The sequence below is a fragment of the Hypanus sabinus genome, chromosome 4 (assembly GCF_030144855.1).
Source record: "Hypanus sabinus isolate sHypSab1 chromosome 4, sHypSab1.hap1, whole genome shotgun sequence".
In the NCBI taxonomy this organism is placed as follows: Eukaryota; Metazoa; Chordata; class Chondrichthyes; order Myliobatiformes; family Dasyatidae; genus Hypanus; species Hypanus sabinus.
In genome coordinates, this window is record NC_082709.1 from 169,173,473 (window position 1) to 170,170,225 (window position 996,753).

General features: G+C 42.6%; 2 protein-coding genes across 3 annotated transcripts; one reads left to right on the forward strand and one right to left on the reverse strand.

Annotated features, from left to right (window-relative positions):
* Window positions 1-8,239: 8,239 nt before the first annotated feature.
* bace2 (beta-secretase 2) lies at window positions 8,240-77,238 on the reverse strand. 2 transcript variants are annotated; one of them, XM_059968759.1, is made up of 9 exons: window positions 76,729-77,238; window positions 68,906-68,994; window positions 37,687-37,903; window positions 37,358-37,495; window positions 33,962-34,096; window positions 24,258-24,359; window positions 18,835-18,984; window positions 15,495-15,663; window positions 8,240-10,643 (listed from the first exon to the last, which is right to left on the reverse strand). In XM_059968759.1, the coding sequence occupies exons 1-9, from the start codon at window positions 76,993-76,995 to the stop codon at window positions 10,402-10,404; spliced, it is 1,509 nt and encodes a 502-aa protein (XP_059824742.1). In that variant the 5' UTR covers window positions 76,996-77,238; the 3' UTR covers window positions 8,240-10,401. The 2 variants fall into 2 exon arrangements, with proteins under 2 accessions (XP_059824742.1, XP_059824743.1); XM_059968760.1 differs by lacking the exon at window positions 76,729-77,238 and adding an exon at window positions 76,471-76,579.
* Window positions 77,239-270,795: 193,557 nt separating this feature from the next.
* On the forward strand, window positions 270,796-973,329 carry LOC132393479 (cell adhesion molecule DSCAM-like). The gene is made up of 34 exons (XM_059968761.1): window positions 270,796-270,824; window positions 332,114-332,431; window positions 338,592-338,738; window positions 651,889-652,035; window positions 659,523-659,801; window positions 665,024-665,299; window positions 689,905-690,201; window positions 691,807-692,082; window positions 693,896-694,174; window positions 696,632-696,751; window positions 708,494-708,667; window positions 779,504-779,703; window positions 806,679-806,775; window positions 809,173-809,301; window positions 812,646-812,813; window positions 816,798-816,868; window positions 822,056-822,296; window positions 839,392-839,538; window positions 842,473-842,628; window positions 846,236-846,369; window positions 886,454-886,607; window positions 887,275-887,392; window positions 889,309-889,472; window positions 897,942-898,040; window positions 900,984-901,172; window positions 916,352-916,642; window positions 932,246-932,422; window positions 934,569-934,599; window positions 937,322-937,437; window positions 941,085-941,234; window positions 955,260-955,457; window positions 958,350-958,652; window positions 961,986-961,988; window positions 972,183-973,329. Exons 2-34 carry the CDS (start codon window positions 332,188-332,190, stop codon window positions 972,521-972,523), a joined length of 5,916 nt encoding a protein of 1,971 aa, XP_059824744.1. The 5' UTR covers window positions 270,796-270,824; window positions 332,114-332,187; the 3' UTR covers window positions 972,524-973,329.
* Window positions 973,330-996,753: the final 23,424 nt, after the last annotated feature.

Genomic DNA, 996,753 nt, shown 5'->3' on the forward strand with positions numbered 1-996,753 from the left:
GTAGAGTTCATTGGACATCACTTCCGGTGGCCTCAGGTGAAGGAGGATGTTGGGGCTTGCAGTATGTTCCACCCAGAAGACCCCCACACAATCTCCACCTGGCTTCCTGCACCCATGCCCATCCCCCAGCGTCCTTGGTCCCGAGTGTCTCTGGAGTTCATCACAGTCATCTTAGTTGTGGTTAACTGTTTTACCGAAGGTGTGCGACTCGAGACTGCAGGCTTGGTGATGACAGAGGTGGTGCGGCATCATGGGATTCTGGAGGACATGGTGTCACACTGTGACCCGCAGTTTACCCGCAAGTTTTGGAAGGCCTCTTGCTCACTGTTTAACACCTCTGTGAGTTTGTCCTCGGGTTCCAATCCTCAGTCCAGAGGGTCAGTCAGGAGCTGGAGTAGTACCTGTGCTGTTATGCCTTAGAGCTCGAAGCTGATATGGGCAGAAGTGGCCCACAATCAACTGGTCAACGCATCAAAGGGGATGTCAACCTTTGAAGCCCACTGTGCCTTTCTTCCTCCATTTTCTCTGAGACTGTAGCCAGGGCAGCCGTGGCAAGGTGAAGGAGGGCCTGGGGAAAAGCCCACGTAGCACTCACAAGTGCCTCAGTGGCAGGCTGACTGGAGACGCAGACCGGCTCCTTCCTTCCCACCTGGACAGCAGGTGTGGTTGTCTACGCGGCATTTGTCCCCCCCCCCCCCCCCACCACCACAGACTCCAGGAAGCTCTCGCCCTACTATGATAGACCTATCGAGATAGTAAGACGGGCTAACCCAGTCGCCTATCACCTGGCCCTGCCGGGGTCACTCCGGGTGAGCTGGTTTTCACATCTCCCTGTTTAAACCAGTTTTACCTCTCCTCCTGTTTCCTTGCCTCCGCCCTCCTATTTTCTTGCAGGCTGTCCAGTCAACACAGTTTGGCTGCTTAACTCATGCCAGGTGGACCAGGGAATCCAGTACCTAGTGGATTGGGCGGGCTACTGGCCTGAGTAGCATCTCCTCGCATTTTGGACTCGTCCTTCATTTGAGATTTCCATCAGAATCACTCAGACCTTCCTGGGCACGAAGAAGGTGCTCCTGAAAGGTCCTAGAGAAAACTCAGATGTCATCAAGGTGTACAAAGTCTGACTGTATATGTCACATATACATGTCACAAAGAACATCGTTCACAAAGGCCTGGTAAACAGCTGAGCAGTTGGACAACCCAAAGGGCATTGTTAGGTATCCATAGCGCCTGCTCGGAGTTTTCCATTCATCCCCTTCCCTTAGACAAACTAAGTGGTAGGCATTACAGATGTTTGGTGAGGACCAAGGCTCCTCTGAACAGGTCAATGCAGTTGATGTGAGCAGGAGGGGATACTTGTTCTTAATAGTGACCCTGTTTAGCTCCCTGTAATTGATACAGGGAGGTGTCCTTCTTGGTGTCTCAGCTTGGTGTCCTTCATAGAAACAAAAAAAACCTGCAGAGGCTGGTGAGGTTGAGGGGTGAATGAGATCATTGAGTAATGTCCTCCTCCATTGCCCTAATCTCAGGAATGGAGAGTGCACACAACTGACCTCTCCTGGCATGGCTCCAGGCAGCAAGTTAATGGAACAATTGTGTGAAGGCAGTGATGAGGCCTTAGCTTTGGATAAAACTTCTGCCAAATCCAGATATGGTTCTGGTACCTTGGTCTTTTCAGACTTCCCCAAGATCTGACCTGTGTGTGTCCAATCCAGTCGCTGAATCTTCCCCTTTTCTGGTGCTCCCAATAGTAGGGCCTGGAGGGATACAGCCTGAACCCATGAAAGCAGCCTTCCCTCTGACAAGGCAAACTGGACCATGAGCACGAAGACACGGTTAACCGAAAGCTCGGGAGTCTTTCGGAGTGTCTACTATGAGATCAGTTCAGAGTGATTTCCTATCAACATTTTCACAGGTCTGGTCTTGTGCTCGAGCGTTCCTGACCCCAGAGGGTGCCCACCCAAGGTTTGGACAGAGAGTGGTTGAGGGAGAGGGCTTATTTTAATGGGCAGGTTCTGATGACTTTCCTGACTGAGGTCTATTAGGGTCACCTCTGCACTTCACCCACCAGTGCTTGGAGCCTGATCCAGATCAGCACTGTACCCAACTGTAGACGTGCTGGGGATCTAGATGTTTTCACCGACCCGCTCGCCAGAGTCGCTCCCTGCTCCGGGAAGCCCTGGCCTTTCCCTGAAATTCTGGACACTGCTTGCAGAAGTGCCCAGTGCCATCACAAATACCCTCAAGTCTCCTTTATTCCTGTTCCTCTCAGGAAAGGTGGGACCGGCCCAGCTACATTGGTTCCTCTGCAGTTTGAACGGGCCGAGCTGGGGGCAAGATGGCCGGTTCCCCAGCCCGCGCTCTCTGCTTCTCAGGTATACCTTGGTGCAGGCAAATCCCCCCAGTCATGGATGCTCAGACAGTCCATTATAAAGAGCTGTGAGAGGGGCCTCACCATTCCAACAGCTCTCGGTTCCCAGAGTGCTAAATTAAATGGTGTAGGCTGCCACAGAATGGGACCCCATCTCAGATCTGTCAACCACCATGCTGCTTCTCGTTGAAGACCTGGCACAGCTCAAAAATAAGTCAAAAAGCCACGATAGGCCTCTCTGGAGCCGGTGACTGATGAGCTGGTTGCCTCAGCACGTCACTCATGGGGTCTGTTGGGGTTGGAAGTGTTGCAGTAGCTGGAGCTGGGGTATCGGAGGTGGTTGGGCTCTCAGATCTCTGACAGCCTCTGCCACCTGTACAAGGACTCCTGTGAGCTGCTGTATTTGCTCGTTGTGAGCCCAGGAGAGTCCCCCGGTTGTTGGCTGCCACTCAAAAGCTCTCATTGTCTGCTACAATCAGGTTGTGGTTCAGTCTTGCTGTAAGCGATGCTGGTGGATCTGAGCACAATGACAAACAGAAGTGACGACAGTGTTGGTCGAATGACTTCAAACTTTACTTCAATAGTCAGAGGCACTCAGTACAACGAATTGCTTGTTCAGATTCCAACTAAAATACATAGGCAAACTAAGAGTTCACAGGGAATATAACAAAAAGCTTCAGAAGATCCAAGATCTTCTCACAAGATCCAGGGCTTCAGGAGGAAATTGGGTAAGTCAGTCCACAAAATAAAAGGGTGTCTCCATAGGCGAGATCCCAGCACTGACACGGGTAAATAAATCCACAGGGAATCCGGCAATTTATTCTAACAAGTTAACAAGCAGAGTGTATCAAGACCGAGCAACTGATAGACACAGCCCTCAGCTTCAAACTCCTCTCAATCAATCTCAGGTGTGTCTCAATTCCAATAGAGACTCCTCCCAGTGACTGGGGTTGAAGACCGGTGGCATCATTGCTCTTCGGGGTGTTAGCGCCACCTGCTGGGCGCTCGATGTGTTACAAGCCCTCATAATTTTGTATATACCTTTATCAAATATCCCTTCACTCTCCTACACTCCAAGGAATAAAGTCCGAACCTATTCACCCTTCCTCTGTAACACAGATCCTCTAGTCCTGGCGACATCCTTGTAACTTTTCTCTGTACTTTTATTCTGCATTGTTTTACCATTTTGTAGTTGAATGATGTGTAATGATTTAATCTGTATGAACCATAAGCAAGGCAATTTCTTCTCACGTGTATTGTGGTACATGTGACACTAATAAACAAACACCAATCCCAACAGGAGCTCCTGAACTCAGGACTACCAATAAGGACAACGATAGCAAGTAGATGGGAAGAGCACTACTTCAGGACGCACCATTCTGACATGGGTATATCACAGTTCCATCATGATTGGAAAAGAGTACAGTCGACATTTTGAGCTGAGACCCTGCTGAAGGGTCTTGGCCTGAAATGTCGACTGTTTACTCTTTTCCATAGATGCTGCCTGGCCTGCTGAGTTCCCTCAGCATTTTGTGTGTGTTGCTCGGATTTCCAGCATCTGCAGATTTTCTCTTGTCTGTCATGGCTGCTGGGTTTAAACCCTGAAAACTGTCCACCCAGCACAAGGATCCCACTGGTTCAAGGCATTACCACCTTCTCAAGAGCACCGAGCGATGGGCAATAAATACTGCTGTTGCAATCAACCCCCAGATCCACATAATAATTTTTAAAAAGGAAATTTTAAAAGAAACTTGAACATTTAACTTTGACAGTATAACATTAGCTGTACATTAAGGGATAAAGGGAAAAAGTGCAATTGAAAAATATCGTGGATTGAAGAAATTCTCATGGGTAAGGTCCTGGGAAATACGTTTATTGTCCATTTCACTTTATTTATTTGCTGTGCTGACCAGCAATCCCCTGATTTAACACTAGCCTTATCATGGGACAATTTCAAATGATTAATTAACCTACCAACCAGTACACCTTTGGACTGTGGGAGGAAACACACGATCATGGGGAGAACATATAAACTCCTTACAGGCAGTCCTGATGAAGGGTCTCGGCCCGAAACGTCGACAATGCTTCTCCTTATAGATGCTGCCTGGCCTGCTGTGTTCCACCAGCATTTTGTGTGTGGTGTTGTTTGAATTTCCAGCATCCGCAGATTTCCTCGTTTTTGCTCCTTACAGGCAGTGTCGGGAATTGAACCTGGTTCACTGGTGCTGTAAAGTGTTGTGCTAACCACTACGCTACTGTGCTGCCCGAACATTCACCCTGACAGCAGAATAACCGGAGCGAAGATACATTCCGATCCAGGTTTCTTTCATAGATGCACATATTATGATCACTGGTGAACAGAGCATAGTGGGCCTCAATTTCGAAAGGAGAAAATGGTTATGTTATTGTGGTAAAAGCGATGATTGGCAGCTATGATATCTCAGCAATGCATTTAACCTTGAGCAGAATTGTGTGGTACTTTAGCAGATTGCAGGCTTATGTAACATTTAATTACAAATATCTTGTAATTAGACTGGGAGCTGAGGAGCGGATATTCCTGCTCATGGGTTCTTTTGACACAGGATAGTTACTGCTTGAGTTTGGCAGAATTGGGCATTGGCCAGTGGCAAGGGGGTCCAGATGGGCTAAATTTTACTTTTCCCTCTGTTTGCACAAATGTTAAGTTTATTTTGTCAAGTTATGCATAATTTATGTTAATTTTATGCCAATTTACACGTCTTTGTAATGCACTGTGCCTACTGCAAAGGAAGCTATGGAAGCCTATGAAAATAAGCTTGAACTGAAGATAGCTGAACACCAGGCCCTGCTGCATGAACACTGATGTATACAAGTAGATGGACACAGGCACGTCCCAATGGTACTCCCATGCAGAGGAATCGGCCCAGTTCAGATGTCTTTACTCCTGGCCTCCCTTCCTGGCGGTCACCCTTGGTCTCTAGAGACAATTTGTTCACCTCAGACAGGTTGACGGAGATGGATTCATCCTCGGCCTGGAGGGTCCAAATGGCTCCGGACTCACAGCGAGCGGAACTGTACGCTGGAATTTTTGTCCCCCCAGGGCTGCAGAATGAGGTAGAGAGTACGGGGAGCAGAGCAAGGTATCAAAATGAGAAAGTGGTTAGGACGCAACAGGGTTGGAGTGAGGGTGCCTGAGGGGACGTTAGATGATTGGTTGAAGGTGGGAAGGCCGTGATGAGGAGACTCGGGGGCATTAGAGCTGCTGGATGTGATCCAGGTTGGAATGCCACCTCAGCAGCACTGGAAGAACTCTGTTTTAGTGATCTGTGTTTGATCCCAGCCCCCAGGCTGTCTGTGTGGAGTTTGCCTGTAACAGGATGCTCTGGTTCCCTCACACTCCCCGCAGACGAGCAGGTTGATAATCTGACTAGACACTGGATTGCTCCTTGTGTGGAGGTGGACTGTCGAATCGACTAGGAAGAAGGTAGGTTTAGGGTCATTGGGACATTGATGGATTTGGAGTGCGGGGGCGGGGGGGGCTTGGTCTTGCACTGATATCATTAACGTACACATTTCATCTCCCGTTCTCTGGGAGACACTGGCAACATTCAGAAAACCTGGCCAAGACAACCTGTGCACGCACGGGTGACTGAGTCAGGGGTGTTTAAGACCAATTCGATAGAAGCCTCGGTGATGTCATGCTGATGACAACACATAAATACACAAAGCTGTAGGTCATGCATTGTTTTTCATTAATAGAAACAATTGTTGTCCAACATTTTTCCAGTGACTGTGCCTCATTATGTCTTGCAAGTGGTCTACTAACTCTGTAGAGGTTTCCCCGAGAGGAATGGTTTCATGACTCTGGTGTGCAGATGATGGCAATTAGACACTTAGTGTATCAGCTCAAATACAAAACTGGATGTCCAATGGCCACAGATTGCTCAGCTGTGGCTATCCTGCCTGCTGTCAGAGACGGGCTCCAGCACACAGAACTGTGCACTGATCAACAGTTTGAAAGGAGTTTGTATTAGAAGATTCTTAGTGTCCTTCCACATGGATCACTGACACTCAGGATGCAGCTCTGCCAAGGAATTTGGAAAGTAAATAATAGCATGCCCTCTATTGAATGTACATTTCACTGCATAGTCCACAAGGCAGAGGAGGCCATTCAGCCCATCAATGCTCTGCCATTCTATCATGGCTACATTATTCCTCTCAACCCCATTACCCACCTCCCGCTGTAACCTTTGACACCTTTACGAATCAAAGACTCCCATACAATATAGGACTCTGTATTTGGAAGTCTGGTCTTGCTGTCTATTATGAGACAAAAGGAATGAAGCGGAGGGTTGCCACATTGATTGCTGGGATTGTGGGTTTGTCATATGGGATGAGATTGGGCAGGCTGGCTCTATGCCCTTTTGAACAAAGACAGCTGATCACACGTACACACATTGCTATTATATGGTTTGAAAATAGTGAATTTGGAACTGCCAATTTCCCCTTCTGGGGAGATCATAGACTCAAAATAAAGGTTTAGCCATTCAGAGCCGAATGGAGAAAAAAATATCTTCACCCAGATGGTAGTGTGTATGAAGTGGAGGCTTGGGAACTGAAAATATTTAAGTCAATATTCAAAAATCTTTTGATTTTTAGTAAAATGAAGGGACAAGGTTTTAGCACTGAAAAACGAGGTAGAAAATAAATCTGCTCATGATGGAGTAGATGCAAGGGGCTGATTGGTCCTTTCTTGCCTCTTCAGACATGGACTTTATCATTGTCCTCTTCATCTGGAAGACTGAAGACCAATCCTCACTTCCATCTTCGAGCGAGAGAGACCTGCCAAACTCATTCAAAGGAACAGCAACAAACTTAGCATAGTGGTTGACACCCAATGCTTTACAGTACCAACGACTTGTGTTCAATTCCTGCCGGTCTCTGTAAGGCGTTTGTATGTTCTCCCTGTGACTGCATGGGTTTCCTCCAGGTGCTCCAGTTTCCTCCCACACAGTCCCATTTGTATTGGTTAGTAGATTAGTTGGCCATTGTAAGTTGTGTCATGATTAGGCTAGGGTTAAATCGGGGGTTGTTGGGTTGCGTGGCTCGAAGATCCAGGAGGGCTGATTCCACTCTGTATTTTCAAAGTGGCACCTTTCATGATCTTAGGACTTCATGTATATTTAACAGACCACCTGCCTCAGTTATCACTGTAAGATCCTTAGCAACAGTGCCAGTAGCAGTAGCTGTGTGCTTTAATTTAACAAGTATAAGCACAATCTCTGTTGTAATGTAGGAAATCTGCAGCCAGCTCCCACAATAGTGGCATAATAATGACTACATAATAGTGTTGTTGGTTCAGAGAAACACTTTGGATAATTCATCTGCTCATCTTCAAGTTTAAACTTGCTGGGACCAGGTATGTCCACCTTGAAAGGGAACAGAGACTCTCAAGTTAATGCCCCAGTAAAAGACCATACCTGTGACAGGAAACTAGATCGCATTTGATGCTAAAGCAACCCTGAACACATGACTGTCAGAGATAGAGCAAAGTCCAGGCCCTTCAGCCCACAATGTTGTGCCAACCTTTTAATCCACTCCAAGATCAATTTAAACCTACCCTCCCACATACCCCTCCATTTTTCTTTCATCCATGTGCCTATCTTAAATTTCCCTTATGTATCTGCTTCTACCACCACCTCTACACATTTACCACTCTGTGTAAACATTTGACATCCCGCCCTTATACTTTCCTCCATTCACCTTGAAGTTATACCCTCTGGTATTCGCCCTTCTGCTCGTCCATCATACTGTCCGGTTATTAACATATACTGCGAAAAGTAGTGGACCCAACCCCGGCCCCTGCAGAACATCATTGTTACCAGCAGCCAACCAAAAAATAGTCTGCTTTATTAATTCTCTTCGTCTTCTGCCAAGATGAATGCATATCCAGAGGCAGAAGTTACATGTCTTACAAAAAAACTCTAGTAAATTCCCACTCATGAATTGCTGAAACTACCAACGAATAGATAAAAAATAATTTTGCAAGAATGTAATTTCTAAATTTTGCCTCTTTAATCTTTATATGTTTTATAAATGCAAAGTAGTTTAAATTCTCCCACTTATGAAATCTACCCTAAATTTAATATGAACAAAAGAAATCACTGACAGCACTTTTTATTTAAGACTTAGAAAACCCTGGAGTTTTACTCGATTTAATTTCTATTATGTTAAAGTGACTGGTTTGCCCCTTACATAATCTCAAGATGGCTCTGCTGTAGTAGAATGATTATAGTATTTTATAAACCTTTTAATAATCTTTAGAAAATTGCAGAGCTGGACATCAGAATAAGAGGTTTCATGTTTAAAAATAAAGTTATCACAGTGTGCTGTGTAATACTGTGCAGATATATCCTTCAAAGATCAAAAACATTTTAAGGCGTCACATTTCCACAATTGTATTTCTCTTCCCAAAAATACTTTTAAAATTGTACTCATAAGGGGAACAAGAAGAAATGTGTTCTCAAGGTTGTTAATTTCACACTTAGTTAATGCTAGACTTGAATAAGAACTCATATCAACCTTGCTGGAAATCCCTAAATTGGACAAAAATTCAACTGATGATCAAGTCATTTACACTCAGTCATCCCGATCTCCCACCCAAAGTGACAAGGGTTAAGTGGATGCTGAAGAGGCATTCAGGGAACAGTTTTTACCCAAGGACTGAAAAACAGTGCAGTTCACATCACAAATCCCTCTCTCATATACCTGTAGGACTGGCCTGTCATCTTGGACAGGAAATGAAGAAATTCCCCCCATTCCATCCACCACCACCCACAACTATTCTGCTGTATCAGCCACATAGATGTTTAGAGTCTGTGGCATCCTGCAAACTGGTATCACCATTAGCATTGGTCCGACAGAAGCTTTCTGCAGTCATAGTCTGGGAGTTGAATGGGGTACCCTCTTAATCGCTGCAATTATGTAAAGTGTTTGATAATGTTAAATCCTGAAAAGATACTTTAGAACTAAGACCACGAAACTGACAATTGACAATGTTGATCTTGACCACAAAAGTATGATCAGGAAACCATTTGTACACACAAGAGAAACTGTATTTGGAACAGAAATAACTCGGGCAGTTTTCAAGGCTGCAGTTCTGCGTGTGGACACCAGATGGCACCGGAACCTTGTTGTAAAATGTTTTTTTCCTTACTACGTGACTGAATTGCAGCCTTGATCTGCTCGGGAAACAATGGGTTTACAAGTACATGGACTAACAAATAGTGGTAGAACAGTTAGAAACTACGAGGCAGTCCTGGGAACATCACAGACAATTATGGTCAGGTTGAAAAATGCACCAGGTGGAGGTGCCAAGTTAAACAGCCCACTCTACGGGTTGCTTTAAAATGTCAAGAGTTCAGCATTAAAATATTGGCTAGCCTTGGTGGTTGATGGTAAGAATCACCTTCAAGTAAAAAAAAAACAGATTTATTCCATTGAGTTTTCTTGAGATCCAGAAAATCGTAAATAGATGCATGCCTAACAATATCCTTCATCCACTCTTATTTCGTGTTGTGGATAAGAATTCTGGTGGCATTGGCACTTTGTGTAGCTCGGTCTTGCGATATCATAAGGCAGGGGACAATGATGTTGCACATTGAGGATTCACTCAGATCTCACGTCATGTAATTCCTCCTTCAATTCTCCCCTAAAAAAACCCCCTACCCATATCCTTTATAACGTGAGAGGGAAGGAAAACACCAAAATCTGCACAAAATGCCTGCGACTAGCATGAATCTCAATCAGTGGATCCAGTCAAAAGGCAGTTTGGACAACTGACTGGTGTAGAGTAAAGCTCAGTCTATTGTCATCTGCTTTATGGGGCAATACATGTCAATGTCAGCACATTGGTTTCTACCACAACACACATTAGTCACCCATGAACATTTTTAAACCGCCATCATTGTTTGTCGGACACCAGGCCACACATTAGTGCAAATCCCACACAGCACCTGCTTGGAAGTGCTCTGCATATGAAGTGTGCGGCATTACTTCCACCGATGCTGGATCAGCGAGGAGTCGTCGGTGAGGCCGTTGGCGCGGCGCTGGCTGCAGGGGAAAAGCAGCAGGATGATGGAAATGAGGAGAGTCAGGCCGCACAATGTGATGAGAGCGTAGGAGACAATCCAGAGAGTTGGCTCTGTCCTCTTCCTTTCCCTGAAGCAGTTGCTTGACACGTCGGTCGCTGAGAATGGGCCAGCAATTTCAGACACCAGGGAACCACCAACAACTGTGAGTAGGCAAGAAAGAAATCTACCTTTAGCGTTCAATGACTTAACTCAGTCACTCATCCTCAAGCCATTCTCTCCAAAAGTCACACAACACTCCAACACTTTGGCCTATCTAGTCTGTGCTGAATTATTATTCTGCCTCATCCCTTTGACCCACACCTGGACCATAGCCCTCTGTACCCACCCAGATCCAAATTTCTCTAAGTGTTACAAATTGGCCTGTATCCGTCACTACCACCGGCAGCTCATACTGAGTGAAGAAGTTCCTGATATGTCAATTTAGATTTTTTTTTCTGTTTCATGGATGTCTGTGAAGAGTAAGAATTTCAGGTCGTATTCTGTCTATATTCTCCGATATTGTTTATTCCACCTCCATAGCTGCTGCTGGACAGTAGTGGGGCTCATCACCAACAACAATGAAATGATCCACATAACAAAAGTTGAATCTGTGTATGCATAAAGGTCCATAATTCATTGAAAGTGGCATCACAGGTAGATAGGGTCGTAAAGAAAGCTTTTGTCACATTGGCCTTCATAAATCAATGGATTGAGTACAGGAGGTAGGATTTTGTGTTGAAGATGTATAAGACATTGAGGCCTGATTTGGAGTATCGTGTGCAGTCTTGGTCACTGACCCACAGGAAAGATGTAAAGAAGGTTGAAAGAGTACGGAGAATATTTACACGGATGTTGCCAGGTCTGGAGGACCTGAGTTATAAGGAAAGATTGAATAGGTTAGGACTTTATTCCTTGGAATGTAGAAGAGTGAGAGGGGATTTTAATAGGGGCATACAAAATTATGAGGGGTATAGATGGGGTAAATGCAAGCAGGCTTTATTCACTGAGGTTGAGTGGGACTACAACCAGAAGTCATGGGTTAAGGGTAAAAGGTGAAAAGTTTAAGGGGAACATGCGGGGAAACCTCTTCACCCCGAGGGTCGTGAGGGTGTGGAATGAGCTGTGGTGAATGTGGGTTCAGTAAGGTAAGTTTGGATGGGTACATAGATAGCAGGGCTATGCTTCTGGTGCAGGTTGATGGGAGTAGGCAGCTTAAATGGTTCAGAATGGACTAGATGGGCCAAAAGGCCTGTTCCTGTGCTGTACTTTTCTATGACTCTATGACTTCCTCAACTAATATCCATACATCAATTGCAATACATGTTTAATTTTTGTTTTAAAAGTGTAAGGAAGAAAGATGACACATGGATTTATTAAGAAGTTTTCAAAGCAGCTTCCAAACTTCTGGCTTGTCAGTTATATTAGTACTGACACTCATTTTTCTGCACACGCTTTCTGCAGGAAGTGGCTTGGCCTGATAGGGTGACGTTTATTCCACTCCATAGATGCTGCCTGACAGTGGTGGGCCTCATCACTGACAGCGGTGAGACAGCCTACTGAGAGGAGGTGGAAGAGCTCGAGGCAAGTAACCTCGTCCTTAATGTCAACAAGACAAAGGAGATGGCTATCGACTGCAGAAGAACGCGCGTTACTCACAGCCCTCTTTACAGCAGCGGAAACTGCGAGCAGTTTTAAACTCCCTGGGGTGCACATCTTGCACAACGTCTCATGGTCCCAGATCACATCCTACACAGTCAGGGAAGCTTATCAACACCTTTCCGTGGCTGAGGAGGCTGGAGAGAGCTGGACGTCGCTGACACCTACGCACATCATTCTGCAGGTGTGCTGCATCCTGACAAGCTGCGTCTCGGCTTGGTATGGAAACTGCACTGTGGTGGTCAGGAAAGCCTAAACTGCCCAGCCCCTCACCGGCCCGACACAACCTACCCACCATCAAGGACCGATATACAGCAAAGTGCCGAGAAAGGGCCAGTCACATCATGAAGGATCCCACCCACCTTGCTAAATGATCGGTTGTCCCACTCCTGTCAGGGAGGAGACTATGCAGCAACCACACCAGGACCACCAGACTCCCAAACAGCTCCATCTCCCTCTGGTGCTCCCCTCCCCCTTTCTGTCTCCCTAGGCCTCCCGTCCCATGATCCTTTCCCTTCTCCAGCTCTGTATCCCTTTTGCCAATCACCTTTCTGGTTCTCAGCTTCACCCCACCCCCTCCGGTCTTCTCCTATCATTTCAGATTTCTTCCCCCCACGTTCAAGTCTCTTACTATCTTTTCTTTCAGTTAGTCCTGACGAAGGGTCTCGGCCCAAAACAGCGACAGTACTTCTCCCTATAGATGCTGCCTGGCCTGCTGCGTTCCACCAACATTTTGTGTGTGTTGTTTGAATTTCCAGCATCTGCAGATTCCCTCGTGTTTACATACCTTGAGCAGTAAGGCTGATCAACACCTCCACCCACTAACTTCACTGGCATTTTATTACCTCCCATCAATCACTTTATGTACAGCCCAGTCTCACTTGATGGACATACAATTAATCTAAGCATACAAGCTGTCTTATGTGTTCATATTTATTACGTTTTTATTATTGTGTTCGTTATCTTTTGTGATTGCTTTGTGCTGCATCAGACCCTGAGTCACAATCTCCTTTACACCTGAGTACAGGAAATGACATGAAACAATCTTGGATCTGACCTGCTGAGTTCCTCCGGCATTTTGTGTGTGTTTCTCTGGGCTTCCAGCACCTGCACAATCTCTTGTGTGTAGGGTAGGACAAGTGTTGTAGAACAGAGGGGCCAGGCAGCGCGAGTGCACAGCTCGCTGACGGTGGCCACACAAGTAGACAGGGTGGGGTGGGTGAAGAAGGTGTCATCAGTCAGGGCATTAAAATTAAGAGGTGGGACATTATGTGGCAGTTTTATAAGGCATTAGTGAGACTGCACCTTGAGTACTGTTCAGTTTTGGTCACAGGAAAGACATTAGCAAGCTGGAGAAGCTACTGAAGAGATTTTCAGGGACGCTGTCTGAGCGCTCGAGGGACTGAGTTATAGGGAGACGCTGGATATCTGGATCTTTATTCCTTGGAATGAAGAAGAATGAGGGGTGACCTCACAGAAGTTTTTAAAACCATGAGGGCCATGGGTAAGGTGGATGGTCAGTCTTTTCCCCAGAATCGAGGAGCCCAAACTTGGGAGGGCTCAGGAACAAGACAGAGGAGAGACTTGAGGTAACTTCCTTTTACAGAGGTTATTGAGGAGCTGAGTGAATTGGTTCACAGGTACAATTGAGACATTAAATAGAAGTTTGGGCAGGTGTGTGGAGGGAAGGGCCTCTGAAGGTTATGGGCTGAACAGGGGCAAGCTGGGACTAGCAGGTAGGATCAGTCGGGCTGAATGGCTTCTTTATGTGCTGTATGACTCTATGGCTCCCTTCACCCCCCCCCCCCCCCCCACACCCACCCTCCCCACCCCCTTCCACCCTTCACTTCTCCCCTAATAATTCCCATTTTCACCTTCCTTACTTCTGGTTTGGATTCCCTTTCAGTTATTTCTACAGTGAAATGCACCGTTTGCAATAACAACCGACACAACCGAAGGGTGTGCAGCCCACAAGTGTCACCGTGCATTCCGTCACCAACACAACGTATCCACAGTGCTCGCAGAAGGCAACAACAACACAACAGCGACATAAGCCCCTTTTCTCTCCTACACTCACACACACAGGCAGCCCTCCCTACGAATCTAAGCAACCACATCTGAGCCTTCACCTCAATGGAGACCGCAGCTTGGCACCATCTTGAATGGTAATACTTGTCAGATTCCAGCACTGGTGACCTTTTGTATTCCTGTGTGACACCCTCTACCAGCTGCTTCCATCTTCCTGGTTTCATTCTTCACCATTTCTTATGCCTGCCTCCATCCAATTTCACTCCCAGCACCTCCCTCCCCATTCGACTCAATCTGTCTCATCATCCTTCCACAGCACTCAACCTCCACCCCAGTAGTCCACCAATTGCCTCTGTCCTCAGTCTCCCCTTTATCCTCTCCAATCCCAGTTCTGATGTGGGATTTCGATCTGAGACACTGGCAATTCCTCCTCCCCCAACAGAAGCTGCTCAACCTGCTGAGTTCCTCCAGCAGTTTGTGTGTGTTGCTCCAGATTCCAGCATCTGCAGCCTCTTGTCTCTCCTTCAATCTGAACCTCTCTCAACTCCCACTCGCTTATACCCACCTACGAAGCTTGAAGTTCCACACCTGGCTTTGAAGCTAGGAACATTTATTTAGAGCTTTGCCAACCAGCTGTAATGTCCCAGAAACAAGGGCAGTCTAGGCTGGGCTGAAGGAATCAAAGGCCTGTCCTTATACAAAAGCCCAAGTCTGAGAGATATTGTTAACATCTGGCAAGAAGCAGGAAGAATTCAACAGAGCTGGACAAGGTTGTGAGAGAACTCCTTGCTCTAAATCTTGGGATGCAAGAACACCAGGAGCGATCAAAGAAATCACTTTGATAATCCTTTCATCATTTGTAATCTGTGATACAAAATAATGACAAAAAGGTTTCATTGGATATTTGGTCCCTAGAAGTAATTATGTACAAATAGCATGATGTGCCATAGAATGCAAACACATCAGTTCCTTGAGAAATAGGCTCAGTTATGTCTCACAATGTTAATTGCTCCCCTGTTCCAACATCCTTTACACATAGCTAATAGCCACAGCTTTACATAGACAGGGCCCAATTAAACAGCACAACAGAAGGACTTTGTCGTAATGGAGCAAGGGTTGGAAATTTAAGCCAATTCTTCAAATAAATGCTTCCTTTGCAATATTAAAACAAGCATCATATTCATTAGATAAAGTCTCGGGTCAAGGCCCTTCCACCCTCTGCTTTGAGGACTGCACACTATTGTTATTTGAGCACCACAGCCACTGCGGTTTGATGCAAGGCACAGTGCAAGATCCTTAGCAAAGCAAAGTTCAGAACGCTGACCTACCTGCACACGTGCTGGCTGCAAATCCGACACGCCTCTGTGCTCGATCGAAGATGACGTAGAAACCTTCCATCACCGTGGCACCCAAAACCAAGCCATTAGACGATGAGGAGATGCCAAATCTGTAGCATTCCACTAGGGCTCCGATGTCTGCCATTGGCTGGATGTACAACTGCAAGGAAAGCTCAGCATGAACAGAATAGACCCAGGAGGAATATTGAACATTAATGTACAACACAGAACAGTACAGGCCCTTCGGCTGATGATGTTGTGCCAACCCTTTAATATAAGATCAGTCCGATCTTCCCTCCCACACATCTTAACTCTTCTTTCATCCAAAGTTCAAAGTAAATTTTGAACATAAATGTACATTCAACCCCCTTGCAAGTTTTCATATTTTATTGTCTTACAGCACTGAATTACAGTGGATTTAATTTGGCTTTTTTGAAACTGATCAACAGATAAAGACTCTTTCGTGTCAAAGTGAAAACAGATCTCTACGGTGATCTAAATTAATTCCAAATATAAACCGCAAAATAAAAATAATTGATTGCACAAGTATTCACCCCCTTTAGTATGACACACCAAATCAGCGCTGGTGCAGCCAATTGGTTTTAGAAGTCACATTGTTAGTTAAATGGAGATCACAGGTGCAGTCAAGGTGTTTCAATTGACTGTAGTACAAATACACCTGTATCTGGAAGGTCCAACTGCTGGTGAGTCAGTATCCTGACAAAAACTACACCAATGAAGACAAAAGAACACTCCAAGCAACTCCACAAAAAGGTTATTGAAAAGCATGTCAGCAGATAGATACCAGAAAATTTCCAAGTCACTGAGTATCCCTTAAAGTACAGTTAAGTCCATCAAGAGATGGAAAGAACATGGCACAGCTATAAATCTGCCTAGAGCAGGCCATCCTCAAAAACTGAGTGACCGTGCAAGAAGGAGACTAGTGAGGGAGGCCAGCAAGAGACCTGTGACAACTCTAGAGGAGTTACAAGCTTCAGTGGCTGAGATGGGAGAGACTGCGTGTATAACAATTGTTGTCCGCGTGCTTCACCTGTCACTGCTTTCATAGGAGAGCGGCAAAGGGAAAGCCACTGTTGGAAAAAACTCACATGAAATCTCAGCTGAAGTTTGCCCAGAAGTCACGTGGGAAGAAGGTTCAATGGTCTGATGAAACAAAAACTGAGTTTTTTGGCCATCAGACTAAACATTATGTTTAGCATAAGCCAAACATCGCACATCATCAAAAACACACCAACCCTGCCATGAAGCATAGTAGTGCAGGCATGCTTCAGAGCAGCAGGCCCTGGAAGGCTTGTGAAAGTAGAGGGTAAAAAGAATGCAGCAAAGTACAGGGAAATCCTGGAGGAAAACCTGATGCATCCTGCAAGAGAAATGCATCTTGGGAAGAAGATTTGTTTTTCAGCAAGACCATGACCCCAGGCATAAAGCCAAAGCTACAAAGGAATGGTTTAAAAAAAAACAAAGTTAATATCCTGAAATGGCCAGGTCAGAGTCCTGACCTCAATCTAAATGAGAATTTATGGCTGGTCTTGAAAAGGGCTGTTCACTCATGATCCCCATGTAATCTTATAGAGCTTGAGCAGTTTTGTAAAGAATGGGGGAAAATTGCAGTGTCCAGATGTGCAAAGCTGAGAGAGACTGACCCACACAGACTTAAGGCTAATGATTGACAAAGGTGCATCGACTAAATACTGACTTGAAGGGGGTGAATACTTATGCAATCTATTATTTTGAGTTTTATATTTGTAATTAATTTAGATCACTGTAGAGATCTGTTTTCACTTTGACACAAAGCAGTCTTTTTCTGTTGATCAGTGTCAAAAAGCCAAATTAAATCCTCTGTTATTCAATGTTGTAAAACAATAAAATATGAAAACTTCCGGAGGGGTTGTATACTTTTTATAGGCACTGTACATATATGTCACCATATACAACCCTGAGATTCACTTTCTTATGGGCATACTAAGCAGATCTATGGAATAGTAACTATAACAGGATCAATGAAAGGTCAAGTAGGGTACAGAAGAATAAATAAATAGCAATAATAGAAAGAACATGAAATAAGAAGATAGAAACGTCCTTAAAGTGAGATCACTGGTTGTGAGAACATCTCAGTGTTGGGCAAGTGAGTGTAGTTGTTCCCTTGGTTCAAGCGCCTGATGCTTAAGGGGTAGTAACTGTTCTTGAACCTGTTGGTGTGAGTCCTAAGGCTCGTGTAACGTCTACCTGATGGCAGCAATGAGAAAAGAGCTTGACCTGGGTGTTGAGGATCTTTGATTATGGATGCTGCAGTCGCTTTGTGTAGATGTGCTCAATGGTTGGGAGGGGTTTATTCATCATGTACTGGGTCAAATTCACTACCTTTTGTAGGATTCTTTGATCAAAGGCATCTTAAAGTCTCTTAAATGTCTCTAATATACCTGTACCACCACCCCTGTCATTGAGTTCCTTGCACCTACACTCTGTAAATAAAAATACCTGCTTCGGCACAACATTGTGGGCTGAAGGGCCTGTAATGTGCTGTACTGTTCTATGTTCAATGTTCTGACCTCCCCTCTCTACATTCTTCCCAACACCTTAATGTTATGCCCCGTTGTAATAGCCATTTTCACTCTGGGGAAGTAATCTTTGGCTGTCCATATGCAAGTAGCAATGAACCAAATAAATTGATATCCATCCATTTGGATGTCTAGTGGAGGTAAACAATTGAAATTACTCCACGTAAGCTGCTTCTTCTCACAAGTTAGACTTGCCCCATTTAAAAGTTTCTTTTTGTCTATGAATTCCCTCAATGTAATGGTAGAGAGTCCATCTTCATTGAACCAAAGGGGATATCTTCACTCAATTTCACTTACCTCATTATTGAAATGTTCCAACAACTGATGGACTTGTTTTCAAGGACCCTTCATCTCATTTTCTTGATATTTATTGCTTATCTATTTATTATTATCATTTCTTTTTATATTTGTATAATTTGTTGTCTTCTGCACTCTGGTTGAATGCCCTAGTTGAGTGGTCTTTCACTGAAACTGTTATGTTTATTAGCCTGGGTCATGCTGAAAGGTTTTGGCCTGAAATGTTGACTGTACTACTTACCATAGATACTGCCTGGCCTGCTGAGTTCCTCCAGCATTTTGTGTGTGTTGCTCGGATTTGCAGATTCTGCAGATTTTCTCTTGTTTATTCTACATTTATTGGGTATGCCCACAGGAAAATGAACCTCAGGGTTGCTTATGGATGTTGGCATGTATGTACTTTGACTTTGAAAATGTATGGCCGTCATGGACACTTAACTCATCTCCAGTCTTACCTGTGGCAAGATGGTGATGCTGAAAGACTGCGTAGCATTCTCCCCCCGAAGGTAGATGGAGATTTTGGGGAAGAAAGACCAAGGTTTGGTTCCTTGCGGCCAACATGCCAGTTGACTTCCTGACCAAAAGCCATCAGCAAACTCCTCAACCTGCCAAGAGAAACAAGTTGGATGAATTAATTACGAGTGAAATAAAGGCAGCATGGTGAATCTTTTGTTTCAACTAAAACACCTCAATTGTAGAACCTTTTATAATCTATAATTTTGAGTCACCATTGCCTTCCCCAAATTACAGTGTCAGTATCTTTGTAGCTTCAAAGATTAAAAAAGCAAAAGTTGGAGGCCAAATGGATGTGGGAAGCATTAGTTCCTCAAAGGAGGTGTGGTGTAGTGGACGACAGCAGAAAACCTCAGTGGATGTACCTCGATGGCTGAAGTCATTGCGGTGAGAAGGAAGAAATATACCGGAAGGTCCAGAGCTGGAATGGAGAGGATTACATCTGGGGTTTGCAATTTTAATTTTGAAGTGTTGGCAAATTTATGGTGATGAGTTAGCAGAACTTTATGTTTTCTAATTTTCAATATTCCAATTTCTAATAGCCTTCAATTTTCTTCCCCATTTCTCAACCCACCTTCTTTCAAAAACCTTTGTGAAATCGAGAAACAAAGCCATTCGCTGACTGCCATTTGCAGTTCTAAGGAATATTTCTGAATATTAAAGTTCTTGCAGGCACTATTGCAGGAAAATGTGCACTTTATGTTAATAAGAAAACTACTCCTGGAAAGTTGAAAGGTCACATTTGCATAATATGCTAATTATATACATTACAGTTGGCCCAGCACTCAGACAAAGGAGCAATTATGCTAATGAGAGAAATGTCTTGTAAGTAGGTGGCTTTCAGAAATTCAGTGCTTTAGGAATGACAGAAGCATTTCTATCATGATGCCGCTGAAGTGATTAGATAACCGATACAGTTACTCTGTAAACTGTAACTTCCAAGATACAAGCACGATCAACCAGCTTCTGTTCTGATCAAGATGAGGAATTCTTCTCATAAATGTAATAACATTAGCAGCATAATCACAGAGAACCTCAGTGACAGGATCTTCAGCAGTTAACCATATACCCGAGCTTCTGCCTAAGTCAGTCATGTGCCAATGTGCCGATCATGAACTAGTTAAACAATAATTTGGGAGGGGTGTCAGCAGGAAATTTTAATTGAGGCATGTTGAACATGCAAACATGTGACTTCAACAAACGTTATTTAGTGGGGGACGAGGGTGGAGATGGGTTGGTGGGTTATACCCCTGCTCCTTTTCCACATCCTTCCCATGTGCGAGCACTCCCAGGCAACACAGAACACATTGGAAATAAAAACAAGCTACCAATGATGGAAGTGTAGTAAAGTGTAGTGATGGAAGAGCCAGGCAGAAAGAGAGGGAGAGAGAGGAATTGTGTGAGAGCGAGAAGTGAGAGATAGAGGGGCGGGAGAGAGGTGAGAGACAAATAGAAGGAGGAGAGAGAAGAAGGAGGTGGCTGGGGAAAAGAGAGGAGAGAGATGGGTCAGTTCAGCCAACTCACAGACATTGAACTGGTTCTTTCCGAATCCTGAACAGTCTTGACTTCTCCCAATTCTGATCAAAGGAAAGCAATTCAAGAGGTTAGCTTTCCTATTCTGCATCGTTTGTTCGTTATGTTCCATGTCGTAAGACAAAGGCGATCGTGGTCTTTCCCTGACCATGACTGTTCTTGGCAATTTTTTCTACAGAAGTGGTTTACATTGCCTTCTTCTGGGCAGTGTCTTTACAAGATGGGTGACCCCAGCCGTTATCAATACTCTTCAGAGACTGTCTGCCTGGCCGCAGCGGTTATACAACCAGGACTTGTGATCTGCACCAGCCTCTCATACAACCATCCACCACCTACTCCCATGGCTTCATGTGACCCTGATCAAAGGGCTAAGCAGGTGCTACACCTTGCCCAGGGGTGACCTGCCATCTATTAATTGGTTAATTTTGATGAGAGAGTCACCAATCTATAATGACGTACAAAAAGGCTGGATGAACTCAGCAGGTTGGGCAGCATCCGTTGAAAGAAGCAGTCAACGTTTTGGGTTGAGACCCTTTGGCAGGACTAAAGAAGGAGGGGGCAGGGGCCCTATAAAGAAGGTGGGGGGAGGGTGGAAAACCAATCAGAGGAAAGATCAAGGGGAGGGGATAGGCAGGAGAGGTGAAGAAGGAATCTAAGGGGAAAGACATGATCAAAGAGTCAAAGAGAGGCGGAGATCACAGAGGGTGAGCAGTGCAAAAGGGTCTCACTGAACTTCTTCAGGGTAGGCATACCTCAAAGAGACTTCACAGTGGAGTAAAGAATAGGAAACACAAAGTACACTGCAGATGCTGTGGTCAAATCAAGACGTACAAAAAAGCAGGATGAACAAAGCAGGTCGGGCAGCATCTGTTCTTCACCTCACCTGACTATCCCCTCTCTGCTTCCCCTCCCCCACCCCTTGATCTTTCCTCTGATTGGTTTTCCACCCTCTCCCCACCTTCTTTATAGGGCCCCCGCCCCTTCCTTCTTCAGTCCTGACAAAGGGTCTTGACCCAAAACATTGACTGCTTCTTTCAACAAATGCTGCCCGACCTGCTGAGTTCATCCAGCTTTTTAGTACGTCTTGATTTGACCACAGCATCTGCAGTGTACATTGTGTTTACCAATCTATAAGGTTCGCTTTGCTCCTCTCTCTCCCCGACCCACTGAGTATATCTTGCATTCTTTTGAATTTCAGATTTCCAGCTACTGCAATGTGTTGCAACTCTAAACTCCAACAGTACTTTTGTCCACTCTCTCCTCTGTTCTTATTCATCTCCTATTTAACATTTAACATTTCCTCCAGTCAGATTAACTGGAATTATAAAAACCTTTACCCAACACCGTCACCCACACTTACGTCTCTCCTGGTCTCCAAGTAATCAAAGATAATTGCTTTGTTCTATCTACTTCTTCCCCTTCTCATTAACCTCGCTCCCCAAGTCCTGAGGAAGAATTACTGAACTGAAACACCACTCGATTTCTCGCTCCACAGATGCTGACTGACCTACTGAGTTTCCCTTGTTTGCATTTCTGATTTCCAGCATTTGCAGTTTTTATTTTCTCAGTTGTCATTAAATCTCTCCTAAACATATCTGCTGACTGGATTTGTTCTCTACTCATCTCAGATCCAATAGAAGATCTTTCAACAGAAACATTAGAGATGGTGAAGGGGGTGGTGTGGTGGTGGTGGTGAGAATCTAAAAATTAATGACAATTTTAAGTTTCAAAGTCTTGCTTGAAAGGTCCTAGGCCAAAGTCACTGGGGTGACGAGCTGGAAAACGAGAGGGGTTCCATTTGTACAGAAGTTATTGTTCTTGATGACACAGCAGCCAGCCCAAGGAGTCCACTCAGGACTTTAAATCCAACTTCAAGGACTAATTGTTAGTTCTGGTCTGCCTGCTCACCAGGTCAATCAAGAACAGCACACGGTGCGTACCACAGCTTGCGTCAGTGCAGAACGATAACTCTTTGCTCTTTGTTGTGGCCAGAGGAACATTTGGTCTCCGCGGGCTGTCAGGCATGCTGCCACTGAAGTGTGCCAACACAATTAGAGGGAAAACATGGGGCGCCAGGGGTAAGAGGAAGTAAGCTTCTTCAGAACAGGATTTAAATCTTACCCTCCCCTGCTATATGGCCAAAAAACAATGGAAGAAACTGAGAGGGAATGCAATATTCAGTTTGGTTGCAAAAATCTGTTTACAAGATAAATGCAGAATAGGCAGCATAGGTGTTGATGCAAGTGCTGGATGGCAAAAAAAAAGATTGTTTCCAAGACAATAAATCCACATAACTTTATGAGGTCATAGTAAAATTCAGACTTAGATTTATCTAACTAAATGTACTTATGTATTCTATGTTGCTTGTTTATCATGTTTATTATGGTAACTACTCACATGAGTGGGGGAGTGTTGTAAAAGTGAAGGGACTAAGTTACATATTTCTGCTTTTTTTTGTGGCAGTTTGTGGCCTGGGACCAGTGCAGGTCATATCTTTGCTGACCACTTAACATTGCTTCGAGATTATATACTTGCTAATTGCTATTAAAGGATTCAACTCTTTCGGACAATCATTTCATTGGAGCCAAGGGTGCGTCATGCAAGCGTAACAGCCCTGTGGGGGTCGAAGGCCAGCAGCAATTGTGTTGTTTTGATTTTCGATCAGTTTTGCTGTGGCAACATGTACTGTAAATTGAAATATATAGTGAAATGCATCATTTGCATCAACCACCAACACATCCAAAGATACCTTGGGGACAGACCACGTGTCATAACATTTTCAGGCAACAACGTAGCATGCACATAATGTTCAATGTAACACAGACCACAGAATACAAGCAGCAGCAACAACAACAACAGAAGAAAATGAGGTATCAACAGAATAAAAGATGACAAAAAAAGCAAAACAAGCCCCTTTACCACTCTCCCACTCCTTCTTGAATATACAGATGAACTGAGCCTCCACAGCCTTCTTGGGTAGAGAACTTTTATTCTTGTGAACAAATTTGGAGTCCACCTCATCTCACTTCACTCTACAGCAGGCTGCGTGGACCAAATCAGTTGACTTTTGGATCCATCTTCACCCACCATCCCCACCATAAATTAGTGACTTCTATCTTACAATCCTCCCGATATCTAGATGCAGACTTGGTCCTGGGCACAGTTCAATATTCAGTCTTTAATAAGTCATCTATAATAATTATTATAATGACAATTTTCTACTTAAGCATAATTGTTACCCTGACAATTGTCTATTTAAGCATAATTAAGAATGTAATCAGTGGAAAAGGGCAAAAATTACAGCTTCAGGTGCACTTTTCTGGCATTTGCAAACTCAATCAGCTATAATAGTACTGATCTCATTTAGCACCCCTATGAACTTTCAAAGATAAAAGTAAATGGACATTATGGTAGTGTAGCGGTTAGTGCAATGCTATTACAGCTTGGGGCAACAGAGTTCAGAGTTCAATTCTGAATCATCAGTAAGGAGTCTGCTCCCCACGGAATGTGAGGGTTTCCTCCAGGTGCTCTGGTTTACTCCCACAACTCAAAGATGTACTGGTTAGTGGGTTAATCGGGAGTTGTAAATTGTACCATGATTAGTCCAGGGTTAAATCGGGAGTTGCCAGGTGATGTGTTCCCAAGGGCCTGTTCCTCACTGTAGCTCAATAAAATAAAATACTAAAAAGATTATCAAAATACCTGCCCATTGAATGTTGTCTTTGAAGCAGAAGCCTACCAGCTGGGTGGTCACACATGCAATGTTGGAGGGTAAGATTTTTGGTCACAAGTGGCACGGTTTTAACCACCAGGACTTGGGCGAGTTTCTTACCTTTGAGCTTTCTTTGATGGCCATCACAACCGCAAAAAAGACGTTCTCTGGCAGGCGCAACAGGGTGGTTCCACTGTCCACAATGGCCTTATCAGTGTTGTACTGGGCAAGGGATAAAACAGGTAAACCAGTGTTAGTTCACACTCTATCCCTACAGCAATAGCAGTTTCTCCAAGATGCAATATTGGCATATAAATGGTTTAAAGATGAGAAGTAAAATGGCAGTCGCACATAAGCTGATATCGGCAAGATGCCAATACAACTCCTACATCGGAAATCCACACATTCTTTGCTTTTCATTCATACCAGTGAAGCCAAACCTCAAATCCAAGTGCAAAAGCTGGACTAATCTGACAACAAAATACTTACAAAGATTTTGCCCACCAAATATACCAATGCAAAAATAGGTCATCCCACTTAAAGAATTGCAAATAGGAAATGAACAGCTGGTATAATTGAGCGGTCAGCCTGGGCTCCACATTGACACACCCAGCCTTTTTGGGTTGCATCAGTGGGTTGTGGGTTCATACAGGAATCCCATGTTGGCTGATTGAATCTCCAGGCCAGAAGGCACTCAGCAGTTAACCAAACTGGTGGAGCTGAGCCATTTATGGATTCATACTGTACAGGAACATGAGGCCTTAGCAAAATCAGTCAGGAAGCACGCCCTCTGGTCAGCTATTAAGTACCCATTTAAAAAAAAACTCCACACATTCAATCTATTATTAATGTACATATATGTCACCATATGCAACCCTGGGAATAATTTTCTTTCTGACATTCACAGTAGAACAAAGAAATACAACAGAATCAATGGAAAACCACACAAAAACTGACCAACAACCAACGTATAAAAGACAATCTGTGAAAATGCAATAGTTAGGTAGATAGATAAATAATAATTAAAAAATTACATTCACAGTAATTTCCTGAGACTTTGGCAATTCTCTATGTAGCGTACCACAGTAGTTAAACTACTGGACTGGTAACCTCCCCTCCCACCTATCCCCAAGACCTAGGGTAACAATCCAGACACCTGAGTTCAAATCCCACTTTAGCAGCTATGGAATTTCAACTGTTAATATTCTGAATTTAGGATGACACAGTAATATAGTGGTTAACACAATGCTTTACAGTGCCAGCTGTAAGATAGTGATTCAATTCATGCCACTGTCTGTAAGACGTTTGTACGTTCTCCCCATGAACACTTGGGTTTCCTCTGGATGCTCCGGTCTCCTGCCACATTCCAAAGGTGGCTGGGTTAGGGTTGGTGAGTTGTGGGCATGCTATGTTGGCAATGGGAATGTGGCATCACACTTACGGGCGGCCCAGCACATTCCTCGCAAATGACACATTTGAACGCATGTTTTAATGTGCATGTGACAAATAAAGTTATTCTTTAATCTTTAAATCCTACCAACCTGAACGTTTCAGGCTTTTAGAGCGGGGCAGGCATTTGGAAGAGTGCAATGTTTTCACAGATAACTTACGTGAGTGAGCAGTCCTGCTGAAGGGTTTCGGGCCGAAACGCCGACTGCGCTCGTTTCCATAGATGCTGCCTGGCCTGCTGAGTTCCTCCAGCATTTTGTACGTGCTATGTGATTGAGGACCACTTGGTGGAGGGGTGATCTTTTAAGGACTGCTCCCCCTAGAAGTGTTGATGTGCTAGATGGGAACCCACATTGTCACAGGGAGAACATGTGCACTCCACACAAACAGCTCCAGGGGTTGGGACTGAACCGGGGGTTACCGGAACTTTGAGGAAGTGACTGCATCAGCCGCACCATGACGCCAACCCAACTTGCTGAGCTTTGGCAAGGGCCCTTCAACCAGATGTTAACTCTGTTTCTCCTTCCACAGATACTGCTGACTGGCTGAGTGTTTCCAGCGTTTTTATTTTTATTTCAGATTTCCAGAATCTGCAGCTATTGCTTTGATTTTCAGTGAACTGGGAGGGGGCGGGGTTTACAAGATAATTTATTATTTTCACAGCCCCCAATTATAATACCATCTTTTTATTTCCAGTCATATTTAATAGCTTGAATTTAAATAACGCAATTGCCAGTCTGAAATTTGAACCCAGATTGCCAGATTAGCATACCAGCTCTCTGGGTCTCCAATACAGCAATATAACTTCACAGTAAATAATACTGAGGGAATGCTGCTCTGTTTGAGATGCTGGCCGAGTATTGTATCAGTGCAGACAGAAATTATGCTAGTAATGGTATTAAGCAATTTTGCGCACATTTATTTTTGTCAGAGATATCATCATTTGCTACTGCAGAGTAATTCTGGGGTGAGATTTCCTTGTGTTCTGGCACTCAGATCCTCCAAGTGCAATTAAGCGCTGTGTTGCACACAAAACTCATTTTCAGACATTTTTATCTAACACATTGATAAATTATTTGTAGAAAAAAACTGCTTTTCAAAAATTATTTCAATGTTGTTAAGAATCATTCCGTCACATTCCCAGCTCAATATCAATACAAGTTTATCGACTTAAGGTGATCAAACAGTTAAAGAAAGCTCCAGTGTTGACATTATCAAAGGAAACTATACATGCAAATTCTTGTGGGTGTACATCTCAAATGAATCAATACTGAACTCCTCTGTCCAATTATTAACACTCTTCGGTTCATTCCAGCAATACCCCACATACATTCCAGCCCCCATCGAAAGGTTGCTCACACCAGGAAAATAGCTCCTATTTAAAATGTGACCAACCCCTCACAGATATTACAGGAAGAAAACCTGCTGGATTTAAGCAGGTAGCTGCATTACTAGAACGCCATATAATTCACTATCTCCAATCTGCATTCCTGTGGCCTGACAGTAGATTTGCAATACATTAGTCACCCGGAACTGCTCAATTTAAAATCAGATTGGCTGACTGAACTACTTGCCACAGAACATTCTAGCAAAATTCCTATAGTTGGTTGGTCACCTTACCTAGAGGTTGAAGAGATGTGGAGGGGAAATTGCTGTAAAGTTAATGGTGCTCTTATTCCCCCACCCGTTTTTCTAATGTATCAAACTCAATCTGGGATGTAGGATTGCCCACTGGGATGCCTGTTCTTCATAATTAAGTCTTCAACAAGTCTCTAGCTATTCAACTGTAGGGGCTCACAGTGAAACATCATCTTATGCTGATACACTGTAACTACATGCTGGTATTTATGTATACATTATTCCAAATCTGTATCTTAAACTCTTTAACTTTATTTTTATGTAATTCTTTATAACTGTTGAATGTTGGGTTTTTTTTTGTTGCATGTTGTGCCCTGACCAACACAGCACAGCAAATTCCTAATACAGCTTGAGCACCCTTTATCCTAAATGCTTGGGGCTGGCAATGTTTTGGATTTCAGATTTGTCCAGATTTTGGAATATATAACGAGATAGCTTGGGATCATTACCATTTCCAGCTCTGAATTTACGTGCTGCTAGTCAGCAGTCTTAGTCTTACACTTGTTCATCACACCTATATACTTAACAGTAAAAATCATTACATACCAGTAATATAATGTGTGCAGAGTAACAAAAGCATCAGGAAAATACCTGAATCAGCTGTTGGACAACAGCAACAGCAGGCTTCCAGTCTCCACCTACGACGCTATGCGTTAAAAGGTTACAGACACTGTACTTGTATTTTTTTTAGGTTTTATATAAGGCATAAAAACAATTAGCACCGTAGACTGGTTTTGGTGTTAGATTTTCATCAGTGTCGATCTTGGCAAACTCATCAATGCATTTCTCTGCTGCTTCATGATCAGGAGGCGCCCTATCTATAAAATGTTTCAAGTCTTTAAAAATTTAACGTCATTCCTTTTCTTAAATTTCTACAACCAGCCTGCAGAATATTCACAATTACTTTCAATTTTTACTTTGTCATGACCTTTGCTTGTTTTACGATCAGCGTATTGTTAAACAGAATATGTTCACTGAGACACTGACTAATCCACTCTTTCAGTACACGATCGAGATCTTCATTTTTTGCTTCATGCAGTTTTTTTCTATTTCTCATTAACTTTTGTTCATTACATACGTGAGGCCACTCAAAACTGTCTGTGGTGTGCAGAGACCGGTGCAATGCCTGGGAACTTTCCCAGTGCCTTGTGGAATTGTCCATTTGTGATATCATGTCAGCGCCCCAAAAATGCCAGGTTTCAGAGGCTTTTGGATTTTGGGATAAGGGGTGTTCGACCTGTGCATGTAAGCATCTATGGTGAATAAAGCCAATTCTTATTCACCGTCAGGCTGTCTACCCTTCCAGTCCCCTTCTCCACACAAGACTGCTTCTGGAGTGAGAAATAAACTCTTTGAGAAACTGAGTAGCTCAAACAGCATTTGTGAAGCCAAAGTGATGGCCGACATTTTGGATTGAGACCCTGTATCAAGACTGGTGCAGGGACTCGACCTGAAGTGCTGACTCTCTGCTTTCTCAAATACAGTCGGCCCTCCTACTCCGCGGGTTCCGCATGTGCGGATTCAACCAACCGCGGATCGGGAAAACCTGGAAGTTCTTTCTCCAGCACTCGTTGTTTGAGGGTGTACATACTTTCTCTCTTCTCATTATTCCCTAAACAATACAGTATAACAACTACTTACATAGCATTTACATTGTATTAGGTATTATAAATAATCTAGAAATGACTTAAAAGTACAGGCAGTCCTTGTACTTTTTGAATGAGTTACTTTTTGAATGGGTTATGAATGAGTTCCATTCCTGCATCCGTCTTTAAGTCAGGTTTGAGGTCGGAACAGGTACATCCGGTATTATTTAGCGTCAGTTAGTCAAACGTTTTTCCTAGCATATAGTACCTTTCTATGCATATATAGTACCTTTCTATGCATATAAAACACTTAAGAAACATATGTATTTCAATAATTAAGCTGTTGCGTTGCTTAGTAATAACTGCAGCTTTCATCAGGGCAGGGCCTTTCAAATGCTCCATTAAAATTGTTCTGATTGTTGACCGACTGTAGCCTAACGCTTTTCCAATGACTGATGACATTTCACCTTTTTCCAATCACTTTACTAGTTCCGCCTTATTTTCAACCGTGATTGTGATTATTTTCGTAAACAGAAACACCGCGGATTCAGAGCTGTGCCGGGTCCTAATGTCCACCGCACTGAACATGTTATATAAAGTCCGGGGTTCCGCTGGGTCCTAAAGACCACTGCACTGAGACAGGTTATATAAGGGACGTGAGCATCCGCGTTTTTTGGTATCCATGGGGGCGGGGGGGTCTCAGAACCAATCCCCCGTGGATAAGGAGGGCTGACTGTACTGCTTGACCTGCTCAGTAAATCCGGTAGCTGTATTATATAAGAAAAACACAGAACACTACAACTTAGCACGACCTCTTAAACAACTCAAAAATCAATCTAATCCTTACTTCCAAAAAAAGGCACCCCCCCCACCATTTTTCTATCACCTACATACATGCCTAAGAGTTTCTTAAATGCCCCCAATATACCTGCCTCAAGCAACACCTCTGGCAGCGCACTCCCCCTACTCACTACTCTCTGTGTAAAAATATACCTCTGACATCACCCTACACTTTCCTTCAATCAATGGTACTGCTCTGGGGAAAAAGTCTCTGGCTGTCCATTCGATCTATGCCTGTTATCATCTTATTATCACTTCTATCAAGTCACCTCTCATCCTCCTTCACTCCAAAGAGAAAAGCCCTAGCTCACCCAACCCATCTTCATAAGGTATGCTCTCTAATCCAGGCAGCATCCTGGTAAATATCCAGATTTGGTCCAGGTTTCAGCACCTGCGGTCGCTTATGTCTCCAGACTACACATAAGCAAGTACATTAACTTGGACTTCCCCTTCACAATGGTCAGTGGGTCAAAAGGTAGCATTTGAGAGACATGCAAGAATGGTTTAATTAACATGCAACTGCCCCCACTAAGCAGTAACCCATAACGTATACAGGAAAGAACATCTTCCAGTTATCTCGGGGAAGAACTATATACCGTAGATTCTGGACTACAGAGCGCACCTGATTAAAAGCCGCATGCTCTAATTTTAGAAAGAAAATCAATTTTGTACTTGTACAGGCCACACCGGATTTTAAGCCGCAGGTGTCCCACGTTGTAATATGAGATATTTACACAGAAAGATATTACACGTGAGGATTTTTTAACTTTTAATTAAATCTGTATGGTAACATAAACAAATACATATTGCAAATGCTTTTATTCGAACAGTGCCTGTAACACAGCTACTTTTAAATATACATACGTATCGGTAACACACAAATTACGTTGCATATACTTTTTTACTGAACAGTGCACGAACAACATTCCAATATCTCCTAACGACTGGTAAAAAAATATATATACTGCAGCCTACCAGGAAAAGTTATTGATTGCCTTTAACTTAAAAGCTGCATCACATGCTTTTCTTCGAGTGTTTTCCATGTTGATGAGCGTGAGTACAAATGACTGATCTACAATAATTTAATTGTGAAAGTGCGCTTGATTTATCGTACTATTTCATTGGACCTCTGTGAACTACTCATCAATTTTATTGGTCTTGCTATGATCCCAGCCCCCTCCTTTGTGAGAATCGCAAGAGCACCTGTCGATGGGGGGAGGGGGGGGGGTGGTCAGTAGACCCAGTCGGAGAGAGAGAGAGAAACGTGCCAAATTGCACGTCCCACCCGGGATACAGAATAAGACGACAGCGACTATTGTCTCATGGAGACCACGTGAAAAGCCCTCGGGCAAGGTGGGCTGGTTGAGAGAGAGATTGCATCATCCCAACCTGACTGACTCCTGCGACCCCGTGAGGAAGTATAAAGGAGAGTCTCAGGGGGACAGCCCCCTCAGACGCACCAAGAAGACACGAGAGAGTGATCCCGCAGCAGCGGGAAGCCATTCTGAAGGAAGCCACGTGCGTTAGATTCCGGGATTGGAATCTGTGGCTGGAATCACAGAAAACCGCTTTTAACTAACATCGGGGAGAGGAAACCAACGCTCCCCCGATTTCACGGAAGATTCATCAAGACTCGGCAAGTTCTTTCTCTTCTCCCCCAATCTCTCTCTCTCGGTCGCCCCACGTGAAACCCAGCGATTTCCAACGGGCTGAGGCCAGCAGACTTTCTGAGTGACTTTTATATTTCCAACGGACAATCTATTAACCCCTAGACAACAGCAGAGCTCACTTAATGATGTGTATTACTATACCCGCGCTTTAGATTGAGTGTTGACGATGTGCACTATCTGAATGTTTGTATTAACCTTACTTTTGTGTCCCTTTATAAATAAAACATTTGAAAATAGTGACATCAGACTTCAACAGACCTCTCTATCTTTGCTGGTAAGTTCTCCAGTTACGGGATTCATAACAGTCTACTGTTACGAGGCAAAATGTTTTTGGCGGCATTAAAAAAAAACATGCATTAGCTGCTCCGTAGTATAGCCCGCAGTGTTGCTGCAGTGTTCAAAGCGTGGGAAAAAAGTAGCGGCTTATAGTCCGGAATTTACGGTAAATGTAAACAGCATAAATATTGATAAGGAGTTATATCTTCAAAACTTAAAGAAAATTTAAGAAAAAAATAAATAAATGTAACCAGGTGACCATTGAATATACACATACGTATTCACCCTGATAATGCTAAAATAGCTGCCTGTACCTTTAAGAGAAAATGGTGATGTCATTATGCACGTGTGGAATAGAAAGAAGATTTGCAAGTTTCTAGAAAGAATGCCAAATGCCAGTTGAATGGTGAGGAAAGGTGAATAATATTTGATAACATCCATGTAAATTTGTTTGTACTAGTTTGAAAATCTAGAATATCAGTAATTTGTCATGTTTTATATTTTAGAGGACATGATTTGAGAGTTAGGGGGCAGAAGTTTAAGGGAAACACGAGGGGGTATTTCTTTACTCAAAGAGTGATAGCTGTGTGGAATGAGCTTCCTGTAGAAGTAGTAGAGGCCAGTTCAGTTGTGTCATTTAAGGTAAAATTGGATAGGTATATGGACAGGAAAGGAGTGGAGGGTTATGGGCTGAGTGCGGGTAGGTGGGACTAAGTGAGATTAAGGGTTCGGCACGGACTAGGAGGGCCGAGATGGCCTGTTTCCATGCTGTGATTGTTATATGGTTATATGGTTATATTTGAATGCTTCAGATTTTCACGAGTAAGGTATCAGCGCTGGATAGTGTGGTCGTGTGAAGTTCCTTGTTGGCCTAGTAGGCTAATCCTCTTTTGTAACCTAAACTCCAAGGCAATATATTGTAAAAGTTTATTTTTGTCTTTCTTTATTTTTCATGACCAAATGTGAATGTAACGGAGTAATGTGAATGTGTTAATCTCTGTTTACGTAGTGTGAACGACGAGAACTCGTTTCAGTGTCTGGTCTATATGTGTTTGGAAGTTAAGCACGTGTGTGCCAAATATATCTCTTAGCTAAGATGAGATGTATTTATTCATATTGTCAATGTTGTGTATAAGGTACAGGTTTGGTGGGATTCTAACGTTGTTCGTACTGTTTATTTTTAGAATTGCCACTACCCTATTGGTTTTGTATATGTTGTTTTATTTATTTTCATACTGCGTACGTAACAAGGGTGTGGACCAAAATTAAGCTGAGATTGTAACAGTAGGAACTGTTTTTTTAAATTAATTTTGTCGTCTTAATTTTGATAACCTCTTTCTGCATTATAACATCTAAAACAGATAAAGCAATTAAAGACCTGAAAAAGTGTTTGTTGTCCCACGTGTGTATTTTTCCCAGGCTACAAAATAAAAACATATTCTACAAAAACTACTGTAAAGAAGAGAAGCACAAGCAACTGCTGATGTTGGAATTATCTGCTGGAGGAACTCCATGGGTAGATCAGTATCTATCAGGTAAAGAAATTGAAACCTGCATCAAGACTATTGTACAGAAGTTCCTTTTTGTTCTCAATCTCTCAGAGGCACACACTCTGCTCAACTTTTCCTAAAGCTTTAGAGTATTTCTATGGACTCAGATACACCATCCTTAGAAAAAAAATTGGGTGTTCAAAGCTCAAAGTAAATTATCATCAAAGTACATAGATGTCACCACATATTGCCCTGAGATTAACTTTCTTGCAGGCATTCACAGTAGAACAAAGAATTACAATAGAATCAATGAAAAGCTACACAAAGACTGACAAAGAACCAATGTGCAAAACACGACAAACTGGACAAATAATAATAATAATAATAAATGAGTAAATAAATAACACTGAGAACATGAGTTCTTGAGAGTCCATAAGTAGTGGTCAGTGATCAGTTCGGTGTTGAGGTGAGGAGAGTTATCTATATCATTACCTTTCTACCTGTGATCTGGTTTCATCCACTGTCCGACTGAAAACAAAAAAACAGGATTGGCCAGTGGGCTGGAAATGTGCATTACAGTGAATAATGAAAGCAAGATGAAAATTTGAAAGATCTTTTGCATCATTTAAATGTCTCTCATGGATATTTGATCAGTGGAAAAATAAATATACAGTTCTATTTTAGGAGAGCATCATCAGTTAAAACCCTGCAAAATAATTAAGCCCTAATAACGAGGTTGTTGAACAATTACTAGCTGGATTCAAGTTTCTGTCACTAGTGGAAGCTATTTTCTCAGGTGGTACAGAATGATATTCCGCCATACCAGACGCCCCCGCAAGAGGAAATTTATATCACTGCATAAACACCACACTTACCTCTGTGCAGTCCAAGTTCAGATTTTGTCCTCCCACTTCCAGTTTAAGAATCTCAACTTGGTAGTACCATTCTTCTTTGATAGGGGTGTACCAAGTTTTCCCCTGAGAAAGACTTGGTTCAATTCCACCCATAATCTGAAAGGACAAAAGAAAACTGATTGTCTGGATTTGTTTTTAAACGTTCACAAAGAATGCATCTTTTTTTTATTGTGGTAGCCTCACAACCTCTGTTGCAAGGATAGAAGGTGGATGACAACAACCACCCTGAGAAATACGAGGTGATGCACTTTTGGTGGGTAAATCAAAGGGCACTAGAAAAGGTTAATAAACATAGAAACCTAGAGGTGAAAGTCCATACATCTCTGAAAGTAGCAACATAGATAAGCAGCTATATGGCATGCTTGCCTGCAACCTTCATCGATCAAGATATAAAAATCAGGATGTTATTTGCAAACTTACAGATCACCTTCAGTGCTATGCTTGGTTTTGGTGACCACACTATAGGGAGGATGTGGCGACAGTGGAAAGGAAGTTCACCACAACGTTGCTGGAACGGAAGACTTCAGCAAAGCGATGAGATTAGATACGGTGTGCTTGCAAAGGAACCCGATGGCAGTGGTCGACCGATAGAGGTAGATACATTCACAAGGAGCACAGATTGGGTGGATAGAAAAGATTTTCCCCACGCTGGGGGCATTTAGAATCAGAGGCCATAGGCTTAAGGTAAAAGGAAAAGCTCCAGTCCACAGTAGAGATACACCTCACCAATGTGCAAATGTTTGCTACAACCAGCTTCAGATTATCCAATACACAACGACATTGTCATTCCAATCAGCACCTACAATTTCTATTGCAAGCCCTGGAAACCCAAACAAGCTCCAAGTTACCCGATTTTCAATCCGAGTTTCGTACTTTACGTATTAGCTGTCAGGGTCAAAATTTACCATCCACCCATCATTGCCCTTTCATGGGCTTTTTAAACGTCAGCCACATTGGTGGCCTGGAGTCACAGTTACTGCTGCCGTCTCACAACAACAGGATTCAGGGTTTGATTCTGACCTCCGTGGCTGTCTGAGTGTTGTCACTGTCACCACGGGCAGTCTTACCAGGGTGTTCTGCTTCCCTCACACATCGTAAGGATGCGGTCGGTTAATTCATCACTGCAAACTATTCCTTAATGTTGATAATTATCAGAAGTATTAAAGGGAAATTGATGGCATTAGAGAGAGAAATGGCTCGGCTGCAGAGAAAACACCATGCTAACCAGAATTACAGGGAAAGGTTGACTAGATTATGACTTTATTCACTGGAGGGGATATCTTATACAGGTATACAAAATTATGAGGGGTATAGACAGGGTAAGTACAGTACAGGCAGGTTTTTCCTCTAAGGTTGGGTGAGACTATACTAGAGGTCACAGGCTTTGGGTGAAAGCTGAAACATCCTTACTCAGTGGGAAGAGGATCATGGAACAAACTGCCATCAGAAGAGGTGGATACAGGTTCAAAAGCAACATTTACAACAAGTTGGATACAGATACAAGGATAAGAGGGGTCCAGGTGCAGTAGATGGGATTAGGTGGAAAAGTCAATTAGTATAGACTAGATGGGCTGAAGGGTCTGTTTCAGTGGTGTTGTGTTAAATGACTCTAAAGAAGAGAAAGAATGGGACTTAAAGGTTTGCTCAGCTCAGAGTCAATAAAAAAACTGATGGGCTGAATGGCATCCTTCTGTGACACAATATGTAGTTCAGGGGTCACCAACCTTTTTCGCACCGTGGACCAGTTTAATGTCGACAATATTCTTGCGGACTGGCTGATGGGGGGGGGGTGTTAATCATGACTGGAATATAGCTGATGTCAGCTATAAGTCACTTATAAGTGGCTAATACACTCAATTTCTTTCTAAAAGGGTTTATCTAACAAATTTAATATTAAACACAGCGCATACTTTCCTTGCATGAATATAGTGATAAGTCAATTATAACTCACTTATAAGTCAATAGCATCATAACATTTTAAGCAACGTTTGGATATTAAACACACAGCGCACATTTTCCTCGTATGAACATATAAAATTATTGCAACGCAGCAGTGAGAGGACAAGGTCAGGGTTGGAGGTTGTGGCGGTCGCAGTCCGGAGAGAGTGACCGACCGAGCGAGGAGTGAGACAGACCCCCCCCCCCCCTTGTGGGTAGGTAGGATCTATCGGCCAACAAAAGTTTGGCTGGAGGGATGACTTTCAGTAGATCGCAGCGAGGTAGCTGCTCTGCTACTTACGGAACCCTGAGTCTGCGAATACTTTAGCACCGGGTTCCCCACGAACATTCCGTGTGCTAAGCAGGCTTAGAGACGGCGCCCATCCGTCCACGCTCCAGGCCGGTGGCAACGGCACTTCTTGCCGGCTGCGCGACGCGGCCGATTACCCGAGGCCAACCAGTGATCCCTGGCGCGAGGGTATCACTGCACTTAGGCCACTGATGATCTCGTGTGCGTTCAAGTTCAACAGTGGGCATGACAGGGAATGGGGAAAGGTGGAGCTGACTCACATCGTTTCATATCGCCAAATCATATCGTTTCCTCGCACATGCTTTGCGGCCCGGTGGTTGGGAACCACTGGTGTAGTTGGTCACAATGCGCTCAATAAGGATGCCACATCTCCTCTTCTGAAGGCCAGTGAAACAGGTAGTTTTGTGGGCTTTTTTTTCTTCCAAGTCTGTTTACTTGCACAAGTTTAAACTCTGCAGACATGGCAGTGGGATTTTAACTCTTGCCTATAGACCAGCAGTGGAAACGTGCATACCCGGTCAGTTTGCCCAGGTTTTTTCAAAGTTCCAAGAAGAGATGGAGAGGGAAGGCGCAGGAGAGAAGAGGGCGTTGGATTCAACCCAAGCGGGACTGCGATTCGATGAAGCCAGGGGTGAGATCGGTGACTATGGAAAAACTTTGAGCTCCAATGTGTGCACATTTGACTGTTTCATTAAAATGGGCCCTTTTCTTTACTAATCCTTTAGTCAAATGAACATTCATGAATATAATCTTTTAATCGCATGCAGTGTACTGTCTGTTATTTTGTGGCACGAATTTGTAACAGGGTAGCGAATGACACAGCATTCACACAAACAGGGAGAGCACCTCAATCTTATGAGGTTGTCTTCCCTAGACTTACGCAGCCAAGGATACCGGGGGTATCATACATTATACTGGCTTACAAGCCGCTCCTCACACTCTTGCCTCAATGGCTGATACACATTCAGACAAAACACTGAAGCCTATTGTTCTGGGCCCTCTGATCGACACAAGAGGGACAGCAATGCAACACATTAGCAACGTCCAAGGTTTGGAGCACATTTGCATTCTCAGAGAGCAACCGGAGCAAAGGGTTGCTCCATACTTACTAAACTCCCTTCCACTGGGCTGGATTGCCGTTCAGTTGTTAGTGACAAGCCTGCACCGCACATCTGGAGTGAAAACACATCAGGGATCCCCAGCTGTTTTACCAAGGAGTCGAAGAAAGGATCTATGGAACTGGACGGCTGCAAAAGAAGGAATGAGGTGGGTAATGAATGGAATCCAATAAGAAACTGCTTAGCAATTCTCTCGCTTTTTATTTTCCCATAATTACTTTCCACTCGAATAATAGTGAAATCAGAAATCTTCAGGAAAGACAAATGAAGACAAAAGGAATCTGACTTTTTAAAATGAATACAAAATAACTGGAACTTACTTTAGCCAACCCTTTGTAGGCCAGACCCAGGATCCCTTGCCAGTTAACTCCAGGCAAGAAAAAGTCCTCCGATTCAAGGATGGTGGCAATATTGACAGTAACGGTGCCATTGAGACCTTTTGTAATGGTAATGACATCCGTTCCAAGTTTACCCAGCCAACTTCCCTGGGTGTATCGGACAGACACATCCAAGTTAAGAGATCTGTAGGTGGTAGATCTAAGCAAGAAGAAAAAAAAGTGTTCACAACCCCATTAATACATCAGTGAAACTCCTAAACAGAACACATTCAACACATAAATGTAACAGCGTTGCAGCTGAGATTTCAAACTGTACAAAGGAAAAACCTGGTGAGCGGTATCTTAACCCCAATGACCAAGGAGCTGAATTTTGACTTCAAGACAAGGAAACCAGAGGTCCGTGAGCCAGTCCTCCTCAGAGGATCAGAGGTGGAGAGGGTCAGCAACTTTAAACTCCTCACTGTTATTACTTTTCACAAAAGGTCCTGGGTTCAGCATGTAAGTGCAATTATGAATAAAGTATGGCAGCACTCCTACTTCTTAAGGAGTTTGCGAAGATTCGGCATGACATCTAAAACTTTGACAAACTTCTATACTATAGATGTGTAGTGGAGACTGGCTGCATCACAGCCTGATACGGAAACACCAATGCCCTTGAATAGAAAATCCTCCAAAAAGCATACTGGATACGGCCCAGTCCATCATGGGTGAAGCCCTCCCAACCACTGAATACATCTACACGAAGTGTTGTTGCAGGAAAGAGCATCCATCATCATAGAACCACACCGCCCAGGATATACTCTCTTCTCACTGCTGACATCAAGGACAAGGTGCAGGAGCCTCAGGGCTCACACCACCAGGTTATTATCACTCAACCATCTGGCTCTTGAATCAAAGGGAATAACTTCATTCATCTTCACTTGCCCCATCAATGAAATGTTCCCACAACATATGGACTTCATTTCAAGGACTCTTCACCTCACATTCTCAATATTTATTGCTTGTTTGTTTGTTTATTAATTATTATTATTTATTTCTTTTTGCACTTGCACAGTTTGTTGTCTTTTACTCACTGGTTGGTGCAGTCTTTCATTGAAAATGAATCTCAGGGTTGTACATGGTGACGCATATGCACTTTGATAATAAGTTTACTTTGAACTTTGAACATATTAATTCAGCATGTCTCAGTGAGAACACAGAATCAGTTTTGTTTTCATAGCCCTTTCACAACTCAATTAAATTATCTGTTTTGGTGCAATACTTGGAAAATTCAGTGATTTCAGCTTTGTCCTGTAGTGAGCAAGAAATAGCCCTTAGTACTACCCCACAGATGCCTGGGGTCACCCCGAACAAAGAATATTCATGGTTTTAATAGGATTCTGCTGTAGGCAACTGGCTGGTCCTCCATGATCCTCTCTTCCAAATTTCTCTCCAAAATTCTCTTAAATGTTACAATTAAATCTGCATCTACCCAATCTGCTGGCTGCTTGTTCCAGTTGTACTACATTCTAAGTGAAGAAGTTCCCTCTCAGATTCCCTTCAAATATTTCACCTTTCATCCTAAGCCTATGATCTCTAGTTCTAGTCTCACCCAAGCTGAGGGGAAAGAAGCCTGCATACATTTCACCTCATCTATACCCCTCATAATTTTCTACACCTCCAGGAGATCAACCCTATTCTCCTGTGCTCCAGGGAATAAAGTTCAATATTTCCCAATGACACAGGTCCTGATAGCATCCATGTAGATTTTCTCTGCATTATTTCAAACATACTGATAACGTTCCTGTGGGGTAGGTGACCAGAACTGAACACAGCACTTCAAATTCAGCCTCCCAAACATCTTAAACAACTTTAGCACAACATCCCAATTTCCAGAATCCAGACTGTCCATCATTCATTAGAATTCTGCAGCCACTGATTGAGGGAAAAAAGTGCCCTGAAGCTCAAGGACATGGCCATGAACAGTAGGGAATTTAAGAATGAGAAATCGGGAGGGAAAATCATCTTGGATAGGAAGTGAAATACCTGTATAGCACAAGCCTAGAACTACAACAATAACTATCAGCTGGGAAAAAACAGAACATGGTATAGGAGCTGTAAAGCACAGCAAAGAGGAATATTTGAAAAGTGGTATAGCCTCTGCTGGTGATTCTACAGTCTTCTGGAGTCTCCTGCGGTAGTCATGCAGCACCAAAACAGGCCCAACTCATCCAAGCTGATCAAAATTCCCATCTAAGCTACTCCTATGTGCTCGTGGTTAGCCCATATCCCTCTAAACCTTTCCTGTCCAGGTACATTTTAATTTCTGTTAATATACCTGCTTCAAGCAGTTCTACTTATTCTGTACACTGACTACCCTCTTGGTGAAAACGTGGCCCCTCAGGTCCTGCTTAAATCTCTCACCCTGAACCTATGAGTCCCCAACCCTGGGGGGGGGGGGGGGAATAAGATTATACACATTTACCCTACCAATGCCTCTCAGGATTGTATACATCTTCACAGATGCTGCCTGACCTGCCAAGTTCCTCCAGCATTTTGTGTGTATTGCTTTGGATTTCCAGCATCTGCAGACTTCCTCATGTTTATCTCTACAATATCGCCCTCCATTCTCCTGCAGTGCGGTGAGTAAAGACTATAAGACCATAGATATACAGAAGGAGCAGAATTAGGCCATTTGGCCCATCAAATGTGCTCTGCCATTTCATCATGGCTGACCAATTTTCCTCTCAGCCCCTATCTCCTACCTTCTCCCTATATCCCTCCATGCCCTGACCAATCAAGAATCTATCAACTTCTGCCATAAATATACATAAAAAAGTGGTCTCCACAGCTGCCTGTGGCAAAGAATTGCGCAGATTCACAACTCTTAATTCCTCCTCCATTCCGTTCTAAAAGGATGCCCCCTATTCTGAGGCTGTGTCCTGTGGTCTTAGACTCTCCCACCACAGGAAACATCCTCTCCACATCCACTCTATCAAGACCTTTCAGCATTTGATAGGTTTTAATGACATCACCCTCATTCTTCTGAATTCTAGTGAATACAGACCCAGAACCATCACTCTTAATATGACAAGCCATTCAATCCTGGAAGAATTTTCATGATCCTCCTTTGAACCCTGTCCAGTTTCGGCGCATTCTTTCTAAGGTAAGGGGCCCCAACTTGCACACTATACTCCAAGTGAGGCCTTATCACTGCTTTAAAAAGTTTCAGCATTACATCATTGCTTTTATATTCTCGTCCTCTTGAAATGAATTGCATTGCATTTGCCTTCCTCACCACAGACTTAACCTGCAAATTAACCTTTTACATGTCAGGTTTTTGAATCTTCTTCCATTTCTTCTACCAAAGTGCATGACCATACAGTTCCCCACACGGTATTCCATCTGCCATTTCTTTGCTCATTCTCCTAACCTGTCGAAGTCCTTCTATAGCCTCTCTACTTCCACAAAACTACCTGCCTCTCCACCTATCTTCATATCATCTGCAAGCTTTGCAACAAAGCCATCAATTCCGTCATTCAAATCATTGACATATAATGCAAAAAGAATCGGTCCCAACATAGACCCCTGTGGAACACCACTAGTCACTGGCAGCTAGCCTGAAAAAGCTCCCTTTATTTCCACTCTTTGCCTCCTGCCAATTAGCCACTGCTTTATCCATGCTAGAATCTTTCCTGCAATACCATGGGCTCATAGCTTGTTAAGTAGCTTCATATGTGGAATCTTGTCAAAAGCCTTCTGAAAATCCAAGTGCACAACATCAATTGATGTTCCTTTGTCTATCCTACTTGTTATTTCTTCAAAGAATTCCAACAGGTTCGTCAGGCAAGATTTTCCCTTGAGGAAACCATGCTGACTTTGCCCTATTTTATCATGTGCCTCCAAGAAGCCTGAGACCTCACACTTAATAATGGATTCCAACATCTTCCCAACCACTAACTGGCATATAGTTTCCTTTCTTCTGCCTCTCTCCCTTCTTGAAGTGTGGAGTGACATTTGCAATTTTTAGCCTTCTAGCACCATTTCAGAATCTAGTGATTCTTGAAAGATAATTATTAGTGCCTCCATGATTTCTTCAACCATCTCTTTCAGAACTCTGGGGTGCACACTATCTGGCTCAGGTGACTTTATCTACCTTTCAGTTTCCCAAGAACCCTCTCTCTAGTCATGGTAACTTCATGCCCCCTGACATCTGGAACTTCCACCATACTGCTGATGTCTTCCACAGTGAAGACTGGTGCAAAATACTTATTCAGTACATCTGCCATTTCATTGTCCCCCCCATTACTACCTCTCCAGCATCATTTTTCAGCAGTCCAATATCTACTCTCGCCTCTCTTTTACACTTTATGTATCTAAAGAAACTTTTGGTATCCTCTTATTGGCTATTTTAATTTAATATTCCATTTTTACCTTCTTAATGACTTTTTTTGGTTACCTGTTGGTATTTGAAAGCTTCCCAATCCTCTAACTTCACACTAATTTTTGCCCTATCTTTGGCTTTTACGTTGGCTTTGACTTCTCTTGTTAGTCAAGCTTGTGCCATCTTTCCTTTAAAATATTTCCTCCTCTTTGGGATGTATATATCCTGTACCTTCTGAATTGCTTCCAGAAATTCCAGCCATTGCTGCTCCACCATCATCCCTGCAAGTGTTCTTTTCCAATCAATTCAGGCCAAGTCCTCTCTCGTGCGTCTGTATTCTCTTTACTCAACTGTAATATTGATACATCTGACTTTAGCTTCTACTGCTCATATATTAGGCTAAATTCATCATATTAGGATCATTAGCCCCAAAGTGTTCTTTTACCTTAAGCTCTCTAATCAATTTGGTTCATTGCACAACACCCAGTGCAGAGTAGCTTATCGTCTAGTGGGCTCATCCACGAGCTGCTATAAAAAGTCATGTTGAAGGCACTCTAGAAATTCACCCTCCTTTAATCTAGCACCAACATGATTTTCCCAATCTACCTGCATATTAATGTCCCCCATGACTATTGTAAGACTGCTCTTTTGGCATGCATTTACTATCTCCCATTGTAATGTGTAGGCCACATCCTTAATACTGTATGGGGATCTGTATACAACTCCCAACAGGGTTTTTTTTACCCTTGCAGTTCCTCAGCTCTATCCACAACACCTTCTGACCCTATGCCACCTCTTTCTAATGATTTGATTTCATTTTTTACCAACAGAGCCAAGCCACCCCCTCTGCCTTCCTGCCTATCCTTTCAGTACAATGTGTATCCTTGGACATTCAGCTCCCAGTTACAGTCTTTCAGCCATGATTCAGTGATGCCTACAACATCAAACCTGTCAACCTGTAACGGTGATGCGAGTTCATCTACCTTCCTCGGCTGTCCATTGATTTCGATGTTGACTGTGCTGACAGTTTAGTCTCTGCAGGCATGTTTATGGGCTACAAACCCAGCATTGCACACCATCCAGAATCTCTACTCCAACACGCCTTGCACAGTAATCAGATAGACAGTGTTGTGCCCCCACCATACAGTCTCTCTGGGCTGCCAAATTTGATGCTAAGTGGTACACAGGAGTGTAACAGACTTAGCGGATAAGGAAGCTGCCCCACAGTGAGAGTTAACTAGTCTGGTGATGCCGTCCATTGACCAGCATTCTGGTTCTTCCACAAGCCACCAAGGCGGCTGTACCATTGACCCTTTTGGATTCACCTGCCACAGACACCATCAGATGCCCTGCTGCCGGCATCCTTGTTGGGTGCAGCCTTTACCCGAAGAGGCATAGCCTGCAAAGTAGCAAAGGCATGCTCACCTCCCTGACTTAGCCAGCCACGATCCTACTACTAGATCTAGTCTAGTAGTATACCGATAGAACTCCACCAAAGTACAGTGGAGATTCTTTCTCTGGCAGGTCTAACCTAACATTGAAGATGATGTTACTGCATACTGCAATGTATACTGCAATGCTGCAGGCATTCAGATGCAACATCTTTCGTCCTGTATTCATCCTTTTTGATTTTGTCTGCCTTTTGCATTGCAACTCATCCTGCTGACTGCAATCTTGCCCTACCATCAGCCTCTCCTCACTACACATTGCCACCTCATTCTCAGAACTGTTATCCGCCTTTCCTACAATACACCTTGCACTGAAATATAGGAAGCTCAGGACACTGGTTGCACCACGCTCAACTTTTTGATTCCTCAATTTCTCTGATGCCTTGCCAACATCTGTTTCCATAACCTCTCCGCTAACCATTCTCACACTCTGGTTCCCATCCCCTTGCAACTCTAGTTTGTTAATACTGCAACCCCACCATGCAGCATTAACAAACCTTCCTGCTAGGATAGTAGTCCCCCTCCAGTGCAGGTGCAAACCTTCCCTGGAAGTGCGCCCAATGATCCAAAACCCTTATGCCCTCCCTTCTACACCTACTCACGTTTCCCATGGTGGGAGAGTCTAGGACAAGAGGGCACAGCCTCAGGATAGAGCGGCCTCTTTCAAAACAGAGATGCGAAGAAATTTCTTTAGCCAAAGAGTGGTGACTTTGTGGAATTTGTTGCCATGTGCAGTGGTGGAGGCCAGGTTGTTGGGTGTACGTAAGGCAGAAATTTATAGGTTCTTGACTGGACACGACATCAAAGGTTACGGAGAGAAGACCAGGAAATGGGGTTGAGGAGGAGAGAAAAAAAGGATCAGCCATGCTTGAATGGCAGAGCAGACTCGATGGGCCAGATGGCCTAATTCTGCTCCTATATTTTATGGTCTAACTCCTTAGCCATTTATTAAACCATATAACCTTCTTAGTTCTGGCTTCACTAGCACGTGGCATGGGAATCAATCCAGAGATCACAACCCTGCACCTAACTACCTGAACTTCCCATTCAGAACCTCGTCACTCCTCCTACCCATGTGATTGGTACTTATATGGACCACGACTTCTGACTGTTCACCCTCTCACTTAAGGATGCTGAGGACTCAATCTGAGATAGCCCAGACCCAGGCACCCAGGAGGCAATGTGCCATCTGGGAATCTCATTCTCGCCCACAGAACCTTCTGTTCATTCCCTAACTAATGAATCCTCTATCACCACAGCACGTGTCTTCTCCCCCCTTCCCTTCTGAGTCTCCAGAGTGCCAGAGACCTTTCCTCTTGACAGTATCCAAAGTGATATTCCTGTTGTTGAGGGGGATGGCCACGGGGGTACTCTGCACTGTCTCCTTAACCCTTTTCCCTTTCTGACTGACACCCAGTGTCCTGCACCTTGGGTGTAACTAGCTCTATATACGTCCTATCCATCACCCCCTCAGCTTCCCGAATGATCCGGAGTTCATCCGGTTCCAGCTCCTCAACGTGGATTGTTGGAAGTTTCAGCTGGATGCACTCCTCACAGTTGTAGTCGTCAGGGACGCTGGAGGTCTCCCTGCCTTTCCACATCCCGCAAGAGGAGCATTTCACTATCCTGCCTGTCATCCCTACTCTCCCTAGCTGAGCAGATATAAAGAGAACAAAAAACTTGAGCTTTTCATTCCTTTGCTTCCTCTGAGTGAAGCCTCTCTTCGCAGAAGCCTCAAAGAGCTGAAGCCTCAAGATCACCATTCTGACAATGGCCGTTGATATAGAGTCCCAGCCTGCTCCATAACTCTGTTCCTGTAGAGTCCGGGGAGCATTTTTGTAGATTTCTTCTGCACACTATACAGCATAAGGACTTGTTTTCTATACCAGATGAAGGCAATATTTGAAATGCAACTGCAACATCACATCCCAACTTCTGAGCTCAGTGCCGTCACTGATGAAGGCTGGCGTACCAAAAGCCTTCTTCACCACCCTGTCTACTTGTGATGCCACCTTCACGAAACCCTGAGCTTGTACTCCAAAGTTCCCCATTCTTCATCTCTCCACAGGGACACCATTCATTGTCCCCTCATTTCTCTTTCCCAAAATGCAATACCTCATACCCAAGTTCCTTCGAAAAGATCAGCCACTGAAGTTCAACTAACACCAACATCATGCCAGCAAGGGACATTCCGAGACAGGCTGGCTGCCGGAGATTAAGAGCGGGATTTGAGTGTAACTTCTGGCTAATATTGAACCAGGATATCTCTGGATCTTCCATGCTTCTCACCCGGAGAGACAGGATAATTCCGTTCGGCTATGCGTATTTTATTTCTCAACCTGGAAGTGTCTAGAATTGACACAGAGATACTGGCAAGTCACAGGCTCAGAGATCTGGGCCACTGCACCACAGGCCCCGAGAGAGACGTGTGCACTCAACATCACTGCAGCAATTTCACGCGAGCTGCAGTCCCAAACAAAAACCTGCAGAGGTTCCCAGGTGCCCATTAACCTTAGGCAGCAGGGGTCAACTTTACAAAGTGACCTTTCCGTTGGGTTACTGCACAATCAGCACTTTGCTCTGCAGATTCTCCGGACGAGGACAGATTCTCAGTATTTTACGCCCCAGCAGGCAATACTTTCTTTAAAGACTTGCTCAATAATTACCAGATATTAGACCGCCCAAGGAGTCTGGCAGGCAGCCAAGAGCCAAGGAAAGACAAAGCTGAAGTGTAAAGCATTAACAGGATTGCAGAGTGGAAATGATTAGAAGCATGCAAGAGTAATAAACACCTTAAAGACCAAACACGCTATTTTCATAATAAATAATTCACCAGGCACTGTGATGCATCCACTGTAGTTAGCCTTCACCATTCATCTAGTGAGTGTCATGGGACACAGAGACAAACGATCCAGCAGGAGGCCAGGTGGATGAAAAAAATCACTACAAAATAAACCACCGTAACAAGTTGTTTCTAATTAACTGGGCGAGAACTGAAACTTGCCACAGAGCTATAACTAACTCTGCCAGACATCTTCCAGGAAATGCCTTCAGAATTAAAAAAGATAAAGGCCAAGTTTTTAGCAGGCAGTGGAAACAATGAATCTGACGTCCTAAAAAAAATTAGGAAGGAGATGGATCATATTGTGTGGCCTTTGTTCAAGACCTAAATCTAGTTTGTAGCTTAGTGAGTTGGTTATGAGAGAAAGGTGAAAAGTTTAAGGGGACCATGAGGGGAAAGTAGAGCGTGGAACGAGCTGCCAGAGCAAGTGCTGCATACGAGCTCTATTTCAACATCTAATAGAAGTTAGACAAGTACAAGGATGGTAGGGGTATGGAGGGCTATGATTTGATGGGAGTAGGCAGGTTAAATGGCTCAGTGTGGACTAGAGGGGCCAAAGGGCCTGTTTCTGTGCTGTTCTTTTCTGTGACTCTGGGTTCAAGTCCCTCTCATAACATCATAAGAAGCAGGAGCAGGAGTAGGCCATCTGGCCCGTCAAGCCTACTCGCAATTCAATAAGATCATGGCTGATCTGGCCATGGACTCATCTCCACCTACCTGCCTTTTCCCAATAACCCTTAATTCCCCTACAGTGCAAAAATCTATCCAATCTTGTCCTAAATATATTTACTGATGAAGCCTCTGTTGCTTCACTGGGCAAAGAATTCCACAGATTCTCCACTCTCTGGGAAAAGCAGTTCCTCCTCATCTCTGTTCTAAATCTACTCCCCTGAATCTTGAATATGTCCCCTAGTTCTAGTCCAACCTACCAGTGGAAAGAACTTTCCTGCCTCCATCCCTTTCATAATTTTATATGATTCTCTAAGATCTCCTTGCATCCCAAGTGACTCGATCTCTCCTCATAGTCTAACCCCATCATCTCTGGAATCAACCTGATGAACCTCCTCTGCACCGCCTCCAAAGCCAGTATATCCTTCCTCAAGTAAGGAGACCAGAACTGCACACAGTACTCCAGATGCAGCCTCACCTGTACCCTGCACAATTGCAGCATAACCTCCCTGCTCTTAAGTTCAATCCCTCTAGCAATGAAGGCCAACATTCCACTTACCTTCTTGATAGCCTGCTGCACCTGAAAACCAACCTTTTGTGATTCACGCACAAGCACTCCCAAGTCCCTCTGCACAGCAGCTTGCTGCAATTTTTTACCATTTAAATAATAATCTGATCTTTCATTTTTCCTTCCAAAGTGGATAACTTCGCATTTACCAACATTGTGCTCCATCTGCCAGTCACTTGCCCACTTTGTCATCTTCTGCAGAATTTGCTTTTCCACTCAATTTAGCATCATCAGCACTGATACGCTACACTCGGTCTCCTATGAAGACTTGAACACATAATCTAGGCTGATATTTCACAGTCTGTTTGAGAGGACATTAAACTGAAAACTTGCCCGCTCGCTGTTGGATCCTAATGTGTTTACGATCCAAAGGTTCTTCAGAAGTCAAAAATGAGACATGAAACTCATTGCTTATGATCATTTCATTAAGTGTTATAAGAGCAGAAAATGAACAGACAAGCTGAGAGAACAAAGAAAAGACAATGGAAAAAGAAGTCATGGTCATCTCATACTCAGACTAGTAACAACATTCCAGTGATAACAATTAACCTATTAAATAGCCAGTTTCAAGTGGCATGACATCTGCAACTGGAGAGTACAGAAGCGACTATACCGTATCTACTGGAAAATTCACTGAACATGTACATATGTTGATGATATTGGTGAAATACAAGCATGGCAAAGTTAAGCTACAAGATAAATAACAATTCTACATACTAATCCAGCATCGCCAATGTAAAGAATCCCAAGGCCTATTTGTGAGGAGCCAGGAGGTTGTTGATGTCCTACCATGCCAAAATTATTTCTAGCAAACAATATCGCTAAACTAGAGGCGCAGGGTAATTCCACACTGGCCTTTTTTGCAGTTTAATATTATAGAGTGTCTTTCACCTCTCCATTACTGCAATAATTCATTAAGTTAAGATTTCCCCAAGTCTCCCCAACATAAAATGGGCTCCTGGCGTGGAGGCAGATGCTTTAGCCTAACTGACCCTTGCTGACCAAGGTGCACCTTTCAAGCTAGTCCCACTTCCGAGTGTTTGGCCCATAACATTCTCAACTTTTCCAAACCATGCACCTGTCCAGGTTCTTACTGTACCAGCCTCAACCACTTCCTCTGGCAGTTCAACCCACAGAGATGCTGCCCTTCATATGGAAAAATGTCCCAGGACATTTTCCCCTCTCATCTTAGGCCTTTTCTCTCTGCTCCATAAACAGAGGTGTTGAAACAATAACTTAAATGCCACAGAGACAGAAAAAGCATTGAACTCAACAAGGTCGACCAATTTCACCCCCTTTATCTTGGTCAATATTGCCACTAGTCTAATTAAATCTATTGCTAGTCCTTCACATCAGCAAAAAAAATACATAAGAATTGTGATGTTTGGTAACTCCAGAAACTTCTTAGAAAAAAAGCCAGGAGCTGGGAAACTTGCCTGATTAGTTTTTCTTTAGTGAGGTGACAATATATGACATGGAGGTGTAATGATGTACAGAATCTCTTTCACATACTTCTTATTGAATTATGTCAATAAACAACAAATGCTTAAACAAACAACACATTTACACTATTACTCAAATACTGCCGAAAAATGAAATGCACTACAGAAAACTCCCTGACCTGACAATAAATGTAACTGTCAGCTAAGAGAACCATACCAGTAATACAAAACTTAAAAGAGCACACACACATTATGGCTATTCTGGTCATTACAGTACAGAATTTACCAGGAAAAATTATACTCAAGCATTAAATACTTGGTGACGCATCAAAATAATTAGCTGAGTCCATGGCCGGATAAACCTGACAGACAGACAGACAGACTTTATTGGTCCAAAGGGAAACTGGGTTTCATTACAGTCGCACCAACCAAAAATAGTGTAGAAATATAGCAATATAAAACCACAAATAATTAAATAATAATAAGTAACTTAATGCCAAGTGGAAATAAGTCCAGGACCAGCCTATTGGCTCAGGGTGTCTGACACTCCAAGGGAGGAGCTGTAAAGTTTGATGGCCACAGGCAGGAATGACTTCCTATGACGCTCAGTGTTACATCTTGGTGGAATGAGTCTCCGGCTGAATGTACTCCTGTGCCTAACCAGTATATTATGGAGCAGATGGGAGTCATTGTCCAAGATGGCATGCAACTTGGACAGCATCCTCTTTTCAGACACCACCATCAGAGAACCATGATCTCATTGAATAGTGGAATAGGCTCAACAGGTAAGATTGGCGACTCAAGCTGCTCTTTCTCATGGCTTTACGACTGTGCAGCACTCTGCAGCATCCTGAGGTGGCGGCAGCTGTCGGAGAAGTAAGAGCCTCTCAAACACCAGAGAGGTAAAGCAGGGAACGGAGATTAGTGAAATGAGAATTGTAGGCTGGAGTCAAAGTAAAACAACTACCACAGGTATGGATATTTTTAAGCTGACTGATGCTTTTTTGTCTTAAAACAAAAATAACTAGATTAAATTTCCAAAATGTGACAATCATCAGAATAATCAGGGAGACAGAAACTCAGATTATTTTGAAACACTACAAAGGAAAATAAAAATAAGTTTATCCAAATAGCTGATGACTGGCAACAGTATGCTTTATATAACCCTTCAATGTGGCAGAGACAGCCCCAGGCACTTCACAGGTTTTCAACAGTGTGTGGGAGAGTCACACATAGGTTCATTAGGAAAATCAATGAATTTACAGATAGATAGGCACACCAGAGACTTAAAGCAGAGGTGTTTATAGAGAACAAGTTCCAGAACTGAAAGGGGAGGCCAAGGTATCTAGGCAGTTCCCAAGGACTGAGCAATGACATTGAGACATGCAGAGGACAGATCTTTAGTGCAGCTAGACCTGGAAGAGGTTATGGAGATGGGAAGAAACAAGAAGACAACATGGAGGTCATTCCCACCACTGTACACTTGCTCCATGAGTGTGGGTTTCTTCCGGGTGTTATGGTTTCCTCCCACATCTAAAGACATATTGGTTGATACAGTCAAAGAGAAGTACAAGGCGCAAACAAACCCTTCGGCCCATCTAGTCCATGATGAAACCATTTAAACTGCCTACTCCCATTGACCTACACCACCATAGCCCTCCATACACCTACCATCCATCTATCTGTCAAATTTCTCTTAAAATGTTCATTGGTCATTGTAAACTGTCCAGTGATAAGGTTAGGGTTAAATCGGGGGTTGCTGGGCTGCATAGCTCGAAGGGCAGGAAGGGCCTGTCCTATGCTGTATCTCAATAAATAAATAAATGCCTGAAAAAAAACTGACTAGAGACAGAGCGGCCCTAACAGATATATAAATGCAATTTTGTGAATGCGATGTTATACATTCATCATAATCATTCAACATCATAACATGCATCCACCCAGCTCACGGGTGATGTTTGTCCCTCTCCCAACATGGAGGAGGCTGCGTCGCATCCACGCCAGGACCACCAGACTCAAAAACAAACAAGAGAAAATCTGCAGATGCTGGAACTCCGAGCAACACTCACACAAAACGCTGGAGGAACTCAGCAGGTCAGGCAGCATCTACAGAAAAGAGTACAGTCAACCTTTCGGGCAGAGATTCAAAATCAGTTACTTTCTCCAAGAAGCAAGGCTGATCAACACCTCCACCTGCAAACCAAGCCCTCCATATCCCCAATCACTATTATGTTAACATTTCATGTCAGTCAACTTATGGATATACAAACACTCTGTGTATATAAGCAATCTTTTGTATTTATATTAATTGTGCTTCTTTAATTATTATCGTATTTTTTATCTCATTGTGTTTTTTTTTGGTGCTGCATTGGATTCGGAGCAAGTTATTTCGCTCTACTTTACACTTTGTACTGGAAATAACATTAAATAATCTTGAATTGTGACTATGATGATACCAAGCGGGAATCACAGGTAGAAATCGGCAGCCAAGTAAAAGCCACTTAAGTAATGTGAGAGTATTACTGGAAAAAGTGTCAAGGTCACGGTGAACTGTGGGAACAGTGTTCTTCTCAATCCTGTACTTTGTAAAGTACATTATAAGGAACGCTAAGCCCAACATTTCAGACAGGATGACACTTAGTGGCCACTTTATTAGGTACAGGAGAGGAACCCGGTGTGATCTGCTGCTGCTGTAGTGCATCCACATCAACGTTTGATGGGTTGTGCACTCAGAGATGCTGCTCTGCATACCACTTTTGTAATGCGTTGTTAGTTGTGTTACAGTCACCTTCCAGTTAGCTTGAACCAATCTGGCCATTCTCCTCTGACCTCTCTTACTAACAAGGCATTTTTGCCCACAGAACTGTCACTACTTCCAAATCTCTTACTATCTTTCCTTTCGGTTAGTCCTGACGAAGGTTCTCGGCCTGAAACGGCGACAGTGCTTCTCCCTATAGATGCTGCCTGGCCTGCTGCATTCCACCAGCATTTTGTGTGTGTTGTTTGAATTTCCAGCATCTGCAGATTTCCTCGGGTTTACTCTCTGGATGCTTTTTGTTTCTAGCACCATTCTCTGCAAACTCTAGAGACTGTTGTGTGTGAAAATCCCAGATCAGCAGATTCTGAGATACTCAGACCACCCCATCTATCACAATCACTCCACGGTCAAAGTGAAAGATCACATTTCTTCTCTGTTAGAATAGAACGGAACTTTATTGTCATTAATCAAGGCAACGAGGTTTCAGTGCTACTCTGGTCCGTTGTTATGGAGGATGAACATTTCTGATGGGCAGAAGGGTGCAGAGTTGCCCATATCCCCCCCCCCCCTGGGAGAATCACAAACCGTTACTGTTGCTATGCTGTTCATGAGAGAGAGAGATAGATGAAAAGAAAACATGCCAGAACATCTGCTACAGATAAGAGAGGGGAGAGAGTCTTGTTGATTTACTGTATTTTGACTTCTGTGAGTTATTTGTCTTATACCATCCTGTTCATTAACATTCCTCAGTGGACAGCCGGAGGGGGCTGGTTTGATGGACACAGCCATTCAAAATTGATTGATAGCTGAGACCCTGTGAGTAGGGATAAAAGTCAGGTCTGGAGAGACACCCTTCAGACACACCAGGAGACACACTAGTGGACACTGATGGAGTGTTGGAACCCACGGGATGGTGTGGGGCATCGGAGACCGGACCAGCAGACAGGTCAGCTAAACTCACAGTGTTATAGCAGGGCCGGTGGGGACTTGTATGTGTGTCCACTCATGCCAGAGTGACGAGTCCACCACAGAAGAACGGTCTAGCTGAAGGACAGAGGGGTCATAACTGAATGGCCACTTCGACATGACGGATCAAGAACGCAAAGGAAGGTTTGACTGCTGTAGCTGTTACTTCTCGCTCTCTCTCTCTCTCTCTCTCTCTGACGATTACAACACAACAACCATATCTACCTCAGCACGCATGAACTGAACTGAACTTTATATTCTATGACAATTCATTTACCCCTAGACATCAATAGAACTTGTTTATTATTGCTTATTATTATTCCTACACTTTTAGGTTTATTATTGCTAACGTGTGTTATCTATATATTTGCATTATTGGTATTGATTTGCTTATTTTACTGATAAACATTTTTGAATATAGTACCACCAGACTCCAACGGATTCTTCTTTCTCTGCTGGTTAAACACCCAGTTACAGGGTACGTAACACCGTGCAAAACAAATATTTACAATACACGCATTACTGCTTAACTTAAGGAAGAAAAATCCTGTATTTACACACAAGTGACTTTGACAGTCTATAACACTTAAAGGCGATTGAGCAGCATTATTGAGCTGCACAACAGCCCTTGGGAAGAAGCTGTTTTACAGTCTTACTGTCTTGGCCAAGATGTTTCTGTATCTCCTACCAGATGGCAAGATATTGGATGGACAGCATCTGGGATGGGATGGGTCTTTAATGATGTTACGACAGTGCCGTAGGCATCGAGAGATGTAGATTGTCTCCAAGTCTGGTACTTGAGTCCCAGTGATATGCTGAGCTGTCATAATCACCCATTGGAGTGTTTTGTGAACTGACTTGCTGCAGCTGGAATACCACACTGTCACTCCATATGTCAGCACGCTCTCTATCGCACATCGATAAAGGTTGGCCAACAACATCTGAGGCAGATTAGCTCTCCTTAAGCACCGCAGATCAAACATTCTGATGTTTGGTTTGAACAACAAATAAACTCTTGACCATGTCTGCTTGCTTTTATACATTGACTTGCTGCCACATGATTGATTAGTTACAGGTTTGCATTAACGATCAGGTGCACAGGTATACCTAATAAAGTGGCCACTGAGTATACTTTCCATGCCAAAGACATCACAACAAAGGAAATGTAAAGCACATAATACTCTCATTAGTGAATTATTCCACCACATACACTTTGCTTCTCTAAATGCGACTTCACAGATACAGGAAAACATGAAAGACTGAGATAAGTTTCCTCCATAATTCATCTCAGTCATTGCCTGTCTCTGGGTTGGCACATTGCCTCCTCAGTGCTAGGATTAAGGATGTTTGGCTCCAGGACATTCTGGAGAAAGAGAGTGAAAAGCCAGAGGCCATGGTACACGCAGGGAGTAGAAGGGATGAGATCCTGCAACAGGAGTTTAGGGAGCCAGGTCACTGTTTATACAAGATCCCAAAAGCCGTATTCTCTGAATTGCTCCGGATCCCTGAGCTAGTGAGTATGGTTAAAGAAGAATTGGTTACCTGCTATACGATGGAAAAGATGGTGCAGGAGAAAGGTCTTAAGTTCCTGGATCACTAGGACCATCCTTGGAGAAGGTGGGCCCTGTAAATTGCTGCACTTTGTTCTGAGTGAGACTAACATCCTTGCTGGGAGATTTGCTAGTTCTTTTGGGGAAGGTTTATATTGAGTTGGTGGTGAACAGGCTTCAGAGTAATTATTTACTTGGAGAGAGAGTCACTCTCTAGATAAGAGTGGATAACTTCACTCAGTCTAGCACTGAACTGATTCCAAAACCTATGGACTCACTTTTAAGGACTCTACAAGTCGTTCTCAGTATTATTTATTACTATTTTATTTTTCTTTTTATATTTGCACAATCTTTTGTTTTTTTGTACATTGTACATCTTTGTGTGTAGATTTTCCATTGATCCTACTGTGGCTCTTTGTATTTACTATGAATGCCCACAAGAAAATGAATCTCAGAGCAGCACATGGTGACACATACATACTTCGATAATAAATTTACTTTGAACTCACAACTTACAAATTGGTTATAATGTACAGTAGGCAGAACAAGCAAAATACATACAGTGCATCTTTAAGCCAAACTTACTGAAAACTGTGCGTCTTTGGGTCAAACTTTCTGTAAACTGAGACAGTCTTAAACTCAGACACCGCTTTACATTTCCAGAATAGATACTGTCTGTGGAATACAGTATGGAGTTCACGGTACAGCGTCCTCATTACAAGCTTGCACCATACCGTGAACGTCATGCGCCATTGTACTGGGTTAATGAATTCTCATCAATCTTTGGAGCACTGACAGCTCTGTGGAAATTCCTATCTCCTTGGACCTACTGGTTTAATTTATTTTTGGCTCATGTGCAGTTTAATTTTGAAACACTGCAGGACTGAAATGTACAATTAACGCATAATACAAAAAATAAAACATTTAAAGATTTTAGTCAGGTTTTAACCCTGCACATCTTAGAGGGTCGCAGGGTGAAGGCAGTAGAAAAGTAGAAAAGAGGGCATGGAAATGATTAAAGAGTGGGTAGTTTTTTTATTTCCATTGCATTCCTGGCTAGTTGCCAGGTGTCGCTACTGCTGATGGCTCTATGTGGTGGACAAGGCTATCCCCATGTGGCAGATGGCACGAGTCAGCGGCTCCAGTTTGCACCCCCGCAGAGGCACTATGGTAGCGTCGTGGCTAGTGAAACGCTATCATGGCTTGGAGCACTGGAGTTCAGAGTTCATTTCCGGCATCGTCTGCAAGGAGTGTCACTTGTTCCCCTCAGGATGCGTGGGTTTCCTCTCAGTGCTTCGGCTTCCTCCCACAGTCCAAAGATATCCCGGTTAGTAGGTTAGTTGGCCACTGTAAATTATCCCGTGGTCAGGCTAGGGTTAAATAGGTGGGTCGCCGGACCGCACGGCTCTTTGGGCCAGAAGGGCCTGTTCCGTGCTGTATCTCTAAAAAGAATAAATAAGATGCTCAGAGTGTGATAAACCTCACCTGTTCTTTGAGGGGGTTAGTTGCACGTTCCAGGAAGTTTCCCCCAACAATGATGAAGGCAGCCCCCACAACTATATTGCTGATTCTTCATTGCCCATCAATTCCCAAGCTGGGGTCCACAGACCCTTCAGTTCATGGTAAGGGGCTCTGGCTTGGGAAGAGTTTGGGAACCCCGGGTCTAACAGAATACTCAGGTCAAGGGGCAATTAAGGAAAAGACAACAAATTGTCATCCTGCCAGTATTATTTGCAACCCATGTTCAAATTCTGAAAAGGCTTCCAAGTTTGGATGCTTCATGATAGTGATCCCCCATGCCTACTGCTTGGCAGTGGAGATGAGAAGAGAAAGCGAGCTGGATTGTCAGTAGGTATCCTGTACGCAGGGTTCATGGTGCACTGTTTAATACATCCAGCTACTACTTGCTTTCATTGGATTTGAATACAGATCATCTGCCAAATGGGAACAAATCCAAGCCACAACCAGGGATTAAAAACAAAGCTTTCTGCTTTTGATTTACATAAAATTTCAGGTACCAAACTTATTAAAATCAAATGGTCATTGTGAGCATTTGTGCCCTGCAAAGTGTCTGTCAGCCAGGCCCTATTTCTTTTATGTCCTTATTAATCAGCCCTCCTTTACAAACATTTCCCTTGGTACAGGAATAATTTTCTCCTGGTATTCTCCTGACTCTTATTCTCTTAATCCAGTCCAGCAACACCAATTATTCCTCACTCACATTTACTTGAAACCTACAGTATTCCACTTCTCACCCCTCCACAGACTCCTGAACCAGTGTGGATAACTTCAACCACCTCAACTCTGCAACCTGTAGACTCACTTTCAAGGACTCTACAACTCACCTTCTCAATATTATTTATTAATTTCTTTTTGTATTTGCTTTTTTTTTTGTCTTTTGTACTTCGGTTATTTGTCCATCTTTCTGTGCAGTTTTACATTGTGGTTCCTTGCATCTACTATGAATGCCCACAAGAAAATGAATCTCAGGGTAGTATATGGTGATATTCAGTACACTGGGCATTTTGATAAGAAATTTACTTTGAACTTTGAACATTCCCTTTTCTCTTCCCTCCCTGCACCGAACCCTCAGACCTGGTCCTTTCCAGTCTTTCTAACTCTGTCTGACCTTTCCTCAGTCACCCGTCTTTTAGAGGAAGGAGCTTAGAGACTCGTATCACTGGTTAGCCAAGCCAGCTTTGGTGCTGTACAATGCCAATCTATTCAAATGAGCAGCAAGAAATATTTCCTTATACAACAGGATTGTTTTTATACACACCCTGGAACTCCAGGTCAAAACGTAACTCAAGCATAAAACAAGCCTTTGCAGGTTACACTGATCTCAAATTGTAAATCATTGATCAATGGCCTACATCTAAACTTGCTTTCTAACATTTAATTAGCACACTGAAGACAAGATCTACACATTTGCTAGTGATGTTAAAGTAATATTCCCTCACTCAATTTATAGCAATTTGTCTTCCATATCAACCTCTCCCAGATAACAAACAAAACGCGTTCTACCATACCCAAGTAATCTTTGAACTTCCTATTAATATAGTTGGAGAAATGTCAATCATGAATCATAATTGGTGGTGCAAAGAAACCTGCTTTCTGTCTGCGATGACAGCTCTTACCTAGAGGCAAATAGGATTGGTGTGCTTGGCACATCACCAGACATTTTCGTGTTTAGTCCTGCAAAAGACTTTTCTTCAGAATGGCAGTACCCTGCCTGAAGGCAATGTATAAAACCCATTCTAGGAACAACTGGCCGGTCAGCAGGATGAGAGGACTAAGTTTAAAAAAAAGTATCACCTTAATGTAATCATTCATTTCTTGCCAGTGGCTTGGTCATTCTTCACTAACTTTCAAGTCATCCATGGCTCAGTGGAGATGGAGAGTCCACTGCTGCAACTCTATTCCACAACTGTGAGGGTTGTCTAATAACCACCCTAACAGAGAAAGTCCCTGTGAGGTTGTGATCAAATAGAGGATTGTTGTGGGGAAGTATTGGCTGTCAAAGTTGCATTAGGTACGCAGTGGTTAAATGCTAAAGTGGAATTTGACACTAAGTGGAATCAAACCAAGGACCATGAAGAAAACGTAGATTAGCACCAGAAGGGATTAGAGAAAGGGTCAATGCACTGATAAATGAAGAAAGGAGAAAGAAGTACAAGTATCTATTTTAACTAGAGTTTATATAACACTGGACATCATTTTCATCCCCTCGGTGGAAGCTTGCAGATTTTACGGCAGCAAGATAATTATCTAGGCTATCCAGTCCACCTCCTCCAATCCTTCTCAAAGAAGAAAAGAACTGCGTCATATAATTGACTTTTATCATTCTTAAGGTTTCCATTTCATTGCTGAAATACAGTCTAATCAGTGAGATGATTACCAAGAATGGAGGTCATAAAAATCTAAAATAATTTTTTAAAATCAAAAAGCTGTAGATATCTGGAGTTATTTTCCTACACAGGCAATGAACACTAGGACAATTCAAGACTGAAATCCAAAGTGATAAAAGCAGGGTCTTGGGATATTTTTAGCACCAAGGTGCTGTTTATTGAAGTCATTAAAGCCTGTCCACATCGCAGGTGAACATAGAAGTGCTATGTCATCCCTGGGGGAAAGAGAGTAGCAGATAATTCTGCTGACTGTAGTCCAACTCCTGAAGAACATAATCGGTGCAGAAAGGTCATTTCCAACGCATGTTGGGTGCAAAACAGATTTTAAACCTTGATGTACATTAGGATTTGAAGGCTTACAGAAACAGCAAGCTGCTACGGCACCCAAAGGAAGTCTCTGAGCCAATCAGGCCCTGTTTGTGTTGTCAGCCCACAAACCAAGGGCAAAGGATTCGAACCGCCAACTTCCTGACCTCGAGTGTGGGAGTGCCACCCACTGATCCACAACTGACATTTAACAAATACGTTCTTCATATTCTTCATTCAACAGCCCACTACCTTAAGGAAAATGACTTGCAGGACACTGCAGTGTCAGAAATTGGCCTAAAATTTATTTTCCCTGAAATTGGAGATTCAAGATTGGTTAATATTATTTCTAAAACACAAGTGTAAAGGAGAATAATGCTCTGAATGCAAAATGCAGCACAATAAAACAAAAAAAAGACACAATTAATATAAATACATAATATAGGTAAGTACATAGACTGAATGTATGCACATGAAGCGTTGCTAGGTATGGAAGTGCCCGTATATAAGTTGACTCGAACAAGTATTGATAAATTAGTGGTGGTGGAGGTGCAGGGGTGGTAGGTTAGTGGGTGGTGGTGTTGATCAGCCTTATTTCTTGGGTAAAGTTTACTGTTTTTGAGTTTGTTTGCCCTGGCGTGGATGCTACATAGCCTCTTCCTCGATAGGAATGGGACAAAGAGTCCATGAGCAGGGTGTGTGGGTCCTTTATGATGTTGCTCACCTATTTCCGGCACCGTGGCAGGTAGGCTGGCGTCAGTGACAAGCTGGGCAGTTTCATCTGTCCATTGTAGAGCCTTTCTGCCCGCCACGGTGCAGTTTCTGTACAATGCAGCAATGCAGCTTTTCAGGATGTAGTGAGCGTTGGTGTGCATAGTCCACCTTCCTTCAGCCTCCTCACAAGGCAGAGGCATTGGTGAGTTTCTTGATTACGCAGGACGTGTTCTGGGACCATGAGAGGTTGTGCAAGATGTGCACTCCCAGGTGTTTGAAACTGCTCACAGTTTCCACCGCTGAATTTTGAACTGAATTTATTTAAGTCTTACATCCATCCCACAACGAGAGGGAGTAAAAATCTTTATGTTATGACTCCGTCACAATGTACAGGCAGTGAATTTACAAGTCTAATGGGTCGTAGAAAGAAGCTGTCCCATAGCCTGGTGGTCCTGGCTTTAATGCTGCAGTACTACTTGCCAGACGGATGCAGCTGAAACAGTTTACTGTTGGGGTGACTGGTGTCCCCGATGATCTTCCAGGACTTCTTTCTGCACCTGCTGCTGTTAATGTCCTCACATCCACAAATGTGCTGGGCTGTCTGTACCATCCTTTGTGGGCCCAGCGAGCAAGGTTGGTGCAGTTCCCGTTCCAGGCGGTGATACAGCCAGTCTGGATGCTCTCAATGGTGACCCTGTAGAAGGTCTTGAGGATCTGGGGGCTCATGCCGAACTTCTTCAGTCACCTGAGGTGGAAGAGACACTGTGCCACTGATGTAAAGAGTGATGTGAGTTCTCAAGTCAGTAACAACCTCCTTTGTCTCGTTGACATTTTGCAAGAGGTTATCTGCCTATCACCAGGCCTCCAGCTCTCCCACCTCCTCTCTGTAGGCCGTCTCATCATCGTTGGTGTTGAGCCCCACTGCCGTTGTGTCATCACTAAACTCGACACTGTGATTACTCATGCGCTTGGCCCAGCACTTGTGTGAGAGCAGGGTATACAGCAGCTGGCTCAGTACACAGCCCTGAGGGGAGCCCGTGTTGAGGATGATGAAGAGGGAGGAGTGATTGTGCATCCTGACTGTCTGAGGTCTGTTGCTTAGGAATCCCACAACCAGATGCTTCTTAGTGTATTTAGACCAAAGTGTAGAAGTTTGCTCATCAAAGTCTGTGGGACAATAGTATTGAACACTGAAGTGAAATCCAGAAGCAGCATTATGATACAAGTGCCCTTGTTTTCTCGGCATGCCTGGGCCAGGTTCATGAAAGCTGCTATGGCATCTGCTGTGGAGTGGTTCTGGTGAGCGTACAGTGTAGCAGGGATGGTGTCTTTTTGATGTATGCCGTTCAAATGATTTCGTTATGATTGGTGCCAGTGCCACTGGGCGGTAGTCATTCATTTCTGTGGGTGATGGCGGCATGTGGGGACAGCAGCCTGAATGAGTGATGTGTTGAAGGTGTTCATGAAGACATCAATAAGCTGGTATGCAGAGTCCTTCTCACACCTGTTGCTGTTATAGACAGTGGCTGCTCACCAGCAACGGGCTAGCTTCATTACTGGCATCTCGCAGTGTGCCTCGAAGGAGGCATAGAAGTTGTTTTGAGCACAAGTGAGTGGCTCTAGTACAGTCTACGCCAACATTCGTTATGTAGTCAGTAATGTTCTTGATGCCCAGGCACATACGTCGGGGATTATTATGGGACAGGTGTTCCAGATAGTTTTTTGTGCGTAGGCAGTCTTTGCCCTTTGGATGCCTGAGGTGAGATTTCTCCCGGCTGCTTTGAGAGTTGTTCTGTCTCCAGACTTCAAGTTTAGTTTTATGTTCACATTAGATGACAAATTTAATAACCGCAGGCCCAAGTCCTTATACATGCATGCTATATATAATACAAAAATACAACTGCAGATGCTGTGGATCAAAGAATACGTACACAACGCTGGAAGAACAGCAGGTCAGGCAGCATCCGTGAGAAAAGAGTAGCCAACGTTTCGGGCCGAGACCCTTCATCAGGAATTGGGGGGGAAGAGAGGGTCAAAGCCCAGTAATAGAGACAGGGGAGGGGGTAGGGCCCAGAGGCGCCAGGTGGAAAACCAATCAGAGGAAACATAAAGGGGGGAGGGGGAGGGTATAAGCATTAAAGAACTGTAGAGATAAAGAAAAGCAGAAAGTTGAAAGGGGAGAGAGGCAGAGAGGGACCTGGGATAGGGGAAGGGGGAAATTGGAGAATTCAATGTTCATACCACCAGGCTGGAGGCTATCCAGACGGTAGGTAAGGTGTTGCTCCTCCAACCTGAGTTTGGCCTCATCATGGCCACTTCAACTCTGCCTCTCATTCCCATCTAGATATGTCCATACATGGCCTCCTTTACTGCCATGATGAGGCCAAACTCAGGTTGGAGGAGCAACACCTCATCTATCGTCTGGATAGCCTCCAGCCTGATGGTATGAACATTGAATTCTCCAATTTCCCCCTTCCCCTATCCCAGGTCCCTCTCTGCCTCTCTCCCCTTTCAACTTTCTGCTTTTCTTTATCTCTACAGTTCTTTCATGCTTATCCCCTCCCCTCCCCCCTTTATCTTTCCTCTGATTGGTTTTCCACCTGGTGCCTCTGGGCCCTACCCTCTCCCCTGTCTCTATTACTGGGCTTTGGCCCTCTCTTCCCCCATTCCTGATGAAGGGTCTCGGCCCGTAAAGTTGGCTACTCTTTTCTCACGGATGCTGCCTGACCTGTTGAGTTCTTCCAGCATTGTGTACGTATGCTATATATAATAAATACTCAATTTTAAAATACTGCCTAATAGAAAATAGGGATGGAGAAAAAAATCCATATGCTTTCTCCTTGCCAATCCTACTAGTAACCCAAACCAGAAAAAAAGGTTTTGTCTTAGTGCAAAAACAATATAAATACATAACTCAAAAGTTGAAATAGAAGATAAAAGGAGAGATTCAGCAAAATATTCTTACAGAATACAAAAGCCATTTTGAAAAAAAAAGTCCAGAATTCTGTTATTTCTGTTCGGTGAGAGGAATTCTCCAGAGTACTAATTAATTTAACAATTCCTCTCACATAGGAGACACAGTGAGGTGGTAATGAAGACCTGGGACGGTTACTGAGTTATCAACATCGCTTCCTTTGATTAAAATGCAGACCTCTGTAGATCCCGAATACAATTATCTGGAGAAATTCTCACTCTTTCCCTGTGCAATGGTTCAATGTTTTTGACAAAATAATCTGCCTGAGATTGTTAGTTCAGGTACTAAACACTTTAAATAAACTAATGAATTGTCGAATAGTTGTTTGGGATTAAGGGTTTCACTCCACTGCCATCTGAACTTCATTGCTTCCATTTTAGCATTGTCTGCTTCCAAAATTCTCTGAAATATTTCAGTTAATCAAAACCACATGGCTGGCTGGAGGAATTATCTAACCATCCAGGAAAAAAAAGTACTGAATCAAATTGTCATAGCTCCCTTCCAATGAGCCAGAACATATTAAGTGGACACTCATCACTGAAATCCTTTAAATCCAACAAATGTACAGCAGTACTTCAAGTCATACAACTTAAAACAGAATCATTTATCATCCACTGGGACACAGATAATGAAGTGATACAAACACACAGCGTCACAAAAACTGGTAAATCGTGCATGTGTTCTTGTAGTTCCTATTTCATATTACCATAGAGTCCCAGAACAATACGCCACAGAAACAGGACCTTCAGTACATCTAGTCTGTGCTGAACCATTAATCTGCCTGTCCCATTGACCCGAACTATAGCCCTCCATACCTCTCCCATCCATGTACTCATCTAAGTTTCGCTTAAATGCTGAAATCAAACCCGCACGCAACATATCCATTGGCAGGTGATTGCACACTGTCACCATGCTCTGAATGAGGAAGTTCCGCCCCGTTTCCCTTCCACTTTTCACTTTTCACCCTTAACTCATGACCTCCAGTTCTAGTCTCACACAACCTCAGTGGAAAAAGCCTGCTTGCATTCACCCTATCTATACCCCTCAATTCTGAATAACTCTGTCAAATCTCCCCTCACTCTCCTGTGCTAGAGGAAGTAAAGTCCAAACCTATTCAACCTTTCCCGAGAACTCAGTCCCTCAAGTCTCAGTTACATCCTTGTAAATTTTCTCTGCACTCTTTAAAATCTTATTGGTAACTTTCCTGTAGGTGGGTGACTGGAACTACACACAATACTCTTAATTCGGCCTCATCAACATCCAATACATCTTCAACTTAACACCCTAACTAATTCAATACTTCAATTTCTGAAGGCTACTTTCCCATATTTAGAGGAAATTCGATAATTCAGGAGAACCAGCAATGTTATCATAGTACCAGTACTTTACAGTACCAGTGACCCGGGTTCAATTGCCGCCGCTGTAAGGAATTTTTACGATCTCTTTGTAAATTGTGTATGCTTCCTCCCACAATACAAATATCTACCAGTTGGTAGATTAATTGGTGATTGTAAATTGTCCTGTGATTAAACTTAGATTAAATCAGGGGTTGCTGGGCGGCACAGCTCACGCAGGCCAGAAGGACCTATCTCAATAAATAAGTGAACAGGACTCGCCAAATTATCACACTTCTGTGACCAGCAGGCATGGATTAAAACATGCAACTATGAGGCTGAAACCGTCCTGGAGTTATAACCCCCAAACGATACAAGAGTGGTGACAATTCAGTTAGACCCTAGAGGAATCAAGGATCTAACAAAAGTTGATTTTTCTATACAATCTTCTCAGATACATATAATCAGTGATCACTTTATTAGGTACAGGAGTGGAACCCGGCGTGGTCCCCCGCTGCTGTAACCCATCCACTTCAAGGTTCGATGTGTTGTGCATTCAGAGATCCTCTTCTGCCCACCACTGTTATGTGAGTTTCTGTCACCTTCCTGTTAGCTTGAACCAATCTGTCCGTTCTCCTCTGACCTCTCTCATTTACAGGGCTTACTTTTTTACCCACAATTTGTCTTTCACACCATTCCCTGTAAACCCTAGAGACTGTCATGCATAAATTTCCAGATCAACACTTTCAGAAGAAAGTCTGGTTAATAACTCATCTCCTTCTACCTTAGGCCATGAACTTACTACCTCTGATGAGTTATATTATTAACTTGAAACTTTCTGCATAATCACTCAAAGAGTTGAATTTCATGTGCGTGTAAAGAGAGCTGTATAACTCATCTCTTTCAATAGACAATAGACAATAGACAGTAGGTGCAGGAGTAGGCCATTTGGCCCTTCTAGCCAGCACCACCACTCACTGTGATCATGGCTGATCATACACAATCAGTACCCCGTTCCTGCCCTCTCCCCATATCACTTGACCCCGCTATCTATAAGAGCTCTATCTAACTCTCTCCTGAATGCATCCAGAGACCTGGCCTCCACTGCCTTCTGGGGCAGAGCATTCTACATATCCACCACTCTCTGGGTGAAAAAGTTTTTCCACTTCTCTGTTCCAAATGGCCTACCCCTTATTCTTAAACTATGGCATCTAGTTCTGGACTCACCCATCAGTGGGAACATGCTTCCTGCCTCCAGCATGTCCAATCCCTTAATAATCTTATAAGTTTCAATCAGATCCCCTCTCATCCTTCTAAATTCCAAAGTATACAAGCCCAGTCGCTCCAATCTTTCAACATATGACAGTCCTGCCATTTCGGGAATTAACCTTGTGAACCTACGCTGCACTCGCTCAATAGCAAGAATGTCCTTCCTTAAATTTGGAGACCAAAACTGCACACAGTACTCCAGGTGGGGTCTCACCAGGGCCCTGTACAGCTGCAGAAGGACCTCTTTACTCCTATACTCAATTTCTCTTGTTATAAAGGCCAGCATGCCATTAGCTTTCTTCACTGCCTGCTGTACCTGCATGCTTGCTTTCATTGTCTGATGTACAAGAACACCTAGATCTCATTGTACTTCCCCCTTTCCTAACTTGAATCCATTTAGATAGTAATCTGTCTTCCTGTCTTTGCCACCAAAGTGGATAACCTCATTAAACTGCATCTGCCATACATTTGCCCACTCACCCAACCTGTTCAAGTCACCCTGTATTCTCATAACATCCTCCTGACATTTCACACTGCCACCCAGCTTTGTGTCATCTTTCTACCTTAGGCCACGAACTTAGCAACCACTCGTGCTGTGGACACTTTCTGGAGGTCCAAGATCCGTATGCTCCACGACCGCTGGACTGTGTGTAAATGTAGGAGGGGACTATGTTGAAAAATAAATGTGGTAGGTTTTCTAAAATTGACTCCTTCTACCTCAGGCCACGAACTTATCAATCACCCGTCGTAAATCACATTTCTACACCATTCTGATGTTTGGTCTGAACAGCAACAAATGAAACCTTTGATCATGTCTGCATGTATTGCGTTGTAGCCACATGATTGGCTGATTAGGTATTTGCTTTAACAAGCAGGTGCACCTAACTCTGAGTGTATACACTCTCTTCGGTTCCATAGGCCCTTTTACACTTCAGTGACAACAGCCTTTTCTGAACCAGCCGATCCTTTGTCCAAAGCCTGCACCAGTGACATGAACTCATTATCTGGCCGTGTCCTTGAAAGGCAAGCTCTTCATAATGAAGGAACAAATGGGTGGAAGCAAACAATCAAGTCAAGTCATTTTTATTGTCATTTCGACCATAACTGCTGGTACAGTACATAGTAAAAATGACAAATACAAATACTTTACTGTCACCAAACAATTGATACTAGAGCGTACAATCATCACAGTGATATTTGTTTCTGTGCTTCGTGCTCCCTGAAGTACAAATCGAAGTAAATATAATAAAAATTTAAATTATAAATCATAATTAGAAAATAGAAAAGGGAAAGTATTCTAGTGCAAGTCAGGTCCAGATATTTGGAAGGTACGGCCCAGATCCAGGTCAGACAACATTTTTCAGGACCATGGTGTTACATGACACAGAACAAAAACTAGACTGAACTACATAAAAAAAAACAACACAGAGAAAGCTACACTAGACTACAGACCTACACAGGACTGCATAAAGTGCACAAAAACAGTGCAGGCATTACAATAAATAATAAACAGGACAATAGGGCAAGATGTCAGACCAGGCTTCAGGAATTGAGGAGTCTGATAGTTTGGGGGAAGAAACTGTTACATAGTCTGGTCGTGAGAGCCTGAATGCTTTGGAGCTTTTTCCCAGACAGCAGGAGGGAGAAGAGATTGTATGATGGGTGCATGGGGTCCTTCATAATGCTGTTTCCTTTGCGGATGCAGCGTGTAGTGTAAATGTCCATGATGGTGGGAAGAGAGACCCCGATGATCTTCTCAGCTGACCTCACTATCCGCTGCAGGGTCTTGCGATCCGAGATGGTGCAATTTCCGAACCAGGCAGTGATGCAGCTGCTCAGGATGCTCTCAATACAACCCCTGAAGAATATGATGAGGATGGGGGGTGGGAGGTGGAATTTCCTCAGCCTTCGCAGTAAGTAGAGACACTGCTGGGCTTTCTTTGCTACAGAGCTGGTGTTGAGGGACCAGGTGAGATTCTCTGTCAGGTGAACACCAAGAAATTTGGTGCTCTTTACGATCCCTACCGAGGAGCTGTCCATGTTCAGCGGGGAGTGGTCTCCTGAAGTCAACAACCATCTCTTTTGTTTTGTTCACATTAAGAGACAGGTTGTTGGCTCTGCACCAGTCCGTTAGCTGCTGCACCTCCTCTCTGTAAGCTGACTCGTCGTTCTTGCTGATGGGACCCACCACGGTCGTGACATCGGCGAACTTGATGATATGGTTCAAGCTGTGTGTTGCAGCACAGTCGTGGGTCAGCAGAGTGAACAGCAGTGGACTGAGCATGCAACCCTGGGGGGCCCCCGTGCTCAGTGTGATGGTGTTGGAGATGCTGCTCCCGATTCGGACTGACTGAGGTCTCCCAGTCAGGAAGTCTAGGATCCAGTTGCAGAGGGAGGTGTTCAGGCCCAATAGGCTCAGCTTTCCCATCAGTTTCTGAGGGATGATTGTGTTGAATGTTGAACTAAAGTCTATGAACAGCATCTGAACGTATGTGTCTTTTTTGTCCAGGTGGGTTAGGGCCAGGTGGAGGGTGGTGGCAATGGTGTCATCTGTTGAGCGGTTGGGACAATACGCAAACTGCAGGGGGTCCAGTGAGCGGGGCAGCAGGGTCTTGATATGCCTCATGACGAGCCTCTCGAAACACTTCATGATGATGATGCAACGAGACGGTAGTCATTTAGGCGGGACACTGAAGACTTCTTCGGCACGGAGACGATAGTGGCGGCCTTGAAGCACGTTGGAATGATGGCGCTGCTCAGGGAGATGTTGAAGATGTCAGTGAGAACATCTGCTAGCTGGTCTGCACATCCTCTGAGCACTCTACCAGGAATGTTGTCTGGTCCAGCAGCCTTCCGTGGGTTGACCCTGCACAGGGTTCTTCTCACATCAGCCACAGAGAGACACAGCACCTGGTCATTTGTAGGAGGGGTGGTCTTCCTCGCTGCCATGTCATTTTCCGTCTCAAACCGGGCGTAGAAGTTATTCAGCGCATCTGGGAGGGAGGCATCACCAGCACAGCAGGTGATGTTGTCCCGTAATTGGTGATGTCCTGATGCCCTTCCACATGCGCCGTGTGTCGCTGCTGTCCTGGAAGTGGCTGTGGATTCGCCGGGCGTGTGCACGTTTTGCCTCTCTGATGGCTCGGGACAGTTTAGCCCTCACTGTTGTTAGAGCTGCCTTGTCGCCTGTTCTGAAGGCGGAGTCGCGGGACCTCAGCAGCGTACGCACCTCTGCGGTCATCCACGGCTTCTGGTTAGCGCGTATAGTGATATGATGCCACCGCTCTGCGTACAGAACAGGAAGCAGAGGCACTGTTGTAGTTTAACAGCCTCAGGACAGCAGGCAAAGATGATGAAGCAATGTGGATGCTCCTAGTGTTCAACACAGGTTGTTTACACTCAAAGAAAAATCAGCAGCACCAATGAAATGATTGTTTGTTGTAAGGGTGCTCATCGGTAGCTATGTTCATCTACCTAATGGCTAATGCCATTTCAGAGTGGCTGGGACATTTGACTTGAAAGCTCCACATAACTGCAACTTGCTGCTTTCCTCTCTTTCACCATATCCCCTTTTGTCAGTCTTTACTACATCAAGCCCAACTGCATAGCTCTACATGAACAAGAGCTCTACAAAGTCACAAAGAGGTCATTACCTCAAGTTATGCAATCTCCTTACACAAGACTACTGGCTTCATAGCAAACCAACAATTTCCAAAACAGAATTTGCACGGACCCTTCCCTCACTCTGGACACCAGATTTGCTTCATTTGTCACATTGTACATCGAAATACACCATGAAATGCGTCAATTATGTCAATGACCACCACAGGCCAAGAACGTGCTGGGGGCAGTCATGTTTCCAGCACCAACATAGCACATCCAAAACTTACTAATCTGTATGTCTTTGGAATGGGGGAGGAAACCGGAACCATGAGGTCACAGGAAAACCACACAAATTAATGCCTTTCAGACAGTGTCGGGAACTAAAATCTGATCACTGGCACTGTGAAGTATTACGCAGACTGCCACGTTACATGCCATCCTCAATGGCTTACTGTACCACTCCCACCCTCCCCCTACACGCGCTCACCGTTGTGGGTTGAAGTAGGTTGCCACGTTGCTAGACGGTGCCCCAGCCACCGCAAAGTTACTGCTCCCTGTGTCAACCAGCACGTTCATCTGTAAGTGAAGGAGACAGGGCAAACATTACTGCAGGAGAAAAGAGGAAGTAAAGTCATCTTAGTACCTTAGTACAGTCTGCAACCTTCTGAAGAAGCAGTAACCAAAATTCCTCCTTCACTGCTGCCTTCAAATTGGTTACAGAAAAGATTATTCCCAGTGCTGAGAATTCCCAGTTCACCTACACCCTTCCATCAATCTGATGATCGCCAACTGCTAATGTATTGCTGACCATCTCAACGTCACTACTCGCTTAACCTACACTCTGCCCCTCTGAACTTGCAACACACTGAAGAACAGTCCCAGATTTCAACCTGCTGATGAGGCAGTGAAATGTTTCATTTGGCTGTGCATGGTTGAAAAACAATTAAACTTGACCTTGAACTACTCCACACAGGTTGAGCACTAGTTCTCTGGCATCACTCCCCCTGGGCCTGTATGCTACCTTTGAACATCAGATTATCATCTCTCAGTCCAGGATTGGATTTCTTTGGAAGATTGTCCAACTTTACGGCATCAATCAAGTACAGACAATTTCAAAATGACTCATTATGACCATGGATTCCTGCCCCACTACAACTTTGACCCATGCCCTAAAGAACTTTTGCAAAATGTTGGTAGGTAGAGTATGTGGAAATATGGGAGATTTCCACTTTGGAAGGAAGAATATAAAAATGAGTACATTTTAAATGGAGTAAGACTATGAAACACTGCAATAGAAAAGGGGGTTCTAGCACATGAAACAAAAACTTTGTACAAAGATACAATAAGGGATTAGGTGTAATATAATGTTGGCCAACATAGCACGGGGTTATCGGCTGCAGAGGTTTCCCAGCCAAATCAGCATGGTGGTTATTGTCAGCTCTGGTCCTGGACGAAAGGAACAAAAAACAAGCAGCTCGTAGGATGGGGGAAGAGGCAGAACGAGCCTCCCGTTGGTTTTGGAACAGGCGAGAGGAGTGAAGCTGGAAGCCAGGAACAGATGGGAAGTGATTTGGCCACCACTGCCGGCCCACCAGCTGGAGAGCGTTGTGGTTAAGGGTTGAAACACTCTGTGAAAGTTGGGAACCACCTGATGACATCTGCCCCTGGCTGAAGGCTACAGTTACCTCATAAGGTATCTGGGGAGGTGTATATAACAAGCGGGATATAAAAGAAGGCACATTTTGTCATCCCCATATTTTAACATTTCAGTTTTGGTCTTCATCTGTAAGGAAACACACACTTGCATTGCAGGCAATCATCATGCTGATTACTGGTAATGAATGAAGGAGAGTTGTGTAGGCTGAGTTTTTACTCATTGGAGTTTAGAAGAAATATTCAAATATATGAGATGATGAAGGGGTTTGAAGAAATCTCATCTCTCAGAGGGTTGTGAATCTTTGAACTTTATTGATTCAGGAAGATCAGAGACTAAGTCATTTAATCTATTTAAAATGGAGATTGGTAGACAATTAAACTGCAAGAGTCCAGGATATGGTGTTGACACCATATCAGCCATGTTCTTACTGCACAAAAGAATTGGTCAAGGGATTGACTGGCTAATTCCTGTTCCTGGTTACTTACACTTTAGCATTTAGCTGATTGTTTCCTGCACTTTCTGATTCTGATTCAGCATCTGCAGTTTCTTTTTGCTTTGCAGTCCCTAGCGAGTTTATCTAATGCTGACGAAAGAAAGAGAAGGTGCTGGAAAATCTCAGCAGGGCACTGAGGATCTGTGGAAAGAGGAATAGTCAACATTTCAGATCCGATGAAAGTTGGTAGACTTGAGTGCATAATCTGGGCTGACACCGCAAGGTACCAGCAAGGAGTTCTGCACTGTAGCTAAAGTCTGAGTCATTATTCTGAAGGAAACCCTCTAGAATGGGCATGAAGGATCACTTACTATGGTAGTGTGGCGGTTAGTGTGACACTATCACAGCTTCGGAGTTCAAAGTTTGGAGTTCAATTTGTCCGCCGTCTGTAGGGTGTGTGCATGTTCTCTCCATGACTAAGTGTGTTTCCTTCGTGTGCTCCAGTTTTCTCCCACTGTCCAAAGACATACTGGTTAGTAAGTTAATTGGTCATTTGTTTGGCGATTAGGCCAGTAGGTTGCTGGGCAGCACAGCTTGTCGGGCCAGAAAGGCCTGTTCTGCATTGCATCCCTAAATAAATTTAGGAATAGTATATCCCCCAGAGTCATCGAGTGTAGAACCATGCCCTTTGGCCCAACTAGTCAATGGTGACCAAGTTCGATTTGATAGTCAGACTCATAGAAAATCATAGCACGGAAACAGGCCTTTTGACCTATCTAGTCTGTGCTGAACCACTTAAACTGCCTACTTCCCTCAACCTGCACTAGGACCATGGCCCTCCATACCCCTACCATCCATGTCCCTATCCAAACTTCTCGTAAATGTTGAAATCGAGCTCACATGCACCACTTGCTCTGGTAGCTTGCTACACACTCTCACGGCCCTCTGAGTAAAGAAGTTTCCCCTCATTTTCCCTTTAAACTTTTCACCTTTCACCCTTAACCCATGACCTCCACTTGTCATCCTACCCAGCCTCTGTGGAAAAGCCTGCTTGCATTTACCCCATCAATACACCATATCATTTTGTATACCTCAATCTTCTATGTTCCAAGGAATTAAGTCCTAACCTGTTTAATCTTTCCTTATAACTCAGGTCCTTGTCAGTAGCCTCTTGTTGTAACGTGCTTCAAAACAACCTAAGGTCAAAAATAATACAAGGTCTTGTCTTTCTTCAGAGGATGCAAGAAAAATGGGACAAGGCATAGAGCCAGAGACTTCTTTAACTCAATTGAACAGCACCGCCATTTACCACTGGCTTCTGTGACAGCACACAAAATTCTGAGTTCATCAGTTGGACTTCTGGTACCAAGAAAATTAAGCACCTTATTTTCATCGAGGAACGATTGAGGAAATTTGCAGCTTATCTAATGTACAAAAGACCTGGAGATCAATCCTTGGGCAAACACGCTCCAGTTTCCTTTAAATATGGTGTTACTTTGACAGAACCACCAGCTTAAATATTTCATACAGAATGATTCTATTCGTAGGAGGCAAAGTTGGGAACGGGATCTGAGAAGTGCATTGTGAAAATCCCAGTCACATGAAAAACACCCACTTGACTCATGAGGAGCCATGTGAGGCAAACGTATTAAAAATGTGCTTTTTATTTGGTAAAGCTCTCATCTTAAACTCAGGGCCTGAAGGCTTGAATTTATAACGTCTGTAAATTGGACAGAAGCTCTGTACAATATAAAGAAAACAGAAATTCAGAGGACAGAGCTGACAATTGGAAATTTTAAACAGGCAATTCAGAGACTTATCTGAAAGGCTTGGTTGAATTACACAGATTGTACTACTACAGTATAATTGACTTCCCGTTGTGTCGTTCCCCATAAATTTGAGAACACGCTGCTGCAGACTTGTTTCCTGTGTCAATGTGTCCATAATTAAACATAAGAATCATTCAGCTTTAGTTAAAATATACATTTCAGTCAACTTGCACTCCTATTGTGTGTCTAATGTATTAGAACATACTGAGATACTTCACAGGAGAGCAATCAGACAGTCACACAGGAAAATGCCAGCATGCTAAATACCATCAGATCGCAGTATTATCAAAAATGAAATCTGATTAACATTACAGTGAGCACAAATGTGAGACGCAGCACACGTATACCAAAAAAAAAAGCATTAAAAAGAGAACAGAAAGGAACTGGTGCAAAAAGAAATGATTTACGACTAAATTACTAGGAATGGAGAGCTTGAGTTATAAGGGGAGACGGAAAAGGTAGGGCTTTTCTCTCGTAGAGCATATAAGAGGCTGAGTGGTGACCTTACGGAGTTTTATTAAACTTGTGAGCAGTATAGGTGAGGTGAATAGTCAGCAGACTTGTTTCCCAGATTTGGGGAGTTCACAACTGGAGTGCACAGGTTTAGAGTGACAGGGGCAAGATTTAAAGAAACCAGTGGTATAACTTTTTCCATCATAGAGGGCAGGGGGTATATGGAAGTTTTTGTGGCAAGTATAATTTAAAATATATTTGGTCAGGTACATGAAGAGGAAAGGTTTAGAGCAATCTGGACCAAACATAGGCAAATGGGACTAGCTCAGGGTGAGTACCTTGGTTGGCAAGGGCAAGTTTGATCAAACAGCCCAACTTCTATGCGGTATGACCCTCAGTAGCTTGGGGCACTTGTACAGCTAGTAGAGTTGTTGTTTCACCACTCCGTGCACTCTGTGTGGAGTTTTCACCTTCTCCCTGTGAATGCGTGTGGTTTGTCCAAGTGCTTTGGTTTCCTCCCACAACCCGAAGGTATATAAGATGATAGGTTAATTGGCTCAGGCTCAGCACGGTGTTTTAACGCTATTACAGTGCCAGCGACCCAAGTTCACTTCCTGCGGCTGCCTGTGGGGGTGGGGTTTGTACATTCTCCCACGCAGGACTCCTCCGGGTGCTCTGGTTTACTTGCCCCTTCCAAAGGCCTACAGAGCAGTAGGATAATTGCTCACAGGATGTAATTGGGCAGTGTGGGCCCACAGGGCCGAAAGGGCCTGTTACCATGCTGTATCTCTAAATAAAACAAAGTAGTAAATAAATAGTAAATTAACCCCAGTGTGTGGATGCCTGGCAGACACTGGTGGGAAACGATGGGACAGCGAAGAGAAATGAAACACAAAATGGGATTAGTGTAAATGGGAGTTTCGTGGTCGTCAGAGTCTCAGTGAACCACAGGGCTCAACTTCCAAGAGGTAAACTTCACAGGTGCAACACACACAATTCTGGAAAAACTCAACAGGTCAGGCAGCGTCTATGGAGAGAAATAAACAGCTGAGACCCTACATCAGGACGGAAAGGGAAAGGGTGGAAGCCGGAATAAAAATGTGGAGTGAGGGGAGGAAATATAAGCTGGCAGTGAATAGGTGAAGCCAGGTGAGGAGGGAAGGTGGGAGCAGTTGAAGTGAGAATTTCGGAGGTGCTAGATAGGCTAAAGATGGAGACGAGAGTGGGCTATGGGAGAAAGGAGAGGAGGAGGGGCACCAGAGAGAGGTGAGAAGAGGTTAAAAAGGCACCTTCTTCTTCAGGTGCCTTTGTAACATTGCTCCTACGTAAAAGTAGAATTGTTTCCAGAATCAGCCTAGAATATGGCTATTTATTCCCATGCTGCAGCACCTATGACAAAAACATCATTAAATACAGAGTTCTTAACAGTAGCTTGCAGCTTAGAATGTGTTTTAAAATGGCAATCTCAACTCTGATTAGAAACCTTAGCAGGTCTGCATTCCTCCTGGACTATTTCTTATCATTCAGTCAGGCAAGATCAGTTTCCTGGTAACACATTTTTTTTTAGGTGTGTTATATTTATTTACCTGGTCTCCATAAGTAAACATAACTTAATATGTAATGAGAGAAGATGTGGGCAGAGATGAATTGACGGTGTAGGTGGGGCAGGTAGAGATTAGGGTAAGACTTATATTTCTGAGATTAATGTCAAGCTGAACATTTAAAAAAAAGACTGAAAAGGCTTTTCAGGTTTGAAAAGCCAAAGTCCAATGATATGGCCATCATTGTTTATGGCTTGGTTTCTTCTGCCTGGATTTGCACGGTCAGCGATATTTGTAGAGTAGTATTTTTGGAACTGCTTGCTAAATTAGATCAGCTAGAGTTCCATCAATAAAATTTGCTGCATGTTTTTGGGTGGAAGAGCAACGGGAACCTTTCAATCTCAGTGGACTGCACCGATTAAGACAATGGTATTTAACAGACACTCAATGTTTTCAACAGGTGACTTCCATCTTTGGTTTTCCGAACCCTCATTTCCAGGTAAACTATTAGCCCAAAAAAGATATCTTTCCAAATACCATAGAAAACCAAACGGAATGAAGCAAGACACAAAAATGTGTCACATTCGGTTGGGCTGTGGCTTCTCATGTGTTTTTTGAAGTAGGTATTGGCACAGCAAGGATCACAGTAAATCTGTGACCTTGGTAAATCCCTTTTAATTCAAAATTAACCTTTATCCTTAATCTTTGAATTGGCTGTACTGAGCTTCAGTACATCTCTCAGCACGCACTCCCGGTGCGGGGATGCGCCAAGCCGCAGCATTCCCTTGCAGACATCTCACATGCTGGAAAACCAGCACATTTTTGGTGGATCAAGCAACTTTTTCAGTAGTACGGAAGCAGCAACTGTCTGCCGACCTGGAGAATCATGGAGGTGAGCTGAGGAAGCATTGAATAGGAAGCAAGATTTTGAATGGGTTTTATGGAACAGATGTGTACATTGATCACTAACGAAACTTTTATTGTCCATTCCTAATTTCGGCTTGGAGACCTAACAAGATTCAGTTCATTTCAAAGTCCACCATACTGGCTTAAATCATGTCATGCCCATTCCAGGTGAGGAAGGCTGAATTCATTTAAGGGAAGTCACAATGGAGTTTTACCACAATCATGGACGTCTATAACTCATTGGATTTAAATTTATTTGATTACCATCTACGATGGTGGAATGTCTCAAATTTTGATTTCCTTATGTCTGGATACTATTCAATGGAAAATCAGGCACAGGATGGAAGAGTGGTGTAAGTCTGAGTGGTGGGGGAGATGGGGAAAAATGTGTCAATAAATAAAAGTAAGAAGGGAAAAAAAATCAATGAAGTAGTTTGCAAATTGAAGGAGTAAATTAATACGTAATTATTTGCTTCTGGACAAGAAGGGTTTTTTAGTAAACAATTATCATACTAAAAGGGTCCTCCTGATGTTAGTAAATGGCAAATTTAATGGGCAGTTGACAGTCACTACAGCAATTTTACAGTTCTAGCTACAGGCCACATACACACACCAGTGAGGCCACAGCAGAACACAGAAAATAAACCATCTGAAGGTAATTTGTAAAGCCACTTTCTCTCACTACCAGCTGCTGATTTGGATATTAATCACCATATTTTTCTAAAGCAAGGTTTGTCTCGATTTTGGGTTGGGTTTAGAGGACTGGGATTCTAGGGATCAAGGATGATAAAATGGGCACACAAGTTAGAGTGCTAAGAACCGGGCCTTATTAAGATGGCATCATTTACAGCCATAGGTCACCCCAAATGCCAACAGAATCAATGAGGTAGTTCTAACATTAAGGAATAGACCCTTTAGTCTATCTCATCCTAAGGAGGCTATCTCAGCTACTCCCATTTTGTCCGCCTTCTCTGGCCGCGTATTTATTCAAATGGAATTAAATGTTTGTTTCATTTTTTTTTCATTTAGCGATACAGCACGGGGGCAATTGAGGCCAACCCGGATGAACGCTGACCTAATCACGGGAACCTACCCAGTACGTTACCGGAGCACCGGCGACGCTCAGGTTCGTTACACAGGACGTTGGGAATGAACTTGAAACTCTGGAAAGCCCGCCCTGTAACAACATCGACTAAACCAAAGCTGTGCTACCGTGACCCCTCATTCACGTACCGACTCAGCCCACATAGTTGGAGTAGGCTGTCTGGAGCAGGCACCGAACCCAGAACCGTTTGGCGCTTGTGGCTAATAAACTGCCAATGTTTTATCCCACCCAAACCATGCACAAATCTTTTCCTGCAGCCAATGAGAACCTTGCGCCCCCCCTCATAAGCAACACTCAAACTGCTGGAGGAACTAAACCTCTTCATAAGCTCTTTGCACCTTTAACACTTTTTCTCTTGTTTCCCAAATGCATAAAGTATGTCTCACCTTCTGGGCGGGCACTCCCATTAGGATTTCCAGGTAATAGCCTCTGCCCACGTCTCCTTTCAAGTTGTTGATCATACTTATGAAACTAACCGAGCCCTCTGGCTTAGAAGCGAGGGAGATCCCCTTAAGCAGCATATTCCGTCTTTCCATAAGCAGTTCTGCCGAGGAGTTGTAAGCGGGGGAGACTTTCAGAGGAAACTGTAGGACGCCGGCTCGGCAGCAGCTCAGCGCCGAGAGGAACGGCACTATCCCCGCGACGAACTTCATCTCCCGATCACTCTTCAAAGCCTGCGACGCAAGACAGGCAACTTTGCAATCTGAAATGTTATTTCATTCTGAAAACCCGGCTTGAAGTTGACTCATTTGCTGCGTTGCAATTTAACAGGAATATTGTTCTCCTACTTTTTAAAGACACTTCAAAGTGCTCTCTGACAGGATTGCCCGACTGGAAACAAACTTTTCTCAACAACCTCCCCTCAAGGACTTGCCCAAACTTCGCTTTAAGCGGATATGACGAGCGATCGGAATGAAGGACGCCCTGCGGAAAGCATATGATAAACTGCTGCCGATTTATGTGTGGAAGGGCTTAAGGGTATATACTGTACCATTTATTAGCTGAGCGGGGGCTTTGTGGTGGTCTTCAGACGGAGTGGTACTCGCTCAGTTTTGCCCTCGCCTGGAATGTTGGAGGAGACATTTAATGTTTACAACACCGAAGGAGCTGCTGGAGGGCTTAGAATTTGGAAGGGCTCCGAGGAAGACTTTTTAAGGACGTGGTTGAGGTCTGCCACTCACTGCCTGTGAAGGTGGTTGGGGCTGATAATTATACAACAGTGAGGCAACTTTGCAATAAGTTCGTGTCTTGCTTGATGGGACTAACAGAGGGTTTGGCATGGACTCGATGGGTCAAATGGCCTGTTCCTGTCTGGGCATCTCTTCAGCAGGAACTTAAACACACAACCAGCTGGCTGTGATCTCAGTCTGACCCCGTCCATCAGAAGGGTGAACCCTCTCAAGGCATCAGCCCTGGTAGTGCACTGTGACAGCTACTGAAAACCTGTGCTGACCAACTGGCTGGAGTGTTCAAGGACATCTCCAACCTCTCACTGCTGCCATGAAAGAGATCATTCTGGAGCCTGCGGAGAGCAGGATGATCCATCACCCATCACGCTCACATCTACTGTACTGAAATCTGCACTCACCTCATCTTCCCACCACCATAACAGTCAGAGTTCCACTTGCCATTACCTACCACCCTCTGTGGGCCTCTGCATCCAACATATTGTTCTCTGCAACTTTAACCATCTCCAAAGGGATCCTACCACCAAACAAAGCTTTACCTCTGCTCCCTCTCCCCTTTCCACAGGGATCACTCCCTCCATGATTCCCTTGTCCATTCATCCCTTCCCACTAATCTCCCTCCCAGCACTTATCCTGTAAGTGCCCAAAGGGCTACACCGCCCTATTCACCTCCCCCCTCACCTCCATTCAGGGTGCTAATCCTGGTGTCATGAATATTGATTTCTCTACATTGTTGAGACCTGCTGTAAATTGGGAGACTGCTCCAAACACCAAAAGTGGAACTTCCTGGTGGCTGACCATTTTAAGTCTGATTCCCATTCCTGTTCTGACATGTCGATTCGTGGCCTCCTCTTGTGCCACAATGAGACCCTCGGGGTGGAGGAGCAACATCTTATATTACATCTGGGTAGCCTCAATCCTGATGTCATGAATATTGATTTCTCAGTATAAAAAAAATTCCCACCCCCTCCCCTCTTCTTTTCCCACTCTGGCCTCTTACCACTCTCACTTCCCACTGTATCCCTTCTTCCTTCCCTTTATCCTATGGTCTACTCTCTTCTCCTATCCGATTCCTTCACCTCCAGCCTTTTGCATTTCCCAGCCACCTGGCTTCACCTATCACCATCCCCTCCCCCAACCTTTTTATTTTGTCACTGATGCACCATCAATAACTCTCAGAGACGGGAGGAGAACGATAGGCTTTTATTAGCAGCAAAAGGGAGCACGGCATCTCGGAGACTGAGTGGGGAGCAGTACCCCAATCGCCTTTATACAGGGGTCTGTGGGAGGAGCCACAGGAGCAGTCAGCAGAGGGGCGTGTCCAGACAGGTATACATAGTTTACCATGTGGGAGGAGCCACAGGAGCAGTCAGCAGAGGGGCATGACCAGGCAGGTATGCATAGTTTACCACAGTCACCTTCCTCCATTCTTTCCAGTCGTGAAGAAAGGTCTTGGCCCAAAACATCGACTGTTTATTCATTTCCAAAGATGCTGTCTGACTGGTTGAGTTCCTTCAGCATTTTGTGTGTGTTGTTTTAAGTTTTTAGAAAGGTTTTTTCCCCTGTTAATACACAACTAGTGCATTGAGAATGAGTTTGGAGGTAGTGGTAAAATGAGGGAACACTGGGAAACCTCCAGTCTCCCTGATAACTACATCTGCGTGGTTCACTGAGCTGCCATCCCTTAGAGTCCGTGTTAAGGAACTGGAGCTGCAGCTCGATGACCTTTGGCACATAGGGAAAAATGAGGAGGTTATAGATAGGAGCTACAGGGAGGAGTCGCCCCTAAGTTGCAGGAGGTAGGTCCCTAGATGACTGTCAGGAGAGGGAAAGGAAATAGGCAGCCAAAGCAGAGTACCCCTGTAGCTGTTCTCCTCAATAATAGGTAGACCGCTTTGGACACTGTTGGGTAGATGACCTACAGAGGGAAGCTGCAGGAACCAGGTATCTAGCACTGAGTTTGGCTCTGTGACTCAGAAGGGAAGGGGGAGCAGAGGAGTGCAGTAGTGATAGGGGATTCCATAATTGGAGGGGCAGAAAGCAGATCCTCTGGATGTGAAAGAAACACTCGGATACTGTGTTGACTCCCAGATGCCAGCATCAGGGATGTCTCAGGTCGGTCCCCCGCATTGTGAAGGGGGAGGATGAATAGCTGGAGGTCCTGGTACATAATGGTACCAATGAAATGGGTAGGAAAAGATTGGAGGTCCTGAAGGTCCTGTGAGTCTTGGCTGAAAGAAGATCAATGTCGGGAGCTTAACATCCAAGAATACAAAACATCAGGTGGATAGGCAGAGGGAGTGAGGTGGTTCAGTTGGTAAAAATGAAAAGAAATCAAATCCAGATGTAGAATCCTTGTGGGTAAAGTTAAGAAACTGCAAGGGTATAAAGACCCTGATGGGAGTTATACACAGGCCTCCAAACAGTAGCCAGGATGTGGAATACAAGTTACAATGGGAGATAGAAAAGGCATGTCAAAAAGCAATGTTACAATAATCATGGTGGATTTCAATATTCAGGTAAATAGGGAAAATCAGGTTGGTGCTGGATCCCTACAGATAGAACTTGTAGAATGCCAATGAGATGGCTTATAGAGCAGCTTGTGGTTGAGCCCACAAGGGAACAGTAGTTCTGGATTGGGTGTTGTGTACTGTACGGATTTGATTAGGAAGCTTAAGGTAACTGAACCCCGAAGAGGTAGTGATCAAATTTAATAGAATTCAGATTAAAGGAGGAGAGTTAAATCAAATGTATCAATATTACAATGGAGTATTACAGAGAATTACAGAGGCATGAGAGAAGAGCTGGCTGAAGTTGAATGGAAGTGGACACTAACAGGGATGACAGCAGAACAGCAATGGCTGATGTTTCTGGGGGAAAATCGGAAGGTGCAGGAAAGATACATCCCAAAGTTGAAGTGTCCTAAAGGGAGGACAGGGCAATTGTGCCTGACAAGGGAAGTCAAAGGAAGTATAAAAGCAAAAGAGAGGGCATACAACCTATCATAAATTAGTAGGAAAGTAGAGGATTGGGAAGCTTTTAAAAACCAACAGAAGGCAACTAAAAAGCCATAAAGAGGGAAAAGATGAAATATGAAGGAACACTAGCCTATAAAAGAGGACAATTTTTATCAGATGTGTATAAAGTAAAAGAGAGATGAGAGTGGATATCAGATGGCTGGAAAATAACACTGGAAAGGTAGTAATAGGGGACAAAGAAATGGCAGATGAACTTAAGTATTTTGCATCAGTTTTCACTATGGAAGATACTCACAGATTACCAGAACTGCGAGAGTGTCAGGGCAGAAGAGAGTGCCATTGCTATTACCAAGGAGAAGATGCCTGGGAAGCTGAAAAGTCTGAAGGTGAGTCAGTCACCTGGACCAGATGGACTACACCCTAGGGTTCTGAAAGAGGTGGCTGAAGAAACTGCAGAGGCATTGGTATTGATCTTTCAAGAATCACTAGATTCTGGAATGGTTCCAGAGGACTGAAAAATTGCAAATGTCAGTCTAGTCTTTTAGAAATGAGGGAGGCAGAAGAAAGGAAACTATAGGCCAGTTAGACAGACTTCAGAGGTTGGACAGATGTTATGAAGGATGAGGTTTCAGGGTATTAGGAGGCACATGATAAAATCAGCTAAAGCCAGCATGGTTTTCCCAAGGGGAAATCTTGCCGGACTAATGAATGCTAACATTGCATTTGCCTTCCTCACCACTGACTCAATCTGCAAGTTGTAAACACAAAATACTCTGCAGATGCTGGGGTCAAAGCAACATGCATAACACGCTGGAGGAACTCAGCAGGACAGGCAGCATCCGTGGAAATGAGCAGTCAACGATTTGGGCCGAGACCCTTTGTCAGGAAGGAAGCGGGAGGGGGCAGGGGCCCTATAAAGAAGATGGAGGGAGGGTGGGAAGGAGAAGGCTGGTAGGTGCCAGGTGAAAAACCAGTAAGGGGAAAGATCAAGGGGTGGGGGAGGGGATAGGCAGGAAAGGTGAAGAAGGAATGTAAGGGGAAAGCACTATGGGTAGTAGAAGAAAGCGGAACCATGAGGGAGGGGATAGGTAGCTGGAGGAGGAGGCAGAGTGAAACTGGGTTAGGGGAAGGGAGGGGGAGGGAATTACCAGAAGTTGGAGAATTTGATGTTCATACCAAGGGGCTGGAGACTACCCAGATGGTATATGAGGTGTTGCTCCTCCAACCTGAGTTTGGCCTCATCGTGACAGTAGAGGAGACCATGTATGGACATATCCAAATGGGAATGTGAAGCAGAGTTGAAGTGGGTGGCAACAGGGAGATAGATAGATAGATAGATACTTAATTCATCCCCAAGGGGAAATTAAACATTTTTCCAGTGTCCCATACACTTAGTGTAGCAAAACTAATTACATACAGTATTTAACTCAATATAAATATGATATGCATCTAAAATCACCCTCCCAAAAAGCATTAATAAATAGCTTTTAAAAAGTTCTTAAATAATTTACTAAAGTGCATTGAGTGGTAACTTAAGTTCAGTCCTAACCCCGGCACTTTAACATGTCTTGCCCCTGGTGGTTGAATTGTAGAGCCGAATGGCATTGGGGAGTAATGATCTCTTCATCCTGTCTGAGGAGCATTGCATTGACAGCAACCTGCTGCTGAAGCTGCTTCTCTGTCTCTGGATGGTGCTGTGCAGAGGATGTTCAGGGTTTTCCATGATTGACCGTAGCCTACTCAGCGCCCTCCGCTCTGCCACCGATGTCATACTCTCCAGTTCTGTGCCCACGACAGAGCCCGCCTTCCTTATCAGCTTATTAAGACGTGAGGCGTCCCTCTTCTTAATGCTGCCTCCCCAGCACGCCACCACAAAGAAGAGGGTGCTCTCCACAACTGACCGATAGAACATCTTCAGCATCTCACTACAAACATTGAATGACGCCAGCCTTCTGAGGAAGTACAGTCGACTCTGTGCTTTCCTGCACAGGGCATCTGTGTTGGCAGTCCAGTCTAGCTTCTCGTCTAACTGCACTCCCAGATACTTGTAGGTCTTAACCTGCTCCACACATTCTCCATTAATGATCACTGGCTCCATATGAGGCCTAGGTCTCCTAAAGTCCACCACCATCTCCTTGGTCTTGGTGATATTGAGACGCAGGTAGTTTGAGGTGCACCATATCACAAAGTCCTGTATCAGTTTCCTATACTCTTCCTCCTGACCATTCCTGACACACCCCACTATGGCCGTGTCATCAGCGATCCTGTCTGTTGTGGTGGACGGAGCGGAGGTGCTCGACGAAGTGGTCCCCCAATCTGCGTCGGGTCTCACTGATGTAGAGGGGGCTGCACCAGGAGCACCGGATGCAATAGATTACCCCAACAGACTCACAAGTGAAGTGCTGCCTCACATGGAACGACTGTTTGGGGCCCTGAATGGTGGTAAGAGAAGAGGTTCAGGGACAGGTGTAGCACTTACGCTTGCAGGGTTAAGTGCCAGGTGGGAGATCTATGGGGAGGGACGTGTTAGATAACCATTAAAGTGTTCTGCACAAAGATTCCCATGTCCCTTTGCATCTCAGATTTTTGGATTGTCTCTCTTATTAGAAAATAGCCTGAACATTTATTTCTACTACCAATGTGCATGGCCATGCATTTTCCAACATTGTATTTCATTTCCCACTTTCTTGCCCATTCTCCTAATCTATCAAAGACCTTCTGCAGCCCACCTGTTTCCTCAACAATACCTGCCCCTCCACCAATCTTTGTATCTAAACTTAGCAACAAAGCCATCTGTTTAATCATCTAAATCACTGATATACAACATAAAAATGCAGTCCCAACACCGACCCCTGTGGAACGTTACTAATCACTGGCAGCCAACTAGAAAAGGATCCTTTTATTCCCAGTCATTGCCTCCTACCAATCAGCCAATGCTCTAACCATGTTGGTAAATTTCCTGTAATACCACGGGCTTTTAAATTGGTAAGCAGCCTCATGTGAGGCACTTTGTCAAAGGCCTTCTGAAAGTCCAAATACACAACATCCACTGCATCCCCTTTATCTGTCATAGTTATAATCGCCTCAACGAATTCCAACAGGTTCTTCAGGCAAAATTTTCCCTTAAGGAAACCATGTTGACTTTTGTCCTGTCTTGCCCTGTATCACCAAGTAATCCATAACCTCATCCTTAACAATTGACACCAATATCTTCCCAATCACTGAAATCAGGCTAATTGGTCTATAATTTCCTTTTGCTGTCTTCACCCTTTCTTAAAGAATGGAGTGACATTTGCAAATTTCCAGTCTTCTGGCACCATGCCAGAGTCCAGTAATTTTTGAAAGATCAATACTAGTGCCTCCACAATCTCTACCTCTACCTCTTTCAGAACCCTAGGGTGCAGTTCATCTGGTCCAGGTGACTATTATGTACCTTTGGGTCTTTCAGCTTTTTGAGCATCTTCTCCCTTGTAATAGTAACTGCACTCAAATCTCTTCCCTCAAACCCTTCAACATCTGGCACACTGGTAGTGTCTTCTAAAGTGAAGACTGATGCAAAATACTCATTCAGTTCATCTGCCATCTCCTTGCCCCACCCCCACCATTGTTATTTCTCTGGCCTCATTTCCTAGCAGTCCTATATCCACTCTTATCTCTCTTTCATTTTATACATACTTGAAAAAACTTTTACTATCCACTTTGATATTGTTTGCTAGTTTGCTTTTATATTTCATCTTTTTCCTCCTAATGATTCTTTGTAGGATTTTAAAAGCTTCCCAATCCTTTATCTTTGTGCTAAATTTTTGCTTCATTGTATGCCCTGTCCTTTGCTTTTACATTGGCTCTGACTCCTGTTGTCAGCCATGGTTGTACTATTTTGCTATTTGAGTATATTTCTTTGTTTTTGGAATTCATCTATCCTGGGCCTTTCTCATTTTTCCCAGAATCTCACGCCATTGCCGATGTGCTCTGATCCCTGTCAGCATCTCCTTCCACTTTACTTTGGCCAACTTCTCTCTCAAACCACTGTAATTTCCTTTAGTGCACTGAGATACTGCTACATCTGGAACCATTAGCTCAATACATCAGACAAAATGAAGATATCAGGGGAATTACTATTGTTACGCCCGTGGCCCCCTCCTTTTTGAGAATCGCAGGATCGCTATTGATGCTGGTCAGGAGACCCAGGAAATGAGAGAGAGATACACAGATTCCTCAATGTTTGGAATGTGTCCTGGGCCTCCGAAAGACAAAGTCATGGATAAGGGCCATTATCGCTTGGAGACGGAATTGTGTATTGAGGACTGTACGATTCATCGAAGCCCCCAGGCAATGAACCGAGGGGGGGGGGGGGTTGGTGGAGGGATTGCATCATCCCAACCTGATTGACATCTGAGAGCCTGTGAGTCAGGATAAAAGAGGGTCTGGGGAACAGCCCCTTCAGATGCACCAGAAGAAACGCTAGAACTCCTGTAACAGCGTAACAGCGAAAGCCAGTGGAAAAGCCCATGTGCGTCCTTTTCCATTTGCCTCGGAATTGGTGGGGCCTTTACCATGGAAGCACGGCTTTAGCTAACAACAAAGGGGAAATCAGCCTCCAACGACTCTCGAAGGATTGACATCATAAAAGGACTGGGCAAGTTAAACCTCCGTCTTTCTCTCCAACCAAAAAGCTGCAGCTTGAATGAACTTGAGTGACTTTCATATTTCCATCGGACAATACATTATCCCCTAGACAACAATAGAGCTATTTCTTATTGGTTATTATTATACCCGCGCTTTTAGATTTAGTATTGACGACGTATATTATCTGTATGTTTGCATTGATATTATTTTTGTGTATTTTTATCAATAACTACTGTTAAAAATAGTACCATCAGACTTCAATGGACCTCTCTATCTTTGCTGGTAAGTGACCCAGTTACGGGGTACGTAACACTATTAAAGGGACAGAGCATAAATTGGCTTGTTATGCGGATGACATTTTGATCTATCTAGGGCAACCAACATACTCTTTACCTAAATTGATGCAATCCTTTGAACAGTATGGTCAAATATCAGGATACAAGATCAACAAAGATAAAACCCAATTATTTTCATATTACTATAGCCCACCAAGAGAAATTGAAAGTCGATACCCTTGGGCATGGCACACAGAGTCTTTCAAATATTTGGGCATCATGATACCAAAAGATTTGGCAAAATTATCAGAATGTAATTATCAGCCTTTATATAAAAAAATTAAGGAAGATGTGGCAAGATGGAACCTGATTCCTTTTTTCAGCCTCAGTTCGAGTCTATTAAAATGAATGTACTGCCCAGACTGTTATATCTCTTTCAGACCCTACCAATAGAGATTAATCAAAATCAATTCAATGAATGGAACAAGATGCTATCAAGGTATATTTGGCAGGGTAAAAGGCCTAGAGTTCATCTCAAAACTTTGCAATTAGCAAAGGAAAAGGGGGAATGGGGCTTGCCTTCTCTTAGAGATTATTATTTTGCAGCACAGTTGAGAGCTGTGATATGTTGGTACAACCCATCATATGACGCTCAATGGAAAAACATTGAAGAGCGGGTACTTCCCATCCCCATACAAGCAATTTTGGCTGATAACAACCTGCAAAGGTACATAAATACTATTGATAACCCATGGGTGAAATTGACTCTTAAAATATGGAAAACTACTATAATAGAATATAATCTAGAGGGAGATATTGCAATTCTTAAATGGTGTACATATGACTCGGATTTTACAACAAATAAATTGGATGCTAGATTTAAGGACTGGGCAGTTAAAGGAATAACAGTTCTTTGCAACATAATGAAAGAAGGAACACTGTTCAGTTTTGAAATCCCTAAAGAGAAACACTTATTAGACAAACAAGATTTTTATCGGTATTTACAGATGCAACAGTATGTTAATAAAATGCTTAAAAATGTCACCAAGGCAAATACATGCTTGATAGAGCTCTTTAGAAAAGCATATAATTCAGATAATAGTAGTAGAATGATTTCAAGCATGTAGAAGGGGTTGTCAAATCTTAAAAACACATTCGACTTCATACATTAAAACAAAATGGGAGAAGGAAGGAGGGATAATTATATCTAAGGAAGAATGGACAACAATATGATATCAATGGAAGTGTACCAGTTCACAGAAATGGAGGGAGTTTGGATGGAAAAACTTGATAAGATATTTTATTACACCCTCTCAGATATCCCATTATGATAGTAACCTCCCTGTTTGCTGGAGAAATTGTGGAAATCAAAATGCAAATCATTATATTTTTTGGGACTACTCTGTTATCAAAAACTATTGGAGGGGGATACACAATGCCCTACAAGACATCTTTAATGTGAAATACCCTTAGAGAGTAAGATCATATATTTTGGATATATACCTCAAGAATGGCTGAAAAGAGATAAATATCTAATGAATATACTCTTGGTGGCTGGTAAAAAGACTCTTACTAGGAAATGGTTATCACAGGAGAGCCCAACTTTAAATACATGGATGGAAATTACAATGGATATTTCCAAAATGGAGAAGATAACAGCATCTGTTAATCATAAGCTGGAACAATTTGATTCAAACTGGGAAAAATGGTTTAACTACATAATGCCTCATACGCTTGATTTAATTCTCACAAATCAATGAATCTGTTGTAAAAAAAAGATCACTCCCTACTTGTACATAGTTCTTTCCTTTTGCCTGTTTTTTCTTTCCACTCTTTTCTATAAGTGTATACCTCAGATAAATACTATGTGGAGATTTGTGACATATATGATTATATGATATATATGTACAATGTCTGAAATACATCTTATGGAAATGTTTGTTTGATGATGAACTTCAATAAAAAAAATAAATTACAAAAAAAAGATACTGATATTTTCCCCCTATCAAATTTCATGTTGAGCTCAATCATATTGTGATCATATTATCAATCATAAGTGTTCTTTTACCTTAAGCTCCCCAAGCACCTCTGGTTCATTACATAACACCCAATCCAGTATAGCTGATGTCCTAGTAGGCTCAACAATAAACTGCTCTAAAAAACCTTCTCACGGGCATTCAACAAACCCACTCTCTTGAGATCAAATATCAACCTAATGTTCCCAATCGACCTGCATGTTGAAATCTCCCATGACTATCATAACATTGCCCTCTTGCTATGCCTTTTCTCTTTCCCATTGTAAGCTGTGGTCCACATCCCAGCTACTGTTTGGAGGCCTGTATATAACTGCCATCGGGGTCATGTTACACTTGCATTTTCTTAACTCATACATAAGGATTCAACATCTTTGATCCCATGTCCTAAAGCACAAGTGAGGCCTGGCTTGGAGTATCGTGAGGCCTGGCTTGGAGTTTTGAGCCCTTTATCTCAGGAAGGATGTGCTGAAACTGGAGAGGGTTCAAAGAAGGTCCACAAAAACGATTTTAGGATTGAATGGCTTGTCATAGGAAGAGCATTTGATGGCTCTGGGCCTGTATTCACTTTAGTTCAGAAAAATGAGGGATTACCTCATTGAAATTTACTAAATGGTGAAAGACTTTGATAGAGTCGATGTGGAGAGGTTATTTCTTGCGGTGGAAGAATCTAAGACCAGCGGACACAGCTCAGAATAGAGGGATATTGTTTTAGAGCAGAGGTGAGGAGGAATTTCTTTAGCCAGAGAGTGGTGAATCTGTTGAATTCTTTGCCACAGTCAGCTGTGGATGCCAAGTCATTATGTATATTTAAGGCAGAGGTTGACAATTCTTGATTGGTCAGGATACAGGGAAAAGGCAGGAGATTGGGGCTGAGAGGAAAATTGGATTGGCCATGATGAAATGGTGGAGCAGACTCGATGGGCCAAATGGCCTAATTCTGCTCCTCCTATATATCTTATGGTCTTGTGATAGTGGATATGGAGAGGATGTTTCCCACAGTGGGAGCATCTACAACCAATGGGCCCAGCCTCAGAATTAAGGAACATCCATTTAGAACAGATGAGAAAAAGTTTCTTTAGTCAGAGGGTGGTGAATCTGTGGAGTTCATTGCCACAGACAACTGTGCAGGCCAGTTCATTGGATATTTTTAAGGCAGAATTTGATGGCTACTTGATTAATTATGGTGTCAAAGATTACAAGCAGAAGTCAGTAGAGGGATAATAAGTCAACCATGATGGAATGGCAGAGCAGACCCAATGGACCAAATGGCCTAATTCTGCTCCTATGTCTTATGGCCTTATGGTCTTACAGCTCAGCATTGAACATCATTATCCCCTGAGTATTAATCAACAAGTTTTCAAACCTGGGCCTCTCTCTCAGCAACTGGATCCTCATCTTTTGGGAGACCACAGTCAGTTTGAATAGGTAATATCATCTCCTGGTCACTGACTATCAACACATGCACACCTCAAGTGTGCAGGATTAGCCTCATGTCCTACTCTGTCTACACTTATGAATGCTGGCTAAGCCTACAGGATCACAAGAAGCTTATAGACTCAACCAGCTGTATCACCAGCTCCACCATCTAGGCTATCTTCAAGAAGACAGCATCTATTGGCAAAGACACTCACCATCTGGGACAAGATCTCTTCTCATTACTACAATGAGGGAGGAGGTACAGAAACCTGAAGGCCCATGCAATTTAGGAACAACTGCTCCCCTTCTGCCATCAGATTTCAGAACAGTCCATGAACACTACCTCATTCGTTATTGACACTATTTTTATAATTTATATTTGTAATTTTTATCCTGCACTGCACTGCTGACACAAAACAACAAATTTCAAGTCAAACATCAGTAATAATACACCTGAGCCTGATTGTAGTTAATCACCGAGTCAAGGCCAATACTTTTGCCTTGGCAGATCCCACAGACTGAGCATAATAACAGTTGGGGGATCCGAGGAGCTTTGTTTAATCCACAGGACCTTGTCAGTTGTTCGGTCATTTGCACACAACAAGCCCCCTAGTTTATTTATCTGGAGTGGCAGAGGCTGAAGAGTGACCTGGTAGAACTTTCTAAGACCATAATGGGTATAAGGCAGGGTAGATAGCTGGTATCTTTTCCCCCAGGGTTCAAATAGCTAGAATGTGAGGCCACGTATTTATGCTGAGGAGGGGTAAATTTGAAAAAGAAATGCAACGATGTTTCTTTTACCCAGAGAGTAATGATGCCTGGAGTGTACTATCATTTGGACAACAAATATTTTGTTTCCTGAATACATTTGGGTGTATCTTATGGATTTTGGGCTGCTGATCATGAAAGTCATCACAAAATTTCTCTATCACACACTATTTTTTTGAAATTGGCTATATTTGTTATTTCAATTCATAATTCAAGTCAGAATAATTGATGCCAAGATTAAAGAAGGCATTTTTTTAGGTCTACAAATCAGACAGGTCTTCAGTGACAGACAATTCAAAGAGCTTCTAGTGGGACCAGAGAAAAACACATGGAAGGCATTCAAGGATGTTGAAAATTTTCTTGGCAGCTGTGGGGTAGCAAGCTACATGAAGCTGGTTGACAACATGCTTCAAGCATACAAAACTATGAAGAGCAACATGTCACTAAAGATTCATTTTCCACATTCCCATTTAGACTTCTTCCCTGCAAATCTTGGTGCCGTCAGTGAGGAGCATGGTGAGAGGTTTCACCAGGACATGGCAGTGATGGAGAAACAGTATCAGGGCAACTGGAACCCGTCAATGCTGGCTGATTATTGTCAGATACTTAAGCCAGAAGCCTCAGGCACTGAGCAAAACAAGAGTCATCAGCAAAACATTTTTAGCTTAGTTGAATTATTGCAAAGCATCAGCACTGTTATGCAATTAAACGCATCATATTCAATAAAAGTTAATTTCTTGTTTCTCCAAATTGCTACATGATACAAGTGGTCTGAAATTATATTAGTGTTCAGCTTCAAGTGGTCTATCATAAGCCAAAAAAAAAATTCTGAGAAAGCAGCACTTTTGAAAAAAAATTGTTGTCCAGTCTAATGGAATAATATAGGAGACTTTAAGATAGGTCCATGAGTGCTCAGAGAATGAAATGGTATGTGGGCAGAGGGGAGTAGATCATAAGCCAGAGGAGCAGAATTAGGCTATTCAGCCTATCATTCTATAATGGCTGATTTATTATTCCTCTTAACCCCATTCTTCTGCCTTTTCCCCTCAACCTTGGAAATCCTAACGACTTGACCTTCACAGCCATTTGTGGCAATGAATTCCACAGATTCACCTCCCTCTGGCTAAAGAAATTCATCCTCATCACTGTTCTAAAGGGACATGCTTCTATTCTAATGCTGCGTTCTCTGGTACTAAACTCCCCAACGATAGGGAACGTCCTCTCCATATCTACTCTATCTAGCCCTTTCAATATTCAACAAGTTTCAATGAAAATCCCCTTCATTCTTCTCAGCCACAGTGGGCACAGGCCCAGAGCTATCAAACATTCCACAAATGTTAAGCCTTTCATTCCTAGGATTATTCACCTTCTCTGGACCCTCTCCAACACCAGCACATCCTTTCATAGACAAGGGGCCTAAAACTGCTCACAATGCTAGTTTAGTTAGGCATTTAATTATCAGTTTAGTTAGTCCAGCACAACATGGTGGACTAGTGTTGTACTATTCTCTGTTCTATGCCCAACAGTGAGCAACCTTGGGTTACTTGGTGGCATCTGGGATGCCCCTTTTACATCTATATACTTACAGAGTGCCGATAGGCCCTTCTCACCCTTTGAGCTGCGCTGCCCAGCAACCCCCTGGCCTAATCACCGAACAATTTATAATGACCAATTAACCTATCAATTGGTACGTCATTGGACTGTGGGAGGAAACTGGAGCACCCAAAGGAAACACATGCGGTCACAGGGAGAACATACAAACTCCTCGCGGGAATTCAACCCGGGTCGCTGATACCTTAAAGCATTGTGCTAACCACCACCCTACCTCTGGTAGGGCTTGAAGCTAAAACCTTTTTACTTATAAGGAACTTGATCACTCATCAGTAGAAAGCCAACGTGCTAGCCATTGCAACACAGAGCTCACATTTTGAGCGGTGAGAGGCCAAGAAGCTTATAAACTGGTAAGAACTTGAGAACATCTTTAGAGTATTTTTTCCCCTTCTGGAAGCTGCTCGCTGTGATGGAACTCAGAGGAGAGTGCACTTGGATTGGCAAGGCTGGTTGAGTGTGAGCACGTCATGTTATTGGCAGCCTTGACCGATGAGAAGACAATGAGATTGACTTCCATCAGGAGGACATTGCAGGGTCAACATTGATGGTGCTCCTTCTTGCTTCCCCCTGCCCTTTCTAGGTTGGTACTGTATAGCAGGGGTGAGTGAGAAGCCAAGGGAGTAACACATTAGAGACTGAGGGAGATTTGGAAAGGAAAAGTGTGAGAGGTGAAGAGACAAGGAGAATGGTGAATGAAGAAGAAGAGAGGGCATGGGGGTGAAGGATGGGAGGAGAGAGAGCAAAGAGAAGTAGGAGGAGAGAATGAGAAGAGGAAGAGGAGGAGAAGAAACGATGGGGGTAGAAATATGGGGAGGGAAATGATATGAATTGAAAGTGGGTTCAAAAGGGATAAAGGGAAAGGAGTTAATGAGGAGAATGGAGGAAAGATGCAGGGAAAATGTCTGAGAGGAAAGAAGAATGTAGATAACAAATGGAAAGTGGAGAAAATTGGACTGCAGAGAACAGCGAAAGAAGAAGAGAGAAAAAAGGTGAAGGGAGTAGAGGTGGAGTGCAGGGAATGTGGGATTAAAGACTAAGAGTAGGAAAATCAGTGATTGAGAAGGAAGGGTAGGTACTGAGCAATGGAGAGGTTCAGGAGGGAGGAATGGTTGGGAGGGGCAACAAAGGAAAAGTCTGTGAGTGTAAGTTTGAAAGTTTTGTAGTTTCAAACCATGGGCAGAGCCTGGAAGCAGACAAACCCCAAGTCCTTCCATAAGAGCCACAGGGCACAGGGTTCACTCAGCCCAGACCAGGTGGGAGCTTTTTTGCAATGTGATGAATATTCATGTCTTGGCCAGTAGTTCTCTTCCTCTTTCTTAGTTGTTTGCTAACCTTGCTTTCTAAATACAACATCAGTCACTTGTAAGGTCACAAACAGATGTAAGTACTCTTCCGACTAACAGTTGTTTGACTTCTGTTAGTAAAGAGAAATCAGTATTCAGTTCTTGAAATGTAAATGACAAGCATTAATCACTTTAAGATTTAAACAAGCTTTGCAAACACGCATTGTGGATTGTAGACGTTCTGCTGGGAGAAGTCTACAATCCCAGCCACTAGACCTGCTCAAGATGCAGTATAAGACAATGGGTTGTTCAGTATGGGTTGTATCAAACAGACAAGCTGACTCTTAAATTGTACGGTTCAAGGAAGCTTGAAGAGCAGATGTATAACATTTAGCATATCAATAACTATGATTTGCTTAGAGTTGTAAGGTTCTATGTGCTCAAGTATGTTAGCTTCACAGCTTTACAAAAATAAACTAGGGATTAGATTCTTGTCTCCAAAATACTTTAAGACTATGGTATATAATAAGAATTGTATCTGTGTTTTGGAAATCCTTTGAGTTTAAGGAATCTGTGTGTTTTAGAAACAAGTTGCAATTCGGAAATAACTGTTTAAGATAGAAATCCTCTGAGTTTTAAATGTGTTTTAAGAATGCGTGGATTTATTACAAAGCAAATCAACTTAGATTTATTGCATCTTTTTTTGATGAAGATAAACCGGCATGGATTAGAATAGTATTAGGTAAAATAGGAGAAAATATACCAGAAGAGTTTATATATAAATGGGAATCTAAATGGATACGGGAAAAGAAAGAATCTCCTATACTAAAACATTTGATTGATTTATGGAATAAGATAAATGTTGATGATGAGGTAAAGAAATCTTTATTAGCAAAGAGACCTTTAATTCAAAATAAACATCCCTTTTACAATGGATTATCAACTTTTATATAACTGGTTTCACAAAGGGATTAGATATATAGGAGACTGTTTTGAAGGAGGTATATTAATGTCATTTGACCAATTAAAGAATAAATATAAAATATCAAATAACACTCTTTTCTGTTACTTCCAATTAAGGGCTTATTTAAGAGATAAATTGGGTCAAACAATGTTATTGCCGAAACCTAATGAAATAAAAACTTTAATTCATAAAGGAAATATTTAAAAAATTATTTCTGGTATGTATAATTTGATTCAAAAACAGGCAATTAAACAAGGAATTCATAAGTCAAGACAAAAATGGGAAGCTGATTTGAATATTAAATTTGATGAAACAAGTTGGTCAAGATTATGTCTTGACAGTATGACAAATACAATAAATGTTCAACTAAGATTAGTACAATATAACTTTTTACATCAAATATATATCACACCACAAAAAATAAATAGATTAAACTCAAATTTAGCTGATCAATGTTTTCAATGTAATCAAGAAATTGGTACTTTTTTACACTCTACTTGGTCTTGTTCTGAAATTCAACCTTTTTGGACAAATTTAAGAGTTTTATTGGAACAAATTATTGGAATACAACTTCCACACAATTCAATATTATTTTTACTAGGCAATATTGAAGGGATAAAATCAAAATCCAAATTGAATAACTATCAGAAAGAATTCATAAAAATTGCATTGGCAGTAGCCAAAAAGGCTATTGCAGTTACTTGGAAATCGGATTCATACTTAAGTATAGAGCGTTGGAAGAGTGAAATTTTTAGCTGCACTCCACTTGAAAAAATTACTTATAATTTAAGAGATAAATAAGAAATATTGCTGAAAATTTGGCGCACTTATTTACAAAAAATAGGATTAAATATATAGGTGCTCTGAAGATAAAATTATTGGTTATCTGGGGAAAAAATAAATAGACATATTAAAGCTATTATGAACTCCATGGAGCATGTGGGGATCTTCTGAAATCCAGGCATTCTTTCTTTCTTTCTTTTTTCTTCTTCTTTTTTTTTCTATAGGGATATGTCAGGGGGGAGTGGTTAAGGGGAGGGGGGAAGGGTCGATAATTTTTTTTGCTTTCTGTAACCTATTTGAAACTTTAATAGAAAATTTTTTTTAAAAAGAATGCATGGATTCAAATTTGTATCACTGTACTGTAAATAAATGAAATGTGATTTAAACTACTTTGTTAGCGGAAATATATTGTCTTTGGTAGGGAAGAGGGACCCATCACTCAAAAAGTGGGCATTGGTGGCTGAAACTCATCAATAATCATAAGCAGAGATGTAAATTACTCTTTTGAAGATTGGGTAGCCACAGTATTATCTCCCTTAGTGAGAGTAATTGTGGCTATTTATACCTGATAGGGTTTAAGCTCTAGGGTTAGTGAGTTGTGAACATGTTGGTACCAGTAAAGTGGCAACACTTGTCAAAATCAAATTGATTTTAATGATCATTCAAGGCATATGTAGATGCAGCTGAAGGAGACAGCGTTCCTCTGGGACCAAGGTGCAAAACATTCAAAAAAGCAAGCAAACATTAAAAAGTAGTGAGTAACAAACATAATTCAAAATATTGAGCAAAGAAACCTATCCACTCAAAAATAAAACATATATCTAGTCCTAGACCCTGAGCGACAATGTGTGGCAATTGACAGTACAGTCCCTCAGCAGTGTGTAGACACAACAATCCAGCCTGTCATTCCACCACTCAAACATGAGAGGCAGCACTGAGCTTAGAAGCCATGCAGTAAACGTTCCCACATCCATCAGCTGGTCAGCCACAGCAGGCAAGCCCGAGGCTTGAGGTCTGGTCCTTGCTACAACTGAGGCTACACAGCTCCCATTTCTCTTGTCCCTCCAACAAGGGTGACAGGCCTGCAGCAGCTTACATAATCACAGCCCAACAGAGTCTTGTGATTGCAAGTGAAATGTCTGAGACAGTCTCCCATGGTTACACTGCACCAGCTTTGATGCTTCCGAGTAGCAGTCTGCAGCCAGGTCAGCTCCTTCAACATCCTGGCCTTGGCTGGCCCCCTGGACACCTCGGCTGGCTCTCACTCCAACACTGGGGCCGGCCCCTTCGACGTCTTAGCTGGCTCCACCATTGACACCAGTCCAGCTACTCTGATCAATGAGCAGCTCGCTGATGGAGTAGCCCTGCAGTACCCGATGTTCTTGGAGTAGAATTGTCTCTGGATCATAAAAAACAAATTTTACAAAGGAAAATGCACCTTTGGTTGGCCTCTGAGAGGCTGCAGCATTTTACTGGAAGTCTTATGGACTGCCAAGCATAATCCTTGCTGATTTGACTTGAAGGAAAGGCCACATTTTACTTTATTTTGATTCCTGTGGGAGCCCAGGTATCTCCGCACATTCCAAGGAAGTATGCATTAGGGTGAGGAAGTTGTGAGTGTGTTATATTAGTACCAGAAACATGGGGACACTTGCACAATCTGGTGTTATCTTTACTGATATGATTTTATGGAAATTATGCATTTCACTGTGTGTCTCAATATACATGTGACAAGTAAAGCTAGTCTTTCTTTCAGTTAGGCTTCCTGGCAACACCCTATCATTTTTTTCACAGAAACGAGGCTTCAGACAAATAGTTGGCATCGCTAATATCACAACAGGTACTGACAACCTGATTAAGGTTCTTGGCCCAAAACATCAACTATTTACTCTTTTCCATAGAAGCTACCTGGCCTGCTGAGTTTCTCCAGAACTTTGTGTGCCTTGCTTGGATTTCCAGCATCTACAGACTTTCTCTTCTTTGTGACTGACAACCACTGGTCTGATCACTGCCTAATCCAAGCTGTCAACTCCATTATCTTGAAGCGAGTGGCAAGAATGGCAAATGTACAGACACAGAAATATTAATGCCTAAACGACCTAAAGATCCTGCAGAGAAAGCTCTAGTTAGTCTGCTCTTCACTGACAATGTGATCAATCCCAAACAGTAGGAGGCACAGTGTCCACAGTGCCTTGAAGTCTACCATAACCAACATATGCAGAGAGATTTGGTGCTTCTCTGCTAGATGATACCAGCAATGATTTAATGGGAGCAATCAAGAAATAATAGAATGAATTAATCATAAAGAATATCTTAAATGTCTTAAGCGATGAAAAGACAATAGGTCCAAAGCCAACTTATGGCAACGTCCAATAGACTTGATTGTGGTTTACATGATTTTAATCATAAACAAATGGATGACTGAGAAGGCTTGAACATTACCACAAGGCCATAAAATATAGGAGGAGAATTAGGCCATTTGGCTCATTGAGTCTACTCCACCATGGCTGTTTAAAAATAAAACACTTCTCCTGCTGTTCTGTTTTGTAACTCTAAAGCATAAAACTAATTGAAAGAAAACACGGAGCCAGAAAATGCATATACTTGGTATCGTTTTACTTTGGATGAGGCGTTCACATATGGTGTGGTGCCATGGTGATGTATGCTATTCACACTCTTCTACATGTAACCCGCAATGAATTATTTAAACAAAAAATGCTTAATAAAACAATATATTTACAATATAACTCAAATACTACTGAAATAATAAAAACACAACACTCTTCCCTTCTTAGTTATAAACTCCAACTCAATGTAGAATGCAGCTCATCTCAAATATCATCTATAGATATATATACACACACATACAAACAGTATGCTATACAAGTGCTATATACATATCCACAGAATGTTAAATCATAAATTATCCCACTCAGACCTAAAGATTTAATCACAGTGGAGGAATTCTTACTCCTGTGGGACAATGTTTTTCCCGTCAAGCAGGGTCACTCTGCTTAACAGGTGAGACTTGTGGCTGTGTAACCATCTTAGCTTCTGGGTCCTCCTGCATGGTGGTTGCGGGAGTTGTCTCTGGAACTGCAGCAAATGGTTCTGACAGCTCTGGACACCATTCTTCTCTAACAATAGACTCTGCTCTCCTCAACTGATGGAGGTGTTGTCTCCAGATGACATCAGATGCAGTCTACTCCGTGTAGGAGAGTGATTCAGTTCTGTCCTTAAGTACCCACTTTCGATCACTTCTGTAGTCCCTTGCCAGGACTGCTTGTCCGGGAGTGAAACATCTAGCCTCCTTATTTGAGTGTGGTGAACTACATAACTACATATACCTGTCTGGACACCCCCCCCCCAACCCGCCCCCCCCCCCCCCCCCCCGCTGACTGCTCCTGTGGCTCCTCCCACAGACCCCGGTATAAAGTCGATTGGAGGCACGGCTCCTCCCTCAGACTCCAGGATGTCGTGTGGGGATCTCTTGCTGCTGGCTGCTCTCTTCCAGTGAATAAAAGCCTGTATTCTGCCTCACGTCTCCGAGAGTTATTGATGGTGCGTCATTGAGAAACACTCAATTTGTCTCGGTTATTTGTCCTGCATGTTCCTGAGACTGGCTTTGAGGAGATCCAAGCGTGAGTGCAAGGACAACGTAGGTGGTGAGTTGTTCACTGTGGAATGTGCTGCATTGTGATATGCAAAGAGGAAATTGGCAAGCTTTTGATTCAATAACAGAGTAATGTGTTCTGTTGACGTTGCTTGAAATGTGATCTTTAGAATCTGGACAAACTTTTCTGCCAAGCCATTTGTAACTGGGTGGTGTGGTGCTGATATAATATGTCTTATTCCATTCATTTTCAGGAATGACTGAAACTGCTCTGCAACAAATTGTGGCCCATTCTTTGAGAAGAGGCTTTTCAACACATCAACAGTGTGCAAGGTTGTAGTGGAAGCTATTGGGAACACTTCTGGCTGCTTTATAGCTTCATCTACTTCTACCAAGAAATCTGTGCCCACGAATGCTGTGGCAAAATCCTCATGAATCCTTTGCCAGGCCAGTTCAGGCTATTCCCAGAGACGCAGAGACATTGCTCCTGGCATCTCCTGAAGGTGTATGCATCTGGAACATGGTGCATGGTGAGCTGATCTGTTCCAGGCCACCAGACAAAACTCTGGCTCAGAGTTTTTATTTTGACCACACCAAGATGACCGACACGTAGCTCCTCCAACAATTTAGCTTTTAGCTTGGATGGTGCAACAAGTTAGCTCTCAATCTTCACATAAGGCATCCGCTGTCAAGGGTAAGTTTATCCTGACACTGCTAACAATCAGGGAACTGGAGCTTCCGCTGCACATTCTATCCATTGTGGGTTGTCACATTAATCTGAGACATTATGGGATCTTTTCTGGTTTCCCTTTTGATCATCTCTGCTGCAATAGGGACACTTCCAAATTGCATTAGGGAGAATATGTCTAGAGAAGTTTCCTCTTTTGTAAATGTTTCAGGGGTCTACTTTTCTAAGGATAAATAGGACAATCCATCAGCATTCCCATGATTAGTTGTCCTCTTGAATTTGATCTTGTAATGGTGCCTTCCAAGAAACAGAGCCCATCCCTGCATTCGTGCTGCTGCTGTTAGTGGAACTCTTTTCTGTGAATTGAAAACAGACACTGGTGGTTGATGTCCAATAATAGTAAACCACCCCATACAAGTACTGGTTGAAACATTTTACACCTCAAACCAGGTTCAACGCTTCTCTGTCAATCGGAGCATAATCTTTCTCTGCATGACTGCACCTACAACCATAAGGCAAGACATCACAAGCAAGCTTCACTGGACAATGTGGATCATAATGTGTGAGTACAGTTTCTTATGTCACCATTTCCTTTGTCTTTTAGATAGCAGCCTCACAGTGCTTTGTCCATTGCCATTTCCTCCCGATCAGTAGTAATGAGTTCAATGGATGGAGAACAGTAGCCAGGTTTGGCAGGAACCTGTCACAGTAGTTGACAAATCCTGAAAAGGCCTGCAACTGTGACATGTCCTTTTGGCCTTGGGGCATCCACCACTGCTTGAATTTTCTCAGCATGCGTGTGCAAACATTATATGTCATTTGTTGCATTGTGTGCTGAGCTCATAATCTTCTAACCTTTTTAACACTGCCTTGCAAATCTGGAGATGTTCCTTGTCATTCTTACTGTTAACGATGATATTATCCAGGTAATGCTAAGTGCCTGGGCAGCCTTGCGGCACCTGCTCCTTGGCTTTCTTCCAGAATGCGGATGCAAATGCTACTCCAAAAGTAAGTTTTTTATCTGATAAAGCCCTTTGTGAGTGTTTATGGTGAGAAACACACTGAACTTTTCTTCCATCTCCTTCTGTAAGTAAGCATCAGCTAACTGCACTTTGATGAAGTGTTTCCCCCTAGAAAGGTCTGCAAAGATATCCCCTATCCTGGAAAGATGTTATTGATCTACTTTCCATACTGGATTGACAGTGAAGTTCGAATCACCACAGATCCTGACAGAGCCATCCTTCTTGGCTACTGTGACCATTGGCATTGCACATGGGCTCCACTCAACCTTGGAAAGAATTCCTTCAGCTGCCATGTGACCTCGTTCACTGGCTACTTTATCACATATGGTAAAAGGAACTGGGTGGGCTTTGTATCACTTGGGTGTGGCATTTTCATGTTTGAGTTTTCAATGTTATCTTTAAACACTGTTGTGACATCATCCAGTACCTTTCTTAATTCGCTTTCATTGAGAATTACAGGGGATGTGGCATGCACATGGCAGATAGATCTCCAATCAGGATGTAGTTGTCTCAGCCAATCATGGCCCTACAGTGCTGGCCCTCCTGTTTTGACCACATACAAGCTCAATGTGGTTTTTTGGCAATTGTATTTCACTGTTACAAATGCCAGTCCCACAGGAGTTACCTTTTCTGCAGTATAAGCTCTTGCTTGGATATCTGTAGGCTTCAGCTGGTATCATGAAATACTGTTCAAACTCAGTTTGTGGAATGACTGAACAGCCGAGCTAATGTCCAATTCCATTTTAACTAATTTGCTGTTTCCTACTGGTGTAAGCCATATTGCTTGTCCTGGCTTAGTTCTCACATTGTAAATCTCAAGGCTACTCAGTCCTGTGTCGCTCTCATTATTATCAGATTTTTCATAACAGCATGCAGATTAGTGCTCTTTTTGAACCTGCAACTTGACTTTTTATATTTTACTCTTCCCTGTGCTGTCCATTTACTTTTGTCTGTCTGACATACTCTTTGTATGGTCCTACTTTGTTACATTTCTGTAAATTTCACCTTTAAAAATGCATTGGTCTGATGTATGTGAGCCCCTGCCACAACATAACACAATTAGTTCATCTGGACTAGTTATTGTTTAGTTGCTGGAATTTAGTTCACACTCACTTTCATTCTGACTGCAACTCACTTGTGTCTCTGACTGCTGTTTCCACCGATACAGTGATTTCAACTGCTGTGTTTCCGTTAGGAACTATTTTTGAATGCTGTATTGTAATATTTCACAAACCAAACAATTTCTCAGCGCAATATTAAGCCTGACACTGAATGGATAATGCTCTGATGATCTCTTTAATTCAGCCATGTACACGGAAATGGATTCCTCTTCCTTTTGATTCCACTTAAGAAGCCAAAAACATTCCACAATCAACAAAGTTGTTGGCTCTAAGTGTTCCTGCATGACTTTCATGACATCAGCATGAAACTTCTAAGCAAGTTTTATAATATTCTAAGTAAATTATGCTTTCCACCCAATGCACTCAGCAAAATTGGCACTTGCTTTTCATTGGCTATTTCACTTGCTTCAAAATACTGCTCAATTCGCTCAGATTACAATATCCAGTTATCTGTTGTGCAATCGAATGTGTCTATCTTTTTGATATAGACAGCCATTTCTTCTTTGGTAAATTTACTATTATGATTAGCCAGTGCTCATTGTTCATGAACCCGTAAATTTCATCCATTTTCTGCCTTTATTTTAACTCAATCATCTTTTCTTTTCCGATGAAACCATGTGCTGCATATTTTTAAAAACTTGAACGTCTTGCTATGCTTTTTCAAAACTTGAACATGTTTTTCCTATTGCAAAGAAATAAATGTGCTGCACATTAACAGGTAGGGAGACATTTTAGCTTTGTTTTAAATCTGAACTCCAATACATAAAACCATTTGAAATAAAACACGGAGCTGAGGGATGCACGTGCTTAGTTTTGTTTTACTTTCAGTGAGGTGCAGATATAACCTGGTGGCGTGAAGACTTATGCCAGTCATGTACTTTCATATAAACCACAATCAATTATTTAAACAAAATAAAGAATGCTTAATCAACCAATATATTTACAATATTACTCAAGTATTACTGAAATATTAAATACACAATACCTGCATTTTCTACCATAACCCTTAAGCCCCCCTTACCTATCAGGAATCTTTCAATCTCTGCCTTAAGTACACCCAGTGACATGGCCCTTCCATGGGAGTGGGGCTGATTTTCAGAAGTAATGGGAAGATGTACAGCCTCAGGCAATTACACTCGAGTCACGGTCAACCAAATTTCAGTATGTGGAATCCTGTGGAGGGGGTCCAGCTTACTGCATCTGAAACAGCACACACAAAATGCTGGAGGAACTCAGCAAGACATGCATTGTATCTAAAGGAAATTACATGATGAAATCTCGATAATTGTTGGATTTTTCAAAACTTAATTTTGTTGCTCTAAAGATGTTCCGTGCAAAAGCAAACATTCAGAAAGATATAAATTAACAGTCTGTAACTTCATGTCAGGGGACATCAAGGCAGATGATAAAGGAATTTTATGACAAACTTCATGATGTAAAAGAGAACAGGCTGCCCTGGGGCAGGGAATCAAAAACACCTCCAGAACATATTCATACTTCTGTGCCTGGAATTCAGAAGACTAGTCTTCTGAGTCAGAGATTGAAGTGTTATCAATCAAGCCAATGGACTAATTCGGTCAGCAAGTATTAGTTTATTTTTGAACCCTTAATTATTTAGTATTCTGAAATAAAAAGTAACTGGACAACTCTGCAAGTTAGGCAACATCTGTTGAAAGAGAAACAGAATCTACTTTATAGGTTGAAGAACGTTAAGTGACTTAACAAGTTACTGAAAAGTTGAGGGAGTAATGGAAACAAGGAATGTCTTTTATAGGGTGAAGTCACAGTTGTGGGAAATAAGTCCTTGATGAGGTGTTGTGTTTGTTGGATTGATGCGGGCAGTTAGAGAGAGAGAGAACGTCAAATATAGAACAATACAGCACTGACACAGGCCCTTCAGATGACTGTGCTGAGCTTAATGCCAAATGTTCTGCCTGAACGTGGTCCAGCTCCCACCGTTCCCTGCATGGAATACAGAACAGGTATGTTCCTGACAGACGGAAGGACATGAATGGCAAGGTAAGAGAATATTGGATGTTGAGAGAGGTGATGAATTTAATCAAGAAGAAAAAGGAAAAGTGTGTAACTTTCAGGAGGCTAGAATCACACAGAGCCCTTGCGGATTGTAAAGAAGCTGGAAAACAACTCAAGAAGGTAATTAGGAAAGTCAGTATGGGCCATGAAAAGGATAGAATTGCAATGAAGAGCAGTTTGGCTCTTCTCCAAAGGCCAGGAAACTTTGTATGAGAGTGTAGCCACATACCACAAAAGCCAATATATTTGAAAAGCATTTTTGCTTCTTCATTATTTTGAATTTCGATAATTTCTTCTTGTAGGCTCTGTTTCTGTTCTTCCACCTTGCAAAGAAATAATTTAATTACTCAGTCTGGAATTCCCAGATCATTTAAATCCTTGAATCAATTCTGAAAGTCCTTCTTCAGTGACTGTAGATATAAGCAGTACTGTTGTAGATCACCAGCTGTGAAAGAGTGCCATACTGCACATTCAGGGAAACTGTGAGAACATTCTTCTCCCAAAGTTTAGTTTATATATTTCCAATTTTCTGATAAATGTGAAATTTTTGCCTGAATTAAATTGAAATTCTCACCCTGCAGTTTGATATTCACTGTGTGCATATGTCTACTGATGCTTCTGGACACATCTTCAGTGATGTTCCTGGAATTATCGGGTGTTTCAGGTCTTTCAATATCATACACCCTTCTCCAGGTGACCCAGCCGGGGCTGATCAGACCCCAGCTTGGGTTCAGTTTCCTAGCTACTTATGACTCCATGGCTCCCCTCTTTTGAGCCACAGCCACCTTGAGGCCCTCTCTGCCGCATCGGTGGTACTGCGGATGGCCCTCCTCTTCCTCTCTCTCTCGATGCTCAAATTGCTGAAGGCTCTGGCTAAGGAACCGGCTGCAAATCCTCTACAACCAAACTCCACTGGGAGACAACTCGCTCTCCATCCAGCCTGCTGGCAGTTGCTGACGAGTCCTGCGTACTGGGAGAACTTCCTTTCAAAGGCCTCTTCCAAGCGATCTTCCCATGGGACTGTCAGCTCCAGCATCACCACCTGCTTCGTAGACTCAGACACAAGGACAATGTCTGGTCGCAGGGTGGTGGCTGCGACATGGTCGGGGAGCCTCAGCTGCCTTTCGAGGTCCACCAACAGCTGCCGGTCCCTTGCAGAGGTCAGGATGCCTGCAGATGTTCTTCCTCAAAGCAAGGGCAAGCTTGGCTCCAGAACCAAGCAGCACCATCCAGGCCCTTCCAGCCCTTTGAGCCGCGCTGCCCAGCAACCTGCTGACTTCACCTGAGCCTAGTCCAGGGACCATTTACAATAACCAATTATCCTACTAACCAGGTTGTCTTTGGACTTTTGGAGGAAAATGAAGCAGCTGGAGGAAATTCACACGCACACAGAAAGGAAAGTATAAATTTGATTACAGAGGATGCCAGAATTGAACTCCGAGGTGTAGTATATTTAATATTTCAGTACTATTTGAGTAGTGTTGTAAATATATTGTTTCATTAAGCATTTTTTGTTGTTTATATAATTCATTATGGGCTATACTTAAGAGGTAAGTGAAATACATACAGTATGTTATTATATGCCGCCACGTCATATGAGAGTGCCTCACTGAAAGAAAATGTAAGCAGACATGTTTTTCCTGGTTCTCATGTTTTTCTTTCACATTGTTTCTTGAGTTACAATACCTAACAGTGACAATGAGGAAGTTTTAAAATGAACTCGAGATGAAGCACAGCATTGTTTTTCTTCAGAAGCGGAGAGAGACTTATGAGTTAAAATAAAAAGTCAGAAAACAGACAAGATTAACAAGTATCAAGTATGGCCATGGGTTTATAAACAGTGAATACTGGTTGATAATAATTATTATAAAAAGCAGAAATAGCTGCCTACATCAGAAAGATTGATACATTCAATTGCACAACGGATAACTGAATGACGTACACTGAATGAATTGAGCAGTATTTTAAAGCAAATGGATTAACCAATAAAAACATTTATCAGAGTTGCTGAGTGCAATAGGAGGAGAAACTACAATTTGCTTAGCAATTAAATGTTCCAACCAAACCAGCTGAAATGAGCTTTGCTGATATTGTGAAAGTAATGTGGGAACATTTAGAAGCAGCAACATCGCTGATTGCAAATGCTTTAGGTTTCATAAGCAGAATTCAAAGGAAGGGGAGTTCATCTCAGCTTCTGCAGCTGAATTGAAGAAATTATCTGAGCATTGTGAATTCAGTGATGAGTTTAATGATACACTGAGAGATCGTTTAGTTTGTGGAAAGTTACAAGAGAGCATTCAAAAACAGCTCTTAATTGAAATACAACTCACATTTAAAAGAGCAGTTGAAATTGCTGTATCTATGGAAACAGCAGACAGTGACTCAAGCGAGTTGCAGAGTGACACAGGACTGGGAGACTTACACTGTGAAAACTAAAAATAGACAAGCAATGTGGCTTACAGCAGTGCTGTACAGTGAATTAATTCAAATTGAATTGGACACTGGCTTCAGCTGTTTGGTCATTCAGCAAATAGAGTTCAAACAGCATTTCAAAGACACTGTACTGAAGACAGCAGATTTCCAACTAAGAACTTAGACTGGAGAAAAGATAACTCCTGTGGGAATGACAATCATAACAATGAAGTGCAACAACCAACAAGCCACATTGGGCTTGTATGTGGTAAAAACAGCAGTGCCAGCATTGTGGGGCACAACTACAGTATGATTGGAGATCCAGCCACTATTTGCATGCCACATCCCAGGCAATGGAGTCAACTGAAAGTGAATTAAGAAGGGTACTAGTTGATGTCATAGCAGTGTTCAAGGATGGCATTGGAAAACCCTAACATATCAAGGATAAAATAGTATTAAATGAAAATGCCACACTCAAGTTTTACAAAGCCTGTCCAGTTCCTTACAGTATCAATGATAAAGTAGCTTGTAAGTTAGATTGCACGGAGGCTGAAGGAATTGTATCCAAGGTTGAATGGAACCCATGAGCAATGCCAGTGATCCCTGTAGCCAAGAAGGATGTGCCTGTCAGGATCTGTGCTGATTTTAAGGTCACCATCAACCCAATACTGAAAGTAGATCAATCCCCGCTGCTCAGATTAGAGGATATCTTTGCAAAACCTTTTGGAGGAAAACACTTTAGCAAAGTGGACTTAGCAGAGACTTTCCTACAGATGGCGATGGAAGAACAGTCCAAAGCATTCCTCACCATAAACACACACAAACGCCTTTATCACTACAATAAGCTTATGTTTTGGAGTAGCATCTGCACCAGCACTCTGGCAGAAAGCTTTGGACCAGTGAGGATGACAAGGAACATCTCCAAAGTCTCAAGATAGTGTTAAAAAGATTAGAAAATTACGGGCTCAGAGCATGATGCGACAAGCGTGAATTTTTTAAACTAATCTTCACTTCCTGTGGTTACACTATTGATGCACATGTTTGACATAGTGGGTGAAAAAAGTTTACCTGTGGTGGATGCCCCAAGGCCAAAGGACATGTCACAGTTGCAATCCTTTTTAGGATTTGACGATTACTCTGAACAGTTTCCTGCCGAACTTGGCTATTGTTCTTTACCCCTTGAGCTCATTACTACGTATCGGAAGAAGTGTGAGGTGGCTTTCCAAAAGGCAAAGGAAATGGTGACATCAGACACTGTTCTGACCTATTTTGATCCTGATTGTCCAGCGAATCTTGCCTGTGACTCCTCACTTATGGAAAGGAAAAGGTGCAAAGCAAGCTCAAAAGTCTTAAGGTGGATAAGTCACCTAGACCTGATGCTCTTCATCCTGGAGTCCTGAGAGGTGTTGCTGAAGAGATAACAGATGCATTTGCCATGATACTTCAAGAATCAGTTGATTCTGGCAAGGTCCTGGAGGACTGGGAGATTGCAAATGTCACTCCACTTTTTAAGTAGGGAGGAAACTAAAAGAAAGGAAATTATCAGTCAGTTAGCATATATCAGTCAGTTCCAACTCAGTGGTTGGAAAAGTGTTGGAGTCTATTATTAAGGTTGAGATTTCAAGATACTTGGAAAAATTATAAAGTAAGTCAAAGTCAGCATAATTTCTGTGAAGGGACATCTTGTTTGACAAATCTGTTAGGGTTTTTCGAGGAAGTAACAAATAATGTGGACATAGTAAAGGCAGAGGATGTAATTTACTTGGATTTTCGTAAGGCATTTGATAAGGTGCCACGATGAGGCTACTTAACAAGATAAAAGCCTATGGCGTTACTGGAAAGATACTGGCATGAACAGCAGAATGGCTGACAGCCAGGAGGCAGTGAATGGGAATAAAAGGGAGCTTTTCTGGTTGGCTGCTGGTGTTCCACAGAGGTCAGTATTCAGACCACTACTTTTCACATTGCTTGTCAATGATTTGGATAATGGAATTGATGACTTTGCGGCAAAATTTGCAGATGATACAAAGATAGGTGGAGGGGTAGGTAGTGCTGAGGAAGCAATGTGATTGCAGCAGGACTTGGACAAGTTGGAAAAATGGGCAAAAAAGTGGCAGATGGAATACAGTGTCGGTAAATGTATGACAATGCATTTTGGTAAAAGGAACAATAGTGTGGATTGTTATCTAAATGGGGAGAAGGTTCAAATGTCAGAGGTCAGAGAGACTTAGTTGTCTTTGTGTAAGACTCCCAGAAGGTTAATTTACAGATTGAGTCTGTGGTAAAGAAGGCAAGTGCAATGTTGGCATTTATTTCAAGGGGAATAGAATACAAGGAGATAATGCTGTGCCTTTATAAGACACTAATCGGACTGCTTGGAGTATTGTCAACAGTTTTGGGCCCCATATCTCAGAAAGGATGTGTTGTTATTGGAGAGAGGCCCGAGGGGGTTCACGAGGATGATTCTGGGAATAAAGTGGTTAACGCATGAGCAGCGTTTGGCAGCTTTGGGCTCACTGGAATTTAGAAGAATGTGGGGGGGGGGGGGGGAATCTCATTGAAACCTACCAAATGTTGAAAGGACTAGATAGGGTGGATGTGGAGAGGATGTTCCCTATGGTGAGGTTTTCCAGAACTGGTAGGCACAGCCTCAGAATTGAGGGGCGACAGTTAAGAACAGAGGTAAGGAGGAATTTTTTTAGCCGGGGAGTAGTAGATTTGTGGAATGCTCTGTTACAGACTGTGGTGGAGGCCAGGTCCATGGGTATATTTAAGGTGGAAGTTGATCATTTCCTGATCAGTCAGGGTATCAAAGGATATGGGGAGAAGGTAGGTGTATGGGGTTGAGTGTGTTCTGGGATCAGCCATGATGAACTGGTGGAGCAGACTCAATGGTCTGAATGGACTAATTCTGCTCCTATGTTTTGTGGTCCTATGGTATAAATGCGGTCATGTCACATTATGAATGATGGAAGTGAATGCCCCATAGCCTTTGCATTACGTTCCCTTACTGCTGAAGAAAAAAAGTTACGTCCAGGTTGACAGAGAGGCCTTGAGTCTGTTTTGGGGGGTAAAGTGTTTAGTTCCTTTATGTGCGAGAGATTACCCTTATTATTGATCATCAATCACTAGTGTCCAGTTTCAATCCACAGAAAGATGTTCCACTAACGGCAGCAGCATAAATGCAGTGATGGGCAATTATAAGATCAAATTTAAGAGGTGAACTAACCATGGAAATGCTGATGGATTATCCTGTTTACCCTTGGAAAAGACAATACCTGAAAAAATTGACATAGAGGACAGTCCTCTTGACATATTCTCCCTAATGCAAATCGAAAGTCTCCCTGTTATGGCAGAGATGATCCAAAGGAAAACCAGGAAAGAACCCACACTGTCTCAAGTCTGCATGGAAACCCAACATGGCCAGAATGTGAAACAAAAATTCCAGTTCCTTCATTTTTACCAGTGCTGGGGTGAACTTGCCCTTGATGGGGGTTGCCATATGTGGGGATTTGGAGTTGTTGCAACATCCAAGCTGAGGGCTAAAGTGTTGGAGGAGGTACAGCACATGTCACTCATCTTGGCATGGGCAAAATGAAAGCATTGACTCAAAGTTTTGGTGACCTGGGATAGATCAGCAAATCGAGCAGATTGTCATGCACTCTTCAGCATGCCAATATTTTCAGAAGACACCAAGAGCAGCCCCACCCCATTCCTGGAAATAGCCGGTATTTCCGTAGCAGAGTGACACCCCCCCACCACCTTCCCGTCATGAAAATCACTTGTAGTACCAGAGGAAGCAACACACTGCGCCACTGTTGCACCACCGTCAAGAGCGCTTACCGTGCTATCCCACGCCCACACTTTGGAAAGTCTGATCACCTGACTCTACTACTCTCTGAGTATAGGCAAGACTGAAGACTGCAGCATCAATAATGAGGACCAAGAAGATATAGACAAGGGGGAGCGCAAGAGCACTTAGTGGACTGTTTTGAATCGGTGGACCGGACCGTATTCAGGAGTGCATCTTTGAGTCTGAATGAGTATGCCACAGTTGTCACTGACTTCATTAAAACCTGTGTGGATGAGTGTGTGCCTACAAGAACTTACTGTACATTACCAAGTCAAAAGCCGTGGATGAACCAGGAGTTTCATAGTCTGCTGAAAGCTAGATCTGTGGCATTCTATTCTGGTGACCCAGCTCTGTAAAAGAAAATGAGGGGAGGGCTATTTCAACTTAGAAACATTTCCAAGCGAGGTTGGAGGTGACATCAGATGCACCTCAACTCTGGCAGAGTTTGCAGGCAATTACTTGCTACAAAGCGACACCCAACATCATGATAGGCAGTGATGTTTCACTCCCTGATGAGTTCAACGCCTTTTATGCTCACTTTGAAAGGGAGAATAAAACTACAGCTATGAAGATCCCTACAGCACACATTGGCCCTGAGATCTCTGTCACAGAGGCCAACTTCAAGCTGTCTTTCAGGAGGGTGAACCCTCGCAAGGCATCAGGCTCTGATGAGTACCTGTTAGCACTCTGAAAACCTGCACCAACCAACTAGTGGCGGTGTTCAAACACATTTTCAATCTCTCATTGCTACAGTCAAAAGTTTACATCTGCTTCAAAAGGGCAAGATTAGACCAGTGCCCAAGAAAAGCCGGGTAAGCTGTTTTAACAACTTCAACCAGTTGCTTCACATCTATGGTGATGAAGTACCTTGAGAGGTTGATTATGGCTAGAATCAGCTCCTGTCTCAACAAAAACCTGGATGCACTGTAATTTGCCTATTGCTACAAAAGGTCTATGGCAGACGCAATCTCATTGGTTCTTCACACGACCTTGGATCTCCTGGACAATGCAAATACCTATGCCAGGATGCTGTTTATTGACTATAGCTCAGTGTCCAACACAATCATTCAGACAGTTCTGATCACAAAGCTCCAGAACCTTGCCCTTTGTACCTCCCTCTGCAACTGGATACTCAACTTCCTAACTGGAAGACCACAACCTGTGCAGATCTGAAATAACATTTTCACCTCACTGACAATCAGTACTGATGCACTTAGGGAAGTGTGCTTAGCCCACTGTCCTAGTCTGTCTACATTCATAACTAAGTGGTTAGGCACAGCTCAAACACCATCTATGAATTTGCTGATGATACAACCATTGTTGGTTGAATTTCAGATGGTGATAAGAAGGCATACAGGAGCAAGATGTATGAGCTAGTTGAGTGTTGTCACAGCAGCAACTCAACATCAGTAAGACCAGCGGACTGATTGTGGACTGCAGAAAGGGTATGACAAAGGAACGAACACCAGTTGTCATGGAGGGATCAGAATGGAAAGAATGAGGAATTTCAGGTTTTTGGGAGTCAATATCTCTGAGGATCTAACCTGGACCCGTCATACAAGAGCTCTTCACTGAGAGAGAAAGTAAGTAGCAACGTTCTCCCGTGTTTTTCTTTTAATTAGTCTCTGGAGTTACAAAACATAACACAGACTATGAAGTCCTGAGCGGTAATGGTGACTTGCCGACCACTATGCTGGCATGGAGTCTCACCAAAAATTCCAACATTTATACCCAACCTTCCACAAACTTCCGATGTCCCATAATACATAAGCACAGGATTAGGCTATTCAGCCCATCGAGTCTGCTCCGCCATTTCAACATGGCTGATCCCAGATCCCATTCAACTCCATAGACCTGCCCTCTCACCATATCCCTTGATGCCCTGACCAATCAGGAAGCTATCAACTTCTGCTTTGAATATAACCACGGAATTGGACTCCTCCGCAGTGTGGGGCAGAGCATACCACAGATTCACCACTCTTTGACTAAAAGGAATTCCACCTTTCTGTTCTAAAAGGTCACCCCTCAAATTTGAGGCTGTGCCCTCTAGCTCTGGATACCCCCGCCATAGGAAACCTCCTCTTCACATTCACCTCATCTAATCTTTTCATCATTCAGCAGATTCCAGTGAGTGCAGGCCCAAAGCTGCCAAAAATTCCTCATGTGTCAAGCACTTCATTCCCAGAATCATCCTCGTGTATCTCCAATGACAATACATCCTTTCTGAGATATGGAACCCAAAACTGTTGATAATACTCCAAATGTGGCCTGACTAGTGTCTGAAAAGCTTCAGCATTATCTTCTTGTATTTATATTCTATTCCCCTTGAAATAAATGCCAACATTGCATTTGCCTTCTTTACCACAGGCTCAACCTGTGAATTAACCTTATAAGACCATAAGACAATAAGATATAGAAGCTGAAGTAGGCCATTCGGCCCATCGAATCTGCTCTGCCATTCAATCATGGGCTGATCCAGTTCTTCTAGTCATCTCCACTCCCCTGTTTTCACCCCATACTCTTTGATGCCCTGGCTAACCAAGGACCTAACTATCTCTGCCTTAAGTACACCCAATGACTTGACCTTCACAGCAAATTCCACAGATTTACCACCCTCTGACTAAAGTGATTTCTCTGCATCTCAGTTCTAAAAGGACATCCTTCAATCCTGAAGTCGTGCCCTCTTGTCCTAGACTCCCCCACCATTGTAAATAATTTTGCCATAACTAATCTGTTCAGGCCTTTTAACATTTGGAATGTTCCTATGAAATCCTCCCTTATTCTCCTGAACTCCGGGGAATACAGCACAAGAGCTGCCAGACATTCCTCATATGGTAATCCTTTCATTCCTGGAATCATTCTCGTGAATCTTCTCTGAACCCTCTCCAATGTCAGTATATCCTTTCTAATATAAGGAGCCCAAAACTGCACACAATACTCCAAGTGTGGTCTCGCGAGTGTCTTATAGAACTTCAACATTGCATCTCTGCTCTTATATTCTATACCTCCAGAAATGAATGCCAACATTGCATTCAACATCTTCACCACCGACTCAACCTGGAGGTTAACCTTTAAGGTATCTTGCACAAGGATTCCCAAGGCCCTTTGCATATCTGCATTTTGAATTTTCTCCCCGTTGAAATAATAGAATACCAATTTATTTCTTCCACCAAAGTGCATGACCATACACTTTCCAACATTGTATTTCATTTGCCATTTCTTTGCCCATTCCCCTGAACTATCTAAGTTTCTCTGTAGGCTCTCGGTTTCTTCAGCACTACCCACTCCTCCACCTATCTTTCTATCATCGGCAAATTTAGTCACAAATCCATTAATACATAGTCCAAATCACTGACACACATAATAAAAAGCCAACATCAACCCCTGTGGAACTCCACTGGTAACTGGCAACTAGCCAGAATAGGATCCATTTATTCCCACTCTCTGTTTTCTGCCGACCAGCCAATGCTCCACCCACACTAGTAACTTCCCTGTAACTCCACAGGCTCTTATCTTGCTAAGAGGCCTTATGTGTGGCACCTTGTCAAAGGCCTTCTGAAAATTCAAGTACACTACATCTACTGCATCTCCTTTGTCTACCCTGCTTGTAATTTCCTCAAAGAATTGCAGTAGGTTTGTCAGGCAGGATTTTCCTTTCAGGAAACCATGATGGCTTTCACCTGTTTTATAATCTGCCTCCAGGTACTCCGTAATCTCATCCCTAACAATCAATTCCAACAACTGCTGATGTCAGGCTAACAGTTCTATAGTTTCCTTTCTGCTGCCTTCCACCCTTCTTAAATAGTGGAGTAACATTTGCAATTTTCCAGTCATCTGGTACAATTCCAGAATCTATTGATCCTTGAACAATCATTGTTAATGCCTCAGCAATCTCTCTATCTACTTCCTTCTGAACCCAAGGGTACATTCCATCAGGTCCAGGAGACTTATTCACCCTCAGACCATTAAGCTTCCTGAGCACCTTCTCAGTCGTAATTTTCACTGCATATACTTCACTTCCCTGACACTCTTGAAATTCTGGTATACTGCAGATGTCTTCCACTGTGAAGAGTGATGCAAAATATGCATTCAGTTCCTCTTCCATCTCTGCATCTCTCATTACAATATCTCCAGCATTATTTTCTATTGGTCCTATATCTATCTTCAACTCTCTTTTACCCTTTTTATACTTAAAAAAGCTTTTTGTATCTTTTTTGATATTAGTCACCAGCTTCCTCTAATAATTCATCTTTTCCTATAGAATAAACTTCTTAGTTTCCTTCTGCAAGTTTTTAAAAGCTCCCCAATCCTCTATCTTCTCACTAGCTCTGGCTTCCTTGTAGTGTCCTTCTTCCCTTTGAAAATTTTCCTCTTAACTGGAATATATCTGTCTTGCATTTCCTTCATTTTTTGCAGAAACTCCAGCCATTGCTGCTCTGCTGTCTTTCCTGCAAATGTCCCTTTCCAGTCAACTTCGGCTAGTTCCTCTCTCATGCTATTGCAATTTCCTTTATTCCACCGAAATACCGACACATCGGGTTTTATTTTTCCCTCTCAAATTTCATGTGAACTTGATCACATTGTGATTGCTGTTCCCTAAGGGTTCCTTAACCTTTAGCTCTCTTATCACCTCCAGATCATTGCACAACATCCAATCCAGCACAGCCAATCCTCTAGTGGGCTCAACAACAAGCTGTTCTAAAAAGCCATCCCTTAGACATTCTATGAAGTCTCTTGGGGTCCAGTACTGACCTAGTTTTCCCAATCCACTTTCATGACACTGGGAGTCTTCTTGGACTGTTGCTCGAGGACTCCTAAGTCCCTTTGTACCTCTGATGTTTGAATTTCTCCCCATTTAGATCATTGTCTGCTCTATTGTTCCTTTTACCAAATTGCATTATCATACATTTCCCAACACTGTATTCCATCTGCCATTTTTATGCCCATTCTTCCAATTTGTCTAAGTCCTGCTGGAATCATATTGCTTCTTCATTACTACCTACCTCTCCACCTGTCTTCGTATCATCTGCAAACTTTGCCTCAAAGCCATCAATTCCACTATCTAAATCATTGGCAAACAATGTGAAAAGTAGCGGTCTCAATACAGACCCCTGAGGAGTCATCGGCAGCCAACCAGAAAAGGCCCCCTTTATTCCCACTCGCTGCCTCCTGCTTGTCAGCCATTCCACTATCCATGCCACTATCTTTCATGTAACACCATAGGATCTTATCCTGTTAAGCAGCCTCATGTGAAGCACCTTATCAAATGCCTTCTGGACATCTAAGTAAGTGACATCCACTGCTTCTCCTTGTTGCTCCCTCCAAGAATTCTAACAGATTTTTCAGACAAATTTCCCTTTACAGACAGAGACTATCTCACTTTGACTTACTTTATCATTTGGCTCCAAGTACGCCAAACCCTCGTCCTTAATAATGTCTCCAACACTTTCCCCACCACTGAGGTTAGCTAACTGGCCTAGAATTTCCGCTTTGTCTTCCTCCCTTCTTAAAGAGTGGAGTGACATTTACAAACTTTCAATCCTGTGGGATCATGCCAGAATCAAATGATTCTTGAAAGACCATAACCAACGCATCCGTTATCTCTTCATCAAACTCTCTCAGAACTCTGGGATGTAGTCCATCTGGCCCAGGTGACTTATCCACCTTAAGACCTTTTGGTTTGCCTAGCACTTTTTCCTTTGTAGCAGTAATGGCACCCACTCCTGTTCCCTGACACTCACAGACCTCTGGCATACAGCTAGTGTCCTCCACAGTAAAGAGTGAAGTAAAGTACTTAAGTTCATCTGCAATTTCTTTGTCTCCCATTACTACCTCACCAACATCATCTTCCAGTGGTCCAATATCAAATCTCACCTCCCTTTTATTCATTATATAATTGAAAAAACTTTTAGTATCCTGCTTTAATTTGCCCTCATATTCCATCCTTTCCCTTCTTATAGCCTTTATCATTGCCTTCTGTTGGATTTTAAAAGCTTTACAATCGTCCAACTTCCTACTCACTTTTGTTACCTTATATGCCCTTTCCTTGGCTTTGATTCAGTCCTTAGCTTTCTTTATCAGCCACGGTTGCCTACCCCTGCCATTTGAGAACTTCTTCTGTGTGACCTATCTACCCTGCGCCTTGTGAACTATTCCCAGAAACTTCAGCCATCTCTGTTCTGCCATCATCCTCCTCCAATCCACCTGAGCCACCTCCTCTCCCATGCCTCTGTTGTGTTACTGATACATGTGGCGTATGCTTCTCCCTCTCAAATTGCAGGTACGAATTCAATCATATTATGATTACTGCCTCCTAAGGGTTCCTCTATATTAAGCTGATTAATAAAATTGGGGTTATTACACAACACCCAATCTAAGATATCCTTTCCCCAAGTAGGCTCAAGCACAAGCTGCTCTAAAAAGTTTTCTCATAGGCATTCAACAAATTCCTTCTCTTTCAATCCAGCACCAAGCTGATTTTCCCAATCCCCTTGCATATTGAATTCCCCCATTACAATTGTGGCATTACCCTTATTACAAGCCTTTTCCCACTCCCTTTTCAATCCCAACCCCACATCTTGTCTCCAAGTCATTTGCAACACCAAAAGCTCTGCAGAGATTCAACAGGTCAGGCAGCATCTATAGAGGGAAATAGACAGTTAGTGCTTCAAGTTGAAACCATATGTCAGGACTGGAAATAAAGAATGGAGATAAAGAAGGGAGATACAAAAAGGTGGAGGGAAGGGTGGAGTAATAGCTGGGAGTTGATAGGTGGATCCAAGTGAGAGGGGAGTTTGTTCATTCTATTAGGTCAGAGAATGCCCAGCCAAATATTTGGTTTTGCTTCAGATTCCAGCAACTGCAGTCCCTTCTGTCCCCAAATCCTTTGCAGTTATTGATGAATTTTAGAACTGTAGTCACAATTTAATATAGGAAATGTGACAGCCAATTTGATCATGAACAAATAATGTACCTTATTGATGTTGATGAAAGACCAAATACAATAAAACTTCATTAATCTCGTATAAGATGGCACCTGAATTCAATGCTCCTTCAGTCAACGTTTTCTGGATAGATTATGAAACCATATATTCCACTTCTTTTATGTCTGTTACATTTGATCTTCATCTTGAATGTGATTCTGGAACTGTTGGAGCCAGTGATTTGCAGTTTGGAGATTGTTTTGGTGTTTCAGTACTGCAGTCTCTGAGGGGATTCTGGGAGGCAGAAGCAGTGAATGGGAACCGCCTGGCGAGAAGGCTGCAAGCTGATGTTCAGCTCCAATTCACCAATTAAAGATTCGATCGTTCATTGTTTTAAGCGACGAGGGAGACTGAAGTGCTAGCTTCTTGCCTTTTTATCACTGAAGAATCGGTCTGCTGCCAAAGAATGGAAGCTGCCTTTTTATCGCTGGTGAGATCTCTGCTATGGAGACAGGAAACTGCCTTTTTATCACTGGAGAATCGCTCTGATGCCAGAGAGGGGAGGTCACCTTTTTAATACTGGTGAGATCACTCTGCTGTGGAGAGGAGCGTGTTGCCCAGGTTTTCTGCGTTTTGGATGTAGACTTGGACTGTGGACTTTTTTTAGTCTTTTTTTTTGTATTCTGTGTATTTCACCTGATCTTTCTCATTTTTTTGTGTGGGGGAGACTGGAGACAGATTTGGGGGTTGATGTGCCTGTTCGATTTTTGGTTTTTTTTAGTCCAGGAAGGGCGGATTTGGAGGTTGATGATCGTGCTACCATTTTTTTCTTTCTTGGTTTCATGGTGAACTGGAGAAGAAACATTTCAGAGTTGTATACTTTGATAATAAATTAACCTTTGAACCTTTGAACATTTAAGACTTTGGTGGTGCTGGATTGGCAGACTTTCTGGACTATTGGATGAACAAACTAATCACCTCTTAAGATGTTACATTGTACCCCAATGACATTTCCATAGAAAGCAGTAGGTTTTTGGGGAGTGCAGAAACTGGGGTTACTGTGAATTTCAGGGGAGTGGAAAAGCCCGGACTCCAGTGAGCTCTGAGGTCACTACTGAAGATCAAACCTCAAAGCTGAGGAACAATGGCCGAAGTTCTAGGTCTGCGAGTTCACTGGTGAAGTGTCAGACTCAATGTCTGTGAGTTTGTAAGTCCATTTGAGGCTGGAGACTTGGAGGCAGCCTGTCATGTGATTATAGAACTGTTTGAGTGTGTGAGTGGGTGGCTGGCTGGATGGGAGGGAGGAGAGGGTCTTGTTTTGCTGATGTTGTGCTAAACATTGTAGGCACGCTACGTTGGCGATGGAATGTGTTGTGACAATTGTGGGCTGCCCCCAGCACAAGTTGCATTGGTTGTTAAAGCAAATGACCCATCTCACTATATGTTTTGACGTACATGTGATAAATGAAGAAATGAATTTGAAAGTAGAAAGAGATCACAGGAACCATTTAATATGCTTGTTCTTAATAAAGACAAACTTGGTGTGGGTTTATGTGAGAACATTTTATTACTGAGTTGCCTTCAACTCTGTGCACACATAACTGGGTCACTATCATAGCTTCTGGTTCCGGGTGAAACCCTCACATTGCCCACTGGGAACTGAAGTTCTTTATTCTGCACACCAGGCCCCTGATGAGTTTCAAGAGAGCCCAGGAAATGCCACCCGTAAACAAAGTGCTGAACCATTAGGATTTCTGAATAGATGATTGAAGCTTTATTTATGTGCAGGATACCAGGGAAAATTCCTTTGGTCATCTTCAAAATGATGCAATGGGATTTCATATATCAACCTGAGAGGACAGAGAGCTTCAGGTCCCTTTGAAGGATGGGCATACAGACTTACTTTTTTTAATTCTCTCATTCGCTTCTTTCTTTCTACCCTTTAGGAGGGCTATATTGTAACCGTGGGTTCTTCAATCCAACATGAGGTTGAGAAACTGCATCACAATTTCTCTCACAAACAAGAGAAAATCTGCAGATGCTGGAAATCCGAGCAACACACACAAAATGCTGGAGGAACTCAGCAGGCCAGGCAGCAACTAGGAAAAGAGTACAGTCGACATTACGGCCCTGCTGAGTTCCTCCAGCATTTTGTGTGTGTTGCTCATTATTTTTCTGCCCAACACCTCTAGAGGATCCTAATTACAAGGAACCTCTAGTACTGTCTACCTAAATCATGGGTTTCCACAGGCCCCTCAGTAAATGGCATGACTCAATGGAATAAAAATGAATGGGAACCCCTGTTCAAAACCCACATAAATTAATTGCTGGGTCCTTGCTCTTTGTCTTCTTTCATTTTGCCCATTTTCCCTGTTCACGTGAAGTTGTATACCAACCAATGTGTTTACATAACAACTCTGTGTAATCCAGAATTTCAATTGTATCATTAAGTTTTGGACGGAGTAGTTGACCTCCATTTACTGCATTAAATCAGAGCATCAGAGATATATTAAGCACATAATTCTTTTCTTAGACACTGAACATCTGCTCTCATTCGTGTTTGATATTGGATTCACAGTAATTACGTTGAAGGATAGATGGAAAATCCTGGATTAAAGCAATATTCCTTAATCCCTGGCCGCATGCTTCTAATTTTGAAGGTTTACAATCTTTCCACAATGAGGATAGCACCAGGAAGCTCTCAGGACTGCAGTGAAAATGAACCTGGTTCTGTTGATTTGTAAGGATGATAATCATTTTATAAATCTGACATAAATATACAGTACATTGAACAAATTAGGGTATTAGAAATAATACAGGTATTATATCTTTAAGCCCTTGATAGGCCTCGTTGAGACAAAATACAATGTAGTATGTTAAACCGTTGTAAGAGACTCTAAAGTACACTCATTGGCCACTTTGTTAGGTACACCTGTACATCTGCAAATTTCTAATCTGCCAATCGTGTAGCAGCAACTCAATGCATAAAAATCTGCAGATTTTGACAAGAGGTTCAGTTGTTGTTCATACCAAACATCAGAATGGAGGAGAAATGTGAGCTGAGGTTCTTTTACTGTGAAGTGATTGTTGGTGCCAGACATGGTGGTTTGAAGTTACTGATTTCACGTACAATAAAGAGAATTGAATGACAAACAAAAAATCATGCAGTGAGCTGCAGTTCTGTGAGTGAAAACGCTTTGCTGAAGGAAGAAGTCAGAGAAGAACGACCAGAGTGGTTCAAGCTGACAGGAAGGCACCAGTAACTCAAATAATGACGCGTCACAACAGTGGCGTGCAGAAGAATATCTCTGAATGCACAACACATCGAAACTTGAAGTGGATGGGCTGCAACGGGAGAAGATCATGAGCAGTCACTCAATGGCCGCTTTATTAGGTACAAGATACGCCTAATAAAGTGGTTACTGAATATAGTTTTAATCTAAAAGTTATATTAAGATGTACTAAAAACCTCCCTGGTAGGCCTTAAATTATGAGGGTGAAACAAAGGCCTTGGATTGAAGATAGTGCAAGTTAAATAAGGGACCATCAAGAACTTCTTACATAAACAGAAAAAATATTTGTAGGATGCAACCATTGCCAGCAAGGTTATTGCTTACTGTCGGTCCCTAAATGTCATTGAGAAGTTAATAGCCTGTCACCCTGCTGAACTATGGTAGTTTGAAGGGTAAAGACACTCTTAAAGTGTGGCTGGGTAGTGAGTAATTATGCTTTAATGTAATGGTTTCATACAACTGAATGGCTTGCTGAGAGCACGGCTACGAGACAGCTGTGAGAGTCCTAAAGACCAGATAAAGTCAGGATGGCAGATTTCCAGCTCTAATGGGCATTAATGAACCAGACAGGTTTGTATAATAATCAGGTAATCTAAGGTCACCATTATTAACACTCGCTTTTTGCACCTTTATTGCCGATTATTCAATTAACTAAATATAAATTCTGCTGTTGCTATGGTGAGATTTGAACTTGTCCCTCTTCATCGTAAGACCAGGTATTTGGCTTTGACAGCGAATAGACTTTCAGATTAGTGGAATAAAAACCCAGAATTGTCTGTTCCAGTGGATTCTGACCTAGGCTGGTTCAGCTCACATCTCTCTGATTAAATGGAAATTGCTTGAAGGTGCCTCATCTACATCTGCACCATGAGGTTGTGCTTGCAACAACACCCTGTTCCTTTTAAGTAAGTAAACTCTATTTATTTCCTTCCATTCCATCATAGCTGTTGCTGAGAAGATGGCAAACATCTCCCTGATAGATTTTTGAAACATCAAGCTCTCTGTGAGAAGGGTGGTTATCTCGCTGATCCCCTTTTCACTTGGGAAAGCATCTATCCCTTTGCTCAGTAGTAACCCAGCAGTGACTGGAGCACACTGTGCAGTGGGGCAATTCACGGCAGTTCACTGAATTTCCAAAGTATGTTATCCATTTGAGCTAACATAGTAAAACACACCCTCACCTGTATTTTCACTCTCTCAATGTGTTCGTCTTGTCTTGCTAAGCCTTCCTTGCATGCTTTCTGCAATCATGAGTCTAATTTGCCCTCTGTTACATGTGTTAAATCACATTTTATTCTACAAGTTCCATATTGAACTCTGAAGTTCAGTTTTATTGAATTTAACAGAACTGAATTTGGCAACCAGTGCACAATGTAAATGCAAATTTGTTGCAAACTTATAGATCATTGAAAAGTACAGCACTGTGGAGGCCATTTAGCCACGATGATTTGTAGACCTTTTAACTTACTCTAAGTTCAGGTTAATCCTTCCCTCCTACATAGTCCTCCATTTTTCTTCCATGCATGTGCCTTTCTAAGAGTCGCTTCAACATCCCCAATGTATCTGCCTCTATCACCATCCCTGGCTATGCATTACGTACACTTATCAACCTCTGTGTAAAAAAACCTACCTCTAGCATCCACTATCCACATTCCATCAATCAGCTTAAAAGTATGTCCTCTCCTATTACCATTGCTACCCTGGGAAGGAGGTGCTGGTACCCACTTACCTATGCCTCGTGTCATCTCCGCTGAACATCGATGGCTCCTCTGTTGAGATCGTTAAGAGCACCAAATTTCTTGGTGTTCACCTGGCGGAAAATCTCACCTGGTCCCTCAACACCAGCTCCATAGCAAAGAAAGCCCAGCAGTGTCTCTACTTTTTGCGAAGGCTGAGGAAAGTCCATCTCCCACCCCCTATCCTCATCACATTCTGTAGGGGTTGTATTGAGAGCATCCTGAGCAGCTGCATCACTGCCTGGTTCGGGAATTGCACCATCTCGGATCGCAAGACCCTGCAGCGGATAGTGAGGTCAGCTGAGAAAATCATCAGGTTCTCTCTCCCCACCATTACAGACATTTACACTACACGCTGCACCCGTAAAACTAACAGTATTGTGAAGGACCCCATGCACCCCTCACACAAACTCTTCTCCCTCCTGCCCTCTGGCAAAAGGTACTGAAGCATTCGGGCTCTCACGACCAGACTGTGCAACAGTTTCTTCCCCCAAACCATCAGAATCCTCAATACCCAGAGTCTAGACTGACATCTACATCATTTATTATTATATTGTAATTTGTCCTCTACTGTGCCTATTGTCTTGTTTATTAAATATTGTACTGCCCTGCACTGTTTTGTGCACTTTATGTAGTCTTCTGCAGGTCTGTAGTCTAGTGCAGCTTTTATGTTGTTTTACGCAGTCTAGTGTAGCTTTGTGCTGTCTCACATAGTCTAGTGTAGTTTTGTGTTGTTTCACGTAGCACCAAGGTCCTGGAGGAGCTTTGTTTCATTTTTACTGTGTACTGTACCAGCAGTTTATGGTCAAAATTACAATAAACTTGACTTGACTTGACTTGATCTTATACACTTCTATCAAGTTGCCTCTCATCCTCTTCACTCCAAAAGGAAAAGCCCTAGCTTGCTCAGCCTTTCTTCATAGGACATATTGTTTAATCTCCCCTGCACTCTCTCTAAATGTCCACGCTCTCTAAACGTATACAGCATAGTAACAGACCCTTCCACCCCGATGAGCCCACACTACCCAATTAACCTATCCACCCATACGTCTTTGGAATGTGGGTCGAAACCCACGTAGTCACAGGGAGAATGGACGTGGACTCTGGTTGCTGGTGCTAGGCATGGGTAGTGTAGTGGTTAGCATGCTTTACATTACAGACAGCCCAGGTTCAATTACTGCTGCTGCCTATAAGGACATAAGAAATAGGAGCAGGAGTAGGCCCATCAAACCTGCTCCACCATTCAATAAGATCATGGCTGATCTGACCATGGACTCATCTCCACAAACCTGCCTTTCCCCCATATTCTTTAATTTCCCTACTATGCAAAAATCTATCCGATCTTGTCCTAAGTATATTTACTAAGGTAGCCTGCACTGCTGCACTTGGCAGAGAATTCCACAGATTCACCACACTCTGAGAAAAGCAGTTCCTCTTCATCGCCGTCCTAAATCTACTCCCCCAAATCATGAGGCTATGTCCCCTAGTTCTGGTCTCACCTACCAGTGGAAACAACTTTCCTGCCTCTATTTTATCTATCCCTTTCATAATATTATATAATTCTGTAAGATCTCCTCTCATACTTCTGAATACCAGCGAGTACAGTCCCAGGCAACTCAATCTCTCCTTATAGTCTAACCCTCTCATCTCTGGAATCAACCTGGTGAAACAACTCCAATGCCACTATATCGTCCCTCAAGTAAGGAGACCAGAACTGAATGCAGTACTCCAGGTGCGGCCTCACCAGTACATTGTACAGTTGCAGCATAACATCCCTGCTCTTAAACTCAATCCCTCAAGCAATGGAGGCCAACATTCTATTTCCCTTCTTGATAGCCTGCTGCACCTGAAAACCAACCTTTTGTGATTCACTCACAAGCACTCCCAAGTCCCTCTGCACAGCAGCTTGCTGCAATTTTTTACTATTTAAATAATAATCTGCTCTTCCATTTTTCCTTCCAAAGTAGATGACCTTGCATTTATCAACACTGTACTTCATCTGCCAGACCCTTGCCCAGTCACTTAACCTATCTATATCTCTCTGCAGACTCTCCATGTTTTCTGCACAATTTGCTTTTCCACTCAATTTAGTATCATCGGCAGACTTAGATACACTACCCTTGGTCCCCTCTTCCATATTGTTAGTGTATATCATGAACAGTTATGGGCCCAGCAGTGACCCCTGTGACACACCGCTCACCACTGATTGCCAACCAGAGTAACACACATGTATCCCAACTTTCCGCTTTCTATTAGTTAACCATTTCTCTATCCATGCGAATACATCACCCCCAACTATATGCATCCTTATTTTATGGATAAGACTTTTCTGTGGCACCTTATCAAATGTCTTCTGGAAATCCAAGTAAGCAACGTTCCATCTGTACTCCTCTATCCACTGCGCTCAATATATCCTCAAAGAACTGGAGTGAGCTTGTCAAGCAGGACCTGCTTTTGCTGAATCCATGCTGCATCTGCCTAATGGATCCATTTCTTTCCAGATGTCTCACTATTTCGTATTTAATGATAGCTTCAGGCATTTTCCTAACTACAGATGTTAAACTAAATGGCCTATAGTTACCTGTCTTTTACCTACATCCTTTTTTGAGCAGTGGCATGACATTCACCCTCTTCCGATCGGCCAGGACCTGCCCAGAATCCCGAGAATTTTGATAAATTATCATCAAATCCTCGACTATAACTTCTGCCATTTCTTTCAGTACCCTGGGATGCATTCCATCAGGACCAGGGGACTAATCTAGCTTCAGGCCCACAAGTTTGCTCAGTTCTGTACGTTCTCCCTGTGACTGTGTGAGGCTCCTCCAGGTGCTCTGGTTTACTCCCATAATCCAAGGATGTACCGGTTGGTAGGTTAATTGGTCATTATAAAGTGTCCAATGATTAGGCTGGGATTAAATCGGGGGACTGCTGGGTGGCATGACTCGAAGGGCCAGATAGGCCTATTACATGCTGTATCTCAATAAATAAATAAATAATACTGTTACGTTTACCGCTACTGTGCTTATCAAATGAGGCTGTTACAATGAATAAAAAAAATCTTGCTCTTATACAATGCCGTTAACACAGTAAAGCACCTCAAGGTGTTTGAGGAGATGACCATCCTTCAATTGTCTGATGTTACCCAACCCATCCTTTGGTTATTTTTAATGATAGGTGCATCCAAAGGGTGTACATGGGCTGTTAAATGATTATCTGTCGGATTGATTGATTGCTTGGTGTGTAAATAGAATCTGTGAGTATTAACAGCCCTAGTTGATGAAATGCAAGGAATACTATTGATTTGTACTCTGCACCCCATGGTTCATGCTTGACAGTGCAGAGCTGTGTAGCACAAGGTTGTTTACTGAGACTCACAACTACAGTTGCATTACCAGGATATTATGGTGCAATATTGCACCCCGTCACACAGATGTGAAAGGCTTAACTAGAGACTTAGTCCATAAGACCATAAGATAATAAGAGATAAGAGCAGATAGGAACTATTCAGCCCTTCAAGTCTGCTGCACCATTCCATCCATTTATTATCCATCTCAACTCCATTCTCCAGCCATCTACACATAATCTTTGATATACTGTGAACCTAACAACTGCCACTTTAAGTACATCCAATAACTTGGATTCCACAGCCATAAGACCATAAGGCATAGGAGCAGAATTAGGCCATTCAGCCCATCAAGTCTGCTTGGCCATTCCATCACGACTGATCCCAGATCCCACTCAACCCCATATACACCTGCCCTCTCGCCATATGAATTCCACAGGTTCACCACCACCAACTGGATAGAGAAATTTCTCCTCATCTCTGTTCTAAAGGTTGTCCGTCTATTTTGAGGCTGTGCCCTCTACTCTGAGATTCCCCCACCATAAGAAACATCTTCTCCATGTCCTCTCCATCTAGGCCTTTCCATTCCTTCACATGACATGACCAAATAAGCCTCTGGCCACACTAGGCCACCAAATTAATAGCTCATTGATATCCCAAAAGGATAGAGAATTGACCCAAAGCCGCAGATGATTGGAGTCCAGCAAATAACATTTTAAGAGATAATAACAGGAGCCGTGGTAAAATCGTCGGCAGGCTGGGCATCACGTGTGGAACAAAAGCTATGGTAGCCAAAGTCAAAGATGCTGCCTGAGCCATTGAGTCCTAGTGTTGCATAACACAGAAGCTGGTCCTTGGTCCACCACACCTGTACAAGTGGTAAACATCTGAGTGGAGTATGGGATGTTCTTCTAAGGGGTTCTCTGTTGGTGGATCCTCAGGAGGCTGTAGAAGCCATTCTGGGATATAGTCCGTGGGTGAGAGTAAGTTGTTACTGTGGTTAGTGGTTGGGCCTTTTGGATGTTCAGTATCTCGCTTTGCGGCTGTCGCATGTTCTCTGCAGAAGCGGAGGCCATTCTCATGCAGTGCCGCTCCATTTTAAACAGATTTCCTCCAGGTGTGTCTATTGAGTGCAATGTCTTTCCAGCTTTTAGGTGTTCTTCAGGCTGATTTTGAAGTAATCTTTAAAGCATTTCCTTTGCCCATTAGGGGCTCGCTGATCTTTCTTCAACTGGGAGTAAAGGATCTGTTGGGGAGATGTGAGTTAGGCACCTGGACAACACAAATTAAATTGAATTGAATTGACTTTACATCCTTCATATACACGAGGAGTAAAAATGTTTACATTATGTCTCCGTCTAAATGTGCCATGTGCAATTTATAGGCATCTGTTTGTCTCGAGAGACCATGGATTAGCGCCTTGGAAAGTTTCCAGGGTGCAGGCCTGGACAGGGTTGTATAGGAGACTGGCAGTTGCCCAAGCTGCAGGCCTCCCCTTTCTACACCACCGATGTTGTCCAAGGAAAGGGCAAGGGCCAATACAGCTTGGCACCGGTGCAATTTCTAATAATTTAAAATAAATAGAATGTACAACAAGACAGCCAATATAACATAGAAATACAGTAGCATCATCTTGAATTAAGCAGTCTGATGGCCTGGTGGAAGAAGCTGTCTCAGAGCTTCTGGAGGATCCTCAAAATCTTTTGTAAACATCTTTGGTGGGATTGTCCAGGGCTTTTCGGTGTCTACTATAAGTGATCCATGATTCAATGCGATACAGTAATGTAGGAAGACCATGACCTTGGTCCATTGTGTTTATGCTGGCTACTGTGCCTTTCTATTCCAATCCTGCTTGTTGGCATTAATTCCATATCTCTTTATTCATTGCTTATTCAAATACCATTTGAAATGCTTCTTAAATACAGTTGCTTTTTACGGCGTCTCCCATCTCCTCTGGCTGCTCATTTCAGAAACTCCACCCACGTTTACTTAGGTGTTGAACTACAGAGCACTGCTGCTCAGAATTATTTGGAAGTGACATTGAACATCTGCTAACGTTAAACTCTTATGACACAGGAAGAAAGATCCAACACAAATATATTGCAGCAGAACTCTGTTCAAAATTACAAAATCACAGTTCCAGTCACTTTGAATGTAATACAAACACATGAGAAGAATTTAGTTTCAAGGATGGCAGACTGTGTTTGATAAAATAAGCTCTTTGTAGTTTGCATAATTGAAGTGAGATCCAGCAGTCATACAGTGCCTATTTAAATATAGATCTTAATGACACTAAACATATACAACCTCTTTGATCCAAGGACTGGTGAAGTATATATTTAAACGAGACGTGAGGTGGGAAAATTGCTGGGACTTTACTGGATGAATTAAACATGGAGGAAATGAGGTGACAAATGGTGGGTTTCTGCAGCAGGTGACTGAACCAGGGGTGGAGGTGCAGCCACCAAACAGTCTTTGAACCATGATTAAAATATGTTCTGGGGAAAAATATTGTGCAGCCCGAACACTATTCAGCACGATCCCACGTCTTGTTCTATTTCATCTGGAGGTTTACAATGAATCACTGCATTTTATTCTCCAGGGAATGGAGGGATATGGATTGTGTTCAGGCAGGAGAGACAATTCTTATTTGGTATTATGTTTGGTGCAGACATTATGGGCTGCAGAGTCTGATCCTGTGCTATACTATTCTCAGTTCTATCTTCTATCACATCTATTCCGACGTGATGGCCATATCTCAAGAAAAAGAGTGGTGTAATGTACTCCACATGGTGCTCCCCCTTTTGGCTACCTTGTGTGTGGCTACCTCAACCTGTGTACAGAGGATGAGTACGCAAATGCCACGGGTCACCATGTGCTGAATTTCTACCTGTTGCAAGGAATGGGTGTGGTCTCATTGTTGTGCAAAGCTCCATTCAGTTGTACTTTCCCTCACAATCTCTCCTTGACAGAAAAGATTCTGTGGGAAGCACCTTTGACCACAATGAGCAGTGGTCAGGATGGAAAGAACTGGAGGCCCTGCAGGAGAAGGAGATAGAGGATCCCGTGGGATGGTTCCCAAGCAACATTAAAATCACTTATGAAACAAGCATCATGACTTCATAACTATTTTTCATCTCTTCTGTCTTCCACATAAACGTAGGGCCTTCTTTCTGCCCTACCACCCTCCTTACCTGTCTGCATCCTAAACCTTCTTTATTTCTAAACTATCCCAATTTTGATGAAAGGTTTTTGACCTAAAATAATAACCTTATTTCTTTCTCCGTAGATGTTACCAAACCTGTTGAGCACAACAGTACATTTCTGAGTGAATCCTGCTGTCAAACAGTGCTGTGTCACAGCTAAACGATGGTCTTATTGTTGCCACAAAGCTGCACGTATCTCCAACAAACTTGTCATTGCATGGGAGCTAGCCCTTGGAACTAATGGGAAGCTTTTAAACCTACAGTGACTACACTCTGAATCTGAATCTGAATTGTCACTGGCATATGTCGTGAAATTTGATGTCTTATGTCAGCAGTACAGTGCAAGACATAAAAATTACTAGAAGTTACAAGTAAATAAATAAGAGGAAGAACGATGTAGTATTCATGGACCGTTCAGAAATAAGCTCTGCGGGAAAGCAGCATCCATTATCAAGGACCCCCAACATCTATGCCATGCTCTCTTCTCGCTGCTGCCATCAGGAAGGAGGTACAGGAGCCTCAGGACCCACACTTCCAGGTTCCGGAACAGTTATTACCCTTTTGCCATCAGGCTCTTGATGCAGAGGGGATAACTTCACTCACCCTATCACTGAACTGTTTCCACAAGTTATGGATTCACTTTCAAGGACTCTTCATCTCATGTTCATTGTATTTATTGCTGATTTATTATTATTATTATTATTATTTTCTCTTTCTTTTTGTATTTACACATTTTGTTGTTTTTTGCACATTGGTTGTCCGTCCTGTTGGGTGTGGTCTTTCATTGATTCTATTATATTTCTTGGATTTACTGTGAATCTTCCCATTGTTGACAGTATAAGAAGGGGGCATGTCCAGGTAGTGAGGGTCCTTAATGATAAATGCCTCCTTCTTGAGGCACCAGCTTTTAAATATGTCCCCAATGGTGGAGAGGGTTGTGCCCGTGATAGATCTGACTGTCCCTCTGCAGTCTCTTTTGATCCAACACTTTTGAGCACCCATGCCAAGCGGTAATACAATTAGTCAGAATGCTCTCCACTATACGAGGAGTGATTGATAAACTCATGGCCTAGGTAGAAGGAGTCAATTTTAGAAAACCTAGCACATTTATTTTCAACATAGTCCCCTCCTACATTTACACACTTAGTCCAGCGGTCGTGAAGCATCCGGATCTGGACCTCCAGAAAGTGTTCACAGCAGGGGTGATTGATAAGTTTGTGGCCTAAGTTAGAAGGAGATGAGTTATTAACTTCAAACTTACTGCATAATCACAGAAAGAGTTGATCTGCATGTCCATGTAATGAGAGCTGTATAGCTCATTGTCTTCTACTTTAGGCCACGAACTTATCAATCACCCCATACAGTGGACACATTCTGGAGGTCCAAGATCCGTATGCTCCACGACCGCTGGACTAAGTATGTAAATGTAGGAGGGCACTATGTTGAAAAATAAACATGCTAGGTTTTCTGAAATTGAGTCCTTCTACCCTAGGCCACAAACTTATCAGTCACCCCTCATACATTGGTATGTTACCAAAGAATCTAGCAAAAATTCTGCAGATGTTCCAGATTGAACTAAGGTCATTGAATCCCAGGAGTTGAGCTAAAAGTATGCAGGTGAGTTGGTTCAGAGGCTGCACTCCAGGACATTTATCAACACTTGATTAAGAGGAATAGACAGAGTGGACAGCCAGCGCCTCTTCACCAGGGCACCACTGCTCAATGCAAGAGGACATGGCTTTAGGGTAAAGGGTAGGAAGTTCAATGGGGGTATTAGAGGAAGGTTTTTTACTCAGAGAGCAGTTGGTGTGTGGAATGATCTGCCTGAGTCAGTGGTGGAGGCAGATACACTAGTGAAATTTAAGAGACTACTAGACAGGTATATGGAGGAATTTAAGGTGGGGGGTTATATGGGAGGCAGGGTTTGAGGGTCGGCACAACACTGTGGGCCAAAGGGCCTGTACTGTGCTGTGTTGTTCTATGTTCTAATATCTGCTAGATAATAGTGTTCTATCAATTGCACTTGCTCTACAACATTGTTCTGCGACAATAGGACCATTTTTGATATTCCAGCAGCCAGTTCTTGACAACGGCAGACATTGAGGAAGAAACTCACCATGGCTTTCCTTGAGGCAGCCCAGCCTTTGATTGAATGAGGAACAAAGTATTTGAAGATCAAATCCTTAGACTATCTGCAAAACCAATGGCCTGTCAGACAAAATGATTGTACCTTCCCATCAGATTTTGAAACCTGGACCACCTACAACAGGCATCTCAAGGTACTACAAAATCCTACAAGTTCACTGAATGGTCAAGCAAATGAAGGCCAATGTCCTCTCCCAGGCCAATATCTCTACTATTGACACCCTGTTAACCCCTGTAATCTTTATTGGGCAGACTACATCATTCACATGGCTTACACCAGACCCCCCCAAAACAGAGACTCTACTCTGAACTCAATCACAGGGAGAGATCATCAAGTAGACAGAGTATGGGCTCAAAACCTCCCTGAAGAATCGCTGAATGCCTACTGACTCCTGGGAACCTCTGGCCTCTGACTGCCCAAAATGCAGGAAGAACATATTGATATTGAGAACCTTGAGGCCACGTATCATGAATGTACAAGGATCTGGTGTAAGTGGGGAGAAGGAGTGGACCACCCCACAAACTACCCTTAGCCTCATCTTGCCATATTCTGGAGTTCAAAGTAAATAGATTATCAATGTACGTACATGTCACATATATTGTACTACCCTGTGATTCAGTTGCAGGCATTCAAAGTAAAGCAAAGAAATACAATGGAATCAATGAAAAACTACACACAAAGTCAGACAAACAATGTGCAAAAGAAGGCAAACTGCACAAATACAAAAATAATAAATAGATAGATAGATAAATTCCATCATTGATGTCATTAGGATCCTCAAAAACCACAAAAATGGAATGGAAATAAGTTGTTCTTGATTCCAAAACAGTCAATTTCCAGCATTTGTTTCTGATTTCCGATATCTGAACTAGATTGTTATTCTTCATCTTGCCTCTGTCCTTGAGGATGTAGTGAACTCCAAAATGATTTTGGAGCCTTTAATTTCTCCTTATGGTTACTTATTATAAACACAAACCAAATTCCCTTTAAAGGACTTCATTGCTTCATTATACTTCTGCTGGCAATCTCATTCTTCAGAGTACTTCAGATTGTTCCTCAATTAGTTGAAATTAGCCTCTTGTGCCATTGTTTAACTGAATCCATTCACTTAAGGCCACAACCGTATTTGCCTTGTTGTAGAAATCCTGAAGTTGATGAAGCATTATTTCTGATCAGTGAAGAAAATTTGCAGATTAAGTTCAAGTTTATCATCATGGGCATACATAGTCAGGGTTTAAATGGCACAAGGATTAATGGTTGTATGTGGACTTTATGCTTCAGGTCAGCTTTGAAATTACTACTTTTATTTCCCTTCCAATTAAACATTTTTAATATGTTAAGAACTGACAAGCTAATACATGGACACAACACTAGAGATTCTGCAGATACTGGAAATCCTGAGTAACACACACAAAATACTAGTGCAACTCAGTAAGTCAGGTCATTATCTATGAGAAGAATTCAACATTTCAGGCTGAAATCCTTTATCAGAGTCCTGAAGAAGGGTCTTAGCCTGAAACGTCAACTATTCATTTCCCTCCATAAATGCTGCCTGACTTGAAGAGCTCTTCCAGCATTTTATTTCTGTTACTCAATACATGGTAGCCATGTTTTATTTTATTGTAATTAAATAATTTCTGAATATATTTGCGGTGCTGTTTCATCAAGAGAAAATTCAAGGAGTAAATGTTTAACCTCCAATTCATACCTGTGCGATTTGATATAGTCTCCATTCCTATCATGGATGGTATTTTCTTCTGCAACAGAAGAATGGGAGCAATTATACCCATGGCAACAATGGTATGCATTGCTGAGCATTGTATTGACTTGACTGAAAGAGGTCTTACATTTTGCTTCCACCCTAACGCCTTCCTATATATTTAGTGCTTTTCTTTATTCATAACTTCTTTGTGCAGACATTCAATACTTGGTAATCAAAATTGATGCCCACAGAATGAGCTAATTAGTAGCAGTGTGGATATGAAATTGAGTTAAAATCTGAAAGCAGGGAGATGATCTTATTCAGATTGAAGTATGATAGAGGTGTTCCGCAGGGATTGGTGCTGGGACCAATACTTGGATTGGGGTGGGTTAGCGACAGAATCAGAATTAACTTTACTCTAACTGGAATACAGTATGTCATGAAATTTGTTGTTTTGTGGCAATACTTAAAAATACTGTAAGTTGCAATAAGAAATATAAAAAGAAAAATTAGTGCAAGAGAACAAATTCATGAGGTAATGTTCATAGGTTCATGGATCGTTCAGAAGTCTGATAGCAGAGGCAGAAGGGTAAAAGTTGTTACTAATATGTTGAGTGTGCATCTTCAGGCTCCTGTACCTCCTCCCTGGTGGTAGGGTGCAGAATTAAGTGCAACAGCTACAGAGAATGTGCAGATAGATAGTAAGGTGCAAGATAATAATGAGGTAGATTGTGAGGTCAAGAAATATTGAATTGTACAATGGAACCATTTAATAGTCTTAAAACAGTGGGGTTGTTGGTGTCCTTGCGCTTATTCCTTGACGGTAGTAATGAGAAGAGGGCATGCCCTGTGTAACAGGGCTCCCTAATTTCACCCTTTTGAGGCATCACCTTTTGAAGATCCCCTCAGTGATGAATTTGTTGGGCAAACCCTCCAAGTGTGGCTGACACAAAACTCAGAAGAGTGGTAACATAGTCATCCTGTGCAACAGGACAGATTGGCTGAATGAGCTGACAGAAAGGAAAGGCGATACAGATGGAACAAGATAGCCCTAAATTATGGGCAGGTGAGGGGGGCTTTGCTGTTTTCACAAAATAATTTTTATGGAGATCTGGTCATCCTTGGCAAAGTTTGTATTTATTGCTCATCTTTATTTCCCCATTTCCTCAGGTTGTCATAGCTGGGAGGTGGGGGGGGGGGTGGTGTTTATTGGACATAAGCTCCTGCTACTTATTTCATGTTCCCAATCGCGTGAGTCTCAAATAGCTCTGACAACCAAGTCCGGCTCCTGGACTTCATCTGTGGCTCAGCTCCTAAGCCTGGAGGAACCATCTCTCCTGCCAGGAGAAGGGGCAAAGGTAGGTTACTGACACCTTAAAACCAGTCGATTCAGGTAGGTGGGACTCATCAGCTGTGGGGTTGACAGCTCATCTAGGAGAAGAAAATCTGCATTCTCAAATTCCCACTGCCTTGCGGCTATACCCACTCATGGGGAAGGGTTCGGGAGCTGGAATCCTACATTGAGTTCAGTGTTGACTGGCAATTCCTGCTGGTGCCAAACTGTATCTGTCTCTGCTATTCCTTTGGATTCATCAACTGCATGGATAGGGGGAGCCTGCTGCATCGGCAACAGCTTGTCTCCATATTGTACTGCCCTGGCTTTCTCTCCATGTCGACTGATGCAAACAGCTAGGACACAACATCCATGGTTGATGCCAGCCACTGGAGGGTCTTATTCAGATTGCCTTTGAACAATGGCTTGCTAGTCTACTCACAAGGCACTTAGCAATCAGCCACACTGGTAGTTTAAAATCCCTGATTATTAACTAGTCATTAATTGTACAACTTCCATGAATTTTGGAAAGTCAGTCCAGCCTCTTAATTGCAGATCTGTTATCTCAAGCAGCGCACCTCCACTATGCCATGAACAAGTGCATAAATCCTTGAAAGTGAAATGAAATATGGAGAGAGAAGTTACCAAAATAGATGGGATACATCCTTTTGATACTGGAGGATCTTGTTCAACCCAATGAGTCCAAGCCAGCTCACAGAGCAAACCCACAATCGTCTAATTTTCCCTGTGAGCCATTCTCCTGATATTCCCAATAATTCCGTCACCAGAGACGATTTACAATAGCTAATTGCAGCAGCTTGTAGTACTTTACATGATATAATCTTCAGTAATTTTATATACTATGTCTTCTTGAAATATTTGTAGAATTTGCGTTTATATTTTATTTGTGCCATTCATAGAAGCATAGAAAATAGGTGCAGGAGTAGGCCATTTGGCCCTTCCAGACTGCCCCGCCATTCAGAATGATCATGGCTGATCATCCAACTCAGAACCCCATACCTGCTTTCTCTCCATATCCCCGATCCCTTTAGCCACAAGGGCCATATCTAACTTCCTCTTAAATATAGCCAATGAACCAGCCTCAACTATTTCCTGTGGCACAGAATTCCACAGATTCACCACTCTCTGTGTTTAGACGTTTCTCCTCATCTCGATCTTAAAAGGCTTCTCCTTTATCCTTAAACTGTGACCCCTTGTTCTGTACTTCCCCAACATCGGAAACAATCCTCCTACATCTAGCCTGTCCAATCCCTTTAGAATTTTATATGTTTCAATAAGATCTCTCCTCAATCTTCTAAATTCCAGTGAGTATAAGCCCAGACGATCCAGTCTTTCTTCATATGAAAGTCCTGCCATCCCAAGAATCAATCTGGTGAACCTTCTCTGTACTCCCTCTATGCCAAGAATGTCTTTCCTGATTAGAGGACCAAAACTGCACACAATATTCTAGGTGCGGTCTCACCAAGGCCTTGTAAAACTGCAGTAGAACCTCCCTGCTCCTGTACTCAAATCCTTTTGCTATGAATGCCAACATACCATTTGCCTTTTTCACCGCCTGCTGTACCTGCATGCTCACCTTCAATGACTGGTGTACAATGACACCCAGGTCTCGTTGCATCTCCCCTTTTCCTAATCAGCCACCGTTCAGATAATAATCTGTTTTCCTGGTCTTGCAACCAGTGGATAACCTCACATTTATCCACATTAAATTGCATTTGCCATGAGTTTGCCCACTCACCAAACCTATCCAAGTCACCCTACATCCTCTTAGCATCCTCCTCACAGCTAACACCGCCACCCAGCTTCGTGTCATCTGCAAACTTGGAGATGCTGCATTTAATTCCCTCATCAAAATCATTAATATATATTGTAAACAACCGGGGTCCCAGCACTGAGCCTTGGGGTACCCCACTAGTCACTGCCTGCCATTCTGAAAAGGTCCTGTTTACTCCCACTCTTTGCTTCCTGTCTGCCAACCAATTCTCTATCCACATCAATACCATACCCCCAATACCATGTGCTTTAAGTTTGCACACTAATCTCCTGTGTGGGACCTTGTCAAAAGCCTTTTGAAAATCTAAGTATTCCACATCCACTGGCTCTCCCCTATCCACTCTACTATTTACATCTTCAAAAAATTCTATAAGATTCGTCAGACATGATTTTCCTTTCACAAATCCATGCTGACTTTGTCCGATGATTTCATCTCTTTCTAAATGTGCTGTTATCACATCTTTGATAACCGACTCTAGCATTTTCCCCACCACCGATGTCAGACTAACCGGTCTATAATTCCCTGGTTTCTCTCTCCCTCCTTTTTTAAAAAAATGGGGTTACATTAGCCACCCTCCAATTCTCAGGAACTAATCCAGAATCTAAGGAGTTTTGAAAATTATCATTAATGCATCCACTATTTCTTGGGCTACTTCCTTAAACACTCTGGGATGTAGACCATCTAGCCCTGGGGATTTATCTGCCTTTAATCCCTTCAATTTACCGAACACCACTTCCCTGCTAACATGTATTTCCCTCAGTTCCTCCATCTCACTAGACCCTCGGACCCTTACTACTTCTGGAAGATTATTTATGTCCTCCTTAGTGAAGACAGAACCAAAGTAGTTATTCAATTGGTCTGCCATGTCTTTGTTCCCTATGATCAATTCACCTGTTTCTGACTGTAAAAGACCTACATTTGTCTTGACAAATCTTTTTCTTTTCCCGTATCTATAAAAGCTTTTACAGTCAGTTTTTATGTTCCCTGCCAGCTTTCTCTCATAATCTTTTTTCCCTTTCCTAATTAAGCCCTTTGTCCTCTTCTGCTGGTCTCTGAATTTCTCCCAGTCCTCAGGTGTGCCACTTTTTTTTTGCTAATTTATACGTTTCTTCTTTGGACTTGATACTATCCCTAATTTCCCTTGTCAGCCACGGGTGCACTACCTTCCCTGGTTTATTCTTTTGCCAAACTGGGATGAACAATTGTTGTAGTTCATCCATGCGATCTTTAAATGCTTGTCATTGCATATCCACCGTCAACCCTTTAAGTATCATTTGCCAGTCTATCTTAGGTAGTTCATGTCTCATACCTTCAAAGTTACCCTTCTTTAAGTTCAGAACCTTTGTTTCTGAATTAACTATGTCACTCTCCATCTTAATGAAGAATTCCACCATATTATGGTCTCTCTTACCCAAGGGGCCTCGCATGACAAGATTGCTAACTAACCCTTCCTCATTGCTCAATACCCAATCTAGAATGGCCTGCTCTCTAGTTGGTTCCTCGACATGTTGGTTCAGAAAACCATCCCGCATACATTCCAAGAAATCCTCTTCCTCAGCACCCTTATCAATTTGGTTCACCCAATCTATTTGTAGATTGAAGTCACCCATTATAACTACTGTTCCTTTATTGTACGCATTTCTAATTTCCTGTTTAATGCCATCTCCAACCTCACTACTACTGTTAGGTGGCCTGTTCACAACTCCCACCAGCGTTTTCTGCCCCTTAGTGTTATGCAGCTCTACCCATATCGATTCCACATCCTCCAGGCTAATGTCCTTCCTTTCTATTGCGTTAATCTCCTCTCTAACCAGCAATGCTACCCCACCTCCTTTTCTTTCCCGTCTATCCTTCCTGAATATTGAATATCCCTGGATGTTGAGCTCCCATCCTTGGTCACCTTGGAGCCATGTCTCTGTGATCCCAACTATATCATATTCATTAAAGACTATCTGCACATTCAATTCATCCACCCTGTTACGAATGCTCCTTGCATTGACACACAAAGCCTTCAGGCTTGTTTTTACAACACTCTTAGCCCTTATACAATTATGTTGAAAAATGGCCCTTTTTGCTTTTTGCACTGGATTTGCCTGCCTGCCACTTTTACTTTTCACCTTTCTACTTTTTGCTTCTACCCTCATTTTATACCCCTCTGTCTCTCTGCACTTGTTCCCATCCCCCTGCCACATTAGTTTAAAGCCTCCTGAACAGCAGTAGCAAACGCTCCCCCTCGGACATTGGTTCCAGTCCAGCCCAAAAGCAGACCATCCTGTTTATACTCGTCCCACCTCCCCCAGAACTGGTGCCAATGCCCCAGAAATTTGAATCCCTCCCCCTTGCACCATTTTTCAAGCCACGTATTCATCTGAAATATCCTCCTATTTCTACTCTGACTAGCACTGACTATTTCTAATCTAGGAATAATCCAGAGATTATTAGCTTTGTGGTCCTACTTTTTAGTTTATCTCCTAACTCCCTAAATTCACCTTGTAGGACCTCATCCCATTTTTTACCTATATCGTTGGTACCTATGTGCACCACGACCACTGGCTGTTCACCCTCCCGTTCCAGAATGCCCTGCAGCCGCTCAGAGACATCCTTGACCCTTGCACCAGGGAGGCAACATACCATCCTGGAGTCTTGTTTGCGGCCGCAGAAACACCTATCTATTCCCCTTACAATCGAATCCCCTATCACTATAGCTCTCCCACTCCTTTTCCTTCCCTCCTGTGCTGCAGAGCCACCCATGGTGCAATGAACTCGGCTGCTGCTGCCTTCCCCTGATGAGACATCTCCCCCAACAGTATCCAAAACAGTATATCTGTTTAGGAGGGAGATGACCTCAGGGGACTCCTGCACGACCTGCCTACTGCTACGCTGTCAAGTGGCCACCCCTTCCCTTTCTGCCTGTGTAGCCTTTACCTGCGGTGTGGCCAACTCACTGAACGTGCTATTCACGACTTTCTCAGCATCGCGGATGCTCCAGTATGAATTCAATCACAGCTCCAGACACTCAATGCAGTCTGGCAGAAGCTGCAGTTGGACACACTTCCTGCACACATAGTCGTCAGGGACACTGGAAGTATCCCTGATTTCCCACATGCTGCAGGTTGAACAAACCACGGGGCCAATCTCAGCTGCCATGACCTACCCAATACTTGCCTCAACTTTTGAAACTTTCTCCTTTGAAAGGAACTTAACCGGCCTTACCTCACTTGGAGTGAAGCTCGTTCTCAGCCTCTTCTCGTCAAAGCCTCTCGAGTCAAAGCCTCAAACCTCCACTCCTTCACTGGCCCACTCACTCACTGGCCGCTTTCAGTCAGTTTTCATCAACTTTTAATAAGAAGTTCTGGGTTTTGCTGCTCTTAGAGATTGACCTGTCTGTATGGTTTCAGGCTGAACTCAGGATAGGTGTGAGAAAAAATTAGGAAGTGAGCTGAATAGGCTCAGGAGTGAGAATAATTTTGATTCGATGGCCCATTTAATTATTTAATTTGCAAAGTGGCAAGGGGTTGGCAATGCTATGAACTGGCTGGATAGGAGCGAGAGTGTAAAGCAAGAGAAACAAATTAAGAGATTGAAATGATACATATGTATTTTAAAAGGATTTAGAACTTTAAGATTGAGATGCAATGTGTCACAGAGGCTGAACGATTCATCAATGTCTTTCACATTTTTGTGCCCAAGTGTGGATGGTTTTATGGATAATTTTCTCAGATCTCCTTGATAATGGAAAAAAGTAGAACAAAGGATATCTGAAATGAATTTAAGTTATAAGCACAAACAAGAGAAAATTACAGATGCTGGAGATTCAAAGCAACACGTACAGCATGCTGGAGGCTCTCAGCAGGCCAGACAGCATCTACGGAAATGAGTGAACAGTTGATGTTTCAAGCCGAGAGGGTGTCAGCTCAAAACTTCAACTGTTTACCCTTTTCCATGGATGCTACCTGGCTGAGTTCCTCCAGCATTTTGTGTGTGTTGCTTATGGTATAAGCAGATCTCCTATGGTCTGATTCACAAATAATTTACTGATGCTGACTAATGAGCTTGCAATATACCCAACCTACCAACCCTCTCCAATATGGGTACCATCTTTATGCCCATGGTTACATTGCAGGGGCTTCGGATAGGGATACATTGTCCTGAAATCTTGAACACCGTCTGCCAGTAGAGCTGGAGTCAATCTCTTGCCTGAATGCAAGTCCCTTATCATCTGAAGAAATGTTTTTCTGCTGATGGAAAAGCAAAAGTCATCGTAATGGAAGGTAGTGTTGAAGAAACAGGTAGGCCGCAGAAGGACTTAGATTAGGAGAATGGGCAAGAGAGTGCCAAATGAAATACAATATTGGAAAATGCATGGTCATGCACTTTGGTAGTACAAATAAATATGCAGACTATTTTCTAAACAGGGAGAAAATCCAAAAACCTGAGCTGCAAAGGGACTTGGGAGTCCTTGTGCAGAACACCCTGAAGGCAAATGCAATGTTAGCATCCATTTCAAGAGACCTTGAATACAAGAGAAGGGATGTGATGCTGTGGCTTTATAAGGTTCTGGTGAGGCCTCACCTTGAGTATTGTGAACAGTTTTGGGCTCCTCATCTAAGAAAAGATGTGCTAGCATTGGAGAGGTTCAGAGGAGATTCTCAGGGATGATTCCAGAAATGGAAGTATTATTATATGAGGAATGTTTGATAGCTCTGGGTAGGTACTGGCTGGAATTTAGAAGAATGAGGGGGTATCTCATTGAAACCTTTCAAATGTGAAAGAACTTGACAGAGTAGTGCGGAAAGGATGTTTCCCTGATGAGGGTTATTGTCTCACCCCTTCTCTTCTACCCCGCCTTGATGACCTGCCCATTACTCCCTTAGGTTCCCCACTTCCTTCCTTTTATTTCAAGGTCCACAGACCTCTACTATTAGATTCCTTCTTTTTCGGCCTTTAATCTCTTTCATCTGTCACCTTTCATCTCCTTAATTATTCCCCTCCCCTGGTCTTGTATATCACCTGCCAGCTTGTGCTCCTCATTCTCTCCCCACCTTCTCCCCCTCACTTATGACTCAAACATCAGGCTCTTGAACCAGAGTTAACTTCACTGAATTGTTCCCACAGCCTATGGACTCACTATCACAGACTGCTCATCTCACGTTCCTGCTATTTATTGCTTATTTATTATTATTTCCTTTAAGCCTTTTTGTTTTTGCACAGTTTGTTTTTTCCATATTCGTTGCTTGTCCATCTTGTTGGGTATGGACTTTCATTGATTCTGTTGTGCCTCTTGTATGTATTTGTTGTGAATGCCATAACATAAAGAATCTCAGGGTTTAATATGGAGACATATAAATTTAATTATAAATTTACCTTGAACCTCGCACCGACTTCTGCCCCTTCCTTCCCAGTTCTGGGGAAGGGTCTCGGTCTGAAACGTTGACTGTTTATTTCCATCGATAGATGCTGCCTGACTTCCTACACCATGTGTGTGTTACTAATGATTTCTAGGATCTGCAGAATCTACTGTGCCTACATAACTGCCTTTCTCCCATTTCTCTCCCTCACCTAAATCAAAACCTACCAGTGATATTCAGAATTTTCTATTCACTCCAGAATGACAGTAGAAGTTTTGACTATTTTCCTGTAAAATTCTGAGTGAACAATCATGAATTTTAAAGCAATGTTTCTTGTTCTGCACTCCCCCACAAAAGACTCATTTAAACATGGAATCTACGTTCAAAGCACATACCTTATGTAGTTTGGTAATTTCTACGATGAGATCACATACTGTTTTAATTCTACACTCTCACCAATATCAATCAACAACATGCAAACTCACAGCATAATGTACTCGTATTTTGTCAAAGGTCATGAGTTGAATTACTTTCTAGTATTTAATGTCACTAGAAATCCAAGTGTCATTTCATAAATCTATCTCTTCAATTCGATTCAGCGGTATTCTTTAACCATGCATACAGGCATTCAGCACCTTCCAACCGGGGTGGTTGTAATTTGAATTTGTTCTGAACAAGGTTAAGATCATGCAAAGTACTTTTCTACACTTATTTCCAACGCTCCATTACTGGTTTTTGGTTCCAATCCTCAGTGTTATTGGTGGGAGGTTGATTGTGAGGTTCAAGGTTGGGGAAAGTGGTGGAGAGATGCTCATGTTTTATCAGGAGTGATTGATAAGTTCGTGGCCTACAGTAGAAGGAGTCAATTTTAGAAAGCCTAGCACATTTATTTTTCACCATAGTCCCCTCCTACATTTACACACTTAGTCCAGCGATCGTGGAGCATACGGATCTTGGACCTCCAGAAAGTGTCCATAACATGGGTGATTGATAAGTTCGTGCCCTAAGGTAGGAGGAGATGAGTTGTACAGCTCTCATTACATGCACATGCAGTTCAACTCTTTGAATGATTATGCAGAAAGTTTCAAGTTAATAACATAGGGGGGGATTGATATGTTCGTGGCCTAAGGTAGAAGGAGATGAGTTATTAACGCAGGAGAACGGATTAGAATCAGGTTTACTATTACAGACATATGTCATGAGATGTGTTATTTGTGGCAGTAGTACAGTGCGAGACTTAAAATGATATAAATTACAAACATTCAATTAGTTGTGTAGTGAGAATAATAATTTAGAAACTTTCAAAACTAAAGTCGATAATTATTTCAACACACAATGTGAATTGGAATTTGTTGGACCGAATGGCCTGTTCTTGTGAATAACTTTCTAATGTTCGAATAATAAATAAACAGTCCAAAAGATGAATAGTGACGTAGTGTTGATGGGCTCATGGAGCATTCAGAAATCTGACTGGAGAGAGAAGAGAGAAGAAAAGGTCACTTTGTAGACCTTTTTTATGCTATAGACCACTAAGTAAGGGATCTGTGGACCCCTGTTTGTGAACCCCTGTTCTAGAGGCTCCACCTTTTGAAGATGTCCTCGATGGTGGGGTGGTTTATGCCCATGATAGAGCTGGCTGCATCTGCAATCCTCTGCAAGCATTTCTGACCCCGTGCATTGGAGCCTTCATACCAGCTGGTGATGCAACCATTCAGAAAGCTCTCCATGCTATATTGACAGAAATTTGCTAGAGTCTTTGGTGATATTGGAGAAGATGGCTGAAACCTTGACTGGTTGATGGTTCCAATCGGTTAATCAAAGGATGCTCCTATACTCTGTGTGTATCATCATGATTTGCATTATCAGATGATACACTTCCAAAATAGGTGAAGTCCTTGCTTGTATTCAGTTCACCAATAATGATCCATGTAATGTCCCTGGAACAAGCTGATATGTCAGTCTCTTTCAGACCAATAGTAAGCCTACAATAATAATAACTACAATCCATCAACTGCTGAAGGCCTGTCTAGAATGCATCATAGGCATAATATGATTAGGAATAGTCAGCATGGCTTTGCCAAAGGCAGGTCATGCCTTACAAGCCTGATTGAAGTTTTTGAGGAAGTGACTAAACACATTGATGAGTTAGAACAGTAGATCTAGTGTATATGGATTTCAGCAAGACATTTGATAAGGTACCCCATGTAAGGCTTATTGAGAAAGTAAACAGGCATGGGATACAAGGGGACATTGCTTTGTGGATCCAGAACCGGCTTGCCCACAGAAGGCAAAGTGTGGTTGTAGATGGGTCATATTCTGCATGGAGGCTGGTGTACCTCAGAGATCTGTTCTGGAACCCCTACTCTGTGATTTTTATAAATGACCTGGATGAGGAAGTGGAATGATGAATTAGTAAATTTGCTGATGACACAAAGGTTAGGGGTGTTGTAGATAGTGTGGAGGACTGTCAGAGGTTACAAAATAGGATAGGATGCAAAACTGGACTGAGAAGTAGCAGTTGGAGTTCAACCCAGATAAGTATGAGGATGTTCATTTTGGTGTGTCAAATATGATGGCAGAATATAGTATTAGTGGCAAGACTCTTGGCAGTGTGGAGGACCAGAGGAATCTTGGGGTCTGAGTCCATAGGACACTCAAAGTTGCTGTTCTGTGGTTAAGAAGGCGTACGGTGCACTGGCCTTCATCAACTGTGGGATTGAGCTTAAGAACCGAGAGGTAATGTTGCAGCTATATAGGGCGCTGGTCAGACCCCACTTGGAGTACTGTGCTCAATTCTGGTCCCCTCACTACAGGAAGGATATGGAAGCCATAGAAAGGGTGCAGAGGGGATTTACAAGGATGTTGCCTGGATTAGGGAGCATGTCTTATGAGAACAGGTTGAGTGAACTTGGCCTTTTCTCCTTGGAGCGACAGTGAATGAGAGGTGACCTGATAGAGGTGTATAAGATGATGAGAGGCATTGATCGTGTGGATAGTCAGAGGCTTTTTCCCAGGGGTGAAAGGGCTAACACAAGAGAGCACAGTTTTAAGCTGCTTGGAAGAAGTTGGTACAGAGGAGCTGTCAGGGGCCAATTGTTTTTTTATGTAGAGAGTGGCAAGTGCGCGGAATGGGCTGCTGGCGGCGGAGGAGGAGGCGGCAATAATAGGGCCTTTTAAGAAACTTCTGGATGAATACATGGAGCTTAGAAAAATAGTGGGCTGTGCGTAAGCCTAGGTAGTTCTAAGGTAAGGACATGTTCGGCACAGCTTTGTGGGCCAATGGGCCTGTATCATGCTGTATGTTTTCTATGTTTCTATGTTTCTATAAAGCTGCAGACATCAGTATACAAGAGCCCTTGTTTAATTTTAGAGACCAGCTGTTGCAGTTGATGCATCAAACCATCCCTGCACTGTACCGATTCTTATTCCATTTCTGGTATGAATATCCCTCATTACTCTCTGCAAGAAAGAAGAAGAATAGGAACAGGGTCATTTTCCCATCTTTCTTTCACATGTCACAGGATAACAACAATACTTCTTTAGGTGTATGCATGTTAAAAAAAAATTATTCCTGAAATATCTTCTTCCACTGCTCCCAGCTCACTGACAACTTAAGGGTCTGTTAACATTCTATCTTTTGAAGGAGGTGTACTCAGGAATCTTATATTATTGATTTAAATCCAGGACAGCCAGGTAATTTAAATTTAATTAATCAAATCTCAAGGAGAAAATTCACAACACTAATAGTAACCATGAAACTACTTGATTGTTATGGCTCACTAACTACTGAGTAAATATGCTTTAATTTAACAGCAAAATCCTATAATTTAAAGACAAAATCCTATAGATTCTGGAAATAGAAAAGTGGGAATTGCAGGAACTGCCCGATAAACCAGGCAGCATCCACGGAGAGACAGATCTTGGTTATGCAACTACTGATGTCAGGCAGATAATCTCTGACGGGGGTCACCTGTCTTGAAAAGACACTGGCCAGAAGAAGCAATGGCAATCTACTTCTGTAGAACAATTTGCCAAGAACAATCATGGTCATTATATGCAGTCCTTTTACCCTTTACCTTCAGAAGATTTCCAGGGCCTGCTGCAGTGAAGCATCCCCACAGCATGATGCAGCCACCACCATGCTTCACGGTAGGGATGGTGTGATTTTGATGATGTTTATGCCAAACGTAGCGCTAAATCTGATGGCCAAAAAGCTCAATTTTGGTTCCATCATACCATAGAACCTTCTTCTAGCTGACCTCTGAGTCTCCCACATTCCTCGCAGCAAACTCTAGCTGAGATTTCACTTGAGTTTTTTTTTCCAACAGTGACTTTCTCTTTGCCACTGTCCCATAAAGATGCAACTGGTGAAGCACCCAGGCAACAGATGTTGTATGCACAGTTGCTCCCATCTCAGCCACTGGAGCCTATAAGCCCTCCAGAGTTGTCATACGTCTCCTGGTGGCCTCCCTCACTAGTCCCTTTCTTGCATGAAATCTCAGTTTTTGAGGACGGCCTGCTCTCAGCAAATTTACAGCTGTGCCATATTCTTTCCAATTCTTGATGATTGACTTAACTGTACTCCAAGGGATATTCAGTGACTTGGAAATTTTCTTGTATCTGTCTCCTGACTTGTGTTTTTCAATAACCTTTTTGTAGAGTTACTTTGATGTGTTCTTTTTGCCTTCATGGCATAGTCTTAGCCAGGATACTGACTCACCAGCAGCTGTACATTCCAAATACAGGAACATTTTCACTACAATCAATTGGAACACCTTGCCAATACACAGGTGACCTCTATTTAACTAATAATGTGACTTCTAAAATCAATTGTTTGCACCAGTGATGATTTGGTGTGTCATAATAAAGGGGGTGAATACTTATGCAATCAATTATTTTGAGTTTTATATTTGTAATTAATTTAGGTCACCTTGTAGAGATCTGTTTTCAGTTAGACTCGAAAGAATCTTTTTATGTTGATCAGAGTGAAAAAAAATTAAATCCACTCTGATTCAATGTTGTAAAACAATAAAATATGAAAACTTCTAAGGAGGTGAATACTTTCTATAAGAACTGCATCTCCTCTGGTTCAGGAGCCTGATGGTTAAGGGGTGATAGCTGTTCCTGACTTGAAGCTCCTGTACCTTCTTCCGTTTATACCATACTGGGAATTTTATTCCAAGGATTTATGATTGAAAATTGAAAAAAAAAACCTGCACTGAAGCTCATATCCCTGGTATGGAAGTGTGTGTGTGTGTGTGTGTGTGTGTGTGTGTGTGTGTGTGTGTGTGTGTGTCTGTGTGTGTGTGTGTGTGTGTGTGTGTGTGTGTGCGTGCGTGTGTGCGTGTGCGTGTGTGTGTGTGTGTGTGTGTGTGTGTGTGTGTGTGTGTGTGTGCGCGCGTGTGTGCATGTGTGTGTGTGTGTGTGTGTGTGTGTGTGTGTGTGTGGGCGCGCGTGCGCATGGATGTGCTGATGATGTGAAGGTGTGAATAAAATGCAGACTTTTGTTTCTTTCATATCCGCCATTTCTTGGTGATCCACCAGGTGGAGCTCAGTGCCCCAGCGGGGTGTTCAGTCTTCAGAAGCAGAAGTTAGAAAGGCTCACAGTTCTAATGATATCCCATAAATTATAAAGAGAGAAACCTGAATGCGTCATTCTTAACTGTGCCTGCACCGGGACATGCTGCTGCAGACCTAATTAAATGGTAAAAAATATTACTAAATAAATCTGGGTAATATGAATGGAGTGTTTGTGACCTTGTGATGATACTTGGGATGATGTTGGTAGTGGTAGTGATTCAATGACACATTTTTCATTGGGGTGGTGGGGGCTAGTTGATAGCAGACTGTGTGTAACCAGAGAATCCATCGGCAGCAGTATAAAGCCAGAAGAGTCTGCAGATGCTGGGATCTAGAGCAAAGATTCGGATTTGGATCTATTCAGCACACGTACATTGAAACATGCCTAAAGATGTGCTGGAGGCAGCTCGCAAGTCACGCCACATGTTCCAGCACCTCCATCAAAAGTAGAATGCTGGAACACTGAGCAGGTCGAGCTGCGTCTCTGGTGGTTGATGTATTGCGTCGAGACCCGCGATCGGGTTGATGGGTTGACCCATCAGGTCCTGGAAAGCTGACATCAACTTTTTGAATCCAAGCCAGCCAACCCGATCACTGAAGGGGATATTCTCTGTCGAGTAGAAATAGAACACTGCCAGTCTGTCAAGAAGAGTTACAGCCCAGAAAGAGCCCTGTTGGTCCAACTCATCCCAACTGTCCCTGATGCCTATCAACACTAATCCCGCGTCAGCATTAAGCTGGTATCCGTCTCTTCTCATCACTGCCATCAGAAAGGAGGTACTAGAACCTTAGCTCCCACACCAGCAGGTTCACAAACAGTTATTACCCTTCAACCATCAGTCTCCTTAAGCAGTGTGGATAACTTCACTCACCTCAACATTGAACTGATCACTGAACACAACTCACTCTTAAGAACCCTTGTCCTCAGTATTATTTATTCATTTATTAGTTATTATAGTTATTTGTTTTCACAATTTGTCTTCTCTTGCGCATTGGTTGTTTGTCGGTCTTTGTGTGTAGGTTTTTATTGATTCTATTGTATTTCTTTGTTCTACTGTGAATGCCTGCAAGAAAAGGGTTGTAAATGGCAACATGTACACACTTCAATAATAAATTTGCTTTGAAATTTGAATTCTTGCTGTAGAAGAAAAACTTGCACTGGATGTCTAAGCAGAGAGCTTGTTCATTCTAGCAAGTTCAAGGGTATATGTCTCCAGTGAGATCATCTCCAGCTGAATTCAACTTCAGTGAAGGAGCTGATTTGGTATTGCTATTGATTTGTTACTGCCAAGTGGCAAGATACAATGAAGAGATGAATGTTCCACGATACATACCATTATTAATCAAATCTCTCATGCATGGCTGGGCACTGTTGAGAAAGAAATTCACCCAATCTTCCAATTTTTCACACCAGAACTACTTGAAGTGGTAAAATATGGACAGGTACGGCCCAGTCATTATGCCTTTCAGTATACACTCAGTGACCACTTTATTAGGTACACCTCTACCCCTAGAATGATTGTTGGTGCCAGGTGGGGTGGTTGGAGTAACTCAGAAACTGCCGATCTCCTGGTGTGCTAATTTTCAGACCCAACAGTCTCCAGAGTTTACAGAGAATAGTGCAAAAAACAAGCAAACAAGAATGTGCTTTGTTAATGTGAGAGGCCAGAGAAGAATGGCCAGACTAGTTCAAGCTGACAGGAAGGTGACAGTAACTCAAATAAGCATCTGTTATTAGAGTGGTGTGCAGAAGAGCATCTATGAATGCTCAACATACTGAACTTTGAAGTGGAAGGGTTACAGCAGCAGAAGATCATGAACATACACTCAGTGACCACATTATTATTTACAGGAGGTACCTAATAAAGTGGCCACTGATAGTACAATGTTTGGGACCAAGATCAGACACTAACTATTTACTCACACCGTAGCCATAAGTTAGAAAAAGTTTTGCATTAGACTTAAAAGTAAACTTTGTTCTATCTTTTCTTTTTCACCTGTTGGAGTGTAGGAGAGCCTCCATGTGCTTCCCTGTTGAAGTTGAACCTTGATTGTGTCCCTGGTCCTATTTTCTCAATGTCTTCTTCAAAGTTTTTTTACTGTCACCAGAGCCATATGCTTGAAAGTTAAGTGAACAACTACAGGAAAATTGGAGACGTGGACCCCGTCACTGACCCAGGCCTGAAGCAACATCTCCCCAATACTCCTGAGATGGTCTTCCGAAAACAACTGGTTGGAGCTGTGGGTCTTTGTTGGATGAACTGCTGCGTTGGAATTGTGTGGTCTCATGCACCTTTCCAGCTATCAGAGGTGACAGGAGTTATTATTCACTCAGCACCTCCTGCTTCCCTGATGCATTATGTACTATCTGCAGATAACAGGGGGCTAATTGTGTAAATGCCAATTCACACACTAAATATTGAAGGCTCTACTGGTTAAATTATTGGCATCCCTTTTTATCACCAGCAGAACAACACAGCAATTCAAATAAATGCATTCCCATTTTACAATGACCAAATGTAGCTGTGATAAGCCACATGCTCAGGTAATAATTCCAACAATTCAAGATGAAGGATAGAAACAGAACTTGCACAGGGATAACATTTGACCCATAATTCACTGCCTGAAGGTGTGGTGAATCCAGATTGTGGTTAAATATCTGGAGATAAAACGATTGTAGGACAAAGGGGATCAATCAATGGAATGTGGCACTTTAATGATTTCATGATTAAAGTTAATTTATTGTCATTAACAGTGAGGTAAGGGTATATTGAAAAAACTTGGAGTAACATCACAGGATTGGAAGTTCAGAACACAAAGAATATTGTTGCACAGAGCAACTGAGGAGAACGCAAGTGCAGGACACAGGCATGGAAGTTGAGTTGGGATGCTGGTGCAGATGTGAATGTTGAACAGCAAACAGGAGGAATCTTGACACAGAGCTCTGATATGGAGTCTTGACACGGAGATAGGGTTTTTATGGAATATCTTGAAACTGGAGCTGAACTTAGAACTAACGGTTCTAAGCAGCAGGAAACAAAGTTATCGCATGTGAATAGACCAACGAACTGGCAACCAGTGGTTGTGACACTAGGGTCTTATACTGCAGTTCTTGATAGAGACCAGGTGTGCTGTCATCAAGAGAATTAGTAGTATATAGGAAATTACTGATTGGAATTAAGGCATAATTGAAGGAGATTAGGGGCAAAATGGGGGATTAACAATCGGGGCCATGACAAGTATAAATTATGCATGAATTATACAACAAAATGAAAAGAAAAAGACTGAAAAACTCAAGTCTTTGGCTCGAGAGCCTTCAGCGAGGTGGCTGAGGGAGGAGAGTACGCCACAGTTGGAGAGAAAGAGAGGTGGTGAAGAGATGACAGGTGTGATGCTTGCCTGATGTGGGAGGTCAGGGACACCGATGGTGCCTCCGGCTGCTGCAACTGTGATAAGTGTGTCCAGGTTCATCTCCTGAAGGACCGTGATGGGGCACTGGAGGGGCAACTGGATGACCTCAGGTTCATCCGGGAAAATGAGAGTTTTCTGGACAGGACCTACAGTGAGATCGTTACACCGAAGATACCGGAGGAGAGAACGGGGGGGGGGGGGCGACAATGAGGAAGGGATGGATGCTTGAAGTACAGGAGACCCCGGGGGATGTGCCACTTGAAAACAGGTTCACCCTCTTGGAAGCTGTCGGGATAGAAGACACTGCCAGTCTTGGGAGGCGGACAGGTCTGCAAGTCAAAAATTGGCACTAAAGCAAAGCTGAAGAGACAGATGATAGGCAGAGCCATGGTAGTAGCGACTCCATAGTGAGAGGTACAGAAAGGGGTTTCTGCGGCAACAGGCGGGATTTAAGGATGGTGTGTTGCCTCCCTGGTACCAGGATCCAGGCCGTCACAGACCGATTGCAGGGCATCCTCAAGGTTGAAGGTGAACAGCCGGAAGTGATAGTGCATGTCGGAACAAATGACATCGGGAAGACGAGGAAAGAAATTCTGCAGCGTGACTTCAGAGAACTCAGAAGAAGGCTGAAAAGCAGGACCTCGAGGGTGGTTATCTCTGGTTTGCTTCCAGTTCCTTGTGCTGGTGAGGGCAGGAACAGGGAGATAGGGGATCTCAATGTGTGGCTGAGGAGCTGGTGCGGCAAGCAGGGTTTTAGATTCTTGGACCACTGGGATCTATTTTGGGGTAAGGATGAATTGTACAAAAGGGACGGGTTGCACCTTAACAGGCGGGGGACCAGCATTCTGGCAGGCAGGTTTGTCACTGCTACATGGGTGTGTTTAAACTAATAAGTTGGGGGGGGGGGAGACGAACTGGAAATATAAGGATGGAGTTGAAGGGAAAGAGAGAATAAGAAAAGTTAAGAAAGACAACAGAATTAAAGGGGCAGAAAGATCAGGAAGGGATCGGAGAGTATGGCCAAGTGCAATAGGGACTGATGTGAGAAGCAATAGATTAAAAGTATTATATATGAATGCACGAAGTATAAGAAATAAAGTGGATGAGGCTCAGTTGGAAATTGGTAAGTATGATGTTGTAGGAATAACAGAGACATGGCTGCAAGAGGACCAGGGCTGGAAAGTGAATATTCAAGGATATACATCCTATTGAAAGGACGGACAGGTGGGCAGAGGAGGGGGGGTTGGCTCTGCTCGTGAGGAATGAAAGTCCCTTGCAAGGGGTGACATAGAATTAGGAGATGTAGAGTCAGTATGGATAGAACTGAGAAATTGTAAGGGCAAAAAGACCCTAATGGGAGTTATCTACAGGCCCCCAAATAGAAGCCTGGATATAGGGTGCAAGTTGAATCAAGAGCTAAAATTAGCATGTTACAAAAGTAATACTACGGTTGTAATGGGGGATTTCAACATGCAGGTAGACTGGGAAAATCAGCTTGGTACTGGACCCCAAGAAAGGGAGTTTGTGGAGTGCCCTCGAGATGGATTCTTAGAGCAGCCTGTACTGGAGCCTACCAGGGAGAAGGCAATTCTGGATCTAGTGTTGTGTAATGAACCAGATTTGATAAGGGAACTCAAGGTAAAGGAGTTATTAGGGGCTAGTGACCATAATATGATAAGTTTTAATCTACAATTTGAGAAGGAGAAGGGAAAATCGGATGTGTCGGTATTACAGTTGAACAAAGGGGACAATGGAGCCATGAGGGAGGAGCTAGCCAAAGTTGAATGGAAGGATACCCTCCCAGGGATGACAGTGGAACAACAATGGCAGTTATTTCTGGGAATAATTCAGAAGGTGCAGGATCAGTTCATTCCAAAGAGGAAGAAGGATTCTAAGGGGAGTTGGGGGTGACTGTGGCTGACAAGGGAATTCAAGGACAGTATAAAAATAAAAGAGAAGAAGTATAGCATAACAAAGATGATCGGGAAGCCAGAGGATTGGGAAACTTTTTAAAGAGCAACAGAAAATTACTAAAAGGGCAATACAGGGAGAAAAGATGAGGTTCGAAGGTAAGCTAGCCAAGATTATAAAGGAGGATAGTAAAAGCTCCTTTTGGTATGTGAAGAGGAAAAAAAATTGGTTAAGACCAAAGTTGGGCCCTTGAAGGCAGAAATGGGTGAATTTATTATGAGGAACAAGGAAATGGCAGACAAGTTGAACAGGTACTTTGGATCTGTCTTCACTAGGGAGGACACAGACAACCTCCCAGATGTAATAGTGACCAGAGGACCTAGGGTAACGGAGGAACTGAAGGAAATTCACATTAGGCAGAAAATGGTGTTGGGTAGACTGAAGGGACTGAAGGCCAATAAATCCCCAGGGCCTGGTGGTCTGCATCCCAGGGTACTTAAGGAGGTGGCTCTAGAAATCGTGGAAGCATTGGTAATCATTTTCCAATGTTCTATAGATTCAGGATCAGTTCCTGGGGATTGGAGGATAGCTAATATTATCCCACTTTTTAAGAAAGGAGAGAGAGAGAAAACAGGGAATTATAGACCAGTTAGCCTGATATCAGTGGTGGGGAAGATGCTGGAGTCAATTATAAAAGATGAAATAATGGCACATTTGGATAGCAGTAACAGGATCGGTCTGAGTCAGCATGGATTTATGAAGCAGAAATCATGCTTGACTAATCTTCTGGAATTTTTGAGGATGTAACTATGAAAATGGACAAGGGAGAGCCAGTGGATGCAGTGTACCTGGACTTTCAGAAAGCCTTTGATAAGGTCCCACATAGTAGATTAGTGGGCAAAATTAAAGCACATGGTATTGGGGGTAGGGTACTCACATGAATAGAAAATTAGTTGGGCAACAGGAAACAAAGAGAAGGGATTAACTGGTCCTTTTCAGAATGGCAGCCAGTGACTAGTGGGGTACCGCAAGGCTCGGTGCTGGGACCTCAGCTATTTACAATATATACTAATGATTTAGATGAAGGGATTAAAAGTAACATTAGCAAATTTGCAGATGACACAAAGCTGGGTAGTAGTGTGAAATATGAGGAGGATGTTAGGAAAATGCAGGGTGAGTTGGACAGGTTGGGTGAGTGGGCAGATGCATGGCAGATGCAGTTTAATGTGGATAAATGTGATGTTATCCACTTTGGTGGCAAGAACAGGAAGGCAGATTACTATCTAAATGGTATCAAGTTAGGAAAAGGGGAAATACAACTAGATCTATGTGTCCTTGTTCATCAGTCACTGAAAGTAAACATACAGGTACAGCAGGCAGTGAAGAAAGCTAATGGCATGTTGACCTTCATAACAAGGGGAGTTGAGTATAGGAGCAAAGAGGTCCTTCTGCAGTTGTACAGGGCCCTGGTGAAAACACACCTGGAGTATTGCGTTCAGTTTTGGTCTCCAAATTTGAGGAAGGACATTCTTGCTATTGAGGTTCACGAGATTAATTCCTGGGATGGCGAGACTGTCATATGTTGAAAGATTGGAGCGACTGGGTTTGTATACACTGGAATTTAGAAGGATGAGATTGGATCTGATTGAAAAATGTAAGATTATTAAGGGATTGGACACGCTAGAGGCAGGAAACATGTTCCCGATGTTGGGGAGGAGGGGTCCAGAACCACAGGCCACAGTTTAAGAATAAGGGGTAGGCCATTTAGAACAGAGTTGAGGAAAAACCTTTTCACGCAGAGAGTGGTGGATCTGTGGAATGCTCTACCTCAGAAGGCAGGGGAGGCCAATTCTCTGGATGCTTTCAAGAAAGAGTTAGATAGAGCTCTTAAAGATAGCAGAGTCAATGGATATAGGGAGAAGGCAGGAACGGGGTACTGATTGTGGATGATCAGCCATGATCATATTGAATGGTGGTGCTGGCTCGAAGGGCTGAAGGGCCAACTTCTGTACCTATTGTCTAAAAATGAGATACCAGTAAAAAAAAACACAGTTGGAGTAAAGTTTGTGATAGTACAAAAGGTGGTCTGTACTGTTCTGTTCCTGAGGTTAGATTAGGGTTGTACTTGATGGTTGTAGGAAAGTAGCCGTTTCTGAATCTGCAGGTGTGAGTCCTTCGGTTTCAGAACCTCCTGCCTGATGGTAGCAGCAAGAAGAGAGCATTATGGGGTAATGGGGATCCTTGTTATAGATGCCACCATTGTGAAGTGGCACCTCGTGTAGGTGCTGTCAATGGTGGGGAGTGCTGTACCTGTGACAGACTGGGCTCTCCATTACTGTGTTCAGCCTTTTACATTCCTGTGAGCAGGTCAATATTAATGTCAAATCTGTAAGTGATTAGTCTCGGCCTGAGGCACAGTGATGTCTCCTGGGAGCTTATCTTGGTTCAGCATTGACACTGGCTCCGTGTCTGTGCTTCTACATCTCATCAGGAAAGTCCTGAAGAAAGGGCAACAAAGGGAGAAGAGAAAGGGTAAGAGCATTTGTTTCCAACTCAAATATATTGAATATGGGAAACTCTGAGTGTCAAAAGAGCCAAGTTCTGCTTGATCATATCCTGCTATCCTCACTGTTGCATGACACAATACTATTGGAATCCTTAGCTATTTATGGCAATGATGCTCCAGAAATGACACCTTCTTTTTCTGTGAATGAATCATTGGTAGTTTTTAGTCATTCTCTGTATGAATTCATATCTAATTTTGGTTTCATTTGATGAAAAAAGAGTCTAAGAAAAAGATAGTAACAATCTGTATGGTGCTGGGATGCACTGTTTTCCATTTCATTTTGTTCACACCTCCAGTTCTACTTTCAATGCATAGCCAAGTTTTGGTTTGCTATAAGTCAAAGTCAAGTTTATTGTTAAGTGCACAAGTACATGTGAAAGAAAGCTTCACCTGCAGCAGCGTCACTGGCACATAACATCGGGTAAGTATCATTCAAAAGAAAAAAAAAACAAAAATTAAACATAAGTTGTGGTTCTGAAGCTGGCCAGTGGTGCATCCGCACTGGATTTTGAGGCAAGCGGTCTCGGGTTTGAATCCAGCCAGCTCCTTGCTGGGTCAAGCTTCAAGCTAGGAACCCGGCCTCGTAAAAAGCAGACTAGATAACCATATAACAATTACAGCACGGAAACAGGCCATCTTGGCCCTTCTAGTCCATGCCGAATGCTTACTGTCACCTAGTCCCACTGACTTGCACTCAGCCCATAATCCTCCATTCCTTTCTTGTCCATATACCTATCCAATTTGTTTTTAAATGACAAAATCAAACCTGCCTCTACCACTTCTACTGGAAGCTTGTTCCACACAGCTACCACTCTCTGAGTAAAGAAATTCCCCCTAAACTTTTGCCCCTTAACTCTTAACTCATGTCCTCTTGTTTGAATCTCCCCTACTCTCAATGGAAAAAGCCTATCCACGTCAACTCTATCTCTCCCCCTCATAATTTTAAATACCTCTATCAAGTCCCCCCTCAACCTTCTACACTCCAAAGAATAAAGACCTAACTTGTTTAACCTTTCTCTGTAACTTAGGTGCTGAAACCAAGGTAACAGGTAAACCCAGATAACTGCTAAGGAAATGGCTAAGGCTGCTGCTGATGAGCCACAACAATATAATATTAAAGGGTGCAAAGAGAAGAAAATGTGCACCTTTATAATAAATTATTTTATTTTATTTAAAAATACAGCTACATACTCCTGCAGAGCAAAGAGCCTGCGCCACCCAATTATACCCACATAACAAATTAATCTACTAACCCATACATCTTTAGAATGTGGGAGGAAACCGGAACACCTGGAAGAAACCCACGTGGTCATGGGGAGAATGTACAAACTCCTTACAGACAGGGACGGGAATTGAACCCGGGTCGCTTGCTCTGTAATAGTGCTGTGCTAACCGTTATGCTACTGCGCTTCTCACGTTATCTATAATCTTTGCAACAAAATGCCTAATTTTGCTCCTATGTCTTATAATGAGGAAGCAGAAAAGGAAAATTGAAATGTTGAGGTTAGACAGTGGAATAGATTAAAGGAAGGGTGTTTGGGAATCTAGTGAATAGAACCCATTGCTCCCATGCAAGGAGAGAGAAGATAGTTGGGACGACAAGTGATCAGTCACCCAGGATGTGTCAAAAAATATTGCCTTAGATCCAAGAATGCCACACAGCATTGAGAAACAACTGACAGATGTTTGAGGAAAACTAGAATGATTATATCTGAGACCAATCAATAAACAGTCAGACTCCTACATCACACTGATCCTGCTTAAGCAGGGAATTGTTTAGATGACAGCTCTCTCATTGTTTGGATCTTGCATTTATGTTAAATCAGGCATGTTTTTCATTGCTTTCAAACCACATGGAATATTCAACCACGTTCATAAACACTATTATTAACATCGAGCTCCTGAAGGAAGTGTTATCACATCATAAGCATTGAGCGTGCTCAGTGTTAAGATAGATCGTGATAGATTCAATGATGAATGAGCTGATCTTAGTGCCTTGCCATGCAACAGTCCAACTTGGAAGAAGAGGGAGGTTATATAAAAAGCTGAATGAAAAGGACCCCAAGAAATAAGAGCACATCTTAGGAAATGTAACAAATAGAGCTTACATAATATTGTTGTGTACCCCCTTTATGAACCGGCCCTCTATTCTCATAATGTTGTCGGTACAACTGTTTCAGTGTAAGTGCTTCTTGAGACTCTCTGTCTGTCTTTGGAGAGAAGCTATCTGTCTCTGCAGACAAAGCCACAGTATGAAATGTGTCTCTGCACAATGTAGGTTCTTTTATCACTAAGATACTAACTTTGTCTCGTTAGTTTAAATTACTGGATTCCCTCCAGTATCTCAGAAGGAGAGAGAGGTGGGGGGGGGGGCAGGAGATGCTGAGCCAGGAAACAGGATAATAAAAAATAGAATATCTCAAAAGTTCATCTCATTAGACAGGACAGCTGCAGCAGAATGAATGAGACGAAAATACCATGAAGATGTTTAGAGCTTTTATTCAAAGACTGACTAACTGGCTTATTCTACAACCTTAAGTTAGAATGAAAGGGTCATTAACCCAAAAGATTAGCTCACCACTGATGCTCCTTGCTGGGGTTAATACACTCAGTGGTTACTTTATTAGGTACACCTGTACACCTGCTCGTTGATGCAAATATCAAATCAGCCAATAGCGTGGCAGCAACTCAAAAGCATAAAAGCATGTGGACATGGTCAGGAGATTTAGATATTGTTCAGACCAAACATTAGAATGGGGAAGAAATGTGGCTTAAGTGACTTTGACCATGGAATGATTGTTGGTACCAGAGAGGGTAGTTAAAGTATCTAGTACCTGGAATGAACTGCCAGAGGAAATGGTCAAGGCAGGTATAAATGCAACAGTTTAGAGGCATTTAGATAGTTATGTAAAGCAGAGGGTCTTGGGTGGTTATGGCTGACCATGGGCATCTGGGACAAGCAGGCAATATGCTGTAGTTGGCATGGACCAGATGAGCCAACATGTTGGATTCTGGGCTGTATCATTCCGAGACTTCATAACTATGAGAAGAGGACAAACAAGGAAGCAGAGACTTCCTTATTATTTGCAAAGTAAAAGTACACTGGTGCTGAAAGTTCAATCAGAAACACTGTGCCTCCAAACAAACATCACTAGTGATACCACACTCCTGCCATCCAGCTCCAGCTCCAGATCGCTTCTGAAGTGCAGGCTACAACAATAACCTGTTCATTAGGCTGAATCGCAAACATAAGACATTCTGCAGTTTCTGGAAATCCAGAGTAACACACACAAATGCTGGAGGAACTCAGCAGGATGGGCAGAATCTGTGGAGAGGAGCAGGTAGACAACGTTTTGGGCTGAGATCCTTCACCAGGACAGAATGGTCTCAGCCTGAAACAGGAGTGTAAACACTGTTTACACTCTAACTTAAACCTGACCAAATGCTTCCAGCAGATGACAGCAGTAAGAGAGGTTCTGCATTCAAGGTCTGTAATTATCTTTTGAATCTTCGGCCCAACCACATATTATCTGACTCTTGTTTTTTTTTGTTGCATTAATCAGCAGGGCATGAACTTTTTCTGCTGGGTATCCATTGCACTGTTGCCAGCTCCCAGGTTGCTACAGGCTACCTTTGGCTCTGCAACGTATCACATTGGCTCAGTGTTGCCATGGGGCCATTTTTCAAATTGCTTCTTAATCTATAAATTCAAGTAAGGCTAATAGTTTAGCTGACAGTTCCATTCCATAAGAAGTGTGGGGTAACATACAACTATTAATCATTGTAACAGCTGGAGTATTTAAATTTGATTAAATAAATACATTTGGAAAACAATTGTTCCCCCCAACTGCCCCCACCCCTTTGTGCTATTTACCAGGAGCGCTGTACATAAAGGGACTGAAGCCTTGTTGAGGATCCCTCGCACCACATCCTACAATCTCTTTGACCCACTACCATCATGAAAGAGGTCCAGGAGCATCATGATCAGAACTGGCAGACTGAGTATCTGCTTCTTCCCTTTGGCCGTGAGACTAACGAATGCCAGGGTCCTGCCATTAGGACAGTGAGCTGCTTACTGTTTACCTGTGCTGTGCACCTCATATGCATTTTGAATTATATTTTATTAACTTATTTGTATTGATATTTTGTTTTATGCTCTGTGCATTTATATGTATTATGGGTGCACCGTGGTCCGGGGAACATTGTTTCATTTGTTTGTATATACGTGCAGTCAGTTGACAATAAACTTGAACTTCATACAGTAGACATACTCTGATATAAATTTTACTTTGACTTTAACTCTAAACTGCCCTTTGCAATGAAAAGGCCCAGAAAACTGCTCATTTCAGGAGCCAGTTAGAGATGGCAATAAATGCTGGCGTTGTGAGGACCACATCCCATGAACGAACACAAAATTCAGCCAATTTCTTGCTCAAATCCATGGACTCTGTCTATATTTCTTACTGCTTCAGTAAAGCACCCATCAAAATCATCATAATCTTCCATTCAGCAGAAGATCCAAAACCTGAAACTACATATGACCAGGCTTATGGATAGCTTCTACCCTGCTGCTATAGAAATATTACAGAGTTGCCTAGTATAGGTTGGATTCTTGACCTCACAATCTACTTCATTATGAATTTCCACCTTATTCTTTGCCTACACTACACTTCCTGTTCTGCATTGTTATTGTTTTACCTTGTCCTACCTCACTGCACTGTGCAATGATCTGATCTGTGTGAATAGTGTGCAAGAAAAGCTTTTCACTATATCCTGGTACATGTGATGAGATATAAATCAATTCCAATACCAATACCAAGTCTCACTTTAGAAGTGTCTCCATTGAGCCTGTTCAAATGGGAATTCCTGTAAGGCTGCCTTATAGGAGTTCCCAAAGAACCACTTGCTTCAATGCTTAGGTGTTCATAATAACAAGAGTACAGGTACTTTGGGATTGCAGAAAGGCAAATGAATAAACACTACACAGTTGCTAACTATATTCAATAATTCTCATTTATCAGGATTTTGTCTGGATGTCACAATTAGAACTAACCTGCCTCCTAACTATCTTGACTTGTGTGTTTCTTTCTGTGGCTCATGTTAGTTAAAAAAAAGATCAGATGTACAATAAAGTTCACACTCTCTGTCCTGGTCAATATTGGTCAGCCAGCCAACAACACCAAAGGTAAACCATTTGATCATTAACAATGTAGTAACTGGCAGGACAGCAGCTTGCACAGCTGCCTCATCCCTGAATGTACTTAAAGCTTTCTGAGAGAGAGAAATCTACAGGTTCCCAACTCAGAGTAGAAAATTCCTCTTCAACGTCATATTAAATGAACAACCCTTCTCCCGAGATAGTTTCCACATTCACCCGCTGAGTGAAATATCTTTATCGCATTGTACCCATCTAGGACTCTCAAATGAGGTTACTTGCAGTCCTTATGTGCACCTGTGAAAGTCACGATGTGCGCTGGCAATGTCAGAACCCGAGTGTGGAGGAAAGACAGAATTGAATTAGAGATGGCGACTAGAGTTTATTCTGATAGAATATGGGCTCGGTCAAGTGAAACCACAAGATATAACATTTTTAAAACTAGGATCCAGCAATTAGCACTAATATGGCATCCACTGAAATACCACAGAATCCCTGAAGCCCGTCAAAGTATATTTATACAGAAAGCAACAGGGGACCACATTCATATAGTGATTTGCCGAGAAAAACACAAGGAACTCTATTCAATTAAACAACAATTAACCAGTTCAGGTGTTCTAAAAGCCTCAGAGCTCATTGCTTTCTGGCTCCCTGCACAGGCCCAAAGAGCTTATTGCAAGAGAATATGGGCACAAACTATAAATCTGATGAGATCCCTTTCATCCCAGAGGTCAATCTACTTTGTACTCCATCCAAGCCAAAATATTCCTCATGAACAATGATCTTTGCATTTTTCCTGGCCAAAGGTGTGGTACCAGAGGATTGCAGGATGGCAAATATTGTTCCATTGTTCAAGAATGGTAACAGGGATAATCCTAGGAAGTATAGACCAGAGTGTCTGACAGTAGTGATGGGAAAACTATTGGAGAGGAATCTTAGGGACTAAGTTAATGAGGATTTGGACAGGCATAGTCTTATGAGGAGTAGTCAGTATGTCTTTATGTAGGCAAGGTCATGCCTCATGAATCTGACTGACTTTTTCTCAAAGTGACAAACCAAACTGATGAAAATAGAGTGCTGGATCAAGTCAAGTCAAGTCACTTTTATTGTCATTTTGACCATAACTGCTATGTACAGTACATAGTAAAAATGAGACAACATTTTTCAGGACCATGACACAATACAAAAACTAGACTGAACTACGTAAAAAAAAACAGAGAAAGCTACACTAGACTACAGACCTACACAGGACTGCGTAAAGTGCACAAAAACAGGACAGGCATTACAATAAATAATAAACAGGACAATAGGGCAGTAAGGTGTCAGTCCAGGCTCTGGGTATTGAGGAGTCTGATAGCTTGGGGGAAGAAACTGTTACATAGTCTGGTCGTGAGAGCCCGAATGCTTTGGTGCCTTTTCCTAGATGGCAGGAGGGAGAATAGTTTGTATGAGGGGTGCGTGGGGTCCTTCATAATGCTGTTTGCTTTGTGCATGCAGCGCGTAGTATAAATATCCCTGATGGTAGGAAGAGAGACCCCGATGATTTTCTCAGTTGACCTCACTATCCGCTGCAGGGTCTTGTGATCCGAGATGGTGCAATTTCCGAACCAGGCAGTGATGCAGCTGCTCAGGATGCTCTCAATGCAACCCCTACAGAATGTGATGAGGATGGGGGGGCGGGGGGAGATGGACTTTCTTCAGCCTTTGCAAAAAATAGAGACACCGCTGGGCTTTCTTTGCTATGGAGCTGATGTTAAGGGACCAGGTGAGATTCTCCACCAGTGAATACCAAGAACTTAGGTGCTCTTAATGATCTCTACTGAGGAGCCATCGATGTTCAGCGGGGAGTGGTCGCTCCGTGCCCTCCTGAAGTCAACAACTATCTCTTTTGTTTTGTTTACATTCAGAGACAGGATGTTGGCTCTGCACCAGTCCGTTAGCCGCTGCACCTCCTCTCTGTAAACTGACTCGTCGTTCTTGCTGATGTGGTGTAAATGGATTTTAGTGGGGCACTTAACACGTTTCCCCATAGTAGGCTCATTGAGAAAGTCAGGAGGAATGAGACCCATGAAAACTTGGTTATGTGGATTCAGAATTGTTTTGTCCATAAAGGATAGACAGTGGCAGTAGATGGAGCATATTCTGCCTGGAGGCTGGTGACTAGTGGTGTAGGATTTGCTCTGGATTTTGTGAGTTTTATAATGACTTGAATGAGGAAGTGGAAGAGTGGGTTAGTGAGTTTGCAGATAACATGAGGTTGGAGGTGTTGTGGATAGTGTAGAAAGTTGTCATAGGTTAGAACGGGGTGTAGACAGGGAGCAGTGTTGGGCATAGAAATGGCAGATGGAATTCAATCCAGAAAAATGTGAAGTGATACACTTTGGAAGGCTGAACTTGAAGATGGAAGGCTAATGGCAGGATTCTTAGCAGTATGGAGAAACAGAAGGAACTTGGGATCCATGTTTATAGATCATGCAAAGCTATGTTGATGTTGTGCTGACCTTGAGTTCAAGAGCCGCAAGGTAATGTTGCAGCTCTATAAAACTCTGGTTAGATGACATGAAGAGAACTGGTCACTTCTTTATAGGAAAGATGTGGAAGCTTTTGAGAGGGTACAGTGAAGTTCTACCAGGATGCTGCCCGAATTGGAGAACACGTCTTGTGAGGAATGTTGAGTGAACTAGGGATTTCCTCTTTGGAATGAAATAGGATGAGAGGCAGCTTGATACAGGTCTATAAGATTATGAGAGGCAGAGATAGAGTGTAAAAGCCAGCACTTTGAATCCATGGTGACGATGGCCAATACCAGAAGTAATCTATTTAAGGTGAGTGGAGGAAAGTTTAGAGAGATGTCAGAGGTAGGTTTTTTACACAGTGAGCTTGGTCGCATGAGGAGCTGGTGCATGTCACACGTCCTGGTTATGTGGCCACTGATGCCAGGAAGACAATCTCTGAAGAGTAGTGATAAAGACTGGGGTCACCCATCTTGTAAAGAAACTGCCCAGGAGAAGGCAAATGGCAAACCCCTTCTGAAGCAAAATTTGCCAAGAACAATCGTGGTCATGAGAGCACGGTTCCCCACGACATATAATGATGATGATGGTGATGATGAGGAGGTAGACTATAAAAACCAGCGCTTTAATCCCAGGGCGGAAATGGCCAATACCTGAGGACATCCATTGAAAGTGAGTGGAGGAACATTTGGGGAAGATGTCAGTGGGAGGTTTTTCACACAGAGGATGGTGCGTGACTGGAACACACTGCCAGAGGTGGTGGTATGTGATACAACAGGGGAAAGGCACATTTTGCAGGAGGTGGAAAGGCAAGGAGACCTCCAGTGTCCCTGAAAACTACAACTGCGAGAAATGCATCCAATTGCAGCTTCTAACAATTGACATTAAGGAGATGGAGTTGGAACCGGATGAACTCCGGATCATTCAGGAGGCTGAAAGGGTGATAGATAGGATGTATAGAGAGGTAGTTACACCCAAGGAGTAGGACACAGGAAACTGGGTGACAGTCAGGAAGGAAAAAGGGGTTAAAGGGCCAATGCAGAGTACCCCTGTGGCCATCCCCCTCAACAACAAGTATATCACTTTGGGTACTGTCGTGGGGGTTGGGGGGGGAATGACCTAACAGAGGAAAGTCACAGTGGTCAGATCTCTTGCACTGAGTCTGCCACTGTGACTCAGAAGGGAAGAAGGGAGAAGAGGCACATGGTGGTGATAGGGGATTCGTTAGTTAGGGGAATGGACAGGAGACTCTGTGGGTGAGAACGAGATTCCTGGATGGAATGTTGCCTCCTGAGTCTTCGTGGCTAGGATATCTTGGATTGAGTCCTCTGCATTCTTTTGTGAGAGGGTGAACAGCCAGAAGTCGTGGTCCATGTAGGTACCAATGACCTGAGTAGGACGAGTGACAAGGTTCTACATAGGGAGTTCAGGGAGTTAGATGCTAAGTTAAAAAGCAGGACATCCAGGGTTCTGACCTCAGGATTGCTACCTGTGCCACATGCTAGTGAGGCCAGAAATTGGAACATTATACAGTTTAATATGTGGCTTAGGAGTTGGTGTAGGAGGGAGGGCATAAGGGTTTTGGATCATTGGGCTCTCTTCCAGGGAAAGTGGGACCTGTATAGAAGGGATGGTTTGCACCTGAACTGGAGGGGGACTAACTTCCTAGCGGGAATGTTTATTAATGCTGCATGGTGGGGTTTTATCTAGAGTTGCAAGGGGATGGGAACTAGAGTGCCTGAACAGATATTGGAGAGGTAGTGGAGGAATCTGTTGGTAAAACCTCAGAGAAAGTTAAGAATCAAAAGGTTGAGTATGGTGTGACTAGTGTCCTGAGCTCCCGATATAAGAAGTATCGTAGGAAAGGCAAATAATAGTGCTGAAGTTGAGGTAGCTGGTTTACAAACAGAGGCAATTGGTAATGAGGAGAGGCTGTTGACAGGACAAAATTGCAGTCAACAGAATGAGTTGCAATGTAAAAGGTGGCCAAAAGTGAAAAGGAATATAAGACTGAACGTGTTGTATCTAAATGCGTGCAGTATACGGAACAAAGTAGATGATCTTGCAGCACAGTTGAAGATTGGCAGGTATGATGTTGTAGGCATCATGGAATCATGACTGAAAGAAGATAGCTGGGAGTTTAATGTCAAAGGAAACACACTGTATAGAAAAGACAGGCAGGAAGGCAGAGGGGACGGTATTGCTCTGTTGGTAAAAAAATAAATAAAATCATCAGAAAGAGGTGACATGGGGTTGGAAGGTGTTGAATCATTGTGGATCGAGCTAAGGAATTGTAAGGGTAAAAAGACCCTAATGGGAGTTGTTTACAGACCACACAAAGAGTGGTAAGGATGTGGCCTACATCTTACAAAGAATGATAGAAAATGCATACCAAAAGGGCGATGTTACAATAGTCATGGGCATTTCAATATGTGGGTAGATTGCGAAATTCAGGCTGGCACTGGGTTCCAGGAGGGGGAATTTCTAGAGTGCCTGTGAATTGGCTGCTTAGAGCAGCTTGTGGTTGAGCCCACTACAGGATCAGCTATTCTAGGCTGGATGTTGTGCAATGAGCCAGAATTGATTAGAGCTTGAGGTAAAAGAACCCCTAGGAGAAAGTGATCATAATATGATCAAATTCACCTTGAAACTTGAGAAGGAGGAACTAAAGTCAGATGTATCAGCACTACAGTGGAGTAAAGGGAATTATGGAGGCATGATAGAGGAGATGGCCTGAACTGATTGGAAAAGAACACCTGCAGGGATGACAGCAGAGCATCAATGGCTGGAGTTTTTGGAAGCAATTCAATAAATACATCCCAAAGAGGAAAAGGTATTTTAAAGGAAAGGTGGCACAACCATGGCTCACAAGAGAAGTCAAAGCCAACATAAAAGCCAAAGAGGGGACATATAATAGAGCATAGGGGGAAATTAGAGGATGGGGGGGCTATTAAAAACTAACAGAAGATAACTAAAAAGTCATTAAGAAGGTACAGATGGAATACAAAAGTAAGCTGGACAATATTATTAAAGAGGATGTCAACAATTTCTTCAGATATATAAAATGAAAAAGAGGGGCAAGAGTGGATATCAGACCATTGGAAAACAAAGCTGCAGGTGTAGTAATGGCAGACAATAAAGTGGCATATGAACCGTATAAGTATTTTGTGGAAGTCTCTAGCAGTATGGTGTAAATTCCAGCTGTCAAGGGACATGAAGAGTGTGAAGTTACCATAACTAGAGAGATGGTTCTTGGGAAACTGAGAGGTCTGAAGTTTGGAAAGTCACCTGGACCAGATGGTATATAGCCCAGTGTTCTGAAAGAGGTGGCTGAAGAGATCGTGGAGGCATTAGTAATGATCTTTCAAGAATCACTAGATTCTGGAATGTTTCTGGAAAATTCAAATGTCACTCCAGTCTTCCAGAAAGGAGAGAGGTGAAGAAAGGAAACTATCAGCCAGTTAGTCTGACCTCAGTGATTGGGGAGATGTTAGAGTGAGGTCTCAGGGTACTTGGAGGTACATGATAAAATAAGCTGTAGTTAGCATGGTTTCCTCAAGGGAAAATCTTGCCCAACAAATGTGCTGGAATTCTTTGAAGAAATAACAAGAAGGATGAACAAAGGAGAATCACTTGATGTTATGTTCTTGGATTTTCAGAAGGCCTTTGATGAAGTACCACACAGAGGCTGTTTAACAAGCTTTGAGCCCATGGTATTACAGGAGAGATTCTAGCATAGAAAAAGCAGTGGCTGATTGGCAGGAGGCAAAGAATTGGAATAAAGGGAGTCTTTTTTGCCTGGCTGCCTGTGACTAGTGGTGTTCCACAGGGGTCTGTGTTGGGACCGAATCTTTTTACATCATATCTCACAGATTTGTACGATGGAATTGGTAGCTTTGTAACAAAGTCAGCAGACAATATGAAGATAGGTGAAGGGACAGATAGTTTTGAGGAAGTAGATGCTACAGAAGGACTTTGGAAGATTTGGAGAATGGGCAAAGAAATGGCAGATGGAATTCAATGTCGAGAAGTGTATGGTCATGCACTTTGGTAGAAGAAATGAAAGGGTTGATTATTTTCTAAAGGGAGATAAAAAAAAACAAAAAAAAACTGAGGTGAAAAGAGACTTGGGAGTCCTTGTGCAGGATTCCTTTAATGTTAATTTGCAGGATGAGTCCGTGGTGTGGAAGGCAAATGCAATGTTAGCATTCATTTCAAGAGGACCAAATACAAAAGCAAGGACATAATGTTGAGACTTTATAAAGCACTGGTGAGGCCTCACTTGGAGTATTGTGAGTAGATTTGGGCCCCTTATCCGAGAAAGGATGTGCAGAAACTGGAAAGGAAGCCTCTCCATTGAAGCAAAGAAGGTTCACGAAAATGATTCCAGGATTGACTGGCTTGTCATATGAAGAGCGTTTGATGCCTCTGGGCCTGTATTCACCAGAATTCAAAAGAATGAGGAGGTGATCTTTTTGAAACCTAATGAATAGTGAAAAGCCTTGATAGACTGGAAGTGAAAAGGGTATTTCCTGTGGTGGACTAGAGGACACAGCTTCAGAATAGTGGGTCATCCTTTCAGATTGGAGATGAGGAGGAATTTCCTTAGCCAGAGAGTGGTGAATCTGTGGAATTCTTTATGTATATTTAAGGCAGAGGTTGATAAATTCTTGATTGGAAACCCTACAGAGAGCAATTAAAAGAATCATCAGGAGGGAACAGATGAAATATGAAAGCAAACTAGCAAACAATATCAAAGTGGATAGTAAAAGCTTTTTTAAGTATGTAAAAAATAAAACAGAGATGAGAGTGGATATAGGACCACTAGAAAATGAGGCCAGAGAAATAATAATGGGGGCCAAGGAGTTGTCAGATGAACTAAATGAGTATTTTGCATCAGTCTTCACTGTGGAAGACACTAGCAGTATGCAAGATGTTGTAGTGTGTGAGGGAAGAGAAGTGAGTGTAGTTACTATTCCAAGAGAGAAGGTGCTCAAAAAGCTGAAAGACCCAAGGGTACATAAGTCAACCAGACCAGATGAACATCACCCTAGGGTTCTGGAAGAGGTAGCGGTAGAGATTGTGCGGGCATTAGTAATGATCTTTCAGAAATCATTGGACTCTGACATGGTGCCAGAAGACTGGAAAATTGCAAATGTTATATCACTCTTTAAGAAAGGAGGAAGGCAGCAGAAAAGAAATTATAGACTCGTTATCCTAACTTCAGTGGTTGGGAAGATGTTGGAGTCAATTGTTAAGGTTGAGGTTATAGAGTACTTGGTGACACAGAACAAGATAGGACAAAGTCAGTATGGTTTCCGTAAGGGAAAAATTTGCCTGATGAAGTTTTTGGAATTCTTTGAGGATAAATAAAGGGGATGTAGTGGATGTTGTATATTTGGACTTTCAGAAGACCTTTGACAAGGTGCCATACATGAGACTGCCTACCCAGTTAAGAGCCTATGGTATTACAGGAAAGTTACTGACATGGTTAGAGCATTGGCTGATTGGAACAAGGCAGTGAGTGGGAATAAAAGGATCCTTTTCTGGTTGGCTGCCAGTGACTAGTGGTGTTCCACAGGGGTTCGGTATTGGGACCACTTGATTTAGATGATGAAATAGCTGGCTTTCTTGCCAAGTTTGCAGATGATATGAAGATTGATGGAGGAGCAGGTAGTGCTGAGGAGATAGCTGGGCTGCAGAAGTACTTCAAAAGATTAGGAGAATGGGCAAGAGAGTGGTCTTAATAAGCTCAGCAGAGGATGGTGCTCGGAGAAGCTGTGCCGAAGGGGATGGTCGGAGGATTGGAGGTTCGACAGACTCGGAGTCTGCTGTGATCAGGTCACTTTCAGTGTGTGTTGTGTCTGCGAAGCTGGGTTCGACTGAACTTTCATTGTGTGCTGCGTCTGCGAGGCTGAGTCGGGCTGTGCCGTGGAAGTCCATAGCGGGGTATTCCCTTCTGCCACCTGTGTGGGATGATGAGTCTATCGGGGACCCTGAGGACTTATGGAAACTGTTGGTGGTATCTTTTGAACTTATAGTCTTTTAACATCTTTGGACTATTTTTACTGTGTCCATGGTCTGTTTTTTTTTATCAATTATGCTATTGTTTGCACTGTTGTAACTATGTGATTTTGTGCAGGTCTTGTAGCTTTAGTTTTTGGTCTTGTTTTGTCTGGTGGAATTGGAGCTCCTTTCCAGGGAACGCGCTAAGATGGTAGCACGATATTAATATGCAGCAGCCTCTCCGGACTCTGGATTGGGGATTGCCAAACGTTATGTGGATTTTCTGGTGTAGTCTGTTTTGCCATGTGCTTTTGTGATATCATGCTGGAGGAACATTGTCTTATTTTTTTAACTACATTGCATTTGTGGTTTCTAAATGACAATAAACTGAATCTGAATCTGAATCTGAAATTAAATGCAATGTTGGAAATGCATGGTCTTGCACTTTGGTAGTAGAAATAAATGTGCAGACTATATTCGAAATGGGGAGAAAATCCAAAAATATGAGATGCAGAGGGACTAGGGAGTCCTTTAGCAGAACACTTGAAGGCAAATGCAATGTTGGCATTCATTTCAAGAGGTCTAGAATACCAGAGCAAGGATGTGATACTGAGGTCTTATAAGGCACTGTGAACCATTTTGGGCTCCTCATCTTGGAAAAGACGTGCTGGCATTGGAGAGGGTTCAGAGGAGGTTCACAAGGATGATTCTGGGAATGAAAACATTATCATATGAGGAATGTTTGATGGCTCTGTGTCTGTACTTGCTGGAGTTTAGAAAGATGAGGGGGATCTCATTGAAACCTTTCAAGTGTTGAAAGGCCTAGACAGAGTAGATGTGGAAAGGATGTTTCCCATGGTGGGGGAGTCTAGGAGAAGAGGGCACAACCTCAGGATAGAGGGGCATCCATTTGAAACAGAGATCTGGAGAAATTTCTTTAGCCAGAGGGTGCTGAATTTGTGGGATTTTCTTACCATGGACAGCTGTGGAGGCCAGGTTGTTGGGTGTATTTAAGGCAGAGGTTGGTATGTTCTCGAATGGACATGGCATCAAAGGTTATGGGGAGAAGGCTGGGGAGTGGGGCTGAGGGGGGGAATAAAGGATCAGTCATGATTGAATGGCAGAGCAGGTTTGACAGGTCAAATGGCCAATTACTGCTCCTATGTCTTAAGGTCTTATATGGGGAGAAGGCAGGAGATTGGAGCTGAAAGGAAAATTGGATTAATCACAATGAAATGATGAAGTGACTGGATGGGCCAAATGGCCTAATTCTGCTCCAATATCTTATGGTCTTATGGTGTTCTTGCGATGCCCACAGTATTATACCTGCCAATACCTAACTGCACTACGAGATCATCTATTTTATTCCGTATACTGCGTGCATTCCAAAATAACACCTTCACATCTGTATTCATTACCCTGTTCAATTTTGCCCTCATGTTACACTGCTCCTCATCCCACTGAATGCCATTTTGCCCTATCATCTGCCTGTCGTTCTTCACAGTCTCATCAGACACTGCATCTGCTTGTAAACCAACTGCCCATCTTCAGCTCTGTCACTCCGATTCACATCCCCTGCCAAATTAGTTTAAACCCTCCCCAACAACTCTGGAAAACCTGCATGCAAGGATATTCATCTCCTTCAGGTTCAGGTATAACCTGTCCTTTTTGCATACGTCATACATTCTCCAGAAACGATCCCAATAATCCAGAAATCTGAAACCCTGCCCCTGGCAGTACTTCTTCAGCCATGCTTTCATCCGCCAAATCATCCTGTTGTTACCCTCACTGGCACATGGCACAGGCAGCAGTCTATAGATTATTACCCTGGAAGTCCTTTTTTTCAGCTTTCTACCTAACTCTCTATATCCTCTCTTCAGGACCACCTCCCATTTCCTACCTATGTCATTGGTGCCAATATGTACCCCAACTCTGGCTGCTCATCCTCCCCCTTTAGAATGCCGTGGACCCGATCAGAGATGCCCCTGCCCCTGTCACATGGCTAGCAAAATGCCATTTGGGTGTCTTTTTCATGTCCATAGAATCTCTGTTAGCCCCTCTAACTATGGAACCTACTATCACCACTGTGCTCATCTTCTCCCCAATTCTCATCGGAACCACAGAGCCAGATGCAGTGCCAGAGACCTGGTCACTGTGCCTTTGCCTGGTAGGTCATCCTCCCCAACAGTGTCCAACGTGGTCATTCTGTCTCATGTGGATCAAGTAGAACAAAAATATACCTTTAAGAAGAAATTGCATTGGTATAGCATCAATCACATCATTTTCCAGAATTCCCCAAAGTGCTTTAAAGCCAATGGAAACTTTGTGAAGTGTAGTCACAATTGTAATGTAAATCTGTGGTGGATAATTAGCACACAGGAGAAATCCATTTATTAGTCATAATATAAAGACCACTTTAAGTGAAATTCTTTAATGAGTTAGCTGTTGGCCACTGAGAATTCTCCTAGCTTTACTCATAATAGTGCCATGTGATCTTTCACATTCTCTTGGGAAAGCAGACAAGTTAAATTTTCAGGGATGGTTAGAGCCCTGAAGGTGACCTGAAAGGCTTCATTTATATGGGGAAAATTTTGATGTTATCCTACGACCAAGACTGGAGGAGGGAGTCAACAGACAGGACAACGGCACAGTGCTGTTGCTAACTCAGAGGCTTGACCGAATAAAGAGAGATTTAAAGATTAGCTTTATTTGTCACATGGACGTCAAATCATCAAAATATGCAGTGAAATGCATCATCTGAATCAAATGAAATTAGTGACACTTGTGCTGAGCAGCTTGAAGTGTTACAGCTTACTAAACCTAAACATCCATCTTTGAAATGTAGAAGGAAACCAGAGCACCTGGAAGAAACCCTAAAATATACTTTCTGGGTAGGAGAGTACAAACCCATACAGACAGCAGCAAGAATCGAACCCTGATCAGGGATTGCGGGTGCCGTTAAAGCATAATGCTTACCACTGTGCTTGTTGGGCTCAAATTCTCCACCTTAGTTGCTGTCTGATTTGAATTGCTGAGTTCCTTGTGTGTGTGTGTGTGTGTGTGTGTGTGTGTGTGTGTGTGTGTGTGTGTGTGTGTGTGTGTGTGTGTGTGTGTGTGTGTGTGTGTGTGTGTGTGTGTGTGTGTGTGTGTGTTGCTCAAGATTTGCGACATCTGCAGAATATCTTGTACTTATGATTTGCATTTATGTAACCAATTAACTTTGCAACCAATTAAATACTTTTAAAGTGAAATCACATTTGTAATGTAGACAACATGGCAACGGATCTACTCATAGCCTATAAATGGCACTTCAATAATGATTCAAAAAATTGTTTCGGTGAAGTTGATAAAAGGAAAAAAAGAACAATGGTTTGATCACAAAAAGTAATATCCCTGCTCTTGATAATATACAGTAGACTTCTGGACAATTTCTATAGTTACTCCGTGGAGAGCATTCTGACTGGTTGCATCACTATCTAGTATGAAGGCGCCAATGCACAGGATTAGAAAAAAATGCCTCAGACAGTTGTAAACTCAGGCAGCTGCATTATGGACGCTATCCTCCTCACCATCACGGACATGTTCAAAAGGCAACATCTCAGAATTGTAGCATCCATTATTAGGGACACTCACCACCTAGCCTATGTCCCCTTCTCATTGCTTCCATATGGGAGGAGGTACATAAGCCTGAAGACTCTAACTCATTGCTTTTGGAACTGCTTATTTCCCCTTGCCATCAAATTTCTGAATGCCACTATGCCACTGTTTTGCTCTCATTTTGCACAACTATTTAATTTTATATATTTCTTATTGCAATATGTAGTAGTATTTTATGTATTGCTCTGCAATGGTGCTTCAAAACAACAAATTTCACAGCATATGTCAGTGATAACAACCCTGACCCCAATTCTGAATCAGCTGCGTGTGCCCTCACTAACAGTCTCATGTGGAAGTCAGCACCTCAAACAGGGCTGTGCAATGGGAGCATCGAATGGATTACGCGCTTAAGTCACAAGCTGCATTTGAACCCACAGTCCTTAGACACAAGACAAGTTTACAATCCATTGAAATGTTGGCTTCAGCCTGAAGAATTCAGAATGATGAACTAGCTCAGGTTTAATGCTCATAAAATCTGGATTTAAATTAAATAGAATGAATATTACAAAAGGGATCAAACTAAATAACATTTATTCACTAGGAAGGATAGTGGTTTACATTGCTTTGCTCCAAATCTATTTTCTATCATTCATTTTAAGGAAGAACATGATTACGTCAGATTGAACTGATTCAAATTACAATTGAACCACTTTGCATTTATATAGTTTTGTTATCTTTTTCGTTCTTTTGCATGCTCACTTGAGATTTTTTTTTACAATTTTTAATTATATTCCTTGAAGAATCCTAATTCCTTCTGACATCCAGGGTTTCTTCAATGCTCCTGACATTTCAATTCTGTCTTGAATAATAAGCAAAAATATTTTGCATTAATTACTCCAGCCATCATAATTATCCTGTGCCTCCACCGCATCTTATACTAGTTTATAAATAGTGGCAGACTATCACATCAGATCTTGTTTCAGACTTTATTGAGCAAGCACATTTAGTTAAGAGAAAGAGAACCAGCAAATGTATGAAAGCGATAAGACAGCAGCTTGCTTTTTGCACTCTGAGAGGTGACCATTATTGGAGAGTAAATTGGACACTAGTTTCTATGACTACACATAAACAGTTGCCAGAAAAAGCAGGAAGTTGTTGCTGAACTTGGTTGCTCCATAGTAAACTCAACGTTCACCACACCTATTTGATTTTGAAGTGTGCGGAAAGGCATTAAATTACGGTACACAACACTCATTGGGAAATATACATTTTTAATTCTGTAATGTCATAATACTGGAAAACAACCTCTCAAGCATTGAAAACTAACTCTACATGTGTGGAAACTCAGTTTATATAATCATAATTACATTTAAATTAAACTAAACATTTCCATTGTGTCACCTTTATTTCATACTCCATCAGACCAACATGTTTAATTTTCTAAAAAAATCCAGCTCCTCAGAAAGGATATTGCACCTTTCTTACACACTCTTTATTTTGTATCTTATACATGAGTTGACATTGCATAGCAGTTAGTGTGATCTTGGGGCATCCTGGAATTTGGAGTTGAATTCCAGTGCCAGTCTGTAAGGAGCCTCTGTACGTCCACCCCGTGGAATACATGAGTTTTCTCCAGGTCCTCCAGTTTCCTCCAATAATCCAAAGACATACCTGGCGAGTTGATTGATCACTGATAAATTGTCGTGTGATTAGTTTAGGGTTAATAGGGTTTGTTGGGGGTTGCTGGGGTGCCATGACTCAAAGAGCCAGAGGAACCTACTCCATCCTGAATCATCAAATAATTAAATAATAAATGAAGTCTTGGCCCATTTGACTTAGCATTCCTCTGTCTGATTGGTCAAGGGAGTGCTGAGTTGCTTCATCTGTTCTCACAAGTCCAAGTTGCATGCTCTCTTAAGGTCCTCTGCTCCACAAGTTTCAGTGCTCAAGCCAAAGAAAGTTGACATGTCAGTGCAACAAGAAGTTGGACAGACTAGCATTCCAGTTTACTATAAAGTGAAACTATCCAACTCCTCAGTTGACAACATACCTGAAAGTTGAGAGTAATTGGTGATATTCTTTCCACTGATCCAGAAGTTGCATTTCAGATAGATGTAAACATTGTTGAATCATTTATTTTATTTATTGATATAGCACAGCAACCAGTCTTTCCAGCGCAGTGTGCCCGTGCTGCCATGTGACCAATTAACCAATACATCTTTGGAATTGTGGGAGAAAACTGGAGCACCTGGAGGAAACCCACGTGGTCACAGGGAGAACCTAAAACTCCTTATAGGCAAAAGCTGGCATACTGTAAGGTACAGATGAAGGGCTGTAATTTTTAGAAACATGGTCTCTTAGATAGGATGTCTAACCAAAGCACTGTCTGCACTCTCATGTGAATCATCCTGGGCCACTGTTGTGAAGAACAGTTATCCTTGGCTTCCTGGTTAATACTGATCTTTGAATCAGCAATGTGGCAGATCCTCTGGTGCTCTGAGATTGTATAGTGTTGTATTGGTTTATTACTATCACATGTACCAGATACATTCGTCTTTCTCGTCTTTGTATACTGCTTTTACACTTGTTAATTGTCTCTTGCATACAGTCCATACAGATCAAATCATTATGCAGTGAATTGAGTTCGAATAAGGTAAAACAGTAACAATGCAGAATAAAGAGTAAAAGCTTTTGAAAAAGTGCATTGCTGGTAAGCGATGAAGTGCAAGGTCATAATGAGGTAGATTGTGAGACCAAGAGTCCATCTCATTGAACAAGAGGTCTGTTCATGAGTCTGACAATGATGGGATAGAAGCCATCCTCGAGTCTGGTGGTGTGTGCTTCCAGCCTTTTGTACTTTCTGCCCAATGGGAGAGGGAGAAGAGAGATTGTCCGGTTGATTATGCAGGCTCCTTTACTGAGGCAATGAGAAGTTTAGACAGAGTCCATAGAGGGGAGATTAGTTCCTGTGATGTGCTGGGCTGTGCCCGCAACTCTCTTCAATTATACCAAGCCATTATGTATCCAGACAGAATGCTTTCTATGGTAAATCGATAAAAATTGGTAAGAGTCAACGAAGACATGCCAACATGCCCAATTACTGGCTGGCAGCATCTTAGACCATTTGTCTATCTCAGCATGAAGTCACAAGTGTAGAGGCCAGATCTTTGTTCACATTATCCATGCTGAGCAACAAGTACCTATCAATACTAATCCAATTTACCAGCACTTCTTCCATAGCCTTTGATGCCTTGGTGATTTAAGTGCTTTAAGTGTTGTGGGAGTCTGCCTCCACCACTTTCTCGGACAGTACGTTCTAGATTTCTCTTCGTGAAAGACTCCTTCACAGATCCCCTCTAAACCTCTTACCCTGTTATTTTTAGATATCTCTGCAATGAGATGAGATTTCCTATTATCTACCCTGTCTGTGTCGTGCAATGTAGTTATCTCCTAGCTCTCCTAGGCCAGTACCGGTCAGTGGGCAACTTTGACCCCTGGTGCGATACTCAGCCTGGCTCATCAACCGCAACTTTTCATTGTTATGATTTTTTTGTAACTGTCTCTCCATAAATGTTGGAAATCTTTCTGGAGCATTCAAAGTAAAATTATTAAAAACAATTAACAAAGCACATTCTTGAAGGCAATTAATAATTTTTACATTAACTTAATTAGACCAAATGAAAATTGATATACAGTGTGGAAGTCTAGGACCAAGGTCACAGCCTCAGAATAGAAGGACGTACCTTTACAAAAGAAATGAGAAGGAGTTTGTTTATCCATAGGGTGGTGAATCTGTGGTATTCATTGCCATAGATAGCTGTGGAGGCCGTCAATGAGTGTATTTAAAGCGGAGGTTGTTAAGTCTTGATTATTAAGGGCATCAAAGGTTATGGAAAGAAGGCAGTTTCTATAAAACTGGAGCAGAATTAGACCATTCAATACATCAAGTCTGCTCCTCCATTCCATTGTGGCTGATTTATTATCTGTCTCAAACCCATTCTCCTGTCTTTGACCTATAACCTTTGACTCCCTTACTGATCTAGAATCTATCAACCTCTGCTTGGCCTCCACAGCCATCTTTGGCAAGAATTCCTCTGGCTAAAGACGTTGCACTCACCCTATTTGCCATTGTTATTGCAGATATCCTTAACCTCATTGGTGAAGGCCTGCCACAAGGAATGCCAATCATGTATGGAGCAGACAGCAAGGCCAAGAACAAGGTCTGCACCATCACTGTCATGGAGCTTCAGTATGCAGGTGACAATGCCATCACAGTACCCTCTAAAGAATACCTCCAATGTATCCTGAATGCCTTTGCCAAGGTTTATAAGGTCCTGCATCTGTTTACAATTTAAAAAAAAGACACAGGTCATATTTCAGCCACAACCAACTAGCCATTTATCCAGCCCTCCTTAAAATTTGATGCTATTGCTCTTGAAAACGTAGATCACTTTCCCTAACAGGGCAAAGTTCGCACCTCAAAAGCAGACATCAATGTAGAGATCAAGCACTGCCTGTGTAGTGCTCGTGGAGCCTATGCAAGATTAAGGAAAAAAGTCTTTGAAGAGCACAACCTACACATCCAAATAAAACTTTTGGTCTATAAAGCAGTTGTCCTTCCTACATTACTGCATGGAACTGAATCATGGATTGCCTACCATAGGCAACTAAAAGCCCTGGAACAACTCCACCAAAGAACCCTACGAAAGATTTTGAGGATCATCTGAAAGGACAGATGGGACACCAACATACTGGAGGAGGCCAAATTGAACAGCACCTGCACCTTGATAAAGCAACACTAAGTATAATGGATAGGTCATTTTATCAGGATGTTTAATTCACATCTCCCCAGACAGATCCTTTATTTCCATTTGAAGAAATGTCAGTGAGCCCTGGTGGGTAAAGGAAATACTTCAAAGATAACATCAAAATCAGCCCGAAGAATTTCAACATTTCACCTAAGTGATGGGAAGACATTTCACTCAATAGATACACATGGAGGAAATCTGTTCAAGAGGAAGCTGTGGTACATGAGATTGACTTCTGTTGAGCCACAGAGAACAAACAGCAGCTGCGGAAGCAGAGACCGAACAACCACTAACCACAGCCACCACTTACTCACTCCCGCACTTCCCCAGAATATGTGGCTCCTGGATCAGTGTCTACAGCCACCAAATGACCCACCCCTTAGGAGAACATCACACTGGACTCAAGACATTGTACCTCCAGGAGGATCAGAGTGACAGACCGGCCCCAATAATGATGGGTGGTCATGATCACATTTGTAGGGGCTTTCTGTATGCAAAATAGTTGCCATGTTTTCTACTTTAAAATATTAAACAGGCAATTTGGTTCATTGTCATTTGTACTGCAGTACCAAGTGACAGACAGGGTGGAGATACATCTCTACCAAAGGTGATGGAAAGTGTTCCTTCCCTCCGCTAGCCAAAAGGTCACCCTTGGGCAAGGTGTAGCTCCTGCTTAGCCCCCCCATCAGGGTCACGTAAAGCCATGGGAGCAGGTGGTGGACATCATAAGTCCTGGTTATGCAACACAGTTAATCTCTGAAGAGTATTGATAATGGCTGGGGTCCCCCATCTTGTAAAGACACTGTCCAGAAGAAGGAATAGCAAACTATTTGTGTAGAAAATATTTCCAAAGAGCAATCATGATCATGGATAGAGAAAAGAAATAGAAAAACAACGTGAAGAGTGTCTTTCCCACAGGAAAAGACAGATAGAAGACAATGATCGCCCACACCATATGACAAGGCGCATAATGATGATGATGATGAAAAGCTTTGTTTAGCATGTGTACAGATCATTTCTTTACAACAGTGTTTTGAGGTAGTATAACAACAAAATACAAATTAAAGAGAAAGTACAGTGCAGGTAGACAAAAAAGTTTCAAGGCTACAAGTTAGGCTGTGAGGTCAAGAGTCCATTTTATCATTCCAAGGTACCATTCAATAGTCTTAAAGCAGTGAGATAGAAGCTGTCCTTGACCCAGGTGGAAAGTGCTTTCAAGCTTTTGTATCTTCTGCTGATGGGGATGGGGAAGAAGAGGGAATGTCCAGGATGTGTGGGATCTATAATCATGTTGGTTGCTTTTTCAGGGCAATGAGAAGTATAAACAGAGTCTGTGGAGAGCAGACTGAGTTCCATAATGTGCTGAGCTGTGTCCACTGCTTCTAATGGTCTCAGGCCTGGCAGTTGTCATGCCAACCAGTGATGTATCCCAATAAGATGCATTTCTATGGAATGGTGTGATATTTCTATGCTAATACTACTAAGGTAACACCCATTGAGATATTCCCAATACTTATTTCAAATTTCTTCCTTCACCTACAAGTCATTTGGTGTCATCTACTGTATCCAATGCTCACTGTGTGCTTTCCCTTACATTGGTGAGACACGACATAGATTAGGGTCTGTTTCAGCGAGCACCTTCATTCTGTCCAACAGAAAAGGTGGGATCTCCCATTGTCCACCTATTTTAATTCAACTTCCCATTCCCTTTCAAACATGTTAATCTGTTTCAAACATCTTACTGCCATGATGAGGCCACACTCAGGTTGGAGGAGCAACACCTACGTAGCCTCCAACTTCTCACTTTCATTCTCTATTCTGGTTTCCCTCTCATGCCTTCTCTTCTCCTCACCTTCCCATCACCTCCCTCTGGTGTTCCCTTTCCTTCCCTTTCTCCTATGGGTCATTCTCCTCTCCTATCAGATTCCCTCTTCTTCAGCCCTGTACCTCTTCCACCTACCACCTCACAGCTTCATCCCCCGCCCCCCTCCTCTCCCAGACATACACCTTCTCTCTCACATGGTTTTATCTATCACATGCCCCCCTTCCCCAATCTTGTTATTCTTCCTTCTGCCATCCTTTCTTTCCAGTCCTGGTGAAGGTCTCAGCCCGAAACTTCGATAGTTTATTCCCCTCCATGGATGCTGTCTGTCTTGCTGAGTTCCTCCAACATTTTGAGTGTGCTGCTCTTTGTCTTATGTCTTAAGTTTTATTTGTTAAGACACTAGTTTAAATGCACACCATCCTCCACCATGATTCAAAGCTGTTCATGTGAGGAATCATATGGGAACTTCAGGCTGCAGATGCAGATGATCTATGACATCTGGCAAGTGAATGGCTAGAAAACTTTCAAATCTGGGCATGAAACCATTACAGAACTTGTGACAAGTGTGTACAGAGTTTGTTCTGTTGACAAGTTGCAACTACTATGTGTGTGTATTTCTTTTTAAATCTGTTAGATCCTTTCCTAGTCTGACCTCAGTGGTTGGAAAGATGTTGGAATTGATTGTTAAGGATGTGGTTTCAGGGTGCTTGGAGGCACATGATAAAATAGGGTGTAGTCAGCATGGTTTCCTTCAGGAAAATCTTGCCTGACAAATCTGTTGGAATTCTTTGAAGAAATAACAAGTAGGAAAGATCAAAAGGAAATCAGTGGATGTTGTATACTTGGATTTTCAGAAGAACCTTTGACAAGATGCTACACTGGAGGCTGCTTAACAAGTTAAGAGCCCAGAGTATTACAGGAAAGATTCTAGCATGGATAAAGCATTAGCTGACTGGCAGTAGGCAAAGAGTGGGAATAAAGGGAGCTTTTTCTGGTTGGCTGCTGGTGACTAGAAATGCTGGGACCACTTCTTTTTACATTATACGTCATTGACTTGGATGATGGAATCGATGGCTTTGTTGCAAAGTTTGCAGATGATATGAAGATAGGTGGAGGGGCAGGTAGTTTTGAGGAAATAAACAGAGGCTACTGAAGGACTTCGACAGATTAGGAGAATGGGTAAAGAAGTGGCAGATGGAGTACATTGCCAGGAAGTGTATGGCCATGCACTTTGGTAGAAGAAATAAAAGGGTAGACTATTTTCTAAATAGGGAGAAAATTCAAAAATCTGAGGTGCAAAGGGACTTGATAGTCCTCATGCAGGATTGCCTAAAGGTCAACTTTCAGGCTGAGTAAGTGGTGAGGAAGGCATATGTGATGATAGCATTTATTTTGAGAGGATGTGAATATAAAAGCGAGGATGTAATGTCGAGGCTTTATAAAGCGCTGGGGAGGACTCACTTGGAGTATTGTGAGCAGGTTTGAGCCCCTTACCTAAGAAAGGATGTGCTGATATTGGACAGGGTTCAAAGGAGGTTCTCAAAAAAGATCATAAACAAGAGAACATCTGCAGATGCTGGAAATCCAAGCAACACACACAAAATGATTCTGGGATTGAAACATTTGTCATATGAGAAGCGTTTGATGGCTTTGGGCCTCTACTCAAGGGAATTCAGAAGAATGAGGGGTGACCTCATTGAAATCCATCGAATGGTGAAAGGCCTCAACTGAGTGGATGTGGAGAGCATGTTTGCTATGGTGGGGATTCTAAGCTCAGAGGCACAGCCTCCATCAGAGGGTTGGCCTTTTAGAACAGAGATTATGAGGAATTGCTTTAGCCAGAGAGTGACGAATCTGTGGAATTTGTTGCCACAGGCAGCTGAGGAGGCCAAGTCATTGGGTATATTTAAGACTGTGATTGATAGATTCTTGTTTAGTCAGGGCATGAATGGTTATAGGGAGAAGGCAGATCTCTGAGGCTAAGAGAGAAAATGGATCAGCCATGTTGAAATATTGGAGCAGACTTGATGGACCAAATGGCCTAATTCTGCTCCTATATCGTATGGTCTTATGGTCTTAAGCCACCTATAGTTTATCATGAAATGTCATAGAGTGATATATTGGAAGAACACCACAAAATCCATTTTTAGTATTTAAAGATGATTAAAACAAACTAAAAAGGAATGCATTAACTATTTTACATGTTTAATATCATTCTTACCAAACACATATAAATGCAAACGCAACCCTCCCCCCCACCTCTTAAACACATACATACTGTATACTGGAAATAATTTTCCACATATACCTGTTCCCATCCTTCTTCATCACAACCCACCAATGTACTCAATCCTTCCTCCCTCAATATTTATCAAGCTTCTACAGTAGTGAGTCTGGGATCAGGGTGAACCCCAATCCTGAGGAAGGGTCTTGTCCTGAAACAGAGACTGTTCATTTCCCTTGATAGATAGTGCCTGAGCCGCTGAGTTCCTCCAATACTTTGTGTGTATTGAAAGTCAGCAAAAACTGAGCCTCGATAAACTAATTATATGCAGTCCTGATAAATCTAAAAAGCTAAACTGCACTGATTTTAATTTAATCGAAATTTAATTTAAATTTCTTTCTCAACACAATACAGGTCCTTCAACCTACAATGTTGTGTCAATCTTTTCATCTACTCCAAAATCAATCAAACTCTTCCCTCCAACACAGCCCTCAATTTTCCATTCATCCATGTTCCTATCTCTTAAATGCCCCTAATGTACCTGCCTCTACTTCTACCCTGGCAACACATTCCAACCACAAACTGTTCCAGCTGGTACCATCCAGGAAACGATACCGCAGCATAAAAGCCAGGACCAACAGGCCCCATGACAGCTTCTTCCACCAGGCCATCAGACTGCTTAATTCATGCTGATGCTACTGTATTTCTATGTTATATTGACTACCCTGTTGTACATAATATTTATTATAAATTACTATAATTACACATTGCACATTTGAACGGAGATGTAACATAAAGATTTTTACTCCTCATGTATTTGAAGGATGTAAGTAATAAAGTCAATTCAATTCAGATTAGTTTCAGAATTCAGAATTCCATGCACCTAAAACTTTTTGTGTTAAAAAAATACCACCTCTGACATGCCCTCTATACTTCCTTCCAAAAACCCCTAAAGATTTTGCCCCCTCATACTTGCCATTTTCACACTGAGAGAAGTTTCAGACTGTCCACTCAATCTATGCTTCTTATCACTTTGTACAACTTACAGAAAGGGTACAGAGGAGATTTACAAGGATGTTGGCTGGATTGGGAAGCATGCCTTATGAGAACAAGTTGAGTGAACTGAGCCTTTTTTCCCTGGAGTGACGGAGGAGGAGAGGTGACCTGATAGAGGTGTATTAGATGACGAGAGGCATTGATCGTGTAGAAAGTTAGAGGCTTTTTCTCAGGGCTGAAATGTCTAACATGAGAGGGCACAGTTTTAAAGTGCTTAGAAGTAGGTACCGAGGAGATGTCAAGGGTAAGTTTTTTACGCAGAGAGTGGGGAGTGTGTGGAGTGGGCTGCTGGCGAAAGCAGTGAAGGTGGATACGATAGGGTCCTTTAAGAGACTCCTGGATAGGTACATGGAGCTTAGAAAAATAGAGGGCTATGGGTAAGCCTGGGTAACTTCTAAAGTTAGTACATGTTTGGCACAGCAGTGTGGGCCGAAGGGCCTGTATTGAGCTGTAGATTTTCTATGTTTCTATGTAACTCTGTAAAGTCCCCTGTCATCTTCCTTCTCTTCAAAGAGAAAAGCAGACTTGCTCAATCTTTCCTCATAAGAATGTGAAACCTCACTGCTTAGACTGTAAAGCTCTGTTATGACGCTCGGTGCTGACCGCAAGCATGGCCGTCATTACCGGGTGCTCTGGAGACAAATGAAAATGATTCCCATCCTCAAAGCCAGCTCAAACCTCATTAATTATTCACATGTGTTGGTGATTCATCGATAAAATTGCCACCCGAGGGCTGAAGGGCTTTAGAAGGTTATGGACCAAATTCAGGCAAATGGGACTAGCTTAGATGGGCATTTTAGTTGTTGTAGAGCAGTTGGGCTGATGTACCTTTTTCCACGCTGTATTATTCTACAATTGAGTTTGCAACACCAACTTGTTGCCAATCAGTCAGCATAACCAGTAACCAGGAGATCACTTGATCTGAAAGGGAACCTGATCATTCCTCTCCCAAAGATATTCACTGGAAAGTTGTTTGCCCGGTAGGTATGACCCCTCATCAATTAAGAGCACCTTGGCCAGCTCTGAGGCTTGACAGGGAAGTATTAAGTCAGGCAGTGCTGTAGTTATAGGGGACTTGATAGTTGGAGGGGCAGAAAGGAGACTCTGGGGTCACACAAGAGAGTTCAGGGTTGTGTGTTGCCTCCTGGGTTCTATGGTCCAGTTGCAAGATATTCTCAAGGGGAAGGGTATCAGCCAGAGGTTGTGGTGCATACTTGCACCAATGATTTAGGCAGAGAAGGGAAGAAGTCCCATGCAGTGAAAATATAGAGTTAGGAAAGAGCTTGAAGTGAATAACCTCCAAGGTTTCAGTCTCCAGATTACTCCTTGTTCTATGAGCTAGGGCAGATTGAAATGGGGTGACAGCACAGATGAATGAGTGGCTGAGGAGATGGTGCATAGATAGGGTTTTAAGTTTCAAGAGGGGGGGACCTACTGGATCTGATGTTGGCCAAGAGCCTGACCTTTCAGTGGGTGAAGTATCAGGGAACAGTGACCACAACTCCTTCATTTTCAGGATAGCTATAGATAAAGAATTGTACGGTCCTTGCGGGAGAGTTTTAAATTGGAGTAGGACAAATCACGAGAGCATTAATCGGGATCCAAGAAGAGTTAATTGGGCACACCTTTTCTCTGGCAAGTCCACATCAGACATATGGAGGGTGTTTAAAGATCAGTTGCGCAGAGTACAGGAAAGGTAGGTTCCTGTTTGATGGAAGGACGGGGACAAAAAGATAAGAGAACCTTGGATGTCCAGAGAGGGGATGAATTTAGTCAAAAAGACAAAGGAAAACTATGTAAAGCTTTGGAAGTTAGAATCAAATGAAGTACATGAGGAGTAAATGCCAGAAAAGAACTAAAGAAGGGAATAATGAAAGCCGGCGTGGGGGTGGGGGGCATGGAAAGTCTTTGGCAAGTAGGATTAAGGTGAATTCCAAGGCTTTCCATACATATCTCAAGAGCAAGAGGATAACTAGGGAGAGGGTGGGACCACTCAAGCATAATGTGGGGGGCGGACTTTTGTTTGGATGTACAGAATGTGAGTGAGGTCCTCAATGAGTACTTTGCTTCAGTATTTGCCAACGCAAAGGATATGGAGGACCAGGAGATCAGTGCTGAGTGTATAAATACGTTAGGGCATTTAGAGGTCAAGGAGGAGGAAGTTTTGGACCTCCTAATGAGTATTAAGGTGGATAAGACCCCAAAATCTGATGAGATTTACCCCAGGTTATTAAAGGAGACAAGAGACAAAATTTCTGGGCCCTTAATGAGTATCTTTGTGCCCTCTCTAGTCACAGGCGAGGTCCTGGAGCACTGGCAAGTGGCTAATGTTGTAACTCTATTTAAGTAGGGAACAAAGGAAAATCCAGGGAACGATAGTCTGGTGAGTCTCACATCAGTTGTAGGGAAATTGCCGGAGAAAAGTCTTAATAACAGGATATATGAGCATTTGGAAGCCCATGGCCTAATTAGGGAGAGCCAGCATGGCTTTGTGCAGGGCAGATCAGGCCTTACCAACTTGATTGAGTTTTTTTGATAAGGTGATGAGAGAGATTGATGAAGGTAGGACAGTGGATGTTGTCTCCATGGATTTTACTAAAGGCGTTTGACAAAGTCCCTCATGGGAGGCTAATCCAGAAGATTAAGATGCATGGGGTTTGCGGTGATTTAGCTGTTTGGCTTCAGAACGTAGAATCCAGAGGGTACTGGTTGAAGGGACATTCAAGCTGGAGGTCTGTAATCAATGGAGTTCTGCAGGGATCTGCGCTGAGACCGCTGCTGTTTGTGATGTGTATAAATGGCCTGGATGAAAATGTAGATGGGTGGGTTAGTAAATTTGCAGATGATACTAAGATTGGTAGAATTGTGGATAGTGTAGAAGTCTGGCAAAGAATACATTGCAGTATAGATCAGTTGCAGAAAAGTGGCAGACGAAATTTAACCCAGATAAAGGTGAGGTTGTAGCGGTGTGCTACACGCAGCGCTAAAATTACGACACGGAGTCGGTAACTGCAGTCGAAGGAAAAAACTCTATTCGAAAACTTCAGCCTCACTTTTAAGCCTCCCTCAACCGGCCCCCCCATGGCGCAGAGGCTCCAAAGCTCTGTGCTCGCAAACCCCCGTAGGCTATCTAATTGTGAGTCGGTTCGGATGCGCCAGGAAATGGGTCGCCACAAGGTATTGTACCTTGGTGTGGGAAATGCAAGGGTAAGATTCTTAACAGTGGGATCCAAGTTCGTAGCTCCTGAAAAGTGGCCACACAGGTTGTTACGGTGGTTAACGAGGCTTATGGAATGCTTGCTTTTATTAGTCGAGGCAATGAGTTGAGAAGTCAATGTTGGAACTTTATAAAACTCTGGACACACAACATCTTGAGTATCGCATACTGTTCTTGTCACCCCACTATAGGAAGGAGGTTGAGGCTCTGGAGGGGGTGCAGAAGAGATTTATCAGGACGCTGCCTGGCTTAGAGGGCATGTGCGATCATGAGAGGCTGGATAAACTTGGGTTGTTTTCTCAAGAGGGCAGATCTGACAGAGGTTTACAAGGATAAGAAAAGCATAGATGGAGTAGAAAGAGAGCATCTGTTTCTCCGGGTGGAAGCATCTCATACCAGAGGGCATGCATTGAAGATGAGAGGGGGTAGGTTCAAGGGGGAAGTGAGGGGTAAATTTTTACTCAGAGAGTGGTGGGTGCCTGGAATGCCCTCCCTGATATGGTGGTAGAAGCAAATAGATTAGAGGCTTTGAAGGGACACTTGGACAGGCATGTGGATGTAAGGAAGATGGAGAGATATGACTTTGTGTGGGTAGGAGGATGAGTGTTTGGGTGTTTTTGATTTGCTTTTTAGTTGGTTCGGCAGAACATAGTGGGCTGAATGGGCTGTTCCTTTGCAGTACCCTGCTATGTTCTGTACTCTAATGAGATTTGAACAGCACGATGAATCAGCATAAATATAACACACAGCATGGACACAGGACATATCTCAGAATGCAGCAAATTCTGTAACTGCAGCTGGAAAATTTGTGCCTGCCTTTTTGTGGACATCCAATGACATCTGATTTCTAAGTGATACCTCCCAGTTCACATCCCAAATCTGAGTTTCCTCAATTATAACATGGATATGTCCTCTGCATTGGAAAGGACCTTCAAAAGCTCATTTCAAACCCTCAAGCAGTCCGCGATTGATTAAATTTCATTGCATACAAGGACTTCTATAAAACTCCCTCAGTCCACTGCCAGAGCAGACTACATTTTCACTCCAAACCAGCCATCCTATAACCTCTTGAAGTAATTTCCAATTAATGTCAAAATAGAAAGAATGACGTGCTGTGGGCTGCTGTAACAGAATTAAAGACTGTAAAACTACTTTCACGTTGGATCCTTAGGGTCAGCAAACACAAGGGACTTTGATCCCATCTGTCTGAATTTGATTCAAACCTAGGCCTGGGGCCTAACATTTCAGCATCCAGATGCTGCCTGGACCTTTCATCTGTGGAAGCCCAGACAAGTGAAAAACAATCTAAGTGTCTTCGCTGTTGAAATCGATGCTGTTTCTTATTACTTCACAATAAATATTTTGATTTTAGGTTAGTTAACAGAATAAAGCAATTTGGCCAGTGATTATTGTCAGTTTGCCAGATAATCACAGTGCATGGGCCAGAAAATTGCATATAAGGGAATTAGCTTGATTGCACAGCAAGAACTGGCTTATAAATACAGCAATTCATAAAGATGCATTAATCATTAATATTGCAGAACCTTTAATTTTCAGCATGCCAATTCCTTTAAGTTCCATCAATCGATTTTAATGCAATTGATATAAGCTGCTGATGTGTATTATTGACAGCATGGGGAAGTGGAGATTGATACAAAGGGTATTGTCTTCAGGGAGCTTTTAATATTCTCTGCTGAAAACCACAATGCACTATTAATCTTTCGGTAATATTCTTTATTGTTTATTTTGCTCAGGCATTGTTTTAAGTCAGCAAAGCACGGTTTATGGAGAATAAATTTCATTTTCATTAAAGTGAGCCGTTATTGGACACATTTATCCATGTAATGAAATGTTAAAATTAGCTGTCTCCTTGCCAAAATAAGTCAATTTCAGTACACAAGATTTGCATTTGTGTAAAATGCAATGAACAGTACACTTTGGGATTAAAGCCAGTGGGATTAAATTGTAGCAAATGAGGTGAATCCACCTCAAGGGCAATAGTCTCACACTCACTTGGGTTTCATCTGGGCTAAAGGACACTGAAAATAAGGATAACCAATCATTCTTTCGTCAACCTTGGCCTTCTAACTACTGTTTGCAAAAGCACCACTGAGGAGGAACTCTTTTAGCCAGAGTGTTGTGAATCTATGGAAATCATTGCCACCATTGGCTGTGGAGACAAATCTTTGGGTATATTTAAAGCAGAGGTTGTTATGTACCTAATTAGTAGGGCATCAAAGGTTACAGGAAGAGGCAGGAGAATGGGGTGGAGAGGAAAAATAAATCAGCTATTAAAAACACCAATGCCCTTGAGTAGAAAATTCTACAGAAAGTTGTAGATACCCTCCAGTCTATCAAGGGTAAAGCCCTCCCTACTGTTGAGCCTTGCTGCAGGAAAGTAACATCCATCATCAGGGGCCCCTACCACCTAGGTCTTGCTCACTTCTCACTGCTGCCATTACGAAGAGGGTTCAGGAGGCTTTGGACTCACCGGAGTGTTCAGGAATAGTTATTACCCCTCAAGCATCGGACTCTTGAACCAGAGGGGATAACTCCACCCAGCTTCACTTGTCCCCATTATTGAACTGCCCTCACAACCTGTAGACTCACTTCCAAGGAATCTTCATCTCATGTTCTCAATATTTCTTGATTATTTATTTATTATCATTTTTGATCTCTTCTGTATTTGCAGCTTGTTGTCGTTTGCACATTGGTCATTTGTCTGCCCTTTTGGTTGTGGACTTTCATCGATTCTATTATATTTCTTGAATTTACTGAGCATGGCCACAAGAAAATGAATTTTAAGGCCCATATAATGTATTTACTTTGAACTTTGAACTAATGAAGAAGCTGGGATACCATGTTCTTCCCACGTAATGATAAGGGAGTCAGATCAAGGTGTGCCTCTGACATTGCCAAAACTCTGCTCTGGTCCTACCAGATTGATTGGCTTAGTTATTTTTTAAATAGATATTTACTAACTGCAATGCTGGAAATCTGAAACCAATGGTCTTTGGTCTCAAATGTTAACCCTCTTTCTTTTTCTGCAGATGCTAGCTGACCTGCTGAGTGTCTCCAACATTTTCTGAGCAACGGCCACAAAATGCTGGAGGATCTCAACGGGTCAGGCAGCATCCAAGGGAAAGAGTAAACAGTCGAGACCCTTAATCAGGACTGGGAAAAAAGGGGGAAGAAGCCAGAACACAAAGCTGAGGGGAGGGGAAGGTATAGAAGCTAGAAGCTGATAGGTGAGGCATATGAGTGGGAGAAGGGGGATGAAGTACAAAGCTAGGAGGTAAAAGGTGGAAAAGGTAAAAGGCTGAAGAAGGAGATATCTGAAAGGAGAGAAAAGTGGACCATGGGATAAAGGGAAGAAGGAGGGGCCCCAGGGGTAACTGATAGACAGGTGAGGAGAAGATAGATGTAAGAGGTGTTCAGAGTGGAGAAATTGACAAAGAGGGGATGGGTGAGAGGGAAAATTACTGGAGGTTGGAAACATCGATGTTCATGCCGTCCGGTTGGGATCTACCCAGAGGAGTATGAGGTGTTGCTCCTCCAGTGGTCTCATTGTGGCAGTCGAGGAAGCCACAGAGCAACATGTAAGAATGGGAGTGGGGATTGGAATTAAAGTGTTTGGCCAATGGTAAATTCCATTTTGTTTTCAGATGGAATGTACATGCTCAGCAAAGCAGTATCCTAATTTATGTCAGGTCTCATCAATGTAGAGGAGGCCACATCGGGAGGAGCACCAGATACAGGAGTGTTGCCTCACATGGAGGGACTACTTGAGGACCTGAATGGAGGCAAGCGAGAGGTACATGGGCAGTAGGAGTAGCATTTCTATTAACTGCAGGGATATGTACCAGGTGGGAGATTAGTGGAGGGGGATAAATGGACAAAAGAATCATTGAGAGAGCGATCCTTGCAGAAAGCAGAGTGTGGGTGGGGGGGGGGGGGGAAGTAAAGATGTGTTTGATGGTAGGGTTCATATTGAAGATGCCAGGTATTTTAGCAATATAGTCCTGTTGAAGATGGCTGAAGTTTGGTGGTAGGGTCCCATTGAAAGTCCAACATTTTCTGATCTTGTTTTGATGTATTTAACCAAACCAAGGGACTTGGGAGTGCTTGTCTATGAATCGCAAAAATTGGCTTGCAGGTACAACAGGTTATTAAGAAGGCAAATGGAATGTTGGCCTTCATTGCTAGTGGGATTGAATTCAAGGGCAAGGAGGTCATGCTGCACAGGGTACTGGTGAGGCCGCACCTGGAGTTCTGTGTGCAGTTCTGGTCTCCATACTTGAGGAAGGATATACTAGTTTTGGAGGCAGTGCAAAGGAGGTTTACCAGGTTGATTCCAGAGATGAGGGGGTTAACCAATGAGGGCAGATCGAGTTGCCTGGGACTCTACTCCCTGGAATTCAGAAGAATGAGAGGGGATCTTATAGAAACATACACAATTTTGAAAGGGATAGATAAGATAGAAGTAGGAAAGTTGTTTCCATTGGTAGGTGAGACTAGAACTAGGGGACATTGCCTCAATATTCAGGGGAGAATATTTAGGAAGGAGATGAGGAGAAATTCCCAGGGAGTGGTGAATTTGTGGGATTCTCTGCCCAAGGAAGCAGTTGAGGCTTCTTCAATAAATATATTTAAGATACAGTAAGATAGATTTTTACAGAGTAGGCGAATTAAGGGTTATGGGGAAAAGGCAGGTATATGGAGCTGAGTTTACGGACATATCAGCCGTGATCTTATTGAATGGTGGGGCAGGTTCGATGGGCCGAATGGCCTACTCCTGCTCCTATATCTTGTGTTTTTATGTAAGCCCCGGAAGTGGGAGAAACAGCACACTTCTGTGTAGGTGTAATAAGCTGGCAGTTGGCCAGGGAACATTGGAAAGTAAAGAGCTTATCTTTCTAAACTACATTGCTGGACAGAGGAAGTCTGGGGAATACATAATCAGTGGCCACTTTATTAGGTACCTCCTGAGTTGACAAGAGAGAAAAAAATCCCTGCCTACGTTGTCATGGTAGAGGCATATGCATTAGAGACATTTATGAGACTCTTAGATAGGTGGAGCACTATCTGGAAGGAAAGGGTTGGATTGATCTTACAGTAGGTTAAAAGCTCAGCACAACATCATGGGCCGAAGGGCCTGTATTCTGCTGTATTGTTCAAAGTTCTATTTTCTGTTCTCATCATGAAGCTACTGGGTTGATCTTCAAGAGATAGTGCCTCAAGAAGATGGCATACATCACAAAAGACACTCACTATCTAGAACATGCCCTCATCTCAAGACCACCATCAGGGAGGAGGTACAGCAGCCTGAAGACCCACACTGAATGATTTGGAAACAGCTTCTTCCCCTGCACTATCAGATTTTTGATTATCACTATTTCATCATTCCTTTAGTTGGTACCATTCATTTATTTTGTAATTTATAGTCATTTTAACGTCACTGCACTGCTGCTGCAAAATAACACATTTCACATCCGATAGGTTGCTGATCATAAACCTGATTTTGATTCTGATAGTTGAGACACGTAGCACATAAAAATTCTGATTGACATGGCAGCTTAATGTGTTCACCACTACTATCAAATTTTATTTGATTACTTTTACAACACTTCTCAAATCTGGTAACTTTGTCACAGGGAAGGTCAAGGGCAGTTAGTAAAGTGGAACACGTGTGCCTGTAAGTGCCCCTTCAAACTGTATATTATCATGTCCCAGAGTAATATCACCATTATTTCCTCATTGCTGGGTCTAAATCCCAAAACTCTCAATAGCACTGTGGGTACCTTCACTGTGGGTACTGTGAAGTACCACAGTACTTCAAGAGGCAGCTTACCCACCTTCTCAAAGCCAACTTGTAATGGGCAATACCAAGTTTAAAAGTGACACCCATATGCCATAATCTTTTAAATTTTTATTTAGAGGTACAGCATAGCAACAGGCAAAGAGCCCACACTGCCCAGTTACACCCAATTAACCTATTGATCCATATGCCTTTTGGGATGTGTGAAGCGATTGGAGAACCTGGAGGAAATGCATGTGGTCACAGGCAGAATGTACAAACTCCTTACAGACAGTGGCAGAATTGAACCCGGGTCATTGGCACTGCAATAACTTTGTACTAACTGCTGTGCTACCACTGCTGCTGCACAAAACATATGCCACCAAAAACATGAATTGTTTTCTTTTGGTTACGTGAAAGGGTGTAGATAATCAGAAACTTTTTAATGCCTGGTTGATGCAAGACTTCTACCTGAAACGTCAACAGTTCCTTTCCTTCAACGGATACTGCTCAGCCCATTGTGTTCGTCCAGCAGATGGTTGATGCTCCAGATTCCACATCTGCAGAGTCATGTGTCTCCACTTTAATGCAGTTCTGTTTTGCTAGCATCTGAACAACTAGTCAGAATTGGAAAGAAAAGTGTTAAAACAATTACCTCTTTCCAACATCATAAAATTGTCTGAAATCTCGTTACCCTGTGAATTATTTCTACGAAGCTTACAAAGTGCTCTTATGCAGTCTGGTGTGCCAGCCCTTCAACACCATCAGCACCCTATTATGGCTAAAGTTATGTTTTGATCTGGAGGCTGGAGCCTTTTTGAGTCTTCATGTCCCACACCCATCTATAAATCTTTTGCATTGCTAGACTGACGTATCCCCCATCTTGAGGAGTGCATGCTATAAGGAGTACTCCTACAATTTTAGAATTGTAACGGTATTAATTTTACTGTGGAACCCTAACACTGGTATCCCTCCTGATCCAGCTTATCCTACCTCTGTTCGTAGCAGATCCAATGACGCACACAATTGTAAACCAGTTTTATTCTGTTACTGACTCCCTACACTATTTAAGAAATAGGGTAGCTGCTTATCATCCATTGTTTATCTTGATTTGCAATAAAATTACTAGCATCATACATTTTAATAGATAGAAAGGAATTAAAACAAATTCCTTTTCCCAAGAGATAGCTGTTCACACAACTATTTTTAAACATACTGCCTTCAGAAACCGCTAAAGATATACCTTTAGTCTTTCATTTCAGTCTAATTACTTAATTTCTTCTTTGATATCTGTCCCTTCTCCTTGAAAAGGTCTATGGAATGGCCCACGTTTCATTTTGTCTTATGGCTACAAAAAACAAATTAAATCCAGGCCTTTCCTTTCCTTCATCCAGGCACCATCATTCCTTGTTTTAAATTGTTTCTCCATTTACCTCATCTCCTTTCCTCTTTTGAATCTTGACACATTTTTCATGTTGACTTGACCCAGTCCCATGGTTTCGTTAGAATATATGATAGATTGGTTGTCCATTGTATCTAGTGATGACAGTTAGATGTTAGTATGTCTTCTCAGGTGAACTGAACAGCACAAGAAAACTTCAGAAGGATTGAAGAAGTCCTGAAAAAGGGACTCGGCCCAAGGACTCGGCCCAAAATGTCGACTGTTTATTCTTTTCCATAGATGCTGGGTTTCAGCACCTAAATTACAGGGAAAGGTTGAACAAGTTAGGTCTTTACTCTTTGGAGTGTAGACGGTTGAGGGGGACTTAAAATTATGAGGGGGATAGATAGAGTGGATGTGGATAGGCTTTTTCCATTGAGAGTAGGGGAGATTCAAACAAGAGGACATGAGTTGAGAGTTAGGGGGCAAAAGTTTAAGCATAACATGAGGGGGGACTTCTTTACTCAGAGAGTGGTAGCTGTGTGGAATGAGCTTCCAGTAGAAGTGGTAGAAGCATGTTTAGTATTGTCATTTAAAGTAAAATTGGATAGGTATATGGACAGGATAGGAATGGAGGGCTATGGGCTGAGTGTGGGCCAGTGGGACTAGGTGAGAGTAAGCGTTCAGCACGGACTAGAAGGGCTGCGATGGCCTGTTTCCGTGCTGTAATTGTTATATGGTTATATGCTGCCTGACCTGCCAAGTTCCTCCACCGTATTGAGTGTGTTGCTTAAGAAACTGCCAAAGTGGAAATGCCACTGCTCCGGCTAGTTCCACTCCCTCAATCTCAGTAGTCAAGGTATATGAATGGTCATTACAACTGGGGTCCTTCTTGGTTGCAGTGGACTATCATGACATTTTTTTGTGCCTTGCCATGCCCTTTGCTCTCCACGAAGGTCTGTGGAACTGCCTTCCTGGCCGTGGGATCTCACTGTTGATGTCACCTGCCCAGCCAGCCAGGCCTGACTTCGCATGCGAGGGCAGGCAGATTTATGAGACTTGGCGCGACCCTCACCTGGTTTAGCCCACCTGTCAAAGGGGTATTGGAGTGTGACAAATGTAGGATGCCACGGAGCCACAGATGAGAACTGAGTGTCTGGTGAAGACCAAAGGTTAGTGAGCTGCCTCGGAGTGGACATGACAAATCCTTCACCAGAGGTGCTATCCCTCTATATATAGTCATGAAAATCAAAATCCTACTGTGGTGTTTCTGAAGTTCATGTAATCAGAGGAACAGATCTCCATCAATGGGCTTTGGGTTGCTACTTGGGTATGCAAAGAATTTGCTATCCAAGTGAAGACCCCACAAATTGCAAGAGAATACAGGGAGACGTCTGGATGCTTGCCAATGTCTCTTTCCTTCCTTCTCCCCCACCTCCAGCATATTCCTCCATTCCTAATGAGCAATATACTTTATTCTATGAAAGGAAACCACTAAAACATTGCTACGATTATTGAAAAGCCCAGATATCATTCTTCAGTTCAGATTTCTAGTGAAAACCACAAGTGTTCTTGTGTTAAGTAATTCACATTGAAGTTGCATGGTGGTTGCTGGATCACTGGAGTATTCAGACGTCTTGAGGCACAAGTGCAAACTCCCCATCTCACAGGCACATTTTCATCCTGCACTGGTCACTTTTTATCTTTTATTTCTGCTGTTTCACATATTTATATGACTGCTTGTTTTATTATGATAATGCCAGCAACATTATACTGCCTTACATCATCATACACCTCACACTTTGTCAACCTGTCAGTCTTCAGGACATGTCACTCCAGGACTTGTGCTGCTATCATTTTGCATCTACATGTGCTGTTTGTCACTATATGTATATGTATACGTGTTTTTACAACTTTGGTCCCAGAAGAGCAATATTTCATTTGGCTATGTACATGTGTATGGTTGAATGACAATAAACTCAGTCTTGAAATCCCTGTATGGGGTATGGCTAATTTATATTCAAGTTATTTTTCTTCTGATCATGCAGTCATCACCAATCTGAGGGCTCTTTACCCACCTTTAATTGACCCAATATTGAGGCGGTAGTTGCAGTATCAATTACAGTAGTGGCTTGGAATCAGGAAAGGCAAAGATGTGAGATTTCCATCCTTGAAGAACGTAGTGGAACAAATGTGCTTGTAATAATTTAGTAATTTCATGATTGCTATTACTGTGATCAGTGCTTATTTTATTTTTGCAGATTAATGCAACTACTTGAATTTAAACTCCCCAGTTGTCAGATTCAGAGTTTAATCAATGAATCAGACTCAGAATCAGATTTATTTTCGTGAAATTTGTTGTTTTGCAGCTGTAGTATAGTGCAAGATATAAACAATTCCTATAAATTACAAATAAATAAATAAATAGTGCAAAAGATAAATAATGAGATTGTGTTCATGAGGGCTTATGGACTGTGAACAAATCTCATGGTAGAGGGGAAGAATATGTTCTTGAAATATTGAGTGTGGGTATTGGCTGCCAGCAAGGACCACCAAACTACTGTAATTAAATAATACAAGGAATTAAAAAGCTAGTAAAATTAATGGTGATCTTGAAATGGCTGGATTACCATTAAAGTCAACTTGGTCATCTTTATCCTGAAAGAAAAAAAAACTCTTCCCTACCTATTCTGACCTATAGGTAACCTCACAATGTGGTTGCTATTTGACTGAAATGGCTCGGTGCGCCATAAGGGGACAATGAAAAATGATCAATAAATACTGCTTAACATTTCGTTCATCCATGGGACCTGCAGTAGCAGGCAACACTCATTTCCTTTAAGGTTATTGGGTAGGACACTGAAGGACATTCTTGAAGACTCCTGGTCAATTTTCAACATGGCTCTAACGGAGTGAACATCCAATGCCACAGTTTCTGTTACTTTGATCATCAGAGTCTTGTTTACCATGCAACGTCCCTGTGAGTCTCACACCTTCTCGAACATTTTCCTGCCATACAGCATCCCTTGGGACCGTGTGTGCATCATGTCACTGGCAGACATCAACAAAGCACATAGGAAAACATCCCGTCCAGTGCTGGAAGTGCACCTTTGCACATTTAAAAGCAGCTTTAGCAAACAATTTGCCTTGTGATTAAAATTAATGCCCTAATTGTGAAAGAAGTCAGTGCTTTTGGGAAGGAAAATGGCACCAATGAAATGGGCCTTCCAAAGAGTTTGGATTGTACTAATGGTCTGAAAGGTCAGTTGTGTTAAAGGTTACCTACAGTTTTACTGTGCACACTTGCTAAATTCATAAAACAATGCACTGCCTTTAAAGCTGGAATATTCTACTTTATTCAAAGGCTTGAATATGTGTGGAAAGATCCTTCTAACATTGCAGGTACCAGACTGTGCAGAAATCACAGGCAATCCTCTGGAATCAATTGATGCCTGCTAGTGTCTTCTAAATACCCATAAAAATTACTGACCCTTTATCCTATGTAGTTTATTAAGCAAAGATACACAGCTTTCACCGGACTAATTAAAAATCACAACTAAAAATCCCATTTAATAAACGGAATATAACATATCTGCTCTATTATAGTAAATGGATGTGACCGTATGTTTAGATGGGCTATCGTTAGAGAGAGAGAAAAATATTTGAACTCTATATATGGTACACTAGGTGTCCATGCGGTGTCTTTAAAGGTGCAAGATAACTTATCCGGCCTTTAAGCACAGTAATGGGTTAAGATGCAGCAATCCTTTATGCACGCCGTGTACGAATATTCCGACGATGCTCCACCGAGAGGAGAGACACGGTTCACCCCGGTAAAGTTGCACGGTGCACGCTGCACCCGGGGGAGTACCTCTGCCCCACTCAGTGTATGTAGGAAGGCGAGACTTGGCTTAGAGTTTAAACCCGGAGAGATGGTTTTATTTTGGCAAGTTTGGCAAGTAGAAATGTCAGGCATCACCAGGAGACGCCCTCAACACAACCCGAAGAGTGCTGTCAACGGCGGGCAATGAGAGAGTGACACCCAGTGACATTAACGGCACAAAGGCAGAGGTGGGGCTAAAAAATGACCAACAGTCTTGTGAAATCCAATTGAAAGCGCAAGTAACGAGGGCTTGAATAAATGGTGGGCGGAGAAGCAGGCAGTTTGGAATGCTGTTGCGTCTAGGATTGGAAGGGTTAATATTAATTGGTGTTTTATTCGCTCGAGTTCTCATAAACTGGAAAAGTAAGCTGAATATCCATCTATAAATACAATATTTAGATAAGAGTTAAATATGATTTAATATTTACACAGGCGCCGTCTACATTATAAATATTAGGCGAGGAAGAGTTGATATTTTTGTATAAATATTAAAAAAAGATACTTCATTTAAAATCACCTTTTAAGGAGTGAGTGTGCTAACGGTCTATACGTATCGGAGATGTTAAGAGCGGCGTGAAAGTGTTTCATTTATTTTAAATGTCCAACTCAATTACATCCACTCGAGCTTGGTTTCCGGGAAAAGATGGGTTGTCAGTGTTTGAGCTGCTGGCGAGTAAAGCGGCGGCTATTCGTTCCAGGTAGTTTAGCTCACCAATTCCATTAATGCTGACCGGATTTCTTGCAGTGAGCGAGGCGAAAGGGAGAGGAAAAAAAATTGGGCTCTGCTTCTTTAAGAATAAAACGCGTCCCACCCCAGGATAAATATATAGTTAAAGCAGTAACCAGAATATATTCGATATAGGATGAAGGCTTTCATGTTGTCCTTTCAGCCTGAGGGGGAGAGAGAGAGGGGAAATCTGCTGAAAGCCAGTCTACGGCGACGAAAGGGTTAAGCTGCTTGGAGACTGGGAGTGGGTTAATGGGTTGTGATCTAATAGTATCAGGCGTTGGTTTAGCGCCGGGATCAATGTGATTAAAGCTGTTGGAAGATGTGGATGTGCTGTATGGTGTTGAATTGGGAGGCTGATTACAGAGCTGACTGTGGTGGTGGAGCGCTTTACCTGTCGACCTGTTTCCGACCTGCTGCTGCCGCCAGTACTGGTGCTGCTGTTGTCAGTGCTTTCTGTGTCCCAGCACACCTGGCCGTCTCCAGGGGCTGCACACACCCTCTGAATCTCTGATCCGGCTATTTTTGTTTGCACTCAAGAGAAGGGAAGAGAGGAGATCAGGTTTTAAGGACACGGCCAGCAAAGACATATCTTACAGCCCCAGCATAAAGGGCTACCAAAGCAAGCTGGTTTGATCTCCAGTGCCTGTGGTAAACCAAGAGCTTTCTCTCTCTCCCTCCCTCTCCCTCTCTCTGTGTGGATGTTAACCTTCACATACAGTAACAAATTTTACATTACAGAAGACTGGGAAGTGCACAGGGATCACTGCAAGAAGGACAAAGCCTAGGGCATGTGGATCGTGGCAACCCTCTTACTCCACAGCATCCTGAATGGTGAGTTGGTTAATGAAATAGTTCCTTTGCACATTAAGGTTGTGGGATGACAGAGAATGTTTCTTTACGTTTCCTTCTACACAGTGATCAGCAGGAGTCAGAAAAATTGCAGGGTAATCATTTAAAGTAGCTTACCAGGCAGAGTTAGCCTGGTACTATCATACAACAAATGCAGGCATGTATTTTGCCTTTTTTTTTGCTGATATCTATATGCCTAGCAATATATGCTGCAATTAATCAACATTATAAACATTTCTGTTGATTTATATACACATCTCTGATGATTTTATATGAAATGTGATCTCAGACAAAAGAGACAAGTGAAAAGTGACCGTTTAGAATGGTATCTCTCTATATATGTACACATCCTTATATTTGTATGTATGGTATGTCCATACATGATTTTAATACATTATTATGGGTATAAAATGTGAGAACGATAATATAGAGAAACTAAGATTGTGTCAGAAAAGGCAAAATTGAAGCAGCTTGAGATTAGCAAGATGTATATTTCTAGTTGGCTCAGATTAAGAAAGGAAGATATTTAAAAGGAAAATTAAAGAAATGCAACTTTTGCAGGATTGGGGTCTGTGGATGCAAGGGGGGAAATCTTGGTCACATCCATATTTCAAAAGGCAGAGATGATAATAGACCGGCATTAACGGCCGAGGTCCACTTTGACTTCTTACTACATGGCACGTTTGCAAGTTAAATTCAATGCCGACGAGATGGATGAATGAGTGAAGGTAGCTGGCACGGAGGCTGTTTAGATAAATGACCCTCAATTTGCTTTGCAGCTGAAGTTTATTTTTGACTCCTGGAGCTTGTGAGCAAGATTTAAGTGTGAGACAGCTTTGCTATTTATAGAATCCTGTTCTTAAATGAATTGCATTTGAGCAAAGTCACCTCAATGCTAAATGCCAACCCTCCAGAGCTTTCCAGTAACAGAAGAGTACACATGCACACCCACAAACTAGAAGCTGCTCCTTTAAATGTCTAAATATTCTTCAAGGATTTGGTTTCCAAAACCTGAATCGAAAGGGTTAAATGTTATTTTAATTTATCATTCTCTCATAGCTGCATCCATGAAGGCAGAATGCAAACAATTTTTGACTGTTATATACCTATGAAGCAAAATGACCCTTGATGCCTGCTGTTCATAGAATTGGATCATTTCGCTAACAAATTATTTCTAGAAACTGCTGGTTGATTCTTCTCCAAGTCTGTATAGAAAGGCATGAGACTGTGATAACCAATCAGTTTATTTAATAAGAATTGCCGTCTCTGTTCCTGTGAACAGTCTTTTTAAAAAAATTTTGCTGCGTTTATTTCAAAATCTCTCTCTCGAGAAAGATGTTATGTAAAAGCAAAATTACTGCGTTTAAAAGCTGTCAGCTCTGATTGAAGTAGTTTGACTCTTCCTCACTCACTTGCTGAGGCTCCCAACAGTTCCCCTCAAGTGATTATGCTAATTGGTGTTTGATCAAATGATTAAATTATAATTCGATTAATCCTGCGAGCTAAATGCTTCAAAGACATTTCCATGCTCCTAGCAGGTTTTTCCATTTTGCCCCTTTGTTTCTTACTTGGGCATAATTTTTAAACCATTGCAAACTAAATACATTTCCACAAAATAAGCCTACAGTTGGAGTGGCATCAGATAAGGTTAAAATGAAAAACCGCAGAACAACATTTCATGGTGTTGCAGGTTCATAGTTAAAGGCTGTTGAAGACTGTAGTGAAAGATGTTAAATTGATTGTCAGGCTATGATATGATTCCATATGTTTTGAGCTTACTTTGAGCATTCATCACATCGTAATGACAGACAACCTAAATGACTTATGAAAAAGAATTCTAATTTTGGACTTATGAAAAATGGATTTTAAGCATTCTATTTGAAACAAATAGTGGAAAGGAGAGCATAAAGCTGAGGCTGGAAAATGAGCCGGTTAATGGGAAAACTGGCAGTTATTTGTCACACTGTACAATCTGTCCTTTCTGTTTTCTTTGGGTCTACACTGGTGATGTTAGGTTTTAGGATGTGGATGAGGAGAGGATTACAGGGCTACCATTTGTATATGCAAAGGTGAGAATGTGGTACAAGCTGTGGTAGGGAGGCAATGCACAGGAAGCCCGTCTTTCTCTTCTCCAATCACCTGGTGTACTCTTCTCCATGAGACGGGGGAGAGAAGATTGTGGGTAGGGTTCTCCCTCGCAGCTTAATCCTATCTCCTCGTGGCACTTTTCAGAACAGTATAGGCACAGACACGAAGCAGAAATGCCTGTCTATCCCCTATGTGGGTTTATTAAGGTGTGTAGACCCTTATACGATTGTGTGTTAAGTATGGGGTAAAGAGCAGTGGGGGGAGAAAATGCAAAGTGTGATAATAAAATTCTATTTATGAGGCTGTTTTACCTAGATAGCCACTTGTTCTTAATGTATTGTGTGGAGAATAAGATAGCTATTGATCCCATGAATATATTATGCTAATGTTATCTCAGTTCTTTGACAGCATATATTTCTAGTTAGATGTGGGAAACGGTTTCCTTGTATTATTAAATTGCCTGGTTCTGGCACTGGTGAACAATTTAAGATAGAAAGTCTTTTCTTTAAACAAATTGTATTTAATAGGTATCCAATTAAGTTTAAGTTAGCACCAAGCGGAGGCAAGGCTGTGTAAAATACATTTTTATATCTGGAAGGAGGAGGCTGTTTACTGCTCCTTTCTCTGCTTCACTCCTCCTACCTCTCGGGAGAGTGTCAGGTTATGAATCTACCCAGTGCCAAAGAGAAGAGCCTGTTGCTTGGGGATAAATGAGCTGAATGTTTAGGGTTACAGTGGTGACTCCTAGCGTGTTGTATTGTCAAGGCAATGCAGAAGGAGAGCTTGCAGAGTGTATAAACCTCCAGCAACCTGAATTTTTCACTGCCGTTTGTTTGGCATGTCCACAAAACAGTCTCACATAATCTCCGATTCACACTCCCTTCACTATCACCTCGTACCCCTTCCCAAAAAATTGATGCCAGCTCATGAGAGTTTATCTACCACATCCCCTAGCTATAAAAATTTGCAACAACAAGCAAAAACAAATCCCATTAACAGTATTTATATAACACCTTTTAGCACATTAAAAATTCCTAGGACTCTCATCCTTAAATATTACTAAGCAAAATTTGACCTTGATTGTCAGGCAGTTTGATTGAGGAATTAGAAGTAAAGACGCTTCTTTAAATGGGTGTGAGATGTAAAATTTAAGAATTGGAATTTTGTATGAGACCTTTCAATATACTCTATCAGATTATTTCTGGTTCTTGGTGGGCAATCACATTGGTCCTATTCCTTTGCTCTTTCCTCTTAGTTCTAAGTTATACTCAGTGGCTACCGTATTAGGTATGCCAGCTCATTAATGCAAATATCTAATCAACCAATCATGTGGAAACAACTCTATGTATAAAAGCATCCAGACATGCTCTAGAGGTTCAGTTATTGTTCAGATCAAGCATCAGAATATGGGAAGAAATGTGATCTAAGTGACTTTGGCTGTGAAGTGATTGTTGGTGCCAGATGGGGTGGTTTGAGTATCTCAGAAAGGGGGGATTTCCTGTGGTTTTCAGACACAAGTCTCTAGAGTTTACAGAAAATGGTGCAAAAACAAAAAAAAAATCCAGTGGGCAGAAGTTCTTGGGGGGTGGGGGAGAAACCTTTACTTATGACAGAGATCAGAGGCCAATGGCTGGATTGGTACAAGGAGATAGGAAGGCAATAGTAATTCAGACAACTATGTTACAACAATGATGTGCAGAAGAGCATCTCTGAATACATGTTGAACATTGAAGTGGATGGGAAACTGTGAACATAGGTTCAGTAGCCTCTTTACTATGTACAGAAACTACTTAATAAAGTGGTCACAGAGCGTATTTACTCAAGAGTATTCCCTATTCCCTTTGATTCTTTTTCGTCCATGCCTAGAGGCAATGAAGTTCAGTTTGCAACTGCCTACTAATCAATGAATTCTGCAAAGAAAGCTAGGATAAAGATTAGCTTTATTGGTTGTATGTTAATTGAAACATACAATGAAATGCATTGTTTGCATCAAGGATGTGCGGGGGCAGCCCACGAATGTTGACTTGCTTCCAGTGTCAAAGTAGTATGCCCACAATTTACTAACCCTAATTCACACATCTTTGGAATGTGGGTGGAAACTGTTGCATGTGGAGGAAACCGCAGGGCCATTGGGAGAAAGCACAAGCTCCTGAAAGGCAGCGGTGGGAACTGGAGCCCTGTCTTACAAAGTTCAAAGTAAAGTTATTATCAAAGTGCATGTAAGTCACCATGAGATTCATTTTCTTGCAGGCATACTCAATAATCCATGATAGAATAATAACCATAATGAAATCTATGAAAGACTGCGCCAGCTTGGGTGTTCAAGCTGTATACAACAGATTGTGCAAATATAGAAATATCAAGAACACGAGATGAAGGGTCCGTGAAAGTGAGTCCAAGGGTGGCGGGAGCATTTCATTGTTGGGGCTGTCTGATTCAAGAGCCTGATATTTGATGGGTAAAAGCTGATGGTGTGGGTACTGAGGCTCCTGTTCATTCTTCCTGAAGGTGCAGCTGGCCCTGTAAAGTGTTACATTGACAACTACGCTGCCGTACCCTCCTTTAGAAGGAAGCCTAATTTTCAGGATCCCCCCATCTGGCTCAACAGTCCTGCATATTTTCCCCCCTTTTAAGTTTATACCCAGTTCCCCTTTAATAGTTCATTTCAAATCACTTATCATCCCTTGAAGCAGTGCAATTGAAATCATAGCAGCTTTGGTGAATGAAATAATTTGGCCTCATCTCTGTTTGCAAGTTATCTAAAAGCTTTGTGCATTTCTTGGCAATTCATCTCCAAATTGAAGCCATTCTCTCCCCCCCCCCCCCCAATCACTATCAAGGGAGGGCAGTTCACATGCAAAATCAAGCAGATGAAGTGGGAATCTTGAGTTCAAAGGCTAAAATTAATTTAAATAAGCTTGAGATTTAATCCTTTGATGGCAGGCAGGGAGATGAGGTGAATTGTCTAGTCGACCTTAAGAGGCAAAATGTGGGATCATTTCCTTTGCTAGGGTGCAGTGCCCAGTCTCCCTTAAAATGATAAGGGTGTGTGACCCCTGCCCTTCTCCCATGATGGCTCAAATAACATGAGGAGAACTGGCTGAGTCACTTTTGATTGTATTGTTATGGATACTTATTTTTCAGTGTCATTTGACAGCTGTTGTTCCGAACCAATGCAAAGGTGATGTTAACATTGAGTTAACACAAATGTCACTCACTGAGAGCTCTCGCAGTCCTTTGCTCAAGTTTGTAAAAACTGAACCAGGCCGCAAAACCAGCTTCATCCCTGATTAAATTAATCAGCAAATTGAGGATTTTGCTCTTTGTATCTATTTACTAGGAAGCTCCAAAATTAAGCTGCTTCCCTTCAGCTCCAGGAGATTAACAGGCTCATTGAAATGAAAAATAAATAATTAAAGAGAAACAGAGCTACTTTCTAAGTTGTAATATTTCTAGCAAATAGTTTTGTGTTGTTTTTAAAAGTTATACAGCATTTTGCTTCTTCGCACCAGCTTATTAACAGGTGGTGAATAAGGGCCAAATTAAATGTTTTTTTGTACAAGCACCTAATTTTATTTGCATTGATAAAGATGCATGTCCCTGGCCTTCATAGGTAAAATGAGATTTGGACTTAAAAATTCTGCTGCGTTGGATTGATTCGTGGATGCTCTCCCCTGCCCTTTCCAATTACTGAAAATGAGTGAGCACCATCTTGAATGGGAAATTAGATTGCAAACAGAGGCAGATAGGGTTTAATTTTGTGGCTGGGTCACCAGTTGCATTCTGAATTGCCCCCTGCTTCCCTCAATCTTTGGCAGTTTCTACCTCTGATGATGCACCTTTTGCTTTGTGTATATGTAACCCTGGACAATTAGGGCTTTCAGACTCCATGAGATCAGTGCAGATATATGGAACAGGTGGCAGAGAAGGGGTACCAGCAGTGGACGGTGACCTGGGTGTAGACACACCCAGCCCTTACACACCAGGCAAGGTCATTTGATTGCAAACAATTGGTTTATTGATCATTACAAAACGTTTTTCTGGTGCTTCCTCCTGCCTCCCCTCTCCCTGCCCCCTTCCCACTTGCAGTCCACAATACAGACCCATATCAGAATCAGATTTATCATGTGTCATGAAATTTAATTTTTTGCTGCAGCAGTGCAATAAATAAAATTATGACAGGATTTGCAAAAGTCTTATGTTTCTAAGACTTTTGCACAGTAATTGTAAAACTTTAAAAAAATTTATAAAAGCAGTATATCTAACCATTCCTAAGTGTCTCAAATTACATTGTCAACTCTCCACTGATGGCCCTGACCTGTCGAGAAAATGCAGTCCCTTGCATCTCACCTATTAAATCATTTTAAAGTCAGATGAGAAGCCAACCTTGTGTGAAGTTTATCCAATTGCCTCATTCCATTAATAACAATTTAGTTGCATTCTCATTTCTGGAGATGTTGGCATTCTCCATGTGACCACCTGAACCATTACTTCAAGGAACACACACAAAACGCTGGAGGAACTCAGCAAATTGGGCAGCATCAATGGAGGGAAATAACAGTTATGTTTCGGGCTGAGATCCGTCATAAGGACTCCTGATGACCCTTTAGAAACATAGAGACATAGAAAATAGGTGCAGGAGTAGGCCAATCGGCCCTTCTAGCCTGCACCGCCATTCAGTATGATCATGGCTGATCATCCAACTCAGAACCCTGTACCTGCTTTCTCTCCATACCCCCTGATCCCTTTAGCCACAAGGGCCATATCTAACTTCCTCTTAAGTATAGCCAATGAACCGGCCTCAACTGTTTCCTGTGGCAGAGAATTCCACAGATTCACCACTCGCTGTGTGAAGAAGTTTCTCCTCATCTCAATCCTAAAAGGCTTCCCCTTTATCCTTAAACTGTGACCCCTCATTCTGGACTTCCCCAACATCGGAAACAATCTTCCTGCAGCTAGCCTGTCCAATCCCTTTAGAATTTTATACGTTTCAATAAGATCCCCCCTCAATCTTCTAAATCCCCATGAATTTAGTCAGACTTCATACATACTGATAAAGCTTTTTGGCCCAAAAGGTCAACAGTTAATTTCCCTCCAATGGTGCTGCCTAACTTGCTGTGTTCCTCCAACATTTTGTGTGTGTATCCCTCAAGATTTCCAGAAGTATCATTTGTGCTTATGATCTATTACTTCAGTGGCAACCTATAGAAGAGGGCATCAGACTAAATGGAGAATCTGTGCTTTTCTTGAAATTTCATTGACTTACAGAGATCCTTGAGCAATTTTCAGGCTCATAGATTTCAGAGAATTGACAAAATGGTTCTGGTGCTGAAGGAAGGAGACCACTCTGCCCATTACATTAATACTGGCTCCTCGTGTACATTCTCATCAGTCCACACTTTTTCTATAGCCTGCAAATCATTCTCTTTTTAAGTACCTATTCAAAGACATTACTTGATTCTATTTTTACTGCAGGCATTCGGAATTTTGAGAGATTTTCATTTATTATGCTGTTGGTTGGTGCTGCTCTTGGTCTGTGCCATGTCACTGGGCTGTAGTGTTGTCATGTGGAAGATGAAGTGGACGTGAGATTCTGCAGATGCTGGAGCTCCAGAGTAACACACACAAAAATGCTGGAGGAGCTCAGCAGGTCAGGCAGCATGAATGGAGATGAATAAAGGGTTGACATTTTGAGCCGAGTCCCTTCATCAAGGTTGGAAAGAAGCCAGAAAAGGAATGTGCGGTGAAGGGAAGGAGTACAAGCTAGAGGGTGATAGATGAAAGCAGGTGAGGGGAGAAGTGGGAGGGGGATAGCGTGATAAGCTGGGAGGTGAAAGGTGGAAAAGTTAAAGGACTGAAGAAGAAGAAGGAATCTGAGATGGAGCGGATGTAGCTGTCAAATAGCTTGCTCTGGGCTAGATGTCTGTCGCATTGTGAACCTGGTCTGGAGCATCTGATTTGTTTAATGTTAAAATTGTTTTCTGTCCTCTGTAATCGTAACAATGACTGCAGTTCTCAATGTTTAAACTCATTTGGGCAGGTACATGGACAAGAAAGGTTTAGGTGTCCGTGGGCCATACATTGACAAATGGAACTAGCTTGGTTAGGAATCTTGGTTAGCAAGGGTGAGTTGGGCTGAAGGGCCTGATAACTCTGCCTCTAAGCAACTGTCATACTTTTTCATTCCGAGGGATCTTTCATGTGCTCAGGAGAATGACTGAATTATTTTGCAATGAAGCGCTCTTGTAGTGTAGTTATAACGTAAGATGCATATTAGCCAATTTGTGCACAGCATATTTGCATAAGCAGTAATGCTATAATGAACAAATAATCTGATATTAGTTATTTTTGTTTGAGGAATAGACACGGAACATTCTGAGAGAAAAGGCCTGGCTTCTCCGTGAATGTGATAAGGAATTTATTATTCCAATTATAGAAATTACTAGTTTAGCCTTCAACTTCACAGCATGAACATTGACTCCTCTAGCCTCCAGTAATTTCTCCCTTCTACTTCTCTTTCTTCCCCCCCATTCTGGCTTCCCTCTTACATCTTCTCCTCTCCGCACCTGCCTTTCACCTCCCTCTTGTACCTCTCCTTCTTCCCTTTCTCCCTTGGTCCACTCTCCTGTCCTATCAGATTCTTCAATCAGCTTTTTACCTTTCCAACCTATCATATCCCAGTTTCTCATTTCATCTCCCCACCCTCTCACCTGGCTTCGCCAATCACCTTCTAGCACGTACTCCTTACCCCCCCCCACCCACCACCACCTTATTCTGGTTTCTTCCCCCTTCCTTTCCAGTCTTGAAACATCACCTGTCTATTTTTCTCCATAGATAATGTCTGACCTTCTGAATTCCTCCAGAATTCTATCTAGATTTCTAGCGTCTGCAGAAGCACTTGCATTTGCTGGTTTACCATTCAGTTTAATGCATCCTCTAGAAGATGGCCGACTGGACAGTGACCTGCAGTCTTACACGGGAAGGACTGAGGGTGCAAGCTTTGAGCTTGTTCGCTTCAATTGTTTGCACAATTTGTGGTTTTGTTTTCCTCTCTCTTGCGCATTGTGTGTTGGTCTTTTATTTTTATTTTTCTTTGTTTGGATTCTTTTGGGTTGCTTGCTTTGTGGCTACCTGTGAGCAAGCAAATCTCTAGGTTGTATAATTTGTGCATTCTTTGATAGTAAATGTACTTGAATCTTGTTTTGCCAACCCAAAGGGGAGTAATGATACTCGTCCTAATCCTCTATATAATGAAAAGATAAATAAGATGTCTGCCCTTGAATAACATCAAAGGTATGTTGGCATTTGATGCAGACAATTTCTTTCTCTTCCCTTTTCTTGGCTGGTAGTGAGAAGCAACGTCCAAAGGCACCACGGCCTTGTCGTAGGGTTTGGAGGCCTGCGTGCTTCAATGACCCAGAGAGCTATGTTGACTGGAGTCAGGGCTTTATGCTTTGGCTCTTGGTTGGGTCACCCATGCCGAACAGGTCAAAGGGCAGAGGGCAGACTAAGAGCAGTACACTGATTCTCCAGGTTCAGGGGTTCAGTTGAAGGCTAACAATCCTGACTGGTCAAGCAAAACTGTTACCAAAACAGCAATGGAGAATCCTCCCACATCTGAATGTGATAGTATTCCTGAGTCCCCACCTGGGACTTGCATGACGGACGGTAACCTAAGAGGAAGCTACTGACAAGATGAAGGAAGCCGTGAATGCCGCCAGAGATGGAGGGCCTTCATTTCTGCCCTAAGCACCGGCGGTGTAACGGCAAAAAAATAAAGCAGGAAGCATACTGAGTGACACACTATCAATTGCTCAGGCTGCAAGAGATGAGAGAAACAGGAAGCTAAGAACTATATCAACACAATGTTGGAGGAACTTAGCAGGCTTTGGTCGCGTGTAATGCAAGGAAGGCCATGCTGGGCAGTAAGGGAACTGAAGTGTCCATTGTTTGTTTAATCCTGAGTGGCAGACATTCAGTTTCACTGTGCAGGCTGTGTGACTGTGACAGAAGTTATTGGCTACTCCATGGGAATGTCTGATAGGTTTTGACATTGATTGTCAATTCAAGGGTTCATCTGAAGACGTGGAGGGGTGGGGATAAAAGTAGTCAATGAGGTTAATTATTAACGATGACTTGAAGCTGACAGCTGGTAGGCAAGCTAAACAGGGCACAAGCCAGTGGCCAATGAAGAGCGACTGAAGGGATGGCTCTAGTATTGCCTTGGAGACTTCACACCTCATTAATGTCGATCAAACTGGGACCCATTCTTCCTTTGCACTGAGAGCATGTGATTGGTGTGTTGTTTCCTTGGCAATGACCTTTGCTTCATACAATCAGAGGAAAAAATACACTCAGTGGCTACATTACTAGGTACGGGAGTGGGACCCAGTGTGGTCTGCTGATGCTGTAAGCTTTGACGTGTTGTGTATTCGGAGATGCTCTTCTGCACACTACTGTCGTAACGCATGGCTATTTGAGTTTTGGGAGGAGATGCATCAGCCTCCATCTGATGGCATGAATGTCAATTTCTCCTACCGGTTTAAAAAAAATTCCCTCCCCTCTTCTTCCATTCCCTACTCTGGCCTCTTACCTCTTCTCACTTTTCTATTACCTCACTATGGGTCTCCTCCTCTTTCCCTTTCTGCTTTAGTTCACTCTTCTCTCCCATCAGATTCCTTCTTCTCCAGCCCTTTACCTTTCCTACCCACTTGGCTTCACCTGTCATCTTCTAGCTGTCCTCCTTCCCCTTCCCCCACCTTTTTGTTCTGGCCTCTTTACCCCTTCATTTCCAGCCCTGAGGAAGGGACTCAGCCCGAAATGTTGACTGTTTATTCATTTCCATTGATGCTGCCTGACCCGCTGAGTTCCTCCAGCATTTTGTGTATGTTGCTGCAGAATATGAGATGTTGTTTCTCCAACATACTGAGACGTCTCTTCATGGACTCTTCAGGTTGGACGTTGATGTCTCTCAGTTAAACTGTTGACTGTTTATTCCCCTCCACAGATTGCTGCATGACTTGCTGAGTTCCTCCAGCATTTTACGTGTGTTGAATATGCACCTGTCATGATTGAATCCATCAGGCTGATGTTGAGAGGACAGAGTAGCGAGGAGGTGTTTGTTGATCAGAGCAATGTATACAAAACGCTGGAGAAACTCAGCAAGTCAGGCAGTACCTACAGAGAGGAATAAATTAACCAACCTTTCAGGCTGAGATCCTTCATCAGAACCAGAGTTTGCTTATCAGAGTAACTTCTATCTGTCTTGAAACTTAAGACTTGTACCAACTGGAAAATTTCAGGATTCCTGGTCATGTGGATATCAAAGTTCAAAGTACATATATATCACCATGTGCTACAAAGAGATTTATTTCCCTGGAGACATGCACAATAAATCCTTAATAAAATAATTATCGTATCAGAATCAATGAAAGACCGCACTAACTTGAGTGTTCAACTAATGTGCAAAAGACCATAAACTGTGCAAATACAAAAAGAAAGAAATAATAAATAAGCAATAAATATGAGAATATGAGATGAAGAGTCAATAGACAATAGACAGTAGGTGCAGGAGTAGGCTATTTGGCCCTTCTAGCCAGCACCGCCATTCACTGTGATCATGGCTGATCATACACAATCAGTACCCCGTTCCTGCCCTCTCCCCATATCCCTTGACCCCGCTATCTACAAGAGCTCTATCTAACTCTCTCTTGAATGCATTCAGAGACTTGGCCTCCACTGCCTTCTGGGGCAGAGCATTCCACATATCCACCACTCTCTGGGTGAAAAAGTTTTTCCGCAACTCTGTTCTAAATGGCCTACCCATTATTCTTAAACTGTGGCCTCCAGTTCTGGACTCACCCATCAGCGGAAATATGCTTCCTGCCTCCAGCATGTCCAATCCCTTAATAATCTTATAAGTTTCAATCAGATCCCCTCTCATCCTTCTAAATTCCAAAGTATACAAGCCTAGTCGCTCCAACCTTTCAACATATGACAGTCCCACCGTTCCGGGAATTAACCTTGTGAACCTACGCTGCACTCCCTCAATAGCAAGAATGTCCTTCCTCAAATTTGGAGACCAAAACTGCACACAATATTCCAAGTGTGGTGTCACCAAGGCCCTGTACAACTGCAGAAGGACCTCTTTACTCCTATACTCAATTCCTCTTGTTATAAAAGCCAGCATGCCATTAGCTTTCTTCACTGCCTGCTGTACCTGCATGCTTGCTTTCATTGACTGATGTACAAGAACACCGAGATCTTGTTGTACTTCCCCTTTTCCTAACTTGACTCCATTTAGATAGTAATCTGCCTTCCTGTTCTTGCCACCAAAGTGGATAACCTCACATTTATCCACATTAAACTGCATCTGCCATAAATTTGCCCACTCACCCAAACTGTCCAAGTCACCCTGCATTCTCATAACATCCTCCTGACATTTCACACTGCCACCCAGCTTTGTGTCATCAGCAAATTTTCTAATGTTGCTTTTAATCCCTTCATCAATATACATTAATGATTTAGTAAACATCTGCGGTCCCAGCACTGAACCTTGCGGTACCCCACTGGTCACAGCCTGCCATTCCGAAAGGGACCCGTTAATCACTACTCTTTGTTTCTTGTCAGCCAGCCAATTTTCAATCCATGTCAGTACTCTGCCCCCAATACCATGTGCCCTAATTTTGCCCACTAATCTCCTATGTGGGACTTTATCAAAAGCTTTCTGGAAGTCCAGGTACACTACATCCACTGGCTCTCCCTTGTCCATTTTCATAGTTACATCCTCAAAAAACTCCGGAAGATTAGTCAAGTGTGATTTTCCCTTCATAAATCGATGCTGAATCGGACTGATCCATCTACTGCTATCCAAATGTTTCGTAATTTCCTCTTTTATAATTGACTCCAGCATCTTTCCCACCACTGACGTCAGGCTAACCAGTCTATAATTCCCTGTTTTCTCCCTCTTTCCTTTCTTGAAAAGTGGGACAACATTAGCCACCCTCCAATCAGCAGGAACTATTCCTGAATCTATAGAACATTGGAAAATGATTACCAATACGTCCACAATTTCTAGAGCCACCTCTTTAAGTACCCTGGGATGCAGACCATCAGGTCCCGGGGACTTATCAGCCTTCAGACTCAACAGTCTATCCAACACCGTTTCTTGCCTAATATAAATTTCCTTCAGTTCATCCTTTACCCAAGTTCCTTTGGCCATTATTACATCTGGGAGATTGTGTCTTCCCTAGTGAAGACAGATCCAAAGTACCTGTTCAACTCATCTGCCATTTCCTTGTTCCCCATAATAAATTCACTCGTTTCTGTCTTCAATGGCCCAGTTTTGGTCTCAAGGGACTGAATATCATTCCTCACTAACAGAGCCGCCCCACCCCCTCTGCCAGTCAGACTGTCCTTTCGATAAGATGTATACCTTGAATATTCATTTCCCAGGCCCTGTCCGCTTGAAGCCATGTCTCAGTTATTCCCACAACATCGTACTTGCCAATTTCCAACTGAGCCTCAAGCTCATCTACTTTATTCCTTATACTTCGTGCATTCATATATTATACTTTTAATTCGGTACTCCCCTCTCCTTTCATATCAATTCCTACTTCACTTGACCATACTGTATGATCTCTTCTTGAGCTTTCTACTCCATTGATTCTGTTGTCCTTTTTAACTTTTCTTATTTTCACTTTCCCTTTAACTCCATTCTTATATTTCCAGTTCATCCCCCCCCCCCCCCCCCCAATACTTAGTTTAAACACATCCGTGTTGCAGTGGCAAACCTGTCTGCCAGAATGCTGGTCCCCCGCCTATTAAAGTGCAACCCGTCCCTTTTGTACAATTCATCCCTACCCCAAAACTGATCCCAGTGGTCCAAGAATGTAAATCCTTGCTTCCTGCACCAGTTCCTCAGCCACACATTCAGATCCATTATCTCCCTGTTCCTGCCCTCTCCAGCACGTGGAACTGGAAGCAAACCAGAGATAACCACCCTGGAAGTCCTGCTTTTCAGCCTTCTTCCAAGTTCTCTGAAGTCCCGCTGCAGAATGTCCTTCCTCTTCTTCCCGATGTCATTTGTGCCGACATGCACTACCACTTCCAGCTGTTCACCTTCACCCTTTAGGATTCCCTGCAATCGGTCCGTGATGTCCTGAATCCTAGCACCAGGGAGGCAACACACCATCTTTAAATCTCGGCTGTTGCCGCAGAAACCCGTTTCCGTACCTCTTACTATGGAGTCCCCTACTACCACGGCTCTTCCTGATGTCCAACTCCTCGGCTCTGCTTCTGCACCAATTTTTGGCTCGCAGATCTGTCTGCCTCTCAGACTGGCAGTATCTTCTGTCCTGACAACTTCCAAGAAGGTGAACCTGTTTACGAGAGGTACATCCCCTGGGGTCTCCTGTACTTTGAGCATCCTTTCCTTCCTCATTGTCGCCCCCCTTCTCTCTTCCGGTATCCTCGGTGTAACGACCTCACTGTAGGTCCTGTCCAGAAAACCCTCGTTTTTGCGGATAAACCTGAGGTCATCCAGTTCTTTCTTCAGTGCTGCAACATGCTCCTTCAGAAGCTGAATCTGGACACACTTTCCACAGCTGTAGCAGCCGGGGGCACCCTCAGTGTCCCTGACCTCCCACATCATGCACGTAGCACACTGAATCAGCTTAGCGGTCATGTCTTCACCCTCTCCAATTGTGCCTGGCGTAGTCTCCTCGCCGAAGACTCTCAAGCCAAAGATTAGCACTTTTCACACCAGGCACTTCCCTTGACCAGGCTGCTTCCCAACAGAGTCCTTGAAAGAGAGTCCATAGGTATTGGCATTGTGTTTGTGAAGTGAAGGACATAGATATTTCTGCATGACTTGTCCATCAACATCTGTTTTGTCTTAGCAGCTCCATTGCTGTGCTCATGGGTATCATGAAGACTGGGCCTGTTATTTGTATCAACTTGATTTTTAATCTCAAAGGAATTATAACACAACCAAAAAAAAAGCATGTCAACTTGATAATAGCTTGCACTCATCCTGTGCCTGAAAGGAAATGCCCAAAGGCTCCTGACAGAATGAAAATTACTGTGGTGCAGGCAGCAGGGTCAGGCAGTTTGGGCCAACGGGTTGGTGTGAAATTGTGTGTATTTGAGGGGAATAAATTGCAGGAGGGTCTGAGTATGATTCCAAACCAGGAATGACGTCTTCCCAGGATCAGGAATTCTGTGGCCTTTGTGTAAGCATAATGACATCAGCTAAAAACACTCTTGAGTTTGGAGAGGAACAATAAGGAATGAGTAGGATTGAAAATTGGTGGACCTGAGTTTTGTGGTGGATCTGAGAGGAACAATACTATAGATCCAAGAGATTCTGCAGATACTGGAAACCCAGAGTGACACATGCAAAATGCTGGAGGAACTCAGCAGGTCAGGCAGCATCTATGGGAATGAATGAACAGACATTTTGGGTTGAGACCCTTCATCAGGACTGGAAAGAAATAGTGAAGATGCCAGAATACGAACGTGGGGAAGGAGGACAAGCTAGAAGCTGATCAGTGAAGCCATGTGGATAGGAGATGGGGATGAAGTAAGAAGTTAGGAGGTTATAGGTGGAAATGGCAAAGGGCTGGAGAAGAAGGAAGGGCATCAGGGAGAAGGATAAGGGGTAAGAGGCCAGAGTGGAGAATTGAAGAAGGAGGAGAACATTACCAGAGGCTGGAGAAATCGATGTTCATGCCCTCAGATTGGAGGCTTCCTCAGCAGAATATGAGGTATTGCTCCTCCAACATAAGAGTGGCATCATCATGGTAGAAGGTGAGGCTGTGGACCAACGTGTTGGCGCAGGAACGGGGATAGCGAGTGAAAGAGTTGGCCTTTGGGAAATTCTTTTTGCAGCCGGAGCAGTCCCCCAATCTATGTTGGGTCTCACCAGTGCAGAGGAGGCCGCATCAGGAGCACTGCATACTGCAGACAATCCCAAACGGTTAAGTGTCATCTCACCCGGAAAGACTGCCTGGGGCCCTGAACTGAGGTGAGGAAGGAGGTGAACGTGCAGGTGTAGCACTTTGACTGCTTGCTAAGATAAGTGCCAGCAGGGATGTACAGTAATACCAGGTTTGACGATTGCCACATTTCCATAATTGGCAATCAGCTTCTGAATTAGGATTGGAACTTTGCAGAGGAGCAACATGAAACACATTGATTACAAGGCCGGGCTTGCATAGTGCTCAGAGCACAGCATTGGCCTTTATTTTAGTTTTTGGAAATGTTTCCTGTTTGGGTGGCAGAAGATTTATAGTCACCTCCATCCTGGTGGTCTTCAATATGTACTTCAGGGAGTGCGAAGCACAGAAACAAATATCACTGTGATGATTGTACGCTCTGGTATCAATTGTTTGGTGTCAATAAGGTATAATGGTAAATGGTAAAGATACTTTTTGACCTCTGAGGTACATTTGTGTTACCTTCACTGTTGTAATGCAGAGAAAGAAGCAGGTAGTTTGTGCACAGCAAGATCCTACTTCACAATGAGATGAAGAGCCTTCATTTCGAGGTGAACATTGATTATAACTTGGGGCAATGCTCGGGCTCTTTTATTTGTAACAGTATCATGACTATCCCTTTCCCTAACTTACTCCAAAAGTAACCTTATTGGCTAGAACCACCCCCTAACTTTATTAGCTAAGGGGTGGTCCTCAACAGCTTTGACGGACAACAAAGTTCCACAAAAAGTTTACCTGTGTGTTAAGAGTTTCAAGGCATTTGTTTGCCAAAGCCCTGAATGGTGACAGGGTACCAAATAATTTCCTTTTATGGATCGGCTTTTGCCAGACAACTAAGCCCTACCCCACCTTTGCTTCTGGACAAGCTTCTGAGTGTCCCATCATTCAGTAACTGTCACATATTCTTATATTAATTTATCATAATAATTTTATATTTTTTAATTGGTTTCCATTTGAGGCACTTGAATAATTAAATATATGAAATCAAATGTAGATAATTTTAAAACCCATGTAATTTGTCTTTTCCTTTGCAGTTGCAAAATTCTCATTCTGGGTAATGGACGCTAGCCTCCTATACAAGGTCTGATCTGGTGATCAGTCGAGTTTGGATTCCTCATTCTGAATGCCACGGAGTCTTGGCAAACTGTCAGCTCCTTACTGTGCATCAGACATCATTTGAGTGAATCTTTGAGCCACCCGATAAGGCGCCACAGTAGCCCAGTGTTCAGCACAATGCTTTGCAGAACAGGGGATCTGGGTTCATTTCCTGTCACTGTCTGTAGGGAGTTTGTGCATTCTCCCTTTGACCACCTGGGTTTCCTCCGGGTGCTCTTGTTTCCTCCCACAGTCCAAAAACATACCGGTTGGTAGGTTAATTGGTTATTGTAAACTGGCCCATTATTAGGCTAGGATTAAATTGGGGGATAGCTGGGTGGTGTGGCTCAAAGAGTCTATTCCATGATGTATCATAATAATATTTTGGTGAGGAGGACTATAATCAGAAAGATCATCAAAAACAGGCCAAGCCATGTTCTTTTTAAATATTTTACTTGGGGTATTTCTTTTGTTGAAACAAATGTAATTGGTTTGTTTAAATAAAATTGTCCTTCTGATAGGAAATGAGAAAATTATGAAAGCTGTTGAGGAAAATCTGAAGGCTATCTAATTTTTGAGAGAGGCCTAATTAACAGGCTCCAGCCTGCAGCTGGCATGAATTATTCAGCCTTTCTCTCCATTGTGAGACAGCTTCCACTGGGTTGTTTTGGAATATTTTTACTTTAATTGTCTGAGGAAGTTTTGACTTCCTCTTTTTTAAAAAAAACTCAGCAGTGATAGAGAAAGAAAAATGCATCTAAAATTTTGTAGTGGGGTGAAATAAATGTTGGCTTAGTCCTGTTTCCAGCTGTCAAAAAGTAAATAAAATGTGTTGATGGTGGTGAATTGAAATAAAAAAAAGAGCATAGCTGGCAATACTCAGCAGGTTAGGCAGCATCTGTGGAAGGAAAATGTGTCAGCATTTTTGCTGGTTTTCAGCTGCAATTTAAAAATAAAAAAATTGATGTGAGCTTCTGTCTCCACCAGAAAGGGGAAAAATGCTACAAAATATTCTTCACTTGTTAGTAGATTCCAATGATGTGTATTAGAACCGTTCCTTATGACATGTTTTGCTTTGAGAGCCTTATTGCTGTGCCTAATTGACGATGCTGCTCCAGGATGAAAGTTTTGTAGATGCCACGTTTGACAGTTGTGAGCAAGTTTTTGAAAGATGTGGCCTTTGTGGAACACCATCTCCTGACAGCTGAAGAGAATGCCCGAGATGTAAATCCAAGCACCTTCTGTTTTGCTTACTGCAGTGACATTTATTAGTCTGGCAAGCAATTCTTTCTGGAGCAAAACCAGCAACTTAAACTGTCAGGTGTTGGGGTTCAAAATTTCTTTTATTTGAGGCTAGGTGTCAATGAACTTCTGTAAGTGTATTTTAGTAAGTCTTCTCTGCAAATGCAATTGTCTTACCAATTTTGCCTGTTTCCCGAGAGAGTTTGCTGCATTCTGTGTCTCTGTTGGATATTCTACAGAAAAATCTTTTTGTTTTATTTAAGAAGTATTGGCAAATCTTTCACTGTTTGCTTTTACAAAAACATTACTCCCTGTAGTCAATTGCTTCAAAACACATCATTGGATAATTGTGATGGAAATACCTGGGCTCTTCCTGCTAAGCAAACACAAAAAGAGGCTTGCCAGCGCCTGCTTTCATGAAAACAATGTTCCTCTACAAATGAATGACAGCCCCTTTCCTCACCACCTGACACCTGAAAGAGTCTGACATTTCAAAAGGATAAGAATAAAGATTAAAAATGGGGAAGTATTTATTTTGCACTGAGGATGATATTTTCCTGTGAATACAGGCAGATCTATTCCATCAGTCTTTGCAAACAGAGGGTACAGTTAATGAGAGTGGTGAACAATTTTAGATTGCTCTCTTGTGTGTTAAACTCTAAAACTCAGGTGCTTCTCCTCTTTCCCTTTCTCCCATCTTCTCTCTTATCAGATTCCTCCTTCAGCCCTGTTCCTCTTGCACCTATTGCCTCCCAGCTTCTCACTTTATCTCCCTTCCCCCACCCACTTACTTTCCCTCTCACCTAGCTTCACTTTGCATTTCCATTGTGCATTCCTTCCACTACTCCCCACTTCTTATTCCAGATTCTTCCCTTTCCTTTCTGGTCCCAATCTGAAATGTCATCTATTTATTCCTCTCCACAGAAGCTGCCTGACCTGTTGAATTCCTCCAGCATTTTGTATGTGTTAATATTTAGGGTTCTGCTGGTCTTCTACAAATGTGAAAAGATCCCAATGTGGATTTTTTTTTAAAAAAGGAGAGCCGGTGACCCTGGCCAAACTATATTTCTCAACTAGCATAATTAAACAACAAGTTAATAATTTGCTTGACACTTGTGTGTGTGAATGAGCAAAGAAGCCTGAATAATACCAGAGACACATGAGGAAAGTCTGCAGATGCTGGAAATCCAGAGCAACACACACAAAATGCTGGAGCAACTCAGCAGGTCAGGCAGCATCTATGGAAATGAATAAACAGCTGACCTTTCGGGCCAAGACCCTTCATAGCCAACTGCATTATTAAATATATCGAGTCCTGGACTCGCCTTTTCAAACTATACTGTCTATAGAAATGAAATCTTTAAAAAATACACTTAGTTGCCACTTTATAGGTACACCTTCACACCTGCTCATTAACGCAATATCTAATCAGCCAACCATGTGTCAGCAACTTGCTCTATAAAAGCATGCTGGCATGGTCAAGAGGTTCAGCTGTTGATCAGACCAAACACCAGAAGGGGGGAAGAAATATGATCTAAGTAACTTTGACTGCGGAATGATTGTTGGTGCCAGACGGTGGTTTGAGTACCTCAGAAACAGTTGGTCTTCTGGGATTTTCATCATAGCAGTCTCCAGAGTTTACAGAGAAAGCTGTGAGAAACATCCAGTAAGTGGCAGTTCTGTGGGTGAAAAGGTCAGAGAATGGCCAGACTGGAAGGTGACAGTAACTCAGTTAACTATGTGTTACACCAATGTTCTGAAGCAAAGCATCTCTGAATGCACTTCATGTCGAACCTTGAAGTGGATGGACTGAAGCAGAAGACCATGAGTGTGCACTCTGCCTCCTCTTTGAGGTATAGGAGGTACCTCACAAAATGGCCTCTGAGAGTGTTTTATTTTCTCTCCGTCCATCACTCTGCCTGTTCTCCATCTCCCTCTGGTGGGCCCTTCCCCCTTTCTTTCTCCCTAGGCCTCCCATGATCCTCTCACTTCTCCAGCTCTGTATCCCTTTTGCCAATCACCTTTCTGGCTCTCAGCTTCACCCCCACCCCCTCTGATCTTCTCCTATCATTTCGGATTTCCCCCTCCCCCTCCTACTTTCAAATTTCTTACTATCTTTTCTTTCAGTTAGTCCTGACGAAGGGTCTCGGCCCGAAACGTCGACAGTGCTTCTCCCTATAGATGCTGCCTGGCCTGTTGCGTTCCACCAGCATTTTGTGTGTGTTGCTTGAATTCCCAGCATCTGCAGATTTCCTCGTGTCTGAGTGTATTTTCCTATGTTTTCTTGTGGTTGTCTATATCCAGATGATAGCCTAACTAGTTGCATGTCAAATTCCAATTCTGTTGCTCGTTCTGTTTCTCTCCTCTCGGTTTTATAGATTTCTCTTTTTCCAGCATCAGGCTTACCCGTTTCCTTGGGTTATGTAATAACATTGACAAGGAATGTAAACTGAATTCTAGCAGTGAGGATCTTTTTATTTCCTCTCACTGATTTCTTTTTGTATATAAAAGAGACATATAATCATATTGCACTTTTCCCTTCCTTTTCCTGTTCCAATGCAACTTGTAGCCAATGAAATGTTTTTGAAGTATCACTGTTTTATTTTACTGTAGAAATAAATTCACTAATTTGTGTTCAGTAAGGTCCTGAAAGTGCCAGATTGATGCTAATAAGCAGTTTAGAAAGGTTTGAATGGGGCATTTTCTGGTTTATCTTTGCTGCTCTCCTGAAAAATGAATGTCTTGTATTTTTATGAAAACACACTTCCTCTGGGGAAAGTTCCACCCAGCAGCTGAGCTCTGCACCAGTATTGAACATCAGCGTCATTGGTGTCCTTTTGGAATGGATCCTGGGGGGTGGGTTGAGAGCTTTGTGTGCTGGCCACAGAGCTGCACCTGGCATTGACCAAGTTCATGGAATCAGATGGCATAGAAAGAGGTCTTTTGGTGCTCGTCCTTACCGACTGTGATGTCTGTCTACACTAATTCCATTTGCCTGACTCTCTCTCTGCTTCCTATTGAAGAATGTGTCCAAATGCCTTTTAAACATTGTAATTGTACTAGCATCTACCACCACCTCTGGCACCTCGTTCCAGAGGACTACAACAGTCAGAAAGCAGCGTCCATCATCAAGGACTCCCACGGCCAGGTCACGCTCTTTTCTCGCTGCTGCCATCAGGAAGGAGGTTCAGGAGCCTCAGGTTTTGCACCGCTAGGTTCAGGAATGGTTATACTTGGTGAGGCGTTATACTTCCCTCCCATCTCCTTTCAGCTTAAATTCGAGCCCTCTAGTACTAGGCAGCTGCTCTGAGTCAATGCCTTTATCTATCCAGTGTATGGGCATCATTATTTTATAAAACTTTATGGGCTCATCCCTCAGTCTCCTACATCTCAGAGAGAGAATATCAAGCCTGTTTTGTCTCCCCTTCTAAATACACATCTCCATTCCAGGCAGCATCCTGGAAATATTGCACATTCTGTGTTGCCTCGGCCTGCCAAAGGCAAAATCTTGTTGCACTATAGAAAACGGTACAATGATATTGTATACAACAGTGCCTGTGGTGTTGGGAAATGAGACGTATCCTGTCGGTAACTTAATGCTATTAAGATCATAGACATTAATGCCTGGGATACCATTCAGTCCATCATGTCCATGCCTGCGAAGAGCTCTGCTCCACTCTGAATCTATACCCTGGAGATTAGAGTTCCTCAAGTCATTGTGTAGGCACATGTTAAATGCGATTAGGATTTCTTTTCCTTATTACTTCCATTTGGTGGGTTCCAAGCTCTCACAATTAAGTGCACCTATAAGGAGCAGTGCCTCGAGAAAGCAACATCCATCATCAAGGACACCCTCCATCCAGGCCATGCTCTCTTCTCACTGCTGTCATCAGGAAGGAGGTACAGGAGCCTTGGGTCCCATACCACCAGGTTCAGGAATGGTTATTACCCTTCAACAGACGCTCACCTCAATAGTGAACTAATTTCACAACCTATGGACTCGCATTTAAGGGCTTTACATTTTCTCAATATTATTTATTACTTATTTATCTATTATAGAACACAGAACAGTACAGGCCCCTTGGCCCACAATGTTGTGCCGACCCTTAAACGCTGCCTCCCATGTATCACCCCCAACCTTAAATTCCTCCATATACCTGTCTAGTAGTCTCAAATTATTATTATTATTTTTTTATTTGCACGGCTTGTCTTCTTTTGCACATTTATTTTTTCTCTGTCTTTGTGTGTAGCTTTTCATTGATTCTATTGTGTTTCTTTGTTCTATTGCAAATGCCCACAAGAAAATGTTGACATATACATACTTTGATAATAAATTTACTTTGAGCTCAACGTCAGCCTCCTACGTTCTATGGAGAGGAGATCCTGCTTGGTTTGAATCTCACTTCAGCTTCAATGTGTGAAGCTCTCATCAACGATTCTATCCACTTTAGTCAAATTCAGATGAAAAATCATTGACCTGAAATGTCAAGCCTGCTTCTCACACTAGCTCCTCAGACACTGTCTGACCTGCTGAGTGTTTCCTGCATTTTCTGTTTTTATTTCAGATTTCCAGCATCTGTGGTGTTCTTGCTTTTGGATTCAGTCCATGTACTCCAGCTACGGATTTGTTTGCTCTCTACCCACCCTATATGGAACTCAATTAAATCTCTTCTCAACTGCTTTGGTTGCAAAATAAACACCCCTTAGCTGAGCCAATCATAAACTGCTCTGGAAACGTTGGATCACAGCAGGCCTCTTTTTTTAAAAAAAAATAACCGTGACTCTCAAATGCAAGGAATTTGGCTGTAATTATTTATTCAGTGTAATGCTGTGAGTAAAGATTCTGGCTCAAATATTTCCTTTCCCCTGAAAAAGAAATGGTGCCGCTAATATCCTTAGGACATACACTTGTAACTCTCCTTGCATGTTTATCATGTCAATGATGGTGATTTTGCAAAACACACACATTTTTTGAGGTTGTTATGGACTGTCTAGTGTATTGTTTGCCAGAGGCCAATGCAGAATGCTGTACTCAGGAGAATATATAAACTGCAGATGCTTCTGAGAAGCTGTTCTTTAATTACAGAGCATTTTGACACACATTGTCGTTGCTGCATGCTGTTAAGGAGTTGCCTATCTGACTAGTGACAGGACAAGAATGGCCTCCCGCCTGTGAGGTGACAAAACTTGCAAGTGTTTCCTCTTTGACTCCTGAATACGGGAGTTACTTGGATGGGGACAGTGCATCCTGCAAAGCCAGTGCCGACTGCTTCAACTTGTCACTTGTGCAGTCTGTTTTAATAGGAACCGTGGATAAAAGGTTTGCTATGTTGTCTCACAGTGACACTTCATCTGAATGTAAGAAAAATGCTAAAAGCCAGAAGGCCTGAGATTTGAGTCCTGTCCCAGACACTCGAGGGCATAATCTGGTGCAGCACTGGAAATATGATGAAGCGTCTCAGCCTGAAACGTTGACTATCTATTCATTTCCATAGATGCCGTCTGACCTGAGTTTCTCAGCAATGTGTGTGTGTGTTGCTTTGAATTTCCAGCATCTGCAGACTTCCTTGTCTTTATGATATTGGAAGTGCGTGGCAGGGCGGTGCAAAGGCTGCGGTGACCAACGTTCAATCCTGCGCTTTGACTTCGGTACAGTCTGCATTCAGCCTGCACTTTCTCCCCATAGTTTCCACCGGGTACTCCGGTTTCTCACATCCTATTAGCATGTTTACTGGCCACTGTAAATTGCCTTTACTGCAGTTTGGTGACAGGAAACCGGAGGAGACTTGATGAGTGAGTGGGAGAGTATAGGGTAGAAGGAAATGAGTGTCAGAACAGATTGGAAGGGCTGACTATACCCCTCTGTCGTGGAAAGATAGAAATAAACTGAGGCTCTGCCAACCTCTCCAATGGATCCCAAAGATATCCCAGGCATTGTGATCAAGAGCGGAACAGTTTATCCTAATATCCAGGACAGGAACCAAACAACGACATTCTCTTGGTCTCTTATCCCCACTCCCTTTGAGTGTTTCCTGGGCAGAAAGTGATAACCTCGTTGCCTTTATAATAAAGTGACCACAACCTGAATGTAACTATCACAAGTGATGCTGGAAATCTTGAGCAACACGCCAAAATGCTGGAGGAACTCCACAGGCGAGGTAGTGTCTATGGAGGGAAATGTTGCAGGCTGAGACCCTTCATCAGGACAAAAGTGGTTTTATGGTTGTTAAGGCTCCATGAAAGGTGCCACTTAAATAGAGCCAGTCATAGTCACGAGAGACTGCAGTAACTGAAAATCCAGAGCAATACACGGTAGCATTGTGATTAGCACAACACTTGACATTATGGGCGACCTGGGTTCAGTTCCCGACACTGCCTGTAAGGAGTTTGTACTTTCTCGCCAAGACTACATGGGTTTCCTCTGGGTGCTCCGATTTCTGTTTGCAATCCAAAGATGTACTGGTTGGTAGGTTAATTGGTCATTGTAAATTATCCCATGATTAGGCTTGCAGGGCATTGTTGGGCAGAGTGGCTTGAAGGGCAGGAAGGGCCTATTCCATACTGCATCTCAGTCAATCAATAAATACAACAAGCTGCAGGAACTCTTCAGGTGAGGCAGCATCTATAGAAGGAAATGGACGGTCAATGTTTTGGGCTGAGATGTTCCGATGAAGGCTCTCGGACCAAAACATAGACTGTTTATTTCCCTCCATAGATGCTGCCTGACCTGCCGAGTTCCTCCAACAGTTTGTGTGTGTCTGTGCGGTGTGCGCGCGCAATGTTTAAAAAGTAGCCTTTTGTTCAATAATGATGCTGCAAAACTGGACAGCAGGTGCTCAAATGTACTTCCTGTTTAATAATTAACCAAGTCGAAAGCTTTCCGCATTCTCCTTTGATTGTTGTGCCGTTTTGAAATTGAAGTTGTGTGCTCTTCTGTTTCACTGCCAGACGCGTTGCATTTTGCCTTTTGCCTTGATCTGTCTTTGCAGGAGGTGGGGAGCTGATCCACCTTTTTCAGAGAGCACCTCATTACTTCCTTGCCTTACTGATTTCTCTTCCTCCTGCCAAAGGTCCCAATTCCCTGTTGGGCTTCAGTTCCACAGGCAAGCGAAGAGACACATTCTCATATCTCAGCCGTGCGGCTACTATTCATGCATGAGTTTCAATCATAAAGGGAATCGCAGTCAAACAGAATCCTGTCTTCATACAGTAACCACAGTAAATAATAGACAAGGGATTGGATGTTAACCTCCCTGGGGTGTGTTGCTTAGCTACACACAGTTTAAGCCTGCTAGGCCATTAGGGATATCTCCATTTCCAGATGCAATGAGTGCCTAGTCTGAGCTTAGTGGGTAAGGACGTGTCACCTCCGGTGACATGCACATGTTCATTTTGACCGTTGACGAACTGATGATCTTCATGCAAGATCTGTTCACGATGTGTTTTTGCAAAGAGTTTCATTTGACCTGGTTGAGAAGGTTTCCTGCTGTGATTCGTCATTGACATTGGCACACCTGACAAAATCTACCTGCTGTTTCTTTCTCTACAGCGATATTTTAAGGGGAACACATTAGCAATAAGCAATAGGGTAAGGTAATGTCATTAGCCAGTCTTGGGGGCTGTTGTAACTCCTTTGTTCTGAGTTTAGACCTACCAAGTTATGAGCTCCCACTTTAGGTTTCGTTTCTAAATGCCTTCTGACTGAGCATAAGGTGAAATAAGTGGCTCCTCCATGCCTTTCCACCCCTCCTACCTTGTTTCCTGCACCTAATTAGTCAGTTTGAGAATGGAATAATTTCCCACTTTCTCAGCTAACTGTTGAGAGATTTCAGACTTGCTGCTGATGTGGGGGGTAGTTGGTGGGAATAATGTATGAAATAGCCAAAACAACAAAGGGGAATATTTATGAACAAAATGTACAGAGAAATAATCTGGATATAATTTAGGAGGGATTGGCAATCTCACTCAGAGAGGCCGTTTGAACAGTGCACAAGGAGAGCCTTTGCTGGTGTTTATGTAGGGTGCGATCTCAGATTGGGTGGTTCGCATTTGCGTCAGGGTGGCTTTTGGCTATATGATTCTATTTGCCCTGGGAATGATTGGGGGTGGAGGTAGCTGCTCCAATTTGAACAGTGATCTCCTCCTTTGGTTGGGACTCCTCTTCCTTCTTGGACTGACCTGGAGTGTCTCCAGCTTAAGTCTTTTGACACTCCTGTCAATCCTGCCTGTCCACCAATCCACCAAGAAAAAGGACGCCTTTATCACAAATAATCCCCAACTCAAAGGATTCTGGGCATGTTGCATGTTTTACTGCTAAGATTGTGTTGCTTTTCCATTTAAAATGCAGGGAAAACTGGAATGTTACTGTTACTACCAAGAATAGGTATGATATCCAGATTATTTCAACCTCCCATTCCATCATTGTGTTCCTGAGTTCTCAATGCTCTGTCTTCTCCCTGTCACACCCAATATTTTGTCCACACTTATTCCTTATGTACAAACTCCCAATGACCCCAAAGCCAGTTTGGCATTATTTGTAGATGTATCTATCTATGCTCCAAACAAACATTGGAAATAATTAAAGCTTCTGGTTTATGATGGTGCTGGTGAATCTCAGAGACTTCTGGCTGGTGGTTGATGAAATAAGGAAAACAACTGATACACACAAAATGCTGGAGGAACTCAGCAGACCAGGCAGCATCAATGGAATACAGTACAGTTGATGTTTCGGGCTGAGACCCTTTGGCAGGACTGGAGAGAAAAAAGATGAGCACATTTAAAGGGTGGGGGGAGGAGAGAGTGAATCACAAGGTGATGGGTCAAACCGGGAGGGGGAGAGATGAAGCAAAGAAATGAGAAGTCAATTGGTAAAAGAGATACAGGCTTGGAGAAGGGGGAGTCTAATAGGAGAGGACAGAAGGCGGTGGAAGACAGAAAAGGGGGAAAGAGCACCAGAGAGAGGCAATGAGCGGCAATGAAATAAGGTGAGAGAGGGAAAAGGGGATGGAGAAAGATGAAGGTGGGGGTACATTTTGGAAAGTTTGAGAAATCGATGTTCATGCCGTCAGGTTGGAGGCTACCCAAACGGAATATAAGATGTTGTTCCTCCAACCTGAGTGTGGCCTCATCACGACAGTAGAGAGGGCCATGGATACACATATCGGAATGGGAAGTGGAATTAAAATGGGTGGCCACTGGGAGATCCCACTTGTTCTGCCGAATGGAGTGTAGATGCTTGGCGAAGTGGTCTTCCCAATCTATGTCGGGTTTCACTGATATACAGGAGGCCACACCGGGAGCACCGGACACAGTAAGTGACCCCAACTGACTCAGGGAAGTGTCGCCTCACCTGGAAGGACTAATTAGGGCCCTGAATGGTAATGAGGGAGGTGGTGTAGGGGCAGGTGTAGCACTTGTTCCGTTTGCAAGGGTAACTGCCAGGAGGCAGATCAATGGGGAGAGATGAATGGACAAGGGAGTTGCAAAAGGAGAGATCCCTGTGGGAGGGAGAGAAAGATGTGTTTGGTGGTGAGATCCCATTGGAGATGGTGGAAGTTCCAGAGAATTATGCGCTGGATGCTGAGACTGGTAGGGTGGTACGTGAGGACAGGAGGAACCCTATCTCTGGTAGGGTGCTGGGAAGATGGGGTAAGAGCATGAAATGGAAGAGGTAAGGTTAAGGGCAGAGTTAATGGTGAAGGAAGGGAAGCCCTTTTCTTTGCAAAAGGAGAACATTTCCTTCATTCTGGCATGAAAAGCCTTGTCCGTGGTGGAGAAGAAAGAATTGAGAGAAGGGGATGGCGATATTTTATTTTACAAGTAACCGGGTGGGATGAGGTATAGTTCAGGTAGCCGTGACAGTCCATGGATTTATAATAGACATCAGTAGATAAACTGTCTCCAGAGTTGGTGACAGTGAGATTGGGGTGGGGGGGAAGGTGTTGGAAATAGATCAGGTAAATTTGAGGGCAAGGTGGAAGTTGGAGGCAAAGTTGATTAAGTTGAATAGCTCTGCATGAGTGTAGAGCTTTAAACTTTTGTTTGAAGGAAGTGAGAGGAGCCAAAGGAGAAATTATTAGGAGTAAGGACAAGTTCTGCTAGACGGAAGAGAGTGGTAGTGGAGGGGAACTGGTTGGATCTGGTGTCTAAAAAGAAATGGAGAGCTTTGAGGCCTTCCTGGTGGGGGATGGAAGTGTATAGGGACTGGACGTCCAGAATGAAAATTAGATGATGGGGGTCAGGAAGCTTGAAATTATTGGAAGATCCAGAGTGTGTGAAGTGTCACGGATATAGGTAGGAAGGGACTGAACAGGGAATAATATGGAGTCGAGGCCAGGGCCTTGACCCAAAATGTTAACTGTACTTTTTTTTTCCCCGTATATGCTGCCTGGTCTGCTGAGTTCTTTCAGCATTTTAAGTGTGTTGCTTGGATTTCCAGCATCTGCAGATTTTCTCTTGTTTGTGAAGAAAAATGACTAAATACCTTGATAATCACTCTTCCTGTCAAACGGTCATTACAAGCAATAGTCGGTAACTTCCCCTTGGACTTGGAGGTAGTTCAATGTGGCAGAACTGAGACAAGGCACTAGGCCCGTCACTGAGAGCGAGAAAGACTCAAGGTTTGATTGATTTGGGCGTTGGGCTAAATCAGAAAGATCATAAGACCATAGGATATTGGAGCAAAGTCAGGCCATTTAGCGTATCAAGTTTGCTCCGCCACTTTATCGTGACTGATCCAATTTTCTTTTCAGTACCAATCTTCTGCAGCACCCCCCCCCCCCCCCCCACCGTATCCTTTCATGCCCTTACCAATCAAGAATCTATCAACCTTTGCCTTAAATATGCCCAATGACTTGGCCTCCACAGCTGCTTGTGGCAGTGAATTCCACAGGTACACCACTCTCTAGCTAAAGAAATTCCTCCTCATTTCTGTTTTAAATGCATGCCTCTACTTTGAGGGTGGGTAGGTGGGATACAGGCTGAATTGAGGCAATGGCGTCTAGGCCTCAGACCATATCTAAGTGCCAGGTCAGTGTGTCAGGCCTGAGGCAAGGACAGGCCGGTTCAGCTTGTCACTCCACAACGTTTACTCGGCTCTGCGCTGAACTATGGGTCTCAGACACTTTTGTGGGCTTCAGTCCAGACTGCTATTTGCTCGCAATTATTGTTTGGATTATTTGTTTTGTTTTTCTTTTCTCTGCACATTGGGATGTTTGACAATTTTTTTCAGCGTTCTTTTGAGTTTCTATGTTTTGTGGCTGCCTGCTAGGAGACAAATCTCAAGGTTGTATAATGTATAAGTACTATGATAATAAATGTACTTTGAACACAAATTTCTGTATCTAAAATAAACTGTTCAAAGTAACCTTATTATCAAATTATATATGACACCATATACAACCCTGAGATTCATTTTTTCATTCATGCAGCCACTCACAACATAACAAAGCAATACAATAGAATCAATGAAAAACTTTACACAGTAAAGTAACAGTGTACAAATTTTAAATCAATAAATAATAATAAATAAATAATACCAAAAACACAAGTTGTAAAGTACTTTAAAGAAGGTTAATATGTTTTGGAGTCGGTTCATTGTTGAGCTGAGTGAAGTTGGTCAGGATCCTGATGGAGGAAGAGTAATTACTGAACCTGGTGGTGTGGGACCTTAGACTACTGTGCCTCCTTCCTGATCGCAGCAGCGAGAAAGGAGCATGGTTTGGATGGTGGGGTCATTGATGATGGATGCTACTTCCTTGTGGCAGTGTCCATTTTTGATGGACTTCATGGTGGGGTGGGCTTTTCCTGTGATGGACTGGGCTGCTCCACCACCTTTCGTAAGTTTTTCTGTTCTTGGGCATTGGTGTTTCTATACCAGACCATGATGCATCCAGTCACGATGATCTTTACAGTGCAACTGTAGAAGTATGTCAAAGTTTTTGAAGTTTGTCCTGATACTAACTTGCTGCCCTGGCCATTTACCTAGGCTAAATCAGGACATGTTAAACCTTGCAATCCTCTGCTTCACAGCCAAATCCAGCATCTCTGTATCTTTCACCTCCTCTCTTCTCCAACTTCATCCTCACTGGGCAGAACCTACATCTGTGTATTTTCATACATTGTAAAATCCTTGGCCATCCTTTTCCTCCACTATCTAACTCCATTTTAATGTTAGCTGCCTTATTCTGCTCCATTATAATTCCTGTTTCATCCAAATTTAATATTTTCTGGCAAACCTCTATGTTCCCATTATATTTAAAATCCACCACCTTGGCTTGATAGTTTTTGTCCCTTTTTCTCCAAACTTTATTTCCACACATTTCAGCTCCTCTCTATATCTTTCCCTCTTGTCTCAAAATTGGATACCAGCCACCCTGTATCTCAAATAAATGGTGCAGGTCCCCATACAGGTTTCAGCCTGAAATGTTGACGGTTCTTTTCAGAGAAGCAACTCAAACCACTGAGTTCCTACATCAGATTTTTCGCGATTTGGTTCTGCCATCTGGAATGCTCTCTCAAAGCTATTCTTCCCTTTAAACTCCAGAGTGTCATAAGGGATTCACTTTCAGCATTGCTGACTTGCTTTTATCCTCTGCTTTAAAAATTCACCTCACTCGGTTTTCCTGCAACTAAATAGTAAATACACGCAGGATTTTATTGTTATACGGCAAGCTAGCCAAGGGTAGGTGGATGAAATAAAGCCACTTCATTAATTTCTATAGTAATTGAGAGGGGCAGAAATTCTCCTTTGTTTCATGTGCGTAATGTGCAGTACATTATTGAATGCATACTGTACTTTCAAAGTTTGACTTCCGAGACAATCAATTGAATTGAATGATCTTTATTGTCATTATACATAGGTACAATGAAACCTGTTTAGCTTCCTCTCAGGCAATTAAATAAAGTGGTAGATAAAAACAAGACAGTAATAGAAAAACAGTATTAAATTGATCAGTAGCAGAAAATAAGTTGCAGCAGAGCCAGAATATCACAGTAATGCACAAAGTGCTGTTAGTGCAAGTATTTGAGTCCTTGTGTGTGCTCACAGTTTCAGTCGTTGTTCTGTGGGAGTGGTGTATTAGAGGCCACAGCTCTGGGGTAGAAGCTGTTCCTCAGTCTACTTGTTCTAGTTTTTAGTGTCCTGAACCTTTTGCTGGACGGCAGCGGGTCAAGCAGGGAGTGGCTGGGGTGTGTGGTGTCTCTGGTTATGCTGAGCATCAACTCCATTGTGCTAAAGTCACTATATCAAATGTTTAGTGCGTGTGACCATAAATCAGGTTTGAGTTATTTTAATATTGTTTCACTCTTTGGCATGAAGGATATTTGAATTATTCAGTGATATTGACTGTACGAGTGAAGAGAGGTTTGAGAAGAGCATCAAGGTTACTGCAATAGGGCCTGAATAGGTAGTGGGAGGGGTCTAAAGCTAAAGGGCATATATTTCAGATGAGAGTGGAAAGCGGATCAGAGGGGCAAGTTTTTCTTAGAGGATTGTGGGTATATGAGCTGCCAGAGATGGTGCTGTTGACTCTGTTGAGGTCATGGCTAAAAATTGGTTGTTTTTTTAAGTTCTTGGGGATGGCTTTGGGGACAGAGGGGAGCTGGAGATCAGGTTAGGGTTTAGGGACAGGGATTTAGGAAGTTGGAGGCCGGGTCCAAGTCTAGGACACTGCTCTAAATTCAAAGGCTAGCATCATGGGCAGGTGACAATGGACATCCATGGTTGGTTGTCGAGCTGGCATATCAGCAAAGATGAGGGCTATTGGCCTCCCCAGATGAACAAATCATTGGCCAGTACATCAATCGATTTCAAGATTTTGAAAGCTCTATGCCAGTTGTTAAGGGGTGATAGGTGAAGGCACAATAGTCCAATTAACCCAACCACATAATTTTCCTTACTGCAACAAAACATTGTGGATCCAAGGTTTATGCTGGTGGCCAAGATGATATCCTGAGAGAAAGAGTGTAGCATTATTCCCAATTCTTCATATCAGCCAGTATGTTAGCATTAGGCCACAGCTATTTCTCCAGGTGCTGTTAAAGGAAGAGTAGAAATTGTGTCTGTATGTTCCTGGACTCGTCAGAATTGGGTTTACTATCGCTGCTGATGATGTGAAATTTGTTGTATTTGTAGCAGCAGTACAATGCAATACATACGAGGGGGAGAAAAGTAGTGAGGTAGTGTTCATAGGTTCATGTCCTTTCCAAAGTCTGATGGCAGAGGGGAAGAAGCTGTTCCTGAATCATTGAGTGTGTGCCTCAGGCTTCTGTATCTCCTCCCTGATGGTAGTAATGAGAAGAGAGAATGTTCTGGGTGATGGGGGTCCTTAATGATAGATGTCACCTTTTTAGGGCATTGCCTTTTGAAGTGAAGCTGTCCTGAATGCTGGAGAGGCTAGTACCAGAAATAAGAGTAGAATTAAGCCATTGAGTCAGCTCCAGAATTCAATCATGGCTGATCCTGAGTGAGTGTGTGTGTGTTTTTTTTTCCCCCTCTCCTCAGCCCCACTCCCCGGCTGCCTCATCGTAATCTTTGATGCCATGTCCAATCAAGATCCTATCAAGTTCTGTCTTAAATACACCTAATGACCTGGCCACCACAGCTGCTTGTGGTAATAAATTCCTCAAATTCACCCCCCACTGGTCAAGAAATTTCTCTACATCTCTCTTTTAAATGGACACCCCTCTATCTAGAGGCTGCATCCTCTTCCAAACTCCCCCACCATGAGAACCATCCTTTCCCCATCTACTCTGTCTAGGCCTTTAAGCATTTGAAAGGTTTCAATGAGATCACTGCTTATTCTTCTGAAGACCAGTGAGTACAGATCCAGAGCTATCAAATGTTCTTCATATGATAACCCTTTCAGTCTAATATCATCCTTGTGAGCCTCCTCTGAACCTCTCCAAAGACAATACATCTTTTCTTAGATGAGGAGCCCAAAATTGATCACAATATTCATGGTGAGATCTCACCAGTGCTGTATAAAGCTTCAGCATTACATCCCTGCTCTTGTATTCAAGACCTCTTGAAATGAATGCTAAAATTACATTTGCCTTCCTCACCCCTGACCCAATCTGCAAGTTACCCTTTAAGGTGTTCTGCACAAGGACTCCCAAGACCCTTTGCATCTCAGATTTTTGGATTTTTTCCCCCATTTAGAAAATAGTCTGCTCATTTATTTCTATTAGCAAAGTGCATGACCATCCATTTTCCAACATTACATTTCATTTGGCACTTTCTTGCCCATTCTCCTAATCTGTGTAATTCCTTCTGCATCCTACCTGTTTCCTTAATACTACCTGCCCCTCCACCAATCATTGTATCATCTGCAAACTTGGCAACAAAGTCATCTATTCTTTCTTCTATATCATTGATATACAGCATAAAAAGAAGTGGTCCCAACACTGACCCCTATGGAACACCACTAGGCACTGGCAGCCAACCAGAAAAGGATTCCTACTCACTTCCTCCTACCAATCAGTCAATGCTGTAACCATGTTAACAACTTTCCTATAATACCATGGGTTCTTAACTTGGTAAGCAGACTCGTGTGTGGCATCTTGTCAAAGGTTTTCTGAAAGTCCAAATATATAAAATCCACTGCATCCCCTTTATCTATTCTGCTTGTTATCTCCTCAAAGAATGCCAATAGGTTTGTCAGGCAAGATTATCCCTTAAGGAAACCATGCTGACTTCATCCTATCTTGTTCTGTGTCACCAAATACTCCATAACCTCATCCTTACCAATTGAATCCAACGTCTTCCCAATCACTGAGTTCAGGCGAATTGGTCTATAATATGCTTTCTGCTGCCTTCCTCCTTTCTTAAAGAGTGGAGTGACATTTTCAATTTTCTAGTTCTCTGTCACCTTGTTTTCCAACGTTTTCTGAAACATCGTTACTAATGCTGCCACAGTCTCTATTGCTACCTCTTTCAGAACCCTGGGGTGTAGTTCATCTGGTCTGGGTGACTTGTGTATCCTTCGGTCTTTCAGCTGTTTGAGCACCTACTCCCTTGTAAATAATGACTGCACTCACTTCTCTTCCCTCACACCCTTCAAAACCTGACACACTGTTAGTATCTTCCACAGTAAAGAATGATGCAAAATACCCATTTAATTCATTTGTCATCTCCCTGTCCTCTTGTTATATCTTCAGCCTCATTTTCTAGTGGTTCTATATCCACCCTCATCTCTTACATACTTGAAAAAGCTTTTACTATCGACTTTAATATTTGCTAGCTTGCTTTCAATTTTCATCTTTTCCCTCCTAATAACTTTTAGTTGCTCTCTGTAGGTTTCTAAGAGCTTTCCAATCCTCTATCTTCTTGCTACATTTTCCTTTGTTGTATGCCCTCTCTTTTGCTTTTGCATTAACTTTGACTAAGCCATGGTTGTATTATTTTGCCATTTCAGTATTACTTCGTTTTTGGAATACATCTGTTCTGTACCTTCCTCATTTCCCCCAGAAAATCACACCACTGATGCTCTGCTATCGTCCCTGCCACCATCTCCTTCCAATTTACTTTGGCCAACTCCTCTCTCATCCCGCTGTAATTTCCTTTACTCCACTGAAATACTGCTAAGTCAGACTTTACTTTCTCCTGATCTAATTTCAATTTGAACTCAATCATATTGTGATCATGATCTCCATAGGGTTCTTTTATCTTAAGCTCCCTAATCACCTCCAGTTCATTACGTAACACCAAATCCATCTCTAAAGTATTCAACAAGCTCACTTTCTTGAGATCCATTACCAACCTAATTTTCCCAATCGAAACCCATGTTGAAATCCCCCATGACGATCATAACATTGAGCTTTTTATACGCTTTTTCTATTTCCCATTGTAATCGGTGGTCCACATCCCAGCTACTTCTAGGAGTCCTGTATATAACTGCCATCAGGGTCTTTCTACTCTTGCAGTTTCTTAACTTAAGCCACTAGGATTCAACATCTTCCGATCCTATGTCACATCTTTCTATTGATTTGTTGCCATTCTTTACCAGCGGAGCCATGCCACCCTCTTTACCTACCTCCGATACAATGTGTAACATTGGACATTCTTCTCCCAATTACAACTATCCTTCAGCCACGATTTAGTGATGGATACAGCATCGTACCTGACAATCTGGAAGAGAGCAGCAAGATTATCCAGTTTATTTCTTGTATTCCGTGCATTGAGATATCACACAGAATACTATAGCAAATACACCTGTAATGCACTAATACTCACCCTGCTGTCTGCAATTATGTCCTATCATCTGCATGTCCTTCCTTACAGTCTGACTGCATGCTATCTTTGTTTTGTTTTTTTTAACCATCTGTCCTATCCTGAGCCCTTTCATTCTGATTCCCACACCCCTGCCAGATTGGTTTAAACCCACCCTAGCAGCTCTAACAAACCTGCCTGCAAGAATATTGGGTCCCCCTGGGGTTCAGGAGCAAATCACCACTTTTGAATAGGTCATACCTCCCCCAGAAGAGACACCAATGATCCAAGAACCTGAAGCCTTGCCCATTGCACCAGCTTCTCAGCCATGCATTAATCTGCCAGATCATCCTGTTTCAACCCACACTGCTGCACGGCACAGGCAGCAACCCAGAATTCCTACCCTGGATGTCCTGCTTCTCAGCTTTCTACCTAGCTCCCTAAATTCTCTTTTCAGGGTGAATTTGCTTTTCCTTCCCATGTCATTGTTACCAAGACAGCTGGCTATTCTCCCTCCCTCTTCAAAATGCTGTGGACACAATACAAGATGTCCCTGACCCTGGCACCAGTGGGGTAACATGCCATTTGGATGTCACATTCATGTCAACAGATCCCTCTTCTCCCTGTTTCCCTTCAGCACACAGACATATGCTCAGTTCCAGTACTTGGTATCCGTGGCATTTCCCTGGGAGGTCATCCCACGCAACAGTCTCCAAAAGACTATACTTACTGCCCATGATATAGCTGACTGAATTTACAAATTTCTGCAGCGTGAAGAGCCAATGAGGTTGGAAGATGGTTGTAGTTGTCAGACCAAGGATAACACTGCAGGACCTTCACGGGGCAATCACTTTGCTTAACCATCTTTGGCTGCCTCATTGATGCCTGTCTTCAGAAATGGAGATGTACAGTAAAGTTTTGTTCCATTTGCAGCTCCTTAAGAAATGAAGCAGCCCTTGCCTACCTGCAACAAGGTCAAACCTGGGCTGATAAGTGGCAATAAACAGAAGTCCCAGGCGATGACCATCTCCATCAAGAGATAACTTAATCACCAGTGCTCCACATTCAGTGGTTTTACTATCACTAAATCTTTAAAGGGAGATTAAAGATTAGCTTTATTTGTCACGTGTACATTGGAGCATACAGTGAAATGCGTCACTTGCATCGAAGCAAATCAAGGAGGATTGTGCAGCGGGCAGCGCCACAGGTGTTGCTACACTTTTGGCACCAATGTAGCACACCTACAACTCACTAATCCTAACCGTGTGTCTTTGGAGTGTGGGAGAAGCTGGAGCACCCAGAGGAAATCCACGTGGTCGCAGGGAGAGCGTGCAAACTCCTTACAGGCAGTAGTGGGAATTGAACCCCAATCACTGGTTTCTGGTGCTGCAAAGTGATGCGATAACTACTACGCTACCCTGCCACCACACATCCTGGAGGGGAATTGATCAGGAACTTAACGAAACCAGTTGCATTAATACCATGGTTTGTGAGTCCTTGCCATCAACAAGAGGCTTGCCTTCTGATGCTTCAAGGCCTGTCCACCATCTACACTGCACAAATTAAGAGTGTGATGAATGACTGTCCATTTGCCTTTATGTGCGAAACCTAACAACTCCCGAGGAGCTCAATACGGTTGTGAAGATATGATTGAGCACCTTCAACATTGGTTCCCTCTTCCAGATTGCAGAGGCTGCAGTGTAGCTCAGCTATCAGTTCATTTCTTGAGCTATGTTAGCAGCACTCCCCTCTCCACATCCGTGACATCTATTGCTCTGGAGTACAAGGGCAGGAGGTACATTGGAACACCTCCACCTGCAAGTTCCCTTGCACCATTCTGACGCGGGCTTGGGTCTAAATCCGGGGACTCTCTCTGCTCAGGTACTGCAGGAGTATCTCTGTCAGAAGAACCGCAAATATTTAAGGAGGCAGCTTGCCACCACTCACTGGCTTTAGTCTTTTGACTGAAATCAAGTGGCTAAAATTCAATGGGGCATAGGGCCAACATCACTTAGCCACTAGAACCAGAAAGGATAGGCACTTGGGCCAAAAGCTGTTCCTCCTTTACTATTGCAGACTAGGTGGTGGGATCAGCTCTATAGGTACACCAGTGGGACAGCCCCAGCTCCCTGCGTCCCAGCATCTTGATTTCTTACCTGTATTTATCTTACTATGTCTGTATCCTATCATTAGTATTTGCTATTAATAATACAAAACTTAAACTAAATTACTGGTAATTTACTTATATTTGTTAGTTTGTGTTTCTGAACAGCATTTTTTTTCTCCTTTTGGTGGGATTAGGTAGTAACAACGATTAAACAGTACTTGAAAATCCTATGAGGCTCCTTCTTCTTTGGCCCTTTGTCTTTTCCACATATCATCTTCTAGCTCTCTCTTCATTCCCTCTTCCCTCACCCATTTACCTTTCTCCTTTTATCCTTACACCTTCCAGCTTGTACTCCTTGCCCCTCTCTCCACCTTCATTTTGTGGCTTTTCCACCTTCCCTTCTTGTCCTGATATAGGGTCTTGGGCTGAGACCTCAGCAGATTATTCTCCGTAGCCTGACTTGCTGAGTTCCTCCAGCTTTGTGTTTGTATTGCTGTGGTTTCCCAGTATCTGCAGAACCTTGGGTTAATGAAGTACCTTTTGAAATGCATTTACTCTTGTAGTTTAGAAAGTACATCAGCTGAAGTGGTCACAGAACTGAAGTAATGAAGTGCGCGCACGTGTGTGTGTACGCGTGCGCGCCAAATAGCGCTCTTTGGGCAAAAGTATTGGTCAAGATTGTAGAGAGAATTACTGAAATGGGATTTGGTGAACGTCGTAAGTCTTTGGACTGGATTCCTACAGGGTTACTCCCTGGACCCCATCCAAGAGCCTCACCAGGGATACCTGGGCTAGCATGTCATCCAACATGGAAGCAGATCCTTCAGCCAATTGATTTTTGCTCCAAACATCGTGCTTGCATTTACACTAATCTTATTTTAATTCTCCCCACGTTTCCATCATAATCCTCCCATCTAGATCTACACTATAGGGGCAAACGCAGAGAGTTTTAGATGCAGCTTATTACATCACAGGAACCAGCCTCCTTTCATGGACTCTGTGTATGTTGACCACTGCCTCAGTATCAGGATAAACAAAGCTCCCATCCACCCTGTACTTTCTCTCTTCTCCCCTCTCCCACCGGGCAGAAGACGAGAAAGGCTGAAAGTGCATACCACCAGGCTCGAGGACTGCTTCTGTTATCAGACTCTTGCGTCAAAGATTCAAAGTATATGTAGTATCAAAGTTTGTCTGCAACCCTGAGATTCATCTTCCTGCAGCCATGAAACAAAGAAACACCGTGGAAACCCTGAAGAAAGAGCCCCTGAAAGTGTCTGCAGGCCACAGCTGCAGCGCCGTTTCTGCGCCGGAGCGCCTTGATCAAATTGTGCAAACAGTGAAAAAGATGAAACAAGAACACATGGAACATGAATTGCCGAGTCCCCAGAAGTAAGTCCACAGTTCGGCACTGAGGCTGTTAAACATCAAGCGGCAGAGACCCTTGTAGATGAGTCACGGTGGTGATTGACCCTTGCAGGGTGAGTCCTGGGACTCCTGCACTTTTTGCCAGCAGCAGAGAGGGGGAGAAAGTGATGGACACTTGCTCGTTCACCTCTCTTGCCCTCGTCAATTTTAATTTTGCCCCATGCTTTAATCGGTGTGGAGTAATGGAGCCAAGCCTGCAGTCATGTTCCGCTACTAGGAACTGCTGGTTGCCCCTGATGAGGGGAAACCGATGGTTCCACTCTTAACCTCGCCGAATCTCCCAGGAGATCGTAAGAGTGCCAGCTCATTTAGTCAGCTCAAAACCACGTCCTCGAAATGGAAATTACAGGCTTCAATCGACTGCAGTTCAGAGGAGGTAGAATATTTAAAAGTAGACTAGTAGTTTTGTGAGTTGTGAGCAGGATGTCACAGTCAGTTGCTGGTGCCGTTTTGCAAAGATGAGATCTTATGTACGATAACAAACGAGAAAATCTGCAGATGCTGGAACCCACACAAAGTGCTGGAGGAACTCAGCAGGCCAGGCAATACCTATGGAAAAAAGTATAGTCGACGTTTCAGGCAGAAACCTGTCGACTGAACTTTTTTCTCTAGGTGCTGCCTGGCCTGCTGAGTTCCTCCAGTTTTGCATGTGATGTTTTTGTACGATAAGATGGACTCTTGACCTCACAGTCTACCTTTATTATGAACTTTCACTTTGTTTACCTGCCCTGCACACTTCTGATAGCTGTTACATGTTATTCTGCATTGTTGTTCTAATTGTGTAATGATTTGTTCTGTAGGACCTGCATAAAAGATGAGATTTTCACTGGACCTTGGTACTTGTGACAATAATAAACCAATACCAAATTACAGGAGCCATAAACTGCCAGCTCACGTGTCTGTGGCATGTTGGAGGTAACCAGAGCATCTGGAGGAAATCAAAGTGGTAGTCTGAAGTCAAAGTCAAGTTTATCATGTGAGCAAGTGCACACATGCACAGGTGCGGTGGAAAAACTTGCAGCAGCATTGCATCTTACAAGCACATGGAGAAAATGCAAATCCAGAGGTCAAGATTGAATATTGATTGCTGGATCTGTGAGGCAATATCTCTGGTGGCTCTGCCACACTAATAACCACCTGCTCATAAGCAGTGTGAAGGGGAATGTCACTGAGCTCCCTGGGTAGGTCTCTCCCCTTGCTTTTTTGTATGTTCTTTCTGCTAAAATGCTTGTAACTGCACAGCGCAATGGCCACCAACAGAGGGAGTGTTCAGCATCAGGATTTATTCCATAGATAGAACAGTTCTAACAGAGTATGATCTTTATGACCATGTCATTGTGATTTTTGTTTCTATATTGTGTTAAAATGGGAAACTGCTTGGGGTCTAATCAAGTGGAGAGAGTGAGCAATTTCAAGTTCCTGAGTGTCTATATCTCTGAGGATCTAATCTGGTCCCAACGTATCGATGCAGCTATACAGAAGGCAAGACTATACTTCATTAGGAGTTTGAGATTTGGTTCGTCATCTAAGGTGCTCATACTTCTACAGATGTACCATGGAGAGCATTCCGACAGGTGTATCACTGTCTGGTACGGGTGGCAGGGGTGGGGGGTAAGATTGAAAGAAGCTATAAAAAGTTGTAAAATTAGTCAGCTCCATCTTGGGTACTAGCTTCCGTTGTATCCAAGATGTCTTCAAAGAGTACGGTCAGGAAAGGAGTACAGAAGCCGGAAGGCACACACTCAGCGATTCAGGAACAACTTTTTTCCTCTCTGTCATCCACAAAGGCACAACAGCACCTCCTTCATCTCAGACAGCTGAGGAAGTTTGGTATGGGCCCCCAAATCCTAAGAACTTTTTATAGGGGCACAGTTGAGAGCATCCTGACTGGCTGTATCACTGCCTGGTATGGGAACTGTACCTCCCTTAATCGCAGGATTCTGCAGAGAGTGGTCCGGACAGCCCAGCACATCTGTAGATGTGAACTTCCCATGATTCAGGACATTTTCAAAGGCAGGTGTGTAAAAAGGGACCGAAGGATTGTTGGAGACCCGAGTCCCCCAATCATAAACTGCTCCAGCTGTTACCATCTGGGAAATGGTACCACAGCATTAAAGCCTGGACCAACAGGTTCCGGGATAGTTTCTTCCACCAGGCCATCAGACAGATTAACTCACGCTGACTTGAGTGTACTCTATATTACATTGACTGTTCTATTTATTATATTATTATAAGTTACTATGATTGCACATTTAGATGGAGACGTAACGTAAAGATTTTTACTCAAGTATGTGAAGGATGTAAGAAATAAAGTCAATTCAATTCTAAATGGACACTGAACCCATGGGCACTAATTCTTATTGTTTCTGTCTTTGCATGATTTTTAATTTAACTATTTAATATACATTTACTGTAAATGATTTATTTATTTTCTCTATATTATCATGCACTGCATTGTACTGCTGCCACTAAGTTAACAAGTGATAGTAAATCTGATTCCGATTTGGATTGCTTCTGGAGCAGAAATGATGCTTGCCTGGGAAGCCACTACTGAGCATCCCTCCACACTCCAGAAGGGTGACCATGCAGAGGAAGCACTGGCAAGCAGCCATGCCCGTCTCGGGTTCAAGCAGTGAATTTTGATGGTGGTGTAGAGCTGCTAGAATATGTGCGATTGGCTTATTTGCCAACTAACTATATTCTGCGTGTGTTTGTATTAAAAACAAATTAATCATTCATTCCTCACTTATAGACATGATTCTATCTTCCCTTTTTTTCTGAAAGTATGATTTGTATGTAGTTTACAGAGTTAGTGTACTCACAGATTCTCTATCTCTTTGATCTTAAAGGAGTATTCATTGTTGGTACGGGAGGAGCGTTGTTTCGTTTTTACTGTGTACTGTACCAACAGTTATGGTTGAAATGACAATAAAAAGCAACTTGACTTGCCTTGACTTGATTTTGTCACTTTGACTCCTTTCAGCCCTGATGCATTCTCCACTGGGTTATCTGTTGGAATACACTCCTAAGTCACATCACGTCCATGTGCCCTTGTGTATTTCTTGTATTCAGTTCCGTTTAGCCTCCTCTGCTTCTTCATAAAACATGACCATTCTCACCTTCCTGCTGCTTTCCCCATTGTATATTTTAATGACTAAAAATCCATGAACCCATTTTATTTTAATAAATACTTCTGACTTCCTTGCCTAGTTTCCGAAGATCTACTTCTAGAACATAAACAAGTCCCTCGGCCCGTGGTGTTGTGCTCACCTCTTAACTACACCTTTTCCTCCCACATAGGCAAATGAATGGTGGACTATCTTCAGAATGTCTGCAACGTACCTGCCTTATCACCATACCTGGATGCACGTTCCATGCACCAACCACTCTGTGCATTAAAAACAAACGATCCTCCCATACTTCATCTCCTTTCACTCCAGCGTTCCATTTGCATATATTAGGTTAACTGGGTGGCAGTGTCTTTAGCGCACACATTACATCCTGTAGTCCAGTGGGATTATGTCACACCTTCTGATTCCTTAGTATTCCAACAGGACTGTTCCTTTCACAACTTCCTGGTTCTCCACCAACTGTCTCTTTCCCATTCTGGCACTTTTCCTCACCCCGCAGACTCTTTCACCTCCTTCCCTGCTCATCGTTCAGGGACCTAAGTACAGCAGCAATTCAACTTTTATTAGTTCCACCCTAGTGTTCTGCAGTTTGAGTTCAAGATATGGTTCCACTGCAGAAGACCTCCCTTCAATCTGCAGTGGTAATCCCGAGCTTCTGGTCACCTGTCACTTTAAATCTCTTTCTGTTTAGTATTTCTAGCATTTTTCTGTGTTTTGAGTCTTCTACAATTTAGTAAGTGAGCATTTGTGACAGAATAAGTTATTGGTCCTTGGAGAAAAGGCAAAGGGAAGCAGGGCTTATGAGAATATTCTGCTGGGAGCTGACATGGATTCAATGCATGGAATGGCTTCCTGCTGTGTTGTGGTAATATTAAGAAAGTAACTTGGCAGAAGTATCACTAATGTGCTGTTCTTCAGTTTAAAAAGTTTGCGTATTTATATCTCAAGCACGAGTGCACCAGTAATTTCTGTTTCTTCCATGCTTCTGGTGACAAAATCCACTGATCTCCCACTGCTCGGGATTAGATGACATGGGTCAATAAGTGTTTGATATTTTTCAGATTAATGGAATGGAGGAACCATCATTTGAGATCAGTTACTTTCATAAGTCTGGACATGAGAAAGTTGGATTTCAGTCCTTCATTATTGTGCTCCGTCAGGGCCTAAAATGTATCAGTTAGAGTATATGATGAATTGTCAGTGTGTTCTTTGGAAAAGCTGCTTTGGCAATTTCTATTTTGTAAAGATGACTACTGGTTTGGCTCTAACTTTGACAGTGGACTCATCCATTAGCTCTTGGAGATCTCCATTTAATATAAATCAATAAACAGAACTTTTGCCAATTAGCTTTGTGCTCCAGGTAGTGGAATGTTTTTAAAAATTTCTTCTCAATACCTGGTATAATATCCCTGTGACTTGTACAACAAGCAAGGTTCCATTGACAACTCGTATGGTTGATAATAGTGCCGTCTCGTACCTCAGCTGAGCATTTAAGGTCATCCATCCTTTTCCCATACTGATACAATATAAACTCAGTGACAAATTAAAGTTCAAGTTTATTGTCATCTGACTGTATATGCAACCAAACAAAACAACGTACCTCTGGGCCCACACATGAATCACACACAGCACAGACCCAAACTTATTATACTATAAATAAGTTAATAAAATGTAATTCAAAATGCAAGTAAGTGTCGTGCCCAACTTACCAAGTTTCTGCATTCAAGCCCGTTGCTTCTGACGGATGCGTCCCCGAGTAGCTCCAGGAGACGGTGGCGTGGAGCGAGTACCTGCTCCCCACGTTGGTCTGTAACTGTGCATCACCTACATTGTTCCATATCCAAGCCAGGTAAACTTGCAGATTTTAATGTTCAATGTTTTACAGTCATAGAAAAGACAAACAGGACAAGAAATTTCACTGTTGGTTGGAGCCAAAGTGGGTCCAGTGTCCATGCGCACCGCCATCTTTTATTAGATATAGATGTGGAGCCAGTTGTGGTCTTCCATTGTTGTAACCCATCCACTTCAAAGTTAGACACATTGCTCTTTTGCACAACACTGCTGTAACATGTGGTTATTTGTGTTACTGTCGCCTTTCTGTCAGCTTGAATCAGCCTGCCTATTCTCCTCCTCTCTCATTTAATTAAGTGTTTTTGCCCATAGAATGGCTGTTCATTAGTTGATTTTTTTTTTTTGCACCATTTTCTGCAAACTCTAGCTATTGTCCATGAAAATACCAGAAGATCGTCAGTTTCGGAGATGGTCAAACCATCCCATCTGGTACTAATAATCATTAGATGGTCAAAATCACTTGGACCACATTTCTTTCCCATTCTGATGTTTGTTCTGAGCAACTGAGCCTCTTGACCATGTCAGCATGCTTTAATGCATTGAGTTGCTGCCGCATGATTTATTGATTAGATATTTGCATTAACAAGCAGTGTACAGGTGTATCTAATAAAATGCCTACTGAGTGTACGTTGTAAATTCTTGGACACTTCCATTGCTGTAAGCAGAAAATCATTGTTTATGATTTTAAATGTGATGATCATATTCTCACACACCATCTGAATTATCAGATAGTAATCCCTGACAACTCACCTGCAACTGCACTTCGTTATATTTGAATGTGTAAATCGTATTGAGTTAAGGACATGGCCCATATTTTCATTTTTTTATTGGACTCATTCTTGGAATTGTCAATAAAGAATTGTTGCTAGGTTTAATGCAAGCAGGCTTTTTTCACTGAGGTTAGGGGAGGAAAAAAAAAACAGGACATGGGTTAAGGGTGAAGGGGGAAAAGTTTAAAGGGAACATTGGGTGGGGGAGGTTCTTCACACAGAGTGGTGGGAGTGTGGAATGAGCTGCCAGATGAAGTCGTAAATGAGGGCACACTTTTAACATTTAAGAAAAACTTGGACAGGTATGTGGATGAGAGGGGTATGGAGAGATTTGGTCCAGATGCAAGTCAGTGGGACTAGGCAGAAAAATGGTTCAGCACAGCCAAGAAGGGCCAAAAGGCCTGTTTCTGTGCTGTAATGTTCTATGGTTTAGAGGTTTTTCCCAGTGGGAGCTGTTGGGCACCACAGTAGCTTGGCAGTTAACGCAATGCTTTACCAAGTCAGTCTTAAAGTTGATCAGGATTCAATTTTGTAAGGAGTCTGGATGTTCTTCCCATGACTATGTGCATTTCCTTGGGATGCTCTGGTTTCCTCTTGCATTCCCAACATGGTCTAGGGTTGGTAAGTGTGGACTTGCTTTGTTGAGACTGGATATGTAGTGACACATACGATCTACCCGTAGTACATCCTTGGACGTGTTGATTGTTGACACAAATGAAGCATTTCACTGTATGTTTTAATGTACGTGGAACAAATAAAAAAAATCTTTATCTTGAAACCTTTTCACTCCATAGGTTATTCCGCAACCCCCTAGGTATCTCTCCTACTCTCCAGTTTATATGATGCAATCATAATTATTTTTTCTTTTTTGAACAGTTCTCCATTTTGCGACCAGTTCCCACTCTTGTTACATAGTTTGAAGCACAATACTCCAGTTTCTATGTAAATCCTTTACCATTGTGAACAAATAAACATTTGCTTCTCCGATTCTTATTGCGTCAGTCACATGATAGCGTGTACTGTCAAAGGCCTTTTCGCTGGTTTCAAGTGTCTCTGGTGATCATGGACATTTAGAAACATTGGAAAAAAATTACTTTAAAAAAACTCTTCAAAGCAGAGTTGATATACAGCACTGTACAAAAGTCTTGGCTGTATATATGTATGTAAATATATACAGTATAGATATAGATAGCTAAGACCATGCCTAAGACCTTTACATAATACTGTATATTATGTTTTTCCAGTTACCAAATAACACTTGATAACACTGAGCTAAAGCAAAGCTAAGTATTAAAAATCAAAGGGTCTGTTTCTGTGCTGTACTTTTCCTTTTTTTTCTACTCTTATTTCTGTTTCCCAACCACCTAACCAAAATACAGTACTGTGCAAAAGTCTTAGGCACCCTTAATATATACATATACATTTGGCCTATTGAGTCTGTTCTGCCATTCAATAGTGGCTGACTTATTTTGTCTCTCAACCCTATTCTCTTGCCTTCTCCCTGTAATCTCTGACACCCTTGTGAATCAAGAACCTAATAGCCTCCACTTTTAATATACCCAATGACTTGGCTTCCACAGCCAACTGTGGCAATTAATTCTACAGATTCACCACCCTTTGGCTAAAGAAATTCCTCCTCATCTCTGTTCCAAAGGGGCCTTTTATTCTGAGGCTATGTGCTCTCGTCTTAGAGTCCCCCATTATGGGAAACATCCTCTCCACGTCCATTCTAATATTCCATAGGTTTCAATGAGACTTCCCTCATTCTTGAAATCTCCAGCAAGTAAAGGCCTATAGCCTTCAAGTACTCCTTTCGTTCCCAGAATAGTTCTTGTGAAATCCAGTGAGAGAGTTGAGCTCATGTCCATGTTCCTGAGGTCCAGCCCATTACGTACTTCAGAGTACGGTGGTGAAAGTCTGGAAAGTGCTAATGGGCACACTGTAGTGCCTTTTTTACATCAAAATAAACTTTAGTCATTCTAAAAAAATAAGTACACAAATAAACAGTGGAAAATCTTTACGTTCATGGACAATTCATTCAGTAGTGGTAACTTGCATTTTTTTTAAAAAACTTGTAGCACTGCTGCTACTCATTTGGCCCCCTGGGTTGGTGCTCTACTAAAGTACTTAAGGGGTTTCTTCACCCAACCTGGCCCCTTCCTGTACAACAGCAGAAGCACACACAGTCTCTGGTCCTTCCCCACTGAACCCTTGTGGTTGAACTGTTCAGCACATACTCATCCGGGCTGAAATGTGCCAGTTGGCAGCATTCCCCTACAGACATCTTGCTGTGCTGCAAAACCAGTAAGTTTCAGACTGACCAAAGAGTGTCTTTCACCAAATTCATAATCTTCCATTAGCCACTGATGTCACTCTCTGTGTATCATTGGGAGGAACAGCCTGTAAAGCAGAGTCCTCTGTTATGCTGCTGCTCAGAATGAATGATGATGAGGAACCTTGCACTTTCCTCCTCGCCCTCTTCTCAAACCCAAAGCCTGTAAAGAGGTGAGTGATATTCTTTCCTCTGTGAGGGGGCAAGATGGATCAGGGGTTAGGTTCCAACCATGCAGGAAGGATTCTCTCTCACAGTCAGCCAGGTGAGGTCTTGGTGTTTGTTGGTGAGTTCTGGTGATGAGGCTTTCTGCCAGATGGTTTGGACAGTTGGCCAGGGAAACTCCTAGCCATCTGTCAGTGCTGTCCTTCTCATTATCAACTTGTAATCTCTACGTGGTCAGCTTCAGGGCACTCACAGTTGGTATAACCCAGTCACTCTGACGTGTCTTTACCAGAATGCCATATCTTTCAAAATTAACTCTTCCCAGTCTGTTTTTACAATGATAATTGGGCAAGTCAAAGCTTGAACTAGATTAGTTTTGCACCTGGAACACCTTGCCTATGATGAATAAAGATGTAATATTCACTGCCAGGGCTCCCTCCTCACTTCAGTTTCTTAAAGGACCTACTATTTTCCTGGTTACAATCTTGCTCTTGATAAACTTGGATGTCTTGGGATTCTCCATTATCATATGTGCCAAGAATATTTCATGGTCACTTTTAGCCTTCCGAATGTAGCTCCAACGCGTCCCACATTTCTCATGACTCCCCTTTGGCTTCATCTGCTTATACCTGGTTTATGTTTGATTTCCCCCCACCCCCCAAAACTTGCCATCTTTTCTTTTCATTCCTTAGTAACACTTACTAACAGAATCCTTACTTACACTTTTAAAGTCACCCAATTATCTGGTATGAATTTACCCTCGGGATTCTCACCCAGGATATATCTACCTGTTCTTCTCTTGTGCTTTTATATCAACCTTGCCCCAATATTCCCCACCCATCCCCAAGTTCAAAATCTTAACTTGGAAACCAATCTCATTTATCTCTTGTGACATGCACAACATTTTGGAAGAGCTCAGCAGGCCAGACAGCATGGAAATAAACTACAGTGGATGTTTCGGGACGAGACCTTTCGACAGGACTAGAGACAAAAAGCTGAGGCATTTTTAACAAAAAAAAACTCCATATTTTTCTTCTCCAGCCCTTCAGTACTGCCAAAGGGTCTTGGCCTAAAACGTCGACTGTACTCTTTTCCATAGATGCTGCCTGGCCTGCTGAGTTCCTCCATCATTGTGTGTGTGTGTGTGTGTGTGTGTGTGTGTGTGTGTGTTGCTTGGATTTCTAGCATCTGCAGCTTTTCTCTTGTTTGTTATTTATCTATTTTCTGAACTACTTTGAAGCTTGCAGAATTATGGTCACTGTTCCCAAAGCATTCACCCAACTGATACGTAAACCACGTGCCCTATCTTATTTCTTAAGACAAAGTTCTGACCAGTGTCTCGTAGGGCGATATACAATTTCCACTTCTGAGCCCATTGTGCTAAGGCAATCAGATTTGACATGAGGAAGGTTAATATGCCCCACCACTATAACCAACGGTATTTGCACCTTTCTGTGATTTACTTATTCTTTAGATTCCTACTGACTATTGGGAGACCTATGGTATAACTCCAGCAAAGTGATTGACTCTCTCTTATTCCTAAATTCTATCCCAATGACCTCATTTATCCCAGACATCCTCTGTAAGAACCATTGAAGTATTTCCCATAATGAGTTATACAGGTCCTCCTACTCTTTTTCATGCCTGTCTGTCACGCCACAAAGTTCAAACATCTGGAGCATTAAGCAGCCAGTCCTGCCCTTTTTTTCATTTTTCTGTAATTGCAATATTCTCTTAAAGAGTTCATCTAAATTATCAGAATGTGGTTGGATTTAAAGTCAACTAGACAAATGGGAGATTTTCTATCTTGCCTTGTCATGCATGGAAGACTGTTGGACAAAGAATGGCTATTCACCACAGGATGCCCATCTTCTGAGCTGCTTTGATGGACATTGTATGTGGTTGGTTCAGTTTGGACTTCTGATGCATGAAGCCTCACGTAGTGCCATTGAATGTCTAATTTTACTGCCCATTATCTTCCTTTACCCCTCTTTCAGACAGAGTTCCAGTTGTCCAAACGTCATTTAAGTGAAACTGATTTTCCTTGACTCCACTTGAATTTGCCTGCAACGACCATTAACACCTTCACTACTGTTCCAACCCTACAACCCCTCGCCCCTTCTGTGAGGTGGTTGTGCTTGTAGATCTTTCATTAACTTTAAAAGCAGGGTTTAGCCATTGGGGAGTTGTGTTGAGCATTAGGGACAGTGGTGTGCGTGCCTGTGTAGCAAACAAGATCTAAATGGATTTTTACTTTGCAGTTATCAGGTTGATTTCCCTGGTCCCATTGCCAAGCTGAGATCCCTCGGGAATGATGTATCTGTTGCCAGTAATTTTCCACTTAGCGGCTCCAACAGCTGTCTTAGCTGAACATAGGAGATGCCATCTTAAAGAGTGTAGCAGATATCCCTCATGACCCAGTCAATGTTTATCCCTCATCAACATTCCGTTAAAAAGCAAATGCAACAATCCTGTCATTATCACACTGTGAGAGCCTTTTATATTTAAATCGGCTGTTGTGTATCCCTCAATGCCACAATGACTATCACTCAAAAGTAATCATTAATTGCAGTATTTGGGGGACAATATGAGGTAGTGAAATATTTGGTGATATTTCCTTCACCATCTCTTTTGGCCACTTCCTTCCTCAGTGGTATATACCAGCGCTACTCTAGCCCAATAACCAGCTCCTGATTTCTAAACACAAGAGTTTCTGCAGTTGCTGGAAATCCAGAGGGACACATACAAAATGCTGGAGGATTTCTGCAGGTCAGGCAGATGAAGGGTCTTGGCCTGAAATGTTGACTGTTTATTCCTCTCCATAGGTGCTGCCTGACCTGTTGAGTTCCTCCAGAATTTTGTATGCGTTACTCCAGATTTCTAAGACTTTCATCAGCTCTGAGGAGGAAGTTCTGTTGACCAAGAGCATTTAAAAAAAAATCTCCTTGGACTGAGCATATGGCCTTCCTTAGAGATGCTGATCAGGACCACGGAAGCAGTGATTATGCACAGAAAATATGTACCATCCATTAATGTCTGTTGATAAAGCCATTGTTATACAATTAAACACAGAGAGGAAATTGGCTGTCTAGGAAAGCATAAAAAAGTGATTAATTATAGATGCTCTTCGCAAATAATTCATATGTATCAGTTATTTGTTTTTTATGGTTCAATTCATGAAAAATTATGTCAATTAGATTTTTTTTTGCAGTTACTGAGCATAAGGATGGTAGAATGTACTTTATTCTGAGGAAGGAAAAGGTTATGGATAATGAGTGAGGATGGGAGAAGATCATTCTATCCTCAGTGCAAGAGTTTGTCAAATGACCAACCTTTCACTGACCTAAACAATGTATTCTCTGTAAATTCTAGCCACTTCATTAGTTATACTCTGCGGGCTGGGAAACTAGTTACGCCAACGTGGTGCATAGTGGAGTTGAGGAAAACGGTCCGCACTGCCTTTTGTTGAGCGTCCACTTCTTCATATTAGTTGGAGTAAAATGGAGACAGCTGTTATTCATTGAACATGAAGACAGGCAGACTGAGTATCTCGTCGGCTGAGGAGGAGTTGGCCTGCTGGAGTTGGTGTTCCATAGTCAGGAATATGGAACATAGAACCGTACAGCACAGTGCAAGCCCTTCAGCCCATCATGTTGTGCTGACCTATTTAAACTGAGCTCACAATTAATCAATCCTTCCCTTCTCTATCACCCATAGCACTCCATTTTTGTACACTTACAAGGGTCTCTTAAAAGTCCATTTTGTATCTGCCTGTACCACTACCTGAGGCAAAGTGTTCCAGGCACACCAGAAAAAACCCACTTCTAACATCTTCCATAAACTCAGCATTAATGTATGTTCTCTGGCAATGACTATTGCCACCCTGGGTAATGGGTGCAAGCTGTCCACTTATACACCTTTATCAATTCGCCCCTTATTCTCTGGAATCCCAAAGAGAAATGCCCTGGCCCATTCACTCTTTCCTCATATGACATATTCAGGCAGCCTCCCGATGTATCTCTTTTACCCCCTCTCTAAAACATCTTCCTATAATGAGGTGACCAGAACTGAACACAATGATGTGGTCTAACCAAAGTTTTAGAGAGCTGCAACCTTTACCTCATGGCTCTTGAACTCAATGCCGCCACTAATGAAGGCCAGTACATTATTGCCTCCTTAGCCACCCAATCAACTTGTGGAACAGTGTTGAGGGATCTGTGGACTTGGACCCCAGGATCGCTTTGTTTCTCCACTCTGCTAATAATGCTGCTGCTGTCCTTGTACTCCAACTTCAAGTTCAGTCTTCCAAAGTGTATCACTTCACACTTTTCTGGATTGCATTCCATTTGCCACTTCTCCTCCCAACTCTGCATCCTGCCTATATCCCACTGTAACCTACGACAACCTTCTGCACTATCCACATCACCTCCACCCTTTGTATCATCTACAAATTTGCCTACCACCTCTTCATCCATCCATTTGTTTATAAGCATTACAAAGAGCAGAGGTCTCAGAACAGATCCCTGCAGATTATCACTAGTCACTGATCTCCAGACAGATTATGCTCCATATACTACTGTCCTCTGTGGGCAAGCCAATTCTGAAACGACAGAGCCATGTTTCCAATGCCAAAGGAGAAGATGAATTGGCATTTGCTTGAGAGGTACCTCGATCGTACCAACTCTATGAGAGATTGATTTGAGTAGGTTTTCACAGAAGGAGCTGGTAAATTTGAAAAATGCTTTGGTTTACAAAATTGAATAGCATTCAATCAATATTTGTAATTAGAGTAGAAATGGAAAAGGTCCTAGGGAGAGCAAAGCAAACCTCTTTGAAATACAGTAGAGCAAGGAAAGATGGTTGGAAATCTTTGCATTAATGTGCAGATTCTGTGGAGGAGTGGGAGCCATTGGTTAAGATTCTTAAGGGTTGCAGACACTGTTGCAAAGCCACCTTGATCATTCATCCCTGTCTGATCATGGAATGGTGAAGCTGGATCACTTTCTTCAGCATATGGCAGTCTGTCCATTCTAAGTACTTCCACATTTTGTATAGAATGTGATAAAGTCTCCTGGGCTTTTCTAAAAACAAAAACATGAGCTCCAGCAGTTATGAATTTAATTGGTGGAGGTGATATTATTAGATAGAAATGCTATCAGAAGACATGGCCCAGAAATGACATCATCTAAATGTTAGAATGTAATTCTAGTAATTCTCAATTATACATTATAGAGAAGCAGCCCTCTTGCATGTTATAATTGAAGCCTCAAATTAAATAATCATAAAATTTACTGTGACTAAGGCATAGAAGGCAAATATATGGCATTGAATCTTTACCATTTCCTCATGGAGCAACCTTGTATGTCTGCTCTTTTCCTGGCATCCCGCAGATTTATTCTCTGTCATGTCTCCTTTGAAGATTTTGCTTCTGCTACCCTTACAAGCAGTGAATTTCAGGTTAACAATATTTTATTCTCATAATGTTTCTTCTATGCCTCACTTAGCGGCAGACATAGCATGAAGAGCATTCTAACTGGTTGCATCACTTTATGGTATGAAGGGCCCAATGCACAGGATTGGAAAAAAGCCGCAGAGGGCTGTAAATTCAGCCAACTCCATCATGGGCATTAGCCTCCCCAGCATCGATGACCTTCTCCGAAGGAAATGCCTCCAAAAGATAGTGTCAATCATTAAGGACCCACACCAGCCAGGATATGCCCTCTTCTCATTACTACCATCAGGGAGGTGGTACAGGAGTCTGAAGACCTATGCTTAGCATTTTAGGAACAGTTTCTTCCCCACTGCCATCAGCTTCCTGAATGGACAATGGACCATGAACACTACCTCACTATTTTTGCTCTCTTCTTTGCACTGTTTGTATATATATTTATAATAATATACACAAATATGTACATTTGTATATAATATCTACATCATGATTGTAGTTTATAGTCTACTGTATGTGTTGCACTCTACTACTACCACAAAAATTTCTTCACTTATGTCCATGATAATAAAGCTGATTGTGAAGCTAAATTTATTTATCCTTGATCTTGAACCATCTGCTAGCAACAGGATCAGCTACCCTCTGTTTAGCTCATCTGAGCCAGCCACCATCTTCTACATCTTGAACAAATATCTTCTGAGAGCAACCTTAGCCTTTCCGCTCCAACCTTGTAGTTGAGATTGTTGATATCTCCTAACAGTATTGCCAGATGGCTTTGTGGGCTACTGTACTGAGTGGCATATGGGTCATACCAGCATGGCAAATTTTTAGCCTCTCTAAGGTTATCCTGCTGGAGGATGAAGCTTGGCTCATGGCTTAGCCCAGCCTATGAGCATTGGGTCTGTTGCCACTGGATGAACAGCATGGGGAAACCCTAATTTACCTTGAGCTCAAACCAACTCTACCTTTCTAGTCTTTGTGGCCAAAAGTATTTCTTATCTTTGACATGTCATCTATTGCCAGATGCCTATTGTGCACATGAGTGGAATTTGCATTCCTCAACCTGTAAAGCTAATCCATGTACTGTAATGCAATTGAAATGTATATTTTCAAATCATTTAGCAAAGAGTATACATTGAGGAACATTTTTAGAAACAGAATTGGATTGTTTTTAGATTTCTAGATCATGAAATTCCATGGTAATGTTTGTTAATGTGACTTCAGCAGGAATTGAATTCACAGCAGTGGCAGATGGGAGAATGGACACAAGGTATAAAAGAAAATGCTCCCTGTTATTTACTTTGCAGGAACCAATTTTCAGAATGCTTTGCATGCCAATTTAGCAAATGCTAAGTGCGTATCATGAAATGCGGAAAATTCTGGAAATGCACAGCAGGACATACAGTAGCTATGGACAGAGAAATGGATTGAACATTTTAGGTGATACCTATTCACTGGAATTTGGAATTGGACAATAGAGAACATTTTACGAGCAATGCAATTGGATGGATGTTGTTTCTTCCTCTTTGTTCAGGAAACCAGTCTTTGTTCCTCATGAAACAAATTGTACTTCTTTCAGTATCTATTTTGCTTTGTATTTTGAAGTCCATGCATGATCAGTGAATAGACTTGAAAGATGGTTATCAATTTTTACATGTGGTGAATCAGGAAAACTGGGGTTTAAATGGCAAAATAAGGTTGAGGTAAAGGATCAGTTGTAATTATATCAAGTGGCAGTTTGGACTGAGAGGCTGCATTGTTACCAGTTGCTTGTATTTCTAACTCATATACAGTATTCATTTCTCAGAATCAGATTTACATGACATGAAATATGCTTTGCAGCAGTACATGTCAAAGACAAAATAAATATAAATTACACAATGAATAGTGCAGAAGAAGGAATAATGTGATCATATTCATGGACTGTTCAGAAATCTGATGGCAGAGGGGGAAGGATCTGTTCCTTAGTCCCTGAGTGTGGGCGTTCAGGTTCCCTGATGGTAGTGATGATGATGCATTTGTTGAGTTAACACTGGTGCATTTAGAAGTTGAGGCAGGATGAGTGTACATACTTCGTGGAACATTTTCCATTTAGTCTGCAAGCAAAACCCCAAGGTCACCTGTGATCCCACTTTGACCTTATGATGGTACAGGATCTAAGGCTCCTTCAGTCCCACAGCACCAAGTTCAGGAACAGTTATTACCCTTCAATCATCACGTGTAAAGAACTTCACTCACCACAACACTGAACTGATCACAAAACACAGTCCATGGACTCACTTTCAAGGATTCTACAACTCAGTATGTTCTCAGCATTATTTATTTGTTTAGATTTTATTATTACTATTTATCTTTTTTATATCCTGCACATTTTGCCTTTTGCACATTGGCTGTTTGTCAGTCTTTGTTTTTATGTAGTTTTTCATTGATTCTATGATGTTCTTTGTTCTGTGAATGCCTGCAAGTAAATGATCTCAAGGTAGTATTTGGTTACATTTATGCATTGATAGAATATCTTTGAACTTTGACCTCATGCAGAAAAGCCCTTTGTAGTTTAATAAGCCTGTAACAGCCTACTGGCTCCACCACTGAGTATGACATTTTCAGATTGTCCCATTGTCATTTTGCTTTACCCTGTCATTAATATTGGACATCTCCTGTTCTGCAATTCATCCCTTTGTTTCCATATTCTCCTCATCTATCTCTTGCTTTAAACCTGCTTTATCTCTAACCTTTTCCAGTTCTGAAAGAAAGACCATCGATTTGAAGCATAGAACCAAAAGTTTTTTTATTATTTTCTCTGTGCATATGTGTGGGTGTATGTATGGATGGAGACTTGGCTTTTATTCATAGATTCAGTAACTTTGTCTTTGGATGACAAACTGCAGATGTCACTCCATTAGTGAGAAGAGAAATTTGAGCAATTAGAGACTTGACATAAGGTAAAGTGTCACACTGCTTAGGAGACTAAAATGTTTTTGTACCTGTGGTTTATGAAGCTCCTGACCATTGGGTGTTCATCATGTCAATCCAAGATTCATTACAGACTAATTAATAGAGAATGATTGCTGTGATTAGTCAGCAGCTTCACTGCTGTTGCATTTTGAGACTTCTGAGATCGCAGAACGTGAGTCAGGTGGAGTGTGGTCACTACATCGTCCGTCAATTTCAAGGCATCTGGTCAGTTTACGATCAGTTGCGAGCAGGTTTATGTTCAGAGTAGCTGGACGTGAAGCAGGTGATAAGAAATAACCAGCAGTGTTCCGGACAAATGGGTTAAGTTTGATTGAACATAGAACAAAGAACAATGCAGCAGAGTTCATGTCCTTCGGCCCACACGATGTTCTGCCAACCTTTTAACCAACTCTAAGATCAATCTAATAATTTCTACCTACATAGCCCTCCATTTCCCTATCTTCCATGTGCCTGTCTAAGAGTTTCTTAAATGTCCCTAATGTATCTGGCTGTAGCACCACTCCTGGCAGGGTGTTCCATGCACCCATCACTCTGTGTAAGGAACTTGCTTCTGCCATCCCCCCTATCCTTTCCTCCAATCACCTGAAATTTTGCCCCTGGTGACATTTTTGGACAAAGTGCAGGGATGTTATCTGTGTGGTCTCGTGGTACCTTTTAGTTCGGTTATGTGCAAGAAACGACAAATGAAGTTAAAGGCTCCTGGTGCTGAATAACTGTGATAGCTTAAAAATATAGTTTGGAGATAGGAGATGGAGGATAAGGGATCATTAGAGGATTTTCTAATTGGGACAATTAGAAACTGGCAAAGATCAGAACTGTAACTTCAGCTTTTTGGCATGTAAGTTAGGTGCAAGATTACAGATAGAATGGAATGGCGAAGCACAGCAGGCAACTTAAATTGGGCATACACAGAGTACACAATTTGACAAAACCATGAGGAGAAAGTTGTGAAGCATGAGGATTTCTTAAGTGTTTTGGATGTTAAAGGACATAGGATGTATACATGGAACGGCCCATCAAAGGAACAGGCCTTTTGGCCCACAATGTCTCTGCTGACCATGACACCAGTTTAAGTAGGAAATCAGCCTGCTCATGGTCTATTTCTATCCATTCCCTGTTTGGTTATGTACCTCTTAAACATTGTTTTTGTATCTGCTTCCACCATCTTCCCTGGCAGCATATTCCAGGCACCCACCACATTGTAAAAAGCAAAAATGCCCAGTAAATCTCCTTCAAACTATTCCTCTTTCACCTTGAAGTTATGCCCTCTAATATCAGGTGTAACCCCCCCACCCCAAGGAGAAAAAGACTATCTGTGGCTCTCTTAATGTTATAAGCTTCTATCGGGTTGTTTCAGCTTCTGACATTTCAGAGAAAAGAAACATAGCTTGTTTAATCTCTCCTTGTATGTAATGCACTCTAGCAATCAGAACTGTACCCAAAACTTCAAATGTGACCTAACCAATGTTTTATAGAGTTGCAACGTGACTTTCCAATTTTTAAACTCAGTGCCCTGACCAGTGAAAGAAAGCATGCCATGTGCTTCTCTTATCACATTATCTGCTTGTATAGCCACTTTTAGGGAGCTGTGCTCTTAAAGACACATCTAAACTCATAAGATTCCTGTCATTCACTCTATAGATTTCTCTTGTAGTTGACTCCCCAAATGTATCCAGATTAAACTCCATCTGTCATTGCTCTGCCCATGTGTCCAATGGGTCTATGTCCCACTGAATCATTTGACAATCTTCCTCACTATCACAACTCAGCTATGGAGGCCATCTATATTTTTGATCTAATCATTTAAATCTCTGTCGCAAACAACAAAATGCCAACACTTGACTCTTGCAGAACACTGCTATTCAAGACGCCACTTATCTCAAACCTCCTGTCAGTATAACACTTTCCCACCATTACCCTCTGTTTTCTTTGGCCAAGTCAATCTCTATGTGGTTTGCTGAATCAGAAGATTAGGGCACATGAAACCTTATTTAAATTTTTACTAATGTCCTTAAATGCAACACCCACTGTCCTACCCTTAGTAATCATCTTCACCTCCTCAAAAAGAACTCAATCATTTGTAAGACATGGCCTTTTCTGAACAAAACTATGCTGACTAGCTATTCTTTTCCAGATGCTAATATCCTTTCCACATTCTGTTTATTTTCCAATAACTTTCCTCTCATTGATGTAAGGAACACCAGCATATGCCCCAATTTATCCTATTTTGTTCCTATTGTCCACCTTAGGACACCAGTAGCTATTCTACAGTTTTCTGGGACCTTCCTTGTGGCTAAGAAGGATACAAAGATCTCTGTGAAGATCCCAGTAATCTCCTTTCTTGCCTCAATCACTAACCTGGGATAGACCCCATCAGACACTGAGGACTTATCCACAATAGTGTTCTTTATCAGCCCTAATATCTCCTCTGCTTTGATGTTTTGTCCCAGAATAATAAATAATAATAATAATAATAATAATAATAAATGATCTTGCTATCCTTCAAGTCTTTCTCTTTGGTGAATGTGAAGTATTTGATTAGTATCTTTCCACATCCACTAATTCCAGGCTGTTTAAGTTTTTCCCACTATCTGTATATTTCTCAAGGGATGCATCTGATTTCAGCTTTGCAAACTTTCCAGTCAAATAGAAGGAAAAAATCATAGCTTCTGTTGGACTGAACTTGCAACATCTCTGGTTACTCAAGGTTTGTGAAGCATGCTACCCTTATTATAGGAGCATGCTGGTGGTGAGTTCTGACCAATTACCATTTTCAAAAAAACTCCAACATGTTGGATGTGGACTTGCCCAATGACAGCTACTCTTAAAATACTCACCCCAGCTCCTTGCTAATGCTGTTGTAATTAACCTGTTCACAATTTAGTACTTTCACAAGACCCAGTCTTATCTTTATCCAAACCTATCTGGAAATCTATGGATTTATGATCACTGTTCCCAAAAAACTCTCCCATTGAGACTCTGACTGGCCAGGCTGATTTCCCAATTTAAAGGTCTAGTATGGCCCCTTCCCTGGTTGGACCATCTCCTATACACTGTTGGGTTCATACAGGAGGATGACTCAACAATTTTGGTTCCATCTAAGCTTTTAACACTACTTGAATTTGGGCACTATAACTGAGTTGTTGATTTTTCATCATTCCAAAATCTGCCTACATATTTGTTCCATCTTCTGCTGCCTATTGGGGGTCTGATGGATAAAGCCTTGATTGTGAATGCACCTTCCTTATTCCTGAACTCTACCCATATTGAGTTCTCCGTGATGTCCTTTTTTGTTTTGTTTTATTCTCCCTTATCAGTGATGCAACTTTCCTCTCTCTATTCTATTGCATCTGAATCCTGGAATGTTGGCCTGGCCTCCTCTCAACCTGGTCTCTGTAATGGCTACAACATCACCATGCTATGTACTAATCCAGGCTTTATGCTCATCTGCGTTTCCCATAACACTCCTTGTATTGAAGTAAACACACTTCAGCCCATCAGCTCCTCCATGTTGATTAACCTGGCCTTGCCTGTCAATCCTTTCAGACTTGCTTTAACCTCTGCCCTCCCCTTAACCATCCCTTAACCTTGCTAACTTTCTGCTCGCGTTTCCACCCTCCATCCCAATAGTTTAAATCTTCAAGATCAGTGCCAGCAAACCCCTCTGTGAGGATGTTGGTGAACTTCCATTTAGGGTGCAGTCAGTCATTGTACAGGTCCTACTTACCCTGGCAGATCCGTGTACTTGAAGACCTTCCCTCTGCACCAACTGCTTAGTCATGCACTCACCCATTCTTCCTAATTCTCACCTCACTATCATGTGGCACCAGGGACATTACAGACTGAGATTATAGATCAGGATTCCTGCATTTTAACTTTCTGCCAGACTCCCTTTGCAGGACCTAGTCTTGCTTTCTGCCTATGTCATTAATACCAATATGGACCATGACCTTTGGCTGTTCACCCTTCTCGTTTAGAATGCCCTGTGCCCACTTAGGGACTACTTGATCCTGGCACCAGGGATGCAACATGTCTATGCCTGTCTCAGTAGGCATTGACCTGGCCTGTTGTACAAAAGTGCTAATCATGGTATCACTGATCTGGCAGCTGCTGTCATGCTGATGGGCTCATAGGTACAACTCATAGACTGGCCTTTTTAAAGAGTGAAACAAACAGTCTGATGGAATATTGGGGACTAAAATCAGGAAGCAGTATTCCAGTTACAGTGGATCCTGGGGTACTTCATTCACTTCTGGATGTCAAGCCTCAGGAAAGGTACAATGGCGGCAGAGAGATACACTGTATGCCCATCTGTACTTGGATTTTAACAGGGCTTTAAATGTTAAATTGGTCTTTTTTTAAAAAAAGAAAATTTAGGAAATTCAATCTGTCATCTTTTTAAAGGGCCACATCTTGTGCCTTTTTAATGGGATGTACTCATGCACCTATTGCATCAAATTTCTTTTGAAATGGCTGCTGGTTTGGATTGGGGAAGGCTCCCACCCCTTGTGCTCCCAGTGATGTTGTAATCTCAACTTTGATCTAATCTGTGCCTTCAAAAAAAATGGTCAAAAGATATCAAGAAACTTTTCCTCCTGATGGAATCCAGAACAATTGTCACTTGCTCCACTTTGAATGCATTGAAATCGCTGACTTTGGACATATATAGAGACATAGAAAAGCACAGCACAAAAACAGGCCCTTTGGCCCAATTAGTCCAGGCCAAGCTATGTAAAAGCCTACTCCCTGCTGTATATTTGGGTATATATTAACTAAACTTGTTTCAGATATTTAGAGCCAGTAATTTGAGCTCTAATTACCCTTTTAATAATGTGATTATTTTTAATTTTCATGTACTGAAAATTAAGTGTGGATTCTCAGTCTTTAGGAACTGAATGTTTCAATAAGTTTTTAAAGTGTTAAATTTAATTCTGGGTGTGATTGAATTGTTAGCAGTATTTACTGTGATATATTGAACTGTATAAAAGGTAAACAGATATACAAACATTACATGCCAGAAATGATTAATAAAGATTGCTGGGAGATGGGATTAGTGTAGATGGGTGCCCACTGGTCAGTGTAGATGTAGTTGGCTGAATGGCCTGTCAGCATGATTTGTGACTCTCTGATCATTTTTCACATTGTAATGATGTTTCACAAGAACGTCATTGTAAAGAGATTTGAGACATCCATGAATGGATGTGATCAGTGTTATATAAATGCAAGCCGTGTTTCTTTCAGCTAGTGTTAGCTGGAACTGAAAGCTTTATGGTGAGCAAGCACAGTTCAGGGGGAATATGATGCAGAATTCAAGTCCGGCTCATGAGACACTGGTTTTGAAAGTTCAGAAGAACATTGCAGTCATTGTGATTTTTCAAATGGTTGGATGGCAGTCATTGTGGTTGGAATGCAACTAGGCAATAGGAAAGAGACCTAATATTTATAAACACAAGCTCCTCTGCAGATGATTGGAAATCTAGAGTAATTCACACAAATTGCTGGAGGAACTCAGCAGGTCAGATCTATGGAAAGGAATAAAGAGTTGACATCCTGGACTCATATGCATTCCTTTCTCCAGAATGTTATCTGTTTCTCCACTATCATCAACAGTAGTCATCCATCTGTATCTGGTTTTTAAAAAAAATCGTATTTTTAATTCTTTGATTTAAAAATAATAATTTTAAATTTAATTAAAGACTGGTTTCCACTGCAAATTCATATAGGAACTAGACCGAGACTATGATTAGCAGTTAAAGTGCTGATGCAATAATCCCTTTCTTTAGATCCTGCTGAAAAGAAGAAATGTAAAAAGGAATCAAATGAATCCCCAAATTTGGGACCCTTTCTGATCCTGGTGCATTGTGAACAGTTTGCTGGTCCACCACTAAATCTGGGAAACCTTTAGGATTGCTTACAGATGCTGGAAATCCAGTGGAACACATACAAAATGCTCCAGGAACTCAATATCTATGGAGGGGAATAAACAATTGAATTTTCGGGTCCAGACTCTTCCTAGTCCTGACGAGGTTTGAAGAGAGAGAATAATTATAGGTTCATGAAGGTTTTGATGAATTGGACAGCTCCAGCAAAGAGCAAGCTCAGCCATGAGTGAAGTGACCTTTTCTTGAGCAGTATGTTTCTGGGGAAGTCTTCTTGACCAATCCTAGCTCTGAAAATGTACAATTCCTCCACACTCAGCGATACTATCTATTAGCTTATCACTGATGCCAGAGTATTGACTTTTTTCCAGTGCTCTAATTTAGATAAATACTTCCTGAATTGCCTTTTTGCTATGTTAGTCTTTACCTTCTCCAGAGATGGTGAAAGACAACAAGATATCTTTGCTCTTGCTGTTCATTTTTAGGTATAATATTGAGGGAATTTGTTTTATTAATAGACAATAGACAGTAGGTGCAGGAGTAGGCCATTTGGCCCTTCTAGCCAGCACCGCCATTCACTGTGATCATGGCTGATCATCCACAATCAGTACTCCGTTCCTGCCCTCTCCCCATATCCCTTGACCCCGCTATCTAGAAGAGCTCTATCTAACTCTCTCTTGAATGCATCCAGAGACTTGGCCTCCACTGCCTTCTGGGGCAGAGCATTCCACATATCCACCACTCTCTGGGTGAAAAAGTTTTTCCGCATCTCTGTTCTAAATGGCCTACCCCTTATTCTTAAACTGTGGCCTCTAGTTCTGGACTCATCAGTGGGAACATCAGTGGGAACATGCTTCCTGCCTCCAGCGTGTCCAATCCCTTAATAATCTTATATGTTTCAATCAGATCCCCTCTCATCCTTCTAAATTCCAATGTATACAAGCCCAGTCACTCTTATTATGTCAAATTATGTCATTAATTTGCTTCTCCGGCAGAGTTGATGCAGCACAAATATGCCCATCTTGCCCTTTGAGCCATGCTGCCCAACAGCCCTCCAGTTTAATCCTACCCTAATCACAGGACAGTTTACAATGAGCAATTAACCTAGCAACCAGTACGAATTTGGACTGCGGGAGGAAACTGGAACACACGGTAGAAATCCAAGTAATTATGGGAAGAATGTACAAACTCCTTACAGGCAGCAGCGGGTGTCTAGGTGACCAAAGCACAATCACACACTAGCCTATTTATGATAAGCACCTATATAGTTCAAAAGAACTCCAAACATCAAATGCTGTAAAAATCAGACGTTTATCAATTCTGCATCATATCTAATTCCTTTGATATGTGTCTGACTATGTATAGGGAGGGGAATTTATTTATTTTTATTTAACTATACAGAGCAGAGTAGGACCTCCCCCTCCCACTTTGAGCGATGCCCAGCAAACCCTCACAAACCTGGCAAATGCTAACATAAACACAGCATAATTTACATTGACCAATTAACTTGCCCCGATGTGTCTTGGGACTGTGGGAAGAAACCCAAGCACCCGGAGGTAACCCACACATTCCAAGGGGAGGCCATACAAGGACTCCATACAGAATGGTGCCGGAATGGAACTCTGGTCTCCAGATTGCCCCAAAATGTAATAGCGTTGAGCCAACCATTATGCTACTGTGGCACCCATTAGGAAATCTTCTAATGTATGTTAGATATATATTCATCTGCCATTCGATGAGGGAAGTCTCTTTGTATCTTTTATTTAAACAAATTTGTTCTTGGCATATTACAAATGAAGGTTTTATTTTTCCTGCTTCATATTCTTATGGAGGACAATTGTTCGCTGTCTTTGTGGTGGTTCAGTGTCCCAGTAGTATAGAGCCATAAGAATGGAAGAGTAATGTAGATTTATCTGTTTTACCAATCTTGGCATGAAGGTTTCAGGACTATACTTGTTTTAGTCCTTCAATTCTAAATTCCACAAAGGAAAGCTATATCATCAATTTATTTCCACATCCCCAGGGAAGGATCTGTAGGGCTATTTGACTATTGTAGGGCTTGGTGACTATTTGAAGTACAGGAATGAAGGTGCGTGGTTTATAAAGGTTTCTAAATAACCCTGATGCTGAAATGAAGCCTAAATTACTTCATTGATTCGAGTTTGTGTGATGATAGACCTTTATCTCGGAATAATCCGCACAATAGTTTGACATGCACTGGTATATCCTAAAATCCCTCAATTTTTCCTTATGTACAGAAAGGATGTAAGAGGTAGGTAAGTTGTTTTAATGTATAACATACTAATAAGTGACCCATGCTCTGGCTTGTAGTACAATTGAGGGAATAGTCAGGTTCTGTAGGTGGGTGGGAAGTGGGAAGGATGATTGTGGATGTGCTGGAGGAGAAGATAGATGGAGTAGCTGTGGTGGGAATTGATTCTAATTTTTTTTTGTGTCTGAACTTGTATCACAATACCAGGAGGAAGCTTGTCGAGATTCTCCTCCCTGTTTTATAAGTGCAGGAGGTGCTAAGTAAAAACCAAGGCATTCTACTGTTAAGGTGGAGGTTTGTCCTTTCAAGGTCATGAGCTTCAATTACTGTAAGTGGGATGTTCTGAGTTCAGTAAAGAGATAATTCCCTGTTGCATATCCTGAGGCCAATTAAAAGATTTCAACTGGTTGACACCTAAGATTGACAGTCACATGACACATCCCACAGCCAAAATAAAATTCACTTGTAAACCACTAGTTTAACCCTGGAACCATATGTTTAAAAGAATAATATGCCAGATAATCTTCTGTATTTAGTATCACTTTTCTCAGCTGTCAGTGTCCATTGTGGTGAGGAGTTTAGCTAGGTATATAATATATTATTCTGTGACAAAATCTGATCATCTCACTGGACTTTCCTTACTGTGCAAACGCTTCAATATTTGAATATCTTTTGATTTAACTGGTGGTGGACAAAAGAGTGGACTTCGTGGGTTCAAAAGCAAAATACAGCTGGTCTGAAATCTGAAGCAAAAACAGAAGATGCTGGAAATACTTGGCAGGTCAGGTAGCCTCTGTGAAGAGAGAAAAGAAGTTGGTGTTCAGGCTGCTGACATTTCATCAGGTCATCTCTCCATCGCATTCAATGTTCATTATCTTACTCCAAGAAATATTGGTCTTATAACAATATCAGCAACCTGTTTTATAAAAGGAACCACTACATTTCGCCCGAATATGCTAGGCCTCTTTGGACAGTGATTCAGAGATGTACTGGTTGTTTCCATGACAGTGGGGGAAAAATACGTTGCATTGTCATGAAAGCTATTAAAAGCTTTTCTTAAAATCAGACTGGGGTGTGAATGGGTTTCCAGTGAAACATTGCCCATCTACACACTCAGTTGTTGTGAAAAATCTGATGGCACTTATGATGAAAGGTCAGCTTGAAATTTTATGTTAGAATGACATAAACTGTTCCATTTAAGTGTTATTACATAATAGTTGCTGTCAGAAATGAAGTCAGCAATTTGCACACTATCAGGTCAAGAAGCAATTATCTATCTGTAACAAAATGATCTGCATTTGGAGACATTGACTGAGGGATGGTTATTTGACAAGACAAATCCCCTGTTCATATTCAAAATAAATCCGTGAGATCAAACAAAAAATACTGGAAATTCTCTGCATGTAAAGCAGCATCTGTGAAGAGAGGAACTGTATTGACCTTTTAGCATAAGTGCCATGCAATCACCCACACCATCCGCATGGAAACATGGGCAATGTTTTATCGGATAGCTGGTTTTAGGGAGTATTCTGGAGTTGGGTTATATGGCAAAATATTAACTTCACCAACCAATCTTTAGACCTGAACATGGATTGTAGATTAAAATGCAGTCCTGGAGCTGTGGACAGCAGTCAATTGGAAAACCAGACGAAGCTGATTAACATTCATTATGGGTGTCTGGAGTGTGGGTGCAAAGAAGGAGTGAATTCAAAGGAAGCATTATAGACACATTGTATAAGTAGAATTGTCCTTTGATCTGCAGCACATAAAATGTCATGTAATATTGGATCAAACTGACCTCTTCCTCCAGAGAGTGTCTCATTTTGTCAAATAAAAGACTGCTATTGTATCTACTAGCTGTGTCTCTCCAGTGACTTTTTTCCCAGTACAACAGCTGGCATCTGCAACAGTACCACACTGGATTATTGGCCTCCATTTATGAGCTCAAGTATCTAAAGCGTTGCTTGAAGCAACAAACTTGGATTGAGAAACCATGTGTGCCATCTTTGAACCATAAAAGTAAGGGCAAAAAGAAACAAATACCCTTTTTTAAATGTTAATGTTTTTTACTCAAGTACTAGCAGGGTATCAGGAGAGATATTTAAAGCAGTATGCAGAAGTCTTAAAATTCCTCAGTGTCATCTGAGATGGCTGAAATTGTTTGAGTTAGCAGAGGGTAGTACTAGTTGTAGCTGCTCTGTAGCTCAGTAAAACATCGGGTAAATATGTCCTGGCTCATAGTCTTCGGATATGAGGAGAGTTGCCTCAAATTGAGATGCGGAGGAATTTTCTTTCAAAAGGGCATATAAATTTAGATGAGGATTCGGTATAGTAGATAGAATCTTGTTTCCCATTGGCCATTGTAATTTGTCCCGTGCTTAGGCTAAGATTAAATTGGAGGATCGGTGGGTGGTGTAGCTCGAAGGTTGGAAGTTCCTGTCCCATGCTGGATCTCAATAGATAAGTGGTAAGCCTATCAAAAGCAAGAAGGCTCTGGTTTATGGTGTAGAGTTTTCTTTAACAGATGATAGATATCTGGAATATGCTGAGAGGAAGTGGTGGAGTCAATCACTAAGTTAAAAAGACGTCTAGACAGGCATTTTAATAAGCAAGGCATGAGAAGGCAGAGACCCTGTGCGCACACATACAATTAGTCTAAATAAGCAAAGGTCACCGTATATGTGGTTAGCTGACAGGCCCATCTCTGTGCTGTAGGACTGTATGAATGTGTGAGGATTGTAAATTGCTGGCATTTTTTTTACCACTAAGACCTGTGGACAATGAATTGCTAGGTGTATTCGAGCTTGAGAAGTACAGGTTATTGACAGAGTGGGAATGAGGGTAATGGGGCTTAGATGGGATAATGGCGAGGAGGCTGACAGTCAGGTCACTGGTGATCCTGTTGAAGACGGAGCAGGCTCAGCTGATCTCGTGGCCTACCTCTGCTGCTGTAACTCGTGTTATAGAGGAATGTTTGTTCGCTCTGCTTCTTCATCAACTCTGTGTGTGTGTGTGTTGCAAACCTTGTGCTGAGAAATGATACCTCTGCCAGATACATTCATCTTGAAAAATGGTGAGCTACTCTATTCAATCGAATAGGTAAGTCCTGGGCTGTTAGCCTGGCTTGAGTCCAAGTAACCAGCTGTTAAGTTGTCTGGACTTAGCACCTAGGAAAAAAAATCACGGCAATAATATCAGAAATAGATTTACTTTTACAATGAAATATTTATCAGCTTCTCACATATTCATCATTTATTGTCTTAGCAAATAAAATATCTCAAGTGTTATTAATATTTGATGCTTTTAGACAGCAAAGGCTAAATAAAGGTTCCCCAGTCTGTCTGTCAAAAAGTTCCTCCTGAATGCATTAATACATCTCTTGCTGCTGTGAACAGTCTGAAGGTTTTCACGAAGACTTCACGAGAATGATGTGCATTAATGCACCTGCGAAGCATAGTTTAAGCAGAACACCCTCAAACCCCCACCCCTGAATATCTTCCACAATATTTCAAATATATCTTGTCTGAATATCTTGCTTCTGTCACATTTCCATAAGATATAGCAGCTGAATTAGACTATCTGGCCCATCGAGTCTGCTCCAACATTTCATCATGGCTGATCTATTTTCCCTCCAGCCTTCTCCCGTTATCCCTTCATGTCCTGACTAGTCAACAATCTATCAATCTCACCTTAAATATACAAAGACTTGGCCTCCACAACCACCTGTGCCAACGAATTCCCCAGATTCACCACTCTCTGACTAAAGAAATTCCTCCTCATCTCTGTTCTAAAAGGAGTCCCCTCTATTCTGAGGCTGTGGAACGATTAGTGCCCAATATCTTATTTTGTGGGCAATGGTTACAGATAAACAGCACAACAGCATAATGGTTAGTGTAGCACTATTTCAATGCTAGTGACCCAGTTTCAATTCCCACCGCAATAAGGAGTTTTTACATTCTCCCTGTGACCACATGGGTTTCCTCCCAGATTCCAAAGATGTATGAATTGGCTGATTAGTTGGGTGTAATTAGACAGTGCGCCCCATTGGGTTGGAGGGGCCTGTAACCATCCTGTATCTCTCACTGATAAAGAGAAGGTCTGACTGTACGTGATGAGTGCACAGAAGGTGCCCTCATAGATGTGTCAGTCTTCTGTTTGTTTCCAGGTATAAAGTGGACTGATTTCCCTTCTGCAATGTACTGAACAGCATAGCATTTCAGTATTTGCACTGTACATGTGATCAAAACTCACCCCAGGAAGTTAAAGCGAATCATTTTAAGAGCAATCACCCTCTTAACAGTGCACCAACTTTAATTACTGCCTGTCCACTACTCTGACACTGATAATTAAAGTATAGGCTTTCTTCTACATTTTACTGTTGAAAATTTAAATGAGATCTCTTTTACTGCACCTCTCCCTCTCACCCTCTCTCGTATCATCATTTCACTAGAGATTTCACCATTATAACTCGTGTGTCTTCCTCAGACCTTGCACTGTCAATTTTGCAATTCCTCAATGTGATTAGTTAAGTAGATGGACAGCTCTATGTCCTGTTTGCTCGGACCTATCCTGTGCAGCAGCTATTGCCGCCATTAAACAGCCAAGAGCAAGGCTAACCATAAGTGGGCATTGTGCAATATCTGACACAACTTTGGGGTGGTAAACAGAACTGGTATCAACTGGATTTTGTGGGATCGACTTGCACATTTCATCTGCTAAATGTAACAATTACACTTTTCTCTCCTGAATGATTCAGTTCTGATTTTTATCTACTGTCTCCTGAATTCCCACATCATTGAAATTAATACTTCTATCCATTCTGTCAATTCCTTATTTTCTGAAAAGTTCAATGAAACTGCCCCCAACCCCCCCAACTCTCTGAAGCTCCAGGAATAGGTCCTGTTTGTGGGATCTTACTGCCAGGTCAGAAGGCATTTAAGGGCCAAGCATGCTGATTCCACACTGCTGTCCCATTACCAGCCTCACCTGCCATAGCTTCACCTGCCATTAATGATGATCCAATAACTTGATCTAATTTTTTCTTCAACCCGATTATGAAATTTTTCAAATGAATTTAAATCCTCAAGTTACCATGGTGGGATTTAAATGCACATTCATATAACACAGGCCGCAGTTGTGCAGCCAAAATGCTACTGAACCACAAGACGTAGGACGAGAATTAGGTCTTTCGTCCCATCATGTCTGCTCTGCCATTCAAACAAGACTGATTTTATTATCCCTCTAACCCCATTCTCCTTTCTTCTCCCTGTAACATTTGACATCCTTATTAATCAACTACCTGTCAACCTCTGCTTTAAATATGCCCCAATGATTTGGCCTGCACAGCCATCTGTGGCAACAAATTCCACAAATTCATCACCCTCAGGCTAGAGAAATTCCTTCTCGCCTTTATTCTAGAAGGATGTTCCTCTGTTCTGAGGCTGTACCCTCTAGTCCTCGACTCCCCCACTTTAGGAACCATCCTCTCCATGTCCAGGCCTTTCAGTATTTAATATGTTTCAGTGAGATCCCCACTTGAGTTGATTGTTGAGAACAATGGAATACTTGCTGATCAGGTCTTGTGCCTGTTAATGGTTTAAGGTAAAATGAGATGAAAGCCATTTGGAGCAGCGATGCCGGTATGGAATTGCACATGTCAGGTCAGATCTTTCACTGGGAATTAAAGTTAAAATTGCCAAACTTATGTTTCCAGGGTTTTGACAGAAATCAAATTTAGACAGGGAGCATTGAATGGGGCATTTAACCGATTGGCTACTCGTTTGAGGGTTCGGGTCTGTACATTCTGTTTTTTTTTTGGATTTGGAACAGTATGATTGATATTTATCCGATATAATGATCGGAATGCACTCTCTTGGTTTCTCATTATAGATTTAATTAGCTTTTTTAATTTGATCGACTGCTGAGCCTGTGAAGAAAACCGGAGTGATTTGAAAACCTGTTAGAAATTTATGAAGTGCTAAAATGTTTTATTCCCAGTGGCTGCTTTAACAGCTGTCACTTTGAGAATCACAGAATGTTGTGAAAGCATGGCTATGAGTTACTGAAGCAATGGCAAATTTCTCCCCACACTGGTGGTCACCTAGCCTTCGAAGTATAATGGGGCAAATGCAGTACATAATGTACCTTCATCTTAATTGCACCAATCTATTTAGTTCCTGCATTATATGACTAGACTATTGCATCACTACCTTTTTGAGTTGCTGCTTTAAGAATTTGTAGGACTTGTCAATATTTTCTGACTTACAGAAGCAAGGCCTACGAATCTGATTTGCTCCAGGGAAAATATCATCCAGCTGTTGTCTGGCTTCCATATGAGGCCATTTCTTTCTCAACTCTCAGGTGAGCTGTTAAATTGAGGTCTCGTCTGGTCTGCGTATGCAAGTAAGTGATCCCATGGCATTATTTTGAACACAAGCAGAGGAGTTCTCCCCCCAAGGCCCTGGGTAATATTTATCCCCTCAATTAACTGGGGGCAGAGAGAGAAAAAGCTGATTTATGTTATTATCTCATTGCTGTTTTATGGGAGCATGCTGTGCTCAAATTGGCAATGTGATTTTACTAATCTGAATTTGTGGTTAGATCTATGCTTCAGAAGTTCTTGATGTAATTTTATTTTGGCTATTTTCCTCTTTTTTTTTGTAAATTGTATATACTTTCCCTGAGGGTTGCCTCATGGGTTACTGGATCAGCAGACAAGGTTCTGGAGGGTCAGTCCTGAGACATGAGGTTGAAGCACACCATGGTTTCTAAAAAGTTTAAATTTAAGCTATTAAGTAATTGTGGAATTATGAGAAGAGCATTTATCTTGATGATAGCCAGAATAAAACCTGGACTATAGCAAAATCATACTCAGTTCACTTCAGGGAAGGAAATCTCCCAACCTCAGCTCCTCTGACTTGGAGCTGGTGGACAATCTAATACGTTGGCCATTCAGAGCTGAGCAATAAATGCAGAAGTTGCTGGTGCTGTTCAGGACTTGTGAGCAAAGAAATTAAAAGTAGGACAAATAAATTAGTGAAAACCATTGCATCATATGGATGGCGGGGTGGAGGTGCATCCCTATCAAAGAAGGTGTAAGGCAGACTGTAGGTCACCCTAGGGCAAGATTTAGCACCTACTTAGCCCCTCGATCAGGATCACGTGAAACCACGGGAGCAGGTGGTGGATGGTCGCCTGAGCAGTTGCTGCATATCACAAGTCCTGGCAATGCAACCGCTGACGCCAGGCAGGTAATCTCTGACAAGTATTGATAATGGCTGGGGTCACCCGTCACGTAAAGACACTGTTCCAAAGAAGGCAATGGCAAAACACTTCTGTAGGAAAATTTGCCAAGAACAATCATGGCCATAGACCATGATCACTTAAGTCATAAAACGTGGCACATAATTGTGTCCGTAGCACAGTGGCAAACTATTACAGCACCAGTGACACCAGTTCAATTCTGCCACCGTTTGTAAGGAGTCTGTATGTTTCCCTGGTGACCTTGTGGTTTTCCTCCAGGTTCCAGTGCTCCAGTTTCCTCCCACATTCCAAAGATGTATGGGTTAGTACGTTAATTGGTCACAAGGGTGTAATTGGGTGATGTGGGTTGAAAGGACAGTTAGCTTTCTGCATCTCCTAATAAATAATATAATTAGCTACAGACCTATTCTAATGGCTTAGCGTGTGAAAATATCACTGAGCAAGATCAACAGATGCTGCTTTTAGATTTTCAGTGAAGTTTTGGACTTTAGCATGGGAGGTATTCCATAGCTTGAGATTCCAGTCGTACCATGAGACAATTTGAAAGCTAATTTGAAATTCCATTAGATTCAGACGTGAACAATTCAATGGGACCAGCATGGCAAGCAAAGTGTTTAATAGAAATGTTGTAAGGGATATGTGTTTCTGGCAAGTGTTCACCAGTATGGGCCCTGGCAGTATTTGGTCTTATGAGACCAAAAGACATGACTCATAGAAGCAGAATGAGGCCATTCAGCCCCTCTGCACTGCCATTCCATCATGGCTGATTTATTACCCCTCTCAACCCCATTCTCCTGCCTTCCCCCTATAACCCCTGATTAATCAAGAACCTATCGACCTCCGCCTTAAGGCTGATTTATACTTGTGTGTACGGGCTACGCCGCAGCCTACGCCATAGCCCTGATTTTCACTTCTGCATCACTGTATGCCATAGCAAGCATGCGTTGGTGTGTGCCAAATTGCTAATTGGCACTGTGTTGAGTTTCTTCATGAGAGACATGGATCAGGAATTTCAAACATTATCGCATGTCGGCAGGTAGATTTGACGATTTGGTTCATCTATTTCGCATCGGTGTACAGACATGGTGGAGAAGAAACAACCAGAAATGCATAGGAGGAAATGCGATGCTACCAAGTGGACCAATCACAGTTGTTGCGGTTTGCGTCGCCACGATGGGTAGTTAATTTTTTCGGGAGGTTCACGTCACTCTACGGTGTAGATGCGACGCACAAGTATAAATCAGCCTTTCAATGTACCAAATCACTTGGCCTGCACAGCTGTCTGTGACAATGAATTCCACAGATTCATCACCCACAGGCTGAAGAAATTTTTCCTCATATCCATTCTGAAGCCATGCCCTCTGACCCTAGATTCACCACTGTAGGAAACATCCTCTCCACATGCACTCTGTCTAGGCTGTTCAGTATTTGATAGATTTCATTGCGAATTCCTCCTCATTATTCTAAATTCCAGTGAGTACAGGCCCAGACCCCTCATATGTTAATCCTATAAAATAGTTCTGGGATTATTTTCATGATCCTTCTCTGACTATCTCCAATAGCAGTTCATCATATTTAGATAAGGGGCTCAAAACTGCTCACAATACTCTGTATGGTCTAACCAATGCCTTAGACAACAAGACATAGAAACAGAATCAGGCCATTCAGCCCATTGAGTGTACTCCGCCATTCCATCATGGCTGATCCTGAATCCCACTCAACCATGACTTATCTTACCTATAATACCATGGGTTCTTGCTTTGTTAATCAGCCTCATGGGTGGCACCTTGTTAAGGGCCTTCTGTAAGTTCAAATAAGCAACTTCCACTGACTCTCCTTTGTCTATCCTGCCTGTTATTATTCAAAGAATTCCAACAGATTTGTCAGGCAAGACTTCCCCTTAAGGAAGCCATGCTGACTTCGGCCTACTTTATCATGTGTCTCCAAGTTTCCGGAAACCTCATCCTTAACAATGGACTCCACTGTCTTTCCGACCACTAAAGTCAGGCTATCTGGCCTATAATTTCCTTTCTTCTGCCTCCCTCCCTTCTTAAAGAATGGAGTGATATTTGCAAATTTCCATTCTTCCAGAAACATTCAGAATCTAGTGATTCTTGAAAGAGCATGGCTAAATTCCCACAATATTTTCAGTTACCTCTTTCAGTACCCCGAGGTGTAGTCCATCTGATTCAGGTAACCTATCAATCTTCAAACTTTGCTGCTTGCTATAAATCTTAGAAATAAAGATGACACTCACTTCTGCCCCCTGACACTTGGATTTCTGGCATTTTGCTAATGTCTTCCACAGTGAAGACTGATGTAAGATACTTATAAAATCTATTTGCCATTTCTTTGCCCTCCATTACTACCTCTCCAATGTTATTTTCCAATGGTCAGCTATCCACTCTTGTCTCTCTTTTACTATTGTTACATCTGGAAAAAAAAAACCTTTTGTTCCTCTTTTATATTATTGGTTAACTTATCTTCATATTTCATCTTTTATCTCTTTATGGCTTGTCAGGTGCCTTCTGTTTGTTTTTAAAAGCTTCCCAAACCAATCACAGTTGGCTTATCCTCCTTTTAGAATACTACTTCATCTTTGGGATGTATCTTTCTTGTACCTTCCGAATTGCTCTCAGAAGCACCAGCCATTGCTGTTCTGCCATTATCCTTGCTAGTGTTCCCTTGCAATCAACTTTGGCTAGCTCCCCACTCATGCCTCTGTAATTCCCTTTACTCCACTGTAATACTGATACATCTTATTTTAGCTCCTCCTCCTTATAGCTGATTAGTACCCATGCACACTGTTAGGAATTTAGAATAGTTTAGTCAATATCAAAGAGGAAAGAGAATTAATATTGGGCACCTTCCTTCATCAAATTTGGTTACTGAGATCTAAAATTGATTGACTCTTTCTAACTTTGTGTTCAGAATTCTTGGGTGGTTGTGGCTAAATCCCATACATCTATGTTGCTGCTGCCAGGTTGACTTGTGTAGGTGAGTGGCCAACTAAATGAATTGAAAGCAGGGAATTGGGGTAAATGGTGAAGTATTAGACTGGCAATCAGTAACTAGTTGCTTGTAGCTGCACTTGGGGCTTAACAGCTTGTAAATGTGTTTTAGACTTAACTGCAGAGAACAAGTGTGCTTAAGCCAAGTTTGATTCTGGTACAAACATGTATGGGTTAGCGAACTGTGAAAAGAACACAAGGAACCTTCAAAAAGCTTAGGTAAGTGAAGTGAGTGGGTGAGTTGTTGTTAGATGGAGGACAACAATTTAGAAAGCTGTGACATTATCCAGTTTGGAAGGATGAATATAAAAGCAATTTGTTGTTTAAACGGAGTGCATCTACTACATGAAGCAAAACATTTGCACTTGGGTATAGCAAGTTCAATGTAAATTATATTATCAAAGGATCTATACCATATACCTGAGATTGATTTTGGCACCCACAGGAAACTAAAGAAATGCAATAGAATCTATGAAAAGCCACACACAGCAAAGACTGACAAATACCCAAAATGCAAAAGAGGACAAATCATGCAAATAATAAAAGAATTTAACAAATAATACTGGAAATGTGATCTGGAGAGTCCCTGAAAGTCAGTCCACAGGCTTCAGAGTCAGTTCAGTGCTGAGGTGAGTGAGGCCAGTCCAGGAGCCCAAGGCCTGCAGGGCAACAGCTGCTCCTGAACTTGATGGCTTGGAACAAAGGCTCCTGTGCTTCCCCTTGATGGTAGTGGCTAGGAGAAAGGGACACATGTCAAATGCAGACTGACGGATAGGCTCAGCTGAGGTACCTTGGGTGGCATGGAGTGGTGGGTTGGTGCCAATTCTTTTTCCATTCTTGGGAAGGTAAACAGAATATTGTAATGTAGACCTGTACAAAATTAGGCAACTTTTCAGGACACTGGTGAAACCACACCTGTAGTATTGGGTATACTTTTTGTCTCCATATTTTGGAAGATGCTGTATGTTATGTTGGAGGTGGTGCAGAGAGGGAGCACTAGATTGATTCCTTGTGTGAAGGTTTTGATGTTTGAAGAATAGTTCGGCCAAAATTAAATGCGGATTGGAAGAATGAGGAGTGAGTTTATTGAAGTATGCAAGATTCTGAGGAGGGTTGATATTGAGAGACTGCTTCTCCTTGTGGATCATCTAGAATTAGGGGCCGTAACTTCAGAATAAGAAGCACTTGATAAGGAGTCATTTAGTTTTTCAAAGGACTTCTAATCTTTGGAATGCTCTGTGGAGACATTGTTGAACCCACTGGAAGTGGAGACCGACAAATGAGGGAGCCAAGGGCTGTGGGAAAGTGGTGTAGAGGCCAAGATTGGCCCAGCAATGACCTTATGGAATGGGACATCTGTCTGCTTTGTAAGTAACATCAACACCATACTATCAAAATAATCCAAGCTTGCTGCAATCTCGTGTGAACCTATTTTTTCCATGAAGTACTGCCTGGGTGATGAACGATTCTGGCTGTGTGAACTAACTTGATGGAACTACGGTTAGATTCCCGATGATCAGCTTTGAATGTTTATATATATTACTACAGTTTCTCAACAATTCCCCAGGTGACAGGAATTAGTCGTGGGACCCAGAATTACTGCAGGGATAGAATATACACGATTATTATTGAGGATGGGGTAGCTTGCTTTCCCTTCCATCTCCTTATCTGCTGGAAATTAAATCTAATACCTTGACTACTTATCCTCTGTGGCCACTTCATTAGGTATAGGGTCTTGCGTTGTCTTCTACTGTTGTAGCCCATCCACTTCAAAGTTTGACATGTTGAGCATTCAGAGATGCTTTTCCATACACCATTGTTGTAATTAGTATTTTTTTGAGTTACGATCGCCTTGCTGTTAGTTTGAACCACTGTGGCCATTCTCCTCTGACCTCTCTCATTAACAAGGCATTTACTCCTACAGAACTGCCACTCACTGGATGTTCTATGTCTTATGCACTATTCTCTGTAAAGTCTAGAGATTGTTGTGTGTGAAAATCCCAGAAGATCAACAGCTTCTGAAGTACTCAAACCACTCCATCTGGCACCAGCAATCATCCCACGGTCAAAACGACTTGGATTACCTTTCTTTCCCATTCTAATGTTTAGCATGAGCAACAACTGAAGCTCTTGACCATATTTGCATGGTTTTATGCATTGAGTTGCTGCCACATGATTGGCTGATGATATATTTGCATTAAAGAGCAGGTGTACAGGTGTACCAAATAAAGTGACCACTGAGTGTATGTTTGCCTGCAATAATTTATAAATTTGTCACAGCTTTCTGCTTATCTGAGCCACTGAAGCCCCTCAACCCCTTGAACTAAAATCCCTGTGGCATGTCACGAAAGAGACTGAATTTGATCATAGAGTCTGCTCATGGCTCTCTATCTGAGTTTGTTTCTTATCAAGTCAAGTTGAAATTTAGGTAAAAATGACTTTGTGTTTGGAATTGTGGATTTTCAAGTGAGTTTGCTTTGTCCTAAGTTTGTAGTCATAGAGTCAATCAGCATTGAAGCAGACCCTGAGGCCTGACCAGTCCGTGCCGGTTAAGATGCCTACCTGAGGTGGTCCCATTTGCTTATGCTTGACCCATATCCCTCTAAGCCAGGAGTTCCCACCATTCTTGTTACATCATCAGCCCCCCACCATTAACCGAGGGGTCTGTGGACCCCAGTTTTGGAACCCTTGCTCTAAATCTTTCTTATCCATGTATCTGTGTTATGAAGGTCTTTTAAGTGTTAACGTATCTGCCTCAACTTTCTGGCAACTCGTTCTACATACTTGCAACCCTCACTGAGAACACTTCCCCTTAAGGTTACTATTTAAATTTATTCCCTCTTTCCTTAAACCTATGCCCTCTAGTTCTTGATTTCACCCCCCCCCCCCCCACTCCCACCTTGTCAGTATTGGGTATTTATACTGTTCACTCTCTGTGCGTTCTTTAAAATCTATGTGAGGTAGGAAAAGATCCAGATCCTCACTGAAGAAAGTGATAACTTGGCTGTTGGCCAATGCCTTGCCCTCCCCACCCCATGTGGCCTGGAATTCTAGGTTCACCGGAATACTATGATCCTGAAATCTTGATCTCTATCATCTAACAGCTGATAGCAATAATACACTGAAACTCCAGCCCGATTATTCCCTGGAGTGTTGAGGGATTGGGCCCTGTTCTATAACTCTTATCTTGCCATTCAGGCTTTGAGCCACAAAATAATTTTGAAAGTAGTGGAGGACCGTAATGCGTAAAGAATGGTAAATAACAGGAATATAAAATCCAATACAAGAGGATCTGGATCAACTAAGAAAATGGGCCATGGAGTGGCATATAGAATTAACCTGGATTGGTGCAAAGTGATGTGTTTCAGGAAGTTTATTCTGGGTGGCATGGAACCATCACATAATGCTATCACAATGCCATACTCACAGATTCAATTTCCACTGCAGTCTCTCATGAGTTTGCATGTTCCTCCCCATGAGTGCGTGGGTTTCCTCCCACATTCCAAAGACGTCTACCTTAGCAGGTTAATTAGTCATGTGGCTGTAACTGGGTGGTGTGGGCTTGTTGGATCTGAAGTTCTATTACTGTGCTGTGTCTCTAATTTAACAAAAAATTTAAACCAGGGTGGAACCAGTTCAGAGTAGGATGCTGTGGGACAGAGCAACTTAGGAATGCATGTACATAGTACCCTGAAAATGGTAACATAGCTAGACATGGTGATGAAGAAGACTGTTGACATGCTGTTCTTCATTGAGCAAGGTGTTGAGTATAAGAGCAGAGATGCTGTGTTACATTTGTATGAGATATTGGTGAAACTGCACTTGGAGTATTGTTTACAGTTCTGGCCGTTTAGTTCTTGGAAGAATGTCATTAAACTGGAAAAGATACAAAAGAAGATTCACAATGAGGTTACTTGGAAAGATTGGTCAGCTGAGGCTTTTTGCTCCCTCCTGGAGCATAGGAGAATGAAGGGTGACCTCGCAGAAGTTTATAAAATCATGAGGGGCATAGGAAAGGTTGAACGCTCATAGCCTTTTTCCCAAGTATGAAGAGTATAAAATTAGACAGCCCAGATTTACAATGAAAGGGGAATGTTTTAAGGAGACCCTCAGTACTTCCACACAGGGTGGTGGGTTTATACAATGAACTGCTAGAGAAAGTGGTAGAGATGGTGCAATTACAATGCTTAGAAGACATTTGGACACTTGCATAGAAAAGATGGGCTTGGAGAAATATGGGTCAAGCACAGGCAAATGAGACTAGCCTAGGTAGGCTGCTTGGTTGGCATGGATGAGTTGGGCTGAAAGGCCTTTTTCTTTATAACTCTGAATGTATGACTTTGTCCGTACATAGGGAAATGCAAAAATCAGCAACATGATAATGACCAGATCATTTGTTTCAATGTTTATACATTTTGTTTATTTGTGGATAAATACCAACAAGTTAAACTTCCCATATAAGAGCAACATGTGTAACTCCAGGTCAGAATGCGTAGTAGTATTATGATTGCTTTATGACCTGATTGAGAGTGAGATCTGACTATGAACTTGACCCTTATAAATTCCAATTTACACAAGTTATTATCACTGTTTGAAGATGGAAGGTTCCATAACTGTTCAGGCTATGGAAAATTTTAATGACATAAATGAATGGAAACCTACAAAAAATAGTACATACAGTCCAGTCCATCGTGGATAAAGCCCTCCACACTACTGAGCACATCTACACTGAGCACTTTCACAGTAAAATAGCATCCATCATCAGTGACCCCCCCACCCCCACCACTCAGGCCATGCTCTCTTCTTGCTCCTGCCATCAAGAAGGTGATACAAGGGCCTCAAGACTCTCACTACCAGGTTCAAGAGCAGTTATTATTCTGCAATCATCAGGCGCTTGAACCATAAGTGATAACTTCACTTGCCCTATCATTGAAATGTTCCTACAATCCATGGACTCACTTGTAGGGACTCTTCATCTCATGCTCTCTATTTATTGCTTATTTATTTGTTATTAGTTCTTGCTTTTTGTATTTGTGCAGTTTATTGTCTTTTGCACACTGGTTGAACAGCCAAGTTGGTGTGGTCTTTCATTAATTCTATTATGGTTATTATTCTATTGTAGATTTATTGAGTATGCCAGCCAGTGATAAATGTGTACTTTGATTATAAATTTACTTTGAACTTTGATCTGAAGCTTTCAAAGTTGATGGCTGTTAGATATCAACTAATTCTGGTTTAATAATCTCCTAAAATGAGTTGTTATTTGTGGAAAGGGCCTGGAGCAGGATGTCACACAACAATTACACATGTTTGAGTTCTTGAAAAAGAGCGAATACATGCACGACCATTGAACTGGACTGCGTCTCCCTTTCATACTGTGACCTACTAAGAATGGAGTATTCAGAGCTTGGCTTGTATATGAGCAGAGGGTTCAGGAGATAATGATTCTCCAAGGACTTCAAAAATATGCTCAGTGGTCACTTTATTAGGTAGACCTGTACACCTGCTCGATGATGCAAATATCTCATCAGCCAATCATGGGGCAAGTGCAACTCAATGCATAAAAGCATGCTGACATGGTCAAGAGGTTCAGACCAAACAGCAGAATGGGAAGAAATGTGAACGAAGTGACTTTGACCGTCGAATGATTGCTGGTGCCAGACAGGGTGGTTTGAGTTTCTCAGGAACTGCTGTTCTCCTGAGATTTGCACACTCAACGTTGATAGGGAATAGTGTGAATAACAACTCTAGTGTTGATAGGGAATGGTGTGAATAACAAAAAAGCATTCAGTGAGTGGGAATTCTGTTGGTGAAAAAACCTTGCTGAGGAGAGAGGAGAATAGCCAGATTGGCTCAAGCTGACAGGAATACAACAGCAACTCAGATAACCACGCAGTACAACAGTAGTGTGCATTTCTGAATGGGCTACAGCAGCAGAAGACCATACTGTCTTCTGCTACAAGAGACAACTCTTGTACCTCATAAGGTGGCTATTAATTGTACTTAAAGGTGTGAAGAGATGGAGATGGAGTTGAAATTGAGTGACTTATCATACAGATTTGTGAGAGAATTGGGAAGGGAATCTCCTATTCAAGATTCAGGATTTGAATGGATTTGGCTTTGTAAGGGAGGTAAGTGGTGTTGAGGGAAAAATAAATGTTTGGCAGGTACTTTTACAAGGAAACAAAAAGAAAATAACAGGGAGCAAAGATTTCCTTTGGGCATGATAATTTGTGAAACAGTAAAAACACGGCACTCAAATGAAAACCTCCCCATGGTCAGAAGTGATTGTGGTTTTGATTTGATGGGGAAGAACTTCTGAATTATTTGCCCTTGCCTACAGCCTTAATTATTTGTACAGTTGTTTTAACTTGTGGGATACAAGTTTGCATTCTGCTCCTGAGAATATATTTTTATGACTTTCCATCTGTCTGCTGAAAACCTCTCTTTACAATGCAGAGAACAGATGAGGCTGCATTTCCATTTTAAGATGCCCATTCAAAATAATTCCAGTGCCATTGCTCTCCCTTGGACGTTTGAGAATACGTTTTGCTCTAAGAGGTACTTAAAGGGCATTGACCAGATATTCCTGTCACAGGATGTCGAGTGCATTGCATGAATTGTCACTCTGCAGCATTGACCCTTGTTGCCGCTATGACTCATCAGTGCTTTCTGCAGTGACGATTATATCACAGGTGCCCTGGCAATCTCCACTGCAGTGGTTTTAGCTTAGTGACAATTCTTAAAAAGACAGCATCACTTAGTGAATTGTATTCTGTGTGGCGTGACCCCGTAGGCAATGACAGCCTTGTGCCTGTTCTTCTGGTAAGGCAGTAGATGTTTTCTTTGAGGAAAAAGGGAAGATTGTTACTGGGTCCATACACGAAGTTTATTTGGTGACTACACTGTCGCAATACTCAAGTCTACATAAAGCATGCTATTTCCAGTTTAAAATTAAAATAACATCATTACTATCTACAACACACTTGAGCCCCTGAGGAGCCCATTATTGTCTCCTTCACAACGTCACAAAAACTCAGAAATACAGAGCTCGAAGTTCCAGTTATTGTCAAAGTATGTGTATCACATACAACTTTGAGATTCTTCATCTTGCAGGCAGCCACAAAACAAAGAATCACAATTGAATCCATAAAAAAAATACCTGCACTATGAAGATTGTCAAACATCCAATGAGCGAAAAAAAAGAACAAATTGTGCAAACAGTAAAAAAGTAAACAAAAAAAATGCTCCACTGATTTGTAAACTTCACTTGCATCTGCCTCAAATGGTGGGAATGATGTTTTTGTCAGTAGAACTTGGGTTCAAATTGCCAATTTATAGGTTTAAACTTAATACAGAAGAAAAGCGATTCAGCCTATTCTGACTACTTTGGCTGGTTATCTGGATGGTGCCACTCCTTGACTTTTATCCATGAATATGTGTTTCCTTCCCCAGTATAGCTCCAAATACTCTTTCAAGCTCTGCATTGCATGCCTTTCTTCATAAATAGACAAAGGAGGCCATTTGGGCCATCAGACCAAAGGAGATGGCAGTCGTAGTCAGACATCAAGCCTCAGCATCACATCCCTACTCTTGTATTCTATACCTCTTGAAATGAATGCCAATATTGAATTTCCCTTCCTCACCACTGTCTCAACCTGCAAGTCAACCTTTATGGTGTTCTGAACAAGGGCTACCAAGTCCCTTTGCATCTCAGATTTTTGGATTTTCTCCACTTTCAGAAATAGTCTGCACGTTTACTTCTACAATCAAAGTGTATGAGAATGCATTTTCCAATATTATATTTCATTTGCCACTTTCTTGCCCGTTCTCCTAATCTGTCTAAGTCCTTCTGTAACCTACGTGTTTCCTCAACACTCCCTCCACCAATCTTCATATCATCTGCAAACTTGTCGACAATGCTATCAATTCCATCATCTAAATCATTGATATACAGCATAAGACGAAGCAGTCCAAAGCTGACCCCTGCAGATTTGTCTGATAGTCAACTAGAAAAGGATCCTTTTATTCCCACAAGCTGCCTCCTACCAATCAGCCAGTGCTCTCACCATGCCAATAACTTTCCTGTAATACCATGGGGCTCTTAACTTGGTAAGGAGTCTTATGTGTACAGCCTTGTCAAAGGCCTTCTGAAAGTCCAAATATACAAGATCCACTGCATCCAATTTATCTATGCTACTTGTAACCTCCTCAAAGAATTTCAACAGGTTCATCAGGCACAATTTTCCCTTAAGGATTTGGCTTTGTAAGGGAGGTAAGTGGTGTTGAGGGAAAAATAAATGTTTGGCGGGTACTTTTACAAGGAAACAAAAAGAAAATAGCAGGGAGCAAAGATTTCCTTTGGGCATGATAATTTGTGAAACAGTAAAAACACGGCACTCAAATGAAAACCTCCCCATGGTCAGAAGTGATTGTGGTTTTGATTTGAAAACCATGCTGACTTTGTCCTATCTTGGGTCCTGACAAAGGGTCTCAGCCTGAAACATTGACTGTTCGTTTCCATGGATGCTGCCCAACCGGCTGAGTTCCTCCAGCATGTTGTGTGTGTTGCTTTGACCCCAGCATCCGCAGAGTATTTTGTGTTTTTGTCCTATCTTGTCCTGTTTCACCAAGTACTCCATAAGCACATCATAAACAATTGACTCCAACATCTTCCCAATTACTGAGGTCAGGCCAATCAGTCACTGCTTTATCCATGTTAGAACCCTGTCTGTAATACCATGAGCTCGTAGCTTGTTAAGCAGCCTCTTGTATGGCACCTTGTCAAAGTCCTTCTGAAAATCCAAGTATACAACACCAACTAATTCTCCTTTGTCTCTCCTGCTTGTTGTTTCTTCAAAGAATTCCAACAGATATGTCAGGCAAGATTTTCCTTTGGGGAAGCCATGCTGACTATGTCCTATTTTATCATGTGCCTCCAAGCACTCCACAACCACAACTTTAACAATTGATTCCAACACCTTTACAACCATGAGGTCTATCATTTCTTTTCTTCCTCCTCTCCCTACTTCAAGTGTGGAATGACATTTGCAATTTTCCTTTCTTCCAGAACCATTTCAGAACCTAGAGACTCTTGAACGATCATTACTAATGCCTCCACGATCTCCTCAACCACCTCTTTCAGAACTCTGTGGTGTAGACCATCTGGTCCAGGTGGCTTATCTACCTTCAGACCTTTCAGTTTATCAAAAACCTTTCCTCCAGTAATGATAACGTCACACACTTCATGACCACTGACACCTGGAACTTCCAACAGTGAAGACTGATACTAAATACTTAGTCGGTTGCCTTGTTCCCATTACTAGTTCTCCGGCATTGTTCACCAGTGGTCCAATATCCACTCTTGCCTCTCTTTCCACTTAATGTATCTGAAGAAACATTTGATAAACTCTTTAATATTATTGGCTAGCTTACTTTCATATTCCATCTTTACCTTCTCAATAGCTTTTTTAGATGCCTCTGTTGGTTTTTAAAAGCTTCCCAATCCTCTAACTTCCCACTAATTTTTGCTCTATTGTATGCCTTCCCTTTGGCTTTTATGTTGGCTTTGCCTTCACTTGTTAGCCACGGTTGTGCCATCTTTCCATCAGAATACTTCTTCCTTTTTGGAATGTATATATCCTGTGCTTTCCAAATTGCTTCCAGAAATTCCAGCCATTGCTGCTCTGCCATCATCCCTGCCAGTGTTCTTTTCCAATCAATTCTGGCCAACTCCTGTCTTATGTCTCTGTAATTTCCTTTACTCCATTGTAATACTGAAACAGTTGACTTTAGGGTGAATTCAATCATGTTATGATCACTTTTCCCTCAGGGTTCTTTTACCTTAAGCTCTCTATGCAATTCTGGTTCGTTGCACAACGCCCAATCAGAATAGCTGATATGTGGACTCAACCACAAGCTGCAGTAAAAAGCCATCTCATAGTCATTCTAGAAATTCCACTTTTTGGAATCCAGCACCAACTTGATTTTCCTAATCTACCTGTATATAGAAATCCCCCATGATTATTGTAACATTGCCCTTTTGGCATACATTTTCTATCTCCCATTGTAAATTGTATCCTTACTACTGCTTGGGGTTCTTATTACCCTTGCAGTTCCTTAGCTCTATCAACAGCGGTTCAACACCTTCCAACCCTATATCATCTCTTTCTAGTGATTTAATTTTATTTTTTATCAACAGAGCCATGCCACCCCCTCTGCCTTCCTGCCTGTCCTTTCTATACAATGTTGATCCTATATTAAGCTCCCAGCTATAATCCTCTTTCAGCTGTGCCTAAAACATCATGCTTGTCAATCTGTAACTGTGTTACAAGTTCATTGACTTTATTCAGTATAATACATGCATTGAAATATAATATCTTTTAGTCTTGTATTAACTTTTTTCAATTTTGTCTACCTTTTGTGTTGTAACTCATCCTGTTGACTGTAATTTTGCCTTCTCATGAGTCTCTTCTTGTTAGGAGTCTCATTACACTTTGCCTCTGTTTGTAAACGAACTATCTCATCTTCCACACTATCACTCTGGTGCCATTCCCCCTGCCAAATTAGTTTAAACCCACCTGAACAACTCTAGTCAACCTGCCAACAAGGATATTGGACCCCCTTGAGTTCGGGTATAACCCATCCCTTTTGTACAAGTCATGACATCCCTAGAGGAGATTCCAATGATCCATAAACCTGAACCATTGCTCCCTGCACCAGTTCCTCAGCCATGCATTCACCTGCTTTATCATCCTATTATTGTCCTCACTAGCACATGGCTCAGGCTTCAATCCAGAGATTACTACCCTGGAGGACCTGTTTCTCAGCTTTCTAACTGGCACCCTAAAATCTCTCTTCAGGACCTCATCACCTTGTCTCCCTGTGTCATTGATGCCAGCATGTATCAAGACTCCTGGCTTCTCACTCTCGCCCTTGAATGTGCCTGGACATGATCCGAGACATCCCTGATCCTGGGATCAAGGGGGCAACATACCATCTAGGTGTCCATTGTACTCACAGAGCTTTGTCTCTGTTCCTCTGACTGAGGAATCTCCTATCAACACTATCAAGAAGAGGTGCAGTCCTCTTCACCTCTCTGCTCTTCTGAATCAGAGCACCAAACTCAGTGCCAGAGACCTGGTCACTGTGGCTCCACCCTCTAGGTTGTCCCCTTCAACAGTATCTAAAGTTATATATTGTATTTATTATTGAGAGGGACGGCCAATATGTACTCTGCAATGGCTGTGCATTTCTCCCTCTTCCTCCTGATAGTCACCTAGTTACCTGTCTCCTATAAGCTAGGGGTAGCTCCTGTCTATCACTTCCTCATTCTCCTGTATAAGTCAAAGGTCATTGAGTTACAGATCCATTTCCTTAATATGCTCTCTCAGAAGCTCCAGCTTGATGCAAGTGTATTTAACAGCCTTCACTGTGGAAGTCACTGCAGCAATGTGCCAGAAATTCGAGAGTGTCAGTGGGTAGAAGTGAGTGTAGTTGCTCATACTAAGGAGAGAAGGTGGTTGGGAAGCTGAAAAGTCTGGAGTTAGATAAGTCACCTGGATCCAAAGATGTATACCTCAGGGTTTTGAAAGAGGTGGCTGAAGAGATTGTGGATGCATTCGTAGTAATGATCTTTCAAGAATCACTAGATCCTGGAATGGTTCTGGAGGACTGGAAAATTTCAAGTGTCGCTCAACTCTATAAGAAGGGTGGGAGGCAGAAGAATGGAAGTTAGAGGCCAGTTAGCTTGCACTTAACGGTTGGGAAGTTGTTGGAGTCCATTATTAACGATGAGGTTCTCAGGTACTTGAAGATACATGATGAAGATGGCCAAAGTCAGCATGTTTCCTTAAGGGGAAATCTTGCCTGACAAATCTGTTGGATTTCCTTGAGGAACTAACAGGCAGGATAGACAAAGAAGAGTCGGTGGATGTTGGATTTTCAGTAGGCCTTCGACAGGGTACACACATAAGGCAGCTGAACAAGATAAGACCAACACACACAAAATGCTGTTGGTACTCAGCGAGTCGGGCCCATCTATGATAATAGGTAGGCAGTTGATATTTCAGGCTGAAACTTTACGTTAATACAGGAAAGTTACTGGCATGGATAGTAGATTGGCTGACTGGCAGAAAACAAAGTTTGGGAATAAAGGGGTCTAGTCTGGCTGGCTGTTGGTGACCAGTGGTGCTCTGCAGGGTTTGGTATTGGACCCACTTCTTTTCACATTGTATGCCAATGATTTGGCTGATGGAATTGATGGCTTTGTAGTCATGCTTGCAATCCTTATGAAGATAGGTGGAGGAGCAGTTAGTGTTAAGGCAGCAGGGAGACTGCAGAAGGATTTAGACAGATTGGGAGAATGGGCAAAGATGGAATATAGTGTAGGGAAATGTTTGCTCATGCATGTTGGCAGGTGGAATAATGGCATAGACTATGTTCTAAATGGGGAGAAAATTCAAAAATCAGATGTGCAAGGGGACTTGGAAATCCTTTTTGCAGGATTCCCTGAAGGTTAACTTCTGGATTGAGTTAGTGGAAAGGAAGGCAAGTGCAGTGTTAGCATTCATTTCGAGTAGCCTAGAATATAAAAGCAAGGATCTAATGCTGAGGCTTTACAAAACATTTGTCAGACCACACTTGGAATATTGTGAGCAGTTTTGGACCTCTTGTCTGAGAAAAGATGTGCTGGCATTGAAGAGACTCTAGAGAGTTGCGAATAAAAAGATTAACGTATGAGGAGTATTTGATAGCTGTATGTCTGTACTTAGTTGAGCTTAGGTTGGGGGGGGGGGTTGCGGAATCTCATTGAAACCTATTGAATATTGAAAGGTCTTAATGGAGTGGATGTGGAGAGGATGTTTCCTATAGGTTGAGTCTATAAGCAAAGGGCACAGCCTTAAAATAGAGGGACATTCATTTAGAACAGAGATGAGGAGGAATTTCTTTATCCAGACAGAGATGAATCTGTTGAATTCGTTACCAGAGATGGTTGTGGAGGCCAAGTCACTGCAAATTTTTAAAGTGGTGTTTGATAGGTTCTTGATTAGTTGGGGTGTCAAAGGTTATGGGGAGAAGGTAGAGGAATTGGGTCAAAAAAGAAAATAAATCAGGTATGATGGAATGGCAGAGCAGACTCAATGGGCTGAATGGTCTAATTCTGCTTCTATGTCTTATGGTCTTTTGGTGTTATTCTCTTTTATTTCTTCGTATCACTGCAGATCACTCACCTATCAACTCTTCTTTGATATTTTGGACATTTACCTACCCTTGGAGGTAATTTGCAGCATCAGTTTACCTGCTTTATTTGTTCCCTGCACATCAAAAAACATGGTGAAATTTATTGTTGCATCAATGGCTAACTCAGTTTGAATACGTGCTGGTGGCAGCACACAAGTGTCTTCATTCTTCACGTGCCAATATAGCATGCCAACAATGTACTATTTGGCATATACTATTGGAAGTATGTCTTTGAATGTGAGATGTAACCAGAGCCCTGGGAGAAATCTCATGTTATCATGGTGAGAACGTGCAAACTTACAGACAGTGGCTGGAATTGAAACCTGATCACTAATCGCTGGTACTGCAAAGCGTTATACTAACTGCTATGCTACAGTGCCTCCTTCTTTGGATATGGGAAGAAGCTGGAACATCTGATTGATACCTGCACAGTCTTTTGGAGAATCAGAGTGCTGGAGATCCTCTTTATGGGCAAACTCTTAAACCTAGTCCTCTTCTATTTTCTCAAATCCCATTACATAATCAAGAAATCAGACCATTCTCCTAAATATTGCACCAATATCTATCCTCAATCACTTGGTAAAAAATTGATGATCTACCTAGTTGTTACTGAGCTTATTGTGAGGCTCGGTAGGCATAAACCACTGGGTGTATTTCGTCATTAACAGTGCTTTAAATGTTATACTTTATTTGTGTTATTGAGATTATAAGTGATTCTATATAAATCGAAGTCGTTTCTCTTCATCCACTTGTTGCTAATGGTAATTGTATTGAGACATGAGTGACTAAAGATGCTGAGATTTCTGAAGCAAAAAGTGCTGGAGGAACTTGGTCAGGCCGCATCTGTAGAGGGAATGGACAGCTGACAAAATGAGTTTAGACTGTTCATCTAAATTAAATGAAAAGCTAATTTCTTGCATTGATGTTTAAAATGTTACAGTACTCTATCTCTTGGTGTATGTAATATTTAACTCTTGGTGGAATCTTATTATTTGGTACTATTTGGTTTCCTCTTTGGAAAAGTTAGTGGTCTAAGGAAATGGCTGACCCCTCATGGTGAAGGTTTAGATGCTCTGTTGTATTAAGCTGTATGGTTTCAGTTGGACAAGCTGTATCACTCTTCATGCTGTGGGGTACAGAAAAGGCCACTGGTCCCTGTGCTGTTCTGGTTGTTGACCATCTATAAGGAGTGCTGTCGCACCAAAGAAGCATCCATCGTCAAGGACTTCCATCATCTGGACCACATTCTCTTCTCACTGTTGTTATTAGGAAGGAGTTACAGAAGCCTCAGATCCCACACAACCAGGTTCAGGAACACCCTAACTCATCAGACCTTTGAACCAAAGAGGATAACTTCACTCACCCCATCACTGAATTGTTCCCACAATTTATGGCCTCACTTTCAAGGACTCTTCATCTCACATTCACAATATTTATTGCTTATTTATTTATTACTGTTTTATCCTTGGTATTTGCACAGTTTGTTGTCTTTTGAATATTGGTTGTCAGGTGTGGTCTTTCATTGATTCTATTGTGGTTCTTGGATTTACTGAGTCTGCCAGCAAGGAAACCAATCTCAGAGTCAAGTGTAATTTCATGATAAATTTACTTTGAACTTACGGAAAAAGCTGAGATACTGTGCTCTTCCCAGAGTAATGTAATGGGACAAAATGGAAGAAAGTGTCTCTAACATGTTCTTGCTTATTTCTGTGCACTGTCTGGGGTATTCTGCACATTGCTTGTTTGTCCCTCTCTGTCATGTGCGGTTTTTCATCGATTTTATTATGTTTCTTTGTCATTGCTGTGAATGCCCACAAGAAAATGAGTCTCGGGTTGACATAAATGGTGAAACGTGTGTACTTTGATAATAATTTACTTTGAACTTTAAGACACTACATCAGCATTCTAATTTTAGTAGCTCTAACAGATGGATGTCAATTTTGAATTAGAGAGCATTTTAATTTAGATAGTATATCCGACAACGTTAGGTGTGTTTCAATGTTTATTTGAACTGTAGTCACTCTAAGCCGGGGATTCCCAACCTAGGGTCCACGGACCCCTTGCTTAATGATACTGCACCATGGCATAAAAAGTTGGGAATCACTGCTCTAAGCAATTGTGTACATCAAGGTCCTTTGCATGTGGATAAAGAGAGACAGAGAGAGAGGGCAGATAATGTGGTTTGAAGGTATTGCTTGTGGGATGAAGCTTACCCACAGAGATTTGGATAACTCCCTGGCACACCTGCAGAATAATGCTGTGCATCTGGGAGAGCAGGCAGGGGCTTGAGTTTAATGTCATATCTGCAAGATGTCATTGCGTACAATCCCACAATCTTTTGGCCCTTCACTGAAGGGATTGCTTTCTTTGATGTGCAATCACTTCTACAGTGGGATTTGAACCCACAATCTCCTAACACCGAGGCGAGTGTGCTACCCATTGAGCCACAGCTGACAGAATGCACGAGGGAGAATAGAAGTTCCACTGTACATTGTCACTAATCAGGTGACCCACGTGAACCTCAAGTGCTTTACTCGAGCTCCTCCGTCCTATTCCACTTCCATCTTATTGCTTGGATGGTGCACAGCAGCTAATAAATCATTCTCCTCCTGACTCATATTTCTGCACCATCCCCACTTTACTTATCCCACCATGAATTGCCTGGAAGGGAATGGAGTGGACTTTGCATTAAATTTGATAAAGACCAAACAATCTAGTTCAAATCCGCCCGGGCTTGATGACATGAAGCCTATTAGTCCTCGATGGTCTCAGTCCAATGTGCTGCAGCCACAGGCTCGCTGAGCAAATTGACTCCAAAGTGGCAATCTCACTCAGAGGTCGCAAGTAAATGGGTGCGGGGAAGTGGAAACATGTAATGCTGATACAAAGTGGTGGGGGAGGGTGGGCTGGGAGGGAGAAACTCTTCAAACTGAATTCAAAGCTGCTACTGCCGCCTTTAAACAGCACAGAGCAACCATCAGACCCCGATCAGTAGATTATTTAGGCCGTCAGACGCTTTCACAGGGACTTTGTTCATTTTCGTCTTAAGCAATCAGATGGATGTACGTGTATTTTCATAACTTGCTTCCAGAGCGCTTCTGCTTCAGAGTTTAAGGTCCTGTAGGGAATACAGAGATTGGAGTGAAAGCTCTGGGGAGAGACACTGCTGGGATGGCATGGCAAAGGGTTGAAACTGTAAAACACGTGAGGAAAATCTTTTTTAATCATACTCCATTTTGACATTAATTAACATGGAACGCGACAGCACAGTGCTGGCTCATTGGTTCACAATATCATGTTGATCTTTTAACCTACTCTTAGATCAATCTAAACCTTCCCTCCTATATAGCCCCCAATTCTTCTATCATGTATATGTCTATATAAGAGTCTCTTAAATCTCTAATGTACCTGCCTATATCCCTGCCAGGGCATCCCATGCACTCACCACCCTCTTGTGTAAACAAATTAAATACTTAATTTAAATGCAACACTCCATGTATGTCTATTTGCTAAATACTGCAGCAAGCATGTAATATTGATGCTTTATAAAGCACCAGTGAGACCTCACTTGGAGTATTGTGAGCAGGTTTCTAGGAAAGGATGTGCTGACATTGGAGAGGGTTCAAAGGGGGTTCAGGAAAATGATTCCAGGATTGAAAGGCTTGTCATGTTGTGGTGAACTCACATATACCTGTCTGGACACGCCCCCTCCGCTGACTGCTCCTGTGTCTCCTCCCACAGACCCCGGTATAAAGGCGATTGGAGGCACTGCTCCTCTCTCAGTCTCCAGGATGTTGTGTGGTGGTCTCTTGCTGCTGACAGTGCTTTCTTCCAGCTAATAAAAGCCTATCTCTTGCCTCACTTCTCCGAGAGTTATTGATAGTGCATCACATGTGAAGGCTGTTTGATGGCTCTGGGCCTCTACTCACTGGAAATCAGTGAATGAGGGGTGACCTCACTGAAACCTATTGAATGTTGAAAGGCCTCTAGCGTGGATGTGGAGAGGATATTTCATAGAATAGAGAATAGAGAGGCATCCTTTTAGAATGGAGATGAGGAGGAATTTCTTCCGCCAAACAGTGATGAACCTGTGGAATTCTACGCCACAGGTGGCTGTGGAGGCCAAGTCATTGGGTATATTTAAGACAGGGATTCTTGATTATTCAGGACATGAAGGATTACGGAAAGAATTCAGGATGTGGGGACGGAGAGGGAAAATGGATCAGCCATAATGAAATGGCAGAGCAGACTCAGCGGGCTAAATGACCTAATTCTGCTCCTATATCTTATGGTCTTGTATCACATTCCCTCCTGAAGTTTCTTAGGTACACTATAGATGACTAGAAGACTAGTCACTTGCAACAGTTTGTTTAGTCATGAGTGGAATGGTCTAATTTGTAATTGGTGAATAGTTGCATGTGCACTTCTGCCAGAGAGTGCTGTAGAGGTAGGTACAATAACATCATTTAGTAGATTTTTAGATGGGTTTCATGCTAACTGGTTGGTATGAGCAAGTTGGGCTAAAGGCCCTTTTCCTGTGCTGTATTACTCTATGGAGCATGCAGTCCTACTGAGCATTTCCAGAATTTCCAGTTCTATTTCACAAAGGACTCTTGTACAAGAATGAAGGGGATGAGTCTGCCCTTCCCAATGAGATGGACCACCATGTGCTTTGAAATTATTGGGATCTCTTGTTAGGTTGGTCATAGAACCAGTCTAAATCTAGGTGGAATTACTTAGTGTGGAGATGGTGATGTTTGTGTGAGGAAGAAAGGAGATGACCTTCATGTCCTTTCTGCTGTTATATTCACAGCATGCTGGATTGTATATGATCCTGCCTGGACCTGTGCTTTTCCAGTAACCATACTTCTTAATGTCCTCTGAATCTACTTAAGCCAAAGATAATGTTGCTTTGACTACCCCATGAGATGGACCAAGTCATAATTTGTGACTCTGGGCCTCAGGCAGTGAGTTCTAAGGGTTTGCCCATCAGATCATCCTGACTGATGTTTGATAGCCAAAGGAATCTGAACAGCTGCGAAATGTTGGAAATATTTTGAAAAATGTGAAATGTCCATGGAAAATAGAAGAGCACAAGCCCTTGGGTCCACCTTGCCAACATTTTAATGTACTTTGTGATCAATCTAGTCCTTCCCTCCTATATAGCTCATATCTCTTCATTTTTCTTAGATCCATGTACCTATTTACAAGCCTCTTCAATGTCCTTAATGTATCAACCTCAACTACCACCACATTTTATACAAGGAGTAGGTTTATGAGTCTGATATCAGTGGGATAATGGTGATCTTTGAGCCTGGTGGTATGTGCTCTCAGGATTTTGTATTGATTGCTTGATGGGAGAGGGGAGGAGAGAGACTGTCCGGGGTGGGTGGGATCTTTGATTATGCTGCCTGCACTACTGAGGCAGTGAGAAGTATATACCAAGAGCCTCTATAGACTGTGAACGCAGATTTAAAAAGCGCGTGGGAATGGGGGGACAATTTTTTTGGTAATATCGGCCAAGGTTAGAATGGCCAGCTGACCACCCACTGTTTTGTCAAATGAAGAAGTGGTTCGGGTGTTCATCAAAGCTGAATGACAGAAAAATGTGGTTAAGTTTAACAACTTGGCTCCACTGTAGTAGGGTGCCCTAACAGAATGCTATATTGCCAAAACTGAACGAAGTTTCTTGGAATGCCTCTTGCCAGCCGAATTCCTTCCTGCTTCAAACACAATCCCAGTCTGTAGACATTGTTATTGCTGGAGTTAATACTGTGTAATTTGTACGGGCTGAAGCTAGTATGTTGTAATTAGTACAGGCTAGCTCAGGCAGTCTCGCTCTCCCTTCCCCCGTCTTGACCTAATTTTACGTGATTAAGTGTTGGTGAGCATGGTGCATAACATATGCAAAATGCTAATAGTCCTCGGGGTACAAGAAAAGTAAAAACTATCAGAAAGTAGCTTTAAAGGAGTTCAGCTCACAAGACTGAGTGGAGATATGGCTGTTCAGAGTGGGGGAGGGAGATGGAGAAAGCCATTCATCATTGTATCATGTCTTTGGGACACGCCATTAACAGCCCTTTGATTATCCTTTCTGTACTGCATAAGCAAACTGTCAGCCTATTCTGCACACGTCTTATGGATTTCTACTTATTACTTTTCAGTGCACTGTTTCATGGCCAGAAAGTCAATTGATTTCTCAAGGCTTTTAAGAATGAAATAGAAAGGAATGAAATGGCTCAGAAGGAGGCCGCTTGGGCTTCTAGACCACGTGCTGCCTTTAACAGGGTTATCAGACATGCTTTGCGTTCCCAATTTACCCTCTGTGCCGGGTGCTGTGTTCCTCAGTGTATTTCCAGTTTCCTCTTAAAAGTTGCTATTGAATCTGCTTTCTTCAGCCCACCAGGCTCTACTCCAAAATCGCTGCATTTTGTTTTCCTTTTGTATAATACTCTTCCAGAATGAAGGATACACATGGAGCATAATTTGACCTCTTTAATGTTGGAGGAGCTCCTGGCTGATTTGCACCCATGGATTACCGAAAAAATTGCAAGGGCTGGGCTTTGATAAATTCTGGTATGTGCTCCACTTATAAGGCCATAATATATAGGAGCAGAATTAGGCCATTTGGCCCATCAAGTCTGCTCCACCATTTCATCATGGCTGCTCCATTTTCCTTCTCGGCCTCAATCTCCTGCCCTCTTCCGTTCTCTTTTCATGCCCTGACTAATCAAGAATCTATCAACCTCAGCCTTAAATATACCCAATGATTAGCCTCCACAGCTGCCTGTAGCAACGGATTCCACAGATTCACCATTCTCTGGCTAAAGACCTTACTCCTCACATCTATTCCAAAAGGACACCCCTCTATTCTGAGGCTGTGTCCTCTGCTCTTAGACCTCCGCACCATAGGAAACATCCTCTCCACGTCCGCTCTATCGAAGCCTTTCACTATTTGATAGGTTTCAATGAGGTCACCCCTCATTCTTCTGGATTCCAGTGAGTTGAGCCCAGAGCCATTAAACGTTCCTCATATGACAAGCCATTCAATCCTGGAATCATTTGTGAACCTCCTTTGAATCCCCTCCAATGTCAGTACATCCTAACTTAGATAAGGGGTCCAAAACTGCTCACAATACTCTAAGTGAGGCCTCCCCAGTGCTCTATAAAGCCTCAACATTACATTTTTGGTTTTATATTCGAGTCTTCGTGAAATGAATGCTAACATTGCATTTGGCTCCCTCCACTACCGATTCAACCTGTAATTTAACCTTTAGGGAATCCCGCACAAGGACTACCCAAGTCCCTTGGGACTTCAGATTTTTGAATTTTCTCTCCACTTAGAAAATAATCTACCCTTTTCATTCTTTTACCAAATGGCATGACTATACACTTCCCATCACTGGAAACTGCCTAAGCAGACCTTGGCTCCCCACACCAAAGGCATTAAATAAATCGAGCATGGTGCAGTTCAGAAGAAAATAATCACATGGGTTGGGTGATAGGTTTCTACCAGGCTTAAAGATTACAACAATCGACGTGAGATGAAGTGACTGTCATTTGATAGAATAGTCTTGTCTGAAGAGACTGAGTGAAACTATAACTGAAGTTAGAAACATGCACAGTTCTACAGTAACACACAGAGGCATTTCCCTCCTGATTACACTGTCTTTCTCCTGAGATTCTGACTTTCATTCCTTCCCCCTCACCTCCCGAAAACACACACTGCCAATGCTTGCCAGTTTAACCCCAGCCTTAAAACAAGAAACATTAAGTATCAGATCCTCTGTGTGTGTTCTGCAATGCAAATGAAGGAAATGCTTTGGGTGCCATTGACAATGGAAACACTGAATAAAACGTCAGTATCTTAACTGTATTCTGTCTTAAAAATACACCTTTATAGGCTTTTTTCAATTTCTTGTATTGTATATATTTGTATATAATTGTAATTTGATCACTGGAAAAAGTATCTTGATGTGCTATTAAACTGGAAAATCCTGAAATAAGAGAATAAGTATCATCTTCAGTCAAACAAGACAGCAGGTAACCATTAAATATTAAATAATGAATGTAGCAGCATTATTTTAAAGTGGAAACTGGTAAGAGAATTGCACATGTGAAACTCCGTTACTTTACAAATTTCATTAGTTTTATTGGAATGGTTATATTGCTTTAATGTGCATGATTCTCCAGAATATAAAATGAATTGCTTTCTCCTCTATCCCCTTGGAAGAGGAAAGCATTAGTAAATATATGTGAAGTGATGCAGAAAATAGAAGCATCATCACTGAGGTGTCTCTTCTGTTTTGAGACGCCCCTGAATAGTCTGTTCAAGAGATACCAGTTTGCTGTAGTTTTATAAAAAAAAGCAATTTGATAACAGTTTGAAGCTTTTTGTCATGTGCTGGGTATATGACCTCCTAGTGTCTTCATGAAAAAGTAAATTTTCCAACACTTATTAATTGGAACTGGCTTAAAAGATAGGGCATTGACACCAGTCTCTCTGCCTGTAGATTTGAGAGCGACAGCAATGTTTGATTCAGCTAATAGCGATTCGCCAGCTGCCAAGATCTCTTTCTTTTAGCTGAATAGCTTCTCCTGTTTACCTGTCAGGAAGCAGTAATAGCTGCACTGGGGTTAAAAGAGTAAAAGAAACATTTCCACAAAAGTAGGGCAAACCAGTTGGAAAGACTGCAGCAATTTCCATGCATCACATGAAGCATCTCGTTACCATAAAGTCACAGCTACAGAGGTCCCACAGTCAACTCAATGGTGCACATCAGTCACACAAACATTTCCATTCAAAGTTCAAAAGTTCAAAGTAAATTTATTATCAAAGTACATATATGTCAGCATATACTGCCTCGAGGTTCATTTTCATAACATGTGGGAGTTCTGGAATGCTCAGAAGTAAACATGGTGTATTGGGTCGATGAATAAATTGTCCTCATTATGCAGCTGTGTGCATAGGATGAAGAACATGTGTTGACCTTTACAGGTATCACAGCTGCATTCCAAAGTCACACTTCATCTCCTTTGATTTCACTGGACATTTCAAAGATCACCACTGGGAGATTCTGCCCAATACATTGACAGATTTACAAAGCAAATCCTTAAAAGTGAACTGAATGAAGATTGGAGATATTATCATTTAAGTTTAAATTCAGATTTATTGTCATCTGTCTGTACGTAAGCACAACCAAGTGAAACAATTTTCTTCCAGACCATGGTTCACTCATAAAGTACATAACATAAAACAAAAGATTACCACAATTAAGTTAAAATATAATTCAAAATGTATGTAGTGCACAGTGTTAGTAAACAGTACAGTGAACAGTAAATAGCTCGCTGTCTTAGTGAAGAGACCTTGGTGATGACAGCGCATTCATTAGTTTCACAGCCTGAGGGACGAAACTGTTATCCAGCCTGGCAATCCTAGTCTTGATGGTCCTGTACCACCTTTCTAATAGTAGTTGGCCAAAGAGATTGTAGGATGGATGGTAGGGATTCTCAACGTTGCTTTGTCTCGTATAAGTCACAAATGGGGGAGGTGTGAGGAAGACCCCAGTGATCCTCTTGGGGGTTTTTACTGTCCCCTGTAGGGTCTTGCAATCCGATGCTTGCAGCTTCCATACCACACAGGACACTCTTGACGGGGCTTCTGCAGAAAGTTGTTAGAATTCAGGTAGGGAGCCCTGCGTGCCTCACCTTCCTCAGAAAGTGTAGATGCTCCTGTGTAGATCCATAGTGACAAACACAAAATGCTGGAGGACTCAGCTGATCAGGCAGCACCTATGGAGAGGAATAAACTGTTGCTGGTTCAGTCTGTGACACCCTTAATCCAGCATCGGTGGAGTATCTTGTGTTTACATTTCAGATTCATTCATGACTTCATTTGTGACTGCAGTTTGAATTTTTTTTTCTCTCAAGGCTGGGTTGATGTCAAAAAGGCAGAATTATATAATAAAAGATATAGGAACAGACTGAGGCCATTCAGCCCTGCAAGGCTGTTCTACGGTTCAATCATGGCTGATTTATTTTGCCCCTAAATCCATTCTCCTGCCTTCTCCTTTTACCTTTGACACTCTCATGAATCAGGAACCGATCATCTCCACTTTAAACATACCCAGTGATTTGGCCTCCACAGCCGTCTGTGGCAAAGAATTCCACAGATTCACCATCCTCTGTCTAAAGAAATTCCTCCTCATATCTGTTCTAAAGGGATGTCCTTCTATTCTGAGTCTGTGCCTTCTGATCCTAGACTCCATCGTCATTGGAAACGTCCCCTCCACGTCTACTCTTTCTAGGACTTCCAATGGTAATGGACATTTTCAAGACCAGAGCACGTGTCTAGTGCAATCTTACTGAATGAACCCAGTATTAGCCTAGCAAATACTGACTGAACCCAGTATTAGTTTAGCAAATACTAACTGGACCCACGGCTGGAGTACTAAGTAAATTAATACACTACAGCTCAGTCCTTGCATAGGTCCCAGGGTTCTGCAAGGATTTGGCACGTTCCCTCGCTCGGGGTGTCCAAGCGGCCCCTTTTGCTAACGAAGGAAGGTGAGATAAGGTCTCCATGTCACATGGCATCAATCTCCAAGACACTTGCTTGTTGCTTGCTGGATGTCCCTCCTGACCACTCTGTAACCCTCCTAAGTCATACAGCAACTGCAAACTTGCTACAGACTGGCCGTGCTCTAGCCTGCCAATAACTTGGGGTTCACTCACAGACATTTGTGGCAATGAACTGCACAGATTTACCACCCTCTGGCTGAAGAAAATTCCTTCTTATTTCTGTTCTAAATAGTCATCTTTCTATTCTAAAGTTGTGCCATCTAGTCCTAGATTTCCCCAGTATAAGCAGCATCCTCTCTACATCCACTCTATCTGCGCCTTTCAATATTTGATAGGGCCCAATGAAATCCTCCCTCATTTTTCTAAACTCGAGCGAGTACAAGCCCAGAGCCGTCAAACACTCCTCATACCCTCTTATTTGCAGACTCATTCTCTCGTACCTCCTCTCGTCACTCTCCAATGCCAGCACAATCTTTCTCAGGTAAGTGGCCCAAAACTGCTCACAGTACTTTAAGTGCCATCTGACCAGTGCCTCAAAAAGCCTCGGCATCAGACCCTTGATCTTACACTGAATTTTTTGAGGATGTAACTGAACACATTGAAGGTAAAGCCGTAGATGTAGTGTATATGGATTTCAGCAAGGCATTTGATAAGGTACCCCATGCAAGGATTATTGAGAAAGTAAGGAGGCATGGGATCCAAGGGGACATTGCTTTGTGGATCCAGAACTGGCTTGCCCACAGAAGACAAAGAGTGGTTGTAGATGGGTCATATTCTGCATGGAGGCCGGTGACCAGTGGTGTGCCTCAGAGATCTGTTCTGGGACCCCTACTCTTTGTGATTTATATAAATGACCTGGATGAGGAAGTGGAGGGATGGGTTAGTAAATTTGCTGATGACACAAATGTTGGGGGTGTTGCAGGGTGTGGAGGGCTGTCAGAGGTTACAGGAGGACATCAATAGGATGCAAAACTGGGCTGAGAAGTGACAGATGGATTTCAACCCAGATAAGTGTGAAGTGGTTCTAATATGTAGGTCTAATATGATGGCAGAATATAGTGTTAATGGCAAGACTCTTTGCAGTGTGGAGGATCTTGGAGTACCAGTCCATAGCACACTCAAAGCTGCTGCGCAGGTTGACTCTGTGGTTAAGAAAGCATATGGTGCATTGGCCTTCATCAATTGTGGGACTGAGTTCAAGAGCCAAGAGGTAATGTTGCAGCTATATAGGATGCTAGTCAGACCCCACTTGGAGTACTGTGCTCAACTTGGTCGCCTCACTACAGGAAGGAGGTGAAAACCATAGAAAGGATGCAGAGATTTACAAGGATGTTGCCTGGATTAGGGAGCATGCTTTATGAAAACAACTTGAGTGCACTCGGCCTTTTCTCCTTGGAGCGATGGAGGATGAGTGGTGACCTGATAGAGATGTACAAGCTGAAGTGAGGCATTGATCATGTGAATAGTCAGAGGCTTTTTCCCCAGGGCTGAAATGTCTAGCATTAGACGGCATATTTTTAAGGTGCTTGAAAGTAGGTACATAGGAGATGTCAGGGTAACTTTTTTCACTCAGAGAGTAGTGAGTGCACGGAATAGGCTGCCAGTGGTGGTAGTGAAGGTGGAAACAATAGGGTCTCTTAAGAGACTCCTGGATAGGTACATGGAGCTCAGAAAAATACAGGGCTATGGGTAAGCCTAGGTAGTTCTAAGGTAGGGACATGTTCGGCACAGCTTTGTGGGCCGAAGGATCTGTATTGTGCTGTAGGTTTTCTATGTTTCTATATTATAGTCCTCTCAAAGTGAATGCTAATATTACATTTACCTTCCTCACCACCAACTCAATGTGCAATTTAACCTTTAGGAAATCCTGCACTGTTTTATTTTGCACCTCTGATTTTTTAATTTTCTCCCAGTTTAGAAATTATTTTACTGCTTTGTTCCATCTACCACAGTGCATGACCATACATTTCCCACTATATTCCATCTGGCCACTTTGCCCATTCAACCCATCCATCCATGTCTCTCTGCTTTCTCAAAACTATCCGACCCTCGACCTACCTTTGTATCATCCACACTCTTGGCCACAAAGCTGTCAATTCCTTCATCAAAACCATTGATATATAATGTGAAAAGAAGTGTTTCTATTACCAGTCGCTGTGCAACATTACTAGTCACCTGCAGCCAAGCAGCATAGGCTCCTATATTCCAACACTTTGCCTCCTGCCAGTCACTCAATCTTATATTCTAAGCTAGTTGTATCTTTCTTGTAATACCGTGGGCTCTTATCATGTTAGCAGCCTCACATGTGACGTCTTGTCAAAGGCCATCTGAAAATCCAAGTACACAACATCCACTGACCCACCTTTGTCTATCCTGCCTGTTATTTCCTCAAAGAAATCCAATAGGTTTGTTAGGCAAGATTTCCCCTTAAGGAAACATACTGACTTTGACCAACTTCATCATGAGTCTCCAAGTATCCCAAAACATCATTCTTAATGATGGATTCCAAAATTTTCCCAACCACTGGTCAGGCTAACTGGCCTATAATTTCCTTACTTCTACCTCTCTCCTTTCTTGAAGAGTGGAGTGACATCTGCAACTTTCCAGTCCTCTGGAACTATTACAGAACCTAGTGATTTTTGAAAAATTATTACTGATGCCCCCACATTCTCTTCAGATGCATCTTTCAGAACTCAGGCATGCAGTTCATTTGGTCTGGGTGACTTATCCACCTTCAGAATTTTCAGCTTCCTAAGTATCTCCTCCTTTGTAACAGCAACTACGCTTACTTCGACCCCATGACACTGTTGAATTTCTGGCGTACTGCTTGTGTCTTCTGCAATGAAGACACTAGCTATTAAGTTCATCTCAAAAACCCCTTCTCCAATCCTGCCAAAGGGTTTTGGCCTGAAACAGTGACTGTACTTTTTTCCATAAATGCTGCCTGGCCTGCCGAGATCCTTTAGCATTTTGTGTGTATTGCTCAGATTTCCAGCAACTGCAGACTTCCTTTTGTTTGTGATTAAGTTCATCTGCCATTTCTTTGTCCCCCATCACTACCTCTCCAGTGTCATTTTCCAGCAGTCCAATATCATACTTACCTCTCTTTCTCTTTATCCATCTGAAAAAGCTTTTGGTATCCTCTTTGATGTTAATAGCGAGCTTACCTTCATATTTTGTCTTTTTTCTGTTTATGGTTTCTGTGTTTGGCTTCTGGTTGGTTTTTAAAAGTTTCCCAATCCTCAAATTTCCCACTAATTTTTGCTGTATTATATGCCTTTTCTTTCATTTTTGTGTGTTCTTTGTTTCCCCCTTTTTAACTACAGTTGTGTCATCCTCCCTTTAGGATTTTTCTTCACCTTTGGGATGTTCCTATCTTGCACTTTCTGAATTTCCCATAGAAACTCCAGCCATTGCTTTTGGTATCCCCTTGCAATCAACTTCTCTCATGTTACTGCAATTCCACTTGCTCTATTGTAGTACTGATACATCTCACTTTATCATCTTCCTCTGACACTGCAGAGTGAATTCCATTATATTATGATCAATACTCTTAAGGGTTCCTTTACCTTAAGCTTCCTAACTAAATCTGGTTCACTACATATTACCCAATCCAGCATTGCCTTGCCCCTCGCTGGCTCAACCATGAGCTGACCTAAAAAAGCCATTTCATAGGCATTCTACAAACTCCCCCTCTTGGGATCCAGCACCAATTCTCAATCTACCTGCATATTGAAATCCCCCATGACTATCAAAACATCAGTCTTATTGCACAAGTTTTCTATTTCTTGTTGAAATTTATATCCCACATCCTGAATACTGTTTGGAGGCCTGCATATAACTCTCATCAGGGCCTTTTAATGATTGCAGTTTCTTAACTGTGGCCACAAGGATTCTACATCTTCTGCATCCTAGGTCATCTCTTTGAAGATTTCATTTCATTTTTTACCAGCAGAGCCATCCCGCCCTCGCTGCCTGTCCTTTTTCCTTAAATGCTCAGTTCCCAACTATGGTCTTCTTTCAGCCATGACTCAGTGATGCCCACAAAGTCATACCTGCCAATTTCTAACTTTGGTACAAGATCATCTACCTTGATCCTTACTTAGTTTTATTTATTTAGCAATGCAGCCCAGACTAAGCTTTTCTGGCCCTTCAGTCCACACCACCCCAGCAGCCCCCAATAAACCCGATTAACCCTAACCTAATCATGGTTCAATTTAGAATAACAAATTAACCTACCTGGCACATCTTTGGACTGTGGGAGGAAAGCGGAAGACTCGGAGAAAACCCATGTATTCACAGGGAAGGTGTACAGAGACTCCTTACAGAACAACACCGGAATTGAACTCCAAACTCCGGAATGCACTGAGCTGTAATAGCGATGTGCTGGCCACTATGCTACCATGGCAACCACATTTTGACTCAGGACATGTCCTCTACTTATTACTACCATCAAAGAGGAACAGGAGCCTGAAAATACACACTTAACATTTTAATAACAGCTTTTTCTTCTCCTCTGCTAGTAGATTTCTGTATAGTCTATGAACCCATTGACACTTTAATGTTTTGCACTATATATTTATTTTGTGTGTGTGTGTGTGTGTGTGTGTGTATTTGAGGCTCTGTGTTGGTTGGAACTGGGTTCCATGCAACAGCCTTCTCCTTTCCATGCAGCTGGTTAATCCAAAGGAATGGCAGAGACCAATACAGTTTGCCACCAACTGCTTCGTAGGAGTTGCCAGTCAGCATAGAACCCAAGGTAGGACTGCCTTAGGGGCCCATGCTCCAGATTTTCCTTTGGGGTTTACTCCTGAAGCTTTCCCTATCAATGGGTGTTGCTGCAGGGTATAGAAGTTTGAGATCAGAATTTTCCTTCTAGATGAACTGCTAACCATAGCTGATGAGCTCCATTTGCCCGAAGCAACCAGTTATAAGGCACCAGTAACCAGTTCTTGGTAACCAGTAACCAGTTCTCAGTAGCTTAGCCACACGTGAAGGGCAGGAAATGAACTTGGTTGACAGAGGCTGTTTGAGGTGTTTGAGATATACACCTTGGGTGCACTTAACTATTGATTAATTTATTTTAAGTTTGTATAGTTCCTGAAGAGAGGGAGTGGGAGAGGGGGAGAGAGAGAGAATATAGAAGAAAGCCCTTAACTCTGAGTGGAGTCATCTGGACGCCGTTGTGATAGTGTTTTTTTTTAAGCAGGCTTTAGTTTTTAGTTTTTATGAGGCCGAGTTGCTAGCTCGACGCTCAACCCAGCACGGATGGAAAGAGTGCAAGGGAGCCGGCTAAATTCGAACTCGGGAGCCTTGGCTCCAGAGTCTGACACTGATGCCACTGCACCACCAGCGGTCTGTGTGTACACACACAAAATACTTCTGTTTGTAATAATTTATAGCATAGTTTTGTATTGCACTGTACTGCTGCTTCAATCAACAAGTGTCACCTCTGTCAGTGATAATAAATCTGATTTTTTTTCTGATTATCCGTTCAATGAACCACAAGGATATTTCTGTCGCCCATATTCAATCTGCAGGAAGTGCCAGCCTTTCCTGGGGATGTAATGAGAGGGTAGGTTCTCATTGTCTCTTCAGTTCAATACTTAAGTGTGCACTGGATGGGTATGGGGGAATTTGCCACTTGGTCTCACTTCACCCTATTCCCAAAACAACATAGAGCTCTGACGCTACTAGGCAGAAGGGCAGCCTTGTTCTTCCTGTTGGCACAACGGCCCAATGCCAGGTTGTCCTAGGGCCCGAGTCATCCAAGAGGAGGAAAAGTTGAACAGACCACCTGTACTGACTGCCCAGCGTACAGGCACCAGGAAGCTAAAGTGGGAAGTCACCCCAGTTTCCAGTGGTCACTCCAGGCTGGTTGAGTGAATGGTTACCAGTATGCCCTGTGGAGGACTGGTTGTAAGTGATAGACATTTGTAACCCTTGTGATGCCCTGGAACAATCAGTCCCTCCAGATGCCTGCTGGTGCCTGGTACAGCAGCACTTGTTTATCTTGCTTGTGGTTCACTGTGTCACACTGCGCATTCTTGAAATCTAGATTCCAGATGGCCCTGGTTTATCTGCGTCGAGAAGGGTCGATAATCCTGGTGCATTGCGAAGCATTCATTGTCAATTTCTGCAGTGATTTGCATATCAATGTAGGAACAATCGCCCACTGCAAGACAATGCAGCTCTGTTGTCCTGTTATAGTGATAGCTGCCAGCAATATGACTGGGCAGAATATGAAGAGATCGGGGCAAAGCCCTCACCTGAATCAATACAGAAGCCCATGCTGCATCTCCCCTTCCGAATTTGCTGCTGAGAACCAAGGTGCACTCTTCTTCAATAGCTGTCAGTTATTTCCTGGGAACCAAATACAATCTTTTCATTTGTACTACATCACAGGGTCTTACACCATGGGAACCTGCCCTTTGGCCCATCATGCCCATGCTGACCATCAGATACCATCAATGCTAATCCCATTTTCCTGTACTTGGTCTAAAGCCCAATACACCCTGGCAAATACAATCAACCAGCAGGGATAACTTCACTCATCTCAACTCTGAACTGATCCTGCATCCTACCGACTTATTTTCAAGGACCCTGCAACTCATGTTCTCAATATTTATTAATTAAGTTAACTATTTTATGCTTATTTATTTATACTGTTTGTTTTATTTTGCATGTTAATTTGTCAGTCTTCGTAGTTTTTCATTGGTACTATTGTATTTCTCCGTTCTACTGTGAATGCCTGCAAGAAAATGAATCTCAGAGTTGTATATGGTGACATATACATACTTTGATAATAAAGTTACCTTGACCCTTGATTCACATACTCATCTGCATCTTCTTCACTGTCCTCCATCCTTCATCTCCTCAGGCAAAGTGTTCCAGACTGTAAACTCCCAACACCAAGGCCCTCCATCGGTTGTGGTCAGCCATGGATGTTACATCCCAGCTGTCTATGTGATATGAAAGCCAAGGCTGTACGAAATGGAGAGCAAACTGTTGCCCATGTAGCAGGCTCCCCCTCCAGCTCCAGAGTTTTCCTCGGTGTTTAGTCCCAAAGTCTTCCTGGTGTGGGTATAGCTGGCAGCAGAGATTTCTAAAGTTCATTTATTTATTATCAAAGCATGTATCCATATCCAACTCTGAAATTTGTCTTCTCCAGATAGCCACGAAACAAAGAAAGAACATGAAAGTCATTCAGAGAGAACAAGCAAACCCACCCTCCCATACAAAAGAACAGCATCCCAAACATCGACCCCCCCCCCAAAAACAACCCTTCCCCACACAAAAAAACTAACAGAACATCATCCTCCAAACACCTCACCCTCACACAATAAGATCTGAGATCAGTGTTTTTCTTCTCCTAGATGAGGTGTCAACCATGGCTGATGAGCCTGATATGCCTAAAGTGACTGGTTTTAAGGATCCAGTAACCCACCTTTGCCCTCTTCCCCTGTCTGTAGAATGCTTCCAGCAAGCTTGGTAGCTAAGCTACATGTGAAGGCCAGGAGCTGGACTTGGTTGTCAGAGAGTATTTAAGATGCGTGCCATTGGGATCATTTAATACAGTGGTCCCCAACCTCCGGGCCGCGAAGCATGCATGGGTACAGCAGTAGCCGGAACGCACCCAGCACATCTTTAAGAAAACAGCTGAAATAAACTAGCTAATTACGTGTCGGGCGGCACCCAATTAATTAGCTTGTTTATTTTGGCTTTTTTTTTAAAGATGTACTGGGTGTTCTCCAGCTACTGCTGTACCCATGCATGCTTCGCGGCCCAGAGGTTGGGGTCCACTGATTTAATATGTGTTAAGGGCTTATCCCGTCTACCATCCCCTGCTATGACAATCTTAAGCACCATCCTCACACCAGATCTGATGAATAACCCTCTTGCCCTCCTAGATGATAGTTGGGTTTTTAGCAAGGAATTTTGATTTAACTTGTGCCACCATCCTGGCTAACAAGTGCCTCTCTGGTAGAATTCAGCCTCTCTTTGCATGGACTGGTCATTCATCTTTGTACCTCTCACTTATCCTCTAATTCCAACCTAGCAAACAAAAGGGTCTTGGTATTTTGTAAAGGCAGAACATTCAGAGCAACACACACAAAATACTGGAAGAACTCAGAAGGTCAAGCAACATATGGAGATGAATAAAGAATCAAGTCCTGATGAAGGGTCTGGCCTGAAACTTTGACTGTTCATTCCTGTTCATAGATGCAGCCTGACCTGCTGAATTCCTCCAGAATTTCTTGTGAGTTACTTTGTGTGTGTGTTTTTTTTTATAAAATGAATGCAAGAATGCAACAGATGCCAGGGTCAGGGAGATCTCAGGTAGAGTCCATATCATTCTTAAGTGGGACAGTAAACACCCAGAGGTCATGGTCCACCTCGGTATCAAAGGCATGGTTAGAATGACTGATGAGATCCTGCAAAGTGAGCACAGGGTGTTGGGTGCTAAGTTAAAGGTCAGGACCCCAGGGCAGTGATCTCCAGATTGCTACCACTGCCATGTGCTAATGAAGCCAGAAATAGGAAGGTCATACAGATAACCTATGGCTCAGACAATGGTACAGGAAGGAGGGCTTCAGATTGTTGTATCATTGGGCTCTGTTATGAGGTAGGCGGGACCTGTATAGAAGGCACGGTTTGGACTGAACTGGAAGGTGACTAATATCCTTGTGGGAAAGTTTGCAACTGCTGCATGGGCTTTGGGGGTTTAAACTAGAGCAGCCAGGGAATGGGAACCAGAGCACCAGACAAGATGGTGGAGTGATTGTAGAAAGATGTTTTTAAGCCTACATACAAAGTCAGAAATCAATAGGTTGAACATGGTGGAATGATTTAAAATGGTCCTGGTGGACCTTAGCAACTACTTGCTGATGGCAAATTAAATAAAGAAAACATCTAAATACTTTATTAATCCCACTTTTCTGGTAAACTGTCGCTGCAAACAATGGCCTGTAACTTCCCTGTCAGAGTTGTGCTTTCAAACTGCCTGTTTGACCTGGCATTTTTTGCAGTGTGAAGTGAAATCACGAAGCCATGGCATGTACAGGCTGAATTGAGGTGGCAGGGTCCGGGCTGGAGAGAGGGGAATGAGCCAATCTATAGCCATTGCTGGTACAGTCTTGGGGCAACTCCTTGCGGTAGAACGGAGGTGGAGCCTGGGTCCTAGAGTGGGGAAATGTCTGAGGTTTGATCGATGTAAGTGCTGAGTCGAATTGGGAAAGTTGGGTATGGCTGGAATCAAGGTGTGTGTGGCTTGGGCCTGGAAGTGTATTGAAAGGGCAGGGCCTGGGTCTAAGAGCAAGGAGCGTCCTGCAGTTTGGACGATACAAGTGCTGGGTCAGATTGAAAAGATCAGAGCATTGAGGCTGGAGATGAGGAATGGGCCAGTGCAACTCACTGTTCCGTGAAGTTTAGTCATCTCTACACTGAACTTCAGCTCACTGCTCTGCAGTTTATTTTACTGAACTGAGGCTGTGGTCAGCAACTAACAGGCTGCTGAATTTGCCTGGCTGTAACTCTTTTGTGAACTTCAGTTCTGAATGCTATTTGTTTACTTCTATTGTTTGCATGTTTTTTTCTCTGCAAATTGGCTGTACAACCATCTTCTTTTGTTTAAAGGATTCTATTGGGTATCTTTGTTTAATGGCTGCCTGTAAGGAGACAAATCTCAAAGTTGTATAAAGTATACTGTAAAGTATGGATCTATTTCTTTTAGAACAATGACTCCACTTAGCACTACAAATGCACTGATGACTTATCTATGTGCATTGATCTCTTGTCGACACATGCATATTGATATTTTCTCTCTCTCACTCTCACACACGGCTCCATTGGTTTAGATGCGATAGAGTGGGATTAATTAAAGGGGAAGGGGTGGCATTACAATCCAGGAAAAATGTCATGGCAGTGCTCAGACGGAACAGACTGGTGAACTCACCTAGTGAAGCTTTAGGGTAGAACCGAGGAATAAGAAAGTTATGACAACATTAATGGGATTATATTATAGACCAACAGTTCATGGGACTTAGAGGAGCAAATTTGTAGACAACTCGCAGATGTTGCAAGAAACATAAATTTGTGGTAGGTGATTTTAACTTTCCACATATTGACTTGGACTCCTATATTGTAAAAGGACTGGATGGGAAAGAGTTTGTCAAATATTTTCAGAAAGTTTCCTTAATCGGTACATAGAAGTCCCACTGAGAGAGAGTGTGATACTAGATCTCCTATTAGGTAATGAGGCTGGGCAAGTGACAAAAGTTTGTGTAGGGAAACGTTTTGCATCTAGTGATCACAAAGCTATTAGTTTCAAGGTAATTTTGGAAAAGGTAGACCAGGTTGAGATTCTAAATTGGAGGAAGGCCAATTTTGGTGGCATCAGGATCTGGCAAGTGTGCATTGAGAATGGTTGTTTTCTGGCAAAGGTGTACTTGTTAAGTGGGAGGCCTTCAAAAGTAAAATTTTGAGAGTACAGTTTGTATGTTCCAATCAAAATAATAGTCAAGGAGAAGAGGTTTAGGAAACCTTAGTTTTCAAGACATATTGAGGCCCATGTTAAGAAAAAGAAGGGGCTTCTGCTTCTGCTTGGTATGGCACAAGCACTGCCGGACGGCTGTTATAACGCGCAGTCAGTGTGAACGGCGTGAGAGTTCAACTGTAAGGTGAGCTTTTTTGACTAGATCCCCTAAATTAATTTGATTGAGTCTATCCTTAAAAATATTAATGTCAGAAATACTGCGCAGGTCTGACGGCAGAAGATTCCGTTCTCTTGTTGATCTTGGGTAGTAGGTATAGGCAGGAGGGAACAAATGAGTAACAGAAATGCAAGATCACCCTTAAGGAAATCAGGAGGGCCAACAGAAGGCATGGTGTTGCCCTAGCAGACAAGATGAAGGACAATCCCAAGGGATTCTACAGATATGTTAAGAGCAAAAAGATTGCAAGGGATAAAATTGCTCCTCGGGATGATCAGATTGGTAATCTGTATGGAGCCAAAGGAGACAGGGGAGATCTTAAATGGATTTTTTTGCATCTCTATTTACTTGAGAGATGGACACAGGGTCTATAGAAGTGAGACAAAGCAGCATCTATATGGACCCTATACAGATTATAGAGGAGGAAGCTTTTGCTGATTTGAGGGAAATGAGGTGTTCTCTCAGATCCTGTGGGAGGCAAGTGCAGAAATTGCAGGGGCCCTAGCAGAAATATTTATAACATCGATCGACAGGGGTGAGGTGTCGGAGAATTGAGCATAGCTAATATAATTCCATTGTTTAAGAAAGAATCTAAGAATAAGCCAGGAAATCATGGCCGATGAGCCTGACATCAATAGTGGGTAAGTTATTGGAAGGTATTCTAAGGGGCTGATTAGGAACAGATGACACGGCTTTGTGCATAGTAGGTTGTTTCTATAGTGTTAATCTTATAGTGTTTTTCAAGAAAGTCACTAGTAAAGTTGATGAAGACAAGACAGTGGACGTTGTCTACGTGGACTTTAGCAAGGCCTTTGACAAGGTCCCCCATGGGAAGTTGGTCAAGAAAGTTCAGTCACTTGGCATTCAAGGTGAGGTAGAAAATTGGATTAAACATTGGCTTTGTGGAAGAAGCCAGAAAGTAGTTGCTTCTTTGATTGGAGGCAGAGGCCTATGACTGGAGGTGACCAACAGGGATCAGTGCTGGGTCCATTGTTGTTTGTCATCAATGATCTGGATGATAATGTGGTTAATTGGATCAGCAATTTATGGATGACACCAAGATTGGGAGTGAAAGTGGACAGCGAGGAAGACAATCAAATTTTGCAGCTCAGCTGGACCAAATGGAAAAATGGCAGATGAAATTTAATGCTGACAAGTGCGAGGTGTTGCAGTTTGGTAGCACCGTCCAGGGTAGGTCTTACTCAGTGAACAGTAGGGCACTGAGGAGTGTGGTAGAACAAAGGGGTCTGGGAATACAGGTTCATAATTCATTGAAAGTGACATCACAGGTAGAAAGCTTTTGACACATTGGCCTTCATAAATCAACTTATTAAATGCAGGAGATGGGATGTTATGTTGAAGTTGTATAGGAAGTTGGTGAGGCCTAATTTGGAAGATTGTGTGCAGTTTTGGTCACCTACCGACAGGAAAGATGTATGTAAGGTTGAAAGAATACAGGGAGAATTTACAAGGATATTGCCAGGTCTGCAGGACCTGAGTTGTAAGGAAAGATTGAATAGATTAGGATTTTATTTATTAGGACATTAAGATTGAGAGATTTGATGGTGGTATTTAAAATTATGAGGGGCATGGATAGGGTAAATGTAAGCAGGCTTTTTTTTTACTGAGCTTGGATGAGATGACAACCAGAGGTCATGGGTTAAATGTGAAAGATGAAATGTTTAAGGGGAACATGAGGGGGGAACTCCTTCACTCAGAGGGTGGTGAGAGTGTGGAATGAGCTGTCAGCGCAAGTGGTGGATGTGGGTTTGATTTCAGTATTTAAAAGAAATTTGGACTGGTGCATGGATGGGAGGGTTATGGAGGGCTGTTGTCTGGGAGCAGGTTGATGGGACAAGGCATGTTAATGCTTCAGCATGGAGCAGATGGGCCAAAGAGCCTGTTTCTGTGCTGTTGTGTTCTAGGACTCTGAAATTACCTAAATCTATGAAAATGTTGGAAAGATTGTAGTAGTAGTATGGAATTTGCATTAAGCAAGAATGGCATTTGGGAGTGATGGAATGTTGAAGTCATGGCCACAGGGATTTGCTCAGGACCACTGCAGTTGTGCTCAAGGGAGGGCTGGACAGTCCCTCGACAGAAGGACATTTGTCTGCGTTTAAGGTGAAATAGTTTGTGAAGTTACTGGACTAATAGCCAGAGTTCCGGCCACTGGTCCAGAGAGATAAGTTTGAATCCCTCCGTAGCAACTAGGAAAGTTTAAATTCTAGTTTTTGAAAGAAAATCTAACTTCAGAAAAATTAAACATGTAATTACTACATTGTTATTAAAACTCAATTTACCAAAAGATGTAGGAGCAGAATTAGGCTATTCAATCCATTGATCCTGCGCCACCACTCCAATATGTCTGATTTATTATCCCATTCAACCCTCTTCTCCCTGTAATCTTTGACACCCTTACTAATCAAGAGCCTATCAACCTCTGTCTTAAGTATACCTAATGATCTGGCCTCTACAGTCATTTGTGGAAATGAATTTCAAGAGATTAACCACCCTCTGGCTAAAGAAATTCCTCCTCATCACTGTTCTAAAGGGATGTTTTTCCAATCCAGGACTACCCCACTATAGGTAACATCCTCTCTATGTCCACTCTAACTAGGCTGTTCAATATGCAATGCATTTCAATGAGATCCCTTCCCACCAGCGAGTACAGGCCTAGCGCCATCAAACACTCCTCAAATGTTAACCCTTTCTTTCCCAGAATCACCCTTGTGAACTGCCTCCGAATTTGTCTCCAATGCCAGCATATCCTTTCATAAAAAAGGGGCTCAAAAATGCTCACCATATTCTAAGTGTGAACTGAATTATGCCTTATCAATCCTCAGTATTACATGCTGGTTTTTACATTCGAGACCTCTCAAAATGAATACTTGTATTGAATTTGCTCTCCTTCACTTATGTGCTTCAGGCTTATCGAGTCTGTTCCATACGCAACTTCAGCTTTACTTTTAATGGCCTTCTAAGTTTTGGAGAAATTAGAGAATGTTAATAAATGCCTGAAAAATCCATAGATTCAAGGCTCAAGTTGATTTGTCATGTCTACATTGAAACATACAGTGAAATATGTTATTGTGTTAAAAACCAATGCAACTGAGGGTGTGCTGGGGGAAGCCCACACGTGTTACCATGCATTCCGGCACCAATATAGCATAGCAACAATATCTGGCAGAACAACACACAATACAGGAAACGCAATGTGGAACAAAACAACAGCAAATCAAGTCCCATTCCTCCCTCCCAGCCACGCATTTATACAACCTCAAGTCAAACTGTATTCTTTGGCCTCCAGCGGACTCTGATTTGGAAGTAGACATGCAGGCATTGGGCCTTCAACTACTCCCAGGACTCTCAGGTATTCACAGACCTGGGTCTCCAGTCATTGGGTCTCGACCTCTGGACGTCCCAGTTTGACCCTCGGGCCTTGACCCGCAGTGTTGATCCCAGACAAGCCAATCACTGAGCACCAGTCCTCACTGCAAACTCCAATCTTGCTGATGATGGGACATTGAAAACTAGGCCTCAACAGTAGTTTAAAAAAGTACTGATGTTGCTTGGTTAAGATGCTGTGACAACATCTCCCAGCCCCACAATCTCTATGTCCATGACTTACAATGGAACTGTACTAAGTGCAGGTTCCCCTTCAAATTTCACAACATTATGATCTGAAAACATATTGTTGGACCTTCATTGCAGGGAACTCCTTACCCCACAGGCCTGTGAGTCTACCTTCTGTTGTGTATTTAATATTTGAATTTGAGCAAAATTGTAAATGTATTGTTTAATTTAGCATTCTTGTTCAGTTAAATAATCTTCTTTGGGTAATGTAAAAGTACGTGAATGGCACAATCACGTCAGAAGCGCGTGCTTTACAGAAAGTGAAACTGAATCTAAGACATGTTATTCCCGGCTCCGTGTTTTTGCTTTCAATTAAAGTTATGTTATAAAACATTAACAGTGATGATGAAGGTGGGATTGGAAAACTTAAACATATCAAGGGTAAAATAGTGTTAAATGAGTAAGTGAATGGGATATGAAATCGTGGCACCACATTACATGTATGCGCCTTGCTAAAGGAAAAACATATCTAAGGCACATTATTCCTGGCACCACGCTTTTGCCTTCAATTAGTTTTATGTTTTGGAGTTCTGAAACATCTTCACGGGAAGGACTTCACGAGGATGACTCACCACCACCTTCTCAGAGGTGGTTCAGGGTATCTGACAAAGCTTGCCTTACCACTCATGCCTGAAAAATGAGTGAAGCTACAGATCCTGCCATGTGCTTGCTAAAACGCTTTCACCAGTTCGTGCCGCGATTAAATGCATTACATACTGCTGTGTTGAACGATGCAGAATCTTGTACCAAGATAAGCAGTCCAGTGAATAGGCGGCTACAATAATCACACTTCATCACCTAAACAAGAAGATGAGGCATCTGTCAGCCGAGCAATTGTTATCTGGAGCCCAGTTGCACATCAGAATAAAAGCCAGCTTTGCTTCATGGAGTATTCCTTTAAACTAATGTGTAAGCAGCAAGAAAGTTAATTCCAATCGCAGTGAATGTCCTCCCCAGAGGATGCTGTGTATTTGAAGTAATCTGTCAGGGAGAACAGCAGGGGCATGAATCTTCGAGACTTCTAATTGCTAGGCTGAAGGTTTGGCTCTACAAGTCCCTTTTCATCTGAGTCAGGGCCTGCATTTTATTGCAGTCCTGGACCTGAGTTTAATAACTGAGGATGTTTCTTCAGTCCAGTATGTGCAATCAACAGAATTCGGGATCTGAAGTCAATGAACTTGTCACCGAGTCCAGAGTGCTGTAGTCTGTTCAGTTCAGAGTTGATAACTCCTGTGCTTACACACAGAGGCCACTTTATTAGGTACCTCATGTGTCAAATAGGTCACTGAGTGTATGTTTGTGGTCTTCAACTGCTGTAGCCCATCCACTTCAAAGTTTGACATGTTATACATTCAGAGATGCCCTTCTGCACACCACTGTTAGAACACATGGTTACTGTCGCCTTCCTGTCAGCTTAATCTGGCCATTTTCCTCGGAAGTCTCACAATAGCAAGGCATTTTCACCCTCAGAACTCTGCCACTCATTGGATGTTTTCTGTTTTTCACACTTTTCTCTGTAAACTCCAAAGACTGCTGTGTGTGAAATCCCCAGGAAGTCAGCAGTTTCTGAAACACTCAAAAGCACCCCTTCTGGCAGCAACAATCATTCCACAGTCAAAGTCATTTAGATCACATTTCTTCCCCCATTCTGATGTTTGGTCTGAACAACAACTGAACCCCTTGACAATGTCTGCAGCCTTTTAGTCATTGAATTGCTGCCACATGATTTGCTGATTAGATATTTGTGTTAATGAGCAGGTGTACCTAATAAAGTGGCCATTCAGTGTATTCACCACAGCAAGGTCATCAGATATGTTTTGAGGTGTGGGGGGTGTTTTTAAAGATTAAACTGGGCAGTCAACTCCTCACTCAACTGGCCAACAAATTATGCAATAAGCCTTCTAACTCCAACAGCTATTTGTTGCTATACATCCTCTCGCCCTTCTTCCTGCTGGGACTCCATTTACACCTCCAGACTCATCTTTTGTTTCTTCCTGTTCCATTTACAACTCTGCTATTGCTCGACTGCAACCTTTTTTGCCATTAAAACTCTCCTGTCTGGTATTCTCACACGTCTTTAGCTTCACGTTGTGAAAGTTTTTTTCTTAACTTCCCATCAGTGAACTTAAACATTAAATCTATTTGTCATAACATTGCTAAGTATAAGACCATAAGAGATGGGAGCAGAGTTACACTACTTGGCCCATTGAGTCTGCTCTGCCATTTCATCACGGCTGAATAAATATCCCTCCCAAACCCATTCTCCTGTCCTTTCCCTGCAGCCTTTGATCAAGAAGCTATCAACCTTTAAATATACCCAATGACTTCATTCCACATCCATTCTTGGGAATGAATTCCACAGATTCACAATCCTCTTGCTAAGCATGTTCTTCCTCATCTCTGTTCAAAATGGCCATCCCTCTACTCTGAGGCTTTGCGCTCTGGTCTTAGATTCACCCACTACAAGCCCAGAACCATCAAATGCTTCTCATACACTAACCCTTTCATTCCCAGAATCATAGTTTCTGAACTTCCTCTGGACCCTCTCCAATGCCAGCACGTCTTAGGTAAAGGCCCAAAGCTGCTCATAATACTCCAAGTACAGTCTGACAAATGCTTTATAAAGTCTCACATTTCATTCTTACTCTCGTATTCGAATCCTCTCGAAATGAATGCTAATACTGTATTTGCCTACTTTACCCTTGACTCATCCCTCAAGTTAAATCTGAAGGAATACTGCATGAGGACTCATAAGTTCCTTTGCAGCTCTCATTTTTGAAATGTTCTCCCTGTTTAGAAAATAGTCTACACAGGTGACTTTCAGACCTTTCAGCTTCCCAAGCACCTTCTCTTCAGCAATAGCAATTGCTCCTGGCTCTCTCAAATTTCTAGCATACTGCTAGCATCTTCCACAGTGAAGAATGATGCAAAATACTTATTAAGCTCATGTGCTATATTTTTTGTCTCTTTTGACTCTCTCCAGCATAATTTTCCAGCAGTCTGATATCCACGATCACCTCTCTTTAAATTTTTATATGTCTGACAAATACCTTTGGTATCCTTTTTTATATTATTGTCTAGCTTTCCTTCATATTTCAACTTATCTCTCTCTATGCCTATTTCATTGTCTTTTGTTGGTTTTTAAAAGTTTCTCAATCCTCTGTCTTTCCACTCATTTTTGCTCTCTCATTTTCTTTTATGCTGCCTTTGAATTCCCTTGTCAGAATTCCCACATCCTCCCTTTGGAAGGGTCTCGGCCCAAAATGTCGCCAGTTCTTCTCCCTATAGATGCTGCCTGGCCTGCTGTGTTCCACCAGCATTTTGTGTGTGTTGCTTGAATTTCCAGCATCTGCAGATTTCCTCGTGTGTCCTCCCTTTAGAATACTTATTCATCTTTGGGATGTATTTTTCTTGTGCCTTTCAAATTGTCCCCAGAAACCCCAGTCATTGCTGGTCTGCCATCATCCCTGCTGGTGTCCCCTTCCAATCAACTTTTGCCACTTCTTCTCTCATGCCTCTGTAATTCTCCTTATTCCACATTAATTCTGATACATCTGACTTTATCTTCTCCCTCTTAAACTGGATGGTGAATTCTATTATATTTTGTTCACTGTCTCCTAAGCATTCCTTTATCTTAAGCTCACGAAACAAAGCTAATTCATTACATAACACCAAATCCAGAATTGCCTTTCCTCTAGTGGGCTCAACCACAAGCTGCTCTAAAAAGCCAGCTTGTAGATGTTCTACAAGATCCCCCTCTTGGGATCCAGCACTAACCTGTCTACCTGTATATTCAAATCCCCCTTGACTATTATAACATTGTCTTTATTAAATGCCTTTTCTATCTCCCATTGTAATTTCTATCCCATATCCTCGCTACTGTTCAGAGGACTGTATGTACTTCCACCAGGGTCTTTTTACCCATGTAGTTTCTTAACTCTATGGCAAAGATTCTACTCTTTGTGTTCCCATGTCCACTATTCTTAAGGAATAGATTTCATTTTTTACCCGCAGAGCTTCATTACACCCTCTGCCTACCTACTTATCTTTTTGAAACAATGTTAAGCTCCCAACTGTGATCTTCTTTCGGCCATGACTCAGCGATGCCCAGAGCTTCAAACTCTATCTGCACTACAGGATCGTCTACATTATCCAGTATGTACTGTGCATTCAAATACTAAATATCCTAAATGCTGCTCTTTCAAGTTTGAGTGGAATTAGGTCAGCAATTCCTCTGGGTCAGAGGCGCATTTGCAACTTTTTAAGAAGACTTTGGGAACGTCCTTGAGCTGTTTCATGTGGAGTAGAGTGTCCATTTTGTGTATTGGTATTGAGCATGCTAGCAACGTGACCTACCCAGTGAAGCCAGTTGAACGTAATTAGAGATCTGGTTGTTTCTTCCCAAGACAATGATCTGGGAGAAGGTGCTGATATTGTTTTAGATATCTTGCCGCTAGATTGGGATGGTTTTGCGCAGGCAGTTGTTAGTATTATGTCTACAGAACTATGAAGTCTCTCTCATAGTAGCCCATGTTACAGATGTTTTCAGGAGGGTAGGGATTACTATTAGACTGCGGGCAATAAAATATGGGAATGGCATCAGGCTATTCACCCACCAAGTCTGCTCCACCATTTAATCTTGGTTGTCTTTTTTGTTCAACTCCCTGAAACCCCCATAGCAATCTATCTTAAACACAGGCCAGTGACTTGGCCTCTAGAGCTCTCTGATGTGATGAATTCCATATACTTGCCACTCACTGGCTGAAGAAACTTTGACACATCTCTGTATTCTGATAGACAATGAGCTTCCAGTCAAGCTGAGGGTTCAGTCTTTGAAGAGTCTTTTCCTCAGATGGTCAAAAGCTGTGTATCAATGGCTTGACATAAGGAACTCTACGATAGACCCCGTCTCTGTTCCACAGCCATGAACTTCTGTGAAGGAGCCATTATGCTGGGTTGCTACTGATGAACTACAGAGGGGTTCCAGGCAGCTTTGGGGTAAGAGTGAATTACTGCTAGTCTATTTAATGAATGCGGTGAATCAGAAAAGGCAACAACAATGAGTAAATTATAGGGATTCTATCCTCTGAGAACAAGAAATCTAACAGTCCCATTAATTGGCAGGTGCAGTAATGACAGTGATCAACATGTTTTACTGTTGTTCAATTAGCTGTATAACTACCTTGGCAGGGACTATAAAATTAGTCATAGAAACATACTCACCTTATTTTTAGTGTATTAAGGCTGAAATGAATCGATACAGCACTAACTCAGACAGGATATATATTGAATAAGCCGAGCAGGATCTGGCTCATTCCCTTCCTCTCGTGACTTGTCAACACAGTGGGGTACAGCTCTTGAAGTGGCCTTTGATGCCCTTCCTCAGGGTGAATGAGATGAGAGATCAGCAATTATGCATCATTAATAACTATTCATTCCAACCATCTCACAGTTTGGCCAAGTGAACACATTTCAAATATTGACTTCTGACAAGACTATCACCACCTTAAACAAGGGAGATATACACATTCCATTTTCTTCAGAGCATCTGATAGTATGATGCTTCACTGAAATGTTAATTGTCCAGGAGATTCTTTTTCAAATTTATACCTCTGACAAACGCAATTCACAGCCTGAGCAGTTTACATCAGCTCTTCGCTATAATAGGCTCAGTTTAAAATAGCACTAATTAGGCAGCTCAAAGCATTAAACTCCATTAAACACAACCCATTTATTTCAGATTTACCTTGCTTCTTGTCTGTACTGCTGAAACTACTCTTGTGAAATTATTTCTAGTGAAAATAAAGATTGCAAGCCAAGAAGTCTGTTTGCAATCAATACTTCAGGTAATAATGGTTAGACGTCACAAGGCACAGGGCTAGGAACTGCTTTCAATTGTGATTTCAGGCCATGCTAGCTCCTGGAGAAGCCAACTCAAATCTGGCTAATTATATTGGACTCAGAAGCAGTTGGAAATCACTCTCCACCTTCATGTGGTCAGATATTGCTCATTACGCCACTTGCATTTAGGGCAGCAATGAAGGTCCACCATCTCTGGGTGTGTTCAGGGCTTCCTTCATCAGGTCAGTAACTTTCTCGATGTTTTCACTACTGTCCGTCATGCAAGCCCTGGGTGGAGAATCAGGAGTAGCACTGCACTCTGATGTAGATGGATTCTTTATTGCTGTTTCTGTAACGATTTTGTTTGACCAGTCAGAGTTGTTGGCCCTGAGCTGAACCCCTGAACCTGAAAGTCTGGTGGACCACTCTCAGTGTGGCCTCTACTCTTTAACCTGTTTGGCATGGGTGACCCTCCCAAGAGCCAAAGCAGAAAGCCCTGACTCCAGCCAACATAGCTCTGGGTCACTGAGGCATGCAAGCCTCCAAAGCCAATGACAAGGTTGTGGTCCTTGTGGAGGAAAATGTTGCACTGATACAAAGTAAAATAAACAATTTAAATGAAATCAGGTATCACTCTGATTACTTTTCAAACCACATTGCACCTGAACTCCCAAGGCCTTTATCTCCCACAATGCTCCTAAATGAAAAGAGGCTTCTGTCACTGATAGAAACATAGGAAACCTACAGCACAATACAGGCCCTTCGGCCCACAAAGTTGTGCCAAACATGTCCCTACCCTAGAAATTACTAGGCTTACCCATAGCCCTCTATCCAAAAGTCTCTTAAAAGACCCTATCGTATCCATGATTGCCTTACATATCCAAGTCTCTTAAAAGACCCTATCACATCCACCTCCACCACTGTTGCTGGCAGCCTATTCCACGCACTCACCACTCTCTGAGTAAAAAGCTTACCCCTGACATCTCCTCTGCATCTACTCCCCAGCACCTTAAACCTGTGTCCTCTTGTGGCAACAATTTCAGCCCTGGGAAAAAGCCTCTGACTATCCACACAATCAATGCCTTTCATCATCTTATGTACCTCTATCAGGTCACCTCTCATCCTCCATTGCTCCAAGGAGAAAAGGCCGAGTTCACTCAACCTATTCTCATAAGGCATGCTCTCCAATCCAGGCAACATCCTTGTAAATCTCCTCTGCACCTTTTCTATGGCTTCCACATCCTTCCTGTAGTGAGGTGACCAGAACAGAGCACAGTACTCCAAGTGGAGTCTGACCAGGTTCCTATATAGCTGCAACATTACCTCTCGGATCCTAAATTCAATTCTACGATTGATGAAGGCCAGTACACCGTACACCTTCTTAACCACATAGTCAACCTGCGCAGTTGCTTTGAGCATCCTATAGACTCGGACCCCAAGATCCGTCTGATCCTCCACACTGCCAAGAGTCTGACCATTAATACTATATTCTGCCATCATATTTGACCTACCAAAATAAACCACTTCACACTTAACTGGGTTGAACTCCACCTGCCACTTCTCAGCCCAGTTTTGCATCCTATCAATGTCCCGCTGTAACCTCTGACAGCCCTTCACACTATCCACAACACCTCCAACCTTAGTGTCATCAGCACACTTACTAACACACCCCTCCATCTTCTCATCCAGGTTATCTATAAAAATCACGAAGAATAAGGGTCCCAGAACAGATCCCTGAGGCACTCCACTGGTGACCGACCTCCATGCAGAACGTGATCTGTCTACAACCACTCTTCTCCTTCTTTGGGCGAGCAGGTTCTGAATCCACAAAGTAATGTCCCCTTGGATCCTATGCCTCCTTACTTTCTCAATAAGCCTTGCATGGGGTACTTTATCAAATGCCTTGCTGAAATCCATATACACTACATCTATTGCTCTTCCTTCATCAATGTGTTTAGTCACATCCTCAAAAAATTCAATCAGGCTCGTAAGGCACGACCTGCCCTTTACAAAGCCATGCTGACTACTCCTAATCATATTATGCCTTTCCAAATATTTATAAATCCTGCTTCTCAGGATCTTCTCTATCTACTTACCAACCACTGAGGTAAGACTCACTGGTCTATAATTTCCTGGGCTCTCTCTACTCCCTTTCTTGAATAAAGGAAAAACATCTGCAACCCTCCAATCCTCCGGAACCTCTCCCGTCCCCATTGGTGATGCAAAGATCATTGCCAGAGGCTCAGCAATCTCCTCCCTCGCCTCCCACAGTAGCCTGCGGTACATCTCAAACTTGATGCTTTCCAAATGCTCCAGCACATCTTCTTTCTTAATATCTACATGCTCAAGCTTTTTAGTCCACTGCAAGTCATCACTACTATCACCAAGATCCTTTTCCTGCTATTTCCTCCGCTTCCATATGCATTTTCCCACTGTCACACTTGATAGGTCCTATTCTTTCATGTCTTATCCTCTTGCTGTTCACATACTTTCAGAATGCCTTGGGGTTTTCCTCAATTCTGCCCCCCAAGGCCTCCTCATGGCCCCTTCTGGCTCTCCTAATTTCCTTCTTAAGCTCCTTCCTGTTAGCCTTATAATCTTCTAGATCCCTAACATTACCTAGCTCTCTGAACCTAATCGCAGCATCCACTTTTTTCAGTATCTTCAGGGTGATCTATGGCCCGGACACCCTTGTGTCCACTGGGCTGTAACAAAGAACAGACAGGGACATAGGAATTACAGAGGGTTAGTCAGTACCCACTGGCAGAAGCCACTTGACAGAACTCCTCAACCTTAACCCTGCCTTTGATGGGGGCACCCCTGATTCCATCCCATAGCCAGCTATTTGATGTAGTCTCTCTGCACTCCTGACCAAACAGAAGTCAAAACAGCCATTATGACAACTGTGAAACAGTTGGTGAAATCTGTGCTGAAGTTCCAAAACCAGGCAGAGAGAGACTTCAGTGATAAATACACAACGTTATCTCCCACATGTGGGAAGTAAAGAGCATTCTGGGGCATTCAGTTTCAGTAACTACAGAGACTGCTGTCTGGAACAGCGTAAGCCATTGCCGTGGTCCTCTTTAAACAGTCATTCGCGATCTGTTTTCCATCTTACAGTGTGGATTCTGTCCATTTCAAGGTGCAGTGGATATAATCTTCCTTGTGCGGCAACTCCAAGAGAAATGTGGGGAACAGCACCAAATGATATTCCTGGTCTTTGCTGAGCTCACGGAAACCTTTCACCCTAGAAAGCTTTGACTCTGCCAGTGAAGAGGAGACGTGCAGCATCCTTCTCAAATTTGACTGCTGCCAGGAGAATACTTCACAATTCCATCTGTTTCATTAAGGCATGCGAGCTATGGTCTTAATGGTTAGGGGTGGAGAAGACTTCAGTCTCAGTGCAGACTGTGGTCATACAAGTCTGCATTGTCATCTGGGCAGGTTTCATCAACATGTCCTCAAAGATGGGAGTGTATCTCCACAAGGACTGATTGTGTTTGGTAATTCCTACCAACAAGAGAGGTGCATCTTCCACAGTTAGATTGGTGAGATTCAGATTTACTTATCGTGTTTATATTGAAGCATACAGTGACATGCGTTGTTGTAGTAACAACCAACGTACCTTAGGGATGCGCTGTGGGCACCCCGCAAGTGTCGCAACACATTTCAACGCCAACATAACATTCAGTTCAACTCTCACATTAGTTCATGCACTGCCTGCTGCTGATCTATTCTGACAGCTATATACCAATTTTGGGGAAAGTACTGTTGTGGATGCATTCATAGAACATATTGAAAACAATAGTATTTATGAAAGGACTAACCAATATTTGACCAACCTGCCGGATTTCTTTGGGAATGTGACTCATAGAAATGAAGTGGTGGAGTCAGATTTTCAGAAGACGATATTTCACTAAAGCTTGTTCAACAGGTTTGGACCACACTCAGATGAAGCCCCTGTATTGAACATGGTTCGAGAAAAGGTTATCAAGCAAAGTAATAAGTGGGAATCAAAAGCCTTCCTCTGTCTGGCCAGCTGCTACTCAGAGGCACTGCAGGCATCAGTGCTTGCTGTTGAGATATTCTTGACCTGTGTTAGTGATTTATGTGTGGGAATCAGATGTTATATTTCCAAATTTGATTTTGAATAAAAAAGGATGCAGTGAAGCTTCAGGAGGAGACTGACAAACTGAGTGAGTGAGCAAGAACATGACTGGTCCATATAATATGGAAACGTGAAGTTATCCATTCAATGAGTGATTAGGGTTATGCCGATATTCAGAAGTACCTGGATGGCTTTGTAAACAGCTCACTCAAAGCCAATAAGCAGGTGCCTCTGTGTTGTAACTACAATGTAATTCAATGCCCTTGGCTTGTTGTTCAAATGCTATTATGGATGTGAAAGTTGAATTGGTGCAGGGATTAGTATTGACAAAGGCAGCAAGGAGACTACTATTGCATCTCTCTCTAAAGAAAATGCCATGGGATCTTTAAGAAACAAAAGTGCTGGACGAACTCAACAGATCAGGCAGCATCCATGGAGAGGAATAAATAGTTGACATTTTGAGCCAAGTCCCTTCATTGGGACTTCATTAGGACATTTCATGGGATCTCTGAGGCCTATGATCATAACATGATAAGTTTTTATCTACAATTTGAGAGGGATAAGGGCAGATCAGAGGTGTCAGTGTTGCAATTAAATAAAGGAGACTACGGAGCCATGAGGGAAGAGCTGGCCAAAGTTAAATGGGCGGATGCCCTGGCAGGAAAGACAGTAGATCAGCAGTGGCAGATATTCTTGGGGATAATACAAAAGATGCAAAAGCAGTTCATTCCAATGAGAAGGAAGGATTCAAAGAGGGGGAAGGGGCCACGGTGGTTGACAAAGGAAGTCAGAGATTGTATAGCATTAAAGAAAAAGAAGTATGACAGGGCTAAGATGAGTGGGAATACAGATGATTGGGATGATGATGTTTTAAGGAACAGCAGATCTTAACTAAAAAAGCCATACGGAGAGAAAAAATCAGGGATGAGCTCAGTCTAGCCAGGAATATAAAAGGGGATAGCAAAAGCTTTTTTAGCTATGTGAAGAGAAAGAAGATAGTTAAGAACAATGTTGGCCTCTTGAAGAATGAATTGGGAGAAATTGTTATGGGAAACAGGGAAATGGCAACAGAATTTAATGCGTACTTTAGATCTGTCTTCACTCAGGAGGACACAAGCAATCTCCCAGATGTATGGATGGGCCAGGGTCATAAGATATCAGAGGAATTGAGACAGATTGACATTAGGAAAGAAACTGTGATGAGTAGACTGGTAGGACTGAAGGCTAATAAATCCCCGGGTCCAGATGGTCTGCATCCGAGGGTTCTAAAAGAGGTGGCTCAGGAAATTGCGGATGCATTGGTAATCATTTTCCAATGTTCCTTAGATTCAGGATCAGTTTCTGAAGATTGGAGAGTGGCTAATGTTATCCCACTTTTCAAGAAGGGAGGGAAGGAGAAAACGGAGAACTATCGCCCTGGTTAGTCTAACGTCAGTCGTGGGGAAGATGCTTGAGTCCATTATTAAGGACAATATAGTGGCACATCTTGATGGCAGTAATAGGATTAGGCTGAGCCAGCATGGATTTACCAAGGGCAAATCATGCTTGACTAAACTGTTGGAGTTTTTTGAGGGTGTAACAAGGATGTTAGATGAGGGTAAACCAGTGGATGTAGTGTACCTAGATTTTCAGAAGGCATTCGATAAGGTGCCACATAGGAGATTGGTGAGTAAAATCAGAGCTCATGGCATTCGGGGCAGGGTTTCAACATGGATAGAAAACTGGTTGGCAGATAGAAAGCAAAGGGTAGCAGTGAATGGGTGTTTCTTGGACTGGCTGGAGGTGACTAGTGGGGTACCACAGGGCTCTGTATTGGGACCACAGCTCTTTACGATTTATGTCAACGATTTAGATGAGAGCATTGAAATCTCTATCAGCAAGTTTGCTGACGATACTAAACTGGGTGGCAGTGTGACATGCGAAGAGGACGTTAGGAGAATACAGGGAGACTTGGATAGGCTGGGTGAGTGGGCAGATACTTGGCAGATGTCATTCAATGTGAATAAATGTGAAGTTATCCACTTTGGAAGCAGGAACAAGAGGGTAGAGTATTGTCTGAACGGTGTAGAGTTAGGTAAGGGAGAAATGCAAAGAGACCTAGGAGTCCCAGTTCATCAGTCAATGAAGGTGAATGAGCAAGTGCAACAGGCAGTGAAGAGGGCAAATGGAATGTTGGCCTTTATTACAAGGGGAATTGAGTACAAGAGCAAGGATGTCCTTTTGCATTTGTACAGGGCCCTGGTGAGACCACACCTGGAATATTGTGTACAGTCTTGGTCTCCAGGTTTAAGGAAGGACATTCTGGCAATTGAGGAAGTGCAGCGTAGATTCCCTAGGTTGATTCCTGGGATGGCAGGGCTGTCTTACGCAGAGAGATTGGAGAGATTGGGCTTGTACACACTGGAATTGAGGAGATTGAGTGGGGATCTGATTGAAACGTTTAAGATAATTAAAGGATTGGATAGGATTGAGGCAGGAAATATGTTCCAGATGTTGGGAGAGTCCAGTACCAGAGGGCATGGATTGAGAATAAGAGGTCAGTTATTTAAAACAGAGTTGAGGAAAAACTTCTTCTCCCAGAGAGTTGTGGAGGTGTGGAATGCACTGCCTCGGAAGATGGTGGAGGCCAATTTTCTGGATGCTTTCAAGAAGGAGCTAGATAGATATCTGATGGATAGGGGAATCAAGGGATATGGGGACAAGGCAGGAACTGGGTATTGATAGTGAATGATCAGCCATGATCTCAGAATGGTGGTGCAGACTTGAGGGGCCGAATGGTCTACTTCTCCACCTATTGTCTATTGTCTGGTAAATCCAAGAGAACAATGGGATTGTTGCAGAGTGCCAAATAACTTTTTGACTAAATGCATGCATCCGCATTTCAGTTTGTTGTTTAATTACTTTGGAAAGTTTTGTGTAGAGATGCTCTCTAAAATGCCAGCTTGATATGTATTGTGTCTGTAATGTGGTACATTATTGGCTTCTTTATACAGTGCAGCAGTTCTTTACTCAAGTCTCAACCTCATATCTGGAGTTAAAGGCTTGAACCTATAACTATTTGACTCAGAATGTTATCAGCAGGGCAGGAGATCATAATTGCTGCTCAAAACAGGTTTTCCACTAATTGACAATGAAGTTTAGCTGTGTGAATTCATTTCTGGCTTGTTGTAAGTCTTTTGTATTCGGGTAGTAAGCCTTAAATGTTTTGAAGTGGTAAAATGTTTCTTTAAACTTGTAAGAACTCCACTGAGAAATTCTGCACCAAGATTTGGAATGTCGTTGGTTATTCGTTTCCATTTTTCAGAGAGAAAACATCTACACATACACAAGTTTTTAAGAGTGGATGTGAACTTCAAAAGAAATCAATGAAATTTATAAATCCGTTGGCTATACTTTTTATCATCATTGTTAATTGTGTGTTTCCATACTTTTCATTTGATAAGTCCTAACTTAGATATAAGAGATTTTGATTACTGAAGTAAAAATGGCCACCTGGAGCACATTGACATTTGGGATAGTGATTTTAAAAATAGTGATATTTCACTGCTAATTATGATCCATGGAACCCCATGACGTGCATTCAATTATTAAGTACATAAAATAATTGGTTGACCGTCACATCTGATGCTGACAGTTTTTAGATGATGTGAACTGCACGAAGAAACCTGTGAGGCAAAGTTTTTTAAAGTGGAGAAGCTGTTGCACTGTGCAGTTTCACTTACTCGACCTCAAATGTCTGGAACCAGTGGTCCAAGTAGTCTCCACAACTGGGACCTTCCCTGGTTGTAGTGGGTGATTATGACTTCTTCTGAGCCTTGTCGTGCCCTTTGCAGAACCACTTTCCTGGCTGTTTGAAAGAAGGGATGTATTGCAAGAATTAAATAACCTAGGAAGATGACAGTGTGGTTAGTGGCAAAGTGATGGTATTTAACCAGGGAACCTGAAGAAAGCTGCCTGCACAAATCTAACAGAGCCTGAGGAAGAGAATTTTCCTTTATTGTTGTTGCTGTCAGACATCAATTCAAAGAGATCCCTGGCATCCAGCAATGGTGATGTTATCAGTCTGGCTGAGCTGAGAAACACAAGGAAAAATTCTAACAGATCACAAGCTAGGAAGGAGAATACCCATTATTAATATTTAATTTTAAGCATATTACAGTATGCAAAATAATGATTTGATATTGCACATGTAATTATGTTGGTAGCTGAGTGTAGTGTAAACATTTTAAATAAAATTATTTAAAAATCTCATTTTATTTAGAACTGAATATTTCAGAAAATTACAATCCCCTTGCATAAAATTATTTGGGAGATAATGAGTCTATTGACAAGTATTAGTGGATTAAATGTGCTTGAAAGCTTATTGCCCACGCAGTGAAGCTTCATGCTTTTTAATATCTAATATTGAGAAAAGTATGTCAATACCTGAAATTATCATTGATTCAATTTCCACCCCAGAAAACAGCAAAGAGATAAATCTTTAGAGTTTACACGAGGAAATCTGCAGATGCTGGAAATTCAAACAACACACACAAAATGCTGGTGGAACACAGCAGGCCAGGCAGCATCTATAGGGAGAAGTGCTGTCGACGTTTCGGGCCAAGACCCCTCGTCAGGACTAACTGAAAGGAAAGATAGTAAGAGATTTGAAAGTAGTGGGGGGAAGGGAAATGCAAAATGATAGGAGAAGACCGGAAGGGGTTGGATGAAGCTAAAAGCTGGAAAGGTGATTGGCAAAAGTGATACAGAGCTGGAGAAGGGAAAGGATCATGGGACGGGAGGCCTCGGGAGAAAGAAAGGGGGAGGGTGGGGGAAGCACCAGAGGGAGATGGAGAACAGTTAGAGTGATGGGCAGAGAGAGAGAAAAAAAACAAACAACTAAATATGTCAGGGATGGGGTAAGAAGGGGAGGAGGGGCATTAACAGAAGTTAGAGAAGTCAGTGTTCATGCCATCAGGTTGGAGGCTACCCAGCTGGTATATAAGCTGTTGTTCCTCCAACCTGAGTTTGGATTCATTTTGACAGTAGAGGAGGCCATGGATAGACATATCCTGCAATTAAAGCAGGATCTCCCAGTGGGCACACATTTTAATACCACGTCCCATTCCCATTCTGATATGTCTATCCATGGCTTCCTCTACTGTCAAAATGAATCCAAACTCAGGTTGGAGGAACAACAGCTTATATACTGGCTGGGTAGCCTCCAACCTGATGGCATGAACATTGACTTCTCTAACTTCCGTCAATGCCCCTCTTCCCCTTCTTACCCCATCCCTGACATATTTAGTTGTTTGTTTTTTTCTCCCTCTCTCTGCCCATCACTCTGCCTGTTCTCCATATCCCTCTGGTGCTCCTCCACCCCCCCCCTTTCTTTCTCCTGAGGCGTCCTGTCCCATGATCCTTTCCCTTCTCCAGCTCTGTATCACTTTCGCCAATCACCTTTCCAGCTCTTAGCTTCATCCCACCCCCTCCGGTCTTCTCCTATCATTTCGCATTTCCCCCTCCCCCACTACTTTCAAATCTCTTATTATCTTTCCTTTCAGTTAGCCCTGACGAAGGGTCTCGGCCCGAAACGTCGACAGAGCTTCTTCTTATAGATGCTGCCTGGCCTGCTGTGTTCCACCAGCAGTTTGTGTGTGTTGTTTTAATCTTTAGAGTTTTACTGTTCACCTGTTCATGAGCAGAAGTGACAAAGTTGGTGCCACTTTCTTGGTGTAATTACGGCATATGGTGGTATTTTTCAATTGCGACATATAAATGGATATTAGCATTGCCTATTAATTTCATTACACAGATGCTGCCTGACTTGCTGATTTCCTCCAGCAAGTTCCAACATCTGCAGTCTTTAAACATGTATCATAGTTGAAATACCTTCTTTTTCAGATATTGCATAAATATGCATTCAGGTTGATCAACACCTCTAACTATTAATCCAACCCTCACCACCACCATATAGAAATCACCTAGTGTCCCTTTATGTACTTATAATCAGTCTATGTATACAGCAGTTTACAGTACATTATGTTTCATAGGATTGTTTTTATATTTATAGTATTTTTTTTGAAAATTGGGGTCTTTATGATCTCTTTTTTTTATGCTGCGTCAGATCTGGAATAACAATCATTTTGTTCCCCTTTACATTTTATGACAATCAACAATCTTGTACCTCAAGTCTTGAGTCCTGAATCGTGAACTGAGAGTAGCTGACCTAGTCTTGTCTGCTTTACATTGCGAAATAAAATTTGCAGGTCCACATCAAATATTTTACCATCCACAGTAGGAAAAAAAAGCATATGTTCAAGAATTCTTCAGTGGATATCTGGATTCTAAAGAAACTAAATATGCTAGAAATGTTTACTGAGAAGGGGTGCATCTATAGTCAGAAATTAAAACCAGATTTAATATTTTTGTCCTGGTAACCTATTCCTGACCTGAAATATTAATTCTGGTGTTCTCTTCATAGAAGCTATCTGATTAACTGAGTACTTCCAACATTCTCTGTTTGTACATCAGGCTTTCAGAACCTATTTTTTAAAGTTGGCAATAGAGTTTAAGGAGATGTTCTTTAATAGGGTGAACTTTATATCAGAGTACAATGTATGGTATTGGTCTTATTTAAGGCAGGATGTGTTGGAAGCTGTTGATTAATAGATGAATTCCTGGCGTGTATAGCTGATGACCACTGAAGTTCAAAGGAACAAGATTGGTCTAGATTGAATACAAGAAACTGAGAGAACTTGGCAGCATAAGCATGGACAGGATGTTTCATAATAGTCATTGTTTAGGAATAAACAATTATTTATTTAATATGGACCTGAGGGGAAACATGTTTTCCTCGGAGTGCTATGGGTCTTTGCAATTTTCTTCCTCAAAGCACTGTAGAAGTAGAGTCAGTGGATGTTATTTTTTTGGCAAAGGCAGATATATACTTGTGGGTGGTGGGGTGGAGATAAGCCTTGACCAAAGGAGGTGCAAGATGAATCCTTCCCTCTGCTAGCCTGCAACATGAAACAGTGGGAGCAGGCGGTGTACAGTCATGTAAGCAGCTGGTAATCACAAGTCCTGGTTATGCAATCACTGACGCCAGGTAGACAGTCTCTGAAGAGTATTGATAATGGCTGGGATCACCCATCTTGTAAAGATACCACCTAGAAGAAGGAGGTAGCAAACCACTTCTTTAGAAAAATTTGCCAAGAACAATTATGCTCATGAGACCATGATCACCTATGTCATATGGCATGGCACAGAATGCAGTTGATGATGATTTTATGTGTGCGTGTGTGTGTGTGTGCATATATATTTTTGTGCCATGTTGTGTGTGTATACACATATATGTAGATTACTTGATTAGGAAGAGGGTACAAGGTCATCTGGAATGTAAGAGTGATTTTACCATCAGATGGTCTAACTAAATAGCAGAGCTTGAAGAGCCTTTAGCATAGTCCTGCTCCTGACTCCTTTGTGTTAATGCTATTGTACGTTTTTCTTCCATTTTCCCAGTCTTGTTGGTGGGTCTAAATCCTGGAATTCCCTACCCGATAGTGCAGTAAGTTTACTCTCATTGGGAAGGCGGAGTTTCAGAGCTAACTTCTTGAAGGCAGCAAAGATGGGCACTAAATGCTGAGCATTCTCGCCATGGCCATCGCCTACGAAGCAGCAATGAAGTTGACCTTTCAGATCCTGCACTGAGCATCATTTTCACAGGATCTTCCGGCAAGTAGCAAGACTATGTCACAGGCAAGAAGGAAGCTGATTCGAATGCAGCCTGGACAACAGTAACCTTATCAGTCCGAGTTTTAATTTGAACTTGTGCATAAAGAGACTACTGTCAAGTGGAAATAGAGGTGCAAAAGGGCCAGGAAAATACAGTTTGAATTTTAAGAGTTATTTTATGTTCCAGGAGCAGCAAGGTGCTTCTCGACAAATTTGGGATGTGTCCTTGTTTGGTCCTCCCTCCCTCGTTACTGCACCGCAATGGTGGTTGAAATCTTCTCACTGCCTCGTTGCAATACCTTACCTCCAGCTGCAAACTGTTCCTGCAAGAGTTCTGTCTTGCTCTGCTTGAATTAGCTGTCATGCATTCTGCAAAGAAACAGTGACTACATTTTGGCACGTTAGCGAAGGGAGCAGCATGATTGTGGAGTGCCTAGCACAATGCTTTACGGTGCAGGTGACTCAGGTTCAACTCCTGCCATTGCCTATAAGGAGTTTTGCTTTCTCTCTCTGTTCCTCCAGGTTCTCCAGTTTCCTCCCACTACCAGTCGGTAGGTTAATTGGTCATTGTAAATCGTCCCACGATTAAGCTTGGATTAAATCTGGGGATTGCTGGGTGGCACGGCTCAAAGGGCTGGAAGGGCCTGTTCCAAGTTGTATCTCAATAAATAAATGTCAGAAGTATTCATCAGCTGGGTTGTCCTCGGGTTGTAGAAAGTGCTACAAAAATGCGAGTATCCTTCCATTAGATTTTATCCTGGGCAGCTTCACTTGTGCATCCAAGTTGATTTGGCTTTACCACTGCTGTATTATTTATGGTACTTTGGTGCAGTGTACATTTTAAGATATTGTATTGTTCATCCTCCAAATATTTGCTGAAATATTAATTAAAGGAGAAAGGTACCCTAAGGGGAGAACCTGGAGTACAAAGCACTGCTGGGCATCCATTATTCAACAAAGTACTGAAAAAATACAGCTCCTTTATTCTAGGATATTTCTTTGATTTAGTAAGTTATTCCCCTATCACCTATATTCACCACTGAAGTACACATTGGACCTGAGATTTATTATAGGTTAGCCTCAGTATCTCTTGTAGGAAGTCTCATCACTTCAATGGACATCAGCATTTCAAGGTGAAAGGTCATATCCAAATGGTATTAGGCTTCCCCAGATATTTCCTGAGATATTAAAAATTCATCTGGACAACTAAGGAGAATAGAGAAAAATAGACCACCCTTATTTCTGCTGTTGGTGATAAACAAATAGCAAAATTACTCTTATGTTACCAGAGTTGTATATTTCCTCGCTTAACAAAAGGATATGGTTTCTGTAATTTTTTGTTGATGGGGGGGCGGGTTTAATCAACTGAAAAGGCTGAGTGCAATATAGTATGGTTATTATGGATACTATTGGTAAAGAGCGATGCTAGTGGGTGTCACTCATTAGCAAGACACTATTATAGTTCAGGGTGCAGTGTTGGACTTCAATTCTGGGTCATCTGTAAGGAGTCCATACATCTACCCCATGGAATGTGTGGGCTTTCCCAGGGTGCTCTGGTTTCCTCCCATGGAACAAAGACATACCGGGTAGGTTAATCGGTCATTGTAAATTATCCTATGATTAGGTTGGGGTTATCAGGGGTTGCAGGGCAATGCAGCTTGGAGGGCTTATTTTTCACTGTATATTGAAGTGAACTGAATTGTCTATATTACTTACTTCCTTCACATGCATAAAATCTTTATGTTACGTCTCTGTTTGGATATGCAATTGACAGTAATTTGTATTAAATAATACGTACAACAGGACAGTCAATATAACAGAGAAATACAATTGTATCAGTGTGGATTAACCAGTCTGATGGCCTGGTGGAAGAAGCTGTCCTGGACCCTGTTGGTTCTGGTTTTTATGCTGCGGTACAGTTTCCCGGATGGTAACAGCTGGAACAGTTTGTGGTTGGGGTGACTCGGGTCCCCAATGATCCTTTGGGCGCTTTTTACACACCTGTCTTTGTAATTGTCCTGAATAGTGGGAAGTTCACATCTACAGATGTGCTAGGCTGTCCACACCACTCTCTGCAGAGTCCTGCGATTGAGGGAAGTACAGTTCCCGTACCAGGCAGTGATGTAGCCAGTCAGGATGCTCTCAGTTGTGCCCCTGTAGAAAGTTCTTAGGATCTGGGGGCCCACACCAAACTTCTTCAACCATCTGAGGTGAAAGAGACTCTGTTATGCCTTTTTCACCACACAGCCAGTACGTACAGACCACATGAGGTCCTCGGTGATGTTTATGCCAGGGAACTTGAAGCTGTTCACTCTCTCAACCCCAGATCCATTGATGTCAATAGGGATCCATTGTAGTCTGCAACCAGCTCCTTTTGTAAAACCAAAAATAAAATAAACTATTTGTTACAGTGGGAAATATAAAGGTATATCAAGGATTCATATCTTGAAGGGTCAATTGTATTTTGTGAAAATTTATAAATGAGCATTGAGGGATATCTGTACGTGTCTCCAAGACTCAAGCCATTGCCAGAATAATCCCAGACACACAACAGAAACCAGCCTATTGTTTTCTTTTGTTCTTTGGTGTCACATGCGAAGATTTCAAACAGAATCTCATTCAGTCCCTTTTTTTTGGTGCCAAGTGCCAGGGAGTGTATACTGAAGAATATAAAAGAAAATGTTGCTGGGGTAGGGGGGATGGTGGGTTAACAGATGAGGAAAGATTGGTTAGGCTGGAGGTGAGCTCTTTGAAATAGATGTGTCAGAAGTAATGGGAGGTCTCAACAAAATGAAATTCTAAATTCAAAGTAAATTTATTATCAAAATGCTTCTGTCACCATACAACCTGAAATTCATTTTCTTGCGGGCACTCAATGTGGATACAAAGAAATGTGTATTTAATATTTGAGTAATCTTTGAGCACTATTGTAAACATTTTTTGATTCAGCATTTCTTTGTGTTTATATAATTCATTACTATTATACTGTTTGTACGAAGTACATGAATGGGATAAGTCATCACGTCATCTTGTCATTGTATGTGCATGTCTTACTCAAAGCAAAAATGAAATGAATGTACATGAGTTATCCAGGCCCCATGCTTTTTTTTTAAATTAGTTTTGTGTTTTGGAGTTACAAAGATAACAAGAAACACAATAGAATCAAAGAAAAACTACACACAAAAGAAATGAAGACAAACAAACAACCAATTTGCATAAGAAGACAAACTACAATTACAAAAAGAACAATAACAATAAATAAGGCACAGTGCAAAGTCTTAGGCAAATACAGATACATAGCCAGGGAATGCAAGACCTTTGCACAGTGCTGTATTTGTCAACATGGAGTGGAGAGTGAGTTTGTAAATCTGTCAGGAGCAAAGGATGTTGTCAGTGATGATGGTGGAACGCTGTGGGAGGGGTCAGGTGGCAGAGAAGGAGTGCCAGGGGTTGTGGGGGTGGCTCTGCATGGGTGCAGATATACTAAGCTCTGAGACAGCAGGAAGATCATTTGATTCCAAACAATCGGTTTATTGATCATTACAGAGTGTCTCTTTAGTACTTCCTCCTCCTTCCCCTTTCCCTTTCTGTAACCATGATTCCCTTCTCCTTGACTTGTGCACAGTACTGTGAATCAAAACTAATATTGAGAATGTGTGTTGTTGTATCCTTAAAAGTGTGATCAAGCGATTTGGAACAAAAGTATTAAGGCGATTAACAGGAAAGAGTCACATTGTCATAGAGTACAAGAACTTGACCCAATGTCCTTCAAGTGCCCATTACCTTTGAACTTGCACCAACTCCATTTTGTTCACTTGACAGAGAGATCAATAAATAACCTGGAGTCATAGATTTAAGGTAAAGGATGAAAAGACCAGCAAAGGTTGATGGGAAAACAGTTTCTCATCTAAAAATTGGTGGAGGTTCATGAACTCGCCATGTGAATGAATGGTTGAATCAAAATCACTTGTCAGAATTAAAATGTACTTGCTGGAAAATACCAGCCTGTGTAGCACCATTCATGAACTCATGGAGCTTGGCATCCAATTGATTGCTTTTGAAATGTAATCTCTCCTGTACTGTGAGGGCTCGTAAACTGACCTGGCCAACAGGAAATCTCCACATCTCCATCTAATCTTCAAAGAGCTCAGGATTGAGGAAATGTGCTTTTATCTTGTTTTCTGGGCTTTGAGGTTGCTGGTGAGGCTAATGTGGGAACTTTAGACAGAAGAAGTGAGAGATTGTAGATTATAAGACCATAAGATGTAAGAGTAGAATTACTCCATTTGGCCCATTGAGTCTGCTCTGCTATTCCATCATGTCTGATCCTTTCTTTTTCAGTTCGGCCCTGCTCCCTGGCCTCCTCCCTGTAACCTTTGATGCCATGTCCATCCAATCAAGAACCTATCAAGCTCTGCCTTAAATATACCAAATGACCTGGCCTCCACCACTACCTGTGGTAATAAATTCCACAAATTCACCACCCTCTGGCTAAATAAATTTCTCCATATCTCTGTTTTAAATGGACACCACCCTATCCTGAGGCTGTGCCCTGTTGTCCAAGACTCCTCTACCATGGGAAACATCCTTTCCACATCAACTCTATCTAGTCCTTTCAACATTCGAAAAGTTTCTATGAGATCCCCCCCTTAGCCTTCTAAATTCCAGTAAGTACAGACCCAGAGTTATCAAATGTTCTTCGTATGATAACCCTTTCATTCCTGGAATCATCCTTGTGAACCTCCTCTGAACCTTCTCTAATGACAGCACATCTTTTCCTGGGTGAGGAGCCCATAACTGTTCATAGTACTCAAGGTGAGACCCTGCCAGAGCCATATAAAGCCACAGCATCATATCCTTGCTCTTGTATTCTAGACCTCTTGAAACGAATGCTAACGTTGTATTTGACTTCCTCACCACCGACTCTACCTGCAAGTTAACCTTTAAGGTGTTCTACACAAGGACTCCCAAGTCCCTTTGCATCTCAGATTTTTGAAATTTCTCCACTTACAGAAAATAGTCTGCACATTTATTTCATCTACCAAAGCAGAAGAATGATACTCTGTATAATTATATAATATTATATCAGTGATTAAACAGCTATGTTCTTCCTCAGTAAAATGGACACTTGAGTGTTTTGCTTTTGCTTTGTCTCATCGATTGGATGGACACCAATTGTAGTGTGATTAAAAGGAAAACATGCAACACATACAAAGTGGGTGGTATAACACAGACTATAGGATATTTTACATGTGCTAAAGGGAGTCCTCATTTTAACGGGTTCACTGAAAGATTGCACCACCAATTTTGTCTGCATTTTGGGCTTACGATTCTAGGCTTGACTGCATCACACAGAAATGCTGAAGGAACTCAGATGGTCAGGCAGCATCTGTGGAGAGGAATAAAGAGTTAACATTTCAGGTTGAGACTCTTCATCAGGGTTTGATGAACATCCAGCATCTTGTGCATGCTACTCAGCATTTCCATCCTCTGCAGAATTTCCTGTGTTTCTGATTGACTCTATAACCTTTAGATTCAATGGCAAGAGTATTACTAACCTTGCCACATTTGAATCATTAGTGATGGAGTATAATATCACTGATTTATTAATGCAAGGATGTGAATTTTTTTCTGTTCTATGCTAAAACAGATTGCCTTGCCTTGTCTTGTTTCAGTTGCCAGTGAAGATCTGCAGTCCAGTTTATATTTTGTCAATGGATCTCTGCAAGAGGTAGTCTTCGCCAGTACCATGGGGACATTGTTAACATGCCCTGCATCAGGGAATCCCCCAGCAACGCTGCGCTGGTACCACGCAACTGGAGAAGAGATGTACGACGTTCCAGGGATCCGGCAAGTCCATCCGAACGGCACCCTCCAGATCTTCCCCTTCCCCCCTTCAAGTTTTAATAACTTAATCCATGACAGTTTGTACTATTGCACAGCAGAAAATCCTTCAGGGAAAATTAGAAGTCAGGATATTCATATTAAAGCCGGTGAGTGGCCTGAGAACATTCTTGATATGGCTGAGACAAGATGATCTGGCTGACTTGAAATGTTGGTCATTCCCATGTTGCCCTTGCGTTCTAGTAGAATCACAGATTGGTACCACATAGGTCACTTGATTAACCATAGAACCATAGAACACTACAGCACAGTACAGGCCCTTCAGCCCTCCATGTTGTGCCGACCCATATAATCCTTAAAAAAATTACTAAACCCACACTACCCCATAACCTTCCATTTTTCTTTCATCCACGTGGCTGCCCAAGAGGCTCTTAAATACCCCTAATGTTTTAGCCTCTGCCACCATCCCTGGCAAGTCATTCCAGGCACTCACAACTCTCTGTGAAAAACTTACCCCTGATGTCTCCACTAAACTTCCCTCCCTTAATTTTGTACCTATGCCCTCTGGTGTTTGCAATTGGTGCCCTGGGAAACAGGTACTGATTATCCACCCTAACTATGCCTTTCATAATCTTGTAGACCTCTATCAAGTCCTCTCTCATTCTTCTACACTCCAAAGAGAAAAGTCCCAGCTCTGCTAACCTTGCTTCATATGACTTGTTCTCCAAACCAGGCAACATCCTGGTAAATCTCCTCTGCACCCGCTCCATAGCTTCCATATGCTTCCTATAATGAGGTGACCAGAACTGAACACAATTCTTTGGAGAATACCTGGAGGTCAAAGAAAGAACATGCAAACACTGAGGTGAGGATTGAATTGGGGGGGGCGGGAATGGTGAGTGACCCGTGTAGTACTACAGCTCACAGCTCCACGAACCCACATTCAATCCTGACCTCTGGTTTCTTGGTGTGGAGTTTGCACGGTCTCTTTGTGACCTCCTGGAATTCTTCCTACATTCCAAAAATATGGTTTTAATCAGTTAACAGATCACTGTAAATTGCCACTGATGTGTAGGTAGGCTGTAGGGTCTGGAGAGATTTAATGGGAATGTAGGAAGAATAAAGGAGGATTGGTGTAAATTGACACTTGATTGTTATTGTGGACTCGGTAGGTTGAAGGGCTAATCTATGTCTTAGAGACATTGAGCACAACAAAACAGAAACAGCTCCTTTGGCTCATCCTGTTCATGCTGAACTGTAATTTTTCCTAGTCCCGTTCAGCTGCACTGGGATCATAAATCTCCATAGCTCTCTCATCCCTGTGCTTATTATCAAAGCTTCTCTTAAATGTTGCATTTGAATTGGCATCCAACACTTCCAGAGGCAGCTCATTCCACACTCACGCCACCCCATATGAGTGAAGAAGTTTCCCCTTAAATATTTCACCTTTCACCCTTAATCTATGACCTCTAGTCTTGCCCAACCCTAGTGGAAAAAGCCTCTATCAAATCTCCTCTCATTCTCCTGCACTCCAGGGAAATAAGTCCTAACCTATTCAACCTATTCCCTATAACTCAAGTCCCTTCAACATCCATATAAATCTTCTCCAGGCTCCTGCAGTCTTTTTGATAGCTTTCCTGCACATAGGTGACCAGGACTATATACAATTCTTCAAATATGGCCTCACCAGCGCCTTCTACAGCTTCAACATAACATTCCAACTCTTGTTCTTAATACTTTGATATATGAACGCCAATGTGCCAAAAGCTCATAACAACTCTATCTACCCGTGATGCCACTTTCAAGGAATTGTGGATCTCCTTTCCCTGTTTCAGTCATTTCTGACTGTCTCCTGTTATTCCCCTTAATTTTTTTTTAATCCAAGTTACTATTCAATTCCCTTTTTGCAAGTTTCTAATAAGAATCCACCCACCCTATCAGGAGGTGTATTCTGAACACAACTTGTCACATTAGAGACTTCTATTTGTTCCTCTTCTGTTGCCAATTATGTCAACTGAGCATCCTTGAGTTATAACATACACTTGCCAGAGAAAATATAAAATTTTAGCAAATCCGACAGTTCCGAAAAAGAGAAACTTATTTTTAATGTTGAAGATCAAAGCTGCTTCATTGGAGTAACTATCACCGTGAACTATTAAATACCCCCTTTCATCTTTGTATTTTGTTCCAAAGCTGCCTCTTTCATTCTTTTGCATAACTGAAATCTCTCATCACAGTTGAGACCTTTCCAATATACAAAATATGGTATGCAAAATCGAGGGGTACAGCCAGGATAAATGCAACCTGGCTTTTTTCCATTGAGGTTGAGTGGAACTAAGTAAAAGGTGAAGGGTGAAATATTTAAGGGTACTAGATGGGTTGAAGGGCATTTTTCTGTACTGTAATACTCTATGACTCAATAAATGTACTCAGAATCCTCCCAAATGTTTTAAAATCCTTCTTGAGGTATGGTTGATAGCATTAACCAGAGTTTTGTAAAGATTGAGCACACTCTGTGCATCACTAAATAGTTGTTTTGGTCTATACAATGCTTTCCAGTCTCTCAGAGAAGTGTTAGCCTAATGGACTGGAAAAAAGCCATGAGATCCCCATGAGCCTGCTCTGTCATTCAATAAAATCAATCCTTACCCTGACATCAAGTCTCCCTTTCTGCCAGGTTGACCTTGGCCTGGAATATTCTTAATTGTTAAACATCCTCAGGCCTCTGAGGCTGACAACATAGGGAAATGTTTTCTTCCTTTCAGTTCAAAATGCCTAACCCCTAATGATGCCTCACTGCTCTGGTCAACCCCACCTCCATCTTGAGGAAATAACTCTTTGCATCTACCTTATGGATCCTTCTCAGAATCTGGTATGTCTAGAACTGCCATGAGAGTTCAAATCCTGCCATGACAATGAAATACAAACATGAGAAAATCTGCAGAAGCTGGGAATCCAAGCAACAGGCACAAAATGCTGGAGAAACTCGGCAACCAGGCAGCATCTACGGAAGAGATGACTGCGCAGCCATTACATTGTTATAAAACCTATTTACAAATACCATTCTATAAAGGAAACCTACTCTTTTGCAATTGGAAAAAAAGAAAAACTTAAAAGGAACTTAAACCCTAAGTTGCAGGAGGCAGGAAAATGAGTGACTGTCAGGAGAAGGAAGGGGAATGAGCAGCCAGTGCAGAGTACCCCCGTGACCATTCCCCACAGTACTAAGTATATTGCTTTGGACACTGTTGAGGGAAATAACCTACCAGAGGGTGCAGCAGCGACTCGGCCTCTGACACTGAGCCTGGCTCTGTGGCTCGGAAGGGGAGGGGGGAGAAGAGGACTGCAGTAGTGACGGGGGGATTCCATAGTTAGAGGAGTAGGAACAAGATTCGGTGAATGTGAAAGAGTCACCCAGACGGTATTTTGCCTTCCAGGTGCCAGGGTCAGGGATGTTTCAGGTTGCATCCACCTGGGTCATTGCAATCTTTCCTGGGGAAGGTATGACCTGTATAAAAGGGATGGGTTACACCTGAACCCGAAGGGGGACCAATATCTTTGTGGGCTGATTTTTTAGAGCTGTTGGGAGGGGTTTAAACTAATTTAGTGGGGGGAGGGAGGGGACGAAAAGGAACTGGAGTGGTAGGGCTGAGAATGGGGCAGTTAGTATATGAGCAGATGCAGTGTGTAGTGAGATTGTCAGGAAGTACAGGCAGATGACAGGAACTCATTGAGGAAATAATGAGCAGGATAGATAAAGCAGAATTGGTAGATGTTTTTACTTAGAGTTTCAGAAAGCCTTTGACAAGGTACCACACATGAGGCTGTTTAACAAGATAAGAGCCAGTGATATTACAGAAAAGATGCTAGCATGGATAGAGGATTGACTAGTTAGCAGAAGGCAATGAGCGAGAATAAAGCTAGCCTTTACTGGTTGGCTGTTGTTGACTAGTGGTGTTCTGCAGCGATCAGTGTTGGGACTGCATCTTTTTGCTTTATACGTCAATGTCTTGGATGACAGAATTGATAACTTTGTAGCTGTTTGTGGATGATATGAAGATAGGTTGAGAGGCAGGTAGTGTTAAGGAAACAGGGAGATTGCAGAAGGGCTTGGGCAGATTAGGAGAATGGCAAAGAAGTGGTAGATGGAATACAGTGTTGGAAAGTGTACAGTCATGCACTTTGGTAGAAGAAATAAAAGGGTAGACTATTTTCTGAATGGGGAGTAGATTAAAAAAATCCGAGGTGCAAAGGTCCTTAAAGGCCAACTTTAGGATGCAGGATTCCCTAAAGGTCAACTTGCAGGTTGCATAGGTAGTGAGGAAGTCAAATTCAATGTTAGCTTTCATTTCAAGAGGACTAGAATATAAAAGCAAGGATGTAATGCTGAGGCTTTATAAGTCACTAGTGAGGCCTCACTTGGAGTATTGTTAGTAGTTTTAGGCTCCTTCTCTAAGAAAGGTGGTGCTGGCATTGGAGAGGGTTCAGAGGACGTTCTTAAGAATGATTCTGGGAATGAAAGGGTTACTGTATGAGAAGCGTTTGATGGCTTTGGACCTGCACTTGCTGGAGTTTAGAAGAATGAGGGAGATCTCATTGAAACCTATCACGTTTTGAAAGGTCTATGCAGAGAGGGTGTTTCCCACAGTGAGGGAGTTTAGCACCTGAAAGTTCAGTCTCAGAAGAGGGGGATGGCCATTAAGAATGAAGATGAAGGGAAATTTTCTTAGCCACAGGCTTGTGAATCTGTGGAATTCATTACCACAGCCGGCAGTGAAGGCCAGGTCATCGGGTGTATTTAAGATGGAAGTTGATAGGCTCTTGATTGGTCAGGACATGAAAGGTTACAGGGAGAGCTGGGTTGAGAGGGAAATGGATCAGTCATGATGAAATGGCAGAGCAGAGTCGATGGGCCAACTGGCCTAATTCTGCCGCTGTGTCTTATGTCATGAACCACTCTGACTAATAAAAACCTGGGGGGAAGATCAGAACTACTGAAAGTTCTTCACAGGTTCTTCAGTGATTAAGATTCTAGGAGAAACTCTTTTCTAAAATGTGCTTGAGAACTGAGCATTATGAACGAGGCATTTACCATCCATTTTTTCTGACATTGACGTCTTCTTTTAGTGCAGTTAATAGTATTAGAATTGGAACTGAACTCATTCATCTTTAACAACTTAGCTGCTGCTCCTATGAGATTGCGTTTTACGGAATCTCTTAAAGCAGTTAATCGTCTTCCCTTATTTTGGATCTTTTACAACTTCCTGTGTATTTCCAGCATGGTGTTTCTTTCTCCTTGCAGTGAGGAGATGTTCACTCCCATTGACCCACTCCTGGTTCCTCCACAGATGCTACTTAGCCCGCTGAGTCCTTGCTTTTTTTGTTCACTCGCTTTGCCTAGTCTAATTCACTAAATTACAGTACCACCAGCATTTCAGTCTCGCAATGAAGGATCCCCTGGAAAATCAAGAGGAAACCCAGTGGGAGCAACACACAAAGTGCTGGAGGAACCCAGCAGGTCATGTAGCGTCAATGGAGAAAAATGGACAGTTGATGTTTCTGCTCAGTCAAATGGTCTTAATGCACAGCTTAATAGCATGTGCATGTTATGTCCAGTTCCATTTATTTTTTTTTAACAGATGCATTGCAGAACAGTCCCATCAGTCCCAATGCTTCACGCTGTCTAGGATCCCTCCTATTTAACCTGTGCCTAATCACAGGACAATTTACAATGACCAATTAACCTACTAACTGGTATGTCTTTGGTCTGTGGGAGGAAACAAAAGAGAATGTCGTGTTAACAGCTATGCTACCATGGTGCCCCAAACATGTATTAGAAATTTGCTGTGGTGTTGCCATGGTATGCAACAAGAAGCAACATTCAACATTGATAAGAATAAAGAACGGCTATAGAATAAAATGTGCAGAAATACTAGCATGTGTTTACAGTTCAGATGTATTGACTTCATTGGAGTACATTGTATAGGATGTGTAAGAATCACGTGAGTAGAGAAAGTACCATAGTATATATAGATACAGTAGATCTAGTAATACTTAAGAGGAAATTTCCTATTTCTCTATTTACCTTGACCCAATTTAAGCTCTGCAATTCCATTCTTAAGCTACACTATCATTCTAACTCAATTGATCTTTCTTCATGACTTGCCTCTATGACCAAGCTTTCTATCATCTATTCCCTTATTTTGCTCAGACTCGGTTATTGCTTGGTGTACTTTAATGTAAAAGAAAGTTGCTGTTGTGTGTTAAACTGCTTGACAACACCAACTCAATCCGGCTTTTTGTTCTCAGTCTTAAGAGAGCCCTATACGGTCCGTGTGGAGGACCAGAAAGCCATGCGAGGGAACATAGCAGCCTTCAAGTGCATTATCCCTTCCTCTGTGGAGACTTATATCACTGTAGTGTCATGGGAGAAAGACACAGTCTCACTTGTCTCAGGTAAGGTCACATTTATTTCCTTTACAAAGGTTGTAAGGTAAATAATAATTAAAAGATGTTCTTTGATTGTGGCAAATGCTGCAGATGTCTTTCCAGGGGAATGAACGATATTTAATTAATTGGATTTGGGTTGAAGTTTAAGGAACGTTTTTTTTCCACCTCTGACATTTTCAATTTTCCATAATCTTTCAAGAGTTAAGTGAGCATTAATTCATGAAATTAAGAAAACTAGTAATTAAATATTATACATTTTACTTCTTGGAGAATATTATTAACAATTTTTGTCCTAGTGACAAATAAAACTGAAGGTTTTGTGCAGTAATGTTGGGCTTTGGATATCACAACTCCTTTGGTGGATGTCTGCGTGCTGCAGTCAGTGGCATTTTGCCCTGTGTTTGGTGTAGATCTGTGTTTTATCTTTGAACTAATACTGCCTCTCAGTCATCTTGATGTGTGGCTGGGGGAAAGCAGTATGAACAGCTGGAATGGCTGAAGGATTGATATGTTTCACACACTAATTTGCTCATACTTGCTTCTAATTCCTTGCTGATTCAGAATTTGTGAGCCTGGGATTGCAGGAGTGATAGACAGCCATAATCATGTAATAAAAACCTGAAACAATGGGGAGAGGTGCAACACTTCCCTGGCATTTTTAAACTAAAGCACTAGTATAACGTTCCTCTGACTATTTTGCATTAATGATAGAACTGAATTAGCAGGTTACATTTGAAAGTACATATTTTTATTTGGTTAAATATCATAGTTTGCGTACACTGACATATGTGTTCATAGTAAAAAGGGAGAATTTGTTTCAACCAATTGCTGGATAGCATTGTCAAATACTAAAGCTTTGTATGTGTTCATAAGTTCAATATGTGTGTCAGTACCTACTTCCGAGAGCTCTGGCTGAATGGCTTTCATTTGGTGGAGGAACTAGAGAATACGATTTTGTTTCATGATTTTTTTTCAGGAGTGGAGTCTTCTTGCATTATTACATGTATTCAAGGTTCCTGCACATTTTGTATCTGCAATCAAAAGCTTTCTCTTGGCTTTGCTGTGTGCAGGCCTGGTGAATGTTGGTCACTCATTTTAAACCCTGTGGTATATGACGGCCTGCTTAACTCTGTCGGTGTCAAATGGTTGTCCTAATCTGCTTTCCAATGAAGAACACAGCTTGTGAGTGATTGAACATTTGCAACGCTCGTCCCAGCAGCAGAAATGTGGTTGCTAACCTCCTCAATCAATGGATCTTGATTGCATGATGAGATAATGCAGAAGGTATGAATCCCATAATTTGTTCAGAAAACTATGAGTGAAAAAAAGACTTCAAAGCCTCTGGGAAATCCAATCTCTCATTCTTGCTGCCTCAGGAAAGACCCACCCACCCTGGACATTCTCTGTTCTTTCCTCCCCCCCTCCCCACTGGGTAGAAGATAAAAAGCCTGAAGCATGTACCACCAGGCCTAAGGACAATTTCTACCCTGTCATTATGATGTCCTCTGGTACCATAGAATGAACTCTTAACTTTACAGTCTACCTTGTTATGATTCAGTCCCTTGTTTACCTGCACACTGCACATCCTCTGCAGCTGTTACACCTTATTCATCGTTGTCATTTTTTTTTTAACCTCAATGCGCTGTGCAATGATTTGATCTGTATGAACAGTGTACAAGACAATTTTTCACCCGTATCCCTATCTCAGTAAATGTGACAACAATAAATCAAATACAATTCCAAAAATCCTCCTCCCCTTTTGTGACCAGGGTAAGAATGGCTGAGAAGATCACTGGGGTCTCTCTCCCATTCTTAGGGGACATTTATCAGGAGCGCATTAGGAGTACAAACACATCCATCCAGGAATGCCTTACTTTGTCTGGTGAGCCAGAATTAGGTTGGTGTTTAAACAATGGTAATCAGGGAGAAAAAAGGAGCACATTCTAACAAGGAATTCCACTGTATTGATCCCAGCAATTCAGCCTTTCAAAGCCAGATTCATTTAAGATTTTCCAATATTGCAGGCCCAACAATATATGGACTAGTCAATAAAAGCTCTGTTCTTTTTTCCATCCATTCCTCTGTCAATGCTTAGTGCACTGGGGAAACTGACCTTTTGTACGGGGGAGGGAGGGGAAGAAAAGACTTCTAGTTCCGCTTTGCAGAATTATTCCTGATGACATAATCCCTTTTATTGATCTGCTGCAGATATTTATTATAGCTGAGGTCCAGTGCTACTACAGTCAGCAAACAAATTGAGTTTGATTTAATGGAGATTATCATCTCTTGCCTTTGATTGAACGCTTATAAATATGACCAACGTTAAAGTCCCTTGAGGAAATATTTTAAACAGGCATGTGTCAAGCCAAGCCTTTAAGGGCTTTAAATGCCAAAGGTCAGTGAAGCATCTGACATGTGTTGTGAATGGCCAGACACAAGTAAGAATGATTGCTAATTGTTCAATTATTACTATTGTTTTTAATGCATTTTATTCAATTAGCTAATGGGCTGAAGGTTATGTTAATGTTCTTAATAAATGAAAACTATAAATTTAGGGGTATTGGCATTTTTAAAGAGAGTATGCCTGAGGGACTGTTAAAATGGGCATTATAAAAATATTCAAAGGACCTTTTTTAACAAAATGTGGTTTACTCTTCAGTTGTACATATTGCCATAACTTGCAGTTTGAACTTGTAAGATCAAACACTGGCAATGTTGTTGAACAAGTTGAGAGGTGAAGGCTCACCCCAACTCTCCCTCCCTTCTCCAGCTCAAAGGTTTTGAGTTATTGCAAAGCAGCCCATTTTTGTGCAATGCAAAGTCAGCTGAGTGACGGGGTGCATGAAGGCATGCAGGCTACAAGTAGGGGATAATGATCTGGAGCCATAATGCATCTGGATTGCCATAGTAACAGAAGCAAGGCATGCAGAAACAGGGAGGTATGTTGAACTTTCCTAAAGCATTGTTTAAACTGGAAGTTGAGCAACGTATCCAATTCTGGTCACTAGAATGTGAATCTGCTAGATAGAGCACAAATGAGATTTCCTGGAATGTTTCCAAGAATGAGGGATTCGGCTATGAAGCTGTGCCTATCCTCCTAAACAACAAAGAGTGTGAAGAGCCTTGACAGAAGGTACGAGGTGTTGATGAGGTCCTTTTGCTGGACAGTTCATGGGCAAGGAACTACAGGTATGAAGTGAGCGGCACAAGACACACAGGTGTGAGGAATAAATTCTGCCCATTGAAAGATTCGATGAACTCACTGTCTGTAAGGATACTGGAAAGAGAGTCCGTCAGGTTTTCAAAGGGGACTTGGATGGACTCTGAATGGAAAGTAATCTAGAGGGTTACAGAGAAGGAGTGGAGAAGTGGATGTACTGGACTAATGCCAACTTGGGCCCATTGTTTTGAGTCATCATTAGCTATGCTGCATCAGAATACAGCTTCAAGGTATTAATATCTCAGATGTTTACACCTCCGGCCTTTTTGTTGAGTCCTAGACATTCTTTCAGAGCTCAGGTGGCATCTCATTGCCAGAGATGTGCCCAAGCAACATGCTCAATCAGATAATGCACAATAATGTCAGAGTCGGGATGCAACAGTGAAAAGCTCAGAAATCAGACTTTGTCTAAAAAAGCTGCATTGTCTTCACAAAACAGTCTTCACTCTGTTGACAGGCAAAGGGCATGCTGAGAAAGTGTATTCAATTTTGGGATTTATGTTCCCATCCTTCTCTGTAGAGAACAATAATTTTGGTAATAAATGTGTCTTTGTTATCTACAGAATATTAGGATTTTTCATATTATTCTTTTGGGAATGAAAGGCTTATCGTACAGGGAACATTTAATGGTCTGGGCCTGTAGTCACTGGACCTTAGAAGAATGGAGGGGGATCTCTTTTGAAGTCTATCAGAAGTTGAAAGGCCTCGATAGAGTGGATGTGCGGAGGATATTTTCTATTGTGGAGGACATCCATTTGGAACAGAGATGAGGAAGAATTTCTTTAGCCAGGAGTGGTGAACTGGTGGAATTCGTTGCCACAGATGACTGTGAAGGGCAAATCATTGTGGAGACTGATAGGCTCTTGATTAAGCAAGGTGTGAAAAGCTACAGGAATAAGGCAGGAGAATAGGGTTGAGAGGGAAATGAATCAGCCATAATGAAATGACAGAGCAGAGTTGATGGGCTAAAAGGCCTAATTCTGCTCCTTGTACTATGGTCTTATGGAAATCTTTGTTTGGATGTTGGGGTTGGGTGCATTGATTTGAAGCAGTGATCCAACTGGTGACTTCTGACAACAAATTGACCTCTCCTGATCCCAGGGATCTTTCTTCTACATCCCAGACTATGGACATTCCTGGCAAGCCCAGCATCATTGCCTGGAACTTGCTCATCTATTTTAGAGGGTGGTCAGGTGTCTTTCTTTCTTTTCTTTCTTTCTAAATCTTTTTATTAATATTAGTAATATGGACAGAATACAAATTATATATTGATAAAGAAATTACCAACATACAAATTCCATTACAGATGAAAAAAAACAGACATAATAGTTACAATATAAATGAGTTTACCAAGACATAAGCCATACAATATATGTATGAACATGGTAAGTCTAAATATTTCGTAATGTATGATATAAAGAAAACAGAAAAAAGAAAGAAAAACAATAAAAAAAATATATAATGCAAAACTAGGTGTCAACCATATTACCACGTTTAGGTCTTCGTGTAGTGGCTTGGGAGGATATCGCTGTCAAATGTCACCAACTCTATCCTTAAAAGTTTCTCTGGGCTTCCTTTGTATATACAGCATGTAAAAGAGCTTACCAGACAGCCTTTCAAAAGATACTCAACAGCTGGGATAGCCAGGAGCAGCAAATAAAAGAAGAGAAAGCACTCTCCTTCTTCCCTTTTAGTTGCGCTGATTCTAGATAAATCCTCATTTTTTCATTTAGAGATCCTCATGGTAACCAACCCTTCCAGCCCAATTGGTGTGCGCTGCTCAATTACACTCATGAGACCAATCAACCTACTAACCCATAGGTTTTTGGAACGTGGGAGGAAACCAGAGCACCTGGAGGAAGCCCACATGGTAATGAGAACGTATAAACTCCTTGCAGACAGTGTAACAGTCGCATAGTGGTCAGGGCAATGCTTTACAGTACTAGTGACCCAGGATCATTTCCTACCGCTGTCTGTAAGGAGTTTATACATTCTCCCAGTGACTCCAGTTTCCTCCCACAGTCCAAAGACGTACTGGTTGGTAGGTTAATTAGTCATTGTAAATTGTCCTGCGATTAGGCTAGCGTTAATTAGGTGGGCTGCTGAGTGGTGTGGTTCAATTTGAATTGAATTGACTTTATTACTTACATCCTTCATATACATGAGTAAAAATCTTTATGTTACGTCTCCGTTCAAATGTGCAATGTACAATTATAGAAATTTATAACAAATATGTACAACAGAATAGTCAATATAACATAGAAATACAGTTGTGTCAGCGTGAATTAATCAGTCTAATGCCTGGTGGAAGAAGCTGCCCTGGAGCCTATTGGTCCTGGCTTTCATGCTGTGCTACCATTTTCTGGATGCTAGCAGCTGAAATATATTGTGGTTGGGTGACTCGAGTCCCCAGTGATCCTACGGGCCCTTTTTACACACTTGTCTTTGTAAATGTCCTGAATAGTGGGAAGTTCACATCCACAGATGCGCTGGGCTGTCCGCACCACTCTCTGCAGAGTCCTGCGATTGAGGGAAGTACAGTTCCCATACCAGGCAGTGATGCAGCCAGTCAGGATGCTCTCAATTGTGCCACTGTTGAAATTTATTAGGAATTGGGGGCCCATACCAAACCTCTTCAACCGTCTGAGGTGAAAGAGGCAATATTGTGCCCTTTTCACCACATAGCTGGTGTGTACAGACCATGTGAGATCCTCAGTGATGTTTATGCTGAGGAACTTGAATCTGTTCATGCTCTCAACCCCAGATCCATTGATGTCAATAGGGGTTAGCCCGTCTCCATTCCTCCTGTAATCCACAACCAGCTCCTTTGTTTTTGTGACGTTGATGGAGAGAATGGTCAGAAGGGTCTATTCTGCAGTGTCTCAATTAAAAAAAAACATTGGAATGGAACCCGGGCCACTGGCGCAATAATAGTGTTGTACTAACCACTCGACTACATTCCTATATTTACATCATTCTCTGCTCCCCTTGATCAGTGTCATTACCTGGCTAAAAGCATGTGTATTATTTTCAGGTCCACAGCAGCTAAATTACAGAGATCAATCAATACAATGTTAACAGAGCCTCTCCGTGAATCTATTTCATATTGGATTTCAAAATTGGTTGTCCTCAGCAGACTGTCAGTATGAATATTTCTTTAAATTTACAATGGTCAGAAGAACAAATTAGATTTTTACCTCAGTCATGAGTGGTTGCATACTAAGTAATGAGAAAATGACACACTGTAGATCCTTTGCAGTTTGGTGCTTGCTAATTCACAGCCGTGTGGAGCAGATCTGGGCAACTGGAGACAAGGTGGTAGTAATGAAGACACCTAGCTATGCACAGGCAGAATCAGCGTTCTGAGGATTTTTGCAGAAACGATGAAACCCAATGTATTGCGTGTGGCAGTAGTGTTGCAGTTAGTGAAACACTATTACAGTGCCAGTGACTCAGACTGAAAGAAGTTTCTACATTCTTCCTGTGGCCTTTCCCTAGATGCTCCAGTTCCCTCCCACATTCCAAAGATGTTTGGGTTAGGCCGGCAAGTTTGCTAGAGCTGTAGAAAGACGCTTAAACTAATATGGTTGGGGACTGGAACCAGTATGATAGAGCTGAGGATGAGCCAACAGGTTTACAAGTAGATGATGTAATGTGAATGTAAGGAAGGACAAGCCAATGGTTGGGTACAAATGCAGATGTACTACAGAGGCAAAATTCATAAGGCGAAGAACGCAAGACTGAAGTTGCTGTATTTAAATGCACGTAGCATTTGGGATAAGGTGGATGAACTCGTGGTGGCAATTAGAGATTGGTTGGTATGACGTGGGCATCACAGTCGTGGCAAAAAGAAGGTCATAGTAGGGAGTTTAAAATCAAAGAAGACACTTTGTATTGAAAGAGCAGGCAGGAAGAGATTAGTAAGAGATGGAACTACATCTTTAGAAAGAGCTGACGTAAGGTCAGAGGATGTTGAATCTTTGTGGGTGGAGTTAAAAAACTGCAAGGATTAAAAAAAAAATCAGTGGAATCATATATAGGCCTCCGAATAGTAGCCAAGATGTGGGCTTGACATTGCAAAGGGAGCTGGAAAAGGCATGTCATAAAGGTAATGTCACATTTGTAATGGGGAACTTCAATATGCAAGGGGATTGGGAAAATGAAGTTGGTGTCAAATCTCAAGAGAGGAAATTTGTTGAATGCCTACAAAGACAGCTTTTTAGAGCGGCTTGTACTCAAGCCTACTTGGGGGAAAGTTATCTTAGATTGGATGTTGTAAAATAACCCAGGTTTTATTAGTTAGCTTAATGTAAAGGAAACCTTAGGAGACAGTGATCATAATATGATTCAATTCATACTGCAAGTCATCTGGACCAGATGGACTACATCACAGAGTCTTGAAAGAGGTTGCTGAAAAGATGACAGATGCATTGGTTATGATTTTTCAAGAATCATTTGATTCTGGCATAGTCCTGGAAGACTGGGAAATTGCAAATGTCATACCACTCTTTAAGATGGGAGGAGGACAAAAGAGAGGAAATTATAGGGCAATTAGCCTAACTTCAGTGGTTGGGAAAGTGTTGGAGTCAATGATTAAGAATGAGGTTTTGGGGTATGTAGAGATTATTGATAAAATAAGTCAAAATCAGTATTGTTTCTGTGAAGGGAAATCTTGCCTGAAAAATCTGTTAGAATTCTTCAAGGAAGTAACAAGGAGTGTGGATAAAGGAGAAGTAGTGGATGTCATTTACTTAAATTTTCAGAAGACTTTTGATAAGGTGTCTCACATGGGGCTGTTTATCAAGATAAAATCCATGGTGTTACAGGAAAGACTGGCATGGATAGAGGAATGGCTGACAGGCAGGAGGCAGCAAGTAAGAATAAAGGGGACCTTTTCTTGTTGGCTGCCAATGACTAATTGCATTCCTCAGGGTTTAGTATGGGGACCACTACTTCTCACATTGCTTATCAATGATTTAGATAGCGTAATTGATGATTTTGTGGTAAAGTTTGCTGATGATACGAAGATAGGTGGGGGGGCGGTAGGTAGTGCTGAGGAAACAATGCGATTGCAGCAGGACTTAGACAAATTGGAAGAATGGACAAAAAAGTGACATATGGAATACAGTGTTGGGAAATGTATGATAATGCACTTTGGTAAAGGGAACAATAGGGCAGATTATTATCTAAATGGGGAGAAGGTTCAAACAACAGAGGTGCAGAGGGACTTGGGAGTCTTTGTGTAAGACTCCCAGAAGGGTTAATTCACAGGTTAAGTCTGTGGTAACAAAGGCAAATGCAATATTGGCATTTATTTTGAGAGGAAAATAATATAAAAACAGGGAGATAATGCTGAAGCTTTATAGAATACTAGACAGGCCGCACTTGGAGCATTGTTAACAGTTTTGGTGCCCAAATCTCAGAAAGGATATGTTGTCATTGGGAGAGACCAACAGAGGTTCATGACGATGATTCTGGGAATTAAGGGGCTAACATATGAGGAGCGTTTGGCAACTCTAGGCCTGCACTCACTGAAATTTAGAAGGGATCTCATTGAAACCTACCAAATGTTGAAAGGATTAGATGAGGTGGGTGTGGAGAGGATGTTTCTTCTGGTGGGGCTCTCCAGAACAAGAAGGCACAGCCTCAAAATTGAGGGACAACATTTTGGAATAGAAGTAAGGAGGATTTTTTTAGCTAAGCAGTGGTGAATCTGTGGAATGCTGTGCTACAGACTGCGGTGGAGGCCAATTACGTGGGTTTATTTAAAGTGGAAGTTTGATAGATTCCTGATTCATTGGGGCATCAAGGGATATGGTGAGAGGGCATGTGTATGGGGTTGAATGGGATCCAGGATCAGCCATGATGAAATGGCAGAATGGTCTCGATGGGCTGAATGGCCTAATTCTGCTCCTCTGTCTTATGGTCTGAATTGGTCACGTGGGTGTAATTGGGTGGCACAGACTTGTTTGGCCAGAAGGGCCTGTTACCATGCTGTATCTCTAAATAAATCAAATATAATGGAAAATCTTAATATGATGATACCAAAACTGGCTGTCAGCATCATTTGCAGGAAGAAGCAGAGAGGATTCAGGGAGATATAGATGAGCTGAGTGAATGAGTGAGGGCTTGGCACAAAACACAGTAAGTTGTGCAGTCCAAAAGATAGAAAATAGGAGTATTGTTTTAAATGATGAGAGATTGGAAGGTGTTGCTGCTCGGAGGGGCCTATATTTTCTTGAATACGATCACTGAATGTTAATCTGCAGTTACAATAAGCAAGAAGGAACACAAATGTTTTATCAAGCAACACACACAAAATGCTGGTGGAACGCAGCAGGCCAGGCAGCACCTATAGGAAGAAGTACAGTCGATGTTTTGGGCCGAGACCCTTTGTCAGGACTAACAAATGTTCTATCGGCCTTTTTTTGCAAGAGGATTTGAGTATAAAAGTAAAGATATCCTATTGTGGTTAAATGTGGCCTATTAAGACCATGGTTGGAGTGTCCTATACCAGGCCTGTCACGTACCCATACAGAAGGAATATTGTGTAGATACCTAGAATGGCGGCTTTGTTGCATAAAGGGAGATAAAGAACAAAAGAAAGTTTAGCTTTTGCTTCAGATTGTAAATCAGTGAGGATTGTGGTGGGATGCGTTGCTGTGTTTCTGGTGCCACAGCTTGCAACTCCTAACCATACACCTCGGTAATGTGGGAGAAAACCAGAGCACGCAAAGGAAACACGCGCAGTCATGGGGAGAACGTACAAATTCCTTACTGATAGCGGCGAGAATTGAACCCTGATCTGAAGGCATTGTGCTAAAGCAGAGTGGATCTTAATTCCCTTGAGTTTAGAAGAATAGGAAGTGTTCTCACTGAAAATGCAAAAATTTTGTCCGGCTTGACTGGACGGATCAGAAACATGAGGAAGTCTGCAGATGCTGGAATCCAGGGCAACACACACAAAATGCTGGAGGAACTCAGTAGGTCAGGCCCTGGGAAGTGCTGCTTGTGGCGGAAGGTATGGAGGTGTTTGACGAAGCGGTCCCCCAATCTACAATGGGTCTCACCAGGGTAGAGGAGACCACATCAGGAGCACTGGACAAAATAGATGACCCCAGCAGATTTGCAGCTAAAATGATGCTTCACATGGAAGGATTGCTTGGGGCCCTAAGTGGATGTGAGGGAGGAGGTGTATGGGCAAATGTAGCACTTAGGCCACTTGTGGGGATAAGTGCCTGGAGGGATATTAGTGGGGAGGGACGAATGAACAGATGCAGTGATCAGTGTCCTCTGGCTGAGTGGCCTCAAAATGGCATTCCACTATTTCGTACGGAGTTGGGAGGGCATATCTTCATGCAGAATATAACAAATCATTGGAATTCTTGAACCGAAGCAGCTTGTAGATACTGGAATTAAACACTTCTGCTAAACTCTTTTTTTAATCGAGCAGATTCTTTCATCTTTCACATTTTCTCATGAAGTGGAACAACCTAGTCAATGACATTCTCCTAGCAACCCCTGTCAGTTCCATTGCCTCACTATTTCCTTTGCCAATTTTTCTTCAGTTTTTTCTTTATCATCACCTTCGCCTGATTGTTGTACCACCCACCTTCTCTGGGGGGTAATTTATAGTAACCAATTAATCTGCCAAGCAGTATGTCCTTGGGATGTGAGAGGAAACTGGAGCACATAGGAAACCCATCCAGTCAAAGGGAGGATGAGCAAAAATCGCACAAGCAATACTGGAGGTCAAAACTGTATCCGGGTCAGTGGATCCATGAATACGGCAAATAGGGTTTTGTACTTATCAATTGTTAGTAGCATAAGGGTCTAATTCTAAAAGTAACATACTTTAAATAATTCACAGCTTTAAGCACTAAATGAACAAGATTGTGGTTGGTCACAAATATTTTCACAAGGAAGCAAAATACTTGGTGGATGCTGAAGGTGTAGTTGAGAGCATTGAATGAGCAATTTGAAGATGGTAACATACCATATACATTCCCCAGGAGTTTGGTAAACCTTTGATAGAGCAGACTTTATTGTCATATTTGTGTATTATCTTAGAGATGTCAGATGAATAAATTTTCTATTATTTTTTACACTTCACTCCGGACAGCTTGAGTAGAAGAAGTACACTCCACATGTTAGACTTCTGGATTTCCCAGTCAGTTGCACTGTTACCTCTAGACCTGACTATTCCACAACCCCATTATTTTTTCATAACCATAAGATATAGGAGTAGAATTAGGCCATTTGGGCCATCGAGTCTACTCCACCATTTCATCATGGCTGATCCAATTGTCCTCTCAGCCCCAATCTCCTGCTTTCTCATTTCCCTTCCTGGTAGTGAACCAATGAACACCACCTCACCTTTTTAATATATATTATTTCTGTTTTTTCCACTATTTTTAATCTATTCAATATACATTTATATACTTACTGTAATTGATTGATTTATTTATTTCTATATGATCATGTATTGCATTGTACAGCCTCTGCTAAGGTAACAAATTTCATGGCACATGTCGGTGATAATAAACCTGATTCTGATTCTGCCCTGGCCAATCAATAATCTATCAAACTCTGCCTTAAATATACATAAAGGCATAGCCTTCACAGCCGCCTGTGACAATGAACTCTATTGTTTCACCACTCTCTAGCTAAAGAAATTCCTCCTTATCTCTGTTCTAAAAGGACTCCCCTCTATTCTGAGGCTGTGTCCTCTGGTCTCAGACTATCCCATCATAGGAAATAACCTCTCCACATCCACTCTATCAAGGCCTTGCAACCTTTGATAAGTTTTAATTAGGTTACCCATTACTCTTCTGAATTCCAGTGACTACAGTCCCAGAGCCATCAAGCACTCTTCATATGACAAGCCATTCAATCCTGGAATCATTTTCGTGAGACTCCTTTGAACCTTCTCCAGTTTCAGAATGTTCTTTCTTTGATAAGGGGCCCAAATCTGTTCACAATACTTCAAGTGGGGACATGTTCACAATACTTCTAAGGTAGGGACTTGTTCGGCACAACTTTGTGGGCCGAAGGGCATGTATTGTGGCTGTACGTTTTCTATGTTTCTATGTGAAGCCTCTCCAGTGCTTTATAAAGTCTCAAAATTACATCCATGCTTTTATATCCTAGTCCTCTTGAAATGAATGTTGACATTGCATTTGTCTTCCTTATCACAGGCTTGATCTGCAAATGAACTTTTATGGAATCGTGTGCAAGAACTTCCAAGTCACTTTGTGCCTCAGATGTTTGAATTTTCACTCCATTTAGAAAATAGTCTACCCTTTAATTCCTTCTCCTGAAGAGCATGACCATAAACATCCCGGCACTACATTCCATCTGCCATTTCTTTGCCCATTCTCCTAATCTGCCTAAGTTCTTCTGTAGCCTCTCCAGTTCCTCAAAACTACCTGCCTCTCTCCACCTATCTTTATATCATCCACAAACTTTGCAACAAAACTATCAATTCTGTCATCCAAGTCATTGGCATATAACATGAAAAGAAGTGGTCCCAACACAGACCACTGTGGAACATCACTAGTCGCCAGCAGCCGACCAGGAAAGGCTCCCTTCATTTTCACTCTTTGCCTCCTGCTAATCAGCCACAGCTTTATGCATGCTAGTATCTTTCCTATAATACCATGGGCTCTTAACTTGTATAATAGCCTCATGTGTGTCACCTGGTCAAAGCCTTCTAAAATCTAACTACACAAGATCCAGCAATTTTCCTTTGTTTGTCTAACTTGTTATTTCTTCAAAGCTGAAGTACAGCTTATTTTATCATGTGCTTCCAAGTACCCCAAGGCCACATCCTTAACAATCGACTCAAACAGTTTCCCAACCACTGAGGTCAGAGTAAATGGCCTATAATTTTCTTTCTTCTGCCTCTCTCCTTTCTTGAAGAGTGGAGTAACGCTTGCAATTTTCCAGTCTTCCAGAACCATTCCAGTGTCTAGTGATATTTGAAAGATAATTTCTAATGTCTCCTCAATCTCTTATGCCAACTCTTTCAGAACCCTGAGGTGTCCACCATCTGGTCCAGGTGACTTATCAGCTTCCTAAGAACCTTTTCCTTAGTAATGGCAACCTCATACACTTTTGACCCTTGACATTCTGGAACTTCCACCATACTGCTAGTGTCTTCCACAGTGAAGACTGATGCAAAACACTTATTCAATTCATCTGGCATTTCCTTTTCCCCCATTACTACCTCTCCAATATCGTTTTCCAGCAGTCCAATATTCACTCTCAACTCTCTTTTACATTTTACATATCTGAGAAAAACTTTTGGTATCCTCTTTAATAATATTGGCTAGCTTACTTTTGAATTCTATCTTTTCCCACTTTTTTTTTGCCTTTTGTTAGTTTTTAAAAGCTTCCCAATCCTTTAACTTCCTACTAATTTATTCTCTATTATATAGCCTCTCTTTGACTTTTATGTTGTCTTTGACGTTTCTTGTTAACCATGATTGTGTAATTTTGCTTTTCGATCACTTCTTCCTCTTCGGAACAACTCCTCTCCCATACTTCTTTAATTTCCTTTATTCCACTGTAATACTGATACATCTGACTTTACATCCTCCTCCTCAAATTTCAGGGTAAATTTGATCATATTATGATCACTTTCACCTAAGTGTTCATTTACCTGAAGCTCACTAATGAATTCCAGTTCATTGCACAACACCCAATCCAGAATAGCCGATCCCCCTAATGGTCTCAACCATGAGTTGCCCTAAAAAGTCATCTTGTAGACATGCAAAAAATTCCTGCTCTAGGGATCCAACACCAACCTAATTTTTTTGATCTACATGCATATTGAAATCCCCCATGGTTATTGTAACATTATGGCAATAAATGTATGAATTAATAGTGTGGCTGCCACAGAGAATCATGGGTAAACAAGATGAAATCTGTGTTTCTGGGTTTAACTCTTTAATCGCTTATACTCTGTTTTATCTTGCACTCAAATGTCTACCTGTATGCCATATATTAGCAACATTGTAGGAAGAAATCATTCTATGTTTTACAATAGTGATGATCTATTAGTTAATTTGCCAGACTAAGAATCAAGAGGGTGGTCTCGTGGTCAATACCCTCAAGCAGGTGAGAGAGGAAGGATACTCTTGGTCAATACCCTCAAGCAGGTGAGAGAGGAAGGATACTCTTGGTCAATATCCTCAAGCAGGTGAGAGGGGGAGGATGTCACCTAAAAAGCCACTGACTCTTATATAACCATTTAACAATTACAGCACGGAAACAGGCCATCTTGGCCGTTTTAGTCCATGCCGAATGCTTACTCTCGCCTAGTCCTACCAACTTGCACTCAGCCCATAACCCTCCATTTCTTTCCTGTCCATATACCTATCCAATTTTTTTTTAAATGACAATATTGAACCTGCCTCTACCACTTCTACTGGAAGCTCGTTCTACACAGCTATCACTCTCTGAGTAAAGAAGTTCTCCCTCATGTTACCCCTAAATTTTTGCCCCCTAACTCTCAACTCATGTCATCTTGTTTGAATCTTCCCTACTCTCAATGGAAAAAGCCTATCCACATCAGCTCTATCTATCTCCCTCATAATTTTAAATACCTCTATCAAGTTCCCCATCAACCTTCTACGCTCCAAAGAATAAAGACTTGTTCAGCCTTTCTCTGTAACTTAGGTGCTGAAACACAGGTAACATTCTAGTAAATATCCTCTGTACTCTCTCTATTTTGTTGACATCTTTCCTATAATTCAGTGACCAGAACTGTACACAATACTCCAAATTTGGCCTCACCAATGCCTTGTACAATTTTAACATTACATCCCAACTCCTATACTCAATGGTCTGATTTATAAAAGCCAGCATACCAAAAGCTTTCTTCACCACCCTATCCACATGAGATTCCACCTTCAGGGAACTATGTACCAGTATTCCTAGATCACTCTGTTCTACTGCATTCCTCAATGCCCTACCATTTACCATGTATGTCCTATTTTGATTAATCCTACCAAAATGCCAGATTACCTTAGGCAGCCTGTTGCTGGTGTAGTTTTGTGAGTTCCAGGAGCATATGAGCTGGGGTCACACACTGTGGAAACCTGTACTGGTACGTTAACTTTTACAGGCAAGCATGGTGAATCTCTGCTGCTCAGAGCTGTCAAGTTAACCAAATCAGCAGGGCTGAATGCGAGAGAGAAAAATCAATAAATCTATGAATTAATAATGTGGCTGCCACTGAGAATCATGGGTAAACAAGATGAAGTCTGTGTGTTTCTGGGTTAACTCTTCCAATCACTTATACTCTGTTTTATCTTGCACTCAAATGTCTACACATATGCCATATGGTAGCAGCATTGTATGAGGAAATCATTCTATGTTTTACAGAAGTGGTGATTCATTGGTTAATTTATTAGACTGTGAATCAAGAAGTCTAATTTAAGAATCCCGAGACCTGCCTGTGTTCACACCCCACCATTTCAGCTGTGGAATTTAAATTCAACTCACAGTCTAGAATTATAAGAAGATTGAGTCATTAGTAACATGACCAGGGTACACCCACAGTTATTCACCAATATCTTCTTTGAACGGCTCATAAAATCATGAGCATTATCTTGTTATTCATCCTCTGCACTATTTACTTACTTGTAATTTGTAATAATTTTTATGTCCTGCAATGTTCTGTTGCCACAGAGCATCACATTTCATGAGAGTGTCAGTGATTATAAACCTGACTCTGATCTTTGCCCAGTCTAGCCCATGTGACACCGCAGTCATCAATGTGGCTGATTCTGAAATAACCTAGCTAGCCTGTCAGTTCAAGGGTAGTTAGGGTTGAGTAAAAAAAGTGCTGGCCATGCTCAGGTTTTGGTAGTCCATGGAAACATTTGACCCAGCTGGTCATTTCTGGTGACCTTGTTGCTTGTGAGCTTTCTCCCTCCAATCAACAGACTCTGTGTGCTGGGGTGACACAACTCATATTCCTCTCAGCCTATCATGTCACAGGAAGACAGCCTGCTATTGTTATTCTTTGGATTAAGAGGTTTGTGAAGAATTTTATTTTGGATCTCATATTTATGGCCCAGAGTGCCAAGCTGCTTCACAAATGGAAATGTTTGCTCCATATTTTGGCGGACAACACTGAGATACAGCTCCAATTTGATTGCTCTTGGGTTGATTACGAGTTGGGAGTGCTGGTAGAATTAATCGAGAATTGTCTATACATTATTGTTTATGCTCTACTCCCTGCCGGTAGCTCATTGTACAACAATCACCCTCAGGGTGAAAATCCTGCCTCTCAGTTCTCCATTAAATTTCTGTACCATCAGCTTAATCCTATGCCCCCTACTTTTAGACTTCCCATCCCAGAACACTGCTCTCTCTCACTATCCACTCTATCTTACAAACTTCCTATATGGTCACTCCTCAACCTCAAGCACTCCAGTGAGAACAAATCCAGTTGACCTAAACTCTCCTGGTAACTAAATTGCTTAATTACGTATAACATTCTGTTGAATCTCTTCTATGCTCTCTCTAATGCTACCACATTCTTCCTGTGGTGTGCTGATAAGCATCGTGCACAATGTAACCTCACCAATGTTTTGTATAACTGCAACATGATGTCCCAACTCTTCTACTCAATGCCTCAGTTAAGGAAGCCAAGCATGCCTTCTTCCACTAACTGCCATCAATATGAAGCAAAACAGACAAATATCTTAAAACACCTGATTCTCCTTATACCAACTACTTTATCGTGCTTATGTCTATTTGATATCATATTATAGAATGGTAGATATGATAATATTGACATGACACAATTATTCATACTAGCTCCTAAAAGCAATACCATCCAATCCAATTCTCCTTTATCTTTCTCATAGCCCTGCCAATTATTCTGTCTCAAGTGCAGGTTCAACTCTCAATAGAATACATTTTTGGATTCTGACCAGCAATGATTTCCAAAATCCAAACCAACGTCTGAGTAAATTAGTTTTTTCTCTTATCCCCATTGTAGTTTTTGCCAATTTTAGATCTGTCTTTGAACCACTCTTGAACTATTAGACCCTTAGAAATAAAAGCAGTATTAGGCTATTTGGCCCATCAAGCCTGCTCCACCATTTCATCATGGGTGATCCATTTCCCTTCCAACTCCAATCTTTTGCCTTCTCCCATATCCCTTCATGCCCTGACTAATCAAGAATCTATCAACATCTGCCTTAAATATACCCAATGACTTGGACTCCACAACTGCCTGTGGCAATGAATTCCATTGATTCACCATTCACTGGCTGAAGAAATTTCTCTTTGTCTCTGTTCTGAATGGTGGTCCTTCTATTCTGAGGCTGCATCTTCTGGTCTTAGACTCCTGCACCATTGAAAACATCCTCTCCACATTCACTATGTCGAGGCTTTTCAACGTTCAGTAGATTTCAATGAGATCACCTCACATTCATCTGAATTCCAGTGAGTATAGGCCCAGAGTCATCAGACACTCTTCATATAACAAGCTTTTCAATTCTGAAATCATTTTTGTGAATGCTTTTGAACCCCCTCCAATGTCAGCACAGCCTCTCTCTATCCATTCCATCTTAACCAGTCAAGATCCAGTATCACTACTCAACATGCTTCCCTCCAAAGAAAAGATAAGACATAGGAGCAAAATTAGGCCATTTGGCCCATCAAGTCTGCTCTGTCATTCAATTAAGGCTGATCCTTTTGTGTCCTCCTCAACCCCCTTCCTGGCCTCCTCCCCATAACCTTTGATGCTCTATCCAATCAAGAACATTCCAAGCTCTGCCTTGAATACTTCCAACAACCTGGTCTCCACAGCTGCCTGTGGTAATAAATTCCACAAATTCACCACCCTCTGGCTAAAGTAATTTTTCCGCATCTCTGTTTTAAATGAACACCCCTCTATCCTGAGGCTGTGCCCTCCTATCCTAGACTCCCCTTGGGGAACATCCTTTCCACATCTACTCTGTCTAGGCCTTTCAACATTTAAAAAGCTTCAATGAGATCCCCCTCATCCTTCTCAATTCCAGCAAGTTCAGACTCAGAGCTATCTGAGCCACCAAACATTCCTTGTATGATAACACTTTCTTTCCTGGAATCATCCTTATGAACCTCCTCTGAACCCTCTTCAATGGCAGCAAATCTTTTCTTAGATGAAGAGCTCAAAACTGTTCACAATACTCAAGTTGAGGCCTCACCAGTGCCTTATAAAGCCTCAGAAGCACATCTCTGCTCTTGTACTCTAGACTCCTTGAAATGAATGGTATTGCATTTGCCTTCCTTACCACTGACTTGACCTGCAAGTTAAACTTGGGGTGTTCTGCACAAGGACTCCCAAGTCCCTTTGCATCTCAGATTTTTGGATTTTCGCTCCATTTAGAAAACAGTCAGCATATTTATTTCTTCTACCACAATGTATGAGCATCCATTTTCCAACATTATATTTCATTTGCTACTTTCTTGCCTATTCTCCTCATCTGTCTAAGTCCTTCTGCAGCCCATCTGTTTCCCCAACACTAGCTGCCCCTCCACCAACCTTCGTATCATCTTCAAACTTGGCAACAAAGACATGTATTCCATCATCTAAATCATGGATGTACAGCAACAAGAGCAGTCCCAACACTGACCCCTGTGGAACACCACTAGTCACTGGCAGCCAACCAGAAAAGGATCCTTTTATTCCCACTTGCTGCCTCCTACCAATCAGCAAATTGTCTAACCATGCCAGTAACTTTCCTGTAATACCATATGCTTTTAACTTGGTAAGCAGACTCGTGTATCACCTTGTCGAAGGGCTTCTGGAAGTCCAAATGTACAACATCCACTGCATCCCCTTTATCTATCCTACTTGTAATCTCCTCAAAGAATTCCAATAGGTTCACCAGGCATGATTTTCCCTTAAGGAAACCATGCGGACTTCGTCGCATCTTATCCTGTGCCACCAAATACCCCATAGCCTCATCATTAACAATTGACTTCAAATTCTTCCTAACCATTGAGCTCAGGCTAACTGGTCTATAATTTCCTTTCTGCTGCCTTCCTCCTTTCTTAAAGAGTGGAGTGACATTTGCAATTTCCCAGTCATCTAGCACAATGCCAGAGTTCAATGAATTTTGGAAGATCTTGGTAGGAATTTAAAAAGCAGGACCTCGAGGGTAGTAATCTCAGCATTGCCACCTGGTCCACGTGCCAATGAGGGTAAGTGTAGGATGCTCTGGAGGATGAACATGTGGCTGAGGAACTGGTGTAGGGGGCAGGGATTCAGATTTTTGGATCATTGGGACCTCTTCTGGGGCAGGTGGGACCTGTACGAGACGGGTTACACCTGAACTAAAGGGGGAACAATATCCTTGCAGGGAGGTTTGTTAGTGCTATGGGGGGGGGGGGTTTAAACTAGATTTGTGGGGGGATGGGAACCAGAGTGCCAGAGCAGATACTGGAGTGGGGGTGAAGATAAATGATGTTAAAAGTTCATGCAAAGTCAGAAATAGAAGGGTTGTGTGTGGTGGTAATAATCTTCTGAGGTGTGTCTATTTCAATGCGGCAAATATTGTGGGGAAGGCTGAGTTGCTGAGGGCATGGATTGACATGTGGAATTATGACATTATAGCCATTAGTGAAACTTGGCTACCAGAGGGGCAGAACTGGCAGCTTAATGTTCCAGGGTTCCAATGTTTCAGACGTGATAGAGGATGAAGGGTGGGGGAGTGGGTGGCATTGCTAGTCAGGGAAAATGTTACAGCAGTGCTCAGACAGGACAGATTAGAGGGCTTGTCTACTGAGGCCATATGGGTGGAGCTGAGAAACAGGAAAGGTATGACCACATTAATGGGGTTGTACTATAGACCACCCAATAGTCAGCAAGAATTGGAGGAGCAAATCTGCAGAGAGATAGCAGGCAGCTGCAGGAAACATAAAGTTGTGATATTAGGGGATTTTAATTTTCCACATATTGATTGAGACTCCCATACTGTTAAAGGTCTAGATGGGTTAGAGTTTGTAAAATGTGTTCAGGAAAGTTTTCTAAATCAATATAACTAACTAGAGAGGATGCAATATTAGATCTCCTATTAGGAAATGAGTTAGGACAAGTGACGGAAGTCTGTGTAGGGGAACACTTTGGGTCTAGTGATCGTAATGCCATTAGTTTCAACTTGGTCATGGATAAAGTTAGTTCTGGTCTTCAGGTTGAGGTACTAAACTGGAAAAAGGCCAAATTTGAAGAAATGAGAAAGGATCTAAAAAATGTGGTTTGGGACAGGTTGTTCTCTGGCAAGGATGTTGATTGGTAAGTGGGAGGACTTCAATGGAGAAACTTTGAGAGTGCAGAGTTTGTATCTTCCTGTCAGTATTAAAGGCAAAGTTAATAAGAATAAAGAACCTTGGTTTTTAAGGCATATTGGAACTCTGATAAAGAAAAAGAGGGAGATGTATGACAGGTATAAGCAACAAGGAGCAAATAAGGTACTGAGGAATATAAAAAGTGCAAGAAAATAAGAAAGAAATCAGGAGGGCTAAAAGAAGACATGAGGTTGCTTTGGCAGTCAAGGTGAAGGATAATCCCAAGAGCTTCTACAGGTATATGAAGAGCAAAAGGATAGTAAGAAATAAAATTGGTCCTCTTGAAGATCAGAGTGGTCAGCTACGTATGGAACCAAAAGAAATGGGGGAGATTTAATTTTTTTTTTGCATCTGTATTTATTAAGGAAACTGGCAAGGAGTCTATGGAAATAAGGCAAACAAGTGGTGAGGTCATGGAACCTATACAGATTAAAGAGGAGGAGGTGTTTGCTGTCTTGAGGCAAATCAGAGTAGATAAATCCCCAGGACCTGACAGAGTATTCCCTCGGGCCTTGAAGGAGACTAGTGTTGAAATTGCAAGAGCCCTGGCAGATATATTTAAAATGTTGGTATCTACGGGTGAGGTGCCAGAGGATTGGAGGATAGCTCATGTTTTTCTGTTGTTTAAAAAAAGGCTCTAAATGTAATCCAGGAAATTATAGGCCGGTAAGTTTGACGTCAGTAGTAGGTAAATTATTGGAAAGAGTACTAAGAGATAGGATCTACAAGTATTTGTAGAGTCAACATGGCTTTGTGGGTGGTAGGTCATGTTTAACCAATCTATTAGAATTTTTCGAGGAGGTTACCAGGAAAGTGGATGAAGGGAATGCAGTGGATGTTGTCTACATGGGCTTCAGTAAGGCCTTCGACAAGGTCCCGCATGGGAGGTTAGTTAGAAAGATTCAGTTGCTAGGTATACATGGTGAGGCAGTAAATTGGATTAGGCATTGGCTAAATGGGAGAAGTCAGAGAGTGGTAGTGGAGGATTGCTTCTCTGAGTGGAGGCCTGTGACTAGTGGTGTGCCACAGGGATCAGTGCTGGGTCCATTGTTATTTGCCATTGATATCAATGATCTGGATGATAATGTGGTAAATTGGATCAGCAAATTTGCTGATGATACAAAGATTGGAGGTGTAGTGGACAATGAGGAAGGTTTTCAAAGCTTGCAGAGGGATTTGGACCAGCTGGAAAAATGGGCTGACAAATGATTGATGGAGTTTAATGCAGACAAGTGTGAGGTATTGCACTTTGGAAGGACATACCAAGGTGGAACAAACAAGATAAATGGAAGGACACTGAGGAATGCAGTAGAACAGAGGGATCTGGGAGTACAGATACATAATTCCCTAAAACTGGTGTCACAGGTAGATCGGGTCATAAAGACAGCATTTGGCACATTGACCTTTATAAATCAAAGTACTGAGTATAAGAGCTGGAATGTTATGGTGTGGTTGTATAAGACATTGGTGAGGCTGAACTTGGAGTATTGTGTGCAGTTTTTGTCACCTAATTACAGGAAGGATATTAATAAGGTTGAAAGAGTGCAGAGAAGGTTTACAAGGATGTTGCTGGGACTTGAGAAACTGAGTTACAGAGGATGGTTGAATAGGTTAGGACTTTATTCCCTGGAGCGTAGGAGAATGAGGGGAGATTTAATAGAGGTGTATAAAATTATGATGGGTATAGATAGAGTGAATACAAGCAGGCTTTTTCCACTGAGGCTAGGGGAGGAAAAAAAACAGGGGACATGGATTAAGGGTGAAAAAGGAAAAGTTTAAAGGGAACATTGGTGGGAGAGTCTTCACACAGAGAGTGGTGGGAGTGTGGAATGAGCTGCCAGTTGAAGTGGTGAATGCAGACTCACTTTTAACATTTAAGAAAAACTTGGACAGGTACATGGATGAGAGGTGTATGGAAGGATAAAGTCTAGGTGCAGGTCAGTGGGACTAGGCAAAAAAATGGTTCGGCACAGCCAAGAAGGTCTAAAAGGCCTGTTTCTGTGCTGTAATGTTCTATGGTTCTATCATTATTAATGCCTCCAGAATCTCTACCACCACCTCTTTCAGAACCCTTGGGTGTTGTTCATCTGGTCTGTGTGATTTATGTACACTTAGGTCTTTCAACTTTTTGAGGAACTTATTCCTTGTAATAGCACTGCACCTCTCTTTTCTCAAACCCTTCAACATCTGGCACACTGCTAGTGTCTTCCACAGTGAACATTGATGCAAAATGCTCATTTAGTTCATCTGCCATCTCCTTGTCCTCCATATTGTTTCTCTGGCTTCATTTTCTAGCAGTTCTATCTTCACTGTCATCTCTCTTTTATTTTTACATGCTTGAAAAAGCTTTTACTATCTACTTTGATACTGTTTGTTAGCTTGCTTTCATATTTCATCATTTCCCTCCTAATGATTCTTTTAGTTGCTCTCTGTAGGTAATTAAAAGCTTCCCAATCTTCTACATTTCTGCTAATTTTTGCCTTATTGTATGCCCTCTCTTTTGATTTTACATTAGCTTTGACTTCCTTTGTCAATAATGGTTGTACTATTTTGCTATTTGAGTATTTCTTCATTTTTGGAATACATCTATCCTGCACCTTCCTCATTTTCCCCAGAAACACATCATTGCTGTTCTGCTGTCCTCCCTGCCAGCCTCTCCTTCCAATTTACTTTGGCCATCTCCTCTCTCATACCACTGTAATTTCCTTTCCTCCACTTAATAATGCTACATCATTCTTAACCTTCTCCCTATCAAATTTCAAGTTGAACTCAAATATATTGTGATCACTGCCTCCTAAGGGTTCCTTTACCTTAAGCTCCCTAATCACCTTCAGTTCATTGCATAACACTCAATGCAGATAACTGATTCCCTGGTAGGCTTTACAACAAATTGCTCTAAAAAATCATCTTGTAGGCATTCAAAAAAACTCATTCTCTTGAGATCCATTAACAACTTAATTTTCCTAATTGACCTGCATGTTGAAATCTCCCTGAGTTTCTCCAGTCTGATACCATATGTGAATTCCTCCCTCCTCTCAAATAAAAAACAAAATATTTTAAGTTCAAAGTAATTTTATTAAAAAAGTACATATGTGTCACCATATTGAACTCTGAGATTATTTCCTTGCAGGCATACTGAGAAAATCCAAGAAACGTAATTGACTCAGTGAAAGACCACCCTCAGCAGGACTAATGTGAAAAAGGCAACAAACTATGAAAATACAAAAGAAAGTGATAATAATCATCATAAATAAGCAATAAATATTGAGAATATAAGATGAAGAGTCCTTGAAAGTGAGTCCAAAGGTTATAAAACAGTTCAGTGAGGCAAGTGACGTTGAGTGAAGTTATCCCTTCTGGTTCGAAAGCGTGACTGTTCAGGGGTAATAAGTGTTTCTGAACCTGGTGATATGAGCCCTCAGGCTCCTTTGTCTCGTTCCTGATGGCAGCAGCAAGATGGGGAAAGTTGGTTAAGGTTTCTGCACTTCTGGAAGTTCGCAATGGGTTTCTTTACTGCAGTTGTCAGAGGGTACCGTTGTCTGAAGTTGAGGAATCCAAACTTTGAGCCATGATGGTGGCTCTAGGAATGTTCACATTCACAGTGGGAGCTTTAATCCCCCAGGTAAAAGACTAGTGCTGACTGAGACCAAGAAATAACTAAGGAGTATTATCATAAAATGCTGAGGGCAGCTCAGCAGGTCAGTCGGCAGCAATGGAGAGGAATAAGCAGTCAAGATTTCAGGCCAAGGCCATTATCAGGGTTTGAGATATCAGCTGTTTATTTTTCAGCATAGATGCTGCCTGATCTGCTGAGTTCCCGATGAAGGGTGTCAGCCCAAAACGTCGACTGCTTCCATAGATGGTGCTTGACCTGCAGAGTTCCTCCAAAATTTTGTATGTATTGTTGGGTTAGTATGTCTTATAGCTTGTCAACAGACCATTGCCTGTAACTAATAAAGTGACCACTGGGTGTATGTTCATGATCTTCTGCTACTGTAGCCCGTCCATTTCAAGGTTCAATGAATTGTGCATGCAGAGATGCTGTTCTGCACACCACTGTTGGTTATTTGAGTTATTGCCACCTTCCTGTCATCTCGAACTAATCTGGCTATTCTCCTCCGATTTCTCTCATTAACAAGGCATTTTTTTGGCTAGATCACATTTCTTCCCCATTCTGATGTTTGGTCTGAACAATGACTGGGTCTTTTGATCATGTCCAAATGCTTTTATGTATTGAGCTGCTGCTACGTGATTGGCTGATTAGATATTTGCATTTATAAGCAGCCACTGAGTGTAGCTCGTGTATGGACCACAGAATTTATCTGGCTACACAACAACTAGATTTCCCACCTCCCTCCTTAGCATCTGAAAATCTATAGTGCTTAATGCTTAAGTGCAAGATTTAAAGCCTACGTTGCCATTTCAAGCATTATTTGGTATCTTTGTATTCTAAGGGCTTTCTGAAAGAAATCACTGACTTCAAGAGCAGAATAAAGATATAAAAAAACATAAAAACTTATAGTGCATCAAATTGCCTTCTTCTGCAGTGACAAGCCCAATCACATCTTCCATCTGTTCCATGCCAGTGATGCCACACAAACTCCAAAGTGAATCACGTATCGCCTTTACAGCTGATAGTTATTTTAAGTATGGTTACAGAGGTTGGAGTTTCCTCATTCATCCTCGTGCTCAGGATTAACATACGAGAGCATTTGAGGACTCCAGTCCTGTATTCGCTGAAGTTTAGATGAATTGGGGGAGGGGGAGGGAGGTGGGTGGTGGAAAGATCTTTTTCAATCTTTTTATTATTGTTATTAATATCAACAAAATAAAATTGATACATAGACAATGGGATTACAAATCACATTGAAAATTACTGAATATTGAAAAGCCTAGATAAAGTAGACATGGAGAGGATATTTCAAGTAGTAAGTCGGTCTTGGATCAGAGGAGACAGGCTCCAAATACAAGGCCTTACCTTTAGAATAGTGATGGGGAAGACACTTTTTTAGCCAGAGGGCAGTGAATCTGTGGAATTCATTGCCGCAGGCAATGATGCCAAGCCATTGGGGGTAATTAAAGTGGAGTTTGATTGGTTCTTGGTTAGTAAGGGTGTCAAAGATGCATGAAAATGGTGTTAGGAGGGACAATAAATAAGCTATGATCAAATAGCGGAGATAACTCATTGGGGTGAAAGGTCTAATTCTGCCCTTATGTTGTATGGTCTTATGGTGTCAGGCTCAGAAAGGTAGTTTTCTGGTTTGTGGCCTGCACACATTTACAGATTGTATTCAATCTGCAAAATTCCAGCAGAGTGCTCTCCTTACAATGAAATCTCCAGCTATCCTTGAATTCAAAAGAATGAAAATATTGGCATTTCCATAACATAGGAAGGTTGCATGTTGCTGCTGAAGTGCTTTTTGAGAAGTTTTAAGATGTCTTATAAGCAACAATGCCATGAAGCCATTGAATCATATTGCATGGAAGCTGGTTAAAGTGGAAATTATGATGTGGGGCATTCCTAGGTTCTTAATTCATTTAATTGTAGGATAGCCCTGAAATCAGTGGGAAGACCATGGTGGAAAGAGCTGATCCACATGGCTATCTGTTTTCTTCACATCTTGCCCAATGCACTACCTCATGTAGGTGTGGAAGCCCAGAAGCCATTGATGTACTCAAACCTTCCATCTTCTTGTCAACATGCACTCTACTTTCTCTGCAACTGTATCACTTTATTCAGTCAACACACACAAAATGCTGGTGGAATACAGCAGGCCAGGCAGCATCTATAAGGAGAAGTGCTGTCGATGTTTCGGGCCGAGACCCTTCATCAGGACTTGTCACTTTATTCAGTACTCTGTTATTGTACTTCCTTGTACTACCTTAATGCACTGCTGAAATTAATTGATCTGTATGAACAGTATGCAAGTCAAGCTTTTCTCAGTACATATGACAATAATTATAATTATAGTTTTCCATTGGTCGGGGTTAACCATGGATATTGTGTCCCAGCTGTCTACACGATGCGTAAGGCAGTACTCAAGCTGGGGCAGTAGAAGATGGAGAGCAAGCTCTTGCCCATGTACTGGGCCTACCCTCTCCATGCAGCTGATGAATCCAAAGGAAAGGCAGAGACTGATACAGTTTGGCACCAGTGCCATTGCAGAAGTTGCCGGTCAGCGTTGAACTCAACATAGGACCTCCTTAGGGACTCCAGCTCTGGATTTTTCTTCCGCTTTACTTCCAAAGCCTTCCCCATGAGTGGATAGAGCCACAAGGCAGCGGAGGATTGAGATCAGGGTTTTCCTTTCATTGATGATCTGCCAACTATGGCTGAAGAGTCCCATCTGCCCGAAGTGCCTGGTTTTAAGGCACCAGTAACCCACCTTTGTCCCCTTCTCCTGTCAGCAGAAACTGTTCTGCTGGGCTTAATAGCTAAGCTACACACGAAGGTCAGGAGCTGGACTTGGTTGTCAGACAGGCACACCAGTGGGAGAATTTAATAGGTAGTGGGAGCTTATCCTGAGTACCACCCTCAGTTATGACCACCTTAAGGAACCTGACAATAATACACCACATTAAACCAAGTCTGTTCAGGTGTAAACCTGGCCAAATGCAGAGTAAAGAATCCTTCACCCTAACCAATCATAATAATGATCGTTCTGTTGCGTCGTAATAAAAATCCCTTTACCGCATTCATTCCTAACAAAGAAACCATCTACCATGTCCATTTCTTATGAAGATCCCTTCATTGTACTCACTCATAATAAAGATCTCTGCTGCCGTGTTCAATCTGAAGCTTTGAACGACCAACAAATGATAAACAAGGGCTGATCATGAGACAAGGGAGACCGTGGAATCGGAATCTGCAGCAACATGCAATCTGTTGATGGAACTCAGCAGATCGAACAGTAGGATGAAAGGAATTGTCAATGTTTCAGATCGAAAGCCTGCATCAGGACAGACTTTGTCATGTTTCCCTTTCCTACTCGGAGTTTCTCTGAGCGAAAATAGTCAATTGAGTGCCAGTCCATGATGGGCTCATACCCATCGGGGCTGTGCACCCTGTTTCATGCAGGATCTTAATGACAAAAGGAGAATGGAGATCTTCCTCCCAAATGGAGAGGAATGGAGATCTGAACTGAAAACCACTGGTTTCAGTTTTGCAGAAGTCCATTGAAAGAGAAAGAGTATTAGGAGAATGACAATGAAGTGCACTAATTCTTACTGAATCACAAACTTGAGAAAATCTGCTGGCAATCCAAGCAACACCCATAAATTGCTGGAGGAACTCAGAGGTTGGGCAGCACCTATTGAAAAGAACAAACAGTTGAAGTTTTGGGCCCTTCTTCAGGATCCTTCAGTCCTGGTGAAGGGTCTCAACCTGAAATGTTGACTGTTTACTCTTTTCCATAGATGCTGCCTGGCCTGCTGAACACTTGCTGAATGATTTTTTTTTGTGTATTCCCAGCGTTTTTTAAATTTTGTTCTTCCCAGTCTGATCTATTTTCACCTCCTGCCAGCTATGTAAACACTTGCCATTGTTATCTTGCTTTAATGCAGGGATTCCCAACCTTCTTCATGCCTTGGACAAATACCAGTAAGCAAGGGGTCTGTGGAGTCCCTGCTCTAATCTATGGATGGATTTATTCACTCTACTAAAATTGAGGACAGATGAGAAGAGACTAGTGTTTGATCCCACCACCTTTGTTATGCCTCATTACTTTACTCATTACATTACTCAGACTTCAACTACTGCACAGAGTCTTGCCATCTTCAGAAGTTTTCTGATAACTCTGCCATAGTTGGATGCATCAGCAAGGGAGATGAGGCGGAGTACAGGGCTACGCTGGGAAACTTTGTCACATGGTGTGAGCAGAATTAATGTGAAAAAGACTAAGGAGCTGGTGGTGGACCTGAGGAGGGCTAAGGCACCAGTGACCCCTGTTTACATCCAAGGGGTCAGTGTGGACATAGTGGAGGATTAAAAATACCTGGGGATACGAATGGGCAATAAACTGGACTGGTCAAAGAACACCGAGGCTGTCTACAAGAAGGGTCAGAGGCGTCTCTACTTCCTGAGGAGACTGAGGTCCTTTAACATCTGCTGGACGATGCTGAGGTTGTTCTACGAGGCTGTGGTGGCCAGTGCTATCATGTTTGCTGTTGTGTGCTGGGGCCGTAGGCTGAGGGTGGCAGACACCAACAGAATCAACAAACTCATTCATAAGGCCAGCGATGTTGTGGGGGTGGAACTGGACTCTCTGATGGTGGTGTCTGAAAAGAGGATGCTGTCCAAGTTGGGTGCCATGGTTAAGGTATCTAATCTGCTTTGTATCAACAGGAAAAAATCAGGTGCTGCTACAGCTGCTAAAGCCCTCAGATGAAATGGAGCATCCTATGTAATTGAGTACTGATCTGCCCAGCATATTTATGAAAGTACTTTCACTTGAGAAAGGTGGCCCCTTGCTAGATTATTGTTTGGTTGCCTTAGGCCATTTTGCCAGTGCCAGTTCTGCACTGTCCAGCTGTCTGTGAATTTGACCTGAGTTGCAGTGAAAGATAATGGACAAGAAAGCAAAGCATCTCATCAGGTGTCCACTAGGAAGATCACCTCTCATTAATGTGGGATAGTATTGATGAAGGGTCTTGTCCAAAACCTCAAATTTTTACTCTTTTTCCATAGATGCTGCCTAAAGCCTGCTGAGCTCCTCAAGCATTTTGCATGTATTACCTAAATCTGTTGTTCCTTTCTCTTACAATAAAATACTGTTTCATTCATCTGTGACCGTATTGATGTCCAACCCTCATGTTTCAGCCTGTAGTATACTTATTTAGAGATACAGCACGGTAACAGGCCCCTCCAGCCAAATGAGCCCACACCACCCAATTACACACATTTGGCCAATTAACCTACTAACCATACGTCTTTGAAATGTGGGGGGAAACCAGAGCACCCGGAGGAAACTCGAGTGGTCACAGGGAGAATGCACACTCCCTACTGACAGTGGTGGGAATTGAACCCAGGTTGCTGGCACCTTAATAGGTTTATGCTAATGAAAGCAGAAAGTATGGGCTGTTCCCAGGGACGAGTATCAACATGAGCATCAGATACTATAGGACGATCAGCACACTTCGGTCTGCCTGAAACTCGTTTGTCTCTTCACACCAAGACGATGTCAGCCAGCGAACGCCTGATGTGTGCTAAGGTGGAAGAGTAGCCGCTGAGATTCACGCTGAAACTTGGTGTGACCACTGGAAGGATTCTGTCAGAAAGGCTAAAACGCAGGATCCTCCTGTCATTGTACACTGAAGGGTTGGATCCTGTAATGGCCCCTTAAGTGCTTTCCTATTGGAATGTTTGGACATGAACCCAGCTGTAACATGGACACATTGTAACCAAGTATGATGAATTGTTTGGTGCTGTGAATGGTGATAATGCATTGCGATTGCTATGTACTTTATGAATAAAATTTATTTTTAGAAAATACTGCTGGAAAAGACGCAGGAAGCCCACATTTAGTGATTTTTTTTTTCAAGGCTGCACTGGATTAATCCATTGCAGGACTCGGCAGGGTAACGTATATTGACTTGTCTTCACTGGTAACGTTTCCCAACTCTTCCTGTGCTACATTGATGACTGCAGTGGTGCTGCTTCATGCATCCATGTTGAGCTCATCAACTTTATCAACTTTACCTTCGACTTCCACCCTGCCCGTAAATTTACTCTGCCCATTTCTGACAGCTCATTGCCCTTTTGCAATCTCTGTCTCCATTTCTAATAATATATTTTATAAACCAATTGACCCTCACAGCTGTCTTGACTATACTTCTTCCCACCCTGTCACTTGCAAAAATGCCATTTCTTTTTCTTAGTTCCTCTGTCTCCACTGTCTGTTCCCAGGATGAGGCTCTCTTTTCCAGAACATGTGATGTTCTCCTCCTTCAAAGAATGGCTTCTCATTTCATCTGCTCACCCCCACCCACCTACCTTCTTCCCCCCACCGCCAACCTGGCTTCAGTTACCATCTTACAACTTCTATTCCTTCCTCTTGTCCAACCTGGCTTACTCACCCTTCCTTTAGCGACCTGATGAAGAATCTTGGCCCGAAGTGTCGACTCAGATGCTGCCTGATCTGCTGTGTTTCTTAAGCATTTTGTCTTTGTTGACCTGACCTCCAACTTACACCCTTACTTGCTGGTCTTTCTCTCTTTTTCCTTGGGTAGGAGTTTGTATTGGTGAGGCTGATGCCACCCACCAAAGTTGTTTGACAGGCTTTTTGGAGAATGATGGGAAAAGGGGATGTTACAATTATAATTGCAGAATTAATTCTTTACTCCAGTGTCTGCCTGGAACAAAGAAAGAAAGGAGGACCTGCCACACCAGCGAGAAGAATTCCTCACTTTTCTCTGTAGTAGAATAATGATCATATGTCTCTTGTTCCTTTCTACGCTTGTGGCACATCGGGTGGAAACCTTGCCATTTCTTTAGTATTTTGTCTGTTTTTATGAGACCAAGTTACTAGCTTGACGTTCAACCCAGCACAGATGGAAAGCGTGCAAGGAGCCAGCCAGGACCACTAGCCTCGAAGTCCAGGGTGGAAGCCATTACACCAGTGGCTAACAGTAGCATTGTGAGACTTGGCACATAGACTTGAGAGAGCAAAAGGAGTCTGGATTTAATACTATTCTTAGATCATGGATTTATAGGGGATATTAAAAAAAACCTTGTGATTTATATACATCATAACATATATGATTATATGTTACATCTGGAGGATTCGTTCTGCTGCTTGACCTATAGAGTATTTCTTGCACTTTCTATTTCATCTCAGAAGTTTTGAAATTGAAATCATGCACTTTGAAACTCTTCAAAAATATACAACTTCCGGTTCTTCGAACATCCTTAAGAGAGTGAGCCCTTGTAGAGCATTGGGCCCTGATGGTGCACCTGGCCAGGTACTGAAAACGTGTGCCATCCATCTGGCTAGAGTGTTCACGCGTGCTTTCAGCCTCTCACTGCCATGGTCTGAGATCCCCACCTGCTTCAAAAGGGCAGCAATCATACCAGTGCCCAAGAAGAGCAGTGCAACCTACATCGGTAACTGTCCACCAGTAGCACTCAAATCTACTGTGATGAAGTACTTTTAGTGGTTGGTTATGGCTAGAATTAATTACTGCCTAAAAAGTACCTGGTTTCACTGTAATTTGTCTACCTCTGCTAAAGGCCTACAGTGGACACAATCTCATTGGCTCTCTACTCTGTTTTGGAGCACCCGGTCAACAACAAAGCTTAAGTCAGGCAGCTATTTATCATTTACAGCTTCGTCTACAATACCTTCATTCCCTCAATTTTAATCACTAAGCTTCTAAATCTGGGCCTCTTGATCTCCCTCTTTAATGGATCCTCAACGTTCTCATTGGGAGACCACAGTCAGTATGGATTGGTAACAATCAATACTGATTGGTACAGGTATACCTTAAGGATGTGTGCCTAGCCGATGGCTTTACTGTCTCTACACTCATGACGTGTGGCTAAGTACAGCCTAAATGGCATTCATAAATTCACAGGCGCACCACTGTTAGTAAAATCTCAGTTGGAGATGAGTGGATGTACAGGACTCAGATAGATTGGTTGGGTGAATGGTGTCACAACAATACCCTCACACTCAACGTCAACATGACCAAAGAATTGATTTTGATCTTCAGGAAGGGAAAGTTGGAAGAACACTCCAGCCCTCATCTAGGAGTTAGTGGTAGAAAAGGTGAGTGGTTTCAAGTCCCAGGGTGTCAACGTCTCTAAGGATTTGACCTGGGTCCAATACATTGGTGGAGAGGAACTACTTCATAAGGAGTATGAGGAGATATGGTGTGTCACCAAAACCTCTTGCAGATTTCCATTGATTAATGGTAGAGAGCATTCAGAATGCATGAATGCATCACAGCCTATTGAGGCTCAAATGCACAGGATTGCAAGAGGTGCAGAGAGTTGTAGACTCAGCCAGCTCCCCGCCATTGGTGACATTTTCAAGAAGTGGTGTCCCAAGCACGTAGCGCCCATCATTCAGGATCTTCACAACCTGGGACGTGCCCTCTTCTCATTGCTACAGTTAGGGAGAAGGTACAAGAGCCTCAAGATTCATATTCAATTATTTAGGACCAGCTTCTTCCTTTCTGCCATCAGACTTCTGAATGGCCCATGACCCATGAACACTAACTCATTATTTATTTTATTTTCCACTATTTATTTATTTTGTAATTTATAGTGCTCTAAATGTTTACAATTCCCTTCCTCCACAGATGTTGCTTGAATTGCTGAGTTTGCATTTTGCATGTACAGGATGGAAAAACTCTGTACAGTACACTAATTCATTCCAGGAAGACACAGAAAGTGGACTATCAAGTGAGATTCTTTCCCTTGCCTTTCTAAATCCTTCATTGAATTTTCTGAATACTACATAAGACTATAACACCATAAGATTGGCTCATGGTCAATCTTTACCCAATTATATCCTTGTGAAGAATCTTAGGCTATCTTACCATGTTAATGCTTTGTTGCAAGACCTCCTTGAATTTCCTTTTAACCAAGTGTTGTGGAGACTGTGGTGATTATTTTTGGTCTCCTTTTCACTCCCCATTCTTGAGCCACATTCTTCTTCCTGACAGCTGGCCGAGGATAAACTGAGAGCTTCTATCCTCGCTTTCATTTTTGTGTTTGGGATCATTGAACTGTGTGAAAGAAAGTGTTTGATTTCAAAGCATGGATGTAGAGCAGGGGATCCAAACCTTTTTTTTAATGCCATAGATCAATGCCATTAAGCAAGGGGCCTGTGGAACCCAGGCTGGGAACCCCTAATGTAGAGGAAGAAAGACTAGTACACAATGCTCGAGCATGGTGCAAAGTGTTGATACCACACCAGTGATATTCCTATCACCGCAGAGCTGGATAGATTACAAGATTTAACTCTGAAAATGTTTAAAGCGTGGCCTGCCAGGCATTTAAAGAAAATTTGCTAAGATCCGCTTTGCTAAGTTGTTTGTTGACTGCCCCAGGCTGAAGGCACATGTTAAAAGTGTGTCACATTGTCCTTTGCTTTCACTAAATCCCAACAAATGTTAATCGATGCAACATGTACAAAAGGAAATACAATGCCGTCTTCAGGATCCTTGCCCTCTCTTTTGCCATTCATACCATCTTCATTTTCGTTTCATATTGATTCATTTATATTTGTAATATTTTGCTTTCTGCAGAGTAGTTTGAATTAATCTTCCATCATATGATTTTTCATTGTGCTCCCAGATCCCTGCTTCACTATTGTTTTGGCTTTCAGTCTTGACCTGGATTCTCTCCATTACCTTTCTCCCTCCATCTCTCTGTGATCTCCACAAGCACCATAATGCTCCAGAACCTCTTTGTTTCTTCAGCTCTGTCTTGCCCATTTCTTCTCAAAACCATCCAGTTGTATCAGGGCCCCAGGCTCTGGAATTTCTTCAGGATCTTTGGGCCTCCCCCCGCCCATTCTAAGACACCACTTCAATCTTTGGCTCATTGTCAATCTTCATTGTAACCTTATGGGGAATCCAGGGAATCTTGGGTCATCTTATCAGATTAATATTTCATTACGAGACCACCTTGAAATTCTCTTTTAACTTAAATTTCAGAATAGCAAAGCTATTATTTTTGAGCCACATGCCTCTTCCTGATAGTTGCCTAAGGATAAACCTGAGAGTTTGCAATTTCACTTTCACAAATGCAATGTTAGCATTCATTTTGAGAGGACTAGAATATAAATGCAACGATGTAATGTCAAGGCTTTATAAAGCATTGGTCAGTCTGCACATGGAATATTATGAGCTGTATTGGAATTCTTAACTAAGACAGGATGAGCTGGCATTGACAAGGGTCTAGAAGAGGTTGATGAGAATGATCACAGGAATGAAAGGGTTAACACATACAAAACATTTGATGGCTCTAGTCCTGTTTTCATTGAAGTTTAGAAGAATGGGGGGGGGGGGATCTCATTGAAACCTATCAAAAATCAAAAGGTCCAGATAAAGTGGGCACGGTGAGGATGTTTCTTGTAGGTGGGGAGTCTAGGACCAGAGGAGCAGCCTCAGAATAGAAGAATGTCCCTTTAGAACAGAAATAAGGAAGAATTTCTTTAGCCAAAGGGTGGTGAAACTGTGGAATTCATTGCCACAGATGGCAGAGGAGGCCAAGTCTTTAGATGTATTTAAAGTGGAAGTTCTTGATTAGTAAGGCTGTCAAAGGTTATGGGGAGAAGGCAGAAAAATAGGACTGAAAGGGGTAATAAATCATCCATGATGGAATGGCAGAGCAGACTTGATGGGCTAAATGATTTAATTCTGCCCCTATGGCTTACGATCTTATGGTCTTTCACATCTGAGCATGAGATAAGACTATAAGATATAGGAGCAGAATTAGGCCATCTGGTTCATCGAATCTGCTCTGCTATTCAATCATGGCTGATCCTTTTTTCCTATCTCCTCCTCAACCCCAGTTTCTGGCCTTCTCCACGTAACCTTTGATGCCATGTTCAATCAAGAACCTATCAATCTTTCCCTTAAATACTCCCAACGACCTGGCCTTCACAGCTGCACGCAGCAACAAATTCCACAAATTCACCACCCTTCGGCTAAAGAAATTTCTCCACATCTCTGTTTTGAAAGGGCATCCCTCAATCCTGAGTCTGTGCCCTCTTGTCCCAGACTCTCCCACCATGGGAAACATTCTTTCCACATCTACCCTGTCCAGGCCTTTCAACATTTGAAAGGTTTCAATGAGATTCCCCCTCATCCTTCTGAATTCCAGCAAATACAGACCCAGAGCCATCAAACATTCCTTGTATGATAACCCTTTCATTCCGAAGCTTCTGTACAATCATCTGCTCCCTGTTTCCACCACTACCATTAACTTGTCTGTGTGTAAAACCCTCACTCATGCCTTTGTTTCTTCTATTCTAGACTGACTAGCCTTTGACATTTCACCTTCTGGAGATCGGGGGTGATACAAATCTGTTACCTGTTTCCTGATTTGCGCGATGTCCCTATTCATCCTCTCACTTTGTGCTTACTGACTCGTGCTAAAATCTGGTTAAGTGACAAAAATCTTTTAAAGTTCTCCGTCATCATTTCAAAACCTTCCATTGTCTCATTCCTCCCTCTCTCAAGGAGCACCTCCAGCGATAAAGTCATGTAATTATCGAGTCATAGAACATGGAAGCAGGTCACATGGTCCATCACGTCCACAGTGACTTGCACACGCTCCTCTATCGTAAGCCCATCCTCCTGTAGTCTTCTCTGGACAGATAATTCAAATGCTCATCTAGATACTTCTTAAATGCTGTCAATAATTCTGCTTCCACCACTATCTCTGGCAGCTCCAGCCACTCTCTATTCTCGGAGTGAAAAGAGTCTCCTTCAGGTCCTCTCTAAATCTCGTACCGCTGAACCAAAATCTGTATCTGGTTGTATTCATCTCTGACATTGTGGACTGATAGGCCTGTTCCTGCACTGAACTCAAATTTCAAAGTAAACTTATTATCAAAGTACATATATATCACCATGTACTAAATTGAGATTCATTTTCTTGCAGGCATTTATAACAGAACAGAATAAAATATATGCAATATAAGAAATACAATATAATTAATGAAAAGTTACATGCATAGACTGACAACGTCCAATATGCTAAAGAACACAGACCGTGCAAATAAAAATTAAATAAACAAGCAGATAAATACAATTAGCTATGATGAGAGGAAAAGTTTCCCACTGTCCTGCAATCTTCCAAGATATTTTGAGACACAAGCAACTGCAGAGGCTGGAATCTGGAGCAACACACAAAATGCTGGAGGACTCAGCAGATGAGGCAGCATCTATGGAGGGAAATGGACAACTGCTGTTTTGGGTTAGGACCCTTCATCTGACTTCAAATATCCAAGATGCTCTAATTCTGTCTTTTTATCTAATTTTAATTATTATAATCATTTGGAGTTTTTAACACCATTGCCATAAACTCTGGAACTCTCTCCCTGAAATACTCCACCTCTCCATCTCTCTATTCTGCTTCAAGATGCTCCTCAGAGTTTAATTCTTTGCCTGTTCTTTTGATCGTTAGCTCTAAAATTTCCTCTGTGCTTTTGAGTCACCTTTTGTTTGATGTCGATACTGTGAAATATTTTGCAAGCCTACTTTAGGCAAACGTACAATTTAAATACAAAATATTAAATGCTGATTTCCCCTTTTAATTAGTGTCTCTGTTTCCACCAGTCCAGACTGTATAAAATAATTTCTCCTGGTCTCTATTCCATTCCTTTGGCCAATGACCTTCAGCATGTTGCCCTTCCCCAGAAATTGATTCTGGGCAAAGTCAAAAGCATTTCACTCTGAAATTGTGGACTTTATACTCCGAGCGCAGTCCTAGATTTCACATCCACTCACTTCATGTCACTGTAACATTGACAATTAGTGCAACCAGCAGGTGACATCCCCTGTGTACCAAGAAGGAAAATAACTGCAAGAGAAGCATAAATCTAATTTTTCACGTTAGTCTCTGCTGGTTCCTCAGGGGAAGATTTGCAAACACTATTTCTGTGACCCTTCCCCAGGGCTTGGAAAGGACAGAAATGTGTTTCCAATATCCTGATATTAACAATAAACTTAATTTTTTCAGTCTTCGGTTGGAGGAAAGGAGAATGAAGTAACCCCCACCCCCTCAGCTCTATTTTCCTCGTTCTGATAGTGATTTAATACTTCAGCCATCAAATTCTCTCATGGCTGCTTTATGGATTTTCTCTGTTTACTAAGAAATGTGGCAATGCTTCCACATTCTTTGAAGTTTCTTAGCAGGATTAGCACATCGTTCTTTAAGCATGTTTCAATGGCGCTCTCGAATGAGAACAGAAAATTGCTGGAAATATTCGCTGTCTGCGGAGAGAGAAATAGAAAATGATTTTGATCAATGGTTTTCCATGATAACATCAAGGTATGTGTAGCAGCATCCATGAGTCCTCTGGAAAGGATCGGCAGACAACTGAAGATTTTCCACAAAATTAAGTCCTCATCTAAAGCTGCACAGTCCGTATTAAAAAATATGATTCTTGAAAATAGTTATTGGTTTGTAATGAAAGAATTAAACATGTTTTGAACAATATGTCCCCTCGAGTTTAATTTCTCATTAGTTTTGCTGTCGTAGCATCAGGATCATCGAGCAATCCACAGAAAATGATAGGAAGAGTGATTTGCTATGGGGCCTTGAGTCTGGCTGCTGAGCCTGGACCCAGCTACATGTCAAGGAGGGATTGTCTCATGGGCAAGACCTGACTCCTCCTTACTTCAGGCTGAGCTAGATGGCTGAGACACAAGAGATTCTGCAAATGCTGGAAAATCTGTGTGACGCACAGATGATGCAGGAGGAGCTCAACAGGTCAGACAGCCTCTGTGGAGGGAAGTAAACTATGTTTGGGCCAAGAGCCTTTGTCAGCACTTGATGAAGGGTCAAGGTCTGATATATCAATGTTATAGAGTCATGGAGCAATACAGAACTGAAACATGCCCTTCTAACCTGAGCTGAGCTTTTACTCTGCCGAGTCCCATCAACTTACACCAGGACGTTAGCCCTCAATACCACGCCCATCTATGTACCTATCCAAACCTCTCTTAAGTATTGAAATCAAAGCCGCACCACCATTTCTGCAGGCACTCTGAGTGAAGAAGTTCCCCTTCAGGCTCCATTAAACATTTCACCTTTCACTCTCAACCCATGACCTCTAGTTCTAGTCTCACCCAAACTCAATGGAAAAAGCCTGCTTGCATTTCTCCCTCATAATTTTGCATGCGCCCTCTATCAAATTTCCCCTCATTCTCTTATGCCTGACCTGTTGAGTTCCTCCAGCATTTTGTGTGTGTTACTGGATAGCTGACCCACTTATCACATCAGTAAAGATCCTTCATATTCAGGCTGGCACAAGAGATTGACTACATATATTTCCCAATGTGCAGAGACCACTGAGTTCTACATGCTCAACGATTATCTGGCTATGCCTTGGCTAGTTCTTGGGGTCCCACTCTGAAAACAAGTGATGTCATGGATAAACACACCGAGTCAGAGCAGTGGAAAATACACCATGTTGACAATAGGGCCAATATCACACCCTGCAAGTCTAATTTGAATTGGCGTCAGCTGGTGTCAGCCAGTGTGCGTTTTCAGTATTTATCAGGCACGCTCCCATGAAAAATATACTGTAAAACAAACAAAAGGATATTCATCACTTTTATTTTAAAGGAGTAATTTTATCTTTCTTCTTTTAGCAGTGTTGAACTGTGTAATTTTCATGTTGGCAGGGTTTATCCAGCTCTCTTAACCAGAGGCATTTTGATCTCAGAAGTGCACGAATTTCAACCTGACAGGAAACCAGAGCCTGGAGGTGCTCAGGAAGCGTGATCATAGGGTTTCAGTAGCTTGCAATCCTGGAACATGTAGAGATGGATAAAAAAGTGAATTCACAAAATAAAACCTGCATGGCTTTACTTTATGTGTATACCTTTACATCATGCAATGCTGTTGGAAGAAAGGACAATATTATCAAAGATACTAGAAGGACAGTAGCATCAAAGTACTACTATATTTTTCTGCATTGTTCTTGGAAACATTGGAGTAGGAGACACCTCCAATAGTTTTGAACACTCGTCTTTCCTCAGTCAATTTAGACCTTCCCAAATCACACAATTAAATGTAGGAGTATCAAAGATCAAAGAATTTTATTATCAAAGACTGCATATGTCACCATATGATTCAATGTCATCCTGAGATTAATTTTCTTGCAAGCATTGACAGTAGATGCAAAGAAATACAATAGGATCAATGAAAAATTAACACAATGATGGGCAAACAACCAGTGTGCAAAAAAAGCAAATATAAATATAATAAAATTAAATGATAAATAATAAATAATATTGAGAGGATGAGTGATAGAGTCCTTGAAAGTGAGTCCATAGGCTGTGAAATGAGTTTAAAACATACAGTAACAAGGATTTTTCCTCTCTGGTTATGCTGTGGCGCTCCTCTGAAAACAGCATTGATTCTGTAGTCTTCTGCACTGAGACTGAGTCGGGAGAGATGTGAATGACATTGTACATTTTTCCAGCTTAACCCTTCACCCAGCCTGGCTGTCCGTTGCTAGAGCTTCTGTCCAGTTCTCACATGGAGGCTGTCACATTTTCTCATTAAAATTCAAAGTAAATTTATTAATAAAATACATATTGATCACCATATATTATTTTCTAGCAGGCATTCATAGTAGAACAAAGAAATACAATAGAATCAATGAAAAACTAGCACATGAAGACATACAAACAACCAATGTGCAAAATAACATAAACTGTGTAAATACAAAAAAAATGGATAATACTAATGAGTTGTAGAGTCCTTGAAGTTAGACAGTACTGGATAAGATGTAGTGACTGTGCTGAGGGTGTTGAAACAACATTGGTAAGAGAGAAGGGGTAAGAGAAGGCTGTCCCCAGGTTACAAATACCCAACTTACAGATACCCCTCCATACGAGAAAACTCCCATGATATTAGTAAACTCAACAGCCTGACATACCTACAGTACATGTGTTGTTTCAATGGATGGAAGAATTAATTTACTCTCAGCACTTTTAGTAATTATTCTTTCTGAACAGTCTTGTGTGCTAGTGATGACATTCATTACAATACTGTGGAAATAAGGTTGTCACAAGACCATAATATAAAGGAGTGGAATTAGGCTGTTCAGCCCATTGAGTCTGTTCTGCCATCCCATCATATTTGATTTATTATCATATTTATTATCAACTCCATTCCTGTAACCTTTGACACTTACTAATCAAAAACATATCAGCTTTCGCTTTACAAATTCCATAGATTCACCACCTTCAGGCTAAAGAAGTTCTTCCTCATCTCTGTTCTAAAGGGATGTTCTGAGTCAGTGCTCTTTGGTCCTAGACATCCCGACTACAGAAAACCTCCTCTCCACCTTCACTCTATCTAATCTTCACTCTATCTGATTTTAATAGAATATTAAAATCAATATTCTATTGGTTTTAATGAGATTCCCCCTCCCCCCCCCATTCTCCTAAACTCCAGTGAGTACAGGCCCAGAGCCATCAAACACACCTGATTTGTTAACCCTTTCACTCCCAGGATCACTCTTGTGAGCCTCCTCTGGATCCTCTCCAATGCACATGCTTTCTTAAATAAGGGGCTCCAAACTGCTCACAATACACCAAGTGTGATCTAAACAATGCCTTATAAAGCCTCAGCATTACATCCTTGCTTACAAGAATGTAATACTGAGAAACCTTACGACTGAGCCCCTATTGAATGCCTATTCCAAGAGACAGCACCGCTAGCAATGTAGCAGCAAGAAGGAACCTGGCATTGTCCAGGGTGGATTAATTTGTTGTTCCTCATTATCTAGACCCACAGAAGGAGATGCTAGGAGGGAGCAGTGGAGGATTGTAATCACCAGAGATCATTCAAACTTTACCTGCAGATGGAAAATCGAGTGTTAGCAAATACATAGTTGGTTTGACTACACTCCATGAAAAGAAATTATATTTGTAAAATGGGCTGCCTTCACTGGGTTTTCCAACAAAAGATCACCCCTGCTGTGTTTACATTTAAATTCAGCAGAGCAAAGGAAGAACATTTGATGAGGTGGAGGGACAGAGATAGGTAAAATAAATGTCAAACCATAACACAACCACTTGATTATAACACAAAAAGACTTTTAATACTGAATGTTTCCTCAGGAGGTAGGATATAAATCATGACAAATGAGATTGTATGTAGGCTGTGGAAAGAATAGCTTGTAATGTGGGGTGGAGGAGTGGTGAAGAGGGAAATTTGTCTTATGGGGTTAAGGATGTTTGGACCAAGAAAAATCTAGCGAAGTGTCTTTGCAAATGGAGGAGGGGGAGGCAGGAATTCAGTAGATTGTGAAGTGGTTGACTAGACAGAGTAGGAGTCACTTGCAAATTTAAGAGATTTAAGATGCTGATGAAGGATATAGAAATCTTGTGGTACAATGGTATTTGGATAGATTTAACTTTGGAGGTCATACTTATGTTGATTAAATAAGACATGTGCATTATAGACTGGTCTGAGTAGTAACAATCTAACCCTGTGTATATCTCTGTGAATTAATTATCAAATAAAAGTATCCTTCATCCAGTTATGCCGAAGGGGGCAATTCAGTCCCTACAGTATAATTTATTCTACCACTCTATTAGATCATGGACAGATTATACGCAACGTAACTGACTCTTCTTGGAACCTTATCAAATTATTTAAGTTCAATCTCAGTCTTGAAAATTTTTGATTGATCCAACACCTAAAATCTATTTTCAGGAAGCTGCAGGTAGATAATTGCAAATTTTGCAATAAATGTCAAATATGATTTCGACTGGATAATCTGTTTTTGTGATGTTGACTGTCAGTTTAATATTGGCCAGGCCACAAGGGCCAATTCCCCGCTCGTTTTCAGAATAGTGCCATGGGATTTGTCACTTCCACACGAGGGAGCAGACCCGGCCTCAGTTCAATGGCTCATCCGAATGACAGTGATTCCAACAAAGCAGAGCTCCCTCTGGACGATAGTAGCTGTGATTTTGTGCTCAAGTCTAGCAATTGAACCACAGCTGATGGTGTATTCCATTTGGGTGTCGAGGAAATAGAAGCACATGATAGATTCAGTGAGCCTATTGAAATTAAACTTATAGTGAATTTGATCTAGTTATTTTACAAAGGCATTCTTTAACTATCAGTGTGCTATGTTCCTTGTACAATGGATCTTAAATCCACAATATTCTTTGTAGAAAATGCCCAAGCACAACTCTGGTGAATATAATTTCAGGATTGTTTTTGCTGAAACCTTATTTCTTTGGGCCTTGTATTAATGTAGCTTGTATTTTTTATTAATCCCATTGCACAGAGAAAATGAAAGCTATTTAGTAGAAGTGGTGAAGTTATAAGTGCATCCCTGGTAAGCTATATAAAATGAACAAGCTGAATCATGGACCATTTACAATGACACCTGAAAGACTTGGAGTAATACTGCCAAGGATTCTTATGAAAGATTTTGAAGATCATCTGGGAGGACAGACACAGAAAGACCAGCATACTGGAGGAGTCCGACATGAACAACATCTCCACCACAATAAAGCAAAACCAGCTCTGATGGATCGGCCATGTCATCTGGATGCCTTACTGGCATCTCCCCAAAGTTGAAGGAGCGTCAGTGAGCTGCTGGTGGGAAAAGGAAACATTTCAAAAATAACATCAAAATCCACTTGAAGAAATTCAAGATTCCATCGAAACTCTGGGAAGACATTACACTTAATAGATACATCTGGAGGAAATTACCAGAGGAAGCTCTGCTACATGAGACGATCTCTGCTGTGTCACAGAGACGAGAGGCAGCTGCGAAAGCAGAGACTGAAAAACCAAAAGACTCAAAATACTAACCATAACTATAAGTTACTCTTGCCCACACTGCACCAGAACATGTGAACCCAGGACTGATCTCTACAGCCACTGGAGGTCCCACCAATAGACAACCCCTCAGGAGAACATCACACTTGATTCAAGTGTTTGCACTACTACTACCCAGTAAGATAGGACATCTGGATGCCTCAAGCATTGATACTGGACCTGCACCAATCCCATTTTGTTCTCTCGGCAGAGAGATCAATAACCCAGGGGCATAGAGTTAAGGTAGTCGATGAGAAGGCCAGTGGAGGTTCATAGAAAACTATTTCTCATCCAATGAATGGTGGAGGTTCTCAAAATCACTGTGTGAATGAATGTCTGAAGCAATGACATCAGGACAGTTAAAATGTTCCTATAGGAACACATCATCCAGTGTAGCACCATTCATGAAATCATGGAGCTTTATATCGAATTAATTACTTTTGACATGTAGTCATTCCTGTAAAGGTGAGGAGCAAAGTTGGGACAGTAGGGAGCAAAGTACCTGAAGCCACTTCCACCAATAGTCTGGAGAAATACCAGGAAATACTCAAGAGGATAAAGCATGAAAATTGAGCCTAAGGACGGAGCGATTACTTAAACTAAAGAGTTTTCTACTGATGTGAGGCACAATAGTTTAATGAGTAAGTTGATACACTTTGCACTCCAGAGGCCTCAATTAATAATCCAGAGGCGTGATTCAAGTCTCGCTACAGAGGCTAAGAAATTTAATTTCTGTTAATTAAATAAATCTGCAATTAATTGAGAAAGAAAACCAGTGTCAGTAATCGTGATCGTGAAATGAGCAGACGTCATTAACAAAGCCATTTGGCTGACTAATGGCTTTCGGAGAAGGAAATTTGCTCCCCTTTTCCAGTTTGGACCATAGATAAATCTAGACCCAGAGTAAAATGGGTGACTCTCAATTGTCCATGAAATAATCTAGTGGTCCACCTAGTTCACTGAAAAACGGCAATGATCAATTGTTCCGCCTCGTGATCCCTATAGCCAAAATTCTCTTGGTTCAGACCAAAAATGGCCAGTACTTGTAGGTAGATCATCCCAGCAACATCTACCTCCAGTGTACTCTATTCAATCAAAGAGTGAAAATGTTAATTCAACTGTGGTTTTGGGACCACTTTTCTCATCTAGCCACAAAAATTTATTCTTTTTATATATTTTCACTTTGTTTCTGCTACCTCTGGGAGAAATTGGCTTGAAGCAGTTACTAAACATGATGTACAAAAACTCTGAGTTACCGCAAAATTATAAAAGTCTGCTGGTTAGCAATTCATCTTGAAAGGTGCTATCTAACCGTTCTATCAAATGTCACTTTCACATTCTATTCCAATTTGAAATTTGGCTCAATTGCTTTCAATGGAACCCAGTTTCTCAGGTAGTGAAGAATACATACAACCTTGAACATATTTACTGCTGTGCCTGGGATAAGTATCCAGGCTCTGTCTCTACCAAGGAAATTCCAAACCTCATCCAGCCAGATTCAATATTTCCTCACTTCCTTCTCCATGGATAATCTAAATTGTATCTGTGTGAGGGAAAACAGTGAAACTCCCATTTTATTTTGTTGAGTTGTATATTACTTTTCTTCATTTGGCAGCTTGCCAAAGGATGCATTTAACATGGTGAATCAGACTCTGGGTTCAGATTTGGCTTTACCGTATCACTCAGAATCCCGGAGACAAGTAACTTTTGGCTTTTAGTTTTGGAATGTACCATTACCATTTTATCTTGCGTTATTATTTCATGTTGCAAATGGACAAGATATTTGTGAGGCTGTATTTTGAATATTATGTTTTCATTTGGTCAGTCATCATTTACTTGGAGAGAGTGCGGTGTTCTGAACATGTTGTCGGGACTTAAGAGAATGAATTGCAGAGAGAGGTTGAACTCCTTACTTGCCAAAATGCTGGAGAAACTCAGCAGGCCAGGCAGCATCTAGGAAAAGGGTACAGTTGATGTTTCAGGCAGAGACCCTTCGGCAGGACTGGAGAAAAAGGCTGAGGAGTAGATTTAAAAGGTGGGGGGAGGTGATAGGTGAAATCTGAAGGGGGAGGGATGAAATAAAGAGCTGGGAAGTTGATTGGTGAAAGAGATACAGGGCTACCGAAGGGGGAGTCTGATAGGAGAGGACAGAAGGCCATGGAAGACAGAAAAGGGGGAAAGAGCACCAGAGAGAGACGATGGGTGGGTAATGAGATAAGGTGAGAGAGGGAAAAGGGGATGGGGATTTTCTCTTGATTTTCACCCAGACAGTGGTCAGTAAATGAAATGATCTGTCAGAGGAAGTGGTTGAGATAGGTACATTAAAAACACTTAAAAGGCACTTGAACAGCTTCATGGATAGGAAGGTCTTATAGAGACAGATGGGACGATAGCCTCGTGGTTAGCAATCAGTTCACAGCACCAACCATCTCTAATTGGGGTTTAATTCCCACAGCTGATCATAAGGAGTCTGTACGTTCTCCCTGTGTAGGTTTTGTCTGGGTGTTCCGGTTTCTTCCCATATTCCATAAATTAGGGTTAGTGAGTTATGGGCATACCATATTGTCCCCCAAAGCACGGTGACACTTGGGGCTTGCTCAACACAAACCTCACTGATTTGAAATCACACAAACAATGCAATTCAGTGTATGTTTTGATGTTTCAGTGTACGGTACATGTGACGAAGGAAACTATCCCTCTCTCTCTAGATTGGGATCTTGGTCAGCATGATGCGATTTGGCCAAGGGGCCTTCTTCCATGCTGACTCCACTCAGTTTGTCTAAAAATGGCCTCAGGCTGCCCACTTTATTCTGCCTTAGTTTTCTTTCAGTGGAGGTATTAAAATGAGGTCCCTCTAAGGCGGAGGTCAATGAACCCATGACGTAATGTTGAAAGTGATTGTCCTGATATTATTCATCAACAAACAACACTGGAAAGAAGATTATCTGGGCAATTACATCAATGCTGTTTGTGGGACCTTGCTGTGCACAAATTGGTTGCCATGGCTCCGTGCATTACGACAGAGATTTTTCCTTGTCAGTTGTTCAAATGCAAGCTTTTGCTGAGGACCCCAAGCTGAACTGTAATTGAGATTGATTGAATAATGGTCTTCAATAAAGAGCAGAGGGAAAATAAACTTAATACATTTACAGGTGGATTGCCGCTAACAAATTACACATCTCCATGTATCTGTTCAATGAAAAATAGACACAATCACAGCCAATTTTGCCTTAATTGTTTTGTTATTAGTTTTAGGCACACCGTTGCTTAACAGTGCCAGCATCAGCTAATTGTTTGCCCTGATTTAACTGGATTAGACCCAATGATTTTTTTCGCAGTTGGAAGGTGAGAGTGCAGCTGATGCATTTGACCAACAGGAGAACAAATATTGACATTTGTCAGAAAAATTATTCATGGCTTGTAAGGAAGGAGGCAAAATGTGTCTGAAAGGATGGTGCCGGTTATTGAAAAGGAATGTAATTGAAAAATATTACACTCCTGTATGTGCTGAGTGACTTTGCCATTCACAATCGGGGAAAATTGGCCCAATGATTCATTACAGTGACTTTTGCTGGATGATGTTTCATTTTGATAATTAGACTGAAGGAGGAGCCATTTCTGTGGAACCCTCTGAGTGCACAGTAAGAAAGGAGGCCATTTGCCCATCAAGTTATTTCAGAGGCAATGGATGAGTGGGGGATGTGACAGAGTCACAGAGCTGTTACTGAGATGGAACTGGACAGTCTTGTTAATAGTACAAACATGGGATTGGAGTATCATCTCAAATGTATGTCCAAAGTTGTGAGCAATTGCTTCATTTCAACACAGTTTTTATATCCATTGAAGCATTTTCTGAATGAAGTTCTGTTTCAGTCCCACATGCCCATTCAATGCAGCCTTCTAGATAGAAAAGTCCTTGAATTCTTTCTCCTGATTCTCTCACAAGAGAAACTTTGATAAATTGGCTGAGGTGATACAATAAACAATAGTGTCTGAGAGTAATGTAGCACACAGACAGTCCTTCAGCCCAATTGGTCGTGTCAATCATATTAACCTCCCTATTCATCCAGTTGCTCTCACTCTGCCCATAACTAGCCAACCCTTCCCTTCCAAGTACCTAACCAGTGCCTCTGGAATGCTGTAGTTGTGCCCACCTTGACCAGTTGTTCTGGGAGCTCATTCCAGGTACTTAGTCCCGTTTTTGTAAAGAAGTTACTTCTCAGGTCTCTTTTCTTAAATCTTACTCCACTTATCTTATATGCCTGCCTCTAGTTTTTAACTCTATAGCCCTGGGGCAAAAAACATTGATTGTCCACCTTATCTGCACTCAGTGGCCACTTTATTAGGTACAACAGGAATCTAATAAAGTGCCTCTGAATATATTTCTGTAAGTTTCTGGTCTTCTGCTGCTGTTGCCCCTCCAGTTCAAATTCCAAAGTGTTGTCCATCTAGAGGTGCTCTTCTGCATACCACTGTTGTAATGCATGGTAAGTCGAGTTACCATCTCCTTCCTGTCAGCTTAAATCAGTCTGGCTATTCTCTTCTGACCTCTTCCATAACAAGGTGTTTTCACCCACAGGCTGCCATTCACTGGATTTTTTTTTTGTTCTCCCACCATTCTCTGTAAACTGTTGAGACAGTGGTGAAAATCCCAGATCAGTTGTACCTGAGATACTCAGACCACCCTGTGTGGTACCAACAATCATTCCACAGTCAAAGTCACTTCGATCGCTTTTCTTCCTCACTCTGATGTTCCGTCTGAACAACAACAGAACCTCTTGACCGTGTCTGCATGCGTTCACATATTGAGTTGCTGCCTCATGATTGGCTGATTAGATATGTGTGTCAACAAGCAGGTGTATGGGTAATAATGTGACCTCTGAGTGTGAATTAGAGCGAAAAATACAAAATTCATTGTCATGCAAAGTGTAGTGATGCTGCAGGTAGGGAGTGATTAGGTCTGTGTAGGTTGGTGTCTTGCAAACTGAGGAGTAATTTATGAGCCACTGATGCTGCACCTTCTTCTCAGGTGTGTAAAAAAAAAACAAAAAAACAATGATGCTCCAGGGAATTATTAACATTCTACCAATTGAAAAGTCAGACCTGGAGATGCTGGACACAGGCCCAACACACTGGCCTGGGGGCTTTTATTTTGAGTAACTCATGAAGATCATTGGCTTGCCCCTCCACAAGTTCTGGTCCCTGTTGGTAGTGGAGGCAATGTGCCCTGAGTTGCTTCTGATATCATTAGCTGGGAAAATATCAACCATAAAAAGGTAAATCTTGTCCAGAAATTCCCAGGGCAATTTCCCGTTGGTCAGTAATTGACTGAGAATGATCACCAGCTCAGCCTAATTTGCACAAAATGGATATTATGTGAAATTTGGCCATGAAAAATGTTAGTAAATGTTTCTGATCTCAAAGCCCAGGTCCACATATACAAAGGTCTTAGCAGATGATCATGTACATTAGTTTAACTTTTCTGCATTGTTAGAAACCAGAAAAAGGTACAGATATTAGAAATCTGAAATAAAAACAGAAAATGTTGGAAACAGACAACAGATCCTGCCTGACCTTTGAGTGTTTTGAGCAATTTCTGCATATTGATGCAGCTATAAAGAAGGTGAGACAGTGGCTAAATTTCATCAGGAGCTTGAGGTGATTTGGTTTGTCAACTAAAACACTTGAAAACTTCTACAAATGTACCATGGCGAGCGTTCTCACTGGCTGCATCACCTTTAGTATAGGTGGAGGGGTCTTGTTACACAAGATGAAAATAAGTCACAGGAAGATGGCTAGCTCCATCATGGGTACTAACCTCTGTAGTATTTTCAAGGAGCAGTGCCTCAGGAAGATGGCATCCATCATTAAGGATCCCCACCACCCAGGACATGCCCTCTTCACACTGTTACCATTGGAAAGGAGGTACAGAAATCTGAAGGCACACACTCAGCGATTCAGGAACAGTTTCTTCTCCTCTGCCATCCAATTCCTAAATGCACATTGAACCCATGAACATTACATCACTACTTCTTTATTTCTGTTTCTTTGCACTACTTATTTTAACCTAACTATTTAAAAGACTTAAGTATACTTAATGGAACTCAGTTTTTCTCTGTATTTATGTATCATGTATTTCATTGTACTGCTGCCATAATGTTAACAGATTTCATGACAAATGCCGGTGTGTATTAAATCTGAATTTGATTCAAAGGAGTAATTTAATGCTTTGAAACACAAGAAATTCTGCAGATGCTGGAAATCCAAAGCAATGCACACAAAATGCTGGAGGGACTCAGCAGGCCAGACAACATCCATGGAAAAGAGTAAACAGCTGACGTTTCAGGCCGAGACCCTTCTTCAGGATTGATGAATACACTGTGCCTGTCTTCCCTTCCTAGTGGGATGACAAGATCCCATATCCCCATGAAATCTCAGTCAATATTTATTCCTCAGTTGACACTGGTAAAACAAATGATTTCAACAACACCTCATCACTCTTTGTGGTATCTGAATTGACTATTGTGTTTCCTGAGCACTAATAACACTGAAGGAGGCTTTCATTGGCTGTCATTTCATTGGGACACAATGAGGTTGCGAAGTGCCCGGCAGAATGCACACCTTTAATTATTATTTCACATGCCAAGGATGATTATAGAAGGGAAAAAAAATGATAGATAAGAATGCCAGTACAAAGAGGCAAGCAACAGGAAAACATCAAATGCTCAGTGTTACTGGCATAACTGTGCTGGCATTTGACTGTTAGCTGTGTTGCCAACTATAATAGGTATAACAACAACAGGCACTGTCTCCTGGCTGTGTTTTGCTCACAGATCCCTGTTTGTGGGCTTTATTGCTGGAATGGCCCCATGCCTGCTGGTGTTGAATCTGAAATAACAAAGGAACCTGCAGAGCCTGAGGAAACAATACTGTGCAAAAGTCTTAGCCCTATATATATATATATATATATACATACATACATATAGAGCTAGGGTGCTAAATACTTTTGCACAATACTGTAGTAATTTTATGTATTACATTGTTGTGCAGCCGCAGAAAAAAATTCATGACTTAGGTGATTGATGATAAACCTGATTCTGATATGGGTCTCTATTGTGGACTGAGAGTGAGAAGGGGGCAGGGAGAGGGGAAACATGGTAGGGAAAAAGGCAATGGAGAGGAGAGTGAGTGAGAAGCACCATAGGGACATTCTGAAATGATCAATAAACTGATTGTTTGGAATCGAATGATCTTGCCTGGTGTCTCATGGTTTGGTGTGTCTACACCCACACCACTCCTCACCCCTGACCCTCCTTCTCTGCCACCTGTCGCGCCCCAAACGTTCCCTCTAAGGTGCGCTTGTATGTGTACACACATCTTTTGCTGCTAGCACCCAAAGGAATTTAAACTACACACAAAAGGCTGTCATCCTCTATCTCATTGCCATGTTAAGTATATTTCATGATCGTACACATATTTCCTTTTCCTGTTTCTGATGTGGATGGTATTGACAACATGTTAATGATGATTTGTCTGCAGATTTTAGATGTGGCTTATTTATTGAATAAATAATTTTTATTGAAGAAATGATTCAGCGCTCACATGTCACTGAGCTAAAAAGTTCACAGCACAAGAGTTTTGCACAAACTGGTCTTTCCAAATTAGAGGGAACGTTGCCCACATCCCTCCTGCAGTGCTCCATCCTCACCATTCCCAACACCCTTTGCTCTTGCCAGATTTTCAACCTCGCTCTCCACTGCACATTGACAGATATAGTACGGAGCAAAAGTCTTGGGCACTCCAGCTATATCTATGTGCCTAACACTTTTGAACAGTACTGTAAGTGGGAGGGAGGCGAATTTATAAATAAGAAGGTATTTTGGGAAAGAATATGCAGCGATTTTGAGTGCATTTGACAGGACAACTTAGTCTTCCACACAGGGACTGCTTACCTTTTCTATTTCTGACAAAGATATTTTAAGACTGAGGGACAAGTCACAATAAACTACAATAAACCCTTAACAATGTAAATACAGATTCCAAGTCCTGATGAAGATTCTCAGACAGAAACGTGGACTGTTTTTCCTTCTCTGTGGATGCTTCTTGATTTGCCAAATTCTTCCAGCATTTAATGCATGTTGCTCTGGATTTCTAGCATCTGCAGAATGTCTTGTGTTCATGCAATGCAGAGTGGTATCTTGCTCAGCACGTAACAACGACACTTGAACGTTTGACTGCAATTACTTCCATGAAGTTCTACCTATACTAATGCATTTTTCCTTTTGAGTGACATTATTCCCTCACCCCATCAGTCATTAACATCGATATCACCCCTCAGTTAAACAGGGGATAATAATGAACTTAGCCCAACACATCATTGGCACATTCTTCCCACCTTCGTAAGTGCCTTCATGAGGCACCGGCCCAGGAAGGCAACCTCTATCACCAATGCTCTCCTCATCCGGTCTGCGCCATCTTTTTGCAGCCACCATTGTGCAGAAAATACAGAAGTCTGAAGTTCCACACCACCAGATTCAAGAACAGCTACTTCCCTTCGACCGTTTGGTTCCTGAACCAACCTGCACAACCCTAATCACTACTTCAGAAAAGCAACACCATGATACCTTGGCCACTTTGCATTACAATGGACTTAGTTTCTGTTTGTTCTGATTATGTTCTTTCTTGCATAATTTTGTATGATTTATGTTTAATTTGTTTTTTCTTATGAATGCCTGCTTCTGAAGCTGTGTGTCTGGGATGTTATTACATAGAACAGTACTGCACAGAAAGAGGCCATTTGGCTCACAGTGTTGTGCTGACCCAACTAAAAAGCAAATGAAAGCCACCCAATCATAATCTCTCCTACCTACACCCTGTCCATATCCCTCCAGCTTCCTTACATCCATGTGCCTATCCAAGTGTCTCTTAAAAGCCTCTAATGTATTTGCCTCTGCCACCATACCAGGCAGGGCATTCCAGACATCCACCACTCTCTCAGTAAAAGCTTACCCCCAAATCCACTTTGACCCTACTCCCTCTCACGTTCAATGCATGCCCTCTAGTATTAGACATTTCAACCCGAAGAAAAATATACTCTCTGTCCACTCTCATTATCTTGTAAATCTCTACCAGATCTCCTTGCAGCCTTCGGCACACCAGAGAAAACAACCCAAGTTTATCCAGCCTCTCATAGCACACACCTTCTAAACCAGGCAGCATCCATGTAAACCTCTTCTGCACCCTCTTCAAAGCTTCAACATCCTTCTAATTGTGGGGCGACCAGAACTGTACGCAATAGTCCAGATGTGGCCTAACTGAAGTTTTCTAAAGTTGCAACATACTGAAAGAAAATTTTTTTTCATTGCTCCTGTGCACGCATGTACTGGTGCAAATGACAGTGCACTTGACTTTGACTTTGATTTTGGATACGAGAAATTCTCAAAAGATCAGAAAGTCTCTGTGGAGAGAGAAGTGCAATCAATATTTCTGGTTGATGACTGCAGCAAATCGATATTCAGCTGGGGTAAAGATGTAGTAAGTAATATGGATAAATTTATTTTTGCTTGTCAGTACAAAGTATTGTCTACTAGTTGCATGCACCTCTGCAGCTTGCTTCCATTTAATTCAATTTCTCCTCTAATAACGAAGATTTTCAGCAGCGTACCATTTGAGCAAGTCAAAGATTGGCCTTAAGCCGAAACATTAGTCTGCCCTGAGTTCAGTGCAAGCTGCCATCTGGGTGAAGGAGTTGTGCCAGGTATGGCAGCCCAGTCGCTCATTAATGGGCAGACTGCCATTTAAAATACCTGCTAGCACTAATCATGAAGACTGCATGGGTCTTTGTCGACAAATGTTCATGCAGTGAAGAAATTTACGTCCCTGACTGTTTGCTGTGGGGTTTTCATAAAAGAATGCTCATAAAGGAATATCTGACGATCTTGTTTTGTGTTAAGGAACTGAAGCTGTAGCTTGATGACCTTCAGCTCATACGGGAGAATGAGGAGGTGAGAAATAGGAGCTACATGGAGGTGGTCACCCCTTTGTTGCAGGATGCCAGTAGCTGGGTGACTGTCAGGAGAGGGAAAGAGAGTAGGCATCCAGTGCAGGGCATCCCAGTGGCTGTTCCCCTCGATAATGAGTATACTGCTTTGGTTACTATTAGGGGGACAACTTATCAGGGAAGGCGCGGTGATGGGGTCTCTGGCTCTGTGGTTCAGAAGGGAAGGGAGGGAGAAGAAGTGTGCAGTAATGACAGGAGATTCCATAGTTAGAGGCGCAGACGGGAGATTCTGCTGATGTGAAAGAGGCACTCATGTGGTATGTTGCCTCCCAGGTGTTAAGGTCAGGGACGTCACTGATTGGGTCAGCAGCATTCTAAAGAGGGAGAGTGGGCAGCCAGAGGCCCTGGGTGCATATTGGTACCAATGACATAGGTAGGAAAAGGGAGGAGGTCCTAAGGATAATTAGGTAGAAAGTTGGAAAGCAGGACATCAAGGGTAATAATCGTTTGTTGCATGTGCCAAGTGCCAGGGAGGTTAAGAATAGGATGATCAGGACGATGAATGTGTAGCTGAAGAATTGGTGCAAAGAACAGGGTTTCGGGATCATTAGGATCTCTTCTGGGGTAGGTATGACCTGTACAAAAGGGACAGATTACACCTGAACTTGAAAGGAACCGATATCTTTGTGGGCAGCTTTGTTGGAGGGTAATGAATATAGAACTGAAGGAGTTACATTTGAATGCACACAATACAGAACAAGGTGGATGATCTTGAGCTCAGTCAGAGGTTGACAAGTTTGTCATTGTTGACATCACTGAGTCATGGCTGAGAGAAGATCATAGTTGGGAGCTTAACATCCAAGGATATACCTTGTATTGAAAAGATAGGCAGATAGGCCTGTGGGTAAAAAATGAAACCAAATCCTTAGAAAGAAGCGACATAGTCTTGGAATATGTAGAATCCTTATGGCTAGAAGCTACAAGGGTAAAAAGGCCCTGTTGGTAGTTATATACAAATCTTCAATCAGTTACTTGGCTGTGGGATATATGTTACAATGGGAGATAGAAAAGATATGTAAAAATGGCAATATTGTGATAGTCATGAGGGATTTCAATTTATTGGTAGATTGGGAAAATTAGGTTGGTGCTGGATCCCCCCAAAAAAGGGAATTTGTATGATTCTTGCAAGATGACTTTCTAGAGCAGGTTGTGGTTGAACTTGCTAGGGGAAAGACAATTCATGATTGGGTATCGTGTAATGAAAATGCAGTTTGAGAGGGAGAAGATAAAGTCAGATGTATCAGTAATACAATGGAGTAAAGGGAATTACAGAGAATGAGAGAAGCTGGCTCATCTTGTTTGGAAGGGATCTCTATCAGGGATGATGGCAGAACAGAAATGGCTGGAGTTTCTGGGAATACTTCAGAAGATGCTCTCTAGATACATCCCAAAGATGAAAAAGTAACAACTGTGGCTGATGGGAGAGGTCAAAGGCAGGATAAAGGAAAAGAAAGGGCATGTAATACAGCAAGATTATTGGGAAGTTAATGAAGCTTTTAAAGGCAACTAAAGAAGACAATTTAAAAAATCCATAAAGCGAGAAAAGGTGGAATATGACTGTAAGCTGGCCAATAATATAATAGGGGATACAAAAAGTTTTTCAGGTATATAGAGTAAAAGAGAGGCAAAGGTGGATATTGGACTACTGGAAAATGGCACTGGAGAGATATTAATAGGAACAAAGAAATGGCAGATGAACTTAGTAAGTATTTTACATCAGTCTTCACTGTAGAAAGCACTAACAGTATGCCAGAAATTCTAAAGTATTAGGGAGTAGAAGTGAGTGCAATTGATATTGCTAAGGAGAAGTTGCTTGGAGAGCTGAAAGGTCTAATGGTAGAATAGATGCATAGACTATTTTCTAAACAAAGAAAATTCAAATATCAGAGATACAAAGGGACTTGAGAGTCCTTGTGCAGGATTACCTAAAGGTTAAATTACAGATTGATATTACGGTGAGAAAGGCAAATGTAATATTAGCATTTCTTTCAAAAAGACTAGAGGACTAGACCAGAGGTTAACATTTGAGGATTGTTTGATGGCTCTGGGCCTATACTCGCTGGAGTTTAGCAGAATGAAGGGTATCTTTTTGTAGTCTGTTGAATATTGAAAGGTTGGAGAGAACATTTATTATAGCAGTTGAATCTAGAATCAGATGGCATATTCTCAGAATAGTGGGATGTATATTTATAACAGAGATGAGGAGGAATTTTTTAGCCAGAGGGTAACAAATCTGTGGAATTCATTGCCACAGCAGCTGTGGAGTCTTAAGTCAAAAGTTCAAAGGTTAATTTTATTGTCAAAGTATGCATGTAAGATACAACCCTGATATTTGTCTTCTCCAGATAGTCATGAAATACAGAAAAACACTGAGAGTTGATGAAGGAAAAGTTATTGGATATATTTATAGCAGAGGTTGATAGGTTCTTGATTAGTCCGAATGCCAAAGGTCATGGAGAGAAGGCAGGAGAATGGGATTGAGATGAAGGATAAATCAGTCACGATGGAAGGGCAGAGTAGACTCGAGGACTGAGTGGCCTAATTCTGCTCCTATTTCTTAATGTAAAGTACTCCAGTGTACAGTTCATTCTGGGAATTGATCGTGAACCAAGTCTGCATCGATGGGTCTTCATTGCCTGCAAGACTTCCATGTGAAATGGTTTAATGTGTTTTCTATTTAGTTCCTAGTGATGGAATTTTTTTTTGTGACGATTAATGTAAGTCTGTTTTTAATGAGACAAGCCAAACATGCGGCTGGTCTGCTGTTTAGAGTGCACTCCATGTCAGCCATTTCCTCTTCAAGTTCACTCGGGGGACAAAGATGTTGCTGGGACCCGAGGACCTGAATTAGAGGGAGAGTTTGAATCGGTTAAGACTTTATTCACTGGAATGCAGGGGAATGAATGGAGATCTTAAGAGAGGTATAGAAGATTATAAGAGATATGGATAGTGTAAATACATGCAAGCTTTCTCCCCTCAGAGATGAGAACTAGAGATCATAGGTTTAAGGTGAAATATTTCAGGGGAATCTGAGGGGAATCTTCTTCACCCTGAGAATGAGGCAGGTGTGGAATGAAGTGGTAGATGTGAGTTCAATTGGAACATATAAGAGAAGCTTGGATAGACAATAGGTGCAGGAGCTGGCCGTTCGGCCCTTTGAGCCAGCACTGCCATTCACTGTGATCATGGCTGATCGTCCATAATCAGTACCCCGTTCCGGCCTTCTCTCCATATCCCTTGACTCCGCTATCTTTAAGAGCTCTATCTAACTCTTTCTTGAAAGCATCCAGAGCACTGGCCTCCACTGTCTTCTGAGGCAGAGCATTCCACAGATCCACAACTCTGGGTGTAAAAGGTTTTCCTCAACTCCGTTCCAAATGGCCTACCCCTTATTCTTAAACTGTGGCCTCTGGTTCTGGGCTCCCCCAACATCGGGAACTTATTTCCTGCTTCTAGTGTGTCCAATCCCTTAACAATCTTACATGTTTCAATCAGATCTCCTCTCATCCTTCTAAATTCCAGGGTATACAAGCCCAGTCACTCCAATCTTTCAACATAAGACAGTCCCGAGAATTAACCTCATGAACCTACGCTGCACTCCCTCAATAGCACAAATGTCCTTCCTCAAATTTGGAGACCAAAACTGCACACAACAGTCCAGGTGTGGTCTCACCAGGGCCCTGTACAACTGCAGAAGGACCTCTTTGCTCCCATACTCAACTCTCCTTGTTATGAAGACCAATATGCCATTAGCTTTCTTCACTGCCTGCTGTGAAGAACAAGGACACCTAGATCTCGTTGTACTTCCCCTTTTCCTAACTTGACACCATTCAGATAGCAATCTGCCTTCCTGTTCTTGCCACTAAAGTGGACAACCTCACATTTATCCACATTAAACTGCATCTGCTATGCATCTGCCCACTCACCCAACCTGTCCAGGTCACCCTGCATTCTCATAACATCCTCCTGACATTTTACACTGCCACCCAGCTTTGTGTCATTTCCAAATTTGCTAATGTTACTTTTAATCCCCTCATCTAAATCAGTAATTTATATTGTAAATAGCTGCGGTCCCAGCACCGAGCCTTGTGGTACCCTACTAGTCACTGCCTGCCATTCTGAAAGGGACCTGCTCCTTGTTTCCTGTCTGCCAGCCAATTTTCTATCCCTGTCAGTACCCTACCCCCAATACCATGTGCTCTAATTTTGCCCACTAATCTCCTAGATTAGATAGATACATGGATGAGAGGGGCATGAAGGGTTATATCTGGGTGGAGGTAGATGGGACTAGGCAGAAGAGCAGGCCGGACCAGGCCGCGTTGGCCAAAGGCCTTTTCCTGCGCTGGAATTCTCTGTGACTCCATCCCAAAAAAACTGCAAGCATCAGGGAGCGTCAGACGGTCAAAATGGTACATTTTGAAGTCAAAGATTCTATAGAATGATTGACATGGCTATGCTTTGGTTCTCAAACAATGCCGAAGAGCAAATATGTGGTTATTATCGGGTTGCTTTTAGTAGGATCAATGAACCAGCTGCTGGAGAATCTCAGTGGGTCAAGCAGCCTCTGTGATGGAGATAGGAATTGTTGATGGCATCATTCCAGCATCTGTGGTCTCTGCTTTCAATGGGAACTGCCTGCATACATTTGCTGCACATGTTTCAGATATCATAATAGTTACACTTTGAAATATCCAATTTTTGAATATATTTAATCTATTTTGGAAGTACAATGGTGTATGGTAAAAGATGCTAAATACTTCCCCGTGTAAGATTGTGCCTTGGTTACTTTGAAGGGGCTGACCTTGAGGTTCATAAGCTTGTTGCTGTTTGACCAGAACTGAAAAAAAAACATTCTCAATCAAGAGCTAGACGAATCTTGCCAAACTAATCATAACTATGACTGGAAATTTGTATTTTATATGCAATAGTGTAGTATATTGGCACAATGGTAGCAGTGTAAGAGGCTGCACTTAACTGTGTGATCTGTAGAGGACCTTGCAAACCATGAAATGTTCTCCCATTTACTGAAAACCAACCTTGGTGTGCTCCATGATGTCCTCTAGAAGTAGTCAGGATTCACCTGCAAGATCGAGAATGCCATTACCTGGAATATTATTCATATAAGTGCCTGCAATAAATGAATCTTAAGGTAGTAAATGGACATATACTCAGTGGGCACTTCATTAGGCATATTTTTACACTTTCTCGTTAATGGAAACCTTTAATCATCTAATCATTTGGCAGCAACTCAATGCATAATAGCATGGTCAAGAGGTTCAGTTGTTGTTCAGACCAAATAACAGAATGGGGAAGAAATGTGATCTAAGTAAATTTGACCGTGGAATGATTGTTGGTGCCAGATGGGGTTGTTTGAGGATCTCCGAAGCTGTTGATCTCCTGGGATTTTCATGTTCAACAGTCCCTAGAGCTTACAGAGAATGGTGCGAGAAACAAAAACAAAACATCCAGTGAGCAGCAGTTCTGCGGGCAAAAATGCTTTGCTTATGAGAGAGGTCAGAGGAGAATGGCCAGACTATTTCATACTGATAGGAAAATGACAGTGACTCAAATAACCATGTGTTAGAACCTTGCTGTATAGAAGAGCATCTCTGAATGCACAACACATTGAACCCAATCTTTCCCCTGAGGTGTGTGTGTGCTACCAGCACCAAAAGGAATTTAAACTGCTTGCAACAGGTTCGCCAACCTCTACCTCGTTGGCATGTTAAGTATATTTTGTGATCGTACACAATCACATTTCCTTTTCTGGTTTCTGATGTGGACGGTGCTAACAACATGGAGCTTGTGATGATTTGTCTGCAGATTTTGGAACCGGCTTATTTATATTGTTCTTATCAAGGAAATTATTCAGAAAGTACATGTTGTTGTCCTGGGCAAAAGTTGCACAGCAGAAGATTTTTGTGCACAATGGTCATTACAAGTTAGAGGGAACATTGATTGAACCTTGAAGTGGCTGGGCTACAGCAGCAGAAGACCATTATCATACAGGAGGTCCCAATAATGTAGTCACTGAGTGTATACCTAGTTTGATAATAAATTTACTTTGACTTTGACCACTGGCTACAGACTTGCAAGCAGGAAAACACCCCTCTATTATAGCTCTCTGCTTCCTATCACAGCTTACCTCATTACCCTTAAATCTGCTGAACTTTGTCTCGGCTCTGTTCTTTCCAGGTACATTAAATTTAAAAGTATATGATGAATGAGGAAGAATCTTTTGCAGAAAACCCTGGCCCACAGCACTTGCAAGACAAGAGCTATCATGAAAAATTGGTAGTTTGGTAATTGGATAAAATATGTACAAAACAGTCTGAATTTACACAATTAGTCCCATCTGCTCATTCCAAATGGGGATGTACTTAAAGCCTTCTGCTTCCTGAAAATAAATATGCAATTTCATCGATGTCACTCCACATGTTGTATATGGCTGGAGGATAGGTCTGGGGCACAAGATCATCAATTCTTCTGAAGTAGTACCAATCCATTTTGGCTGTGTGTGTAATCCTTTAGCCACACTTCCCAGCTGCTCAAACTGATACAGGGTTTGGGCCTACTCTACTATGTTGCCAAGCCGACAGTAATGAGAGATAGCTTTAGTGCTCAATTAGCATATGTATCGTTAATGAAAAAGAAACACTGGTTCCAAGAAATCTGTCTAGAATTATTACTGTAACTGCTCAATTATGATCCCAGCTAATTTGCCAAATAAGAAAGCTATCGATTATTTTTCATGTGACTGTTTAATTGAACAGATACTGAATCTGTGCTTATAATTGCCACAGCTCTATTAGTGGGCAATTTTAGACAGCAAGATTTCAGGGGTTCAGACAGTTCTATAAATCTACCTCTAAACTCAGAGCAGAGATTATGTCCAAAGTCATTACATTCTGCCTTTCTTTAATTGAGACTTTATTGCAAGAAGATCATGTTATAAATAAACACTGCAAATTGAAACAAAAAAAATCCCAGCCAGGAATTATAGCCAAGCAATAAAATTTGTAATTGTATTATTGTATGAAGTAGATGAGCCACTAGTGCTCGGTTTGATAGAGGGAGTAAGCTATTCGGACCCTTAAGCTTCTTGTGTTATTCAGTTAGGTCACACGTTAACCAGTGCTTTAATTTTATTCTGTTTTCTGACAAAATCCCCTCAATCTCAAGTTTCAATTGATCCCTGCCATCACCAACCTTTCCCTTCTCAATCCAATAGAGAAACAATTTTTTGACCACAATTACAGATTTTTAGCCTGTTGCATACGGGTACAGTAGCACAGTCAGATTCAGAAATCAGAATCAGGTTTATTGTCATTAATATATATGTACTTATTTATTGAGATATGTTGGCCCTTCCCAGGATAATCACAGGACAATCGAGAATGACAAACTAACAGTCTTTGGACTGTGGAAGGAAAGCAGAGCACCTGGAGGAAACCCACGGAGTTATGAGGAGAATGTACAAACCCCTTACAGGTAGTGGTGCTTGGCCGGTACTGTAAAGCACTGTGCTACCGAGCTAACCCTGTGCTGGAGGCCGTCAGTTAATGGTGAATTTTAGGGGAGAAGTCAGAGTTAGGAATTTTACATCGTGAATGGTGGGTGCATCGAATACGTTGCCGAAGGTGGTGGTGGCAGAGGCTGATAGGACAGGGCTGTTTAGGAGGTTCTTTGATAGGTACTTGAGCAGTTTATGGACTGTGTAGGAGGGAAGGGTTAGATTGATTGTGGAGTAGGCTTATGAAGGTTAGCACATCATTGTGGGCTGAAGAGCCTGTAATGTCCAATGTTCATATTAATGCATGTTTCGCAATGGCCTAAGTAGCTGTAATTTTTGCTTAAGTCCCTTCTGGGAGGTTAAATGCTGATAAACTGACAACATTTCAAGGAGGCTGTTATATTCATGAATAAATGCTTCCTCACTTCATAGCAGTAACTTGCACAGATTTTTTTTCACATGCAGGCTGTGATCTCCCACCTTGGGATCATGTAAACAATGTGCCAGTAATTCCTGCCCCCTTCCCTTCCCAGAGGTTTAGGCTATATCAAATTGAACTGGTGCCATTTTCCATCTCAAGGGATGCTGGGATGGCTGGGCCTTTATTATGCTTGTGCTTCAACCCAGAGTTGGGAGGGATGTGATGGTGGTGGGGGGGGGGGGGGGTGGTTAGAAAATCCTGCATCTATGAGGATCTGTACAGGCATGAAATAAAAATATTATAGAGTAGAAATGGTGGAAATGAATAAGATTGTGGCTAATTGACTGTCCTTTGTGGCCAATGTGCCTGACATAGTTTGTTTTTTTACTCTCTATTTGTGATCTTAGCGTCAAATTCATGGCTTATAACTGACCGTCACTGCTGGGATTGGAGTGGTGTTGACAGCTCTGTACATAAAACTTCCAGTACCTCTGCAGAATTCCCTCAATGTATATCTAACCTACTCTCTGAATTCTGTAAGAAAACTCTTCCCGTATTGTCACCTTTGATGACTGGAAAACCACGGTGCAGCATTCTCATTGAGAATGGCCTTTTTGTTCCGAGAATGCTTGTCCGAGAAAGCCTCTTGTATTTGCAACAATCTTTATCCCAATATGTGTTTATCTAGGGGTGGGGATTCAGTTATTGGTCCAATCTCTTCAGCAAACATCTAAAAATGTGATAACTGCTCTAAGTCATTGGCACCTCTTTTGACCCCTGTGCTGTTTATAAATGGTAAAGCTACCCAGAGTAACACACACAAAACGCTGGATGAGCTCAGCTGCACTTATAGAGGGGGGAAAAAGCAATCGATGTTTCGGGCCAAGACCCTTCATCAGGACTGGGAAAGAAGGGGGATGAGACTAGAAGAGGACGATGGATGTGGAATAGGAGTACAAGCTGGCAGGTGATAGGCGAAAGCAGGTGATGGGGAAGGTACAGCATGTGGGTAGGGGAGTGGCTTGAAGTGTGAAGCTGAGAGGTGATAGGCGGATTAGGGCTGAAAAAGAAGGAATCTGACAGGGGAGGACAGTAGACCATGGAAGAAAGGGAAGGAGGAGAGGAACCAGAGGGAAGTGATGGACAGGTGAGGAGAAGAAAAAGAGTAAGAGGAGAGCCAGAATGAGGAATTATAAAGAGAAAGGGGAGGGGAGAGAAATACGGAACAAGCGGGAGTGTTCCCCAAGGAACAAAAGGACCCATGAATTCTTCTGAAGAACACGACCCACAGTTTATGAGGGCCATTAAGATCTTTCTCAGCTTCAGCCAGGAACTTTTAACTGGTGGTAACCATGCGCTTACTCTGTATGGAGTAACACAGTGTGAAGGAAAGCACAAAATGCTGAAGGAACTCAGCAGATCAGGCCACAACATTTCAGTCGACATTTCAGGTCAAGACCCTTCATTTGGACTGATGGACAGAGGGAAGGTAGCCAATAGAGAGCGGTGGATGGTGTGAGAGTTTATGTGGAGGACAGGTGAATCCAGGTGAGGGAAGTGATGGACAGATAGGGAGGCGGGAGAGGAAAGAATGGGACTGGAGTCAGAAGCTGGGAGGTGTTAGGCAGAAATGACAAAGGGCTGGAGTGTGTGGTATCTGATTGGACAGGAAGGTGAAGCATGCAATCAAGGGAGTGAGGTAGGAGGGGAAACTCTCTGAACGTTCCTTAGTAGATCTGAAAACTCAACTCCCCGTTTTCCTCCGTAGAAGCTGTCTGAGCTGCTGAGTGCCTCCAGTGTTTTGCGTGTTGTCCCAGATTCCAGTATCTGCAGTCTCTTCTGGCTCAACGCTGGCACTTTGGGGAAGTCAGCAATGCAGCTGACCCCCACGGGCACTCTGCCTTCTCCTGTGGGCCAAAGGAAAAAGTCATGTCACCTCTCCACCTGCACAGAGTTTGGGTGATCTCTCTATTGCAGCAGTGAGGGGCCAAGCTGAGATGTGGCAGAGGTCAGCAACGGCAGACTCGAATGATGCCAGGAAACTGAGACTGTACGTGAGGCTGATCTCGAAGGACAAAGCCATCATGGAACATGTGAGGCTGTATTTGTGTTCGCAAGAGGCCACAGATCTCGCTGAAGACGACGAATACAGCTGAGCATCAGCCCTTAAAATAGCACAGTTTCAGGGAAAACTGGAGAGTTGAACCTATTGCTCTGTGGGGAATTAAGGACTGTCGTTTTTCCTGCAGTGAGGTAGTAAATCACATTAAAGATGAATCTTAAAGAGATGAAGATTAAAGATTAGTTTCATTTGTTACGCATATATCAAAACATCGAAACGTGAGAGGATTCTGCTGGACACTGACTAGCATTGCCGCACTACCTGTGCCAACAGAACACGCTCACAACTCACTGCCCTGACAGTATGTATTTTTAGAACACGTGAGGTAACCCATGTAGTTACGAAGAGATCTTACACAAAGTCAGTGGCAGGAATCAAACCCCGATCGGTGATTGCTGGTGCTGTAAACGCGATTGTGCTAAGTGCTCCACAACCATGCCACTTTGCGTGATGTATTTTGCATGTTGCACTACTGTTGACACTATTTGGGGAAACGTTATGCTGTGAAAAAGGGGCTGGGGCAAACAAACATCCCACCAAAGGTCAGAGGTCAAGTTTCCCAGTGGGCGAATAGGCGAGGTTCCATCCTAGAACAGATCAAGTGAAATTTCAACTGCACAGCATGGGTCTTGTTCAGGACATATAAACGTTAGGCCCTATATTTCTGTAGAAGTTTCACGACTCAGGAAATGCTCAATTGCTCCATGGCTGATGAATTACATTGGATGTCTTCTCACTGCTGTAACGCAGGAAAGGTATTAACTAATTTGTGCACTGTGGGGAAGCACAGGCACCAATCAGACAGAGCAGATGGAGAAATTCATCCTGGGCTGCTGACGTCAAATGGAATATATTTTGAAAGGGAAATACAATGCAGTGTCTTTACCAAGTAGGACAATTACTGCTCCGGACCAGAGATGAATTTCTAGGCAACTTGGCCCGAAATGTCGATTGCTTTCTCTTTTCCATAGATGCTGCCTGACTTGCTGAGTTCCTCCAGCTCTGTGTGTGTGTGTGTTGCTTTGGATTTCCAGCATCTGCAGATTTTCTTGTGTTTCTGTTTTAGCAATGTTGACTGAGATTATTGGAGAGAGCTCTCCTCTTCCTCTTCAGGGCTGCAGGCATAGTGAGAGGGTAGATGAATGGAGACTCAGTTTAAAAATCTTCTCTGAAGGTAAGACTGAAGTTGTAGGCAATCCAGGCCACAAGCTGTGCCTTTTCATATCTTCAACAACTTTACACACTGAACTACTTTGAAGTGCATTTGTTATTTCACAACAGGAAGCCCTCATAAAGATCAGCGGGAATGACAAACTCATTTACTGGTCGGATTTATTGAGAGATAATTATTAGCCAGAATGCCTGAGGAGCTGCAGCTACTTTCTCGAGAGGTTTTAAAAATTTGCTTGAATAAGCAACTAGCTTAATGCCTCATCCTAAGAATGGGACTTCTGGCAAGACAACATGCCCCCAACACCACAGTGAAATGTCAGCCTAGATTGTGTCCAATTCCTGGAGTCGGTCTCGGCCTGCAAGATAACTTAGAGGCAGAAGTGCTACCAGCTGAGCATTGGCTCTCTCCTTCAGTGTGACACTGTGAATAAAATGAGGTTTCGGCTTTTCTCTTCCTCACATAAATCCTTTAAACCTCTTGGCTGAAACTCAGTTTCACAGCGGTCAATGCAAATAAAAAATACTTTTTCATTATCAATGGTCAAGATTGCAGGCTAGGATCCTTTGGAAATAGGCTGTATCTCGGTATATTATTGGATTGTAGGTAGTTAACGGGGAAGGTTGGACACTCTTCTGGGCTTCCTATATCAGCTCCTAACCCATAGTCAGTTTTGAAGCCCACATTAAAGCTGAGGTCTCAGATTCTGCCTTGGACATCACGGGGGTGGGGATGCAGTGGTTGCAGGTGGAGATCAAGAAGATACATCATAGCAGTGATAGAACAGTGTTACTCCACAACCATCAGGCTTCCGAACCAGGAAGAATAACTTCACTCACCTAAACTCTGAACTGATCTTCAAGCCTGCAGACTCACTTTCAAGGACTCTACAATTCATGTTCTTAGTAGTATTTATTTATTTGCACAATTTGTCTTCAGACAGACAGACGTACTTTATTGATCCCGAGGGAAATTGGATTTTCGTTACAGCCGCACCAACCAAGAATAGTGAAGAAATATAGCAATATAAAACCAGAAATAATTAAATACTAATAAGTTAATCATACCAAGTGGAAATAAGTCCAGGACCGGCCTATTGGCACAGGGTGTCTGACACTCCGAGGGAGGAGTTGTAAAGGTTGATGGTCACAGGCAGGAATGACTTCCTATGATGCTCAGTATTACATCTCAGTGGAATGAGTCTCCGGCTGAATGTACTCCTGTGCCTAACCAGTACATTATGGAGTGGATGGGAGACATTGTCCAAGATGGCATGCAACTTGGACAGCATCCTCTTTTCAGACACCACCGTCAGAGAGTCCAGTTCCACCCCCACAACATCACTGGCCTTACGAATGAGTTTGTTGATTCTGTTGGTGTCTGCTACCCTCAGCCTGCTGCCCCAGCACACAACAGCAAACATGATAGCACTGGCCACCACAGACTCGTAGAACATTCTCAGCATTGTCTGGCAGATGTTAAAGGGCCTCAGTCTCCTTTACACATTGGCTATCAGTCTGTCTTTGTTTCTGTATAGTCTTTCATAAATCCTATTCCAGTTCTTTATTTCCCTTGAACGCCTGCAAGAAAATGAATCTCAGGCAAGCATATGGTGACTTTGGTGACTTCTACAGTACTCTGCAAAAGTCTTAGGCACCATAGCTCTATATATGAAGGATGTTGGGAATGGCAAGGTAAGAACGCTGTGGGGGTGGGGGTGGGACACCTGGTAGATAAGGAGTGTCGGGGTGGGGGCAGGGTTGTGGGTGCAGACACACCCAGACCTGAGACACTAGGCAAGGTCACTTGATTCCAAACAATTGGTTTATTGATTATTACAGAATGTCTCCCTCGTACTTTCCGCTCCCTCCTCTCTCGCTTCCACATATCAGAGTCAGGTTTATCATTACTGACGTATGTCATGAAACTTGTTTATTTTTGCGGAAGCAGTACAGTGCAATACATAAAATTACTACAGTACTGTGCAAAAGTCATAGGCACACTGGCACCCTAGATGCATAAAGACTTTTACACGTAACTAAGTTGCCTTTGACTTTGAGAAAGTTGAATTATGGGGGATCAAAATTTGGTATGTTACCCCTTAACCACATGGGTTTCCTCTGTGTGCTCTGGTTTCCTCCCAGAGTCCAAAGATGTATCTGTTGATGGGTTCATTGATCATTATAAATTGTCCTGTGATTAAGCTGAGGGTTGCTGGGCTGTTCAGCTCAAAGGGCTAGAAGGCCATATTAGTTCTAATTTGTACTGACCAATGTGCGCAAAAATCTTAGGCTGTGCAATCTTTTTCCCAGTGATAACATGTGCACACTGAATAATTTTGTCACTAAAAACAGTATCAATAATCCAGTTCTAAAAAGTGCAAACAAATCATTGCAAGCTCCACGTTGTCACTGACATCCGCATCGGAAACCGGAAAAGGAAATGTGATTATGTACGTGATCGTGAAATATACTTAACGTGCCAATGTGGTACAGGGTGACAACCTTTTGTACATAGTTTAAATTCCTTTGTGCACTGGTAGCAAAAGATGTGTGCACGCACCCACCTTAGAGGGAACATTGCAGTAAGGAACTATTCCATGCTATACCTCAACAAATAAATATAAATATAAATAAGATATTCTATTACATGGCGCAAAAGGTTCTAAGGGTTGGTATTTCCTTAATGATTAGACTAGGAGGTAAGTAAGTTTTGGTGTGTCAAATATACTCAACAAAGGACTTAGAAAAGGTACGAATACAATCTTTCTATTAAATTTGAACAGACTTGGAGGCCTTTTATTCAACACTTTCATATGATGTGATTTGACCTCTTTCCAAACCTGTTCTTGTGTTAATATATGTAGGGAGGTTCGGAGCTGGTGACACTAATGGTCCTGTTTTTTTTTAATGTTATAAACAGCCCATGTTCTTAGTTTTTTTTGTTAGGCTAGTATTGGTTAGATTAGTTTTTTTTTGGGAGGTATATATTTTTTTCTTTTTTTCTCTTTTTGGATATGTTAATCCTTTTTTTGTGAACTCTACATTTGTACTTGAACATTTTTGGGAGATTTATTACCTTTGTAGTAACTGAATGTATAATTATATATAATCTATTAACAATGTAATCCCAACAATCATGTAGCAATACTATGTATATCCGCTAATTTGTTGTTAATAAAAAGATCGAAAAAGAAAAAAAAGAAAAGGTGCGACAATGGCCCAAAAAATGTGTGCATTAGGCATTACATAGTTGAAAACTTGCTGTTTATCAGTACATATATTTGTTTGGTACAGTCAGCAAGTTGGTGGCTGATGTATTTAGCACTTGGAGGTGAAACATTTCACTTCAAGCATTTATGTAAAAGCTCTAACACTGGACACATGTTCTGTCGCTGTAATCATTTGAGAGTTTTAAAAAAAAACACTTAGTTTTCCAAATTCCCCTATAAATATTCCACCTGCAGTACAAATCTGCAGCAATTTTTGGGAATAACAAAGGCTTTGGAACAGTTATAATATTTTATTAATTCAGATGAAGGGCCTTGACCTGAAACATCGACTGCCCATTTTCCTTCACGGTAACAGCCAGACGCATAGATTTCCTCTAGTATTTTCATCTTTGCTCCATATTCCTGCATCTGCTATCTCTTGTACCTCTATTTCTTTTAAATTACAGCTGCCTTAGTTAAAATCAGCAGAGTCAACACGAGAGATTGAACGGTGAGCTGGGAGATCTGTAATGTTACATTTTGATCTTTGGCCAGACCACATGCTGAAACCAGTAATGTATACTCATTGGCTTATTTCTCGGCATCTTAGTAAATCATTTTAAAAAAGGAAATGGTTTCACTTGTACAGCACCATTTTCGTCCCTTTCTTAGGTGTGTAACCCATGTGGAAAATTGATGTTGATCCATGTACGGAGAAGTTTGGGCAAATGGCCAAAAGCTTGGGAAAAAGAAATAACTCTTGAAGAGGATCTGGAAGTAAAAAGGATTAGGGAAGAAATTATAGATGCATAAAGTCTGGCTAAAGGATTTACTGTTAAGAAACATTTTAAAGAAGGACAGACAGATGGAAAGGATTAGAATAGAAATGGCAGAGTTTAGGATTATGGCAGTTGAAAGCACTGTCACCACCCCCTCAAACCCCCTCCATCCCCCAAGATGGAGCAACTAAGCATGACACAGAACAAATTTATGTCTAGGAGCTTAGAGGCTGAGTGTTTCATTGCACCATTACAAGTGTGACTGCATTTCAAATGTAATTCACTGGGTGTAATAATTGGGAGGATGTTCTGAGATCATAAAATACGGTTGACTGCCTGGTTTTTCTATTTGGTCAGGTGACTTCTGGCCAGTAGTCTGAAAGTTGTGGTTTACTTGCTCTGTATCACAATCGTAACTGCTGCTGACCCAAGTCCAGCTTATCAATGACTTAAATCCCCACCTTTACTCTTATTGGTTGGATGACTGGTGGGGGTGGGGGGGGGGAAAGAGGCTTGTTTTGCTGTTGTTTAGTGTATGTTCTGTTTTGTTATGTTCTGTGTTTTTCCCTTTAGGTGAGTTTGTTGTTGATACAAATGGATGCATTTCATGTACGTTTCATTTCATATGTTTTGATGCACATAAGATTAAAATAATCTCTAGATCTGAAACCTGCTACCTTTGTGCTTTACCATTCCTGCCTGGTGTCATTCATCCTATTTTTTGAAGTCATCCAAATTTTTTCTATCCATGTCTGAACCAGCACCACCTGCCACTTGCCTATCACCAACCCCGCCCCCCATGCTTGCTAACCTAATCTGATGATTTATGAAGCATAGCTTAATATCAGCATCTCATTCTTATTCCTCCGTGTTCTCCCAACTCCTTTATCTGACATCTCCTTCAATTCTTAAACACGAGAACTGTAGAAATTATTATTGTAACACATTGGAGGATTTGACAAGACCCAGAGCCCTGGGATTCTATCTCGAAACCTTAACGTTTCTTTCTTTAAAACACACCTTAAAATATGCCGCTTCAATTAAGAAATTATAAAAATGTAAAGATTAGCTTTATTTGTCACACAGAATGAAATATGTTGTTTGCGCCAGTAAATATTGTGCTGGGCAGCCCATAAATGTCACTACACTTTTGACACCAACAAAGCCTGCCCACAACTTGCTAATCTTAACTATATGTCTTAGGACTGTGTGAGGAAACTGGAGCACCCGGAAGAAACTTGCATGGTCTCTGGGAGAACACACAAACTCCTTACAGACAGTGGTCGGAATTGAACCCCTATCTTCCAGCTGACTGCTCTAAAACGTTGCACTAACCGCTATACTACAGTGTCGCCCCAGTCATCGAACATAATTCCTCCTTATATGAATCAGAGCCAATTTTTAAAAAATATCTCTCCTGAGAAGAGATCTGGGACCTTCTTGAAACATTAAATATGCCACGTAAATGGTGGTTGTTGAACTTTACATCCTGTCTGACTGGGGCCAGCATTGCCCCAGAGCATCATGGGTGCACATACCACACAAATGGTGGAATTACTAGAACCCCTTTTAGAATGGACTTCTGTTAAACACATTTTTCAAAACTCACTTAAAATCTAAGATGGTTTACGAAATACTTTGATTATTTTTTTTCTTCTTTCCCCATTTGCCATGGTCAACACATTGAAAAGTATTAATTTAAATACTAATTTCAGTGAGTTATAGTCAGCAGCTATTGATCTTGCCTACTAAAGGCAGACCACGGCACAAAGATGTCAAGCCTGTTATCGATCTGGAGCAGATGGCAGCCACAAGGGTCTTACAGGCCAAAGCCAATTTTTATCCTCCTATAATTTTTTGTTCTCACCAGCCTAACCTGTCAGTCAAACTCAAATATGCTAAGCCTATTCCAGCCTGACGATCTGGAGTTTTGCTGTATCTTGCAGCTGAATAATAAGCTTTCCTTCACACGCATTCATTAACTACCTCAGTACCTTGTTGTTTCTCCAAGTCACAATAGGTCAACATTGACAGGAGGTGCACTGAATCTCGTTACGCCACAGTAAAGTTGCTACCTTTCTCTGTTGCTGGGGCAACCTAATGTTGCCTTCATGATCAATAGAAAATATGCGCAGTCCCTGGCTATCTCCTGTGTGTGCGGCATCCATGTTGAACAAAGAGACTCAGATGTGTTCAAGAAGCCCTGAAGCCAACAGCTCTGCAGGTGAAACCTAGGAAAGATCTAGCTTAATATGTGAAAACCGAGTGTTGTATTCGGATGCTTATAGCACTACCATTTTATCTAACAATAATTTCTATTTACTTTGTAACTTTAGTTGGAAACTGGCTCAAGATGTTTTATAGATAAAGTGATAGAAACTGTTCAGCCAGTTTTCTTATTATTTTTCTCCATTGTACAGTAAAATGATCTGAATCACTTTGAAAGATTCCATTACACTATCCTGATTTATATCCTTGTGATAATTTTCTTCCTTTTTCTTCCATCACAGAGAATTGCATAGAGTACGGAGGACAGCAATGGGCTATTTGACCCATTTATGCCATGCTAATTTTATTCTGTCAGATCACTTCCCACATATAGAATCATTTTTCTTGCATGTCATCTACAACTGTGTTCTTAAAAATGTTAAGCTTTTGTTCCAATAGTTGCAATTTTCATTTTCTAACCTCTGCAACAAAAGAACATTATTAATTTGTCTTGTGTATATGATCTTTAGTTTTAGATAGAGAGGGTGCAAATAGATGGGACTGGATTGGATAAGCACATCACAGGAACCAACTTCCCCACCATGGACTCCGCCAATACTTCCCTCTGCCTCAGCAAAGCAGCCAACATAATCAAAGACCCCTCCCTCCCCAGACATTCTCTGTTCTCCCTTCTCCCATCAGGCAGAAGATATAAGAGCCTGAAAGCATGTAACCCAAGCTCAAGGACACCTATCCCACTATCAGACTCTTGAATGGATCTTTCGTATAGTAAGAAGGAGTTTTGGCCTTGTAATCTACTTCATTGTGATTTTGTGCCTTATCCATCTGTCCCATTGTGTCTATTACCTTATTCCTGTCTGTTCTTACTGATCAGGAAATCTACCTTCCTTGCAATTCACCCTCTTTGAATCCCTGGGCATGATACTGGTTCCCCTTTCATTAAGGTGCAACCTGTCCCTCATATACAGGTCACTTCTGACCCAGTAATCCAAGAACATGAAACCCTGCCCCCTGCACCACTGCATTTTCTAATGGGGAAGGAGAATGCTAAAAAGACAGATATTTATTAATATTTATTTGGAGATACTGCACAGAATATTCTGCCCTTTGAGCCACACCGCCCAACAACCCTGATATAACCCCACAACTAACCATGGGGCAAATTATAATGACCAATTAAGCAACCCGGAATATCTTCTGACAGTGGGAGGAAACCAGAGGATCAGGAGAAAGCCCACGTATTCCTTGGGGGTGATATACGGAGTCTCCCTTTCAGAGGATGCTGGGATTGAGGTCCAAACTCAGAAGCCAGGATCTGTAATCACATTGAGCTAAACACCACACTACCATGGCTCCCATGATCAAAGTCATGTTTGAAGCCTCCTTGAGCAAATCTCCTCTAACTCTTGGGAACCTCAGGTCCATGATTGCCCAAAGTGGTGAAGGGGAATTCAGGGTGATACCGGCAACATTAAGTGCTTGATTGTGAGCCCACGGACACCCTGAACAAACGGTGCAAGGAGCACCCACTTCGCAATGTGACCACCTACCAGCAATACCTGTGGAAGAGTCTGTGGTATCCCGATTTCTCTCATTCTCCACCTCACCTGGTCAAGCACAGGCTTGCACTTCCTTCCTCCAGATCACCTTGGCGGTGCATTGCTTCAGGAAGGCTAGTACTATCGTCAAGGATATCTGCCACTACCTTTTCCCTCTTCTGCCTTCTGAGAGAAGATATAGATTCCTTAGAGCTCTGACATCTCGACTTGGTCATCTATCTACAGGAAAGATATAAATAAGGCTGCAAGAGTACAGAGAGAATTTACAGGGATGTTGCCGGGTCTGGAGGACCTGATTTATAAGGCAAGTTTGAATAGGTTAAGACTTTCCTCCTTGGAACATAGAAAATCGATGGCAGGTTTGATACAGGTATACAAAATTATGAGGAGTATAGATAGGGTAAATGCAAGCAGGCTTTTTCCGCTGAAGATGGATTAAAGATGAAAGATGAAGGAACATGAGGGCAAACATCTTCACTCAGAGGGTCATGAGTCTGTGGAATGAGCTGCCAGCACAAGTGGTGCATGCAAGCTCAATCTCAACGTTTGAAATAAGTTTGGATAGGTGCATGGGTGGCAGGGGTATGGAGGGCCATGGTTCCAGTGCAGGTCGATGAGGGTAGGCAGTTCAATCGGTTTGGAACTGGCTAGATGAACTGAAAGGCATATTTCTTTGCTGTACTTTTCTGTGGCTCTGTGACGCTGTGACTCTACTGTCAGATTTGTATATCAGTCATTGCTTTCCTCTCCTGATGCTGCTGCCATTTTCCCACACTCTTAACTCTACAAACCTCTCAGTTATTCCATTATTGTCACGAGAGCATTTGCAATGCACTACAATCTTGCCCTTAATTGTTGTTTACACTCGTCATTGTGTTGATTGTATTTATTATTATCATGTAAACAATGAATTTCACTGCAGACTAACGTATAAACTCATCTAATCTGAACCCACAAAACCAAGTGGAAGTTTTGAAGACTTTAATAGTTTCTCATTACATCACCACTTTTCAATTGTACATCCATGGGATAAATCGAAGTGCATGCATTTTCATTTTGGCCAGTGATAGCATTTACGAGTAAGTTCTTCCAGTTTGTTTTTTTTTGATGGAAGGTAAACTTACAAATATTAATTCAACTATCTCTTATGGTCTGCGTCAAAGGTTCAAAGTAAGTTTATTATACTTTGTACATATTTGTCACCATATACTACCCTGAGATTCATTTTCTTGCAGGCATTTACAGTAGTACAAAGAAATACGATAGAATCAGTGAAAAACTGCACACGAACAAACAAGCAGCCAATATGCCAAAGAAGACAAATTGTGCAAATACAAAAAACAGGGAATATTAATAAATAAACAAGTAAATAAATCACACTAAAAACATGAGTTGTAGAGTCCTCGAAAGTGAGTCCACAGGTTGTATTCAGTGATCAGTTCAGAGCTGCGATGAGTGAAGTTATCCAGCCTGGTTCAGGAACATGATGGGTGAAGGGCAATAGCTGGTCCTGAACCTGCTGCTGTGAGACCTGAGGCTGTACCTCTGAGACATGCAGCCTATCACAAGAGGCCTTGGTGAGGTGCTGGAGTATCCGAGAAACATAATTTTAAAACTGAGAGGAGAACAGGGTTCTTGACTACATGCTAGACAAGAACTGATGAGTCAGAAATTCTAAGCACAATCGCAGACTGAACCAAAGTTGAGCTGACAACTGAGCCCCAAAGATGAGTTCTGGTGCTCTTGAAATATCCAAGTCTTGGTGCAGGAAAATGGCTGCTGATTAGTGGAGCAGGCCAGAATTTTTATGCAGTTATCCAACCTCCAGAGAACTGGAGTATCTAAACCCCGGAGGCTGGCGTGGTCGGATGCGTACAGTAACACAAACCTCCTGAGAATCATGTTTGCATTTGAACGGTTGCTATTTCTGCAAAGCCTGACAAGGTTCCTTAGGTACAGTCCCTCACTCTTGCTACATCGTGTGAGCTCAGTTTGTGAATGAACAGTCATCCTACTGGGTGATTGCTGACTGACACTGTGTCAGCACTGCTCCACTATGCATCACTGAATGGCGATTTGGTCGTGCAATGCTTAACTGCTCGATTGTCCTTGGAAACACAAACCCAGTTTAGAATATGATGCAAACATGAGGAAATCTGCAGATGCTGGAAATTCAAGCAACACACACAAAATGCTGGTGGAACGCAGCAGGCCAGGCAGCATCTATAGGGAGAAGCACTGTCAACGTTTTGGGCTGAGACCCATTGTCAGTCCTGTTCCACCAGCATTTTGTGTGTGTTCTTTAGAATATGATTTTGCCTTCGTTCAAACCAGCGATGAATGTGAGGGAGGATGGGTACACTGGGTCTTTTGCTGGCTGTATGGCTGGTTAACACAATGGTGAATGGACAAATCATCTGAATGGAGACTGCCGCTTCCCCTAGATGTAAAATTGCAGACAGAAAACTATGTTGTTTTCCGATGTGAGTTATGTGCTCTATGTGCAATTGCTGTCTCTTGTTTACATGGATAGCGAGCGTTCTGGGAAAATTGAATGCATTTGAAAGCTTTGCTTTGTGTCAAAATGCTTGTGGTGTGTGCCTTTTAGAGTGAAAAAAGCTGATGCCTCTCATTGAGTCTGCCCATTTCGAATGTGCAGAGTCCTTGTAATCAATGGTTGCCAGCAATAAGGTGATTGCATAGCTTCTAGCAATTGTCTCCTTACATATTCATTGTTGGACCACAAACAGTTTCAACCCAACCTTGCTCTCTCTTTGTTAATGATCAGTTCCTCAGAGCTATGATTTCTGTTGAGGCTTGCAGTCCAAAGACATGTATTCATTTTGTCACTGTTCTCACAGCCCCCTCAGAGAAAATATCTGCTAGGCTTTTTTTTTAATGGCCTACAGACTAAAATGACAGCTGTTAAAGAAGAGGTGGCAATGCACTAGAGATTTGTGTCCTTTAATTCCTGAAAAAATAGTATACACCAAATTGTCTTTTACACTGGTTATCGTGTCAAATAGTATGGAATCAGTCTCTTCCCACCCAGTCCACACATACTAGCTGTGCCACAATATCTGCTTTAAGAATAAAGCAGGTTTATACAGACTTTCTACATATTGTGGAATGCTACTCAGAAGAATCATGGCTGATTAGTGGCCTCTGCATACTTGACTTCTCCCTATCCTGCTTAATATATAAAAGCTTAACTATAATTTGTCATCATACATTTTTAATTAAGAATTCACTTAACAGGGCTAAATTGCAGTCAGTGGGGACAAAATTAAAAAGGGTGAAAAATACAGGCCTGAAGGGGTTATATTTGAATCCATGCTGCTTAGAGAAAAAAAGGTAGATGATCTTGTGCAGTTAGAGATCAGCAGGCATGCCATTGTATGCATCATTGAGTCACGGCTGAAAGAAGATTATAGTTGGGAGCTTAACATCCAAGGATACACCTTGTGTTGAATGGACAGGTAAGTAGGCAGAGTGAGTTGGGTGGTACTGTTGGTAAAAAAATAAAATCAAATCCTTAGAAAGAAGTGATATTGAATCAGGAGATGTGGAATCCTTGTGGGCAGAGTTAAGAAACTGCAAGAGTAAGATGACTTGGATGGAGCTGTAGGTTGTCGAAGGTTACAAGAGGAAATAGACAGGCTGCAGAGTTGGGCAGAAAAATGGCAGATGTAGTTCAATCCGGACAAATGTGAGGAGATGCATTTTGGAAGGACAAACCAGAAGACTGAGGACAGGATTAACAGTCAGTTACTTAAGAGTGTGGATGAACAAAGGGACCTTGAGGTTCTAATCCATACATCCCTCAAGGTCGCTGCACAGCTTGATAGGGTAGTTAAGAAGGCCTATGGGATGCTAGGCTTTATTAATAGGGAGATTGAGTTCAAGAGTAGAGAGGTCATGTTGCAACTCTACAAATCTCTGGTGAGACCGCAATTAGAGTATTGCGTTCAATTCTGGTCACATCATTATAGGAAGGATGTGGAAGCTATGGAGAGGGTGCAGAGGAGATTTACCAGGATGTTGCCTGGTTTGGAGAACAAGTCATATGAAGCAAGGTTAGCAGAGCTGGGACTTTTTTCTTTGGAGGGTAGAAGAATGGGAGGGGACTTGATAGAGGTCTACAAGATTATGAGAGGCATAAATAGGGTGGATAGTCAGTATCTGTTTCCCAGGGCACCAATAGCAAACATAAGAGGGCATATGTACAAAATTAAGGGAGGTAAGTTTAGGGGAGACATCAGGAGTAAGTTTTTTACACAGAGGGTTGTGAGTGCCTGGAATGACTTTCCAGGGATGGCGGTGGAGGCTTAAACATTAGGGGTATTTAAAAACCTCTTGGACAGGCACATGGATGAAAGAAAAATGGAAGGTTATGGGGTAGCGTGAGTTTAGTACTTTTTTAAAGGATTATATGGGTCGGCACAACATGGAGGGCTGAAGGGCCTCTACTGTGCTGTAGTGTTCTATGGTTCCATGGACCCTGATGGGAGTTATATACAGTACAGGTCTCTGAACAGTAGCCAGGATGTGGGATACAAATTACAATTGGAGATTGTTATGACTGTCATGAGGGATTACAACATCCAGGTAGACTGGGAAAATCAAGTTCATGCTGGATTCCAAGAGAGAGAATTTGTAGAATATGTACAAGAGCCACTAGGGGAAAAGCAATTCTGGATAGGGTGTTGTGTAATAGTCCAGATTTGATTAGGGAGCTTAATATAAAGTAACCCCTAGGAGACAGTGATCATGATATGATAAAATTCACCCTTCAATTTGAGAGGGAAAAGCTAAAGTCAGATGTACTAGTATTATAGTAGAGTAAAGGGGATTATAGAGGCATGAGCGAGGTGTTAGCCAAAGTTGTTTGGAAGGGGAACAGGGATGATGACGAAACAGCAATGACTGGAGCTTCTGAAAGCAATTCATAAGGCACAGGATAGATGTATTGGATACATAATAAAGAAAAGGAAGTATTCTTCCATGATGATGCAACTAAGGCTGACAAGGAAAGTCAAAGACAGTGTAAAAACAAAAGAAAAGCATATAATAGAACATAAATTAGTGGGAGGTTCAAGGATTGGAAAGCTTTTAAAAACCAACAGAAGCCAACTAAAAGGCCATAAAGAGGAAAAGAAGAAATATGAAGTTAAGCTAGGCAAAAATATCAAAGAGGATAACAAAGTGTTTTTCAGATATATAAAGAGTAAAAGAGAGACAAGTGCGATATTGGACTGCTGGAAAGGTAGCTATCGGGGTAAAGAAATAGTGGATGAACTCAATGAGCATTTTGTATCGGTCTTCACCATGGAAGACACTGGCAGAATGCTGTAAGTTCAAGTGTTGGGAGTAGAAGTCAGTGCAGTTGCTATTACTAGGGAGAAGGTGCGTGTGAAGTTGATAGGTCTGAAGATAGATAAGTCACTTGGACTGGATTGATTTAACCCAAGGTTTCTAAAAGATGTAGCTGAAGATATTGTGGAGGCATTATTAGTGATCTTTTAAGAATCATTAGGTCCTGGTATGGTCCTAGAGAACTGGAAAATTGCAGATGTTGTTCCTCTCTTCAAGAAGGGAGGGAAGCAGTGGAAAGGGTAATATAACCCATATAGCCTGACTTCAGTGGTCAGAAAGTTGTTGGAGTCGATTATGAAGGATGAGGTCTCAGGGCACTTGGAGGCACATGATAAAATAGGCCAAAGTCAATATGGTGTCCTTAAGGAAAATTCTTGCCTGACAGATCTCTGGAATTGTTTGAGGAAATAACAAGCAAGATAGAGAAAGGCGAATTGGTGGATGTTGTGTACTGGATTTACAGAAGGCATTTAACAAGCAACAGTACATAAAGCTGTTTAGCAAGTTAAGAGCTCACGGTATTAAAGGAAAAACACTAGCATGGATAGAAGATTTTCTGATTTGTTGACTGGCAGGGGGAAAACATTGGGAATAACAGGAGTCTTTTCTGGTCGCCGTTCCACAAGGGTCGGTGTTGGGACTGAGTTTTTTTACGTTTTATGTCAATGATTTGGATGATGGAATTGATGGCTTTCTGGCCAAGTCTGCAGACAGTATGAAGATAGGTGGAGGGCAGGTGCTGTTGAGGAAGCATGAAGGCTGCAGAAGGACTTAGAAGATTAGGAGAATGGGCAAAGAAGTGTCAAGTGGAACATAGTGTTGGGAAGTGAATGGGCATGCACTTTGGTAGAAGAAATAAGAGCATAGACTATTTTCTAAACAGGGAGGAAATTCAAAAAAATCTGAGGTGCAAAGGGACTTCAGAGTTCTCGTACAGGTTTCTCTAAAAGTTGCAGGATGTGTCGGTGCTGAGGAAGGCAAATGCAATATTAGTATTCATTTTGAGAGGACTAGAATGTAAAAGCAAGGATGCGATGTTTAAGCTTTAGAAGGCACTGATGAGGGCTCAGATGGTGTATTGTGAGCAGTTTTGGATCCCATTTTCTAAGAAAGGATCTGCTAATACTGGAGAGGGTTCAGAGGAGGTTTACGAGAAAGATCCTAGGAATGAAAGTGTTATTGTATGACAAGCATTTTATGGTTCTGGATTATACTCACTGGAATTCACAAGTATACGAGTGGATCTCATTGAAACCTATCAAATGCTGAAAGGCCTTGATAGAGTGAATGTGGAGAGATGCTTCCTACAGTGGGAGCATCTAAGAACCACAGGGCACAGCTTCAGAATAGAGGGATGACCATTTAGAACTGAGATAAGGAGAAATTCCTTTAGCCAGAGGGTGGTGAATCTGTAGAATTCATTGCCACAGGTAGCAATGGAGGTCAGGTCCAACATCAAGTGCCATTTGCAAATGATGGTCCTGAACTCTGTTCCCCACACACACCCTCTGCAAGCCAAATTATAAAACATTAAACATTACAGCACAGTAACTCTTAACCTGCACTCAGACCATTTTAACATTTCCCTTCGAAAAAGCCCAAGTTTTTATAGTACTAACCTGACCCGACAAACTTAAATTTCCTAATTGAGTCTTGAAAGTGTGGCTTCAAGGAGGGACGTGTGTACTCACATGCATGCAGACTCTATTAGATATGCCGCTTGTTAGGTGAATTATCTCAATGTATCTTTGTTACTTTAAAGTTATCATTGAAAGCCTCCTCAGAGCACATCCACATAATGCTATTCCACATGAGAGCTTTGCATGCTATTGATATATTGTAGCTTTTGTAACCGTTCTCAATCACTTCTTTTGAGCTCCTTAACATCTTGAAGATATCAATCAAATTGGTATTGGTTGGAATTGGTTTATTTTCATCACATGTACTGAGGTTCGGTGATAAACTATATATAGTGTGATCCAAACAGATCATTTCAAAGCATCAATACATCGAGGTCATCGTCATCTCTATCTGCTATGTTGTATGATGTGGGTGATCATGATCTATCCAATAACCATTTCTGTTCTTGGCAAATTACTCTACAGATGTTGTTTGCCATTGCTTTCTTCTGGGCAGTGTCTTTACAAGATGAGTGACCCCAGCCATTATCAATACTCTTTAGAGACTGTCTGCCTTGCATCAGTGGTCACACAACCAGGGCTTGTGATGTGCATCAGCTGCTCATATGACCATCCACCACTTGCTCCCATGGCTTCACATGACCCTGACCTTTTGGTGTAGACGTATCTCCACCTCAATGCAGTACACCTCGCTATCGAAGTCACACAAGGTAAAGGCAATAATAGAATGCAGAAAATATACAATTGTCACAGTTAAAGAGAAAGTGCAGTGCAGGTAGACAATGACGTGCAAGGGTTCGTGACAAGGTAACTTGTGAGTCATTTTATTGTCCAAGAGATCTGTTCAACAGTGAGGTAGAAGCTGTCCTTGAGCCTTGTAGTGTGTGTTTCCAAGCTTTGGTATCTTCTGCTCAATGGAAGTTGGTAGAAGGTGCTATAGTAGCAAAGTGTTTAGGGTGATACTATTCCAGCTCAGGGCGTTCCAGAGTTTGCAGTTCAATTCCAGTGCCATCTGTGAGGAGACTTTGCATTCTCCTCTTGAGCTGCGTAGGTTTCCTCTGGGTGCTCTGGTTTCCTCCCGCAGTCCAAAGACACACCAGTTAGTAGTTTAATTGGTCATTGTAAATTGTCCTGTAATTATGCTTCTGTTAAATAGGTGGGTTGCTGGACAGTGCTAGGTTGGGTTAAATGAGCCTGTTCCATGCTGTAACTCTAAATATACAAATAGAAAGAAGAAGGAAACTTTCATTATGTGGCCCCTTAGTGTAATCTTTACTCATGATTTACCCTTTGGAGTCCAGATATTATCCTTGTAAATGTATGACACATGCACTGGAAGGCCAAAATCTCCTCTCGAAAGTCGGAACTGCTCACAACCATCCAGCTTTATATAACGGTAGTAAATCTCTTACTCACTTGAACACCAGTGCTCTTGTATTCAGGCCAGTTCTATTCTTCAGGTGAACCATATAACACTAACATGCTTTTGCAGGATTGATATAATAGTCATAGAGAATACACATTATTTTGCAATGGAGTCAAGTCCTTAGATCCCATAGGACGTTTTCTCTTTTCAGATATTTTTATGATTTTCAATGTATATTTCTCAAATAATCAAAATTATCCTTTACCATGTTGTTATATTTCTTTTGAATGCAGACTCCAGGTTGTCAACTGGTTCAGAATGAACAACCCAGTTAAAATAGCAGAAAGAAATATCGTGGCCATCCACAAATATGACAGCATTTTCAGAATTCTGATTTCACAATGAATCCTGTGTAGTGTAGCACAAAAACAGTTGCATATTACAATCACCATGGCTGAGGCATAAGGTTTTCAATTTAAACTAGCTGGCCCCACTGTCTGCAACTTTTGAAGTCAGGCCTGATGTACACCTTTGAGTGCCACAGGAGAAGCATCCATTTTCAGCCTCATGCTTGCCTTGTTCAAGGCACAGCCTTTTATTTTTCTTCTCATTCATTCTCCTCCATATCAGAGTTGTTTTTCCCCTCCATGAATAAATGTCTCTCTAAAGTTTATCTGAATGCATAATGTTTTCATAAATTAAACAACCGATGTTACAAGTGGTTTCATCTGATCAAACTTTAAATAAATTGTTTGTATTTCTACATGGGCTGATTGGGTCAAGAAGAAGAAGTACTCCAATCATTAATCAGGTGAAGGCTTGAGGAATGGGGCACCATGGAAGCACAGTGGTGAGCTCAATGCTATTACAGTTTGGAGCTTTGGAGTTGCTGGCTCATTGGAGCTGTGCTCATTGTGCTGTGTCTCTAAATAAAAGAAATCTCTAAATAAATAAAATAAGTAATGTTGTCAACCACAAACCATCTGTAATTATCCATTTAATAATGAGCAAGACATTTCCTAATGTAAAGTTTATGCGGGGCGAAGTTTTATGTCATCAATGTGGAGTGTGAATTAATCAGAATTTAACATTTGAGGTATGGATGGGATCAGCATATGTATATGGTGTGCACTGTCTACGTCAATGAGGTCAAAGTTCATGAATGGGTATTATAAAGGACTAAGCAGAACGCACTCACTCCCAGCACGTTGTGTTCTGCGGCGAAGAATAAACCATTTTTCTTATTCAAATGCAGATTCCTTAGAGAAAGAAATGAGAGGAGGGTGGAACATTTCCTCATATAATGGGTGATGGTACTATTCATATTTTTATCTACAGAAAACAGGCAAAACTAGAGTGAGTCCACCTCAATACACGTATTGCTATCTTTCTTTTTCTTTTCAAATCTTTTTATTATTATTATTATCCAAAACAACAAGAGTACATCAAAGTAACACTTACAATGTCTCTAAAGGGGAAAAAAACAATATTAAGGATTAAATACTAAAGCAAGAAAAAAGTGAGAAAGAAAAGAACCCATTAGATGTTCAAGCCTGGAGCCATGCATCATACAGAAAGCTTCTAAAGATAAACATCAATCTGCCAGCATAAAAAAAATTATTTCAAAATTTACAATTAGATCATGGAGGAAATCTGTCAATTAACTCAAATGGTAATAACGAGCAAATGAACCCCATCTTTTCTCAAAATCAAACATAGGTTCGAAGGTTCGACTTCTGATTTTCTCCAAACTAAGACATAACATCACTTGACGGAAACATTGTGACAGAGAGGGAGCTGACGTATCTTTCCACCTCAACAGAATAGCCCTCCTAGCTATCAATGTAACAAACGCAATAACGTGTTGGTCAGACAAAGAAATACCATGGATATTTTGAGGAATTATTCCAAAAAGCACAGTTAATTTGTTAGGTTGTAAATTAATTTTAAGTGCTTTAGAAATTGTAGAAAAAACTGAATTCCAAAACTGTTCCAGTATAGAACAAGACCAAAACATATGTGTAGCTGTCTCAGTTTTATATCTATCACAGTAACTATCAACGTTAGGAAAGATTTTAGACAACCTCAACCTTTGTCAAATAATAACGATGTACAACTTTAAATTGTATCAATGAATGGCTAGCACAAATCAAGGAAGATTTAAGCAACTTCAAGATCCGCATCCAGTCTTCCGTCATAAAAGTCAAATTAAGTTCCTTTTCCCAATCTTGTTTAATCTTAAAGAAAGGGTGCTTATCCTATTGTAATAATAAATTGCTATCTATCTCTGACACCTTTAATTAAACACCAGGCCCTCTGATTCTTCAGGACTTAATATTCCATCTATACATTTTTACCTAAGAGAGCATAACTGAGAAGATACAAGTATCCCTAAGCCACTTCTGCCATTTGATGTTATGGCTGGCCCTGTGCTTCATATTTACTTTCCTACTGGATACCTGTATTGTAAATGTCTGTAGATCCCTGTCTTGAATGTTCAAAATGACTGAACATGCTTAGTTATATGTACACGACGCTGGAAGAACTCAGCAGGTCAGGCAGCATCTGTGCGAAAAGAGTAGCCAATGTTTTGGGCCGAGACCCTTCATCAGGAAGAGCCCTTCATCCTGATGAAGGGTCTCGGCCCGAAACGTTGGCTACTCTTTTCACACAGATGCTGCCTGACCTGCTGAGTTCTTCCAGTGTCGTGTACGTATTCTTTGATCCACAGCATCTGCAGTCGTATTTTTATGCTTAGTTATAACCCTCTGATGCTGGGTGTTTGATCTCATCTCATTCTTAAGTGGCTGCTCCAATATCTAGAACATCCAGGCCATAGTTTTGGAGTCTCTACATAGAGAAAAGAATACTTCTGTATCCATACAACTGATCCCTCAAATGTTTGCCTGCCTGCCTCAGAGACTGAGAGATCAATGTAAAATTTGGGTTCATGTCCACTGTCCATTCAATAAAATTCACTGGGGGAAAAACCCTTCAATTGCAGCATGAATTCACAAAGTGTCAATTATTTGAATTGCTGATAGTTCTGCATCAGTACTAGCTAAATATATTCAAGTGATGGTAAATTACTTAAAGATCCCTCCTGGTCGCAGAGATTTTTCTAGAAGCTGCACCATATGTATTAGTGTGGTCTGTGTTTCCATTCTAACCCAACATAATCATTGTTCCTGTCTTTGGATTAGGAAAGGCAGGTTCACTGAAGTTCTCAGTCACACCCACTGACCAGAGCTCTTGTAGGCGCGACGTGGACAGGATGGATGTTAATTTTATATTCACTGTGATACAGTGGTCTATTGTCATTCACTGTCCCTTGAGTTAGGGAAAATTATCGCATTTTCTCTTGGCACCCAAACCTTAAGGAAGATGAGGTATGTGAGAGGGAAAGGATCCCTACAATAAGCAGTTTAATGAAAAGGTTCTGAGCAGGATTGTTAACGTAGACCATAGTGGGCTAACACTAATAAAAGCTGTCACTGATGATTGGATCGCAGATGTAAACCCTTCAGAATTACAGCCTTGTCTGGTTTGTGTAGCCTGGGCAATCAAGCCCTCTCATCGGAAGGGCTCGCTGCGAGAAAGAACTAATTTATCTGCTCCAAACATAACCGTCAACAGTGATGAATGGCAAAGGACAAAGTTATCATCAGAGACAATAATTTCAGTGTTGAACCTTCTTGGTATCCATCTCTGTGTGTTCTTAGTTGTGGTAAGCGGAAGGGTGGGGGAGGTGGGAATGGATGAAGAACTATGTGGTTGTTGGTAATGCATTAAAGACACAAGTCTTATTTTGTTAATTATTTGTGAGTACAAATGAACTCAGAATCTGTTACTATTAGATTCATGGATTCATTGCTTTTGGAACAATTGTTGGTTTGAGTGTACAGCTGAATTGAACTCTTTATTCTGAAAATGTATTTTTGTTGCCTGCTCAGTATGTCATTCATTAATTAAACTTTTCTTCATTGAATAAGCCAGTATCTCAATCATACCTTCTCCAAACAGAAGTCCAGGAATGAATGGGTCCATTGCTAATCCTGGCAGTCTGCTTATTCTCTACTTCCTCTGCTGACCTCAACATATCTCAGAGAAAGAGAACTTCAAGACAGCAAAAAGGAATTGGCTTATGTTCCTTTTCAATAAAACAAATATTTTTTTTACATTGTTCCAAGGTAGTAAATGGAGTATATTTCTCTCCTTGATAGAAAATGACTGTGTCTAAACAAGGAAGCCTTGGTATAGAAAGGCTTGCTTCCTTTCAGTGTGTTATGAAAGTATTCATATAACCATAAGCTCTTTTTCAGCTTGATTTTCTCGTGATCAATGAGTTCTTGTACACTGAATTCAGTGAGGCAGGAATCTGGAAGACTCTGTTTTGTAGAGGGCCAATTTTGTCCTCATTCTTATTCCTTACTGAGCTTCTCGTGCAGCTTCCTGTCCACCTCCATGTCTGCCACTTGGAGACCATTTGAACATTTGGTAATGGGTCTGTGAGATACAGGTACAAGAGGAGTAGAAATGCATTACTGTCGACGCTTTCTTCACATGGCCACAGAAGAGCTGAGAAGGCACCTACGAGAGAGACTTTCTCACAAAATAAGTGCAGTTTCATTAGTTCAGTTAGGAGCTTGAACCAATATAGCTAAATTAATGGCAATTGGTATTGCTGCATTTACTAAGATACAGTGACAATCATGTTTATACAGTTCAGTGAGTGAGAATAAGGTAAAACAATAATAATGCAGAACAAAGTGCAGAAGCTGCTGAAACAATGCAGTGCAGGTAACTGACAAAGTACAAGATAATAATGAGGTAGATTGTGAGGACAAAAGTCCGTGCTATCATACAAGAGGTCTGCTCAAGAGTCTGATAGCAGAGGATAGACGCTGTTCTTGAGCCTGGTGGTGAAGTGTAGTCATAAGAACTCAGACATATAGAGCAGCAAGATCACAGTTCATTTAATGATCATCCTTTACAGTGTCAGCCTGACATAATTAGCCAACACTTCCAACCTTGATCATGGTTTTTAGACTGACCTTTGCCACGTTATAGCAAATGAGGCATGGTGCCTGTCACAGGTGGCAGTGGGTAGTCCTCTCACTCCCTCCTTACTGCTGGAGGTGCAGCATCGAGGTCCACTCCTAAGATGTAAGCAGGGAAATCCCTCCACGGTACCAAAGGATTCTTGTACTCTCAGACTTAGTTTATCTCAGGAGACCTTGAACTGTTCTCTCACACAAACACAAGAGATCCCATTGAAGAAGACCAACATGAGTTTCTCTGGTATGCAAACCAATGCCTCCTCCTTACCCAGCATTGGTAATGAAAATTTTGTGGGATCTTGTTGTGTACAAACTGACTCTTCAATATAAATTGTTCTAATAGTTGTACAATTCCCACACTGAAAGAATCAATTAACCTTACATTCCAACAGTGTCTTTGTATCCTGGGTACTTCATGGTAATTCATGTGACTGACTCTGACTGTGGTGTCTGTGCACAACTACATATCGATTAAGTAAAAGCACACACATGGGAGATGGATTTAACTGGTGTATTCACATTTCAACGAGAGAGAGAGAGAGAGAGAGAGAGAGAGAGAGAGAGAGAGAGAGAGAGAGAGAGAGAGAGAGCGAGAGATTAATGCGCATGTGCAGACAACAGATCATTACGTAGTGCTAAGTGGCGGGGGGGAGATTCATAGCTCTAAAAGAAATAAATTCATGCTTTATACTTATTCCCCTTTAGATTAATGCAACATAAAAATGTGTATGTACAAAACATTCAATTTCCCTTTCATAAACCCATATTCCAAATAAACATGCTTTCACATTAGCAGTCCATAACTAACTTCACAGCCCTAAAGGTTCAGACTTTTGGGTGGTGCTCTGTTTCTTTCAGGGTAACGCCTCCAGACCTGTGGAGTGGCATCAGGTTTGGTAGTTGTCTTTTCTAAGACATGGTCCTCGGTTTCTGGTCTCATGTTGGCATCAGTGACATCATCACTGAGAGGTAAGTCTGGTCTGGTGACTGTAATGTGTCCACCTGGTTGAATGCAGTCGACTCAGGTATGCTCTTTGGCTGAGCATCCAGAATCTGGTCCACATGACATCTCCATGTCTGATCTCCAACATCCACTGTGTACATCAGTGGTCCAGTTCTTGTAGCTATCCTACCGGGTGTCCACTTGTCTTCTCGGAAATCATCTGCTAGGACTTCCTGTCCAATGTCAAAGCTCCTTGCTGATTCACTTGGCAACTGGCTGAACTGTTTATTCTGCACTCTTTATGTACTCTTTGCCATGGCCATTCCCACAGATTTATTGATGCCCATGGGGGTGCATTTTGAAGTTTTTAGCATCCCAAACAGCTTTTGGCCATGTTTTCAAACTGTCTGTCTATTCCCAGCTACCACAAGTAGCTCCGGGCAAGACTCTTCATCTTGACTCTGCCCAGGTGTCCTTCATGCAGATCCTCTAACACTCTGGTGTGCAGTTTTGAGGGAACTACAACACAAGATCCACACATCAGTGTTCTTTGACATACTAACAGTTGGTCCTGTCTCGCTGAGGTATCTGAAAACATAGGGTTACCATGAGCTGGTCACCCATGAATGGTGATTTCATAGACTTGTGACAAAATCGGGTCATTCCTTGCTTCCCTTTGTATTCAGAATTTGTTACCGGCAACTGGTCCACTAATGCGGTGTGAAACACTTCTGCTGGGTCACAGTATGAAGACTTTTCTTCAGTTGTCAACAATCGAAGACATGACAAGCCATCAGTATTGCTGTGTTGTTTGGTACCCTTGAACTCTTCGTTGTAAGTCTGGGCTCCTAGGACTAGTGCCCAACTTTGTAACCTGGTAGTAGTCATCACTGGAATACCCTTCCTGGGACTGAAAATGGACACAAGGGGCTGGTGATCTGTCACCAGGGTAAACTTTTGTCCTTAGAGGTAGTGGAGGTACTGCTTTATTCCCCATACTAGACTAAGGGCCTCTCAGTCGATCTGTGCATCGTTAAATTCTGCACTCATCAGTGATCTTGAAGCAAACACAATTAGGAATACAGATCCATATTTCATAATGGGTGACAAAACGGCTCCAATGCCATAAGGGGACGCATCGCATGCCAATCTGATGGGCAGGAATGGGTCATAATGGGTGAGCAGTTCATTGGATGTTATTAGTTTCTTAGTTTCCTTGAATGCTTTTTCACATCTTTCTGACCATTCACACTTTGTTCCTGTCTGTAACAGTGTGTTCAATGGGTGCAGCACTGTAGCAACATTTGGGAGAAACCAGTGGTAGTAGTTTACAAGGCCCAAGTATGACCTGAGTTGAGACGCATTTGCCTGTTTGGATGTCTGCAGAAATGCTTCATTCTTCTCTCATCACTTATGTAAGACATGCTTGTCAATGACATATCCATAATATGAGATTTCATTCTTGAAAAACTCACATTTCTCTCTCTTTGTGTGCAGACCAAAGTCACTCAGCCTGGTAAGCACTTTACCAGGTTCTGGAGGTGCTCGTCATCATTCTTGCCAGTTACGATGGTGTCATCAAGAGAACATTGTGTTCCTGGGATATCCTGGAGCATTTGATCCATTGCTCTTTGCCAAATTGCTGGAGTTGATGCGATGCCAAAGATGAGACGATTATAACTGGAATAGTCCCTTGTCAGTGTTGGTCGTAAGGAAATTCCCCTTTGACCTCTGAATCTCCATTTTACAGATAGGCTTGTGACAAGTCAATCTCTGAAAACATCTCCCCGCCTGCCAATGATGCAAAACTGTCTTCAATCCATGCCAGGGGATGCTGCACGGGGTTGATGCTCACCTTGAAATCCCCACATATGTGAACTTTCTTAATCAGCAGGACAATGGGAGCGGCCAAATTGCTTCAGTCATCCTTGGAGTGAAGTTCACGTCTCCAAGCTCTGCAGTTCAGCATCTACGTTGGGACGTAGTGCATAAGGCACTGGATGCGCTTTATGGAATCTTGATGTTGCTGCTTCATCCAGTTCAACTCTGGCCTTCAATGACCAGAGTTTACCAATCCCCTTCTCAAACACATTCTCATTAGCATTAAGCAGCTGTGCCAATCTCTGGTTAGTGGTACCGTTTGGGCTGCCATTGCCTGTTGATGACACACTGACAGCTTTGATTATGTGCCAGTCTAGGATTTTTCTCAACCATTCACACCAAAAAGTGCTGGCTCTCAACTTTTCAAGACATAAAGCTCTAACTGCTGTGTTTGGCCTCCATACGTCACATTCACTTTCAGTTTGCCTTTGGGAGACACTTTTTCACCTGTGGTAGATCTTTAGCACCACTGAAGGCTTCTCTAGTGATATCTTAGAAAAACAGTCTGTTGTAGTCCGTCTCTGGAATTATAGACGAAACTGACCCTGTATCCAGCTCCACTTTCATTTTTACACCAGACATGTCTATTGTGATCCATGTAATATTGTGTATTATATTATATTGCAATCTGCTTCAGTAATACTAAGCAGCTCTAGGCATGATAGTTCCCCTTTGTCAGACTCTATTTTGTCTGATTCTGTTTTACATTTGGTCACTTTATACATTTGCTTAGAGTTTTGTTTGAGCCTTTTTGCTCTACTGTGCTTTTTGTCTGCTTTGCTCACACTCTCAATGTGACTTTGTCTGTGATACTTTCTGCAGACTTTTTTTTGAATCAACAGTCATTTGCATCCTGAAAAGATTTGCGACATCGATAACATTTTTGGCTTATTGCACCACTCAGAGACATTTTGTGCATGTTATATTCTAATCTCCTTTTCTGTAGTTCTGCTGCGTCCTTTGCTGTAGTCTCTAATGATATTCCAATGGTCAATGCCCATTCTAAGGTTAGGTCTCTTTTGAACAGTAGCCTCATTTGAGTGCTTTGACTGTGCATGCCACATACAAGACTGTCCTTTAATGCATTAGAAAGTCCATCAGTAAAGCTACAGTACTGGGAAAGTTTGCACAGTTCTGCAATGTATTCAGAAAGGCTTTCATCTTTTGACCAGTTCATTTTGTAAAATCTAAATCTCTCAGCTATTGCCAGCAGTTTAGGGTTCAAGTGATTTAGTAAAATTGTAACAATTTTGTTGAACGTCTTGCTTGCTGGCTTTGCAGAGGTTACCTGAACGTCCTTCCACCAATTATTTGAAGAAGTGCAAGGGCTTTCTTTTGCCCCTCCACATTATTCATGATACAATACAGTTCAACATTCTTGATATATGACTCCCAGTCTTCTAAATAAAAGTCTTCATTAGCGCTATCAAATTCGTCAACTTTCCTGACTGAAGCAATTGCCACGTTATTTTCATTTAAAATTCAGTGCATCTTTTACTATTACTCAGGGGTCCTTTGGCTTTCTCATGCTGTTTAACTCTCACTGTTTCGTGCCATAACTCTCAGTGCAGTTCGTGATACTTTCTGACAAATAAGTTCATACTCGTCGCCAATTTATTGTTCCTGTGCACAACTACATATCAATTAAATAAAAGCATGCACACAAGGAATGGCTTTAACTGGTCTATTTGCATTGCAGTGAGAGAGAGAGAACAACGTACACGTGCTGACAACAGATCGATATATAGTGCTTTGGTGGGGGGGGGGGGGGGCTCATTGCTCTAAAAGAAATAGATTCATACTTTACACTGACTAGTAATTCTTTTTCTTTAAAGTTGGTTGAACTAGGATCCCACCTGCTATTCACACAGTTTCTGTGACATTACTTCCCTCTTGCTCCCTGTGGGTTTATTGAGCTCCAGGCCTCACTGCTGTTGCCATAATGCAAGGTGAATCAGCCCAAAAGCATCAGATAGGCCTGAGCTTGAGAATCCCGAGTTCCTACTTACAGATGACCCTGTTGGCCTTTTAATAGGTCACGACAATCAAAGGTGTTTCAAACCGGTTTTTAAAGGTTTCACGATCAATAAAATAATTAATGAAAAGAAACAAATAATGGAAGTAAATTAAAAACATTAAGTAAAATTAAACTGCTCAAAATATTTAGCCACTCTTAAGCTTTTTAATCTGGTTTTGCAATTTCATTCAATTGGATTAGGCGGCTTAAAATACAATAATTATTTTATTTTCTCACAAAGTTGGAGGAGGGCATTAGGTCCATACCATCTATGCCAGCTCTCACTGCAATTCCATTTCCCACATGTTACCTGTTCTTTTCTACATGCCCATGAACACTCGTTACTGGCAGAAACTAAGTACTATAAGACCATTAGATATATGAGCAGATTTCGGCCATCTACCTCATCAACTCTGCTCCGCCATTTCATCATCACTAATCCACTTCCCTCTCAGACCTAATCTCTTGCCTTTTCTGTGTAACCCTTCATGTCCTGACTAATCAAGAACTTATCAACCTCTCCCTTACATATGCCCAAAGACTTGACCTCCACAGCTGACTGTGGCAATGAATTCCGCAGTTTCAGCACTCTCTGCCTAGAGACATTCCCCCTCACCTTCATTCTAAAAGGAAGTCCCTCTATCCGGAGGCTGTGTCCTCTGGTCCTAACTCCCCCACTATAGGAAACACACTCTTGGCTGAGGGAGTACTTTACCCCCTCAGCTCAGTATATTTAAGCTGCATCCCTGAACTCAGTGTTGGGGCTAGGAGTGTCTGGAAAATCTAATAATGCCAAGGGTGATCCTTACTTTACTTTTTACTTACTTTACTTTTATTGTCACCAAACAATTGAATCTAGAGCGTACAATCATCGCAGTGATATTTGATTCTGCACTTTGCACTCCCTGAAGTACAAATTGAAGTAAATATAATAAAAATTTAAATTATAAATCATAATTAGAAAATAGAAGAGGGGAAGTAAGGTAGTGCAAGTCATGTCCGGATATTTGGAAGGTACCGCCCAGATCTGGGTCAGGATCCATTCAGTGGTCTTATCACAGTCGGAAAGAAGCTGTTCCCAAATCTGGCCATATGAATCTTCAAGCTCTTCAGCCTTCTCCCGGTGGGAAGAGGGACAAAAAGTGTGTTGGCTGGGTGGGTCGTGTCCTTGATTATCCTGGCAGCACTGCTCCGACAGCGTGCGGTGTAAAGTGAGTCCAAGGATGGAAGATTCCATCCTGCTGGACATATTGCAATAGGCAAGGTCCAAGATCCAGGACATTGTTGGCCATGAAGAAGAGTCGACCAGCGGCTCCATTTGAAATCAGAGGCAGAAGCTGAGTATTTTTTAGCCTTGTTACTTCCAACTCCATTCCCATTCTGTAATTCTGGCAAGCAACTTCAAGATTCAAGATTGCTTATTGCCGTTAATCAGTGCACGGGTATCGATGAGAACAAAGTGACTGTTACTCTGTATATGACGCAGCATATAAAAAAACAATAAAAATGCAACATATATAAATATAAAAGCAATCCTATAAAGCACAATGCACCAGTAACTGTTATATACATACATAAGCACAAGAAGGATTGCAGATACTGGAAATCCAAAACAACACACAGAACACTGGAGGAACTCAGCAGGTCAGGCAGAATCAATGGAAAAGAGTAAACAGTTGACGTTTCAGGCTGAGATCTGAAACCTTGACTGCTTAAGCTTTTCTAGAAATGCTGCCTGACCTGCTGAGTTCCTCCAGTGTTTTGTGTGTGTGTTGTTTTGTTATATCCATAGACTGATTGTATGCACATAAACTGATACTAGGAGTGTTAGAGTGGGTTAATGTATATAAGAATGGTACAACAGATTAATATTGATCAGCCTGATAGTTTGGGCAAAGTAATTTTTTTAGTGGCTAAAATACTTGCTGCTTTCTGTTTAAAATCCGACCAATCTGTAAATCTGTTTCTGTCTTTAATCTCCTGCTGCTAACAATATATAGGGGATTTACCAAGCAAACCCTACTGACTGATCAGACCCACTGGGTCTAAAATGTCTAGTGAAGAATCAAGGTTTTTATTAATTTGTTCACAGCTGTGGATGGCATGAAAAATACTGGCATTTACTGTCTATCCCTTTTAGCCCTGGAAGTTCAGAGTTGATGTGGTGCCAGCTTTGGCATTAATTCCAACTTTTGGCTTTAAATCCCATGGTGGAATTCAAATCCACATCACAGAATCAATGCTTCCATAACCCAACTTTTTCTCCACTGAATCCTAAACTCAGTGGCCACTTTGTTGGGTACAGGAACATACCTAATAAAGTAACCACAGGGGTGGAACCCAGTGTGGTCTTCTGCTGCATTCAGAGATGCTCTTCTGCACATCACTGTTTGAGCATATAGATATTTGAGTTACTGTCTCCTTCCTGTCTGACCATTCTCCTCTGCCCTCTGTCATTAACAAAGCATTTTTGCCTGCAAAATTTCTGCTCACTGGACTTTTTTTCACACTACTCTTTGTAAACTGCAGACTCTTGCGTGAAAATCCCAGGACTATTTGTGATACTCAAATCACCCCATCTGGCACCAAAAATAATTCCCTGCTCAAAGTCACTTAGATCACATTTCTTCCCCATTCTGATGTTTGGTCTGAAGAACAGCTGAACCTTTTGACAATGTCTGCATGATTTTATGCATTGAGTTGCTGCCACATGATTGGCTGATTAGATGTTTGCATTAACAAGCAGGTGTCGAGCTGGAGCTAATAAAATGGTCACTGTGTGTGAACTCAGATGGATGAATGACCTACTGATTTTGGTCTTTGGGACACGTTGGTGCAGTTAAATTTAAAACTGTTTTCATACCTCAGTTTTCTTTAACTTCTGAAGATACCACAATGTAAGTGAAACTTTATTGATTGTCTGTTGTGACAGACCAATTTAGTAAATCTATGCTAAATAAATCTGTTCATTCATCAAAGTATAACTGGCCTACATTGGCTAACAAAGCCTCCATTTAACAAAAAATCACAATCTGTTTTAATCCCACCATATTCCTCTCACTCAACAAAATTCCCAAAATTTAGATAAAAGATCGGCTTTATTGGTCACGTGTACATTGAAACATACAGTGAAGTGTGTAGTTTGTGTCAAATCAAATCAGTGAGGATTGCGTTGGGTAGTCCACAAGTGTCACCACGCTTCCATTGCCAACAAAGGGTGGCATGGTAGCGTAATGGTTAGCACAACGCTTTACAGTATAGGTGACCCGGGTTCAATTTCTGCTGCTGTCTGTTGAGAGAGTCTACGTTCTTCCCTTGACAGCATGGGTTTCCTCCAGATGCTCTGGTTTCCTCCCACAGTCCAAAGACATAACGGTAGGTAGGTTAATTGGTTGTTGTAAATTGTCCTCTGATTAAGATTAAATCGGGGGATTGCTGTGTGGCAATGCTCAAAGGGCTGGAAAGGCCTATTCCATGCTATATCTCAATAAATTAGAAAAGAAATAACATGCCCGCAATTTACTAACCCTAACCCATACACCTTTGGAACAATTGAGGGAACCAGAGCACCCAGAGGAAACCTATGTTGTCATGTGGAGAGCGTACAAACTGCTGACAGACAATGGTGGGAATTGAACTCAAATCTTAAACCTGGCGCTGTAATAGCAAGTGTTACTCTAACCATTACCCTGCCTTGTCACCTTTTAACTTTTCCAAACCCCAAACCAATATGTCTGGGCTTGTCAATCAGCGAGCTTGTTTCAAGTTTCTTCCGCCTCAGTCTTCATGTCTGGAGCTCTTCCCATACCATTCCTGCGCTTCAGCTCCCTCTCCTGCATCGTCATTCTCCAGAAAGTGGGACACAAAATGGGCAGATATATTGGAGAAGCAAGGGTCTAGTGAGGATGGGGAAGTAAGTATAATGTAGGGAGAATAAGAGTTCACATAGTGTACAGTACTGGTGAAAAGTCTTAGGCACATGTATACCTAGGGTGCTCATGGCTTCTGCACAGTGCTGTAGTAATTTTATGTATTGTACTGTACTGCTGCCACAAAAAAAACAAATTTTATGACATATGTGAGTGATGATAAACCTGATTCTGATATGGGTCTCTATAGTGGACTGAAATTGGGAAGGGGTCAGGGAGAGGGGAATCATGGTTGGGAAAAGGTGAAGGGAAAGAGGAGGGGCCAGACAGACATTCTGTAATTATCAATAAATCATTTGTTTGGAATCAAATGGCCTTGCCTGGTGTCTCAGGACTGGATGTATCGACACCCCCACCACCCCCATCCCTGGCAATCCTTCTCTGCCACCAACACTCCTCCATGGTGCCGCACCTACAACATTCTCAATATCCTTTGCTCCTACCAGATTAATGAGCTCACTCTCCACTCATGTTGCCAAATACTGTACTGCTGAAAGGTCTTAGTTACCCTAACTGTATATATGTGCCTAAGGCATTTGCACAGTACCGTAAGCTTGGAATCAGCCAATGGTTGACAGTGGAAGCAGACAGTAGGTTGAAGTACCAGTTTATGAGTTGCATATCTCTATGACTGTAATAGCCAAAAACATTGCACTAAATCAATTGATGAGCTTGAAAACTGAAGGACCCAATAGTTTTACATTTATGAGTCTTAAAAGAGGTGGCTTTACTGGTAGAGGATGCACTTGTTCTGTAAATTCTGGAGCTGCTCAGGGGCAGTGGTAGCAAGTGCGACAGCAATTGGAGGGAGAGAGAAAACAGGTGCTACCAACCCCTCAGCCCATCATCAGTGCTGGGGAACTGTTGGATTCTATAATGAAGAACAGAACATCTTGGAAAGAACAGTCATGTCGAGCAAAGTCACCATTGACTTATAAAAAGATAAACATGGTTGACTAAACACAAAAGATTCTAGAAATCCAGTTTAATACACACAAAATACTGGAGAAACTTCATATGGAAATGAATAAACCATCAATGTCTTGTGTCGAGACCCTTCATCAAAGCTGGAAAAGAGGAAGGAAGATGCTGAAATAAGATGGTACAGAGTGTGGAAGGAGTACAAGCTAGACTAATGTTTGAATATTCTGGAGTTCTTTGAGTATGTCACTTGCAGACTAGATAAGAAGGAATTAGTGGATGTGGTGTATTTGGATTTTGGAAGACATTCAATAAGGAGGTTGAATGAGAAGGTTAGAGTACATGGAATTGAAGGTATTAATTTATTATCAGATAGGAAGCAAGGGGTGAGAATGAATGGATTGTTCAGGCAGTGACTAGGGGATTTCACAGTGGTCAGAGCTTGAGCTCCATCTTTTCACAATCTAGATCAATAATTTACTGAGGAGGGCAAATGTTGTGTTGGTACAGAACTAGGAGGGATTCTGGATAGGAGTGAGGAGACAGACCCTTAAGGAGATATCAACAAGCTGAGTGTATGTGAGAGAACAGGGCAGATAGTGAAGAATGAGGAAAAATGTAAGAACGTCATTCATTTCATTGCACGTAACTGAAGTATTTGTTAATTGCTGAGGAACTGGCCAGCATTGATGTTCCAAGGGATCTAGGTATTGTACAACACAAATTGCTGAAGGCCAATATGCAGGTGCAAGCAAGCAGTTAATAGGGAACTGGTATCCTGGCCTTTATCACAAGATGATTTAAGAACACGAAAAAGGAAGCTATGAGGCCTTAGTAAGACTGTACTTGGAGTATTGTGTCACAAACACAAGAAAATCCTGATGAAGGATCTCATCCTGAAATGTCGACTGTTTACTCTTTTCCATAGATGCCGCTTGGCCTGCAGAGTTTCTCCAGCATTTTGTGTGTGTTGCCGTGGAGTTTTGTGTGCGGTTTTGTTTTCCTTACCAGAGAAAGGACGTACAGTGAAGTTTCACTAACTAGTTCCAGGGGTTTCTGGTATGAAGGGAGATTGAGTGGACAGGGTCTCTTTTCTCAAATTGTAGAAGAATGAGAGGAATTTTCATGGAGACGTATAAAATCCTAAAAGGGCACGACTGGCAAGATGTTTCCTTTGGTTTTGTTGTCTAGGACAAGGGGGTGCAGCCTTAGAATGAAGTCATTAATCTAGTCAAAATCAAAGGCAACGTTGTGTTTATTGTCATATGCGCAAGTACAATGAAAGGCTTCCAGCAGTAACACAGGCACACAGCATCATATCAACAGCATTCACAAGAAAATGACGAAGAGGAGAAGAAATTTCCTTCACTCAGACAATGGTAAATTTTTGGAAATTTCTAGGATGGCAGACTGAGTCTCAGTCATTGTATCCCTATGGAACACTGCCTGATAGATTACTGGACCTTAAGGGAATCGAGGGATATGTGGTATGTGCTGGAAAACAGCGCTGATGTAAAGGAAAATCAATCATGGTCCTAATGAATGGTAGAGGAGTCTCAAAGGGCCAGGTGACCTGCTCCTGATCCCATTTCTAATCTTCATTCGTTCTTATCTCTTAACTCCTTCAGCAAGCTTTTGCTGTCCTGTCATTATAGCTCACTGCAGTTTGGTGACAAATTTCCTTGCTCACTCACCAAGAAAACTCCTTGAGATGTTTTACAATATTAAAATATTAAATAAATGCAAATTATTTTTCAGTCATACTGTTACAAAATTCAGCTGTTTCTTAAGTGATTCAAAACGTTGTTCTCTATTCCCTTATCTGACTATTCGTGTGGTAGAACTTGTTCACTGAATGATGAATTGGTTATTTTATGTGGCAAACTGGCTTGGGTTATTTCCAACTTCAATCAATAGCAGTTTCAATTATATCGCAATCTTCTGACTGTTTATAGTATCATTTGAAAAAACCAGACCATAAAAATCTGTGATATGACAGTGAGAGAGCACCATGGGATGGGATTCAGATTGGCCATTAAACCATGATTCATCTGCCTTCTCAGGAGGACTTAAGAGAATTCATGTCTGTCTTTTTAAGAAGATGTGGTCCAGTGCCCCAGCGGTGGCTGAACCTTAGTCAACTTTACAAAAACAGCTTTATTATCTGGCCATCAGCACATACTTGTCCATGGAAATTTGCTACATGTAAACCCAATAGGTTATTGCCAACACTAAACAGTGAATATACTTTTGGCTTAATACCTGGGAACATCTGGAGGTTGTGTATGTTGCACCAGGTGGATGATCTTATTGCACTATTACAGATTGTCAGGTATGCGTTGTGGCCAACACTGAATCATGGCTGAAGGATGGTTGTAGTTGGGAGCTGAATGTCCAAGGTTACACGTTGTATTGGAGGGATAGAACGGTAGGCAGAGAGGGTGGTGTGGTTCTGCTGACAAAGAATGGCATCAAATCAGTGGAAAGATGTGACATAGATTCAGAAGATTTTGAATTCTTATGAGTTGAATTAAGAAATTGCAAGGGTAAAAGGACCCTGATGGCAAGTATATACAGGCCTCCCAACAGTAGCTGGGATGTGGACCACAGATTACATTAGGAAATAGAAAAGGTATGTCGAAGGGCAATGCTATGATAGTTATGGGAGATTTTAACATGCATGTTGATTGGGAAAATCAGGTTGGTAATGGATCTCAAGAGAGTGAGCTTGTTGAATGCCTATGAAATTGCTTTTTATAGAAAGTTGTAATTGAGCCTACTCGGGGATCAGATGTTATAAAATGAATCAGGGATGATTAGGGAACTTAAGGTAAAAGAACCCTTCGGAGGCAGTGATCACAATATGAATGAGTTCAACTTGAAATTTGACAGGGTGAAAGGTTAAAGTCTTATGTAGCAGTATTCAGTAGAGTAAAAGAAATTACAGTGGTATGACAGAGGAGTCAGTCAATTGGAAGGAGATGCTGGCAGGAATGTCGGCAGAGCAGCAATGACGAGTTTCTGGGACAAATGAGGAAGGTGTTGGATCGATGTATTCCAAAAATGAAGAAATACTCAAATAGCAAAATAGTACAACCATGACTGATAAGGGGAGTCAAAGGTAATGTAAAAGCAAAAGAGAGGGTGTACAACAAAGCAAAAATTAGCAGGAAGGTAGAAGAGTAGGAAGCTTTTAAATACCTACAGAGAGCAACTAAAATAATCATTAGGAGGGAAATGATGAAATATGAAAGCAAGCTAGAAAACAATATCAAAGTAGGTAGTAAAAGCTTTTCAAGTATGTAAAAAATATAAGAGAGATGAGAGTGGATATAGGAACACTAGAAAATGAGGCTGGAGAAATAATAACAGGGCCAAGGAGATGGCAGATGAACTAAATGAATATTTTGCATCAGGGCCTGATGAACTGTAACCTAGGGTTCTGAAAGAGGTAGCAGTAGAGAATGTGGAGGCTTTAGTAATGATCTTTCAAAAATCATTGAACTCCGGCATGGTGATCAAGGATGGGAAAATTGCAAATGTCACTCCACTCTTTAAGAAATGAGGAAGACAGCAAAAGGAAATTATAGACCAGTTAGCTTGACCTCAGTGGTTGGGAAGATATTGGAGTCAATTGTTAGGAATGAGGTTTTGGAGTACTTGGTGACACAGGACAAGATAGGACAATGTTTGTATAATTTCCTTAAGGGAAAATTTTGCCTGACAAACCTGTTGGAATTTTTTGAGGAGCGTACAAGTAGATAGATAAAAGAGAAGCAGTGGATGTTGTATATTTGGACTTTCAGAAGGCCTTTGAGAAGGTGTCACACATGAGAATGTTTATCAAATTAAGAGCCTATGGTATTACAGGAAAATTACTGGCATGCTTAGAGCATTAGCTAATTAGTATGAGGCAGAGAGTGGGAATAAATGTATATACCTATCATAATATATATCTCCACTTCCAGATGTTTCTTTTATGTCCAAAAATGCTGTGATGCTGTGATTTAACAGATGGATGGAAGTAAAGGGTTTTCGAGAATAGAAGGACATAGGACCGAGTGCTGGTAAATGAGCTTAGTCTCATTGTGTTAATGGTTACAATGGATATGGTTAGCTAACTGGCCTGCTTATTTGCTGAGTTACTGTAAATATTTTTTCATAGCTCAAAGCAAATTTACTATCAAAGCACAAATAAGTCACAATATACTGTCCGGAGATTCATTTTCTTGCATGTATTCACAACAAAGAAATACAATAGAAGTAATGAAAAACTATACAGAAAGGCCAACAAACAACCAATGTGCAAAGGGAAAAAAAATACAAATTCAAAAATACAGTAATAATAAATAACAACATGCCTTGAAGAGTGCTTGAAAGTGAGTCTGTAGGTCGTAGAATCAGATCAGTGTTGAGGTGAGTAAAGTTATTGTGGTGAACTACATATACCTGTCTGGACACGTCCCCTCTGCTGACTGCTCCTGTGGCTCCTCCCACAGACCCCTGTATAAAGGCGATTGGAGGCACTGCTCCTCCCTCAGTCTCCAGTATGTTGTGTGATGGTCTCTTGCTGCTGACAGTGCTTTCTTCCAGTTAATAAAAGCCTATCTCGCCTCACGTCTCCAAGAGTTATTGATGGCGCATCAGTTATCCACTTTGGTTCTGGAGCCTGATGGCTGAAGGGTAATAACTGTTCCTGTACCTGGCAGTGCAGGACATAAGGCTCCTGTACCCCCTTCCCGAAGGCAGCACTGTGAAAAGAGTATGGCCTGGCTGGTCAGGCCCTTGATAATGGATGCTGCTTTCTCGTGTCAGTGCTCCTAGTAGGTGTACTCAATGGTATGAGGGCATTTCCTATGATGCACTGCAGCGTGCTCACTACTCTTGTAAGGCTTTTCCGTTCTTGGGCATTGGTATTTCCGTACCAGGTTGTGTTGCAACCAGGCAGGATGCTCTCCACTGTGCGCCTGTGGAAGTTTGGATAACTTGTGAGTGGGACATCATGTAGCACTGGTCATCTGCAGAACTTAACCAGGATGCCCACCCATTGCTGGGACAGTAGAGCTTGTCTGGTGTCCCCAGCAAGCAGGAAGGCCATGATGAAATATTACAGGGACAAAACTGGCCTCCTGTTGAATCGTTTTTCACTGGAGGCCGGGCACGCTCAATATAATGGTCTGGAATCTGGTTCCAAAAGCATGCTGACATATTGAGTCAGTACTCTGAAAGTCAAACACTGAAGCAGGTTGTGCTGAGGGAGGTCTCCAATTACTGTACTTCCTTTAATTTAGAAGACAGCATGTGATTAAATTCTTTAATTGTTTGCTGGGAGGAGGTAGGCTGCATTAGCCTTCGTCCAATGAATAAGTGTCTCTTTTACATTATTTCTCTCTTTCCCCTTTTCAAGAAAGTGTCAGGCCCTGCTGTTCGAATGCTACGTTATACAAAAGCTTAATAGAAGCTATTTTTAGAAGAGTGAGAATCGAAGGGCAGTGCAAATCTTTCATCTTGATGAGATGCCTTGGATTAAAGCTATACCCTGTGCAGTGGAAGGAGGTTTTAATGCTTGCCACATCAGGAATTCAGTTGTTTCAATCTCAGTATACTTGCTACAAAGGTTCTACTTTCTCATTCCATAAAGTCTCTAAGTTCTCTCTATTTGGTGATGGAATTGATAATGAAACATTTTTATTAATGAACACTGTTGGTCAGATTCTAAATAAGGTCTTTTGAGTCAGATGCACTTACAAAAACCTAGACTATGCCTTTAAAGCAGGGATTCCGAACCTTTTTATGCAAAGGACCCCTATCATTAACTGAGGGGTCTGTGGACCCCAGGTTGAGAACCCCTGTTCTAAAATGTTAAAAAATAGTGATTTGTGATCTCTTATTATTTTTACAGGTTTCTCTCTCCTTTGTAAAATAGTTCTAGTGTTACAAAAATATGAAGGAACTGCTGATACCGGTGATCTGAAATAAAACCAGGAAATGTTGGAAATAGTCAGCAGGTCAGGCAGCATCTGTGGAAATATTATAGTAACGGCACAGGCAGGTAACTACAGGACATTGTGAAGCTGGTACACAGTTCAGTCATTCTGAAGAATGGTGATGGCATTGAATATTTAGGGTACGAGATGGCACATTAATTGAGCAGTCTACTTGGTCCTGGATGATGTCCACCTAAAGGGTTGTTAGATCTGCACTCGGGCAGAGAGGTGGAGAATATTCCATCGTGTTGCGGCTTGTGGTGTCAGAACACCCAGCCGCTGACAAGAACACATCATGGCTGATCTAGGCTGGTTTCAACTCCTCTTCTTATTTTTCTAGACCTCTATATTCTTTGATCAAATATTCATCCACCACTGCTTTAAACACCTCTGATGCTCCAACTCCCACTGTACACTGGGGCAGAGAATTCCAGAGATCATCCTCTGTGGAAAGAAATTTCTTGTACCTGACTTTTAAATAGCACCCCCCCCCCTCCCCCCACAAACTTGTAGTTGTGTCCTCTTCAACACACACAAAATGCCGGAAAAAACCCAGCAGGCCAGGAGGCATTTGTGGAAAAGAGTAAATTGTCGAAATTTCAGGCCAAGACACTTCATCAGGACTGGAAAGAGAGATGAGAAGTTAGAGCAGGAAGGTGGGGGAGGGGGAGTGGAAGAAGTACTCTAGGTGATAGATGAAACTGGGAGAGGGAGAGGCGGAGGGGTGATGTGAAGAGTTGAGAAGTTAATTGGTGAAAGAGATAAAGGGCTGGAATCTGATAGGAGAGGGTAGAAAACCATGGAAGAAAGAGAAGGGGAGGAGCACCAGAGAGAGGAGATGGGCAGAAAAGGAGATAAGGCAAAAGAGAGAAATGGGAATGGTGAAGGAGGGGTAATTACCGGAAGGTCGAGAAATCAATGTTCATCAGGTTGGAGGAATATAAGGCATTGCTCCTCCAACCTAAGTGTGGCCTCATCGCAATGATAGAGGAGGCCATGGACTGCCATGTCGGAATGGGAATAGGAAATAGAATTGGAGATCCCACTTTTTCTGGCGGATAAAGCAAAGGCACTTGGCGAAGAAGTCTCTCTGAAATACAGATGGCCACACTGGGAGCACTGGATACAGTAGACGACCCCAAAAGACCCACAGGTGAAGTGTCACCTCACCTGGAAGGACTGTTTGGGGCCCTGAATGGAGGAAGTGTAGGGAAAGGTGTAGCATTTGTTCTGCTCGCAAGGATTGCCCTCTTGTTGACTAACTCTATCAACTACCATATTTATGTACCTGGTGCTTTTCTGGTCACTGCCCACTCCCACCCAAGGCAGTTGATTCTGTGGAACCCAGTGTTGAGAATGCCATTGGATGTTGAGCTGTCTGAGGTTGGAGATGTCCTAGCCTGGTACTTTTGTGGCATCAGTAACTTCCTAGTTATTGGCCCACAGAACTGTCCTGTCACAAGCAGCTAAAGGAATTAGATTTTTATTCTTTAGAAGAATGAGATGTGTTCTTACTGACACATATGATCCTTAGCAAGCAAATATAGGGTACATGTTGAGATGTTTCATTAGTTGGAGATTTTGAATGAGTTACAAGATGAGAGGGCAGTCATTTTCAAAACTGAAGTGCACAGGAACAACTTAGAGACAGAGAGTACTACAGCACAGAAACAGGCCCTTTGGCCCATCTAGTCCATGCTGAGGTGTTATTCTCCCTACTCTTATTGACCTACACCAGGACCATCATGCTCCATGCCCCTCCCATTCATATATTTATCCAAGCTTCTAAAATATTGACATCAAGCCTGCATCCACCATTTCAGCTGGCAGCTTGTTCCATACTCTCAGCATCTTCTAATTGGAGTTTCACCTCAGGTTCCCCCTTAAACATTTCACCTTTCACCCTTAACCCATGACCTCTAGTTCTAGTCTCACCCAACCTCAGTGGAAAAAGCCCACTTGCATTTACCCGATCTATGCCTTATAAATTTGTATACCTTTATCAAATCTTCCTACATTCTCCTGCTCTGTGGGGAATAAATTTCGAATCTATTCAGATTTTCCCTGCAACAGCAGTCCCCGCAACATCCTTGTAAATTGTTTTCACTCTGCACTCTTTCAATCTTACTGATATCTTTCCCATAGGTAGGCGAGAACTGCACACAATACTCCAAATTAGACCTCACCAACTTCTTATACAGCCTCAGCATAACATCCCAAGTTCTGAACTCAGTACTTTGATTTATTAAGACTAATGTGCCAAAAGCTCTCCTTACAACCCTACCTGTGACGCTGGAAATTTCTCATAGACCATGGTGCATCTGGAGTTTTGCTAAGTGCTCAGGCAATCAGCCTTTGTTTTATTCTGATGTAGCACAGGTCACATAGTTACCACTGAATGTCAGGTTGAAAGGGGTCAGCCAGTTAAGTCTGAGATAAGGCTGCAGAGGTTTCCTATATTGAGAGTACTGTGAGTGCTTGGAATTTTCTACCCCAAGAGCTGCGGGTGTTCTGTATATTCAGCACTGAGGTTGATCTTTGGGGAAACAAATGTAAAATGGATTAGACAGGAAAATGAGCATAGATTAGAACAAGCATGAAGAGCCACAGAAAGATTCCGTCCAGAAACAGGGTCATCAGCCCATCATGGGTGTGCATCATCAGTGCCAAATCTACATCAATTCCAGCTTTACCATCCTTCCCATATTCTCTCCAACTGCCCCCAGATCCTACCACTTGCCTACACACTGGCGACAATTTACTACAGCTAATCAACCTACCAACCACCATGTCTTTGGGCTAAGCGAGGAAAGCAGGACAGCCAGGGGAAACCCACAAAATCACTTAGACAGTGTACAAAATGCACACAGGCACCACCTAATGTGGAGATTGAATCCAGGTCCCTGACACACTGAGGCAGCTGCTCTGTACTCAGTGCCACTGTACCTAACCAAGTGGCCACTGTGAGTATGATCTGCTGCTGTAGCCAGTCCACTTCAAGGTTGAGCTGGCTGTGCACTCAGTGATGTCCTTCTGCACACCACTGTTGTAATGCATGGTTATTTGAGTTACTGTTGTCTTCCTGACAGATTGAACCAGTCCGGCCATTCTTCTCTGAACTCTCTCAATTACAAGGCATTTTTTTCCCCTCTGACGGGATGTTTTTATTTTGCTTTTTCACTCCATTCTCTCTAAACTCTAGAGACTTTTGTGTGTGAATGTCCCAGGAGGCCAGCTTTTTCTGAGATACTCAAACCACCCCAACTGGCACCAACAATCATTCCACGGTCAATGTCACATTTCTTCCCCATTCTGATGTTTTGTCTGAACAACACCTGAACCTCTTGACCATATTTTGCTTTTATGCATTGAGTTGCTACCACGTGATTGGCTGATTAGATATTTGCATTAACGAGCAGGTGTCCAGGTATGCCTAATAAAGTGGCCACTGAATGCACGCGCCATGCCACTGTGCCATATTGAATGACAGTGCAAGCTCAAGGTACCAGGTGCTTTATTCCTGCATTTAATGCCTGTATATTCTCCATGTGGGATAAGAAAATTGCTAATTACTCACTAAGTGCATGTTCCACATGTTCTTGTACCTGGCATTACCAGTATATTTGATAGAAAGGCTGCGTCTTAAATGGAATACTGTTTGGGTAATGATGACATCACTGTTTATCAAGTACTAATTCACTGCAGCACAAAAAAAGGAGCACACTGTTGAAAGAATTTTTCATTAACTCTGTTGTAGCAGGAAACCGATAAACGGCTGCACAAACAAGGTTTTGTTCCATCTTAGTGCTTCGTGCAAAGGACCAGTATCACTTTTCAGTTGAGGGTGCCTTTGTACCAGGTGATTAATTCTGTCAGATGTATTATTTAGAGGAATGGACATTGTGCTTTTTATCAAAGGAATTATCCCTTTCAACTTAAAAATGGAGCATCAATGTATTCACACAGTAATCCTTGCATTGGCAGAATTGTAGCAATTTTCTGGCAGCTTTCAAGTTTATTCTGCATCCTAAAATTAATGAAAAGTAGTAGGTCGATGAAGTAAAAATAAAGACTGGTTTGGAGTGTGTCAGGGAGAGACTGTGGATATAAAGTGAGTTAACATCTCAGATCAAGGATCTCGCCTTGGTTACAAATAAGTGCCTATAAAATGTAAATGTCACACAACATTTAAAATTTAAATTAGATCACATGGGGCATTTTTAAGTGCTAGATGATCCAGCTTGGATCTTATCTAGAGTAAGTAATGCTCACCGTTACTTCAGGTAAAATCCCACTAGTTGTGAAAGTGGACCATCACTTCTGTTCGCTCTTTGTGTTTTTCCAGCATCACATTGGCACCTAATGGTGTAATTATTAATACAGTACATGCTTCAGCCCATTCCCACCTCAACTGGAGCTCAGGCTCCGGACAGTAATCACTGCGGAGTGAACTCCATGGAAACGGGCAAAGCACACTTGGCTCCTGGCTTTCAGGTACGCACAACCATACTCAATATTTAAGACAGGAGTTCCCAACCTGGGGTTCACTGACCTTTCAGTTAGGGTAAAGGTCCATGGCATAAAAAAGGCTGGGATCTCCCAATTTAAGAAGTGCATAATGAACACTTGAAACTCTGCGATACAGCAGACGTACAAAAAAGCTGGATGAACTCAGCAGGTTGGGAAACATCCATTGAAAAAAGCAATCAAGGTTTCGGGTCGAGACCCTTCGTCAGGAGTAACTCGGGTCTCGACCCGAAACCTTGATTGCTTTTTTCAATGGATGTTTCCCAATCTGCTGAGTTCATCCAGCTTTTTTGTACATCTTGATTTGACCACAGCATCTGCAGCGTACTTTGTGTTTACTATATAGCAGGCCGTGGGCAAGATGACCGAAGATGGGGTTAGTACACATAAGTACAGGAAGGCCCTAATCCCATACAGTATGACTCTAGGACTTTGACAATAAAGTATTCCGAACAAAGGAGAAAGCAATGACAGGTAATGACTCGGATCACCCAGATTTAGTGTTTTAGGAACAGCTTCTACTCATCCACCATCAGATTTCTGAATGGACCAGGACAGAATGGCTTGTCATACGAAGAGCCTTTGATGGCTCGGGGTCTGTATTCACTAGACTTCAGAAAAATGAGGGGTGATCTAATTGAAACCTATCGAATGGTAAAAAGGCCTTGATAGAGTGGATGTGGAGAGGATGTTTCCTGTGATGGGAAATTCTAACACCAGAGGACACGGCCTCAGAATGATGTCCTTTTGGAATGGAAGTGAGGAGGTATTTCTTTAGCCACAGAGTTGTGAATCTGTGGAATTCTTTGCCATAGGCAGATGTAGAGACCAAGTCTTTTTTTGTATATTTGAGGCAGAGGTGGTGGATTCTTCATTGGTCAGGGCATGAATGGATATTGGAGGAAGGCTGGAGACTGGGGCTGAGAGGAAAATTGGATCAGCCGTGATGAAATGGTGGAGCGGACTCGATGGGCCAAATGGACTAATTCTGCTCCAATATCTTAAGTTCTTATGAACATTACCTCATTATCCTCATTTTGCTCTATCAATTTATTTTATAATTGCTGCCACAAAGCAACACATTTCACTGAATATGTCAAAGATAATAAACAGGATTCTATTATTTCTATTGTAGATTTGGTGACCACTTTACATTTAAACTCAACTTCCAGCTGTCTGTCATTTTAATCCTTCATACTACTTTCACTTTGACCTTTCTGCCTTCAGTTCTACCCTGTTCTAATGAAGTTTAACAAAACCTTGAGAATAACACCTTATTGTAGATCTTTGCAGTCCTCCAGAATTCCAGTTTTATTTCTCTCTTCTGGTAATTTCAAATTTACCAGGTCCCCGGTCTTCAAGGCCCTCTTTCATCTGGCATCAGAACTAACGGCATTCCCCCTCTGCTCAGCTTCACCCTACCAAAGGCCTTTTCTCTCTGACTTCCCCTGCACCTGATTAGAACGGATTAACATGAAACACTAACTCTGCTTTTGTCTCCACTGATGCTCCCAGACCTGCTAGTGCCTTCATTTTGTGTTTTATTTTCAATATGCAACATTTGCGGTATTTTATTCTGGTCATAGGATTGTGGCAGAAAAACAAGCTCTTACAACTTACTTTGGCAATGCCAAAAATGCTGCTTATCAAAGCTAATCCCAGTTGCCCACATTAGGCCTGTATGTATCTAATCCTTTCCTATCCAAGTACCTATCCAAATATCTTGTTTATAATGAAATTGGCAGCTTTTTCCCAATAAATATCTCATGTATGAGTAAGCCTGCCCTTCAAATCTCCTTTAAATTTCTCCCCTCTCACATGAAACCAGTGTCCTCTACTTCAACACTCCAATTCCCTAGGTAAAAGGTTTTGGTTATTCATTCCATCTATGCCCATGCGAGTTTTGTGAACCTACAAGGTCACACCTCAGCCTCCTTCATTCCAGCGAGAATAAACACTACTTATCCAAACTCTCCTCATAACTGCATCTCTCCATTAACTCTCCCACCACCTACAACATCTTTGGGATGCAGGAAAAGGCTGGTGCACCCACCAGAAACCCAAACACTCAGGTAGAGGATACACAAACAGGCCACGTGGAGAAAACAAATGTAAAATACCATATCCAGAGCGGAGACTCAGAGTGGGGACAGGCAGAAAACTGTCCATGAGACTACATGAACATCACTCATCTCTGTCACTCATCTCAGTACATGAAGACCAAAAGGACACGGGTTCTTCTGGAAAACTACAAAGTATAACACAAGAAATAAAGAGAATTCTTAGAAGCTTGGTTCTCAGTGGAAGACTCTATTAACAAGCAAATTGAACCGGACACAATTTACAAAGCTATGCATCTGCAGGGTTGGGACCGAGGGGTTGAGCTGCAGCCTCCTGAGGAAACAACATTCGCAATGGCCGAGAACCACTCGTCAGTGGAGTCCACTCAGCTCTGTTAACCTGGACCCAGTAGAAACTAGAGGCCAATGCGACAGCCAACTAAGCAAAACATAGGGTCGGGCCAATATAGACGCGAGCACTCCTCAGAAGCAACACTCATTTGCACACTGATGATGTCACCTCAACCGGTGATGAAACATTTGTGGCCTAACCTCCAGGCTTGGTGAACAACCTTACAAACATCCACAAACTCTTCTCAAGTATTAACCTGGTCTCTAGGGCTGTGAGGTGGTGGTACTAAACTTCACCCCATTATTAGAATATAGTGTTGGTGCGTGGAACAAGCTGTAATGCTTCAAGATCCACTATATCATCCCTTCATTATTTGTTTGGAGATACAGCACCGTAACAATCCGTCTGGCTCAATCAATCTTTGCTGTCCAATTGAACTACCGATCCGTCCATCTGTGGGAGGAACCTAGAGCACCTGGAGGAAACCCAGGTGGGCATGGGGAGGATGTAGAAACTCCTTGCAGACAGTGGCAGAATTGAACCAGGGTTGTCGGCACTATAATACACCACTGTGATGTCCTGATGCTATAGACATTCATTCCAATGTAAATTTTTCTCTTTGGACCTCAGAATCAAGATTTAATATCATTGACATATGTCATGAAAGTTGTTTGGTGATAGCAGTACTTTGCAACACATAAAAAGCTGTAAATTACAATAGGAAATACATATAAACATTTTAAATAAGAATGTCATTCAGAAAGAGAACAAAAATAGAGAGGAAGTGTTCATGGGCTGGTTCATTATCCATTCACAAATCTGATGATGGAGGGCAAGAAGCTGTTCCTAAACATTGAGCATATGTTTTCAGGCTCCTGTACCTCCTCTCTGACAGTAATGATAAGCAGAGAGCATGCCCTGGGTGATGCGGTCCTTAATGATGGATGCTGCCTTTTTGAGACATCACCTTTTGAAGAAGTCCTTGATATAGGACAGGCTAGTGCCCACGATGGAGCTGGCTTGGGTTTCAACCCTCTGCAGTTTTTTTTTCTGATCCTGTGCAGTGATCCCACTGCACCAGATAGTGATGCAACCAGTTAGAACGCTCTCCACAGTACATCTGTAGAAGTTTGCTTGATTCTTTGATGATATAACCAAATCTCCTCAAACTAGGAACAAGATGTAGCCACTGGTGTGCCTCCTTTGCAATAACATCAATGTGTTGGGCACAGGATAGACCACAAACTTGAACCCTTTCCACCTCTGACACCTCCATGAGGCTTTGTATGTGTTCCCTCAATTTCTCCTTCCTGAAGACACCCACCTTAATTTTTTTCTTTTCTTTTCTACTAGCTCTTCATGAAAAGTAGACAGCAATGATATTACCAAGGAATTCACTCTGAAAAAAGTTGAGTCAGACTGTGTGAACAAGCTGAATTAAAACGCTGATGAATGGCAGGAGCACTGATCGAACCACTGGGTTATAGCTGGCAATTCCAATGGGACATGATGGTGACATTTCCTTTAATTGGTTCTGAACTTAGCTGATAAATAGTTCTTCTGTATGTTAGTTGTGAAAATGTGGCATCAATAGCTCTTTATAGTCTTGGCATGCCTTAAATGCTGAGCTGTAAACTTTTACACTGTGGCAAGAAACAATCGATGGGAAGCATTTTATAGGAAGTTTGCTGCGGCAAGCTAACTTGAAATTCAGACAGTTGTAACAAGGAGAAGTGTTGTTGATTTTTCTATTCATTGCTCAGATAACAGGAAGGCAGACTGAGTTTAAATGCTTACAGGGAGGAGCTGTCTTTACAAATTGCTTATTGCATATTACAGTAGAACGGCAAACCTTACTGAGTCATGTTGAATTTAAGAAATTGTCATATTACATGGGTGCAATGATGCACATCTGTATCAGCTGTTCACTCTTTCTGGCAATTTGCGCTGAGTTTTTTCAAATTAAATTTCCTCCGCCCAACACGGCCTCCCCACCCCTCTCACTGCCCTTGGCATTTATGCAGATCAATTTAAAAAGACATTCAGTGAATGTGGAATACAAACAGGAAATCTTTCTCTCTCCCTCATTTGTCCCCCTGAGGTCTCCATGACTTGAACCGGTATTATATGCTCTTTGTCCCATACAACCCTTCCACACTCTCTTTGAACTTAAAAACTTACATACTTTCTCACTTTCCCAGCTCTGATGAAAGATTTCAAGGCTGAAACATTACCCCTGTTTTCCTTCCCACAGATGCTGACTGACCTGCTGAGTGTTTCTAGCATTTTCTGTACTTTTTATTTTAGATTTCTAACATTAGTGTTTTAGATCCTCTCCCATTCAGTGAACAAGAATTTGGTTCCAGCAGTATCAGAACTCCATGTCTTTGTTTCACAGAGGCAATAATCAGAAGAAAAGCTAAACCTTAATCTACCTCAGTTGTATTTTGCTGCAGAGACTTGAAAATACAAGAAGTTGATTAAAATATGTTCACTATCTTGGATGTGCTTTGTCAAGGGCTGTTAGTATATTAGTTCTATGATATTCCATTTGATCACCTGTCCTCTGCCTCAGAAGCCTGATCAGGTTCTTCATCTTTAGCCATTTAACAGCCCTTGGTTAAGGTTCAGTGAAAAACAAGCCTCTATACTTTGATCTCCTCACTTCTCCTTGCTGAGTCTTTGAAAAATGTACAAATGGCAATTAATTAATTCCCCGGTTTAACTATTTTTCAAAGAACTGGAATTGCATATTTTAGAGGAGGAAGAATGGTGTAAGATCTGGACTGTATCTGACTGGGGAGAACATATTGTCTCATAAAGACATTTACAGCGTTATCGCAAGCCTCGGGGTGGAGGAGCATTACCTAAATTCCATCTGGGTAGCCTCCAGCCTGTTGGTATGAACATTGATTGCTCTAAGTTTTGGTAATTCCCCCCATCCCCTTTTCTCTCTCACTCCCTCTCCCCCCCCCGTTCTCCATTCTAGCTCCCCACTTGCCTCTTCACCTGCCCATTGCCTCCTTTGGTGCTTTTCCTCCCTCCCTTTCTTCCATGGTCCAGTCTCATTCTTATTCAGCCTGTTACCTCTTCCAACTATCACCTTGCAGCTTCTCACTTCAACCCCCCCTCCTCCACCACACAGCCACTTTCCCCCTCACCTGGTCTCACCTATCACTCACCAGATTGTACTCCTTCCCCTCTCCCCAACTTTTTTTTTATCGGCTTCTTCTTCCTTCCTTTCCAGTCCTGATGAAGGGCCTCGGCTTGAAGTAACAACTGTTTATTCATTCCCATAGATGCTGCCTGTCTTGCTGAGTTCCTCCAGCATTTCATTAGTGTAGCTCTAGATCTGTTACATTTCCCAAGTCGGGGCTCCTCTGAAACTTATTTCCTTTCAATTACCCGGCACCCATGCTTTTGTTTCAGAGTGCTTGTGGCAAGTTTATGCTTTGAGGTATATAGTACACAAGTACATATTGAAGTACATACTGTACACTGTATCTGACTACATGGAGCAGAGAGCCTTTCTAATTGGTCATTGATGTTAAATAATTGACTGATTAGATCTTACTAGGGTAAAGTATTTTCCAGTCCATGGACTTACCCAGTAAAACTGAACTCTAATCCTTTGAGTTTCTCTAGCAGTTTGCTTCTTTTTCCTGTGAATTCCAACATGCGCAGGATCTTGTCTCTAAGGTGCAATGAAGCCTTCCTGGACCTCATTCACATAGGTGACTAACCCATCCATTTGGAGTTCAATGGCATGCTTACAAAATCTCCTATTGTTACTGCGGTGTTGCCCCCACCACAAGGGTTAGGAACAGTTACTTCTCTAAGAGACACTCACGAGATGCTGGTGGAACTCAACAGGTCAGGCACCGAAAAATGAATAAGCAGTCGATGTTTCAGGCCAAGGCCCTTCTTCAGGAGGAAAGGAAGAAAGTAGATGCCAGAATAAAAAGGTGGGGGGGGAGGAGAAAGAAGATAGATATAAGGTGATAGATGAAGACAGGTGGGTCAGAAAGATAAAGGGCTGGAGCGCATTGACTCTGATAGCAGAAGAGATCTGCTGAGTTCCTTCAGTAATTGTGTGTGTTGCTTTGTATTTCCAGCATCTGCTGACTTTCTCATATTTATGATTAGCTACTTTCCTACTTCCATCAGGCTCTAAAACCAACCTGCCCAATCCTAACTCCACCTCAGCAATGGACACTATGGACTACCTCTTGCACTACCACGGACTTGACTTTGTTTATAGCACAGTCTCTGATACTTCCAATGTCTTGTATAATTCATATTGCGAGTGCTGTTGGAACCTTTATGCTGTGACGGCTTTTCATTATCCCTGTGCCTTATCACACTTGTGCACAAGACAATAAAATTGACTTGACCTGAAGGGAGACTCTAGAGGGATCTGAGGTAACATGCAAACTGCTGGGAAACTCAGTGCATCTCAGAGAGATGAACTGCCCAGTATAAAGGAGAGAAAAGGAGTGGTGAGAAAGGAGTCTGAGGTGATTGATGGACTGAGGAGAAGTGTGCAGTTCAAAGTTCAAAGTAAATGTACCTTGACATTCATTTTCTTGCAGGCATTCACAGTGGAACAACTCTTTTATCAATGGAATCAATGAAAAACTACACATAAAGAGGGACAACAACCAATGTGCAAAAGAAGACGATTTGAGCAAAGCAAAAATAAATAAATAATACTGATCGCATGAGCTGTAGAGTTCTTGAAAGTATCCAGAGATTGTGGAATCTGTTCAGTGTTGAGATGAGTGAGATTATCCCTGCTGGTTCAGGAGCCCAGTGGTAGAAGAATAATAACTATTCCTGAAATTGACAGGCAGTTTGTGTCTGGTAGGGGAGGGGACCAAGGGTAGATTTGGGAGATAACGGCAGGTGAAAAAGAGAGGCAGATAAAGAGATGCGTGAAGAGGATATAAAGTTTGGAACAAAGCAGCTGGCCACCTCACCTCTCCATCCTCAGTCGTATAGCAGGGTTTTCAGCTTACGTTTTGACAATTCCTTTCCTCCCACAGCAGTGTAGTACAGTGTGGTTCTGCTCACCTGGGATCCTGTCTTTCAGATTAAGCTTTGAGTTGAGGTCTGTCAGCTGCCTCAACTCCTATAAAAGATTCCAATGGACTACGTTGAGATGTGGAGAACAGCCATTATTTGGTCCTCAAGCATAGTACCAAGATACTGTTGTCTAAGCAGAGCGTTGTTTTGGAAGCTTGCTTTGTGTAAATTGATATCACATTCCCTCCATTATAATTTAAAAGTATTAAATTGGTTGTGAAGTTCTTGGAAAGCACAAAATATAAATTTCCCATGAAAATTGTATTGGGAGTTTTAAATTAAAAACAAAAAATGAATCATATATCTGTTTGTTATTTGGAAAATAACCACTCTGCACTGAATATAAATCTTGTTCTTATAGACTGGGCAATGGTTGACTTGGGGGAGGGGTGGGTCTGGAGCAAGTAGATAGAATAGGTCAGTTGGGTCTAATAATCTAATGACATCACTGGCGAGGCTGACATCTTTAAATATCGTGTCCCTGGATTCTGAGACATTGACGTCAACTAACCTTTGTTATGCAAATCAGAGAGAACGGAGAGGAATTTGATTGGATGCAGCCTGTCAATAAAATCCTGCCTGTCAAACTCTGGGCTGCTGGTTGACAGAGATGAGTTTCCACTGTGGCCATCTGCAGAATTTATTTAATTTTAGCCTGCAGATTAAAGGTCAGAAAGGCTTGGTTGGCATGCACTCAGATGTACTGAAATGCAACCTCATCTTAAAGAAGGAATAAAGTCTCCTAGTTCTTCCTAGTTTGCCGATCCTTAATTGGCGAAACAACTAGAGGGAAATAAGGAGAATTTTTTAAAAATTCAGTGCAGTGAGTTTTTTTGCGCTGTTTCCAACAAGTGGTGGAAGCAATCTGTAAGTAACAAAGAAATTGAAATTGAAGCACTGAATCATAGAAGCCGGTAAATGGAATTAGTTTTATTTATTAATTTATTTGTTGTGATACAGAGCAGAATAGGTCCTTTGGCCCTTCAAGCCATGTTGACCAGCAATCTCCCAATTTAATACGAGCTTAATCATAGGACAACTTACAATGCCCAATTAACTGACCAACTGGACTGTGGGGAGAGACCGAAGCACCCAGAGGAAACCCACACGCTCACAGGGAGCACAGGCAGTGGTGGGAATTGAATCTGGTTCACCTGAACCATGAAGCGTTGTGCTGACCACTTGCTACTGTGCCCAATGACCCTTGCTGGTTAGGACAGACATGAGCCAGAGGACTTGTTTCTGTGCTGTGTGTTTTTATGATTTTAGTTACCATGCTGCAGAAAGCACTGGAGTACCATGGTAGCATAATGTAGTGGTTAGTATGACTCAGTTAGAGCTCGGGGCATATGGAGCTTAATTCCAGCGCTATACATAAGGAGTTTTTGTATGTTCTCCCCATGAACTGTGTGGATTTCCTCCCACAGTCCAAAGACATGGTGGTTAATAGGTCATTGTAAATTGGCTCGGATTAAATTGGGAGTTTGCTGGGCGGTGCAGGTTGTTGGACCAGAAGAACCTGTTCGATGCTGTACCTCCAAATAAATAAATAGTACTTCAGTTCGGACAAAAGTGATCGAGTGATCTAAGTGCATGTTACATATTTAAAAAGAATTACTCCTGCCATCTTTTGACTCATGATAACAATGAAACCCTCTTGTCTTTCTCTTCAGCTGAACCAATGTTATGATTTTTCCAATAGTTGTGACAAGGTAAGAAAAGCTTTGCCTTGACAAGATTCAATTTACGCAAGGAACAAAATTATCCAATAAACAGTAATCATAGCAACATGTTGTGTCTTAACCCAACTGATAACCATTATATCTGATGAACACTCAATTTAATCTGTTAATGTAAAGTATGTCTTTATTTAAGAATCTCTGGGAGAATCCTTTTTGGTAGGTTCTCACATTTATGTAACAGGAAACAAAGCAAGGGAGACCCTAGTGTGTAATTGCTACAGTTGCTTAGACATTCAATGATTGGAGTGCTAAGCGCCCTGTATAGTTACATCAGTATGATGTCTTCAAAATCAATTCTATTGACTTTTAATATGTTTAGTGTTATACTTAACAGCAATTGATAGTTGACATGGACTCAATGTGCTGAATGCCTAACCTTGGTGTTGTGATGACTCTTTGATACTACTGATTAGAGATAAATTTCCAGATAAGCATCTTCATATCTGTCAGAAAGCTGTCTTGAATGCAACCATCAATAATCAAGTACAACGGATCAAGGTTTGAGTGTGAAGCGGATATTTTGGTTAAGTAGTGACATACTCTACTGAACCCAGAGGAGACTGCCCATGGAAAGGTGGCCATGTCTTTGCTGCAGAAGTTCCCCTCTCCAGCATCGGTTGTGGTACCACAGCATAAAAGACAGCTTCTTCCACCAGGCCATCAGACTGATCGATTCATGCTGATTTGAGTGTATTTCTATGTTACATTGGCTCTTCTATTTATTATAAATTACTACGATTGCACATTTAGACGGAGACGTAATGTAAAGGTTTTTAACTCCTCGTATGTGAAGAATGTAAGAAATAAAGTCAATTCAAATGATGTTGCTGCAGGTGTCAAGACTTGGCACCAAGCAATGCTAGCATTATCGAACCAGCAGAGCAGCCGTTTATTTATTTATCTATTTATTTATGTTAGTATTCTCATGCGAGGCAGGTAAAAAGGAAAGCCTAGAAACTGAACCCTTCTGTCCATGCCTTTGGGAAAAATCACAGAAAATCTGATTTAAGGATGTTTTGACATGATAAAGGCCAGTTTCTGTTGAACATGGACTTCCTGCTGGATATTGTTGCTTCATTTGCATGTCCCTGCTTTACCGAGAGAAACCAGGGCAAAAACAGACAACCTATGACCTTCATTTCTAACACTCATCAGAGCTAGAATCAAACACCAGAGCAGCTTGTCAAGGCAACCCAATTTAAAGGAGCCTCTCTCTGTCAGTGATGTGTAGTTGCCTGCTTCTGTCTGCCTCTTCCACACCTTTCATGATGGGCCTCAGAACTATGACAGCCATGCCTGTTCTGAGGTGTAGAGGTATGGTCTGAGGGAAGTACTGAAGCTTGGTGACGCTGCAAAGACACTGTGGGGTCAGACCACTAACAAGGGTTCTGCAACCACTAACCTTAACACCAAGTACAGGATCCTGTGTAACAGCCTCTTAAAAGTTTCACCAGTGCATTGCTTCAGGGTGAAATGTGAATGGCAATGATACATTTAACTCTTTAACAGATCGGAGAAGTTTTAACGTGTAGGAGGGAAGAGTGTGGAGGACTATGGTCAAGGTGTGAGCCGATGGAACTTTGTGGAATAGCAGTTGGACTAGATTGGCTGATTGTCCTTTTCTGCGCTGTGGTACTCTATGGCATTGTAAGAGAATGTTGCTTGGATGATAAATGTAGAGAAAGACCTGTCCCAACCGTATTACCATGTATATTACAAATGAGTGGAAGCACAGTGCTGTGACCTCAGCAGAATGTGCCTTGCAGTGACTGAGGCCACTTGTGCAGTGCTAATCCATTTCTCTTTATGATCGTGGAAGGTACTGGCCACACACAGCTGAGATCGTGAGATCTCTGTACCCCCTCCCCCCACCCCCCAAGTCGGCTGTGCCGTGGCTGTTACAGAGAAAGTTCCTCAAAATCTGAAAACTAACATCTTTACCAGCAGCGGCCAAGGCACCTGCAATCTCTGCAGGAAGCTGTTGCCAGAAGCTCTGAAGATTGTGCTTCAATGCAATAAAGGTGAGGATACACTAAGCAATTTCACCAATGGGTTTTTTGATGGGCCAGCACCTAAACATTTGCACTAAACACTGTATCTATTTCACATAAGTGTTAGCTCCAATTTCAATGCTCAAGATCTTTCACATATTGAATAATTGACAGTAAAAAAAAATTGGCAGTGCACTTGAACTTCAAGATTCAGGTTTATTTGTTACATGTACATTTGAAACATACAGTGAAATGTCTCATTTGTATTGCAACCTACATACCCAAGAAAGTGCTGGGGGCACCCTCCAAGTATTGCCATGAATTCAGATACCAACACAGTGTACCCACAATGCTTGGCAGAAACACAATAATACAGAACACAACAAAACAACAATAAGTTAATATAGAAGCTAAAATATAATAAACTTTAAAGGGTAGAGGATTATATTTTAACACTAAATTTGATTAAGTATATTTCCAAATATTTATCTGACTGAATTACAATGTACACTATAAGATTGGTTTTCTCAGGGCTGGAGAGGTTGTTAATCAGTACCTATTGCCATGCTTGTCATTGAAAGCTGCCTGTGCTTCAAGCGGCAATATTGATGTTTATGTTTAAAAATACCTAAAATTTTCATCAATTTCCTGTTTTCTGCAGATTTGCACATGGGATGTTTCAAATACAATGCAGCCTTTAGAGAGGGAATAGACTTCTGGGCTTCCGTGTTTAACTGCATTTTGCCTCCACCAAAACTGTTGTTGGTTTCAAGTGTAATGAATTTCAATTGCATGTACACAACAATAACCAGTGCAAAGGTGAGCCAGGAGAGGTGCCTAATGCATGTCATATCAAAAGCACTGATTGGAAATTAAAGGGAAATATTAAAGAGCAAATCTCAGAACAAAGGCAGCTATCAGTGTGAAAGTAGAAAGTGGTTCTTGTCCATTCGTCCTTCCGCACTAATCCTGGCACTGATCCCAACAAGCAGCTGGAGTGCTACATCTGCCCATCCAGCTCCAAACATTCCTTCCAGTGAGACAACTCATCAATTGTGAATCCGTTGGGGTCATCTACTGTATCAGTGATCCAGATCCAGTCTCCCCTATATTCATTAAACCTTCTTTCCATCCACAAAAAAGTACGATTTCCCAGTGGCTAAGGATTTCAATTCCCATCCCCATTCCCATTCCAATATGTTGGTACATGGTCTCCTCTACTGCCGCAATGAGGCCACTCTCAAGAGACTGGGCACTGAACGTATCAAGGGATCTGACGGCAGATTGGAAAAATAGAGCTGAAGATCAGGCCTGATCTTATTGAATGATGGAGCAGGCTTGAGGGGTTCAAATACAGATTCCAGCTTCTACTTTTGTTCTCACCACGCCAGAAAACACTGGGGTGGATTTTGCTGTTGCAGAGTATCCAGTGGAATCTATCACCCTGCATCTAAAAATAATTTTGCCTAGAGTTGCCGTATATTAGAATTCATAATGGCAGAGTGAGGACAAGCTGTCTGGGGCCAGAGGGAGCAGGCTACTGGTTTAAACAGTAAGATCCCAATGCGGAAAAGTAACTGTGAAAACAGGGAATATGTGGGCAACTTTATAAGAATTCTGGAGCTTAGAAATGAAGCCAGCGATTCTTGAAAATACTCAACAGGTCAGGCAGCATTTGTGGAGAGGGAAACAAACTAAAGGCTTTAGATCAGTAACCTGATCCTAAAGAAGGGTTTCAGAAGGAAACGTTAACTATCTACTCATTCCCATAGATGCTGCCTGACCTGCTGAATTCCTCCAGCATATTTTGTATGTGCTGATTTAGATCAGTAAATTTCCTTGATGAATTAAAGGGTGAATTGAAGAGGAATGAACAGAATGTTAAATCAGGAACAGAAAGAGAGAAGGCCAAAAAAAAGAACTTTAACAGAAAGGACAAAAAAGATTATAATGTGACTTTTTAAAACATCCAAAGCAAAAGTTACAACCTGAAGGAATGAGCCTTTACACTTATCACAAGTTAATTTTCAGTGCCAAAGTGTCAGATTTGCAATCATTTACATTTATTACGTTGTTAAAAGGGCACTCATGCCTATAATTAATAGCCCTAATTACTCGTGGCAGGTTTATTCGTATCGCAAATTGAGCACGAGCTGAGCACCGTCACACCAAGCAATGTTGTTTATGTTTGAAGGGAATCAGGCTTATTATTACTGCTTAATATGGCATGAAATGTGTTGCTTTACAGCAACAGAACAGTAAAAGAACATAAAATTTCTATAAATTATCGAATAAACAAGTAGTGCACTAAGAAAAGAATAACAAGGTAGTGCTGATGAGGTCCATGCACTGTTCAGAAATCAGATGGCAGAGGTAAAATAACTGTTCCTGAATCATTGAGCGTGTGTTTTTCAGGGTCCTGTACCTCCTCCTTGATGGTAGTAACAAGAAGAGGGCATGTCCCAAATGGTCAAGGACTTTAATAATAGATACCGCATTCTTGAGTTATCGCTCGTGAAGGTGTCCTTGATAGTGGGGAAGGTTGTATCAGTGATGGAGCTGGCTGAGACTATAACCCTCTGTAAGCTCCTATGATCCTCTGTATCAGGGCTGTGATACAACCAGTCAGAGTGCTCTCCATCCTACATCGGTAAAAGCTTGCAAGAGTCTTTGTTGTCATACTCAATCTCCTCAAACTCACAATGAAGCAGAACCACTTGCATGCTCTCTTCATGATTGTATCAATATACAGCAATGAAATGAGAATTTAACTCTCCAATAGAAGATTCTATTGACCTCGACCAATCTGTGTTTGAGATTGATCAGCAAGAGCAACTTATAGGAAGGCATAGGCGAGCGCAGTGGCTATTGACCTGGAGGCTATAACACTTTGAGACTACACTGAGGAGAGGCCTCAGTCAGAGAAGGTAAAGGAAAGCTCTAGGTTGAGTTTTTTTTCCTTCCCTTCTTTATATCTGCTCAGTTAGGATTGTAGAGATGCCAGGCTGGATAGTTGAATATTCCTCTTGCGGGATGTGAGAAGGCAGGGAGACCTCCAGTGTCCCTGACGACTACAACTGCGAGAAGTGCATCCAGCTGCAGCTTCGAACAAGCTGGGAGAACTCCGGGTCTTTAGAGAGGCTGAAGGGGTGATGGAAAGGATGATTTGAGAGGTAGTTACACCCAAGGTGAAGGACACAAGAAAGTGGGTGTCAGTCAGGAAGGGGAAAGTGGTTAGACAGCCAGTGCAGAGTACCACTGTGGCCATCCCCCTCAACAACAGGTACATCACTGGATACTGTTTGGGGGAGGAGGGGTGGAATGACCCCACAGAGGAAAGTCACGGCGGTCATGTTTCTGGCACTGAGCCTGAAAGGAAGGGGTGAGAAGAGAAATGCTGTGGTGATGGGGGATTTGTTAGGGAAACAAGACAGGAGATTCTGTGCATGAGAATGAGATTCCCAGATGGTATTGCCTCCTAGGTTCCAGGGCCCAGGGCGTCTCAAATGAGTCCTCAGCATTCTTAAGTGGGAGGGCAAAGATCCGGAAGTTGTGGTCCTTGTAGATACCAATGATGGAGGCAGGATGAGTGACGAGGTTCTGCATAGGGAGTTCAGGTGCTAAGTCAAAGGGCAGGGCCTCCAGGGTTGTGATCTCTGTGATCTCAGAATTGCTACCCATGCCATGTGCGAGTGAAGCCAGAACTAGGAAGATTATACAATTTAATAAGTGGCTAAGGTTTTTGTGTAGGAGGGAGGGCATAAGGTTTTTGAATAATTCTGTTCTCTTCCCGGGAAGGTGGGACCTGTACAGAAGGGACAGTTTGTACCTGAACTGGAGGGGGACTAATATTCTTGTGGGACAGTTTGTTAATGCTGTATGGTGAGATTTAAACTAGAGTTACATGGGGATGGGAACCAGAGTGCCAAAACAGTTGGTGGAGAGGGTTTGGAGGCAGATGTTGGTAAGCACTCAGACCAAGTCAGGAATTAAAAGGTTGAGCATGGTGTAACTGGGTCCTGAGCTATGTATATTTCAATGCACGAGGTATTGTATGAAAGTAGGTGAGCTCAGCGCATGGATCAACACCTGGAATTATGATATTGTAGCCATTAGTGAGACTTGATCTCAGGAGGGCAGGACTGGCAGCTCAGTATTCTAGGATTCTGTTATCTTAGATGTGACAGAGAGGGAGGGATTAAAGGAGAAGGGATGGCGTTACTAGTCAGGGAAAATGCCATGGCAGTGCTCTGTCGGGAAAGACTGAAGAGCTCAACTAGTGAGGCATTAAGGGTGGATCTGAGAAATAAGAAAGGTATAACAGATAATGGGGCTATATTACAGACCACCCAGTAGTCCAAGGGATTTAGAGTAACAAATTTGTCGAGAAATCTCAGAATGTTGCAAGGAACACAAGGTTGTTTTAGTAGGTGATTTTATCTTTTCACATACGGACTGGGAATCCTATACTGTAAGAGGACTGGGTGGGATGGAGTTTGTCAAATATGTTCAGGGAAGTTTCCTTCATCAATACATAGAAGTCCCAACGCAAAATCTTGCGATACTGGATCTGCCATTAGGAAATGAGATAAGGCAGGTGACAGAGGTTTGTGTAGGGGAACGCTTTGTATCCAGTGATCACAACATCATTAGTTTCAAAGTAAATATGCAAAGAGAGATCTGGTCCACAGGTTGAGATTCTAAATTGGGAAAAGGCCAATTGTTATGCTCTTAGAAGAGAGTGTGGAATGGGACGGGCTGTTTTCTGGTAAAGGTCTACTTGGAAAGTGAAATTTTGTGAGTATAAAACTTGTATATGCCTGTCAGAATAAAATGTAAAAATAACAAGTATAGGAAACTTGGTTTTCAAGAGATATTGAGGTCCTGGTTAAGAGAAAAAAGGTGTTTAACATGTAGCGGCAAGTAAGAACAAATGAGGTGCTTCTGGAGTACAAGAAATGCAAAAGAGCACTTAAGAAAGAAATCAGGAAGGATAAAAGAAGGCATTAAGTTGCTCTAGTGGATAAGGTGAAAGAGAATCCTAAGGAATTCTACAGGTATGTTACGAGCAAAAGGATTGCATGGGACAAGATTGGTCCTCTGGAAGACTAGAATGGTAATCCACGTGTGGAGCCAAAACAGATGGGGGAGAACTAAATTGCATCCTTTGCATCTGTATTTACTTGGGAGATGGACACAGAGTCTCTAGCTGTGAAGCAAAGCAGCATCAACATCTTGCACCCTGTACAGATTGCAGAGGTGGAGATGTTTGCTACCCTGAGGCAAATCAGGGTCAATAAATCCCCAGGGCTTTACAAGGTGTTCCCTTGGACCCTATGGGAGGCAAATGCAGAGATTACCAGGGCCCTAGCAGAGATATATAAAACATCTCTTTAGTGATGGGGAGGTACCGGGTGAATGAAGGATAGCCAATATTATTCTGCTGTTTAAAAAGGCTCCACCCAGAAACCAGGAAATTATAGGCTGGTGAGTCTGGCATCAGTGGTGGGAAAGCTATTGGAAGGTATTTTAAGAGACTGGATATACAAGTATTTGGATAGACATGGACTACCGTCAGCATGGCTTTGTGCACGGTAGGCCTTGTCGAACCAATCTTACAGAATTTTGAGGAAATTACCAGGGAAGTGGATGAAGGCAAGACAGTAGATGTTGTCTACATGGACTTTAGCAAGGCATTTGACAAGGTCCTTTCATATGATTTAAATTTTCTTCTTTTTTACTTTTTTTAGGTAATCTTTTTTCTTCTTCTCCGTGACGTTTCAGATTTGACCGGAAGGATTTTCCCCCCTTTTTTTTCTAATTATATCCTCAAATGGAATGCCCAGTCTTTTTTTTTTATATAGGTTAGTTTAGTGGGTTTTTTCTTCTTGTTAATAATGGTGATTGTTAGTCTTTTTTTGAACTGTTAAGAGGAGTTGTGGCTCCTTTTATATATTAGCTCAATATAATACTATACAGTATATGATTTTGACAGTGTACACTCTTTTTGTTATTTGTTCTTTTATTGGAATATGTATTTGATACAACTTCTCCTCTGATTTGTATGTATCTTTATATATTTTTAAATCAATAAAAAAAAGATTAAAAATGAAATGACAAGGTCCTGCATGTGAGGTTCAGTTGTTCAGCAATGAAGATGAGGTAGTAAACTGGATTGGATATTTGCTTTGCGTGAAAAGCCGGAGAGTGGCAGATGGCTGCCTCTCTCACGGGAGGCCTGTGACTAGTGCTGTGCCACAGGGATTGGTGCTGGGTCCTTTGTTGTTTGTCATCTATATCAATGAACTGAATGAGCAAATTTGTGGATGACATCAAAATTGGGGGTGTAGTGGACAGCGAGGAAGGCTATCATGGCTTGCAGAGGGATCTGCATCACCTGGAAAAATGGGATGAAAAATAGCAGATAGAATTTAATGCAGACAAGTGCGATGTTTTGCACTGGTAGAACCAACCAGAGTACGTCTTACACAGTGAATGGTAGGGCACTGAAGAGTATGGTAGAGGGCATTAAAGGTAGATAGGGTTGCAAAGAATTATTTTGATTCATTGGCCTTCATAAATCAATGCATTGGGTACAAAAGATGGGATATTATGTTGAAGTTGTATAAAACTTTAGTGATCCTAATCTGGAGTATAGTGTGAAGTTTTCATCACCTACCTGCAGGAGAGATGTGAAGAAAGTTGAAAGAGTACAGAGAAAATCTACAAGGATGTTGCCAGGTCTGGAGGACCTGAATTATAAGGAAAGATTGAATAGGTTACGACTGTATTATTTTGAACTGTCACATAATCTGTGCTTTTCAAAGCCACATGTTTCTTAATGCAACTGTAAAGATAATCAGCAACCCTTATCTGTAATGATTTCCCTAACTCCATGCACAGCTAGGGATTCACTTCCAAAACTTTATACTGTCTTTCCCTCTTCAGGCATGTGAAGTGAAATGCTGGCATTTGTGTTTTATTCTCTGATATTTATTTTGGCAGGATTATCGAGGATGACTGGTTTTATGGTCATGCAGTCTGTTTATTGAGGTTTAGTCACAGACTCTATGCCTCTGATATTCCATCTGTGTAAAGAGCTGCCATTCTATTTGTTGTTGACAACTGTGTTCCTTTATCCAGAATGTTCTAGAAAGCTGAGTTTTGTATTCACTTTCATTAGAGATTAGGCAGATGCTGGAAATCTCGAGTTGCATGTACAAAATGGAGGAACTCAAAGGGTCAGGCAGCATCTATGGAAAGGAATAAACAGTCGAGGCTTTGGGTTCTGATGAAGGGTCTTGGCCTGCCAGTGAAGTCAGACATGAGTAGAATGTAAAATGTTTTTAAAGGCAGAGATATTTACCTCAAATTATACTTTAGGATTTCCACAAATGGATGGATTGGCGAGGAAGATAACCTTGACTCTACTTTATAATCTGCTCTCCCTCCTTTTAGTCACTTCCAGACTAATATCTTGATCACAATGTCTGTTTCATTATTAAAAATACAACTTGGCAAAGATTCAATTCAGTTACAATTAAGATAACTTTGATTTATCAATAACTGATGATGCACAATTAATAAAGTGAAACATCTCATGAACAATTCCTAAAAAATCTGATGATGACTCAGATGGTTGGATATAAAGTTATGGAACAGCTCCAGCACAAAAAGAATCCTTTTAGCTCATGATGAGGTCTTATGACACAGAAGAAAGGTTCTACAGCCTGCTAAGTCCACGCAGACCAAAGAGCACTCATTTCTACCTGTCCTGCACTAATCCCATTGTATTCCCTTCACATTCCTACATCAGCTCCTCCAAAGCTTTCAACACTCAGTATATACAGTACTCAGAGCAATTTACCATAACCAGTAAACCAACTGACCCACACGTCTTTCTGAGATGGGATGAAGCTAGAGCCCTCAAAGGAAACACAGGGGGTCATAGAAAGAACACAAAAATCAGCACACAGGCGGTACCCAAGGTCAGGATCAAACCTGAGCAGAGTCCAACTGGCTGTGCTATGCCACCACCAGTGAATACGCCAACTCCTAGCAAAGCAATCCTGCCAGCTTAGCTAATCGTTTCTCTCCTCTCAGCTCTGTGCTAATGCAGAGCATGGAGGAGTACAGTACAGGTTCTTTGGCCTACAATGTTGTGCTAACCTTTTAAACTACCCCTAGCTCAATCTAATCCTCCCCTCCTCCTTTCACTCATGTGCCTAAGAGTCTACTAAATGAGTCTAATGAACCGGCTTCTACCAGTGCTCTGACAGTGCCAAAACACATTCCTTTTAAAGGAGTGAAAACAGACGATGTTGACGCTCTCCAGCACGGTAATCAATTGTTGTGGATGAACAAGGAACATCTATTTCTCTCTCCCTGGATGTTGCATAATGTGTGAGTGCCCAACAACTTCTGTTTTGATTTCTGGAGCACTTCACCTGCAGTTTTTTTATTACATTCCAATTCCCTTCTGAAGGGATTGATTGATTCCATTTCCACTGCGTTTTCAGACAGAGAATTCCTGATTGCAAGCTTAATGAATAAAAACATTTCATCACTTGTGGCAATCTTGTATCTATTGCCACAAATCTTTTAATCTGTGTCACCTGCTCCTTGGGAACCGCTTACTAATTTGAAACCAGTGTCAGCTTTATCAGGTCCAAGATTAATCTTGTCTCTGGAACATAAGTTCTAAGAGAGTGCAAAGTAAAAACAAGTGGCTGGAGGAACTCAGCACGTCAGACAGCATCTGGAAAGAGAAATCAACAGGTGACATTTTGAGTCCAGACCCATCATGTGCTCAGGTCCTCTCAGACACTGAGATCCTCCAGCATTTGATATTGTTCTGTGTTCCAGCTTCAACAGTTTCATCCACCACTAACCCCCCCATTGCACAGATTTACATGGAGCACTGCCACAAGAAAGCAACATCCAACATCAAGGATCTCCACCAACAAGGCTATGCTCTTTTCTTGCAACCACCTTTGGGCAGGAGGTACAGGAGCCTTAGATCCTACATCACCGTGTTCAGGAATAGTTATTACCATACAGCCATCAGGCTCCTGAAACAGTGTGAATAACTTCACTCACCTCAAAAATGAACTGATTCCACTTTCAAGGATTCTACAACTCATATTCTCAATGTTATTTTTTTGTTTGCACGACTTGTCTTCTTTTGTGCATTGACTGTTTGTCAGTTGTTGTCTATGTACAGTTTTTTTGAAAAACCTATTGTACTTCTTTTAACTTTAGATTCTATTGTAATAACTTTGATAATAACTTTACTTCGACTTTGCATCTTGTAGGGCAGTGCACTCCTTCAGACGTGCAGATCAGGGATATTGTGTTCAATTGAACTCCATTTGCAGGTTTAGTCTGGGAAGTGATGGTTTCAATGTGGGATGATGGATTTGGAACTAGAAGAGGTCCTGGCAAATGGATTTGCCACTTTGCACACTTTCTATCTTTGTGCACATCTGGGCCTTACAGGGAAGTCTTTGGTAGCTTTTCTACAGTGCACCTTGCCTCTGTTTGATCCTTCCTGCCCCTTCACCACTGAGTTGCCTTTTGGGGGGAGAAGCAGTCAGCAATATAACAGCACAGACTGGGCTGAGGCAAGACACTGCCAAAAGTGAGGGTGATAAGATTATTTTTGACCTGAGGTGCGCTGCATTCATTATATACACAGTAAATGCATTCAGGACATGTTTTTCTCCACCACCAATTCAATACATTCTCTTACAATAAATCACTATCACTCAAATTTCCTCCCTTAACAGTGCATCTGTGAAGTGTTTGGGGAAATTGTTACACAGAGTATAACACCTCAGGGTCCAATGGCGGGAGAACCCCGGACTCAGACCCTCCTCTACTTGGGGGGGTTTACAGCAACGGAACACAGCCGCACTGCATCATTCAGGATATCTGCCTGCACCTTATAATGTGCTATTTGGCAGCATTCACTTTTAGACATCTCTGCAAACTGGAAGGCCAAGAGATTTTGGACAGAGTAAAATTGAAGATCTTGCAGCAGCAGGTAGCAGTCTCTGGGAGCAGCCCTTTGGGAACTGAGGCCTGTGATGTGCACTTATTGGGACAAACCTCCACAAAGACAGCTTCACTCATCTCCAGAACCAGCTTTTATCTTCCGTTGGCTTGTGTCAGATTCAGATTCATTTATTTATCACTTGTATATCGAAATATACAGTGAAATTTCTACAAATTGGTCTAAATTTATTGCAATTATTAAACACAAAATAATTGATTGCATAATTATTTACCCCCATCAAATCTGTATTTAGTAGAAGCACCTTTGACAGCAATTACAGGCTTGAGTCTGTGTGGGTCAGTCTCTATCAGCTTTGCACATCTGGACACTGCAATTTTACCCCACTCTTCTTTACAAAACTGCTCAAGCTCTGTCAGATTGCATGGGGATTGTGAGTAAACAGCCCTTTTCAAGTCCAGCCAAAAATTCTCAATTGGATTGAGATTGGGACTCTGATTTAGAAACTCAAGGACATTAACTTTGTTGCTTTTAAGCAATTCCTGTGTAGCTTTGGCTTTATCATTGGGGTTATTGTCTTGCTGGAAAACAAATCTCCCAAGTTGCTGTTCTCTTACAGGCTGTGTCAAGCTTTCCTTCAGGGTTTCCCTGTACTTTGCTGCATTAATTTTACCCTCTGTCTTCAGAGACTTTCTTGGGCCTGCTGCAGTGAAGCATCCCCACAGCGTGATGCACCCACCATCATGCCTCGTGGTAGGGACGGTGTGTTTTTGATGAAGTGCGGTGTTTGGCTTATGCCAATCATAACGTTTAGTCTGATGGCTGAAATGCTCAATTTTGTTTTCATCAGACCTTAGAACTTACTTCCGGCTGACTTGAGAGTCCCCCACTTGCCTTTTAGGGAAACTCTAGTTAAGATTTTATGCGTTTTTTCAACAGTGGCCTTCCCTTTGCCACTTTCCCATAAAGCTGCAACTGCTGAAGCACCCGGGCAACAGTTGTTGTACGCGCAGTCTCTCCCACCTCAGCCACCGAAGCTTGTAACTCCTCCAGAGTTATCATCGATCTCTTGGTGGCCTCCCTCACTAGCCCCCTTCTTGTACGGTCACTCAGTTTTTGAGGACGGCCTGCTCGAGGCAGATTTACAGTTGTGTCATATTCTTCCCATTTCTTGATGATTGACTTAACTGTATTCCAAGGGATATTCAGTGACTTGGAAATTTTCTTGTATCCATCTCCTGACTTGTGCTTTTCAATAACTTTTTCACAGAGTTGCTTGGAGTGTTCTTTTGTCTTTATGGTGTAGTTTTTGCCAGAATACTGAATCACCAGCAGTTGGATCTTCCAGATACAGGTGTATTTTTATTACATTCAATGTATACCCCTTGACTGCACCTGGTGATTCTATTTTACTAATTACGTGACTACTAAAATCATTTGGCTACCCCAGTAATTTTTTGGTGTGTCTTATTAAAGGGGGTGAATACTTACATAATCGATTATTTTGTGTTTTATGTTTGTAAATAATTTAGATCACTTTGTAGAGATTTGTTTTCATTTTGACACAAAATTGTCTTTTTCAGTCGATCAGTGTCAAAATAAAGCTATTCTGATTCAATGTTGTAAAACAATAAAAGATGAAAACTTCCGGGGGGTGGGGGGTGAATACTTTTTATAGGCACTGTAAGTTTGTCTGTCAATGCATGTCTTTCTCTCACAGTCTGTTCTTGGCTACCTACTTTTTGTCTTCTGTTTTGTCCCAACCCAGTTTGATCTCCATTCTCCTTGTCGTGAATTCACTCTACTTCTAGCTGGCTGAGCTACAGTCAATGTCAATCTTCACTGAAGCGGAGAGATCAGAGCAGAGACAGAGTTAAACAAGGAGGACAATCGAGGCTGTCACATAACATAGGAGAGGAAGCAAAAGAGACAGAGTGTAGTATTATTTAAAAAGAGATTAAGATTTACTACACGGCTTTTGAAATGCTACTTTAAACATATTTTAAACATTGACAGGATGGAATAGACCTTCTGTGCATACTTCAATTGTCTAAGTTCGTTCTCAAAGGGTTGATGAGTGATTTTCTTCAGAATGGTTATAAAAATTAATAGGATTAGAGCAATTTCAAATTTTAACCTCTTCAGCAAGTGCATGTTCCCTGGTCCTTCAATCTAAAATACTTTTTGTTCCAAAGTGTGTTAAATCGTGCAGGGAGGGTGCAAAGAGCAGTGTCTGTGCAGAAATAATTTAGTTTAGGCTAGACCCTCAGGTCAACTGCTTTTGGGTATTTTAAACTCACACATTAGGGTCCCTGTATTGAAAAGCCTATGAAATGATGTTAGATAAAAAGTTTAGTGATATTCTCTGTCCAGATTTTCACCTTTCACCCTCTGCAGACCATGCCCTCCTGAAACTCTGGTGTCCATGGCTTAACTCGCTTTGCTTGGAGTTTGTTCCTATGTTCAGTGAGCCCCACTGCCTACCGGATTGGTAACACCTCGATTGTAACATACTTTTCCAACAGGGCGGTGGGGTGAAGGTATGTCTCTACCAAAGGAGGTGTAAGGCACTCCTTCCCTCTGCTAGCATGCACATCACCCTTGGGCAAGGTGTAGTGCCTGCTTAGCCCCCTGATCGTGGTCATTTGAAACCACGGGAGCAGGTAGCGGATGGTTGTCCTGGTTTTTCGACCAGTGACAGCAGGCAGATAATGTCTGAAGAATATTGATAAAGGATGGGGTCACCCATCTTGTAAAGACAACTGCCCAGAAGAAGGCAATGGCAAAGAACTTCTGTAGAAAACTTTGCCAAGAACAATCATGGTCAAATAGACCATGATCACCCACGGCACATAATGATGATGATGATTCCAGTCCCATCCACGACCTTGCTTCTTATGTGTGTACTCTTGTCCAACCCGCAATGGTGTCTCCACCACATCAACGGTGCTCTGATTCTGATCTCAGCTGCAAGCTGATCTACCACAGGCATTTGCTTTATAGCTTACTAGGTTCGTATTGCTCTCCCTAAACCCCTCTGGTTCTCCATTACTCCTTTGATAAATTTTGATTCAAGATCACGTGTACCTCGAAACATACGGTGGAGTGCATCATTTGTGTTAACAGCCAACACACCTGAGCACAGCCACGAGTGTTACCACACATTCTGGCACCAACACAGCATGCTCACAATATTCAGCAGAAGGCATAGAACACAACAAGCAACAAAACGACATCAGTAAAAATGAGCCGTATACCTCCCTCCCAGCCACACACATACACAGTCCTTTCACCCCAGGACAAGCCTTCAACTTCCATTCTCCAGCGGCCTCGCTCTCAAGCCTGCAGACACTGGGCCAAACTTCAACCAAATATCTCCTTCTGTATCTTCACACTTTATTTGCCAACATATCCATGAAACACATTGGTTGATTTTTTTTTGCATTAGATATGCTATAGTTGTAGATTGCTTTTGCCAGCTAGAATGTTAGGAATGTGCAAATGGTTTGTGTTATTCTGTAATAGGGCTTTCGCATGGAGGATGTGTTGAGTCTGGATTCCAAAAGGCATAGAACTCATTGCCTACAGTCATTTTGTTAAGCGTTATAAGAGCAAAACAGGAACAAGAAAAAGGAGCTCAAAGGAGATCAAAAAATATGAAGGAAAGAACAGTCATGATTGTCTCATACTCAAGAGGTAAACAAAACTTCCAGTGAGAATATTTAACATATAAACTACCCAGTTGCATGGCACCAGCTATAGAAAATTAGGAAGCTTCTAGAAAAATAAAAAAAACAAAGAAGCTTCTAGAAAAACAAAAATAAAAACTGCATCATAGTTATTGGAAAATTCACTGAACAATTATATGTGTATTGGTGATTGTATAGAAATACAAGCAAGCATAGGAAAGTTGAACAGTAAGAAGATTAACAATTCTACATCCCAATCTAACAGAAGAGATATTGAATGGTGATGATGTGAATCAGTGCCTGGAGGGGAAAAAGAGGCAAAAATAAACAAAATAGAATGATAAAGTCATTGATTGCTTCATTTAATGTCACAACAGTTGATCGAGCCCAACAGCGATTAGAACAATCAATTGACCCAAATATAATTGAATGGTACAATTCTTGCTCATCACTGGGATATTGAGTGCCTGTTGGATGGACTTATCCCACTTGCATTGTGTTTGTGCTTTAATCAAAGTTGTGGAATGCCAGTTTAAATAATGCTCTCTTTGTGATCATTGATTCTGATCATTACCATTCTCACTGACCTTGGTCAAGAATGATTTTTTTTCTTTTCTGCCATAAGTGTTTAAATTCCACTTCTCTTTCAGCTGACTGGTGTGATTATGAATGACTGAGTTGCTGATGCCTTGTTTACTAAGGTCAACATCACCACTCACCCCACCCACCTCCTCCGCCACCCTCATTTCCCTAAAACGTCCCGGCAATTTCAGCAAAAAAAGAAAACAAACTGCTGGAGGAATTCAGCAGGTGAGAAAATGGACAGTTCACGTTTCAGATCAAGACACTTAGTTTGGATTGAAAGTCCTGTTCATTTCCCTCCTGAGATGATGCCTGACCCTCTGCATTCCCAAAGCAGTTGTTTTTTTTCTCTCTCTCTCCAGGTTCCAGCATCTTGTGTCCCAGTGACGTTACCTGATAATCACCCAAGTCAGAATTTACTGAATGAAAATATATATTTATATGCCAGTGATATATTCGTATTGAGATTTGTTTATTACGGTCACATGTACCAAAACAAGGTACAATAAAAGTTTTTCCTACATTGTGTTCATACAGATCAAAACATTACACGGTGCTTTGAGCTTGAATAGGTAAAACAGTAAAAAAAAACAAAGTTTAAAAGCTACTGAAAAAATTGCAGTGTAGATAAATGATAAAGTACAAGTTCATAACATAGTAAATAAGGCCGAGAGTCCTTCTTATCATGAGGTTCTTTCAGTATAATCCAAAGGGCCTAATGAACATTAAGTTGTTTTTGATTATTATTTCAATTGTTACAACCAACCAACACTCACAGAGTTATAGAGCAGTACAGCACAGAAACAGGCCCTTCAGCCCAAATAGTTCTTGCCAAAGCCCTTTTAATAGCCTACTCTCATCGACCTGCACTGGTGTCAGAGCCCTCCATACCTTCCTCCACCTCTCATCCCCTAAAATGAGGACTGGATCATGGACGTCTGGTTTCCTCACCCTGACATCAATAACGAGCTCTTTTGTCTTGCTGACATGAATGTGCTTAGACCGGGGGTCGGCAACCCGCGGCTCCGGAGCCACATGTGGCTCTTTTAGGTCTGTGCTGCGGCTCCCTGTTGCTTTGGGAAATAATTGGTTGTGGCGACCCTTTTCCTGGCACATCCGAACCGACTCACAATAAGATAGCCTACGGGGGTTTGCGAGCACAGAGCTTTGGAGCCTCTGCGCCATGGGGGCGGGGGCAGGTTGAGGGAGGCTTAAAAGTGAGGCTGAAGATTTCGAATAAAGTTTTTTTCCTTCGACTGCAGTTACCGACTCCGTGTCGTAATTTTAGCGCTGCGTGTAGCACACCGCTACATGGTCAGTATTTAATTAATATGTTTTTTATGTTAGTTTGTTAGTTTTTGAAATGTAAATCTAAATTTGAAGATTATGGTGATCTTGTACAATCTAAATAAGACGTTGTGGCGGGCGACCCATTTCCTGACACATCCGAACCGGCTCACAATTAGCCAGCGTTCAGGCTAAGGGAGATAGCCTACGGGGGTTTGTGAGTACGTGTCTTTTGCAGCATCCGCGCCCATGGGGGGCGGGTTGAGGGAGGCTTAAAAGCAAGGCTGTTTAGTTCGAATAAAGCTATCTTTGACTGCAGTTTACTGACTGCGTGTAGCAACCGCTACAACGTGTTTTTATCGCTGGCTGTCCAGAGGGGAGGTGCTGAAACGCTTTGTCGCGCGTCTGGAAGAAGTGAAAACTTTCCTGGGCAGCAAAGGGCTCAACTTTCCTGAGCTGGAACAGCCAGAGTGGCTGGAAAAGCTACACTTCATGGTAGACATGACAGCGCACCTGAACACGCTGAACACAGCTCTTCAACGGGGTAAGGACGTACAGCCCTGCACATGTTGGGGGATGTTTTGCATTCAAGCGCAAGTTGACGTTGCTTGCCAGAGATTTACAGAAAGGCACATTGTCTCACTTCCCCAATTTGAGAGAGTTCAAACAATGTCACGACATGATAAATTCGGAGTATTTACATTCTGCAATCATCGCAATGCAAACATCGTTTGGGAAACGCTTCTGTGAGTTCAGAGAGGAAAAAAACACATTATCCTTCCCGGTCACTCCCCTAAGCATCGATCCATCCCTACTGAATACGACTGCATTGTCAGGTGTGAGTCAACCTGAAGAAGTATGATAAATATTTTAATTGCGTATTATTTTACGTATATTCATATGTTTTCATTGTTCAGTGAAATAGTCCTTTTATTTTTCAGGTTGACAGCTGGCTGACGTTATTTTTGGTTTGCTGCTGGCGGCAAATTTAAGTTTGGCGTTTTTCATAAATACAAGAAGGACTCAAATAGACGTTGAGTATTTTACTTAAAAGTAACCTTCAACCCAACGTCTTTTTTTCGGAGTTCAAAATGTTTTTGTTGCATGCAGAAATGTAATTTCGTTTTCTCTGCAGGAGTTCATCAATTTCATAAATGCAACACATTATAGTTTATTTATACATAGCATAAAGGCAAAACAAAACGTTGTATGCAGTGTTATTTCATTTTAAATGTCAAACGGGTTTTGCGGCTCCCAGTGTTTTCTTTTCTGTGGGAAACGGGTCCAAGTGGCTCTTTCAGTGGTAAAGGTTGCTGACCCCTGGCTTAGACTCACAGTTATAAGTATAAAGTGAGTAGAGCAGGGGGCCAAGCACACAGCCTTGTGGTGTGCCTATGCTGATGGAGATTGTGGAAGATTGCTGTCAAACTGAAGTGTGTGGGGTCTGCAAGTGAGGCAATTAATGATCCACTTGCACAAAGAGTTATTGAGGCTTGGGTCTTGAAGCTTATTGACCAGTTGTGAAGGGGTGATGGATGGTATTAAATGTTGAACTGTGGTGAATGAAGAGACATCTTTGCTGTCCAGGTGTTCCTGGCTTGAATGAATTGACATCTACTATTGAGCTGTTGTGAAGATAGGCAAATTGGAACTTTTTTCAGACAGGAGTTGATGTGATCCATTACCAAACTCTCAAGCACTTCATCATTGTGAATGTAACTGCTACTGAACTATAGTCATGAAGGCAGGTTATGAGGCTCTGGTATAATGCTTGAAGCAGGTGTATACCTCATACTGCTGAGCAAGATGTTTAAAGATATTGGTGAACACTCCAGACAGCTGATCAATGCAGGTCTTTAGTACGCAGCCACGTACCCATCTGGCCTGGATGCTTTCCAAGAGTTCACCCTACTGAAGGATGCTCTGATGTCAGCCTGAAAGACGGAAATTGCAGGGTCATCGGGGCTGGGAGAGTACATGAAGCTTCCTGTGTGCTTCACTGGTTAAAATTATCATAAAAGGCATTGAGCTCATTTGGGAGCGAAACGTTGTTGTCATCTATATCACTTGCTTTTACTTTGTAAGAGGTGAAACATTCAAGCCCTGCCACAGCTGGTCAAGCATCCTTCACTCATCCATTTGGTCTGGAATTGCCTCTTCGCATGTGAGATGGCTTTCTGGTTATCATACTTGGACCTCTTTTACTTTATTTGGTATGGTTAATTAACTTGGGGAAGGACTGTCCTAAGAATCACTCTTCAGCCAATAGCAATGAATATATCACACAAATGCACCAGAGCCTTCCTCTCTGCCTCTGAAATACAGAGACATCCTTACAGCATGGACCAAGGTCATTCAACCTATTTTATACCAGTTCTCAGAGAAATCGCATCCTACCACTTATTTCCCTGAAACCTCTTCATTCTCACTTGTTCACACCAACCCAATTGCAGCATGCATCCACCAGAATAACAGACCAGAAGTAGGTGGAGTTTTAGTACATTTCTCGAGTTAAGTCTGTGTGTGTGTTTATTAGTTCTGTCCTCTTGTCAACTGCCAGTGAAACTGGTCCTATGCTCCCTCTTATGCTTTAAGTTCTGAACATTTCCAGTTTCCACCAGCACAATGAACATATAGGGGCACCCACCCAGGAGCTGGCAGAAACTGGGCCCAATTTCAACTTAACTTAGCACTTCAGACAGAACCTGTGGAGCAAAACAGTCAACATCTCCCAGTGGCCACACATTTTAATTCCATGTCCCATTCCCATTCTGATATGTCTATCCATGGCCTTCTCTACTGTCAAAATGAATCCAAACCCAGGTTGGAGGAACAACACCTTATATACTGGCTGGGTAGCCTCCAACCTGATTGCATGAACATTGACTTCTCTAACTTCCGTTAATGCCCCTCCTCCCCTTCTTACCCCATTCCTGACATATTTAGTTGTTTGTTTTTTTTCTCTCTCTCTGCCCATCACTCTGCCTGTTCTCCATCTCCCTCTGATGCTTCCTCCCTCACCCTTTCTTTCTCCCGAGGCCTCCCGTCCCATGATCCTTTCCCTTCTCCAGCTCTGTATCACTTTCGCCAATCACCTTTCCAGCTCTTAGCTTCATCCCACCCCCTCCGGTCTTCTCCTATCATTTTGCATTTCCCCCTCCCCCCGCTACTTTCAAATCTCTTACTATCTTTCCTTTCAGTTAGTCCTGATGAAGGGTCTCAGCCCGAAACTTCGACAGTGTTTCTTATAGATGCTGCCTGGCCTGCTGTGTTCCACCAGCATTTTGTGTGTGTTAATCAACATTTTGAACTCAGATCATCAAATGAAACATCAACTGTCCTCTGGGAATTTTCTCCTTGGATGCTGTCTGACGTACTGTATCCCTCCAGAATTTTGTGTGTGTTGATCCAAAATTTCAACATCTGCAGTATTTCTTATGTCCCAGTCAGAAAGCTGGCTAATTATATCCCCGTCCCACTTACATTGGACATGGATAGGAGCTTAAGATAATAGGAGGAAGGATAGATCTAATAGCCCCCAAGCCAGAGTCACCATTCAATAAGATCATGTCTGACCCCTTTTATTCTCAACTTTTCCACTTTCTTCCATGACCACCCATCCCCAACTCTCTTGTAATTCAAATGTCTGTCATTTTCCATCCTTGAATGTATTCAGTTTGGGTGGAGGAGTGGAAATACGTCTCTACCAAAGGAGGTGTAAGGTGCTCTTTCTCTCCACTGGCCTGTAAGTCACCCTTGGGCAAGATGTAGCACCTACTTAGCCCCCTGATTAGGGTCAATGAAGTCATGGGAGCAGGTGGTGGGTGGTTGTATGAGCAACTGGTGCATATCACAAATCCTGCTTATGTGACCACTGATACTGGGCAGACAATCTCTGAAGAGTATTGATAATGGCTGGGGTCACCCGTCTTGTAAAGGCACTTTCCAGAAGAAGGCAACAGCAAGCCACTTTTGTAGTAAAATTTGCCTAGAATAATCATGATCTTGGAAAGACCATGATCACGTACATCAGATAACATGGCACAACTTCCATCACTGTACCACAGTTAGACACTTTAAACCACTTCTTTATAAAAGCAACACACACAAAACTCAGCAAGCCAAGAATTTGCCAAGAAAAATCATGGTCACTGCCGATGTTGTACAACACAGCACATGACAATGATGATCATGATGAATGTATTCAGTGACAATATTCCACAGCTCTGAGAAAATTTCAAAGATTCACAAGATATCTCCCATTCTGAAAATATGACCCTTGTCCCAGTTACTACAACTAACGTGTCAGCATCATCCCGAAAATCCTCTCAAATTTGAACTGCTCCAATAGGATCAACTTTCATTCTTCTACACACTAATGAGAATAAGTCCAAACTGCTTAACCAGCAGGAACAGCCAGAGTGGTAGGGTACTGGGGAGTGTGGTAGAACAAATGGGTCTACAAGTATAGGTCCATAATTCATTGGAAGTGGTGTCACAGGTAGATGGGGTAATAAAGAAAGCTTTGGGCATATTGGCCTTCATAAATCAAAGTACTGAGTACAAGAGATGGGATGTTACGTTGAGGTTGTATCAGAGATTGGTGAGGCCTAATTTGGAGTATTGTATGCAGTTTTGGTCAGCTACCTAAAGGAAAGATGTAAAATAAGGTTGAAAGAGAAAATTTACAAGAATTCTGCCGGGTCTGGAGGACCTGAGTTATTTGGGAAGATTAAATAGGTTAGGACTTTACTCCTTGGAGTATAGTAGATTGAGAGGAGATTTGATAGTGGTATACAAGTTTTTGAGGGGTATAAGTAGGATAAATGCAAGCAAGCTTTTTCCACTGAGGTTGGGTGGAACTACAACCAGAGGCCATGGCTTAAGGGGGAAAAGTGAAGCGGTTAAAGGGAACATGAGGGGAAACTTTTTCACTCGAAGGATCCTGAGAGTATGGAATGAGCTGCCAGCACAAGTGGTGCATGCAAGCTTGATTTCAATATATAAGAGAAGCTTGGGTAGGTACTTGGATGGTAGGGGTATGGAGGCCTTTGGTCCCAATGCAGATTGATGAGGTTAGGAAGCTTAAATGGGTTGACGTTGACTAGGTGGGCTGAAGGCCTGTTTCTGTGTTCTACTTCTCTATGACTCTGTGACCCTCTTCATAGCAGCATCCAACATGCAAATTTGTTGCAAAGCGTTGATAAAGCATATCCTTCCTTAACTACAAGGTAAAACTGTATACCAGGTATGGTCTGCTAAGTGACAGGAATACTTGTCTACTGTTATAACTCTGATCCCTTTTCTAAAAAAACCAGCATTCCATTAGTCTTTCTAAGTACAGGTATTTACTGCTCTTACATGCATTACTTCATGCACAAGCACCTCAAGATTGTCTTATTCTGCAATATTTTATAGTTCTGCTCTGTTTAAATAATGGTTTGTTTTTTTCATTTTTCTTAGAAAGGGGTAACTTCGTATTTCTCACATTACACGCTGGAGACTTACCACAATCGCACTATTCTGACCATCGCTCAGTCTGTAATTTAAAATGCAGTGCAGATTTTGTAATTTCATCCACAACTCTGACATCCCTATAGTGTTTTCTGATGTGTTTCCTGATCAAAGCTGATGTATATTGCATCGAGGAGTTCAATTGAAATGTTTTTCTATGAAAGCAAAGAATCAATTCCCTCAATAATGACCCATTGTTCTATTTTTAAATAAAATTGTCAATTGCACTGACTTCTTAATAAAACGTGATATAGCTGTTTTCATGAGTCTGACCAAAATCAATGCAGGGGATTTAAATCTGACTGATAGTCATCTCGGTTCATTATTGGGGGTCTTGTTCACTCGGTCCTTAGTGATGGGTGTTAATCTTCTTCAGCATATGGACAAGGAATTAGCAACAAGAAGTATAAATAAATATATTAAACTGTACTGAACTATTTAATCTGATAATATGAATCTTCATTCCTTCAAGAAATCCATAGTGACTCAGTGCATTGGGAATAACATGTATCGAAAGTGTGATGCATTATGCAAAAGGCATTTAGTCGCTCAAATCGCATGGAAGATGAGGTTGCATGATAGCAACTGCTACATAGGTCCAGACCAGAGTCTGTGTCCTCCAACCAAATTTATTAACAATTAATTTAGCAGACAAATTAGGTCTCAACATAATCGGGAGCACGGAGGACCACAGATTCATACAGCCCTGAAACAGATCCTTCAGGTGACCGTGAACACCCATCTACACCAATCCTATTCTTCCTCCTGCATCCTTGTGAATTTACCACAGTAGTTCATCATAATCTTCTTGTGAGCCCTTGCAGAAAGATGCCATAAACGCTTCTAAGTCTGAGCTCGAGTTTCACTCGTAGGGCTCTGTTGTAACCGGCTACAGCTCTCCTAGGAATTCAATCAGTGCAACACTCTCCACTTGAAATCTGTGCACACATGTGTACCAGCATCCAATGAAAACAATTGCCATTTAACTGATGTACTAAAGAAAATTTATGGAAATTTATATTAAAAAAAAATTTAGAAGAATTTGTGTGTGTTGCTCAAGATTGCCAGCATCTGCAGAATGAAGCCTTTTTCGGTTCTCTGACTAGGAAACGCTTTATTTTCTCTTTCTCTGATTAGGAGACCCTTTTCCAGGTTTTCTGATGAGGTGACCCCTTTATTTCTCTCTTTTTCTGATTAGGGAACCCTTTATTTTTCTAGCCCTTTTCTACCCTTGCAGAAGGAGGAGAAAGAAGACACAAATCTTCCAAAAACAGAGGGGAAGGAATTAGTGTGCATCACACAGTTTTGTAATTCAAAGAAAGAGAAAGTCTATTATCCGATTTACTTTTTTTATGGTATGTTGGGGGAACAGCAGCAAGGCCAACATTTATTTTCTGTGCAACACAGACAAAATGCTAAGGAACTCAGCAGGCTAAGCAGCATCTGTGGAAAAGAGTACAGTTGACATTAGGATCGAGGCCCTTCATCAGGACCTGTAGAGTCCTGCTGAAGGGTCTCGGCCTGAAACTTCAACTGTACTCTTTTCCACAGATGCTGCCTGACCTGTTGAGTTCCTCCCAGCATTTTGTGTGTGTTGCTCGGATTTCAAACATCGTCTGATATTCTCTTGTTTGCGGTTTACTTTCTGTCCCTAATTTTGCCTTCGGCAGAGAAAATTTAAAAGAATGTTGCTCGCACTTGAAGACATGAGTTTTAGGAAAAGGTAGAAAGACTAAGGAGGTTATACCCTGGAGTGTAGGAGAATGAGGGGAGATTTGATAGAGGTATACAAAAGTATGAGGGGTTTTGGTAGAATAAATGCTTTTCCCACTGAGTTTGTGTGAGAGGAGAACTAAAGATCATGGGTTAAGGGTGAAGGATGAAATGTTTAGGGGGACATGAGGAGAACTTCTTCATTCAGAAGGTGGTGAGAATGTGGAACAACAAGCTTCCAGTGAAATTGGTGATGCGAATTCTGTTTCAAAATTTAAGAAAAATTTGGATAAATACATGGAAGAGAGGGGTGTAGAGGACCTTGGTGCAAGTGTGGGTGAATGGGACCAGCAGACTGACAGTTTGGCATGGACTAAATGGTCCAAAGGACTTATTTCTGTGCTGCAGTTCTCTATGACTCTAATTGCCCTAAGTAGGTGGCAGCAAGGTTTTTTTTTGAACCATGTTTCATCTGGTGAAGCTGCTTCGATTGTGTCATGTTGCAGGGGTGTGCTAAGATTTAGACCCAGTGGAGCAGCACCTGGTCCATTATCTTGACCTGGTCGCCATTATTTAATGGTCAAAATAACATTATGAATGCAAATATGAGTAGAGAGGCAGTATCTTTATCGAGGGTCGAAATAGTTCAAATGAATTTAAGGTGAGAGGGGGAAAGTTCGAAAGAGATGTGCAGGTAAGTTTTTTTACACAGAGCGGAGGATGCCTGGAGTGAGCTGCCAGGGAGTGATGATAGAGGCATTTACAAGATCTCTTAAGAAGACACATGAATATGGCCACAATACAGGAATTTTTGCCAAGTGCAGGCAGAAAGGGTTGGTGTAATTAGGGATCGTTGATTAGTTTCACACAGCACGGTGGGCTGATCCAGTGCTGTTCTGTCTCAAACCCATGTTTCCACATGGAAACCCATGTTTCCACAGCATCTTTCACAACTTCCTTGCTCTTCAGAAGGTTTCGCAGAGAGTATTTGAAGTGAAAATACCATTGCAATGTAGGACGCATGGCAGCAAATATGTTCCCAGCATATTCCCAAAAGCAACACTGTACTGCCTACCTGCCATACATACAGAGAAAGGTCAGCGATATCGCAAAGAATCCCACCCATCCTGCTCATGGACTGTTTGTCCCACTCTCATCAAGGAGGAGGCTACATAGATCCACACCAGGACTACCAGACTAAAAAACAGTTACTTTCCCCAAGCAGTAATGCTGGTCAACACCTCCACCCAATAACCCAGTACCACCTCTTTCTCTCCCGTTAGAGTCAACCTTACAGATAGACACTCCTATGCCTACCATCACTTTATGTACATGCAGTCAATATTTGTGTATTTATAGTTATTGTGTTTTTTTAATCTTGTGTTTTATTTTTTGTTTTAACAACTATATTGCTCTCCTTTACATTTGTTAACCAGAAGTTACATTAAGCAATCTTGAGTCTGCTGTTTAAAGGGAAAATGTTAGCCAAACATCAGGGGGATGAATCTCCTTTTTTTGCAGATGCTGTCATGTGATTCATTCATCAGAGAGCATTGGTAACCATGGTTTAAATCTCATCTGAGAGGTGTCATCTCTCACAGTGCTGGACTGTAGTGCTAATCTAGAATGTGCGATTAAATCTCTGGAGTGTATCTTGAACTCTCAACCTCTTGGTTCAATTATAGAAAGTCAGGCCTTTCAAATGCTAAAGAGAAATGTTCCACAGCAGTTTGCAGGTATGTAATGAGGCAATATTTGAGATATAATGAGTTATTAGGACAGGTGACCTAGAGGTTGCAGTTAGTGAGGTAAAATATTAAAGCAGAAGAGGTTCAGAAAGTTGGAAAGCATAACCAAAGGTTCAGCAACTGAAAGCTGAGCTAATAATGATAGAGAGATGTCAACTGAAAACACGTAGAGTGCTAGAATTAATGATGTACAGAGATAAAGAACTGTGAGGAATTTACAAAGATGAAGAGGGACCTGAGGGACAGCTTCTTCTTGCAGGGGGTGTTGCTTCAATGGAATGAGCTGCCAGAGGAAGTGGTACAACAACAGCATTTAAAACACATTTGGATGGGATAGGTTTGAAGGATATGAAGTAAAAGTGGGCATATCGAGGATTAAGGATTCTGGATGTCAAGGATCAAGGATGAAGGATCATGTGCTCTTACATGTATTAGGAATTTGCCATTGTGTGTTGGCCAGAGAATGGCATACAACAGAAATAAACAACAGCATTCAACAAATATAATGAGTTATATTAGAAAAATTATATTAGAAAATTATATTAGAAAAAAAGCTAAGAGATTTGGTTAAAGATAATAAAGGACAGATATGGAATAAAATGGACATAAAAACCTGTATGTATTTACAATGTAAACATTATAAAAGAAGTGTCCTGCTTGATGCACCATCAATAACTCTCGGAGACGTGAGGCGAGATATAGGCTTTTATTGTCTGGAAGAAAGGACAAGCAGCAATTGACCACCACACTACATCCTGGAGACTGAGGCCGGGGCTGTGTCTCCAATTGCCTTTATACCGAGGTCTGTGGGAGGAGCCACAGGAGTGGTCAGCAGGGGGGGCATGTCCAGACAGGTATATGTAGTTCACCACACTGCTGAAGGGTCTTGGCCAGAAATGTCGACTGTACTCTTTTCCATAGATGCTGCTAGGCTTGCTGAGTTCTTTCAGGGTTTTGTGTGTTTTGCTTTTATGAAAGAGTGGTTTATAGTGTCTAAATGCGGTACAGTGATGGAAGTAATAGCTAGAGGGGTTTTGTTCTTTTGTTTTGTGTCATGTCATGTGATGTATGTGATCACGGTCTTTCCATGACCATGATTGTTCTTGGCAAATGTTGCTACAAAAGTGGTTTGCTACCGCCTTCTTCTAGGTGGTGTCTTTACAAGACGGGTGACCCCAGCCATTATCAATACTCTTCAGAGATTGTCTGCCTGGTGTCAGTGGTCACATAACCAGGACTTATGATATGCACCAGCTGCTCATACAAAAATCCTTCACCTGATCCCAGAGCTTCACATGACCCTGATTGGGGGGCTAAGCAGGTGCTAGACCTTGCCGAAGGGTGGCCTGCAGGCTCGTGGGGGGAAGCAGCACCTTACACCTCCTTTGGTGGAGACGTATCTGCACCTGGCTACTTAGCTAGAGTAGGTGGGAGGAGGGTGGGGTGGCTAACTAGATTAGCTGCCTGGGGGAAGAAATGTTTTAAGATAGCGTATTACTTTTCAGAAGGGAGCGTTTGGAAAAGGCAGCTTGCAGGGCGGGAAGTGATGCTTTCTCCTGCCAGCATCTTTGTCTGGGACACACACAGGGGCTGCAGTGATGGCAGACTGCAGCCAATGATGCCTTCAGCGGACCTGATATTTTGCTGTTGTTTCTGTCGATCCAGAGAGGACGCTGCACCAAACCAGAGAGTAATGGCGGATGTGAGGATGCTCTCTGATGCCAGTGTAGAATCGAACCAGTATGTTCTGGGGGAGGTACCACAGGAAGTAAATGAGACTAGCTTGGGGGTGGGGGAGGGGGGTGGATGCACCTTGGTCTGCAGGGATGAGTTGAGCCTAAGGGACTTGGTTCTGAGCTGTACTACTGTATAACTGGACAGAGAAGGACGTTATACTTTGTTACAAATTATCTCACAGAATCTCTCACACTGCAAAACTGCTTCTTTCCCATGTCTCATTCAGACGGTGCCTTCCGTGAGTGAGGTTTGACTGCATTCTGAAATACAATGGATACAAGTCAGAAAGCCTATTGCTTGCAATTGATGGGTTGACGCAACTGCTGACCTGTTTAACAATATGCCACCATTCAGGTCGTTGCCTGCCTTAGGCAGATAACAGTGCAACAGATGGAATAAATGCAGCAATCAGGCTCCACTCTGCATGGGGGATCTTCACTTGAAATCCACATTGGGTTGCACTTCCTGGTCTCTGTAACAACAGAGAAGGAATGAAAGGAAGCAACAGTAAGATTTTTCTCCAAAGCAAAGTGATCACTTACTAATTTGACTGTTGAATGTGCAATCAGTAATATTTGTTTGCCTCCAGGCCCAGAGTCAGCAGGGAAAATTGGACAACTGCAGTTATGATCATTCATTCTTTGTAACTTCAGACAAAGATGCATTTTATTTCTCATTTATTTCTTTTTAACTGGGACGCTCACAATGGATGCCTGCATGGACAGATTGCAATCGTTTTAGAGTCATTAGGGGCAGGCCTTGTAGCCATCCTGCAGATTTACAATGTTATTTTCTGAAAATTACAGTGCATGTTACAATGCTTTACTTCCCGAACATTGCACCCAGCTCCCCCGGTGCTTCACGAGTCTAACATGAAATGCTAAATTATTTTAGCACGATTCCTGTCAGAAATGTCCTCTTCTGGATGGTTGCAAATTTAAGTTGCCTAGACCCTAGGCCCTGGAATTCACCAAAGTAAAGCTCACCACCTCTTCATTCTTCCTCAATTGCTCTTTAAAACTCTTCAACTGGTGTCATGGTCAATGGTTTGGCTGGGACTGCCCAAGTGGAGAAGATAAGAATTCCGTCATTTGGTTTATCCTGCCTTTCTACCATTTAACCATTCAACTAGATCCTGGCTGATCTGTTTCTCATTGTGACTTTCCTATCCTCCTGTCTTTGGTTTCCATAAGACCTGTTACGCTTTGCTTTGAACATGATGAGGACTGAGAGCATACCGTCCTCCTGGGCAAAGAATTCTGATTTATTACTGTCAGGTTGAAGAGATCTCCATTTAAAATCTTACTTTGAGATTTCAAGTCCTGTTTCACGATGCTCCAGCCAGGGAAATCATTGTCCCTGTGCTTACCCTGTCAAGCCAGATAGAGATGATATACATTTCAATGAAAGTTCCTCTGCTTCTTCTGAACTCCAGACAGTAAGCCGACATAATCTTCCCTTTGAACAGATCCTCATTACAAGTCTTAATTCTCTGAGTTTTCATTACACTCCTCTATTACTAAAATATCCTTCTTTCGATAGGAAGGTCCAGTGATCCAAGTACAGTTTCACTAGGATCGATCTAATTTTAGTAAGACATCTTTTCGACTCAGCTGCTCTGGCGTAAAAGGGCAACTTATTGTGTTTTAAAGAAGATTCCTGCTGTTGTAAAGGATCATTATAAATAGAAATTGACATTGGACTTCCAGGCAGAGGGTTGCTTGCCAGGAAGGTCTAAATTGTACCTTCAAAAAGTTCACCTTGGAATGCTGAAGTTGACAGATAGAGATAAATACAGTAAGTCTTATATATTTATTTTATTTTATTTGAAAATATGATGCAGAACAGGCCCTTCTGGGCCAACAAACCGCACCATACTGCAACCCAGTTACTTAACACCACCCTAATCACAGGGCAATTTGCAGTGACCAATCAGCCTAGGTATTTTGACTGTGGGAGGAAACTGGATCACTCAAAGTAGACCCACGCATTCACAGGGAGAACTTACAGACAGTGCTGGAGCTGAACTCCAAACTCTGGAAAGGCCCAAGCTTTGTTCTAATCACCGCGCTATTTTGTCTTGATAATTCAGAGAGTGAATTCTTAGAATTGAAAGAGACAGTCTCCAAACAAAGGGACAGATAGATCCCTCAAAACATTGGAGCAATAGAGATAAGACAATATGCTTTATCCATAGTGTCCGTTGAGAAATGAATTTAAGTCGGGATCTCAGGAAAACACCGGTATTCCTCTTTGAAAAACCTTATACCTTTACCTCAGCAAGTCAGGCAGCCAGTTGCTGCTTCGGGCTGTAACCCTTTATCAGGACACCTGAGTTCTGAGTCTTGATGAAGGGTCTTGGCCTGAAACATCAAATCTTTATTCTCCATAGATGCTGCCTCACTTGTTGAGTAGCTCCAGCATTTTGAGTGTGTTATTCCGGATTTCCGGCATCTGCAGAATCTCTTGTGTTTATGCCTTCACCTCGAGTCAGAGCCTCAGCTTAGAGCTGAAGTTATTTGTAACCTTGTGAAAGCAAAATAATGCATTAAACCTGTTTGGTAGCCCAAGTGCAAGCTCATCGCCACTTACGGGGTGCCAAGCTGGTGTGATGTTCCACTTAGGCTACATGATGAGTTGTAAGTACTTTATGGAAAGTGATGCGTAAAGTTAAATGATAAATCATTCGACCATAAAATTGTGTTTACCTTCCACCCATGTGATTTATCAAGTGGTCTGGACTTCTAAAGTTACACTCAGTCCCAGTGCATTCCCTTCAGTAAGGGACCAATTACGTTACATACGAATTGATATTAATGCTGATAGTTTTTTAAGTTAACGGAGTTGGAACTAGTAAGAAATAAATCATTGTCATGAATTTTCAAACCCATGAATTTGCAAACTCTTCACTTCATTCAAGAAAATGTCACTGTCACAAAAATATTATTACTTTTCTATACTTTTTTCTACTTATATTCTAATTAGATCCCTTGCATGATTCTCCTCTTCTCTGGATCTTTTCTGTTGCAATCAGGTGGGCGCAAATATCTAGGTTGCCTTTTGTGTAAAGGAGGACCCAGATGTTGAAAGTGTCTTTTCTCAGATGTTAAATAAGACCCTCAGTCTCCCATTGTAGTTGTAGGTATAAAATCCTGTGGCACTATTTCAAAGAGGAATATGTCTATTCTTATCCCATTGCTCTTTACTGGGACTTCACCATGCATAAGTTGAGCTATAGAGGAGTAAAACACAGAGACTGGTGCTCTGGCCCATCTAGTCCTTGTTGACTTGATCTTCTTGCTAGTGCCATCTACCTGCACCCAGACCTCTTATTCCTGTGCCTATCCAAACTTTCTTGAATGTTACAATTGAACCTGCATCTTCCACTTATGCTGGTAGCTCCTTCCACACTCCCAACTACCTCTGAGTGAAGAAGTACCCTCCCAAGTTTCTAGTAAATATTTCACCTTTTACTCTAAACCTATGGACTCTTTTTCTAGTCTCACCCAACCTGAGGGGAAAAAAAGTCTGCATGCATTCACCCCAAAGATACTCCTCATAATTGTGTATATCTGCATCAAATCATCCTTTGTTCTCCTAAACTCCAGGGAATAAAGTCCTAACCTGTTCAGCCTTACCCTATAGTTAGGTCCTCAAGATCCAGCAACATCCTTGCATTGACTGCTGTGTTTCCTCCATTGTGATAGTTACTGCTCTTAGGAAATAAGTACTTAGTTACGTTCACTAATTCGGGATTCCGAAGTTTGCTCCATAAAAGGCAAAGCTATTTTCTCTCTAACCATAGCTTTGGTAGCTCCAATTAATTGATGGGAGATGTTCTTCTGACATTGAAATCCCCAGTTGAGGAAGCCTCTCAAATATTTTGAGCATTTCAATGCCTGAGGCTCAAAATCAGAATCAGATTTATTATCACTGAATTAAAAAATGTAAAAATTATTGTTTTGCTGCAGCTGTACAGTGCAAAGATTTGACGTGACTATGAATTACAAGCCTAAGTAAACAGAGCAAATAAACGAGGAAGTGTTGCTGCACCAAATCGATATTTGATGGTCTTCAGGGTTCTGTACCTCCTCCCAGATGGTAGTAATAAGGAGAGGCCATGTCCCAGATGGTAAGGAATATCAACATGCCAAACTAGTTCCCGACTTGACGTAAAACCAGGGACGTCTGACCAATGATGAAGTACTTGAATCCATGTCAAATTCACAGGAACAATGACTTCTAACCACTTATTGTCTTACTGCAGTGTTTCCATGTTCTTGCCTAAATTAATCAGGCTGAGCTGGTTGTAAGGAAGGCAAGTGCAATGTTAGCATTAATTTTGAGAATATGAAAGCAAGGATGTAACTCTGAGGCATTAGATGGCATTAATCAGCCCACACATGGAGTATAGTGAGCAGTTCTGGGGCCCTTATTTAAGACAGGATGTGCTGGCATTGAATGGGAGTCGAGAGGCAGTTCATGAGAATGACGCTGGGAATGAAATGGTTAATGTATGGCAGTTTGATGCCTCTGGGCTTGTACTCTCTGGAGTTTAGACGAATGTGGGTGGGGGATGGGTGCGGTACTTCATTGAAAACTATTGAATATCAAAAGGCCTAGATAGAGTGGATATACAGAGGATGTTTCCTGTAGTAAGGAAGTCTAGGACCAGAGGGTACATCCTCAGAATAGAAAGACACCTTTTAGAACAGGGATGAGGAGGAATTTTGTTAGCCACAGGGTGGTTAACCTGTGGAACTGATTGCCACAGACAGCTGTGGAGGCCATGTTATTGGTTACATCTAAAGCGGAAGTTGATAGGTTGTTGATTAGTAAGGGTGTCAAAGGGAGAGGGCAAGAGGATGGTTTGAGAGGGACAATAAATCAGCCATGATAGAATGGCAGTGCTGAACTGATAGGCCAAATGAAAAGGAGCAAAAAAGAGAAAAAAAGTAATGAGGTCATGTTCATGGGTTCAAAGTTCATTTAGAAACCTGATGGCTGAGGGGAAGAAACTACCCCTCAATCATTGAGTGTGTACTTTCAGGCTCCTGTACCTCCTTCCTGATGGCAGAGGGGAAGAAACTATCCCTGAATCATTGAGTGTGTTCTTTCAGGCTCCTGCACCTCCCTCCTGATGGCTGATGGTAGCAAAGAGAGGAGGGTATGACCTTGATAATGGGGGTGGGGGGGAGCATGATGGAATGGAAATGAACAGTCAACGTTTTGGGTTGAATAACATTGAGTTCCTCCAGCAGTTTGTTTTTTTTTTCTCTCTCTTAAATCTACAATCTTCTTCCTCAAAGCTGACTGTTATCAACTGAGGCATGGCTGACAGGGGTTGGATCACTTTATTTTGAAATGATATTTTAAAAAGCTGTAAGTTTCAAATTAAGGAAGGATGCATTGTGCATAATTATGCTCTGTACCAGGAAAGAGCAGATTATGTATGAAGCTCTTTACACTGGAGTGGAACGACCAGAAAGCTCTGTAGGGGGGCCGTGTTCAAAGCTATAATTACAGTGTGGATGATGTTTTTATTTAGCTTTCCTGTTGCAGTAAGAGCCATATGATTTGTGTTATAATGAAGTTCAGAATAAATCTTTTGACTTCGACGTTAAGGAATTTTGTCAGGTCATTGCGCATGCAAGGCCTTGAAGAAAGGGTGTATTGATTCTCTTGGCACTATCTACCATTTTCTACCTATTTCCCCGCCCCCCCCCCGAGCTTCTTACTTCATTCCTCTCCCTCACCCACCCACCTTCCCCCTCCACAGTGTCACCTATCACCCATCAGCTTTTCTCCCACTTGTTATTCTGGTTTCTGTCCCCTTCCTTTCCAGTCCTGACTGAAGAATAGAATATAAAAGCAAGGATGTGAGATGCTGAGGCTTTATAAGGCATTGGCCAGATCACACTTGAAGTATTGTGAGCAGTTCTGGGCTCCCTATCTAAGACAGGATGTGCTGGCATTGGGGTTGAGAGGGCTAATAAATCAGCCATGGTGTCATTTGGAGCGGAGTTGATGGGCCAAATGCCCTAATTCTGCTCTACTGCTTTATTGTTTTATGGGTCTCAGCCCAAAATGTCGACAGTTTATTCCCCTCCATAGATGCTGCTGCACTTGCTGAGTTCCTCCAGCATTTTGTGTGTGCATACTTAGACAATTTTCTCTGAATCTTCCCACACTTGGACTGCAAAATTCATACCTGTGACAATTCCATTGACTCGACCCCTTTGAGTCTACAACTTTTTACCTTTGGTTGTAGCCTGTGAACACTTAGAACACACGATATAGAACAATACAGCACAAGAACAGGTCCTTCAGCCCACATATTGCACTGGATCACTTGAACTAGTAATTAAATTCCTAAATGAATCACTTCTCTCCATATCTTTTCATTCTTTGCACATTCACTGTATGTACAGTAAGGACCTTTTAAACACCTCTGTCATATTTGCCTCCAGCCCTGTTAGTGTATTCAGGGCACCCATCACTAATCCTCAATTTTTTATGGTGCTAAGACCGAGCTGCTGAAGGAACTTAGTGGACCTGGCATCATCATGGAGAGAAATGGACACTCGAAATGATGTGAACTGTCCATTTCTCTCCACAGATGCTGCCTAACCTACCGAGTTCCTTCAGCAGCTCATGTTTTTTTTTGCTGCATCTGCTGTCTCTTGTGACTCCATCCCACTCAGTGAATCATCCTCTCCAATGTTTTATCACCAGAATGTTGATCAGTATTTCTTAATCTTTTATCCTTACCATGAGTTGAGCATTAAGATGTCAGGCGGCATGGTAACGTAGAGGTTTGCACCTCACTTTACAGTTCAAATGACCTGGGTTCGTTTCCTGCCACTGCCTGTAAGGAGTTTATACGTTCTCCCTGTGACTGTGTGGGTTTCCTCCTGGTGCTCTGGTTTCCTCCCACAGTCCAAAGCTGGTAGATTAATTGGTCATTGTAAATTGTCCTGTGATTAGGCTTGTCCAATTCCATGCTGTATCTCAACAAATAAATATAAATGTCCAACTTGATTTGATGGAATAAATCAATCTTATTCATTTTATTTAATTAGGGATAGAGCACGTTAACAGGCCCTTCTGGCCCAATGAGCCCACACTGCTCAGCTGCACTCCTGTGGCCAGTTAACCTACTAACCCCTACATCCTTGGACTGTGGAAGGAAACCAGCATAATCACGAAGGGAACATAAAAACTCCTTACGGACAACAGCGGAACTGAACCGAGGCCGGTCATGCTGTAATAACATTACACTAGCCACTGCGCTACCATCCCACCCCAAGTCTTATTGGGATTCATACAAGGAACTAGATCATAAAAGCCCTTCATCTAATGGCCCATTTTAAAAGTGGGTTGGTCTTCTTCACATGCGAGAATACACAGCTTTTTTGATTTCTACTGAAAACTAGTTGAACATGAATTAGATATGCCATTGCTGTAAGTTTGGGAGCAGAAGTCCACCCCCGACTGACTCGGACTCGCAATGGCCAAGATATTACACATTCTTCTTATGGCTCTTTGTTTCGTTATTTGCAGCAAAGCCAGGCCTCTGTGTGGAAGCTTTTGGGAACCATTAAGTACCACTATGAACACTGGTGTTTTCTGGAATTAAGCACGAATAAGCTTATCTCCAGAGCAAATTATTGGCACTCTGGGGATTCGACTAGGCACTTCCTATCTTGAATTGTCCAGATAAGCAATTTTCAATTTGCTGACAGAAGAGGTGATATTCCCAGTGTTCAGCACAGTACACGGAGAAATTGGGTCATGATGAACTCCTTTATCAGTGCTTACACCCTGTACCAATGTAACACTTACTCTGCAGAAGGGGGCTTCCTCGAGTCAGTAGATCACCTTTAAGGTTTTTATCATCAGTTTTCTTCTCTAGGACAATTATCTAGAGGACTGAGACATTTCCCTCCAGGTTAAAGGGGTCAGCAGTACTTGACATTCACTAATTACTGAGTCACATGCCTTGATCGCATGACCTTCCTCACGATACCAATCATCCAACCTATAGATGACGTGACCACGACACTTTCCCTCCGATGACTGGCTGAAACAACATATCTATCAAACTTTTTTCCTCAACTATAGACTGGAGGTCTCCAAATCAGCAATTTCTGCCCCTAACTTCCAGTGCTTGGTGATGGATATCTGATCCTTACCCAGAATCACTCAGACTTCCAATCTGTCACTGCCTTCATTCCTCACCTCAGTCTTTCTCTCCCACAGTCCTCAGATCTGACCTGGACTTTCCTGTATTCCTTTGCTCTTTGCCCCAAGGTACAAAGAAAGTGCCCTTTCCATTTTAGTCTAACTCTTCGGGTCTTGAGAGACATTACATTTGTGGCCAAATTTGATAGGTGGAGGGGCAGGTAGTACTGAGGAAGCAGGGTGTCCACAGAGGGGCCTGGACAGATTAGGAGAATGGGCAAAAGAAGTGGCAGGTAGAATGTAGTGCCGGGAAATGTGTGGTCATGCACTTCGGTTGAAAGAATGCAGGTGTAGAATATTTTCTAAATGGGAAGCAAATGCAGAAATCAGATGTGCAAAGGGGGACTTGGGAGTCCTTGTGCAGGATTCCCTAAATGTTAACTTCCAGGTTGAGTCGGTAGTAAGGAAGGCAAGTGAATTGGTCACGTCCATTGTGAGAGAACTGGAACATAAGAGCAAGGATGTAATGTTGGGCCTCTGTATGGCATTGGTCAGAATACCTTTGGAGTATTGCGAGAAGGAGGGTGAGTCTGTGGAATTCCTTGCCACAGATAGCTGTGGAGGACAAGTTATTGAATAGAGAGGCAATCTAAATCAGTCATGATTGAATAGTGGAGAAACCTTGATGGGCTACTGGCCTAATTCTGCTTCTTTTCTCTCATGGTCTTATTTCAGGGGGTTGACTCATATTTTTCAGGATTGTTGGCACATACAGCAGCGTCCAATGAAATGCCTAAAGCAGGCACTAATGGGTTTGAAGTCCAGTCCATCTTTTCTCATTCCCAGTTTCACTCTTCACAGCATGTGTCTCAAAATAACACAAGATAAAGGATGTGCGCATTGACAATGAACCTTGAGGTACTAAATAAAGGTGGGTGCAATTTATGACAAAAGCTGTGATAAGTAACCTGTGAAGTTGGAGTTATTTGTGTCTATTTTGCTGCCGCCTTGTTGCACTGATGCAAATTATTAGTAAGAAGCTTTTGCCACAAATCCCTGCTGATCACGGTATAATGTGCTGTTTAAATAATATGTACAGATGGTTTTGGCTGTAATGCTGATAAAGAGGGACATTCGGCCACATCTAATTTCCAGGTCGGATTTTTCCAGCAACCCATGCGTGGAGTGTACCGCAGGGCAAAATCCTTTGTTCATTTATCCAGATCTGTTAATTCTGTTTCTATATTGTGTTTTACTTAGTTATTTTGGAATATTTGAACTGGAATGTTTTGCATTTACATTTGCAGTAGGTTTCTAGGAAATTAGAAATCTTTCAGAATATAAATGTCAGGGCAAAAGGTTTTATACTCTCTGCCTCTCTCTTCCAATCACTCAAACCCCCATTTCTCTTTCTCTCTCTCTCTCTCTCTCTCTCTCTCTCTCACACACACACACACACACACACACACACACACACACACACACACACACATGTACTCACAAACCTCTCATATGTTTGCATTTTTATAAGCCTCAGTTCCTCCTCAGACTCTCAAGTATTTATATCTTTATTTATTGAGCTACAGCATGGAATAGACCCTTCTGGCCCTTTGAGCTGTGCAGCCCAATTTAATCCTAGCCACAGGACAGTTTACAATGTCTGATTAACCTACCGACCAGTACATCTTTGGACTGTGGGAGGAAACTGTCACAGTTTCCACACAGTCACAGGGAGAACGTATAAACTTCTTACAGGCAGCATTGGGAATTGAATCTGAGTCACCTGGACTGTAAAGCGTTGTGCTAACCACTGTGCTACCATGCCACCCATGACTGCTGTTCGTGCGCACACACAGACCTGTTTGCCTCTTATAGACAGGTGTACACACAAGCAAGCATGCACACACACAAATAATCTTTCTGAATGGCAAGCTATGCATACTATAGGAAGAGTGCAGAGGACACTTACAAAGATGTTGCCTAGATTGGAGGACGCACCTTATGAGGATAGATTGAGTGAACTCGGTCTTTTCTCCTTGGAGCGTCAGAGGATGAGAGGTGACCTGATTAGAGATGTATAAGATGATGAGAGGCATTGATCGTGTGGATAGCCGGAGGCCTTTTCCCAGGGCTGAAATGGCTAACATGAGGGGGCACAGTTTTAAGGTGCTTGGAAGGTGGTGCTGAGGGGATATCAGGGATAAGCTTTTGGCACAGAGATTGATGAGCATGTGGATTGCACTGCCGGTGACAGTGCTGGAGGCGGATACAATTGTGTCTTTTAAGAGACTGTTAGATAGGTACATGGAGCTTAGAAAAATTGAGGGCTACGTGGTAGGGAAATTCAAGGCAGTTTCTAGAGTAGGTTGCATGGTTGGCATGGCATGGCCTGTAATGTGCTGTGGATTTCTAAGTTCTATGCAGATGTGACTTCAGTTTCTTCTTTTCAGCACAATACAAGAATAATTTATGTCACTGTGTTTACTTAAGTTCAAAGTGAAAGATGACAATGATTTGTATTTATAGAGTGTATTTCCTTTAAGGAGGTTCAGTATGTTTTCAGTTCCAATCCATTACTCCACATGCATGAATATAAATATGTGACCATTGTTTACTGTGCAACTCCTACAGACACCAGAAACCAGATCACTTTTAGTGTGGTCGTTTGATGGATAATTGTTTTATCTGGACTGCAAGGATAATTGCAAATAGTATCATGGGATCTTTTGCACGCAACTGGTAAGGCAACCAAGGCTCAGTTTAACATCTGTTCGAAAAGGGAGAACTACATAATGTACTGCACTTTCTCAACACTGCAGTAGAATGTCAGTCAGGTCCCTATGCTGTCAGGTCCCTGAGTGGGATGTAAACTGGTAGCCTTCTGAATGACAGGCAGGAATGTCGCCAGCCAAGGGAGATGATCTACAAGTGGTTGTTCTAAGGGTAGATGTTGTTTTTATATTTGGAGCAGAAAGATCGTCACAACTAGGTCTATGGTATGCTGACTTTGCCCAAGGATTTGTCATTGATTTTTCCCACTACCAAGCAAAGTAGTAATAAATGTCATGGTCGTGTTCCAACTGCTGCTCCTGAAGCTGTACTCGGATTCTATCAGTAGGAACTGTCCAAGCCATGCTCTTTTCTTGTTCATGCCATTGGGAAAGAGATACAAGAGCGTTAGGTCCTAAACCACCATGTTCAGAAACAGTCATTACCCTTATAGACATAGTGTCATAGAAAAGCACAGTACAGAAACAGACCATTTGGTCCATCTAGTCTGTGCTGAGCCACTTAAACTGCCTACTCACATTGACCAGGTCCTCGTGCACATTTTGCACTGGCAGCTCGTTCCACACTCTAAAGTTTCCTCTTAAACTTTTCACCTTCCACTCTTAACACATGATCTCTAGTTGTAGTCCCACCCAACCTCAGTGGAGAACGCCTACTCGTATTTACCCTATCTATACCTCTCATTGTTTTGTATACCTCTCTTAAATCTCCTCTCAATCTTCTACAATCCAAGGAATAAAGTCCTAACCTATTTAATCTTTCCATACGACTCAGGTCCTCCCAACCCGCCAACATCCTTGTAACTTTTCTCTGTACTCTTTCAAATTCATTTACATCTTTCCTGTAAGGAGGTGACCATGGTACTTCAAATTAGGCCTCACCTATGTCTTATACAATTTCAACAAAACATCTCACCTCCTGTACTCAGTACTTTGATTTATAAAGGCCAATGTGCCAAAAGCTTTCTTTATGATCCCATCAACCTGTGATGCAATTTTCAATTAATTATGGACCTGCATTCCCAGATCCCTTTGTTCAACCACACTCCTCAGTGCCCTACCATCCATTGTGTGGATCCTACCAAAGTGCAACACCTTACACTCATCTGCATTAAATTCCATCTGCCATTTTCACCCCATTTTTACAGCTGATTTAGATCCTGCTGCAAGCTATGATAGTTTTCTAGCTGTCCTCTATACTCCCAATCCTGGTGTCATCCACAGATTTGCTGATCCGGTTAACCACATTATCATCCAGGTCATTGAGAGGTGATAAGCAACAACGGACTGTGCACTGATCCCTTCAACATTTCATTAGTCACAGGCCTCTAGTCAGAGAGGCAATCATCTACTGCCACTCTCTGGCTTCTACCACAAAGCCAATGTCTAGTCTAATTTACTAACTCATCTTCAATGCTGAGTGACTGAATGTTCTTGACCAACCTTTCATGCAGGATCTTGTCAAATGCCTTGCTAAAGTCTATATAGACAACATCTACTGCCTTGCCTTCAACAACTTTCCTAGTAACTTCCTCAAAAATGTTTATAAGATTGGTTAGACACTACCTACCCTACCTGATCTATGCTGTAAATCCTTAATCAGTCCCTGTCTATCCAAATACTCATATCTGGTCCCTTGGAATACCTTTCAGTAACTTTCACACTACTGATGTCAGGCTCACCAGTTTATAACTTCCTGGTTTATTTTTAGAGCCTGTCTGAAACAGTGGAGCAAGATTGGCTATCCTCCAATCCTCCAGCACCTCAACTGTCAGAAGTTTTCCCGTTAATGCACAATGATCTATGATTATTATTTTGTATTTGCAGTTTCTCTTCTTTTGTACATTAGTTATCTGTCATATTTTCCTTTAGCTTTTCATTGATTCTATTGTATTTCTTTGCTCTTTTGTGAATTTCTGCAAAAATATGAATCAGGGTAGTATATAGCGGCATATACATACTTCGATGCTAAATTTACTTCGAACCTTTTGAACCTTTGGACTTAGTTTTCTTCATCTTTGCACTTACTTCTCTATATTGGCTCCCAGTTCAGAAATTGCTATGTTATTTTTAAATTTGCATCCTTGTCTTCAAATCATTTCATGACCTCATTCCTCTCCATCCTTGCAATCCTACTCCCGCCGAGGGAACTTTGGTACTGTCCACCATTGTCCAAATGTGACCCATGGCACCTCCATGATAAAGATAATTTGGTATCAATTTATCATTGGAGTGAAATACAATTGTCTCCATCAGTGATAATGCTTGATTTGATTAGGAGGCTTCTCCCCCAAGCATTAGTGCCAGTAATTAGAAAGGAACTGCAGATGTGGGGGAAATCTTTGAAGTGGAGTATCTTTTCCAAAATGGACATCCCAAATGTTTTGATACAACGCGTTCATTAACTTTGTAAAATAGTGTTTATATTAAATAAAACTGGTTTGAAATAATATGGGTGAAAGAATAGAAGAATTTTGAAAAATTCTGCAAATGCTAAAATTGAGTCGGTGCTTAACCAATAGCAGTGGGATAACTGATGAGCTTGGAGGCATGAATTTGGACAAGGCTTCTTGTCCGCATGACAGAGCTATACCTGTAATGTTGTGCAGCCTTATAGATCCAGAGAGTGTTTGCTGTTCTCTGGTTCCGGCCTCTCCGAATGCAATAGTGCCACCACCAGCTGAGGCATCTTCTACTGTCAAGTCGCTGGGCAAGATAGCTTTCAAGAAGGAGCTAGATAGGTATCTTATGGATAGGGGAATCAAGGGATATGGGGACAAAGCAGGAACCGGGTACTGATAGTAGATGATCAGCCATGATCTCAGAATGGCGGTGCAGGCTCAAAGGGCCGAATGGTCTACTTCTGCACCTATTGTCTATTGTCTATACTAGCCACAAGATGAGGTATACTGCCTAAATAGATGACAGATGATAAAGAACCGAGTAAACATGCACTTCCAGTGTTTTGAGACAACCTCTGTTAGTTTGTAATAGTTATAACCACCAGAGGTTGTTTCAAAACTCTTGCTGTTGTTCTGTTGTTCTGCTGAGCTTCGTGGATTTGCTGTGTTAGGACCACAATGTGGACTGACAGGCCTTTGGTTGTATTGCTAGTGAAAGCAACCAGCACATTTTACGCTAAGTTTCAATCTCAATCTGAGATACCATAAATCTGAAATAAAAATTGAAAATGTTGGGGATTCTCAGCAGGTCAGACAGTATCTGTGGAGAGTGTTATGAAATTCTTCCATACCAGTGCATTGCTTTCCATAAGGAGAAACAAGAGCTGGCTTATCAAATAAATGGATTTCCATTAGAACTGCTCTGATCGGAGTTTTAATTTGAAATACTTATCATTCTTTTTTGTTGGAATGTGCACAACTACAATGAAAATAATTACTGTCTAAATAATTCCGGCCCTGTGCTCTAATTCAGTGGTTTCTAAACTCTTTGGATTACTGCACCCTGGGCTCCCAGACCACATCCCCATCACCCCCCTCTTCCTTTCTGGCCATTACATAAAAAACTATAAAGAATTTTGATTTATGATGCACAGTGAAAGAAAATGGGAACTAAATGCAAAGCAGTGACAAATAATGCAAAAATTATTCAAATCTATTTTAAGCTTCAAAGAAATTACAGTAAAAACAACTTACATCAAACATTTTAGAGTGCAAATTAGTAGTCCACTATCCACTACTTCATTGCATTTTCACCTTTCAATGAGACGGGTGGGCTTGGTGCAATGATATCAGCTTCTCAACATTAGTCTGACTGTCACTCAGGAGTCTCAGGTCCCTATGTTCAGTAATTTGCAGTCTGTTTCATTGCTTTGAAAGAAATTGGGTGACTATTGAAACTGCACTCCACTAAATATAATGTTGGAAAAGCAATAAAGAACATCTTGACCTTTTTTTGCAGTGCAGGATAGTGTTCAGAGATTTCTTTCTGTAACCAAAAGTCTTGATATATTTTGAACCTTGGCTTCAGCTCAAGATCATTTCATAGCAATATTAGTCCTTCCTCCATCCTTCCTGTTAATTCCTCACTGCAAGTGTTCAGGAATGGATTTATTACCCAATATGGAATTTGGATCAAGAGAAGATCTTGAATTTTCTCTGACCTATCTTTATGCAGTTCACCCAGATGGGCACAGTAGACTTACGGATTGTCACCTGGAATTTTTTCTTTCTCTTCCAAGTCAGAGAACCTCAGAAATAGAAAAAGATCATGACAGTCAAAGTCACACTTAAATAAAGTTAATTTGGACAAATATGTGGAGATGGCTGATTTGACTTAAGTTTCACATAAGTTCCTTGCAATTGAAAATAAGACTTCATTAAACTTTGCAAATAATTCTGATAAATAAGCACTGTCGTGCCTAATATTCTTGAGTTGTTTACTGAATAAAGCATTTGAGTCTTCAAAGAATTTTACCACAGTTTCAAAATACACATGAAAGTATCTCAGGCAGTTTCCTTTCGAGAGCCATCTGACTTCTGTGTGCAACAGCAAGCATTAAAACTGTTCATTATTCTCAATACGAGGCTCTTGAAATAGAGAACTGAGACCATGGGACTTGATTTTGCTTACCGCTGTAATAACACTATTTAATGATTTGTGCAGCTGATCACTTAGGTTTCTTGTGACATGATATCATCTGTGAATTACATGATGAATGATAAATAAGTTGGGAACAGCTTTTTTCAGGAAAGTAATAACCTCATGGTGACTTCCTGTCATTGATAGTGCCCCATCTGGTCCCAAGCAAGAATTTTCTATTGCTGGTGTTCCCACAGCTGATGGTCTCACTTTAAGGACTTTTCATCATGTTCTTTCATGCTCTCATTATTTATTTATTTATATAGTATTTGCACAGTTTGTTGTTCAGTGATTCTATTTACAGTTACTGTTCTAATAATTTGCTAAGTATGCCTGCAGGAAAAAGAATCTCAGGCTTGTTATGAGGTGACATGTATGTACTCTGATAATAAATTTTATTTTGAACTTTGAACTTTTTGGTGAATGGAATGGCTGGGCTCTTGGAAAAATTGCTCAAACCCCTGAAATATTGATTCCCCTTCATATCTATTTTCAGTTCCCCTGCAAATAACAACTCTTGGACCATGCTTTCACCTTTTATGAAGCTAACATAAACAAGCAAAGATTTGTTACCTGGCAAAGTTGACTCATCTAACTGCAGAGCAAACTCTGTTGTGTCAAGTATGTTGTCAATGCGTCTTTCACATTCTCAGATATTTCATTTATTTATCTTTGAACAGATTATTGGTGAGCAGAATTGCTTTAATTATTATGCAAAACCATTCTCAGAACCTCCTTTACTACTGGCTGTATCACTCCTTCTCCAATTTTAAGTGACTTTCCAGATGTAGCAAAGAGCAATGAAATGTAGTATGAAGCATGCAAACCATCACTGTTTTGTGGTGACGTGATGGCAAACATATTTTGAGGTAGTTTTCATTTCTGAAAATGTTCACAAAGTGACTGAAAATAAACCAAGTTCATGTTTGCTTTATCGGAGAGTAATACTTTCAAATTTTTAAGGAACTTGGATGGTTTCATTGCCTCATTTGAAAAAGCTTTTGCACACAGTAGATCCATTGGCTGCTGTGATTGGTGTTGGTATACTCCATATCTTAGATACTCCACATATAATGTCTATCCAACTTTTTCCATTGATTTGCCACTGTCACTTTCGATATGAATTATCGACCATGGTCAGTTGCCTAATGTTTAAATCCAATCTCAAACCTTGTGATCAATAAAGAGAAAAGTTATGATGTTATAGTTCAAGCAAGACCTAGCTCTCTCTTGAAGGAACATAAAATGGGGCAGCACTGTCTTGGTTGGGCCATGGATGAGAGAAATACTTCAAGACCATTCAATAAGGCTGACTATGAACTTTACCCCTTTGAACGCCATACTCTAATTCACAAGAATTACAACACTGAGTGATTAGAGTATGGGAATTGTACATACTGGCTAACACTGTATGAAGGAAGTGAACGGTAATAAGCCAAGGCCAAGCCCCAAAATAACATGATTTCTTCACTCCAGGTTTCTCGTTATGCCACATACAGAATATCACATTGCTCTTCAATAATGCACTTTGAGCAAAGTCTAGGAGGGTGATGGGTTAGCAAGTAATGAGGTGATAACATGATCATTGTAATCTATTATGAGGCAATGAGGATCAAATGCTTATAATAAGTATTACATTTCTTAAATTTAGCCTGTAATCCCTCAGAGTCATTCCCATTGCTACCCACCCCCCCCACTCCCTTTGTATTTAAACTCCCACAGCCTTTGGGAGGGTGCTGGGATACGGTGTTAACCGCTTAGGGAAACGCTGCTCTAATTCATTTGGTTAGGAAGTGCACTGGTATATATCCGGTAGACATTCAAAGCTGCAGGCAGTTATGTTGCTAATCTTTTTTACTGGATGGGGTCTTTCTTTTCTCTTGTTAAGTCGCAATGACCCATGAATTGTGGGTGTCAGCTGACAATTACAGAAGGGTAACAGAACTGGAGATGGTAGCCTTGAGAATTTTGGATGGAGGTGTGCTGCATATTCAGTGTTCCTCAAGTAACTCACACAAAATGCTGGAGAAACTCGGCAGGTCATATAAAAATGAATGAAGAGTCAACGTTTCAGGCCAAGACTGTTCATTAGGACTGGGAAGTGAAGGGAGCAAACACCAAATTAAAAGTGTGGGGGGAGGAGAACAGGACAAGCTAGAAGGTGATAGGTGAAGCCAGGTGGGTGGGAGGGGAAAAAGGCTGGAGAAGAAGCAATCTAACAGGACAGGAGAGAGGACAATGGGAGGAAAGGAAGGGTACCGGGGGGAGGTGATAAGCAGAAAAGAAGAAAAGGTAAGAAGCCACTGTGGGAACTAGGAGGAGGAGGAAGGTGGAGAGGAAAATAAAAAAATGTAATTAAAAAAATTACCAGGAGGAGAAATTGACGTTCCTGGAGAATATTGGGTGTTGCCCTTCCACCCCGAGAGTGGCTTCATCACAGCAGAAGAAGAAGACTTGGTCTGACTAGTCAGAATGGGAATGGGAATGGCAATCAGAATTAAAATGGTTGGCTACCGGGAAATTCCACCTTTGGCAGATGGAGCGAAGGTGCTTGACAAAACAGTTCCGCAATTTACATCAAATCTCACCAAAGTAGAGGAGGCCAAATCGGGACCACCGGATACAATAAATTCAGCAAATTTGCAGATAAATCGTTGCCTCACCTGGAAGGATTGTTTGAGGTCCTGAATAGAGGTGAGGGAGGAGGTGAATGAACAGGTATGAATTTCTCTCATTTGCAGGGATAAGTGCCAGCAAGGGGATTAATGGGGAGGGGTGACTTGACAAATGAATCACAGAGGGTGTGATCCCTGCGGAAAGCAGAGAGTAAGGGTGTGTAAAGATGTGCTTGGTGTCAAGATCCTATTGAAGAAGGCAGAAGGTGTGGAGTATGAAGTGTTGCATGCAGAAGCTCATGGAATGATAGGTGAGGACAAGAGGAATTTGATCATTGTTAAGGCGGGAGGAAGAGGATGTTCAGGAAATGGAGGGAGATACAGGTGAAGGCAGCATCCGTGGTGGACGAACAGAAACCCCATTCTTTGAAGAAAGAGGATATCTTTGATATCCTGGAAAGGAACACCTCATCCTGTAAACAGATGTGGCAGAGTCGAAGGAACTGAGAAAGGAAAGTAGCATTTTTACAGGAGATAAGGTGGGAAGAGGTATGATCACGATAGCTGTGGGACTAATGGGTCTATAAAAGGTATCAAGAGACAGTCTCTTTCCAGTGATGGGGAGAGAGAGATCGTAAAAGGGGTAAGAGATGTCAGAAATGGATCCAGTAAATATAAGGGCAGGGTGGAAGTTGGAGGCAAAGTTAGGTTTCTATGTTGATGGGTGTAGCTTCTCTGCCAATAGAAGATAATGGTATCGTAAATAACGAAAGCTGATTTCCAGATATTTTTGATGAAGGGTTTCAGCCTGAAATGTTGGTTCTTTATTCCTTTCCATAAATGCTGCCGACCTGAGCAGTGGAATTCCTCCAGCATTTTGTCTGTGTTCCTCTGGATTTCCAGCATCTGCAGAATCTCTTGTGTTCCAGATAGTTTTGTTCCTTTTATTGCCTACCGTCAAAAAAAATTTCTTTGCCTCTTGTCTATTATTTCTGGTCAATGCCAACAAGCCTACCAGATGTTTTGTTTCTGACGAGTGGTCGAGGACCTTGAACATCAACTCATTTCTCATGCCATAGCTGCTGCTTGACCTGGTGAATGTTTGGCATTTTCTGCTTTTATCTCTAACGCTGGGAGTCGGGCCTGACACTAGACTGCTTCTTTAGTGAGCTGCACCATCAATTGGAATTCAGAATGTTCTCTGTGCAGTTTAAATAAGAATTAAGCTTGGCCTTTTACTGCTGATTTGGTCATTTGTTAAAGCATTTTGTGAGCATCATTGGTTGAGAATTGAGCAGAGTAAACTCAGAGTTACTTTGCTATTTCATTTCACAGAAAAATGGAGGGCCAAGTGGGAGTGAAGGGTTAGATTGATCTTGGAGTAGGTTAAAGGGTCAGCATAACATAATAGGTTGAAGGGCCTGTACTATAGACAATAGACAATAGACAATAGGTGCAGAAGTAGACCATTCGGCCCCTCGAGTCTGCACTGCCATTCTGAGATCATGGCTGATCATTCACTATCAATACCCAGTCCCTGCCTTGTCCCCATATCCCTTGATTCCCCTATCCATCAGATATCTATCTAGCTCCTTCTTGAAAGCATCCAAAGAATTGGCCTCCACCGTCTTCCGAGGCAGTGCATTCCACACCTCCACAACTCTCTGGGAGAAGAAGTTTTTCCTCAACTCTGTTTTAAATAACTGACCTCTTATTCTCAATCCATGCCCTCTGGTACTGGACTCTCCCAACATCTGGAACGTATTTCCTGCCCCAATCCTATCAAATCCTTTAATTAGCTTAAACATTTCAATCAGATCCCCTCTCAATCTCCTGTGTCGTACTCTTTTGCATTCGATACTTCCCAAAGTTGTCCACAGATTTTTCACATCCTCTTGCACTTACTAATTAGCACTTGACCTTATCACAGAAGTTATTGGCAACCAACTTATTGTAGAAGGTCTGGAAACATTGGCATTGCTCTTCTCAATGAGCAGCAGGGTAAGGCGAGATTTAACAAAGGTGTTCGGAATGTTTGAAGAGCTTCGTTAACTGTGGAGAAGCTGTCTCTGCAGCAGAAGTATCAGGGACTGGGATGTGTTGATTGGAAAGTAGGAGAAGATGTTTAAAACCCTGAAAGTTGTCCTGATCTGAAACGACAGTGGGGAATGGTGCGGGGATCCAATAAAACCTTTGAAAAGAGAATTGGATGCATAAGTTTGCAGGAAAGTGTACTGATTATGAGATAAATATAATGAGCCTTACAAAGAATTAAGATCATAGCTGATAAAGTCTCTTCCTGTGCTATGATTAATTTCTCACAGTAAGTGATGTCTTCTCATTCACTGCTCCTGTTGGTGGGAGTGCCTGCCTGTTTATTGTAAGTGTACAGTGTGGAGGAGTGTGGGAGACCAGACCAGGTAAAGACCTGTTGTATATCACAGAGTCATAGAAAAGTGCAGCACAGAAACAGGCACTTTGGCCCATCTAGTCTGGGCTGAACCATTCAAACTGCCTAGTCCCCTCAACCTGCACTGGGACCATAGCTCTCCAGTCTTGTACATTTCCAATGGGATTGGCTTTGGAAAATATGGGATTACATTTCTTCCTTTAATACAAACTAAGGAGCATCACCACTATCAGAGTCACGTGTTCACACGCAAGCACAGACAGACATGAGGATATATATGTGTCTGTGTACCATAAATGTGATATATGTTTAAAATTAATATTAAATGTAAATTGCATTTATATTGTTTGCATATTATAATAAAACTCCCTGCAGTAACTACCATAAATATAGAGCTCAAAGTCCAAATTGGATATGGCTAACACAAGGGAACATAATTTTAATGTGATTGGAGGAAAGTATACAGAGGGTGTCAGAGACCAAAGTCAGCATGGCTTTCTTCAGGGGAAATCTTGCCTGATACACCTGTTGGAATTCTTTAGGGTAATAACAGGCAGGGTAGATAAAGGGGAGTCAATGGATGTTGTCTACTTGGATTTTCAGAAGGCCTTTGACAAGGTGGTGCATGTAAAGCTGCCTAATAAGATCAGAGCCCTTGGTATTGTAGGAAAGATACCAGCATGGATACAAGTCTGCCTGACTGACAGGAGGCAAAGAGCGGAAAATAAGAGGCCTTTTTGGTTGGCTGCCGGTGACTACTGGCATTCCACAGCTGAAACCTCTTTTCTCGGTGTATGTCAATGATTTGGATGACAGAATTGATGGATTAGTGGCCAACTTGCAGATGATATGAAGATAGGAGGAGGTGCAGAAATGCAGTTAGTGTTGAAGAAGCAAAGAGGATGCAGAAGGACTTGGACAGGTTGGGAGAATGGGCAAAGAAGTGGCAGATAGAATATAGTTTAGAGAAGTGTATGGTCATGCACTTTGGTAGAAGGAATACAGGCATAGACTATTTTTTAAGTGGCAAGAAAATTAAAAAATCAGAAGTGCAGAGGAACTCGGGAGTCCTTGTGTCGGATTCCCTAAAGGTTAACTCACAGGTTGAGTCAGTGGTAAGGAAGGCAAATACAATGTTAACATTCAGTTTGAGAGGACTTGAATATAAGAGCAAGGATGTGATGCTGAGGGTTTATAAGGAGTTGGTCAGACCACACTTGGAGTACTGTGAGCAGTTTTGGTCCCCTTATCTAAGAAAGTATATGCTGGCGTTGGAGAGCGTTATTGGGGATACCTAAAGTGGTGGTGATAGGTTCTTGATTAGTAAGGCCATTAAAGGTTACATGGATAACCCAGGAGAACAAGGATGAGAGGTATATGAAATCAGCCATGATGAAATGGCCTAATTCCGCTCCTATGTTTTACGCTAAGTTTTCTACTCAGAAAGCAATGAGTGCCCTGCCAGAGTTGATGGGGGGCCTTTAAAAAACTCTTAGATAGGCACATAGATGAATAAAAAATAGAGTGCTATGTAGGAGAAGGGTTAGATTGATCTTAAAGTAGCTTATAAGGTTGATACACCATCATGGGCAGAAGGGCCTATACTGTGCTGTAATGTAAAGTACAAACCATTTATTGTCTAACATGCATTGCCAGCCAAAGTTGGCTTTGACAGTTTAAAATTCAGGCAAGTACACAGATATAAGATATATACTTTAACATATATACATAACATTTTATGCATTTGATCCTCTGGTAATGCTGTTCATATTTACAGTTGTGCACACGAGAGACCTTTCAATTAAAATGGCTTGTTGAGCCTCAATACATATGCTAATTACTGTTCAATGTGGGTGGTAATGCGGAGCCTAAGAGAAGGATTTTAAATAGAAACACATTCAAAATGTATAGAATCAGGGCCCCGAGGCATGTGGATGTTCACTTAAGAGGTGGCAATTGTTGTTAGTTAAGTGGAAGGAGTAGCAACAAAAATTCACCTTGCTCAAAATGATGAAAGGGATGTTGCTTGTGTTGGGAAGAGGGGAGGGTTGGGCTGCGGTTTATGAATGGTCAGGAACAATTAGCTGATATCTTACTGATGCAGGTGTCACTGAAAACTGCTTCACCTGTCGAAGCAGAGATTGAGTCAGCATATGCTTCCCTGTATATCCTCAGATCATATCATCGGTGCTGTGTGCTGCCAAAGCAGCTCTTCGCACTAGCACAGATGCCTTTGCTGCTAACAGGGCTCGCGTTATTTAGATCTCAGTCAGAAGCTGCCAAGGCTCAGTGAAATGAAAATTAGAACTGCAAAATGGTGCGTCTGCCAAGCGGTGCTTGCCTTGACAGATCTTGTGTAAGCTTCCTGCCAAAAAAAAAGAGCAAGCAAGCTGTCACTGCCACCCGCAGTCCTAAAAGGTGGCTGGCGATGGCTTGTTAGCAAAATTACTTTTATTTTTACTTTGCACTGCTACAATGCAGCTCAACTCCAGCTCAAAGAACAACTCCTCACCCTCTGTCTGAGCACAAAGCAACCTTCTAGACTCAATGTCAAATGATCCATCTTTTTGCTAGCTCGCCCTTTCAATATTTAGAAGGGTTTGTTCTGCAGGTTTAGAATAGAAGAAAATTAGAAACGGGTGTAGGAATCTGTAATTAGGTCCCTAAAGCTTGCTTCACCTTTCAATATCAGGCCCTTCAGCCCATCATGTCAGTGCTCACCATCAAGTATCCTATTGTAATAACTTGCAACCCTCCCTGCCAAACTTCCTGCCACCCACCCACACCAAGGGCAATTTGTGGTATTCAATAAATCTACTAACTTGTTAATAGCAATTCTAATATCTTTTTGAATCCCCATCATTCTTGATTCACTTATTGTTCAAGGATTTATCAACCTTTAATATAGCCCAGGGGTTTCCAACCTGGGATCCACGGACCCCTTGGTTAATGGTAGGGGTCCATGGCATAAAAATAGTTGGGAACCCCTGATAGAATCAATGACGTATCTTTTGTATTTACCCAGATTACAGAATTCTGGATTCTTTGCTGGGAGAGAACGTTCCTCCTCATCTCTGGATTCTGGATTAATAGTAGGAGCCCTTATTTGGAAATGCTGAGCCCCAGTTCTAGATTTTCCCCCTTCATAACTTCCCTCAGAATCGCAGAAGTTTCAAGAAGATCATTCTGTTCTAAATTCTGGAGAGTATAGCCTGGCTTGCTCTACTGAAATGAAATGGTTATTTTGTGAAGAATAAGCTGGTTAAAGATTGTTTGAAGGCAAGATCTTTGGATAAATACATAGATGGGAGGGGCATGGAGGTCTAAGGTCCAAGTACACATAGTTGGGACTAAGCAGAATAATAGTTCAGCATGGACTAGATGGCCTAAAGGGCCTGTTTTGGTACTGTAGCGTTCCATGGCTCAATGACTCTCTGATTCATATGAGACTGTGGATGAGTTTAAGATCTTAAGTAAGGAAGTAAAATGGGCAGAAAGTGCATTGTCCCTGCCTTATGATCTTATAGCTACAGTGAATATAACATTCAGAGGATGGTTCTCAAAATCCTTGATCCTTATGATTTATGGCTTCTGACCTTCAACGACATTCTAATTACTTTATAATTACTCAGAAGTTCTTATTATTATATAATGTATTTAACGTAGGAATCAGCAACTTCTGAGCATGATTGAGGCTGGTATTGCTGAGTCAGGATCCTGCACAAGGCTACAGCCTATTCTGTGCTTGGTTCAGGATACTCTGCAATGAAGGGCAGCCTCTGGCAGGGTATTTGGAACTGTGGGATTTAATTGGGCAAACCAAAAATTTTTGGACCACTGCAACTTCAAACCTTTCCTTCTCACAATCAGTAAAAAATGCAAGAGGCCAGGTGGGTTCTGAAATTTCTCAACAAATGTCAGCTAGATAGCTAGATGTAGTTAACAAGGTCTGGAGATGTAACCATTCCCACCCTTTGGCGAATTGAGACGAAAGGAGAAAATCTCTAAGCTTCGTTAGAAAAGAGGAATGTCCCCTCAGCTGATGTGTCCAGGCACACATCCAAAGCAAAGGATCATCTCATGTTGTAAACCATCCCTGTGCCTTTGCGACAGTTCATGATAAACACAGTGGCCACTTTATTAGGTACCCCCATTGTCTTCTGCTGCTGCAGCCCATCCATTTCAAGGTTCGATGTGTTGTACATTCAGAGATGCTCTACTGTGCACCACTATTGTAACACATAACTAGTTGAGTTACTGTCGCCTTCCTGTCAGCTTGAGCCAGTCTGCCATTCTCCTCTGACCTCTCTCATTAACATAATGTTTTCACCACTGGATTCACTGGATTTCTTTTCTCCTTTGCATTTTTGTGCCATTCTCTGTAAACTCTGGAGACTGATGTCCATGAAAATTCCAGGAGATCAGCAGTTGCTGAGATACTCAAAACACCTCATCTGACACCAACAGTCATTCCACAGTCAAGGTCACTTTGATCACATTTCTTGCCTATTCTGATGTTTGGTCTGAACGACAACTGAGCCTCTTGACTGTGACTGCATGCTTTTAAGCTTTGAGTTGCTGCCACATGATTGGCTGATTAGATATTTGCATTAGTGAGCAGGTGCACATGTGTACTTAATAACGTGGCCACTGAGCGTGATGCTGGACTTCTATCCTTTTTTTAAATTGATCCATAGATGTACTCTCTGAGATGGTTGTTTCAGAGATGCGAGTTCGAATCCCATTCTGCAGCTCATCAATTTGACTTCAAATAATTAAATTGAACTGGTTAAGTAAAAAACCCAGCACTGGATAAGGTTAACCATCAGAAAAATAGCTGTGGTTTATCAGTGACCCCTGAGGAAGGCAAATCTGCCACTGTAACTCAGCCTGACCCACGTATGGCTCCACAGCCATTCACGTGCCAGCAAACTCCTCTGCTCACGGACAATTGGGAAAAGGCAAATGGACCCCGTTAGACATTATTGATGTTGAATGTTGCAGGTCCAATTCACTGATTTATTAGCGGATGGCGGGGCAGCTGCGTAGCCTCAGTCCTGGTGAGGACTGGGCCTCGGGCACAGCCGTCTAGGAAAGAGGTGTTGAAGTCGGTGCGCTCCACCAGAGTGCCGGGGATGTCATGGAGCGGCGTCTAAGCTGGAGTTGGTGCTGCCCTCTAGTGTTTACTCAGCAAAAGACAAACCATGTTGTGTTCGACTGCAGACTAGTTGTAACATTCATGGAGTCAGGGTCTTGCACTTCTTTTAAATATGACTGTTTTATTGTTATCTTGTATGTGTTTGCCATCTTATAGTATGTGGTTCTATATGTGCATGGTACTGTGTGTGACTGTTGGTACTGTGTTTTGCACCTTGGCCTCAGAGTAATGCTGTTTGGTTTGTCTGTATTCCTGTTTGGCTGAGTGACCATTAAACTAAATCGACAACTGGCACACATTAAAGTTAACAACTCCGAATGAAAAAACAATAGAAGTAAATTGATATAATTTGTGGCTCCAATGACTACAGACCGGTGGCATTGACCTCCCACATCATGAAGACCCTGGAGAGACTTGTTCGTGAGCAGCTCCAGCCTATGGTTAGGCCACACTTAGACCCCCTATAGTTCACCTATCAGCTCCGACTAGGAGTTGAGGATGCCATTGTGTACCTGCTGAACTGTGTCTACGTCCACCTGGACAAGCCAGTGAGAACTGTGAGGGTCATGTTTTTTGAGTTCTCCAGTGTGTTCAACACCATCCGCCCTGCTCTGCTGGGTGAGAAGCTGACAGTGATGCAGGTGGATGCTTCCCTGGTGTCATGGATTATTTATTCCCTGACTGGCAGACCATAGTACGTGCGCTTGCAACACTGTGTGTCAGACAGAGTGGTCAGCAGCACTAGGGATCCACAGGGGACTGTCCTGTCTCCCTTTCTCTTCACCATCTACACCTCCGACTTCAACTACTGCACAGTCTTGTCATCTTCAGAAGTTTTCTGATGACTCTGCCATAGTCGGATGCATCAGCAGGGGAGATGAGGCGGAGTACAAGGCTACGGTGGGAAACTTTGTCACATGGTGCGAGCAGAATCATTTGCAACTTAATGTTAAAAAGACTAAGAAGCTGGTGGTGGACCTGAGGAGGGCTAAGGCACCGGTGACCCCTGTTTCCATCCAAGGGGTCCGTGTGGACATGGTGGAGGATTACAAATACCTGGGGATACGAAGTGACAATAAACTGGACTGGTCAAAGAACACTGAGGCTGTCTACAAGAAGGGTCAGAGCCGTCTCTATTTCCTGAGGAGACTGAGGTCCTTTAACATCTGCCAGACGATGCTAAGGATGTTCTACAAGTCTGTGGTGACCAGTGCTATCATGTTTGCTGTTGTGTGCTGGGGCAGCAGGCTGAGGGTAGCAGACACCAACAGAATCAACAAACTTATTAGTAAGGCCAGTGATGTTGTGGGGGTGGAACTAGACTCTCTGACGGTGGTGTCTGAAAAGAGGATGCTATCCAAGTTGCATGCCATCTTGGACAATGACTCCCATCCACTCCATAATGTACTGGTTAGGCACAGGAGTACATTCAGCCAGAGACTCATTCCACCGAGATGTAACACTGAGCGTCATAGGAAGTCATTCCTGCCTGTGGCCATCAAACTTTACAACTCCTCCCTGGAGTGTCAGACACCCTGAGCCAATAGGCTGGACCTGGACTTATTTCCACTTGGCATGATTAACTTATTATTATTTATGGTTTTATATTGCTATATTTCTTCACTATTCTTGGTTGGTGTGGCTGTTACAAAACCCAATTTCCCTCGGGATCAATAAAGTATGTCTGTCTGTCTGTCTGTTCTTTGGTCCATCTAGTCCATGCTGAAATATTATTCCTGCCTGGTCCCATTGACTTGCAACTGGAGCATAGCCCTCCCATTCAAACTTCTCTTAAATGTTGCAATCAAATCTGCATCCATCATTTTGGCTGGCAGCTCGTTCCACACTCTCCCCATCCTCTTAGTGAAAGAGTTTTCCCCTCATGTTCCCCATAAATATTTAACCTTCACTCTGAACCTCTTGTTGTTTTGCCAAGGACAGTAAAGACAATGTTTCTACTTTCCTGGCCAATATTTAAGATTAAATTACCCAATCATTATCATCTCTTGTTGGCTGTCTGCATCTCCAAGACTATAAGCATGCAGGCACTCCTAAACAATTCCCTTGGTTGTGAGGCATTTCAGGATACCCCAGCCATGCCCTCTCAAAATGCTCCATTCCAAAACACCTGTCCATTCCTTTCCTCCAGACCTCATGACTTACATCCACATATTCACATTTGTCTAAACCTACAGTAATACTGAGCACCAGAACAAGTGTAGATAATGACTCAATTCACTGTTCCCTTCTCCTCAATGACAGCCCAACTACATTTAAAGCCAGACCATTTTCTTGGAGCAGTGTGGAGATCCCACTGAAGCAATGTTTATGTGAACATAGAACTCTACAGCACAGCCCAGACCCTTCAGCCCATGATGCTGTCCCAAACTTGTAGCAAACACTGAGATCAATCTAACCCTTACCTCGTGCATATCATCATTATCATTAGGTGCCATGTCATATGACATGGATGATAATGGACTCATCCATAACCATTATTGTTCTTGGCTGATTTTTCTTGGCCATTGCCTTATTCTGGGTAGTGTCTTTACAAGACAAGTGACCCAGCCATTATCAATACTCTTCGGAGATTGTCTGCCTGGTGTCAGTGATCATAACCAAGACTTGTGATATGCACCATCTGCTCATATGACCATCCACCACCTGCTTCTCATGACCCTGATCAGGGGGCTAAGCAGCTGCTACACCTTACCTAAGGGTGACCTGCAGGTTAGTAGAGGGAAGGAACGTCTTACACCTCCTTTGGTGCAGACGCATCTCCACCCTGCCACCCCTCCTCCTACATAGCCCTCCATTTTCCTATCATCCATGTGTAGATCTAAGAGTTCCTTAAATAGGTATCATGGAATATAATTTCTATCAATAAATTTCTATAGGAGAAACTTAACACTTAACTGTGTGAATTGCAATATCTAGACTTTCCCTTCTCAGTCCTCTTTGTGTTGATGTGTTAGCAACAGAGATGTCCAGATATGGGGCATCACATGACCTACAAGCTATGTCACAGCATCGGGCGGCATCACGTCAGGTCCATCATGTAGAATGCTTGTTCACACAAGTAAGCCTTAACAGTAGGAGGCCTGGTTAAACTTAACTGAGCAAATTCCAATACACAATGTCCTGGAATGGGAACCTAATTCACACGGTCCCCTTTGAATTACTTACTTCCCCTCCTGACTGATGTCTCTTGCATGTTGCAGTCCCTAGCTAGTAAGCCACTCTGTCCTCCACACTCAGCAACCAATCTAGACCTGGTACTTGAGACTACAGCTATCCCTAGAACAAGAGCAATCTGCCCCTCTAACCCCGACTCTCTTCCCCACTGACCCCATCTCATCTCACAGTCTTAAATTATTTTCTTTCCTTTCATATTCTCCAATGGTGAAAATTGGGAAGCAAAGCCATCTCACCACATTGGTATACCCCGCGCAACACCATGGGCACGTGTACTGAAGGATCTTGCGGAGGAAGGACTCCGAAAAAAGTAACAACCGTGAGCTTGCCGCTCACGGCCTGCTCCATCAATGCATTTAGCAGGCAAGGAATTTCTAGGATAAGTAATTTCAATTCTTTTCCAGCATTTCTCTGAAGGAATGAGACAAACTCTCCTTCCAGGAACAAGGGACAATCCTTTTCCAGCCCTTAGGTTTTCCTGCAATGATCCTGCCCAATTAGTAACAAATTCATAAGCATTTCGGTGCTGCGGGTTGGAGCCCTGTGGGGGGAAACATAAGGAAAAGAAACAGGCAGATCAGACAAAGAGAGAATGGACAGGCAGATCAACTGAGGAGAGACACCCAGCGAACAGGACAAGCAGATCAAGGCCGATTTAATCCACTTGACTGAGTTTCCATCTCACTACACCAGTCAAGTTACCTTCCCCAACTCACTGTTTGGTTTATACATTTTTAATTACATCTGCCTGCAAATTACATTGCATAAAGCTGAATTTTAGAAGGTGAAAAAGAAACTCATTGAAATAGATCATTTAAAAAAAAATCCTCTGTCTGCTGTGGCTCCTTTTCTCATCTGGCACCCTCGTGCTGAGAGTGAGGTAGGGCCATGTTCAGCCAGTTAACTGACTCCACGCTCCCTGTCTGGAGACGATTGGTACGCTCACACACAAAAGGATTCTTGGAAATTTGAAAGGTTGCCTTTAACAGCTGGCGTCTAATTAGATTCTACTTCATTATCCGTTATCGAGGGTTTATCTGAGGCAAGGAATTGACGGCTTGATCAGACATGGGTGCAGCCAGTAGCATATGCCAGTCCTCAGCAAGTTATTGTCAAGAATTGCACCTTGCGGGATCCCCAGGTCACGTACATTTCAGTGATTATTTCTGCCATCGCGTCACCGTCTCCCCCAACTGCCCCAGCGCTCCAACATCCTTCCACCTTAAGTCAGTATTATTTTTAAAAAGACCTTTTCACCCCTCCTCCCCCTCCACTCTCCTCTCTGTGAGTTGCCTGTGGTGACAGATTTTGCTCTCAGACTATGTCGTGCTGAGATGATAATTCGTATTGAAAAGGACATTTGCGGAAAGGTTTTAAGTACGGCCTTTATCTTGGTCACTTAGCGATCTTCCAGTGGATTTGTTGGAAGTGGAAGGTTATTTCCCCTTTTTTATTGCTGATGAGGAATATTTTACAAGGCGTCCTCAAACCCTCCCCCACCAAGCCGCACTGAGGCGAACACTCTGTAAATACAAGAAGCTACAGAGTGCAGTGGACTCAGCCCAGGACATCACTGGTATATTCCTCCCCACCATCAAATGTCTACGAGCTGCTGCCTGCAGGAGCATTGATGGCTCTGGGCCTGTACTCAATGGAGGTTAGAAGAATGGTGGGGTGAGGGGGGTGCTGGAATCTCTTTGAAACTTATCAAATATTGGAAGGCCTCAATAGAGTGGATGTGAAGAGGTTGTTTCCTACAATGAGTGAGTCTAGGACCAGAGGAGACAGCCTCAGAACAGAGGAGCATCCCTTTAGAACAAAAATGAGGAGGAATTTCTTTAGTCAAAGGGGTGGCGAATCTGTGAATTCAATGCCACCGATGGCTGTGGAGGCCGTCACTGGAAACATTTAAAGTGGAGCTTCCTGATTAATCAGAGCAACAAAGGTTATGGAGAGAAAGCAGGAGAATGGGGTTGAGAAGGATAATAAATCAGCAATTGATGGAATGGCAGTGCAGACGCAGTGGGCTGAATGACCAATTTAGTTCCCATTTCTATGGTCTTATCATCGAAGACCCTTGCCATCCATGCCATCTATACATAGCTATAATTAGGGAGGAGGTACAAAAGCCTGAAGTCCCATACCACCAATTTCACAGACAGTTACGTATGTCCCTTTACCCATTCAGTTCTTGAATTAACATGGATAGTCCTAACCGTTACCTTGGTATAGCAAAGCCACAACCACCTTGCATTACAGCAAACTTTTCTTTTGTTCTTTTTGTATAGTTATATGTAATCTATGTTTAATGTATGTTTTTCTTGCCAGTGTTTTGTATCTGATATATGTGCCGATGATGCTGGTGCAAGGAAGTTTCTCACTGCACCTGTGCTTCCATGTACATATGAGGATAAACTTGACTTTAAATTCTGAATTTGACCTATTACTATAGTCAAATAATTAAAGTCAGTATTGAACAGCTTGTTGAATTAACGGACCGTCATTGTGAGTGCCTTGGGAACGGTTTAAAGCAAAACACAAAGGATGAGCAGCAATAAAAACATTGTGTTAGATTCCTGACAAAAGATTTTTTGCATGATTTTATTTTGTATCTTACAATAATTTTTATCTCTGGAGTGGCACGGTAATGTAACACTTCACAGCACCAGAGACCCAGGTTCAATTCCCACTGCTGTCTGCAAGGAGTTTGTATCTGTTTCCAGTGATCGTGTGTGTTTCCTCCGGGTCCTCTGGTTTCCTCCCACATTACAAATATGTATGGGTTATTCACTTGTGTGCATGCTATATTGTCGTCAGAAGCATAGTGAGACTTGTGGGCTGCCTCCAGCACAATCTTAGACTGTGGTGGTCGTTAATACAAATAGTTTGTTTCACTTTATGTTTTGATGTAAGTGTAACAAATAAAACTAATCTTCAATCATTATGCCTTGCACTGTACTGCTGGTATAAAACAAGTTCCGTGACACATGTCAAAGATAATAAACTTGATCCTGATTCTACAGTATGTACTCAGAATACTCAATGGTGCTATATGATCCATTGACCATATTTGGTATAACTTGAAAGCCCAAAGTATTAATAGATATTTCTTCTTTATCCTCCACACATACATTTCTGAGGCTCATACCATAAGGGAACAGGCTCTTCAGCCCATCTAGTCCATGCCAACCAAGATGCCCTTCTAACTGGTCCCGTAGAAAAAGAAATGATTTTCCCACTTTAACTGTTAAACTCTCCTCAGTCTTTACTTCCTGCTCAGTGTTCTGTTCTTCTGGATGTTTTATTATCCCAAGAACCTTTCCCAAATGCATGCTGTGGCTTCCGTTTTCAACAGATAGCAGAAATAATAGAAATCACCTGGTGTAAAAATTGAAGTGCATTTAAAATAGGCGTTCCCAACCTGGGATACACAGAACCCTTACTTAATGGTATCAGTCCATGGCCTAGAAAAGATTGTGAACCCCTGATTTAAAGGATTAAAATGTGTAAAGAAAATGATAATCTAGAAGAGGCTCCATAGAAAAAACCTCAAAATTACATCATCCATCATGTTAAGTATAACATAAAAGCCCTCACAAATGTTATTAAGTATAAATGAATATTTTTCATTCTTTTAAACAACCCTTTATGCTTTCTACTGGAGACAGGTGTTGATGTGCCAGTGATTTTATTAGTAAAGGTCTCTCTCAGTAGATTAATCTGCCTCATTGTATGCCTTTTGTCCGATTGAGTTTGTATTCCTGACACATATTAAATGTATGAAGCCAACTCATTTACAATATTATAGGAGTAGTTGCATTGTCAGTCAGTGATCTGATGTCCCAGGTCAATGAGTGACAGTCTTATTGCAACAGAAGGTACAAAGTCAGCCAGTAGCTGATGCCACTGTTGTGGGAATTGCAGGAATTGCTAGTGTGGGAATTAACTAAAAGCAGGTCACGCTAATGAGCAAAGTGCTGTAGATCAGTGATTGACAGTCCTAATGTAACAAATAGTGTGATACTGGTCAACAAGTGTTACTCCCACTGTTACATATGAGGCATTGTCAATCATTACATGACATGCCAAAAGAACGATATAAATGAGAAAATTCTGCAATTACTCAGTGGGTCCAGCAGCATCAATAGAATTAGAATCAGGTTTAATATTACTGGCAAATGTCGTGAAGTTTGTTACAGTACAATGCAATGCATAATAATAGAAAGAAAACATATTACAGTAAATATATATACACACACAGTGTATAAAATCATTAAATAATTAGCGCAAAAATAGGAATAAAAAGGTAGTGAGGGAGTGTTCATGTGTTCAGTGTTCATTCAGAAATCAGATGGCAGAGGGGAAGAAGGTGTTCCTGAATCATTGTGTGTGCCTTCAGCCTTCTGTACCTCCTTACTGATGGTAGCAATGAGAAAAAAGCATGACCTGGGTGATGGGCGTCCTTAATAATTGATGCTGCCTTTTTGCGGTATCGCTCCTTGAAGATGTCCTGGATACTAGGGAGGCTAGTGCCCATGATGTTGACTAAATTTACAACTCTCTGCAGCTTAAACAGCGTAGGAATCTCAGGTTAATCCCGAAAGGTTCACTCTCCTTTCCCAACAAATATTGTCTGCCTTCTGAGTATTTGCAGTTCCTGTTTTATGTCAGATTTCCAGCATCTGCAGTGGTTTGCTTTTAGAATGGGTATATAAAACTGTATGAGGTAGAATCTTAAATGTTGTAGAACTTCCTAAGGCAGTTCTTAGCAGTAAAAATATAACATCAAGACAGAAAAGTTAACCTATTAATGTAATCAAAGGATTACATGCATAGAGAGAGAAAATAAGGTCAAGAGAGAAGATCAGCCATGATCTTGTTGAATCACAGAGAAGGCCAAAGTGATCTAATGACCTTCTATTTCTTAGGCCTTGAGCTCTGAGATACATCCAATCCATTGTTGGTCCTGGAGCACCAAACCAATGATCCCAATCACCTGCTTAATCCTCCCCCAGGGCTTGGATCATCCATAATCTTAAGCAAGCTACAAGGCATGCAATTAGACAGCTAAATTACTCAGTACCATCCCTCACCCTGGAGTTGGCCTGGGCCACTTTGCCACATTTTCCCCTGCCTACATTGAGCTCAAGGCCGAAGTCATATAGTGAGACGTCCCTGTGATTTGCTGCAATGGGGCTATGACTTTGCCTGAATCACGCAGATTGCATGTGACATACTTGCATTGTGCCTTTCCTGCTCACCGATAACAATCGATGATGTGGAGTCATAGGGGACTACAATTCAGAAATACTCCTGTCAGCCCATCTAGCCTGTTCTTTTTTTTTGTTGCTTTGTCCTATCTAACTGTACCAGGGTTTTAGCTCTCCATACTTCAGTCATCCACACATCGAAACTACTCTTCAGTGTTAGAATTGAACCCATATCTACCATTTCCGCTGGCAGCTCATTCTACGTTCACAGCACACTTTGAGTCAAGTTAGTAGAATTTATAACCAGTGAGAAATAAATCATTGTCATGTATTTCCAGCCTTATAAATTTGTAAACTCCTCAGTTCATTCAATATTACTGTCACAAAAATAAACTTGCTTCTCTAAACTTTGCTCTACCTATATCCTAATTGGATCATTTACATGTTCTTCCTCTTCCCTCAATCATTACTGTTGTAATCAGATGGGCACGAAAATCTAGGTTGCCACTTCAGTAAAGGAGAACCAAGTTATTGGAAGTGTTTTATTTTCTCGGACATTAAACTGAGACTCTGACAGCCATTATAGGTGAAGGCACAATATAAAGTGGTGGCGCTGAGGAATAATGATATTCTCCATCTGATTGTTACCTCATTGCTGCTTACTGGAATACATTGCCTATATTGAGTCATAGAGCACTACAGCGCAGAAACAGACCATTTGGCCCATCTAGTCCATGCCAGCCTAGTCTTCTGCCTAGTCCTATCCACTTGCACCCAGGTCATAGCCCTGTATATCCCTCTCATCCACTGAGTCATGTCATCTGTAGAAATTCTCTGATGACTCGGCAATAGTTAAGTGTACATAGGGAGGACAGGAGGATGATTCTCGTTAAATATTTCATCTTTCATCCTAAATCTGAATACTGGCTCTAGTTCCACCCTACCTGAGGGGAAAAACATGCATTCACCCTATTTATGCCCCTCATAATGATATATATTTCTTTAAGATATCCCATGCTTCTCTTAAGTTCCAGTGTACTTTTTGAAACGCAGACATTTCATGGTCCCAACTGAACAGAGGCACACATCCAAGTTTCGACACTCCAGTTCCCCGAGTCCAGTTGAGACTGTTCTGTCCTGCCACATTCCTTCATGGAAAGTTTGTACTTAAAGACATCATGCTGAGGACTCTGTGCTCAACCATAGGAGTCCCATTTCCAGTACTACTGTTTGCAATTTCACCTTTGGATTTTGTTTGTGTTGTCCAGTTTATTTCAAGTCTGAATTAATTCTAAACCCTACTCTGCACTTGGTTTCACCACCATCCACAGCTCTCTTGTTACAGGACATGGATGCAATCTACGAAACAATACAAGGCCCAACAAACTGCAGCACGACTATTAGATGATTAATTGCTTTATTACTGATGCTAATTGTATTTCTAAAATCTGGGAATCGGTGGCAAAGCCAGCATTTATTACCTACCCCTAACAGCCCTTGAGAAGGGTGTGGTGAGCCACGTTGTTGAACCACTGCGATTCTTCTGGTGAAAGTGCTCCCACATTGCTGTTGAGAGAGTTCCATGATTTCAACTCATTAACGGTAAGGGATAAAAACTGATTGAAACACCAACTTCCATTTATGTTGTCTCTATACTGTGACAAAATAGTCCACAGCAAAAAAAAAGAAATGGCACCGAGGCACATTAACAGATATTCTATTTGAAGAGAGAAGGTTCAGTCAGGTGTCAGTTTTAAGGAGATCCGTAAATGCGGAGGAGCAGGGAACAAGGCAGAAAGTTACAGGGAAGAAATTCCAGTGCTCAGCAGCAGAGGGCCCAGTAACTTGATGGTAAAACAATTAAATCTGAGATCAAGAATCCAAAGTTAGTCAGCACCAAATGTATGACAATAAAGCTGATGGGATTACAGATTTGGAGGAAGTGACGTTATGCAGTAATTTCCAGTAAGAGGGGTGAATAATTCAAATTGATGCATTGCATAGCTCAGAGCTAATGAATGTTTGCAAGTACAGGGATAGTGAATGAACAAAGTGTGATGCAAGTTGGTACAGAAGAGTTTTGTTCCGACAGTTTCTAGGGAAAATGATGGAGTTGGTGTCCAGGGAACCAGAGCCAAAAGCACTTGTGATATTTAGGAAGATGAAATTATTGCTCATACCATTGTTGTTAGTGTTAGTCTGACAGTTTTGGGGTGAAGGAGGAATAAAATTGAGGGACTCATTCTACACTCCTCCAAAATCATGTCAAGGGCTTATTTTATTACCCTTGGGGGAAGTACAGAGGGCCTTGGTTTAACATGTGCCCCAAAATCCAATCTCCAACAAAGCAACTCTCCCTCAGTGATCACTCCCATGTCAGTCTGGAATTTTATGCTGAAGTGTTTGGGTTGCTGATTCCTGATGACAAAAATGAAGGAAATTCAATTTGACAAACCTTCATGCCTTCAGAATCCCTCTGATCATCGGAAAGAGGTAAACCAATAATCTTGACTTCATTGAGATCTTACAGTGCAAAATTTTATTTTCCAAACAAATGTACCATTAATTTTTCAGACAAGCCATTCCTCCCTCCTATTGTGCTTTCCACCACAGGCTCATGTCTAGCACAGCTATTATTTGGCAGTATCCTAAATCGATCATCCTCACAAGTTCTGATCTATCATCTTTCAATTAGTTTGGGACATCTTCAGTTTGGTGCATGCATCAAACTCAAAGCAAGTAAATGCAGCTGCATAGGGATCAAGTTGTTCTAGGCATTGAGCCAGAGACATCTGGAGCCATTCTAAATGATTTCATTTCAACCAGGGAGACCATGAGGAGTACTGAGAGTTATTGTATTCTGAAAGGTACTGGCTGAGCAAAAGGGGAAGGCAGGTCCTCAATGGATTACAGTGTGGAAACTGTCTGCAGAGGACCCTTGAGGACCTGGAGTCTGAGTGTTGTCTATTACAGCAAAATGCTGGCAATCAGGTTACAATCAATGGCTTATTGCTGGGACCCATGTTGTCCAACATACATGGTGGTGCTGGCCTACTTCTGCTCTTAGAGTCACACAAAAGGGAAATGGGCTCTTTGGCTCACTCAGTCTCTGGTGACCTTCATCTTTCCATTTGTATGAATCCCTTTTTATTCACCTTAGATCCACCTCATTACTTCCACAATTTTACCACTCACCTACACATTAGGGACAATTTAGAGTTGCCCATTAATCTAAAGGACTGTATGGTTTGGGATGTGAGAGGAAACTGGAGTCACAAGGAAGAACATGCAAACTCCATGCAGAGAGTTTGAAAGGACGATCATGGAAATTCCATACAAGCAACACCAATGGAAGAACATGCAAACTCCATAAAGACAGCACTGATGGGAGAACATGCAAACTCCACACAGACAGCACTAATGGAAGAACATGCAAACAAGACAGCACTGATGGGAGAACATGCAAACTCCACACAGACAGCACCAATGGAAGAACATGCAAACTCCATAAAGACAGCACTGATGGGAGAACATGCAAACTCCACACAGACAGCACTGATGGGAGAACATGCAAACTCCACACAGACAGCGCTGATGGGAGAACATGCAAACTCCACACAGACAGCACCAATGGGAGAACATGCAAACTCCACACAGACAGCACCAATGGGAGAACATGCAAACTCCACACAGATAGCACTGATGGGAGAACATGCAAACTCCACACAGACAGCACCAATGGGAGAACATGCAAACTCCACACAGACAGCACCAATGGGAGAACATGCAAACTCCACACAGACAGCACGAAAGGGAGAACATGCAAACTCCACACAGATAGCACTTATGGGAGAACATGCAAACTCCACACAGACAGCACTGATGGGAGAACATGCAAACTCCACACAGACAGCACTGATGGGAGAACATGCAAACTCCACACAGACAGCACCAATGGGAAAACATGCAAACTCCACACAGACAGCACTGATGGGAGAACATGCAAACTCCACACAGACAGCACGAAAGGGAAAACATGCAGACTCCACACAGACAGTGCTGATGGGGGAATATGCAAACTCCGCATGGAGAACACAAAAGGGAAAACCTGCAAACTCCACACAGACAGTACAAAAAGGAAAACATGCCACCTCCATAGAGATACAATGAAAAGGAAAACATACAAACTCCACACACATAGCACCAAAGGCAGCAGCTTTACACACTCTGCCATTCTGCTGCCCCATGAGATTGTTATCCAAACAGGCATTCTGACTGCTCTGGAATAAATCACTTCATATGAATAGTACAGTGGGGGTGGATAAACTTTTTTCACTGGCTGAGCTGAGTCTGGCATGGATCACAGGAAGAACATATAATTGTCACGATCCTTGACTTACTAGTTCATTTGGCAACTAAAGTAGTGCAAAATTAACTATTCTTTATAAATGAAACAAAAAGGCAAGGGATGTCTGACATTCTTTAACCAGGCACAATTTTTCTTTAAGATATATACAAATGATGTTCCCACATAGGGCAGTCCAAGAGTAGGGGCATAAATTAATGTAGTCATTAATTAATCCAATCAAGAGTTCAGGAATTACTGTAGAAAGTAGGGAGAAGGTTAAAGAGCTAAGTTGTTCATCATAGATGTATTCAGTGGGAAACTGGCAAATGAGGAAGTGAGAAAGGAATAGCAGATAGTGCTGAGAGGGTGAGATGAAGAGGGAAGGAAAGAGATTCAAGGGGAGAAGAGGCTAGTGGACCAAATTCCCTGCCCATCTTTGTGGAAAACTTGGAGCTGCCTAATAATTGTCTTTTTTCCTTCTTAAAACCAGAGCAGTGCAAGTTGCATTCAGAGCTCCTCTTATGTTGTCACCCATCATCACAAGTAGCATTTTGCACGCTCCACAGGCGTTAAGTACACTATGGAAGCAGAAAGAATTGGCTCCAGTTCTGGCGTACTTAATTCCATTTCAGCTAGTGATTTTTTTAAAAAGAGAATCAGGTGGCTGTACCAAGAGGCAAATGCTCCTTCGCTGACTTACTGTGGTGAAACAGTCCTGTCACTAGTGTTGACATTACTCTCATTTTCACCATCTACTTCAACTCAGCAGCAACCACATCCACTCACTATCAGTTAATGAGCAAAACATTTCTGATCCACTCTCATCATCAGGAGGAGGAGACTTTTTCCAGGCTGGCTGATTTCTTTTGGGCCTGAAAAAGACAGGTGCTCAAATATACTCCTCAGAAAACCTTCACATTAAGTCGTGTTACAAAAGATGTAGAAGGGTATTTCTCATCATCATACTTACCTGCGTTTCCACTTGGAAGGTGGCTGGAGCAGAAGGTTGGCTTGCCAATGCCTGGCTACTGATAGACTGGTCACTCTTCTGTGAGGCTGGTCTCTTGCATTGATCCTGGGGGAGAAAGATTCTGGACTTCATGTCAGTAAGCTGTTCCCACAGCTCAGTGGTCCAGGTCCACGGAGATGTTTTAGCGCAACTGATGGCTGAGTGGGTGTGAAGCCATTGGCAGAGTGATAACCTCGTCTTTACCAATGTCTTTGGCTCATCGAGAGACTCTGAGATGGGGTTTAATCGAGGTATTGGTGAGGGTGGAGACTGCAGTGTGAATTTGGTGAACTTTGGTCATATATTCCTCTGTCCAAAGTACTTGCCAGGAAATCAAAGGTGGAGACACATTTGTCTGCAAATGCTGGAATCTTGAGTAAGAACGAAACACAACACTAGAGAACCTCAGAGGCTGAGGCAGCGTCCTTTTCTTTTCCTCTATGGAGGCTGGCTGACCTGCCGAGTTCCTCCAGCATTTTGCACGTGTTGCTCAAGTTATCCAGCATCTGCAGAATCTCTTGTGCTTATGGTCTGTGGAGGGAGATGGGAGGTCAATGATTTGGCCAAGACCCTTTCTTCTGGACTGAAAGGACAGTGAGGTGAGGAATTTGCATTTTACTCTTCAAGTTTAGATAAAGGCTTTTGACCTGGAACCTTGATTGTTGGTTGCCCGCCACAGATGATGTTGGTCTGCTGATTTCCTCTGGCAGCCCTTTTTTGCCTCTATCTTTGGCAAATAACTAAATGAAGGGGGACACGAATTGCCCATTTTGTTTTCTTTTCCCTAGGTATTGCTGACATATTTTTGATTTTATTTGAGGCAGAAGCAGGCCCAAAATTTTGTCTTACCCCCTGCTACCAACTGGATGACCAATTCCTGCTGCTCTCTGTAAGGAGTTGGTACATTCTCTCCATGACCATGTGGTTCTCCAGCTTCCTCCCAAATTCCAAAGATACACAGTTAGGATTAGTAAGTTTTGGGTATACTATTTTGGTGGCAGAAGCATGGCGACACTTGCGAACTGTCCCCAGCACATCCTCAGACTGCGGTAGTCATTGACCTTAGTGTGCAATTCACTGTACGTTTTGATGTGCATGTGACAAATAAAAATAACCTTTAATCTTTAGTTAATCAACAAGGTAGTGGTGAGTCACCTTTCCAGCCACTACTTTCCCAACTCCTTCAGGTGCCTTGATAGAGAATCAGAATCGGACTCAGGTTTATTATCGCTAACATATGTCGTCAGATTTGATGTTTTGTGCCAGCAGTGCAGTGTAAAACATAAAATGTTATATTAAGGAATACACATTGTTGTAATGTGAGTATTATTAAAAGAAAGTTAATACTAATCGGGGAGCTGTTGGTAGCAAGAGGTGGGATTCGGGGTTGGCAGGGTCTTTACTTTGGCTCTTTTTACTCCCAGTATGCATTGTATATAGTTCCTCCACCCAGGCCGCACGAGGTACATGGAAGCCTCTGTATTGTAAATATCATTTGCTGTCCCAGATAAAGATGCTCTTTTGGCCGTCAAGTGGTCACTCGACCACTTGATGGCTAAAAGAACACCTTTAGCTGGGACGGCAAATGATCATTACAGAGTGTTTCCCACTCCCTCCCCTCTCCCTTCCCCTTTTCCCAACCATGATTCACATTCTCAGTCCACAATAGAGACCCATATCAGAATCAGGTTTAGCGTAACTCACATATGTCATGAAATTAGTTTTTTTTGTGATAGCAGTATAGTGCAATTCTTAAAATCATTATGTTACTGTGCAAAAGTATTAGGCACCTTAGCAATAATGCAGTATGCATTATGCAGTGTGTTCCCAAGACTTTTGCACAGTATTGTTTCCTCAGGCTCTGCAGGTTTCTTTGTTATTTCAGATTCAACACCAGCAGGCATGGGGCCATTCCAGCAATAAAGCCCACAAACTGGGATCTGTGAGCACGACACACTCAGGAGATAGTGCCAGATGTTTTTTTAATACCTATTATAGCTGGCAATGCAATTAGAAATCATATGTGTCTAAGATTTTTGAACAGTACTGCATATGTTAAATAAATAAATAAGTAGTGTAAAAAGCGAGCAAAAATGGTAGGAATGCATTCTTGGTTTCATTGCCCATTCGGAAATCGGACGGCAAAGGGGAAGAAGCTGTTCCTAAAATGCTGTGTCTCCTGGAGTTCCAAAGAACAGCACAGCAATGGCCATGGAGCGCTGAATTATATTCCCAAGCCTTTCCGCTGTGTAACTTGGAAGGGAAGTTGGAGCTAAAGAGGAGTCAAACCGTTTCCATGACGTGGGTCTCATGTTTGAAGGTGCTGTTTAATTACAGTGAGCACTGAAATAATAGAATACAATCTTAACGTTACTCGTAATTCAGTTAAAAATCCAAAAGGAAGGTCACTTTTGTCTAAATTAGTCTGCAAAAATGTGAGGAATTGTCTTCCCTTGTCTCCTGCTCCTGCCTTTACACACCCAGGATCCAAGCAAGCAGAGAGACACAAGCTCCTTTTTTCTCTGAGGAGCTGGTTTGCATGCTTGGACTGTAATAGGATGAAACTAGATGGAAAATATCTGACTGCGGGCTATTTCATTGAGCTCTGTGTGCATGGGAATGTTATAAATTGTTACCGTCAGACACACTGGTGGAACAAATGTGCCCATTTCTCTTGGAAGCAGGCACTGGGTGTGTGATTTTTCCTGAAAGGAGTAATAGTTCAGTGTATTCCAAAAGATGTGTAATGACAAAAATTGCATGATCTTTTCAAGAAGATAGATTTCTTTGCAAAATACTTTTAAAATAAGGTTGCGATAACATTATAGATCTTGTGACCCTGTGCACCTTTCAGGCCCTTATTGTAACAAATAAAAACATTTTGTCCTGCTCAACATCAATCAAGCACAAGATCCAATTATTTACGTATTTATTTAACTGTTCTTTCCATCTTTCACCTTTGTCTTTCAGTTATCCTCTTGGATTATTGCTTTAATTTCCTTTGCTCTTCGGGTGTCTTCCTCAGTCTGTCAGACTCTCAGTCTCTTCTTTATTCCATTACATTCAGCTTCCTTTTGCTGTCAGAATGTTCCAGACATTTTCACAGAGGCTCAGAGAACAAGGAACTGTAGATTTGCCAGGAGCCAGTTGAAGGGAAAGGAACAGCCCAGAGACTTCAGGCTGTGCTGTGCATATCACAGCCTCACATCGCATAGACCCACCCTCAATTCAAATAGCATCGATGAGCCTCTATATCAGGGGTCCCCAGCCAGGGGTCCACAGACCCCTTGGTTAATGGCATAAAGAAGGTTGGGAGCCCCTGCTCTATGTCATTAAAACTGCTCAATGCATCAGCAGCACCAGTCTATCCGCTAACGGGGACACACGCATATACAGAAAGGTGCCAGCAAAAGGCCAGCAATATCACAAAGGATCCCACACTCCCTCCTCATGGACTCTTTGTCTCATTCCCATCAGGGAGGAGGCTATGTAGCAACCACACCAGGACTACCAGACTTAGAAACAGTTACTTCCCCCCAGCAGTAAGGCTGATCAACACCTCCACCCAGTAACCTGCCTAGTTTGTCATTTCAGGTCAAAGTTCCCTTATGTACAGACACTCCTTTACCTAGCATCACTCTAGGTGTATACAATCAATTGACATATATTAGCAATCCGATATAATTTTGCAGTATTTGTTGTGTGTTTCTATTAAAGGTTTCAAAGGTACATTTAATGGTAGAGAAATGTATACAATATACATTCTGAAAACAGAAGAGTGCCCCCAAGGAATGAATGAGGATAAAATGTGAGAACCCTAAAGTCTCCCCCACTCCCCTTCCTCCCACGCAGAAGTGGCAGCAAGCAACAATCTCAATCACCCCATCGGCAAGGCAACAGCAAAGACACAGACTTGCAGTTCTCCAAAGACTACTTATTCACCCGGTATTCGACATACCACAGGCTCTCTCTCCTGAAGAAGGGAGAAAGAGATTTCTTCGTTTCACAGCGAGAGGGGAGACGTAACAAAAAACTCGCTGGTTTATGATGCTAAAAGACCATTGTGTTGCTTTTTCCAAGCTCTGTCCAAAAATCTCGGGTCTCTGGGCACACAGCCATAGATCTTCCATCTCCCACAACACACCGATCTCCTGCCCGGACACTGACCTTCGATCCACCCGTCTCCAAAGCCATGAGATCTCGACGCCCCTCCCCCCCCCGAAGGTGAGCTGAGCTCTTAGGCGGAGCCCTTGACATGCAGAACAGTGTTCAGTTATGAAGCCCTGCGTGCGGGTCCCACTCCCACAAAGAACCATAGTCAGCGTGCAACTCCAGGTCAGGGTCTTCAAAAGAACCCTGAAAGGGGAAAATAGAGGTATTAAAGATGGCAATAGAGCTGTTTCTGAAGATGCAAGCAAAGGAGTCACCGTTTGGCGCCATTAATCCTCCTAAACTCCTCCCTTAATAATAATAATAACTATTATTGAGGTTTTTAATCTTTTTGTGTTATTTTGTGCTGCATTGGATCCAGAGTAACAATTATTTCATTTTCTTTTACACTTGCGTACTGGAAATGGCACAAATCAATCTTGAATTTTGAATTTAATATCCCACCACACAATGTGTATTCAGCATTCTGGTATAAAACAAATCTCCACAGGGTAAATGACTACTGTAACTGATCAGATATAAAACAAAATAAAGTCAATAAGAAGTAGACTGCCTAAATGTAAAAAAAGAGTCCTAATATGTGGAGATGACAAAGTTCTAATATATTGTGATTCGAAGAATATGAAATAGGTACTAATAATAGAGTTATAAAATGATTTGAACAGCGAGAGCAGAAATCTTGGTACAATAGTAACCCCAGGCACAAACACAATGCTGCGAAATAATAAATGTAACCTGTTCTACTCAGATAATTCTTCACTACAAACACATTTCTTTTGTCAGGTGACTTCACTGATACGGATTGGTTTCTACCAGGTTACAATTGTCTACAGCGACAGGGCTAATTCCAGAAGTATGAGCCAGAATTCATCTAGGTTTCAGAAAGGAAAGGGAGCAACAGGCTCTGATTCTCTCTCACCTTAACCACGCAGACCCAATCGTATGCACCAAGTCAGATGTTAAACATATATATAAACCTTGCTTTCCCTTTCTCTCTCCGATTCATTGGGCAATTTGGTTGATAGGGTCGTAAAGAAAGCTTTTGGCATATTGGCCTTCATAAATCAGATTAATGAATACAGGAGAAGGGATGTCATGTTGAAATTGTGTAAGACATTGGTGAGGGCTATTTTGTAGTATTGTGTGTAGATTTGGTCACCTGTCTCCAGGGAAGATGTATGAAATGAAGATTGAAAGAGTACGGAGAAAAATTACAAGGATGCTGCCAAATCTAGAGGATCTAAGGAAAGATTGAATGAGTTAGGAATTTATTCCTTGAAGTGTAGAATACTCAAACCCAATTTGATAGAGGTATACAAAATTATGAGGGGTAAAGATTGTCTGAATTTAAACAGGCTTTTCCCACTGAGGGTGGGTGGGACTACAAGTAGAGGTCATGGATTAAGGGTGAAAGGTGAAAAGTTTAAGGGAAACATGAGGGGAACCTTCTCGCCTCAGAGGGATGTGCGAGAGTGGAATGAGCTGCCAGAGCAAGTGGTGCATGCAAGCTTGATTTCAACATTTAAGAGAGCTTGGGTAGGTACATGATGCACCATCAATAACTCACACTGAGACGTAGGCGAGATATCGGCTTTTATTGACTGGAAGAAGGAACCAGGAGTGAGTGTCTATCATACAAGGTCCTGGAGACTGAGGCCGATCTTCAGGCCGCAGGTCTCCTTTATACAGGGGCCTGTGGGAGGAGCCACAGGAGCAGTCAGCAGGGGCGTGTCCCGACAGGCACATAGTTCACCACAGTACATGAATGGTAGGAATTTAAAGGGCTATGGTCCAACTGCAGGTCATTGAGAGTAAGCAGTTTAAATGGTTCGGTACAGACTGGATGGACCAAAAAGCCTGTTTCTGTGCTGCACTTTTGTGTAACTCTATAATGGCATCAGGTCTTCATTTTTATCAAGGATCAGCTTTGTTTGTCATATTCATTTATGTGCATCAGGAATTTACTGTGGTGAGTCAATGCAACATGGAATAAAAAAATTCAACAATTATAAAGAGTAAGAAATTATATTTAAGCAATGGTCAATAAAAAGTAGACAGTCTAAATTTTCAAAATATGTGGGATGACAAATTTGCCAATATATTGTGATTCAAAGAATATGGTTTTCCCTTCTCCCTGTGACTGGTTTCCCTCTCCTCCTTGCAATTAATTCTCCATCACACCTCAAGCAATTCCACTTTGATTTCTTTACCAAGCGATATGGGGAGAGGGCAGGAACGGGGTACTGATTGTGTGTGATCAGCCATGATCACAGTGAATGGTGGTGCTGGCTAGAAGGGCTGAATGGCCTCCTCCTGCACCTATTGTCTATTGTCTAATTGCCTGCACTTGTGTGAGACAATAACTTATTTTTGGAATGTGAACAGAAACCAGAGTGTCTATGAGAATTCCACATAGAGAAAGTACAGTTTCCACAAAGTCTCTGTGCTGAACTGAAGTTGTGGCCTGCAACTAACAGGCATTTCATGACATATACCAGTGAAATTAAGCCTAATTCTGATTCCTGCAGGCTCACTTTCATAAACTTCAGTTCTGAATGCTGTTTGCTTTCTTTTATTGTTCGCACGATTTATTTCGTTTTGCACATTGGGTGTTTGAAGGTCTTCTTTTCTGAATGGGTTCTACTGGGTTTCTTTGTTTTGTGGCTGCCTGGAAGCAGGCGAATCTCAAGGCTGTAGCAAAATTCCCAGGGGAACACCTATGTGATTGATGCACTGTGCCAATCTGTCTGATGAGTGGTACAGCAGTGTAGTGGTCAGCGCCAGCGATTGTGGTTCAATTCCTGCTTCCGTTCTCCCTGTGGCTTTGTCTGGTTTTCTCCCACATTCCAAAGATATACACTACAGGTTAGGGTTTTCAAATCTGAACATGCTATGTTGGAAGTAGACTGTGCGGGTCTTCAACCAAATGATACATTTCACTGCATTTTCCAATGCTTCAATGTACATGTCGCAAATGTAGTTAAATCTTTTGCTTCATTTTTTCCTAAAATGAATTGGAGTGTCCCACATCACTTAATCAGATTAGTAAAGGGAAGCTTCACACGACTTTATACACAGTACTGGCACTCCCCTCATCAGTTAAACAGGCCAGTATTGGGGAGCTCCACACACTACCAGTGTTCTCCTAATCAGTAGCCAGCACAGTACTGGGAAGCTCCACACAGTTTTGTATACAATGCAGGCACTCCCCACTTAAACAGTTTAGGATTGGAGCGTTTCAGGTCAGATATGCAGCTCACTCTTGGAGGTCTGTGCACATTTAAAGAGGGAAACTTGGAGAAAATAGAAACAGGAGTCAGTCACTTGGCTCCTTAAACTTTCCCTACCCTTGAATACTGATGGTTATTGGCCTTAAGCCTCACTTCTTCTTGAAGTTCAATATAACCCTCAATTCCTCAATTTACAGAAAACACAAACATACAACTGCAGATGCTGTGGATCAAAGAATACGTACACAACGCTGGAAGAACTCAGCAGGTCAGGCAGCATCCGTGAGAAAAGAGTAGCCAATGTTTCGGGACGAGACCCTTCATCAGGAATGGGGGGGAGGAGAGGACCGAAGCACAGTGCTCGAGCACCTCCGCTCCATCTGTCACAATAGACAGGACCTCCCAGTTGCCACCCACTTCAACTCTGCCTCTCATTCCCATCTAGATATGTCCATACATGGCCTCCTCTACTGCCATGATGAGGCCAAACTCAGGTTGGAGGAGCAACACCTCATCTACCATCTGGGTAGCCTCCAGCCTGGTGGTATGAACACTGAATTCTCCAATTTCTGGTAATTCCCTCCCCCTCCCCCTCCACCTATCCCAAGTCCCTCTCTGCCTCTCTCCCCTTTCAACTTTCTGCTCCTTTACCTCTACAGTTCTTTCATGCTTATCCCCTCCCCCCTTTATCCTTCCTCTGATTGGTTTTCCACCTGGCGCCTCTAGCCCTTCCCCCTCCCCTATCTCTATTACTGGGCTTTGGCCCTCTCTTCCCCCCCATTCCTGATGAAGGGTCTCGGCCCGAAACGTTAGCTACTCTTTTCTCAGCGAATGCTGCCTGACCTGCTGAGTTCTTCCAGTGTCGTGTACGTATTCCTCAATTTACAGAATGTTTCTAACTCCTGTTAATACCATGTTACCTCACGTCCACAAATGTCCGGGGATAAAATTCCAGAGATTTATTACGCTCGGTGAAAAAAACTCCTGTATACTCCAGCTGTAAATGGCCTCGCCCTTTTCTTGTAACTGTGCCCCCTCATTTGATTCTTTCCCATGAATGAAAATATTCTAACATCTACTCTACTTAGTTTCAATATGGTCACCACCCATTCTTCTAAACTCCAAAGGGTACTGAGAGGGAACAGCCCCTTTGGACAACTGCTCCATGCTGACCAAGATTTACATCTAGCTAGACCCCTTTGCCCACTTTTGGCCCATGTCTCTAAACATTTCCTATCTATCTAAGTGTCTTTTAAATGTTGTTAATGTATCTGCCTCAGCTACTGCTTCATTCAATGTGCTGACCACCCTCTGGGAGAAAAAGTCACCCCTCAGATTCCTATTAAATCTCTCCCAGCTCATCCTAAACCTACATCCACCAGTTGTTCACTTCCCAACCCTGGAAAAAGAAGGTGTACATTCACCCTGTGACCCTCATGATCATCTGTCAGGTGGGCCAGGTGGATTGAGAAGTTGGGGTGTCGGGACCAGAGGTGATGGTTGGGCTGGTTTTGTTCCCTGCTCGCTGTGGCATGCTCCGGCTGCTCCAGGCTTCATGTCTGTGACGTTTATTCCACTATACGCCACACTAACGCTGAGTCTGTGGCCTGCTCCAACTGCCCCAGGCTCTATGTGTCTGCTGGCTCCCCGATGTTTATTCCACTTTGTACTGAGGCTGGAGTTGTGGCCTGCTTCAGCTGCTCTGGGACCCACTTTCATTCTAAATGCAGTTTGCTTACTTTTAGTATTTGCACTATTTGTCTTTTGCTTTCTCTTTCTCTCTCTCTCTCTCTCCCCTCCTCCCCCCAACCCCACATCAAGTGCTTGTGGATCTTTTTTGGGTTTTTTTTGTTTTGTGGCTGCCTGTAAGGAGACAGATCTCCAGGCTGTAAAATATATACATACTTAAATAATGAACGTTCATTGAGCTTTGAATAAAGTCCAAATCTGCTCCTCCTTACTCCACAGCTCAGCACCTCAAGAACCCAGCAACATCTCTTGCTGTCTTTTACAAGAAAATGTCTTTCCTGAATATATTGCAAACTGGATGCAGGGGTGAATTATTTAAAAATTTTTCAAAGTGTACAGTAAACCGTAAAGAGAATGGGAAATGAGAAGTAACACACACAAAATACTGAAGGAGCTCAGCAGGCCAGGGTCACATCTCAGGCTGAGACCCTTCATCAGGACTGAAAAAAAAAAGAGTAAGATGAGGGGGTGGGGGAGGTAGCTCAAGGTAGCAGGTGCTAGGTGAAACTGGGAGGGGGGAAGGGTTGAAGAAAAAAGGTGGGACGTTGGTGAAGAGATAAAGGGCTGAAGAAAAGGGGAGTCTGATAAAGGACAGAAGGTCATGGAGAAGCACCAGAGAAAAGAGACGGGCAGGTAAGGAGATAAAGAAAGAAAGGGAAATGGGAATGAGGGATGGTGAAAGACTGGGGGCAATTAACAGAAATGAGAAGGTTGAGTTTTGGGCTGAATGGCCATTTGAGATGTTTCTTACATGTGTGGAATAAAAATTAGACTCAGAAGAACTGTAAGCCCATATATATTTTATTATCTTTGAAGCGATGTGAGCAGAATAACTGAGCCCACACTTCGTTTTGCTGATCTTGTTAATAAAAAAAATGAAAACAACTCCACAGATCATTAAAATACAATTCAAATAGAAAAGGAACAGATAACATCTCTAACTACAAATTCCCTCACAGAAACACACACACTGCTTGTCAAACTTCCAGTGTCCTCTAAGGGTAACCCTCCATCTCACTGAAGATGGCGATTAGCCCTGACAGCACAAAAAGGGGAGTGATTTAATCGCCCAAGCAATGTCAATTCTGATTCTGCAGGTACATCAGCTGTCAGAGATCCTGGCAGTACGTGAAGGCTCCTTCCCAAGCTCCGCTCGCGCAAAAATTGGCACAGTTTTATCCAAAAACCAAAGAGGGAGATGGTTCGGAGTGAGCACAAAGCAAGCTGTCATCACTCTTGATACTGTGTTGTACAGAAAGAGGGAGCGATAACCTGCAGGTGGAATCACACTGTGAGGGGAAGAGCAAACATTTTGATTCTGGGTTATTCTAAATTTAAACTATTGCAAAAGTGAGAGCATCTTGGCTGAATTTGGACAACTGTTTCCTTGACACTTAGAGACTCCAGTAAGTTGTCCTTGCAACATTTTCCTTTTTAAAGGGACAGGTTACAGCCAGCACCTCTTCCCTGCCACATAATCACAAGAAGAAATTAAACATTATTTATACATTTGTTAGGTGGTGAATTTTCATACAATCCTATTGTTGCAAAGGAGACCTTTCAGCCCACGTGTCTATGCCAACACTGTGAACTATCTACACAGGCTGGTAGTTTCTTGTGCTCGGTAGCCTTCCTGACGTTATACTGAGGGGAGCTAGCATATGTTTGCTTTGTGTGTTCCCCGAAAGTGCATATATAGAATAGAGCAGGCAAGATGTAGAACTGCTGAGGAACACTTTTAAGCATTAACACATTACTGTCCAACTAGATGTCAACATCTCAGAGAATCTATCCTGGGCTTAACATATTGATACAATCACAAAGAAGGTATGACAGTGGCTATATTTCATTATGAGTTTGAGGTGATCTAAAGGTGCTTGCAAATTTCTACTGATATACGGTGGAGAGCATTCTGATTGGCGAATCATCGTCTGCTGTGGAGCGGATATTAGCCTCCCCACCGTGGAGGAGACTTCCAAAAGACAGTGCCTCAACGGGACAGCGTTCAGCATTAAGGATACAATTCGGAAAATGCGTAGCTCAGGATGTCGAAGGTTGAGTTGAGTTCTTCTCCAGTTTTGGTAATTTACTTGCAAACCTTTCATCGCCATACGAGGAATCAATATGTTTGTAAGTAAATTGCCAAGTTCAGAGAACAGCTCCACTCAACCAACATTAAGGACTCTCACAATTTGGGACACACCCTCTTCTCATTACTACTATCAGGAAGGAGTCCATGAGACTATGGATACACACTCAGCATTTTAAGAACAGCTGCTTCCCTCTTCCATCAGATTTCTAAATGGCCCATGAATCCTGCCTCACTATTTTGCTCTCACCATCTCAATCTCCATCTCTCTCTCCCTCTTTCCCCTCTCTTTCCCTTCCTTTCCCTTCTCTCTCCCTCTCCATCTCCCTCTCCCTCTCTCTCTTCCTCACTCTCCATCAATCTCTCCCTCTCTCCCCCCTCTGTCTCCATCTCTTCTCCATCTCTCTCCCAATTTATACCTCATTGTAACCTATAACGTTTTTATGAATTGCACAATCCCAAAATTAAAAAAAAATCACAACATATATCCGTGATAATAAATCTGATTGGGATTTTGATTCTGTGTAATGTTAAGGCTTTTGTATGTGTTGTTTATATTGAATCTTCATCATCATTGGTTAATGCTTCTCCTTTTCTTGGGCTGAGATAAAGGAAAATGTCTAGTGATATCAAACAGTTGTGCTGGGAGTTAGAAGACCTCATTACACATTGTCACTTCCAGTTGAGGGGATGCCTCTAATCACAACTGACATTGTGCTGCTTAATATTCCTCCGTTGTTTGTTGTGCTGTTATTTATTTTTGCCCTCGTTATGATCTGGTTGGCTGTATTATATTGTGATGGTGCAGAGGTTCAGCTTACATTGCTAGCTATCAGCACCGGAGCAATCACTTTGACAGGTCCTCATTATGCAGCTGTGTTGAGCTGCCCTGTCTAAACTTTGTAAACACATTCTCAGTAGAAATCAATAGGAAATAAAAATAACCAAATCAAAAAGGAACTGGAAAAAGATAGAAATGAAATTATTTGCTAATGATATAGTTTCAGATCCAGCCTAACCAGCTTTTCATTCTAGCGATTTACAGGATTGCTATGGAGGTTGAAACATGGGGTATTTGAAAGCCTAGTCGGTTCTGATACTTTCTCCACACCCAAACTTCTGAGCTGCATTCCTGTCCTGTCAGGTTTGATATTAGTGACGCTTTCAGTTGCTCTTTCTTTCATAGAGTGCCACAGCACAGCACAGACCCTTTACCTATCATGTTATATTGACCTGAAAACCTATTCTAAGTTTAATCTAACCCTCTTTCCTCCAGGCGGCAGAGTAGAGTAGCGGTTAACACAACCCTTTATAGTACCAGTAACCCAGGTTCATTTTCCACTGCTGCCTGTAAGGAGTTTGTACGTTCTCCCCGTGACCATATGGGTTTCCTCCAGGTGCCTCCACTGTCCAAAGATGTACCGGTTGGTGGGCTAATTGGTCATTGTAAATTGCCCTGTGATTGGGCTAGGATTGAATCGGGGGATTGTTGGGTAGCTCAGCTCGAAGGACTGGAAGGGCCTACTCCGTGCTGTATCTCATAACTAAAAAAATAAATAATTTTTTGTATCAATCATGTGTCTATCTTAAACGTCCCTAATCTGTCTGTCTGTACCCTCACCCTGGCAGAGCATTCCATGCACCCTCCACTCTCCACGTAAAGTGAACTTGCCTGTTATCCTCTCTATGCTTTCCTCAAATCACTTTAGGATAATACACCCTGCAAATGGCCATTTCTGCCCTGGGAAAAAGTCTTTGGATATTCACTCGAACTATGCCCCTTATCATCTTGTACACCCCGGTCAAGTCACCTCCTTTGCTCCAAAGGAAAAAGCCCTGGCTTGCTCGACCAGCAGCAGCGTGATGGTGTAGTGTTTAGTATAACGTTATTACAGAGCCAGTGACCCAGATTCAGTTCCCGTTGCTGTCTGTCAGGTTTGGACGGTCTCCCTGTGACTGTCTGGGTTTCCTCCAGGTGCTCCAGTTTCCTCCCACAGAATCAGAATCCAGTTTGTATCACTGGGGTAGGTTGTGAATTTTGTTGTCTTTGTGGCAGCAGTACAATGCAATACATAACAATAGGGGAAAAACTGAATTATAGTAAGGATATAATATATATACATTTAAAATAGTTTAACTAAATAAGCAGTGCAAAAAGAGTAGTGAAGCAGGGTTCATGGGTTCAATGCCCATTCAGCAATCAGATAGCAAAGGAGTAGAAGCTGTTCCGGAATCATTGAGTGTGTGCTTTCAGGCTCCTGTACCTCCTTCCTGATGGTAGCAATGAGAACAGGGTAATGGGGTCCTTAATGATGGATGTATTAGTCAGTAGGTTAATTGGAAACACCAATGCCCTTGAACGGACCATCCTAACAAATAGTAATGAATACAGCCCACTCCATCACAGTAAAGCCTTCCCCACCAGTCAGAGGAAGCACTGTTGCAGGAAACAAGCATCCGTCAACAAGGGCCCCCATCACCCAGCCATGCTGTCTTCTTGCTGCTGCCATCAGGAAGAATGCAGGACTGACACCAGCAGGGTCAGGAACAGTTTAACCATCAGGCTCCTGAAGCAGAGGGGATAACTTCACTCAACTTTACTTGCCCCATCACTGAACAGTTCCCACAACCTATGGACTCACTTCCAAGAACTCTTTGTCTCATTTTCTTGAAATTTATTGTTTATTTATTCATTTGTTTTTGTTTTGTACTTACACAGTTTGTTGCCTTTTGGACATTGGTTTTTTGTCCTGTTGGGTACAGTCTTTATTTGATTCTATTGTGTTTTGTTTTGGACTTAATAAGTATACCCACAAGAAAATGAATCTCGGGGTTGTATGTGATGATGTATATATACTTAGATAATAATTTTATTTTGAACTCTGGTGATTGTAGATTGTCTTGGGGTGAATACTATAGGGGTCTTGCTGGACTGTGCAGCTTATCGGGCCGGAAAGGCCTGTTTTGCTCTGTGTTTCTAAATAAAGAAATAAAACCAGTTCATTGCTAATCTGTTGATAGATGCACAGACCTCCTGCAAATCCAGCCACTTCCTGGTTACTGGTCTGTCCCTCCCTCTCCTCTCACCCCCTCTGCCCATCTGTGTATTTTATGAAGGAGATCATCTCCCGTGAGTTTGTCTTAAATAAGAAATGATTTTAACAAAGCCAGCATTCCACGTCCTTCCCATCTTTCCATGTAAAGGTGGTGATGGACTGCTTTCCTGAACTGGAATACTATGAACGCTTATGTATGGCATGGCTTGGGAAGAATACTTTATGCAGTATAGACTCCTTGTCCATATCATTCAGTTGTGATGTTAGCAAGGCTTGTAGGAATACTTTTCTGCATGAAATAGCATGCACAAAATGCTGGAAGAATTTAGCAGGTCAGGCAGCTTCTTTAGAGAGGAATAAACCTCCGATGCTTCAGGCCAAGACCCTTCATGTGAGTCAATCATTGATTGTAATTATATCGTTGATTGATTTTTATTAATCAAATATATTACAAAATGTGGAATGAAAGAAGGTGTATAGAAGTGTCTTATAACTGAGCTGCAATCTCGTCAGTTATTTGAGAGGTCTCTGAGAGTGAGTATAAGACCTCTTGCTGGCTTAGTGTTCCTGTGCCATAACAAATGCAGCTCCAAGAGGGTTTTGTCCCAGCAAAGATGAGGTAATGAAACAGATTGCCATTGAGGGAATGTGTGAACGGTGATTACTTTCCTCCCTGTGGAAGCTCATCTTTTGTGAGTTAATCTCGCTTAAATTCCTCCATGTGTATATCCAAGAACATTTGTACTTTGTGGTGTATAATATATGTGTGACATTGTATTAACCTCCCTGATACACTGTCTACACACACACACACACACACACACACACACACACACACACACACACACACACACACACACACACACACACACACACACAGACACACACACCACACACACACACAGACACACACACACACACACACACACACACACACACACACACACACACACACACACACACACACACACACACCACATCTGCAATGTTGAAGCAAGACTCTATTCTTTGTAAACTGATAACCATAGTGCCAGTAATTTGCATTTAATTACACAGTGTATCAAACATGGACAGAACCAATAGAGATTCCAGATGACAATCATTCAAATTAAATAAATATGTTAAACAAACTGAAATTATTCCCTTTATCGACTAAGTGATGATGTGTTTAATGTTGTTTTATGATTATAGTCAACATAAATTAAAATTGAGTAATCACTTTCAATCTCAGCTTTGAAAACTGGAGTTAAATATTCTCTTTGAATTCAATGAAATGAATGTGATTACTTTGACAAATATGCCTCTTTTAAAATGTTCTCCTTCAAATATCATTATTAAAAAGGTTTTTTTCAACTTTTTTGACTTTTTATAGCTTCAGTTCTAATGAGGACAGTAACTGCAACTTCGATTGCCAGTGGAATACATGTGACATTAATAGCTTTTAAAGCATCAGAAATCAGGTTTATTATCACAGATATCTGTACTGAAATTTAGAAGCAGCAGTACATTCTATACATAAAAATCATAAGTTACCATGAGAAATATAAAAAATAGTGCAATAAGAGAGTGAAGTCGAGATGTAGTGTTCGTGGACTGTTCAGAAATCTGATGGTGGAAAGGAAGAAGCTGTTGAGTGTGCGACTTCTCAAGCTCTGCACCTCCTCCCTGATGTTAGCAATGAGAAGAGGGCATGTGCAGAATGGTGTGGGTCCTTAAAGATCGATACCGCTTTCTAGAGCCATCACGTTTTGAAGATGTCCTTGATGATGGGGAGTCTAGTGCCATGATGGAGCTGGCTGAGTTTATAATCCTCTGCAGCTTCTCTGATCCTCTGCATATCAGACATTGACACAACCAATCAGAATGCTATCCACATTACATTTGTAGAAATATGCTCAAGGCTTTGGTAACGTACAAATCTCCTCAAACTCCAAATGAAATATAGTTGGTGTGTCTTCTTCCTAATTGCATCGATATCTTTGGAGTAGAAAAGCTCACTCGTTCCTGCATTAAAGATCCAGTTTTTGCTCCTACGTCCTGGCTGTGTGCTTTGTTGCATCCTCCAACCTCCCATTTGGAAACATTCAAGCTCCTTTCCAATGACCCAAGAACAAAAATCCCAGGGCATAATGAAAACTCCACTAGAAACATTTCTGAAGGTTCTTGGGAGAGATCCTTGGGCTCCAAACCCCTGACCTTTTCAATCTGGCCTGGCACGTTAATCATCTTCCAAATAGTGGGTTCAATCACTTCAATACACACTGGGGCCTGGACCCTGCCACCTCAGTTCAACCTGTATTTGACCTTGCCAATTCAGCCCGGCAGCTAATTGTCATCTATCGAGTTCAGTCGCTTCAATATGCTCTGAGGCCTGGACCCTGCTGCCTCGATTCTGGCTGTAACCGACCTTTCCAATTTGTCCTGGCTCTTAAATTGATCGAATGTCAGGTCTTCCTCGCTCTCAGCAATGGGCCTGCTGTCTTGCCTTGCCTTGTTTCTGCCACCTCGAATTGCTAATTGCCTCCAAGTCCAAAGTGAAGTTATAGATGATTGCTTGAGATGATTGTTTATCAGATAAAAAGGGTGATTAACAAAGTATTTAGTTTTTTTCCCTTGTTTTGTTAGCCACCAGCTAGAAGTTGCTGAGACTCACCAGAGCCATCTTCAGCCAGTCAATTCAGGTGCACCAGTTAGGGACAGTTCCTGGAGCGGCCAGCGATTTTTTTGTGGTAGTTGGCTATTTGATTATGAATGGGATCTCCACTAGATGTAGTCATCCATTAAAGATGGAATTAACATACTGTGCTTAGAATAGTCCTATTTTATTCTCCAAATCTAAAACCATGAGAATTTCATCTGTTTCGAATAAAACTTAGTTCAACTCCCAAGGTGCAATTTCAGGGGCAAAAATATGTCTTACTGAAGTGTGAATATTGGCCAAACAGTCAATTGAATTGATATCAGTAGGACTGACTTTTGGTAACCATTGGCCAGTGCATGCACAGATTGGTTTATAATTACCACATTTACTGGGGTACAGTGAACTTTGCTTTGAATGCTATCCATATCAATCGTTTCGTTACAGCCGTGCATCGAGGTAGCACAAGGAAAAACAATAACAGAGTGGTTACAGAGGAAGTGCAGTGCAGGCAGTCAATAAGATGCAAGACCATAGCTAGGTAGATTGTGAGGTCAACAATCCATCTACTCTATTAGGAGACCATTCAATAGTTTATAACAGCAGGATAGAAGCTATCTTTGAGCTTGTTGGTTCATGATTTCTGGCTTTTCTACTTTCTGTCTACTGGGAGGTTAGAGAAGAGAGTATGTTTGGGTGGGGTCTTTGATCATATTGGTACTTTACTGAGGCAGTGAGAAGCATAGATAGAGTAAGGGAGGGCAAGCTGGTTTCCTTGATGTTCATGACTATCTGCAGTTGATTGTAATCGCAAAGAGGACAGTTGCCATCTCAAGCTGCAATGCATACAGATAGAATGCTTTCTGTGGCGTATCTACAACAATTGTTGAAAACCAAAGAGGTTATGCCAGATTGCTAAATCAGAATCAGTTTTATTATCACCGATTTATATGATATGAAATTTGTTGATGTGGGTTAATCGACCATTCAAAAGTCTTTGGCCTCCTGAAGAAGACAAGATTAAAACAAACACAAGAAAATCTGCAGATGCTGGAAATCCGAGCAACACACATACAAAATGCTGGAGGAACTCAGCAGGCCAGGCAGCACAGTTGAAGAGTACAGTTGATGTTTCAGGATGAGACCCTTCATCAAAATTGGAAGAAAAAGATTGAGAAGTCAGAGCAAGAAGGTGTGGGGAGGGGAGAAAGAAGTACAGGTGGTAGGGGATATGTAAAGCTGGGAGAGGGGGAGGGGTGAAGGAAAGAGCTGGCAAATTGACTGGTGAAAGAGATAAAGGGCTGGAGAAGGGGTAATCTGACAGGAGAGGACGGAAGACCAGGGGTAAAGGAAAGGGGAAGGAGCACCAAAGGGAGATGATGGGCAGATTAGAAGATAAGGTGAGGGAGGGAAATGTGAATGGTGAGGGAGGGAAATGTGAATGGTGAAGGGGAGTGTGGAATTACTGGAAGGTCAAGAAATTGACATTCATGGCATCAGTTTGGGGGCTACCCAGACAGAATATAAAGTGTTCCTCCTGCCACCTGAGTGTGCTTCATCACTGCAGTAAAGGAGGCCATGGACTGACATATCAGAATGGGAATGTGAAGTAGAGTGGCCACCGGGAGATGCCTCTTTTTATTGCTCCCTACGCAACTCCTTTGTCCATTCATCCCTCCCCACTGATCTCCCTCCTGGCACTTTTCCTTGCAAACGGAACAAGGGCTACACCTGCCCCTACTCCTCCTCCTTCACTACCATTTAAGGCCCCAAACAGTCCTTCCGGGTGAGGTGATGCTTTAACTCTGAGTCTGTTGGAGGTCATCTACTGTATCCAGTGCTCCTGGCAAGGCCTCCTGAGACCCGACAGAGACTGGGACACTGCTTCGCTGAGTACCTACTGAGATCCCACCAGAAAAAGCAGGATCTCAGAGTGGCTGCCCATTTCAACTCTACTTCCCATTTCCATTCCAACATGTCAGTCCATGGCCGCCTCTACTGCCACACTCAGGTTAGAGGAGAAATACCTTATATTCCATCTAGGGAGCCTCCAACTTGATGTCATGAGAATCAACTTCTTGAACTGCTGATAATTCTCCCACTCCCCCTTCACCATTCCCCCATTCCCATTTCCCTCTCTCACCTTATCTCCTTACCCGCCCATCACTGGTGTTTCTCCTCCCTCCCTTTTTCCATGGTCTTGTACTCTCTTTTATCAGATTCCCCCTTCTCCAGCCCTTTATCTCTTTCACCAATCAACTTCCCAGCTTTTTACTTCACTCCTCCCCTTCTTCCAGCTTTACCTATCAGCTACCACCTGTACTTCTTCCTTCCCTCTCCCCACATTCTTATTCTGACCTCATTTCTTTTTTTTAGTCCTGATGAAGGATCTTGGCCCGAAATGTCAACTGTTTACTCTTTCCTGTTGATGCTATCTGGCCTGCTGAGTTCCTCCAGCTTTTTGTGTGTTTTCTGAGGAAACAGAGGAGTTGGTGCACTTTCTTGGCCTTGACGTCAATATAGTTGGATCAAAACAGGCTATTGATGTTGTTTAGATTGTTAATATTTGCAACCAAAGACAAATTTCTCCTCTGTGTATTTCAGCAAAGGATGTTCAAAGACTGTATGGTTCCTGGAGGAACCCAGTCACCAAGACAAATTACTTCTAAGGCTCAGTTTGGTTCAAAGTGTCAATTACCTAATGGTTTAAACCAATTTGTTCGTTAATCTGTCTGGAATTGGTCTCTAATAACAGAAAGCAGGTTATATATTTCTATTTTACTTTATTAGTTAAATTGGGTAGTACATTAATTTATATAGTCAGTGATCTAAAACTACTACAGATCTTGGCAATTTGTTATATATTGGAGCTAAGTACACAAGTTTGAATACATTTTAAAAAGAATGGTCAATGACTAATTGGGTTAGTACAGTGCTTTGCTTGCAGCTAGCAGGATCACTGTATCAGAGATCCACAGAAACGTTGTGCTGTTCTGTAATAGGCTGCCTCTGTTGGGGTGTTTTACATATCGACATTGTGATAAAGCACCTCAAGTGCTGCTTGCCGCCTTATCAGTGCACGTTTTCTGAAGGATTTCACCGTTAATCTCATTGCTGTCTGCTAAGGTGTCATCGAACAACTACTGCCAACCAGGCTCAGAATCTCCCCACTCTGGGTGATGACAGTGCCACTAGGCTGGAGAATGAGTTTCTGCACAAGCTTGTTATGCATTTCAGTTAGACATAAAAAGAGAGCAGCAGGTTTAGTAGAGTATGAAGAAAAGAAAAGCCATTCAGCAGAATGGGAGTAAGCCAGAGTTTTTTTTTTGAGGTACAGCATGGAGCAGACCCTCTGCCCTTTTAAGCTATGTTGCCCGGCAACCTTTGACTTAACACTAGCCTAATTGTGGGACAATTTACAATGACCAATTAACCTACTAACTGGTACACCTTTGGACTGTAGGGGGAAACTGGAGCACCCAGAGGAAACTCACATGGTTACGGGGAGAATGTACAAACTCCTGACAGGCAGTGGCAGTAAACAATCCCAGGTCGCTGGTGCTGTAAAGCGCTGCGCTAACAACTATGCTACCATTGTCTAGAGTAAACTTATAGCCCTAGAAATGAGGCTCAGTAAGGAGGTTTGTAATTAATGTTGGACCACAGTGGTACAGAGAACTAAACAAAAGTACCAGCATTAATCTTGGACAAGCAAGAGAAAATCTGCAGATACTGGAAATCCAAGCAATGCACACAAAATGCTGGAGGAACTCAGCAGGCCTGCTGAAGGGTCTCAGCCAGAAATCTCGACTGTGCTCTTTTCCATGGATGCTACCTGGCCTGCTGAGTTCCTCCAGCATTTTGTGTGTGTTGCTAGCATTAATCTTGAATTCAGAGACAACACCACAAATTACAATGGATCTTTTTTTTATTAATTAGAGATACAACTCAGTAACAGGCCCTTCTGGCTCAACAAGCCCGTGCTGCACAATTACACCCATGTGACCAATTAACCTACTCACCGGTATGTCTTTGGATTGTGGGGGGAAACCAGAGCACCTGGAGGAAACTTGTACAGTCAAGTGGAGTGTGTACAGTCTCCTTACAGATACCGACTGGAATTGAACTTGATTCACTGGTCCTGTAATAGCATTATGGTGACCACTCTGCTACTGTACCACTGCATATTATTGGCTGCTTTTATATTATAATGTAAAACCAGATGGTATTATGTTCCAGAAGAGTTTTTTTTGTTTAAAAAATATAAATATTTTATTAAATATGTAATACTAATATTAATATGATCATTAATCATATTGCCCTGCAACTTTACTGTGGCCATAGCAACAGGAAGGAAAGCAGGAAAAAGAGAAACAAGATCAAAACCTTCCTGCTCCCTGTTTCTCAGAGCTACTTCTGATTTCAGATTTATTTATTTATCATGAGTACATCAAAACACACAGTGTAGTGTGCCATTTGTATTAACAACCAACACACCCAAGGATGTGCTGGGGGCAGCCCACAAGTGTTGAAACAAATTCCGGTGCCAACATACTCTTAAGAGCAACGAGCAATTACGAGTGTTAAGCCTGGTGCCTGCCTATAACATTGACACCATTTTGGGAACTAAGATCCCATATCAACAACCTCCATATGTGTTAAATATGTCAATGCACATGCAGAAGCACTCTCCATCCCAGCTTCATTGCTGGTAGCCAGGTAATAGCCTCTCATGTAGCATCCCCAATGATCAAAATTGAGCGTTATTATTAGATGAGAAATGGTCCTGTCTCATCAATAAGTTTAATTCCCATGGTTTGTCAGCTGTAATGCAGTGTCATGACATTTTGCAGCATTCCAAAAAGGGAGAAGTTTCTAACTTCAGAGGTGAAGAGGACTTAGGAGTCCTTGTGCAAGTCTCCCAGAAGGGTTAATTTACAGGTTGAGTCTGTGGTAAAGAAGGCAAATGCAATGTTGGCATTTATTTCAAGAGGAATAGAATTTAAAAGCAAGGAGATAATGCTGAGCCTTTATAAGACACTAGTCAGGCTGCACTTGGAGTATTGTCAACAGTTTTGGACCCCATATCTCAGAAAGGATGTGTTGTCATTGGAGGGAGTCCAGAGGAGGTTCATGAGGATGATTCCAGGAATGAAGGGGTTAATATATGAGGAGCTTGTATTCACTAGAATTTAGAAGAATGCGTGGGGTCTCATTGAAACCTATTGAATGTTGAAAGCACTAGATAGGGTGGATGTAGAGAGGATGTTTCCTATGGTGGGGGTATCCAGAGGTAAGGAGGGTTTTTTTTAGCTAGAGCATTATAAATCTGTGGAATGCCCTGCCACAGACTGTGGTGGAGGCCAAGTCTGTGGGTATATTTAAAGCAGAAGTTGATAGTTTCCTTTCTGGTCAGGGCAGCAAAGGATTTGGTGAGAAGGCAGGTGTATGGGGTTAAGTGGGATCCAGGATCAACCATGGTGGATGGCAGAATAGACTAGATGGGCTGAGTGGCCTAATTCTGCTCCTAATTCAATTTATTTCATGAAGGCCCTTTCTCCTGTCTGACCTTCTTCCCATTTGGACTTCACCTCTGACCTTTTGCCATCTGTTGATATTTTCATTTCTGGTTGCCGATGGGACATTAAGTGCCTTAACTTCTCCATTCTCCTCACCCACTTGAAATTCACACCCTCTGAATATGCATCACTCCACTTACTGCAGGCCAATCGTGATCTCGTCACCAAACTCACGTGAAAGGGGGGTGTCTGGTGCATTGACCTTTACTCAGCAGAGGCCAGATAGTCTCTGGCACCACCTCACGTGATCCTCTGGACCTTAACCCCACTAACATACACCTGACCACTGTATCCCAGATTGTAAAAGATCTCATCGCGTTGGGAGTCTCCCCTCCATCATCTCCAACTTCACAATGCCCAAACACTCTATTTCAAGTTTCTGCATATTTCCCAAGATCAATCAGTAGGCCCACTGTTTTCTGTCTGCTCCTGCCTGACTGAACTTATTTCCTCATCCCTGGGGTACATTCTGTCTCACCTTTCCAGTCCATTTCCAGTTGCATCTGGAATATCCCTGATGCCCCCACCATTTCGATGACTCCCAATCAACTCATCTTTACCATTGGCATCTGGCCTTAAGCACTTCCATCCCTGATACAGGAAGGTCTTATTTTCCATTTTGTCTCTTCCATCATTTAAAAGCGGTTTTCTTGAAAATTTAATTCCAAGCCTTAGTCACCTTGCAGCCAGATATCTTCAATGGCTATGAGATCATCTCCAGTTACCTCTAATTATGCCATTAATCCATCTGTTTTGTCTCCAATTCTGTCTTCAGGTTTGCGTTTCCTACCACCTTCCACTGCTCTGATTAATAGGAGATGGATTTACCGGTTGTGTGTTCCCATTCCGGTTGCCAATATCCATTCTGCTGCCCCTCACTTGTTCTTTCTATTTTCATTTCTAAATTTCTCCCCACAAGACCTCATTATTCCCATTGCTTACCTTAATACGTATCCACAGCCTATCTTGTTCAATCTGCTGAGGCGCTGTTTCCAGCCTGCCTGGGGTTGGAGGCCTGCCTACATGTGTGAGTGAGTGAGTGAGGAAGGGTTTTCTTTGCTGTTGTGGTCTTGTTCTGCTTTGTTGTTGTTGTTGTTGTTGTTGTTGTTGCTTATGTTGTTCTGCCAAGCTTTGTGGGCATGCTATGTTGCCATGGGGATATGTGGTGAGACTTGTGGGCTGCTCCTGGTACACCTCTGGATTGTGTTGGTTGTAATACAAATGATGCATTTCGATGTACTGTACGTATCAACACACATGTGATAAATATGTCTGGATCTGAAAGATCCCTCTCTTTTCCCAGTATTGGTGCAACACACCCCATGACCTGAAACCTGCTTCTTCCACATCAATCTTCATAGTGCCAGAAATCTGATTTCAATCCTGAACTCAGATCCTGTCCGTGTGAAGCTCCCCGTTCTCTTGCTGATTACATAGGTTACCTCTGGGTGCTCCGGTTTCCACATCCTAAAGATATGGGGGCTTTGTAGGTTAACTGGCTGCTGTAAGTTACTCGCAAGTATAGGTGAGTGTGGAATATGGGGGTGAAATAAGAACAATTGAGATGAATGTAGGCAAAGCTTAAATGGGTGATTGTTGGTCAGTGGAGGGTGAAACCAGCTGGGGGAGAGGAATGAAGATAGAAGCTGAGCTTCTTACAGAGGCCAGATAGGTAGAAGAGGTAAAGGGATGAAGAAGAAGGAATTTACTTGTAACTGTGACAATATATTCTGCATTTTGTCATTGTTTTCTACCCTTGTACTAACTCTAAGTACATACCTTGTATTTTGAAATGATCTGCATGGATAGTTTGCAAACTAGGTTTTTCACTGTATCTCAGTACATGTGACAATAATATTCTAATTCCAATTCCTCAGACTGTCTCATCTGCCATTACTATTGTTCTTATTAAACAGTTAAATACTTCTCATCAGGGAGGAGAAACAGGAGCCTGAAGACCAACTCAATATTTTAGAAGCAGTTTCTTCCTTTCTGCCGTCAGACTTCCAAATGGACCATGAACCCACAAACACAATTTCTCTATTCCTCTTTTGCTCTTTCTACCTATCATCTATCTATCCATTGTAGTCATTTGCCTGGTACCACTGCCACAAAACAGTCAAAATCACGGTTTATGTCAGTGACAATAATTCTGTTTCTGATTCTGTGGGAGTACCTTTACAAGAAGGATAACAGCATTTCAAAAAGCAACCCATTCCCTACCTTCTCAAACTGAATTAATGACGGGATTACTATAGTTCAAAAGTCGTGTCAGGTATGAATCATAACCTGAATAATTCTGTTTATTTGCAATGTGCAATCAATGATCATCCTACATGAGCATAATCTACATTTTCAGTCTCCAGAGTGAAGGAAATATTATCCTGCAGGTCTGAAAAAAAATCATTTACAATTTGCAGAGCACAGGGAAAGTCAATAAGCATTAAATTGAGGAAAACTTTATGGCACACCATGATCCTTCGGAAATGTTCTTCATGCAGATCAGAAGAGTTACTCAGATACATAGTAGAGCTCCCTTGGTATGATCTGAGGACGATCTAGGTTTTTGACCCCGACAGATTTTTCCCTTAATCAATATCACCAAAGCAAATTATTCAGTAATTTATCCCCTTGGTGTTTATGGGGCTTTACTGTGTGCAGATCACTGTTGAATCTGCCTTCAAGCATAGATTAACTTAAATAATTCAAAGGCTGTGAAGAAACTTGGTCTACACAAGTCCTCTCTGTACTTTGCACTGTTTCCATTGATCCACAAGACAGTCCACTGATGCCAGCTTCCTGCTGATCCACTGCAATCAGACAACTCTTCCAAATTTTCCAAGAGCCTTTCCTTACTGAAGATGCCCATTCAATGTATTGTGCCTATATGTGCCCGTGGAATCACAGGGACTCACAGCATGGAAACTGGACCTGCAGCTCACCAAGGTGGACCAACCATCAGCTCCCTATTTACACTAATCCTACGTTAGTGTCTAATAAAGTACCGATGAAGGGTTTTAGCCTGAAACATCGACTCGTTATTCCTCTCCGTAAATGCTGCCTGACCTGCAGCATTTTGTGTGTCTTAAGGCTGATTTATACTTGTGCGTCACATCTATGATGTAGGTAGCGCGTACCCTACACCGTACCCTATGCCATAGAGTGATGTGCACCTCCCCTAAAAAGTAACTCATACGTCGCGGCGACGCGGACCGCAACGACTGTGATTGGTCCGCTTGGTAGCATCGCATTTCCTCCTATGCATTTCCGGTTGCTTCTTCTCCGCCATGTCTGTACACCAATGCAAAATAGATGAACCAAATCGTCAAATCTACCTGCCGACATGCAAAAATGTTTGAAATGCATTTCCTTGTCCATGTCTCTCATGAAGAAACTCAACACAGTGGCATAGAAACCCTACCACCAACTAGTGGTTTGGCACACACCAACGCATGCTCACCATGGCGTAGAGCGACACAGAAGTGAAAATCAGGACTACAGTGTAGGCTGCAGCGTAGCCCGTATGCACAAGTATAAATCAGCCTTTACTCCACAGTAATACTGATTTTTTAAAACATTCTCCCAGCATTCAAAGTTCAAAGTAAACTTATTATCAAAGTACATACTGTATATGTCACCATAGACTTCTCTGAGATTCATTTTCCTGCAAGTATTCACAGTAGAACAAAGAAATACAAATGAATCAATGAGAAACTGCCAAAGAATGACAAATAAACTGCGCAAATACAAAATAAATACTGTTAATAAACAAATGAATAAATAAATAATACTGAAAATGCAATTTGCAGAGTCCTTGACAGTGAGTCCAGAGGCTGTAGAATCAGTTCAGTGTTGGGATGTGTGAAATTTCCACAGTGGCTCAGTAGCCTGCACCAGCTCATCTCAGTCAGACCATATTCTACCATTCACCTACACATTAAGTGTGGTTTGCAGTGCCCAGTTAACTTACTGAAGCGTTTCTCTTTGCGATGTGGGAGGAAACTGAAGCACCTGGTGGAGAAGATGTAAATTCCACACATACAACATCCGAGATCAGGAGTGGTCCTGGGTCCTTGGTTCTGTGATTCACCAGTTCTACTTGCTCTACCACTGTGCCACTCTCTGAAACAATGTGTCCAACTCCTCTGGATTTTCCCCATAGTCATCTGTCTTTATCCTTCAGTTATTTAAACAACTTCTTTCACTCTACTTTTCCAAAACCCCTCATGGTATGTTGCAGCTCATTTAACTCATCCTACGTTAAATCATACCTACCACCAACCACGGCAAGCTGTTGGATTCTGATGTGCTTGAAAATCAAGAAGGATGCATAAAACTTGTTGCTTCACAATTGTTTTATTAAGTGTTGACAGAACAAGGAGAATTGGAAATAAACAGTAACAGAAGTCTAGTAGGAGAATGGAAAGAAGAAGAAAAGACTAAAAGGTGACAGGTCCTTGTGTTCAGCTCTTTTTCTACGATAGATAAGAAACATTCCATTCAAATTTGTAGATAAAAGTTAACCAATCAGGTAGCCTCTATTCAAATAATGCGAAACAAAGAGAAACTTCAAGAATCATGCAAAGAACTGTCACCACTAGGGGATACACTGTACAATTGCATATACATAATATGACCACTAGTAAACATACTAAACTAGATAACTATGGTATTTTATTGTATATAAATAGTTATATAAAATACAAGCAAGTAAATAATTGTTAAACTGCAAAGAAAATAACAGTTATATAGTCTAATCCAACAAACCTTGGGAAATGGCAAGGTCCTTAAACAGTTGAAAAATGGGCATAGATATGACTCCCCAGAAATTTATCCGTGGGTGGTCACACTAAATGCCCCATCATCGAAGAGGCTCCAAAATTCAGAGGTGGAGCACGTTAAATTGTAGTTGCTCTTGAGTGCATTCAGTATTGAGAGATAAAGATAAATTTATTGCTAGGTAGTGTTATGCCTTTTTTAATTATATTAGTAACTGATTTCCTGCAGATTTCCTCCGTTAGATTTACAATTCTTTAGTAAACAGTTTACTGTATAAACGTTTGGGAGTCTTCAGAAAAAATGCTGCTGTATTATTTCATGTGATGATTGAAGTTGTTCTGCTTCCTTAGTCTCCACAAGTAAGTGGACATCAGGTAATATCTGATTCTTCAGTGGGATGGCAGGGCAGCATAGTGGTTAGCACAGTCGCTTTACAGCAATCATCGATCAGGGTTCGATTCCCGCCACTGACAGTAAGGAACTTGTACAGTAACTGCCCATGACTGTGTGGGTTTCCTCCAAGTACTCCAGTTTCATCCGACATTTCCAAGAATGGTTTGACTTAGTAAGTTGTAGACGTGCTTTATTAACACCAGAATTGTGGCAACAATTGGAGGCTGCCTTGGGCACAATATTCACTGATTTGATTCACTGAAAATTCTTTGATGTACCTGTGTCGAGTAAAGCTATCTTTTAAAATCTTAATCAGTTGAAATTATTTTTAAAAACAAGAGTCAACATGCAAGCAAATTGTGAATGAAAGAAAGGGATGAACATCTGTATACACCAACCAAAAGGGCTTTTGGAGGGTCAGAAACTGAGTATTTTCAAAACAATAGGAAAATTTTAAATATGAAGTGAATCAAGGAAAGAGATGTTCAAGTAAAAGTCAACTAAATCCTACTATATAGTGGAGTAGGCACAAGAGGTTGAATGGCCTAGTTTGTCTTGTGTTCTGACAGTATATGATAATTTAGAAAGATATTTCTAAGTTAGTTATGAAATCCTGAGAGATAAAAATCCTTACAAAATGTAATGATACAACCATGAAAATAGTAGCACACCGGGCGATGTTATAAACTGTTAAAGAAACCTCAGATGTATTAATTAGATTTTAAGCAATACAATCTGTTTTTGCAGGTACTTTCTGGACTACAGAGTCTTACTGCCTAACTTAAAGCTCTTTAGTTAATTATCCCTTTGCAGGCTAGTACTGCCAAAGTATGTTTATAATTAGTGTCAGGCATTAAATACTTTAAAAAAACATTGGGTTGATGGAGGTACTGTATATCTGCGGGGAAAAGACGGCAGTTTAATTTATGCCAACATCCAAAGGTGGACCATCAGTGAAAAGATGAATGCTAACGTTTAGGTTTTCTAATCCAGAACAAAAGCTCAAAGAGTGTTTCAGATATTACTGAGTCTCCTGGCAGGCAGACTTTCTGATTGTTCTTTAGTTGATTTGCTTATCATTTTCCCACCTTTGCCAAGTGAGCTTCATTCTTCTTTTCCTTATGTCCACTCACTAAAGTCAGAAACTCTTCCAGCTTTAAGCACTATCGTATAGGTTAGATAGATAAATAGATAAATAGATACTTTATTCATCCCCAAGGGGAAATTCAACATTTTTCCAGTGTCCCATACACTTATTGTAGCAAAACTAATTACATACAGTATTTAACTCAGTATAAATATGATATGCATTTAAAATCACCCTCCCAAAAAGCATTAATAAATAGCTTTTAAAAAGTTCTTAAATAGTTTACTAAAGTGGTGAGAGCAGGACGACCATCAGAATGGATCCATGTGGGCATGACATTGTAACCCTTGCTTTTTAGTAACTTTTCTCCCTGACACCCATGCCTCACAAAGATATACCCTTTTTGTCTTATCCATTCCTCTTCTGTGCTCTCTTTAACTTAAAATTAATTCATTTTTTTTAACTTCCCTAGTTCTGAGGGAGGGTCTTTGACCTGAACAGTTAACTCTGTCTCTTTCCACGTACACAGTCTGGCTTGCTGGGCTTGCTGAGTGTTTCCAGTGTTCTTGATTTTGTTTCATGTTTTCAGCATGATATTTATTTCTCTTTCCAGTGTAAGATTCCCCCCACCCCCACTCCCTTCCTCTATTCCTAGCTCTGACCTTTTGTGTCTTCTCACCCTTGGGTCTCCTCCTCCTCCTTGTTCTCCTATTGTCCAGTCTCCTCTCCTATCAGATTCACTCTTCTCCAGCCACCCACCTGGCTTCACCTATCACCTTCCAGCTAGCCTCTTTACCACTGCCTCCCCCACCACCTTTTTTATTCTGGCATCCTCCCCCTTCTTTCTCAGTCCTGAAGAAGGGTCTCAGCCTGAAATGTTGACTCTTTTACTCTTTTCCATTGATGCCGCCTGACCTGCTGAGTTCCTCCAGTGTTTTGCGTGTGTTGCTAGAGGATATTTACAGAAATAATATATATCTGTTTCTGAAAGTTCAGGAACTGCAGATGAATAGCAGATTATCAGCCATAGCAGGCTTATATCGAACAGTACAGCATAGGGACAAACCTTTGGACCATCGTCAATGCCAGCCATGATATCCCATGTTATCAATCAAACCAATCCCATCCGTGGACACATGGCCCATATCCCTCCATTTCCTGCCTGTTCATTTATCTGTCTAAATCTCTCTTAAGCATAGTTATCATATCTGCTTGTGAATACAAGTGCCCTGTCTCTGCTTCCATTTTTCATCTATTCTTATTCCCTTCCTAAAAATCAGACTGACTCCTGGCAAATAATTTCTCCATGAACGTTTCAAGACAATGGATTAAACTCATAGTGTCTGAAAGAGTATTTGTTGGTGGTTTGAATACTGACCCAAACCTCCACTGAAGAAATATTGATTCACTTACCTTTCTTGTTTCAGCAAGCAATGCAACTTTGGTAATAGGGACCACATGTTTGTGACATATAGGAAAAGAGGGTTCCACATTTTCAAATGAACTTTCATTATGTTTAGATTGGTGTTGAGTTTAATCCTTGCTTGGAATGTTCGATAAGCGGATTGAAAATGAAGCAGTTCTTCTGAAATATCTAAGAGTGTTAATTTATTGCATAATCACATGTCATCGTCTCCAATTGCAGCTTTTAAGTTAGGCATGAATACTAGAGTGGCTTTTGCACCCATGAACAGGATCAAGGTTGCAATCTCACTGACTCGGGATGGAGGAAAATGGTCCCAAAAGACAGCTTCCATCAGCCCAAACCCTGAATATTTCATGATGCTGTATTACCAGCATCTTTCAACCATAATCAAAGAGTAAAAAAACAATTAGGGCAAGAACTGTGTGCGTGCATGTACATTGCAGAGCAAGCTCTATCAGCCAGGGTTTGCTGTGCAATGCTTTAACCTAAATATGACCTAAATATTTACTCGTTGTTGTTAAGTAGCATGTGGAGCTAATGTAGCCCTTAAGTCCGTTCATAGCCCTGTTAATCTGGATCAATTATTTATGCGTTTTTACAAACTATTTGATGTTTAATTTTATTTGGTAGTGGGGAGGGGTGGGATTTTAGCTTTGCTGATAACGATAGGGTTTTTTTCCTTTCCCCAATTGCCCTTGAGAGGATGGAGGTGAGCCAACATCTTGAACCACTTGGAGACTCCTAGAGATTTGTTTGGTGGGGGGGCTGGGGAGTTCTGGAGTTAAGTCTAGTGACAATAAAGAAACAGAGTAATATGTTTGCAAATCAGGATTATATGTGACTTGGAGGGATCTCCTCCACCCACCTCCCAGAGTGACAGAATCTGTGTCGGGGAACAAGAGCACCCATTTGTTCAGGTATCCAATGTCATCAGTACTCTCATCCAATAGTCACTTTCTGGTCCAAGGAGGAAGAGAATCATGGAGTCATGGAGTAATACAGTACAGATGCAGTCCTCTGGCCCAACTGGTCCATGTTGGCCATGGTTCTCACCCAGATAGTCCTAATCTCCTGTATTTGGCCTATATCCCTTTACGATATGCCCCCTGCAGCACAGTATAGCGGTCAGTGCAATGTTTCACAGAACAAGTAATCAGCGATCTGGGTTCAGATTCCCACTGCTGTTTGTAAGAGGTTTGTATGTTCTCCCTGTGACCATGAAGGTTTCCTCCCACATTCCAGAGGCATACAAGTTAGGGTTAATAATTAGTGTTGACACTAGAAGCATGGTGACAGTTGTGGGTTGCCCCAAGCAGATCCTTGGTTGTTGCCACAATGCGTTGTGTTTCTCCGTACGTTTCATATTTTCAACATACATGTGACAAATAAAGCTAATCTTGTTTTAAGATCTGTATCTATCTATTCAAATGCAATTTAAATAATACTATTGTACTTGCATCAAACTACATCCTGTAACAGCTCTTCCACGTAAGCAGCAAGGGAAGGGCACTAGGACCGGTGTCATCGCAGAGCAATGTGTTGTTAAGTGCCTTGCTCAAGGACACAACATGCTGCCGCAGCTGAGGCTCAAACTAGTGACCCTCAGATCACTAGACTGATGCCTTATCCACTAGGCCACGCGCCAACACACAGAGATTGATAGATTCTTGATTAGTCAGGGCATGAAGGGATATGGGGTGAAGGCAGCAGAAGAAGGGAGTTTTGGACTTCCCTACCCTGAGGAAAGGGTGATTAGGTGGAGATAAGTCCCTACCAAAGGAGATACAAGGCACTCCTTCCCTCCGCCAACCTGCAATTCACCCTTGGGCAAGGTGTAGCTCCTGCTTATCCCCCATTCGGGGTCACGTGAAGCCACGGGAGGAGGTGGTGGATGATTGGATGAGCAGTTGGTGCATATCACAAGTCCTGGTTAGGCAACTACTGACGGCAGGCAGACAATCTAGACCTAGCCTGCCCAAGTTCTTCCTGTAACTGAGGCCTTCTAATCCTAGGAACATCCTTGCAAGTCTTTTCTGCTCTCTTTCTATTTTTCTTCTCTACTGGTGACCAAAATGCTAAAAAAGTACACCAACTTAAAGAGATTCAGTAAGATAATCTGCATGAGCTTTTACTGTTCCCATACAAGGTCCCTCAAAAGGTCTCAAGAACCTTGATTTAATCTAGACATTTTGCTGAATAGGGGTCTAATCTATACTACTTTTCCAACATTGCTCTAAAACTCTTCCACCTAAAAGACCATTTTAAGTAGAAACCTAGATACTGAAACGTGCTTACTCTCATTAAGGAGCAAAAGGACACCAAGATGCAGGAGGATACTTAGGGAGCTTGGGTAAATACACTATAGAGACACTATGATCTTGTACTTGATGAAAGAAACCGAGATGTTATTCAATCCCAGGATGCTGATAGGTGCGTTGACATGCGACATGATACAGGCAGAGAGGCCTGGGCTCCAGCCACAGGAGGAAGAGGAATTTTTTAGCCAGAGGGTGGTGAATCTGTGGAATTCGTTGCTACAGGCAGCTGTGGAGGCCAGGTCATTGGGTATATTTAAGACGGAGGTTGATAGATTCTTGATTAGTCAGGGCATGAAGGGATACGGACAGAAGGCAGGAGACTGGGGCTGACAGGGAAATGGATCAGCCATTATGAAACGGTGGAGCGGACTTGATGGGCCAAATGGCCTAATTCTGCTCCTATATCTTATTTTCTAAGTAGGAGGAGGAGATGGAAATGGGATCATGGACGATGTTTCCTGATGGACAAGTGACCTACAGAAGAAAAAGAGAGAGAGCAGTGGAAACCCTTTGCTTGAAGCTGACTTTAATTGTCCGTCCTTACTCTACTCTTACTGCAAATCGAGTGCGGTACTGAGAAGTTTCAGAGGGCATTAGGAAATATTAGTTTGGTGTTGCTCTGTGTTCGCATGCAAGTCAGGTTTCTCTCCCTCTGGGGACACTATTGAGCTCGATCCGTCCAGGGTTGCATGGCTACCCATACTGACACCAGTTAATTCATTCCAAATTTATTTCGGAACTTCCGTTTCAATTTCTTGGATGCCATAGTAGAACTTCAGTTAATATCTCTGTCTACTTATAACTTAACCACTGCGCTGCATTTTAAGAAGTCAAGTCTCATTGAGGCTCCTCCTTGCGGTGTTTTTGTTTCCTGTGATCCACTGATTAATTTATCACGCAGTGAAAAGTGATCAACGCATTTATAGGTCAATGGAGAATAATTTCACATCAGTGTGATACATTTTTGAAGTTAATAACCCCTCGGTTAACAATAGAAAACATGGTAGCTACCATTATAAGTTAATCAAGCCTTTCTTATTATGTCATGCCCTTTTCGGTAAATATTATGCTAAAAATCAGCAAAAAGCAAATGGATTGGAAATGTCAATTGATGTTTCAATGATGATGACTCATTCTGGTTTTGGTGGTATGGGTATACATTACTGCTCCATTGGGGATTATTTCAGATTGTAACCCCTCACATGAAAACGCAGCTACCAAGCACATTTTAAAACCATAAGACGTAGGAGCAGAATTAGGCCATTCCATCATGGCTGATTTATTATCTCTCTCGACCCCATTTCTTCCATAAGCTTTGACACCCTCTCAGAAGTCAGTCAAAGTCAAAGTACACATTTTCACCATATACTACCTTGAGATTCATTTTCTTGCAGGCAGTTAGAGGAAAATAAAGAAACTCCGTGGAATACTATACATAAAGAATGCAGACAACCAATGTGCAAAAGAAGACAAATTGTGCAAATAATTGAAAGTAAGATGAATAAATAACACTGAGAATGAGTTGTAGAGTCCTTGAAAGTGAGTTTATAGGTTGTGGAGTCAGTTTGGTATTGAGGTGATTGGAGTTATCCACACTAGTTCAGGAGCCTGAAGGTTGTAGCACAGTGACCATTCCTGAACACACTGGTGTCAGGATTTCATCAGAAGATTGACGCCTCTCATCTATTCTCAGAAAACATTTTGCACGATCATTGGAGATGTAACAAACTGGATAAGCAGTTGGATGTAGAGAACTTGCAGTGATGAGGAGACCCTGGAGGGGACTGCAGAAGAGAGTGAGTGTTTTATAAAAGTGTTGTTGCCTTGCTAATAGGTAGAGGGATTAGAGTTGAGCGTCTGTCATTGTGTCAGTGACACTATTTATTTCAAAGACCTATTTTATCATCAAAAATATGCAGGAAATACATAATACACATCTTTCCTTTCATTCATTGTGTATTCAAACCAATACATGCAATGCACCAATGCCAAATGTTTATCTATTAACAAGGACCACTTTCAGTAATATAGCACCTGTTATGACATCGGATCATCCTAAAAGTAATGAATCACCTTTGAGGTTTCATAGTTAATCAGGAAATGCAGGAAACAACCACCATAGAGCAAACAGCATTGAGGTCAAGTAGTACACTAACTTTGTTTGACTGTCCACTGTCACATTCTCCACCACATGCACTTCCCCTGGCTAGATACGGAGGATTCTTCTCACTGTATTCAAAAATGGGACAGTGAGGCCTTAGAAAGTCCTAGCCTCCACTGATTCTCTGCTCCAAGAATGTCCAACTGGCTTTAACAGGATGCAAATCCAGTCAGGGCTTTGCCTTCTGAAAAATCTTTCAAAGCTATTAACAATTTTAAATGTCTCTTAAATTAAGAACAATTGAAATGCAAGGAATTGATTAATAAACTGATTCTGAGGAAATAAATCATAACATGATCAAGGGCATTAAATTAAAATAAAATATTTTGATCTTCAGACCAAGAATCCCCATTGAAATGAGTAACAAGAGATTCTGCAGACACTGGACATCTTGAGCAAAACACACAAACTGCTGGAGAAACTCAGCAGGTCGGGCAGCATCTATGGAGGGGAGCAAACAGTTGATGTTTCAGACAGAGCACCAACTGTTTATTCCCCTCCATAGAAGCTGCCTAATCTGCTGAGTACCTCCAGCATTTTTTGTGTGTTGCACCAGAAAAGTAGGACTGTTTTCCATTCTGTTTAATTTTAAATACTTCAGTGCTGAACAGACTTAAAAGAAAGGAAATAAGCCGTTAGAGATTTAAAGTGATTTGCCAGCTCCATCTTTCTTTGTGCACTCACTCTGCAAAAACTGCATTACTCTCAATTTCCCTTGAAGTGCAAGAGAAAATGTATCGGCAGGAAATGGTATAATGCCAATCAGACACAGCAGAGAATGGGTTAATTTTTTTATTTATCCTTCACACATTTGGCTGAGGATCCTTGTGAATATTCATGTTAGCTGTGCTGGGGGCTTTGAGATAAGGCAGTCCTGTGTGAGAGAAACCACAGTCATCAGTGGTTTAATGAGTTGAATCTAACGTGGGCCAATTAACTGGCATGCACATTCACCGGAGTAGGAATCCATCAATTTCAGGGGAAATTGAGTTTGAAATTATCCATTGTTCAGCCACGTGGTAGAAATAGGAATGGCTTTTTGCCCCGAAGATGTAATTTAATGTTGAAACCAGATGCGGAGGTTTTTTCTCTCTTTCCTTTATGCCACTGCTGCTGATAAACGCTTCGCTTACACAGGGTCCCAGTGAGCTCTTTCAGCCAACTGCAAGATTCCCCTCGGTTGCAAAGTAACATTTACAACAGAATACGCTTGGAAAGGGTGTAGTGAAGGCAAAATGAAAATGCAACAAAACAAGTGAGAGAGTGCATTGCTTTTCCACACTACGCCCTCTCCCCCTCCCCACCAAATATACAGAGTGAAAGTCTGATAATCCGGCCCTCATGGACATTCAGATTTAGGTTTGCTTATCTAGCACATGTACAATGAAACACCGAGCAAAAATGTCACTTGCATTAACAATCAATAGAATGTAAAGATGTGCTGGGGGCAGCCCAAAAGTGTCGCCACTTTCAGCCGCCAAAACGTAGTGTGTCCACAATCCTCGGCAAGGCAACACAAGCATAAAGCAACAACAGCAAGACAAACCCCTTTCCTCCTTCCTTCCCACCACCGCCCCACTCACACACTGACCACCAGACTTGCCAGACTGTTCTATGTTACTTTTAGCATCCAAACACACTTTTATTGATCGTGTTTTTACACTGGCGATATAGTCTCCTTCCCAGTTTAAAAGGCATGGAGATTTTAAGCACATCAGGAGCCACTCTGACCACAACCCACCCATGTTTCTCAGCCTTGGTGTTCTGGACCACAGTCCGGGCTCTGGCCACAGCTTGGAGCTTTGACTCTGTTCACCCGCCCCATTTGCTCTCTGGAACACAAAGCTGATGTTCTGGACTAATGAGTGATCCAGGAGATTATCTGTTATGGAATAAGCAGATGTTGGATTATCAGTTTTACTGGCAGGAAGACAATTGGGAGCATTGTAGAGGTGAGGAAAGTGAATAGGTTGTTTTGGAACTCAGCTATCAGCTGAGACCTATCTCCACGGTGGGGGAAAATTACCTTCTGGTAAGATGGTGGTGCGTTGGATTGCAGTGCCTTCTACAGGGTCAACCAAATGTGGTGTTGACTTCTTTTAATGTAGTTTTTGCTTTCAAAGGACCTAGCTGGATCAAACAAACTTAAAGTACTGCAGGTCTACCCCCATCAACGAGTTGCTTGTTGGTGAAGAAACAGAAGGAGCTGGACTTAGTGCAGACCTTGCCGTGAATCACCAGAAGCTGATGGGCAGTTAGACTGCCTCACTCTTGGCTTGTCCACAGCCACACGGCAGGTCTCATAAAGTTGCTGCATTTTCAATTTGTTCACTTAAATACACCACCAAAATAGCCTGAGTACAAGGGGCAGGTCAGAGGGTGGGTATCCTTTGGCCAGTGACTCCCTCTTGACTTGCCAATACTTTCCACAACTCACAAGCAGTGAATGTGAGCAATGCTTTTGACTTGTCCAGGCGAATGTGGGCCCAACAGTACTCTAGGAGCTTAGTACTATCCGGGACAAAGCCATTTATCCACCAACCTAAATATTCACTCCTTCCAATACCGAAGCTGTACTTTGTATCATCTGTAACATATTCCAAGATTAACTTATTGAATATTCATTGACAACATCCCCAGATTTATAACGTTCACCCACTGAAGCCTCCAAGAGGACCACAACCTTGTTGATGGGTCTGGAGGCTTGTGTGCCTCAGTGATCGAGAGAGCTATACTGGCTGGATTTAGAGATTTACGCTCTTGGTAGGTTCAACCATGCCAAACAGGATAAAGGTAGAGGCCTGACTACGAGTAGTTCACTGATCCTCTAGATTCAGGGGGTTTAGCTCAGGGCTAACAATCCTGACTGGTAAAACAAAATTGTTATGGAAACAGCAGTGAAGGATCCTTCTACCTCTGTGCACGACAGTGTTCCTGAGGCTCCACCTGGGACTTGTTTGACTGACCGTAAACCAAGCGGAAACTACTGACACGATGAAGGAACTTTACCAGAGACGGAGGACCTGCCCTACACCAGCAGCATAAAGGGCAAAAGAGAAAAATACCCACAGAGTGACTGAAGCAGTGTCACTGGTAAGTTCTCCCCCAAGCTGACTTACAGATTGTGATCCGTTCCAGTTGCCTCATCACAGGAAGGATGGGAAAGGGTTAGAGATTTAACTGGATACTGAGTGGACAGCCAGAGACTTTTTCCCCCCAGGGTGCACATGGCTAATACAAGTGGGCATAATTTCAAGTCAAGTCACTTTTTATTGTCAATTCAACTATAAATTGCTGGTACAGTACACAGTAAAAATGAAACAATGTTTCTCCAGGACCATGGACACAACACAAAACCACACTAGACTACGTGAGACAACTCAAGGCTACAATGACTATGTAAAAACAACACAAAAAATACACTAGACGACAGACCTACACAGGACTACATAAAGTGCACAAAATAGTGCAGGACAGTACAATAATTAATAAATAAATAAATAATATTCAAGACAATAGGCACAGTAGAGGACAAATTTCAATATAATAATAAATGATGTAGATGTCAGTCTGGACTCTGGGTATTGAGGAGTCTGATGGCTTGGGGGAAGAAACTGTTGCACAGTCTTGTTGTGAGAACCCAAATGCTTCAGTACCTTTTGCCAGATGGCAGGAGGGAGAAGAGTTTGTGTGAAGGGTGCTTGGGGTCCTTCACAATACTGTTAACTTTGCGGGTGCAGCGTGTGGTGTAAATGTCTGTAATAGCGGGAAGAGAGACCCCGATGATCTTCTCAGCTGACCTCACTATCCGCTGCAGGGTCTTGTGATTCGAGGCGGTGCAATTTCCGAACCAGGCAGTGATGCAGCTGCTCAGGACCGGAGGAAAGCGTAGGGGTATGTCAGAAGTGAGTTTTTTTTTTACTTAGAGTGATGGGTGTGCGGAACGTCCTGTCGGGTGGTGGTAGAGGAAGATACATTAGGGGCATTTAAAGAACTCTTAAATAGGCACAAGGATGATAGAAAAATGGAGGGTTAAGTATGAGGGAAGGGTTCATTTGACCTTAGGGTAAATCATTGTAAATCAACAGGATGTCCTGTTCTGTGCTGTAGTGTTCTATCTTCTATATCACCATTGCCTTATTGTTACTGGCTTACTGGAATTCACCACCTAGAAACACTGCAGGGTTATCTTCACTGCACAGACTGCAGTGTTTCACAAAAGTCACCCAGCACAACATTCTCAGGGGCAATTAGCATTGGGCAATGAACATTACTCATGCCAGCAAAACCTGGAGCCTGTAAGAATTTAACACAATAAAGAGTAAATCAGTGTTAGAGATTTAAAAATAGGCTATTTAATCTTTCCTTTACTTTCCTTTTGATCTGCTTTGTTCTTTCTCTCTTGCTTACTCCAAAAGGTTCTATAGAGTGGACATGGAAAGGATATCTCCATTCTGCCAGTCTTCTACTTGGGCTGGAAGATTGAAATTACACAATTATTTCTGAGCTATGGGAATCTGTGTGAACTTTCATGTTTTAAAATGTTTTGCTGACTATACTTTGTGGCTTTGACAACCATTCTCTCTTGGCACAGAGCTAATGTGCATCACAGTTGAGGGCTTATCACTCTCCAGCAGCTGTCTCCACCCTCTCCCTTCTCTCCCCCCACCTTGCTCCATCTACTTCTCCCTTTTTCTGACTGCATCCATCGATCGTCCACCTGTTATGCCTCCCAGTTCTATCCTTCTCCCTCCTCTATATGGTTTGATCTTCCCACCATTCTTCACCCCTCATCAGTCTAGCAACCACCTCTGGTCCCGGTCACAATACATCCCCTCTCCCTTTTATACTAGCCCCCCGTCACCACAAGTGCTGCCTCTTGCATTTAAATCTCGTCTGTTTATTTTCCAGCCGGTTGCACAAAAAGATTTTGTTGAGAGGGAAGGAGCATTCTGGGCAAGGAAGTCAGGCAATTAAGTACTACAGTAACATCAAAAATGTTGTCGTCGATTAGCTGTCTCCTGTAATGTTTAACTCACTTAACTGCTGCAGTATGCATTGTGGCAGTCTTTTGCTCAGCTCGAAGATGCAAATGATTTGCAACTCAATTTGCATAATTATTTCTGAGCCGTGGAAATGTGTTTGAACTTCCACATTGTCTCAAAATGTTTTGCTGGATGCATTTTCTGGTTTTGACATCCCTTTTCCCCTGACACTCAGCTTTTCTTTGCATCACATGTGTGAACGGCAAGTCTTGTCAGCTTGCACACAGATGACTAGTTTCTCCTCCTGTCTGCTCCCTAAGGAGTGAGGGTGATTTGCTTCCACCCTGGTTCTGTGGGTTCTGAGGTGGCTGTGAGGACTGTGTGAAATCCAGTCTCTGCCACAAGTGGGTCAGGAGGGGCTTGATTGGAGTGGTTAGGTAGGCTGTGCACTCTTGCCTCTTACACCTGCGATTCAGAGTAAACTTTTTATCAAGGTGCGTTATGCCACCAAATGCTACCTTAAGATTCATTATCTTGGCATTCACAAAAGAAAAAAAGTATTATAGAAATGATGAAAAGTTACACGCAAAGACTGACAACCAGCCTATGTGCAAAAGAAGACAAACTGCGCATATAAAAAAATTAAGTAAATAAATAATACTGAGAACATGAGTTGTGGAGTCTTTGAAAGTGGTTCTGTAGGTTGTGGTGAGTGAAGTTATCTGCATTGGTTCAGGAACCCGATGGTTGGAGTTGTCATACCTGTTCCAGAACTTGGTGGTGTGGGACCTGAGGTTCCCAAAACTCCTTCCTCATGGCAGGAGCGTGATGAGAGAAAAAATAGAAATTTAAAAAGAAGTAGTGAGGTAGTGTTCATGGGTTCAACGTCCAATCAGGGGAGAAGAAGCTGTTCCTGAATCGTTGAGTGTGTGCCTTCAGGCTTCTGTACCTCCTTCCTGATGGTAGCAATGAGAACAAGGCATGAGCTGGGTGCTAGGGGTCCTTAATGATAGATGACGTCTTTTTGAGGCATCGTTCCTTGAAGATGCCCTGGATATTATGGAGGATAGTGCCTATGTTGGAGCTTCCTTAGTTTACAATTCTCTGCAGCTCACTTCAATCCTGTACAGAAGTATATTGATTCAGTACAAAGAAGCAAACGATGATAGAGAGTAGTAAAATGTGCCACGGTAGCTCAGTGGTGAGCACAATGCTATGACCGCTCAGAGCACCAGAGTTCAGAGTTCAATCTGAAGGCGTCTCTGTACACCCTCCCCATGGAATGCAAGGGTTTCCCCCGGGTGCTCCGGTTTCCTGCCACAGTCCAAGGTTGTAGCTGATAGGTTAATTGGTCATTGTAAATTGTCCTTTGATTGGCTTAGGGTTAAATCAGGTTGCCAAGGGTTACAGGACAGTGCCGCTTGAAGGTCCAGAAGGGCATATTCCATGCTGTATTGCTAAATAGATAAATAAAATAGATAACAATAATAACAGAATGCAGAGTGTTTCAGGTAGAGTGAATATTTGCATCCTTACAGTATTTTAAGGTGGATAAATCCCCAGGGCCTGACCTAGTGCATCGTGGACATTGTGGGAGGCTAGAGAAGGAATTGTGGAAGCCCTTGTGGAGACATCTGCTTCATTGTCAGCCACTAGCGAAGTTCCTGAAGACTGGAAAGTAGCTAAAGCTGTTCTGTTGTTTAAAAAGGATAACAAGGACAAACCATGGAACCATAGACTGGTCAGTCTGCCATCATTGGTGGGAGTTTCTGAAGGACAAGATTTACCAGCATTTAGATAGACAAAGTCTGAGCAGGAGCCCAGCCGAAGAGTCTTGGCCCGAAACGTCGACAGCGCTTCTTCCTATAGATGCTACCTGGCCTGCTGAGTTCCTTCAGCATTTTGTGTGTGTTGCTTGGATTTCCAGCTCCTGCAGATTTTCTCTTTTGTGAGGAGGAGTCAGTATGGCTTTGTAGGTGGAGAGTCATGTTTGACAAAGATTTTAGAGATTTTTGAAGGGGTAACCAAATGGTAGATGAGGGTAGAGCAGAGGATGTTGTCTATTTGGACTTCGGCAAGGATTTCAACAAGGTACCACCTGGTAGGCTGGGGTAGAAGGTTTGATCCCCTGGAATCCAGAAAAAAATATTCGGATGGATTCAAAATTGGCTTGAAGGTGGGAAGTAAAGGCGGCTGAAGGATGTTCCTCGGAAAGGAGGCCGGTGACCAGTGGTGTGCTGCAAAGGTTGGTGTTGGGACGCCTGCTATTATCATTTATATAAATGATTAGAATGCAAATGCACAGGACCTGATCAATAAGTTTTGAGATAACACAAAATTTGGAAGCGTTGATAGTGAAGAAGGTTGTCATAGACTATCGGGGATTTTGATCAGTTAGGGAAGTAGGCTGAGGAGAGGTAAATGGATTTCAGTATAGATAAATATGAGGCGTTGCATTTTGGAAAGTCAAACCAGTGTAGGATATATATTATGAATGGCAGGGCATTGTGGTCAGTCATTAGTGTGATCCCTAAGAACCGCTCATGGACTGCAATTGACCTGAACATCACCACTAAGTCCTTTATGTTTTATTATATTCCTTGAGCTCAGAGAGATCTCCATTAGTACCATAAAATAATGAATAATAAAGACAAAGAAGTTAAAATATAAAAATAAAACTCCCTTGCTATCTTTATCTGCACTTGAATACCTAGCTAGTGGCACTTCACTGTATTCGTGAGAATAATGGACACCGTCGCAACCTGTTTGGCTTCAATAAAACATGCAAACGAATGAATAATTTAGTTGGAGAGGCTGAGAGTCATCAGATTAAAAGGAGACTCTGGTGAAGCATCTCTTTTTGTTGACCTACATTCAGAGCTTGCCCAAGTTCAGATCGCCTGGCGGTCCTGCCAATAATTCAGCCAGGCTTCTTCAAAAAGCATATGAGTCGATAAGGCAACTTTCAATTAACTTCACCTTGTGAATGACAGCTCCAGGCAATGCTCTTTAAGATACTGGACTTGTATTATAAATATTGCAAATAAAATGCACTTTCAGCTGCACAGAAAATTATTTGTGTGATTTTTGTAAATTAAATTAAACACATTGCTCAAGTTCCTGCCCAAAGACTTGTATTTAAGTACCAAAATCTACTGCATAAACACATTAACACATAGTTACTGTGCAAACCTACTGTAGGAACCCCACAATCCCATTGCACTCATTTACATACCATCACACTGCACAAACACTTTCCCTGCAGTGTTTATTTTTTTAAAAAAATTAATTTAATTTTCTTTATAAGTTTCTACAATGCGCAAAACAAAAAAAACAGTAAAAAAAAGAGGTTTATACAGTGCAAAACAAATGTATCAAATGTACAGTTCATAACAATTAAGAAAAAGCTCCCATAATAGAATTATATAAAGTTAGTTACCACCCTCCCTCTACCCAACTCCAGGCCAACCTTACGATATATAAAAAAATTCATTGGAACTTTTATCATCACAGAGCTGTATTTATCAAAAGGAGGTATATTGCCTACTACCCGAGCTATAATATGTTTACACATCTAAAAAAACGTAGATCGTAACTGAAAGAAGCTGGAAATAAGGAATTTATATGCAACAGAAAAAAAGGGGGGAATGCAACCTTAATCTAAACGGAAATTATGAAAATATTCATGAAAAGGTCCCCGCGTCTTATGTCCAAATTAAGGTGAATAATGAATCTTTTCAAGGTCTAAGCAGCACATAATGTCTCAGCCATTCCCTGTAGTGTTTAGACTCGCTACATGAGTACCTGTTCAAATATATTGCTCTATGACATAACACAAGGTCTCAGACTATTTTTCCCCCTGGAAAATGAAACAGAAACTGCTGGAGGATTTCAGTATGTTGAGCAGCATCTGTGGAGATAAGGGGTGGTTAATGTTGTGGGCCCAGATCCTGATGCACCATCAATAACTCACACTGAGATGTAAGGCGAGATATCGGCTTTTATTGACTGGAAGAAGGAACCAGGAGTGAGTGTCTATCATACAAGGTCTTGGAGACTGAGGCCGAAAGTCAGGCTGCAGATCTCCTTTATACAGGGGCCTGTGGGAGGAGCCACAGGAGCAGTCAGCAGGGGCGTGTCCCGACAGGCACATAGTTCACCACAGATCCTCCATCTGGATTAGAGTGTAGTGGGAAGAGAGCTGGATAGAGAGCTTGTAGGTAATAGGTGGGACCAGGTGAGGGAAGAAATGATGGGCAGATTAAACAAAATGAAGGAAGTTTAAAGACAAGCTGGTGGGTGATAGACCAAGGCAGATAAGGAGGGAAATGGGCAGATAGAGCCTGCTGGGGGATAGAAGAAGGGAAGTAGAGACAGAAGCTGGAAAGTGATGTGGAACCAGAGAAGGGATACTATGGGCTAATTTTAGGACAGAGGAGAAGAAATTAGGAAGGGAAGGCAAGGAAGAAAAAACCCAATGTGTGGTTGATGGCTGATGGGCAGGTTGAAACAGGATATTGAATAGGTAAAGGAAGAAAAAGAAAAGCTGAACAAAGAGAGAATCTAGAATAGGGCTTCCAATTGTTTTTTTTTGTCCATAGACCCCCACCATTAACTAAGGGGTCCATGAACTACAGGTTAGGAACCCCTAATTTAGCAAGGATCAAGGTGGGCTGGTACAAACTGTGGGGAGGAAATTACCTAAAATTAGAAAATTCAGTTCTTATTGGGTTATAGGCTACCCAAGTAGAAGATGAGGTGTTCCTTTTTTCCTGGATTCAAAACTGTGGAAGTCCTTTTCTTGTCCAAAACAGTTTTCTACCTTTCTTAATTTAACAAGCTTGGTGGCACCTGATCACTCCTTTTGATTTACCACGGCTTAGGAAATCTGTTTCACATTTCACTCCATGTCCTGAAAAGAGTGGCTTTGGAAGGCAGTGGGTTACTTTTGCTGGTTTTAAATGAGGGCACAGATACTCAAGAAGGAGACCCACAACTGGAGGACACACTGGAATCTGGAGCAAGAACCTCCTGCCAGAGGAAATGATGCAGGGTCATGAACTGGTACATCAGCTACCTCTGCCTCACAAACTCTGAACTTCCAGCAGTTTGTCTTGTACCCAGATTTTTCAAAGGTGGAATGTTTCCGAGGTAAATTAACAAAAGTTGGAACTCTTTTACAAACCAGACCAGATGAAGTGTCTTAACCTGAAACTTTAGTTATCCATTTTCCTCTATAGATGCTGACTGATCTGCTGAGTTCCTCCAATGCTTTTCATGTTGCTCCAGATTCCTTCAACTACAGTCCCTTGTGTCTCTCTTAACACTTACACAATCACTGATTATTACCTCAACCTCTTCTTACATTCAAAAGTGGACTCAGTATCCATGGGCCAGATTTATAATCTAGCGACTGAAAATTAAAAAAAAACTATCAAGCAGTCTGAGAGGAAGAAATCAATCTTCAAACTAATTGGGGATAAAGAAAAAATAACACTAGTAACCTTTAAAGTGCATGTTGTATTAACCTATTGGATTCATTAATGTCACGTCGGATTATAGTCTTAGTTGTCTATCCTGAATGTCCCATGTGAATAGAGTGATCTCTTAGTTGGCCCATATAGTCACTCAGCAAATTGTCAAGTTGTCCCAGCTAGGATAAGTGTGGGTAGAACTTAAGTGCTGACGTTTCCAGTCTGCCCACTTACTGGATCTGAATTACTACTAGATGTAACGACTCTTTAGTCTTCCCAACAGCTTTGGCAAGTGCTGACTGTTAAACATAAGCATAAAATAGGAAAAAAAGTTTCCAGTCACTGCAAATTAATCTAAGAATGAAAACAGTAGACAGCAATGATAATATACTGTCAATATTAAATCACCAAGGATGATGAGAGATGAATTGATAGAGGTGTACAAGATGACAAGAGGCATAGATTGAGTTGACAGCTGGAGACTTTATCCTGGGCAGCAATGGCTCATACAAGAGTGCTTAATTTTAAGGTGACTGAAAGAAAGTATGGGGGGGGGGGGATGTCGGAGGTAAGTTTCTTGTAAACAAAAAGTACGTGGAAAGCCCTGCTAGGAATGGTGATAGAGGCAGATGCATTAGGGACATTGAAGATACTCCCACTTATACTTTCCTTCACCCATCTTAAAATTAAGCTTCCTTGTATTAGCCATCTCCGCTTTGGGAAAATATCTTTGATTGTCCACCCAATCAATGCCTCTTATCATCTTGAACACAATATTGGTACACAAGAGTTAGTTCCTGCATCTTCCCTGAATCAGAGCTCCATTCATTCTCTGGGAGAGATGGAAGTAAGGACTGAGCAATAACAAACACAACCCCATGTCACTGGATCTCCCATTCCAAGACTTTTCATTCATGAGGCACTGGATTGGAAAGAACTCACCATTCACAAGGTGGATGAGCCGAGCACAGGGCTCTCCATTCATGGTTTAGTGAAGTTCTCTATATTCATCAGTGGTAGCTACACAGAGGCTCTATCTACTCATGGATCAGAGAAAGATTTCTTGCTTATAGTATTCCAGTTATGAAAAATTTTGTTTCCCTGAAAGAGAAAACCTAACATGAAATATTTCTTCCTGGCTGTTTTCAGCCAATAGCAGCACAAAGCAAAACACAGTTACCCCTTGGATGAATGCGGAGCACCAGTAAATGCACAGACATCTCCTTTGATAACCATGCAATTGTTTAATAATTCATAAGACCCCACTTTCACTTCCATAAAAACTTGAGGGAAATGGACTATGAAGAGTAGATTTGTTCCTAAGCAGCTGCAGAATCTTTAGTAAAGCACACGTGCTAAGCAGCTACATTCCCATTATCATTCTAACATGCACCATTTGTTGATTGCATTAGTTAAGGAATGAAAGAGCTCCACTTTGTGGGCATATTAGCCATGAACGACACAATTTATTTCAATATAATGCATCAAGTGACTATTATTCAGACGCGTCTTTACACTCAATGTAATTTTGCATTCATTAACCTCGCAATACTCTACATGCAAGGGAACCAAGAGTTTGCATTTACCTAGTACCCTGCATTAACTCAGGGAGTCCTAAATCCAATGCAATGTTCAGGAATGTAGCCACTACCTTGCATGCAATAAGATCCCATAAGTAACAAGTTACATAACCAGTTAACATGCTTCTTTACTAACTAATTTAAGGATATATAATACCATGCAAAAGTCTTAAGGCACATATATGTAGCTAAGGCCCCTAAGACATTTGCACAATACTGTACTCGTCAATGAGGAGTGGAGAACAAGTTTGTAGATCTGGCAGGAATAATGAATATTGGGAATGGCGTGGGTGGAGCACCATGTGAGAGGTGTGGAACAGGTGGCAGAGAAGGAGTGCTAAGGGTGAGGGGGGGGGGGGTGCTGGTGCAGACACACCCAGTCCTGAGTCACCGGGCAAGCACATTTGATTACAAACAATTGGCTAATGGATCATTGCAGAATGTCCCTCTGGTGCTTCCTGCTCCCTCCTCTCTCCCTTCTCCTTTTTCCAACAATGATTCCCCTTCCCCTGCCCCCTTCCCCTTCTCAGTCTGCAACAGAGAGACGTATCAGAATCAGGTTTATCATCACTCACATATATCATGAAATTTGATTTTTTTTTGCTGCATTACAGTGTAATACATAAAAATTCTACATTACTATGCAAAAACCTTCTGCACTCTAGTTATACATATGTGCCTAAGACTTTTGCACAATAATGTATAGAAAACAAAATGTTGAGATTTTGACCCTGTGCCTCTTTCAGAGGTTGCTTACATCAACTTCAGTAGAGAGGCACGGCTTTGGTTTAACATTACCCATGGAAGAGTTGAAGATATGGTATGCCCATTTCCCTAGAGTTTGACTTGAACCTGTATCAAGGTTCCAATGCATTCTGTATCAGTTCCTATTTGGTTAATATATTGCAAATGAGCTGCCATGTTTTTAGTGAATAAATGGAGTTTATTGGAATAAAATAAAATAATTAATGATATTTATTGCACAACTCAAAGCTACTTGAGCCAAATTGCCAAACCTAAATGAATCCAAAACACTGCTGCTCCATAATCTTGGTCCGTACACTTCAGTTACTTGAATTTTAAACGCACCTATAGTTTCTGCCTCCCATCAGTTTTTCAGTGAGTTCCAGATGTGTTTTGCTTTCCGGCCAAAAGGGTTCTACAGTGTCTGTTTTATAATGCTTCCCAAAAATATTCTCAAGTGTATGCCCTGTGGCGATTGATTGTTCTGCCCAGCTGAATTCACTGTTTCCTCAGGGCATAGAAAGAGGCCATTTGGCTCATCGAGTATTTGTCGGTTTTCAGAACAACCCCATTCCCCCATTTCCTTTCCTGCAACCTATTCATATGATGTGCCTCTTAACTTCTTAACTTTCTGAACTTCAGTTAATTATCCCTCAAGCTTCTCTGTCCAAAAGAAATCAGTCAAAGGCAAGCCGACCTCTTCTCCCATCTGAAATTTCCCAGTCCGGGAAACTTCCTGGGAAACATCAGAGATTCTGTAGATGCTGGATATGGTCTCCTATCAGATTCCTTCTTCCTCACCCTATTACCTTTATTAACCTATCACCTTACCTATGCACCTTCCCCTTCACCTGCCTTCATTAGCATCTGCCAGTTTGTACTCCTTTCCCAGCCTTCCCTTCTCTTTCTGGAGTCTTCCCCCTTGCTTCCCAATCCTTATGAAGGGTCTCAGAGCAAAATGTAAACAGTTTATATTTTTTCCATGGTAAACCTCCTTTCTACAATACGGTAATCAAGGTATTCACACCTCTGTGTGTGGCTGAGCCACAGTTTTATACACTGTAAGTATGTATTCACCATTCATGTGGCCCCCAGCGAGAAAGCCATGACACATTGTTGAAATCCAACCACCACCTGGGGAATTCTGCTTATTAACGAATTCTTAGGTTTGTTTGCATCTTGGCATTTCATAGCAATGTGTGCTTTTCCATTATATGAGACTCCTGGCCATTTCTGAAGCAGGTCCATCACCCCATGCTGTACGTGAAGAACATTAGACCGTACAGAAGGTGATCAATCAATCAAATGATCAAGCCCATTTCTTCTGGCAGGCATTGATTGAATTCACACACTAGGGAGGGGAACTTCTGAAATGTTCTTTTTCTTCCCAACCCCCCTTCCATAGAAAACACTTCCCCTTCCTCGACCACCATCATCTAACCTCTTGCGTAAGCTATTAATGTTCTAAAACATTAATAGTGATTAAATAATTCCACTGTTTACGCATTCAATTTGAGGCTAAGAAAATTTGCAGATAAAGATTAGCTTTATTTGCCACATGTACATGGAAACATACAGTGAAGTACTTTGTTGGCTTCTAATCAAATCAGCAAGGATTGTGCTTGTCAGCCTGTGTCACCACTTCCAGCGCCAACATAGCAAGCCTACAATTCACTAACCCTAACCGTACATCGTTGAGATGAGGGAGGAAATAAGAGCACCCAAAGGAAATCCATTCTATTACAGGGAAAAACTTACAAACCCCTTTCAGCAACAGTGTGAATTGAATCCCAATCGTACTGCCGGCACTGTAAAGTATTGTGCTGACTGCTGACCTGATACACCCAGTACATTCCAGGTGTATCATTCAGCTGTCATTGGATTATTGGACCGCTAGAAACTGATGCTGGAGAGGTAGTAATATGGGTCAAGAAAATGGCGGATGAACTGAATAAGTGTTTTGCATTGGTCTTCACTGTGGAAGACGCTGGCAGTACGATGGAAGTTCCAGGTTTCAGGGGTCATGAAGTGTGTGAAGTTGCCATTTCTAGAGAGAAGGTTCTTGGAAAACTGAAAGGTCTGAAGGTAGATAAGTCACCTGTACAAGATGGTGTACACTTCAGAGTTCTGAAAGAGGTGGCTGAAGGGATCATGGAGACATTAGTATGATCTTTCAGGAATCACTAGATTCTGGAATGGTTTTGGAAGACAGGAAAATTGCAAATGTCACTCCACTCTTCAAGAAGGGAGAGAGGCAGAAGAAAGGAAACTATAGGCCAGTTAATCTGACCTCAGTGGGTGGGAAGATGTTGGAGTTGATTACTAAGGATGAGTACTTGGAGGCACATGATAAAACAAACTGTAGTCAGCATAGTTTCCTCCAGGGAAAATATTGCCTGACTAATTTGCTGGAATTCTTTAAGAAATAACAAACAGGATAGACAAAGGAGAATCGGTTGATGTTGTGTACTTGAATTTTCAGAAGGCCTTTGACCAGGTGCTACATATGAGACTGCTTAACAAGCTACGAACCATGGTATTACAGGAAATATTCTAGCATGGATAAAGCAGTGGATGGTTGGCATGAGGCAAAGAGTGGAAATAAAGAGAGTCTTTTCTATTTGAATGCCGGTGACTAGTGGTGTTCCACATGGGTCTGTGTTGGGACAGATTCTTTTTAATGATATTTTAATTATTTAGATGATGGAATTGATGGCTTTGTTGCAAAGTTTGCAGATGATATGAAGATTGGGCAGGGGTAGGTAGTTTTGAGGAAGTAGAAATGTTACAGAAGGACTTAGACAGATTAGAAGAATGGGCAAAGAAGTAGCAGATGGAATACAAGTTGAGAAGTGCCTGATCATGAGCTTTGGTAGAAGAAATGAAAGGGAAGACTGTTTTCTAAATGGAGAGAAATTACAAGAAAAACTGAGATGCAAAGGGTCTTGAGAGTTCATGTGCAGGATTCCTTAAAGGTTAACTTGCAGGTTGAGTCTGTGGTGAGGAAAGCAAGTGCAATGTTAGCATTCATTTCAAGATGACTAGAATATAAAAGCACATATGTAATGTAGAGAATTTATAAAGCACTAGTGAGGCCTGACTTGGAGTTTTATGAGCAGCTTTGGGCCCTTACCTTAGAAAGGATGTGCTGAAACTGGAGAGGGTTCCAAGGAGGTTCACAAAAATTATTCTGGGATTGAATGGTTTGTCAAATGAAGAGAGTTTGATGGCTCTGGGCCTGTATTTACTAGAATTCAGAAGAATGAGGGGTGACCTAATTGAAACCTATTGAATGGTGAAAGGCCTTGATAAAGTGGATGTGAAGGGGGGTTTCCTATGGTGGGAGTGTCGAAGATCAGAGGACACAGCCTCAGAATAGAAGGTCATCCTTTCAGATTGGAGATGAGGAGGAATTTCTTTAGCCAGAGAGTGGTGAATCTGGGAATTCTTTGCCACAGACAACTGTGGAAACCAAGTCTTTATGTATATCTAAAGCAGATGTTGATAGATACGTAATTGTTCAAGTTATGAAGGGATACGGGGAGATGACAAGAGACTGGGGTTGAGAGAAAAATGGATCAGCCATGATGAAATGGTGGAGCAGGCTCAATGGACCAAATGACCTGTCTGCTCCAATGCTTTATGGTCTTATGATCTTATGGAGCAACGTGAGATAGCAGGATCTCACCAGGACTACCCTGCTGTATGTTATGTAACCTAAAGTGTGAAACTAGCAACTGGAGCTACTCTCTGCAGTAAATGTTTAAAAAAGGTTTTGAGCAATATGCACCTAACACAGGCACAAGAAGGGTCTCCACCAGTCCTAATGAAGGATCTCGGCCCAGAACATTGACTGCTTACTCTGTTCCATAGATGCTGCCTGGCCTGCTGAGTCTTCAGAATTTTGTGTGTGTTACGTGCAAATGAGATAGGCATCCTGGTTAGCATGGTTGAGTTAGGCTGAGGGCATTTTTTCTATGCTGTTTCACTCTCTGACTCAAAGATTATAATACAGATTCACAACAGGGTAGATCCAGGTGTTACCTTCTGCTTAAACTGCTTTTTTGCTGTTATTTTTCAGAGCATAGAACATAGAAAAGGTAGAGCACAGTACAGGACCTTCAGCTCATGATGTTGTGTTTTCCTTTTAATATAATCGTAGATCAATCTAGCCCTTTCCTCCCATAGAGTCCTCATTTTCTTCTTTTGTCCTCACGCCTAAGAGATCCTCATATGTCTTTACCACCACCAGCAGTGCATTCCATGCAGTTACCACTCTGAGTAAAAATCTTCCTCTGACATCCCATTCCCCAACCCCGCACTTTCCTGCAATCACCTTAAAAGCATGTCTCTCATGTTTGCCATTATCGCCCTTATAAAAAGGCACTGGCTGTCCACTTCATCTGTGCCGGTTATCATTTTATACGTCGCTATCAGGTCGTCTCTCATTCTCTTCCATTCCAAAGAGAAAAGCTTTACCTTGCTCAACCTTCCCTTAAAAGAAATACAAGACTTTTTAACAATCCAAACATTTAACGTGGTCCTTGCAACTCTGACTCTCTCTGTCTCTAATGTTATAGAGACTTTCTCCTCGCCATAGGGAACAGGCCATTTTAATTGGAATTCTGTCCTACATTGCCATCGCCCCACAAAAAGGGCATTATTTTGCTTCATGAAAGATTCGAAGGACATTTATTATCAAAGTATGCGTGCAGTATACAACTCTGAGGTTTGGCTTCCCCGCAGACAGCCACGAAACAAAGAACTACGGAACCTATTCAAAGAAGAAAAATAATAAAATGCATCCAGTTTTGGTTTTGCTGAAGAATTATTGCAAATCCTTGTAAGATTAATCCTTGCTGTGATATGCCATTTCAGTATTGTCAAAATATAATGTTTAACTAAAGAGCGGAAGCCTCCTCTCCCCCAAATTATCACAGTGACAGTTGACAGTATTGACGATGAAGAGCCATAGCTTCTGACAGCTTGAAGATCTCCTCCCTGGTTGTAGGATCTCTCATCTGTGCAGCTGAATTAACCACACTGATGTAATTATATTTTCAATATCATCTAAATCGTTGGGGCCTGAGAATTTTGCCACCTACTACACTGTGGCAGCAGTGTGAGTAGGAATGCATCGAGCTCCCAGCGGATGCAATGCCAGAGCAATTTCCCTCAACATCCTACTTTTTGATGGTGATAGAACAACGGGCCAGCTTGTTTCTGAAGTGATGCCAGTTATAAAATTCTCAGAACAAAGGAGAAAATACAAAATGCAGACAACTCACGGTCTTTGTGTCTGCCGAGAATGAAACCCTGTTGTTGAGAATTGTGCAGTGTCCTTGTCACCTGTGTCTCTTTGATAGTCCAATTAATAATAAAAAATTCTGATACCCTACCCCACCCCAACTCCCTTGCTGACCCTGAATACTTTTGCTCTGGGAATGTGCTGGAGTTGTACTGGGAGTGTGGTGTTTCTGTGCTGGGAGTTGTTGGAGTCATGCTGGAGTTCGGGCAAGATCTACTAGCATTATGCTACTGGAAGTATGTTGAAGCTTGTACTGGGACTGCACTGGAACTCCACTGGCAGTATCCTGGAAAGGCACTGGGAGATTGTTTGAGCTGTGCTGGGAGCTTCAGTGGAAGAACGTTAGAGATGCACTGGGGGTGAACTGGAGATGTGCTGTGAAAAATCGCTGGGCCAATGATGTATGAGCTTGGGAAAGCATTCACCCCTCGGTTCTTCAAAATTGCATGGGAAGTCCCTTGTAGAGACGCAGGACCAGGATAAATGCAGTATCCAACTCTTGAGATAAAGAGAGGGAAAATGTTGAAGCATTCTGCAGATGCTGCAAATCCAGAGTATTATTCACAAAATGCTGGAAGAACTCAGCAGCTCAGGCAGCATCTAGGGAGAGGAATGAAGAATCAATGTTTTGGGCCAAGGTCCTTCATTGGGGCATCAAGATGCAGGAAGAATGTTTCTGTCTCGGGGAGATAGAGAACTACAGAACATAGCTTCAGAATAAAGAGCACCTATTTGGGTCAAAATTGAGGAGGAGTATTTTCTCTCAAAGGACTATGAGCCTTTTGAATTATTTGCCCCAAAGCTGTATAGGCTGAGTCATTGAATAAGGCTGAGGCAGCTTTGTAGATTAAAAGTGAGTTGAGAAAGTGGAATTGAAGCCAAGATCAGAGGAGATGGGTCTAATGGGTATCAGGGTTTAATCAAACTCTTATTTGTTTTATATATATTTTGATAACTCATTGAAACATTGTGTTCTGGATATTAAAAATGCACACCATTCCCCATCTTAAATATATAGCTGGTAGATTTTTGGCCCTGCCCTCCGTCAGTTAATGAACTAAATTAATAGAAATCCATTTACTAAGCCTTAACCTGTCCTCTTTTTCATCAGCTTTCTGAACAGTCCATGAACCCATGAACACTGCTTATTATTCATTTTATTTTGCTCTGTTTATTTATTATGTAATATATATAATTTTACATCCTTGCACTGTACTCCAGCTGCAAGACAACAATTCTATGTCATATCAGTCTGGTAATTAAACCTGACTCTGACTCTCACTTTGATTGTTCTATGGGCACGCCACCTACAACACACTTGAGCTGGCTGACAACGGCAATAGTGGATCATGCTCTATGTAAAATAAAGGTCTTGTGTAACTACTTACCGGCAGTCACTGGTCCTAGCAACAGCCAGGTGTCTAGGAGACTTGACAAGCTCCATATAAATCTGTTAGTGCCGCAGATTATAGCTTGGTGTCCCATGGAGTGGGAACTATGCAGACAGTGCAACAGATTTGTAACTGTCTCCAGTATATCCTTAATGAGCACCAGTTTCAACAAAACACATTAAACCAGCTCCCATGCTGCTTGCAAGGGAAGGGTGATATTGCAATGGATACGATACCTGCTGAAACCTCTCCTACAGATTTTCGAATGCCAATTATCCAGGTAATGTGAATACCATAATCTGATTTTATGATTCAGCTGGGTTTCAAGTTTTCACAATTTCTGGGCTTTAATGCCAGAATTTATTGCTCACCCTTGTTGCCCTGCTGAGCCAGATTAGAGGGCATAGGGAGTCAACCATATTGGTGAAGGTCTGCAGTCACATATCAAATAGTTAAATTTAATAGCAGAGAATGTATACGGTGTACAACCTGAAATTCTTACTCTTCACAGACATCCACTAAACAAGAAACTCCATCGAATGAATAATAGACACATCAGAACTCCAAAGCCACACCTCCCCCTCCCATTGCACAAGCAGCATCATAAGCATTGGTCCTCCCCTCCCTCCACTAGCACCAGCAGAAGTACTGACCCCTCCCCACTCCCCCCACCAAGGAAGCAACAGCTAAAGCCTCAAAGAGTCCTTGATCTAGAGTCCATCACAAACTCTAGCCCAACGTTGGCCAGTTTTCACCCTGGGGATCCCTATCGGCAGTTAGGTCGAAGGCCGATAGAGTGGTAGTGTCATTACACATTTGAAGGCCACAATACCATAGATGTTTTGTGTGGCACTCCATATTGCTAATGTGCATTCCACAATATACACTCCTAGATCTGTGAGTGTACTGTACAGGCAGTGCTCAGCCAAGGGTAATTCATGGAAGCCCGTCAACTTCTGGTTAGACCATCAAATCTCACACAGGCAATTGTGCCTCTGTCTCTGTTGATGAACTTCCAGAAGCAAATGATGCCTGCTTCCCTGGCAATAGCCATTAGAACATAGATTCCCATGTTAACAAGCCGTTAACAATGACGCTCCCTACACAATTGGACTACTTTTCAACTGCAAAATGGCACCTGAGACAATGGATCTCAACTTCAGTATGAGGGAATCATAAACATTAGAAAGTCTTCAGACACAGGAAATCCAAAACAACACCCACTAAATTTTGGAGGCTCTCGGGTAGCATCTTTGGAAATGAATAACCAGTCAATGTTTCGGGCCGAGACCCTTCTTCAGGACTGAAAAGGAGGAGGGAAGATGCTGGAATAAAAAGGTGGGGAGGGGAAGGAGGATAGCTGGAAGACGATATGTGAAGTTGGGAGGGTAAGAAAGGTCAAGGGCTGGAGAGGATGGAATCTGATAGGAGAGAAGAATGGACCATAGGAGAAAGGGAAGGAGGAATGATGGTGGAAAATAAACTGGCTTGGAACACAATACACAGAGCAGAGAATGTTCCCTATGGTCTAAAGCCCTGCATTCTCAGTCTGTGCCATTTTCTAGCTTTTTGATTGAATAACAGCCTTATTACCCATTTTTGTAAGCTACTTTCAGTGTTTGCTGGCTTCCCCGGAGGAAGGTCACCTCATCATGAAATAATTGGCTATTTTCACATTCCCATCTGCTTATTTGTGGTTAAGTGGCTGACTGCGGCCTACCGTAATGCTACGAAGCAGGCTCATTTAATCCTGTCTGCAATAATCTTATCGGCTCCTGCCATTGGTCCTTTAAATAAAGAAGCTGATTGTGGAAACCCAATAACTTTTTATTTGATTATTCAAACAAGCCGAGCTGCTAACCTTTTAGCGCAATATCTCGAAGTCTGTGGTTTGTTGCCACAGTGATATGTGAACCCCCCGTTGCTACGGAGATGGCAGGAGCTGTCAGCACCTTGCGCTAATACTGACAAATGGTACTTATTACATCAGGACTAATTTCATCCGATCCCCTTCATATGAAGATACTTAGCCTTGGTTGATCAAATTGTGTCAGAGTAATTACTGGGAACAGAACTTATTAGAAGACAACAGTCCTTATTCATTGCCTTTTTCAATCTCCATACCTCATAACTCATCTTATTTCCCACTCTCGACATTTGCTGAGCATTATTTGTGCCGATGCCGTTGAGGTGGTGGGGGTGGAACTCATGGCTTCTCGAGGGTCCAATACAGTTCTTCCCAGACTATCGGTTTCTATGCAACATAGTTTTTGTGTTCACAATTAACTCTTAATGGAGAAAGTAGATGAGAGAGCAGATGGGCTTTAGAATAATTTATTTCCTCTTTATATAGAAGTAAATAATACGTTACTGGTTGTCTTGTTATTTTTGGTTTTTAACTCGTTCTGAATTCTTTCAGTCTCTTTCTGTCTTCTGCTCTTTCTTTGTCATTCTCTCTCTCTTTCTCACACACACATAGTCACACTCCCTTTTTCTTATTCAGTCTTGCGTTCTATCTTTTGATTTCCCTCTCAGTCTTCTGCTCTCACGTTCATCCTCAGACAAGAATTCCAATTATCTTCCACTGCTTCATCAGTGACCTCTCTTCACTCATAAGAACATAAGTGGAGAAGTTTGCCAATTATTACAGTGTGTTCAGTTTCAGTTGCAGCTCCACTGTAAATGAAGCAATCTACGCCTGCATACAGCAAGACCGAGACAATATTCTGCCAGAGGCTGACTGGTAGCAAGGATATTGACAGACGGACCATTGACAACAACCAAATCTCATTATTTTCTCTTGAGGTTTTAAGGCATTATCATCATCAAGACCCTCACCAGCAGCATCCCAATTGTCACCATCAACCGGAAACTCTACTGGAACAGCCACTTAAATGGGGATAGGTGGTGGTGGGGGTCAGAATTGGTCAAGAAATGGGCATTCAGCAGCAGTGGCTCACCTTCTCACATCTCAGCGTCTCTCCACAAGTCAGGAGAGTTATGGAATATCCTCCAGTTCACTGGATGAATGCAGTTCCAACAATTCCGAGGAACCTTAACAACATTCAGGACAAAGCAGTCCAATTTAATATTACCCCATCCACCATCCACAGCATTCACCCGTTCCACCACTGTCCTGCCTTGGTTACAATATGCTCTTTAGATAAAGGATTGCAATCCTCACTTGGAGTGCTCCAGTAGCACTATCCCACCCAAAACCCATGGGGCAACACAGTCGTGTTGTGGTTAGCACAACGCTGTTATAGCACCAGCTGTAAGACCAGGGTTCAGTTCTTGCCGCTTTCTGCAAGGATTTTGTATGTTCTCCCTTTGACCCTGCAGGTTTCCCCCTGGTGCATCACTTTCCTCCCACGTTCCAAAGACATATGAGTTAGTGAGTTATGGGCATGCTATGCTGGTGCCAGAAGTGTGGTAACACTTATGGGCTGCCAAGCACAATGCTCGCTGATGCAAATAAGAACATAAGACATAGGAACAGGGGCGGCCATCTTGCCCATCAAGCCCACTCGACCATTCAATAAGATCATGACTAATGGCCATGGACTCATTTTATCTCATCTTAAGACCTGCCTTTCCCCCATAACCCTTAATTCCCCTGCTATGCAAAAATCTATCCAATCTTGTCTTAAATATATTTACTAAGGTAGCCGCCACTGCTGCACTTGGGCAGAGAATTCCGCAGATTCACCACTCTCTGGGAAAAGCAGTTCCTCCTCATCTCCATCCTAAATTGACTCCCCCAAATCTTGAGGCTTTGTCACCTAGTTCTAGTCACATCTACCAGTGAAAACAACTTTCCTGCCTCTATCTTATCTATCCCTTTCATAATGTTATATGTTTCTATAAGATCTCCTCTCATTCTTCTGAATTCCAGCAAGTATAGTCCTGGATGACTCGATCTCTCCTCATAGTCTCACCCCTTCGTCTTTGGAATCAACCTGGTGAACCACTTCTGCACCTCCTCCAAAGCCAGAATATCGTTCCTCAAGTAAGGAGACCAGAACTGCACGCAGTCCTCCAGATGCGGCCTCACCAGTGCCCTGTACAATTGCAGTATAACCTCCTTGCTCTTAAATTCAAATAACTCATTTCATGACATGTTTGAGTGTACATGTGACAAATTAAACTAATCTTTAATCTTCGAAAATCTCAAAGTACCATAGTAATGGTGGGTTCAGTAGTTTTACAAATGGAATGAGAGATCAAATCAGGAGTACTGGAGGGAATTGTCAACTTCTCACTGTGTAACACTACCAGCTGAGTCCCAGATGGAGAAGCATTAAAGAGTTAACGGCAAAAATCATGTCAGCAACACTTTGCAGGTGAAGAGACCTGCAATATTGCGCCATAAAACTTTTATCTGTGCATCAACTGCAGAGGTTGACAAGCTATTTCTTCAGACGGGTCCCCTTTTACACTATGAAAATGGGACCACATTTATGAAAATGGAAAATCACAAAGGAAATGGACAGGGCACCATTAAACATTAAACTTTGCACTGAAAAGGTACTAAAGAGAAGAATCTTTGTGTTTAAAGCCTTAAGTGATTGCTCTAAATTAGTCACCTTGATTTAAATTCCTAAATTGCCAGTGGATGCTTCCAAGATTTGCAACTGTTGGTAGTTTAGTGTGAGAATTACTGGAACTTTCTTTTTTAGCAGTGGGTAGGTTTTAGATGTAATTTCCTGACAGAGCCATGGATAATTATCTGTGACACATCTGTGGCAACAGCATCAGTTTGCACATTATGGTTTTCTATTTACGATGTGTTGCTCTATGTTTGGTGCAACATTAACTGGTAAAAATGCACGGCACTTCACATCTTCTGCTTTATTCCTGCACCTTTATATTAAGGAATTGCTGAAAATGCTACTTGGTTAACTGATCTTAGAATCTCAGAATTATCAAATCATTAGAGTTTGGCCAACAATCTATGCCCAATCCATGTAAGTATGTCCCATTCTCCTGCTCTCTCCTTGGAATTCTGCGACACATTCTCCTTCAAACGCCTGCTAAATTCCTTTGAACACCCTCTTTGTATTGCTCATGTGGGTAATGACTTCAGATCACAACCATTACACGAAAACAATTTTGCATTTTTATTCTCTCAACTGTCCATGCATTTGAATTTGTGTTTTTGAACAATTTTGAACCTAGCTAACAAGTCCGCCAAAAGCAGAACTTGTCAGTGGCCAAACATTCCCGTTCCCATTCTGACATGTCGGTCTATGGCTTCCTCTTGTGTCAAGATGAGGCCACCCTCAGTGTGGAGGAGCACCACCTTATATTCCATTTGGGTAGCCTCCAACCTGATGGCATGAATATCAAACACAAGAGAAAATCTGCAGATGCTGTAAATCACCACACACAAAATACTGGAGGAACTCAGCAGGCCAGGCAGCATCTATGGAAAAAGCTACAGTTGATGTTTCGGGCCGAAACCTTTCCTGCAGCATTTTGTGTGTGTTGCTAGCATGAATACCAATTTTTCCTTCTGGTAAAAACATTTTTTCCACCCCCCTCCCTTCAACTATTCCCACTCTGGCCTCTTACCTCTTCTCACCTGCCTATCACCTCTCCCTGCGTCCCCTCCTCCTTCCCTTTCTCCTTTGGTGCACTGTCCTCTCCTATCAGATTCTTTCCTACCAATTTAGCTTCACCTACCACCTTCTAGCTCTCCTCCTTCTCCTCCCCCCACCTTCTTATTCTGGTTACTATCCCCTTCCTCTCTAGTCCTGGTGGAAGGTCTTATTCTGAAACATCATCTGTTTGCTCCCCTCCATAGAATCTGCCTGACTTGCTGAGTTCCTCCAGCAGTTTGTGTGTGCTGTTCAAGAATTCCAGCATCTGCAAAATCTCTTCAGTTGATCTTTGAGAAATTTCTTGGTTGGCCTGAATCAGTTCAGCTGAAGGGTCAGCTTCAGGGCTGTTTAGGAGAACAAAGATCGCTGCTGCTCTGTGGGTCAAGAGCTTTCCATCAAGTTTAAGATCTAGATCTTCAAATAAACCTTCTTGAAACAACAAATGATTGTACTGATTTATTGAAAAGGAAAGTGAATTTTATTATCTATCCCTGCCTTGGAAGTAGTTCTGTAGATATGGGAGGTAGTTCACATTTTGCAGGATCTCATCATAGATTTTTTATTGTCAGAGGAGAGCATTGTACAGTTCAAAGTTCATAGTACGTTTGTTATCGGAGTATGTATACATTATGCAACCTTGAGATTTGTCTCCTTACATGCAGTCATAAAACAAAGAAACCCAAAAGAACCCATTAAAAAGATGACTGTCAAACACCCAATTTGCAGAGAGAGATAAAAAAACTAATCATGCAAGCAATGATTGAATAGCAGAGCAGACTCGATGGGCCAAACGGCCTACTTCTGCTCCTATATCTTATGGTCTCATGGAATGCAAAGCCAGGATTCACTGCAGCTGGAACAGGCCACGGCCTCAGCTCAGCGCAGAGCAGAGCCTAGTAAATATGGCAAGGCAGCAAGCCAAACCTGCCCGTCCCGCGCATCCAGTCCCAACAGCCTAACCTTGTAAGCAGATCAAAGCTCGTGTCTTCCCTGACTCTCGGGGACAAGTCCAGGATCTGCCTCACCTCCACTCACTTGGACTCTGCCTCGATTCCATCTTGCCTCAACTCTGCCTCACACCCACTTGACTCTGACTTGCCTCTCCATTTTTGTCGTTATCATTTACCAGAGAAAAAAATTATTTTGTTGTTTTCTTTGCTTTGGTTACCTCCAATAAGTAGTCGCTGGGCTTCAGCAGCACCGCCTTAGGCCGGAAGTGTGGGTAAATTAAAAGACTCCTTTACTTAGTGAATGTTAACTGCAATCCCAATCTCTTGTATATTTCAGTGAATGAGTTGACAATGACTTGGAGCACTGCCTCTAATTATGTACATATATTTAAATGGCATTTGCATACTGCAGATTGATTTATTACTGTTGCAGCCACAGTAAAAGGCCGCTCAACTCATGAGTTTTATTTGATTGTTCACGGGTTGTGGGCGTCACTGCCAGAGTTGGTATTTATTGTTCAACCTGAATTGCCTCTAATCAGAGGACGTGATTAAGCAAGCATTGGTGTGTCTGGGACCACAGAGACCAGATTTCCCTCTCTGAAGGACATTAATGAACCAGAAGGGTTTTCAGAGCATGGTTTCACAATTTCCTTTACAGACAGATTGATCCATATTTATTAGTTACTTGAATTTAAGTTCCCCGCATCCCATACTGAGTTCAGATTCAGGCTTCAGTGTGAACGGTCCTGGTCTTCAGCTTCTTGTCTCGTAACACAGCAGATGAAGGATCGAGTGAAATACGTTCCATGGACATAACGGATAGCAAAGAGTGTGACACACAAAATACTGGAGGAGCTCAGCAGGCTATGGAAAAGAGTAAACAGCGATGTTTCAGGCCGAGACCCTTCATCAGCATCGAACGTCGACTGTTTACTCTTTTCCAGAGATGCTGCCTGACCTGCAGCAGTCCTCCAGCATTTTGTGTGCGTTGCGTTGCATTTCCAGCCTCTGCAGATTTTCTCGTGTTAGCCAAGAGTGTGTTGCATTCAGAGGGAAAGGTAGCAGGAAGCAAATTATGTGTGCAGAATGAAGAACATCAGGGAACGTGTTATATACAGAGGAGGCAACATCGTGGGCAGCAATTATATGCCCTATAACAAGTAGTGAGGAAAGCAGCTGCTGCCTCAATTTGAGCCGAATAACTAACATTTTAATTGAAAACCTGCTACTGAGTATAAACTAAATTACTGGCAGTTCTGCGGGTGGCATGATGATAAAGCCCATAAGACAGAGGAGCAGAACTTGGCCAATTGAGTCTGCTCCGCCATTCCACCGTGGCTGATTTATTATCCCTCTCAAACTCATTCAAGGGTCTCTCTGTAACCTTTGGTGTCCTAACTACTCAAGCACCCATCAATTTCCACTTTAAATATACCCAATGACTTGGCCTCCACAGACGTCTGTGGCAATGAATTCCACAGATTCACCACCCTCTGGCTAAAGAAATTCCTCCTCTCTGTTCTAAATGAACATCCCTTTATTCCGAGCCTATGTCCTCTGGGGTTTCCCATGATAGGAAATACCCTCTTCAGATCCACTCTATCTAGCCCTTTCAGTATTCGATAGGTATCAATGAGATCTTCCCTGATTCTTCTGAACTTCAGCAAATACTGTCCCAGAGCCATATGTTAACCCTTTCATTTCTGGGATCATTCACTTGAACATCCCCAAGACTCTGTCCAATTCCAGCACATATGTTCATCTCAGGAAAAGCCCTCCTAGAACACATCTAAATGGAGCACTGCCAAAAGAAAGCGGCATGCGGCACCAAAGACCCCTTGCATCCAGCCCATGCTCTCTTCTCACAGCTGCCTTCAGGAAGGAGATACAGGAGCTTTAGGGCCCACACCACCAGGATCAGGAACACTCATCTAGCAATCAGGCTCCAGAACCAGCATGGATAATTTCACTCACTTCAGCAGTGAACTGATTCCACAACCCATGAAATGACTTTCAAGGACTCCTCAACTCATGGTCTCAGTTTTATTATTTCTATTTGTGCGGTTTGTCTTCTTTTACCCATGGTTTTTTTTTTGTCAGATTTTGTGTGTAGCTTTTCATTGATTTTATTGTACTTCTACTGTGTGTGCCTGCAAGTAATGATCTCATGTATGGTGCTATGTATGTATTTTGATAGAACTTTGAAACTGTTAGTGCCTCTGTTTCTTGGCTCCATGGGTCCCTGTTCAATCCCGACCTTGTGCCATCTTGTGGAATCTGACTTCTCCCTGTTGCCATGGAATCACTGCTGGGTGCTCTGTTTCCCTCCTACATGGCAACTTCACTCAACTTCACTAGCCCCATCACTGAAACGTTCCCATGGACTCCCTTTCAACGACTCTTCATCTCATGTTGTCGATATTTAATTGTTTACTTATTTATTATTATTATTATTATTTCTTCATTCTTTTTCTGTTTGCAGTTTGTTGCCTTTTGCACACCCGGCTGATGTGGCCTTCCACTGATTCTGTTATAGTCATTGGATTTATTAAGTATCCCCACAAGAAAATGAATCTCAGGGTAGTATTTGGTGACATATATATACTTTGATATTCTTTGAACTCTGAAGGCAGTGTCTACTGTAAGTGACGCCTTGCTGAAACAGATTGTTTGATAATATATGAGGCAAAGTAGGTTTCAGAGCTACAGAAACTGATGGGATAGTTTTTCAGAAGGAGGGTGAAGACCTGCTCGTTTTACCTTCTTCACCGCTACCATACAAAGTGGCCACAGAGTGGATGTTCATGGTCTTTTGCTGCTACAGTGCATCTACTTCAAGGTCCGAAGTGTTGTGCATTCAGAGATGCTCTTTTGCACACCTCTGCTGTAACGTGTGGTTATCTGAGTTCCGGTCAGCTTGAACCAGTCTAGCCATTCTCCTCTGACCTCCCTCATTAACACGCACTTTCGCCCACAGAACTGCCACTCACTGGGTGTTTTTTTTCCACATCATTCTCTGTAAACTCCAGAGACTGCGATGAATGAAAATCCCAGGAGATCAGCAGTTTCTGAGATACCCAGACAACCTTGTCTGGCACCAACTATCATTCTACAGCCAAAGCCGCTTAAATCACATTTCTTCTCCATTCTGATGTTTGGTCTGAGCAAGCACTGAATCACATGACCCCACAGCTTCTTTGCATTGAATTGCTGCCACATGGTTGGCTGATTAGATATTTGCATTAACAAGCAGGTGTACTTCATAAAGTGGCCACTGAGTCTGTTTTCAATATCTAAACAAGATATCTGGGAAAATTGGCAGTGATTAATGCTAGCAACAATCTGCCTGGGGGTAAATCAAATATGTGCTTTCCACATGAGCGAACTTCATGTCAATCAATAGTGGTTAACCATTGGCAGTTAATGTACAATTGCCAATAACCTGTGTGGTTCTTTTCATTAGATTGATCCCAGTACTTTCAGTAAATGCCATTGATCAGTGAGAAACAATGGAGTTGTGCTTCACAAAAAGGTGCTTTGATCCATCAGGTCCATGCTGACCAAAGTGCCCATCCAAGCTAGTGCTAGTCACATCGGTCCACACTTGAGCCATATCTCTCTAAACCTGTCCTACTTGCATAACTGTCCAAGTGTCAGTAATGTTCCTGCCCTAACCTCTTCTTTTGACTCCTGGTTTCATTTATGCGCCACCCGCTGTGTAAAAGGTTGCCTCTCAGGTTCATGTTAAATCTTCTCTCACTGTAAACCTACACCCTCTGGATTCTCCAATCCTGGGAAAATGACTGAGCACATATCTATGTCCCTCATGATTTTATATAGCTCTGTAAGATCACCTCTGGTTGTCCTTTACTCCAAAAGGAAAATTCCTAGCGTATCCACACTCTCCCTATAACTCCTGGCAACATCCCTGCAAATCTAGCCCATCTAGTCTCCCTATAACTAGTCCCTTAAACTCTGACAACATCCCTGTGAATCCAGCCCACCTAACATCTCCCTATAACGTCTCTTGAGCCTTGATAATGTCCTTGTGAATCTAGCCCATATAATATCTCCCTATTCTCAATCCCTCATCCTGACAATATTCTTGTGAATATAGCCCATCCAGTCTCTCCCTATAACTAGTCCCTCGCATCCTGATAATGTCCTTGTGAATCTAGCCCATATCTAGTCCGTAACCTCAATCCCTCAAGTACTGACAACATTATTGTGAATATGGCCTGTCCAACCTCTCCCTGACCTCAATCCCTTGAATCTTGACAACATCCTTGTGAACTTTTTCCAGAGTCTTTCCAGTTTAATACCATCTTTGCTATAGTAGGGTGATGTCATCACTACAGATGCCTTTCTGTGCCACACATTAGATTTTAAAGATTTTAAAATCTGTTTTAAAGATATGCTTCCTTAAAGTTATTGTGCATACTAATTATCCAAAAGCTGACAAGCTCACTGGACCACCTGTGTAAGGCCAGTAAATTTATTTTCCTCAAGAGAGGAGCAATCTGAGTAGGTTCCTCTAACAAAATTTTTTTCTTGTTATTTGAATTCAGATTCTCCAGTCACTTTAGTGGGTATTGACTTCATGAACAGTCCAGTTTCCTGGTCTTTAGTGGCATCTTAATTACTGTACTATGATTCCCAGCTTCACACAATGTACTAATTAGGTAGTAATTCTTGGCAAAATCTCCAAGAAATAATATCACAGGCTTTCAGAGGAGAGCGCTAACGTAGATGCTCCTATCTGTTCAGATGGACATTAAAGACCCTCATGTGAAGGCTGCATCTTCACAAAGGGACAAAGCGAGGAGGCCATTCAATCCCTTTGATCCTGCTCCCTCCTTCACATGGCCATTGCTGATTCAACTCCTGGTTTCACTGCTATACTCTGCTTCATGAATCTTAGGGCATATACTATAGGGCAAACAATCATGAGCGGTAATCAGTAATAAGTAATGATGTATCTCATACCAGAGGGCATGCATTGAAGGAGAGAGGAGATAGGTTCAAAGGAGATGTGAGGGGTAAATTTTTCACTCAGAGTGGTGGATGGCTGGAATGCACTGCCTGGTACGGTGGCAGAGGCAAATACATCTGAGGCTTTTAAGAGTCATTCGGCTAGGCAAATGGATGTAAGGAAGATGGAGGGATACAGACATGGTGTAGGTAGGAGGGATTAGTGTTTGGGTGTTTTTGATTTGCTTTGTAGCTTGTTTGGCACAGCATAGTGTGCTGAAGGGCCTGTTCCTGAGCTGTACTGGTCTATGATCTATGTGGATTGTGTTAACATGATAACAGGGAACTGCAAATAAAGACGGAGGCATGGAATCCAGCAGCGACAACACTCAAGTGTCAAGAACTTCAGTAATTATGTTATAGCGTGCACCCATTGTTATAATTGAAAACTGGATTTACTGTTAGACCTGTGGACAATAATTTTATTCCGTTATTTAATTAAGTCCTCCTGTAGTCACTATTCTGTTATCAAGATGTAGTTTTACTCGTAATCTCATCAGCTGAGAATATAAAGGCTACACCAAACTCATGCTCAGGTGGATCAACTTCGACTGGTCTTCTAGTGCGCACCAGTTTTCAATAAATCACCCGTTGTTTCGAGCAGCAACTCCGAGTGAGCTTTCAGTTTGCTTCTACTTCAGGGAGCAGATAATACTTCAGCACAGGCACCGGCCCTTCAGCCCACAATGACTGCCGACGGTGAGATTAGATTACACTTGCCCCACAAAAAATCTATCAAATCCAAATGCCACAGATTAAAAAAAACTCTCCTTTAGTCTAAATCCAGCATGCGCCAGCTCCTGTCAGTTCACACACAGACTCCGTTTGTAGCCTTGCCTCCAGGGTTTACACACATCGTGTTTTTAATGGTTCCTTCAGGTTCTGTATCCGTTTCTGACCAGTACAGTGAGCTCTGTTCAAACAGCCATGCTCTCCCAGTATACACTTCAGCATTTTGGTTCTACCATTCTTTGATCTTCAGAAAGCAACTCCAAAGGTGCGCGGTTTATCGCGAACACGGAAGAATGGGACATGAGGGCCTAGTGTTCCTACCACTTCTCTGGCCTCAATCACATAACAACAGCTGGCGACTCTTGAAGTGTTGTTTTCTGCCACAGCTTCTTTGCCAATTGCTTCCTTACAGGCAGACGCTTCAGCATTTTCACTTGCTCCAACACGAACTATCTGTGATATGTTTACCTTGTAGGATGATATGCATCATGTGGTGTGTTTGAAAGGTATTTCCTACTCCCAGATGGTGGGCATTATGTGTATGGTTTCTCCAAGCTTCGGAACCCAACACTGTATTCTCTTTGAAGCTTGGTGGAAATTCTTCATTCCAGCTACTTTAAGAAGTTGTGCTCGGTCGCCAGAATCAGGTTTATTATCACTGAAATGCAGTACGTCATGAAATTTGTTGTTCTGTGGCAGCGGTACATTGCAATACTATAAATTATAAAAAAATAAATATATACTGTATACTATATATTAAATGAGTAGCGCAAAATGAGATGAAAAATAGTGAGGTTGTGTACATGGGTCCAATGTCCACGCAGAAAGCACATGGCAGAGAGGAAGCAATGGTTGAGTTTGTGTCTTCAGGTTCCTGTACCTGCTCTCTGATGGTAGCAAGGAGAAGAGGGCATGCCTGGGAAGTGGGAGTCCTTAATGATGCCACATATAGATATACCGATAGAACCCCTGTAGCCAATAGATCTTCTTCAGTGTCAGTGCTGCATGCTTCACTGTTTTCCTGAGCCTTGACAGTCTGCACGCGTGACTGGTCAGCCATCCCGCATAATTGCTGTCTCTCCTAGGCCTGTTCTAGTAGCACAGAGTATTTTCTAACATCGGATTAGCACTGTTCTGGCTCTGCCGTGACCATCTCTCATTCCCATTGGACTGGTTTCAATTCCACACCCTCTCCTGCTGGCTGTCTCAGCTGTTCCCACTCTCACTAAATAGACAAGGGTTTTGCTTTCCCTTTCTTCGATCAAGTTGAACATTTGTCTGATCAAGTTTGGTCCTCAGTATGGTGCTGTGATCGCAAAGTGCATCATCGGCCATTGATACCTCTCTAAGTGTGTGTTCAAAGTCCCACCCTGCCGAGCTCTGTGTAACACAATCCATTTGTGGTATCTGGTGTAATGAAAAGGTTGTTCTGCTCAGACCCAGTAGGCTACAATGGATGTTCTGTTAGACAGAGAGTGCTGGGTGTAGGGAACACATTGCCAGGGTTGTGGTGGCGGTAGATACACCTAAGGCATTTAGGAAATCCATGAGGCACATGGATCAACTTCCAGTGCAAGTTTATTGTCATTCAGACATACACATGCATGCTGAAAAACAAGATGATGTTCCTCTAGATAAACCTGCACAATATAGTACAAAGAATATAACTCACACACAAAACATATAAAGTAATATTACCACATGTAAATTAAATTAAGGTGTATATATGATACAAGTTAATAAGTAAGTAGTATAATGTGATTGGCATTTTGAATGTGATAAAACTTGTGTAGCGCAGCGAGTTCTGTAGTCTCACTGTCCGGGGGAAGAAGTTGCTTTCTATCCTATCAGTTCTTTCTCTAGTGCTATGATACCTCCTGCCTAATAGTAGGGGGTCTAAGAGATTGCTGGTTGGATGGGAGGGATCATTGACAATGTTAGAGCCCTGCATATGCTGTGCTCCTGATAAATACCTCTAAAAATTTGAAGAGAGAGGCCCCAATAATCCTCTCAGTAGTCTTTGCAAACAAACCTTTCACAAACAGGAGAAAATGTTCAGATACTGGAAATCCAAGCGACACACACAAAATGCTGGAGGAACTCAGCAGGCGAGATAGCATCTATGGAAAAGTATACAGTCGGCGTTTTGGGCTGAGACCCTTCGTCAGAACTCTTTGTAGGGACTTGAGGTCTGATGCTTTTCAATTTCTGTACCAGATAGTGATATAGCTGGCCAAGACACTCTTAATGGTGCTTCTATAAAAACTGGTTAAAATAGTGGGGAGGGAAGATCCTCACTTGCCTCAATGTCCTCAGGAAATGGAGTTGCTGCTGTGCTTTCTTGACCAAAGAGGTGGTGTTGAGGACCAAGTGAGATCATTCATTATGTGAGTTGCCAGAAACTTGGAGCTCCTAACTGTCTCCATGATAGTGAATTGGAGGGCTTTGTAGGAAGCAAGGATTAGATTGATTTTAGAATAGGTTCAAAGGCTGGTGCAACATTGTGCACCAAAGGGCCTGTATTGTGCTGTAATGGCCCTATGTTCTAACTGAATTTATCAGATAATGGCTCCTCTTTAATTTGATCACTTGGATCTAAAGCAGTCCTTAGGGTGTTTGGTTAATCCACATGCAGCAAGCTTGAGATTCCAGATGTGATGCTGGCTTCTTCTGCTAATCTTTCAAACTCAGCTCTCATTTTCTGTTTGTCAGCTACTGGAGTGCGTACTGGGGAACGTTGTGACAGCTGCTTCCCCTCCAAAAGCATCTTCCCCTCCAGCCTTTCGCTCCTTAATGCACATCAGCAAGTTCATCTCCCAGCTGCTTCTTGTGCGCCCAGAACTTGCAAATGCAGTGACTCATGTTCTCTTCAGGTCCTTGCTGCGGCTTGTCGCTGGTTCCATTTGCTGGGCTGCACAGTTACCAAGAGCTGGCCATCTGTCCTGCTTAAATACAACAATCCCTGCTTTGTCAATCCTTTACGTTTTCTGGGATTTTCATTTTCAGATTGCATTTGAACAGTGGCTGTGTTGTGTTGTTGTATTTGTTTAGCATTAGCTTTGTGTATATGGTTGAGCTATTTAGAAGCCTGCAAAATTGTCATCTTCCATTTTGGCAGAGCACTTTGACCCCGACCACAAAACTGTACAATGCCTGCAATTGTTTCATGAACACAAAATATCACTCGGTAAAGATACATCTCTTTCAAAAGACAAAATACTTCCTATTATCAACTTTAGGTAGCCAACCTGCATTTGTGGATTACGCCACTTTCCCTCCTCACCTTTTATAAATTGTATCTTCAAATTATCTTAAACACTAGAATCAAATTATCCCACAATACCATCTATTAATTATTTATAAAATCGCAGTGAGAATATATAGCATGATTTTTTCCGTTTCTGCCAAGACTGGGGATTCAGGAACTGGGAGCCATAGGCTGAGGGCAAGAGATTGAACAGGGCCTGAGGAACAACGTGTTCACTCGTTTTAGTTGAAGGACCGTTTTCCATGCTGTCTTCGACTCTCACTCTTAAATACAGGATTAATCTATTCAGCCATCCATTGAAATTTCCACAAAATCCCCCTGAACAATCTAACCTTCTCCCAGAGATGTGCTCAGAAGCGAACTCTCGCTTGAGTTAGAGTCTGACCACTTGAGAATAGCAGCAAGATTTTTTACCACAGCCTCCAGGGAAAAAGGATGCATTGTAAGGAAATTATTTTTGATATTTGTCATAAAGTGTTGCGCATTGGGAAAGATATTAATAAGTGGAGACTCTTTCTGATTATATTAAAGACAGTTCATCTGTGCTGACACCAAGCAGCATAATTTACCTGAGAAGAGACAGCTGGTTATGAGACACAAGGCCATGATTCAATCCAGGCAGTGTAACAACATCGTAAAACTTGGGACGGAAACAACGATGGTCTGTGATTGTCTGCAGAACTTTTAACATTGATTTTAAACCTTAAATTCTCTGATTGCTGGCTGTTTTCTTAAGAACACAGAGCATATAAATATCTTCATCAGGAAAATTATGCAGAGACGAATATGACTATACAAACAAGGATATGGATATTTAAATTGGGAGCAGGAGTAGGCCAATTGACCTCGAAAGCTTGCTAGCTCATGTAATGAGATCCCGTATTTAATTCTTGCTCCACTGAACCTGAAGGTGCCTGACTCTCTGTGCAATAACATTATAGGACATAAGAACATAGAACATTACAGTAGAATACCGGCCCTTCGGCCTTTCTTTTATGTCAATCTAACCCTTCCCTTTTACATAGCCTTCCAGTTTCCTATCATTCATGCACTATCCAAGAGTTTCTTGAATGCTACTAATGTATTGGCTTTTGCCACCACTCCAGGCAGGGCATTTCATGTACCCATCACTCTCTGTGTAAAGGATTTGCCTCTGATATCCCCCTTATACTTTCTTCCTTTAATGTTATGGCCCCTTGTATTAGCCATTGTTGCCTTCAATAAAAGTCTCTGGCTATCCACTCGATATAGACGTAACCTGTATGGTGGGTCCATCATTAAGGACTTCCACCACCTAGGACGTGCCCTCTTCTCATTGTTACCATCAGGAAGCATATGCATGAGCCTGAAAATACACACTCAGTGATTCAGGAATAGCTTCTTCCCTCCTGCCACCCGATTGCCGAATGAATGCTACCTCTTATTACTTTCTTATTTCCGTTTCTGCATCACTCATTTAATTTAACAATTTAATATACATATAAATTTTTATGTAACTTATGTAATACTTTTGTTTTCTATATTTATCATGTATTGCATTGTACAGCTACTGCAAAGTTAAAAAAGTTCATGACATATGCTAGTGATATTAAAATCTGATTATTATGTTGTACATCTCTGTCAAGTCACCACTCATCCTCCTTCACTCCAACGAGAAAAACCCGAGAATTTGCTCAACCAATCCTCATAAGACATGCCCTCTAGGCCAGGCAGCATCCTGGTAAGTCTCCTCTGCACCTCTCTAAACATTCCATATCTTTCCTATAATGAGGCAGACAGAACTGAAAACAATACTCCAAGTGTGGTCTCCAGGGCTTTATACCTCACCATATTACCTCACAGATTTTAACCTCAATTCCCTGATTAATGAAGGCCAACACAACATACCCCTACCTAATAACCTCCATATACCTTTTTAACAACCCAATTATGGGTGTATCTTCACCAGAAGTACTGCAGTGGTCCAAAAAGGCAGCTCGTTACCTTCAGAGGCAATTATGGATGAGTAATAAATGTTAGCCTTGGTACATCCATGAATGGATAAATAAAATAGTAATGTGATGTAAGAAAGTCTCAATCATGATTTCCAACGTGAACCACAGCTCTGTTTTGTGTTTAATGCTGTGCAGCAACGTTTGTGGAGCTGACATTTCTCATATGGTCCAACACAGTTGGCTGCCTTTCATTTTATTGCACAGTGAATTCCTCACCGTAAGTTGCTAATGGTTAGAATCCATTGGAACTACGACGAGGAGAAATTATGCATGCTTGAGCTGTTTTACTCTGACATAAATATTATGTTCATTTGAGAATTGTAAATCTTGTGGCATCATGATACATCAGGGAATATTATATAGACCATAAGATATAGGAGCAGAATTCGGACATTTGGCCTATCAAGTCTGCTCTGCCATTTCATCATGTCTGATCTAATTTTCCTTTCAGCCCCAGTCTACTGCCTTCTCCCCATATCCCTTCTTGCCCTGACCAATCAAGAATCTATCAACCTCTGCCTTAAGTATAGCTAAAGACTTGGCCTTCACAGCTGCCTGTGGCAAAGAATTCCACGGATTCACCACTCTCTGATTAAATTCCTCCTCATCTCCATTCTAAAAGGATGCCCCTCTGTTCTGAGGCTGCGTCTTCTGGCCCTAGACTCTCCCACCACAGGAAACATCCTCTCCACATCCACTCTATCAAGGCCTTTGACCCATCGATAGGTTTCAATAAGGTCTCCTCTTATTTTTTTTGAATTCTAGGGAATATAGTCCCAGAGTCATCATACACTCCTCATACGACAAGCCTTACAATCCTGGAATCATTTTTGTGAAACTCCTTTGAACCCTTTTCAACTTCAGTACATCCTTTCTAAGAAAAGGAACCCAAAACTGCTTATAGTACTCCAAGTGAGCCCTCACCATTGCTCTATAAAGTCTCAACGTTTCATCCTGCTTTTATATTCTAGTCTTCTTGAAATGAATGCTAACATTGCATTTGCCTTCCTTATCTCAGAATCATTAAATTAATATATCTATTACTTTCATATACATTCATTGAAAATGGCGCCACAGACGGCCATAAAAAGAGCTGTTGGCACATTGGCCTTCACAAATCAAAATGTTGAGCACAAGAGTTAGGATATTATGTTGGAGCTATATAAGAATTTGGTGAGACCCCATTTGGAGTATTATATGAATTCTGGTTACTTACCTACAAGAAAGAGTACAGATTGAAAAAGTGCAGTGAAAATTTTCAAGGATCTTGCCTGGATTTGAGGAACTGAGTTATCAGGAAAGGTAGGATAATGAGGAGAGAACTGATAGAAGAGGTGTACAAAATTATGAGGTGTATAGACAGAGTAAATGCTTTTTCCACTGAAATTGTGTGAGACCAGAACTAGCGGTCTGGGGTTAAGGGTGAAAGATGAAATATTTAAGAGGAGCCTGAGGGGAAACATCTTCAGTCTGAAGATGGTGAGAGTGTGGAATGTGCTGACAGTGGAAGTGGTGGATGTGGGTTCAATTTGGTCATTTAAGAGAAGTTTGGATAAATACATGCACGGGAGGAGTTTAGAGGGCTATGGTTCAGGTGCAGGACGATGGGGCTAAGCAGAATAACAGGTTGGCACAGACTTCATGGGCAGAAGGCATATTTCTGTGTTATAGTGCTCAGTGACTCTATTTGAGAGCTGTCATCACTTGTTAAGCAAGCACTGGTGTCCTCATTTGTAGTGAGGACAAGGCCCCAAGCGGGCTTGCCTGCTGCTGCAGTCTAGGTGAGACGATGTTGGAGGCGGGCGGTATAGGATGGGATCTGTGCTCAGCTGGGAGGTGGCCTCTCCCATCAGTGCTGCCCTCCAGTGTTCAAAACGAGGAAGGACAGGCTGAATTACTGAGAGCTGTGCCATCAATTTGCATATCGCACAGGGACTTCGACTGTACTTGTGTTTTCTTGCGTAATGATGTGTGTGTGTGTATTTCTCTCTCTCTCTCTCTCTCTCTCTCTCTCACTCACTATTTTGAATGTATGTTATGCACCTGGGCCCCAGAGAAAAGCAGTCTCCTTCGACTATATCCATGTACGGGCTGAATGATAATCAAATTTGATTTGATTAATTTGTGAAGGTATGGCAAGCTCCTTCTTCAACCTCTCCACTCTGGCTGGTGAAGGTACTCCCACAGTGTTGTCGGGGAGGGAGTTCCAGGACTTAGACCCAGTGGCAAGAAGGAGGAGAGTTGTATTTCCAAATCAGGGATGGTGTGTGACTTGGATTTTCAATGCACCTGAAACCCTTGCACTTCTTAGAGCTGAAGTCACCTGATCAAGCCTATGAATTTTAAATATGAGTAAGCTTCTCCTTCAGCTGAATTGACTATAATCTGACTACATTTCTGTCAATCCATGATTTGCTTATACAGAGCATAATCAGTTCTGCCCAAAATCTATTCAAAGACACTCTTTCTTTTTATTTGGCCTTTGAGGAGGAAAGTTCAAACATCTCTCAATCCTCTTTGGGAAAAATTATATTCACATTCACCTGTCAAGACTTGTCAGGACCTTAAATGTTTCAATCAAGTCCCCTCTCACACTTCTAAATTCCTGAACTGCAGGTACAAGCCTAACCTGTATATTCCCGGTTCCCCCTTATCTGTAATGCATATTATTTCTTTAAAAATATCCAAAGAATTGATCAAACATGATTTCTCTTTAACAGAAAGTTTTCAATTTGCCTGATTGCCTTGAAATTTTCTAAGTGCCTTGCTGTAACATGTTTAATGGTAATTCTAATATTTACCTTATGACAAATATTAAGTAACTGGTCTGAAGTTCCCAAGCATATGCCTCCATCTCTTTATGAATGAAGTTACACTTACTGTTTTTCAACTTGATTTCCTCAAAGCTTTGTGAAGTGTTCTTGGATTCAACTAGGGGATCCTATCTGCATATCTGCTGGTGGTGCAGGAAATGAGTGCTTACGTTGGTGAACGAGGTGCCAGTTAATGAGGCTACTTTGCCTATGAGCATTTTTGAAACCGCATTTGTTCAACTTAATGCGGAATGTTTTGTGGGGGCGGCACCGTAGTGTAGTGGTAAGTGTGTGACCTTGCAGAGTCAGCTATCCCTGATCAAGGTTCAATTCCCACCTGCGAGGAGTTTGCATGCTCTCCCCATGACTGAGTGGGTGTCCTCCAGGTATTTCCGACACTTCAAAGACATAAGGTTAATGAGTTGTGGGCATGCTATAAGTACATGGTCTTGTACTATAGCCACTGGGAATCATAGTAATCAGTTACTTGTGTATCAGTAATTAAATAAAATACTAACATGTACTGACTGAGGCTCTCTGTTGGGGTAAATCATGGATGTTGCATTCCAACTATCTTTATGATGTGCAAACTAGGGCATTACAATATGGAGAATAAGCTGTTGCCCATGTAGCAGACTCCCCCCTCTCTACACAGCTGATAAACGCAAAGGAACAGCAGAGACCGACACGGTCTGGCACCAGTGATGTCACAGGAGTTGCCAGTGAGCATGGAGCATAACGTAGGACTGCCTCCGGGACTCCAGCTCCAAATGTTTCCTCGAGGTTCACTCCCAAAACCTTCCCCATGAGAGGGTATAGCCGCAATGCAGTGGAGGATTGAGATCCGAGTTTCCCTTCTCCCTGCTGAACTCCATCCGTGACTGATGAGCCCTATCTGTCCAATGTGACTGGTTTGAAGGCACCAGTAACTTTCCTCTGCCCCTTCCCCTGTCAGTAGAAATGGTTCTGTTGGACTTGGTAACTAAGTCACACGTGAAGGTCAGGAGCTGAACTTGCTTGTCATAGGCTATTTGAGACACACGATACTGGGAGTATTTAATTGGTGGTGGGAGTTTATTCCCTTTGTCACCCCCACCTATAACAACCTTAACGAACCTACAAGCAGATAGTTCATTGTTAAACAGCAATGAAATTAACAATTAAACAATCTAATCTGAGAATTAAACAATCGGATCCAGCATAAGACAGACGAGAAAGCCAGCTATCCTGGATTTTGTGAACAGGACACACCTGAGCAATTTTCCACACAGCCAGTGATGTAAGTATGCAGGAACAGCTTCATTCAAGGCATGGCGAGTTCTGGAGAGAGGTTAACAGTGTGACAATCAGGATGTTGATTGGAGTCATTCACTCAGCTGCTCGAGTTCAGGGAAAAGCCTTCATTCAAAGGGATTCATGCCAAAAACTTTATTCCTCTTGAAACCCTCAACTGATACTGAGAAACATATAAAAAGCATAAAGTAAAATGTTCAAAGTTCAAAAAGTCAAAATATATTTATTATTAAAGGACATACATGTTACCATATACAACCCTGAGGTTCATTTTGTTTGGGGCATATATGGTAAAGTCACAGTAAATAGAATTAATGAAAGGCCACACCCAAAAGAATGGACAAACAACCAATGTGCAAAAGAGTACCAACTATGCAAATACAAAAGAAAAAAAATAATAATAGGCAATAAATATTGAGAATGTGAGATGAAGAGTGAAAGTGAGTCCATAGGCTGTGGGAGTAGTTCAGTGATGGTACGAGTGAAGTTATCACCACTGGACTTCCTGTTTCCTCAACCTGAAGCATTAGCTCTTGGTCTTGCTGACATGAGTGAGAGGTTGGCCGGATTTTCAATCTTACTCCTTTATGCTGATTTGTCGCCACCTTTGATTTGGCCAGTGACAGTGGTGTAGTCAGCTAACTTAAATATGGAATTGGAGCTGTGATTAGCCTCACAGTCATAAGTGTAAAGTAAGCAGAGCAGGGGGCTAAGCACACAGCCTTATGGTGCACCTGTGCTGATGGTGATTGTGGACGAGATGTTGGTGCCAATCTGAACTGACTTGGATCTACAAGTGAGGAAGTGGAGGATCTAATTGCAGAAGGAAGTAATGAGACCAAGGTCTTGAAGCTTAGTGATTAGTTTTCTGGGGATGATGGTATTGAATGTCAAACTGTAATCGATAAAGAGCATCCCGACGTATGCATCTTTACTGTCCAGATATTCCAGGGCTGTATGAAGAAATGAAATGGCATCTACTATGGACCTGTTGTGCACACTAGAGCAGATCCCAGTCACTTCCTAGGCAGGAGTGTTGTTATGTTTCATCACCAACCTTTCAAAGCACTTTATCACAATGGATGTAAGTGCTACTGGACGATAGTCACCGAGGCAGGTTTCTACATTCTTCTGAAGCACTGGTATAAAGGAAGCCTGCGTGAAGGAGGTGGGTATCTTAGACAGCCGAAGCAAGAGGTTAAACATACCAGTGAAATGTAGCACAGTTATTGTATTATAGACCTGTTATAGCTGTAATGATTTCAGTAAAACCTCTTTTCCTGTCAGCTAACTGTTAGAACTAGCTTAATGTTTTTCTTCTTATTGCAAGAACAGGAGATACATTGATGGACATGGTTACCATTGTGGGTAAGGATGAGTAACTTCAATTGTCACAGTTAGACCAGTGATAAACTCTAGAAGATACGGTAACTTGAAAACATGTATCAGCAGGTGCAAGACAGCATCTATCCCAGAGTTATAAAGCTCTTAAATGGGACTCTTGTATAATAAAGATGCGGTTCTGATTTCTCAATCTACCCCATCATGTTTCTCATCAACCTGCACTGCTGTTTCTCTATATCTGTTTCACTATATTTTGGATCCTGTTGTTATTTTTTTCTTTTGTACAACCTCAATATAGTTATGTTTGGAATAATCTCTCTGGATGGTATACAAAGTAAAGCTTTTCACTCTATCTTGGTACATGTGACAATAATAAGCCAATACCATTAGTGTGAAAAGTTTAAAAGCCTAAACATAACATAAGAACATAAGAAATTAGAGCAGGAGTTGGCCATCTGACCTGTTGAGCCTGCTCCGCCATTCAGTAAGATCAGGGCTGATCTGGCCATAGACTGCTTTCCACCAACCTGCCTTTTCCCCATAACGCTTAATTCCCCTACTGTGCCAAAATCTATCCAACCTGTCTTAAATATGTTTACTAAGGTAGCCTCCACTGCTTCACTGGCAGAGAATTCCATAGGTTCAGCACTCTCTGGGAAAGGCAGCTCCTCCTCATCTCCGTCCTAAATCTACTCCCCCAAATCCTAAGGCTATGTCCCTTATGTCTAGTCTAACCAAAGCTAAAGCATGAGAAACAGTTTGTAACTGTATCGAAGATGACAATGCAACCACTTGGAATCAAATAATCAATGGGTATCTTTGACAGCACCGCCCAGCGATCCCCTTCCCCAAAAAGCAGGTTCCAGTGTATGAGTGAGAGTTAATTTTATATTTGAGATTGTGGGCAGTGAATGTGTTGACTTATTAGAGACACAGCTCTTCGATCCATCTAATGGTGAGAAGTGTTTTCACTGGGCAGCTCCTGATCACACCTGAATTGATAGCTGATGACACGTAAAGGCCAAGGCATGGGACTGACTTCAGGGAGCTTTTACAAACACTTCACAAATGATTTCAGAATAGAGTCACTCACTGTCGAAATGCTGAAATTATTTTTCAAATAGGAACTAAGAACACCAGGCCTTGGACTGAGCGGAGATGAATTTTCACTTTGCGTTTGGTAATGATTTTTTGTTATTCTGTGACGATCGAGTTTTCATTTCAGTGAGCCCTAATCAATGAACAGCGAAGTATTCAATTGCTTGTGCTATGGCATTGGTCTCATAAATGCTATTCTGCCTCAGTTTCTTCTTCATGTGTAAGTTTGTATGGGGAGTAAAGATAGGCCGTATGCTCATTAACCATATTATTAGGAACATCCTGTCATCGTGGTCTTCTACTGTTATAGCCCATCCACCTCAAGGTTTGATGTGTTGTGCTTTCAGAGATGTTCTTCTGCACACCACTATTGGTTATTTGAGTTATTATCAGCTTGTACCATTCTGGCCATTCTTGCCTGACCCCTCTCATTAACAAGATGTATTCACCCAATGGACTGCCACTCACTGGATCTTTTTGTTGTGTGTTTTTCTCTGTAAACTCTGAAACTCTAGAGACTGTTGTGTGTGAAAATCCCAGGAAAACACCAGTTTCTGAGATACTCAAACCACCCTGTCTGGCACCAACAATCATGGTCAAAGTTACTTATGTCACATGTTTCCCATTCTGATATTTGGTCTGAACAACTGAACCTCTTGACCATGTGGCCATGTCTGCAGGCTTTTATACATTGAACTGCTGCTATATGATTTGCAGGTTAGATATTTACATTAATAAGCAGGTGTACCTAATGAAGTAGACACTGAGTGTATCTACAGAGAGGGCATCACAACCAAGATGAACTTTATCTGTCTATGGTACTCCAGAGCAATTTTTGGTGTATATGTTATAGATGCAAATGAAATTTGGATGGTCCTCACAACCCCAATCCCAGTGCAGTTAGAGCAGCCCTGTGCTACTAGGCTGTGAAAAGATCTTAAAACAATCAGGGGACCAAAACTGATCATAAGTGACAATTGACATTGAAGCATATCAGGAGAGTTCGGCAATGGCTTGACGTAAAGCTATAATTGTAAGTGGCAGAATGAAAAATGAACTATCAAAATGATTGAGTAAAGGACTTTAGAGATTGAAGTCAAGGATAGAGAGAACAAAAGGCCAAATTTGAAGATCTGTAGAGGGGATTCATAACAATGTGAAATGCTTGTAGAGATTGGGAGAGATAAGACCAAGAACATCTGAAGTTCCTGGTTTTATACTGCATCTTTATTTTTAACTAGGTGTATCGTTTGTGGAACTCCAGACCTTGTGGACCGGGACTGAACCTATAGGTGCTTAGAAGCTTATGGCTCCTGTTATCCTCAGTAATCTTATTGGCATCTTAGCTGGACCAGGAGACTATTGCACTTTTAAGCATCAAGTATTTCTAGTACTTTATCATTTTGTAGATCAACTTCACCTTCCTTTGCTGTGATGCCAGCAACATCTCCTTCCTTGATGATGTAAAATACTAAGTTTCTCACTATGTCCTTTCTCTTCATGAATACTTCCGTGTAAATATGCCATAAATGATGTGTCCCCAATGCTCGTTTGAGAGGAGTTGAATAGACCAATGAGAGCCTACCAGTATTGTTACGTTTCCACTCATTTGAGCAATGGAGATAATAGATCTTGAGTTATCTTTTCTGGCATTTACTTCTTTGGGGATGAAGAGGTGATTGGAGTCTGCAAACCACTAAACCAAATATACGTATTTCGAATGGCAAGCTCTGTGATGGATTGTACAGGTTGAGGACCTGTTATCCGAAATTCCAAAATCTGAAAACCTCTGAAATCTGATACTTTTTGAGCACTGACATGATGTTACAAATGGAAAATTCCACCATGCACAGGGGAGGTTGCCAGGCAACGCGCAGGTCACTCTGCAACACAGCCAGTTGTGAGTAGCAACCTCACATATGTAATGAACAGAAGTTAATGAGAAGCAGAAAAACATTGTATGAGGTGAACAATGAAGATCCCGATCGTGTATTGAAAGAGTGGATTCGTCAGCGTCTCAGTGAACATATGCTGCTTAACAGTACACTGATCATAAAACAAGCAAAGATCTATCACAATACTGTAAAAATTGAATGTAATTTTGAATATTCAGCAGGCTGGTAGCAGCAATTTAAGAAAAGGCATGACATTAAATTTTTACAAATTGAAAAACTTTCAAAGAATGAGCATTTGTTCACAGAGTAACATAGAAATTCAATGATGATTTGTCAACATCGACATTGACGAAAATCAACACCAGTACAAACCTACAACACTGATTTGTTTTTATATCTTACATAAAAACTAAAAAAAAAACAAATAATCAAAACATGGCATTGTAGATGGAGTCTGAAAGCCTGCCATTGTTTGTTGTTGTTCAATGGCTGATTCAGGTATTCTCCCAATGCTACTGTGCTGCTTCTGTTACCCTGCACACATTATACCTTAATTATATTAATAGTACAATATAGTTCTTATTGTAAAGCACAAATGCGTGATGACTGTTTACTGGTGGCGCATAAATTCAGACTATGCACACAAAATGCTGGAGGAACTCAGCAGGCCAGGCAGCATCTATGGAAAAGAGTACAGTCGACGTTTCGGACTGAGACCCTTCAGCAGGACTACTGAGTTTGTGTGTGTTGCTTGGATTTCCAGCATCTGCAGATTTTCTCCTGTTTGTGACATAACCTCAGAGTTGAAAATGATGACAATCCCAAGCTATCTCGTTAAATGTTTTCCAAAATCTGAGAACATCTAAAATCCAAAACACTTCTGGCCCCAAGCATTTTGGATAAGGAGAACTTAACTGGAAACCTTGATTATTTTGGGAGACCTCATGTGGGAGAACCGCATCTCCTTCATTAACGAAAAGGCTCGACAGAAGATTTATTTCTTGCAGCAGTTGGTAAAATTGCATTTTTGCTGCAGCCTACTAGTGCAATTCTACACTGCCATCATAAGGAGCATCCTCAAATCAGTTATTACTGTCTGGATTGATACAGCATCCTCTCATAATATATGAAAACTGCAGCAAACTGTCAGGTCAGTAGAAAAGGTCTCTGGCTGCTGTCTACTGTTACTACAGGACTTGTATATGTCCAGGACAAAGAAACGGGCAGGAAATATTATTGCAAACACTACAAAGTGCTTTTTCCGAAAGCTCTGTTACGGAAAGCACTATGGGGCAATTAAAACAAAGACTTCATACCATCTTAAAAGTTTCTTTCCCCAGGCAATTAATCTAATCAATCATTCTAGATTACACCTCCACCTCCCTCTATCCATGACTTCAGTCACTGCACTTCACTGTAAACATTTCAAATCGCTTTTTGTGATGCTGTTTACATGCTGGCATTTATGTATTCTTGCATATTTTATTCTATTTCTGTACTTTAACTTGTAACTTTATTTTATTTTGTTCTTTATAATTGTTGACTGTTGTTTCTTGTTGCATGTCACGACAACACACCACTGCAAATTCCTAATATATTTAAATGTATATGGTGAATAAAGTTGATCCTTGATCTGGAAAAAAGACCCCGAGGTCCTTGCCCCACTCCAGAACTTCGGATGAAGGCTGACGCTCCTGTGTGGTGCCGAGAGAACAGTACACTGTCAGAGGTGCTCTCTTTCAGCTGTGTTGTTACTTACATCTCCTTCTGTTTCCTCAAGCGGAAGATTCCATGACATGATCTTGAAGTGCTGTAGCATAGCTCTTCCTTGTCTTGATCTACGTGTGAACAGGATTTGCGTGCTAAACTCCACTTTTGAAATTAGGTTCTTGTGAAGCCATTAGCAAATTGATTTATTATTATTGTCAAATGTACCAAGGTACAGTGGGAAAAATATGTTGCATGCCATTCATACAGAATAATTCATTACAGTGACATATTGAGGTGGTACAAAGGAAACCAATAACTGAGTGCATCATAAGGTGTTACAATCACAGAGAAAGTGCTGTGCAGACAGGCAATAAGGAATGAGGCCACAAAAAATAGATTATGAGGTCAGAAGTCCATCTTATTGTACGAGGGAATTGTTTAATAGTCTTATAACAGCAGATAGAAGCTGTCCTTGAGCCAGATGGGCATCTTTTAGGCTTTTGTATCAAAGTCAGAATCAGGTTTCATATCATCCCGGCATATATTGTAAAATTTGTTGTTATGCAGCAGTACGATGCAATACAAAATAATAAAAACAGTGAATTACAGTAAGTATATATATATATATATATATATATATATTCCTTAAAAAGATAAATTAAATATGTAGTGCAAACAAAAGAGAAAAAAGCAGTGAGGTAATGTTCCTGGGTTCAATGTCCGTTCAGAAATCTGATGGCAGCGGAGAGGAAGTTGTTCCTGAATCTTCAGCAAACGGAAGACAGAATGTCCAGAGTGTGTGAGGTCTCTGATTATGCGGGCTCCTTTACTGAGGCAGCAATAAGTGTAGACTGAGGCCAAGGAAGGAAGGTCGGTTTCCATGAATTGAACTGTGCCGACAACTCTCCGCAGTGAAGTACAATCTCAAGCAGAGCAGTTGCCATGCCAAGCCTTTAATAATAATGACCACACCGTCTGCAGTGTACTTTGTGTTTACCAAGCCTTTAATAATAATGTTTATTATTATTCCAGAAAGAAATAGATTGTGAGGTCAAGAGTCTGCCTTGTTGTACCAAGGGACAATTCCATCATCTCATAACAGTGAGATAGAAGCTGTCCTTGTGCTTGATGGTGAACGTTTCAAGCATTTTATTTTATCTTATTTCCAGTGGCAGAGGGGGAAAGATGGAATGTCGAGTGGGATCTTTAATTATGTTGGCTGCTTTAGTGAGGAAGCAAGAAGTGTACAGAAAGTTGATGGAGAGAGGCTGGTTCCCATGATGTGCTGAGGTGTGTCCATAACTCTGCATTTCTTTGCTGCCTCTGACAGTGCAATTGTCATACCATAAAACCATAAGATATGAGAGCAAAATTGGGCCATTTGGCCCTTCAAGTCTTCTCTGCTATTTCATCATGGCTGATCCACTCTCTCCCTCAGCCCCAGTCTCCTGCCTTCTCCCCGTCCCTTCATGCCCTGACTAATCTAGAATCTATCAACCTCTGCCTTTAATATCTCCAATAACTTGGCCTCCACAGCTGCATGGGCAAAGAATTCCACAGATTCACCCCTCTCCAGATAAAGAAATTCCTCCATATCCATTCTAAAGGAACACCCCTCTTTTCTGAGTCTGTGAACTCACCCACCATAGAAAACATTCACTCCATATTCACTCCATTGAGGCCTTTCAGCATTTGATAGGTTTCAATAAGAGCACCCCTCATTCTTCTGAATCTCAGTGAGTAGAGGCCCAGAGCCATCAAACGCTGCTCATATGACAAGCCTTACAATCCCAGAATCATTTTCGTAAACCTCCTTTGAACCCTCTCCAATGCCAGCACATCTTTTTTCTTAGATGAGGGGCCCAAAACTGCCCACAATACTCTAAGTGAGGCCTCACCAGTGCCTTATAAAGCCTCGACTTTTTATCCTTGCTTTTATATTCTTGTCCTCTCAAAATGAATGCTAACATTGCATTCGCTTTCCTCAATACCAACTCAACCAGCAAATTAATCTTTAGGGAACCCTGCACGAGGACTCCCAAGTCCCTTTGCATCTCAGATTTTTGAATTTTCTTTCCATTTAGAAAATAATCTATACTTTTGTTTCTTCTACCAAAGTGTGCATGACCATACTCTTCTCGACACTGTATTCCATCTGCTATTTCTTTGCCGAGTGGTGATGCATGCAAATAGGATGTTTCCTATGGTGCATTACTAAAAAATGGTGAGGATCATAGGGGATATGCCAAATTTCTTTAGCATCCTAAGAAAATAGAAGCATTTGTGAACTTTCTTGGAAATGGTATCTACTTAGTTGGACCAGGAGAGACCATTGGTGAACCTAGGAACTTGAAGCTCTCAAACCTGTTGACCCCACCAGCACTGATGAAAGATGGAACATGTGTACCACCTTCCCCCCCCCCACCCCCCACAACTTCCTGAAGTCAATGACATGCTCTTTTGTTTTACTGGTATTGAGGGAAAGATTGTTGTCATGACACCATACCACAAGGCTCCCTATCATTCACCAAGCAGTGTTTATTCTACAGATGCTAAATAGTACTTTTAATCTTCAATAATAGCTTCAGTATACAAAACAGACAGAAATGGTGATCATCTTTTGTTGATATTGCATCTTCCGTCATTTCTAAGCTGGCAGGCGCCTCCATTTAAACTGGAAAAGGCTGTAACCAAAGATTGATGAAAGCTTCAGAACCCAAACCAGTGTAACACTGACTGTGCAGGAGTCACTGTGGACAAAAGAAGTAGGCAGACATTAATATGTCCGTGAGACTCTGCAATCTGATTTCTAAATGGACATTGAACCCATGAACACCACCTCACTACTTTTTTATTTCTGTTTTTTTGCACTACTTATTTTAACTATTTAATAGACGTATATATACTTACTGCAATTCAGTTTTTTTCTCTATATTTATTAATCATGCTGCCACAAAGGTAACAAATTTCACGACATATGCCGTTGATATTCAACCTGATTCTGATTCAGATTTAAAGCAGAGGTTGGGTATGTTCTTGATTAATAAAGGCATCTAATTTTATGGGGAGAAGACAGGAGATTGAGCAGGATAATAAATTAGCCATGACAGAATTGTGGAGCAGAGTCAATAGGCTGAATGGCATAATTCTGCTCCTATTTCTTACGGTCTACTCTTAGTCAGTAGTGTTCACACCTTTATTACAGCTAACTATTTCTTTTGGGAGGAACCACTGCTCAGTGTAGACAATGTACATAATTAGAATTGCACTTGGTGCAATGTCTTAAAAGCCTCCCAGTGTGTGTTCCTCTTGAACTGTTTGCCTGTGTCTGTGAGCAGCTCATTACTGCACAGCCTCTTCTTGCATTCAGTGCACACTCCAGTCACCGGCACAGGGGCACAGGAGGCAGTTTTCTCAGCAAGGCATCGGTCATTTCTGGAGACACTGTGGTGCTTCTAAAATCAGCTTTTCTTTAGGAAAAAAAACTAAGATTTCCTTCACTTTTCAGAGCTGAAGGAGATTTTGCAAATATTCCCAATAACAGACAAAGGAGCCATGTACAAATTAAACCTGTGGGAAACAGTTTTCCCTATATATTTTGTAAATAGGAGCTTATAGAGATGGATCCATAGTCATGTAATTCAGGAGAGTGACATGCATTCTACTATTTTATATACTGAATTTTAGAGAACATTTAATTGGACTATACAGCATGCACCACTTCTCGTCCTTAGGTTTACTGAACTGCTAATGTACACTCAGTCGATACTTTATTGGGTACACCGGTAAACCTGCTCATTAATGCAAAAATATAATGAGCTAATCATGTGGCAGCAATTCAATGCATAAAAGCAGGCAGACATGATCAAGGAGTTCAGATATTGTTCAGACCAGACATCAGAATTGAGAAAAAAATGCGATCGAGGTGACTTTGACCATGGATTGCCTGTTGGTGCAAGGAAGAATGGTTTCAGTATATCAGACACTGTTAATCTCCTGAGATTTTCATGCACAATGGTCTTCAGAGAATGGTGAAAAGAAAATTCCAGAGAGTGGCAGTTCTGTGGGCGAAAATGCCTTGTTAATGAGGGAGGTCAGAGAGAGTGGCCAGACCGGTTCAAGCTGATCGGAAGGTGGCAGTAGCTCACATTGCAACGGTTCTGTGCAGAAGGGCATTTCTGAATGAACCTTGAAGTGGAAGGGCTACAGCAGCAGAAGACCACAAATGTACACTCAGTGGCCACTTTATTACCTACAGGAGGTACCTAATAATGTGGCCACAAACTGTATGGTTGCTATTGCATGCTGCGTTATGCACATAAGAATGTGTTACGCATTGCCAAGGGTGGGCAGGTGACACAGGCAACTTTAGGAGTCTGAGAGAGCAAAGTCTGAGTGGTCAGTGGATATACATCAGTATATTCTTTGAGCGATCTTGGGATCAGGGACTTGATTAAGTCAGGGAGCTTTTGTTGATTTGGAGTGATGAGATATTTGAACTGGGAAATTGGGAAATTTGGGATGCATGTTTTGATCAGGCCAGTCAGGAAGCTGGAATCTTCAGGAGACAAGGAGTCAAGAAAGTTAGGAGCAAAGAAATCAGACAGCATCAGGCCTTACTCAACAAGATGTCAGATGCCAAGCTATCAGACTGCTCAATACCCAGAGACTGGACTGACACCAACTTACTGCCCTCTACTGTGCCTATTGACTTGTCTATTATTTATTGTAATGCCTGCACTGTTTTGTGCACTTTTATGCAGTCCTAGGTAGGTCTATAATCTAGTGTATTTTTTTTTTCTATGTTGTTTCTCACGTAGTTCAGTGTAGTTTTTGTACTGTTTCATGTAGCACCATGGTCCTGAAAAATGTTTTGTTTTTACTGTGTACTGTACCCGCAGTTATGGTCAAAATGACAATAAAAAGTGACTTGACATGACTTCAGATGTGTGTGGGTAGGTTAATATCATGGAATACAGGGCCATAGCTGACCTGAGTGGAATTCCAGCCAGAATAGCATTACTAAACCTGACTTCTCCAGAAATGTCAAACTGTGGGCACTCCTTGAAGTGATGTGCCCTAACCACGTCAGATCTACAGAAGCGATTCACAGCCCGAAGTGCTAAGTTAAACTTCATGAGGACAGAACTCAGCTACAGGAATGTCAGGACGGTCACCACCAGGTTCAGGAGCAGTTATTACCACTCAAGCATCAGGCTCTTGAACCAGTGGGGATAACTTCACTCACCCCATCACTGAACTGTCCCACAACCTATGGATCCACGTTCAATGACTCTTCATCTTGCGTTCTCGGTATTTATTTATTTATTCTTCTGTATTTACACAGTTTGTTGTATTTTGCATGTTGGTTGTTTGTCTGTCCTGTTGGGCTCGGTCTTTTATTGATTCTATCATGTTTCTTGGCTTTACTGTGTATGCCTGCAAGGAAATGGTTCCGAGTTTTATACGGTGACAAGTATGTACTTGGAAAATAAATTTACTTCGGACTTTGAACTTTGAAGTGATGACAGTGAAACACATAAATTTTCAACCACATGATCAGCTTATTTTTCCATTATTTTATTTAGAGATACAGCAGGATAACAGGCCCTTCCAGACATATGCCCAATTACAGCCACATGATCAATTAACCTACTAACCTGCATGTCTTTGGAATGTGGGAGGAAACCAGAGCATCAGGAGGAAACCATGTGGCCACTGGAACAATGTACAAACTCCTTACAGCGAGCGGTGGAACTGAACCCAAGTCTGTAAAAACGTTCAGCCTACCAATACACTACTGTGTCACATGCTTAATAGATTATAATGTATTAGCTCTGAAGGGAATGTTTCCAAATGGCTGAAATCAGCTCCTTACATTGACTGACTTGCTTATCAGTCTGAGTGGTTTGTGGCGAGGATAGTGAACCTAGTATTGTTATGAAGATTAAACATTGTTCTTCAGGTCATTGTCTGTCCTGTCACAGCAATAGTTTTTCATTGTGTCAGCAGTAGTTTGGAAAAATTGAAGAGTACCAAACAGTTTGAATTTTACAATCAATAGAAAGTGAAAATGCTGGAGGAAATCAGTAGGTCAGGCAGCATCTATGGAAATGAATGAAGTCTGTTCCACATGGCTTCCAAATCTGTTTTCAGGTCTCTCGGTTTGGACCCACTGATCCCAGGTACTCACATTCACCTCCCTCCCCACTGTGCAGAGACAGCTGGTAGCCCTGTCTCAGTTTTTGCCACAGCTCTGGGCTGCTCTCTCTTCCACCTGTCATGGGCCTCCCTGATATTTCATCCTCTGTCATCTGGGTAGCCTCCAACAAAATTTCCAGTAAAAACTTATTCCTTCCCCCTTCCCTCTTCTTCTATTCCCTACTATGGCCTTTTACTTCTTAATGGCCTAATACTTCCCATTGGGCCCCTTCCCTTTCTCTTAAGGTCCACTCTCTTCTCCTATCAGATTCCTTCTCCAGCACTTCACCATTCCCACCCACTTGGTTTCACCTATCAACTCCTTCCTCTACCCCCCCTGCCCCCACCTTTTCATTCTAGCGCCTTCCCCTTTCCTTTCCAGTCCTGATAAAAGGTCTTGGGCTGAAACGTTAACTGTTGATTCGTTTCCATAGATGTTGCCTGACCTGCTGTGTTCCTCCAGCATTTGAGTGTATTTCTTGTTCTTCTCCATTCTTCTCTAATGATGCCTGACCTGCTGAGTTCCTCCAGCATTTGTGTTTAACACTCACACTAGGCCTTTTGGAAGTGCAATGAGGAATCAGAACCAAAATCGGGTCTACTATTACTGACATATGTCACGAAATTTCTTGTTTTGCAGCAGTAGTACAGTGGAAAACATAAATAATTACTGTAAGTTACAAAAATAAATAAATAATCTAAATGACAGATAAAGAGGTAGTGCATATGGGTTCATGGTCTGTTCAGATGACAGAGGCAAAGAAGTTGCTTTTAAAATGTTTCTGCATTAGCGTTGTAGAAATTTGCAGCACACTTGTACCAATGACAATTGTGTCTCATCAATTATTAACATTATTATTAAAAATAAATTACTAGATTAAGTATGTGATCAACACTCTATCATTGAGGGCAAATGGGGCAAAGATGGATTAGTTCATTTAGGCCACAGTTTAACCAAGATCTAATTGGTCATCTTGTCAGCCCAATCATCTACTCCAGGTCTTTCTCCTTTATATTAATTTATTGTTTATAAAAAGCCTGTGACTTGGGCATTTCACATTTTTGTCTGTGGATTGATGAGATCATTAACACCAAAATGATTATTAGTAGCTAACAGACTCAGAATTAGTAAAGTTAAAATGCCATAAAGGTATTTTAAAAGTATTTTTATAGGTAAAGGCTGGACCCAAAGAGAGGGAATTTGTGGAATTATTTTTTTTTGAGCAGCTTGTGATTGAGCCCATTAGGGAAAAGGCAGTATTAGATAGGGTGCTGTATAATGAACCAGGTTTGATTATGAAGCTTAAAGTAAAGGAAACAGTGATCATAATAATGTCAGCATTCACCCTGCAATTTGAGAGGGAGAAGATAAAATCAGATGTATCAGTTTTACAGTGGAGTAAAGGGAATTACAGAGGTTTGAGAGAGGAGCTGGCCAAAGTTGGTTGCAAGGGTACACTAGCAAGGATGACCGCTGGAGGGTCTGGGGGAGATTCAGAAGCCGCAAGGTAGTTACATCAAAAAGAATAAGTATTCTAAAGGGAGAATGAGGCAACTGTAGTTGGCAAGGAAAGTCAAAGACGGCATAAAAGCAAAAGATTGGGCATGTAATTTAGCAAAATTAGTGTGAATCTAAAGGATTGGGAAGCTTTTAAAAACTAACAGAAGACAGCTACAAGAGCCACAAAGAGAGAAAGGTGAAATATGACATTAAACAGACAAAATATGTCAAAGAGGATACCAAAGGTTTTTTTTTCAGTTATATAAACAGTACAAGACGGGAAGAGTGGATATTGGATCACTGGAAAATGACGCTGGAGAGGTAATAATGGGGAAGAAAGTAATGGTGGACAAACTTAATAAGTATTTTGTATTATTCTTCACTGTGGAATACACTAACAGCAGGCCAGGAAGTTGTAAGTGTCGGGGCAGATGTGAGTGTGGTTGATATTGCTAAGGAGAAGCTGTTTGGGAAGTTGAAGGGTTATGAAGGTAGGTAAGTCACCCAGACCAGATGGACCCCCAGGTTCTGAAAGAGGCAGCTGAAGAGATTGTGGAGGCATTAGTTATGATCTTTCAAGAATCACTAGATTCTGAAATAATTCTGGAGGACTGGAAAATTGCAAATGTCACTCCACTCTCTAAGAAGGGAGTGAGGCAGAAAATAGGAAACTATATGCTAGTTAACTGAGTGGTTGGGGAGATGTTGGAGTCCATTATTAAGGATGAGGTTTCAGGCTACTTGGAGGCACAGGATAAAATAGGCCAAAGTCAACATGGTTTCCTTAAGGGGAAATCTTGCCTGACAAATCTATTGGAGTTCTTTGAGGAACTAACGGACAAAATAGACTAAGGAGTGTCTATTCAGATTTTCAGATGGCCTTTGACAAGGTGCCACACATGAGGTTACTCTACATGATGAAAGCCCATGGTATTAGAGGAAAGATATGAGCTTGGATAGAAGATTGGCTGTTGGCAGGAGGCAATGAATTGAAATAAAGGAAGCCTTGTCTGAGCGACTCCCAGTTACTCATGGTGTTAAGCGGGGATCGGTATTGGGGCCTCTTGTTTTCACGTTATATCTCAGTGGTTTGAAAGATGGAATTGATGACTTTGAGGCCAGGTTTGCAGACAATAGTATTGAAGCAGTTGGGAGTCTGCATAAGGACTTGGACAGATTGGGAAAATTGTCAAAGTAGCAGAAGGAAAATAACGTAGGGAATTGTATGGTCATGCATTTTGGTAGAAGGAGTAAAGAAACATTGAAAACCTACAGCACAATACAGACCATTCGGCCCACAATGCTGTGCCAAATCTGTACTTACTTTGGAAATTACCTCGGGTTACCCATAGCCCTCTATTTTTCTAAGCTTCATGTACCTGTCCAGGAGTCTCTTAGAAGACCCTATTATATCTGCCTCCACCACCATCACTGGCAGCCCACTCCACACACTCACCATTCTCTGCGTAAAAAGCTTAACCCTGACATCTCCTCTGTACCTACTTCCAAGCACCTTAAAACTTTGCCCTCTCATGTAAGCCATTTCAGCCCTGGGAAAAAGCCTCTGACTATCCACACGATCAATACCTCTCATCATCTTATACACCTCTATCAGGTCACCTCTCATCCTCCATCGCTCCGAGGAGAAAAGGCCGAGTTCACTCAACCTATTCTCATAAGGCATACTCCCAGGAAACACCTTTGTAAATCTCCTCTGCACCCTTTCTATAGTTTCCACATCCTTCCTGTAGTGAAGGGACCAGAACTGAGCACAGTACTCCAAGTGGGGTCTGACCAGGGTCCTATATAGCTATAACATTACCTCTCAGCTCTTGAAATCAATCCCACATTTGAAGGCCAATGCACCATATGCCTTCTTAACCACACAGTCAACCTGCACAGCAGCTTTGAGTGTCCTATGGAGTCATACCCAAGATCCCTCTGATCCTCCACACTGCCAAGAGTCTTACCATTTATACTATATTCTGCCATTATATTAGACCTTATCTGGGTTCAACTCCATCTGTCACTTCTCAGTCCAGTTTTGCTTCCTATCAATGTCCCATTGTATCCTCTGACAGCCCTCCAGACCATCCACAACACCCCCAACCTTTGTGTCATCAGCAAATTTACTAACCCATCCCTCCACTTCCTTATCCAGGTCATTTATAAAAATCACAAAGAGAAGGGGTCCCAGAACAGATCCCTGAGGCACACCTCTGGTCACCAACCTCCATGCAGAATATGGCCCATCTACAACCACTCTTTGTCTTCTGTGTGTAAGCCATTTCTGGATCCACAAAGTAATGTCCCCTTGGATCCCATGCCTCCTTACTTTCTCAACAAGCCTTGCATGGGGTACTTTGTCAAATGTCTCGCTGAAATCCATATACACTACATCTACTGCTCTACCTTCATCAATGTGTTTAGCCACATCCTCAAAAAATTCATTCAGGCTCATAAGCCATGATTTGCTTTTGACAAAGCTGTGCTGACTATTCCTAATCATATTATGCCTCTCCAAATGTTCACAAATCCTGCCTCTCAGGATCTCTTCCATCAACTTACCAACCACTGAAGTAAGACTGACTGGTCTACAATTTCCTGGGCTAGCTGTACATCCTTTCTTGAATAAGGGAACAATATCTGTAAACCTCCAATCCTCAGAACCTCTCCCATCCCCATTGATGATGCAAAGATCATTGCCAGAGGCTCAGTAATCTCCTCCCTCACCATCCACAGTAACCTGGGGTACATCTCGTTCGGTCCCGGTGACTAATCCAACTTGATGCTTTCCAAAAGCTCCAGCACATCCTCTTTCTTAATGTCTATATGCTCAAGCTTTTCAGTCCATTGTAAGTCATCCCTACAATCACCAAGATCCTTTTCTGTAGTGAATATTGAAGGAAAGTATTCATTAAGTAAAGATGTAGACTATTTTCCAAACCAGAGGGTGGTGAATCTTTGGAAATAATTGACATGGCTGGCTGTTGAGGCCCAGTCATTGAGTATATTTAAAGCAGAGGTTTATAGGTCCTTGGTTAGATAGGACATCAAAGGTCTTTGGGAGAAGGGAGGAGAATGGGTTTGAGAGGGAAATAAATCAGATGATGGAATGGCAGAGCAGACTCAATCAGCCAAGTGGCCTAATTCTGTTCCTATGTTTTATGGCATTATAGAATGGAGATACTGCCTTTGGGTTGCAAGACACACATCCACTCAGGTAGTCAAGAACTAATTTATCAACATCCAGACCGATGTCCCTTCCCAACGTAGGGTCAATAACTTACTGCGTCTGTGTCACCAGTTGGATTGGATGGATGGAGAAGATGCCAGATCACGTAGTGTAAATAAAAATCCAGCATCCAAGCAATCATCACAGCAGCGTGCATCTCTGCCTCAACTATATGCTACTCCTATCACCTTCTTCAGAAACCTAAAGATTTCCATTAGATAGGCTAAATTGAACAACACTGTCCCCGTCACTGGAAGTTCCAAGGGAGAGATGAAGGAACAAGGGAATCATGAATGAAGCATTGTTGCTTTAACACCTCAAAACATAAGAGCAGAATTAGGCCAGTCAACCCATTTGTTCTGCTCTGCCATTCCATCATGGCTGATTTATTATCCCTCTCAATCCCATTCTCTTGCCTTCTCCCCATAACCTTTGACACTCTGAATAATCAAGAACCTATTAACCTTTGCTTTAAATATACTCAAGGACTTGACGTCCATGGCAATGAATTCTACAGATTCACTACCCTCTGGCTACAGAAATTCCTCTTTATCTCTGCCTCCACGTGGGAATCTGTCTTTCCATATCATAATATAACCATATAACAATCACAGCACGGAAACAGGCCATCTTGGCCCTCCTAGTCCGTGCCGAACCCTTAATCTCACCTAGTCACACCTACCTGCACTCAGCCCATAACCCTCCACTCCTTTCCTGTCCATATACCTATCCAATTTTACCTTAAATGACACAACTGAACTGGCCTCTACTACTTCTACAGGAAGCTCATTCCACACAGCTATCACTCTTTGAGTAAAGAAATACCCCCTCGTGTTTCCCTTAAACTTCTGCCCCCTAACTCTCAAATCATGTCCTCTCGTTTGAATCTCCCCTACTCTCAATGGAAACAACCTGTTCACATCAACTCTATCTATCCCTCTCAAAATTTTAAATACCTCGATCAAATCCCCCCTCAACCTTCTACGCTCCAATGAATAGAGACCTAACTTGTTCAACCTTTCTCTGTAACTTAATTGCTGAAACCCAGGTAACATCCTAGTAAATCGTCTCTGCACTCTCTCTAATTTATTGATATCTTTCCTATAGTGACCAGAACTGCATTTCCTCTGCATTTGGGCCCAGTCTCTGACGGCGCACACTGTGGTAGAAGGATCTCGCCATATAATGGATCCAGCGAAGGTTGTAATGTAGCATCTGGACATGGAATGGCTTTCCAGAGTATCTAATCTATGTTCTGAGCTTCTGTAGTGTACGTTCAAGGGCTTTTGCAAGATTTTCAAGGTCGTCCTTGGTTTCCCATGGCTTTCCAGCTTTCTGAGGACTATTCAATGTTTCTACGACTTATTCCATGTTTCCAAGCTCCATTCAATGTTTCTGAGCTTTACTCCGTTTCTGAGTTCTGTTCTATGCAATGTTTCCCAGGTTTGTGCAATGTCTCGAGATTACCAGGTCTGGCTCCAGTTGCCCTGCCCTGTCTTGAGTTCCACAGGCAGGGGGATTGAGCTCTTCTGACTTGTGTGGGGAGCGGGAGAACGCTGGGCTCCAAGGTTTGTTGAGAACCTGAAATTGTTAATTGTTGTCTTAATGAGAGTTGTTAATCCTTGGTGTATTCTGTTTAATCTTGTTCGTGTTATCTTGACCGGCACAACTTTTTTCATGTTCTGTGATTATTTAAGTGGTACTCTGGTACTGCAATCTTGCTCTGAGCTCTTCAGTTTTATTTTCCAGAGACAGTACATTTGTCAACAGGATAATAGAAGCTTCCTGGCCTTTGAGTAATCTACAGAATTGTCCATTTTTTTCAGATGCTCAACTTTTGGGTTTCTAGATACAATTGCGATAGTGTACTTTGTATTACAAACTGAAAAGCAGTTTGATGGTTGAAGGAGGGAATATGTTTATATATATATATATATGATTTTAGTAGTTCTCATCCTGTTGTGATTGAGATTACTTTGGTTTCTTTTATCACACAGATGCTGAAGTATCTCAGCAGGTCAGGCAACATCTATGGAGAGGAATCCAAAGTTGTCTCTTCGAGCTGAGACCCTTATGACTTGAAAGGTTTGAGGAAGATATATAGGAAGGTGGGAGGGGAGTACAAGTTGGGAGGTGATTGGTGAAAGTGGTAAAGGGCTGAAGAAGAAAGAATCTGATGGGAGAGGTCAGTAGACCACGGGAGAAAGCGAAGGAGGAGAAGCACCAAAGGGAAGTGGTGGACAGGTGAGAAGGGGTATAAGGAAAAGACAGAATGGGGAATAGAAAAAGGAAGAAGGAGGAATGGGTGACAAGGCTTCTATCCTCACCTTCCCCTCACATGCTCATCTTCCCCTTTCCTACCTGCTAATCTTCCTCCTTCCTTTTCAGTCCTGATGAAGGTTCTCAGTCTGAAATGTTGACTGTCTATTCCTCTCCAATGACGATTGTATTATTTATGAAGAATCGTTTCATTCATTATTAGACTATACCAACTTATTTTGCTGTGTGTGCGGAATTCCATCTATTGTGAACTTGCTTGCTCCCCACCACTCTTATTACAAACTTGTTTATTGTTAGAGATGGGCAGGCAAAGTGAATGTATGGAGATGGAATACACTGAGGAAAAAATATGAGGTTAATGAAAAAAATAGCATGATAAAAGATTTGTTCTTCGGTGTGAGGAAACTAAAGCATTGGTGTCGAGAGAAATTTCAGCAGCCTTGTACATTCTACACTGCGGTTAACATGAAAGTACAGCAAACAATTAGGAAGGAGAAAAAGAAATCACAAAAGAATCTTTTTCCCCAGTTTCAGATTTGCCCTTTGAATGGGGTAGGGTAATACTGTGTAACCTCCTGTTTAGCAAGGGCGGGCGTTACAAGAGAGGAGGGGAGAAAACTGAGGAGAGGATCATATTCTCCCTATTTACTATATTCAGCCTCTTTCTTTATATCAGTAGGATGGCAGGCAAGAGTACTTGTTGACTGAGCAGGCAGCACAGAAGTATGTTCCCCCTCCCCCCACCCCGTCTCTTATATCCTCTTCAAATTCCACAGCCGGCAGGACAAGGGTGAAATGGGTCCATCCCAATGGACCATGCACCTAGTGTCGAGTTGAGTGTCTTGGTGGTGAGATCTCCTCCAACCAAACCAACTGATCATTAAAAAAAAACTCTCCCTGGCTCACCTGTCAGAATGCATGGCTGTTACAGAGCAGCTAAGTGCAGGGTCAGTGTATAGCAGGAACTCTTTGAATCATTATTATTGAACATTTTATTCGGCTAGCATCTGGAGGGTCAAGGGCTGCTGGTTTACTGCTTTACAAAGAGAAAAAAGTTATTTTTGAAATTGAAGTTTTGACTTTTTACAGCACAGATGTCCAGCATTTCAAGTACAATGCTCATTAAGATTTTTCGGGAAGCTCCATTATAAAATGGAGGGAATGCAGGCTGGTGCTTTTCCCTGTGTTGCCATTGGCTGTGTTAGCAAAGTGAACAAATCAAACAAAACACCATTAACTTTAAAAAAATGCTGTTGCCGTGGCAACATCAGGCCAGCTTGTCTGTTCCTATAGAGTTATGGAGCATAGAACTTAGAACAGTACAGCACAGGAAAAGACCGTTCAGCCCATGTCTGCATATTGTATACATCTTCCATTTCCTGCAAGGGATGTGTCTGTCTGAATGCCTCTTAAATATTTGCATCATATCCACTCCAAGCACCTCCCCTGACAGTGTATATCGGGCACCTACCAATCCTTGTCTAAATTAAACTAGTGCTGCATATCTCATTTTAATTTCCCCTCCAATTAAATTAAACTAATGTTCTCCAGAATTTGGCAATTCCACCCTTTCACTATTTACTCCACCTATGATTCTCTTTACTTTATGTATTTCTATCAGGTTGCACTTTACCCTCCAACACTCCCAGAAAAGAATTCAGATTTTCCCAACCTCTCCTCACAGCTGATGCACTCTAATCCAGCCAGCCCGCCGGAACAGGCCACTGTATTAGTCACACAGTGACAGCTCTTCCTGCTCACAGGAAGAGTGAGAAATCATGTTACGGCCAGCTCACATTATTGTTTTATGTTGGATGCTTGTTGGATCGGCAGACTCTTTCAGTGAAGTCACGTGGAGTGCTGAACTCCGCCGTGGATAGTCCCAAGCCCGCTGGGACAGCTGGAGGAGGGTTGGGCATGGTTGCTCGTGACCCCATTTGTGAAAAAAAAACCCAGAGCGACAGAAACACCAGCAGAAGCTAACAAGAGGAAGCTGGTGAGCTGCTTTTGGAGGCCTATGTCCCAGATGCAGTGATGGGCTTAAGAAGGAGAAGAAGGTGTGGATTGCTCAGCACAAAGTGTTTAGCAGAAGAGGAGATTTTTCTGTGAACAAAGACATCAATGATGGACTGGAGTCAGTAGCTGAGCACACAAGACTAGGGAGAAGAGATAATAACAAAAGAAAAATTCTAAATACCCAGAAGAGAGGGAGAGAGACGGTCAGCTGATCTGTCTCAATGACACATAAATATAAAAAAAAATGAATAGGATAAAGGAAAGAAAATCTATTTGGAAATATAGTTTTGAAAAAATTGAGGGGCAATTCATTCAGACTCCAGAATAAACTGAAGTAAATTCCGAGATTTGGGAATAAGAATCAGCTTTTTGGATGAATGTATTCGAAAAGAATGTTTTCTTTTGCACTGAAATTAATTTGTATTTATAAGAACTTAGCAAGAAAATGTTATACTCTTTATTTTTAGCTGAAGAACAATCAGTATTATAAGAAATAAGTTTATAATTGTCCCTGACAGTCTTGTAGTTTCATACAATGTAGTGATTTTTCATATGGGGAAGGTGATTTTCTATGATTTTTTTTGCGCTGTATTGTTGGCAGCAGAAAGTTGTGGTCTGAAAATGCTGCCCTACTTAATGCAACATCCTGTCTGAAGTAAAGTTCATTGTTGCTCACATGAGAGTTGATTGAAAGGTCAGCTTGACACATTGGCTAATGGATGTATGAATGCTCGCCAATGCATCAAGGCAAGTCAAAGTCAAAGTCGAGTTTGCCCAAGTACATGTATGCACAATATGTCATTTAAGCAGTTTTCACAAAAAAAAACATAAATTATACCACAATTTTTACAAGAAAGCACAATTAGAAGTCCATTTTAGTGCAAAGAGGTCAAAGTAGTCATGGTAGCTTGATGGGCAAGAAGGTCAATATGAATATGACAGGCTGAAAAACACATTTTATCTGCTGTGCATCTCTATAATAACTGTCTGAAATTACATAATCCATTAGTTTAATACTGGCTTTCATCTTGTTCAGTATATACAGAACATAGTACTTTAAGCAATACAGCACAGTACAGGCCATTCAGCCCATGATGTTGCACCAACCTTTTACCCTACTTTTAGATCAGGGACCATCCTTCTGCATAACCCAATATAATTCCATTCCAACCTATTGGACTATCGCATGCTGACAGTGGCTTAAAACCAGCGATGATCTGAAAGTAGTTAACAACAACGAAAATCTGAGGTTGGTCTCTATAAATCTATCACATCCCATTTTTCACTTCACTCATTTTGCAGACATTTACCTGTCCCGAGTCAGAACCTGTTCTGCAAATGCGGCCAAGAGAACCAAAGAATTGCACCCAAAATGTCAGCTGAAGCTCTTTTATTTAATGCCCCATGATTTGTGTTCAGTGGTCAGGTGGTCATGATTGTCCTTGGCCCGACACCAAGATCTCACAGAGATCCGTGGATTTCTAAACCCTGAATTTCACATTTTTTCTGATTGAGCACACACAGCAAATAAAGGCTGATGATGAAATATAATGAGAAACTTTGATTATGTTAATTAGGTATGAAATCTGTCAAGGTTAATCCTATGAAATAAAATTTCATCCACAGATTCCCCACTCTCTGTGTGAAGAAGTTTCGAGATGAGGAGAAACTTCTTCACACAGAGGGTGGTGAATCTGTGGAATTCTCTGCCACAGGAAACAGTTGAGGCCGGTTCATTGGCTATATTTAAGAGGGAGTTTGATATGGCCCTTGCGGCTAAAGGGATCGGGGGTATGGAGAGAAAGCAGGTACAGGGTTCTGAGTTGGATGATCAGCCATGATCATACTGAATGGCGGTGCAGGCTTGAAGGGCCGAATGGCCTACTCCTGCACCTATTTTGTATGTTTCTGAATGTACACTTACTGCATAACGTGAATATTTCAAGACAGATAAATTGGAATTATTGTTTGTAACATGATTAAAATCTCAATGGTCCCAATCAAGGTTTAAAGTTCAAAATTAGTTAATCAACAAATTACTGCATGTACATTATATGTCACCACAACCCTGAGATTCAGTTTCTTGCAGTAGCAAGAATTTTCATTTACATGTAATTTTATTTCATGTAATTTTCAGTTGCAGTAGCAGAGAGATACAATAGACTCACAAAGACTGACAAACAACCAATATGCTAACAAAGGCAAGTTCTGTAAGTGAAAAAAACTAAACAATAACACTGAGAACATGAGTTGTAGAGTCCTTAAAAGTAAATGCATTGGTTGTGGAATCAGTTCAGAGTTGAGGTGAGGGAAGTTATCCACGCTTGTTCAAGACCATTATGGATGATGGGTAATATCTGTTCCTAGACTTGGTAATGTGGGACCTGAGGCTCCTGTACATTCTGCCTGATGGAAGTAGTGAGGAGAGAGCATGGTGAAGGTCCTTGATGATAGATGCTAAATGTGCAAGCTTTTTACCAAACTAGTATAGTTTGTTAATCTTTGAAACTGTTGTCAGTGTGCAGTTTATGCACAATGCATTGGGAAGGATGAAAAGTAATTTGTCCTCTGTGGCAACTGGGTAACTTTGACAGCAGTTTCTAGATTTCCACATTTAACAGCAGAATGTGTATACTCTGGAAGTTACTGCAATATTCTGATGTCTTCACTATTATTCTCATTGTAAATCCCAGCCCAGAATGTCTGATTGGGTCTGGTCCCTTCTTTGCCTCCTCATCCGTAAGGACAGATGAGGGAATAAATGAGGCCCTGCATTGATCTGTGTTGACCATGGATAGTGCAACGTAGCTATCTACATGATATGCAAACCAGGGTAGTATGATATGGAGAGCAAGGTGTTCCCCATTAAGCAGGCTTCCCCTTTCCACACAGCTGATAAATCCAAAGCTACAGCAGAGAGAGATACAGTTTGGCACCAGCAGCGTTGCTGGAGTTATCAGTCAGCATTGAACTCAATGTAGGACTGCCTTAGGGACTCCAGCTCCAGATTTCTCCTTGGGTCCACTCCCAAAGTTTTCCCATGAGTGGATACAGCCGCAATGCACCATAGGTTAGAGATCCAGGTTTTCCTTCTACTAGAAGAGCCTCATCTGCCCGAAGCAGTTGGTTTGAAGACACCAGCCACCCACCTTTGCCCTTCTCCTGTTAGTAGAAATGCTCCAACTGGGCTTAGTAGCTAAGGCACACTTAAAGGTCTGAAGCTGGACTTGGTTGTCAGAGGCTATTTGAGAAGCATGCAATTTGGAGCATTTAATAGGTTGTGGGAATTTAACCCCACTGCCACTCTGGCTTGAACAATCTTAAGGAAAGGAATGGGAACTACATTAAGCCCATAACTAAGATAGAATCTGCAACTGCTGATAACCTAAAATGAGCAAATTGAATGTTTGGCAGCAAAAACCATCTCAATGTTTATTGATTTTGTACTTTTACCAACCAGGGCAACCAAGATATTTTAATTCTTTGCAACTGCCCTGTTGTGAAATAATTTGGCTGTCCCACTGAATGGGAAAGCAGAAGCTTTCAGATAGTGCAAAGACCATTCACAACCCAGACGTCGTTAGTACTACCGAGAGAGCAAAAGAGCAGAAAGCAGACTGCTGGAGGAACTAAGTATACCAGGCAGCATCTAAGAGGGGGTAAGGGCAGTCAATATTATGGCTGGAGCTCTTCATCTGAATGCTGCTAACATACCAGAGGAGGAAATACGAAGGGAGCTTTGATCAAGTACCCTTCATCTGAAATATTGGCCTTGTTCCTCTTCCAAAAGATACAGCCTGACCAGTTGAGTGTTTCCAGCTTCTTGTTTGATTTTATTTTAGAATGCCAAGGAGATATGTAGGTTCTGATGTCATGGTGTTTGCCAAGCTTGGCAATTAGCTTGCAAACATTTTGTCACCAGTCGAGGTGACAACCTCAGTATTCAGTTGTTGGTGTTTCTCTGGGAGTGCTCGCATTTATATAGGCCCCCATTCGCTTACCTCGGTCCTGATTGGCTACCCCTTCGGCTGACCTTTGAATTCTGTTGCCTTGTGTTTCGTCAGCTCTTAGGGGTTCATAGACGGTGTCTATTTCGACACGTTTGTTTACAGAGTTATCAGAAGAGAACCTTGGTATGGGGGAAGAAAGAGTTTCAAAATTATCAGCATCCACTACTCTAGCCTGAAGCAGTTAAACATGCATAAGTTACATAGAATAAAGGCAGTAGGGACATCTCTACTAAATTATTGAGATCAGTGCCTTTACACAGGTCTTCAACAGGCTTCCAAGTGATCTGTCTGCATTACTTCCATGTGTGGCCAGTGCAACCCGTTACTTTGTGTGTTTGGAGATAAATGATGAGACATAAAGAGGCAGCATCTGCTTTTCTTAATGGTCAACACAGCTTATATTTCTAAACCACTACTGATCAAATTTACTCATGCGAGCAACTTAGATTAAGTTGCACTGTCCTCCAACAGCTCCTTACATGTGACAGGGTGGTTGCTCTTTCCTGACAATGCAATACCACTTCCTCACTGCCCTCAACCCCAACAACAGTCAGGAATGCGCTGGGATGACGTGCCAGCTAAAAGGAAAAGCTGCACGATCCTGAATTAGAAATTCATTTCAAGTTAACTTTCCTTCTGCAAATTGTATCAGTGAAAATTGAATTTCTTTAAAGCAATGTTTCCCATCCTTGGTTGCATGCAATCCTTGCTTGATGGTATTGGGTCATGGCACAGAAAAGGTTGGGAATCCCCACTTTTAGAGTCATAGAATGATACAGCATAGAAAAGGCCCTTTGGTCCCTCTTGTGCGTGCTGATCAAGAGCTTTGACCAGCGGCTAATCTGGACATTGGAAGTTTTGAGGGGAGGAGATGTCAATCAGGCTCACTCTCCGAGTGTAAAAAGCAACAGCGGGTCATTAAAAGCAAGAAAGTCCTTTGAGCAGTGACCAAGCAGCATTTGCAATTGATTAGCAAGAGCAACTTAAAGAAAGGAAGGGGCAAGTGCATCGACTGTCATCTGAGTGGACAGAGTCAGAGTGGTGAGCTTGAGGCTTTAGCTCTTCGAGGCTTCAGTCAGTGAAAGCAAAAAAAAAGAAAAGCTCTAGGTTAAGTTTTCTTTTTCCTTCCCTTCTTTATATCTACAGAACCCAGGCAGGATAGTTGACTGCTCCTCTTGCGGGATGTGGGAAGGCAGGGAGACCACCAGCGCCCCTGACATCTACAACTGCGAGAAGTGCATTGGGCTTCAGCTTCTAACAATCTAAGTTAAGAGGTGGGAGCTGGAACTGGATGAACTCCAGATCATTCGAGAGGCTGAAGTGGTGATAGGTAGGACATTTAGAGAGGTAGTTACACCCAAGGACACAGGAAACTGGGAAGGGAAAAGAGTTAAGGAGCCAGTGCTGTGTACCCCTATGGCTGTCCCCCTCAACAAACAGCCTGTCCTCACTACGCATTGCCTCTGTTCGTATACCAGCTACCTCATCTTCAGCCCTATTATCAAACTCCTACAATACTTCTTGCATTGAATTATAATGTTGGGGGATGACCTAACAGAGAAAAGTCATAGCGGTTGGGTCTCAGGCACTGAGTCCGCCTCTGTGACTCTGAAGGAAAGGCAGGGGAGAAGATGCACATAGTGGATATTCATTAGTCAAGGTTATGGACAGAGCTTCTGTGGATCATAACATAATTCCCGGATGGTATGTTGCCTCCTGGGTGCCAGGATCTGGGATCGAGTCCGCAGCATTCTCAAGTGGGAGTATGAACAGCCAGAAGTCATGGTCTATTTAGGTGCCAATGACATGGGTAGGATGAGTAATGAGGTTCTGCATCAGGATTTCAGAGAGTTAGGTGCTAAGTTAAAGGACAGGACATCCAGATTTGTGATCTCAGGATTGTTACTTGTGCCATGTGCTAGTGAGGTGAGAACTGGGAAGATTAGAAGTTTAATACATGTCTAATGAGTTGCTGTAGGAGGGAGGGTGTAAGTTTTTTGGATCATTGGGCTCTCTTCCAGGGAAGGTGGGACTTTTACAGAACAGACTTGAACTGGAGGAGCACTTATATCCTAGAGAGAAGGTTTGTTAATGCGGCACAATGGGGTTTAAACTAGAGTTGCAGAGGGAAAAGGATGTTTCTGTTGGTGAGGGTGTCTAGGACAAGAGGGCACAGCCTCAGGGTAGAGGGACATCCATTTAAAACAGAAATGCAGATATATTTATTTAGCCAGGAAGTGATGAATTTGAAGAATTTATTACCGCAGGCAGCCATGGAGGCCAGGTCATTGGGTGTATTTAGGGCAGAGCTTGATAGCTTCTTGATTGGACATGGCATCAAAAGTTATGGGGAGAAGGCTGGAGAGTGGGGCTGAGGAGGGCAGAAAAGGATCAGCCATGATTGAATGGTGGAGCAGATTTGATGGGCCAAATGGCCTAATTCTGCGCCTATATCTTATGGTCTTATGGGGTGGGAACCAGAGTGCCAGACAGTTAGTGGAGAGGTTGTGGAGTCAGGTGTTGGTAAAACCACAGACAAAGTTAGGAATCAGAAGGTTGAGCATGGTGCAGCCGGTATCCTGAGCTGCCGATATTTCATGCAAGAAGCGTCGTAGGAATAGTGCTGCAGATGAGTTAGCTGGCTTACAAACAAAGGCAATGTGTAATGAGGAGAAGCTGTTGATAGGGCAAAATTGGTGTCAACAAGATGATTTGCAATGTTCCCTGAGTTGCAAGACCCCTGCAAGCGCAAATGCTACACCTGTTCCCACACCTCCCCCCTTACCACCTTTCTTGGCCCCAGACAGTCCTTCCAGGTGAGGCAACACTTCACCTGCAAGTCTGCTGGAGTCGTCTTTTGCATCCGGTGCTCCTGGTGTGGCCTCCTCTACATCGGCGAGACCCAATGCAGATTGGGGGACCGCTTCGTCGAGCACCTCCACTCCGTCCGTCTCAATAGACAGGACCTCCCGGTTGCCACCCACTTCAACTCTGCCTCTCATTCCCATCTAGATATGTCCATACATGGCCTCCTCTACTGCCATGATGAGGCCAAACTCAGGTTGGAGGAGCAACACCTCATCTACTGTCTGGGTGGCCTCCAACCTGGTGGTATGAACATTGAATTCTCCAATTTCCGGTAATTCCCTCCCCCTCCCCCTTCCCCTATCCCAGGTCCCTCTCTGCCTCTCTCCCCTTTCAACTTTCTGCTTCTTTATCTTTCAAGCTTATCCCCAACCCCTCCCCCATTTATCTTTCTTTTGATTGGTTTTCCACCTGGTGCCTCTAGGCCCTACCCCCTCCCCGTCTCTATTACTGGGCTTCGGCCCTCTCTTCCCCCCCCATTCCTGATGAAGGGTCTCGGCCTGAAACGTTGGCTACTCTTTTCTCACGGATGCTGCCTGACCTGCTGAGTTCTTCCAGCGTTGTGTACGTATTGTATGAGTTACAATGTAAAAGGTGGAGAAAATCGAAAAGGCTGAATATAGGACTGAAGATGTTATATTTGAACGCGCGCAGTATTTGGAATAAAGTTGATGAAATCCCATTAAAATTGCAGATTGGCAGGTTTTACCAGGCATCACTGAATCATGGCTGAAAGAAGATTGTAGCTGAGACCCTTATTCCAAAGGGTACACATTGTATTGAAAGGACAGGCAGGAAGTCAAGAGAGGCGGCGTTGATCAGTTGATAAAATATGAAATCAAATAATTAGATCTGCGTAGGGTCTGAAGATGTTGAATCATTGTGGATAGAGCTAAGGAACTGCAAGGATAAAAAGACCTTTATGAGAGATGTATCCAGACCACCAAACAGCAGTAAGGATGTGGCCTACAAATTAAAATGGGAGATAGAAAATGCATGCCAAACGGGCAATGTCGCAATAGGCATGGGGACTTCATATGCAGGTAGATTAGGAAAACCAGTTTGCTGCTGGATTCCAGGAGGGGGCATCTCTAGAATGCTTACGAGATGGCTTTTTAGAGCAGCTCGTGGCTGAGCCCACTTGGGGATCAACAAATCTGTATCGGGTGTTCTGCAATGAACCAGAATTGATTAGAGAGCTTAAGGAGAAAGAACCTTTATGGGAAAATGATAATAGTATAATCAAATTTACCCTGAAATTTGAGAAGGAGAAGCTAAAGTCAGATGTATCAGAATGACAGTGGAGTAAAGGGAATGACTGAGGCAGGAGAGAGGAATTGGTCAAAACTGATTGGAAAAGAACACTGACAGGGATGATGGCAAAGCAGCAATCACTGGAATTTCTGGAAGCAATTCGGAAGGCACAGCACATAAATATCTCAAAGAGGAAGAAGTATTCCAAAGGAAAGATAACACCACTGTGGCTAACAAGCTAAGTCAAAGCTAACACAAAAATCAAAGAGAAGGAGTATAATTGATCAAAAATTAGTGGGAAGTCAGAGGATTGGGAAGCTTTTAAAAACCACCAGAAGGTAATTAAAAAGGTCATTAAGAAGGTGAAGTAATCTAGCCAATAATATGAAAGAGGATACCAAAAGTTTCTTCAGATACATAAAGTGTAAAAGAGAGGCGACAGAGGATATCAGATGACTGAAAATGACGCTGGAGAGGTAGTAAAGGGTACGACAAAATGGCGGATGAACTGAATAAGTATTTTGTGTCAGTTTTCACTGTGGAAGACACTAGCAGTATGGTGGAAGTTCTGGATGTCAGGTGTCATGAATTGTGTGAAGTTACCATAACAATAGTGAAGGTTCTTGGAAAACTAAGAGGTCTGAAGGTATATTAGTCAGCTGGACCAGATGGTGTACACCACAGAGTTCTGAAAAAGGTGTCTGAAGAGATCATGAAGGCATTAGTAATGATCTTTCAAGAACCACTAGATTCTAGAATGGTTCCAGAAGACTGGAAAATTGCAGCTGTCACTTCACTCTAAGAGGGGAGGGAGGCAGAAGAAAGGAAACTGTAGGCTATTTAGTCTGGGTGGGGAGAAATTGGAGTTAATTATTAAGGATGAGGTTTTAGGGAACTTGGAGGTACATGATAAAATAGACCATAGGCAGCATGATACTCTCAAGGGAAAATCTTGCCTGACAAGTCTGCTGGAATTCTTCAAAGAAATAACAAGCAAGATTGACAAAGGAGAATCAGTTGACGTTGTGTACTTAGATTTTCAAAAGACCTTTGACAAAGTGCCACACATAAGCATGCTTAACAAGCTGCATGCCCATGGTGCAACAGGAAAGATTCTAGCATGAATAAAGCAGTGGCTGATAGGCAGGAAGCAAAGAATGGAAATAAAGGGAGCCTCTTCTGGCTGGCTACTGGTGACTAGTGGTGTTCCAAAGGGTCTGTGTTAGGACTGAAACTTTTTACATTATATGTCAATGATTTGGATGATGGAATTGATGGCTTTGTTGCAAAGTTTGCAGACAATATGAAGATGGGTGGAAGGGAAAGTAATTTTGAGGAAGTAGAGAGGCTACAGAAAGACTTAGATCAGGAGAATAAGCAAAGAAATGGCAGATAGAATACAGTATCGGGAATTGTATGGTCATGAGCTTTGGTAGAAGAAATGAAGCGGTTGACTATTTTCTAAATGGAGTGAAAATCCCCCCAAAAAAAATACTGAGGCACAAAGGGACTTGGAAGTCCTTGTGCAGGATTTCCTAAAGGTTAACTTGCAGGTTCAGTCTGTGGTGGGGAAGGCAAATGCAATGTTAGCATTCATTTCGAGAGGACTAGAATATAAAAGCAAAGATGTAATGTTCAGACATTATAAAGCACTGGTGATGCCTCACTTGGAGTATTGTGAGCAGTTTTGAGCCCCTTATCTGAGAAAAGATATGCTGAAACTGAAGAGCATTCAAAAAAGGTACACAAAAGTGATTCTAGTATTGTACATAGAACCATAGAACATTACAGCACAGAAACAGTCCCTTTGGCCCTTCTTGGCTGTGCCAAACCATTTTTCTGCCTAGTCCCACTAACCTGCACCTGGACCAAATCCCTCCATACCCCTGTCATCCATGTACCTGTCCAAGTTTTCCTTAAATGTTAAAAGTAAGCCTACATTTACCACTTCATCTGGCAGCTCATTCCACACTCCCACCACTCTCTGTGTGAAGAAGCACCCCCCTCAAGTTCCCTTTAAACTTTCCACCTTCACCCTTAACCCATGTCCTCTGTTTTTTTTTTTCTCCCCTGGCCTCAGTGGAAAAAGCCAGCTTGCATTCACTCTATCTATACCCATCATAATTTTATATACCTCTATCAAGTCTCCCCTCATTCTTCTATGCTCCAGGGAATAAAATCCTAACCTATTCAACCTTTCTCTGCAACTCAGTTTCTCAAGACCCGGCAATATCCTTGTAAACCTTCTCTGCACTCTTTCAACCTTATTAATATCCTTCCTGTAATTAGGTGACCAAAACTGGACACAATACTCCAATTTCAGCCTCACCAATGTCTTATACAACCTCACCATAACATTCCAACTCTTATACTCAATATTTTGATTTATAAAGGCCAATGTACCAAAAACTCTCTTTACGACCCTATCTACCTGTGATGCCACTTTTATGGAATTATGTATCTGTACTCCCAGATCCCTCTGTTCTACTGCACTATGGGCATCTTGTCACATGAAGAGCATTTTGAGAGCTCTGGCCTGTATTCACTCGAATTCAGAAGAATGAGGGGTGACCTCATTGAAACCTATCAAATTGTGAAAGGCCTTGATTGAGTGGATGTGAAGAAGATGTTTTCTATGGAGGAGAGTGCAAGACCAGAGGACAATCCCTCAGAATAGTGTGCATCTTTTAGAATGGAGATGAGGAGGTATTTCTTTAGCCAGAATGTGGTGAATCTGTGGAATTATTTGCCACAGGCAGCTGTGGATGCCAAGTTTTTATGAGTACTAATGACAGAGATTGGTAGGTTCTTGAGTGGTCAGGGCATGAAGGGCTACGGGGAGAAGGCAGGAGATCGGGGCTGAGAGGAAAATTAGATCAGCCATGATGAAATGGTGGAGCAACCTCAATATGCCAAATGGCCCAGTTCTGTTTCTATATCTTATTGTCTTGTGGTCTAAGATGCTCATCTGAGGCAGTTTCATTTGGCCCATGTCTCTCTAAATTTTTTCTATCCATGTATCTGTCCAGGATGTCAGTGAATAAAAGAGACATGGTTGATTTGCCGGTAACGTTATCTGTTAGTTGGAGTAGCTTATCATGTTTGTTTGTCAGACTTCCTGCTGGATCCTTCCAGTCGAAACATCCTTCGTAGTGGGTTGGAAATGCGAGTTGATAGTGGAATTCCAAATGGAGTAAGATATGTGGACTTCAGTGACAAACAGGACTGGCAGTGGGTCCGAGACCAATGATGTTAAAGGAGTGCGGAATGTGAAGGAAAGGGGATGTATTGGAGTCAAATCCACTGCAGCAATGTTGGGTTGGCTTAAGATAGAAAGGAGAGAGAGAAAAAATGAAAATAAATTAAAATGTAACGTTTTGACTTCTGAAAAACCACGAGCAACAATTTGTCGTATCCAGAGATGATACTGAACAGTAACTTTACTGTAAATTTATTGTGCAAAAGTTGACTACTTTATTTCCCTGTTTGAAGGTACCATAGAGACAGATTCCATTAAAAGAGAACTGGACAAATATTTGGAGGACTAATAATTGAAGGGTCATGATGTTAGAGAAGAGTGTGGAACTTGCTCTTCAAGCAAGTCAGATCGGTCTTGATGGGCAGAGTGGTCTCCTACTCCCCCCCACCGTGATGTAATATTCTATAGTTCTGTGACTGGAAATCCGGGAGAAATTTGTTAGATGAAAGCAATTCAGAGACACAAGACATTCTGCAGATACTGAGCACCACGCACAAAATACTGGAAGAACTCAGCAGGTGATACAGTTTCTCTGGAGGGAAAATGAACAGTCGATATTCCATGCTTCAGTGTTGAGATTTTTTAAGGTGACCACTTGCAGAACTGAGAGAGCTCTACAAACCAGTAAAGGTGGTAAGTGTGAGTGATCATGAGTCCCACATGCTCACCACCACTGGGAGAAAAATTCTCTATTAGATTGATTTGTAACTATCTTTCATTCATACAATTGCAGAAACTTACAGCAGAGAAATAGGCTATTTGGCCCACTGTGCCCATATAGCTAAAAATGGACATTAGCTTAACCCAGCTTCCTAGATTTTATGCTATCATCTTGTCGTTTATTTTGGTCTTCAAGTACTTATCTAGATAGTTAAACATCGTGAGAGTTTATCCCTCCTTATCCTTGCCAGATCTTTACCATTTATTAAGTGAAATATTGCTCTTTTAAATTCACTTTCTACCTATTAAGGGATAGGGCTGGTTTTACCCATTCATAAATAGAAATATGTTTTCTGTTTCTGCTCCTTTTAAAACTGTCTACAACTTATGTCGTGGATTCAGCACTTGGAACTGCACCACCTTTCATTTCTTGACTCCACCAATGTCTCCAACATATCTTCAGTTGCCAAGACTCTAAGCCTCTTTGCCTCAATCCTCCTCTTTCCTCCAGTAAAACTCCCTTTAAGACATACCTGTGAACAATCTGATCAAATGTAACTCATTGTGAATGTTCATTTGCTAAGACTCCTGTGAAACACCTTGGGAAATTGTGTTAAAGTTTACAAAGCATTAGAAGATCCTTGCAAAAAGTTCACAAAGAAACAGATCTGAATTTTTCTGAAAGTGATGCACTTTTGTTTTCTCGGGGCTATGCTTATTCAGAAGCCCTTAGTGATATTGAATACTAAGCTAAGCTATTGCAATCCATGGAAAGTGTTGACAGAGAATAAAGATATTTGGCCCATTATGTTCATACTGATTAAACATGAGATTATAAGTGAATCCTATCTTGACCACTCTCCATCTCTATCAAGATATCTTTTAAGTTTTTGTGAAGGGCATTTAATTCTATCAGCTTTTTAGACAGTGAATTTGAACTCTTGCTGCTCCTCATATTATCCTTCCGTTATGTTTTTTGACTCCATGTTACCCTGCTCCTTGACGGCACTGCAAAGATTATGCTTACTCTATCTGGACTCCTTATAATGTGATAAATCACATTTATGTTTCCCTATTATTGCCCCAACCTGTCCAGTCTTTCCTCTCGTCGAACATGTTCCAATACCAGCAGCATCCTTGTAGGTCTCCTCTACGTTGTTTCCAGTGCTATCACATCCATCCTGTAACGTGGTGACCTGATCTGGATATCATACACAAGCTATGTCCATGTACTGTTGTATTCAGTTCCAACACGACAATGATCAATTTCAATGGTTTCAGTGGTTCCATTTAATATCGGAGAATGTATACAGTAGACAACCTGAAATTCCTACTCATCACAGACATCCACAAAACAAAAGAAAACCCCCAAAGAATAAATGACAGGAATGACAGTATCATCCAATTTGATGTAATTTCCTTTGCCTCCCTCCTCCCTCCCATGCACAAGTATTAACCCTCCCCCTCCCCCCCACTTGCCTCAGCAAAGGCATCAGCCTCCCACAAGCCACCATGCAGGCAGTAACAAAGCCCTGAAGAGACCACGATCTAGAGCATCAGAAAAACCATAGTCCACCTTTCAGGCTTTCTCTCTCACTAACGAGGGAGAGAGAGGTATTGCCCCTGCCACAGCAAGAGGTAAGGCCAGCAGCTCCTTGCTGTTTCAGTGTTGCAATCTGCAGCGTACGCTGCCGTCTGGATGCTTCAATCTCCCACAATGCTTCAGTCGGTGACTCCGCCACGGAATCGGGTTGTCCACAGGACCATACCCTGAAGTTGCACGTCTTCTTGGCCACTTCAGGAGACATCGAAAACGCTAGGTCACTTAGCGAGCTCCAAGAGCAGGATCGCCCACCGCTGAGACGAACCACAGTTTGAGTGCTGCTATAGATCATGGACTGTGGCAGCAGCCCAGCCAGCTGAAAGAGAAACGAAGTTTCCTGAGGAGAAGAAAATAAACTGTTTGGCAGATGAACTGGAAGAAGTTACCCTCTAGCGCCATCTTTAGCTCCAGTGGTGCCATTCTACCACTCTCTACTTCGATGCATCAACAACATCCTTTGCTGTGTTGTTTACACCTGTCTGCTGAAGGATCTGAGGCCTGTTCTAGATGTTTCTTCCTCCTGAAATGCTGACAACCCTGCTTTTATTTAACATCACATGGATCGCAATATGAAGGAAAGCACTTCAAAAGCCATCCTAATTACCTTATTGATCTGCCCTGCTATCTTTCCATGGATTTACAATTTGTGTTCTCTCCGCCCTCCACACCTCACAGCATCGTCCAATTTGATGTATTTTCCTTTGCCTTGCTGCACTTTCATTTCGCCTGGGCTTTGCAGCATGCTTTTCATTCACAAACTGCTCACGTAGGTCTATTGATGATGACCTTTGTTGGGTTGTTGTGGTGTCAGCTCTTAACTGCTGCTGTGAGACAGATGAGTGCAGTGCGTTAGTTTAATCAGGTGCAAAATGCAAAGTGTAGCAAGCAGTCCACATGGAAAATTAAGGCAGGCCATTCAATTTAACACAGTCATAAGTGAGATTAAAGCAAACCTCCTTTGACGTTTATATTATGAGTTCCAATGCTCAAGCAGGGGGCTCAATAGAGCAGGGTTCCCAACTATTTTATGCCATGGATCCCCATCATTAACCGAGGGAACCATGGACCACAAGTTAGGAACTCCTGCAACAGAGAGAGAAAGAGAGAGAGTCCTCTTCTATCAACTCAAAGAAACATGTTCTTCTTTGGTATAAGTTCTTATCAGCCAAACCAAAGGAAGGATTGGCAGATCCTTTCTGGTGATTCATTTGGGTAAGTGCGCTGTCCAAAGTGGAACAGGTGCCTACAACCCAAACCCACGGCTGAATTAACAAGGTTCACCTGAGGTAAAATTTGAGGCAATTCAACTTGGCGCCAGTGATGCTTGGTCAGGAAAGGGAGAATTGTCCAGTGTCCTGACTCCCTTTAGTAAGAACTAAGTGAATCCTTCTGTCCAGTTTGGACATAATCCAACTATATGGTGAGGCCTTATCTGGTTGAAGAGAACGAAGCAGGGACAGGAAGGTATTGTAGGCTTATTGAGGTTGCTTCCATGGCTGTTATCCCTCCTTCTTCTCATTATTGTGATGGTTGGGCAGGTTTTATAATATCCCACCACTCGGATGATGAAGTGGGCATCAACCACTCATATTACTGAATACCCAAGAGTTTCGCTGATGGATCTGGTCCTGTACTTGCTGATATTTGGAAGAACGGTGGGCATTGTGGAACTCATTGAAAAATATCAAATATTGAAAAGCCCAGATAGCCTAGATAAACATGAAGAGTGTGTTTCCTGTAGTGGGGAGTCTAGGACCAGGGAGCAGAGCCTCAGAGTACAAAAATATCCCTTTAGAACCAAGATGAAGAGGAATTTATTTAGCCAGAGGGTGCTGAATCTGTGGAATTATTATCACTGATGGCTGTGGAGCCCAGATCATTGGTTATATTTAAAACAGAGTTTGATAGGTTCTTGATTAGTCAGGGCATTAAAGGTTATGGGGACAAGGCAGGAAAATGGGGTTGAGGGGGATGGTAAATCAGCCATGTTGGAATGGTAGAGCAGGTTCAGTTCTGCTCTGATGTAGTTGTCTGAAGTAAGATCCAACCCCATCCTTTCTAACAGAAAGCTGAGATGCTGATCTTTAACCCAGAATTCACTCCAATGCACTTGGGTGAATTATTGAATTAGTGCTGTCAATTGTAGTCTTGTCACCTAAGAAGACATAACTCCCCAAGGACTGAAGTAAGCAATCAGCCAATAGGAAAGAAGCATTTTCACTCTTTAAAGGTGCTATTGTGACACAAATCATGCATCATTCTGGTTATTAGCCACAAGATTGTACGATAATCATTCTGTTCACTGATTTAATTGTATTTGACCTCTAAATAGACACAAGAGATCATACAGATGCTGGAAATACAGAACAACACACACAAAATGCTGCCCTAACCTTGTAAGTCAGGCAGCATCTATGGAGAGGAATAAAAGTGTTTCAGGTTGAGACCCTTCATCAGGACCTGAAACATCAACTCTTCATTCCTCCCCAGAGATGATGCCTGACCTGCTGGTACTTCCAGCATTTTGTGGGAGTTACTCTTGGCTCTTTCCCTCCTCAAGCAATGATAATCTTCTCTTGCTCTCTCTAAGATGACATTAGTCAAAATATGAAAGAAGTTAACATGTAAATCACATCATTCCCCTTTGCCCAAGCCCATGCTAAGATCCCAAATGCAGTATTTTGGAGAGGTATAGGCAACTTTCAAGAATCGATAGATTCTGGCATCGTACCGGATGACTGAAAAATTGCAAATGTACTCCGCTATTTAATAAGGGTGGGAGGCATCAGAAAGGAAACTATAGACCTGTTATCCTGACATCAGTGGTTGGGAAGTTGTTGGAATAAATTGTTAGGGATGAGGTTATGGAGTACCTGGAGGCACATGTCAAGATAGGCCGAAGCCAGCATGGTTTCCTGAAAGGAAAATCCTGCCTGACTAACCTACTACAATTCTTTGAGGAAATTACAAGCAAAGTATACAAAGGAGATGCACTAGATGTGGTGTGTTTGGATTTTCAGAAGGACTTTGACATGGTGCCACACATGAGGCTGCTTAGCAAGATAAGAGCCCATGGAATTACAGGCGACTTACTAGCATGGGTGGAACATAGACTGATCGACAGAAAACAGAGAGTGGGAATAAAGGAATCCTATTCTGGCTGGCTGCCAGTTACCAGTGGAGCTTCACAGGGGTTGGTGTTGGGATCACTGCTTTTCATGATGTATGTCAATAATTTGGACTATGGGACTAATGGATTTGTGGCTAAATTTTCCATTGATACAAAGTTAGGTGGAGGAACAATTAGTGTTGAGGAAACAGACAGCCTGCAGAGAGACTTAGATAGTTTAGGGGAATGGGCAAAGAAGTGCCAAATGAAATACAATGTCGGAAAGTGTATGGTCATGCTCTTTGGTGGAAAAATAAATGGGCAGTCTATTATTTAGATAGGGAGAGAATGCAAACTGCAGAGATGCAGAGGGACTTGGGAGTCCTTGTGCAGGACACCCTAAAGGTTAACCTCCAGGTTGAGTTGCTTGTGAAGAAGGCAAATGCAATGTTGGCATTCATTTCTAGAGGTACAGAATATAAGAGCAGGGATGTGATGTTGAGGCTCTATAAGGCACTCATGAGGCCACACTTGGAGTATTGTGTGCAGTTTTGGGCTCCTTATTTTAGAACGGATATACTGACATTGGAGAAGGTTCTGAGAAGATTCACCAAGAATGATTCCAGGAATGAAAGGGTTACCATATGAGGTATTGCGGGCAGCTCTTGGGCTGTATTCCCTGGAGTTCAGAAGGATGAGGGGGGATCTCATAGAAACATTGCAAATGTTAAAAGGCCTGAACAGATTAGACATGGCAAAGTTATTTCCCATGGTAGGGGAGTCTAGGACAAGAGGGCACAACTTCAGGATTGAAGGACGTCCATTTAGAACAGAGATGCAGTGAAATTACTTTAGCCAGAGGGTGGTAAATCTGTGGAATTTTTTTGTGGAGGCCGGTGTATTTAAGGCAAAGATTGATATGTTCTTGATTAGCCAGGGCATCAAATGGTACAGGGAGAAAGCAGGGGAGTGGAGATGACTGGAAGAACTGGATCAGCCCATGATTGAATAGCGGAGCAGACTCGATAGGCCAAATGGCCGACTTCTGCTCCTATATCTTATGGTCTTATAACTTCCCTCCCTGTGATCCAGGCATTATTAATTCTTCAATCAACATCAATTAAAAATGGTTATCTGGTCACTATTGCTTGAGGGCAAATTATTTGCATATATGGACTGCTGCACAGCTCCCTAGTTAAAATAGTGTCTATATTGAAGCTACGGGCCTACTTCCGGCCGCTCTTGGCTCTGGGTCTACGGACTCAGTCTGGTTCGGAATGCTGTTTGCTTTTATTGCTGCAAGATTTGTGTTTTTTCCCCTCTCTCTCTGTCCATTGGGTGTTGGTCCTTATTTTTTTAATTGGGTTCTTTTGGGTATCTTGCTTTCTGGCTGCCTGTAAGCAGATGAATCTCAAGGTTGCATAATTTATACATTCTTTGATATTAAATATACTTTAAATCCTTGAGCCTTTATAATGTGAGAGTCACAAAAAAAGGCTCATGATTTCTTCCCGGGATGTTGCTGTCTGAGAATCATTGTCTGCTTACAAAAAATCTTCAGCATGCAAGAGGTTAATGATTTCCAGTGCAGAAGGGCTGGAACAATGCTTGTTATAGTCAGCAGCAATGTAGAAAATGTGCTCTATCAGCACTGATAGACTGAACAATCTTCTCCTCTGGAATAAATAATATATGAAAAGCCCAGACTTCTATTATAGATGAATCATGTGTGGAATTTCTCAGAAAACATTGGATTAATAATCATTTGATTCCCTTGTATTTAAGGACGACAGTCAGAAGGAATGAGATTTTTTTCTGTGGTAAAGTGAGTTTGATTAAATTAATGTGCCTGGAGAAGAGAAGGCTCCTTTGGATCAGCAAGGCGATCAACGCATGTCATTCTTGATGGAGGGAGCTCTTAGAATACTTTGATGCCACGCGTTCTGGCTGTTTTGTCTTTGTTGCTGATGACAGCCTGTCTGTATTAATAAAATGTGCACTTTTATACACATATAGAAATTTCTACTACACATGATTATTTGGAGATGGCTGATCACCTTAACTGGTGAAAAGATAGTATACCTCCAGCTCTATCTAATACTGAACCTGTGGAATTAATTGAATGATACACATGCACACATGTACATGCATTGCAAGCACACATGTGCTTAACCATGTATGCAAAATCATGTATGTATATTCAGAATCAGAATCAATTTTAGTGTCAATAATATACAGCATATTGTGAAATTTGTTGTTTTGCAGTAGCAGAACAATGTAACACATTAAATACATCTAATTTATAGTAAGAAGTAATAACACTATTTCACACACAAGTGTACATAAACATAGTGCACAAGGAACATTCACATTAAAGTTCACGCAGTCATGTACAAAAGCATGTATGCACCCCTGTACATTATGAGCACCTACATGCATTAACAAAGAAATGAACACTCACACAGAAACATAATAATTAATTGCAAAGTGCTCTTGATTGTTCAGCCAACGCAGATCTTCAACCCCCAACAGTCTGCCCTCACTGATGTAACTTAAATGAATCGTGGAGGTAGTGATCCAGAAAGAGTTGGCTGACATGTCCATCTCATTGCTTAAATGGCAGGAAGACATCCAAAAGAAATGGAAATTGTTTTGGATGGTGTGTGGTTTAATGCTAAAATGGGTAGTATGTGATAATGCATCTTGTGAGTTAGGCACTGCATGCATGTATATAAAATATATCATCACAAGATTCAGGTGCCTTATTATGGGTGGAGAACAGGCAGCGATCACAGATTTCTGTTGAAGCAGATTATGCGACAATCCAAGTAGCCTCATATATATATATTATAAAATCAATATTTGTTTACTGAGTTGAAGTTAAGTCATGCATTTAGGGGTAAGTTCAATGGACCTGTGTGGGGGAAGTATTTTATATAGAGTGGTGGGTGCCTACGGTGGTTGGGGAGGCAAATCCAACAGGGGCGTTCAAGCAGCTCCTAGACAGGCACATGAATGTGCAAAAAGTGGAAGGATACTGTGTAGGCATAAAGGATTAGAATAGTTGGGCATTTGATTCCTAATTTTTTAATATGTCCAGTACAACACTCTGTTCTGTACAGTTCTATGTTCTAATGTGATGGAATTTGAATTTATACCATCAGATGAATAGCCCAGAATTCTGTTTCAAAGTTCAGTAAATTAGTCACATTATCATGATACTCCACTTAAACAGTTCTGTGGAATCTAGTGACAACATTCATTATTGACTACTCACCCTGGAGTCTTTGATTTACAATAGTTTATTTCACGTATAAGCAGCATAAGATATAGGAGCAGAATTAGGCCATTTGGCCCATCAAATCAGCTCCACTTATTTATTACTCTTTGCAAGCTCACTCTCCAGCCTTTTCCCCATGACCTTTCACACCCTTACTAATCAACAACCTAATAAGCTCAGCTTTAAATGTACCGAATGGCTTGGTATAAAGCTTATGTGACATTTCCTGTGTCAGGTTGATTTGACCTTTCTGACATTTAGTCAGTGTTTTGTACAGAATCAATGAGTTAGATCAAAGTTAATTATTTAATCCACAAGAAAACTTTATTCATCTATTTAATGAGATACAGTGCAGGAAAGGCCCTTCTGGCCCTTTGAGCTGCAGCAACACAGCAATTTGATCCAAATCTAATCATGAGACAATTTACAATAACAAATTAATGTTGAGACTTTATAAAGCCCTGTTGAGGCCTCACTTGAAGTATTGCGAGCAAGTTTGGGCCCATTATCTAAGAAAGGATATGCTGACATTGGAGAATGTTCAAAGAAAGTTCATGAAAATGATTCTGGGGTTGAAAAGCCAGAGTGTTTAATGGCTCTCGATCTGCACTCAGTGGAATTGAGAAGAATGAGTGGAGACCTAATTGAAACCTACCGAATGTTGAAAGGCTTTGGTAGACTGGATGTGGAGATGATATTTTCTATGGTGGGAGGGTCAAAGACCGGAGGACACAGTCTCAGAATAGAGGGTTGTCCTTTTAGAATGGAGATGAGGAGGAATTTCTTCAGCTAGAGAATTGTGAATCTGTTGAATTCATTGCCATATGTGGCTGTGGAGGCCAAGTCATTGGGTATATTTAAGGCAGAGGTTGACAGATTCTTGATTAATCAGGGCATGAACGGATATGGGGGTGTGGGGGAAGTAGGCAGGAGATTGGGGCTGAGAAGGAAAATGGATCAGTCAAGATGAAATGGCAGAGCAGACTCAAATAGTTTAATTCTGCTCCTATATCTTATGGGCTAATGGGCTAATCTACCAACCAGCTTTGGACTGTGGGAGGAAACCGGAGCACCCAGAAGAAACCCATGCAGTCATGGGGAGAACATACAAACTCCACACAGGCAGCAGTGGGAAATGAACCCGGGTCACTGGTACTGTAAAGCATTGTGCTAACCACTACACTACACTATCTCTCTAAAAACTGAGAGGAAAGAAGACTGCTGATGTAAAATTGTGGAATATAAATAAACCATTTCAAATGTCTGAGATTCACTCACTCGATATTCGGTTCTGGCCAGCTACCAGAAAGAGTTAGTCATGATAGAAAGGAGAAAAAATTGTTTAGGATGTCAGTTTGATTTTATTTATTGAATTGTCTGGGTAACTCGTTAAATTGCTTGTAATACAACTTATCAGGATTTGGTTCCAGTGGGTAATTTTGTTGTCAATGTAAAACATGTCTTAAAGACTACAGTCTTGTAGCAAAGCAACACCTCACGGCAGGCTTATATTTCTCCCATATCAGCACATCCTTCAACTTCCATTTCTATTTTCATTTAAATATAATTTCATTTAAATGCACTGTTTTTAATTTCAAATGTGTGGAAAGACACCATAAAGCCAAGAACTCTGTGCAGATTCCAATCTGTTTATTTTTAACGACATTTCCAGCTTTAAAATAAAGACTTGCAGTTTCCCAGTTTCAGCTTCTTGTCTAATTAATGCCTTTGTTTTTATTCGAGAGCTGCTAGACCACAGATTTATTGAAATCAATATTACAACTTCCCATTATAGGATATGAGCTTAGAATCACTCATTTGCAAAGCCAATATTTAAAACTCTGGGCGACCACATACAGCTTATAAATAGGGAGTGTGAGAATAATCAGAAGCTCCTGGTTTCAAGCAGCAGTTTAATAACAACTTTTAGAAGACAAATTACTTTCAAAAGACAGTTGGACAGGTATGTGGATCGGAGAGATTTAGAAGGTTAGGGGTCAAATGCTGGAACATGGGACTAGCTTGGATAGCTATCCTAGGTGGCATGGAACATTTGGGCCAGCTTACATGTTATATACAGTCAATGGCTATCTTATCGGTTACATCTGTACTGCTGTCCATTAATGCAAATATTCAATCAGCTAATCATTTGGCAGCAACTCAATGCAGATGTGACCTAGAGGTTCAGTTGTCATTCAGACCAAATATCAGAATCGGGATGAAAAATGATCTAAGTGACTTTGGCTGTGGAATGATAACAGATGGGGTGGTTTGAGTCTCTCAGAAACTGGCGATCTCCTGGGATTTCATACACAACAGTCTCTAGAGTTTCAGAGATCCAGTAGACAGCAGTTATGTGAGCAAAAATGCCTTGTTCTTGATTGAGGTCACCTTTGGTGATGCCAGGAACACGAGGCATGTGCGGCAAGGTATGCAAGCCATAACCGATTGCGTCCACACAGCACGTCAATGGCAGTAACACCTCCCTTCCTGATAGGTTGAATGCTTTCTATGCATGTTTGACCAATTGAACAATGTGACATCAAGGAAAGCCCCCTCTCCTCTTGAGGAACAAGCGTCCTGTTTGGCTACAGCCGAGGGAAGGCGGGCCCTGGCCGGGGTAGGCCCACGCAAAGTTGCAGGGCTGGACCATGTGCTCGGTCAATGCTGAGGGTCTGTGCAGTCCAGCTAACAGAAGTCTCAACAGACATCTTTAATACCTCTCTGAAACAGTGCACTGTCCCTGCAGGCTTCAGGGCAACGCCCATCATTCTGGTGCCCAAGCGAGCACAGTCACTAGGCTAGATAATTACTGCCTCGTGACACTAACTTCAACAATCATGAAGAGCTTTGAGCACCTGGTAGTGGATCATATAAAATCACACCTTCCAGCGACTTGGGACCGTTTCCAGTCTGCCTGCTGCTCAAACTGATCCACTGATGATGCCCTGGCCTCAGCCCTCCACTTTGTCCTGTCGCATCTAGAGAACAATACCTCATACTCCTGACGAAGGGTCTCGGCCCGAAACGTCGACAGCGCTTCTTCCTATAGATGCTGCCTGGCCTGCTGCGTTCCACCAGCGTTTTGTGTGTGTTGTTGTTTGAATTTCCAGCATCTGCAGATTTCCTCATGTTTCCTCATACACCAGGATGTTATTCATCGACTTCAGCTCAACATTTAACACCATCATCCATCAAAGGCTGGTGGGTAACTGTCCTCTTGGGGACTCAACACCCCTCTGTAACTGGATCTTGGGCTTCTTGATGGAAAGACCCCAGTCACTCCAAGTTGGCAGCAACATCTGAAGCTCCCTCACACTGAGCACTGGTGCCCCCCAGGGTTGTGTGCTCAGTCCACTGCTGTCTCACAACTCCACTGCCAGATCCAGCTCAAACCGCATCATCAAGTTCACTGATGATACTACAGTGGTTGTGCTCATCAGAAACAATGGTGAGTTGGCATCCCATAACCTCTTTTACCCGCTACCAAGAGGAAGGAGGCAAAGAAGCATCAGGACTAGGTCTGCCAGACTGGGTAACAGCTTCTTCCTCAGGCTGTGAGACTAATGAATACCCTGCCACCACTGACATCTCTTCACTGGGGCAGCATACCATTCACTGTTTACCTCTGCTGTGCTTTACTACATGAATTTTGAATTAAATTTTATTAACTTATTTACAGTATAATATTTTGGTTTATGTGCTGTGTGTGATATGTGTTGTGCAGGTCCACCAGGGTCCATGGGAAAGTTTTCTTTAATCGTTTATATGTACAGTCAGATGACAATAAACTTGAACTTCAGGTCAGTGGAGAATGACCAGACTGACTCAAGCTGACAGGAAGGTGACAGTAACTCAAATAATGATACATTAAAACAGTGGCATGCAGAAGAGCATCTCAGAACGAGCAACATGTTGAACCTTGAAGTGGATAGGCTACAGCAGCAGAAGGCCATATGACACCGGAGCAGAATTAGGCCGTCTGGCCCATCGAGTCTGCTCCGCCATTCAATCATGGCTGATCCTTTTTTTTTGCTCCTTCTCAACTCTAGTTCCTGGCCGTCTCCCCATAACCTTTGATAAGATCATGAGACCGTGAACATACACTCAGTGGCCATGTTAAATGGTACAGAACATACTGAATAAAATGACCACTGAGTATATTTCTGCCACATTTTTACATCCCGCCACTTCCATTTCCACTCACATTAAATGCAGTTTTTTTAAATTTTCAAACTTGTGTGGAAAGACGCCATAAAGCCAAAAACTCTGCGCAGATTCCAATATGTTTATTTCAATCACGTTTCCAGCATTAAAATAAAGACCTACTGTTTTCCACTTCCAGCTTCTTGTCTAATTAATGCCTTTGTTTTTACTCGAGAGCTGCTAGACCACAGATTTATTGAAATCAATATTATAACTTCCCATTATAGGATGTGAGCTTAGAATCACTCATTTGCAAAACCAATTTTTAAAACTCTGAGTGAACACATGCAGCTTGTAAACAAGAAGTCTGAGAATAATCAGAATGCTCTGGTTTCAAGCAACAGTTTGATAACAACTTTTAAAAGGCAGCTGGACGGGTGCAGGGATAGGAAAGGTTAAGAAGGTTGGGGGTTAAATGCTGAAAGTGGGACTGGCTCAGATGGATTACAGTATTTATTTACTTAGAGTTACTGAGTGAAATAGGTCCTTCAAATGACCTGCACCACCCAGCCATCCACCTATTAACCCTAGCCTAATCACAGGACAATTTACAATGACCAACTGACCTACTAAGCGGTATGTCTTTGGACTGTGAGAGGAAACCAGAGCACGCAAGGGAAATCCACGCAGTCTCGGGGAGAACATGTAAACTCTTTACAGACGATATCAGAATTGAATTCCGAACTCCCGCATGGCCCTGGATGTAACAGCATTGTGTTAAATACTCCACAATCACGGCATGATCCAGTTGGGCAAGTTATTAAATAACTCTGTGACTCTAAATGCACAGATTGGTTTACTAGCTAAATGTCTGACTGACAGGGAACTATTTGATCATGTCAACCACCACTGTCAAGTCTAATTCCCTTATTCTCTGATGACTAAAGGGAAAGATCTGCAGATGCTGTAAATCTGGAAAAAAAAACAAAATAGCAGAAATGTTCAGCCAATCATGCAATGTCTATGGACAGAGAGACAGTGCTAATGTTTCAGGCCAATGACCCTTCATCTCCATTTTTAATTTGCTTCCATTGCTGCTTTACCTCATCCCCCAATGACCATCCACTCAAACCCTGGCTAGTTTTATTCCCTCCAAGTGCTTATCTGAGAATACCATCTATGGACATCTGTCACACAGTAGTGATAAAATGTACAACTTCACTTGATTTTGTTTCTCCATTGAACATTGGACAAAGAGCCAACCATTGTTCAATACTTTGAAATGAAATGTAACACATGTATATTCTCAAAGTATTGAGTGTAAAACTTCAAAACAAATATACTAAACCAGAACATTTACTATTTTCATCACACAGTAGTAAACAAACACATTGGAAAGAAATTTTGAGAGTTATATGTGATGCTATAGGGTTCACTGTCCAAAGGAGGATTTAAGCCCAATCTGATATACCCTCACTATAGGGAGGTTCTGCTGTATCCACCTAGTCTTCAAAGACTAACTTGCCTCCCTGCCTGGTCCCTGTGGCGAAGTCTAGCTGCCAATTCCAACTATTTGAGTAGTTTGTCACATCTCTACCAAGGACCAACTATTTGAGTCCTCCCTCTCTATCAAGGAAGAGATACTTCCAGCTATTTTATTTTTAATGATAAACGTTTAAATTTAGACTAATAGTTCTGAACCCACATTTAAGATTCACAGAAGATGCCTGATTCATAAAAGATTTCTGAATTACTAAAGATTTACAGGCTGCAACGGATTTTCAAACACAGGTAAAATTCCTATAAGCTAAAAGAACATACCAACACATTGCAGATGAATGACTCACCCATCACAGAAATTGAAACTTGAAGAATGACTTCTAGTTCTTCCTTCTGTCACCCAATCATTCTGTCATTCTCCTAGTCATTCCTAACAATCCCTGATGCTTTCACACTTTTCTACTGGTTGACATTATTTGCATGTGATTTTTTTTTAAAGATCCATGTTCTGGGACAAAGTAATTCACACAGATGGTCTAAAAGCTTTAGGGGTCAGAAATCCCAGGACACCCAAAATTAATGCTATGAGAGCTGAGTCTCCGAGTACACAAATATTCTAACCGTTGATCAATCATACCTGTGACTATGTTTGAAGTACTAAGTTACAAAATAAATCTGGTTCCTTGATCTCTATCACAATGATACAAATAACTTAGCTGTAGTTGCCTGGTTTGATGTAGGTCAATTGACATAACCATAAAACATTAGAGTAGAATTAGGTCATTCAGCCCATTGAGTGTTCTGCCATTCCATCATGGCTGATTTATTATCCCTCTCAACTCTATTCTCCTGCCTTCCCCATAACCTATGATGCCCCTTCTAATAAAGAACCTGTCAAAATTTACTTTAAGTATACCTAATGACTTGTTCTCCACAGTTGTCTGTGGCAACGAATTCCACAGATTCACCACCCTCTGGCTAAAGAAATTCATCCTCATCTCTGTTTCAAAGTGATATCCCTCTATTCTGAGGCTGTGCCCTTCTGTCCTGGATACCCCACTATAGGAAACATCCTCTCCGCATCCACTCTATCTAGGCCTTTCAATATTTGATAGATTTCAGTAAGATTCCTTTTCTAAACTCCAGCAAGTACAGGCCTATAGCCATCAAATGCTCTTCATACTTTTAACTCTTTCATTTTTAGCATCATTCTCATTGACCTCCTCTGGCCCCTGTCTGTTGTGCCTTTGCAAGCGCATATCAATTTAAATAAAAGCACACATGCAGGAGATGGCTTTAACTGGTGTACTCACATCGCAGCGAGAGAGAGGGAGCAATATACATGCATAGACAACAGATCACATGTAGTGCCAAGGGAAATCATTGTTTTGGTTCGTACATTACACTTCCTCCCTCTTTAGATTAACGCAACATAGAAATGTGTATGTACAAAACATTCAACTTCCCTTTCATAGACCCATATTCCAAATAAACATGCTTTTACAATAATCGGCCATTACTAACTTCACTATACTAAAGATTTAGTCTTTTGGGTGGCGCATTGTTTCTTTCAGGATAGTGCCTTTGGACCTGTGGAGTGGCCTCAGGTTTGGCAGGTGTCTTGTCAATGATAAAGTTCGAGTAGCACATCTGGACCTGCGGAGTGGCATCAGGGTTCATAGGTGTCTTGTCTAAGACAATGTTCTTGGTCCCCAGTGTCATGTTTCTGTCAGTGATCTTCACTGACAAGTAAGTCCAGTAGCTGTAATGTGTTCGTCTTGTCAGATGCAGTCAACTCAGGTGTGTTCTTCGGTTGAACATCCAGTATCTGGTCCACATGATGTCTCCATGTCTGATCTCCAACATCCACTGTGTTCATCAGTGGTCCAGTTCTTTAGCTATCCTACCAGGTGTCCACTTGTCTTCTCAGTAATCATGTGCTAGGACTTCCTGTCCAATCTTGAAGCTCCTTGCTGATTTGCTTGGCAACTGGCTGAGCTGTTTATTCTGCACTTCCCTCCGTGGATCTGGTTTCAGGAGGTCTGTGATTCCTACTCATGATCAGCTTTGCAGGTGTTTGATTTGTCATCACATGAACAGAGTTTGGATACACAAAAAGGGAATTTTCCACCTTGTGCTGTAAAGAAATGTTCTCCTTGTCCATCGCTTTCATTGACTTCTTCAATATTTGGATAAACCTTCCAGCTAACCCATTTGTTGCTGGGTGGTCAGGAGCTGACTTGAAATGTTTGATGCCATTTTTCTTCATGAATAGTCTGAACTCCTCTGACATTATTGTGATCCATTGTCACTCACAATTTGTTCAGGTAAGCCATTTCTGGCAAAGTTATTCCTAAGAACAGAAACTTCCTTTGCTGAGTTGGTTGACTTCATTGGTATAACCTCCGGCCACTTTGAATGAGCACCCACAGCAATCAGAAACCTGGAGTCCATGAATGGCCCAGAAAAGTCATTATGTACTCTTTGCCGTGGTGATGAGGGCCACTCCCACAGGTGTAATGGTGCTTGTTGGGGTGCATTTTGAACTTTTTGGCATCTCAAACAGCTTTTGGCCACGTTTTCAAACTGTCTGTCTATTCCCAGCTACCACACGTGGCTCTCGGCAAGACTCTTCATCTTGACTCTACCCAGGTGTCCTTCATGCAGATTCTCTAACACTCTGGTGTGCAGTTTTGAGGGAACCACAACACGAGATCCACATATCAGTGTTCTTTGACATACTGACAGTTGGTCTTGTCTCACTGAGAACACTGGGAACACAAAGTTACCATGAGCTGGGCATCCTTGCATGGTGATTTCATAGACTTTTGACAATGCCGGGTTATTCTTTGTTTCTCTTTGTATTTCAGAATTTGCTACCAGCAACTGGTCCACCTCTACAGTGTGGAACACTTCTGCTGGGTCACAGCATGAAGATTTTTCTTCTTCAATTGCCAACAGTGTTGCTGTGTTGTTCACGACCCTTGAACTCTATGTCATTAGAGTGAGCTCCTAGGAATAGTGCCCAACTTTGTAACTGGGTGGCAGACATCACTAGGATTCTCTTCCTAGGATTGAAAATGGATGCAAGGGGCTGATAATCAGTCACTAGTGTGAACTTTTTGTCCGTAGAAGTAGTGATGGAACTTCTTTATTCCCCATACTAGATTAAGGTCCTCTCGGTTAATCCGCACGTAGTTAAGTTCTGCACTTGTCAGTGATGTTGAGGCAAACACGACCTGACGTTCAGATCCATCTTTCATAGTGTGTGACAAAATGGCTCAAATGTTATAAGGGGACACATTACACACTAATTTGATGGGCAGGATTGGGTCATAGTAGGTGAGCAGTTCATCAGATGATGTTATTAGCTTGGATGCTTTTTCACATCTTCCTGACCATTTCCGCTTTGCTCCTGTCTGTAACAGTGCGTTCAGTAAGTGCAGCACTGTAGCAATGTTTGGGAGAAACTAGTGGGTATAGCTTTCAACTGCATTTTCCAGTTTGGGTGCCTATAGCAGTGGTTCAATCTTCTCTTGTGACTTATGCGCATGCATAGACAACAGATCCATACATAGTGCTAAGGGGAGTCATTGCTTTAAAAGAAATAGGTCAACATGTTACACTGTCCAATGTCAGCATATCTTTTCAAAATATAAGTTGCCCAAAACTGCTTACAACACTCCAAGTGCGGCTTGATCAATACTTTATGAAGTTTTAGCATCACATCCTTACTTTTATATTCCAATCCTCTCAAAGGATCATTTTTAATGTCCTACCTCATAGTCTTATGTTTGGTTGATCCAGATGAAAATGTCTCATGGTCACTTGACTTTGTAAGTCATATTTCTTGAAAAGCCAGTCCCCATGCTGTCGGCCAGCAGCCTGTGCTCTGCAGACAATGCTATTTGTTTGCAAAGCTGCCCTTCTAACTCAGACTGATCATTGCTTACAATTTACAATAAGAACTGAAGATTGGTTCTTGTTTAGAACAAGAAGCTGAGTAAGGAATATTAGAAGTTTAATATTGTCACAAACAGTCCTGCCCCTTTGGAAAGGTCTTGCTGCTGTGCTAGAAAGCAGAGGTTAGCAATAAGCCTCTCGGGCCCTGGAAAATGAATATCCATCACACACTCGGAATTTGGAGTCAAACAGTGACCTGGGTTAATTGAGGTGGTTGTTGCTCGGTTCACTTTGAGCGTAAAATTTTAAAAAATGTATGCAACAGCCTGTAGCCTTGAATTTCCCTTGCCTGTGTATTTTCTTTTAAGTTACCAAATATTCAGTAGTGGTGTTTGATCCTACTTGCTGTCTATTGGTCAGTAAGGAATTATTCTGAGATGGTTTGGGAGGAGCACAAGAGAGGCATAGAGAACCGACTCAAGTAGGCAAATCCTGTGGGCTGTCTGATTAGGTAGTATTCACAACAATTCTACATTACATGATGTTGTAAAAGGAACAGCAGGAGTCAAATGTGATTTTCTCCAGAGTTGTTTGTAATGAGTTTGGTTTATTTTGAGGTATCTGTATCAAAGATAGTGTAGTGAACTACATATACCTATCTGGACACGGCATCCCCTGCTGACTGCTCCTGTGGCCCCTCCCACTGACTGTGGCTCCTCCCACAGACCCCGGTATAAAGGCGATTGGGGCCTGAGGCCTGCCCTCAGTCTCCAGGATGTAGTGTGGTGGTCAATTGCTGCTTGTTCTTTCTTCCAGCCAATAAAAGCCTTTATCTCGCCTCACGTCTCAGAGAGTTATTGATGGTGCATCAGATACATTTTTCCTTATGCGGTTCCCCTATTTTACACTTTATTCATTTGAAACTCCAAGGAGTGCAAGTGTTTATTTTAGCTTCCAAAGAAGGGTCCTGATAGGGTTTTGATTTTGTGCATCAACAATTTCTTCCCCCCCCCCCCCCCCAAGATGCTGCTTGGACAAAAGAGTTCCTCTAGCAGATTGTTTGTGCTCCAGCTTCTGCAGTCTTCTACGGCTCCAGGATATTTTCTCCATTCATTCATTGGGCCATTGGAACAAATGTTCTGAAACTGATGCAGGGAAGGAATTCATTGGTCTACAGGGGTAGATCTTTGTGGAAGCCATGTAAACACTATCCTCCTCTCTCAGCTGGCTTTTTAGGCTTAGAATGTTTTGTTCGGCAGTTGTGAGTCACACTGGCTGTGACTGATGGTACTTTTAAAGGAACCCCTCCTGCTCATCTATTCACATATCACAGATCTGCTCAGATTCCAGGGCAAAGTTGGTGCTCCTGTCCCACGATGGACCCCAATGCTGGAGCCCATCCTTGTTGGGATTTGCACCTCTGACCCTACACCATGAAGACCAGGCACAGGAGTAAGGGAGCAACACACACAAATTACTGGAGGAATTCTTAGGACTTGGCGAAGGGTATCAGCTTGAAACTTGACTGTTTACTCTTTTCCATAGATGCTGCCTGGCCTGCTGAGTTCCTCCAACATTGTGTGTGTGTGTTGCTTGGATTTCCAGCATCTGCAGATTTTCTCTTGTTTGTGCAGGAATAAGGGACATCACAACAGATCTTCAGAATGGGTTTTATTCCTTGCACAGAATAATGAGAAGTGACCTTGTAGAAGATTATAAGATCATGAGGGGTATTGATTAGGTAGGCAATCATAGTCTTTCCCACAGGGTTCGGGAGTCCAAAACTAGAGGGTACAGATACAAGATAAGTGGGGAAAGACTTAAACAGAGACCTGAGAGGTCTTTATACAAAGGATAGTGATTAGGTAGAAAGAACTATCAGAGTAAGTGACCAAGGTAGATAAAATATTAACATTTAAATTGTGTTTGGATAGGCACATGGAGGCAAGTGCCTTAGGTCAAATGTAAGCAACTGGGACTAGCAGGGAGGATGCTACATTCAGCATGAACCAGTTGGGCTGGAGGGCCTTTTTCCGTGTTGTATTACTGTATAACTCTATGGCATAATGTAGTCCATCACAGATAAAGCCTTCCCACCAATTGGTGCATCTATATGAAGTTCTATTGCAGCCTCCACCTTCAGGGACCCCCACCATCCAGGCCGTGCTCTCTTCTCTTTACTACCATCAGGAAGAAGGTACAGGAGCCTCAGGACTCACTCCACCAGGTTCAGGAACAGTTATTGTCTCTCAACCATCAGGCTCTTGAACCAGAAGGGATAACTTCACTCAACTTCACTTGCCCAAATTTGAAATGTTAACACAACCTATGAAGTCACTTTCAAGGACTCTTCATCTCCTGTTCTCAATACTTATAGCCTATTTTTAAAAAATTATTATTATTATTATCATCATCATCATCATCATCATCATCATCATCATTTCTTTCATTTTGTATCTGCACAGTTTGTTGTCTTTTTCACACTGGTTGAACAGCCAAGTTGGTGTGGTCTTTCATTAATTCTATTATGGTTATTATTCTATTATGGATTTGTTGAGTATGCCCACAAGAAAAGGAATCTCAGAGTTGCATATGCTGACATGTACATTGTTTGATAATAAATTTACTTGGAATTTTGACTCGATGAATGGAGATAAAGGGAAAAACCCGGATTTAAATTTTTAATAATTGTATTTTATGTCAATGCTCTTTATTACTTTTTAGATTATTAATGTTTTGTTTTCACAATATTTAAGAAGGTTTTGCTCTTTTCATTTTCAGCAATTTAAATAGTTCTTAAATGTCTCTGAGTGTTGGGCAGATGGGCAGACTGGGTGCTACCAGACTCCAAGAGCTGTCAATCTCTTTGGAATGTGGGGAAGGGAGAGGGGCAGCTGGGAAGGTGGAGGAGGGAAGTGTGATCTTCAGCAGTGTGTCTTCTCACCAATAAGGCCTTGCAGGGTTTGCACCACTTCCTTGCTTGACACTAAGAGGTCTATTCCTCTCAGATATCACCATCTGGAAGAAATGAGGACTGAATATGAAAGTCTGGGCAATGAGCTGTAGCCATTACAATTTGGCCCAATTTTGCTGAACTTTTAGTATTGTAAAGCTGCTAGTGGGCTTAAGCTTCTCCTTTGTCACCCCAACAGTAATTCCGCAACCAGAAAGACAGGTCTACCTCTACTCAGCCAACAGAAATGCTGGTTCTAAACTCTTCCTGGCAATGTTGTATGAACTATCAGTGAAATGAGAGTGCATCCTGAACCAGGATTACATCCATCTCACTGCACTTACTCCAGAGATACTTCAAATGAAAAAAAAAACACAAATGAAAGAAAATTTTAACAATCCATTTAAATGATACCCTGCAAATTCAAACAGAAAAAAAAACAATTGGTTTAAGACTAAACAAAACTCAGTTGTAATGAGGGACTAATAAAAAATTGGCATGACATGATTTTTAAATCAACTGGGTACTTTATTGAGCTTTGCTGCTCAGGTGTTTCAACAAAAGTAATATTGTTTCATAATGAGCTTGGCAGGGAAAGAATTAATCGTCTCTCAAATTGTTCTGTTTTCAGGATCTAGATTCCACATCACGCCTACTGGAGCCTTGTATATATTAGACGTGCAGAATGAGGATGGTTTGTACAATTACCGCTGTATCACACGGCACAAATACACCGGAGAGACACGGCAGAGTAACAGCGCCAGGCTGTTTGTGTCAGGTATGCCTCTCCCCCACAATCTCCCATGCTCTGACGATTAATAAGGCTCCTCGTGTTTCATATTGTATTGGGCAAACGGTGACAACTAAGGAGGATGTCAGAACTGAGAGAAGGGCTACGGTCAGAGGCCACTAGTAGACTGGTCACCTCAGCAACCAGGATGTACATGCCATGGAGTCATAGAAAATAGTACAGCATAGAAACAAGCCCATCTCATCCATATCAAAACCATTTAAACTGTCTACTCCCATCGGACTGCACCAGGACCACACCCCTACCATCCAGGTACCTCAGCAAACTTTATGTGAATATTGAAATTGAGTTTGCACGTACCACTTGTTCTGGCACCTTGTTCCACACTCTCACGACCATCTGATTGAAGAAGTTTCCCCTTGCGTTCCCCTTGAACTTTACATCTTTCAACCTTAAACCATGAGCTCTGATTGTCGTTTCATTCAACCTCAGTGGAAAAAGGCTGCTTGCGTTTACTCTTTTTCATAATTTTGCATACCTCTATCAAATCTCCCCTCAATCTTCTACATTATAAAGAATAAGGTCCTATGCTATTCGATCTTTCCTTACAACTCAGGTCCCTCAGACCCGGCAACATCCTTGTACATTTTCACTGTACTTTTTTCAACATTGTTTACATCTTTCCTGTAGGTATGTAATCAAGACTGCACATATTGTATGCATTATAATATCAGTGAGTTGTTCAAAAAGCAATCAGATTTAAATTCCAGTGTGTGCCCTTTACTGAGAGCATGCTCTGGGAATATGGAATAGGCTGGGAAACTTTCCTTGTGTTTCTTGTGCAGCTGAAGCTCAAGGAAAGCTTAATAACTAAACCAGCCTAACAAGTTCTAATTAAAATATATCAGTGATATTCAGTTTGTTGGAGCAGAGGCCAAATGCTCTCTGGCACCCCATGCTGGCCTGAAGAGTTTATGACAAGACCCAGCCCCCTCCAATGGCCAGCACCTGACAGCCCAGGGAGATCTGGATATCTGCTATGTTAGTCCGTAATTAACGGAGAATCCAAAATATTATTGGAGGGAACCCAGCAACTCTCCTCCAGGCCATAACCCTCCCAGTCCACAAAGTACTGTACTTCACCATGAACAAAAGAAGAGTCTAGCAGTGGCCGAACTGTGTTCTTGATGACTATCAGCAGAAGGAGGTGGAGAAGATTTGGAAACAGAGGCTAAGGGACTAGAAAATATGGGTTTGAGGCGGGAAACATGAAAGGCAGGGTGAAAACACAGAGTTTGTGATAAACATGACACCAGACTGATTCTTCATAGAACTTTTAAAAGAACTGATGTATTTAGGAGCCAATTTCTGAGATTCCACCCAGATAGGAAGGGTTAGGTGGATAGCCAACCCTGCTGGCTCAGACAAAACAAAGGAGCTGGTCGCCTTTGACAATTAGCCTGAAGCTGTGGCTGTTAGGAGTTGGACATTGAAATTAATCTGGCCTTGGACCATGTCTGCCTGTACCTCTTAACCAACTCAATGGCTGCAGGGACTCACACTTTGGACTCTTGCCCCCGGGAATAAAGGAAGACTGTAGCTGAAAGACTCCATTGGAGGAGCGTAAAAGATTACTACGTGTGAGCTGGGCTCAAATAAGATAGTCGCTCCACGTGGCTGGATTTCCTGAAACCGAATACCTTAGGAATCTTTCCAAATCCTGTACACACTCTTTCTTTGCCCTTTAGTTTGTGGATGGAACCCAAAGGATAGGCCAACAATCAGACAATGAGTTTACCAAATGCCTTCCAGAACTTGGGTATGAATTGCTGGCTGTGGTCCAAGATGATATCCCAGGGAAAGCAGTGTATCCAGCAGATATTTTGTAACGTAAGCTCGGCTGTCTTCACTGTGGGAAGTTTGAGGAGAAGTACAAAGAGGCATGCCTATGAGAATTGGTCCACCGTAACCATAATAACAGTATTCTCCTGGGATGGAGGAAGATCAGTGATAAAGTCCAATGAAATATGAGACCAGGGATGAGTGGGAATAAATAAAGATTGTAAGAGACCTTGTGGTAGTGATCTAGGTTCCTTATTTCAGGCACTCATACTACATACAAAATGTAGTCCGTGTTGCCCTTCGTTATGTCTGCCCACCAGAATGACCTCTTAATGAACACTAATGTACATGAAACTCTTGGGTTAGAGGCACGCTCCCATTTCAAAACCTTGGAGCAAATCACCTCTGCGGCAAAGATACAACCGGAAGGCTTCTTGTCTGGATTGACTTCATGTTGTTCTTGGGACTTTTGCACAATAGAATCAATCTCCCATCTCGTGGGAACAACCAGCCTTGAACTCTGGTACTCCTTCCTTGTCAGCTGTATCAAACTATCCAGAGAGCGCATATGGTTTCTGATTCTTGGGGCCAGGTCTGTAAGTTAGAATACAATTAAACCTGTAGAAAAATAATAGCCAACGTGCCTGCTGGGAGTTCAGCCTCTTTGCCTCTTGGATATAGTTTATTTGATCAGTCCAAACCACAATGGGATGTTTTATCCTCTCCAATCAATGTTTCCATTCTTCAAGCACCATGTTGACAGCAAGCAGCTCCCTGTTGCCAATGTCATAGTTCATCTCAGAAGGAGAGAGATGTTTGAAAAATAAAGCACATGGGTGTAACTTCTGGTCAGAGGTGGTTCATTGAGAGAGCAGGGCTCCTTCTCCAGTGCCTAAGGCATCAACCTCCACTACAAAAGGTAGGTCTGGATCAGGAGGATCAAGTACAGGTGCTGTGGTAAGTTTGTAGAAAGTGGCTTCTGCACCTGGAGTCCAGTGGAAAGACCCTGCGGACCCTTCAGTGAGTTTAGTCAGTGTAGCTGCGATAGAACTGAAGTTGCAAATGAAGCAATGATAGGAATTTCAAACCCTCGAAGCGTTGGTGCTATTTAACTGATGTAGGTGTGGCCATTTCTGTACTGTTTGGGTCTTCTCACGGTCCATCTGTAGATTGTAGTTGAAAGTGAAATGAAAAATCAAAGGGATGTGGAATTTGCTCTTCTCAAGTTTTACAAAAAGTTGATTCTCCAATAGAATTTGAAGAATACTCTGTACATGTTGGACATGTTCTGAAGTGATCGTGAAAAAAAAAGAATATTGTCCAAATAAAAAGCACAAAACGATTGAGCATTTCTCGGATTACGGTGCTAATAAACTGGATGTTCACTAAGGCAAATATCATCACCAGATACTCCTAGTGTCCAGTGGGAGTTCTGAGGGCCATCTTCCATTCATCTCCTCTCAAATACAGATAAGGTTGTAGGCATTCTGGTTGCAAAGTTTCAAGAAGACTGTTGCTCCCTGTAATAATTTGACTGTTGTTTCATAAGAGGGCGTGGATATTAGTTCAGAATAGTAAACTTATTCAGACCCTTGGGATTAATACCTGGTCTTTGTTCACCATCCTTCTTTGATATGAATAAAATTCCCTCACCAGCAGGTTAAGTGAACAGTTGAATAAACCCGGATGCCAAAGCCTCCTTACCATGGTCATCCATGGCTTGCCTCTCGGGAATGGATAAAGCATAATGCCTTTCCCGGGGAAGACAAGTACCTGGAAGCAAGTCGATAGCGCAGTCATAGTCTCTATGTGGAGGAAGCGTTGTGGCTCTCTTCTTGCTATATACCTCCAACAAGTTGGAATATCCTGGAGGCACTCCAGACCAACAGAGGAGTCAGAAGGCAACTTGGGACTTATGACTGATGACTCGGTATAATTCACAATGGGTATCTCAGAAACTCAGGCTGGCATGTCAGAAACATTGTCTGGTATCTCAGAAACTTTAGAAAGATAGTTATTCTGCCATAAGTTTGACCAAACCTGAATGGTACCAGAAGACCGATTAATAAACGGATTATGGAAAAGAAACCATGGGTAACCAAGGACTAGAGGAATATCTGGAGAATGAATAAGGTGGAATCAAATCATCTCCTCATACATACCAATCATTAATCTGAGAGGAAAGGAAAGATAAGAAATTTGTCCAGGTCCCAATTATTTCCCATGCAGGACCATAGCCATGAATGTCTAGTTGAGACATAATTTAGGAACTTGGATCCTCTTCAGTGATGGGCAAGTTGTTGAAGAAGATTGTAAGAGGCAGGATTCATGAGCATTTGGAGAGACGTAATCTGATTAGGGATAGTCAGCATGGCTTTGTCAAGGGCTGGTCGTGCCTTACAAGCCTGATTGAATTTGTTGAGGATGTAACAAAACAGATTGATGAAGGTAGAGCAGTGGATGCAGTGTATAAGGACACTGCTTTTGTAAGGCATTTGTTAAGGTTCCCTGTGCAAGGGTCATTCAGAAAGTAATGAAGCATGGGATCCAAGGAGACCTTGCTTTGTGGATCCAGAATTGGCTTGCCCACAGAAGGCAAAGGGTGGTGGTAGATGGTTTGTATTCTGCCCAGAGGTTGGTAACTAGGTGAACCAAGGAGTGAAGTAAACTCGAGAATCAAAGGTTGAAAGTAATGATGCGAATTGGAGTAGTGGTCACCAACCTTTTTAAGCCCAAGATCCCCTACCTCCACCTTATTGAAAGGCAAGATCGACCTATTAAATCATTTAGAGAAAAAACAGCTCAGATTGTACTTCCAACTTGAGGCCCTTTATTTGGGCTAATTGTATTTTAATTACATAAAATGCCTTTGTCAAACTTTCAAATTAATTCAACCAAGAAAACACTCCAACTAGTATATCAAACAGGCCGTAGCGGCATCAAGCTCATCCAATAATGCCTTGAATAAGCGGTGCTGAAGGGCCTTTGCTCGAATCAAGTATATCAGTTTGACCACCAGTGTCATTACGTGAGGAAAGTCCACGACCTTCCCAGCCAAGCGCTGCTGATGAATCACACAGTGATAATCCAGGAAGTTGGGAAAATCAGGGTCATTATGGCTATAAAAACCAACTCGCACACTGCTCCTTGCTGGGGCCCCATCTTTTGTTCTCTCCTTTAAGTGCAAAAGAGTGAGGAAGTCCTCCTTTTTTATAAAATCCTGGAAAGCCATTCTGATAAAAAAAACACAAGCTGAGCTGTTTGCATTACATCCAGGGATTCATCAAACTGTTGTGAAAAAATATTCACAGAGTGACAAGTCCTTTAACACTGTCGATCCACATCCTCTGAGCAGCACGTTTGCTTGGCCTTCAACCCCGATTTTAGCTCCTCACCTTTCCTGGTATTGGTAAACTTACTTAGACACTAATATAAGTTTCAAGGGTATGCAAGCTAATGACACCACTGTTTTTGTTTCCCATTTCTTGTACATTTGGGGAATGTTGGAATTTAAAGGGGGAGAAGGGTTGTAATGTGAGTATCATAAAGATAAGTTAATACCAATTAGAATCGTGGTAATATAGCAATACTCCCACTACGGAAAACTGTTTGTAAGAGAGATTGTTTCCAGGGTTGTGGGGTTTTTCTTCCGGTCTTTTCAGCCCGGTGCACATTAGTGAAAACTTCTGCATACGAATATCATTCTACCGTCCCAGGTAAAGTTGTTCCTTTTGGGCATGAAGTTTTCAAGTGGTCCTGTTTCAAAGTAGAAGTTACTACATATTTGCATCAAAATGTTTATCAGGCATAATGTATTTGTGTATTTATTTCTCATTTTTTTCGGGATCTACTGGGAAAACCTGAAAGATTGACCGGTCGATCGCGATCAACTGGTTGGCGACTACTAACTTAGAGTGTACTTACTCAAGAGGGCCAGACTACATAGACAGTTTGCTCATTCAGAACCCAAAATCAGGACTCAATGATGAAGACTAGATGTGACGAACTTAGATAGTGCATATAGCACCATTTAAAAATCAATATACTAAAAACGGGATGCACAAGGAACCCGTATTCAAAAAACACGAAAAACACAAGGAAAGTTTAATGACTAAACCAGTCACTTAACAAGTTCTAAATAAAACAATCGAGTGACGTTCAGTGCATCAGAGCGCTGAGGCCTAACACTCTCTGGAGTTCCACACTTATCTGAAGAGTCCATGACAGTAGGAGCTGGATAGCATCAGTATATTCAAGTTCAGGTTTAATTGTCTGTCAACCATACATGACTACCTATGAATACAGCCAAACAAAACAGTGTTACTCTGGAACCAAGGTACAAGACATAGTACCAACAGTCATACACAGCACAAGACACATATAACTCATATAAGATCGCAAGAACGTATTAGATACCAGTAAAATAGTCACACAAGAATAGATATGGTCAGGTCTGAGTTGAGCTCAGGTATTGCAAACAGTACAGTCATTGTTTCACAGTACTACAGACCCAGATTTGATCCTGACCTTGGGTACTGTATTCCCCACATCTTTCTGGGTTACCTTTGGTTTCTGTGGCTTCCTCCTACATCCCAAAGCTGTGCAGGTTGATAGGTTAAATCACCATTGTAAACTTCAGCTGGAACACAGAACACAACAGCACAGTACAGGTGCTTCGGCCCACGATGCTGTTCCGAGCTTCTAGCCTATTCCAAGATCCACCTTAACCCTTCACCCCTACATAGCCCTCCATTTTTCAATGTGCCTACCTAAGAGTCCGCTAACGTCCCTAATTTACCTGCCACTACCGCAACTGCTGCCAGTGCATTGTGTGCCTGACACTCACTGTGGGGAAAAAAAACCTACTTCGGACATTCCCCCCCCCCCCCCACTTTCCTCCAAACATTTTAAAGTTAAGCCCCCTTGCCTGGGAAAAAGCTTCTGGCTATCTACTCTATCTATACCTCTTATCATCTTGTATACCTCTACCAACTGTCTTCTCATCCTCCGTTGCTCCAAAGTGAAAAACCCCAGCTTGCTCAACCTACCCTCATAAGACATGCTCTCTAATCCAGGCAGCGTCCTGGCAAATCTCCTCTGCAAGCTTCCACATCCTTCCTATACTGAGGTGACTAGAGCTGAGCACAGTACTCCTAGTGTGGTCTAACCAGAGCGTTATAGAACTGCAACAGGGCTGCGCGTTGTGAAAGTGGTCCCCATTGTGTGGTGGGGGTTTAATGGGAATGGGAGAGTGGAGAGTGAAATGGGATGAGTACAGTAGATGGTTGATAGGAACGTGGTGGGCTAGAACAACACACAAAGGGCTGGTAGGGGGAGGGAGTGCTCTGGAGGTTGACGTAGTTCTTTGTGTGTTGTTCAGATTCCAGCATCTGCAATCTCTCGAATCTCCTCAGTGGACCTCTGGTTTCTGTGGCTTCCTCCTACATCCCAAAGGTTTCCTATGGCCTGTTTCCATATTGTGTCCCTTTACATTTCTATGACTCTGTAAAAACAGAAAACTGTGGAAGATGAACAATCTTTAACCTGAAGCATTAACTCTTTCTCTCTCCTCAGAAGATGACCTCCCCCTCTCCCTTGTTTTGAGTAGAGGTTGTTAATTGATAGCAAAGTTAGCATCAGTAGTAAAATTGTGACTCTGGATTTCCCAACAGATCCAGTCAACTCTGCTCCAACGATTCTGGACGGGTTTAGCCGCCGGGTGGTCATGGCAGACCAGCGGGTTGTGCTACCTTGTAAGGCCTCAGGCCAACCCCCACCCAAGTACCGCTGGGTAAAGGACAATGCCCCCCTGGAACGGGACAGCAGGTTCCGGCAGACTGTCATCGGACTGCTCATCGTGAAGGCCATCCCTGCGGACACTGGGAACTACATCTGCGAGGTCTGGAACAGTTTCGGGAACGCGGAGGTCGTTGGCCGCCTGAATGTCAAACGTGAGTGAAAGGCGTGCTCCCCCCTCCCTTTGTGTCCCAGCCGCCATCATTATAAGGGAGAGTCACTGATGCCAGGGAAATCTAGCATACTGCTCTTAGACTGGGCACCATTTTCCATAGCATCTCCTCCTTCACAGTGACTTCTGAGCTTCACCGTGAGCCAAACAGTCGTAGTGTGCCGGCCTTTTGAAAATGCATTCACCCCATCATTCAGAGCAAAGCAATCTTTCTGACCGGGCACCCCACCTACCAGTCACCTTCTCAACCAATTGTGACCATGACTACCATCTGTAAAGGCAATCGTGTCAGCCACACGCGCGGATCCTCCCAGACCCACAGCCTCTAACACTAAGAATGAGGGCTACGGCTGCAGCAGGACACTATAAACCGTACACTCCCCTCCAAGTTAGGTCATTATTGGGGCAGCTCAGCAGGAAAGTGACTAAAGTGAAGGTATTGCAGAGCTAGCTACCTGGGTTCATTTCCACTTCTGTTTGTTTTTACATCCACTGATGTACACTCATCTGTTCATCCTCCCTCGACCATGGATGTCCAGTGTCCTCCCACATTGCAAAGATGTACAGATTAGTTGGTCACGAGGGTGTGATCGGGTGGTACAGTCTCTAAGAGCCTGTTACCGTGCTGAATCTCTAAATTTAAAAGTTAACTAGTGAGTCTACATTCTAGAAGTCTTTATTAATTGAGTAACTCCAGCAGATGAACAAAGAGGTACAGGAAAAGCAGCCCCACCCTCCCACTGATCTCCAACAGATAACTTGAGGTGGACAAAGGTTTTATTCCACTTAATCCTGCACATTCCCTCCTTTAAAGTATTGTTGTCTGGCTCATGTTATAGCTCACTGAAGGCCACAGACACTGCAAGCATGGGGGTTAACATTCAGCAGTGTAAATCATGCTGACGGAATGTTTCTCACTCCCTGCCTGAATGCTTCTCCCGATTAATGAATGGAATTGTAACTAACTGAGTCACACGCTCTATCTCCCACGTGTCAAGCAGTGATGTGCTGAGGAATAGGCCATGTTGAGAAACAAAACCTTGGAGACAAAACCCGTGACCAAACATACTGAAGGATTTTGTGGCTTTTTTGTTAGTGTCATTAAGATCATCAGAAATAAGATTCTGAGGTGGCACAGTAGCGTAGCGATTAGTGTAATGCTAATACAGTACCAGCGATCCTGGTTCAATTCCCGCTGCTGTCTGGTAGGAGTTTGTACTTTCTCCCCGCGACTGTGTGGGTTTTCACCAGGCGCTGTGGTTTCCTCCCACACCCAAAGCCATAGGCTAATCGGTCACATTGGTGTAATTAGGCTGGAAAGGCTGTATCTCAAGTAACTACCAAAAGAAGCTGTAGTTTTGAAAGTTATTTGAACTTCCCAATGTGTACAACCAAGGCATTGCCTCAGAATATTTAATGTCAACCCATATGAAGAATTGTTGGGACGAGCATCTGAAAGGAGAGAGGCAGAGAGGGATAATACGGAGGCATGTGGAACGAAGGAATTTCAAAGCTTAGCATTTTTGACTGCTGAAGGCACAGCTGCCATTGGGGGGTGAGGGGTGAGGGGTGAAGTGCTCAAGAAGTGGAGGAGCCATACACCTCAGACAGATGGAGAGAGAGCGGAACATGAAGGGAATTGAAATAAGGACCTGTGTGTGAAAATTGAGGGCTTGCCAAATGCGAAAGCAATAAGCCAGCATGCAGAGGGGGTAATGACTTCTCTGTGAACAGCTGTAAGATGAGATGCCATTAGAATGTCACTGCTGAATAAAACACTGAGTCATCAGCCTCAGTTCTTCTGATCTGAAATCTTATTGAAGCCGCGTGCCATTTACGATTACCAATTATCTTTTAATAAACATTTTGATGAGTTCTTTGTACAGGACATATTGTTGAAGCATCAAATAATTGAACTGACTGTTGTGTAAATGTTAACTGAACATCATGCCAAAGCAGGCTTGCTGTACAACATTTTGTCAGCAGACAACCGGGCAGTAAATTACAATTTTAACCTGATGTCGTAGCTTAAAAGCAAAACATGGGGAAAGTAAACGGTTCTGTTTATCCTACTGGTGGTGATTTAGGGATGTTCTGATCAGTTCACTGATGAGGTTTAGGAATCAATCAGGCAGGGGAAAAGACATTACAAAACTTCCGAGTGGTTGCCAAGATTCCTGCTGTCCTTTGCTGGTGTTCCACGAACCAACCTCCACAGACTACCGAGCTTTCAGCTGGGAAATCTAACCGCTGAATCTCACTAGTCAAACCAAATTTAAATAAATGGGAGAAAGGTAAGTGAGATATTTTCCCTAAATTAAACATTATGATATTTTAATATTTTTAAGTCTGGATGTAATTAGTAATCTTCCTAAAATGAATAATTCTGATATCTTAAGGTTAATTTTACTTTTGGACTGGCTGCAAAAGATTTTGCATGACACAGATGTTCACAAATATTGAGTAACGTTGACAGCTTTAATAGTTGAAGCTTGGGATTAGAGTGTTACCAGCTGTCAAAGCCATCCTAAGGAATACAGCAGGCTGCCTGATCCACCCCTCGGAGCAGGGGATCACTGTGGCCACAATACGAAGGCACAGAATGATCTGTATCGAGACCAACAGGCCTGGCTATACAGAAAGAAAGGCAGCAGGAGATGCAAGGGAGGCCTTGCCCAAAATATCAACTGTTTATTCCATTCCGTAGATGCTACCTGACTTGCTGAGTTCTTCCGCTATTTTGCATGTGTTCGGCAGGCGGAAATGGCCTGTTCTGATGGCTTTTTGTTCTGTTATTTTCTATTTTTGTAGTGACCTGATTTTACTGTTATTAGTAAAATGTAACACAAACAAAAATACTTCTAATTTTAACTACCCCTTAGAGTTTTGCCCTATCAGAGATTTTCATTCTGTTCCCACCATCCTAATTTTGCACCTTTTCTGCTCCCTAAGCCAATTTATTTTCTCTCTTTCTGAATTCTGACGGAGGGTCTCGGACGTGAAGCATTAACAGTTTCTTTTTCCATAGATGCTGCATGACCAGATGAAGTTTTTCAGCATTTTTATAGTTTTATTCTGCACAGCAATCTGGGCTGCTCAGCAGTGCAGACATGAGGAAATCTGCAGATGCTGGAAATTCAAACAACACACCCAAAATGCTGGTGGAACACAGCAGGCCAGGCAGCATCTATAAGGAGAAGCACTGTTGATGTTTCAGGCCGAGACCCTTTGTCAGGACTAACTGAAAGGAGATTTGAAAGTAGTGGGGGGAGGGGGAAATGCGAAATGATAGGAGAAGACCGGAGGGGGTGGGATGAAGCTAAGAGCTGGAAAGGTGATTGGTGAAAGTGATACAGAGCTGGAGAAGGGAAAGGATCATGGGAGGGGAGGCCTCAGGAGAAAGAAAGGGGTGGGGAGCACCAGAGGGAGATGGAGAACAGAGAGGGTGATGGGCAGGGAGAGAGAGAAAAAAAAACAAAAACTAAATATGTCAGGGATGGGGCAGTGCTGTTGCATTGTGACTCTGTCACAACAGGCATTCCTTAGATAAAACTTTAAAATGAGGCCTTAGTAGATTTTTTCGGAGGATGCTAAAATCCCAGGACACTTAAGGAAAAATGAGGAGCTATTCCCATTGTCCTGGTCAGTATTTATTGTTAAATCAAACAGATTATTTGGTCTCACTTATACTGCTGCTTTGGGGATCTTACCATGCCAAATTGGGCACTATGCTATCTTAACAATTAACTTCAGATTACCCTCCAAGGGGCAATAAAGCTTCTTATTTATCAGTATATTACAAGAGTCACTAGGCCTCAAGAATATTCAGTTAACTGTAAAGTGCTTTGGAGCATTCTGAAAGGGCTATGAAATGGAATATAATGATGTGAGCCTTTCCTTCCTCTTCAGCTGGAGGGTTGTTGATGTTGGGTGCAAAGGTATGCATCGTAGACAGCTTGCTGAGGATATTCAGGGAGTGGGCAAAATGAAAATGAGTTATTTCTCCAATTTTTCCCAATTCCGATGAGAGGTCACTAAACTGAAATGCTAATGCAGGTCGGTGATCTCTTTCTCAAGGTGGATGCTGCCTGATCTAGAGTCATGGAGCACTACATCACAGAAGCAAGTCTTTCAGCCCATCTAGTCCATGCCAAACTATTATTCTGCCTAGTCCCATCAACCTGTACCCGCACAATAGCCCCCCATACCACACCCATTTGTACTTATCCAAACTTCTCTTAAACATTGAAATAGAACCACATCCATCATTTCTGCTGGCAGCTCGTTCCACACTCTCACCACCCCCTGAGCGAAGAACTTTACCTTAAATAATTCACCTTTGACCCTTAACCTATGACCTCTAGTTTAAGTCTCACCCAATCTCAGTGGCAAAAGCCTCCTTGCATTTACCCTATCTGTACTCCTCATAATTTTTATACCTCTATCAAATCTCCCCCCAACCTTCTATGTTCCAAGGGATTAAGTCCTAACCTAATCAATTCCTTCTTATAACTCAGATCCTCCAGTCCTGCCAACATCCTTGAAAATTTTCCCTATTGGGAAAATTTATATCTTTCCTGTAGGTCAGTGATCAAAGCTGCACACAATACTCCAAATTAGGCCTCACCAATGTCTAGTGCAACTTCTGCAAAATATCCCATCTCCTGTACTCATTGCTTAGGTTTATGAAGGTCAATGTGCCAAGTGCTCTCTTTACAACTCTATCTACTTGTGATAGCACTTTCAAGGATTGATAGGTCTCTTTTCCCAGATCCTTCTGCTCTGCTGCACTCCTCAGTGCTCTACTGTTCACTGTGTACGTCCGAACCTGGTTTGAAATCTCACCGTGCAACACCTCACACTTATCTCCATTAATCTGCTGAGTATTTCTGAAGTTTCCTGGAGGGTGTAAGTACCTACTTAGTCTGGATATATAACTGAAATTTCTACAGATTGGGTGTGTTGGAGATAGTTAGGTTGGAGGGTGCTTTGGGTCATAAGCATTGAACCTGGACCAACTAATCCAGTGGCCTGTCACCATGTTGTAGCTCCCTGTTAGTACTATGCATGACAAAACTTGTGGGTGCTTCATGGAGGTAAACTGCTTTTTTTTTAATGTGTAGGGAGCAACAGTCAATAATAATTCAAGGGATATTTTCCAACCGGAAAGAGCTCATTTCTCTCTTCCTGTATTTCAATGGACAGAGCCGCTAAAGGTAACGGTGAGCCCACACAGAGTGAAAACCAGCGTGGGCAGTCGGGTGTCACTCTCCTGCACTGTGACGGGGGCTGAGGAGTACGTGGTCCAGTGGTATCGGAATGGCAAGATCATCACCCCAGGCAAGAACGTCCAGATCACTGGGAGCAACCAGCAGGACCTGGTGATGGACGGAATGGCCAACAACGACGGAGGAGCCTACCAGTGCTTTGTGAGGAAAGGACGAGGATCTGCCCAGGACCTGGCACAAGTTATACTTGAAGGTTGGTGTGGAAGCGGCTGTTTGGAACCTTTCCTTTAAGAGGTGGGCTGAGAGTGAGGGCATGGGTTGCAGCAATAATTCTATGCTAATCTGTACGTGAGACCACAAGGCCATAAGACACAGAAGCAGAATTAAGCCATTCAGTCCATCTAGTCTTCTCTACTATGGTTGTGATTTATTTTCCTTGTCAACGCCATTCTCCCGCCTTCTCCCCATAACCTTTGATGCCCTTACTAATCAAGAAGCTATCAACTTCCGTTTTAAATATACCAAATGACTTGACCTCCACATCTATCTGTGAGAATAAATTCTACAGAGGCTAAAGGAAATCCTATTTATATCTGTTTTAAAGGGTCATCCTTGTATTCTAAGTCTATGCCCTCTTTTGCTAAACTCTCACACTATCGGAAATACCCTTTCAGCATCCACTCTGTCCAGTCCTTTCAATCGATACACTTCAATATCCTCTCCATGACCACTCTGTCAGTCCTTTCAATCAATTGACTCCACCCCCACCATTTTCTAAACCCCAGCAAGTACAGGCCCAGAGCCATCAAACACTCCTCCTACATTAACCCATTCCAGTGAACCTCATGAAGTTTCACTGGTGTTACCATCTTTTCAATGACTCTGCACTTTATTTGGCACAAAGGTGCTTTTTTATCTGGAGTGCCTGCTTTCCTTCCTCTCTTTTGTGCAATTCAAACACCCGTTTTTTTGAAAAGAAACTCAGTCTTAAGTCACTCCATAAAATCTACCTCTTCCACCAAGACTCACAAAGCTCTGGAGGAACTTAGCATGTCAGGCAGGATCTATGGAGGGGAATAAACAGTCAAAGCTTTGAGCTGAGACCTTCATTGGGACTGTAGCTCGATGCATCGTCTCCCCTCCATAGATGACTCCTGTCTTGCTGGTTTTTGTGGTTTGTAACTCCAAAACATAAAACTAATTGCAAGAAAAAGATGGGAACCCAGAAATATGGCTCTTAGCTTCGTTTTTACTTTGGTTCTGGATATGGGAATAAAACAATTCCAAATTACACCATAGAGCTTGAATGTAAAATCATCACAGAAGGCCATTCAGTCCGTCAGTCTGTACTTGCTTTTTGTAAAACAGTTACTAGAACTAGGGGACCAAGCCTCAAGATTTAATGGGAATAGATTTAGGATGGAGATGAGGAGGAACTGCTTTTCTCAGAGAATGGTGAATCCATGGAATTCTCTGCCCAGTGAAGCAGTGGAGGCTACCTCAGTAAATATATTTAAGACAAGGTTGGATAGATATTTGCATAGGAGGGGAATTAAAGGTTATGGGGAAAAGACAGGCAGGTGGAGATGAGTCCATGGTCAGATCAGCCATGATCTCATTGAATGACAGAGCAGGCTCAATGGGCCAGATGGTCTACTCCTGCTCCTATTTCTTACAATCTTATGTTCTTAGTTCCACCCCCCCCCCCACTCTATAGTTGTAGTTCTGCAAGTTATTGATGCTTACTTACTTACTTAAGCAGATAAGGCCATCACCCCTTCTGGGTCAGAGGCCACCAACAGCAGCTCATCAGAGTCCTCTGTCCTGGGCTTCTGAAGCTCTGGGTTTTTACAGGATGGGATTGCTAAATCCATGTCCAACTCTTCTCCTTTCACAGCCGAGGTTGGAACCATCCATGGCAGAGTTTATTGGCCATTAAATGTCCATTAATTCCCTTCCTAGGGCATGGATTGACTCTTGTTTCCATCGTTACAGGCAGTGAGTCCAGGTAGCCACCACTCTTTTCGTAAAAATGTGTCTTCCTCTTGTTCTCCCATCTTGTACACTGCCGACAAATCTCCTTTCAATCTTCTTTACTCCAAGGAGAACAACCCTGACTTCTCCAGTCCAAAACCCCTTGTCATTGAGTCACAGTGTCATAAAAAACTATAGCATAGAAACAGGCCCTTTGGCCCATCTAGCCTGTGCTGAACCATTCAAACTGCCTAGTCTCAATTACCTGCAGCCAGACCACGGCCCTCCATGTCCCTCCCATCCATGCACCTATCCAAACTTCTCTTAAACATTGAAACCATTCCCTTAACCATTTCACTTTTCACCTTTAACTCATGGCCTCTAATTGTAGTTTTACCCAACCTCAGTAGAAAAAAGCCTATTTGCATTTCCCTATCTATACCCCCCATAATTTTGTATATCTGTACAGATCATATATTTTGTCCTTTCAATTGCACTAGTAAATTTTTTCTTCACGTATGACTTTCATCTCCTTCCTCAAGAATATTAATCAGAACTGGAAGCAATACTAGAGGAAGGAGAGACTGGTGGATTCAGGGAGGAGGTAGGTAGATAAATAGAAATTTAGTTCTTTTACATGCCCCCAGGAAACTCTGGAAACACCCCCAAGTTGAGCTTGCTGGACAATCTCCCTGCATACTAAAATTGCCTTTCCACAATTCCTGCACGGTCCTTAGAGGAATGATGTCACATATTCCATTGGTAGAGCAGATATTTCACATTCTGACCCCAGTTTGATCAGGTAGTGCCAGAAAGGATAAGGAAAAAAGTGGAAGAAGAAACAAGGCCCCTGGCGTTCCTTTCCTCCAGTCGAGCATGTCATTTTGTCATCCAATAATGTCACGTTTAAATCATCTGATGCTGAATGTGCAATGTGCTGATGAAATTGCAGTTTAATCCTGGCAGGGAGATTATATTTAGTAAATTTAGAGAATGCTAAGGGTAGCTCCTGATCTGGTTGCCATGGTGATAGTCTCCTGTGGCATATTGATAATCCATAATGATGTAAAGGAAGGGGTTTTATCACAGAGTGACAGTAGGAAAGATTTCAAAGACACACAAGTCTCACTGGGAAAATAATGTCTTCTTTCATCTCTGAAAAAGGCTATCACAGAAATAAAAAAAAGTGGCAGAGCATACAGAGTACAGTCGCTGATTTATCTACTGTGTGTCACTTTTCATTCAACATACAAAGCCTCAAGCTTCCTTTCTTCCAAGGATTGGCCACGTTAAGTAAGAAGAAAGTTAACAATGGGGCTGAACAGTGATGTCTTATGACAAGGAATGGCGTGGAACCCATCTTCCACCCCTCCCTCAATTTCATCCCCGACCCCATAAAAGGCATCATCTTCGAATTACCGCATCAGCACATTTTTCAGCAATTATTGTTGCTTTTAAATATCTGGTTCTGACATTAAGATGCTCAAACCGTTCTAGGTTTCTCTAGCTGATTTAAGATTGGATTTGTTTCATGCATGAATAACTGTGAAAAGTGACAGGTTCGTTGATCAGTACAAAATCTCAGAGAGAGCTTTCTTTCTTTATAATGCAAAACCTTCTCCAGATTTTTACCATAATATTTATTTCAAATATTATGTTAAATATTTAACACAAAGACCTTATCTAAAAAGCTCACTAGTGAAGTGTAAACTATTGTGGAGGCCCCTAGTCCGTCCTGGATCTTCACTGATCTACATCCTGGCTTTATTGTCTACCTCTGATCCACAAGGTTTGATTCTCTTACTTAACAAAAATCTTATCTCTCTTCACCCACAGTCCACAGCATTCAGAGGGAGAAATTTCCATCATCTTCGGAGTGAAAATTTGCTTCTAGACTTTATGGGTGGGATTTTTGGGAAGATATCTCTATTGAATATTATCCCACTGGAGTTTATATTTGCCTGATATGGGATTCTTCAGTCCGCTACTCTCAATAGCATCTGGAAAATATCACTGATTGCCTTGTGAATGAGTATCACAAGTTATAAACTACAGACATAGGGGGACCCACTTGATCCCAGTTACCTAGAACTGACAAATGTCCCAATTCTTCTGACCAGACCTTTGACATGGAGAGGGTCTAGAGAAGGTTCACGAGAGTGACCCCACCAATGAATGGGTTATTGTACAATACTGGGCAAAAGTCTTAGGCACATGTAAGAAAATTCTGTAAAGTGAAGATGCTTTCAAAAATGCTGAAATGAAACATTTCTGACTATCAAAAAATTGCTATAAACAGCAGTATACAGGAAAAAAATAAATCAAATCAATATCTGGCATGACTTCCCATTGCCTTTAAAACTGCATCAATTCTCTTAGGTAAACTGTGTGGCTTAAAAAGCAAATTGGCTGGTAGGTTGTTCCAAGCATCTTGGAGATCTTGAACTTGCCACAGTTCTTCTGCGGACTTTGTACGTTCTCCCTATGACTGCGTGGGTTTCCTCCATGTGCTCTGGTTTGCGCCTACAGTCCAAAGATGAATGTGTTAATAGGTTAATTAGTCACATGAATGTAATTGGGCGGTGGGCTCATTGGGCCGTAAGGCCCTGTTATTGAGTTGTATCTCTAAATACATAAATAAACATGCAGACTACACATTGACAGCACTGGACGTCAGGATCACGTCCCTTTGGTCCCGCAATTGCTGGTCCCATAAGCAGCAGCTAATAGGACCACCCCTGTGCTGTCTCCTTGCCAGAGTGGTGAAACATGGCAAGGTGACAGGAAATGTTCAAACAAGATACACTTTTGTCCCTCATTGGTTTTGGTTTATTATTGTCACAAGAACCAAGATACAGTGAAAATATTGTCTTGCATACTATAAATATGGATCAAATTGTTACACGATGCATTGAACTAGAATAAGGTAAAACAATAGCAAAACAGAAGAACATGTAAAAGCTGCTGAATAAAAGATGTAATGCAGGTAAGCAATAAAGATCACATCGAGGTAAACAGACCATCTTATCATACAAGAAGTCTGTTCAGTGGACTGATAACAGTGGGATAGAAGCTGTCCTTGAACTTAGTTTTCAGGCTGTTGTATCTTCTCCCCAATTGGGGAAGGGTGAAGAGTGAATGCTTAGTGTGGGTTTTGATTGTGCTGGCTGCTTTAATGAGGCAGTGAGAAATAGAGTCCACAATGGGGAGGCTGGTTTCCGCAACGTGTTGAGCTGTGTTCACAATTCTCCTCAGTTTCTTGGAACCAAATACAGAGAAGTTGCCTGTGTACAGAAGATCTTGTGTTGAAGCTATAATGAATAGAGGGCAGAGTTTTAAACCAATGAGGAAGAAGTTTAGAGAAGATATCTGGGAGAGTTTTCTTCACCCAGAAGGAGGCTGGGACTTGAAATGTTCTGCCTGAGGGATCAGTACAGGTGAAGACTCTCTTAACATACAAGGAACATCTGGATGAATCGCCAAGGCACAGAAGAAAGAAACATAGAAAATAGGTGCAGGAGTGAGCCATTTGGCCCTTCGAGCCTGCACCACCATTCAGTATGATCATGGCTGATCATCCAACTCAGAACCCTGTACCTGCTTTCTCTCCATACCCCCGATCCCTTTAGCCACAAGGGCCATATCTAACTTCCTCTTAAATATAGCCAATGAACTGCCCTCAACTGTTTCCTGTGGCAGAGAATTCCATAGATTCACCACTCTCTGTGTGAAGAAGTTTTTCCTCATCTTGGTCCTAAAAGGCTTCCCCTTTATCCTTAAACTGTGACCCCTCGTTCTGGACTTCCCCAACATCGGAAACGATCTTCCTGCATCTAGCTTGTCCAATCCCTTTAGAATTTTATACGCTTCAATAAGATCCCCCATCAATCTAAATTCCAGTGAGTATAAGCCTAGTCGATCCAGTCTTTCTTCATATGTAAGTCCTACCATCCCAGGAATCAATCTGGTGAACCTTCTCTGTACTCCCTCTATGGCAAGAATGTTTCCTCAGATTAGGGGACCAAAACTGCACACAAGATTCTAGGTGCGGTCTCACCAAGGCCTTGTACAACTGCAGTAGAACCTCCCTGCTCCTGTACTCAAATCCTTTTGCTATGAATGCCAACATACCATTTGCCTTTTTCACCGCCTGCTGTACCTGCATGCCCGCCTTCAATGACTGGTGTACAATGACACCCAGATCTCATTGCACCTCCCCTTTTCCTAATCGGCCACCGTTCAGATAATAATCTGTTTTCCTGTTCTTGCAACCAAAGTGGATAAGCTCACATTTATCCACATTAAATTGCATCTGCCATGAATTTGCCCACTCACCTAACCTATCCAAGTCACCCTGCATCCTTTAAGCATCCTCCTCACAGCTAACACCGCCGCCTAGCTTCGTGTCATCCGCAAACTTGGAGATGCTGCATTTAATTCCCTCATCTAAATCATTAATATATATTGTAAACAACTGGGGTCCCAGCACTGAGCCTTGCGGTATCCCACTAGTCACTGCCTGCCATTCTGAAAAGGTCCCATTTACTCCCACTTTTTGCTTCCTGTCTGCCAACCAATTCTCTATCCACATCAATACCATAACCCCAATACCGTGTGCTTTAAGTTTGCACACTAATCTCCTGTGTTGGACCTTGTCAAAAGCCTTTTGAAAATCTAAATATACCGCATCCACTGGCTCTCCCCTATCCACTCTACTAGTTACATCTTCAAAAAATTCTATAAGATTCGTCAGACATGATTTTCCTTTCACAAATCCATGCTGACTTTGTCCGATGATTTCATCTCTTTCCAAATGTCCTGTTATCAGATCTTTGATAACTGACTCTAGCATTTTCCCCACCACTGATGTCAGACTATAATTCCACGGTTTCTCTCTCCCTCCTTTTTTAAAAAATGGGGTTACATTAGCCACCCTCCAATCCTCAGGAACTAATCCAGAATCTAAGGAGTTTTGAAAAATTATCACTAATGCATCCACTATTTCTTGGGCTACTTCCTTAAGCACTCTGGGATGCAGACCATCTGGCCCTAGGGATTTATCTGCCTTTAATCCCTTCAATTTACCTAACACAACTTCCCCACTAACGTGTATTTCTCTCCGTTCCTCCCTCTCACTAGACCCTCAGTCCCTTACTATTTCTGGAAAATTATTTATGTCCTCCTTAGTGAAGACAGAACCAAAGTAGTTATTCAATTGGTCTGCCATGTCTTTGTTCCCTATGATCAATTCACCTGTTTCTGACTGTAAAGGACCTACATTTGTCTTGACCAATCTTTTTCTTTTCACGTGTCTGTAAAAGGTTTTACAGTCAGTTTTTATGTTCCCTGCCAGCTTTCTCTCATAATCTTTTTTCCCTTTCCTAATTAAGCCCTTTGTCCTCCTCTGCTGGTCTCTGAATTTCTCCCAGTCCTCAGGTGTTCCGCTTTTTTTTGCTAATTTATATGTTTGTTCTTTGGACTTGATACTATCCCTAATTTCCCTTGTCAGCCACGGGTGTACTACCTTCCCTGGTTTATTCTTTTGCCAAACTGGGATGAACAATTGTTGTAGTTCATCCATGCGATCTTTAAATGCTTGCCATTTGCCAGTCTATCTTAGCTAATTCATGTCTCATACCTTCAAGGTTACCCTTCTTTAAGTTCAGAACCTTTGTTTCTGAACTAACTATGTCATTTTCCATCTTAATGAAGAATTCCACCATATTATGGTCACTCTTACCCAAGGGGCCTCGCATGACAAGATTGCTAACTAACCCTTCCTCATTGCTCAATACCCAATCTAGAATGGCCTGCTCTCTAGTTGGTTCCTCGACATGTTGGTTCAGAAAACCATCCCGCATACATTCCAAGAAATCCTCTTCCTCAGCACCCTTACCAATTTGGTTCACCCAATCTATATGTAGATTGAAGTCACCCATTGTAACTACTGTTCCTTTATTGCACGCATTTCTAATTTCCTGTTTAATGCCATCCCCAACCTCACTACTACTGTTAGATGGCCTGTACACAACTCCCACCAGTGTTTTCTGCCCCTTAGTGTTATGCAGCTCTACCCATATCGATTCCACATCCTCCAGGCTAATGTCCTTCCTTTCTATTGCGTTAATCTCCTCTCTAACCAGCAATGCTACCCCAACTCCTTTCCTGTCTATCCCTCCTGAATTTTAAATATCCCCGGATATTGAACTCCCATCCTTGGTCACCCTGGAGCCATGTCTCTGTGATCCCAACTATATCATATTCATTAATAACTATCTGCACATTCAATTCATCCACCTTGTTATGAATGCTCCTCGCATTGACACACAAAGCCTTCAGGCTTGTTTTTACAACTCTTAGCCCTTATACAATTATGTTGAAAAGTGGCTCTTTTTGCTTTTTGCCCTGGATTTGCCTGCCTGCCACTTTTACTTTTCACCTTACTACTTTTTGCTTCTACCCTGATTTTACACCCCTCTGTCTCTCTGCACTTGTTCCTATCCCCCTGCCACATTAGTTTAAACCCTCCTGAACAGCAGTAGCAAATGCTCCCCCTAGGACATTGGTTCCAGTCCAGTCCAGGTGCAGACAGTCCCGTTTATACTGGTCCCACCTCCCCCAGAACTGGTTGCAGTGCCCCAGAAATTTGAATCCCTCCCCCTTGCACCATTTTTCAAGCCATGTATTCATCTGAAATATCCTCCTATTTCTACTCTGACTAGCACGTGGCACTGGTAGTAATCCAGAGATTATTACCTTAGTGGTCCTACTTTTTAGTTTATCTCCTAACTCCCTAAATTCACCTTGTCGGACCTCATCCCATTTTTTACCTATATCGTTGGTACCTATGTGCACCACGACCACTGGCTGTTCACCCTCCCACTCCAGAATGTCCTGCAGCCGCTCAGAGACATCCTTGACCCTTGCACCAGGGAGGCAACATACCGTCCTGGAGTCTCGTTTGGGCTGCAGAAACGCCTATCTATTCCCCTTACAATCGAATCCCTTATCACTATAGCTCTCCCATTCCTTTTCCTTCCCTCCTGTGCCGCAGAGTCACCCATGGTGCAATGAACTCGGCTGCTGCTGCCTTCCCCTGATGAGACATCTCCCCCAACAGTATCCAAAACAGTATATCTGTTTAGGAGGGAGATGACCTCAGGGGACTCCTGCACTACCTGCCTACCGCTACACTGTCTAGTGGCCACCCCTTCCCTTTCTGCCTGTGTAGCCTTTACCTGCGGTGTGGCCAACTCACTGAACGTGCTACTCACGACTTTCTCAGCATCGCGGATGCTCCAGTATGAATCCAATCACAGCTCCAGACACTCAATGCGGTCTGCCAGAAGCTGCAGTTGGACACACTTCCTGCACACATAGTCGTCAGGGACACTGGAAGTATCCCTGATTTCCCACATGCTGCAGGATGAATAAACCACTGGGCCGATCTCAGCTGCCATGACCTACCCAATACTTGCCTCAACTTTTGAAACTTTCTCCTTTGAAAGGAACTTACCTGGCCTTACCTCACTTGGAGTGAAGCTCGTCCTCTTCCCATTGAAGCCTCTCGAGTCAAAGCCTCAAATCGCCACTCCTTCACTGGCCACTTTCCACAGGCCACTCAGCTTGAGGTAACCCTCTATTTATTTGTTTGAGCTTTTCACACTGCTTGGTCACCTGACAATTGCCCAATCAGTTGCTTTCTGCTGAGTCTGAGCTATTCAAATCTTGATTGTCTAATCAACGGCTTTCTGCTGAGCTATTTAAATCTTGATTGACTTGATTGCACAGTCCAACTGCCAAAACTTCCAGAACCTCTCGAGTCAAAGCCTCAAATCTCCGCTCCTTCACTGGCCCACTCACTCACTGGCCGCTTTCTACAGGCTGCTCCGCTTGAGGTAACCCTCTATTTATTTCTTTGAGCTTTTCAAACTACTTGGTTACCTGACCTCGATTGCCCAATCAGCTGCTTTCTGCTGAGTCTGAGCTATTCAAATCTTGTTTGTCTAATCAACGGCTTTCTGCTGAGTTATTCAAATCTTGATTGACTTGATTGCACAGTCCAACTGCCAAAACTGTCAGAATCTCTTGAGTCAAAGCCTCAAATCTCCGCTCCTTCACTGGCCCACTCACTCACTGGCCGCTTTCCACAGGCAGATTAGAGATTAAAGTGGCAGAGTAAACTCTGGTAAATGAGATTAATTACAGACAGGAACTTGATGGCTGACATGGCCAGTTTCTGTGCTGTAAATCTTTATGTTTCTATGACATACCCCAGAAAATATCTAACACTGGAGCAAAGAATGAATCCACCTAAAAGCAAAAAAAGTTGCTGTTGTTGAAAATACTTAACAGGTAAAGCAGTATCCATGGTGAGACAGAGAAATTGCTTTACTCCAATAACCCTTCGACAGAACTGAGTAAAGTGAAAACTTGAACCTGGGATGGATTCTGAGTGCTTGCCTTAAACAGAATTTCACCCCGCTTGAGAACATAGCGATCTGAATTCTCACAGGACACAGAGATCACTACATCATTGTATATGAGTCATCTAGGGGGCAAAGATTTAAAATAATATGTTCAAAGTTCAAAGTAAATTTATTGTCAAAATACATATACACCACTATATACAACCCTGAGGTTTGTATTCTTGTGCACAAACACAGTAAATCTAAGAAACACAATAGAATGAATGAAAAACTGCACCCAACTGGACGGACAAACAACCAATGTGCAAAAACAAAAAATAATAGTAATAAATAAATAAGCAATAAATATCGAAAACCTGAAGTCAGGTATCCTTAAGAATGAGTCCATATGTTGTGGGAACAATTCAGTGATGAGGTTAGTGAAACTGAGTGAAGTTATCCCCTCTGGTTCAAGAGCCTGATGTTTGAGAGGTAATAACTGTTCCTGAACCTGCTGGTGTGGGTCCTGAGGCTCCTGTTCCACCTTCCTGATGACAGCAACAAGAAGAGATCATGTCCTGAGAAGTGGAGGTCCTTGGACAATGGATGCTGCTTTCCTGCGACTGTGCTCCATGTAGCTTTGGAGAGGGTACGGAAGAGGTTCACCAGGATGCTGCCTGGTTTAGAGGGCGTGTGCTATCACAAGATGCTGGACAAACTTGCGTTGTTTTCTCTGGAGCATCGAAGGCTGAAGGGAGATCTGATAGAGGTTTACAAGATTATGGGAGGCACAGATAGAGTGGGCAGAGAGTATCCTGTTTTGCAGGGTTGAAATGTTTAATTCCAGATGGCATGCATTGAAAGTGAAAATCAAGGGGGATGTAAGGGGTACATTTTTTACTCAGAGTTATGGATGCCTGGAATATGCTGCTTGGTGTGGTGGAAGAGGCAAATCCATTAGAGGCTTTTAAGAGACATTCGGATAAGCACATAGATGTAAGGAAGATGGAGAGGTACAGACATGGTGTAGGTAGGAGAAATTAGTGTTTGGGTGTTTTTGATTTTCTTTTTAGCTGGCTTGGCACAATGTTGTGGGCTGAATGGCCTGTTCCTGTGCTGTACTGTTCTATGTTCTATGTGTTCATTTGTGGGGAGGGCTTTACCATGATGGACTGGGCCATATCTACTAACTTTGGTAGGATTTTCCATTCAAGGGAATTGGTGTTTCCATACCAAGCCACAATGCAACAAGTCAATAAACTCTCCACCACACATCTTTAGAAGTTAGTCAATGTTTTAGATGTCATGCTGAATCGTTGCAAACTTCTAAGGAAGTAGAGTTGCTGTTGTGCCTTCTTCATAATTTCACTTACATGCTGGGCCCAGGACAGATCCCCAGAAATGATAACACTGAGGAATTTAAAGCTGCTGACTCTTTCCACCTCTGATCCTCGTGGACTGGCTCATGGACCTCGGTCAATAACCAGCTCCTTGGTTTGGCTGACATTGAGTGAGAGGTTGTTGTTTTGGGATCACTCAGCTAGATTTTCAGTTTTCCTCCTTATGCGCCGATTCGTCAGCACATTTGATTTGGGCTATGGCAGTGGTGTCATCAGTAAATCTAAATATGGCTTTGGAGCTGTGCTTAGCCTCACGGTCATAAGTGAATGGATGAAAATGGAAAAAAATGAACAGATCTTCCATCTCTTCCTGCAAAGTCATCAGGAACATCAGTAGAAGCTCCTTCCCCAGTGATCTCCCTCCTGGCACTTATCCCTGCAAGCAGGACAAGTACTATACTTGCCCCTTCACCTCCTCCCTCACCACCATTCAGGGCCCCAAACACTCCTTCCGGGTGAGGCAACACTTCACCTACAAGTCTATTGGGCTCATCTACTCTATTTGGTGTTCCCAGTGCAGCCCCCTGTACATTGGTGAGACCCACAGAATGTGGGGGACTGCTTTGTTGAGCACCTTCACTTTGTCTGCAATAGGCAGGATTTCCCGGTGATCACTCATTATAATCCTACTTCATATTCCCACTCTGACTTGTTGGTCCATGCCCTCCTCTATTGCTATAACGAGGCCTCTCTCAGGGTGGAGGAACAGCATCTCATACTCCAACTAGGTAGCTTCGAAACTGATGACATGAACATCGATTTTTTTCTAAACTTCTGGTAATTTACCCACCCCACATCTCTCTCTCCATTCCCCATTCTGACTCCCCTCATACCCCATCTCTTCTCATTTGCCTATCACCTCCCATTACCCTTTCTCCCATGATCCATTCTCCCTTCCTATCAGTGTATTTCTTCTTCAGCCTTTTATGTTTTCCACCTATCACCTTCCAGTTGCTCATTTCATCTCCCTTCCCCACCCACCCAACCTCCCCCTCTCTCTGGCATCACCTATCACCTGCCAGACTTTACTTCTCCCCCTCCCCTGCCATTTTATACCAGCTCCCCACATTTCCTTTCCAGCCCTGATGAAGAGTCTCAGCCAAGAATATTTCCTGCTTGTTCCTCTCCATAGATGCAGCTTCATCTTCCCCTGTCACTTTGCATTATTCTGGATTTTAAGCATCTGCAGAATCTCTTGTGTTTGTGGATCATGCTACCTGATTGTATCCTGTGGTCAGATAAGCCAGTTTCATCTGTTCCATTCAGATAGAATGTGCTCATTGGCGACTGCCAGCAGAGTCAACTCCAGCCAGGAAGAGAAAAAAACTAAAAAAATAATGGAAAGTCAAATTGTGAATTGTGCCTTTTTCTTTTCCATCAGAAACATCTTGCCTGATATTCGCAGTGCGCTCTCAAGGGACTATTTCAATAAGCAGATTAGTGAAGATGAAAGAAAAGTGACAGAAATTTAAATTAAAACAGCGACTTTCTTTGAAGCTCTGAATCAACTCTTACCGAAGTACTTAGGGATGTACCAGCTAATAAAAACACTTGCAAAGCAGTTGTCACTCGCTGAATTTATTCTGAAAATCAACTGAGCCAGCATTTGATTCAAATCCCCTTCTTCAATTCTGTCTTCTTCTTGATAATTTCCCTCAGCGTGTTTACTAATACGGTAGGCAAGGAAGTGGTACCTTCGATAGATGGGCTCTTATGATCCATTAAACAAGAAAGTGAAGAAGCTCAATGTAGCAATAAATTAGAAAGGCAAATAGTAAATCTGACTCTGACACAGGGGAGGTGGGACATGGCAATAAGGATTTATTTCTGTATTTTTAGAGTTTCATTGAAATCACTTTTGTCCCTAACCTAAAAAAGGATATATTTACCTGTATGCATTCATATACAGTACTGTGCAAAAGTCTTCGGCACACATGTATAGCAAACACGAGGGAATCTGCAGATGCTGGAAATTCAAACAACACACACAAAATGCTGGTGGAACGCAGCAGGCCAGGCAGCATCTATAGGGAGAAGCACTGTCGACGTTTCGGGCCGAGACCCTTCGTCAGGACTAACTGAAAGGAAAGAAAGGAAAAGATTTGAAAGTAGGAGGGGGAGGGGGAAATGTGAAATGATAGGAGAAGACCAGAGGGGATGGGGTGAAGCTAAGAGCTGGAAAGGTGATTGGCAAAAGGGATACAGAGCTGGAGAAGGGAAAAGATCATGGGACGGGAGGCCTCGGGAGAAAGAAAGGGGGTGGGGAAAGCACCAGAGGGAGACAGAGAACAGGCAGAGTGAAGGGCAGAGAGAGAAAAAAATATATAGTTGTGGGGACTATGACTTTTGCACAGTCCTGCAGTAATTTTATGAATTGCTCTATCAGATGCTGAACCTGATCCTGATATGGGTCTCGGTTGTGGACTGTGAGTGGGAAGAGGGCAGGGAGAGGGAAATCATAGTTCAGAAAAGGGAGGGAGTGGGACACACCAGAGAGACATTCTGTAATGATTAATAACCAATTGTTTGGAACCAAATGACTTTGCCTGGTGTCCCAGGGCTGTTTGTGCCTACACCCATAGTACCCCTCCCCATCACCCCCACGTCCATGGCACTCCTTCTCGGTTACATGTCCCACACCCCACATGCAGAATGCTACCCTCACCATTCCCAACATCCGTTGCTTCCGCCAGATTTACAAACATACTCTCCGCTCCACGTTGACAAATATAGTACTGTGCAAAAGTCTTAGGCACCCTACTTACATATATATGTGCCTAAGACATTTTCACAATACTGTAGTTAGCTGTGACAAGCGAATGATTGGTCTATAATCACTGGAGTTTGGTAGAATGAGTAGTGCTCTCAATCAAGCACATAGAGTCAGATAGTGAGAGGAAATGACAGTGTTTGTGAAGAAGCTGTTTCCTTAGAAAGGAAAGCCCCGAGATTTCTCTCCAAATTGCTGTCCTAAATTGCTAAATTCCAGATTAGCTGTTGGAAATTTAGGATTATAATTGACTGAGGTATTTTAATGTAGAGCTTTCTGAATCTTCAGAATGTCCTGTCTTGTGCAGATGTTCTGTTACTGAAAGTCAGAACTAAAACTGCAGATGCTGGAATTCTGATATAAAACCAGAAAGTGTAGGAAAGACTGATGGCCAAGCAGCTCCTGTGGAGGGAGAAACAGAGTTAATGTTTCAGGTTGAGAAGCTTATATGTAGTTTTGATATATTTTCAGCCTGAAACATTAACTCTGTTTCTCTTTCCACAGATGCTGCCTGCCTGACATGTGTCTCAAGCATGTTCTGTGTTTTTAAATTCTATGTTGAGGCTGACAGATCTTTGGGTGAACAGATAATTTAGCTATAGGGAAATATGGTTGGAAAATGGACTTTAAACCAAGACCTTTGAATGGTGGAGCAGACTTGTGGGGCCTCCCTTTAACCCTCTTTGTTATGTCTTCAATTAAAATCAGGGTGGAGTGCTTATCTTTATTTAACATACAGCATTAATGAGGGCAGTTAGGGAAATAAATAACAGAGAATAAATTAGGAAAGTGAATGGCGCATCCAACTCTATACAAAGGAGATAGAATACAGCAAAAAGAAATTCTTATCATTTCAGATTAACTGGCTAAGAGTGTCCCCTGAGAATTTTAACCTCTCACTTCAGCATTCTGATGTACCCACCTACATCAAGCAGGCTTCAATTATACCGGTGTCTAAGAAGGATGAGGTAGCCTAAGACTAAGACAATTGTCCGGTAGCACTTAAGAACATATGCAGTGATAAAGTGCTTTGAGAGGTTGATAATGACGGATATCAGCTCCTGCCTGAGAAGAGACTTGGATCCACTCCATTTTGCCTACCGACACAACAGGTCCTCAGCAGTTGACATTTCGTTGGCTCTTTATTCAACCCTGGAACATCTAGCTAGCAAAGGAGCATACATCAGGATGCTCTTTATCAACAGCAACTTGGTATTCAACACCATTATGCCCTCAAAACTAATCAGTAAGTTTCAAGACCTTGGCCTTAATACTTGTGTAATTACATCCTTAATTTCCTCATTTGCAGACCCCAGTAAGTTTAGATTGGCAACAGCATCTCCTCCACAATCTCTATCAGCACAGGTGTGCCACAAGGCTGTGTGCTTAGCCCCCAGCTCTACTTACTTTACTCTTATGACTGTGTGGCTAAGCACAGCTCCAATGCCATATTTAATCTTTCTGATGACACCACTGTTATAAGCCAAATCAACGGTGGTGATGAATCATCACATAGGAGAGAGATTGAAAATCTGTCTGAGTGGTGCCATAACAATAACCTCTTACTCAATGTCAATAAGACCGAGGAGATAATTATTGACTCCAGGATGAGGAAACTGGAAATCCACGAGCCAGTCCTCACTGGTGGATCAGCGGTGGAGAGGGTCAGCAACCTAGAATTCCTTTGTGTTATCATTTCAGAGGATCCATCCTGGGCCCAGCACCTCAGTGCAATTATGAAGAAAGCACGACAGTGCCTCTACTTCCTTAGGGGTTGCCAAAGACTTGGCACGACACACAAAACAACACGCACATCCAGCATCTGCAGATTTTCTCATGTGTGATTTGTTGACATCTAAAACTTTGACACACTTCTTGAGATGATTGGTGGAGAGTATATTGACTGGCTGCATCACAGCCTGGTATGGAAACACTAATGCCCTTGAACAAAAAATCCAATGAAAAGTGATGAATATGGCCCAGTCGACCACTGGTAAAACCCTCCCACCATTGAGTACCTCTACACAGAATGCTGTCATGGGAAAGCTGTATGCATCATTGGGCACCCCCACCACACAGAGTATGCTTTCTTCTTACTGCTGTCATCAGGAAGAAGATACTGGAGCCTCAGCACACATACCACCATGTTCAAGAATGGTTATTACCCTTCAATCTTCAGGCTCTTGAACCAGAGAGGATAAATTTACTCTATTTTACTTATCCCATTCCTTCTGTCTCTATATCTGGAGTAAGTGATAGATGTTGTATGGGTCCTAATGCCCTTCTCTTGGACAACATCAGTGGTGTGGAGAGGGGAGACTTGTAGCTTGGGCAACTGCCAGACTTCCATAAAAAAAACCTTGCCCAGGCTTGTGCCCTGGAAGCTTTCCAAAGTGCAAATCCATGGTCTATCAAGACTAATGGAGGCCTACATATCTGGAGACAATTTATCCACTGGCATCTTTTATAAACCCACTGATTCTCGTGACTATTTGGACTATACCTCTTCCCACCTTGCCACTTGTAAAAATGCCATCCCCTTCTCTCAACTCCTCGTTCTCCAACACATCTGCTCTCAGGATGATGCTTTTCAATTCAGAACTAATGAAGTGTCTTCCTTCGTCAAAGAAAGGGACTCTCCTTCCTCCACCATCAACACTGTCCTCACCCACATGTCTTCTATTTCATGTTCATCTGCCCTCACCCCATCCACCTGCCACTCAACCAGGAATTATTTTCCTCTTGTCCTCACCTACCACCGCATCAGCCTCTGCATCCAGCACTTAATTCTTTGTACCTTCCGCCATCTCCAACGGGATCCCACCACCAAGCACATCTTTCCCTCCACTCCCCCACCAGCTTCCTGCTTTCCACAGGGATCGCTCCCTACATGACTCCATAGTCCCGCCAATCTCCCTCCTAGCACTTACACTTGCAAGTGGAACCTGCCCCTACACCTCCTCCCTCACTACCATTCAGGGCTCCAAACCATCCTTCCAGCTGAGGCAACACTTCACCTGTTGGGGTCATCTACTGTGTCTGGAGCTCCTGGTGTGGCTTCCTGTATATCCATGAGACCCAACATAGACTGGGAGGCTGCTTTACCAAGCACCTACATTCTGTCCACAGAAAAGGCAGGATCTCCTGGTAGCCACCCATTTCAAATCTACTAGCATTCCCATTCTGACAAGTCAGTCTAAGGCCTCTACTGCCAAGATGAGACCACACTCAAGTTGGAGGAGCAACACCTTATATTCTGTCTGAATAGCATCCAACCTAATGGCATGAACATAGATTTCTCGAACTTTTGGTAATTGCCTCCCCCCCTTCTCCTTCACCATTTCCCTCTCTCACCTTACCTCCTTACCTGCCATCACCCCTCTCTGGAGGTGAAGGGCTTTGCCCCCTTTCCTTTCCTCCATGGATTTCTCCCTCTTGTTACGAACCCCGTAACTGGGTCACTTACCAGCAAAGATCGAGAGGTCCGTTGAAGTCTGATGGTACTATTTTTAAAAGCCTTTATTTATAAAGGGGCACAAAAATAAGATTAATACAGACATTCAGATAATATATGTCGTCAATACTCAATCTAAAAACGCGGGTATAATAATAATCATCAATTAAACAATAGCTCTATCGTTTGTCTAGGGGATATTGTGTGGTCCGATGGAAAGATAAAAGTCACTGTCCTTTCAAGCTGCAGCTCTTTGGGTTTAAGGGAGACGGTTTTAAACTTGCCCGGGTCTTTTATGAGGCCAATCCATTGAGTCGGGGGAGTTGGTTCCCCGTTGTTAGTTCCAAGTCGTTTTCCGTGGTACCAGCCACCAGCCCCCAGGCAAGGGAACCGAACGCACATGGCTTCCTTCAAATGGCTTCCCGCTATTACGGGATCGCTAGCGTTTCTTCTGGTGCGTCTGAGGGGCTGTTCCTACAGCCCCTCTTTTATCTTAACTTGCAGGGTAGTAGATGTCAATCAGGTTGGGGGTGATGCAATCTCTCTCTCAACCAGCCCACTTTGCCCGAGGGCTTGCATGTAGCATAGTCCCCAATCCACAAAAGTTGTCTCCAGGAGACAATGGCCATGTCTCTCTCTCATTTCCTGGGTCCTCTGACCCAACCCAATAATGCTCTTGCGATTCTCACAAAGGAGGGGGCTGCGGGCGTAACACCTCCCCTCTTCAAAGCGTTTTTACCAGCGGTTAAAAATGAAGTAGTACAGAGTCTTACAGGATTGGGGAAGCTAACACAATACCGAAGTTTTTCTTTTCTACACAGTAATACAGTGATACATTCAATTCAGAATCTAAACAGTTAATGATTTCAGTGTCACTTTCTTTAATATCTTAACATCTTGTACCGTACCAATGTCTTGTAACATCAGACTTCAATTTAATAACCACCTATTTTATTATTTTTTTTCAGCAACAAAACTAAGGAGGTGTGATCTTAGCTTACATGCATCTACAAAAGTTTATGTAAACACTAGTCTTTCGGTTGTTTTCGAACTGAACAGGCAGGCTTCCAAGGGGGTTGTCTTTATTATTCACAGGCTTTGTCGAAATCCTGTACAACCGGCTTTGCTATTTAAAAATGGCGTCCCCCTTAACCGTAGCCTCTTTTCCGGGGAATTTGAGTTATGTGGCGAGATAAACCCTCGCCCGCCTGTTCCATAGGAATTATTTTCTCAACACCGTGTCCCAAACTTAGCCCATCTTCTGAATTTCCACCCACCTCTGTAATTTTACACAGATGGCTAACCCTCTCATCAGGCCCCTTCAGACTATATGGTTTCAGTTCGACTTCCTTGCTCAAGCAGCGTTTCAAATTCTGCCCTTTTACACCACATGCTGGAATAACAATAGTGTGGGGGGGCCCTGTCATATTCCGGCTTAATCTGTAAGCGATCTGCAGGGCTTAAAATTTCTTCATTCGATTTGGGAACTACAGATTTCCCGTTTCCTTCAATGTTAATTCTTATCTCCCCATTCTTAAATTCTGCATTAACTTTGAACACACCTTCAAGCACAAACACCTGGGAACTCTCACTTCCCATGGTTACCAAGGTTAACCCTTTTCCCACTGAACCAAGTCTATCTGACCCACAAGGACGGCCGTCCCATTCCACTGAATCAAATACCGCAGGCTTTTTCTGAGCTCCACTACTAGGTTCAGTACCACGTGCATCCTCATCTTGGACACACTCAAACGGGACATTGGCCTCTTCCAGGCTTTCAATACCCGTACCCTTTTCAAACTCTAAGTTCCCCTGACCCTCCCAGGTACTCTCTGGGCAACTCCCTTCCGGAGTAAACTCAACCCCGCGGGCTGAAACAACTTCATCTGTCAACCCAGCAGACTTCTTCGAGGTAATGGCATCCTTTTCATCTAGGATTGCCCTCATTTCATTATCGGGAACACCTTTAGAATTTTCAACTTCTTCAAACAGTTCTGCCAAACCAGACAGATCATCCCTGTCCAACTCTGGACCTCTTAACCGCTCTAGCGGTTCCTCATCTTTATTTCCGGCCTCTAGGACCTTTCTCCTCGCTAAGGGTAGATCTACCTCCGCTTCTTTACCCTCTTTTACTTTACTACTCGTCGTTTTACCACCCTCTAAACCCTCGTGGTACAAGGTCGGTAGAAACGTCTTGGCCAAATCGAAACTGGCCGGATTTAAACGGCTCTCGTTTTCAGCTGCCTCTCTCGACAGGCTGCGAGTGACCACGCATGAGGGGAAGATCTTGGAATCTAGGGGCGGGGCCACCACAGTCACCGGTCGGCTGGCCATCGTCATGGCTGCCCAAACTTTACCATCTGCTAAATCGTTACCGAGAAGGACGTCCGCGTCAGTTCTCGGGAACTCTGATGGCACCCCTATTTCAACGGGTCCAGACACCAGCTCACAATCCATAATGACCTTATTTAAGGACACCATTTCTGTTCCTTTACTTATCCCCTTTACAGCTACCATTCTCGTCTTTTGACCAAACTCTAGTACCTTACTGCTGATCAACGACAGCTCAGCCCCGTGTCTCTCCAGATCCGTACGGGAACTGGTGTGTCTCCCTCCCTCACAGACACGGTTCCATGTGACAGACAAGTCTCCAACCCTTCTCGTACTCTGTCTACCCGGGGCTCTCTTGTCGATCTACTGATTACCACGGCACATCCGATAGGGACTGCTGCTTTCCCCTTTCCTGTTTCTTTCCTCGGAGCAAAGCACCGCGAAGCAATATGTCCCACTTTTCCACAATTAAAACAGGTCAAGCCCGGAAATTACCACTAGCTCCCAGGGGGACCTCTGCCTCAGCTGGCGGACTTTCTCGATCGTTCCCACGGTCTCTCTGGGAACTTTTATTCGAGGAAAACTTTGTCTTGTGGGTTAGGGCATATTCATCTGCAAACCTAGCAAATTCGGAGATGGATTTATCCGGCTTCTCATTCAAATACATCCGGATATCCTCCGAAACGCACCCTTTAAATTCCTCAATCAGAATTAACTCCCTGAGATGCCCATATCTTCTCCCACTCTCTCTGCGGTGCACCAACGGTCCAAGAGCACACCCTTCTCAGAGGCAAACTCGGCATGCGTCTGATTCCACCCTTTCTTTAAACTTCTAAACTTTTGTCTATAAGCCTCAGGTACTAGCTCATAACCCCAGAGAATGGCCGCCTTTACGTTGTCATAACTCTCCTCCTCTTCCTCCTCCATGGCCAACGCCGTATATGCCCGCTGTGCCATCCCTTTTAACACACTTTGTAACAGCGCCACCCACTGATCTCTGGGCCACTTCTGATTCACTGCCACCTTTTCAAAAAGCAAGAAGTAACTATCGATGTCCATTTCCTCGAACGGAGGTACTAGCCTCAATTCTCAACTAACATTGAAACGCTCCTCTCAGCCTGACCCCTGACCGTGTTGCTCTTGCTTTAACTTCTCCATCTCCAAGTCATGTTTCCTCTGTCTCTTTGCCTCCCTCTCCTTCTCAGCCCTTTCCTTCTCCTTCTCAGCTGCTTCCAGTTATTTTAACTGAATTTCATGCTCTCTTTGCTTCTCAGCTCTTTCCTGCTCCCTTTTCACCTCTAACGCCCTTAGCTGGAGCTCCTGATCCCGTTTCACCTCTAACTCCTTTACCTGGTGCACATGCTCCCTTTGTTTGTCGGCCCTTTCTCTCTCTCTCTCTCTCTCTTTCTCGGCTCTTTCACTCTCTCTCTCTTTCTTGGCTCTTTCTCAGCTCTTTCTCTCTCACTCTCTCCTTCTCGGCTGCTTCCAGCTGCTTTAACTTAATTGCATGTTCCAACCTTCATTTCTCCAACTCTAACTGAGCCGTCCCACTAGCTGGTACCTTGACAGGAATATTTTCCAATACCTCAGCTGCAAACACATTCTTCTCGATGTAATACTGACTTATGGCCCTTCGCACCTCCCGCTTTTTCATTGACAACCTCACTTTCAATAACACTTCATCTCATGTTCTTAATATTTATTGTTTAATAATTTTTTACCATAATTTCTTTCTTTTTCTTTTGATATTTGCACAGTTGCCTTTTACATACTGCTTGTCTGTCCTGTTGGGTCCAGTCTGTTGTGTATTTAATATTACAATGAAATTAGAGCAATCTTGTATATATATTGTTTGATTAAGTATTCTTATTCACTTAAATAATTAATTAAAGTTTATATGTAAAAATATGTTAATTGCATTCATCATCATGCTACCACATGACTCGTGCATGTTTCACTTAAAGTAAAACTCAAAGTTAGATTCCTGTGTTTTCCTTTGAATTAGTTCGATGTTTTGAATTTACAAAACATCGATAACACCGTCTTTCATTGATTCTATTATCACTATTGTATTTATTGAGTATTCCCTCAAGAAAAGCAATCTCATGACATATATGTACTTGGATAATAAATTTACTTTGAACTTTGAATATAGAACAGAAAAATGTCCTTAGGCCTTTGATGCCACTGCCAAGCACGATGCCAAATTAAATTAATCTCTTCTGTATCTTTGAATTCTCCGCATGTTTGTGAACCTATCCAAAAGCTGATTGGATGCCACTGCTCTTTTCGTCAGGCTCAGTGACAGTATTTGCATACTTATGTAGCCAATGGAAGGATAAGTTGGGTGAGGTATTGCCAACATACTTATATCTGGTGGCACTAAAATTGATCCTCTTTCTTATGTGCAGTAACATGGAGCACTAGTGCTCATCAATAATCTCTTCTTGGCCTCTGAACCTCCCCCTGCAACTGGATCCTTGACTTCTGCTCCGGGAGACCACAGTCAGTGAGGATTAGAAATAATATCTCCTTCCCGCCGAAAATTTATGCTGCTGCACCTCAAGGATACAAGCTTAGTCCACTGCTCTATTCTCTCTACCCATGACTGCGTGGTTGGGCATAGCTCAAAAGTCAACTATAAATTTGCTGGAGACACAGCTACTGTTGGCGGAATTTCAGATGGTGATTTGAAGGCATACAGGAGTGTGATAGGTCAGCTGGTTGAGTTATGTCACAACAGCAACCCTGCACTCAACATCAGTGAGTCCAAGGGATTGATTGTGGTCTTCAGGAAGGGGAAGAGGGGAAGTCGAGGGAGCACACAGCATTGCTCATCAAGGGATGAGCAGTGGAAAAGGAGAACAGTTTCAAGTTCCTGGGTGTCAGCATCTCTGAAGCGCTATACGTATTACAAAGGCACGACAGAAGCTATATTCCAATAGGAGTTTGAGGAACGACCGAAGACTCTCTCAAATTTCTACAGATGTACTGTAGAGAGTATTCTAACTGGTATGGAGGGACCAGTGCAAAGAATCGAAAAAAGCCACAGAGATTTGCAAACTCAACCAGCTGCATTCTGGGCATTAGCCTCCCCAGCATCAAGGACGTCGTCAAAAGGAGATAACTCACAAAGTCAGCAACCATTATCAAGGACCCTCATCATCCAGGAAAAACCATCTTCTCATTGCTTTAAGGATAAGATACAGGAGCCTAAAGACACACACTCAGATTTTTAGGAACTGCTTCTTCCCCCGCACCATCGATTTCTGAATGGACAATGAAACCACGAACACCACATCATTATTTTATTCTTCACTTTTTGCTCTCATTTTGTACTACTTATTTAATTTATGTATATAGTTTATATATTATAGTAGTTTATAATTTAATTACTATGTATTGTAATACTCTGCCGTTGCAAAACAACAAATTTCACAACAAATGCCAGTAAACGTGTGCTGATTCTTATTCTATCACACGAGATAGGACTCTGCAGCCCAGCACAGGCCTTCAGCACAAGATGTTATGTTGATCTTTTAACCTACTCTAAGATCAAGCTAACCATTTCCCCCCCCCCTCCCCCACATGCCTTCTGTTTTTCTATCATCCATAAGCCTAAGAGTTTTGTAAATGACCCTGATGTATCTGTCTCAACCACCACCCCAACAGGGCACTCCATGCACACACCACTCTCTGCGTTTAAAAAAACTTACTTCTGACAACACCCCATCCTTTCCAATCACCTTAAAATTATGCTTTTAAAATAATATTATATTGATACCTCAATATACACTCTGTGGCCACTTTATTAGGCACATCTGTAAATCTGCTCCTTAATGCAAATTGTGTAGCAGCAACTCAATACCTAAAAGCACGCAGGCATGGTCAAGAGGTTCAATTGTTGTTCAGACCAAACAACAGAACACAGAAGAAATGTGATCTAAATGACTTTGATCGTGGAATGATTGTTGGTTCCAGATAGGGTGGTTTGAGTATCTCAGGCACTGCCAATATCCTGAGAGTTTCGCACACAACAGTCTCTAAAGTTTACAGAGGATGGTGTGAAAAGCAAATAAAAAGCATCTAGTGAGCAGCAGTTCTGTGGGCGAGAACACCTCGCAGAGGTCAGAGGTGAACAGCCAGACAGGTTCAGACTGACAGGAAGGCGACAGTAACTCAAATAACCACACATTACAATGGTGATGTGCAGAAGAACATCTTGAATGCATAACATGTCGAACCTTGAAGTGGATGGGCTACAGCAGCAGAAGATGATGGACATACACTCAGTGGGCACTTTATTAGGTTCAAGAAGTACATAATAAAGTGGGCACTGGGTGTATAATCATAATTTTATATTAATATATTAATATAAAATTATGATTAACTTAATGCACAATCAGTATGTTACCATAACCCCTTTTTGGAGAGTTTCTAAGTACAGTTCTTTGAACTAGTAGAGCACACCTTTTGGAGTAATCCCCCAAGGCTGATAATTTTATTCCATTCTGCTTCTAGATGGAACACCCAAGGTGATCTCATCTTTCAGCGAGAAGGTGGTGAATCCCAACGAACCTATTTCGCTGATGTGCAATGTGAAAGGAACACCCTCGCCGACCATCACCTGGACCCTGGACGATGACGTGATCTCAAGAGATGGAAGCCACCGCTTCAGCCAGTACATCACGAAGGAGGGCAACATGATCAGCCACCTGAATGTCACCAACACTCAGGTCCGGGACGGCGGAGTCTATCGATGTGCGGCCAACAACTCCGCTGGAGTCGCCATGTATCAGGCTCGAATAAACGTAAGAGGTGCTTGTCAAATTAGCTCCTCAGAACACATAGTTCATTTCATTAGGACTGTGTATTCCATGCATTATTAAGTTCTGTTTCTGTATTTTAAAATGGTCCTTTTTTGTTGATGTTTGTTTTACAGATTAATTGACTTGCTTGCTACTTCCATTTTATTTTTCTCCTTCCACTTTCTCTTGTTGCCTGGGTTATTTATCCTGTTGACATGGTTATGAATTCCTTAATTTTCAGTTCATCAGAGGAATGATTTTCTATCATCTTGCAAGCTCTTGCTTTTTGTAGGTTGCTTTCACATGAAATCTCAGAGTGTTAATTATTGGTCTGGTAATTGGTTCCAAGGATGCTCTTGGCACTTACCTCCTCATCCATTCCCACTGTTCTATAATTTTCTTGGTCACATGGCTTTTAAGCAAGCCATGTATACTTCTGTCGGTGCTTTGGAATTCTCTGGTGTAGGGCCAATTGGATCTCATGGCTCTACTTCACTCTTACAGCCAAATAAATTCCATGCAGACAAACACATTAATCAACCAAAACTGAAACCATTTATCTAACACGTGCATTTTTCTTATGCGGAGCTGTGAGGTTTGAATAGTATTAATTTTGTTTGTCTTGCAATGCCATGTTGACATTGCATCTGCCTCCAAAGTTCTGAACAATTGACAGTCCACAAAGAGCTGAACTTCCAGCTCCTTCATATAAACCGCCACATTATCGATGGCTCTTCCAGAGCAGGAGTTTAAAGGCGAACTTGTAGGAGGAATGAACTGCTACCACAATAAAATTGATAAGGCTTCCAGGACTGATGTAAAATTGTAATTCAGTGCCATTTTATGGTTGCTTTATGTTTGCCATTTGAAATGGTCAACATCAATTCTAGCTGTCTTTGGGCAGATTTTAGTGAGCACTCTACAGATACAACCATGGAGAACGTCTTTGAGAATGACAAAATGTTGTTGCATCCATTATATTTCCTCCTGTGTGAAAGGAAGGAAAATACCATTGTTGGTTCCTCTCGAGTGCTGCCTGCAGGTTAAGGAGTGATATGGGCCCTGGTGTATTAACTCATTACTCACTTTTGTATATCAGTTTAGCTGGCTGAAGATAGCTTCTCTACATGCTGTCATTGATTGTATAAAAGCCCTGATCTTCAGCCAAACATTGTGGAAAATATGGGTCTTACAAAATAGAACCGAATACGTGGAGCCAAATCCATTCAGGTAAATATGGAAAGGAACCTTGGTTAGTAAAATCTCATCTCTAAGAGTCAAAACTTAGGGCTGGTGTGCTCTCTACGTGCTGAGAATTAGAGGCAAGAAGATACTATTTTCATTAATTTATATACAGTATTTCCATATAGACTGCATCACATTCTCGGTGGGCTTTTTATCTTCAAAATAGTTTACTCAGCAAAAGCTGAAAATGTACTTTTAATACATTCAGGGAAGTATGGGCTTGTTATTCTTACAAAATTGTAATTAAACCAATGCAGCATGAACCAAGTTTATTATACATATTATTACTGTTACAGTTCTTTGAGATTCCATTCTCTCTTTTACAGTTTCCATTGTTCCTATTCTTTGTTTAATTTTTTTTCTCTGGTAGGACCTGCCAGTATCCGCACAATGAAGAATATCACGGCCATTGCAGGTCGTGACACCTACATTCACTGCCGGGTGATTGGCTACCCTTACTATTCAATCAAGTGGTATAAGAACTCCAACCTCCTACCCTTCAATCACCGCCAAGTGGCATTCGGGAACAATGGCACTCTAAAGCTCTCTGACGTTCAGAAGGACACAGATGAAGGAGAATACATCTGCAATGTCCTAGTCCAGCCGCAGCTGTCCACCAGCCAAAGTGTTCATGTAGCTGTCAAAGGTAGGTTGGAACAGGGTCAAATTACTATGTGGGGTGAGATTCACACTGATGGTGCTACATCGGCACATTCTGTTGGGCAATGAAGCAGTAGAGCTATGAGGTCATAAACTGCTATGGGAGCCATAGTTCTGATTGGATGGCTTTGTGGTTGCCATAGATTGGGATTTGATCACAATTCATGGGATGGATTGGAGATATGGCAGCCAATGGAAGAAAACTAAGATGTTTTGCATTTGCGGATATTCCAATATGACTGGCAAACACGAGAAAATCTGCAGATGCTGGAAATTCAAGTAACACACACAAAATGCTGGTGGAACGCAGCAGGTCAGGCAACATGTATAGGGAGAAGCACTGTCAATGTTTCGGGCCGAGACTCTTCGTCAGGAAAAAGTCCTGACCAAGGGTCTCGGCCCAAAATGTCGACAGCGCTTCTCCCTATACATGCTGCCTGACCTGCTGCGTTCCACCAGCATTTTGTGTGTGTTGTTCCAATACGACTGGAGATCAGATCCAAGAGGAAACCGGGTGTGGATTAACTTTAAGCCCCTTGGTGAACACAAAGACTAGACAGGGTTTACAGTTCAGAATCAGAATTGAATGCAGAATCAGGATGTTATCATCTGGAATCTGGAATGTAAGAGTGGTGGAAGCAGATTCAATGACCATTATTGAAGAGAAATGTGAAAGATGCTGGAAATAGAAATCCTGAAGGCTAAGAGGAGAGAGAAGGGTCATAGGACTAAATGAAAATCTCTTTCAAAGTACTAACATAGAGTAGATGCAATCATCTGGATCATATCCTTTGGTGCTGTATGATATTCATGGAATATCACCCCCCAGGCTGCAGTTATATAGTTGTCATTGTGCTGTACTTTCCAACTAAAAGTCACTTTGTATGAAGTTTGAAGCCAGAGTACCAGATGGTGATGTGACTACTGATGCAGGGTATTGATCGTAAATGGCAGCGATTCCTTTCCACTCACAGATCCTGCTCGATCTGCTGGGTTCCTTTAGCAGTTTGTTTTCCTTCCTTGTCCAGCATCATTTAGGAATAGTTCTTCCCTTCCACCATCAGATTTCTGAATGGTCCATGCGCCCATAAACATAACAGCACTATTTTTGCTCTCTCTTTGAGCTACTTATATATATTTTTATATATTTCTTTTTATAACTTACAGTATATTTTTATGTATTGCACTCATCTGCCGCTGCAAAATAACAAATTCTACAACGTATGTCAGTGATATTAAACCTGATTCTGAATCACCTGTTGTTGGAAACTACAACCCAGCATTGAATGATTGAGGATGAATGTCTCTGCAATTTAAACTCATTTTGACTGATTGTGGATTGAAAGGAAAACTGTAATAGCCATGAATCAATTGGTGTATACTTTTGGGGCTTCACTTAGTGCACTGTATTATTATACATTATGCAGCCTTTCTGTTCTCAGTAACACCCATAACTACTGGGCCATCAAGCAAACAAACAAGTAACCTACTTGGGAGCTCTGTTGTAAGCTCTATAACTTGCCAGTGATGTGGCCGAGTCTTGCTGACCCTGCTACAGATGCTGTTTTATTCTCTCTGGTATCTTTAATCATCTTTACAATAACAACCATGACCAGAAATGATTTGAGATGCAAGCCAGAGTCCTATTTCTTAGTGGGTGCTGTTAAGCAGATGTTGTTGGTTATAGGATTAATTGAAAAGTGTTGTATTTTATAAGGGATAACTTCCTTCATAAAATGAAATATCACTATGTTGGTTATGATTACTTGGATAATTCACTAACTAATTTCTTTTGTCAGTACCGCCTTATATTCAGCCTTTCGAATTTCCAAGATTCTCCATTGGGCAGCGTGTCTTTGTTCCTTGTGTGGTCATCTCTGGTGACCTGCCAATCAGAATCACTTGGCAAAAAGATGGCCGCCCCATCCCTGCAAGCTTGGGGGTTACCATTGACAAAATCGACTTCACCAGCTCTTTGAGGATTTCCAACCTCTCCCTGATGCACAATGGGAACTACACATGCATCGCCAGCAATGATGCAGCAGCAGTGGAGCACCGGAGCGAGCTGATTGTCAGAGGTAATGTGCAACACCGCAGCTGCACGCAGGCCAATTTCCAATGTGCATTGAGTAGCAGGAGGGTAGCAATCTAAATGTAGAATGGATTCAAAATCCTGTTTTGTAAGATCACCTGCAATAAGTTAGCACAATGACTTAGTCCAGTCTAGTGAAAGAGCAAGAATAACATTATACAGTACAGAAATCTGGTATAGATTGGTAAAGGGGCAGCTAGTATAGATCTGGTAAACGGATACACAGCTTTTTCCCCTCAGGAATGGTGATACTAGAATTAGAGGTCACAGGTTTAGGGTAAAAGTGAAATTTTTAAGGGGAATCTGAAAGTAAGCATCTTTACTCGTAAGGTGGTGTATTTGTGGAAGGAGCTGCCAGCAGAAGTTGATGTAAGTTTAGCTGTAATGTTTAGGAGATGTTTGGATAGGTACATGGATGGGAGGTGTTTGGATGGATACAATCCAGTTGCAGATAGAAAGGACTAGGCAGAAGATCAGGCCAGCATGGACTTGATGGGCCAAAGGGCCTATTTCCAAAATGTAGTACTCAATGGCTCCATTTGACTCTCTGACTCCAAATCAACCTTTTGCTAATATTAAGGATGTTAGGAGAGCCAGGCAATATATGATGAACAGTTGACAGAATTAGTCAAGTCTTTGCCAAAGTGGTTATCCTCGGAGATGGAAAGCCAAGTTTTTTTCGCCTTCTGAGAAACATTGTGGATTATACACAAACATTTATTTCGACATCTTCAGAAAGTTCAAAACAGGCCAGGTTTCAGCTTCATCGCAGATTCCTCATTTATGATACAGGTAAAGATGGAAAAGGATAAAAGATCATTTCCAGCTCCATGTTTAGACAAATCAAGCTGGTAAAAAAGTGCAGATGGAATTGATATTAACAAGATTATGAGGACCAGAATTCAGGGTTGTAAGCATCTCTATCATGGATGGTGAAGCAACCATCACATGCCATCAAAGTCACAATTTTCTACTCCAAATATTTTGAAGAACATTCAATGTTATGTCTTAAGACTTACTGCATACAGGAGTATTGGTTCCAGGTATACTCAGCTCTGCACCATCACTTGTAGTGTAGTCAACAGAAAGGAATATGCAGAGTGTAGGTACAATTGATACCCACTATTCTTACAGTGTTTATTGCTGACATCAACAGATTAATTCCTCCAGCTTCCTATTCTTTGCTGTTGGACAGAATTTTCCATCTTACTCTGGCTCTCGCTTAAGCAGTACCCTGATTTTAAAACTCTCATAGACTTAAACCTTCCTATTTTAGATCCCTTCTTGTCTAATTCCAATTAATTCTAACAAGCTCTCATTCTATCTTCATAGCCATCCTAATTGTCATCAGACCGACAGAGTGTCCCAAGATCAGAAATTTCATTTCTAATTTGTTTCACTTATCAGTTTGATTGATTTCTCTGATGTTTCCTGATGTTCTTTTGTCTATACAAAGCTCCTTGTATGATTTTATAAGTTGAAGATACAGTAGTCTGCTCCTAGTGTAGATCCAGATGATCATAAGACTACAAGAAATAGGAGCAGGCTTAGGTCATTTTACTTCTGAAGCCTGCTCTACCATTCAATAAATCCATGGCTGATCCAAGTTTCCTCAAGTTCACCTCCCTCCTTGATCTCCATAAGCCTTTGTTCCCTAATTGATTAAAAGTCTTTCTGAAATTCAAATAAATTCTAAGATTCAACTTTACAGCTTGCCTTTCTGCCCACCTTTGCATCATTCACATTTTTGGTCGCACTATATTGAGCAATGCACACAAAGTGCTTGACACGCTCAGCAAGTCAGGCAGCATCAATTGAGAGGAATGAAGAGTCAAACTTTTGGGCCGAGGCCTCATCATCAAGACTAATATTGAATTTCAATCTCCAAGTTATCAATATATAAGATAGGCAACTTTGGTTGCAACAGTGATTGTTGTGGCATACCGTTGGATATGGTCACCATCCGCATGGCTTAGCCTTTATCCACGCTTGCTGCTTCCTTCTCACCTTGTTTCTCTCTGTGCTAAGATTGCACCAACCAGAACTATGAGAGTCTTTCTTGCAAAGTAACCTTGTTTCTAACCAGACATTCAACTCATATCAATTGTGTCTACTCCCCCTATATTCCTTTTACATTGACTACAGTGTAAGTGATGGTGCAGACTTGAGTATAACTGCAACCAATACTCTACCATTCAGTTAGCCTTAGGACCTACGTTGTTTAATACCTGTTGAAAATCAAAATATATAACCATATTACATCCACACATCCCTGTCTTCCACCCAGGCTGATGCCTGTTCATAAAACTCCATTAAGTTTGTCAGATATCCATTTCCCTGTAGGAAACTATGTAGTGCACATTCATTTCATCACTGCAAATGTCTCAAGTTTGGGATTCTTATGCTCTGAAATTCACTTTGATATTAAATTCATTTCTTTCAGTTCCGCCTCGATTTGTGGTGCAGCCCACTGACCAGGATGGCATTTATGGGAGGTCCGTCACACTGAACTGTTCTGCAGAGGGCTATCCAGTCCCAACCATAGTGTGGAAATATTCCAAAGGTAACATTTCAATCTCAGCTTCGCACTGGCACAATCTGATTGCATGTTCTTGTTGAAAACGCTGGCCTATATTTTAGCACACACAGGGAAATCTGCAGGTGCTAGAAGTCCAAAGCAGCACACTCAGGGTGCTGGAGGAACTTGAGTGTGTTGCAACCTATTTGACGGCAAAATGTAATGCGCTGGAGTACAGGGGCAGAGAAAGCAAAGAGCTGCAGCGGTGGGGGAGCGCAGTGGTGCAGCAGGTAGTGCTGCTCCTCACAACTCCAGTGACCCAGGTTCAACCCAGACCTCTGCCGCTCTGTGTGTGGACTCTCCTTATTCCCCTTACGTCTTCCCGGGTGCTCCGAAAGCCTCCCGTGTCTCCAAGATGAGCTAGTTGTTACATTAATTAGCACCTGTTATGGGTGGGGATGGTAGAAGGATAAAGGGGATGTGAATGGGCGTGAGACCATACAACATAGGAGCAGAATTAGGCCATTCAGCCCCTCATGTCTGCCCTGCCATTCCATCAGGGTTGATTTACTACCCCTCTGAACACCATTCTCCCGCTTTCTCTCCATAAATTTTGATGTCCTTACTAATCAAGAACCTATCACTGTCCACTTTAAATATGGCTTAAACTCCACAGCTGTCCATGACAATAAATGCCACAGATTCACCACCCTGTGGCTAAAGAGCTGACCTACGTCCCCTGGTGCTCTCCTCTCACATTGCTTCCCCCTTTGTTCATCGCTCCTCTACTCTTCTCCACACCAGGTTCTATGTGCTATCATCCATCTGTCATCTGATCCCACCTATCACCTCTCAGCCTCTGTCCATCACTTTTCGATATTTATATATCTTGAGACCTGTTATATTATGTTGGCGCGTGGCCAAGTGGTTAAGGCCTTAGTCTAGTGTTCTGAAGGTCACTAGTTGGAGCCTCAGCTAAGGCAGCGTGTTGTGTCCTTGAGCAAGGCACTTAACCACTCATTGTTCTGTGACAACACCAGTGCCAAGCTGTATCAGCCCTTGCCCTTCCCTTGGACAACATCGGTGGCGTGGAGAGGGGAGACTTGCAGAATAGGCAACTGCCAGACTCCCATACAACCCTGTCCAAGGCGCAAATCCACGGTCTCTCAAGACTAACGGATGCCGATTATGCTATAACATCTATGTAGTGTTCTCGCACAGGTGTAAAAGAACTCTGAACTAAACACCAAGCTATAAACCAATCAATGAGGCGGTCCCAGTAAGATTAACCGTTTACTGTTCACTCTTCCACATTAACGTATGGTGAAAACTGTTGACAAAACAATACAAAATGTATACAGTATTTGTTTCCTTCTTGACGTCACATTTACATCATAAATACTTGCAAAAGTAAAACTACAACAACTATATTACATTAAAGTGCAACATACAGTCAGAATCTACCTATGCCATCGACTGGCTTTAAATACACTTCAACACAAACTATCCACAACTCTTTAAATAACAAAAACATAAACTTTATCAACCGTCATTACTTTTAACAGAATCAGCGTTAACATTTTTAATTCAACATATCGATTATCTCATGAACTTACGGCATTGCTTCTCTAATGTTTCTAGTGTGTAGAAAGAAAACTTTTCTCGCGCTGATCCTGCACACATATAAGCCCCCCCCCCTTCCCGTTTCTCCAAACCGGTATTTTCCCACAAGACGCGGTGAAACCAGGTGTGACGTCATCGCATGCCGCAATATATCACAGACAATGAATTTGCTTTAAACAATCTTAACTTTAACTAGAAAATGGTAACAAATTACTAAAGCAAAAATATTATAAACTAAACATATGCCATAAAGGCAACACACTCCCCGCTTGACCTTCGTCAGGTCACAATGAACATAATACAAACTTCAGTCTCTGAATCAGTCGTTAGGTAGAAGTAGAATGACTTCTGCAACTGGCCTTTGGTAAATTTTCACATCACCTTGGTCAGAAGTTTTCAACTCAACCTTCCTGACATGTCCATCCCTACTAGGGAATGTGACAGTGATTCTGGCCATTGGCCAGCTGTTGCGGGTGATTTGCTTGTCCCTGAGCAGGACTAAATCTCCTACTTGAAGATTCCTGCAGGGTTCTGTCCACTTTTGTCCGTGTTGCAACAAAGGTAGATATTCATGTCTCCAACGAGATCAGAACCGATTTGCCAGTGCCTGAACCTGTCTCCACTGCTTTAAGTACAAATCCTTATCAAAGAAGGCCCCAGGTGGAGGGGGAGCTCCTGCCTTCTGCGTAAGGAGCATTGATAGCAAGAGTATGAAGGGGTTTTCCGGGTCAGAAGACACAGGTAGGAGTGGTCATGCATTTATAATGGCTGAGACCTCTGCCATTAGTGTGTACAGTACCTTGTGGGTCAATCGGGTACGTTGCTGCAGAAACATTGAATCAAGAATTCTTTTGGCAAAACCAATCATCCGCTCCCATGCGCCTCCCATGTGAGAGGCGTGTGGTGTGTTAAACTCTCAGTTGCATCCCTGCCGACTGAGGTACTTTTGCACCGTTTTGTCCATCCTTGGACGCTCCAACAAAGTTTGTGCCGCAATCAGACCTTAACTGTTTTGCAGGGCCTCTTAGCGCAAAGAAGCACCTGAGAGCGTTAATGCAGCTGGATGTATGCAAAGATTCGATGACCTCAATGTGTACCACTCTTGAACTCATGCAGCTAAACATCTTGGCCCACTGCTTACTCTCTGCTTGTCCTCCTCTGGTGCGTCTTGTAGTGATAGTCCAGGGACCAAATACATCGAGCCTCACATATGTAAAAGGAGGGCAGACTTTGAGGTGTTCTGGTGGGAGGACCACCATACGTTGAGCCTCCAGCTTCCCTTGCAGTTTCCCGCAGGTTACACATTTATGAAGTACTGAATTGATCAGTGTTTTACCTCCCAAGATCCACAGTCCTGCTGCCCTTATTGTTCCTTCCGTCAGGTGACGGCCCTGATGATTTACCTGTTCATGGTGATGGCGAGTGAGCAGTAAGGACACATGGCTGTCTTTGGGCAGGATTACTGGACTTTTTTCTGCAGCTGGAAGTTGGGAGTGTATTAACCGGCCTCCAATGCAGATGATATCGTTCTTCAGGATCGGGTTAAACTTCCTCAAAGGGCTGTCCTTTGGTATTGGTTTATCAGCTTGGAGAGCCGAAAACTCCCTTGCAAAAGCTGCTCTTTGAGTTACTTTAAAGATAACGTCCTTTGCCTGGGCCAATTCGTCCGCAGTGTGAGGTAAGTTGCATTTGTGCCATAAGAAACGAAGGAAATTGCGATGGTCCTCCTGTACTAAAAAGCAATGGAACATCTGCTGGATGTCCGCTAAGATTGCGGCCTTCTCGTTCCGGAAGCGCAGCAGGACACCGAGAAGGGTATTGTTAAGGTCGGGGCCTGTGAGGAGCACGTCATTAAGGGAGATACCAGCGCACTGAGCACTGGAGTCAAAGACCACCCTGATCTGATTGGGCTTTTGTGGGTGGTAAACCCCAAACGTTGGCAGGTACCAGCACTCCTCGCCTTCCCTCAGTGGCGGTGCTACTTCAGCATGTCCATTAGCGAAGATCTTCTCCATAAATGCTACATATTGTTGCTGCATCTCAGGTTTCCTTTTCGGGGTTTTTTGCAAGGATGTGAACCGCTTGACTGCCTGCTGTTTGTTGTTTGGCAAGTGCTGGCGTGGTTCTCTGAAAGGTAGTGGGGCGACTCAATTATTTACTTCATCTCTGAAGACCTTGGTGTCCATTATTCTTAAGAAAATGGCATCTTGCGCTGATGGAGCAAGTTTATTATCATGCTCAGTTTGAGCGAAGACTGACCGACCCAGCGTCTTGTCGGTTACTTTACATTTGTTAAAGCCTTGTCGTGCTACCTTGATACACATGAAACTTGTGCAGGGTTGAAAAATTGAATGGCGGCCACTCTCTAGCACATTGGTCTTGAATGTGTTAACTGTCGGTTTGTGTACATTGCCAAGGCACACCTCTCCTATCACCACCCAGCCCAGATCCAGGCTTTGGGCAAAGGGGGCGTCGTGTGGTCCATTGACCTGCTGCCTAACCTTGTGCACCTGGAGAACATCTCTTCCTAGTAGCAGGAGTATTTCTGCTTTTGGATCCAGTTCTGGGATGTGTTTGGCGATGTGGTGGAGATGTGGCTGGTGTAGCACTGCACTTGGCGTCGGGATCTCAGTGCGGTTATTCACAATTTCATTGCACTCTAAGAGTGGAGGGAGACAGATGACAACTTTACCATCCAGGGACTCAAGCTGGAAGCCTTCTGCCTTCCTTCCATATGTTTCCACGCTGCATAAGCAAGTTCTAAGGTAGTATGGGAACTGATTACTCTCAATGTTGAACAAGTCAAAGAACTCTGGTCTGACTAGTGAGCGATTGCTCTGATCTTCCAGAATTACGTAGGCTTTGATGGCCTTGTCTTTGGCTCCCTTAGGGTACACCTTAGTGAGGCAGATCTTTGAACAAGAACGGCTTGACTGAACTTGACCGCAAACTTCTGTGCAGCTCGAGCTGACAACAGTTGTTCTGGAGTGAGCCTCTCCCTCCCCACCGTCCTCTTGTGAGGGTGTAGGAGCATTGTCGGTTTGCGGTAACGGGCCGGGATGCATGGCCCCATCGTGATTAGTGCTATTACATTCCGGGCACTTCACAGAGATTGTACACTCTCTAGCAAGGTGAGAGGTAGAGGAACAGCATTTAAAACATATTTTTTCTCCTTGAGAAGGGCCATCCTCTCTTCAAGGGTTTTTTTCCTAAACGTTCTGCATTTTTTGAGGGGGTGGGGTTTGTTGTGCAATGGACAATTCTTGCTAGGGTCATTGTTAGTTGTAAAGACTTCAGTTTTACACACTGAGACAGATTTATTAATGTTGAAATTATTCGAAGTGGATTTAACTGGCTTAGTGTAAATTGTACTGCTACCTGGACTCATGAAGCTAAGGTCGTTTCGCCTCTTCGCCTCCTTGCACACAAACCTAGTGAAACACTCAAAGGGAGGAAATCAACCATCGTTCTCTTCCTTGTACTCTGAGCCAACAGACACCCACCTTTCCTGCAGCCCAAATGGAAGTTTGTCCACGATTTGTCTAATCCCGTATGAAGTAGCTAGGTATAATAGACCAGTTAAATAGCCATCTTCTTTGGCGCCTTGAATCTCAATGAGTAAATCTCCGAGCTTTCTTAACTTAGTGTGGTCCTTGGCTGACACCTTAGGAAAATTTTCCAGACGTCGGAATAGTGCCGCTTCAATAATTTCAGGGACTGCATAGCACTCCCGAAGTTTCTCCCATACTTTGCGTAAGGCTAGCTTGGGGTTGTTAATGTACACTGAACGTATGTGTCTCACCTATTCGCATGATTCTTTTCCCAGCCATTTCGTCATAAGATCCAACTCTTGGGTTGCTCTGAGCTGGACTCCGTGGATAGCGTTGCTGAGTGAAGAGTACCATGCACGGTAATTTTCAGGTTTATCGTCAAACTGGTATAGTCCTGAAGTGACGAGATCTCGTCGTGCTAAATACTGTGCCATGGGTTCAACTGCAAGTGGCATGCTGTCTGGGGGAATATGTCGGCGGGTATATGACTGAGGGTGTACATTTGTTATGGAATTTGCTGTTCTGAACTCAGCCTTTGCCTCTCCTCTCGCCAAATCTGTTAAGTTTGGTGTCGAGAAGTATCTGTTATCAGCCCTTTCATTCTTGAATTCATCGTGGAGTTGCAAAGGTAAATTATCTTCCTCGGATGGATGTGATGCAATTGGGCCTCTCTGAGACTCCTCATGAAATGGGATGTTAGCATATAAGTCTGGAGAGGAAGAACGAATCTTCAAGTCCATTTGAGATTGGACATAGTCTCTTGTGCATTCCAATCTGATCTTTTCTGAAGTAGATTTTACGTCAACCAGAACATGCATTTCTTCAGCACTTTCTATTATCTCTGCTTCCACCTTGGCAGCTTCTGCTTCTCGGTGTAGCGTCAGCACTTCTAACTCTGACCCTATCCTTACCTTTTCCAACTGGTTTTCGGCTTCTCTGGCAGCCGCTTCCTTTTTCAATTGTGCTTCTTGTTCGGCGTACAACGCTCGCACCTTGGTGGCTTCTGCCTTAGCTCTTGCATGGGCAGCCTTACTTGTTGATGCCCTACTGCCCCTGGCGCTGGATGGCAACGACTTGATGCTGGATTGTGATGTCATTGCGGGACTTGAAACACCTGGTCATGCCGCCTTTTCACTGTAGTGTTCTCGCACAAGTGTAAAAGAACTCTGAACTAAACACCAAGCATAAACCAATCAATGAGGCAGTCCCAGTAAGATTAACCGTTTACTGTTCACTCTTTCACATTAACGTATGGTGAAAACTGTTGATAAAACAATACAAAATGTATACAGTATTTGTTTCCTTCTTGATATCACATTTACATCATAAATACTTGCAAAAGTAAAACTACAACAACTATATTACATTAAAGTGCAACATACAGCCAGAATCTACCTACGCCATTAACTGGCTTTAAATACACTTCAACACAAACTATCCGCAGCTCTTTAAATAACAAAAACATAAACTTTATCAACCATCATTACTTTTAACAGAATCAGCGTTAACATTTTTAATTCAACATATCGATTATCTCATGAACTTACGGCATTGCTTCTCTAATGTTTCTAGTGCGTAGAAAGAAAACTTTTCTCATGCTGATCCTGCAGACATAAGCCCCCTCCCTCCCATTTCTGCAAACCAGTATTTTCCCACAAGGCGCAGCGAAACCGGATGTGACGTCATTGCATGCTGCGATACATCACAGACAACAAGTTTAAACAATCTTAACTTTAACTAGAAAATGAGAACAAACAAATTGCTAAAGCGAAAATATAATAAGCTAAACAAATGCCATAAAGGCAACACAATCTATATGTGAGAGGGAATAGATCACAAGTAAGTAAGTGGGGAAATGAGATTAATGGAATTGTTCCGAGATTCAGCATAGACTCGATAGGCTGAATGGCCTCATCCTTTGTTGGAAGAAAATCCAAAATATTGCCTTCAGTTTGAAAGTTGTATACAGCTCAGAGTAATTTAATGAAAGTCTACTGTTCTTGTGTGAATGAGATATGGTGGTTTTGGTAATTAAACTGATACCCTCAATGAATCAGGTCGTATCTGGAATGGGAAACAAAACAATGTTTCAGGTCAATAATCTTTCATTAATCTGCTGAGTCCTTCAGTAGTACCTGCCTAGTCTGTCCCAAGCCTATTCCGATACACCCCCAACCGGCTTTGTCTCCGTTACGTCAGTAATTGCACCTACACAGCTTCCTGCATTCGTGTGGAATTTATCGATATTCACACTTTTGCCATCAGTTTCTATCTCACTCTCAAATTCCCCTGGGACATCTCTAACGCCTCTTGCTGCTTTGGATTGCTCTGCCTCTACCAATTCCCCCAGATAGCTCGAGATTACCTATACACTCCTTGTGTCTTGTAAGGGGGCCATCCCCTTTCCAGATGTATTTACCTCCACTGCATCAGTTCTCTGGACAAGGTCTTCTGCTTTAGGGCAGCTGAATTGCCCTATTTCTTTGTGAGATATAGTTACCCCTTTGCTACAGTCATTAATTCCCTCTCATGTACTACATCCATTCACTCCACAGTGCTTCCTCCCTTAATAACAGAACAATGACAGCTTCCTCAGTCCTCAACTTTCACCCCAGCAGCCTCTGCAACCACCACACCATCCACTACCATTTTCATGGAAAGCAAAATGCTCTACAACAGCAGCTCTGAGATCAGGGTTCAGTTCCCGCTGCTACCTGTAAGATGAGAGGCATTGATCGTGTGGATAATCAGAGACTTTTCCCCAGGGCTAAAATGGCTAGCACAAGAGGGCACAGCTTTAAGGTGCTTGGAAATAGGTACAGAGGAGATGTCAAGGGTAGGTTTTTTACGCAGAGAGTAGTGAGTGCGTGGAATGGGCTGCCAGTGGTGGTGGTGGAGGCGGATACGATAGGGTCTTTTGAGAGACTCCTGGACAGGTACATGGAGCTTAGAAAAACAGAGGGCTAAGGGTAACCCTAGGTAATTTTTAAGTAAGCACATGTTCAGCACAGCATTGTGGGCCAAAGGGCCTGTATTGTGCTGTAAGTTTTCTATGTTTCTATGTTTTTAAGCTTCTAAGTTCTCCCTGTGAGCACTTGGGAGTTTCCTCCTAGATTCCAAAAATGTATGTGTCAGTGTTAGTAAGTTGTGGGTATGCTAAACTGGTGCCAGAAGCATGGTGACTCATGCAGGCTGCCACCCAGCACATCTCGGACTTCATTGGTCATTGGCGCAAACAACCGACGTCTTTGTATTCTACAATGCTTTTATTTTCATGTAACAAATAAAGCTAATCATTTGTTCACAAAGAAGAGAAAATCTGCAGGTGCTGGAAATCCGAGCAACACACACAAAATGCTGGAGGAACTCAGCAGGCCAGGCAGCATCTGTGGAAAAGAGTACAGTCAACATTTCAGGCCAAGACCCTTTGGCAGGACAGTTCCAATGAGATTCCACCATCCCAGTCACATCTTCCTCTCTCCCCTACATTTTAGCTTTCTGTGCTGTCCATTCTCTTCAGAACTCCCTGATCCTCTTTACCCTTCTGCATTTCCTGGCACCTTTCCTTCCAACTGCAGATATAACACCAATGTCGTCACCCCTTCCCTCACCAGCATCCAGGGGACCTAAGCAGCCCTTGCAGCTGGAGCAGTGGTGCACCTGTACCTTTTACAACCTGGTCTGTTACGTCCAGTGCTTGAAGTGTGGCCTCGTCTACGTTGGCAAAACCAAGCTCTGAGAAGCTACTCTTCCATGGAGTACCTGTACCTTGTCTACCTGTGCATGCCTTCCTACTCCCACACCACACGGTCTGTCTTCAATGTTCTCCAGTGCAACAGGGAGGCTGAACACAAATTGTTGGAGTGAATGACTCCTGTGGCATGCTAGTGCAAAGATTGGTGTAATGCTATTACAAAGCAAGCAATACAGGTTTAATTCCACCATTGTCTGTACATCTTCCCTGTGACCAAGTGGGTTTACTCCAGTTTCCTCCCACATCCCAAAGACCTATGGGTTTGTAGGTTAATTTGTCACATGGGCAGCTCAGGCTCGTTGGATTTCTAAATAAATATACTTCTCATATTCCACTTGGATAACTTTGACTCAATGATATGAACTTTTAAATTTCCAGTTTCAGGTAACCCACACCCCTGGTGCTCTCCTGACATGTAGCTTTCTTCTCAGCAACACATACAAAATGCTGGAGGAAATTGGCAGTCCAGGAAGCACCTACGGAAATGTATAAGCAGTCGATGAGTCCCTTCATCAGGACTGTAGAGGAATGGGGGGGGGGGGGGGGCGGGAGAAGTCAGAATAAGAAGGTGGGTGTAGGGGAAGGAGGACAAGCTAGGTGATAGGTGCAGCCAAGTGGATGGAGGAGAGGGGTAAAGTAAGAAGCTGGAGGTAATAGATCAAAAAGTAGTGCTGGAGAAAAAGGAATCTGATGGGAGAGAACAGTGGACCATGGGAGAAAGAGAAGGAGGAGGGGCAAAGGGGGAGGTGAGAGGTAGGAGAGGAGAAGGGAAGCGGTAAGAGGGGAGACAGACTAGGGAATTGAAGAAGAGGAAAGGGGAAGGGGGAGAATTACTGAAAGTTAGACAATTTGATGTTTATGCCATCATGTCAGAAGCTAGCCACATTGGCTATGAGGTGTTGCTCTTCCAACCTGAGTGTGGCCTCATCATGGCAGTATAGGAGGCCATAGACCAACATACGGGAATGAGAGTTAGAATTAAAATGGTTGGCCTCCAGAAATCCTGCTTTTTTTCAGGCGGAGCAGGGGTGCTTAACAAATAGTCTCCCAGTCTACGTTACATCTCACCAGTTTGTAGGAGACTGCTCCGAGAGCAGTAGATTGAATCGATGACCCCAATGGATTCATTGCTGCAGTGTCGCCTCACCTGGAGGGATTGTTTGGAGCCCTGATTGGAGCTGAGGGAGGAGGTTATTTGGCAAGTGTAGCACTTTTTCCTCTTGCAGAGTTAAGTGCCTGGATGAAGATTAGTGGGGAGGAATGAACAGACAAGGGAATCATGGAGGAAGTGTTCCCTGTGGAAAGCAGAGAGTGGGTGAGTAAGTAAAGGCGTGCTTAGTGTAGGGTCCCATTGAAGATGGCAGAAGTTGTAGAGAATGATGTGCTCAATGTTGAAGCTCTTGGGGTGGTAGGTGAGGACAAGGGGAACCCTATCCTTGTTAAAGCAGCAAGAAGATGTGGTGAGGGCAGATGACCAGGAAGTGGAGGAGATGCAGGTGAGGGCACAATCAATAGTGGAGAATGGAGGAAGCTCTCTTCCTCCTTTTTTCATCGCTCCTGTATCCTTCTCCACACCAGGTTCTATTTGTCCATCATCCCTCTGTCATCAAATTCCACCTATCACCAATCAGCCACTGTCCTTCACTGATTAATATTTATCTGGAGACATGTGACACTATGCTATAATGTATATAACTTCATTTTGAAAGTGGACAGTAAGAAAACCATCTGTGGCAGCTTATAAGTAAATATGATGGTCATCTCCATTAATATGAATGATATATCCTTATATATCTTGCTTGGTATGTTCTCAGATAGACAGAAATGTTTTCTATTTTACTGGGACGTTACAAATGAAGGTTCCTTAATGCTTAGTCAGTTTATGCAGGAGTATAAGCTGTTGGATAAGACAATCTGAGGACAAGACTATTTCTTGTGAGGCAGTCCCACAGGGTGGAGGATCACTTGCTTCCTCTCCAGTTCGTGGGGGTGCCCCTCATATTCCATCTGGCCAGCCTTTAACCTGATAGTATGAACATCGATTTCTCTAACTTCTAGAAATCTCTCCCTCCTGCCCCTTCTCTCTTTTACTTTTCCCCATTCTGGCTCCCATCTTACCCCTTATCTTCTCAGCTGCCTATCACCTCCCTCTTCCTTCCCTTTATCCCATGGTCCACTCTCCTTTCCTTTCAGATTCCTTCTTCTGCAGCCCTTCGCCTTTTCCACCTCTCACCTCCCAGCTTCTCCCTTCATCTCCCCTCTCCCTTATCCATTCACCTACCTTCCCCCTCGCCTGGCTTCACCCATTACCTTCCACTTGTACACCTTCCCCTCCCCCCCCTTCCTGTACTGGCTTCTTTTCCAATCCTAATGAAGAGTCTTGACACAAGATATTGACTCTATATTCCTGACTTGCAGTGTTCCTCCAGCTTTTTGTGTGTATCTCCTTCAGTCCTGTGAGTGTTTTGAGATGTCTATTGAAGGGCCCACAGACTCTTCTACAGATGGAACAGGAAGTGCGTGATGAGGAAGATTGGTGGGTGTTTATGGGAGAGAGTGCACTCCGTTTGCCCTTTCTGCTGGCCTTCTGCATTCTGAGACAGAGAGACCCAAAGTTCTCAGTGGTGTCTTGAATGGTTCCTCTCCATTTTGACCATGGGTTCCCATCAGTCATGAGAAAGACAAGGAAGCTGCAATAGTCTTTTGAGAATATCTTTAAATCATTTCCTTCTGCATTCCTGGTAATTTATTCCACATCCCTGGTAATTTTTTTCTGCACTCCTAGTAATTTCTTGTGAAGTCCCAGAGTGGACAAGCTCGGGGAGATTCCTTGACCACTTTGGTGCATCTCTTCTACAGGTGCCGGTGTCCCACAGTTCCAGCCAATCACGCTGAATGGGCGCATCCAGTTACAGGTGAATGGGTCCCTCCTGATTAAGCATGTGTTGGAAGAAGATAGTGGATACTACCTCTGTCAGGTCAGCAACGATGTGGGAGCCGATGTCAGCAAGTCCATGTACCTAACTGTCAAAAGTAAGTAATGATTTAATACCTATAGTGGTTACAGTCAAGTGATGCCAAGGGGCTTGGGAATCTCATTGGAAGAGATGTCACAAGAGAGAGGGAGGTTGGATTGACATTGATACAACTTCAAGAATGTCTGATCATTCTTGGCAAAGGGGACTAAGCTTTACATCTCTGAGCACCTCAGTGAATGCACAGCATCTGGGACATGGTTAGCTCCTAGTGTCTGCCAAGTCTTTAAATGCACATTTCACGCTAGTTAGGATTAAGCATCATCTGTTCCCTTGTGCATGCTCCCCAGCATAGATAGAGTAAATGCAAGCAGGTCTTTTCCACTGAAGCTGAGGCTAGAACTGAGGTCATATGTCCAAGGTGGAAGGTGAGGTATTTAAGGGGAACCTGAGGGGGAACTTCCTCACTCTGAGGGTGGAGTGAGTGTGGAACGAGCTGCCAGTGGAAGTGGTAGATGCAGGTTCGACTGTAATATTTGAGAGAAGTCCGGATTAGTACGTGGATGGGAGGGGAATGAAGACTACGGTCCAGGTTCAGGTTAATGGGACTAGGCAGAAAAGACAGTTGAGTATGGCCAAGATTAATGAAAAGAGCCTGTTTTTGTGCTGTTGTGTTCTCTGACTCCGATGATGCCGACGTATAAGCAAAATAGTTCGACCCGTGTTTGGGTTTAACATAAAGATTCTATGATGATTACGGTAGTTTGTAAGAAGAGAACAAAAAATCAAATACACTTTATTTTTACCCGCACTGTACTTTCTCTGTTGCTTTTACACTATATTCTGCATTGTTATTGTTTTATCTTACTCTGCCTCAATGCAGTGAATTAATCTGTGTGAACATATGCAAGGCAGTCTTTTCATTGTACAGTATGTTGGTACATGTGACAATAATAAACCAATACCAATACCAAAATGAGCAAATCTTTGCTCTGTTGATAGAAGCAAGGTAACCATAGTCAAACAACTACTGTATTGAGAGAGAAGTTCTCAATTTATCCTATCGCCTGTGGATTGGGCTGTACTCAGGCAAGAGTGGTTGCCTCATAGCCCTGGAATAGAGGGGCATTCCTTTAACACTGAGAGGAGGAGGAATCTCTTCAGCTAGAGGGTAGTGGATTGGAGGAATTCATTGCCACAGGTGGCTGGAGGCCAGGTCATTGGCTGTAAAGACAGAGAATTAGCAAAGAGGTTAAAGGTTACAGAGAAAATGCGGAGAATGGGGTTGAAAAAAATCACCCACTATCAAATGACAGAGTAGATTCAATGGGACTAATTCTGCAACTATAACTTTTTTTTGAGATTTTGGTCTGGAAAGAGTTGAAGGTAAGTAAGTGATGCACCATCAATAACTCTCGGAGACGGGAGGCGAATGATAGGCTTTTATTAGCTGCAAGACACCACGATTAGCAGCAAGAGACCACCACACAACATCCTGGAGACTGAGGGGGGAAGCAGTGCCTCCAACCGCCTTTATACCGGTGTCTGTGGGAGGAGCCACAGGAGCAGTCAGCAGAGGGGTGTGTCCAGACAGGTATATGTAGTTCACCACAGTAAGCTACTTTTATTTTATATATTTACAGGCTGTATGCATTTCAGGCTGAGCCAACATTTAGTTGAGAAGATGGGGGTGAGCTGCCTTCTTAAGCTGGTGTAGTTTAAGCCTACAATGTTGTCTGGGAGAGAGTCATGGGATATTGAACAGTGACAGTGAGTGACCGTGTGTGGCTTGGAGGGTAACTTCCAGGTGACAGCATTACTAAGCTATTCCTTGGCAGTCTAGCAGAGCTTGTGGCTTTGGGGGGCATTGTCCAAGGAATCTTGGTGAGTTGCTGTAGTACATCTTGTCAATGGTGCAAACTGGTGCCACAGAGCTTCGTGGAAAATACTTCACATTCAGGAATTGTGTGCTTGCACACTTCAGTCAGCAAGTCAGGAATTTCGATGTGTGTGCACTTGTACCGAAATTCCACTCACTGAGGTCAAGGACGCTCTGTAAGTCGTATTGGACTCCCTAATGCTCCTGGCTTAAGCACCATATTTGACACACCCAACTCGTTTGTCTGAGGCTGGTGATCTCCATTAAAAATAAATTTATTTTTAAACATTTGTTTGCTTTGATGGATGAACTGTAGTTTCAAATATAGCTGTCATTTTTAGTTTTTTAATTGCTTTTTTGCCTCAGTTCTGGCGAAGGGTCCTGGACCTAAAAGTTTGCTGCCCAACCTGATGAATATTTCCAGCACTTTCTGTTTCTACTTTCTGCATTCTGCAGTTTTTTTTCTGAATTTACATTTTTTCCAGCAGTTTCCGACAGTCTCTGGTTATGAAAAATGCATGAAAACAGTAGAAAGAGATATGACACCACAAACCATCAGGATTCAATGGATATGCTCGCCTGCGGCCTAGTCAGAGTGTGCAGTCCACTCCCCCCACCCCCCGGCATCGTGGTGATGACACTGTCACAACCTTAGGGGAAACATGGCCACACTGATTTATTGCAGCTCTAAGGGAACAATCAGATGTGGGACAGAGCTAATGAAATATGGTCCATTCTCGCTGGACTTTGGAACAACGTTGTAGCTCACCTCTTTGTGGACTGTGGGTTTGCAAAGGGGATGTGGAAAAGGATGCAGGGGCCTGCATCGTGGTTCATCCTGAGCTGGTGTGTGACAGAGGGCTCTGATCGGCGGGCTGTTGCCGGGGGCACACGCGGAGACAAATAGCAAGTGCTGCCGGCAGATCATCAGCTCGGTGGAAGACGCCCTGTGGTCTGCTAGCACGTCGAGATGTCCGTGGGAGAATGCCATTGACTGGCATGTTGCAGTCTGCAGGAGTACGTGCTCAGGGACTCACTGATGCAAGGGCTCTGTGGGGAAGAACAACAGTGTGGGGTTCTCCTCCTACTGGAGAGGGAGGGGCCAGACTGGGCAGGAAGCCCCTTGATTATTGTAGTAGTGTACCACCCCAGAGGGCCCCATGAGTGGCCGAGGTATCACTGATGTGTAGGAACGTAATAGAACAGGACGGAAAGCATTGACCATATACAAATGTCATTCCTGCAAATATATTATAATATGAATAAAGTTTATTTTGACATAAAAAATCATTTAAAAGATCTGGCCTCAGCACATGAAATTGTTAAAGGGAAGCATTCATCCAACACTGAAGCATAGCATTTAGCCTGACGCTATTACAGTTCGGGGCTTTGGAGTTTGGAGTTCAATTCCGCTGCCGTCTGTAAGGAGTTTGTACGTTCTCCCTGTGACCACATGGGTTTCCTCCAGGTGCTCCAGTTTACTCTCAAAGTCCAAAGATATACTGGTCACTGTAAATTGTTCCGTGATTAAGTTTGGTGGATAGCTGGAAGCCTGTTGGCCTGTTCTGTGCTGTATCTCTAAATAAAAATTAAAAAATAAAATATCTCTTTGACCCCCTCCCCCCCACCCCACCCCACCCCACCATCAGACAGGACGTAACATAGCATTAGAACAAGAACTGTTAGGATGGGAAAGAACTGATTCTCTCAAGCCATAAGGCTACTGAACTCCATACCGCCATCCAAATCTCATTACGAATGACGCGCAGGAGCATTATGCTGTTTACATTTTAACTTGTGTCGTAAATGCACCTTTTTATTTGTTAATTCACTTGTGTTAACATTACTTAGTGTGTTGTGTGTGTGAGAGTTACTGTGTACCTTGGTCCAGAGGAACATTGTTACCTGGTAAATGGGTGTATGGTTGAATGACAATAAACAGAGCTTGAATTAAACGTGAATTTGAACAGACAATCTGCTGGAGGAACTAGAGGGTTATGTAAAATCTGTGGTGGAAAGAGAAAGGAACTGACCCAAAATGCCACAGTTCCTTTCCTGCCACAGTTGTTGTTCAACCTGCAGCGTTTGCTTGCTGCTCCATGTCCCAGCATCTGCAGACTCTTGTGTCCCCATTATTAAGTGGAAATAATTGTCTGCCTACATATGGGTGTGTGTGTGTGTGTGTGTGTGTGTGTGTGTGTGTGTGTGTGTGTGTGTGTGTGTGTGTGTGTGTGTGTGTGTGTGTGTCTGAATGTGTATTTGCTCTGTACGCATACTTGTGCATCCACATTTTGTGTGTGTGTGTGTGTGTGTGTCTGAATGTGTATTTGCTCTGTACGCGTACTTGTGCATCCACATTTTTGTGTCTGTACACCTCTAAGGTAACGTGTGTGCTTTAGTGAGGATGTGCCTTTGCCTCATTTCCAGAGGAAGGGTGCCAATGCACAGGATCGGAAAAAGCAGCAGAACACTGTTAACTCAGCCAGTACTAGCCTCTCCACCATGAAGGACGTCGTCAATAAGTGATGCCTCAAGAAGTGGCATCTATTACTTCAAAGTAAATTTATTATCAAAGTACATATAATGTCATCACATACAACTCTCATTTCCTTGTGGGCATACTCAATAAATCTAATAACCATAATGAGTAAGACCATGCCACCTGGGCATACAGCAAGTGTGCAAAAGACAACAAACTGTGCAAATACATAGAGAAAGAAAGAAACAGTAAATAACAAATAAACAAACAAGCAAGCAAGCAAGCAATAAGTATCAAGAACATGAGGTGAAGAGTCCTTGAAAGTGAGTCCAGAGGTTGTGGGAACATCTCAGTGATGGGGCAAGTGAAGTTATCCCCTGATGGTTGAGGGATAATCACTGTTTCCTCCCCTCCCCTGACGGTCTAGGACATGCATTCCAACCGTCAGGAAGGAGGTTTCACAAAGTACACTTCCAATGTCTAAACCCATATGCAGACGAAAGACAGACTCCAATGTGACCAGAGTTTGTTCATAAGTATTCCAACAGATCAGTGCCTCGGCCGAGTGACATCAGGAGATTTCCCATTCTCAAAACCAGGACCCTGTGATTAGCATTAATCTGGAGTCCACTTAAATAACACAGGTAACAGGGTATCCCTGAGCCTATCAAATAAACTTAATAAGTTTAATTAGAAAGCACCAGGAAATAGCATTACAAAGAGCGAGTGGCTTGAGAAAAAAAATCACAAGGAACTCTAAACAATTAATGACACTCATTAAACAACAATTAACCAATTCAGGTGCTCAAAAACATTAGATCCCCCCCCCCCCCCCCCGTGCTCTCTGGCACCCTGCACTGACCCAAAGAGCCCATTACTCCATGAGCCCAAAGACACATATTCAACATTTTAGAAACAGTTTTCCCTCTGCCATCATGTTCCTGAACGGACCATGGACGCCACCTCATTCTTCCACTACTTCTTTATTTTTTATATTTCTTATTCTAACTTACAGTAATTTTTTTATGTATTCCACTGGACCGCTACTGCAAAACAACACATTTCATAACAAACGTGGAGGGGAATAAAGTGTCAATGTTTCGGGTTGAAGCCCTTCGTCAGGACTCAGCCAAGTGTCTCAGCCCGAAATGTCGACTCCTTATTCCCCTCCATACATCATTAAGCAAACCCTGTCATAGATGCTGCCTGACCTGCTGAGTATCCCCACTATTTAGTATGTATTACTATGGAATTTCAGCAGAATTGCTTGTGTTGAAAATGTCACCACATATATCAGTATCAATAAAAGTGAATTCTGATTCATTAACACCTGCGTTGACAAATGTGTACCTGCAAAGACTTACTGTACATTCCCAAACCAAAAGCTGCGGATGAACCAGGAGGTACGTCGTCTGCTGAAGGCTAGTTCTGTGGTATTCAAGTCTGGCAACCCAGGCCTGTACCAGAAAACCAGGTATGATTTGCGGAGGGCTATTTCAAAGGCGAAGAGACAATTTCGAATGAGGTTGGAGGCGACATCAGATGCACGGCAACTCTGGCAGTGTCTGCAAGACATTTCTTCCTACAAAGCAAAACCCAATAGTATGAATGGCAGCGATGCTTCACTACCAGATGAACTCAACACCTTCTCTGCAAGCTTTGAAAGGGAGAACACAACTACGGCTGTGAAGATCCCTGCTGCACCTGATTACCCTGTGATTTCCATCTCAGAGGTCGATGTTACATTGTCTTTAAAGAGAATGAACCCTTGCAAGGCAGAAGGTCCCAATAGAGTATCTGGTAAGGCTCTGAAAATCTGTGCCAACCAAGTAGCAGGAGTATTCAAGGACATTTTCAACCTCTCACTGCTATGGGTGGAAGTTCCCACTTGCTTCAAAAAGGCAACAATTATACCATACCATAACCATATAACCATAACCATATGGTTATACCATAACCATATAACCATGTAACAATTACAGCCCAGAAACAGGCCATCTCGGCCCTTCTAGTCCATGCCGACACTTACTCTCACCTAGTCCCACTGATCTGCACTCAGCCCATAACCCTCCATTCCTTTCCTGTCCATATACCTATCCAATTTTACTTTAAATGACAATACCGAACCTGCCTCTATCACTTTTACTGGAAGCTCATTCCATACAGCTACCACTCTCTGAGTAAAGAAATTTCCCCTCGAGTTACCCTTAAACTTTTGCCCCCTAACTCTCAACTCATGTCCTCTTGTTTGAATCTCCCCTACTCTCAATGGAAAAAGCCTATCCACATCAACTTGATCTATTCCCCTCATTATTTTAAATACCTCTATCAAGTCCCCTCTCAACCTTCTACGCTCCAAAGAATAAAGACCTAACTTGTTCAGCCGTTCCCTGTAACTTAGGTGCTGAAACCCAGGTAGCATTCTAGTAAATCTTCTCTGTACTCTCTCTATTTTGTTGACATCTTTCCTATAATTCGGTGACCAGAACTGTACACAATACTCCAAATTCGGCCTTACCAATACTATTGCCTAAGAAGAATAATGTGAGCTGCCTTAGTGACTATCAGCCGTTAGCACTCACATCAACAGTGATGAAATGCTTTGACAGGTTGGTTATGACTACACTGAACTCCTGCCTCAGCTAGAACCTCCACCCATTGTAATTTGCCTATCGCCACAATAGGTCAATGGTAGATGCAATCTCAATGGTTCTCCACATGACTTTAGATCACCTGGACAACACAAACACCTATGTCAGGATGCTGTTCATCGACAATAGCTCAGCATTTAATACCATCAATCCCACAATCCTGACTGAGAAGTTCCAGAACCTGGGCCTCTGTACCTCACTCTGCAATTGGATCCTCGACTTCCTAACTGGAAGACCACAGTCTGTGAAGATTGGTGATAACATATCCCCCTCACTGACGATCAACACTGGCACACCTCAGGGGTATGTGTTTAGCCCACTGCTCTACCCTCTGTATACGCATGACTATGTGACTAGGCATAGCTCAAATACCATATATAAATTTACTGACAATACAACCATTGTTGGTAGAATCTCAGGTGGTGATGAGAGGGTGTACAGGAGTGAGATTTGCCAACTAGTAGAATGGTGCTGTAGCAATAACCTGGCACTCAATGTCAGTAAGATGAAAGAGCTGATTGTGGACTTTTGGAAGGGTAAGATGAAGGAGCACATGGTGGAAGTGGAAGTTACGAATAGGAAAGGGTCAATAACTCTGCCAGGTTTTTTTTATAGACCACCCAATAGTAACAGGGACATCGAGGAGCAAATAGGGAGACAGATTCTGGAAAGGTGTAATAATAACAGTATTGTTGTGGTGGGAGATTTTAATTTCCCAAATATTGATTGGCATCTCCCTAGAGCAAGGGGTTTAGATGGAGTGGAGTTCGTTAGGTGTGTTCAGGAAGGTTTCTTGACACAATATGTAGATAAGACTACAAGAGGAGAGACTGTACTTGATTTGGTATTGAGAAATGAACCTGGTCAGGTGCCAGTTCTCTCAGTGGGAGAGCATTTTGGAGATAGTGATCACAATTCTCTCTCCTTTACCATAGCATTGGAAAGGGATAGGACCAGACATGTTAGGAAAATATTTAATTGGAATGAGGGGAAATATGAGACTATCAGGCAGGAACTTGGAAGCATAAGTTGGAAACTGATGTTCTTGGGGAAATGTACAGAAGAAATGTGGCAAATGTTCAGAGGATATTTGTGTGGGGTTCTGAGTAGGTCTCCAATGAGACATGAAAGTATGGTAGGGAACAAGATCCGTGGTGCACAAAGGCTGGTGTAAATCTAGTCAAGAAGAAAAGGAGAGCTTATGAAAGGTTCAAAAAACCAGGTAATGATAGGAGTCTAGAAGATTATAAGGCTAGCAGGAAGGAGTTTAAGAATGAAATTAGGAGAGCCAGAAGGGGTCCATGAGAAAGCCTTGGCGAGCAGGATTAAGAAAAACCCCAAGGCATTTTACAAGTATGTGAAGAGCAAAAGGATAAAAGGTGAGAAAATTGGACCAAGCAAGTGTGACAGTGGAAAAGTGTGTACAGAACTGGAGGAAATTGTGGAAGTAATTAATGAATACTTTGCTTCAGTATTCACTACGGAAAAGGATCTTGGCGATTGTAGGGATGACTTGCAGTGGACTGAAAATCATGTAGATATTAAAGAAGAGTATGTGCTTGAAACTTTTGGAAAGCATCAAGTTGGATAAGTCACTGGGACCGGACAGGATGTACCCCAGGCTACTGTGGGAAGCAAGGGAGGAGATTGCTGAGCCTCTGGCAATGATCTTTGCTTCATCAATGAAGATGGGAGAGGTTCCAGAGGATTGGAGGGTTGCAGGTGTTGTTCAATTATTCAAGAAAGGGAGTAGGGATAGCCCAGGAATTTATAGGCCAGTGAGTCTTACTTCAGTCGTTGGTAAGTTGAGGGAGAAGATCCTGAGAGGCATAATATGATTAGGAATAGTCAGCACGGCTTTGTCAAAGGCAGGTCATGCCTTACGAACCTGATTGAATTTTTTGAGGATATGACTAAATCATTGATGAAGGTAGAGCCATAGATGTAGTATATATGGATTTTAGCAAGGCACTTGATAAGGTACCCCATGAAAGACTTATTGAAAAAATAAGGAGGCATAGGATCCAAGGGGACATTGCTTTGTGGATTCAGAACTGGCTTGCCTACAGAAGGCAAAGAGTATTTGTAGACTAGTCATATTCTACATGGAGGTCAGTGACCAGTGGTGTGCCACAGGGATTTGTTCTGGAACCCCTACTCTGTGATTTTTATAAATGACCTGGATGAGGAAGTGGAGGAATGGGTTAGTAAATTTGCTGATGACACAAAGGTCGGGGGTGTTGTGGATAGTGTGGAGGGCTGTCAGAGGTTACAACGGGACATTAATAGGATGCAAAACTGGGCTGAGAATTGGCAGATGGAGTTTAAACCAGATAAGTGTGAGATGGTTCATTTTGGTAGGTCAAATACGATAGCAGAATATAGTATTAATGGTCAGACTCTTGGCTGTGTGGAGGATCACAAGGTTCTTGGGGTCGGAGTCCATAGGACGCTCAAAGCAGCTGCGCAGGTTGTCTCTGTGGTTAAGAAAGCATACAGTGCATTGGCCTTCATCAATCATGGAATTGAGTTTAAGAGCCGAGAGGTAATGTTGCAGCTATAAAGGACACTGGTCAGACCCCACTTGGAGTATTGTGCTCAGTTTTGGTCGCCTCACTACAGGAAGGATATGGAAACCATCGACAGGGTGTAGAGGAGATTTACAAGGATGTTGTCTGGATTGTGGAGCATGCCTTATGAGAATAGGTTGAGCAAACTTGACCTTTTCTCCTTGGGGTGACTGAGGATGAGAGGTGACCTGATAGAGGTGTTCTAGATACTGAGAGGCATTGATTGTGTGGATAGTCAGAGGCTTTTCCCCAGGGCTGAAATGGCTGGCAAGAGAGGGTATAGTTTTAAGGTGCTTGGAAGTAGGTATAGAGGAGATGCCAGGGCTGTTTTTTACGCAGAGAGTGGTGAGTGTGTGGAATGGGCCACCGGCGGCGGTGGTGGAGGTGGAAACGATAGGGTCTTTTGAGAGACTCCTGGATGGCTACATGGAGTTTAGAAAAATAGAGGGCTATGAGTAAAGCCTAGGTTGTTCTAAGTTAAGGACATGTTTGGCACAGATTTGTGGGCTGAAGGACCTGTATTGTGCTATAGGTTTCCTGCGTTTCTATACCAATCCTCATAGAGGGATCAGAAGTGGAGAAAGTGAGCAGCTTCAAGTCCCTTGGCATCAAGATCTCTGAGGATCTAACCTGGTCCCAACATATCAATGTAGTTATAAAGAAGGCAAGTCAGCGGCTATACTATATTAGGAGTTTGAAGAGATTTAGCATGTCAACAAATACACTCAAAAACTTCTATAGTTGTACCGTGGAGAGCATTCTGACAAGCTGCATCACTGTCTGGTATGGAGGGGCTACTGCACAGGACCGAAAGAATCTATAGAGGTTGTAAATCTAGTCAGCTCCATCTTGGGCACTTCAGGCAGCGGTGTCTCAGAAAGGCAATGTTCATTATTAAGGACCTCCAGCACCCAGGGTATGCCCTTTTCTCACAGTTACCATCAGGTAGGAGGTACAGAAGCCTGAAGGCACACACTCAGCAATTCAGGAACAGCTTCTTCCCCTCTGCCATCCAATTCCTAAATGGACATTGAAGCTTTGGACACTACCTCACTTTTTTTTAATATATAATATTCCTGTTTTTGCACATTTTTAAAAATCTTTTTAATATATGTAATAGATTTACTTGTTTATTTATTATTATGTTTTATTTTATTTATTGCATTTTTCTTTCTCTGCTAGATTATGTATTGCATTGAACTGCTGCTGCTAAGGTAACAAATTTCATGTCACATGCCGGTGATAATAAACCTGATTCTGATTCGTCCTCAGAAGCTATCTGTTACTTTCTGTGTGAGACCACTGTAAAAGAAAAACAACAGAGGTAAAGACTTGCTCCTGCAAGAGCTTTGTGTTAAACATTGGCAAGTATTCACATTTTTTGAAGAAGGGCTTGCTATGCCTCTGAAATACTAAGCTGGTCTAAAGGAGTGCCTCCCATACCTAATAAAGTGGCCACTGAGTGTATGATCGCAGCCGTCTGCTGCTGTAGCCCATCCACTTCAAGGTTCGACGTGTTGTACATTCAGAGATACTCTTCTGCACAGCACTGTTGCAACACATGTTTATCATGCCTTGTTAAGACATTTGTTAAGGCGACCAAACCTGAGCACAGTACTTCAAGTTGCGTCTGACCAGGCTCCTATATAGATGCAACATTACCTCTCGGCTCTTAACAAGGCAATTTCACCCACAGAACTGCCACTCACTGAATGATTTTGTTTTTCACAACATTCTCAGAGATTGTGTGAAAATCCCAGGAGATCAAAAGTTTCGGCAATACTCAAACCACCCTGTCTGGCACCAATGGTTAAAAACACTTGTTCCCATTCTGATGTTTTGTCTGAACAACAACTGAATCCCTTGATGATATCTGCATGCTTTTATGCATTGAGTTGCTGCTACATGATTGGCTCATTAGATATTTGCTTTAACAAACAGGTATACCTAATAAAATGACCATGGAGTGTAAATATCACTGAAGGTGATGAACATGACTGAGGTGATAAAGTTGTTGCATCAGTGATCAGGTTGTACAAAGAGGACAATAATAACAATCAACACACACAAAATGTTGGAGGAACTCAGCAGGTCAGGCAGCATCGTTGAAAATGAATAAACAGTCAACACTTCTAGCCAAGAAATTTGTACAGTACCAGAGAGGAAGAGGGATGATGCCAGAATAAAAAGATGGGAAGAGGGGAAGAAGAACTAGCTAGAAGGTGACAGGTGAAACCAGGTGGGTGGGATAGGTAAAGGGGTGAAGAAGGAATCTGATAGGAGAGGAGAGTGGACCATGGGAGAATGGGAAGAAGAAGGAGCACCAGGGGAAAGTGATAAGCAGGTGAGGAGAAGAAGTAAGAGGATCGAGTGAGGAGTAGAAGAATGAAGAGGGAGGGAAAACCTTTACCAGAAGGAGAAATCAATGTTCATACAATCAGGTTGGAGGTTAACTAGACCAGAAGTTCCCAACCTTTTTTATGCCATGGAGCCCTACCATTAACTGAGGGGTTTGTGGATGCCAGTGTGGGAACCGCTGACCCGGATGGAATATGAGATGTTGGCAAAAGAGGAGGGTATGGACTGACATGTTGGAACGGAAATGCCGATGGAAATTAAAGTGGTTGGCCACTGGGAGATTGTGCACCTAGTGGATGGAGTGGATGTGTTTGATGAACAGTACCCCAATTTACATATTCCTCTTGGCACCCTGTCTCTTGCAAAAATGCTATCCCCTTCTCACAATTCCTCCGTCTCCGCCGCATCTGCTCTCAGGATGAGGCTCAGCATCAACTCTGCTCTCAAACGCATCTCTCCCATTTCCTGCACATCTGCCCTCACCCCATCCGCCCGCCACCCCACTCGGGATAGGGTTCCCCTTGTCCTCACCTACCACCCCACCAGCCTCCAGGTCCAACATATAATTCTCCGTAACTTCCGCCACCTCCAACAGGATCCCACTACCAAGCACACCTTTCCCTCCCCACCTTTCTGCTTTCCGCAGGGATCACTCCCTATGCGACTCCCTTGTCCACTCGTTCCCCCCCACCCCTTCCCACCGATCTCCCTCCTGGCACTTATCCTTGTAAGCGGAACAAGTGCTACACCTGCCCTTACACTTCCTCCCTCACCACCATTCAGGGCCCCAGACAGTCCTTCCAGGTGAGGCGACACTTCACTTGTGAGTCAGCTGGTGTGGTATACTGCGTCTGGTGCTCCCGGTGTGGCCTTTTATATACCGGTGAGACCCGACGCAGACTGGGAGACCGTTTCACTGAACACCTATGCATGGTCCGCCAGAAAAAGCAGGATCTCCCAGTGGCCACACATTTTAATTCCACGTCCCATTCCCATTCTGATATGTCTATCCATAGCCTCCTCTAACATCAAGATGAAGCCACACTCAGGTTGGAGGAACAACACCTTATCTACCAGCTGGGTAGCCTCCAACCTGATGAACATTGATTTCTCTAACTTCCGTTAATGCCCCTCCACTTCTTACCCCATCATACTTAGTTGTTTGTTTTTTTCTCTCTCTGCCCATCACTCTGCCTGTTCTCCATCTCCCTCTGGTGCTCTCCTCCCCCTTTCTTTCTCCCTAGACCTCCTGTCCCTTGATCCTTTCCCTTCTCCAGCTCTGCATCCCTTTTGCCAATCACTTTTCTGGGTCTCAGCTTCACACCACCCCCTCTGGTCTTCTCCTATCATTTTGCATTTCCCCCTTCCCCTCCTACTTTCAAGTCTCTTACTATCTTTCCTTTCAGTTAGTCCTGACAAAGGGTCTCGGCCCGAAACAGCAACAGCACTTCTCCCTATAGATGCTGCCTGGCCTGCTGCGTTCCACCAGCATTTTGTTTGTGTTGCCCCAAGTTACATCGGGTCTCACCAATCTAGAGGTGGTGGCATCAGGAGCAATCGCTGCAGAGGGTGGAGAGTTGGGGGTGGGGGGAAGTAAAGATGTGTTTGGTGGCAAGATCCAGTTGAAGACGGTGGAAGTTTCGGAGATTGATATGTTGGATACGGAGGGTCATTGGGTGATAGGTGCAGACAAGAGGAATTCTATGCTTGTTAAGGAGGTGGGAAGATGGAGAAAACACGGATCTCTGATGCCACGGAAAGGAAAGCCTCATCCTGGGAACTGATGAAGCAGAGACAAAGGAACAGTTTGTCTCCAGAGATGGAGACAGAGCGGTTGAGAAAAGGGAGCAAGGTGTCAGAAATGGACCAAATTAATTTAAGAACAGGGTGGAAATTTGAGGCAAAGTTGATGATATTAATGAGCTCAGCATGGCTATATGAAGCACCACCATTGCAGTCATCAATGTGGCAGAGGAAGAGTTGTGGAGCATTACCAGGGAAGGCCAGTAACAGAGAGTTTTATAATGATACCTGAAAATCACTCACAACCCCTGAACTGATTATCTGAAATAATACAGTGTGAAACTGTCTCGATTTTATCACTAGACCTTCTGACAAAAGCTTTGAAGTACCAGGCCTACTTAGGATGCAGAAGCACATCCCAATCCCTGCCTTTGTCCTTCTGACTTGGATTTTTTAACTTATCCTGCAAGTAAGGGGATTGGGCTCACAATGATCAAAACACTGTTTGTGGAATTTAATTCTAAACCATAAGCTTTTTAGAATGTGCACATTTATCGATAGTGTCTATCGTTTCAATCTGTCCATTGAGTGGTACGTAACTGATCCACATCAAGGCCGACCTTATATGGAATTCACACTATTCAGCCCTCACAAACATTCTACTACAAACTATTCATTCCCTTCATTTCAAATGGCTGAAATATTTCTTGCTTCTATCCCTTTCTTTTCCAGCCCAAAATGTTGACAGTTTATTCCCCTCCATAGATGCTACCCAACCTATTGTGTTCCTCCAGTAGCTGGTGGTTTTGACATAGAAATATGGCCACATAGAGCACCAAATTGATTGGGCCTCCAAGTTCAGTGACCACACTGCTGCAAGTGACAGTGATTTGTTACTATCAGCTAAACACTGCAATTTTTTTTGGAAAGGCTATCCTGGTCTTCTCGGGAAAAGTTGTTGTAACTTATATTTGCTGTCATCTTTAAAGATGCTCTATTTCTTGACAAAATCAATCTTCGTTGCTGTATGATTGGCTGTTCATTGATAAGATGTAAGTCTCTATCCACCTCCGGTCCACTGGCTGATGCAGTATTATCGATATGTAAATACATTCAAAGAAGAAGCACAAGGAAGCAGTTTGGTCTTCTAGTCTTTACTATGATCACAGCTGTATCTGTGCTTCTAGTCCAGATTCCTGCCCCAGACCATATTCCTGATTGCCTCAGTGTCCAAACATCTGTCTCACTCTTATATATGACAAATTTTTGAGGGACACAACCTCTAATGGGGAGATTTCAAAAGATTCTTAACTTTTCAAGAAAAAACTGCTTCTCATCCCAGCTTTAATAGATGACCTCTACCTGAAACTATAGCAGCATGAATACTGCTTAACCTGCTGGTTTCCTCCAACATACAGTTTGCTGCTCCAAATTCCACGATCTGCAGTCTCTTATGTTCCTAACCTGAAATTATATGCTAGTTCATTCTCCCTTGTGGGGGAAAGAACTTATAAGAACCAACCCTGTCAATCCCATGTCCTCACACTTCAATCATATCACCTCTCATTCTTCAAACGCCAGAGCATATAGGACCATTCTACACAATTTACGCTGGGACAAGCTTCTCAGCAAACAAATCAATCCAAGGAACTTCAGTAGATGACCAGGCTTTATTTGGTAGCCCTTTGACCTCTGTATCAGCATGATATGGGTTCATAGCAATTTCAGGGGTTTAGCAGATAAATTTGGGCTAACACTGCAGGGTAGTACAAAGGAAATGATAGTCTTTGCTCCCTATCAGTTCATTTATGTGCACTCAGCCACCCTCCCATGCATATGTGGTTAACTTTTAATAATGTGCATTCAAAAATGCCCAAATCCTACCAAACCCCAATATTTATAGGTCTTTCTTTTTAGAAAAAAATTTGCTTTTGAACATTCCTACAGCTATCCTCTTGCTTAATCACAAAGCAGATATAGATATATAAATATATAAATTACACATATACGTACACACACACCACTTCTTACTGTAATTTATAATGCTTTATTATTATGTATTGTGTTGTACTACTGCCTCAAAAACACAAATTTCACGACCAGTGATATTAAACCTGATTCTGATTTATCCATACTTTTCTAACCTGTTATCTCCTGTCAACTCAATTAATTACATTACACTCAGTCTTCCCACTGTCTGAATTTTTAAAACCAGCAGACATCCGTCTATAGATTCTTGTGAAACTGCTATCGTCACAGTCTGATAAAGGCCCATTTGTTCCCACTCTCTGTTTACTACCCGTCAGTTAATCTTTAAAGCTTGCTGAAATATTACCCTCTATGCCATGAGCCCTCATGTTGACATCCAATGGCTTATTGAAAGCTACATAACAGGTAATTGCAGGAATCGATCTGAAAGAAAATGACCAAGTTGTATTTATTTAGTTAGTTTCACCTCTTTCGGAACATTGCAAAATGCCCCATGTGGCGGAGACTACACTTCCATCTTGGTCAGGTTGAGACTGAGTGGAGGCAGGGTAACATCGAGCAGTCCCCTGCCCGAGTCGCCCATCCCCAGTGGATGGTGTCTGATAGGACTGACTGATGGACAACTAGCATGAGTGATGTTGCTGTGTGGTATCTGTGGCGAGGACGTATTTGAGGGCTGCTGACCTCCTCTGATTGCTGTACAACGACATGCCGGCACCCATTCTCAATTGAGTGCGATCCCATCAGGATCCAAGCAGTTTTCACTTTAGAACTTTTTCTGAACTTAAGATGCCCTAACACTGCTTCAAACATTTTTGTGAGTTTATGAGCAAGAAGATTTTTTGACACTTATACTAAATGCAGCGGATTGCATTTCCGTCTAAAAACCGGAGACTTTAGATTGCAGGATTTAGACGTTTACCCCAGTGATTTCTTCCCAATCTAAAGAGCAAAGGCAAATATCTAAACACTGAGCCTGCAATAATGTTAAAAAGGAAATCTGCACAGCTGACTAATTAATTCTATGGCATTTGGTTAATGGTTGTAGGAGTGTTTTACTAGCAGTGCAATGTGGTTGTTAAAAAAGGCTTTGCCTGCATATAATGTGATGAAGAGAAGCTTCCCTTATCAAAGCTGAACAGGGCCCTCCCCAGTGAGCCAGCTTCTATTTGAAACTAATGAAAGACCCTGCAGGCTCGGAGCAGTTATGGCACACTTTGCTTTCCCTGTGAGAGACGCCCCTTCATTTGGTGTCCCTGTGGCTTAGATAAGAAATGCTAAATCAATATTTACCATGAAACCAAGGTTTGCTGAGTGAAATGGAGTGTCGTGGGGGCAGGGGGGTGTTTGTGAATGTTAGGCACTGCAGATCTACACCTGAAAATGCGAAAATAGCGTTGTTATAGGTGTAGTTCATGACAATGTCACCATGTTGCCAGATAGTGTTAGGTTAGGTAGGGAAACATCAGGAGGCAGACAGCTAATGATGCCCAGATACTGGGATGGCATAAATTTTTGAATAGTAGGGGAATTAAGGGTTATGGGGAAAAGGCAGATAGGTGGAGATGAGTCCATGGCCAGATCAGCCATGATCTTATTGAATGGCAGAGTAGGCTTGACGGGCCAGATGGCCTATTCCTGCTCCTATTTCTTATCTACCTGACCATTTGCTATTGTAAATAGCAGACACTTGACAACCAGCATTTGACAATCACCTTTTGCACATATTGGTTGCTTTCAGTCTGTGAATGTAGCTTTTCATTGATTCTATTGTGTTTCTTTGTTCTACTGCGAATGCCTGCATAAAAATTAATTTCAGGGTAGTATGTGGTGACACGTATGTTCTTTGATAATATATTTACTTTGTACCTTGAGCACACTTCTCACGCCCCGTTTTCTTTGACTGATGGTTTTCTATGATGTCATTGGCGAGGGTCCAGACAGTGAACTATGTTCAGCTAACTGAACTTCTTGTTCAGTTACATATGGTATAATCATTCACTTCCACAGATTCTGTATAAAATAAGCTGCATTTATAATATTGAAACATTCCGTGAAATGCTTTGTTAGTGTTAATAAACAGCACAGCCTAAGGTCATGCTGGGGGAAGGCCGCAAGGTTCTCCACACGTTCTGGTGCCAACATCATATGCCCATGGTATTCAGCAGAACAACACAAGCAACAACTATAACAAAAATAAAACAAAATAACAACAGCAAACAAACTCCTTTCCCTCCCACCCACAGACAGGCCTCAAACCCAAGGACAGGCCTCCAATTTATGGACAAGCAGACAAGCAGAGCCTTCAATCTTCAGGCCTCGCCCTCTAGACTAGCCGGCTTCAGTCTTCAACCCTCAGGCTTTGACCTCTGCACTCATGACATTTTGATGAAGCTCAAATTCAAATTGAATTATTAGACATACATTACATTTCTACATCCATATTATTATGAAAAGATGTACATAGTGTACACAGCTACATGAAGAGTCAACATTTCGGATTGTAACCCTTCATCAGGTTTGGAATTTGGCCAGTCCTAATGAAGAGTCTTGACCTGAACCACAGGCTGTTCATTTCTCTCCATAGTTACTGTCAGACCCACTGAGTTCCTCCAGATCCTTTGCGTGTTATGATGTGGGCTATGCCCCAATTGTGGGACAATAGGACTGGGCAGAATAACGGTTCAACATGGATGAACATGGACTAGATGGGCCAAAGGACCTGTTTCTGTGCTGTTGTGCTGTATGACTCTATGTATGTATTAGTATTTGTAGAATTTCAGCATATAGTTCTTGAAACTTCCTGTTTGTTCCAGTATTTCTTTACATTTAGGTTTTCTTCAGCTATAGAGAAATGGTGTAAGGATACGTCTATCCTGGGGCACATTTTGAGATATTGATAATGTTCACTACTAGTCCAGTGAAAACACTTGCTCTTCACTCCTCCCACCACTGGTGATGCTGTGGTGGAGTGACTTCAATATTTCGGTTATGGGAGCTGGCACAGCACAAGCCCACACACAAATTGTTACAGAATGCCCAGGAGATAAGAACATAAGAAAGGGGAGTAGGAAGACATCATGAACCTCTACTGCCTGCTCCACAATTCAGTAAGAACATAGTCAGTCATCTCTTCTTTTTTCTAGTCCCAATAAACATTGATTTTCCTATAATTCAAAATTATCTGGAAAAATAAACAAGATCCTGGAAGAACTCAACAGGTCAAGTAGCATCGCGACAATGTGTTGAGTTGAGATTCTTCATCTGGACGTGAAAGGTCACCGTTCCTTTTCACTCAAATTGTTACTGTGTGGTGTCTAACTATTCTTTGCCCTTTCTGTATAGCGATGTGTGTAGAACAATACATATACCGGCAGTAGCTTATAAATTATAGTTTGAAATCACAAAAAGTGTTCAATAAATTCATGTCTTACACCATGCCCAGAAGTTTTCCCAATTCTTTCTTTCCTGTATCATTTCTATTCTGAATCCCAAATTACCAGAGTGAATATACTTTTAATCAAATTTAACTTACTTCAAAGGTGGAGAAACTTAGATTATTTTTTAAAACTGGGATTTGCTGTTCTGATCACAATCAAAGAATGGAATCTTGGCTTAGTTCTCTCAAATTGCCAGTATTATAACATCCTCCTTATATCTTGATGTGGCTAGGCTTTTTTTGTTTGATGTCTTTCTGAAGCACCTTGACAAGACTTTGTGATGTTAAAAGAGCTATATAAATGAGAACTGTTGAATGCAAATAAGCATGAACCGTGTATAAAGTATCCTAGCTCATTACTCTAGAATCTGACCCTAAGCCCTCCCTCAGTCACCATTCCCCCAACCTGCATCTTCACATCATTGTCAGAATTACAGCACAGTGGCCCTTCAACCCACTGAGACTAGGCCAACCAGAAAAGATGCATCAACAGTAATCGTACATGAATCCCCTTTCTGGTGTCTTCGTCCTTGCTTTCCAGTCCTGAAGAAGAGTCTCAGTCTGAAACGTTGATTGTTCATGCATTTCCATAAATGCCGTCCGGCCTGCTGAATCCCTCCAGCATTTTGTGTGAGTTGCTATGGATCCCCATTGTTCCCACTTGTTACTGCCTCCAAGATTCTAACACTCTTCACAGGGGCCAATTAACCTGCCAGTCTGCAAGTCTTTGGCTCAGGAGAGGAAACTGGAGCACCCAAGGGAAACCCGTGCGGTCAGAATCAGAACCAAGTTTAATATCACCAGCATCTGTCATGAAACTTGTTGTCTTTGTGGCAGTAGTACAAAGCAATGCATAATAATAGAAAAATATGAATTACAGTAAACATAATATATCATGAATCATTGAGTGTGTGCCTTCAGGCTTCTGTACCTCCTTCTGGTGGTAGCAATGAGAACAAGGCTGGGTGATGGGGGTCCTTAATGGTGGATGCTGACTTTTTGAAGCATCACTCCCTGCATATCTGGATACTGGAGGGTAGTGCCTTTGTTGGAGCTGACTAAGTTTACAAGTCACTGCAGCTTATTTCATTTCTGTGCAGAAGACTCGTCTCCCCTCCCCCACACTAGACGGTGATTCAGCCAGTTAGAATGCACTCCACACAGCACATCTGTAGGAATTTGTGATAAGAGAATGTGCCCACTCTGAACAGACAGCACCCGAGGTCAGGATTAAACCGGGGTCTCTGATGATGTGAGGCAGCGGCACTGCTTTCTACCCCATTGTGCTGTCACTTCCTTTACCCCTCTTCGTCAGCCCTGCGTGCACCAAGATTCTTCCAAAGTGTGCAGCCTGAAAACCTGACTGGCTCTGTTTTACCACTCTGTGGCTCCATTGAAAGCTTTCCCTTTCCCCCACAATGTCTGCCTCCTACTACAAGCTGCAGACAAGTGTGAATGCTGTTGGATGCCTCTTCAAACAATCAGCCTCCTTTGATTTAAATGGCTGCACTTTTAATCACCCATCATGTGTCATTACTCCGACAAGCAGCAGCAGCCACAGAGACACCGCCACGAATAAATTGTGTTGGAAGTCACTTGTTTCTCTTTTTTTTGCTTCAAGCCACTCAGTCACAGTTTTGGCAGACACCGCCACTGAGCTCGTAGCTGTCTGGGTGGAGGTAGGGGAAGAAAAAGGAGACGTGAGGCAAAATGCTTTAGCACTCTCCTGAGTGCAATATGTAAACTGCTTGGGAGAAGCAAGGCACTGAATAGAAGGACTTTTATCAGGAGAAATCTGGTAGCTGACAGGCCCTGCTGAGGTACAGGAGCTCTGACGATGCTGTGCTTACACATAATAGAACCTGCAACAGATTGATTTGATGTGGAATAATTACCCCTAGGTAGACATTGCACAAATCAAAGCCCTTCCATTAATAACAACTTTACTGCCAGTGCTTTCTTTCCCACCCACTGTCCCAAATTGGTTTATTATTCTCTGCACATTGGGTGTTTGACGGTCTTTTTGAATGAGTTCTATTGGGTTTCTTTGTTTTGTGACAGCCTGTAAAGAAAGGATTCTCAAGGTGCATATAGTGCACATACTTCGATAATAAATGTACTTTGAACTTCAGTGTCATATGTACTGAGATACAGTAAAAAAAAGCTTGTCTTGCATACTGTCCGTACCGATCAGATCACTGCACAGTGCATCGAGGTCGAGTAAGGTAAGCAGTAACAGTGTAGAATGCTGTTTAACTGTGACTGAGGAAGTGCTGTGCAGTCAAGTGTTAAAGCGTAAGATCATAAAGTGGTAGATTTTGAGGTCTAGAGTCCATCTCATTGTACTAGGAAACCATTAATAGTCTTATTACAGTGGGGTAGTAGCTCTGTAGTGCATGCTTTCAGGTCTTTGCATCTTCTGCCCGATGCGAGAGGACAAAAGGGAGAATGCCTGGGGTGGCTGAGGTCTTTCCATTTAATCCTTGGCTGTGCTTCCTATCCCTATAACCCACCTTTACAAAGACCACCTCTGTAACATTGCCCATCTGTCTCCTGTCTTGTTTCCCCAGAAGAAAAATCCCTCTTTCTGCTTCTGTCACCCCAAGACTTGACCATTCCATTAGCTTAAAGGAGACTCCAAACTCCACATTGCATTTGTATAAGTCACCAGTGAGGCCATATTTGGAATGCTGCCCATGGTTTTGGTTATCCAGGTGCTTAAACTGGAAAGATTAACAAAGATGTTGCTGGGCCAGAGTTACAAGGAGATGTTGGCTGAGATAAGTCTTCATTTCATCGAAGGTAGGAGAATGAGGGGTAACCTTTTAGAAAAGTTTTAAATATGAGAGGTATAGATAAGGTAGATAATAATTCTATCTACTTTATTTATACCTCCTGTAATGTTATGGTGGGGCAGGGAAGACTACAACCTGATGGCATAAATCTAGGGTGAGAACAGAGAGATTTAAAAGGGACCTGAAGGGTATTTTTTTCCTGTACAGAGAGGGATGAGTATACAGAATGAGTTGGCTGAAGATGTGATGAAAGCAGGTAAAATGCTATCATTTAAGAAGCACTTGGATATGTTAATGGAAGGGCTGTGCTGAGAGGAAAGCGGGCCGAACTTAGGAAATTGGGCCTAGCTAGGTGGGCATGTGGTCGGCATGGATTTATTGGGCTGAAAGGCCTGTAGCTAAACTATATTCCTCTATGACTCTATGCCCCTTTTGCCTTCCTGTGAGTTCTGGAAACTTAGTTCCTTCAAAATGATCTAGTCCATCTTGTTTCCTTCATCATCCTGCTCTTTGGTCACATGCTTACTGGCCTATGATCACCCTAAGGGGCAAGAAGCCTCTAATGTCATGGTTAAATCCCATTGAACTGCTTTTCTCACAACTACTTCTGGAAATTCCTAATCCTACATGGATATCTGTAACCCTCTGGCTCTAGTTGGCTCTATTTCTCCCACCTCACAATCCCTGACCCATGAAATTCTCTTCAACACTGTTCATATTTTAAGAGGTTTTGACTTACGTTCTGACCTAAAGCTCTCAATCTCTACACTTATCTCTCCTCTTTTAAAATGATCCACTGAACCTATCTCTCACCACATCTTTCTCTCTTAGATCAAGTGTCATTTTTGTTTGATATCACCGTATCACATAAAAACAATGTCCTCTAACTTTTCTCTTGACTACAAGTGAAAACTCTCTTCCAATGTGCATACATCCCTCTTCAACACCCTATTTTTAAAACTGAAATGGCAACTCTCTTCATCCTTTCCTAAGACCTCATCAGATTGTCTTGAAATCCATTTGACCATAATGTGGCAATACTGCATATTTATAGACATCATCTTGTAGGTCATGACTCTCTCTTCCAATCTGGCGCCTTCTGCACTAACACTCACAAAGCAGGTCTGGTAGCATCTATGAAAGGGAATGAATAGTTATTGTTTCATACTGAGACTCTTCATCAGAATTCATTTCTCCCCTTAAGCACTGCCAGATTCATTGAAAATTAATATTCATATTGTTTTCCCTGTAAAGAGGAAGTTAGAGTGACAACTGGATCTCTTGGTCTGCCAACGTAGATAAGGTGGTGCTAAAGTTAACCATTCATTGTCTGTGTGAATACCACAATTAGTCTCCAGGACCACTGGCCAATTTTGTTGAAGATGAAATAAGTTAATACCATCACTTCCCTATTATTTCTCCATATTTCTGCATTATTTTTACTTTTCCATGTATTGTCTCTTTTGAATTATGCATACCATCCTATCAAAATCAGAATCTTGTTTATTATCAACAAATGAAAATCTGGAGATGCTGGAAAGCCACACACACAAAATGCCGGAGGAACACAGCAGGACAGGTAGCATCTATGGAAAAAAGTGCAGCTGATGATTTGAGCCGAGACCCTTCATCAGGACGCATGAAGGGTCTCGGCCTGAAACTTCGAGTGTACTCTATTCTTTAGATGCTACCTGTCCTGCTGAGTTCCTCTGGCATTTTGCGTGTGTTGTTTCATGTATATTATCACCAACATATGCTGTGAAATACACTCAGTGTCCACTTTATTAGGTACACCTGAACACTTTACCATTAATGCAAATATCTAATCAGCCAATCAAGTGGCAGCTTCTCCAAGACATGGTCAAGAGGTTCAGTTGTTTAGACCAAACTTCAGAATGGGGAAGAAATATGATCTTTGACAGTGGAATGTGGTTTGAATATCTCAGAAACTGCTGATTTCCTGGGATTTTCATGCACAACAGTCTCCAGAGATTACAGAGAGAGAGGTGCAATACACATACAAAAAAATCCAGAGAGCAGCAGTTCTGTGGGGAAAAATGTCTTGTTGGTGAAGGAGGTCAGAGGAGAATGGCGAAACTATTTCAATCTGACAGGAAGGCAACAGTAACTCAAAATAACCGCACATTACAAAAGTGGTGTGCAGGTAAGTACATTTGAATGCACAACATGTTGTTGAAGTGAATGGACTATATCAGCCGAATACCACAAACATAATCTCTGAGGGCACATTATCAGGTAGTGGAGGTATCTAATAAGGTGTCCATTAGGTGTTTATCTCTGCATTATTTTTATGTGTTCATGTATTCTCTGTACCAGAGTCAGAATCAGGATCAGGTTTATTTATTATCACTGACCCACACCTCTGCCAGAGGTATTTTACAGTGATCAGTTACCCTGTTAGATGTGGGAGAAAACTATGCCCCTGCAGTCACAGGGTGTGCATGAGTACTCTGCACAGATATTGCCGGAGGGCGGGGTCGTGGGTCTGGAGAAGCAGCCACTCAACAAGCTATGCCACTCTGTCACTCCAGCCCATTGGTGGATCACCTTAAATCCAGTCCTGATTCTGGGCGACAGACTGAAACTGCAGCAGCTCCGTTCCTCCTTCTGATGCTCCTCGACCCACTGAGTTCCTCCAGCAAGTTGCTTGTTGCTCCAGATTCCGCCTTGAATCTTCGACTCATTGGACCTGTCAGTTAACGTAGAACATTACACCACAGTACAGGCCCTTCGGCCCACAATGTTGTGTCAACTTAATTGCTGGAAACAGTTTCATTATATTCACTCCGAGCTCTGAATTTCCTCTCTCAGCCTCTCTGTCTCTCCACCTCACTTCCCTTTTAAGCAGCTTTCATTCAGCAGCCGTACAGGTTTCCTGCAGCTTGCTATCAACTTTGGTTTCATAATGCTCCTGTGAAGCACCTCCTTTCCATACAAGCTGCTGGATAAATGTGAGTTTGTTCTTTAGAGTCGATCTCGCCAGGGAGATTGTGACAACCAGGATAGTTCCCTGCAGTTTCAATCCCCCAACTCCCAGCCTGCAGAGAACTGGACTTTAATTGCTCTTTTTTTTCCCAGCCAAGACTGCAGGCATATGGCTTGTTGTTGGGTGCCTGCCAACCTGGAACTGGCTTCAGGCTGGCATGTGAAAGTTGGTTATAGATGGCTGGCTCCTCAAATTTTCTCTTCCCTTTGTGCTGAAATGCGCAGTTCGGTGTGCAGGATGTCAGGGGCTTGATTTATCCTGGTGCAACAGACCTGGGATTAAATCTATGCTGGGCCTGTCCTTTCTCACACAATCGTTCCATTTTTTTTAAACTGGTTTTGACTGCTGATTTTGGAGCCACACTCTGTGATACCAAGTAATGCTTATACCTCCTGTTCTAATGTAAGAATTTATTCAATTTGCTCACGTTATCAGTCAGAATTATACTAACGATAATAGCCCATTTTTATTTTACAACCACTTGAGCTTGTAAGGTATTTGCTTGTAAGCTTGTAAGACAGTGTATAATAACATGAAAGGTAGATTTTTGGTGCAAGGAGTATTTTGCAGCATTTATTGGGCTGGTGCTTTACATTCATCTTCTATAACAGTTGAACATTCACTGTGAATAGTAAGATGGTCCCTTATTCTTTCCTGGCTGTTGGCTATCCTTCAGTGAGTCAATTAAACTGCTTTGCTCAGCGAGTGTTAGCAAACTTTTTAACATATTTGAATCTATCAGCACTGGCGCCATGAATGCAAGCGCAGAATGAAACCTGGCTGCAGAATCTGCTGCGGTGGCTGTGCAGCAGCGAAATGCTCTGGCCACAATATTCCGGATACTCGGCAGTGCTTTCAGTCTGATTACCGTGAAGAGCATTTCAAGTTATATAACCCCTACTAGATGGTCTATTTTCTAACTTCCAACCTCCAAGCCAGATTGAAAAGTTAAGCGTGTCAGGGGTCGGAGGTATTGGATGGGACAGTTCTGCCCGGTTCTGTTCGCTAGTCCGCGATGTTTACTCAGCTCTGCGCTGGACTGAGGCTGTGGCCTGCTCCAACTGCAGTGATGTCTTTGGTAAAACTTCAGTTTTGACCTCTATCTGCTTACTTCTAATTGTTTGCACAATTTGTTTTCTGTCTGCACACTGGGTATTTAATGGTCTTTTTTTCAGTGGGTTCTTCTGGGTCTCTTTGTTTTGTGGCTGCCTGTAAAGAGACAGACCTCAGGGATGTATAATATATACATACTTGGATAAGAAGTGTACTTTGACCTTTGAGACCCTGTCTCTCACCACTAATTTTAAATAATTTCTTCCATGGGATGTGTCCAGTCCTATTGTCCCTAAAGTCGATTGCTTTGTTAGTCCTTTTCAAAGACACGTTGGAAAGCAATTGCTTCGGTGGATCTATTAGCGATATTGGATAAATAGAGCACATTTTATTCCCCAGGTAACATCAATAAACCGATTGTGTTCTTGTGACAATTTAGTTATCTTTACTTTTTATTTTTATTTCTAGATAATTGTTTGAATTTAAATTCTCCAGCTGCTTTTGTGGAATTTGATCTCCCCAGTCCAATTCAATGGGCCATGCTCCCAGGTTTAGTTTAGTCGCAGCCACTGTGTCCCTTGAAAGCAATGTCAACTGCTCTGAAGTTAGGACCTGAAATTTCTTCACCACCTCACCTTCACTCTTTTCTCCTTCAAAGTACTCTTTTTCAAGGCTTCGAGGAACATTTAATACAGAGTATGTACACAGATTACAAACTGAAATTCCTCCTCTTCACAGACATCCAGGAAAGAAAGAAACCCCATAGGACAATGTAAACACCAAAGCCCTGAAGCACTCCTCCCCCCACTGCACAAGCAACAACACCCCCTCTACCCCCACCCTTGCCAGCAGAGACACCAACCAGCGCCCCTCTCCCCAACCATGTGAACAGCAGCAGGAGCCCATTGGCCCAGAGTATCAGACTACAGTTCACAAACCGGCACTTCGGTATCCCAGACAGGCTCTCACTCTACAGCGAGGGAGAGAGAGGTTGCCCCTGCAACAACAGGAAAGGAGAACAGCAACTCACTGTTCCGATGTCACAGTCTTCAGCATCACTGTTCCAAGTTACCCTGTCTCAAGGACTGACAGGCTCTCTCCATCAAGAGCGAGACAGAAAGAGAGAGCAGGATCTCTCGAGCACAGGGGCCTTCCTCTGACAGCGGCTAATGATCAGCAAACACACCGCCTCCCATTTGGGGTTCCAGTCTCCCATGACATTTCAGTCGGAGAGATCTGCAAGGAACTGGGTCGCCCAAGGGGCCGCTCCCTGATTTCTGACCTTCCAGATGCAAGGCACATGTCTTCTAGGCCTTTCCTGGAGATAGTGAAGTGCTAGGCCACACAGTCAGCCTGAAAACACTCCGCTTGTGAAGAACCATAGTTTGAACTGCAGATCACAGACTCTGACAGAACCATAGCCACATCGAAAGGAAAAGAAAGACAAAGAGAAAAGAAATAAGCTGTTTCATGGATGAACTGGAAGAATTTGCCTGAGTCTGCAGAAGCAGCTGGTGCCATCTTTCCTTGCTTCTCCTCCTGATAAACCTAACATTCTTTGGCTTATCCTAATGTCTCTTCATTTTCTGGGCACCCATTTTTAACTGGTCTGCACTTGCAAAGGAACTTGCAATAAAGCAACAGGCTTTATAATGAATTATTTTTTTCTTTGCTTGGCTTCACTGTTGTTTGCACCAGAAAAGATTTTATTTACCCTCACTAGGTTTCAATCAGAGAACAACTGAGCAATTATGGAGTTGAAATAAACAGGTAGGTTGGTAAAGGAGAGGGTAAGAATCTATTTGAGTGTTTATTAGCTCCATAAAGAGAACTAAAATTGCACTCTCCAGGTCTTATGGGTATCCCAAAGTAATCCATAACAAAGAGAGAGGTTTTGAAGTTTAGGCATGGTTGTAGCACTGTAGAAATAGCTTCCAATTTTAAGTACTGACACACTCCCCAGAGACTACAGAAACTGATGGATACAGCCCAGTCCATTACCAGCAAACCCTTCCCCAGAGCTGAGCACATTTACACGGAGCCTTGTCACAAGAAAGCAGCATCTATCATCAAGAGCCCCCACTGTCCATCTCACTACTACCATCGGGCGGGAGGTACCGGACCCCTCGGGCCCCACTCTACCATTCGGCTCCTGAATCAGTGTGGATAACGTAATTCACTTCAACTCTGAACTGACTCCTCTGCCAAAAAGCTCGATTACAACTCACGTCCTCAGTATTATTTATTTGCGTATGGACAGTATGTGCTCAACTTGTCTTCTTTTGCACATTGGTTATTCATCAGTCTTTGTTTGTGTATAGTTTTTCACTGATTCTAGGACATTTCTTTGTTCTGCTGTGAATGCCTGCAAGAAAACAAATCTCATGGTAGCATATGCTGACATGCCTGCTTTGATAGTAAATTTGCTTGACTTTGACTTTGAATAGTGCAAGTGCTGCCACAGAATCAAGATGAACGAGTGATCATAAACAATGTTGATCTGGAGATAAATATCGACCGGGATTCCAGGGGATAAATTTTCTGCTCTACATTGAGCTAGTGCCTGATGGCCTTCTGAGAGCAGATGGGACCTGGATTCGATGTATCACCTAAGAATCACCACCTTCAACGATGCAGCACTCTCCTGCACAGCACCGGAGCCCCAATAACAAAGTTAGTCTCAGTTGAAAACCCATAATTAGTTAATGGCAGTATGATTTTTCTGCAGCTCTGCGCGTAATTAGTAAAAGGAGGAGCAGGCTCAAGTAATTATGTCTCTTCCCATTAGTGCACAAACTAATTAGCAGTTTTTATTTGCTTTCTATGCCTCCTCCCTAATCAAGTTTAACTCATTTTTTTTTGCTTTTTATTTCCTTACACATAATAAAAGGAAGGTTACATTATGAAACTAATGACTGCTTAGGAAATCCATTTGGCAGTTCAATTTTATATCCACCTGTAGTGAAGGTAGTTAATTCAACCGAAACAGATCTTTGTTTGATGAATTTATCCTGGCTTTCAATTTCAACCCAATTAGCATTATCTTTATTCGTTGATGCCAAATTTTAAGAAACAATGAACCAGAGATTTGATTTGCAGGGAATCTGATGAAAAAAATCCCGAAGCACATTTGTAATGAACTAAAACATCTCGGAAGTTGGCCGATTGATCCCATAACCTATGGACTCATTTTCAAGGACTCTATGATTCATGCTCTCACTGTTATTTATTTATTGTTCTTATTATTTGTTTTTTTTTTGTATTTGCACAGTTAGTCTTCTTTTGCACATCAGTTGTTTCTCAGTCTTTGTGCGTGTTTTTTTGTTTCATTGATTCTATGCGATTATATTTCTTTGTTCTACTTTGACTACCTGCAAGAAAATGAATCTCAGGGGAGTGTGTGGTGACCTATACAGTACATACTTCGACAATAAATTTATTTAAACTTTTAATATTGAACTTTCACTTTATCTTCACATGGGATGGAGAGGAGACTATGGACAAGCAGTTTCATTACCACCTTTAAGTGATGTTAAAACAGAATTGTTGATATAAGTCATACGATGTTCAAGATGTCGACTGCAGGTTTCCCAAGCCCTTATTGTTGGTTTTTCTGCATAATGTTGATTTGAAACTGACACTTCTACATCATCATAATGGGACATAGATTAGTTAGTTGCCTTTGTATTGCAGAGTCAGAAAGTCATGGGTTCAGACTTCCTTTGACCACATAGTTCTGAATACTATGGAACCTTTGAACTGTTGTGAGATGCCATCCTTTGGAAGAGAGATCCATCCATCTGTCTCATATCCTGGGCACCATTTTGAAGGAGATCAAAGTCAATTCTTCTGTTGCCTGGACCAATATTTATCTCTCAATCAACATCACCAGAGCAGATAATTTCAAGACTGTGGTGTTTTTAAGCTTATGGCACATAATAAATTGAGTGCCACAGCAGTTAGCGTGACGCTATTACTGACCAGGGCATCGGAGTTTGGAATTCATTTCCGATGACATCTATAAAGAGACTGTACGTCCTCCCCCATGTATTTCCTCTGGGCGCTCCTCCTTGTTCTCCCATTCCAAAGGTGTACCAGTTAATAGATTAATTGGCCTTTGTAAGTCGTCCTGTGATTAGGCCAAAGTTAAATTGGTGGATTGCTGGTTGGTACCGCTCATTGGGAAGGGGCTGTATCTCTAAATGAATAATAAAAGTACAATATTTTTACCTTCCCCTGGGAACCTCTGGTGCATGACTGCTCAGGACGGAGAAAGAACATTGTTGAAGCTATTGAGAACTCACTGGGCATGAACACATAGAAGTCCGACTCAGGCAGTAAAGGGAGCACATCACGTCACCAGCTTCCCATCCTCTTGTTCCAACAAGAATCTCCCAGCACATCTGTGAAAGAGTCTGCATTTCCTATGTTGACCTTATTAGCCAGCTCAGAATGCTCAAACCCAGAGAGGAATAAGTCATGATGCATTCCAAGGGTCCGTCTAAGAAAATTATCCCCTTCTCACTCCCTCTATCTATTGATATATCTACTTCCAAGAATCTCCAGCTTGCATTCCCCATTTCCACTCTCACTCCCCAATACTTGTGCCTGTCTGGCTACCTTTCTTATTCTTAAACTGCATTTCCTCAGTACTTCCTTGTTCTGTATGCTCTGCATTACTCCACCATCTATCTGTTTCCCTTGTTTGCCCTGTCTGCCTGTCCCTATCACTCTCTAGGTTCCTCTTGTCACCTCTGCCTGTTTGTTTATTCCTTCCCTATTCCTTGTGTAAGTCAGTCCTGTTATCTCTTGCTCTCTGCCTGTCCATATCCTTACTGCCTGACTAACTGCATCAAGCAGCTTCTGATGCCTGGAATAGATTACCAAAGTCAATGTTCAGCTACAAGATTTTCTATGTTGCTTTTCAAATGCCATGTGAAAAAAAACTAAATATAAGTTAAAATTGGGGTAATCACATGGATCAGCAGTTCAGCTTATCTCCAAAGAGTAATGTAAATCCAGGGCTTCATATTGATTTAAATTCACAGTTACTGACAAAGTGATCTCATCTTTTTTTTAATTCATTTTAGCATTGCTATTGCAAGGTGATATTTAATATAGTAATTTATATTTTGGGAATGATAGAATATCATTCTCCTTTTATGTATTCTAATGAATCCTGGGAATGATTTGCCAGGTATAGAGCTTAATAGGTTTTAAATTAGTTAATTAATTAATAAACATATTTACTAATATAATTTTTTGAATGCACTTTAATGACATCTTATTTTAGAAACAGCAGATCATGAGTAATTACTTGAAAGCTTAATCACTTTATCAATGGTGAAAAATTACAGTGGAAGCCATGGATAATGGAGAAGTAACACACACAAAACGCTGGATGAAATCAGCAGGACAGGCAGCTGAAAAGAGTAAACTGTTGATGTTTCAGGCCCGAAATATCAACTGTATTCTTTTCCATAGATGCTACCTGGCCTGCTGATTTCCTCCAGCATTTTGTGTGTTGCTTGGATTTTCAGCATCTGCAAATTTTCTCTTGTTGGCAATGGAGAAGTGATTGGATGGTTGAGTGTGAAATAGCAAAAGGCCTTTCCTATGTTCCTCAACTGCCTCACGTTCCTGACATTGTAGTTTATTTGGTATAATAGTTCCCTAGGACTTGAGGAGCAGACTCGATGAGCCAAATAGTCTAATTCTGCTCCTGAATCTTATGGTCTTATATATATACAGTACTTTGATAATAAACTTCATGTGAACTTTGATGAAGATCATGAAGAATTATCATCCATTTTTGAGATAATCTTATTTTTATTTCATTCTTTCCTGCAATTAGTAGGCTGCTTTTTAAAATCTTTTTTCTAAGAATGATTTTTATTCACAACACTTGCTAATTAAAAACAAGTTTTCTGTTCACAGTCCAAACCTTTATTTACAAGGTCATAAATTGCTTATTTGTGCTACTTCTATTTTCAAACAACATGGGGATTTTTGATATGTGCTGCAGCTCCTTTACACTGTCGCCTTTCCTGGTGAAGCCTATGTGGTAAGCACACTAATTTTCAGCATGTGGCTTGTAACCCAGTCTTGGGCTGTAGAAGGTACCAGTCTTCAATCTTCAGCATTCCTACTGATAGAGTCCTTACCTTTAAAAGGTAGCTTTTCAATATTCCTTGCTAACTGGGATTACCCAACATTCTGTAATGATAGACCACTATCAGATCTTGATGTTCCAGACTGCACTGGCAGGAGAAAGATATGATCCCATTGATGGAGATCTCTCTACCCACTGGCATGTCATCAGCGCAGATCCCTTCGATAGAGAATGATTTATTTTACAGAGTTGTACCTTGGTTTCTGAAGATTCCAATCCTAGAGCAACAGATATATATGTAGTGGAAGAGATTACAGATAGTGTTAGAAGGTAGAGTTACGTTACAATTGCTTGACATAGTTATCTGTCTTTTCTGATGTCTTTTTTGTAACCAAAGTGAAAATAATTTCTTTTAAAGTGGTCTTAAATTTTCTGACGAATTTTACCAGGTAGTCCTGTTCTGGGCCACTGTGTGCCAGTGCCTCATTTCTTGATATTTGGCTTGAGAGTATATTTAGATGGGCTGCTTTGTCCCCCTCTTTCCTTCTCTGGCAAGTTTGGCATGGAGCAGTTATACCAGCTGGCATGTATTAAGCATAATTGTAAGGTGATTGCAGGAGAGTATAGGAGGGATGTCAAGGGTAGTATTTTTACAAAGTGAGTGGTGGGTACATGAAATGCCCTGCCGGGGTGGTGGTAGAGACAGATATGGAGAGACATAATATGATTAGGAATTGTCAGCATGGTTTTGTCAAAAGCAAGTCATGCCTTATGAACCTGATTAAATTTTTTGAGGATGTGACTAAGCACATTGATTAATGTAGAGCCTTAGATGTAGTGTATATGGATTTTAGCAAGACATTTGATAAGATACCCCATGCAAGGCTTATTGAGAAAATAAGGGGACATTGCTTTGTGAATTCAGAACTGGCTTGCCCACAGAAGGCAAAGAGTGGTTGTAGAAGGGTCATATTCTGCATAGAGGCCAGTGACCAGTAGTGTGCCTCAGGGATCTGTTCTGGGACCCTTACTCTTTGTGAGTTTTATAAATGACCTGGATGAGGAAGTGGAGGGATGGGTTAGTAAATTTGCTGATGACACAATGGTTGTGGGGGTTGTGGATAGTGTGGAGGGCTGTTGGGGTTTCAACGGGACATCGATAGGACACAAATCTGGGCTGAGAAGTGGCAGATGGAGTTTAACCAAGATAAGTGTGAGGTGGTTCATTTTGGTAGGTCAAATATAATGACAGAATATAACATTAATCGTAAGACTCAAACACGAGGAAATCTGCAGATGCTGGAAATTCAAGCAACACACACAAAATGCTGATGGAACGCAGCAGGCCAGGCAGCATCTATAGGAAGAAGCACCGTCAAAATTTCAGGCCGAGACCTCTCGACCTGAAATGTCGACTGTACTTCTTCCTACAGATGCTGCCTGGCCTGCTGCGTTCCACCAGCATTTTGTGTGTGTTGCTTAATAATCAGACTTTTGACAGTGTGGAGGATCAGAGGGATCTTGGGGTCCATAGGACACTCAAAGCTGCTGCACATTTGACTCTGTGGTTAAGAAGGCATATGGTGCATTGGCCTTCATCAATCGTGGGATTGGTTTAAGAGCTAAGAGGTAATGCTGCAGCTATATAGGACCCAGGTCAGACCCCACTCGGAGTACCGTGCTCAGTTCTGGTCGCCTCACTATAGGAAGGACATGGAAACCATAGAAAGGGTGCAGAGGAGATTTACAGTGAACTCGGCCTTTTCTCCTTGGAGCGACAGAGGATGAGAGGTGACCTGATTAGAGATGTATAAGATGATGAGAGGCATTGATCATGTGAATAGTCAGAGGCCTTTCCCCAGGGCTGAAATGACTAGCATGAGAGGGCACAGTTTTAAAGTGCTTGGAAGTAAGTACAGAGGAGATGTCAGAGGTAAGTTTTTTATGCAGAGAGTGTGTGGAATGGGCTGCCGGTGGTGGTGGTGAAGGTGGAAATGATAGGGTCTTTTAAGAGATTCCTGGATAGGTACATGGAGCTCAGAAAAACAGAGGGCTATGGGTAAGCCTAGGTAGTTCTATGGTAGGGACAAGCTCGGCACAGCTTTGTGGGCCGAAGGGCCTGTATTGTTCTGTATGTTTTCTATGTTTCTATTCATTAGAGACAATATAAGAGACTCTTACACTTAGATGATAGATAAATGAAGGGAAGGGTTAGATTAGTCTTAGAATAGGTTACAATGTCAGCACAATATTGTGGGCCAAAGGACCTGTACTGTGCTCTAATGATCTATGTTCTGTGACCAGAGGGAAACTAATTTCCTATAAAGTGGTCTTGAATTTTCTGACTAGTATTTGCCAGGTGGTCATGATCTGGGCCACTGTCTGCCTGGCTCACATCTCTTGATTTTTGTTTTGAGGGCGTATTTGCCTCCATCTTTCCTTCCTTCATTGGCAAGTTGGGCATAGAGCAGTTGCACTGATTGCCATGCATTACACACAGGGTCTACTCCAATTCAACCAATGTTAAGTAATCGCAGATCAACAAAGGTGTCCTTGGCCTTTGTAAGGACATTGACATTAGTGCAACAATCTGGCCAGTTTATGATATAGATCTGATGAAAGTGGTGCTGTTTAAGGGATTTGGGTTATTTTCCTTCTCTCTAAGAGAAAGGTTTGAATGGTTATGGCTTTGGAAACTAAACTTTGGAAGCTAAGCCTGGTATGTGTTTCATTGTGAGACTGGCATTTCTGATACTGTGCTGAATCTTGTCATTCGCATCTTCCCTGTGGGAAAGGTGGCATCCCAGGGAGGATGTAGATAACATTTCCCAATTTTTCACTTTAAATCTAGATTTTCTCTGCTGGCTCAGATGATTGCCTGGAAACAGGTTGAAGGGGAACTCTAACTTTGCCTATGTTCTGGATTAGTCCTATTGTAACCTCCAGGTTTTTGTTTCGAATGTGCAAATGCAACACAATCACCTTTACAATAGTTTATTTATTGTTGCCAACATCAGTTTGTTCCAGCAATAAGCAATGCAGCTGGCAAAGGACTTAGAGAGAAATGCACAGAGTGGAATCCAGGTAGTTATGAGATCACAGGGGATTCTAACAAGGCAGACACATTGCTGGGGCAGCCAAATTTCAGAATGATATTCCAAACAGCTGCATGTTTTTATAGCTGAATGTCTCAGTCAAGTCTATGAAGACCATACAGAGCCTCCAGTGTTTTTCTTAGCAATACACACAGAATGCTGGAGGAACTCAGCAGGTCTGGCAGCATCTTTGGAAATGAATAAGCTGTCGATGTTTCGGAACGAGACCCTTCATCAAGACCGGCCATAGATGCTGTGTGATCTGCTGAGTTCCTTCAGTGCTTCGTGTGTTTTACGGGGATTTCCAGCACTTGCGGACTATTTTGGTTATGTTGTTCTTTGTACTTTTCCTGTACACAGTCATTGGCAAAACTCATGTTGGTAGTGCCTTCTGAAGGCTTGAATCCACACTGTACTTTCATGGGGTGAGCATGGACAGTCAATAAGATTCTAGCAAGAATCTTCGCAGTGATGGAGGTAAATACTGTTCATCTAACCTTCACTTCCACCTCTGGGAACCATCATCCTTATCTCCCCTTGGCAACACAATGATGATTATAATACATTGTGTAGGGTGGTCTACCAAATTACAAGGAAAAGCAAAGAAAATCTCATTTGTCAATGTTTCTCACCCTTGCAGCTGACGTTCCAACTGATGTGCCATCAAGTCATGATGATTTATTGCTGTGCATTTGCTTAATTGCTGGTTGGACATCCCAAAATGTCGGTGAATTGTCAGGAATGTCCCAGACCGTGCGAGGAGGGACAGTATTGATGGTGTTATCAGTCACAGTCAGTCCTCTGTTCAGAAGCTTTTAGAAATATGCCTTGCAGCTTTCTTTGATGAATGCATTACTTGTAAGAAGGGTACATTGCCTTTCAGCAGTACAGAGTCACTTGAGTTTGAACTGCACAGGGTCTTTGTCTCACAGATAAAATCATGTCCACCAGCAAATACTTGGAGCTCTTCTGCTTTATTCACGCATTATTTTGCCATATGGCTCATTAGCCCTTCACCTTTCTCCTGATCAAGCAAACATTCAGTATTAAAATTCTTGTGTTTCTCTCTTCCCCATCTTGACCTTGTCCCTCCCTGCCCTTGCAATCCTGACACCGCCATGTACTACCCATTCAGGGCTTCGGCCTAGCCAAGGTTTTCCCTTCTCCCTTGTTAGAATTCGCCAGTGTCTAGAGTCCCCAACCCTACCTTCCCTCCCTACCAATCAGACCCTTCCAAAATATTTTTCTTTGCCAAACCATCGTTCTAATGTGACCATTTGTCAATTACTATTTGATAATTGGCCATTACATTGTGGTAGTGAGGTAGCATGACGGGGAACACAGTCACATTACCAGCAACAGCACGATCACTTTACAATGCAAGCGGAGACCTACTGCTGTATATTCTCCCCTAGGGACCCCCCCCCCCACCCCGACTGCATGGGTTCCTTCAAGAGGTCTGGTCCCCTATTGCATTCCAAAGGCACATGGTTAGGATAAGTAATGCTCTGTTGACATTGGAAGTGTGATATTTGTGTGGCTCCCAGTATAATCCTCATTGATCTGATTTCACGCAAACAACACATCTCACTGTATCTTTTGATGTTTCACTGTACATGTGACGAATCAAGCTAGTCTTCAAAGAATCTTGGGATACTTTGCTAGATTTCAAATGTAAAGTTGATGAAAGTTGTTGGGGGAATACTTGAATAATGTACTCTTGCTAATCTTTGCACTGCTCAGCAACTGTTTAACCTGGGCAGAGAATGTGCACGCAGGGTACACAAAGCAAGTGAAAAATATACAGTATTTCTCAAACTTACAGGCAGCAAGGAACAGCCTGGCCAAATGGCAGTGGAAGAGACTGGGAAAGATTGTAATGACTGAAGTGCTCTTTACTTGTTTGCTTAATGCTGTTAATTCATCTGTTAGCTTATTGCCTGAGTGAGTCCATGAATCCAGTGTTAGTGATGAATGCTGTTCAGGAATCCTTTCCTAGACATTCTGTAGGAGGTACCTCATGGAACTGGCAATGCCCATGAACTCATGTTGAATTTCCAGAAAAAAAAGCCAGCAACGCCCTTCCTGTTCTACTGATCTACTTTGTAAGGTCACTGATGTTTGGTTGGACTGTAAGTTGCCTACAGGTGAATGCCCTGATGCAGGGGAACTGTTAACATCTTGTTCCTACTCTCCGGGACAACATATGCAAGACCCTGGCTGTTGTCTCAGAAGGTGAAGCAGGCTAGCAAAAGGAAGTGAAAAGGTGAACAACTTTAAGTCCCTCAGCCTTATATGATGTCATTCATGTGAATTGTCTCCTCTATGACCATTCCTTTCCACCCAGACCCATGGAAAGAAAACCCATGAAATATCTGTTTCTACTTGAAGGACCAAAGGCACTGCCAGAAAGCATGAACGTATCAGCACCACAACTTCACTTTAAAATCTCACTACGGCCTCACCTCTTCAGTTCCTTTTCCGGCAGCACCGTAACTCCCATCATTTCAATCTTCCTCTAACACTGACACAGATTTCCTCCCCTTCACTTTCCTAAGATGTTTTCTTTCTTTTAAGTGTATTCATTTGCCCTTCATACCTCATTATGGGGCAGTCATATTTTTGATATATCTATAAAACTAGAAGATATAGGAGCAGAATTAGGCCATTCAGCCCATTGAGTTTTATCCACCATTCAATCATGGCTGAATTTTTTCTAAGCAGATTCTCCTGCCTTCTTCCCATAACCCATTTACTGATCAGGAACATAGCAATTTCTGCCTTGAGTATACCTAATGTCTTGACTTTCCCAGCTGTCCATAGCACAGATTCATCACCCTGTGGCTGAAGAAATTCCTTCTCATCTCAGTTCCAAAGTGGCCTTCCTTTATTCTAAGGTTGTGGCCTCAGATCCTGGAGTCTCTGGCCAATAGAAACATACTCTCCATGTCCACTCTGTCCAGGCCTTTCAGTATTTCATGTACTCCTGTGAAATAGTTTGGGATATTTTTCTGTGCTGGGATGGCACATAAGTGAAAAGAGTTGTCTTTTTGTTTCTGTAAATGTTTATCAACCTCGGTAACTTTGGTAAACCCACGCAGAAACCTTGTGTATTGTAAGAAGAACCATTTATACCATTTGTTCTAGGTTCTCTAAAGGTAAAGCAGGAGATCAGGCAACCCTTGTAGAAACTGAGGATGGATTATTAAAGTTATGCACGCAAAATACTGAATAAAGTAGATGAACTTGTTGCACATTTGCAGATCAGCATGTATGATGTTGTAGGCGTCACTGAATCATGGCTGAAGGAAGATAATAGCTGGGAGCTTAATGTCCAAGGATACATATTGTATCAAAAGCAAAGACAGGTAGGCAGAGGGGGTAGTGTGACTTTGTTGGTAAAAAATGAAATCAAGTTACTCAAAAGAGGTGACAAGGGTCAAAAGATGTTGAATCATTGTGGGTAGAGCTAAGGATCTGCAAGGTAAAAAGACCCCGATGGGAGTTACATACAGACCCCCAAACAGTAGTAAGGAAGTGGTTTGCGGATTACAGTGGGAGGTAGAAAATGCTTGCCAAAGGGCAATGTTAGGATAGTCACAGGGGATTTCAATAAGCTGTTAGATTGGGAAAATCAGGTTGGTGCTGGATTCCAAGAGGGGGGTTTTCTAGAATGCCTATGTGATGGCTTTTTAGAGGAGCTTGTGGTTGAACCCATAAGAACTGTTCTGGAATGAGCGTTGTGCAATGAAGCAGAATTGATTAGAGAGCTTAAGATAAAAGAACACTTGGGGCAATGATTATAATATGATTGAAATCACCCTGAAATTTGAGAAAGAGAAGCTAAAGTCAGATGTATCAGTATTACAGTGGAGTAAAGGGAATTATTGAGGCATGAGAGAGGAGTTAGTCAAAACTGATTGGAAAAGAACACTGGCAGGGTTAATACTAGAGTAGCAATGGCTGGAATTTCTGGAAGCAATTTGGAAAGCACAGGATATATACATCCCAAAGAGGAAGAAATATTCTAAAGGCAAGATGACAGAACATTGGCTAACAAGAGAAGTCAAAGCCAACATAAAAGCCAAAGAGAGGCATATAATAGACCAAAAGTTAGTGGGAAGTTAGAGAAATGGGAAGCTTTTCAAAACCAATGGAAGGAAAATAAAAAAAGTAATTAAGAAGGAAAAGATGAAGTACGAAAATAAGCCAGCCAATAATATTAAGGAGGATACCAAACACTTCTTCAGATACATAAAGTGAAAAAGAGACATGAAAGTGGATATCAGACCACTGGAAAATTATGCTGGAGAGGTAGTAACGGGGGATGAGGAAATGACAGATGAACTGTTTAAGTATTTTGCATCAGCCTTCACTGTGGAAGACACTAGTAATATGGTGAAAATTCCAGAGCCAGGGTGTCAGGGATCAGAAGTGTGTGAATTTACCATTACTAGAGAGAAGGTCCTTGGGAAACTGAAAGGTCTGAAGGTAGATAAGTCTCCTGGACCAGATGGTATACACCCCATAGTTTTGAAAGAGGTGGCTAAAGAGATTGTGGAGGCTTTAGTAATGATCTTTCAAGAATCACTCGATTCTGGAATGGTTGCTGAAAGACTAGAAAATTGCAAACATCACTCTACTCTTCGAGAAGGGAGAGAGGCAGAAGAAACAAAATGATAGGCCATTTAGGCTTTCCTCAGTGGTTGGGAAGATGTTGGAGTCGATTGTTGAGGATGAGGTCTCGGGGTACTTGGGGGCAAATGATAAAATATGCTGCAATCATCATGGTTTACTCAAGGGAATATCTTGCCTGACAAACCTGTTGGAATTCTTGGAAGAAATAACCAGCAGGATAGACAAAAGGAGAATCGGTTGATATTGTGTACTTGGATTTTCAGAGGGCCTTTGACAAGACGTCACACATAAGGCTACTCAATAGGTTAAGAGCCCATGGTATTTCAGAAAAGAATTTAGCATGGTTAAAGCAGTGGCTGATTGGCAGGAAGCAAAGTGTGGAAATAAAGGGAGCATTTTCTGGCTGGCTGTCGGTGACTAGTGGTATTCCACAGCTACCTCTTTTTACGTTATAGGTCAATGATGTGGATGATGGAATTTTTGGCTTTGATACAAAGTTTGCAGTCCGTATGAAGAAAGGCCAGGTAGTTTTTAGTAAATAAAGAAGCTATGGAAGGGAGCAGACAGATTAGGAGGATTGGCAAAGAAATGTCAGAAAGTCTATGGTCATTCATTTTGGTAGAAGGAATATAAGCAGAGACTATTTACTAAATTGAGAGAAAATACAAAAAATTTGAGGTACAAATGGAGTTGGGAGTCCTTGTGCAGGATTCCTTAAAGTTTAGTTTGCATGTTGAGTATGTGGTGAGGAAGGCACAAGCAATGTTAGTATTCATTTGAAGTGGATTAGAATATAAAAGCAAGGATGTAATGTTGAGATCCAGTCACAGACACGAGAAAACCTGCAGATTCTATAACTCTCAGCAACACACACAAAATGCTGGAGGAACTCAGCAGGCCAGGCGGCATCTATGGAAAAGATAACAGTCGATGCTTCAGGCCGAAACCCTTCAGCAGGACTGGAGAAAAAAAGCTGAGGAGTAGATTTGAAAGGTGGGGGGACGGGAGAGAGAAACACCAGGTGACAGGTGAAACATGGAGGGGGAGGGATGAAGTAAAGAGCTGGGAAGTTGATAGGTGAAAGAGACAGAAGGCCATGGAAGAAAGAAAAAGGGGGGAGGAGCACCAGAGAGAGGCAGTGGACGGGCAAGAAGATGAAAAGGGAAGAGGGGATGGGAAATGGTAAAGGAGAGAGTGTGTTGGTGGGGGACATTACCTGAAGTTTGAGAAATCGATGCTCATGCCATCAGGTTACAGCAGGCATGGGCAAACTATGGCCCGCGGGCCATATGCGGCCCGTTAAGCTTTTTAATCCGGCCCGCAGAACTTGATGAAATTATATTAATAAACCTTGTTAACGTTTTTTCCCCACAATTCTGGCATTTTCCCAATAGATGACGCACTCTATATACATTGACCTTTGTTGAGGTGCAGCGTATTACTCCACATTTGCGCTTTACTCTTTGTTCGGCTCGACCTATTTGTGTGAACAGGCGTTCAGCGTCATGAACATCAACAAAGCCAGCCACAGATCCAAGTAAACTGACAAACACCTCAGATCCATCCTGAGAATCGCCACAACAAAACTAAATCCAGACTTTGATGCGCTGGCTAAAAAGGGAGACCAACAACACTGTTCCCACTGAAATTAAAAATAAGTTTCTTCGTTGTGTTATGTAAAAAATGCATTTGAAAATATTTTTTTCAATAAGCCTTACATGTTACATGTCAGTTCTGTTAAGTGATGGACATGAGTAGTGCGCAGGTGCACGGACGTTCTCAAAATAAAAAATGCGCTCCAGATCAAATAACGCGCTCCGCATACTGGCGCACTGTCACTGTTCTGTCTTTGTGCTGGTCGTTGTTGAGTTTTGGCACAGGGGACAATTGAATAAGAAGGAGCAGGACAAGTAGACCTGCATCTCCTACCGTTTTTGAAATAAAGACAGTCAGGAGGAGAGTGATGATGATAATATCTTGAAGGATAACAGAATTTTCAGTGCTTTAAAATAATAACTGTTACTATTAAAAAAAGCTGTATTTTATTCATTTAATTTTCAGTGTTTTAAAAATCATTTCAATAAATAGCTAAATACCATAGGACTTCAAAGACAGATATTTTGTTGTAACACGTTTGTTCATTTTCAATTGAAATTAAAGCACATGTTTTCTACATATCCCATGATATTTTATTTTCTCTTATGAGGTGTATTACCAAAACACTCGGTCCATCTGCTCCTGGTCCGACCCCCCCTGTCAAATTTTAGAACCCTTTGTGGCCCACAAGTCAAAAAGTTTGCCCACCCCAGGGTTAGAGGCTACACAGACAGAATATAAGGTGCTGTTCCTCTAACTTGATTGTGGCCTCATCACAACAGTGGAGGAGGCCATGGATAGATATATCGGAATGAGAATAGGAAGTGGAATTAAAATGGGCAATACAAAGTTCTCAGAAACTTTCGCCATTTCCAATGGGATCCCACCACCAAGCTCATCTTTCCTATACCCCCCCCCAACTTCTGCTTTCCACAGGGATCACTCCCTAGGTGACTCATTTGTCCATTTGTCCCTCCCCACTGATCTCCCTCCTGGCACTTATCCCTTACAAGCAGAACAAGCACTACACCTGCACTTACACCTCCTCCCTCACTACCATTCGGGACCCTGACACTTCACCTGTTGGAGTCATATATTGTGTCTGGTGTTCCTGGTGTGGCCTCTTGTATATCGATGAGACCCGATGTAGACTGGGACACCGCTTCACCGAACACCTACACTCCATCTACCTAAAAAAGTGGGATCTCCTAGTTGTCACCCATTTTAATTCCACTTCCCATTCCCATTCCGATATATCTATCCATGGACTCCTCCACTGTCATGATGAGGTCATATTTATGTTGGTGGAACAACACCTTATATTCCATTTAGGTAGCCTCCAACTCGATGGCGTGAACATTAATTTCTCTAACCTCCAGTAATGCCCCCCAACCCACCTCTCCTTCTCCATTTCCCATCCACTTTTCCCTTTCTCACATCATCCCCTTGCCCGCCCATCGCCTCCCTCTGGTGCTCCTTCCCACCTTTTCTTTCTTCCGTGGCCTTTTGTCCCCTTCACCAATCAACTTCCCAACTCTTTAATTCACCCTCCCCCTCCAGGTCTCACCTGTCACCTGGTGTTTCTCTCTCCCCTCCCCCCCCCCCCTTTTAAGTCCACTCCTCAGCTTTTTTTCTCCAGTCCTGCCGAAGGGTTTCAGCCCGAAACGTCGACTGTACTCTTTTCCATAGATGCTGCCCGGCCCGCTGAGTTCCTCCAGAATTTTGTGTGTGTTGATGTAATGTTGAGACTTTATAAAGCTCTCGTGAGCCCTCACTTGGAATATTGTGAGCAATTTTGGGCCCCTTATCGAAGCAAGGAAATACTGTCACTGGAGAATTCAAAGGAGGTTCATAAAAATGATTCCAAAATTGTCAGATGAAGAGTGTTTGCTGGCTCTGGGCCTGCTTTCACTAGACTTCAGAAGAATGAGGAGTGACCTAATTGAGATCTATCGAATGGTGAAAGGCCTTGACAGAGTGGAGGCTTCCTGTGCTGGGAGAGTCTAGGACATGAGGACACAGCCTCAGAATAGAGAGGCATCTTTTTAGAACGGAGAGGGGGAGGAACTTCTTTGGCCAGAGAGTGGTAGATCTGGGGAATCTGTTGTCATAAGCAGCTGTGGAGGACATATCTTTATGTATATTTGAGGCAGATTCTTGATTGGTCAGAGCATGAAGGAATACGGGGAGAAGGCAGGAAGATGGGAAAAATGGATCGGCCATGTTGAAATGATGGAGCAGACTTGGTGGGCCAATTGGCCTAATTCTGCTCCTACATCTTATAGTCTTATGGTCCAAAATAATTTGCATTTTCTTTAAGCCAAACCAGCTCAATCAATAAACTATATTTTTAATGTAGTTGCTGTTTGCTGTTATCAGATTGGTGCTTGTGAGAACTTACTCTGTTACACTTACCTTTACAACAGTAACTACATTAAAAATGTAACTTATTGACTGAGCTGCTTTAGCTTGGAGGAATGGCTAAGATACTGAAGGTAATTCCCATAGTATTTTTTGAAAGAATGCCAAGGGACATTTCACATCCACTTACTGGAAGAGACAAGTTACCATTTTACCTGCAAAACAGCAGCAAGGTAATATTGAACTTCACCAGTACTACATTGGCCTGACATGCCTGGACACTGAAGGTATCAAAAAAAACTATGAGCCATCAGGCACAAGCCTCCTAAATGGAATTCGAATCAACAGATTTTTTTGACTGAGGGTCAATATAAGCCTCTTCTTATTTTGAAAACCTTTAACTGCAGCAATTTCCATTGCAGTGTTATAACACAAATGAGCCATTCAGCCCCTTGAGTCTGTTCAACCACTCAGTTAGGCCTAGATTAATCTGTTCTGTAACCCAGCCGCCTGCAATGATTTTAAGTCATTAATTCAATCCTAATAAAAGTCAGTCAACTTGAAAATGATTGCAAAATAGAGCAAATTATGGCACTATTTGTCACCTGTATGTTATTGATCTTTCTCCCATTCTTGAAGGCCTGACTTGTAGTAAGGAATCAGTAGAAAGCATGTGGGGCCAAGCTTTTGACCTCCTCCAGCTGACAGGAGAGGACATTCCGACCCACGGCCCATTAAATCACATCCTATACATGACCTCGCTTGCTGCCGGTAGTTAGTTAGTCAGATCTGACCAAGAACTCTCCGGTTGACAGAGGTGTAGACCAATAAACATTTATCACAGTTCCAACGGCCCCAGCCTGCAGTGGACATAGAATTAAAATCCAAGCTAGTTCATTTTATCCATTCCCTCAGGCTCAGGTATCCAGGCTACTAGGATACCAGGAATGCTGGGTTTTCCTTCAATGCCACTTCATTAGGTACCTCCTGGGCCTAATAAAATGGACACTGAGTGTACATTCATGTTCCTGTCCATCCACTTCAAGGTTTGATGTGTTGTCTGGTCAGAGTTATTTTTCTAAACATCACTGTTGTAACACGTCGTAATTTAAGTTACTGTCACCTTCCTGTCAGCTTGAACCAGTCTGGCCATTCTCCTCTGACCTCCCTCATTAACAAGGTGTTTTCACCCACAGAACTGCTGCTCACTGGGTTTGCTTTGCTTCTCGCATTATTGCCCATCCACACTAGAGACTGTCATGTGTGAAAATCCCAGGAGATCAACGGTTTCTGAGATACTCCAACCATCCCATCTGTCGCCCACAATCATAGTCATTTAGATCACATTTCTTCCACATTCTGATGTTGGGTTTCAACGACAACTGAACCCCTTGACCATGTCTGCATGTGTTTAAGCATTGAGTTGCTGCCACACGATTGGCTAATTAGATATTTACATTAGCAAGCAGGTGTACAAGTGTACCTAAAAAATGGCCACTGAGTACATAACTAGCACAGGACTTTGGCCTGTGTGCTTATTAAGTCCCAACTTGCTTCTGACTTGATTTGCCCATTGGTATTGAACCCAACACAGCATTAAGTCCAGAGGTGTGGATAATGAAATCCTGATGAAGGGTCTCGTCCTGAAATGTCAACTGTTCATTTCTCTCCATAGATACTGCCTGACCTGCTAAGTTCCTCCAGCATTTTGTGATGTGCGGCTCCAAATTTGCAGCATCTGCAGATTTGTTTATCTGTGTGCGTGTGTGAGAGAGAGAGAGAGAGAAAGAGAGAGAGTGAGAGATCTGTGGAGGTATTATGAGGAGTTGGAGCTGGGAACGGTTTTCAGAGTATGGGCTGGTTGTGCAGACGCTGCTGAGGTATGGCTTGTGGGCCAGATGTGCAGCCATTGTTGTGGCCTGGAATGGTGGCTTGATGTGAGCAGTTTGGTTTCTATGCTCTGGACTGATGAATCTGTGGAATTCACCTTCTGCTATGGCCTGGTGAATCTGAGGAACATGTTACCACAGAGGGCTGTGGAGGCCAAGTCATTGGTTATATTTAAACAGAGGCTGATAGATTCTTGATTAGTCAGGGCATGAAGGGATATAGGAAGAAGGCAGAAGATTGGGATTGAGAGGGAAAATGGATCAGCCATGATGAAATGGCGGAGCAGACTCAATGGGACAAATGGACTAATTCTGCAATGTATCTAATGTTGCTGTGGTCTTATGAAACATGGACCAGAGTGCAGCAGTTGTTGTATCCTGGACTGTTGGCTATATGTGTAAATGTTGTTGGAGTTCAGACTATGGACCACATGCACAGTATTTGTGGTCTGGATTGTAAGAGGCAGGCTCTGTGATACGTGTGTATTTCTTCTTTAACATCTTTCCAGTAGCCTTTGTAGATAACATTGATGTCTACAGGAAGTCTTTTCTCCTTTCTCCCAAAAAAACAGGAGTTAGTGAAGTCCCAGTGTAATAGTCAAATGCTTATGGGGTAATGCCATAAGACATAGGGGCAAAATTAGACCATTTCACACATTGAGTCCACTCTGCCATTCCATCATGGCTGATCCCTGATCCCACTCAACCCCATACACCTGCCATCTCGTCATATCCTTTGATGCCCTGACCGATCAGGAAACAATCAACTTCCACCTGAAATATACCCACGGACTTGGCCTCCACCGCAGTCTGTGGCAGGTTCACTCTTCTCTGGCCAAAAAAATTCCTACTTACTTCTGTTCTAAAAGGTCCCTCCTCAATTTTGATGCTGTGCCCTCTAGTTCTGGATAGCCCCACTTCATTATGAATATTTGATTACTCATTTAATTGGTTTGGCGCAATATTTTTGGCCAAGGGGTCTGTTCCCGTGCTGTACTGCTCTATGTTCTAAAATTCAGCATGTCAGCTGGAACTTTGACAAACATTTATAGATGCACAGTACAGAATACCCTAACTGGTTGCAGCACATCCTGGTATGGAAACACCAATGGCCAGGAACAGAAAGTCTGCAGAAAGTGGTAGATGCAGCCCAGTCCAGCACAAGCAAAGCCTTTCCCACCACTGAGCACATGTAGAAGGAGCACAGCCACATGAAAGCAGCATTTGTCATCAAGGACCTCCACCAGGCCATGCTCTCTTCTTGTTACTATCATTGGGCAGCAAGTCCCACACCACCAGGCTCAGATATTACCCTACAACCATCAGGATCCTGAACCAGCATGGATAATGTCATTCACCTCAACTCCAAACTGATTCCTTAACCTACTTTCAAAGGCACTACTACCCAGTATTATTTATCTGTTTATTTGCATGTTTTATCTTATCTACATTGGTTGCTTGTCAGTCTTAGTTTACATATAGTCTTTCATAAGTTCAGTTGTATTTCCTTATTTCCCTGTAAATAAGACCACATGACATCATAGGAGCAGAATTAGGCCAATTCAGCCCAGCGAGTCTACTCCGCCATTTCATCATGGCTGATCCTGGATCCCATTCAACTCCCTCCACCTGCCTTCTCACCATATTCCTTGATGCCCTGACTTATCAGGAATCTATCAACTTCTGCTTTAAATATATCCACAGACTTGGCCTTCACCACTGATTGTGGCAGAGCATTCCACAGATTCACCACTCTTTGGCTAAAAATTGTCCTCTTTACTTCTGTTCTAAAGGGTCACCCCTCAGTTTTGAGGTTGTGCCCTCTAGTTCTGGATACCCCCACCATAGGAAACATCCTCTCCACGTCCACCTTATCTAGTCATTTCAACATTCAGAAGGTTTCAATGAGATCCCCACACATTCTTCTAAATTCCAGTGAATACAGGCCCAAAGTTGCCAAATACTCCTCATATGTTAACCCCTTCATTCCTGGAATCATCCTCATGAACCTCCTCTGGACTCCCTCCAATGACAACACATCCTTTCTAAGATATGGGGCCCAAAACTGTTAACAATGCTCCAAGAGCAGCCTGTCTAGTATTTTATAAAGCTTCAGCATTATCTCCTTGTTTTTATATTCTTTTCCTCTTGAAATAAATGCCAATATTACATTTGCCTTTTTTACCACAGACTCAACCTGTGAACTAACCTTCTGGGAGTCTTGCACAAGGACTCCTAAGTCCCTTTGCACCTCTAATGTTTGAACCTTCCTCCCATTTAGATAATAATCTGCCCTATTGTTCCCTTTACCAAAGTGCATTATCATATATTTCCCAACCTGCAAAACAAAATCAATGGCAGTGTTTTATATGGTGATGTACAGTAAATGTATTTGAATAATAAATTTTCTTTGACTTTGACTTCGGTTGATATCGCTCCCAACCCAAGTTTTCATCTGAGGAAATGAAAATCTGAAAAAAAATTGTCGATGTTGGAAACCTAAAATAAATCAGTAAATGCTCAAATTACTGAGCAGGTCAGGCCAATGAGGTTTTTGCTTAAAAAGTTAACTCTATTTCTTGTTACACTTTTGTGGCCTGACCTGCTGAATGTTTCCAGCCCTGTATTTTTATTCTATGTCCCGGTATATTTCAGGCTGTTAATGAAATCACAGGCTCTTTATGAACTGATTGCAGGAAATTGCCGCACGGCTTTTGATGATGTTCCTAGCAGCCTAATGCTTAATGGATCACTGATTATTTTCTAATTATAAATAGCACTGCGAGTTTCTGCACAATAATAATCACCATCTGACTGCAGGACTTGATAGTATAAGTGCGCGGAGATTGATTGCCTTTGTTCCAATCTGATTTGTAGCAACTCAACCTTAATTTTCTTTCGTTAATAAATAGAATAAACATAAATAACAGATTAATGTTAATGTTGGAATGGCCTTCAAAACAGAAATTTGGACTGATGCCAGTAAGGGCAAGTTGATTAACTGCATTTTGCTTCACAGGTGTTGGGAAGAACCCTGTGTAATGCCAGCTTATTGAAAACAATCCAATGTATTATGCTTTAAGGTGCCTCCACTACTAATGAATGCTGCTCTTTAGTTGTACTCATAAAGACATGGATTATGTGAGATAATTAATATTAGGATCATAGATTCATACAGTACAGAAACAGACTGATCAGCTCACTATGTCAATTGGTGCTTACCATCAAGTACCATCTGTATTCATTCAAGGGTTCTTCTTAAATATTGTGACAGCACCTGCCTCCACTTCTACAGCAGTGTGTTCCAGCTTCCAACCACAATTCTCAGTGAAAGATGTTCTTCTTCAGATCCTCTAGTCCTCTTACCCTTTACCCCAAACTTATGCTTTCTGGTTTTAGATATCTAAAACTTTGACAGATTTCTGTAAATGTACAGTGGTGGTGAGTATCCTGATTACGACATGGACCTGGTCTGGTTTAGAACCAACAATGTGCTGTATAGAAACACAAAGGCAAAAAGTAATGGTTAAAGCCCTGTCCGTCTGATGCACCATCAATAACTCACTCTGAGACGCAAGGCGAGATATCGGCTTTTATTGACTGGAAGAAGGAACAAGCAGTGAGTGACCACCATACTACATCCTGGAGACTGAGAGGCCGGGCTCAGGCCTTGATCGCCTTTGTACAAGGGTCTGTGGAAGGAGCCACAGGAGCAGTCAGCAGGGAGCGTGTCCAGACAAGTATATGTAGTTCACCACACCGTCACAGGAAAACCCTCCCCACTACTGAGCACTGCTACAAGGAGCGCTGCCTTAAGAAAGCAACATCCATCATCAAGGACGCTTACCATCCATGCCATGTTGTCTTCCCCACTGTTGTCATCAGGAAGGAAGTACATGAGCCTTAGGCACCACACCATAAAGTTCAGGAACGTTCAACTCACCTCAACACTGATGAGATTCTGCAACCTACGTGTTCACTTTCAAGGACTCTACAACTCATGTTCTCAGTATAATTAATTAACTAACTAGTTAATTATTTGGAATTGTTGGATTGGCACATTTTGTCTTCTTTTACATATTCATTGTTTGTCTGCCTTTGTGTGTAGCTTTGCATTGATTCTGTTGTATTTCTTTGTTCTACTGCGAATGCCTGCAAGGAAATGGATCTCCAGGGTAGTACACAGTAACATATGCATACTTTGATAATAAATGTACTTTGAACTGTACAATATGGAGACATTTCCCTTTTCCTACTCTCATAATTTTGTGCTTCTCTGCCAGGCATCCTTCAGCCTCCTCCTCTCCGGAGAAACAAATCCAGTCTCTCCTCAAAAATGAAATACTCCATCACATGTAATATCCTGGTATGACAGAAACAATTAATGGTAGGGCCTAATTATCATCTGCAGATGGAATATTGTGTTAATTTAACACAGGAAAATATTTTTTTTTTGTTAATCAAGCCCTGAGAACTAAGCAAAGAGTGCATATAGAATGTTTTAATCCCCCTGAAAGGTTTCAGCACAAAACGTCAACTGTTTACATTTTACCATAGATGCTGCCTGGCACGCTGAGTTCCTGCAGCATTTTGTGTGTGTTGCTCGGATTTCCAGCACCTGCAGATTTTCTCTTGTTTGTGATCTTTTTCTTTGCAGATTATGCTCTGCATGAATTAAGTTCAAACTTGCAAGCAAGAAGGGAAACAAGTGTGCTTCACTAGCTTGGAACCTATATTTGCTATCAATACCCCATATTTGTTTTCTAACTTTTTCCACTGTGACACACAACGCCCTGTGTTCAGAAAACCTGAAAATGTGAGTTATTTGTAGAGGCTAAACAGTTATTATAGAGAAATAAGATAGCAAATTTTCAAAGTTCAAAGTAAATTTATTATTTAAGTACAACACCGTATACAACGCTGAAATTCCTTGTCCTGTGGGCATATGCAGTAAATCACAAATTTCTATAAATGTATCATGGAGAGCAATCTAACTGTCTGCATCACTGTCTGGTATTGGGGGTGGGGTTACTACAGAGAATTGTAAGCTTTGTCAATTCCATCATGGGCACTAGCCTCCATAGTATCCAGGACATCTTCAAGGAGTGATGCCTCAAAAAGACTCACATCACCCAGGACATGCCCTCTTCTCATTGTTGCCATCAGGAAAGAGGTACAGAAGCTTGAAGGCACACACTCAATGATTCAGGAACAGCTTCTTCCCCTCTGCCATCCAATTTCTAAATAGACATTATGAACCATGAACACTACTTCACTACTGTTTTTTTATTTTTATTTTTTCCTGTTTTTTCTCAATTATTATGTATTGCATTGTACTGCTGCTGCAAAGGCAACAGATTTCACAACATATGCCAATGATATTAAACATGATTCTAATTCTGATTCTGAGAATCAATGGGAGACCACACCCAACAGGAATGACAAACAACCAATGTGCAAAAGACAACAAAATGTGCAAATACAAAAGAAAATAAGATAAATGTATCAAGAACATGAGATTAAGAGTCTCTGAAAGTGAGTCCATAGGTTATAGGAACAGTTCAATGATGGGGCATGTGAAGTTATACCCTCTAGTTCAAGGGCCATAACAAATGAGATAAGTAAATTCTGGACATTTTCATTGCACATTTGGGGAGAACAATGTCTTTGATCAACGTTGGATAGGGGATCAAACAATGGGCGCCAAAAGTACTCACCCCTCCCCCCACTCACACTCTTTATTCCATAGCAATTGAAGGAACTGTGGTCAAGTGCCTAGAACCAGTGACTGATACTCTCATCAATCTTAAGAGTGTTGGCTTATGAAAAAAAGTTCTCCCTTGTGGACTCATTAGACTAAGATTGCGAGGATGTGCCTTGCTAACTCAGCTGAGTAATTATTTTATCTACATGATCCCAGCTGTTGAGGAATGAGTGAACAGGAACCCTGGATCTCTATAACTACACAAGCTAAAATCAATCAATTTAAATAGAGTCAAGTACAAAACCCTTCTAGTACGTGCCTGTCAGCTCCACGATCAGCAGTAAACCTCTTGAATGAAGGAAATACACTTCATGGTATTATGTGGGATACAAGTGCACAGTACTTACTATGCTAAACTAGCAACTAGGAGAATGGGAAATTGTTCGTCACTTGAGTTCAAATACCACTGGAGCAGTTAAAGAATATAAGTAATGAAATAAATCTGAAATTTTAAAAAAAAATCAAGCTAAAATTTGTGACTTTTAAACTGCTGAATTGTCATGAATAAGCCATATGGTTCATTAGTATTCTTAACTGCTCTGACTTACTTGTGACTCCAGATCCATTATTGTGGTTGTGTCTTCAGCTGAGGAACAGTTAGTCAGAAACACCAACATCCCCAGTGGCGTCCACATTCCGTAAATGAATAAATGAAACAAAAATCAAATGAGAATATAGAACGTGGAATATAGAATCTATATACATTGGTTGGTTGCTGACACCAGTAGAGAATTGGCAGATGGTGTTTAATTCAGACTAGTTCAAGTGTTGCACAGGAGAAAGGCTGAAAATAAATATGGGATATTGATAGCAAATATAGGTAAAATGCTAGTGAAACACATTTGTTTTCCTTCTTGCATTCTAATTTCATCTTAATTTGTGAAGACTGTTATCTGCAAAATAAACATTGCATGCATTCCTTGTTTAACACTTCAGGTTTGGTTAATTCTAAAACCTAGGCATTCCTGTGTTAAACTAACATTCTCCCACACTACAGATGACAATTAGACTAGAATCTGAAAGTAGAAAGACAGGCATCATGGACTAAAGGTCTTTTCAAAGTCTTTGCTCACATAATTCTCAAGGCAGATCTTCAAGGTTGGTTTAGCAGGTTTGTCAAACTTCATAACAGAAAAAAACCTTAACTTCAGCCTCATCTTTACAGGCTTTTGTGGGCTGGGCCCTGTTAAGAAACTAATCGCATTGGGCAATGTAAATGATCTCTACACACCCACTTCTACAGTAGGAGCAGAGCGCACTGGTGTTTATACCAATAGATATCTGACTGTAGATCACACAGGTGAGGCACTGGACATCCTGAAGAAGGTGTCCCAAAGAAGGGGAATATCTTTACCTACTGTGGAAGGGGATCCCCTTCAGTTTTTTGCCCTTCTTTCCTCTAGTATCTGATATTGCTCTGCCTAACTCCTTCTCTGAGTTATCCAAAGGAGCCCATCAGATCCAGAATATATTGAGGAAATTTTGAGAAAGTAGAGAGGCTACAGAAGGAAAATGGCAAAGAAATGGCAGATGGAATACAGTGTCCAGAAGTGTATGGTCATGCAGTTTGGTGGAAGAAATGAAAGAATAAACTATTTTCTAAATGGAGAGACAATTCAAAATCTGTAGCACAAAGAGACCTGAGAGTTTTTGTGCAAGATTCCCTAGGGTGAATTTGCTGGTTGAGTCTGTGGTGAGGATGTTGGCATTCATTTCAAGAGGACTAGGATATAAAAATGAGGATGTATTGTTAAGGCTTTATAAGGCACTGACGAGGCCTCACTTGGAGTATTGTGAGCAGTTTTGAGCCCCTTATCTGAGAAAGGATGTGCTGAAACTGGAGAAGGTTCAAAGGAGGTTCACAAAAATGATTCCTGGATTGAATGACTTGTCATATAAAGAGCATTTGATGGCTCTGGGCCCGTATTCATTAGAATTCAGAACAATGAGGGGTGATCTCATTGAAATCTAACAGTGAAAGGCCTTGATAGGGTGAACGTGGAGAGGATGTTTCCTTTGGTGGGAGTCTTTGGACCAGAGGACAAAGCCTCAGAATTGAGGAATGTCCTTTTAGAATGGAGAGACGAGGAATTTCTTTATCCAGAGAGTGGTGAATCTGTGGAATCCATTGCCACAGGCTCCTGTGGATGACAATTCTTTATGTATATTTAAAGCAGAGGTTGATAGATTCTTGATTGATCAGGCCATGATGGGATACAGGGAGAAGGCAGGAGATTGAGGCTGAGAGGAAAAATGGATTGGCCACGATGAAATGGTAGAGCATACTCGATGGGCCAAATGGCATAATTCTGCCTCTATGTCTTATGGCCATATATTGATGCAATCCATCCTTACAGGGCAGACTTCCAAGAGGGGGTGAACAACTAATTATGCAGCAGGACTATCTGCCATGAAATTTGCAATGTTGCATTGTTCAATTATAGATGTGGTTTAGCTCCTAGGGAGGTAAAATAAATGGTCAGCTGTAAACAGAAGCAGAGCAGGGTTAACGTCAGTTGGCGACCATGGTGCATTTGCTTTGTCACACATTACTATAAAAGCATTAGCTTCTCACTGCTAAACAAGAGAATCAGTTTTGCAAAGCAAAGTATATTATATATAGAATAGGCATTATTCAGAGAATAACAGAGCTGCAGATGAGCTTTGAGACCTTTGAGTAATTGAAGGCTTTGTTAATTCCAAAAATATGAGACTGGAGGTAACTACATTTTTTCTTTGCTGTAAAGCTGGAGATTTAAATGTTTGCAAAATTATAGGAACTCATTTATTAAGGCAAAGACAGCCATTCAACCCATTTGGTCTAGATTGGCTCCCAGCAGATCAACCTCATCAGTCCCATTCCCCCTCAGCCTTTAGTCCTTCAAATGATTTTCTTTCATACAGCCATTAAGTCCTTGGACCTTGATTGTTGTCCCATCAGGCATAGGATATCCCAAGACCTCCTCACTGAGTCATGAGAGGTCTCTCTCAGACTTACTGTCAAATGTAATGACAAAGCAAGTATCTCATATTGGTACTTTGCCTCAGATATCCGGCAAGCTAAAGGATAAAACCACAAGACTATAAGATATAGGAGCTGAATTAGGCCATTTGGCCCATCGAGCTTTCTCCTCCATTTTATCATGGCTGATCCCATACCCTCTCAGGACCAATCTCCAGCCTTTACCCCCAGTACCAGCCTCTGTCTTAAATATACCCAATGACTTGGCCTCTACATCTGCCTGTGGCAATAAGTTCCACAGATTCACCACCCTCTGCCTAAAGGAACTCCTCCCCATCTCCTTTCTAAAATGAATATTACTCTACTTTGAGTCTGTGTCCTCTGGTCTTAGACTCCCCAGCATAGGAAACATCCTCTCCCCACTCTATCGAGTCCAGTCAGCATTCAATAGGTTTCAATGAGAACCCCACCCCCCACATTCTTCTGAGTTCTAGTGAATACAGGCCCAGAGCCATCAAACGCTCCTCATTTGACAGGCCTTTCAATCCCAGAATCATTTTCGTGAATCTCCTTTGAACCCTCTCCAATATCAGCACTTCCTTTCTAAGATAAGGGGCCCAAAACTGCCCAAAAGTGCTTTATAAAGCCTTAATATTACATCCTTGTTTTTATATTCTAGTCCTCTCAAAATGAAAGCTAACATCGCATTTGCTTTCCTCACTACTGGTTCAACCTGCAAATTAACCTTTAGGGGATCCTGCACGAGGAATCTCCAGTCCCTTTCCTCCACAGATTTATCAATTTTCTCTCCATTTAGAAAATAGTCCACATACAGACAAAAAATATGTATTGGCAGGCCAGGTGTTTCTCGAAGGTCTGTTTACAAGAGACGTGTGTTCCCCTCTCTTCACTGAATTGTTTAGCAGATATTCTGTGGCAGATTCATAAGCTTCACGTACACTTACCTCCTCCCAGCGCCCCTCTCCAGAGTAAAGCTCTCGGCGTCTACGTGGTCCGGGCAGCCAATTCATATAACACGGAAAGGTGTAGCATAAAAATAGGCTTTTCTATCCACCACGTCTGCTTGTCCAAATGCCTCGAAAATGTTGCTATCATGGGCAACATGTCAGTGCAGTGGTTAGCACAACACTTTACAGTACAGGTGAACAGGGTTCGATTCCTGCTGCTGCCTATAAGGAGTTTGTATGTTCTCCCTGTGACTGATTGCACTTCTTCCAGTGTACCGGTTTCCTCCCACGGTACAAAGACCTACCGGTTGGTAGGTTACTTTGTCATTGTATGTTTTTGTGTGATTAGGCTAAGACTAAATTGGAAGATTGCTGGGAGTTGTGGCTCAAAGGGTCAGAAAGGCCTATTCCAGTTTTTCTCAGTAAATAGATGAATCATGTCTGCTTTAACAACTTCACCTGTCTGCACGTTCCAGGCACCTACCACCCTATAGAGAAAACCTACCTTGTAAACTCTCCCTCAAACTTCCCCCAGTGCTATGACCAGCACAACTTGACATTTCTCCAATTCAGACATTATATTGGATTATGTTTCTTGTGTTTACACTGTACTGGAAATGTTTTAATCTGCTTTTACTAATCCACAAACATGAGAAAATCTGCAGATGCTGGAAATCCAAAGCAACACACTCAAAGTGCTGGAGGAACTCAGCAGGTCAGGCAGCATCTGTGGAAAAGAGTACACAGTCGACGTTTCGGGCTGAGACCCTTCACCAGGAGGTTTCCATAGATGCTGCTGAGTTCCTCCAGCATTTTGTGCGGATTGTTGAATATTAAAGATTTCGTTGCATGTCATGCTAACATACTGCAGCAAATTCCTAATACATGTATATGGTCAATAAAGTTGATCCTCCTTGATCCTCCTCCATCTTGAGGGGTGGTGTCCATCTTTCAGGACCCTCACCACCCAGGCCATGCCCACTTCTCATTGCTACCATCAGGAAGGAGGTACAGGAGCCTCAAGGCACACACACAACAATTCAGGAACAGCTGCTTCCCCTCTGTCATCTGATCTCCAAATGGACATTGAACACTACCTCACTGCTTCTGTTTTGCTTTTGTTTTTGCACTATTTATTTTAGCTTAACCTTTTAATATACATACATATATATACTTACTGTCTGTTTTTCCTATATTTATCATGTATTGCATTGTACTGCTGCCGCAAAGTTAACAAATTTCATGACATTTGTCACTGATGTTAAATCTGCTTCTGATTCTGGCTCCTTATGGCTGTTACTAATTTTCACTCAGTGACCACTTTACTAGCTACAGCATACACAAATGCCTAACCATCCAATCACGTGGCAGCAACTCAATGGATAAAAGTATGCAGACATGGTCAAGAGGTTCAGTTTAATGTAATACACACAAAATGCTGGAGGAACTCAGTAGGCCAGGGAGCATCTATGGAAAAGAGTAAACCGTCAACCTTTCATGCCGAGACCCTTCATCAGGACTGGAAAAAGAGAGGAGAGGGCAGAGCAAGAAGGTGGGGGAGGGGAGGAAGAAGTACTAGGTAGTAGGTGATAGATGAAAGTGGGAGAGGGGCAGGGTGAGATAAAGAGCTGAGAAGTCATTTGGTGAAAGAGATACAGGGCTGGAGAAGGGGATGTGTGATAGGAGAGGACTGCAGGCCAGGGAAGGGGGAGGAGCACCAGAGGGAGATGATGGGCAGGTTTCTTGTCTGCTGAGATCCTCCAGCATTTTGTGTGTATTTACTTTGATTTCCAGCATCTGCAGATTTCCTCTTGTTTGTGACTTCATCAGCTTTGCCTCCAATTTCCGCCCTGCCCTCAAATTTACCTGATCCATTTCTGACACCTCCCTCACCTTTCTCAATCTCTCTGTCTCTGTCTCCAGAAACCATTTATCTACTGTTTCCTTTAAAAATCCACAGATTCTCACAGCCTCCTGGACTATGCGCCTTCCCGCTCTGTCACTTGTAAAAATGCCACGCCCTTCTCTCAATTCTTCCATCGCCGCCGCATCTGATATCACAATGAAGCTTTTCATTCCAGAACTAATGAGATGTCCTCCTTTTACAAAATGAGAGGCTTTCCACTATCAATGCTGGCCTCACCTGCATCTCTTCCATTTTGTATACATCCGCCCTCACCCCATCCACCCACCACCCCACCAGGGATAGGGTTCCTATTGTCCTCACCTATCACCCCATCAGCCTCCGTGTCCAGCACATAATTCTCCATAATTTTGCCATCTCCAACGGCATTCCACCACCAAACACATCTTTCCCTCCTCCCACAATTACCGCTTTCCGCAGGGATTGCTCCCTATGTAACTCCCTTGTCCATTTGTCCCTCCCCACTGAGCTTCCTCCTGGTACTTTTCCTTGTAAGTGCTCTTACCTGTCCCTACACCTCCTCCCTCACTACTACTCAGAGCCCCAAACAGTCCTTCACCTCAAGTCTTTTGGGGTCATCTACTGTATCTGGTGCTCCTAGTGTGGCTTCCTGTGTCTCGGTGAGACCCGACATGGACTGGGACAAATCTTAGCCAAGCACCTACACTCCATCTGCCAGAAAAGGCGGCATCTCCCTTTGGCCAGCCATTTCAATTCTACTTCCCTTTCCCATTTTGATGTGTCAGTCCATGGTCTCCTCTACTGTGGTGATGAAACCACACACAGGTTGGAGGAGCAACACCTTATATTCTATCTGGGTAGCCTCCAACCTGATTTCTTGAACATCAGTTCCTCGACCTTCCAGTGACTGTCCCCTCCACATCTTCTCCTTCGCCATTCCGCATTCCCATTTCCCACTCCCACCTCTTCTCCTTACCTACCCATTTCACCGGTGCTCCTCCCGCTTCCCCTTCTTCCATGGCCTTCTGCCCTCTCCTATCAGATTCCCCTTTCTCCAGCCCTTTATCTCTTTCACCAATCAATATACCAGCTCTTTACTTCATCCTTACCCCACTACTGGTTTCACCCATCACGTACAACCTGTACTTCCTCCTTCCCTTCCCTTCCCTCGACTTATTCCGATTTCTCTTCTCCTTCTCCATTCCTGATGAAGGGTTTCAACCCAAAATGTCAACCGTTTATACTTTTCTGTAGATGCTGCCTGGCCATCTGAGCTCTTTCAGCATTTTGTGTGTATTACTTTGATTTCTAGCATCCGCAGATTTTCTCTTGTAAGAGATTCAGTTGCTGTTCAGACCAAATGTCAGAATGGGGAAGCAGAAATGAGATCTAAGTGATGTTGACCATAGAGTGATTGTTCGTGCCAGACTGGGTGATTTAAGACTCTCATAAACTGCTGACCTCCTGGGGTTTTCATGCACAAAGGTCTCCAGAGTTTACAGAGAATGGTACAAAAGAAACACACACAAAAACATCCAGTGAGCCGCAGTTCTGTGGGTAAAAATGCCTGGTAGAGAGAAGTCAGAGAAAAATGGCCAAACTGGTTCAAGCTGACAAGGCGACTGTGACTTAAATAATCACTCATTACAACGAAGGTGTGCAGAAGATCATCTCTAAATACACAACACGCTGAACCATGAAGTCAATGGGCTACAGCCACAGAAAATGGTAAACATACATTCAGTGGTCATTTTATTAAGTACAGGAGGTACCTAACAAAGTGGCCATTGAGGCCACATCCACACTACGCTGGATAAATCCATAACCGAAGCTTTTTCTCTTAATTTTTACCCCCTGGCCACACTAAAATGGCATTTTTGTCTCCTGAAACCGGAGCTTTTCAAAAACGCTTTCCAACGCTTTTTGGATATTTTTGAAAACGCTACTCAGAAGATCAGTGTGGATGGGGTAACCGGAGACTTTTGAAAACGCTATCAGACGGCAGCACGCTATTGCAATGTTTTCTTGAACGCAACCTAACAATTTCAGAACAGACGGCAACGAGACTGAAGCCAGAAGAGTTAGAAATGTTCTCACCAAATACTTTGACCCATAACTTACTGAATAAATATACTGTACTCACTTTGCCCTGTTTTCTGTCCTTGCTTGTATGAAGGTGGTTTACCTATTTATGCAAGTACTTCTCTGATAATAGATGTGTAACAGCCTAATGTAACATTGTATGGAAATACAAGATAACACTAATGCAGACATGTTTTATACATTTAACAAGGTGCTTTATTAATGCAACAGGGTTAGTCAGTTTTTGAATGTTCATCGTCAGCCGGGTCAGTCTGTCCGTGAACTCTCTGTCGGTTGCCTCTGTACACTCCAGTATTTGTTTTTTTTTACTTTTAAGTTCTCCTGAGCGAGAACCAACAGCTGTCCGTCGTTTTAAGTTTTTCTAGTCTCTAACTACATAAACGCGCAATTTTACGGTGAGATTCGACACCAAATATGTCGCTTGTTTTCAGTACATGTGTCCTGCACATGCGCAGGAGGAGGAGATTCGCCGAAATCTCCATTTCAGTGTGGACAGAGATATTTTCAAAAACGCATAGTGTGGACGCCTATCATTTTTACACGAAACCGGCGTTTTCAAAGTTATCCGGTCTAGTGTGGATGTAGCCTGAGTGTACATCCTCACAAGGCCTGAGGCTGTGAAGTATCTCTCAAGCAGCAGCTATTCATTTTGCGCATTTTCCCTTGTCTGAACTTGCTGTGAGATTGACTCTCAACTGCTGCCCACTACCTTTAACCTCATTGTTATATCGACAGCAAATTGCGGGCTAATGTTTGCACTTAGCAAACTTGGTGATAAAACTGTCATGACATTTTATGCTTCCAGATTGCATCAACAAAAGAACGACTTCCACTCTCGGAAGTGCGATGTAGTTTGCTGTGGGAAGGGGTGCTGGGTTGGTTTAGATTTCCTCTGTGTACTGTGAATAAAGGGTGTTGTTTATAAAGAACAGATTTATGATTTTATTACACATGCCAAAGAAAGGTAATCTTCTCTGACGCGATTCTCAATGATACACTGATAGTTTAAATTTGTTTGGGGAGCTCCATGCCATGATTATATTTGTTCAGTCATAAGACGGAAGAGAAATCTCGGCTAATGATGCAGACACAAGGGAAGCAAACGCCCTTGTTTCATTTTGTTTTACATTCTGAGTGATTTGAACAATATTCATAACAGTTGTGGGAAATGCCAGATAATTGTGCAAATAGGACTGAAGGTGATTTGGGGACGTTTCGGTGGAAGAGTATTGTTTCATGATTATCACCGTCTTGGTAGTCAAATTGATTTAATTTATTATAAAGGTTATTATAAAGGGTTTTGAAGTTACGATCATTCATTCTTTGCATATCTTGGTTTGTGGATGTCTGTGAAGAGTAAGAATTTCAAATTGTATACATTTCTAATATTAAATTGAACCATTTGAAACATTTGAGGTTTAAATCTGTTCATCGTCCATTTTTGTGGTATAGCACTGCGGTTAAGGATTTCCAAGCTGCTGCTGCTGCTCCTGTCTCCATGTGCTGTCTGTTTCCTTTAACCCTATCACTATAGTTTAGTATCTGATACACTTCCTTTGGGAGGGATGCACATAAGGAGCAGGAATAGGCCACTCAACCTCCCAAGCTTGTAGGCTGATTGTAACCTGAACTCCATTTTGCCAGCTACCTTACAGCTCCTTGCTTGTTTAGTATTTACCCATCTCTTCCTTAAGCATATTCAGACACCATTTTCCTCATTCTTTGAGGGAAGGACTCACAACATCGAGAGAAAAGCCATCACTAAATGGGCAAACCTTTATTTCCAACAGTGATTCTAAGTTCCAGAGTTCAAGAAGAAACATTCAGTCCACATCCACCTTGCCATGTAGGCCTCCTCCAGCTCATCTAGCCTCCAGCAGATACGAACCTAGCTCAGAGCAGGTGTTACATAGAATAGTGCAGCGTAGGAGTAGGCCTTTCAGCCTAACATTTCTACAATGGCCAAGTCAATCTAATCTCATCTATGTGTTCCCTCCATTCCCTACCTGTTTTTATGTCTGTCCCTTATACATTGCTGTCTTATTTGCTTCCACCCGCCACCACTGAGATACAGGAATCGACTGAATGTATTTATTTATCGAGATACAGTGCAGATTAGGCCCGTCCAGCCTCTCGAGCTGTGATGCCCAGCAGTCCCCTGATTTAATGCTAGCCTAACCATGGGATAATTTACAATTAATCATGGGATAATGATCAATTAACCTACCAACCAGTATGTCTTTGTACTGCTGGGTGCGGTTACTGGAGCACCTGGAGGAAACCTACATGGTCACAGGGAGCTCCTTACAGGCAGTGGTGGGAACACAATAATATTACTGTTTATGTCAGGATATAAAGGGTGCAGTGACAGAGGACTGGGTTCAATCCTGGCAGTGAGTTTGTATCTTCTCACTGTGACTGTGAGGTATTCCTACAGATGCCCCACTTTCATCCCACATCCCAAAGACATGCCGATTGGCAAATTGTTCCTCATGTGTAGGTGAGTGGAAGGAGAGGAGTGATGGCAAGGTAGGGAAAATAACGAATTAGATTGATGTGAGGATGGTATCAATGTGCAGTTGATGGACATGGACTTCATGTTCCAAAAGGCCTGGCTCAATGCTGTGCCTTGCAGTGGCTGGAAGAAGACTAATATTGTACTGAGTACTCACCAACATCGTATATAACCAAAGCATAAGCAATACACACAAAATGCTGGAGGAACTCAGCAGGCCTAGCAGCATCTATGGTAAAGAGTAAACAGTTCCGGCTGTAACTCTCCTTCAGGCTTCTATTTAAGAGGAGTCCTGATGAAGGGTCTCAGCCTGAGAAAGTCGACTGTTCACTCTTTTCCGTAGGTGCATAGGTGGAGATCCTCTAGCATTTTGTGTGTGTTGCTTTGGATATTCAGCATCTGCAGAATGTATCGTGTTTGTAACTGAAACATAACCTCCTTGCTTTTGTTCCCTTAGCAAAAAAAAAGATAACAACCTTATAATTGAAATATGGCTAGGCTTGTGTGTACACATTTGTTTGTTTGAAACACACCTTGAAGCACCGAAAGCTGTAATATCATTCAGTTTAATGCTCAAAGGTGCTAAAGATCAATCCATTACCCTGTTCTTCTTGTCCACACATCATGCTTGAAACAAGCAGACAGATTGATGTGTATGGCTTGTGAATGTAAGCACTACAGAATTGTTTTTTTTCCATCAGTTTGCTACCTTGTAATTTTAATATGGAAAGTATATCTGCAGATAGATCTATTGTGGTGCCTGTTAATCTAATGGCTTTGGTAATTGACATACTAAAGGCTGTTTCACCCTAAAACTGTGTAGAAGGTGACATCAGTAACATCATCAATTCATTGAGCTAATGCAAAGGCTTCAGTTTGGGGCATAATTCACCATGCAGGTTGAGAGGGAGAAGGTAAAGTCGGATGTATCAGTATTACAGAGGCATGAGAGAGGACATGGCCAAAGTTGATCGGAAGGGGACACTAACAGTGATAACAGCAGAACAGCAATGGTTGGAGTTTCTGGGAGCAATTTGGAAGGAGCAGGATAGGTACATCTCAAAGATGAAGAAGTATTCTAAAGGAAGGATGAGGGATTTGTGGCTCACAAGTGAAGCCGAAGACAACATAAATGGCAAAGAGAGGGCATACAACATTGCAAAAATTGGTGTGAAGTTCGGTAATTGGGAAGTTTTTCAGTATGAACAGGATGTAACGAAAAAGCTATACGGAGAGAAAAGATGAAATATGAAGGAAAGCTGGCCAATAAAATAAAAGAGGATACCAAATGTTTTATCATATATAAAGAGTAAAAGAGAAGCAAGAGTGGATTTCAAACCACTGAAAAATGATGCTGGAGAGGTAGTAATGGGGGACAATGAAATGATGAACAAACGTAATATGTATTTTGCATCAGTCCTAGAGTGTCGGGGGCAGAAGTGAGTATAGTTGCTATTACTAAGGAGAAAGTGCTTGGAAAGCTGAAAGGGCTGAAGGTAAGTAAGTCATCTGGACCAGATGAACTAGACACCAGCGTTCTGAAAGAGGTACCTGAAGAGATTGTGGAATTGGTTCCTGGAGGACTGGAAGATTACAAATGTCACTTTACTCTGTAAGAAAAGAGTTAGGCAGAAGAAAGGAAATTATTTTATCAATTTAGTGATTAAGTGTGGAGTAGGTCCTTCTGGCCATTTGAGCCATGTCTCCTTAGCAACCATCACAAACCCAATTCATTCCTAATGTAATCATGAAACAATTTCCAAAGACCTATTAACCTACTCAATACACCTTTGGACTATGGGTGGAAAGCAGAGGACCCAGAGAAAACACGAGGAAATCTGCAGATGCTGGAAATTCAAACAACACACACAAAATGCTGGTGGAACACAGCAGGCCAGGCAGCATCTATAGGGAGAGGCACTGTCGACGTTTCGGGCCAAGACCCTTCGACAGCACTTCTCCCTATAGATGCTGCCTGGCCTGCTGTGTTCCACCAGCATTTTGTGTGTGTTATTGTTTGGACCCAGAGAAATCCCACTTACTCCCTGGGGAAGACATAAAGAGACACCATACAGAACGTCACTGGAATTGAACTCCATACTCTGGAATGCTCTGAGCTAAAAATAGTGTTGCACTAACTGCTACACTCCTGTGGCGCCAGTTAATCTGACTTCAGTGGTTGCAAAGATGCATTATTAAGGGTGATATTTTGGGGTGCTTGGATGCACATGATAAAATAGGCCAAAGTCAGCATGGTTTCCTTAAGGGGAAATCTTGCCTGACAAATCTGATGGAATTCTTTAAGAAAATAACAGGCAGGATAAACACAGTGGCTGATGTTTACTTGGATTTTTCAGAAGGCCTTTGACAAGGTGTCACATCTGAGACTGCCTAACAAGATAAGAGTCCATGGTATTACAGGGAAAATAATGACATCAATAGAAATTGGCTGACTGGCAGGATGCAAAGATTGGGAATAAAAAGGGCATTTTCTGGTTAACTGGTGGTGTTCTGCAAGGGCTCGTGTTGGGAACCATTTCTTTTTATGCTATATGTCAGTGGTTTAGATGGTGGAATTAATGGCTTTGTGGCCAAGTTTGCAGACTTGCAGAAGATAGGTGGAGGGGCAGGTAGTGTTGAGAAAGCAGGGAGTCTACAAACGATCTTAGACAGATTGGAAAAAATCAGCAAAGAAGTGGCAGATGTAGTGTAGGGATCTGTAGGGTCGTGCACTTGGGGAGAAGGAAAAAAGGTGCAGACTATTTTCTAAACAGAGAGAAAATTCAAAAACCAGAGGTGCAAAGGGACTTGAGAGTCTTTGTGTAGGGTTCTCTAAAGGTTAGCTTGAAGTTTGAGTCAATGGTATGGAAGGCAATTCCATTGTTGCCATTCGTTTTGAGAGGACTAGTATATAATAGCAAGGATATCATGCTGAAGCTTTATAAGGCATTGCAGAAGGTCCAGAGGAGTTTCACAAGAATAATTCTGTGAATAAAAGTGGTAACGTATGAGGAGTGTTTTTCCTGACTCTGGGTCTGTACTCACTGTAGTTTAGAAGAATGAGGGGAGATCTCATTAAAACCTATTGCATATTGGAAAGCCTTGCTAGAGCGGATGTGTAGAGAATGTTTCCTGTAGTGGGTGAGTCCAGGACCAAAGGGCACAGCCTCAGAATAGAAGGACAACCCTTTAGATTAACGATGAGGAGGAATTTTTCAGAGGGTGGTGAATCTGTGGAATTTATTGCCACAGGTGGCTGTGGTGGCCAAGTCACTGAGTTTATTTAAAGCTGAGGATGATAGGTTCCTGATTAGTCAGGGAGAAGGCAGGAGAATAAGGTTGAGAGGGATAATAAATCAGTCATGATGGAATGGAGGAGCAAACTTGATGGGCTGAATGACTTAATTCTGCTTCTAGATCCTGTGGTCCTATTGAAGCTGCCAGACCTGCAGAGTACCTCTGGCATTTCTTCTTCTTACTTCAGATTTCCAAAATTGCCACCTTTTTATTACAATTAAAGAGAGATCGTAGTATGAGAAACTGACAGGGTGTAGGACTCAATAGATCTTTGAAGAATTAGCAGAGACAAATCAGGCCAAACAGGCTCCATTTGTAAGACTCAATGAGCTAAATATGTTGAAAGAACATAACTAAAGTCTTACAAAAAATCAATAGATTCTGATAATGAATCTGATTGACATTTTATTGGTTTCTGTGTCACTCCTGAAAATCATGTAATTAAAAATGGTGGTTTGCCTGTCCCCAATGCAACTGAGTATATTATTAACTGCTGGAGTAGCAACGGAAGTTTGGAGAGAAAGTTTTCTCATTTAATCTGTAGTTGTGAGTTCAGATGACACTGTGTACTCCTGCACACTCCTCTCATCTCAAAGATCCAGCCTACGCCAAGATAAGGCCATAAGATATAGGAGCAGAATAGGCCATTTGGTCCATCAAGCCTTTTCCACTATTTCATCCTGGCCCAATCCATCTTCCTTCTCAGGCCTAACCTCCTGCCCTCTGCCTGCAGTCCTTCATGCCCTGATTAATCAAGTATCTATCAACCTAACTTGGCATTCGCTGCCACCCAAGGCAACAAATTCCAGAGTTTCACCACTCTCAGGCTAAAGAAATTCCTCCTCATCTCCATTCTAAAAGGACGTGCCTTTATTCTGAGGCTATGTCCTCTGGTCTTAGACTCTCCCACCATAGGAAACATCCTCTCCACATCCACTCTATCAAAGTCTATCACCATCCTATAAGTTTCAATGAGGTTCATCCTCATTCTTCACTATGAAACTCATCTTCGCCTGTGGTTAGAGCTCCCAAATTATGTTATGTTCAAATCAAAATAATGCAAAGCACAGAACTGACAATCTAATTTGTGAAAGTTGAAGGTAGGGTAGCTATAGGAGAGGCAGTGATAAATTCATAGTGACAGAGATAGGCCAGACACTGTTGGGAACTAATATTGTAATCTTCACAAGTTGTATTTGTGGCAGACTTACTTATAATATTCTTAATTTCAGAAGTACATATATTTTACAACTTAAGCACAATAAATGGTGATGTATACTTGCAACACTGTTGGATTTAATAGAAGTCTCTTTTCTCCGGAGATTTTCTGGCCTAATTTGGGAATGTTTGATTCTGAACATGAATTCGCTGCATTATCACATGATAACTATTCTTGACCAACTATCACATCAATGCCTTGTTGCAGTTCTTTCTTGTCTTGCTCTAGGCTATCCCCAGTACGTCTTAGACTTTGTTGGTCATTGATGCAAAACAACGTGATTTCACTGTATGTTTTGATGTTTTGGTGTATGTGTAACAAATAATGCTAATTTTATCTTATCTTTAGGTCAGTTTAATCCTCCTCAACCAACTTTACTCCATTTTCCGTAGCTGCTAGTGCGAGAGCTTTGTTGCTTGTACTGACAAGCCAGTTTGACTCAGGGCAATAAACACTCTATTTTACATTAGCATATCTTTCACAATACACCTGTAAAGCTGAAAAGACCAGGAGGGAGAATGAGATCGATGGGGAAGCATTGGCATCCTGGTAACTGCTGGGAAGTCATTACAAGTGAATTGCACAGATTTCAGGAAACAGACAGTCAAAACAGCAAGATTTTTTCTACAGGGATGAGATCAAATAAAATCCTCCGTGCAGCATAGACCCTGACAACCAGAGAAAGCTAACAAGCTGTCAGGGCCATAACTGCATGCTTCAAATGTGGAGCTGCAATTTTGTTCAAAGCCCCCACAATGACAAACACAATGACAGAACAGCTGTAACCATCAGAGGCTTTTTTCCCCTGTTCTTCTTTAGGACACGCATACTAATGCAGAGGCACAAGGTGCCTTACACCTCTACTGATTACTTGAGAGCCTCTAATGCATAGGAAAGGTTGTCTTTTCAGTGCAGTGCCTATGCAATATTGCTCTCTTTGAGGTGTGGTCTGATAGAACAGGCACTGCCTGGAGCTTAAGTGAATGTTAAGAATGGTAGAGGTTGAGGAGATATCTCAAATTATCGTGGCTAATAACAGGGTGGTGGGGTGGAGATGCATCTCGATCAAAGGAGGTGTAAGCCACTCTATCCCTCCACTAGTCTGCAGGTCACCCTTAGGTAAGGTGTAGCAGCTGCTTAGCCCCGATCAGGGTCACGTGAAGCCATGGGAGCAGATGGAGGATGGTCGTATGAGTAGCTGGTGCAGATCTCAAACTTCGTTATGCAACCACTGACACCAGGCAAACATTCTCTGAAGAGTATTGATGATGGGTGCAGTCACCCATCTTGTAAATACACTGCCCAGAAGAAGGTAATGGAAACCACTTCTGCAGAAAAATTTGCCAAGATCAGTCATGGTCATGGAGTCCATAACTGCCCATGCAGAACAACTGCAGTTTAAAGTAAGTAAAGATCAGGGAAAAAAACTGCCAGTGGTGGAATTCTGAAACAAAAACAGGAAATGTTGGAAATACTCAACAGGTCAGTCAACATCTGTGGAAAGAGAAACTGAGTTAATGCTTTGAGTTGAGGATCTTTCATCAGAACTGAGAAAGAGAGAAAACAAAACAGGTTTAAGTTTTAGAGAGGTTGCATAGGGTGAGTCCAGAGTCATGCTATGGTGATAAAAAGCAGATTAAGTAATCTGGTTGACAGAATAATTATGGCATTTGGAAGGAGAGAGAGAGAGAGGGAGAGAGCAAAAAAGGATGAACTTCAATGGTGTGGATAGTGTAGAAAGTTGTCACAGGTTACAGTGGGATGCAGAGCTGGATTGAGGAGAGGCAGACGGGCTTCCACCTGGAATAGTGTGAAGTGATACACTTCGCACGGTTAAGTTTAAAAGCAGAGTACAAAGTTAATTAGTTCCAATAGGTACATTTAATGTCAGAGAAATTGATACAATATACATCCTGAAATTCTTCTTCACAAACATCCACGCAAATAGAGGAGTGCCCCAAAGAATAAATAACAGTTAAAATGTTAGAACCCCCCAGCTCCCCCCTCCCACACACAACCAGCAGCAAGGCAATAATCCCCCCACCCCCCACCAGCAAAAAAGCATCAGTGCCCTTCACCGAGCACTCAACTGTGCAGCAAATATCAACAAAGACACAGTCTTGCAGTACTCCAAAAACCGCTCGTTCACTGTCATTTGACAGACCACAGGCTCTCTCCCTCTCTCTCTCTCTCTGTCTCTCTATCTCTCTGTCTCTCTATTTCTCTATCTCCCTCTCTCTCTCTCTCCCCCTCTCTCCCTCTCTCCCCCTCTCTCCCTCTCTCTCTCTCTCTCTCTGTCTCTCTCTCTCTCTCTCTCTCTCTCTCTCTCTCTCTCTCTCTCTCTCTCTCTCTCTCTCTCTCTCTCTCTCTCTCTCTCTCTCTCTCTCTCTCTCTCTCTCTCTAATAAGGGAAAAAGAGATGTCCCCATTTCACAGCGAGAGGCGAGGCATAACAAACACCTCGCTGATCAATGATGTGAAGAGTCTGTTGCATCACTTCTTCCAAGCTCTGTGCCCAGAGAGTCATCACCAGAAAGGTGCGGCTCCCCGGACACACAAACCCCAGCGGATAACCCACTGCTCCGATGTTCCGTATTCTCCCACAACGCTTCGATCAGGAGCACCGGCCTAGAATCAGCACATCCCCAGAACCACGAAAATCTGGAAACCTGAAGGCACACAAGTCTTCCAGGCAGCGTCTTTGGGAGATCAAAAAGTAGCTGGTCTTCAGGCCCTGAGAATGGATCCCATTCCCACGAAGAACTGAAGACAGAGTGTAACTCCAGGTCTTCAAAAACACCTTGAAAGGGATAAAAAGAGATATCAAAGATAGAAATAAGCTGTTTCCAAAGACGCAGGCAAAAGAGTCGCCGTTTAGCGCCATCTTAACTTCACTCTGCCTCCACCTGGTGGCAGGATTCTTAGCTGTGTGGAGGAACAGAGGGATTTAGAGGTTCCATAGATCCCTCAAATTTGTCAGGAAAGTTGATCGGGTAAGAAGGCAAATGATGTGTTGGCCTTCATTAGTCATGGAATTGAGTTCATGAGCCTTGAGGTAATATTTCAGCTCTAAAAAACTCTGGTTAGATCACACATTGTGTTCATTTCTGGTAGACTCATTATAGGAAGGATATGGAAGCTTTAGAGAGAAATGCAGAGGCATTTACCAGGTTGCCTCCTGAACTAGAAAGCTATCTTATGAGAAAAGGTTAGGGCTTTTCTCTTTGAAGAGAAGGAGGATAAGAGGCAACTTGATAGAGGTGTATGAGATAAGGGGCTTTGATCAAGGAGGCAAGCAGTGCTTTTCTCCAAGGGTCACAATGGCTAAAGCCTGATTTGTACTTCTGCATCGCATCTATGCCGTAGGTACAGCATACCCTACGACATAGGGTGATGCACACCTCCCCAAAAAAGTAACTCACGCAGTGCAGCAACGCAGACCGCAACAACTGTGATTGGTCCTCTTGGTAGCATCACATTTCCTCCTGCACATTTCCGGTTGCTTTTTCTCCGCCATGTCTGTACACCCATGCAAAATAGATGAACAAATCGTCAAATCTACCTGCTGACATACGAAAATGTTTGAAATGCATTTCCTCATCCATGTCTCTCACGAAGAAACTCAACACAGTGGCATAGAAATCCCACCGCCAACTAGAGTTTTGGCGCACACCAACGCGTGCTCGCTATGGCATAGGTCCTATACGGAAGTGAAAATCAGGCCTATGGCGTAGCCCGTACGCACAAGTATAAATCAGCCTTAATATGAGAGGGCAATTCGTTTAAAGTGATTGGAGACAAGTATATGGAAGATTTCAGAGGGAGGTTTATCACACAGAGAATGGTGAGTACTTGGAATGCACCGCCGGTAGTGGTGGTAGAGGCTGGTATATTGGGGGACATTTAAGAGTCACTTAGATAGATGCAAGCATGAAAGTAAAATGCAGGACTGTTTGGGAAGGAAGGATTAGATTAACTTGGAGTAGGTTAAAACATCAGAGGAAAATCGTGGGCCAAAGGGCCTGTGCTGTACTGGTCTATGTTCCATGTTCTATATTCAAACCAGTTTGAATCAATGTTTTGTAAAGTGATGATGTGAGTAGGAATTTGCACTCGTCCTAATGTAGATGCATTTCCACAAATTTAAATGGGAATAGAACTACAGCTGTTTAAATATACTTCCTAACAGATTGGAAGCACCTTGGGATATGTTTCCAAATTCAGATCACCACATCTGTGCAGTTTTTTTATTGATGAAGTGTTTTTTTTGAACCTCTAGATTGGGGAGGTATAGTTTTAATTAGCTTTAAAACTGCATAGCAAATACATCAAAGAACCATACTTGGCATGGTTTCTAGGGTGTTAAATTATTTGTCATTCACATGTATGAAGTTTGTGATTCTGGCTAGACCAGTATTTATTTACCTGGTTAAGCTGATGGTGAACTGCCTTCTTGACGTTCTTGAGGTAAGCTCACCATTCTGTCTCCACTTGGACTGACCAAAATCTGTGTGTTCTGTCTTTGCAGTCCCTGCCATGATCACATCGTACCCAAACACCACCCTGGCAACCCAAGGCCAAAAGAAAGAGGTCAGCTGCACCGCTCACGGCGAAAAGCCCATCATCGTCCGTTGGGAGAAAGAAGACACCATTATTGACCCTGAACGGATGTTCCGTTACATTGTGTCCACCAAGGAAGTTGGAGATGAGGTGGTTTCCACATTGCAGGTAGTGGCTGCAAATTTTGTAGATTTCATTTGTTTTATTGATAGCACTGCACCGCCTTCTGGTTGGAGAAACAAACCAATATGTTCTATAGATTCTACCCACTGGCCCTTTGTGCGTATGTTGTATAATTTCTGGAGAATATCACAGCTTGGCCACAAGGATGGAATAATACAATACAGTGTTGTGTCATTGTTGCCGATTAACTAGACTCATCAAGGAGTATTCAAACTCCTTCCTCTATCACAGTTTATTTACTTGTGCACAAGGGGAACTGCATGGCCCCTGAAGTCTGAACAAAGAAATGCCATTTTTATACAGAAATGACTAACTGGAAACAGATACTAGCCAATTGGTAACCTTCTGGATGTACAAATTCTTCCTTTGCTTGATCAAATTATTATAATGCAGATATTAATAGCCAATAGAATCTCCACATTAATACTTCAGAATTAGTAGAGTAACTAACCAATAATAATTGTCATCAGAGAATCCTTTGTTTGCATCCGTATCCTGTCTTACTATGCCAAATGGCTCTGGTGTCCTACTGTGCAGTGGGAAGCTATGGTCTTCAAGGACCTCACTTGCCAGGAGTGACTGCGTGCTATCGGTAAACTATCCTTGCTTGGACATTATCTCAACCCTTGCCTTGCCGCAGCTTCTGCAGTTGTTTCCACAAAACGAACACATAACATTGATGGCCAGAAAAAGACCTTACCTGCTGTGTTCCTTAACACGTGCTTTCTTACTAAGCACTCAAGGAAGAAATTTGACTCCAGTAGCTGTGACTGATCACATGTAAAAAATTACACTTACTTTGACCATCCTCCTGATATCAAATTTCTCCCCTCAAACTCTCCTCAGCCCTTCTCGGTTAGTGTAAACTGCATCTGTGTGACTGTGAGACTGTGGGACCTGCAGCATTTGAGTTATTTGTGGTCCATACAGAGTCTGCAGAAGATGAGAATGGTTGTTTTTGAATACTTGCAAGATTACATTTCATATAACTTTAGGAGATTGAGAGGTGACTTCACATGACTTTGTAGAAGTTTATAAAATCATGAAGGCAATGGATAAAGATGGACAGTCATCATCTTTCTTCCATGGCTGGGGACTCCAAAACTAAAGGGCCCAGGTACAAGATAAGGGAGAGTTTTAAATGAGACTTGAGAGTTAAATTCTTTACAAAGGATATTGAGTACCCAGAAGGGAACAAGAGAAAGTGGTCGAGGGGGTTACAATTGCAACATTTAAGAGGCATTGGTATATGGAGGGGAGGGGCTTGAAGGGTTATGGGCCAAATGTGGGCATGTGGGACTAACAGGGAGGAGGCTCTGCTCGGCATAGAGCAGTTGGGCCAAAAGGCTTGATTATCTGCTGCGTTACTCTATGACTCTTCTGATACATGATGTGCCCTCAATGCCCAACAACCAAAGGAACAGCCCATTCCAGCCTTTCAAGCCAGAGACTTTAAACTGAATGAGCCACACTCTTGGAAATAGAGAGGACAAGTTACATTGACCAAATGCCTGTTCCTCATGGATAGAAGTGTACTTATCATCAGGCTGGACCAGAGGAATAATTTCACAAGCATTTTGTTTATGTTCTTGCTTTGCACATCAATCATTCCACCCCCCACCTGCAGATGCTGGAAATCAAAAGGGACACACCCAAAATGCTGGAGGAACTCAGCAGGTCAGGCAGCATCCCTGAAAATGAGTATCAACAGTTCAGACTGAGACCATTCTTCAGGACTGGGAAGGAAGTGGGGAGATACCAGAATAAAAAGTGGGAAGAAGGGAAAGAAAAATACCTAAAAGGTGAAGAGTGAAGCCAGATGAGTAGGAAAGAAAAAGGGCTGGAGAAGACAGAATCTGATAGGAGAGGAAAGTGGACCATAGGAGAAAGGGAAGGAAGAGGAACAGCAGGGGGAGGTGATAGCCCGGTGAGAAATACAATAAAAGGCCAGAATGGGGAATAGAAGAGAAATCGATATTCATGTTATGAGGTTGGAGGCTACACAGAGGGAATATAAGGTGGTGCTCCTCCACCCTGAGGGTGGCCTCATCTTGACAGAAGAGGAGGTCGTGGACTGACATGTCAGAATTAAAATGTTGGGCCACTGGGAGGTTCCATTTTTGGCAGATGGAACAGAGGTGGCCAACAAAGCAGTCTCCCAATTTACAAGTCTCATCAATGTAAAGAGGGTCGTATTAGGATAGCTTATCTTTTATTGGTTTGCAACTTATAACATTCTTCTGCCGACCACCACTCTAGGAGCACTGCCTCAATTTCACCTCACCACCAGCTCAGCTCAGAAACTTTGGTTCTTTGTTCTTCTGCTTTTCAAAGTTTAAAAAGTTCAAAGTCCAAAGAAAATTTTATTATCAGAGTACATATATGTCACCAGATCCAGCCCTGAAATTCATTTTCCTGCAAGCATACTCAGCAAATCTATAGAGTTTTAACTATAGCAGGATCAATGAAAGATCAAGTAGAGTGCAGAAGACAACAAACTGTGTAGATGCAAATATAAATGAATAGCAATAAATTAAGAGAATGCAAATTAGCAAGATAAAGAGTCCTTAAAGTGAGATCATTAGTTGTGGGAACATCTCAATGGATGGGCAATCGAGTGTAGTTAACCGCTTTGTTCAAGAGCTTGATGGTTGTAGGGTAGTAACCGTTCTTGAACCTAGTGATGCGAGTCCTGAGGCTCTTGTACCTTCTACCCGATGGTAGCAGCAAGACAAGAGCATGACCTAGGTGGTGTGGATCTTTGATGATGGATGCTGCTTTCCTACATCAATGTTCCAAGTGGATGTGCTCAATAGTTGGGAGGGCTATAGATGTACAGCAGCAGCATCACTACCTTTTGTAGGATCTTCCATTCAAAGGCACTAGTGTTGCCATAATGCAACCAGTCAGTATCCTCTCCACGACACATCTATAGAAATTTGTCAAAGTTTTAGATGTCATGCCAAATCTCAGCTGATTCCAAAGGAAGTAGAGGCACTGGTGTGCTTTCTTCTTAATTGCACTTATGTGCTGGGTCCAGGACAGGGCCCCTGAAGTAGTAACACACAGAAATTTAAAGTTGCAGACCCTCTCCACCTCTGATCCTCCGATGAGGGCTGGCTCATGGACCTCTGGTTTCCCTCTCCTGAGGTCTATAATCAGTGCCTTGGTTTAGCTGACATTCAGTTGGAGGTTGTTATTACAACCGTACTCAGCCAAATTTTCAATCTCCCTCCTGTATGCTGATTCATCACTGCCTTTATCTTGGCCCAGAAGAGTGGCGTCATGAGCGAACTTGAATTTGATATCGGAGCTAAATTTAGCAGTGCAGTCATAGGTGTAAAGCAAGTGGGGCAGGGGACTAAGCGCACAGTTCTGTGGTCCAACTGTGCTGATGGAGATCGTAGAGGAGATGTTGCTGTCAATCCAAACTGACTGGGGTCTATAAATGAGGACATCCAGGATCCAATTGCACAAGGAAATCTTCATCCCAAGATCTTGGAACTTATTGATTAGTTTTGAAGAAATGATGGTATTAAATGCTGTGATGTAATTGATTAAGAGCATCCTGCTGTATACATCTTTGCTGTCCAGATGTTCCGGGGCTGAACGAAGAGTACATGAGATTGCATCTATTGTGGACGTCACAAGTTACTCCAAGCTGACTCTATTACACATTATCGCTCCACCTTATTCCCTGTGATCAGATGTTATCCTGCGGTCAGTGGCTCTTAGTTCGCAAGAAGTTCCAGTTACTCCACAGTGTGTCCTGCAGTGTAAGCAGCCTGCCATTATGTGTGAGGCTGAGCTTTATAATGTTTTAATCAGAAACAGATCACATTCTGCATATTATAATGAATTACAGTTGACAAAGAATTAAATTACAGGGCTCTGGCACATTTAAAGTCTTCAGGTCACGTGCTGGAACTTAGCCAAAAGCCTGGAGGATATATTAATCTTTGGTTGACTACCTCCCTGTGGTATCCCTTTGTAGACTAATAGTTCCATTGTTTTCATCTGAAAGATAAGCAGCAGTTCCCCAATACTGAACTGAAACAGGCAGCACAGTAATGTAGCAGTTAGTGCAATTGCTATACCACACAACTGATCCCCAATTGGATTTCGATTCCTGCTGCCGTCTGTAAGGAGATCTACATTCTCCCAGTGACCATGTCAGAGTGGTAGGGCTTTGGCGAGGTAAGTGGGTAAGTAGACTTCACTTTTCCTTGCATTTTTTGAGGAACACAGAGCATGTCTATAGGGTTAATACTTTGCTCTGGGTGTCAGATGTGGGAATCCTGGGAATCTTCCTGTCTCCCAGATGGTCACATCTACACCAGGTGCACCGAGATGCAGCTCCTGAGAGACCATGTTAGGGATCTGGAGCTGTGGCCTGATGACTACAGCTTATTAGGGAAAGTGAGCAAGAGACAGATGCGAGCTATAGGGAGTTAGTCACCCTGAAGCTGCAGGGGCTAGACAAATGGGTGATTGTCAGGGAAGGACAGGTGGAAAGAGCTCAGATCATAGAGAGCACCCCTGTGGCCATCCCCTCAGTAATTGTTATCTCATTTTGGATGCTGTTGAGGTGGGGGGGGGGGGGGTGACCTGACAAAGGATGACCACAGAAATCGGGTCTCTGGCACTGAGCCTGTTTCCATGGTGCAGAGGGCAAGAGAGAGAGATGAGGAATGTGGTAGTAATATGGGTATCTATAGTGAAGGGAACAGACAGGAAGTTCTGTCAGCCTGATAAAGATACCCACATGGTGCGTTGCCTCCCAGCTACTGGAGTACAGGACGTCTCGGATCGGGTGCAGAGTATTCTGAAGGGAGAAGGTAAACAACCATAAGTCTTGGTACACGTTGGTACCAATGACATAGGCAGAAAAAGGGAAGTGGTCCTGAAGAGAGAATTCAGGGAGTTAGGTAGAAAGTGGAACAGCAGGACCTGAAAGGAAAATCCTGCCTGACTAACCAACTGCAATTTTTTGAGGAAATTACAAGCAGGGTAGGCAAAGGAGATGCAGTAGATGTGGTGTGCTTGAATTTTCAGAAGGCCTTTGACAAGGTGCCGCACATAAGGCTGCTTAGCCAGATAAGAGTCTGTGGAATTACAGGGAAGTTAAGAACATGGGTGGAGCATCGGCTGGTCGGCAGAAAACAGAGAGTGGGAATAAACGGATCCTATTCTGGTTGGTTGCCAGTTACCAGTGGAGTTCCACAGGGGTTGATGTTGGGACTGTTGCTTTTTATGATGTATGTCAATGATTTGGACTATGGGACTAATGGACTTGAGATTAAATTTGCCGATGATACAAAGATAGGTGGTAGAGCAGGTAGTGCTGAGGAAACAGAGAGACTTAGTTTAGGGGAATGGGTAAACAAGTGACAAATGAAATACAATGTTGGAAAGTGTACGCTCATGCACTTTGGTGGAAGAAATAAACAGGCAGACTATTATTTAGATGGGGAGAGAATTCAAAATGCAGAGATGCAAAGAGACTTGGGAGTCCTTGTGCAGGATACCCTAAAGGTTAACCTCCAGGGTGAGTCAGTGGTGAAGAAGGAGAATGCAATGTTGGCATTCATTTCTAGAGGTATAGAATATAAAAACAGGGATGTGATGTTGAGGCTCCATAAGGAACTTATGAGACCATATTTGGAGTATTGTGTGCAGTTTTGGGCTCTTTATTTTAGAAAGGATATACTGACATTGGAGAGGGTTCAGAGAAGATTCTCGAGAATGATTCCAGGAATGAAAGGGTTACCATAATAGGAACATCCAGCAGCTCTTGGGCTGTATTCCCTGGAGTTCAGGAGAATGAAGGTGGATCTCACAGAAATATTCCAAATGTTAAAAGATCTGAATGGATTAGACATGGCAAAGTTATTGCCCATGGTAGGGGTCTAAAACAAGACTTAGGGGTCCCATGGAGTCTAAGACAAGAGGGCACAACTTCAAGATTGAAGAACGTCCATTTAGAACAGAGATGCGAAGAAATTACTTTAGTCAGAGGGTGGTAAATCTGTGGAATTTGTTGCCACAAGCGGCTGTGGAGGTCAAATCATTGGGTGCATTTAAGGCAGAAGTAGACAGGTTCTTGATTAGCCAGGTCATCAAAGGGTATGGGGAGAAGACACGATGGGCCAAATAGCCTACTTCTGTTCCAATATCTTATCGTCTTATGTGGGTTTCTGCTGGGTGTTCTGATTTCCACTCACATTCCAAAGATGCATAGTTCGGGTTATTGAGTTGTAGACACACTACATTGGCACCAGAAGCATTCCACTATATGTGGGTTGCTCCCAGTACAATCCTCAGACTGTGTTGGACATTGACTCAAGATGACATAATTAACTGTATGTTTTGATATATATGTGACAAATAAAGGTTATATTTTCTCTTAAATGAAAATGTGGGAGTAATGCAACATATTACAGTGAGCTAGGGGACCTGTGGACATGACTATGGCTTATACTTTTAGTGTCATTAAAAATCCAAGCTGTCTCTATACCCCAATTCTTTTAATTGTTCACATCCAATGGCTACAGCTTGGGCTTGAGCCTCTGGCATTTCCCCTTTGCTTCTTTAAGCCATTTCTTGAAAATCCCTCTCTTTATCAAGCTCATGGTCTTCTAACTTACTGAGAAGCAAATTCTTTTCTTAAATGTTTTCTACCTTGAGAATGTTTTAACCCAGAGGCAGAAATCATATGTACTGTTCCTTGTGCTACAGGCATCAAGAGAGATGGAGAGAAAACTGGAACAGGGTGAATTTGGGCGAACAGTCACATGAATCATGGAATAAACAAAAAGGGCCAAGTATTCTACGCCCTGTTCCTATTTTCTGTTTCTATTTTGAGGGCTGAGAATTGTTATATTTGACAGAAGTCAAAGATTATAAGCAACTTCAGGAAAACTGAGTTGAGGTCTAGCTCACTAATGCCTCTACTTTCTGAAGAGGCTGAGGAGAGCTGGACTATGCACATCAATAATCAAGACATTATACAGATGCACAATAGACAGCATATTAGCACGCTGCTGCACTGCATGGCATGGAAACTGCAAGTGCCCTCTAAACCAGATAGCATCCATGTAAACCTCTTCTGCACCTTCTCCAAAGCCTCAACGTCCTTCCTATGATAAGGTGAACAGAACTGTGTGCAACACTGCAGATGTGGCCTAACTAGAGTTCTATAAAGTTGTGACATAACCTCCTGACTTTTGAATTCAATACCTCAACTAATAAATCAAGCATTCCATAAGCCTTCTTAACCACTTACTTGACCTGTGTAGCCAGTTTCAAGGAGCTAGGGAGTTGGATCCCAAGATCTCTCTGCTCAGGAACATGGTTAAAGATAGTGCCCTGAATAGTGTATTGCCTCCCCCAATTTGTCTTCCCAAGGTGCAACACCTCACATTTATCTTGAATACTGAATCTTGAATCAGATCAATGTTCAAAATAAATTTATTATCAAAGTGCTTATATGTCACTATATACTGCCCTGAGATTCATTTTCTTCCAGAAATTCATGGTAGAACAAAGAAATAGAATAGAATCAAAAACTACACTCTAAGACTGACAAACAACCAATGTGCAAAAGACGACAAACTGTGCAAACTACAAAAAAAAGGCAAATAAGAACAAATAATTAGTAAATAAATAATACTGAGACCACGAGTTGTAGAGTCCTTTGAAAATGAGTCTTTTGGTTATGTAATCAGTTCAGTGTTGAGGTGAGTGTGGTGAACTATATTTACCTGTCTGGACACGCTCCCTGCTGACTGCTCCTGTGGCTCCTCCCACAGACCCCTGTACAAAGGCGATCAAGGCCTGAGCCCGGCCTCTCAGTCTCCAGGATGTAGTATGGTGGTCACTCACTGCTTGTTCCTTCTTCCAGTCAATAAAAGCCGATATCTCGCCTTACATCTCAGAGTGAGTTATTGATGGTGCATCAGTGAGTGAAGCTATCCACGCTGGTTTAGAAGCCTGATGGTTGAAGGGTGCTAATTGTTCCTGAAATCTGGTGGTGTGGGGTCGAAGGCTCCTGTTGCTCATCAAAGTGAAACAGACTGGTGGGGCAGTATCACTGATTCTGCTCGCACTCATAAAGTTCTCATGTTAATGTAAAAGACTGTTAAATGTTGCTTGATAACACTCCTCAAGGAACATGAACTACTTTAAAAGCACTGTCTGAATGCAAGCCAGAGTTGCTAATGATTAAAGCTGAGAATCGGCTGCATTAAAAGTAGGAGAAAAACTAGGTTTTATCTTTTCTTTGCAGAGATCAAGTAGAATTCACTTGTGCTCACATCAGAGCCCATTGGTACCTTACATCTCCTGTCAGTAAACATCTCTTCTTACCTTGCCAAAAATCTCCTGTCAGCAGAAGCTCTCGTTGTCCCATTACCGCTGTCTCTCTCATCTGATGTTCCCTTTGTTGCAAAGATTCAGGGTTGTAGGAAGCAATGTTCTATGTCATTATAGTGACAGATAAAGGAAAATTAGACAAATCATGAGGCACTTACCAACAGTAAATTGAAGCTCATGAAAGATTACAGCCATGCTGTTTCATTTCATGTACTTATAGGCATTTTGCAGCTGTGAATAGACTGACCTTTCTCTTGTCCGTCACAAAAAATATCGGATGCATTATTTTTGCAGTGTAATTGTTTAAAAAGAACCATTGCAAAGAGCCATTTAATGAGCACGGCTATATTTTAACAGAATATCGTCATTATGCAAAACCCTTTTGCAGTATTAACAATAACTTGCATTTCTTTAGTTCCTGGAACATAATGAAACATCCAAACCATCATGTAAGAGTTTAGTCAAAATTTGATCTGAAGTGCTTGAGGGGCTATCAAGACTGATGCTGTAAAATTGATTATGGAAGTAAAATTGCAAGGACTCCTTTAAAATTTTGGGAGAAGGATTCCAATGGTAGGATCTCGGCAGGTGAAGGTACAGCTTCCAGAACTGATGTAATTAAAATTGAGGATATTTATAAGGCAAGAGAAGGAAGTGTGCAGAAACATGGGAACCCTGGAGAATAAAGTGCAGGAACTCATGGTTAAATTTGTAAGCAAGGATGAGAATTTTTAAATTGGTGGTTTTCTAAACTAGAAGCTAATGCTGGTTAGTAAACAGAGAGATGATGGGCAACAGACTAGCTACAAGTTACAAGGTGGGTGGCAAATATTTTTACAAACAAGAGAGAATCTGTAGATGTTGTAATAAACACAAAATGCTGAAGGAACTCGGCAGGCCTGGCAGAATTTATGTAAAAGAGACCCTTCATCAGAACCAATGAAGGACTGTGGCTCATAACAAATTAGGCTCATTAGCTATCTCTGCCTAACAACCACGTGACTCAGCAATGCATGGGTAACAGTGAGACAGCCATCTCCAATAAGTAACACACATCTAGGGTCGGTATGACTTGGGTTCAACCAAATAGGAAAGCTGGAATGTTCTATTGAGGAACCAACAGTTATGATGAATTCTGTAAAAGCACAGCCCCTTGCAAAAGTTATCATTAACCAGGAACTAACTGAATTTACACCATTTATATTTACATCAAATATCTTTAGATGAGCACAAGTTTGCAGTTGGCCAAAGATTATTGGAATGGCAAATTATTAACTTTACATGTAATTTGCATTGAATCATAAAAGAGCAAAGCGTTTGAGAAAAAAATGTACATTTTCCTAACTTGCCTCTGCTATCTCATGTTGGCATATGTACCCTATTTAAAAACGCCAGAAGTAAGCCCACCCTCGTGAGTAGCGAATGAAAGCGTTGTTGACCAAATGTTGAGATGAAGCCAGATTAAAGCCAATTTAATCTTAGTTCAAACTACTACCAAAAAAAAAACTGGACATTTGATTATACTCAAGGAATTATATAAATGCAAGTTATTGTTAATACTGTCAAAAGTTTTTTCATCATGACAATATTCCTTTAAAATATAACCATGTTCATTAAGTGGCTCCCTGCAAATGGATGAGGGTGTTGGGTTGATCAGATAGCAGATTGGTGGTGGGGAAATAGAACTGTAGTTGGGGCAAGAGGGGCCCCTTTAAAGTCAATTTGAAGGAGCCTGCTATATGAATATTCCATGTATATCTCTCTGGTCTGAGCAGAACAATCCCCACTTGTCACTTATAAATTTGGGCTATTTAAATACAAAGCAGATAAAATGCTGACTGTTTGTGAAACTGAAGGCTTTGGGAAGCTCACGCTGATGAGGCCTGAGGCAGATCAGCCAAGATCATATTATATGTTGTAGAAATTAAAATAAATAGAGTGAAAGAGGAATAGTAAAGTAATATAAATGCCTGCAAGAAATTAATCTCAGGGTTGTATATGATGACATATACGTACTTAGATAATAAGTTTACTTTGAACTTTAAATGTTAATTCAGAAGTCTGAGAGAGAAGCTGTTCAGAAAATGTTGAGTGTGCATCTTTAAGCTCCTGATGGTAGTAATAAGAAGAGAGCATACGCTGGATGGTGAAGGTCTTACAAGATGGATGCTGCCTTTGTGAGGATGATCTCACGATGGTGGGGAAGGTAGAACCCATGACAGGGCTGGCTGAATCTATAACCCTTTGTAACCTCTTTCAATCCTACATGTTGGAGCCTCCATAACAGGCAGTGATGCAACCAGTTAGAATGTTCTCCCCCATATATATATGTAAAAATTTTCCTAGAGAGTCTGTGACATACCGCACCTCCTCAGACTCCGAGCAGCCATATTTCTAGCATTGTCAGTACCAGCTCCTGTAAAAGAAACTCTAACACTCCACCTCTCAGTGATGTATGGAATCAAAAGTCACGCCTGCTTACATATGACTGCTTCAAGAAGCCAGTCCCAAAGGTACTGCCCTAGTGAGGACACAGTTTACACAAATGAAAAGAGAAAACAAAATCAATGGAAGCACATTGAATCTGCTTTAATGTTCATCTATTGAATAATAATTGCTGACCTCTTTGATCATTGTTTTTTTCTGTTCTCCTTTCTCTGTGCTTAGATCTTGAAATGTTTCAGAGCTCTCTCAGTGTCTTCTTTTTAATCACTCCTTCCCACCTCAATCACCCAGCCAAGCGAGTGGATTTTTTTTGACATGGTTACTATAACAACATCCCATTCTGACCCCTATCATTGCTGTTTCAGAAAGTGCCTCAGACCTTCATATTGAAGTCTCTGATAATATTCTCTCAATCACAGCGAAGAGATAGAGAAAGAAAAATCAATTTCACTGTGGATGCAATTAAATATCTTGGTTTAAATGAGTTACCCTTCATGGATTTGCCACAAGATTAAAAGCTATTTGAACAATATGTGGGATTTAGATTGCAAGGTTTTTCTTCCACACAAAGAATAAAGGAATTTTAGACCATTAGACATAGGAGAAGAATTAGGCCATTCAGCCCATTGAGTTTTCTCTGTTTTTGATCATAATTAATTTATTATCCCTCTCAACCCCATACTCCTGCCTTCTCTCCATAACCTTTGAACCCTTTACTAATCAAAAACCTATGAACCTCCACTTTAAGTGTACTCAATGACTTGGCCCCCAGAGCTGTCTATGGTAACAAATTCACCAACTTCTGGCCAAAGGATTTTCTCCTCATCTCTGTTCTAATGGGACTTCCTTCTATTTGAAGACTGTTCCTTCTGATCCAAGACTCTCCCAATATTGGAAACATCTCCATGTCTACTCTTTCTAGGTTTCAGTGAGATTCCCCCTTCATTCTAAACTCCAGAGAGTATCAGTCCAGAGCCATTTTGAGCTAGAAATCACACACCAAAATTCAGTTGAGATGCATCTGTAAACCACAGTCAATGCCTTTTGTTATGCATGTCAAAGTTCAAAGTACATTTATTATCACAAGTATGGAGACTTTAAACAATGTTGAGATTCATTTTCTTACAGACAGCAACAAAACAAAGAAACCCAATACAACCCATTAAAACAAAAGAAGACCATCAGAGTGTAGAGAGAAAAAAATTGTGCAAACATTAAAAGTAAACAAGTAGCACTCAGAACTGAAGTTCACAAAGGTGAGTCACAGACACGATGCCAGCCATCACTTCAGCCAATTCGGTAGCTTGTTAGTTGCAGGCCGTGGCCACAGTTCAGCGCAGTGATGTGTAAACCTCTCAAAGTAGTGAAGCAAACCTTGCCTAGAGTACCGATACCCTAACCTTTTCAATCTAGCCCGGAATTTAAATTGTCCAAACTTTGAGTTTTTCCTTGCACTCAGACCCAGGCCCTGCTGCTTCGATACACTCTCAGATTGACACTTAACCTTTCCAATTCAGCTCGGCACAAGTTGATCAAACCTCAGGTCTTTCCTCACTCTCGGGCCCAGGCTCCACCTCAACTCTGCCTCTCCTCCACTTGTGTCACCTTGGTGCAGCCATATCAAATTGCCTCCAGGCTCACTCCAGCAATGGCCGTGAATTAGCTCATTCCCCACTCTCCAGCCTGGACCTCGCTCCCTCGATTCGGCTCAGCCGCAACCATCTTGCACCTTTGGGACTTCAGTTCACACCGCAAATATGCCAGGTTATACAGGCAGTTCGAGAGTTCAATTCCGCCAGGGAAACGATCAATGAAGGTAATTCATGCTTGGGTAGAAAAGAGCACTGGTGAATATATTGCAAATCACTAGGTTTGACCAGTTGTCGCTGGGTAGACTACTCACATTGATCACCAGTCATATACTCATGTTGAACATTCAATGACACACTAGCAGCCTCCAGAATGTCTGATTGCTCTTGTCCTAATAATATTGATATGAAGCAACCAAACAGAAAGCCACAGAGGATGCATTATCAATATTGGCATAGGAATTGTGCTAAAAATGGAGGAAAGCAATACAGTAAATACTCTAAAGAAAATAAAAAAGGATTTTCATTTAAAGGAAGTGAAGGGAATGAAAACAGTGCAGAGGGTGCAGAAGAATACAATATTGAACAAATAGCTGTATTTTATTAACAAGAAAACAGCAGCTTTGAATTTGTACAGCTTTGTTCCACAGCTGTCTGGACGTGTGGAACTCATGTGGGAACACAGAGATCCCACGCTTCCTGGAAGGTCCTGGAATGCTACTCTCCAGCATTGGATTCCTTGGAGTCAAGAGGCAAAACACAAACTTCTTCCAGTTTCCTTGCAGATACACTTGTAAATTGTATGTCCCAGAAGTATCTTGCTCTTTTGCAATAATATGCAGTATGGGTAGGTTATTGCTTGGAGCTGGATTTAGAATTGGTTTATTATTGTCACATGTACCAAGACACATTGGGAAGCTTGTCTTGCATACTGTTCATACAGATCAAACCATTGTACAGAACATTGAGGTAGAACAAGGTAAAACAATAACAGAATGCAGAATCAAGCACGACCGCTACGCAGGAAGTGCAGTGCAAGTAAATGATAAGGTGAAAGTTCATAATGATGTAGATTGTGAGGTCATGAATCCATCTTATTGTACTAGATAACCATAAAATAGACTTATTACAGCAAGGTAGAAGCTGTCATTGAGCCTGGTGGTATGTGTTTTCAGGCTTTTGTATCTTCTGCCTGATCAATTTGATACTCTCAAGGTTCTTCACATACTGAGTACTTGTGCTGAACAAAATTTTACCGCAATATTTCATGTAACCCCCTGGGTCGCCTCAGGCTCGCTCAGCTCGTTCTCGTCTAGGGCGAGCAGCCTTCGGCCCCGCCAAACTGGGTAATCAGCTGGTGTGGATGCTGTGTGATGTTCCCGCCTCGCCCAAAAACAGACAGTACACCATATGCGATTAAATGAGTACAATTTATAAAGGTTACTATAACTAAGTGATTAATAACGATACAGTATATATGAAGAGAAAATTAAAGAAAAGGCGCCAAACTTATCAAAGTCCAAACCACTTCATGCACAGCCGTTGGAGCTCAATTACTGAAGTCTTCTGGCCACCATTCGATCCCCTCCGAACTCCTCGACTCGCAGCTCAGGACCCTCCGAACTCCTCGACTCTCCAAACAGCTCAGGACCCTACGAGTGGTCAACCAAGCACATCTAGCTTCATCCCCCCCCCCTCGGAGAATCTCCCGGCCTCGGACCCCCCTTTGGGGTCCGATCCTCGCCCAGCTTAGAGCATTGCGTCCTCTCTCTCGACCCCCTCACGCCAATCTGCCCAAAAGCCCGTCAACAAAAGCTTACAGACTCAGAAGAAAGAACATTAATCCCCATTTGGTTTACAAAGGAATACCATTCTCGTTATCAGTAAATTAGCATTCCTGCTAGTTAACAAAAAGAAGAAACCCTCTTTACACTCTCCCTCCACCAAATAAAAGTCATGTCCTCATGACTACTAAATAACTTGCCACCTTTCCTGCCAACACACCGTAACCCAAGCACAAACAGTGACATCTCCTCCCCACACAGTAACCCTCACGCCCTGTTCCTCAGGTGCTACTTAGGCCAACTATCTGGGAGTTCCCTAACCCTTCTGAGGCCTCCGTACCCCCTCACCTAAACCCTTCAGGCTCGGACACAACTGGGGATACCTTGGGCTCACTACCAACTCCTCTCTCAACCTCTCACTCATGCCCCACACTGCACACAGCTAACCCTCCCCACTACACCTGACTCAATGGGAGAAGGGCCAAAGGTCTCTTCCTCAATTGAGGGAAAGTCAGCAAAAGGCAGCATGTACCACACATCCAGCACATCATCTGTATTCTTCCTCATTCCTGTGATCGGTAGCTGCTGTTTGATCTTCTCCAAACGGAAACACGTGGCCTGCACTTCTCCCGCAGTCTCTTCAGCCTCCTGTTCAGTATTCACTGCACTTCTCTCCAGCTTTTTCTTCCTCATGACTTCTTCCAGATCAACTTTCAGGTTTTGCACTTCATTTGAACTGTCGATGGTCATTTTCAGGTTCCCTTCAAGCTTCCGCTTCTCTCTTCTGAGATTCGTCTGTAATTTCTTCACCTCCGCAAACTCCCCTCTCTGGGTTCTCAGTTTGCTATTACCCTCAGTCAGACAACTTTCTTCATTCTCTCCAACTTGTAAGTCTTCAGAAATGTTCCAGATCACTTTCTCCAGTCTCTCCGTCTTCATTTCAAACTTGATTCAGTAGAGACAGTCACTCACGAGCTGCGACCTTCGCCAGCCCTGGCACGTATCCCGAAAACACTTTAACTCGGTAGTTCTCAGCTGCTCCTGCAACGACCTCACTTCATATTCTCCTGAGGCAAATCCAAACACCAAGAGATCATCCACATACACCAAAACTCCATACGCCTCCACATCCCCTATGGTCTTCCACCTGCCCAGCAGGAAGGTTGCAAGGGCTCCAGATATGCCCTGTGGTATCTTTTCGGACCCGAAGACTCCTAGGGAATTTATAACGGCCGTCTTCTCCTTGTCGGCCTCACTCATCGGGATCTGGCAACATCCACTCCTCAGATCCAGCACCTTAAACCACTTCACACCACTCAGACAGGCCATCGCCTCTCTGGCCCTCAGGGCCATATTCTGGTCACTGACAGTGCGCCTCTTCAACGCAATATAATCCATACACACGCTGCCTACATCTTCCACGGCTGTAGGGGCCAGTCGCCGCAACCTCTCTCTCTCCGAGGTGTCTTCAGCAGTCAACTCCGCTCCCTCGTGGTATTTCGCAGCGTCCACGAAGAGGGTCTCACCCTCAGATACTTCCCCCAGGCCGTACCACCACTGGCTCTTGTTTGAATTCGGTATCAGCCCAATGCTGCTACACACGTCCACACAAGCAGCTCGAAACTCTGGGTGCATCGACAATGCCTCCAAACAGCGCTCACCCGCCTCCTCCGGGCAGGCCCCCAAGCGCACCAGCAGGATATTGGTTCTCTCTAGAACAGAATCGCTGCCCGCCTCAACAGGGTCCGGACACATCAGCATTAACGATTCCTGAACCTCAGTCTCCTCCACATTTGCCTCTAAGAACTCCATTTTCACTGACCAACAACCGTCGTCTGGATAATCACCGGCACTGGTACCCCGAATCTCCAGTGTCCTCAATGTCGTCAAGGGTAAATGCTTCCAATAACGGTTATAAAACAAACTATACTGCAACTTAACCGGCGCCCCGGTGCCGAGGATGGCTTTAACTTGACTTCCATCCATCCGTAACAACACCTTCAGGAATAGAGTCTGTTCCTTTCGGGAGTTCCTTGGTACATTGCTGGGAACGTGCTCCCCCAGAGACCCCAAGCCGTTCCCCCACTGGGCCTCCTCTAAGTTTCCCGACACCTCTCGAATCAACGGAACAACTGATCCCCTTGACAGATCCCCTTGGCACCACAAGCAATTTATCTGCCCCCCTAGGCAAAAAGGGATATCCTAAAAACTTCTCACCAATCTCCTGCCACGGATATGATGAGCCCCCCAGCTGCGGCATTTGACTTCCAGTCAAACCACACGCATTTTCCCACACTTTCCCAGAACTGGCAGCGGTCACTTCGAGGTAATTGAGCCCGACAGTTCTAACAAAGTCACTCAAACTTCAACCCGTCCCTGTCGCTTTCCCTCAGCCAAGCACTGCCACTCACCCAACAACTGAGGGGTCCGCTCCGCCCACGCTTCCACCCCTTTAGGGCTGGACATTATTCCAACAACCGGGCGGAGCCCACCACTGCTGAAACATCCCAACCTGTTACTCCTCAATCCCCAAACAGTATGGACAACCCATGGTCCCACCACCATTTCGTCAGCACTAGTCGGAACTCGAACAACGACCTCGAGGCTAACAACAGCACACCCAACACACACACAACGATAACCAACAATCGCACACCCACAAAGGCACACCAGCTCTTCGCCGCAGACACAATTTAAAGAGGGTGATCACACAGCTTCCACAGAAATCAACCCCGGACGAGCACCCCACAATGTAACTCCCTGGGTCGCCTCAGGCTCGCTCAGCTCGTTCTTGTCTAGGGGGAGCAGCCTTCTGCCCCGCCAAACTGGGTAATCAGCTGGTGTGGATGCTGTGTGATGTTCCCGCCTCGCCCAAAAACAGACAGTACACCATATGCGATTAAATGAGTACAATTTATAAAGGTTACTATAACTAAGTGATTAATAACGATACAGTATATATGAAGAGAAAATTAAAGAAAAGGCGCCAAACTTATCAAAGTCCAAACCACTTCATGCACAGCCGTTGGAGCTCAATTACTGAAGTCTTCTGGCCACCATTCGATCCCCTCCGAACTCCTCGACTCGCAGCTCAGGACCCTCCGAACTCCTCGACTCTCCAAACAGCTCAGGACCCTACGAGTGGTCAACCAAACACATCTAGCTTCATCCCCCCCCCCCCCTCGGAGAATCTCCCGGCCTCGGACCCCCCTTTGGGGTCCGATCCTCGCCCAGCTTAGAGCATTGCGTCCTCTCTCTCGACCCCCTCACGCCGATCTGCCCAAAAGCCCGTCAACAAAAGCTTACAGACTCAGAAGAAAGAACATTAATCCCCATTTGGTTTACAAAGGAATACCATTCTCGTTATCAGTAAATTAGCATTCCTGCTAGTTAACAAAAAGAAGAAACCCTCTTTACATTCATAAGATCTGTTACTGCTCAATACTCTGGTGAGGCCACACTTATTTTCATATATATACCTTGCAACAACGTTAACAAGCAGCAAGTGAGTTTAACAATATTCATGAATTTACAAGTTTTACTGGTTAAGTGGGTCTTGAAACTTCTCTAATGTTTATACAGATATAGGCCATTCAGCCTCTTGTGCCTACTCAGACATCCAGTAAGATTATTGCTGACCTTAAATCTCAACTCCAAATTCACATCTACCACTTTACTGATAAATATTACCTATGTGTCTTTACTTACATACTTTCCCTGTTCACCACTCCTTGAGGTAGGAAGTCTAAAGACTCGAGATTATCTAAGAGGAAGAAAAATCTTTGTCGTAAAAATGGGCGACTCTGTTTTTAAACAGTGATACTGAGTTTTAGATTCATTTGGAAGCAACATCCATTGCAAGTCATGTTGGTCCTGTTGATCTTTCCCACTCAAGATATTTTGATACATCCTCTATTTAAAGATTCATTCAAAGTATCATATCTTCTGTTAAGTTATACATCCATTCATCAACAATTATAGACCAAAGATATGTTCAAACTCATAATTATTCTCATCCCAATATTCCATGCAAGTGCTGAGATAAACAAACCTGTGTAATATTTAATTTCTCAGCAATGGTGGCATCCGTCAGTCTCGAGAGACCATGGATCTGCGTCTGGAGTTTCCAGGGCGCAGGCCTGGGCAGGGTTGTATGGGAGACCAGCAGTTGCCCAAGCTGCAGGCCTTCCCCTCTCCACGCCACCGATGTTGTTCAAGGGAAGGGCACTAGGACCCATGCAGCTTGGCACCGGTGATGTCGCAGAGCAATGTGTTGTTAAGTGCCTTGCTCAAGGATACAAACACACTGCCTCAGCTGAGGCTCGAACCAGTGACCTTCAGAATGAAAAGCAGGAGCCAGGTCGGTTAGGAGTAAAGAAACACCTTCATTTGAAATTGTGTTTACAATTTATCAGTGTGTTTAGCATGGACACCGTGGGCCAAAAGGCCTGTTCCTCTGCTGTGAAATGTAGAGTTTTCCCCTTTCTATTCTTTTGGCCTCCAACATCCAAAATGAAAGGATGCCGGGACATTTGCAGTTATGGATTTCAAAGGTTATGGAGCTTAAGCAGAGAATGAACTTGCAGTCCCAATCAGTCATAATCATCTTCAGAGACAGAGGGTGGCATGGTAGCAGAGTGTTTAACACAATGCTCTACAGGACCAGCGACCTGGGTTCAATTCCTGCTTTCTTCTTGTAACAAGTTTGTAGATTCTCCCCGTGATGACGTGGATTTCCTCTGGGTGCTCCAGTTTCTTCACACAGTCCAAAGGCGTACCGGTTGGTAGATTAATTAGACATTGTAAATTGTCCCTTGATTAGGCTCGGGTTAAATCAGGTGTTGCTGGACGCATGGCTTGAAGGGCCTGTTCTGCACTGAATTTCAATAAATAATATTGGTGTGAATAAGTTGTCACCTCCTATTCCTAGAGTATTTAATATGTGAAGGACCTGATAGGCCATTTAAATTCATTTGGATGGGAATTCATGAGTTAAGTGATTGTGTTCCTATCTCTGTCATCTTGAGTCAAATGTCCTCTGTGAGTGAGTCAACACTGAAAACTTACTCCCTTCTAATTCCCCTCTACCACCACTCTCCTCCGTCTAGCGGAATTAGTTCTTACTCTCAATAATTTCTCCTTTGGCTCCTCCCACTTCCTCCAAACCAAGGGTGTAGCCATGGGCACCCATATGGGTCCCAGTTATGCCTGCCTTTTTGTTGGCTTTGTGGAACAGTCCATGTTCCAAGTCTATACCGGTATCCGTCCCACACTTTTCCTTTGCTACATCGACAACTGCATTGGTGCTGCCTCCTGCACGCATGCTGAGCTCGTTGACTTCATTAACTTTGCCTCCAACCTTCACCCTGTCCTCAAATTTACCTGATCCATTTCCAACACCTCCCTCCCCTTTCTTGATCTTTCTGTCTCCATCTCTGGAGATGGCTTATCTACTGATATCTACTATAAGCCTACAGACTCTCACAGCTACCTGGACTATTCCTCTTCCCACCCTGTCTCTTGCAAAAATGCTATCCCCTTCTCAAAATTCCTCCATCTCCATCACACCTGCTCTCAGGATGAGGCTTTTCATTCCAGGACGAAGGAGATGTTTTCCTTTTTTAAACAAAGGGGCTTCCCTTCTTCCACCATCAACTCTGCTCTCAAACGCATCTCTCCCATTTCCTGCACATCTGCCCTCACCCCATCTGCCCACCACCCCACTTGGGATAGGGTTCCCCTTGTCCTCATCTACCACCCCTCCAGCCTCCAGGTCCAACATATAATTCTCCGTAACTTCCGCCACCTCCAACGGGATCCTACTAGCAAGCACATCTTTCCCTCTCTCCCTCTTTCTGCTTTCCGCAGGGATCGATCCCTATGCAATTCCCTTGTCCACTTGTCCCCCCCATCCCTTCCCACCGATCTCCCTCCTGGCACTTATCCTCGTAAGTGGAACAAGTGCTACACCTGCCCTTACACTTCCTCCCTCACCACCATTCAGGGCCCTAGACAGTCCTTCCAGGTGAGGCGACACTTCACCTGTGAGTCGGCTGGCGTGGTATACTGCGTCCGGTGCTCCCGGTGTGGCCTTTTATATATTGGTGAGATCCGACGCAGACTGAGAGACCGTTTCGCTGAACACCTATGCTCGGTCCAGCAGGATCTCCCAGTGGCCACACATATTACTTCCATGTCCCATTCCCATTCTGACATGTCTATCCATGGCATCCTCTATTGTCAAAATTAATCCAAACTCAGGTTGGAGGAACAACACCTTATATACCAGCTGGGTAGCCTCCAACCTGATGGCATGAACACTGACTTCTCTAACTTCCGTTAATGCCCCTCCTCCCCTTCTTACCCCATCCCTGACATATTTAGTTGTTGGCCTGTTCTCCATCTCCCTCTGGTGCTTCCCCCCACCTTTCTTTCTCCCGAGGCCTCCCGTCCCATGATCCTTTCCCTTCTCCAGCTCGGTATCACTTCCACCAATCACCTTTCCAGCTCTTAGCTTCATCCCACCCCCTCCGGTCTTCTATCATTTCGCATTTCCCTCTCCCCCCCCCACTACTTTCTCTTACTGTCTTTCCTTTCAGTTAGTCCTGACGAAGGGTCTTGGCCCAAAACGTCGACAGCACTTCTCCCTATGGATGCTGCCTGGCCTGCTGTGTTCCACCAGCATTTTGTGTGTGTTGCTTGAATTTCCAGCATCTGCAGATTTCCTCGTGTTTGTTGAAACTTACTCCTGTGTTCAGTTTCTTCGAATAAAATATGCATTTTGTAGAGAGTAATTTTCAAGCAACAGGTTATAAATGCAGCATGGTTCATTTTAGAAATATTAATAGATATTATCCACGATAAAAGGTAATATAATCTGAGCAGTCAGTCACCATCACTGTCAACCGCACTAAGAAGTGTATACTAGACTGCAGTTTTATTCTCGCAGCCCAGGCTAACTAGAACATAAAACCATCAAACATTCCACATCAATTTGCATACTTATGACTAACTCAAATTTAATGAATTCATTGCTTCGGATGGCAATATAAGCTTCAGTCTGCGGTTAGGGAGCTTCAGGCACCACCTGCTGTTTCAGCAAGCAAGCTATTTAATACTTGCACGGCAAATGGCAGCATTTCGCTTTAACAAAGTTTTACTTCAGTGGTGGGAAAATTATTGAAGGAGATTCTTAGAGATAGGAATTACGAGCATTTGGACCTGATTAGGGATAGTCACTTGGCTTTGTGAGGGGCAGGTCAAGCCCGACTGAATTCTTTAACAACATAACATAGCATGTGGGTGTGGCGCAGAAGGATTTTAGTAAGGCATTTGATAAGAATCGTCCTGATGAAAGGTTTTGGCCTGAAACATCAATTGTTTATTCCCCCTCCACAGAATTTGCCAGACCTGAGGGTTCCTCCAACATTTTGGCTGTTATCTTTCTTAGATAATCACAGTGACGATACCACAAAAGGACTTTATTGGCAATGTAGAAGACTGAGACATCTTGGTATTAGAATTGGTTTATCATTGTCACATGTACAAAGATGCAGTGAAAAGCTTCTCTTGCATATTGTTCGTACAGACCAAATCAGACACGATGCCTTGAGGCAGAACAAAGTAAAGCAATGCAGAGTACAGCGTAAAAGCTACAAAGAAAGCATAATGTAGGTAAGCAGTAAAATGCAAGATCATAATGAGGTATATTGCAAGGTCAAGAGTCCAATTTATCAAACCAGTGAACTGTTTAAGAGTTTTATAACAATGGGATAGCAGCTGCCCTTGAGGCTGGTGGTACATGCTTCCAGGTTTTCGTATCTTCTGCCTGACGGGAGAGCGGAGAAGAGAGAATGCCTGGGACAGGTGAGGTCTTTGATAAAACTGGCTGCTTTACAGAAGTATAGACCATGTCCACAGAGTGGAAACTGGTTTCCATGGAGTGTGGTACGGTGTCCACAACTGTCTGCCGTTTCTTTTGCTCGTGTACAGGGCAGTTGTCAAACTCAGCCATGATACATCCAGATAGGATGTCTTCTAAGTGGCATCAATAAATATTGGTAACTAAAGGTTAGCTAAGGAGCCTGAGTATATCTGCCTTCCTTTTTGAGAAGCAAGAAGCAGACCTTCTTTCTGTCTTCTCTGCAACAGTACTCCTGAGAGTATGTCTACAGTTTTGCCTTTCCAGGTGGCCCATATTTATTGCCTCTTCCTAATTAACTCTGAGCAAAACTCCGGGTATTGATAGTAGATGATCAGCCATGATCTCAGAAAGGCGGTGCAGGCTCGAGGGGCCGAATGGTCTACTTCTGCACCTATTGTCTATTGTCTAAGTTCATGGTCAATCACCTTCTTGAACTATTCTCTTCTTCTGGTGAAGGTTCTTCCAAAATTATGGATAGGCAGTTCAAGAGTCTCGACCCAGTAACGATGAACAAAGGACTGTGATGGTGTGTGACTTAGAGGAGATGCTGCAGGGGATGGTGGTGTCCCCTTTGACCAGGAGTCCTTGTCTTCTTTGATTTGAATGAACTCACTGACAGAGCAGAGACTCTCTACAACCTTCTACAGAACAGAATTCCGAGGATGAGCCAGTGTGTTCAAGAATAAATTCCTGCTTGACTCAATGCTAAACAGAACATCCTTTATGTTAAGATATAATCCCTGGTGCGAGACTTCTCAGCCAGAAGAAAAACCCTCCCTTCATCCAGCTTGTCAAGCTATATAAGAATGTTGTAAATTTTGATGAGATCTCATTTTAATTGGCCAGTCCCTAAAGAATACAAGCCTGATCTACTCAATATCTGTTCAAGTATCCCTCTCGCTGTGGCCAATATATCTCTTCTAAGGTAAAAAGACCAAAACTGTACTCAATTCTCCAGTGCAGTCTCACCACGGCTCTGTGCAAGGAATTCCAGGTGACAATCAAAAGGACATTTGTGAGCAAGTTATTAAAGAGAAGGTATCATTTACAGATTGTCAATGACATAGGTGTATAAGATGATGAGAGACATTGATCGTGTGGATAGTCGGAGGCTTTTTCCCAGGGCTAACACGAGAGGGCACAGTTTTAAGGTGCTTGGTAGTAGTTAGTGAGTGTGTGGAGTGGGCTGCCGGTGACGGTGCTGGAGGTGGATACAATAGGGTCTTTTAAGAGACCCCTGGCTAGGTACATGGAGCTTAGAAAAATAAATGGCTAAGGATGACCCGAGGTAATTTCTAAAGTAAGTACATGTTCGGCACAACATTGTGGGCCGAAGGGCCTGTATTGTGGTGTAGGTTTTCTATGTTTCTATGACATTTTTCACCTTCATGCTAATAACTAAGATGCGATTGATGGTACAATAGTTCACTGGATTGGAAAACCCACTTTTGTGAATTGTATCTGCCCTGTGTTTTCAATATTGTGATTGTACTGGAATAGCTTGGTTTAAGATGTGGTTATTTTTGGAATGCACATCTTCTGTACTACAGCTGATCCAATAAACTTTGCAGTGCCCATTGTTGTCAGCTGTACATACCATCCAAAGCGAATCAGATTGGCTAAAGGCAGATTTCTGAGATGGTAGGAAACCTCAAGAAGAAGTAAAGTTGGATCATCCACTTATTAATTCCAGTGGAAGTGGTTACAAATATTTCAGCCTGATGGTAACTGCACATGTGTGAAGATCTCTGACCTACTTTGACCTGACCTCCACTCAATGTCACCTCAAAATGGCTCAGAATGCTCCTCAGAAGCTTTGATACTCAAGTTATACAAAACTGGCCCTCTTAAAGCACGGCCAAAGGAATTACTACAATTCAGGGAGTGAGTGACATGCACGAAAATATCTTCTACTCACCCAAGAAGGAAAGTGCCTGTTTACATGGTTTCCAAATTCCAGGTGTGAAGAGGCAAAGGTTTTGCTGCTGTTCTGCAGTACCAGCGTTCAAAATCTAGACTGAAAACGAGTCACTAAGCATTTTGAATAGGATTGGATTGCCTTTGTAGGAGTTTCCACTTATTGAACGTTGACTGCTCTGATTTGCTGAACATGTATGTGCTGAAATGTCCTCTATGAGATTAAATTAAGAACTTCCTTCCTGAACTTGCATATCGTGGAAGGTGAGACGCAATTATCTTAGGCAGCCTGGACACCAACAGCTGACTACCAAGATGAGGGGCCATTTCTCTCCGCAGATGCTGCCTGATCTGCTGAGTTCCTTCAGCAATTTCTCTGGCTGAGTACCAAACATCAGTATGCTGTCTAAACATGCACCCTTTCTCCTGGTGTTTGTTTTAACCAATCAGGATGCTTTTATCTTCAGTGTAGAAGATTGGGAGAGTGATATAATGTCAAAAGTGGATTATCAGAGTAGATATGACTCATTGATTATGATGGGGGAGTAATTATGAATGGGGTGTATTGCATAATGTAAAATTACATTGGTGCAAAGTTTCTCTTTCTTTCCAATTGTTCAAGTCTCTGACTGTCCTTCCCAACTGTATAATATTGCCAGCCATTTCCCCTTCTGATACCACCCAGTTCACGGTCACCCATTTTTCTCCATACCACTCTCAGCCTTAGTCACTATTACTTGCTCTATAGTTCCTACTATATCTCCAGATCATCTGCGAATATCACCCCACCCTGCCAAAGACCGAACTTTCATTCTCCCTCTAGTGACCTCCCTTTGCTCCACCCCTCTTCCTCACTCAGTCCTCAGCCACTTCCATTAGGGGTCCTCAATCTTCCATTAGTAGGTGGTTGGGGTTCACAGGATGAAGATTAATATGCCTGAACAAAAGATTTTCCTGCTATAATCAGTGTTTACTGAATGTAAGTGTAGCTAATTTCCTTTTCATTCAGAACACTCATAGCAGGAACACTGCAAAAAATCACGGTGAATTTAATTAGAAATGAGAACACAAGTACTCAGTAGCCACTTTACTAGGTAAACCAGCACACCTACTCATTAATGCAAATATCTAATCTGGCAATCTTGTGACGGCAACTCAATGCATAAAAGCCTGGAGACGTAGTCAAGAGGTTTAGTTGTTGGTCGGATCAGATATAGTTATAGGGAAGAAATGTGATCTAAGTGACTTTGACCGTGGAATGATTGTTGGTGGCAGATGGGGTGGTCTGAGTATCTCAGAAACTGCTGATCTCCTGGGATTTTCAAGCACTTAGAGTTTACAGCGAATGGTGTGAACAATATCCAGTGAGTGGCAGTTCTGTGGGTGAAAGCATGTTCTTAATAAGAGAGGTCAGAGGAGAATGGGCAGGCTGGTTCAAGCTGACAGGAAGATGACAGTTAACTCAAATGACCATGTGTTACTATAGTGATGTGCAAAATAGCATCTCTGAATGCACAACATGTCGAACCTTGAAGTTGATGGATGACAGGAGTAGAAGACCACAAACATACACTATGCATGTTATATACAGGAGGCACCAATGAAGTGGCCACTGACAGTATACTTATTGAAAGAACTGAATTGGTAAGAGGATTGGAGGAGAGTGGAGAAAGATTATTTCATGTAAAGTGATGGGATTTTAAAACTTATTGCATGAAGTTTGATGGAGGAAGAAACTGATCACATTTCAACACTCGATAGATTGTAACCACTGGCTTAGAAATTATGAGCTGGAAAGTGGGATTAGTATCACTCACTATTTATTTGGAGGTACAGCGCAGAACATGCTGTTCTAGCCCACTAAGACCTGCTGCCCAGCAATCCACTGATTTAACCTTAGCCTAATCATAGGGCAATTTACAATGACCAATTAACCTACTAACTGGTATATCTGTGGATTGTGGGAGGAACCGAGCACGCAGAGGAAAATGCATGTGCACAGGAAGAACATACAAACTTTCTTACAGAGGATGCCAGAATTGAACTCCAAGCTCTGACGCCTCAGGTTTTAATAGTTTTGCATTAACCACTAAGCTATTGGGCTTTCTCAGCCAGAATGAAGAGAATGAGCCAAACTACTACCCCCTTTGCCATTGATTTCTATGAATCTATGGTTATAAAAGTCACAGTCTTGCAGAAATGATTAAATGGCAAACTCACTTGGGGATGCAAAGCTCATACATATAAATTGTTTCCAAAATATTTGTAAGTAGTGAAGATACTATGATATTTGTGGGCAAGAACTAAATTCCAGCCCTGAGGAAGAATTGCAGATCCTTTCCATCAAGCTGAGGAAAAAAAAAATCAAATTAACCATTTGATGTCAGTTTTCATAGAGATCAAGAATGAGGAAGCATCCGTTTAACATATCCATCAAGAAGAACAGTGGTCAGAAGCTACTTCGAAGGATCTTTACACAATAGAAAATTGTATCACAGAAACAGCTGAGTTTTAAGAGAAAAATTGGATTGCTACTCAAGACAAAGGAAGTCACAGGCTTACAGAGAGAGTGGGGGAGTGAAATGCATTAAAGTGCTTTTTGAAAGACACAATAAACTATAAAGTTCATTGCAAGGCTATTGACCACGTACAAGTATCAAAGCTTGGATAAAGAGAAACACTTCCAGCAATAATGATAACAAAAAATGCTTGAAATACTCAGTGGGTCAGGAAGCATCCATGCGGGAAGGAGACAAAGCTAACTTGACTTTTAAATTGATGGCTTTTTACCAGAACTTTTCCACAAGTACTCGTTTACAACTTCAGTTGCTGATTAATCTAATGTGTGCCTATTTTCACTGTATATTTTTTTCAGCATGGTGGTTGTGTGTTTAATCTTAACTATTGGTTCATCTTTTTTCTCTTCAGATTACCCCAACGGTGAGAGGAGATTCAGGATTCTTTTCCTGTCACGCCATCAATTCGTATGGAGAAGATCGAGGGCTGATACAGCTCACTGTACAAGGTGCACTATCATGCTTTGTGGAGTTCTTTTATCTCCTGCCTCACCCACACTCCTCATGTTGTGTTGACTTTGAAGATCAATGCAGACCATGCATTATAAGATATACCACTGTCCAGGGGAGCCTAAAAGAGATTGACTAACTGGATCTGAAATTGGTTCAATGGCAAGAAGCTAGGGGATTTGGTTGCTGGATGTTAATGCAACTGCATAGCTTTTCCCAATGGAGATGCATGGTGCTCAATTCTTTGCTTTTAGTAATGACATGGACTTAAATCTAGGGATTTAATAATATGTCTACAGGTGAATCAAGATTTGGCCGTGAAACTGAGAGTGAAGACAAGAAGTGTAGCAGATGTGGTCAATTGAAAAGTGGCAATTGGAACCTAATCCAGAGAAATGAGAGGCAACACATTTACTGAGGTGCTGTAAGACAAGAGAAGCACTAGAAGCAAGAGGATACTAAGAGATGTGGAGTTACAAAGATACCTTGCAGTGAATATCCACAGATCCCTAAAGGCTGAAGGACAGGTGATGAGATGATTGGAAGAAGCAAGTGAGATCCATTTCTTAATTAGCTGAGGCATAAACTCAATGGCCACTTTATTAGGTACACCTGTACACCTCCTTGTTAATGTAATTATCTATTCAAAGAATCCTGTGGCAACATCTGAATAGGGAATAGATGTGATCTATGTGACCTTGACCATGGAGTAATTGTTGGTGCCAGATGGGATGGTTTGAGTATTTCACAAATCGCTGATTTTCTGGGATTTTCATGTATAGAGTTTACAGAGAATGGTCCGAAAACAAACAAAAAACATGCAGTCAGCGGCATTCTGTGGGCAAAAATACACTGTTAATGAGAGAGGGCAGAAGAGATTGGCCAGATTGGTTCAAGCTGACAGGAAAGCGATAGTAGCTCAAATAACCACATGTTACAACAGTGGCATGCAGAGGAGTGTCTCTCTTGAAATGGATGGGCTACAGCAGCAGAATATTAACAATGGTGCACTCAATAGCCACTTCATTAAGTACAGGAGGCTGCTAATAAAGTGTCCACTGAATGCACAATAAAGAGTGTTAGCCCAGAGCTTGAATATTCTGAGATATCCTGGTCACCACATCATAGGAAAATGTGATGGCACTGGTAGTTTATGAGAGAGTTGGTGGGACTGGAAACTTTTGAGCTATGAGGGATCACTGGATAGATGGGAGACGTAAGCTGTTAAATTGGTTTATTGTTGTCACATGTACTGAGATGCAGTGAAAAACTTGCTTTGCATGCCATTCACACAAATCAATGCCCTGAGGTAGAACAAGAACACAATGCAGAATAAAATGTAACAATTACAGGGAAAGTGCAGTGCAGGTAGACAATAAGGTACTGGGTCATAACGATCTAGATTAAATTCAAGAGTCAATCCTATACTAGGGAATTTGTTTGTCTTTTAACAATGGGATTAAAGGTCTTCCTTTGGAATAGCAAAGTCTAGGGGGAGACTTGATTTATTTAGAGATACAGTGCAGAACAGGCACTTCTGCCCAGAAACCCACCTATTTAACCCTAGCCTAATCACAGGATAATTAATAATAATCTACTAACTGTTATGTCTTTAGTTGGTGGGAGAAAATGAAGCACAGGGAGGAAACCCATGTGGTCACAGGGAGAATGTACAAACTCCTTCTAGTAGACGCAGAAATTGAACTTCAAATTCCAATGCCCTGAGCTTTAATAGCATTGTGCTAACTGCTTCACTACTGTGACACCCTCAGGGACATTCAATTATGGGGATCCCAGATAAAATAAGCAACAAGAATTTATTTCTCTTAGCAGAAGAGTTAAACATAAAGGGAAATTGATTTATAGTTATTATTGGTAGTAGATAAAGGAAAGATAAAGAAAAGGAATTTCATTGAGAGGGTAGGGGTGTCTAAAATCCATTTGCTGGATGTGGAGGTCGGGAGAAAACCCTGATCTATCTAGATTTTAACCTAGCTAAAGACTAATGTCAGAAGATGGAATTTGGTGAGGGAATTCTCATTTCAATTGACCCAAAATACCCTCCATCCATGTTACAACTGTCCTAATGACCAGGGCAATGTTATACATGAGGAATGGTATGGATGTGGAAGTGGGTGCATTTTGTAATGGTGTAGAGTTGGAAAGAGCATTATAGTCACAAACAGGCTGATTCAATCTGAGAAGCTGGCCATGCAAGGCTGGTGAAGGAAGAGATGTAAACTCTCAGGTAAAGATTAAAATTCATCCCTCATAACTTATTGAACCACTGAGCTTCAATCGTGGTCAATGTCCTGAATGCAGTATGACAAATCAGAAATCACCTGACATCAGGGAACAATTTTTTCCTTGAAATATTTCATCTTGATGTGTTGCAGAACCTCCAGACCCTCCGGAAATTGAGATACGTGAAGTTAGAGCTCGGAGTATTGCCTTGAGGTGGAGCATGGGTTTTGACGGGAACAGTCCCATCACCGGCTTCGACATCGAATGCAAAAACAAATCAGGTGAGTTCCAGGGACCAAAGAGTTAATGTGAACTTCCAGGGGGAGTCGTGACTAACAGTGCAGATCAGAGGCAGACAGCAAATCTGTCTGAAAATGAGATTGTAGTGCTCATGACTTTTCTGCAAATGTCCCTTTCATTCTCCTATTCAAATCTGACAGCATATCAGGAGGAACCAGAAAACTTTCACTCAGGACCTCAGGTAGATGGTACAGTGGTTGGGAGGGAAAGGGTGGAAGAGAGATTAATGAGGGTGATTCAGGGAAGAGCAGATCCAGTTTTTGTTTTAGGAGCACTCCTGCAGCCAATTCTACAGCTTTGTGATTTCCCGAGGAGAAATATTTTCAATGATGAAAGAATCATAGAGACATAAAGTGATACAGCATAGAAAGAGGCCCTTTGGTCCAACTGATCCATTCTGGCTAGGATGCTCATCTAAGCCAGCTCCATTTGGCCCATATCCCTCTCAGCTAGCAGTTTCCATCCTTGGACACAGACTCCTCGGTTAATGGCATAAAAAGATTGTGAAGACCCTACTCTAAACCTTCCCTGTCCATGTACCTGTCCAATTGTCAGTGAAGGAAAGAGACAGTTATCTGGTTCATCAGCTGGTGCAGCTGCTGTGGTAATGTGCTAGCTTGTGCCGGTGTAGCTTATCATGTAGTCTTTCATTGGTCAGACTTTATTGGATTCTTCTGGTCAAAGCATCACTTCTAGCGTGTTGGAAATGTAAATGCAGTAAGACATGTGGACTTTGGTATAAGACAGGACTGGCAGTGGGTCTGAGACCAATAGGATTAAAGAATTGAAAAAGCTGAAGGAAAAGAGATGTATTGGAATCAAATCCACTGCAGCAATTAGGGGTTGGGGTTAGATAAAGATCGAAAGGATAGAGGAAAAAAAATAAGGTGTTCACTTTTGAATAAAACATCTGCAGCAATTTGTTACATCCAGGAATGATACTGAACAAATTGTGCTCTTTTCATCCTGAACCAGAAAATGTTGAAGAAGATTGAACTTGCAATTGTTGCATCAACAAGCTCAGTCATCAATGCAAAATCCAATCCATTTCAGCACTTAAGCTCACCTGCCAAAAGCTCATTGACTGCCCAGTTGGCACAGGAGAAGTTGTGGTCCCAGGATTGACCTGCCAGAAGCTCTCAGTAGTGGGAGTCTTCATTAGACGTCATATGATAACCTCTAGGAGACCATCCCAGCACAGTCAGCATTCTTAAACAGAGACGAGGCAGAGACTGACTCTATTCCCAGTTTGCCTTCCAGTCAGGTACGAATAGGCTTTACGCCACCTCCTTGCTAATGCAAACTGAAGACCTTCCCAGTTGCCTGTGCTACATCAAGACTGATATCTTTCATGTTATTTCAGGAAGACAAATCTGAAGTCATACTTTCATTATTTTAAATCTGTCACTTCATTGCTTGTATTTGTTTAATTTTCACATGGAAAGTACATGGTGTCATCAGTGATTATTCAGTGGGGGTTTTGTTTTAGGCTGTCAGTGCCCTGAGGCTGTAAATACTCAGTGTCAGTTACATTAACCTTATGAATATTATAAAACCCAAGGGCTAATGTAACAGAAGTCGTGTGTTAGCTTGCTTCAGAGGCAATGTTTAGCAATTCAGGTATCACACAGTCATTAGAAAATTACATCCTTACTGTGGCTTCTGCAAGTGTGCTACATGCTGGTTAATTGGTGCACTCAGCAGCCAGTGACTTCTTAACATTTTTATTTCATTTCCTTGAATGTATTTGCTTCTAATAATAATGGCAAGGCTAACAACACTCTGACAAAGGGACATATGTGACAGCAACTCTGCCTGGCACACATACCCTATTGCTACAGACCTGAAATGCTGGACGAACTCTGCAGGTCAGACAGTATCTAACAAGGCAACTAAACAGTCAACATTTTGGGCCAAGACCCTTCATGAGGATTCAAGGTCTCAGCCTGAAGCACTGACTGTTTATTTCCCTCCTTAGATGCTGCTTGTGTGATGGTTAAAATTTCCATCATCTGCAGAATCACTTGTGACACATACCCTATTGGTGAAAATCCAGAGGTTGATGGGGTGATACTGATTGCAGTATGATGAGGGGTCTCTCCTTCTCCCTCTTCTTTAATTCTCTAAGCTTTCAGCCTGATTTTCAGCTAAACTGCTGGATTGCAACAGACTTGCTTTGGCCAAGCTCAAAGCAAATTCATTATCAAAGTATGCACTGTATACCACATACAACCATGAGCTTCATTCTCTTGCAGACTGATACAAAACAAAGACAGACAATAGAATCATTGAAAAAGAACACACAAGAAAAAAAACCCAGAACATCCAATATGTGAAAAACAATCAAGCAAACAATGAAAAGTAAACACATACAGACTTGACTTTGAAATTAGACAGGTGTTTAGAATGCATTTGCACCAACAATCTAAACTCACCTCTTTCCCTTGATGGTAAAAATCAGGAATTTAATGATGACACTGAGTATAAAAATTATTAGAAGTGCATTCAATTTTTCAGACCAATTACACATCTTGACTAGAAAGAGTTCAAAGAAATGTTATGAGAATGTTACCAGGATTTGAGGAATAAGTTGGACTTTATTTTTGGAATTTGGGAGACTGAGAGGTGACTTTACAGAGGTGTATGAAATTGTGAGAGGTATAGATGGGGTAAATGTACAAAGTCTTTTCATGGGGGTAAAGATAGAGTCGATGCATGCAACACAGACACAAAATGCTGGAGGAACTCAGCAGGCCAGGCAGCATCTACAGAAAGGAGTACAGTCTGCTGAAGGGTCTCAGCCCAAAACATCAACTGTACTCTTTTCCATAGATGCAACCTGGCCTGCTGAGTTCCTGCAGCACTTTGTGTGTGTTGTTCAGATTTCCAGCACTTGCAGATTTCTCTCTTGTTTGTGAATCCACACAGTCTTTTTCTCCCTGTGAAATGGAACCAAAAGCTAGAGGGCATAGTTTTAAGAAGAAAGAGGAAAAATTTTAAAAAGATCTGAGAGACAACTTCTTCATGCAGAGGTTGCTCTGCATATGGAACAGGCTACCAGGGAAAGGAGTTGAGGCAGGTTCAATAACAACACGTGAAAGACATTTGGATAAGTGCATGGAAAGGAAGATTTTAGAAGAACTTGGAGCAAATATGAGCAAATGGGACTCACTAAGGTGGGCGTCTTAGTTGCTATGGACAATTTGGACAAAAGGGCCCATTTCTGTGACTATCTGTGCATGGGTCCCCAATTAATGTGCCTCAATGTAACTATGCCCAATGGAGCCAATGCCTTGTGAGGGACTGTGCATTCTGTGCCCTGCAGACTCCTGGGATGCTGTGCAAAGGACAAGAGATGTCTCACCTCAGTTAAACCAAGCCACCATCATTGATCTGCACCCATCTTCCACCTACAACATCCGCATGTATGCCAAAAATCGCATTGGAAAGAGCGAGGCCAGCAATGAGCTTACAATCACCACAGATGAAGCAGGTAAGTAGGCAGGGGTCAAGGGTTGAACAGTTCTCTGCTTTTTGTTTTACCACCAACAGCAAGGTGTAAACTTATAGCAACACGCACACAAAATGCCGGAGGAACTCAGCAGGTCAGGCAGCGTCAATGAAGAGGAATAACCAGTCAATGATTTGAGCTGAGACCCTTCAACAGTACTAGAAAGGAAGTGGGAAGAAGCCAGAGTAATAAAGTGTGGGGAGGGGAAAGGGAGCAAGCTGGCAAGGTGTAGGTGAGGGGGGAATGTAGATGGGTGGAGGTGGGCAATGAAGTGAGAAGCTTGGAAGCAGTAAGGGGCTGAAGAAATGACAGGAGAAGGCAGTGGACCATGGGATAAAGGGAGGGATGAGGGACACCAAATGGAGGTGATGGGCAGGTAACAAGAAAAAAAAGGGGTAAGAGGTGAATAGAAAAAGAGAAGGGTGAGGGAGGAGAAATTATTAAAAGTTGGAGCTCATGCCATCAAGTTAGAGGCTACCAAGACAGAATATAAGGTGCTGTTCCTCCAACCTGAGAGTGGCCTCATTATGGCAGCAGAAGAAGCCATAGACCAACATATCAGTATAAGAATGGGAGGTAGCGTTAAAATGGGTGGCCTCCAGAAAGCCCACATTTAGTAGTGGACAAAGTACAAACCCAAGCCAACCGGGAAGAACATTGATAGGGTTTTCTGCAATGCAGTGGATCAGCACTGGTACAGGAGATCAGTTAAGCCCACGTTGTGCCTTCATTTTATGGAACTGGGAATATCATTAAATGCACCATAGAGCTTTTCCAAAGTTATCCTCAGGAATCCAGCAGATGTTTACCCTCCACCTCCAAACTTCTTGATCGAGATTGAAACCATTGTTATTTTGTGAGAGAAAAAACTAATTATCCACATCAGTTACGTTCTTAATGACGCCCAGGTCACTGTTGCTTTCTGCAGCTCCATGTTGGGACTCTGACATGCATGTGCCTGTCTGTTTGGTACTTTCAATGAAAGTTTCACTTTCTGATCAATCAAAACCCAATGTATCCGTCTGATTGAACCTTATCAGGGTGATTGAAGAGGAATCCAGTCACACTGAGCAATCTGGGACTGTTGCCAGGTGCAAACCTTCAGGCCTCTTCACTGATTAATTGCAGAGCAGCTCAGGATGGAGGAAATGGTTACTGAATCTCTCCCACATCGTAGCGGATAGAAATACTTCATTCTGTTTCAGCCACCAGATTAGATTTTCTTGAGCATAAAATTTGGTCTGACCTTGAGGCAGTTTAACTCAACAGGACAGCAATGGTTTTTTTAAACTTTAATTCTTTCTGCTGAAGATGGAGCAAATGGGAGATGGGAGAAGGATGGGGGGAGATAGAAGAAGACTCATTGCCACACAGTGGACTTGTTTTGAGAAATGGGCCTCAGTGGGCTCAGTGTAAACTTGTGGAGCAGTACTTCATTCTCCTACAAGGCACACCGTGACCCTTAGTGTTGCATTCAGCTTTTTCATATAGCCCACACTATTAAATTACCCGCATTCACTTCACAATCCTCTGGTAACTTCAGATAATTGTTCTGTGTTAATACCTCCCATGGGCTAGCCTTGGCCAGCACAGTGGTGCAGTTAGTAGAATTACTGCCTCACAGTGCCAGAGATCCAGATATGCAGATATTCCAGATATCTACTATTCTCTATGTAAAAACCATCCCTCCAAATTACTTTAAAACCTTCTTCCTCTCATAACCCTCTACCCTCTTGTTTTTTGGGGAAAGGTTTATCACTATCTGTCCTTCTTACAGCTTTACATACTTCTATCAGGTCACTTCTCTCCCTCCTTCACTCCAGGGAAAGCAAATCCACCTTATCCCATCTCCGCTCCTAATAAAATCTTCCCACGCAGGCAGCATCCTGGTGAATTTCCTCTACTCTCTCACCAGTATCGTATCCTTTCCATTGTGTGGTGAGTGACAAGACTGGCACACAATACTCCATGTGCAGTATTGCCAGTCTTTCTGCAAATTTGTGACAGAGTGTACAAGTTTTATATTCTTTGACCTGACCTATGAAGTCAAGCATATCATTTGCGTTATTCACCACACTGTCTACCATTTCCAGAGAACCTATAGACTTGAATTCCAAGGACTCTCTGCTCTCCAGCATTCCTTAGCACACTGCAATTTGCTACGTACAGTGGATTCTAGTTAATTGGACCATCAGTTAATTGGGAAAGCCACATTTTTGGGACAACTCAAACAACAAAATTTAATCGAGAAAATAGCTGGAATCCCTTCATTTATCTGGGACACTATGCTTCTTATTTGGGACAGGAGACTGTTGCCGAACAGTGGTGTGGCCATTAGACACTGGACCATGCTTTGAGCAAACAGTTTTTAAATAACATTAGTTGTATGTGCTTGTGTTTAAAAAACAGTGATTTTTGACACTGGTGGTTGATGATAAATAATCAGGAAGACAATTCAGAACCATTTTACTCACTGCAGTTTCAAGCATTCAGGCTTGGAGATGCCAGGAATGGCTGGGAGTGAAAATGAAAGCTGATAATTTTTCATTAGAACTGTTTGGTTCTAATACAATATGGACAAGATGATTATGCAAAATTGTTGAAATTGATTGAAATCCAGAGGGTTGTTGTAGACCATAAGACCCTCAGACACAGGAGCAGAATTCAACCCATCAAGTCTGCTCCACCATTCCATCATGGCTGATTTATTATCCCTCTCAACCCCATTCTCCCCATTACCATTGATGCCCTTACTAACCAAGAACCCATAAACCTTCATTTAAAATATAACTAATATATTGGACTCCATAGCAATCAGTGGCAATAAATTCCTCAAATCCCCAACACTGGCAAAAAATACTCTTCTTCCTCTGTTCTAAAGAGACATCCTTGTATTCTGAGACTGTGCCCCCTGTTTCGAGACTCCCTCACGATAAGAAGCATGCTCTCCATGTCCGCTCTATTTAGGCCTTTCAGTATTTAATAGGGTTCAATAAGATCCCCTCATTCCTCATTAATCATATTTCCATGATTTTTTTGAAAGCGGAAAATACTTACAAGTAATATTTGCTGCCCATTCCTAACTGACCTCTCCAGGTCAGTTGGGAAAACGGTTGATGTTCAACAGACTTGCTGTAGATCTGGAGATATGCAGAACTGGAATGAGTGTGGACAACAGATTTCACTTCCAATTGAACCAGATAGAATTTCACTTGCTAATTACAATCTAGCATTTTCTTTTCCACTGGCTTTTTAATTCTACATCTTCTGTCCGGTTGCACCAGCTATGAAGGTGGGATTTGAACTTGCACCTTTACTTTCTCTGGCGATAAGTGTTGTAGCTATTATGCTACCATTGGAAATGAATAATCTAATGAATTTGACCCAGAGTCTCCTGTATTAAAATGAAGCCTTGGTGATTAGTACCAGTGTTCCAACCTTGTATTTCTTCTAATTTTTCATCTTAAAGAAAAGTCCGTCTAATTTTTGTAATAACACATTAAATACAAACAGTCAGTACTGCTCGTTTATCAATCTGATCCTGAATTCATCACAGAAGGAACATCATCATTGTTCATTCTTTGTGCGTAATGCTCAGTTGATGAATTTGTTCATCAGGGAACTGGATCAAAAATCTGGGTAAAAGTGAGGTTCAGCCACATTTTCCTGTGTTCTTTGCTACTTCTGTAAACAGCTAAGATGCATATGGCAATTTTAATGCCGACATTGAAGACTATGCAAAGAAAATTGCTAAAATGAAGCGTATTTGCGTGTAATGGTAACACATAAATAGTTGAAATCAATTTAAATCCTGAGGGTCTGTATTTTTCATTTCACTGGAAGGTTTCAGTGTATAGTGTGTGGGTTCATTTCACCCTGGGTCATGATCTGATTGCTCAAAGGTGCCCAGCATCTCACTTTCAACAGTATGGCTGAAGTTTTTTCTGTTTCACCCCCTTGCTATAGCCCCAGATGGCCCACCTGTCGATGTTGTCCTCGAATCTCTGTCGTCCCAGGCTATCAAAGTGACGTGGAAGGTAACTGAATTGTTTCTGACTCATTCATGAGAATAGGAATGTCAGAGAGCAACTGACTCATGTTTTAATCTGCCTGGGATCAGAGCTCCTCTGTTCACTGTGCATAGTAACAATTATTTCCAAAGTGTCAGAGCATACATGACACGAGGAAGAACATGCAGATGACAGTCCTTCAATGCACCTGTGGACCATGTCCTCAGGAGACAGGGAACATGGATCCTTTTTATTACAGGGGAATCTTATACCCAATGAATGATTTGATTCGCAGTTTCGTTTGAATGGGTGGGGTTTAGTGTCACTGCTTTCTCACCTTCATATGTCACACCAAGTGCTGTTTCACTTCAATAGGCATTTTGTTTCTGAAGTTAGGTGCAAGGACATTTATTCTATAATAAGTCTAACACAGGTGGTGACCTTCTTGCCTCTGGGGCAGTAGGTACTCACTCCAGAGTCTTGAGTACAGTATAAATCTGCATTGACACTACAGCACAGGAAAGCAGGACCCCCACCATCCAGACCATTCTTTCTTCTTGCTGCTGCCATTGTGAAGAAGGCAAATGAGCCCCACATCCCCATCACCCGCTTCAGGAACAGTTATTACCCTACCGCCATCAGGCTCCTGAACCAGTGTGGATAATTTCACCCCCTCCCCTAAAGCTGAACTGACTTAGCAACCTATGGACTCACTTTCAAGGACTCTGCATCTCAGGTTCTCAGTATTCTTTCTTTGTTTTGTTTGTTTATTACTTTGTAGTTGCACAGTCGGCCTTTTTTGGACATTGTTCAAAGTATAAAGTATTATGAAGGTAGTTATTTGTCACCATGAGTTTTGTTTCTTTGCAGGCATACCCAGTAAGTCCAACAACCACAATAGAATCAATGAAAGACCACTCCCAATGGTGTAGACAACCAATGCGCAAATAGAACAAACTGAGCAAGTACAATAGAAAAACAAAAAATAAAATAAATAAGCAAAAAATATCAGAGCATGAGATGAAGAGTCCTTCAAAGTGAGTTCATAGGTTGTGGGAACAGTTCAGTGACGGGGCGAGTGAAGTTATCTACACGGGTTCAAGAGCCTGATGTTTGAGGGGTAATAGTTGTTCCTGAACCTGGTGGTGCTCGGAAACACTACCAGGTCCCTGGAGGTCTTCATTGCTTGTTTGTCGGTCTTTGTGTAGTTTTTCATTGATCCTATTGTATTTCTTTGTTCTCCTGTAAATGCCTGTAAGAAAATGAAGCTCAAACAAGTATATGGTAACGTATATGTACTTTGAACTTAGCACTGTGGCACTGAAGCATTGTTAAGGTTACTGTCATTTAAAGGGATAGTAAGACAGGCCCTATTTTCACCTCACCCCTTGGTATTCAAAACATCACTTTTACTTCAGCAAACATCTCTAGAAACAGATTTTCCAGTCATTACATATTGCTATTTGTTGGGGTTTGATGTTTGCAAACTATATGAGACATTTTTGACAACAATCATCCTTTTAAATTAATCAAAAAGCAAGAGAGTGCATTTGCTGAATTCTGAACTACTCAGTAGGTCAGCCATGTAAAAAGTACCTCATTGGATGTAAAGAGCTATGGGACTGTAAATAAAGTATTTTTTCACCACACTTACAAGTTCTTGATAATGACACTGGGGGCTTCCTTGAAATAAACACTGAACTTTGCAATTGGGAATAGATTTCAAAAGAGGCATGCAGCCACCTTATTACTTTCTGTATAAGCTCCCAGATGTTTGCTGCTGACAGAAACATGATTTATTTTCCACCTCTGTGTAGGACTGGAAGGTTAACGTTGTTCGGTGAGAATCAGTTTGGAAATTCACTGATAACCAGATGTAATCTGGGCATATATATTCTATCTTTGAGCTCTCACCAAAAGGTTTGATTTAAATTGATGTCATTTCTCAGGACCCGCTCTTAATTTCTTTTTCTTCATCCACGATGCTTCATTCTTTCTATTAAACACTTTGTACAACACATGATATGTTCAAACCAATTTCTAAGACCTAAATATTTTGTCTTTATATTAACCGTGAACTGTGTCAAATAATGGCTGTTGTTGTCTGTGTTTAGATGTGGATGGCTTTCTGTGTGTGAGCTCTGGGTGTATAAATGTGGATATTACGTTGATCTTTGTACATGTTGTGTAGTTTGAGTGCAACATTCATGTTTGTGTGTGTGTGTGTGTGTATGTATATGTTATATGTTTTGTATGTGAATGTCTATGTATGTTTGTATGTGTGGGTGTGTATATGTGTGTTACAGGTTTTGGGTGTGAATGTGTGTGTGTACGTATGTTTTTGTATTTGTATATGTTTTGTGTGTGTATGTTTGTGCTTGCGTGTGTGTGTGTGTGTGTATGTGTGCATTTAGAGTGTCTAGGAAAGGGTAGGTGGCAACTTTCAATGTGCCTCTCCCTGCATTGTGTCCATGCTGCTCTCTGCCTCTTTTTAAAAATTCCTTTATTGCCTTTCTCTAAAGTGTGGAGGTGAGGTGCCTTCTTGAACTTATACTTTTGGGTAGCGAGTCCCAGGATTTAGATCCAGCAATGATAAAGTATAGCTATATATTTGCATGTCAAATATATACAGTAGCTGTCATGTAAATTGGCGGTGCTCCCATGCACCTGCTGCCCTGTCTTATCTGGTGGAGAGGCTGGAGCTTTGCAAGGAGCCACCGCACCAGCCTGAACAGGTAACTACTGCACATTCGTAGTTGACACATAGAGCAGCCAACGTATGCTGTGGCTTTCTGCACGTTTATAGATTTATGGGGAATTACTTTTAATATACAAGGATATAAGAAGATAGAAAAGTAAGAAGAAGAGCCTCTTGGGCCTGCACCGTCATTTAATATGATCATGTGCAATATTTCCTCTTCTGCATCGGTTCCTCACAGACCTCAATTCCCTGATCTTTCAAAAATGATGTCATCTCCACAAACATCTAGGGTAGAGAACTCCATTGATTCACTACCCTCTGTGAGAAGATCTTTTGATGTATTTTGGATTTATAGGACAGCCCCTAATCTTGTAACCGCATTGCCTCATACAAGATTTCTTCCCTATGGAAACTTCTCGACACTTAGCAATTCATTCCTCCAAGGATCTTATATGTTTCAAGAAGACTATAAGACTACAAGACAGGAGCAGAATTAGGCCATATGGCCCATCAAGTCTGCTCCACCAGTTCATCATGGCCTTTCAACCCTATTCCCCTGCCTTCTTGGCATAACCTTTACCACTCTTACAAATCAAGAACCTTTATTTTAAGTATATCCAGTGACTTGGCCTCTGTAGCAATAAATTCCAAGGGTTAAGTCAGGGCTAATGAAATTCCTCCTCATCAAGTGAAAGTCCTCATCTGCTGAGGCTGTGCCCTCAGGAACTAGATTCCCCCCATAGGAAACATCCTCTCCACGTCCACTCAAGTTCAAGTTTAATTGTCATTCAACCATACACATATATATAGCTAAACAGAACAGCATCCCTCCAGGGCCAAGGTGCAAACACAGTGCATACTGTGGGACACAGCACATATAGTTATGATAGCACATACAGTCACAAAGTGTAAAGTGTTGTGCTAACGATTACACTACCATGCCACCCCCAGAAATCTGAAGGGACCTTGGCATTATTGCCGCATACTCGTGGTGGTCACTTTCACCTTTGTTGCTTCAGTAGTAAATTGCCAGGGAGAAGACAGTGATCACTTGCAGATCAGGCCAATTACACCGGGTTATGGGGAAGTGTATGGCAATGAACATTGGTAGAAGGAATAAAGGTGTAGACTATTTTCCTAGTGGGGAGCAAATTTAGAAACCAGAGGTACAAAGGGACTTGGGAAGCCACTTGCAAGACTCCTTAAGTCTGACTTGCAGGTTGAGTCGGTGGTTTATTGAACCCAGGTTCAATTCCTGCTGCTGTCTGGGGACTCCCATGATCATGTAGGTTTCCTCCGGGTGCTCCAGTTTCCTCCCAGTTTCCTCCAGTTTCAATATTACACTGAAACGCCTCCTTATGCCTACGTTTACTCTGTATTAATGGCATCTACTCAGTAAACCCGTGTCACTTCGACACAGGCTGTCTGACCCCTATCTCCTTATTCTTCAAGGGACACTTTGTGCAAATTTTCCTGCACTTCATTAGAAAATATGTCATATATATTACAGCATGAGGTTCTGAGGGACTCCAGAGATGGAAGTACTTTCTTCTTCACTGCATGGATACAGACAGAGGAAGAATTTTATTGTTTAATGTCTACGAGGCTACATTAGCTCTGCGAATCAATATTTTGTTAACAACGCAGAGAAACTGGCCCTTAGGCCCACTAGGCCCAAGCCTATCATCAGCATCCATCTATACTAATCTGATTTGCCAGCATTGCCTTTTCTATCACTATGAGACTCAAATGCAAGACTGATGTGTAAATTGCAACTTTGAGCAGTAAGCATAATAACCCAATCCTATTCCTTCTACTCAAGAGACATCCACCAGAGTGGAGAGTAGGATTCTGATAATCTAGCACTCTTGGCAATTTGCCAGTGTCGGACTATGTTTCAGACTATTGGATGGTACTTGTTCTATACCCAGTAATGTGTTTCACTGTAACATGTTACACACAAAATAACACTGCAAAACGTAAGGGCAGAATTAGGCTGTTCAGCCCATCGAATCTACTCCACAGCTCGATCATGGTTGATTTATTATCACTTTAAACCCTGTTCTCTACCTTCTCCCTCTCAACCCCATTCTCTACCTTCCTCTCAACCCCATTCTCTACCCTCTCCCTTTTAACCCCATTCTCTACCTTCCTCTCAACTCCATTCTCTACCTTCTCCCTCTCAACCCTATTCTCCTGGCCTCTATCCCTCAAGCCCATTCTCCTGCCTTCCAGGGGACTAAGACAATGAGAATGATACAAGCCTCCAGCTCCAGCCTCCGATTGACCCACGTTTCTGGCATTAAGCCACAACTGTGCAAACGAGCCTGACACACTATGGCACCAGAGGAGTAAAGATTTTTACTCCTCATCTATGTGAAGAGTGAAAGAAATAAAGACAATTCAATTCAAAATGCTTGTGCATCGTCAAAAGAAAGGTTTTGCATCAGTGAAGTATGATTCGAATCATAATTCTGTGTGCTCTCTCTCCCTTTCCCCACCACCTTGCTCAGCCTCCAAAGAAGCACCTGCAGAACGGGTTGATCCGTGGCTATCAGATCGGTTATCGGGAGTACAGCACAGGTGGGAACTACCAGTTCAACATCATCAGCATGGAGACCACCGGCGACAGTGAGTTGTACACCCTGGACAATCTGAAGAAGTTCACACAGTACGGAGTGGTGGTGCAAGCGTGCAACCGAGCGGGCACCGGACCATCCTCGCAGGAGATTATAGCCACTACACTGGAAGACGGTAGGCCAACAACAATAACAACTTGTAGAGGTAGAGCAGAATCGGAGGGAGGATGGCACTGAGCCTTGTGGGAGGGTGTACTATAGTTAAAAACATTGATTCTGCAAATGCTGGAAATCTTGAGCAATGCACACAAAATGCTGGAGGAATTTTGGTATCTAAGGAGGCGAATAAACAGTCAATGTTTCTGGGCAAGATGCTTCATCAGGAGTCCTGATGCCTGGAACTTAAATCAGCAGCTATTCACAGATAATGGGTTGGTCCCGCCCTGGGAGGCATGTGAAAAATTCTACCTTGATTTTAATTCTGAACCAGGCATCAAGAAAGTAAAGGGCTAATTGCTCAAGAGATAGGGAGGGGTGTCACATAAGGCAAGAGGTAGTTTAGTAAAACCCAGGATTTCGTCAGACCACAGATTCTTAAAGTAGACAGTATAGTCTAAGACAGGGGTCAGCAACCTTTACCACTGAAAGAGCCACTTGGACCCGTTTCCCACAGAAAAGAAAACACTGGGAGCCGCAAAACCCGTTTGACATTTAAAATGAAATAACACTGCATACAACGTTTTGTTTTGCCTTTATGTTATGTATAAACAAACTATAATGTGTTGCATTTATGAAATTGATGAACTCCTGCAGAGAAAACAAAATTACATTTCTGCATGCAACAAAAACATTTTGAACTCAGAAAAAAAGACGTTGGGTTGAAGGTTACTTTTAAGTAAAATACTCAACGTCTATTTGAGTCCTCCTTGTATTTATGAAAAACGCCAAACTTAAATTTGCCGCCAGCAGCAAAAATAACGTCAGCCAGCTGTCAACCTGAAAAATAAAAGGACTATTTCACTGAACAATGAAAACATATTCATATACGTAAAATAATAGGCAATTAAAATATTTATCATACTTGGTCAGGTTGACTCACACCTGACAATGCAGTCGTATTCAGTAGGGATGGATCGATGCTTAGGGGAGTGACCGGGAAGGATAATGTGTTTTTTTCCTCTCTGAACTCACAGAAGCGTTTCCCAAACGATGTTTGCATTGCGATGATTGCAGAATGTAAATACTCCGAATTTATCATGTCGTGACCTTGTTTGAACTCTCTCAAATTGGGGAAGTGAGACAATGTGCTTTTCTGTAAATCTCTGGCAAGCAACGTCAAGTTGCGCTCGAATGCCAAAACATCCTCCAACATGTGCAGGGCTGTACGTCCTTACCCCGTTGAAGAGCTGTGTTCAGCGTGTTCAGGTGCGCTGTCATGTCTACCATGAAGTGTAGCTTTTCCAGCCACTCTGGCTGTTCCAGCTCAGGAAAGGTGAGCCCTTTGCTGCCCAGGAAAGTTTTCACTTCTTCCAGACACGCGACAAAGCGTTTCAGCACCTTCCCTCTGGACAGCCAGCGATAAAAACACGTTGTAGCAGTGTGCTACACGCAGTCAGTAAACTGCAGTCAAAGATAGCTTTATTCGAACTAAACAGCCTTGCTTTTAAGCCTCCCTCAACCCGCCCCCCCATGGGCGCGGATGCTGCAAAAGACACGTACTCACAAACCCCCGTAGGCTATCTCCCTTAGCCTGAACGCTGGCTAATTGTGAGCCGGTTCGGATGTGTCAGGAAATGGGTCGCCACAACGTCTTATTTAGATTGTACAAGATCACCATAATCTTCAAATTTAGATTTACATTTCAAAAACTAACAAACTAACATAAAATACATTTTAATTAAATACTGACCATGTAGCGGTGTGCTACACGCAGCGCTAAAATTACGACACGGAGTCGGTAACTGCAGTCGAAGGAAAAAACTTTATTCGAAATCTTCAGCCTCACTTTTAAGCCTCCCTCAACCTGCCCCCCATGGCGCAGAGGCTCCAAAGCTCTGTGCTCGCAAACCTCCGTAGGCTATCTAATTTGTGAGTCGGTTCGGATGTGCCAGGAAAAGGGTCGCCACAACCAATTATTTCCCAAAGCAACAGGGAGCCGCAGCACAGACGTAAAAGAGCCACATGTGGCTCTGGAGCCGCGGGTTGCCGACCCCCGGTCTAAGATCTGCCTGGCGGACAGGGAAACAAATTCAATGATGTGCTCAAAACGTTCTTCGAAAAATGCAATATTTCCATTGACTCCAGGGAATCCCAAACCCATGACCACTCATAGTGAAGAAGGAGTATTCAGGATGGTGTTGAGAACAGAGGACCGTCATCAACCAGCTTCCCTCCCTGCGGAAGAATTTGTGGTCCTCATATTCAGCTAACTTAGAACTCACAAAAGCAAGGTGGGAGTGAGGCCTCCTCAGCCCTGAGAAGAGTTCGGAATTTTAACTCCTAACCACGTTTTGCGAGTTAACAGTCCAAAGGATACTATCCTTGGGAAAGATCAGTTACTAAAATAAATTGTGCATTGAACACCCCAAGACAGAATATAAGGACTTTAAACGAACAGAGTAAGAAAGGCGAAGGGTCCAGAGAAAGGCAATGGGAAGAGTATAAGGCAGTGGGAGTGGTTGTAATTTTCCCGCTGGCATGGGGTTCAGTGAGCAATTCTAGATGCAAAATGTGTTTGTTTGTTGTCACTGTCACAGAATCCAAACTACACATTCGGTCCCCAGAAAGAACGATTTCAGCTGTTTCCGCCTTCCTAGAGTGTCCTCTGCTGGTCAAACCCTGAGATAGGTAGCAAACTGCTTCTGCTTAAACACTGAGAAACAACGTTCCTTCTAATACTCTAATATTTTTAACAGCCGTGCGATCCGACCATTGCTCTGAGCAGGAAATTCTTACACGGCCTGAAAGCTGTGTAGCACTTTAATAAAACAGTATATAATGGAAGATTCCAGCTGTGCGGCATCAGAGGCTGTGTGTGTGGGAGCATTTCAGTCACTGCACGGCTGTACACCCACGCAGCTTAGAGGGAACAGTGCTGAGAAAATTGTGTCAGAAATTAATTGGAAAACAGGCAGAAGATTTATAATAATCATCCTTAGGGGTACTGTAACTTTATAAATTACGTACAAACGTGAATTACACCGCAGCAAATGAGGATTTTTATTATTTATTCATTGAAAGGATGTGCATGTGCTGTCAGTCCTTAATTGTCCCTAAGCTAACGAAGTGGCTAGATTGGGTAAGGAAGTTAGTGAATCCACATGGAGCTTCATGGACCCCAAACTGCCATCAGCTTTTCTGATTAGAATCAAGTTTAATATCATCGGCATATATCATGAGATTTGTTGACTTTGAGACAGCAGTACAATGCAATACATAATAATAGAGAAAAATTTACCTGCCTATGATGGTGGGATCTGCTGGCCCACATTGCTGAACAACCATTCAGTAATTTACTCACATTGTTACCCAGTACAGGATGCAAATTTAAAGGTTCAAAGGTCCATTTATTATCAAGGTATACAACTCTGAAATTCTTCTTGTCCAGATAGCCATGAAACCAAGAAAAAAAAGAACAGGAACACAATTGTCGACCCCAAATCCCCTCTCCCCTGCACAAAAAAACAAGAAAGAGTGAGTGAAAAACAGAATATAGAAACTATAAGACTGAAAAAAGTCCATATTCCATTGTCCAAAACCATATCCATATCAAAAACGCAGCAACTTCTCCAGTCACAGCAACTGGCCGCACAGGCTCCCCTCTCCGGAAGCAGAGCTATCCCACCAGTGATCAAAAGGCAGGCGGCGGGCGCTCACCTTCTGCATTTGCCTTGATGTTTCCCTTGACACTTTAATCGGTAAACAATTGAAGCTTTAATTGGTAAAATGGAGTTGAACCTCGCCTCTTGCCCCCTCCCCAGCCTCCTTGCCATGAGGATCATACTTGCTATTTCCCCGAATCCCCTCAGAAACGGCAGAGCACTGCATCACCCTAACGATATCCAAACTGTAAATCACAAGTTCCAACAGGTCCAGAAACACATTCAAGACAAAAAAAAAGCCATTAAGGACATAAAAGAAGTGAAATAAATATTCTTGTGGTCTATCCAGAAGATGTTGACTGTGGGAGAATTATACTCAGGCACCATCTTGACCGGGAACATCGTTATCAATAATGACAACCATAAACCTAACAGGTCACATCCACATTTATCATCCTGTCTTGGTCAGCCTTGAATGTGACTCCACAGAATCATAGTTGGCAAATAAGTGCCCTCTAAAATGATCAAACAATCTACGCAGTACTGGAGCATTTATGGATGGGAAATAAACACTGTCCTAAGTAACTACACCCTCATCCTGACCTTGGCGGCTGTCTATGTGGAATATGCACGTTTTCCCTGTAACTGCAAGGGCTTCCAAATATATGCAAGTTGGTAGGTTAACTGGCCATTGTAAATTGCCTCAGGTATAGTTGGATGTTCGAAAGATTAGTGTGAATTTGACAGGAATGTAAGAGAAAATGAATTACTGGGAAATAAGTGGCAGAATAGACTAAGATGCTTCCTTCTATGCTGAGAGGGAAAAGGAGAATAAAAAAATCTTTTGATTGCTTTTCTTTAAATCTAATTTAATATTAATCTTTGATCTTTTCCTTTTAATTATTAAACCAATCTCATTAAGGATTATTTTGGTACCATTACTTTTGTCTGACTGTGACTGTACCAGTACCAGAGATATATTTCCATCTTCAGGCAGCACCTACACTCCACTCAGTCAGTCATGTGACACTCTCCCTGTACCAGTGTGACACTCCCCATGTACCGGTGTGACACTCTCCCTGTACCGGTGTGACACTCCCCCTGTACCGGTGTGACACTCCCCCTGTACCGGTGTGACACTCTCCCTGTACCTGTACCGGTGTGACACTCTCCCTGTACCTGTACCGGTGTGACACTCCCCCTGTACCGGTGTGACACTCCCCCTGTACCCGTGTGACACTCTCCCTGTACCCGTGTGACACTCACCCTGTGCCGGTGTGACACTCTCCCTGTACCTGTGTGACACTCTCCCTGTACCGGTGTGACACTCCCCCTGTACCGGTGTGAAACTCCCCCTGTACCGGTGTGACACTCCCCCTGTACCGGTGTGAAACTCCCCCTGTACCGGTGTGACACTGCCCCTGTACCTGTGCCGGTGTGACACTCTCCCTGTACCTATGCCGGTGTGACACTCCCCCTGTACCTGTACCGGTGTGACACTCTCCCTGTGCCTGTGTGACACTTCCCCTGTACCTGTACCGGTGTGACACTCTCCCTCTGCCGGTGTGACACTCCCCTTGTACCTGTATGACACTCTCCCTGTACCGGTGTGACACTCCCACTGTACCTGTATGACACTCTCCCTGTACCTGTATGACACTCCCCCTGTACCTGTATGACACTCCCCCTGTACCTGTGCCTGTGTGACACTCCCCCTGTACCTGTATGACACTCTCCCTGTGCCGGTGGACACTCTCCCTGTACCTGTATGACACTCTCCCTGTACCGGTGTGACACTCCTCCTGTACCTGTATGACACTCTCCCTGTACCGGTGTGACACTCCCCCTGTGCTGGTGTGACACTCTCCATGTACCGGTGTGACACTCCCCCTGTACCGGTGTGACACTCCCCCTGTGCCGGTGTGACACTCTCCCTGTACCGGTGTGACACTCCCCCTGTACCTGTATGACACTCCCCCTGTACCTGTGCCGGTGTGACACTCTCCCTGTGCCGGTATGACACTCCCCCTGTACCGGTGTGACACTCCCCCTGTGCCGGTGTGACACTCTCCCTGTACCGGTGTGACACTCCCCCTGTACCGGTGTGACACTCCCCCTGTACCTGTGCCGGTGTGACACTCTCCCTGTGCCGGTATGACACTCCCCCTGTACCGGTGTGACACTCCCCCTGTGCCGGTGTGACACTCTCCCTGTACCGGTGTGACACTCTCCCTGTACCGGTGTGACACTCCCCCTGTACCGGTGTGACACTCCCCCTGTGCCGGTGTGACACTCTCCCTGTACCGGTGTGACACTCCCCCTGTACCTGTATGACACTCCCCCTGTACCTGTGCCGGTGTGACACTCTCCCTGTACCGGTGTGACACTCCCCCTGTACCTGTGCCGGTGTGACACTCTCCCTGTACCTGTATGACACTCCCCCTGTACCTGTGCCGGTGTGATACTCTCCCTGTGCCGATCTGACACTCCCCCTGTACCGGTGTGACACTCTCCCTGTGCCGGTGTGACACTCCCCCTGTACCGGTGTGACAATCCCCCTGTACCGGTGTGACACTCCCCCTGTACCTGTATGACACTCTCCCTGTACCGGTGTGACACTCCCTCTGTACCGGTGTGACACTCTCCCTGTGCCGGTGTGACACTCTCCCTGTACCGGTGTGAAACTCCCCCTATACCGGTGTGACACTCCCCTTGTACCGGTGTGACACTCTCCCTGTGCCGGTGTGACACTCCCCCTGTACCGGTGTGACACTCCGCCTGTACCTGTATGACACTTTCCCTGTACCTGTATGACACTTTCCCTGTACCTGTGTGACACACTCCCTGTACCTGTGCCGGTGTGACACTCCCCCTGTACCTGTGCCGGTGTGACACTCTCCCTGTACCTGTGCCGGTGTGACACTCTCCCTGTGCCTGTGTGACACTCCCCCTGTACCTGTACCGGTGTGACACTCTCCCTGTGCCGGTGTGACACTCCCCCTGTACCTGTATGACACTCTCCCTGTACCGGTGTGACACTCCCCCTGTACCTGTATGACACTCTCCCTGTAACTGTATGACACTCCCCCTGTACCTGTATGACACTCCCCCTGTACCTGTGCCGGTGTGACACTCCCCCTGTACCTGTATGACACTCTCCCTGTACTGGTGTGACACTCCTCCTGTACCTGTATGACACTCTCCCTGTACCTGTATGACACTCCCCCTGTACCTGTATGACACTCCCCCTGTACCTGTATGACACTCCCCCTGTACCTGTGCCAGTGTGACACTCCCCCTGTACCGGTGTGACACTCTCCCTGTGCCGGTGTGACACTCCCTCTGTACCGCTGTGACACTCCCCCTGTACCGGTGTGACACTCCCCCTGTGCCGGTGTGACACTCTCCCTGTACCGGTGTGACACTCCCCCTGTACCTGTATGACACTCCCCCTGTACCTGTGCCGCTGTGACACTCTCCCTGTGCCGGTATGACACTCCCCCTGTACCGGTGTGATACTCTCCCTGTGCCGGTGTGACACTCCCCCTGTACTGGTGTGACACTCCCCCTATACCGGTGTGACACTCTCCCTGTACCGGTGTGACACTCCCCCTGTACCGGTGTGACATGCTCCCTGTACCGGTGTGACAATCCCCCTGTACCGGTGTGACACTCTCCCTGTACCGGTGTGACACTCTCCCTGTACCGGTGTGACACTCCCTCTGTACCGGTGTGACACTCTCCCTGTGCCGGTGTGAAACTCCCCCTATACCGGTGTGACACTCCCCTTGTACCGGTGTGACACTCTCCCTGTGCCGGTGTGACACTCCCCCTGTACCGGTGTGACACTCCGCCTGTACCTGTATGACACTTTCCCTGTACCGGTGTGACACTCCCCCTGTACCTGTGCCGGTGTGACACTCTCCCTGTACCTGTGCCGGTGTGACACTCCCCCTGTACCTGTACCGGTGTGACACTCTCCCTGTGCCTGTGTGACACTCCCCCTGTACCTGTACCGGTGTGACACTCTCCCTCTGCCGGTGTGACACTCCCCTTGTACCTGTATGACACTCTCCCTGTACCGGTGTGACACTCCCACTGTACCTGTATGACACTCTCCCTGTACCTGTATGACACTCCCCCTGTACCTGTATGACACTCCCCCTGTACCTGTGCCTGTGTGACACTCCCCCTGTACCTGTATGACACTCTCCCTGTGCCGGTGTGACACTCTCCCTGTACCTGTATGACACTCTCCCTGTACCGGTGTGACACTCCTCCTGTACCTGTATGACACTCTCCCTGTACCGGTGTGACACTCCCCCTGTGCTGGTGTGACACTCTCCCTGTACCGGTGTGACACTCCCCCTGTACCGGTGTGACACTCCCCCTGTGCCGGTGTGACACTCTCCCTGTACCGGTGTGACACTCCCCCTGTACCTGTATGACACTCCCCCTGTACCTGTGCCGGTGTGACACTCTCCCTGTGCCGGTATGACACTCCCCCTGTACCGGTGTGACACTCCCCCTGTGCCGGTGTGACACTCTCCCTGTACCGGTGTGACACTCCCCCTGTACCGGTGTGACACTCCCCCTGTACCTGTGCCGGTGTGACACTCTCCCTGTGCCGGTATGACACTCCCCCTGTACCGGTGTGACACTCCCCCTGTGCCGGTGTGACACTCTCCCTGTACCGGTGTGACACTCTCCCTGTACCGGTGTGACACTCCCCCTGTACCGGTGTGACACTCCCCCTGTGCCGGTGTGACACTCTCCCTGTACCGGTGTGACACTCCCCCTGTACCTGTATGACACTCCCCCTGTACCTGTGCCGGTGTGACACTCTCCCTGTACCGGTGTGACACTCCCCCTGTACCTGTGCCGGTGTGACACTCTCCCTGTACCTGTATGACACTCCCCCTGTACCTGTGCCGGTGTGATACTCTCCCTGTGCCGATGTGACACTCCCCCTGTACCGGTGTGACACTCTCCCTGTACCGGTGTGACACTCCCCCTGTACCGGTGTGACACTCTCCCTGTACCGGTGTGACACTCTCCCTGTGCCGGTGTGACACTCCCCCTGTACCGGTGTGACACTCCCCCTGTACCTGTATGACACTCTCCCTGTACCGGTGTGACACTCTCCCTGTACCGGTGTGACACTCCCTCTGTACCGGTGTGACACTCTCCCTGTGCCGGTGTGACACTCTCCCTGTACCGGTGTGAAACTCCCCCTATACCGGTGTGACACTCCCCTTGTACCGGTGTGACACTCTCCCTGTGCCGGTGTGACACTCGCCCTGTACCGGTGTGACACTCCGCCTGTACCTGTATGACACTTTCCCTGTACCTGTATGACACTTTCCCTGTACCTGTGTGACACACTCCCTGTACCTGTGCCGGTGTGACACTCTCCCTGTACCTGTGCCGGTGTGACACTCTCCCTGTGCCTGTGTGACACTCCCCTTGTACCTGTACCGGTGTGACACTCTCCCTGTGCCGGTGTGACACTCCCCCTGTACCTGTATGACACTCTCCCTGTACCGGTGTGACACTCCCCCTGTACCTGTATGACACTCTCCCTGTAACTGTATGACACTCCCCCTGTACCTGTATGACACTCCCCCTGTACCTGTATGACACTCTCCCTGTACCGGTGTGACACTCCTCCTGTACCTGTATGACACTCTCCCTGTACCTGTATGACACTCCCCCTGTACCTGTATGACACTCCCCCTGTACCTGTATGACACTCCCCCTGTACCTGTGCCAGTGTGACACTCCCCCTGTACCGGTGTGACACTCTCCCTGTGCCGGTGTGACACTCCCTCTGTACCGCTGTGACACTCCCGCTGTACCGGTGTGACACTCCCCCTGTACCGGTGTGACACTCTCCCTGTGCCAGTGTGACACTCCCCCTGTACCAGTGTGACACTCCCCCTGTACCGGTGTGAAACTCCCCCTGTACCGGTGTGACACCCCCCTGTACCTGTACGACACTCTCCCTGTACCGGTGTGACACTCTCCCTGTACCAGTGTGACACTCCCCCAGTACCTGTATGACACTCCCCCTGTACCTGTGCCGGTGTGACACTCTCCCTGTGCCGGTATGACACTCCCCCTGTACCGGTATGATACTCTACCTGTGCCGGTGTGACACTCCCCCTGTACCGGTGTGACACTATCCCTGTGCCGGTGTGACACTCCCCCTGTACCGGTGTGACAATCCCCCTGTACCGGTGTGACACTCCCCCTGTACCTGTATGACACTCTCCCTGTACCGGTGTGACACTCTCCCTGTACCGGTGTGACACTCCCTCTGTACCGGTGTGACACTCCCCCTGTACCGGTGTGACACTCCGCCTGTACCTGTATGACACTTTCCCTGTACCTGTGTGACACTCTCCCTATACCTGTGGCGGTGTGACACTCCCCCTGTACCTGTGCCGGTGTGACACTCTCCCTGTACCGGTGTGACACTCCCCCTGTACTGGTGTGACACTCTCCCTGTACCGGTGTGACACTCCCCCTGTACCGGTGTGACACTCCCCCTGTACCTGTGCCGGTGTGACACTCTCCCTGTGCCGGTATGACACTCCCCCTGTACCGGTGTGACACTCCCCCTGTGCCGGTGTGACACTCTCCCTGTACCGGTGTGACACTCTCCCTGTACCGGTGTGACACTCCCCCTGTACCGGTGTGACACTCCCCCTGTGCCGGTGTGACACTCTCCCTGTACCGGTGTGACACTCCCCCTGTACCTGTATGACACTCCCCCTGTACCTGTGCCGGTGTGACACTCTCCCTGTACCGGTGTGACACTCCCCCTGTACCTGTGCCGGTGTGACACTCTCCCTGTACCTGTATGACACTCCCCCTGTACCTGTGCCGGTGTGATACTCTCCCTGTGCCGGTGTGACACTCCCCCTGTACCGGTGTGACACTCCCCCTGTACCGGTGTGACACTCTCCCTGTGCCGGTGTGACACTCCCCCTGTACCGGTGTGACAATCCCCCTGTACCGGTGTGACACTCCCCCTGTACCTGTATGACACTCTCCCTGTACCGGTGTGACACTCTCCCTGTACCGGTGTGACACTCCCTCTGTACCGGTGTGACACTCTCCCTGTGCCGGTGTGACACTCTCCCTGTACCGGTGTGAAACTCCCCCTATACCGGTGTGACACTCCCCTTGTACCGGTGTGACACTCTCCCTGTGCCGGTGTGACACTCCCCCTGTACCGGTGTGACACTCCGCCTGTACCTGTATGACACTTTCCCTGTACCAGTATGACACTTTCCCTGTACCTGTGTGACACACTCCCTGTACCTGTGCCGGTGTGACACTCCCCCTGTACCTGTGCCGGTGTGACACTCTCCCTGTACCTGTGCCGGTGTGACACTCTCCCTGTGCCTGTGTGACACTCCCCCTGTACCTGTACCGGTGTGACACTCTCCCTGTGCCGGTGTGACACTCCCCCTGTACCTGTATGACACTCTCCCTGTACCGGTGTGACACTCCCCCTGTACCTGTATGACACTCTCCCTGTAACTGTATGACACTCCCCCTGTACCTGTATGACACTCCCCCTGTACCTGTGCCGGTGTGACACTCCCCCTGTACCTGTATGACACTCTCCCTGTACCGGTGTGACACTCCTCCTGTACCTGTATGACACTCTCCCTGTACCTGTATGACACTCCCCCTGTACCTGTATGACACTCCCCCTGTACCTGTATGACACTCCCCCTGTACCTGTGCCAGTGTGACACTCCCCCTGTACCGGTGTGACACTCTCCCTGTGCCGGTGTGACACTCCCTCTGTACCGCTGTGACACTCCCGCTGTACCGGTGTGACACACCCTCTGTACCGGTGTGACACTCCCCCTGTACCGGTGTGACACTCTCCCTGTACCGGTGTGACACTCTCCCTGTACCTGTATGACACTCCCCCTGTACCGGTGTGACACTCTCCCTGTACCGGTGTGACACTCTCCCTGTACCTGTGCCGGTGTGACAATCCCCCTGTACCGGTGTGACACTCTCCCTGTACCGGTGTGACACTCTCCCTGTGTCAGTGTGACACTCCCCCTGTACCGGTGTGACACTCCCCCTGTACCGGTGTGACACTCTCCCTGTACCTGTACCGGTGTGACACTCCCCCTGTACCGGTGTGACACTCCCCCTGTGCCAGTGTGACACTCCACCTGTACCGGTGTGACACTCTCCCTGCACCTGTACCGGTGTGACACTCCCCCTGTACCGGTGTGACACTCCCCCTGTGCCAGTGTGACACTCCACCTGTACCGGTGTGACACTCTCCCTGTACCGGTGTGACACTCTCCCTGTACCTGTACCGGTGTGACACTCCCCCTGTACCGGTGTGACACTCCCCCTGTACCGGTGTGACACTCTCCCTGTACCGGTGTGACACTCTCCCTGTACCTGTACCGGTGTGACACTCCCCCTGTACGGGCGTGACACTCCCCCTGTACCGGTGTGACACTCCCCCTGTGCCAGTGTGACACTCTCCCTGTACCGGTGTGACACTCCCCCTGTACCGGTGTGACACTCTCCCTGTACCGGTGTGACACTCCCCCAGTACCTGTATGACACTCCCCCTGTACCTGTGCTTGTGTGACACTCTCCCTGTGCCGGTATGACACTCCCCCTGTACCGGTATGATACTCTCCCTGTGCCGGTGTGACACTCCCTCTGTACCGGTGTGACACTCCCCCTGTACCAGTGTGACACTCCCCCTGTACCGGTGTGACACTCTCCCTGTGCCGGTGTGACACTCCCCCTGTACCGGTGTGACAATCCCCCTGTACCGGTGTGACACTCCCCCTATACCTGTATGACACTCTCCCTGTACCGGTGTGACACTCTCCCTGTACCGGTGTGACACTCCCTCTGTACCGGTGTGACACTCCCCCTGTACCGGTGTGACACTCTGCCTGTACCTGTATGACACTTTCCCTGTACCTGTGTGACACTCTCCCTGTACCTGTGTGACACTCTCCCTGTACCGGTGTGACACTCCCCCTGTACCTGTGCCGGTGTGACACTCCCCCTGTACCGGTGTGACACTCTCCCTGTGCCGGTGTGACACTCTCCCTGTGCCGGTGTGACACTCTCCCTGTACCGGTGTGTCACTCTCCCTGTGCCGGTGTGACACTCTCCCTGTACCGGTGTGACACTCCCCTTGTACCGGTGTGACACTCTCCCTGTGCCGTTGTGACACTCCCCCTGTACCGGTGTGACACTCCCCCTGTACCTGTATGACACTCTCCCTGTACCGGTGTGACACTCCCCCTGTACCTGTGCCGGTGTGACACTCCCCCTGTACCTGTGCCGGTGTGACACTCTCCCTGTGCCGGTGTGACACTCCCCCTGTACCAGTGTGACACTCCCCCTGTACCGGTGTGACACTCCCCCTGTACCGGTGTGACACTCCCCCTGTACCGGTGTGACACTCTCCCTGTACCGGTATGACACTCCCCCTGTACCGTTGTGACACTCCCCCTGTACCGGTGTGACACTCTCTCTGTACCGGTGTGACACTCTCCCTGTACCGGTGTGACACTCTCCCTGTGCCGGTGTGACACTCCCCCTGTACCGGTGTGACACTCCCTCTGTACCGGTCTGACACTCCCCCTGTACCGGTGTGACACTCTCCCTGTACCTGTGTGACACTCCCCCTGTACCTGTGTGACACTCTCCCTGTACCGGTATGACACTCCCCCTGTACCGGTGTGACACTCCCCCTGTACCGGTGTGACACTCCCCCTGTACCGGTGTGACACTCTCCCTGTACCGGTGTGACACTCTCCTTGTACCGGTGTGACACTCTCCCTGTACCGGTGTGACACTCCCTCTGTACCGGTGTGACACTCTCCCTGTACCGGTGTGACACTCCCCCTGTACCGGTGTGACACTCCCCCTGTACCGGTGTGACACTCTCCCTGTACCGGTGTGACACTCTCCCTGTGCCGGTGTGACACTCTCCCTGTACCGGTGTGACATTCTCCCTGTACCTGTGCCGGTGTGACACTCTCCCTGTACCGGTGTGACATTCTCCCTGTACCTGTGCCGGTGTGACACTCTCCCTGTGCCGGTGTGACAATCCCCCTGTACCGGTGTGACACTCTCCTTGTACCGGTGTGACACTCTCCTTGTACCGGTGTGACACTCTCCCTGTGCCGGTGTGACACTCCCCCTGTACCGGTGTGACACTCTCCCTGTACCGGTGTGACACTCCCCCTGTACCGGTGTGACACTCCCTCTGTACCGGTGTGACACTCCCCCTGTACCGGTGTGACACTCCCCCTGTACCGGTGTGACACTCCCCCTGTACCGGTGTGTCACTCCCCCTGTACCGGTGTGTCACTCCCCCTGTACCGGTGTGACACTCCCCCTGTACCGGTGTGACACTCCCCCTGTGCCGGTGTGACACTCTCCCTGTACCGGTGTGACACTCTCCCTGTACCGGTGTGACACTCCCCCTGTGCCGGTGTGACACTCTCCCTGTGCCGGTGTGACACTCCCCCTGTACCGGTGTGACACTCTCCCTGTACCGGTGTGACACTCCCCCTGTGCCGGTGTGACACTCCCCCTGTACCGGTGTGTCACTCCCCCTGTACCGGTGTGACACTCCCCCTGTACCGGTGTGACACTCTCCCTGTACCGGTGTGACACTCTCCCCTGTGCCGGTGTGACACTCCCCCTGTACCGGTGTGACACTCTCCCTGTACCGGTGTGACACTCCCCCTGTACCGGTGTGACACTCCCTCTGTACCGGTGTGACACTCCCCCTGTACCGGTGTGACACTCTCCCTGTACCAGTGTGACACTCCCCCTGTGCCGGTGTGACACTCCCCCTGTACCGGTCTGTCACTCCCCCTGTACCGGTGTGACACTCTCCCTGTACCGGTGTGACACTCCCCCTGTACCGGTGTGACACTCCCCCTGTGCTGGTGTGACACTCTCCCTGTGCCGGTGTGACACTCCCCCTGTACCGGTGTGACACTCTCCCTGTACCGGTGTGACACTCTCCCTGTACCAGTGTGACACTCCCCCTGTGCCGGTGTGACACTCTCCCTGTACCGGTGTGACACTCTCCCTGTACCGGTGTGACACTCTCCCTGTGCCGGTGTGACACTCTCCCTGTACCTGTGTGACACTCTCCCTGTACCTGTGCCGGTGTGACACTCCCCCTGTACCGGTGTGACACTCTCCCTGTCCCGGTGTGACACTCACCCTGTACCGGTGTGACACTCTCCCTGTTCCGTTGTGACACTCTCCCTGTGCCGGTGTGACACTCTCCCTGTACCTGTGTGACACTCTCCCTGTACCTGTGCTGGTGTGACACTCTCCCTGTGCCGGTGTGACAATCCCCCTGTACCGGTGTGACACTCTCCTTGTACCGGTGTGACACTCTCCTTGTACCGGTGTGACACTCTCCCTGTGCCGGTGTGACACTCCCCCTGTACCGGTGTGACACTCTCCCTGTACCGGTGTGACACTCCCCCTGTACCGGTGTGACACTCCCTCTGTACCGGTGTGACACTCCCCCTGTACCGGTGTGACACTCCCCCTGTACCGGTGTGACACTCCCTCTGTACCGGTGTGACACTCTCCCTGTACCGGTGTGACACTCCCCCTGTACCGGTGTGACACTCCCCCTGTACCGGTGTGACACTCTCCCTGTACCGGTGTGACACTCCCCCTGTACCGGTGTGACACTCCCCCTGTGCCGGTGTGACACTCTCCCTGTACCGGTGTGACACTCCCCCTGTACTGGTGTGACACTCTCCCTGTGCCGGTGTGACACTCTCCCTGTGCCGGTGTGACACTCCCCCTGTACCGGTGTGACACTCTCCCTGTACCGGTGTGGCACTCTCCCTGTACCGGTGTGACACTCCCCCTGTACCGGTGTGACACTCCCCCTGTACTGGTGTGACACTCTCCCTGTGCCGGTGTGACACTCTCCCTGTACCGGTGTGACACTCCCCCTGTACTGGTGTGACACTCTCCCTGTACCGGTGTGACACTCCCCCTGTACCGGTGTGACACTCCCCCTGTACTGGTGTGACACTCTCCCTGTGCCGGTGTGACACTCTCCCTGTACCGGTGTGACACTCCCCCTGTACCGGTGTGACACTCCCCCTGTACCGGTGTGACATTCTCCCTGTACCGGTGTGACACTCCCCCTGTACTGGTGTGACACTCTCCCTGTGCCGGTGTGGCACTCTCCCTGTCATGCACCTCTCACCAAGTGAGCAGGCTAACCAACCTTCGACGCAGGAACCCACCAGAAAGAAAGAATGAAATTCGAGCTCTGTTCTGGAAATTTCCAAGTGCAGGGTGTGCAACAGCAATGGCCTGTAAGGAGTTTGTAAGCTTGACCGTGTGAGTTTCCTCCGAGTGTTCTGGTTTCCTCCCACAGTCTAAAGACGTACAGGTTAGGCGGTTAGTTGGTTGTTGTAAATTGTCCTGTGAGTAGTCTAGGGTTAAATCAGGGCTTGTTGGGCAGTCTGCCTCAAAGGATCTAAAGGGTCTACCCTGCACCCTATATTAATAAATAAATAATCCAATGGCATAATTTCAAAGCAAATAACGTCCTCAGCACAGGAAAGTAGAAAATTTTTCTTGGTAAATGCTTACGTCATACTCCGGAGATTGACTTTGGTAGAATCAGATTACATAAATGGAGTCACCGTTCATCCCCCAATATCCTCACCTAGGTAAGGATGAATTTCTAACCCCAGGCCCCTTAATTAGTTTTCCAAACTAATATAATTGTGATTTAATTTTAAGATGACTGGAGGAAAGTATAGGGGGTGATATTAGAGATGGTTTTTTTTACAGAAAGAGTTGTGTGTGTGTGTGAATTACCCTGCCAAAGGTGACGGTAGAGGCAGATACATTAGGGCCATTTAAGAAACCCTTAGATAGGCACATGGATGATAGACAACTGGAGGGCTCTGTAGGAGGAAAGGGTTAGATTAATCTTAGAGTAGTTTAAAAGGTCAGCGGGCCGAAGGGTCTGTACTCTTCTGTGTTCCATGTTCAATGTAACTTCAATGGTCATCAGAACTGGCATTGATTGCTTACCTTGAGAAGATAGTGGCATACCACTGCCTTGAACCGCTACTGCTCGCCATCAGGATGTCAACTATGGCAGAGGATTAATAAAGCCATGTGGTTTGCCAGTCGTAGTGAAATAGGACTAGAGTCACATTGAGGCCAGTCTGAGTGAGGGCAGCAAGATACCTTTTCCTGGGGCATTAATGCATTTTTTTGGTCTCTATGGTTTGAACCAACTTGTTTTTCAGTGGCATATTTGTGTAGTTCTACACATTCATGAGTGTTAATGGGCTTCTGGTTTTCACGATATTTGAATGACATTTTTATAGAGTCTCTCACTTGTTTTCTTCTTCATGTCAGTTCCCAGCCGACCACCTGACAATGTCCAAGCCACTGCCATCTCTCCTGAGGTCATCTCACTCTCCTGGTCAATGCCACCAAAGGAGGCACTGAATGGGATTCTACAAGGATACCGGGTTATTTACTGGGCAAATCTGCCAGATGGGGGTAAGTATGTCAAAGGTTGTGGTTCGTGTTAGCCTCTCCGAAGAAAAGATACAAACAGAACTTGGCTCTTCTCATAAAGCAAGGGTTTCCAAAATGTTTTATGCCATAGACCAATACTATTAACCAAGAGGTCCATGGACCGCAGGTTGGAAACCCCTGGTGTAGAGGCACTGAGTTATACAGCATGGAAGCAGGCATAGATATTAATCCTCCTACAGTTCAGACACAGAATTTTCCTCTTGTACAGGTCACCTCTGCTGTAGAAAAGTTCACACTGTCCCAAGAACCTGAATTCCTCCTTCCTGCTCCATTCCCTCATACGTTGTCCTCTGATCCCCTATCTTCCTATTTCCCCTCACTGGCATGTGGCTCCAACCCGCGAGGTCCTGATTTTTAACCTTCTTCCTATCTCCTTGTATTCATTCAACAGTGCCTCATCCGTATTTCTACTTACTGTATATCATTGGTACCAATGTGCACAACAGTCTGCGGCTGGTCACCCTTCCCTTTGAGAATGTTTTACGTTGGCAGAGATACATCAGCACCTGGGAGGCAACATGCCATTCCAGAGCAACCAATGGAAAAATGAGCAAGAAGGCAAACCCAAGATGGAATGTGAGAAAATCACACACCGTTCAATATTATCATTTTTGTTACACTTTTAGCCTCACCACTTTGCCTCTCTCTCCCAATACATTATGGCCCTCTTAACTGCGCCTTCAAAATCAATTTCAAGTTCAGGATTATTGTCATTCAACCGTACACATGTATACTGTCAAAGGAGACAATGTTCCTCCTGAACAAGGTGCACAACAGAGTTCATTTGACTCACACACGTAAAACATAAAGCAATATTTCCAGGAATAAATTAAGAAATAATGAGATGCATTTTTTGACACAAGTTAAAAAGTAGAAAGTATGACGCTATTGGTGCTTCATGAATGATCAGACCTGGGTGGTGGCAGGGAGTTCAGTTGTCTTATGGCTTGAGGGCAGAAGCTTTTTCATATCCTAACAGTTCTTAATGCTACAGTACCTCCTGCCTGGTGTTAAGTCAAAGAGATTGCTGGATGGAGGGGATGGATCATTGACAATGCTAAGGCCCCTGCATACACTGCGTTCCTGATAAATATCCCTGAGAGATGGTAGAGAGAGCCCTAATGATCCACTCAGCATTCCTTGCAATCCTTTGTGGGGACTTGCAGTCAGTTGCCTTCTAATTCCTGAAACCAGATGGTGATGGAGCCGGTGAAGACCCTCTCAATGGTGCTTCTGGAAAAATTGGTTAGAATGGGGGTTGTGCAGCCTCACAGCTCAATCTCCTCCAGAAGTTGAGATGCTGCTGTGCTGTTGAGGGATCAGGTATGTTCATCCGTTACATGCATTTCCAGAAAATTGGTGTTTCTAACTCTCTCCATGGATGCATTGTGTATATATAGTGAGGAGTAGTCATCCAACACTTCTGAAAGTCCACAATCACCTCTTTGGTTTTGAAAATGCCTTCAAAACCATGGAGATGCACATTGACTTCAAGGGAAATGTGTCTCATCTCCATCACTCACTATCAACAACTCTACAGTCGCCACGTTTCGACATACAGGTTCCTGGACATCTCTACTTGACAGAAACTCCTGTGGGAGAGCCATCTCTCCTTCATTAACCAAAAAGGCACGGCAACTTCTTGTAGCAGTTAATAAAGTTCCATCTTCCCAGAATGCACTGGTGCAATTCTGGAGAATTATGGCTGTCGTGGAGAGCGTTTTCCAATCAGCCATCACTGTCTGGTTGGGTGCAGCATCCTCTCACAATGTACGAAAACTATACCAAACTGTCATCTCAGCAAGTGGGGTCATTGGCTGCAGTCAACCATTACTGCAGCACTTGTGTATGTCCAGGACAAAGAAGATGAGAAAAATATCTGCAGACACTACCTACCTTGCAAACTGCCTTTTCCAAAAGCTCCCTTCAGGAAAGCACTGAATGGCTATTAAAACAAAATGTTAACACCATCTTATAAGTTTCTTCCCCCCATCGGTTCATCTGATTAACCATTCTATTTACCTCCCCCCCCCCCCACAGTCTTTATCTATTATCTGCACAATATAGGCTTTAAACTGCTTTTTATAATGCTGTTCACATTGTAAATACAGACTGGTATATATGCATTTATGCACATTTTATTCCATATCCATATTCAACTTCTAAGCTTATCCTTTATATAATTCCTTATTCTTTATAACTGTTGAATGTTGTTGGTTTTAGTTGCATGCCACGCCAACACACATCAGCAAATTACAATTATGGTGAATAAAAGTCGATCGATATTGTTTGACCAGACCTCACCACTCCCCACAGCACCACAACGTTGATGTTAACATGGATGAGTGAACTGAGCACTCAGAGTAAGATGAAAATTAACATCCAGGCAACACTTTAGTGAGTGATGTCAAGCTACCTGGTAAAAATGACATCACTGGCAATCAAAGGAAATACATTGCAATAATTGGCTCATAATCCTCTCAAAGAAAGGTGGTTGTAGTTAGTGTGGGTGAATCATTCTAGTCCAAGGACTATTCCAGAAGTTCCAGAAGTTCTTCATTCCAGAAGTTCCTCAGATCAGTGTCCTCAACCCAAACAGTTTCAGCTCCTCCACCAATAACCTTCCTTCCATCCTCAGATCAGGTGATCACTGATGTTTGCTTACCGTTCAGTTCCATCCACAAGTCCTCAGTAAATGAAGGAGCCCAGTAACACTCCTGTCACAAAAAGTTTGGCGATAGCCATCTCCGACTTGCCTGTTAATGAGGACCAGTTGGAGACCTCTCACTGATTTGTCTGAGACTGAGAGCCAGGGGTGCAGTTCCGTCTTTCACTGGTAATTACACACTCCATTATCATCTTCAGTACTTTTACCCATCCTTTGTTTCTCTTCAGAGCTTGGAGAGATAAGAAACGTCACAACCACCCAGGTTACTCTGGAACTGGACGGACTTGAGAAATACACCAACTACAGTATACAAGTGCTGGCATTCACCCGAGCAGGCGATGGAGCAAGGAGTGAGCAGATCTTTACACGTACCAAGGAAGATGGTAGGTTGATACGAACGTCCCCATTGTCCTTGACTTACTGCCTTCTCTCACTCAGCTAACATCTTATCCAGCTTGAGCACATCCTTCGGTACTCTAAGCTATACTGTTACTCATCTATTTGCCATGGAGGCGTTTGTCAAACACCTTATAAAGTCCATGTAGGTCACGTCAAATTCTCTACCTTTGTTGTACCTCCATATAATCGCCTCAAAAAATTAAGTCAGGCAGACACAGCCTTTCTTAACAAGTCCGCACTGTTGTTGATTAACCTGTGTCTCTCATTTTTGCCACTTGTAGGCACACTGGGGGGGCTGAGGGTGTAGCAGGGGTTCTGGTTAACAAAAGGAAATGTGAAACTCAATTGTTAAGCTCACTCTAGAAAGATGAGCTCACAATTTAGCAGTCAAGGTGAGATAATTTTTTTCCTATTTTCCAAATGGTTTTTCACCTAGCTGCAGTGCCTCCACCTGGCCGGGATGAGGAACAGCAGCCATAGCAGGCAATCAAACAGTCGATCTTCCTAGATAGTGTAATGTATTTCAAATTACCATGGAAAAGTCAGCTTGCTGACACTTCTTCTGGGAGCTGATGCACTTCTAAGAGTTATAAAAATCAATCTTTCTTTCTCTTTGATTTTACGCTGCATATATATCTTTATGCTGCAATTTGACTGCTTTGAATTTTAACATGGCTGATGTGGTACAGGTCTAAAGAGAGGGTCTTCATTTAACCCTCTGCTGTATTTCCATTTAGCAGAGAGTAAACACAAAAAAATTCTGTAGATGCTGGAAATCCAGAGAAAATCATACAAAATGCTGGAGGAACTCCACAGGGCAGGCAATACCTATGGAAAGGCATAAATAGTTGATGTTGTGGGCCGAGTCTTATTGTCAGGACTCACCATCCCGATAATCCTCATGGTCTCATACTGATAAAGCGTTGAAGCCCGAAATGTCAACTGTTTACTCCTTTCCGTAGGTGCTACCTGACCGAGCAGAGAGTAATAAGTTTTCTTTTAAAAAGAAAACCCAGCTCAGCTGAAACTCAGAACAAAGGTGATAAATAAGTTATATAACAGGCCGAGGCTTCACCATCAAGCTATGCTAGGGATCGATTGCAGATTAATGAGAGGGACTGACTTTTGCTGTCTGAGTCAGCATGCAGACTCCTTAAACCTCCTGGGATGCTCCCTGTGGCAGATGAGGCCAGGATTGATCGCCAGTGTATTTCTTCGTAAGATTGTTTAATCAATTTCTTCCTCCAGGTTTAGATGGGCTGAGATAAATAATTTTCATAACATTATTTGTCAAATTCTGGCTGAGTTGCATTTGACTTCAGCTGTCTTTTGAAGGCCCATAAGAAATGCTTTTGGGATGTTACCGGTCGGTGAGGGAGCGTAGCAAGATGTTGAGGTGCAAAACAATCCTCAGGCTCTCCAGTGATTAGTGGGCAAGTACTGTACAGATTCATGAGGAGTGGTTGTTCATTTCCCAGACTGTGCTGTCCGCTCAGCTCAGTCAGGGCAAAAAAAAAAGTGCTGTTAAAAATATTTGTTAATATGGGAGGAAGAATCAAAATCTGAATCAGGTTTATTATCACCAGTATAGGTCGTGAAGTTTGTTAACCTAGCGGCAGTGGTACAATGATAACCCAGAAAAAATGTTGTTAAAGTAAATCAATTACAGTAACTACATATATAGTATATTAAATAGTTAAATTAAAAGTAGTGCAAACACACAAATTCTATATAAAAAGTGAAGTTGTGTTCAATGTCCATTTAGGAATCAGATGGCAAAGGGGAAGAAGCTGTTTCTGAATCACTGAGCTTTAGGCTTCAATACCTCCTTCCTCAGAATAACAGTGAAAAGAGGGCATGTCCTGGGTGATAGGGGTCCTTAATAATGGACACTGCCTTTCTGAGGCATCACTCCTTTAACAACCGAGCTCCTTGAACTTGAAGCTCCTTGACCTACGGAGGCTAGTACCCAAGATGGAGATGACTAATTCCATAGATTCGCCACACACTGGCTAAAGAAATTTCTCGACATCTCTGTTTTTCAAATGGATGCCCCTCTATCCTGAGGCTGTGAGTTCTTGGTATTTGAGCTATACTTAACCACACAGTCATATGTATAGAGAGAGTAGAGCAGTGGGCTAAGCACACACCCCTGAGGTGCACCGGTGTTAATCATCAGTGGTTGGGAAGTTGAGGATCGAATTGCAGGGGGAGATACAGGGGCCCAGGTTCTGCAACTTCTCAGTCAGGATTGTGGGATTGATGGTATTAAATGCTGAGCTATAGTTGATGAACAGCATCCTGACATAGGCGCTTGTGTTGTCTAGGTGGTCTAAAGCCATGTGGAGAGCCACTGAGATTGCACCTATTGTGGCGAAAGGCAAATTGCAGGGTCCAGGTCCCAGCCACTGAGGTCAGGCTAACTGATCTACAATTTCCTTTTCTGCAGCTTTTCCTTTTTAAAAGAGTGGAGTGAAATTTGCAACTTTCCAGTCCTTCAGGACCATGCTAGAGTCCAATGGTTCTTGAAAGATCCATTCTTGAAATAATCCCTCACAATCTCTACCACTACTGTACTTCTTTCAGAACTCTAGGGTGCAGTTCATCTGGTCTGGGTATCTTTACGTATCTTTAGGTCACTCAGCTTTTTGAGCACCTTCTCCCTTGTAATAGTAACTATCCTCATTTCTCTTTCCTTACATTTTTCAACACCTGGCACACCACTTGATGGTCTTGCGGGCATTCACAACAGAGACAAAAAAATCAATGAAAAACTAAACACAAAGACTAACAGACAAATAATGTGCAAAAGAAGATAAACTATGCAAATACAGAAAAAAGAAAGGAACAAATAAACAATATTGGGAATACATAGAGTCCTTGAAAGTGAGTCCATAGGTTATAAAAATCAGTTGAGTGTTGAGCTGAGTGAAGTTATCCACACCAGTTCAGAAGGTTGATGCCCGAAGAGTAATAACATATTATCATTTCTTCCTTGAAAGTCATTGTAGTTATTTATTTTTATAACTCCTGGTGGTGGTGAATTCCACTTTTTCAACATCCTCTGGTGATTGGATTCATTAGCAAGCCCTAATCTTGGTGTGTAAATTTTTTATTAATTCACTTTTTGCACACATTGGTTGCTTGTTAGTCTTTGCATGTGGCTTTTCATGGATTCTATTGTGTTTCTTTGTTTTATTGTGAATGCCTGCAAGATAATGAATCTCAGGGCAGTATATGGTGACATTATGTACTTTGATAATAGATTTTCTTTGAAGTTTTTGAACTATTGTACTTTTGTGTATATACATACCGGTGCATGTGACAATAATCTTGACTTTGATAACCACATGGCAGGGAAGGTAGCAGATTCTGCCATGGAATTGAAAGAAGAGGCAGCATGGATGGGGTTGGATCTGGGAAGTTGAAGGATTAACCTATGGAGTGGGAAGAGAAGGCATCATGAATGGGGTTTGATGTAAACCATAGGGAGGTGGCACATGTGGAGCACAAGCTCTCCTAGGCCCGCAGGGTTCACAGCCCTTATTCTCTACTTTGATTTCATGTCATGATTTCCATTTTCTGATGTAGTTCCAGGTCCCCCTGGTGGAGTGAAGGCAGCAGCAGCTTCTGCCACCAGTGTGGTCGTTTCATGGCTTCCCCCGCTGAAGATGAATGGCATCATCTGGAAGTACACGATATTCTGCTCCCACCCTTTCCCGACGGTAAGAAATAATTAATTATGAACGCTGAGCGAGGCAGCACGCTAGCATAGCAATTAGTCTAACACTAGTACAGCACTAGCAATCATCAATTGGGGTTCAATTCTCACCATTACCTGTCTCACCCATGAACATCTGGGTTTCCTCCAGCTATTCTGGTTTCCTCCCGCATTCTAAAGATATCCGGTTCAGATTAGTGAGTTGTGGGCATGCCACTTTGGTGCTGGAAACTTAGCGACATTTGAAGGCTGCCCAGCAAAATCCTCCCTGATTTGATTTGACGCCAACAACGCATTTCACTGTATGTGTGACAAATAAAGTTAATCTTTAAAAAAAAAACATTCATTTTAATCATACGGATAGCCAGAGGCTTTTCCCCAGGGCTGAAATGGGTAACACAAGAGGGCAGAGTTTTAAGGTGCTTGGAAGTAGGTACAGAGGAGATGTCAGGGGTAAGTTTTTCACACGGAGAGTGGTGGGTGTGTGGAATGTACTGCCAGCGACGGTGATGGAGGCAGATACAATCGGGTCTTTTAAGAGCGTCTTAGATAGGTACATGAAAAATAGAGGGCTATGCAGTAGGGAAATTTTAGGCAGTCTCTAGAGTAGGCTATATGGTCAGCAAAACATTGTGCTAAAGATTTTCTATGTTTCTCTGTTCAATATGGTGGTATGCACTAGTCTTATTCCAGTAATTTACAGAATGGTCATTGGAGTGTTGATGCTAAAGGTCTCTATGTCTGTCAGTGAGTATGGACTGAAATAATCCTGAACTGGCCCTTCAGGCTGGTTTTCCCACATTAAGGTGGATACCAGCAACTTTATCCGTTCTCCATTTATGCCCAAACTGCAGTATATATCAACTTCTGCAAAATTCTGCCTCACATTCTTAAATTACGATGAGTCCCATTTGCCCAGCATCCTTGTAGGCCTGCATTGGCTTGGTCTACAATTGCCTTACATTTGAATCCTTTCACCCTACCCCTTTCCCTGTCTCTGTGACATCTCCGGATTACAGCTGACCATCTGATCTACCAGCTTGTTCATTTCAGATCTCCTCTGCCCTACCGTTGTCGACTTCAGCTGCCAAGGTCCAAAAACTTAAACTTTCGCTTAAACTTTTCCTCATCTGTTCCCTCCATTAAAATTGGAATGATAGAGGATGAGAGGTGACAAGATGGAGATGTACAAGATGAAAGAAGGCATAGAGCAAGTGGACAACCAGAGACTTTTTTCCTAGGGTGGAAATGGCTAAAATGAAGGGGGAATAATTTAAAGTGATTGGAGGAAAGTATAAGGAAGATGCCAGAGTATGTCAGAGGTAGTTTATTTTGGTACATGCTGCCAAAGGTGGTGGTGGAGACAGATACATTTAGGTCCATTTAAGAGACTCTTAGATAGGCACATTAATAAAAGCAAAATAGAGGGCAATGTGAGAGGGAAAGATTAGCTTCATCTTAGAATAGGTTAAAAGGTCATGGGCCCAAAGGACCTCTACTGTTCAATGGTCAGAGATCCTACATTGTTGATTGTTGACAATAGACAATAGGTGCAGAAGTAGACCATTCGGCCCTTCGAGCCTGCACCACTATTTTGAGATCATGACGAATATCTACTATCAATACCCGGTTCCTGCCTTGTCCCCATACCCCTTGATTCCCCTATCCATAAGATACCTATCTAGCTCCTTCTTGAAAGCATCCAGAGAATTGGCCTTCACTGCCTTCCGAGGCAATACATTCCACAACTCTCTGGGACCTTGAATTCCATCAGCAAGTCCTAAGTGGCCACGGATCCTTGAATAGTTGCCCATCAAATCTTGGTTCCAAAACTGAATTGACAGCTTTGACAGTTTTGTTAATTATCAAAATAGTCAGGAATTTTTTAAACATTGATATCTGATATCTATAAGTACTTAACTGATATTAACAATGGAACAAACTATTTTAAAACTTAAAGACTATTCAAAAAGTTAGAAAATAAACTCAAAAAAGGCACTAGAATACTTTTAAGTGGAGTAGATTCCAGTTAATTGGGCCATTGGTTAATTGGGGTGGCCACTTATTTAGGCCAACTCTTAAAAGAACAAAAACTGATCGAGAAAATAGCTGGGATTTCCTTCGATTATTTAGAAAACTATGTCGCTTAATTGAGGCTGAAGACTGATGCTAACTAATGTCAGTTGCAGGCACTTGAGTTGTTGTTGGACATTACACTGTGCTTCAAGCGCACTGTTTTTAAATAGCGTCAGCTGAGTGTTTCTGTTCAAAAAGCACTGATTTTTTGTCACTGATAGAAGTAAGACAATTCATTAAGGCTTGGAGATGCAAGAAGTGGCCAGGAGTGAAAATGAAATGATTTCACTTCTTTAACAAGTTAGGTACTACAAAGAATTTGAAGGTATTGACATCATCTTGAATGTTATAATAAAAATGCATATTTGGAGGATACAATCATCAAAAGGATTGTGTGAAGCCGTCCATTATCTATATTAGGTGTCTATGCTGATTTTTTTTCATTTATAGTCAATAAAAAAACACGACAATGTACACAGGAGGAATTCCTCCATCAATAACTATTAGGAATTAATACACAGTTTTTTAGTACTGTAGTAGTAATGATAGTGTTCTAATTTGTTCTGAATTTCATTTAATCGCTTAATTTGTTACTCAGTTAAATGGTAGTTAGTCTTTTTTATACCTTTTTAACTATTTCCACAAAACTTTGGCTAATTGGGGCAGTTGCTTAATTGGGCCAAAACGTACAGGTCCCAATGAACCAGGATCCACTGTATTTAAAAATATTTAAAATTAAATAACATAAGTGAACTTAACTCTTCATTTTTCTTCATAGTTCAACAAACCCTATTGAAATCAATGTCAGGATCAGGTGTAACCTGAAGCAGTCAGTATGTGCAAAGTAGTTTCTCAGAGTAAGTGATGGAGAATCTCACCATGATAATGAGGTGAGAGGTCCAACAGAAAAATGTGTTGAGATATTTTGTGCCATTTATTGCTAGGGCTTTTGTGTTCAGCTATACATTTGGAAGTGCAAAACCTGTGATATTTAAGTAAGTAATTGGTGGTCAATGCTCCAGCAAAATATGGGCCAAATGTTTCTGAATGTGGTCATGATCAAGTTCTATCTATTCTCCTCTGAAGCACTTTGGCATGGCTTAGTATCTCCTTCCAAGACTTTGATATGAACTATAACATGGGTGAGATTAGATACTCAATCTGTGAAATATAAATTATTCATTTTGTGATTAAATAACTTGATAAAATGTTAAGGTAGTTAATTTGTTCCTTTTTTGAAGAATATTAATGTGTAAAGGAACTGAGTTGAATTGGTCAACAGAGGGGAGACTGATGGTAGGAAGAGGATGGCGGTATTTTGAAGCAGGAATTTATAAGAGTTGGGTATTTGAAATAAACTCACAAAATTCTGGAAGTATGCAGCAGTAAAGATATTTAACAGTTAGGCTGGGGTTGACTGCGTTTAGCTCTTTAGTGTCCTGTCTGTTACTGAACATAGGCGGTGAGTGATGAATTTGAATGCAGTTTCACGAATCCCAAGCAATCAGATGTCCCCTGACGTGACATCTTACTGTGATGCCCAGCTGGCTTGCATTGATCCAGCCCTGACTGCATGTATTAAGCATGGAAAGTAAGCAAGTGAATTTATTGACAACCAATCTCATTAGCACAGACTTTGGAACTGCTCAGATTGACATGTTATATGCTCACTAATTGCTTCAACTATATTCAAATCGGTCTGCAGTTCCAGGATTAGGTTTGTCATTGGCCGCACCATCTCTTCTGACCCTGACCTCTCTGAGAAAGCAACAAAATGCCCCGAAGAGGATGACCTTACCTCCTTTTAATACCTTGTATTGCTCAGTTGTTGACAAAATGTTTCCAGGTCATTGCGAAAAGCACTTCTATGGGGAGGACTGTGATTATACACTCTCTGGACAAAATCAATAGAATAATTATTGCGTCTTCAACTTTGATAAATTACAATAGTGTAATTTAGAATCCAGTCCCAGGTAAGATAAGATCTGACATTGATTATTACTACAGTGTATTTTCTTAAATCTGAATCTGAAATACTGTTGGTTTAGTGGTAACTGCATTGAATAATCTCCTAGCCTGTTCAACCTCTGTCTATGACTCAGTCCTTTTAGTCCTGCCATTATAGGGTTATAGGATTATAGTATTTATTATATTTATAAAATAGATTTTAAAGAAATTTAAAATTTTCATGTGTGAACCTCTGATCCTAGGACTCACTAACCTGGGGAGGGGTCACCAGCTCTCATCCGTGGGACCCACCGACCTCGGTCATTGACAACGGGGAAATCGCTTGCCTTCAATTGTACAGCACTCCAACCATCAGCTCCTGCCCCAACTCCTTACTTACTGTCCCTAACATTTTAACTTCCTCCGAACCCTGTCCCTCAACCCTAACACCTTAGCTGTCTTCAAAACCATCACTATAAACATAAAAATCATCGAAGTCTGAGCTGTGACCTCAATGGACATCGCAGCCTGGGGCCATCTTGATCAGAATCAGTCTCCTGTACCTCCTCTCTAATGAATATTGAGAATAGGGTATGCCACAGATGGTTAAGGTCCTTATGATGGATGTCACCTTCTTCAAGATGTCCTCAATGGTGGGGAGGCTTGTGCCCAGGCTGACTTTATGACCCTTTGAAGTTTCTTATGGTCCTGTGCACTGGAAGAAAACTGTCCACAAGGATGTACGAACATCAACTGGGTGTAAAGTGGCATGACCAGCTGTCCCTGGTCTCCACCCATGAAGACCAAGAAAGGTACAACTTCAACGGGACATCAGTGAAAGTCATGGCAGAAGCAAACACATCATGCAAGACAATTCCTAGAAGCGTGGTTTTCTGGGAACAATTCTGTAAACAAACATGTAAACCTTGATCCTATTTATGAGCCAATGCAGACAAAATTCCAGGCCACAATGCATAAAGTTCGCCATGAAACCAATCAGTGATAAGATTTCCTCCCCATATCACAAATGAGTTTCCAAAATGATTGACAAGTATATACAGGCCTAGCATTCGGACGATGCAACACAATTAAGAACGCACCAAAGATGTTCCTTTGTATGGTGATGAAACTCCTTGTATGGTGCCAAGGTTGGAGAACAACTCAAGCCAACCATTAGCCACCATTAGCTACACATTTCATGATTTATTTCTAGTCAGGTAGCATTGTAAGCAGCAACAGAATCAATGTGTCCCATTGTGCTCTGTGATGACCTGTATTGAGCACAATGAATAATCGATAACCAGGCAGCCAAAATCATTAAGAATCAGAAGATGCCTGCACATAGTACACGCTCCCATACAGTTCATGGATGCAAGGTGTCGTAGGCAGCAATATGCATGACAAAGATCTGGATATGTACAATCCACAGCTGATTCTGGGCCAATTGTAAATTCCGAATTTAAGACTAATAAAATTCTGGTATTAATTGTAAGAAGTACAGAGCAATAGTAGGTAGGGATAGATCACCATACAATTGTTTAGGGACTATAGACCTAATGCACCATCAATAACTCTCTCTGAGACATGAAGGCGAGATATTGGCTTTTATTGACTGGAAGAAAGAACAAGCAGTAGTTGACCACCATACTACATGCTGGAGACTGAGGGCCGGGCTCAGGCCTTAATCGCCTTTATACCGGGGTGCTCAGGCCTCAATCGCCTTTATACCGGGGTCTGTGGGAGGAACCACAGGAGCAGTCAGCGGGGGCATGTCCAGACAGGTATATGTAGTTCACCACATTCACCCCTCCTTTGTTTTAAAAGAGAGTCCCCATGGGGCGAAGTTTCTTACAAGTATATTTACAGGTTAAGTCTATCAGGTGGTCGAATCTGTCGCTGCGATCTACGTAGCACCGGCTGTGATTGCACAGGTGCCGGTGGTGATTGCACCAGAGACGGTGGTTGTGCTGGTTCCGGCCTAACTGGAGGTGTCAGCCCACTAGGCGTCAGTGATCCCTCATGCGTGTGCGAGGCGCCTGGTATATGTGCGTACGAGACGTCCGGTATATGAGTGTCGTGAGGAGTCTGTGTAGGGCCTGGTGTGCGCGGTGTCACCTCGGTTACAGGGTTCATAGTTACCGTGGAGTATTCGGGGTAGTGGTCTGCTGCTCCTGCAGGCGCCAGGTCGCGGACGGAGACCGTGTCCTCCCACCCATCAGGTAAGACCACGTAGGCATACTGGGGGTTCACATGAAATAGGTGAACCCTCTCGACCAGCGGGGAGTATTTATTGTTCCTCACATGTTTCCGGAGCAGCACTGGCCCTGGGGACGTCTGCCAAGCTGGTAGGGTGGTCCCAGTGGCAGACTTGCTGGGAAAAGAGAATAGGCGCTTGTGAGGGGTGGCATTGGTGGACGTACATAACAGGGAGCGGATAGAGTGGAGTGCCTCGGGGAGGACCTCCTGCCATTGAGAGACCGGCAACCCTTTTGACTTAAGGGCTAAAAGTGTGGCCTTCCACACTGTGGCATTCTCCCTCTCCACTTCCCCAGGGATTATAACTCGTGGTCCAACTAGTAGCAATGCCCCTAGCCAGCAGGTACTGGCGCAGCAGACATAGGAGCAGAATTAGTCCATTCAGCCCATTGAGTCTGCTCCACCATTCAATCATGGCTGATTTATTATCCTTCTCAACTCCACTCATCCGCAATGCTCAGCAATCCCTCAATTTAACCCTAAACTAATCATGGGACAATTTACAGTGACCAATTAACCTACCAACTGGTACGTCTCTGGACTGTGGGAGGAAACCAGTGCACCCGGAGGAAACTGACATGCTCATGGGGAGAATGTAAGAACTCTTTACAGGCAGGGTGGGAACTGAACCCAGGTCACTGGTATGTGAAGCACTGTGCTGATCACCACGCTATTGTGCCAGCCCATTCCTGTACCTTTATATTTAATCCAGTTTCACTTTAGGTGGCAGAGGGAAGGCTATTGATGAAGTAATTGAAGGTGTTCACTGTTTTAGACAGTGAAGTGTAGAATTTCTGTAACAATGTCCTGGAGCAGGTGCGATTGATGTTGTGCATTTACACCTCCCTTTGTTCCAGATGTGGAATGATTATGATAAGGTGATTTTAGTGTGGGAATTTAGCAGAACTGCATTTTCATGGTGAGTCATGGAATTCTTTATACTAAGTTGAAAGATATCAATAAAAGTAAACACAACAGATTCTGCAGAGCGACGGATACAAAATTCTGGAGGAACTCAGTCAGTCTGGCAGCATCTGTGGAGACAAATAAACGATTGACATTTTGGGCCGGGACCTTTCATCAGGGATCAAGGATCCTGACCTGCTGAAGGGCATGAGCCCAAAATGTCAACTTTGTTTATTCTTCACCATCGCTGCTGCCTGAACTGCTGAGTTCTTCCAGCATTTTGCATGTGTTCTGAACAAAAATACACAGGTGGATTTAAGGAGAAAGATAAGGTATACAAAGAGGGACTAAAGTAACTTACTCTATCCGGTCTGTAAGAGATTGATTAAGTCTATCACAACCTCCGGGCTTTTTCAGCTCTATGGGGCCTCTCCCTTTACTGATTTGTAATTGTCTAACCATCATGCATGGTTTCATAGAAAGACCAGTTTATTATCCCACTTATCCGCTGTACACTGTCACCAAAGCCGTTCAGTTCACATTTCTCTAACAATGCTGCATAACTGCTTGTTGTGCAGAAATATTTGTGAGTTCTCTTATATTCCCCTTTCAGAAGAGATTTACAGCAAGCAGAGAGCCCCATGTGCTTACTACACACCAACTCCTGGTTTTACACTAGTTGGACAGTAGAGGGTGCTAGATCCTGTATAAACAACTAACAAACCATTTCTGCCCGCCGACGTCCCAATAGGAAATCTACTATCTCTCATTCACAACTTCATTATTAAAATCTGAGGTACCTTTAATCTTTGCAAAAATGTCATTGTAAGAAGGTGTAGAGAAATTCAAGTCTCATACTACAAAGTTAAAAGTAAATTTAATTGCGAATTCCATGCATGTCATCAATTTACTACCCTGAGATTCATCTTCAGAAACAGCTGCAGAGGGTTGTAAACTCAGCCAGCTTCATTATGGGCACTATTCCCCAGCATCTAGGACACCTTCAAAAGATGACATCCATCATTAAGGATCCCATCACCCAGGGCATGCCCTCTTCTCATTACTTCCATCAAGGAGGAGGCGAAGGATGTACAGGAGCCTGAAGACACACACTACATGTTTCAGGAACATGTTTCTTACCTCTACAATTCACTGCTGAAGCATCAACAAAATGCTTGGTTTTATCATAATCAACATTCTGCTTCATTGGAGAAACAATCACAAAGCCTCCCAACAGCCCTCCCAGTCTAGGTATTGGCACTTGCTAATTTACATTGTCCTCTGGGTGACGTGCCTCAGAGACGTTTGCATCCCTTTGGCAGGTGTTAACAACTACTGGACTGATCAATGCCTGTCCTTTGTTCTGTCAGCTCCATCCTCTTGGCATCCAGACAGTGCCAGGAACAGAAATGCCAACAGGATATCAGTGCTGGAGGTTTCATGGACAGACGGAGAAAGCTCTGCTCAGTCAGTTCCCCAAAACCTGATCATCTCCAATCTCCAGGGACTGCTGTTCCTGGGCGGTCCTGACATCTATCGTAAATAGCATGTACTGGCAGGCTCCAAGCTTCTCTACCAGGAATCATGAGGACTAGTTTAAAAAAATTGGCTGTGAAATCTCAGAGTTGGCTAACCAGTGGTGAGGACCAAGAAGATATGGTCAAAGGAGGTGGAGGAGTGATTACAGGACTGCTTTGAGTTGGAGGACTGGACAATATTCAGGGATTCATCTTCAAGTCTGAATGGGTGCAGTACAGTTGTCATCATCTTCATCAAGACCTGTGTGGCTTTGGAAAACATAACAGGCTTACCCAAATCAAAAGTCATGAATGAACCAAGAGATTCACTAAGGGCTAGATCAGTGGCATTTGATGCACCATCAATAACTCTCTCTGAGACGTAAAGGCGAGATATCGGCTTTTATTGACTGGAAGAAGGAACAAGCAGTGGTTGACCACCATACTACATCCTGGAGACTGAGAGGCTGGGCTCAGGCCTCAATCGCCTTTATACCGGGGTCTGAGGGAGGTTCCACAGGAGCAGTCAGCGGGGGCATGTCCAGACAGGTATATGTAGTTCACCACAGCATTCAAGACCAATGACCCAGAACTATACAAGAAGTCCAGGCACAAACTATGGAAGGCTGTCTTAATGAAAAAACAATTCTGACTGAGGGAATTGGATGCATGTCAGCTTTGGTAGGATTTGCAGGCCATTACTTTCTTCAAAGCAGAATCTGACATCATGAATGGCGGTGATGCTTCACTCCCAGACGAGCTCAATTCCTTAAATGCATGCTTTGAAAGGGAGATAGATCTATGCAAGTCCCTGCAGCATCCGGTGACTCTGTGACCCCTGTCTCGGAGGCCAAAGTAAGAATATCTTTCTAGAGGGTGAACCTTCGCAAGGTGCCAAGCCCTGATGGTATACATGGCAGGCTTCTGAAAACCTGTGCCAACCAACTGATGGGAGTATTCAAGGCCATCTTTAATCTCTCACTGCTGCCTCAAAAGGGTGACAATCATAGCAGATCTCAAGAAGAGCAGGGTGAGCTGCCTCAAAGACAATAGCCCAGAGGCACTCACGTGATGAGTGAAGATCCAACTCAGAGCAATAGACAATAGGTGCAGAAGTAAACCATTCGGCCCCTCGAGTCTGCACCGCCATTCTGAGATCATGGCTGATCATTCACTATCAATACCCAGTCCCTGCCTTGTCCCCATATCCCTTGATTCCCCTATCCATCAGATATCTATCTAGCTCCTTCTTGAAAGCATCCAGAGAATTGGCCTCCACCGTCTTCCGAGGCAGTGCACTCCACACCTCCACAACTCTCTGGGAGAAGAAGTTTTTCCTCAACTCTGTTTTAAATAACTGACCTCTTATTCTCAATCCATGCCCTCTGGTACTGGACTCTCCCACCATCTGGAACATATTTCCTGCCTCAATCCTATCAAATCCTTTAATTATCTTAAACGTTTCAATCAGATCCCTTCTCAATCTCCTCAATTCCAGTGTGTACAAGCCCAATCTCTCCAATCTCTCTGCGTAAGACAGCCCTGCCATCCCAGGAATCAACCTAGTGAATCTACGCTGCACTTCCTCAATTGCCAGAATGTCCTTCCTTAAACCTGGAGACCAAAACTGTACACAATATTCCAGGTGTGGTCTCACCAGGGCCCTGTACAAATGCAAAAGGACATCCTTGCTCTTGTACTCAATTCCCCTTGTAATAAAGGCCAACATTCCATTTGCCCTCTTCACTGCCTGTTGCCCTTGCTCATTCACCTTCATTGACTGATGAACTAGGACTCCTAGGTCTCTGCATTTCTCCCTTACCTAACTCTACACCGTTCAGACAATACTCTGCCCTCTTGTTCCTGCTTCCAAAGTGGATAACTTCACATTTATTCACATTGAATGACATCTGCCAAGTATCTGCCCACTCACACAGCCTATCCAAGTCTCCCTGTATTCTCCTAACATCCTCTTCGCATGTCACACTGCCACCCAGTTTAGTATCGTCAGCAAACTTGCTGATATAGTTTTCAATGCCCTCATCTAAATCGTTGACATAAATCGTAAAGAGCTGTGGTCCCAATACAGAGCCCTGTGGTACCCCACTAGTCACCTCCAGCCAGTCCCATTCACTGCTACCCTTTGCTTTCTATCTGCCAACCAGTTTTCTATCCATGTTGAAACCCTGCCCCCAATGCCATGAGCTCTGATTTTACTCACCAATCTCCTATGTGGCACCTTATCGAATGCCTTCTGAAAATCTAGGTACACAACATCCACTGGCTTACCCTCGTCTAACATCCTTGTTACACCCTCAAAAAACTCCAACAGATTAGTCAAGCATGATTTGCCCTTGGTAAATCCATGCTGGCTCGGCCTAATCCTATTACTGCCATCAAGATGTGCCACTATTTCGTCCTTAATAATGGACTCAAGCATCTTCCCCACGACTGACGTTAGGCTAACAGGGCAATAGTTCTCCGTTTTCTCCTTCCCTCCCTTCTTGAAAAGTGGGATAACATTAGCCACTCTCCAATCTTCAGAAACTGATCCTGAATCTAAGGAACATTGGAAAATGATTACCAATGCATCTGCAATTTCCTGAGCCACCTCTTTTAGAACCCTCGGATGCAGACCATCTGGACCCGGGGATTTATTAGCCTTCAGTCCTACCAGTCTACTCATCACAGTTTCTTTCCTAATGTCAATCTGTCTCAATTCCTCTGATATCTTATGACCGTGGCCCATCCATACATCTGGGAGATTGCTTGTGTCCTCCCTGGTGAAGACAGATCTAAAGTACGCATTAAATTCTGTTGCCATTTCCCTGTTTCCCATAACAACTTCTCCCAATTCATTCTTCAAGGGGCCAACATTGTTCTTAACTATCTTCTTTCTCTTCACATAGCTAAAAAAGCTTTTGCTATCCCCTTTTATATTCCTGGCTAGACTTAGCTCATACCTGATTTTTTCTCTCCGTATTGCTTTTTTAGTTAAGATCTGCTGTTCCTTAAAACTTTCCCAATCATCTGTATTCCCACTCATCTTAGCCCTGTCATACTTCTTTTTCTTTAATGCTATACAATCTCTGACTTCCTTTGTCAACCACCGTGGCCCCTTCCCCTCTTTGAATCCTTCCTTCTCATTGGAATGAACTGCTTTTGCATCTTTTGTATTCTCCCCAAGAATATCTGCCACTGCTGATCCACTGTCTTTCCTGCCAGGGCATCCGCCCATTTAACTTTGGCCAGCTCTTCCCTCATGGCTCCGTAGTCTCCTTTATTTAATTGCAACACTGACACCTCTGATCTGCCCTTATCCCTCTCAAATTGTAGATAAAAACTTATCATGTTATGATCACTACTTCCTAATGGCTCCTTTACTTCAAGATCACTTATCAATTCCTGTTCATTACACATCACCAAGTCCAAAATAGCCTCGTTCCTGGTTGGCTCAAGCACAAGCTGTTCCAAAAATACATCCCTTAGACACTCCACAAACTCCCTATCCTGGGGTCCAGCACCTACCTGATTCTCCCAGTTCACCTGCATGTTGAAATCTCCCATAACGACTGCATTACCTTTAGCATATGCCAATGTTAACTCCCTAATCAACTTGTACCCAATATCCACGCTACTGTTTGGGGGCCTGTACACAACACCCATTAGGGTCTTTTTACCCTTACTGTTCCTCAGCTCAATCCACACAGACTCTACTTCCCCTGTTCCCAAGTCACCTCTTGCTAAGGACTGAATCTCATTCCTCACCAACAGGGCCACCCCACCCTCTCTTCCCATATTTCTGTCTCTACGATAGCACGTATACCCTGGTACACTCAATTCCCAGGCCTGATCCCCTTGCAGCCATGTCTCCGTTATCCCAACTCCGTTATCGTAGTTCCCCATTTTCATCTGAGCTTCAAGCTCATCTGTCTTATTTCTGACACTACGTGCATTCAAGTATAGAATTCTTAGCCCATTCCTCCTCTCTTTGCTTAAAACACTGTCTATTGTACCTAACCCAGCTCCTTGAACTTCCATCGGGCTAATTGCACCTTGAATTTTGATGACCTTCTCAAGATCACCCAAACCTTCTACACATTTAACACCATGCACCTTCTGACCAACCCTCTGGATCTGGATCCCTGCCCCCTGCACATCTAGTTTAAACCCCCCCCCGAGCAGCACTGGCAAACATTCCTGCAAGAATGCTAGTACCCCTCCGGTTCAGATGTAGACCATCCTTTCGAAACAGATCCCAATGTCCCTGGAACAAAGACCAATTATCCAAAAACCTGAACCCTTCCTTCCTGCACCATGCTCTCAGCCTCGTATTAATGTGCATAATCATTCTATTCTTTGCCTCACTCGCACGTGGCACAGGTAGCAATCCCGAGATTGTCACCCTGGAGGTCCTGCCTTTCAACTTCACTCCTAACTCCCTGAACTCTCTAAGCAGGACCCCCTCACTCACCTTACCTATATCGTTGGTCCATACATGGACCACTACATCTGGGTTCATGCCCTTGTTCTCAAGAATAGCCTGCACCCGCTCTGAGATGTCCCGTACATCCGTACAGGATTACAGTCCTGTAATCGCTCTTCCACCTCCTTTGACCATATCTTCTTGGTCCTCACCACTGGTTAGCTAACTCTGAGATTTCACAGCCAGTTTTTTTAAACTAGTCCTCATGATTCCTGGCACTCTACTGTGATGAAGAACTTTGACAAGTTCATCACGGCTAGAATCATCTCCTGCTGAAGCAATGATCTGAAACCACTACAATTTGCCCATCACCACAGTAGGTGTACAACTAATGTAATCTCACTGGCTTTCCACTTAGCCTTGGATCACCTGGAGATTAGTTATACTTATGTCAGGACTGTTGTTTATTCACCACAGGTCAGTGTTGTACACAATTGTACCCACAGTTCTAATAAAAAAGTTTCAAAACCTGACCTTCTATACCTCCATCTGTAACGGAATCATTGGCTTCCTCACTGGGAGACCACAGTCTAACCGGAATGCAAGTAACATCTCCTCCTTGCTGATAATCCATAATGGTGCACCTCAAGGATGTGTGCTTAGCCCATGGCTCTACTCTCTCTCTATACCCACAACTGTGTGTCTCGGCCAGGGGTGGGCAAACCTTTTGACTTTGGGCCACAAAGGGTTCTAAAATTTGACAGGGGGGCTGGACCAGGAGCAGATGGATGGAGTGTTTTGGTAATACACCTCATAAGAGAAAATAAAATATCATGGGATATGTAGAAAACATGTGCTTTAATTTCAATTGAAAATGAACAAATGCATTACAACAAAATATCTGTCTTTGAAGTCCCATGGTATTTAGCTATTTATTGAAATAACTTTTAAAACACTGAAAATTAAATTAATAAAATACAGCTTTTTTTAATAGTAACAGTTATTATTTTAAAGCACTGAAAATTCTGTTATCCTTCAAGATATTATCATCATCACTCTCCTCCTGACTGTCTTTATTTCAAAAACGGTAGGAGATGCAGGTCTACTTGTCCTGCTCCTTCTTATTCAATTGTCCCCTGTGCCAAAACTCAACAATGACCAGCACAAAGACAAAACAGTGAGAGCGCGCCAGTATGCGGAGCGCGTTATTTGATCTGGAGTGCATTTTTTATTTTGAGAACGTACGTGCACCTACGCACTACTCATGTCCATCACTTGGACATCTCAGATCGGGTGCAGGCTACTCTTGAGAACCAGGGCATGAACCCAGATGTAGTGGACCAACGATGTAGGTAAGGTGAGTGAGGGGGTCCTGCTTAGAGAGTTCAGGGAGTTAGGAGTGAAGCTGAAAGGCAGGACCTCCAGGGTGACAATCTCAGGATTGCTACCTGTGCCACGTGCGAGTGAGGTGAAGAATAGAATGATTATGCACATTAATACGGTGGATCTGGGGTGTTGGTCAGTTAACTTGGATCTGTGGCTGGCTTTGTTGATGTTCATGACGCTGAACGCCTGTTCACACAAATAGGTCGAGCCGAACAAAGAGTAAAGCGCAAATGTGGAGTAATATGCTGAACCTCAACAAAGGTCAATGTGTAGCGGTGTGCTACATGCAGCACTAAAATTACAACACGGAGTCGGTAACTGCAGTCGAAGAAAAAACTTTATTCGAAATCCCCAGCCTCACTTTTAAGCCTCCCTCAACCTGCCCCCCCCCCCCCCATGGCGCAGAGGCTCCAAAGCTCTGTGCTCGCAAATCCCCGCAGGCTATCTCCCTTAGCCGGAACACTGGCTAATTGTGAGCCGGTTCGGATGTGCCAGGAAATGGGTCGCCACAAATGTATATAGAGTGCTTCATCTATTGGGAAAACGCCAGAATTGCGGGGAAAAAGCGTTAACAAGGTTTATTAATATAATTTCATCAAGTTCTGCGGGCCGGATTAAAAAGCTTAACGGGCCGCATATGGCCCACGGGCCGTAGTTTGCCCATGCCTGGTCTAGGCACAGCTGAAATGCCAACTATAAATTTGCCAATGACATAACTATTGCAGGAAGAATTTCAGATGGTGACAATGAGGCACACAGGAGCAAGGTAGATCAGTTGGTTGAGCAACAACCTTGCACTCAATGTTAGTAAGACTAAGGAATTGATTATGGCCTAGAGGAAGAGGAAGTCAAGGGAACACACATTAGTTGTTATCAAGGGATAAGAAGTAGAAAGGCTGAGCAGGTTCAAGCTCCTGAGCGTAAACATCTCTCAGGATCTATGTATATCCAAGGCTGGACACTTTGATGCAATTACAAGCAAGACATGACAGTGGATATATTTCACTAGGAGTTTGAGGAGAATTCGACTGACACTAAATACACTTGCAAATTTCTACAGTTGCACTGTGAAGAGCCTTCTAATTGGTTGCTTCGCCATCTGGTATGGAGGAGCCACTGCATAGGATCAGACAAAGCTGCCAGAAGTAATAAATTCATCTAGCTCCATTATGGGCACTGAAATGTCAAATGAGTGTCTTTGTAAATATATTGTTTGTTTAAGCATTGTTTACATAATTCTTTATGGGTTATATGTAAAAGTACGTGAATGGCATGCATTATTACACCACCACATCATATTTGCACGCTTCACTAAAGTAAAAGTCAAAGAAGTTTACATGTCATAACCAGCTCCATGCTTTTCTTTCAGTTATTTTCATGTTTTGGAGTTACAGAACATAACCAATGAATATGTTTTAAAATGACCCTGAGACAACGACCTATGTCAAAGCACAGCGAGATGTTCAAGTCAAAAACAAAGCATGCACATCTTAGCAAGCAGAAGAGAAAGATGATAAAGTTAAAAAAAGGCAGAATATGGACAAATTCATGGGTTTATAAACAGTGAATACTGCGTGAAAATAATAAATTTTTAAAAAGCGCAGAAATGGCTACATTGGAAAAAGAGGCTTGTTCCATTCCACAAAAGGTAACTGGATATTGTATACCGAGTGAATTGAGCAGTATTTTGAAGCAAATAGAATAGCCAATGAGAAATGAGGGCCAGTTTTGCTGAGTGCATTGGGTGGAAGACATACAGTCTGCTTTGAAGTTCTACTGCTCAAACCAAACCAGCTGAAATGAGCTTTGCTGATATTGTGAAAATAATTTGGAAACATATAGAACCAAAACCATTGATGATTGCAGAACGCTTTAACTTTCATAAACAGAATCAAAGTAAAGTGAAGTCCATTTCAGTGTAAATGGCTGAATTGAAGAGATCGAGCATTGTCAGTTCAGTAATAGGGTTAATGATGCACTGAGAGAGTATTTAAATTTTGGATTCTTGCAAGAAAGCATTCAAAAATGGCTCCTAATTGATGCAAAACTCACATTTAAAAGAGCAGTTGAAATTGCTGTATCAATGGAAACACCAGAGAGAAATGCAATTGAATTGCAGTCAGGAATGAAAGTGAGCATGAGTAAAATAACAACATCTAAACAGAAACTGGCCTGGTTGAACAAATTGTATAACTATTGTTGTAGGTACTCACCTACACCAGACCGATGTAAATTTAAAAGTGAAACTTGCAGAAAATGCAACAAAGTAGAACACATACAAAGAGCATGCTGGGCAGATAAAATAAATGGACTGCATAGACAAGAGAAAAAGATAAAAAGTCCAGTTGCATTTTCAGAAAGAGCACTAATCTGCATGCCATTCATGAAAAATCGGATAATGATGAGAGTGACACTGGACAGGGTAGCCTTGAGATTTACTCTGTGAAAGCTAACAAAAGACAAGCAATATGGTTTACACGAGAAATGAACAACAAATTCATTAAACAGGAACAGGAGAGTGGTTCGGCTATTTCAGTCATTACACAAAATGAGTTTGAACAGCATGTCAAAGATACTGGACTGAAGCCCATGGATATTCAGCTGAGAGCTTATACTGGAGAAAACAATAATTCTTGTGGGAATGGCATTCATGACAGTGAAATACAACAACCAAAAAAACACATCGGGCTTGTCTGTGGTAAAATTAGAAGAGTCAGCATTATAGGGATGTGAATGAATGAGACAACTACTACTTGATTGCAGATCCATCCACCGTTTGCATTTCACAGGAGGTTGAAGGAATTCTTTCCAAGATTAAGGAGAGTCCATAGGCAATGCCAAAGGACCCTGTAGCTAAAAATAATGGATCTGTCAGCATCTGTTGTGATTTTAAGGTCAAAATCAACCCAGTACTGAAAATAGATCAATACCCTCTGGCCAGGATACAGGATACCTTTGCAAATCTTTCTGGAGGGAAATGGTTCAGCAAAGTGGTCTCAATAGAGGCCTACCTACAGATGGAGATGGAAGAAGAGTCCAGAGTGTTCCCCACCATAAACACTCACAAAGGGCATTATCACTATAATAGGCTTATTTCTGGAGTAGCATCTGCACTTGCACTCTGGCGGAAAGCTATGGACCAGGTTCTGCAAGGCTGCCTGGGCACTCAGTGTTAACTGGATGACATCATTGTTACTAGCAAAGATGAAAAGGAACATCTCCAAATTCTCAAGACCTTGATAAAAGGATTAGAAGAATATGGTCTGAGAGCACAATGCAACAAGTGTGAATTCGTTAAACTAAGCACCAATTACTGTGGTCGTACCATTGTCACACATGTATTATGCAAGTATGCTGAGAAAATTCAGGCAGTGATGGATGCTCCAAGGCCTAAGGACGTGTCACATTTGTGGTTCTTTATAGGATCTGTTAATTACTGTAACAGGTTCCTGCCAAACCGGCTACTGTCCTCCACCCCTTGAACTCATTGCTACAGTTTGGGAAGAAATGGTAATGGACAAAACATTGTGAGGTGGCTTTCCAAAATACAATGGTGAATCAAGCATCATAATCCACAGTGTCCAGTGTCACCTCACCTTATGGTGCTGGTGCAGTCCGAGTTCCGAGTTCCGAGTGATGGAAGTGAACACTCCATAGCCTTGGCATCATGTTCCCTTACCGCAGCAGAGAAACATCATGCACAGATTGGCAGAGAGGCCTTGATTCTGGTTTGGGGTGTAAAACGTTTCAACCAGTACTTGAGTTTACCCTTGTTACTGATCATCAACCACTAGTGTCAATTTTCAATCCACTGAAGGGTATTCTACTAACAGCAGCAGCACAAATACAGAGATGGGCTCTGTTTCTTGGAGGACATGATTACAAAATTGAATTCAAGAGGATGACAAATCATGGAAATACTGATGGTTTGTCATGTTTACCTTTGGAAAAGGGAATACCTGAAAAATTTACAGAAGAGGACACTCCTCTTGACATATTCTCCCCTCTGCATATCAAAAGTATCCCCATTATGGCCGAGATGATGTAAAGGGAAACCAAAAAAGAGACCCCACACTCTCTCAGGTTTGCATGTCAACTCAAAATGACTAGAATGTACAGCAGAAGTTCTATGTCCTCCATTTTTACCAATGCCAAGATGAACATACCTTTGACAGGGGTTGCCTTATGTGAGGATTGAGGGTTGTTGTACCACCTGTGGTGGTAGTTGGTGGTGTTCCAATGCCACTTATTTAGCCACTCCTACATGGGAGGAGTTCACATTTTGTACAAATTGGGTTATCTATCAGTAAAGTTGGGTTGTGTATCCTGCATGCTGGTGTCTTGGTGTGCTCTACACTATCCCCCAGTAACAAACACAACATAGTGTCAGAAGTGGTTGACCGTTGATGAATTGGTGCTACAGACAAAGTCAGATCCCCAACAAGGAAGAACTTATAGTAAGACGCTTCTTGTTCACATATACCTTTGAAAACTATCCAGAGACTTATCAACCTAAATTGCCGTTGTTTGTTTACTAACTATAAGCAGTATGAGGTATAAGCTGACAAAGGGCCAGCGTTGCTAGGCAACAACTTCAAGCTACCCCCAAAAGTGGGTACGTTGTAATAATCTGTGGGCCACAAGCCCGGGGAAGTGCTCGGAGACACGGACACAGCAGAGAAGTCAGTCAGACTCTCAGGGAGAGAAAAGAAGACTTTTGAAATCCGAATAAATAAAGAGGAAAATGCAGCAAATATCTGCAGTACCCATTAAAGCCCCCTAAGACATTTGATTGTTCAGAGGCTTTGAGGGATTTAGTTCTGCAAACAATCTCACTCAGCATCAAGTAAGCACACAGATATACTGCATGGGGTGACAAAGCAAATGGGTGGATTAGGTCTGGCAGTGTCACAACCACAGATTCAGCAGCGCAGTAGACACAGCAACTGCGCTTGTGAATTTGCACGTGTCAGCTAATTATTACTTAATTATGATAGTATTTAACTCCATACTTGCTGTCACAGTGCTTGTTGAGACTTGGACAGAGCACAGCAATGTGTCGCTGCTGTTTTGCATTCGGCCTTCACTGAGAAACTCAAGTCAACTGACTCTGAAGACTAGCGGCATTTGTTTATCATTTAGATGTTCTTTTCAGCCGCAGTGTAGGCTTCGTGTTCTTTTTGAGAGTTTTAGTTAACGGCCTTGCGTTTATTGTTCACTTTCCCTTTAACGCCGTACATATTAAATTCTGTGACCTATCAACCTGCTTCAGTGCCTCAGCACTCGGGCCATATCCAAATCTGGTAACAGACAGATGCTCAGAACAATGAGTATAATACAATGCAGGACAAATTCGAAGAGTATTTCCCAGGAAAGCAAACTGGGATATGTCGGAGGGCAAAGTACAATTCCAGAAAACAGGAACCAGATGGAAGTTTAAATTACAAACACGAGGAAATCTGCAGATGCTGGAAATTCAAACAACACACACAAAAGTTGGTGGAACGCAGCAGGCCAGGCAGCATCTATAGGGAGAAGCACTGTCGACGTTTCATGTCCTGACGAAGGGTCTCGGCCCGAAACGTCGACAGCGCTTCTCCCTATAGATGCGGCCTGGCCTGCTGCGTTCCACCAGCATTTTGTGTGGGAAGTTTAAATTACTTTGTCGCAGCATTGTGTCCCCTGCCAGACAGCTGTGAATATGGAAATCTAAGGGGTGAGCTCATTAGAGGTAGAATTGCTGTCGGGCAGATTGTCACAAAGACTTCAGATGCAGTCAAATCTCACACTACCATTGTCAAGCAAAGAGAGAATGTTTGTCAACAACAGTCAGAATCGGGCACGAAAACAATGCTCAGGTAAACCTAGATGCTGTACAAAAAGAAGAGTACAAACAAGGTGCAGTCAGAAAGACTACAGAAAGAGGTGACAGTAAGGCCCAGCTCAGACAAAACAGCCAAGTGAAACAAACAGCAGGTAAAATTTCCAACTGCAGGAGATGCAGCAAGTCTCCATTCCACATCAAAGAGCTCTGTCCAGCAAAAGAAGTGAAACAGCCCTCATGCAATAGGGTTGGTCATTGGAAGAGCCACTATCACTTCAAAGCAGTTCCTGAGGATGTCAAAGAAGACAATGATTCAGACAAAGAGAGAGTTTTTCTGGGGCTCTAGGTTCAAATAGTGAAGGCTAGTGTACGACAGCTCATTTGCAAAATGAGGCATTGATGTGCAAAATGGACACTGCGGCAGATGTCACAGCCATCCCTGAACATTTGTACACAAAACTGGTGAAGAAAGCAGGCATTATGCTAAACCCAATCAAGAAAGTACTCAAGGGGCCAGGGAAATATAAGCTCAATGTGAAAGGAATGTTTACAACCTTCATCTGTAAAAAGGAGGAACGTTTAAAAGAGGATGTCTATGTTGCCCACAATCCTTTTTCACCATTGCTGGGATGACAGGCCATCGAGAAACTAATCCTTATTGCAAGGTTGGATTAGTTAAACAATGTTCAGTGGCAGAAGTAGCCAGAGTTGTTCACAGGCCTGGCGATACTGAAAGAAGAGCACCTTATCCAACCAAGGACAGGAGTGATGCCCTTTTCTCTGAGCACAGTATACCAGTCCCATTGATGAATAAAGCTGAACCTTTGAGAATGGAGGTAATTGACATCATAATTAGAGTGAATGGACCTACTTCCTGGTGTGTGGGTGTTGTTCCTGTTCAAAAGCCAAATGGCACAGTGAAGATCTGTGTTGATCTAACAAAATTGAATAAAGCAATGAGGCAGAAAAAGTTTATACATTGGGTACACTGGGTGGAACAAAGTTCTTCACCAAGCTAGATGCAAACTCAGGGTTCTGGCAGATCCGTTTAGCTCCTGAGTCACAGAAAAGCACAACCTTTATCACACCACATGGACGCTATGCCCTCAAGAGACTTCCTTATGACATCTTGTTAGCCCCTGAACTCTTTCAGAGGAGTATGAGCCAAATTTTAGGGGGACTGGAAGAAGTAGATAATATACTCATCTTTGGAGGCTCAAGTGAGAAACATCACAAAAGAGTGGAAGATGCCTTTGAGAAACTGAAGCAGGCTGGAATCACCTTGAACAAAAAGAATTGCAAATTTTCAGCGCTGGAGGTGAATTTCTTAGGCAAGCAATTGGTGGCATGCGCATCAAAAGGACTGGCTCCTATTAAACAGCATTGCGCCCAAATCAAAAAGGAGATTGCTGGCTGTTGAGTGGGCTTGTGAATACTTAAGCTGCTACTGATAGGCACTAAATTCCTACTTCAAACAGACCGCGAGCCACTTGTCCACAGCTCAAAGCACTTATATGACTTACCTCCAAAGATTCAGAATGAGGCTTGTGCAATACATTGAACATGACCTCGGCAAATCGTTCACAACACTAGACACTCTGTCGAGGATGCCATGCCTCTGCCCTCATGGAAGATACCAACATCTACTTAGCTCAGGTACGTGAAAGCTTTCCTGCACCACAGAGTAAAATGGATGAAGTTCACACTGAGTTGGACCAAATCTGCAGAAAGGTCTTGCAATACTGTGAGCATTGATGGACAGCTGTTCCAAAAGGAGCTCACAAGCTCAGACCTTACTGGCTTGAAAGAGACCCACTCACCATCCTTGATGGTTTGCTGCTAAAGGGCTCCAGACTCATCATTCCTGCTTCTGTGTACACCAAAATCCTCAGACAAATCCACCAAGGATTTGTGTGCAGTTTTGGTCCCCTAACCTGAGGAAAGACATTCTTGCCATAGAGGGAGTACAAAGAACGTTCACCAGATTGATTCTTGGGATGGCAGGGCTTTCATATGGAGAAAGACTGGATCGACTGGGCTTATACTCGCTGGAATTTAGAAGATTGAGGGGGGATCTTATTGGAACTTATAAAATTCTCAAGGAATTGGACAGGCTAGTTGCAGGAAGATTGTTTCCAATGTTGGGGAAGTCCAGAATGAGGGGTCACAGTTTAAGGATAAAGGGGAAGCCTTTTAGGATTGAGATGAGGAGAAACTTCTTCATACAGAGAGTGGTGAATCTGTGGAATTCTCTGCCACAGGAAACAGTTGAGGCCAGTTCATTGGCTATATTTAAGAGGGAGTTTGATATGGCCCTTGTGGCTAAAGGGATCAGGGGGTATGGAGAGAAAGCAGGTACAGGGTTCTGAGTTGGATGATCAGCCATGATCATACTGAATGGCGGTGCAGGCTTGAAGGGCCGAATGGCCTACTCCTGCACCTATTTTCTATATTTCTAAGGACACCAATGCATCAAAAAGTGTTGGCTAAGAGCAAGGCAATCCATGTGGTGGCCTGGTCTGAGCACAAGGCTCAGAGATCATGTATAGCAAACTGAAGCATTCAGAAAACTGCACAAAGATCATGTGGAACCTCGGTCCCACAGAATCCCCAGACCTCCCGTGGCAAATTGCAGGTGCAGACATTTTCGAGCTGAAAAAAGACAAATCTCTTCTCACTGTGGATTATTACTCATGAAATGTTGAGATGTCCGAGCTGTCCTCTAAATCCTTAGCTGCAGTTATACAGCATCTCAGAGCTGTATTCACTCACCATGGAATACCAGGAACACTAGTGTCAGACAATGGTCCACAATTCAACTGCTCAGGATTCAAAACCTTTTCTAGGGACAATGAGTTCAAACACCAGAAGAGTGGTCCACTGTACCCACAGGCAAATGGAGAAGTGAAAAGAGCAGTACCAATTGAAGGCAAAAGACTCCTAATGAAGTACTGCTGGCTTATTGCCCCATACCTCTTGCAAGTAGCTACAGTCCATCTGAGCTGACAATGGGCTTGAGACTGAGAACAAGCCTGCCTGTTCTTCCATTCTCCAACCTCACTTACCGGCCTTAGACAAACTGAGAAATTTTGAGCCAACACAGCGTGAGAAAGTGTTGAAAGTGAGAAATTTTCTCACTGTGAGAAAAGTGTGAAATCTCAGACCCACAGCAAAGTCTTCATCGCCATCCAGGACTATTTGGGTTTCAGACCAATTCACCAAAGGAACAATAGTCCGGCAGCGTGCACCACAATCAATTGTGATCAGAACATCACAAGGTGAAATCAGATGGAACAGGCAGGCAGTCATGTGCCTTCAAAGTCCATGAAAGGCAGAGGAAGAAATAGAGTAGCCTGATCCTCAATGAGGACCACTTACTGGAGGTGGGTGCACCTGTTCTAGAATCTCCATCAATTCCAACGTCTTTAGGAACCTACACCTGATCAGGTTGTTTATCCGTCCCACCATATAGCCTACTAGCTTATGGCAAGTGACTAAAGAGGCAGAATAGTCCTCTCATTTTGCCAGAACGTTCAGGTGGTTTACCCTGCACTCCATTAGATTTAATGTTTGGTGTACAGCTCTGACGAGAATTATCAGATTACCATTTAGGGCCACTACAGCGGAAATCCACAGTCACAGCCATGGGTACTTCAGTAACCTGCATTGTTTCAAGGTGTTTACAAAAATCTATTGATACTCAAAATCGCCATACACCAGATCACAGACACGGGTCGCGAGTGCAGTTCCCCTTTAAGAAAACATAGAAGCCAAGCAGGTCTGCAGGTATGATTGAAACAGACAGGCTTTAGACCCCCACCTGACTATACTGTTGGCAAATGCACCGTCTTTGGAAAATAAAAGTGAAGGCTACAGAGCAAGCCGGCTGTACCCGAGGATATCAGGGTCTGCTGTGTACTTTAATTCAGGGAAACATGGCTTATTGCCACCATCTTGGATGCAGTGTTGCAGCTTAATGGTTTTCCCATTGTCTGCAAAGACAGGACAGCTCAGTCTGTTAAAGGCAGAGGAGGTGATGTATGCTTTATGATAAACTCATCATGCTGCACAGACATGGTGGCTCTGTCGCGACCCTGCTCACCTGACCTGGAACATCTAGCGATCAAATATCGTCCCTGTCATCTGCTGAAGGGGTTTTCTGCCATTCTGCTGGTAGAGGTGTACATTCCACCCCAGGCCTCTGTCAGGCAGGCACCAGAGGAACTGAGTTCCATGGTCACCAGCCACCAAACAGTGCATCCTGATGCCTTCCCTGTCATTGAGGGAGATTTTAATCAGACCAGCTTGAAAAAGTCTCTGAAGAACTACCACCAACATATCGATGAAGCAAGCGATTCATAGTCTGCCAAGGGCTAGATCAGCAGCATTCACCACTGGTAATCCAGATCTACACAAGCAGTGTAGGTATGACCTACAGAAGTCTACTTTAAGAGCGATAAAGCAATTCCGATTGAAGTCAGAGACAGAATTGGATGCACACCAGCTCTGGCAGGGTCTGCAGGCCATTACTTCCTACAAGGTGAAACCCAACACCATGAATGGCTGTGATGCTTCACTCCCAGATGAACTCAGCGCCTTTTTATGCACGCTTTGAAAGGGAGAATAAAACTACACCTGTGCAAATCCCTGCAGCATCTGGTAACCCTGTGATCTCTGTCTCGGATGCTAATGTCAGAAAATCTTTCAAAAGGGTGAACCCTAGCAAGGCGTCAGGCCCTGTTGGTATACTAGGTAGGGCACTGAAAACATGTCCCATCCAGCTGTCAATATTAAGGGACAGTGCACAGCACACCAGGCCACCCGCTTTGCAGGATATTCATCTGAACTTTATTGATAACGCTGCTTATGGAGACTGAACTAGTGGCAGGAGCAGGCCACAGTGATGAAGTTCTTGAAGATCGGCGATGCTTGTTTAGAAGGAGAGTTTTGCAAGCGTTCAGGCTCATTCCAATGGACCAATCAATGACAGGAGCTGGCCACAGCAACGAGGTTTCTCATGGGTCGGCGACGCTTGTTTAAAAGTACAGAAAGGACAAGCAGGGCAGCCATTGGCGGGGGTAGGCCAATGGTGAGAGTAAGAGTGTCAGGCGTTGGCGCAAAGGAAACTTCAGCTTAAAAGAGGTACTTGCTCTGGGTAAGCTTCTGTTAAGGTCTTTTATTTTACTGTACCTAGTATAGTAAACTGCTATTGTGTTGTGTGTTCTTCCGGCCAGATGTTGGAGTCCTGGGAGATCAAGAGTCTCCAGGGAACTAGATCTGCGTGAAGTGCATCCGGCTGCAGCTCCTTGAAGACCATGTTGAGGATCTGGAGCAGCAGCAGGATGACCTTCGGATTGTATGTGAGAGTGAGAAGATAATCATTCAGAGTTACAGGGAAGTAGTCACCCCAAAGTTGCAGGAGGCGAGTTGCTGGATGACTGTCAGGAGAAATGGAAATGTCAATAGACAGTTAGCAGCACCCCCGTGGACATTCCACTCAATAGTAAGTAGACCACTTCGGATACTGTTGTGGGGGGTGACCTCGCAGGGGAACGCCACCAAGTCCAGGTTACTGGCACTGAGCACAGGTCTGATGTGCAGAAGAGAAAGAGGGAGAAGAGAGGATTGGTAGAGATAAGGGACTCAATAGTCAGGGTACAGACAGGAGATTCTGTGGACGTGAATGGGGCACCCGAATGGTATGTTGCTTTCCAGGTGCCAGGGTCAGGAACATCTCAGATTGTGCCTACAACATTTTGGAGAGGGAGGGAGAGCGGCCAGATGTTTTGGTACATATTGGTACCACTGACATAGGAAGGAAAAGCAAAGAGGTCCTGAAAAGAGAATTTAGAGAACTAGATAGAAAGCTGAGCAGTAGGGCTTCCCAGGTAGTAGTTTCTGGATTGCTTCCTGTGCCATGCACCAGTAAGAGTAGAAACAGGATAATTTGGCAGATAAATTTGGCCTAATTTGACTGAGAAGCCGGTGCAGGAGGCAGGGCTTCAGGTTCTTGGACAATTGGGATCTCCTCTGGGGGAGATACGACCTGTTCTAAAGTGATGGGTTGCTCCTGAACCCGAGGGGAACCAATATTCTCATGGGCAGGGTTTAGACTAATTTGGCAGTGGAGTGGGAACCAGAGTGGTAGGACTCAGGATAGAATGAATGGTAAAAAAGCAAAGATGGCATGCGGTCGGACTGTCACGAAGGGCAGGCAGATAATAGGACATAGTTGCAGCTTGCAAGGCGAGCATCAGTGTATTAGGGATGCAAAATCAAAAAAGAATAGCAAATACGGTACTTAAAGTGTTATATCTCAATGCACAGAGTATAAGAAATAAGATGGATGATCTTGTTGCACTTTTACAGATTGTCAGGTATGATGTTGTGGCCATCACTGATGGATGGTTGTAGTAGGGAGCTAAATATCCAAGGTTACATGTTGTATTGAAGGGATGGGAAGGTAGGTAGAGATTGGGGAGGCATTAGCAATGATCTTTCAAAACTCTTTGGACTCTGGCATGGTTTAGAGGACGAGAAAATTGCAAATGTCATTCCATTCTTTAAGAAAGGAGGAAGGCAGCAGAAAGGAAAATATAGACCAGTTAGCCTGACCTCAGTGGTTGGGAAGATGTTGGAGTTAATTGTTAAGGATGAGGTTCTGGAGTACTTGGTGACTCAGGACAAGATAGGACAAAGTCAGCATGGCTTCCTTAAGGAAAAATCTTGCCTGATGAAACTGTTGGAATTCTTTGAAGAGATTACAAGTAGAATAGATAAAGGGAATGCAATGGATGTTGTATATTTGGACTTTCAGAAGGCCTTTGACAAGGTGCCACACATGAGGCTGCTTACGAAGTTAAGAGCCCATGGTATTACAGGAAAGTTACTGGCATGGTTAGAGCATTGGCTGATTGGTAGGAGGCAGGGACTGGGAATAAAAGGATCCTTTTCTGGTTGGCTGCCAGTTACTAGTGGTGTTCCACATGGATTAGTGTTGGGACCACTTCTTTTTATGCTGTGTGTCAATTATTTAGTTGATGGAATAAATGGCTTTGTTACCAAGTTTGCAGATGATGCAAAGATTGGTGGAGGGGCAGGTAGTGTTGAGGAAACAGGTAGGATGCAGAAGGACTTAGACAGATTAGGAGAATGGGCAAGAGAGTGGCAAATGAAATACAATGTTGGAAAATGTTTGGGAATACACCTTGGTAGTAGAAATAAATGTGACGACCATTTTCTAAACAAAGAGGAAATCCAAAATCTGAGATGCAAAGGGACTTGGGAGTCCTTGGTTAACTTGCAGGTTGAGTCAGTGGGGAGGAAGGCAAATGCAATGTTAGCATTGCTTCAAGAGGTCCAGAATAGAAGAGTAGGGATGTGATGCTGAGGCTTTATAAGGCCCTGGTGAGGCCTCACCTTGAGTATTGTGCACAGTATTAGGCTCCTCATCTTAAAATAGATGAGCCGGCATTGGAGAGGATCTAGAGGAGGTTACAAGGATGATTCTGGGAATTAAAGGGATATCATACAAGGAACATTTGATAGCTCTGGGTCTGTACACATTGGAATTCTGAAGGATGAGGGGGGATCTCATTGAAATCTTTCTATTGTTGAAAGGCCTAGGCAGAGTAGATGTGGAAAGGATGTTTCCCATGCTGGGGAGTCTAGGACAAGAGCGCACAGCCGCAGGATAGAGGGTGCCCATTTAAAACAGAGATGCGGAGAAATTCCTTTAGCCAGAGGGTGGTGAATTTATGGAATTTATCATGTTACGTACCCCGTAACAGGGTTAACAGACCAACAGAAAAGGACCGATATGTTGGAGTCTGGTGGTACTGTAACTAAAGGTGCTTATTAGTAAACTAAGCAATACAGTATCAAAAATGCCAATATACATATAAAACAGGTTAGCAATGATAAATACAGAAGTGCAGGAATAATAAAACCAAGCTCTATCAAAGTCTAGGGGTAAATGAATTGTCATAGGAGAATATAGAGTTCAGTTCAGTTCGTGCTGAGGTAGTTGTTGTTGTGTTGCAATGTTGGGGAGAGAGAGAGAGCGAGCAAGAGATGAGCAGCTGCAGCAGGCAAACCTTCCGTCGTCGTCGTCTTGTTCCGTTGTACCGTTGGGGTTCACCGGTTATGACCCTTCCGTTCCAGGCTAGACCGTTCTTCAGTGATGGACTCGTCACCCAGGCAAGGGCGGACACACACACACAAGTCCCCACCGGTCTGCCTTCATCCACTGTGCTCCGGACCGATTCTCCTGAACCGATCCTCCAGGCCCCCACCTTCCTGTGGGTGCACAACACTCTTTCAGTGTCCACTGGTGTGTCTGAAGGTGTCTCCCCAGACCCATATTTTATCTCCACTGATGGGGTATCAGCTGTCCATCAACTGCACATGTCCATGTCCATCAAACTAGGCCACTCCCTGCTGTCTCCTCAGGAACGTTAACGAGCAAAGAAGTGTTCTTGTAGCAAAAGGTAAATAATCTGTGAAGAAGCCATAATACATAAATCATCCGTCTCTCTCTCTCTTATCTGTAGCAGATGCCTCTACCTCTGTTCTTCATCTCTCTCTCTCATTAGCAGCATAGTTCCGGGGGGGGGTGGGTTCAGCTCTGGACCCCATTTCCATCTGGTTTGTTCATCACAAATAACAATTACCACAGGCAACTGTAGAGGCCAGGTTGTTGGGTGTACTTAAGGCAAAGCTTGATAGGCCCTTGACTGGACAGGACCTCAAAGGTTACAGGCAGAAGGCTGTGGAGTAGGACTGAGGTGGGGAGAAAGGATCAGTCATGATTAAACGGCAGAGCAGATTCAATGGGCCAAATGGCTTCATTCTGCTCCTATATCTTGTGTCTTAAAATGCTTCCATTTATCAGTGCCATCTTAATGCTTGTATCAAATGCAACACATAAAACTATTACCACAAATAAGTCAATAAAATATAATTCAAAATCCATGTAAAATGATTGGTGTCCTAGAGATGAGAGGTTAGTTGTGGCTAAGTACTCAGCCTAGGGGAAGAAGCTGTTACCCAGTCTGGTGGCCCCAGTCTTGATATCCCTGAATCTCCTTTCTTATAGTAATAAATCAAAGAGATTTTGGGTAAGGACCCTCCCTGTAGATGTTACAAATTGTGTATATTACCATGAAAATTATCCGTAGTTCAAACACCGAGTGGAGAAGAGTCAACAAATGCTGGCATCAGTCCTGAGGATTATCAATGCTGAAGAACAGCAGCCGTAACAATGCCTGTGTTCTTCCATTAGGACAGCAGAGGGCGCTAGATCCTATCTAAATGAATCCTCGATTATTTCTCCAAAAATCTGCCTTTTTTAAAATCTTAGTTATTCTGTTTAATTTTACAATATGAAACCCAAGCCAGAAAAAAAGCATAAGCATAAAAATGTAAATGGAATTTGAAAGGGAATTTGATATTATAAGTTAAACCTCTCAACATCAGTCTTTGCAATTGTTTCAACAGCCCATCCAACATCTTGAATCGTTAAGCAAGATTGATATCAAAAGGAGGCAAAAAAAATAAACTTTGGAGCAAGATTACCCCAGGTAGTTTTAAAACAGAGAAGTAAAAAGAAAAAAAAATGCGTCTGAATCCCAGCTCACCTCACCCTGTCCACCACAAACAGCAGGATTATCCCATTTCTGACGTGTCTGCCCACGGTCTCCTCCATTGCCTTGGTGAGGCTAAACTCAGGTTGGACGTGTTTGGCCATGCCTTTGCGAGGCCCCTTAAAGCATTTAAAACACAAAGTAATTGCAAGTAATTGTTGACCTTAAAATGCTAATTACATTCTTCCTACTGCAGCAAAGCCCTGGGTGTTTTCCCAGTATACTTGATGTATCTGGCTGGACTGAGAGGCCCTCATTGTGTGCAGTGTCTTGTCTAAAACCTCAGTTATAAATCAGTGACTTGACTGATTGATTATTTACTTACGTCCTGTCTGTTAGGCCACAGGCGTTTAGGGCAGCAAAGAAGGTCCTCCATCTGCAAGAAGTGCATCCAGCTGCAGCCCCTAACAAACCGCGTTAAGGGACTGGAGCAGGAGTTGGATGACCTCTGGATTATTCGGGAGAATGAGGAGTTTATAGATAGTAGCTACAGGGAGGCAGTTACACTAAAGGAGCAGCTTACAGGTAACTGGGTTACCGTCAGGCAAGGGAAGGGGAAAGGACAGGCAGAGCAGGGCTCCCCTGTGGCCATTCCCCTCAACAACAAGTATACCGATTTGGTTACTGTTGTGGGTGGGGGGGGGGGGGGGGAGAATGACTTACCTGGGATAAGCTGCAGAAGCCGGATCTCTGGCATTGAGTCTGGTTCTGCAGTGCAGAAGAGAGGGTGGAAGAAGAGGAGAGCGGTAGTGAAAGGGATAGGTACAGACAGGAGGTTCTGTGGTCGCGTCAGAGACTCCCGGATGGTTTGTTGCTTCCCGGGTGCCAGGGTGAGGGATGTCTCTGATCGTGTGCACAGCATTCTGAAATGGGAGGGTGAGCAGCCAGATGTCATGATACACATCGGTACCAATGATGTAGGAGGAAAGAGTGAGGAGGTCCTGAAGAATGAGTATAGAGAGCTCGGTAGGAAGTTAAAAAGCAGGACCTCGAGGGTGGTAATCTCAGGATTGCTACCTGAGCCACGTGCCAGTGAGGGTAAGGATAGGATGCTCTGGAGGATGAACACTGGCTGAGGAACTGGTGTAGGGGGCAGGGTTTCAGATTTCAGGATCATTGGAAACTCCTCTGGGGCAGGTGGGACCTGTACAAGAGAGATAGGTCATACCTGAACTACAGGGGGACCAATATCTTTGCAGGGAGGTTTGTTAGTGTTATTTGGGGGGGTTTAAACTAGATTTGCAGGGAGATGGGAACCAGAGTGCTAGAGTAGATAGTGGAGCGGGGGTGAAAATAAATAATGTTAAAGTTTCATGCAAAGTCAGAAATAGAAGGGTTGTGTGTGGTGGTAATAATCTTCTGAGGTGTGTCTATTTCAATGCGACGAGTATTGTGGGGAAGGCTGAGGAGCTGAGGGCATAGATTGACATGTGGAATTATGACATTGTAGCCATTAGTGAAACTTGGCTACCAGAGGGGCAGGACTGGCAGCTTAATGTTCCAGGGTTCCGATGTTTCAGACGTGATAGAGGCAGAGGGATGAAGCGTGGGGTGGTTGGTATTGCTAGTAAGGGAAAATGTTACAGCAGTGCTCAGGCAGGACAGATTAGAGGGCTTGTCTACCGAGGCCATATGGGTGGAGCTGAGAAACAGGAAAGGTATGACCACGTTAATGGGATTGTATTATAGACCACCCAATAGTCAGCAAGAATTGGAGAACCAAATCTGCAGAGAGATAGCAGACGGCTGCAGGAAACATAAACTTGTGGTAGTAGGGGATTTTAGGGGAGACCCCAGGCTCAGTGTGGTGGTGTTGGAGACGCTGCTCCCGATCCAGACTGACTGAGGTCTCCCAGTCAGGAAGTCTAGAATCCAGTTGCAGAGGGAGGTGTTCAGGCCCAATAGGCTCAGCTTTCCAATCAGTTTCTGATGGATGATTGTGTTGAATGCTGAACTGAGGTCTATGAACAGCATTCAAACATACGTGTTTTTTTTGTCCAGGTGGGTTAGGGCCAGGTGGAGGGTGGTGGCAATGGTGTCATCTGTTGAGCAGTTGGGACGGTACGCAAACTGCAGGGGGTCCAGTGAGGGGGCAGCAGGGTCTTGATATGCCTCATGACGAGCCTCTCGAAACACTTCATGATGATGGATGTAAGTGCAATGGGGCAGTAGTCATTTAGGCAGGAAGATGGTGGCGGCCTTGAAGCATGTTGGAATGGTGGCACTGCTCAGGGAGATGTTTAAGATGTCAGTGAGAACATTTACTAGCTGGTCTGCACATCCTCTGAGCACTCTACCAGGGACGTTGTCTGGTCCAGCAGCCTTCCGTGGGTTGACCCTGCACAGGGTTCTTCTCACATCAGCCACAGAGAGACACAGCACCTGGTCATTTGTAGGAGGGGTGGTCTTCCTCGCTGCCACATCATTTTCCGCCTCAAACCAGGCGTAGAAGTTATTCAGCGCTTCTGGTAGGGAGGCATCACCCGCGCAGTCAGGTGATGTTGTCTTGTAATTGGTGATGTCCTGGATGCCCTTCCCCATGCGCCGCGTGTCACCAGTGTCCTGGAAATGGCTGTGGATTCGCTGGGCGTGTGCACGCTTTGCCCCTCTGATGGCTCGGGACAGTTTGGCCCTCGCTGTTGTTAGAGCTGCCTTGTCGCCTGTTCTGAAGGCGGAGTCGCGGGACCTCAACAGCGCACGCACCTCTGCGGTCATCCATGGCTTCTGGTTAGCGGCGATAGTGATGGTCTTGGACAGAGTAACATCATCGATGCACTTGCTGATGTAGCTGGTCACTGATGCTGCGTACTTCGCTAAGTTGGTAGAGTCGCCATTGGTTGTAGCCTCCCTGAACATGTGCCAGTCAGTGTGCTCAAAGCGGTCTTGAAGAGCAGAGATGGCTCCTGCAGGCTTCTGAACTGGTCTGGAGCGCCTGACCAGCGGTCTGAATGCTGGGATTAGCATAACAGAGATGTGGTCTGAGTAACTGAGGTGGGGGCTGGGCTCTGCCCAGTACACGTTGGGGACATTTGTGTAAACCAGGTCCAATGCATTCACCCCTCTCGTTGCAAAGTACACGTACAGATGGAATTTGGGGAGCACTGACTTAAGGTTCATGTGGTTAAAATCACCGGTGACAATAAACAGATCATCAGGGTGTGCGTTCTGCAGTTCGCTAACATCCCCGTACAGTTCACAGAGCGCCTCCTTAGCATTAGCGCTGGGGGGAATGTAGACACCGAATACAAGAACAGAGGTGAATTCCCATGGCAAATAAAATGGTCTGCATCTAACAGCCACAAACTCCACTAGCGATGAGCAGTGTCTGGAAACCAGCACAGAGTTCTTACACCATTCCGTGTCGATGTAAACACACACTTCACCACCGCGAGTCTTACCGGAGAGAGTTGCATCTCTGTCCGCACGAAACAAAGCTAGCCTATCTAGCTGAAAGGCAGCATCCGAAATCCCATCAGTGAGCCATGTCTCTGTGAAGACATACACGGAGCAAACTCTGCACTCCCGCCGAGTATTATGTTGGAGTCGGATGTAGTCCATTTTATTGTCCAGGGAGCGGACATTGGAGAGCAGAATGAATGGGAGAGCCTGCGGCTAGGGTTCACTTTTTGCCTGGCATGGACCCCTGTATAGGGAACAGGGAGCAAATAAGGTACTCGAGGAGTATAAAAAGTGCAAAAAAATACTTAAGAAAGAAATCAGGAGGGCTAAAAGAAGACGTGAGGTAGCTTTGGCAGACAAGGTAAAGGATAATCCAAAGAGCTTCTACAGCTACATTAAGAGCAAAAGGAGAGTAAGGGATAAAATTTGTCCTCTTGAAGATCAGAGTGGTCGGCTATGTATGGAACCAAAAGAAATGGGGGAGATCTTAAATGGGTTTTTTGTGTCTGTATTTACGAAGGAAACTGGCATGGAGTCAATGGAAATAAGGCAAACAAGTAGTGAGGTCCTGGAACCTATACAGATTGAAGAGGAGGTGGTGTTTGCTATCTTGAGGCAAATCAGAGTAGATAAATCCCCAGGACCTGACAGAGTATTCCCTCGGAACTTGAAGGAGACTAGTGTTGAAATTGCAGGGGCCCTGACAGATATATTTAAAATGTTGGTATCTACCGGTGAGGTGCCAGAGGATTGGAGGATAGCTCATGTTGTTCTGTTGTTTAAAAAAAGGCTCTAAAAGTAATCCAGGAAATTATAGGCTGGTAAATTTGACATCGGTAGTAGGTAAATTATTGGAAGAAATACTAAGAGATAGGATCTACAAGTATTTGGATAGACAGGGACTTATTAGGGAGAGTCAACATGGCTTTGTGCATGGTACGTCATGTTTAAGAAATCTCTTAGAGTTTTTTGAGGAGGTTACAAGGAAAGTGGATGAAGGGAAGGCAGTGGATGTTGTCTACATGGGCTTCAGTAAGGCCTTCGACAAGGTCCCGCATGGGAGGTTAGTTAGGAAGATTCATTTGCTAGGTATACATGGAGAGGTAGTAAATTGCATTAGACATTGGCTCAATGGGAGAAGTCAGAGATTGGTAGTGGACGATTGCTTCTCTGAGTGGAGGCCTGACTAGTGGTGTGCCACAGGGATCAGTGCTGGGCCCATTGTTATTTGTCATCTATATCAATGATCTGGATGATAATGTGGCAGGTTGGATCAGCAAATTTGCTGATGATACAGAGATTGGAGGTGTAGTGGACAGTGAGGAAGGTTTTCAAAGCTTGCAGAGGGATCTGGACCAGCTGGAAAAATGGGCTGAAAAATGGCAGATGGAGTTTAATACAGACAAGTGTGAGGTATTGCACTTTGGAAGGGAAAACCAAGGTAGAACATACAAGGTAAATGGTAGGACACTGAGGAGTGCAGTAGAACAGAGAGATCTAGGAATACAGATAGAAAATTCCCTAAAAGTGGCGTCACAAGTAGGTAGGGTAGTAAGAGTTTTTGGTACATTGGCTTCTTTACACAGAGAGTGGTGGGAGTGTGGAATGAGCTGCCAGATGAAGTAGTGAATGCGGGCTCATTTTTAACATTTAGGAAGAACTTGGATAGGCACATGGATGAGAGGTGCATGGAGGGATATGGTCCAGGTGCAGGTCAGTGGGACTATGCAGAAAAATGATTCGGCACAGCCAAGAAGGGCCGAAAGGCCTGTTTCTACGCTGTAATGTTCTATGGTTCTATCTCTGAAATTACTTAGGTCTTCCTTCATCGTGCCAGCAGCTTCCTCTCGGTTTCTCCACTGTCAGTCACGCAAGTGGAGACTCAGGAATTCCATCGCAGTCAGATGTAGAAGGATTCTTCGTTGCCATTTCTGTAACAATTTTGTTTTACTGGTCAGGGTTCCCCCCGCCCCCCAGACCTGCAGGAACAGTAGACCGCTCATGGTCCAGCCTCTAATTATCAATCACTTTATTAACCCTCTGCTCTCCCTTTCAGAAGTTGCTGTCAAGAGTTTTGTTCAGTGACATTCTGTAAACATTGTAAGTTACCTGGTACTGGGACAAGTTCTGTCAAATAGAAGTAGGAAGGCTGTTAGTGTTCCCAGTTTCAATCAATGCTGCACTGGCAAAAGAAAGTGATTCACCATTATATATCATCTGCCACATCATCATCATTGTGAGCTGTGTTGTATAACATGACCGATCCTAGTCTTCCACTGTCCTTAATCCGAGAATTAATGAGGCTTCGTTACTCATGTGGAAGACTCCCCTCCCACGCCCCCACCCTCATTCTCCCCCCCCCCCTCCCATCCATGACCATGATTGTTCTTGGCAAATTTTTCTACAGAAGCGGTTTGCTATTGTCTTCCTCTGGGCAGTGTCTTTACAAGACGGGTGACCCCAGCCATTATTAAAACTCTTCTGAAGTTATCAGCCTGGTACCAGTGGTTGCATAACCAGGGCTTGTGATATGCACCAGTTCCTCAAACAACCATCCACCACTTGCTCCCATGGATTCACATGACTCTGGTTGGGGGGTTAAGCAGGTGCTATGCCTTGCCCAAGGGTGACCTGCAGGCCAACAAAGGGAAGGAGCACCTTACACCTCCTTTGGTTGGAACGTAGCTCCACCTTGCCTCCCATATCCCACAAGGATCGTTATTCCCTGGGGCACAGGAGCACGAGGGATGACCTCATGGAAGTTTATAATACCACGAGGGTTTGGCTAAGGGTCTTTTCTTCAGTGTTGGTGAGTCTAAAACTAGACAGCACTGATACAATGTAAGAGGAGAGATACTTCAAAAAGGCCTGAGGGGTGACTTCTTTATGCAGAAGGTAATGAGTGCCTCAAACGAGCTGCCCGATGAAGAGGCAGGATCATTAAAAACAGTGATGTACAGGGGGGTCATGTTGAGTCCAGAGTTCCCTGAAGGTCCAACACAAGAAGATAGAGTGGTGAATCTGTATCACATGGACTGTTGGGTTTTTCCTGCACTGTTTGATGTTCTATTTGCTAATTATGTAAAGTATCATCAAATATCTACGAAACAAATTCAAAAGTGCCATTGAATGTCCTCATAGCTGAATTAACCTTCACCTCAGCTCCACTTTCCTACTCAGTCCCCTCAACCCTGGATTTCCCCAAGGTCTAAAATTTTTGACTACCTCAGCTGTAGTTTGCATATTGGCTCCACAGCTCTTTGCTTTGACAAAAAAGCCACCGATATTGCCCATCCAAACTTCTCTGGTGTTAGGCGGTTCCAGGTGTGGGTAAATGGGATTGGAGTAGATGGTAGTTGATGATTAGTATAGATATAGTGGGTCAAAAGTCTGTTTCTATGCTGCCTCATGACTCCATAACATTATGACATTCTAACCATTGTTGTCATAAGGTCTTTACTCCTGAACTTATGACTGTATTTATTGCTCATAACCTTTCCTTTGTAATCCAAAGTTCTGGATTGGCCGAAAATAGAAACGTTTTCTTTGCACCCATCCTTTGACCGAGGCTTCCCAGCCTCTCTTATGCCATGCTCCAATAGCATGCAGCAAAGTGCCCATGGACCCCCCGCATTAGAACCATCTCTTCAGCTGTGACTTTTCTACAGAAGGAGTTCCAACCTTTATTAAATTTTGTTCCTTTTTTGTGATGGTCATCATACAATTCACAATTTCATGGTCAGGGTATGGTGACCTGGCCCTTCTGTAAATCCTTTGAGACTTTACCACTCAATAACCAAGAACAAAATTGATGGTTTATAGACAATACGTATGATTGGGCACCCCTGAAGTACCTGTCCTTCAGCATGCTGGGTTCAGATCCGATTGCTGCAGAAATGGAATTGATTTATTACTGTTACGTGTACCAAGCTACAGTGAAAAGCTTACCTGTATTTTGTACAGTATTTTGATCTGTATTTTTTCAGACAGATCAAATCATTACAGAGTGCACTACTTGGATAAGATAAAACAAAAACAATGCTCTATAAAGTTTTGTATGAACTGTTTGCAAGACAAGCTTTTCACTGCATCTTGGTATATGAGACAACAGTAAATGATTGCCAGTATTCATCACCATTATCATGACATGCTGTATCGTGTGACCCCAGCCATTATCAGTGCTCTCCAGAGATTGCCTGATGTCAGAAGGCATATGCAATGCTGGTATTTATTTCAAAGGGAATAGAATATAAAAGCAAGGAGATAATGCTGAGCCTTTGTAAACTAGTCAGGCCACACCTGGAGTATTATCAACAGTTCTGGGCCCCGTATCTCAGAAAGGATGTGTTATTGTTAAAGAGTCCAGAGGAGGTTCACCAGGATGATTCTGGGAATGAAGGGGTTAACATATGAGGAGCGTTTGGCAGCTTTGGAATTTAGAGGAATGCATGGGGATCTCATTGAAACCTACTGAATGTTGAAAGGACTTCATTGGGTGGATGGGGAGAGGACGTTTCCTAAGATGGGGGTATCCAGAACTAAAGGCTCAAAATTGAGGGGCGACCCTTCAGAATAGGGGTAAGGAAGAGCTTTTTTAGCCAGAGAGTAGTGAATCTGTGGAATGCTCTGCCACAGACTGCGGTGAGGGCTGAGCCCATGGGTATATTTAAGGCAGAAGTTGATTGTTTCCTGATTGGTCAGGGCATCTAAGGATATGGCGAGAAGGCAGGTGTATGGGGTTGAATGGGATCCGGGATCAGCCATGATGGAATGGCAGAACAGACTCGATGGGCTGAATGGCCTAATTCTGCTTCTGTGTCCAATGGTCTTATGGACATCAGTTGGCGCATAACCAGGACTTGCGATATACACCAGCTGTTCATATGACTCTCCATCACTTGCTCCCGTGGCTCCACGTGACCCTGATCAGGGGGCTAAGCAGTTGCTACACCTTGCCCAAAGGTGACCTGCAGAGGGAAGGATCACCTCACACCTGCACACCACATCACCACCCAAGCGCCAATATTAGCTACGGAGAAACTGTAATGCAGGTAAACAATAAGGTACAAGATTATAATGAGATAAATTGTGAGGTCAAGTCCAACTTATCATACTAGGGAACCATTTAATAGTTTTATAATTGTGTGGCAGAATCTGTCCTTGAGACTGATAGCATGTGCTTTCAGTGAGAGAATGTCCAGAGGGTGTGGTGTCTCTGATTATGTTGACTGCTTTTCTGAGGATCAAGGAGCACAGACAGAGTCAGTGGAGGGGAGGCTGGTTTCCATGACGTGCTGAGCTGTGTCCACAACTCTCCGCAGTTTCTGCAGAAAGAGCAGAAATGGACAGAGCAGTTGCCAGACCAAGCTGCAATGTATCCAGATGGCATCTATGCTGTATCGATAAAAATTGGTAGAGGTTGCCAGGAACATACTAAATTCTGTCAGCCTCCCGATTGATTAGCATTGACCCTGGAAGGTCAAAGCCCTCCCCATCTCTCAATTCCTCCATCTCCACCACATCTGCTCTCAGGATGAGGCTTCTCATTCCAGAATGAAGGAGATGTCCTGCTTCTTCAAAGAAAGGGGCTTCCCTTCCTCCACCATCAACACTGCCCTCATCTGCATCTTATCCATTTCACACACATCTGCTCTCACTTCATCCTCCTGCCACACTACCAAAAATAGGGTTCCTCTTGTCCTCACCTACCACCCCACCAGCCTTCTCGTCCAGCACATAATTCTCTGGAACATCTGCCATCTACAACAGGATTCCACCACCAAGCACATCATTCCGTCCCCCCCACTTTCTTTCCGCAGGGATCACTTCCTATGTGACTCCCTCCTTCATTCATCCCTCCCCACTGATCTCCCTCCTGGCACTTATCCTTGCAAGCAGAACAAGTGCTACACCTGCCCCTACACCTCCTCCCTCACCACCATCAGGACCCCAAACAGTCCTTCCAGGTGAGGTGACACTTCACTCGTGAGTCTGCTGGGGTCATGTGCTGTGTCCTGTGCTCCCGGTGTGGCCTGCTGTATATTGGTAAGACCAGGTATCGATTTGGAGACTATATCGCTGAGCACCTACGCTCTGTCTGCCAGAACAAGCGGGATCTCCCAGTGGCCACCCATTTCAATTCCACTTCCCATTCCCATTCTGATATGTCTATCCATGGCCTCCTCTACTGTCAAGATGAAGCCATGCTCAGGTTGGAGAAACAAAACCTTATATTTCATCTGGGTAGCCTCCAACCTGATGGCATGAACTTCGATTTCACAGTCTTCAGGTAATGCCCCCACCCTTCACCATTCCCCATTCCCTTTTCCCTCCCTCACCTTATCTTCTTGCCCACCCGTCACCACCTCCCCTTTTCTTTCTTCCACGGCCTTCTGTCCTCTTCTATCAGTCTCCCCCTTCTCCAGCCCTGTATCTCTTTCATCAATCAACTTCCCAGATCTTTACTTCACCCTCCCCCTCCCGGTTTCACCTATCACCTTGTGTTTCTCTCTCCTCTACCCCCACCTTTTAAATCTATTCCTCATCTTTTTTCTCCAGTCCTGCCGAAGGGTCTCGGCCCAAAACGTTGACTGTACTTTTCTCCATAGATGTTGCCTGGCCTACTAAGTTCGTGTTTGGTGTGTGTTGCCCTTTCAAGATCTTGTGTTTCACAGTGGCACAGTACACATCCTTGTTTCCCTTCACAGGTGATCAGTGAGTTCGAAGCCTCACCGGACGTCTTCTATTACCGCATTCCAAACCTCAGCCAGAACCGCCAGTACAGTATCTGGGTTGTTGCCATAACTGCAGCGGGGAGGGGGAATTCCAGTGAGATCATCACCGTGGAGCCCCTCGCCAAAGGTAAGGCCGTAGAGGCAATCTGGTCACCTTCAATTCTGCAGCATCCTCATTCCCCAGTCCCTAACAGACTCTCCAGTCCTTTGTTCCGAATTGGTAAAGGTCTAACGTGAACCTCACCCATTCCCTGGTTTTGGTTTGGAGATAATGCAGACCATGCCAGCTGAGGAGATTTTCCTCAGTGCCCTGATGAAAGGTTACTGTCCGTGCAGCAGTTGCATAACAGTAGTACAATGCCAGCAACCCAGTCTCAATTTCCGTCACTCTCTGTAAGGAGATTGTACATTCTCCTCATAACCGTGTGGAATTTGTCAGTGTGCTCCAGCTCCCTCCCTTCCAAGATTATAATCTTCAGCCTCTTCCATGTGTTAGATGTTCTTGGACATGATGATTACCTCTTGTGTGAAAAAGATTTAGGGAAGGTTTGGGTCCACTTTAATGTCCACTACATTTCAATGAATGCGTCTGATGGTGATGGAATTCGGGGCTCTCCAGATGGTATATTTCAGCCCCATTCGCTTTGCTGATATAGTTTCCCGTTCTGTCCCACACCATCCTCCTTCTTTCTTTGGCTGTGTCGTAGATTCAGTGTGGTTTTAACACTGGTTCAGTGTAATTTTTCACCCCAGTTCGGTGTGATTTTAACCCTGGTTACTCTGGTTGTTAACAGCACCGGCTCGGATCCTAACGTTCAGTGGCACTGTGACCACGCCATGGATGAGGGACATCGTGCTGCAGTGCAAAGTGGTTGGAGACCCCACACCAGCTGTCAAATGGATGAAGAACAGGTAACTAGGGAGTCTGCGCCTTGGTTAGGAAGCTGTAGTTTTACTGAACCTCGAAAATCAAGCCAGATACCAGATCAAAGAGAAGGAGTACTTGGCACGGTTTGGTAAAGTAATTCTCAAATATACGAGAATAACTAGACCAATATCTATTGTCCATCCCAATTACCTGTAATGGTGAATTACCTTATTGAATCACTAACACAAGCGGTTTGGCAGATGCTGGGACAACACACAAAATGCTGGAGGAACTCAGAAGGTCAGGCAGCATCTATGGAAATGAATGAGCAGTCAATGTTTCAAACCGAGACCCTTCACCAGGACTGCAAAGGACTTGAACAGAAGATGGAATTAGAAGGTTGTGGAATTACAGAATTACAGAAAGACAGAAGTACAAGCTGCCAGTGATAGTTGAGACCAATTTACACCACCCACCCATTTTCCCTTCACCTGGTCTCTCACCTATCACCTACCAACGTGTCTCCTTCTCATCCCCTCACCTTATTCTGGCTTTGTCACCTTCCTTTCCAGGTCTGATAAAGGATCTTGAACCAAAACATCAACAGCTTATTTCTCTCTGTAGAAGCTCTCAACTTGCTGAGTTCCTCCAGCATCTTGTGTATGTTGTTCTAAATCACTTAGTCCTCATGGTAAAATTACTCCCATTATGATTTAATCTCAGCAAGGATAAAATAATGCCAGAATATCGTCTTGTCACTGCTGTGTTAAACCTTGTCCAGTCACACTCGGAGTATTGTTGCAATTCTAGTCATCTCCTTACAGGAAAGAAATGGAGGCTTTTGAACAGTTTGGGCTGGATTAAGCAGGATTCTGTCCGGACTAGAGGGTATGAGGTATAAGGAGAAGTTGGACAAAAGGGTGATTTTTTTTCTCTAGAGAAATGGAGCCCGAGGGGACACCCGATAGAAGCTCATAAGTTTATGAGAAGCATAGATAATGTAGACAGAACCTTTTTCTGCAGGTAAAAATGTTAAGTACTCAAGGACGTGTATTTAAAGTGAGAGGGGAAAAGTTGAAAGGAGATGTGTGCACCAAGTTTTTACACAGGGAGGTAGCTGCCTGGAACAGTGCCAGGGCCAGTGGTGGAAGCAGATACGATGGTGAGGGGCACTTGAAAATGCAGGGATGAAGCGATATGCATCGCATACAGGAAGAAGAGATTTAGGTTAGTTCAGCATTGTGTTTAGCACGGACACTGTGGGCCGAAGGCCCTTCTTCGGCCCTGTACAGTTCTGTATTCTGTATTATAATAGTGTGTGACCTGGAGGGGAACATGCTAGTGGTGAGATTTCCCTCTGCTATTGGTTTTCTGTTCTTTGCGTGTAGAAGCTCTGGGAAGTGCTGCAGAGAAAGCCTTGGGAACTTGCTATGGTGCATTTTGAGATGGTACAGACCGCTACTACAATGCGTTGGTGGGGGAGAGAGTAAAGGTGCTGAGTGGTTTGTCAGTCAAATGTGCAGCTTTGTACGGTAGCAAACTCTGGATGTTCATGTCCTTAAACTGTGAGGATTTAGCCAATTGTCCACAAAATCCCTTGCATGGCTGCTCTGGACTGTAGGTGAGGAGAGATGAATTAAATTCACTAACACGGATGCTGCTGAATTTAAATTCAGCAGATTCAGTGAAGCTAAAATTTTAAAAAAGCATGCGTAATTAATGGTAACAGTGAGACTGCTGAATTACTGTAAAAGCTCAAATGGTTCCCAACTGTTCTGCCACCCTGATTCCATTTGCTCCATATGACACTAAAATTTGAATGGCATTTGAATGTAAAGCAGGTCTAACCTACACAGTATTGATGCTTGCACCAGGGTGCTGCAAGAAATTTGATGAGCAGAAACAACACTCATTGCTGGTTTGTACCTGTCTTTGTTTGCCATCTTGTTCTCTGCTCTAGCAATGGAACACCAGTCCCCGTGGTAACTGATGGGCGCAGGAGCATCTTTAACAACGGGAGCTTTGTTATCCGCACGGTAAAAGCAGAGGATTCTGGGTACTACAGCTGCACGTCCAGTAACAGCTGGGGATCAGACGAAATTCTCCTCAACCTTCAGGTGCAAGGTGAGCAAAACCCGGTGAAGAGGTACAGTGCAATGGTGGAACCTTTGTACTATTATTTCTTTCATCTTCCTTTTCTGCATCACAGTGCGCTTTTAGGCCTCATTTATTTCTGTTTGATTAGTGGTGAGGTGGATTACCGTGAACTGTGCCACGGTTGATGCCGAGTATTTGCTGAAGGCTGTTTCCCAGAAGAAGCAGGTGAACAGTCCCAAACCACTCTGGTACCCAGGACAACAACGGTATAACAAACTCAGCCAATCAAAGGGCAAAAAGGAATCAATCTTAAAGCTTTAAATTATCTCTCAAACCGTCTTTCTCTCTTTTAGTATCTTTCTCCTTCTCTTACTCCTGCTGTTTTTCTTTCTCACTTTCCCTTTCTCTTGCTACCATCAGGGAGGAGGTACAGGAGCCTGAAGGCACAAACTCAATGATTCAGGAACAGCTTCTTCCCCTCCACCATCCAGTTTCTGGATAGGCATTGAACCCATGAACCCTATCTCACTACTTTTTTGCACTACTTATTTAATTTAATATTTTAAATATATATATACTTCTCACTGCAATTTATAGTTATTATTATGTATTGCAATATACTGCTGCCACATAACAACAAATTTCACTGCATATGCCAGTGATAATAAACCTGATTTTGATTTTCGTACTGTATTTCTCTCTCCCTTTCTCTTTCTCTTACTCCCCTCTCTGTGTGATTCTCTTTCCCTCCATCCCCGTCACTTTCCCTTGGGAATTCTCCACCTCTGTCTCTTGTCAGTGTGCAATGTTGATTCGACGTCAGCGCTGTTAAATGGGACGACACCTCTGTATCTTGCAACATGCAACCACACACCCACTCTACACAGGAGATTCACATAACGACATCTGGAAGCTCCCTATTCTTCCTGTACCTTTAAAGGGATCATCAATTGCAATCGAGCTAGAAAGTTCTGGAAGCAGTCGGTACGTCAGACCAAGTTCTGTGCAGAGACAAATATTCCCTTCAGCCTGATGTCTAGGTGACAATTCCACTAATGGTGTAGCTTGTTAAAGCGAATGCAGACCCAAATGACCTTCCCAGAGGACAAAAGTGCACGGCAAGAGGCTTGCCATGGGTACTTTGCAAGCATTTTCCCCACGTACAGTAGAGTCCACACAGGACAGTGCTGTGGAAGACCCCAATTCTCGAGGAAGGTTCCAATGAAGACACATTTATATTTTCTTATTTAGAGATACAGTGCAGAACATGCCCTTCTTGCCCAATGAGTTGCAGCACCCAGCAAGCCATCCAGGCTAATCATAGGACAATTTACAATGACTGATTAACCCACTAACTGGTACGTCTTTGGGCTTTGGGAGGAAACCAGAGCACCTGGAGGAAACCTACATAGTCATGGGCAGAACGTACAAATGCCTTACAGGCAGCAATGGCCTTGAACTCCAAACTCCGAAACTCCCCAAGCTGTAACTGGGAAGCTACGGTGGCGCCCTAATCACACACTGCCAGTGAAAGTAAAGGCATAGAGCAGATCTGGTGGCTGTCAGTCTCCTGCTACACAACCCTGCAATCAAGGGAGCGGAGCTGGAATAGGGAGCAACCAGAAATCTGCTGGAGGGACTTAGTGGGTCGAACATCACCACAACCTTACAAACAACTGAGCTCAGGCCGAGAAGGTAGGAGACAATGTTCATCTGATTTCTGGCTCCGCTGTCCTTGTCTGCCAAACCAGACCTAGAGTTCAGAGATCACGATCCCAAGTGTATTGTAGTTCCCATCTTACCGTAACTGTAACTTTCGCTGTGTTACTGCTGCTGTGGTTAAACTGCAGCTGGAGGTTCAGAGCATAGGAACAGGTAGGCGCAGTGGAAGGAAGGCATTAAGTTTAAGTATTAATGTTGATCTATTGTTTCGGCTGAACATCAAGCAAGAGGAAATCTCCAGAGGCTGGAAATCCAAGTAACACACACAAAATGCTGGAGGAGCTCAGCAGGCTAGGCAGCATCTAAGAAAAGAGTATTATCAACATTTCAGGCCAAAACCCTTCGGCAGGATGTTTTGGACTGTTCGTTGGGTCTTAATTAGTCACTGTGTCGATGGACAAAGTGCTTGGATCTGTATTTAAGTTTTATTTAGAGACCATAAGACATCACATCATTATGTGCTATGTCATATGACGGACACAATCATAATTGCTCTTGGCAAATTTTTCTCCCAAAGTGGTCTGCCATTGCCTGCTTCTGGGCAGTGTCTTTACAAGATGGGTGACCCCAGCCGTTATCAATACTCTTCCAAGATTGTCTGCCTGGCGTTAGTGGTCTCATAACCAGAACTTGTGATATGCACCATCTGCTCATATGACCATCCAGTACCAGCTCCCATGACTTTACGTGACCCTGATCGGGGGCTAAGCAGGTGCTGCACCTTGCCCAAGGGTGACCTGCAGGCTAGCGGAGAGATGGAACACTTACACTTCCTTTGGTAAAGACGTATCTCCACCCTGGCACCCAACTGCTTAAGAGATAGAAGCTGAATTAGGCCATTTGGCTCAGTGAGTCTGCTCTGCCATGTGACCATAGCTGATTTACTAACCCTCTCAACCCCATTCTCCTGTCTTCTCCCCGTAACATTTGACACCTTGAGTAATCAAGAACCTATCAACCTTTGCCTTAAATATACGCAAAGAGTTGGCCTCCGCAGCCATCTGTGGCAATGAATTACATGGGTTTCATCACCCCTCAGCTAAAGAAATTACTTCTTACCTCTGTTCTAAAGAGACGTCCTTCTATTCTGAGGTTATGCCATCTCCATTTAACACCAGTTTTCTGCGTACTAACAGTGCTTCGCTTTATCTGAAAATTTGACTTTTTATCAATACTACGAGGCTCAGAAGAAAATTAAAAGTTTTTGAAGTTTCAATGTCTTCAGTTCTGACATTGATATACTGTATGTGTGAGAAATTAATGAGAATTGACAGGCAGGTATTTTCATATTGTCTCTAACCTCTGCAGAGTGTTGTCACTTTTAATTACTGATGGCCCTATGGTGACTTTAAACGAATGAACAGGACCTTGAGAAACAATTCCAAGCTAATGTTCTGACACTCATAATTAATATCCTATGGCATAGTTGTCTCATAGCAAGAGCGATTATAGATCTGGACAAGTGATGATGGAATATTAATATTAAACTGGATAGTTTTATAGGCTAAGTGGTGATCGGATGCACAAGCATGTCAAAGTCCCCACTTGCTGAGAAGGAGCTGCAAGGAGAGATTGGTGTAGAGCTTGGTTGAAGACAGATAACAGATAACAGAGCTTGGGCAGTATGATGCAAAGATACCCCACAGATATCACTGTGTAAAGTGGAGGATCGTGTATAATATATACTCGGTAGCCTCTTTATTGGGTATCTCCTGTACCTAATAAAGTGGCACCGAGTGTGTGCTCATGGTCTTCTGCTGCTGTAGCCCATCCACTTCAAGGTTCAACATGTTGTTCATTCAGAGAAGCTCTTCTGCACGCCACTGTTGTAACACGTGGTTATTGACTTCCGGTAAGATGGCGATTGCTTAGCTGCTCTGAACTTTTGTTCCATTACTGTCGCTATCTTTGCACTAAATGTCTCCATTTTTTAAACCTTAGTTAGGAACTTTATTTGGTTTCTTTTACTTGCCTGTGAACACATCTACCTTACAATGTCTAGCAAGAGTTCTAAATCCAGGAGAAAGGAAGTTCCGGCTCTGCCGGCTGAGACCCTCACTGCGCTGGAACAACACCGAGATGATATTTTAAAGGAATTTAGAACCACTTTCAAACAGCTGGAAGCCAAACTGGATCAGATCAACGATAGAGTGGACGAACATGCTGAACACTTACCTCGCATCGATTCGACTTCTGAAGATTTAGAAAGTCGTGTTCGATACTTGGAGACTCTCTGTTCCAGCCTAGAGGAAAAATATAACAAACTCCTTTCCAAAATGGTGGATCTTGAAAATCACAGCAGACGTTGTAACCTTTGAATTCTTGGGTTGCCAGAGGCCACCGAACAGGGATCAACCGTGAAGTTTTTCGCCGAGTTTCTCTGTGAGATATTCGGGAAAGATTTGCTTCCGAACCCGCCTGAGCTCGAAAGGGCACATAGGGTCTACGTTCCCCCCGGAATTCTGGGCTCCCGCCCGCGACCGGTAATTTTGTGCTTTCATCAATACCAGATAAAACACCGACTGATTATGAAGGCACGTCGCAGAGGTACTTTTACTTTCCAAAATACAATCATTCGCTTTGTGGAAGATTTTGCACCCCAGATCTTAAAGATGCGCGCTGAGTAACACGTGGTTATCTGAGTTACTGTCACCTTGCTGTCAGCTTAAACCACTTGAACCAGTCTCTACCATTCTCCTCTGACCTCTTTCATTTACAAGGCATTTTCACCCACAGAACTAGATGTTTTCTTTGTTTTTCACAGCATTCTCTGTAAACTCTGTCGACTGTTGAGCATGATAGTCCCAGGAGTTCAGCAGTTTCTGATGTACTCAAACCACCCCGTCTGGCACCAACAATCATTCCATGGTCAAAGCCACTTAAGATCACATTTCTTTCCCATTCTGATGTTCGGTCTGAACCACAACTGAACCTCTTGGCCGTGTCTGTATGCTTTCATGCATTGAGTTGCCACGCCATGCGGAGTGTAAGAGCAGAGTGCAAAATCATGGAGTACTTTGCCCTCACCAAATAAGTCAAAGAGGGTCTGTGGTACGTGGTAGAAGGTACCAAATGTTCCCCACAAGGAAAGGGACAATTGAAGATACCTGACCTCCTTATACCATCACGATCATGGTAGTAGCAGGAGGTTGGGTGCTGTATTTCCAATTACCGTATCAGTCTGTAACTGAACAATTAGGCTTGATTCCACCAGGCCAAGCTTAGTCTGCAATATAGAAAGTGCATACTAAGGCACATAAGAACATAAGTGCATAAGAAATAGGAGCAGGAGTAGGCCATCTGGCCCGTTGAGCCTGCTCCTCCATTCAATAAGATCATGGCTGATCTGACCATGGACTCATCTCCACCTATCTGCCTTTTCCCCATAACCCTTAATTCCTCAATTATGCCAAAATCTATCCAATCTTGTCTTAAATATATTTACTGAGGTAGCCTCCACTGCTTCACTGGAGAGAAAACCACAGATTCGCCACTCTCTGGGAAAAGCAGTTCCTCATCATCTCTGTCCTAAATCTACTCCCCTGAATCTTGAGGCTCTGTCCCCTAGTTCTCGTCTCACCTACCAGTGGAAACAGCTTTTCTGCATCTATCTTATCTATCCCTTTCATAAATTTATATGTTTCTATAAGATCTCCTCTCATTCTTCTGAATTCCAGTGAGTGCAGACTAAGGAATGCATTATATGAGGTCGTGGATTGGTAGGGATGTGTAAGACATAGCATAATACACAGACTGGGCTGTATAAAGTACAATATGACTCATACTTAGGGAACCCACTCTAAGGAGACTTACAAAAATGTGAACAAACAGATTACAACAACAAAGTAAAATCACAGCTGTGACCGAATACAGGTAATTCAGTGATTTTATTGAGAATATAAAGGGTTTGGATGTTGGGGGGTGTTGTGTGGACTCAATGACTGGGCACTGAGGATGTGTATGAGTGATCCCAAGCATCAATGATTGGTTAGTCAGCTCGGGCACAGAAGCCATATTAGTGAACTCAGGCACAATGAGGCTTATCATTTGAGGGTGGGTTTCTGAGCCCAGGCATTGAGGGCTTATTACTGACCTGACTATAATCGGTGACCACAGGTTTTGAGAGAAAACGTTAGTGAGACCGCATGCTGAGGCTGTATCTGTGATACCAAGCACAGAGCTGTCACCAGATATTGACAGTAACAATCTGTTCTGATTTCCAAACTGATGAGTTCCTAGAATGAAACTCATCTGTAGGGTGGGGAACAGAGTGGCAGATGAAAGTATATGGACGAGAATGTGTAATGTGCAGATGGAAACATCTAAAGTGAAGTGTGACAGTGATAACATTCTACACACACGTTTACAGCCATGATTTCCACCTCTCCTCCCACCTTTCTCTTCTCTCCCCCTCCACCCTATTGCCAATTGTTTTATAGTTTCTTTGTAAAACTGAATATCAGAGCAGTGCATTGAACAAGCTTAATAAGAGCCACAACATCTGTAAACTTGCGATGGTCAGAAGTCTATTTTGCAAAGATGGCATGGATGGACTGTACATTGCATCTCTTGTAACCTCATGCCAAATGGCTGGATGAGAGGTGACCTGATAGAGGTGTATAAGATGATGAGAGGACACCCTTTTCACCCTTGGCTAATGTTTAAGAATTAGGTAAGCACTTGCAGTTATCAGTGCACATGTAGATCTAAGATTAACTGAGGAGATCTCCTATGCAGTACAAAATTAAAGGTAATGATTTTTAATAACATAATAAAGAACCTCTGTTGCCTGTGAAGGAAATACTATCTGTTCACTTGCAAATGCTATACAGTACAGAAGATTGAAGATTCAAGATTGATTAATGTCATTTTCATTTCCAGAACACAAGTGTAACAAAGAACAAAATAATTGTTATTCTGGATCCGATGCAGCACAAAATTCATAGTAAGATAAAGGATACAATAACGTAACACAATAAATATAAATACATAAGATAGCTTATGTACATAAGATCCAGAAACTATAGAAAGGGTGCAGAGGAGATTTACAAGAATGTTGCCTGGATTGGTGAGCATGCCTTATGAAACAGGTTGAGTGAACTCGGCCTTTTCTCCTTGGAGTGACGGAGGATGAGAGGTGACCTGACAGAGGTGTATAAGATGATAAGAGGCATTGATCGTGTGGATAGTCAGAAGCTTTTTCCCAGGGCTGAAAGGGCTAACATGAGGGCACAGTTTTAAGGTGCTTGGAAGTAGGTACAGTGGGGATGTTAGGGATAAGTTTTTTTACACGGAGAGTAGTGAGCGTGTGGAATGGGCTGCCGACAACGGTGGTGGAGGCGGATACAATAGGGTCTTTTAAGAGGCTCCTGGACAGGTACATGGAGCTTAGAAAATCAGAGGGCTATGGGTAACCCTAGGTCATTTCTAAAGTAAGTACATGTTCAATGCAGCTTTGAAGGGCCTGTATCGTGCTGTAGGTTTTCTATGTTTCTATGTTCTACGTTCTACATAGATTGATTGTACATCCGGTTTGTGACATTTGTTCGTACCACTGGACCTGGACTTCTGAGGTTGAGAGAGTGGAACTGCCCCCATACAACGGCTTTTCCAGTTTAAAAACTCTCCCACACAGGTTTCCTGACACCGTGATGGACAGCCACCACCATAAACTACCTGGACATACGTTGACTCTGACAGGAAATGATAAAGTAGTGGTGGTGGGATGGGTTAATGCGTAGAGGTGTTGATCAGCCTTACTATTAGGGGTAAGTAACCGTTTTATGAGTCTGGTGGTCTTGGTGTGAATGCTACGTTGCCTCCTCCCTGATGGGAATGAGACAAAGAGTCTATGAGCAGGGAGAGTGGGATCCTTCATAATGTTATTGGCCTTTCTCTGGCAGCTTTCTGAATATATGTATATCCTTGATGGTGGGCAGGCTAGTGTCACTGATGCATTGGGAAGGTTTGGCTACCTGTTGTAGAGCCCTCCTCAAGTCAAGTCAAGTCACTTTTATTGTCACTTTGAACATAACTGCTGGTACAATACCTAGTAATAATGAGACAAAGTTTTTACAGGACTCAGTACAAAAACTAGACTGAACTATGTAAAAAAAAACACAGAAAAAAAAACTACACTAGACTACAGACCTAACCAGGACTGCATAAAGTGCACAAAACAGTGCAGGCATTACAATAAATAATGAACAGGACAATAGGGCAGTAAGGTGTCAGTCCAGCCTCTGGGTATTGAGGAGTCTGATAGCTTGGGGGCAGGAGGGAGAAGAGATTATATGACAGATGCATAGGGTCCTTCATAATGCTGATTGCTTTGCGGATGCAGCGTGTAGTGTAAATGTCTGTAATGGCGGGAAGAGGGACCCCGATGATCTTCTCAGTTGACCTCACTATCCACTGCAGCTGATAATGAGATGGTGCAATTTCCGAACCGGGCAGTGATGCAGCTGCTCAGGATGCTCTCAATACAACCCCTGCAGAACGTGATGAGGATGGAGGGGTGGTGAGAGATGGACTTTCCTCAGCCTTCGCAGAAACTAGAGATGCTGCTGGGCTTTCTTTGCTATGGAACTGGTGTTGAGGGACCAGGTAAGATTCCACCACAGTGCAGTTTCCGTACCACACAGTGATGCAGCTTGTTAGGATGTTCTCTACTGAGCATCTGTAGAAGGACGTGGGTATGGACCTGCATAGTGCAGAAGAGTGGGCCCTTTCCATGCTTATCTTAACCCTGTACCCATACTTTCTTTCCAACAGTTCCCCCGGACCAACCACGTCTAACAGTGTCCAAGACGACCTCAAATTCCATCACGCTTTCCTGGATACCAGGTGACAATGGTGGGAGCTCCATTCGAGGTAGGAGGCCTTCAAGAAATCTGTTCTGTGGTGAACACAACCTTCCTTCACTGTTGTTGCGTTACAGTATGGCATGAAGCATAGTGGTTAAGCGATCTGGAGGCACAAGTTCGAATCCCACCACAACAGGTGGGGAATTTTAAGATCATAGTATTTAAATAAATCCTGCATAAGAAGCAAGCATCAATCCATGAAAGGAGTCATACAAATCTATTTAATTCACCAGTGTCCTTCAGAGGAGGACATTTTCTCTCCTCACTTCATCCTAATGATTCCATTAGAGAGTGAGATTCCATTCAGAGAGTGAGAAAGAAAAAGGTGGAGAAGACAGACAGACAGGCAGAGAGAGAGAGGAAAAGAGTAAAAGGAGTGGAGAGAGAGAAAAAGAAAGAGGTAAGGGAAAGAGACAGATATAGAGAGGAAGAGAGAGGGGAGTGAGAGAAAGGGAGAGAGGCAGACAGACTGGAAGAGGGAAAGAGAAGGGAGGAGTGAGGGAGTTCAAAAATGGATGGACAATACACAGCAGCTTTGCCAGCAGCACCATTGACAGGGAATTAATAAAATACTAACAACTACTTAGCAGAAGCCACTCCATCCTGCTAACAAAAAAGAAAATGGAAGAGACTGTAGGTGTGGAACTCTGGAACAAGGCCAGAGCACTGGAAGATTTTGACAGAACACTCAGCAGCTGTACAGGCAAAAGGGTGTAAGTCAACATTTTGGATACAGACCCACAGCTACTCTGAGCAGGATTGCTTGTAGAGGGGACATTGTGGGAGAGGGGATGGTAACCCACATTGTCTCAGTTCTGTTCTCCCGTGTACCCGCCCACCTCATTTTTCCCCCTTTGCACATCTCACTCATCCATCTTCTCCCTCCTGGTTCCACTTGTCCATCATTCTTTCCTCACCTGGTTTCACCTACCAGCCAGTGGTCTGCTATGTACCAGTAACCCTTCTCAATGCTGATGTAGGGTCTCAAACTGAAACACTTTGGGCCGAGACCCATCTTCAGGGTTGAAAAGGAAAAGGGAAGAAGCCAAAATAAGAAACTGGGAGGAGGGGAAAGACTACAAGCTGGAAGGTGAAAGTTGAAGACAGGTGAGGGTTAAGCAGCAGAGGGGGATGAAGCGAAAAGCTGGCAATTGATAGTAGATAGGGTTAAGAGAAGGGAAGGGGCACCAGAGAGAGGTGGTAGAGAGATTAGAATAGGAGGAGTAGGAATGGAGTCAGGATGGGGAATGAAACAGGAGGGGGGGTGGGGAGAAATTACCAAAAGTTGGAAAAATTAATGTTTATGCCTTTAGGTTGGAGGCTACCCAAACAGGGTGCGAGGTGTAGCTCCGCCAGCCTGAGAGTACCTAATCATAGCAGTAGAGGAAACCATGGACTGACATATTGGAATGGGAAGTGGAATTAAAATGGTTGATCACCAGGAAGTGCTCCCTATTACGGTTTGCTCCTTTATGGGTAGCCTCCAACCTTATGGCCCAAAACATTAACCCTATCCCTCTCTGTAGATGCTGCCTGACCTGCTGAGATCCTCCAGCATTTTATTTATTTAGAGATAGAGCGTGGAACAGACCCTTCTGGCCCTAATGAGCCAAACTACCTGGCATCCCATCTATTTAACACTACCCTCATCACAAGACAATTTACAATGACCAATTAACCGAGCATCTGGTAGGTCTTCGGACTGGGGGAGAAAACCAGAGAACCCGGAGGAAACCCACGCGGTTCACAGGGAGAATGTACAAACTCCTTACATTCAGCGCAGAATTGATCTCCACACTCCAGAATGCCCAGCGGTAATCGTGCCACACAAACCACTGCACTACCATGGCATTCTGTATGCGTTTCCAGCACCTACAGAATCTCTTGTGTTTATGATTGCCTTCACAGATGTTGCTTGACCTACTAGATTCTTCTAATGCCTTGTTTTTAGAGAAGGAAGCTAGGAGAAGGCTAATATCAGCCATCATTACTGACAGCCTCATTATTTTGCACTGCTTATATTTATATGTTTCTAATTGCAGTTTACAGTTTCTTTATGTATTGTACTCAGTGCTCTGCAAAACAGCAAATATCACGACATACGTCAGTGATAATAAACCTAATTCCTACTATGATTAGATGACTCCAGGTGTCCGTTTCTGAGGTCTAACCTCCAAGTGGGTTCAATGTTAACTTGCTTTAAGAAAAAAATTACAATTTGCTAAAAAAAAAAATGTATTTCATTATCTTTGCACTTTGGTGAAAAGAAAAGTTTTATTTTAAGATTTGTTCATATTGGCTCTCAATGAGGAGCACTTCCATGTTCCAGCTTTGAGTGGGGTCAGAGGTTACATGGGAGACCAGGTCTGGCCGGAGTATGGAGCGGATGCTCCCAGGAAGGAGCGGGTTATGTTGAGGATGCCAGTCTTCCATAGGCTGTATGGTTGGCCTCCAGGCTGAGGTTTGCAAAGGGATTCAATTTTGTTAAGCAGCCCATTTTCTGAGCTGTGAATTTGTCACAGGAGTAAATCAAAGGGGAGCGTTGAACATTCTGATGAGCTGGAGTTTAATTAACTTACCACAGTAAACTGCCATTATTTCCCATGATCCTTTGTGCTGGCTAGAATCCTGATTATTTTCCAAATGAATTGATTTGTAGTCACGGATACAGAGCCATCTCATTAACAGATCTAGTTTCTCAGCCAAGTTTATCGTCTGGATCACCATAAACACAGAATATGATGGAGCCGGACAGAAAATCTTTCCTAATAGAACTGGGTGTTGTAAGAACTAATTGCCAAAGCACTGAAAGGGAATTGGGAAAGCTCTGGCTATTCTCTAAACTCTAACTTGCATTCTGAATCTGCTGATGAACACAATTGATTTTTATTTGCTTGTAAGCAATCCCCTCAGTTCACTGGTGATGAATGCATGCTGTTCTCTTCTTAAGGTTACATCTTGCAGTACTCAGAGGACAACAGTGAGCAGTGGGGCAGCTTTCCCATCAGCCCCAGTGAGCGCTCATATCGTCTGGAGAACCTGAAGTGTGGGACATGGTACAAGTTCACCTTGACAGCACAGAATGGAGTGGGACCTGGCCGCATCAGTGAAATCATTGAGGCCAAGACACATGGGAAAGGTACAGGGCTCTTTATCCAAATAGCAGAAAAATATTTACTCCCTACGTGAAGGATCTTAACAATTTCCTTATTTTTAACACTTCCAAGCTGCTGGGATTTCATCTCCACCTCCCTCTTCCTCTCCTTCCTCTCCCTCCCTCTCCCTCTTCCTCCCCCTCCCTCCTCTCCCCCTCCCTGTCCCTCTCCCTCCCTCTTCTTCCTCCCCTCCCTCCCTCCGATTCTCGTTTACACTATCTAATTCTCTCTCTCCGTTTCACAGTCCTTCACCTTCCCAGCTCCTACCCCCTCTGTATATCGACCCATTTAAGTCACTCCTCAAAACATCTTAACCCAACTGGCTGTAATCATTTTATGTGTACAGGGGTCAATTTTTAACTCCTAATTCTCTTGCTAAGCACCTTGGGACACTGTTAATAAACAAAGGGACATTATCAATCCAACTGGCTGGTTGTCCTGGACCTCACAGTTCCACTGACTGACTACACTTGACCTTACCCGAAAAGGTCAAGAAACGATCACTAGCCCTGATTGACTGCCTCATATCACCTGACCTGTTGCAACTCATCATGGAGACAGACGATTGCCATCTAAGCTAATTCCATTTCCTGCATTTGGCCCTTATCCCTCTAAACCTTTGCTATCCCTGAACCTGTCCAAATGTATTTCAAATGTTATTAATTTATCTGCCTTAACCACTTCCTCGAGCAGCTCATTCCACATACTGGTCACTGGGTGAAAATAAGGTCTCAATTAAATCTCAAATAAGGTCTCAATTAAATCTATAACTCTGTCCTCCAGTTCTTAATGTCTTAACCTTGTGGAAATGGCTGTATGCAATTTTTTTTTTGTTGCATATTCAGTTCCATTGACCTGGGGCAGGCAGTGCGTATCCCTTTACAGCACCTACAATTGGAAGATTGGGGTTCAAGTCCCGTCGGTGCCTCCAGAGAGGTTTATCTTCTTCCCGTGACTGTGTGGGTTTCCTCTGGGTACTCCGCTTCCTCCACATTCCGGACGGTATATGGGTTAGGGTTAGTAAGCTGTGGGCATGGTGGGCTGGCAGCAGAAACAGGGCAACACTCGCATATCTTTGGACTGTGTTGGTCATCGACACAGATTATGCCTTTTCCTGCATGTTTCAGTGCTTCAGTGTAAATGTGACACATAAAACTAATCTTTAATCTAAGTGGATGTTGGAGAGGTTAAGCATAACCAACAGCTGATGCCTATTTGCCACCAACGAGCAGAGATAGATTGCCTCGATTCAGAGATAAAGGGCAGCAGCTTGGTTACCCTGTCGGAGGGCAGGTAATACTTGGGGGGGGGGGGGGGGGGTTTACAGCTCAGCAGCTGACAGCACTGAGGAAAGATGAAGAAGGAAGATGGAACATTCTGCCAAGACCGACAATGAACTGCAAGTCTGCACTCAAAAATCAGCTGCCATTTACTTCATTTACCTGCTACAGAGGCTTCTTGCGGTCCAACTATACACACGCTTCATTGTAACTGCCACCTTATGGCTTCAAGTTGTCCTCGAGTTTCCATAGTTATCAAAACATACAGGCTGTACAGATCAAAACACTACAAGAGGTCAGGAATGAGTGATTATTTTAACCTTTTGCTTGCTGGAACGGAGATCAATTCCTACTATGCTTCAAAGTTCCAAGTAAACTTATTATCAACATCCATAACAATAAGTTACCATATGCTACATTGAAATTCATCTTCTTGCAGGCATTTACAGGGGAAAAAAGAAATACAATATAATTTTGCAAAAAGCTATACATAAGCAGAAAGTACTGACAAACAACTGATGTGAAAAAGAGGACAAACTGCAAATAAGAAAATGACACTGAGAACACGAGTTGCAAAGAGCCTTTGAAAGTGAGTCTGCAGGTGGTAGGATCAGTTCAGAGCACTGGTGAATGAACTTTGTCCTTATTCTAGACTGTTGAAAGTGGGAAATAAAAAAGAACACACTGTCTTCTAGAAATCCATCCCCATCTCTAGCTCTAAACATACAACATTATAGTGCAGGTCTTCCCCAGGAAATAGTAAGGTTCGTTTCTGTGAACTGTTAGCAGCCCAATCAGTTCGCTGTTTGGAAAGGTGGCTTCATGCCAACCTCCCAGGCAGGAAAAGATGCCCGCAGCCCTGTAGTAGCTGGCAAATCCATCCTTCCAGTTTCCCTGACACTTGGTCCTATGTACGGGCTGTACACAAGTCAGATGTTGGGTAAGCTGTACTCATTTTCTAAAGTTCACCTCTATTCTAGTCACTAGGATTGAATTTCAGAGGGAGATACAATGTTCTGTCACTACTGCATGAACAGCACAGTGGCACAGTAAGTGGAGCTGCTGCCTCCCGCCTTCAAAGGAAATGTTCCAATTCCGATCGATAGTTCTGGCTGTGTAGAAATTTCATGTCCTCCCCCGAAAACCAGTTCTCCCGGGTGACTTGGTTTTCTCCCAGATCCGAAAGAAGGGCACGCAGTAGGCTAACTGGCCACTGGTAGGAGAGTCAGAGAGGAGTTAATGGGCACCCAAGAGTAGACTGACTTGAAAGGAATAAGTGGGCGAGTAACAGGAGCGGCATAAACCAGATGGGAGGAATGGTCACTTTTTGTTGAAAGGAGATATTAGAATAATAGGAGAATTTGGGAAAATGGTACAATGAGCACTACTGTCCAAGGGGAAATACTACGCATTAGGTTTTAATATTTAATTAACTTTCCAGCACACTCCCTCAGTATTTTGGTTTATTTTTGTGATGGTTCAGTAGTGGAATATAACAAGTGTGGAGCCATGTTTGTTGAGCACCCCTTGGTTAATTCTAGCCTATTCTTTCGATAACTTCCGCTATCGAGATACCGGGCTGAGCTCAATCCTCCGGTGATGTGACATACCATTTATTATCAAAGTATACAACTCTGAAATTCTTCTTCTCTGGGTAGCCATGAAACCAAGAAGGAAAAGAAAGGCAGCACCATCATCAACCCCCAACCCAAACTCCACCCCCCATGCAAAAAATGCACAAAATAGAACAGGCATTTCGACTGCCAAATACCCACTCCACGCACAAAACAAAATGCGGAAGATCGGGCGAAAAACACAGAATATGAAAAACTATAGGACTGAGAAAAACTGTCTACAGTCCAAGTCCACATCCAAAACACAGAAAATCTGGGCAACATTCTCCAGGTACAGTGGCAGACTCTCTGCTCCTCAGTAACAGAGCTACCAAGAGGCAGGCAGCTGGCGCTCACCTTTCACGTTCACCTTGATATTTCAATCTCCTTCGTCGCTTTAATCAGCGAAATAGAGTCAAACATTGGCTCATGCCCCGTCCCACAGCCTGCCCGCCATGAGGTATGCTCGTGCTGTCTCTGCCTCTCGCAGAGCACTGGATGATCTACAAACAGGCTCCAACAGTTACAGGATCACATCCAAGATGAAAAACAAATGTAAGAGATATAAAAGAAGTGAAATATATGGTTTCATGGTCTATCCAGAAGAGGTCAACTGAAGGAACATTGTACACAGGTGCCATCTTGACCAGTCTTGAAACAATTAGATCATAATCAGCTCCCACCTACCCAAGTAGAATAGTGTGAGCTGCCTCAACGACTATTATCCAGTAGCATTCAGATGCAATGCTTTGAGAGGTTACTCATAGCTAGAATTAACTCCTGCCTCAGCAAGGACCTGGACCCACTGCAATTTGCCTATCACCACAATAGGTCTACAGCAGACACAATCTCAATGGCTCTTCATGTGGCCTTAGATCATTTGGGCAATACAAACACCTCTGTCAGGATGTTGTTCATCAACAATAGCTCATTGTTTAACACCATCATTCCTATAGTCCTGATGGATAAGCTACAGAATGTAGGCCTTTGTATCTCCCTCTGCAAATGGATCGTCAACTTCCTAACTGGAATATAACAATCTGTACGGTAATATTATCTCCTCCTCGCTGATGACCAACATTGGCACTCCTCAGGGATGTGTGCTTATCCCACTGATAAGTTCTACTCTACTCTCTCTACACCCATGACTGTGTAGCTAGACAGAGCTCAAATGCCATCTATAAATTTGCTGGTAATATAATTACATTGTTGGCAGAATCTCAGATGGAGATGAGGAGGCGTACAGGGGCGGAATATACCAGCTGGTTGAGTGGTGTCGCAGCCACGAGCTTGCACTCAATGCCAGTAAGACCAAGGTTGTGGACTTCAGGAAGGAGAAGTTGAGGGAACACACATCAGTCCTCAGAGAGAGATCAGCAGTGGAAAGGGTGAATACTTTCAAGTTCCTGGGTGTCAACATCTCTGAGGTTCTATAATAGGTGTAACATATTGATACAATTACAAAGAAGGCATGACAGTGGCTATACTTCATTCAGAGTTTGAGGAGACTTGGAGTGTGAAGATACAAAGTACAAAGTATATTTATTATCAAAGTATTCATACTATATAAACCTTGAAATTCGTCTTCTTACAGGCAGCCACAAAAACAAAGAAACCCAATTGAACCCATTAAAAAAGACCATCAAACACCCAATGTGCAAAAAAAAAGAACAAATAGTGCAAGCAATAAAAAAAACAAGTAACACTTAGAACAAAACGTAATGAAAGTGAGTTCATAGCCATGAAACCAGTTCATTGCTACAACAGGTCCAGGAGTTCATTACCTGCAAGCCACAGCCTCTGTTCCGTGCAGAGACAATTAAACCTTGCAGAGCAGTAAGCTGAACACCAGCCCATTCCTTACCTCTGGCACCGACACCCCAACTTTTTCAATTTGTCATTGCCTTATATCGACCAAACATCAGTTCACTCCTTGCTCTCGGGCCCATGCCCCACCGCCTTGATTTGACCCATACCTGACCTTTTCAATCTGGCCGAGCGCCTAAGTTGGCCAAACATCGGCACATTCCTCAATCTTGCACCCGGACACTCGCAAGTTTCTACGGATGCACCGTGAAGATCATTCTAAATGGTTGCATCATCGTCTGGTGTGGAGGGGCCACTGCACAAGATTGGGAAAAAAACTGTAGAACATTAGAAACTCAGCCAGCTCCATCATGGGCACTAGCCCCCCTGGCAATGAGGGCACCTTCAAAAGTCCCAGAACATGCTGTCTTCTCCTTGCTACCGTTAAGGACGAGGTACTGGAGCTTAAGGATACACACTCAACATTTCAGGAACAGCTTCTTCCCCTCTGAATGGACATTGAACTGATGAATACTATCTCACTACCTCTGTTTTTTCACTACTTATTTAATTTATATATAATTATTTATTGAAATTTATAGTTTTTTTATTATGTATTCCAATGTACTGCTGCTGAAAAAGAACAAATTTCATGACATATGCCAGTGATATTAAACCTTTTCTGATTTGAGCTGTTTGGCTGTAACAGTAACCCCTTGCTTAAATTCTTTGAGCTGAATGCTTCATGATGGCTGGGATGCCAGACCAAAGCTGCAGGAATTCATATTCCTCATGAAGAGTGGTTTCTGTTAAACTGTGGATCTTGTCTCTGACTCTGCAAGTGTTTGTTGCTCTGTAGTGCTAGAGGCTGGGATTTGCTCCGCTCTCCGCAGCACTAAGGCGGTGACTGACAGATTGCTCTGGATGCTCCTGTCTGCGAGCTCCACGATAATTTGCCCCACTGCGTGATGGATGAACTGAGGCTGAGGCTCTGGGCCTGCTCCTGCTGCATGTCTATGGACTCACTTTCGTTCCGAATGCTGTTGCTTGTTCCTATTGTTTGCACGATGTGTGTGTGTGTGTGTGTGTGTGCGCGCGTATGTGTGTATGTGTGTGTGTGTGTTTTTCTCTCCGCGCATTGATCTTTTTTTTAATGGATTCTTTCGAGTTTCTTGTTTTGTGGCTGTCTGTAAGCAGACGAATCTCAAGTTATATAACTTATACATACTTTGATAATAAATGTATTTTGAATGTTGGTCAGATTGATCCAGATTTTTAAGAGTGCCAGAGAAAACAGGCCAGATTCATTATTTTGTGTTTAGCTTTTACAAAATCAGTGTTTAGATATATCCAGCAGGGGGAGGCAAAACTCTGGTTCACTTGGCGTTACCCTGCCTTTGAAACCAAAAGCAGCAAATTAGAATGCAAAGTGGTAGAGGCAGGTTTGATTTTGTCATTTAAAAAAAATTGGATAGGTATATGGACAGGAAAGGAATGGAGGGTTAGGGCTGAGTGCAGGTCGATGGGACTAGGTAAGAGTAAGCGTTCGGCACTGACTAGAAGGGCCAAGATGGTCTGCTTCCGTGCTGTAATTGTTATATGGTTATATAAAAAAAACCATATCAGAAAAGAACAATGGAAATAGTAAAGTCATAAGGGAAATGGGTCCAGTATTCAACAAAACGTTCCATACTGTCACAGCAGGTATGCATCATAGTTAGCTATGGAAAAGATGACAACAGAAGCCTTGGCCTACACTTCTTTCCCACATGATTTATTTCTATAATTAGTAAACAAAAATATTGAAATAAATATTAAGTACAACCATTCTCTGCTGTGAGAGGCATGGCGAGCATTTGGGGACCATGAGGCAGTACACAAGCTGCTTTGTCTTCAACTGTAGTTAAGTACAGGTATCCTTAAATAGAAGTGGTAAGTACAGCCCAGTCCATAAAAGGCAAAGCCCTCTCCTTCACTGAGCTCATCTACAAGCAGCACTGCCTCAAGAAAGCAGCATCCATCATCAGGGACTTGGAGCGTCCAGTTGATGGTTGATTCTTGCTGCTGCCATCAGGAAGGAGGTCCCATGAGCCTTAGGTCCCATACCACCAGGTTCAGGAACAGTTATTACCCTTCAACCATCAAATTCCTGAACCTGTGTGAATAACTTCACTCACCTCACTGAACTGATTTCACAACCAATGGATTCACTTGTTCATATGTATTTAATTATTTATTGATAGCTTTTTTTGTATTTATTTGTATTCTTTCGGGCATTGCTTGTCAGTCTTTGTGTGTCTTTCATTGACACTATTGACTTTCTTTGCTTTTCTGTGAATGCCTGCCAGAAAGTGAATCTCAGGGTATCGTGACATAGTAAAATGATTCAATGATTATTGATTGAGGATATTCACTCAGTGGTCACTTTGTTGTACACCTGCTCATTAATGCAAATATCTAATTAGCCAAAAATTAGATATTTGACAGCAAGTCAATGCACAAAAGCACACAGACATGGTCAAGAGGTTCAGCTGTTATTCAGACCAAACATCAGAATTTGGAAGAAATGTGATCCAAGTGATATTGACCGTGGAATGATGGTTGGTGCCAGATGGGGTGGTTTGAGTATCTCAGAGATTGCTAATTTCCTGGGATTTTCATGCACAGCAGTTTATGGAGGATGGTGCAAGAAACAAAAAACATCCAGTGAGCAGTTATTCTGTTTTGTGTGTGAAAACACCTTCTTAATGAGAGAGGTCAGAGAAGAATGGACTGACTGGTTCAAGCAAACAGGAAGGCAATGGTGACTCAAATAACTACACATTACAACAGTGGGGTGCAGAAGAGCATCTCTGAATGCACAACATGTTGAACCTTGAAGTGGATGGGCTACAGCAGCAGAAGACCATGAACATGCACACAGTGGCTACTTTATTAGGTACAGGAGGTAAACAAGACCTCACACTTCAGAAGCTTCTTTTTTTCTAAGCTCAGGAGAAACCATTGTTTGATAGAATTCCTGGTGCCAAGCAAGAATTGCCATCTGTTTGCCCCTGGATGCCTCTGCTCATAGTTGTTTCTTCTTAAGGCCTTGAAAATTATTCAGGCATTGGAGATAGAAGCATGGTTAGAACAGTTTCAGAGGACATATTCAGCCACTGAATGTAATCATAGCTTACCATCTACCTCCCTGTCAGTGTCCTATAATGCCTTTTGCATTTGGAAATTTTTCTAAAGATTAAGAAATTTTAAAGACCAGATTTTTTTTGTCATACGTACGCTGAAACATCAAAACATATGGTAAAGTGCATTGTCAATGACCAGCACAGTCCAAGGGGCAGTCCACAAGTGTCACCATGCTTCCAGCACCAAGATAGCTTGTCCACAACATATTAACCGGTACATCTTTGGAACGTGGGTGGAAGCCAATGCGCTCATAGGGAGAATGTACTTCTTACAGACCCCAGAGGGAATTGAATCTGGATTGCTGGCACTGTAAAGCATTATGCTAAGAGTTACGCCCCTCTTTCTTAAACATATCAGGGAGCTTCACCTCTGTAAATTTCTATGGTAATAAATTCCAAAGTTTCACCAGTCCCTGAATGAAGAAATTACTCTTCATTTCAGACCTTAATATCTTACCTTCATATCCTGAGATGATAACCACTAAGTCAGCCAGGCAGGCATCCTCCCTACATCCAGCTTGTCCAGATCTGTCAAAATCCCTGAAAGTTTAAGTCTCATTCTTCCAAGTTAGCTAATGCAAACTTCTTGACCTAGTGCTAATTCCTCACCTAGTTCCTCACCTTCAACATGTTCTTGGTTCTTTAAGATTTGCGGAAAATTACTTGTATCCTCTTTGATGGAGACAGAATTAAAGCATTTGTTTATGTTCTCTGCCATTTCCCTGTTGCTTATTATGAACTATAGAGCTCTATATAGTTTTTAACTATAGAGCTCTGCATTTGACACTGACTTCTTTCTATTTATATATTTATATATGCCCTTATTATCTACTTTTATATACCCTGCATTTACTCTCATATTCTTTTTATTGCTCTCTTAATAAACTCATTTGTTCTTTGCCAAAACCTAAACTCCCCTCCCAAAACTTCAGACTTGCTTCTTCATTAGGTATTTTAATGACTTGTAATTTCTCTTTTAGCTCACTGTTTGTTTTGTATTTTTACACCAACTGAGTTCATGACCACGGAAGCTCTTGTATTTGTTCTATAAATGTTAGCCTTTACCTAATCACTGTCATGAATATTAATATAGCTTCCCAGTCATAGCTAGTTCACATCCTCATACCTTCATTTTTTTGTTAGATTTAAGCTCCTGCTTTCAGATTAAACTATTTCACTCTCCACCTCAATGAAGACCTCTGTCACTCCTCACTATTACAAGACTACATGCTACAAGATTATGAATTACATTTGTAGAGACACAGCACAATAATATGCCCTTCCAGCCCAATGAATACCCACCGCCCAATTACACCCATTTGACCGATTAACCGACTAACCTGTATGACTTTGGACTGTGGGAGGAAACCGGAGCACCGTGAGGAAACCCACACGGTTATGGGGAAAAGGTACAAACTCCTTACAGACAGCAGCAGAAATTGAACCAGGATCGCTGGCACTGTAATAGCATTACACTCACCGCTACGCTATCCTGCTGCCCCAATTAATCTTCTCACTGCACAGTACCCTGTATAGAATAATCTGCTCCCTAGCTGACTGATCAATGTGCTGGCTGAATAATTCATCCAGCCACTTTACCTGAATTCCTCCTCCTTAGCTTTATTGCTGATTTGGTTTGGCCAGTTCATAATATTCTTGCTAGGTGCATTTTTAATTTATTTTTTGATCCCATCCCTGTTGGGTGGATACCTATAGACAACATTGTCTACTGCCTCTCAGGGCTTCTTAGCTCGACACAGACCGATCTTCTTAACTAACATTCTGACTCACTATTGCCACTGAGGATGGGTGGGACTACAACCAGAGGCCTTGGGTTAAGGTGGAAGGTGAGAAGTTTAAGGGGAACATGAGGGAGAACTCCTTCACTCAGGGGGGTTGTGGGAGTATTGAATTCCACCAAAGGTGGTGCATGCGAGATCAGTTTCAATGTTTAAGAGAAGTTTGGATAGGTACACGAATGGTCGGGATTTGGTCCTGGTGCAGGTCAATGGGAGTAGGCAGTTTGAATGGTTTCAACATGGACTAGATGGACCGAAGGGCCTGTTTCTGAGCTGTACTTCTCTATTGCACTGACCTCATCCTTCACTAACAATATCAACTTAGTTTTTATTTTGCCTGTCCTTTCTAAATACCAAATCTACTTGTGCATTTAGCTCCCAGTCCAGGTTGTTCTACAGCCATGTCAGCTCATGAATACAAATGCTTCATGAATTTAGAGACAACAGCTTTAAGTTCATCATTTTTACTTTAGTAAATATCTTAACTTTTTTATTTTCTACTATAGGCCAATTTGTCTGACTACCATTTTTCCTATCTGGACCTAATTGCTAGTGCTTCAATGCTCAGTAATCTCCTGTCACAATGTAGTTATCCTTTCCAAGAATGGCCCTTTCTCATTTAATATTTCATTGTTTGTAACTGATTCCCCAATTATTCTGCTTGTGAGATTAACAAAATAAATTACAGCAATAATATGTTTCGTAGCAATACACATTCTAATCTTTGGGCAACACCTCCACCTCCAGGGAATAGTAATGCTGAGTAGAGTCTATTAAAATGACGGATTGATAAACTTAATTATCACCAAGCCTTCAACTTTTTCTAAACTCTGCAACTAAGAAGGAGAAGGAGTATCAATTTTATTTCGTCATCATCATGTGCCATACTCTGCCGGAGCCTCGGTGACCACTTTCTTCCACTGCGATCTGCCGGCGGTCAAACCTCTTGCATCTCTGGCGGTGAGGCTGGTCCACTTCTTGATGTTGTTGATCCAGGTTGTCCTCTGTCTGCCTCGGGAGTGGCTTCCTTCTACTCTGCCTTCAAGCACAGTGCATTCCAGTGTGTCATCAGTTCTTGAGATGTGTCCAAAATAGTGAAGTTTCCTTTGGATAACAGTTTCCAGGAGTATTGGTTTCGTGCCAGTCTTTTCTAGGATGAAATTGTTGGATCTCCTTTCAATGTATGATACCCTGAGGATCCATCTGTATGTCCACATCTCAAATGCTGTCAACTTCTTTTCATCAGCTGCTTTTAGGATCCATGTTTCACAGCCATATAGGGCTACCAGCCAGACGAGACTCTTGAGGAGGCGTATCCTGGTGTCAGTGCTCACAGATCTATCTTTCCCAATGTCCCAGAGTTTGGTAGTGCTTGTGCGTCCCATTGCTAGCCTTCGCCTTATTTCCTTGATCATTCATTTGGGTTTGCTATATGCATTTACACATCAGGAATTTGCTGTGATGTGTTGGCAAGGCAGGCAGCAAAAAGAAATCAACATTCAACAATTATAAAGAATGAAGAATTATATAGAATAAAATTAGAAATATAGAAATGGAATGAAGTGTGCTTGAATACATAAACTGGTTGGCATCCGTCTGTCTTGAGGGACAATGGGTGATGACGATCATCATCACGAGCCTGGACAAGTCCTGAGCTTGTAATATCCTGAGATGGCCAGTTGTCAAGATCCCCCTCTTGGCTTCACCAGTGTAGTCCAAAGGAAAGCTTCTGAAGCAACACGTTTGGCACCAGCTTGGCTGCAGGAGCTGCTGGAAGGATGTTCAATGACATCCAGCCACCTTAGGGACTCCACTCCGGATTTGCTGTCTGGGTTTACTTCCGTAGTCTTCGTCTCTCCCGAGGCTGCCCACAAGGTAGTGGGGCTATTTACCCATAGCTGGGGATCTGGTTCACATGCACCAGGGTGTGTCCACATGTCAGTGGGCCTGCGTGCTACTTGTGCAAGGGCCAGAACTTCTCCCCGTCCTCTGTAGTTCAGTCCAAAAGTTCAGTTTCCATGTGTTGCCTGTGATGAGGCACTATGTGAGGCTTGTTGGAGAGGTTATGGCAGGGAGGGACTTGCACGTTCAGCTCTCCTGTTCGCGAGACTGCTAGCCAGTGGTGGAAGCCGAACGTAAGAGTGAAAAGTGCTACCCACTGCACTACCACGATAGACACATCGCAACAAACATTTTGACTAGCAGCTTGTATTTACAATGTAATAATCTCAGTAGAAATATCCCAGAAATGTTGCACTGTTCTTAAAAATCAACTGTCTCAAATAAAGTACTTCCTCCTGCAAGGGCTTGTGGAATCAGAATCGGATTGAACATTGCTAGTATATTTCTTGAAATGTTTTGTTTCGTGGCAGCGGTACAGTGCAATATATTTTTTAAAACTATGACTTACAATAATAATATACAGTAGAACAAGTGGACAGCTTTATATCATTCCAGTACATCTACCAGATATGGCATGGAGACCAGCACAGAGGCAACCAAGCTGATGAGAAACAGTGAGGAGCCATCACGACAAAACTCACGGTCAGTGGACAAGATTGTCAAACGGTTCAAGTACTTTGGCGCCATCATCAACCATGAAGAATCAAACCCCGAATTCTTTGCAAGGTCAGCCCAAACAACAGCAATGCTGGCTAAACTAAAACCCTTCTGCAGAGACAATAACCTTGCTCTCAGATCTACGTTGAAGCTCCTGCATGTGCCTGTGCTCTCCATCTTCAGGCAAATCATGGACTTTGACAGCAGAACTGCAGAAGAAGATCCAGGTAGTAGAAATGAGATGCTTCAGAAGGCTCCTCGGCATCTCCTATACTGACCGTGTTTCAAACAATGAAGTACAACGAACCATCAGCCAGCTCGTGAGATGCTACAAAGATCTACTGTCCACAGTAAAGAAGGGGAAACTGAGATGGTGTGGCAACATTACAAGATCAACTGGACTCTCAAAGACCATTCTTCAGGGAACAGTGCAGGGGAGAAGAAAAAGGGGCAGACAGAGGAAGAAATGGACTGACAACATTGCAGAGTGGACCGGAGAAAGCTCTGCCACAATGCAGAAACTCGCTTGCAACCGTGAAAGATGGATTCAACTGGTGCGGTGCTCATCTTTACAAGGCCCCTACAACCAGGGCGGTTTGCGGGATCCGTAACTGCAATTTGTTCTCTATTTCTTTTAAATACATAATTTGTTACTCAGTTAAACAGTAGTTTGTCCTTTTTATACTTTTTACTCATTTCCATGAAACTTTGCCTAATTGGGCCAAAATGTAGTGATCCTGATGTGTCCAGATTAACTGGAATCCACTGTATATATGAAATTAAATTAAGTAAGTAGTGGAAAAAGAGAGCAAAAGAAAATATTGAGATGGTGTGCATGGCTGAGTTCATTGTTCATTCAAAAATCTGGTGGCAGAAGGGAAGAAGCTGTTCCTAAAATGTTGATTGTGTCTTCAGGCTCCTGTACCTTCTTCCTGACTGAAGCAGTGAGAAGAGAGCATGTCCTGGGTAATGGTGGTCCTTAATGATGGACACCACCTTTCTGACCCATCACCTCAAGCTTCTGTCCAACATCATTATAATTATAGGAAAGATGTCAACAAAATAGAGTACAGAGAAGATTTACCAGAATGTTACCTGGGTTTCAGCACCTAAGTTACAGGGAAAGATAGGTCTTTATTCTTTGGAGCATAGAAGGTTGAGGGGGGACTTGAAAGAAGTACTTAAAATTAAGAGGGGTATAGATAGAGTTGACGTGGATAGGTTTTTTCCATTGAGAGTAGGGGAGATTCAAACAAGAGGACATGAGTTGAGAGTTAGGGGGCAAAAGTTTAAGGGTAACACGAGGGGGAATTTCTTTACTCAGAGAGGGGTAGCTGTGTGGAATGAGCTTCCAGTAGAGGCAGGTTTGGTATTGTCATTTAAAGTAAAATTTGATTGGTATTTGGACAGGAAAGGAATGGAGGGTTATGGGCTGAGTGCGGGTCAGTGGGACCAGGTGAGAGTAAACGGACTAGAAGGGCCGAGATGGCCTGTTTTCATGCTGTAATTGTTATATGGTTATATCACAGATGCTTGATTGCAGTGACAGCGGCCACACAGTCTCTAGCCAGCAGAAATAAATGTCTGTCCTCGGAGTCCCACATCCCGATGGAAGGTTGGCATCAGTTTTAGCAATGAGGATGTGGTGAACTACATATACCTGTCTGGACACACCCCCTGCTGACTGCTCCTGTGGCTCCTCCCACAGACCCCTGTATAAAGGCGATTGAGGCCTGGGCCCGGCCTCTCAGTCTCCAGGATGTAGTATGGTGGTCAACCACTGCTTGTTCCTTCTTCCAGTCAATAAAAGCCAATATCTCGCCTTTACGTCTCAGAGAGAGTTATTGATGGTGCATCAGAGGAAAAGCAATTGATGGCCTCTGCGTCTCAGAGGAAAAGCTCCAGAGCTGGACTAAGATCCACAAGTACCAAGCTGACACTGCAATCATCTTTTGCTGGAAGAACTCCTCAGAAATGACCTTCAAGTTGCCTTCAGGAAGTCTTTGAATCGAGACCTTGCAGCTGAATATTAGTTTCCACTTGGTTTTACATAAGGGGATATCACAACAAGTGGCAGTTTCTGTGGGTCAGTGGAATGGAAACTGAATTACCTGCATTTATATCACCAAACTACTTGCTCCAAATGCTTGTGAACTCTTCCCTGAAAAATTAACCGTTTTGTAGTATGTGACTGCAGAGTGGCATTGATATGAATCAGTGTCACATGATATCCCCAGACTGAGCTCATGTAGTGGTGAGTTTCCATGTTTCTGCATGTAAACTCTAAAAATGTAGTTCCTATATTAGTAATTAAAAGTTCAGTAAAATTGAAATATAATTTTGCCCCTTTATTGTCTGTACCTGCACCAACCGAATAAGGGTGTTTTTAAAAGAGAATCACCACATAGTATGCTTACAAAGGGAATATACACATTTTAAAAGAGAACGGAACAATTTTCTTAAATGGGGAGTATAAAAAGAACTTAATGAAGAGGAATTTCTTTAGCCAGAGGGCTGATGAATCACTCGTAAAGCTGTCCAGGGATGATACAGAGAGAAAGCGGGAGAATGGAATTGAGAGAGAATGATAAATCAGCCATGATTGATGGGAAGAACTCAGCGAGCTGAATCTGCTGCTATATTTTTTGCTGTTATGCACTTAAATACAGAATATATGACAATGTTTTTAGAAGAATGAATACACAGTGTTCACAAAAGGAGGAATATAGAGCATTCTTAACAAAAGAACATATATATATACATTCTTAAAATTAGGATAGTCACACTAAGAAACAGTGACACAACAGAACAGAACATCAAAGACTGCAAAGTTGGAATCCAAGGCAGTTTGTTTGTACAAAGATTAATGTTTTTTTAAATAAATAGAAGTAATGTAATAATATTAATTATTCTCCTTGCAGAGCCACAGTTCGCCAAGGAACAGGACCTGTTCTCCAGCATTAACAGCACGAGAATCAGGCTGAACCTCATTGGCTGGATTGATGGTGGCTGCCCCATCACTATGTTTACCCTGGAGCACCGGCCTTTTGGGACCACAGTCTGGACCACCGCACAGCGCACGACACTGTCCAAAGCCTATATCCTGTATGACCTGCAGGAAGCCACATGGTATGAGCTGCAGATGAAGGTGTGTAACAGTGCTGGCTGTACAGAGAAGCAGACGGAATTTGCAACCCTCAACTATGACGGGAGTAAGTACTTCATGGACTTAAGGAACCATGCACTGGTTCCTCGTGTGGTTTCCTTGTCCAGAGGCAAACTTATTATTCAGATACCAATCATACAGGAGCTATTACAGTCAGCGTTCCCCCTAATTTGTTTTTACTGCTGCATGGACGAACCATTGTTCTGAGAAGGAAATTTTTACATGGCCTGAAAACTGCGCTTAGCACTTAATATAAGTAAAATCCCAGCTACACGGCCACAAAGGCTACGTGTACAAAACCATTTCAGTTGCTCTGCAGCCATCCACCCGCACAGCTCAGAGGGAACAGTGATTGTAGTTGTTGAAAAGGACTGGTTCTTGGAGACCTAAGCCGATGCAGCATGTCTTCTATAGTTGTACTTTGGATTTATAGACTTTAACCTCCTATCAAAGTCCAAAACCATTTTTTTCATGTCAAGGCATGTTTAGAAATGTATAATGAAATGAGAACCCTTCAAATCAAACCTCCAGGCCAAGATATAATGGATTCTTCCATGCGACAAAGGAACAAAGTTCATCCTTGTTACTGACCAATCACAGAGTCAGAATCAGAATCAGGTTTATTATCATCGGCATGCGACGTGAAATTTGTTAACTTAGCAGCAGCAGTTCAATGCAATACATAATCAAGCAGAGAGAGAGAAAAAATAATAAATAAAATAAAACATAATAATAAATAAACAAATAAATCAATTATGTAATAAATGTTTTAAAATGCACAAAATCTGAAATATTGTATATTAAAAGAGGAAGCTTCAATGTCCATTTAGGAATCGGATGGCAGAGGGGAAGAAGCTGTTCCTGAATCGCTGAGTCTGTGCCCTCAGGCTTCTGTATCTCCTACCTGATGGTAACAGTGAGAAAAGGGCATGCCCTGGGTGCTGGAGGTCCTTAATAATGGATGCTGCCTTTCTGAGACACCGCTCCCTGAAGATGTCCTGGGTACTTTGTAGGCTAGTGCCCAAGATAGAGCTGACTAGATTTACAACCTTCTGCAGTTTCTTTCGGTCCTGTGCAGTAGCCCCTCCATACCAGACAGTGATGCAGCCTGTCAGAATGCTCTCCATGGTATAACTATAGAAGTTTTTGACTATATTTGTTGACATGCCTAATCTCTCCAAACTCCTAATAGAGTATAGCTGCCGTCTTACCTTCTTTAAGACTACATCAATATGTTGGTACCGGGTTAGATCCTCAGAGATTTTGACACCCAGGATCTTGAAACAGCTCACTCTCTCCACTTCTGATCCCTCTATGAGGGTTGGTATCTGTTCCTTCGCCTTATCCTTCCTGAAGTCCACAATCAGTTCTTTCGTCTTACTGACGCTGTTGTTGTGGCACCACTCCACTAGTTGGCATATCTCACTCCTGTATGCCCTTTCGTCACCAACTGAGATTCTACCAACAATGGTTATAACATCAGCAAAGTTTTAGATGGTATTTGAGCTATGCCTAGCCACACAGTCATGTGTATATAGACAGTAGAGCAGTGGGCTGAGCACACACCCGAGGTGCGCCAATGTTGACTGTCAGCGAGGAGGATATGCTATCACCAATCTGCACAGATTGTGGTCTTCCGGTTAGGAACTCAAGGATCCAATTGCAGAGGGAGGTACAAAGGCCCAGGTTCTGCAACTTCTCAATCAGGATTGTGGGAATGATAGTATTAAATGCTGAGCTATAGTCGATGAACTGCATCCTGACGTAGGTGTTTATGTTGTCTAGGTGGTCCAAAGCCGTGTGGAGAGCCGTTGAGATTGTGTCTGCCATTAACCTATTGTGGTGATAGGTAAATTACAATGGGTCCAGGTCCTTCCTGAGGCAGGAGTTCAGTCTAGTCATAACCAACGTCTCAAAGCATTTCATCACTCTCGATGTGAGTGCTACTGGGTGATAGTTATTAAGGCAGCCTACATTATTCTACTTAGGCACTGGTATAATTGTTGCAAGTGGGAACTTCTACCCGGAGCAGTGAGAGGTTGAATACTCCCGCTAGTTGGTCGGCATATGTTTTCAGAGCCTTACCAAGTACTCCATCTTCTGCCTTGCGAGGGTTCCTTCTCTTTAAAGACAGTCTAAAATCGGCCTCTGAGACAGAGATCACAAGGTCATCAGGTGCAGCAGGGATCTTCACAGCTGTAGTTATATTCTCCCTTTCAAAGTGGGCATCTGGTTGTGAAGCATCGCTGCCATTCATACTACTGGGTTTCACCTTGTAGGTGGTATAGAGACTCCCATTGACAGAATAAGCTCTCTCTAAATGAGAGACTGTCTCAGTTGAAGAAAACTGAGTCTGGTTTGGATGGGAATATAACAAGATTCATGATATATATGGACACAATCTTTCAAGTGTGGCCTCATCAGCCTGTTACACAACCGCAGCCTAACTCATATGCTGAACCTGGCCCAAAATGCCCACTGTTTATTCATTTTCATAGATGCTGTTGGATCTCCAGCAGTCCATATGTGTTGCTCTGGATATCCAGCATCTCTAGAATTTCTCATGTTTATACTTTTGATGGCCTGACTATGAATATTGGCATGTCAAGGGTTTTTTCTACCATCCTGTCTACCTATGGCACCACATTTAGGGACCATGTATTTGTACTCGTTCATTTCTCTATTCTACAACACACCCCCAGGGTCCAACTTTTCACTGTATAAGCCTGATTTGTCTTCCCAAAATGTAGCACCTCACACTTTTCTGAATTAAATTCTGTTTACCATTTCTTGATCCACTTACGTAGCTGACCACTGTAATTCTTGATAACTATCTTCCCTGTCTATGAAACCACCTACTGAGAGGGATAGTAAATCAGCCACGATGGAATGGCTATGCAGACTCAATGGGCTGAATGGCCTAATTCTGGTCATTAGGCAATTCAATATGTATATAAAAATGAGAAATACTGCAGATGCTGAAAATCCAAAGCAACACACACAAAATGCTAGTGGAACAGCAAGTCAGGCAGCATCTATGAAAATGAATAAAATTCTGACTTATGGTTTTATGGTCCATTTTGAAGTCATATACAATGACTTGAACAGTGTATTCTCTTATGAATTGTTGACACAGATGACAAATAACAATAGATTGAACACCCACCCCTGAGGGACACCACTAATCATGGGCCTCCAGTCTAAAAAATAATCTTCCAACATCATCCTCTTTTTTTACCCAAACTCCCCCCATCTTCTTTATAGGGCCCCTGCCCCCTTCCTCTTCAGTCCTGACGAAGGGTTTCATCCCAAAACATTGACTGTTGTTTTCCACGGATGCTGCCCGACCTGCTGAGTTCCTCCAGCTTGTTGTACGTGTTGCTTTGACCGCAGCATCTGCCATGTACTTTGTGTTTATCATCCTCTGTTTCCTACCTTTAAGCCAATTGTGTGTCCAGTTAGCAAGCTCTCCCTGGAGTTCTTGTGACCTAAATTCCCATAGCAGCCTACCATCTAAACCTAAGCAAACTCCTTACTGAATTCCAGATAGACCACATCTAATACCTTGTCCCCATCTACCTTCTTAGTTGTTGTTTTTTAAATCAAATTTGTGAAACATAATCTCCCATGCACAAAGCCATGCTCGCAGTTCCTCATTAATTCTGTCTTTCCAAGTGAATTATATTTTATCCGTCAGAATCTCCTCTAGTAACTGGTCTATAGGTCTCAGGTTTTTCTTTGCAGCTCTTCTTAAATAAAGACATAACATTAACCAGTCACCAACCTCTGCCAACAGATGATGACACTGAATAGACAAGAGGTGAGAACCGGCATCTAGCAAGGCACATCCCTCCAGTAAGGATAGATGCCCCCTCACCCCTAGCCACACTGTTTTGTCTCAGTTGATCACCATGTACTAACAATCTGTCCATGTAATCTAGGATCTTCAAGATGTTGTGAATAAGTAAAACTATATAAGGAATGGATTGTCTTGTGTGCCATTAGGCCTGGAGGAAAAGTATTTATTGTAATATTTAAATCGTCTTGGATTGCAGCCAACATACTCTACTATAACAGTGCTTTTTTTTATCCTGTGTAAGATCATTTTACCAACACTCAATGTCTTGGCAGAAGCTCTGATGTTGACACTGATTTCTGTGCTCCACGTGACTAAAAATCTGTTCTTTTTGGCAGTGCGTAACTATTCAAAATCTGATTTAACCATCTTGTTACCTCAAAGAAAGAAAGTAGCCTTAAAAATCAATAGACCGTGGTCTGCTGGGTAGATGGGGTCATAAAGAGAGGTATTACGTGGGGAATAACAGGAGACAATCAAAAAGACTGTATCGAGGAATAGAGATCCATAAATCCTTGAAAGTGACATCACAGGTAGATAAGGTTTTCAGGAGAGCTTTTGACACATGGCTTTCATAAATCAATGCAATGAGTATAGATGTAATGTTGAAGTTGTATAAGACATCACTAAGGCAAAATTTGGAGTATTTTATAGAATTCTTCTCACCTACTTACAGGAAAGATATCAATAAGATTAAAAGAGTGCAGAGAAAATTTGCAGGAATGTTGCTGGACTGGAGAACCTGAGTTATAGGCGAAGATGTAAAGGTTAGGACTTTATTCCCTGGAGTGTAAGAGAATGAGGGGAGATTTAATGGAGGTGTATAAAATTATAGGCAGTATAGATATTTTAACCAGAGGGTGATGAATGTGTGGAATTTGTTACCACAGGCAGATGTGGAGGCCAGGTCGTTGGGTGTATTTAAGGCAGAGATTGATAGGTTCTTAATTGGACATGGCATCAAAGGTTATGGGGAGAAGGCCAGGGTATGGGGTTGAGGAGGGGAAAGAAGGATCAGCAGACTCAATCGGCCAAGGAGCCTAATTCTGCTCCTATGTCTTTTGGTAAATGCAAGCAGGCTTTTTCCCCTGAGGTTGAATGAGACTGGAACTAGAGGTCATAAGTTAAAGGTGAAAAGTGAAATATTTAAAGGGAAGCTGAGGGGGAACTTCCTTCCTCGGAGGGTGGTGTGAGCTGCTCAGCAGAGTTGATGGGTGTGGAGGTCTGAATGCAACACTTAAGAGAAGTTTGAATAAGTGCATTGATGAAAGGGGTATGGAGGGCAATGGTCGATATGTGGTTTGATGTGACTATTTAGAATAACAATTTGGCATGTAGTTGAGCCAAAGTGCCTTACTTCTCTATGAATCTGATGTTATGTAAGGAGACTTTTAAGATTGTGCTATTTGAGCTCTGCTATAACAGTGCATCCACATATTATTAGGCAGTGGTGAGCCATTACCAGCCCCATATTACAGGGAAGCAACATTTCTTGATATATTACAGACTATTGACCTCCTACATACTGCAGCAAAATAACAGTGCCTTATATATTACAGGTAGATTGCACAGCAATACACAGCAGGTCAGAATTTCCTCAAAGCTGTTCACCTTCCATTAATTCAATGGCAATGCACTGGAAACTCCATCTGTGCACAGTAATCTGATTTGTGCTGATGACTTAGGACAGGTAATGAGGAAATTCACCTCCCTCCCTTGTGTCCCAGTGGAAACATTCACGGGCAACAGTAGGCTGCCTAGTAGGAAACTCGTATGTATGATAGGATCTCAGCATTCTCTGTGTTATTTAGAGGTTTGCTTGATTATTTTCCTGACAATCTTATTATTCCTTTTCCTTAGTGAGAGTGGAATGTCAGATAACGTAATTGGACATAAATTGTGCACTGTTCTCATCCCTGTAGTTCAGTTCTTTTGGGCAGATGGGGCTCATCAGCTGTGTTTGGCAGTTGGTCTCGGAGAAGGAAAACTCTGATCTCAAACCTCTGCTGCCTTGCCGAGATCCCACTTTGGGAGTAAACCCCCAAGGAAAAATATAGAGCTGGAGTTCCTAAGGCAGTCCTACGTTGAATTCAGTGCTGACTGACAACTCCTACAAAGCCACTGGTCAAACTGTAATGGTCTCTCCCATTCCTTTGGATTCATCATCCACATGGAGAGGGGGAGCCTGCTGCCTAGGTAAAAGCTTGCTCTCCATATTGTACTGCCCTGGCTTGCGTATCACATAGACAGCTGGAATGTAATATCCATGGTTGACCACAGCCAACAAAAGGATTCATCCAGTTCAATTCTTTAACATTTGAGATGTACATGATTTTAACTTTTACTGAGGATGAGGAAATGTTCTGTAAGAAGAGGTCCAGTTAAGTGTGAATTAAACGGTCTCTTTGTGGCCTGGAATAAACAGGTCTTTTTGTCCCGTAAGGCTTCTGAGACAACTTCCACATGGACACTAACAGCACTGACTCTTCAGACTCTGAGTCGGATCTCCTCCTGTGCATTCTAGACTACTTTAACTCAGAAATCTTCCTTCGATTCATTGAAGAGGGTTCCAGGCACTTTAAACTAGGACAGTGTGGAAACATTCATTCCCACTGCCCCAAAGTTCTCTTCTCCTTCTCATAGTCGTGCGTCACCTCATGCTGGAGATTATTTCCTCAATATGGGCATAACTTTAAGGTGTTTAGAGAAAAAGGAATGTCAGAGGTAAGCTTTTTTTAACCAGATAGTGGTAGGTGCATGGATTAAGCTGCCAGGGATGGAGGTAGAAGAAGATATATATTAAAGGTATTTCAGAGACTCTTCGATTGGCACATGGATGAAATAAAAATGGAAGGCCAGGTGAGAAGAAAAGGTTAGATCAACTTTGGAGAAGGTCAAAGGGTTGGCACAACATGGTGCACCAAAGGGCTTTACTGTGCTACATGTTTACTGTGTTACATGTTCTACATCAGTAAGAGGTTATTGTTGCACCATTTCTCATTCACACCCACTCATCAGCAACCTCCACATACACCCACTCTCATCATTTTCCCTTCCGCATACTCTCACATCTGAGCCCCCCCCAGCATCATTGAAGTCAGTCCCATCTAATTTGGTTCACCCCACTCAACTTCAAAGAGCAGCTGAGATCTCTGAATAAAGGAAAGGTTTTGGAATCAGACAATGTGGTATACTAATCTGTAGAATTAGCCATGCTCTAGCCAAGCTGTTCCAGTAAGATCACAAGACAATAAGAAATAAGAGCAGAATGGAGCCAATCGACACATCAAGTCAGCTCCACCATTTCATCATGGCTGATCCATTTCCCTCTCAACCCCATTCTCATGCCTTCTCCCTGTAACACTTCACACTCTGACTAATCAAGAACCAATCAACCTCTGCCTTAAATGCCCCCAGTGACCTGGCCTCCACAGACACCTGGGTCAAAGAATTCCTCAGATTCAATAGTACAGTTATAACTCTGTCATCCATCCAGCATTTTGGAAAATCACCTAAGTATAATAATTCCTAGAGAACAGTATAAATCCAGTCTGTCTAATTACGGTGCCATCAGTCTATCCTCAGTAACGCTGCGGCCCAGTAGTGTGGTGGTTAGCACAATCACCGACTGGGGTTTGATTCTCAGCGCCATCTGTAAGGAGTTTGCGCTGTCTGGGTTTCCTCCCGCAATCCAACCATGTCCGATTGGGGTTAGGGTTAGTAAGCTGTGGGTCTGCTATGCTGGTGCCAAAAGCATGGCGACACTCTGCTCCCAACACATTGATTTGATTTGCCAAGAATGACGCACTGTCATTCGATGTACTGAACATCTGACAAATAAAGCTAATCTTTATTTGTATGAGCAGCAACATAATGGTAAGAGTCATCAGTATCACCCCTAACCTGGTCAACAATGTCTGGTTTGAGGTTTTCAAGACTAATTAGCAGCTGACTTTATCCCATCATGGGTTAAAGGTGAAGGGTGAAAGGTGAAGTGTTTAAGGGCAACCTGAGGGTGGAGATTCAGAGAGTGGTGTGAGCGTGGAATGAGCAGAAATCATAGTCATAGAATATTATAGCACAGAAATAGGCTCTTTGGCCCATCTAGTCCATCCTGAACCATTTAAACTTCCTATTCCCATTGTCCTGCACTGAGACAATAGCGCTCCATACCACCATCATCCATGTACCTATCCAAACTTCTCTTAAAAGTTGAAATTGAGCTCGCATGCAGCACTTGTGCTAGCTGCTCATTCCACACTCCCACAACCTTCTGAATGAAGAATTTTCCCCTTACACTTTTCACCTTTCACCCTTAACCTATGACCTCAACCTCAGTGGAAAAGGCCTGCTTGCATTTATCCTATCTCTACCCCTCATTCATGATTTTGTATACCTCTATCAGGTCTCCTCTCAACCTTCTACATTCTAAGGAATAAAGTCCTAACCTATTCGATCTTTCCTTATAACTCAGGTCCTCCAGTCCTGGCAACAGCCTTGTAAATTTTTTCTGCACTCTCTCAACCATACTTGCATCCTCTCTGTAGGTCGGTGACCAACACTGCACACAATACTCCAAATCAGCCCTCACCAATGTCTTATACAACTTCATCACAACATCCCATACATTGATTTATGAAGGCCAAAATCCAGAAGCTTTTGTTACCACCCTATCTACCTGTGATGCCACTTTCAATGAATTATGAACCTGTGTTCCAAGATCCCTTTGTTCTACTGCACTCCTCAGTGCCCTACCATTAACTGTGTAAGATCTGTCCTGGCTGGTCCGACCATAGTTCAACATATTGCACTTGTCTGCATTAAGTTCCATGTGCCATTTTTCAGTTCTTTTTTTCAGCTGGCCCAGATCCTGGTGCAAGCTCTAATAATCTTCCTCACTGTCCACCACACCCCGAATCTTGGTGTCATCTGCAAATGTGCTGATCCAGTTTACCACATTATCATCCAGATCACTGATATAGATGGCAAACAGCAACAGACCCAGCACCAGTCCCTGAGACACTCCACTAGTCACAGGGCTCCAGTCAAAGAGGCAACCATCTACTACCACACTCTGGCTTCTCCCACAAAGCCAATGTCTAATCCAACTTACTACCACATCTTTAATGCCAAGCAATTAAACCCCTTGAAGTTAGGCCCTGGGGAATTATCTACCCTAATTTGTGTCAAGACAGCAAACATCTCCTCCTCTGTAATTTGTATGGGGTCCAAAACCTCACTGCTGCTTTGCCTCACTTTTATAGACTCTGTATCCATCTGCCAAGTAAATACAGATGCAAAAAAATTCACTTATGATCTCTCCCATCTTGTTTGGCTCCATGCAGAGATTACCAGAGGTCCAACTTTGTCCCTTGCAGCCCTTTTGCTCTTAACTTACTTATCTGTAGGATAAGTCCTTTAGGATTCTCCTTCAGCTTGTCTGTTAGAACAACCTCATGTTTTCTTTTAGCCCTCCTGATTTCTTCCTTAAGTATTCTCTTACATTTCTTATACTTCATAAGTACCTCATTTGTTCTTACCTGCCTATCAATCCATGCCAAGCTATTGTTTATGTCTGTCTCAATGCATGCTGGAGAGATTGCTTCATTTGCTGAATTGAACATTGTGCACCCCAATTTCTGTTATTTACAACTGAACCTCTTGACCATGTCTGCATGCTTTTATCCACTGAGTGGCTGCCACGTAATTGGCTGATTAGATATTTGCATTAATGCGCAGGTGTTCAGGTGTGCAATAAACACAGAGTGTACATTTATATACATTAGGAATTTGCTGTGGTGTGTTGGTCAGGGAGTGACATGCAACAAAACAACATCAACATTCAACAATTATAAAGAATTATATAAAAATAAAAAAATAACCTAATAAAGTGAGTTATTAACAGATGGATATGGAACAAAATTTTCATAAATAAATAAATACCAGCAAATATTTACAATGTGAACAGCATTATAAAAAGTGGATTAATTTGTCTACATTGCAGTGTACTGACGGGGATAATAGATAGAGAGGAATGGAGATCGAACTAGAATGATTGATCAGATTAACTGACTAAGGAAGAAACATTTAAAATGCCGTGAAGTTTTTGTTGTAAAAGCCCTATCAATTTCCATAAAGGAGCTTTTGGTGAAGGCAGTTTGCAGGGTGGGTAAGTTGTTTGACTCTCTCTTGTTGTCAAGGACCATTACCCGGCACTTCTGTGAAATGAATGTTGCTTGTACTCTTCATACAAGAAGAGCCAGTGTGATTTGTTTGTAATCTTTGGTTTGACCGCAAGAAACTGCAGAGAGCTCAGCACATCACAGAAACCAGTCTCTCCTCCTTGGACTTTGTCTACACTTCGTGCTGTTTTGGTGAAACAGCCAGCATAGTAAAGACTCACTCCACTCCTGCTACACTCTCCTCCACCCCTTCCTATGAGGCAAAATATACAAAAGCCTGAAAGTATGTACCACCAAGTTTGAGGACTTTTTTGATCTCACTGATAAGAATGAGATGAGGAGGATTTTCTTCCTTCAAAGAGCTTTGTATCTTGAAAATTCTTTACAAAGTAATTTACATTAATGATCTAGTGGGGTGAAGAAGTGTGAAGTTTATGAGTTTGCGATGATAGAAAATTAGGTGGAAAGGTGTGTTGTGAGGAGGAGATTGTGATCCTGCAACAGGATAGAGAGAGATTAAGTGACTGGGAAAGGAGTTGGCAAACGGAGTTTAATGCAAGAAAGTCTGATGTCAAGCACATTGGCAAGAGGAACTGAAAAGTCAGTTATTATCTAAGTGAAGAGAGACTGTATATGAGTGAAGTTCAGAGGAATCTAGGTGTTCTATGGTATAAATTGCAAAAAGTTGGCAGGCATGTCCAACAATTAATTATGAAGGCAAATAACAGTTTGGTCTTTATTGTGAATGTGTTTGATGTTTAAGAATAGGGAGGTTTGTTGAAGTTCTACATGGTATCAGTGAGTCCCATGTGGGAAAGCCATATATGTTTTTTGTCTCCTTACCTTGAAGAAGGTATCTGGGGCATTTCAAAGGACGAACACAGGAAAAAAATCATACACAAAGAGGATTACACTATCAAGGGGTAGAAGACAGTTTTGGTTTGTATTCCGTGGCGTTTAGAAGAATAAAGAGTCACCTTATTCAAAGTTCAAAGTAATGTTATTATCAAAATATATATATGTTACCACATACAATCCTGAGATTCATTTTCTTACGGGTACGCCTAGTAAATTCAAGTAACATAATAGAATCAATGAAAGACCGCATCCAGCAGGATGGAGAAACAACCAATGTGCAAAAGACAACAAACTGCAAATAGAATAGAAAAAGAAAGAAAGTATAATAATAAATAAACAATAAATATTGAGAACATTAGATGAGGAGTCCTTGAAAGTGAGTCCATAAGTTATGGGAACAGTTCAATGATGGAGTGAGTGAAGTTATCCCCACTGGTTTAAGAGCCTGATAGTTGAGGTAATAACTGTTCCTGAACCTGGTGGTGTGAGTCTTGAAGCTTCTGTACTTTCTTCGTGATGGCAGCAGTGAGAAGAGGGTAGACAGGTATGATCCGAAGAGATTCCAAGAGACTGCAAATAGTGGAATCTGGAGCAAAGAGAGCAAGTGCTGCAGGAACTAAATGGGTCAAGCAATGTCTTGGAGGTAAAAGAATGATCAACATTTTGGATCGGATCGCTACATCAGGACTGAAAATGAACAAGTTCAGAGCGATCCAGGTACTGTCCTGATGTAGGGTCCTGACATAAAACATTGCCTGTCCTTTCGCCTCTACACATTCTTCCAGCAGTTCATTTTTTATTCATAGGGGTAGGTGTTAAAATGTTTTTACAAGTGGGAGAATCAAAGCCCAGAGGCAAACCCCTAACATGTATTTCTCAAAAGTCATTGAAGACTGGTGAAGTTCCTAAGGACTGAAAATGGGCTAACGTTCTGGTCTTTAAAAGGGTGACCACACTGACCCTGGTAACTATAGACCACTGAGCTTAATATGTACTGTAGGTAAGATAATGGAAACATTAATAAAGAATGAGATGGAAAAGCAGATGATATGAACAGGTATGTTAGCAGAAAGCCAACATGAGTTCAGAAAGGGGAAATCACACTGGAGTTCAATGAAGAGGCAACTAAAATTTATGATAACAATAGAGCGGTTGATATCATTTACTTTGACTTTCAAAAGGCTTTTGACAAGGTATCCCACAAGAGGTTAATAATCAAATTACAGGAGGTAGGGATTCAGGGTAAACTGTGTGAATGGGTGGGAAGAGGAATAGTCCAGGTAGCTGTGAGAGTCTGTAGACTTACAGTAGATATCAGTAGATAGGCCATCTCCAGAGATGGAGACAGAAAGATCAAGAAAGGGGAGGGAGGTGTCAGAAATGGACCAGGTAAATTTGAGGGCAGGGTGAAAGTTGGAAGCAAAGTTAATGAAGTTATGGTGAGAAGATAATTTTCACATTTAGAAGATGTTAAAAGTGGGGTTCTGCAGGGATTGGTTTTGGGGCTGCTGCTGTTTTTAATTTACATTAAAGATCTGGATAACAAATAAACCAGTAAAGTTTGCCGATGACACAAAATTAGAGGAACAGGCTGAAAGCATTCAGGCAGTAGAATCAATACAGTTAGATCTAAACAAAATCCAGATGTGGACAGATAAATGACAGATCAAACTTAATGTAAGTAAATGTGAAGTATTACACACAGTAAGTAAAAATACTATATATAAATATACAATGGAGGGCCTTCAGTTAGAAAGTGCACTGTATGAGAAGGTTTTGGATGTCTTGGTAGACTCATCATTATCATCTTCCAGACAATGCACAGAAGTGATTCGGAAGGCTAATAGAATGTTGGGCTATATAATGCACTTGGTGGAGTTCAAGTCTAGAGACGTTCTCCTTAAGCTGTATACTGTATTTGTGAGGCCACACCTTGAGTACTGTGTACAATTTTTGTCTCCACAATGTGTGAGGGATGTAAAGGAACTGGGAAGAGTTCAGAGAAGGGTGACTAGACTCATTCCAAGTCTGCAGGGTATGAGCGATGAAAAAAGATCGAAAGAATTAAATCTTTTTAGCCTTAGTAGACAGAGAATCTGAGGAGACATGAAAGAAGTGTTCAATATCATTAAGGGTATAAGTAAGGTGGATGCCAGCTGCACCTTCAAAATCAATACATCAATGAGGACATGGGGACATAGCTGGAGACTGGTTAAGAGGAGATTTCTGACTAACATCAGGAAGCATTTATTTACACAGCGATTTGTGGACACATGGAACAAACTACCTAGTTGTGTAGTTGAGAGTAGTACCTTAGAGACTTCCAAATCTAAGCTCAATAGTTATTTCAACGCACTGTGTGAATGGAAAATCTTCAGGCTTTGTTGGACAGACTGGCCAAAAACTTTCTAATATTTCTAATGACAAAATAAAGGACCAGTCATTTAAAACTGAGATATTTGAAGAATTTCTATTCTGAGAGTATAGTGAATCTCTGGTCTTCTTTGTCCCAGCTGTGATGAGGGTGGCTCTCTGTAAGGCAGAGACAGTTAAATATTTGAAAGTTCAAGAAAATGAGGGTTCTGGGAACTGGTATAGAACAAGAGTAGAGGGCCACGTAGATCAGACATGATCATATTGAATGGGGTTGAGGGACCAAGTACCCTACTCCTATGCCTATTTCTTTGTGTAGTTGTTACTATGAGGCAGACAGATCATTGAACCATTGGAGATCAGCATTTATGGGTTCAGGTACTTAAAAATGAAACTGAGGCAAGTGATGATGCCAGCAATGGTTAGCCAACTGTGGGCTCCTGTAGCAAACCTCTGCTCCCGTTTCTTATCCTTTTACATTGCTTGGACACATTCTGTACACAATGTGGGCACTTTATGTTGGCACTGGAATGTGTGGCAACACTTACGGGCTGCCCTCGGCACATCCTTTGTTGTTAAGGCAAACGGCACGTTTCACTCTGTGCTTCGATGTACAGATGATATCTGAATCGTGGGTCCTGCTGTCAAAATAGATGTAAGACTGTGTGAAAATTTCTCCGTGAAAGTTCATGCTCAACCACTTCCAGGAACAACTGTAATGACCACATCATACACACAAGAGGTTCCGCAGATGCTGGAAATCAGAGCGACATATACAAAATACTGAATGTCAGGCAGAATAAACAGTTGACATTTTGGGTCTGTACACCTCATCAAGACTCAAATGTCCTGATAATGGTAATTCAGTGACAAAAAAACCTGATAAATGAGCTTGAATCAATAAAGTTCCCAGTTTAAGCTATAAGACATGTTCACATGTTTGGTAAATTATAGGCAAGTCACGCTCCATGTGGTTATTACAGTGATATATTAAATACAATGAAAATAACAAAATGTTATAAATGTAGATCAGTAGGGACAATATGTATTTAAATGATCACTATTGAAAACATGTACAGGAGCACTTCTCATATGCTTTCAATGGAAAGATATCTTCAGACTCTATCTATTAAATACTGTTTATTATCGTGTGTTCCTATGGCAACCAGGAATGAAACTAAATTGTCTTAAATGCCAATACATTTGCAATGCTGCTTAAGTATAGAGCTCTTGAGAATATGGTTTAATTCTGCCTATAAATCATACAACTCGTAGGTTTTTACCTTACTTGAGTCAACCTAACATATTATCTCAATTTTAAAGCACTTTGCAAATCTTTTTTTTTAATGTTAAACAAAACACTGTAATGTGGCTATTAAAATTTTCAGGTATGGTTGATGGAGCACCACCATAGTGATGTCAATGTATGTCAACAAAAAATTACCCCCCCCAAATTAATGAAGTCTCAAAGACCAGATGTAACTGTGGTGTGAAATCAGCTTGAGTAACTGGCAGACATTTTATTCACTTCAGTGAATTCCATTTTGCTGCTACTCAGTTGGTGGTCTGACTTCTGAGCAACCTTGGAAGGTCTATCAAATGCAGAAGTTTAAAGCATTAACAGGAATACTTTCAGTGGGTCTTTGCTTTCATAAATCCTGGGACCGTTCATTGTTTGGCCAGTTTGGCAGAGTTGCGTAGAGCATGGGGTGAATAAAATGGGATTTGTATAAACAGTGATGGGCGTGGAACGTGGTGGACCATAAATTCCACTGCTAGACTGTATGGCACCATGAAATGAAAATTAGTACTTTAGGATAACCAAGGACGATTCTCTCTGCCCAACATTCTAGGATGATAGAACACGGCTGTAAGTCTTAAGGTTGAGATATGAACTGCCAATCTTCTGATCTGTTGGCACACAAGAGATGCACATGGAAACAGACTGATCTTCCATTCAGATTAGATCACACATCATCTGCTTACAATGCACCTTTCTTCTATATTAGGACAAGAAAGAATTTGTGTGACAGAATTCTAGGGCAATAGTGTGCTGGATTACCACTACCTGATTTTAATTCCAAAGACTCCACTCTCCATTGTAAAGTTAAGCTCCACTTTCACATGCCTATCCTTGGGATTTGCCCTTCACTGAAGGGGGGTATCCTGAGGTGTTTCTGCAGCGTGACAAGTTTCTAAATCAGGAGTTCCTAACCTGGGGCCCATGGACTCCTTGCATAATGGCATTAGTCCATGGCATAAAAAAGGCTGGGAACTCCTGTCCTAAATGGAATTATTTCTTCACAATGTATTGGACTTTCTAAAAGAAAAATTGCTATTATATACCTCAGTAATTAATATTGTGACTTCAATTACACAGGCACAATTCCACCATTGATTAAATCAGTGGTTCAGACTGAGGATGGAATGGCAACCAACGAGGAGCTGAAGATGTTGGTGACAATCTCTTGCATCCTTCTAGCTGCCCTGCTTCTTTTTGCCCTGCTGCTTGTGGTCCGAAGGCGCCGGAGGGAGCAACGCCTGAAGAGACTGCGGGGTAAGAAGCCATTCAGAAAGCTCATTGTATGCTTAAAGATTAGCCCATCATTCCTTATACCGGTTTATAATTCTCTGCATATGATCTCCCCTATCTTTGTAACGTCCACCTGTCCTGAACCATCTGAAATAGAGTCAGAGAACACTACAGCACTGAAAGAGGCTCTTCAGCCCATCTAGTCTCTGCCAAACTAATAATCCTCTGGCAGCTCATTCCACACTTTCATTTCCTTCTGAATAAGGAGGCTCTACCTCATGTATTCCTTAAACATTTCACCCTTCACCCTTAACCCATAACATCTGGTTCTAGTCTCACCCAACCTGTTTGCATTTAACCTATCCCTATCCCTCATAATTTTGTATATCTCTATCAAATCTTCCCTCAGTCTCCTACGCTCTAGGGAATGAAGTCCTGAACTATTCAACCTTTCCCTATAACTCAAGTCCTTAAGTTCTGGCAACATTTTTGTAAATTGTCTCTGCACTTTTTCAATCTTACTGATATTTTTCCTGTAGGTAGGTGACCAGAACGGACCAAGTCTTGTGTCTCCTTCAGTCCTGGGCTTTAGCATGATCCTAATTTCAAACCCTCACCTCTGTTTGCTCTCCATTCAGGGACCTGAGCCTCAAGACATGGGATTCTCCCCCAACATCTCTCTTCATCCCAGTCTCCCACTTTCCATTTCATCTTATGTCTCCTGGTTGCACAGCTTGATAAGGTGGTACAGAAGAGATATGGCATGCTCAAGCACAAGAGATTCTGCAGATGCTGGAAATCCAGACCAAAACACACAAAATGCAGAAGAACTCAGCAGATTAGGCCATGTCTATGGAGGGAAATGATCTGTCAATGTTTCCGGCCAAGACCCTTTATCAGATAGTATCACAATATAGTATTGAACTCAAGAGTCATAAAGTTATGTTGCAGCTTTAAAAAATACATCTGGAGAATTGCATTCAGCTCCGATTGCCCCATTATAAAAAGCAGAGGTTTTGGAGAGGAAGTGGAAGGGGTTTCCCAGGATGCTGCCGTGATTAGTCGCTATATACTATAAGGACAGGCTGGACTAGTGTTCTGCCCTTTCAGGTGTCAGAGGCTGAGTGCAGACTTGATAGAAGTTTACAAAATAACAAGAAGCTTAGAAAGCATTCTCACCTGGTATCATTTTCCCAGGGTCAAAATTCTAAAACTAGGGGGCAATGCATTTAATGCGAGAGGGTGGAAATTCAAAAGGGATAGGCAGAGCCTGTGTTTTTTACACTAAAAGTGATGGGTGTCTGGAATGCCAGGGGTGGTAGTGGAGGCAAATGCCTGTCCATATTGGAAAAGCAAAGTTGAGACTTCATAGCAAGTTTATACCAAACAATCCCTAACTTCAAGGAGTCCTTCATGAATTATCCTCCCCCATCCCCAAACAGAGGAACTAGCTTACAATTCAATCTGTTGTTTCTGCAAATTATTTTTCCAATGGTTTGTAAAGCAAGCATTTGAAGGGCTCTTAGGCAGGCTCATCAATATACATAGAATGGAGGGATAAGGACATTATGGAGGCAGAAGAGATTAGTTTGACTTTTAATTCCTAGCTTAATGAGTTTGGCACAACATCATTGGCCAAGAAGCCTGTACCTCAGCTTTACTGTTCCATGTTCTATGATCTACAGTATGTTAATGTTCTTAAATGGCTCACTGCCATAGTCCTAACCTTTCAAATCAAGCCTTCTACAGTCCAGGTTTTAATCCCTTCATCATTAATCAGCCAGCAGCCTCGAGGATTGCATTGCCATCACCATTCCAGTCCTCTCCATCTGTTTCTATTCCTTTGAGATATTCCTTACAAGCTAGCTCCTTGACCAAGAATGCGGAAGTCTATTCTTATAGCTCTTTCCGTGGCTCTGTGTTATATTTGGTTGAATTTTTTATGATATTGCTTCCTGCAGAGATGTTTAATATTCCTAGGGGAGCTTTATGAATCAAATTGCTGTTAATTTTTGTTTATATAATTTGCATAATTTGAATTTTTTTGTCAACAAGTTAAAATCTTAAGCAAGAGAGTGCAAACACCATAGCACAATACACCAAATTTTTTTTTATATATAAATTAAAGATTTGACACCAACAAAATAACATATATCATCTTTTCTTTTAGATGCTAAAAGCCTTGCTGAGATGTTAATGAGGTAATGTATACTGATCTTCTGATATTTTTACATGGTTGAACGATATAGGAATCCACTGTTTTGGCCAGTTTTATGCTAACGGTTATAGCGTGAATCAGTACAAGAGGGCAACATTGAATCGTGTTCTAAACTAGACACAGGTGAAAGCAAGCCATTTCTGTCCGTCCCTTAGTGTCAAGCCATATTTGCAGTCACTACTATGGCACGATAGGAGAACAGGAGAATAGCTGGCATCCGTGTTTAGATGGTTGAGAGATATGGCCTAAAATGGGGATGGCTGAGTTCTCAAATAACCCCAATTAGATTGTAAAGTGTGAGTTGGCCCCCACTGGCAGAGACCCACAGCTCTCAACTAAAGGAAAATAGGCTTTGTTAATCACCACTCAACTCAACTAAGAGCAGTGCAACATTTGTGTCTGTAAACATACTACAGGGGCCCTGGAACAGGCCACGCACTTTTAACCCACAGGCATCTCACCTATTTCAGTTCAGCTTGAGTGAAAGTTAGGGGGTTGTCTTAGGGGCTGATATGTTGTTCTTTCTCACACTCCCATCTGTTGAGACTTCACTGCAAAAATCTAGTCTGATAATCCACTGCAGTCCTGAGCTCAGAGATCTCATCACTCTAAAGTGCCGCCTGTTCTCAGATGGTTAACGAGGTACTGTTTCAAAGGCCAAAGGACTAATCCTTAATGTCTGACTAATATTTACCCCTCAAATGAATAGCAGACTGATTAACTGGTCAGCATTGCATTGCAGTCTGTGAAACATTTTGGGCACAACTCATTTGCTGTACTTCAAAGGTGTTTTAGGACTCTTGAATATCACAAAGGATTCTGAATAAAACTATCAGCATTAAGGTCAGCACAGTCAGGTCAGGCCACGAGGCTTGCTTCCCTGCTGTGCGTCTTTATCTTTTGTCATTTATCATTATTAACATAACTCAGAAAGTGGCTAAGGCTTTGTCAACTGGAAAAACATGCCAAGTTAACAAAGTGTGATAACACAAATGCAGTGAATGATGTTCTAGCGTGCAAGACCAAAGTGCTGTTCCTTCTAGACCAGGGGTGTGGTGAACTACATATACCTGTCTGGACACGCCCACCCGCTGACTGCTCCTGTGGCTCCTCCCACTGACCGTGGCTCCTCCCACAGACCCCAGTATAAAGGTGATTGGAGACACCGCCCCGGCCTCAGTCTCCAGGATGCAGTGTGGTGGTCAATTGCTGCTTGTTCTTTCTTTCAGCCAATAAAAGCCTATATCTCGCCTCATGTCTCCAAGAGTTATTGATGGTGCATCAAGGGATCTCCAACCTTTTTTATGCCATGGATCAATACCATTAAGCAAGGGAACCATGGACCCCAGGTTGGGAACCCCTGTTCTAGACTGAGACATCCATTTAATAAACTGACAGGCCTTACCTCCATGGAAAAATGTTATGGAGGATAGTAGGACATGGAATTGGGTCCCAGCTCACAAGGTAAACTGAACTGATGGGAGGAGAGGCAGTATATCCACCAGGATGGCACTGGGATTTTAAAGGGTAGGGAAGTATGTTGCAATCAGCTGCTGAAAGGAGGAAGTCAAGGGTGTAGTTGATTAGGTCAAAGGTCAGTCTCATGATTAAGAGAATTGCTAGTTGCATGGTTTTCATTCTTGAATGTTTATAAGTTGAAATTATGTTACTTAGTCTTGGAAAGATTGTGATAGCATTCCTAGCCTTATGACTTCTAGATTTTCACATTTAATCATGTTCTGGTCTTCCCTAAATTTCCTGCAACACATGCAAAATTAACTGCTAATTGGCCTAGATACTTTGATAGCTGACAATGAACAAAGGTTCTAATAGAACAGAAATTGCTAATACTGCAGCACTGAATGAAGCCAGGTTGGTTCATTCCGGGAAATAGTTTGAAAGCAGTTGCTTTGAACATTTGTTTGAATATTATTATGCATGCTCTCTTCGGAAAAGCAATGCTGAGCATTCATGGCAAATTTATGCCTAACAATCCTCTAAATTCAAGGAGTCCCTTGTGAATTTTCCTTCTCCATTTCCAAACAGAGGATCAAGCCTACAAATAAAGCTATTGTTTACAAAAATTGTTTCTCCAAATGGATTTACCAGGCTCACTAATTTTATTTTGCTTTATTCATCTGCGCACTTGAATGCAATTATGGTGGAGTGGTCCTCCGGGGTTTCTGGGACCGGGTTTGAGTCGCGGCCATACAGACAAACCGCGGAAACAAAAGCACCCTTCTCATTCTTCAAGCTGCAGATGAGTTCCAGGGGTAGTGACCCAAATCTTTTGGGTGGCTCTATAACTGAGATCACCCTCATTTTCTCAAGAAATCATTGAGGAACCCCCACCAGCCAAAAAATGCTCTCTTCTCACTACCATCCAAAAGGTTCCACGCCAAAAGGTTCAGGAACTGTTACTGCCCTTCAGTCATCAGGCTCCTGAACCAGCATGGATAACTTCACTCACCCCAACACTGAACTGATTCCACAACCCAGGGTGTCACTTTCAAGGACATTACAGCTCATGATCCCAGTTGATTGATGGATTTATTAATATTAGTTTGCATTTGCACAGTTTATTTTATTTTGCCTATTAGTCATTTGTCAATCTGTGTTTAATCTTTTAAAGTGGAAAAATTAAATGGGGGGGGGGGCCTCGAACATGGACCCCTGTAATGGTTTTTCTCTCTGTCTGTTTCAAGTAAAAACACCAGGACATCGGATACACTGAATAAGCAGCAGCAAACCCTGAGAATGCACATCGACATCCCTCGAGCTCAGCTTCTAATAGAAGAGAGGGATACCATGGAAACTATCGGTATGGAGTTCACACCCGTCTCTCATCTCTCCAGTCATTTATTATGTATTTGTGTTGTTCCTTCTGCCATTCGTTCCTCAAGTCCTTTCAAGCAGCAATTTGTCTACTTCCAAAGCAAAGTGTCCCTTCAATATTCCTAAGCAGAGTGAAGAAATTGCAGAGGAAAATAACCTGTATTTACCATAAATTCTGGTATAGAGATTGAAATTCTATTCTGAAGCAGCTAGAAAATGAAAGCTTATATGCTAATGACTAAGATCAGATGAGGTTGGTGTTTCTAGTGCTGGATCTGTCTCTCACCCCACCCAATGAAGACCAAACCTCGGATTTACATCAGGCCGGGACCTTGATCCCTGGTCCTCGGTCCTCAGGTCTCCCAAACTACAACAGCAGCTCTGACTTCTGCTGCCCCTCGTACTACAGCACCTGTGAGAGGAGACGTGGCAGTGGGAGGACAGAGAAATATACAGCGGGGCTGTGGATGGAGGATGGAAAATGAGAAGAGGAGAGTGGGAGGATGGGGGCAAGAAAAGAGAAAGGGATTCGGTGGTGAAGGTAGAGGGAGAGGAAACAATGAGAGCAAATGAGCAAACACTATTTCACTCTCTTGCCTCACACACTATCTCTCTATCTGTCTGTCTGTCTCTCTCTCTCCCTCCCCTCCCTCTCCCACTCTCCCCTCCCCTTCGTCCTCTCCCTCTCCCCCTCTCTATCCCTCCCTCCCTCTCCCTCCCCTCTCTCCCTCTCCCTCCCCTCCTCTCCCTACATCTCCCATTCTCCTACATTCCACCATCCTCTGCTGTTCTATTTCCATTCCCACTGATTTCTCACTCCTAATAAGGCCTGGCTTCTCAATGTATCTTCTTAATTTTTCCTTACACACAATTCCATGGGGTTTATCTACCCTAATGCCTCAATGTTAATAGCCCATGTTACTTTCCTATGCCACTGTTACTGAGGTCCATGTGTAAGGGTGCACTTTCAGGCCTTAAAACCTTAGAATCCTTGGTAAAGGCAGGTACAATAACGACATTTAAAAGTCTCATTCAGGTACATGGATAGGAATGACTTGGAGGATTAAGGGCCAAATGCAGGCAAATGGGACTAGCTCTGTTAGAAAATTATTGTCATGGACAAATTGGGCCGAAGATTCCGTTTCTGTGCTATTTAGCTCTACAACTCTAGGCCGTACAGTTCTTAATAAGAGCATTATCTGCAAAGTAGGAAGCTCAGGTGGTCAGTTCACGCAAAGATAGTGGGGTGAAAGGGAGGTTGAGAAATCGAACTGAAGTCCCCAGAAAGAGTTGGGTTTGAGGAAGGAGGAGTGGGAGGTGTACTTGTCCACATGAGCCATTTGTACACTGGATCTTATTGATGCCAGCTGATTTCTCCTGCTCATTTCAATAAGCCCTCCATACGGGGTCCAGTGAATGAAATTCCTTCCAGAGAATGGGCAGGCCTGCGAAAATTCGGGCTGCTTAAAAGTTGCTCAGTTACAGCTGTATCCATGGGCAGGCCATTGTGGAGATACACACACCATGGGGTTTCAAGCAGAAGTAAACTGCTGGAGGATCTCAGTAGGTTAGGAAGCATCTGTGGAGGGAAGTGGACAATCAACATTTTGAGTCAAGACCTTCTTTGATGTCTGAGGACTGAATGAGGTGACAGTCAATAGTTTGGGAAAACAAGTGCTTCAGCTTTCCCTTATTAGCCCCTTGAAAATATATATAGAATTTCAGCTTATCTGCCAGATGAAAGGCCTGGATCCAAATGGTCAACTGACCAACAAGCTGCATGACCTTGCAGAGTTCCTCTAGTATTTTTTTTTTTGCTTAGGCTCTGAAAAATATTTGGCACTTCACAGTGACAATTAGACCAGCCTATCTTCACAAAGTCTCCATGTGTGTGTACCTCTTATCAAAGAGCACCAGACAGTGATGAAAATCTAACACGTTTACTGTTTCATAAATTTTCTCGTCAGCTTTGTCTATTCTAAAACTCCTGTTGAGCTTTGTGTTGTTTACTGATAAATAATAATCCATAATATATTTATGTAAAAAGAAGAAGTGAATTTATGTATGACTTTGACATGCTCACTGAATTGCAAATATACGCGGTTCCCATTTCTGCCTTTGGCTTATCTCCAACCTGATCTGAAGGTGATAACTGATTGTAGTGTCACAGGAGGTTAAGTAATAATAATGCACAGAAGTATGATTGCTCAAGCCATAATTAGGCACTGAGGCAGATAAAAGCTAAAGGGACATTAGCAGGCAGGAATATATTGCATCTATAGCAATCAGTGTGGCAGCAGACTATACCATAGCAGGAGTCATTCAGTCTATCGTACTAACTCCGTTTTCAAATGGAACCAAGTGCACCCATCCTTTGCCTTGGTTCTGAATCAGAAGGTTGTGGGTTCAAGAGTCCAGAGGTATAATTACATGTCTTAGGCTGAAATTTGTTTGTAAAGTAAAGGAGTATTACACTATTGGAAGTTTGTTTTTCTTCAGATGAGATGTTAACCTAATATGCTGTGTTAAGTGAACATTGAAGATCCCATTATGCAGAGAGCAGGGGAGAGCACTGGCCCTTCAATTAATATCATTTTAGTTGTTGACCTGCTCATTTATTTCATTGGTGTTTATCTGCCAATTAGTTACCATTTCAAAGATTCAAAGTACATCTGCAGTATACAACCCTGAGGTCTGTCTTCCCACAGACACACATGAAACAATGAAACACCATGGAACCCGTTCAAAGAAAGCATCAAACACCCAACATTCAATAAAAAAGAAACTCACACACATTTCTTTCCTCTTCCTGTGGATGAAGTCAAAGGAGATCTCAAATTTACAGAGTAGAATGCTACAGTTGTTTGCCTGAAATCCTGTGAGGAAGTTGTAATACCCCCCTCAAATATCAACTATACACTGTACCTTATTAATTCCTCTCTTAAACTGGCAGCACAGTGGCACAGCTAGTAAAATAATGGCTTCACAGCACTAGCCAGTCTCGTTAAGACTTGATCTCTAGTAATTGTCTGCATCAACATCGTATGTTCTCCCTGTGAACATTCATCTTGTTCAGCTTTCCTTCCACATCCCAAAAATGAAAAGGCTGTTAGATTAATTGACCTAGTGTTCTTAGTGTAAAGATGAGGGGCAAAGAAAAGATTTAAGATTAGCTTTATTTTTCCCATGCACATCAAAACATATAGTGAAATGCATCATTTGCATCGAGGTTGTGCTGGGGACAGCCTGTAAATGTCACCGCGCTTCTCGTGCCAATGCAGCAAGCCCACAGCTTATTAACTCTAATTCATACATCTTTGGACTGTGGCAGGAAGCTGAAGCACCCAGAGGAAACCCACGCGGTCACAGGGAGAACGTAGTGATAGTCAGTGGCAGAGACTGAGCTGCCGTCTTACAGCTAGCACTGTAAAGCGTTGTGCTAACCACTACACCAGAATCTAGGAGGAGCTGAGGAAATATGGAGAGAACAAAATGAGATTAATGTGGGACCGGCAGAAATGGACACTTGTCAGTTGGCACGAGCTCAATGCGCAGTAGGTCCTGTGTCTGCGCTACATGACTCCATAATACTGCAGTTAATATATTCAATGGTATATTCTTGCTGTATTACAGATGACCGATCCACTGTGCTATTGACAGATTCCGACTTTGGTGAGGCTCTGAAACAGAAATCCCTAACGGCAACACACACCGTGCATTACCATTCAGTCTCACAGGCTACTGGACCTCTGGTAGATGTTTCAGACGCTCGGCCAGGAACCAGTGAGTACTTTTTTGGCAAAAGTGAGACTATAGGCAAACGGTGACTGTTGGCTTCAATAGCTCTTGTCATGGTTGGGACAAAATGTCTTATTTGATGAGCAATGCTGGTACTCAGATGAATTTCAAGATTTTTCTGTGAAAGGATGGTTTTATGGTCTGTAAAACACTTGATTCTGAATTTCCATTCAAGGCTGCTCACCCAGCAGCTGGTAGAAACTCCAAGACATTGGTTGTAGGTCTGCAAGTTCATGTGGGTTCATTTGTAACTTTTAAGAGAAGTTTGAGAGAGGTTTGGCAAGACAGATCAGACCATGCAGTAAATTGGCTTGGCATGGACCTGATGGCCCACAAGGGCTGTTTCTGAACTGTAACACTCTATAACTCTATAGGATTTGAAGGATATTTTAAATACTAATTATTTTGGTGATAAGTAGAACATGGATTAGATGGAATGTGATTTGGCCCAGTTATCTGCTTCAGCCCAGAGGAGGGGTCCACTGAATTGCTGTAAAATGTATTTATTCATCTATTCCACTAAATACAGAGCGGAACAGGCCCGTCTGCTCTTTGAGCCACGGTACCCAGCCATCCCCAAATTAACCCCTGCCTAATCACGGGACAATTCACAATGAACACAATTAACCTACCAACCAGTACATCTTTGGACTGTGGGAAGAAAGACATGGATTCACAGGGAGAATGTACAAACTCCTTACAAATAGCAGCAGGAATTGAACCGCAGCTGGTACTATACGGTGTTGTGCTAACCACTACACTACTGTGCCAACCCCTTTCCTGTTCTGCAGTCCTAATGACCTTTCTGACTAACTTTACCGATTGAGACGCATTGCTGCATCACCACTCCAGGGTCTAGCTTCAAACCTGACCTTGGGTGCTGTCTCTGTGGAGCTTGCACGTTCTCCGTGTGACCATGAGGGTTTTGTCTGAGCGCTCCAGTTTCCACTCATATCCCAAAGCTGAGTGGATAGGTGGGTTTACGCCATTGTACATTATCTGTTGTGTAGGTGAGTGGAAGAATCTGAGGGGAGAGAAAGGGAACATAGGGAGGATAAAAGAGGAATAGTGTAAGTGGGTGCCTAATGGTTGGTTTGAACTCAGTAGTCCAAAGGGCCGGTTTCTGTACTAAGCAGCTCTATGACTCAAAGCAATCCTTGAACCTGATGTAAGTTCAATAGGGGTTAGCTTGCCGAACGCACCTGATTGCAACATCTATGAAATAAACGAAAGGCGACATGAACAAAAATACTTATGACGAATACAATCAGACAAATCATGGGATCTATCTTTAATCAGTTCATGAAAAGATTTCCCTTCTTGACCTTCTCCTCACCAATTTATCAAGTGCTAAGAAAATAAAATATTACATGGGACTTACAGAGAAAGCTATGTTTTAATCATAGAGAGATATGGCATTTAAATAGACCCACTGAACCTTCAAACCCTTGCTGGCCATCAGCCTTCCATTGTAACCAGTCCTCAATTCTCCCTATATTCCCATTAACTCAACAGCCTCTCCCCCCCCCACCCCAGTTTCTACTACTTACCTGCATGCTAAGAGCAATTTACAACAGCTAATTAACATATTAACCCACACGTCTTTGAGAGGGCTCTCTCAGGTTAGAGGAGCACATCTCATATTCCAGGCTGACGGCATGAACATCAAATTCCGGTAATTTCTTTTCTCCTCCCCTTCCCTCTTCTTCAGTTCTCCATGCCGGCATCTTGCCTCTTATCCTCTCCTGCCTATCACCTCACCCTGGTACCTCTCCTCCTTCACTTTCTCCCATGGTTCATTCTGCTCTTCTATCAAATTCTTCTTCCAGCCCTTTGCCTTTTCCACCTGTCACCTCCCAGCTTACTCCACCCCCCCCCCCCACCTACCCGGCCTCACCTATCACCTTTTTGCTTGTCTTCCTTCATCTCCCCACCACCACCTTATTCTGGCATCTTCCCCCTTCCTTTCCAGGCCTGATCAAAGGTCTGGGCCCAAAACGGCAACTGCTTATTCATTTCCATAGATGCTACCTGACTAGCTGAGTTCCTCCAGCATTTTGTGTGAGTTGCTCTGGATTCCCAGCATCTGCAGAACCTCTTGTGTTTGTGATGCCTTTGCTCTTTGGAGGATACCTCTTTAAATGAGCTTTTGGCAGCTTTACCATCGGCGGTAAGAATGAATCAGAATCAGAAACAGGTTTAATATAGTTGTTTGTCTTTGCAGCAACAGGACAATGCAATGTGTAATAACAGAGAAAACCGTGAATTACATTAAGTATATATATTAAATAGTTAAATTAAATAAGTAGGGCAAAAATAAAAATAAAAAAGTGAAGCAGTGTTCATGGGTTCAATGTCCATTTGTAAATCAGAGGGCAGAGGGGAAGAAGCTGTTCCTGAATCGTTGACTGTGTGCCTTCAGGCTTCTGTACTTCCTATCTGATGGTAGCAATGAGAACAAGGCATGACCTGGGTGATGGGGGTCTTTCATGATGGCAATGTCTTTTTTGTGGTATCACTGCTTGAAAATCTCCTGGATTCCACAGAGGCTAGTGCCCATGATGGAGCTGACTAACGTAACAACTCTCTGCAGGTCATTTCGACCCTGTGCAGTAGCTCCCCTCCCCCCATATCAGACAGTGATGCAGCCAGTTAGAAGCTCCCCACGGTGCATCTGTAGAAATTTGCAAGTGGCCTTGGTGACATATCAAATAAACTCAGATTCCTGATGAAATATAACCACTGCCGTTCCTTTTTTGTAGCTGCATCAATATGTTGGGTCCAGGTTAGATCCTCAGAGATGCTGACATCCGGAAACTTGAAATTGTTCACTCTCTCTCTTTCTGATCCCTCTATGAGGACTGGTGTGTGTTCCCTCATCTTACCCTTCCTGAGGTTCTTTGGTCTTGCTGACATTGAGTGCAATCTTTATTCTGTAGTCTAAGCCTATATATTTGCAATTTGTATTTTTCTTTTTCAATCTTTTTATTATTATTAATAATATCAACATGATAAGTGGGATTACAAACTTACAAATTTAAACTGAACATGAAAGGATACACAAGCAATAGTTACAATCTATTTAAGTCTTCCCAAATCATGAACGATACAAATATCATATAAACAAAGCAAAACTAGGTATATCATATATATGTAAAATAAACAGAAAAGAGAAAAAGAAAAAAAAATTAACCCTAAGAAAAACTAATCTAACAACCTAATAACTAAAAAAGTGGGGAAAAAAAGGAAGAAAAAAAAATAAAAAAAATAATGAGTAATGGGCAATATGTATTTTTGTTCAATCTCACTAGAAAGAACTACGGCAACAAGCTGTTACCTCACCCACAGCTAATGGGTAACTTCCAAGAAAGCTGACAGTTGAGGATTGATGAGTCTGTCTCAGCCTTGGGGATCAGAAAGAGAAATCAATGCAATTTCTTCCCACAACCCGCAAGACAAATGTTCTGACTCTTACGCTGTTGCCTTGCTGGAGGTAGCTTTGAGATCAATGGCAGAACATTGCAACTGTTAATTCATTCTCACTGTCCCGGGGGGCAAGGTAGAGTGAGAGAGAGAAAGCTGCATCAATTCTCAGTGAATAATTTGCAGTGCGCTGCTGCTGTGAGAATGTTAGAGAAAGGAGAACAGAAGTCTTTATTTTTTGCTTTTGATTTTTAAAACCTATCCCTCTTCTTCCTGCCTACCAAGGGAGTAAGGTTGCAAAAACCATGCCAACTACTATTCAAGATGGTAGCTCAGCCACCTGGCCCATGCTAACCACAGCATTGCTTGCATTTCAAAGTTCAAAGTACATTTATTATCAAAGAATGTATAAATTGTACAATCTTGAGATTCATCTGCTTACAGGTAGCCACAGAACAAGGTACACGAAAGACCCAATTTAAAAAAGAACCAACACCCAATACACTGAGGGAGAGAAAAAAAAACACAAATCGTACAAATAATAAAAGCAAGCAATAGTGTTTGCGATGAAATTGTGTCTATAGACCCAGAGCAGCTGGAGTAGGCCCATAACCTTAGTCTCAGTTCATCACACAAGATGTCGGAGCTCACAGACACAAGTCCTGGAGCAGTCTCACAGCCTCAGCCTCAATGCCATGAAGAGCAGAGTAAACGTCTTGGGGTAGCAAACCTGTATTCAATCCATAGCCTTCCAGGCTCTTCCACTCCGTCAAAATGCTTTTGAAATGTTGCAATTGTACCTGTCACGACCATTTTCTCTGGCAGCTCATCCTAGATGCTCTGTGTAAAGAAGTTACCTCAGGTCTTTCTTAAACTCCTCCCCTATAGTTTTGTGCTTTCTAGTTCGGTATCTGTAACCCTGAGGACTAGACTACGACTATTCACTTTATCCATACCCCTCATGATTTTATAAACTTCTTTGAGGCCACCCCTCATTCTCCTGTGTTCCAAGGAATAAAGGACCAGCAATGCCAACCTCTCCCTATAACTCACTCCCTCTAGCCCAGACAGCATCCTTGTAAATTCCATCTGCAACCCACCCGTCTTCACAATATCTTTCCTGTATCATGTCTGACCAGCATAATGCCCCTCCTTCTAAATGTCCTGACTGACGAAGGCCAGCATAATAATTTTAATAGAGGGTATAGAAGTGGTTATTTTATTAGAGGGTGTAGAAACATAGTATATAAGTGCAGGATTAGGCCATTACCATTCTTCCAAACCCCAATTGGTGCTCGCTGGTGCTGCAAAGTAATTTCACTAACCGCTGAGCTGGAGTCTCGCTCATTCAATATGATCATAGGCTGATTGTCCATTTCACTCACAGTTCTTGCTTTCACCTTATAACCCTTAATCCTGCGATCTTCTGTGTATGTGTTCATAAGTATGTGTGTATAACTATCTGCTAGTATGGGTGAGACCATAGGATATAGGAGCAGAATTAGGCCATTTGGCCCATTGAGTCTGCTCCACTATTTCATCATGGCTGATCTATTTTCCCTCTCAGCTACAATCTCTTGCTTTCTCCCTGTATCCCTTCATGCCCAGACCAATCAATAATCTATATACCCATGACTTGGCCTCCACAGCTGCCTGTGGCCACAAATACCATAGATTCACCACTCAGGCTAAAGAATTTCCTCCTCATCTCTGTTCTAAGAGGACACCCTTCTATCCTGAGGCTGTGTCCCCTGGTCCTAGACTTCCCCTCCATAGGAAACAGCCTCCCAATTTCCCTCAGGATCAATAAAGTATGTCTGTCTGTCTCTCCACATCCATGCTATTGGGACCCTTCACCATTCGATAGGTTTCAATGAGGTCACCCCTCATTCTTCCGAATTCCAGTGAGTAGAGGCCCAGAGCCATCAAAAGCTCCTCAGTGTGTGTGTGTGTGTGTGTGTGTGTGTGTGTGTGTGTGTGTGTGTGTGTGTGCGCACGTATGCATTTGAGTATGCATCAGTCATTTTCACTGGAGGTTTCTTTGTCCTCCAGGCAGAAACAACTTCTTTCACTGTAGTCTGGTGCACCACAATATCAAACAATTCCCGCTTACATCATCAGCAGCTGTCGGCACTGCTAGGATCTGCATTGTTTTTTCCCTTGCATCAGCTTCCTCTCAAAGCGAATCTGTCCTGTTTGATGCTTCTCCTTTAGTTACACTCGAAGCTTTATCTTCGCTGTGCACCTGTATGATAGGAATTTTCATGGGCATGGCACCACTGCGCTATTTACACAATTAGCTCAGTTCAACAGCAGCAGAAGCTCTTCGATTGTGATAAACTTCTGACAAGTAATCTTCAGAAGAGAGACTTGGAACATTTTTGAAACGATTTTAATTTTACCTTTTGTTGTCATGGCAACATCACGCTAAGGGATCAGTTCATGCAGATCACTATGTGGGGATACCTGCATGGTTTTAAATTATAATCACTGCGGTTTATTTGAATGTAAATAATTCAGAATGCTGCAGAAAATAACTGAGTGTTTTTCATTAAATCTTTATGAGTGTTGCAGGTAAATTTGTTAAAAATATATACACTTGCATTAGAGGCAGTTTGAAATGATTCAGTAACTTGATTCCTTGGTTAAAGGGCCAGATGATGTGATTACACAGGAGGTAATGCAGTGTCTCAGTATAAAGGGCTAATGGCAGGATTCTGGCAGTGTGGAGGAACAGAGCGAACTTGGGGTTAACGTCGATAAATCCTTCTTCAAAGTTCCAATGCAGATTGATAGTGTTGTTAAGAAGGTGTATGATGTGTTGGCCTTCATTAGTTGAGTGGGTTGGGGGGTGAAATTGGTTCAGGCAATGCAAGGTAATATTGCAGTTCTATGAAACTCTGGTTAGAACTCATTTGGAATGTTGTGTTGAGTTCTGCTTGCCTCATTATAGGAAGGATGCAGAAGCTTTAGAAAAGGTGCAGAGGAGATTTATCAGGATGCTGACCAGATTAGAGAGGATGTCTTAGGAGTTCAATTGTCTTTGAACCATACAAGAACACCCATGAATACAGCCAAATGAAAATGCACTCCTCTGGGACCATGGTGCAAAATGCAATACCAACAGTCATACACAGCACAAGGCACATAAAGCATGTATATGATAACAGCAAACGTACAGTCACACAAAAAATATATAATATAGCCCAAATTCTGCCTATAGATGAATGCTGTATGGATGTTTTCAACAAGAGTAAGCCAGCAGCAGTCCGATCTTCATGCACTAGTGCAGCCACAGAGGAATGCAGTCAGGCTTGTTATTCACCAAGCAAACACTAGGGAGCAGCACCGATGGGCGGGACCACCCCCTAATGCAACACATACACCATGCCTCTGCACTCTCCCACACTGCCTCCAACGCCTCCCCCCCGGACGATGCAACAGGCAACCCTGCAGTATGAGGGACCAATCTGCATTACAGCCGAGGTCATGCAACTCCCCAGCTGTTGGTCTCACCAAAGAATCAGTGAACCGGATTTGCAGTATTCTACATTACCAATATCCAACAGGGTCCTGCAATCACAAGAAAAACATCCAAGACGTTTGTTCGCTCCATTTTCTAGGCTGCACACAGCCTCCACACACCAACCCACAGCACCTTCCTGTAACAGACGACAACACTGTCCCGACCTAGTCCAGCTCCTCTGCTCTCAAGCAACTCACTGATGGGGAGGTCCTGCAGTACCTGATGTTCTTGATAACCAGCAGAGTCTTACAATCATAAAAAAGACATAAATGATGAACAATTGTACCTTTGATTGGATCAGGAGTGTAATTCTATAATAATATATAAGATCCAGGTGATGCCAGAAAGGTCAACATTTTTTGTCCTTGAGAAGGTGGTCATGAACTATTGCATTCACGGGATGAAAGTGCAAGCTCTACTCAGAGAGCACCCAAGGACAGAATTTAACCTTACCACAAACATTCTGTCTGCTGTCTCCACCTTCCCCACTCTGCACCTTGTTTATTTTCTCAATTCTGGGAAAAGGCTCCGAAGCATTCGGGCTCTCATGACCAGACTATGTAACAGTTTCTTCCCCCAAGCTATCAGACTCCTCAATACCCGAAGCCTGGACTGACACCTTGCCCTACTGTCCTGTTTATTATTTATTGTAATGCCTGCACTGTTTTTGTGCACTTTATGCAGTCCTGTGTAAGTCTGTAGTCTAGTGTAGCTTTCTCTGCGTTTTTTTTATTACGTAGTTCAGTCTAGTTTTTGTACTGTGTAATGTAACACCATGGTCCTGAAAAACGTTGTCTCATTTTTACTATGCACTGTAACAGCAGTTATGGTCGAAATGACAATAAAAGTTGTCGACTTGACTTGACTTGAATTTTCTGGTTCTGATGAAGGATCTTCATTTCTTTTCCACTAGTGGGTTAGCATAGGCTAGATGGGCTGAAGGGCTGGTTTCTGTTTTTTAGTGTTCAACAGCTCTATGTTGAGTGCTTCTGTGCTAGGCTGGGATGAAGAAAACAATGAGCAGGTTGGGCCTATCCCCACTGGAGCTGAGAAGAATTATGTTCTGGCAGTATTTGTAAGTCAGATGCTGTTTTTCCTCATTCAGCAGCTGGAACAAGAAAACAGAAGTTCAGAATAAAGGGTTGTCATTTACGTCAAAGCTGAGGTGGGACAGCATATCTCAAAGGGTCATAACTTTTTAAAACTCTCAACCCTGGAGAACTGTAGAAGTAAATTCTTTGAACATTTTCAAAGATTTTCCAATTAAAGATGAGTCTAGGGGATATGTGTAACAGGTAGAAATTGAGTTGAGTCCAGGAGAAAGAGTGCAGAAAAAGTTTTCTAAGTTGCTGGGACTTGAGGGACTGGGTCATAAGTTGGTCAGGCTAAAACTTTATTCCTTGGACCATTGATGACAGAAGGTGATCATACAGAGTTGTACAAAATCATTAGCGGCAGAGACAGGATTAAATCACACCTTTATCCCCAGGGATGGTGAACTAAGAGCTAGAGGGCAAAGGTTTAAAGTGAAGGGGGAAAGTTTTTAGTAGGGACCAGAGGGGACAACTTTTTCATGTGAAGGGTGGTATTTATTTAGTATGAGTTGCAAAAGCAAGTGATTGCAGCAGGTACATTAGCAACATTTAAAATATAGTTGTGTGGCGACCCATTTCCTGGCACATCCGAACCGGCTCACAATTAGATAGCCTACGGGGGTTTGCGAGCACAGAGCTTTGGAGCCTCTGCGCCATGGGGGGCAGGTTGAGGGAGGCTTAAAAGTGAGGCTGAGGATTTCGAATAAAGTTTTTTCCTTCGACTGCAGTTACCGACTCCGTGTCGTAATTTTAGCGCTGCGTGTAGCACACCACTACAATTGGTGACCCTGACGGTCCAAACGATTTTTGGACCAGAAATGACCAACGCCGCCTCTGTTCATGTGGTTTCGTGGAAACTGCCGGGTTTCTGGACACAGCGACTGAACCTATGGTTCCAGCAAGCCGAAGCCCAATTCCACGTTCGCCAGATCACCTCAGAAGACACCCGCTACTACTACGTAGTGAGCTCCCTTGACCAGGACACAGCGGCCCAGGTCGCAGAGTTCGTACAGTCGCCCCCGGCAGACGGCAAGTACGCGGAATTCAAAGCCCTGCTCCTCAGGACTTTCGGACTCTCATGGCGCGAGCGGGCTGCCCATTTACTGCACCTGGATGGCTTGGGCGACAGACCTCCATCGGCTTTAATGAATGAGATGTTGTCTCTCGCCGACGGACACACACCCTGCCTCATGTTTGAGCAGGCATTCCTGGAGCAGCTGCCCGAGGACATACGCCTGCTGCTGTCCGACGCGGATTTCAGTGACCCCCGGAAGGTGGCAGCCCGGGCGGACTTGCTGTGGAACGCCAAAAAGGTGAGCAGGGCGTCCATCGCACGGATCTCCCAGCCACGCTCCCGGCAGCAAACCAGTCCAGGCCCGGCCGCAGAGCCCGCCAACCCCTGGCCCAATGAACACTGGTGCTTCTACCACCAGCGGTGGGGCGCAGAAGCCTGCCATTGTCGCCCGCCCTGCAAGTTCCCGGGAAACGCCAGGGCCAGCCGCCACTGATGGCTATGGTGGCTGGCCATCGGGATAGCCTCCTGTATGTGTGGGATAGAAGGTTGGGACGCCGGTTTTTGGTTGATACTGGTGCCGAGATCAGCGTTTTACCTCTGACGAGTTACGACACCCGCAGCAGGGCACCGGGTCCCCCCCTGAGGGCCGTGAACGGCAGCACAGTAAGGACCTATGGCACCCGTCAGGTGCAGCTACAGTTCGGCTCCAGCCAGTTCACGTGGGACTTTACACTGCCCGCCGTAGCCAAACTGCTTCTAGGTGCGGAATTTTTGCGGGCTCACAGACTACTGGTCGACCTGCCCAGGAAGAGACTGGTTCACACCGAGACCTTTCAGACGTTCTCCCTGGGTGCAGCCCAGTTGCCAGCCCCTCACCTCGGCTCCATCACGCTGTCCGACAACGACTTCACCAGGGTCCTGGTGGATTTCCCATCGGTTCTGGCACCGCAGTTCACAGCAGCCATGCCCCGACACGGAGTACAGCACCACATCCCGACCCAGGGACCACCCCTCCACGCCCGCGCTTGGCGGCTTCCCTCGGACAAGCTCCGACTGGCGAAGGAGGAGTTCCAGAGGATGGAGGAATTGGGGATCATCCGGTGGTCCGACAGCCCATGGGCCTCCCCCCTGCACATGGTGCCCAAAGCGACGGGAAGCTGGAGACCGTGTGGCGACTACCGCAGGCTGAACGAGGCTACCACACCGGACCGCTACCCTGTGCCGCACATTCAGGACTTTGCAGCAAACCTGCACGGCGCACGGATCTTCTCCAAGGTAGACCTCGTCCGAGGGTACCATCAAATCCCGATGCATCCTGACGACGTCCCCAAAACGGCTCTCATCACACCGTTTGGCCTTTTCGAGTTCCTCCGCATGCCATTCGGCCTGAAGAATGCCGCACAGACGTTCCAGCGGTTAATGGACGCGGTGGGACGGGACCTGGACTTCGCGTTCATCTATTTGGACGACATCCTCATAGCCAGCAGCAGTCGTCAGGAGCATCTGTCCCACCTCCGTCAACTCTGCGCCCGACTGAGTGAGTACGGTCTTACAATCAACCCCGCCAAATGCCAGTTCGGACTCGATACCATTGACTTCCTGGGCCACAGGATTACTAAAGACGGGGCAACCCCTCTGCCCGCTAAGGTAGGTGCAGTCCGCCACTTCCCCCGACCCACCACGATCAAAGGCCTTCAGGAATTCGTAGGTATGGTCAATTTCTACCACCGCTTCCTCCCTTCAGCTGCCCGGATCATGCACCCCCTGTTTGCCCTGATGTCGGGTCCGAGCAAGGACATTACCTGGGACGAGGAGTCCGCCGCCACTTTCATTCAAACGAAGGAAGCTTTGGCGAACGCCGCAATGCTAGTGCATCCCAGAATGGACGCCCCTACCGCCCTCACAGTGGACGCATCTAACACGGCAGTCGGTGGGGTGCTGAAGCAACTCATCGCAGGTCGCTGGCAACCCCTGGCGTTTTTCAGCAAACACCTGCGACCACCCGAGCTCAAATAACAGTGCTTTCGACCGGGAACTGTTGGCGCTCTACCTGGCAATCCGGCATTTCAGGTACTTCCTAGAAGGTCGGCCCTTCACCGCGTTCACGGACGACAAACCGCTTACCTTTGCGTTTACGAAAGCGTCCGACTCCTGGTCGTCCCGCCAGCAACGCCACCTGTCCTACATCTCTGAATACACGACGGATGTCCGGCACGTCTCGGGTAAGGACAATGTCGTGGCGGATGCGCTCTCTCACCCTACCGTTCATGCCCTTTCCCAAGGGGTAGACTTTGAGGCATTGGCAAAGGCACAGCAGGCAGATGAGGAGATTCTGAATTACAGAACCGCAGTCTCCGGTTTGCAGCTCCAGGACCTCCCCATAGGCCTGGGTGAGAGGACCCTACTCTGTGACGTCGCCACCGGCCAGCCCCGTCCCGTCGTCCCGACAGCCTGGCGGCACCGTGTTTTCGACTCCATTCATAACTTGGCGCATCCCTCCATCTGGACAACTGTCCGGATGGTTTCCAGCAGGTTCGTTTGGCACGGACTCCGCAAACAGGTCAATGAATGGGCCAAAACGTGAATGCACTGCCAGACGGCCAAGGTGCAGCGGCACACCAAAGCCCCACCGCAGCAGTTCCATCCCGCCCACCGGCGTTTCGACCACATTCATGTGGATATCGTGGGCCCCCTGCCAGTGTCGCACAGAGCGCGGCACCTCCTGACTATCGTGGACCAGTTTACAAGATGGCCAGAGGCGGTCCCGCTCACCGACACCACCTCCGAATCTTGCGCCCGAGCCCTGATCACCACCTGGATATCTCGCTTTGGTGTACCGGCCCACATTACCTCCGACAGAGGCGCCCAGTTCACCTCCAGCCTGTGGTCAGCTATGGCCAGCCTTTTCGGGACTCAGCTGCACCACACAACTGCCTACCACCCACAGTCGAACGGGCTAGTGGAGCGTTTCCACCGTCACCTGAAGTCGGCCCTCATGGCCCGCCTGCGAGGAGCCAACTGGGCGGACGAGCTTCCCTGGGTCCTACTCGGCATCCGCACAGCGCCCAAGGACGACCTGCACGCCTCGTCGGCTGAGTTGGTATACGGCGCGCCCCTGGTTGTCCCCGGGAAGTTCCTACCAGCCCCACGGGGGCAAGAGGAAGATCCCGCAGCAGTCCTGGGCAGACTACACGAGAAGCTCGGTAACCTGGCCCCCATACCCACTTCACAGCACGGGCAGCACCCGACCTGCGTACCCAAAGACCTGCAGAACTGTAAGTTTGTGTTTGTACGAAGGGGCGGGCATCGGCCACCGCTGCAGCGGCCATACGAGGGGCCGTTTATGGTGCTCCGGAACAACGGGTCCACGTTCGTGCTGGACGTTGGGGGGAAAGAGGAGGTTTTCACGGTGGACCGCCTCAAACCAGCCCATGTGGACCTGGCACAACCGGCTGAGTTTCCGGCACCTCAGCGCAGAGGCCGACCTCCCAAGCAGGTTCTGGCCCAGACTGTGGACATTGGGGGGTGTATCGCCGGTTCTGTGGGGGGTTATGTGGCGACCCATTTCCTGGCACATCCGAACCGGCTCACAATTAGATAGCCTACAGGGGTTTGCAAGCACAGAGCTTTGGAGCCTCTGCGCCACGGGGGGCAGGTTGAGGGAGGCTTAAAAGTGAGGCTGAGGATTTTGAATAAAGTTTTTTCCTTCGACTGCAGTTACCGACTCCGTGTCGTAATTTTAGCGCTGCGTGTAGCACACCGCTACAGTTGGACAGCTTTATGGCTAGGGAAGGTTGATAGGAATATGGGTCAAATGTAGGCAAATGAGACTAGAGTAGATTGGCGTTTTGATTGGCATGGAGAAGTTGGGTCAAAGGACCTGATTCTGTTCTGTATTACTCTACGTGTGACACTATCAAATCAGTATGATTTTACAAACGTTTGACGGTGCTAGTCACTGACTCTAACTCTTATTTCTCATATTCCTGTTAGCAATTGCAGCAGTTTTTATGAAATTCTGACTGACATTTATCCATAATAATTTTCCCTTGTGTTATTTTCATGCCAATTTTCCAAATGTCAAAAACTTTCTTTAGCATCCAATACAGTGGTTACGCACTTCCAAAATAATGCTCATATACGATATAATATGTGTATGCGGATCCAACAGAAATCTATATGCAATATGATATGTAAATATATATCAAAAATGAGGTGTAAATAGTTGAGGTCTCGGGCTGAGATCCTTCTCCAATCCTGAAGAAAGGTCTCAGCCGGAAACTTTGACAGTTTACTCTTTTCTATTGATGCTGCTGAGTCCTGCAGCATTCTGTGTGTGTTGCTTTGGATTTTCAGCATCTGCAGATTTTCTTGTGTTTGTAATATATGTATGAACATCAAATATAATGGATGTAAGCAATCAAATACGTGTATGCGCATCCAGTATAATATGTGCATACAGACAATTGCTTGTCCGCTTCCACATATTATGCTTAAAAGCTATTTTCTGCACGCTTCTATTGCTGTCACCCTGATAAGGTAAGATTACTGTTTAATAATGGAGATAATTTTGTAAGATGTATTCTCAGTGACACAAGCTCATGATATTAGAGAGGAGAGGCACTGGAATTGCACTGTAAATTACTAAGAAACTTGTTAAGGGTTCAACAGCTGTGCTCTCAATCTCTATATCTGTGACAATGGTTAAACTGAATTGGGCGGCAAGCACACACTGCTAATTACATTCACAGGTCATAATCTCTTCAACAGCAGTTGAAATGGATTGAGGATTATGGAGAAGGATCTACTGTGTCATTACAATAAGGAGTCAATTGTTGTTCCTGCACTAAGAAATGCAGGTGATTTACAAAACCCTGGCTCCTCTAGTGTGTCAGAATCTGAATCTCCTGTCAGTCGCTGGATGTCATTTTTATGGGTTTTGTGATCTGCAGATCCCACAGCTCGCAGGAATGCAAAGGGAGTACCTTCAGCTCGTAACAGATATTCCAGCCAGTGGACGTTGAACAGACCCCACCCCACAATGTCTGCCCACACTCTGACGACGGACTGGAGAATGCCAACGCCCCACGTGGCGGGATCTGTCGATAAAGAGAGCGACAGTTACAGTGTCAGCCCATCACAGGACACAGGTAACACAATGTTCTTACACAACAGCACAACTGCACCCGCAGTATTCCCATACCTAAGGAAGGTGTGCTGGCATTGAAAAGACTCCAGAGGGAATTTATGAGAATAATCCCCTGGATAAGAGCATTATGCATGAGAGCCATTTGATGGCTCCAGGAAGAGTAGTTTCTTTAACCAGACGGTGGTGAATCTATGGAGTGCATTGCCATGGACAACTCATTGGGCATATATAAAGGTCAGGTTGATAGGTTCATGATTAGCAAAGGGGTTTCAATAGGTACATTTAATATCAGAGAAATGTATACAATGCACATCCTGAAGCTCAAAGGTAAAGTGGAGAAGGCAGGAGAATGGGGTTGTGAGGGAATAATAAATCTGTCTTGCCTGAATGATAGAGTAGACTTGATGGGTCAAATGGCCTAATTCTGCTCCTAGGTCCCAGCCAGAAAAAGAAACAGATTTCAAAACTCCATTTGTACCTGAGAAGGAAAACAATAGTAAGGAACCAAAGGGTATCCTACAGCTGACTATCCTTTATATCCCTGGAACATATTGGCTGGATCTGCCCTGGCTGAGAACATGCTGGGATTTATTATTGGGACAGATTTTCAGCTGAGCTTGGGGAGGCAAACCCCTGTATGTGGGCTATTTACGATGGAGATGAGGAGGAATACCTTCTCTCACAGAATATCTTACCACTGAGAGCTGTAGAAGTTAAATTACTGAATGTAATCAAGACAGAGATAAATACATTTTTGAGCTACAGGGGAAACGCGGGCTTGGGCAGGAGTCAGGAAAATGGAACTAAGGCTAAGGTCAGATCAGCCAAGGTTTTACTGAATGGCGGGCCGGAGTCAAGGGTCAGTTCGACCAAATTCCACTCCTGTTTCTTACACTTTTATACTTAAATGTTACTTTTAACTTAGTCTCAGTGGCACTCTTCAGCTGTGGAGTGAAATACAGCTGACAGACTCCCTCACCATGAGTGGCCATTTGCATCCATAGGCAATCAGGACCTTCTCCAGGGCTTACTGACCAGGAAAGCTTTCACAGATTTTGAATTCCTTTGTGAACTGTTTGCGTTCCTTTAATAAGAATGAGCACTGAAAAACATTTAGCATAGATACTCATCACCATTGGCATAGATGAGAGGAGCCAAGACAAGCTATTTTTGTGCCTCGCATTCCTAGGACGAATGGTTTAGGAACGCTGGTTATACTGTTTATATGATGCTATGCACCTGTGATGCTGCTTCATCTAAGTTTTTCATTGCACGTGTGTCTATTTGCATTTGTACATGGGATAATGAACTCGACTTTGACCTTGACATACAAAGAGAGATGGAACAGGCTGCACTTAAATTTACTGACGTTCAGAAGAATAAGTACTTCTATTGAGGGAGGATTGACAAAGTGGATACTGAGAAGACGTTCCCCTTGGTGGGCCTGTCTATAATTAGCAGGCAGAGTTTAAAGCAGACATGAGGAGGAATTTCCCCTCTGGAATTCCCTATTGTGAACTGTACTTGGCAGGGTTAAGGGTGAAGTGAACACCTCTTTCAGAGGATGATGATGAGGAAGATTGTTTTCTTTCAGAGGGTCATTAATCTTTGAAAAACTGTGTAGGAGGTTATTAAATATATTCAAGAGAAAGATTAATGGGTATTTGACCTACAGTGGGCTCAAAGGATGTGGTGAGAGAGCAGGAAAGTGGTGCTGAGGCCAAGATTAATTCAACCCATCTTATTGAATGGCAGAACAGGCTCAAGGGGATGATTGGCTTCTCATAAGTACAAAAAATTCTGCAGTTGGTGAAAATCCAAAGCAACACACACAAAATGCTAGAGGAACTCAGCAGGTCAGGCAACATCTATGAAAATAAATAAACAGTCAACATTTCAGGCTGAGACCCTTCTGCGGGATGGAAAGGGAAGGGGGAAGATGCCAGAATAAGAAGGTGGGGGAATAGGAAAAAGAATAGCTAGAAGGTGATAGGGGAAGCCAGGAGAGTGGGAGAGGTAAAGGGCTGAAGGAGAAGAGAGTGGAGCATAGGAGAAAGGAAAGAAGGAGGTAAGAGTGGGGAATAGAATAAGAGGGGAGGGACTGAATTCTCTTTTACCAGAAAGAGAAACTGGTATTCATGGCATCAGGTAGGAGGCTACCAACTTCTGATTGGCTGATTTTTACTCCAGTTTCTTCAGTAATAATGTTCTATTTAAAAGTAACAATTGATCATTCATCATCTCTGCACATCATTGGTGTCAATTGATGAAATTCTCAGAAACCTCATTTCCCTCTACTTGGTCTTCCTCAAGGTTGTACCCAAATCTGTGTCCTAAGTTCCGAGCAAAGCCCAGATCTCTAACTGACAATTACGCTGCTGGTGTTCAGGGCAGCAATGAAGGTCCTCCATCTCTGGTGGTGTTCAGGACTTCATTATGTCAGAAGCCTCCTCTCAGTTTTCACTAATATCAATTATTCAATTCTCTGGGGGAGACAGGAATACCATTTACACTCAGATGCAGAAGGGATCTTCATTGCTGTTTCCATAACAGTGTTGTTTTACCAGTCAGGGTTGTTAACCCTGAGCTGAAGCCCCAAACCTGGAGGAACGGTGAACCACTATTAGTCTGGCCCCTACTCTTTGACCTGTTTGGCATGGGCGACACTACCAGGAGCCAAAGCCCTGACGCCAGCCAGCATGGTTGTACAGGTCATTGAGGCACGCTAGCCTCCAACCCAACATCAAGGCTGTGGTCCTCTTGGAGGAAAGGCCTGCTGGTATTTTTTAATATTTTAGCCTTGCTTTTTGTTTGTTGTGGTTTGGCAAATCTTGACATCAGGTAGAAACAGGAATACTCAGGAGCCTGATTTGCGATGTGTTTTCCCTGTTAGACAGAGCCCGGAGCAGCATGGTCTCCACTGAGAGTGCCTCCTCTACGTACGAGGAGCTGGCTAGGGCCTATGAGCATGCCAAGATGGAGGAGCAGCTAAGGCATGCAAAGTTTACAATCACGGAGTGCTTCATATCGGACACGTCCTCAGAGCAGCTGACCGCCGGGACCAACGAGTACACCGATAGCCTGACGTCCAGCACTCCCTCAGAGTCGGGCATCTGCAGATTCACCGCGTCACCACCAAAACCTCAGGATGCCGGCAGAGTGGCTAACATGGCAGTTCCAAAAGCACACCGACCAGGTATGGCAAGATGTTCTGGGAAAGTATCTGACACATGGCATTGGACCCAGTGGTCAGAGAAGATCCAAAGACGTCTGATGTGTGTGTGATTTAGGGCCTGAATTCATTAGTAAATCTAACCCAGGAGGGTCAGTGTTGGGATGGCAAAACCTCTCTTATGAGGTGGGGGTGAATATAGGTCTGTTTGGGTGTAGTCCATAGTGAAATAGTTCAGGGACCGATGTAATTCATGGTGAGCTGGTAGTGAGTCACGGTTTGGTCTGTTTTGGATTTGTGGTGAGATTGGATGTGATCTGTGGTGAACTGGTGGTGAGATTGGGTGTGATCTTTGGTGAATTGGTGATGAGATTGGGTGTGATCTGTGGTGAACTGGTGGTGAGATTGGGTGTGATCTTTGGTGATTTGGTGATGAGATTGGGTGTGATCTGTGGTGAACTGGTGGTGAGATTGGGTGTGATCTGTGGTGAACTAGTGGTGAGATGGATGTGATCTGTGGTGAACTGGTAATGAGATTGGGTGTGATCTGTGGTGAACTAGTGGTGAGATGGATGCGATCTGTGGTGAACTGGTGGTGAGGGATGTGATCTGTGGTGAACTGGTGATGAGATTGGGTGTGTTCTGTGGTGAACTGGTGGTGAGATTGGGTGAGATCTTTGGTGAATTAGTGATGAGCTTGGGTGTGATCTGTGGTGAACTGGTGATGAGATTGGGTGTGATCTGTGGTGAACTAGTGGTGAGATTGTGTGATCGGTGGTGAATTGGTGGTGAGATTGAGTGTGATCTGTGGTGAACTGGTGGTGAGATGGATGTGATCTGTAGTGAACTGGTGGTGAGATTGTGTGATCGGTGGTGAAATGGTGGTGGGATGGATGTGATCTGTGGTCAACTGATGGTGAGATTAGGTGTGATCTGTGGTGAATTGGTGGTGAGATTGGGTGTGATCTGTCGTGAGACTGGGTGTGGCTATGGTAAACTAGAGATATGCAAATATGTGGTCTGCAATGTAATTGCAGGTTAATTATGAATTTAAAATATCTGATCACAATCTTTTATTTGAATGTACTTTATTGGATATGCTATTGTGCTCTTTCTATTTATTAATTCACGGGCTTTGGCTGTTGCTGACTACACCAGCATTTATTGACCATCCTCAATTACCCCTACAGTGCAGAGGCAGTTCTTGGACAATCACCATCACCTCCTTTGGATTCACATATGGGTCAGTTCATGTAAGGATCATATATTTCCATCCCTGAAGGACAACAATGAACCGAATGGGACTTTATGCCAATACTGATGTTCATCATGAAAGGACTGAACAGATTAGATATGGCAAAGTTATTTCCCATGGTAGGGGAGTCTAGGACAAGAGGGCACGACTTCAGGATTGAAGGACGTCCATTTAGAACTGTGATGCAGAGAAATTACTTTAGTCAGAGGGTGGTAAATCTGTGGAATTTGTTGCTATGACTGGCTGTGGAAGCCAAGTCATTGGGTGTATTTAAGGCAGAGATAGATAGGTTCTTGATTAGCCAGGGCATCGAAGAGTATGGGGAGAAGGCAGGGGAGTGGGGGTGACTGGAAGAATTGGATCAGCCCATGATTGAATGGCAGAGCAGACATTTGGATGGGCCAAATGGCTGACTTCTGCTGCTATATCTTATGGTTTTATCCCTAGCATATATTATTGAATTTCAGTTTAATGCATTATTTCAATTAACTAACAATAAATTATTAATGAAACCAGTGTTGAGACAATGGTAGTGTAGCGGTCAGCACGTCGCCTTACGGTGCCAGCGACCCAGGTCCAATTCATGCCACTGTCTGTAATGTATCTGTACGTTCTCCCCGTGACCACGTGGGATTCCTAGAGGAGTCCCAAAGATGAGCAGCACACACAAAATGCTGGATAAACTCAGCAGGCCAGGTAGCGTCTATGGAAAACAGTACAGTCGACGTTTTGGGCCGAAAAGACGGATGGGTTAGTGGGTTGATTGGTCACATGGCTCTAACTGGGCAGTGTGGTCTCGTTGGGCCGGAAGGGCCTGTTCCTTTGCTGAATCTCTAAAGAAATAAACAAATAAAATTAATGTATATTTTCCCAGCAAGCATAGGAGGACTTGAACTCCCACCTTTGTATCAGTACTCCACAACTGTCACTGTCAGTCCAGTAACTCAACCACCTTGTTCTGCTGCGCCTCCAAATTGAAGGCAGAATAAATGGAATTTTTCCCTCTGAGGCTCTTGAGCAAATAGAAGCGATCTGTAAACCCAAGGGAATTAAGTATTTCTGCAAGCATCCACTCAGTTAAGCCGGGGACTTTTTTTTAATGGTTCGGAGCGGCGGACTTGCCAGGGGCAAAAGGATGAAGAATAATTTGCTTTTGCTTGAGCATTTTTCTACTGTTGTCCTATTAGTGCTGTAAAACTCAGTCAAGCAGCAGACACTGAACACAACTCAGCATTCTCAAGCATTCTGTTCTCCGCCTGTGCAACTAATGATAGTTCCTTCTGCGGATCAATGTCCCCTGAGCCGGGCACAGTGCTGTCATTTGTCAGCGTGTCTCCAGATAATTTGTATCTACTCGTAATCGCATTTACTTAACCCTTCCTCGCCTGCTTTCACTCAAGTTTCCTGTTGTTTTTCGATCCAAATTATGCCCACGCCCACTGTTTACCTTCAACACACACCATTTCAAAGAAATGAGTGGAAAATGGACAACAAATTGTAGGCGCGAGATTTTTCCAGAAATCCAGAGAAACACACACAAAACGCTGGAGGAACTCAAGAGTTTAGGCAGCATCTGTGGAAATGAATAAACAGTCAATATCTTGGGCTGAGAACCTTCATTGAGACTGGAAAGGAAGGGGGAAGATGCCCAAATAAGAAGCTGAGCAAGGGGAAGGAATACAAGCTGGAGATGATAGGTGAAGCCTGGTGGGTGGGGGAGGGGTTGAATTAAGAAGCTGGTGATAGGTGGAAAAGAGAAGGGGCTGAAGAAGAAGGATTCTGATAGGAGAGGAGGGAAAGGGAAGAAGGAGGGGCACCAGGGGGGAGGTGACAGAGGGGAAGAGAAGAGTTAAGTGGGGGCAGAGTGATGAATGGAAGAAGAGGGAAGTGGGAGGGGTGAAATTACTGGAAGTTAGACAAATCAATCTTCATGCCATCAGACTGGAGGCCACCCAGAAGAGCATATGAGGTGTTGCTCCTCAGACTGAGAGTGATGTCATTGTTGTAGTAGCCCAGGCCATGGACCGACATGTTGGAATGGAAATGTAGATTAGAATTAAAATGGTTGGCCAATAAAAAATCGTGATTTTGATATTGTGAAGGTGGTCAACCATGCAGTTCCCAATCTACAATCTCCTTCTTTTGGACTGATCCTGAACGGTTTTTGCATTGCAGTCCAGAGTGAGTGTTGCCCTTTCAGAAAAGGTGTTATTAACATCAAAATTTTAAAACAATGCTGTCGTCAATGTCCTACATTCCAATAACGAAGCACATGGGGATGCCTTCAACCATCTAGTCTCAATTCACGTATGATATAAAAGAGGCCATTCAGCCCATTGAGTCGAGACCAGATTTCAGAGCAATGTCATCAATCCACTTCCTATTGTATTTCTCTATATTCTAATATCTCACGTGGATCTCACTCACTTTAACACTGAACTGATTCTATTACCTATGAACTCACTTTCAAGGACACTACAACCCTTGTTCTCAATATTTATTTATTATTTCGTATATTATTATTTGTTTTTCTTTTCATATTTGCACCGTCGGACACTGGTTGTTCGTCTGTCTTTGTAGATTTTCATTGATTCAATTGTGTTTCTTTGAATCTACTGTCAATACCCACAAGAAAATTAATCTGAGGGTAGTATTGGTAATTTTGATCATAAATTTACTTTGATGGGGCCTGGTCTAGATGATTACTGCAATGTTACACTGAAGAGCTGTAACATTGCTGCATTTCAGGAAAATCAAAGCCCCATCTTTTTCTGCAAATTCTCAGTCAATTAAAAATTTCAGTAGTGCACTGAGACTGATAAATTTTGCTCAGCAGGGGTGTTAAAGGTATGTAACAAGTTAATGTATGGATTACCTCAGCTCAAGTTAAGTAGCTATATCTTCTCTCTGTGACTGTGAAGTTCAAAAATACTACATGAATTGAGGACTGTGCATTTTCCCTTTGCTCTAACCAACATTATTCTTGCATTAAAACCACCAAAGGCACTTGTGCTGGTTGTTTACTTCATCCTTCTTTATACACAAACTGACTCTGACGCATCGTACAAAAATAACCAGTTTGTGATATTCATTGCCCAAAGCATCCTTAGACCTTTCTGACAGTTGACGAGATATTTTATACATCCACATCTGCCCTTTCCTCCAGTACTATGGCGCATTGTTACTCAAGAACACTGAATCTTTCCACTTTTGTCTGTTAACTCAGTTCATCAGTCTGGGCCCTAACCCACCAGAGGCAACCAGGAATTACCTAGCAATGCTTTTGAGGAAAAGTGTCTGGAGAATTGGAATTTGTAGCACAGCTAAATTGTTGTATTGTTATTGGCTTGTATGAACATTCTTCAATGTGTTGCTAATTCATGTATTATTCTTTGCTTCAGGGATCAGTTATCTTTCCTCAAACATTCTTGTAATTCTAAGGCAGATGAAACTTTTCATCACACTTTTAGGTGACAAATGAACCAGAGTCAGAGAGTATTACGGCATAGAAACAGGCTCTTTGGCCTATCGACACCATGCTGACCTGATTTTCTACCAAGTCCCATCTCCCAGATCCCTCCAAACCCTTTCCATGTAACCATCAACACCCTCTTAAATATCACAATTAAACCCATATTACCACTTCATTTATTTAATTATTTGTTTCTTTGTTTATTGGAATGCACTGCAGAATAGGCCGTTCCGGCTTTGAGGCACGCCATCCAACAATTCCTCGATTTAATCCAACCCTAATCACGGGACAATTTACATAACCAATTAAACTGGTACATTTGGACTGAGTGAGGAAACCAGAGCACCCCGGTCACGTGGAGAACATACAAACTTCTTAAAGGTAGTGTCAGGAATTGAACCCTGATCCCTGGCACAGTAAACTGTTGTGTTAACCACTACGCTACCATGCCAACCCCATTTCCACTGGCAGCTCATTCCACACTTGCACCACCATCTGACTGATGGAATTGATGGCTTTGTGGCAAAGTTTGTGGATGATATGAAGATAGGTGGAGAGGTAGGTAGTACTGAGGAGGCAATGTGATTGCAGAAGGACTTAGACAAGTTGGAAGAATAGCTAAAAAATGACAGATGGAACACTGTGTTAGGAAATGTACGAAAATGCATTTTGGTAAAAGAAACAATAGTGCGGACTATTATCTAAATGGAGAGAGGGTTCAAACATCAGAGATACAGAGGGACTTAGGAGTCCTGGTGAAAGACTCCTAAAAGGTTCATTTATAGGTTAAGTTTGTGGTAAAGAAGGCAAATGCGATGTTGGCATTTATTTCAAGAAGAATAGAATATAAAAGCAAGGAGATAATGTTGAACCTTTATAAGACTCTAGTCAGGCCGTAATTAGACTATTGTCAACTTCTTTGGGCCCCATATCTCTGACAGGATGTGTTGTCATTGGAGAGGGTCCAGAGGAGGTTCACAAGGATGATTCCAGGAATGAAGGGGTTAATATATGAGGTGTGTTTGGCAGCTTTTGGCCTGTACCCACTGGGATTTAGAAGAATGCAGGGGATCTCATTGAAACCCACCGAATGTTGAAAGGACTAGACAGGGTGGATCTGGAGAGGATGTTTCCTATAGTGGGGTTATACAGAACTACAGGGCATAGCCTTAAAATTAAGGAGCGACCTCTTAGAACAGAGGGAAGGAGGAATTTGTAGCTTGAGAAAATAGGAAAGAACCACATCTCGTCGTCAGACAGAAGCCAGTATGAAATAATTCCTTTCTAAAAGCAATTAAGCTGATTTTCAGTTTTGAAAACTCAAAAGTAAAATCTTTCACCAAGAAAAATTCAGGAGATACTCAGCAGGTCAAGCAACATCGGAAGTTAATTGAGTTGAAATATTAATTTCCATTCTCTCTCAACAGATACTGTCTGACCTGCTAAGTATTTTCAACATTTTCAGTGTGCCTTTTTTTCTGATTTTCAGCATCTGTGCCATTCTTAACTAATGGTGTCTAGCAGTGTTAGCAAAAAGCTGGTAACAGTGCAACTCTCTATTCTGCCAACTCATTTTCCTCCTTCTGGAACATGCTTAATATCGTTCCTCTTTCCAAAGTTTATCTTTCCTTCTGCAAGAAAATCCAAAATGAATTCATATAAATCAAGCTAATTATGTCAGTAAATCAGCAAGTATCCAAGAGCCCTGCAAAGCTAGTATTCCAACCCTGCCAGAGGCACTGTAGTCCTCATCTGCTGCAGTTAATCTTTTCTTACACGTACAGATTCTTATTCATGCCTTCCCTAAGATGGATTTCCTCAACCTGGTCTCTGCAGAGCCACTGAAAAATAAAGCACTGCATATCCTTGAAATCTTGAATAAAATCAAAAGATGCTGGAGCAGTATATAAAATTGTGAGGGGCCTAGCTAGACATTTTTTTTCTGGGGTTGGGGAATTCAGAAAGAGAGGACATAGGCTTAGGTAACAGGGGAGAGATTTAGTAGGAAAATGCGGAGTAATTTTTTTCAACCAGAGGATAGTCCATATATGGAATTAGCTGCCCGAGGAAGTGTTTGGGCCAGGTACACAAGCAACGTTTAAAAGACACCTGGACAGGTACATAGATAGGGAAGGTTTAGGGAAACATGGGTCGAAACTTGAGTGAAAATGGGTACATCCAATATCAGGATCAAACCCAGGTGACTGGAGCTTTGAGGAAGCATTGTTTATGACCAATACCAGAAGACGTCCATTTCAGGTGGGTGGAGGAAAGTTTAGGAGAGATGTCAGAGATAGGTTTTTTATACAGGGAGTGGTGATTGCCTGGAATGCACTGCTGGTGGTAGAGCTAGATTCACTAGAGCCATCTTAGATAGGCATATCCCTGAAAGAAAAAGAGAGCTATGTGGAAGGGAAAGGTTAGAATGATCTTAGAATAAGATAGAAGGTCGGCACAGCTTTAGGGGCTGAAGGGCCTGTACTATGCTGTAATGTTCTATGACTGTATTCCACAGGTCAGGCAGCATCTGAAAAGAGTGAAAAGGACTTAGCAAGTCAGATTGATGACCTTTCATCATTACAGAAGAGTTTTCCTCTTCACTTGTAATGAACGATCATCAACCCAAAATCATAATTCCCCACAGGTGCCACAGAATATCTCCAATATTGTCCGATTTAATTGATCAAGAGTCATAGGTGACTTTACTCGATTGATCAGTGATAGACTTGTACCTGTGTTTATCTTCCTGGTCTGGACTTCCACTTGCCAGAAAGATGGTTACAAAGCTGTGCTTTCAGACTGTGGTGATCCAGTTTGTACATAACCTTGCCGTCACTGCCTGTAAAGAGTTTGTACATTCTCCCTGTGGAATGTGTGTGTTTCCCCTGGCTCCTCTGGTTTTCTCCCACAGTCCAAAGATGTACTGGCTGGTAGATTAATTGGTCATGTAAATTGTCCATTGATTAGGCTAGGGTTAGATCGGGGTTGCTGGGTGGCACTGGTCAAAGGGCGCAGCATCTCAATAAAATAAAATAAATGGTGACTAGGCTCTCAGAGAAAGAGAAGTTCATTATCATCCACCCTGAGGATTCATCCTCCAGCACCGGTGCATTGTGGTTGCTGTCCGAACCATTGGATGGTGTAGTAACCTGATAAGGCTAATCTAACACAACCTTCCAAATCTCTGATACTCAACACCTTCAAAGACAAGGGCAGCAGGTTCAGGGGATTATCTCTACCTGCAATTTAATCCTACAAGTCACATATTATCTTTATTTGGAAATTTATTGTTTTTCCTTGCAAAGACGAAGCATCCTCAAAGACAGCCAACGTAGTTTTATCAAGGGCAGTTTCTCTTCATTGAATTCTTCTGTTGTATTATATTGGCATATTATTGTCACATGATGGTTGTAAGGTAATAACTGTGAACCTTAGGTCCCACATTACCAGGTTCAGGAATAGTTACTACCCTACAACTCCTGAACCAGCATGGATAACTTCAATCACCCCAACACTGAACTGACTCCAAAACCTCAAGAATCATTTTCTAGGACTCTACAATTCATGTTTCCAGTTCTACTTTGAATGACTTCCCTCAATATCTACAAATAATTATATGGTTATGTAAATAAACTCATTGCTCTAATATACTTCTCTAAACCTCTAAACCTTGGTATCTCACTAAGCAACACACACAAAATGCTGGAGGAACTCAGCAGGCCAGGCAGTATCTATGGAAGAGAGCACAGTCGAGAACCTTCATCAGGATATCTCTTCTCACTTATAATGGACATTAAACTTGTTGATCACAGAACATAACAACAATTTGGAATCAACCTGTGGTTGCTCTATTAGAATATATCCATAAACAGTTCACTGTCAAAATAAATTTGCTAATGTATCCATGAGGCACATTGGGACATTTTGCATTGCTGTGTTCTTCTACAGTATGACTCATTTGTTTATTTATTGTCTCCATTGGGCATCCTTTCAAATATCAGTTGAGTTTTATTTTCCCTTATCTCTCAGTCACTCCTATATGTTTTCTCAATCCATCCTAGTTGTGAATAGCGTACAGAGGACTTTTTTGAAAAGATGAGTACCTTTAAGGGAACACATCAGATTGAGAGAACATTCCTATCAGTAGCCCTTCCCTTTAATACAGAGACAGACAACAACAAACTGGTCAGCTTACATTCCTGGATATTTGATATAGTTCTGAATGTCAGCGCTGAGGTGAGACCTGATGGCCTGTGAAGCGTTTGTGTTCACTTCACAGAGAAGTATCCTGTTGGGAAAGGGAGGAGAACGGCAGTTAGAATGAGATCTTCAGCTGTCCTGAAAAAATAATGAAGTAGATAGTGTTCAGATATTTTGTTGAGAGCCAGCAGCTCTTATATCACATCACTAATACCATTCCTTCATCTTTTATTAAGACTATTTCCAAGTTTAAATGTTAGAACTGTTAATTGATGTATTATCTCCCATTTATTGCAAGTTCAACAAACACTATTGTTGTTATTTAATAATGCACTTTGTATATTTAGGGTAATATGTCTGCTTGGTTATAAATATTCTCTGTTCATCTTCAATGTGATGATATCAACTAAATTAGAGAAGATAAAGATAGGAAATGTTCTTAAGTATATCTGTCTGACAGAAGCCATCCATGTAGCAATGGTTAATGGGCTACTAACTTGGAAAGATTGCGACGTCAGAGTATAAAACCACTAACTTTTTTTAAGTTGCTTTTGATGTACAGATAGATAAAAATTATAAAAATGAAACCCACAGCTTGTTCATTGGGAAGGAGGATATTTCCATTGCATTGAAGATAACACATCACCCTCTCCCCTCTCAACACACACATAATAAAAGGTAAATTGTCAGTGTTACAAGTCAGAGAGAACAGAGAAGGCTCTGGCTGGACTTGCCTGTGGGTTACAAGAAGAGCTTCATCATTTTTGTGAGCAGCATCATTTCATGGTAGATATTTAACAAACACAACGCTTACCGTAAATCCGCATGTAATTAAAATAGATGTTATTAAGAAAGTTTCCAAAGTTTTCCAATGAATAAGCTGTGCAGTAATGCATCTGAAATATGGACAAATACAGCTGCATTTTTGTACATTCCAATCACTTTCTTAGGAACAGGATGTGCTGGGGTTAGAGTAAAATGGATCTTTGACAGTCAACACAGAATCAACAGGCTGAAAAGACAGTTTCCATTCCATGACTCTGCCTCACCATACTTTAAGGGAGAGAGATCCAAAGACTCATAACAGTCAGAAAAAAAAAGCCTCATCTCTCTCTTAGACAGCCAATACCTCGTTTTTAAATAATGACCCTTCATTCTAGATTCTCACACAGTTGGGTTCATCTTCTCCACATCCACCTTGTCAAGACTATTCAGGATCTGAACATGCTAGGGTTTTAAAAAAAAACAAACTCTTAATTTTAATTGAAGACAGCTATTTTAATCTTTCTTGTAATGTTCAATGTTAAAAGACTGTGACGAGACTAAGTTATTGTTGGCCTTCAGGTGGAATATTGCACTTACACTTTTAAATAGTTAGGAAAACTTTGAAGAGGATGCAGAGGAGATTTACCTAGCATAGACAGACTAAAGAAATGTAAGTTGTTCTCCAGGATTAAAGATAAGATTAATAGAAGTTGACAGGTAGTTTTATAGCGTGCGCTAGAAGAAACTGGCGGAAGTATTGATAATTAGTGGTAACAAGGCACAAGGTGAGGATTATTCTTATCCAGTGAGTTGTATTAATCCTGAAACTTCATTTGATGGTGTCTTGGAAGCAGTATCATTTGTAACTTTAAATGAACTAAATAAATAATTATCAATAGTTGACTAGTCATTTGGAAAGGGATCAGGGATCTATAATAAATTGATTTGTTATTGTCATGTACTGAGGGGCAGTGGAAAAACTTGTCTTGCATAACGTTCATACAATTCAATTCATTACACAGGTCACAGAGGTAAAATGCAACAAGAGTGTTACAATACAGAGAAAGTGCTGTACAGCTAGACAAGGTCATAACAGGTAGATTATAAGATCAAGATGCATTTTATCATGCGAGGGAACTGCTCAATAGTTTATAATAATGGGATTGAAACTTGAGCCTGAAGGTATGTGCTTTCAGACTTTAGTATCTCCTGCCTGATGGGAAGGAGGGAGAATGTCCAGGTAGGTCTTTGATTATACTAGCTGTTTTACTAAAGTAGCAAGAAGCATCGACAGAGAAGATGGAGCGGGGTGAGGTACTGAGCTGTCTGTGGGTGCTTGCGTTCATGGGCAGAGCAGCTCGCAGACCAAGCCATGGTGCATCTGGATGGTTGGCTTCAGAGTCATAGGAAAGGTCAGCACAGAGATGGCCCACCTAGTCTGTGCCGAGCCATCAAACCTACCTCCTCCCATCGACCTGCACTGGGACCATAACCCTCCGTACCCCCACCATCCATTTATCGATCCAAACTTCTCTCAAACTTTCTCTGGTGCTTTGATAAAATTGTCAAGGTACCAAAGGGTACATGCCCCATTTTTATCTGCTAAGGAAGAAGAGGCTACATGACATCAACGTGGTTGGACGAATATAGTCTACTGGCGTTGTTCACTCACAGCACCTCGCAGCTCTCAATACTCTCAACCTCAGCATTATTCTTATAGACAGGAGCATATGCTCTGGCCCCTTCCTGAAGTCATTGGAGATTGTGGATGAGATGTTGTTGCCAAATTGCCAAACTGATTGGGGTCTGCATGTAAAAAATGGAGGATCCATTTCCACAAGGAGGTATTGAGGCCCAGGTCTTGAAGTTTATAGACTAGTTTTGAGGGAATGATAGTATTGAATGCCAAGCTGTAGTCAATGAAGTGCATCCTAATGTATGCATCTTCGCTGTCCAGTTGATCCAAGGTTGAGTGAAGAGCCAATGAAATGGCACCTGCATTGGACTTGTTGCGCCAGTAGTCTGGAATTTTCACTTTGCACGTCAGATGACTTTCTCGAGATGATACCTGGACTTTTTGGTATTTTACTTGGTTGCCAGACCTAAATGCGCTGATATGGCCTGTAGATGGCATTACTGCAGAATTTGGCCATGCAGTCGTGAATGTGTAGGAGGAGTAGGGGGATGAGGACACAGCCTTCTGGGCCACTGCTATTGAGGGGAATCATGTCTAAAGTTTTTGTCAAGCTGTCATGGACCTAGTTACAGAGGGAGATGTTGAATCCCAGGTCTGCGAGTTTGTTGGTGAGTTTGCTTGGCCTTGGAGTATGAAGATGAAGGTTTGATCAATAAACTGCAATGAACTAACATGGGTGTCTTTACTGTCCAAGTGCTCCAGATATGAGTGCAGGGTCAAAGAGATGGCATCTGCTTCGACCTTCCTCAGTAGTAGGTAGATTGCAGTGTGTTATTAATGAGTGCCTCTCAAAGTACTTCATGATGGTGGATGCCAAAATAACCAGCCGATAGTTATTAAGGTATGTTACTTTATTTTTCCTAGGCACCAAGATGGTAGTGGTCTTCCTAAAGCAGGTGGAACTTCATTTTGTAGCAGAGAGAGCATAAAGATGTTGTGTTCCTCCTGCAGGTTATTGAGACAGACATTCCATGATTCAAGAATAGCTTCTTCCCCTCTGCCATCAGATTTCTGAACAGTCTGTGAACCCATGAACACCTCCTCATTATTCCTTTTCGTGCACTGTCATTTATTTTGTAATGTGTAACTTGTCCTTGCATTTCACTGCTGCTGCAAGCCAACACATTTTATGCCATATAAGACTATAAGACAAAGGAGCAGAATTAGGCCACTCAGCCCATTAAGTCTGCTCTGCCCATTTGATCATGACTAATTATTTTCCCTCTCAACCCCATTCTCCTATCTTCTCCCCATAACCTTTGACACCCTTACTAATCAAAAACCCATCAGTCGCCAAGTTAAGTATATCCTATCACTTAGACTCCACAGCCATCTGTGGCAATGAGTTCTACAGATTCACCACCCATCTGGCTAAAGAAATTCCTCCTCATCTCTGTTCTAAAGGAAAGTCTTTCTATTCTGCAGTTGTGCCTTCTGGTCCGAGACTCTCTCACTGTTGGAAGCATCCGCTCCCTGCCCACTCTATCTAGTCCTTTCAAAATTTGTTAGGTTTCAATGAATCACTTTCTCATTCTTCTAAACTCCAGCAAGTAGAGGCCCAGAACCATCAAATGGCCTTCAGTGCTATTGATAACTATTATCAGTACGAGGCTGTGCAAAGTCTGTCTTGCACTGGTATCTGATTTTGATTCCGTTTGAGCATCTGCAGTCTCTTGAGGCATCTCCAGTCTTGAACGGGTGTGACATGCGCCAAGAAGTGCCCAGTCAAGCCTTTGGAGCAATGCAAGACAATCAAGAGCTGTTCCAGAATTAGAGGGTGGCAAGGTAGCATGACACTATTACAGTGTCAGTGACCTGGATTCAGTTCTACCACTCTTGTTAAGGAGTTTGTACGTTTTCCTGTGACGGTGTGGGCTTTCCCCTATGCTCTAGTTTCCTCCCATATTTCAAAGAGGTACAGATTAGTAGGTTAATTGATCACATTGAAATAATCGTGTGGCATGGGGTCATTGGGCTGGAATGTCTGTGACCTTGCTGTATCTCTAAATATAAAGCATAAATATAGTCATCATTGATCCATAGGGAGACTATTTTCAGCCAGGTAGCTCTGAAGTAAACAGGGCTAAATTGTCAAATTACAAGGCTTGTGATTCTATGACTGGTCTGTGTGTGTTTAAGGATGATTCATTTTGATTCTCCACACAGGTGACCTTATGCATCTTCCGCCATACTTAAGGGTGGACTTCCTGATTCACAGAGGCATAGCCGGTCCAAGTAGAGACCTTGGTCAAGGGCACGCCTGTCTGGAGCCACAGAGAAGGAGCACCATGAAACGCACACAAGTCATGGAGCCAATCCCAATGGAAGCAGCTAGCAGGGACACTCAGCAATGGCAATCAAGCAACACTTCGACGTTACCTCAGAGGGAGGGAGCAGACCGTGGCAAAGCTCCCAAACTGAGCAGCTCACAGGAATCGTTACTGGACAATCGCGGTCACTTGAAACAAGGGAACAACCCCTACGCAAAATCCTACACACTGGTATAACAAATGCATGTCTGTACAAGGCTGTATATAGTTCAATTTAAAGCTACCTTTTTTACTGGTTCCAATATTTATAATCAAAGATTTGCCAAAATATAAAAAAAAAATTAGATATTGCAAGGACTTTGTTGTGATCCAGAGTGTGACATGTCTGAGCAAATGAATGTCTGTGCATTTTTTTAAGAAGCCCTCTGATTGTCTGATATGCACAGATCATGGCGTTTTTACTCATTTCCTATGAAATGCATGGAGGCAGAGTACAGACATTGACATTAGCAAAAAAAAAACAAAACGCGAGGAAAACCATTGCAGATTCTGTCACCTGCTAAAAATAAGACATGAATAGTTTAAATATCGCACAAATAAAGGAAAATGGCATTTGTGGTCGAAACAGCGATCCCTGATTGATTGAAGAGTTTGCAGCCAAGTACCCACACCACCTTTCAAAGTCAGCAAAAAGCAGTGGCTTAAAGTAACATGGCATTAAAGGTGGCTGACTGGGGCCCATTTTGTTGACGTACACCATTTCAAGCTTTTCTTTTCTAGTGTTCATTAGGCTAAGGATTAACATTAGTTAATATTTTTTTGAAATATAATTATTCTATTTAAAGACTTTACACTATGGACCCTCAAGGTTGGGAGTCAAAAAAAAGCTTGGCATCTATGTTTCCTTTGATTTACTGACCATATTTATGTATTATATATCCATTTATGTATGTGTGTGTGTGTGTGTGGTATCTATTTATATAATAGCACACAGTCACACACATATATATATATAGGAGATATATGAAATATGTATGTGTGTGCGTGCGCGTGTGTGTGTGTATATGTGTGTCTACGTGTAACTGTAAATGGGTTAAAATTTATTTTAGGTAAATAAACTTTAAGAGAGAAAGAAAACCCAATAATAACTAATGTTTCAGCTACATGTGTGTCTACCTCCTCAAGCTTGCATTTGTCAGACAGGTTCTGGCTTCAAGCTCTAACCAAAGTTTGGTGACCTTTAATTCTTTACTACATAGCTGTTTGTGTGTATTTTCTGATGTTAAATTTTATCACTTGCCTCATGCAGAACTTTTCAGTCTCGTTGTTATAATAAAAAATTTTGAACAACAATAACAAAACAAATATATATACTATATATGTATGCACTATTTTACAAAAGAGTGACTGTTGGAATTAGGTAACCGTGACTCAGAGGGAGTGACCAGTGGTCTTACTTAAGACTAAGAAGATTTTGTATTCTCAAGGTTATTGGTTGGTGCGTTTCATGGAAATGGAGCAGGTTATTGGGGGAGGGGGGGAACATTTTGTCTAAAACACAATATCGCAGAGAGAAAAAAAGAGCTTGTCAGATACTGCATCATGAACCAATAAGGAATGTCCAAATCTTGGAATGTGATCTCCAAAAAGCTAGTCCACCCCTGTGCAAGAAAATTTATTGTATTCAGTGATTTTAAACCACTCGCCCTGAATCTCGTTCCCCTCAACCGGGCATGATTTGGCATATTTTTCAGTGTTTGGACACATGCATGTACATTGTGTCTGCTTGGAATGAGGGTGTTTCATCTGTGAAGAGACTTAGATATTATTGAACATCACTGTTCTTATGATAAGGTTTCACTCCTTTCCTGGTTTAGCCTACCAATTTGCCTTTTCAAATAGTCTGCTATTAAAATTGAAATAAATTGCTTCCAATGTTGTTGATCTTCTCTCCTTAGCTAACGATAGGAATTCAGTGTCTTATCCCTCAACATCTCCTGTCTGTCTAAGTCTGCCTATGAGAAGAGGTAACCATCTTTGAACATGTTAGCTTCACCCTATGTTCTACCCAGATAATTAACAACTTGATCTTGTATCATTTACCTTGTTTTAATCCTCTTGCAAAAGCTCAAGCAAAGAACATTTCTAGAAGAGAATGTTGGTACAGCATTCTTAAATGATAAATCTACAACTGAGCACAATTATTTTTGGAATGTAATAGAAGGGTCAATTTTAATAGTCTTTTAATTAGGTTAATGCTGGGATGGTGACGCGTTTCTGTATTACATTGAGCTACACTTAATGACCATCGTATTAGGTACATCCTGCAGCTGCTGAGGCCCATCCACGTCAAGGTTCGACATGTTTTGCATTCAGAGATGCTCTTCTGCACCCCACTGTTGTAACTCATGGTTATTTGACTTACTGGCGCCTTTCTGTCAACTTGAACTGATCTGGCCATTCTCCTCTGTCCCTTTCTCATTAGCAGGGCATTTTTGCCCGTAGAACAGCCAATCACTGGATTTTATTTTTGTTTTTTTGCACCATTCTCTGTAAATGTTAGGAACTGTTGTGTGTAAAAATCCCAGGAGATCAGCTGTTTCTGAGGTACTCAAACTTTCCCATCTGGCACCAAGAATCATTCCACAGTCAAAGTCACCTAGATCACATTTCTTCCCTATTCTGATGTTTGGTTCAATGGTTCCATTTATTATCAAAGAATGTATACAGTGTATGACCTGAAATACACAGCCTTCACAGACATCCGCAAAAAACAGAAGAACCGCGGGAGAACGAATGACAGAAAAACATTAGAACCCCAAAGCCTCCTCCCCGTCCCCCACTCAAGCATTGGCAAGTGTCAACTTCCCCTTCCGCTCCACCCACTTCAGCAGAAAGTGTCAGCACCCACCACCCACCAAGCAACAGCAAATCACGATCTGCAGTTACCAAAAACTGTTCTTTACCCAACAGTTCAATGTGCCACAGTTTCCCTCTCTCTCACTACCAAGGGACAGGGAGATATCACCCATTTCACAGCAAAGGTGGAAATGAACAATCACTGTTACGATGTTACAGTCTGCCATGTTGCTTTTTTATTCCGGGATTCTCCGACGCAAGAATCGGCAGCAAACTCTCCCCACCGTTGAGAAAGAAAGATAGAGAGTGATCGCTTGACTACAGAGACCTCCATCCACAGCAACCACCCCCTGATGTTCCTCCTCCCACAACAATTCAAGTAGCAGCACCGGCCAGGAATTGATCATCCACGGGGCCGTGCAGGGCCACACCCTGGCATCTTCCATGCCGCACCTAGAGAATGAAAGAAAATGGCTGGTGGGCCAGTGAGCTCCAAGTACGGGAACTCGTCACCATGAATAGCCACAGTTTTGAGTGCTATTGCATTTCAGGGATCTCAATAGACCCCGAGCCACGTTGAAAAGGAAAAAAGGGAGACATTAAGCTGTTTCCACAGATGAGCTCAAATAGGCAACCATTTGGCGTCATCTTAACTCCACCTGGTCTGAACCACAGCTGAAGCTCTTGACAACGTCTGCATGCTTTTATGCATCGAGTTGCTGTCACTTGTTTGCCGGCTTGGATCGGGCGTCACGGTTGCATAATGGCCTGGGCGTTCCAGAGTTCAGAGTTCAAATTCGGCATCATTGTGTAAGGAGTCTCTGTACATCCTTCTCGTGGGTTTTTTCCATGTCCTCCAGTTTCCTCCCACAGTCCAAAAACGTACCGTGTACAATTGGCCATTGTTAATTGTCCTGTGATTAGGATAGGGCTAATCAGGTTTGTCAGGAGCAGCATGGCTTTAATGGCCCAGAGGCCTACTCTGCACAGCATCGATGTATAATCTTTGCATAAATGAGAAGCTGTGCAGGTATACAGCTGTACCTACTAAAGTGGCCGCTGAATGTACATCCACCATAATGAATCTCCCTTCTGGATTTATGCCTTGGAGGCAACAGTTCACCCTCACAATGGAAGCATCCAGCTGCTGTTTACTGCAGCTGTGCACTTGGTCTCACTTTGCAAAGGCATGCATCTGCCGTGCAGAGAGATTTGACCTGATGAAAACTAACACCATTGTGGGCACTACAGTAGCATAGTGGTTATTATTTAAAAAGAAAATACTTTAGTAACACAGTGTAGAGTAGCCCTTCAAACCAAGTCTCCAACAGCAGCGCCTAACAAACTCAATCAACCCTAACCTAATCACAGGGCATGCACAATGACCAACTAACTCACACGGTGCATGTTTGGATTGTGGGAGGAAACCAGAGGACCCAGGGAAAACCCACGCATTCCATGGGGGGGACGTACAGAGACTCTCTTACGTTAGTGAGACACTATTACAGCCTGGAGACGTCCAGAGTTCAATTCCAGCATCATCTGTAAGGACTTTGTACATTCTCCGGGTGAACTTCTTGGAATTCCTCCAGGTGCTCTGATTTCCTCTCACAGTCCAAAGACATACCGGTTAGTAGGTGACTGTAAATTGTCCTGTGATTAGGCTAGGGTTAAATAGGTGTTGCTGGGCAGTGAGGCTCATTGAGTTGAATGGGCCTGTTCCGTGTTGTAAAATAATCAACCAAATAAAAGATGCCCACTGCCATGATAAACTCAATGCTCCTTTGGCATCACTGCAATATATATTTATATTAGAGCTGGCAAAACCGTATATTTTACAATTCTCTAGTTGAATCTCAGGTCTGGAAGGACAACATAGACCTTCTTTGTTTTACCTACAGTGCACAGCAAGTGGGAATACAGACATAACAATGCAAGAGATCTGTGATTGCTTGGTTTGACAGCAGATCATGCCCATTTGTCTACTATGGATGCCAAGATAAATGATTTGTCTCTAGCAGAGACGTGTTAGCATTTCGTCACATTTGTAATGGAATGGTAGGGGAAGTGTTTGTGCTCATGATTCTCCAGCATGCCGACTTCTGAAACTTTACTTCCATCAATGAACGAAGAGAAGTTGCTTCCTTTTGTGAAGGTAGTCAGTGAGCAATTCATCTTTCCCAACTCCACGCAGGAGATCATAAACACTGTCAGGACCCATGTGATTGGACAGGACTCTGTGACTCTTTAGTAAGTGGGTTCCTGAGAAAAGTAAATGTATTTCCTATAAGATATATATCCATGAAAATGCAAGACAATGCCACCTGTGTCATACAAAATGGACACATAAATGCTACAATCTAATATAAACACTACTATGAGTAGTGTGCCTTGTACGGCTCCCAGTCCTACATTGATAAGCTGAGAGCTGGCCACTTAATACTGTTCTCCCAACAGCAATACACCTCTTCTCACAGGAATGCAACAATTTCCCGATTGCTAAATGTGTAAGTCATTATTTTATTATCGATGGATTTCATTAATTTTCCAACTAACCATTGTTTGGTGTCATTGTTAACTTATTAACCAAGCTAATTACTGTAAATTCTGATACTTGCCACTTTTAAGATACACTACAGAATCTCAATTTGCATATTACAAACACTTTCTTATTATTGTGAGTTAAAAAAAAGCAAATGCTTAAATTAGCCATGCAAGTTGTTGAATGAAGAAATGCTTAAAGTAATGATTGCAAGCACATCAAAGAAATCTCTGCATATGTTCAACAAATTATTACAAGTCCTCAAAATGTTGATGCCAGTGACAGTTGCTCATACTAATCATTGTAAGAACTTGTACTTCAAATTGACAAAGTTTTAATAAGTTTAAAGATGCAAAATGACAGGTCTTCTAAAACTATTCACTTTGAAGATTTCCTTCTCAAATAAAAATTAAATAGGTACCACTTAGTTTAACCAAGTTTGTAGGAGGTTCAGACAAAGACAGAACAGAGTAATGCATCCATGATCTTTCCTTCAGCTTTAAATGCATAAAATATTAACACTGAATTATTGAATATCACCCTAAATCCAAAACATAGCTATCAGCAACACCAATGTCTAGTGTTTATCCTTTATTAACATTTTTTACATGAAGTACAACTCTATTACCAAGGAAGCATGACAGTTAGCATAACAGTTTACAGATTTAGTGACCTGGATTCATGTCCCAACCTGTAAGGAGTTTGTACGTTCTCCCCATGACCACATATGTTTCCTCCAGGTGCTCTGATTTCCTCCCACATCCCAAAGACATACAGGCTAGTAGGTAAAATAGTCACTGGGTGTAATTAGGCAGCCCAGGATACTTGGGCTGGAAGAGCCAGTTACTATACTGTATCTCTAGATTTTAAAAAAATCAAGACATTACATAAATTTAATTAAATTTTACAAGCTTCCTTATTTTTAGAAATAGTGAATATTCACTTGGCACGATATGCTTAAGCGTACTGTTTGTTAAGATATCTCCCAGGATTTCCTCTGTCCAGCTCTGCTTCCCACTCTGAGGAATGGTGTAGGAGGGAGAGAGAGCGCAATCAGGGCTCTGTCAAGATCATAAAATCGAAAACCTACTTTGTACTGCAATTTAGTGGCCCTGTCTCATGTGACCTTGCATTACTCAAGTCCATGTTTCACTCCCATAACTCTCTCACATCAGTCAGTCTGATATTGATCGCTGTTTGATTGCAAATGGTTTTATAAAGACTTTTTTTTCTTATTGTTTGTGGGACATTCCACTGATAATTGTGCAATAAAAACATACATTTTTGATGCACACCAATGCTGAATGTGTATTTTCTTGTGGAACGGGATTATGAGGCCCAGAAATACAGTTAGATAGTGCAGGTACTATGGACTGAATTACAGGGGAACATCAAGACAAGTAGGAGCTGTAATGCATTGAGAACATCTGCTTCTGTGCTCATGATAATTAACAACACTCAAGAAACACTGGACAATGATGCCAAGCTACTCGGGAATGCACGTTTGCACTCAACTGGAGCTGGAAGGGTTGAATACTGTTCCTGTTGACAGAGACAGCAATCAAGGGAATAAGGCCATATAGGAGCAGAATTAGTCTATTTGGTCCATCAAGTTCACTCTACAGATGCATCATGACTGATTTATCATCCCTCTCAACCCCACTCACCTCCGTTCTCCCTGTTACCTTTGCCACCCTTACTAAAAGTGAGGCATTTGACAAAGTCCCTCAAGGGAGGCTAATCGAGAAGATAAAGGTGCATGGAATTGTCAGAGATTGGCTGTGTGGATTCAGAACTGGCTTGCACAGAGAAGACAGAGGGTAATGTTTGAAGGGACTTCAAACTGGAGGTCTATAATTAGTGGTGTTCCACAAGGACCTGTGCTGGGTCCTCTGCTGGTTGTAATGCAAATAAATGACCTGAATGAAAATGTCAATGGTCAGATTAGTAAGTATGTGGATGACACCAAGATTGGTGGAGTTGTGGATAGTGTAGAAGACTGGCAAAGAATACAGCACAATATTGATCAGTTGCCGATATGGGCTGACAAATGGCAGATGGAGTTTAACCTAGGTAAATGTGGCACAATGCAATGAGCCAAATTGCCTTTCCTGTGCTGTCCTCTTCTATGTTTTATGTTCTAATCAAAAACCTGTCAACCTCTGCCTTAAATATACCTAATGACCTGGCCTCCACAGACATCTGTGACAACGAATTCCACCCACACACCAACCTCTGGTTAAACAAATTCCTCCTCATCTCTGTTGAAAAGGAACATCTTTGTATTCTGAGGCTGTGCCCTATGGTCATAGACTCTCCCACTATAGGAACATCCTCCCACCATCCACTCTATCTAGATTCCAGACTTTTTAATATTTAATAGGTTTCAATGAGATCTCACCCCTCATTCTTCTATGCTCCAGTGAGCAGGGGCCCACAGCCTTCAAAACCACCTCAGACATTAGCCCTTTCACTCCCAGAATCATTCTTTTAAACATCCCAGAACCCTCTCCAATGCCATTACATCCTTTCATTGGAAAGGGTCCTGAGAATAGTTATTAAGAATGATGTACAGCTTGCCGAATATTAGGCTGCACCCACATGGTCAATTGTAAATAATTAGATTCATGACTTAAAACTCGTGGATGGTGGATAACTTACAGAACTTGTCTTTCTCAATTCTGAACTGTTCTGATAACTACAATATTGATGAATTAGATTCATTCAGCTTCTAGCTAATGATGGTGGTGGGTCTCAGTGATAGTCATGGGGAAATGAGGATGTTATTTTGCTTATCTGGTACAAATATTACCTGATTTGACAGCATGATATGTAGTATTATCCAGGTTATGTAGTCGTTTGGTCCCATTTACAAAGTCACAACTTTATTAGCAGACACTCTTGAGTAGGTAAAGATTTTCATATTGCAAACGTTTCACCTCCAACTTATCCCAGTTCTGACTAAAAGACTTTGGATTGAGACATTATAATTATACACTCTCCACAGTTATTTGAACTACAGAGCATTGTCATTATGTTACGTTTATATTATCACCACACCATAGCCTAGTCACATATCACATCTCTTGTAATAGGCTGGAATCTGTAGAAAAATCGTAGCAATTCCCCAATTATTTGTAGCCATCTCATTGTTAACCCCAGTCCCCATCTCCCACCTCCCAAGGAACTACCTGCACATTTGGAATTTCTTCACAAACTTGAAAGTCCTGAGTTGGCTGCAGCTGACTGCAGTACTATGAAGGCACTTCAATACTGAGCTCCTCACTGAACCCAGAACTGCAGTGAAAAATCCCAGTAATTCCCCACCATTTGGAATGGGGAACCTGTACCAAGTTGGATCTGATGTTGATTGAAGTCTACAATCAATCTAATGGAGACAAGCAGCCGATAGAAAAGTAGGGAACTCAGCAGGTCAGGCAGCACCTATGGAAAGGAGTAAACTGACCAATCTTGATAAAGGGACTTAGCCCAAGCATTAACTCTTTATTCTTTTCCATGGATGTTGCCTGACCTGCTGAGTTCCTCCAGCATTTTGTGTGTGCTGCTTGAAGAGATACCAAGGTTCAGGGAAGTATATTACAGCAATAGGTTTTTTATATAATCATGTAATTATCTATAAATATTGAGGGAAGCCATTCAAAGGTAAGTAAGTAGTACTGAGAAGGCAAATTATAGAGTCCTTGAAAGTAATTCTTTAGGTTGTGAAGTCAGTTCAGTACTGAGGTGAGTGAAGTTATCCATGTTGGTTCAAGAGCCTGATGCTTGTAGGGTAATAACTGTTCCTGAACATGGTGACATGGAACCCAAGGTTCAGAAACAGTTATCACCTTACAACCATTATGTGACAATAATAAGCCAATAAAATACAACAGAAGAATTCAATGAAGAGGAACTGCCCTTGACTTTTTATTCCTTTCCATAGGTGGGGTCTGACTCGCTGAGTTTATCCAGCTTTTTGCCTGTGGTACTCTGTTTGCACAGTATCTGAAGAATCTCTTGTGTTTATGATCGAAGCTAAGACAAATCATAGTATTTAAAATTATTTTAAATTGTTGAAACATGCTTAAATGTGTTTCATTGCTTTTGGGTGTTTTCATTGCTTTTTTAATTATCCTTAATATGTTTTGAATGTCAGAGATATTCAGTCATTAATAGCCAGTCAAGAAAGGAACACATTTGTGAACGAGTAGGTAGTTCTTCATGCTCTCTGTAGGGGAAGTGACACAAAGCAAGTGAGAACGTTATCCAAGATTGCTGTTCACTGCTCATTGTAGGGGCTATACTATTATCGTACACTTTCCCCAGTCCCTCACTACCACTTGGAATGGGGAATCCGCTCGGACAACCTGTACCAAGTTGGATCTGATGTCGGGCTGAAGTCTGCAATCAATCTAATGGAGGCAAACAGCTGACAGGAAAGTAGAGAACTCAGCAGGTCAGGCAGCACCTATGGAAAGGATTCGATGCTGCTTTCCAGCTGCTGGTCCAAATGAGTGACAACTGAGCAATGCACTATAATACATGCTTTCTGTCTCTCCCCAAGCCAGCTCAAAATGGAATGAGTGAAGATTTTAATTCGTACAGGCATACTGTATAATAATAATCAAATTGATTACTGTTTGAAAGTTCAATGATTCGAAGTACATTTATTATGGAAGTGTGTATGCAGTATACAACCCTGAGATTCATCTTCCCACAGACAAGCCACAAAACAAGGAAACACAATCGAATCTGTTCAAAAAAAAAATGAAGAAACTTGAAGTGCAAAAAAAGAACAAATCACGCAAATGACAAGCAAAAAATACAGAATATAAAACATTAAGCTATAGAGACATTGAAACAGTCTAGGAATGTTCAGTCTAGTTCAGTTCAGTTCAATTTAGTGTTGTGTCGTTTGTTGACTGCAGGCGACAGAACCAGTCCGCCCCGGTCAAAATCGCACCAAGTAGCACTAAAAGAAGGAGTGACCAGAAACCAGAAATGCTACAATGTGCATTACAAGGTCCAATCCACAAACCCCATCGATTAAACTCGGCCCAAGACCCTAGACTCCAGCAGCATTCTCCGGCAGCATCGAGTGAGAAGGAGAGAGAAAGAGAGGGGTGGGGGGTGACTGGTCACATGCAAACACCTTCCTCTGGGAGCAGCGAGCAAGAGGGAGAAAGAGATGGGTCACACGCAGGCAGGTGGTGCTGAACATGAGCTTGCCTTCAGCTCTCATCCTCGTTGAGTTCAATCTTCCTCAACACTTTAAGTAGTGAGAAACTGAGTCAATCATGGGCTTGCACCCTGTCTCCAGACTCCTTGGCCTCCAGACTGCATACCTCTCTTGAAACCTCGCCAAACTCCCTCGGAGAGAGCAAAGTGTCAAATCGCTCAATCGGCCTGAAAGCACACCATCAAAATGTAGATCACAGGTTCCAATAGTAACAGAATCATATTTGAAAGGTGAAGAAGTAAAAGTAGTTTTATGTAGTGTCTGAAGGATGTTGCCTTTGTCCATGTTGTTCACCAGTGCCATTTTCTTCAGTTATCAAGGTACTTCAGAATATAGAACATTATAATGTACCACAGGCCCTTCAGCCCATCATGTTGTGCAAGCATTAAACTCTGAGATCACTGTAACCCTTCCCTCTTGCATAGCTCTTCATTTTTCTTTCATCCATGTGCCTACTTAAGAATCTCTTAAATGTCCCTAATGTATCTGCCTCTACCACCACCCATAACAGGGCATTTCACACATCTACCACTCTCTATGTCAAAAGCTTACCTCTGATATTCCCCTTATGCTTTCCTCCAATCACCTTAAAATTATGCTCCCTTATAATAGTCATATCTGCTCTGGGGAAAAGTCTCTGGTTATACACTCAATTTATGCCTCTTATTACCTTGCACACTTCTCATCCTCCTTTCACTCCAAAGAGAAAAGTCCTAGATCACTCAACCTATCCTCAAAAGACATGATCTCTAATCTAGGCAGCATCTTGTATCTCTTCTGTACCCTCTCTGGAGCTTCCACATTCTTCTTACAATGTGGCGACCAGAGCAAAACACTATATTCAAATGTGCCTTAACTCGGGCTTCATAGACATGCAACCTTGCCTTGCGGCTCTTGAATTCAATCTCTCGACTAACGAAGGCTGACACATGATATGATTTCTTAACAACCCTATCAACTTGTGTTGCAACTTCGAGGGATCTATGGACTGCTTTTTCCACACTGCTGAGAAACTTGCCATTAACCCAGCATTCTACCTTCAGATTTGACCTCCAAAATGAATCACTTTTCTGGGTTTAACTCCATCTGCCATTTCTCAACACGTCTTTGAATCAAAATCAGAATCAGATTTAATTTCACTGGCATATCTCATGAAACTTGTTAACTTAGCCACAGCAGTACAATACAGTACAAGGTAATATAGAAAATATAAATAAATAATTACAGTAAGTCTAGATATGAATGTTAAATAATTAAATTAAGAATAATGTAAAGCCAGGAATAATATTAAATATGGGGTAGAGTTCATGATTTCAATGTCCATTTAGGAATCATTTGGCAGAAGAGAAGATATGCATCTTGTCAATATCCTGTTGTTACCTATGACAAACTTCATGTCATCCATCAGCTTAATAACCCATCCTTCCACTTCCTTATCCAAGTCACTTCTAAAAACCATGAAAAGCAGGGGCTCTAGAACATCTTCCTGTGGAATCTGCTGCTCACTGACCTCCAGCCAGAATACACTCCATCTACTACCACCCTCTGCCTTCTGTGGAGAAACCAATTCCAAATTCACACAGCACGGTTTTCCGGGATCCTATGCCTCCTAACTTTCTGAATGAGCCTATCACGGAGAACGTTATCAAATACCTTACTAAAATCCATATTCTTCCCGCAGTGTCCAATAAAATTGACATGATTATTTTGAAAGGTACTTTAGAAATGCCAGAGAATATTTCTAGTGGTGCTTAGCCATTTCCAGATTGTTTATTGTCACTCTTCAGTACACAAGTGTAAGGGAGAACAAATTGATTGTTACTCTGGATCTGATGAAGCATATGAAAAAAACATAGAAGCATAGAAAATAGGTGCAGGAGTAGGCCATTCAGCCCTTCGAACCTGCATCGCCATTCAGTATGATCATGGCTGATCATCCAACTCAGAACCCTGTACCTGCTTTCTCACCATACCCCCTGATCCCTTTAGCCACAAGGGCCATATCTAACTTCCTCTTAAATATAGCCAATGAACCAGCCTCAACTGTTTCCTGTGGCAGAGAATTCCACAGATTCACCACTCTCTGTGTGAAGAAGTTTTTCCTCATCTCGGTCCTAAAAGGCTTCCCCTTTATCCTTAAACTGTGACCCCTCGTTCTGGACTTCCCCAACATCGGAAACAATCTTCCTCCATCTAGCCTGTCCAATCCCTTAGAATTTTATATGTTTCAATAAGATCCCCCCTCAATCTTCTAAATTCCAGTGAGCATAAGCCTAGTCTTTCTTCATATGAAAGTCCTGCCATCCCAGGAATCAAACTGGCGAACCTTCTCTTTACTCCCTCTATGGCATGAATGTCTTTCCTCAGATTAGGGGACCAAAACTGCACACAATATTCTAGATGCGGTCTCACCAAGGCCTTGTACAACTGCAATAGAACCTCCTTGCTCCTGTGCTCAAATCCTTTTGCTATGAATGCCAACATACCATTTGCCTATTTTCACCGCCTGCTGTACCTGCATGCCCACCTTCAATGACTGGTGTATGATGACACCCAGGTCTCATTGCATCTCCCCTTTTCCTAATTGGCCACCATTCAGATAATAATCTGTTTTCCTGATCTTGCAACCAAAGTGGATAACCTCACATTTATCCACATTAAATTGCATCTGCCATGAATTTGCCCACTCACCTGACCTATCCAAGTCACCCTGCATCCTTTAGCATCCTCCTCACAGCTAACACCGCCGCCTAGCTTCATGTCATCCGCAAACTTGGAGATGCTGCATTTAATTCCCTCGTCTAAATCATTAATATATATTGTAAACAACTGGGGTCCCAGCACTGAGCCTTGCGGTACCCCACTAGTCACTGCCTGCCATTCTGAAAAGGTCCCGTTTACTCCCACTCTTTGCTTCCTGTCTGCCAACCAATTCTCTATCCACATCAATACCATACCCCCAATACCGTGTGCTTTAAGTTTGCACACTAATCTCCTGTGTGGGACCTTGTCAAAAGCCTTTTGAAAATCTAAATATACCACATCCACTGGCTCTCCCCTATCCACTCTTCTAGTTACATCTTCAAAAAATTCTATAAGATTCGTCAGACATGATTTTCCTTTCACAAATCCATGTTGACTTTGTCCGATGATTTCACCTCTTTCCAAATGTGCTGTTAGCACATCTTTGATAACCGACTCTAGCATTTTCCCCACCACCGATGTCAGACTAACCGGTCTATAATTCCCCGGTTTCTCTCTCTCTCCTTTTTTAAAAAGTGGGGTTACATTAGCCACCCTCCAATTCTCAGGAACTAATCCAGAATCTAAGTTTTGAAAAATTATCACTAATATATCCACTATTTCTTGGGCTACTTCCTTAAGCACTCTGGGATGCAGACCATCTGGCCCTAGGGATTTAACTGCCTTTAATCCCTTCAATTTACTTAATACCACTTCCCTACTAACATGTATTTCCCTCAGTTCCTCCATCTCACTAGACCCTCAATCCCTTATTATTTCCGGAAGATTATTTATGTCCTCCTTAGTGAAGATAGAACCAAAGTAGTTATTCAATTGGTCTGCCATGTCTTTGTTTCCTATGATCAATTCACCTGTTTCTGACTGTAAAGGACCTACATTTGTCTTGACCAATCTTTTTCTTTTCACGTGTCTGTAAAAGGTTTTACAGTCAGTTTTTATGTTCCCTGCCAGCTTTCTCTCATAATCTTTTTTCCCTTTCCTAATTAAGCCCTTTGTCCTCCTCTGCTGGTCTCTGAATTTCTCCCAGTCCTTAGGAGTACTGTTTTTTTTTGCCAATTTATATATTCCTTCTTTCCCTTGTCAGCCATGGGTGCACTACCTTCCCTGGTTTATTCTTTTGCCAAACTGGGATTAAAAATTGTTGTAGTTCATCCATGCAATCTTTAAATGCTTGCCATTGCATATCCACTGTCAACCCTTTAAGTGTCATTTGCCAGTCTAGCTTAGCTAATTTACGTCTCATACCTTCAAAGTTACCCTTCTTTAAGTTAAGAACCTTTGTTTCTGAATTAACTATGTCACTCTCCATCTTAATGAAGAATTCCACCATATTATGATCACTCTTACCCAAGGGGCCTCGCACAACAAGTTTGCTAACTAACCCTTCCTCATTGCTCAATACCCAATCTAGAATGGCCTGCTCTTTAGTTGGTTCCTCAACATGCTGGTTCAGAAAACCCTCCCGCATACATTCCAAGAAATCCCCTTCCTCAGCACCCTTACCAATTTGGTTCACCCAATCTATATGTAGATTGAAGTCACCCATTATAACTACTGTTCCTTTATTGCACGCATTTCTAATTTCCTGTTTAATGCCATCCCCAACCTCACTACTACTGTTAGGTGGCCTGTACACAACTCCCACCAGCGTTTTCTGCCCCTTAGTGTTATGCAGCTCTACCCATATCAATTCCACATCCTCCAGGCTAATGTCCTTCCTTTCTATTGCGTTAATCTCCTCTCTAACCAGCAATGCTACCCCAACTCCTTTTCTTTCCTGTCTATCCCTCCTGAATATTGAATATCCCTGGATGTTGAGCTCCCATCCTTGGTCACCCTGGAGCCATGTCTCTGTGATCCCAACTATATCATATTCATTAATAACTATCTGCGCATTCAATTCATCCACCTTGTTACCAATGCTCCTCGCATTGACAAACAAAGCCTTCAGGCTTGTTTTTAGAACACTCTTAGCCCTTATACAATTATGTTGAGAAATAGCACTTTTTGCTTTTTGCCCTTGATTTGCCTGCCTGCCACTTTTACTTTTCACCTTACTACTTTTTGCTTCTACCCTCATTTTACAACCCTCTATCTCTCTGCACTTGTTCCCATCCCCCTGCCACATTAGTTTAAAGCCTCCTGAACAGCAGTAGCAAACGCTCCCCCTCGGACATTGGTTCCAGTCCAGCCCAGATGCAGACCATCCTGTTTATACCGGTCTCACCTCCCCCAGAACTGGTTCCAATGCCCCAGAAATTTGAATTCCTCCCCCTTGCACCATTTTTCAAGCCATGTATTCATCTGAAATATCCTCCTATTTCTACTCTGACTAGCACATGGCACTGGTAGTAATCCAGAGATTATTACCTTTGTGGTCCTACTTTTTAGTTTATCTCCTAACTCCCTAAATTCACCTTGTCGGACCTCATCCCATTTTTTACCTATATCGTTGGTACCTATGTGCACCACGACCACTGGCTGTTCACCCTCCCATTCCAGAATGTCCTGCAGCTGCTCAGAGACATCCTTGACCCTTGCACCAGGGAGGCAACATACCGTCCTGGAGTCTCGTTTGGGCTGCAGAAACCCCTTACAATCGAATCCCCTATCACTATAGCTCTCCCACTCCTTTTCTTTCCCTCCTGTGCCGCAGAGCCACCCATGGTGCAATGAACTCGGCTGCTGCTGCCTTCCCCTGATGAGACATCTCCCCCAACAGTATCCAAAACAGTATATCTGTTTAGGAGGGAGATGACCTCAGGGGACTCCTGCACTACCTGCCTACTTCTACGCTGTCTAGTGGCCACCCCTTCCCTTTCTCCCTGAGTAGCCTTTACCTGCTGTGTGGCCAACTCACTGAACATGCTATTCACAACTTTCTCAGCATCGCAGATGCTCCAGTATGAATCCAATCGCAGCTCCATACGCTCAATGCGGTCTGCCAAAAGCTGCAGTTGGACACACTTCCTGCACACATAGTCGTCAGGGACACTGAAAGTACCTCTGACTTCCCACATGCTGCAGGATGAACAAACCACGGGGCCGATCTCAGCTGCCATGACCTACCCAATACTTGCCTCAACTTTTGAAACTTTCTCCTTTGAAAGGAACTTACCCGGCCTTACCTCACTTGGAGTGAAGCTCATCCTCCACCTCTTCTCATCGAAGCCTCTCGAGTCAAAGCCTCAAATCTCCACTCCTTCACTGGCCCGCTCACTCACTGGCTCCGCTTGAGGTAACCCTCTATTTATTTGTTTGAGCTTTTCAAACTGCTTGGTCACCTGACCTCGATTGCCCAATCAGCTGCTTTCTGCTGTCTGAGCTATTCAAATCTTGATTGTCTAATCAATGGCTTTCTGCTGAACTATTCAAATCTTGATTGACTTGATTGCACAGTCCAACTGCCAAAACTGCCAGTATCTCTTGAGTTAAAGCCTCAAATCTCCACTCCTTCACTGGCTGCTTTCCACATCATAAGCATAAACATAGTAAACATAGTAAGCATAAAGAACACAATAAAAAAACCAAAAAGCACAATAAATATAAATATAAAAACAATGTACAAATAACTGTTTACATATATATAGTATATATAGGGCGTCTATGCACATAAAGTGTCACTAGGTGATGTGTATGTAGTGGTGGTGGATGATGGTGGTGTGCGTTAATGTGCAGAAATGCTGACCTGCCTGATGGCTTAGAGGAAGTAGATGTTGTTGAATCTAGTTATCCTGATGTGGATGCTATGTAGCCTCTTCTTTATGGCAAATCAACGAGCCGTGAGAAGGTAATCCAACATCATCTCCATAGATGCTGCCTGACCCGCTAACTGTTTCCATACTGTCGCTGGGTTTGTCACTATACTTTGTCGCTGAACTCCTTTCCAGTGGAGGAGTTATGTTGGGATTACCTGGAAGTACTTTGAGAATTGCTTCTTTGTTCCTACTCTAAGTCTGGCCAGTTGCATTAACAGAGATTCCCAATGGTCTTAGCGATTTTAGGGAGATTAGGCCATCTATTTAGAAGGAAAAGTTAAAGATTTTTATTCAGTTATTTTGCTTTAACTTATGTTTTAATTATTTCTAAATGTTTCTATGCTTAATTGGGTTTATTTTTGATTAATTTTAAAGAGATTTAATCATTTATTTCAATCTTAACAATTCCTAAATTTGATTTGATGTCAAAGCTGTTTAAGAAGATAAAATGCTCTGCAGCTTTGACAGAAGGCAAAGCCCTACCCCAACTTTGACTCCTGTCAAAAATAAAGCAGCAAATGCTGAAAATCTTCTGTGGTCAGGTAGACCACATGAAAAGAAGCAGCCTCTCCTTTTATCCGCACCCTGAAGTCACAGTAACATCCTTACAGCTCTTCCCTGCACTCTTTCCAGCTTAATGGCATCCTTCTTATAGCTAGGTGAACAGAACTACACACTGTAGTCAATGTATTAACATCGACTTGTAACATGCCACTTCCCTCACCATTTCAGACGTTTCCCATTGGGGAGGAAGTGCAGACCCACGCTCAATGTTTTAGAAACAGCAAACATCTTCATTCAATCCACAATCGGATCCTGAACTTGCAATTGCATATTGCGTTGATTGACCACCCGATTTCAGTCTGATGTCTCTGACTTTGTGTTCCCAGCCTATTCCAACAGAAAATCGATTGGGCACTTTGTAGTCTTAGAGACTCAACAGGAAATTTAACAATTTTGGATAATCAGCCATTCAATCTTTACTTTTCACATTTTCAGCATTCACTGGTTCTGCTCTTCCTTTGGTAAATAATGATTTTTATTCATCATTTATATTTACCTCCCCCCACACACAGATCTCATTCAGAAACTTTCACACATCTCTCAGTCATTCCATTGCCAATTGTATCATTCAATCAATCCTTAATAGACAGGGACATTTAATCTTTAGACTTGGGAGACCAAGGGTGATGATATACAGGAATATGTTATCATGAGAGGCACAGAAAAGGTGAATGTTCCCAGACTTTTTCCCAAGGTTGTGGAATCTAAAACTGGAGGGCATAATGTAGGTTTAAGGTGAGATGGGAATGATGTAATAAGCACCTGAGGGTCAAGTTCACAGTGGATAGAGAGTATGTGTATTGAGCTGCCAGAGGAAGTAATAGAGATGGATGCAATTACAATGTTTAAAATACATTAAGACAGGTACTGTAAATGGATAGAAAAGGTTTAGAGGCTTGTGGACCATACCCAGGCGGATGGAATTGCTTAGATACACGAATTTGTCAGTATGAATGAGTTGGGCCATAGGACCTGTTTCTATGTTTTATAACTCTTTGAATTTCTCTTTCACTATTTTTATTAATTTCTACATAGAAGAATACAGAGTACAAGAAGATATATATTATGTCAAAAAAAGGATAAAGTAATACCAAATATATTATTTTTGAATCACACTTGCAATCTCATTACCCTATATTCATATAAATTAAATTAAATCAAAATATTGAAATGTACCAAGATCAAAGCTATTTATCATATCCTTATCATATAGTGAAATATGTTATTAGCCAACATCTGTACTTTAAGAGCAAATCAAACTCACTTTTCTCGATATCTACAAATTAGAGACTTTCTGCAATCTCTATTATATATATTTCCTAGAAGTCCCGATAAGAACTTATAAGAAGTCATTTCTAATTTGAAACCTTTTCATAATGGTTCAATATCCAATATTTATGGCATGTTGCTGGGAATGCAAAATGCTCCTTTAGACAAAATTAAAAATCTTTGGGAACAAGAATTAGAGATTTCAATTTCTGAGGGAACTTGGAATGGAATTTTTAAGTTGGTTAACACTTCATCGTTATGTGTCTGCTACTCCCTCCTACAATAACGCCTTGAATTTCTAAGAATCTATGTATTTTAAAGGACACTGTTTAGGTTCTTATAAACCTATAAAGCAAATTACACTTACCTGATAGTCTGGGAAATTGATCTGACTCAAAGATTGCCTGTGAAAATAGAGATTGCCCGTGGCTGACACTAACCACCACAGAGGCATCTATACTAATCCCACTTTCATCACCATCAACTCCCCCTATTGCCTGAATGCACTACCACCCCCTACATTAGAGGCAATTTACAGTAGCCAACAAACGGGCCAACCAGCACATCTGTGGGATACAAGGTTAGTGGGAGGATTCATAGCAGTGAGTAGGAACAAATGAATCTAAGGGTCCAAATCCACTGATCCCACAGAGTTTCCGTGTAAGATTATAGGGTGGTTAAGAGGCGATGGTGCACTGGTTTTCATTTGTAGAAGGACTGAGTTCAAGATCCATGAGGTAATGATGCAGCTCTATAAAACTCTAGATAGAGCACGCTGAGAGTATTGAGTTCATTTCTTCTCACATCATTATAGGAAAGATGTGGAAGCTTTAGGGAGGGTGCAGAGGAGATTCACCAGGGTGCTACCTGGATTAGAGAACATGACTTATGAGGAAAGGTTGAGTGAAATATGGCTTTTTTCTTTGGAGCTATGGAAGATGAGAGATGAGTTGACAGATGTTTATTAAATTCTGAGATGCATAGATAGAGTGGACAGTCAGCGGCAATCTTTTACTTTCCAGAACAGCAATGGCCAATATCAGAAACCAGCCATTTTAGGTAAGTGGAGGAAAGTTTAGGGGGGAAGTCAGAGGTAGGTTTTGTTTACACAGATGCCGCTAGGCCCCTGGAACGTACTGCCAGGGGTAGTGGTAGAGTCTGATACAATAGGGACATTCAGAGACTGTTAAATTGGCATATGGTGTAAAGAATTGGAGAGTTAGATCATAAGATATAGGAGCAGTATTAGGCCATCTTGCCTATCGAGTTTGATGGGCCTTTTTTGTCATGGCTGATCCATTTTCCTCTCAGCCACAACCTCCTGCCTTCTCTCTGTATCCCTTCACGGCCTGACCAATCAAGAAGCTCTCAACATCTGCCTTCAATATACCCAAATAGTTGGCCTTCACGACTGCCTGTGGCAGTGAATTCCACAGATTCAGAACTCACTAGCTGAAGAAATTCCTCCTCATCTCCATTCTAAATGGAGGCCTCTTTATTCTGAGGCTGTGTCCTCTGGTTTCAGACTTCTCCACCATAGGAAAAATTGTCTCCACATGCATTGTATCCAGGCCTTTCAACATTCAATAGATTTCAATGAGATCCTCCCATCATTCTTCTGAATTCCAGTGAGTACAGGCCCAGAGCAATCAAATGCTCCTCATATCCTCATGGCCTTTCAATAGCCATATAACCATATAACAATCACAGCACGGAAACAGGCCATCTTGGCCCTCCTAGTCCGTGCCGAACTCTTAATCTCACCTACTCCCACCTACCCACACTCAGCCCATAACCCTCCACTCCTTTCCTGTCCATATACCTATCCAATTTTACCTTAAATGACACAACTGAACTGGCCTCTACTACTTCTACAGGAAGCTCATTCCACACAGCTATCACTCTTTGAGTAAAGAAATACCCCCTCGTGTTTCCCTTAAACTTCTGCCCCCTAACTCTCAAATCATGTCCTCTAGTTTGAATCTCCCCTACTCTCAATGGAAACAGCCTGTTCACGTCAACTCTATCTATCCCTCTCAAAATTTTAAATACCTCGATCAAATCCCCCCTCAACCTTCTACGCTCCAATGAATAGAGACCTAACTTGTTCAACCTTTCTCTGTAACTTAATTGCTGAAACCCAGGTAACATCCTAGTAAATCGTCTCTTCACTCTCTCTAATTTATTGATATCTTTCCTATAATTCGGTGACCAGAGCTGCACACAATATTCCAAATTTGGCCTTACCAATGCCTTGTACAACTTTAGCATTACGTCCCAACTTCTGTACTCAATGCTTTGATTTATAAAGGCCAGCATTCCAAAAGCCCTCTTCACCACCCTATCTACATGAGACTCCACTTTCAGGGAACTATACACAGTTATTCCTAGATCTCTCTGTTCCTCTGCATTCCTCAATGTCCTACCATTTACTCTGTATGTTCTATTTGGATTATTCCTGCCAAAATGTAGAACCTCACACTTCTCAGCATTAAACTCCATCTGCCAACGTTCAGCCCATTCTTCTAACCGACATAAATCTCCCTGCAAGCTTTGAAATCCACCTCATTATCCACAACACCTCCTACCTTAGTATCATCGGCATACTTACTAATCCAATTTACCACCCCATCATCCAGATCATTTATGTATATTACAAACAACATTGGGCCCAAAACAGATCCCTGAGGCACCCCGCTAGTCACCGGCCTCCATCCCGATAAACAATTATCCACCACTACTCTCTGGCATCTCCCATCTAGCCACTGTTGAATCCATTTTATTACTCCAGCATTAATACCTAACGACTGAACCTTCTTAACTAACCTTCCATGTGGAACTTTGTCAAAGGCTTTGCTGAAGTCCATATAGAATACATCCACTGCCTTACCCTCGTCAACATTCCTCGTAACTTCTTCAAAAAATTCAATAAGGTTTGTCAAACATGACCTTCCACGCACAAATCCATGCTGGCTACTTCTAATCAGATCCCGTCTATCCAGATAATTATAAATACTATCTCTAAGAATACTTTCCATTAATTTACCCACCACTGATGTCAAACTGACAGGTCTATAATTGCTAGGCTTCCTTCTAGAACCCTTTTTAAACAATGGAACCACATGAGCAATACACCAAATCCTCCGGCACAATCCCCATTTCTAATGACATATTAAAGTTCTCCGTCAGAGCTCCTGCTATTTCTACACAAACTTCCCTCAAGGTCCTGGGGAATATCCTGTCAGGATCCGGAGATTTATCCACTTTTAAATTTCTTAAAAGTGCCAGTACCTCCACCTCTTTAATTGTCATAGGTTCCATAACTTCCTTACTTGTTTCCCACACCTCAGACAATTCAATATCCTTCTCCTTAGTGAATACCGAAGAGAAGAAATCATTCAAAATCTCTCCCATCTCCTTCGGTTCCACACATAGCTGACCACTCTGATTCTCTAAAGGGCCAATTGTATCCCTCACTATCCTCTTGCTTTTAATATAACTGTAGAAACCTTTCGGATTTACTTTCACCTTATTTGCCAAACCAACCTCGTATCTTCTTTTAGCTTTTCTAATCTCTTTCTTAAGATTCCTTTTACATTCTTTATATTCCTCGAGCAATTCCTTTACTCCATGCTGCCTATATCTATTGTAGACATCCCTCTTTTTCTGAACCAAATTTCTAATATCCCTTGAAAACCATGGTGCTCTCAAACCTTTAACCTTTCCTTTCACCCTAACAGGAACATAAAGATTCTGTACCCTCATAATTTCACCCTTAAATGACCTCCATTTCTCTATTACATCCTTCCCATAAAACAACTTGACCCAATCCACTCTCTCTAAATCCCTTCGCATCCCCTCAAAGTTAGCCTTTCTCCAATCAAAAATCTCAACTCTAGGTCCAGTCCTGTCCTTCTCCATAATTATATTGAAGCTAATGCTATTGTGATCACTGGACACGAAGTGCTCCCCAACACATACATCTGTCAGCTGACCTATCACATTCCCTAACAGGAGATCCAACACTGCCCCATCTCTAGTCGGTACTTCTAAGTATTGTTGCAAAAAACTATCCTGCACACATTTCACAAACTCTAAACCATCCAGCCCTTTTACAGAATGAGCTTCCCAGTCTACGTGTGGAAAATTAAAATCTCCCACAATCACCACCTTGTGTTTACTACAAATATCTGCTATCTCCTTACACATTTGCTCTTCCAAATCACGCGCCCCATTAGGTGGCCTATAATACACTCCTATCAGTGTTACTACACCCTTCCCATTCCTCAATTCCACCCAAATGGCCTCCCTAGAGGAGCTCTCTAATCTATCCTTCCAAAGCACCGCCATAAGATTTTCTTGGACAAGCAATGCAACACCTCCTCCTCTGGCCCCTCCTACTCTATCACACCTGAAGCAACTAAATCCAGGAATATTTAGTTGCCAAACACACCCTTCCTGCAACCATGTTTCACTAATAGCTACAACATCATAATTCCAGGTATCAATCCACGCTTTAAGCTCATCCACCTTTCTTACAATGCTCCTAGCATTAAAATAGATACATTTAAGATACTCTCCATCTCCTCCTCTCTTTCCATCTCTAACAATGCATTCAAATTTATTATCCTTTTCTTTCTTCTCCCCTACATCTTCGGGCTGAGCGCATCCCTTCTTCATCACCTGCCTTTCCTCCCTCACACACTGTCTATTTACTTGCTCCACTGGTGAACTAACCTCCTCTCCCATAGTCTCCTAAAATAGTCTCCCGCCCCCCCATCTTACTAGTTTAAAGTCCGCCCTGTAGCCCTAGCAAACCTCCCTGCTAGGATATTGGTCCCCCCACGATTCAAGTGTAACCCGTCCTTCTTGAACAGGTCACTCCTGCCCCAGAAGAGGTCCCAATGATCCAGAAACTTGAATCCCTGCCCCCTGCTCCAATCCCACAGCCACGCATTCATCCTCCACCTAATTCTATTCCTACTCTCACTGTCGCGTGGCACAGGCAGTAATCCCGAGATTACTACCTTTGCGGTCCTTCTTTTTAACTGCCTTCCTAACTCCCTATACTCTCGTTTCAGGACCTCTTCCCCTTTCCTTCCTATGTCATTGGTACCTACATGTACCACGACCTCTGGCTCTTCACCCTCCCACTTCAGGATATCTTGGACGCGATCAGAAACGTCCCGAACCCTGGCACCAGGGAGGCAAATTACCATCCGGGACTACCGGTCACCTCCACAGAAATGCCTGTCTGAGCCCCTGACTATTGAGTCCCCTATTACTATGGACCTCTTTCTTCTAACCCTACCCTTCTGAGCTACAGGGCCGTCCTCTGTGCCGGAGGCTCGGCCACTGTCACTCCCACCAGGTAGGCTGTCCCCCCCAACAGTACTCAAACATGAGTACTTATTGTCAAGGGGTACAGCCACTGGGGTACTCTCTAGTACCTGCCTCTTCCCCTTCCTGACTG

Coding starts and splice junctions, on each gene's coding strand:
- bace2 (XM_059968759.1), bottom strand. CDS start 76,995: ATGAAGTTCGTCGCGGGGATAGTGCCGTTCCTCTCGGCGCTGAGCTGC. Junction 68,995..76,728: donor TGGGAGTGCCCGCCCAGAAG/GTGAGACATACT, acceptor CTTCACTTACAG/ATGAACGTGCTGGTTGACAC. Junction 34,097..37,357: donor GCCCAGTGGAAGGGAGTTTA/GTAAGTATGGAG, acceptor TTGTCCTTTCAG/ATTATGGGTGGAATTGAACC.
- LOC132393479 (XM_059968761.1), top strand. CDS start 332,188: ATGGGGACATTGTTAACATGCCCTGCATCAGGGAATCCCCCAGCAACG. Junction 846,370..886,453: donor GCTCCCACCCTTTCCCGACG/GTAAGAAATAAT, acceptor TTCCCTTCACAG/GTGATCAGTGAGTTCGAAGC. Junction 941,235..955,259: donor AGACGCTCGGCCAGGAACCA/GTGAGTACTTTT, acceptor TGTGATCTGCAG/ATCCCACAGCTCGCAGGAAT.